The sequence below is a fragment of the Diabrotica undecimpunctata genome, chromosome 2 (assembly GCF_040954645.1).
Source record: "Diabrotica undecimpunctata isolate CICGRU chromosome 2, icDiaUnde3, whole genome shotgun sequence".
In the NCBI taxonomy this organism is placed as follows: Eukaryota; Metazoa; Arthropoda; class Insecta; order Coleoptera; family Chrysomelidae; genus Diabrotica; species Diabrotica undecimpunctata.
Window position 1 is genome coordinate 80,038,977 of NC_092804.1, and position 1,153,433 is coordinate 81,192,409.

The 1,153,433-nt window shown below is 32.3% G+C and overlaps 5 protein-coding genes and 1 long non-coding RNA gene across 7 annotated transcripts; 3 read left to right on the plus strand and 3 right to left on the minus strand.

The window, feature by feature from the left end:
- Window positions 1-26,779: 26,779 nt before the first annotated feature.
- On the plus strand, window positions 26,780-45,084 carry LOC140433357 (uncharacterized). The gene is made up of 3 exons (XM_072521380.1): window positions 26,780-27,229; window positions 36,341-36,526; window positions 44,861-45,084. The coding sequence occupies exons 1-3, from the start codon at window positions 27,166-27,168 to the stop codon at window positions 45,067-45,069; spliced, it is 459 nt and encodes a 152-aa protein (XP_072377481.1). The 5' UTR covers window positions 26,780-27,165; the 3' UTR covers window positions 45,070-45,084.
- A 70,867-nt stretch (window positions 45,085-115,951) lies between these two features.
- LOC140433358 (uncharacterized) lies at window positions 115,952-127,797 on the minus strand. The gene is made up of 3 exons (XM_072521381.1): window positions 127,639-127,797; window positions 122,304-122,522; window positions 115,952-116,244 (listed from the first exon to the last, which is right to left on the minus strand). The coding sequence occupies exons 1-3, from the start codon at window positions 127,691-127,693 to the stop codon at window positions 116,021-116,023; spliced, it is 498 nt and encodes a 165-aa protein (XP_072377482.1). The 5' UTR covers window positions 127,694-127,797; the 3' UTR covers window positions 115,952-116,020.
- Window positions 127,798-244,330: 116,533 nt separating this feature from the next.
- LOC140433359 (uncharacterized) lies at window positions 244,331-746,855 on the plus strand. 2 transcript variants are annotated; one of them, XR_011949932.1, is made up of 3 exons: window positions 244,331-244,604; window positions 486,632-486,745; window positions 746,583-746,855. It is a non-coding gene; the product is annotated as an uncharacterized lncRNA (long non-coding RNA). The 2 variants fall into 2 exon arrangements; XR_011949931.1 differs by lacking the exon at window positions 746,583-746,855 and adding an exon at window positions 701,737-701,870.
- Window positions 459,332-479,477, minus strand: LOC140433067 (gamma-glutamyl hydrolase-like). Its single transcript, XM_072521129.1, has 2 exons — window positions 479,321-479,477; window positions 459,332-459,867 (listed from the first exon to the last, which is right to left on the minus strand). Exons 1-2 carry the CDS (start codon window positions 479,475-479,477, stop codon window positions 459,332-459,334), a joined length of 693 nt encoding a protein of 230 aa, XP_072377230.1.
- A 165,478-nt stretch (window positions 746,856-912,333) lies between the features above and the next one.
- LOC140433739 (uncharacterized) lies at window positions 912,334-912,702 on the plus strand. Its single transcript, XM_072521716.1, has one exon. It carries the CDS (start codon window positions 912,334-912,336, stop codon window positions 912,700-912,702), a length of 369 nt encoding a protein of 122 aa, XP_072377817.1.
- Window positions 912,703-1,083,762: 171,060 nt separating this feature from the next.
- Window positions 1,083,763-1,086,130, minus strand: LOC140433740 (uncharacterized). Its single transcript, XM_072521717.1, has 2 exons — window positions 1,086,044-1,086,130; window positions 1,083,763-1,084,536 (listed from the first exon to the last, which is right to left on the minus strand). The coding sequence occupies exons 1-2, from the start codon at window positions 1,086,128-1,086,130 to the stop codon at window positions 1,083,763-1,083,765; spliced, it is 861 nt and encodes a 286-aa protein (XP_072377818.1).
- Window positions 1,086,131-1,153,433: the final 67,303 nt, after the last annotated feature.

Here is a 1,153,433-nt window from a genome sequence, read left to right on the forward strand (position 1 = left end):
ACGTAAATGGTTCTACGATGACATGACGCTGACGTTAACTCTGCGATATCAGAAAAATCGTAGCATGTGATTTGTCACCAGATGCAATGATGGCAGTAAATGAAGGATTGTATCAATATTTTAATGAAAATTTATATTTTTATTTTTATATATGTATAAAAGGAGTTGAATGCAAAAAAAAAAATTTACACATACACTGCAACATAATTCAATATAATAATACAATATAAAAATTAAAATGTAATATTCATAAGTATTTAAAACTGCCAATATACATATAACTTACTTTACGAAGATAAAAATAAAAAACCAACAACTTGGATTATGTTGTAAATTTTCCATTTATTTTAAAATTTATGTTTTTTGCGTATATTACATATATTTAATAAGATTAACGTAAGGTTTTTAAATATTTTAAAAATAAAAAATGAAATTCATAATTGGGATTCGAACTCACAACCACCAGCTTATGAACCAAACACGTAAAGGATTTGCCAAATAGACATGACAGTAACGGATTTCAAAATTGACAGTTCTCGGTAAAACAGTGATTATTTTGAAATACAAAAGCCTAAAATAATTATAAACGTTTAATCTTAAATAATACAAAACATATCACATAAATAATAATATTAATACGTATTATATTATATATAATATTATATATATACAATATTATATATATAATATACATATATATATATATATATATATATATATATATATATATATATATATATATATATATATATTGTTATGATGTGTTTTTTGTTTTGAATGATGAGCAATGAGTATTTTTAATAATATAATATATAGGGTTTTTATCGCGGTTCTCAAAGAATTAGTTTGTAAGTACTTTTTTAAATTATCTTTATTATAACTATTATGAAACACACATATATATCTAACCTAGCCAATGTAAATTTAAAATAAACTATCTTTAAACTAATTAAATTCTATAGACAATCTAAAATTTAAACAAACTATCTTCAAAATTGAAATTGTTATGACACTAACTAAATTATATTAACAAAATGTTGTACCTTTCTTTCACTGAATGCCTAAATGAACTGTTTTCCACTAAGTATATAGATTCTAATCACCACTGAATGTCTTCGTACTTCAGTTATCCTTGTTTTTTTTTTTTGTGAAATTACTTTTTCCAATTATCAGCTTCTACCAATTTAGGATATTGTTTTCTTCACCAGCATGTATACACCACCAACCAAACCAGCAAACAGCATTTATATTTATTCTTCTTTTCAATATACCAATATCCAATTATTATAAGTTGATTTATACTAATCTCCAACCATAATATAATTTAATTTCTTCCAATATACCTTTTTTTATCTTCAATAATTATTTGTGTATAATTATAAATGTGCATTAAATATATGCATAATTTTTAATCTTCATTTAACTCACTATATTAAACAATTTGACTATTTGTAACTGATTCACTGACTGTCTTGAAAATTCTGAACAATTTACTTCACTCTACTAACTTTCATAATAAACTGGCCTGACTTCTGACTAAAAACGTCCAAAAACTCCCGACTTCTAACTAAAAACTGCCTGACTTCTGAATAAAAACTTAAAACTTCCATAAAACTTCTGAACAAGTGACTTCACTAAGTAAATGTATCTATCTTCTAACTAACTTTCATGATAAAACTGCTAAAAACTGCCATCTTGAATCCAAATCACGGGTATTTATATCTTTTGGATTTCTAGAACCATCTCGTAAGATATCATGTTCCAATTTGTTCTATCAAATACTTGTCTGAATTTTCTGGAACAAACCATTTCGCAAACATGGCCATCTCCGGAGATCCAGAGAATTCCATTCTTTTCTATTAATAATTTTGTTTACATTTAGGCTTTTCAGATCAGAATATATAATTAAATTAGTAACTTAACATTCTAATTTAATAAAATACACATTTCAAACAATATTTTATTATAACCCACTTATATTCGTAAATATTCTTAAACGTCACTTCAGAGTATAAATATCTGTCAATCTCCGAGAGTATTTTTGGTTGCCTAAGCACATGGCTCACTTATATATATTATTTTACAATTTATTATATTTTTCTATTATATTTTTACAATTATTATATGCTAATTTCTTAAAAATGCCCTCACATAAATATATTTTTATTAAATTCTCTAGTATATAACTTATTTAAAACAACCAAATATCTAATATTATGTAGTATATAACTTATAAATTATTTTCTATAAACCCTAATCGTCACAATACCCCAAAAATAATATTTAAAATAAATAATTTACTTATTATTTTTTTAAATATTAATTTTCTCATACCTTATTAAATTTAATAAATTAATAATTCAATTTTTTTTTATTATTTAAAGTGTGTTAAATACATCCCTGTTCGCTGTCTATGTCAAAGCAGAGAACAACGGATCACAGTTCGGCTATTCTATGGTCAAACTGTCATGTCAAATGGAGAGAATAAAATATAACCTTAATTAAAAATATAATGGATATTGTGTTCTGTTTATTTATAGACAAAATCTAGGAATTATTTCCATTCAAAATAACTTTCATCAATATAAATTGGTAAGTTTTTCCACTTTATTATATTAGAAAGACATTTTTATAGCAATTATAGTATCGAACCCCAAATTATGATTTTTAGGGTATCAAACAATTTCCATATGTACAAAATTCAACAAGTATGATGTCAAATTGATTCAAAATAATGAAATCTACCATCTACCATTTAACAAATCAAGTCTATTGAATAAAATGGATATATCAGTAAGTTATTAGTGTTATTATATTTGTGTTAAAGGTATAGAAATCATTATTCAATCTCTTCATGATATTGAAAAATGTCGTTGATATGAAATATGCCTCTTAGTCTGTTCTCTGCATCTATTAACACATAACTATTTAGTCCATTCTGATTTTCAATTGTATATGGACCTTCAAACATTGGTTGTAATTTCTTACAACGGTTTTCTTTAACATTACTTTTTCTAAGTGAACGAATTAACACTAGGTCTCCTTTTTGAAATGTGATTGGTTTTTTTATATTTCGATTTTGTCTTCTGATATATTTTTCAGCTTTCCTCCTAATTCGGTTATTCACTTTCTGCATTACTTGTTCTAACATATCCTGATTATATTCACTAATCCACTTTCTGTTTCCTATATGGCCAAACATTAAATATTCTGGTACTTCTTCTGTATTCAAATTATGTGTATTATTTAAAAAATACTCTACTGGTGGTATATGTTGCTGCCAAGTTTCATGTTGGTTTTGGCACAGTATCCTTAAATATTTTATAACTTCTTTAATATATCTTTCTGCAGGATTTGCCTGAGGATGTCTGATACTTGTAAAATGAATGTTGATTCCCTTTTTCTCACAAAATGTCCGAAATTTTTGGTTGTTAAAATATGTAGCATTATCTATTATGCAATTTCTAAATGGTCCTATTTCTTCGAAAAATTGATTAATATATAATTTTAATGTTTTAACATTTGTTCTGGAGCAGGGATATAGTTTAATAAATTTTGTATATAAATCAACTATCACTAGTATATGCTTTTTTCCTGTTGGACTGAGAACTAAATTTGAAATAAAATCCATGGAAACTGTATTTAGTTTTTCATATACAACATTAGATTTATATGTGTTCTGGTTTTTGAAATTCTTTTCTTTGTTTAGTTGACATATTGGGCATTGGGTAGTAATTTCTTTTGCTATACTTATGTCATTCTTTGCAAAATAATTGTTCCTAAATAGCATCCATAGCTTTCTTGAACCAATATGCATATAATTGTTATGTAAATTTTTCAATATTTTCTTTGCTAAAGTTCTAGTTATTACATATACTTCTATGCCATTTATTATTTTATAATAAACTCCATCTTTCCTAAGGACTTTTTGTTTTTCACTCAAATTGATCTGATCTCTTATAATTTCTTCTTTAGAATATAATCCAGTACTTTCTACTAATTGATTTAGTCCAATTTTTATTGTTCGCTGCCCTTTTTGTGGTGTATTTTCTAACCTTGATAAAGCATCTGCCACTATATTGGATTTTCCAGAAATGTATTTGATTTCAAAGCAGTATTCACTAAGTATTAGACTCCACCGATGTATTCTACTGTTTCCATATTTGTTATTTAATATAGACGTTAAAGCTTGGTGATCTGTTTCTATTGTAAATTCATTACCCAACAAATAAAATCTTAATTTTGTGACACAGTGTATTATACTTGCTAGTTCTAATTCTGAAACCGAGTAACCCTTTTCATGTGGCTTTGTAATTCTTGAAATGAATTGTATTGGGTATTCGACCCCATCATGTATTTGTAATAATACCCCTGATAATCTCTCTATGGATGCATCTGTTCTTAATATGAATGGCTGTGTGTAGTCAGGATAGTATATTTTCAAATTTGACAGAAAAATGTTTTTAATTTCTTGGAATGCTAGTTCTCTTCTCTGATCCCATCTCCATTTTACACCTTTTCTCAGTAGTTCAAGTAATGGAATTTCTTTTATACTTAGATCTGGTATCATCCTTTTATAATAATTAATTATTCCAATAAATCCTCTTAAAGTTCTTAAATTGTGTGGTGTTTTATATTCCTGAATGACTTGTGTCCGTTCTGGATCCATTTCGATTCCCTTAGTGTTAAGTTTATAACCTAGATATATGACTTCTTTTTGAAAAAATGTACATTTTTCTTGATTTATTTTTAGTCCAACTTTGTCTAATCTATTTATTATAATTTTTAGGTGTTTCTCATGATCTTCAGCCGTTTTAGAAAAAATTAATATATCATCAATGTAGTGAATTACAAAATGTTCATATTGATCCAAAATATCATGAAGACATCTACATAGAGCACTACAAGATGATTGAAGTCCAAATGGTACTACTTTGAATTGATATACTACTCCATCTATCTGAAATCCTGTATACTGTCTACTTTTTCTTTGTAGAGGTATTAACCAGAAACTATGCTGTAAATCGATTTTAGTGAAAAATGACATTCCTGTAATTCTTCCTAATATTCCATCTATACTCATTGGTGCTTCAAATTGCTTTTCAGTAATCTTATTAATATTCCTTGCATCCAAACATAACCTGATTTCACCTGATCTTTTTCGTACTACTACTATGGGGTTGATAAAACGTGTGTCTGCCTTCTCAATGATCCCATCTTCTAACATATTATTAATTGTTTTGTTTACTTCTTCTCTGTATTTATATGGTATTGGGTATGATTTTGTTTTAAAATCTTTTTCTTCTTTAACTTTTATACTATGGATATAATTTTGTGCAATTCTATTTTCTTTATTGACAAGTCCCCTGTGTTGCTGCAATATGGAAATGACTATTGATTTATATTCTTCAGGGCAATTTAAAACTTTCATTATATCTTCTACTTTACAAATAAAATTATTCTTCATTATGTACTCATTATTCCTTGCTTCCAATTTTACGCACTCCGCCTCGTAGGCATCCATCTGCTTAAAATTTCCATTCCTTAAATATTCACTACAATAATTATTCTTTACATTCTTTTGGGACATTTCCCTATCATCAAAATACATTTCTTCTTCATAAACATCATTATTTTCTTTTAATAATATCCTATCAACTCTTATTCCTTCTTCTACCTCATCTTTCTGCATAAATTTAATTATTTGCCCTTCCAAAGTTACCATTTTTTCTTCAAAATCTATCTTTACTTTCTTCTTTTCCAATTCATCATTTCCCATTAATATATCAACACATAAATCCTTGACAATAAATCCTTGCATATTAATTTCTTTATTAAGAATATTAATTTTAAAATTGGCTAGTTTATCAATTTCACCCAACTTCTTATTATTTGCACCAATAATTTTAATTTTTGGAATCTTTATTATATCTGATAGTTTTAATGTATTAAAAATAAAATTCTCCGAGACTAAAGTACTTTCTGAACCAGTATCTATCATAATCTTAATCATTTTATTTTTGGCCAAAGCATTTATATAAATTAAATTAATAGAGTCAATAATTTTATCCTCATCTAAAGAAATAAATTCAGAAGGTTTTTCATAATAGCAATGGCCTAACTTGTAATTCAGAAAGTTTACTGCACAAAATTTTGATTATTAGAATTGTCAGATTGTATCTGACCACTTGGATCTGATGTCCTATGTCTTTCCCTACTATGACTTCTACTCACATTTTCCTGCCTTGTACTACTTCGTTCTCTGCCTTCGCAGCTTCTATTCCTTCGAACACAATTTACCTGTCTGTTATAGTTAGGTCGTTCTGTATTTCTTCTATTGTTAAAATCTTGTCTATTATTATTAGTACTGTTATTAAAATGTTGTCTATTATAATTAGTATTATTGTTAAAATTTTGTCTATTATAACTAGTATTATTATTAAAGTTCTGTCTATTTGGATTAGTGTTAGTATTATTAAAATTTTGTAAATTATCACCATACCTAGTATTATTGTTATATGATTGTCTATATTGTTGATTATCATTTTTATTATATTGAAAAGTATTGTTGTTTTTTCTGTTGTTATTATTACTTGTCATATTGCCTCTTTGTATTCTTTGAATAAAATTAATAAAACTATCAATTGTTTGAATATTTTGTACAGTTACTGTTTGCACAACATCAGCATCAAAATGTCTAGATACATTTAAGACTGTTTCATCCTCTCTAAGTGGTGGTTCTAAATATTTTGCGACTGTTATCAATTTCAATGCATAATCTACCATATTTGATTTTAAATTTTGATTATACTTTCCAAAATATAGAATTTCTCTAAACTTGGCTTGCTCTAGTTCACCCCAATAATAATTTAAAAATTTATTTTCAAATGTTTGAAAATTATCTAAATCATTCTCAATACTAGCAAACCAAGTTGCTGCATTGTCATTTAATGTCATTCTAATATAATCTTTAATATCATTAATATTATTCACAAATCTTAATTTATGTTTTAAACTATTTATGTATACTCTAGGATGCAAATTTTTTATATTACCAGAGAATTTAATCCCAGTCTCATTTGTTAAATTTAAGTAAGGTCTCCCTATGTCTCTCATTTGTGAAATATCATCTATTCTCTGTTCCACATTTCTTATTTGATTACAATTTATTTGGATATTTTGTTGTATATCGTCTAATTTTTCTTCTGTGTTTCTCCTGTCTTCGTTAATTTTTACTTCTAAGTTACATTTCTGTAACTCTATTTTCTGTTCTATATCTATCTTATTATCTTGAATAATCCTCTTTACTTCTGTCCTCTCATTGTCTATCCGTTTCTTGTAGTCATTCCGTATACTTTTTATTTCATTTGCTACTTTTTTCTCTGCAGCTTCAAGTTTTTTATCCATTTGTTTTACAATTTTATTATTATTATCTTCTATTTTCTTTTCTAATTTTCTATAATTCTCTTCCAATTTCTGTTCCATTTTTTTCATGTCTTCTTTGACTTCTTTTGAATTCTCTTCCAATTTTTTTATGTCTTCTTTGATTTCTTTTGAATTCTCTTCCATTTTCTGTTCCATTTTTTTCATGTCTTCTTTGATTTCTTTTGAATTCTCTTCCATTGTCTTGTTCATCTGCATCATTAATGACATCAAAGCTGCCATATTGACATTTTCCTCTCTTTCTGGATTCATTTCTGCAGTATCTTGTGGAACTTGAACTAAACTCTCCTCTTGTATAGGTTGTGTTTCTACTTCCACATCTTCTTCATTCTTTTTGCTTCTTGTACCTTTCTTTCCTTGAGACATTTTGAGACTTTACTTGTTCAAATATAATTAAAAATAAAATCTATAATTTTTTTTTTCTACTGATAATTAATTTAATTATATGAGAGCACTTATCTTCCCAAACTAATTCTTTTAAATAGAGAGCCACCGCGTTGGGTGCCAAATTGTTATGATGTGTTTTTTGTTTTGAATGATGAGCAATGAGTATTTTTAATAATATAATATATAGGGTTTTTATCGCGGTTCTCAAAGAATTAGTTTGTAAGTACTTTTTTAAATTATCTTTATTATAACTATTATGAAACACACATATATATCTAACCTAGCCAATGTAAATTTAAAATAAACTATCTTTAAACTAATTAAATTCTATAGACAATCTAAAATTTAAACAAACTATCTTCAAAATTGAAATTGTTATGACACTAACTAAATTATATTAACAAAATGTTGTACCTTTCTTTCACTGAATGCCTAAATGAACTGTTTTCCACTAAGTATATAGATTCTAATCACCACTGAATGTCTTCGTACTTCAGTTATCCTTGTTTTTTTTTTTTGTGAAATTACTTTTTCCAATTATCAGCTTCTACCAATTTAGGATATTGTTTTCTTCACCAGCATGTATACACCACCAACCAAACCAGCAAACAGCATTTATATTTATTCTTCTTTTCAATATACCAATATCCAATTATTATAAGTTGATTTATACTAATCTCCAACCATAATATAATTTAATTTCTTCCAATATACCTTTTTTTATCTTCAATAATTATTTGTGTATAATTATAAATGTGCATTAAATATATGCATAATTTTTAATCTTCATTTAACTCACTATATTAAACAATTTGACTATTTGTAACTGATTCACTGACTGTCTTGAAAATTCTGAACAATTTACTTCACTCTACTAACTTTCATAATAAACTGGCCTGACTTCTGACTAAAAACGTCCAAAAACTCCCGACTTCTAACTAAAAACTGCCTGACTTCTGAATAAAAACTTAAAACTTCCATAAAACTTCTGAACAAGTGACTTCACTAAGTAAATGTATCTATCTTCTAACTAACTTTCATGATAAAACTGCTAAAAACTGCCATCTTGAATCCAAATCACGGGTATTTATATCTTTTGGATTTCTAGAACCATCTCGTAAGATATCATGTTCCAATTTGTTCTATCAAATACTTGTCTGAATTTTCTGGAACAAACCATTTCGCAAACATGGCCATCTCCGGAGATCCAGAGAATTCCATTCTTTTCTATTAATAATTTTGTTTACATTTAGGCTTTTCAGATCAGAATATATAATTAAATTAGTAACTTAACATTCTAATTTAATAAAATACACATTTCAAACAATATTTTATTATAACCCACTTATATTCGTAAATATTCTTAAACGTCACTTCAGAGTATAAATATCTGTCAATCTCCGAGAGTATTTTTGGTTGCCTAAGCACATGGCTCACTTATATATATTATTTTACAATTTATTATATTTTTCTATTATATTTTTACAATTATTATATGCTAATTTCTTAAAAATGCCCTCACATAAATATATTTTTATTAAATTCTCTAGTATATAACTTATTTAAAACAACCAAATATCTAATATTATGTAGTATATAACTTATAAATTATTTTCTATAAACCCTAATCGTCACAATATATATATATATATATATAATATTAAATATATATATATATATATATATATACAAAAGGAACATTGTTATTCTCGAGAGAGGAAGAGAGAGAAAATATATCTTCTGTCTCTCTCTTACTCATTATCTTACATATGTAATGGTTTCACAGATTCACTCTTATGCAAATTTCCAACGCCGACCGTGCGTATAGAAGTATAACTTCAAAAACCTCGTGATACTTTCACGACATGGTGAGTATTTGATCTAACATTTATTTTACTCTCAATATTAACAGCAAACTCTGATTTTATATGTATGTTATTTTAAAACATAAATTATGTATCCTCGATATGTTATTGACTTACTAACAGTGGTAGTTTCTTTATATTGATTTCCTCTTTTATTATGGGTAACCAGATCCTGCTGCATTCTGCCCAGAAATTTCTCCCACGCAATAAGTGTGATTTAACATAATTAGAGACACTTTGATTTTTCTCTTTTTATGGAACAAAAAAGAACAAAGAATGGTATTTATAAAATATCTTATAAATGCCAACATCTTTTATTTAGTTAATTTAACGTTAGAATAAGTGAACGTTAATGGAAACATTTCGATTGAAGATGGAGTTCAATTGAAAAATTTATGTATATTCCTAAAAGAAACAGATATTATAAAGTAAAAATTATAAGTAGAGATATATAAAGTAAAAAATCAATACAAGAGAAAATAAATAGAAAAAAAATACCACTATTAGTAAGTCAATAGTGTATCGAGGATACATTATTTATGTTTTAAAATTATGTTTTAAAATCTTATACATGAGGCTAAATACCTACCAACGAGTTAGAATCCTGAGATTTTTCCTGGTTTTTCTTCATAATTTACTGGATCATTAACTGAAGAATTTTATTTTCATCATAATGTGTGGTTGTCTTTTTAAAAGCAAATGACATCCTCTGATTTTTCTGACGGACATTCCGAAGTTAAAGTTAAAGTTGATTTAATGTTATCGAATCAACTGTCTTCCAATAAAGTCGTACCAGAAAAGCTGTTTTTTCACTGCTGAACATAGGCCTCCTGTAAATAGTTTTGTTCTGACAATTCCAATAGTTTTCGTTCTTAAACACCTTAAATCTAGTTGTGTTGCATGCGATTGATGTCGTCCGACCATCTTGTTGCAAATACGAATGCTGCGGTGTTATGTCTTTTCTACCCTGTTGTATGGAGTAGAGGCTTGGACACTAAAACAGTTGACCACAAAAAACATCGAAGCTTTCGAGATGTGGTGCTATAGGCGCATTCTCAGAATATCATGGATGGACCGCGTCACTAACACGCAAGTACTCCAAACTTTAGACAAAAGATGCGAAATTCTAAATGAGATAAAAACTAGAAAGATGGAATACTTGGGGCACATTGTGAGAGGTGAAAAGTACGAACTTTTAAGAAATATCATGCAGGGCAAAATTAAGGGCAAAAGAAGTGTGGGAAGAAGAAAAATATCGTGGCTTCGTAATCTACGTGAATGGTTCGGGTGTAGTTCGATTGAACTTTTTAGGCGCGCTGCTAACAAAGTCGCAGTGGCCATGATGATTTCCAATCTCCGCTAGGAGTGGCACGAGAAGAAGAAGAAGACCATCTTGTTGGCGAACGTCCTCGATTACAATACGCATAGTAGAGACCGACCGAATGTGATTTTTTTGGCCGAAGCCGAAGCCGATGCCGAAGTTCGGCCTGTAGGATACCTTCGGCCGAAGCCGAAGCCGAAGCCGAAGGTGACTAAAAATATACCTATTATATGTTAAAAATTTAAATAATGTGCATTATATTTTTATTACCTGATAAGTAAGTGGTAAACAAAAATATGAAATTATGAGATAAAAAGGTCAAACACTTATACATTATTTGGTAATAGAAGCGATAATAAAAATAAATAACATTAAAAAATATTAAAGTCGAAACATTTATAGTCAATGGTCGATATTTTGCCATTTAGGTATCTAGTCAAAACACCAGTAATCGTGAGTTTTAACAAATACAATAAAATTATTATTATCAGGATTTTACTACGTGAGAAATATTCAAATGATGATCTTTGAGACATCTTGGCCTATTGTTAAAATTTATATCCTACCTACTACATGACCTGAAAGTTTGTAAAATATTTAGTTAAGGGTATAAAATAGGGTGTAAATATTATTCAAATTATCAAAGACTCGCCGAAGCATATTGTTCAGAGATTATTTCATTTCTATAGTATAGTATACTGGCAGAGCATTTTATTATTCCACCTTCGGCGAAACCTTCGGCTTTGTTTCGGCCGAAGCCGAATTTAGGCCGAAGGGTTAAATATTGGCCGAAGGTATCCGAAGCCGATGCCGAAGCCGATTAATCGGTCGGTCTCTAACGCATAGTAAGTTTTTCTACTATTAGATATGTGTCTCTGAGGGATATATTCAAAATTAACCTCTGCATTGTGCCACTCGTATTTTTTGGTTCTGAAGGTATTTTCTTGTGCATTGTTAATACAGAGAACGATTTCCGAAGTGATAATTGAAAGGAAATAAAATTAGTTTAAAATAAAATTGTACCTTATTCCCAGTAAAAATATTAAATTCTATTATCATTCCACAAGAAAATAGCTTCAGAACAATAACACCCAAGTGGCACAATGCAGAAATCAATGTTGAATATATCCCTCAGAGGCAGAGTTTCCAATTAAATAATTAGGAGAAAAATTTACAGAAGGGGTTAGAATACAAAGGGTATAAGTACTAATTCCAATATATTGAGTAAACTGGCTTTAAACTTAATTTGCTACAGTGAAATCTGCAGTTAAAAAAACTTTACAATTTCGATAAAGAAGGTAAATATAAGACAAATGATATATTCTAGCATTAGTAGTTTAAAAATTTAAAGCTTTTTTTTCATAAAAAAATGCAAAAAAGTTACTTGTACCCGTTGTATTCCAGCATTATTTCAGCATTAGTAACAGGTGGAAACAAAATATCTATAGGCTATTATAAATTTATTCACATAATAACACATATTTTACTATACATTCTCATAATCAGAGTCAATTATGGCACTATCATCCATATCGTTGTCAGAATCTGATTCATGCGCTACCCTGGAAGTTGAAGCTGTCACATTATTGGACTTTCGAGTTGTAGACTCTCTTGCTTTTGTCTCTTTCTTTTTTTGTTCCTTATGAGGTAGATCCTTGTAAAACTGATGATAGACAGGTGGTATATAGTCTAGTAATGTTTGGAGATCCTTCCACTTTGCTGTGGTAATCGTTATATCGTCGGTATTTGTGGACAATATATTCTCTAATTTGAGGGAAAGTCGACCTCTTGGTAAAACGGATACCCATTTAGAAAACGGAAAGTACTCTTGAAGAGTATGTTTAAATTGAAATGGAAATATTGCAGCATCTTTAGAGTATTTAAAGTGGTTTATCTCTCTAAAATATAGAGGCTTTTTTTCCACATCTAGTTTTGGATCGTTTATTAGAGTATTTAATTTTTGGAATGTAAAAAACATTTGTTAAGTCATTTCATGCACAACAAAACTTCTTGCAGATGATTTTATAACGGAAGTCCAATGTTTGTGGGATAAATACTTGTGGATTTTTTCTTTTGGCTTGTTCAATAAGAGCAAATGCACGATCACATTCCATATACGTGTGTCCAGATTCTAAAAATCTATGGTGGATTTCCTCTAAGTGAGTAGCTTGTACAAGAAACATGAACAATTTGCTTATGTATTTATTTTTATATTGCCCCCCACAGGAATCACTGTAGGCAATAAGTTTTGTTACGGTTGGTGGTAGCGACTTGATGAACTGCAGAAGACACGATCCTATTGCCTGTGACCCTCTCGAAGCAATATTTTCAGACCACGTAAACATATGAGCCTTGTTGTGCAACAAATCGTAAACACAAAAATTATATGTCCACAACTGCCTCAAATAAAACACTTTAGATGTTGTGATCAGCGGAGTGGGTAAAGTTTGTTGCAGATCAAAACATACAACTAAGGTATCTGCGGAAGATATGTATCTATATCTATCTATCTATGTCTATATCTATTTTTTTTTCACAGGCTAGCTCAGCTTTACGTTGGTGGACAGATAGTTGAACCTTAGTTTCAGCGACATTTCTTTGATCTGTTGAGTGTTTAATAATATTTTGGTACTTATCACATCTGGAACAGGTATCAAAATGTGGTCTATGAAATCGTAAATTGAAATGATTATTGAGCACATATCTGTAATAAGAAAACTTGACTGGGATTCTATTATCTTCAAGGCAGATCTCTTTGTATAGATTATACAAACACTGTACGTTTAACTCTGAAGACAAATACCTTGAAGCGGCATTGTCTTTCCTAGAATAGTGACTTCTATATCTCGGAAATTTGTTGATGTGATCAGTAATCAATTTTGTGTCATTTCCACTGATCTTTCTATTGCGCGGTACTTTACCTCTTTTATCTGGTTCAACTATTCCAAGGTCACTGGTTTTTTTGCATACAAATGTAAATCTTGTGTTTGAAATGTCAAACGTTTTTAAAAAATATGGCTTGCACACTCGTTTTTGCAACAAAAAAATTTGTGTACTAAAACCCTTGCTTATGTTTCTGTTCATTTTACTTTTTGCAACACTTACTTTTTTTATACACGACGACAAGAATGATGTCTGATGGTCGTACGATGGCAGTTCATAAAACGCATTAAATAATTGCTGTCTTTCATTTTGAGATATATTTTCTGTACATTTATAACGACATTGATGTGGATACGCGACTAAAGATTTGGCCTCGTGTAATTTCATTTTACGGCACACATACTTTTTCCCGTGGGTTCGTAGATTTTGACGTTTTTTAATTTTCCATGAGGATTCATGCCTTTGCCGTTTTCTAGCTTTTTTAGAAGATAGACTACTTACGGATGACATTGCCTCATTTGTTATAGAGTTGGCTTCATTCCTATAACCACTTTCACTATCAGTGCTGCTCCCAGAAGGGTGGTACGAGTCATCTTCATCGGTTTTGTAAGGATCTGGAAACAAAAATAAATAACCTCACAAACTTTAGGAAAAATAAATGTGAATAGTGTAATACTATTGTTTAAAATTAACAAAAAAATTACCTTCGTCGCTCTTCATTGTTATGATTCGTCAGTAGTAATATTTATCTATTAGTTGAAACGTTTTAGTTTAGCTTTAGCTAATTAACAAATGAACACAAAAACAATAATTCAAAGTATTATACTAAAAGTAAGGTATATTAAAGTCACCCAAGGCTGATTAAGTAAGAATACAAAGGGTACAAGTACACTTACATCCGTTGTATTCTAACAATATCTACAATTATATTCACATACTTTTTCTAGTACCCAAAAGGTGGCGTTAGGAGTTACAAAATGCACTTGGATCCTATGTATTCCAATAAATAATTGTATCTAGTTTTCAGGAGTACATATATCTCATTTTATAAGACAAAGGTACTTGTACCCTTTGTATTCTAACCCCTTCAATACGTTTCGTAATCAAGGACGACATGCAACAAGAAGATCTTGCGACATCAAGCGCATACAGTATAACTAGATTTCAGGTGTTCAAGAACGAAAAAATGGAACTATTGGGGAGGTCTACGTTCAGCAATGGACTAAAAGCAGCTACTAATAATGATGATCGTGATTGATAGCATAGTATTAATAATTTTAATCGCAATTCTTATTCCAACACTTTTACTTTATGAGATAAATAAATATGAATAATGCATAAAATGTGTATTTAGATTTTTATCCAAGATCTAATACCAATAAGTTAGTTATGTAGGTGATAAATTTTAATGTGTGGTTGACTTTTATCTTTCAAACGGAAAACGACAACGGTTATGACACCGGAAGTTTTTTTGAGACGACTGGCAAATTATTATAAAAATGTAATCATAAATATCACCTAGTCTTTACTGAGTTTTCATGCTATATTTTATCTCGTTTTAATTAAACAGCATATTTCAATGAGATGCACAAAACGCAATTTTTATAGTCGAAAAATAAAATCATATAAATAAAATAATATTGTGTAAAAATAAAATATTCTGTATTTACCGTTCGAGGTAATCGTCACATTTCACAACTTTTTAATTCCACTACAGTAGTTTCTTGCAGTGGATATACGAAATATCATGCAATCATAAGTAGTGGCTGCAAAATCCGATACAAAATTATGAAATATTTGAAATATTTCATATATATATATATATATATATATATATATATATATATATATATATATATATATATATATTTGATATATATATATATATATATATATATATATATATATGTATATATATATATATATATATATATATATATATATATATATTCATGCAGTGCATTTTAGCATTTTACATCACGTCACTTCTACTTTTGCTAACGTCAAAACATAAAAAAATGTACCTGAGAAGGAAAAACAGAAGGACTATACCAAGCTTAATCATATTAATGTCAACCTAAAAATTACTTATTATCAAATTGTGCAACATCATTTTTGGTTTTTTGTTAATGAATCCTTTAACCATATAGAAGATAAGGTCTAACTAACACATTAAACCTTACAAATTGAATTGAATTGAATTACAATGGCAATAATAATAAGAACATTAAACTTAATGTGGCTTGTAGATCAGCCCTAACAATTAATAATCTTTATTCTAAGATAAAAGATAAGACTCCCATAGATAGGCTTAGTAATATTGTCTACAACATTCCATGTCTCTCTTGCAACAATTCCTACATCGGTCAAACATCTCAATTATTGAAATCACGTATTACACTACACAAAAGTGATTCTCGACTTCACCCTGACCGTTGTGCATTAGCCAAACATGTCCATTCCACTGGTCATCTCATGGACTATACTAACACCACAATTCTCCACCGTGAGAACAATAAATCTAAAAGAGAGTTCATTGAAATGTCTTATATTTTCCTTAACGACTTCTCCATTAATGTTAAGAGTGGCATCAAGAATCTAAGCGATATATACCACCTGTTACTTAAATCAGATACCAAGAACAAGACTATATCACAGATAACTAACTTGACTGATATATCCATTAACAACTAACATACCTTTATAATTAATTTTCATTAACAAAAAATATATAACATTCCCTTGCTTTTCTTAGATACATCTCAATAAGATGCAATAATACATGAACAATATAATATAATTAAATAAAGAAAATCAAAATAATTTTTCCCTTTACTGGGATTTAAATTCATTCGTTTTTTACAAATGAAACTTATCGACATAAAGATTCATACGAACTAATGAAGTTGTCAGCGCTTGCGTTCTGGCTAAAACAGAACCTCACTTTTAACTATCTAAAAATCAAAAATTTAGTTATTGCCGACAATTCAAAGAATTACCTCCTTTTAAATGTAGTTACATTGGGTTTTTCGATTAACCTTGGGTCAGCCTTTACGTGTCAAGTTCAAAGCTACCATACATTTCAAACCTTAAAAAAACTTTTTTTGCACATAGTAACAAAAAACACCACTATGTTACTAGCAAAGTTTTTTAATATTCTAACTCTACAATTCTAAGTTACGGTAAGATCAATAATGTTTTAATAGATAATATATGGTAGCTAATTATAATTTATTCTCTTTCAGCCCTGAAGAAGCCAAATTAATTCTCTTTGGCGAAAACGTTCGGCGAAACAATTGATACACATTAGAGTCTTTCTTGCAGATTTCCCCAATATTTAAGAGTTTACTATATATATATATAGTATATATATATATATATATATATATATATATATATATATATATATATATAGTATATATATATATATATATATATATATATATATATATAGTAGATATATAGAGTTTATATAAATATATACCAACTTTTAAGCGAAAGTTACAGTTACAGTTAGTTTATATATTTCTCTACTGTCTAAGGAAAGTAAAGTGATGTTATGTTTGACTTTTAAGATCTGATAGTTTTAAATACAGCTGATCTGTTTCATACATACGTTTATTGCACACAAATAATATGGTTGATGTCACATTGTGATATATTATCGCATGAGCAAACCATAGAAAATATTACTTAACTTAGATAATAGTTAATTTTTAATAACATTCAATTTAGGATAATATTCAATATATATATATATATATATATATATATATATTGTGACGATTGGGGTTTATAGAAAATAATTTATAAGTTATATACTACATAATATTAGATATAAAAAAGTATTTGATTATTTTAAATAAGTTATATACTAGAGAATTTAATAAAAATATATTTATGTGAGGGCATTTTTAATAAATTAGCATAATAATTATAAAAAGTTGTATTTTAATATTGTAAATATATATAAGTGAGCCATGTGCTTAGGCAACCAAAAATACTCTCGGAGATTGACAGATATTTATACTCTGAAGTGACGTTTAAGAGTATTTACGAATATAAAGTGGGTTATAATAATATATTGTTTGAAATGTGTATTTTATTAAATTAGAATGTTAAGTTACTAATTTAATTATATATTCTGATCTGAAAAGCCTAAATGTAAACAAAATTATTAATAGAAAAGAATGGAATTCTCTGGATCTCCGGAGATGGCCATGTTTGCGAAATGGTTTGTTCCAGAAAATTCAGACAAGTATTAAATAGAACTGAATAGAACATGATCTCTTACGAGATGGTTCTAGAATGTCCAAAAGATATAAATACCCGTGATTTGGATTCAAGATGGCAGTTTTAGAAGTTTTTATTCAGAAGAGGCAGTTTTTATTCAGAAGAGGCAGTTTTTGGAAGTTTTTAGTCAGAAGTCAGGCCAGTTTATTATGAAAGTTATTAGACACATTTAGTGAAGTAAATTGTTCAGAATTTTCAAGAAGTCAGTCAGAAAAGTTTAGTAAGAAATATGAAAGATTATTTGGAGTCAGAGAATCAGGTACAAATAGTCAAATTGTTTAATATAGTGAGTTAAATGAAGATTAAAAATTATGCATATAATTAATGCACATTTATAATTATACACAAATAATTATTGAAGATTATAAAAGTATATTGGAAGAAATTAAATTATATTGTGGTGGAGATTAGTATAAATCAACTTATAATAATTGGATATTGGTATATTGAAAAGAAGAATAAATATAAATGCTGTTTACTGGTTTGGTTGGTGGTGTATAAATGATGGTGAAGAAAACTATATCCTTAATTGGTAGAAGCTGATAATTGGAAAAAGTAATTTCACAAAAAAAACAAGGATAACTGAAGTACGAAGACATTCAGTGGTGATTAGAATCTATATACTTAGTGGAAAACAGTTCATTTAGGCATTCAGTGAAAGAAAGGTACAAAATTTTGTTAATATAATTTAGTTAATGTCATAACAATTTCAATTTTGAAGATAGTTTGTTTAAATTTTAGATTGTCTATAGAATTTAATTAGTTTTATAAGAATATCAGTTTAAAGATAGTTTATTTTAAATTTACATTGACTAGGTTAGATATATATGTGTGTTTCATAATAGTTATAATAAAGATAATTTAAAAAAGTACTTACAAGCTAATTCTTTGAGAACCGCGATAAAAACCCTATATATTATATTATTAAAAATACTCATTGCTCATCATTCAAACAAAAAAACACATCATAACAATTTGGCGCCCAACGTGGGGCTCTCTATTTAAAAGAATTAGTTTGGGAAGATAAGTGCTCTCATATAATTAAATTAATTATCAGTAGAAAGGAAAAATTATAGATTTTATTTTTAATTATATTTGAACAAGTAAAGTCTCAAAATGTCTCAAGGAAAGAAAGGTACAAGAAGCAAAAAGAATGAAGAAGATGTGGAAGTAGAAACACAACCTATACAAGAGGAGAGTTTAGTTCAAGTTCCACAAGATACTGCAGAAATGAATCCAGAAAGAGAGGAAAATGTCAATATGGCAGCTTTGATGTCATTAATGATGCAGATGAACAAGACAATGGAAGAGAATTCAAAAGAAATCAAAGAAGACATGAAAAAAATGGAACAGAAAATGGAAGAGAATTCAAAAGAAATCAAAGAAGACATAAAAAAATTGGAAGAGAATTCAAAAGAAGTCAAAGAAGACATGAAAAAAATGGAACAGAAATTGGAAGAGAATTATAGAAAATTGGAAAAGAAAATAGAAGATAATAATAATAAAATTGTAAAACAAATGGATAAAAAACTTGAAGCTGCAGAGAAAAAAGTAGCAAATGAAATAAAAAGTATACGGAATGACTACAAGAAAAGGATAGACAATGAGAGGACAGAAGTAAAGAGGATTATTCAAGATAATAAGATAGATATAGAACAGAAAATAGAGTTACAGAAATGTAACTTAGAAGTAAAAATTAACGAAGACAGGAGAAACACAGAAGAAAAATTAGACGATATACAACAAAATATCCAAATAAATTGTAATCAAATAAGAAATGTGGAACAGAGAATAGATGATATTTCACAAATGAGAGACATAGGGAGACCTTACTTAAATTTAACAAATGAGACTGGGATTAAATTCTCTGGTAATATAAAAAATTTGCATCCTAGAGTATACATAAATAGTTTAAAACATAAATTAAGATTTGTGAATAATATTAATGATATTAAAGATTATATTAGAGTGACATTAAATGACAATGCAGCAACTTGGTTTGCTAGTATTGAAAATGATTTAGATAACTTTCAAACATTTGAAAATAAATTTTTAAATTATTATTGGGGTGAATTAGAGCAAGCCAAGTTTAGAGAAATTCTATATTTTGGAAAGTATAATCAAAATTTAAAATCAAATATGGTAGATTATGCATTGAAATTGATAACAGTTGCAAAATATTTAGAACCACCACTTAGAGAGGATGAAACAGTCTTAAATGTATCTAGACATTTTGATGCTGATGTTGTCCAAACAGTAACTGTACAAAATATTCAAACAATAGATAGTTTTATTAATTTTATTCAAAGAATACAAAGAGGCAATATGACAAGTAATAATAACAACAGAAAAAACAATAATAACTTTCAACAATATAGACAATCATATAACAATAACACTAGGTATGGTAATAATTTACAAAATTTTAATGATAATAACATTAATCAAAATAGACAGAACTTTAATAATAATACTAGTTATAATAGACAAAATTTTAATAATAATACTAATTATAATAGACAACATTTTAATAACAGTACTAATAATAATAGACAAGATTTTAACAATAGAAGAAATACAGAGCGACCTAACTATAACAGACAGGTAAATTGTGTTCGAAGGAATAGAAGCTGCGAAGACAGGGAACGAAGTAGTACAAGGCAGGAAAATGTGAGTAGAAGTCATAGTAGGGAAAGACATAGTACATCAGATCCAAGTGGTCAGATACAATCTGACAATTCTAATAATCAAAATTTTGTGCAGTAAACTTTCTGAATTACAAGTTAGGCCATTGCTATTATGAAAAACCTTCTGAATTTATTTCTTTAGATGAAGAGAAAATTATTGAATCTATTAATTTAATTTATATAAATGCTTTGGCCAAAAATAAAATGATTAAAATTATGATAGATACTGGTTCAGAAAGTACTTTAGTCTCGGAGAATTTTATTTTTAATACATTAAAACTATCAGATATAATAAAGATTCCAAAAATTAAAATTATTGGTGCAAATAATAAGAAGTTGGGTGAGATTGATAAACTAGCCAATTTTAAAATTAATATTCTTAATAAAGAAATTAATATGCAAGGATTTATTGTCAAGGATTTATGTGTTGATATATTAATGGGAAATGATGAATTGGAAAAGAAGAAAGTAAAGATAGATTTTGAAAAAAAAATTGTAACTTTGGAAGGGCAAATAATTAAATTTATGCAGAAAGATGAGGTGGAAGAAGGAATAAGAGTTGATAGGATATTATTAAAAGAAAATAGTGATGTTTATGAAGAAGAAATGTATTTTGATGATAGGGATATGTCCCAAAAGAATGTAAAGAATAATTATTGTAGTGAATATTTAAGGAATGGAAATTTTAAGCAGATGGATGCCTACGAGGCGGAGTGCGTAAAATTGGAAGCAAGGAATAATGAGTACATAATGAAGAATAATGTTATTTGTAAAGAAGAAGATATGATGAAAGTTTTAAATTGCCCTGAAGAATATAAATCAATAGTCATTTCCATATTGCAGCAACACAGGGGACTTGTCAATAAAGAAAATAGAATTGCACAAAATTATATCCATAGAATAAAAGTTAAAGAAGAAAAAGATTTTAAAACAAAATCATACCCAATACCATATAAATACAAAGAAGAAGTAAACAAAACAATTAATAATATGTTAGAAGATGGGATCATTGAGAAGGCAGACACACGTTTTATTAACCCCATAGTAGTAGTACGAAAAAGATCAGGTGAAATCAGGTTATGTTTGGATGCAAGGAATATTAACAAGATTACTGAAAAGCAATTTGAAGCACCAATGAGTATAGATGGAATATTAGGAAGAATTACAGGAATGTCATTTTTCACTAAAATCGATTTACAGCATAGTTTCTGGTTAATACCTCTAGAAAGAAAAAGTAGACAGTATACAGGATTTCAGATAGATGGAGTAGTATATCAATTCAAAGTAGTACCATTTGGACTTCAATCATCTTGCAGTGCTCTATGTAGATGTCTTCATGATATTTTGGATCAATATGAACATTTTGTAATTCACTACATTGATGATATATTAATTTTTTCTAAAACGGCTGAAGATCATGAGAAACACCTAAAAATTATAATAAATAGATTAGACAAAGTTGGACTAAAAATAAATCAAGAAAAATGTACATTTTTTCAAAAAGAAGTCATATATCTAGGTTATAAACTTAACACTAAGGGAATCGAAATGGATCCAGAACGGACACAAGTCATTCAGGAATATAAAACACCACACAATTTAAGAACTTTAAGAGGATTTATTGGAATAATTAATTATTATAAAAGGATGATACCAGATCTAAGTATAAAAGAACTTCCATTACTTGAACTACTGAGAAAAGGTGTAAAATGGAGATGGGATCAGAGAAGAGAACTAGCATTCCAAGAGATTAAGAACATTTTTCTGTCAAATTTGAAAATATACTATCCTGACTACACACAGCCATTCATATTAAGAACAGATGCATCCATAGAGAGATTATCAGGGGTATTATTACAAATACATGATGGGGTCGAATACCCAATACAATTCATTTCAAGAATTACAAAGCCACATGAAAAGGGTTACTCGGTTTCAGAATTAGAACTAGCAAGTATAATACACTGTGTCACAAAATTAAGATTTTATTTGTTGGGTAATGAATTTACAATAGAAACAGATCACCAAGCTTTAACGTCTATATTAAATAACAAATATGGAAACAGTAGAATACATCGGTGGAGTCTAATACTTAGTGAATACTGCTTTGAAATCAAATACATTTCTGGACAATCCAATATAGTGGCAGATGCTTTATCAAGGTTAGAAAATACACCACAAAAAGGGCAGCGAACAATAAAAATTGGATTAAATCAATTAGTAGAAAGTACTGGATTATATTCTAAAGAAGAAATTATAAGAGATCAGATCAATTTGAGTGAAAAACAAAAAGTCCTTAGGAAAGATGGGGTATATTATAAAATAATAAATGGCATAGAAGTATATGTAATAACTAGAACTTTAGCAAAGAAAATATTGAAAAATTTACATAACAATTATATGCATATTGGTTCAAGAAAGCTATGGATGCTATTTAGGGACAATTATTTTGCAAAGAATGACATAAGTATAGCAAAAGAAATTACTACCCAATGCCCAATATGTCAACTAAACAAAGAAAAGAATTTCAAAAACCAGAACACATATAAATCTAATGTTGTATATGAAAAACTAAATACAGTTTCCATGGATTTTATTTCAAATTTAGTTCTCAGTCCAACAGGAAAAAAGCATATACTAGTGATAGTTGATTTATATACAAAATTTATTAAACTATATCCCTGCTCTAGAACAAATGTTAAAACATTAAAATTATATATTAATCAATTTTTCGAAGAAATAGGACCATTTAGAAATTGCATAATAGATAATGCTACATATTTTAACAACCAAAAATTTCGGACATTTTGTGAGAAAAAGGGAATCAACATTCATTTTACAAGTATCAGACATCCTCAGGCAAATCCTGCAGAAAGATATATTAAAGAAGTTATAAAATATTTAAGGATACTGTGCCAAAACCAACATGAAACTTGGCAGCAACATATACCACAAGTAGAATATTTTTTAAATAATACACATAATTTGAATACAGAGGAAGTACCAGAATATTTAATGTTTGGCCATATAGGAAACAGAAAGTGGATTAGTGAATATAATCAGGATATGTTAGAACAAGTAATGCAGAAAGTGAATAACCGAATTAGGAGGAAAGCTGAAAAATATATCAGAAGACAAAATCGAAATATAAAAAAACCAATCACATTTCAAAAAGGAGACCTAGTGTTAATTCGTTCACTTAGAAAAAGTAATGTTAAAGAAAACCGTTGTAAGAAATTACAACCAATGTTTGAAGGTCCATATACAATTGAAAATCAGAATGGACTAAATAGTTATGTGTTAATAGATGCAGAGAACAGACTAAGAGGCATATTTCATATCAACGACATTTTTCAATATCATGAAGAGATTGAATAATATTTTCTATACCTTTAACACAAATACAATAACACTAATAACTTACTGATATATCCATTTTATTCAATAGACTTGATTTGTTAAATGGTAGATGGTAGATTTCATTATTTTGAATAAATTTGACATCATACTTGTTAAATTTTGTACATATGGAAATTGTTTGATACCCTAAAAATCATAATTTGGGGTTCGATACTATAATTGCTATAAAAATGTCTTTCTAATATAATAAAGTGGAAAAACTTACCAACTTATATTGATGAAAGTTATTTGAATGGAAATAATTCCTAGATTTTGTCTATAAATAAACAGAACACAATATCCATTATATTTTTAATTAAGGTTATATTTTATTCTCTGATATCGCATCCATTGCTCCATTTGACATGACAGTTTGACCATAGAATAGCCGAACTGTGCTCCGTTGTTCTCTGTTTTGACATAGACAGCGAACAGGGATGTATTTAACACATTTTAAATAAAAAAAAAAAAAAAAAATTGAATTATTAATTTATTAAATTTAATAAGGTATGAGAAAATTAATATTTAAAAAAATAATAAGTAAATTATTTATTTTAAATATTATTTTTGGGGTATTGTGACGATTGGGGTTTATAGAAAATAATTTATAAGTTATATACTACATAATATTAGATATAAAAAAGTATTTGATTATTTTAAATAAGTTATATACTAGAGAATTTAATAAAAATATATTTATGTGAGGGCATTTTTAATAAATTAGCATAATAATTATAAAAAGTTGTATTTTAATATTGTAAATATATATAAGTGAGCCATGTGCTTAGGCAACCAAAAATACTCTCGGAGATTGACAGATATTTATACTCTGAAGTGACGTTTAAGAGTATTTACGAATATAAAGTGGGTTATAATAATATATTGTTTGAAATGTGTATTTTATTAAATTAGAATGTTAAGTTACTAATTTAATTATATATTCTGATCTGAAAAGCCTAAATGTAAACAAAATTATTAATAGAAAAGAATGGAATTCTCTGGATCTCCGGAGATGGCCATGTTTGCGAAATGGTTTGTTCCAGAAAATTCAGACAAGTATTAAATAGAACTGAATAGAACATGATCTCTTACGAGATGGTTCTAGAATGTCCAAAAGATATAAATACCCGTGATTTGGATTCAAGATGGCAGTTTTAGAAGTTTTTATTCAGAAGAGGCAGTTTTTATTCAGAAGAGGCAGTTTTTGGAAGTTTTTAGTCAGAAGTCAGGCCAGTTTATTATGAAAGTTATTAGACACATTTAGTGAAGTAAATTGTTCAGAATTTTCAAGAAGTCAGTCAGAAAAGTTTAGTAAGAAATATGAAAGATTATTTGGAGTCAGAGAATCAGGTACAAATAGTCAAATTGTTTAATATAGTGAGTTAAATGAAGATTAAAAATTATGCATATAATTAATGCACATTTATAATTATACACAAATAATTATTGAAGATTATAAAAGTATATTGGAAGAAATTAAATTATATTGTGGTGGAGATTAGTATAAATCAACTTATAATAATTGGATATTGGTATATTGAAAAGAAGAATAAATATAAATGCTGTTTACTGGTTTGGTTGGTGGTGTATAAATGATGGTGAAGAAAACTATATCTTAAATTGGTAGAAGCTGATAATTGGAAAAAGTAATTTCACAAAAAAAACAAGGATAACTGAAGTACGAAGACATTCAGTGGTGATTAGAATCTATATACTTAGTGGAAAACAGTTCATTTAGGCATTCAGTGAAAGAAAGGTACAAAATTTTGTTAATATAATTTAGTTAATGTCATAACAATTTCAATTTTGAAGATAGTTTGTTTAAATTTTAGATTGTCTATAGAATTTAATTAGTTTTATAAGAATATCAGTTTAAAGATAGTTTATTTTAAATTTACATTGACTAGGTTAGATATATATGTGTGTTTCATAGTAGTTATAATAAAGATAATTTAAAAAAGTACTTACAAGCTAATTCTTTGAGAACCGCGATAAAAACCCTATATATTATATTATTAAAAATACTCATTGCTCATCATTCAAACAAAAAAACACATCATAACAATATATATATATATATATATATATATATATATATATATAATATATATATAATATATATATATATATATATATATATAATATATATATAATATATATATATATAATATATATATATATATATATATATATATATATATATATATATATATATATATATATATATAATATATAGTATAGTGTATAGTATAGGTACATATTATTTTAATATTAAGTAATATAACTATTTCTTTTAATAAGCCTAATTAGGTTTTTCACTAATTATATAACAATTTTGTATTTAAATTTGATAAGAGTGAGACTTTATAATACATTTCCGATGTTTACGCCTAACGTCAAATAAGTGTCCGATCACGGGCAGAAAGCCATGTCAAACATATTTTGTAATGTTACATACAGGACGTAATTTCAAAGGTATCTTTATCGTGTCAAACCCGCCTCGCAGCGGGTTTCCCTTCTACGTCTTCTTCGATTCATTAATGACATAAAAGCGTGCGACCTCACCTCCTAACACTCCAATTCAGTCGCGTACGGTTTTGAATCAAGTGACCGGCAAAATAACTCTGATTTTCGGAAACGTTCTGCAATAGAACGTGCGTCTTTTGCGTGGGAAACCGCCGGCTGCTTACAGACTTAATTTTAAGCGAGTTAAGAGATCATTTGTGTGGTTGGAAATGAGACGATTACCCTAGTCGTACAAGACAGTCATTAACCGCAAGCTAATCTCGGTGATGCTTTATTATCGGAGGTTTCCTTCCTCAGTACTCTGCAATTTTAAAAATAAATAGAAAACAGAGATTATTTCTCAACTGTGTTCATTGTAATAATGGAGGTCTCTGTGAAAATGTGCTCGATGAGTTTGTGTTTAGTTTTCATCTTCTTTGACATAGGTAAGTGATATGTATAACAAAACTTTGATTACTACGTGTTGATTTAGTTTTTATACTGCAAGGCCAAGTTTATGATGTATTTGTTTGGTCAGAGTACAAATATAATTATAGTTATTAGGTTAGGTCAAGATAAAATATGTGTTCATGTGCCCTTACCAAATTTTTTCTTTTATTAAACTTCTACATTAACATCTGATTGCCATTAATAAATATTAAATACATTACTTTATAATATTTAAACATTTTAATTATCTTAATGAATTAGCTGATATTGACATTCTTCTCATTTGGAACTCTTTAATTCCAAGTACCTGGACCTTAAAATTAATTAGATAGTTTCAAACCATGTCTCGTTTTCTCGCTATTTTTGTCCATATCTTTAATTAAGGTTTGTGTCAATCAGGGAATAATACTGTAAGATCTTAATTAATCTTTATTAATTGTACATTTTGAATAAAAATTGATTACTAAAGCAGGTAATAGGTATCCCTTACACCATATAACTATATTGTTTTCTTCTTTTGTATCATGTACATCTACAGTTATCCTGTCAGAAAAATTCAAATAGAGTGCTACTATGAAAATTGTTCGCTATTGTGAATTAAAATCTTTATCGTTTATTTACTCCCTATATTCATCATGCAATCTCTTCTGTCCACTGCTGGACATGGGTCTCTCCCATTTTTCGCCACTCTTCACGGTTCTGTGCGTCTTGTTGCCATTTATTGGATATTCGTTTAATGTCGTCAATCCAGCGTCTTGGTGGTCGTCCTCTGTTGTGGTTGTCTTCTTTTGGGCGCCAGTCAATTAATTTTCTGGTCCATCTTAGGTCTTTTAGTCTCGCTATGTGACCTGCCCAATTTCATTTCAGCTTTGCTATACGTTCGGCGACATCAGTGATACCAATTCTTTTTCTTAGGTCTTGGTTCCTTATTTTGTCTTTTTTTACCATGCCGAGAATTGATCTTTTTATGCGCCTTTGTTTCATTCGCATTTTTAGTGCTGTTGTTTTTGTGAAAGTGTGACTCCCTATATTATCATGGTGTAAATAAAACGATGTTGGATAGTTCCTATTCTTGTTTTACATTTAAGTAGTCTAATAAATTGTTTGCTCGGTGCTGCTGTAGATTATAGATCGTAGATTTCATGGGATCGTTTGTTCTTGTGGTTCTTTTCAGACCGCCACATAAAATTGTTTTTTATATCTAGCTTATACTATCAGCAATCTGGAAAATTAACATTAGGAAGGCAAGAAGCGTGAGAAGCTTGGACGGCGAGATGTACTTATAGCGACGAGAGACTCTTTGAAACCCTTTGATATTCATACCCATACCAAAGTTATTTTATTTTGCTGTGATCGTTGCTTAAGATACTGTTTACAGTTCCAAGCTGTTACGGACTCACAAGTTGTAGACTTCGTAGAGTGTTGAGTCCAGCTTGATTGTCGAGGCAATCAATATTTTGGCCGAATTGAGGCTTTTTTCATGCACTCATGTACGCAAAAATATATTGCCAGTAATGTAATTCTGATTGACTTGGTGTGTTTTTGATCCATCAGTATGATAAGTAAAGGCGTAAACTAATTTTACGCCCTTTTAATATCACTCTAAACTTATAATATGATATTATAATGCTAAAGTATAATGCTGGAGTTCAATTATTTTAAACATTTTTTAACACAAAAATGTACTTTTTTAATGCTTACTCTTACTTAGTATTTAAGATCTAAAGTATTTAATAAGAAATAATTATAACAGTAAATTATATCAAGAGAAATTCTAGACCTATTTAAAACTGCTGTTATTAGTATATATTCCTTTTTTAAATATCTATGTTAGTTACTTCCTTTATATTTTTATGTGTATTTTTCCTTTATGGAAAAAATTATTCATCATCAGACATCATCTGGATTTGGAATAAAGAAATCAATAGAGAGTAAGATATCAGTAACAATAAAAAAATCTATACTGGCATCATGTGGTAAGAATAAAAGGTAAACAAAAACTATTAGATGCAATAAATACAAAAAGAGGAGTGAGACAAGGCTCTATATCCTCATCTCCACTCTTCAACTTGTATTCAGAGAAAATATTTAAGGAAGCCTTAATAGAGACAACAGAAGGGATTGCAGCAGATGACGTAACCGTGAATGTCATTAGATATGCCGACCATAAGTTAGCGCTGACTAACTGCAGTAAGGACCTTTATGAGAGCTATATGAGAGTTGAGATCCAACCATTTAAATTACAAGCCGACTAGAACATGCCCAAACAACTTTTGTAAAAATAAGAACCGTCCTTTGCATCTATGATCTTAGTATTGACCTTTCAGTTAGAATGATAAATTATTATATCTTACTTATATTACTACAAGGAGTAGAAGAGTGAAATCTAAGTTAAGCCACGCGAAAATGGTTATAATCCTTTTAGTGGTAGGTATATAGATACCTACTAAAAATAAGCTGTATAAGTGAATCATCTCATTGTATAAGTGAAGATCCGAGCTAAACGTGGCCATGGAGAAGAAAATATCATGGCTTAAAAACTTAAGACAATGGTACGAAAAATAGACTATATTATTATTTGAAGCTGATGTTAACAAAGCAATCATAGTCATGATATGGTAGCGAACATAATATCCAACGATCGAAAACGATCATAGAACTAGTAGAATAGAAAGAAGAAATTAATCTTAGCGTTTTAGCTACGACTTTTCCGAAAGGTCAATTTAAGCTTTTTTCGGTAGCTAAGTTTCACATTTGTACAACATTGTTGTTTCTATTACTACCGTACATATTCTTCTTCAAAAAGAAAATGTAGAACTCAGAGGAATAACTGACGGTGCAGAACAATCCCATTCAAATGTAAAAATCATAACGAACCAAGTATTGGCGTTCAAAAAACACGTAGATACCACGTTATAAAAAGCAACAATAGCTAAAACATTAATAAGAAGACTCGCAGGTAGAAAAAGCAAACTACATACTAAAACAAAAATAAGATTAATAAATAGCATCATATTTCCTATATTACCATATGAATCTCTCGCATGGTAACATTTTTGCAATACAACCAAAAAAAGGATACACAACAGCAGCCTACACGAAGCAGTAAATGTACCTAGATACGTCGCTAAACGTTTCTTGTTTAGAGAACTTCAACAAGTAAGAGTGATTGTCACGATAGTCGAAAAAGCCAGAGTTAAGTTCGCTGAGTTGGAAAACCACCCAAGCCCAATATTGCGTGAGAAAATTAGGTACGATGTTCATCGATGGAAGAACAAACATCCAAAGCAACAAACCCTGGCAAATATATAAATACTAGATAAGTTCGTATTAGAGGGGATCCCCCATCGGGCATCAGGTTGCTATTAGGGGGAAAAGGAATGGTCTGGAGCTTTGAGCGTGGTAGTGTAGTTCTTAGTACATCTTTTTTACTTGTTATTATAATACATATTATTGACTGGCTAAAAACAAATGTAAAATTTGTAAAGGTAGCTAAATGAATCTTGAACCTGGTTTCATGAATTAATACACCTTTCTCCAATGAATTCTAACACTCGAATGTCATTCAAACGGGTGTGGAGGTCTCTCAGACCGGTTTTATTCAAATTGCTCCTGCTGCTGTTAAGACGTGTTAATCTCTCTTACGTTTCTAGCTGGTGTCTTCTGGTATGACTATAGTGTACTTGACGTGTTCATCGTTCGTATACTTACTTTTTTTGGCGTTTTTGGCCTTAAATTCGTTTTTGTTAAACCTTTTCCATACGCTTCCGTTCTTTAGTACAATGTATAAAGTTTCTTTAATTTGAATTTTTTAATGCTAAATAACGAAAAAAAAAATAACTAATGCAGCAAATATATAAAAACAAAAATTAAAAGGAGACGTAAATCATAACATATCGTAAAAAATAGGAAACTACAATTTTAATTAAAGTTAAAACAAATAAATGTATATAATAATAAATGTATTATGTAATGTATTAAAATTTTAAAGGCAAAAACATTAACGTAAATAAATAATTTAATTTATAAAAAAAAGAAAAGAGGAAAACGGTGGCAACATTCCGACAATTTCTTAAATTTGCAAATACAGATAATTTCAAACAATAACTCAAAAATGACCGAAAACAATATTAAGAATAAAAAAAACAACCAATTGCCGGCATTGACTATATTAGCCATAATACGATAATAAATTGCTATTACATATACGTTTGTCATATTTCTCTAATTTTTTATAACGGCATATGTAGTGCAATAATTCCCTAAAAAATAAAAAATGTATATACATAATTAATATATAATAATAATCATAAATTTTAAAATATACACTCTATTAAAAATTACATTTATTTTCATGGTTACATTTTTCGTTTTTATTGACAGGAAAGGGGCAAGGCTAAATAGATATTCAGGTCTCAGGTCAATGTTTTTGATAAAATAAGACAATTCTTCTGCAGTAGAATCAGAATTATTTTTAAAATTTATGCTTATTGTTGAATATAATTTTATCATTTATCATTTATTTTGTAATTATAATTATTAATCATCCATGATTCACAGGTAACGTAATGTCAACAAACACCTCAATCGAGGTGTTTAGCATAAACTGCCCCCTTGTAATTCTCTGCTTTTATTAAATATATCTCGAGGTGATAAATCCCAAATTATTAAATTATTATTATTAAATTATTTCATATTTGGAAGCTGTTTATAGAATATCGTTTCTTTAAGCATTAAATATGGAAATTAAACTCTTGGTCAATGTCACATCCTATATTGTAGATGCTAGTAGACACTACAATGTTATAAATGCCCATTAAAGGAGCTATCTATTATCAATTAAAAATAAAATAAAATTGACGTTACAAATAACAGACTTAGAGAATAACTTGTATTAATTACTGGTAATCATGTATTTTTTATACTTGTTGTAACCTTATTAAAAAGTAGTTTTTAAACAGTTGTATATTACCTCATTTATTTACGATATATTTAAGGCGCAAAACAAACTTGTGTATACACCTATAATATTCATCAAGCATAATTTAAAAAATCATTGTGATGACCTTAGAATACAGGTATTTATTATTATTTTCAATGAGTAATTTTTTAATCATTGTGTAAAATAGGCAAGAGCCGATAATTTTTGTGACCAAAACAAATAGTAACAGTATGTGGGAAATTTTTTTTACAAAATTTGATGAAAACTTTTTATGTCCCAGACACGATATAATATATTTATTTTTTCCATTTATTTTGATTTCATATCGGAAAAGCACCCTAATTTTCAATCGAAAATCCTCACATCAAAATATCTGCGTTTTTATCAAAGTCAGTGTGCTTCTTGTTCGTTAAAATTCTTAGTCTCTGTGTAGAGTAAAAAAATAAACATTGCTATGGCAAATTTTTCTTAGAAAATACAAAGAAACGAAATACTTTGAATTCGACGGCATAAAATTTTGAGCTAGTTATTAAAATTTAAAGCTTAATCACTAGAAAAAGTCAGATTTCATGTAACATTGATAAACGAAAAAATTGCAAATTCATGAAATATAGAGATTGCCAAAAACATGAGAAAATATGGGTAAAATAGGTAGATAGATAAAGCGGATTTTTTCTAAAAAATGTGACTGGTCCAATTTTTTCATCAGTCACACCTGTTTTTTCACCAGTCACACTTTTATTAAATTCTAATTACATTTATGTAATAGAAGATCTCATAATATATAAAGAAATAGATAAAAGTATATTAAAATAATAGTGTTCTTGGTCTTTCACATGCTTATATTGTGTTATATAGTGTACCTACATATTTTATTTGTTATATTTTAAATCTTTAATTAAAACACCATACTCAACGCAGATTGTTAACAATATTAAGAAATAGAATAAACAGCTCTTAGCAAATATTATATATATATATACATATATATATATATATATATATATATATATATATATATATATATATATATATATATATATATATATTACCTATATGGTTAGACACAATATAGAGGTTCGTGGTTCACAGTCACAGTAAACGGTTGGAAGAATCCATTTACGCGACGAAGAGTGTCCGTGGTACAAAATAAACATTTTTAATTTTATTAAAATATATAAAAAAATTACTAAATAATAAAATTACTTTATTCAATTTAAAAATATTATTTAAATTTTAAAACTGCAGAAAACATAGTTTTGTTTCGTTCAAGTCTACACTGCCGCCTTCTGTACCACTTTTTTTTTAATTTGCGTAAAGCATTCATTGGCAATATTTAACACAAAATTAGCAAATTGAAGACCTATAAAGGTTATTACGTCTTGGTCAACGCTTTTTGTATCATTTTGAAATTGCTGGTTACCTGATGGAAATTGAATTAACAATAATATAACGTAAAACAAACTTATTAATGTCAAGCTGGCTATATTCTGTGGTAATTAAAACAGTAATTGTTGAAATTTTTTGTTGAAATATTACTGATTCATTTTGAATGTTTGATACCTTTCAGTTTAGTAATCTAATCCAATAAAACTTAATAAGCCACATCATTTTGCCAGTATAAAGCCTGGCTAGACGGTTTAATTTTTTTTTAATAGATACTTCTGAATTTAGACACAATCATAATTATTACTAAAAACCAAGTACAATTGGGATTATTCCTACAAATAAGTGGAAGTTTAAGGGAGAAGATAATACATCATTGATGGGTTGAGTTGAAGTGTAGAAGTGTACTGCAGTACGATTGGCTTTCGTAAAAGACCTCGACTCAAGGCAAGCGTGCAATTGTAGTCAACTTGTTTAGAAAGATTTATCATCTGTATAGACACAGTGCTGGGATACAAGTGTGTAATGGTTGAAATCTTAATACAAGGTGGATATGTTTTTATGTCTATTTCACTAGACTATTTTTAACTGATAAAACGTCATAGCAACGCCACGTTTCCTACTGACAAAACTCCTTCCTGCTAGTGATTTCTCAGCGACAAAATTATGACAGATCCGTCACTAAGGTGTCTGGTAATTCTATTGTTGTCAGTTTGACACACTTCATTGAGGCGTAATCAATTTTGGACAGATACAATGAATCCAGACGAAAAATCAAGATTTGGATGCCAGTCAGGTAGAGAAATCAAAAAGTTCTAGTCTAGAAGGTCCAGAAGCTCTATTTGCACTCAATTTTCGGAGTTCCTATGGGTGGGAAATTTTACGTTTGAAAGATATACTATCATAACGGAACTAACAAAAATTCTCGAGGATTATGCCTTTAACATGAAAAAAGGCAATGCGAAGACTATAAAGAGTCGTGTGTAAAGTCAATGTGGAATACTGCAGGAAAAATGGTACAAGAAAAATATTTTACGGAGTATGGTATAAAAATTGACCCTTTCACAGATATATCTTTCAAATGTACAATATTGGCCAGAGATACCAAGCGGAGGTAGCTTCAAAGTGTTTAAGAAAAAAGAAAACTCCGTTTAAAATCAATACTCACCAAAAAACTATTAAAAATCATCCAAATCTACGACGAGGAAACCCCCGATGCAACACAAAAAAAGTTTTTTCACCTTTGCTCATTTGAACTTGCTTGGAGAGACAATGAGTCCGTAAACTCCAAGATTCACTTTTTCAGAAGGAATTTGATGTTATGTGAGAATTTTACTGGCCGAATGAAATAAAACAGCATTTTTTCCAAAACAAATCAAGGCGGCTCGAAAAGTGTGGCAAGCAGCAAATGGCTGGTAAGAAATTCATCAAACAAAAATTTTTGCCCAATTAGATTATTTTTGAAATTATTGGAAAAAGTGGGCCAAAGATTTTATCAGACAGACTCTTTCTTACCGTTTACCCCAACTGGAAGAATGGATCTTGGTTCAAAAACTGTCCACGAGAGAAAATTATTTACCGGCAAAATTTTCTTCTGGTTTTATTCAAGTTTGTTGCCTTTTGGCAATTTTCGCTTATGAAATTTTGACAAAATCACTCGACTGAGGTCTCGTGATTTAACTGTCACAATTTAATTCGCGAAAATTGCCAGGCAACAAACTTTCATACCAGTCGAAAATATTGTCGGCAAAATTTTCTCTCTTATGATATTATATACGAATAAATCATGGAGGAAAAATCGATTTGTATGATTTATAATTAAAGTGATACCAATAAAATTGGTTTTATTAAAATAATGACGGTGACTATAAGAGAAAGTTATTACGCATCATGTTACAAGAATAAATTTTCTACAACTGCATACTTGCTTTAAGCTACGTGACCTTTCTTTGCTTTCGTAAATAAATGCGATTCAAAGCGAGCGTGCAATTATAGTACATTTTGTTAGAAGAGTTTCATCTGTACCATATAAATATACCATACCATTTATATAATAAGCCATGGGATAAAGTTAATTTATGTCAATGTTTAATCACTATTAATTTATAAAAGTGATGGCAAAATAAGATTTTTATTGAAAACCCGACGGTTAATGAAATAGAAAGTTATTAAGCATCATGTTACAAATGCACGATTTCCCTTGGAGAGACGATCGTACCGCAGTAGACTTCAATTCAATTGGCTGAAGATATATCCGTTCTTTAATACCTCTAACAATGCGTCAAACTTCCACGATTCTGGCGGGTATAAAGTAGGTACCACTGAAATGACTTGTCTTTTGAAAAATAAATTTTTTGACTAATTATTTAAATCTCGTCTTGTATCAAATATATTTTTTTCTAAATTACCAAAATACCATTTTAAAACCGTTCGGCTAAATTTTAGACTCAATAAAAGCTGCTTTATTTTTTTAGTTGATTAAATTGACAGATATTAATTTAAGCTATTAGTGGAATTTAAAAAATTCAAGGATTATACAACTTTATTAAAATTTGTAATTTGTTATTCAAAAATTGATAAAAATGATTTACAACAACTTTCATGCCCATGCCCATACTTGTTGTTATATACACAACAAAAACGATATCTGTTGTTATACCGGCTCCCATAGGGGACTTCCATAACTGTATATAAAACAGTATTTTCTAAATTTCTATTTTGGTTTTATCTAAATAATTATTTAAACTCTCCTGTTTATTATGTTTTTTTTTACTTTTAGTAAATGGATTAAAATGTTTCGAGTGTACACTTTCGGAATACGGCTGTGAAAATCCAACCCTTTACAATAATATCTCAACAATCGACTGCAGCAACTCAGTTTTTACAATTCGACCAGACCAAGCAAGATCTGGTTTTCGAACAGCAGAAGATAAACAAAATTACCAGTGTTTAACTACAATTGAAAGTAAGTTACATTAACGCTAATGCAATATTTTTTTTAAATTACGTTATGTATGTATAAGTTTTTTTATGTACCTATATAATTTGCTTTCAATATCTCGTTCCAATTCATTTAAATATTTTTATTTTCATTTGATGTATATCTTATTATGTTTGACAAAATTAAGATTAAGAAATTAAAATTAAATTAAATCAAGGGGAATAAAGACGATTTTTTAAGCCCGACAAAAACTTTCATCTCTTGTCTAATCAATCAAAGACAATATTTTATTATTCATTAGTTTATGAAATTCCCTGTGCAGACTCCCATGATCTTATATAGACCAAACAAATCGTAGAATCTAAAATACAATTTACGAACATTCTATTTTTGTTCGCAATTCCGATTCAATTTCAGCTCTAGGTCAAAACCATCTTCATACAGGTCACAAAATATATTTTCAAAACTTCAGAACCGTAGCTGCCATCCGCTTCTATAAAACAAGGATTGTCCGATGAGCCATAGAAATTGAAAAAGGGCCAAATGGTCCCAATAAAAAAGATGACGGCATCCAGTTACCTTCGACATGGAGACCTACCGTTCCATCCTCCAATCAAAATTCCGCCATCAGAAATGTTCGTTTCAACCCCCGCGTCAATCCCCACTCCATCCTTCACCCAAACCACGTACCACCCACGGTATAAATAAACCGTCCACTGTTCCCAGTAGCAGTAGTGCATTTTGATTCGTGATCAGTGTGGTAGTGGCTGGGGGCTCGGAGACTATTACCTTGGAAGCCCTGAAGAAGACATCAGAGAGGATGTCGAAAGCTCGGTGCAGTGATAATGGACGCTGTTTAACACAGAAGAATGTTGAGTTTAATATTTATTCTTATTATATATCTCTATATTATATATATATATATATATATATATATATATATATATATATATATATATATATATATGGGTTTGTAGTAGAAAATATAGTCAGAAATAAATGGAAATTTTAAGAAATCCTAAGAGATATAAAATTTGATAAAACGTGTCTCAACGTTGATATATGAATACTTCAATTTCATGTTTCTTTTTGATCATTATGTGAGTTATTAGCACAATATTGTACATATTATAGATAAATATGGTTAGAAATATTGAACAATTAATTAATAAACCCTTTATCTGTATTATGGAATAAATATAATCGAATATTTTGTGTGATTAATACATCAATTCCTGTAGCATAATATAATGTAAGACAAAATATTTGGACCAAATCTTGTGATGATGAATTTAAGGAACCCTCTAGATTATTTTTTAAACAGCTTCGAATTAAAAGCTTTTAATACTAATGCTGATTTTCGTTGAAAACTACTTAAATACAAAAAATCATTTTTTTTATTTTAATTTTCGATTTAATGTTTTTAAGTACAACATATTTTTTTTTTTAATAGTAGTAATAAAAAATTTTTAACGTCTTATATTTGGTCGATTACTAAACACACATGTTATATGTTAGGTTACATTTTTTCAATCTATTTTAAGACACTTAGTATCTAATAAATTTTTTTTTATTAACTCAAACAGCTATATTTTACAGTAGTAAAAGTATCAATATAAATATAATTTTAGGAATTCTAAATATACTTTCGAGATAATCATTTCCACAAATTTAGTTGAATGAACGTACGCATTTCACAGTTTTATTGTTTCAAAAGATAAGGCAAAAATAGCTAAAATCCACAAAAATTATTCAGGACAAATATCATCATCTTTCTGTTATCTTACAGGAAATAAGAAATAAATGTAACTTTTACTAACACTCAAACAAATTTCCTTGAAAGTAGGAACTAACCTTTGATACACAAATCGATAAATGCATAGAGTTTTAAAATCCCCGAATATTTTGTGGAAACGTATGTCACAGAAGTTTAGGTTAGTTCATATAATTATTTATGCGAAGTAATTCTAATAATTTCTAAATTCTTACATTTTTCGCTTGGGAGTCGGTTCGGAGACTGAGCTCGGTGGCTATAGGTACTGTTTCTATATAAGTATTACCATTCAAAAACAAGCAATATTTAAGTGTAATTAGAATAAAAACTTATGTTTTATCCCATTTGTCGATACCTCTTGTCCGTCATCTGGTCTAGTTGGTCTTCAAAAACAATGTCTTGATGGTCCATAGACCAGAAACGGGTGTTCATATTTTATCCCTCTCTAATCCTTAAGAATTATTTTAAGGCTTTAAATTTGTAATGCTACCTAAATTTTAAATTTAATTTATATTATAGATTTATTTATACTAGACAATCTTTTTTCTGTTAATCAGAAAATATTAGTATGTTGTGACTGGCTGTAGGGCACTTAATTATGCCAATTAAAAAAAGTATTACGATTTATGTACTTATCATGATCAGATCGTGGGTTATAAATGATTTTTATTTTTATACTCAAAGTTAATCATACACTGCAATGTATATCATACAAGGACACAGTCGATTTATATCCAGCGCCATGTGTACCAGCATTGGACACATGTCATGACGTTCCACTTTCAAATAAAAATACGTCATAGTACGAGATACTCGTACGGTTATACATAGAATTGATTTAAATGAATGTATTTATTGGCCTGGCGTAGACGTGACCGTATAAAATTTTTATTTTTTGTAAAAAATGTGACACAAAATATTAATGTTTGTAAACAATTTATTTATTTCTTCAATAATGAGGAAATTTACACATACTATCATTATTTATACTTATAGAATGTAGAATTGTGGGAGACTAATTTTACAAAATACAAAATTTCATTTTACGCTTTTAAAAATATCTTTTTGGAAAAGCCAATTTTCAAATATTCAAAATTTCAGATTACAAATCTAAAAACATGTTTAAAAGAAACAATTCGTAGATATAAACATATTTACATAACACCCTGAGCAAACAGAAGTAACCCTTTTCGTATTCTTACAGCATAACTAGGCCCGTGTTAATGTCAATGTTTTTTTGTAGCAATATTTGCACCTCTCACGTTTAATTCTTCTCTTGTTATCCAGTTTTTGGCAAAAATGTAATCTCCTGTAGAATGAATGATGTTGGAGGTTGCATTTTCAAAATGTTTTATAATGACATGTTGTTTGAACACCACTGACATTTTTTTCTCTTTTATTTTGATGTAGAAGTATAAGAAATTTTCACAGAGGTACTTGTAATAAATTCGAAAGCTTATTGTCTATGCCATTTAATTGTCGTTCTTTTAGGAAATTTTAATAAGATGCCTTTTGATTCGACAAATCAACAAATTACCTAGCTTTATAGCAGACGTTTTGATCCTAGAACTCTCCGTATGATGTACTTCTTCAAGTTCATTAATATCATTTATGGATAAGAAAAGAGCATTCTTCATGTAATGTAACTTCATAACAACAACGGTATTTTAATTTTCTTTTAGAACAATCAATTTTTTGCTTTGTATTGACCACAGACTTTAACACGTATCTTCTGTTTCTTACAAATTGTTCCAACTAGATGAGTTGATCTGTTATTAATATTTTCCACAAGGAGCACTAAGGTGTACCAGTTATCTGCAAAAAGAGTTCTGCCACTATCAAGCAATGGTTGTGAAATTCCCATAACCATAGATTCTTAAACAGGTTGTTTACTTGTTCTTGCGATCTCATTATCGCAACATTAAATGGTTAATAAATCCTCCCTATCGATATCCTTTACAGAATTTCTATACAAACTTATGTCGCATTCCTTTTATATACCGCCAAAAGGACTAATGACCTCGTAAGGGTATCAGTGTTTTACCTGGAATTTTTTTCTGGAACAATTTTTCTTAAATTTTTTGAAGCTCGTTGTAAGGAAGTTCTTCAATAATTGCTAAATAAAATATATCCAAAAGCAGTTCGAATCTATGTTGTGGCAAATATTTTGATATTTTGTTTTTATATAATGGAATTTTGCGCCAATAATCTTTCAGTGATGGTTACTTCTCCAGTTATATCGAAATCAAAATATCCATAAATGTACGTATTTCATTATAATTAGTATCGACCCATGCATTTAGGCGTAAATGTTTGTTTACATTTTTATATCTATTTGTTTCAACAACTATTGTATTACCAATAGTTTTGTAGACAAGTAACTCAAAAAATTGTAGTTCGTTTTTTCCAACCATTTAGATATACAGGCCATATACATGTTGAAACATTTTTCGAAACTGGGATCCACTTAGGTCCTTCATCACTGATATCTAAAGGATCAGTATTTGTTGACGATTGGAAGTAGCTAAAAGTACGAATTTACAAACACTGTATATTAATATTGATTGTATTGTACATACCTGGTTGATGTGGTTACCGTGCGCACTTCCGTTTATTAGGACAGTCGTACGCTGATCGAATGTACGAATCCATATCAGAATGCGATAATTCAGAAAATTTGTCAGTCATATCTAGTTCTCTATAAATCTTCATTTCCTCTACCGCTTGTTGCATCTCAACCTTGGATAGAAATATTTTTCTGGACGTCATTTGCTCTTGACACTAAATTTTACACTGTAAAATCACGTGATATTTGCGCATGGTAACGAAACCCAGTTCTTTGGCTATAAATAAAACTCTTGTCAACGTAATGTGCACATGACAAATAATGAACAAATTTATATAAGGTTGAATGCTCGAATAAATGAACTTTGATCGAATAAAAGGCAGATATCGAGCACAGTATATTAATTAAATCTTGCCTAAGTACTTTCGCTTCCTAGAGTATCTTCAGGGGCATTTCGTCAATTTTGGCTTATTCAATAATCAAAGAATGTCATAAACATAAAATTGTACATTACACTACACTACACAAGGACAAACAGTTTAAAATTTTAAAAAATAGACGAAGCTACATAATGGTTGGCATCAGGAGAGAAAATGGAGAGACTTCTTCTTCTTCTTCTTCTAAAATGGGACAGACAAAGAGATCTTTTATATTAGCAACATAACCTGAAACATTCATTCGACTGAATTTTGTGGTGCAGCGCAAATTTCATGCTTGCTTAAAAATGGCATTATCTGTTGAGAAAAGATTAGCTATCGACGAAAGTTATTATTAGTTATATATAATTCCGTAAATATAGGTTGATCCATAATCTAAACATTGCTTAGGTGATAAGAGTGCAAGGGTTTTAAAGTATAAAGGTCTAAAGAATGTTTAGATTTGGCCTTATCATGACCCTCATACTTAGCATATTTTTCAGATAGTCCAAGAACGATATGCTGTGTGCTGTGAAAGTATGAGGAAGAGAATTATTGATCGTGAATAAAACTTTTCTTCTATTTACGATAGAGCTATTCTCAGCAGACAATATTATCGAACCATTCGATACGATTGTTTAAACTAATATAACATTTTTTAAACAAATATCAACTTTTATTTGATAGTCTCTTTATTTCGTATTAGAATGATTTTTATTTGTTTTTATAATTTGTTTTTTGAAGAAAAAAAGAAAAAAAGAAAGACATATTTCTTAATTTAAAACGGTGTAATATTTTACATACTGTGTATAAATGCTAAAACACTGGAATTCAAAATGATAAAATCCACCAAATTTCCTTCTCTAACATACACAACCTCACGGTAGTGCCCCTCCTTACCAAAAAAAGTTGAGTGGGTATACTATGCGGTGTTGAAAAATGGATACTTTAGATGTTCATATCTTGGACATTCAACCCTATACATAAAACTAGTGTAAATAATACCTTAATATGGAAATGATCAGCTTCTCGTAGAAACCAGTCATATAAAAAAAATAACGAAGAAATCTAAACCAATTTCAATAGTATTTTTAAAATTAACTCGTAGCGATGTTCAAAAAGGTTTTATCTAAAAAACTGATCATTAAACTCAGAATATTTAGATTTATACCAAGAAGGCAACACTTCACATTTTAATTTTACACAATAGAAAACTTTATGTTTATTTCTTATTTCTGTAGTAATAATTTTATATCATAAAAAATAAAAGTTCAAAATTAATACACCAGTATATTTTGAGTTAGTAAATACATTTTATAATACCTACATTAGGAAAAAACCCATTTATTCACTGATCATTAAAAAAGCTTATATCTTCTTTTATAATATGTTACCTGCATTACCTTTAGATGTTTTTAAATCACTACCCTATGTTCCATTATTATTCCACAATGCCTCTTGTTTGCAGGAATTCGTTTCGTATGATCCTGATTATTATATCTCTCATTTTTTTTTTTTTTGTGAATTTCACTGTGCCTTATCAACGTTATAATAATTATATTTCATGTCTTGCTCTATTTTTCTTTCGATCTATATCTTCGTTTTAATGCTATGTCTTATGATCTATTTACAATATATATCGTGTTCTTTTCAATTATTCGTATTCGAATATTGTTAAAATTAATGTATTTCTAATCTAATTGATTCTCTTTTTATTCTTTACATCCATTCATTATTGCTGTTTATTCTGTAGTGTTTTTCCAGTTATTCTCATTTCATTTGTCTCCAAATATATTCTTGTCGCGCGTGTGGTCTTGCTATGATAACAGGTGGGATTACAGACTTGTATATTCGCGCTTTTGTTTCTGTTTATAAGTGTCAATTTCTTCATTTTGTATCGTTAGGGCATCTAGCTACTCTGCTTGCTTTCGCCACTTGCTTCCTTACTTTCTATTCAATGTTATTGTGGTAGGTAAGTTTAATTCCAGATATTTAAATTTCATTATTTGTTATATCATTTGCTATTCAATCTTAAGTTTTCGCCTTACTGATTTATTTAATATTACTAAGATTTTCGATTAAGTGGTGGAATTTTTATACACTGCTCCAAGAAATTAACGCACTACTTTAAAACTTACCATATAACCGGAAAATATTAACTGAAATGAAAAGCATTTTGTTTCGTATTCGTACCAAACAGGAATAGTTCACACAACGACTGAAAAATGACACTAACCTCTTATTGCCATTAACAAATTTACAGCATTTTTGTTTTGTGTTCCTTAGAAACCGGTTGGAACAAAAAAACATGTGTGTATACAACGTGTGGTATATTCCATACAAAAATGAATACAATTAAATTTAAAACACCAATGAATCGCTTTTTTTGTTTTTGTAAATGATACGTTAATTCATTGCAGTAGTTTATTAAATTTTTTGTTTTTAGTACTAAACTGGTATAGCATTCGTTGTTTATCATTTTTATTCTTTGCTATCAGAACTTTGTCATCGGCGTAGCTTACTATATTTATTTCTTTATTGTGTAGCCTCACACTGTTAAAGGGTTTTAAAGTCTATAAAACATAAGTAGGCTGGTTTATTGTATTCTATAGATTTCTTCGCTATTTGCTTACTATGAAGACAGCATTGTTACATGATTTTCCGACATGAAAGCCTTGTTGTTCATCTAATATACATTCTCGTTAGCTTATTTGTTAATATTGTTGCTAATGATTTCAAAGAAGTGCTTAATAATGTTATGCCTCTCTAGTTATTTCAATCGTTTTTTTTTAATCCCTTTAAATAGAGGAATTATAGTACTCTGTCTATATTTCACAGGTATTCTTGAATATCTTAATATCTTATTAAACGTTATGGACAACTGTCGTAAAAGCTTAATATCTTATTACACATTATAAACAATTGTCGTATAAGCTGTATTCTATCATATTTTGTAAGCTTATTTGCTATTCCATCTTTTCAGGGAGCCTTATTATTTTTTGACATGGTTATGGCTTATCTCATTTTCATTCATTATTGCTTCTGTAAGTTCCGGCTTAAGTTATATTAAGCTTATTTAAGCTTAAGTTATATTAAGCTTATATTAAGTTTATTTGACTGAGGTATGTTGAATATTCTTCTTTGGTGATGTGCTTAATTTTTTATTTCTGTTTTATGAATTTCCACATCTCTTTTTTTGAGCCATAAATATCATGTTTCATTTATTGTTTTGGGAAACAATAAATGAATGATTTGTGGTGATGACTTGAATTCTTCATGAGGTTCCTGTGTTCTTTCAAATTTATATTTCAAATTCAGATAAATATTCTTTTTTTCGTCGTCACATTTGACTCAATCAACCTCTACGTCACCTTCCTCGATCATCGACGGAGTTATCGACAATATCAAACCATAATCCGGCATGACTATAACAATATCAAACCAATGACTATGCTACTATTGATTCGTATATTTGAGTGATTCCATGGTCTATCGCAATTATTGCGATTTTTTATGGCTCTATATTTTAAATCATACATTTTATTACACACATTTTAAATTAATAATATTACGATATGTACTTACAGTAGTTTTTGTTTCAGAAAATGCAACTCATCGACTATTTACTAGAAGATGTGCCCTAAAATCTGAAGGAATTATCTGCGACATTAGTTCGCGGAATGACAACGACTTCGTATTTGAAAAATGTTCACTCTGCGAACGTGACTACTGTAATTCTACAAATGTACTGAAATTTAATGTGATTTATTATTATTTATTATTATTAGGTTTAGTAATGTTGTACAAATAAATTATTATAAAAAAATATTGTAGTTATGACTAAGTGTACAGTGATTATTGTGCATATATACTTTGTGTGCAATCCATGGTTTGTGTTGTACAGATTATTCGCATTACGAATATATCAACATAGAAAACCAAAAAAAATATACCCAGTTATTTGTTCTCCTTAAGTAAACTATTATTAATAGTTTCAGAACCCTATTATTAAAATAAAATAACATAAAAGGCGTTATTACCGCGTTATCAACGTGTATGTTCGATGACGTAGCGGGCTGGTGGAATCTCTTTGAGGTGAATAGGTTAGTAAAATTATGGTTTAAGCATTGAGATACAATTTAATGGAGTAATCGTATCTCCTCAATTACGTCATTATGTTACAAATGTTATACCTGTTTCTTAAAGAGTAATAATAATCCAATTGAATACAACTCCAGTCAAATTAAATGTTTTACAAGTGTATGCTACAACCGGCGATAAACCAGAAGAAGAGTTAGAGCAACTCTATGAATTATTGATAAATTCACTTGAACAAATTAAAAAAAGATATAACTATCATTATGGGTGGCTTAAATGCGAAAATTGGTAAAAGGAAAAGCGGTAAATTAATCGGTGTTTTTGGTCTAGGGAAGAAAAATGAAACGGGGGAAAGATTTAAACTATTTGTAGAGGAAGAAGAATTTTTAATACTTAATACTGTTTAAAATTATTTCAAAATATGTTATTCTATGTACCTATATATTATAATTCCTAGCCCTAAGATTTAATTGTCTAGACGGCAACCCTGTCAGCCCTAGGCAAAGTCGTTACAAATTTAAAATTTATAAGAGTAGTATGTTTCCATAATATGTTGCCATAAGAGCAGACAATAAAGAACGTGTGAAGAGATTTCATTTTACAAGTTATTTCTTCACCCTATCGAACAACTATTTACCACCACGATTAATTTTATCAATTATACAAAAATTTTATACATGAATATATCGATTTAGGTCACATGACCAGGGTAGAAAGTGACATGGTCACTGAACCAACTTATTTTTTTTCCCACCATGGCATATACAAGCCTAGTAGTCTGACTACTCAACTTAGAGTGGTCTTCGATGGATCAAGTCCAAGTAGTTCTGGATGGTCTCTCAATGAGTTACAATATGTTGGACCAAAGGTGCAAAATAACATATTTGATATTTTAATTAGGTTCCGACTATACAAGTACATTATATCTGCTGACGTTAGTAAAATGTATAGGCAGATCCTTATACATGATGCACACAAGCCCCTTCAACAGATTTTTTGGAGGGACAACCCAGCAGATGAATTTTCAATTTACCAATTAAACACCGTTACGTACGGTTGTACTAGTTTGCTATACTTAGTAATAAAATGCATAAATCGATTAGCAATTGATCACTGTAATACATTACCGATCAAAGATAAACTTTCAAATCTTACTCCATTTTTAGATGAAAACCATGTATTACGAGAAACCGGTCCACTTAGATTATCTGGATTAGACTTTAACTCTAAACACCCTATATTAATTTCATCTAATCATCCTTTCACTAAGTTGTTATTTGAACATAAACATAAAGTCCTATTACATGCAGGTCCTCAACTCCTTCTCTCATCAATTCGACAATATTATTGGCCAATTCGGGGGAGAGACCTTGCAAGAAAAACGGTAAGAAATTATCGTACTTGTTTTAAATTTAAACCTACATTTGCCAGTTGTCCAATGGCCAGTTTACCCGAAGCTCGCACAACCCCATCACTGCCATTTCAGCACTGTGGCATAGATTTTGCAGGACCATTTTTACTAAACAATAAATCGGGTAGGGGAGCCAAAGAAATAAAAGGTTACGTTTGTGTTTTTGTATGCTTTTGTACCAAAGCAATTCATCTTGAACTCTTTACCAATCCAACAACAGACTGTTTCCTATCCTGCTTAAAGCGTTTCATAGCTCGACGAGGTATCCCCAATGACATTTATTCAGATAATGGATCCACTTTCGTTGGAGCTCTCAATGAACTTAAACAAAATGGTTTAAATCTGATATGATAAAAATTGTTCGAAGTAGAATACAATCCATATTTTAGCACCACCTTTAAATTAAAATTTTCTGATAGTAAAGCTATTTTCAAAATAAGTACCTGTGAATCATTACCGCACAGAAAGGTGACTTCCTTGCTGCTGAAATGCCCTATCTAAGAAACATTCTATTTACTGTTTTATAATGACTTATCCTAATAATCAACTAGTTTAGAGTATTAGTTTTAAAATACACAAAAACAATAAATAGATGATAGGTACTTAAAATTTTACAACAAATATTTATCAAAATGATAAATGATAAAGATAATTACTGATGTAAAGAAGATGGCTGCAACGGACGAATTACGTTTGCTTAAAGCCTTTCGTTTGACCTAAATGTTCCAAACGTTCCAAGAGCACCTTAAAAATTATTGAGCCCTACTCTGATGAGACATATACTTGCTAAACACAGCAGGAACCAGAATATAGCAAATATATAACGAATATAGCAATATAGTAAAAAAAATTTACAAACTGCTCAAAATGTGCCTACAAACTGCCCTGAATGAATGCATAAAAACCGATGCATATAATGAAAAATAGCTGTAAACTCAGAGAAAACTCAATCATTTATGTTTAAGAAGACAAAATCAACACAGAAAACTAATTAGATGTGTTCAACAGATCCATCGAGTGGAGAGATAAATCTAAATATTTGTCATAATAGACAAATGTCTGATGTTAACCTCCCGAGTGAATACCACTACTGTGAATACAACAGAACCAGAACCAGTGCCTTCAAAACCAAAACCAGATTGAAAAATAGCATTCTACTACCCATACTGATATACGTATATCTCGCATAGGGACATGCAAGATATACACATATGCATATCACCAACAAGAAAAAGATCCAATCAGTCCATAAAATATGTCTAAGATAAGCTACAAATGTACCAATTTATGTAACTGAATGCTTTCTGTTCAGAGATACACAATTAATTAGGATACTAGATATAATGGAAAAGCAAGCCAGTGTAAAATTCGTCAACTAGAGTACGAACCAAACCAGATTCTGCGGTAGATAGAAGACCAAACAATAACTCTTGGACAATGTATAATAAGTAGATAATCTTGTAACTCTACGAAATTGCAGAAGACCCCAAACCGAATCCCAAATTATATCAAGTTGACAGTACCCAGTCCTGCGGCCAAAAATAAAATTAAAAACACTATCAAAACTTCATCAAAAACATACTAATAAAAACAATAAAAACAAGGGTAAGAGTCCATAGGGTAAAAAGGGATGTAAAAGGGCGAGAGTCATGGCCGGTAGATGCACCAGCCATAGCCCAAAATGGTAACTCGGCACTTGAACACGCAACATAACAACGACACGAGAAATAGACGACAATGGGACTATAGCGCCTCACCTTGTACATTTGCGGTTGAGTGTGTGGAGGGCATTATGGCTGGGAGGATTCGTCTCTGACTTGTACACATCTTGTACAGGTGCCAATCCTCCCCACCTAAACGATGGATGTTTGATTGTTATTTACGGTTATGCATACTTCTTTAGGCTGGAATTACTACTGTGCGTACGTGCGTAACAATATCTATAAAAATCTAACGCTTCTTAAGTATAATGTCTCCTTAATCATGCATATCTTGAAGTCGCGACTGTTCTGCCCTAACTAAACTGAACTAAGATTAGAAATCACTCTTCAGATTATGTTTTTATTTTTGTTTATCCTTTTAAGCAGAAACCATTAAAGTCAAATCAGCCACTCATAAAAATTTAGTATAAATTTAGTTTTAATGAACATTTAACACACACACAAACTGTAATATATTAATAAAACACGTAATCACGTATATCTTATATTATTAGACAAAATTTTTTGAAAAAATTACCAAAGTAAACACTACTTGTTTTTTTTTTTAATAAAATAGCTATTATTTTAGGTCTCTTATATTCCAGAATAATACCACCATAAAGTTACCTTTAAAAGATTTGCTAACATCGATTTTAACATACACATATAGTTTTATGTATTTTCTTTAATCAATTTTTGCAGATTCAAGTAAACATTTCATTAAGAAAAATGGCATGATATTAAAAAAAATTGATCAAATTATAGTAAAATATGCGTTTGTAATAATGTACTATTGTCTTTAATGTGCATATTTAAATAATTAACAATAATTTCCCAATGTTTATTATTCATTTCGTGATAAAGCAATGATTTTTATCCCATGACTAATTGTTTCCATGAATAATATTTTACAGTATTTGTTGAAACTTTTTGTTTATTCTTAAAGTATTAGACGATACGATTATTTAGTGAAATTATCAATAAGCATCAAATTTACTTTACTTGCTGAAAATAATTAAAAAAAAATGAGGAAAACTAGATAAAAAGTTAACTGACACAAAATGATTTCATTAAGTAAATATTAACTTCGTCTACCACTATGCTATAATAAATAAATATAATATCATTTACTGGCGTTTAGTGTTAATTTAATAATAAATCAACGTTGTATACCTGCTTGCTCACTTCACAATAATCCAATAACAAGTTTTGTAAGGAGACTAGTCACAGTATATTCACTATTTGACTAGCCTGTTGTGTTTTACGTTATTAAATGTAAAATTTAATTGTAGAAGTCAGTCGATAAAATAATTTTGTACTGTTAGGTAAATAAACGGTATAAATTAATTTTGTTTTTAGTCTAAGTGTTACAAGACTTTCAATAAATTAAAATAAGTGTTAAATAAACAGTTAATGGAAATTAAGAATTGTATTTTCTATAAACGATTCTTGAAGTTAGTTCCCAGCTGAACTATATAACTAAGGTGTCTATGATACCATAATGGAAATACAGCAGCTTATAAAAGAAATATGGACAAATAAATCCCTCGCCAATGATTGGAATATTGGAATACTTTGCACGATACACCAAAAAGTGGATATCTTTGAATACTCTAGCCACAGAGAAATTCCGCTTCTAAATGCAGCGTATAAAATATTTTCCAGAGCACTAAGTCACCGTATGGTAGAACGGATAGTAGGAAAATACCAGGCTGGTTTCAGAGGTGTTAAATCGACAATTCATCAGATTGCAACCCTAAAACAAATTTTGGAAAAAAATACTCATCACATATTTATAGACTACAAAGCAGCCTACGGCTATGTGAATAAAAGAGAAATGTTCAAAGCAATAAAAGAGCTAAGAATACTAAATCAGTTGGTAAATTTAACAAAACTAACTCTTGAAAAAGTTAAATGTAGAGTAAGAATTTAGGGGGAACTGTCTGAACCTTCTAAAACAAATAACGGGCTGCGCTAGGGAGACCCTCTCTCCTATACACTATTCAATCTGGCCCTGAAAAAAGTAATACGTATGTCACAAATCACAACCACTGGTTAAATATATAATAAATATGTGCTAATCGTGCATGCTGATGATATCAATATTGTTGGTTGAACTAAAAACGCTGTAAGAGAGGTGTATTAAAAGTACATTAAAAAAATCTGCTACAAAAATGGGTTTAATAGTAACAAAATTAGGTATATAAAAATAGTATACCTGGGAGCACTCCTTAACCCTGAAAATAATACCATCGCAGAGATAAACCTCAGAATTTTCACGGCCAACAGATGCTATTTTGGGCTCAATCTCCTCCTTAAATCCACAATTATATCAAGAAATACAAAAATAAAACTCTACAAAATAATATTACGCGCATTCCTAACATATGGTTCAGAGACCTGGACTTTAACAAAAAATAATGAAAACATATTAGGATGTTTCGAAAGAAAACTACTAATGCGAATCTATGGAGCAGTAAATGACAATGGAGTGTGGAGAAGACGATACAACTTCGAACTTTATAGTATATACCAGGAACCTGATATCGTAAAACATATTAAGATGGAATGTCTGAGGTAGGTAGGGCATGTAATGCCCTATGGATGAAATAAAATGACCCAGCTAGTCATTGGTCAGAGAAAAAGAGGAAGACTCAGAAAAAGGTTACTTGATAACATCGAGGAAGACATGAGAAATATGGGAATACGTGCTTGGCGGAGAAAGGCGATGGATGGATGGAAGGCGACAGAACAATTGAGGAATATAAGCATACTGAAACAGTAAGATATCCTAAAAATATTGGCGGTCGACCTTCTATCCTTGCAACATATGATGAAAGAGTTAAAACATCTGTAAGACAGATAGTACACAGATTCTTTTTTAAGAAAGAAATGTCCAGTTTAAGTAAAATTTTAAGTGAAATTAACAACCGCCCAGATTTTCCAAAATATGTATCGTTCATTATTATATAAATTCTTAAAGCAAATCGATTTTAAGTAAGTAAATATAGGTTAGATACAATTATATAGTAAAATTATCTAAAACATTTTAGAGGTTTCATTTTTATAATCGGGTATATTATTGTTACTACCAAATAGTTTTTGTAATTAAAATTTGTGAGCTACATGTGAAATGATTATAATAGCACCCTTCTTGTTTGATCAAAATGTTTTTCCTATTTATAGACATAAATACAACAGTCTTTGTGTGACATGTTTTTGGAGGCATACCAGTGTACAAATATTTTCATTTTAAGTATCATGTATTTACATTTCACTGTTCTTATTTAAAGATATTATACTTGGTATGTTTGATGATGAGTATACTAAGTAATGATCTCATAAAGTAAGTTAATAAAAAAAATAAATTTTAAGTTTTCAATTGTATACTCTACTGGAATGTTGTCAAGTATTTTGGTTCAACAGATATAAGAACATGGAAAGGGAAGAACAGGAAAAAAAGGAATATTTTTTACTTTACATATAAGCAGATTCATTGCAGCAAGTATTGCATAGCATAACTATAGATTGTTTATCTTACTATTTATAGGATGATTGATTTATTGTCTATATTATGAATGTCTTACTATAGTTATTTTTTAGATTAAATTATTCAAAGAATGGTTTATACATTGGACTGCTGACCAAAAACAAAACTTTGTTGCTCAAATATATAAAATAAATTCAGTTTTTGCCGAAAAACTAAATGAAGAAATTCAAAATGGTGTAGTTGTTCATGAACCTCACCAAAACATAAATGGAGAGGATATTTTGGAAGACTAATAAAATTATTAAATTTTTATTTTTACATACATACCGAATATATATTATGTACTGAATATTATTTTCCTCTTTGATTTGATGATATGCGAATAGTATTTAATGTGATATTTTTTAGATGGTATTTATTTATAAACATATGTTATTTAGGTCTAATTATAATAAGAAAAACGGCAACGAGTCCGGCACTGATATCGAATCAGCACACATGATTCTTGATCGATCCTGACAAATTAGCAAATTTAACTTATAAAACCAATCATAGAATTCTTACACTGCGTCAACATCAAGTATAATAATGTTAGTTCAGTGTGTATAGAAAAACATTTTCTGTGAGTACATATTTTTCTATTAATAAGTAATTCATAACCAAAGAATTTTATAAAACCATCAATAAATAACACCAGTCATTGATCGACCCCAGTTTTTTGTCTTTAAAGACAATTACCAAAACACGAAGTGGAACAGGTCCGTACTTAGGAAAATTAAATGGTGTTGAGAAATAAACCTATATCTTACTCAGCTGCAGCCAACAAACAACAAGAACCGATGAATCCATTCAAACTATAAGCAATAGTTTTTAATTCTCTTAATGATGTTAAAATAGAAGAATACTTGTTAGCGGTAGGATCTCTACTTCGTCTTCTTAGAGAAAGAAAACATATTCTTTTTTCATCAAGAATCAGCAACAATCGTATCTGTATTTATTTCTTAACCAAACAAGTCGTAGATGATTTTTTTTTCAAACAGCGGAGGTTTCATCACTGTAAACAATACACAAATTCAAGTCCGTAGACTAATTACTAAAAGTGAAGGACTCCTAATATCCAAGGTTTCTTCCACTATCCCGCATAAGGTAATAGAAAACGAACTACTGATCTTAGGGCTAGAAATAAATTCATCAATGTCGTTTTTGCGAATAGGAACAAACAATCCTGAATACAAATATGTACTAAGTTTCCGTTGACATATTTACATATCCCCAGCCACAAGCCTAATTCCCGATTCCATTTTAATAACTCATGAAGATACTAACAATCGAATTGTTTTGACACTAGACAACTTATGTTTCCTTTGCAAACAACATGGCCATATTTCTAGTAGTTGCTCAGTAAATGTAAATTACTCAGACACAGCTGTCCCAACTGCTACACTTTCAAGCAGAAACGAATCTACTACAGTGACTTCAACAGAAACGACTGCTATTACACCTTCAACAACATGCACATCTACAAACATATCATATAATTCAACGTCACTAACAAAAATATTATCTATAACCAACCTAACATCTCTTGATACATCAACTACAGATAATACAATGCCAGTGATCCAAACCAAATATACCCACCTCATCAGCCCTATCATGTCACATAATCATAACTAACCAGCCTTTATCTTCCAGCCTAAACAATAATTCTTTCTCGATTAATGAAAATAAAGAGAATCCAGCACCAAAATTATTTAGCGTATCCGACGAGGAAATACATCTAAATCGTCCTCCAAACGAACTGTATCTGAAGCAATATCACCCCCAATTGAGACATCAGCTAGTGACGATGTAGTTTCAAAGCCAACTCAGAAACAAAAAAGAATAAAAACAAAAATAGCAACAATACCTTTAGAAACGCTTCTTCTTCTTCAAGTGCCCTGTCCGTTGCGAACGTTGGCTATTAACATGGCAATTCTGATCTTATTTGCGGCGCTTCTGAATGGTTCGACCGATGTGAGCCCGAACCACTTCCTCAGATTTTGGAGCTTAGAAACGCTTATGCAACCAATTAAAGAATTATTCAATTCCGAAAAGCAAATATTAATTTTTGAGGAAACAGTTGATTTATTTGAAAACACTCATGGAACAAAAGATGTTATCAGCGTTATAAATAAATATACAGTAGACATTTCAGAATTTAGACAACTCTTAACTAAAATTCATTCATATACATCCGAGCGTTCATTAAAATTGAAATGTACAAAGCTAAACAAAAAAATTACGAGACAGCTCTCAAAAGACAACTACGAAGATGAAGAACCTGACACGGATACATCGACTGAATTATCCCAGAAGCTGAACATTCAATAATTACAACTATAACATTCAATTTATTACAGTGGAACATAAATGGGTTTTATACCCATTTTGAAATGCTTTTAATTAATGATATTACCCCGGCTATAATTTCTCTCCAAGAAACGAATTTCAAAGACCAATACTGCCACACATTTAAAATTTTTTTACAACATTTTAACATTTTATAAAAATAGAAACAAGCAGAAAAAAGCAAGTGGTGGAGTAGCCATTTATGTTAAAAATACTCTTGAAGCACAAACGATTACTCTAAAAACAGACATCGAAGCTGTGGCCGTCCAGTTAAAGCTTCCCAATGCATTAATGTATGTTGTATCTATACCCCCCCCCCCAATACACTTCTCACCTTAACCGACTTAAAAGCACTCATTTCACAAATACCTATGTCCAGGCTAATAGTAGGAGATTTCAATAATCACAACCCAATGTGGGGCTCAACAAATTTTAATATCAAAGGTAGACTAATCGAAGACTTGTTAACTGAAGAAAATGTAAACATTCTCAATGATGGAAGACCAACCAGATTTAATGTACATACTGGTACATCGGCAATCGATCTATCGATTTGTGACCCAACTCTTTCAATGGCTCCTTATTGGGATCCTCTACCCTTTTTATAGGGAAGCGACCATTACCCAATAACAATTTCTGTATTTTCTCGACACTATCTCTGAATACCAACCAGTCCGAAAATGGAACCTGAAAAACGCTAATCGGGACAAGTACGCTGATGCCATAGGAACAGACATAGAATCACAAAAATCTAATTTTGAAATAACTGATATGAAACTCTCAACATTTTTACAAATATTATTACATACGCGGCAGAAACACATATAGGAAAAACTAAAATATTAGGGAAACACAGACCTCTATCTATGGTGAAATACAGAATATCAAAATGCAATCAAGCAATATAAAGTATATTTAATAGAATGAAAAAACATAGTAACACAACTAACATAACTAAATACAAAAAACAGAGAGCACATGCTCGATTTATAACAAAAACTGCTCGAAAAACCAACTGGAGGAAATTTGTCTCAAATATAAACAGTACAACACCTTTACCTAGAGTCTGGTCCAATATTCGTAAAATATCAGGAAAAAACAAATTATACCAAGTGCCTTTTATTACTCATAATACTAATGTAATAACAAAACCTAACGAAATAGCTTATGCTTTTGCTAGATACTTCGAAAAAAACTCCAACAATAGTAACTATTCCGAAGAGTTTATACAACACAAAATCATCACAGAAAAACAACAGCTCGATTGTAAAGATAGAGATAATAGTTCCTTCAATATTCCTTTAACCTTAGATGAACTTAATTTTGTCTTAAATACTACAAAAAACTCTGCTCCTGGACCCGATAATATACCTTTAGTACTCTTGGAAAAACTGCCAGACAATGCTAAGAGTACTCTTCAAAAAATTTTCAATCGAATATGGTTAAATAATGTCTTTTTAACTTCCTGGAGTGATTCAATAATTATACCTATTCTCAAACCTAACAATGCACAAACTAAAATTTCCTCATATAGACCCATCTCTCTCACCAATGTAATGTGCAAAGTCATGGAAAAAATAGTTAATAAAATATTGCTATGGATATCAGAAGAAAATCACCTCTTGGTTAACGAGCAAAGTGGATTTCGACAAAATCGAACTACTACCGATAACCTCATTAATTTAGAATCTGATATCCTTGAATCGTTAGCGAACAAGCAGGAAACTATTGCAGTATTCATAGACATTATAAAAGCATTTGACACAGCATGGCATTACGATATTATCAGATCATTACACACTTGGAATATTAGAGGTAATATCAATAATTTCATTTTAAATTTCCTTAAACAACGCAATTTTCAAGTAAGATTCAACCACTGCACATCTTCAACAAGACGTCAAGCTAATGGCACCCCTCAGGGATCTGTAATAAGCGCAACGTTATTTTTAATTGCCGTGAATAATATTATAGCATCAAACTCCAGCTTAGTTCGTGGCAGATTATTTGCGGATGATCTGGTATTAGTATCTTTAGGAAAAAACATCTCATCAGTACAGCATCACTTACAAACCACACTTCATGAACTCGAAAACTGGTCGAAGAAAACAGGATTGCAGTTTTCACTCAGCAAATCAAAGTGTTTGTTATTTTCAAAGAAAAGTAGTCCAACTAAACCGCAACTAAAATTAGGTAACCAAATCCTGAATTATGCCAATGACATTAGGTTCTTAGGGATGATTTTTGATACGAAACTCACATGGAAAAAACACATTCTACAAATAAAAAAAAACACGCCAAAATAGAATTAATCTTATGAAAACTCTTTCTAATAAAAACTATGGAGCTGACTATATCTGCTTGATTCATGTAAACCTAATTAGATCAAAAATAGATTACGGTTCCATAGTATATGCATCTACTAAGGAATACTTATTACACCACCTTGACGTAATTTAAAATACGGCATTAAGAATAGCTACAGGAGCATTTCGGACCAGCCCAATAGAAAGTTTACGAGCAGAAACTGAAGAACCATCACTTAAATATAGAAAGGTGCACTTATGTCTCACATACGCAGTTGCTGATAATTCTAATCTAAACAATCCATCTAGAAGTAACATATTTACTGATCGTTTTAAAAACCTATATACTGAAAATAGGAATATGAAACCGCCATTCTACGAAAGAGTTAGGCAAACCCTTAGAACTTTACAAATTCTAATACCAAATACCTATTCCAACTTCATAGAAATTTCTCCTCCTTGGACATTAAGCATTCCTCAATCCGATATATCCTTTTAAATATCTTCAGAAAGAACGATACTTCACACTCCTTAATAAAAAATACTTTCATCAACAAACTAATAAAATTTTCTAAATCCTATCATATATACATAGACGCTTCTAAAACATCTACTGGAGTTGAGGCAGCTATCATTACTCCAAATTACCTACTACCATTACTTGAGTATAAACTACCATCCTTAAGCTGTATACATACTGGCGAGCTATACGCCATCTATCAAGCTCTCGTTCATATTAAATCCAGTAATATATCCAATGATCTTATAATTACCGGTTCCCTCAGTTCCATCAATACAATTAACCAACTATATACGAAGCATCCAATTGCTCTCCTAATCAAAAAAGCACTAGCTAATATTCAAAACAATAACTATACTGTACAATTCCTATGGGTTCCTTCACACATTAGCCTTCAAGGAAATAAAGAAGTGGATCGTACAGCCCAACAAGCCAGGAACAGTGAAACCGCGAGTGAAGTGGGAAATCTAGTTCTTAACGATTTAAAATCATAAATCATTTATTAAAGTAAAAGTCGAAAATCTGTGGCAAAAACCAGTGGGACAGTTCAACTTCAAAACTTCGCGAAGTGAAAACGTTTGTAAAAACGTGGAAGTCTCAAATTCCCAAGAGAACTCACCAAGTCATTGTTACTCGTCTTCATCTAGGACATACCCGACTTACCCACGGACACATAATTGGTCACACTAATCCCACTTTATGTGAAAACTGTAATATCCCACTAAGTGTTAAGCATGTACTTATAGAGGGCCCAAGATACCAGTTGCAGAGACAGAACATCCACATCATCGGATCAACAAATGAAATCTTAGGAGAAAATTGTAAAATTCAACATTTGGTAAAATTCCTTAAAGATATCAATATACTTAACAAAATCTAACATTTGTAAATAAATTATCTTATGTATATGTATATATGTCGCTAATAACCTCAGAGGTTGATGCGACTATTATGTAAACTAAAACTATCTTTTAAACTTAGTGTATACTTGTTGGGAAGCATTTTTATTTTATTTTCATCACAATCAAAGAACTTAATGTTGTGTTTTAGTTACTCGCATCAATGTCATGGCCTGTAGACTTTGCTTTTGGTATTCGTACTTTTATGCTGTATTGATACAGTTGGTTTTGTTCTTCTTGGTTGTAGAGCAGCACAAGAAATCTGCAAAATTATGCTAGATTGTAACATAATACACACAACGCAAAAGTCTAGGGATATTTTTATAAATAGACCTATTTTGTTTATCTGTAATCAACTTAAAAAAAGTAATACAAAAATTTTTAGTTTAAATTGTTGTTTAATATGTCAAAAACCATAAATTGCAAAAAAAACAGAAAATTGGAACAAAAAAAATATATTAAAAATCACCCATGTTTCACATACCACCATAAAATGTCAAAAATACGAAAAAAATGTAAACTTAAAATAAAGTATGGCCACCACGTTGGTTTATCACAGCTATACATCTACTGTTCATGCTCCGAATCACATTGTTAATGTCTGCTTGAGGTAGTTGTGTCCATTGTTCTCTCAGAAGCTCTATTAATTGAAACTCATTGTAGATATTGCCCATATGTGGAGTAATTCTTCGTTGAAGCATGTCCCATACATGCTCAATGGGATTCAAGTCCGGTGATTGTGCTGGCCACGGCAATACATCAATACCCTCGTTATCCAACCAGTTTGTTACAATATGCGCAACATGTGGTCGAGCATTATCATGCATAAAGTAAAAATTTTCTCCAACAGCTGCAGCAAACGGGCGCACAATAGGTTCAAGAATAGTGTCCAAATATTGCTGACTTGTGAGAAAGCCACGTGAGAAAACGAGGTCAGTTCTTCCGTCAATCATGATTCCGCCCCATACCATTAATGTACCACCTCTGTATGCATACACTTCTTGAAGATGTCGTAATCGTTCTCCATCTCCGGGTCGTCTCCAAACTCTGGTCCGACGAGAATCTGGATGAAATCCATATCTAGACTCGTCACTAAACAAAACTGTGGCCCAGTCATTGTCAGTCCAATTCTGAAACTCTTGACACCAGGTTAATCTTGCAGCGCGATTGCCTCTAGATAAAGGTGGACATCTCAGTGGTCGCCGACTACGAAGATTGGCTTCATGGAGACGATTTCTCGCAGTACTGCTGCTAATTTTTTACATTATGTGCAAGCTGTAATTCATTAACCAGCTCGGGTGCTGTGATTGTTGGCTGCCTTCTGGCATTTAAAATTAAATATCGGTCTTGAGTGACGGTTGTAGAGCGACCACGTCCTGGATGTTACTCGGATGGACTCCCAGTGTATCTAAACCGACGCCACAAACGACTTACGACGCTTTGGGAGACACCCAGCTGATCAGCAACTTGAGTTTGTCGCATACCAGCTTGAAGGAGGCCCACGGCTCTATTCATCTCGTCCAACGTTAAATGTTGTTGTTGCATGATAAAAAGGCAATATCTTTAACTCATCTATTACGCAAGAATGGTATAAAGTGACAAATTAAAAATAAACAAAACATAAAAATGTCGATTTTTTTGTCCCTTATAAAAAACATTCTAAAACACGTATTGCTATCAGTTTTACAATTTTTTTTTGATAATAAGTGAGTGTCTGTAATAACAATTATAGTACAAGCAAATTTATATGGTCATGAAATTTCTGTCATTGGTATTGTCAAATTATTAAAATATCCTTAGACTTTTGTGTTGTGTGTAGAATAAATTTATTGATTATCTTAGAAAAATCCAGTATTTTTTAGTAAATTTTAATTATGGATAACAAATGGGACAAACACTGTCAAAATTAAACTAGAATCCAACATTAAAGAAAATGCAAGTACACACTTATTTATACAAAGTATCATTTTGCATTTTAGTGCTTCAAATAGAACCTAAATATATTGATACATAAGTTAAACAAATCTATCTAATGAGGTAACTGATTAGCATGCATGAGAAGTAGGACCACACCTATATTTGAACCATAATTTATTCTTTGATGGGAAATATGAAAAAGTGAATTCTAAAGCAGTGCACGGGAAGGAATATATAAAACAAATTGGCTGAAGCAATTCAGGAGATTGGATTATTAAGCGTAAAAAAATAAAGATCAAAATCAAAGTTAAGAAAAAAGAAAAAAATCTAGATTCAAGAAATTGATCACACCAGAATAAGAATATGGTAGTTTAAAAGAACAGTATTTTAGAAATCTTTGAAATCCCTCTAACTTTTTGATACATGCTTGAGTAAATGGAAAACAAAATAGAGATGAATTTTCAACTTGAGAGCAGATAAAAGTGTAAGTTTTTAGAGATGCAAACCTACAAAAATCTCTTATGACTTTTAATGAAACCAAACCATTATTTCATAGCTTTGTTGCATATAAGATCTATTTGCAAAATATAAAGACAATTTTCTTTTACAATGTGATAAATAAACTCTTCAACTTCTTCATAACAATTCAACATTTATTTTGTTGTAATTGAACGTTGATAATATATATTGGAAGTGAATCGAAAAAAATTATTATTCAAACATAAACAAAGTTAGGTTAGAATCGACGTGTGAGGTTGTCCGATACTGATTACTAAATTATCGCAAGGCCAAGATAATCAACCAAAAAAGAAGATGTATTTGGTGACTTTTCTAGTAACTTTCTTGGGTGTAAGTCTGTCTTTTTAGTTTACTCCTCCTGATTAAAAAACAAACCATAGAAGAAACACTTCTAACGTTGACAAGAGAAGCAAAGAAAAGAAGACTAGTAATCAATCGGAACAAAAAAATACTTAATAAGTACAAGAGACGATGTAAACAGAATCCCCTAGGAAACTAAGTTCCTTTAGTTCTTATCAAAATTCATATTGAATCTTATTAACAACATGACGAACTCTACCCAGGATTCTCAGTCAAAAATACTAGTCATCTAGTCAATAACCTACAACAGATCAATCTTCACCCCAACATTACTATGCTCTCTTGATGTTAGCAATCTATTTACCTCTGTCCCCAAACAAGAAACAATTAATCTGGTTCACTCTCTTCTAAGAACCAATTCCATCACCTTGTCTACTACAAACTCCATTATCCAACTATTACAACTTTACTTAGACCAAGATTTCTTTGTTTTTAACAACAAATATTATAGACAACCTGACGGCTTAGCCATGGGTAGCTGTATCTCCCCCTCCATTAGCTGATGTATTTCTGGATCATTTAGAATCCACACAGATTATGAAAAACTCTGAAATACTCACCATTACCAGATTAAATGACCACTTCGACTTCAGTATCTATAGAAAACCCACACAGACTGACCATGTAATACCATTCTCATCTAACCACCCCATGTCTCATAAATATGCAGCTTTTCATAGTTACATCCATCGCCTGGAAACCATTTCACTTTCTCACTCAAACTACAAAATAGAACTCAACATTATCAAACAAATAGCAGTCAACAACGGTTATGATCACAACATCGTCAATAAACTCATCCATAAAAGACGTCTTAAGAACCTGCAGGAGACTGCGTTCCCCAGAGACCCTACCACCAAACCCAATTGCATTTCACTTCCCTACCATCATGAGAGTCTTTCTGGAGATATTCGAAATCTAATCAAATGTTCAGTTGAAAATGTCTATGTTTCTTCTATAGTACCCAATAACTTGGGTCAGTATATATCCAATTCCAAAGACCCCAGATCAATTATATGAACCGTAGTGGTGTTTATAGACTCAAATGTTCTGATTGTGATGCCACCTACATAGGAAGAACATGTAGATCATTGTCTTCACGTTCTCTAGAGAACACAAAAAGATAAAACACTTCCACTTTCTTGCAACATCTTAAAGAACATATCTTTCAAAAAAACTTTCTCAAACTAGAGTTATATGAAGACCTAGAAATTATTAAAGAAAAACAGAGAAGTCCAAATTGTGTTAATCGCCATGTCTCATTCAATCGAGACTTCCTGCCGCTCCATCGTCAACTATTCTCGTAACCCACATTCTTACTTTACTTCTTCATTAGTATTAGATTTTTCGTTCTTCTTCTATCACCTATTAATCTTCCTTAGTCCTATCAAACTTTTTTTAATATATCCAACTCCCCCCATTTCCCCACTTCTTTCTAGGAATCTAAGCCCCAAGTCTGACCCCACACCTAATATTCTCCATGCTCCTTTTCTACAAACTAAATTCAGAGTTGATTATTCCACTTCCCCTTCAAAAATTTTCTCATTACCATACATCTTTATCTACTTAACCACATATCATCACATTTTCATACTGTTTTCACTATACTTTATTTTACTTATCCACTTTCCCTCAGGGTTTGGTTCCAGATCTCTGGAGACTTCAGCCTCTTGTAGAGTCTTTTCTCCTTTCACAATAATATTAAAATATCACATAACTTTAGTAAATTTAATAGAGCCACCTTAAAACCCAACTACTCTTGCAGTTTTTACATATCGTTACAATACACACCAAAAGCCTATTAACTTCATCTACCTACCTTAAACTCAAACTTATAACTCATCCTTTGTATATTTCTGAGGAACCAAATGTTCCTTTTAACATGTAGGGCCTGTTTCTTTTTCTTAAGTTATAACTTGAGCAATTTTTCAACAATACAAAACCAAACCACCTATCAGCCATCAATTTTCTGTTTATATTGCATACTGATCAACACACAAAACAACTTACCATCTTTACCCTTCAAACCGAACCAGTAATTTATGTTCATGAACTTATAACTTAAAAAATCTATTATATGCACCAGGTACCAAATGTTGTTTTCTGACATAGAGGGCCTTCAATGCTTAAGTTGTAAGTTAAGCAATACATGAACATTACATTACAAAAACATTCTTTTCATATTCAGATTTCATCTCAACAGCAAATTCAAACATATCAATTACTATATCCCTCCTCAACAATTAATTTTATAGAACCATCTTCCTATTTATGTCTTTTTCACTATTTTCTAGGTCCCAAATGTTTTATAACATACATGACCTGTTGTTAAAATCTTTAGTTAAGAACAATCAAATTTAGACACATGTATAGTTGGTTGTCTATCGATACCAACAAAATTTCATGTACTCCAGTTTACCTAAATTAATTTATAAAACAAATTCTTTCAATGTTTTTCAACATAAATATAGGACAAATTCACATTACAGACTACAACATTGATGGTTGATACTGTTATATTATTACAATTGTAATTTATTCAATTTTAAATAATGCTGGCTTCTATCATTTTAGACAATTACCGTAAGTTGCACTGACTGCTTTGTTCCGACATCGGTCCTAACATGTCAATATTGTCATTTTTATCAGTTGTTATCAACAGGTCCTCGAAGACACTTTGTCTCAGGACCAAGTATCCGATTTAGAGCCATACGTTGCCATGTTACCAATTCCAACGGTAACTTAAACATCCTAATTTTTAATAACATATAATGTAACATATTTGTAAATTTATAACATTTAAAGGGTTTTCACCCATATATTTTAGTGGCTCATAGCATGTACACTTTGTAAGTATTAACCACATTTTGCATAACCTTAGTCAACATTTTAAATCTTATGTTCTTTTTAATTAAATTAGTTAATTACTTACAGGTTACACTGATGATGGAATTTACATTCCGAAAACGTTCTGTATTTGTGATATATCCCGTTTGGGTATTTTATTTATACATTTTACTAAAAATTTGAAATAAATTTTTTTTGTAAACAGAATAACAGAAATAAGAAATGGTGAAAATAAATTCCAGAGAGTCGCTTACTTTAAATACATGAGGGTGGTAGTGGACGGCAAAAATAGAAGGAGTGCAGAAATAAGCAAAAAAATTAAAGCGGGGAACGAGGTGTATTGAAAATATCATTGTTTACTTAAAGACAAAAACCTGAGCGAAAAAACTAAGACAAAAATAGGATATTAAGCAGCAATTAGACCGGTGATAGCATATGGAGTGGAAGTAAATTTTTTAATGTATCTTACGAAAAAAGATGAAGAAAACTAAGAACAATTGAAAGAAAAATTATGAGAAGAATACACGGCCCAATAAAGGCAGAGCAGCGGGAATATTGAAGACTACTAAACCATGAGATAATAAATAAAACCGAGGGGAAGATATAGTGAAATTTATTAAAGCCCAAAGACTGAGATGGTGTTTGGACACATACAAAGAAGAGAAGAAGGTGCATTAATAAAGAGGATAACGAACTGGAAACCAGTAATAAACACACCAAGAGGAACAACAAAAATATAAATAATATTTTTCCAAATTTTTTCAAAACTTTCCACACAAATAAAACCGATGCGATACTTTAAAGTGCCATCAGGCTGTGTAGATTAATTTGTGTATGGTAGTAAGTTCAGGTAACTAATGAAAAATATGAGTTTTTTATCGATTTTTTTGTAAAAAAAAAACTACTTGCGTAGTCGAATATTATATAAGCATTAACGAATGATATGTCTAATAATCCCCAAAATAGTCTATGCCACCATTTCTTATAGCGTCTGTCTAGTCCAGGGCTTCTTAAACTTTTTTATATAGCGACCCCCTTCAAGCTTAGGAAATTTTAAACGACCCCCTCCTCCATATAATGAAATATATATTAACCGTAGATGTAGATGTAATATCGCACTATTTTACAATGTAAATAAAATAAGGATTAAAGAATACGTACCCATTCATTTCACATATTATATATAATTGGAAACGTTGACGGGATATCGGTCGTAATAAAACACAATAAATAGAATGATATAAAACTATATCTATATATTCAATGGAAAAAATAAACTTTTGTAACAATTTTGTTAATAAAAACATTATTAACATCAAACAATATTAATGTGACGGATGTGATTGTTTATTTTTACACAAATAATTAAATCTATAAAAAAAAATAGGCTCAATTTGAGTTAGTGCAGATCGTAATAAATTTTCAACGTTTATTAAAGTTGAACGGTATTTTGATTTTATGTAAGTTAATGTGGAAAAGGCTGATTCACATAAATATGTTGTACAAAATGGGAGTAATTTGTTCATTGCCATTTCCGATAGTAGGGGATATTCTGATTTGATTTCTATCCAAAATTCATGCACAATCACTTGAGAAAATCTAAGTCGCAAGGTAGTATCACTTGTTAATTCGGCAAATTCTTCTTGTGCTTTTAAGTTTAAAAAATTAATTTCTTCCATTTCAATTGAAAATGGATTGCAAATCCATTGTTGTGTATCGATATCATTAGGAAAATACCTTTGCATGTAAACTTCCACATTCTTCAAATGATTAACTATAATTTTTGTTAATTTTTGTTATAGGAGTATCTTTTTTTGAAATATTGTTACTAATTATATACTCGTCAGTAAATAGAAACATTTCGAGCCATCCACTTTCCACTCTGTTCTTCCATATAAGAATTTTTTTTAACAAAGGCCTCAAGTTTATTTTTTAACATAAACATATTAACGCAGACTCTCTGTATAGATAAATTTATATCATTGATTTTATCAAAAATATCTGCCAAATAGCATAGCTTGAGAAGCCATAAATTATCGTGAAAATAATTGGCCAAATTAGAATTTTGCTCTGTTAGAAATATAAGAACTTCATCTTTTAAAGTTAATAATCGTTTCAAACTTCGACCTCTTGATAGCCACCTAACTTCAGCATGTAGCAATAAACTTGTATAATCCGAATCCATATCAATGCACAAATTTTTAAACAATCGACTATTAAGTGCTCGACTTTTAATAAAGTTAATGATTTTGACTGCATCAAAAAACACAGTGTTTAATTCTGGTGCAATTTTTTTAACTGTGCCTCTCGGTGAATCATACAATGTGTAAATGTAATATGATCATTTCCAGCTTTAACAAAGGCTGTAAAACCAAGATCTTGTCCGGTCATTGCTGCAGCACCGTCCGTGCACACACCAACACAATTTTTCCAATTTAATCCTTCTTTTTCAAAAAACTCATTTACTTTTTTATATATATCTTTTTCACGAGTATGACCTTCCAGAAGACGACAAAACAGTATCTTCATGGATGCTTCCCTCATAAATATATCTTACAAAAAGTAACAACTGTGGCATTTTTGAAATGTCTGTCGACTCGTCCACTTGTATTGCAAACTTTGAGCTGTCTTTAAGCCTCATAAGAAGCTGTTGAAATTGATTATTGCTAATGTCTGAAATTCTTTTGGACACAGTGTCATTTGATAATGGAATTTTACTAATTTCAGCAGCATACTGTTTTCCATGAACAATTTCAGACATTCTTATAGCTGCAGGTAGTAAAAGTTGCTCTCCAATAGTAAAAGACTTTTTCGTTTTTCTATCAAATACGAAACTTCATACGATGCCAATAGATATCTATCATTCAAAGTAACATACTTCTCCAAAGTGTTCTTTTCTTTATTTAATGTTTGCAAAAGACGCTCAAAATATTCTATTGGCTTTTTTGATAACGGTGCATGTTTAGTATACAAATGTCGTTGCAGTTTTGACGGTTTCATGCTTTCTGCAGCCAAAACTTCTTTGCAAATTAAGCACACTGGTTGTTCTTCATTGTTGTGAGAAGAACATGTGAAGCCATACTGCAAATACGATTCGTCATATTTTCTTTTTTTTTTGTTTTGCTAGAAGTCGGATTTGAAGCATACACACATGTCACTACGAAGACAAAGCTGAGTCCAAACTGAAGTACAAACAGAAAAATAACTACACTCGAATCTTTACCAGTGCAATGACAACAAATTACGATCAGATCAAGCCCGACGCATGGCGTGTTCAAAGTGTGCAGCGCACAAAGGCACCGTATCACAAAGACGCCGAAAAAGAAGCTTACATTTAATTTTTTTTATTATTCTTTTATAAAAATAATATGCCGATTCGCCTAGCCTAGCTTGATTATGCTTTCGTATTGTATGTGTAAGCTGTAAGGCGACGCGGCGTCTGGGTACTTATAATCACTAAGTTATCTTGCAAACACTGGCGCCGGCGGCCAGACATCAATGTCGAACGTTCAGTTAAAAATCGAGGAGCGCGTTGTATTTATTATTTTAAATGCTACTTCCATATTTTCATTTATAGGCCCTACATAACAGTTTTGCACACACACACACACACACACGCAGTGATCAACCCTGCCCCTAGGAACATGTGTATACCAATGTAAGAATGGGATCCACATGTCCGAAGATCAAACCGGTCACACCTCGCTAGTCGAAGTGGTACCTATCTGACCCCCAGGCTTTTCCACCACCCCTCCTCATCGTGTGACTTACGTGAGGAGGCTTATGATCTGCAATTTACTTAAGATGCCCTGGGTAATAGGACATCCTCGGTTTTTAGTGAATGTGGTTATGCCACCTAACTGTAGGGGTAGCCGCATCTAGGCTTTTCTCCCTATTTACTTTACTGACTCAATTGATTTTACTCTAGCTTTACGTCGGGACTTGAGTCCCTAAAAAAGAAAAAAGAGCGTGTGTTCCGATTATAGAGCCATCAGCCTGAGTTGATGACTCTATGTCCGGAAAAGGGTGTGTGCTCGGTCACTCAGCCGCCGATTTGGCAAAATAAATTTTGTTCTCCTCGCCGGCTGAGCACCCGAGAGGGGTCCGGCCACCAAGCCCATGCATGCCGCACATGACCTCAGTGCTCGGATTTCGCGAGTAGATCTTTCATTTCGATTTGCCTTAAGGGCCTAGTCCGCGGAGCGGTATATAGAATTCTATATTTGCTATATAAGGTAAATTTACGTTAAACGGTTTAATGAAAAGTATGAATGTATCAATATGAATTTACGTTATTTAATCAGAAAACACATTTTTTTTTTTTTTTTTTTTGTTTTTTTTTTTTTTTGTGGACTTGCTTGTGGCGTCGGGACTATAAAATGCCTGGGCAACAATTCTTTCCTTTTTTCCTTAATCCTATTTGTGTGCGAGTATTGGGGTGTGCATTCCCAAGTGTATAATGCTCTCACACACCCCGGTGTATATTGGACTTATAATTACCTAAAAACCTAAAAACCTAAAAAAGAAAAGCGTACCCTCTCGCCAGAGTTTTTTTTTGGTGTGTTTTCTGATTGACTGCATTTCTTTGTTCGTTCTTCTTGCAACCATCTCATTCTTTATTTATTCGTTCGGGTTCTCCCTATATCGAGCTATCTGTTGTTTTGGTCTTCTGTGTACCGTCCTTGTGTTTTCATTGTAGTTAGTCAGCTCTCTTAACATTCTGCTGGGGTGGTTTCTTAGTCCGTTAAAAATTTCATATGCTCTCTCGTCTAGCGTGCGTAGGATTCTTGTTTGTCCTGAGTCTCTATATACATATCTCAAGGGTACGTACCTTGGTATCTTAAGGGCATCTCTGACTATTTGATTTTGAGTAGTCTGTATCTTTTTCCTGTTTGTTTTACAGGTGTGTCCCCACGCAGCGGATGCATATGTTAGGACTGGCAGGATAATACTATTCGCAACCCTGATTTTGGTTTTAAATCGTAGTTTACTTTTCCTTCCAATAAGTGTTGAGAGCTGACTTTTCAACGCTTTGGCTTTGCGTATTTGCTGATTGATGTGCTCAGTGAACGTTAGCTTCTTATCTAGATGTACCCCTAGGTATTTAGCCTGGTTGGTCCAGTCTACTGGGGTGTTTTCGATTGTAATTTCGCGATTTGGTACACTTCTTCTGTGACTAAACATTACAGCCTGTGTTTTATCTGGATTTAGGGCTATTTTCCATTTTATGCACCATCTTTGGAATCTGTTTAGTGCTCTTTGCAGATGATTAGCTGCATGATCCGGGTTTCTCCAGCTAACAGCTATTGCTGTGTCGTCAGCGTAAAGACTCAACAGAGAGCCTGGCTCTTTTGGCGTGTCGGCCGTATAGATGGTGTACAGGTACGGCGACAGCACCGCTCCCTGAGGCACACCCGCCTCCAGGGTCCCGACTTCGGATAGGGTTGCCCCTATTCGAACTCTGAACCTTCTGTTGGCAAGATATGACGCAAGGAGGCATGTCATCGCCTCACTGTTACCAAATTCATTCATTTTATAGATGAGTCCATGGTGCCAGACTCTGTCGAAGGCTTTGCTGACGTCCAGAAAAGCTGTAGCTGTGTACATTTTTTCATTAAATCCTTTGGTGAAGAATTCTGTAAGTCGTAGTACCTGTAATTCACAGGAGTGTTCGCTTCTGAACCCGAATTGAGCCTCTGGTATGGTTCCTAGCATTTGTGATTCTTCATTGAGTCTTTTTAGTATAACTCTTTCCGCTATCTTGCTTATAGATGATAATAAGCTGATAGGTCTGTAATTTTGCGGAAATGTGCCGTTTTTACCAGGTTTTGCAATCATTATTACGTGTGCCTCTTTCCACCTATCTGGGAAATATCGTAGTTTTAGCATGTTGTTTATTATGTTAGTGATATAAACAATAGCTTTTGTTGGTAGATTTTTCAGCGCCCTATTTGTGATGTTGTCGGGTCCTGGGGCTTTTTTGGCATTTGTCATTTTTATAATATCCTTTATTTCTTCGGGAGATGTATGTGTAATACCTATTCTGCCCTTTTTCCTTCTAAGTCTTCTCGCTGTTCTTTCTACCTCTTCTTCAAAGTCTATGTCATCGTCGGGGTCTTCGTTGTTTCTACACGCCCAGTTTAGAGTAAAGTTTGGCCAACTTGTTTTCTTTCTGTTGTGGGGCTGCAAATAGTTCAATTCTGTTGCGCCCAGGGTCAGGACGATTAGGTTATGTGTCGAATCGCCTTCATTTAGAGTGTGTATCTCGTATTGTTGACCCACGTTGTGTAGGATTGCAATGTCGAGATACGTAGGGAGTTCTTCGTGGAAACATGTCGGTTCTGTTGGTCCGATGACATATGTGTTCGGTCTGTTCTCGAGATGGTTGCAGAGATATCTTCCGTTTCGGTTGGTCGTCCTGTCAAACCAATTGGGAGATCTAGCATTTAGGTCTCCAATAATTATAGTTGGCTCTTCTGAGTTCAGTATTAGGCTCAAATCTTCGTTGAAAATCGGATCATGTGGTCTGACGTAAGCTGACACTATTTTTAGTGTTTCGTTGTTGGCCTTAAGTCGAATAATTGTGGCTTCCATTGTCACCAGTCCGTCTGGTGTTGGGATGTGCTCGTGTTCGAGTCCCCTTTTGACTAATATAGCTGTTCCTCCTGATAATGCTCTATGATCCGTTCTATAGATATCGTAGCCTGGAAATTTTGTTTTTTTCCTTTCCACTAGTTTGGTTTCTTGAAGGGCTACGATATCGAGCTCTAATCTGTTTATTGACCAATGCGTAGATCTTCGTTTTGGTTTGCTAACATTTTCGGACGGCTTCTCCAAATGCAGTCATCATTTTTGTTGCTTTGTCCATCATGGACATCATTTCCATCATTTTGTTATTATACTCTGTATGGAAGTTTGCGATGAGGGTAGCTGCGTCCTGTACCGACACTTCTTGTGGTTGTGCTGGAGATTCTGAGGTGGTTTCAGCGGATTTTTTCGCTGCCTGTGCGTAGCTGACTCCTTTGTTGATTGGAGCGCTGTTTATGGGTCTTCCTACCGGTCTTGTTGGGGCAGATGTTTTCTTTTTGGGGGCCTTAGAGCATCCTCTATAATTTGCTGTGTGCGCTTCACCACAGTTTGCACATTTGGGGTCGGTTTCCCGGCTTTTCTCACAGTCGTTACTGATGTGGTTTTCTCCGCATTTTACACATCTGGATCCGCAATGTTTGCATTGCAAGTTTTGCATTGCCACTTTTTTCAAAAAATAGTTATAATAAAACTACAATAGTATTTTGTATGATTTTTATTTGTATTTATATTTGTACGTAGTGTGTATACTAATTTTAAAATTTTAAAATTTTATTTATAATGATTGAAAAGTATCAGATCTTTGCGGCCAACTTTCAGTAGTCTCGCGACCCCCCTGGGGGTCGCGACCCATTAAGAAGCCCTGGTCTAGTTTATAAGCTGTTCTCAAACGATCGGCATTGTCTCGTTCAAATATTATACTTCTCGTTCTGCTGACCCAAGTTAATTTCATCCATTGAATTTACTTCGATATCTTCTTGTATATTATTTTCTATGGACTGATCTTTTACTTCTGGTGTACTTGAGTTTTCTGGTACAGCGTTGTTAAAATTATTTAACGCCTCATCATCATTATCAGATTCTTCCTCGGTTTGGAAAATTATATCATCCGGTATATAATTATCAACAATATTTAATAATTCCGTATCATTTAGAGTCTTTAGGTTTTTTGCTAGTCTCTTTTAATATTTTTTTCATAAAAAAGAAAAAAGAAGTTAGAATAAAACAAGAAGCGATAATCACGAAACCAATTTATGACCAATAGTAAATTACTTCCAAATGCCTGAGGGTACTTTTAAGTCCATAACGAAAAGTAGCAGTTTTCTCAAAAACCCGTAATTATTTGTCAAAAGAAACTACTTAAGGATGTAGTCAAATGTTTAGTCTAATATAATATAATCAGTTATAGTCAAATTTAATAATAATTTTTAATTTATTGGCAGTGTTACAGAAAAAAATCACAACGCCGCATTTAGGTTATGTACTAATAGGGTCATTGCTTTCGCACTAAAATAATGTTACCAGTTAATTGAAATTAACGTAATATTATTTTCTGAAATGTACTTTAAAAGTAACTACAGAAAAAAAATCAAGATAAATATAAAGACATATTTGACATATTTTTAAACAAGTGGTACTTTGAAGTAGCGTCCGTCAACTAAGGTTTAAAAAAGCTCACGGAGTTAAGCGACCCATACTTAACTATATACATACTATAATAATTCTATATAATAACTATACGACTATAAATTGTATCCAAATATAAAACAGAGATAAAAATTTGAAACTGAAAAAAATTATCGCTGAAGTATGGGGGCTTACGTTAGTATATTTTAAAGTTCTTCTATATATTTTAGTTTGTATGTAATACGCTACTCACAGCATAAAAAACCATTTAAAATAACTTATGAATTGTATTACGCTTTACAATTTCACAATGTATGCAACACATTTTACATACGGGCTAAATAATATATATATATATATATATATATATATATATATATATATATATATATATATATATATATATATATATATATGTACTTTGGATAACAATCCAAAATTACTCAAAAAAAAACAAATAATCTAAAGCTAAATACGCAAAAATAAACTTTCTTATTTTTTTGTTTTGCGAAAAATAAAACGGAAAAAAACTTTAGTTAAGGAAAATATAGCGAGGTATAAATTTGAAGGAGGTAGTCCAATGATGAGATTTGAAATTGTGTAGGATTAGGACGTCCTAGAATATGGTAAGGCGAGAATATTTGTGGCTTCTTAGAGTTCTTGCTCTCAGAAATATACGGGACGGTGTACTTCGAGTAAGAGATGATCTAGTTACAGCTACAGGAAGGGAAGTCACAAAAATAATAGTTACAGGATTATTTGGAATAGGACTCAAAGCTTACCACCTGCTTTTGTTGTTACCTTAGACACCACAGCATAAGGTTCGACGATCGACGGCTTGGGTTTTTTTTGGGTGGCTGTAATGGGTGCATAAGAGTAAGACCTTTTTCGAGGTGAAAAAAAAAATATATATATATATATATATATATATATATATATATATATACATATATAGATATACACATAAAAATTATGTTAGTCTTGTATAATAATAAACCAAAAATTTTTATTTACTAAATAACAAATACAAAATATAAACCAAAGCAATATGCAACAAATATAACAAGTAAGGAAATATTAAGAAAATAAGTCTAAAGTAAATGTTTAAAATATTCAATTGTCTATGCAAGTTTGTAAACGATATTCAAATGACCGAGCCACATTTCTTAACATTATGCCAATATTAATATATATACAAGCTTCTCTTATTCTATTTTTTATATCATATGGCGTTGTTGGAGACTTCTAGTACACAAGGTTTTTTATATAGCTTCAAACGAAAAATCCAATTGTGACAATTCCAGTGATCGCAAAGAGTAGATCTTCCTCTGCCCATCTATCGCACAGGAAAAATATTATTTAGATGATTGTAAATAAGAGCAATATGATGAACTGGAGCACCGTCGTGTAAAACCCACATACTTTGTCGAATATTAAGTGAAACATTTTGCAGTAGGCAAGAAACATTTGGAAAATCCAGATAGGAATATAAAACTATTCATAGAGCCATCAATAAAATGTGGGCCAACCACATAGTCCCCAACAATATCACCCAAACATTTATAGATCACCTATATTTACTATCACTTTTACCACGGTTAGCTCCATGTGCACAGTCTGTGCAGCAGAATATTGCACAGCATGTTTTAACTACACACCGTGCGTACCAATTTGGCCCACAGTTTTTTCTTTGTTTAAACGTGGCCCCAGTACGTTTATTCTGAGACGAAAGGAGTGCATCACTGATTTGGGACTAAACATGCAATAAAGTATGGATTACCTAATGCAGACAGTATATTTCACGAATTTGCGACTGTTTTGAAGTGTGGTTAGGCACTCGACAGCCAATAATTGTCAACTCTACTGTAGTTACTAGTACTGTAGTACTCAAAAAAATATAAACCAAGTTATTTCTAAATTAAATTAAATATAGTCATTTTTTTACAGTATTAATTTACAGTATACAGAAGTTTTTCTTCTTCTTCTTCTTCTTTTTCTTTATAAGCAACTCTGCTTGTTTATTGGCGTATTAATACCTCAATGGAAGTTTCTTACTCCATCCTTCGCCAAGTTACTGGATAATGGAAATACATTATTTTATTGAATTAATGTGATAGATAAGAAGGATAATTAAAAAAATGTATCCGAAAAATCCCTTTTATTAAAAAACAAACGTTTTTTCACTTATGTATGTACTTACATGTGTGTACTAAATTATGGTATCTTCTTCTTCTTCAAGTGCCATCTCCGCGGCAGAGGTCGCCAATCATCATAGCTATTCGGACTTTTGAGACGGCTGCTCTGAAAAGTTCATTTGATGTACATATGTACCATAATGATTTATCTCTTGCTATTCTGACCACATGGTCTCCCATCTTCTACTTATGTAGTTATTTTATTCTTTTCTCTATTAAGTGTTCATTCGTTTATACACTATACACGTAACATTTTTTTCCAATATCTTCATTTCTTTTTCGATCTCTCAGCGTATTTCCTGTATTTTTTCTCAGTACTCTCATCTCTGTCGTTTCCAGAAGCCTTTGTGCTTTGTCTGCTACGAGTCCTGCTTCTGGAGCATGTCATTATTGGTCTTATACCGGCTTTATAAAATCTTGGCTTAATCTGTATGTCCTTGTTTCGCCAGATAGTATTATTAAGGTATCCCGCCAGCCTATTTGCTTTTTGTACTTGATCTCTTATTTCTTTGTCTAACAATTTCTATTTTACATCTGATTAGCTATTTGCTGATTGGTATTGTTTGGGTTTTCTGAGACGAGAATATCATATTGAATTCTTTTGCTCTTATGTTAAATCTGTAGACTAGTATTTGCAGACTGTCTTCATCTCGGGCTGTCAATATTGCGCCGTCTACGTCAGAGAGTAGTTTTACTTTTTTTCTCAACATTAAAGACAGTTTCATTTTAATTAAAAAGGATAGAAAAGATTTAGATTTTTTACACATAATTTTATTTTTACCTGCAGATTATTTGACAGATTTGTTATTACCTCGAATTAAATGTGGTTCTAATCAGTGATATCTGAGATATTAACATAAGCGTAGGTATTTATTAATTCCCTAGTAGCCTCCACTTGGGTTTTGACCATTCTGAGAAACTGGTACCTTATATCTGTCCAACTGTTGAAAAATAAAAGAAAGTATTTTAGCAACTTCATTTTTTTATTGAAGACGTTTCGTGTAATAATTTATACACATCATTAGATTATCTATAAAATTATTTAAGTAATCCATAGGTATAAAAATTTTTTACATCGTTTACCTTATAAAAGGTATGCAGCATAATAAGCTGAGAGTGAAAAAACTAGCTTAATTTATTAACCATACAGATTAAAAAGTACAAAATATTTAGTTTAAGTTATCAAATACAAAAAAGGATCAGTTTTGGAAACTTAAAAAATGCCAAAAGAAAAGAAATGTTAAAAAACTTATTTATAATTATAAATTGAACTTTAGAAAACTTTAGTAAAAGGTTTATATTTAACTTTAGTAAACATTATTTAATCCGCTTGTTATAAGCAATAAGTGACAAAGTTAAATTACTGGTAAATCACCATGCGAATCTTAAAAGGCTCTACTAATAGGCTAAAAATACAGGTACAACAGGTATTTGTTTTACAGTGTGTTAACTATTTATAAGTGAAATCGTACAATACGAGTATAACCGAAACAACAAGAGTGACATTTCATACAGCTCGACCTAGCAGAGCGGTAATTTTAAAAAGTTAACCTATCGGGGTGATGCCGAAGTTGCCGAAGTAAATGAGGATTATAAATCACCTGTATCATTAATGAAGATCTCAACTTTGCATTAACTTGTGAGGACACTACTTGATAGAGAACTAACGATTCAGATGAATAAATTATAATAGTTTATCTGTGGTTCACTATATCCTCAAAAGCAACTATGTAAAATCAATTAACAAGTATATATTTATTAATATTTAATATTTAATTAACTGTTTATTTATTATTATTAATTAAGTTATTTAACTATTTATATAAGGAATCGGCAAGGTATGAAATCTGCAGAAATTATTAAATGTCAGCTTCCAACAATATCTTGTTGAATTTTACTCATTTTCCTCGTCCAACACTTTCTGAGATAGATAAAATTTACAGGGAAACGGTATCGTTTTTAAAAGCTCACCCTAATATTTTATTCTCTATGGTGATAAACGGAGTGCTACGGTCTTAATGGATAAAGACCAATATTTTAGAAATTTTCTAATAAAATTAATGAATACATTACTTACTTCAAAAATAATAACCTAATTGATAAATCCTTATTTAAATCATTACATAATTATGACGGTTATGCACCTAGATTTTATTGTCTGCCTAAAATACACAAGCCTACATTGAGCATGAGAACTATTGTATCCTCAATTAACTCTCCTTATACCAAGATTGTTGAGTTTTTAACAAACATTTTATAGAAATCTTATAATTATAATAATGATTCTAATATAGTTGATTCTTTTTAATTTAGTGAATTCATTAATGAATTCCAGTTACCACAAGGGTACATTTTTGTAAGTTTTGATGTAGTTTCACTTTTTGCTAACTTACCTCTGGCAGCTGTCATGTCTTTCTGTAATATCCATTGGAGTTCGATTTAACCTAACTCACCTATCTCTTGGGATGTGTTTTCAGAATTACTACAATTAGTCTTTGATACTAATTTCTTAGTGTTTGATGATAAATATCATTTACAAATTTTTGGAACATCTATGGGTTTCTTATATCTCACCCATCCTTGTCAATTTTGTTTAAAATTCTTTTTTTTAAGCATTATGTGGATGACGCAATTCTAGTTTTACCACTGGAAAGGACATGACTCCATCACGAAGAGCATCCAGTTTTGAGATATGCGTGTTTTTACAAGGACAGACAACATCTTAGTTGCAGGTTGGTGTAGGAAACTTATTGCTTGCAACTTGTCTTGTCATCCGTTTAAATATAAAATCAATGTCATCTAAGCCTTTAGTTTTAGGTTATATAGGTTATCACTAGACTTCGGCAAATATGCATATTGCATATTTTGCATATTGTGCATATTTTATGCAAATATTTCATATTTTGGCATATTTGTATAAAAGTTTGCATAAAGTGCATAAAAATTTTTATACTGTATTTGAAAATTTTTAAACATACCAATTTATTTCAATTCTTGTATAAAATTTTGTAGTCATTTTAATCAAGAAATGATCTAAGTACGTAATCTCTACAGGTACAAAACATTTACAATTTCAAAGAAGATCAATTTAAGTAGCCCTCAACATTCTTAGAAAGTCTCGGTCACTGAGGCATTCAGTTATTGGATAATCGCTAAGGGTTCGCTCATTTGCATTTTATGATCTAATCCCCAAATATATCTACAATTTATTGTATCTTAACAGCAGGTAAACGGCTAATAGTTTTGTTCCTAATTTAGGGATTTTCCAAAATCTCCCAGTTTATTGAATTAGGTACCTAAACATTTCTAATTTGATGCTCAGATTTGTAAATCATTTTTGTTTTGATATTCAAAGCGTAAACACTCGTTGTGCGTAACAAAAAGGAAGATTGTGATTTTATAATGCCTAAAACAACCAGTGCTTCAACTTGGATTAAACCTTATAAAGAGCTGTCTATGGATATGGGAAAAATCTACTGTTCAGTCTGTGGCAAAATTGTAAGTATCTAATATTTTCTATTAAATATCTAATATTTCATATATACAGGGTGTTTCCAAATGACACTTACAACGTTTGACTGTAGATACTTCTCGAAAAATTGAACAAAACGATATAGTTAATGAGGGGTCAAACTTGATGTTAAATACAGGGTGTTAAAATTAAAAAAAATTAAATTCTTTTAGTTAATAACAACAATAACTTTAAAACCAATAAACGTATTTACTTGAAATTTAGTACTCGTAGGTTGTTTTTAAATGAAAAATAGCTTCCTTTAGTGAGAAAAAATTGTCCATGGTACAATACAATGGTGTGTATTTAGAAAAATTTTTCACCTTTACTTTTTTTTATGAAGTCAGCTATTCTAAAACACAATTATTTTTATTGTAATTGAATTAACAAAAAAAAAACTTTTGTTGAATTTTTAAATAAGTTATATGATGTACTAATGGTTAGTAACAAAAACTAATTTGTGGATTAATACTGCATTTAAAACACTTAGCGAGTGGTTTTTTTTCCAAACCAGTTATTTGATTAACCAAAAACACCTTGTAGATTTTTATATTTTAAAGGTTGGGTTAAAATAAAGGTTTTTATTTTTATTTATAGATAGCATGTGAGAAGAAATTTCAGATAGACCAACATGTGAGAACTGCTTCACACATTGCAAAAAAAGGAAAAATAGGAGGAAAACATCAAACTTCAATGGCTAAATGTTTCCAATCTACTTCAAAAAATTAGATGAGCAAGAAACTTTTAATGAAGACTTGTGTCGCGCATTAGTGTCTGCAAACATACCGCTTTCAAAATTAGCAAATGTAAATTTTAGTTCGTTTCTAAAAAAATATTGCAAACTTAATGTTCCAAGTACTCGTCGGTGTTAATTAATATTAAGGAAGAAATTGCAGATAATTATTTTTACATATCTGTAGACGAAACCACTGATTCCTCAGGAAAGTATATTGCTCATTTATTGATTGGTGTTCTTAAAGAAGATATCTTATCAAAATCTCATCTTATTTCATGCCAGCAACTTGAGAAAACAAATGCTTTAACAATTTCGCGTTTTATACAAGAAACATTAGCAACTTTTTTTCTTCCGACAACTATTCCTTCTAATAAATTACTGCTTATTTTATCGGATGCTTCTCCTTATATGGTGAAAGCAGGACAAAATTTAAAAATATTTTTCCCAGATTTAATACATGTTACTTGTGTAGCGCATGGATTAAACAGAGTTGCAGAGGAAATACGAAAAAAGTTTCCTCTTGTAAATACCATGATATCCAGTGTCAAAAAAGTATTTCTTAAATCTCCTATAAGAATTCAACTTTATAAAGCTACCTAACATTCCTCTTCCACCACAACCTATTTTAACGCGATGGGGAACATGGTTAGAAGCAGCTAATTTTTATGCAGATCATTTTGTTAAAATAAAGAACATAATTGATACGTTAACAGATGAAAGTTCCCAATCTCTTTTGGATTCTAAACAAACTTTTCAGAGTAACTTGCTTCAACAAGAACTTTCATTTATAAAATCAAATTTTAGTTTTGTTCAAAAAACAATTACTCAGTTAGAATCACCAAAACTGTCATTGTTCGAAAGTACAGCATTAATAAAAGAATTTGCGTCATGTTGTCGGAACGTTAGAGGTAATATTGGAAAAGATATTTTAAAAAAATTTGAAGCTACTATGGAAAAAAATAAAGGTTACCATATTCTTTCTGAAGTAGTCAGTGTTCTAGCTGGAAATATTTCGGAAACAATTAATTTAGAACCAAATGTTTTGGTTAGTTTGAAAAATGCTCCCGTTACATCAGTTGATGTTGAACGAAGTTTTTCCATATATAAATATATGTACTCAGACAGAAGCCACAAGTTTTTGTTAGAAAATTTTGAACACCACTTGGTCATTTATTGTTACCATAATTCTAAATAAGTTTATTCATACTTAAAAATGATGTAGTTACTTAAAATAAATGTAAATCTTAATGAATAGTAGGAAATATTTAGTTATGTACACTTTTTTTTTAAATAAAATTGTGACTATTTTACGATTTTTTTATTTATTTGTATGCATATTTTGTAAAATATTTGCATATTTTCGGGTAAACACGTGCATATTTATGCGCATATTTTCTACATTTTTATTTGCATATTTGCCGAAGTCTAGTTATCACATACGGTTAATCAAAGAGAATTCCTCCTGTTACTTATAAGTATTTTTGTTGAAAATTCTTATAATAAATATATATCCTTATATTCTTATAAAATAAATATCTTTTCTCGAAAAGTTATGGTTCCAACATTAATGATTTACTCAATGGTGATCAATTAAGGTCAATTTCAAATTACACTGTTAATGATACAGCTCTGCAAATAACACATGGGATTCCATTGCGTACGTCAATATTCCATTATACTTCCTTACCGTAGTTTCCCCAAGTTACAGTTAAACCTATTAAACTATTTAAAAATATACTAGTAACATTAGTAACTTTAGTTAAATCTATCATTCTTTAATCTTACAGAACTGAATTTTATACATTTAATAATTTTTATAGATTTCATACCTTGTTGATACCTTAAATAAATAATTAAATAAATTAATGAATAATACTAAAAAAATAATTAACTAAATATTAAATATTAATAAACATAGACTTGTTAATTGTTTTTACATAGGTAGTTGATTTGTTGAATATAGTGAATCACAGATAAATTATTATGAGTTATTTATAATAGTTATAATAATCGTAATAGTAATTATTTCATAATAGCTAAGGAACCTAAGCAGAACTAAATGCAACAAAACATTTTAATGTATAGAATGAAAACGTCAAAAATCCGTTAAAACAAAAAATAACAAAAAGATTAGAAGACATAATTCTAAATAAATATACTGAGCAAGAATGAACAAAAAAAGTGTAAAAGTGATTTAGAAGCCAAAAAAATAGGCTAAAATACAAATAAATATACTAAATACAGAACAAAAACGAGACGAGCTATGAAGCAAAGCAAAGCAAAAAGCAAAAACTGACCTACAGAAAAAAGAAACGAGAATACTGGAAAACGAAGTTACAAGATTCTGGAAAATTATACGATAAACAAAAAGATAAAGAATTTTCACCAAAAAGTCAAAGTCAATAAAGCTACGGGTTCCGTAATCGCATGTTTCTGTAATAGTAAAGAAGGTGCGCTAATAGGCGAACACTATGATTATCATATTGTTTTACTTTCTGTTCTTTATGTGTCAGAGTTAAAACACACCAGTAAAAGCTGCCAAAAACTAAGTTTTACTATCTTTACCTAAATCTTAAAAATTTTAGAATGTATTTTGTCCATTATTTTATATTTTATATATGTGTTATTAACGTTGAGTAATCTCAACGACTAGTAAGTTGCACTGAAGAATTGCGATATTTTATAAATATTTACATATTTTTCTTATTACAGTGTCTTGAAAAAGGAATAAAACCATTCCGAAAGCTAGCCAAAAAGTCAAAAAAGTGTTTCATTAACATCCCGGCCAATGTTCTGACTGCAACCGTAATAAACTGTGTTGTTTGTTTATTTCGACAGTCACTAATATCCAGTATTTCTTATATATATTTATATATATATATATATATATATATATATATATATATATATAGATATATACATATATATATATATATATATATATATATATATATATATATATATATATATATATATATATATACTTTCTTGCATTAAAACCCAACATTTGACTGTCGCACACGTATTTTTCTTTTTTATGCAGTCACTTTTTGTTGTGTTATTCCCTGTTTGAGCCATTGTGAAGTTTGACCGATATAACAACTCTGATAATCCGAACAAAACAACTTGTAGATAATATGGGTTTTGTGAAGTGTTGGAGTCTTATCTTTTACTTTTGAAAACAGTTGTCTGCATTCTTACATTACATTATATTTAACAATTTTAATATTAGTAAATAGTTTAAATAATATAATCACAAAATTGGTTAAATTACTTTATCTACTAATTGTTTATGCTGTTCCGATATCAGTAGGACCGTCAAAAATGTTTGAGTTAAATATCAATTTCTTGAATATATGTTTTGTCTCTCCATCATTTTCAATGTTTAATAGCAAGTTTAAGTTTCTATCATGAATTTTTCATCAATAATATGCCTTACTCTATTTTTCATTGCATTTACTGTATTAAACTTTTGATGACTAGCATGATTTGAAAAATTGTTTAAATATAGTATTAGCTTCTGATACCAATCTATCATTTTTTTTTGTTTTTTTCAGTTCTTATTAATTTTGTATCCAGAAATGATATTGAACACTCATTATTATTCTCTAAAGTAAATTGTGTGTTTATTTAGATTGTGTTAAAATGTGTTTAATAAAAGTATTCAAATTTGAGTTGTTTTTAATTTGTGAAGAAAAACAGAACAAATAAGATTGTCTAAAAATTTTTTAATAAAGGGTAAGGGTAGGTGTAGTCAAAAATATATTTTAGAACTAATAAAAAGCTATCCTTACACATAGTTGTATTCCAAATAAATTTCATTTTATTTGCATTGTGTTGATGACCTAGCAATCTTAAACGCATAAGCTCCCAATATTCCACAGGGAGCAATGGAACTAAAGAGATGATGATTATCAGATTTATTGGTATATTAGTAAATAGCGATATAACATCTAACGCAATTAAAACGTAATTTTTTGATAGAATCATTATATCCTTGTATCCCCCTTATATATTATGCCCCCGAATGTATCCCTTGCATTAAAGTTGTTTACTTCGTCAAAAGCGTCATGAGGGATATTAGCAAGAACTTTTGATAAGTTATATTACCGAATTTATAGAGCTTACAATGGACCTAAGTGGTATCCCTTCTTTATGAATTTTTTTGATTTTTTATTATTTTTATTCCAAATTATATTGTAGTTTTCTCCTGGTGAAGCTAATAAATAATTAGCAAATATTGAGACCTAAAGAAAAACTGAGTTTTATGTCCAAAAAATAACAGATTGCATACTTAATAATTTACTACAGTTTTTTGTTTAATTAAAAAGAAGTGTTTTATTTATTTGTATTTATTTTCAGTTTTTAATTAATTAAATGCTAAAAATAAAAGCCGTTTATATATTTGTATTTTAACTTTTCCTGATGGTAGAAATTAAAACAGTGTACTCGTATAATCAATATTCAATGGGAGAAAAACGTTTACATATTTAAAGAGCTTTTTGAAAAAAACAAAACAGTGTTGATGAAACCGGAAAATCGTCTGATGCTGGCTTTAAAATATTCATAAGGCCAAAATGGTTCTGCTCCAACACTTTCGATCAAAAACAAAACACTGTTTTGTAACTGATACGAAAATATATATTGTTATTCTCTGCCTTGACTTGCTGAACAATGTAACTAGGCAAACAGTATTGTTTTAACAAAAATTATTTAATTTTTTTTGAGACTCCATTATAAATAGCAGTGTTTATGTCAGTGTTATTAAAACATATACTATTGTTCTGTCTATTATTTTTTTTATTTACAAATTCGCATTAACTGGAAAATTATTAGCGAGAACCAAATCTTTACAATATTAAATATTTACAAAACTAATACCCTTTAAGTAATTTAGGATATTTCCTATAGGCCTGGAAAATAAGCAGAAAAAGTACCCTGTTTTTGACACTGAACTAGCCAGGCAAACGACAGTTGTTTTGAGTAATATGGACCTTTATAATAAGAACAATATGTTTATTGCAGTAGATTTTTTGGGCTTAATTAATTATTAACAAATTAAGGTCAAAAACCGGTTAATTTTCAATGTTTTCTGGTATCAACAAAAAGCAAACCATTTGAAACAAATGTTAGAGCAATAAACTCATAAGTCACATAAAACACTTTAAAATGGAGTTTTTGAAATGTTTCTATCCTTATGTGTTGCTTAAAAAATTGCAAAATAAAGTAAAATTTTTGGATTTTTATGAATGTTACTAACTTTTTTAAAAATAAATCTAGAACCTTCATGTTACGCGGGGTATTGGTTCCTGTCGTGATTAACGTATGATTAAAATTTCAAATCGATCGATCATAGTTAATTTGTTTGTTCCAAATTAAATTGTTCTGCAATAATATAAATCAGAAAATGATAAAGTGACAGTAATTCTATAAATAGCTTGTGAAAGAAGAAAATTTATTCTATTAATATTTTTATAATTGACGTAGTTTTGATAAAATAGAACAAATCTTTCTTTTATAAGCCATTTGTAGAATTACTGTAAATTCATCATTTTCTGACTTATTCAACAAACTAAATAACTTTTAAACTATATCACCGATAGCATTGAAATTCTGATCATAATTTAACCACCACATGAAGTAACATTCTGTGTCAGATTAAAGTTCTTAGTTTATTTTTAAAAATGTTATTAACATTTATAAAAATCCAAAATTTGCGACTTATTTTGCAACTTTCTAAGCAACAAATAGTAATAAAAATATTTTCCGTTATTTATGATCAATTTTAACACCCTCAAAAACATTGATTAATGACCCCTATTAATGAATGATTTTCTATCAATGAACGATTTTATTATAGGCAACACAACATACATTGCTTGCATAAATTAATTAAACGCTCTGAGATTGGCAGTGACCTATGGTGTAGGCAACCAAACATATAATTATTTATAAACCCACTAAAAAATTAATTTAAAATGAAGTAGCCGATGTTAGTACTATCTGTCATTGTATGTCATTATTTACTTTATTGTTTAAAATTCTGTGTATTTGAAAAATCAAAGGATGGATATTGACAAAGAGTTTAATTTAACTCCACCAGAATTTAACTTCTTCTATCACAGAATTTACAGAGGTCCAAGAAGACTTACAGCAGATAATTATTTATCAATATCTTCCTTTAATTTCAGTAATTGTACCATTTCGAATATTAATGTTTACTATAATAAAACTACCACTAAGGAAACTTTAAATAAAGTCAATGAAAGTTGAAAAAATTGTTGTTTATCGTTAAGTAAATAAATATTTAAACTAAGATATCTTTATTTCTGAAAAGTACGGTCCACGGAAAAGTTTTGTAACTAACTCATGAATTAAAATGGCGATTAACAATCTCGAACATTAACGCACTCGCTTCGCTCGCGCGTTAATATATCTCTATTGTTAATTGCCCTTAGTAATACCCTTGTTGGTTAAATAACTATTAACAAACGCCATTTTAAAGGTTTTTATATGACATAAGTTTATTACTCTCTTTGTATCAAATGCTTCATTTTTGCTAATAGACAAAAAAAATTGAAAATTTACCGTTTTTTGACATTACTTTGCTAATAACTAAATAAAGTCCAAAAAATCGACTAAAAAAACAAAGATATAGGTTCTTGTGTACAGAAATCCATCATCCTTTCTCAATTTCTATTCATTATATCTCCTCCATCTCCTATACAGCCATCACTTCTGCTTATATCTCTTCCTAATCTTGAGTTCCTATAGGTACTCATTATAATTAGGTGTCAGTGTGTTTCTCTTATCTTTCTTCTGTTTCATCTACAGGTGCATATATCTTGATTATATCTAACTTTATATTTTCTAGCTTTATTCTTATGCATATTATTCTTGGTAATATTGGTTCCTTCATATGAGGGAACAAAATCAATACAAATAAATGGAGGCGTGAGACAGGGTGACAGGCTCTGGAAGATATTTTTAAAAGATTAGAGGTATAAAAATTTGTGGACAACGCTTGAACCATCTAAGGTACGCTGATGACATCGCATTGATAACCGATAAAAAAGAAGAATTATTTGAAATGATAAAAGAACTGGACGTAGAAGCTGGAAAGATAGGCCTTAATATGAATTACAGCAAGACCAAAATCATAACAAATATAGATGAAGACATCACAATAAGGATTGGACAAGATGAAATAGAACAAGTTCAGGATTATATATATCTGGGTCAAACTATAAAACTTAACAAAGAAAACCAAATAGCAGGATAAAAAGACGAGTTAGACTGGCACGGGCGGTATTTGGCAAACTAAGCTACATTCTTAAAAACAAAAGATATCCACAGCATCTTAATACCAAACGTACAATCAATGTGTACTACCTGTTCTCACAAACGTAGACATTAACAAAAGCAAACATGGACAAAATCATAAAAACCCAAACAGCAATGGAAAGACAAATGTTGCACATAAGACTAATGGATAAAAAGAGAAACGAGTGGATAAGAGAAAAAACAAAAGTGAGGGATGTTAAACATTAAAATTGAAATACAGATTTGCAGGACACAATACGAGACAAAAACAAGGCCGATGGAACAAAATTCTGATGAGTTGGAGACCGTGGGAATATAAACGAAGCAAAGGAAGGCCCCAAATGAGATGGGCAGATGATATCAAGAAGTACGTGGGCTCTAGGTGGAGTACTGTAGCGACAGACAGAGAAGAATGGAAAAGGATTGGGGAGGCCTATGTCCAAAGATGGACCGAATAAGGCTAATTAAATAGAATATTAATTCATTTATCACCCTACGTTCCAATTCATTTGTCAGTATCAATTCAACTTATTCTTTTTTTTTTCAATGACACTAAATACAGAATAGTACATAGAGTATTGTTCATATATTTTTATTTTTCCTTGTTCAGCTCTCTTTGTTTCACGCAGTCTCAAGAGTAGTATCCCAAATTTATTCATTTCTTCTACAATTTCAATTACTTTTCCCTTTATGGTTGCATTATTCCAGGTTTCAATGTTTATAAAATATTATCTTTGCATTTTCCTTATTCCACTAGGCCTTCTTTGATGCTTCCTTTGGGCTCCTTTATGTACCTTGTTTTCTCCACTGTTAATCTTTCATTCCATTTTTTGTTCCTGGTTTAAAATATTTAACTTCCTTGCCTTAGTTTAGCATAAAGGTGTCGCAGTGCCAGAAGCAGAGGCAAAATCAATGTGCTTAGGTTTGATTCGGGTTACTTTTGAATTATTTTGATTATATTTCTTAATTAAATCTCCTATATTATATTATCTGTATTAATATTTTAAATAAGTTACTAACTAATTACTACTTATATTTCCACCATAGTATACTCCTTTTCGCATATTTAGTTTATTTTTTTTATGTAATTAGTTGGTCCAAATATGGCTGTTAGTACTACTTTTATCACTTTTATCTGCTACTACACTTTTGTTTTTTGCATAATTTGTATCCTTGGATAATTTTTGTCTTCATTTATCGTTGTTTTATTTCCATTCCGTTTATTTTACTCTCAATTCCTTGTATCCTACCTTTGTTGTGTTACGTTTATTTTACACGTCCTTGGCTATTTTCCTGATTTTTACCTAAAATGTATAGCTTCTGTCTGGTCAAGTCTAATTCAAAGTAAATTTCATAATCCGTGATATCTTTATTTATTTTTATTTTTTAACATTTGTGCCTTATCAAGGCATATCTGACATATTTTTCATTTCCGCAAAAAGTCAATTTCGTATTTTTCCAGCTCCTCCAATTGTAACTTGCAGTTCTAGTTTTCTTTCGACGAATTATTCCAAACTTTCCTTGGTGGCTTTATCTTTCCTGGTTGCTATGTATAGATCTTTGATTACGACATTATTTTTCTTTGCTGTTCTTTCTAACTGTTATATACTTATATTTGCTTTCTTCAGTCCTTTCTCGATACTAGTTTATCAAAATGATTTTATAGAAAATAAAATTTAGAACTGATTATTTTGTTTTACGAAAAATTGTAATTAGACCAAGCCATCCCTCTTTTGGACGGTTAGTCACTCCCACCCGAGGAATTCACAGTAAAACCTAACTTGTTTGCAATTATATGATTTCTTTAAAATAAAAATTTAAAGAAAACAAAGTAAACCTATTACTTTTAAGCCCTTTTGATTACTTTTGTAAAATATACAGAGGATAGATTTGTCAGGATTGCAATAAAACTCATCAATAAGGTGATTTAAAGCCAAACCTCAGTTGATTGTGTCTGGTTTGTTTTAAATATTTTTAAAAATTCTTAAGCATATAAAAATGGTGCAAAATGTGTTAACGCAATGAACTAGAATCAAGAATTCCATTATGCAATTATTTTTATGGTGAACTAGTGACTACCTTTAAAAATAAATTGACTTAAATAACTGCTAGCCTAAATTTAATTTTAACTCCACTAATGAAATTGTGAAATATCTGTTTAGGAGTATTTACAAAAATACATTAAACTAATGTACTACAAAATGGTAAGACAACAGACAGAATTAACTTAAAAAAAGGGACACAAATGTTTTCACGTTTATCTGGCCAAAAATTTGATAATGGTAGAAGTAATAAAATGAAAACTATGTGAATATTTTGATTTCATATAAATCACCTAAGAATTCTGAAATCAAGTGTATGAAAAGTCATATACTAAAGCAGTCTCATATATCCCAAAATAAAAAACCTTAAAAAACTTAGTAATTGTTCATCAAATCAGCATGTATTTCTACTTTTTATATTTGGATGTGGACACAAAATATGAAGACATAGTTACAATGTTAGAGTGACAAATTACTGTTAGCTTTAATTACGATTAAGCTAGTGTTGAAACTAGCCTAATCTCAATAGTGCAGCAACTCTGTGTTCGAATAATTGATAGCAGTATCTCCCTGATAGTATAAGATCAGACTACTATTTTGTATAATTCTAGTTTAACTCAAAAAAGAAATTTGCACTTTGGAATAGTGCTGTTTTAGATGCTATGTAAGGAATTTATTAAAAAAGTAGTAACCATTGGGATAAGTTTGATATGATATCTCATTGTGGTGGATCTCAAGGTCATCGATTCTTCGCCATAATTCTCGATAACGGTTATTTATATATATATATATATATATATATATATATATATATATATATATATATATATATATATATTAGACATTTTAGTTAATGTTACAGTTAGTTTTTGAACATCGCGTCGAGTTCTTAAAATGTAACGCACGTAGATAAATTATATAATTCTTAGTGTAAAATAAATTAGTTATATTGTACAAATAAAGACTTTAAATAAACTTATAAGTGTTGTAAGTGTAGAACCTTTAATAATAAATAAAAACAATAAATTAGATTAATAAAAACAGTACAATATTAAAGATTATTTTGTTATCAGAACTTAGCTATGATGATCTTCTTCAAAAAGAAAATTTACTTATCCTATATACCTAAAAGGATTGAGCTCTGTAAAGACTCTTTTCTTGTTATCAGGTCATAAGTAATCTGGTATTCTGAAGTATTTTAAACAAATTGTTTGGCGGATGTGGACACACCAGCGTTACTGCTTTTTGCATAGCCTTAATGAACATCTTAACCAAGACCAAGCGGTTTGATATTCTATAGGAAACTCTTCGGAGTGATATCAGTAGTTGACAGACTAACACAAAAAATAAACAAGAAACAAATAATGTGTTAATAATCAAACTTGAAATTAAATTTTAACTAAATGTACAATAGTGGTTTAATGCTATGGGTAAATATAAGATAACTGTTCTCTGCAATATGTAAAAAATATGCAATATTTTCAGTGAGTTTTTGACCTCTTTAGAATTTTCTATCATATTCGTGACTTCTCATTTCTCCAAGATTGGAAATTAATTAAATACGAATAAAGTTAAATATGTAAATGAAATTCATTAGGTTGCAAAATGTTAAGTGGCCATACAAAAATAATACAATTCTTTAAATTTAATTTAAAACAAAAATTTTACTAAAATATTCATTTCTTTGTTTATATGTATATAATTTTGTACCACTATGTTCAAACTGTCCATTATTTATTTTTTATCATCCAACTGTACCTTATAGTGGCACGTTATAATAGACTTCCAAAAAAATTCTCACGCTCCAACTGTGGAGAAGCCAGATGAAGAAAAACAAGAATTCTATGAACAACTGAAAAGCGTTATACAAGACTATCCAAGAAATGATATAAATGTCTTAATATAGAAGATTTTCCTGCACATATAGATATATAGAGGGAATACGCGCTAACCGTTAAAAATCACAGTTTACATGAAGAGTCAAACAATAACGGAACTCGCCCGATACACTTAGCTGTCTCAATAAACATGGTAATTGTCAGCACATGACTTGTGCGTATACATAAAGGAATATGGAGAAACCCTGAGAACATAGTTAATTAAATCGACCATGTAGTGTTCAGTGCAAGACACTTTAGCGACTTGATAGACGTAAGTGTAAGACGCGGTGCAAACGTAGACTCGGATCATTAGTTAGCCCTGTTGCGATTATATTGCCTTCCACTCTGGGTATCATCTATGGGGGATTGAAACTGAGGACAGAAATTACTGGGCTGCAGATAGGGTAAGCAAACAAACTGAAACGTTTGCGAACGGTTATTCTTGGTTCGCTTGGAAAGCTGGAGCTTGGAGAGAAAAATACTTTGAACAATTTTAACAAAAAAAGTACCTTATCTCACTGAGTGATATATTTCCTTTAAAAGTTTTTGGGGACGGAACTGGATCCAAAACACTGCAAAATAACACAAATGCGTCTCACTCAAGCTGCAAAATGGTCTGAAATGACCAGGAAAAACAAATAAACGATTCTTTGGAAGTTGGTCACTGGATTCGGGCTTCAGATTATCTTGGATGACAAGAAACTGTGATCTTCATAGCTTGGCTTCTCAAGTTCTTGCTTGAAACCTTGTGGACCTCTTAAATTATTGTAACGCTGTTTTTCAAATCTTTCAAATAGAACATAATACAACACATCGGTGAATAATTCAATAAAAAACTGCTAGATCGCAGTTTTGAATTAAATTCACCTTTCCACAAACAAAATTTGCCGGTTTTTTTAGATTACACACGCCGCATCTTTTTCTTTCAAGATTTCAATCCCAACTTGACCTAAACTATTAACTGCCCACTAACATTACACTCTATTTCCATGACAAGAACGAATAACGAAAAACCATTACGAATTTAGAAAAGAAAATCCGGACTCACATTAACCTGAATCGTATCGTGGTCTATTGCAAAGTGATGTAACTGCTACTATACTGCACATTTTCCATAACAAAAACGAAAAACTGAAAACAATAACGAATTTAAAAAAATCCGGACTCAAAACAATGAAGTGACCACTTCGGTGATCCATTACAGAGTGACATCATGCTACCAACTCGATATAAACCGTATACCTGGAAGTGGCAGCAACTTCATGTGGAGTCGTACGTTGCCATGTCATCTAATCCACTGGTAACTTTAACATCCTAATATATAAGACTAAATAATGTAAACTAAATTGTAACCTATAACTTTTAACAGGTTTTTACCCAGATATTTAGTGGCTCAAAACATGTACACCTAGACACTGATGATGGAACATGGTTTCCGAAAACGTTTTGTCTTCATGGCATAGCCCGATTGGGTTTTTTAATTTATATATCTTTTATAAAGGATTTTAACAAGTTTTTTGTGATACATGGTATACAGCCAGCTACAGGAACTTAGTTTCCTTGTGGATTCGAAAAATTATTTTGCCTAAATATTCTGCACGAATCCAGATAACACAATTTAAAATTAGGTCAGGACAGCCTAATGAAGATATAATTATCCTAGCTGTTTGTTGTATATTTAAACCATGAATCAAGGTGGAGAAACAGAATTTACTTAATTAATTTTTCAGATACCAATGTTTATTTAATAAACCAATCGTAAACTAACCTTGACCAAATCTTCACATTCAAAATACCGACCATAAAACATTCGCATGGAAAGAGTGACTAAAAATATCATTCCAAATACGGAACGATAAAACGTATTATTTGGTTCACAAAAAAAGTAAAAAATAGACGAAATTATTTTACTTAATTTTACAGACTGAGCATTAAAAAAAATGGAAAACTAGTTGTAGTTAACAGCCTCTTATGAAAAACTCATAAAATAACTCTCATGATTTTAAATACTTAACTTGGGTCGACTCGATTTTTCAAAATTTGTACGAAAGCAAACACACACAAAAAACTGAAAAAAATGTTCAAAACAACAGACTTAACAAACTGCACATACAGGGGTGAACAAAATACTAATAATATTGAAAACTGGACCCTTTGAGTGAGCTACACAACATAACACAAAACCAATTCTTGTTCCGAAAACTAAATGAGACTACTTCTAGGCGACACTAAACAGCACCTCCTGATCACAAATATTACACTTGTGGTTATTCAGATACAAGAAAGGAAACACAAAACACAGTCTGCTACTGCGTATAAAATTGGTCGAATCTTCTCAACGAAACCGACTCACCAATGACCCTACTTCTTCAAAAACTCCAACTAACCTGTGGCATACGAAACACCGTTAAAGATAGGCTTGAAGGACAAAACACAACTACACACTCTTCGACTCAAACAAAAATCACTCAAAGAATACACACACTTACTCAAAATGACCTAACAAAAAAAAAATACAAAATCGGATCACTCTGTGAAGCCTGTCAAATCAATTAAAAATAAATGCAAAAAAATAACAGTATTAAATATTACTGTTAAAACCTCTAAATCATTTCAATATTCTTGTCCTTTCTTCTTTGAGTACCTCTCCTATCGGAGATTGAATATCATTAGGGCGATTCTAATTTTATTTACTGCTGTTTTGAATAATTTGTTAGTGGTACAGCCAGCCAAACCACTCTCTTAAATTTCTCATACAGAACATTCTTCTACGGCCTGGATTTCTGCGTCCTTGGATTTTTCCTTGCATTATATTTTGTAGGAATGTGTACTTTTGTCTTCTCATCAGGTGGCCGAAGTTTTCAAGTTTTCTCTTTCTTATATTCAGTATAACTTCTGGATCGTTATTTATGCTGCGTATTACCTCTTCATTTGTAATTTTATCCACCCAACTTATTTTTAATATATGGCCGTAGCACCACATCTCAAAGCTTTCAAGATTTTTAACATTCTTCTGTTTAAGAGTCCATGCCTCAACACCGTATAGCAAAGTACTGAATACATAGCATTTTAACATTGTAGTTCGTAGCTGAATACTAATATCACGATTACAAAATATTTTTTTCATTTTTATAAAGATAGACCTGGCAATTTCAATACGTCTTTTTATCTCGTGATTTTGGTCACCTGTTTCATTGATGAGGGTCTCCAAGTTTTTGTATTCGTTTACTTTCTCGAGTTGGGTACCGTTTATTGCGATACTAGTGTCATGTATTGAATTCTTACTGAAGGTCATATATTTGTTTTTTTTTTGACGTTCATCCTTATGCCGTAGTTATTACATATCTCATTCATACAAACAAACCCAAACATTTCAATATTAAACAAACCCAAATGGGATTAAATTATCTGTCTGTCTACACACTTAAAATTCATATATAAATATTTAATCTCAAAAACTAGGGAAAATTGAAAAAAAAAATGGCTTAGATGAAAGGAATCTGTCTTACTTTGGTAAGACTACTTGTAGGCAAAAGAACTAAAAATGTTGCCACTTTGGCATCAAATGTAGGAATATTAACAATCTACACACGTTGGTAGAAGACAGTTTTAAGAATATTCACAAGCCCCACTGGTTGAGAGCTATTTGGTTACGGTTATATTGCCTCCACATTGGGTATCATTTATAGGGGGATGAAAGTGGGGACAGAAATTACTGGGATGGAGATAGGGTAAGCAAAGAAACCGGAACGTTTGCGAACGCCTACTCTTGCTTTGGTTGGAAAGCTGGGTCGTAAGTAAGTGAATAACGGAGGGACTGGAAAGGGGTAACTACAAAAAGAGAAATCAAAAAGTACTTACTGGATTTCCAGGACAACACAACACAAGAAGGTTTCTAAACTATTTAAATTTGGGCGGCGTTTACAAGAATCTTTCTGCTGGATGGAAAGTAAGGCTTTTCTTTACTAAAAAATATAAAAGGGTTAAAATCTTTTTAAAGGAAATAATTCTACACTTGGTTTTTGAGAGAAACATAACATATTTATTATTACTTTATTATAAACAGTTATTAAAAATAATAATAAGATTTAAAAACAAATTTACTGGTGGGGCGACATGTTGTAGCGGTTTCAACAACTAATTGTAACTATTTAAATAATTATCATTAAATTGAAAACATCTACATTTTTCAACGGAGCGTACATTGAGGTTAAACTTCAAATACAAACAAAACAATTCAAAATTTCTATGGTCATGTATAATACTAACTGTCATATGTTAAAATTAAATATTAAAACTTTTAACTTTTTGAGATATTAATTAAATTTTTAAAATTATTTGCATTTAAAAGAAGGATAATATGACAACTAGCCAATCCCTTAAACTTATAGTTTTATTTATTACAATTTTCTAACTTGTCATGAAAGCAATTATTAACGAAAAATGTTTATTTCCACTTTGAAAAATTTTAAGAAAGAAAGTACTTGATATTACTGGCTGATGTATTTCCTTTAAAAGTTTTTGGGGTTTGAACTGGATCCAAAACACTGCAAAATAACACAAATGCGTCTCATTCAAGCTGCAAAATGGTCTGCAATGACCAGGAAAAAAAATAGACGAGTCTTTGGAAGTTTCTAAAAACCACAAAAACTTTTCACCTTTCCACAAAACAAAATTTGCCGCCTTTTTTAAATTACACATGCCGCATCTTTTCCTTTCAAGATTTCAATTCCAACTTGACCTAAACTATTAACTGCTCACTAACTTTACACTATATTCCCATGAGAAGAACGAATAACGGAAAACCATTACGAATTTAGAAAAGAAAATCTGGACTCAAAATAACCTGAACCGTATCGTGGTCTATTGCAGACTGATGTAACTGCTACAATACTACACATTTTCCATAACAAAAACGAAAAACGAAAAACAATAACGAATTTAAAAAAATCAAACTCGAAGCATTGAAGTGTCCACTTCGGTGATCCATTGCAGAGTGACATGATTTTACCAACTTGATATAAACTCAACGTAAACGGAAAAATTTCTGTTTATTTGACGCACAAAATATCCTAAAGCCGCTTCGTGATCAAAATAATACAATTAAAAATTATCATATACAAACGAGAGATATTTATATTATCAATTCCAGCGATGCATAGGGATTGAAAATATATTTCGGTGTTTTAACATATACAAGGTGATTTGAAATGCTACAGCCCAAATAAAAATAAGAACTAGAATCACCAATGCAAAGAAAGTATTATGAGTTAAAGGGTAAAGGTTTAACGTACAAGAGGTAAAAACCGCCGAAATCGCTAAGAGATTGAAAGAAAGTCTCAAAGGAAATCTAGAGAACTATACGCATGGTATAGTTGAAGATGTTAAAAAATATTAAAGGCAATAAATCAACTAAAGTGGAAGGCAAAAGTATGAAAAAAGAAGATCACAGTACGATGAGAAATGTGCACAAACAACGCAAAAAAATCAAACAGACATAATACTGCAAGGGCAAAAAACGAGATAAGTAGAGGAAAAGTATAGGTAGCCAAGATGAAAACTAATTCTGAAACGAAAGAAAAAAGAGCATACAGAAAACTAACTGAAGAGCTAGAGATTATAACATACAAATGGAAACGCGAAAAGCCAAAAACAAAGTTAACCAAAATAGAAAGAAATTCAAAAATAAACTTATTCCCAATCAATTTATTCTACCACGGACGAAATTTACATTAGAATTTACTATGCATTTTTAGGTTTCCGGTACGGTAAAATTTAATGCTGAAATTACAATAACCAGTGGTAAGGGGCTATTTGGTAAAAAATATATGATAATTATACCAGTATTATATGTCTATGTACAGTGTTAATGGTGTATCCTTTTAATTAAATAAGTTTTACTAACATGCCGATACAAGAAATATTCTTAAATATATGTGAAACCATAACCATATTATTGGCTTTACTGCACTAATTGACAAGTGTTGGGAAAGTTCAGCGAATAACCTTTCATGACTGTTAAAAAAAAGAAAAAGATTTACGGATGTTATGAAAGAGTTACGAACAAGTAGTCATGAGACAGGAGAAGACTGTAAATTTTTCCCTTTTTAAATGTTTTGAGACTATTAAGGTAGACGAGCGACGAGTATATATCTCAGCGGTCTTATAAATGTCGTACCTCTTCTGCAACGGCGCAACCGGAAAGATGAACATGAGACAAAATATCATACTTTATGAATCGAGTTCATCCTAAAGTACATGAACAAATGAAAGATGTAGCTGTTTGCTTTAAGGATTTTTTATCTTCGAATTGCATCACAAACCATCGTGTTCAAACTATAAAGAAAAATGTATGTGAACTTGGTACTTCTAAAATGGATGGAAGAGGGAAGCATTAAAATCGATCGTGTAAGTTGTTTCCTGAAACAAAATAAAAAGTGATGACTTTAATACAACCACTTAGGGGTAGAAAGTCTCATTATTCCTTGAAAAACACATTCACCATTTATTTACTGGAAGAACTCGATATTGTCAAACTTTATCAAATGTACATCGATTTCAATAATAAGAAAAAAGTACGCTATACAACGTTTCATAACATATATCTAGGACATTTCAACATATCTTCTGGATTTTCACGACAAGATACGTGCAGTAGCTGTGACCTATTTAAAAGGCCAACATTTTTGTTTTAAAGGAAAATATGATTACGAGTGAGGACAACAAAACAAAACAAGCATTAAGTGTACAGTTAAAGGCCAAACAGACAGAAAGGAATCTTCCCTTTATTTATAGGAAATTTTATTCCTTGAAAAAAGCTCATCGAAAACTGTCACAAAAAAAGAGGAAGTAGAAGCAACAGCAATGGATTTCAAAAAAAATCTACGGACACCCAACATAACAACGTCTGATGTTTATTACCGACGGTAGCTCAATCAGTTTTTTACACGTACGATGAAAGTGTGGCTCGGAGGATGCTGATGACGTTCGTTCTATGATGTAACATTTTTTCGCAGTATTATTAGAAACCAAGATCGGACATTTGATTATATTTTGTGATTCTTGTGCGGACCAAAATAAAAATTACACAGTGATACGTTCTTTACACTACATGGTCTATACAGTAAACCGTCTTAATGGTGTGTACGTTATATTTCCTATACGTTGGCATTCTTATTTAGAGTGCGATATAAATATGAGCCTTGTCAGCGCAAAATTTTACACCGAAACATCAGATGACTGAAGGGACCTCCTAAGAAATTGCAGAATCAAACGCTCAGCCTTTAAAGTGATTAAGTGTGCAAATGATGTGAACTTTCAAACATGGACCAAGTTTAGACGAGATCAACGAGAAGCATGAAAATTGAACAAAAAAACGAACAAAGATATATTTTACACAAAGAAAACTATTATATATGCTACCTAAAATGCGTCATTATTCCGAAAAAAGTCGCAGCTAAAGCTATGGAATCCAACTTCACGACACTAAGTAAACTGTAAAAGGGGACGTTGCCTATAAAAGCTGACAAATTAAAAGATCTTTTACACCTCAAATTAGTTCTTAACAAATTTTAATGCTCAAATTTTCTACAATTTCTTTATTTCGCAAAATATCTAAGACGATAATGAGAACGACGTCGAATTTGCCGATGACCTCCCATCGAATAAGCCAAAAAGAGAATCAATGTCAGAACACTGGTAAGAAAAATGTTTTGTTTTATAGTTTGTATTATGTAATAATTTTTTATTTTCTATTATGGTTATGAATAAACATTTGGACTACGATATCTGCAACATATTTCTTTATATTTGTAAATCGACCCAAATAATTCGACTTTATATCTTAAAATCATGATTTTACAGAAGCTATTAGTAATGACTATGATCCTTTTTCGCAGTGACCATTCAGATATGTATGAAATTGATACTAATCATCTGTTTCTATATTTCAGAGGTGCCTATAATAATGTATAAAGAAATGCACTATACAAAGCCATGTATTAATTTAATATCCTAGTATGTTAGTAAAATTGGTAAAAGCAACCCTGTCAACAGTCGAATATAAGGTTAGAGTGCAGAGCGAGGTGTCAAGGATGTTCCAAACATAGATAGGATTTCAAGAAGGAGATAGCCTATCATGATTTCTATTTAACATTGCCCTAGAAAAAGCTATTAGAGAATTTGGAATAACAATATCGATGAATATCAGCATCAAAAAGAGTAAAGTTATAGGTTTATACTATTAAAATGAAGTATATGAAAGTAAGAAACGAGATGAAAGTAGTTTAACCCGCAGATATAACGATTGGAACTTTCAAAGCAATAAGAGAGTTCATGTATTATCTAGGCTTATCAAATTAATGTACGTGGAGAAATTAACAGATGAACCTATCTGGCAAATAGACCAGAGCTTCTATTAAACAAAATTTTAGCAAATCAAGCATAATCACAAAAATAACGAAAATATTGATATCCAGAACTCTTATCAAGCCCGTCCTCACCTATGCATGGACGATGATAAAAAGAGTTGAAGAACGTTTCGGATGTTTTAAACATAAAATCCTCAAACACATTTATAAACGCTTGCAAGAAAACGGATTATGGCGTAGGCAATATAACTTTGAGCTTCACCGCCATTATAGTGAAACTGATTAACCTGAAATTAACAGATGAATATATGTGGCAAATAGAGCACAGTTTGCATTAAACAAAAATTTTGCGGAACATGCTTAATCACAAAAAGAACGAAATATTGATATATAGAACTCTTATCAAGCCTCTTTTAAACATAAAATCCTTAAAAATATTAATAAAGGCATGCAACAAAACTAATTACGGCCCAAGCAATATAACTTTGATATACCGGCATAATAGTGAACCTGATATTAAAAGGTCCATCAAAATAAACAAACTGCGGTGGCTAGGCCATATAAAGAGAACGAACGATATAGAGCCACTGAAACACATTTATAACCAAAGAATGGATGGAATGAGAAGAAGAAGCAAGACCATTACACGATTTAAAGACCAGGTGAAAGAGTCGAAATTGGACAAGCAATTCGAAGAGCAGGAAGGACTAAAAGATGATCATGGAGAACGCTGGAGCCACTATGGATAAAGCCAATGATGATAATGACTCTTTTACAGAGAATAGAGCTTTGTCTGGCACCTTATTGTTTATGTATTTCGTTGGTAAAATAATTATTTACAATTTTTACGTAAGCTATTTTATTTCAGTACATATTGTTATTGGTACCAATGTTTTTTTTTTATTAATTTCTGTATATTGTATCATACTTATCAATTTAATATGTTCTACTTCTTAAAGGCCTTTTCCAACATTTTTTCGAAATCTAGGAAGTACAAAAAATGGTTTTTCTTTCATTACGGCCGTTTGGTAACAGGACGTTTAGCGAAAAAATTTCTTCTCTAGTCCCAATATGACGATACGGCTTATAATTATTAGGAATTTTCAATATTAATTTAGTTCAGTGAAATATTCGCAAAAATATAAAAATCACAAAACTTTTTCATGCGACATTTCTGATTCTGGCTAAATAGGTTTCTAGCAATTAGTATATCTTTGTTTTTAATATAACCAGGTAAAACTAAACCCTACGTGGTTAGAAAGCTTAAAAAATATGTAAATACATTTATATGGACATACACATGCATATTTTGTCCCGATATATACACGAAGTCAATGATAAATGCATTTTAACTCACTCCCATTGTACGGTTGTGTATTTCAAAAATCCTGACAATGTCACATGCTCGTATACATGAAATGTGATTTATAACTGTGAAACTAAAAAATTTGCATTTTGGTGTTATTGTATAAAGGCTTTATTAGCTAGTTTTGGAGTGTTTAACAAAGTTTGAACAAATTGTGCAATCGGTTTTTTTATCTAGAATGTGTTGATAATTTTTCCGCTGGTTTAGTTAGAATCCTAAATAATATTGTACGGTTCTGTGTAATATTTTCTCATTTAAACACGTAATTTAAAAATGCGATATTTTAATCCTCCTATAATAAATTTAAATATTATTATTTATTATTAAAAAAAAAAGATTTTCAGAACGCCATTTTCTAACTTTTTGCAACATTTTTTTAAATAAATAAAAATACAGATGAAAAATCAACAACAGTAAAGTCTAAACATACAAGGTTTGAATTTATGTACAAAGCCATCTTTAGAGCTACATATGCTTCAATAGAACAATTTTGTAAATAACTTAATCTAATTTTACAATGATTTACTTACGTCAAATATTTGAGTATCACTAATATCAACCCCTGCATAGAATAACGTTGTAACTAACATTTTTGGCGATTTTGAGTTACAGTGTTCTTCTTGGATAACTTTTTAGCTCTATCTGCCATCATGGTCGGTGTGGCAGTAACTGCATAAATAAGAAAGATTCCGAATGGAATAATCCCGTAAATATAAAAAAAATTGAATTATTTGTAGAATAACAGAGTAACTACAGATACGATGTTGAACCAAATCAAATTTTCGTCGAAAAATACTGTATCGTACCATAGTTATCAAAATAATTCTCATATTTCAAAAACTACACCGTAACTGTTGTTACAATTTTATTCGCCGCATTGGCTGCTAAGTTCTGATAACTATGCAGGTAGATACTACACGTCGTGTATCAATATTTCGCGGCATTATTGTGAGAATAGTAGGGGGAAATAGACAAGACAGATCTTGATTGTTTTCCGGTCACGGTGTTTAGTTTGCAGTTGAATAGTACACAGTGCAGGTGTTATTTTTTTAAAATCATAAGCAGACATCAACGTAGTTCTCGACTGATACAGTTGGCGTTGCAACAAACAAGTTAGTATTTTATAATTTTCTAAAAATAAATAACGATAACAAGGTTAATTTTTAGAAGGTCCCGTAGAAGAACATAATGGTACTAAAGACGTGGAACTTGGACAAGCAAGTTGTTCTTCATTTGTAAATACAGGTAAATACTTTGTTCTTATATTAAGTGGTTTAAGTTAGGTCTACATTAAATATTCTTTTTATTGTTCTGATCTTATTTTTAGGAGATGAACTAATAACTTTTAAAAAAAGGTTAGAGAAACAAAATGAAATATTTGATGATTTTGAGCAAAGTGAAATTGAAGAAGCTTTTTCTCCCAACGTTTCGGAGTATATTCCTTCATCATCTGGTAAATTTATTGTTTTGTTAGTCATAAGTTTTTTAATTATTTTAATTATTTACAGAATCATCAAAAAGTTCTACTCGACATCAGAATCATTCCGGTTTGGGTGATTACCTCCGGCGGAACAATAATAAATCGACATCGCTATTTATAGTCAGTTCAATTTTAAACGACATATTAAGGCAAGTCGTAAGTATTAGCTTAAAAAGTATAAGAAGGGGACGAAAACGTAAAGCTAATAAAACGGAATGGAAAGATTTAATTCGTAAACAAAAAAAAGGAGAACAATTTATAAATAAAAAAGGTAAAGTTGTAAAATAACGACAACTTAAAGGTGGTCGTACGGACAAATGTATCCGAAAGTGCCAAGAAAAACTGAATATTACAAGACAACAACTTTTTAAAGAGTTTGGGAAAATGGGAGATCACAACCTTCAGACCCAATATATTAGTCGTTTGGTTACTAGATACAGAAGAACTCGTATTTTAAATACTACCATTGAATCTCGAAGGAAGTAGACATTTTAGTATAAATTGCCTATAAATGATAGCCACATTGTGGTATGTAAAAAAATGTTTCTTGAGACATTTTGAGTCTTTGATGACAAAGACTAAAAAGAAAAAGAAGAGAGTGAAGTTGGTATAATTGTTGAAGATATGCGTGGAAAACACACCACTGGGCCACAACGAGTAGCAGAAGAAATAAAGAAACTGTTCGAAAACACATATCGTCTATTCCAGCAGTAGAGTCACATTACCTTAGAAAAAAAAACAACAAAATTATATTTTGAAGAGAAACTAAATATTTCTAAACTTTTTGATTTGTATACGGAGTGGATGTAGAAAGAACATCCTATCTCGTCTACTGCAACATTGAGACAGTACCGTGAGATATTTAACAGTGAATTTAACATCGAATTTTTTAAACCAAAAAAAGACCAGTGTGTGTTCTGTCATGTTTACCGAAATGCACGTCAAGACGAAAAAGCAGAGATGAATCTGAAGTACACTAAGACAACTTAAGGAAAGGGATAAAGAGATCGCTAAAAATTCAATGGAAACTATAGTTGCTTGTTACGACTTGCAGAAAGTTCTCACCACACCTCAGTCTGAACTGTCAAGGTTTTACTATAAACGAAAATTATGCGTTTATAATTTGACAATATTTGACATAGGACGCAATGAAGGATTTTGCTACATGTGGGATGAAACCAGAGGAAGGAAGGGAGCTAACGAAATAAGTAGCAGTGTTTATAATTTCATTGCAACTAATGTTTTAAAAGGTATAAAAATTTTATATTTTATAGTGATAATTGCCGAATTATTTTGCAGTTGAAAAATTTTCTATAAACATAACGCACAATTATTTTGAGGTAGGTCATTCCCAAAATGAGGGAGATTCCATGCACGCCGTAATAGAGCGACGTAAAAAAACCAAACATTTTTTATTCCCGAACAATGGATAAGCTTGGTAAGATGTGCAAAAACGACAGGTAAACCGTATTTGGTAACTGAACTGCACAAAGACAATATATTTAATTTTAAAAAACTTATGACATTTCCAAATTGGTATATAAATGAAGAAAATGAAAAAATTGTCTGGAACATGGTGAAACACATAAATATTTCTGAAACAAATCCTGGCGAGGTGAATATTCAATATGATTTCATATCCAATAAAAAAATTAAGTTAAACTTGCTACAGAAACCTATCTCCAGGAAACAAAAAAGGTTAGCAACTTCTAGTAACGGTCTTTCTAATCTACATCTAGCATATTCATCTATCTAGGGATAACAAAAGCAAAATATGATGTTCTGCAGAGTTTATGTCGAAGCCAGTGCATTCCTGTCACTTACGACGATTATTTTAAAAATCTCCCAGTTGATTGCAAAAACATTAATCAAGACAGCGATATGGAAGATTAGACATAAAATAAATATGTTAATTTTAAATTTAATTCGAATTTATATTTAGTTTGTAATAAAATTTGCATTTTAAAAACTATCTACTAACATTATTCCTTAACTTACGAGTACAACGAGCTATAATTTGAAATTCATATTACCTTTTCCGATGAGAACATCGTAAGTGCAGTTACAAGATTATTCGATGAAACTTTATATTTATATCAAAAACTCTGAAGAATATCATAAATGCTGGTTACAACGTTATTCTTTGAAGGGGTCGATATCATTTGGCAATAAAATTACAGAAAAAGCTGTATCTATTTTATTTTTTTTTCTTTATCAATGAAAAAACACAAAAAGGGCTGCACACTGGACTTCACAAAAAACACATTAAAAAAATTGGTTATGATTCGGGTGTCAGAACCCGACCATTTATTGAAGTTGAAGCAGTAGACAGAATGAGCAAAATCGAATGCCAGCCTTTTAAATGATTCTCCAAAGATGAGAATTGACATATGTCATTAGAAAATTGAGATTTTATTTTATTTGAATTAACGTGTCTCGACGACGAGGTCATTGACACGATGACATTATAATACAATATAAGTTTACTACAAATACAACTTAATGTTTGACAGTACACAATACATAATACACAATGCTTATTTTTTACAAATTTAACCGTTATATATAATTACACTTCAGAGTTTATAAAGCACTTGAATGTCTCTTAAATATTTAAACAGACTTGCATATTTTTCAGTTTCATTCAACATTTCTTGTATATTATCTCCCAACTGGTGTTGTTTTCTTTTAGTAGAAAGATGTGGACATTTTTTAAGGAAATTCTTGACGGTTAACGGACTGCTGCAATGGCCGCATGCAGGTGGATTGGTGGATGCCATGAGAAAGCCATGTGTAAGCCGAGTGTGTCCATCTTCTTAGAATAACCTTGTGTCTTCTGTGCATAGGTGGTAGCTCTAAGGAAGGTATAACTGGTTGTATATCGTGTAAGTGACTCGAAGTTGTATTACAATTAGCTTGGATTTCCACAATTTTCACTGTATTCCTTCACTCAACCGTTTTCTCCAATTTTTTCTGTTTAGCCAGTCCCCTTCCTGTAGGTTTCTTCTACTCATTGCTTCGTCCACCTCATCTCTGAAAGATCTTCGGGGTCTGCCTCTCTTTCTTTTTCCTATCGGGCTCCACTCTGTTATTCTATTTATCCACCGATTTTGGTCTGCTCTTCTGACATGTCCGTACCAGGTTAACCTCTTCTGTTCGATGTAGTCTATTATGTCGGAGTTCATTCCCATTCTCCTCTTAATCTCCATGTTATTTATTCTATCTCTTCTTGTTACTCTGCAGCTTCTCCTTAGGAATTCCATCTCTGTTGCTCTTATTTTGTTTTTGGTTTTCTTATTTATTGTCCAATTTTCACACCCATAAGCGAGGATACTTCTTGTCATGGTATTATATATTTTTTTCTTTGTTTTCATGCTGATGTTCTTATCCCATAGTACCGGGTTCAATTTTCGTATGCAGTCTCTTGTTTGTCCTAGTCTATTTTTTATATCTTCCTCCGTTGTTCCTTTGTTTGATATTATGAAACCTAAATACTTATACTTGTCTGTTCCTTTGATTTGTTTACCTTCGTCTATTTCCAGCTGTTTTATTTCTGTATTCTCCGTTGTTAGGTATTCAGTTCTCTTTAGGTTTATTTCCATTCCATTCTTTGTATATTCCTGCTCCAGTTTTCTCATCATAAAACTGAGGTCATCCTCGTCTTGTGCGATCACTATTTGGTCGTCGGCAAAACTTAGCGTATATAGATATTCGTTCCTTACTGGTATACCCATTCCTTCGCACTTTCTTTTCCATGGTTTCAGGGTTTTTTCCAGGAATATTTTGAACAGGGTGGGGGATGTGGAGCAACCCTGTAGTAGTCCCTTTGTCGTCTTAAATGGACTGCATATTCTATTGCCCGTTTTGATAGCTACTTCGTTATTCTTGTAGAGTGCTTTTACCGCGTTTATTAATCTTCGTGGAACTTCAATGTCTTCCATTGCTTCCCATAGCTTGGTTCTAGGTATTGAGTCATATGCCTTCTTAAGATCAACAAAAGCCAGATGGACGGATCTATTTTTGGCCATTCTTTTTTCTGTTAGTTGTTCGACCGTGTAAATGTGATCTAAGCATGCTTTCCCCGCTGTGAAACCTGCCTGGTGTTCTCCGATTTTATCTTGTATATATATTTCTAATTTTTCCTTTATGGTCTTTTCATACAGTCTGCCTATAGACGATATAATGCTGATTTCCCGATAGTTTTCGCAGTTTTTTCTATTTCCTTTCTTGTATATTGATGTCATATATGCTTGGGTCCATTCTGCCGGTAAGTCTTCTCCATTCAGTGCTCTCTCAAACATCGGAATAATATGTATCATACGGAATAAATTTCCCGATCCGTTTTTTTTTTTTCATTTCCAACAAGTCCTATATGTGAAGGTATCCAGCCAATAGTGACAATTATTCCATGGTATGTAAGTTTATTATATCTGTCATGTATAAAATTTACCAGAAGATATATCTGAGAACATATTTTTAATTACTTGTATTGATGATAAGGTGTCTGTGCTAATCGCTGCGTTGCGGTCAGTTGGTTTCAACATACGAAAAGCCTAGACTATATCATATAGTTCTCCAGTGTATACACTACAAACAGCAGAAAGTCTGATTAGCTTTGTAGTGTTAAAAGAGGAAACAAAAGTACTACCCAACAACAGCAGCAGTACCCGCACTACATAATTTTTAGAGGCATCTGTATTAAGAACTTTATGTATTATGTTTATTGAAAGAGCAAAGGGAGGTATTGACATTCGGAAGTTGCTCATGCCACGGAGGATATGTAGAGATATGAAAGGATGAAGTTGCAGCAAGATCGAAACCGTCGAGAATAGGTTAGTATACAAGAGAGAGGTTGGGCAGCTCTAGTGGTCTGAGAATGACGAATGAGAATATTTGGTTAAGTAGTTGATAGACTGAATTTTGTGGATTGGCTGATAAGCTAGCTGCATATGACAAAATAAGATTTTCTCTTCTTAACCAGAGTGGCGGATCGTTAGCTCCACAGTACATGCTTTGAGCTGGGCTAGGTCTGAAGTCACCTAAGCAGATCCTAAGATCGGTTTTGTGTACGGAGTCAAGAGCTTTCAGATGTAACTTGGAGGCAGATATATAGGCAAAACTACCATAGTCTATTTTGGAGCGAATAATGGATCTGTAAACTGTAAGCAATACCTCTTCGTCAGCTCTCCATTGGAAATGTGCTAGACTTTTTAGGATATCAATATTTTTTAAGCAGTTGCCTTTCGTTTCCTGTATGTGTGTATTCGAAGTAAGTCTGGAGTCGAAGGTCAGTCCTAAGACTGTATGATGATTAATAACATCTAGTAATACTCCGTTGTATGTCAAATTTGGATTATCTTTTATTGTTTTTCTGCTAAATTTTATGATTTTAGTTTTTTGAGATGAGAAGAAAAGCCCAATATGACTCGACTACCTTTCTATATTATCAGTGGCTGTTTGCATCAATCGACATGTTGTTTCGATATTCTTTTTTCTGCAAAAGAGTACAAGGTCATCAGCATATAACGCGTATTTAACTGGGAGATGAATACTTTTGCTTACATCATTAAATGCCAAATACGAGTAGATAATAGCTTTCCCCTTAAAACACCTTTAAGAGTTCTATCGTCTAAAAAATTCTGCACAAAGTAGTATACGTTTCCACTAAGTCCACATCGTTGAAGATTTTGGAGTATTACAGATTTTTGAACAGTGTCAAAGGCTCCTTCGACATCAAAAAAGGCTGCTAATAAATCTTGTTTACAGGCCATCGAGTGGGAATTATGTTATTGTAAAATTACCAAATTATCTGATGTAGAACCATGAGATCTAAAACTGGATTGTGCTGGTGAAAGAACTCTATTTTTTTCCAAAAACCAGACCAGTCTTTTGTTTACCATTTTCTCCGTTAATTTGCTTAGTTCCTCTTCTGAAAATTTGTAATTGGGTGGTATGGTACGTAAATGCTACATATCGTAATTTAGCTGGGTTGTCCTTTTTCGGGATAAATGGGTTTAGGTATTGTTTTACCTTCAGCAACGTATGAAGTTGTAGGTGTATTGTTTTCTCCGTCATTCGTTAACATTATTGATTTTGTTTCGGTTGAAGTAGTTTGTTCAATTTTGTTGCCCTTGTAGTCAAAAGCAACAGTTTTAGGATTATCCATAACTATTGTAATTATTGAGCAGTGTCTAGATGACAACACATCATGTAGTATTACTGGTTGCCTATAAAATTGGCGTAAAGCAACCGGTGATTTGAAATTTATTAATTTTTCACTAATAAGTACAATAAATGTTCAAAGATAAACAAAATAAACAATTTAATGCAACAACTATAGTAAGATTTTAAATAATATCTACGCTTACTCGTTAACAAAAGTAAACAGCAGTTTCCAATAAACTACACCTTTATGTTTAAACGTCCAAAATGTAGTTAACTTACAATCTAAATATTCACTTTAAACCTGAAATAACGATTCTCACGGAGTACGGTCCTGACAGTGATAAAATAATTCACGTTGCAAACCGTTCTGAAATATATCAGTTTTTAAATGATAAAACCAAAGATCAAAATTGTTTTTGTTACTTTCTACACATAGTTATAGTGCTACCTCCAAGTCAACCTAGTAAACGTTACGTGAGTTCCAAAAATCACTTTATAGTATAGTTTATTTCACGAAAAATGGTTGAGTGCTTAATGCTTGCAATAAAACCCGACCGCAAGTACCCCAGCTTAGTCAACATTAGTTGAGCAGGTGAGTATTCAGGTAAAATTGAAGCTACTGTGGAGTGTCGTTATCTTGCTTGTATAAGACATTCCTGGTAATATAAAAACGATTAAAGAATCGTATAAAATTATAAAAACGATTAGAATACATTTTATTTCATAAAGTTGTAAACATTTTAACTTCATTTTAGTTTCACTATCAATGGTTGATCTTTTAATGACCACAATAAATTTGTTGATCATTAAGTATTTCCTGGAATAATTATACAGGTTCCCTCTATTCTGTATAATTTGTAAAAGTATATAAAACCGATGAGAAATTTTTAAATGTACATTTTGTTTCATTTAGTTGAAAGTGTTACAAGTGTTACCAGTGTTATATCTATTTATACCTATAAAACATCATTATGTGGCGTCCGTGGAAAAACATTGATGGTGCTTTTTTCAGTGTTCCAGCAAAGAAAAAGCATTTATCTGCTGACGCTAGAGAAATCGTAAAAACAATATATAGTTCTTTACTTACAACAGGACTTACTGCTAATACTGCTGCCAGTGAAATATCTGATTTAACGAAAATACCTCTAACCACAGTCAAAAGAATTACATAAAATCCCATTAAGTCAAGAAGGAAGCGTAAGGATGCCGGTTCTACCAAATGTATTGACGAAAGTGATAAGGACTTAATAAGACGAAAAATTTACACAATGTACGAAGAGCAACGGATACCTACATTAGATGCTTTAAAACAACGGCTTACTAATGATGATACACAAATAAACTGTAGCCGCATTAGTCTTTGGAGGATTTTGTCTAAAATGGGCTTCAGATATCGTACAATTGACAAAAGGCAAGTGGTTATGGAGTCCCATCGTTTACAAAAGTGGCGTACTGAATATATAACTTCCATAAGAAAGTACCGTACAGAAGATCGACCAATAATTTATCTGGGCGAGACATGGCTTGACACTCATGAAACACTGTTCTGAAGCTATTTTCTTGTGGCATTTTAAATTAATTACTATTTAAATTGGAATAAGCCACAATTAAAGGTTAAAATACGTTTTTTGACGTTCAATTTCCACTTCGGAAATCGTTCTCAAAATACAAACATTAGTGTTTGTATTTTGGTATGTAATCGTGGAAATCCCAATTCTTATAGAAACAAAAATAATTCATCTATTTTACACCGCATAGAACGAATACAATCACAACGATTCTAAAGTTGTTAAAGTTGTTGTTAAAGTTGATCTTTTAATGACCACAATAAATTTGTTGATCATTAAGTATTTCCTGGAATAATTATACAGGTTCCCTCTATTCTGTATAATTTGTAAAAGTATATAAAACCGATGAGAAATTTTTAAATGTACATTTTGTTTCATTTAGTTGAAAGTGTTACAAGTGTTACCAGTGTTATATCTATTTATACCTATAAAACATCATTATGTGGCGTCCGTGGAAAAACATTGATGGTGCTTTTTTCAGTGTTCCAGCAAAGAAAAAGCATTTATCTGCTGACGCTAGAGAAATCGTAAAAACAATATATAGTTCTTTACTTACAACAGGACTTACTGCTAATACTGCTGCCAGTGAAATATCTGATTTAACGAAAATACCTCTAACCACAGTCAAAAGAATTACATAAAATCCCATTAAGTCAAGAAGGAAGCGTAAGGATGCCGGTTCTACCAAATGTATTGACGAAAGTGATAAGGACTTAATAAGACGAAAAATTTACACAATGTACGAAGAGCAACGGATACCTACATTAGATGCTTTAAAACAACGGCTTACTAATGATGATACACAAATAAACTGTAGCCGCATTAGTCTTTGGAGGATTTTGTCTAAAATGGGCTTCAGATATCGTACAATTGACAAAAGGCAAGTGGTTATGGAGTCCCATCGTTTACAAAAGTGGCGTACTGAATATATAACTTCCATAAGAAAGTACCGTACAGAAGATCGACCAATAATTTATCTGGGCGAGACATGGCTTGACACTCATGAAATACTGTTCTGAAGCTATTTTCTTGTGGCATTTTAAATTAATTACTATTTAAATTGGAATAAGTCACAATTAAAGGTTAAAATACGTTTATTGACGTTTCAATTTCCACTTCGGAAATCGTTCTCAAAATACAAACATTAGTGTTTGTATTTTGGTATGTAATCGTGGAAATCCCAATTCTTATAGAAACAAAAATAATTCATCTATTTTACACCGCATAGAACGAATACAATCACAACGATTTTAAAGTTGTTAACACTAAAATAATTTTAGGTTTAGTTTAGGATTTGAAGAGACACGGGGATAGTAATTTCAGTGACAGTCCCTTGGTTTTGTATTTAGTTTCAAAATTTCACCTTGTATTATTCATAATGTATCCTAAATAATATAGTTTCTTCAGTATCAGGTTATTAAGGAGCTTTTAGAATCAAAAATATATAGCGTGTTTCATTAAAAAGAAATATGTCGGACTATACCAGATTTACGTGAATCACTCTGTTCCTTTAAATTGATGTTTAAAAGGCAAACATTTATATTTAAAAGTTGGCGGGTGTCAGCGTTTTTTATAATTTTTTAACACAAACAATTTAATTCTATAAGTGATTTCCACACTGAATATTTTCTTCTTTTAGTGTCTGTTTCGTGTGTTGCTGCTGTGAAAAGATTTGTAGTTGTTGTGTTGAACCACATACGCAGTTTTTGCAACCAGGAAATCCTTAGCCTTCCTGGTCCCCGTTTTCCTTCTACTTTTTCCTAGTAAAATTAATTGCAGCATCTCATATATTTTGCTGTTTCTCATGATGTGACCGAGGCATTCTATTTTGGCTGTTTTTATTGTGGTTAACAGCTCTTTCTTTTTTAAATTCTTAATAAAACGTCCTGACTGGTAAGTGTCGGTATAGGGCATCTTCAGAATTCAGCGATAAAACCACATTTCGGAAGCCTGAATTTTCTCGCAGGTTGTGTCTGTGAGAGTCCACGACTCAACTCCGTACAACACTGTAGGAAGGGTATAACACTATCGTAACCTGATTTTTATGGGTATTGATAAACCATGACATTTGAATAGCTTACCAATTTTTTTCTTCCAGATTGTTTTTCGTTCCTAGATATCATCAAACATTTTATTTTCTTAATGTTTAGTGTTTCTTAAAGTTCATATCTCTGACTTACTTGTGTAATTCTATTCGTTAACTTCTGGAGGGTTCTATAACTGTTAGCGAATAGATATGTCAATTGTATATATATATATATATATATATATATATATATATATATATATATATATTATATATATGTAATAGGATGGATCTGTTATTAGCACCCCTGAAGTTTATTATAATTTTTAATATTCAAATTTACTATGTTTAATCGGTGCATGTCACAAAAAATATATTTGTATATAAAATGGTGGATACGCTGGTAACACACAAGTCATGATATTTACAAGATTGATGCAGAAAAAAGTTATTTAGAAAATGTAAAAAATACAGCAATTGTAGAAGATGATATCAATAAATTGTTTTAATATAATACTTCATATTTGTTTGTGATATAATATAAATAAACTTTTAACTGAACTTAATTTGTTAAACACGCGGTAATAACCCTGGCCTGATCTTTTGGAGATCTAAAAATTTATACACATATAAGTTTTTTAACCCTTAAACACCTAAGGGCGGGTAAAAAATGCCCACCCAATGCGTATTCCTTTGTACCATATTTATTACGTATTTCCATTTTTTTCAAAAATTATTTAATGTTAAAAAGACGGCCCTTTATCGAACGTTAATTTGATTTTACCGATATTTTTAAAAATAAAACTAGTATCTTGAGTAGCTGTAAACATAGGTGCAAACAAAATGCCCACACTTGGTAAAACTTGTTACTAAAGGTTTCTATATAATTTCTGGTTGGCAGTAACATGTTTGAATATGAGTTGCTCCCCCTTTCAAAGGAATTGAAGTCGCGCGCATCTTGGGCTTCGGTTCTTTGTTTTGGAAAAGGATTTTTTTCGTAAACCACTGACATTTCGGAAACAAGAGTCGGTCATTGTTATCGGTTACTTTGGACGAAAATATTTATTCATTGGTTCCATTCTTAATATATTATATCGATGAATACACCGTACGCTTAAACACAATTCATTTTGGTGATCGACACCTCGCACCAAATGAGGTTTTTTGTTGAATGATAATGCATATTGTGAAAATTTGCGTGACCGCGACTGAAAATGTAGTTTCAAAAGAAAATGTGGAAAATGTTTAAGTGTTACGAAAGATGGAACTTTCACAACTTACATCTGTTAACCAATTATAATAGTTTAATTTAAAATCATCTCACGTGATTTAATCTGTCATTGCTTTTATGGCATTGTTATAGATTTTATAACTTTAAAAATCATACCTTAGGAGACAAACAAAATAATCTTTATGACATGGTAAAATAATTATTTTTTCTTTAATACAACCAGACAAGTATAATTTATTATTTTGGACTACGGATATTGTTTGCAACAGAAAAATTAAAAAAACCATTTTAATTTGTAATTTTTCTCATAAATTTAATAACAACCATCTTATTTTTTTTAAATATATAACAAAGTAACAGAAACATTATTATTAATGTTTTTAATTTATGTGAGCTGGTACAATTAAGAAGTTTTCTTTATTATAGCCAGAAAAGAATTGATATATTATTATTTAGTAGAAGTTAATGAGAAGTTATTACTAATTTGATATTTTTTAATATTTTAAAAACAAATAAAGATATCAATACATATTATACAATACGTATAATACAATTTTTGCTGTAATTTTTACCTATTTTAGCCCTTAAAAAGTAATTATACAAATATAAATACAGCCTTCTACTTAAATGTAAAGCGTTTATAATTAAATACTATCTAGACAACAGTTAATCAGTTATGTCGGAGATATAGCTTCAATAAATATGGCTTGAGTGGAACTGCTTCATCTCCTAATATAACAGATCCGTCATGTTGATTCAATACATTTTCGTCAATGGTTTTTCGAAGGAAGGACTTGGCAAATATTCCACTATCTGAACTGCTGCTGTAGCTCCCAATATCAATAAATATAAAATTGTAGTTATAATCCATCAGTGCCAGCAGTACAATGCTAAACGTTGCTTTGTAGTTAAAGTATTCTGTGTTGGTGCAGACGCTATGGCAAGTATACGCCTATGACAACACATTTTGTCCCCTCAGAGGAAATGGCCGTTGGACACAATTTGCCGTATCCCACATGGAAACCGCTCAACAGACCAAGAACTGGCATTTGACGTTGTACTAGTAACCTGAAGAAATGGGGATACCAGGAGGACGATACCTGCGACTGTGATGCGGTTCAGAATGGTCACCATCTACTATCATGCACAGAGATGAGAGAGACATGCACAGAAGAAGATCTATTCTTATCGAATGACAGGGCCATCTATGTGGCCAACAATTGAAAATACACAATTTAAAGCTGTTGGTGTTCCGGACACGGAAAGTAAGTAAGTAAGTAGTTAAAGTATGCAATACAATTAGGAAAATTCCAGTGAGTTTGTTTCAACCCAATTTATCACTTCATTCAACTCATTTTCCCTTAGGGTTGCCAGAAAAATAGAAACAAGTTAGTTGAAACAATTCTAACTAATAATTAAAAATATTATTTTATATATATTTTTATTGCAGATCCTGCAAGATAAATTTTTAGCAGTAAGTGAGAGAAATGTAAAATTGACTCAAGAATCTATGGAGCCTCTAAAAGCCTTTTCCACCACCAATCCGGCAAGAAACACACAGGCAAAGCTTAGCAAGTCCAGTGTACAGCCCACAGCTGATGAATTGGCGCAAGAGCTTAGAAAGAATAAAGAAACCCCTTCCGTCCATTCAGTTAAAATAATTCAGACAAATCGCACGTAAAGCAATAAAGTAGAGATATGATTCTATAGATGAGGCTGTAAAAGCTTTAAAGAAAGTGGCATCAAAAAAATCGTCTGTTCCCTCAATGAATTTGGCATATTTGGTCAAAATGTTTCTGCTCAACTCAAGCTTATTCTATCAAAAAAGCAATAATACTACAGGCCGATATCCAGAGAATAATAACCACTGTTCGGCTACGTCATTTGCAAAATCATGATTTAAAAATACTGTATCTGGCAATGAAGCAGATCAACAACACAATAGTGAACCGTCAACTTCTTTGGAGGAACAGATATATTATAACTTGCAGACCCTGCAGAAACCAAAGCAACACGTCGTAAATTATTTTTCGAATTGAACGAGAGATGATAATGCTGGTTCCGACTCTTAATACCTAATAATAATATAGTACCATAGTAAACATGTTTTAAAATATTCTGTTGCTTTTATTAAGCATCATTTTATTTTTTTATGTTTTCTATAATTTCTGTAATTAAAGCCAATAAAACTATTGTGTGTTATTCATCATTACATACCACAATATAGTCTTTCAGTACTTCGTATATGGCGTTAAAGACATCTGGTAAAAACTGGCTTATCGTACACTTCGGCTCTCGGTAAAGGTACTGTAAAGATTCTAATAAGTCGCCAGTAGCAAGATATCAGCAAGCTGTTTGAAGTTTTAGCTTTGCTGAGAGAGGTATTCGCATAGCGGTATTATTCGTCTGTATCTTATTGCTAACCTTAAAAAAACATATTTTTTTTAAATAAAATTCACAATTATAAGGTGTATTAGTTTAAAATTTACCCACCTTATTTGCTAACGTACATTTTGTCATATATGCGTAAAAAGTGAAAAAAGCTTCTGGGATCCTCATAAGCAAGCTCTTTTAAAAGTGTTGCAGAAGCATCAAGTGTACTTCTCCTTTCTATCCATGTTCTAACCCATACCTTTTAATGTTTTTTAATTTTTCCCCGTTTTTTTCTTAATTATTTCAACAACAACAGCAGCTGCAGCAGCAATTAAGACTATATCGCCCATGTTGCTCTTGATTACTATCCAAATAGTTTTTTAAACGTGTAAACACCTTACTTTCATAAGAGCACTATTAATGTTACTATCGTGAGAGTACTTTCGCGAAAATACTATCACCGTGAAAACGAGGCCTATGTCCCGTACGTATGCTATTAAGCCTTGCCTATGTGGACCGGGGAAAATTTGATCCAATGAAGCCTTTTGTTGGGGTGGATATCTGTATATAGTCTGATTCTATTGTTGTTCTCTTTTGTGATATGTGGTATATCTTGATGGATTGGTAATTGTACGTTGGCTAGAATTGTCTGGTACTCTCTCACTAATTCTGCTGTACGGCGTAGATCTGGTAAAGCAATATTGCTCAGTTTATATTAAGGTTAAATATTATTGAAACTAGCACTGATACATCAGGTAAACTGTTGAGTTTTCTAATGTTACTCCGGGAATTATTCATATAAACCTGAAACAGTCTGTTAGTTAGTAGATTGTTTATTTGCTGACCAGTTTTAGGGCATGGTATGATTTTCATCAACTTATAATAAGGCCCTCTCTCCAGACAGTGTTATAGGCAGCTGTGAGCCCCTTTCAAAAGCAAATTGCTCAATTGATACAGCGATCTGGATAGTGTTATATATTCTCATATATAAGAGTCGTTTTACTAATTTATAACAACAACTGAGTTAAGTAATAAGTCGATAACTTTCAGGTAGCTTATTGTCTTTGCCAGTCTTCTGGATGGCGATATTGTTTGTTCTTTTAAATTTTGTAGGTAGCACACGTGTAGTCACAATGTCGCTAAATAATTTCTTAAACCACTGATGTATTTTTGTACCGGTGTAAACTATAAATTGAGAACACAATTCATCGAATCTAGTTGCTTTTCCTGTTTTGAGCTTTACTCCACAAAAGAGACTGTTATTATTATCGATACGACATATTTTAATGACCAATATGGAATATCCTGTTAATAATAATAATAATAATAATAATAGGACAGAACAAGTGAGTAAAGTATAATCAAATAAACATCCGCGGATTAACAGAAACATCAAGTTTTGTCATTAAATGTAGATTTGTTGATTGAACATAACATACACTCAATCAAGTGAGATTTGTTTAGCAACAACTGCGCTTTTTAATTTCGATGTATAATATTATTGTACCCATAGGATGCATGAACAGCGGGAGAGTATTAGCTAAGTGATAACCCAGGGAGTTGGCGAACTGTGAAGGATCATATCCTTGACACACAAACTCGTGGAAACAAAATGGACACATATTTTAATTATTTTAACAACCAGATACTGTCCTTACATTTGGCATACGTTTGATAAAGAAACCAGTCCATGAATTTATTAGACATTAAGGAAAATTTTGAAAGTTATATATAAATATAAAATAAAATATTCTACAAGTTTTAAATTAATTTAATTGTGATGGCTTGATTTTATGTATAATAATGTTTATAATATAAAAATACTCTAACGCAGCAATAATCCACATAAATAAAAAACCGTCACAACTAAAACTGAAAAGCTCCATCTGGGGGCAGAATTGCATAAATCGTCGTTGCAGGTTTGACACGATAACACTGTTCCTATAAGCGCTCCAATATTCTGTCGCACAGCTTCACAGGTGTTTTGGCCATTGATGTTTCTTGGTGAACAAGTCCTTACTGTAAAAGTGTAGTTCGAAACAATTTTACCTAAAAGTAATTATAAAATTACGACACTACTACAGCTATTTTACTAGACATATAAATTTAATTATATTTATTAATTTCCTATAATATCTAAAGATACTTTTTTATTATTAAAAAAATTCTAGCATATTCTGCTTCATATTTTTTCACTTAATATTGACCAACTGATCAATGATCAACTGATCTATCTAGCAACATTGCAAATTATTAATTTTATGTCTTTATTACATTTTATACTAAGAACTAGATCGAGGTACAAGATTTCGAGTAGGTACTGGTAACAATATGATTTTTTTTTTGTAAAACATATCTGCAAAAAAATCCTCAGCAAGCATAAACACAAAATCGAAGATCTGGTTCACATTTAGCAACCGGCTAAATACAAAAAAAGAACTGACCGAAGCGTGGTGGACTGAACGGTAGTATCAACTCTTGAACTTTTTAGCTTTATTTCAGTTCTTCATGCTTAAAAGATGTTTTTGGGACAATTCAAACTTGATATATTCTAACTTAGTATTTGAAAAACTAGAATATAAGTAGAGCAGATGAATTTTATCGGGATTAAAATTCGGCCAGATGCTTTTAAAATTGGAGACAAATTCAGATTTAAACATAATTATATTTACAACTGAAGACCATCAAAATAAACCGCCTAAGGTGGGTGGGCCACGATATGCGGATGGATGAGGGTGATCACACTAAAATAACTATGCTAAACAGGCCGGTCGGAAGAAGAAGAAGGGGGCGACCTAAACTCAGATAACTGGACGATGCACAGGAAGATCTGAGGGAGATTGGAGTGAGGGGCTGGAGAAGACAGACACTCGATAGGGACGGATGGAAGAATGTTTTGAAGCAGGCCAAGGCTCACGAAGGGCTGTAGCGCCAACTGATGATGATATTTACAACTAAAAAAATATTTTCAAAAGACCAGCTTATTATAGTGTGACTTTCTACTTAATAGATAGTCGGGAATTTTACTCAAAAACATTACAAATATGTTATAAATAAATTAATTGTTATAAACTTGTATCTTTATGAACAAAAATGGTAAAATTAAGTTTTGCTTATAATCCAAATTTATACCAATTAGTTTGTTATAGTATAAACATAATTCAAGAAAAATTAACACCTATAGATTTAATTTTCAAATAAAAAAAATTTTTTGTAAAAATTATTGTTAAAAGATAATATTTATATTTATAATACATAAATATTTAAGTTACCATCACTGTATAACTTTTTCTAATAACTTCTAGTAAGAAAGAAGTTAAATTTTGCACAATAAATATTTATTTTAAATTGTTTAAACAAATTACTCAGTTAAATAAACAATTCACAAATTAACTAGTTGCACTTTTTAAATCTATGAAACAAGGTGTCCCAAATTACAAAGAAAAACAATAATTTTATTGATTAGAATCGATATTTTTTCGGTTTGAGTTTTTATTAAACTTGAAGTTATGAGTTCTGTGTTTGAAATAGTGTGAGGTTAAAAAAAGTCTAACTGGGATTCTAAGGGTCGTAAAACATTGTATTTTTTAACGTGTGTAAAAATACCAATATTTTGAATAAGAAAAATTAATAAATCACAAAAGTGAAAATCCGAAGATTTCTATTGACGAAACCAAAAACAAGATTTTTGCTTTAATCTGTGCCTTCTAAGAATTGCAAGGCAAAACAGACGATGCAATGGGGAATGCAATTTTAAGATTCCTTATTTTTTCTCTTTACATCTTTAGCATCGTCTATTTTGTCTTGCAATTCTTAGAAGCCACATATTAAAGCAAAAATCTGGATTTTGGTTATGTCATTAGAAAACCTTGGATTTCTACTTTCATGATTTTATCAGATTTCGCTATAGCGTTCATACTGAAGCCATTTTATTGTTGCTTTTTTCGACGAGAAAGATTGTTTTCATGTTTAGAGCTTCAGTAAAAGTCGCTCTGATGGGTCCTGTTAGGATGAAATACGTATAAGCGAATATACAGAGGCACTATACGTGATATCACATCTTAACTGTCGTTCTTAAAAAAAATTAATTATGTTAATATACTCAGTGACATTAGAAGTATTACACCCAGGTGGAATAATTTTTAAACTTAATTTTTTGGCAACAGAATGACTATATTTAAAAATGCTATAATAACAATACCAATGTTTTCTCTTTTCTACTTTTTGTAAAAATAAAGATTTATCTTAAAATTTTTTTGTGAAGAGACCGATTTGTGAAAACTGGTTCGTATAGAAATTTTTAGTTATTATTCCTCAGTCTAATTGTATTCAGTGTAAGAAAATGCGTTGAATTCGAAGACACCACAATTACCACCCTGTTGGCGATTTTGACAGGGGTAGAATTATTGCGTATAGAGATATGGGTTTGAACAGGACAGTTGAAGTAATGGTTTGCGAGGCTATTGCTTATGGTAGCCGATCACCACTTGTGTTTATTCGAGCAATATGACAGCTATAAGTTATGTTGATGACATCTTACAAACCACTTTACTGCCTTATCTCGACAGCCATCGAGACTTACTTTTTCAGCAAGACAACGCGCGTCCCCATATTTCTCGTCAAACTATGGACTTTCTCCAAGAAGCTTGCCGTGTACTGTTGTACGTATTGTTTTGCCGTGGTCGCCCCGTTCTTCGGATTTAAATACTATTGAACATGTATGAGATATGATGAGAAGAAGACTGTCCACTTTTCCCCATCCTCCACAGACCCTGGCACAGTTAATACATGAATTTTAAGTTGCTTGGAACCAGGTGCCACAAGCAGACATCGATCATCTCATTTTCTCAATGCCTATACGTATACAGGAGTGTATTTAGCTACGGGGTTGCCAAAAACATTATTATTTTTTTTTGATTACTTATTAATAAAAATTCTTGACAACATTATCGTTTCATTCTTGATGTAAATCTACCATGTTGCCAAAAAATTAAGTTCAAGAAATTATTCCTTCTGGGTGTAACACTTCTAATGTCGCTGATTATATATATTAATATAATTCTATATGTTGATGTGTCTGAGTTATTTTAAATGTCTATAAGTTTAAAATCACAGTACTTTTGTAAACCTATTTTACACTTTTTTACTATTTGACGTAAACTTTTTAATCGTTAAATAATTTAGTTAGTTAATATTATTGAGAGTCTCATCTCTTTAATTTGTGGCTTTCATAATTTGTGTTGAGCCAATAGTTTACGCATAATAAGGTTGTAGATAAAAGCGCTCTAGGATAAACAATTTTAATTTTGCAAAGAAACTATTACGTTAAACTTCTTGAAATTTTTATAGCTGAATGTTTGTGATATTTTTCCAATTCTCACGTGAAATTAAAGTTTTTTGTGCATTTTTAGACAAGGTTGTGCATTAATATTTTTTATTTTAATTTTTAGTTATTTTTTTCATTCACTACTTAAAAAAATTAGATATGGCATGTTTCATCTTATTGTCAACTATGAAGACTACTCCTTACTCTTTTTTTATCTATTTTTTTTTATCTATTATTCCGTGTCCTAGACATTCAGTTTTTTGTATTGTTGCTAGTTCGATTTTGTATTAACTGAGCTCGTTAAGTAACTATGCCTGTGTTTCTGGTTTATTCAATGTGAAGAAGTTCCATATACTAAATGTGTAGTCCATGTTTCCACATGGTTCCAGTTTTTAAGGCGCAAAAAACTTGTCTTTTACTTTTTTCGTCTGCTACATAACGCATAGCCGTTAGTACACGTAAGAAGATGTTTTTGTACTAATTAAGCAACAAATTAACAAAAGAAACTTTATATCACATTTTACAGAATTTTCTAAGCTTTTTCAGCAAAATTGTGTCACTTTTCCATATAATTTACCGGTCTTAGTATTTAAAAAGAAATAGCAACCTTACATTGTTTATATATTCTTGATAAGTCAAAAATGACGTTTAATTTTTTGCATATTTTGTTTATTAAATATTCTAAACTTTCTACTATGGTCTAAAAATATTAGACAAGAAACGAAATTGACAATCTATCTAACCTTGGTAGAGCCTATTATGACTTATGGGGCAGAAGTTTGGCAGATCACGAAAAAAGATTGAAAAAGAATAGAAGTAGTAGAAATGGATTTTCTAAGGAGAGCGTGTGGTGTATTCAAAAAAGATCATATTAGGAATGAAAATATTAGAAGGAGGACACATACTGTATATTTCGGTGTGGACAGAAAACGATGGGGGTGGAAATGCGAGAAGCGGCGAAGCAGCAGAAGCTGTACGAACCTCGCTTATATATATATATATATATATATATATATATATATATATATATATATATATATATATATATATATATATATATATATTTATATATTTATATATATATATATATATATATATATATATAAAAATAAAATGTAATGGCATGTCTCGCAAAACAGAAAACCAAAAGAGGTATATCGATGGAAGGCAACCGTATATACGTATTTCTGACTATTGGTCGTCTTCAGTACGATGCAGCCAAGTTAGTTAGAAAAGGAGCATCGCAATCTCAAGGATTACTACAGGAGCAATGCGACCAATTTGTGGTACTAGAGTTAGAAAACCACCACGAAGTATACACCACGGTATATAACCACCTATATATATATATATATATATATATATATATATATATATATATACTTATTACCATATATATATATTTATTACCAACTTTATCAAAATCAGTTGGTAGATACCTGTATCAAAGAGTGTCTTGGGAAAATCGTTACTTCTCTGGTTATTAGGTTCAAGTGTGAAACTGTGTTCAAGTGTGAGTGACGTAATACCGGTGACTAAAATTAAACTACTGTACGATTAGCTTCTGAAACTGTTGTTGTATTGACTTGTCATGTCTTGTGGCATGTCTAAATCAAATATTGTGTTTATATGGGATTAAGCCACAATTGTAATTAAGCTATTAAATGTCAAAAAGAAGATGAGTCCATAATAATATCACCGCTGAAAAGGGTAACGCAACTGTAATTATAGAAATAAAAGCAAATATGAAGAAAAAATTAGGATTTGGTCACAGGTGGACCCTACACGAAACTGTTGACACGATGGATCCAACCCCAAATCACTTAAAAAAACAAAAAATATTACACTTTACGGAATATTTGACAGACTATCAAAGAAGAACTTTAATACCACCTGTAGTAGGAGACCACAACTATATGAAGTCCCAAAAACTCACAAATCAAATGTACTCTTCACACTAATTTGCAGCAGCATGGATTTTCCTTGCAGAAGACTGTTTAAGTTCCTACTAGACATAACACAGTCTCTAGCTCCCAATACAACAACATAAATTAAAAATTTACAACAATTTTTGCAAAAACTAACGGAAATAGATTACAAATATCGGCTGTCATGGTGCTACTAACATTCTGTACAGATGAGACTTATTTTTAACTTAAAAGCAAAAAATAAATTCCTGATGGACATTAACAATAAACAAGAACTATTCAAAGTCACTATGAAAAAAGAAAACAACTATTCACTTCCTTTCCTGGATGTGCTAATCCCAAAAGATGATACAGGATATCCAGCCCACAATAACAGATATATAAATAACCACTCAACCCACCACTTAAACATCAAAAAAGGAATCATTAAATCATTATGTGATAAAGCCCAAAACATCTGGGCATTTCGAGCAGAAAAAAATTTGTAAACAAAGGTTTTAACAAAAGATGATTACCTATTGTCATTTATTAAAAATATTTTAACATTTGAAACCGTCTACTACTAAAAGAAGCTTGACTTTCTTTTTATTTTTATATTACGGTACCTATACAATTCGAAGTGTTCTTGTCAATCATCAAGAAAACAAAACTAAAGAAATACCAACATTTTAATATTGCCAATGCAGTTATCAACACTTATTCTTTGCACTTGTTATTGAAGTAAATAACGTAATGATGTTTGATTCCAAAATTCTTTTAATATCTTTATTGTTGATTTCAAAATAAATTGATAAAAATCCTAGTTCTTAAAGTAATCATACTTAAAAATTGTGATATTATTAAAGAGTACTTACTATCCACAATGTATTTGGTGCAAACATAGTCTGTATCCGAACTATACAGAGTACTATATTTATTAAATAGAGTATCACCACCATTAATTCCTTCGACGTCTGTTGATCTATAGCTATTAATATTGGTACAGTTTTGAACCACAGCGTTTTTGGAATTGAAAGGATCGTTACATGTTAAATCCTTGCATGACCAGCATTTTGATACAGCGGACACTATAGCTATAACATAAAGTATTTTAATAATTAAAACTAATTACTTGTTATAATTTATGGAACTGTTTCAGACTAGTTAAGTATAAATAATATAAAATTATTAAATTTACATAATAAATATTTTCTTTAACTTTGTAATTTCTATCTATATCTTATAATTTAATACAGTTATTTACTTCCGTTGTAGCCTAAGACTATTCGGGGAAGCTCTATACTAAGTAGGACTCCACGGAGAATAGACTAAGTGAGGAAGTTCTCATCCCCGGTAAGGCGCGTCGTAAGGCGCGTCCCATGGTTAATAAAGGAGTCCTAGGTATACCAGGGTGAATTAAAAGAGATATATTGCATATTGGCAGAGAGCCTATACATGTACATATTATATACAGTGTGTTTCAAAGAAAATTTGACCCCCCCCTCTAAAAAACACTTAGAAACCGAGAGTTTATTAAAAATTTAAAAAAACGCCTTAATTTGTATTGGGAGGATGAATTTTCATGCAAAATGTATGCCCTCAAAGGTAGCCCCCCCAGTTTTGAAAGACCCAATAGGAAGTGTGGTCGGGTGGCACATCATTTAAAATGTACATTTTTTTTTTCTCTAGACACTCTATTTTTTTTTTAATTTACGAAATAACTTTAAAGATAATTTTGGATTTAACTTATTTATTGGTTGAGCATCGTTTGTAGAATTTGGTCTGAGGAGCAAATGCCTGAAGAATAGAGCTTAGGCTTAATTTGCCCGTTACACAAAAAGGGAAACCAACTGGAATGCAATAATTACCGCGGAATAACTCTCCTAAATACAGCATACAAGATATTGTCAAATATTTTGCACGAGAGATTAAAGCCTTATACTGAAATGTTTCTAGAAGAATATCAAGCGGGATTCAGGCGTGAACGTTCAACCATTAACCAGATCTTTACACTACGACAGATCCTTGAAAAAGCGCAAGAGTTTAACATAGATATGTATCATATTTTTGTCGATTTTAAAGCGGCATATGACAGTGTCTTAAGACCAAGTCTTTACAACGCTATGAATGAGTTAGGAATTCCAAAAAACTCATATGTTTGATAAAAGTGACAATGGCGAAGATGCTATTAGCAGTAAAAATTCAAAACGACTCGTCAACCCCATTTCAAATACATAGGGGGTAAGGCAGGGAGATGCGCTGGCGTGTCAGCTTTTTAATGTCGCCTTAGAAAAAGTTGTACGAGACGCTAATTAGATAGCAGGGGGACAATATTTAATAGATCAGTCCAAATTCTAGCATATGCAGACGACGTGGACATTATAACAACAACTAGGACGAGAACTGCGGAAATCCTAACCAAACTAGTAGCAGCAGCAGAACGAATGGGGTTACAGATAAATCAAAATAAAACCAAATGGATGGCGACTAACATAAACACAAGAGCTGGAAATGTTGACACAAATTTAATTATCAATGACCAAAACTTCGAAGCAGTCAAATAGTTCATATATCTAGGGACATCGGTTAACCCCAATAATAACACATCTGAGGAGATAAAAAGGCGAATAATAATTGCAAACAGGTGTTATTATGGTCTATCAAAGTACTTGCTAACAAACGTCTGTCTCAAAAAACTCGTATAAGGCAGTATAGAACACTGATTGTCCCCGTTCTCACATATCGATCAGTGGCATGAACGCTAACGAAAACAGATGAATCCGCTCTATCCATTTTTGAAAGAAAGGTGCTACGCAAGATATTCGGAGCGGTCTGTGAGAACGGAATATGGAGGCGTAGATATAACTTTGAACTGCAGAATATCTACAAGCATACGTTTGGTGGTAAAGATATTACCACTATAATTAAGCGAAACCGCCTGCAGTGGGCAGGACATGTAGCCCGGGCCCCTGAGTCAAACATGATAAAAAAGATTCTAACAGCGCAACCCGTGGGAATGAGAAGACGGGGTAGACCAAAACTGAGGTGGATGGACGGGGTAACACAAGATGCCGAGAAGATCGGAGTCGGCAACTGGAAAATGCAAGCGAGGGACAGAATAGAATGGCGTAGAAAGCTTGAGAAGGTCGAGGCCCTCTAAGGGCTGTAGCACCAAGATGATGATGATGATGATGATTGGTTGAGCATCAGTAATAACAAAAAATATATAAGTTCATCAAATTAACTAATTAAATGCTGGAAATGACCTCCTGTGACCTCCATACAATAATACAATCTATTTTCAAAAACTTGAATTACTGTGCTGCGTCCTTTTCTGAATCCACATTGATATTCTCCAATTTCATTATCCATTTTTGAGAAAGCTTATTTGTTATATATACTGCCAGTATTTTGTATGTAACATTTGGTAGCTAGTGGTACCCTTGTAGTTGTGGTATAAACATTTGTCTCCTTTTTTGTGAATTGGGTACAGTGTGGCTTCGATATATTCTTTCAGTATGTGTACTGGTTTCTATAATTCGTTTAGTAACTTTTACAAATGCTTAATTAGTACTGGTTTTTCACATTTGAATATTTCTGCTGTTACTTCATTCACTCCTTAACTCTTTAGTTCAGTCGGGATGTAATTTGACCTTGTATGGCAAGCTACTCCAAATTTTATTATTTTAGCCCTTAAGGGTGGCTAATATTAATGTAAATTTGAAATGGTAACTGAAACTCAGCGTTGCACCGTTGCACGAATTTAAAGAAGAACCGTTTTTGCTCAATATCTCAGCGATTTTCAGCTTTTCGACAAAAATGATAAAAAAGAAATTGTTACCAATACCAATTCCTACAATTTCTCTTTTAGAATTTTTTTAGTGCGGTCAATATTTTCAGAGTTAGGGGGGAAAATGGAAGGTAGGAAGCATCATTATTGAATTACTTTGTTTATTATTAACTTTACAATATGAATGTACACAAACAAAAATGGAGAGATATATTATAAAATTCTAATCTCTTTCATTTTTGGCTTATATCAATATTTATGGTCATAGGTTAATTCAGTCAAACCCTAGTCAGCGTCTAGGGTTTGTTAATTACTAGTGTCTTATTAGGCTTGCCTTAGGCATAGGACCTCAGATATTATTTCAACAAGAAATAAAATAGATCAAAATTGTATAAAATTGAATTCTCTTAATTTTTTTTAGCATCCATGTCGTAAAGTTATAAACAATTCAATAATTATGCTCCCCCCCACCCTTGTCAACTATTTTTATACTTAACTCGGAAAATATTGCCCGCCCAAAAATATCGGAAAAAATAGGAAATCGTATTTGCAACAAGTTCAGTCAAAAACCTTTGACCTGAATAACTGCTCAGGTTTTTTCTTGTATCATTTTCAATCTTAATTATATCTTCCTCTAGTTCTACTGTCTTCTATTCTTCATCCAACCTTTCTATGTATTTGTCTTTTTATTTCTATTAGTATTTTAAGCCACTTTGGTCATACATACTTTTATTTGCAATCACATTTGTTTAACATTTCCATTTTCTGCAATGCTATCTTACTTTTTTTGAGTAAAATGGTATAAAATTTATTAAAAATTTTAAAAATGATCCAAAATGCATTTATAAATTTTTAGAACGTTTTCAATCTTATCAATCAACAGTGAAAAACGTTTATAACGTCTATATGGTATTTGGAACTAACCACATAATTATTAAGATACTACGTCGATGATTAATGAATTAAATTTTTTAAGAGAATGTACAAATTCCCAACTCGAACAAGGACTTGATCCAAAGAGTGGTAACAACCAACTGATGATGGTCCGAGAGGATTGAAAATGTTTTGAACATTTATAAGTCCATTTTGTATAGTTTTTAAAACTTTTAATAAATTTTATAACATTTTACTCACGTTACTATACATCATATTAGGTTTGTTACAACTATGGTATACAGCCAAATCACTGGAAATTTCTCTTTTAAATTTTCTGTCTTTTCCTCTGGTAAATATTCTTTTATATTTATTTTGTTCTTTTTCTGATAGTAGTTTTCCGATCTGACGATCTCCTACTATCCTGGGTATTTTATCTAATGTTAAAGTACGTGCTTATAATAATCATATTTTTTTGTTTTATAAAATAAATTAGGAAGTATCCGTCTTCATTCGTTCCTTCGTGAAGACTGTACTTTTCGATGGTCGGTAAGTATTATTCTTCTTTTTCTGTTTTTGCATAAGCGCCGCCTAGCACTTTTTACAAAGTCAATACGTTTTTTTTTTCTTCAAAAGTATTATACTATATATATTAACCCATGACAGTTAAACAAACGATAATTTTATTATTTATCATTTATGCCAAAGTTTAAAAATTGTTTCATTATCAAAATTAGAAGTCGTTTTCAAAATATATTTTTTTGTATTTACAACTACTAGTATTTACAATTTTTAATTGGACATAGTTTTAACGCAAATATATATGTATCAAATACAGTGTGACATAAACATACAGCTTTAAAACAACGAGAATTCTAGTTTATCTAATTTTTTCCTAACTAAAATTTTAACGCATTTTAAACTATGGACAGCATAAAGCGATTTATGTGTTAATATGGAAATGGTGGTGACAAGACAAGAAGAACGAATTTCACAGATTTCAGATATGCAAACGTATATGGAACAATGAACAAACAATGCAATGGAAAGGTTTAATTTTGAAAGAAAGATGGAATAAAAAAATACAATTACAAAAACTGCATAATTATTAAATAAAACAAATGCATTGCAAGTTTTTCCACATCGTCCATAATAAACTGTAATAAGATTTGGTTTTTAATGTTGAAAGAAGTTATTAAAATAAAACATCAACTTTGAAAGATAGAAAACAAACGTATTTTTATACAATTTTTATGGGAATTATTATATTATTAGGCACTATTCAGATATAAAAATGAGCTGAAAAGTCATATTAGACTCTATTTCATAATTTATAGTTAATTCTAAATAATATATCTAATGATAACCTCGACAAAGAAATATATAAAGCAGCATATCAGTTCAAAATACCGTCATAGCGTAGGCATAATAGAAAAATGTCCCTACAAGGATTAATACATTTGTAAATAGATATTAAGATTCATTTTAAACTAAAGATTAGAAATTTACTAAGATTGGGGCAGCAGTTTATTGTTTATAAAACTTACCAAATTTAATTACACACAATATTAAAACAGAAATTCCATTTGTTGCCGAGCCCATATTTGTCAAACTAAATTTAAATAAAAGCACTTCGTCTGATGATCTATTAACAACTAAGAAGTGATAAAAATAGATCAAGTTGGTTTTTATAGGTAGAACCAACCCAATATCTAAAACAAACAAAACATTTAATAGTTTATGTGGTATATAATAACGGATGTTAACTTTCGATAACAAGATTAAAAGTACCGATCCAACCTTAGTTAGAAACTCGATTAATCAGAGATATGTTGAAAGACAGTTACTCACTTAAATTCTTCAATATTTATTTAAATACAATGCGATTCGACTATAGTAAAATTTGATAATTTAATCAAAGAGAAATTCACATGAGCAAAGATTACCTGCCAGTGCTGGTACCTTTCTAATTAAATTTTCCTATACTCTATCCGGTAAGTTAAGGGGTAAATCTCTTAAGTCTTCTCACTTGCTGTTATCCTGCTGTTGTCCCCTAAGTTTACCGTACTAGAATTAGGGTACACTCCTAACTGCTTTAAATATTTAGCTATACACTTTTTTATTTCTTCGCTCACACTCACTTAAAGATCATGACTTTGTTAGAGGCGTAGTGTGATGCATTAACAATCTGCCTAAGGACGTTCGATTGGAACCTCTACAGAATTTTAAGATTGGATTGGCTTGCAGACCCTGCAGTCGAATGCCTTGGGTCCAGACGAATTTTATAATTACTTTATACACTAATAGTTTATTTTTTAATGAGAGTTCAGATCTTAGTGTCTTAATAATCTTAACGTAAAGTTCTCTTAATTTTAATCCATGTTGTTTTTGTTCATTGAAGATGTGGTTTTCAAATAAGTAAGTCATATATTAAGATAAACACGCAGGTATTAGATTGAGGTTAATATTTTATTTATTTAAGTGTACAGGTATTTATGTATAACATTTAGTTATAAAGGTAACGTGGTTGAATTAAATTTCATTAACGCTGGTTCACCATTTCACCTAAATCTAACCTAATCTTCTTCTTCACGTGCCATCTCCGCGACGGAGATTGGCAATCATCATGGCTATTCTGATCTTAGATGCTGCTGCTCTAAATAGTTTCAATTGATGTGCATCCGTACCATTCGCTCAAGTTACGCAAACATGAAATTCTTCTTTTTTCTACACTTCTCTTGCCCTGGATATTCTCTTGTATAATAAATTGAAGTAGGTTGTATCTCTCATTACGCATAACATACCCCAGGTATTGCAGCTTTCGTGCCTTGATGGTTTCCAATACTTCCATTCTTTTGAACCTAACCTAACCTAACCTAACCTAATCACTTTCACCTAATCACCTAAAAAGCATCTGAAGGATGTTTAGGTGATTTTATAACCTTCTTAATACATTGGGACAAAATGATGATAGTATCTGCCTTCATTAAATACAAAAAGGCTTTTGACTGAGCTCTGCATGAATGGCTCATAGATATATTAAGATTATATAAATTTGATGATAATGATTTAAAGCATATAATGACCAATTGTAGGACTAAAATTCGAAACTGAAAAATATCCCATTTAACAAGGGATTTTTAAAGGGGACTCGTTAAATCCACTGTGGTTCTATCTAGCGATGAACCCACTCTTAGCTAATTAACTCTTTTTACTCCGGTTTTAGCATCACAATAACAATACTATAGTACAAATCGCAATATGTATTAAGATAGGACGTCTGAGATAAATAGGGCATGTATTGTGGATGAAACAAAATTACCCAACTACAAAAACGCTTATTGATAGACTCAATGGTCAAAGACGAACATGAAGATACAGAACAAAGTTCCTTGACAATGATGAAAGCCTAACAATTTACGGTAAAACTTTAGAACAAGTTGTAAACTACAATTATATTGGCACAATATTTATTCATACAAACGATTCCTCCAAAGAAATCAAAGTTTGAATAGAGAAAGCACGAACAAACTTCAATAAAATGAGAAAGGTACTTTGTGCAAGAGAACAAAAATTGGACTTAAGAGTTAGATTGGCAATTTGGTATATTTTTCGTCTCTGCTTTACGGGATAGAAGCATGAACACTTAACGCGTCGACTACTAAAAAGTTGAAAGCATTTAAACTGTGGGTGTATAGAAGAGTCCTGAAGATATCATGGACCAACCATTTAACAAACAACGAAGTCATGAGAAGAGCCAACAAAAGAATGGAAATATTGGTAAAACGAAAGCTGCAATACCTGGGGCATGTTATACATAATGAAGGATACAACATACTTTAATTAAATATACAAGGAAATGTCCAGGGCTAGAGAAGTGTAGGAAGAACAAGAATCTCATGGTTGGGTAACTTAAGGGAATGGTACGAACTACTGTACTGAACTTCAGTAGTTCAGTGACTAGTGAGTTTAGTAGTGTCTGGGGGCTCGGGAGACTGAGACCTCGGAAGCCCTGAAGAAGACATCAGAGAGGATGTCGAAAGCTCGGCAAAATGGATATCGACGCGGTTCAACTTGGAAGACTGGTGAGTTTAATATTAATTTTTATAATAGTATTAATCTTAGCTCTAGGCTTAATATATATATATATATATATATATATATATATATATATATATATATACATATATATACTTGTATATATATATATATATATATATATATACATATATATAAATATATATATACATATATATATATATATATATATATATATATATTGTTCTATATATTGTTATGATTCTAAAATCATATAAAATGCAATATACCATCAGACCATAAATATTCAAGACCCTGTATAGGTTAAGAAATTGTAAATATAATGAGTTATAATTAAGAAGTGTTTTCGAAGAACAGTGGACTTTAATAGTCAATAGTTCCTAAGAACAATTTGTATAGGAAAAACATTTCGGGGCTTTTTAGAAAGTATTAAATATTGTTTAAAAACTTTTTTAAAGCAAAATCAAATAATAGACCAAGCTAAGAATTTCAAACTAATGTTTGATAGATATTGGTTTGTATATTATTTTTCTTTAAAGGTGATAAATTAGACGTTATCTTTTACAAATACGGATTTGCCTGTAGACACAAAAGAAAAGTTAGTCGGTATTATCTTCTGTTAATTTGGGGCAAAACCTAAGTGGGTAAAACACGCTTGATTTCTTAAAATTTAAAAAAAGAAAATTTTGAAAATAGGTAGAACGAATAAATGTGTATGATTGGCTAGGAAAAACGAGTGTAGAAGAATAGGACAGTCGATTTAAAAATCAGTCGAAAGCAGGAGATTTCAATCATTCCAAAACGAGAAGTCCAGTTTGGGAACAGTGTGTGAAAAATAAGTATAATTTGTTTTGCAGGCGACTCGATACCAGGTCGAAAATCCCAAACTCCTTGTGGCCGAAGAAACTCCTAAGTCTGTAAGTAAAGAAAAAAAATTTATATAAAGTTTGTACGAGACAACCAGTACAGGCGTGAAAACCATTTGGCTGAAAGAGTGCCACTATGATTATTTTGAAACAAGTCCGAGGTTTAATTTTGGAGAGAATCTGAACGAGTGCTGTTTTATCTAATAGTTTTGGAAGAAGGAAGCTGAGCCACACGTGTTTGGAGAATTGGATAGTGTTGGAGAAACACAATTCGGAGACTAAATCAGTGCCCGTCGAAAAACATCGCAGAGAGTAATTCAAAAATGTTAGTCAAATTATTTATGAAATAAGCATTGTATTTGTACAATATATATGTTTTTTAAACCCATATCATAAAGTAATTGGTTAAAAAGAATTGAATTCACAAATAAGATAAATTGACACGTAATAAAATTTTGTTTGTTTTTTAAGAAAGTTAATTAGAACAATTTTTACAGTCAATTAAATAACTTGGTTTAAAAGGGAGATAACAAAATTAAGTTTTCATTTGTTCTGAGGAATAGATAGGAGGAATAAATTGTACACGATCTTTATGGTTATATTTTTATATGGTATTCAAATAAATGGTGTTTTGTTAAATAAGGTCATAAATTATGTACATATATAATATTTATTCTCCTTGTCTATCCTAAAGAAAGCCAGCATATGGAAAATATTAGAAGCCACGAATTGAAGGTAAAATATATTTGTTTGTAGTAAAGAACCCTGAGAAATTCAATCTAATTTAATTTAATTTAATTCAATTAAATTTAACTTAATTTAATTTAATTCAATTAAATTTAACTTAATTTAAACTTAAGCAGATCCTACTATTAATATATATATATATATATATATATATATATATACATAGTCGGATGTATATATCACTACAATATAAAAAAGAACAATATGTGTCATCTAAGTAGAACATGAGATCACAATTATTATAAATACCACATATTATGTTTACAATGGCGTCATACAGTGTACCATAAATGACACATAAAAAAATTCCGGGTGTGGAAAACTGTATTATCTTTTTAACAGGCATTTAAAGATATCGAAAGATATCATAATTTTAACTTATTGTAATTTTCGGATTTTATAAATAAAAGTAAGTTCTGGAGTACCATTGGATTACTAAAGGTAACAGGAAAAAATGTCAACAATATAAAAAATAGAAATATAGAAACATTTGTTTTGAATTATTAAATTATGTTAAGTAAAAGACCAGTCGTTAAATAGAATCTAATAAAATAAACAATATAAGATATGCCGAGGTTAGAGAGTTTGGCATAAAGGACTAATTTACAAAATAGACTAATACAGTGGGGCAATGACGAGACTTATCTATTCGTACTTAAGCAGATGAAGCTTCAGAGTTCGAATAGGACAAGTCCTGTCCGACATCGAAACCTCGAAGGATGGAGTGCCACAGGGAGTGGTCCTGTCACCACCATTGTATACAATATGCACCGCAGATATTCCAAGAACATCAAAAACGTTACCCAGTCTTTATGTCGATGACACAGCGATAGCGGCCAAACACAGAAACGTAGGTATGGCAGTAAATAAACGGCAAACAGCGTTGGAAAACATCTAAAAATGGAATCTACAATGGAAAAATGCCATAAACTAAAAAAACGCAAGCGGTTATCTTCAAAAAGAGGCATTAACAGTCAGAGGAACAACTGACAGTGCAAAACAACCCCATCAAATGGAAAAGCGAAGCTAAATACATGAGAGTAATAATGGATAAAGTAATAACATTTACAAAGCACGTAGACGCCTTAGTATAAAAAGCAAATAAGACAAAAGCGTCAATAAGAGGACTCACAGGTAAAAGAAGCAAGTTAAGAATAAAAACGAAGATACGATTAATAGATAGCATCATATTACCGATACTAACCTATGCATCTCTCGCATGGAGACATATTTGTAACACACCAAAGAAGAGAATATAAGAGGCTCATAACAGCAGCTTAAGAGAAGTAGTCAGCGTACCTATATACATCGGTAAACGATTTCTATTCAGGGAGCTGCAACAAGTCAGGGTGACCGACATGATCACCGAAAAAGCCAGAATAAAATCTTCGGAGCTGAAGAACCACCTAAGTTCCATACTGCGAGGGATAATGATATGATTCGTTCCATTGATGGAAGCACAAACGTCCATAACAACAAATACTGAATTAAAAAGAAAAATTTACCCCGGAGAGAAAACATTAATTAAAATCAGAGGATAGTTCGTAGCTCTTTTAATACAGACAACCATAAAACACTATGGATGGTCTGGAGCAAAGGAGAGCGCTGAAGTGAATACACCTCGCTCCAACGAATTGTTACACCCGTACGATATTCTAAGGGGTGAACAGGTATCGCAGGCTCTGTTTAATCAAATTGCTTGCTTTCTTGCTTACTGTGATTTTTGGACAGTCTTGGGAGACTTCAAGCATAATGGCCAAAAATACATATACAAAAATACAGAAATAGGTTCACTCTTATTTAGAACACCTAATCCTGAATGAACAACAGTAATACATAGTGAAAAAGTATACATACTTATTAAGAAATTTCAGTAAAAAATGTGATAATTTTGTAGAAATTAAACGTAGGATAAAAAAGACTATAACTGCATTTAAGAAAAAGTTTTTCACTTGCCACGATATATTCATGCTTATAATCTCTGTACTCTTTAAAGTACTCTCTGCTATTGTATAAATATGGGTTTTAGTCCCTTACGGAAGGCGTTTGCAAGAAAATTTAGACTTTCGAAAATAATTTTAAAAATATTACGTACGGTCCATATTAGTACGGATATCCAACTATAAAGCTACGTTAGTATCTGCATTATGCTAAAAATTACATACTGTTACCACATGGTCAGAAGTCATCATTTATATGGTGTCCCTAATTTCATTTGTGATGTTGTTATGCTCTGGTATAACGATTATGTTACTCAAGTTTCCTCGCAGTTTATAATATCCCATTCTTATTTTACCCATAGAACGATGTGTACCCCTCAAAGTCCCTGTAATTACAAGGCAGGCAGGCCCTTACACCTTGCTTAATTTAAGGATAGCAGTTTTTGTGCTGCACCTTTGAACATCATACCACTGATGCATACTATATTTCTAATATAATATGTTTGGTTTTAAACAATTTTCCAAATTCATTTTACATTAGTGCGTCTAGCTACCATTAAATTAGTTACAGCTCTATTGTTTATTTACTATTATACTATTGACTATAAACATCTAAAGGATCTAACATTTAAGATGACCAAGTCACATAGACCATCACGTGATGTCTGTAGTTTCTAAGTCTAGCTATAAATCCATACATTATCAGATTCAAATAATGGATGAGATAAGATTCCTCATGCAAATAGCCACTGGCTACACTGGCGTTTGTTGACAATGTATCCTTCAGTTTCATTCACATCTGACTTTGTGCTTATCTACCACTTCCACAATGTAGTGGAGCTTCTAAACCACACATGTTTTAAAATAGACCATGGATATCCCAACTCTGTCTATCAAGACTCTGCACCTGCGCATAAAGCGAAAACAAGGCAACCGTAGCTTGAAAATCATATACCCTAATTTATTAGTAGTGTACATTGGCCGTCAGCCAGCCCAGAATTTAATCTACTCGACTAGTAATTGTGGCTATTTTAAAAGAGCATGGTATGTACAAGAAGTCACCAAAAGTAATCGTAACAGGCTCTGGTAGAAGTTGCGGACAATGTGTCTATAGATGTCGTCCACACAGCGATCGATGAATGGCCTAACCTAACAGACTTCGACGCTGTATTCAGACAATTTTGTAGTTTGTAGTTCATTATATTAGTAATAAATTGTGCAAAACGTTTTCAACTCAGCTCATCAAATTCAAAACCTTTTAAGTTAAATACCATGTATCAATATTTATGTTTATTAATAGCTTACATAAAAAGAAGATAAATTCCATTTCAAAGATGTAACTGCATTTTCTTGTTTAAATATTATGAAAAAGAATGGCGGGTGAAATTCTCTGAACTGAAGAGGTGGACTATACCTTCATGCCATTCCTGCACATAAATAAAAAATATATCTGAACAGAGATTAAATTAAAACAAGTTCTAGTATCGTTAAAGTGATATTTAAAAAATAACGTAAATGAGATATCAAAATAACAGATACCATTTTGTATTGGATTTTAAATGAAGCTTTATATTCCAAGAACTGCCCACCACAAACAGGTGAGTTTAACAATAATAAATAATTTTATGATCGATATCCAACAAATTAAAATAAAATTTAATCGTTAAAAAAGTTCAAAAGAAGAGTTGTTGCTATTAATATTCAAAAAAGAAGAAAGTAGAATATTTTAGACAGTGATGATACTAGATCAGATGATGGTAAAAGGAAGAAAAAAGATGAACCAGAAGACATATTTGGCAGATATAAAAAATACACAAAGGTCAAGATAAGATAAAAACAAATGAAATGACGAAATTAATGAGACAACTAGTAGATAATAACAAAAGGAAAAATAGGAAGCATGAGGATATAAAAAATATGATACGAAATATAGTAGAGGAAATGAAGGAGATCAAAAAGTAAAATAGTGAATATAACCTAGAAATGAACAAATTAATACAAGAAAAAGAAAATCTGAAAACGAAAATGGCTATCATGAAACTAAAAATTTAGGAAATAGAATTGACTATGGAAGTACGCCAGAAAAAAAATAAGAAAAACAACTTTATATTGGAAGACTTACCAATAGATACATCAGATGAAGAGCAACTAAAAATCAAAACTAAAAACTTTATAAGCAGAGAATTGGGGATAATAATACAGTGCATGCTAGTTTAGTGTTAAGTGTAGTTTAGAACAACTAGTCAAAGAAAAAACGTGGACGGAAAAGGAAATGAAAAAAGTACAGAATAAGGGCATAAGTAAATAAGGGCATAAAGATGATATCAGAAATAGAAACAAGTTAAAGAACATTATAAAAATACCAACATGGAATGTAAGAGGAAAAGAAATAGAAGAAAAAAAAATTAAAGTAGTAGCTATAACAGAAACAAAAAGAAAAAGAAGGGGAACCACGACTTTGGAAAATGGAAACTTACTAATATATAGTAAAATAGAAGAGAAAAAGAAAAGCTCAGGTAAGGGTAACATACATGGTAAAGCAAACTATCATCAATAAAATAAATAATTTTATATATTTTAATGAGAGTATAAGAGTTGATATAGAGATGGGCACAAAAAAAGCAAATACAGACCTAATTATATGGTATAGACTTAAGGAAGACGCAACAAAAAACGAAAAAAAAATTAATTCTGGGACAAACTGTAAGAAGTAAAAAATTATTGCACAACAAAAATAGTAATCACAGAAGAGATGAATGCTATAGTGGAAAAATAAGTAGAAAAGTGGAACGGTGTTATAGAACCATACGGAGAAGACAAAATGAATAATAATGGAAAAATATTACTTGAATTTTGTTAAGACAATAACATAATAATTATGAATACGCATTTCATACACAAAAAGATACATTAGATTACAAGACAAGTAATATCAAGAAACTAACAATAAATTATTGACTGTGGTTTAGTGCAAGAAAACAGAGAAAAGCTGGATACAAGACGTAAGGGTGAGAACAAGCTACGAAATAGGTCGTGATCACTATCTATTGGAATCAACATTTAACAGATTAATATTTAAATGGGAATAAGCCACAATTAAAGGTTAAAATACATTTATTGACGTTTCAATTTCCACTTCGGAAATCGTTCTCAAAATACAAACATTAGTTTGTATTTTGAGAACGATTTCCGAAGTGGAAATTGAAACGTCAATAAATGTATTTTAACCTTTAATTGTGGCTTATTCCCATTTAAATATTAATTAATTTAAAATGCCACAAAAAAAAATAGCTTCAGAATAACATTTAACAGCAAAGGAATAGAAATTAAAAACAACAGACAAGAAAAATAATTACAAGGAAATAATTAAAATGCATAAACTAAAGGAAGAAACAACTATAAAAACAAATATAAAAAGGACTTCGAGAAGGAAATGGACAAAGAAGGAGAATTAACAGAAATAGTTGATGAAGATTAAAATACAACGACGGTATTAGATATATGCAAGACCTGTACAAAATTTCTAGTTAGTATCAAGCAAGAAGGCAAGGGGAATCTAATGAGAAAATCTTAAAGAAAACAGAAAATAGGTAAGGAAGTTTACAAATCAACGTATACTTCTGAAATTAATGTATGTTTTGATTCTGAATAGAACCTGTTTATTAGAAATCTTAGAAAACCAAAACATTAGTAAGAACCAACCAGATGTAAAATCTAAATTGATGGCATCAGTATTGAACAAGTAATGAAAATAAAATACCTTGGAATTACACTGTCCAGCTATAGCGACCTAGACAAAGAAGTGAGAGATTTAAGTACGAATTTTACCATAAGGTAAAAATGTAAATAAATAGCCATTTGAACTACATAGACACCATAGTTTCAACCCAAACCTAATTGGTTTTCCTTTTATGTACATATTCCAACTGTCTTCCAAAATATGGCACCATTTCCTCATCTATGGATAGATTATGAGAAAATACTCCAAACTGCACGTTCTTTTCATTTATTCAATCAAATTAGAGTTATTGTACAAACAAATATGCAAAATCTAAATTTTACTATCTAAATCTGTTAGTCTGTCAACTTAGCGGCGCCTATTACAGGAAATCCCAACGTCCCGTAAACGCAACATTATTGAAATCGATTAGGTATGCCAAAACCAAAAAAGATTTTTTTGAAATACGACACACTCTCTTTTCTACTGATAGATATATCAATATAAATTAATAATTTCAGAAATATAATTTTATGTTTATTACATCGACAAAAATATGAAAAAAGAATTTTCGATTTTTTCAATATTCACTAAATTAAAAAATATATACCTTATTAATTATTTCAAAATATTTTATTAGATTCGTATTTTATGTCCTGTTTTAAATAAAATGTAGCAATAAAAATTATATTTGAGTAATGATACATTTTAACAAAAAATACAATTAAAAATGTTGCGTTTACGCAACGTCGGGAACTAATGGGTTAAAGGAACTAGAACGGATTTTAATCATATCTTGGACCCTAAAATTGGTTTCAAACTTGTACCCCACTAAATGTTCAAAATGAATTAGATTATATCTCTGCATATACATCAATATGCACTTCATGATGAACTCAGTTCCTGGTATTTGAGCTTACATAAAATATAATTTATGTGAAAACTTTAAAACGTTAAAATTGACTTTTTTCACATTATATAGATGTTTTCATTGTGCATCGTTGTCTCTGTGGTTTGTTTATTGTCTTTCTGTTTTGAGTGTTCTCCCTTATTTTTTTTGTTAAAAAATAATTATGTTTAAAGAAAAAATCACATTAAAAATTCAGTGTATATGCACACTACTTACATATAAGACATAAATCTGGTACCTTCTGTCTCGTGTTCTTTCCATATGGCACTGTACTTCTTTTTCTATATGTATTTAACACACTGATTCCGTTAATAATATCGTTCCGACGAGTAAATTGCTCCACCTATAATAAAATTTGTTTATTATATGCTTAGTATTGGCACAATTTAGACTTTAGCAACCTATAATAATTGTAGCACCTTTTCTTTTTCTATTTTTTAGTGATTAAATAAGTTGTTAACATTAGACCTGATGATAGGCTGAATATGTGGAGCCCAAAACCGGTCGTCTCAGTTAAAGTACAAACTAATTGTAAGTCTTTTTTATTTTTGTCTGCTTATCTACTTAAAAAAATAACAGAAGATAGAGACGAATTTGCAATGGTTATAGCCGGTTATTTATTAGTGGAGTCGGCATTAGACGAAGAAGAAGGAGTCTTTTTATTTTTCCTTTTTACTCTTTAAAATAGTAGAGTTTTCAGGTACATGGAATAAAAAAGAAATTTATAGATACACCTGACAATAAATTTTTTGTGCCTGTTTTCGAAATGTGTTTCGAAAAGATAACTGCATGACTCAAGGAACACTGGAAATCATGAAACAAAAAAGAAAATATAGAAACAAAAACAGAAACAAACAAATTAATAAGGATTTATGTAAGTACAACTTACGGATCTACTAAAAAGTCACATCTACAATCTTTTCAAAGAAAGTTCTATCTTAATTGTTTTAACTGTAACATAGGAGTGCGACAGTGATGTCTTTTAAGTCCATTACTGTTTGCGCGTTTCTTGAATAACCTACACGAAGCAATGGGAGCCGGTTTGGAGATAAATGGTTTGATTATAAGACTTTTATTATATATGCAGATGACTTGTTTTTAATGGCAATCAAGCGAATGACTAATGCACTAGAAAAATACTCCAGGATGTGGAATGGGAAAATAAATTTAGATAAATGCCAAATTCTTGTATTCAGAAGAGGAGGTGGCGTGATCAGGGAATATTGGAAACTGAATGATCGAGTATTAGAAGTAGTGAATAACTATAATTATTTGGAAATGATAGTAACACCCAAGCTGTCGGTTAAAGCTCACCTAAAAAGCGCCAGAGTTTTGCAAAAGTGGCGATTTACAAGGCTTGGAGTAGTTTAGTGTCTAAGGCTGATATACCCTTTTCGGCTAAAATAACAGTGCATAAGTCGGTCGTAAGCTCAATTTTAACTTAGTCTCAGGTATGGGGTCTTTGTGAGTACGATGTGGTAAGATGTGGTATCCTGCGGAAGGATGTGTGTGTATCCTATATGTGGAAGGATTGAGCCTTGGTGGGACTCTTTCCGTGTTATCGAGATCTAGGTGACTTTTTTATGCTAGAGTATCTTCCAAAAATTTTCGTACACATCTGGACGTCGCGAGGAGTAAAGCTTTCTGCACGGCCTTATAGAAATGTTCATTTAGACCCAGCTGTTTTATGTTCTCTATGAGGTTTTTGGGAATAACACCAGTAGTAGAGATAGAATAATAGGTACTGTCTGGGTACTTTCCATTCTCCATTGTCTCCTGATTTGTATTTGTAGATCTCTGCGGTTTTTTCGTTGCATTGAATACGTACATTATTGGTGTTGGATATCACCACATTAATAAGTGTTTGCCTAGAAAGTTTATTAACTAGTATGAGATTTGGTTTATTATGTGCCACTGGTTGGTCTGTAAGCACAGTGCTTAAATAGCTTGTAGTAGTCATTTTCAAGTATTCTGTCGGGGAGGTATTGATAATAAGGAAGATGGTGGGTTTAGAGAAGTCATAGTTTGTCAACTAGTTCTTGGTGAATAATCTTTTCTACTGAGTCATGACGATCTTTATGATCAGTACCGACATACGCCTGGCAGCCACCGGTAAAATGTTGGATGGTTTCTTGGCTTGGCATCCATATCGGCACTTCTCATTTTGGACTTGAGGATCTTTACCAATATATTTCAAGTAATTTTTAAAGTAAAGAGGAATCAATAAAAACGATATTAACATCTCTATTTTACCAACAGGCTGGGGCAACATTGAATAAAAGTACTTTCACCATTACTATTTAATATATACTCTGAAGAGGCTGGGGCAACATTGAATAAAAGTACTTTCACCATTACTATTTAATATAGACTCTGAAGAGGTATTTAAACAAGCACTTAAAAAATTTACAGAAAGGATAAAGATAAATGCTAAAACTATAAATACCAACCGTTATGCTCACGATACATGTTATCTCATTTATCGCTGAAAATAAGAAAGACTTGTAGAATCTTCGAAACACAATTTACAATATGGGGGAATGGTTTGGTTTAACATTAAACATAGAGGAAACACAAACCATGGTTATTGTGGTTTTTGTTAAATGAAGATTTTAATCAAGTGACTAAAATAAAATAGTTAGGAGTCTGGATTATTGAAGATCTAAATCCGGAATCAGAATCGATTAAAAATCAGGATTCGATTCAATCAAGAGCAAGAGATTGCATTATGTTCTTCTTTATGACGCGAAGTTTGGACTGTTAATGCTGGCTTAACCATGGATAGATTATATTACAAACGAAATGGTGTTACACAAAATGAAAAGACACAGATAAATAAATATTCTATATAAAAATTTTTAAATATTTTTATTAAATATTTTATAGCTCCAATGCGGAGTTCGATTACAAAAAAGGATCGGAGATTATCAAAAAAAAAATGTAAAATGTTATTTTTATTATTATCAATTATAGTTGAATCCCATATTATTACAATATTTAACTTAAACATGCCACAAGAAACAAGTTTCAGATATATAAAAAATATCCTTTAGAGATCTTTTGATCACCATTAAAAGGAGAAAGACAGCATATTTGGGGCACGTATTTCGAAATGATAAGTATTAGTTGTTGCAGCTGATTATGAAAGGATAAAATTGAAGGAAAACGGAGTCCTGGTAAATAACAAATATCCTTGCTGAAAGACAGTCGCGACTGGGCCGGATTAAACACACATACATTTTTAAGAAAAGCCGAAAATAGATTTAAATTTGAAATGGTTATAGCCAACCTTCATTAACGTAGTCGACACTAGAAGAAGAAGAACGAACGAATCATCGATACAAAATATATCAAAAAATTTATATTGATGATAAATATTGTCCTAAAGCTAGTAATATTAACAATTTAGTGCTCTTCCAAAGTTTTTCCAGTGCAGAAAGAGCCGAAAATTTACATTTAAACCCTCTTTAAAATATACGCGATCTCGTTCCCTAAAAGGAGATCAAACTTCAACTGACTTCTAAAATTCATTTCTTAAACGGTAAATTTTCTTATCTTTTTCAGTAATACTTCACTTGTGGGTGTTTATCTGTTGGTTAGTTGCATTCTTCCGGCGTGTATTTCGTCGAGACGCTCTCTTTCTCTTAGAGCGCCACGACGACGTGCTCACGTGACTAGGGCGGTTGCTTCGTGGTGCTAGCACCGACGCACGTTCAGAGAGAGACAGCGCAAACGTGGAAAAGTATTGGGGGTGATTCAGAAATTTGTCGAAAAATAAATATTTTTAGTGTCATGTTGCCTATACTAAAAAATTGTTACTTATAAAACCCATTGTATATCTAATAGGGTTTCGTTATAAATATATTTTTCTTTATAATTAAAATAAAGAAATAAATAAAAAAAATATTCCTTACTGTTTAGTATTTACTCTGTCTGTTACAAATATATATTAGGTTAAAATCACAATAGTTAAGATTCGATCTAGAAACTTACATTTATTTTATTGGTCATAGTATATATTTGTCTGTAGGAATCCACTTTCTGAATTACTTTTTGTACTGCAGTCATCCTATTTCAGCATATTCTGTAATATGTGGAGTTTTTAAGTACTTTTTTTCTTGCGTTTGTCGTTCTATTCTATTTGGTGTAGGTGGTATACGAGTGTATTATGCGTATGGGTGTGTATGTGCGTCTGAGTGATGTTTGCATTCATTTAAAAAAAAAATTTAATACAAAAATCAAATATATCCATACCTGATTCCATTATAGTAGGTATATTAATTATTCCGTCTTACTAGACTAAAGAGGATCTGTGAAAAACCGACTACATTGGATGTGAGAATTGGCATTCTGATTTTTGCCGAAAAAATTGTGTGATAGCTTATAAGTAATAATAATTGACTTATTCTTCCTCTCAAATGGGTCGGGATAATTAATAAATATTACTATATAAGATAAAATTTTTTATATTTTCAAGATATTCATAACATATATTACAATAATAAAAACAATCTGTGTAATGTATTGGCCATGCAATTATAAACCCCACTCGCGACGCCCATGTATTGCTAATTATCGCATTATATTTCAGTTAGGTTACAGGTAAAAGAATAAACAGTTGTGTTTGATATGTAGCCAAATAAAGGTTTGTTTTGGGTTCATCCAAGTGTTTTTGTACCAAACATTGCATGGCGACGAGGATAAAAACGTTTTTAAATTGTGTATAAGTGAATACAAAATGTCGAAAGACGGGAAATTAGATTTATCGTTAAATTTGGAATTTAATCCCAGAATTTGTCAATGGAATGTGTTTATAAAAAGACTAGAACAATATTTTATCGCTAGAGAAATTACAGATGTTAATATTAAAAGAGCTATTTTGTTATATAGCCTTTCAGAAGAAGCTTATATCTTGTTATCCGACTTGTCTGTGCCTAAAAAACCTGAAGAATGTGAATTCAATGTCATTGTAAAAAGTCTAGATAGCTACTATAACAAAACTTGTTTAGTGTGGGTAGAAAGAGCAAAGTTTTATGCTGCTTCGAAAACAAAAAGTGAAAGTGTACAAGATTGGAGTGTGAGTTTAAAAAAACTAGCCGGTACTTGTGAATTTGGAAATAATTTGGAAACGAAATTAACAGATACGTCTATTTCAAAATATAATAAGGGAAAAGTAAAGAATACGCTATCTGCACTGAAGTCAGATATCACATTTAATAAAGCTATGGAGACAGCACAAATTGAAGAAGCAGCAATAACTCGAATTAACGAAGTAGATAGCAGAAGTGTGGTAAAAATGGAACCAGTAGAAGAAAGAGAGGTGTGTCAAATAACGAGTGGAAGTTGCAGTAAGGAAATATTGCAAGTATCACACCGTGGGGATGCCAGAACACATCAACAAGAACGACGATTTAAGGAGACTAGACCTTCAACTTCAGGGATGCAGAGACATAGTTCGGATTTTAATCGTGAGTTCAGTGGTAGTGCTCAAAAGTGTTTTCGGTGTGCTAAAAGACATCCGCCTTCAGTTTGTCCCTATAAGGATTATATCGAATACATATACGAATGTGACACAACTAAAATCGTTTTTGGGAAGTATAAATTTTTATAATCGATTCATTCCAAATCTCCCAAACATTGTTCATTGTTTATATAAGTTTTTAAAACAAAATGTAGTTTGGCACTAGAATGAAGAATGTCAATTAGCTTTTGACACTATTAAACAAATGTTAGCTTCTGATCTAGTATCAGTTCATTACGATCCAACCTTAGAATTAAATTTGACGGTTGATAGTTCTGATTATGGGATTGTAGCTCTTCTCTCGCATAGTTTTAAAGATGGTAGCGAGAAACCAATCTATTTTGCTAGTAGAACGCTCAGCGATACCAAAAAGGCTTATTCGACTCTAGATAAAGAAGCAACTAAACATGTTTTTGGACAAATGGCCAACAACTGTTGAATTAGAAATTACATCCTACTTCCTTAAACGAAATGAAATATCTATTAAAGATGGCGTCTTATTGTGGGGACAAAGAGTAATTGTTCCTAGTAAACTACGAAATAAATTACTGAATGAATTGCATACAGCTCACTTGGGTATAGTTAAGATGAAATTATTAGCTAGGTCTTATGTTTGGTGGCCATCATTAAATACAGAAATTGAAGTTCTCAGCAAGAATTGCATTCCTTGTCAGAGCATGCAGGCAGATCCACCTAAGGTTCATTTGCAAGGCTGGAGCATTCCTCAAAATGTTTGGTCACACGCGCACATAGATTTTGCCGAAACACGAAAAACTAATTTTCTTATATTTTTGGATGCGTTTTCTAAATGGGTGGAAGTTTGTCCAATGTCGTCAATCACCTCAATTGCTACGATTGCTAAACTTGCGGGAGTATTTTACTCATTATGGTTTACCGGAAGTACTTGTCAGCGATAACGGCCCGCAGCTAACATCGCAAGAATTTAAACATTTTACTTTAATTAATTAAATTAAATATAATAACAATACCTCCTTTTTCAGCACAATGCAACGGTGCTGCTGAAAATAGCATTAAAACAGTCAAGCATTTTTTGTTAAAAGATATTGATCAAAGAAATATTAATTTATCATTGTCTAAATTTTTATTAACATATAGGAACACAGTGCACCTGTCGACAGGTACTTCTCCCGCTAAGATATTTTTTGGAAGGGCTTTGCAAACGCGTCTAGGCTTAATTATACCTGATGATTTACAAAAACAACAATCAAATCCAGTTGATTTAACACAAATTAGACGTAATTGATGCAAGCGCAAGAAAATAATAAGAAATATTATAGGGGGAGGAGAGAGCTAGAGTTTGTAGTAGGGGATATCGTTTTAGTTAAAGATTATAGAAACACCAAGGTGTAAAGCAAAGGTTTTACGAATTTTAGGTAGAAGAGCATATTTGGTAAATCCGTTAGGTAGTAAACTTACGTGGAAAAGACATTGTAATCAAATTAAAATAGTTTTTAATAGTAATTTAGAAGGTATTACATTTGCGGAGATGATGCACGATATATCAGAGGAAAATAATATTCAAAATAACGAGGAAAATGTTATCCAAGCCGCTACAAACTCAACAGGAAATCTAGGTGGGGAGCGTCAGCTAGACTCTTAAAATGATAGTGATGTTATCCAAGAGTCAGGCATCCCACATAGACGTCCAATAAGATCTAGAAAAGAACCAAAACGTTTTGGATTCGAAATATAGTATTTAGAAGTTTAGTTTTGTTGTGTTCCTAAATTTAGTTATAAGTAGAATTTTAGGGTGGGGTAATGTATTGTATTGGCCATGCAATTATAAACTCCACTAGCGACGCTCATGTATTGCTAATTATCGCATTATATTTCAGTTAGGTTACAGGTAAAAGAATAAACAGTTTGATATGTAGTCAAATAAAAGTTTGTTTTGGGTTCATCCAAGTGTTTTTGTACCAAACATTGCAATCTGTATTGCGCGTGAACAATACCAGAAATAAACTAGTTTGAAGAAAATTGAATTCAAAGTTCAAAATCGGTACACGTAAAAAAATGTATTTCTCGGCTTCCAATGAAGCAATTTTTTTAATTTCATATAACTCAAATAAAGACACCAAAATAAAGCACTCATAAATGCCAAAGATGCTTTAGTTTTGTTATATATAAATTAATATGTTTATAACAAAATAAAAGTACATATTTTTTTCTATATTGTGACTTTTGCTAGAAAAACTTACAAACCTTGTACATTTTAACGCTATAAATACAAATATTCTTATTTTTAAGCTGTATAATTATTTATCAATGTTTTTTTTAACAAATTATTATTTTTTAATTTTTGGAATATTAATAAAAATGAAATTCACAATAATGAAATTTTGTGTTATTAGATTAATTTAGAGAATTGACATAAAAATTATTTTTTATTTCATATAGAAAGTAACGTTTTTAAATTTTCAAACTCGAAGAAGAAAGTACTGATACTGCTATAAGCTTTGATAAAATTGATTTAGAATTAATTATATGATAAAAATTTGGGAGTAATTTTCAATTTCAAGATAAACATTTTGATGAAGTAATAGTCGATAGCACGCCTAGACGATGAGTTATCCAAAAACATTAATCTGAAATAAATAATAATTTTTAATCCAATTCTATAAATTAAATCCAATAACAAAATTTATTCTGTTCATTTTTATTCATGCTCATTTGTATCATAAACAAACTATTAAAACATGTGTTTAAACAAAGGCTGTTTAAATAGTTATAACTAGAGCGTTCAATTAAAAATATTTGTATTAGCATACAAATGTACACGTTTGGTAAGTTGTTCTAAAAAATGTCTACAACATGTAAAAAAGTATGTTGTTTTATTTTTTATTTTGGTATATAATAATTAATTCATTTATAACAAAAGCAAAAGTATATAATAATTAATTCATTTATAACAAAACTAGAGGATCTTTGGGATTTGGTAATGCGTTATTTAGGTGTCTTATTCGAGTTACATCAGATTAAAAAAACAAAGAAAACTGTTCGAATGAAAGCCGAAAAAATACATTTTTTTACAAATACCCATTTGGAAATTCAACTTTCTTTAACCAAGTTTTTTGGTATTTTTCAATAGCAATACTGATCGTTTTTATTATTATAATATGTGTTATAAATATGTTAAAGGTATAATTTTTTTTACCGATAAAGAGGTCCAAAAGAAAAAGGTTCAAGGATTATCATTCTATTGTTTATAACTACGTTGCACATGATGGTCAACTTTGACTGGTATTATAGGAACCACAGTTACGTTCCTATTACGTAACACCGAAACGTCCAGGGCTATGAACCAACATTGTCTACAACCTATTGGAGAAGCCAAAACCAGGGAGAACGAACCAGCATCGTCCAGAATTCTATTGGTGCAGACGGAAGAACAAAAGTAGTCTGAAGTCAATAGAGAAGGAAAATATTAATGTATGTGTTTCCTATTTTAGCAAAATATATATTTTCACCTATATATTGTACATTTTTTGATTTACTGTGGATATTTAGAACATTTGTTAAATTTAACTTTTAACCAAATATCTTAACCTAATTTTCAATAAGTTAAATATCAAGCAGATAATATTCATACTTTTGGTGGCAATCCGAAACGCTTAAATATATTTGTTACATTGCGTGAAAGTTTTTTAAATAATCATAGCAATAGAGATGCAAATAGTCCTATAAATGTTTGTCTATTCACTACTTTTCATTCAAAAGTTTAAGATTCTCTTCTAGTAACATTTTCTGATCAAAGATTTTGTTCTAATATAAATATGTCTAATGACCAATTAAATGTAAAAATATTAATAATTCAACAATATAAACATCTTTGTCTCAAAACTTTTATAAATGGTCTTAATTACTTAATTATCACACGAAGTTAGTAGTCAGATTAAAGAATCCTGATTCCATAAAGCATGCAATGGCTGTCGTTCAAGAGGAGTAAATTTGTATTACTTACAAAAATCGAAGTAATAATACGAGATCGCCAGATTTTAATAATTTTCTATCCCATAATAATAATTCTAATAGAAATTCAAATAATAATTTACAACAGTCTTCCTTTCCAAATAGAAATAATTATTCTCGAAATCAGAATTTTTCAAATTATAATTTTTAAAATCGGCATTCTTCCCAAAATTCTAGTCAATACAGAAATAATAATTTTTTCAGAAATCCAAATACTAATTTTCAGAATCGTCCAAATTTTTCGAACAATGGTTTTAATATTAATAATAGTAACCGATTTCCAAGACAATTTTCAAATATACCTCAATATCAGACATATATCCCTACTCAAAGTCAAAGCAGAAATTCAATGGGACCTGAGCCAATGGATACAAGTTGAAATAAATTTCGTTTACTAAGTAACCTTAGAAATGATGGAAGTTCTCCAAATAATTTATTTACTCATAAAATGACGAGTAATAATGTTAGAGAAGAAAGATATAATGATAAAGAAAGAACACAAAATAATGATAATTTAAGAATATATAATGTAAATTAAAGAAGAATATATTATAATGATAAGAAATTTTCAGTCTAGGTCTCAACAAGTACAATCACATAAATTTTATTTTTATAAATTTTCATAAAATTTTAATGGTATTAAACAATATGGTAAATTACCTAAGATAATAATTCCAGAAATTAATACTACATTTTTAATAGAAACAGGTTAAAAACAAAGCTCTTTTGACCTTACCTCGCTAGAGAATTTTTTTTACAATACATAATTATTCCTGGGCAATTTGCTGTGCATTCATACTGCACACTCTATTCCAATTCATACTAAAACTATAGCCGTTCCAATATTCCCTAGTTTCAAAAATCTAAATTGTCATAAATTTTATCTTTTCGATTTCTGTCCTAATTTTGACAATTTGCTATGATGTAACTTTTTGTCACAAATCAATGCTATTATTGATTTTAAAATTTCAAAATTAAAACCCCAACCATTTCTCTTTCTATATTTTTTACATCGCAAGATCCAACGAAACAAAAATATTTTAAACGTATTAAAATATTAATACCCTCCAGAACTGCTCAAAAAGTTAAAGTACCAGTTTACAGAAGATCTGCTATAGCAATACTAAATAATACCAAAATCAGAAATGCAGAAATTCCTTAATGTTTAATTGAGATGCATAATTACAACGCTTTTACTATGATAATTAACATAAGATAAACGCCAGCGGAAATCAAATTTATGGAACCTTAGAATGTAAAATATATTCAAGAAGAAAATTTAAATAATATTTAGTCATCTCATATTGAGGACACGGACATATAAGAAGAATAAACAGATTATCTACAAAAGGAAAATTACTTAGACTAAGAAACTTAGACTTCATCACTGTAACAAAAGAAGAATACGAAACTATAAGTAAATTATGTTATGAATATAGAGATATTTCTTATAGACGGAACGGCCCTTAGTTGTACGAATGAAATAAAGTATAAAATAGATTTAGTTAACGATTTTATAAAAAAGTAGTGGTAGACAAATAAATGATATCTTAAAAAAATGGAATAATACAAGATTCAAACTCGCATTTTAATAAGATAATGGATACAAGTAAACAAAAGAAATTTTAGTAATTTAGAAATTTTAGTAATTTAATAAGAATCATCCAGGAATTTCAGAGACTCTTAGAGCCTTAAAAATAAATTATTACTTAAAATCAATGAAAAAACACATAGTAAAATATATCAGCGAATGTGAAATATGCCAAAAATCAAAATATAATAGAAATCCACAAAAAGAATTTTTAATATTAATCCACACACCCTCCAATTCATTTGAGATAATACATACTAATCAAAGATTTTCAACAATTATAGATCAATTTTCCAAATATATGGAGAAGCGTTACCATATTTTGGTACAGCTATATCAGCGTGTCAACAATTAGAAAATTTCTTTCATTTTTCGGAATAGCGAAGCAAATTGTTGCAGATTAGATTTATTACTAAAAATATATCAAATAAAAATACATTTAATACTTCATATCATAACGAATCCAATTCCTTGGTAGAAAGATTCCATTCTACCTTAACTGAGCAATGAAAATTACTAAAATAAAAGGATAAAGATGCAGATAATATTTCCACTATGCCTTATGCTCTTATTGCCTATAATAGTACTATACCCTCAGTAACTGGTCATACACCTTTCGAATTAGTATCAGGACATACAGACAGTAAAGATCTCATAAGACTGATTCCAGCACAAGCTTTTACTCAATATGTTATTGCACATCAAAATATTACTCAAGTTCTCTACACAAGACGAAAATCAAAAACTTAAAGAAAACATAATTGGAAACAGAAATAAAAATAGGAACTCGAAAGATCCTCGTTTAGGATCACAAGTTTATAGAAAAACAGAAACTCGCGAAGAAAAATTAAGTTGAAAAAATACCGGCCCATATATACTTACAAAAATATTAGAAAATGAGAAAATAGACATTGAAAATCCCAAAAATAAAAAGAAGATAATATATACAATACATGAAAGCTACATTTTAGAATCAGTTCCTCCTTCTTCTTTTTCTTCCTTCTTGTATGTAGGCTTTAAAGCCTGTTTCTTCTTCAATATTGGCCTCCTAAATTGTTTAAATTATCGCACCATCTTTTTCTTAGTCTGCCAACACTTGTTCGTCTATTTGGTGACTTATTTCGTGCTATTCGTACTATCCTATCTTCTGCCATTCTACTAATGTGTTCGTTCCACTTCTGTTTTCGTTTTGTCACCCATCCATTTATGTCTTCTATATTACATGCTCTTCTTATGTTTTCGCTGAATCAAAATAAATTTTGTTACGGAATTCATTTTTTAAAATAAGCGTCTTGCTGAATCTTTTGAAATTGTAGATAGCTTTAAAACATTTCTGAGCCCGTCAAAATAATATGATTTGAATTTTATAAAGTAGATGAAATAGTTGAAGTGTTTTTTATATCTAAAAAACTGGTAAACTTTTATATGGTCTCGTTTTTGTTGTGCAAGATTTAAATAAATTTCAGTTAAGAAAAATTAGATTGCAAAATTATTATGCAAAATCTATTGAATCAATTGTAATGAAATTTGGTGGACGGTTTTCTTATATTATAAATTTTTTTCCTTGGCGAATTATAAAGGTCCTAAGTGCAATCTAGTGGTTGAAAAACATTAAATAAGAAAAGGATTGTCCTCCCTCTTTTTTGTTTTTATTACTCTTTTGCAGCAAGGGTAATAATTTAAAACATTATTAACCAGCCGTATCTTATAGAAAATTCAATTATCGCTATTTTATTTCATTACGACTTTGCTTCAAAATAAATCGTTTTAAAGTTATAAGCAAAGAAATTAGAAAAAAAAACGATGATTATACTAATTTTTTAATAGTTTAATTTTTGTGCTTTTTTTCCTACAGTATTTTGCTAAGCGTTAAGTGTATGGTTGCATTTTTTCTATCATTACTGTATCGATTAAAATGTCATCTTAATCGTTTTAGAAATGAAAAAACGCGGAATGTGATTTGTTTGCTCGTGGAAAGAAAATCTGCATTTGAATGATCTATCAGTAGATGTACGAGGACAAAAAATGTGGTCTATACGGGATGCAGCTCACTTTCTATTAGCTGTTAGATAAATGTGCTAAAAATCTTATTGGCACATTTCCTAAATAATAGACTTTATTTATATTTTTAAGGGTATCTGAAGTCCTTATTTTATTCCAAATGAAATTAGTTCACGAGACGATTTCTGAAAAAAAAAACAAAATGATGGTAAATTTATAAAGGGACAGAATTTTTTTTCTGAAAGTCCGAGAGTCCTTTAACAGACGAATTAGCAAAAGTATAGATTTTTAAGGAGAACATGTCGAACATGTAGTTTGAGCCTTTTCGTTCAAGTAAAATTGTTTATAATTTTGATTTATCGTCGAAAAAAAAAAACAATTACAATTTTGTTGATTGTTTGTTATTGGAAATGCTATTCTAGTACTTTGAACTGTTCACTATTGAAAAAGACTCCCAATATCAAGTAAAGATAATTTTTACGTCATATTTTCTAATCATAATAACTAACAAGTATAGTCAAATGAAGTTTGAACAAAATTCCATTATCAAGATCAACCAAGTGGTATATAAAAAAATGTAAAATAATAAATACAATAATATTTCTTCCAACGTTATGCTTTCATACTGATTTCCATATATTCGATCATTTATCGGCATTTTTTTAATTCAGGAATATTCTAAGTTCAAATTTTCCTTAAGGCTTGACTATATATTCCTTTAATCTTGACTTGAGCACTAAAAAACCAATGGCGAAATATTTCTGGATCGAAACAGAATATAGACAAATATTTAGCTTATTTATTGAGGATGGGGATGAATGAAATAGGATGGAAAATATCTTCTTGACTTTCCTGACTCGGAATGAGCCTTCGCCGCATTTACTATAGCCCTATATGTTCTACGATCTTACGCTTACATTTCCCATTGTTGTACTCCAATCCTAGATAAATCTGCTTCAACATTATCCTTCCATCTTTTCCTGGGACAGCCTTCTAATCTTCTACAGTCTTAACTCTCAAAAAGCAGTCTTTAGTACTCTGCCTTCCTCTGATCTTACCACATGACCGTCTGTCTTATCCGGTCAGCTTTTATATGTCCAACGATGTTTTCAGTACCATACAGAGTAAACAATTCAGCATTGCGGCGCCTTTTCCACTCTCTTGTCAATTCATGTCTTTGATTTCCAAATATCATTCTGAGATATTTGGGCTTAACCAGCAGATTATTTATTTTCCTCTGATGGAGAATTTATCTTTCACTTCCATATGTAACAACTGGATGAATAATTGACTGATACAGTCTAAATTTAAATTTTCTTTTTAGCAGCTTAGATCTTAATAATTCTGATATGGAGTATAATGCTATCCTCCTTGCAGATATCCTTGCCTCACCTCTTTTTCTATATGGTTGTCATCTGTAATTACTGCTCCTAGATATTTAAACTCTTTTAATGCTTCGAAGTTGTGTCATTAATAGTTATGTTTTTCCTAACCCTTAGTCTTGAATTTTTGGTTACCAGCAAGTATTTCGGCTTTTCTTCATTTACTCGAAGATCCAAACTACCTGTTTCCTTCTCCAGTTGTGTAAATACCTCTCTCACACCTCTTGTAGAATGAGCGACTACATGTAGATCATCAGCAAAGGCCAACAATAGTTTTAATCCTCATTTAATCCTGTCAGCCCAGACGATATTTTACTTATTGCATATTCTAAGGCTAAACTGAATAGCAACGGTGATAAGGGGTATCCTTGTCTAAGTCCTGATGTTATCCTAAATAGCATTAATGTTCTGTTTCCTATCTTTACCTGTGCATATGAGTTTGTCACGCACGTTTGAATTAGGTCCACTAATTTTCTTGCTCCAATTTTTAGAATTGTTAGCCATAGCCTACTTTTTTTTTATCGAATCATATGCTTGTTGGACATCTACGAAAATTTGGTGTACATCATGGTTAAATTTCCAGATTTTTTCTCATATTTATCAAATCGTAAATATTTGATCTATTGTTGACCTTTCAGCTCAAAAGCCGAGTTATTAGTGGCCTAGAATATCTTCCGAATACGAAGTGAGTCTCTTTAGCAAGATAATTGATAGAACTGTATACGCTGTGTTAATAAAAGATATGCCTGTATAGTTTTAAAATTGTTCCTGATCTCCCTTCTTATGTATGTATGAGTATTAAAACGCTTCTTATTAAAACGCTTCTCGAATTAAATCATATAACGCGGTCTCTGTTGAGTTATAAATAGGTGGAATTATATGTACTGCATATGGTTATTTTGCCTTGATACCAGACAGTTATTTCTATAGCCTCCAAATGGGTAGTTAGGATATAATGAAAAGAAAATAGATCTTTAGACACAAAGATCGATGTTCCTCCACTTGCTCTTCTACACGTTGTGCGAAGAAAATGATAACATTCAAAATGTTTAAGTTCTGTTACGATAAATTCTGACCCAAAACCGTAAACATATTTATTACTAATATTCTCATTCATTCACGTATTTTCTAGGTAATACCTACCTGACACACGATGGGTCCCCCTCCGCTATAAAAACAACAATCGAACTTTCTGGAGACGAGCCAATGTAAAAATACCAGTTTTGAGACCATTCGCCGCTCTGCCTAGTCGAGAAGGCCATCGACTTTTCTAGTCTAACGGTATTGGGTATATAACAGGACCTTTTTGGAGAAAACGGGCAGTCAGAAAAAGAAGATCGCGACGCGTTTCAAATGTAACGTCCGTATAGATAAATTATGTAATTATTAGTCAAATAAATTGTTGTACAGTGGTTTAATAAATTGATATAAATTATCGTGTTTTAGTAAATTAAAATAAGAACAATAAATTAGAATTAATAAAGACATAACAGTTCACATATATGTGTTTCCTTGAAATTGGTTTCTTGAAGACAGATGATATCTACTTCTGTATTGTTGATTAATTGTTTTAAGCGTTCTAAGCAAGGGCAGAACCCATCGCAGTTCCACTGCACCAACGTGAAGGGAGGTCAGAGAAAAGTCCGTAAGATAATCCTCATCATTATTTGTAGATTGCAATGCTGTACTTGCAATTTCTGAGTTGTCTATATTAAGTTGCTGTTTGTTTTTTCTTAGAAACTCTTCTAAATCTATTCTTCATTGTTCTATCTTCCAGCGACGGGTATATTTTAAACATGTTGTCGAGTAGTGATTGAACATTTTTAGTGAACTGTTGTGCTTCTTGTAGAGGGTTATTACCATTAAATCAATTTTCCAGAAAGACAAGTTAGTTTATAACCGGTAAGTAGTGTTTTTTATGCATTTGATGGGTATATTAGTAGATGTGTTTGTTTCTTAAGAGACTGAATCGCTGAAGTCAGAACGATTTCGTTTCTGACCAGTTGTAGGAAGAAGAAATTCACTTTATGCGGCAATAAAAGTGGAGGAAATATCGAAAGTTTCTATCTGTTAACTGGGAACCATATTTTTTATTGAGTTTGGTGGGGGTAGCAGTAATGGGTTCAGCTGGCGTTCTTTGTTCGTTTGTCAGAGGATTGCTAGGGGGGTTTTGGCAATTGTTTACGGTGTATGTTCATGTTTTTTGCATAGCAAACATGCCATTTTATCAGTGGAGAGAAATATTCTGTACACGTTATTGTCGAGTAAAATTATTAATGAAGTTTGAAGTTCAGAGTTTGAAGTTGAAAGCTATATGTGATTGGAGTAAGGTATATTTGTCTTAATTCATCACTAAAAATTTTGGCTTTTATATATGACACTGGTGAGGCAAGTTAAAGACGTAGATCTTGAAGGTATTGTTTCTATAATTCCATGAGGTATTGATGGACAGACGTTGGAGATTATGAGTCTTTTGGCTGGAGTTACCAGTCTTCTTACGGGTAATATAACATAGTTAATTGTAATCGTAGGGTATTCTGTTATATTATGTTCAACAAGTTCAGGATTTGTTCAGTAGATACATATTCGATTATTGGAAATTCTTGAGGCGATAACAATGTTATCGCCTCAAGTTTTTGGTATAACAATGTTACGTATAGCTTTACTAATATTGCTTGTTTTTGGTTATAAAAAATTATTAATAAACCAATCATTTCTTAGTGAATAATATTACAGCGCACTATTGATGTTCAAAACTCTACACAACAGTTACTAATCACTTTTTTATGGTTAAATACTTTTAAAAACTGGTACGTATTTACTGTGATAAACAGCCAATTTATACATTGATTTGCAGAGCGGTATTATACTCATTCGAATCATCGATTCAACTTCATAATGGGGATTTGAATTAATAATTAAAAATAAATTTGTAAAAATGAACGTATTCCACCATTAAACAGTGCGTTCATAAAATAACAAACGATTTGTAATCCGTTAAAATTTTATCTTAGCAATTGATTATTTTCCGAAAAAACATAATTTCGGTTTCATTTACTTTTTTTTGGTAAAAAATGTTACCCCTCCACCAGATTTTACGAGTATGACGTAATCGATAATTTTTTTAAATAGATGTAATACGTTTTATACAGGGTGTTTCAAAAAAAGGTAACCCCGTCTCTAGGGTAGTTAAAAAACTGAAAAATAATTGGGCTTTGCTTAGTAAAAAATTTTTGTAACGCCATTCGTTTTCAAGATACAGGGCGTGGAAGAAAAAAAATTTACGCATTTTTTACGATTTTTGCCGAAACTACTGGCAACATTGTAATGAAATTTTATACGAATATGTTTTGGAAGCTGATACATCCCATGACTTTGTTTTTATATCTGATTCTCATAGAGGGCGCTAGTTACACGGATCGTACTAAGTATTAGTCAATATAACTTTTTTAAGAGTATAATTATTAATCAAAATTTCAAGCAAACTTAAGCATCATTCAATTTTACACGAAAAAGGTACTCTTGGTAAAACTCGATACTGTGTACCGTTTTCGGAATATTTCGAAAGTTCGGAAGTTTACTTGAAATTTTGATTAATAATTACACTCTTAAAAAAGTTATATTGACTAATACTTAGTACGATCCGTGTAACTAGCGCCCTCTATGAGAATCAGATATAAAAACAAATTCATGGGATGTATCAGCTTCCAAAACATATTCGTATAAAATTTCATTACAATGTTGCCAGTAGTATCGGCAAAATCGTAAAAAATGCGTAAAATTTTTTACTAAGCAAACCCCAATTATTTTTCAGTTTTTTACCTACCCTGGAGACGGGGTTACCTTTTTTTAAAACATCCTGTATAGTGCAATTAAATACAATACAAAATGTATATTATTATGTAACACATAAATTTACAGCGTACTGAGTAGGAACACAAAAAATTCTTTGTTTTTAATAACAATCATGTGCCAAGTAATCATAATATGATAGGTGGTTACAAATTATTCTCAACAGCACATTTAAAATTTAGTGATCTCATTTACAAATTATACAGAAATGATGCTTGGTGGACATGAAAAAATTTGGAAGGAAAAAATATGTTCCTAACAATGAGTTCACTATAAATATATAGCAGTAACATAAAAGAATAATACAAATAATTTTACAAATTAAAGTCTTAATTACCCGAATATGGTTAAAATATTGAATGCTGTATGTGAAGATAATAGATAACAAAATAATTAAGAATGAGCATAACAAATAAAGGAAAACTTATTAAACTGTTTATTCGGGCTGTTGGGCCGTTGTCTTCTGTTGAGATTTGTTCTCGACGTTTCGCCAACACTAGGGGTTGGCATCTTCTGGAGATGTTGATGCTTCGCTTGTAAGCAGAAACTGACGACGCGTTGTACTACGGAGGCAATATTTATAATTCCCACTCGCCTCCCCTCCACTGGTTTCGGCTTGAGGGGGCGTGTCGTTGTTTATAGTAGCTTTTCTATCTCCGTGTTTGGCGGGAAGGGCGTTTGTGGATTTTAATACTGGTATCCATGTTTTGTTGATTTTTAGTCCTTCTTCTATCCTATTGAAATTGTTTGGGTGCTTGTATATTTCCACCGCTTCCCGATATAACCGTGGGTAGTACTGTGAAGTTTTGTCCAGCATCTGTGTTTCTTCAAATAGTATTCGATGTTCTCCGCTTCCCAAAGCGTGTTCGGCAACGGCAGATTTGTCGATATGTCCTAAACGACAATGGCTTTTATGTTCATTTATCCTGGTGTTGGTGTGTCTTTTTGTGGTTCCCACATATACCATTCCACATGTGCATGGTATTCGGTATACTCCGGCCGTTGCTAATGGGTCGCGTTTGTCTTTTACCGATCTTAAACAATCCTTGATCTTCTTTGTAGGTCTGAAGATGGTCTTTATGTTGGCTTTCTTGAGTATTCGCCCAATTCTGTCCGTTACCCCCGATATATAGGGCAAGAACGCTTTCCCTTTACATTCTGTTTCTTCGTCCCTTCTTCTAGATACGTTGTTCATCGCCTTGTGTATTTCTCTTCTGGTGTACCCATTAGAGGTGAGCGCTTTTTCAATATAAAGAAGTTCACTTTGGAGATGTTGTGGTTCACAAATTCTCTTCGCCCTCTCTGCCAAAGTTTTGATGATACCTTGTTTTTGGCTAGGATGATGATTTGAGTTCCTGTTTAGGTATCTGTCTGTGTGTGTAGGTTTTCGATACACTTTATGTCCTAAGTGACCTTCCTTTCGATTTACTAATACATCCAGGAACGCTAGCTGTAGCGTTATATATATATATATATATATATATATATATATATATATATATATATATATATATATATATATATATATATATATTGTCATCATCATCATCATTCTCTTGCTCTTTATGCGGGATCGGCTTCTCTAATTACATTTTTCCATAAGTATCTATCTTGGCACAAGTAAAAGATAGAGGACGAATTTGCAATGGTTATAGCCAACCTTCATTAGTGGAGACGGCACTAGAAGGAGAAGATCTATCTTGGGTTATATCAATATTAATATCCTTTACCGACATGTCCTACCTAAGCGTCACCTAGGTCTTTTTTGGTCTTCCTCTTCTACTGCTTTCAGGAACCCGCAGATCAGCAATTCTTCGTATTGAGTGATTAACGCCTCTACGTTGAACATAACCAAATCATCTTAACCTATGCTCTCTCATCTTGGCAACAATTGGAGCTACCTTTAGACTTCCCCTAATATACTCATTCCTAATTTAATCCTTCTTTTTACTCCACTCCAAGCATTCCCATTTCCGCCACATGCATTCGTTGTTCCTCTTTCTTTTAACTTTCCGATATTCAGTCCCGTACATCATAGCTGGTCTTATGGCTGTTTTATAGAATTTTCCCTTTAGATTCATTGGAATTTTTCAATTTTTCTATTACACAACACACCACTCGCTTCCTTCCACTTCATCCGTCTCTAACTCTACTGCTTGCATCTCCATCTATTCCCCCATTACTCTGTAACACTGATTCTAGGTACTTAAAACTTAAAGCACAATCATTTCACGATACAAATGTATCATTCTATTTGTACTTCCATCTTTAAATGAACATTCCAAATACTCTGTTTTTGTCCTACTAAGTTTTAAACCTTTTTCTTCAAGATCTGGTCTCCGCTATTCCAGTTTTTATTCTAAGTCGCTTTAACTATTTCCTACCAACATTACATCATCAGCATACAATAAGCACCACGGAATATGACCCTATAGTTTCAACTAAATCATAAAAATTAAAATAAAAGGGTTTTGAAGAGTAAACTATTTAATAAAATATTTTCATCTGTTTTCTACTTTCGGTTATACTGGAAGTTGCTTATAACTTCGTTTTTTTAATGGGAGACCTTGTATATTTTTTAATTTTTGAAATACGTTATCCTGATCATTTTTTGTTTATACTTCCCTATACCTATTGTAAACCGTTTTTGAGTTATAATGGTTTTTATATGCAAATTACACTTTTCTACCATGTATATAAAGTTCAATATCCTCTAATAAAATTTGAAGAAAAGTTTAAATTCATTAGAAACTTACACATACAGCACATACCACATACAGCATTATCGTTTACAGTCTAAAGTTGCCTTTTTTATTATACATGGTGCTGTCAAAATTGGCATAAAACCGGCATCCTAAATTTTCGCCTAATTCCTTTTTTTCAATTGGGACACCCTGTATGTGATTCATTATTTTAGAGAAATATGTTTTTTACTTCTTCTTCACATGCCATACACCAAAGTGCGTAGGCGACTATCTCATTACTAGAATTCTGTTCTTGGCGGCGTGACACAGCTCGCCTGTATTGTGTATTCCTGTCCATTCTTTAATATTTCTTAACCAGGATAATTGTTTGCGGCCGGCTCCTCTCCTACCTTCGATCTTCCCTTGTAGGATTAACTAATGTTTTTTTACTATCGATTTGTATTAGTATTCCTTATATCTATCTTTTGCAGTTTTCAAATAAATTACCCTTATACATTTTTGTCATAAAAAAAAATTTTTTTTTGTAGATTATGTTGTGTTAATTTACAACTTTCATATTGTAAGTTTAACATTGAACAATTAAGAAGATACTATTAAAGAAAATAGGCACTATCTTAATAATGTAATAAATGTTCAAAATGTTATGCGTCAACATCCAATCATTTATGTCCTCTTTTAATCAGATTTTTATTAGTAGCTCTTGATATTGATTCTTTATCTATTTCGTTAACAACTTGAATGAATTTATTTATTATAAGCCTGTATTTTTAACATACCTCCAAATATAGTAATATAACGGTGACAACGAGATCTTGGTGACCAGAGAAACGGATATTTTCTTCTAGCGAAAACTCCTCAAATATTGTAAGCCGGTGCTCCATCTTGTTGAAACCAAGCCCCGTTAGCCTTATTATTATATAAAGCGTGCAGTGTTAGTTAAATTATTTACCATAAAATGTTGCAGTAACGTTCTTCATTTAAATTTTCGTCATAAATCATGAGAGCGATTATTTTTCATAGCACAAAAAACATTGAAAGAAAACAATGCTTAAAATTTACTACATCACGTGAGCTGAGAATTTTCATCACTCCAGAAGTGACTGTTATGGTCGTTACACATACAATTTTTTGTAAACTTCGATTCATCACACCAAATAATTTTTTTTTGTAAACTCTTGATCTTGTAATTTCATTAAAACCCATTCACATAATTCTACACGTTTTATATATTCTCCAGGGTGTAAATGTTGAGCTAGTGTATACAAATAAAGGGTCCAATAATGTTTTTTAAAATTCTGTGAATTCTTCGAATCGATACCTGTAATAATTGCTCACATTACCGTAAGGATGAATTTGGATTAGCTGCAAAATATCCCAGAATATCTATTTGTAACTCCTGGTCTTTTTACTTATAAACTGACCAAACTGGAAACAGTTTTTCAACAAACGTTTTTACAGTTTTATGATTTGGTCGTGGCTTCTCAGGATATCTTTCAGCAAAAACACGGCAAGTTCTGGATACTAATCTGTTACACTCACCGTAAATTATAATTAAATTTAAAAAATCATCATTTGTATATCCTAAATGAGCCATTAATATTTTGTTAAGATAATTAGGCAAATCTTTATAACTGTCACCCAATGGCATACAAGGTGACTATTAAACATTAGCAATAACTAATATTTTTGTCAGAATATTCCATAGGCTACATGATAAATAAATTTTTTATGACAAATAAATAGGAATCACAGGTCGATAGTGAAAAACATATTTTTTAAAAATAATGAATCACATAAAGGGTGCCCCATTTGAAAAAAAGGAAATAGGCGAAAATTTAGGATGCCGGTTTTATGCCAATTTTGACAACAACCGTTATAATGAAAAAGGCAATTTTACACTGTAAACGATAATGCCGTATGTGGTTAATAAGTTCCTAAGAAATTTAGACTTTTACTTAAATTATATTAAAGGATATCGAACTTTATAGACTTGTTCTGAAGCTATTTTCTTGTGGCATTTTAAGGTAATTTTTATTTTAATGGGAATAAGCAATTGAAGGTAAAAATAAGTTTATTGACGTTTCAATCTCCGCTTTGGAATTCGTTCTCAAAATACAAAAATTAATAAATTAAACAAATTTTGTTTTTTATTACTTGGTGAAAAATTCTTCTAATAATTTAATTTTATGTGCCTCATTTATATTGACAATTCAGACACATATTATACATTTCAAAGTAGAAGATTGCGAAGTTGCGTTCCTAGGACGACATTATTGTAAGATAGTTCATTCGATTACATGAAATCAACTTTAACTTGAGAATATCAATCAGAAAAAGTCATAGCATGTAATTCATCTTTAAAAAGACAACCATATGCCATGGTGACAGTAAAATTATCCTGTTAGTGATTCCCTAGTAATACATGAGGAAAAAACCAGGAAAAAAACCTCATAATACTATTCCGACATATTAGTATTTGGTGTTACATTTAGTTGATTAGGTGTTTATTCCTAATCAACAAGAAATGGAAACGAAGAGTAGTAGAAATAACTAGTATCTCGGATAGAGTAACTAGCTTATCGTCACAAGTATCAAAGAGATACAATATACAAAATATAAAAATATACGCCCCAATGATTCGTCACACTGACGAATAAATAGAGGAACTCTACAGCAACATAAATCAAGCATTAAATAACAATAAAAGTCACTTTAAATATTTAATTGATGACTTTAATGCCAAAGTGGAAAAGAGAAATGACAAGGAATATGTGGTGGGAAAGTATGGAGTCGGTGAAAGAAATGATAGGGGAGAAAGGCTGGTTCAGTTTGCGCACTACCAAAACATGTAATTGCAAATACATTCTTAAAAAAAAATCAAACAGAAAATGGACCAAATATAACCACTAAAAACGAAATTAACTTTATTACTTTTTTATAGTAAACTCTCTGATAAAACCAAAATAATGCTAAAACAAAGAAGAGAAATGAAAGTAAATAGCAACATATAGAGAATACAATACACTGAAATACTGGTGGAAAACGCAATCGAAAACAGAAAAAACTATAAGAAAGCAAGAAAAGCATTAATCATTTCAAGAAATAATGCAACGTAAGAAGTAGAATCGACAATTACAAAACTAAAAAGCGGTCATGCAGCTGGAGTAGATGGCATAACAGTGGAACTGCTTAAACACGCTAGCAAAAAACGTGAAAAATCTTAGCAGGCATATTTACGAACTGCATAAGATCAAGATGCCAGACCACTGGAATACAGCAAATACAATTCTCAATTACAAGAAAGGTAGCAAAGAGAATATCAAAAACTACAGACCTATAAGCCTACTACCAATCATATACAGAAGTGGATTCAGTACTATGGATCATATCCGTACGCTCAGAGAACTAATAAGTAGATTTCGAGAAGGCTTTTGATTCTATATATCCCAAGGAAGTAGTAGAAACTTTGACCAACAAAGGCATTGACTAATCGTAGATCGAAACTCAAGAAATACTCAAATACTCAAGAATTCCCCACTACCAGAGGCGTCCGACACAAAGATACAATATCACCAAAGCTCTTCACTGCAACTCTAGAAAATATATTTAGCAAAATAAACTGACACAACAAAGGAATATCCATTGATAGAGAATAGCTCAGCCATCTAAGGTGTGCAGACCACATCGTTCTGATTGCTAATAATCCTGCAGAGCTACAAGAACTTTTATGTTCAAGATGTATTAACAAACATACTATACATGAGACAGTAGACGAGTATATATATATATATATATATATATATATATATATATATATTGGACAATTAATACATAAATATTGCTCCTTATACACAGAAATCAATAGAAGTATGAAACTGGCTTGGCATCTTTTAGTAGAAATGTAGTTATATTTAAATCAAAGATGCCACTCCACCTGAAGAATAAAGCATTCAATCAGTGTATACTACCAATCATGACCTACGGCTGCGAAACTTGGACACTAAAGAAAGAGATAATATCGAACCTAAAAGTCACTCAAAGGTGAATGGGGCGATGTCTGCTAGGTATAATAAAGAGAGATCAAAAAGAATACAATGGATGAGACAGAAAACCAAGGTCACTAATGTAATCTACAGAATTAAATCTTGAAAATGGCAGAGACATTTAGCAAGACGAACTGACAATAGGTGGTCCACTAGAATTACACCGTGGTATCTAAAAGGCGTCAAGAGACCAAGAGGACATCCAAATTTAATATGGGACTATGAGATAAGGAAACAAGCCGGTACAACATGGCACATAAAAGCGAATATTAGACAATCGTGGGCAGAAATGAAGAGTGACTATGTAAAGGAAGATGCACCACAATCGGTAGAATATGCTGAGAATTATTCGCAAAAACAAAACAATCATTAGTAGTACACTTTTACAATTAGACTGAAAATTTTAAAGTAAGTTAAATTAATGTTGAAATCCTATAAACAGTAAGTAATTATATAAACAGGCTGATTTTGGAAATGTGTTACATTACCAAAACAAAAAAATGTAATAAATTGCAAAGCAGACACGAACCAGTTGAGCAGCATCTACAGCAATATTCCTTTTCTTACTTAATTCAAAATTGATTTACCATGTACCTACAAAACTTTATTTTATACATACAAAGAAACTCGTCTATCCTAATGTACATTTTTTGTTGTTTATTGTGAAATTTAACTGATTTTAAAAGTGCCAGTCAGTTGTTCGGTACAATTCAAACCGTACGGACGTATTTAAAATTATCAGTGTTTATAGTATTAATAATTTTTTCATACTTGTTTTGTTGCTTGCGTTAAAAAAACAATTTGCTGAATCATAATACTGACTCGCTGTCAATAGGCGTTTTTTATATAGACAAGTGAAGACCAGTAAGTACAAATGTATTTTCTAAATTTTTGGGAAAAAACAAAAATATTACCAATGATATTTGCAAGGTCACTATAGATCAGAGAACTGAGGATTTTTCCGTGACATTCGTTGATACAGGTATCTAACAACTGCTTTTGATAAATTTAATGGTAACACTATGTAGCAAACAAATTATGCAAAATATTATATCTAGTTTGTTTACTTGTAAACAATATATTAACAATGTAAGATCGTTATTTGATTTTAAATACTTAAGGTGAAGACCGCTAAATTTTATGAAAAAGTGACACAATTTTACCGAAAAAGCATAGAAAATCCTTTAAAATGGGGGTTTGTAAAGTTATTTTCGTTAATTTTTTGCTTAATTATTGCAAAAATAGCTTCAAAAGTTGATTTTTTGAAAATTATTAATAACTTTTCTAAAAATGCACAAAAACTTTGATTTTCCTTAAGAATAAAGACAATATTCTGATTTAAAAATTTCAGGAAGTGTCATTTAAGTTATTGCAAAATCGAAATTGTTTATCCCAGAAAGCTTTTATCTACAACGTTATTATACGTAAACTATTAGACCTACATACATTTTAAACTCACCGAATTGAAAAGAAAGCCTTATTTTATTAAATTAAAACATTTAATGAATTAAAAATATATGTTAAATGTTGTAAAATAGGTTTGCAAAAGTACTGTTATTTTAATCTTGTAAACAATTAAATTAACTCAAGACGCAATAACATGTAGGTTATTTTTTTTGTATTCGGTATTTTGCCATTTTTAAACTAATTCCAAAAAAAAACATATCGGGTCTGTTGAATAAAAATAAGTGTTACCTTAAAAGTAGTAACTTTTAAGCACAAGCTAATAATTATAGTAGACTTCGGCAAATATGCATATTGCATATTTTGCATATTGTGCATATTTTATGCAAATATTTTATATTTTGGCATATTTGTATAAAAGTTTGCATAAAGTGCATAAAAGTTCAGATTTTTATACTGTATTTGAAAATTTTTAAACATACCAATTTATTTCAATTCTTGTCTAAAATTTTGTAGTCATTTTAATTAAGAAATGATCTAAGTACGTAATCTCTACAGGTACAAAACATTTACAATTTCAAAGAAGATCAATTTAAGTAGCCCTCAACATTCTTAGAAAGTCTCGGTGACTGAGGCATTCAGTTATTGGATAATCAAATCACTAAGGGTTCGCTCATTTGCATTTTATGATCTAATCCCCAAATCTATCTACAATTTATTGTATCTTAACAGCAGGTAAACGGCTAATAGTTTTGTTCCTAATTTAGGGATTTTCCAAAATCTCCCAGTTTATTGAATTAGGTACCTGAACATTTCTAATTTGATGCTCAGATTTATAAATCATTTTTGTTTTGATATTCAAAGCGTAAACACTCGTTGTGCGTAACAAAAAGGAAGATTGTGATTTTATAATGCCTAAAACAACCAGTGCTTAAACTTGGATTAAACCTTATAAAGAGCTGTCTATGGATATGGGAAAAATCTACTGTTCAGTCTGTGGCAAAATTGTAAGTATCTAATATTTTCTATTAAATATCTAATATTTCATACATACAGGGTGTTTGCAAATGACACTTACAACGTTTGACTGTAGATACTTCTCGAAAAATTGAACAAAACAATATAGTTAATGAGGGGTCAAACTTATTTACTTTTCGAGATACAGGGTGTTAAATTAAAAAAAATTAAATTCTTTTAGTTAATAACAACAATAACTTTAAAACCAATAAACGTATTTACTTAAAATTTAGTACTCGTAGGTTGTTTTTAAATGAAAAATAGCTTCCTTTAGTGAGAAAAAATTGTCCATGGTACAATACAGTGGTGTGTATTTAGAAAAATTTTTCACCTTTACTTTTTTTTATGAAGTCAGCTATTCTAAAACACAATTATTTTTATTGTAATGGAATTAACAAACAAAAAAACTTTTGTTGAATTTTAAAATAAGTTATATGATGTACTAATGGTTAGTAACAAAAACTAATTTGTGGATTAATACTGCATTTAAAACACTTAGCGAGTGTTTTTTTTTTCCAAACCAGTTATTTGATTAACCAAAAACACCTTGTATATTTTTATATTTTAAAGGTTGGGTTAAAATAAAGGTTTTTATTTTTATTTATAGATAGCATGTGAGAAGAAATTTCAGATAGACTAACATGTGAGAACTGCTTCACACATTGCAAAAAAAGGAAAAATAGGAGGAAAACATCAAACTTCAATGGCTAAATGTTTCCAATCTACTTCAAAAAAATTAGATGAGCAAGAAACTTTTAATGAAGACTTGTGTCGCGCATTAGTGTCTGCAAACATACCGCTTTCAGAATTAGCAAATGTAAATTTTAGTTCGTTTCTAAAAAAATATTGCAAACTTAATGTTCCAAGTGATCGGTCTCTAAGAAGAAATAATGTGAACGGGCTATACTCGTCGGTGTTAATTAATATTAAGGAAGAAATTGCAGATAATTATTTTTACATATCTGTAGACGAAACCACTGATTCCTCAGGAAAGTATATTGCTCATTTATTGATTGGTGTTCTTAAAGAAGATACCTTACCAAAATCTCATCTTATTTTATACCAGCAACTTGAGAAAACAAATGCTTTAACAATTTCGCGTTTTATACAAGAAACATTAGCAACTTTTTTTTCTTCCGACAACTATTCCTTCTAATAAATTACTGCTTATTTTATCGGATGCTGCTCCTTATATGGTGAAAGCAGGACAAAATTTAAAAATATTTTTCCCAGATTTAATACATGTTACTTGTGTAGCGCATGGATTAAACAGAGTTGCAGAGGAAATACGAAAAAAGTTTCCTCTTGTAAATACCATGATGTCCAGTGTCATCCAGTGTCATCAGTGTCAAAATAAAGAACATAATTGATACGTTAACAGATGAAAGTTCCCAATCTCTTTTGGATTCTAAACAAACTTTTCAGAGTAACTTGCTTCAACAAGAACTTTCATTTATAAAATCAAATTTTAGTTTTGTTCAAAAAACAATTACTCAGTTAGAATCACCAAAACTGTCATTGTTCGAAAGTACAGCATTAATAAAAGAATTTGCGTCATGTTGTCGGAACGTTAGAGGTAATATTGGAAAAGATATTTTAAAAAAATTTGAAGCTACTATGGAAAAAAATAAAGGTTACCATATTCTTTCTGAAGTAGTCAGTGTTCTAGCTGGAAATATTTCGGAAACAAATAATTTAGAACCAAATGTTTTGGTTAGTTTGAAAAATGCTCCCGTTACATCAGTTGATGTTGAACGAAGTTTTTCCATATATAAATATATGTACTCAGACAGAAGTCACAAGTTTTTGTTAGAAAATTTTGAACACCACTTGGTCATTTATTGTTACCATAATTCTAAATAAGTTTATTCATACTTAAAAATGATGTAGTTACTTAAAATAAATGTAAATCTTAATGAATAGTAGGAAATATTTAGTTATGTACACTTTTTTTTTTAAATAAAATTGTTACTATTTTACGATTTTTTTATTTATTTGTATGCATATTTTGTAAAATATTTGCATATTTTCGGGTAAACACGTGCATATTTATGCGCATATTTTCTACATTTTTATTTGCATATTTGCCGAAGTCTACTTATAAGGATAACATATTACTTATTTTTATTTGAATAAAAGTAAGTGTTTTCTTATAAGGTAATACTGGAAAAATATTTTGAAATTTAAGTATATACTTGTAAGTATTAACTTTTGCTTGTAAGTATTTACTTTTAAAATTGTCTTGTGATGTTTTTTAGCTGCAAGACAAGTTTTAACAAGTTTGTAAACGTCGCGTGCGTCGTTGAGATTTCTGTGTAGTAGGTACATCCACGTCAGTTAAATTTTAGCGCTATAAATAGTCATGTCGTCGTCAAGTGAGGAAGAATTACCTGTCGAGAGTGGCTATAAAAGGCTTATATTTGTAAAAATATTGAAAAATCATACGGTTCTTCTGAACAAATAAATGGTTCCGGCAACTGTTAAAAGTAAAGAGAAGGCATGGAACGGGATAAGAGATCAATTTATTAAGGCTTCTGGTACAAGTATAACTATCGACAAATTAAAAAAAATTCTCAATAACATGAAAACAGATGTAAAGAAGAAAACGGATAAAAATATGACTGGTAACAAAAAAATTAAATTGCGCGAGTGGGAAAAAGAATTTCTGGATATATTGAATTTTGAAAAAAATCCAGTATTCATGAAAATTCCTGGGGGATGTTCCATTGGAACTAACAATGGAGAAGCGAACAATCTAAAAAATACTGGATCAGCTAGTACCAATTCACAAATACCCTCATCTATAGGAACGCTGAAAAAAACGCCCAAAGAACAAGAAATTTGAGTTAGAGACCGATGAAACGGAAAGTTTATCAACACAAGAGTTGCAACGACTTGTTCTTCTTGAACAATTAAATGTTGCTAAACTTCAAGCGCAAAGGGAAAAACTTCTGATAGACAAAATGACAAATGTTTTGCCATATCGAATTCCTGAAGATAGTTTTGGAGCAGAAGTGGTTAATAATCGCATCGTATCAGAACTACGAGAATACATAGACTTGTAATGTATTTGTAATTTCCAAATATGTACTGCCATTTTTAATGTATTTGTAATTTCCATATATGTACTACAATTTTTGTTTTCTTAATTTTGTATTAAAAGTTTCAGTGTATTAAATAGGTATCAAAACAAAAAATACTTGTTTTATATTGTAGTGTCTATGGCATAAAAATTGACAATGATATTTAAGTAAACAAATTAAAAACAACGTTAGAAAATTACAAAATCAAGTAAAATATTGTTTTTAAATATTATTGTTAAATATTGTTTCCACTATTAATTGACGTTTTGCAGCTCCTCTTTGACGAATGATATCTACTTCCGCTTCATTGTAATGTACATCATGGAGGTTCTGTGGGTTTTCCCATTCATTTTCGGATAATTCAAAATCGTCCCGTAGATATTTGCAAATATTATGCAAAACAGCACAACAAACAATGATCTTTGGAACTTTTGCCAAAGATACTCTTACTTTAGACCCTAATATAGGAAATCTCTGCTTTAGCTGCCCAAATACTCTTTCAATTATCACCCTTTCTCTGGAATGAGTGATATTAAATAATTCCTCGCTTCTGTTTTGGGGGTTTTTGAATGGGCATAATACCCATGGAGAAATTCCATATCCACTATCTCCAAGGAGGCAAAAATTGCCTCTAAAGCTATGTATAATTTGATAAATCGAACTTTGTTTCCAAATCCTCGAATCGTGAACACTTCCAGGCCACTGAGTGTTCACACTTGTAATTACTTCATTTGCATCACACGTTATTTGTACATTTATGCTAGGAAAACCTTTTCTATTAATAAATTCGTCACCAAATTCTGAAGGTTTTTTAATTTGAACATGGGTACAATCCAGTGCGCCAATAACGGTAGGTATTTGGAATCGATTTGCCCACTTTGTCCTTGCTTCTTCCATACCTTCCAGGTCAGACGGAAACTTTATCCACTGATGTGATTTCTCAAAAATTCTGTCAGCAACATTATTCATGGTTTTACATACAGTCTTATGGTGAACGCTGAAATCTTCAGCAATACCTGGTTGAAATCCAGTATAACTAACGTATCGCAGAAAAATCTAAATTATTTGTCGAGAGCTAAGGGCACCTCCTCTGGTTTCATCTAGCTGTGGCAAAAAATAATCTGATAGAAAGTCTATACTTTCGCTTTCAAAATGCAATAGAACCTTAGACTTGCTGGGACTTACGTTTTTTCTTTTCATGTAGTGTTTATGTTTACGAACATATATAAAGTCAGCCATAATTATAATAATCGAAAAATGTTTAGAACTACCACTCTACTAGTGTAAGTATGCATAAACTACTGGCGTAAGTATTCATTTGAGATTCCTTAACAAATATTAAGGTATTACTTACTAATTGTAGAATATCCTTCTTTTTATTCAACTAAAAAGAAGTAATAATTGGAAAAATTTTTGTCTAACCTTATACATTCAGTAACTACTTGAAAATAAAAGAGATTACTTATTGCTCTAAGTAAACTCTTTTACATAAAGTAATTACTGTTCTTTTATTCAATTAATATTAAGTAAATACTTAAATACGAGGAAGTAAAAGCAAATACTTATTTTTATTCAATAGACCCATCCTACGGCCCTTAAAACCCGAGTTAGCCTTTTTTTTAATTCATCAGGGCTTTGTTTATAAACAATAAGCAATTCGAATAGAACCATTTAAAGGGTTAGGTTTTAAAAAAGTTTTGAAAGGTTTTAAAAGTGAAGTGATTTTACAATTTCAAAAACTGAATTTATAAATTTAAATTTATAAAAATCGCAATATAACCGGTTCTAATCAACGTAAATTAATGTTTTTTTTTTAAATTTGGGATAAATAGTTCATTTGTATTGAATTTAGATATTTGAGATACGTGTTGCAGGTGGTCAGGTAGAGCATGCAGCCATAATCTAATCTGGAGCGAATAAGAGCTCTATAGATTCTCAATAAGATTTTTTCTTCATAGCACCATTGGTGGCGGGCTAGATTTTTTTAAATATTTTTTTTGTTTAAACCGTTGCTTTTAGTGTTTTCAATGTGATATCTACATGTAAGTCGTGTGTAAAAAGTAACCCCTAAAAAGTTTTGTTGGTCGACAAGTTTGACTTGGACTCTGTAAATAACGGAGAACCAATTTCTGTCGACCAATTATAAATCCTATCTAATACGTTCTTAAAACTTAACGTTATAAAGTAAAGAAAAAAACGTTCTTAAGTAAATAACATAAAGTTTTAGTAACTTTTCCTTGGTAAAGGTAGTGCTCAGAACTGAGCCTTGTGTACACCATTTTGAAGAGTAAGTGAAGCAAATGTTTTTCCATTTGTAGCAACTTTAAAGAATATGTTAAAAATTACATATAAATGATAAGATAATTCCGGAAAGATTAAATTCTTTAAGTTTTTTAATGATGGAAGCTTTAGATACAGTATCAAAGGCACTCTGTATATCCAAGGCTACAGCGACATCATCGCTCTGATTTGCTATGCCTTTAGAAATTTCTGATTGAAGACGAACCAGATTATCTATTGTGCTTCTATTAGTTCTAAAGCCTGACTAAGTATCATCTAGAAAATTATGCTGCTCCATGTGCCAAAGCAGACGTTTGTTTATCATCTCTAATAATTTATAAAACGTACATGTTAACGAGATTGGTCTGAAAGAGTTGGAGGAGTTTGATAAGCAATCAGTTTTTTTAATAGGTATAATAATTAATTGTCGCCAGAGGGCAGGAAAATCTTGATTACACCATATCATATTGTAAAGTTTGAAGAGTTTGGAAAACGTTGCTTGGTAAAGATTTTTAAGAAAAATTGATGTTATCAGGATTTGCTGCTGAATTGAGATTGCTAGATTTAGTTTTTATTCGGTAAAAGGAAAACTGATTAGTTTCGGTTGATCTAAAGTGAGAGGTGTATTATTGTTTGTGTATGGAATGGAAAAGTTGGCTTTGGTTTTGTCATGGAAGTGTTGTGCAAATATGTTAGTTATTTGTTGATCGTCTGTAACAACATTATCTTCATGAAGTATTGTAGATATTGAAGAAGTTATACTTACACCCTTCATCTGTCTGATTTTTGCCCATACTATAGTAGGAAGGGAATCTGTGGAAACTCACAAAGTTTGCCCAAGATGCTCTTTTGGCCTCTTTTCTCATTAGTTTTGATTTTGTACGCATTTTTTTAATGTTGATGAGTTCTTCAATTCTGCAAGTTTTACGGTACTTAATAAGGGCATTTTTGCATTCTTTAGTAGTTGTTTTACAGGAGTTATTCCAATAAGGAACAGTTTTCCTTGAGAAATTTATGATATAATTACCTACGCATTAGTCAGCGGCAGATATGAGGCAATCCGTAAATTTGATCACAGATTTATCAACGTTATTTTCAAAGTTAATTTGATCCGTTAATTACTTAAGAATTTCACTAAAGAAATCCCAGTTTACTTGAGAAATTTTTCATTTAAGATAGTTGGTTTTGAGTGAACTATTGGTCGAAAAAGCATACGGGCTTGCCCGTCGGGATATTCTCTGTGCCTCCGTTGGGATGACACTGTGGGATATAGTTGTTTAGAACTCTATATCTGGCAGACACGGCCCCAGGGTCAGAGAATTGAGAAACTCAAGAGGATCCCCGCTTTAGTTCTGCCTAAAGCGTGAACTACCGCGAAAGAGGTCACTGGGTGGCACCCAGAAACCGTGCTGGCAACGGGCCAGACGGATGACAAAAAAGCCCTCATCCACACTCAGATATCCGTCCCCCAAAATGGATCGCTCTCGATCCCCGCCTGACAGAAAGGCACCCCCCAGTCCCACCCCATATGGTTACAGTGAGAGGAAACTCCACTGTAACATCTACGACGCACTACCCCCCATGGATGATGACACTGCAAATTACGAAATATTCAAGGAACTACCGATAGAAGACGAAAAACAAGAAAACGAAGGGGAATTCAAACGTCCCAAAAACAAGAAGAAGAGGACAAAAGACAGAGCGGAGGGAAACCGCGAAGAACCACAAACTACCGACGACGATACGCCAAAAAGGCTAACGCAAAAAAGGACCAGACAGAGAAGTAGCGAGGACGACAAGTCTGAACTACATGCATTAAGGACACTACTAAAAGAAAAAGATGCTGAAATAGCATCTTTAAGGAAAAAGATACAAGAGCTCCAAGACACAATGGTAGCCTCTCAAAAGTCCATCATCGAGCACATGGACAAGAAGTTCAACCAACTGAACTCAAAAAATCCCGAGGAAAACCTGGCAAACCAGGCACAGAAAAACAAACAAGAAGACAACCTGAAAAATCAGGCAAAACCGGAGGAAAACCCTAAAACTCAGGGCAAAAAGAAGCAAAAAACCACAGGAGCCATTCCAAAGAATACTCAAGCCGAAGCCACGGGAACAATCCCAAAAAATTCACAAAAAGAAGAAAAAACAACGAAAGGAAGAAAAGAAGATTTCCCACCCCTCACCCCTCCGAAACAACATCAGGAAGGTGAAGCTAAAGCCGATCGGCGTCCTCCGTCTCCGTCACAGATGGACATTGAAGTTGCTTCCAAGAAAACTTGGGCAAAACCACCTGTAATCAAATTACAGAGTGTGAGATATACAGGTGCAATACTAAGTATTGCACAAAAACAACAAATCATCACAGCGAACAAGCTGTCGAGAAGTGGAAGAGAAACACTCATCCAAGCAAAGAACCCCGAGGACTATCGCAAAATGGTGAAAATCATTGAGAAATTCAATGAAGAAAATCCAATTCAATGGATTGCATTCCCATTAGAAGAAGACATCAAACCAAGGATGGTTTTGAGAGGGTTACCTCCAACTACGAACACGACTGAGATGTTCGAGGCCATCAGAGATGAGTATGATATAGAAGTCGTGTCGATTAAGAACATGACTTCAAGAAAAAGCGATAGAAGACACTTACCAATGTTTGTCATGACGGTGGAGAGGGAGGACACCGAAAAGCTAAAAGGCACCACTAACCTGATGCACATGAAAATTAAAATAGAGGATCTACGCAAAGCAACAGGGCCCACACAGTGCTTCAACTGCCAGGGCTACCATCACGCGCAGAGAGCGTGCTTTAAAGCACCCCGCTGCGTAAAATGCGGAGAGGAACACTCCAGCAAAAGCTGCCAATTGCCCAAAGATCAAAAGGCAAAATGTGCAAATTGCCAAGGACAGCACCCAGCAAACTTCAGGGGATGCCCAAGATGCCCTACATGGAGACGTCAACAGCAGCCCCAACAAAGACAGAACGCAACGGCGCAAAGAAGGCCACAAATCACTCCCGGCGGCCCATCATACGCCCAGGCAGCAACAACAAAAGCACAAGATAAGGAAAACACCATCCTTATCTCAAGACAACACCAAGACGGCCTAGTTAACTCTGTGAAAGAGTTACTAACTAGAGTAGTCAACGAGGCGATAGCAGATATAAAGCTAGCACTGAACTAGTGCAAGCAAATAGGGGATACTTGAGGATAGGCTCCTGGAATCCAGGAGGCATAAGGACCAACCAGAATATACTGGACGAACTGGTCAATAGATACGAAATAGATGTCGTTGCAATACAAGAAACAAAACTTACAAACAACATAAGTATAAAATTCCCAGGATACGACATATATAGGAACGACAACACAGCAAGATCAGGTGGCACAGCAATCTTAGTGAAAAAAGGCATAGAACACATCAGAATAATAACACCGCAACTAAATACTATGCAAGCAACAACAGTAAGAATACAAATGAGGCAAGGAGAAGTCAACATTACCTCCGCCTACGTGAGACCACAAGATCTACTGATCGACGACGACCTGAACACGTTCTTAAATAACGAACCCTCAATAATAATAGGAGACCTAAACGCAAGATCCCCTAATTGGAACGACAGAGCTACGAACAGAAATGGAAGACTATTAAATACCTACATCGAAAATAATGAAGACATTATGGCAATGGGCCCAACAGACCCTACTCACTATCCAGGAAACGGACTTCCCACACACATAGATATAGTAGTAGCAAAAAACCTAGGACTACAAACAGAATTACAAACATTAAACGAAAGCACAACCGACCACAATCCCATCCTATTAGAACTAGGTACGTGGGAGGAAGAAAGCACAATCAGAAGAATTAAAAAGAAAACAAAATGGACAAACTTTAAGAGACTCGTGAGCACTGGAATAAATATAGTTCCAGTGATAGAAACCCCACGAGAAATAGAAAACAAAGTCCTAGAGTTGGAAAACATCATCCAACAAGCGCTCAGAAACAGCACCACAGAAGAGGAAGTAGAAATGCATTCTGGAAGATTTAAGGATATACCACAAGCAATAAAAGACTTGATAAGGGAAAAGAACAGAGCAAAGCAGACAGCAAGAAGGACAAGGAATCAGGCAGACAAAAACAGATCAAACAGACTAAACAGAGAGGTCAAAACAGCACTACAACAACACCGTAGTGAAAGCTGGGAAAATCACTTAAGAGATATGGAGGAATAAGGACCACACATGCAAAACCTCTGGAGACTCCAGAGGATTTTGAGAACCGACAGAAAACCAATCCCCCCACTACACGGGGAAAATGGAATCGTATACACCATAGAGGAAAAAGCAGAGGTAATGAGGAGTACTCTCGAGAGAGAGTGTACATTAAATTACCACCCAGACGAAGACATCGACTTCATAGAAGAAGTCGAAAGACAAAGAGAAAGACCTGATAATCCAAACGAAATTATCCCTCATACAACACCAGAGGAGATAAACGAACTGATCAAAAACAGCTCGCCGAAAAAAGCACCCGGACCTGACCAAATCACTAATAGGGCACTAAAATACCTACCAGCGAGAGCTATAGTATACTTAACTAACATCATTAATGCAATGCTAAGATTCAAGAAATTCCCGAACAGATGGAAAGAGGCCCATGTCATAATGTTACCAAAGCCCGGAAAAGACAGCACATTCCCGCAAAATTACAGGCCAATAAGCTTACTACCTGCAATCAGTAAGATTGTAGAGAGAATCATACTCAGCAGATTACAAGCGGAAACAGATAGATTAGAAATAATACCTGAAGCCCAATTCGGCTTCAGATCAGAACACTCCAGTGAGCTACAAGTGCTCAGACTAACAGAGTACATAGCAGCTGGATTCAATGATAAACAATACACAGGAGCAGCCTTCCTTGACGTAAGCAAAGCATTCGACAGAGTCTGGCATAAAGGACTAATATACAAAATGAGAAGATACGGGTACAGTGGAGCAATGACAAGGCTGATCTCGTCGTACTTGAGCAACCGACGTTTCAGAGTCCGAATAGGACAAGTCCTATCCGAACTCGGGAACCCGGAGGCTGGAGTGCCACAGGGAGCGGTACTGTCACCCCTACTGTACTCAATATACACAGCAGACATACCTAGAACACCAGGTACACTATTAAGCCTATATGCCGACGACACAGCGATAGCGGCCAAACATAGAAACATAGACACTGCGGTGAATAACCTCCAAACAGCACTAGACGACATAGAAGAATGGAGTTTAAAATGGAAAATAGCAATAAACTCCGATAAGACACAGGCTGTACTTTTCAAAAAGCGGCATCAGCAACCAGAAGAACAGGTAACTGTGCAAGACAATCCCATTGAGTGGAAAAGCGAAGCCAAATACCTCGGAGTAATTATGGATAAAGGACTAACATTCAACAAACACGTAGAAGCCACAGTACAAAAGGCAAACATGGCAAGAGCTTCTGTAAGAGGACTAACAGGGAGGAAAAGTAAACTCAGACTAAAAACTAAGATAAGACTAATAAACAGCATAATACTGCCCATACTGACATATGCATCCCTCGCCTGGGGACATGTATGCAAAACATCAAAAAAGAAAATACAAGCGGCTCACAACAACAGCCTTAGAGAAGCAGTCAACGTACCAAGATACGTTGCAGAAAGATTCCTCTTCAGAGAATTGCAACAAATCAGACACGATGAAAGAAAAAGCCAGGACAAAGTTTGCAGATATAGAGAACCACCCCAACTACATACTTAGAGAGATGATGAGGTATGACGCTTTCCACAGATGGAAGCACAAAAGACCAAAACAACAAATAGTAGAATAAAATAAAAAGTACTAGAGAGAAAATAATACCAGAGAGAAAAAATAAAATACTAGAGAGAAAACAAAAACACCAGAGAGAAAACACCTCAAAAATAACAACAACGCACACAGAAGACAGTTCGTAGCTCAAAACACCAAAGACTATCGCAAAGCACAGAGTGGGCCCAGTTGCCTATAGACGATAAAGTCTATATTGTTATATTGTTTATATATATATATTTTCAATGTTATAGTATGGACTTTACACTAATTCTGATTTTTTGTTTCAGGGCCACCTACAAAAAAAATTATAAAAAACACAAAAAACCGGCTTCGGCCACCAAAAAAATTAAAAAATACTAACAAAAACCGGCGTAAGCCACCAAAAAAATTAACAAAAACCCCAAAACCCGGGCACGTAGGGCCCAACCCCTTGAGCACCAAGTCGCCGAACTGAGCCTAGGCTCAGAGCGGAGACTTGAGGCCCAAGTAAGCAATTTTAGTTCGCGGATAAGCCACATCATGATAACAGGATCATAGCGACAATGCGCTGTCCTGAGTTTTGCAACCGGTTAGGAAACCATGTTGGGGTTCTATTACCCAGGACCTCCACATGAAGAGCATTTGGCTGATAGTTGTGCCCCTATCGCGCATCAGAGTGCTATAGGGGGGAAAGGGATGGTCTAGAGCATTGGAGCGCGGTGGGGTGACTCCTGTATATACTCGAGTTAACACACCTCGCTCCAATGAATTGTTACACCCGAACGTAATTCTTAGGGGTGAACATGTCTCATAGGCTGGGTTTAATCAAATTGCTTGCTTGCTTGCTTGAACTATTGGTAATAAGAATCGGAAAGTGAGATATTATATACTACAAATGACTGTTTTATTGAGACACCAGGCAGTTATTGCTATTGCCTCTAAATTAGTATTTAAAGCAATATTTTGATAATATATGTCTTTGGATTGAAGTTTCGCCACTTGCATGTAAATGCCTAGTTCTAATGTAGTTATAACCAACAATTTTTTTAAGGAACGATTATGAGAAGTGGTGAAATTTGTTTCCTGTAAACACAGGAAATCGGGAGAGTGATCAGATATAAGAGACTGCAGATGTTCTAGACGAGGGTGAAACCATCGCAGTTCCACTGGATTAGCGTGAAAATATAGTGATATTATATAATGTTAATATGAATGCGACGATTTTTGGGATAGTGTAGATATTTGAGATGCTTCAGAATTTTAATCATGATTGCTCGGTTCTTGGAAGATATTAGAGCGCAAGTTTTCGGTTTCATTTTTCAAGTCAATGTTTAATTTATTATTAAGTTTTTTGGTTAAACGAGTTATTTTGTTTTTCGCAGATCTTCCTTTAAAAATTGGATGTTAATTAGAAACTACTGTTGTGACATTATTTATGAATTTTATTGCCTTGGTATATGGGTCACTACAACTGAGAGTATTTTCTATAAATATGATCATGTTATAAGAAATGTAAAAGATTTCGGGGTGTTGATTGTACTTATCCTTAATAGACTGTTTTGCAGTTTTAGTAAACGCGTTTTGCTTAGGAGAGCTTAACCTTCGTTTATTTTTTGATTTTTTGGTATTTCTTTTAAGGGAAGGCATCATATTAGAACTAGTTCTAGATTTATTATCGGTAAAACTGGTTTGAACTTCAGAGTATTCCCGTTTATTTGTAGAGGTGGAAAGTACAATTGGCTCATCTAGTTCCGTTGTATTTTGAGTAGGTTCCACATTGCAGTCTGGTAGATTGTTACTACACTAGTTTAAAGATGATTCGGGTAGTTTGAGGCAATATGGCCGGTCTGCTTGCAGGTAAAACATTCCATTTTGTCCGTCGTTAGAAAAATCCTATTTTCATTATCATCAAATGAGATTACTAAAGAAGTTTGGAGTTCGAAGTTGTCTTGAGAAATAAAGATCTATAACTGTCGTCTAAAACTGAAAATATGGGAATATTAGTCACCAGGTATTCCTGTTCTTAAAAATAAAACTTGAGATGCCAGTTAAATACCAAGCTCACAAGATCATGTGAAACACGAGGAGAAATGTTTGAGATTATTATTCTTTCAGTAGGAGAAATCAGTCTACATACATTCATGATGGAGTTCCCAACTGTCAGCGTTGGATGCGATTTAAAAAGGTTTTTAACAAGGTCTGAATTTGTTAGGTATATACAGATTCGATTATTGGATATTCTGGAAGCAAACGATATATATTTAGGACCAATAGTGTCACCTACAGGTTTCACATAGTCGAACAGCTTAAGATTTTCAGCAGCATGCAGTACTATAGCTAAATTTTTGTTTTGAAAAGATGACTTAGGAGTCAATTTTACTACAAAAACATATGGGGGAGTTTGGCTTGAATTATTATTAACTTTAATTTGAAGTAAAATTAAGAATTATTGGAGATCTGTTCAATGTATTGTCGCCCGTGTAGTCAAAAGTAGACAAATGTTACTGCTAATATTATTTGATTTTAACTACGATCAAATTAATTTTTAACCACAATTCCATTATAAATTCTCACGCCACTGGTGGTCAAGACTAGTTTTTCGCTGGTTTATTCGATGTGCCAATTATTATTTGCACGAAAATTGTAAATTGTGCAAGTTTATAAGAATAACTTCATCATCATCATCTTGGTGCTACAGCTCTTAGAGGGCCTCGACCTTCTCAAGCTTTCTACGCCATTCTATTCTGTCCCTCGCTTGCATTTTCCAGTTGCCGACTCCGATCTTCTCGGCATCTTGTGTTACCCCGGCCATCCACCTCACGTTTTGTCTACCCCGTCTTCTCATTCCCACGGGTTGCGCTGTTAGAATCTATTTTATCATGTTTGACTTAGGGGCTAGGGCTACATGTCCTACCCACTGCAGGCGGTTTCGCTTAATTATAGTGGTAATATTTTTACCACCAAACGTATGCTTGTAGATATTCTGCAGTTCAAAGTTATATCTACGCCTCCATATTCCGTTCTCGTAGCACCTTTCTTTCAAAAATGGATATAGCGGATTCATCTGTTTTCGTAAGCGTCCATGCCTCTGATCCATATTTGAGAACGGGGACTATCAGTGTTCTATACAGCCTTATACGAGTTTTTTGAGACAGACGTTTGTTAGCTAAGTACTTTGATAGACCATGATAACACCTGTTTGCAATTATTATTCGCCTTTTTATTTCCTCGGATGTGTTATTATTGGGGTTAACCGATGTCCCTAGATATATGAACTCTTTGACTGCTTCGAAGTTTTGGTCATTGATGATTAAATTTGTGTCAACATTTCCAGCTTTTGTGTTTGTGTTAGTCGCCATGCATTTGGTTTTATTTTGATTTATCTGTAACCCCATTCGTTCTGCTGCTGCTACTAGCTCGGTTAGGGTTTCCGCAGTTCTCGCCCTAGTTCTTGTTATAATGTCCACGTCGTCTGTATATGCTAGAATTTGGACTGATCTGTTAAATATTGTTCCCCTGCTATCTAAATTAGCGTCTCGTACAACTTTTTCTAAGGCGACATTAAAAAGCTGACACGCCAGCGCATCTCCCTGCCTTAACCCCCTATGTATTAAAAATGGGGGTGCGAGTCGTTTGAATTTTTACTGCTGATAGCATCTTCGCCATTGTCACTTTTATCAAACATATGAGTTTTCTTGGAATTCCTAACTCATTCATAGCGTTGTAAAGACTTGGTCTTAGGACACTGTCATATGCCGCTTTAAAATCGACAAAAATATGATACATATCTATGTTAAACTCTTGCGCTTTTTCGAGGATCTGTCGTAGTGTAAAGATCTGGTTAACAATAACTATTACAATGTAACAGATCGAAGCACCAAAAGATATTTTCTCGCTTAAGTACAAGCTGGGAATCACTTTATTTTTTTTTGTAAAATTTATTTTTAAAGATTATTATTTATAACTATATTAAATAAATATCTATGTTACCTATCTTTTCATAGCCCTTTCTACTACCAGTAATAATAAAAAAGTAAAATTTTGCAAAATAAATAATTATTTTAAATTGTTTAAACAAATTACTTACTTAAATCAATAATTCACAAATTATCTATATGAGTTTTTATGATCTATTCAACGAGGTAGTCAAATTAAAAAAAAAAACATTAATTTTCGTTTGTTAGAACCAGAGATATTGCGACTTTTATTTTGAATTTATGAATTCAGTTTTTAAAATAGTGAAATTAAGAAATAAAAGAAATACTGCTTGCTAACACGGGTTCTAAGAACGTAGTAAATTGTTTTAAAATTTGTGTAAAAATGCCGTCTTTTGTAATAAATAATTTTGTAATAAAAATAAATAAAAAAAAAGTAAGTTCCTATATGTTGATGCGTCTGAATTATTTTAAATGTTTATAAATTTAAAATCACAGTTCTTTTTTAAACCTATTTTTTAATATTTAACATAAATTATTTAATCATTAAATGATTTAATTTGATAAAGTAAGTTTTTCTCTTCAATTTGGTGCTTTTAGAATGTATGTAGACATAATAGTTTACGCATAATACCGTTATAGATAAAAGCTTTTTGGGATAAACCCTACATTCAATTTTGCAATAACTGTTAAGTGAAACTTCTTGAAATATTTATAGCTGAATACGTGTGATATTGTCCCTATTATCACGCAAAATTAAAGTTTTTTGTGGACTTTTAGAACAGTTATTACGAATTTTTTTAAAAATCGACTTTTGAAACTATTTTTGCCGTAATTAAGCAACAAATTAACACAAATAACATTAGAAACTTTTATTTTAAAGGATTTTCTATGCTTTTTTAATAAAATGGTGTCTCTTTTTTATATAATTTGTCTGTCTTTACCTTTAATATTTAAAATCAAATAGCGATCTTACATTGTTTTTATATTATATATTATCACTAAATTTATCAAAAGCAGATGTTAGATACCTGTATCAAAGAGTGTCACGAAAAACGCTTTTTATTTGATAATTTCTCTGATCTCATAATCAGGTATTTTTATACACAAATAACGATACCGAGCCATATCATCTTTATGTAGAAAATTGCTCGGAATCTTTCAGCAGTAAGTTAAACGCTGTAAGAGTCAGTGATATTTTTCTTTCAACATTTCGTGAATTGGACTCAAAAATTATTAATATTGATTCTAAAGATATAGGATTAGGATTAAATTAATTGATTACAAAAATAAAAGTTATTTATTAAGCCAAAAAAATTCGTAATTGAAGTAGGTTGTATCTCTCATTACGCATAACATGCCCCAGGTATTGCAGCTTTCGTGTCTTGATGGTTTCCAATCCTTCTAATCTTTTGTTGATTCTTCTCATGACTTCGTTGTTTGTTACATGCTCGGTCCATGATATCTTCAGGATTCTTCTATACACCCACATTTCAAATGCTTCCAACTTTTTAGCAGTCGACGCATTAAGTATCCATACTTCTATCCCATAAAGCAGAGTCGAGAAAATATAACACCTTGCCAGCCTAACTCTCAAGTCCAATTTTAGTTCTCTTGCACAAAGTACCTTTCTTATTTTATTGAAGTTTGTACGTGCTTTCTCTATTCGAACTTTGATTTCTTTGGATATCTCTAAACAAAAGATATTTTCAGTTAGCATACCAATTGCTATATCATCTTTCTTGAATACCTTATACTTAGAGAAACAGATTTATTTAAAAACCAATGATAAAATGTTATCTCATCGACTGTCCAGTAGGTATAAGCCTACTGCAAGGTAGTATTTTAAGTCCACTTTTACATATTTTATATATTATAGATTTAGGAGATACCTATTGTACCAAAAAAAAACCAGAAAAATACTCTAATTTTTTAATTAAGTTTAATTTGAATTTGTTTCCAAGGTTCCAAAATTACATGAATATATAATATCCGCACTTTTCGACCAATTTTTCTTTAAAACTTGTATTATAAATTTGCTCATTGGTGCTTTAATGTACTTAAATCTAATAATATTAATATGGGACCTAAATCTCTCCTCTCTGGTTGAAACTTATCTCGGTTATATGATTGTCAGTCCTATACTTAGGAGCCGCTTAAATTTGTCCTCAAACTTAAATAAGGTTTTTAATTCTTTTTTTTTTACACCTAATGATATTTAGTTCAAAAGAAATAATGAGTTGACCCGTCGTATGGAAAGTTTCTGGGAATTAGAAACTATTCCACTACAAAAAAATCATTGTTTCAACGAAGAACTTGTAGAACAAATATTCAAAAATACCACTAATATTTTACCGTCTGGCCTTTACCAGGTCGATATGCCTTCCCTTGCAAGTAAGCCCAAAAAATATGGGACAGTATTTTTGCGTGGCACGTCAACAAATTTTCTCGCTTGAGAAAAAATTCAATTGTGATTCAATTTTATTTCAAAACCATTAAAATGTTATAGATAAATATCTTATTTTAAATCACGCTCAAGTTATCCCTTTATCTTTTTACAATCATCCTACTTATGAATTTAAATATCTTATTCCCCACAGACCTGTAATACGCAAACACAGTTCAACGTATGCTAAGAGTAATTTTTGACTTTGGCGCTCACACTGATACCAGAGTGTCCTAAAATGACCTAACTTCAAAAGGTTACTAAGTATAGGACAGACTCTTTGACATATTATGTAGGTTCCGTTGTTTCAAATTTGTCCTTTGTGCTAATATTCTAATAATGTATAGATTTATAGATATAAATCCATCGCAACATCATTTCCAAAATTTTTTATGGAGAAAAAATTATTCCGATCATTTCACGTGTATTTAACTTTCAAGTCTTAGCTTTGGGCAAAACTGCGAACCGTATTTGGCTACGCGTATCTTAAAGAATATCGCTGAGAGATATCCTGAATTCCCTAATGCGCGGTGTGCCCTACTTAAACAGACCTATATGGATGACAATTTGTCAGCTACTAACGATTGTTCATCTCTAGAAGCAATCTATTCGGAGCCAAATACTATTTTGGTTAAACACCGATTTAAGCTTTATAAATTGCAATCCAACTCGTCTAAATTTTTATTTACGATATCACAAACTTTCTCCTACGAAATTGATTTTAATATAAGTGGCTCCCCTAGTAACATGCTAGGATTAAAATGGAAACCTCTGTCTGACCTCTTACTTATTGGTACTGCTACTATACAAGAACATGCTGTTTTAACTGAGCACTATTTTATCTTTCATTTCTTTTGTGTTTGACCCCCTGGGTGTGATAAATCCGCTAATCGTACAGTACATCCCAAATCCCAAATATCCTGGACAAGCTCATTTTCGATAATTCTATTTTGCAAAGTTGGAAATTTTTTTTTTCTTTGTTATATGGCATTTCCAATATGTCTATACCTAGATATCCAATTGACAATAAAACCATATGTTCCCTTTCTTTACCTTGCTTTTATCATGCTAGTCAACTAGCTTGTGGAGCCTGTGTGTAACTTGTTGTTAGATATAATGATAATACTTTCTCTTCAAGATTAATTACCGCTAAGTGCTGAGTCAATTCATTAAAGAAATTCCTGAATTAGAGCTGAGCTCTACGGAGCTACTTGCCATCCTATCTTCTCAGTTTATACCAATTTTGCATGATACAAAATTGTCAAATATTTGAATTTCCCGTGTAACTAATCTGTATCGTATCTTCTCGCCGTCAGTTTTTCATATCAAAACTATTCAAACCCTTAAATCATTTCGTCTTTGTCTTCTCAAATAGAAACACGCTAGTCAAACTCCCTCTTCATCTTATCAAATAGAAACAAGTAAATAGATCATCTCACGCTTCTCAAATAGAAGCATATTTCAAGTTAATTTTATTTTAATAAATAGTTACCTTCGTTAAATTCAGTGTTAGTTCATCTAATATGCACGTACGTGAAATTATTTTTTAATACAGAAGAAAGTCGACAGTTTTTTGCGCGAATAATTTGTAAATGCCGGTCCGACCAATTACAGGGTTGCCGTATATACAACTATACATTTTTGCTCTACACATTGTTTAATTTGAAGAATAATTAATAAGAAGATTTGGGTATTTTAAAAACATTTTTTTAATACTTATGTATTTTATTATCATTTAAAAAGGTGATTTTTTGGCACTTTCCATATTGCTATTTATTTGTGTAAATTATAAAATAAAAATATTTTTACCATAAGTCTTATTTTAATTATTCCACTTTTAATTTTACTACATTACACATTAAACGATATTTAAAAAACTCTTGCATTAGCTTACTTTAACAACAACAATGTAAGTACAAACGTAATTTGCATAGAAATCAACATTCTTGTAATAAACAAAAGGATTTGCTAAAATCAATTAAACAAAAAATCGATAGAGATTCTCTAGTACTCAGCAAGGCTGATAAGGGAAATTGTGTTTGTAATCTTGGAACAAATTCAATACATAGAGAAAGTAGAACCTTTCCTTTCAGATAACAGTTTTGTAGTTTTGGAAAAAATCCACTTAACACCTTTATCAATAAAACAAAAACAATGGTTAAATTGTTTAATAGTACTATTACTAAATATAACAACAAAGTTAACTATATCTAATCCTATAACACCTAGGTTATATGGTCTTCCTAAAAACCATAAACACAATTGTCCCATAAGGCATGTTGTAAATTTTTGTAACACTTTTTGGCTTTTGATGTTTCCAATTTGTTTACTTCTGTACCAAGAGATGAAACAATATTTTTAGTGCACAACCTTCTAAACAATTGCAACATACCAGCAAAAGACAAAGATGTTATCTTAACTATGCTTAAATTTTGTCCTGATCAGGACTTCTTCCAATTTAATCAAAAAATATATAAACAACCAACAGGTTTAGCAATGGTATCTTCATTATCACCTTTTCTAGCTGATATTTTCTTAGACAGCTTACAACAGAAATTTGTTAATAACAACAGTAAAATAGTTTTTTGGTCAAGGTATGTTGATGATTGTATAGTTCCCATACAGGAAACCGAAGATGATGCTTTACAGATTCTGGATGATCTTAATAAATCATCTCTTTTACACTGGAACCAGAATCTGACAATAAGTTGAACTTCTTGGATATGACTATATCTCGTAATAAAGATTTTCTAGAGTACAATATTTACAGAAAACCTACCAAAACAGATCATGTTATACATGAAACATCTAATCATCCAACCCAACATAAAATGGCTGCTTTCAACAATTACATTCACAGGTTACTCAAATTTTCACTTTCTAATGATAACTTCAATTTCGAACCTAATACTCTCATGCAAAATGCTTTTAATAATGGTTATGATCCCAACATTATCCATTAACTTCTAAATAGAGCTAAACTCAAAATTGCAGAAAAGCTGGCATATTGATTACAATATTTTCTTTAACCTAATGCTTCAAATAATATCAGATATTTCTCCTTTACTTTTATTAGCAATATTTCCAACAAAATATCGAAACTTTTCACTTCTACAATTGAAAACATCAAAATTTCCTTCAAGTCACACAACACTTTAGGTTCCTTTTTAACCAACACCAAAGATAAGATGAGCACACTTGACAAAAGTGGTATTTATAAATTAAAATGTGATGATTGCGATGCCTCTTATGTAGGTAATACCATTAGAAAGTTATCTACTAGAATTTCAGAACATTTGAAAATCCAAACTCTTCAAGTTTTGGTCAACACTTATTATCCAGTAAACGCAATTTTAACATCAATACTGGTTCATCTATTTTACGTGACATTAGTAGAAAGAAAAACTACTTGGAGTTGGATTTATTGGAGGATTTGGAGATTACAAAGGAAACAAATGGAAACTCTCACTTTCTCTATACTCAAATTAATTTAAATTGTACTAAATTTAAACCTATTTTTAAAAACTTTAGTGCAGCATCACCTCCTAGGGGGCCCAGCTTGGCTGTTTAGACGTCCTGCACTGAGTATACCCATTAAGAATTCATTAATTTCATACTTTGATCAACATTACTATTTTATACTTCAATAATTTACAAAACTAGCTTGCTCAGGTTCAATTGATCTATGGTTGGCGTTAATTACCCTCTCCATACCTCTGCGTAATTTAGATACACCATCTCCACAGTTGTATATTTCAACATCTCCCACTGTTGGTCAGTTGGCCTTGAGTAATGCTTTGACATATTAATTTTATAGTTCTTTCATTGTCTGTGGGTTTAACTGAACTATTTGGATTATACACCATTTATACACCCTGCTTTTAATTTTGATTTTTAATTTTTAGTATTTTAATTTCATAGTTAGATTTCTTCTTTTCGGCAGTAGTGATAGTGCTTGGTAGACCCTTTTATTGTAGTCAACCACCCACTGTCTAATAGATTATTTAGTCTATTTCTTGCATTTATACTTTACGTCCACTTCAGTTGCCCTCAAACTAACACCCTAATTATTATAGACAGGTTTGAGTGTGAGATCTGGATTATGCAACCTACTTAAAATATTCTACTAATTTAATATTTTATCAGTTGATTTCCTATAGTAGTGTCAGTTGGACCTTTGGTCAATGCTTAGTTTCATAGAATTTTGAAATGTGCAGATCACATCTCCATGATTCTGACTGCCCATCCAAGCTGTCATATGTCACATTGTAACCTCGGAAACCTTTTTTGGATGGTGCTAGAAAGGTCACCAATGGAGACACTGCGGATGGCAGCCAGATGGTTGGTGGAGAGCGAGTCGGGGGTTCGAAACTAGTTTTGGAACCAGGAATGGGTCCAACGGACGAAATAAATAAATATACGATAAGAGCTATTGGAAAAGACACAGAAATGAACAAAAAGATAGATGGGTAAAATTACCAAAGATAAGATAAGATAGGGAACGGGGCGCCACTTAATTTTTTGGGGTTTAAGGAGAAAATTAAGAAACCTTAGAAAAGAAAAGAGATAAGGAAAGATATTTAGGTTCAGAGATCAAAACCAAGAAAAGATATCACAGTTAATTATTGAATAAATATGGTCAACACTCTACATAAACAAAAAATAAATATACAAGGTATTACACTTACTTACCTACGAAACTTAATAAGCCTGATCTTTCTACTGGTCAAAGGTATAGTTATATTTAAAGGTAAAAAGCAAATATATCAGGGAACGTTGTTAGGAGTCGACAAATAAAATACATACATAAAACAATAACAATATATTAAACAACAACAAAATTACGACGCTGCTGAATGCAACACAAGTAATAAAAATACACCAACAACTATAAAATGGTGGTATACATATAAAAATAGGCAGAAATATAATTGGAAAATATCTTTACAAAGATATAAGTATAACACAAATATGCACAAATAAAGTTTTGGCGTATCTCGAGATATTACAGCAAAAAATTGAATAAAAAATTATAACGAACACCAAAGATAACAAAAATTAATAAAATCTAAATTTACAAAAATACGAAAAAGGTTACTGACGTGAAAACATAAAAATTTAACCAAACCGCACTTGGTTAAGTCGATTATTTGGCTCGTAATAAAAAAAAAATATAGAATGTTCTTTAATTGACTGCAAAATTCAGTAGCTACTCTCAACTACATTTGATGAAATGTATGATCGTTGGATACGTCCAGCTAATGGAAGATGATATGATGCTATACCATGTTACTTGCCCAGATAGGTGGAGATATTAAAATTATGTCACAGTAATTCCTGGCGACTGCTGCTTTAATTCACTGAAGTTAATACTGTACTTGTATTAAACACTGAATGTATGACTATATTTAATCTAATATAGTATAGGATGAAGAAACTCAAAATAACAAGTGTATACACACTTATAAAGAAAATGCACAGAGACGGTAAGGTAGCAGATACGATAATGTGAGTAAGCATCTTAACTCGACGAATGCCCACCGATAAGTTGTTTTCTCTACGAGTGCCCACCTAGAAGTGACTTGGTTCCTCTAAAATTTTACCAAATTACCCAAGAAAAAGAAGGGATATCTCCCCTCAAAAATCATAGGCCAGTTGTATGTATTTCTGAGAAGGTAAAAAGTTCTAATTAACATTGAACATAACGGTATACTTCTACCTACAAACGTGATGAAACATCAAATCTCCTAGATTAGGTTTTTCCCGAGATTGGGTCTTTACAGAAAAATTACTATACGAGCCTTCGGAATATTTACAAATCTATCATAAAAGACCCGGATTAAGTCGGAAAGGATTAAAAACCTTTCGGACGCAAGGAAATTCCGGACATTCAATAAAATTTTGAAGACGGTAAACCGAACATAAGCGTATCATCACGGGGGTAAAAGGAATAAAAATAATTAATATTTTAATTATATAAAAAAATGTTACACAGCCCCCTCCCAAGAGAGGAAACTGGTGAAGAAGAAGAAAGAACACGGTTTCCGATCGAAAGCTAAGGATACATTTTTTTATATAACCTTTAAACGATTCGAAGAACGTGCCTCGAAAAGAAGTACAAGATATAAAAGACGTTAACATCATTAAGAAATTTAGTAACCCAACGTCAAGATAATGGAATTATTTAAGGTAGACCTCGATACAAAAGAAATGCCTATTTAAGAGATAACATCGAGATCAGTACTCATCAGTAATTCGTTAAGATAAATTAGAGAACGAGATATTTTTAGGGAATCTCTAATTAAAAACACGGTATCGAAATGGCTTAAATAACAACACTGGATAAAATCCTAATCACAATGGAAAGCATATGCCGAAGTGAAAGTCAAAAAGAATTAAATAAAACTCAACTAGCATTAATAAGAGTAGAAGAAGAAGAAGAAAAAAAAAGAAATTAAGTACCTGGTTGTCAGTTGATAGCTTCGCGTATCACACGCCTAAATTTAATTTAGGGTTACAATCGGTAAAGTCACAATCGGGTTGAAGTTGACATAAAGAAAACTTCTAAGTCATATCAGGGAAAGGGGTCTGTAGACAACATCAGTACTAAAAGAATGAAAGGGTAAGAAGAATTAAGAGGAATGTGTTTGTCTTCCTTAAAAGCTCAACAGGTCCCTAGCGAACGAATCCCAGATCATCATCCTAGCCGTTCCTCTCGTGACAACTAGTAAGGTCAAAACAGATTCCGAAATATAGAAGGGAAGGAAAAAAGAGATTTTGCCTCGAGAATTTCATTCTCATGATTCACCATGGTAGCTTGATTTATCACTGGCTGTATGACAGAGCAAAAGTAATTTATCGCCATTCGGGGTTAATAAATCCATAAAGGATTGAGTATCAGTTTTTTATACAAATAAAAAAACTTATACTAGATAATGAAGGAGTTACTATAACTACTATATAGATAATAAAAGTATAATAACGTAATTAAAGTTATTACACTTTAAAGGTACAGTAAGCAAATGATTTTTCGCGTACTGACCAGGTAATGAGCTTTCGCACAGATAATTTTAAGTGGTTTTCCACCTAAATAAGATAGATAAGAAGATAAGATAAGATAGCGAGCAAAGATAAATTAAACTTTACTCAAAGGTAATTTAAGTGACTTTTCACTTATCGGTAAGGTAATGAGTTTTACCCAAAGATAATTTAAGTGATTTTTCACTTATCGGTAAGGTAATGAGTTTTACCCAAAGATAATTTAAGTGATTTTTCACTTATCGGTAAGGTAATGAGAATGAGTTTTGGCTCAAAGATAATTCAAGTGATTTTTCACTTGAATAGGTAAGATACTAGAGACCAGCGAGTAATTATCTCACTAGCCGATCTTAAAGATACCGGTATGGTGATATTTTTCACCTAACCGTACTCAAAGATATGTGACTTCTGGTGAGCAATCAAAGAGGTAGACGAGAGAAGATAGAAGAGAAAAATATTCATATAAATATATAGATAGGACGGTAGATAATGCTATATGATAAAAAACAAACTAATCCTGATCGGATTCATCATCACTTGAAGAATTATCAGGATCATCGAGATAAGGTTTCAAATCTTTAATATGCCAGTTCCCAGCATTTGAACCATCGGGATTTCTCAGTGTATATACAAGGGGAGACAGCTTTTTGACTACCGTACATAAGATATATTTGGGTGCTAACTTAGCCATAAACTTATCAACGGCTTTTGATAGAACCTTATTTCGTCTCCAAACTGTATCACCGACGTGAAATTGAACATCGCGTCGCCGTAAGTTATACGTTTTGGCATTGCGTTGGTACGCATTATTCAGATTAAGTTGTATTTCATCAAATACTTCACTTAACCCTCGTATTTCAGAAACATATTTCTCATGTTGCTCTGAAGTAACGGTAGATATCAAATTATCGGTAGATAAAGAATAATAGTTACCGGCAATAGGGAGATACCTGGCAAAATTAAGGAAAGATGGGGTATATTTAGTGACTTCCTGTCTAGCGGTATTTATAGCTTGACCGAGTTTTGGAATTTCTTTATCCCAATCCGAATGATCTTTAATATAACACCTGATAGCAGTTCCTATGGTTTTATTGCTACGTTCAACAAAGTTGATATTTTGCGTGGTAGCTTTCCGCAAAGGATGAATCAACGTAAATTTAGAAAACCAGTCGGTAACAACAAGAAGAAAAGTGTACCCTCTTTTTGAGCGAGGAAGCGGACCAATAAGATCTACGGCAATTATTTGCCAAGGGAACCTAGCGGATTTTTCTCGTCCCATTAAACCCATGGGAGCCAAAGTCGACATCTTTTGAGCTCCACAGATTTTACAAGACCTAACAAAACGAAGTACATCTTTCCGCATTTTGGGCCAATAATATAACTCTTGAATACGATTTAAAGTTTTGAAATAGCCAAGATGGGCACAGGTAGGGGGATCGTGACAAGAAGTGATAATATCATTTCTTTGGGGTTTCGGTACTAAAATTTTCCACTCTTTATTATTAGTGGAAACAGGTAATTCGGAAGGAATTAATTTAAAAACAAAATCATCCTCTACTTTCCACTGAGAACATTTATTGGGCTCTGATAAAATCTTAGAGCGAAAATCATCGAACCAAGGATCAATTCGGTCCTTGTCGACTTCCAGATAAGAAAGTTGTGGTTTTTCGGAGATAGACTCATTCGTAAACATGCGACTTAGTGCATCTGGGACGATATGAGAAGTTCCTTTCTGATGGATAAGATCAAAATCATGCTGACGTAAACGCATTGCCCAACGCGCAAGTTTGCCAGAAGGATTACTAATGTTTTTTAACCACAACAGGAAATGATGGTCGGTAATTACCTGAAATTTGACTCCTTTGATATAGGGACGAAATTTTTCAATAGCAAAAATTACGGCTAAACATTCTCTCTCGGTGACAGAGTAGTTTCGTTCAGCCCTAGATAAGGTACGACTAGCATAAGCAATAACTACATCCGAGCCATCGACGGTTTGTGTTAAGACACCTCCTAACCCAGTATCGCTAGCGTCACATTGAATAATAAAAGGTTTTAGAAAGTCAGGTTGAGTTAGAACAGGGGCAGAGATAAGAGCCTCTTTAATTAAAATAAAGGAGTTTTCAGCGGAATCAGTCCAGTCTACCGACTGTTTCTTCTTTTTACCTTTTAATAGGTCATTTATAGGGGAGACAAGGGTCGAGAAATTATTTATAAATCGCCTGTACCAAGAGCACATTCCAACAAATCTTTTAACTTCCGTAAAAGTTTTTGGACGGGGATAATTATTCATGGCCGAGACTTTTTCCGGATCAGTCCTTAAAAGATTATCACCTACAATATAACCCAGAAATTTTAATTCAGACTTGAAAAATTCACACTTATCAACATTGATAGTTAAATTGGCCTCTTTTAACTTATCTTTAACCTCAGATAATAATTTAATATGTTCTTCGAAATTATCGGAACAAATGATGATGTCATCAAGATAAAAAAATATGTTCGGTTCATATTTAGGACCGAAAATTGCATCGACTAATCTCTGTTGAGTTTGAGCCGAATTACATAATCCAAAAGGCATGACAGTAAATTGAAAGGAACCTCTACCGATGACACTGAAAGCAGTTTTTTCTCTCGAAGAGGGATCTAAAGGTATTTGCCAGAAAGCTTTTCTCAAGTCAACGGAACTTATAAATTTGGTACCTTTCAGTAACGAAAGGATCCTATCAATATTAGGCAAAGGGTAAGAGTCTCGTTTAGTTACCTCATTGAGAGCTCTACCATCGAAACAAAAGCGGTACTCGCCGTTATTTATCTTGACTAATAGCACCGGTGAACACCACGGACTATTAGAAGGTTCAATAACACCTAAACTAAGCATTTCGTTCAATTCTTCGTTGAGAATTTTGGACATATAGGGAGACATGGGAAACGGGCGTTTTTTGAAAGGTTTCGCGTCTCCAGAATCAATATTCATTTGGATTTTATCCGTGTGGCCTAATCCATTTATATTGCTAACTTGGGAGAAAGATTCGATAGTACTAGTCGCAACATATCTTTGAGTGGGATTTAAATGATCGATAGTACATAAAGATATTTCATCGAGCTCATTATCGATATCGGTAAAAGTTTGTGGATCATTATCGCCGGTAAGCCAAGTATTTTTAGAAAAATCTATTATACGAGAGAAAGTCTTAACGAAATTGCTACCGAGGATAAAGGTATAAGGTAACGTAGGTACGATTAGTGCTTTGATGACATGACAAACATCGTTAGCTAAGATAGGGAGATCGACTACACCGGTAACAGCGCGATTAGAGCCGTCAGCTAATGAAACATTTTGATGTTGAGATAGATCTACAGATAAGTTGTTGGATTCAAGGAATTTAATGCCTTTTGCGCCAACAATAGTTATAGAACAACCAGTATCTAGAAGGACTGTAAAAGTTCTCGAGAAAATTGAGACAGAAATATGCGGCCTAGAATCGCTAATTTTATTAATTAGCACCGGGGCGGCAATTTTCGTAACACTATTACGATAAAAATATTTGACGGTCTTTACCCACTGATTCCATTTATTTTGAATTCTAACGTCCGATTTATTAGGACGGAAAGGTAACGAGATTGCACCGACAGAACAAACTCGACGAACTAGTTTTTTGAAGGCATGCGGCATTTTTTACAGGTATGGACAGTCACATTAGGATTACCACACTTGTAACAAAACTTGTGCTGTCGTTCATTTTTACAGACGGGATAGATATGACCTATTTTTTGACAATTCCAACAGGTAGCTACTTTCGAAGTGTTTTTATCATTTGAATTAGATGAATTAGATACGTGATTAGAGGCAGATGGAGAAGATATGGCATTTGAGGCATTGTTGTGAGAATGACGCTTCGACTGAGGAGTATCAGTCTCGACAACAGAGATTTTAGAATTTTGGAAGAACTTGGCCGACAATGAAGGGTTAGCATCTTCCAACTTCTTAACAGTTTGAGTTAGTTCACTCACGGTATTAATGTCTTTTAAAATGACATGAGGAATATGCTCAGGTAAGATATTTTTACGAATAATCCTTAACTTTGTGGATTCGGATGCTTCGCGAGATAAACGATTAAAAAGGGATAGCATTTGCGCGGCGAAAATAACGATAGGCTCGCTACGTTTTTGTTTGCGACCTTTGATTTGATCCCAAAGATCTTCGTCGAAATCGGGAGATAAAAAAGTGGATTCAAGAACTTCAACAAGTCCATCCCAAGAACTTATTGAGGACTTAATACTGAGAAACCACACCGCGGCATCGCCAGAGAAAAATTCAATAGCCGAATTAAATAAAATATCTTTCGAGACATTACGGGACTCAGATAACTCATTAACTCGTTCAATAAAATCAAACACAGTCCTTGGATCACCATTAAATTTAACATTCCATTTAAATATGGAATATTTGGAGATATTTGAATCGGGAGTAGAAACATAATAAACGTATAATCTGCGTAACAGCAGGAGAGACATACTCGACAGAAGAAGGACTAGAAGCTAAAGGAATGACTTTATCATTCATCTCTTGCTCCAATAACAAACAGGTAGCATTAGATTAATTTCGAAAAGAAATAGATTCCTCAGAATCGGGCTCGGAAATAGGAAGACGATCTATTCTACCTAACAAATGAATAAGTCGTGATTTGACTTGGCGAAAACAAGAATCTGTTGAAGAACCTTCAAACTCTTCAACTAACTTTGAAATATTATCAATAGAATTTTTAATAGCAGTCTTTTCGTTATCATAATCTAAGGTATTTAAAGATAATTGATTGTTGTTGTCCCTAACTAACAATCTCTTGAGGATTTTCCTCCTTTCTTTAATTTCTCTACTCGTAACAGTTCCTCTGATTTTTAACTCATAATTAATTTCCTCTGAAGTAAGAAAATTGACTTCAAAATCATTCATTTTTTAATTTAAGTCTACAGGTAATAAAAAAATATAAAAATAGTACAAATATACCAAAGAAAGATCAGGTTTAATTCCAAAATTTATACATAAATCTGGAGAACTTTTGTAGTGTGTTTACCAGACGGAACGGAAGAAGAAAATAAAGAATATTGAGACAGAGTTAAAGCAAATAGAAGAAGAAAGAAATAGAAATAGAACACTGGAGCTGATCGGGGTTCTCGTAGCTTGGCGATATATAAATGTATAGAGAAAGCAACGAAAATAATTAGGTAAAAAGGCCGGGACATAAAAATGTGAAAGACACGCAAAGGCAACGGACAAGAAAAAAAACAAAAGGATATAAGCCCCACGCTTTGGGCGGCATAAAAATATGTGTAACCTCGGAAACCTTTTTTGGATGGTGCTAGAAAGGTCACCAATGGAGACATTGCGGATGGCAGCCAGATGGTTGGTGGAGAGCGAGTCGGGGGTTCGAAACTAGTTTTGGAACCAGGAATGGGTCCAACGGACGAAATAAATAAATATACGATAAGAGCTATTGGAAAAGACACAGAAATGAACAAAAAGATAGATGGGTAAAATTACCAAAGATAAGATAAGATAGGGAACGGGGCGCCACTTAATTTTTTGAGGTTTAAGGAGAAAATTAAGAAACCTTAGAAAAGAAAAGAGATAAGGAAAGATATTTAGGTTCAGAGATCAAAACCAAGAAAAGATATCACAGTTAATTATTGAATAAATTTGGTCAACACTCTACATAAACAAAAAATAAATATACAAGGTATTACACTTACTTACCTACGAAACTTAATAAGCCTGATCTTTCTACTGGTCAAAGGTATAGTTATATTTAAAGGTAAAAAGCAAATATATCAGGAAACGTTGTTAGGAGTCGACAAATAAAATACATACATAAAACAATAATAATATATTAAACAACAACAAAATTACGACGCTGCTGAATGCAACACAAGTAATAAAAATACACCAACAACTATAAAATGGTGGTATACATATAAAAATAGGCAGAAATATAATTAGAAAATATCTTTACAAAGATATAAGTATAACACAAACATGCACAAATAAAGTTTTGGCGTATCTCGAGATATTACAGCAAAAAATTAAATAAAAAATTATAACGAACACCAAAGATAACAAAAATTAATAAAATCTAAATTTACAAAAATACGAAAAAGGTTACTGACGTGAAAACATAAAAATTTAACCAAACCGCACTTGGATAAGTCGATTATTTGGCTCGTAATAAAAAAAAATATAGAATGTTCTTTAATTGACTGCAAAATTCAGTAGCTACTCTCAACTACATTTGATGAAATGTATGATCGTTGGATACGTCCAGATAATGGAAGATGATATGATGCTATACCATGTTACTTGCCCAGATAGGTGGAGATATTAAAATTATGTCACTTACAGTAATTCCTGGCGACTGCTGCTTTAATTCACTGAAGGTAATACTGTACTTGTATTAAACACTGAATGTATGACTATATTTAATCTAATATAAAATAGGATGAAGAAACTCAAAATAACAAGTGTATACACACTTATAAAGAAAATGCACAGAGACGGTAAGGTAGCAGATACGATAATGTGAGTAAGCGTCTTAACTCGACGAATGCCCACCGATAAGTTGTTTTCTCTACGAGTGTCCACCTAGAAGTGACTTGGTTCCTCTAAAATTTTACCAAATTACCCAAGAAAAAGAAGGGATATCTCCCCTCAAAAATCATAGGCCAGTTGTATGTATTTCTGAGAAGGTAAAAAGTTCTAATTAACATTGAACATAACGGTATACTTCTACCTACAAACGTGATGAAACATCAAATCTCCTAGATTAGGTTTTTCCCGAGATTGGGTCTTTACAGAAAAATTACTATACGAGCCTTCGGAATATTTACAAATCTATCATAAAAGACCCGGATTAAGTCGGAAAGGATTAAAAACCTTTCGGACGCAAGGAAATTCCGGGCATTTAATAAAATTTTGAAGACGGTAAACCGAACATAAGCGTATCATCACGGGGGTAAAGGGAATAAAAATAATTAATATTTTAATTATATAAAAAAATGTTACAACATGTCACCTTGCCGTTTCCGTTAAGAATAGGAGCCATTCTCTCTCCTGATGCCAACCATAATGAAGCTTCGCCTATTTTTAAAAAAATTTTAAACTGTTTGTCCTTGTGTAGTGTAGTGTAATGTACAATTTTATGTTTATGACATTCTTTGATTGTTGGATAGGCCAAAATTGAAGAAATAAGTCTAAAACGTTAATGACATAAAAAACTTTTATCAACCATCAACTTCGAGTTTTTTATCGATTAATTAATTTTTCTTCCGTTAAAAAAACATTTCTGGCTTATTTCAGATGCCCCTGAAGATGCTCTAGAAAGCGAAAGTACTTGTGCAAGATTTAATTAATAAACTGTGCTCGATATCTGCATTTTATTTGATCAAAAAACAATTTATATACCTATACAGAAATACGATAACCAAATGATTTAATCAGCTGAAGATATCCACTTTATAATATCGCAGACTAATGTATGATGTTTGTTGTATATTTAAATTGATTAATAGCTAAATTGGCTGTTCTGCTCTTTTGTAGAATATTAATTTTTATACTCTTTCTATGCAGCTTGTAGGTACAAATACATTTTGTACAAGTTTTCATAATGCAAATTATACTTACTAGCAAAATTATAAATTACAAGTGCAATCCTTGTATTGAAATTTTAAATATTTCTTTTAACAAATTAAGAGTTACCTACAATTTGTGTCATCAGTAGTTCTTGGATAGTTTACTGGTATTGAAGTTATTACTCTTATTAAGTCCTAAGTTTATTTGTTTCTTTTTAATTATAATTACTTAGATTAGCAATTTTTATTGTAATATTTTCTGTAATGGAGATTTCTTGTCAAAAAATTAAATAATTAATACTTACTATATATCGAGAAATGTACCCAGCATCAGATTTTGGTATTTCAGAACATACTTTACTCTCTGTACAAGATACTACAGTCTATTTCCGATACATCATCCCAAATGTGTGTATTGAGCAATTTTTCTAGAGCCTTCAGTACAAATGACATCAGATGTATCGCCTCGGTGACTTTTTTCTGTCCGATTTTGTCAGATTTGGGAACAAAAGCTACTTTTATTTGCCTCTGTGCGTTTGATATGTACGCTAGTCCCAAACTAACCTGTTAAACTTACAATAAATGATTTTTTCTACAAAAGGTTATTTCCCTTCTATCAAAGCATGAGATAAATCACTTCCAAACTCGTTGATTAATATGGCTGAAATGAGTTTATTGCCCTAATTTGATTTTGTCCTAATCTACTAGTCCTTTTGATACATTTATTCTGATGCCATGTGAGTAGTGGTATGAGTTTTAAACTCAGAAAAGTGCACACTTTAAAGTTTTTTAAGTCATTTTTGCAGTCTATTCTATCTAATCGCAATGTCTTGTGCACGATTTTCGTTTTGCTATTCTTAGTTCCTTACTGTATTCCGTCAAAACTTGGCAATAATCGTCCGATCACTGGATCATTTAGTGAGATTAAATTTTTTCTGGTTTCTGTTCTTTTGGGATTTAAGGATATTATTCGACCAGTGCACTTTTCTGTTGAAATGCCTCACTATCTTTGGATAATTGTCTTTAAACGGTGACAAGACTCTCTTACAATTATTGTTCGGCAGCCATATCTAGGTCCATTGTACACCTTATCGTTTCATTAACCCTATCTAAACAACATTCCGGGCCTGGTTGATATGTTTCGTAGTCTGTTTTAAGAGGGTTACGATAAATTTCGTTGATGGGCTTACTACCTGTTATTTTAAAACAGATTTGTCGATGGTTTAAACAAGATACCTGATTTGAAAGATATAAGCTATAATAAATAAGAAGATATTGTAGCCACATGAATCATGGAAAACGTTATAAACAATTACTTCCGTTGTACGAAAGTTTGTTTATTTCCTATATTAAGTAAGTGTAAATCATATTTTATAATGAACTGCAATAACTACTTTCTTTCAATCGAAAAAGCATTTCGATCGTAGAATTTGTGAATCCTACCCGATCTTCCAATTTTTATATAACTACATAGTTTTCTGCCTTAAGATTTTTAGTTATGTAGTTTCTTTAGGCGGGTGCTATCACTTATACTTGCTTTGTAAGTGTTTTTCTCGACGACTTTGGATGAGAATGATAGGACGCTATGTCAAAAAAGTTGTTTAGAAATAAAAACTATGTTGTAATATGTAATTACATCCTTATAATTGAAAAAAAATTGCAAATTTTTCTCAGATTACCGATACCGAACGTAAGTTTTATTTATTACAAATATGGCAAACTCTTCTATTCCGATAGAAAAAAAAAATTATTAACTCTTTAATGTTCATTAGATCTCAAATGTTTTTTGTTTTATAAAAAATTGCTTATCATTTTTTATCGGAACGGAAGAATTATCATATTTTTAATAAATTAAAATGCTGCTTGGTATTGGTAATTAAAACATTACAATTTTTTTTATTAGAAGGATGTAATTGCATATTAAAACATAGTCTTTAATTTGAAACAAGTTTTTATAACAATTCTAGATATTGTGAAATATAAATTTACTTTACTTTTGAGCGAAATTACATCTTAGGTTCTAGACCATGTACAACTTGTTATAGAGAATAACCTTTTTTCGTAAAATTAACAATAAAACAGTTTTCTATATGATGCCGACCTGTGTATATATATAATATAGTATATAAGTATATATATATTTATAATATATATATACAGGGTGGTCCTTAAGTAATTGTACAAAGAGAAACCGTAGATTCTGCACTTTAAAATATTACGATTTAAGCCAACTTGCTTTAATAAAATATTGATATTAAGAAAGATACAGGGTGTTAAAGTGGAAATTTAAAATTTTATTTTTCGCTATAACTTTTACGTTTGTAAATATTTTTGGACAAAAATTTACAGTTGGATGCTTTTGAGTAGGATAAATTATAATTTTATACTTACTTTAATGTAACTGATAGGGGGCGCCACATATACCACATGTGTGGTATAAATTTGCGCTTAACTTTTTTGGTCTTTAAGTTAGCTCTATTTATGTTAAAAAATATTAAAGATACATTATTTTTACAAAGAAAAGATATACTTGTTAGTAACCTAAAAATTTAACCGTTTTCGAGATAAATGCATTTTATAAGTCAGCTGCACAATAATTCTTAGTTTGATATTTGTGCGATAAAGCACTGAATACCTGTAGATAAGTATAATTCATAGTTTATTCTTATTAAAACAACTAAGGGTGCTAAATGTCTTATTGGAGAAAAGATATTTCATCTTCTTCTTTAGGTGCCGTGTCCATATTCAGACGTTGGTCGTCATCCTGTTTACAATTTCCCTTTGCTATCGCTCCTTAAGTTTCTATAATCGCGTTGTATTACTTTTTTTCTATTGTAAAATGCTAAAAACCCAAAATATGTGGTTTATGCAAGATGGTACACTACCACATTCTAGAGAGAAGGCAGTTAGAACATACTTAAATACAACTTTTCTGAACGTTGGATTGGTCGTGGTAGTCATATTCCTTGGCAATGTGGTGAGATATTGATATAATTATTTAATTCATAAAACATCCGAAAAGAATACTTATTGCTCATTACGTAAATTGTTTATGCATTTTTATTAGGACAAATAGAAACTAGAGCACAGGTATTGAATAACACATATTTGTCCTGTTTCATAATATTTTTGCTACAAATCTAACCTATAAGACGCATTTTTACAAAAAAATCATCGTTGTCCTAATAACCGATATTGTTATAAATATAGTAAATACACAGGCAATTTAGTTCAGCATAATATTAGTTCGTTAGTAAATCATAATAGTCCATTTGTTCGAGATGTAATTATAGTTACTCGTAAGCTGTAACGTAATCATATAAATAAGTAATGTCATCAATAGGTTATTCCGTGTGTGTATATAAGTACCCAATGAACGAGATACATCACAGTTTAATATATTATTTAACTTCTGCGACAAATTAGATGTAGTTCCATAATATAGAATAAGATTTGGATATGTATCCAAAATAATATATTCATCCATTATACATTATAGCCACCACGTAGCCCCGAATTTAATCCGCTTGATTTTGGTGTATGGGGCGCATTAAAACAACGTGTGTCATAAACATTCGCAACCAACTATGGGAAGAAATTAATACTGCAGCAGTTTCTTTAGAACCAATGATGCTATTTAATATGAGAGATCGTTTATGGAATATATTGACAAATGAATTAAAGAAAATGGTGGACATATCGAACACTTACTTTGACAAAAAGTTATGTTATTTAGTTTAACTATTTCTTAATTTGGTTTGTAAACAACATGTTTTGATTATGACTTTAATTTAACATCAAACGTAAAATGTTTGATGTAAAATCCTATTATTCTGTTATTTTGTCAAATTATATTAGTAATTATCCTGCTGATATATTTATTTTATTTAATATTTTGTTAACTATTAATTTTAGTTAAAGGTACTTTATACCAAAATTCAGAAGTATTAATGTTTTTGTCTATTTTTCTTGGTTGCCTGGAGTAATTGCCTTAGATCAGAATTATGCAGCTGATTTTTAAAATGCGATTATCTCGAAAACTGTTGGGTTTTGAAGTTATTAACAAGTATACCTTTTTTTTGTTAAAATAATGTATCTTTAATATTTTTTATCCCAAGTACAGGTAACTTTAAGAGCAAAAAAGTTAAGTGTAAATTTATACCACATATGTAGCATAAGTGGCGCCCTCTATCAGTTACATCAAAGTGTGCATCAAATTATAATTTCTCATATTTAAAAGTACCTAGCTGTAAATTTTTATACAAAAATGTTTACAAACATGAAAGTTATAGCGAAAAATAAAATTTTAATTTTGCACTTTAACACCCTGTATCTTTCTTAATAGCAACATTTTATTAAAGCAATTTAGCTTAAATCGTAATATTTTAAAGTGTAGAATCTACTGTTTCTTTTTGTACAATTACTTAAGGACCACCCTGTATAATATAGTATATAAGTATATATATATATATATATATATATATATATATATATATATATATATATATATATATATATATATATAATGTTCGGAAAGATTTCCGCGGTTAGTACAATTAAACTTAGAGCTAAGATTAATATTATTATAAAAATTAATATTAAACTCACCAGTCTTCCGGGTTGAACCGCGTCGATATCCATTTTGCCGAGCTTTCGACATCCTCTCTGATGTCTTCTTCAGGGCTTCCGAGGTCTCAGTCTCCCGAGCCCCCAGACACTACTACACTCACTAGTCACTTCTAGTTCACTCACTAGTTCACTACTACGACTGGGACCAGGGGACGGTTCATTTATACCGTCGATGGTGACGTGGCCTAGGTGGGGGTTGGGGTGGGGATTGGCGCGAGAGTTGGCGCGAACATTTCCGACAGTGGGATTTTGATTCGAAGATAAGGGCGATATTTTGTTTATGAGAGGTCTCCATGTAGAAGGTAACCGTATGGCGTCATCTCTTTTATTAAGGCAATTTGGTCTTTTTTCTATTTCTATGGCTTCACGGATAATTCTTGGTTTATAAAAGCGGATGGGGGCTATGGTTCTGGAGTTTTCGAAATCAATTTTGTGACCTGTATGAAGATGGTGTTGACCGAGAGCTGAAATTGAATCGGAATTGCGAACAGAAATGGAATGTTCATAAATCCTATTTTGAATTCTACGATTTGTTTGGCCTATATAGGATCGGGGACAGTCTGCACAAGGAATTTCATAAACTCCGTGCTGTTCGTTTGGAATATTGTCTTTGATTGATCGAACAAGAGATGAAAGTTTTTGTTGGGGGGTAAATATTGTTTTTATTCCTCTTGGTTTAAGAATTTTGTCGATTTTGTCAGTGACACCTTTGATGTAAGGAAGAAACGCTTTCGTATGATAAGGGTCTGAGTCTTTGGATTGAGACTGAGTGGGAGATTGATGTCTGTGGATGCTCCTATTGATGTGATTTTCGCGGTAGCCATTTTGGATGAGGGCTTGTTTTAGCTTGTTTAAAACAAGCCCTCATCCAAAATGGCTACCGCGAAAATCACATCAATAGGAGCATCCACAGACATCAATCTCCCACTCAGTCTCAATCCAAAGACTCAGACCCTTATCATACGAAAGCGTTTCTTCCTTACATCAAAGGTGTCACTGACAAAATCGACAAAATTCTTAAACCAAGAGGAATAAAAACAATATTTACCCCCCAACAAAAACTTTCATCTCTTGTTCGATCAATCAAAGACAATATTCCAAACGAACAGCACGGAGTTTATGAAATTCCTTGTGCAGACTGTCCCCGATCCTATATAGGCCAAACAAATCGTAGAATTCAAAATAGGATTTATGAACATTCCATTTCTGTTCGCAATTCCGATTCAATTTCAGCTCTCGGTCAACACCATCTTCATACAGGTCACAAAATTGATTTCGAAAACTCCAGAACCATAGCCCCCATCCGCTTTTATAAACCAAGAATTATCCGTGAAGCCATAGAAATAGAAAAAAGACCAAATTGCCTTAATAAAAGAGATGACGCCATACGGTTACCTTCTACATGGAGACCTCTCATAAACAAAATATCGCCCTTATCTTCGAATCAAAATCCCACTGTCGGAAATGTTCGCGCCAACTCTCGCGCCAATCCCCACCCCAACCCCCACCTAGGCCACGTCACCATCGACGGTATAAATGAACCGTCCCCTGGTCCCAGTCGTAGTAGTGAACTAGTGAGTGAACTAGAAGTGACTAGTGAGTGTAGTAGTGTCTGGGGGCTCGGGAGACTGAGACCTCGGAAGCCCTGAAGAAGACATCAGAGAGGATGTCGAAAGCTCGGCAAAATGGATATCGACGCGGTTCAACCCGGAAGACTGGTGAGTTTAATATTAATTTTTATAATAATATTAATCTTAGCTCTAAGTTTAATATATATATATATATATATATATATATATATATATATGTATAAATGTATATATATATATATATAAATTTTATTTTTATTATATTATATTTTTATTTTTTATTATATATCATTTCTATTTGTAGAGAACTGATGATACTATTAAAAAAAAATAAAAGCGAAACGTATTCTAGTAAATCAATGAAATAGTTGACGACTTTCATTTGCCAATTATTGACCGATCAAAACTCTGCAATTTATCCATTGAATATATTTTAAATTTAATTAACGGTCGTACTCTTTGCAATATATGTATATATATATATATATATATATATATATATATATATATATATATATATATATATATATATATATATATATTGTGACAATTAGGGTTTATAGAAAATAATTTATAAGTTATATACTACATAATATTAGATATTTGATTGTTTTAAATAAGTTATATACTAGAGAATTTTATAAAAATATATTTATGTGAGGGCATTTTAAGAAATTAGCATATAATAATTGTAAAAAGTTGTATTTTAGTAATTTTAATGTTGTTAATAGATTTAAGTGAGCCATGTGCTTAGGCAACCAACTATACAGTGGATTGACAGATAGAAATTAATTATAATACGAATATAAGTGGGGTTATAATAATAATGTTGGTTTGAGGTGTTTAATTTATATATATTTGATGATTTAAATGTTTATTCTGATCTGAAAAGCCTAAATGTCAACAAAATTATTAATAGAAAAGAATGGAATTCTCTGGATCTCCGGAGATGGCCATGTTTGCGAGATGGTTTGTTCCAGAAAATTCAGACATGTATATAATAGAACAAATTGGAACATGATCTCTTACCAGATGGTTCTAGAAATCCAAAAACATATAAATACCCGTGATTTGGATTCAAGAGGGCAGTTTTTGGAAGTTTTTAGTTAGAAGTCAAGCAGTTTATTATGAAAGTTAGTAGAAGATAGACACAATTAATTAGTGAAGTCAATTGTTCACAGTTTTAGTAAATCAGTCAAGCAGTTTTATAAGAAATATGAAAGTTAGTTGGAGATAGTCCAATTGTTTAATATAGTGAGTTAAATGAAGATTAAAAATTATGCATATAATTTAATGCACATTTATAATTATACACAAATAATTATTGAAGATTAAAAAAAGTATATTGGAAGAAATTAAATTATATTATGGTTGGAGATTAGTATAAATCAACTTATAATAATTGGATATTGGTATATTGAAAAGAAGAATAAATATAAATGCTGTTTGCTGGTTTGGTTGGTGGTGTATAAATGCTGGTGAAGAAAACTATATCTTAAATTGGTAGAAGCTGATAATTGGAAAAAGTAATTTCACAAAAAAAACAAGGATAACTGAAGTACGAAGACATTCAGTGGTGATTAGAATCTATATACTTAGTGGAAAACAGTTCATTTAGGCATTCAGTGAAAGAAAGGTACAAAATTTTGTTAATATAATTTAGTTAGTGTCATAACAATTTCAATTTTGAAGATAGTTTGTTTAAATTTTAGATTGTCTATAGAATTTAATTAGTTTTATAAGAATATCAGTTTAAAGATAGTTTATTTTAAATTTACATTGACTAGGTTAGATATATATGTGTGTTTCATAATAGTTATAATAAAGATAATTTAAAAAAGTACTTACAAGCTAATTCTTTGAGAACCGCGATAAAAACCCTATATATTATTAAAAATACTCATTGCTCATCATTCAAAACAAAAAAAACACATCATAACAATTTGGCGCCCAACGTGGGTCTCTCTATTTAAAAGAATTAGTTTGGAAAGATAAGTGCTCTCATATAATTAAATTAATTATCAGTAGAAAGGAAAAATTATAGGTTTTATTTTTAATTATATTTGAACAAGTAAAGTCTCAAAATGTCTCAAGGAAAGAAAAGTACAAGAAGCAAAAAGAATGAAGAAGATGTGGAAGTAGAAACACAGCCTATACAAGAGGAGAGTTTAGTTCAAGTTCCACAAGATACTGCAGAAATGAATCCAGAAAGAGAGGAAAATATCAATATGGCAGCTTTGATGTCATTAATGATGCAGATGAACAAGACAATGGAAGAGAATACGAAAAAAATGGAAGAGAATTCAAAAGAAGTCAAAGAAGACATAAAAAAAATAGAACAGAAAATGGAAGAGAATACGAAAAAAATGGAAGAGAATTCAAAAGAAGTCAAAGAGGACATGAAAAAAATGGAACAGAAATTGGAAGAGAATTATAGAAAATTAGAAAAGAAAATAGAAGATAATAATAATAAAATTGTAAAACAAATGGAAAAACAAATGGATAAAAAACTTGAAGCTGCAGAGAAAAAAGTTGCAAATGAAATAAAAAGTATACGGAATGACTACAAGAAAAGGATAGACAATGAGAGGACAGAAGTAAAGAAGATTATTCAAGATAATAAAATAGATATAGAACAGAAAATAGAGTTACAGAAATGTAACTTAGAAAAAAAAATTAACGAAGACAGGAGAAACACAGAAGAAAAATTAGATGATATACAACAAAATATCCAAATAAATAATAATCAAATAAGAAATGTGGAACAGAGAATAGATGATATTTCACAAATGAGAGACATAGGGAGACCTTACTTAAATTTAACAAATGAGACTGGGATTAAATTCTCTGGTAATATAAAAAATTTGCATCCTAGAGTATACATAAATAGTTTAAAACATAAATTAAGATTTGTGAATAATATTAATGATATTAAAGATTATATTAGAATGACATTAAATGACAATGCAGCAACTTGGTTTGCTAGTATTGAAAATGATTTAGATAACTTTCAAACATTTGAAAATAAATTTTTAAATTATTATTGGGGTGAATTAGAGCAAGCAAAGTTTAGAGAAATTCTATATTTTGGAAAGTATAATCAAAATTTAAAATCAAATATGGTAGATTATGCATTGAAATTGATAACAGTTGCAAAATATTTAGAACCACCACTTAGAGAGGATGAAACAGTCTTAAATGTATCTAGACATTTTGATGCTGATGTTGTGCAAACCGTAACTGTACAAAATATTCAAACAATAGATAGTTTTATTAATTTTATTCAAAGAATACAAAGAGGCAATATGACAAGTAATAATAACAACAGAAAAAACAACAATACTTTTCAATATAATAAAAATGATAATCAACAATATAGACAATCATATAACAATAATACTAGGTATGGTGATAATTTACAAAATTTTAATAATACTAACACTAATCCAAATAGACAGAACTTTAATAATAATACTAGTTATAATAGACAAAATTTTAATAATAATACTAATTATAATAGACAACATTTTAATAACAGTACTAATAATAATAGACAAGATTTTAACAATAGAAGAAATACAGAACGACCTAACTATAACAGACAGGTAAATTGTGTTCGAAGGAATAGAAGCTGCGAAGACAGGGAACGAAGTACTACAAGGCAGGAAAATGTGAGTAGAAGTCATAGTAGGGAAGGACATAGGACATCAGATTCAAGTGGTCAGATACAATCTGACAATTCTAATAATCAAAATTTTGTGCAGTAAACTTTCTGAATTACAAGTTAGGCCATTGCTATTATGAAAAACCTTCTGAATTTATTTCTTTAGATGAAGAGAAAATTATTGAATCTATTAATTTAATTTATATAAATGCTTTGGCCAAAAATAAAATGATTAAGATTCTGATAGATACTGGTTCAGAAAGTACTTTAGTCTCGGAGAATTTTATTTTTAATACATTAAAATTATCAGATATAATAAAGATTCCAAAAATTAAAATTGTTGGTGCAAATAATAAGAAGTTGGGTGAAATTGATAAACTAGCCAATTTTAAAATTAATATTCTTAATAAAGAAATTAATATGCAAGGATTTATTGTCAAGGATTTATGTGTTGATATATTAATGGGAAATGATGAATTGGAAAAGAAGAAAGTAAAGATAGATTTTGAAAAAAAAATGGTAACTTTGGAAGGGCAAATAATTAAATTTATGCAGAAAGATGAGGTGGAAGAAGGAATAAGAGTTGATAGGATATTATTAAAAGAAAATAGTGATGTTTATGAAGAAGAAATGTATTTTGATGATAGGGAAATGTCCCAAAAGAATGTAAAGAATAATTATTGTAGTGAATATTTAAGGAATGGGAATTTTAAGCAGATGGATGCCTACGAGGCGGAGTGCGTAAAATTGGAAGCAAGGAATAATGAGTACATAATGAAGAATAATTTTATTTGTAAAGAAGAAGATATGATAAAAGTTTTAAATTGCCCTGAAGAATATAAATCAATAGTCATTTCCATATTGCAGCAACACAAGGGACTTGTCAATAGAGAAAATAGAATTGCACAAAATTATATCCATAGTATAAAAGTTAAAGAAGAAAAAGATTTTAAAACAAAATCATACCCAATACCATATAAATACAGAGAAGAAGTAAACAAAACAATTAATAATATGTTAGAAGATGGGATCATTGAGAAGGCAGACACACGTTTTATTAACCCCATAGTAGTAGTACGAAAAAGATCAGGTGAAATCAGGTTATGTTTGGATGCAAGGAATATTAACAAGATTACTGAAAAGCAATTTGAAGCACCAATGAGTATAGATGGAATATTAGGAAGAATTACAGGAATGTCATTTTTCACTAAAATCGATTTACAGCATAGTTTCTGGTTAATACCTCTAGAAAGAAAAAGTAGACAGTATACAGGATTTCAGATAGATGGAGTAGTATATCAATTCAAAGTAGTACCATTTGGACTTCAATCATCTTGCAGTGCTCTATGTAGATGTCTTCATGATATTTTGGATCAATATGAACATTTTGTAATTCACTACATTGATGATATATTAATTTTTTCTAAAACGGCTGAAGATCATGAGAAACACCTAAAAATTATAATAAATAGATTAGACAAAGTTGTTTGGTACCCTAAAAATCATAATTTGGGGTTAGATACAGAATTGATTGTGTAAATGTCTTTATAAAAAGTGTAAAACTTACCAATTCATATGGATAAAAGCCTGTTGAATGGAAATAATTCCTAGATTTTGTCTATAAATAAACAGAACACAATATCCATTATATTTTTAATTAAGGTTATATTTTATTCTCTCCATTTGACATGACAGTTTGACCATAGAATAGCCGAACTGTGATCCGTTGTTCTCTGTTTTGCTTTGATATAGACAGCGAACAGGGATGTATTTAACACATTTTAAATAAAAAAAATTTTGATTTATTAAATTTAATAAGGTATGAGAAAATTAATATTTAAAAAAATAATAAGTAAATTATTTATTTTAAATATTATTTTTGGGGTATTGTGACAATTAGGGTTTATAGAAAATAATTTATAAGTTATATACTACATAATATTAGATATTTGATTGTTTTAAATAAGTTATATACTAGAGAATTTTATAAAAATATATTTATGTGAGGGCATTTTAAGAAATTAGCATATAATAATTGTAAAAAGTTGTATTTTAGTAATTTTAATGTTGTTAATAGATTTAAGTGAGCCATGTGCTTAGGCAACCAACTATACAGTGGATTGACAGATAGAAATTAATTATAATACGAATATAAGTGGGGTTATAATAATAATGTTGGTTTGAGGTGTTTAATTTATATATATTTGATGATTTAAATGTTTATTCTGATCTGAAAAGCCTAAATGTCAACAAAATTATTAATAGAAAAGAATGGAATTCTCTGGATCTCCGGAGATGGCCATGTTTGCGAGATGGTTTGTTCCAGAAAATTCAGACATGTATATAATAGAACAAATTGGAACATGATCTCTTACCAGATGGTTCTAGAAATCCAAAAACATATAAATACCCGTGATTTGGATTCAAGAGGGCAGTTTTTGGAAGTTTTTAGTTAGAAGTCAAGCAGTTTATTATGAAAGTTAGTAGAAGATAGACACAATTAATTAGTGAAGTCAATTGTTCACAGTTTTAGTAAATCAGTCAAGCAGTTTTATAAGAAATATGAAAGTTAGTTGGAGATAGTCCAATTGTTTAATATAGTGAGTTAAATGAAGATTAAAAATTATGCATATAATTTAATGCACATTTATAATTATACACAAATAATTATTGAAGATTAAAAAAAGTATATTGGAAGAAATTAAATTATATTATGGTTGGAGATTAGTATAAATCAACTTATAATAATTGGATATTGGTATATTGAAAAGAAGAATAAATATAAATGCTGTTTGCTGGTTTGGTTGGTGGTGTATAAATGCTGGTGAAGAAAACTATATCTTAAATTGGTAGAAGCTGATAATTGGAAAAAGTAATTTCACAAAAAAAACAAGGATAACTGAAGTACGAAGACATTCAGTGGTGATTAGAATCTATATACTTAGTGGAAAACAGTTCATTTAGGCATTCAGTGAAAGAAAGGTACAAAATTTTGTTAATATAATTTAGTTAGTGTCATAACAATTTCAATTTTGAAGATAGTTTGTTTAAATTTTAGATTGTCTATAGAATTTAATTAGTTTTATAAGAATATCAGTTTAAAGATAGTTTATTTTAAATTTACATTGACTAGGTTAGATATATATGTGTGTTTCATAATAGTTATAATAAAGATAATTTAAAAAAGTACTTACAAGCTAATTCTTTGAGAACCGCGATAAAAACCCTATATATTATTAAAAATACTCATTGCTCATCATTCAAAACAAAAAAAACACATCATAACAATATATATATATATATATATATATATATATATATATATATAGAAATGCAATCCTCAGCGACCCAAGCCGACCGATGACCCGGAAGCAGACTCAGCATAACCGAACTAATAAATAGATGCAACATCCATTTTTCAACGTTCTTTTTAATTTGTAATTCAATTGTTACACAAAAGTTCCATAATTTATAATTTGTGATTTCTCAAATAAAACCTTTTTTAAAATACAAGTTTAAGTGCTCCTAACATTTCTGGCGCTGCGAACAGGATTCTACGTACAGAAACCACCCGTTTCCTGGTCAACTTCAGTTGTTCGACGAGAATCCATTGAACCTGGGATCAGAAGGAAGAGCATGCAGAAAACATCATTCATGATCGTCATCCTCTAAGTCAATTTCCCTTTTTTCCTTTATGAGCATTTTAAACGATATTTCTAGAAATAATTTAGAAGTTTTATTTGAAAATCTTATCTTAGATACTACTAGTTCTAGTTCTAAATATAATATTCGTAATTCTAAAAAATCTTTAACTAAATCAAAAATGCCTATGTCAAACGCTGATATTTCTAGCCTATGCGCTACTTTGCCTGAGTTTTCTACTGAAGATAATCTCTCCACATTTATTAAATTATCTGTTGATAATCTAATTGTATTTTTGGGTACACAAGATATTACCCAGCCACAAGAATTTGTTTTAAATGCCAATATCGCTTCTCGTATCAAGAGCGAACCTAGAGATTTTTTAAATTATTCCAATAAAACTATTTGGACTGAAATTCGGCCTGCTTTGCTCGCTAAATATGGCGACAGACGTTCCGAAGAAATTTTAGTGAATCAATTATCTACTACGGTACAAAAACATAACGAAAACTACGACCAATATCACCAAAGGGTTTCCAATAACTTAAATGATCTTTTACAGCATATCTCTCTTAATGAAAATCCTGCCACAGTTTCCTTCAAAACCCCTTATTTTAAGAATATTGCTCTTAAAACATTTTGTACCGGCATAAATGACCCCTATTGTGAATATTTGTCTCATTTTCAAATTAATTCTCTCGAAGAAGCCCTCCAAAAATGCATTTCGTATGACAATCATAGAAGTTAACAACAGTACATGAACTTCTTAAAAGGTCAACAAAACAAGCGACCTAATACATTCAGACAAAAACCACATAATTCAAATCAAAATAATTCAGATAGGTTTAATAATAGAACCAACAATCAGCCCAATTTTCAAAATAACTTCATGTACCCCCCTCGTAATATGCAAGAGCCCACATTGAATTTTCCACGACAACCTAATTATAATTTTTCAGAAAGAAATCCTCCACAGGCTAATCAAGCCAGCTCTCCTAGAAATTATTCTCAGCCCATTAACTTTGGCAATAATCCAAATTTCAGAAAACCTCTCTCAAAAAATCTGTATAATAGACGAAATATTCCAAATCAAAATCAAAATTATACTTCTCCTATGAGTGGTGTACAAACAATCTCAAGCAATCAACCCATGACTGTTTCTACAAGAAGAACTCACAATTTTAACATAGATACTAATATTGACGAAAATCCCGAAAATTTCACACAAAACGTCGAATCAGATAGTTCTGAACATTCTCAGGATTTTCAATACGGCCTTTTCAAAGACGACCCACCTCTTCTATAAATTTAAATAATATTAATAACTATCCCCGATTACCATACTTTATCATGCCTAAAACTGGATTGAAAGTTTTAATCGATTCAGGAGGTTCTGACAATTATTTCCCCTCAAGCTTTAAAATATTTTAATCCATCTCATATTTATATAAAACCATTTACATTAACTTCAATGAATGTGACTCGCAAATATTTCCAAAATATAAAAACTCCTTTACTCAAATGTATGAACGTAAATTGTATTATTGATGCGCGAATTGCTGAATGGAATCGCGAATTTCATATTTTACTCGGCAATCGTGATTTAGAAAATTTACAAGCTGTTATTAATTCTCAGACAAAAACGTTGACCCTGTGTGTCGGTGTCATAATTCCATTTCAAACACTGTATAATAAAATTCCAGTAGACATTGCGGAAGGTGAAATATTATTCCCTGAAACCAGAATTAATCACGTAGTTATACCAGAGTCCATTCACATTGCGAAAGACAATTACATAGATAATATTTCTCTCCGTAATCATATTCAACTTGAACCCATCCATGTAGAAAAATTAAATAATTATGAAGTTTCAAATGGCCCAACAAACTTTGATCCTTCTGTTATTAGAACTAGTCATTTAAATTTAGAAGGAAAAGATAAAATTTTAAAATTGTGCAAAAGATACAAAGACAATTTTTATGATGATAAAAATAAGTTAACTTTTACTTCTGGCATTAAACATGAAATTAGAACGCGAGATGAAAATCCTATTTATGTAAGAGGATTTAGGCATCCAAAAAAGATGCAAGAAGAAATTACAAAATAAGTAAATAAATTATTAGATAACGATATTATTGGACCTTCCATATCGCCGTTTTCTGCTCCTGTCTGGATCGTACCGAAAAAAGCCGATGCATCCGGAGAGCAAAAATTCAGGATGGTAATTGATTATCGTAAACTGAACGAAAATACGATAGATGATAAATAACCTTTGCCCAAAATTGACGAGATATTAGACAATCTCGGTAAAGCCACATATTTCACAGTTCTCGATCTTGCTCAAGGTTTTCACCAAATCGAGGTACATCCCTAATTTACAAGGATGCCGTTTGGTTTAAAAAATGCCCCAAGAACTTTCGAAAAATTGATGGACAATGTTCTTAGACCTTTTCTTCATAAATTTTGTTTTGTATATATGGACGATGTTATTATATTTTCTAAGTCTTTACATGAATATCTTGTTCATATTGCTACAATATTCGATACATTCCGAAAAAATAATTTAAAAGTACAATTGGATAAATCAGAATTCCTCACAAAAGAAGTTGCTTTTCTTGGTCACTTAGTAACCGCTGATGGTATTAAACCAAATCCTATCAAAATAGAAGCTATCCAAAAATTTCCATTGCCAAAATCAGTCAAAGAAATCAAATCATTCTTAGGTCTTATAGGATATTATCGTAGATTTATACCAAATTTTGCGAAAATTACATCTCCTCTTTCCAGATGTACTCGCAAAGGAGCTGTAGTCGATATTAAGAATCCTAATTATCTAGAATCATTTGAAAAATGCAAACAATTAATAACCAATGCCCCTGTACTCCAATATCCAGATTTTTCAAAACTTTTTGTTCTCACTACTGATGCTTCCAATGTAGCTATTGGTTCTGTGCTTTCTCAAAACAGTCATCCAATCGCGTATTACTCTCGAACTCTAAATTCAGCTGAACAAGCTTACTCCACAATTGAAAAGGAACTCTTAGCCATTATAGATTCTTGCAAACATTTCCGTCCCTATTTATATGATCAAAGATTCTTGGTCGAAACGGACCATAATCCCCTTGTCTGGATCTATAAAAGTAAAGATCCTACGTCTAGATTAGCACGCTGGAGACTAAAACTTGATGAATATAATTTTGATGTAAAATATAAGAAAGGAAAGGAAAATCAAGTTGCTGACGCCCTTTCTAGAGTACAAATTAATGCTTTAAGTACCAGTTCAAACTGTGCCGAACCTTCAGATATTGATGAACAGTTCGACCCAGACGAATTTCTGGAACAATATGACCGACTGCAAAATTGTGACGATACGCAACACACTGCAGTCGAAAATCCCATTTCTGGAATCCAAATTTCTGAAGAACCCATTAATATGTCGACAAATCAAATTATAATTATTGATAACTCCGAAAAATTCGATTTAGTTTATCGAAAAATATTTAATAAACATAGATACAATGTAAATGTCACAGAAGATTGGAAAACAGAAATACCAGAATCTTTTAAAAATATTCTAAGACCCAATCAAAAATTTGCCATAAAAGTATCTCATGAATTTAGACCTTTTATTTGCAACTACTTTAGAGAAAATATAAACTCAACCGTTAAAACCTTTTTCTGCAATAAAATACTTCAAGACATTGAAGAAGAAGAAATACAAATCGAATGCGTAAAGAAATACCATACCGAGAATCATAACGGTATCGTAGAAACCTACAAACATTTAAAAAATAAATTTTACTGGCCTAATATGCAAACTACCATATCAAACTATATTAATCAATGCGAAATTTGCCTTAAAAGTAAGTATGAAAGACGTCCCTACAAACTTCCACAGTTAGGACCTTTACTTGGCCAAAAACCTTTTGATATCATACACATAGATTTATTCCATTGCAACAAAAATCTCTATTTGACAGTTATTGACTCATTCTCAAAGTATGGACAGTGTTACAAAATACCTGACGACAAAACTTCGTTGTCAATCCTAAGCAAACTCAGACACTACTTCTCACACCACAACTATCCCAAAAAAATAGTATGCGACAGTGGTACAGAATTTAATTCCGCCATAATTAAAGAATTCATATCTTCACAAAATTGAACTACATTTCACTACAGTAAATAATTCATCTTCGAACTCCCCTGTAGAACGATTTCACTCCACCCTTATCGAAAAGCTTCGAACTTTAAAAGACCAAAATCCAAATGATCCATTAGATGATATCTTCCCCCATGCTGTATTAATTTATAATCAGTCAATCCATAGTGCCACGAATTATTCCCCTTTTTCTATTCTTTACGGTCCTTATGCCGAAGAAATACACTTCGATTTTGATCTTCCGGTATATGAAACCTATAACCAAAGACACAAAGATGAACTTCAACCTTTTATAGAACACTTATATAAAAAACAAAAAGAAAAAAGACAAAACATACTTGACAAAGCTAACGAGACTGCCGAAGAGATACCCGAAATAAATCTTGCAAATCCCCTGTACGTAACTAAGAAAAAACATCGACCTAAATTACAAAATCCCTATTCTATATTACGTCCCGATAAACAAATTAAGACATAAGTAGTCGGTAAAACTGACAAACAAAACGAAGCAAGTACTCACTTAAAATTTGCAAAAAGACCCCGAAAACTCATAGACAAAACTTCTTTACAGGACGGTCCTATCCCTGGGACATCTTCTCAAGATCCAACAAATTCCGAATAATGGTTATTTTGCTGAAGAAGTTGGAAAATCTAGGGAAACCTCACATTTTCACAGACACATCTTGCACATAAATTTACAAACATTAGAGGAGACCTTAGAAAGAGATCCTATTTACTATTTTAAAACCCCCATTAAAAATGGACCACTGTCCTCATTGTATTCCCAGTATAATCATTTACATGACCTAGCTAAAGACAATTTACATAAAATAACTAGAAAACAGAAAAAAGGACTTTTTAATTTTCTTGGTACAGCTATTAAATATGTAGCGGGTAATCCCGATAATTCAGATCTAGATATATTAAGAACACACATTACAGCTATTGAACTTAAAGAAAATGAAATCATAAAAAAATTTAACAATCAAATCTCATTTGGACAGTCAATTGATACGAGATTCGAGAAACTTATAAACAAAATCAATAATAATAGTTTCGTACTTCTATCCGCAGTTAATAAATTATCTGCCGATTTTGACGGCTATGTTGCTCTACATAATGAAATAATTAACCTTCAAAATATTAATGAATTTCTTATGAAACTTATCAGAACAATCACTTTATCTCATTTAGATATCCCAAATATTGAATTATTCACATTAAATGAACTCGAAAGTTTAAAAGAAAATCTTCTTCAAATTGATTCAAGAAATGCCCTTCTCATCGATGATAACCATCCTTATGAACTTATAGAAGCATCTAAAGCCCTTGTTTGTTTCACTTCTCAAACAATGCTCATAATAATAAAAATCCCTATCCTAGACATTAACCTATACCTCACCTATAGAATTTATCCTATCCCTAATTCAGATCACATTATGATATTGCCACCCACACATTTCTATGCTAACAATAAATGGTACGAAGACTGTAAGGGACATGCTGAGTACATAGTTTGTACGAAATTGATCAAATCGAGATGCTCCATACCCAATGTTCAAAATTGCACTAAAGTCGTTGTCACAGAAAACTTCTTTCAAGAAACCAATAAAGTAATATTATTAGGAGTAGTCAATCCAATAAAGATTGAAGAAGAAAAAGTCATAACCAGTAGTATCCTAATGACGGACGAACCAATTAACATAGAAGGAACCAAATTTAATAAAAAGACTACACAAGAAATCTCCATCCCAGAAGTCGTTCCCATAAAATTGATACCAGAGCATAAGATTCAAATTGAAAAACTTAAAATTCCAGAGACCCATGGCCAGCTTCAGCCAATAGAAACATTGGACCCTCTTCCACAAATTTCAACGGGACTTGGCACCACTAGTTTAATTTTATTAGTTTTCCTCTTATTATTCATTTTTATTTTTCTAATAAAAAAGAAAAAAAGAATTTCCAGACTACTTTTTGGACCCAAACTACAGCCAGCCCAAATTCAAATCCTGGATCAGCTCATCGCAGAAGTTTCCCAGACTTCGAGGACGAAGTCAATTCCAGAGGAGGAAGGAGAAATGCAATCCTCAGCGACCCAAGCCGACCGATGACCCGGAAGCAGACTCAGCATAACCGAACTAATAAATAGATGCAACATCCATTTTTCAACGTTCTTTTTAATTTGTAATTCAATTGTTAAACAAAAGTTCCATAATTTATAATTTGTGATTTCTCAAATAAAACCTTTTTTAAAATACAAGTTTAAGTGCTCCCAACATTTCTATATATATATATATATATATATATATATATATATATATATATATATATATATATATATATATACATAACATATCCTAGTAAAAATTAGTTGAGTTTAATAACTCATCATGTAACAAACCAGTCGATAAATCTATATCTATAAATTGTATCTATATCTATACCCTGTATATTAGTATTGTGAGTTGTATAAAATGCTACAACCCTTCTGTTGGTATACTCATTGGTATACTTATGGTATACGTATTACTATGGGTTGTGTGTACTTAGCATATTTCATTTTGTAGATATTTAACAAAGAACTATAGATTTTATGTTTATGTAGATTTGTTATCAAACATGTTTTTTTTGCAAAAATAAGAATTATAATCTGGTTTTACATTTTTTTTTAAATTTACAACAGTACAAATTAGTTTTATTTAATAACTCATCATGTTACAAAATAATATTTACCATACTAATATAATAATGGATAATCATATAATGTTTATTATATTGCTTCCATCAGGAGTTCCATATGGTAGAACTCTAGGGGTAATTTACCCCCTGCATGGGGTTGATTAACTCGGATTCACTGGATACTTATAATTACTTTATTGGTTCTCTAAGTACAATAATAGAGGGAGTACCCAGTTGACGGATGACAACACTAGCTTCGACTATTAACTTTTCATTATTGATAATCTACTCCCTTTATTTTCCAGGTATTTAAGTCACGAGCGTTTATTTATGCATTCATGTTTTACTAATATAATTTGTACACAATATTAAATAAGCTTTTGATTACATTGCAAATTTCACTAGGTCAGCGTCTCAGTAAGCGTGTTCTAGTTACACCATATTTTCAATGTCGTAAACAAACAATCGCATTGAGCAATAAGCAATAATTAATATTATTAAAAGGATTTTAAATTTTTAAACTGAATTGGGTTACTTAGATATGATTTCTGGATGCTTAATTAAATCCCGTTACATCCCTATCCCTCAGAAGAAAAAATTTTCTTGGTGCTGTTTGTTTTCAATCAATAACATAAACTGATTACTGTACATACATAATAATAGTCTCCCGTTTTATACCGCTGTCGCGGCTTTGGGAGTATAGCAGGGTAGTCTGCTATATCTAGGGCCTACGGTATACAAGGAAGGTAACATGGCCAGTGCTACGCTTCAACCGTCTATTATTACCCCTGGTTTTACCCTAGGTACTCATTTTTATTCAGGCTGAGTCGACCTGGGGCCTATAGACATTTTTAAAATGTCTAGATGTTCTTGCCGGCGGTAGGATTCGAACTCCGGACCATCGGCTTGCGAGGCAAGCATCCTACCGCTTGCGCTACGCAGGCCCCTATTACTGTACATACATACATACATTATTTATATTTACTATTTATATATACATATTTATAGAATTATATACAAATTTTTGGTTATATCACTTATATCTAGTAACAAAAAAAAAATATTCAATATCAATATAATTGTTCCCGTTTTCACATATCACTAATTCACTGTGTTTCTGGACTGTAAGCGTATAGCCTATTTTTATGCACCTCCTTAATTTTACCGTTATCTATTTTAATTTTACAGTTAACGTTACTTAACTCTGTTATTATGAAAGGACCTGCCTCAAACTTACAATTCTCTTTTGACCAGGACTAGGTCTCCTATTTCGAAGTTTTGTGGCGTCGCTTTTGACTTATTTCTTTCCTGTCGCTCCTTTTTGTGCTTTAATGAGAAGGTTTTAGCTCTCTCGTGTGCGAATTGTAGCTTATAGCGTAACTCATTGTAGTAGGCATCTATGTTGTTACATGGTTAAACGTCTCGTGTAAGGTCTTCAGGTAAGTTTACTTTCCTGTCATACAGCAATTCGAACGATGTATATCCATTATACGCGTTAGGGTTTGTGTTGTAAAAGTATGTGAAGATTCTGCAACACATGTCCCAATTTTCTCTGTCTTCATCTATGAATAATCTCACATACTCGTTTAATGTTCTAGGTGGTTTCTCACAACTTCCAGTCGATTGTGGGTGGTACGCCGTTGAGAAGTTGTGCTCTATATTTAGCCTTTTTGTTAGTTCGTGCAGTACTTCGTTTTTGTACTCTGTGCCTTGGTCTGTTCTGATTTGTTTCATGAGTCCGTATGTTGGTATAAAATGATCGAAAATTCCGCGAGCTATTATCTAGGCTTCTTTGTTGCACACTGGTATATTCACTGCGTATTTCATCAGCTCACACAGCATTGTGATACAGTATCTATTGCCTTCATTACTTCTAGGGAATGTACCTATCGTATCTATGTACACTATGTCCCATGGTTTTGAAGAAGTGTCTGATATCACGAATTCCTCGACAAGTAGTCTTTTCGGTTTGTAAATTATACATTTATGACATTGTTTAATGTATTTTCTTACGTCTTTCCATGTTTCCCCATTCAAATCTTGAAGTTTCAGTTTCTTCAGTTTCTTTATAAGCCTATTATTTCCTATACATGACCCCCAAATATCGGGTGGTTATGATATTCCTTCATTATTCTACGTTTTTCTTTGTCCTCCTCTATTGTTTCTGGTACTTCGCATATGTATATTTCTATATGTTTCAATAATTTTTTTTCTTCTTTTATAAATTCATCAATTATGCACATTTAAAAATTAATATCATTTACGTATATTATTATCTTACGTACTTCATTCTCTACCGCCAATCAAGCTGTGCCAGCATTTGACTTAAATCAAAGTGATTGAATCCTGTGGCCATGCTCTTGCTGCACTTGATTTTGTTTTTGATCCTAATGCGCAGTCTTGGTGAGATTCGGTCTACTCCAAAAGACAAAATTGGTAGTCTATGCGCCTCTAAATTATTTAATACCTTTCTTACTGGTTGCTTGTGGACTTCCGGCTGTAATTTAGATTTACTTTCTGTATCCTTGTGTCTTGTTTCTTCCATTTTTCTTCTTGATTCAGATCGGGTTATAGCTAGTATATGCGTGTTATCTATGTATAAGTTCTATATTTGATGCAATGTTATTCTCGAAAGACTGTCCGCGTAATTATTTTTCCCTGTTATATAATGTATTTCAAAGTCGTATTCCTCTAGATCTAATTTGATCCTCTCTTAGCTTCGTAATTTGTCCTATAATAACACTCTTGTTCGTGTTCTATCTCTATTTTTTCAAGGAGGTCTAATGCATCTAAAAATGACTGCAGTTTACCTGCGCTTCCATCAAACTCGCTGGGCAACACCTTGCTTGCGATATTTAAAAATTCGTTGATTGTAAGAGTCATACCTATTTCTTGCTCTTTGTCGCTTGTTTCGTTTTCTAAATCCTTGTCACCTTGTCCTCCTTTTCTATTTCCTTGTTGATTAGCTTATGTATCGAGTTGGGAACTACTACTCTTGTATTAACTGCTTAAAATGAGTGCGAAACTCTATCCCTGATTCTGCCAAATTATTTGTTACACGTCTCTTTTTTGTTTGTCCGTTAATGTCTTTCAATTTTTTTTATTAAATTTATGAATTTGTTGTATAATTCCACTAATTGTGTCGTCACCTCTTCTTTAACTTCTTTAGCTTTAGGTACGTCTTTCTTCCCGACCCTTTTGCTTTGCTTCAATACTTCTTGTGTAATTTCATCAATTATTTTGACGAAATATTTCCAACAAACCTTGTTGCTACTCATTTATTCATGAGAATTTCCATTTGCGTTATTCTTGTACTTCGTAATGAATACATACGTAATGATAGTCTTACGGAGTATGATAAAATTGTCAAAAACATATATACATATATAAAATTATATAAATATAATAAAACCTCTTGTACTTGTTAAAAATACTAATAAAATAGTCAAAGATAATGATACTAAAAAACCAGATAATGAATAATAATGAAATAAATAGATTAAAACCATATCAATAACGTAAATATCTTTAGGTAAATATATATAAAAATAGAGGTCATATAGTCTTATTTAAATTTAGTGACCTAAAAGTATTAAAAAAAAAATATGTGTTATATTATTCATTTATAAAAATGTGCAATAAATCGTGCAAGGAAGTATCAAGAAAACAGATAATACAGACTTACCACCTTAAACGTCTAGATTTGCCGTTGATCTTGCTACTAAACCTCGATGGATGTACCTTTTCAAATTCCTTCTGTGCACCTTCCATACTGGCCATACCAACTTTAATATGAGAACTGCTGTGATGTGATTATGTATAGCAGTACTTTCAGCTCCATATCTGGTTTGACATCTCTGATTTTTACGATGAAATTACTGTTTACAACTTCATTCTCCTGTACCTCGTCCTTCGACTTCTTTCCTCCCATTTTATATCTGCTCCATTTCCGTCTGGTCTACGATCGGCATATAATTATGTTGGATAATCATATGTTTATTAGATTGCTTCCATCTGGAGTTCCATATAGTAAAACTCTAGGAATAGTTTACCCCCTGTATGGGGTTGGTTAAGTCGAACTCAATGGATACTCATAATTACTTTATTGGTTCTCTAAGTACAATAATAGAGAGAGAGTATCCAGTTGATGGATAACAACACTAGCTTCGACTGTTAGCTCTTAATTCTTAATGATCTACTCCCGTTATTTTCCAGGTATTTAACTCACGTGCGTTTGTTTATGCGTTCATGTTTTACTAATATAATTTGTACACAATATTAAATAAGCTTTTGATTACACTGCAAATTTCATTAGGTCAGCGTCATAAATAAACAATCGTATTGTTTGCAATAAGCAATGATTAATATTATTAAAAGGATTTTAAATTTTTAAACTGAATTTGGTTACTTAAATCTGATTTATGGATGCTTAATTAAATCCCGTTACACTAATAAATGTAATCATTACCCATATATGAATTATTAAATAAAATTAACAACTAGTTTTAAAACCTAGCTTAGTAATTGTTAGCTCTTGTACTAAATTTGTCGTTAGTTATATTTTATTTACTAATAAGATGGTTAAATACGTTTTTAATGTCAGTTCATACTTTTTGAGTATAAAGTATACTTTAAACTTATAAAGTATGCTTTGAAGCAAAGAAACTTTAAATGTTTATGTCAAAATATTTAATAAAATAAATAGTATCTACTTGCGTCCCAAAAGCGTATTGTAAATATTCATTTTTTTAACTAAAAAGTGTATAGACAGGATATTTGATTGGGCAAATGCCTTAGAAACTGTTTGCTAGCTTCAAAAGTGTGTATTGAAAATGAATTTCGAGTTATGGTACATGTAATAGCAAAAGCTAAAGCAGAAGCGTATAATAATCTATACGATCAACTGGATACCAGGGAAGGAGAAGCTAAGATTTATAAAACAGCCAGACAGAGAGCAAGTAAAGCAAAATATTTTAATCAGATTAGATGTATACGAGATAAAAATACTAAATAAATATAATAAATAAATAAAAATAAAAATACAAAAACAAGGAAGTTGTACAACAATATACAAACTACAGTATATAATACAGTAATAAAACTACTTTGTCACACCATGAAAATATGAAAGAGAGTTTTTGACAGACGGATACGTGGAGAAACCGAAATATCCGATAACTAGTTTGGCTTTATGCAAGGCAGATCAACAATAGATGCAATTTTCATTATAAGACAGTTGATGAAAAAATACAGGAATAAAGAAACAAACGCTCATATGGTATTCATTAATCTTGAGAAACCATATGTGAAAGTTCTTCGGGAGCGGGAGATTATGTGGTGGGCACTAAAGAAGAAAGGAGTCTCCGGTGAATACGTAAAGAGTGTGACAGACATGTATGAGGGAGTAACGACTAGTGTTAGGGCAGGTGTGGGGAGACCGATAAATTTCATGAAAGTAGGATTGCACCAAGGCTCGGTGCTTAGTCCTTATTTATTCTCATTAGTTATTGATCAAATAACAGCGAAACTATATATTACAAAAGAAAAATAGCTTTAAATTGATATAAAAACATGCATATACGTCATGAACAGCGTATTTTATTTAAAAAATGAACATAGTGATCCAGCTTTTTTTCTAAATGGATGCAAAAATTTTTAATTCGAAATGTATATTTTTTGGAATTTTTTTTATTTTCTGAAAAATGAATATTTCGTTTCAATGGGTTCGTTAACAGACATATTTATCAATATTCTTCCTCTCTCTATTTCCCCCCCTCTCTCTCTCTCTATCTATGTATCTATTCATCTCTCTATAGTACCATCCCTCCTTGTGGAGTATTGGGCGCTTATGGGTTTCTTGGCCAAAAGTGGTTTCCGACGAAAGCTCTGAGGTTCTAGAAGTAGAGCTTAGATCTGCTAGCAAATCCGACTCTCAGTATCCGCGAAGACATGTATGTTGTGTAACCACTGGGTGTATGACGTGCAATGGTGTGCATTAAGCAGCGGAAAGGGATAATAAGCGGATTCTTGGCACGTAAAACAGGTACATTTTGTTAACAACGAAATCAACTTAAAATAAAAATTTTCTGGTTCTTTATGGTTGGACCCCTTAAGTTGAATCGATGTATTAACAACTTTTCATTTTACTTTAGCATGGTTCTGATTAATATTCGTTCTATAAGATATAAAACAGATGAAATATTTTTGTTTCTATTAGAGTAATTAGGATTTCCTCCGATAGTTGTGGTTACCGAACACTGGCTTGAAGTTAACGAGCCTTTTTTTTGTAGAAAAATATACCACAATTGCTAGGTATGATCGTCCAAGTGCAGCTCGTGGTAGCAGCCGAATTCTTTCTACAAATAATGATTTTTCTCCTATAACAAAATATGACTTTCTGTTGAATGAATCCTTTTTTGAGTTTTCATTGGTTTTTAACAAGAATCTTAATGTATACATTATTTGTACTTATAGATCACCTGACTCTTCCACGGAACTATTTTTTCAGAACCTGTTAACTTTGTTAGACGATCTGCCCTATAAAAGCAGAAAGATTCTATGCGGTGACTTGAATAATTATTACGTTGTTGCTTGTGCTACCCAAGTATCCTTGGTCAATAAATTCGAATCGTATGGTTTCTCAGTGCACGTTAATTCTCCTATAAGAATTACTAAAACAACATCTACCATAACATAATTGATTATATTGTCTTAAATTTCTCACCCCTTGATGTACGTTCTACAATTATTAATGCAAGACTTTCTGACCATGAAGCAGTATATACCAAGTTTAATACTCTTAACAAATAATCCTTAAAAACCCAACGTTTAGGCAGGATTTTTTTAGCTCAGAACTTTTGTAAATTCCAAAATTTGTGCTTGACTTCTGGGTGTCACTTTCCCTGTGTGGATATGAACTATAATTTCAGTGACTTTTTAGATAAGCTTGTCAGTATTTTTAATAAGGCATTTCCTTTAATTACAATTAAGTCAAAACATTACAAACCCTGGACTATCAAGGGTATCCGCATATCAGCCAAGAATATGCGTTTACTACTGTACCTAAAGAAATTTACTACCAATGTCTTTGTCACTGAATATATCTCCAAAACAGTTAAAAAAATGTACTATGAGAGTCGTCTGGGAAGCTCTAAAAATGTTGCAAGGGAAACTTAGTCTATAATAAACGATCTTCGTAATAAACCTAACACAGCTCAAACATTTTCTCTTTCAAACCCTGAAAATCTAAATGAATACTTCGTTAATGTATCAAAATCAAATCTTCCTGTAGTACTGATAGACTATCCATAAAAATTTTCTTAAATCTCCCAAATAATGTGTTGGAAGTCCTGGTCTTACTAATTAACGATTCATTTGAAAGAAGTATATTTCCAGAGTGCCTAAAGACAGCCATTATTATTCCTCTTCATAAGGGTGGTAATAAATCTAACGTCTGCAACTATAGACCTATTGCCTTACTGGCAACTGTATTTATCACCAAGTTAGTTCGGCTTTTTATCTAATAAATGTACCAGAGGTGCTATGTTTTCTGTTATATATGAGGTCTATCAAGCACTAAACAATAATCTTTATACTGCTTTTTTGTGACTATGCCAAAGCTTTTAATTGTGTAAATCACGACATTTTGATAAAAAAACTAAATTTCTACGGAATTCGAGGTATTTCTTTGAATTAGTTCCAATCTTACTTGAGGAATAGGATACATCCAGTTAGAGCAAATGATACTGACTCTACAAAAGCATTGTATATGGAGTACCACAAGGTCCAGTACTGGGTCCTCTACTTTTCCTTTTCTTTATAAATGACATCGCTAACTTAAAAATCGATGGAAAGATTTTTCTTTTTGCTGATGATACCAGTATTACCTGGAAGAACTCTAATATTGCAACTCTTTATGCAATTATAACTTCTGATCTACTTAAAATAAAAACCTAGTCCGACTCTAATTTACTCTCTTTTAACGTGGATAAGAGTAGCATTATCCTATAAAGGAGCTCTTCAACCCTTGCTTTTTAATAACAGCCATATCAGTATAATTGATTCTGTAAAATTTCATGGTATTTTATAGACAGCAACCTTAAATGGTCCCTTCATATCGATTTGTTAAGTAAGAAACTAGCCTCAGTTTGCTATGTAATATCTTCCAAAATAACATACTTTTCTTTGTTTGAATCTTATCTTCGATATGGTCTTCTATTTTGGGGTTCTAGTACAGCTGCCCAATGTGACGTTATTTTTAAATTACAAAAAAGAGCAATACGGTATCTTTTTGGCCTCAGTAGATTAACACATTGCAAAAGCTACTTCAAAAATCACGGGATTTTAACTCTTCCCTCTCTATATATTGTTACGTAAAAATATGAGTCATAGTTTTAACCTTTAAAACATGTTTTTAATCTAATATGTTGTAGAGTTTACGAGAGGCCTCGATTTACCTGAGCGACCTTCCAGAAGCGATGCGAGGGAAATCCAGTTTGCTTTTACCGTTTCGCCATCGAAGGTTTTAGACGATTCGAGATAACGGCACTGGTATATAATAACGGAACTTTATTTGGAAGGGACAGTTAATAAAGAAGATTCGCGCTCGTGGTATTATTGTTACGCTCGCCTACTAATAAATTATTGTATATGTAGTGATAAATAAACTTATATAAATGATCGTGCCTTTTAATAAATTAAAGTAGGAACAATATACTAAATTAGTAAAGACATTATAAATTAAAGACATCACAATTAATAAATTCACAACAAATGGTGTCAGAGTGAGATCGAACATAAATTAGACTTATAATAATAATACAAGTGAATATAAAATAAATTGTGAAAATGGCTACGATTTATGAGCTGACAGTGACTAATTTAAGAAGACATCTTGAAGACAGAGAATTAGCTTCTACCGGAAAAAAGGCTGAGTTAGTCCAACGACTAAAGAACGCTTTGCTAGAAGAAGGACTAGATCCAGAGACTTATATATTTGAAGACAAACATGATGCTGTCCTCTCGTCGATTTCGAAAGTTTCCGGCGACATCGCATCATTAGAGAACAAAGTTTCCGACGATATTTCGAAAGTGTCTTCTGATGTAGCCAAAGTTTCCGGCGACATCGCATCATTGGAGAACAAAGTATCCGGCGACATCGCTTCTTTAGAAAGCAAAGTTTCTAACGAGATTTCTTCTCTGGAAAGCAAAGTTTCTGCTAACATCTCTAAAGTCACTTCTGAAATATCTGCTCTTGACGATAGAGTGTCTTCGCTAAAAAACCAAGTTGCTGCCGATAAGTTGGCCTTCGAAGAAAAGATTAAAGAGATGGAAAGGAAGATGGAAGAAACAGGGACAGCAGAGAGAGGTAACAATCCGATTACAGTGGAGATAAAAGAAGACGAGACGAAATGTAAGTTGGAGACACGGCCGAAATTTGAAGGAAGTGGAGGTTCTATTCATGTTAAAGTCCCAACTTTCGACGGAAAATCATCATGGAACAACTACATGAAACAGTTCGAATCAGCCGCAAGAGCGAATGGATGGTCTGAAAAAGAAAAGGCTGTAAACCTGACTATCGCTCTTCGAGGAGATGCCTTAGATGTGCTTCAGACCATAGCCGTAGAGGAGACCGATGATTTCGAACAACTGAAGAAGAGGTTAAATATGCGATATGGCCACGAACATTTGGAGCATGTATATCAGTCACAGCTTAAAAATCGTAGACAGAAGAAAGATGAGGCTCTTCAAGAATATGAGGTAGATATTGCCAGATTAGTACGATATGCTTATCCAACAGCTCCCGAAGACATGATGGAAAAATTGGCCGTTCAAACGTTTATTGATGGTCTTCGTGATCATGAAATGCAGAGAACACTGCGATTAGCTCGTCACAAAACGCTGGTTGATGTCTTATCCGCCGCCCTCGAATACGAGTCAGCTACGCAGGCCTCTGGCGGGTACAGTAAAGTTAGGACTGTAAAAGAGGAAGGAGACGAAGATAAACTTGACCAGCTCTTTAATTTGATGAAAAGCATGACATGCAAGAAAAAGAAGACCATAAAATCAAGAAACTCACCATCAGGAAAACCAGAACGAGTCAACCTTAGGGAGGCAGCTTCGACCCGGAACTCTTCCAAAGACCCTCTCATACTAATAGCTTCTTTGAAATGTCGTGAAGATAGTGTATATGTAGATGGAGACATAAATGGTAAAAAGCATACGTTGTTGGTGGATACCGGAGCGACCAGAACCATTATACGCCCGACAGTTATAAACAGCCGAAAGAAACTGTTACCAACGAGGTTGCGACTTCGGACCGCTACAGGTGAAAATGCCAACATTCATGGAGAAATCCAGGTACAATTGGGAATTGGGACAGAAAAGTTTGTTCATACTGTTATAGTTGCTGACATCGAAGAGGATGTTATATTAGGAATGGACGTAATGAATATGCATGGATTCCAATTGGATTTTAAGAATAAGGTAATCAAAGTTGGCAACGAGGAGGTATTTCTCCATCCACATAATGACAACACTGTGCAAGCAGCCATTACAGAAGATACAGTCGTGCCTGCGAGAAGCGAAACGATCATAGTAGCGCGACTACAGGGAATTGTAGACGAAGGGAGACCTGTTATGATGGAGCCTTGGAACCACGACGATGAGGTTGGCCGTGGAATCATAATTGGAAAGGAATTGGTGACTTCGGCTAAAGAAATTCCTGTGAGACTTATCAATGTCAACGACTACCCAGTGACCATAAAGAAAGAGACAAAAGTAGGAACTTGTGTACCTGTGACATCCATAATTCGTCAGGCGACAACATCTGATAATTCCAACGACAAATTCGACCAAATGGTTGCAGTTGCAGGACAGTCTCTAAATCAGATGGAGAAAAGGAAATTAAGGGAATTTCTTCGGCAGTATCGTGATATTTTCGTACCGAAAGGAGGAAAGACGGGAAGAACTACCGTTGTTAAGCATAAAATTGATACTGGTAATGCTAAGCCAATTCGTCAAACAGCTCGACGATTACCACAGGCGAAAAGAGAGGAAGCTGAAACGATTGTTCAGGAAATGAAGAAAGACGGGGTGATAGAACCTTCTACGAGCCCATGGGTCTCTCCGGTGGTCCTGGTTAAGAAGAAAGACGGAACGACGAGGTTCTGTGTGGATTACCGTTTGCTGAACAACGTTACCAAGAAAGATAGTTATCCTCTGCCTCGGATCGATGACACATTGGACACATTGGCTGGAAGTAAATTGTTTTCCACTTTGGATTTGAAGTCTGGATACTGGCAGGTAGAAATGGACCCAGTAGATAAAGAAAAGACAGCCTTCACCACAGGATCTGGATTGTGGCAATTCAACGTTATGCCATTTGGACTCTGTAATGCTCCTGCGACATTTGAGAGGCTTATGGAAAATGTGTTGAGAGGGTTATCTTGGAAAACATGCCTGGTTTATTTAGATGACATAATCGTCTTGGGGGAGACATTCGAAGATCATTTGAGGAATTTAGAAAACGTTTTTAATCGACTTAAAGCTGCCCAATTGATGCTAAACCCCAAGAAGTGCCAGCTATTTCAAGGTAAAGTCAATTATCTGGGTCATATAGTCAGTAAAGAAGGAGTGGCCGTGGATAAGGGAAAAATCGATTCCATTAAGGAATGGCCAAAACCAACTGACAAACATCAAGTGAGAAGTTTTCTTGGACTATGTACTTACTACCGGAGGTTTATTAAGAAGTTTGCAGATATCGCTAAGCCATTAACGCGACTTACAGAGGAAGCAAGAGAATACCGCTGGGATATAGACTGCCAAAATGCCTTTGAAACGTTGAAAAAGCATTTAATAACAGCACCAATTTTAGGGTATCCACTGCCAGAAGGAGAGTTCATCTTAGATACAGATGCAAGTAATGTGGGAATTGGAGGAGTGCTGTCTCAGATTCAAGGAGGACAGGAACGAGTCCTCGGATATTTTAGTAAAGTTCTTTCAAAACCTGAGCGGAATTATTGCGTCACGAGAAGAGAACTTCTGGCAGTAGTGAAATCAGTAGAGCACTTCTATCAATACCTCTATGGAAGGAAGTTTTTAATCCGAACCGACCATGCCGCCCTTAAGTGGTTGATGCAGTTTAAGAATCCAGAGGGTCAGATAGCCAGGTGGATCGAACGACTCCAAGAATACGATTTTAAGATTGAGCACCGAGCCGGAGTTAGCCACAGAAACGCTGATTCTCTTTCCAGACGGCCATGCCCAGCAGAGTGTCCCCACTGCAACAAAACGGAATCCAAGGAAGCAGCAGTGCTAAGAACGACGATTGTCAACGACGACTGGACGCCTACTAAGATAAGGGAAGAACAAGAGAGAGATCCAGTTATACAGAAAATCCGAAAATGGAAAGAGGAAAACCGTCGACCACCTTGGCAGGAAATACCAAACCTATGCTCAGTAGTTAAGACGTATTGGGCCCAGTGGGACTCATTTATCATCGAAGATGGCTTGCTTAAACGAGTCCTGGAAAATGATGACGGTTCAGAGAAGAGAAGACAGTTGGTGATCCCAAAGAGCAGAATAGCCGAAGTACTTCGTCAGTTACACGACAGTCCATCGGGAGGGCATTTTGGTGTAAGGAAAACCCTTCAGCGAATTCGGGAACGGTTTTATTGGATGAACAGTTCCGACGACGTAAAAGACTGGTGTAAGAAATGTACTATTTGTGCTACGAGTAACGGGCCTCACCGGAAAAGGAGAGCTCCTATGAGACAATATAATGTTGGAAGCCCGTTTGAAAGAATAGCTTTGGACATTGCAGGGCCATTTCCAGAAAGTGAAAATGGGGGCAAGTACATGTTGGTAGTAATGGATTACTTCACTAAGTGGGTCGAGATTTACGCACTTCCAGACCAGAAGGCCGCCACCGTTGCAGATAAGTTGATCCAAGAATATATCAGCCGATTTGGAGTGCCTTTGGAGATCCATAGTGACCAAGGCAGGAACTTCGAAAGTGATCTATTCCAAGGAATATGTGATAGACTAGGCATGAAGAAAACAAGAACTACCGCGTATCATCCGCAATCGGATGGTATGGTAGAACGAATGAATAGGACAGTTGGCAAGTATTTGACAAAGATGGTGTCCGATCATCAGCGAGACTGGGACCAATACCTTCCGTTCTTCACAATGGCCTACAGATCTGCTGTTAACGAATCAACGGGCCAGACACCAGCCAGAGTCCTATTCGGACGCGAAATGCGACTACCTTGTGATCTAGAATTTGGGTGTCGACCTGGAGAAGATGTAGCAGGTGAAGATTATGTGATCGAATTACGAAGAAGAATGGACGATGTACATGAGTTGGTCCGTTCCCACCTTCAGATCGCTAGCGACCGAATGAAGAAACGGTACGATACACAAGCCGAAAAGGGTTGCTTTAAGAAGAACGACAAAGTATGGCTGTATAATCCCAAGAAGCGAAAAGGTTGTTCTCCCAAATTGCAGCAGTTTTGGGAAGGTCCATACCTCATCATGGAGAAGATCAACGATGTCATCTACCGAATAAGCAAGATTCCGAGGGGAAAGCCGATGATAGTACACCATAACCGGTTGGCATCTTTCGAAGGTGACCACGACGTAGATGAAGAAGTGGAAGTAAACCAAGTCCAAGATGTGTTTGACCTCACGTTTGAGGAATTCATGGGTGCCTATGGAGGTACCGGTAAAGCGAGACATGGCGTTACCACTGAAGAAAAGCAAGATCTACTCGAGCTCCCCGATGACTACTCGCTGGCCCTTACCATCCCGGCCAGTATCAAAGACGCACCAGGGTTGGCATCCGTCTTTCGAAGGAAGTTTGGTCGAGTTGCAGAACTTCAATGCCAAGTGCCAGCTCCCGGTAAAACCTTGAAACTCCAAGATGCATCACGTTACCTTTTCTACCTGGTAACAAAAGACACTGCCCGTGACCAACCTACCTACCGAGATGTATGGGAAGCCTTACTTCAATTGAGAGGGCACGTACTAGAGTCCGACGTGCAAAAGTTAGCCATGCCAAAGTTGGAGTGCCGCCAATTAGATTGGAGGGTTATCCGAAATATGGTGGAGGAGATCTTTAAAGACACCGAAGTCCAGGTGTTAGTCTGTTGCAATCCGCATAGTTACTGGAGCGGAGAGAAAACCGTCCCTTGTCATTTTTATACAACTGGAAGTTGTAAAAGAGGGTCCAGTTGCCGATACCAGCATACCGTTCCAGTTCTAGTCCCAACAAGGTTCCAGGAGGAACCATCTTTTGAGAGGGGGGCAATGTTACGTAAAAATATGAGTCATAGTTTTAACCTTTAAAACATGTTTTTAATCTAATATGTTGTAGAGTTTACGAGAGGCCTCGATTTACCTGAGCGACCTTCCAGAAGCGATGCGAGGGAAATCCAGTTTGCTTTTACCGTTTCGCCATCGAAGGTTTTAGACGATTCGAGATAACGGCACTGGTATATAATAACGGAACTTTATTTGGAAGGGACAGTTAATAAAGAAGATTCGCGCTCGTGGTATTATTGTTACGCTCGCCTACTAATAAATTATTGTATATGTAGTGATAAATAAACTTATATAAATGATCGTGCCTTTTAATAAATTAAAGTAGGAACAATATACTAAATTAGTAAAGACATTATAAATTAAAGACATCACAATTAATAAATTCACAACAAATATTCTAGAAACTCTTTGCTGAATTAACACCTACATGTTTTTCCAGCAAGACCTAGTCATGACTACTCCACCAGAAATTCAAGCTTTGATGTGTATTTACCGATCCCATCCACTGAGTTAGTAAATAAACCTATATTCGGCAAAAAAATTATACAACCATCTCCCTTTGCAATTTAAATCTACAACTTCCTTAAACTTATTCGTAAACTAGTTTGTAAGGTTTAACCTATTGTACAATTTGCAATTTAGTGAAATTTTGCCATGGATTGTATATTTTATTCTGTAATATTGACGATTTATGTAATTTTAGTAAATTTTAATTGTTATTGTTATTATTTTTTTTGAGTTTTGTAAGCTTTGAATAGAAATAAAGCATATTTCTATTCATTCAAAAAATATGTGATATGCTATAAAAAATCGATAACTTGCATCGGAATATGAACTAAATAAAACGACAACGTAAATGACAACGGAAAAGGATTCTGAAAATTGCGACATGAAACATACAAGGTATAAATAATAATGGAAAATACGTGTTGAAACTGGCGAGACTTTTATTCTTTCCTTCTGTGTTGTTACGTTTGGTTTTGGATAAGATAAATCTTGGTGTATTAGTTGTTTTATAGTTTTGATATCGCATTAATTTCCTATCCTTTTTAATATGTCTGACTAGCCTTTGACATATGGTATTGTTGTTCCCTTTGAATCCTTTCTTGTAAGTACTTTAAGTGTTTCTTCTTTTGTGTTGTATTTGATTTTTTTTTATTTTGTGGATAATTGTTAGTGGGTACTTATAAGGAACAATGGATAATAATTTTTTATTAGAATCGATGTAAACGAGTTTTTCTTTCAAAAAGTCCTTTTCGTTAGACAAGATATTTTGGTTATATAATGATTTTATGATTTTTTTAATATTTATGTTGTGATTTGATACTGTGAATTGGTGTTATGTAGACTTGAATTTCATATCATATATCCTCCTTTGTAGTTAACATATGTAGAAATGATAATGCGTTGTTTTTTTTCCATAGTGAATTTGATTATTCGTTAAGGTTGATGATCATAAAAAAATTTCTAATGATTCTGCTCCATGACTTCTTTATACAGTACGACGCCAGATCTGTGATGTATAGATTAATACATAGTCAGTAACATATAAGCTAGGCGCATAGTGCTCAAAATAGCGAGCTAATTGAGTAGCTAAATAATGGGGCAACCCATCTATACAACAGCTACGAGATATAGCTTTGGCAGTAAAACCATGGCTTACACTGCTCAATTCTGGAGAGGTCAATTCTAAGCTAGTAGATGGTGTCCTTAATAAACTAGGAGACCGTAGTAAGGTTACGGTAACCTGGATAACAAGGCACGAGTGTCATAAAGGCAATAAAAAAGCACACGAAATGGTCAAACAAAGCTCATTAAGGCCATTCTAAAAATTATAGATATTTATATTCAGCCATACACTACTCACAGTAAACATAGATAAAACATTGTACGTTCCGTTTACAAGTTATAAAAGTGGCTTACCCGATTATAGCTCTTTGATTATGTTAAATCTGATGATTATTAAAGCAAGCAGTACAAAATATTTTGGAATTCGGATTGATTCATATCTTCGTTGGGATATGCCGATAAACCAAACTTGCAAAACCTTAAGATGTCTATTATATAAATTTCGATTTCTACAAAGTATATTAGGTATAAAAAATTATTTATTACTCCTTAGTAGTCATGTTTACGATATGGAATTCATAGTTGGGTGGCATTACAAATACGCACCTAAAGCAATTGAATATTATACAAAGAAAAATATTAAAAATTATTTATCACAGGAATTTAAGACACAGACCATCTGTTTATTGAAGCTCAAGTGTTAAATATAAGTCTATTGTTTGCCATGTTGACTAACCTATATAAAAATAAACAGTTACTCTTACCACTAGAACACACATATGATACGAGAAATAGAGCACAGTATTTTATTAGAACATACATAACAAAAACACTTTGAATAACTTCAAATAAAAATATACAATACGTTTCACCAAATATATAAAAATTACTTACTTAATTACTATAATATACTTAATTACTATAAATTCCTGTAAATGGATAAAGATCATATTTAAGAGAGACTTGAAATAACATAGAAAAATGTTTGATTATCTTTTTGAATGATATAAAAACAAACAAAAATATAAATCTATAAATAACAACAAAAATATACAATAAGCACTAACAATTGATGAACTTCCCTTATTTTCCTGTATTTATATAATTTGTGTTTTTTATGTAAATTTACTTATTAATTATTATTGTTATATATCCAGTACGACTGAACAATATAAACTACACTAAAATGCATCATGCACAACTTAACTGTTTTGATGGGTTCTATGGTTTGAGTTTAGAATAATTGAGGGGCCCGGTAGTAAACAATGGTAAAGGACAAATTTTGATTTTTCCCGAAATATTATGTAAAAGATGGCAAGGGACATGGCAACGCAGAAAACTTGACTTATTTTATCCTCCGAATAACAGATGGCGCAAGATTAATTTCTTAAAATTTGGTAAGAGACATGCATACGCATGAAAATAATGTTATGTGTCCATGATGGCGGAAGACAAAGCAGGTTGTTCAAATCTAAATGGCTTTTTTGATGTTAATAGTGACATTTCTGAGAGCTACGATGATTATGACTCAGATAAAGATCCTGAATTTCAAATATTTAGTGAAGCTAGCTCGATTAACTTTCTACAAAGAAGGTAATTTATTGATATTCTTAGAATAATTGTTTGCAAGTAAAAAATGGTAAAGGATGTACTTAACATTTTTTACTTGCAAATATGAAAATGAATGAATCGGCAGCCCTATAATACTTAATACGATTTTTATTTATGTTTTAGAAAACTTTTGAAAGAACATGGACTTCAAGAAATTTCTTCTCACACATACCCAGAGTCCAGTACTGAAGAAGAAGGGGAGGAAGAAAAAGAAAATAGAGGAGAATTAAATGAACACAGTAAACAAGAAAAAGAAGATTCTGTTTCAGAAACAAAATCTATAAAAAGGAAACACAATTTTAGTAAGCAATTAAAAACGAAAGTGCTCAGAAATCGCGGAAAAGAATATAAACAATACAGAGGTAAGGGAAATATTGTTTTATCAAAAACACAAGGTCCACCGTGTAGTTGCCCCAATAAATGCTGAGTTATTTGCACCTCATGAAGAGCTGCAGACAATTTTTGTTAATTTCTGGGGCATGAACAGTTTTGATACACAAAATGCTTACTTACAAGGTTGTATGAGATCTAAAAATGTGACTAGGAAAAAAACTAAAGCACTAATGTCAAAAAGATCTCAAACTATTGAATATAAATTAAAATCACAAGGAAAAGATGTTAAGGTATGCAAAATGGCTTTTCTAAGTATCCATGGCTTACAGAAAAATCGAGGTCGAGTTGAAAATCTAGTAAAACAATTAAAAATTGGATCAAATACTCCAAAATTAGATCTAAGAGGTCGACATTCAAACCATCCTAAAAAATATTCCAATTCTGATATAGATTTTCTGAAATCTTTTATCGAAAGCTTACCTAAGTACAAAAGTCATTACACCCGTTCTGACAGCTCTAAAGAATATATGAGTATGGAATATTCTATTCAGACTTGTTATGAGAAATATGTAGGAGAATGCATTTTGAAAAAGAAAACTCCAGTTTCTGCAGATAAATTCAGAAGAATATTAACTGAAGAATATAATAAGTTCCAAAACTCTAAAAATGGATACATGTCAAGCGTGCGATAAGTTTTCAGTGGCTTTAGAAAATGCTAAGTTACACAATGATGAAACTGAAGTTAAAAAAATTAAAAGTGAACAAGAATTACATCATAGAAAAGCTGAAGCAGGTCAACAGGCAGTCAGAGACGCAGTAGAGGAAGCAAACCCAGATGTGCATGCAATAAGTTTTGATCTACAGCAAACCCAGTCTCACACCACTGGTCCCATGTTCTATAAGAGAAAACTGTGGTGCTATAATTTAAGCATACATTCCCTTGGAGATGGTCAGGGTCACTTTTTTATGTGGGATGAATCTACTGCTAAAAGAGGGTCGGACGAAATCGCTAGTTGTCTCAAACTGTACTTTGAGAAAAATAATATTCGTGGCAGAAAACTAATAGCTATTTCAGACAATTGCTGCGGACAAAATAAAAACTGGACCATCATTGGTCTTTGGCTTTGTCTTTTACAAAATGACTATTTTAAAGAAATAGTTCATATATTTCCTCAGGTAGGACATACAATGTTGCCAAGCGACAGAGACTTTTCTGTAGTAGAAAATTATGTCAAGAAAAACTGTGAAATGGTCTATTCGCCCAATCACTGGGAAGACATTTTGAAGAAGTGTCAGAAAAAAAAACCTTTTCTAGTAACTAGGGTCCAGCAAGAGGATATATACGATTGTTCAGTACTGAAAAGCTATTTTAATCAACCGGTAGGTATTTTACAAAGTAGTGTGAAATTATGCCTATCTTCAGATGTTCCAAAAAATATACAATATTCAGCATCATACAGCGGATTATTTAATTCCATGTCATTGAATAAAAGAGGAAGACCAACAGCTGCAGAAGAAAAATTTCCTACACTTACTCAAAAATATAATCATCCCCTTAGTATTCATCCAGAAGAACTGAAAGATGTAAAATCATTCTTGGAATGGATTCCAGCTGTTTATCACGAATGGTATATACATTTAAAATAAACCCCTAGTGCCTACCAAATTAATTAAGTCAACACCACTTAACAAAAATTATCATCCATAACGTATTCTACATCTGTCAAAAAACTGTCAAAGTTGAAACACGCTTTTTGTTTCTTATAATTTTTTATTGATTTAAATAGTATTAAATACAGTTCCGTAGTAGTATTCATAGAAATTAGACGTACAATTAGAAATACAATTAATATTGGGATATAGACACAGATTTATCGGAAGAGTATATTAAAAATAGAAATAAACAGTATGATAGTCGTTGCATATTTGAAATTGCAAACGTTAAAAGAATTACGCGTAAAGTAGAAAAAATTGTTAATGAGGAAAAAATTGTCGAATATGTCCCTACTAAATCTTGTATTGTGACCTTTAAATCGCAAACTTTACCTAAATATATAGTAATCAATAAGGTTATTAAAGAAGTTGAAATATATAAACAGAAAGTTTTGTTATGTTTTAACTGTCTTAGATACGGCCACTTGGGAAATCAATGTAGGAGTCAGCCAAGATGTAACAGATGCCAAGAAACTCATAATTCAAAGAATTGTACAAAAGTTGAGTTCACACAAGTATGTTTCAGTTGTAAGGGGAATCATTTGACCACAAACTTAAGCGCATGCCCAGAATTTACACGACAAAAGTTAATAAAAGAGACGATGGGTTTAACAAACGTTAATTTTTACGATGCAAATAAACAAGTGCCTAAGAATTCATATGCTAGTGTTCTTAGGACCAATACAGCCAACAATGATACAAATTTTCCACAAAATTCACAACCTTGTACTTCCTCCCAAGGAAATAATTTTGCTAAATAATTATTTAATCCTCACACAAATACCAGTAGGCCGAATAAAAGGCAGAAACCAAATAATTCAGACCCAACTGATACAGCTAGAAAAGAAATAGTATCTACAGTTTCCATTCCAAAACATCCTGAGGGAATAGTTAAAAGTTAATTTTACCAAAAAAACTTAAACATTGCAGATTCACGGTCAGAAGAGTTAAATTCTTCTGTAATAAATGTCATTTTAGATTCGGTTCTTACAATTATTAATTCAATTAAACAAAATAATAATTTTAATACATATTTCAAAAGCTGATGTAATTCAGATAATTAGTAACCATTTTAACCAAAATCTAGCATCAAATTCGCAGACTTAAATAAAATAAACATATTACAGTGGAACTGTCGTTCAGCAGTTGCCAATAAAGAAAATTTAGAATATTTACTTCATCAGAACGACATCACTATAGCTCTATTATCTGAAACCTGGTTCAAACCGGGAAAATATTATAATTTTAAAGAATTTAATTGTGTTCGAGCTGATCGCCCTGATGGATATGGCGGTTGTGCAATCCTTTTGAAATCCAACATCATATATGAAGAAATAAATTTTCAAAATACGTATTCGTTTACATATAAGTGTATTTCAATAAAAATTTCACATTTCAAGAAACCTTTACATATAATTTCTTTATATAAGGAACCCAGGAATAAAGTTTTAATTCAACAATGGATCAATTTTTTAGAAAATATACCAAAACCATTTATAATTGGAGGCGATTTTAACGCACACAATTTGGCATGGGGCTGCGAAGTTGATGATAGATTAAGTAAAGATCTTCTAGATGCTATAGAATACTGTAATTTAGAATATTTAAACGACGGATCCCCCACTCTTGCTATTTCCAATAAACCTTCTGCTGTAGACTTAACCATTTGTTCCCGAGATATCGCCTCTCATTTTCGTTGGAATACTCTACAAGAACATTATGGATCTAATCATGTGCCAATTATTTTTTCATCACAAAGTTTCTCCGCAGCAGAAGCCACATCCAGTAGAAAACATAGAATATGGAACCTTAGCAGAGCCAATTGGATGATCTATACCAGTACTTTGGAAACAATGAAAATACCATTAATCTACGAAGAATTGTCGACAAATATAAACCAAGCAGCCAACGTCGCTATCCCAAAACATTCTTCCATTAAAGAAAAAAACAAAATTCATATTCCGAAACCATGGTGGAACAATCATTGTCAGTTAGCAGCTGAAAATAGAAAACATGCGTTTATAAATTATAAACAGAATCCAACGCTCCAAAACCTAATGGAGTATAAACGACTAGATGCTATTGCAAAGAAAATCTTCAAACAGAAGAAAAAGAAGAATTGGATTGATCTTTGCGAAAGCCTTAACTCAAGAACACCAATAAAAGATGTCTGGAAAAAGTTAATTGTTTTAAAAACCGCAAACAAGCCAACAAAGTACCTATTGATCCCGAAGATACATGGTTGCAGGAATTCCATAGAAAAATTGCACCGGCATGGGTTCCAAATGAAGACACTGTACAAGAACATATCCAAACAGTACCCCGACAAAACCACAATTTTGACGAAAATTTTCATTTATGGGAATTGCATCGAGCCCTTGAACAAAGAAATAATACTTCTCCAGGTATTGACAATGTGTCATATTCGCTGTTATACAACTTACCTATAGATTATAAAATTTCACTAGTAAACATTTTCAACAATATTTGGAAAAATAAGACACCAGTACCAAATAGTTGAAAAGAGTACCTGGTAATTCCGATTAAAAAACCTGGCAGACCAGAACGTGATCCAAGTTCTTACCGACCTATCTCCTTATCTTCATGTGTTTTAAAAACATTTGAAAGAATAATTAAAAATAGATTTGAACATTGGCTAGAACACGATGGTATACTTCCAAGTTCCCAATATGGTTTTCGCAAGTCTAGGTCCACTCAAGACGCAACTACGGCTCTAGTTACTTCAATTCAGCTTAATTTTACATCAAATAAGTCTACAGCAGCTGCGTCCCTTGACGTTTCTGCTGCTTTTGATAATGTTAATTTAAACATTCTTTACCAAAAAATGTTGTATATTGGAATCCCTAGATCTTTTTAAAATCTTTGTATTCTAACAGACTAACTTTTTTAAAAATTAATAATGAGGAATTTTCATACTCTCGACTCACTAATATTGGATTGCCACAGGGGAGTATTTTAAGCCCGATTTTATACATCCTGTACAACATAGATCTTGAAGTTAGTATACCGAACCATACAAAAATTCTTCAATATGCTGATGATGTTGTTTTATACACAGCAGGAAAATTGTTAAGTACCTGTGAGGATAATTTGAAAGTCACATTAGAAATCGTAAATCAGTACTATGAAGAAATAGGTTTATCAATTTCTGACACAAAAACTGAGGTGTGTTACTTTTCACAAAAACATAGAGTTCCACAAGGCAATCTTAATGTGGGAAAGTTTAATTTCCCTATAAAAAACTGTATTAAGTATCTTGGTACCTATCTAGACAGGAAATTGTTATGGAAAGATCACATTCATCAAATTGTCAAAAAATCAGAAAACTCAATAAACATTTTAAGAGCTTTCTGTAAAACAAATTGGGGAGCAGACCCAAATATTGCTTTGATGTTTTACCGTAACATGATCAGGCCGATTTTCGATTATAACTGTCATTTATTTGGATCAGCGTCCAATACACATCTAAACAAACTTGAAATTCAAAAAAATAAATGCCCGAGATTATGCCTAGGTTATTTAAAATCCACTCCAGTCCAAATAATGGAAAATGAAGCGGTGGAACCTCTATTGCATTTACGCCGCTAATTTCTTAGCGACAAATTCACAGTCCGAATTATGTCCAAAAATTGTAAATACCTTCAAGATCTTAATGAGCTATCAGTTTTAGACCTCACCCATAGGTACTGGAGAACTAAAAAATCTATACCTTTGGTAGAAAGCTATCTAAGTACGGTAAAATATAACGATATTCTCTATAAAAGCCAAATTCCGCCCTACTACGGTGAAATGGCAAAAACACTATTTTCTAGAAAGGTTAGGATATGTTACTTAAACTCACATTTACTCCCAAATATGTTTGATATAATTATTAAAGAAAAATGGACAAATTATCAGTACATTTTTACTGATGGGTCAAAAGATGCAAATGGAACGGGCTGTGCAATGTTCCACGAAAATAAAAATTACCATCACCAGTATAGCTTACCCAGTAAATGCTCAATATACACAGCAGAAATGATGGCAATAATGTTTGCTCTTCAGTATGTAGTACTGAATCCGACTAGCAACTATGTTATATTTACTGACAGTAAAAGCGTGGTCGACAGATTTAACAACATTCAAACGGTTAAACAAATAAACCACATTGAACTGGAAATTCTTAAAATTCTTTATAAAACTATACAATTAGGATTAAATGTAATAATTACATGGATCAAGGGCCATTCGGGAATAAAAGGCAATGAGATCGTTGACAATTTGGCTAAATCAGCATACATGCTTGAAGAAAAAGTAAACAGAAATTTAATTCCAGCGACAGATATTGACACCGTTAGTAGACAAAAACTTGTTGACAAAAAAATAATTGGCATTTACATTACAGAGAATGTAAGACTGGCTTAAACTTTTATCATTGTAACACTAGGATACCCTCCATAAGATGGTTCTACACAGAATCTAATCGACATTTTATAAAGACCATTAATCGGCTGAGAGCAAATCATGCTCTTACGCCATCTTACATGCATGGAATCGGCTTATCAAATACTCCCAATTGTACTTGTGGTAAAATAGGCGATCTAACACATATTATATTAGAATGTGATTTACAAATTATTAATATAAACGAACTTTATAAGGAATTAATAAATTCTAAGTGTTGTTTTCCAACAAACCTTAATCTTTTAATATTTCCAAATAATATGGAAATTCTTCATTGCATTTACAAACATGTTAAAATATATAAATATAAGTTGTAAATAGTATAGGCGTAATCTGTTAATATGGTTTGAAAAAAAAACAAAAAAAAAACAAAAAAAAAAGTATACCACAAATTAAAAAAAACATAAAAGAATTAAGAAAATAGAAATAGAACAAAAAACAAAAAAATGAATCCAAAAAAAAAGAACAAAAAAAAGCAAAAAACAAAAAAAAATCAAAACAGCAACAAAACAAAACAAAAAAAAAACAAGAAAATAATAAAAGAATAAAAAAAAACAAAATAAAAATATATCAAAACAAAATGTATGTACCTATCCATAAAAATATTAGCTATATGTAGTACTAACATTTGACCATGAATCTGCAATCAATAATAATTGAAATTCAGTCGATTTTAACAATAAACACAAACAAGTCTGGCTAATTGGCTCTGCCAAAGCCATTATTCAGAAAAAAAAAACACCACTTAACATGTTACGTTAAACTTTTTCGAATATTTTAGGTAAATAATGTTAAGTTGTAGTACATATTGTTATATTTTCCTCAATAAGCACATTGTAAAAAAATATTTGGTATTTCATATTTTGCCTACTGATTAACAACATAATTAACTAATTTTAACATGATTCATAGTCTTATATTTTTTTATAAAAAATATAAGAATATTTTTTTCAAAATTCAACACTTTAAATCTCAAATCTTCTGTATTGTCCCTTACCATTTTTTACTGTCGGACCCCTCTATTACATAACTACAAATACATGTTTAAAACAACATATAAAAACCATATATTATTATATTGCATTATAATTATATATATTTTTCATATTGTATTATGTAAATAAACATTATTATTATTATGATTCATTGGACCAGAACCCTTCTGCGGCTTTGCAAAAACCGGCTGCAAGTAAATGGGTAGCACACAAATCTCTGTAATGGTGGAGGAATTCACCAGGACAAAGATAGCCGAAATAGTTCATTGTAGAACATACGCCAAAATTTACTGCAGACCTAATAAGCAAAGGCAGGAAAGCAGTCAAAGCCATAATAAGTCTGTTAACAGTGCACTATAAGCTGAATAGGCAGTTGAAACTGATGGTATTGACAGATGATAATCTATGCAGATTCTGTTACCTAGAGCACGAAATAGCAGAGCACATTTTGTTACCGTGCGACAGCCTGGAAAATGTGCGATTCCTTACATTATGCGAAGAAAAACCACCAGTAAATATATACATGGAAAGTTCAGGCTCCAAGAGATTAGACCTTCTATCTACTTTACGTGGGTATATGGAGAATATAATAATATCTACTTAATTTTAACCATACTGTGAGATAATATTCCTGCTTAATAGAAGCAACAAGCTAAAAGTCTTGTTTAATTAAATTTATTGCTCTTTTTTCTCAAAATTAATAAGCACTAAAAATTATTTGCAACTTAAAATATTGTTGCAGAAAATATCCTTCAGTTATCCAACCACAACATTCACCCTCTTTCTCGACACGCTCCGCACCCGATAATACCCGAACGTATGTCGTAGCACACTTCGATCAATTCGTTTGGAGGCACGGATCTACCCAACACCAAACAAACAGTTCGTACGCCGCTTTCGACAAAGAAAGGTCGCGTCACATGCAACGTTATATCTGCCGGTGAATGAAAAAAATGCTTGTCGATACCAACCAAAGCCAAAGAACCTAATTGTATGTGAATTGCTGGTGAATATACAAATTTTTTCCTCAGAAGAAACGTTAGAACTTTGTCGGGAAGATGTGTTGAACGGGGTTTTGAATTAGTAATTAGTTTTGTTGATATTGTGATCATGTGCAAAGTGTTTTAAATTGTTTTTCTGAAGAGGATAAACAAAACAATTGACAAAAAAGGTTAGGACTTACTTGAAATATATTTAATTTTAGTTTTAATATGTTAATACCCCGTGAATATATAGTCATAGTTTATTTACATAAACATAGCCGCCTATCATATTGTGTAATGAGCATTTCAAGATGTTTTTATTGTAGGTCAGAGGTTAATTGCTAGATCTAAAAAAAATTAGACAGTCTGTAATTAAAAATTAATATTAAGTGTATGTTTTCAATATATTGTTATTGATAATAATGGATTAAAAATTAGGACTGGAAAACAGCTGAGATTTTTACACCTACATAATATGTGCTACCGAATTGTTTGCGTATTTATTAAGTAGGTACATGACATTTATGGAAATGTACACAATATCAACGATATCTTATAATAAATACAGCACGTATTTTAACTTACCTTAATCTTTTATACAGGTTAGCTTGAAAATATTTATTTCAACTTATCAAAATTTCATATTTTAATTCTTTATGTATGCCATTTACATGTACATTTACATTGCGCATTGTTTATCTATGCAAATAACACTATATATGCATTCTAATGAACTTATTTCCTTATTGAAAATGGTTTTCAAATATGGAACATTGTGTGCTTAAATTTATCATAAAAACGATAGTATAGTAGTAGTAGTACCGTTCCCAGAATATTTTGTAGTTCTGTGCAAGAAGATTGTAAATTCCCACAACATCGAATGTTGAATAAGAGAAAAAAAGGTTAAGACGTCTTAGCTGAAAGCCCAAAAACCAAATTAAATGTATTTGTAAATGTTTTTAACATTTGTAAATAAAACAAAACTATACAAGCAGATTATGAAACCAATGTGTTCTATAGCAATTCAACAATAATATTGACAGGATAATCTTAAAATAGGGGTACCTACCTTTAAATACCTCTATGAGTGCTTGGTAATATTTTATTACAATTTTAGTGCGTTGATTTGTATTAGACGTAAGGTGCTGATAGAAAAGATGGAACCTTATGTGAAAAAAAAATATATGCAAGTAAGCCAAAAACTATCTTCGTTCGGACCTCCTGGTTCTACTGCAGGAACACCAATGCAGGATAATAAAATCAAGCTAGGGACTAAAGCCTAGAAAATGACAAACTATGTGAGCGATATAAACTGTGTTCTGTATAATTTACAAAGTAGAGATTTTTAGTCATTTTAGTGCCTATAAACAAAACAAAAGACGATGTTTAAGGGCACATATCTTAGGGACCATAAAGTTGCACTAAACTTAAACACATTTTAATAAGAAGAATTTGTTTGTAATAAAATGGATATGTATACTGTATCAGTTAATTAAAGTCCTGGCAATTGGGGTAGTACATAACATTAAAATCAGTAATGAGTTGGAACTCATTTAAAGGTAATGCAATACTCTGCAATGCATGTTTTGAATGAGGTGATCAAAATATTCCTGCGGCATAGCAAGCATTCTGAATCCGAAGCAGGTTCTGGAAATCTATCATCGGAGCAGGCAATCTGTCCAACCTTCCGTTTATCATATCCCATACATGTTCAATGTAACAACTCAATGTTTCACTATTTCAACTTATAAAACACCAAATCTATATAAGTATAGCTACATCAGACATAAGGACTATACAATCTAACGAACCCCTAGAGAAACCTGGAAGACGAATTATCACATACAAAATGGGATGTTGTGGATGAAAATGTAACCAGACGACTAGAACAATAAACATTCACCACCATAAAGTGAAGTCATTATCAGGTAGGGTTATATATATATATTCTGTAGTCGCTTAAATATCGCAAATATACAGACTACTGGCAATACAAGTATATGCCCCAACAATCATTGCGAAAGATGTAGAAATAGAACAATTGTATGAAGACTATTGTACGAAAAGTAGACAACTCATACTACTGCATCGTTATGGCGAGTTTTTAACGCCAAAGTGGGCGAAACAAACACCGACAATATCAAAAACAGAGGAACTACAAAATCGAAAACCTGTATTGTATGAACAGTTTCTTGAAAAAAACACAAACTAAAAGAGGGACATGGAGAAGTCCGGATGGAAAAAAAACGAGATCGACTAAAAACATATATCTGACGTAACAACTGAATAAATTCGATTTAGGTACTGATCATCGACTTGTCAGGGTCAAAGTAACTATTAATGCCATACAAGAGAGGAAAAAATGAATATACTCACAACGCTTTTCTACACTCTTAGAATTAAAAAAAAAGATGTATGAAAATCTGAAGAAAAGACTCAAACCTATACATAAACTAGAAGAAGTGAAACAAAATGAACTTGAAAATAAAATTCGAACTGACATTAAAACCAGTATAAAGAAAATATCATTCCTGTTCCGAGGCATAATCCTGTTTCTATGTATGGTTTTAAAGTCCATCAGTAGGATGCTAACCTGGCTGTAGACCCCCTTCTCCTTTATCCGGGCTTGGGACCGGCAACAGTTCTGTAGAGCTACTCGATCCACCCAACAAAACTGCAGGCGAAATATTGAATGGACACAAAATAGAGAAAAAGAATGGAATAACCACATAAGCAGAATAGAGGAGACTGTGTCGTTAAAATAGCAAGAGATAAATCACCAATCGGCAGAAGAAGTATCGGACGACCGCGCAAAAGATGAAGTGACAACCTTCCATAGAGGTATTAATCCGCCAATGAACAAGCAGAATTGCTTATAAAGAGGAAGAAGAATAAAGAAAATATGTAACTCAAAGGAACCAAGAAACAGTAAATTATCACAATCTACAAGAAAGAAGATGCACGAAAAAAGGAAAAGAAAACACCGAAATATACAGAATTAAATAACCAATCAGGAAAAAGTAAGAGAAGGCATTAGACACTATAACACGGAACTACCAGACATCACGAGGAAATTGCACATCCTCTATCTCAAATGAACTGTAATCGTGCCTCTGGTGAGGATGGAATTACCAAAGAAATGCTACAATTAGATGGCACTACAACTTCAGAGGCAATAAGAGTTCTTCTGATTAAATGTTTAACAGATGAGAGAGTCCCAGACAGTTCATAAAATGCCTAAGTCATGTTATTGCTTAAAAAGGGAGATAAACAGAAGATCGAAAATTATCAATTCCCAGCCTTAGTCCCTCATTCATACAAAGTTCTCACAAAAAATAATTTCTAAGCCTATCTGACAAATTCGACAGCTATTACCTTCCAGAACAGGTAGGTTTCCGCAAAGATTATAGTACTGTAGAACAGATTCAGATCATCCTAATTTTGATAGAGAAATGAAACAATAAGAGAAAAATGATACAATGTCCCACTACATTTAGTCTTTGTTGACTATCACAAGGCCTTTGATTCACTCGAACTGTAGGCCGTATTTGAAGCAATGGATAACGCGAGCAGAGACTCGATATTATATGAACCTGCTAAAACATATATATCTACGAAAACGCTACATTATAAATAAAAATTGATACGAATATAAAACCTTACAAAATACAAATTCATAGAGGAGTGAGACAAGGCGATACGATTTCTCCGAAGTTATTCACGTTGAATGTAGAGGGCGTTTTCAAACAGCTGAACTAAAAGTAAAAAGGTTTAGATATTGACGGGCGATATCTGAGTTATATTCGCTTTACGGGTGATATTTTTATAATTAGTAGAGAACTCAACCAGCTACAAGTAATGCTTTCAGAATTAAGAATTGTTTTAGGAAGAATAAGCTTAAAAATGAATCTAACAAAGATCAAGATTATTAAGTACTTTGTATAAGTAGCAGTTATTATGGGAGAGGAAGTGATAGCAAGAGTGAGAGAGAATATTTACTTAAATCATGTGATTTACTTGAGCAGAGAAAACCAACACTCGGACGTAGACTGAAGGCTCATGTTTCATCACGATCATGCATTCTTACAGTGAAGACATTAGAGACAATTACGTTTACCATAAAAGCCGGCAATAAAATAATAGTAAAACAGCGCTCAGTGGCACGAATTATGCAGTAAATAACTTTAAAAGATCGCTTCCACAATGAAAAAATACTTAGAACGAGAATAGAGGATGTAATACAACGTGCTGCTGCATTGAACTTATCTTGGGAGGAGCATGTGTTGCCAGACAGGTCCTACCTAAGACCACTTCCAGACATTTGATAGGAGGTGGACTATACCTAGATTATATAAGAGAAGTATGTATCGATCTCTTCATTTATATATATATATATATATATATATATATATATATATATATATATATATATATATATATATTATCATCATCATTCCCAGCATATTCTACCGATTATGGTGCAGCCTTCCTTACTTATTCATTCTTCATTTCTCTGTCTCATCAATTCTATCCTTTTTCAATCTGTCTTTATTATACCTAGCATGTATCGCTCCATTGACCTTTCAGTGACTCAGAGTTTCGATATTATCTCTTTCTTTAGTGTCCAAGTTTCGCAGCCATATGTCATGATTGGTAGTATACACTGATCGAATGCTTTTGTCTTCAGGTGGATTAGCACCTTCGATTTGAATATAACGGCATTTCTACCAAAAGATGCCCAAGCCAGTTTTATCCTTCTGTTGATTTCTGGAAGTAAGGAGCCGGATTGATGTATTAATTGTGACAGGTATACATACTCGTCTACTGTCTCAAGTGCAGTGTTGTTTAATATTATATCTTGGGCATCCACTAGCTCGTTGTACATGGTTTTTTTTCTACCAAGTACATTTTTAGGCCAACTTCATTTCTAGCTGCATTTAGGTCACTTATAAGTTCTTGTAGTTCTGCGGGATTATTAGCAATCAGAACGATGTCGTCTGTAAATCTTAGATGGCTGAGGTATTCTCGATCAATGGATATTCCTTTGTTCTGCTAGTTCATTTTGCTGAATATATTTTCCAGAGTTGCTGTGAAGAGCTTTGGTGAATTTGCTTCTCCTTGTCGGACACTTCTGGTAGTGGGAAATTCTGGAGTGTTTTCATTAATGTTTACCTTAGCTTTTGCTTGTCTGTATATATTTGGTAAAGTTTCTATGTACGGTTTGTCAATGCCTTCGTTGGTCAAAGCTTCTATTACGGCCTTGGGATATATAGAATTGAAAGCTTTTTCGAAATCTATGCAGGTTAATGCTAGCGGTATTTTACATTTTTACTTTAGCTCTACTCGTTAGTTCTCGAAGTGTATGAATATGATCCATAGTACTCAATCCACTTCTGAAGTAATTTTTGCGGATATCTTGTATATTATTGGTAGGTAGACTTATAGGTCTGCATACCAGACCATGCATCTCAATCTTAGGCAGTTCGTAAAAATGCCTGCTAAGATTTTTCAGTGTATGTAAGCAGTTCCAGAATTATACCATTTATTCCAGCTTCTTTACTGTTTTTCATTTTTGTAATAGTCGATTCTCCTTCTTTTGGAAGGACTTCTGGCACATCTTCTTGGGTACTGAATTTGGTAGAATTTAGTCACGAGTTGTATTATTTCCTTTCTGTCTGTAATTCTGGTGTTTTCGTTTGTTAGAGCAACGATTTGCTTCTTTTCAATGATTATTGCTTTTCTTGTTTGTTTTCTTATAGCTTTTCCTGTTTTCGATTGCATTATATATATATATATATATATATATATATATATATATATATATATATATATATATATATGTATATATATATATATATATATATATATATATATATATATATTGTTATGATGTATTGTTTGTGAATGATGAGCAATGAGGATTTTTTAATAATATAGGGTTTTTATTGCGGTTCTCAAAGAATTAGTTTGTAAGTACTTTTTTAAATTATCTTTATTTTATCTATTATGAAACACACATATATATCTAACCTGGCCAATGTAAATTTAAAATAAACTATCTTTAAATTAAAATTCTTATGAAACTAATTAAATTCTATAGACAATGTAAAATTTAAACAAACTATCTTCAAAATTGAAATTATTATGACACTAACTAAATTATATTAACAAATTTTTGTACCTTTCTGTCACTGAATGCCTAAATGAACTGTTTTCCACTGTATAGATTATAATCACCACTCAAATGTCTTCTTCTCAGCTTCGGTTATCCTTGTATTTGTGAAATTACTTTTTCCAATTATCAGCTTCCACCAATTTAAGATATTTTTCTTCACAGCATTTATAAACCACCAAGCAAACCAGCAAACAGCATTTATTTTTATTCTTTTTTTCAATATATCAATATCCAATCACCAAAAATATTATTTAATTTTAATATTCAATTAATACTTCTTCCATTATCATCATTTATACATAACATAATTTTTAATCTTCAATAATATTTTCTTTATACTGTTTCTTAATCTTGATTTAACTCACTATATTGAACAATTGTAACTGATTGACTGCCTCTAACTAATTTTCATACTAAAACTGGCCATCATAGTAACTGTAACTCATAACTGATTGACTAACTGAATGGACCGAATCCAAATCACCGGGTATTTATATCTTTTTACATGTTCCAGAACCATCTGGTAAGAAATCATGTTCGATTTGTTCCATTAAACACATGTCTGAATTTTCTGGAAACAGTATATGTTCGATCCACAGACATAACATTATTCCAGAATGTTCCACCATAAACAAAGGTCAAATTCTGCATTCTGGAGAATTCGTTAATTTTCTATTGATAATTTTGTTGACATTTAGGCTTTTCAGATCAGAATATACAATTAAATCAGTAACTATATATAAATTAAACATTTTAAACTAACATTTTATTATAACCCCACTTTATATTCCTAATTATGAATTTCTATCTGTCACTTTAAAGAGTATTTTTGGTTGCCTAGTCACATGGCTCACTTAAATATATCTACAATATTATAATTATTAAAATACAACTTTTTACAATTATTATATGCTAATTTCTTAAAAATGCCCTCACATAAATAATTTTTATAAAATGTTCTTGTATATAACTTATTAAAATAACCAAATACTTTTAATATCTAATATTATCTAGTAGTGTAACCTATAAATTATTTTCTATAAACACCAATCATATCAATATATATATATATATATATATATATATATATATATATATATATATATATATATATCAATATATATATATATACTTACCAAACTAATTTTTATTTGGTAAGTTAACAAAAATTGTTTTTTCTTTTTAGTTCAACCTTGTAAGTATTTTGTCTTTTTTAGCTCTTGATAATAATTGTAAACACAATTGAAAGCTCGAGAATAAAAAAAATAGTTAACCAATAGCCCTATTATTGACTCCAACCCATCCAAAACAGTTATATATTTATAAATATATATATATATATATATATATATATATATATATATATATATATATATATATATATATTGATATGACATAGGAGAAAGAAAAATAGTGATTAGAAATTAATTTATAAGTTACACATTAGATAATATTAGATATTTGGTTATTTTAATAAGTTATATACTAGAGAATTTTATAAAAATTATTTATGTGAGGGCATTTTTAAGAAATTAGCATATAATAATTGTAAAAAGTTGTATTTTAGTAATTATAATGTGGTAGATATATTTAAGTGAGCCATGTGACTAGGCAACCAGATATACATACTCTGAAGTGACGTTTAAGAATATTTACGAATTTAAGTGGGGTTATAATAATAATGTTAGTTTAAAATGTTTAATTTATATATATTTAATGATTTAAATGTTTATTCTGATCTGAAAAGCCTAAATGTAAACAAAATTATCAATAGAACATTAACGAATTCTCCAGAATGCCGAATTTGACCTTTGTTTATGTTGGAACATTCTGGAATAATGATTATGTCGGTGGATCGAACAGATACTTTTTTCGAGAACATCCATATAGAAGAAATAGAACTAAATCGAACATGATCTCTTACCAGATGGTTCTGGAACATCCAAAAAGATATAAATACCCGTGATTTGGATTCAAGATGACAGTTTTTAGTCAGAAAGTTATAGTCAGGCAGTTTTAGTAAGCAGTCAGAGTTTAGTAAGAAAGTAGGTCCAGTCCATTCAGTTAATAGTCCAATTGTTTAATATAGTGAGTTAAATGAAGATTAAAAATTATGCATATATTTTAATGCACATTTATAATTATACACAAATAATTATTGAAGATAAAAAAAGTATATTAGAAGAATATTGGATGGATATTGGAAGAAATTAAAATTATATTATGATTGGAGATTAGTATAAATCAACTTATAATAATTGGATATTGGTATATTGAAAAGAAGAATAAATATAAATGCTGTTTTGCTGGTTTGCTTGGTGGTTTATAAATGCTGGTGAAGAAAAATATATCTTAAATTGGTAGAAGCTGATAATTGGAAAAAGTAATTTCACAAAAACAAGGATAACCGAAGTACGAAGACATTCAGTGGTGATTAGAATCTATATAGTGGAAAGCAGTTCATTTAGGCATTCAGTGAAAGAAAGGTACAAAATTTTGTTAATATAGTTTAGTTAGTGTCATAACAATTTCAATTTTGAAGATAGTTTGTTTAAATTTTACATTGTCTATAGAATTTAATTAGTTTTATAAGAATATCAATTTAAAGATAGTTTATTTTAAATTTACATTGGCTAGGTTAGATATATATGTGTGTTTCATAATAGTTATAATAAAGATAATTTAAAAAAGTACTTACAAACTAATTCTTTGAGAACCGCGATAAAAACCCTATATTATTAAAAATACTCATTGCTCATCATTCAAACAAACAATACATCATAACAATATATATATATATATATATATATATATATATATATATATATATAAATGAGAAACACTCTTTTGACTTTTTGTCAAGCTTTCGGAATTGTTTTATTCCCTTTTCAAGATACTGTAATATATATAAAAAATGTGTAAATGTTTACAAAATATCACAATTTGTCAGTGAAACTCACTAGTCGTTGAGATTATTTAAAATAAACCTTGACACTCAACACACAAATATAAAATATAATAATGGACAAGTTTTTTGGAATTAAATCGATTTAGTTCTCAACATATTTCCCTTTTAGCTCGATACACTTAGTAAGATGATGTTCCAATTTTTTTATTCCATCCAAATAGTACTTTTGCTCGAGCTTTTCAAAATAGGCCAAAGTTTCAGCGACGACTTCATCATTTGTTGCGAAACGCCGTCCACCGAGCCATTTTTTTAGGTTTGGAAACAGGAAAAAATCGCTGGGGGCAAGATCTGGGGAATACGGAGGGTGTTTAACCAATTCATAGCCCAATTCGTGTAATTTTGCCATGGCGACGGCCGATCGGGTAGCCGGTGCATTGTCTTGGTGAAAGAGCACTTTTTTACGTTGCAAACTGGGTTGTTTTCGACGCAATTCGGCATCGAATCGATCCAATAATGCTGCGTAGTACTCACCATTGATTGTTTTTCCTTTTTCCAAGTAGTCTATGTGGATGATGCCCTTCGCATCCCAGAAAACAGTTGCCATCTCTTTGCCGGCCGAATGTGCACCCTTTGACTTCTTCGGCGGCCCTTCGCCGTGTTTGCGCCACTGTTTCGACTGTTCTTTGGTTTCCGGTTTGTAATAATGCATCCAGGTTCCATCAACGGTGATAAATCGGCGAAAAAAATATTTCGAATCGCGCCATATCATCTCCAAAAGCGTCTCCGAAGTGGTCACACGTTTTTGCATTTGATCGATTGTCAGCAAACGCGGCATCCATCGCGTGGATAGCTTTTTCATGTCCAAATGATGGTGAATGATGTTGTGTACGCGTTCGTAGGAAATGTTTAGGACCTCTATTAACTCGCGGAGCTTAACTCGACCATCTTCCATAATCATGTTATGGACTTTGTTGATCATTTCCGGCGTGGTGACTTCATTTGGTCTCCCGGGACGCTCATCATCAAAAACACTAGTATGATCACGAACAAATTCCGCTTTCCAAAATTTTACTGTTCCTAACGAATGTTCAACCTCACCACAAACTTCGTCCAGGTCGGCTTAGATTTGCACATTCGTTTTGCCCTTTTTGTGGAGGAACTTAATCACCGAACGATACTCGACTTTTTCCGTTACTCCGAAAACACAAAATTTGCTTGCTTTTGACGGCTGTAAAAACCAAACTAATTGTTTTTAAAACTTAAAATTTTGACAGACGTCATGTCATGAATGGCAAATGTCAACACCGAAACCAATTCGGTATCAAGTAGCGCAATCTATCAAAGGCTAGTTTAATATCAATCTATCCTACTATATATAGTAGTTGTTTTCGGCTAGTAAAGTCAAACTTCTAAAGAGATTGCGGTCAAAAGGTCCAGTGATTAAAACACTGTATACTCTTTTATTGAAAGTCAAGCTTACGAAACTATTTAGTTTCTTTATTAGGACAAATAAAATATGTTTCGACTGTAAGTAGGAACAGAACATATAAGACCGTCTACAAATTTTGTAATGAAGAGTAAAGGGAAAGGTTATTGTGGAATAACGACATCCAGCAAATGGTCCAAAATGATGGTTGCTATTATGGGGCTTAGTCCATAATAGCAACCTGAAACCATAATTTTGGACCATTTGCTGGATGTCGTTATTTCACAACAAACATATCCAATTTACTTTAGAGATTGAAAATAATTGTTCGATATCATTTCTGGACACCAAATTAATAAGAACTGAACACAACAAAATATTGATAGATTGGTATCAAAAATATCGGAGCAGTGCAAACAATCCAATATAAAAAACTACCATTAATAAAACAGTTAACACCTTCTGTGACTAGTTTATTTAAACAATTTACCAACATTAAAATTGTCCAATATAATTTATTAGAAAATCGACAACTGTTTTCTAAAGTGAAAGACAAGACACCAACTGTAAATAAAACTAATGTTATCTACCAACTGCCTTGTTTGGATTGCCAGAGCTATTATGTTGGCCAATCTCCTCAATGGGTAAAACAAAAGGTCACACAGCACAAAAGTGACTGCACAAAAAAGAAGAATACATGTGCGGCAGTTGACCATTACTTAAAAACTGGGCATCAATTTGACTACTCAAACTTCAGGGTTCTACAGCAAGAGAATAATTACAAAAAAAGATTGATTTTAGAAATGTGTCATATTAATAGAGAAAAATATGCAGTAAATTACAAGGCAGTCACGGGACAGTTGAACAATATCTACTGTAATATTCTTAGTATGTTAAAATAATTTTTTTGTTTACAATTATATTTTAGATCACCCTGTATATTTTTAATGTGTAATTTTATTGTGTTTTAATTGTTTCTTGGTTGTTTTTGTTTGCTTTTTATATTTAATTACTAGTGACCTAGGTGGTTTTAACCAATATTGTTAGTACTGTTTTTAAACATATTATGTACAAGAACATTTTTAAATATTTTAAACTCTAAATCTGTAAGTAATTCATTGTTTATTCTCACCTTATATTTATACAAATTTTAACCATATTTTAGTTGTCTCCTGATGAAGCTAACAAAAAATCAGCGAAATATAGAGAAATAAAAGAAAAAAGAGTTTTTTTTCCAATTAACAGACCGCATACCCGATAAATCACTACAATAAATTGTTATGTACGTTTCGGTCGATAATCCTACCAGTTTTGCTATATATATATATATATATATATATATATATATATATATATATATATATATAAATATATATATATATGGGGGCCTGCGTAGCGCAAGCGGTAGGATGCTTGCCTCGCATGCCGGTGGTCCGGAGTTCGAATCCTACCGCCGGCAAGAACAACTAGACATTTTTAAAAATGTCTATAGGCCCCAGGTCGACTCAGACTGAATAAAATGAGTACCTTGCGCAAAACCAGGGGTAATAGTAGGCGGTTGAAACGTAGCACTGGCCATGTTACCTTCCTTGTATACCGTAGGCCCTAGATATAGCAGAATACACTGCTATGCTCCCAAAGCCGCGAGCGGTATAAAACGGGAGACTATTATATATATATATATATATATATATATATATATATATATATATATATATATATATATATATATATATATATATATATATATATTTCCTGTATAGTTATTTGTACTTTCTGTCTATAAATGCGCAGACCACATCGGGTTATTGACGTTATCATCAAAATTGACCTTTTAAATGAGTGGCGAACGTTTTTTACAATTGACCGCCTATATATTACTTTTTTTTAAAATCATTAACCTAGAGTATACAATTTTGTTATAAATAATTAATATGTCATATATCTACGTGTATTTCTATCTGGCAAACTAAAGTCCAATGGCCTAGATAATCTACTGATAAATATGTTTACTATAGTATTGTCGAATACAGGGTTCACTCCTTTTCTTTATCTCTTGCATGAATCAAATTATCTATTGACTCTTAAGAAGTTGGGAACAAGGTGTATGTCAGTGCGACAAAAGAGATAAATGCTCTTTTAGAAACGATAAGGAGTGGTAGATGACGTAATCGGACAACAACAGATTGATTCATTTTATAAACACAGTATATTTATGAGATAAATGTAAACTATAAATTAAATAAATGTTACGTGAGAAAGAAATTGTAGGTCTCTAGTTAATAATTTATGCATTTAACTGTTTTAATATGTACGTCAATAATTAATTAAGTAAAGTGAAATATCTTTCTTTTAACGAAAAACTGCAAATGAAAGTCGTAAAATGAGAGTAAAACTGTAATGTATCAACTACAGTTTAACAGGGTCAAGAAATTTTTTTTTTAATATATACACACCAATACTAAGTCTCAATCACGTAGACATTGTCAACTAAAAGTGTAACAAAAGAAATTGTCTTAAATAGATAACTATCAGGCAACAGAACGAGTTGTATTTAGAACCGTCAATACAAGCAAATATTTGACGTGCGAAAATATTGTTTGAACTAGCTATATTTAACTACCATACATCGCATTCGTCTTGAAAAAACTAGAGTGGGCAATTATATATCAGGATGATAAATACGGAATGAAGCTAAAGGATAGTGAAAAAGGAAAAAATGGAGAAGAATTTATTGAATGACGATGATATTATATGATAATATTATGAATTAACAATAAAAATCAATTTGCTGAAGCAAATGAAGGCTAGAATTATAGCTATCAGGATGCTTTACTAACAGTCGCACTTTATTTCAGTTTTTTCCTGACGATGAAAATAAACATTTTCGAAAGCTTGAAACTTAGTTGAAAGAGTATACCTATTTCACCGCTGCGTATCCCAATAAACCTCAAAACTCTCTCTCTCTCTCTCCTCTCTCTCTCTCTCTCCTCTCTCTCTGTCTCTCTCTCTCTCTCTCTTTCTCTCTCTCTATATATATATATATATATATATATATATATATATATATATATATATATATATATTGTTATACAGAAACCTTTTTTTGATTACTAGTGCTAGGTACTTTAAAATTCCTGGGTTTGTTGGTCTGTTGTAATTAAAACACTTAATTATTGCTTAAACGACTCGGCTATTTTTCAACAAGCATATATATATATATATATATATATATATATATATATATATATATATATATATATATATATATATATATATATAGATTTTACCGCGGTCAGGTAAATGAAAGTTGCTAAGTTCTCGGGACGACCAGCGTTGAGAATTGAATACTCACAACTAGTGTATTATGAGTATTAAATTCTCAACGCGGTCCTTCCCGAGTGATTTTCATATATATTTTGTTGTGGTATTCAAAATTGAAGGGTAAAAATATAGAAAATAAAAAAATACTCCTGGAATTAACCAGAGGTAATCTTAGTCATAAATAATCTTTTGTATAAATATAACAATGAATAGAAGTTAACGATGGTTTTTCCCCATAAGCCATAAAGTGTTCCGTAAGCCGGATTTGCGCCATGAAAAGGACAATAAAAATAGTTAATAAATAAATGATTGTTCGGAATATGTAAATACCCAGTAGAAATTAAGTGTCCTTGTAGAAATAATATGAATTAGGAAAGTTTGTATTTATTTCTGATTTTATGTGGGAGTGGTATGCAAATTTCTGATTGGCCGAGAATTTGGAAAGTGGTGATGGGTGTGTATAATGAGAGGTTGGATGAATGGATAGAGGAGATGAGAGAAGCAGTTAGTTCCAGTTTCTTAAAGTGAATGGTTGGTTTTCGAGGTGGTATCCACGAAGGGTAGTAAGTGATAAAGAATAAGTTGTGAGTTGGTGAAGTAATTGTGTCCGACTGTAGCTAATCTGGTACAAATTTGTAAGTAAACTTTTCCTACTTGTATTCTACGTATCGCTGTTTATTTCGGAACGAGAGATTAAGTTTGGCGAGAGGAAAAGAGGCTGGCAACATTGGAAAGGTACGTGCATTCGAAGGAGAGCATTGAAGACACTAAATTTCAATATCTTGTTTAATATTGCCAATTACATAGAAGGCTGCTGAGAACTGATAGTTCATTTTGCAAAGAACAAGGAATTGGACAACTCAAGGCGGAGGAAGCGTTTCAACGGGAGAAACATTCATAATATATTAAATTTGAGAATTTTGGGTTAAAAAATATTATATCATATTAGTAACGTGTGAATAAGTTGTCAATAGTCGAAGGAGATCAAATTTATTCTGAGAGGGGAGACGGAGCTGTGGAGAGAATTGGAGAGAATTGGATAATTCATACAAATTTTTCTTGGTACAATCGTTATATCAAAATTGCATTAAGAAGGACACTGAATATTATTTGATTTGTTTATGTAGAATAATAAGCTGTATCTTAGATTGTAGTTGTATTATATTATCTATGCATTATTGAAGGTTCACGTACGTAGAACGAATTTTGTTTGATAAACATTGTATGCTAATAATTTTTGGAGGTATTTTAATCAGTTTATTTTATTACATTATTTTCATATTATATTATGTTCTTTTATTCCGTTATTCTTTGGACCTAACCCATCAGCTGTAAAGTTATATATATATATATATATATATATATATATATATATATATATATATATATATATATATATATATATATATATATAGAAAATATAGAAAAATGATAAATAAAATATAGGTAAAGTACAAAAATTCATAAACAAATGTCTAAGAAGAATAATTCAAAAATACACGAAACAAGAGCTCGAGTACGAGTCATAAACAGAGAATAACAATCAGTAGGATTAAGTGGGGAGAAGAAAAAATAAAGCTAATAACAATAAATGAATTATTAAAATACTAATAAAGGTATAATACTATATTCTTTAAGATACAAGAATACTGGAGAGAAGATTAAATGAAATATCAGAAAATAAATTAGAAACCACACATAGAACTGTGTACATAGTAAGCGAACATATGATAACATACAATTCCTGATAAACATCATAGAGAGAACACTAGAAACCGAAATATTCGTAGAGTTTGAAGGCCTAAAAAAAAGCCAATTTAAAATGATACCAATACCCAATACCATTTCTACTTCTTGTCTCAGTCTCTTCTCTATTATTTTCGTATATATTTTAAAGCATACCGATGACAGACATATTGCTCTATATCTATAGTTGTAGCAGTTTACATGTTCTCCTTTTTTGTATATTGGCACGATGATATTGTTCTGCCAGTCTTTAGGGATTGTTTGTTTTTCCCACGCCTCTATATATTTTCCATAGCCAGTTTATTCCTTCTTCTCCCATGTATTTTACCATTTCCGGTTTAATTTCATCATCTCCACCTGCCTTGCCTATTTTTATATTTGATAATTCTTCTATTACTTCTTCTCTACTTATTTGCTCTGGCTCTGTGTTTTCTTCGCCTTCATTGATTATATTGTCTTCCTTTATCACTTCGGTATCAAATTTTTTCTCATAATATTCTTTCCATACCCTAGCTATTTGTTCTGGGCTTTTGAAGTAATTTGTATTTGGTTTGAAGTATGTTGCTTACTGCGTTTGTTTCCTTTCGTTTTCCCTGCCTTATGTGTCGTATTGTCTTTCAAAAGTTTCTATTATTTGTTATATATTCTTCCTGAAGTTCTTCTCTAAATTCTTTCCATGTAATAATGGTTAGCTATATATAACAAAGAGGAGTCCGTTATACAAAATGTCGAAGCTGACCATTATTTGCTATTTTGATATTTTAAATGTTTTAAAATTTTTTATGTAATAAATTTCTTTCATACTATTCTCCAATTTTCTTTTTAACGATCCTATTTAGTTTATATAATAAATAAATTTACTATCAAATGGTATTTATTTATATTTTATTAATATTTTAATATTTAGTCTGACTTTGACGGGTCTGTCAGAAGTAAATAACGTATGCTTTGTTGATACGTTAGTAGGTGGCGTGGGAAAAAAACAATAATTTATCGAATTATTTTAATATAATTTGTTTAATGTATTATATTCTTTAATTAAAAAAATATTATTTATATTTTAAAAATACAAAAAACATAGTATGAATCTTTTTTAGTTATTTATTCATTACTTCATACTCATTAACTATATCAGGACCACATACAGACCTACAAAACTCTCCCCTTTAACTTATCAAGTTAATGAACACAGGCTCCCTGCTTATAACTGTATACTAAACCATTCTGACGGTTTAAACTTATTACTCACCTACTTCAAATATTGAATTATAGAGGTACTTGAATATTTAAAAATAAACTTGAATAAAAGAAACGCTTTATATTGATGTACATACAGTTCGGTAAATATTAATTTGATTTAATCATAGGGGCATTTAAAATTTATCACCGAACAATTAAAGTAGGTCGTTGCTCTTTACCATTTGTCACATATCGTGTTATCTTTCTTTAACCATACGTCGGATCTCATCAATGTTATTGGTCCAATTAATTAAAAATGAGTAAACTGAGGAGTCAACTTCTCTTTCGTGTTTACAGTCTGTTTGTTAAACAAAATTTTTATTAGTAATTAACATTAACAACATTAATTGGGCATAATTGGCTTATTGATAGTTTCTAGACGGTTTCGTTATTAACAAAATGCAACATTAGACACTTACGTAAGTAACTTAGCTGTTAATTAATTTGCATAATAAAACGTTCGCCTTTGATGTTTTTCTTTGACATTAAGAAATACTATTTTCTAATCGTGCATACTTACAATTGAAAATATTTACTTTAATAAATGCGATCAAATATATATAATATATATATATATATATATATATATATATATATATATATATATATATATATATATATATATATATATATACAGGTGCCGACCTAGAAATTCATAATGGTAGGGAGTGGCTAGATTTACCGAAAATATTATTATTATTGTAAATTAAAATAATTTTCACTGAAGACAAAACATAAAGAATAATTTGAATTTTAATTAAAATTTAAATCTTATCAGTTAAAGCCTATTTAGAGTTAAATGTAGTTGGAGTCGTCTAGGATGTTTTCTTGCGAAAAGTTTTATGCTTTAGTCTGGATGTAAGTCAGTGTTGCTATGAATATTAAGTAACACCAAACCATTTTTAGTCTCTCCTGGTTCATACTCGATTTGAGATAGGTCTTCAACAGAGTTGATCATGATTGTTCCGTGGTGCAAGTCGTCACTGGCAGGACACTGATTATGGTGAGTATCTTATTTATATCTGGATTAAGGTTCCTCCTTGTGTGCAGCAAAGCTTCAATTGCAGTGTCCGGTTTCTTTCTCTGGGTCTTCTAAAATTCAAACCACAGTAGTAGCTGTCCGCTAAGTTTTTGGATAGTTCCTGACTATTGCTTTCGGAATCGCATGACAAATTAGGAATGAAGAACTGGAGTTTCATTACATTATTGTGTGTATTTGAAGGAAATCTTCCAAGTCGCTGAGTAGGTGATCAATAATATTCATAAGAATTTGTAGAAATATTTGCGATGAGTTTATCTAGATGCAAATCGGAATACCTTCATTTCTATGTCTGCAGAATGAGCCAATGTGGCAGCCTTATCAAAAAGACAATAATTGTAAGTGTTATTATTTCGAAAGTCTTTATTACGTATTCAATCATTTGGTAACATTGGACTAAGTCGAAATTTGAGCTCAGTAACTTACGAGAAACAAGTCTGAGTTGTTGTATAATAACGCTTGTCAATGCCTCCTCACTTAAATTCTGCACCACTACTGATCGTAGAAAATCTTCTTTTGAAGAGTATTTTTTTTGTCTACATATCGCACAAAAAATACTAATTGTTCATTGGAGCTGATTCATCAGTTGTTTCATCTACCAAAATAGAAATATATTGGCTTCGTTTAATCGCTTCAACCATTTTTTTCTTAATAACAGTATTACAACTGAATTGAATTCCTGGGAGCATTTTAGGATAGTTTTCCAGAATATGATCACCAGCATCAATTCTGTATTTAAGTACCTAGTTCCTTGGTAAGGAACAGTAAGCAAATACATCTACCTGGGACAGAAAATGAAAGTTAACAAAGAAAATCAAACCGACGAAATTACCTCAAGATTAAGGTTAGCGTGGGTAGGATTTGGAAGTTGAGTTGGATCTTGTAAGGCACTAAAATAGAACAATATTTGAAAACCAGAATTTACGATCAGTGTATCCTCCATATACTCACGTATGGTTCACAGACGTGAACACTCATCAAGTCTAATATGGAGAAAATAGTGAAGGCATAAAGAGCGATGGGTGAGACTTATAGACGGGGTGAGACTTATAGACAAAAAAAAACAAACAAATGGATTAGAAGCAAAACCAAAGTAAAAGACGCAGGCAAATAACCTGCCAAATTAAAATGGAGCTTCGCAGGACACAATGCCCGACTGAAGGATAAAAGATGGAACCACGAAATACAACAATGGAGACCATGGTTAGGAGAGAAAAGCAGAGGAAGACAACAAATGTGATGGGCTGATGACATTGAGAAGATCGGAGGACACAACTGGAAGCAAGTGGCGCAAAGAAGACACTGGATTGTTTTGGGGGAGGCCTAAGTCCAAAGTTGGATTACTTAATGCTGAAGAAGAAGAAGAAGGGGCTGTCGAACCCTCATCACACGTAACTGTTTCTGGTGAAGCTATATTTACTGCAGTTTCCGACATCTGACGTTAATATAGACCTATCATTACCATCGGCAACATTAGTAGACCTAGATACTACTTCAAAATATAGCTATTTTATGAACTGCAGTATGTTGGTTTAAATTGTTCGTTTGGACATATTCTCCGCTAGCAAACACAATTCACAACCTCATCTCATTGGCCGCTCTTTACTCAGTTGGTGTTGAGATTATTAAAATAGAAAAAAGCTGCCTGCCCAGGCAGAATTGAGAGATGACGGTAGGGTAGCAATACCGATAGTTTAGCTACACCCGATTCAAATTACAAGAACATTCCGTAAAGTTGTTTCCATCTTATGCAGGTGTTCATTTACTAAAACATATCCACTAAGAAAGACTTTTATAACTCTGAGCCCTATTAGTACATGTCAATCCGATATACATTTTGCCGTGTCTTTTGGTAACTGCGACAGATTTCATTGCCTTGAAATTGCCGGTGACCTGGAACTCATACCAGTGTGACACTGTTCTACCGGCCACCCTGTTAAGTTCCTCTAGGCATTTCTTACTAGCTTAAAGTTGAGTCCTCTTCAGTTCAGTTCATATTTGTCCTCTTTAATTCGAAAGTACTTATATTAATTTCTCTTGCAAAGTGCAGTATGGCAAAAATCTCTATCTGAAATAGGGAGGTATATTCTTCTAATGGAATAGAAATGTTTAGATTTCCGCCACTACTGAATATTCCTGCCCCAGACCCTTCTGCAGTTTTAGACCTGTTTGTGTATTAGGTATTACCCTGTAGTCTGGGTCGAATGTTTCCTCTGCCTCATCACCCTCGTGGGTAAATTTCCATTTGAAAAGATACTGTGGGCTTGTATCTGCATAACATATGGTCAGAAATTGTCATTCATTCGGTATCACTGTTTTTATTTATGATGTTACTATGTCCTGTTCTAATTGTTACGTTGCTCAGGTTTTCTATCTTTAAGAGCTCTTTAAGAGTGTGTAGAGCTGTACTGGGAGCTCCAGTATCGTCGTCATGCTGCCGTTGGTGTGCTTATTATAGCCCCTATGATTCGAATGCAAGCAAGTGTTTGCACCTTGCTTAGTTTGCTGATGGCACTTTTTTACTGCAACTTCGACGACCATATCTCTGATGCATGTAATTGTTGGTTTTACCATCATGTTGTAAATCCAATTATAACACTTGTGTTAAACTTCCCATTTTTCTTCCAATCTTGTGTCTGGCTACTATTAACGTCACTTTTGGTTATTACCGTTCTCTTGGTTATTACGTAGTTACCGAGGTACTTTTCTGATATCAGATTTATATTAGAACGTACCATTTAGACTTAAAGGGCCCAATCACTCTAAATACGTCCTTCTGGTTAATTTCATGAATATTTCAATTTGTGGGCTAATGTTAAGCCCTACATTTGAATTCCATTTGTTGCATTCTCATTGGTCTAACGTTTCGTTTATCGTAGCATGCAGTCTATCTATCTGCATCTTGTTTTGTGTATTCCTTTTAGATGAATCGTCCTTGTGATTGCTTCATAGCAGGGTTGTCGAATGCTCCTTATGTATCGAGAAATGCATCCAGTATCACTCCTTGGTTTTCTAGAATGTATGAGATAATACCTCTGTATGAGATAATACAATGTCGTTTCTGTAGAGACTCGTACTCAATATGTCCCTAATATATTGGATTTTCAACCAATACATCATCCCTAATGTGCCTTTCCAGCAGTAGATTCTTCAGTACGAATGATATCAGATTTATAGGTCTCATGGACAGCATTTTCCTGTTCGGTTTTGGGTATAAACTACCCTTATAAGCGTATATGCTTGTAGTACCCTAGTCTTAAGCTTGCCTCTAATATCATACATATTTTTTTTATACACAAGGTCATTTCTCTTATGTAAAAATATTGGATAAATCTTATCCGGACCCAGTGATTTACATGGCTAAAATAAGTTTATTGTGTATTTGATTGTATCCTGGTTTATCACCTCTTTTGTTACTCGCCAGTTTTCTCTAGAACCATAAGTCCGGTATCTAGTCCAGTCTGTAACCATGTGCCTCTTAATATCAGTTTTGTGTTATACTCAGGAAAGTTCTCCCGGAAAAGTTCTTTAGGGACTCTTCACCATTCTGAGAGTATTCACCTTTTCTTTTGAAATGAAGGAATCCTTATATGAGGATTCTTTGAGAGAAAGAACCTTGACAGGAAAACCATGACATTTCTGCAGTCCGTTCCATCTCCTCGCGTTGCCTTCTCCACACCAATTTTGTTAATATTACATATACATCAATCAAATTATTAATCTGTTCCATAATTTATTAGATGATATAACTTGATAATGTTTTATTTATTATTATCATGTACAAGTGAGTCATAAGATGTTTAAAACTAAAAACAGCAAACTATTTTATCACCTCTAGTTGAAAACTGTAAGATAAGCAAATAAAGAATGATACTGTTCATATGTTTGATATGTTGATCAACGTTCTTAAGGTTCGAGCTATCTATATAGGTCATTGCACTTTATAACATGCACACTAGACGGTATAACTAACCTTATCTCAATTACCATTTCATTCTTGTACCGAAAGTTCCCATCAATATTTTCAAACCAATTAATCAAAAATTACTGGATCATTCTAACGTTGGGACTTCGAAGAAGGTGCTATCATCTTCAGAACTCGTTATTAAGGAATTATAATGATACAAGATTGCCTTCGTCTATTACGTACAGGATTGGTTCGGCTATCTGTGTCTTTAATAGATTTTCTTTTTTAGACATTTTTCTATTACAATTTAAAATGGTGGTACAAAACGATAAAAATTTTGAGTAATAATAATGAAAAGAATAGATCTAGTAGATTAATAATATTTAAAATACGTAAAGAAATTTTGAAGTTATAATTATTTCAATTTCCATACCAAACTCGATATTGAATAGGAGACTTATTTGAGGTTAGAGGGAACTTAGTAGAGAGTGACTAAATAGTAATTGATTTATAACATTTAACATTAACCTCAATTAAATACTGATTGATCACATTAATATTTTTGTTGAGACAAAATAGACTCTAGACAAAGAAGACTCACCTTAATCATTCTTTTTTGCATTTATCCCTATGCGCGGTTGGCCTTTCTAATTACATTTCCCTTAGTTACTACTATCTTAGGTACTAAAAACTATTAATTTTTCAAACTATTTCATCATCCAAAGTTATCATTTTATTTGTAGTAAGATATTGTCTCCACTGTTCCAGTTTTTGTACTGTACATCATCAGAACCTAATAATCCCAGGGAATTTTACCCTGTAGTTACTTGTGATCTAAGCTACTGAAACTAAGCAATGAACCCTGATGCAATGAAACACATGTTACGCATGAAATTCATCAATCTCTCCCACATTTGTTCCAACACTAGTTGTTACTCCCTCATAAATATCTTACAATCTTTAAATACTCATCAGGAACTCATTTCTTATTGAGCGCTCACATCAGACCCTCTCAGAAACTCTATCATATGCCTTCTCAAGATCAGTGAATTCCGTATGAACTTTCCATCAGCGATATTATAATATAAATTACATCTGTTGTTGATCTGCCTTGTTCTGGAAAGAAACTAAAAGGTCCTGAAGCGTTTCGAAGAAAGGGGCGAACTGTATACAAAGACTATTAGAATTTAAGGAGTTAAGGAGTCTAATAAATATATTTGTACGGTACTTTGTATAAACAAATGTTATAAATTATTAAAATAAACATTACAATTCTATTAAACAAACCTATTAGTCAACTTGTTCCTGTCTATACTAAGGCTCTCTGCACTTACCAGGGATCTCACCTGATCCAACTGCCTTATTTTGTTTTTTATTTTTAAGAGTAATTTCCTCGTTTGTTATTTTGGGGACAATTGCTGTTATTGTCTAATTTAGCTCAACTGGCTTTATGTGAATAAACTGTCAAAGTAATTTTTCCGTTGCTTTTTGACATTCTTTTTGTGGACTAAGTAGTATTTTATTATTTTCGTCTTGGATACATCTAAAATGAATAATATATTTTGTTTTCTTTGCTCTATTTGATATCATTTCTTTAATAAGTTGATCGTATAGATTTGTGTCCGCTTCTGATTTGGCTTGTGTTACTGCTACATTCGTACCAATCTTTTTTATTATGACTAAATATTACTATTTCATAAAGTTTTGTTCTTAATTATTTTCTAGTGGCACTTTAGTTTTGTAATTGTATAAAATGTATTTTATTAGATCAGTTAAGAAATTATATCATATTAATATTAACGTCACATTTTTTTATTTCTGACATACAACAAAACTTAAAGTGCATATTTTAACTTCATTTAACAGAGCCATTTTTTGTTATTGGGTTTAGCAATGGGCTAGTCCGAACCTCATACCCTTCTAACAATAACCATGCATCTCTTGATTGCGTTATTAAGATTATAAATCAATGCTCGGTACTTATCTCACTGAAAAATAAATAATATGAATCAAAAGCGTTTGTTAGATGCTTGAGGAGACATAAGAAAGATTTTATTGTTAAGCTCTTATCAATAGCATCATTTGGGTTTCAAAATACTTTCGTTTATACAAAAGAAACTGAGACTTGATTAAGTATCTGATGGTTTTCTTGTCCTATTGTTATCTGAAAATGTTTAGGTTTGTTGTTGGTGTTTATTTTATCTATTTTTGATTATATTTGATTATTAAAATATTATTAATGGCTAAGAAAATATATTACGTGACACTTTTGTCGGTCTAAGTAAAAAAATACTTCTTCAAGTTCAGATATATTTTATTTTTCATGCTCACATATTATATATATTATCACTCGATATTTCTTATTATTTAAATTATTAATAATATTACGGAAATATTATTTATCATAATCATCCTTCTCTTCGCTTTTATCCCTATGCGTGGTCGGCTTCCCTAATTGTTTAAAAGTTTAAAATTAATTATTTTTAAACAATTTTTAATATTTTTGGAGGAAAAGAAACGTACTTATATACAAAAAGTAGTCACCTCGCATTGAACTAAATTACTTGTATATCAAAATCTAGGATATCATAAAGGTATCATATTTTCTAATTTACAAAAATGGTTAAGCAGTTAATATTTATTATGGAAATGCATCTATATCAATAAATTACACCGAAACTGGTTATATATACAACAGTAAAAGTCTTCAAAAATAATAACCTTTTATCACCAAACTAACAAAAATTCTTTTCCAACGTTTCTTTTATTTCTTCATTAGCAGCCGTTATCCTCTATTAACATACGACATCAATAAATTTTAATTTGTAGTCGGTTCATGCGGCGGACATATTTAACTTTTTAAAACGAAATGGAAAGCATTAGACTGGGAGCTATATTGACACCTGGGATGTTTAGTAAAGCGTCATGCAAGTAGATAAAAAATTTTTATGTACTAATATTTTACAAAACACTATTCTAGTACGAACGGTTCTAATTTAGATTAACAGGTATGGGACCTTTCTTGAATTATTACTGGCCACTTATTGTGTCATCAAATGATAAAACCAGTGACACCATTATGTTATGCATCAATTTCGTATTAAACAAGGCGTTTGTGTGAAGTTATAAAGCAACCAATTAAAAAATATGTCAGATTTAAATCATACTGATAGTATGATTTAAACTAACTAATTGATGGATTCGACCGTTACTTGATGGAAATTCATTTTATGTAACAATAAAACAGTGAAAACTTTGTTTTCAAAACTTCCACAAAATTTATTTTAAATTCTTATCACTACAGCTGTTTCGGCTGATTGCCTTTCTCAAGTGATCTGTTTTTGGCATGGGTTTACACTTTATAGTCTCTAATGAAATAGGTTGAGGAGGGGAGAACTGTTTGTCTCAAGCTGGTCATTCAGAATTATATCTGTGTTTTTTAACTTGTTGATTTCCATAGATTCTAACAAAGATAGCTTAAGGCCTTTATTTAAAAATAAATCAATAGAAAACAACATAGTGTTTACAAAAGCAGACAAAGGTAACAGTACTATTGCTATAGATAAAATAGAATATAATAACAAAACAATAGAATTTTTAAATAATCAAAACATTGAAACGTTACACAAAGATCCAACAGAAAAGTATCAAAAACAAATTAAGCTAGCTTTAGAAAATTCAAAATCAATAGTAAATCCAATAGAACAGAAATACCTCAGTATCATGAACCCACAGCCTCCTAAATTATACTCTTTCATTAAACTACACAAACCGGATCACCCAATAAGACCTGTAGTGTCTTTTTATACAGCTCCGTCATATAAACTTTCAAAAAAACTGTTAGAGATTATTTTAGAACACACTAAATTTTCACCTAAATTTACCATAAAAAATACAATAGAACAAGTTAATAAAATACAACATTTTCAGTTACCTAACAACTCCAGATTAATTTCATTTGACGTAAAAAATCTTTTTCCTAGTATCCCTCCTACAGAAACTTTTATTCTAGTAAAAAACCTTTTAGACCAAAATAGTACAAATCCAATCATTACATCTGAAATTTTATATCTTCTTGAAGTTTGCATAAACCAAGACTACTTTGAATTTAATAATGAATTATATACAAATAACAGTGCAGGACTTATAATGGGCAATCCTCTAAGCCCATTGCTATCAGATATTTTTATGGATCATCTAGAGACAAAGATTTCAAAACATCCCATATTCAAACAGTTTTTATATTGGTGGAGATACGTAGACGACGTACTGGTATGTTTCACAGGAACTAACAGGCAACTCGACCAATTTTTATCGTATATTAATTCTCTTCATAGTGATATTGAATTTACAATAGAAACAGAACAAAATCAATCCATAAATTTTTTAGATTTAAAAATTACCAGACTTAAAAACAAACATGACTTCTCCATATTTCATAAACCTACCCATACTGACACGACTATTCACAATTCATCATCCCATCCCACACAACATAAACTGGCAGCCTATCATAGTATGTTACATAGATTAACAGCAATTCCTATGTCAAAATACAATTTTGAGACAGAATTAAATATCATTAAGCAAATAGCAGTAAACAATGGATACAACGAACAAACAATTAATAAAATGTTAAATCAAAAACTACACAAGAAAGCCCTGAATTTAGTATTTCCACCACCAGAGAAAAAACCCAGTACCTTCTGCTCGATTACATATACAGGCAAAATATCAACAAAAATAGCCAAACACATAAAAAAGAAAGGAATAACACCAGCTTTCAGAACAAATAACAACCTAGGCAAATATATTAAAAACAATAAGAGCCAACATAAAAAACACTTACACAGTGGTGTGTACAAACTTAAATGTGGCGACTGCTCAAAAACTTACATTGGTCAAACAGGTAGAAATTTTAATAAACGAATAGCAGAACATAAAAGGGCTTTCAATAATAGAAAAACAGATTCTACATACGCACTTCACCTTCTAGATCATAATCATTCTTTTAATGACGAATTTAAAATTCTACACATTCAAAATAAAGGCCTTAAGCTATCTTTTTTAGAATCTATGGAAATCAACAAGTTAAAAACCACAGATATAATTCTGAATGACCAGCTTGAGACAAACAGTTCTCCCCTCCTCAACCTATTTCATTAGAGACTATAAAGTGTAAACCCATGCCAAAAACAGATCACTTGAGAAAGGCAATCAGCCGAAACAGCTGTAGTGATATGAATTTAAAATAAATTTTGTGGAAGTTTTGAAAACAAAGTTTTCAGTGTTTTATTGTTACATAAACTAACTAACTTAATATACTGATAGTTCTCATAAAATCAAGTTCATCAACTTACAGAGTCGAAAAAGAAATAGCAAGCTGTAGCTTCGTCAATTACTTAAGAATGTAAGGGTTGACAAGTTATGAAAATCCTCAATTTAGAAATTATCATACTATAATATTACGAACAGTATTATATTTTTATGTGTAACTGAAAGATAAAGAAGTAAAAATTCGATGTAACTACCGATGGACATTATATTGTAGATTCAGCGGGTCAAACACTAATTTTACAATAACTAAATTCACGCTACTACTAGTTCAGCTAACAAATAAAAATAAGTAAAAATAATAAATACCTAACTTTTATTATTAAATCTAGTTGCGCTTGCTCGGATGTATTATAAGTCATTTCGTCTCTCTATTTGGATTCCAGTGGAATCAAACTTAGCCTAAAAGTATTGGTACATAAATTAAAACTAATAGTGAGAGTAAAAGTGAAGGACTCGAATTGAATCGAAATGCAACTGTCTATATTTATTTTGTTTATCGTTTTCACTCGACGAAAAGAGAATCGAGCTATAAGCTTTATTACCTTGGGTTTACAGTTTACCTTAATAGCTGTTACTGATAAGGTTCTCAAATACCAAGAATCGACTACTACTCGATTCCTAAAAACTCTCTAGATGTCTCGAGAACTTAAACTGAGGTATTTGAATCATAGTCGTGTACATTAACATAAACCAAGCAGTCTGTAGAGCTAAGTGACGCTGATGACAATTTTTTTTGTCGTTGTTAGTTGTTCTCTATTTTACATCAAGTAAGTATAACTCAGTCTCTTTTTGTTCGAGAGAGAGCGAGTTTGAAGTTTCAATGCGCTACAGAGAGATAAATCAAACAACCGCAAACGTTTTTTTCGTCACTGCTGGTTGCTCGCATGCTCAGTCTATGTTAATATATACATCTATAATTTGAATACTGGCTGAAGCAGTTGTTATTGTATTAAGGTACTCGGTACTCGGTTGTCAGCTATTTTTAAAACACCAAACGGATACCGGTTAGCGTTTTTCACTTAGTGAGCAAAAATTAGTTTTGTAAAGAAATATTTCTTAAGGTCAAATAATTTAATAAAATAATATAATGAAGATTTCGGAAACAAATAAAACTAAATAACTGAAAAATAAAAAGGAAGTGAAGTTATGTATTTATCTATATGACAATAAATAATATGAAGTAAATACGACTATAATATGTATATACATAGTCATTAAAGAATTAATTAAACACTATGCCATACCCTAGTCAAGAAGTGAAGAATTTAAAACAATATATATTTTAAATCGACATTAAAATTAATACCAGTTCTCGAGAAAGTTCTCGATTCTCAGAAGTTCATGGGTACCGAGCTCTCGATTCTGGAAATAATTGCATCCTGATTGTATAATAAGCGATTCAATTTATTTAAAATTTATTATTATATTGTATCTATTACACAAATATAATTCCGATATTAGATCAAAATAAAAATAAATAAAGTTGGCTCCTTTAGTTTTGTGTAGCCCATTTGTCGGACCAAAAATTAATGCGGCCAAAAATGCATCAGCTACAAAACAATTTATGACGTATTTTAAATCATTAAAAGTTATGTGAGCGAAAGAAGTTATTTGCTTACAAGAAAACTAAAAACGAAAGTCATATTTATTTGCAAACTAAATGACTTCCGATAACTGTAAGCTGGTCGAAGTACCTATCTCAATTTATAAACTTTTTTAAAATTACATATTGTAGCCATTTGTATTTATTTTGATGTGAATACCTATCATGTATCTTGTATTCGTTAAGAATATTTCAGAGTTAAGCTCTGAACGTGAAAATAAATATAAATATTTTCTGTCTTAGGAAGCAACTCTAACATGGCTTTGTATAGACGCAATGTAGCGACATCTGATATTAAAATCCGTAAACTAATTTTCGAAGCCAAATTCAGATTTTTGCTTTAATCTGTGGCTTCTAAGAATTGCAAGGCAAAACATACGTTGATAAAGATGTTATTAGAGACATGAAGAATCTAAAAATTGCATTCCACAACATATCTCCTCAAATAAGCAAAAATCCTGTACGAATTGGTTTCTTGTACTCGTACAGAGTATATCGGAATAAAAGGAAAAAGACAGTTAAGATTTGATTTCACGTACAGTGCGTCTATATATCCGCCTTATACGTATTTCGCCTTAATAGGGTTCATCAGTCGTCATCTTTCCTTTTATTCCAATATACTCTGTACGAGTACAAGAAACCAATTCGTTAAGGATTTTTGCTTAGTTGAGGAGATGTTGTGGAATGCAATTTTTAGATTCTCCATGTCTCTAATAACATCTTTATCAACGTCTATTTTGCCTTGCAATTCTTAGAAGGCACAGATTAAAGCAATAATCTGAATTTGGTTTCGAAAATTAGTTTACGGATTTTAACTAGATTATTATTTAATTTCTCATTTTTCATTAACTAAGCCCTTGCACTATATGGTAGAAACCCATGTTACAATAAAGTATTTGGGGACAAGTAGAACTGGCAATTAGGAGATAAATTTTAACGATAGAGGACATTATGTTGACTATTTTCCAGAAATGCTGGCTCCTAAATTAGGAATCCCTGGCGATAGAAGAATTTAGTTTTTATTGGATCGTGTAAATCTTGAATATTTCTTTGTGGGTACCTGTTTAATGGGACTATAAACTGACTCATCACATTCACGTAGTTAAGTAGTTTTGGACTTTAAGATACTTTTTTACCCAAGGATTTTAACAAGGAATCCAAAGTTAAATCTAAACGGTTTGTACGTTTTTAAAATGGCTGAAGATCGGTAACTTAAAATATTTAAAGAATTTATTTTTCCGTTTTTGATTTATTTCGAAAAAGACACCGAGAGATGACACATATGACGACTATATTGGTAAGTAATAATAATGAATTAATAATATTCTTTTCGGTTCTAAAATAATACATTTTAGTAAATTAAAATGTCAAATAGTATCTCTTGGTTTGGTTTTGGAAAATGGATTATTGCCTGTCTGTAGATTTTGTACATACCCCTAAGTTTGTACTTTTAGTCGCTTGTAAACACCACAGGGTGGTGTTTTAGTAACTGTACATTAAAATAATTATAGTATATTCCTAAATTTAGACCGTCCGCCTGAGACTGAAGATCGTAACTCACAAACGATACATATTATGTCAACTAAATTGTTGAAACAGTTAATATAACCCAAAAACTAAATCCAAAACACTATTGCCCTATGGATAATACGACACGGTTAGAGTCAGATATTAAATAATTTAGTAATGTTAATTTATGACATATAACCCTTCAAAATGATGTATTTGATGAAAAACCAAAGACGTGAACAATAGTTATTTGAAATTCGAACCGTAAAATATTACGAAAACACATTACAGATATATTAACATGGTAGGCGTACATGCTATCAATATTTTTATAGCAATAGGATGAATAATAGAGTATTGTAGGAATTGATTACAGATTTGTGTGTCATATTAAGTCTAAGTCGTATTTTAATGCATATTATACTTTATTTAAAAAAAATGATAAAAAATTATTAATAATATTTAAGTTTGTTTTAAAGTAAGAATTTGATAATATGTGCACAATTGGTTGGTGCCTTGGATGTTTATGGGATTACTGTAAACAATTTGCTTCACTTATTACTATTTAAATGGGAATAAGCCACAATTAAAGGGTAAATTACGTTTATTGACGTTTCAATTTCCACTTAGGAAATCGTTCTCAAAATACAAACATTAGTAAATTATACAAATTTTGTTTTTTTTTGTTACTTGGTGAAAAATTCTTCTAATAATTTAATTTTATCTGACTCATTTATATTGACAATTCAGACATACATTAAGTTGTCTACTTTAAAATGATATTGCCAATATTGTTGAGTTGCGTTCCTGGGACAACTTTACTTCTAAGACAGTTCATTCGATTACATGAAATCAACTTTAACTTGAGAATATCCGTCAGAAAAAATCGTAGCATGTAATTCGTCTTTAAAAAGACAAACACATGCCATGATGACAGTAAAACTCTCCTGTTAGTGATTCCATACTAAATTATGAGGAAAAAACCAGGAAAAAAACCTCATAATACTATCCCGACATGGTAAGTATTTGGTCGTGCATTTAGTTTACTTTCAATAAACACCAAATTCTGATTTTATATGTTATGTAAAAAACATAAATGATGTATCCTCTATATGTTCATCATCAGTGGCATTACAGTTCTTTATGAGCCAAAGCCTTCTTCAGAACAATCCTCCATTCGCCCCTGTCTCTGGCAACTCTTCTCCATGCTCTAATTCCGATAGACTTCAAATCATTTTCTAGGTTGTCTTGGTACCTAAGTCTCGGTCTTCCTCTTCTTCGTTGTCCGATCGGCCCTCTTCGGTCAAAAACTTTTCTGACTATGGCATCTTCCTCTCGTCTGATTACATGACCTATCCATCTGAGGCGTGCTACCTTAATGAATTTTACAACGTCTGAATCATATGTTAGCACTGGTCTTATTAGTGTTTTGTATACAGTCAGTTTAATTTTTCTATGCATTTTTGAGGCCATCTGTCTTCTTAAGCAATAGTAACACTTATTGGCGAGCACTATTCTTCTTATCCTCTATATGTTACCGACTTACTAATACTGGTATTTTTCTTTTAATAACTTCCTCTTTTAATATGGGTAACCAGATCCTACTACATTCTGCCGAGGAATTTGCGACACAATGTTTGATATTGTTATTTTCCTCGTATTATTCCTTGTGTATGCTGTAAAATCTCGTTTTAAGTTGTTCTGTTCTATTCGGTTGATTGTTGAAAATTCCTTATTTATAAACGATAAAGGATAATCATTTTTTAATAAAACAGATATTAACAAATGTTTTTCCTCCAAGAACGAATTTTCGTTAGAACAAGTAACTTTGACTCTATCATATAAAGATTTAATGATTCCCTTTTTAATATTTATATTATAATTTGATTTAAAATTTAAATATCTGTTGGTGTTTGTTGGTTTTCTATACACCTGAGTCTCATCTCCAGTATCGTTCTTAGAGATTAAAACATCCAGGAAAGGTAATGTGTTATTATATTCCTTTTCCATGGTAAATGTTATTGTCTCTTCTTTATCATTTATATCATTCAGGAATGCGTTCAACAGTTTTGATCCATGAGGCCATATTGAGAAAACATCATCTACGTATCTCCACCATACTGTGGGTTTTAAATTTTGTTTAGAAATAATATTTGTTTCAAAATCTTCCGATTACATATACCTTCTGATTACATATACAGGCAAGATATCAGCAAAAATAGCCAAACACATAAAAAAGAAAGGAATAACACCAGCTTTCAGAACAAACAACTTAGGCAAATATATTAAAAACAACAAGAGCCAAAATAAGAAGCACTTACACAGTGGTGTATACAAACTTAAATGTTGTGACTGCCCAAAAACTTACATCGGTCAAACTGGTAGAAATTTTAATAAACGAATAGCAGAATATAAAAAGGCTTTCAGTAATAGACAAATAGATTTTACATACGTACTTCACTTTCTAAACCATAATTATTCTTTTAATGACGAATTTTAAATTCATCACATTTAAAATAAAGGCCTCACGCTGTATTTATTAGAATCTATGGAAATCAACAAATGAAAAAATACAGACATAATTCTGAATGACCAACTTGAGACAAACAGTTCTTCCCTCCTCAACTTATTTGGTTAAAGACTATAAACTGTACACACATACCAAAAATAGATCACTTGAGGAAGGCACTTGAGAAAGGCCGAAACAACTGTAGTGATAATAATTTAAAATAAATTCTGTGGATATATTAAAAACAAAAGTTTTTAGTGTTTTATTGTTAGATAAAAGAAAGAAACTAACAAAATTTACATTTACTATTAACTGCTTAGTATTTCTATAAAAACATACACGATTCAGTTTGAGGTTAAATAACAAAATGAATATATAAAGGTAAACAACGACTGAACAGCATATTTTATAGTCAAACATTAACAACAATTAACAGTTGACTTGAATAAATTAACTATGTAAAACAGGTTATATCATTAATAAAATCAAATCAAATCACCGATAAACTTATAAATAGACTATAAAGTTTATAGGTTCTAAACGAACGTAAATTATTTGTCAAACTTTTAAATTTTCAAAACGACACACCATATTAAAAAAAACAGAAACAGCAACGATTGTCGTTATAGCTTACAAAGTAATAGTAATTTTACAAAAATAGGCAGTACTACTTGCCCATGACGGAACATACATGAGGAGGTAACATGCAACGGGATTTAATTAAGCATCAGATTCAAGTAATCTTTTTAATAACGTGACACACATTTGCCAAAATATATTATTTGTTTACGACATTGAAAATATCGGTGTAACTGGAACGCGCTCTGACCTAGTGAAATTTGCAATGTAATCAAAAGCTTATTAAATAACGTGTACAAACTAAATAAGTAAAAACAATAATATATCAACAAGCGCACGGGAGGTAAATAGCTGGAAATCACGGGATTAGTATTATTATCAATACAGTTAAGAATGAAGAATCAAGAGAACGCTCTAAGTTAGTCAACGTCAACTGAGTACTATTTAGTATTGTACTTGATTCTAATAAACTAAACTATGAGTATCTAGTGTTTTAAATAAATCTACCATACAAGACGATAAGCGAAGATTATTTATTACAAACAGCCTTAAGTCACACAAAAATCAGAATTGAGTTAGATGTGATAATGCATTGTTCTGTTGGATCTAAATTGAAAATATTTCCGATGGTAACAGCATGTTGAAAAGCACCATAACATGCAAAACAACTTTTTTTCCACTGTTTGTACTGGTCCATGCAAACAAGCTTATTTCCGACCAACCAATACAAGCGTTGCAATTGGCACTCAGCTGACCCAGTGAGTCTTGCAAATTTGAGTTTATGTAAGGGTTTTGTATTAAAAGTTTTTGTGCCTACTGTTTAGATTTTTAACGTATTTTGAAACAATTAGTAATTACGTTATTATTTAAAGGAGAAGGGATTTTGCAGATGGAAGTGTAAGTGTTGGTGAACAAAATGAAGGGACTAGTAAGAGAAGAGTTACAGGAGGAAAAAGGAAAAGTGAATAAATTACCAGGTATGCAGCTCCTAAAATAGCCCTAGTTTTTGTATTATGTAAGCACAAAAATAAACATTTCACGTGCGTAAAAACAAGCCATAATTACATCAAAGCTTTCAAAGAAGAGTTTTATAAAGTTTCAGACAAGAAAAGACAAGATAATAATTGCCAGTCTGATTCATAGAACACAAATCAAAACACCTTAGCAAAAGTACTCAATACAGTACTTCTTTACAACCGTCTCTGGTGCTAAAACTTCTGTATGTTTAAAATTTTTTCACACTGTTGTAGGTTTTGGAGAAACTAGAATAAGAAACATAGCCAAAAAAGTGCATTTTGGGTTTTCTGTTGAAAAGAAAAGGAGTAGGTGACACTACAAATAAGAACTATCTGAAGAAGAGCCTGTTAGAGAGTACATAAAAAAGCTCAGAGGAACTAAATCACTTTACAGCAGAAAGAAGTCCAAAGGATTATACCTAAGTAGTGAGTTAAGTATTAATAAACTAATCAGTGTGAAGGAGAGTTAAAAGTGAAATGCAGCATGTTTATGAGGATTTTTATAAACGAGTTTAACATAGGTTTTTTAGTCGCCTGTCTCCGATAGTTGCAGTACGTGCTGCCTTCTCAAAGAAAAAATTAAAAGTGCACCAGCGCGGTCTGCTGAAAAGGCTAATGGTTGAAAAGCGGATTCATTCAAGAAGGGCAAAGGCGTTATGAGTACATGAAAATGGATGTTCCTCATTCTGTTAGCCTTTGCTTTGATCTCCAACAAATTCAGCCTTATTACGCGAGACATTGAGTTTTATAATTTTTGTATTACTGAACTCAAAACCCCATTTTCTATACTTGGACAGAAGAGCAAGCAGGAAAAGGTAGTGTGAAAAAATCATCGGCTCTCTTTAACTATTTAACAGATGCTAATTTTCAGGGCTATTCTGTACTAAGGTTGTTTAGCGATGGTTGTGTTTCTCAAAATAAAAATAATATTGTCTTGAGAACACTGATTTATTGTTTGAAAACACACAAAACATCAATCCAAAAGATTTTATTGTATTTCCCTGTATGCGGACATAGTTTTTACCCGTTGACCGTATTTTCGGAAGAGTAGAAAAGCGAAAAATACCCATAGTTTTAATTAAACAGAAATACTATGACATTTACGGTTTTCTAGGCAAGATAAAAGCACTATACGAAGATTGGCCACTACTTGATATTAATATTGACATCCAATCAATTAGTGAACTGAAGAGAATTGAAATACGCTACCAGACACAAGAAGAAATTGATCACCTCCAAAAAAAAAAGGAAAAGGTTGTGTGTTTTTGTCTACAAAAAGATTGTGTTGGTAAGAGGCTTGAAAAACTACAGGTATGAAGGAGAAGAGTCTTTTGTATCTTTGAGAAAGAAACTAAAAAAGAATCTACGAAATCTAAAGAAAAATGTTTAGAGAGGACTGATCTGCTTCTGATCCACTTCTTGGTTGGTACAAGAGTTTGATTTGTGATGAACCCACTACAGCAGCTGCTGGTGAGGAGGAGGAAGAAATGTGTGACTGCCTTGAGGATGATCGCTGTGACTTGAATATTAAAAAAAAACTGTTTGTTGCATTAACTACCTATTATGACAATGTTTGTCACTTAGGTAAGTCCTATATTATTATTTTATAAAAATAAAAATTTATTTAGAAAATGATCGTTCGTTTACTTTATCGCTTTATTACTATTTTTACATGCAAAACGACTTATTTCCACTGAGTTCGTGCAAAAGGTCTTATTGCCAAAACAAAATAAACTTTTTAAACTATTTTTTAGCTACCCTAACTGAAATGAGTATTTTAATCGCATGTTAATAATCAATACTATTGCATAACATTGATTAAAACTCATTATCCTTTTTCAGAGCAAAGCTATCACTTTTTCGCTCTCCCTGAAATATTACTTATTTGTGACTTAAGCTTGTTTGCATTTTACCTCCTCAATATATTATAAATTGGCAACAAAATATACAATCATACCCGGAATCACCAAGTGGCCGCTGTTTCGTGTAGAGCGTATGGCAGTAGGCCATTTCTGGACGACGGACGGTTAAAAAACAAGAGAGCATTAATTATTCTTCTTGGGGCTCTCTTCATCATGACAGTGAAGGTAGGAGTAGGTGAGTTCTACTTGCGATGATGCTTATTTGTTGAACTTGGTGGTCTCCTCGAATTTGGGTCGGCCTACAGCATCTGTTATCCATTAGATGGGGCTGCTAGGACGAATTAGAAATATTTCAAATATTTTACACCAAATGTTTATTTTAATGAAAATGAACTTAATGGGTAATAATTCTAGAGAGATTTTAAGACTGAAGTTTGACTAATTCCTGAAGTTGAAGATAAACGCCCTCCCTGTATTTTAGAATCATCGTCAGCGAAATACATTATTATGTCATCTTCCTAATCAGAAATAATAATTTTCTTTCGGCCTAAGTTAACATATGTTAACGATCACGTCAGCCACGTTCGCCAAAATTCCTGAAATGATTTTTAAAAGTTTTTTGATGTAGTAGCCGCACAGGTATCTTCTAAAATATTACCGTGTGGCTGCATTGCTCACAGCAAATAACAAAAATATCAATTCAATTTATCACTGAAGCATTTTTTGTTGTTTACTTATACAACAAGTAGAATTCGTATAGTAGGTACACAACTCGTGTGTGGTGAACCCATTACTAATGCAATGTGCCATTAAATGGCAAAATAATAAAGACAATAAAGACTTCGATAATATTAATGAAATACAGTGAATATTAGGACAAAAAGATAATCAGATGACCATTTTAATCTCCCATACATTCCAAATTTTACCTCAACTGTAAGTATGTTGTAGAATTCTGAAATCCAAGTTCGTGATCTATAAATGACGTCGACATATAAAGTACAAGTATGTTGTTTATATAGGTTTTTCTTATTTTTGCTTTACAATTGTTACTTATATTGTTTGTAGATGATTTAGCTTACCTTGGCAAGTCGTGGGAATAGATATTTATTGATCTACCTCTACTTAGGTCAGTAACATGACTTCCTTAGAGGCTTACCAAGATCGTACTTGAAAAATCTATTGCTATAAATTACATTTTTTTTATTATTAGTTTTAACTGGTAATGTTAAATTACAACCTTATTTATCTTTCTTGTTGTGGTTTCCTTTTGATAATAAGTACTACTAAGTATGCTCTAACATTTAATTTTAAAAATTTATTATAATCTATTTCTAATGAGTGTAGAGTAATAAAATCTCATGAAGTATTCAAAAGCGCTACAGGGTAATCCGTCAATAAATTCCGTCCGCATTGCAAAATTCTGTCGTTTCATAAAGAGCAGGTAGGTATCACCCTGTTTTAAGGGATTAGTCCATTGTTATCGACAGATAAACACTGAGCCAGAGGCGCGCTAGTGGGTTAATTGACAAAAGAATATGCATTCTTAAAAATCATATTAAAGGAAATAAAAATGTAATACAGCAGAACAGTGTTATTAAAAAAATATAAAATGTAACAATAAAATATATACGAACCGAAATCGGGAAATACTCACAAACACACACGAATGAACTTTACATATTGAAACACTTGTGGGGAGTTTAAATCAATTTATTCACAAAAACTACAAAAACTTTACTGGATACGTTATTACAATTCTACATCACTATAGTCTTCATCCGAAGAACTGTCATCATCCCCTGGTGTTATAATTATAGGGTCAACCACCTGATCGACCAAGTTGTCCAGTTCCCACATTTTATCTTCCTCTTTTAAAACATGCTGGATTGCTTTTTGCCAGTTTTCTGATGTGATTTCCATAATGGCTTGATCAAACAATACCTTGACATCTTTCATTTTAAATGTGGTATTGTGCCTTGCAACATATCCTTTAACTTGTGCCCATATAAGTTCTATGGGATTTAATTCGCAATGATATGGCGGTAGGCGTAGCACAGTTACTTTATACTTTTCTGCTACATCTTCTACGGCATATTTTATGAAGCGAGATTTACGTAGGCTAGTAGTTCCTTCTTTATTGAATTCGTCTCAAACTGAATACCTTTATTTGACAGCCAGTTAATAATTTCTTGCTTTCTCCAAGCTGAAGTTGGTACCTTCTCTATGCGCCTTGAATGGTAGCTTGCCTTATCCATAACCACGACCGAATCAGCTGGAAGAAATTTTAACATTTCCCCGAAGTAGTCTTCGAAGACATCCGAATTCATGTCCTCATGATAATCTCCCGTCCGACACGACTCAAAGCTTAACAAACCTTCTTTTAAAAATCCTTCTTCGCTTCCAATGTGAGCAATTATAAGCCTCTTCCCTTTTCCCGAAGGCACTTTAATACCCGTCGAAAGGCCTTCTATGAAAGCTTGGCGAGCACTTGTCTATATAACCTTCGTTTATCCACGTCTCATCAAGATAAAAAATTTTCTTGTGCTCTCTGCGGTACTGTTTTATAGTTCTCAAATATTTTCGTCTCCAGCAAATGATTTCATCACTTTCCAGTAATAGTGCCTTTCGATTGTGCTTTTCCCAGGAAAAATTCATACTTTTTAAAGTTTTCCATAAAAGTTTTCTGGATATCAAAGGAATATCGTTATCTTGGCTTATCTCCATAGTATTTTGTCAAGGGTGGGTATTTCCTTTTTAAAATAAAACGAATGAACTTTTCTTCGAATGTCACGTTTGGTGTCTTCACCTAAGATTTTTATTGGTCTTCCTGATTTTCTCTTGCATGGACTTAACTGGCCTGATATCTTTCTTTCTCGCAATAATTTAAAAATCGTGGACTGTCCAATTCCAGTCATTCGGGCACATCGCTCAACACTTTCTTGCACAGACAAACTAGGGTGATCGTGTTTTATGCAATCATATACATTTAAAATTATAACTTTTTCACTAACAGATAGCGGAGAATTTTTTACACCTCTTTTCTTTGGAGTAAATGTCGCCATTTTATAACTTTTTCACTATTTCTATATCACAATATTACTGTACGTTTAATTGGTGTAGTAACAATTACTAACTCGAATGTCGAATGTCGAATGATAATAATAAAATAAAAGAGGGATTATAATGAAAGTGTAAGTAAAACCTCATTACGCGTTATTAGTCTTCATGTTGATTTATTTTAGTTCTTAGTAATATTAGGAGGTGCGTCATACCCTTATCAGTTTCTTCTAATGCTTTTATTCGTTCAGTAAGGAAGTGAATTTGTTTTTATAAATAAAAATGTAATTAGCTTTAATGACCATATAATGGAATACGAGTTTGAAGAATAAGTTAATCGAAAAATTAAATAAAATTGGTTATCACAAAATATCCAAAATATGATATTTTGAGGTACATCAATTTTTGACGACGAAGTTGACATCCGTCCATTTGCCTACGCCCATGACGACACCGAAATTCAGGCAAATTTTATGACACTTCATGATTTATTACTCTACACTCATTTGAAACCAATTATAAATAATGATATTTGGTAAATAAACATATAAAGTGGTTGTTTTAATGATAACCTAGTAGGTCAAATATTTAAATTTAAAAATTCCTTATATACTACACCGATATTTCTCGCTCTATCAATAAAATGCGGTCTCAAATTCCATTAATGTTTTAACGATGTTTAACTATTACCCAATGTAGGCCCAACTGAAACTAGGCCTAAATAAATAAAAGGACTATGCCCATAAGGCACTTTAGAAATTTTTATGTTTTAAAAGGGAAATACATACAAGGTTCGGTTCAATAGTATTATTATAAAGCATGGCGGTCTGTTTGGGAGCTTATAAAATGAATAAAAGACAGGAGTTTGGTTAGTGGCTTGGTTTGATTGGTTATAGATAGATTATGAATTGCATAATATTTTAACAAAATACTTTTATAGTAACTGATTTTATTGTTTAAACTTAATTATATTTGTTTTAGTTTTTAGTAGATTTAAGATCTAAATTAGATGTAATTAAGTTATTTAAACCTCCAATTTTTTGTGAACATAAAATGAAAATTAAATATTTTCGATACTACTCTGAGGTGAAAATGACAAAAAGCTTAAGATTAAAAAATATACTTTTTTTTATTGCTACCTCATTTTGCTTATTTAAAGTACGCCGTAGCGTGTTTAAATTCAACTTTCAAAAACGCGCGTGTTTTAATGTTACCATGGCAATATCAACAGTTTTAAATATTTATCTGACCTGACTGGAGTACATAACTTGTCAAATAAATAAAATATTACTATGGAGAAATGCTGTCCAAATTAATACTACTGACATTCTCTGAAGCCAATGGGGTTGTACTTCCATTAATGGCACTCCCAATAATAGGATTCGTCTCATTCGTCTTTTAAGCAATATACAACTAGTAATAACAATTCATCTGATGTGACAGATTGCAAATTAATTTTAGTTTTTTTTCATTTCCATAATAACGAAAGGTTACCTACTGATGTACATAACAAATTCAGCCGTTTTATACCTCATTTATTATATTATCTTATTTCAATTTTTTATAGGAATAATACATGATTTCAAAGTGTACCAATAAAAAAAATAGCGTAAAGTATTCGTGGATTACTGTTCTTTAAAACGCACAAAACCTTTTTTTTGGGAAGTGAGAATCTTATAAAGACCTCTGTGAAGGTGTCCAAGGTGTGTTGGATTCGCGACGCAATTGGTCTCATTTAGCATAATGAGAGTCGCTTCTTTGGTGACAAGGGAAATTGCAATTGAATGCAAATTCAATATGAAAACAAAATTAAAGATCTAATAACAAAGGGAATTAACAAATAATCCAACGAAGCCTTTGAAAACAAAAAATATATAGAACTTTATTCAAATCTAAAGATTATTTAAAAAATTATAAAAGAAGAATAATTACATCTCATTACAGTAAGATTCCTCATTTTTATGGAGTACCGAAAGTTCATAAAACGAATACACCACCTATACCTATTTGTAGTATCATGAAAATACTTTAAATATAACCAAAACAAAATTAGAGAATGATGATACATTGGCAACTAGAATCAGTCTAAATATATCAGCTATAATGGAGTTATTGACATTATGTACTGATACTACCTATTTTCAACTTAATAATGAATTTTATAAACAAAATTTTGGTCTAGCATTGGGCTTAGTTTATCTCTATTTTTAGCCGATATATTTATGGAAGATTTTGAAACAATATTCTATTTAAACAAAATCTTATTTTCTCTCGTTATAAGCAAATTTACCTCGCTATAAAAGGTTATAGTTCAATAGAAATTTATATATATTCAATAGTACCTCGTTATAAGCGAAACCTCGTAATAACCGTGTTCTTTATAAAGGGAGTATACTGTATCAACATTTTATTAAAGCAAGTTGGCTTAAATCGTAATATTTTAAAGTGCAGAATCTACGGTTACTGTTTGTACAATTACTTAAGGACCACCCTGTATACACCAAACAATATTGAATACCAAACGGGAGCAGGTAGCTCCAAACGTGAATAATATGATCGAACCTTAAAGGTTTGAGGGTTGTTACAATGTTTGTAAATATGTTGCATTGTTGCAATCTTTCTCATTTTTAATAATGGTTTCGTCGTTAAAATCCAATGCAATAACCAGCAAGCTATATTCATTTATTCTTTTCTTGCAGTTTGGAGATAAAAGAATATCAACATTTAATAATTCAAGAATTGGCTCTTGCCCAAGTTTGTTATAGTATACTAATTTAAAATCACTTTGACCCTACAAGAAAACTCAATTAAAGCGACATTTTTCTGTATTTTTCTTAGAAAATCACAATCAACTAAACAATTTGCTCTAACTAATTTATGTGGGTTTACAATCAAGTTTTCACCAGAACATAATATATACCTACTTTTACTAAAGTAAAAACGTTTAAACCATTCTTTATGATGTAATAAGTAAGGTCAGTGCCGGAATATCTATGAAAGTATGAAGTCCACTGATTTGTAATTCAGACACCGTGTTCACGTAGGTTTTAAAATACCTTCTAACCGGTGAAGGTGCTTGGCGGTGTTGCCAAGACATGGGAGTGCAGCCAATAGAAATGATTTGAGAGACACTTTAACAATTAAACCTCTTAACATGCGAGGCCGTAATGGATTATTTGGTAGCTTATAGGTATATAATAACCATAAAGAAATGTTAATTTGGATGTTATCGAAATTATGGACTATTGTTATAAATACTTAAAATAGTTTATTTATGAGATTGCTTGATTGTAATAAAAGTTACATTTTATATTTGTTTTGGCATTTCGGTATCTAATCCGGAAATAGTTTTCAAAAAAGATTATTATAACAAGGAGTTATTTTAACCTTCGATTGTATACCTATTACCTAATTAATATATTAATCCCTTCTCATTTTTTTAATAATATCATAAGAGTGAAAAAATAAATCAGCACTAACATAAGAAAAAATTTTGAATGCCTATTCTTTTGTATCGCTAATAAGTTCAAAACCAATTACGAAAAAATTTCCTGTATTGTTACAATAAATACTGCATACCTACATAACAAACGAATGTTCTACAACTCTTCACTTGTGGAACCTCAGCTTTTGTCAATAATGGCGTCAAAAATACACGTCATTTAATAAAATAAACTTTTTAATTAACCTTCAGACTTACACATTGAAAACCTTCTCTTGTTTGTAATTACGTTGTAAATGATAAAGGAAAATAAGGAAGAAACTCGTTAAATATACAGACATAGTATTTGATATAATACGAGTTTATACGATAATACGGTATAATATAATCAAGAAGACACATTATAAGCAATCGATTACTTAAAGGTATCAAATAGTATAACAAGTAAAATCAAAACCGAAAAGTGGAGAACAGAAGGATTTCACACAACTAATAATCTCAAACACCTACCTTGTTTAACATATATATTGAACATGGAGTAATACATTGAAAAAAGAAGTGTCACGCAATGGGTATACCATTGGAAAACACAAAAATATATACATTACAATTCGCTAATTACAGGAAAATACTGTTAAGGAAATTATGAGAGGAATTCAAATCTTCCTATCTAGATTTTAGGTAGTTTTACAAAGAAGAAAATAAGTAATGAACTAAATGCGTCAATATGACCGATTTATAATTTTGTTGGTAACATTCTAATAGCAACTTGTATCGATTTTAACACGCTCTGTATATCGAAAGGTGAGGTGGTGAGGTGATCTAGTGACGTCATGATGTTTGATTGACTATGATTGACCATTTAACTTTATTTTGAGCTTTGTGGGATGCTTTCGAAAGGGAGAGTCCTGTGAATTTTTAAATTTGGTCAGACCACCGTGAAGAAGATCGGTCTTTTGATCTTTTACCTTCGGTGATCAGTCTTTCCATGCCCTCTCTCGTCCTAGTGATATGAACAAGGTACCTTAGGATATTTCTGGTTATTGTTGTGACGAGTCTGGTATTAGTATTTAGTTCTTGAAGCAGTCAGCTTCTATTTGCACCAGCATTCTTAATAGTCCTCGTATCAAAGGTATATGTTGCAATAGTAAATATGAGTGCACATGTAAGCAGGGACGGATACACGAGAGAAAAAAGGAGAAATTCCCCCTTTCCCAATAAAGTCCAAAATTAAAGAAAACCTATTATTTATAGTTTTTTATGTAGTTAAGGTTTATCTTTTTTACACCTCTTGCTTGGCGTTTTATTGAAATTCCCCATTTTTAAATTGGAAGCTATCCTTTAAAGGCAAATGTTTGAATCCGCGATTGTATGCAAGACTAGGTTTCCTAACTTTAATTATGTCGGTGTCTTTCTAGATTTTTGTCAGGTTTGCTATTTGCTGACCTAGCTATTGTTAGTCATCGTCTTATTTCTTCTTCACATCCGCCATTATTTGTTATAATCGATCCTGCTGTTGCTTAGTTAGGTACACGGATATATACTAAGTAACTAAAAAAGGTGTGTTTTAATAGACCACAGCGGATCTGTATTAAGGTGAATGTAAGAGGTGGTATACGGATTTTTGCAAAAATAGTTAGGTGATAACTTCAGTAATAACAATAGACTTATCCTCCCTCTCAAATTTAAAATAACTGAAAACATCGATTTTTTCAAATTTCCTCGCTTATAACTTAAAAAATCATTAGGGAGTAAAGTCGTAATGAAATAAAATAGCGACAATTAAGTTTTCTATAAGACACCGCTAGTTAAAAATATTTTAATTTATTACTGTTGGCACAAAAATGCAGCAAAAACAAAAAGAGGGGGAAACAAGTCTTTTCTTTTTCAATGTATTTCTACCACTTAGATTACACGGACGACCTTCATAATAGGCCCAGAAAATATTGATAACACAGTAAAACAGTCATCCAAATTTCATTACAATCGATTTAACAGATTTCGCCATAGAGCTATCTATAAAACGCATTACCGAATGCCTGAGATACTTTAGTTTTGAAATAAATTTATTTATTTATGCTTTAGTCGTCAGAGACGAAAGTACCACTGAACCTCTAAAAATCATACGAACTAGTTGAATTTAAAAAAAAAAAAAATTGATTTGTGGACCACAAAAAATATGCAGAAAACTTTACCAATCCTATCCCCCGGCTTCCCCTTAAAATCAGCTCCCCTTATAGGGGAAAAAATCGGAAAAATTCGATTGACCAAGGATCGGTACGTCGTAGAAAAAATATTTTAAATAAAAAATGTAGCTGAGACAATTTTGAACAAAAATGTTTATTAGCACTTTTAACTAGAGTTAATTAAAAAAAATTGTATCAATTTAACGGTAAAAATTCGATATCTCTTAGATATCGAATCAGATTTAAAAAATCAGAATCAGAAAAATACAGAAAACTGTAGTTTTCTGGTTATCATCAGGTCACCGGGAAAGTACAATCTTTACAAAGCTATTTTTTTATATTAGGTTACGATGATTGCTTATCATGAAAGCTATAAGGATGCTCAAATTATATTTTAAGTAAGTAATTTTTGGCGATATTCCAACAATCCCGCAGATTTTTTAACCAAAAATAGTTTTGTTTCGATCATGATGATCAAATGATGAATACAAAAAATGGTTAAATATATAAAAATTGGAAAAACCTAAAAGTTTGTATTGAATAATTTTATTTAAGAAAAATCCAAATTACTTAAAATTTAAGTTGATCATTTCTTATAGCTTGATAGTTTATAGTTATTCTAAACATTCTCATGAAACATTAATAACAAATCAAAGGTGTGTATCTTAGGGTTTTGTCTGATTAATCGTGTATGATCTATCCTAGCGACGTATCATTCTTTGTATTTTAGGCATATTTTAAATGCCTCCTATTTGTTGCCAAAACTCAAAATTGAAATTTCATGTTATAGATTTTGAATATTAGGCTCGAACAATGGGAATTCCGCAGCTTCTGTCAAGTGCCATCTTCGTTCCGAAGGTTGGCGATCATCAGGGCTATACGTATTTTCGAAACTGCTGACCGAAACAATTCGTTGCTGCTACAGCTATACCATTCCCGTAGATTCTTTAGCCAGGAGTTTTGTCTTCTTCCTATGGACCTTTTTCCTGCTATTTTCCCTTGCATAATTATTCGAAGCAGTTCATATCTTTCGCCTCTTGTAATGTGTCCCAAGTATTACAGTTTTCGTTTTTTGATCGTAAATATGACTTCCTTTTCTTTATTCATTCTTCTCAAGACCTCGACATTTGTGACTCTCTCGGTCCATGATATTCTCAGGATTCTGCGATACATCCACAGTTCAAATGCCTCTAATTTTTTGGTATCAATCTTTTTCAACGTCCATGACTCCATTCCGTAGAACAGCACAGAAAGTACGTAACATCTCATTAGGCGAAGTTTCATTTCAAGGCTCAAATCTCTTCCGCAGAACACTCTCTTCATTTTAGTGAATATGGATCTGGCTTTTTCTATTCTTATTTTGATTTCTGCTGAGCTATCGTTGTCTTCATTTATAAAAGTGCCTAAATATTTGTATTTGCTAACTCGATCGATAATTTCATTGTGTAAATATAAATTTTGGACATTTTGTGTTGATTTCAATATTACCATAAATTTAGTTTTCTTTATGTTCAAAGATAGTCCATATTCTTCGCTGCAGTCTGCTATCTTATTCACCAATGTCTGTAGCTCTTCAAGTGTTTCTGCGATCAGAACGGTGTCGTCGGCAAATCTCAGATTGTTTAATCTAACACCATTTATTTTAATACCTACGGATTGCTCAGAGAGTGTTCTATTCATTACGTCTTCGGAATAGAGATTAAACAGGGTTGGTGACAGTATACACCCTTGTCTCACACCTCGCTTTATTTCGATTTCTTCATTGGTATTATTCTCTACTCTCACTACTGCTTTCTGATTGTAGTACATATTTGCTATTAGTCGGATGTCTCGTTTATCTAAATTCTTTTCTGTCAGGAGTCTGATTAGGTGATCATGCCGCACTTTATCAAAGGCCTTGTTGTAATCTATGAAACACATGAATACATCTTGATTTATGTCAAGACATCTTTGAGACATAACGTTCAGTGCAAACAACGCCTCTCTTGTTCCAAGTCCATTTCGGAATCCAAACTGGGTATTATTGATGTCCATTTCCAGTTTTCTGTGTACTCTAGAGTGTATAATTTTCAAAAATATTTTCAGTACATGGCTCATCAGACTGATTAGTAGACTGAAAATTAATTAGTAATTTGTAAAATTAATTAAAGAAATATATGAATCTTCGATTTGATTGTATGTATTACAAACAAAATAGATATTGCTACAAAACATAAATTAAATATAAAAGACCGGTAAAATGAAATAATTTGAAATATAAGGAAGAGCAGGTCATACTTCAGACTTTATGAATATCATTTATTTTTGTTCATCATATTGTTACTCTAATTAGTACATAATATAATATCTATAATTATGATTGGTTCATAATTTTATATTGGACAGTAATATGTCCATATTAGTTTAAACTATTGTTAGTTTTGAATCCTAAAATGCTTATATTTTGACGTTAATTATTTAATATTTAATATAACGTTATCTTATTATTTTGTATTTAAATCACTTTGTGTTACCTTCATATGCTAGAAGTATGGAAGTAAGTTGGCAACACCGCAACTCTTATACGAGATGCACCTGGCCGCAAATCCAAGACATCCTAGTGAACGGCGGCGGTTCTCGTTTGTATTTTATTCGTTTGTTTTATTTCATTTTCAAGGTTTACTTTTCTTCCTTCGAGCACTACTTTCTTGAGTAAACGTTGTAAAACTTGTAAATGGAAATTTGTGTAAGGAATTTAGAAGTGCCATTAGAGTGGCTGTTTCTCGCTCGGCACTTCTGACCGTCTCTTTTCTTGTATGGGCAATCTGATGTTTTTTGGTCGTTTTGTAACATATTTTATAAATAATCTTAGGAAAATTATTTTTACACGTTTATATTAAGCAAATAATTGCTTCGATATGATAAATAAGAAAGCGTATGCAGCTATTTTTTAACTGTAGGATTTTAAAACAATGTGTAGTTGCTTTCTATAAGTTTAATTGGTTGTAATAAAAATTACATTTTACATTTCTTTTGACGTTTCGTTCTTCAATCCGAAAATCGATAAAGGTTATTATAAAAGGAGTTATTTTAACCTGCAAGTTAGCTCTTTGTTTCAGCCATTGAACTCGATCTTGTAGGTAACTAGCCATGTTTTGAGTTGTGTAATGTTTTATTTAGATGCTGATTTTTGTGTATGTTTATGTAGTTAATTGTAGATAATTGAAATAACTATATAAACAAACAAATCATAATTTGTCATAACCTGTCAAATTGCCTAAAACAAAGCGCCAAAAAATAAATAACTATAGGTTAAATAAACTCTTGGGTTTATAATAATATCAAATACTTTGATCTACACATCATAGCTACTACCTTGTTATTTTACAGTCCAGTTTGCTGATTCTATATCCTCTATAGATACCTGTAGAAGTCCTCGGCATTACGACAGATCTGCTGTATGAAAGGTCTACGCCAAAGCTCTTTAGTAATTTTATGTGGTCCTAGTGTACCCAGGGCTCTTGTATCAAGACCATATCGAATTCTTTCATAGCAATAGTAAATTCTGTGAAAGCTGACTTACTGTGTTGAAGATTCTTCTATGATCTTCATTTAGGTCATTGAGACCTATTTAAGAGACCTATTTCTGAATATTTTTTTGGGCCATATCTTTGTGACTCGTGATTTAATTCCTATAAGTCGGCGCTCACTCCCTTAGTCCATACCGCACCGTAATTTTTTTCCTGGAAGCCGTCTGTTATAAATCGCTCGTACTACCGCCAATTGGCGTACTATATATCTTCCATTTCGTCATGATACCTATACCAGCATTCTGGAACCCTGTACCAGCTTATACAGGTCTAGTGGATGGGTACCATATTTTTTTGGAGTCATTTGATTGTTTCCAAAAAGTGTTTGTCGCCTGCAATCTAATAACTCGCAGTCATCCAAGATATGGTTATCTGGTTCAGGTTTTCTACTGCAGAGTCTGCAGCTTAAGTCTACATTAAATAATCTCATTGATGTGTCTTTTGACTGGCGCATGTCCAGTAAGGAAGCCTTATTTATTGATACTTTACGCAGAATATTTTCCTTTTGGAAGGCCTTCTGGCTGAATGTTCGTACGGATAGAGAATAGGCGACTGAAGTCATCTCTTTGAGCATTTCCGATGTCAAAGTGTTTTTTATCTCGCTAACCATATATATTCTTACGAACTAACGAAATACTGCCGGGCAATGCGCCCTTAACGTGCTAAGGCTATAATCCCCCAGAGTTTGCAAGCTTTCTGAAGTGGCGGCCACAACGGCGCACAGCACATCGCACCGCACCTAGCCTTGACCATAGCCTTGCTGAAGCAAAGTAAATACAAGCATCGCCGTAAATGTGCGTGGCCACAACGACGCACCGCTCCTTCCTTCGCACATGGCTGGATACCAACGCCTCGTCTACGTAGATTGAGCTTAGTATTTTCTGATCTTCGCACTTCGCACAGTGATTATACTAGCGATGGATAAAGAAAAATTAATTATTAGTTGTGTGCTTATTCATGTACCAATTTCGAATAAAAAAGCAAAAGCCACCACAATAGTTTAGTTTTATCAAAACTGTAAAAAGAAGTGGCAGAGAAATGTGAAACAACAGGTAAATAAAACAATAAAAATGTATAATAAATTATATTTTAATGACTACAGAAATAAGTTAAAGTTTTCTCGTATCCATTTTGCTTCATTATTGAGCCTTCCAGGGGGAACCTGTCTATTTTCATTATCATTACCAAATAAATGTGCAATGCACAGTGCGCCAATACAGCCACTAATGTGCAAAGCACAGGCTAAGCTAGGTGCGGGGTATTATGCTGTGCGTTGTACTATGCGATGTGCGGTGCGCCGTTGTGGCCGCAGCTTGAGGCATCGCTTAAAGTGGCGGCCACAACGGCGCACAGCACATCTCACCGCACCTAGCCTTCACCATAGCCCCGCTGAAGCAAAGTAAATACAAGCACTGCCGTAAATGCGCGTGGCCACAACGACGCACCGCTCCTTTCTTCGCACATGGCTGGGTACCAACGCCTCGCCTACGTAAATTGAGCTTAGTATTTTCTGATCTTCGCACTTCGCACAGTGATTATTCTAGGGATGGGTAAAGACAAATTAATTATTAGTTGTGTGTTTATTCGTCAACCAATTTGAAACAACAAAGCAAAAGCCACCACAATAGTTTGGTTTTATCAAAACTGTGGAAAGAAGTGGCAGAGGAATGTGAAACAACAGGTAAATAAAACAATAAAAATGTATAATAAATTATATTTTAATGAGTACAGAAATAAGTTTTAAAGTTTTCTCGTATCCATTTTGCTTCATTATTGAGCCTTCAAGGGGGAACCTGTATATTTTCATCATCATTATCAAATAAATGTGCGGTGCACGGTGCGTCAATACGGCCACTAATGTGCAAAGCACAGGCTAAGCTAGGAGCGGGGTATGGTGCTGTGCGTTGTACTATGCGATGTGCGGTGCGCCGTTGTGGCCGCAGCTTTAGGCAACAGTTTATTCCTTATGACTTGCATACCCTGGGCACGTTAGTGTTAAGGTGGGTACACATATGCGAGCCGAACGGTATACGTACCGTACGCGTACAGATCCTTGAAAAATATTCTACATCGTACCGATCGCATACTTATCTCGATCCATGGAAAGCGACAAACCAACAACGAATACACACGTGCGAAATGATTCATTTTATTTATAATTTGGGTACTGATTTATGTTCCTGTTTTTGCTTGTTTAACAAAAATGAAAATATGTACAATAACCAGTTATCAGTTTACTGTTTTCTCACGTCTCTCTAGGAAGGAACACGTCATTCACACAATGTCGATTTGATGACACAATAAAAATGTTCGCTGCGTCTAGTAAGCGCCGTCCAAACTGAAAGACGAGCTTCCTTTGAAGTCGTGAAATAAACCGCAACAATTTGGTTCGCGACGAGTCACGATGAAACAGTACGCAAGCGGTTTTTTCTGCCGTACACATTAACGAATATAGCGTTCGCATACCGTATGCATACCGTTTGGCTCGTATATGTGTACCGACCTTTACACGTCCGTATTAGTTGCGGAACAACGAATTTGCCCATGTAACGAGTCAATTGTGACATAACTATCTGTGATTGGCCCGTTGACCGTGATTACTATTATATGTGCGTGGTCTGTGTGAGTGTGTATGTGTGTGTTTATTGATGTCTGTTGATCAAACACGTGTGTTGTTTTGGTTATACCTTATTAAAATCTGTACTCTTTTTACATAGGACGTCCCCTATTAGCCATATGGGAGGTGGATACATGGGGTTAAGAACACCCCCATGTATCCACACATATGCACATACATATATACACATATATGTATATATGAAAATTACCAATTTCTCGGGAAGAACCGCGTTGAGAATTAAAAACTCGACGTTTCGGCACACATTTTGGATCCATGATCAAGAGGGATACGATTCCGTTCTAGTTCGGGGTTTCAATCTGCCTACTCCCCTCACTCATGACGTACCAGTATCATGTTCTGTAAAAATACAAGAACCGGCAAACGGCACTAAGGTCTCAATCTGCCTACTCCTCAGTGTCGAGTGACGATAAGTCTCTTGCCTACAATATTTTAATAATAATCTTACAAATCTCCTCTTTTACATTCATCAAATGAATATTAAGATCACTTACAATTGCAGTTTGTAACGTAATACACACTTTTTGAACATTTCACCAAAAATCGATGCCAATGTCTATTTCCTTACAAAAGCTGTTTTACACCAGCGAGCAATACAACTTGTTTTCACACCAACTTCAACTGCAGTGAGTATATAAAAGCATAAAATAAATGTAAAAGAGTAGGCGGTAGAGCTTACAGAAATTACATATAAGAAGATTGAAAACGACAGAAAAGCTATGAATATCGGATCCTAGAACTCCTAGAAGTCTGTGAAATGTTAATAATGATGCGGAAAATAAATGAACCTAAATTAATACGGTTCGAATGAATATATCATTGATACGGAATAAACATTGTTATTATATTAGTTAACTACAAATTCTTTGTATATTTGATTGACTGCATACCCTGTATATGCGGCATTTCAAAACTAACGATTCACCGTTTTACTATTTTACAAACAATAAAAACAGGAAAGACGACTGTTTACAAATGCCAAGCGTTAGAGATTTATCGTTTTTCAGTATACATTCCACTGCAATTCAACTTTAATTGGAAGAAAATAACGAGCCTTCATTCATTCTTTGTTGATGTCCAAGTCCCAATCATATGCGGAAGTTCTATTAGGTTTGCAACAACTATTCGCTACTTAAAAGGAAAGTGATTACGGTTACTAACGAATGTGTGCTCTTTGTCCATACAAAGATTTACAATAGTAAAGATGGGGAAATGAAGTCGTCGCTAACGGTTCAGTTATAAACCAGAAAAAGTCTGTATAATTTATTAGAATATGACATAAAACATAATTTTAATATTAATTATATAGTGATAATCATGTGCAAAATATATAAATATTTATAAGAAAATAATACATTTTCCAATTATGTTTTTATTTGGATTTAAAAAAAAATTTTAGAACAGTTTTTTTTTTCAATAATATATATAATTATAATCGAAACTATATTAAATATTACACAAAAAGCAACAAATCGGATAATACCGTCTGCTAAAAGCGATTGGCGTGTGTTGCTATTAAGAGAACCATGGGAACCTCCCCTACAGTAGCCCTTGTGGTCATGCTTTACTAGAACAAGCGCAGTGAAGCCGGAATGGAGTTATTTAGTTTACACTTGGGTCTGACATCTCTGAGCAGACATGCGCTGGAATATACGGATGCTATACCGGGTCTGACTCAAGTTAAGCTCTTGGTTCGCATTGATCGGTTTTTAGGCGGATATCATGGCAAAAAGTATTCTTTAACAGTATTATTACTATCTGCTCAAACATTTATCAACGTTAATAGACTGAAAGCACCCAAAGATGGTACAAAGCTATTTCTAAACTACAAGATTGGTTTAATTGCCATTGCGATAATTAAAAAGGTCAATTTATTCCGGTGCCAGGGCACCAGAGGAACTGTACGGAACAGTGTCCTTGCTCGACAAGGCTCATCCAGTATGCCTCTGACTGAGTTAGTTATTAAAGAGCCCGTCAGTATTGTTCGGGATACTCTTAAGTGGCTTCCATGAGAGAGACAGTATTTGGACTTTTAGCTAGACTCTACTTAGCTGGACCTTCCAGGATCTTATAGTCCAATTACTCCTGCTTAATCGTATGAGTTTTTAATGATCAGTATGCTCATTGGACATTGTACCTGTAGATGACACCAAAAACTACTTGGATTAGTGGATAATTATAAGGTGTCGTTAAGATGATGAGGAAGACAAAACGTATTCACTATGTTAAGTTCCAACCTGCCCTATCGGATGCGGTAATCCTTGTATAGGCGTTTATCCAACCGGACTAAGTCAAATAGATCCCGTTGAGGAAGCTTTTATCTTTCTGAAATGTCACAAGTCTCTTAAATATATTCCTAGGGTACAGATGACAGCTTTATATAGAATTACGTGGCTCGTCTGGTTGATATATCGATCTGGTCTAATCCTGATGTTAAAGGTAATACAGTGAACCCACTTTGGACGCTCGAAGGATATGGAAACTGTCTCCACAAATCAATATCATTACACACTTGTTTTTTAACAATATTTTTATATGGTATTAAGTAACAATTGATTGTAATAGAAATTACATTTTATAATTGTTATTTGACGTTTCGATTTCCGCTCCGGAAATTGTTTTTAAAAAATATTATTTTAAAATAATGAGCTATGATATTATAACCATTTCTTTGGCGTTTATTGATTTCCAAATTGACGAATGACTTACTTGGCCTCGATCTTGTAGGCAAATAGCTATTAAATTAATTCAATAATGTTGGTATATTCTTGTTGCTGACTTCTTCTTTTAGTATTGGCAACAAGAGCCTGCTACATTCTGCTGTTGAGTTTGCTACACATTTTTCTTCGTTATAAACTATGAGAGTTGCTTCTTTGATTTTTCTCTCTTTCATGACTATTGGTCCATCTTACCATTGTAGTTTTTGCTCATTGTTCCAGGCCTGTTTTCATATCTATGATTTGTCAAGGTAATATAGGGAACAAACTTTGGACGCTCAAAGTATATGGGAACTGTCTCCACAAATCAATATCATTACACACTTTTTGTTTCCTGCTCGTTTATCGTGTCACATAATGGTCTGGCAGTTAATCTCACATCAAGATTTTGCCATTCATAGGTTATTTTATGTATGCAGTGCTTTGATATCTCTTCTTTATTGTAAGGTTTGGTTTTGGAAAGAATAAATCTCAATGTATTGGTTGTTTTGAAGATTGTTGTGAAGTTGTACTTATTTCCTATGGAAGCCATTACAAAAAGACGAAGTCAGCAACAAGAATATACAGTTCGTCTCAAACCCTTCTTTCAGTGCGTCACTAATTTTGACGTCATATAGGATTTTAAGAAAGTCGAGAATTATTGCATGACATTTTAGTTAAATCTGACAGTTGCAGGATCGTAATCGGCTAAATGTGAAAAGGTTATTTTTTTTTAAATGTGCAGTAAAAACTTTAATATTTCATTTTTTTTTAAATTTACATATTAAAGGTCTCGTCCTGTATAAAAACGAGTAATAAAGTTGTCCCAGTCTCTTTTTCTAATTGAAAATAATTTAATAATTTTAATATTAGTCATTGTTCATTCTCGGTATATCTCGGCATATTTAAAATATTTTTATGCCAATAAATACAAAATTAAATTTTCACTGTAAAACTTCTGAAACTACTAACCTGGAATGACAATTATCATTTTATCAGTTGACATTGTGAAAGTACTGTCACTAATCTGCGTCAAATTATATTTATGCGCATCATTGATTGAATATCTATTTAGCGTATGCTAAACTCCAACCAATTATACATCCGTAAGTAGAATTCGCTTTAATATGCAAATACCCGTGAACGATACATAATTTTCTAACTTCTATGTATAATAATCACAGACTCACGTTTTTTTCTTCACTTCTAGCTTAATGTGTTAGAGAGAATTCGATCAACTATGACGCACTGAAAGAAGGGTTTGGGACGAACTATACCAACACACATCATCTTCAATTATAAATATACAATATACATATACAACACATAATAGATGCACATATAATATAAAACGCATAATACATAAACACATAATACATCAACACACAACACAATTAGAATTTGATATAATCCGGAGAGTACACCCACCCTCAGAATTTTGGTTGTTACCATTACTTTTGAGTACACCACTCAAACCACTATTGGTTGTAATAACAGCACACTATTTTTAAATAATCTTTTTTGAAAACGATTTCCGGTCTGAAACGCAAAATTTAATATTCTTGTATCCATTGTTTACGTATACAGAATATACTTAGAACAGTGAATTAAAAAAATTGTATCCATAAAAAGTTATTTAGTTGTTTTTGTTTAAGTTTTGTTTTCTGCTGAAGCTACATTTATGATAAATAATGGTCATGTAAAACCTAAATGCGGCGCTATTGGAAATTGGAAGCAGGAATCATCATCTTCAATATCCAGAGAACCTGAGTGTATATATGGAATAATAGATAATATAAAGAAAAAATTAATGTGAGTAAATAATAAAGAGTATAGGCATTATCGACAAGTATAAAAAAAACAAAAAGGAATAAAAGGAGAAAGGAAACCTTAAATACGTATTTCTGACTCGATCGTCATCAGTTCGGTACAGCCGAATTCTAATGGAAAAAAGTTAACCTATGAAAGGATCACTACAGAAACAATGCAACGACTTCATGTCAATATTACCAAAAGACTCTGGTATCTAAAAGCAATAACCAATACATCCACGAGGAAGCTACAGCCTCCAGTCCAAAGAACGCCAAAACGTTTAGATCGTTTAAAACACAAAGAAGCGGTTAATGTTATTTACGGTTAATAGTTTTTTACTATTTACTTGCATTAATCCTTTCTTTCTCTAGCTGTAGCTTTCTGTTGGATATGTTAGTGGTTGGTTCGACAGACATAATTCTTAACTATCTTGAGATAAGTCCAACAACGAAACAGTGGTCTGATTTTTTTAATAATGGTTATGGTCAACATCTTAAAAGAATAAGGAATAGAAAAAGTATCTAATATATATATATATATATATATATATATATATATATATATATATATATATATATATCCGAATTGTACAAAAACCGGGATACGCCTATTCTGCAATATGGAGATTTCAAATTTCATCTTTGCAATGTTTGTCAGATTTACCATTTTTCTTATGTTCTTAGCCACTTTGGTTTTTAAATACAACACTCTGTATATTTTATTATTATTGGAATCCTCACTTCAATACGAGTTCACCATATGTAATATTTGGTATTTTATTTAGTCATAAATGTCTTAAATAAATAAAACTTCTCAGTACCAAAGAGTTTTGAAATAATTCAGAAAATATAGAAGGCTGTGATTTTAACTTTAATTCATAAAACGTTTAATAGGTTGACGTTTATTGAAAGTTTTTATAAAATAAATTGAATCGTATATTATAACTAAAGTTGATATTTGTTTTATGTGTTTTTAAGAGCCCTAAAATAAAGGTGGTTTTAATAAAATACAGCTAATTACCTACTGTTTTAACGATGAGGCTGCGGCGATAGAAAAAGATCTTATAGTGCACTTTTCCAAACAAATCTCCTATCCATAAGGCCACGGCAAAAAAAATTGTAAAGAGTTTTTAGGAAATTTAACGAGTAAAAGATTGCATTTGAACAGGTAGAGTAAAAACGATTATAAATTACAATAAAATTATAGATTTATTGTAATTTTCAACACTTAATTAGGGAAACATTAATTTAGCAATGTAGTAAACTTTTAATTATTATCTTCAAATATAGTTGGATATAATTTGAATCAACAAATTTATTTAGACGAATAGGCGTTTCTAGTCTTTTATTTTGACTGGTGCTGAGATGGTCCTGAAGATGGTCGTGACTACATAAAATCGAAAGTTTTATATACAGTTAAACTGTAATTGAAGTACAGCTTTCAGTGTTCACTTCTAGTGTGTTACTATTACAGTATTATTTATTTATTATTATTTATTGTATTATTGTGACAGTGTTCTATTTAAAAAAACCAAAGTGACTAACTACATCAAAAAAATTGTAAATCTGGCAACATTACAAACATCAAATTTCAAATCTCCCTATTGCAAAATAGGTTTACCTATCCCTGTTTTTGTATAACTCTGATCATCCATTTAATAGATAATTAGGCGCTTCCAGACATTTGGCCCACTCTGTATATTTAATTTACTGTTTAATTTCATTAACTTAGAGTATGATGTTATCACGTAGGTATTTTAAACATGGACCAGAGTATACTTACGGTGACAGCGTTACGTACACCTCATGCATTTTTAAAACTTAACTTGTCGACTTCGTGCTGTAACACAAACACAGAATTTTTGCACGAAACTCTAATTAAAACAATATTTGCAAAAACTTTGTAATTTACCTCCGTCATGGTCTGGAACTTTTAATTGTTAAAGTTCACGGTAGACCGTCAAAATTAAAACAATAGAGTCTGTGGGGTTGCCCTCGAAGTTCATGTTGTATATTGCATAGTATACAGTTGTGAGAAATAAATAAACGTTAAAACAGCAGTTTAAAAGCTTTTTTCAAGTTTTAGACGCTTGCCTGGTTTTGTTAAATTTTTATTTGTTCTAAAAATGTAAAACTATGGTATATTTTTAGATTTCTTATTTTTATTCTTTTCCAAAGTTACGTTGTCATTCATTGTATCTTTGGAAACATATTGCTTTTTCACATATGTATTTGTATTTATTTTTTATGCTTTTAATTTGCATTTCGTAGAATAATCCCTCCAATGTGTTACTTCTTGTCCTGATCGTGAGGTTATGATTCTTAATTTTACTTTACTGTTTATACAAATTTATATTTGAAAACAATTAAAAATATATAAAAAAATACTAGGCAGAACTCCTTAGTTGATGATACAAGAAGGGGACGTAAACAAATACAAAAACCATGGGAAAAAAATCAACTACACAAAGATGAAAAATAAACTAAATCAAATTACTACGAGTAGAACATATACAAAACATACAGCAAACACCAGTTAACTTGGCGACGGATTACGCAGAACGTCACTGAGAAATAGATTATGTTTACGCCCCATGATTCTCCTATTGGTTTACTATTTCTGATAAGTAGTTTCAGTGGCGTAACGGTATAGTTCAAATAATTATTACACAATTAAAAAAATAGTAATATTTTTTCGCAAGCTTTAATATATCATTAGAATAAAGATGAAATTCTTATTATTTTTTTAGTCAATTTAAATAGAAAGCCACTGGTTTATAATATCTCTTTAATTTAACATACAAACACAATAATAATTATGACTGTATTTAATTAACAAATAAAACTACGTTGATATTGTCTTTCATATTAAATGTAGGGTATTGTATAAATAAATGTAACACAGTAATTATTTAATTTTGATATTTTGGTTTGATTATAACACTAAAACGAGTATCAAGTGTAGAAAAAGTAACTGAAAATAATTTTCTAATGGTTAATTTTCTTCATCTTTATCATCAAAAGAAAACTCTGTACTTGAAGATTCGCTGTTAATATTTATAATATTAAGAGCTATTTCCATGGCGTTATCAACCACTATTTCGCTATCCATGTATTCATCTTCCTTCTTAATGACATGGTCACATCATTTTCTCCACTCATTTGCATCAATTTTATTGAACTCTTCCTCAGCCAGTTCTTGTACGTCAGCTAATTTAAATGTAACGTTTTTCTGAGTTACATTATTTTTGACTTAGCCCATATAAGTTCAATCGGGTTTAGGTCAGGATGGTACGGAGGTAAACGCAAAGGAATATGGCCATGCTCGCGTAAAATTTCGTCGAACTTGTATTTTACATGACGGGGTTTCATATAATTCCGGTTTTAAAGCGGTGGGTATAAATGGAATATTTTTCTGTATTAACCATTCTATCATTTAATTTTTTTTTTGAGTTTGATGTAGGCGCCCGCTCTAACTGAATACTATGATAAGATGCGTTATCAAAAACTAGTACCGAGTTAGGTAAATTAGGTATTAAACGTTTTTGTAACCACTTTCCATAATTATGTGCATTCATTTCAGAGTGGAAATCCCCTGATTTTGTACCTGACTTGAAGATTAATAATCCATCCTTAATGAATCCCATGTCTCCACCGGCATGCACTATTATTAGTCGTTGACCTTTAGAAATTATAGAAAATAATCCCTTTGTTGATTCGTCAGTCCAGTTCTTCGAAAAAATATGACCGCTGTGTAAGTAAGTCTCGTCAACATCAACATACACAATTGGCCTATTTTAAGTACGAAAATGTTTGATTTGCCTGAGATATTTTATACTCAAAGATCGTATTTAACTTTTTTCTATAAGTAATTTTTGGTTGTTTTCGGTTCTCCTCCAAAGAAATTGTATTTTGCATAGAAGTCGCCTTAGAGATGTCTGTGAAAAAGTGATATCCAAATCGTTATGAATTTTTTGTTTTAATTTTTGTACCGTAACCCGACATTTGTCTGTTTTATAAATATCGTAGATTATTCTGCAAATGTCTCTTGTTTGGTATTCCGTCAAATCTATGATTGATCTCCTTACTCGTTTTTTGCCTGGATCGGCAAATTGGACTCTGTCGGTATTTTTCAAAGAACATTTTGCCTCTCTTGTTATCCTTTCGATTGTTCTGATGGAAATTCCTGTAAAAGTAACTACAGTGATTCATTTTATCAAGTATGTAAGTACAAAAAAGTCTATATTTACTGCCATACCATAAGACAGTACACAATATATTCATGTGCTAATAGGTGTAATAATTTAAGTATGTTAAAAAATGTCTTATCGAGAGTAAGACCGATGTACATACAATAATTATAATTTAACAAATTTGAAAATATGTTTATTTAAAAAGCTATGCCATTGCAAACTTGAATATTTTGGTCATGTTATGCGACAACCAGAGAGATATAATATACTCCACTTAATAATACAAGGCAAGGTAGACGGAAGAAGAGTGGACAGGTCGAAAAAGAACGTCATGGCTTAGAAACCTAAGAGAATGGTTTAACAGATCCTCTGCATCCCTTTTACGAGCTGCCGTCAATAAAATTACTATAGCCAATTTGATAGCCAACGCTCGATAATCGAGCACGGCACATGAAAAAGAAGAATGGCATATGATACAACCACAAAAGTACGTTATACAACTAAAAAAAAAAATTAGGCAGATATGATTAATAAAATATAAAGGCAAAGTTAAAAACTCTCGATTATTTTCAGTTCATTTGATAGCGAATTAAAATTAATTTATTGTACAAACTTACCTGTTGCTTTAGCTGTTGTTTCTTTCACAGTTTTCAAGGAATCTGCTTCAAGCTTAAAATTTTTGAAATAATAACACATTATATATGATCTCACGAGATTGTCCATTAATAACAGAATTAGTCTTTCTATTACTTTCTAATGCCATAATTTAAAGAAACTGTCACAAACACACTTAACCACAGCCACCTAAAGCTTACAAGCCGTGAAATAAAAATGGCAACGCCGCATCAGCTGTTAGAAGTAGTCCGACTGTAAAGAGCCCAACAAAATAATAAATAAAAGAGGAACATCATAATATTCGCTATAAAGTTAGAATTAAGTAAAAAAATCGTACAAAATAGTCTGATAAGGTACATATATATCACATCTATTAAAACTGCAAAACATTGAATACAATGAGGTGTAATATTAATAGAATTTAAAAGTAATACAAGTGCATTCAGCTTACATTATTTACATAATTTATGTTAAAAAAAAAAGAAAATAATCTTTTAATATTTTTGTAAACAATTTGCAGTTTATTGAATTCTAGTATCCCTTGAGCGAATATTATATTTATTAAGAGTGGCTTAAAAAAATGTTATTGAAATTCCAGGTATTTATTTTTTTAAAGTTGAAAGCTTGCGCTTTTTAGATAAACTTTTAGTTAGTTTCTTTGTCATAATTTCATTATTCTTGTTTTTTGTGAAGTTATTTAACAAAGTATTGGAGAAAATCACAGAAATTTTAAAATATAGTTCTCTAACAGCTGTTCCACAAACATCTGTTTATGTCCTTCACATAAACAGATACAAGTAATTCCTTCCTAATGTTAATGTTTGAAATAACTTTTATACACTCATCACTGCACTGATTGTCAATATTTAATAAATAAAAACAAATCCTTTCTTCTACAACTTTTATTTGCCAGTTTTTTAACTCAACCCTCTCACTAACACTTTGTAAAAATTTCTTGAAATCCACGATAAGGTCTTTGTTTTCGAGTTCTTTTATATTATTTTCTTCCCAGAGACTTATTTCTCCTCGTCTAGTTTCAGGATTTTTTCTTGTTGGTGGTTTTGGGTTAGATAAATATGACGGTTGGTTTTCAAAAATTCTTGGTATCGCATTCTCTTTCAACTTGGGAAAAACCAAATTTCGTTGAAGAACCGTACCATCTTTATCAATGAATGACTCACTTTCAATAATATCCGTTGCATCAAAATGTTTTTTACATACTACCGAACTAGAAGTTACTGTGAAATCTTCACGGTTAATAGATCTAACCCACTGAGTACGAAGGTGATCGTTTTTGGGAAAAGAGAATGTACTATGGGCCTTTTCATACTTTAAAGTAGTTGCATAATTTGATTTGCAATTTGGTACACTGCAGTGTCTCGGCATCTGTAATTAAAAAAATATGTTAGAATATCATATTACTACTCCCTGTACCAATAAATTAACATCGACTTGGGGTTTGTAATTACTAAAGCAGTGTCTGAATTTGTGAATTTAACAGTTTGTACGTATTATTTGTCTGAATAATATATATCTAAATGCTTCATACAATTATTACAATATACGTAAAAAATACATACCTTTTTTTTAATCGAATAATTTACCAATAATACAAGAAATACAAACAAAATTAGCATAATCTCTCCAAGTAAACACAGGGCTATCGGACTACCTCCAACGTTGCCAATTTTCTCACTTCACGGCTTGTAAGCTTTAGGTGGCTGTGACTTAACTATCCAAAATAATAAGAAATCTGAAAAATAACAGCCGCACTTCACTTTTGTGTTACGCACCTGACTACTGGGAGGAGACTAATGACAACCACCTAATCCACCCCAAGCGGACTTCAATTTTGGGTTTGTGTGCCTCGCCAACTTAAGTGGCGTTGACAGTAGCAGCGATTAAAGTATTGAAATCGCATGTAATCAACTTAAAAATAATATGGGAGTCCTTAGTGAAATGAAATAAATTAAGTATTGGAATTTTAGTTATATTATTTATTCTAGGACTTACAGGAGTGGAAGGAAATACAATTGCCGACGAATTAACCAAAAAAAAAGTAAAAAAACGTCTATTATTAAAATGAAACTCTTTGCATTTAGCAAAAAATTAATAAATCCCAATGTATTGACATGTTATGAGGGGGGATTAATAACAACTTTGTAAAATATAAGGACAGATTATGAAAAAAATATATAGGAAGAAGAAAAATGCCATATCTGAAAAAAAAAGAAGGTAGCTGAAGAAGAAAACATATTTGCTCACTTGTATGGCGTAGCTATCAGTATGTACAGTACGAAAATTAATTAAAAACATGAATCGCCACTTAAACCGTATTTATTTCTTGTTATATGTTGTAATCAATTCCAATATTAGTTTGACAATTTTAGTCTATACCGAGAGTAACTTGAAATTCAGCGACATGAGACTAGGATATGGAGCATGTAGGAACGACAAATAGTACCCGAAATGTTCAGTTTCCGCATATAAACCAGTTCTGAATCCAATAATATTCTCATTATTCGACGATTTCTGTTGATTTAATAGAGTTCGGGTTCAATGTAAATGCGGGAAGTTGTTTGGAAAGAGCGTTTCGCTGATGCTCTCTGTGCACTATATTTTGACGGAAAATGGACTTTTAGAGAACAGAATTACGACATTTTGAAGTTTAAATGGTAGCGGAAGTGGATGCCGGAGATATTTTTCACGGTTTAAATTTGATTTTTAAATCAACCCGATCGAGAAGTGGTGTACTTTATTTTTAAAGAAATTATGGTATATGAAGTTACTATATATCATTAAATTGTAGAATTGATAAGCGGAGTTTAAAAGTGGAAAATACTTTTAAAATTAAAATATAATGAAAAATAATACATTGTTAAAATACTTAACGAACACAACTGCATCAAACAAAACATATATTGTTATTTACAGCACACAACATTCACTGCTGAGTAAACACCCGGTCACCTTCATATTTCTAATTATATGAGTAATGGTATTTAAAATTTAAACCACAATTTTAAATTAAAGTTCAGCAATAAAACGCCCTACACACGTAATGATTTATTGTACTGCGTGTTTATACTGCAGGTCGTAGAGAAAATTGTAAGGTTTGCAGTACTGTCAGTTTCTCTACATACGATGCAACACATATCGTACTACAGTAGTTCACATTTATCACATTTGTGATGTTGTTATTAAAAGAGTGAGAATTATGTCATCAAGATTTTCAAAAAGAAAAGTTGCGGCCCTTATAATGCTAATAGACTTAGCGTCGCTAACGCTAAAAAAATTTTAATCAGCGTCAATGTAAACCCCTATATCCCGAGTTTGAGGCAAGTCGCTTCATAAATCAAAAAATTCAAAATGGCGCATCCAAAATGGCGGATTTTTAATTTTTAAAATTAAAAACATGTATTCTCGCCGACAGTACATAATGTGGTCCAAATTTCAACTCAATAGCTCAACGGAAAGTGCGCCAAATTAGCGTTACAATTTTCCACCTTTACATGTTACATACATAGATACATACACTACAAGTTAAATAAAAGCTTTTAAAAATCAAAAGACGCAATTTTATGATATAATAATAATTGTTAATGGATCTTACCTTCTTCAGTTCACGCCTAAAAGATGTTCTTATATTATTTATTTTCTTTTTCATTACATCTTTTGTCCCTTCTGGAAACAGTTCCTGAAATTTCTTAAATAAAATATAATAACTTGAGTTTCTCTTTATTTTATTTGCATAGTCTTTTGATTTTACATTCCATAGACAGCTGTTTTGTCTATATATTGCAATAAACTCTTCCCAGAATTTTTTTTGTTTAATGTCCATGATTAATGTCCCAATAACTGGCTATCAACAACAATACTGCCGTAGTCAAGACTACACATGTTACAACTTGCGTTCAAACACGATCGTTGTTACGATATTTTATGGAAGCTCCGTACTGCGAACGACACGACTACTACGTACTGCGCAGCATCCAATTTGCCTACGCACGTGACGATTTATCGTTACTGCGGCAGTTTTAACCGATGCAGTACTGCATGCAGTTTGATAAATCGTTAGGTGTGTAGGCCGTTTAATTCCTACATAATTTAACTTTATTATTTTGTTCGGCATCTTGCAAATAATTTTTTCAGTACTTTCAGATTATTTATATTTAGAATTCATTCAGTTTGATATCCAATTAGTTATGAATTTCGTTTTTCTGGTTAACCAGACTTATAGATTTATGTTTCTATAATAAAAAGGAATCCTGCTTGTCTTAGCCTGCAGTTACTTGAGATAGTACTGAGTTTAAGAATCTTTGGCACTTATTTTGTGATTTTTTCTACCATTGGCACACCTTCATATTTTAGCACTTGATTAAGTCCTTTGGTCATTGGATTAATAGTTTCAGTTTATCTGGTCCTGGTAACGTTCTGTTTTTAGCTGACTTCGACTTCCTCAATGTTAACATTTAGATTTTCATTAAAGTATATATTCAGCGTTAAGGCTTATGGTTTATATTTATTATCCTTAAGTAAGTCTGTTCGATATTATGTTAGAGAGCGAATATAAATAAGCTTTGTAAAACAAGAGCGAGGTTTTTACGTCAGATCCCCATTTTTGTTTGTCCATTCGCCCCTTTCTCATATATTCTTTGTAGGTAGTGGATATTAATTAGTGGACTAATTCTAGTCTAACGGTTGTTTAATGTAAATATAGAGGAACCTTTTATTTAAGTTACAGTTAGTTTTGAATATGAAGTCGAGTTTTTAGTCCGAAATAAATATTGTAAATAAATGATATAAATTAAAGTAGTTGTGTTCTAGTTCGTAGTGAAAAGTGTAAAACTGTAATAAATATATAAAGATTCTAATAAACTTGTAAGTGTTATAAATGTAGAACCTTTGATAATAAATTAGATTAATAAAAATACTACAGTGGTGTCAGAAAAGTGGAATAGTAAATAAATAGTGAAAATGACTACGATTTATGAGCTCAAAATTCCGAATTTAAGAAGACATCTCGAGGATAGAGAATTAGCTTCTACCGGAAAAAAGGTTGAATTAGTCCAACTACTAAAGAACGCTTTGGAGGAAGAGGGTTTAGACCCGGAAACTTATATATTTGAAGATGCTGTCATCTCGTCGATTTAGAAATTAACAAAGTTTCTGACGATATTTTGAAAGTTTTTTCTGATGTAGCCAAAGTTTCTGGTGACATCGCATCATTAGAGAACAAAGTTTCTGACAATATTTCGAAAGTTTCTTCTGATGTAGTCAAAGTTTCTCTTTGGAAATCTCTTAAGTCACTTCGGAGATGTCTGCCGTCGACGATAGAATGTCTTCGTTAAAAAACCAAGTTGCTGCCGATATGTTGGCCTTCGAAGAAAAGATGAAAGAGATGGAAAGGAAGATGGAGAAAACAGGAACAGCAGAGATAGGAACCAATCCGATTACAGTATGATCTGATAATACTACAATATGATTCATTTTATGGGTTTAATATTTCGCGCATAGAGAATAGTATGTTATTGTGAGTGGCAGTCAAAAGGCTAAAGCAGAATTGTCTATGAAAGAAGAATAATAGTCTTTTTTGGTCTAAACTTTACAGTTATGTAATCTCAGTTCTAACCATAGATGTAGATTCAAGATTTATTTATATATAGTATAATAGGTACAAGATAGACTGATCTTTGTAATACCAGCCCGTTCCTCCAGAGCGACAGGGAAAACTGACGCAAAGCAGTCAATGCATATCTTTTTAATTTTCCAGGTTTATCGACCAGCTGACCTAAATGACCAATAAGAAGGTCACGTGGTCGATAAACCCGGCTCATTAGGTGGAGATGCAGGGTCTGATTTGCGTCAGTTTTCTATGTCGCACTCAGGGAACGCGACTGTATTGCAGCAGTCAGTCTATATTGTATTGTATTGTATTATATTGTATATATTGTATATACAATATATTGTATATATTGTATATATTGTATTGTATTGTATTGTATTGTATTATATGTCTCTGGTTGAAACCTCATTTCAACCTTGCTCTCTCTCCCTTTCTCTATAATAACTTGAATGCGATAAGGAATTATTTTAATGACTAATCGTAATTAGCGAAGTAATACCGATGCAGCTGCAAAATGAAAATTTAAACGTATGCGACGAATATGTAAATTTATGATTGCAGGAGACAATGTGGCTACTGTCTAGAACAAAAACAAAGCAAAACGTCTTCTACATCCCCTAAAGATAAATATACCGTCTCTCTCTTTCTAGTTCCATTATGCCATACTGACTAGTTGGTCCAGCGCATATTTTTTCTTGTTCATTTTCTGGCTACTGTGTACTAGTTCCTTCCGTTCTCTTCTATATCTTTCCTTGTTTGTGACTTCATCCCATCTTAATTAAAATGTTTTCGTGTTCTCTCGTTATAGTTCTTTTCCAGCTGTTGTGTGGTCTGTCCTTCTAGTTGGTATCCAAGCGCTATGTTGTTTTGATTTGTCCACAGTATGGCCAATCCATTTATATTTTTTTTTATTGATTCTAGTAGATATGTTAGTTTGTTTTCTTCTTTATATTATTCTGTTATTTTATTAGTCTGTACATGGTTTTTACACATTACATTTTTAATTGATTCCAAATATGTGAAATTGTCTACTTCTACTTCCTTACCGTTTATTATTATTTTATTACTGGGGTGGTTATTATTTTTTAATAGTTTGGATTTCTCTGTGTTCATTTGGACTCCGATATCCCAATTAATAAAAAATATTTTAAAAAAGAAAACTCAAATATGACTTAATCTGGTTGTAATTTTATACGAATTTTGAGTCATTTTATTAGTATTGAGTATATTTACCGCATATTTCTTTTATTCTGTATTATTAATCCAAGTTTTTCCAGTCACTTTTAATTGTATTTTAAACGATTTTATTTTCAAGTTCATTTTTAAATTGTTTTTCTTTACAAAAATCCTACATAATTTCAGTATAATTAAATTATTTAATTGTCTTATTCAGAGATTAGTCTGTGTATAAGTATATCTACTGAAATGATATTGCTCTGTTTGGGTGCAGACTGAATACTAAGCTTGTTTTTCTTTTACAGGTAACTGCAATTCAACTTAAAATTATGTTTAGAGTAACTTCAAAATCATAAGGGTAAGTTTAACGACCGCTTTAAAAATAAATATAATATGTACAAATTCCCTTCGTTGGCTCAGTGAAGATGTTCGTTCTGTTGTAATGGAAACACCAAATAATAGTAGCAGAGTTTATTGTTGAGACGTACACTATGGGTGTAGACCCGGGATTACTTTGAGTAGAGACTGATGAAGTTGATCGTTGAAGACTATATGTTCGTTGAGTGAATATTGATTGAATGCTTCTCTAGTCAAGAGATATTAGTTTTATATAAATTCTATTTGGGTCAATATTTTTCGCGTACCTAGCGTGATATGTGTATTTAATTTATGTAAATTGTTTAACTTTGTCAGTACTTTTGACTGATGTCCAAATTATTATTTATAATTGACCAAATGTGTATGTAACCTAATTAACTACGTGTGTGTATTTAATAACAAATAGATTCATTCGGTCTACTGGGTGATAAAATTATACTGTCCAATTTCGGATATGAATTATGAAGATTTGATATTGGACATAATACCTGTCAAATTAATACTGATGATATAAATATCGATTTATGCTATAAGCACCAAAGAGAAATGAATGGAATGAGATTTAGAAACAAAAATAATCTGTTATTACCCTAAATGATTAGGATCATATTAACATAAATGAACTTGTAAACTCACACGAGCTGGGGAGATATTATGATCCTTTCTCAACAAAGCAATATACATATTAAATGAACAAAGCAATAAAGCCCATTGCTGTCTTTCTTTCTTTCTAACTCTCTTCCTACTTCGGTGGCAAGATTTATTTGTGATTAGCAAATTTAAATATATATCTAAAAAACTTTTTCAAGTAAATCCTTTGAGTATAGATAAAGGTTGTTCAAGAGAAACACTGTGTAGAAAAAGAAGTGGTAGACCAGGACAAAAGGTATACTGCGGGAAAACCTGAGCAACGCAATGGTTGGATCTGAACATACCAACGTCATCAATGGGATTAGGGATACCGAAGTCTCCACATACAATTCTAAAGTACTTTTCTAAATTGATATCCACCCACGAGAGGAATGAGGCAGAGCTAACATGCAACTTAAATTATACCTGGTACAAGTGGTACACAGTCGGGTCGACAACTGCAAAAGTGTCAAGTGAAGGATTATTCATTGGTGGTAGAAATGTAAACATTTTTTTACTAGAAGAATAGTCCTATGTATTGCAGGCAGACATTTATGCAATCTTTCACTGTGCAAGAGAAATCAACATAGGGGCATAGGACAATTTAGAACTAAAGCGAATAATCTACAGATAGTCAAGCGGATATGGCGGCTCCTAGAAGTCCTTGGGTTGCAGATCACCAGATAATACACGACAACGAAAGGGTTGATGAACATGCTAGAAAAGGATCAGCTACAAAATACTTTGATCCCGTAGGAGTTGTAAAAAGAATCGTTCCTGTCCGGAAAAAAGCCTGGATCCAAACACAATATAACTTTCACTGGGAAATTTTAACTGATCATATAGCAAAATGTATATTGGACGGACATGCGCTAAAAGGGCTAAAATAGTACGGAAAATAAACAAGAATCAGTTCAGTCATCTGCCTACAATTGGGCTGTTTTATGGAGACAACCTAGAGATCCTATAGTATTTATAAGTCAACGATATCAGGCGTGAAGAATGGGCATTAGATCGCAGGCGGAAACACTTTGTGGAGATTTCCAAAGGATTTCAAAATTATATGGCCCCATTCGCTAGACCTGTATAAGGTGGTACAGTGTTTCAGAATTCTGTAATGGATCTCATGAATGAATAGAATAAGCCAATTAGTGTAGTATGATTAATTTATATCTTCTTCTTCTTTTTCTTCCTCTTTATAAGCAATTCTGCTTGTTCATTGGCGGATTAATGTATCTATGGAAGCTTGTCACTCCATCTTTTGCGCGGTCGTCCGATACTTCTTCTGCTGATTGGTGACTTATTCCTTGTTATTTTGACGACACGGTCTCCCCTATTGTGCGATTGTGGCTATTCCATTCTTTTTTTTTATTTTGTGTCCATTCATTTATACACTGTACGTTACATTTCCTTCTAATGTCTTCACTTCTCTTTCGATCTCTCAGCGAATTTCCTGTAATTCTTCTCAGTATTCTCATCTCTACCGTTTCCAGTAACCTTTGCGTTGTGGCTGTGTCGGGTCTTGTTTTTGAGGCATATGTCAATATCAGTGTTACACTGGCTTTATAAATTCTTGACTTCATCTTGATGCCATCAATTTATATTTTACATCTAGTTGGTTCTTTGCTGACTACTATTGTTTTAGTTTTGTGACATGAAATTGCCATATTAAATTATTTTGCTTTTATGTTAAATTTGTGGATCAGTCTTTGCAGACTATCTTCCTCTTAGGCTATCAATATTGTGTCGTCTGCGTAACAGAGTATTTTGATTTCTTTGTTTTCCATTTTGTATCCTCTTCCTTTGTTAACGGTTTTGATGATTTCATCCATGATCAAATTGAATAGCATGGGTCTCAATGAATCCCCTTGTCTTCTTCCGCTGCCTATTTTTATAGGTGCTGTAAGTTGTCCATCTATCCTGACTTCCATTTTGTTGTTTTGGTAGATGTTTTCGATAGTTTTTATAATATTTAAAAGAACTTCTCTATTACACAGAAGATGGATTACATCTTTAAGTTTTACTCTGTCAAACGCTTTCTTTAGGTCAATCAAACACAGAAATGCTGGTCTATTATACTCTAGTGATTTCTAAGTAATTTGATTTATAACGAATGTTGCATTTGTACACGATCTTTCACTACGAAAATCCTGTTGTTCATCTGCTAAACTTTTTATCATGCTAAACATCCTCTGATTTATTAGCACTTGTAAAATTTTAGCTGTTTTAGCGTAGTATTTAAAAAATTTATATCTCTGTAGTTTTCTGACTGTTTTTTATCTTCTTTTTTGAATGGTAGAATTTGTTCGCTCGTTCCCCATTCTTCTCTTCTATTGTGTTTTATAATTTTATTAATTAATGTTGTTAATTGTTCTATCGTTGCTGCTCCACAAAATTTAAATAACTCGTTTCTGCTTTTCTGTTCTTCAGGTTTTTAAGTAATTTCTGAACTTCCTGTACATTTATATTAAGTTCTTCATTTGTGGTAATTTCTGGTGTTTTCGGTTCTAGCATCGTTTGTTCTTCATCTGTATATAGCTTTTTTATGTAGTCAATCCACGTATCCTTTTCTATCTGTTTTGGTTCTATTACATCCTTTACCTCCGTTCTTTGACCTCTTATGAAGCGAGATATTTCCTTTTGCAAACCGCAAAAATCATATTCCATTTCTTTCGAAAAGCGTTCCCAGTGATCATTTTTTATTTTTCTTACAAGTGCATGTGTTTCGTTTATATTAAATGGCTTAAAAAAATACGTAAACGTCACAGTTGTGTTACGTTATTTTATTGATATGAAGTTTCCAGATTTTAGAACTGTTTTAGGTACGTAAGCATCATTGCGGGCGTGTTATTAAGTCGAATGGGGATAACTTCAATGAATGACACGAATTAGGTAAAAAAATTAATAATGGTTTTTCGTTGTATACAGAAGGCTTATTACCTTTTAGAAATCCTCTCATTTTAGATATCCTTTGTCTCGGTACAAAACATTATGTATGTATTTAAAATTAATTTGAATTTTAAATCTTAATTATTACTATAAATACACAATTCGTAATATTTTACTTCGCCTGCTATCAAAAAAGGATTCAAACTGGAACTATACCTTTGAGTTTAATATCAGGCAGATATTTCTACAAAAAATATACCTCGGCTATTTTTATCTACTTTCATCTCCTATTGGATAATTTTGAACAAAAGGAGAAATACTCCCAATAACAAAACCTAATAGTATGATCTATTTGAATCGGAAATTGATTTTTAAAAACATAAAAACGTTTTGCGTCCAAAAACAATAGAAACCCATCATTTTATTTTGATGACAATAGAATAAAAAGAAAATGACAATAGAAGCAAAATCGAAGATTTCTGCTTTGATAATTCCTGTTATAATTTAGTTTGCTCATTGACATCCCGAAAAAATTTAAGAGGAAGGGTTAAATTTTTTTAATACTATATTATGGTAAACGGAATATTTATTAATTCATTTTAATAGTTTGTTCGTTTATTCTCGATAAAATTGCTTTACTTCCGAAACTAAAGTACTTAATTTCAAAATTGCAATACATTCTTACTTAGTTTCTTTCGATTACCATCGAAGACCTCCAATCAAGAGCTTGAAAAAATTTTAGGCAACATTCCATTGACATGGCTAGAATACCATCAGCTCAGAAGCGGAAGATTTTCAGTGGTATTTTGAAGTCATATTATTATACTCATGCACGCATACTTGTGATTCCGGCCTCAACAGGCATGAATGCCTCTTAAGTATACTTACAGTGTTACAGTATGAGGCATGCATACCTCATACTGTAGTCTAGTCTAATCACTTCAGCTTCGTCTTCTGTAGTGTACACTATACCATTCTCTCTGTGCAGTAGAGGAATTGGTTTAACTTTGTTTCTCAATATTCTTTGCGATTTCTAAATGCTTCTTTTAGTATATTTTTGAGTTCTAGGACTTTTTCTTTTAATTCTTTTGGGCTGTTGATATTTTCCAGTTTGACTTTCCTTTACTAACCAGCCTTTTGTATGTAGCGCGTAGTGTTTTTTATTTTTGTTTTTTACACGGTGATTTTCTTTGGAACATATTTGGAACGTGTTTATTGTTGATCATTTTATTTAATTCTTTCTGCTTTTCTTGTGAGATGAAGTGCTCGGCTGTTGTTACTGTAGCTGCTTGGGCATATTATTTCCCATTTGCAGGTCTTATGGTGCCTGTCTTGATTTGCTAAATGTTGGTACTCTGGGTATTCTTTGTAACTGGCTGGGTATTGGTTGTAGGTTATCATACTTAACGTCTCTTAATATTTTCTAGTAAGTATTCTGCCAGGATGAAATCGTTGGCAGTTAAAATACTGCGTCGATCAGTTGCTCCTTTTTAGATATTCTATTACAACTTTTACATAACAAAGGTTGGTTATTTATCTAATTTTAATTTAAATTTTTTAATTTGTATTTTCTGGCTCTACTGTTACCAGGAACATTGGTAGAGGCTTTTTGTATACTCTTGTTGGCTTTATGTTTGTTACATTTGATGTAACATCGTGATATTCAGTAAGTATATTATTATACTGCTTCGTTCAATCGTAATGTAGATGAAACAATGGTAGATACTTTTTGTCTTATCTTCTATACTTTATGTTCGTTATACTTCGTCTTTACTCTGATTATCTTTATATATATTTTTCTGTAAGTAATTACATTATATATTTTCTTATTTCTGCTGAAATTCTATCACTGATTTAGTTTTTTATATTCTTCTTTGTTTCCCTTCTCTTTCCCTTTAGGTTTCGTCGTATTTTCATTAGAGGTTTTGCAAAAGTGGAATTCTCTAAATAATATAGAACAAAATGTTATTAAATATACATACAAATATATATACAGTATACACCCTCTATAACGAACACGGTTATTACGAGGTTTCGCTTATAACGAGGTACATTAGATGTCCCGTGAAATTTCTATTGAACTATAACACTCTATAGCGAGGTAAATTTGCTTATAACGAGAGAAAATAAGATTAAAAAACGTGTTTTTTACGTTTTGGCCCGGCCGTAGCTATAAATAAATACCCTTTTTAACTGCGGGCCGCCCGCAATAGACTTCTTACAATTTATGATTCTTAGTTGGAAATGTAAAATTTATGATTCACAAGTGTCATTGTAGGGGATTGACCGTTCACATCTAATAATATGGGTCCTAATAGACAAGATGTGGAAAGTGTTTTAAAGGTTGTCAGAAACTTTATCCAAGGACAAAGAAGCATAAAACTGTTTCACATCCTTAGAAAATATGATAGATAGAATATTGGACAATTTAAAGCTTGAAAATACGCTTTATACATATTTACAGAATACAGATTTTTTGTTTTAACGTATATCATTGACAATAAAAGTAAACAACTCTTTTTTGTTTTAATACATTTCATTGACAATAAAAGTAAACAACTTTGTTTTAAAAACGCCATTCAAACAATATTTATTAGCATCTTATATTGCTCCGAATGGCTTCACTATAGAAAGTTAATGTTTTAGAAAACTACATATTCATATGTATGCACAGTATTATTGTTGTTGGATATAACGAGATCCGCTTATAACGAGGTAATTAGTCTGCCATTTCAGTTCTCGTTATAGAGGGAGTCTACTATATATATATATATATATATATATATATATATATATATATATATATATATATATATATATAAACTTGAAAACGTGTCAAGATTGTTTACATTTTCTAACATTTCACGTAGCATGAATTCTAAACAAAACAAGTAGTCTTATTAATATGCAATAATCTCAAAAATAATTTCCTAGATGACTTAGTAACTATATTTTTCAACAAAAGAGGATCTTCTGAAATTGCTGGGCGTTGTGTACTAATTTTACGAATCCAGTTCCGCCAATGATTTTTTATATAGACTGTTTACTGTAGTCTCCTTTCCGGAAAATAGCTTTTTGTCTTTTTTGTTTTTGTTGCGAGATTTATTCACTTCTCGCGGATCAATTCCCAACAAAAACAACTGCTGTTTTTATTGCTGGAAACTGCCGATCCGCCCGCACTTCGCCAGTGCGACCACGCCACAGCTTTAAAATTTAATACTTCAACTTCTCCATCGGAAGTTGATGTATATTTTACAGCAAAATACCAAAGTTTTAATCTTTCATTAATGTTTCAAACTGCTATCGCAAAATCGAGAAAAAACAAATATAATTTAACCATAATGTTTAGCTCCGGGCAAATTGTCGACTTGTATGTTTATTTTATATTTATTTTGTGTAAGCGAGGAAGTTAGGATTGAAAATCCTTTTCTTTTTAACCTACCATGCATATCGTGATTGGCGTTGATAATCACTCCAATTTGATATATATATATATATATATATATATATATATATATATATATATATATATATATATATATATATATACATATATATATTTATAAATTGTCATAATAATTGCTAATATATAATACTAATAAGTGATATGAGAAAAATATTTATTTACCTACATTGAAACCATTGATACAAGCATATCATCGAGAGAACAATAATTATCTGTATTAATAGGGATCAAATAATGGTCTTCGGATAGGTCAAAAACTGCTTATAAAATCGGATCAGATGGTTTGGATATACAATCAGCAAACACAATAGATTGGCGAAACGTTTTACTGTGTTTCAGCATGAAGTAGTTGTACTCACAGTTATCAACGATGAAATCATTAGGGGAAGAGGACAAAACAATTAATATTTTTACCGACAGCAGGGTGAAAGATATTACCAATAAAGAACTCACCTACCAAATCAAAATTGGTAAAAAACTGTAAGGATATTCTTATTAAACTAATACCAAGTAATAAAGTGCTTCTAACACTGACTTATGTAGTGCAAGGCAACAAAGTAGCTTCAAAAATAACTTTAAATGAGCTATAACAGTAAATGAATCATCCTGCATTAGCAAACCTATTAAAAAACTCTTTAGCAACATTAACAGGAGACTTTTTTAGTCTAATTGGAACTTGACTGTCTTAGCTGAAGACAGTTTCACAGATGGTAACTGGACACTAGCAGCTAAGATAATAATTTTATAACACAGATAAGAAATCACGATGCAGGAAATGAGAAATGAAAGAAGAGTATGTGATACACGTGCACTGTAATGTGAAAATTAGTGACATCATGCTGGTATGCACCTGTAAAAGTTGCAGGCTTTTACAAAGATCACAGGAGTTGTTGGTGAAGTTTAACGAAAGGACGAGAACGGGTAAAAATTATTCCATTTAAGAGTCTAATCAATAAGCTATATAAATTTCAACATATTTCAGACGAAGAATTTCTCTTACCGCCAATATTAAAATCAAGGAAAACATACAATACCTTGCCAATCAAAAACACGAAAAGAAAAAAGAAAAGACTTATTGAGGATAATGAAGTTTGGGTAACCACTAACACGATGTTCAGACGATTTAAACGAATTTTCAGTTTTATTTTAAGGGAAGTATCTTAGGGTAGAGGTATTAGGTAGTATGTTCAGAAGTGCAAACAGGACACTATACTTAATAAATTATTATGATTTATTATATTTTTACCATACATTTATTAATCACAGTATAAAATAAAACCACTCGTACATTCATTCGACATAGTACATAATTTATTTTCAATTTTGTCTTTTCTAAGTTCATATCCTATCTTCACCAAAAATAGAAAAGTAAAAAATAACTGTACTAAAAATAAATAACAAGTTCTACAAATGAGATTAAAATACTGTCGCCGAATGTTTCAAATGAAAACTCGTATGGTGTAATCAAAGTTGGAAATTTGTCCGGATAACGTTAAAGGTACGTGTTTCCCCAGTTAAATTTCGTTGCACTTCAACAGGAAGTAGGTGACCGGAACTTCTCTTACTAACCGGAATCGACATGTCTGCTAGCGGCCGCCATTGCCCTCTCTTTCTCATCGATATTCCTCGGAACTCCAAAAATTCAACAAGAAAATTGGTGGAAATGCCGGAAAGCGAAGGAAACTAGCGTTCGCGTGTTAAAACTGACGATATTTATTATTAAAATGTCTGATAAATCTGCGGCTTAGGTTTTTCGAGTCAAAGTTTTGGTAAAATTCGTTTATTTTCCAATAGGACGATGTATATTTGTTATAAGGATCTTAATGATGGTAGAGTGTATAGTGTAAATGCGTAAATGAGTGTATAGTGTGTCTATCTAGCACAAGTTAAGATTAAAAGTATCTAGCCATGAATTTAAAAAAAATAATGGTATAAAAATTCAATTTGCTTAAATAGCTTTTCTTATTTAAGCAGTCTTATTTTTAACAATTGAATTTTTCTATGCATTGATAGACTATAGTATGATGTAATTAAAATACGTATAACATCATTACTACATTTTATTATATTTTGTGTATTATAAGCAACAATAATTTTAGTATAACAATTCTTTGACTTTAGTAGAACACTTTAATTGGTGTAGTACTACATGGCAATAACTATGGCGCATATAACTTGACTGCCAAGAAGCTTCAGTTTGATTTTAGAGCCATAAAAAAATCTGCATAGCGTTGATAGTAAAATTACTTATACATAACATGGCATAACATGGCATAATGTAGTTCAGCCACCAACAATTTTTCACCAGAAAGTTTGGTTGTAGGTTTGTTTCAAAAATGTGGAAATTGATTTAAAATAGACTTTAACACAGATAAAAACCCACCCAAAATTGGTAGAAATTACTTTGAAAATTTATAATTTTCCAGAAGACAATTAGTATGCACTAAGGATCGACTCGTTAGTGGTTTCCCATGTTTTTTTGAAATATAGTGAAATATATTTTGTGAAATGTATATATATACATATAAATTGTAACATTTTTTATAACTAGATTCTTCTTCTCATGACGCCGTCTCCTTCCGAAGGTTGTCGATCCAAATGGCAATTGTAGTTTTGGAAACTGCTGCGCGAAAGATTTCTGCAGATGAGCGGTCGAACCATCTCCTCAGGTCTTTCAGCCACGAGTTCTGGCGTCTTCCTACTGATCTTTTGCCATGTACTTTTCCTTCCAGTATAACTTGAAGTAATTCATATCTTTCGCCTTTCAACACATGACACCCAAGTATTGCATTTTCCTCTCTTTGATTTATTCTTAGTAATTCGTTTTGTTTACACATGCGACAAAGTACCTCAACATTAGTAACTCATTGTACCCATGGAATTCTCAATATTCGCCTATATATATATATATATATATATATATATATATATATATATATATATATATATATATATATATATATATATATATATATATATATATACATCTTAAAGGCATCTCTTCTTTTTTCTATTTCAGAGTCTATTGTCCAACTTTCACAGCCATACAGTATGACAGCAAAAACGTAACATCTGATCATTCGGATTCTAAGCTGTAGACGAAGGTCTGATCTTGTAAAAAATGTTTTCATGCTCATGAATGTTTTCCTTGCTTGTTCGATTCTTGATAAGGTTTGTTTTTTTGGATTACACTGACTATTTATTGATATTTGCTCCCAAATATTTTATGGAATTTACCTGTTCTATTATTTGACTCTTGACATACACCTGTACGTTTATTGGTGTCTTTGAAAATACTAAAGTTTTAGTTTGGGAAACGCTGTAAACCGAACATTTCGCTGTGGTGAACTACCGCATTTATTATATTTTGTAGTTCTTGTGCGTTGCTTGCTATTAAGACGGTATCATCAGCATATCTGATGTTGTCTATGCTGATTCCGTTAATCTTAATTCCGCCTTGGACCTCGTCTAATGCGTCTCTTAATATAGACTCCGAATACAAATTAAACAGTAGCGGTGATAAGACGCAACCCTGTCTCACTCCTCCTCGGATTTGTATGTCTTCGGATGTTGTGTGCTCTATTTCAATTGTTGCCGTTTGGTGCCAGTATAGTTCTGAGATAATTCGCAAGTCTTGTTCGTCAACTCCAGCTGTTCTCAGAATTTCGATCATCTTTTGATGGTTAACACAGTCAAATGCTTTTCGATAGTCAATAAAACATGCATATACATCTACATCCATGTCTCTGCATCGTGTTCCCAATCCGATTCGAAATCCGAATTGAGTGTCACTCATCTGGAACTCGCACTTCTTGTAAATTCGTGTATGGATAATTCTGAGAAAAGTTTTAAGGACATGAGACATTAAACTTAATATTCGATAATCATCGCATTGTGAGGAATTCGATTTTTTTGGTAATGCTACGAATGCTGATTTTAGCCAGTCTGTTGGTATTTTACCTGTGTCATATATCTTATTGAATAGTGCTGTTATTAAATCTAGACTTTTACTTTCGTTATCTGCAATTAATTTTAGTATTTCGACATTGATATTATCTGTACCGCAGGATTTTCCATCATTCTGAGATTTTACTGCGTGAATCACTTCTTCTTTGGTTATTTCTGGGTATTTTTCATTTATTCGATTATCTGTGGATGGTGGAGAACAAAGTCTATCGTCGCCAAAAAGAGTTTGTATGTATTCTTTCCATCTCTCTAGTTTGTCTTCTGTACCCATAATTATTTTGTTATTATCATTTTTTAATATTGTTGCTTGTCTCTTTTTGTGTCTACGTGTCATTTATTTTACTTTTTTATGAATATTAAAGGTGTCGTATTTTTCCTGAAGTTGTTCGATTTCTAGGCATTTTGTTGACATCCAGTTTTCTTTCGCCTCCCTGCACTTTTCTAATGATTTTGTTGATTCGCTTGTATTCTATTGGGCTTGTTTTATGTTTTCGTCTTAGGTCCATGAGGTCCACGATCTCTTGCGTTATCCATTCTTATTTTTTGTTGTGTTTTATGAACCCGATGTCTTCTTCTTGTATCTTTATTATTTTTGTTTTTAGAGCAGTCCATGTTACTTTAATGTCTGTCTGTACCAAGTTTTCGATCGTTTTTATTTCTTCCTCAAGCTTGATACTTATTTCTTTTTTCTGTTCAGGGTTCTTCAGTTTTGAGATGTCTATTTTTCTTGTCACTGTTTTCTTTTTGACTTTTTGACTGAAATCTTTTTAATCTAAAATCCATTATAACTGGATTGTGATCTCTATGTATATCAGCTCCAGGGTATGTTTTCGTAGATTGCATGTACTTCTTGAAGGTGTTATTTGAGCAAAATGAAGTAAATTTGATTTCTAACAATTGTGATACGCAGTAACGACAATCTCCTTATAAACAGTGTATTCTGAAAAAGGCCAGAGGAAAGAAGGTCTGTAGGGCGGCCTAGAAAAAGGTGAAAAGATGCAGTCAAAGAAGATCTAGAGAAAATGGGAGTGGGAATGAGAATTACTGGTACAGGACCGACAAACATGGAAGGCAATAGTAAACGCGGCAAAGACTCACGAAGAGTTGTAGCGCCATTGATGATGATGATGATTATTTCATCTATGTTGTTATAAAATTTTTTGACTTCTTCGTCTGTGTTTTCTGTCTGTGTTTTCTGTTTTCTGTGAGTTGTTTGTAATTTCAACATTGCTACTCTATCATTTAGAGGGATGAAGTCTATGACTGAGTGAGAAATTTTGTACGACGCTAATATAGCAGTTCCATATCGATGTTCTGGGTCAGTTCCACCTGAATAGTATATGTATCCATGTTTTGTTTTTTGTACTCCTGATCCAGGCCATCCTACTTCACTCATCCCCAAGATGCCTATTTTCAGTCTTACCGTCTCGGCTTCAGTGTGTGCCAGTTTCCCGGACATAAATAAGCTGCGTACGTTCCAGGTGGCAATGCGTACTATTCTGTCGTATATTTGTATTCTCTGGGCACTTTCTTGGGTAGTTGACGGGGGGATTCTTCACACCCTCTCCCCATTTAAGGGGTGCACCGGACTGAGGACCATTTTCTTTTTCTCGTCTGTCATTTAGATTTGTGGAAAATATAATAGGGTGGTTTTCCCGTTGCCTTCCCCATCGCAGTACCACAACCATTTAAACTGCTCCAGTCATGTTTGTGGTAATCCAGTTTCCAGCCGGTCCAGGATCATTTCCTCTATGCTTTGAACTGGTACTGATGATCGCTGCTGCCCTTCGCCAGGGAGGGATAGGAAATAGGTAACTAGATTTTGGAAGGATAAAGGAATGGGACATGATTTCTCTCAGTAAGGAATTGAGAGCAAAGTATGGCTCGCGTGGATAGGGACGTTTCCCTGAAGTAGACCTATTTTCCACCAGGATCGTAGAAAAGTGTCTACCCGCTACCCCAATAACTAGATTAGTAACTAATTATGATATATTACTTTAAGATTAATTTTAAAAACCCTTTGCAATTACCGCAGCTACGCCAATGGCCATATCCAAAAATCTTCCTTTTGCACCTCGCCGAAATGAATGAGAGGTTCCGATATAGTCCTTTATGAGAAGGTAACGGTACTTTAGATTTTGTATCTTTATAGACCTAATCCTTCGATATCTTTCAGCTTTTTTATTTCTTAAAAGAAGTACCGAAACGTGCAGATAACTTGATGGCTGCTTTGCTAGAAATTTGAGAGGAATCGTCATTTTTTTTGGAACAAAGAACATTTAGGCCCTTTTTTTATACCGTTAGGAAGAGAGTAGTAAAATTTGTTAAACTTCTTACAAATAGCTTAATTTAAAGAGAACCTTTCCCTGGTACAGGGTCCATGGTACAGGGTTTTGCTTCCCTTTTTAAAACATACCGTTATGTTTATATGTTTCCGCCGAAAATTAAAATAAGTCGGTTCTTGTTTAGAGGGAGTTCTTTAAGTGGAGATGATCTAGGGGATAGTTTATCCAATTTGAGAAAAAGATGATCATTTTTCGTTGGGTAGTCTAAGAGATTAGACTGACTTTTGGTTGCGTCGTCTAAGAGTTTAGGCGTATTTCTTTCTCTGGGAATTTGTCTATAAGTGTAAATATACACTTCTATTGTATCTCAAGTAGTTTGATCTAACACCCGAGTAGATCAAATATATATTATAAATTAACTTCAGTGTTTGATACTAAAGTTGAGTATAGTTTAAATTCAGTGCGATTTAAGAGGCAACATCACCTAGAGTTACTGTAAGTGGTCTTACTATTAATATTAGCTCCAATTATTTCCAAAGTAGAGTAATCTACGGGCTATTTTCGACAACATTTTCCTGATCGGTGGTTAAAGCTAACTAAATGATCTTTAGGCCCCTTCTCGAAAATCCTAAGGGTGAATTTCAGTGGGTTATCTCTATTTCAAAAATTTCTTTCTGTGCGAGAACAAAATCTGTCCATAAAAATAATATTCGTTCAGATATCTCTCTCAAACCCAGGTCAAAAATGTTTTCACCTTTTACTCGAGCGAATGATACAACTGGGACACCACCTGAAGTGACAGGTTAGGGGCTACCACAATAAAACCATAAACTTAAGTGGGCGGTCTTCTCTTTAGTGGTGTTATGGGTAATTAGAATAACACACCAAAGTAATATTACCTATTAATAAATTTAAAACGTAACAAAGGTACATACAGGTAAGAAATCCTCCTGTAAATAATTAAATATCGAAGACAGACACAACTTTCATAAAATGTACCTGCATTTATTGTAAATTATAGCAGAAACATACATATGTATATTTTCGACAAAAATATTAATTAAGATTGTAAATTTTTCAATACAACAAATTTAACAAAATAATGTATAGGAAGATATTGATCACGGTATTGCGGAATTCTTTTGTTTATAATGTCATATTTTTTTTTGTTTTTTGTCACTTTTTTTACGGCGAAATTGGCTGTCTGAATTTTAACGTAAATTAATAAAGTTACCGAAAATGAAAAATTATAAAAAAAGATAATTATATATTATAAGATTTTATTAGTATCAAATAAAACAAAAATAGGATCTTTCAGAGCATAGTAATGAATATTAGAATATTACCCTATATAGAGCGGAAGTATAGCCAATGACAACATCAATCCGAAATAAAATATGTACAGTTGAACTGGGCTTTATGAGAAGATGTCTACAAATCACCAGCGCGCATAAAATAAGAACAGAGGAAATATGAAACAGAATGAAAGTAGAATGCTCAATTATAAAAAAAAAAAAAATAGAAAAACAGAGCCCTCCAGTGGTACGGGCATGTACAAAGAATTACCTCAGAGAAGATGACTGGAAAAATAGATTGCTGTGGAAGGCGAAAACGGTGAACTCATAATGGAAAAGTCGAAGAAGAAGAAGAAGTTAACACAGTTACCACAGAATTTTTCCTGCAAAAATCAGAATGCCACCTCTTATATTCAAATGTAGTCGTTTTTTCAGAGATCCGTCGGGTGTAAATGTGTAGTTTGTAGAGGCAAAGGCTTCTTCAGGTCACTGACGTTTTTTTTAAGCTGTTTTATTCGAAAATAGTTTCTAGCATAGTTTTTACTGATTCCTTAACGTTCATCTGTTTTGTCTTACCGAGAAATTTCATTGTTTTAAAATGGAAGCCCATGAGTAAATCCACATAATATAAAGTAATGGGTTTGAAATGCATTTTTTTTTATTTTGAATTACTTAACCAAAACTATATCTATAAACATATTTTAAACTGAAATTGTGGTTAATTCCCATTACAAATGGTAAATATTATATTTTCATTGTTCTTAAAATAACGTATAGTAATAGCAACTGAAAATTATTTTTAGGTATAATTACACAGATATTATTCCAATAAAGGTTAATTTTTCTTAATTAGTCAAAGGGTTTTAGAGACCTTACTAAATCCATTGCTAAAAAAATACCAAAGAATATTTTGATCTCAGCAGCATTGTTATCTTTGTTTAGGTAAGATTTTTGGAAAAAAAAATTATCGAAAAATTAATAGGTTAAAAATTGCAGGTATAAAAATTCAAAAATGTATATGGGACTGATGTATGGTCCTAATAGGGTACACGTAAACTCATCACCAATTACCATAAATACTCTCGTACATAGTACAAACTCATCACCACCATAAAAGTAAGAATTTTCAAATAGACCCCTACAGATTGGTAGAGATAGTGCAAGCACTCCTGACCACGGCGCAGTAGACGAAATTTGGTTTAGTCTCCACTTCCATGTGAAACGCATTGTACTATGCACTGAATATTTCCACTTACAATAGAACCTTTCTGCCTTTACGTGAATTTGGCTCCGCCTTCGCGCAGCTCCATGGTCAGGAGTGTTTGAACTATCTCTAAACTCATCACTGGCCTACCTGCACCCAGTGGCACAGGTATAAACCATAAATCCCTTGCAAACCTCAAGATTTGGTAATTTGACAGAATAAATCTAAAATAGATGTATTAAATGCAAATGTAATTTATTGGTTTTTATTTATAAATTCCTCAAAATTCTATTGATAGCTACCTAAAACTATGCGCCTAGAAAAATTTCTCTGCATTTGCCCTTGTTCGTTTAACATGGATAGTGAGCTGCTCACTACGTTTTGAGCCAACGCGGACAAAAAATGATAGATATATATCAATAATTTCAAATTTCAATTGCGGAAGACTCTAAAATCGAATTGCTTTTGTGGACAATTGTAATAGGAATAAGAAAATTAATGTGTATTTACAAAACTGTTAGATGCAAACCACTATATAAAATATGTATGTTACTTATGCATTATCCATTTCAGAAAAGTACAGTAATAATAATAAGTGTGAATCGGTGTAATATTGAAGATGATGTTCTATTAAAAACTACCTAAATCATGCCAGATTCAACATCTTGTATAGCCAAAAATAATTTTTGGTGATCTAACACTTAAATCTAGAGAACTTCGCTATTTTTTTACTTGACACAATTTACATGTTTCGTGAATGGTGGTAAAGTGAAACACCCTGCATATTTAGAAGTTTAAATCTAAACACTTCTTCAAACACTCAAATTCTTTAAATTTTGTTAAGAAATACTCTACATTTCTCTTGTTAGATATTTTTAATAAAAATGCAAAGTGTCAGGATTGGTAAATAATTTAGTATAAATAACTAATTTCTGTGTAGAATTGCAATTGTACTCTTATAATAAGTTTTGCAATACCAGCTGAAGATCCAAATATTTTTTTGACTTAACCATAAATGGATCATTTTTTATAATTTATTCAAGTAATTTTTTACACGAAACGTAAACATATGCAAAGAACTTATTAAAACTTTAAAACTAAAGAAGACTTTATTTTAGGTAATAAAGTCCAGTTTTCTGAAAATGACCAATATGTGTTTGTATTTCTATAAATATTAGTTGCGGAAAATATTCTACATTGCGTCGTGTGATACAATCACGTAAGCTTCCTTCAAAAACTAAGCCGTCAAGTCATCAGCAACTCCTGCAAGATGAAAGCTCAAGAGAGGCCATAAAAAATTATTCACCACAATATGCAGCTTCTTCTTTCAAAGAAAAGATGACAACAACGGACATCTCTTGTATTCGGAGAAATATGAGCGTTTTCCTTTTATGTCACCTGTACCTAAGACAATGGAAAAGCGCATCAAGCAATCCAACAGATGAATCTAAATCGTGATAAATTTTTTGTGTTGGATAACGATTTGCAACAAAATATTATTATTTTTGGCATTCTTGAGAATTTTTGATACATGGCGAAAGCAGGGGCATATTACTTAGATGGTACATTACAATACGCCCCAAAAATTTTCTTGCGATTATTTACCATCCATAGCTTATTAAATGGGCATTATTCAACTAATTCGTTGCTCGGAAGAAGTTGATGTCGTTTTAAGTCCATTAAGACTTGTGGCTGATTTCGTAATTGCCGTTCGACCATCTGTGAACCGTATTGGGTGTTTATTTCACTTGACTCAAAGTTGGTTTCGCAAAATCCAAAAAGTTGGTTTGGCAACCACTTATAAGATGGACGATTCCAACGGCAAGTGGTTACACCACTTATTTGCCTGGCCATTTTTGGACCCAGAACGAGTCGGCGATTGTTTTTGCCTTCATTTATGAAAGTGGTCGATTATATGGTAGAGAACTACGTCAGTAATGAGTTTCTTTTCCCTCTAACTGTTTGGGCATCCCAGTCTAGCCGTATACATTTCACCACAAATCCATTCGAATCCTTTCATTCCCATTTTTCCAACTATTTTTACCATTCTGATCCTAATATCCTCACTTTTGTATCTATGCTTCTACAGTACTAAACAAAGGTGTACATAAAATTGTAAAGTTTACATGTACCTGTTCTGTTTTCACAGGATAATGTTTCTTTATGTAGGCTTTAACCGGTTATTAAAGCCAGGAGAGTGTACTTAAGCATTTTGATTCATTCTGTCATAATAAATAGATTTCTATTTAGTTAATAGGTTGAGGACTATTTTCGATATATACGGAAACGGCACATGCTCCTAAATATTTTCATTGTAAAGTCACTATCGAAAACCTATGCAACTGAATTTTCAGATCTCCAAACCGCTTAGATTGGCAGATAAGTCGAATGGCCACACCGTAAAAAAATCGATATTAATATCTATTTTAAAGCAATTTGCTTAAAATAATTTCTGTAATAATTAATAAATTGCCACATAAACGAGAAGTGTAACAGGTAAATGGCAATATTCCGCATTAGAAACCAGCGCCTTGGGGCAAAAATACTGGTGATCAGTTTACTTATCTGCGGTGATGAGTCTACCTATCTCCAAAGGATGCCGGTGATCAGTTTACTATATCTCGGAGGGTCTAATAATTTTACGGGGGGCTATAAAGTGATGAGTTCGTACACGTCCGTATAATAATGTTATTTCTATTTGGGTGGTTAATGTGTTAAAAAATGTCTTGATTTCAAATTAAGTTAATATTTAGTAATCGTAGCAAAGTAGTCCTAATATAAAATAATATTAGTGTTTATTTTGAAAAAAAAATATTTATTTGTCAATTTTAGGAATCGATTCCATTCTTATATATGCCAATGATACATTTCTGAGTTAATGCCAAACAACTATGTTGACAGACTCATTAAAGGCATTCAATTAAATTCATTCCTTATTTTAAATTAATATGAACTAAAGGCAGTTAATATACACTCTGTAATAGCCTTAACCTCATTTGACCACAGTCAGATCAATTATATATGGATTGGTATGTATGTATATTAAATTATAAACAAGTCAAGAAATCACAAATAATTACTTTCCCATTCAAGTATTTCAACCTTACATCTAATTTGCCGCACTAAATTACACCACTTAATAAAACATATGTCTATTTATTGGAATTGCTTTAAAACGCAATCTGTAGAAGTAGCAAGGAAGCCAAGATTTATTAAGTGTTAAAATTTTTAAATTTGATTATACCATTAAATACCCTTAAATAAAAATAGAATATGTATTTATATAAATAACTAATTCAACATAAAAAGGAAATAAAATATGTTTAAATGGCATGTGATGAATATGAGTTATAAATTATGAGTTTTAATGACTATAAATCGTCATCGATATTAAAATTAGATCAAACAACCTAAGAGTCAAGATATTTAGTTTTTTTAAGACAATGTCTTGTTTTTTCAAAGCTGTAGCCTAAGTTTAGACTCCTATACAAAATGGTCTGCTGGTGTCCGGTTTCTCTTCCTTTCCAATATTTGAGCTCTATTATCACCTATTACATCAACGTGGTCTCCCCATGCTTTTTTCTAACTCTAGACCATTTTACAACGTCTTGGATGTTACACCATATGCTTTTATATCGCTAATCCTCATTATATTTCTAAATGCTGGTTCACAAGATCCAAGTGTACTTGGTTAAAGTCTGCTTGGACGTTGCGCGCAACACTTGGAAGCTACTTTGATCGTATCACCTGTTTATCCAAGTACACTTGTATCAACAGGTTCTATCCAAGTTAAGTAGGACGCTGGCCAACTTCCTTGGATCCTACCAGTACGTTTCACTTATTTTGTTAAAAACTAAGGATGCAGAATGGATGATGATTTCTGAATATATGGCAGCTAGGTACAAGCTTAAAGTACCTTTCCAAGTGGAAATTTGCGCACGCTAGGGGTAATTATGAAAGTTTAAACATTTCTATGTATCTAGGAGAATATATGTATTTCAGGCAGAGATTTTTGCAATCTGGCATTGTACAAGAGTAATTAACATGTGGGATTCCCAATTGAAGCGGATCAATATATGCACAGATAGTCAAGCAGCCATATGGGCTCTGATAAGCCTCAAAGTGGACTCTAGGCTATTGTGTAAAAGCCGTCACGAACTCGACAGACTGGCGGAACATAACAGTCTTACAGTGTTATGGGTTCCAGGTCATCGGTGAATATATGACAAAGAAAGAGCTGATGAACTTGCTAGATGTGCATCAGCTACAAAATACATACGTCTAGGGACAGCAGTGGGAGTGCCAAAAAACATCGTCCGCGACCGGAAAAAAAGCCTTGATTCGAAGCCAACACAACTCACACTGAAAAAATATACCCGGTCAGACAAATGGTAAGATGTATATTGAACGCACATGTGCTAATGTGACTGAAGTACTGAGGGAAACAAGCAGGAATCAGCTCGGAGTCATAACATGCTTCCGTTAAGGGACACCCGCACACAGTAAGACTGTTTTTTAGAGAGCTGCAGACTCTGTAGTAGAGAACCTGAAACAATCAATCATATCTTTTATGACTAGCAGGAGGGAAGAAATTTTTGGAGACAACGAAGTGACTCCAAATATACATGGTACCCATCCACTAAGCCTGTATAAGCTGGTACAGGGTTTCAGGAATCCCGAAATGGGTATAAGAAAGGAATGGAAGATGGACCGGTTTATAACACACGGCTTCCAGGAGAAAAAAAAGTTTTTAAGGAGTACTGCTTATAAAAAGTAATGTATATTTAAACAGACGATAACAACTTTTTTGTTTAAATTGCAACTACAATATTGTTGTATTTGAATGAAGGACAAAAAGACTGGAAGAAAAAATTTTCGGTTATTAAAAAACTTGAACTTTCCCAAAGATAAACTCAACTAGGTATTAAAGGTTGCGCCTTACTGTTACTCAGTAGGAATTGTAAAATATTTTTATTAAAAATAGAACACAATTACCCAATAAACAATTAATACAATTTTAATAATCAGCATATGAGTGGACATTAACATTCGATAATAATTTGCGGAATTTACAATTTGTAAAATTATCCGTTTTGACCACTGACCATGCAAAATTGGTAACATGTGTGTATATTTTACATATTATCAATGAATATACACAATAAGCGGCTATATTTACTGGTAATATTCTTTATGTTGCTTATTTAGTAAAAACAAATTACTATTGACTGATTATAATAAACATTTTATGGCGAATAACATTAGAATGCCAATTTGGAATGACCAAATTAAAATTGTTGGACAGAAAATATCTAGTCTAATCAAAATCATTCTCACTATAAGTATTTATCTTAAGATAAATAGAGTAGTTAAATGTATTTTTTAATATTCTTCTTTTCATCTACATAGACACAAAAAATGGAATTTGTCTAATAAGATACAACTTTTAACTATACAAAATATACAAGGCTCCAAAATATACCAAACAAGTGCCACTAGAAAAAGTGCAAGAGAAAGACCGAAGATACAACGAATATATAGAAGATTCTATAACAACCTTAAAAATAAAAAAAATTGAGAAAAAAAGGCCGAAAGATATCAGAATGGGGAAGAATCCTGGAATAGTCAAGAACCAAAAAGGGATGTTGACCCAGTAATGATGATAATGATGATATTTAATGTACCTACCTAGTTAAATACTCTATACAGATTTCTGTATAATGTACTAGAATAAAAAATCTTAACTTCCTCTTCTTCGTTTTTTTCTTAATAATCTAATCCAATGGATTAAAATAAAGTAACGTGCAAAAAAAATGACCAAAGTTTTGTGTGCATATTTTCTTATACAACTATTTAGGTATTTATTTCATCCAGGTATATGCTCTCTAGGTCGAAGGTTTAGGTTGGAAGGTTTCTCTATTTTGTTACAAAATTGGATCTTTTCCTCTTGACAATTATTTTTATTTTTCCTCTCACATCTAGATGGCTACTACATACTTAAAATTCATTCAACACACTAACGTCTTGGAATTTTTTCTTTTTAATTTCAATTAGATAATATTTAATTTAATTCATCTTGGGTAACACCGTTTGGGCTTGCTGGTGTCAATTTTTTAAAGAAATTATTCAGTACGTAGAAGTTATGTCCAGTGCGAACTATGGCACTGTTATATACTGTTATATAAAATGTTTATATGTTCTTAGAGATATATATATATATATAAGGATGTATGCACAGACTAAGATAAGTGTGTCACGTGAAGCACATCCCTCTGAACCAGCAAAAATGGTAACCCGAATAAAACGTGGTGGGAAAACGACCCAAAGGGCGGCAAAAAATACACATTGATCAACTACTGAAAGACTTGAGAGAACTCAAAACTGAAAAACGAAAGCCAGAAATAGGAATGAACACAGGAATAATTGAACAGGCTAATGCCTAAGCTAGACTAGGAAAACAGTGTAAGATGCAATAATTACTTATACTATAGGTACTAATTAGTACCTATAATGACACAACTCCACTCAACATTCGCTTACCAGAAGAAAATTAAATTTTCTGGAGATTAGTGCTAACATAGTGGCTCTTTTGATATGTGCCACTACAAATGCTTATACAAGCATTATCATCTACATCAGCAATACATCAATGTCACGTCATTTGGAGTGGTTATCACTTTTGTGTCTGACTTGTATATAAATGTACTAGAATTACAGAAGATAGATGAAAATGGAGGAACGTAAAATCACTGTAACTGTATCAAGTTAACGACTATATAGTTATATTTACCAAAATTTAATTTTATAATTTAATTTTATCTGGTTTTAACAAAAACCAGATAAAATTATGTTGCTAAAATCATTAAATGTATAAAGCCATTGTCTTGGCCGACGACTAGTTTGCCGTGAGATATAATTGCAAATATTACTTTATTAATTTAAAATAATATACAAAAAAGTTTAATATAATGTTTATTGGTTGCTATGTTTGCACGTTTTGCATGGAAAGATTCAAAAATGTTATAACACAAAAATAGATAACAAAATAGGAGGGGTAGTAAAAATAATTTTTAGCATCTAAAATTATACCTTTGCTATTTCCGTAATTTACCAAGGCCTCACAACTATTTAATGAATTCCTTTCTTCAAACTCAAGCAACAAAAGTGCCGGAACTTATTTACAAAATTTACGTAGCTTCTATCTCTATCTATACAGCCCTTGCTGTCCAATTATGGACATAGACCTCCTCTTCCTTCTTCCACGTATCTCTATTGTAGGCAGGTTGTACCCACTTTGGGCCTGCGTGTTTCTTCAAGTCATCTGACCATCTTATTTGTGGCCTTCCTCTTTTTCGTTTGTAACTATATGGTCTCCAGTATATAATCATCTTATTCCATCTGTCGTCTTTATGTCTTATGGTATGTCCAGCGAACTTCCACTTAAGTTTTGCTATCTGCGTTAATACATCGGTCAGTTTTGTTTTGTTGCGGATCCAAGTATTTCTTGTCTAATAGCCTGATGTTCAGCATTTGCCTTTCCATGGCTCTTTGGGTCTTTGCTATTTTTCCATGTTTTCCTTTGTAAACGTCCAAGTTTGAGAACCGTAGGTGAGAACAGGAAGTATACATTGGTTGAAGACTCTTGTTTTTAAATATTGGGGGTATTTTCTATTTTTTAGTATATTTATAGGAAAGTTTTCCGAAGGATTCCCAGGCCAACCGTATACTTCTCTTCATTTCTCCGGTCTGATTTTCTTTATTTAATTTAACTAGTTGTCCCAAATATACATATTCTTTTACTTATTCTATAGTTGTTTGGGCAGTTGAAATTTTTAATTCTTCTGGTTGGTTGGTCATAATTTTCGTTTTATTATAATTCATTTGTAGATCTATTTTTGTTAATTCGCTATTTAATTCATCCATCATATTTTGCAATTCTTCTCTTTTATCTGTTATTAATACAATGTCGTCTGCATATCTCAAGTGATTCAAGTATTGGCCATTTATGTTAATGCCCCGTTTTTCCCATTGTAATTTCCTCATAACGTCTTCCAAAGCTTGATTGGATAGTTTGGGTGATATAGTGTCACCCTGTCTGACTCCTCGCCGTATCTTAATGGGCTCCGTTTGTTCAACTATTTTGATGGATTGTTGCTTAATCATATATAATGGAAATTAAGTCCGTATATCTATAGTCTATTCTCCCATTTTGCAAAGACTTCTTTACTGCCCAATGTTCCACCTTATCGAATGTTTTTTTAAAGTCTACAAATGCCATATACATTGGGATTTGATATTCGTTGGCCTGCTCCAACTGGCTTGCTCTCTTGACTGGCAATTATCTAACTTAGTTGTTAATCTGTTTGTTAGTAGTTTAGTTAACAGTTTGTACATTACATTCAGTAGCGTTTTGGGCCTATAGTTTTTCAGATATCTGAAATGCCTATCTGATATGCCCTTGGTGGATTGTATGTGTTTAACTACTTTTTTATTTAGTATAAATCCTACTTCATTGTTGGTGTTTTCTTCATTACTTTTATAGTATAACAAATTTCCTGATTTTAGCTGTATTTTTTGTTCTCCTTTTCTTCTTACTTCGGATATGCCGATAATATCCCACTGTAAGTATTTTAGTCAGTTCTTCCTCTAGTTCGTGAATTTTAGTGTCTTCGTTCATGGATCTGATGTTATACGTTCCTACATTTATTTTTGTCGAAATATGCCCCCAGAATCCTTGGATTTAGTAACCAGCTTAATTATTCTTATTCTTATTAGAATTATTCTTTAAATTTCATGGACATCTAAAGATAGGGATTTAAAGATAGAAGATAAAGATTATTTAGGGAAAATAAATTTACCAAAGGAAAGTAAAAAATTACACATATAAAAACTAACTAATAAAATTACTTAAAATATAAGGAGACGAAACAACCATTAAAAGGTCAAATGGAAATTCCATTCTAGGGGCCGAAAAATTAAATATGCTCCAACCTTAAAATTGTGGTTAATTCTCGTTAAAAAATGATGAATCTAATACTCCCATTTTACTATTTTTTTATGATTCACCAAAGTTGATAATCGTGCCTTATCTTAGTTTACAGGAATCGTAGACCATTTTATGATTATTCAACGCCATATTATATTTTATGTTAATGGCATTTCTAAAAATTGTTAAATCAGAAACTTCTAGTTATTTATAGAAGCTATTGAGTTTATCGGTTATAAATGTTTCATCTAATATAACTCATTGTAATGGCATAAGTCTGGCCACGGCTGGTCATAACGAGCTAAACCACTGCTTATTTATACACATAGACCACGACAAACCGGTTACTACTCCCATAACGAAAATTACACCCGTAATTATACACCGTCTTTTCAGTAATTAATATTAAAATATCCGGTCATAAACGGACAAATAAAGACAGATACGTAAACAATGTGTGGGATAAAGAGGGCCTACAATGGCTTTGACGTTTCCTGTACTTTATTTTACCATGAATGCTTTGCATTGTTCTCTTGTGGCGTACCTAACTCGAATATGTATTGAATATACAGGATAAATTAAAAATAACGTTTACTTGAAGTTTCACCCGGTTTTTTTAAGTTAACTATGATGCATAAAAACGAAGTGTGTAGAGTTTTTTACTTTACATTTTTGGCTTCGGAATCTATGGCCATTCACTACCTGTCAAAATATTTACATTAATTTTTTAATTCTCAAGCATTAATTGTTTACCTGATATTCTTGTATAATTAATATTTAATAATATTTATAGCAGTTAGCATTTTTCAACAATGAATTTCATCAATTAATTATTTAGGTATGAATATTCTGCTGCCGATTGTTGATAATCGGCAACAGTGTACTAAGTAGATAAACGTAAGTTTATTTTTCTCCTACCAAATATTGCGATTAGTAGCGAAAAATAATTTACGGTTTGTTTACATAATATGAACTCAAAAAAGCTTCGTAATAGTGCAGTGAGGAATTTCTGAAAAAAACTCGTTTCCACTAAAAACTAGTGTTTAAAGTGATAAGGCGGGGTCCCACCAGTCGCGCTGCGCTGCGCCGCGCTGTATGTTTTGGTACATTTGTGCGCGGAGCGAGCTTGAGCGACTAGTGGGAACGACAAGTAGTGCTGCGCCGTGCAAGTTCAAACAAGAACGAACATTATCCGTTGGTTGTCGGTAAAGTAGTGTAGATCAAAGAAAAGTGCGCGTTTAGTTGGAACGGTGTTTGTGATTGAAGACCATTTTTACAGATTATTGTGTTTCTGTACTATCTTCGCGATGAGTTTTGAGTGGAATCATGAAGAAGTTGAAAAACTTATTTAGGCATACAGAGACAAACCGGAATTGTGGAATCCGAAAAGCAATAATTATCATATAAAAAGTAAGAAATATGATGCATGGGTATTTATTGCAGACAATATCGGTTGTTCCGTCGCTGAAGCTAAAACAAAGATGATGTCTTTGTTGTCTTCATATAGAAGAGAAAAGGTGAAAATGAAAAAGTCAATGGGCACAGGCAAAGCTAATTTTACATTTTAATTTCAGTAGACATTGATAAATGCTTTGTTTCATCTCTTTCTTATTACTGGTTCAATCATTGTTAACAGGTACTCGAAATCGTGTAACGACATACGACAAAAATTTTGAAACTGTCCTGCAACTAAATCACTTAAAAGATTATTTCCATTATACAATTGTCTACTTTTAAATACTGATGTAACCCAATAACGACGTTTCCTCTGGGTCTTTCGTTTTTCTTGTAAAAAATGGTTAATTACTATAACAGCAGCACTTGCTATTGCTAATTTTGTTTCCATCGTGCGCGCGTAAATAAAAACTGGAACTTATTTGCTCCTCTAGAATCACATGCGCAAAGTTGCGCCGCTCTGTGTAGTTCTGCTCCGCGCTGCTCGAAGCAGAGCGGCGCAGCGCAGAATAGCGCGACTGGTGGGACCCCGCCTTTAGAGTTTAGGTTATTTACAATTAGAAACAGTCGTAATGGTAGAACCGTTGTAGAACTCTGCCTGCTAGATTTGCGACGTTGCCAAAGTTAAAAATAATTCTGCTAACTTAGGACTAATAGGAACTATATGTTTGAGCGGTTGAAGCTAATCTAAGTTCTTAGTTCTTAGTTCCTTTCACGGCCCTTAGAAACAAATATGATGATATGATGGACAGTGATGATTACGCGTCCGTAGGCAAAAAGAGAAGAGATAGAGGGTTATCTTCACCTTTCCTGCAGAGCAAAAAAACTGCCAGAACCCCAAGCAAAAGAAAACTAAGGGTAGAAGATTAGGATGAGAACGACATTATGAGTATGTTCAAGAAGATGACGGGAGAATTGACAGAAATCAGGAATGAAAATAATGACTATAGAGAAGAGATGATCGCGCTGAAACAAGAAAATATAAAGATACAGCAAGAATTGAAAGAAGCAAAAAACAAATTACCGCAGGTTGAAAACAAAGTAGAAAGAATTGAAAAAAAGATGAAAAGAAATAACATAATAATGACGAGTCTACCAATAGTCGCAACAGATGAAATACTGTACAAAAAGAAATGTCAGAGCAGATAGAGATGAGTTGGTCGTGCCTGAGCAAGCCCTATCTATTATCTCTTGAGCACATACCAGACATTCCAGTCAGGAAATTGAACCAAGAAGGAGGATGAGAAGTCAAATTGGGGGCCATGCTGTCCACGTCAGTATAGGTTTTATGATGGATTAATACATTCAATATAAAATTTTCGGCCGCAGACCCCATGTGGCTCCGAAAACTCTTCTGGGGGCTTCCGACCAATCAGAGACTGGTTGGTCGGAACGATTTAGCAATCGGTTTTACCTAGTTTAGGAAAAAAAATACGACCCTAGTCCTCCTCCAAGGTAAAGGAATATACCCTATCGCAAGACAGGCCCTAAATATCCTGACCAGTGCGGAAGCAATAAGGTCCAGACACTGCTAAAGCAGAGCCGGTATAATGCCCTCCTCGCTTGGTGACGAAAAGGGGTTTAACCCATACAAAATTAATGTTTTTATTGTTGCATTTCTAAAATCGGGTTTTAATTAAGACATGATATAATTTCGGGAATAACTTGGGTACTTAGCGAAGCGAAAACCAACAAATTTAAAACTATAAGGAGTAGGATAGAATTATTGCTGAGTCAATTGTAGATTGTGTTACAATTCAAAGCTTCATAGAGTGCATTTTTAGCACTAAATATAGAAAAAAATTTATCCAGTTTGTAATCCACGAATAATTAATATTTTTAAAGGGAATCTCAAAAGCACATCCTACATCATCCTTGGACTTCAGTCATCACTGTCAGCATATATTGCCGCAGATACTTCGCTTTCAAGAACAAAGTTTAACGTCATACGTAACACATAAATTACCTAGTAAGGAAAATAAAAAGTAAAATTTAGATTTTTATGGGTATACGTAAGCGGCAAGGTATATTTTATCATTTGTTTTATTTTTTTTATTAAGTAAACCGCGTCAACCATGAAAGGTTATTGGCGGGGAAGAGTTGTACATAAAATCAGATGTTTGCTTATAAAAAACTAATTATAATTGAGAACTTAAGTCTATTTTTATATTAGATTGTACAATTTAGTTAGTTTTAAAAACTTAGTCACTTTATCAGATTTACTATAGTTCAGGGCACTTTTCAGATCACTTGGTAAATCACTTTGAAGTCGTTCCAGGTGATAGAGTGGGTAACTAACAATAATGTGTTCGATTGTCAGAGGAATATCACAAACATAGCACAGTTTTTGTTGTTCTTTCTTCATTAGGTACTGGTGGGTTAACCTGGTATGTCCTATTCTTAAGCAGTGTTGAATGACAAATTTGGGTTGATGCGTTGTAGTTTGTTTTCGTCAAGTTTTTTCCATCTTTCGAGCCATATTCTCATTGAAAATTCTTTGATAGTGTTTTGAATGTCGGAATGACGAATTTCTAGGAGCTCTTTATCTGGTCTATTCGTATAGCAGGCTTCTTTAGCTTCCCGATCAGCTTTTTCATTACCTATTATGCCTACATGAGATCGAATCCAAACAAATTCTACCCTTTTATTTTAACTGTAAAGTTCTAGATCAATTTTAATTTGGCAGACTATTGGGTGGTTTGGGTAAACCCTTAATATTCCTTGTACTGCACTTAAAAAATCTGTGAAAACGACTGTTTCTAATTTGGGCTGGTTTGATATATGTTGTAGGGCTTTAGATATGGCATACAATTCCGCGGAATATAAGGAGTACTCCTTAGGTAACTGGAACTGATATTTAATTGTTTCGTCAACGAAAGCTGCGCCTACCGTTTCCATTTCAGAAGTTTTTGACGCATCTGTATATATTTTGGTAATATCTTTTGTACTTGTCTTTAATCGCTTGAAACCGTTGTAAACTTATGTGAGATGAATTATCAGATTTAGGATATAGTAGAAGAGTTGTATTACATTTGGGGAGTTTTATGGTCCAAGGAGGAGGGTAGTTTATTTCATTGGAAATAACTTTCGGAGAATTGAAACCTATGATTCTTTTACTAAATGATGCAAAAAGAAAGGGTTTTTGTTCAAAAATTAAATAAAAATTGTCAGAAAATGTGTAGGAGTAAGCAGGGTTATTAGAGTTTGCTCGAATTTTAGCTGCATATTGTAGGCTTAGTCTGTGTCTTCTAATTGAAAGAGGTGGTTTATCAGCTTCTACATACAGATTTTCTACTGGACTGGTCCTGTAGGCTCCAAGTGCAAGCCTTAATGCGGTATTTTGTATGATGTCCAATTGCTTTAATAAACTATCTTTAGCTGAACTGTAGACTATTGATCCATAATCTAGCTTGCTAAGAATCTGTGTTTTATATATATTTAGTAATAGTGTGGTATCAGCTCCCCAATTGTGATTGGCTAATACTTTGAGAATGTTCATATTTTGCATGCAAGATTTTTTAAGTTGATGAATGTGGGTTTTCCAAGTGAGTTTTGTATCTAATATCATTCCCAAAAATTGATCTTCTTCTACATACTGCAAATTTTGATTATAGTGTTAATTTTGGCCAACTTGTTTGTTTGTTTCTTGAAAAATATATTGCTTTTGTTTTGTTTGTAGAAAAACGAAGACCTGTTCTCTCTGACCACTTTTCTAAAGATTTGATGGACTCTTGCAGAATAGTTGCAGCTATCCGGCTATTTTTATTGCTTACATAAAGAACAAGGTCATCTGCATATAAACCAATTTGGACAGGAGTATTAATTTTATCAACAACTTCATTCATTGCAATCAAGAAAAGTGTTACATTAAGTGTTGATCCTTGGGAAGTTCCGTTATCTTGGGTATACGAACTTGAAAAATGATTAGTAAGTTTAACTCTAAAATTTCTATCATAAACAAAATGTTTGATAAAAGCTAGATTTCCGTCCACACCCCATTGTTTTAATCTTTCTAGGACATCATACTTCCACACAGTATCGTAGGCTTTTACTATATCAAAGAAGACGGCCAGTACTTGACGATTACTTGCAAATGCCTCGTGTATGACCGATTCTAGTTTAATTAAGTTGTCCGTTGTACATCTGTTTTTCCTAAATCCGCTTTGTTGTTTGCATATTAAATTATTGCATTCCAGGAAGTATTGCAGACGTTTGTTAAGTATTTTTTCTATTAGTTTGCATTTGCACTAGGTGGATGTTAAAGATATAGGTCGATATGAATTTGGATCCGTCTTTATTTTATTAGGTTTTAAAATAGGAATTACAATTGCTGCTTTCCAAGATTTTGGGAATTGTTTCGTATAGAATAACAGATTATAGATATCCAGAAGGTATTGTTTAGCATTTGCTGGAAGGTTTATAAGGAACGCATAATATATTTCGTCAGGTCCTGGGCTAGAATTTTTAACGTCCTAACGTGCTTCATTTAGTTCATTTATACTTAGTGATGAGTTTAGTGGATGATTGTTATTGGTAATGATTATTTCTTGTTCTGAGTTTCTTTTATGTTCAATAAATATAGGGTCATACATAGAGTCATTGCTGTATGTTTAAAACGAAACTGCTAAGGCATTTGTTATTTGTGCTTCATCAGTTATTTGATTTCCGTTCATATTAAGAGAGTTTATCTTGTAAGTATATGGAATACCTTTAATTCTGCGGATCTTGTTCCACAGTTCAGATGCGGGGGTATCATCGGTAATTGAGGATACATATTGTTTCTATGACTCACGCTTATTCTTTTTGATTATATATCTCGCCTTAGCTCTATGTTTTTTAAAATTAACTAAGTTCTCTTCTGTATGGTGTTTTTTTAATAAAGGCATTTTTAAGGCATTTTTACTAAGTTTCAGTGCATCTTGACATTCAGCATTCCACCATGGGACCGTCCGTTTACGTTTTGGCCTGCTTGTTTTACCTATAGTTTCTTCTGCAGCTTTTATAATCATTGTAGTGAATTTTTCAACGATGAAATCAATATCAGTTTCCAATGGTCCTAAGTGGGGTATAGAGTTTTTGATAAAATTTTGATAACTTTCCCAATCTGCATTATTAATTTTCCACTTTTCTGGAAAGGAGTATTTTTGTCGGATGCGTAGTTTGTTATTAATATAGGCCAGTGATCGCTATCATAAGTATGATGTAGTACTTCCCAGTTTAAATTTGGAGCCAGCGAGCTTTCGCATATAGAGAGATCGATAGCGGAATGTTTACCAGTAATTGAGTTAAAGCGAGTTTTTTCCCCCGAGTTAAGCAAGACAAAGTTAGTTAAGCTTAAAAATCTTTTTATAGTCTCACCTCTTTTATCTGTAGATAGACATCCCTATGTTGTACTAGGTGCATTAAAGTCTCCTACTATTATTCTGGGTTTTGGAATTTGTTCAATTAACATTTCGAGTTGTTTGGCAGTGATTTTGGTATCTGATGGAATATATACATTGCATATAGAATATTGTTTTGAAGATTTTATTTTAACTGCTATAACCTCTAATTCTGATTGTATAGGAATTTCGTCTGATTCCAAATGTGAATTAACATAAATGGATACGCTGCCACTAGCTTTACCAGCTTTTGTTTTAATTTTATGGTAGGCCTCATATTGTTTTAATGAGTATTTTTTATTTGTTGTGAAATTTGTCTCTTGTAAGGCGATCACTTGTGGATGTGTTTCTTTAATTAAAAGCTGTAGCATTTCTATATGTGTAAATACGGATTGAATGTTCCACTGAATAATAGCCATTTTGTTAACTTTTTTTATCTTCAGAGGTGTCATCCTGAATACTTAAATCTTGGTTTATTTTACTAAGTAGTTTTTTCTTGATTCTTGTAATTCTAGATTTAATTGCTCTTTCGTTCAACATGGGATATATTTCAGTTAGCATATGTTCCAACCCGTGTATATCCTGTGCGTATTCTAGGGCCAGTTCTACTGGGGTGGAAGAACCGTGAACGTCTTCTAAGAATGCTAGTAATTGGGTGTAATTTAGTACATATGGTGGTGATGCATCCTGGATAAATTGTTTGACTGGTTGTAATAACGACTCAATATTAGTAGTTTCTGAAGTGGATTTGTCTAATTTGATAATTTTGTTCTTCTTTTTAATTTGCACTGGTTTTGGTTTCGTGAATTATGTTGGTATAGTTTCTGTAGGAGTGGAGCAAGTTGGGGATGATAATTCCGAGTAAGATTAGTTTATTTTTATTATCGGTATCAGTGCTGACTTGAGCATCCATTTCTTCTTGAGATTCCTCATTACCATGTGTAATTTGATTTTGTTCGGAGATAGTGAAAGGTATTTGTGAAAGAAAGTTTTTCTCCGTTTGGGGCTTTTGAGCATTTTGTGGATAAGAGGGATTTGAGGTACAGTCCGAGGAAACGTGACCAGCTTGGTGGCATTTGTAACAAGTTAGTTTATTGGAAAGAAAAATTCGGTACGAAATATTTTCAAAATCAATTACAACGGAGTCGGGTGCAGTAAAATTGTCTGTAGGTGCAAAGTAAACTTGTCTTCGAAAACTAAGTACATGGCTGTATTGCGGGTCTTGTATTTCAGCTCTAAGGAACGAAATCGAAGACATTAATTTAAAACCAAGATTGATTATAAAACTAGATAAAACTGGATAAAACTAGTCTATTAGCGGGTGTAATTAGTTTACGTGCTTTGATTGTATGTTCTCCAATTTTAATTTCACCATGTTGACTAAGAAAATCATCTACGACTTGTATGCTTGAAAGGTAGATGCATATTCTTCCGTTTGACATTTTGGATTAGAACAGTACATTTTTTGGATGGACTATAGTTCCTACTGCAATGGTGTACTTTTCTGTTCTTATTTCATCTACTGCCGGTAAAATTAAGGCCTGGTTTTTTGTTGGGAATTTTGTTAATGGTTGTTGCTTAGTTATGGTAGAATAAGTAATGTTTTGCTGATCGGGATTAATTGATAGACCCCTGTAGTCAGAAGTACCACCTGTCATTTTGTCAAATTTAATCTTCTATCTTTTTTTTAAATTTAAATTGAACTTTCATTTCAATAATTTTAATTTGGGTAGGTCCGACTCTGTTTATTAAAACGTAAATAATCGATCTAGCAATTAGCAATATAATGCCAAGAGTTGAAACTAGTTTTTTAAATAATTAATAAATACGAAATATAAATAATGTTCTTCGTATGTATATAAAAACAATGTTTGTAATCATACTACTGCCAATTTAAAAACTGTATTTACAGCTATTAACAGACCACTGTACACTGCTTCTATATATTTCGGTTTATTATTTAAATTTACACTGTTTCTTCTCAAAAACTATAAAAGTTGTGGAGCTCAAAGTATTTCGACTTGTCTACCTGAAATTTCTCTGGTAACTATTTGTTTTATTTGTTATTAATGTCATTGATTTACGCGAAAAAGAAGAAGAAGTTTCATTTATTGTTACTTCAAATACTGTCTCTTGAGTTTTTAAAGACCGAACGGTAACTATACAGGTATTCTATTATTCAACAAATACATCCAACTTTGAAAGATACGCCAAAAAGTACCTATTATTAGCATGCAATCAAATCTCAATGTAGGCGGAACAATTATGAATTGTTAAATGCAATTGAAAGCTAATTATATAGTTCAGAACTTTAATCGTATAACGGAGTTTGTATAAGAAGTATTGGTATATTTCTTAGATAATATTAATTACATCGTTTGAACGTTGTGCAGAAGAGCTGGGAGTATCGTTATATAATCAGAATTGAATGTATTTTACACAACATGTTTTTAACTAATATTAAATAAACATATAATCAAACTTAGTGGTTATATAAAATAAATCGAAATATACGAGCACCTAGCAATAGCAATAAATATTGCAAATTTATTTTACATTCACTCATTATCCGCTCATCATATATTCACTCGCATTACCCTTTTCTATATATAAAATACGAATCTCGTGATGTTCTACTCATCAGGGAGGACTTGTGACTAACTCAAATTGAAAAGAAAGTTCCATTCTACCTGGCAATTATTGTGACATAATATTCCAGTATATTCCAAAACATTACGTACATACACTTTATTGCCATTTTATACAACTAAAGTCTAAGAAAACAGAACCTAAATAATCTTTAACAATTCGCTCTCCCAAAAACATTTCTAATTACTTCTTCACATCGACGAGGCATACTTAAAATCAACCGTTGTATTTGGTCTTGATCAATTGCATCCCAAACTTTAATCTCTATCAATAATATCCCAAAAATTCTCTACGTGATTTAGATCAAGGCTGTAGGGTGGTCAGTTTATGGTTTGTATTCTAACCTCGTCATTCCAATCACAGACCTCACGTGCAACATGTGGTCGAGCATTATCATACATAAAAAGAAAGTTATTTGCTATGTAAGGAGCAAATGGAACTACATGGTTAGACAAAATGTCTGTAATATACCTTTCACTTGTTAAGGAACGTCTTCGTAAAGCTACAAGGTCTGTTCGGGCTGTAAGAGATATTCCTCCCCAAACCATTACAGACTACCCATTAAATAAAGTAATTAGTCGTATGTTGCACCGTTGTTTGACCGTTAAATATCTCTCACACGTCTATCTGAGCTATAAACACAATATGTCGATTCAACTATGAACAATACGTAATCCCAGTCATTGACATTTCTATCAAGGTGCTCTCTGGTAAATTTTAATCTACTTCTACGATGATTTGCGTTTAAAGCTGGTGCTCTGACTGATATCCTTATATACAAATTTATACGCCTTTGTATTGTATTTCTACTAAATTAAAAATTATGAAAATAGAGGGTAGGAGAGGTCTCGGACGTAAAAAAATGTCATGGCTGCGCAATATTCGACAATGGACAGGAATCCACAGCTATGAAATGCTTCGCAATGCTGCTAAAAACAGAATTATTTAATCCTGACTATTTAACATCTCACCTGACAAGACGATGTACGGTGGACGCCTACGCAGAAATGCATGGCACCTTAAGAAGAAGAAGAAAAATTATGAACATCTGCTACTTGTATTTGTAAATGTCTCATTGTCTTATAGCACGAAGCCTGATAAACTGGTCTTGGCGTGTTATTGTGAGTCTCCCTCTTCTTCTTCTTTGTCCACGCCGTCTCGTATGGTCGTTTCTCGTTGAATGACTCATACTATTGTATAAGATGGAGTTTGAGATACTTTTAACCTCAAGCCTATTTCACGATAACTTAACCCTATATTAGCTAAAGTAATTTCCTGGTCACATTCATCTCGGCTCAGATTTCTTGAAATACGTTCCATGTCAATTAACTAACATACGCAAAACAGCAAAACAATTTATTGAATTGTAAATAGTATTGTCAGTCTAAATCTGTCCTGTCAAATTGTTTGATTTTTTATAGCCAACTAACTGCTTCCATTAATGAGTATTATAATTTAATAAAATCATGTTATGCTTTGAATGTACTATTCTTTTTTGATAATAGAGATATCGAGATGATATTAATAATATCTAATGTTTGTTTCTAATACATTCCACAGTGTGTTGCAAAATATGATAAAAAAACACCTTATTTTTACACCGCGTATATGGGTTAAACGCTGACATTTCACAGAAAGCATTAATACAGTAATTACCTACTTAGAAATAGACCTACAATGTGAAATTATATATGAAATATTTTTTCCTCCTTCTTCTCCCTTCCTGACCTCCTTCAGCTTCGATGACAGCTTTGATCCTTCTTGGCATGCTTTGAATGTTTTTCAGGCAGTCTTTTTTTATTTGTCTCTGAATTAACTGCTACTTATTTGTGATAACTTCTTGGGCAATCCCCCTCTTCATGAGCTCCCATAGGAGTTGAGATCGGAGAAATGCCTTATGGCACAGTGCTGAATCGTGCATAAAGGTAAAATCTTCCGATTTGCCAAACCAGTCTTTAATTTGTGTCATAAGCTTTGTTCCAGTACTTCAATATACTAATGTTAATTCATCATTTCTTTCACAATGTACAGAGATAGGATGCTTTATAAACGCTCCACTAGGCAATCTTAGTGATTTTTTTTCACTCACCCGTCTTCGGACGAAGGTCGACTTGTCCATGAATATCTCCACTGTAGACTCATCAGAAAAACAAACCTATTTTTTAGAAGGAAAACAGTGGTTATAGAGATTTAAACTTTAATAGTGATGTAGTTTACCTTATTAAAATCTTCAATTGTCCAATTTTTATATTCTTTGGCCAATTGGAGTCTCTTTTTCATCATTGTGACGATCAACTTTTAGATTTAATTTTTTTATGAAGCAGATTTAAGAAGATTTATTTTCTTTCATAAAGAAAATATCGTCCGCTTCACCCACCAACCAAAATCCTACTGTCAGAAATGCTCGAGCCAACACCCGCGCCAATCCTTGTGCTACCCACTACGCTAACCTCCACCCAAAACAACGTCACCATCGACGGTATGAATGAAACGTCCTCTGTTCCCAGTAGCAGTAGTGCATCTGATGTAGTGATGTAACGAATGTCATTTTTTGAACATTCGCGAACGCGAATGCGAATATCTGCTACCGACATTCGCTGATGCGAATGCGAATCCGAATCTATGCAACTTAAATGTTATCTCGCTCGCCCTGGTCTTCTCGTACACAAAAATAAGTGAATTTTGAATTTAAAGTGTGATCAGTGACTTATTAACATGAGTAAATCAAATTATAGTGAAATATGGACTTATTTTACATTTAGAATATGTTTCTTGATAAAATAGCCCTTTTTATATGTTCGCGCGTATTTTTCAAATCAAGGAGTCTTTATGTTTTTATGCATCGCAAATAATAAAATTCCCCACCTAGCTTCTGAAGAGTGGATGTTTCTTGAAAAACTTATCGGTTTACTAGGACAATTTGAAGAAGTAACCAAAGAGTTAAATGGGGTCAATGTTTCTATTTCTTCTGTGATTTCCTTAATCGCTACTCTAGAAAAAGTTGTTAATGATCTTGATTCATCCGTTCTATACATTGGTGATACGATTACCGTCTTGAAAAACGAGCTCATTTGCAAATTTTCGGATTTAAGAATTTTCATTTATTTTTTGTTTTCTAATGAGAAATTAATTGATATTAAGTGTAAATCAATATGAATCTAAAACTTTATTACATAATAACAAATAATAGAATAAAGTGAGGGCTGATAATCTGAATGGATAAAAGTGAATGGATTTTTATTGTGTTAACCTAATATTATCGTTAAATTGTTTTTTTTTTCTGAAATTTATAGTCGCATAACATTCGCACAAATTTCGCGAATGCAAATGCTAATGCGAATATACAAAAATATGCGAATATTCGCGAATACGAATGCGAATATTCGTTACATTACTGATCTGATGTAGTTGATTAGTGATCAGAGTAGTAGTGTCTGGCGGCTCGGGAGACTGGGAGACTGAAATCTCGGAAGCCCACAAGAGATCAACGAAGATGTCGAAAGCTTGGCGCAATGATAATCGACGTGGTTCAACCCGGAAGACTGTTGAGTTTAATAGTAATTCATGTAACCGCGGAAATCTTTTGGAACATATATATATATATATATATATATATATATATATATATACAGTGTGACCCATTTAGATTGGAAACACCTCTATAAAATTTGAAGTTGTTAACCGATTTTAGTCAAAATTTTTTTAATGTCATGTAATAATACATCTATTGCGGGACAAAATATGAAATATTTAGTTAAATTTTCAGGGCATTCTACGATACTTTTTCTTCGTCGAAAATGGAGAATTAGTATTAGCGATTTTTTTATTAAAAAAATTTTTACGTCACTGGATTTAGAGTGGCTTCAAATAGTTATGACAAAAATTTCATTAAAATATATTTATTAATAACGAAGTTATGACAACTTAAAATTTAAATTTAAATTTAAATTTAAAAACTCACTAAGCTACGAGTCAAAAAAGAAGACCCTGTATCAACAGATAACCATAAAACTTAAATCTCAGTTGCCATGACAACGATATTACTGTTTGACATTATTTGTGTCATACAAATTTCAGTGCTAGCATAAATGTATTCATAATATCTGCAACAATATTTACTTCAAATTCTTTTAATAATATTTTGTGTCATGGCTGCAAGATTAAGTTTGAGAGAAAAAATTGAAATTATACGTCGTATTATTATTTTTTGTGGTCTTCGTGCCTTTTCGATTCGGTGTGTGGAAAAGCCGTTGTTTTTTAACGCTTTTGTAACTTTCTGCATTTCTTCTTTCTTGTGTTCTTCGTCTGTTAGTCGTTCAGTCCTTATAGTCAGAGTTGTTATGACTGAGTTCAATTGTGCAGGATGGTGGTGTGAATCTGCATGTAGGTATCTGTCAGTGTGAGTTGGTTTTCGATACACTGTATATCCAATGTTGCCGTTTTCTTTCTTTATTATTAAGACGTCTAGGAAAGGTAGTTGTTGATTACTTTCTAATTCCATCGTAAACTTGATCTTTGGATGGATACTGTTAATGTATTCTAGAAATGCAGTAAGTTTGTCTACTCCATGTGTCCATATGATGAAAGTGTCGTCCACATATCTAAGCCATAGTTTGGGTTTATATTCTGCTGTTGTTATTGTCCGTTCCTCTATATCTTGCATAAAAAGATTTGCTATCACGGGAGATAGCGGTGAACCCATCGGTGCCCCTTCAACTTGTTTGTACCGTTGATCACCATATATAAAATATGTGTTGTTTAAGCACCTAACACCCGTAGCGTCACTTCCACTCGAACATCGACAAGAAGCAGACCATCCAGAGAGACTTGAAAATGGCAAGTGAGATCTTGCCGAAACGTCGTCAAAATGGTTTTTATCAAAACCAACAACATTTAACGCGGAGTCAAACCCGGAATACCATTGATATAACATACAGCTAATGCGGAAATATCAAAACTAACATATATATATATATATATATATATATATATATATATATATATATATATATATATATATATATATATATATTATATATATATCGCGACTCACTCATTCGGACTAGAGTTTACTGTAACCTTTTCTATATGTTTAAAATGTTTTAAACATTTGGCATTCGTTTCTCCTAGCTGTAGTTTCCTACGTGGATGTGTTAGTTGTTGCTCTGAGTCCTCATGATCTTCTAACATTATTGCAACAAACTACTGCTTTTGTAGTGATACTTTCCCAGTTTAACAGGCTCCTTTTCCAACTTGTCTGCACCGTACTGATGACGACGAACTATTCAGGAAATACATACTTACGGTTGCCTTCCATCTTTATACCTGTTTTGTTATTTCCTTGTTGTGAGATGTCATTAAATTTTACCTACATATGTATATATATATATATATATATATATATATATATATATATATATATATATATATATGTATATATATATATATATATATATATATATATACATTATTCTGTAGAAAATATATAAATGGAAACATAGTCACTGGAAAATAAAAGGTAAAATCGTTAAATATTGACAAACATCTTTCGTCTTCTGAAATCCCAAGTAAAATGGGAAAGGAAAAGGGCGCGAAAACTGAGGATCCTTTTTCCTAATTCAAATTTTTCGAATTTGCATTGTAATTGTAGGTTATATAAAAAGGTCTGTTTTTATTGGGTTTAATTCTGTTTTGTCTCTCCAAAACTGCGGCAACTTCCATCTTTATATTCTGGTTACTTGGAATTTAAAACTCGTTTTTCGGTTTTAAGGGTAATTTCAGCTTCTCAAGAAACTTTTTATTACCTTTCTGTTATTTTTTTATTCCGTTTCTTAAATTTCGTCTTAGGTCTATCTGTAGTGAATAATGATCATATCTGATTTGCAAAATATTCTTTAAATTTAAAAATCCGCATTTCTGTTAGGTATAGAGTTAAATATTCAGAGTAACTTCTTAAACGACATTAGGGAATACGTGTAGTTTAAATTTTTTTTTATAAATATGCAATAGTAGCCAAAGTTGCATAATGTTAAGTTTCTCTGTCAGCTATTATAATAGTAATATTAATAATCTAATGTAAAAATTAAACCCAAAAGAAAATTGTATGACATTCTTGACGATGCAGTCGACGAATATAGACGCCCAGCGTATTTACGATTTACAAGAGTATTTGGAAGAAGTGAATATTGCAATAAGGCAAAATATGTGGTTTCTGCAAGATGGCGCTCCACCGCATTACAGTAATGAAGTCCGGAAATACCTTTGCAGGGAGTATCCTGGTCGGTGGATTGGAAGGAGTCGTGACGCACCTATTTCTTGGCCACCCAGAAGTCCTTGACTTAACCCCATGGACTTCTGCTTTTGGGGGTTTATGAAAGAGAAAGTGTATTCTGTAACAATAGAGGACGAACAACAATTGAAGGTTAGAATAATTGAAGCTGCAAATCAATTTCGTCAGAAAAATATGATTTTTCAGCACATTCGGTTTTCCTTATTAAAACGATACCGAATGTGTATTGAAGAAAATGGGGGTCATTTTGAACATTTATTGTAATATCATATTTATAAAGGTTATAGACATTTTTTGTACTTGGTAATTCATTTTAGCCATTTATTTAGTTGCAAGTAATTTTTTAAAGGTTACTGAAAATGGCCGTAACCCCTCAATAAAAACTGTTTCTTGAAAAAAGTGATAAGAGGCAAAAATTTTTTAAAAATAATGTTTTAAACTAATGATTTCACAAAATTCATTTGATTTTAACATACTCAAAAGTTTGGGGGATTTAGGGCTGCAGCAAACCCCCCTTAAAATTTTTCTGTGCTTTTAGATTTTGTTGTTTCTTTTTTATGAAAAATACTTTCAGAACAAGAAAGTAACGTGTCCATTTTTATTACAAAATGTTAAGTAGTTTAGGAGATAATGCAAAAAAACAATTTTTATTTTGTAACTTGTATTTTGTAAGGGCTGTAACTTTTTTTAGTATACTTTTGTACTAAGCTAAGTTGGATCCGGGAAGAAGACGCATTTCCTGGCTTCAAAATTTGCGAAAGTGGTATAACACGACTACCACTGAACTGTTCCGCGCTGCAATAAGCAAAGTGAAGATAGCCGTGATGATCGCCAACGTCCGGAACGGATAGGCACTTTAAGAAGAAGAAGTTGGATTCAATCAATTTATTTTGGTCCCCGGAAGGCGTGGTTTAATTTATGACATACCTTTTTAAAACACCCAGTATATATTGCTATTATACACCCAGCATATATATATATATATATATATATATATATATATATATATATATATATATATATATATATTGTTATGATTGTTTATTTTGACTTTAATCTTAGTTTATTGAGCCAATAAAAAAAATATAACTTATTTGTTATCAAAAGTATAATAAACTTCTTATATTACCTGTGTTGGATGGATTCAAAGATTTTCTAGTTGTCTTTTATCGGGATAGAGAAAAAAGGATGAGAATAAAAAATTATTATATTACAAAAATTTACGTTTCTTTATTTTTATATGAACGAATAAGACAATTATCAAATTCTGTCGTTATCTTGCCAATCAGCATACAAGAAAATAAATAAAATTTTTGTAATAATAAGATTTTAAATCTACATACACTTATATGAAGTGAAAACCAATTTTACTTAAATTTTTCTTTACTTGAAACAAACAAAAAACAACAAAACTTACAACTTCTGATTAGCCTAACAAAACCTCAGTTCTTAAATTTGAATGCTAATGACCATGATGTCAAACCGATCCTTCACAGATATAAAATTTAATTGTACAACACTTACAGCTTATCTTCTTATTGAGTTGTATGTTGGAACATACCCAGAAAAGTCCAGTCTCCTCAACGATGTTATCTCTCCTCTTTGGCACCTCGGCTCCTTCCTAACGTCTCTGCAAACCTCCTGCAGACTACACAAAAACACCTGATTCACTTCTCCAAACTCAGCTACTTTTTTATGATACAAGGACCTCCTTTTGTCAACTTGATGCCGTAAAACTATTTTCACATATACTTCACAAAATGGCCACGGTAGATACAAGGACCTCTTTTAATCTACTTGTTATCTCCTTCTGCAAAACTATTCACTTCTTTTCGTTACGCCGGTATCCAAACTCACGAACCACACTCTATCTTGAGACAAACGACTGTTTTCTTTCAATGACCAAATTATAACTAACTTCTCCGGTCTCATGATCGGCTCACAAATTCCCATTTAAAAACAACCGTCCAATCAAAAGCTCAAATTGTGTTTACCATGATTTTGGAAAAGCCTAATTTCGGTTTCAGAGAAAAACTAAATAGCTTACTTTTAAATTGGTTTTGTCAATACACAATTTATACATATTTCAAAAGATTAGAATATGGTCATTTAATACTCGACTATACAAACAATGAAAAGATTAACTTACAGGTAAAATGTCTTCTAATTCTAAAAAAAAGTTTTTTGATAATTTTGTTTGAAACGGAAAAAGGTCGTTTCCCAAACAAATTTCTATTCTTATCTACACTAAATCTTATCTTAAATTAGCATATACATTTTGTTTATAATGATATCTTAAAATTTTATTCCGATGGATCTTTTTATTTATTTTTTTCTTTGGTTGGGAAAGAAAAAGTATGATAAATCCCCGCCTTTGCATATGATAAAAATTACTGAATTATGCAGGGATTTTTCTCTATGCAAAAACAATACCAGTATTTTATTCATAATATTTGTAAACATCGTTGATATTATAAATTCCCCTAATCTTGTCTGATTCTATGTGCTTCAACTCATAACTATTTATCCCATTCTCATTGTTTACTATGTACGGACCCTCAAAAACAGGCATTAACTTTCCGCACACGTTGCTAGGTATGTTGGACACGCGCAATGCTCTCACCATAACCTTCTCACCTTTTTTGAAAGTAATTGGTCTTTTTTTCCTATTTTGGTCTTGCCTCTGGATATATTTTTCGTTTGGTCTCCGCAATCTTTTCTGCACATTTTCCATTATCTGTGTGTATTCCTTTTGTTCTCTATCTTCCCATGGTCTTAGTGGCATTATATCCTTCATTATATATTCTGGGGTCTCTTTCGTTACGGTGCTCGGGATGGTATTTAGATACGTTTCCACTTCGGCGACTTTCCTATCCCATCGTCGATGTTGACCCTCTGTTGTAATCTGTAGAAACTTCGTCACTTCCTGTATAAACCGTTCCGAAGGATTACTCTGTGAATGTCTGATGCTAACAAAATTTGTCTCTATTCCCCGTTCTCGAAGTTGTCCCTTGAAACGATCATTTCTAAAATATGTTGCATTGTCTAGAAGAATCCTTCTTGGTGTTCCTACGGTGGCTATAAAATTGTCGATTTTTCTCATTATTTCTTCCCTTTTCGTGGTACGGCAACTGTATAATTTTACATATTTGGAAAACACATCTACCATGACTAAAACATGTTTATTCCTCTTCGTCGTCATAATTAGATCGCTTAACATATCTATTGCTACAATATCTAATTTGTTCCGGGATATAATATTTTTTGTAACGTTTTCATTTTTGAAATTTCCAATTTTATATTTTTGACAGATCTGGCACTTTTGTGTAATTTCTTTTGCCATGCGGTAATCTTGTCGGCAAATATAATTTTCTCGAAAAACCAGCCAGACTTTTCTGCTACCGATATGTCCATTGTCTTCGTGTAAATTTTTTACAATCTTCTCTGCCAATGTTTGTGTCACCAAATATAGTTCCCTTCCGTCTATTCTCTTGAAATATATGTCGTTTTCTATTTCCGCTCTTCTTTTTTCTCTTTCCTCCAATTCTCCTTGGTCTCTTCTTATTTCATTTAATGAGAATACACCTTCTTCTTGTGTCAAGATATTTAGTCCCACATGTAACGTAATTGCTTCCTTTTTTCCTGTGTCTTCATCCCGTGTTAGCGCGTCGGCTATGATATTGTCTTTTCCTTTGATATACCGGAATTCAAAATCGTACTCCTGTAGTAATAGAATGCCTCTATGTATCCGATTATTCACCAATCGGTTCTTCATGATGTGAACCAAAGCGGCATGATCCGTCTCGATTGTGAATTTAGCTCCCAATAAGTAATATCTTAATTTGTTTACACAAAATAGTATACTGGCAAATTCCAATTCTGTCATACTATATTTTCTTTCGTGAGTTTTGGTCACCCGAGATATAAAACATATTGGCACTTCTTGGTCGTTTTGTATCTGTGACGAAACTCCTGCAAACTTTTGTATTGACGCATCAGTTCGGAGTATGAATGGTAGATTATAATTGGGGTGGTATATTTTTGTTCCTTTTGCAAATTCTTGTTTTAATATTTGAAAAGCCTTCTCCTGTTCTTCTTTTCAATTCCATTTTATCCCTTTCTTCAGCAATTTTATTAGAGGAATTTCCTTTTGGCTTAAATCGGGAATTAGTTTTTTAAAATAATTGATCGTGCCAAGAAAACCTCTCAATGTTTTCAAATTCGTTGGTCTTGGATATTCATCAATGAGCTTGACTCGGTCTTCGGCTAAGCTAACTGTTGTAGTGTCCTAGATAAAACCTAGATAAATTACTTCCTTTTGGAAAAATTGACATTTTCCGATATTTAATTTTAATCCCGCTCTGTCCAATTCTTCCAGAATTATCTTTATATGTTTCATATGGCTCTGTATATCTCGTGAAAAAATCAACAAATCATCGATGTAATGGACTATGAAATCTTCGTATCGATTTAAAATAGAATGTAGAGCCCGTACCAATGCTGCACAAGCGCTTTGTAAACCAAAAGGCACTACCTTGAACCTGTATACAATACCATCAATTGAGAATGCGGTATAGTTTCTACATTTTTCAGCTAAAGGTATCAACCAAAAACTATGCTTTAAATCAATTTTAGGGAATATGTGTGATCCTGTAATTCTTCCAAATATGGCCTCGATGTTTAGAGGTGATTCATATTGTGATACCGTGTGCTGGTTGATATTTCTGGCATCTAAACATAGTCTTAATTCTCCACTGTTTTTTTTTACTATTACAATTGGATTAATATACGGTGAATCACATCGTTCAATTATTTGATCTTCCAACATTTTATTAATTTCTTCTTTCACCTGTTGTCGATATTTATATGGGATCGGGTAAGTCTTCGATCGAAAGTTTCCCAAGTTTTTTACCTCAAAAGATTGTTCGTACTTTTTTGCCACTCTGTTTTCCTCATTTATTAAAGTTTCGTGTTCTTTTAACATCAGACGCACCTCATTTTCTTTTTCTTCTCCACATATCAATTTTCTTTCTTTTTCCTCAGATTCTTGACACATATTTATCACACATTTTTCCTCCTCTTTTTCATCAATCTCTTCCTTAAATACCACTGTTTCAATCATATCCTTTTCATTTTCCTTTGTTGACACTATTTCTTCTTCTTCTTCGGGGCTCATCCCTTCTTTGGAGGAATCTCCGGTATTGATTTCCTTTATCCTTTTCTTAAGTTTTCTTCCTTTTCTTCTTTGTCCTTGCTTCGTTGCCAAATTCATTTCCACTGTTTGTTCTTTTTCCGAATTATCAATTTTCTTTTTCCCATGTTCATTTTCCTGTTCTCCTTCTTTTTCTTCTGTTAGTTTCATCGTTCAAATACCTGGGGTTTATAATCACGAAAAAGGCAACAACAGAGGAAGAAATTACACAAAGATTAGGACAAACAAGAACAGCAATCAGACAACTTAACTCAGTATGGTGGGATAGACACCTAAATATGAAGACAAAAAAGCAGATTTATAAAACATTAGTGCGAAGTATTATGACATATGGGGCTGAAAATTGGATCATAAACAAGAAAACCAGCAGTAAGATAGTAGCAACAGAGATGGAATGCCTGCGAAGATGCTGCAGAGTAACAAGAATGGATAGGAGAAGTAATGACGAAATAAAGCAAAGAACATCAATAGAAACAGACATACTAACATATATAGAACAAAAAAGACTAAAGTGGTATGGACATGTAAGAAGAACTAGCGACAGCAGATGGATAAAGAAAATAACCGAATGGAGCCCCATAGGAAGGAGGAAAAGAGGACGACCCCGAAAATCCTGGAGGAACGAAGTAGACGACGCCATGAGTAAGAGAGGACTAAACGATGGAGAATGGAACAACAGAGAGAGATGGAAACGGTTGAGCGAGGGAAGGCAGTGAATACTGTAGAATCCCTAAATATATATATATATATATATATATATATATATATATATATATATATATATATATATATAGTTTCATCGTATTATTTTTGAAATCTATGACTACATGTTTTTCTGCCAGTTCGTCCACTCCTACAATCATGTCATGCGACATGTTTGGCATTATTACACATTGTTGTGCATACATTTTCTCATCCAATCGTACCCTCACTCGTATTCCTTCATTTATCGTTGCCAATGTCCGTTTATTTGCACCCACCAAATTTACCCTTGGTATTTTGTAAATTAAATTTGTCAAACTCACTTCTTCTATTAATTTTCTGTTTACCAATGTTATTTCTGAACCGGTGTCTATCAAAATTTTGATTGGTCTATTTTTTATGAAACCATCTACAAATTTTAAATTAACTCCTCTTCGTTCCTCATTATTTCCTGCTATTTTAATGAATTCCTTCGGGTGACAAAAAATTCCTGCCTGGTTTTTTGGTTTTAGTGGGTGCTTTCGTGAAAAACCGTCTGTTGTTCTTCCGTATTTCTTCTTTCATCGCTGTGTCTTTCATTCTCATTTTCCTTTATTTGTGTATGATTTACCTCTCTTCTGTTTTCTTTTGGTCTGTCATATCCGTTCCGGTTTCCACGATATTCCTGTTCATTTCGTCTATTGTAATTTCTGTTTTCGGGATATGCGCGTGTGTTATTTCTGTTGTGATTTTCTCGATATCTGTCCTTATTCCATAGCCGATTTCTGAAATCATCATTTCCTCTTCTGTTTTCCCTATTTTCGTTTTCCCTCCTGGGAATAGATTCTCGTCTAGTGTAATCCCTTCTAAAATTTTGTCCTCTCTCTCTGTATTCCTGAGTTTCTCGGTGTCTGTAATTTTCTTGTGACCTTCTTGCTCTTTTTTCCTGTATCCGTGATGCCCTTATTTGTAGGAATTGGCATAAACTATCGATGTCTTTGTAGTTTTGTAGATTGATTTGATCTTCAATTGTGTCATCAAAGTGTCTTGCAATCAACTCTACTAATTGCGCGGATGAATAATTGTATTGCAGATGTTTTGCGTTATTGTACATTTGCAATGCGTATGTTTTTTCTGATATACCCATCCTCTCATGGTATTTCCCATTTTGCAATTCCTTGTTTATCTGTAATTGCTCTGTCTTTCCCCAGAAAAAACTCAGAAATTTATTTTCAAATTCTTGCCAATTTTCAAATTCCTCCACTTTGCTGTCGAACCATAGACACGCCTCATCTTTGAGATGATTTCTGATTATTTCCTTAGCTGTCTCAAAGTTTCCCATGTATTGTATCTTCTTCTTTAGATTATTCATGAACGGTACGGGGTGAAGTTTTCTTACATCCCCGCCAAACTGTAATTTTACCTCGCTTGTTCCATGGACGATAACTTCTTTTCTCTCTGCTCCTCTTAGTTCAATTTCTGCAATATGTTTTTCATTTTGCTTTAATCTCCTTTCTACTTCTTTCCTGTCTTCTTGTAGCGCCATTTCAAATTTTTCTTCTAACTGATCTAATTCCTTTTTCTGGCCAATCTTGATTTCCTTCATCTTATTTTCTACTTTCTTTTCTTGTTCTCCCATTTTCTTTTTAATTTCATTAATCTCTTCTATTTGTTGTATCAGTTCTTTCTTTATTCCCTCAACACATCCTTTAATTTCCTGTTCATAGTTTTCCAAACGCTGCTCTATATTGCTCATTGTTTGTTTTGTTTCTTGTTGATTTCTATCCATTTTTAGTGATGTTTCTTGTTGGTTTTTCTCTATTGTTTGTGTCTGTATTTGCATCATTGCTAATAATTTTTCTAACATCCCAGTTTCTTTTCTTTCCTCCATTATTGTAGCATTTCCTTCATTATCCGATCCTTCATCAATAATTGTTTCCTCTTCTATCTTATCCTCTTTCCTTTCTTGCGTTTTACTTTGACTTCTTGTGGTCGATTGATGTTCGTTAGATTATTTATCCCCGCCAAATATGAAGCTTTGAAATTTGTGCAATAATATCCCCGCCAAATATGAAATTCGAGTAATGTTGCAAAGACGAAAACTTTTCCTCTTATCCCAAATGCAATAAATTCAAATAAATGCAATAAAATTTTAAAACTTTTATCAGTTGTAAAAATCAATCAAATATCATAAATTATATCATGTAAAAATTTGTACCTAGAGAAATTTGAAATGTAATGTCATAAAAGCAAATATTATAAACTTTAACCATCGGCAAATAAATTTTCAATCAATCTGCTTTCTTTCTCTATCCGTTTAAATTTTAACTAGAAATACTTTCTACGCCTTACACGTTGGGGGCCATTTGTTATGATTGTTTATTTTGACTTTAATCTTAGTTTATTGAGCCAATAAAAAAAATATAACTTATTTGTTATCAAAAGTACAATAAACTCCTTATATTACCTGTTTTCGATGGATTCAAAGATTTTCTAGTTGTCTTTTATCGGGATAGAGAAAAAAGGATGAGAATAAAAAATTATTATATTACAAAAATTTACGTTTCCTTATTTTTGTATGAACGAATAAAACAATTATCAAATTCTGTCGTTATCTTGCCAATCAGCATACAAGAAAATAAATCAAATTTTTATAATAATAAGATTTTAAATCTACATACACTTATATGAAGTGAAAACCAATTTTACTTAAATTTTTCTTTACTTGAAACAAAAAAAAACAACAAAACTTAAAACTTTTGATTAGCCTAACAAAACCTCAGTTCTTAAATTTGAATGCTAATGACCATGATGTCAAACCGATCCTTCACAGATATAAAATTTAATTGTACAACACTTACAGCTTATCTTCTTATTGAGTTGTATGTTGGAACATATCCAGAAAAGTCCAGTCTCCTCAACGATGTTATCTCTCCTCTTTGGCACCTCGGCTCCTTCCTAACGTCTCTGCAAACCTCCTGCAGACTACACAAAAACACCTGATTCACTTCTCCAAACTCAGCTACTTTTTTATGACACAAGGACCTCCTTTTGTCAACTTCATGCCGTAAAACTATTTTCACATATACTTCACAAAATGCCCACGGTAGATACAAGGACCTCTTTTAATCTACTTGTTATATCCTTCTGCAAAACTATTCACTTCTTTTCGTTACGCCGTATCCAAACTCACGAACCACACTCTATCTTGAAACAAACGACTGTTTTCTTTCAATGACCAAATTATAACTTACTTCTCCGGTCTCACGATCGGCTCACAAATTCCCATTTAAAAACAACTGTCCAATCAAAAGCTCAAATTGTGTTTACCATGATTTTGGAAAAGCCTAATTTCGGTTTCAGAGAAAAACTAAATAGCTTACTTTAAAATTGGTTTTGTCAATACACAATTTATACATATTTCAAAAGATTAGAATATGATCATTTAATACTCGACTATACAGACAATGAAAAGATTAACTTACAGGTAAAATGTCTTCTAATTCTAAACAAAGGTTTTTTGATAATTTTGTTTGAAGCGGAAAAAAATTTCTATTCTTATCTACACTAAATCTTATCTTAAATTACCATATAAATTTTGTTTATAATGATATCTTAAAATTTTATTCCGATGGATCTTTTTATTTATTTTTTTCTTTGGTTGGGAAAGAAAAAGTATGACAATATATATATATATATATATATATATATATATATATATATATATATATATATATATATATAAGAAAAGGAAAAGAAGTCTTTGCTTACAACGTTAGAAAAACGGAGCTTTGAGGTTTATTGGGATTTGCAGCGGTGAAATAAGTGTACTCTTTTAACTAAGTTTCAAACTTTAGAAAATGTTTATTTTCATCATCAGGAAAAACTGAAATAAAGTGATACTGTTAGTAAAGCATCCTCAAAATCTATTAAGAGTGTAAAGGTTGTAAAAAAAACTTACGTTATTGAGATTTGTCTTTCGTGGATGTTCTACTCACAGGTGACAAATTCACGCACCACTCATTGATAAACAATATAAAAATTGCATGGTGTAAAAGACCAAACTTGACAAATTTACCAAAGATTGTATTTAAGTTGAAAAACAAATTTGTATAATGAGAAATATAATAAATGACGAAACCTGGAAACTTTACAATGACTCAGTTGTTGAAACATCATTGGATTGTGAATGTGTATCCAAATATAATAGGTATGAGTAAATGGTGCTTAACTGATTAATGTCACTCCTTTTGTTCATTGCGTTTGAATTTTGAGCAATGAATGCCATTTCTAAGAAGGGTCTTTTTTGGATTGGATTCAGTAGCTAAAACTTTGACTGATTCATAATTCATTATATGATGTTCTTTGTTAACATGTTCTGCAAGGGCAGGTCTTTCCGGATATAGTCTGCTGTCGCTACGATGACTGATTAAGCGACTACCTAGGCTACGTGTGGTTTGTCCCACATATACCAAATTACAATTATTGCAAGGAATCTGGTAGACTACGTTGGAACAATCTTTGATGTCACTTTTATCTTTAACCTTGGAATATATAGATCTTGCAGTTAATGAAGTTTTAAAGGCTATTTTTAAATTGGTGAAATCTTTAAAAAGTCTTGTCAGTCTGGGTGTTATGCCTTTTATGTATTTTAATGAAGTATATGTGCAATTGGTATTTTGTTCTCCGCTTGTGACAATAATTTGCACCTCATCATTTTGGCGTGCTATGCAAGATTTTATTCAGTTTGACCCCGAACAAGTTTAAAGAGTACACTTATTTCACCGCTGCAAATCCCAATAAACCTCAAAGCTCCGTCTATATATATATATATATATATATATATATATGTATATATATATATATATATATATATATATGTATATATATATATATATATATATATATATATATATATATTGTTATTATTGCTATTATTTACATTTAAATACGCTCCAAATAATCTTACCCTGTATAATAAGTGTTACGAAATAGTATCATTTTTACACACAGTTGATCGTAGGTATTTTTTTAAGTTGAACAGTTGAACGCTACATAAAAGTGAGATGATGGCTTTTGTTTCAACTTAAAGCGACTGTTTTTCGCAGCCGACTTTATTAACTCGAGTATTCTTATTCATTTTTCCAAAGGAAATCGTTGAAAACTCGACAACGAGTGAAAAAACGAGAAAGTATAAAGGAAACTTGAAGAGAAAAATGTCCGATGTGAAATGATTTTGCGGTCCCTTTCGAGACGCAGATTATCCAATAACTTCAAGAAGATTAGGACGGGTTTAGAGGTTTATGATGTTTTAATGTAAATAATACATCTTATTAAAGCATAACTTTGTATTTTGATAGAAGTTATCTTTAAGGGGAGCTCTATTGTGCTTCATCTTACAGCATTTTATAAAATTCAATGCAGTATAAAAAAGCACAAATAATAAGTTTCCTAGTATTTTAAGATAGATTTTACTAGAGCAATGGTTTAATTAAATTTGTGTAACTATTCCTCTAATGATTCATTCAAGAATAATATTAGTCAAAAAACTTGAATTATCAAATAGTGTACATAGTCTTTTACTACCAGATTTTGTAATGGTACGAATCATTATATAAGCTACAATGAGCTTTGCGAGCCAAACTTTACTTTCAGCAAAATTTGCACTACCAAATTGAAACTTAATAATTAATAATTCAAAAACTTAATAATTCAAAAGGTATATTGAATAAAATATAAAAAAGTGCTTAACTACCTCGAGCTCGATGGTGACTATTAATTATCGATAAGACAATCAAATAAAGCACAAATATTGTATTATAATGAACAGTCGAGAATTCTTTGGAATGGTTTGATACACCTGTATTGGAATCAATCAGCGGTGCTCCGAATAGATGGAGAATATACAGATCAGCTCAAAATCTTAAGTGGAGTGAGACGGGGGTGCATAATTTCTACACTCATATTTAATCTGGACTCGAAGCACATGTTTGAAGAGGCTCTAAAAGATTTATTGGGATGAAGTCATCTCAAATATTTGTATTTATACCAATATATTTACTTAAACATATAATTATTAGTTAGCTCTGCGACACAACGGAATGTCTCCCGGAACACAGGATTGGAAGTGGGGACGGGTCAGAGAAAACTGCGGGTCAATGGACGGGGAAAGAGCGTGTCCTGCGTCCCGCTGTTCTACATGAAACCCTGCTAGTAATCTGGTGGCAATGATTAGCTGTACCACGGATGAATATGTTTTTGATCTTAGGCCTATCTACTAGAAAGTAGAAGTTTCTATCGTGAAAACAAGTTAAAACGACCATAGAAAATCACACATACTACAATATACTCCCAATACTCTGTTTAATAAACTCTTACACTACTCCTTACAAATTTACCGCCAGAATAATAGAAAATATGTTCACCGACAGAGCATATTAAGTAACTAGTTGATCCGAAATAAGCACAAATCCCAGATATTCCAAGACAACAACATGACAAAAAAGTTTGCCTATGCCGATGGCTGGGGTTTGTTAATACAAACAAAATACTTAGAATCATCATCATCATGCAACCTCTTCTGTCCACTGCTGGACATAGGTCTCTCCCATTTTTCGCAACTCTTCACGATTCTGTGCTTCTTGTTGCCATTTCTTGGATATTCGTCCAATGTCGTCCATCCAGCGTGTTGGTGGTCGTCCTCTGCTGCGTTTGTCTTCTCTTGGGCGCCAGTCAATTAGTTTTCTGGCCCATCGTGTGTCTTTCAGTCTCGCTATGTGACCTGCCCAATTCCATTTCAGCTTGGCTATACGTTCGACGACATAACTGATACCTGTTCTTTTCCTTAAGTCTCGATTCCTTATTTTGTCTTTTTTTTGTCACGCCGAGAATTGATCTTTTCATGCGCCGTTGTGCCACTCGCATTTTTAGTGCTGTTGTTTTTGTGAGCGTGAGAGTTTCTGCTCCATATGTCAGAATAGGAAGAACGCATTGGTCAAATGTCTTCCGTTTCATAGCTATCGGAATGTTGCTCTTAAAGATGTCTTTTAGTGAACCATACGCCGCCCAATCAAGTGTTATTCGTCGTTGAAATTCGCAGGTCTGGTTGTCCTTGCCTATTCAGATTTCATGACCAAGATATATGTACTTTTCTGTCAATTCTACCACTTGATTTTGGATGATTAGGTGTTCGCTGGGAACTAAATTTGTCATAAATTGCGTCTTACTGATGTTCATTTTTAGACCTATTGTTGAAGATACGTTTTCTAATTCTTGTACCATTTGTTGTGCTTCACCCAGATCTTCGGTAATAAGTACTATGTCGTCGGCAAAACGCAGATGATTGAGCATTTCTCCATCTATTTTTATTCCTCTATTTTCCCACTTTAGCATTTTAAAGGCGTATTCGAGGACCGTTATAAATAATTTAGGTGAGATTGTCGCCCTGTCTCACACCTCGCTTGATATGAATTTCTCTGGTGGTATCATGTACTTTTACACGCATTGTGGCGTTTTGGTATAATGTTTGTACTAGCTTTGTGAGCCGGTAATCTATTCTACTATTGTTCAGAGCAGTTATAATGCTGTCTAATTCCACAGTGTCGAAGGCTTTGTGAAAGTCTACGAAGATAAGTACCAGTGGTCTGTTATATTCTAGCGACTTTTCTATTAAGAGTTATACTGTTTGCAGGTGATCGTTTGTTCCGAATTTTGAGCGGAAGCCAGCTTGTTCTCGGGGCTGGTAGAAATCTAACTTTTTCTCTAGTCTTGTCGTAATTATTCGGGTAAACATTTTATAGATGTGGTTCAATAGGCTGATTGGCCTATAGTTTTCTAGTTGCGCCTTGTCTCCTTTCTTGTGTAGTAAAATTGTTACTGCATTGTTCCATGTTTTTGGTATGCAACAATCTGTTAGACAAAGGTTAAACAACATTTTTATTTGGTTCAGAAGGACACGTCCACCCATCTTTATAGCTTCTATTACAACTCCATCTTCTCCTGGCGCTTTGTTGTTTTTCAGCTTTTTCATTGCGTCCTGGATTTCGCTTAGTGTGATCTCTTGCATGAGCTCTAAACCCTCGATGATAATTTTGCGTGGTGCGGCGGCTTCCAAGTTCTTTTGGTCTTCTCTTTGGCTTGTGTATAGTTCTTGATAGAAGTCTTCAACTATGTGTAGTAGTTCTTCTCTATTTGATGTGAGGACTCCTTCTTTGTTCTTTAGTTTATGTATTTCGCATTTTCCATTGTTTAGTCGTCTTCTCAGGACTTTCAGACTTTTATTCTCTTCTATAGTTCGCTGGACTTTTTCATTCTTAAATTTTATTAAATCTTTCCTTATAGGGAATCTTCTTCGTCAATGCTTTCTTTCCCTTTGATTTTTCTTCTAGTTTCCATTAGTTGCTTTGTTTCAATGGTTATTTTTTCGTCTTGGCGTCTTTTAGGGTAGCATTTTACTTGAGCCTTTCGAATAACTTCTACGATATTTTCGTTTAGGGCATTTACATTATTCATGCATTCATTTTGTTGTAGGATTTTATTGATATTGCCTTGATATTCATTTAAATTCATTGGGTCGTTCCATATTGGGTTGGCTTTCTTCCTAATCATTTTGGATCTTTCTGTTATTAAGTCTAATTTTAGTTTGGATCTTACCATTCTATGATCGCTGCCTGTGGTAAAGCTATTAAGGACTGTGACATCGTTGAATATATATTTTTTGTCAGTAATTATGTAGTCTATCTCGTTTTTGGTCTTACCATCTGGGCTTTTCTACGTCCATCTTCTGTGATCTTTTTTAGAGAAGAAACTATTCATCTGGTATAGATTTTGTTGTAATAGAAATTCTAGTAGTGGTTGTCCACGTTCGTTTCTGCCTTTGGATCCAAATTTACCTAGTGCTGTTTCCTGTTCATCCTGCTTTAGACCGATCTTTGCGTTAAAGTCGCCGCATATAATCGTATAGTGTGTTGGTGTTTCTTTCAGTGCCGCAGAGATGTCATCGTAGAAGTTCAATCTCCTCATTCGGATGGACCGTTGTTGGTGCGTATACCTGAATAATCTTTATTTTATACCTTCAGTTTAGCTTTACGATTAAATAGGCTACTCTTGTGGATATACTTCTTGTAATTACTATGTCATCTGCAAGTCTTTTGTGTATAAAGAAACCGACTCCCCCGATTGATTCGGTTTCACTACCTATACTGTAAAATATATGCTATGATTTTAGTGTTGTCAGGTTTTCTCCATGTCGTCTTACTTCACTGACTCCAGTGATATCCCATTTTACTTTTGACATCTCGATTTCCATTTCAGTGAGTTTTTCTTTAGATAATAATGTTCTGGCATTGTAGCTACAGATAAAGAGTGTTAAAGGTTTTTTCGTCTTTCGCGTCGTCAGTTTTTTGTCCCCCCCAGAATCCTTGGGACAGACTGATAAATCAGTGTGAGAGTTTAGATTTCTTGCTACACTCACCTGTTTGAAGCCGCGGCGAGGTCCTATCTATATTATACTCTACACTCCCCCTGATTTCCTGTTTACGACACTTTAATCGATTAAGTACAAACAATCTCGATGTTTGCCTATAAATTGGATATAATTAAGTATTTTTATCTAGAGTCAATTTTAATTTAACTTGTTTGTAATTTCATAAATGTGTCGAAATACCATACGCTAAAAAAAGTAATAAATACGATAATCTTTGTCTAACGTGTTAATTTTTGAGTACAAGTTTAATAGCAGTGTTGCTAATTCATATTCTGTCTGAATTGATTAATTTTTTTAGCTTTTTGAAATTTGAATCAATTTGCTATCTTCAACTTTATCTAACGAGTGTCTCATACAAAAATATAGATTATCTTCATAAATATCATTTTTATAATTTTTGCAGTTTAAACAACAGTGTTGGCTAATTTTTTATTGTTGGAGCTTACAACAGACTTTCAGTATTTATGCATTTATTAATTTTTTTTACGAGAAAAATCAAAAATACTAATTATTAAAAAAAAATTGTCATTGTTTTGGTTAAAAAATATCCTGGTTAAAAGTGTTTCGGTTAAAAGAGATTTTACTGTATTATTTATTTATCTAACAATATAATAATATAATCTATAGAGTAAGGTTTTATTTTATGCGGTGGATACATTCCACACAAAAGCGCATATAAAAAAATCGCATAAAAAAACATAACTTGCCTTCAAAAAATAGGGATACGTTCTGTAGCCTTCTAAAATTACATAAATCCAAGAAAAAAAAAGTTTACAGAAATTAAAAAAAAATAGGCTGCATGATAAATTACTTCCGAGTATCTGAAAGAAATTCATATAAAAACTTAAAAAAACCATACTCAATACTTAATTAATTTTATTTTATGGAAAAGTAATAGATACATATAGTTTTATATTTACATTTTTAATCATTATCGCTATCTGATAATGGTTTGCACCGTTTTCGAAGTGGCTCAAAATTATCCTCATCGTCAGAAGAAACTCTCTTCAATAGATATTTGCAGTAAAATTTCATTCTCGTTCTGTGTAGCTCTATATTTTTTAACAATGTAATCAGTAATTATACTTAGCATTTGTGCATGCAGTTCTGCAGCTCACGTTTTAATTTCAATGCTGGTTCAGAATTGGGGTCATTAATAAGAAAATGATTTTCTAATTTACTATAAAGTTGAAGACCTTCTCGAATTAATTTGTCAGTGTGGGGGTTGGTTTTTCTTCCTCATCTTTATCATCTTCTATACTCACGACGCCATCTAAAGTTAGATCTAAAGTTTGATCAATTATATCCTGGTCACTGAATGCATCATCCACAAGCAATTTATCAACATCATCGTAACTGACGTTATTAAAACCATCTCCGCCAATTTCGTGTGCCAAATTTAGTAAAAGACGTGTGGAAACAATTTTCTATTTTTGATTATTTGATTCATGTTGCATCTGCTTCTTCTCAAATAAGACCAAGAACTTTAAATGCCTGTTGGAAAAAAGTTTGGTCAGCATCTGTAACAAGCAATGCAACCATTCAATTATCGACAATATCAGTTGCAATTATGCGTTGATTTAATGGCTGAATAAGGCTTGTTTTATTGGGCGGAAGAAATACTGTTTGGATATTCTAAGTGTGGATGACCTGCTGCATTGTCAATAATTAATAAAACATTAAAATCGAGAGATTTTTTCTTCATATAGGCTTCTACTTTTCTATTTATCACGAAGCAATTATTGAACCATTCTGTAAAATTAGCTGTTGTCACCCAGGCCTTTTTGTTAGCCATCCAATGCACTGGCAGTCGTTTTAAATCTTTGCCTTTTAAAGCACGTAGTCTAAGAGATTTATTTAGTAAGAGCGCTTTCAATATCCTATCTCCTGATGCATTTCTACAAAGTAATAATGTTACGCGCTCTTTACTTGCTTTATGTCCACTTGCAGTTTTTTCATCCTTTGCGATGTAAGTACGGCTAGGCATTTTTTCCAAAACAGTCCCGTTTCATCAGCGTTAAATACTTGATCGACACAATAGTCCCTATCTCCAATAATTTTCGCTAGCTCCTGTGGAAATATTTGTGCTGCTGCTTCAACTTCTGTAGCACTCTCTACTTCTTCTTCTAGTTCCATGGCCGTTATCGATCGTTGGATATCATGTTGGCTACCATATTCGCTATCGTGACTTTATTGACAGCAGCTCTAAATAACGATGTAGTTGATTTTCCATACCATTGCCTTAGATTTTTCAGCCATGATGTTCTTCTTCTATCAGGACCAAGATTACCTTGGATCTTTCCCTGAATGATCAGATGTAAAAGATCATATTTTTCAGGGTGTCTCATAATGTGACCGGAGTATTCCAGCTTGCGTTTCTTTATTATATTGACCAGTTGTGTTGTTTGGTTCAGCCGTCTAAGGACCTCCTCATTTCTAACTCTGTCGACCCAGCTCTCTACTGTAATCTTTATATTATGAAGTGCATTTCAAAAACCCAGTTAGCCATCCTTTGCTAGCTGAAAATTCATTACCAGCTTGGACAGTGGACGTTCTTGGCTCCGACTATTTCATTAACTCATAAAACTGAAGAGCTTTATCCTGGATTAAATAACTACTTACAGGAATTCTTCTTTGAATTGATTCCTCAATCTAAATTGCGATCGCTTTTTCTATTCTTTTTAATACTACATCCCTTGAGTAAGATGAAAATTTGGCGCTTAATTTTGTACCAGAAATTATAGATTTTCTTATAGCAATTTCATTCTTAATTATTGCTCTTACAGTTGACTTGCCTAAATTAAAATATTTTCCAATTGTCGTAGATCCTTCTCTTTTTCCTAAGCGATCTAAAATTGCATTTTTTGTTTTCAACGAAATTGATTTAATGTTTTTTTTTCTCCATTGGACCAAATAAAATCTTGATAAAAGAAATAAAAAAAAATTAGACTTTTGATATTGAGATGGCAAAAACCTCTTCTAATGAAAAATAAAACTTTACATGACACTCACTCGAAACGTTTCAATCCGAAAACCGTGCTGCTTATTATATTGCAACTTGGAATCAGCAAAATTTTAAACATCTTAAAAAACGAAACACCGCTAAGAGAAAAATTATTTTAAAACAATAACAGGTTATACCTTTCAATGCAAAACTAGCAATGGTGTAATAGGAGGGACATCATGTAACAAGAAAATCCCCGAAGTGCAAACGCTCACTTTACTGACATCTGGATGTGAATAGCTAATATTTAATTATAATAGTTAAAGCTCGGATTTATAGGCAACAAAAATTGAAGAAAAAGGCGCCTATATAGGCAAAGATTTTTATTAAAAAAGGCAGGAATATTAACATTTAGGCAAAATGTAGGCAATAAAGGTATATATGATTTATTGTACAAAGTGAATTAACGTAATATTAACTTAAGGCAGGTATATTTACACATCATAATCATAACATTAGTATAAATAAACTAGTAACTAAATAACTGTAAATTAATAATTAAACATTGTAACCACTTAAAATTTTATCATTAATAGAAACAACTAAATGTTTTTCAATATTTTCGGCCTTAAAACTATGTCTTCGATCACTTAAAATTAATTTGTACATTGAAAACGTTCGACATCGACAGATGTAATTGGAGTATATTTCAGAGCGGATAATAAATCTGGCATAATTTGAAATTCCTCGGAAAATGTCCCATTCAAAACTTTAGGAACATTAGATAAAAACGAAAAACCTTCATTCTTGTCGAAAACATTTAATTTTTTTTTAATTAATTGACCGTTACTTCCAGATGCCGATTTAATTTTCGTCTTAAAATTATCTATTAATTTTACTGACTCACATAAATTTATCTCTTGTTTTTCTAATAAGGTAATTGTGGTAACTATTAATTTATAATTGTCATTGATATAAGCGAGTTCCTGTTTCAATTTGGGATTTTTTAATATTTTTTTGCTTCTCGAATGGCTTCGGAAATATCATCATCAAATTCTGACATAACTAATTTTGTTTCATTGCAGTGTTCACAGTAAAAAAAAACTGCTTCGAGCCAGGTTCCCCACCTTGTAATTACTGGTTTAGGTGGCAAAGGGACACCGGGAAGTCTTTCTTTATATATTTGCACCCTCAACGGAGCCTTTACAAAAACTTTTTCATAAAATTTATAAAATTATTTACCAACTGAAACAGATTTCTCATTTCTTCAGCAATTCTATTTACCCCGTGGGCTACACAAGTGCAATGAATTAAATTAGGATAAAAAATCTTTAAATTAACAGCAGCTTTTAACATATATACCGCAGCATCTGAAAGCATTAAAACTATTTTATTCACTGGTATAGCGTTAGGTAAAAAGAGGTTTGTTAAACTATCTTGTATAAATCGACTTATTGTTAAATTGATTGTTTTTTCCAATTCTTTAATGGCAACTAAATAAGGTTTTCTCGCAAAGTTTTCGTTTAAAATTCCAATCATTAAATTAGCTATATACCTGCCGCATACATCTGCCGTTTCATCCACGATAATATACAAAAAATTGCCCTCTAACTCCCGCTTAATTTTTGAAATACATTCCACATAACATTTTTCCACAGTATGTTTTCTTAATGTACTCTCGTCCGGTAAGGATTTATTAAGATATTTTTCGAAAAAGCATTTAAAAATAGGGTTATTAACTTTATATAGAGGAATGTTGGATGCAATCATCATCTGGCATAAATCAAATTTAAATGCGTCTTCCTCCTTTTTTTTTTAACTGCTTAAACTATCCCGCAGAGATATTTGGGCTAACTTAGAGGAATTTAATTTTTCCAAATTACGTTTATGAAGTGGGGTTCCACAATGCTGGTCAATAAAGTACTTTTTTCTACTTGAAATCTGAGAATTTGAAAAAAAAAAAAATTAGAATTCTAAAACCGCTTTAGAATTTAGTTATGTTGTGGGACGAGAAAAAATAAAACTTACCGATTTGCCGCATGGTTTACAAAATGCTCCATCTCCTTCTAGAGAAAGTTCCGAATAAGGTGCGATCCATAGCCTTAATTTAGATGTCATCTTTTCACACAAATGTCTAAAACGTTTTAAAACGTGTACATTACTTTTCGGTATACGCAACAAAACTAAACTAGGATATAGCAATTTGTGACTAAACTCTGACAACTGATAAAACTAATAAAGCTTGGGGATTTCCAAATAGTTAACCCTCAAGTCTCGATCAGGTACATTTTCCTAGAAATCTGTTATATAAACAAACCATTGATATTTTATTATTGACCCAAAATTTTATTATAGAATGGTTTAGTAATAGAATAATATCATGGGTAGTACCATGAAATTTAAAAAAAGGCACAAGTAGGCGGAATTTACGAAAAGAGGCAAAAAGTGCAAAAAACAATTATAATAGGCAAAATAGACAAAAAAGGGATTTTGCCTATAATCCGAGCTTTAATAATAGTTAATAGAAATTTTTGGATTAAATTACAAACCGCACAACTTTAAAATCGCATCAAAATAATCCACATAAAAAGAGACCTTACTGTATATCTAATTTTTATTTAAAATTTTCAGCCTTAATATGCTATATTTACTTTTCTCCAATACTTAACAGTTGAAACTACAGATATTTTCAAAGTGCGTTATTACCGACAATGCAATTTAAAATTCCAGGAATAAGTTCTGCTTTTTAAGCAGTTGTGACAGGTAAAAATGTTTTTATTGTACGTCTAAATGACCTAAAATTACACTACAGAACTTGTATTATCTACCTTTTTTCATCGAACTAGTCATTTGTGAAGAATGCTGACTCTTGCGTCCCATCTCAGGTCGTTGCTTACAATGTTGGAGTCTATAATCAGTCCTTTGTGTATAGTAAATATAATACAGCGTTTGATTAAGTGGATTCTTTTATGAGACGGTATTAAGAGAGGAGTTAATAAAAATATAATCGGCTTTGCTTGAGCTGTTTATGGTTTATTCGAAGGCCGGCATTGGTGTTACAGTCAATTACTTAATAAATAAAGTGTGAGATTGGAAAGTAAATTTTCAAATTTAATATTTTCCAATCTTCAAATATAAATTATTAGAAATGTATTATCAGTTATTACAGAAAAAAGTTAACTTGCAATTAGATTTTCAGATATACTGTTTTGTATTTCCAAATGTGTGATATTGATCTGCAACCAACTTCTCCCTCTAGAAGCATAGTTTTTCATGTAAAATGACAGGCAAATGTTTTTACAAATAGGTCAATTATGTCTATTATTTCTCCTCTTTATAAGCAGTTAAAGTTAACAGAATTCGACTCTGAACATAGTAGCTAATACGTGTTTTAAATCGAGCTCTCATAATTAATTTAAAAACTAGTGAAATACTAAAAATATTTTCGTTAATTAGTGACCCAGCAGTGAAATAACAAAAATAAACACAACAGAGATAGTAAGTTACTTTAAACATAACAGTTTTTACTATTATCAAATATTATTTTGGATAACCTACAAAATTTAGGACAGGTATTTATACCAAACCTGTTCCACTGCAGACTAAGAAAGTTGTTTGCCAGGACCGTACTCCAGTTACAAATGATAATTAAAAATGGATAGTTCTATTCAATCTGAAATTCCTACAACTAACAATACACCAAACAGCTCCTCATCATATCAATTTAATGGATCACCTACATATTCTTCCGTAACCAATCAAACACAACAATCCAATATATTTCCATCAAGAAAACAAGCAATTATTTTTGATTCAATTGAAAATACCAAACTAGATGATTACTTGTCCGCTTTGAGTCATCTGATACAACCAACCCAGATATCCTTCTGTTCAAAATTATCAAATAATAGAGTATGTATTTATTTAGCAAACGAAAAACTAGCTGAGGATTTCATAAACAGAAATGAAAAAATTCAAATAAACCATCAACTCCTACAAGCTCGTAGACTAATTAGCCCCAGTCAGCGATTAGTATTGTCCAATGTCTGTCCCTCAATCCCACACTCAGTCCTAATATCCGCATTAAAATCACATGGATTAAATCTTCTGTCACCTATAACATTCCTAAGAATAGGCACATCAACACCACAATTCCAACATATTTTGAGTTTCAGACGCCAAACATACATATCTCCACTAAATAACCAGCCCTTACCTGATTCTTTTCTTATCACATATGAGGAAACGACATACAGAATTTTCCTTTCATTAGATAACCAAGCTTGTCAAACATGTAAACAAACCAACCACTTAACAAAAAATTGTCCAATGTCTACTGCGATTACAACAGATAATTCAACATCAAATAATCCAGTTCCAAATATAAACCCAATTGAAAATACAACTAATCTATCAACTCAAAAAACCCAGACAAACACTAAACAACAACAATCAAAAGAAGAAAGCACACAACAAGAAACCCAACCACAAAATAGCCAACAAGAAAAACCACACATGCAGCTAACCAAAGAAGATTCAGAAACAACAAACTACCCAAAAATAGATATAGAAAATAAGGCAACGCATATAAACACAGGGAAAGCACAAAACAAACGCACAATCTCCCAAGTCTCTCCACCAGCTACTACATCTACAGAGGAACCTACTTTTATTACACCAAAAAATAAAGAGAAGAAAGTAAAATCAGATCAAAATGTCAAACCACAAAAAACACTAGAAGAAATGCTAAGATACTGTAAACCTTTATTTGAGAACCCAAATTCCAACTACCCTATAACTTACAAACAGTTATTAGACTTTTTTGAAAACTGTGAGAACTCACCAGACCCGTTAAGTGTCACCAAAATGTATACAGAAGAAACAGCAGAGGTCACAGATCTATTAACTAATATATACCCTTACCTAAAGGACCGAAAAATTAAAGTCAAATGCACTCGAATAAAAAATAAAATATTAAAGCAAATCAACTTAGACCTTCAAACAGACTTAGAAAGCGACGCATCAATAGAAAATTAATAACACATCATTTTCAACTCTCTAATTCAATGGAACATAAATGGGTATTACACCCATTTAGAAATGTTAAAATTACTAATTTCAAAACATAAACCTAGTCTGATATGTTTACAAGAAACCCACTTCAAAAACAACAAAGCTCATGACTTGAAGAATTTCAATTGTTTTTTTAGAAATCGAGAAAATTCGAAAATTGCAAGCGGAGGGGTAGCAATCTACATAAAAGATAGCTTTGACGCTAAACTGATAAAACTCACAACAACTATTGAAGCAATTGGAATTAGAGTCACAGACACAATTTCTTTTTCAATTTGCAATATTTACATTCCCCCCAATAAAGAACCCGATTCAAAAGAAATTTCAAACTTATTAAATCAACTACCTGCTCCAAGGATAATAATTGGAGATTTCAATGCACATAATCCGTTATGGGGTTCAGCAAAACTAACATCTCTAGGTCGAAAAATAGAAAAAATAATAGAAGAAGTCAACCTAAATATTCTTAACGACGGACAACATACGCGCTTTGACACAAGAACAGGTGAAGGCTCTTGTATAGATCTATGTATTTGCGAACCATCAATTACACATACTCTTACGTGGGATGTGTTACCAGATCTATATGATAGTGATCACTACCCTATCATAATAAGCAATGAACTACAATCAACTACCCCGCAACAACTAAAATGGAATTTAAAAGGCGCAAATTGGACAGAATTTCAAAATTACGTTGAAAACAACCTGCAAAACCTAAATGACAATGTAGATATAGACAAAACAATATACTCTCTGACAAACGTAATCACAGAATCAGCAAAAAAGTACGTTGGAATAATTAAGTACGATCACAAACATCAGTCGGTACCTTGGTGGAATCATGACTGCAAAGAAGCATTAAAACAATCGAAACAAGCTTTTAATAAATTCAAACGACAAAAAACTCAAGAAAATTCTATAGAATTCAAAAAATTAAGGGCAGTCGCTAGGTATACCATTAAAAAAGCCAAACGTGACTCTTGGAGAGAATATGTCACCACAATACATAGTTCAACTCCTATAACAGCTATATGGAAAAAAGTCAACAAAATGTCTTGTTCCAAACCCCATAAATCAATAAACTTTTTAACTCAAAATAACACTATTTATAAAAGCCCAGAAGAAATATCCAATATACTAGCATCTACTTATGAATATAACTCAAGTAACTTAAATTATACTTCCAATTTCTTAAAAATCAAAATAAAAGAAGAAAAAAATCCTATAGAATATTACGATCAAAACAATAACGATCTCAATATACAAATAACAAAGGAAGAATTAGAAAATGTATTTCAGAATTGTAAGAACACTTGTCCTGGACCCGACAATATACCGTTTATATTTCTTAAAAATTTAGGCTCTCAATCTAAAGAACACCTACTCAAAATCTACAATATAATCTTATCCAGAAACGTATTTCCTAAATCATGGAAAAATTCAATCATAATACCTATTCAAAAACCAACTAAACCAAAATCAGATCCACAAACATATCGACCGATATCACTCACATGTAGCATAGGTAAAATATTAGAAAAGATAATAAACAATAGGCTTATGTGGTATTTAGAAGCAAACAAATTAATTATTCCAGAACAATGTGGTTTCCGAAAACATCGCTCAACTTTAGACAATCTCGTTGACTTAGAATCAGAAATCCACGAAGCATTTGCAATAAAACAGCATTGTGTTGGAACATTTTTTGATATAAGCAAAGCATATGATACAGTTTGGAAATATTCAATCATTAAAACACTCAGCAGCTGGTTAATAAGGGGTAACATATTAAAATACATTTCAAATTTTCTTGAAAACAGACAATTTCAAGTTCGAGTTGACGGAACATATTCTCAAACAAAAATTCAACAAAATGGTATACCACAAGGATCAAATTTAAGCACAACTTTATTCTTAGTAGCAATAAATTCGATATTAACACAAATTGAAAACCCCGTCAAAGCTAGATTATACGCTGACGACCTAGTTATTTTCTGTAGAGGAAAAAACATAGCAACGATTCACAATCACATTCAAAAAGCGTTAACACACATTGAGAAATGGTCAGCTACAAGTGGACTTCAGTTTAACACTACAAAAACGAAAGCAATATGTTTCTCAAAGAGAAATCAAATCCAAACAAAAGAATTATATCTACACGAACAAAAACTAGATTATGTAGAAGAAATCCGATTTTTGGGTATGACGTTTGATAAAAAATTAACTTGGAAGACACATATTCAACAGCTGAAAAAATCCTGTCTACCTGGTATAAATTTACTACGATCCCTTGCCTTTAAAAACTGGGGTGCCGATTATTCAAGTTTAATACTTATTTACAAATCCATAATTCGATCAAAACTTGACTATGGAGCCATCGTCTACAACTCCTCCAAAAAAACACATTTGAAGTCACTAGATATTATCCAAAATAGATGTCTACGTATTTCTTTAGGTGCTCACTACACAAGTCCCATTCAAAGTCTTTATTGGGAAAGTGGAGAACTTCCTCTTTCTTTCAGAAGACAATATCTAAGCCTAACATATGCAGCGGCAGTGTCATCAAACCGAAATAATCCAGTACTGCATAACGTTTTTGCTGATCGATTTACAAATAAATTCCAACAAACACATCAAATTGATCATCCTTTTTACTTTCGTATAAAATCATACTTATCCAAATTAAATTTTCAATTTCCAAAAACCTATGATACCTCTTCAATCCACAACCCAGCACCATGGACAATATCTATTCCTGATATCGACATCAGTCTAACAAGCCTAAGAAAATCAGAGATATCATCAACCGTCATTAAACAAAAGTTTTATACACTATTAAACAGATATGGCAATACCTACAACGTATACACCGATGCGTCAAAAAATGAAGACAGAGTTGGAGCAGCAATTTATTCGGAAGACTCCTCAGTTAGTTTCAAATTGCCATCAATTACAACCATCTTTTCGGCTGAATTATTTGCAATCCTAAAAGCACTATTGTTAATACAAAACAAAAACAAAGAAAGATATATAATAATCACAGATTCTTTAAGTTCATTATCCTCACTGACTCAATTGTACTGTGACAACCCCCTTCTACTTCTAATTAAAAAAGAACTTAAAAACATTGCAAATAAGAACATCCAAGTTCACTTTTTATGGGTGCCTTCTCATATAGGAATTGAAGGTAACGAAGTTGTAGATAAACTAGCTAAGAACGCACCAACTAACCCGATGTCCGAAGAAAGTAATATATTGGTACAAAACGATTTAAAACCATACCTTAAACAAAAAATAATTCAAAAATGGCAAGAATCTTGGAACAACACTCCATCAAGGCTATACGAAGTCAACAAACATTCACATCTTTGGAAACCAAAAATAAAAGACAGGAGAGAGCAAGTGATACTTACCCGTCTCCGTATCGGCCATACACGACTTACTCATGACTATTTATTCCAGCGCAAAAATAAACCAGTGTGTGAAGTGTGCAACAGTGCTCTAACGGTTAAACATTTTTTAATACAGTGTCCCAAATATAATAGTGAACGACTAAAATATAACATACCCAACTCCCTAAGAGATGCCCTAGAAGAAAATACAGACACCCGAAAAATATTTTCCTATCTTAAAGACTGCCAACTCCTTCAAAAGATCTAAAATGAACATTGTAACATACAAAGATATTATTATTATTATTATTATTGTAAACTAATGTATATTTTACTTATTGTATCTATATTGTATTAATCTAAATACGCTAATGACCCTGCGTGGTTGATGCGTTAATATAATAAAAAAAAAAAAAAAAAGTTAACAGAGGCAAAAATATTTTAGAAAATTATTTTCAAAATTGAGGAATGTTTAAAAGCTAGTTTTATACCGTTATTAGCAAAATTTAAAAATATTTACATAAATTACCTATACATAGAAAGTTTAGTAATAGATAGTAAGCGAGGGCCAGGCAGGAGAAGACACTCGTGGCTCCAAAATCTGCGGAAGTGGTTCGGGCTCACATAGGTCGAACTATTCAGAAGCACCGCAAACAAGATCAGAATTGCCATGTTGATAGCCAACGTTCGCAACGGACAGGGCACTTGAAAAGAAGAAAGTTTACCAGTAATAAATACAATTCAAAAAGTACTTACATTTAACAAAATTACATGGACAATTCAGTTTCACTATTACTGCCGTTATCTAGATCTGTAATAATTGTTCCTTTGAACAACCTATCTGTATTTATAAAAGATCTTTCCATCTTTAGAATATGGGCAACACTATTTTTCCAGCTGTAATTGGCTATTTTCTCCATTTCTAATTCAATTTGACGAACCACAGATGAATTTAGGGTGGGCGAAACATTACTTCTCCTTACCGATGCTTATAGCTCATGCCATATGTGTTCAATCGGATTGAATATTCAGTAGTAAGGAGGAAGTCTTAATACTGTATGACCCACTTCTTCCTTCAGACTGTCGCAATAATATTGTTTTCTGATGGAAAATGATTTTAAAGTTTTAAGTAATTATTTTTAGAATAATTATCTTCATAATATATATATCACTTTCGAGCATATATTCCTGGATTCTAAATTCGGTGTCATTAGAACATGGAACTTTATTCAGCCTACGACTGTGGTAGCTGACATTGTCCATCACAATTACACTGTTTGGTGGTATATTTGGCAATAACTTCGTTGAAAACCAGTTTTCAACGGGAGTCCTTAATATTTTTGCATGACAAGGCTAAAGCATTAGATATAAAATAATTTTTTGTTCCTGCATGGATGATTGTAATACGTTTTACTTTATTTGATTGATCTTTTGTTGTACAGCGACCAGAAGAATCTGCCCAACCATATTTTGGAACGTCGTGGATGTCAAACCACGTCTCATCCAGATAAACAATTTCTTTTCCACTTTCTCTGTATTTATGAATTTGAATTAAAAATTTCGTCCTCCATATTTGTAGATGAGCAGATTCCATAATCACTTGGCGTTTATCGATCGTTTATATTTTTAAGCCGTTTTTTACAAGACATTGCCTTACTGTCTCACTGCAGTACTTGATTCCTGTGTCATCTTTCTGCAACTTTTGCATGATGGTTTTTAACGTGGGGACCATCTGTTCTTCATACATGTTATAAATTTTTCTTTTAATGATCTCCACATCACTCCGGTCTAGTTTCCTAAACATACCAGCGTCTTTTCTATTTCTTCCACTTTCTATCGGTTGTTTTGTTATGAACCACACTGTGTTCATTGGTCTTTGTGTTAACGCTGCCGCTTGTCCTTTGTAGTTTTTTTTAAGTGTAAGTACTTTTTGAATTGTATTTATTTATGGTAAACTTTCTGTGTATACCCAATTTATTTAAATATTTTTAAATTCTGTTGATAACGCATAAAACCAGCTTTTAGACACACTTCAATTTTGAAAATAATTTTTTAAAATATTTTTGCCTCTGTTCTTTTTGTACTCTATTTAAAAATGATAAAGTTTTGTAAATATGTGAATGTAGTGTATGTAAATATTTTTGCAACTATTATAACTTTAGTAATGCAAATCGAAAATAAAGCTACGATCCTGTCGAGAGGCGATATCGATAATAAATATTAATGACTCTCTTAGACCTCTGGTAGGACTTTACCGATTGGTGATTTATCTGTAGCACGTGGGTTTGCTTACGCGGGTCTCCCCCATTTTGCTTATGTGGTTATTCCATTCTTTTTTTCTATTTTGTGTCCATTCGTTTATACACTGTACGTTACATTTTCTTCTAATGTCTTCACTCCTCTTTCGATCTTTCAGCGTATTTCCTATAACTCTTCTCAGTAGTCTCATCTCTGCCGTTTGCAGTAGTCTTTTTGTTGTGGCTGTATCGAGCCTTGTTTCTGAAGCATGTTCTTATTGGTCTTCTACTGACTTTATAAATTGTTGACTTTATCTCAGTGTTAATATGTCGGTTCGCCATATAGTGTTATTAAGGCATTCTATTAGTCTATTTGCTTTTTGTAATTCAGGCCACCAGAACCAGAGTGGCACAAGTGATAGAAATCAAAACTAGAGATATGGGCCAAAATAGTTTAGTGAAATTTTCGAGTTAATGTAGAAAATTAAGTAAATATTAAACACATTGCTTAGTTCGCAGCATAATACTTTAAAAATTACTAAGATTGTAATATTGGCTATATCCTGATGCTAATTTTGTAGGTATTTGTAATTTTTTTAAAAGTTGGGCCACTTTGGCATTGGCTGTTTTTGACAAGCATGTCAATAAAAGTAAGAATAATAGGCCATCAGGTACGAAAACAACCCATCCCATAGAAATAATTGTAATATATACCAGAAATAAATGTAATATAGGTACCAGAGATAATGACTTTTATTAAACTGAAAAATTACAAATTAAAACTTATTGCTAGTTTTTTTTTACTTAAGTTGTAATTGAATAAAGTTTTTATTTCTGAGCCTTCAGAAGTATTGTGGACTGTATTCCTTGTTTAAAATATATTTATTCTGACTTTAACACTTTTATTATAATAATTTTATAAAAACTTAAAATTAACAAAAACAAAAAAGAATGTCTTCTTATTGCTTGACAGCTACGCGTGGTGTCGTTGTCGCTAGTGTTCGATGCATGCGCCCTGTGGTCCGTGCAGGGACGGCTCTTGCACTGTTGACTGCTGAACACGCCGCCCCCCTTGAAAGGCTTAAGTGATGCCTTTCAAACAACGCTTCTTGTAAACCATAACCATTATTGTTCATCCATTGGCAGGACGGCTAACTTTACACAAGGCCTTTTGAATTCACCTTTAGAAGTACGCACAGTCACAACCCGCACAACATTATCTGTCCCAGCATGTAGTTGCAATATTCTACCCAATTCCCATTTAGTAGGAGGAAGACCATCCTCTTCACGTTGTCAGCTGCTGTTCTCCATTTGGTTCGCTGCTGAAGTGAAGAGAGGTACTCACGTGACCAGCGTACCCAAAAACTCTGAATTATCTGAGTCAGCTGATGATACCGTTTCAACTTATTCGGATTTATTTCAGTTAGCTCTTCTTGTGGCAGTGCTACAAGTGGTGCTCCAATTAGAAAATGTCCAGGGGTGAGTACACCAAGGTCTTCTGGACTTTCCGACAGAGGTAATAAAGGACGGGAATTTAGGAGAGACTCAATTTGCGTCAACAAAGTATACATTTCGTCATATGTAAATTTATTATTACACATTACCCTTCGTATATGAAACTTTACCGATTTTACAGTTGATTCCCAGATGCCACCAAAATGTGGTGAGTGAGCTGGAATAAAATGCCAATGAATCTTATGTTCCGAAAAATAATCTAAAAAATTTGATTTTACCGTTGCATCATTCATAAATGAATATAACTCCTGCAAATGATTATTTGCCCCAACGAAGTTAGTTCCATTATCAGAATACATATTTTTACATAGACCTCTTCTAGCAATGAAACGTTTAAATGAATTTAAGAATGAATTAGTACTTAAATCATATACAAGTCCAATATGTGTCGCCCTTGTTGTAAAACATGTAAAAATACATATATAGCATTTAACTACTTTACAATTTCGTAAATAGCTTGTTTTCAATTCAAAGGGACCCCCATAATCTACACCACAATTATAAAATGACCTTGTAGGCAGAAGTCTAGATTTAGGTAAATCTCCCATAAGAGGTACAAGCAATGTAGGTTTGACACGAAAGCAAGTAACACATTTATGCAGAATGTGCCTAACCGTGCTACGTCCAGATAATAACCAAAATTTTAAACTAATTATTGATATCAATGCTTGTGGACCTGCATGCAAGTATTTATGATGATACGATATCACTATAAGTTTAGTTAATACATGGCCGTTCGGGAGTATGATTGGATGCTTCTGGTCAAAAGACAATTCTGACTTTTGAAGACGTCCACCAACTCGTAATAGTCCTTTATCACCAAGAAAAGGATTTAATGATAAGATTTTACTCGATTTATGTATTGGTTTTGATTTTTTTATTGTTTGTATTTCCTGATGAAATACTTTATTTTGTGCCATATATACCAATATACCAATTATATTGAAGCGAATCTATCTTTGAGTTCCAATAAAGCCCTAATGTTTTTGTTGTAACACCATCTGCAAGATAATGTTCAATGTCTCCCTTTATTTGAATATCCTCATCAAAAATTTCAGGTTTGTTTGATACCCATTTTCTAAGTGAAAATCCTGCTGTGCACAAAATATTATTTAATTCATCCTTTAATGATTTTACTTCTTCAATTGAACTCCCTCCTGTAAGCAAATCATCAACATAAAAATCCTTTAAAATCACCTGGGAAGCTAGAGGCAGGTTCAATTGATTCTCATGAGCTAATTGTTGTAAGCTTCTTATAGCCCAAAATGCTGCTGGAGCGGTCCCATATGTTAGCGTTTTCAGCTTGTATGTCTCAATTGGTTGCTCATCCGAAAACCTCCATAATATTTGTTGTAGTTTTTGCTGAGTTTTGCAAACAAAAACCTGTCGATACATCTTTTCGATGTCTGAAGCTATAACTATATTATGTTTTCGAAAACGAAGAAGAATGCACATTAAATCATCTTGTAATTTTGGTCCGACCATTAGAACATCATTTAATGACAAACCACTGTCAGTTCTAGCTGACCCATCAAACACTACCCTTAATTTTGTAGTTAAAGACGTTTCCTTTAAAACTCCATGATGTGGAAGATAGTAGTTGGGTGTTTCTGAATTGAAGTCAGTTTTATCTTCAACCTTTGACATGTGACCCAACTGGATATATTCCTGCATAAACTCATGGTATTTAATTTTCATTTCCAAATTTTTATTTAATTTATTTTCCAATAATTGAAATCTTTTTAGTGCATTACTATAAGAATCTCCTAAGTCAGAAATGTTTGACCTTGTTGGTAATTTAACAACAAAATGACCGTTTTCATTTTTAATCGTGCTAGCTTCAAACAACTCTTGACAATAAATGTCCTCCTTGGACATAACCTTTTTTGCACCACATTCTTCTATTAACCAAAATTTTTCAATTTGGTTTTCCAAAACATTAGACGAAAAATTACATACCACTGAATTGTTGCTAACCTTAATTGATTGACTAACTGGCCCTGAAATAACCCATCCCAACTTAGTTTTTTGGAGAATTGGTTGATCTTTGCCAAGTTTTATCTGACCCACACATAATAATTGCCAAAAAACTGATGCTCCCAGTAATACATCAATTTGTTTTGAAACCCCAAATGTTTCATCTGCAAGTACAATGTTTTTAGGAATATTTATAAAATCCAAGTTTAAATCCGAAGTTGGTAAATTGTCAGAAATGTTATCAATTACCAATAAAAATGCATTTGTTTGATAATTGCTAAACTTTGATAAAAGTGTCCCATTTAATGCCTGAGAAATGTTTGTTATACCTTGACCTAAACCTTTAACCGGAATGTGTACCTTATCTGCCCGTAATTGTAATTTTTCAAAAAATGAACGTGATATAAAATTTGACTGTGAACCTAAATCCAATAAAACTCTACATTCATGCAAAATTCCATATTTGTCTTGCATATATACTAAGGCCGTTGAAAGTAAAATATCAGTTTTTAATCTGTATGATATACCTTGCTTAGAATGATTTAAAAAATTAATTGAATCCTGATCTATATCACCCGAATGTGATTCTGAAAAACATGTCTGACCTATATCACCCGAATGTGATTCCAAAAAACCTGTCTGACCCAAAAAGTTTAATTGAGATGTACCTTCCATTGAATTATTATGGAATGCACCTTGTCCCTGAATATGTACTTCCTTTCCCTGATTAGATATGCCATTTCCCTGTGTGTGTGTTTCTTTCTGGGTAGATACACGACAAATTTGTGATTCAACCTTTGATCCGTTGAGTTGAGTTGCATTTGTTTGTAAATGAGAATTGTTTATAAATTTACCATCCATATGTAAAAGAGTATTGTGTCGTTTTCCACAAAGTTTACAACCTCCCCATGTACAATGTTGTACTAAGTGTCCATCCTTTAGACAGTTCCAACATGCTTTTGATTTTGTTACCTCTTGTCTTCTAGCTGACACTGATAAATTATGAAATTTTTTACATGAATAAAAATAGTGCGGTAAATTACAAAGTGCACATTGTTTGGACGTTGCAATGAATGACTTTGATAATGTCATTTTTTGCACCCTTTTTTTTGTTTCCTTTGATATTTGCTCTATATCTTGTTTATCCCCTTCTGAATTTTGTAAGTGTTGTACTTTATGATCTATAAATGCTAAGAATTCCTGTATCGTAGAAAATTCGTTAACTGCACCCTTTTCTTGCCATTCCTTATTTGTGTAATAATCAAGCTTTTTCTCTATGGTACAAAGTAAAAGAACATCCCAATGTTCAACTGGATAACCTAACATACCTAGTGACTTTAAATTTCTTTTTATACAACCTGAGAATTTCTTTAATTCTAAACTATTTACCTGAGTTATTTTTGGATATTCATATATAGCCTCAATATGACCACGTGCAATAAGTTTTTTCTTTTCATATGTTTCAGATAAAAGTTGCCATGCAATAGTAAAATTCTTGCTAGTAGTTTTTAGCTGCTCCAGTTCATCCTGGGCATCCCCTATTAAAGCCCTTTTTAAATAGTGAAGCTTGTCAACATCATTTAAATCAGAATTTTCTATGACCATACTAGTAAAACTATCTCTAAATTCTAACCAATGTTGATAACAACCATTAAAAGTTGGAACCTCCAGTGGTGGTAACCGTACATTTTTTAAGCTATTTCGATCTAAACTAGTATTGTGACCTGAGTTTGCTATAGTATCGTTTAAATTAACTTCATTCTTTAATATAATTTCTGCAGAGGCTATTAGTTTAAAATATGCATCCTGAAAATCTAACCTTTCTTGTAATTGTTCCTCTGATGTGTCTAATAAGTCAATTGATCAAAATCATTCCACCATTCTTTGCATTTGTCAACCCTAACTTGTAATTCTACTATTTTATCGTGAGTAAAACTGCTTATAAATGAATCAACTTTTGTAATTTGTGCCTTAAAGATACCACGCTTTCTTTTTAAAACTGTTAACTGATCCATTGCATCGACTATGTATAATATCAATAAAGTTTAAAGCCTGCTATTAATAAATCCTAACAAACCGAAATTATAATAACCTTGTGACACAAATTAATATCTCCCTTATTCCAGGATAGGTATTATAGGAATGAAAAATGTGTACTCACCACATACCATGCCATGTTAACTTTTTCACTTCCCGATAAAAAATACACTAACACTTGTTGCTTGTTGATAAAATCCGGCTCGAAGGACCATGAATAAAGTTTTTATTTCTGAGCCTTCAGAAGTATTGTGGACTGTATTCCTTGTATAAAAAATATTTATTCTGACTTTAACACTTTTATTATAATAATTTTATAAAAACTTAAAATTAACAAAAACAAAAAAGAATGTCTTCTTATTGCTTGACAGCTACGCGTGGTGTCGTTGTCGCTAGTGTTCGATGCATGCGCCCTGTGGTCCGTGCATGGACGGCTCTTGCACTGTTAATCAAGTAATCAAACTTTCACTTTTATTGTTTTTAAATGTTTTCATTATACACTACTTCACTGAAAAATCGCTCATTGCTCCGTCTTATTCATTTCTTGCAGTGTTAGAGTCTGCTAGTTGGTGGTAGAATTGATGATAGATGAGCGGAACATATTCTAGTAAACACAGAAGGTCTTTCTTTTTTTCATCGTTGATTTTTCTTCCATACGGATAAAGTGTTTCGAGCTCTAGATTAGCAGCATCTTGAGAATTCCTTTTACTGAAGTTAACTTTAGTAAAAAGGACTTCTGGATTATTCGAATATTTAAAATACATGGAGAATGTATGCATCCTACTATACAGCATCCACTGCATTTTTAGCCACTCTACTTTAGACCTATCAACGCTTATCTTTATGTTCGTAATGTTACTTTCTAAGGCTGTCGTCGATATTAAATCGTCTCGTTTCATCTGTACTACCTTGAATGGATTCTTTTTTCTCTTTGGTTAAATAACAGAGAAACTCACCTTTTACGTTACATGCAGTGCCTTCCGCGCCTTCGTCCTCAGTTTCATTCATTTATTGATTTTCTAATTAAAACACTGTTATAAAATGAGAAACACGCAAATAACCTCTGAATAATAATCACAATGAGTCAGAGTCACCCAAGTCACCTGGGTCACTATGATTTTTAAAATGGAGTATAAAATTACAATGCCAAAACAATACTAGTGTCGCCATCTGTTATTCTCGAAGAAAACTAATCTTGGGCCACTGTGGCTTTGAAAATATTATTATTTCACATCATTTTTTGTGATAAAGTCTAAATATGAAAAAATGTCACTTGGGCCAGTCTGGTTCTGGTGGCCTCAATTGATCTCTCACTTCTTTGTCCAGGTCTTCATAGCTGGAAAGTGTAGTAATTCCAAGGTATTTTATTTCCATTATTTGTTTAATACTGATGATATGGAGTTTTATTTTACATTTGATTAGTTCTTTGTTGATTACTATTGTTTTAGTTTTTGAGTTGAGATTGTCAGTATGTTGAAAGTCTTAAGTGTTCTATTCAAGTAAGTAAGTAAGTAATCTATTTCGCTAATTATATTCTGGGTTAATAAATGCGTACATGCAGAAATGTACCTTTCATTCAGTTGTAAATCTTTTGAGCTTGCATTGAGTTCAACGTTCTTCTTGTTTTTAAAAAAGTCGGTCTTAAATTCTGTATAGTCTAGTAGAAATGCAGGTGAGACAAAAGACTGGCCGAGAAAGCCAACAAGCATTGGATGATTAGGTGCAATAATAACACCTGTACTCGATTTGGAAATGCACGATAACACAGTTCTTATGGCAGAAATTTACAGTCTATATATAGGACTGTTCAAAGTAGAAACATTATAAATATCGATACCTTCTCATTTTAGTTATAGAAGAGTTTATAAAAATAATATGACCTTCCCGACAAACTTTGAACAAAACACATAATGCAAATGAGCTGTGTCATAAAAACTGTGCTATCAATAATTTTCAAATGCAGTATAATAAAGTAATTTAACTAAAATATAATTTAATTGTTTTAGATTTTTGAATAAGAATATTTTATAGGATACCTAATAGGATCTCCCTAAGAAAACGAATTATATTGTTAGTAAATACACAGTGAGGTAACAATTATTTTGAATTTTTTGTTTTTTAAAATTTATTTTCGATAGAAGAACTGTATAAATTTTATTAATTCCCTATTCTGACAGTATCTTCAATTTGATTGCGAACCAACCATACTACAGTAAAGTTAAAATAACCGGGTAAGCAGCCCGCACTTGAAATATACACTCGAGTTGCCGAGTCTCATGAATTTTAACAAAAAATAATTATCGAGATCTTGCGATAACGCTCTTCTGCTCTGCGACCTAATTTTTTCTTGCTTTCGGAAACAAATCCAAGTTTCCGCTTAGCGAAAAAAGTTCATTTGAAGTTTTTTTTTTTCGGGCGGTGTTGGAAGTTTCTGTGTCTCCAAGCTGTGTCGCAAAAACTTCGCTTCGTCCGGTTGAAATAAAATATGGATTTTATGATATGAACACTCTGACAAATATACTTGGAAATATGGAACGATATTAAGTTAATGACATACTTTGCAACTGAGCAGAACTTTGCGTTTTTATTAATATTTTGAAGTAAATGTAGCTTTAACAGGCAAATCATAAATAAATTTATTATTTTTAAAAAATCTGTTAGAGACTTTTGATTTGTTAGTGATAGTGATAGATATTTGTTTATCTTAGATAGTGTTATTTATTTTATATTAGTGATTAATGAAAACTACTCTTTATTCAAAGTGGGAATGAATGGACAACCTGAATATACTCAGGATATAAAAAAGGTACAACGAAGAGGAAAGTACCATAAAATTTTTAGAGTACATGCAAACGTGTACCACAAATAATTTTTTGAGTAACAACAATAAAGAAGCTGGATATGGATAATGTCTAAAGGTTAAAAAGATAAAATCGATTAAGTTGTCATGAAACCAGTCAATAATAGTACAATAATTAGAGGTTTATTTCAATGATATGGTGCTATTTGCAGGAAGTGAGAATTCATCAGATAGACACAAATCAGAACCATGAAGTAATGAATAAATGTTAAAAAATACCTTCTTCCTATTTAAAAGCAATTCTGCTTGTTCATTGGCAGATTGATATCTATATGAAAGGTTATCAGTCCATCTTTTGTGCGGTCGTCCGACACTTCTTTTACCGATTGGTGATCTATCTCTTACTATCTGACCACACGGGTCTCCCTTATTCTGCTTATGTGGTAAATCCATTCTTTTTCTATTTAGTGACCATTCGTTTATACACTGTACGTTACATTTTCTTCTAATGTCTTCGATCTCTCAGCGTATTTTCTATAATTCTTCTCAGTACTCTTATCTCTGCCTCTGCCGTTTGCCTTTTTGTTGTGACTGGGTCTGATCTTGTTTCTAGTGCATATGTAATTATTGGTCTTTCACTGGCTGTATAAATTATTGACTTCATCTCAGTGTTAATATGTCAGTTTGCCATAATCGTCTTATTAATGCATCATGCCAGACTATTTGCTTTTTGATCTCTCACTTCTTTGTCCAGGGCTCCATAGCTGGACAGTGTAACTCCACCGTATTTTATTTCCATTACTTGTTCAATACTGATGCCATCAATTTGTGTGACACCTGATTGGTTCTCTGCTGATTACTATGATTTTATTTTTCTGAGTTGATAGTGTCATATTAAATTTTTTTGGTCTTAGGCTAAATCTGTGGACTAGTCTTTGCAGATTTTCTTCATATTTGGCTATCAATATTGCATTGTCTGTGTAACAAGTAATTTTACTTCTTTCTTTCCCATTCTGCATCCCCTTCCTTGTTGATACTTTTGATGATCTTATCCATGATTAAATTAAAAAGCATAGGTCTCAATGAGTCCCCCTGTCTTATTCCGCTGCCTATGTCTATAAATTATACAAGTTGTCCATCTATTCTTCCATTTTGTTGTTTTGGTAGATGTGTTCAATAGTTTTTATGATATCTAGAAAACTTCTCTATTCTAAAGAAGGTTATATCTTTGAGTATTATTCTGACAAATGCTTTCTCTAAGTCAATCAGACACAGAAATGTGGGTCTATTATAGTTAAAATTATATTCTTCTTCTTCTTCTTCATGTGCCTTGTCCGTTCCGAACGTTGGCAATCAACATGGCTATTCTGACTTTGTTTACGGCAGATCTGAATAGTTCAGCAGATGACAATCCGAACCATTGCCGCAAGTTTTGGAGCCACGAGTGTCTTTTCCTCCCTGGACCCCTTCTGCTGTCTATTTTCCCTTGAATGATCAGTTGTAGTACTCTATATTTATTATGTCTCATAACGTGACCCAAGTATTCCAACTTTCTTTTCTTTATACTAAAATTATATAAGTTATAGTTATAGTTAAAAATAACCTGAGGAACCTTCATGACATTCTCAAGTTGTTATCCTTGGGCCCTAAATTTGGCTTACAGCCAACTTTCAGAGATTACTCTGTTAGTAGAATCTTAGCAGATGTGGAAAATATTTTGTCACATGCTGAAAATTCTGACCTTTTATCTCTTAGGTCTTCTTTCAATAATATTCTGTTGAATTTCTCTAATCGCCCTAGACAACCCATATCGGAGATATATAAGATGTACAGGGAGACGGTATGGTAGGGAATGGCACTGTCCTCATGGATAGAGATCAGTCAATCGTTGTTAGATGATGATAGATACTATCAACCTCTCTCTACCAATCCTTGTTCTAAATTTACTAATAAAATAAATAAATTCATTACTCACTTAAAAAACATAAAGATCATAGATCAACCACTTGCTAAATATTTACATAATTATCATGGCTATGCTCCCAGATTTTATTGTCTACCTAAAATACATACGCCCACATTGAGCATGAGGCCGATTGTTTCGTCCATCAAATCACCAAATATGAATATTTCAAAATTTTTAACTGACATCTTATCTAAATTTTATAATAACAACTTTAATGTTGTTGATTCTTTTTACTTTAGTGAATTTATTAATAACTTTGAACTTCCACAAGGTTACATTTTAGTGAGTTTTGATGTGGTATCTCTTTTCACTAATTTACCCCTCTCTAGTGTTATTACCTCCTTAAGAAATCACTGGAACTCCATCCAACCTAACTGTCCTGTATCCTGGGATGTATTTGCAGAAATTTTGCAATTAGTAGAATATTAAATAATTTAAAAAATAAATTAAACCTAATTAAAGCTTTAAGCTGCAGGGTAAAAAGACTTACACATCCGGTTAATCGAAGGGAATCCCTTCAATTACTAAAAAATATTCTGATTGAGAATTCCTATCCATTCTCCCTTATTAATAAATACCTTTTCTTACAAAGCTATGGTTCCTCTTTAAGTGACATACCCAATGGTGACCAACTTAGAACAATATCAAATAATTCCATTAATAACACTGTTCTGCCTAATACTGTACTTGGGACTCCAACTACCCATTACTCATCTCTACCTTATTTTCCTCAAGTTACTGAGAAACTCGTTAAACTGTAAAAACAGAATAACGTACCTATTAAAATTGCAGTTAAGAATACTAAGACTGTCAGAAATTTGTTTTCTAAAACTTGTAACGTTATAAACGTCACATCTCTATTAATTTATATTTAAATAATTATTTCATTCTAATTTGTTTATTAATTTATTAATTTCTTTATCTTTAGTTTAATTTTTACTATTTTTTTATTCATAAAAATAGTTGGCGCCCACAAAATGTTTTTTTCTTTTCTTCCTCTGTCTTTATTTTCTCTCTTTCTGTCCCATAGAATAAATATTTGCCCTCTCACTTTTGTTCGGCAGACTATTCTGTTCTGTGTTGACTGACAAGCTAGTTTCATGATATCTATACCAACATTCTATGACATCTGTGCTAACTTCATTCAGTCTCCCACTTTCTGTCAAAACAACTTTTCTGTAGTGGGATTATTTTTTTGCCTCTTTTTGAAATTTATAAAAGAAGGCAAAAATTATTATAAGACTCATTTTTATGGTCTACAACTTCTCTTGGGGTGAGTACTTTCATTGTGATATTTATTCTATAATCCTGACCACATTTCCAATATTTCTAACCTTACTTTCTTTCGAAAGCACATTTTCTCTTCTGATATATGCATTAGGACTCTTTAACAGAATTTAACTAAGTAGTAACATTCATATTTCATTTTATCCTTGCCATATGCTATTTGTTTAAGTGTAATTTTGTAAGATGGCAAGGAAGTTAAACCTTTCTTTTTGATGTGTTTCTAATGCAAGTTGTTTCTTATCCTTTTAGTTTATTGGAGATATCAAAACTTTATTGGTTTACTGGATATTTTATTGGGTTTGTTGGACACATCAAAACTTTATTGGAGATATCAAAACTTTATTGGTTTACTGGATATTTTATTGGGTTTGTTGGACACATCAAAACTTTATTGGAGATATCAAAACTTTATTGGTTTACTGGATATTTTATTGGGTTTGTTGGACACATCAAAACTTAATTGGAGTTGTTGAATTTATTGGTTTATTGGACACCAAAACTTAGGACATACAGCCACGTGTGACTGCAGCTCTCTCTCCAGATTCCACAACTTCTAATTGGAGGATCCAACAGCTAGAACTAGAACACACAAGCCGCCCATCGAAGCAATAAGTAACACTTATAACTGTTAAGCTTTGGCAGGGTTAATTATTGTTTTTTTTTTATTGATTTAAATAAATATGATTGGTTAAATTTGTCTTATTTGCTATCAACTGAGAACTCAGGTTCAATCCCTAGTTAAGACAAGACGAACTCACCCTTGAGATACTGAGCTAGGCAAGGTATAGACGATAAGCTCCCATGGTTGATTGAGGTATTATTTTTACAATAGTATTTCAATTCTCTTTGGTAGTCTTATCGTTACACATTGGCGCCCAACCGTACTTGTTTTATTCAGGGAATTGTGCTCAGGGTTTTTGGTTTGATGGCAGATAACAAACTTTGATAAATACTTTCTTATTTATATTTTTTGTGTGTTCATATTATCATTATTTGCAGTTAATTTTAATATTTCCATATTTTTGACTGTTTTTATATATTTTCACATGTTGGGTTAAAAAGTATTACCATTTTTATATATTTCAGCATATATATTTTATACTCAGATATTTTTATATATTTTTTTGATGGTAGGTACTTTTATACTGTTTTAAGTGGTTTGTTTTTTTTTAACTTAACCAGTTTTTGTGGATAGTGTATTTTAATTACTTTCTTAATTTTTTTTTAAATTATTTCTTCAAGATGCTACCTAAACATTTAAAGACAGATGAATTATCATATGAAATTCTTATTAGGAATGTCTCTGTCCCAAATACAGTAGAGGAAAAACGAAAGATCCTTGCTGGACTTCTTTCTCAGGAAGCCAGTAACCGTAGTTTTTCTGATGTTTCTGTTAATCTATCTTTTGATGTTGATTACCAACAAGCTTTAGCTTCCTATTCTGACCTATTAAGTCTTATATCTGATTATTCAGGTACAAAATCTGATAGTAGATTCAAAGCTTTCAGTTCTCGTTTAACTCATTTGTCTGGTAGAATCTCCCGTCTACAGCCAACTTCTGTAGACGAAGAAAAATTAAAAAAAGCTATCCGCTATGATTTGTTGAAATTAGAAGGTACTTTGTCTGACATTGTAGATCAACCTGATATGGTAGACCAACCTGTTGCTTCTACTCCTGATAGAGTAAACCTCGATTATTCTCAATCTTCAGTCTCACCTGTTAAGTCTGTTCCTGTTTATAAATGGGGTATTAAAAAATTTTCTGGTAAAGAACCTCTAATTCCATTTCTCGAACAGATTGAAACTTTAAAGTTTTCTAGGAACTGCACTGATGAAGATTTATTCATCTCTGCAGGAGACCTATTTGAAGGTGCTGCTTTTACTTGGTGGCATAATCACTTTACAAAAAAATCTTTTAATTCTTGGTCTGAATTAGTTGCTTCCTTAAAGGAAACTTATTTACCTTACAATTATGAAAGAAATTTGTGGGAACAAATACGTTCTACAAAACAGTCTTTCAAACAACCTGTCTCTGCATATATTTCTTATATGGAGTCTTTGATGCTCCGGTCTTCAAAATCTATTCCTGAGTGTGAAAAAGTAGATGAAATCATTAATGGTCTTCTTCCTGATTATGTCAAGGCTCTTGCTTTCCAGGATGTGGAATCAGTTGCAGACCTTACAAAGTATTGTAAGAGATTTGAAGCCGCTCTTACTATTTCTTCTCGCAGTAAATTTTCTGTTGAGTCTCTTTCTTCTTCTGCTACATGTTGGAACTGCAACATGACAGGCCATACTTTTCAAGTATGTAATAAACCCAAGAGAAAGTTTTGTCATGGTTGTGGGTTTAAGAATATTACCACAAATGAATGTAGCAGATGTTCAAAAAACGGTTTGAAAGAACATTCCAGGGAAAACTTTTCGAAGACATTCAAACAACCCAAGTCAGTGAATGTGTCTAAGAAAGTTATACCTAAAACTACTTCTTTTATATCTAATGATAATTTAAGCACTTTTTCTTCAGTACAATCTGAAACTTTACCTTCTTCTAGTACTTCTGTTCTTTCTAGTTGTCCTTTAAATTCTAAGGTACATTTAAATTCTACTTCATTATTAGATGTTCATAATAATGATAATAGACCATATATTTCTATTTCTGTAGGTAGTGAAACAATCTCTGCACTTCTTGATACTGGCAGTAATGTTAGTATTATTGGTTCTCCTTCTTTATTTTTACTTAAAAAACTCAAATTAGCACTTAATTATGATGTTTCAAGTCAACTCACTACTGCTGATGGAAACATTCAGAGTATTTTAGGATATGTTTGGTTACCTGTTACTTTATTGAGTAAAACTCAATCACTTAAAGTGTTAATAGTTCCTTCTATTTCACATAAGATGATATTAGGTATGGATTTTATTCATTTGTTTCAACTTTGTTTGGATTTCTCAAATTTTTCATTTAAGGCTACAGATTTATCTACTTGTGTAGTAAATACTGTTAGTAGTGCTGAAAATCTTTCTGACATTCAGCAGTCACAACTTAACTCTGTTCATCGTAGTGATTCTGTAAATGTAGTAACTGACTCTCTTTCAAGAATTCCTGAAGTATCTCAAGTTTCTCTCTTGAATTTATCTAATTTAAAAACAGATGCTTGGTATAGGAATATGATAGGGAAAGTTACAGTAAACCCTAACTTATATCCTGCTTTTAAGGTTCAGGATGATGTTCTTTATAAATATGTTTTTTCTAGCTCAAAGTTTTCCGATTCTTCTCCAGAATGGAAAATTTTTGTTCCTTCTCCACATAGGAAGGAAATTTTGCAAATATATCATGATGATCCTACAGCTGCTCATTTAGGTGTCTTTAAAACCCTTTCTAGGATTTCAGAATTGTATTACTGGCCTAAAATGAGATCATTTGTGGTGAACTATGTTCATAAATGTAAAGTTTGTGCTTCTTGCAAGCCTAGTAACTTACCTCCAGCTGGTCTTATGGGACAATATCGTGATATTAATTTTCCTTTTCAGTTTTTATCTGCTGATTTACTTGGTCCATATCCTAGATCTAAAAATGGAAATCGTTATCTTTTAGTTGTTGTTGACTGGTTTACAAAGTTCATGTTTGTACATCCTTTGGCTAATGCTACTTCTAAAGCTATTGTCAAGTTTATCGAAAATCAAGTTTTTCTTATTTTTGGTGTACCACAGATCTTTGCAGTTGATAATGGAAAACAATTTGTTTCCAAAGATTTTAAAACTTTGATGGAAAAGTACAAGGTACAAAAAATTTGGTATAATGCTAAATACTTTCCTCAGATTAATCCTACTGAACGAGTTAATAAGACAATTGTTACTGCAATTAGGTCTTTTATTCAGGACAATCATAAAGATTGGGACAAGAAAATTTTTAAAATAGCCCAAGCTATTCGTCTAGCTAAACATGAAGTAACACAATTTTCTCCTTCCTTTTTAACATTTGCTAGAAATGTTCCTGTTGATGGTTCATTCTTTGGTGCTATTAAAGAAACATCTAATAATATTGTTAATATTAACAATAAATTGTTTAATCCCAAGCCTTTAGAGAATATTTCTCCTATATTTAATGAAGTTCAGAAGAGAATACGTCACTCTTACAATACCAACACTAAACGCTACAATTTACGTAGACGTGATGTAAAATTTCATGTAGGTGACAAAGTCTGGAAGAAAAATAATATCCTTTCAAAAGCTGTGGATGATTTTTCTGCTAAATTAGCTCCCAAATTTATTCCCTGTATTATACATAAAGTTTTATCTCCTTTAGTATATAATCTTAAGGATCTAGATGGTAAAGACCTTGGTAATTTTCATGTGCAAGATATTAAGTTAGATGTTACTGATTCTAGTGATGATGAGTCTCAATAATGTTGTATAATATGGTAAAGCATTATCTTTTATTATTTTATCTCTTTATATTTTGATATTTCTGTAGTTATGATAAACATATTAATCTTATTTATTTGACATTACCCTAACTGTTTATATATTCCTATTATTTTACTTTGGGTAATTGTTTTTGATTTTGATACAATTAAAAGCCTCATCCAGCACTTTATGTATGACAACATGGTTAGTTGCATACATGGTGTTTTAGTTTTCCTAGGATACATATATCCGAAGGAGATTTTGGACAGATTATATGAATCTGTGTTCCTTTTTGGTCTTTTAGAGACAATTAATATACCGTAGTAGGTATATATTTTTTTTTTGATGATGTGTTTTTTCTTATTTCTTTTGGAGTTAAAATAATTCTATGCATCTACTTTTAGAAATCTGGTGTAGAATTATGGCGCTTTGAAGTTTGATTGTAGTATACCTACTTTCAATTGTTTTCTTATATTTTTGTAAACTATATTTATGCAGTACTTTATTCTTTTGTGTAGATCCCTGGTTTATATTTAGTGAGAATAACATTTCTTATGTATCATTATCTTATTTTCAATATTAACTTACTCTTAGTCTTCTAAGACTTGTTTTATGCAGTTACTATATCTCTTTTGTGTAGAACTTTGTCTTATTTGACATATCAAGTAAAGTTTATATGTATTTTTGAGTTGTTTATCAATAATTACATTTGCATATCAATGTCTACATGCTTTTACTCATTTTATAATTTTGAAATTATTGTTGCCTTACTTTAGGTACTTAGTTATCCTGAGTACTAATTTTTTTTGAGATTCATTCATTAGCAGTATCCATTAACTATTCATTTTTGTGAGATATGATCTCTATATTATGTATTTACCTGACTTTGCTTATTTGTCTTTATTTTTGTATACTTACCTTTGACTTTGATTATTAACTAGACTTCATACTATGTGTATAGAATGCTATTTTGCAAAGGAAGTTGTTGTACTTCCGAAGAAGAATTTCTGAAGACAGAATTCTTCAACAATGTATATCTGAATATATCAGATACATTGCCCCTTTGTTATTATTATTTTTGTTATTGTGGGCCTGAGCTTTGATGCAGATGTACATTCGTACCACTGGATCTTCCTTAAATGGTGGGTTGTCTCCAGGGTATGGCGTCGGGGGGTTCATGGCACATAGGGCTGTCGTCTCCGAGGAGCGCTGTCGTGGTTTAACCGTGGGCTATGGGCTACTGCGTTCATACCAACATGGTTTCAATTGATCCTTTGGTAGGGTCCATGTACAGTACCAAAGTCTACAGATACCCGATTATTTTAAATTAATATTCTCTATTCATTTTTAGTCTGATGAATACTAAAATTCATTGGGTAATATGCATTCATATTCCCCTGAGCGTTCCCCTCAAAAACTGTATATTATAATTAATAAATCTTTATTATAAACTTTATGCTACACCATCTTACTGCTTACTTTATAACAGTACCTATTTAATTTCAGTTTAATGAATACTGAAATTCATTGAGTAATTTTTTTTTATTTTTCCAGAGATAATCTCTGTAGTAATTTATTAATATTAGATTAATAATTTTAGTGTGATGAATACTACAATTCATTGGGTAATTTTTTTTATTTTCCCCAGATTAACATCTGAAAATTATTTTGTTATTTTTTTTAAATATAGCAAATTTGAGTTATACTTTAAATTTTTTATGAATAGTAATGTAAACTTAATTAATTATATTCATTAATTTAATTATTTTGTTATATATATTTTTTAAATAACATATAACAAATTTTAGTTTGACGGATACTACAATCCGTTGGGAAGTATTCAATTTCCCTGAGTAATACTCTAAATTTTTTTTTATGATCATTCTTTTGTTATTATATTCATTAACTTGATTGCTTTGTTATAAAGTATTTATTTTTGATTTGTTACTACAGATTACTACTGCATATATTTATTCCTAGGTAGAACATTGTGTTCTTGTTTTCTTTGAGAAAAATTTCTCAGTTGTGTTCGAAATTTTTCTGATGGGTGGTAGGAGTGTGTAACGTTATAAACGTCACATCTCTATTAATTTATATTTAAATAATTATTTCATTCTAATTTGTTTATTAATTTATTAATTTCTTTATCTTTAGTTTAATTTTTACTATTTTTTTATTCATAAAAATAGTTGGCGCCCACAAAATGTTTTTTTCTTTTCTTCCTCTGTCTTTATTTTCTCTCTTTCTGTCCCATAGAATAAATATTTGCCCTCTCACTTTTGTTCGGCAGACTATTCTGTTCTGTGTTGACTGACAAGCTAGTTTCATGATATCTATACCAACATTCTATGACATCTGTGCTAACTTCATTCAGTCTCCCACTTTCTGTCAAAACAACTTTTCTGTAGTGGGATTATTTTTTTGCCTCTTTTTGAAATTTATAAAAGAAGGCAAAAATTATTATAAGACTCATTTTTATGGTCTACAACTTCTCTTGGGGTGAGTACTTTCATTGTGATATTTATTCTATAATCCTGACCACATTTCCAATATTTCTAACCTTACTTTCTTTCGAAAGCACATTTTCTCTTCTGATATATGCATTAGGACTCTTTAACAGAATTTAACTAAGTAGTAACATTCATATTTCATTTTATCCTTGCCATATGCTATTTGTTTAAGTGTAATTTTGTAAGATGGCAAGGAAGTTAAACCTTTCTTTTTGATGTGTTTCTAATGCAAGTTGTTTCTTATCCTTTTAGTTTATTGGAGATATCAAAACTTTATTGGTTTACTGGATATTTTATTGGGTTTGTTGGACACATCAAAACTTTATTGGAGATATCAAAACTTTATTGGTTTACTGGATATTTTATTGGGTTTGTTGGACACATCAAAACTTTATTGGAGATATCAAAACTTTATTGGTTTACTGGATATTTTATTGGGTTTGTTGGACACATCAAAACTTAATTGGAGTTGTTGAATTTATTGGTTTATTGGACACCAAAACTTAGGACATACAGCCACGTGTGACTGCAGCTCTCTCTCCAGATTCCACAACTTCTAATTGGAGGATCCAACAGCTAGAACTAGAACACACAAGCCGCCCATCGAAGCAATAAGTAACACTTATAACTGTTAAGCTTTGGCAGGGTTAATTATTGTTTTTTTTTATTGATTTAAATAAATATGATTGGTTAAATTTGTCTTATTTGCTATCAACTGAGAACTCAGGTTCAATCCCTAGTTAAGACAAGACGAACTCACCCTTGAGATACTGAGCTAGGCAAGGTATAGACGATAAGCTCCCATGGTTGATTGAGGTATTATTTTTACAATAGTATTTCAATTCTCTTTGGTAGTCTTATCGTTACAAACTAAAACACCCTTGTCCCTTCTGGAACAAGTTAATGTAATCTATTATATACCTTGTGCTGAGTGTGACTCATGTTACATCGGTCAGACAGGGAGATCACTGAGAGGGCGTCTTACGACACACCGCAGTGACATCAACTTATCTAAGCATACTTGTGCTCTTGCCCAGCATGCTATTAACTCTAAGTACAAAGTGAACTTTAATGAAGTTAAAATTCTTGGCAATGAACGCAATCTCGTCAAAAGACAGTTTTTGGAAATGTGTTCAATACTAAAACACCCAAATGCTCTTAATAAGACAACTGACATTAGTAACTTAAGCCAAATTTATCATGCATTAACTTTACAGAATTAGGCTTAATATGTTTTACTTCAAATTGTCCCCTAAGGTGTTTTTTTTCATATTTTCATATTTAATAATTTCAAATAAAAATAAAATAAATTTTCTTTCTTTATTTAACTTAGATTCATCAACTTACATTTTAGTAACTATTTTGTCAATATCACATTTACATACATTAAGTAATTGTTTTTTGATTGACTTGTTTAGTAAAATTTTTTTAATTGAAACTGATTCTTAGAATCTCTTTCATTCACAGTTCCAAATGCTATGAACCTTGGACTGTGGAAGTTGAATTAATCTTCACCTGTTGGCTGGCCATCCAGTCACAACGTAGATATTATAACATATGATATTTTGGATTGACCTCGCTTGCTTTGTTATTTGGTTTTCTAAACCAATCACTGGGGGGAAAATGGTGATCTTAACCAGCTTTTCCTTTTATTTTTTGGCTTTTTAATGACAAGTTGTCACCCAAATTTATCATATTCTTTCAAATCTTAATTTCAAATCTATTTTACTCTATTCAAATCAATAAGAGCATTCAAAAACATCTAAACCCCATTCCTTCCAAAAAAGAAACCTTGACGCCGGATCAACCCAAAATCTTTCTACCTTTTATTAAAGGTGTCACTGACAAGATCAGTAGAACTCTTCTTCCTCTAAACATCAAAACCATCTTCACTACTTACTCCAAGTTGTCCAATGTTGTAAGATCCGTAAAAGACCAAATCCCCAATGAAGACCATGGTGTCTACGAGATACCTTGTTTCAGTTGCCCACGTACATAGATAAGACAGACAAACCGACGAATCCATAACCGTATTTACGAACATTCTATATCAGTCTAACATTCTGATACTACTTCAGCCCTAGCCCAACATCATATTGAGACAGGCCACAAAATAGATTTCGAAAAAGCAAAAACCATCGTCCCCATCCGCTCCTTAAAATCAAGAATCATCCATGAAGCTATCGAAATTGAAAAACTGCCTAACAACCTAAATACGCGCGATGACGCTAAACGGTTACCGGCAACATGGCGATCCCTGCTTCAGCGACCTATCGACCTTCAGCGCATATCGTTCCGGCATAAGACCGGCCGTCACTCGACACTGAGGAGTAGGCAGATTGAGTGCCGTTTGACGGTTCTTGTATTTATACAGAACAATATACTGTGTATATACAGTGTGCCCCAAAAATATGGCATACAATTCATAATTTTGTTCCAGTTGAGTTTTGAGCAAAATTAAAAACAGGTCGATTTTTATTTTTAAATTGTTATTCTTTTTTTGTTGCATATCTAATTTTTTCTGTTTTATTGGTCGAAGCTAGACGTTCCTGAGTTTTATTTAAATAGAACACCTGTATTTATTTGACAAATATAACAGAAGGAAAATAGATTTGCAAAAAAAATAAAATATGAAAATAAAAATCCACCTATTTTTTGTGTTTTTTTCACAACTCTATCGGTAACAAAATTGTTAATATTTTGCGTTTGTTTTGGGACACACTGTATATATAACTGATATTATTTCGAACGATTGATCGAATATTTCCGATTTTGCAAAGCAAAATGAATGCTTAACAGTGTCGATATCATAGAACTATCATCCTATTGAGTGTATTTGTGAGGGTAGTGCATAGAAAAATTTATAAAAAATTGAAATAAGAAAAAGTAGTAGCCAATTAGTATTTAAAAATGGATTTGAAACGTGAGTTGCATTACTCAGTCTTTAAGTTCTAGTACTACGAAGACGAGATATAAATGAAGGTACTTTTATATGCCTTCTAGATTTTGAAAAGGCTTTTGACAAAGTTTTGACACAGCAGAGTAATAGAACTACTAAAAGCTACAAACATTTACCAAAAATATGTACAAATTTTTGCTAACTAATGTTGGGATCGATTATATTGGAACATAAGGTTCGAAAGCAGTTGATGTAATAAGCGGATCGAGATTCGTATTTAACCTGTACTGAGCAAAATGTGAGTCCAATACTGATTAACAACCTACAGTACTCAGGTGATACGATTTAACTAGCAAGTAACACCAATGACTTGCAATATCTACGAGACCAAGTAGTAACAGTATAAAATTATCCATGGTATTATACAACTTAACGTTCAGCCACCAAATAGTTATAAATATAAATTATCTGGGCTGCAAAATAAATATCGATTGGGACTCATCTTCAGTAATTTGTTGTCACATTTTACAAACAAGAACATCTATGTTAAAGTACCTAAAGTAAATACGTAAAGAACTAAATACTAGAGAATTATTTATGGGCACTTCAAGGCCATAACAAGATCTATAGCAAACAAGAAAGAAAAAATTGAGACCAAAACCCATATAACAAAACTTTAAACCTGCGACTAAGGACGAATTAATGCGATAAGAGAACTCAAAAAAAACTCTGCAGAAATAAAGAAAATAACATCTTTAACATGGCTATGCTTCTAGGAAGTTACATGGTAAAAATATATCTTATGTGCCTTCCGACTAAGCTATTCATGCAATATTTTGTTGGTTAAATATTACTGTAAATCCTGATATACATAAAGTTTAATAACAGTAATAATTCAAAAAATAAGTTGCCGAATGCCATTGAAATGTATTAACAAAAGATAAAAACAAGATACGAGAAACAAGGAAATCAAGATATGAGAAGAAGGAAGAGAAAGGGAGTATTGTAAAAAGTTACAAAAATAAATTACCATTTGGATAAAAAAGGGTAAAAATCAAAATAAAAAACGAAGATAAAACCCGACATTGAAAAGCTTACACCATAGTCTACTCTACATAGTTAAAGGCCTTATGACTTTGATTGTTGTCAAAATTTTACCAAAAAGACAAATAAATAATAAATGTCTATAACTTTCTTCATCATACTTCTCAGCCCATTAATTTTACCCAGATTTGAGATTACTCCTTCCTGCCTTGGTTATGGTTATGTTGGATTTGTGAGCCCTTAAGACACTTAGACCTTCTAAGGCGGGTCAATTTTATCACCCCTATTATACGGACTAGGCCTATAAGGACCTGGTCTTTGGCGTTTCTAATGTTTACGCTGCTCCAAACTCCCATATCTGCTATAACGATCATGGGCTTTAAGATATTTCTGCCGTTCTTAACGTTTAATTATTTAGTAACCTTGTAGCGCCACAAAAAGCCAGAAAATCTCTTTACGGACAATTGTCTCATGTGGCTCGGTTGCATAAAAGTCGAATCCAGGATCTGCCTCCTCTGATAGGCCTACTAATACACTGTCAGGGATTTTAAATTTGTAATCTTCGGGTCGATCTATAATCTGTGAGAATAACTCTTCGAAAAATAAACAAAATGTGGTTTTTTAAGTATTTTTACACATTAAGGAATTTTTAAAAATATCAAAAGGCTCAAGGTCGACTGGACCTGAGTAAATTGACGTATAATAATAGGCGATTGAAGCATGGTACTAGACCTTCTGTGATTATTTTATATCGTGTTGCAATAGATTGTACTATTACTTCTTGGGTAGATACTATTCTATTACTCTTTTATTGTACTGTAAGCTCTTCGATATTATATAGATTTTACTAATTCATTTAAACCAAAATCAATATGAATTAAAGGCCGTTAATAAAAAAACGATTACTTAAAAATATTTGAACTATCATTATGACAATTTGCACTATTACGGAATAATAAAAAATCCTTTTTGTGAGTTTATTCCAACAAAAGTCGTCGAGCCAACCGATCCATCCTCTGAAAAACTATTCTTTACCTGAAAATTTATAGTTACTTACATGGAGTAGGTGTATCATCAATTTGATATCCATTTTCCAGATTGGTTTGTCTTTACGATGATTCCATTCTGAACCCATTCTCTTATGGAAATTGATGATCTTTTCTCGTTTCATGAATACTCCGGCCTTCCTTTCTGGATTTCATTGTTACGAATCGTTTAGATTAAAAAGTTCCACTTTTACTGCAACCTTTTTGGTAAAAATGTGTTGTGTTGTATGAGGTCATTGGCGTACTTTAATATTCAAAACAATTGTTTTATTACGTACACGGTAATCCTTAATACATATTTGACAATACACTCACGTTACAAGCTTCAGTATGAATGCATCGTAGTTTGCTGAAATATTTTAAAAGTATCTAACTCGTTAACGCCTGCTTCTGCCTCTTCTTTTTGTGTTTTGTTATTTTGTCTGCGTAGACTGTGCTTCATAAAATAAGCGTCTTCAGAGATTCTTAAGGTTGTTTTAGTCTTATGATTTTTAACCAATTGTTAGCGACAAACAGAAAATAAGTGAAGTTGTGCAATAAAAATGACAAAAATGTCTAATTTTACTTCTGAGAAAATAAAAGGACTAATTTAACATTGAATTTGAAAACTGTATTACTGAAAACCCGACTAGTACTCGTGCTGTTCGGAGTATAGTTTCTAAGTTTTCAACTATGACGGGAGTTGGACAAGCAGCCATTTATAGACCATTTAGTCAGTTCGAACAAATGCATATTTTGCATTGCTCTTATTTTATTTTTAACATACGACACCTACATTGAACAAACTTTTAGCACGCATTAATGGTGATGAAACTTTACTAAACATAAAAGACAAATTGTGCAGAATTTTGCACAATTCTTGTACAGAACTGAGACAGGAAGATTTATAATATGTCTAGTTTGGGCACTCCTGTATAAAGACCTTCGTAATATTGTAATGTATAAAATTGTGGCATTCTGCATTTAAAAATCAAGTTATATTATTGTTATCACTAAATTTCATGAACTTGGTTTTTTCTAAAAATACGTGTATGTTAAGGGAGACTAAATATCATTAGTATGTTACGCTTTATTCTTTCTAAATTTTCTAAATTATCTATTTATGATTGCAGTATTATCAGCATAACGAATATTTTTACTGAAAAACCCATTCACTTCTAACGTATCGTCCTAAAGTTTTGGGAAAAATTTCACCTGGTCTGATTGAGAAACAAAATGAATTTAACAAAGGGCCATGGAATTTAAATGTCATCAGTTATTGACATTTAATAAACAAAGCAGAATATTTTGGTTTGTGCTCTGCAAAATGTCTTATAAAATTGATATTCGTCGAGGTGTTTATAATATGGTTGGGCGAATGTCGAAACGAGATATTGTTAATATTTATCGAGATTAAAACATAAGCAAATCGACACTTTATCGCACAATCAGAGAATGTGAAGAAGGGATACCATGTGTTAACTTGCGTAAAAGTGGCCGACCGCAGATTTTGATCCATATAATAGAGGCAAAACTGATTGAAGCAGCTAAGAACAAAATTGGGGTCTCACAGCGAAAACTGGCCAGAAGATTTCATGTTGGAAAGACTACAGTATACAGGACCCTATCGAGTAACAATATTATCTACCGGAAAAGAAGGAAAGCTCCAAAATACACAGAGGATCAATTAGAGAGAATTCCGAGATGTTGCCGCGCGTTAAGGCGAGTGCATTTCGTCAACAAGTTGATCGTGATGGACGATGAAAAATATTTTACTTTGTCCAACTCTGAGATGAAGGGTAACGGTGGGTTTTACACGAACGATTACGAAAATGTACCTGATGAAATAAAATTTAAAAGTAAGAAAAAATTTGAGGACAAAATTTTGGTATGGTGTGCAATTTCTGAGGCTGGCTTTATCTCACAGCCCTACATTGGTGTTGTTCGAGGCGAAGCCTTAAACGCAAATATTTATATTCAAAGATGTCTCTCTAAATTGCTTCAGTTTGTGAACACACATCATGCAAATGATCAAATAGTCTTTTGGCCAGATCTTGCTTCATGTCATTACCCGAGGATCACAAGGAACTCGTACGAAACTAACAACATTACCTTTGTACCGAAAGCAGACAATCCCCCCAACCTACCTCAGGCTCGTCCAATTGAAGAGTTCTGTTAAGTCGGAAAGTCTATAATAACGGATGGGAAGTACAAAATCAGGAACAGTTAAGACGCCGCATATATACAAAAATTAGAGAAATTGACGCCGAGGTCGTCCAAAGGATGATGCAACGTGCCAGAGGAATTATTAGGCAAATCGAAAATAATGGTCCCTTGTCTGTCATTTGAATTTTGATTTATAATAAGGATAGTTAAGTTAAATTGTTGAATAATTTAATAAAAATATAAGATTATTGTGGTCACAGTTATATGCTTTTGAAATTTTTCCCAAAACTTTAGGACCATACGTTATCCAGTATGTATGTACTTTAAATGTTTTAAATCTATTAGTTACTATTTTCCAGTTTACATTTTACTTTTTGTTTCAGGTAATTTCGACCAACGGATTAACTTATGTAAGTGTTTTTCATGTTATTGGAAAGAGATATTTATGTATCAGGCAATATTTATCTACTAATAAAAGTGGATATGTGTGACACCCCAAAAAGGTGAAGGTTTTTATTATTTAAATATAAAATCCAATAATTTTCTTGTATAACTTATTTTTGATAATTCTTAATACCGAAGAACCACTCTAATACTTTTTTGGCATGTACCAATGATACCAAAAAATCTCTAGAAGATGACACAACCATCGATTTTTCTGTCGTTAAATCCCCTGTTCTCTATCCTTTCATTTGAACTGACTTATGTATATTTTTCATTTATTGCCCAATTGATTTTTTACTCAACTTATTTAATTCTTCCTCTTTACAGCTGAACTTTATCATTTCGTTTTGGTGACTTTTTATATAATTAATATGTTTATAACGCATAGAGTTTTGTTTTAATTATATAAGGAGTTTTTTTTCTTAATTTTTAGGAAATATTTATGTTGAATTTATTATCTTATTGACACACTAATTGTTATTTATGCTGTCTACATTATTTTTAAGGTAAAAATTCGAAACTAAAAAAGTATTCATTTCTTTTTTAAATAAAATGTTTAGATTTATTCAAACAACACACGAATTGTTAAGTTTGTAATCAGTGTTTCCAATTGTACTTCCATATAGAGCATTTACATGTATGTGTATTCCAATGACCAACGATTTGGGAGATTTGTCTTCTAAATGCTTGACGGTTTATACCTCCTAAACAGCAACTGTTAGCCATTGAAGAAACGCAGGATTATTTCTGTTTAAAATGGCTCTTTCAACCGAGTCCGACATATGCAGTATGGAATTCATATCAGGTATATTAACGCAGTTAGTCCAATTGGTGGTTATCACTTTGCCTGAGCACGTTTTCCAACTGTTTTGTGTGATATGTCGTGACTTATCCTTCATAAAAAAGTTTTTCTAGTTTTAGTTTATTAGTGAATAAACAAATGTTCGGATCTCGTTTTCGGCATACATATTACCTACGGTTGTTTATATCAGGAGTACAAATTGAACCCGATTTCTATACATTAGCTCCCTAATATAAAGACAAATTTGTAGAAGCCATCAACAACCTCTATTAGAGACGATACCTAAAGAAGAAGAGCCTTTTAACAATACTATAGTGCCTCCTTGATGCAGGACGATTTTTATAACGAAATCAACTTATTCTGACATTATACGATTTTAGAATCTTGACTGCTACCAACTAAAAAAACAACGATTGTCATTACTGCTCATGTGCAACCGTAGATCGACGATAACCTCTTATTCTGCCAAGACTGTTCTTTTTCTTACTATTCCTGTTAAGGATATACGTAAGATGTTAAGACCACTTGAAATTGTATCCACATCTTCTGTCTCTAGCAGCCTTTTCTGTGTTTGTATTCTTCCAATTGACTTTGTTTTTCTTGGATTTGTTTTTGCATTTAGTAAATTCTATCTATTCTATCCTGAAGACTTTTAACGGTCTCAGATTGTTGTTTCCATGGATTGTAATAATTTATTGTTGAGGCTTTAACTAGCTCTGACTTAGGTCTTAAATGCAAACCTGAACAATGAGAATTTAGGGAGAACTAGAAGATTATATTAACTAATCATGTTTATATAAAGAAAGACCTTACCGAAAGTTTGTTTGATATTCCCCAGATAATATTAAAGCCTAAACAATATTTTTAACGAATTGTCACAGTTACAAAGCAGTAGGTAAACCAGCCAAAAATCATGACTTCAGCTAAAGGGCCAGATCAAGAGAGAGAAGTGATTTTCAGAAGAGAAAAAAATAAAAAATTGTTGACAATCTTGTAACTTGAAAATTAGAAACAATATATCTTCTTAACAAGTACTATATTTTACAAATTAGTCGAAATTATAATTGCCCTTTTTATTATTAAATTACATACTTTTTGATAGTAGAAGATTAAGTTTTAATTTAAAATATTTTACATTAATTATTTTAAATAAATATGTTTACTTTATTATTCTGATTATCATATGCTAGTTTTCTTTAAAATTTGCCCAACGGATTCAAAATTTATATAAATAAATGATTATAGATTGACATATATAACCAAATTGAAAATGTAATTCAACTGTTAGATTTTGTCGACAAATGTTGGTTTTTATATATTACAAGTGACGCAAAGATTTTTGACGAGGGGGTATATTGAATATTATTCATACTCTAATATGTACAATAGTACCTCTATAATTCTTTTTACTATTCTCCAGTTTTTTAACGTTACGGGAAAGATTTTCATATTTCGTTATGAACTATTTGCAATATTACCAGAAAGTATCATTTAAATATATTGTGCTCTATGCGTAATGACATAAATTATCGACAAATTTTCTCCACTTAAAACTTCTACTTCTATTTCATATATTGGTAATACCAATACGATAAATTTTTCAATTTATCTAAATCCGGAAGAACTTTTAGGTAACTCCCATAACTCACACTTTTGTCGTTTTCCCCCTTCCAGAAAAAATCTCCATAATTTTCAACTGTCAAAACAAACATTTCTTAATGCAATTGTTGATGTACAAATAATAAAAGGAGAATTTATCATTTCATATAAATCATCTAGTGTGTTGCGTGTGTATATGTGTGAGAGAGAGAGCAGGACTCCTACGTACCCCTGTCGTATTAAGTTGGCCATGATTCATCCAAGAACACCGAACATCCAGAATGCGTTTTTTACCAGGACCGTCTCAAAATCAACCAGAGACGGATCTTTTTGTCAATGATAACCTGCATAAAGAGATATTAAAAAATTGCTATATATATATATATATATATATATATATATATATATATATATATATATATATATATATATATGTATATATATATATATATATATATATATATATATATATATATTGTAGCGAGATTAAATAAAACGAGCGGTTCGAATTTATATACATATATTTATTTATAACTTTACAGTTCGGTAGTATCTTAACAACTAAACTCACTCCTAACAACGTTACATATATATAATAAAGTTACTTTTCGAGAACATTCTGGCGTTGTCCCACCTCTAATTGTCTCCCGTCCGAAAGACGGGCGCTATTGACATGCCGATTCTTACGTTTTCTAGATTCGTCCTTCTAAGAATTATGACGTATCAGAGATGGGCTATTTCGTTACACTGCTCCCCTCTTAAATCTGATCGTCCCGATCAGCAACTCTATATGTAGGCACAGGATGGCGGAATCTACAGGACTCTCCAGCTCTGCATGAACCCTTTAGAAAGAAATAACAGTCTACTGACTTTGAAGGATACGATCTCATCGGGTTAATGCAACACACAGTAATTCGTACGCCGGTTTCTCGGAAGATCACTTCAAGCATGCTTCTGACAATCTTCGAGTCCAGATTATCTAGTGCATGGCCTATCTTGGGTAAGGCCAAATTCTTGATGTCGTAATTGCACACAATTTTCTTCAAATTAGTTAGAGCACGCCATATATCCTCGTAGCTTGCCTTGTCTGTATACGACTTCCTGGTCACCATATACAGCAACGATCGAGGACCATCTTCTAATCTCAGTACTCTTCCAACTTTAGGCTGCTGGTTTTTTAACTCGTCCAAACGACCGAATTTCTTATAAAATACGGATGAGATTCCTTTGTTCCCAAGATCTTGGGCAACACAGTGGGCTAGAGAGACGTTATGCGGAACACTAAAAAGATCCTGCTGAACTTCTGTGGTCACGCCGAATCTAGCACTCTTTCTCCCTGCGTAATGTAACATGAATTCATTAAAGCTTGGTCGCCGGTCATCTTTGATCTCATGTTGAAGGGTTCGTGCTTCTTCTGTTTCATTTGAGCCAGCATATGGTGTAAGACGATTTATGTGAACTACTTTTGGTTTACCTTTCGGCAACTTCTTAATTCGGTATATTACGTCATTTATTTTCTTTTTAGTTTCATATGGACCTTCCCATTGTCTTTGCAGTTTGGGAGATAAGCCTCGACGACTTTGTGGATTATAAAGCCAAACAAGATCACCTACTTCATAGCTTTCACTCTTGCATCGAGAATCATATTTATTTCCATCATTCGTCTCTGGAAGTGGACCTGCAATGTCGATTGCTACTCTTTCCATAGGACTACCAACATTGTACTGTTTCATGGGTGCCCTCTTTTTACCAACTGGACCATTACTGGTTGCACACAGTTCACATTTCCGGCACCATCTTCTTACATCATCTTTACAGTTCACCCAATAGAACCGTTCTCGAACCTTTTGCAGAGTCTTCGTAATACCAAAGTGTCCACCTGATGAACCGTCATGCAACTGACGTAAAACTTCTGACACTTTACTTTTAGGTACAATCAACTGAAGCTTAGTTTCTGTACCATCGTCGTTCTCAAAGGTTCTATACAGAAGATCATCTTTCAGCACTAGGCAATTCCATTGGCTCCAATAACACTTGACTTCTGGACTACATGCACTAATGTCTTGCCAAGAAGGTCTTCCACTTCGACGCATCCAATCCAATACTCTTTTTATACATGGATCATCTGCTTGAGCGTCTTGTAGCTGTTGAGGCTGCCATTGGTCATTAATGACGGCGGTTCGTCTCACGGGGCAAAGTCGTTCTTCTAATTCAAGACAATGATTACGATTTGCACTGTATGCCCGTCTTGACTGAGCATCATCATTTGAATGACTCTTTCCAGCCCTGTGTTCCATTTGTTCTAGCTTTCTGACTGTTGTATTATTTTCTTGCAATTTACGGCGAATGTGACCTACGTCGCCATCATTCGAACATCTGGTTTCGTGTCTCTTCGGCATCATGTTGCGAACTACTTTCCGTACGATTTCCTCCAGACGTTTCTCGTTTTGTTCGTCGCTCTCTTTAGAGGTTCGTACTCGATAGCTCCGTGAAACTTGACTAGCTGTTTCATGTTCCAAGGCAATAGCGAGCGCTTCATCTAAAACTTTCGGTCTTGCTAGTCGTAAAGCTTTCTGTAGTTCACTGTCTCTTAACCCATTGACGAAGGCATCTACAGCAATTTCTTCCAAAATGTTGTCTGGTGCCTCTGGATATGCCAACAACACTATACGAGCAATATCTGCTTCATATTCTTGCAAACTTGCTCACTCAATTCACTTGCTCGTTGGATTCTACTTCTTATTTGTACTTTGTAGACTGGTTGTAGATGGGCATCTCCGTAACGTTTATCTAGTCGAGTGAACAAGGTCTGGTAACATTTTTCTTGATCCTTAGGAATCGATCTTAGGATATCTGCAGCATCTCCTCGTAAAGCAGCAGTCAAGGAAACAGCTTTTTCTTGTTCTGTCCAATGATTGGCTGTCGCATTAGCTTCAAATTGTCTAAGGTATATGGACCAAGAAGACTTTCCATCAAATGGTGGCAATTTGAATCTCATATTATGTGTCGTTTCGTCTCTAGGTGATTCTTCTTTCACTACCCGATCTAAGGCTATTGTATTAACTGGTGGTAGCACTTTTGTATTAGTTATCATGCTCTCTAACTGTTTGATCTTCTCTTCTACGTTGTTTACATTTTTCTGTATGTTATCGAATGTTCTTGAGACTTCTTCAAATTTCTCATTGTTTTGATTACATACTTCTTTAATTATTTGAGAAGTCTCGTCGAATCTTCTAGACACATTTTCAAATTTCTCGTCATTTTGTCTAGCTATTTCTTTAATAATTTGAGACGTTTCATTGAATCTTTCATCATTCTTTCGAGAAGATTCTTCAATTTTTTGCGAAACGTTTTCAAATTTACTATCATTTTTTTTTAGAAGTTTCTTCTATCATTTAAGACGTTTCATCGAATCTTTTGGAAACAGTCTCGAATTTATCATCAGTTTTTTTAGAAGATTCTTCAATTTTGTTAGAAGTTTCTTCAATTTTTTTAGAAGTTTCTTCTATCTTCATTAAAACTGCTTCTTCTGCTGACTGAAAATGGAATGTCTCTGGGTCATCTCCATTCTTGTTAAGAACATTCTTCAGTCGTTCTTGGAGGATCTTCTTGGACCCGCTGCAATCTTCATCGCGTTCTTCTAGCTGCTCACGCAACTGTTTTACTGAGAGTTGTACTAGCAGCATCTTTGGTCAGGCACGCGTACTTTTTTAAAATGTTCAAAAGTCTTTTTTAAAAGTCACTGCTGAATTTATATTTAAATAAATCAATTATCCTCACACCGTGACACCACTGTAGCGAGATTAAATAAAACGAGCGGTTCGAATTTATATACATATATTTATTTATAACTTTACAGTTCGGTAGTATCTTAACAACTAAACTCACTCCTAACAACGTTACATATATATAATAAAGTTACTTTTCGAGAACATTCTGGCGTTGTCCCACCTTTAATTGTCTCCCGTCCGAAAGACGGGCGCTATTGACATGCCGATTCTTACGTTTTCTAGATTCGTCCTTCTAAGAATTATGACGTATCAGAGATGGGCTATTTCGTTACAATATATATATATATATATATATATATATATATATATATATATATATATATATATATATATATAAAACTCCGTTTTCTATCGTCTTAACGCCATCCGGTAGATATCAATAAATATTATCGAGCCCTTACCTCTAGCCGCAATTATCATACAACATGCATCTTAAAACATGAGTACTTACATAATGATAATAAACCTTGTATCTAGAGAACAGATTAACATTACTGGTCAAGAGATTTTAATACTGAGCCTCTTCAAATTTTTAAACCTAAAAAAGATTCGATAGTAAGAAAAAATACGCTAAAAGTAATTCTTCACTCGCAAAAAAAAACTTAATAAAGAGCTTTTACTTTAGGCACCAGCTAGAAGCATTACTACCTGGCTTAATAATGGCAAGTGCGACCTTATGGACGGCTTCATGTAGGGATTTTCCAACAGGGTCTTCATTTGGTCTACCCATCGTGTTTGAAATATTCCTCTTGGTCTCCGGCTTTTTACCTTTCCTTCTACTACCAATAGTTCCATGGTCTCCATTCTGCTATGAGGCCGAAGAAAATTACATAGGTATGTCGTCTCACCGGAATTAGGTCTTCTAAAATTAGCTAATCCGCTGTACGCTCTGCACTAGGATATTCGTGTATAGCGTACGAAATACCCTAGGCACTTATCCAATTGTAGAGCTTGGACGTTGGTTTAATTATTACTAAGTCTTGAAAAAGACTTAGTATAATTTTCTTACATGAAAAACTATTTATGTTGGTAGAAATAAAACACAGTTTTGTAGAGAATAAGACGACAACCTCAGAGTCTTAGGTAGAGAGAAATAGGGCAGAGCCCCGTTGCTCGGCTCCCTAGAGTTTTGGGCTCTAGGAGAGACCGAGGTAAAAAGTGAACTGTCTTTGGCTTGGAATTCAACTAATATTTATACATAATATTTTACAAGATTCCAAGCCAAAAGACCAATGAGAAAATTGAAATTGGTAAGGGAGGCGGGGCGATGCGCGCCAAGGATGCTCAGTGGTCACTCTGACCGAGCACTTGGCGACAGGTATGCTCGGTTTACTTTTTTTTCTGTCTGTCTTTTATATGAAGCTCTTCCAGAATTGACAGGTTTAGTCTATGTTCTATCCAGGACACGTGTAGAATTCTTATATAGACCCACATTTAAAAGACTTCGATCTTATCCGTATCGATTTTTTAGAGTCAAGTTTCAACTGCGTATGTAGCAATGGGAAAAATAAGAGCATTGACCAACCTGAGCTTAGTATTCCTTGTTATTATTCGGCCTTTCCATATTTTAATCAATTCAGCTGTTGCCTTTCTGAATATTGCTAGCCTAGCTTGATTTCTGAGGAGCAGTAGCCATTGTTAGTTATTAGGGAGCCAGTATATAAATCTTTCTACCTCTTCGAAATTTTCCACGTGGTGTATGTGCTGTAGATTATTATTTGCTCTGTCTACGAATATTTTTTTTGGTTTTCCGGTGTCGATCTGAAGTCCAAATGCTTAGCTTATCCGGCTTAATAATTTCGATTTTGATAAAAACCATTATTTTGACGTTTCGGCAAGGTCGCACTTGCCATTGTCAAGTCAGGTAGTAGCGCTTCTCGCTGATGTTTGAAGTTAACTGACTTTCTTTGTCGCTGTGTTTACTTTTTATAGCCACAAGGCTTCTTGTGATTGGTCCTGTCCGTGTGTAGGTAGGCGGGGTCCCACTAGTCGGTCTTGTAGTCTGATCCTAAATTACATCTATATACATGCCGGGCGGGCATGTTTTCGACGCTGAAGTACCTGAGGGTCTTAAAAGTACCCTTGTTTTGGACGCTGCCGGAAGGATTATCGCAGGTACCAGATATTAGATATAATTAGGGTTTAATAATGGTCATTGAAATTTACTTAGTTACTAGTTATTAGTTTGTCAGAGAATAGTGAAAAGTGAACATGGAAATTTCAATTAGTAAGTAATCGTGGTAAAATTTTGCTCAAAGTGAACAGTTTTACTTTTTCTCAAGATAAAGTACTAAAATCGGGAGAAACGTATTGGAGGTGCGTAAAACGGTTGTGTAAAGCGAAGATATTCACGAAAGGGCCAGAAAAGTTAGTGATCCGAAGTAATCTTGAACATAATCACAAGTGTGATATCAAGACGCTTAATAGACAGATTGTGCATAGCAGTGCCAAAAGGAAGGCTAAGGATAATTTGACCGAAAGGCCGTCCAAAATCATACATAGTGCGTTGAAAGAAAATGTAGATTGCTTGAGCCACATGTCTGTTAAAGACGTTAATTTAATACGAAATCAAATATACAGTGAACGGCGAATGGCTCAACCGAAACTGCCCAAAAGTAAAGAATAAACTATTGCTGCGGTAAATATTATGAATATCAAAACACTTAAAGACGAGAATTTTATATTTGCGGTTGAACTAAGTTCTAACATTATCATCTTCTCGTGTAACACTAACATGCGTTTTCTGTGCAGCAGTGAAACGATTTATATGGACGGTACATTTAGTTACTGTGCTTAATATTTCAAGCAATTTTTTACCATACATGTATTTATCAATGGACATTATATACCATTGTGTTATTGTTTACTTCCCGACAAATCGGAACAAACCTATATAAAACTATTTAATGTTTTGAAACGCAAATGTGAAGTAATTGGTCTAAAATTCAATCCAAAAATCATTTTCTCCGATTTTGAAATTGCTATCCACAATACTGCGCGTTTTGAATTTCCAAATGTGCACATTAAAGGATGCCGTTTTCATCTTATGCAAGCTTGGTATCGTAATATCGGTGGTTGGGGCTTAATTCGGAAATATAAATTGGCAGACAGTAAAATATCTAAATGGCTGAAATATATTTTTGGGCTGCCATTTTTACCTCCCTCAGAAGTCGAAGAATCTTTCATATATGATTTTATGGCTATTCAACTAAAGGATTCAAAAATTGAAAAGTTTTCCGACTACTTATTGGACAACTACATTGGCGACCACGCAACATTTCCGTCGGAGATGTGGGCTGCGATGAGTGAGAGTTTACAATTAACAACTAATGCAACCATGCTCATCCAAATATTTTCCATTTTATTGATGTTTTAAAAAATTTTCAAACTGAAACTTACATTAAAATTAATAGTGTCTGTAATAGTGAAAGTAATAGACTTAAAGATCCAAAGAGTAGAAAAAAAATTATGTTCGTTAGAAATAGGATACATGAGTATCAAACTAACTGTATCGATCGATTCCATTTCGTAAAATGTATGTCGTATTTATTTCAAAGTGACAAATAAACCTTATCAAGCTTAATCTCTAGAATTTTATTACCTGACTTTCCATTTACATTTCAATTACACCCAGCGTCCAAATCATGTATGCAGAAACAGGTAATTTTATTTTTCAGTGTCGAATTTTAAATTTAGCGTCCAAATCATGCACGCCCTACATGCCAATGGTGCATTTAAAAAACAACCCAATTTATTAAATTATGATACATATTGGAAAGATCTTTGATATCAGTCTTATTATTGATATAATTTATATTTTTTATGTGAATCATCTCCAATATGCATCTTTTGTTGAAATTTTGTTTTTTTTTCCTGTAAGTCTGTACATTTTCAAAATGTACATGATTTATTTGTTGGTTTGTACACTAAATTTTGTATGCAACATCCCTTCTTTGAAGATATTAGGTATGTTTGCTTAATATATGTTGAATTGCATTCTTTACAATTTAGTTTATAAATAACATCCGACTGATGATCTTTATTAACATTGGTTTTCAATTTTGAAAAACATTTTCCGGCTGTTTTTGACGATTTATGTCACAATATTGATATCATATTTTGCCAAAATTTTCGTCATTTACTGAGAAGTAAAATAATAAAGCGTAAAGTATGGAAAATATATTCTAAACCGGTCCTGTCTTCAATTCGTCAATATGCAAGGAATAATATTTGGGTAGATCTGGGCAGCCCTAACTTGGCGAATACACGAACACAAACTCGAGGAGTGTTTTCACGTTATTTCGGTTGGATTATGTTGTTTGAGTAATGCGATTGAACGTGGATTGGTATGTTCTACGAAGATATTAGGGACGTTTATCATATCTAAAATGATTCACTCGGAAAGGTTCGACAAAGCTTCTGTAGTCCGGCCGTAGTGGTTTTGACTTGACGTTTCAAGTATTTAAAGATTTTGTGTTGGTGATAATGCCACATAGGATAGACAATTTAAGCTCTTTGTTGATAATATTGTCCATCATTCAAGCTTAAAACTAAACAATATTTTCCGGATTAACTAAACCAAACGTAGGATTCTGCACAATCACTATAGAGTTACTACTAGACGTGTTTCAAAATACATTTTTAATATTCATATTTTTTTGGCCTAAAAACTAAGTTTTGATCTATAGTCTTCATCAGAATACAATATACTAGTATGGAGAAAAAATGTATTAGGATACAAAGAAAACAAGAGCTGTACAAATATTTATTTGTATAAAGGTGAAACATGGCCACGCGAAAAGCAAGTGGGAAATCATCGTATTATTTTTAAATTCGCAAACTAGCCAATTTAGAAGAGGACCAGCTAAAAAGGATGAACTTTGAACAAAGCTATTATTATAAAAGAGCATGGACAATCCTTAAAAACGCCATCGACGTAGCCGTAGAAAACACATTAAAGTAGATAAAAAAAAGGAAATCTTGGATGACCGATTATATACTAGAGTTGATAGAGGCCAGATGCTTAGAAAATAAAGAACAGCTGCAGATACTGATGAATATATACTTACCGAAGGGAGCAAGAGAATAAAAACAAAAATGTTAGTTTTTAGCCGAGACTTACAAGCCCATTACTAGACTTTGGCAAATATGCAAAATGTATATGTAGCATATTTTGCATAGTTTATGCAAATATCTCGGGATTTTGCTCGTTAATACAAAAAAATGCATAAGGTATGAATAAGTAACTGGAAATTCCAATGTTCATTTTATTTCAATACTCCAGTCTTCAATATAACCGATAGTATCTGTAGATAGTACCTAATATTCTTGGCATTGTTGTAGCAGGTAACCGATTATAATACCGTAATAAAAGGGTATTTCAAAAGTTTATTGCATGGGGAATTAATAGAACTGTCCTTTTGCAAATCACTTTGTTCTCAAAAGTAAATACTTAGGCCTCGTAAGTCGAGTTTGATTAATTTGCTAACTATTTTGATTTTAAAATACCGAAAATAACTAGTGTCGCTGCTTGGATTAAACCTTAGAGCTATCAATGGATCTGGACAAAGTTTACTGTTCAGTGTGTGGCAAAATTGTAATTACTAAATATTTAATAATTTTATATATTTCATATGTTATTTAAATTCATAATTCAAGGAAATATAGCAAAAAAGCATTTCTTTTGGGAACGTGAACAAGGCCATTGACATTTTAAAATGGGACATGTGAAAATGCAGTAAAATTGGCAGAAAATACCTTAGTTGCTATGAAAATGATATGATGTGAAATCTAACCTTTAAATTAAAATCCACTTTTCGTCTATATGCACCGGTCTGGGTTATAATATTTGTTCTTAGTTGCACTAATAGGCACATTTTTTAAAACATTTATGATTTCACAACATTAAAGTTAAATTTAGAAAATCAAGGAAAAATAAAATGTACCCGGCCGTTCCAAAAGGATAATTTCCAACTTTATTAAAGAAATAAACATGTAAAGTGAAATGAGAGTAGGGAATAACGCTGATAATACGGCTCCGAAAATGTTGTTACGTTACTTTGCTTTTTGTCGTTTACTGGAGCTGCTGAAAAACGGGGAAATATGTTTCAATTTTCCTCTTTTCCCAGTTAATGTTTGCGGAGAGAGAATCGGTGAGCCGTAGAGAGAGCAAATGATGAAATACACAAGTGTTGTTAGTTACGGAACTCGTTTTATACGAATATATATACGCAAAGCTCTCGGCTTGCTATCAGGATAGACTTTCTTGCCTCTTTTTGATTGTCATTTAGCGTGTTACGTGTTATGTAGAAAGTTTGTTCAATATTCTATTTTTCATAGAATCGTTTTTTGTGTCTATGAATTTTAAATGGCGAAATTAGATAATGTTTCTCTTTTTTTATAGGTATTTTCTTTGTTGGGATTCTAGTAGTTTTAAAGTTTAAACTTTAATTTAAATTATGTTTTGTTCTAAATAAATTAAAATTTATTTCTTCTGATATTTTTTGATACTTGATCTTATTACCATATGAGAATTTAGAATATTCCTTAACCATCAAATTTCACACAACTAACTCGTTATACATTCTTTTGATGTCTTTAACGTACATTTCGATAATGTCTTAACGACAATACTGTAAGAGCTACTAGATCGACAATCTAAAAAGGAAATTGATTACATGTGAACACACAAGAACATTATCAGACGCCATAGCTAAATCTCTTTAGGTAGTGACTAGAGAATAGTAGAGTCAAAATTTATTCACATATTTCTATATACATATAATAGGCGAGTCTTTTATAGCTGGCGCCGTTTCTCGCATCCTAATTTCCAACGATTTCTGTCGAAGCAATCTTCAGGTTTTAAAACTTTGGCAATCATTCCATCTTCGACGTCTTCTCTCGATGACCGTCTTTGTTTACCTTGTTTCCTTCTAGTGAGTGGAGTCCATTTTTCTATCTTGGACATCCATTTTCAGGAATTCTCTGCAGGTGTCCATACCAGTTTAGTCTTTTGGCTTCCATAGTACCTATCTATTTTGTCTAGGTCAATTTCCATTTCTCTACTAATGTTTACGTTCCTCACCCTTTCAAGTCTAGTGTGCCGCCAACATTTCTCCAATAGTCCATTTCCATGGCTTTAGTTTTCAATTTGCTTAGATGTCTAGTGGATGATCTTGCTTGGCCAATCCTAGAATTTCTTTGTTCGTCCCTGCTTTTAGTGTTATTTGAACTCCCAAGTATTTGAAGGTTTTAGTTGATTTTATAGTTACCATTTTAATTTTTAGGCTTTCTGGTTTTCCTCCTGCAACTAAATACTCGGTTTTTTGTATATTAATTGTAAGGCCGCACTTGGTGTACTCCTCATCCAGTTTTCTAAGCACATTGTCTATATCACTCTCGTCTTCAGCTAGAATGACTTGGTCGTCAGCAACGTGTATCATGTACAATCTATCGTCTTCAATTGTAATGCCCATATTGCAGCATTTTCTTCTCCACACCAAGAGTGCTTTATCCAGAAATATTTTGACGAGTGCAGGCGCTATGCAGCAGCCCTGCTTTAGACCGTTACTAATAGGAATTTCTCTGGTTAATTTTTTTCCAGTTTTAATGTTTACCGTCATATTTTTGTGAAGCTGTTGTACTGCTTTTATATTTGTTTTATTTATTCATTGTTATTCCATTGCTACCCAGTGCGTTGAAAGTAGTACACTATCGTATGTTTTTGTCAGATCTATAAAAACTTAAGAGTTGAAAAATTGTGGGCCTTACATATTTCTTAGATTGAAATAAATAATTGTGAAGACGTTTCGAGTTCTCAACGCAGACTAACTTTATTCATGAAACAGTATACATGGTTACCTACTTTACAGATGAGTAATACCAACCATTCAATATAAGATTTTGGATCATTCTAACATTTTCTATATTTTCAAATCCTTTGACATAATACAACGCCGTGAAAATCCTATTCCAAAGCAATACAAGAAATTTCTCAGATCACAAACCGCTTAATACAGAAATAAGTACACACATAAAAACACATTACATCAAACACAATAAATTTTTATAAAATAATCTACCTTAGGGAGTATTTGTTCAGAATACCTCACCATTTTCACTTGTATATAGCTTGGCAGCCCAACTAGACCAGAATTGTCAACCAATTTTAAAAAGTGGAGGGATTTTTAAGAAAGAAATTTCATATATTTTTATTATTGTAATAGGGTTCATATTGTTATTATTAGATGGATTACATGGGTAATAATATTTTATTTTCGTATCATTTATTATCCTTACAGGTACCCAAAGAATGTCCTTTTTATAATATAGGTTTCCTTATTTTTTTTAATGTTAGATGATAAATCTCCAAATTTGAATATTGTATTTATATGAGTTAAGAAACAATTGATCGTAATAAAAATTTAATTTTTAACTAAAATTTGACGTTTTGATTTCCACTTCGCAAATCGTTAAAAAAAGATTATTAAAGAATTGTGTGTCAAACTTGTTGAGGGGGTTATCAAGATCTTTGGCGTACAACTTTTGAGGTTATCATCTTTTCACATAATTCCCTAATAATCACTTTTGAAAACGGTTTCCGGAGTAAACGTCAAAGGTTAGTTAAAACCGTGATTGTCATTACAATCAATGGTGGCGTAATCCCATATAAATACAATATTCATCTTGCCACATGCCACAAGAAAACAGTTTCAGACCCTTACCCCTAAATTTGTTTTTTGTGACTATAAAGTCGTATCGCGTATCCAAATTGCTGCAATTTATTTCATTGTTGAGCATTGACAGCTCAGAATTTATCTAATCAAACGTTCTAGATATCCCTTGGTTATATTCGTTCTTGCTTTTCGTTTTCTTAAATTTGCAACACCGGAGGGAATAAAGTAGTAATTAGATAAATCTCTGCAATATAAGTGTTATATTTTCGTAAGTAAACTTTTACTGTTGATTAGACAATAAACCGAAAAGTAGTAATGAAGGATATCATCATTCTAATGACGGCAATTAAAATGGCAGCGACGGCAACCCTTGGTTCGGTTTTTAGCCCTCTATATTGAACAATGAAAAGGGACTTAACAAAATAGTAACTAGGACGTGAAACAGTATTAAGAATTTTAATACTTCCAGTTCCTTGTTTTCCCAAATAATGGAGGCTAATTAAGTAAACTGTTAAATTGTTGTATTAGTTTGATTTAATTGTATTCGAATTAGGTTCGTAAAATTTGATAGTTAAAATTGAAGACAATTGAATAGCTTCTTAAAAGAACGTTTTAAGCTCCAACTTTAATTTTTTTCTGTGGCCACTTTATCTATTAAACAAGATTGAATTGAGAAATAAAATATCGATTCGTTTTGAAAAGTAACGTAGGGCATTAGAGCATTTCTTCAGTGGAAAGATACAAATAATGCACATATGATATTTTTCCAATATCACATATGACTTTTTATTGGTGGTCTTTGGACGATTTGATGTTTAACAATATATATATTATTAAGTAGTATAATGTTAAAATGGTTTGGTACCCATTTTAAAACAACTGATTGGCCGTAACATATTTATCAGGTATAATAAACAGAATTTGCTTTTGTGTGTAAAATTTAAAAATTCACTTAGAAGAATCTGGTAAAATTATCTGTACTGAACTGCAAGTTCTATGCAAGTAGCCTATCCTTTTTAATAAATCAGACTTCTTTGGTTATCAAATTGGGATGAGAGTACCAATTGATTAATTATTTAGCACCATCATTGTTGCGTTCTGCACATCCGATGACCTCAATATAACAATTGGGGTCATCAGAAAGGGCAGAGAATATATTCTGTTCAATCCAGAACTCGCTGGTTTTCCCCTTTCGCATTGTTTATGTAAATCCCCATAGAAATAATAAGCAAGACGATCGTATGAAATTCTATTTAAAAATAAGTAAAATCAATAAAAAAATTAACATATATTTAATTACAACTAATCCTTTATATCTACAATTTAAAATACGCGTGACTAGTGCGTTAAGAAGTGTGAATGAATTAACGTAAAAACACTGATGTTTGGAACTAAATATGATGCGATGGATATCTATACCAAAGTCAATGCAATAAACGGACCAATCAATATTATAAGTAATATACATGGTTACACATATCAATTAATAGTAAAATAAAATATACAATTAAACTATACAGTATATACGCTAAAATGAATGTTTATATATACGTAAAATATTATTTTAAAAGTTCAGATCACGATACAATAGGAAATAGCTAGTTCAGCACACAAGATGAATTTCTTAACACTATGCATATACCAGTAGATAAAACAAAACAAATGCAAAACGTTCAATTGATGTTCAATCTCCATCGCTGCACAGCTGAGATAAAGTTATAAACAAATATGAAATCTATATACCAAGTAAACGTACTGGATATATGCAGCAACAAGATAATTGGTGTATTGTATTTTACCTAATGAAATGATAACACCAGCCGCTATCGCAAAAGACGTCTCCAGCGACGTACAGGAACCACAAAAAGTTGATAACGGGCCAACCTCCACAACCTTACTGCCTAAAACGACTGTCGCGGTCACAAGACCGAGACAAAGTGTGTCAGGTAAACTTAACCCACACAAACCTCTGTATTCTTTGAGAGATAAAAACTCGACTATGATTTTGTAGATGGAATGCGTCCCTTATCTCACACACACGTCTGGTGTTATTTCACGCTCGTCTTGTCAATTAGTTCTTAAAACTGTGCCCTACTTGTTTAGATATACTACAGGGAGAATCAAATCTAACAAAAAATCTGTTAATCTTTTATAAATGTTTATATATTGTTGCGAAACTGAAAAAATCATACTATATAACCTATTCAATCTTAGCACATACATTTCTATTGTTATGAGTTTTACGATGTCTTATTTTTTTTTTGGTACATGATCTGTAACTGAACCCACCTTGCTGAGTGGTAATTATTTTGTCTGCTACCTGATTCAGTTTATTTTTCCAAAGATCTCAGATCTAAAAAATTATTTTATTCCATATTAATTCCATGAAAAATACATGGTAGATAAACATTTATGCCAACACTACAATAATTGAGACAAAAACAAAGAACGATTTCTGCACAACTGCAAAGTTGTCTATTATCAAGGATAGGATATAAGACAAATAAAAACTAATCAAACTATTTAAATATGCACAATTAGAGTAAAATTTAGCGATTTTTTTTAGTATTTGTAGTAACATCATAAGTTACATCACCAAAAAAAGATTTGAACTGTGTTAGCTTGGGAGTATTGATATGGTAAAAGATTCTGCCCCGGGCCTTTGAGTATCGATCAAAGGCCACCCACCGTCCTTTTCGTTCTCTGCCTGCGATCGTGTATTGATATCAATTTTTTTTGTTCCATGTCGAGTAGTGATTGACCGGCCGTCTCTAACCTAGACTAAGTATTAATTAGTCTTTCCCGGTTTTTGGGTACTGACCAATTATAGTCCTTTGCCTCACCCATCCGAATAGCGCTAGTATTTATTTTTCGCACGTATTAACATCGTACTGCAGCTCCGTCGATCTTATCTACTAGGATTTGTCTTTTTGTTTTTATTGTACATATTATATAGAAGTTTATGTATACAGGCCTACGGATGTTAACAAAATTCCAGATTTGGTAGATTTTGCTGTAACAAAAGGGATATCTTACATCCATAGTGTAATAGAGTCAAACTTCGATTTAACATCAGATCACAGTACAATAATAATAACTTTAAGTACACACATAATATGGAGAACACCACCACCCAAACTCACAACTAAAGAAACAAACTGGGATGTTTTCCAAAATTCTGTAAATACAAAAATTAGACTAGATATTAGGATAAAAGAAAATAAAGAAATGAAAAGAATGAAAAGATGTAGAGAAAGCAGTACACTATTTAACAACAGTTTTACAAACATCAGGATCGGAAGCAACACCACAGCGCCAAAGAAGTGTGCAAGAAAACCATAATATCCCTCTTTATATAAGAGAACTGGTATCAGAAAAAAGAAGAGCTCGACGCATATGGGAACAAACGAGAAATCCACTAAATAAAACGTACCTTAACGGGATAAGTCATAGACTAAATAGAGCATTACATGAAGAAAAAAACGACTCTTTCCAGTTTTATGTTTCGAACCTTTCACATGAAGACCACTCTATATGGAAAGCTGCAAAAAAGTTTAAACGACCCACAATAACAAATTCACCTTTAAGAAAAACGGACCCGCAAATGACCTGGGCCCGCACAAACGGAGAAAAAATAACAGTATTCGCAGAGCATCTTGCAACTGTATCCGCAGCACCAGATACTAATAACGATGAAGATGATGATTTAAGAATGTACCTAGAAACTCCATGCCAACTAACTCTTCCTCTGACAACATTTACTCCGACAGAGGTTCGACAACAAATAAAAATGCTTAATCCTAAGAAAGCTCTTGGCTATGACTTGAAAACAGGGGAATTAATTCAGAAGCTACCGAGAAAAGCAGTGGTGCTATTAACAATAATATTCGACAGCATACTACGTCTTCGATACTTTCTAATACAATGGAAATTTGCTCAAGTTACTATGATTCCGAAACCTGGTAAGCCCGCAACGCAAGCAAATTCATATCGCCCTATAAGCCTACTCCAAATAATGTCAAAAGTATTAGAAAGGCTGCTATTACATAAAATCGAGCAAGATGTTCCCATAAACGAAATTATACCACAACACCAATTCGGATTTAGACGTGAACACTCAACCATCCAACAATGCCACAGAATAGTAAATATAATTAAAACAACTCTCGAAGAGAAAAAGTTTTGCATTGGAGTGTTTCTAGATATACAACAGGCATTTGATAGAGTATAGCATGAAGGTCTCCTCTACAAATTGAAATTACACCTAACAGACCAACTATACTTTATACTAAAATTATATCTTACTGACCGTTACTTTCAAGTCAAAACTGAAGACAGCTACTCAAATTACCACATCATACAATCTGGCGTATCTCAGGGTAGCGTTTTGGGCCCCTTTCTGTATCTGATATTTACAGCAGACGTTCCAATCAGCAATGATACCTTCTTAGCTACATTTGCCGATGACACGGGAATCTTGGCAGTGGATATCGACCCTAATGTAGCATCACAAAAAGTACAAAATCATTTAGATCAATTACAAAATTGGCTTAAGCAATGGAAGATCAGTGTTAATGCTAGCAAATCAGTACAAATTACTTTTACAATAAGAAAATCCACATGTCCACAAGTTTATATTAATAATACTCCCATTCCTATAAAACCAGTTGTCAAATACTTGGAATTGCACCGGATTGAAAAACTTACATGGACAGCGCACATTAAAACTAAACGGAAACAACTAGATCTTAAACCAAAAATATGAACTGGCTATTTAACAAAAGGTCTCAGTTATCTCTTGAAAATAAACTACTTCTATACAAAGCTATACTTCTACCAGTTTGGGCATATGGAATAGAACTATGGGGCTGTAGTAAACCTTCAAATACGAAGATACTTGAAACATTCCAATCCAAAATACTCCGCATAAGTAAAGCTCCATGGTATGTATCTAACCATACACTTCACAATGATCTGGACATCCCATTACTTAAAGACATAATAAAGAATCACTCAATAAAATATAAAAATCGCACCACTGATCACAACAACGAACTAATAAATAACTTATTTACCCAACCACTTGCCGAATGAAGATTGAAGAGGGTATATCCAGAAGACCTACCGCAATAATACTTAGAGAACCGTCACTGGACGGTACCTAATTCACGTTAATTTACTTACAGAATATTTACTTATTACTCTGTGTATAGAGTAGATTGTAAACATGCAATGTAACAATAAAAAAAAATTGTTATTTATTCAAATATATTTTGGGTATTTAAAAAATTGGTTTATAATTAACAATGTAGATCTTTAATAAGAAAAGTCTACTAATTTTTGTAAAAAAAAACGGGTATGGCAGTCCAGCGGGACTGCTGGTAGAAGTTATAGTTCTATACACGCGTTCGCCGTTTATATGGGAGTCAATCTGCACAATCATTTCATATGTAATGCTATATGTAAGAGAGAGCAGAAAGAGAAACAGAATTAGGTATCGTTTGCTGTATATAAACAACATTTGACCTGTAATAGGAGTATAGTAAATAAAGGATTGAATCAATATTTTGATGAAAAGTAATGGAAATAAAATACCATTATTACTAACGTGTAGCTACATTGTGCAGCTATGGAGTCTTGGACAAAGAAGTGAGAAATCAAGTACAAAAAACAAATAGACTGACAGGATGAATTAATAACACTATATGCCGAAATCGACAAATTAACACTGAGATGAATGAAGTCAAGAATTTATAGTCAGTGTAAGATCAATAATGGCATATTCCTCAGAAACAAGACCCGACACAGCCACAACACAAAGGCTACTGGAAACGGCAGAGATAAGAGTGGGAGTACTGAGAAGAGTTAGAGGAAATACGCTGAGAGATCGAAAGAGAAGCGAAAACATTAGAAGAAAATGTACCATACAGTTTATAAGCGAATAGACAATAAATAGAAAAAATTAAAATGGAACAACCCCATAAGCAGAATGGGGGAGACCCGTGTCGTCAAAATAGCAAGAAGTAAGTCACCAGATAAATCGGACGGCCGGGCAAAAGACGGATTGACAACCTTCCATAGATGTATTAATTCGCCAATGAACAAGCAGAATTGCTTACAAAAAATAAGAATAAGTCCTTAATAATAAATATTAAAACGGTCAAAAATTTTAGTATATAGTTTGTTCTCATAAATTGTGGAGATAATTACAACAAGGTCACACCGGCCATCTGCTTACGATAAAAATATTAATTGAAAAGGCCAACGAATATCAATCCCAATGTATATGGCATTTGTAGACTTTGAAAAAGCATTCGATAAGGTGGAACATTGGGCAGTAAAGAAGTCTTTACAAAATGGGAGAATAGACTATAGATATACGGACTTAATTTCCAATATATATGATATATATATATATATATAATATATATATATATATATATATATATATATATATATATATATATAATATATATATATATATATAATATATATATATATATATATAATATATATATATATAATATATATATATATATATAATATATATATATATATATATATATATATATATATATATATATATGGTATATATAAGCAACAACATCCATCAAAATAGTTAAACAAACGGAGCCCATTAAGATACGGCGAGGAGTCAGACAGGGTGACACTATATCACCCAAACTATTCAATCAAACTTTGGAAGACGGTATGTGGAAATTACAATGGGAAAAACGGGGTAAAAACATAAATGGTCAATACTTGAATCACTTGAGATATGCAGACGACGTTGTATTAATAACAGATAAAAGGGAAGAATTACAAAATATGATGGATGAATTAAATAGCGAATCAACAAAAATAGTATTGTTCTAAAGCTATTTTCTTGTGGCATTTTAAAGTAATTACTATTTAAATGGGAATAAGCCACAATTAAAGGTTAAAGTACGTTTATTGACATTTCAATTTCTCCTTCGGAAATCGTTCTCAAAATACAAACATTAGTAAATTAAACAAATTTTTGTTTTTCTGTTACTTAGTGAAAAATTCTTCTAATAATTTAATTTTATGTGACTCATTTATATTGACAATTCAGACATACATTATACATTTTTAAGTAGACGACTTTAAAATGATATTGCCAATATTGTTGAGTTGCGCTCCTGGGACGACTTTACTTATAAGATAGTTCATTCGGTTACATGAAATCAACTTTAATTTGAGAATATCCATCAGAAAAGATCATAGCATGTAATTCGTCTTTAAAAAGATAAATACATTCCATGATGACAGTAAAATTCTCCTGTTAGTGATTCCATAGTAAATTATGAGGGAAAACCAGGAAAAAACCTCATAATACTATCCCGACATGCTAAGTATTTGGTCGTGCATTTAGTTTACCTTAATAAACACCAAATTCTGATTTTATATGTTTGTTACTTAAAAAACAAATGATGTATGCTCTATATGTTACTGACTTACTAATAATGGTATTTTCCTTTTAATAACTTTGTCTTTCAATATGGGTAACCAGATCCTGCTACATTCTGCCAAGGAATTTACGACACAATTGGTCTCATTTAGCATAATTAGAGCCGCTTCTTTGATTTTCTCTTTTTACCATCCGTTTCTTTCAGGACTATATTTGAATCATTCCATTGAATCCCATGTTCATTATATGTACCATGCGTGTTTACATATTTGAAATCTATCAAATTCTCTATTTTTAATATAAGATTGATGTTCACTTATTCTAACATTTAATGGCCTTGATGTTTCACCTAAATAAAACTGATCGCATTCACAAACAATGAACCAAACCTAACAATGAACAAGAAATGACAAAGAATTGCATTTATAAAATACCTTGTGAAGGTATTATTATAGGTTTATTACAATTTCACTGTCCTTTACTGATAACTGAAATAAAAAAAGTGTTAAGTTTTTGCTAAACTTTCACCACTCTGATAATTTTGCACCCCTAAACTAATATTATTTTGAAACGAATATTAAGGTATTGGAAAAGTTTTTTATTTCGGTTATAAGTAGAGGATAGTAAAATTGTAAAAAAAATTTTTTCCTCTTAAATTTTAACATTCAGAATTTTAAACAGAATTATTAACTTCCCACAAGGGGTAGTTACGGGGTGAAAATTGATAGGGTGGTAATAAATTCATAAAAATCTAGCAGAACACTGTGGTATTTCAAAAATATTTTTGCTCGAATATTAAGCTTATTAAGCTAGCCGGAACGTTTCAAAATAATATTGGTTTAGGGGTGGAAAATTATCAGAGTGTTCAAAGTTTAGTAAAAACTTAACAGAACACTTTTTTATTTCAGTTATAAGTAGAGGACAGTTAAATTGTAAAGAAAAATTTTTTTACCTTAAATTTTAACCTAACAGAATTATTGACTTCCCATAAGGGGAAGGTGAGGGGTGAAAAGTCATAAGTGTGGTAATAAATTCGTTAAAACCTAGCAGAACACTGGTATGTCATAAATATATTTTTTTAAATTCTGCTAGCTTGAATATTAAGCTAGCGGAATCGCTCCTATTAGGGGTAGGCTTGACGGTGAAAAATTATTAGCTTGGTAATAAATTAGTGAAAAAGGGGTGAAAAAATATGCCATAGGCAAAAAGTTATTTTTTGAATTCTGCTAGCTTGAACCTTAAGCCAGCAGAATCGCTCCCCTTAAGAGAATTTGGTGGTGAAAAATTATTAGGGTGGTAATAAATTAGTGAAAAATAGGTGAAAAAATATGGCGTAGGCTAAATTGGATTTCGCTCATGTGTCCCCGCTAGCTTAAGGGTACTTCGTATATTATAGTTTCAATTGGGGAATGTTTGAAATATACAAAGGCGAGTGGAAACGCGTTGTAGATGTACTCGTATTGATGTATTAATATTAAAATATCTCGAAAATGGAGTATCTCATTTTTATACAAAAATGATTAAGCTTCCTTTAGTAAACATGTATATGGCATATTAATGACTTACGAAAAATTTTCCGTGATTTCTTCTGTTCAGTATGACGTTTACAATTATATCCATCCATCAAGTTAACTTGAAGCCAATAATAAATTCTTGTATGTCATTATTAAAAAAATCATATCCCCATCTTCTAGCATATATCTAGGGAAACCGCCGCTCATTTGTGACCAAAAATATTTTAATTTAACAGATGTATCTCAGACACGAGTGATCTTAGACATAGTGTTTTTGAGTAAATGTTATTATTTTTGGATTTTGAATATACAGTTACATTTTAACTACACAAATCTCTACACAATTAATTGTATTACAATTTAACCAAAATTATTCGTATATACTCGTATCTTGTTCTGTTACTTAGTTATATGTTATGATTGTTTTAAAACATTTTTATTGCAGTCATATTTGTTTACTTACTTCTTTCTATGCTTTTATCTATTCAACAATTAGTAACAAAAAAATTTTTTAACTAACCACGAAAGCGTAAATTGGACTAATTTCCCGACTAATTTCCCCATGCCAGGAAATTAACCTTTAAACTTCGATCTTTCCATTTGTCTGTATTTTTACCTCTGTTTTCGTATCCTATTATCTTTTAAAACAGCTTTCAACAGAGTTATACATAGAAACTGCTACCAGGTATAGTTTTCAGTTCGAACTTTTCATTTTATTTCATGCATAGAAACTTGGGGAACTCTACGAAGGAAAAGTTTTTAAACTTAGTTTCTCTTAGTAGCTATCATGTGACAGGAGACAAGAAGCACAATCTCCGGGAAATTATATATTGAAAATGTCAGACTTTTTATTACTTTTTTATATCGTTCTTGAACACGGTCTTGCAATATACCTTTACAAAGTTTTATGTTCTAAATTTTACAATATATATATATATATATATATATATATATATATATATAAATATATATATATATATATACATATATATATATATATATATATATATATATATATATATATATATATATGTATATATATACGAGTAAAATCTTCTATTCCGGCACCTCTCACACTCAAAGGGAGTATCATGCCCCTAAACTACTAAGGCCCACTTTGTTTACTTTGTAATACACAACTACAGTAACTTTAATTTTTTTAAGGTGGAACATTTCTGAAATAAACTAAAAAAGTATTTTAAAGGTAAAACTTTTTATACATCAGATAACTAACATACTGAGATCTATTTATTTCTTTCAAAAACAAACCCAAGAACATGCAGGAGAGATCAAAGAACTGCATTTATAAAATGCCTCGTGAATTTAACAGTTTTTATCTGGGAGAAACCTCAAGACCATTAAGTGTTAGGATAAACAAGCGTGAATAATACGTCAATAAAAAAGTTCTGCAAGTCCCAGATATACAAACCTGCCTAGGAAAATGAGCGCAGAGTACAATGGGCATTAATAGTCATGAAAGAAAAAAACAGCAAAAAAAAAGAAGCAGCTCACATCTTGCTAAATGAAGAAAAAATGTGTAGCAGACTCATCAATAGAATGTAGCAAGCTCTGGTTACCAACACACAAAAATAAAAGGTAATCAATAAGAATATATCCACAAAAATGAGTTAATAGGTCAGAGATATATCAATTAACTACATAAGCACATAAAGATCAGAATTTTATATCAATCATAGGGTACTCACCTCTCAGAATTTTAATCAAAATATGGTTAATAATTTCCTAATTTATATTTTAAATTAATGATTAGTTAATCTTATCTACCGCTAATTATAATTAATCTGGGAGACTGATGAAAGAAAATATCAATAGTATCAAAAAAGAATATACGTACCTACTGCCTAAACTAAATGTCAGAGAATTCTATTAGTGTTATAATAGTAATTAAGTTACATTAAGTTACATTTTCATTTGTTTTGACGTTTAGATTTTCAGTCCGAAAATCGTTTTTAAAAAATTTTTAAATTAAGAAATTATTATGTTTCACCTGTTAATGCTTATTAATTGGTGCTTGGTGGCATATATTGGATTGGGCGAAGGATGCGGATTATTGGACCTGTCGGTTTCTTCAAGTGCCGGATTAGTAAGATTCACCATATAAATAATTGTAACTAGTATCTAAAACCTACAACAATAAGAATCTGCTACGAGATGATCTACATAAACGCCCATTATCTTAAGTTTATTTCACCATTATATCACTCACATAATACATACCCGTATTCCTGCTCTCATGGACAACAGAAAATATGCGTAACTGTAAATCTGTAAAATCTGCAGATATTTACAGATTTTACCATATACAGAGAAATAATAAATATAGCCTTCTGCAGGTCATCATGCAGGGTAGAGTCGATGGTAAAAAGGGAATAGGTAGAAAGAGGAAGTCATGGCTGCGAAATATTCGAGACTGAACAAACATGACTGTAGACGAATTATTCCACGTTGCAAAAGACAGAGAAGCTTTTAAAAATGTGGTCGCCAACCTCCGTTAATGGGGACGACATAGGAAGAAGAAGAAGACCATATACAGGAAATATCGAGAAATATATACTAAGGCTTCGGTTAAAAGTATAAGATTATTCCTTGCGGTGCGGGTTCAAATCATAGGATTTTTAAAATATTCAGTAAATTCGCTAGTGGAAAAGATTACGAAGCCAAATTTGGCAAATAAACTTTATAGCACTTTATATACTATATGCAAATTTTTTTCACTATTTCTTATGCCAAGTATTCTAATTCATGTTTGTCGTGGTCTTTTCTTATTTTCTTTTTTTGGTTTTACTGCTATTTTTCTTTTTTTGGTTTGGTAGTTCCTATTCTTCGTTAAGGATTCCACAAACGTTTTAAAACTAAAGGTCGCGGCATATTATCGTGCACATATAGTTTCCGGCACGTAGCGTTTCCACTCCAGCAATTGGGCTGCGCGTTCACATTTTCATACATAGAACGTTTCAGTTTGGTTCGGTGAAGATATGATCTCGCTTTTCTCGACAAAAATTATGTGCAATTGCTCTGCTACTTAACGATGAAGAATGAAAAACTGTGTTAAAAAGAAGGTTTGAAGTACATCCAATGCTAAGAGAAAGGAAGAAGGAATGTGAATACTGGAGTTTATACAGAGAATTAATTGATGACGATGGAAAATATTATGGATATTTTAGAATGAATACGATTCAGTTTAAATATGTTTTAAATTTAATTTCACCTTCAGTTAAAAAACAAAATTCTACATTTAACGAAGCCATACATATCAAACCAAAAAGTATTTTTAAAAAGAAGAGGTATCACTTCCGTACAAAAGTCCTAATTGTTTATTACTTCCGTGATTAATTGTCACAAAGCAATAAAAACACATGCATAAATGACAAAATAGCCTCGAAAATTATTTTTTTAAATACTCTATATCAAAATCAAACAAATACCTAAATAAACAACGGGGGGAAAAGGACGGACATCTAATTCACATTATCCTTACCAACCGGTTACGACTCGTTACGTAGCCGTCGGCATCAGTAAAATATTGTTTTCAAATATACTGAACGGAAACGTTAAGTGTCTGAAACGCTATGTTCCGGACAGTGTGCGTTGTTCATATTTAAAACCATTTAAATTATATTTTTCGGAAACTAAACGCTATGCGCTGGAAACGCAACGTGCATGATAATATGCCACGACCTTAATACAGAAGTAAAAACTTCAAATTTGTATATTCGAATAAAAACTTTTGTATTAAAACTTGTTAAAAGTGTCGTCCAAAAATTAGAGATGCATAAAGTTTTCAATCTAAAGCAGATCATACTCAATGCATTCTGTTAGTACTTGTAGCTAACACTAAAATTGCAGTGGAGACATCAATTATATGGTTTACATATTAAAAATTTAAAATATATTGCGATCCTAGGTCGATGATAATGGTTGTACATAAATGTTAATACTTAAAGAGCAACATGCTTCCTTGCTTGACTGGAACATATGGTTCTTGTCAATTCAAACGACACAAACCAACTGGCTGAGGTGTCAGGAAATAAAATTCAGGATGACAGCATTAACATGACAAGGTAATAGTCGATTTTTGGGTATGATCTAAAACTAATGTAATTTTTAAAATATAAAATATGTAGTAGTACCGTTCGCGTCATAAAAAACTGGTACAACTCTTATAACCGAAAATCGTGTTTTTCGAGTTGTGTAAGTTGAGCTTTTCACATGTGTCATTCTAATTTCGAAGGCAACGTTGCCAGTTCAAAGAAAATATTATATCAAATCAGCTAAAATCAGGGCTGTGCGATAGGTCGCTATTTTAGTTTTTAGTACATTAAAAACTAAAATAATATCGAGCATTCTCTATCAGTCAGTCACATTTATATTTAAACATTTATTTAAACATACATCTTAAAAAATTCTATTAATTTTGAAATTTTCCATTATCTCAGTACCCATACATTGATTCGTATTTTATTATAATTTATGAAAATATTTCAATTCAAAAATAATGATAGATAATAAATCTAGACATGACTTTAAATTATTATGTTTAATTTCAAATCGAGAGGTGTGATTGGTTTCTCGTAAAGTGTAGCACAAAACTGTATTGCGTTGTGGAATACTACAGTAAATAAAACCCACTGGAAATATTTAAAATTTAATTTGAAATTAATAAAAAATTAATAATTTTTGCAGTGAACAAGTGTGGAATTTAAATAAAAGTTAATATTTTGTCATAGCTCCATTATTATTAATCACTTCTTGTAATCTTTTGGGAACTGAGTTTATTAAATTTAGTGACAAATTTTCATCTTCTGCCAAGCTTTCCCATGTTTCTTCAATGATGGTCCATAAATGATCTCTGTTTTGGGGAACTACATTTAATTTTTGTATTTTTTTGATCATAAGTCCCCAAACGTTCTCTATTGGATTAATATCTGGACTTTTAGATGGCCATGGAAGAGCTTCAATACTATTTTCCATAAGGTAATCCCGTACACGGTGGGCTGTGTGGATAGAACAGTTGTCATGCTGGAAAATAAAATTATTGTTGGGAAAAATTTCCCTAACCGATGGCAACATCACATTATCTAATATATGTAAATACTTTTCAGTATTGAATCGTCCTTCAATTCTCCAACACATTCCTAAACCTCCTCTATACATACAAGCCCAAACATTTACAGAGAACCGTCCGGACTTATCACTTGATAAAATATAGTTTTCGTTAAACCTATTTCGAGGCGGTCTATAAACCCTAATATGGCCATCATAATGAGACTGGAATACTTTTTCATCAGTAAAAATTACACGGTCCCAAAAATTGACTGGATCATTTAAAACGTAATTTAAAGCAAATAGGAGTCTACTTTGTTTATGTTCCTCGCTAAATTTGTATTTTCGGGCAGCTGTACAATTTTTTAAATCTGTTCTTCTAATTCTCCTTAATGCTGTAGATATAGAAGCGTTAAAGTTTGTATTAACTTTTGCTTGCCTTGCTGTATGGAAGGGATACGCTCTTAAATGATTAGTTAATGTTTCATCTTGTTGGGCTGTAGTAATAGCTGGTCTCCCACTCCCTCTCCTTCTATCCAAAGTCTGCTCGTTTTCCCATTTTTTTTTAATGTTGTGGATTGTGGTTTTGCTTCTATTTAACTCTTGAGCTAGTTGTCGAATAGACCAACCATCTTCTATTTTTGTAATTATTCTAGTTTTATCAAACTGACTTAACTGACGTGGCATCTTTAAAAATTCACTTTGACAAACTTGTCAAATCTGACTGATGGCAAGCAATATTTTTTATGTTTAATTTTTATGTTTAATCGTTCGGATATATTCAGGAAGTTTTCACGCACTGATAACATCTGTAGATACTAAACCAACATTTTTCAGTTATAAGAGGATTTTTTAAGACAGACGATGATACCTTACTCCGCTCAATTTTATTCTAATTATCATTTATACACAGTAAATCATTTAATTTTGAAAAAAATATGCATCTCAATGGGTAGGTAAACGTTTTTTGTTTACATTTTATACATAATAATGTAAAAAAGTAATAGTCTATTTATAGATAAAAACGGATTACAATTAGGGTGTAGATTCAACCTCCATAAGGAACATTACAGTGAGATATTGGATTGTAATGTAATACTGTCACGTTTTAAAAAGCATTTTTCGCCCCGGATATTTTATAGTTTATAATCTCCGTAGGAAAAAGTATAATGTTAGTTTTTCATATTTATCGTTTATGTAATAAATAATAAATTAATTTAGGTAGTTTGCCTGTTACTAAACTTATTGACATAACATAAAGTCAACAGTTTGTGTTCTGTAAGTAATTGAAGAATAAAATTACAGTAGATGCATTCCAATGTGCCCTGTGCCAATACCCTAGGTTTAAATATCTTTCAACATTTTGGACATTAACTCAATCCTCTCTCTGGTTATTAAATTTATTAGATACGGTTTTTGTTGTTAATAATAAAAATAATACCTATCTAAAAACTTTATACATTTTTGAACGTTATTTTTTACGTTTTACGTTTTATTTAAATCTACTGAAATTCCGTTATCTGTGATGGCAACAACGAATTGATTCACGAACCATTGTGTCCAGTCTGAACACAGGTTTACATTGGGAAAAAAAGTGTACCAGTTTTATATGACGGGAAGTGTACCTAATATATTATGAATAAATGTCTTCATATGAAATTAATTTTATTTAAATAATAGTATTTATTGTCTTAATGTGCAAATCTTTATTATTGCAGAAACAAGTACCTAAGTCATTAAATTAGTGAAAATAATATTTGAGATTGAATCTATGACATCATAAGTAGTATGAAAATTGATTCAATCAGAAAATGAAAGAAGGTGATGTTATACTGTAAACATAATAGTGTAAGAAATAAATTAAAAAATTAATATATAAGAAAAGACTAAGCTGAAATCCAATAAAATTGAAGGTAAAATTAATTGGGTATTGGTGGTTGCCTAATGACGGTAAGAGAACCTGGTGTGTAGCCATCTGTGAGTTTAGAAAATTAAATTGTAAAATAGAATATGATATGATAACAGAATATAGAATTCTAGCTATTGTTATATGTGTAATATTTGTTAGTAGCAATATAGTATTACCCTATTGTGAGTTATTTTTAAATGAGGCTGAGCTAAAATGAATGATAATATCAAAATTAGAAAGGAGGAAATGTGAAATGTTGATTGAATAACATGAGACAACCAAAAGGAATTGAATACTGTGTTGTTGTGAATGGCATGAATATATAGTTAAAATATATGAATGGGAAACCAGACAAAATGGTATGTGTGTGAATGTACATCAGAGTAAGAATAAAATAATAGAGACTAAGTGTTAAGAGTTATCAGTGAGGTACAAAAACTAGATTAACTGCATATCTGGGTTAGTTAAGTGAAATGTCGTAGAGTATAGGTGGTAATGGAGTCAACATACTGAAAGTGTTGAAAGGAGAGGTAAAGATTGATGATGAAGAACAAGTCACAGCGTGATAAGCAAGGTGACCCAAAAAGTAAGAGACATGAGGAAAGAAATGTAACAGAATCGGTAGAAAAGGGACTGAAAGGAGGAATGGAAATAAAGGAAGAAACTGCGTTGGGATAAGATAGTAAAAGTGGGAAGGATATGATAAAAAAGACAAAAGGAAGAAAACGGGGGGGGGGGGCATATTGAGATATGCGTTAATTGGTGATTAGTAAGGAAGTGTAAAATGTTGGATGATAGTGGGGTGGTTGGAAATAAGGGCGAACAAAAGCAATTACGAGAAGAAAGAAAATTGAAAGACAATTATTAGAATGATGAATTGGATTAAGGGAATAATTGTCGGTGTATGGTAGTAAAAGATCGATTTAGCCTAGTTTGGTGGTTGACACAATTGGGGCTAGTCCTCATGTCTCTAGAAATCTCAAGGTCCTCATACAAATCCAACCGTAAAGTGTTTCTATCTTGGATGTTGTGAAGTAATTTGACACCGTCATGGATGTTGAGATGGTACTTGTTAACTTTAAGGTGATGAGAAAAGGCTGATGTATTATCTCTTTAAAGTATTCTGCAGATCTAGTTGAGAGTAACCCATAAGTTCTGCCAATGTAGGAGGCATCGCTATCAGAACAAGTCAGTCTCTAAACTCCACTACACCTACGGTTCATATAGTGTATTGTATCTTTAGTATTTGTCAATAAGTGGTTAAGAGTATTTCCAACTTTAAACTATATGTGTGTGTGTTTTCTGAAGAATTAATTATAATACGTTTAATCTTTTCAGATAATGTGGGGTTGTGATATGGTAATGACCTGTAAATTGGGGTAGAAGCTTGACTAAAAGCAGAATTTTGAAGCAATCTGGATTCTCTTTTACAGATGAGTTTATCTATTATAAAAGGATCATAACCATTGTTGACAGCTGTTTGTTTTATGATGTTGAGTTCTTTATTAAAGGAGTCAGTTAACATAGGTACGAAATATAGTCTGTGGATGAAACTTCTAAAAGCAGCTAATTTGTGTAATAGGATGATTGGAGGAAGAAAGAAAGACATGATCGGTTTTGGGTAGGTTTGGGTGGATTTGATTAATTTTAAGAAGTAGTTGTTGAGCTGAGTCATGATTATCTGAAATGAAGACTAAACAGTCATCAACATAACGGAACCAATGTAAAATTTCAGGATTTTTTGTGATGTGATTGGATTCTAAATAATCCATAAAAACCTCGGCCAGGAAAGGGGATAAGCAACTGCCCATTGCTAAACCATCAGGTTGTTTTTAAAATTTTTTATTGAATTGAAAGAAATCTTGAGATCAAGGATATCTAGTATCGGTGAAATGACGTTGGACTGAATAGACTTGTTAACTAGGAGTGTTTTTATCAGACAAAGAGTTTCGAGTTTGAGCACTCAAGCACTAAAGTCATAAGAAAGCATATTATTTTCAGGATTGAGACTAATGAGTTGAAGTTTATCAACCAATAGATATGAATTTATAACAGTAAAATAAAGAGTAAAATTTATTAGATTTTTTAAGATATTAAGTATGAATTTAGATAAAATAGACACTGGAGTGTTAATGAAGCTGACAACGGAACGAATGGGAATTCCACCTTTATGTATCCAGGCAAACCATTGTAACATTTTTTCAATTAATATATTAAATCATTTTTAATTGTTTTTACCCATGTGGATGATACGCTGATGGTCGTGTTTACGATCAAAAATTTTTATTGGGAAACTACCGAAATATGACTGAAGAATCTACCTACGTACTTATTTAAAGACGTTTGGCTAATCCTTAGTTAATCCTTTTCCTGGTTGTTTTTCATAAATTCGGTAATTGTCGTCGAACGCCCGTTGTAATGTTTTTCGGGAAAAACCTACTCTAGGAGATTTTATATTTCATCACGTTTGTAGGTAGAAGGGTATCGTTATGTTCAATGTTAGTTAGAACTTTTTATCTTCTTAGAAACCCATCTAGGCTGGCCTATCATTTTTGGGGGGGGGGAGATACCCTCACCTTTTCTTGGGTAGTTTGGTAAAAATGTGAGAGGAACCACTTACTTTGGGTGGGACAGTCCTTGCATAAGGACGAGATCTTACTGTATCTGTGTTATCGTACCGTTCTCTGTGCATTTTCTTTATAAGTGTGTATACACTTTTTTATTTGAGTTTTTTTGATCTTATACTATATTAAATTAAATATAGTCATAAAGCACCTTTAATGTTAATTAAATTCAGTGTTTAATACAAGTACAGTATTAACTTCAGTGACTTAATACAGCAGTCGTCAGGAATTACCGTAAGTTAGCATAATCTTAGTATCTCCACTTATCTGGACGAGTAATATGGTATGGTATCATATCATCTTCCATTATCTGGACGTATCTACAATTCATACATGTCTTCAAATGTAGTTGAGAGTAACTACTGAATTTTACATTCAATTTTAAGAACAGTCGATATTTTGTTACGAACCAAATTCCATCAGCACCAAGAAATTTCAATAAGTAATAATTATGAACATTTAAGTCTCAATTTATCATTAAATAATAGTGCGAGATAGCTAATCGACTTAACCAAGTGCGGTTTGGTTAAATCTTTATGTTTTCATTTCTGTAACCCTTTTGTATTTTTGTAAATTTAGATTTTATTAATTTTTGTTATCTTTGGTGTTTGTTATAATTTTTATTCATTTTTTTTTTGCTGTAATATCTCGAGATACCACAAAACTTTATTTGTGTATGATTGTATTATATATCTTTGTAAAGGTATTTTCTAATTATATTTCTGCTTATTTTTATACGTATATCACCATTTCATAGTTGTTGGTGTATTTTTATTACTTGTGTTGCATTCAGCAGCGTCATAATTTTGTTGTTGAATATATTGTTATTGTGTTATGTATGTATTTTATTTGTCGACTCCTAACAAAGTTTCCTGATATAACCATAACTCTGAATATTTACTTATTGTCTTAAATTATTATTATACTTTTGACCAGTAGAAAGATCAGGCTGATTAAGTTTCGTAGGTAAGTAGGTATAATACCTAATATACTACCTAATATACTAGGTGTTAACCAAATTTATGTAATAATTAACTGTTGATATCTTTTCTTGGGTTTGATCTCTGAACCTAAATATCTTTCCTTATCTCTTTTCTTTTCTAAGGTTTCTTAATTTTCTCCTTAAACCCCAAAAAATTAAGTGGCGCCCTATTCCCTATCTTATCTTATCTTTGGTAATCTTACCCATCTATCTTTTTGTTTATTTCTATATCTTTTCTAATATCTCTTATCGTATCTTTACTTATTTCGTCCGTTGGACCCATTCCTGGTTCCAAAAGCTAGTTTCGAACCCACGCCTCTCTCTCCACCAACCATCTTATCTGGCTGCCTTCCGCAGTGTCTCCATTGGTGACCTTTCTAGCACCATCCAAAAAAGGTTTCCGAGGTTACACCATACAATCTTGGAATAAGATGGTTACCAGGTAGTTTGCTGTAGGAAGCATCATGAGTAGAAAGAAAATCAGAATGTTTTTTGATATTATCTTTGAGTTTGGATATAAATCTCTTAGAAGGATCAGTTGGTCTAAGAGTGAAGTGTTAGTGTGAAGTTAATAAAAAAAATTTTGTACCAATATACAAATTTGAAGTTTTTACTTCTGTATTAGTTTTTTAACTATGGTACATTTAGCACTGCGTTATGAAATGTTTGTACTTAACATTATCCTTGTATTAAAGTACAACAAGAAGATCTCTCCTTTAGATTAGGCAGTCACATTCTTAGAGGGAGTTGAAGGATTTCTTTTACATAGGTCCGATCGACAAAATATTTATTTATATTCTCATTTTTTAGCATACACGCTTGTTCGGTAGGTATTTATAGATTGAGTAACATCAAGACTTAAACCCCCATTTCTTGCCGTACTGCTTATCCATTGGTCGATTAAAAGTTTTCCAACCATATCTCGCTGAAAATTAGTTCGACATTGAAGACAAAGTGAAAGCATTTCTGCAAACCCCTTATCAACTTGAATTACCTATTTAAAATTGTACCGTTTGTAAAAGAACTTTTGTACAAGGGTCTGAGGTATTTGACACAAATATACAATGCTGTTTTAAGGACGGGATACTTTCCGCTGTTGTGGAAGGTAGCCCAAATTATACTAATCCTTAAGCCATAAAAACCTGCTGAGAAAACAACATTCTACAGACCTATTAGTCTACTGCCTGCTATGACAAAGTTACTAGAAAAATTACTTGTGGAGAACATAGAACCAGTTCTGAAAGCAATTCAATTATTTCCTAATCATCAATTTGAATTTAGAGTGAAACATGTTCCCATCGAATAAGTCCACCCAGTTACAAAAAAATATATGAATCATTTGAAGATTAAGAATACTGCTCTGCTGCTTTTTTAGACATCACTCAAGATTTCGACAAATTTGTCACGATGGACTATTATACAAAATCAGAAAAAGCTCACCGAACAACATTTTCCTTATCATTAAATCCAATTTTCAAAATAGACATTTTCATTCATTGTTATGGTATCTCGCAAAGATTCTGTAATTGCTTCTCAAATCTGGCAGTCTCACTTGGATGTTATTTCCTCTTTTCTAAATACCTGGCAAATTAAAGAAAATGAAATTAAATCTATCCATGTCATCTACATCCTATGAAGAGCTGCCTGTCCAACTGTGGTAATATGTGGTCAGTTCTGGCAACATAAAGAAGATGCAAAATATCTGGAAATTCATCTGGACCAACGATTAACTTGGGGAACACATATATTTGCTAAGAGAAATCGACTACGCTTAAAATTTATCAATTTGTACTAAATTTTAGGTCGTAAATCACAATTAACGGTCACCAACAAATTGTTAATTTACAAAGTTATCCTAAAACCGATATGGAGCTACGAAATTCAATTGTGGGGGACAGCATCCCACTCAAATATCAAAATCGTACAAAGATTTAAATCCAAATTACTTAGGATATTCGTAAACGCTCCATGGAACGTAACTAACAGTGTTATTGCTCGGGATCTTAAGGGAAGGTTAAATATTTCTCGAACCTTAGTACCGTTCTAGTGTAGTGGTGTGTAGTAGTTTAGTTTCCCAAACCCAACCTTATATAAGTTGAAGGAAACTCTCGCTGGACAGTTTTTCTAAATGTTTTGTTACTGTCATTAACATTTGCCTATTGCAAAATTTTACAAATTGCAAATTAAATGGGACGTTTATTAAAAAAAATTATTGCCGAAATTATTTTACTTTATTGACTTGATATTTTTAAGTGTCTTATTAAGTGATATTAAGTGCTTTATTTTTAGAAAAAAATTATACCGCTTATGTCGGAGATTTTAGAGCGTAGTCTTCTCTAATGCATATTTTGTGTACTGTGATTGCAATAGTGTTGTCAATTTTACCGACATCGAGTTTGTTACTATGTTAAACACCTTCTTTAAGCATGCTATATACTCAAACTTTTTTTGAATAAATTAAGTACTACATTTAATAAAATAATGTTCTGAAACTGTTTTCTTGTGCCATGTCTAAGTTAAATGGGATCAAGCCACAATTGATTGTAATGAAAATAACATTTTTAACTGCTGATTCTTTTTCTTCCTCTTCTTAGGTAGACATGACTCTGTCTGTTTTTCAATGTGCCTCCAGTAAGTTGTCGTTCCATCGTTTTCGTGGTCTTCCTAGTGATCGTTTTTCTATTGGGGATCCGTCTTTTGCCGTCTTTACTACTCTTTTTGTTGTCATTCGCCTTATCTGATCGTTCCATTCTACTATTTTATTTCTTACCCAGTCCTTGATATTATTCACATTGCATCTACGTCGTATATCTGTACTTCTTGGTCTGTCCCGTAGTGTTTTAGCATCAAATTTTCTAAATGTTTTTATTTTATTTCTGCTGTTTCTGACATCGTTTTTGGCGTCTATGTGTCAAGTTTTGTTTCTGCCGCGTATGCCATTGTTGGTCTGATAACTGTTTTGTAAATTGTGCCTTTCACTTCTTTCCCATATTTTTATTTCTCCATATTGTTTTATTCAGGAAACCTGCGACTCTGTTTGCTCTATTTACTTAATTTTTCACTTCTGTTGCGACCTTTTCTCCATCTTAGTAAATTTGCTGTTATAACCATGCATTTTGTCTTTTTTGGGGAAATTAACATGATAAATTTTCTGGCGGTTATATTAAATTGGTGCAGCATACGCTGTAGATAATGTTTACTTTAAGAGAGTAGTATTGCCTCGTCTGCATAAAAGAGTATTTTAAGTTGTTTTTCTCCCATTTGATATCCTTTTCAGTTCTTGCTTTTTTTAATATTTCATCCATAATCAGGTTGAATAATAGAGGACTCAAGTTATCTCCCTGTCTTATCCCATTGCCAGCTACAACTGAGTCAGTTAGTTCTTCGTCTACTTTTAACATAGATATGCCGTTTGTTGTACTCTAATGATTTCTCTTGCACTTGCCTCATTATAAATATATAGCGTCGGTGCATAATCTTCCCGACCTAAAACTTCTGCTGTTTGACGTTTGTTATTAAAATAATAAAAAAATATATTCCAAACACAAATTAAACCAAAAACCATAAATATAAAACTTAGAACGGATATTTTTTTTATTTGGTGATATATACCTGTTCAACACAAAATATAAATAAGTACAGAACTATATAGACTTGACTCTACATACTCGGATTTGTTCAATAAGACGTAAATGTGTCAACACGCCTTTATTGATTTATAGGGAGCTTGAACCAAACGAATTTTCCAACATGAGAAATTGATGTAGAATCGTCGTCGCTTCGCTCTGCGAAATAAATCAGAAGGTTAAAAACGAAAAAATATAATTTGATTTGTTGTTCACTACAAAAAAATTCTAGATATTCTTGAATTAGAACCAATAATAATACAACCAATGTTGTAATAATATAATACAACCTAATTAATATCAACGTGTATCCACTCAAATAATAAAAAAGCGTGGTTTTATTGAAACTGTCATTTCCTACTCACAAAGGACATATCTTAAATTAACAACAATTTGATAGACATCAGATATATAAACATTTTTAGGACAATGAATATAATGGAAAGATTCCTTAATTGTTTTGAGAGAGATAGCTTGTAAAAAGAGGAAAATTAAGTATTTATACACATTTACGTAAATGTGTAGAAATGCCATACGCTCTAATGTTTCTGATTCCGTTAGTTACTTTTGTTCACATAAGATAAAATAAAATATTGACGTCAGGGTCTGTACAGATTTTATAACTGATAATATATTGGTTTGGTGTTACACCATCGGTCCTTAATATTATTAACATGATATAATTAAGATAATTTTAATTCACTTTTTCAGCACTATTATTTCCAGAACAATTTTTTTTAAATCGATAAATAAATTACTTGAGTTAATTGAGTGGCAATTCCGTGCGTGACAAATATACATACAACAAAGGGTTAAGCTTCCGATTACGAGATCAGATGTAATTCTCAGTTTAATTCCTATAAATACAATATTCAAGTTAGACCATGTTAAAGTAATGGTCAACGTATCAACATAAATGATATGTTTTTTTTTACGGCTTCTTGCTGTTCATTAAAGCTTCTATTTTTCTCTGGTAAAAAGATAATGTTAGGTTCATTTTGGTTCTTGATCGTAAAATAGTCAATCATGGGTGATTTAGCACCGGTTCATTGACTGATATCGTTAAAGCTGGCACGATCATCTAAAGCGCTCGATCTTGCACTAGATATTGCTAATAGGTTTGGTAAATCAAAATCGACGATCCCTCTTAACGTTGAAGAGGAACTGGAGAATATGTTAGAATACGAAGTTTGTTCAGGAAACCCTCAAGCACAGCTATAGGTGATCGATTTTTTGTATTGAAAATACTTCCAAATAGGCATCAAATAGCAGCTTGTCACGAATGGGAAGAAATTCGTGTAACCTAAATAAGTAAGCATTTAATTAGAACACTTAAATGAGTTGTTTTGAAATCACATAGATCAGAAAGAGTTCCAAAGATTCAGAGGCGTCATCGAGTAATAAAACTACACTTTGCTACATAATATTAAAGTTATGAATAAGCGGCTTTTGTTTACGAATGAGAGCCGATTCTGCGGAAACTATATTGTATGGTGGAAAAGGATATATTGATGCCCAGAAAACAACATGAACAGTTAATTTTATTTCTACAATTTCTTTGGAGGAAGCTCAATTAAGGAGTGAGGTCGCATATGTTTAGACATACGCACAGAGTTGGTGGGGATTGATGGCGAAACTTTAATTGGCGATCGGTACATTAATAATGTTCTGCTATACCATGTGGTACCTTCTGGTCTACATATTGGAGATTTTTTTACCTTAATGCAAGATTATGCTCGACCGTACATGGCTCATTGTGTAGACCTAATGGAAATACCGGTCATTAATTTACCGGACTTAAACCCGATTAAATATGTATGTTCATGTTGGTGAGAAAATTAAGGTTAAGAACTTCAGCTAATTAAAACAGTGACGAAGATAGAACTGCTATATTAGAAATATGAGACAATCTGCCTCAAGGAATGATCATCTTCATCCATCGATCGTCATGAAAAGTGTGGAAAGACAGGTATCTGTTATCATAAAGGCTCATATTCCTTGTAATATTAGTTCATTTCTTCTTCGTTTACTTATTTTAAGACGATGACTTTTTTTTTTCCAAATGGCTAGCCGATGTTCAACTTGAATCAGCTTTTGAGAGTCACCGAATCGGGTGCCTCGTTGTGTCGGCTGTTTTAGGCCTGTTGACAACCCCTTATCAAACGCATCCCTGGTTGAAATCACTGAGAGGTCCTTCCATTCTTTGGAAACACTATGTCCAACATTCATCCAAGTTTCGTCCAAATATTTCGAGAACGAAATTTTTTTATCTCACGAAAATACTGATGCCTCCATTTTACAATATCGGGCCGTTCAATCATGCTTGACTTTACTCCTCGTTTGCAAAAAACAAAGTTCGTAACATGTTTGCTAAATGTTTGTCTTTTTTAACCAGTGCAAAAACTTTGTTCAATGTCGGCGGTAAATTTTTAAAGAAAAAATTATGCACGATCGCACGTAGCCGCGTAGGAACTACTGCATTAAAAGTGAACTTTCTGTTCTCCACTCTACTTTTGATACGTTTTGTTGTTTTTTTATGAGCCTTATTCCTCCTTCCGCAGCGTCTTTGCATATTTTATAAATAGCACTAAAACTTCCTCCCGTCATAGGACTTGCTTTATCGGTTAAACTTCTAACACTTTCATCACTTCTTAAATTTAGATGATAATCAAATACATTTAAATCAATTTGTTTTGCACGGATGTCCATTCCATTGGCTTAATTTTTGAATTTCTATATTTAACTGTAAAGTCAGAATAACTACTAAAGAACCACAAAGCCTTATTATCATTATTTAGTCAGAGAACGACATAAAATCGCTGACATTCGAACATCGTATTATTATTTTACAATTAGTAATTAGATACATGCATTCCAACGGATAGCTGGACAACCGCGCTACACAAAGCGGTCCGTTTAATTGCTTATCTTTAATAGCCGGCAAAATGCATGATTTAGCTAAGCAATATTTTCGACTGATTTCCATGATTCATGGCATATGGTATTCTTACCGAAAAACGAATAAACTGTTGTTACTATAATTAAAATATTATAAAATAAATTTTTTTTTGTAAATACTATTTATTTATTTAAAATCATTTTCCCTACTTTTCATTTCTTGTTTCGAATAGGCACTTTTGGTCAATTACGTTAAAAACCAATAATTTTAATTCATGTCTGTGGAAACGAAAATACAAATACCTAATACAACCCAATAACATGAGTAACATAACCAAGAGTGTTATGTTAACCCAATGTTAACATAACATTGTTATTTATTAGTTCCAATGTCTAATGGTGTAGTATTTGTATAAACAAATTGCATATACAGTGTTAAATTTATTTAAAATTGTTCCAGAATAACATTTTAACATTTTGCAATCATTTTATGAAAGAGTTTTGCTTTCATTTTGTTATAAACGTTCTTCTTCAAGTGCCATCTTCGTTCCGAAGGTTGGCGATCATCATGGCTATACGTATTTTCGAAACTGCTGACCGAAACAATTCGTTGCTGCTACAGCTATACCATTTCAGGAGTTTCGTCTTCTTCTTATGGACCTTTTTCCTGCTATTTTCCCTTGCATAATTATTCGAAGCAGTTCATATCTTTCGCCTCTTGTAATGTGTCCCAAGTATTGCAGTTTTCGTTTTTTGATCGTAAATATGACTTCGTTTTCTTTATTCATTCTTCTCAAGACCTCGACATTTGTGACTCTCTCGATCCATGATATTCTCAGGATTCTGCGATACGTCCACAGTTCGAATGCCTCTAATTTTTTGGTATCAATCTTTTTCAACGCCCATGACTCCATTCCGTAGAACAGTACAGAAAGTGCGTAACATCTCATCAGGAGAAGTTTCATTTCAAGGCTCAAATCTCTTCCGCAGAACACTCTCTTCATTTTAGTGAATATGGATCTGGCTTTTTCTATTATTATTTTGATTTCTGCTGAGCTATCGTTGTCTTCATTTATAAAAGTGCCTAAATATTTGGCATTTGGTTATAAACCTAAATATGTTTAAAAGATATATACTTTACAATTTTAAGTTGTTTTGCGTCTTTTTACTCAATGATTAGCAATTTTTAATTGTTTTAAAAACAATTCACTTTTTTTCAATGTTCATTTTTTAAATCTAATAATGTTACCAATATTAAAAGGGAAATGGGACATTTATTGTATTAGGGATACCTGTAGAACAAACTATAATTTTATGCTTTTAGTTTGTGCGTCAACTTTAATTTTATTTTATATCGGTATTCCTTACACATCTATTATTAGCGCCCTCTGGTAAAAATTTATATCCATATTATGACAAGCTACTCGAGTTTTCCCTAAAACACTATTCATAAAACAATTGAACCATGAAGGCAGTCTGTCATATGTTTCTTGACAAACACGTATCGGAACGACCCTATTTACCGATTTTCCGCTTATATTTAACAGAAAAATTGTGGATTTTCCATTTTGCTTGTTTTTGGGTGAAGGCGCTCTGAAGAAACAGTCTAAAGGAACTGTTACTACTATTTTTAAGCAAAATTAAAACCTTAGACTGTGAAGCCAGCCTGCTATTGTATGAAAAGCCCTTCAAAAGGATAAGAATTTACTATATTCATAAATGCGTAAGTGCTATGATCCATTCTACCCTCTTCTGTTTTCACCCCTTCATTTTTTCCCTCCCATGAACTATTCTCTAGCCACGTGACCGTGTCACTTGCCTCATTACATTGCAAATAAATGCGTGTTTGATTTCCCCGCAGCCTACTGCTTGGTCTATCTGTAACCGACTAATAATAGTTGGGGTGCAAAGATAACTTAAACCACTCATATATATATATATATATATATATATATATATATATATATATATATATATATATATTGATACGATTAGGGTTTATAGAAAATAATTTATAAGTTATATACTACATAATATTAGATATTTGGTTGTTTTAAATAAGTTATATACTAGAGAATTTTATAAAAATATATTTATGTGAGGGCATTTTAAGAAATTAGCATATAATAATTGTAAAAAGTTGTATTTTAATGTTGTAAATATATTTAAGTGAGCCATGTGCATAGGCAACCAACTATACAGTGAGTGATAGACAGATATACTTACTCTCCAAGTGACATTTTAGGAAATAATTGGGAATATAAAGTGGGGTTATAATAATATATTGTTTGAAATGTGTATTTTATTAAATTAGAGTGTTAGTTACTAATTTGAATGTTTATTCTGATCTGAAAAGCCTAAATGTCAACAAAATTATCAATGGAACATTAACGAATTCTCCAGAGTGCAGAGTGTGACCATTGTTTACGGTCGAACATTCTGGAATAATGATTATGTCGGTGGATGGAACAGATATTTTTTTCGAGAACATCCATATCGAAGAAATAGAACGAAATCGAACATGATTTCTTACCAGATGATTCTAGAATATCCAAAAACATATAACTACCCGTGATTTGGATTCAAGATGGCAGTTTTTAGTCAGAAGTCAGGCCAGTTCATTATGAAAGTTAGTAGACACATTTAGTTAGTGAAGTAAATTGTTCAGAATTTTCAAGAAGTCAGTCAGAAAAGTTTAGTAAGAAATATGAAAGTTAGTTGGAGTCAGTGAATCAAGTACAAATAGTCTAATTGTTTAATATAGTGAGTTAAATGAAGATTAAAAATTATGCATATAATTTAATGCACATTTATAATTATACACAAATAATTATTGAAGATTAAAAAAAGTATATTGGAAGAAATTAAATTATATTATGGTTGGAGATTAGTATAAATCAACTTATAATAATTGGATATTGGTATATTGAAAAGAAGAATAAATATAAATGCTGTTTGCTGGTTTGCTTGGTGGTGTATAAATGCTGGTGAAGAAAAATATATCTTAAATTGGTAGAAGCTGATAATTGGAAAAAGAAATTTCACAAAAACAAGGATAACCGAAGTACGAAGACATTCAGTGGTGATTAGAATATATATAGTGGAAAACAGTTCATTTAGGCATTCAGTGAAAGAAAGGTACAAAATTTTGTTAATATAATTTAGTTAGTGTTATAACAATTTCAATTTTGAAGATAGTTTGTTTAAATTTAACATTGTCTATAGAATTTAATTAGTTTTATAAGAACATCAATTTAAAGATAGTTTATTTTAAATTTACATTGGCTAGGTTAAATATATATGTGTGTTTCATAATAGTTACAATAAAGATAATTTAAAAAAGTACTTACAAGCTAATTCTTTGAGAACCGCGATAAAAACCCTATATATTATATTATTAAAAATACTCATTGCTCATCATTCAAACAAAAAACACATCATAACAATATATATATATATATATATATATATATATATATATATATATATATATATATGATTATTATACATAAATTTTATGTTAAAGGTGAACCACTCCCAATACTTTACATAAAAAGATATTCTTTACATGTTTGTAAAATTTAACTGAATTTTTCTGAAGATCAAAATGTTTTCTTTTATTTTTGAAGTTTATTAATAGTTGCTGCTGTGTTTTTCGTAAAAGTGGCTTGTTTCAATATATCCGATACGTAAGACTCCGTAGGTTTTAGATCAGGTGAATAAAAAGAGTAATGAACGTGATGTAGAAAATATAACAAAAACTGAAATGAATCAAAAACTGGATCAAAGGTTTTTCTCTATCTCGCAGCTAAATGGAGTAACAGATCTTTACTACTGTCATCTACGATGGTCATGCAAAAACGTGTTGTTTGTCCATTAATCTAGTACCTATATCCATTATATGAGTAGTAGATCCATTTGGATGGATGTGGCATTCGTCCAAAAACCACACATTTGAAACATAAAGGTTATTTATAAAGCTTTTCTAAGCACAGTACACAAATCTTGCTTGCTCTTATGTATTATTTAAAGGTTGTCAAAATTTTATTAATGGAAAAAACCGCTACCAATCTGCTTAAATATTATGGAGTACACCTTTCACTGAAATTTATTTTTATGGATGTTCTGTAAAGACTTTTTTTAGAGATTCTAAAACCTGTTTAAATAACCTTCGTCAATTGGCAGATACCTGGAACACCAGAACAACGTGGAAGTGTATTGAGTTAGAACGGTCTGTATGCGTCGAAATTTTGCAATGATTCCTACAAGTATTAGTCGCTAGGGGTTTCTGAAATTTTTTTTTATATAAAATTTATTACTTACAACAATTAAAAAACTAAGTCAATCTGATTATAAAGTGAAAATAGTATTTTAAAATAAAGATCTTTTCGTTGTAAGCGCTATTTAGATATTATTTGATAGTTTGAAATTATACGAATAAACAATATGGAGAGATACCATGACAATTGTTGAATTGTTATCATTTATGTCACTTGAGACTATTTTGTTTTACAATCTTCCTGATTTCATTCTCCTATGTTTTGGCACATTCAGTTTATGAAAATATTTCTACTATCCAATGAAATATATAATTTTGAAATTTTGTAAGCTCTATATATATATATATATATATATATATATATATATATATATATATATATATATATATATATATATGTGTGTGTTTGAACTAAAATCAGTCTTATTTTGAGATGAATTAAAACAAACATATATGAGTACTGTTCCCTAAACGCTTGTAAATGACCGCACTATAAAACTTACCGTAGTCTAAAATAAGGGAGAGAGAGCCGAAATATAAATGGTCGAAATACGGTACAGCTTTTATTGATCGATGAGGTTTAGTTTGGATTATGATAGTTTTAGGCTGTATGAGGACGATAACACTAATGGTTATCCACCGTTTGTCCGATGAATTATTGTTTTTAATATTTGGAAGTTTCGGGGGCAATAGATTCGACGTTGTGACAAGGGTTTTGTTTACTGGGGTATACGCAATTAGATCTGTATAGACTGAAACTTAGTTTGGGTTGTTGCCCGAATTCGATTGACTAGTGTGAAAGTGGTTTATAGTGGGAAAGGTTCAACCGTACTGTGCGATCATGTTCCTAAATTGAACCCTAATTCATTTTACTGATCTACGAATTCAATTTTAACTTTTAAATTTATAATTCATACTTTGTGGATAATTTTTAAGCTAGTAAACTACACATACTTCTGTGGATTAGTATCCATTTATATGACTCAGGTAAATAAGTAACCTATATAGTCAAATATGGACGTATTTTATTAAAATTAATTTTATAAATCGTTTAAAAATAAATAAGATCTCATCATTACTTCTACGATACGAAGCATCGAGAAATAAATTTATTGAATAACAATTAAAGTAGGAATAAAGTAACTTGAAATCCTAAAAATGAATGTTCCATTAGGAGAATGCTGACAGAAAAATGTTATATGCCGACCTCAAAAATACATTTTATATTGAGAAAAATATTTAATTACGCTAAACCTCAAACGTTTTCTTTATATGTTTTCGACTTCCTAAAACCTCGCTAGAAGAAGATCTATGTTTGTATTCATAGACGTGTATAAAGATGTGAGATAAAAATTTATTTGAAAGGGTCGTAGAATCTCACCCTTGCAGAATATAATCGAAAATGGTTTCTAAGGTCACAGGTTGATTTGGTTCGCCATGAATTCGACCAAACTTTAATAAAGAAAAACCAATTCAGCACCATTTTTCATCCCTTGTTCATGTGACACAAAAGCCACGCAGGCTCCATTCGTTCCAGACATTTAACCGCCTCTGGCGGTATTTCATCTATACCGGGAGCCTTGCGCGACTTAAGGGACTCCACCTCCGACGCAAGTTCCTATGGATTAAAGGTTATAACTCGTTCCGCATTCACCTCCCTCCGCAACCCATGTCATTTATAAGGCGAGAATAACTCTCGGACAGCCTCGAGCTTCTCGTCTAGCGGCATGTCGTACGGACGGTACACTTTAAAATGCTTCATTACTATTTTATACCATTCTCCCTAGTGGTGCTCGTTTAACTTGCTACACAGATGCCTCCAGAGTTCTGCTTCTGGGCTCGAATCGTCCTCTTCAGATCGTTCTTCCGAGCTATGTTATCTCTCTTGGTATTTATCCCTGTCTTCGACTCCTCGCCCTTTTCGCTTGTGTGCGAAGGGTGATGCACTCCCTCCTAAGTCTCTTAATGTCATCAGGTATCAAGAGGTATCCTGCTGGTATGCACATTGCTGGTCCTACTGTCATTCATCTCTACTGCATTTCGCCCTTAGATGCTCAAAGGCCTGACATTCGTGACATCTCTCAATCTCTCCCTCTGGATCATTCGTTCTGTCACGCACAATTCGACCTTAACTCTGGCAATCTTGCCAGCGTATGACAGCCGAATCTTATTCACCTCACATTTGTAAAAGGCCTATATTGCATACACCACGTCTTTCTCCGTGGTTAACCACGAGCGAAGCCCCCAAAGCTCGACAAAGTTCTTACTCGGCACGACTACTTTTTTAACGCAGGCCCTCTCACGCTCTATTTCTTTTCCAACTGGGTCATTGACTCTGCCTCTCACTGCCCACTCCGACAGATTGCGTATACCTTCATTAACAAGGCTGTCGGAGCCCACACATTCACGCTGCTTCTTTCATCCTTCTCTATTCTTTTTGTCGGCAATCTTATAGCGCAGATAGGAACCTGATGGCGCCTGGTTTCTCACCCTTAGGATGAGTTTGTACCAGCACCTTTCGGTGAACATTCGCTCACCCTCCTCATTGGCATTCTAGACCCTTACATATACCGTCTCCTGGCTGCCTGCGACCTCGTTACTGGATACAGAGGAGCCTGGCAATTCAAGATAGAGCCACTTGAGCTTGTCAATCACCCACGCATCGCCAGAGTCACTGGCCATGGCCATGGCCAAGCTGCTCCCAGATACAAAGGGACTTTCTTCTTTCCGGATGGTCCTGGATTCCGATGTTGCTCGTCGGATCTATCAATACTAACGTCGGCGTTGCCACGTTTGTGGTGCAGACGGACGACTTCCTACCTCTCTTCTTTTTATTTCTACAGATCTTTGCTACTCCCCTTTTAATTCCATAAAAGCCCGTTTCAGTCTAGCGAGCTGCTTATCTAGACCCGCCACCTCAATCTTGATTTCATTTTTGGTGTTGATATTGACCTTACTCAACCTCAACACTTCAGTTACAGACCTATCCGTCCCCTCACAATTTTTTCTTTCCCTTGCCACCTTATCAGAGATTCTCAGCCACCAATCAGCATCTATAAGCATGTGTATTAATAGGATCTGAAGCTGTAGACAGAAGACCACGATAGATGAAATCAAAAATGCTATCAAAAACTCAAAAAAATAATAAGGCAGCTGGATTAGACTAAATACCTGTGGAACTGTTAAAACTAGAAAATTATTTGGAAGTATCGGCAGATTTGTTCAACATGGTGAACGATACGGGAGTAATACCACCAAGCAAGAATGACTGAAGTCAGCGTTTATAAACATCTCTAAAAAACAAGCAGCAAGAAAGTGCTGCGACTATCGAACACTGAGCCTCATAAGTCTATTAAAAGTACTGCTTAAAATAATACATAAGAGAATCTATGAAAAGTTAGAGCAGAAGCTAACTGAGGCGCATTTCGGGTTCCGAAATTGAATGGGTACTTGAGAAGGACTACTTGCCATCAATATTTTGATTCATCGATGTCGTGACTTAAATGTTGACCCACACTTGTGCATTGCTGACTTCTTTTGATAGAGAAAGACATGAAAACCTAATAGCAATACTTATGAATAGGCACATTGACAGTAAAATCATAAAGAATGCAAACATTACATCGGAACCAACGACTATTCGATGTTACATATTTTCAATATTATTATATGGAGCTAAGACTTAAACATTAAAAAAATGCAATTTAAAAAGAATCAATGCTTTCGAACTCTGGTTATACCACAAAGTATTAAACATATCATGAACTGATATAATTACAAATACTGGAGAGGGATAAAGAAACATAACTAATCACCACTATACAAACAAGAAAACTGCATTGCCTAGGCCACGTGTTCAGGGGACTAAAATATAAAATTTTGAGACTGATAATACAGCGAAATATTCAAGGACAAAGATCTGTTATCCGGAGGCAGAATTCTTGGTTAAAGAATCTACGTGATTGATATCAATGTAGATTGATTGACTTAAAAGTTAAAAAATAAAAATAACAATTATGATTGACAATCTGCATAGGGAGATTGCACTCTAAGAAGAAGATAGGGTTGATAAAATGTATTATGTGTTAGTTTCATATCACGAATATGAGTGAGGTGGTGAGTATTGATATATACCTTGGTTGATTTGAACACACCTTGTTTACAATAATGCAAAAGAACACCGAACCGCCACGATCACACGGTTTAATAAAACAGAAAGTAGTACCTACCCTGAGTGGTACATGTTGTTGCGTTCTGCGCATACGATGACCTCAATATAATAATTGGGGTCATCCTGAAGGAAGAGAGAAGATATTCTGTTCAATCTAGAACTCACTGGTTTCCCCCTTTCGGATTGGGTATGTATATTAAAATAAAAGAGAAGAAATGAAAGCTAGTGGACTGTATAAAACTCTATTTTAAAAAGAGGTGAAATTAAACATAAATATACATAACCCAATATACAATTATAACTAAAAAATGATATAAACTTAAATATTAGTTAATATGAAACAACACCAAAAAGATAACCATTTACAAACCAAAACAAAGATGTTGATGAATAGGTTTTAAGAACCCATTAATGACAAAGAAATTTAAGATTTCGATTGCTATGGTTAAGTATGATCAGAAATAAAGCATAAATTGATATTAAACGTTAACGAGTGAAAAATATGCGCACATATAATAATATACATAATCCGTGGTAAAATGAACAAACCTTGTTAATAAAGTTACACAAAATGCAATCATACATAACATATATGTATTATATTAAACTCAATTCAAAGTATATATTCAAATACAAATACAAATATTAATAAACTCAATTCAAAGTATAATCGGTAATGACAAAATACAAAAAAATAAGAATACCTACAGTAAATATTACATAAAACAAAACAAATGCAAAATATCCAATTGACAACGTTCAATCGCGATCGCGGCACAAATGCGATAAAGTTCCAAACAAATATCAAATAAATATACCAAATGCACGTAATTGATATATGCAGCAATGTAATTTTGGCAACAAATATTATAAGGTGTACTTTACCCCATGAAAAGATAGCATCACAGCTATCGCAAATTGTCTTCAGCGACGCACAGAAACCACACAAAATTGATAATGCAACCTTATTGCATTTTTACGACTCTCTCGGCCAAAGGACCGATGCCAAGTGTCTCAGGTACCTTTAACCCAAACGCCCATACACGTGTGTGGTTTGAGAGATAAAACTCGACTATTTCTTGTGTATGGAATGCATCCCCTATGGTGTCATTTCCCAGATGGCTGGTCTTCTAAATTAGTTTTTAACACAGATGTATTTTTGTAAAAGGGCTGTAAGCTGTAATCTTAATATACGGGGAGAATCAAAACTACTACAAAGTCTGTTAATATTTTATAAATGTTTATACACAGTTGCGAAACTGCAACACATGTCGACATTCCATTCAAACCTTTCACATGGATTGAAACATTATTACAGGAAAGACCTAAATGTTGCATACAACTATCCGAAATAAACTTGGTCATGGAGTCTGTATCCAGCAGGATACGAGTTTTCTGAAAATTGCCTAAGAAATCTTTGATATGCATCAAACGTGTGGATAACAATACAGACGAGGACGTTAACCACGTTTTTGTAGAAAAGTTAGTGTTTGTTAGAGAAGTCGGAACAAAACTAGGCTAAGAGGTTTGAGACGTCTCTAATGCATGGTTAAGGTTATCACTTGATCTTGGTGCTTGAAGAAGCGGTTGACTAAAGAAGGAAGATATTTATTTGACCGCTGGTTAAAATGAAGAGTGGTGTGATGCGATGAATTGCAAACCCTACATTTGTTCGAAGAATTACAGCTGTTGATGGAATGAGATGAAATTTCATTTATCACGTTTTTGAAGTCTTTTAGCCCAAAAAGACAAATATTTATATAATGAGTGAAAACCAGAACTAAATAATAACAATGATACTAAAATAGTATAGAATGCGTTTGGAGATACTGAATACTTAAGAAAACAGAGTGAGTTTTTAATAATTTTACTTAATTGTCTGATATAGGAATAATAGACACATAAGTGTGGCTTTGCACCTAAGTGACAATTCGTTATCTAAGTCAACAAGTCTCAAGTCTCTTTTATTTAGCTACTCCATTACAAAAAGTTTCAGGTTAATGGTGTATCTATTACAAGTGGTGTCTAGATGTAACGAATGATTAATACATTAATCACTGTAACGCTTAGTAGTCCAACGTATATTTCATCTGTATCAACATTTGTCTTTCTTTTTCTCTTTTGCGAGGTCTATGTTCTTTATTGGTTTTGGATGTGTTGTTTTTGTTCTCTAGATAAGATATATTTTAAAAGTTTACATTTTTAGACTTTTTTATTTCAGTTTAATATATTTCCTTGCAAAAGGATTAAAAATTACAACAAAATTAAAATTAAAATCTAAAACGAAAAAAATATCAATATTACAAAAAGACTAGATTATACTTCATTAGCAGCGACTAGAGGGCACCGCTTATAATCATTTTCAGTAAAGGCGTAAAGCCTTTACTGAAAATGAATGTTTTTCTCCGGATGAAACTGCAATCCGTATATGGGATACTTTTTGCTTTCCATCAAAGAAATAAAACGCAGGTGTCGGGCGTCTTTATTCGTCGTCAGAATATTCCAGTCGTCTAGAATTTCATGTTTCCTGAGAACATCTTCAGTTAGACCATACCGGTGGCAATTGTACGTGACGTTCTTCGCTCCTAAGATTTGTATCAGTTGCTTTGGTGTTCTCGAGTACATTTTGCTCTTTTCGTAATCTTCGATGTATTCCAACGAGACGGCGACGTTCTTTAGTATTCGATCGATTCTAATATCAGTACCAAGTTGTGAAAATACTAAAGCTTGCATCCCCAAACAGATGCCCCACACGGGGTAGTAAATACCCTTATTATCCAGTTCTACGGCTAAGTTATATATCTGCCTTGCAGCCTCTCCGTATCCATCAGTTTCGTTAAAATAAGTACCTCCACCAGGAAAGAATATTCCGTTAGTGTAGCTAACAACTTTTTCATAATATTCTTTTTTTAACTTAACTTAACATAACAACTAAAAAAAAATTATTCTAACTAAACCAATTAAGCGGTTTGAAATTTTTCTAGCAAGCTTTAAGAAAACAGACGTTAAAGACTTAAACAAAAATTCTTTATGTCGATCAATGTCGCCTAAAGCAGCCCAATTTCGTGTAATTCATGAGCTGTCACGAAAATTATGACTATCCGACACGCAATTCTTGCTAAATTGCCTTTTACTTCTAGTCCCCTACCCCACTATCCTGTTCCGTATACAAAATGGCATATCGGTACAATATCGTCGTTTTGGTTCAAATTGCATATTTGTGGTTATTTCAACCGTTTTTCTTCTTAGACTTTGTCAGATCTTGAAAAGTTGTTAATAATTATTTTTAATTATGTTAAGGTATTTAATTATGTATTTATTTATAAACCCTTTTCTTTTCTATTAATATTTAGAACAAAATAAATAAGTAGGTAATATAATTTTACTTGAATGCACCAGGCGGATATGGTTAGGATTTCTGGTATAGTTTATTTCACGAAAAATGGTTGAGTGCTTAATAATTGCAAATAAAACCCGACCGCAAGTACCCCAGCTTAGTCAACATTAGTTGAGCAGGTAAGTATTCAGGTAAAATTGAAGCTACTGTGGAGTGTCGTTATCTTGTTTGTATAATTAATTCCTGGTAATATAAAAACGATTAAAAAATCGTATAAAATTATAAAAACGATTAGAATACATTTTATTTCATAAAGTTGTAAACATTTTAACAGTGAGTTTCACTATCAATAGTTGATCTTTTAAGGACCACAATAAATTTGTTGATCGTTAAGTATTTCCTGGAATAATTATACAGGTTCCCTCTATTCTGTATAATTTGTAAAAGTATATAAAACCGATGAGAAATTTTTAAATATACATTTTGTTTCATTTAGTTGAAAGTGTTACAAGTGTTACCAGTGTTATACCTATTTATACCTATAAAACAGCATTATGTGGCGTCCGTGGAAAAACATTGATGGTGCTTCTTCCAGTGTTCCAGCAAAGAAAAAGCATTTATCTGCTGACGCTAGAGAAATCGTAAAAACAATATATAGTTCTTTACTTACGAGAGGACTTACGGCTAATACTGCTGCCAGTGAAATATCTGTTTTAACGAAAATACCTCTAACCACAGTGAAAAGAATTACATCAAATCCCATTAAGTCAAGAAGGAAGCGTAAGGATGCCGGTTCTACCAAATGTATTGACGAAAGTGATAAGAACTTAATAAGACGAAAAATTTACACAATGTACGAAGAGCAACGAATACCTACATTAGATGCTTTAAAACAACGGCTTACTAATGATGATACACAAATAAACTGTAGCCGCATTAGTCTTTGGAGGATTTTGTCTAAAATGGGCTTCAGATATCGTACAATTGACAAAAGGCAAGTGCTTATGGAGTCCCATCGTTTACAAAAGTGGCGTACTGAATATATAACTTCCATAAGAAAGTACCATACAGAAGATCGACCAATAATTTATCTGGACGAGACATGGTTTGACACTCATGAAACACCATCCAAAGGATGGTCCGATTCTTCCAACAGGTGTCAAACAAAAGCTCCATCAAACAAAGGGAAAAGAATAACAATTTTACATGCAGGATCAGAAAATGGTTGGGTCCCAAATGCCTTATGGCTTTCTGCAAAGAACATTAAAGACTCCTGCGTGGACTACCATGAGGATACAACGGCATAGCTTTTTGAGCAATGGTTTAAGAATTGTCTTATACCTAACCTTCCTCAAAATAGTGTGATAGTAATGGACAATGCAAGTTACCATAATCGTCAATTAAATAAGTCTCCAAGTGCAAATAACACGAAAATTGAAATTCAAAACTACCTGTTAGAAAACGATATATATTTTGAAGAAAGTTATTTAAAAAATGAACTGTTAGAAGTGTTAAAATCATTTTCTATTAAAAAAGTATATGTTTGTGACGCATTGGCCGAGGACATGGGACATACAGTGTTACGGCTTCCGCCCTACTATTGTTTATTTAATCCCATAGAGCATATGTGGCACCAACTAAAGTCAAATGTTAGGTCACAAAATGTTTCTCCGACTTTAAGTGGAAGTGTAGTCGAATTAATAAGGAAATGTGTTGATGATATCTCCCCAGAAAGTTGGAAAAATTCAGTACGGCATGTAATGAACGTAGAAAATTCATATGTTACTTTGAATCACATAATTAAACCAATTTTTATTAATCTTGAAGAGGATAGCGACAGCGAAACAGAATTAGGTATTTAGGAATTCATAAATATATTTTGGTTATTTTTTTTTTGTAAATATTAACTTGTATATATTTTTCTATATTTTTTTTTCAATTAATCTATTTTTTGTACATTATGTATTAGAACTATTATTACTGTACATTTTTAACGATATCCGATTAGGAAGAGCAAAAACTTTTAAAAACGCCAGTTTTTTGCTGACAGTCCTAAGCCTGTAAAAAGTGTGAAGGAAAGTACCTTTCATCCATATACTACAATTATTCACGTAGAACAAAAAACTACTTTCTTCATGTTAAAAATTGTTCAATTATCAAGTATATTCACTTGAACAACCAGAAAATACCATATGAAATAATTTAATAAATTTTTATAATCGTGTATTACACAGCTACCAATGAAATATATTAAATAACAAATTTTCTGAAGTGCGACCCTGTGTACTTCGGTAGTCTATTGAGAGACTCTTGTATACACAATAGGATCAACTCAGGTAACCATTAAGCACTCAACCATTTTTCGTGAAACAAACTATACATATTATGGTTTTATCGTTATAAACGTCACATGTTTATTTCCTTTAGTTATTACTATTTAAATGGCAATAAGCCACAATTAAAGGTTAAAGTAAGTTTATTGACGTTTCAATTTCCACTTCGGAAATCTTTCTCAAAATACAAACATTAGTAAATTAATCAAATTTTGTTTTTTTGTTACTTAGTAACAAATTCTTCTAATAATTTAATTTTATCTGACTCGTTTATATTGACAGTTCAGACATACATTATACATTTTAAAGTAGACGAGTTTAAAATGATATTGCCAATATTGTTGAGTTGCTTTCCAGGGACGACTTTACTTGTAAGATAGTTCATTCGATTACATGAAATCAACTTTAACTTGAGAATATCCGTCAGAAAAAAAGTCATAGCATGTAATTCGTCTTTAAAAAGAAGAACACATCTCATAATGACAGTAATAATTATGAGGGAAAAACCAGAAAAAAACCTCATAATACTATCCCGACATGATAAGTGTTTGGTCGTGCATTTAGTTTACTTTCAATAAACAACAAATTCTGATTTTATATGTTTGTTATTTAAAACACATAAATGATGTATTCTCTATATGTTACTGACTTTTTCTTCTGACGGATATTCTCAAGTTAAAGTTGATTTCATGTAATCGAATGAACTATCTTACAAGTAAAGTCATCCCAGGAACGCAACTCAACAATATTGGCAATATCATTTTAAAGTTGTCTACTTTAAAATGTATAGTGTATGTCTGAATTGTCAATATAAATGAGTTAGATAAAATTAAATTATTAGAAAAATTTTTCCCCAAGTAACAAAAAAAACAAAATTTGTTTAATTTATTAATATTTTGTATTTTGAGAACGATTTTCGAAGTGGAAATTGAAACGTCATTAAACTTACTTTAACTTTTAATTGTGGCTTATTCGTTATTTTTTATAGAAATATACTAGTGAAGTATTTCCCTATAAAACTTTTGTTCTACGTAATAAAAATCTTAAATCCTATATATGAAAACCTCTCTGTAGATTCATAAGAGAACCTTATAAAGCCTGTCAGTCTGGCACAATACACTTCGTTATCTATACTCGCCCTACACAAAAAACAAATAAATAAAAAAGATTAATACTGTGTTTACCCTAGACCATAGAACAGCATATATATCACATTCCAGTTCCCTAATTCTGTAAAACTTCCCTCTAATTTTATCAAAATTCCCCATATTCTCTCTAGCAAAGACATATGTTAGCAAAACAATGGCCAGTCCGGGCATTTTCCACCAGTGACACTGGGTGTAGCACCTATAGAGGCAAGGCAAGGGGCAAAGAGTGGAGTAATGCTATACAAAAGTAATGGAAAAGACTAAGGATGGGGCTAAAATTCAATTTGTTCCAGCACGGGTCCAACACGAAGTTATTAGAAGCCAGAAAGAGCAGAGAAAAGAGTCTTTTGTTATAGAAGGACTGCTGGTTTGTCCTAAACATTCCACCAATAATTAGGCACGTAATCTATTTTTATATAAACACACTTCAATTACATGATTTTATCACGAACGTAAATATCTTCTAACTGGATTTTACTATTTTTAAATTTTGGTACATTTATACTCATTACAAAACTATTTGACAAACATTAAATACACTTTTACACATCACGCACTAACGTAGTAGGCTAATAGTGTTGTATAAAATGTCACATATATCAGGTTTAAACTAAAGAGCCAGATTTTTGTGCTCAGGGGTGTCTACAAAGTATACCTACAACTTAAGAGTCGGTAACAGCATGACCTCTAAACAGTCTCTTAAGCAACTGTCATGGTACAATAAAGTAACTCTACTGTGGGTACCGAAGCGTCAACGAATTCTGATAGTCTTGCTAAAAATGAAGGTAATACTTGTTTTATCGGAGCAAATCTCTTCTGGGGTGTACTAAAACCCACATTGTGAAGAATGCCCAAAAATATAAAAAAGAACTTATTGTACCCCACTGAAAAACATTCCAGGTCAAAGACAAGCACAAATTCGCTCGCTACACAAAAACACTCTTGGATCTTCAGAAGACCGAACTTAAAGAAATCACAAATATTCTCACTGGACACTGTTCACTGAGATATTATCTCTTTTAAATTGGAAAATTGGACAGAGCAATATGGACACAGCGGTCTTACACTTCGATATTGTGAATCGCAGTAGTCGCAAAACAAATCTCACCGTATGATGAGCACGTTGTGGTGAGGCTATCTAGTGATTTGCTAATTGACCATGGGGTAGGTTTGAATATGTGTATTTGTGTATATTTATTTTGGGTTATTCTCTCTCTCTCCCTCTGCGTGTGTGTATGTGTGTGCATGTAAGGTGTTCACTATTAGCCATTTGGACACACCTTGTCAGGAATGAGAATTTCTAGTGGCTATCTCTACTTAATGTGCATGTATCATATCAACGAAGCAAACAGAATAAAATGAATGAAATTACATCTTGACAATTATACAGCCACAAAAATGTCCTGAAATATGTAAAAAATTATATTGACTGATGGTATCTTTAACTAGTGCCAGTTGTCAATTATATTTACAGATCTTTGTTAATCTATACCTAACTGTTGCTTTTTATGATTCTGGCCCATTTGTAGAATGGCAGTATCGTGTATAGCGTATAGTATCGTGAAAGTGACTCTTGTGTGATTTATGATTATTAATTGAGTTTTTTACGTTAGGTACATTTTTTATGCGCTATATACCGGCGGTTACATTTATTCTAAGCAACCTTCTGAAATAAAGTCTTATTAATAACTCTCAAAAAATAAGATTCATTTCAAAATTCGATTCGTTTGTAGTATTTTCTAATTAAAACTTTTAAAACTTCTTCATTAGTTTGATATATTTTTTTTCCTTTTGACCTTTTTTCCTTTTAACTTTTCTTTTTGAATAGTGCTTTTACATAATTAAACGGACTTTAGTAATTTAACTCTCTTTGGTTTTTCGTTTGTTTCGATGTTGTTTTCCGTATCTTATTTGTGAATATAAAATTACGGATCATAGGATAAAATAAATAAGATATTTATAGATGTAGTAATTTAATAAAAATAATATATAATAATATAAATTTTATATATATATATATATATATATATATATATATATATATATATATATATTATAATATATATATATATATATATATATATATATATATATATATAGATATATATATATATATATATATATATATATATATACAATAAATATTTAAATATATATAATAATATAAATTTAGTAAATTTAATAATAATTTGTTCAGTAATATTTCTTAATCGTTGATATCTTTAGTTCAATTGTTATATTTAAAGTAAATATTTTCATCTACTTTTTTCGTAAATTAATCAATTACTTCCTAACGAATAGAATTTAACACATTGGTGGAATTTATCGGCTTTGTATTTCAAAGCATGAACGAAGGGAAAGGGGCTAGGATTTTTATGTGACTGTTTTTCTGCCTAAATTTAATTTGCTTAGTTGTAAAAGGAGTGTAAAAAGGAATGATACTCGTGCAGGATTCCTATTGCACACCAGTAAAATAAAAATGGACCCTCTGCAAATTGGAGTGCATGATTTTCTTTCGATTTGAAGCTTCGATATCTATAACGTGATAACCTACGTGAAAAATATTATTTTTTATAAACACAAGAACATACATTACAATTATTTTAGAAATCCATTTATATTATTAAAACTTCTCATTTGGTACTTCTACCAATACTGGTATATAGAAAAAAGTTACCACTGGCTCACCATTAGTAAGTTTAGGCGAGTGAGTAAATTTTAGCTCAACTATATTTAAAAATAAGGAGCGTAATAATTGATTTGCAACATATATAATTTATTTTACTTAGTATATTTCAAAACTGTTGTATTTCATTTCATATTACAGTGTTAGTATTAGCTTTATCCAGACACCCTGTAATTGTTAGAGCCACAGTAAACTAGAGTACGCTTCCTGTATTCGATTAGAGTAAATTTCTGCGAAGATGCACCCGAGATATGTTACCTCTGATGAAATCTGACTGGCCATTCGGTCTGTGGGCATAGAGAGAGCGAACCCTACTCGGATTGTATTGACGTACTGTGTAGCGGGCTGCCTATTTTTTGTTTCCGGTCCGATGGTCGGACCGTTAACGCTTGTCTTCATTTTAATTCTCTGCAAAACCGACTATTTAAACGTCAATGATAACAATTCAGGAGGGTTTGAGGTTAGCCTGGTTGGAGTTTTGTTGTTTTGAATTCAGATGTACGGATTCGAAAGCAGAAATAGGTCGGTGAGGTGATTGGGGAAGTTTCTAGATTGTTGCGAGGAGTATTTATTATAAAAGATGCTGTGGTCTTGCCACGGTTTCTTTTGAACTGGAATATCATGGTTTTTCATTATGGATTTAAATGAAAGAAAGTTTTAAGGAATGAATAAAAGAAGGGCGAATGAGAACATTTGTGGTATTAAAATAGGTTATATGTTAGGCAGCGTAATGTTCCTGAACTTTGAAAATTTTAACAACTGAATAAATTTAACACAATTTACAAGGCTTCAAGTGAATTGCGTGCATTTGTTAGGTATTTTTGTGTCATTAAAGTAGGTGATTTAGTTCAAAAATTACAACAAATTACTTTCTTGTGCCTTACGTTAGTTTCTAGTGTCAAAAGTTCTATATCTAAATGTTCTGGTCTTCTACAGAAAGTGTATAAACATATCGTATCAATGGTTCTGTGTAAAAATAGCAAAAATTAGAGAACAAACACTTTAAAACTAAGAGGGATAAGCTGATATGTTTGTTTCTTATAGTATACAAAAAGGATGAGGTTCTAGTACTGTATTTTAACATCCTTGTATTATGACGTATTTTAATAGGGCTATATGTTTTGGGAATTAAAGATAATGGAGAGAGGGATCTTACATGATACGGAGTTACGAGTTTAAGATATATGCTGGAACGAAATAGGTGGCATTGAGTAGGACCGAGTATAACAAACAACGGGAAACTATAATTAAAATAGGTTAAATAAGGCATTACATAAATATAACCATAATATATATATATATATATATATATATATATATATATATATATATATATATATATATATATATATATTGAGGCAAGTGCCGGTCCCGATTGTGTGAATTATACTTAACTGTTCTGTACACTAATCTTCATGTAAACTTTCTAATATCAATAAATCTGTTTATCTTTTCCTATAATTGTTATTATTTTTATACAACTTATCGAGTAAAGATATCCTAATACTCTAACAAACTAATCATTATAGTCTCTAGCGGAGGAGTATCCACTAAACAGATGCATAAAAAAGTTTAAAAAAAAAGGGATAAACCTTGTAACCAAAAAAGGTTATGTTACCGAGATGTGATCAAAACTAGCATATGTACCAAAGCGATGAAAAACGAACTATACAGAGCGCAATACAAAGTTTACAAAATTCTTATAGAGAGGTTAGGTTAGGTTCAATCTGAGTCGACGCTCAACCACCTTTTCACTTGACCTAAGAGGTCTATTGTGGCTCATCCTTAGGTTAAAGTGGTTTCTTTAGCCCAGCCCTTTTAACAAAGTCTCTTATGGCCTTAGGTTACACTTCCACAAAGTTGTAGCGATCTAGTTAATATTGCTCAAATGTATTAAGCCTCGTCCTATCCAACCCTGGGTAGTTGCACAGAACGTGTTCCACCGTCTTGTCATCAGCCCGACAGAATCTGCAATGTGCTTTTTTTATAAGTCCGATTTTGTTCATGTGCCCCTTGAGGCGATAGACCTACGATAGTTTTTAGATCATTCCTATGCATATCTAATAGATCTTTGGATATCTTCGTCAAAGGTATAAAAGCCTTATAATGTTTGAGTTCGCAGGCTTTGGTTCGAAATTCATTTGTTCGTACAAGTAGGCCTGCTTTTTAAATAATAATTTTATTTATTCCATTCAATAAAAGTATATCTAGGCACACAGAGTAAACTTACTTTGTTACTTTTTCCGATCCGAATCAGGTTCTGAAGACAGTTCCAAACTAACTTGGACTCAATAGATTTGATTTTAGTACCTTTATTGCCGCCTTACTATCAGAAATCATTTTTACAGATTTGTCCCTGCAGTTCATCGTGATTAGTTCCTACAAGCACATCTTTGTAGCACAAATTTTCGCTTAAAATAGAAGAGTTACCTAGGGTTTTACTAAGGCTTAGCCTTGATTTCCATCCGTAGATTCCAGATCCAACTCCTCCATCGATTTTACAGCCGTCTGTATATCAGCATTAATTTGCCATTATGAGATTCGTTTCATTCGACTCTGTCATCATGAGCTATAAAATATAGGAAATTTTTAATCTGAAATGCACAAGACTACACAACTTTAAAAGAGAACTTAGTGCACAAAAAATTATTTAATGTAAAAATTTTGCTAGGTACTTACGGAGTATAATTAAAAGAAATTGGCTAGGTTGTCAACGCCATGGTGAATAATTATTAAAAGGGACTCCAAAAACTACCTACTGTCAATGGGCATCCCAATTATTCGGCGAAATAATTGATTATATAATCTTTATATATATATATATATATATATATATATATATATATATATATATATATATATATATATATATATATAATCTTTAAAAGTTATGGAAATTTATAAAAAATGTAATTGATGTTATAGATATGTGAGATAACTATAAATTATTAAATTATATAATAAGATACTAACTTATATAAAAGCTGTAAAACCAGAAGTGCAGCTAGATGGTTTTTGAAGAAAAGTTAGTTAAACTAGATAGGCAACCAATCTTAATTTTCTAATTTAACAAGAGACTGGGAAAGAGGGGTCCAAAAAATGTTTTTAAAATACAAAATAACTGCAGCTTCTAAGTCCAATATGAATACCAGATCAACTCGAAAACGATACATTTTATAGAAAAATTACAAGGGAACTATTTTGTTCAGAATGATCCAAAAAGTTAACAATATTTGTCCAGGTTAAAAAATTTTATTGTTACAATTTGTTTAGTTTAAAACAATTTGAATAACTTTTTGCCTGGGCGACCTCTTGAACCTTATTTTTGAGGTATCCCAAGAAAGTTATTTCGCAAAAAATTTCATGGGAATATTTTTCCGAACGAACCAGAGCTTTTCGCCTTGTCTAGAATGCTAATATTAGTATTTGAAAGATAATTGATTTCTTATTACATTCAGGTTAAACTATAGTTTTCATTTTATTTAAAATGATTTTTTTATTTTATTTTATTTTATTTAAATTTTATTTAAAATAAAATTTAAATAAATTTTATTTATTTAAATAAAATTTAAATTTTATTTAAATAAATAAAATTTAATTTAAAATCATTGACTTGCTCTATTTTTATGAGCCAATTTTAAATGACTATTTATTTATATACTAAAACACTTTTGGAAAAAGATGTCTAACCAAGAAATATAAGTTTTGATGTAACTATAGTATTAAACATTCTATGCAAAATTTAAAAATGTATAGCTTTCACTTTATATTCTCGCTGTCTTTCCTTTTCCTATCTTGATTGAAAGCTACACCATGACTTTGTTAAGTGAGCGTACAAATTGGAGCAATATTGGTATGTATTAAGTTTATTAAAATGTTTCCAAATACCTAATAATAACCGAAATAAAGATGGGAAAGAAAACTCAATATCGATTATAAACACACATTATATTAACCTCGACCTTGCACTGCTCACGACTTACTACACGGACCAAAAATCAAACAAGGTTAATCTTCTCACGATCATAATTTTTTCGAGTCCTTAACAGAATTGAATCTTTTAAAGAATGTACTTGTTTACACGGAGCATGGTTTACGAAAGCGTGGCTCACGTTCGTGATTCACTATCCATGTTAACGCGGATTCAAACTGCGCCCAGGTTTTCGGAAAAGCGTTAAAAATTCTATAATATATGTTAGTTATTATTTAAATGGTCATATATATTTATGCAAACAAACTATAGGGAATACTAGGTACACCCTAGAAACAAAAATAAGGCTCCCTAAATGTTACGTGTACTCGGTACTTCTGTACGGAGTAGAAACGTGGACATTAAAGGCGGAAAGTCTATCAAAACTTCAGGCTTTTGAGCTATGGTTATACAGAAGGATCCTGAAGATACCATGGACAGACAAAGTCACCAATGAAAAAGTACTGCCGAGGATGAACACAACCGCGGATTTGGTCAACATCGTAAAGGGCCATAAGCTGCAGTACTTGGAACATATAATGAGAAATCAAAGCAGGTACGAGCTACTTCAATGCATTTTTCTAGGTAAAATTGAAGGAAAAAGGGCCCCAGGACAAAGAAGAATATCCTGGTTTACTAACCTGAGAGCATGGTATAAAAATAACTCAACACAGCTTTTTCGTATAGCAACCAACAAAGTGAAATGGATAGGCACCCTAAGAAGAAGTATATACAAACTCCATCATAGTAAATACGTCTTACCTCCACCGAGGTTCAGACGCTACTGGTTATTTGATACTTATGATTAATTTTATGCTTTTCAGGAAAAATTATGTATTTAGTAATTAAGACTAGTTCATACATGGTATGACTTTTCACAAAAAATATCAAAAAAAAAAGGCTGGACGCTAAATTAGAGTTCTATCAGCCTAGACAACAAGCTGGATTTGATCGGGATACAGTACTAACGACCACTTACTAGTGATAAAGGTTCTGATAGAGAAGTCTGCAGAATACTATTCTTCTTCTTCCTATGCCGTCCCCATTAACGGAGGTTGGCGACCACATTTTTAAAAGCTTCTCTGTCTTTTGCAACGTGGAATAATTCGTCTACAGTCATGTTTGTCCAGTCTCGAATATTTCGCAGCCATGACTTCCTCTTTCTACCTATTCCCTTTTTGCCATCGACTCTACCCTGCATGATGACCTGCAGAAGACTATATTTATTATTTCTTAGTATGTGTCCAAGGTATGCAGTCTTGCGTACTTTTATCGTTCTCAACAATTTTTTGTCTCGACCCATGCTTCTCAGCACTTCCTCATTGGTGACCCTGGCAGTCCATGGAATTCTTAACATTCTCCGGTATATCCAAAGTTCAAAGGCTTCAATCTTTTTAACTATTTGCGCTTTTAGTGTCCATGTTTCTACCCCATACAATAGTTGCGACCAGACGTAACATTCAACAAACCTCAGTCTCAGCGTAGTATTCAGATTTTTGTCACAGAACAATTGTTTGAATTTTAAGAACGCTGTCCTTGCCATTTCTATTCGTACTCGGATCTCTTGGTCTGGATCTAATTCTGTGTTGATGTAAGCTCCCAGATATTTATATTTTGTCACTCTCTCTATTTGCTGTCCACCAAGAGTTAGTTGTTCATTATTTATTGGACTCCTTGATACTACCATAAATTTGGTCTTATCTGTGTTGATGTCAAGTCCCATTTGAATGCATTCACTATTTATTGCATCTAGTAAAGTTTGTAGTTCTTCTATACTCTCAGCCATAATTACCGTGTCATCTGCAAATCTCATGGTGTTTATGATTTCTCCACCAATTCTTATTCCCTCTTTTCTTTCCCATAAGGCTTTTCTGAATATGACCTGTGAGTACACGTTGAAAAGCGTCGGAGACAAGACGCATCCTTGCCTAACCCCTCTCGCAATCGGTATATTATTTGTTTCTATATCGTTCACCTTTACTACTGCTTTCTGGTTCCAGTATATAGCCTTAATAAACTCAATGTCTTTTTTATCTAAATTGATGTTTTTTAATTCATCTATTAACTTGATATGCTGCACTCGGTCAAAGGCCTTCCTAAAGTCTATGAAGCATACATATGCACTCTTGTTATATTCTCGACATTTCTGCAAGAGTACCGTCAACGCAAATAATGCTTCTCTTGTACCCATGCCTCCTCTGAAGCCAAACTGAGTTTCATCTATCTGCTCCTCACATTTCTTATAAATTCGGTTTTGAACAATTTTCAAGAGAATCTTTAAAGGGTGGCACATTAGGCTTATCAATCTATAGTCATTACATGATTTGGGATTGTTGTTTTTTGGTAGAGGTAAAAATATCGATTTAAGCCATAAGAATACCATTGGTACTAACATTTGTCGATTACGAGAAAGCATTCGATACCATAAGTCATCAGAAAATGTTAAAAGCATTGACAGAATGCCGAATAGACCATCACTACACTAACATAATCAAATATATCCGTCAAAATGCCACAGCTAGCGTAAGACTATTTGAACAAGAAACAAATAAATTCTGTACACAGTAAGGAGTACGGCAAGGAGACACACAACATGGTATCGACATAAATGGAGAGAAGCTTAGTCATTTGAGATTTACAGATGATATCGTCCTTATAGCCGATTGCATGGATGATGCAATAAAAATGTTTGAAAAATTATATCAGGCTTTCTTGGAGGTCGGACTAAAAATTAATATGAACAAGACGCAAATAATGACTAAACTGGTGCTAAATAGAAATGTTACTATTGGTGGAAGGGATACTGTGCAGACTACAAGTACTTAAGACATGAAATTCGGTTGGGCAAAGATCACCAAACATATAAGCTTCCACGTCGCATAGGATTCGTCTGGACAGCGTTTGGTAAATTAAACTATGTATTTAAATCGGATCTACCCATATTCCTCAAAAGGAAAATCTTTGACCAATGTGTGTTACCTGTACTCACTTATGGAACGTTAAAACATTAACACTTACAAAAAAGGTAATGAATAAGATTCGCGTGACTCAGAGGGCTATGGAGTGCCATATTTTGGGTGTCTCTTTGAGTCACCGAATTTCAAGCGAAAAAATTCGTCGTAGAAAAAAAACAACAGACGCCATCGAAAAAATCGCGTCGCTAAAATGGAATTGGGCAGGGCACGTCTCCAGATTATCAAACAACCGACGGACAAAACGTTTTTAAAGTGGAGACCAAGACAAGAAGCAATACGGAGCAGACGACGGAGAACAGAGCCAACTAGATGGACTGAAGACCTGATGTGTGTTAGCAATAACTGGATGCAAGCCGCACAAGACAAAGATAGATGGAAAGAGCTGAGGGAGACCTATGTCTAACAGTGGACGCATACAAATTGATGATATGATAATGATACATAGTTTGATGCAGTTCAACGCCAACAATGCTTTTTATGGCTTCACCCTTTTGTATTGATTATTTCTCGGAAGGTACAGTATGCATTCTCCAAGATGATGAATTAATAAAAGACTCAGAACTACAGCAACATTTTAAAACTAGTTATTTCCATCTTTTGTTAATTTAAAAGAGTGAGATCGGTAGCACACGGTTTGAGGGCTGCTTTAAATTAGCAAAAATTTAGCAATAAAATATTTACTATATCTCGTAGCTGCCATATTTTATGGATATTGTAGCTTAAGAGAAATATTTTTTGGTCTATGCGAAAAATATAGCAAAAAGCTTTTTCCATGGATGAGTTTTGCGCTAGGGAGATGATGGGATATATTTTAGGGATTGGTCAATGTACCAATCAACTGAAATTCATTAGCAATAAATTATGCCGCCAAGATGGGCCATGTAACCCTTTTCATTGCCGAGATATAGCTATGGCTATGCTAGCGTTACCATAAAGTTTTGTTTCTCGTAAACGATTGCAGCAATATATTGTTTCTTTTCGTAAAGCTTCAGCAATAAATTAGCAATTAATTTTTTGCGGTTCGCTTTTTGGTCGATATTTCACTTTTTTGGGAGTCTGGTAGCTTTTGAAGATTTACTGATATATCAATCAACAGAAATTAATTAGCAATAAAATACGCCCCCAAGATGGGCCCTTTACCGCTTTTCCTTGCCGAGATATAGCCATGGCCGTAAAGTAGCATACCCACTGTTTCTGGGAAACAGCTACAGCAATCATTTTTTTCTTTTCGTAATAAATTAGCAATAATGGATATGCTAACTTTACAGACATAAATAGATTAGCTAAAGATATGCTAACATGTAAATATTCCGAGATCTAATCGTATTATTTTTAAGTCGCACCTCTCTGCGAACTACGTGAAACAGTCCGTATAATTTTAATATTTATATATTATGTTAGCGTTAAATATTATTTATAATTACATCTTCAATTAATGTTCAGAATTATACAAATTTTTGTACTGTATTTAAAATTGTATTAAACCATCTATTGAGATAAAATTGTAAATATTTATACAAAAATATATAAAATATATTTTTAAGGTATAATATTGTTAAACCTATATTAATATATTTTTAATACAATTTTTTTTAAATATTAACCCTTCATGCTATCACACTTTAGATAATTAGTCGTTTAAGCTCATGATGAGTTTTAAAAAGTTTTTCAATTAACCAAAAAATTATAAAAAATTTCTCAGTTCTGTAAAAATTGCCTTGTTCAACCCAAATTAACCCCAACAAGGCTCCCCAAAAGAATTTGTTTAATTAAATGAACATTTCCCCTTTTTAACTCTCGTTGTAATCTCTTTGTTTCCCTAATATTTTAAATTGAAACATAATTAAAGAAAAGAATGTTAATTTTGTCTTCGTTTTATCTCAAACAATCCATTCGGAGCCCTTTTACATTTTTCGCCAGAATTTTGATTAAAATTCTGTTTCTGTTGAAATTCGTCACATACCTATTTAAGACCGAAGGCAGGCGAAATATCTCGTTTGAAAATATCTGCAGGGCTTTTCCGCTTGACACAGACAAGACATAGTTTGGTATAATGTTGCTCTAATTAAATTGATTTTTTACCTCAACATTAAAACACATTTAAATAAGATTTATATAACATTTTAACTATTTCTCTTTCAAGGTATGGCTTAATGGTCCGAATTAGGGTTTCGATTCTTTCCTATCATTTATTACATTAATAATTTTTTAATTAGTTTTTTCTTTATTTAGTTTTGTTGTTTTAATTTTGTTTTTTGAGTACTTAGTAACTGGTTTTCGTTGCTGCAGCATTATTTATAGTAATTTACGTAACAAGTTCCGAAAGTGATATTTTACGAGATGAGTAGGAAGTGGAATCCTGCGAGTCTCGTCAAATTACTTTTGGATCGTGTTACATACAATATTTTTTCTGCAGCCGTTTTGTATGTTAAACAGAATATATGGATAAACTTTACTTATGAATTTTTATTAAACACTTTAACGTTACTCTCGTGAATTTAACATTAGAAAAATCTACTTATTAATATTAATAACACAATTATAACAACTATTTATATGGATATTGATAGGAATATTAACAGAAGTGGCAGTATTTAAATTAGTGTTAGATGTGTATTTTTGAAATAAATTGTAGACCAATTCATACCTCTTTGTTGACTTTATTGGCAATAATTCATAAATAGCGGCTTTAGCAGTTTTCTTAATCTCATCTGAAATCATTTCGGCTTTACTTTCACTGCTGATTTCTTAGAATTGAATTTCTTAGAATCCATTTCTTAGAATTGAAAAACGAAAACCTGAGTGAAAACACACGAATCTTAAATGACAAGCGTTGTCATAATAAAATACAAAGTTGATGTTATTGCCAAAGCCATTACCTAGCTACTCAAAATCGTCCGGAAAGTGAAAAAATTGAAAGTAGCTACTTACGGTACGAGTTGTGTAAAATGGAAAGTTTTATTTTCGAGACGGCTGCAGAAAAAATAATTTACAGTACTCTGTGAACTTAGTTCTGCACCATATCATATCAATTATTTTTGTTTGATGTTTTGTTTAAAGTTGTATCTATTTAACTTTTTCATCAAAATTATCCTTAAAATCATTCTCGCATATCTTAAAAATTACTTCATGACAAGAAAAGAAAATATAATGTTATAAATTAGATTAATAAAAATACTACAGTATTATAATGGGGTGACTGTAATAACAAACACGCGAAATGAAACCAAAATATTGTAGAAAACACAAAAAGGTAAAGACAAACAGGTAAAGAGTGAATGTGAAAACCAAAACAGAAGGAAAACTATTTCAGCAGTGGCAAAAAAAATAGTTCTAAGACAGATCCTTAATCACCAGAAATTTTTCAATTTCCAATTTAACTGAGCAGCCATTCTACTTTGGAGGGTCAGTAAAGCCGTCGGTCCTAGCTACGTAAGTAGTCGTTAACATTAAAAACCTGAGCCGACGGTTTCTCGAATAAAAGATGTACAATAAGTCAATCGGCTGCTGTACTACAGGTTGAGCTGAAACAAAACAAGCAAAATCTATATGATAAGCTTGATACCAGGAAGAACTGAAAGAAGATATATCAACATAAAATACATAAATAAAGCAAACCAATTTAATCATGCTAGATGTATCTAAAACATACTTTTTAATTTAACAGGAAACTACACTGTTCCAAGAAATTAAGGAACCAATTAATATTTCTAGAAAATTCTTGCCAATTTAAATAAACTGTATAATCTTTTACTTTGTTTTAATGTCTCCTGTATAATGTTCCTTTTAACAACAAAAGACATTTTAAACGGCGATGTTAAGTAAAATTTTTTTCATTCTGTTAATGCTAAATCGCTTTTTAAATTAGGTTAACATTTCATTCAAGTCGTTTTATTAAACGACGAAATATGAATGTATCGCCAAATAGATGAAAGATCTGATATGTGCCATATATCAGTATTGTAAATGGTTGAACAAGACAGAGTAACTGGTGAGAATACCAGAATGTCTGACCAAGGCAAAAACCGTATCATGACACCCGCTTCAGTTCATTTGTTAAGGTTCTCCGCCTTTAAGCAACAATTTTTAAACAACTCGAGAGTTGCAATCTGAACTTTAAAAATACAAGTGGCATCCAAATAAGCCTAGAATCAGTTCAACAACGTATTCTGAAAGTTAATTTGCATCCTTGTATTGCTGCCAGATGTCCAGCGTTAACCAAAGGTAATCGTAGAGCACTTTTAAATTTTTTCAGGAAGCATGTGAATTGGGAAGCACCAGATTGGGAACGAGTTATGTGGATAGATGAGTCACGTTTTTGTTATGTGCATATAAGTAATGGATAAGTTTATGTTTTTAGAAGGTCAAATAAACGACATGCACAATATTCTTCTTTCTTTCTTGCTCTACTACTCTAAGGGAGTCTTGGCCGCGTTTACTATTTTCCTCGACTCTTGATGGTCTTGTCAAACAATCTCCATTTGTTGTAACTTCATATTATGTAGAATACTCGTTACTGCATCCTTCCATTTTTTTTCTTGGGCGACCATCTGACCTTGTTATCGAGCATTTCTCAGAAGATTGTATTTAGTAGACTTGAATCATTCGATCCATCTTATCCGATTTGTCTTAATGTATCGTACCATGTTTTCTTCTCCATAGAGTGCTTGGAGTTCCTGGTTATGTCCTCGTCTCCACTATTCTGTTAACTCCTCGCTACTAGCCTCAAAGATCGTCCGCGTAATCTACCATTCTAAGACTAATAATTTTATTATTTATTTCACGCTGGTTTACTGTCCAAGTCTCACTTCCATACGTTATTATGCTTAATTATAGTTTTATATACCTTTTTTTAGCTGTCTTTGTGAACAATTTTGAATTAAGTAGCGTCGCTATGGAATAATACGCTTTATTTCCTGACATAATTCTAGCTGCTACATCTTTTTCATAACTGTTTTCGACTGCTATTGCTGCTTCTGAGTATTTGAATTCTTTGATAACTTCGACATTGTATGTATTTAAAATTCTTTGTATTCCAATTACTTGTTTGAGATTTTTGGTAACCACCATGTACTTGGTCTTATCTTCGTTGACATTAAGACCAATGGTTCTGGCCCCCCTTTCAAAAAGGGTAAAAATTTCTTTTGCATCTCTTGAGAATTGTGCAATTGTGTCGAAATCGTCAGCAAAAGCTCATAGTACTTTTGCGCCTTGAGCAGTGAAGCCATTTGCTAATTCTGACTGTACTTTCCTAACTGCATATATAATATGCTTGAACATAACTAATACCATTTTATTTGGTGGATGGCAATGGCAATCTGACTGCTGAGCGCTACATATTATATAGATTGGCCAAATTGTTCGATAACGCACGATCATACTAGATTTTATGCTGCTTGAGTAGTTCGAGAATACCTCTTCGAAGTTAGTGTTAGAACAATGCTTATAGAGAACGTAGTCTCAGTTTTATTACATAAAGAAATCGGGAATCAGCTTGGGAGGCAATTACATTCTCAACCAAACCGGTCCAACAACTTGGACGACTTGGAGTGACTTTACGTAGCGGCTTTACGAGCGTATTACATTCTTATTTGAGATTCCGCATTCTCTGTCCCTTTTCTGATGTTCTTCATTTAGCAGCTTTCTTATAGCAAGTAATTATATCATATTTGCTTTATTTCAACATCGGTTTTAGCGCTCTTCCATAAGCATTCTTAATCTGCCGCACATGAGTCAAATCCTTTGATGACTTGTCCCTTTCCTTAGAAATGCTGTATAACCTTTTCATCCCTTTCCGGTATTTCCAAATCTTCATACAGCTATGCAGACGATTTGTTCATAGCAGTGGCTACAGCGCGCTTTGCTTCCCTCTTTGCAACCTTGTATATATCCTTATCATTCTTTATTTTAGACTTATCATACCTCTTTGTAGTCTGATTTTTCTCCCTAACCTTCTGTTGTAGATCAACGTTCTACCACCAAGTTTCTTTGTCCCTATAAAATCCTTTACCAGATGTTTTTCGTAGCACGTCCTCTCCCATTCGTACCAAAGCTTTGCTGTTGGCTTCCCACCAGTCATTTACCGTATCTTTTTTCCCAAACACTTCCACAGTTCTATTCTTAAAGACTTTTTCCAGTTCCTTATCGTTTCACTTTCACTATTTTACTTTTTGGTGTCCTACTTGCTTTCCTGTCTGTCTCATATATATATTCATAGATTAATACATTTATTAATGATGAATAAATTTCTTCAAGTAGTGCATGAAGTTAATCTGTAGAAAACAGTAACATAAAAATAAGAAAATAAGGAAGGTGCTTAAGCACTTGAAAAAATAAAGACAGTTAAAGAAGTTTGACCAGATGGTATATCTGGGGAAGTGCGGACAGCTTAAGAGAGACGGAAATAATTTGGCCATCAAGTTTGTTTAATAGAATCATGAGAATAGGATTAATACCAGGATAAAAAAGCAGCACATTAGTATCTTTATATAAAAAGAAAGCTGATTAACAATACTTAAACTAAATTGCCACAAAACTACTTAGTCAAATTGTGAAAATATGAGACAATTAATAGATGGATATGTTTAAAGACCGAAATATCTGAAAATCAGTGTGGTTTTATAAAGAGCAGATCAGCAACAGATGAAATTTTCGTTATTAGGCTGCTGATGGAAAAATATAGCAATGAAGAAACAATCGTTCATATGGTATTTATTGATCTTAAAAAAGTATATCATAGTGTTCCTCAGAGGGTTAACTTGTGTGTGCTCAATAAGAAGAGGGCCCCGGTGAGTATGTATAAGATTGTGAGAGATGTGTATGAGATATTAACAACTAATTTTGGGACAGGTATGGAACAGTCCTGATAAATTTCATGTGATAGGAGAATTTTATCTTTCTTGCTTAGTTCTTATTTATTCCCATTAGTGTTGATCAGGTAACAGAAAAAGAATAACATTCCCTGTGCCTAATATTTGCTAAAAATTTAATAATAATAGAAAATATTGTGCGATTTAGAATAAGAACTCAAACCGATTAAAAAATAATTAGGAAATAAATGGAAATCCATCCAGTAGAGTTAGTACGGGAGGATGAAATGGAAGGAGTCGTGTGGTGTGTTCTGCGAAAGAAATATTCCAATGAAACTGAAATGAAAATTTTATAAAAGTGTCACTATAAAGCTATAATGTACGCCACTGAATGATAGGCTGTTCAGTGAAGGTGAAGACAGTAAAGCATGAAAATTAAGGATGAACATATTACGAGAAGTTCAGGGATGGCATCTTCTTCTTGCAGTAGCGTCTCCTATCGGAGGTTGGCTACCATCACAGCAATCTTTACTTTGTTTGCTGCAGCTCTGAACAACTGTATTGAACTGCACCCATACCACTCCCTTAAATTTCGCAGCCAGGAAATCCTGCTACGTCCCACATTTCTCTTTCCCGAGATTTCCCGATGGCATCAGTTAATGCCAAATAGAGAGAGCATAAATTATGATCGTTAAGACATGTTTAACTTCGAAGAGGAAGATTTAGAACAAAGACTAAGGATAGTATTAGACAAGATACGTATATAAATCAATTAGAAATTAGTACAATAGCAAATAGAAATTACGGGAAAAGTGTAATTAGAGGAGCAGATTCCACACCGGGATAAAGACAAAGAGAACAATAATGATGATTATCTAATACTTTTTGTTGCATTCCATTTTGCTTCTTTCGTGCATTTTTTTGCTAAAACTCCGTCGTTTATGTTTTAGATGTATTGTCTATTTATTTATCGGTATTGTCAATATAAGTTATTTAAAATTTGTTGTTTTGTCATAAAAAAATATTTATTTTAAAACCCAGAACGACTATATATGAATATTGTCACGCTATATAAATTTCTGTACGTTTGATATCATCGCTTGACCCCTAAAAGACTGAAAAAACTTATTCAAAAGCATGTTATCTTCCATATATGACAGATCGTTATACGCCCTTACATAGATCCAATATGCCATAACGTTCCCCAAAATGCATATTCTTTCCCACTTGTTGGGAACTAACCCTCCCGATACATTATTTTGGCGTTGTCTGGTGCATCTTTTATTTCTTAACATGTCAATACGTTTTTCCTTCTCGCTTTTTTATCACAAATGACCGTCCAGTCTATTTCCCGTTCTCCCAGATTTTCTCGAGGTTTCTAAATCCCGGAAAACATCCTAGAAGTGCATTTTCCAGCTTGTACTTCGGCAGATCGGTTTCGATAGAACAGTATTTGTTGTTTTTACACTGGATGAAGGGATTCGGAGATCTTTTTATCAAAGGGAGGGATTTTCGAAGTTATCCAGAGTTGCTTCGAGATTTTTATTCAATAAAGATTTGATCTTTATCTTTGTCCCTTGTTGTTTGGACTTCATTTCGGAACTAAATTAACTAAAAATGTTGGCAATAAAAAATAGCATTTTTAATGCGATATTTATCGTTAAATATTCTATTGTTGTTGCTATGCACGAGTAATAAGAATCGATTAATATTCTTTCATAACGGCACTCGTGTAATGAAAAGATTTCAGAAATGTTTGTATTATAATAGAGAAAGTATTTATTACAAACTAATCTAAAATATTATTATTCATTTTCTTATTTTTGATCTTTATAACTATTTAGGGATATGAAATGAAGATTATATTCTTCGTAGTTTATTTAACCTCGTGATCGCCTCTGCGTTATATAGGTACACCAGCTCTTATAAACAGTTTTCTCTATTTGTTTAACGGTATTTGTGTCTTTGCTGTGTCTATTTAATTTTGTTTTTCCGAGTGTTCTCATAAGACGGTTTATTTTACAATAATCTGTTTTTACATAAAAACAGGGTATTGTAAAAGTTATTCAATCAACGTCCAAACCAAAATTATATGTATTTTTCCACAAATACTTTCCCACTCTCCCCCACTCTTTATTTGAAAAAATAAAAAAAAAGTACTTGAACAACTTTGTGCGGAATTAAGGCCTCTTTCTATTTTACTTATTTAACACTTGGTATAATTAGGCATATTCCACAAAAAAACTGGTTTTAAAATTTTTCTTCACAGTTTACGGCCCCTAGCGGTTAACCCAGAAACTTGAAAGTTATTTCCAGCGATTTCTCTTAGCCACTTTTACTAAGGAATTTTTTCTCCTAATGTTATAACATGAATAGTTTCTGATATATAGCCGAGAGATCGGCTTATTGGACCACCCGGTACATTATTATTTTTACTTTACAAATTTACAAATACTTATATTGTACACGTTGCTCGTTTTGTTGTTATTGTTATATTTTAGTTACAATAAAATAACCAATAACAACTTCTTTGTACTTTTCTTTGTTGCAGAAATAATTAAGAGCACCTGATACTCTTTTTTTCGCTACATCGCGCAGTGTATTAATATAGTTTTTACACACGATTTACTCAAAGCTGTTGTTAATTCATGCGTATCGTCAGTCTAAATGTCTAGAATACACAGTCAAACACGAAACCCTAAATATTAGGCCAGTAAATGAACGTAAATTTTCCATGTCACCACCGAATCGCGCGAAAATTTGGATTTAGGTTCTACTTATCTTCCACTTCTTGATTCAAATCATCTTTTAATGAAGTGAATGAATATCAGATAACATTAAACAACATAATTTAAGGTTTTATCACAGTTAAACCCTAACCCTCACTTCCTAGATAAGTTATAATTAAAACAGACATTAAATACCTTATTTCCACTGATTTACAGGGAAATTTGGATTTATGTTATATTTACGTTCTACTTTAAAATTGGACTTATTCTTTAGAGGTGAAAACGATCCCTATCAGAAAAAAATCATATATCCAAATTGTAACTTGAAGCAATTTGGAATTATTTATTTATACAGTGACATTAAATTTAGATTTCTTTACTGTTTTTTGACCACATAATTTCTACCCTTATAAAAATCACCCCTTGCGAAGAAATTCGACTAGTTGTATATATTTTTTCATTGAATCTATAAATACAATAATTTTTTAAATCAAAATGTTATGCATTTATTTTATTTCAACATAAAAACAATCCTTATTAGTTTGTGAGGATTGTTAAAAGTATGTATACGCGTTCTGATATCTACTAAAATACGTGATTGGTTTTTTACTGATAACTCGGTTAGGTTTTAAGCTATGAAGTTCTTAAAAAAGCCTTTTGTAGGTCTTTTTAAGAGCAATAAGATCATTTATATTAATTTTTTAAATCATTATTTTTGAAAGGGTTTTAGTTGGAAGGGCTTGATCGGGTCACTAATCATGAGCGTATGCAAACTTTAAATAGCTAGCCATATATTAAACGATTTTTGTTTTACAGATAATCAAAAAAACCACAATGGCTTCTGAAAAGCAAATCTTATATTTTTATGCTGTTCAAGAGTTTTCCTATAATCAATACTTCTAAGTTTTTTGTAAAAAAGGATTTTTTTTTAATTTTAAAATTTTTTAAAACCAATTTTTTTGGTTTTATATAAATATAGCTACTTTGAACCAATCAAACTTACAGATCATATAAAGAATACATAAATAAAGTAAATCGTAAAGCTGTAATGGGTAATTTCATTTGGTGTGCTAATTATCAACTTAAAAAAAAGCAAAAAAGCTTTTTTAAACACTTTCACAAAGTTTCGATAAGTTTTCCCCGAAAAGTGCTGCATTTTTTGGTTATTTGAAGTTAAAATATTCGATTTGACATTTGACAAATAAGAAACTACTTTTCTTGAGCTACAATTCTGCTTCTACTGGGAACTCTTTATAAGTACACCATTTTTTTTGTATATTTTATAAGCTACATATTTGCTAAGAATATTTTCTCGGTAAAATATTTACTTTTTGAGTTATTTGTGAAAAGCCGTCTGAAAACCTGGTTTTATTTTGAAAAATAAACAATGTCACTCGCAAATAACTGAAAAAGTATTGACTTACTAAAAAAACTCTATGGAACAAAGAAATACATAAAATCATATAAAGAATACATAAATAAAGTAAATTGTAAAGCTGTAACGAGTAAATTTGGTGTGCTAATTATCAACTTGAAAAAAAAAAGCAAAAAAGCCTTTTTAAACACTTTCACAAAGTTTCGAAAAGTTTTACCTGAAAAGTGCTGAATTTTTTGGTTATTTGAAGTTAAAATATTCGATTTGGCTTTGACAAATAAGAACCTACTTTTCTTGAGCTACAATTCTGCTTCTACTGGGAACTCTTTATAAGTACACCATTTTTTTTTGTATTTTTTATAAGCTACATATTTGCTAAGAATATTTTCTCGGTAAAATATTTACTTTTTGAGTTATTTGTGAAAAGCCGTCTGAAAACCTGGTTTTATTTTGAAAAATAAACAATGTCACTCGCAAATAACTGAAAAAGTATTGACTTACTAAAAAAACTCTATGGAACAAAGAAATACATAAAATCATATAAAGAATACATAAATAAAGTAAATTGTAAAGCTGTAACGAGTAAATTTGGTGTGCTAATTATCAACTTGAAAAAAAAAGCAAAAAAGCCTTTTTAAACACTTTCACAAAGTTTCGAAAAGTTTTACCTGAAAAGTGCTGAATTTTTTGGTTATTTGAAGTTAAAATATTCGATTTGGCTTTGACAAATAAGAACCTACTTTTCTTGAGCTACAATTCTGCTTCTACTGGGAACTCTTTATAAGTACACCATTTTTTTTTGTATTTTTTATAAGCTACATATTTGCTAGGAATATTTTCTCGATAAAATACTTACTTTTTGAGTTATTTGTGAAAAGCCTTCTGACAACCTGGTTTTATTTTGAAAAATGAACAATGTCACTCGCAAATAACTGAAAAAGTATTGACTTACTAAAAAAACTGTATGGAACAAAAGTTGCTTAGAAGTAGTCAATTTATCGATTTCCGGACTTATTTTGAACGTATGTTTTTTACCCCCGAGAAGGGGTGGCTTTCACCTCCCAACTAAAAGCAACCATGTCTTCCTGAGTTTATGCCTCTCCATCAATTTCAATAAACTATATAGTTTGTTTAGGATACTCTGTTTATACGTGTAGATTTTTAATTTAAATTTAGTTACTGAGTATTAAAAAGGTTATGTTAAATAATTAAATACTAAAAATTACAAAAAAATGTAGAGAGCAAGAAAATATGAACTAAGTTTGGGATTGCATTATCGGAAGAAAGAAAGAGGATTATAATTAAAAAAACTATATTTACAGTATCTAGTAGTAGTAGTATTTACACTATACATAATATCTCTGCATTCTTTAAAAACAAGCTCCAAATAGATTTTAATTTTTCGTCTAACTTTCCCACTTTAGTGGGTTTAACTGAAAACCCTTTAAACTTAAGTCATGTTGCTTCGAACCTAAAAACATTGATATATTAATGAAGTTTAAGAACTGTAAGAGTTCTCGGTTAAGTTGTTGGAAAATACTGTGTTAGTATTTTTAATGAATAGCAATTTAATAATTGCAATAACAAAGTAAAAATAGCTTAAGACCAAAGGTAAAAGAAAAAGTAGGTCAAGAAAATCAATAATTTTAAAGTAAATCCTATAATTACATTGAATTTATTGGAACATAACACATAAAAATTAAGAAAACAGAATCAATGTGTACGGTACAATAAATTTAAAAATGTTAAAAATAAATATTATACTTATATTTATTCATATATACGACGTTAATGCAGGTTTATTAACTATCGTGTTTTTTAAAGATAAGTACATTGGGTACTTTGTGGGTTAGTTTTTAGGGTTTATAGGCCGTGATGTGGAAATATTTCTTTCTGATTTTAGATCTCATTTTTAACTACCGTAGGTAATACCAAAAGAGATTAGACAGCGTAAGTGTCTCCCAATAATTTTCATATTTTCTGTCGTAGTTGCAGACGAAATTTCATGAAGGAGGAATTTCAGACCACTGCCGAGAAACCCTGAGAACAATGTATTATTACAAAATACATTCCTCATTTTATTTTTAGTGGAACGAGTGGTTTGGAGGTAACTGGATCTTAAGTTTTTCTGCCTTACTATTTATATCATATGTTCTACAAGCCTTTAACACCGTTAAATCTTGTTATATATGGGACAAAACTACAATTGATTGTAATGAGAATTATATTTTACATTTGTTTTGACTTTTCGGTTTTCAATCCGGAAATCCGGAAAAAAATTAAAAGTTTAGAAACTAACACCGTTATTTTTTTATTTCAGGTTCGCCGAACATCCTGTGTTAGTGGCCTGGATCCGGTTCTTACTTCTATTTCGCCATGAACTCGGAGATAATATGCCTGCTGATGCTCTTAACCACATTTTCTATATCTGAAGGTAAGTCATGTATCATTCAAAAAACTTTAAATGTTTGTAGTAATATAGATTTTTGAATTTTTTATTTTACATTTTTTTATATTTTTGTATTTTACAAAGATTTTATATTTTACTCATGCGGAAGGTTTATAATCAATCTGTTTAGCCCGTACAAACTTATGAAGTAGAGACTTTAACACTAACGCCAATATCCGCAAATAAACTGAGAAGTACCCAACTAGCCATGGAACGTGCAATGATGGATGTGATCCTTCCACCATACAACAAACTAACGAAATAGGCAAAGTTTTTTCAAATCATATCTGTCAACTTTAAAATATAGTAAACAATATTATTTTAATGAGTCTATGCAACTAACTTCATTCTTCATCTATTCAAAAAAACATTCCAGGAAAATTACTGTCTCTAGTTAAATGCTCTCCAGTTTGACAAATTTCATTTTTTTTTAATCTCTTGCAAATCCTACTTATCTGTGAGTCACTATCTTACATCGTCACTTACTTTCCTTTCGACTGACTTCTTCAGCGTAGTTATTTTAGTCGGTCTACTTCCATCCATCCACACCAACTGCCCATCCATCTCAGGGTGCCCATTTGGAAGGTTTTAACAATGTCTAATATCGATCATGCAACGGCTAAATTGCAACAGCTAAATTGATTAAAATATGGAAAGACCGAACAATAACAAGGATGTCTCAGGTTGGTCAATCCCCTTATTTTTCTTATTGCTACAAGCTCAGCTGAAACATGGACTCTCAAAAAAATCGATAGGAGTAAGATCAAATCCTTCGAAATGTGGGTATATAGAAGAATTCTACACCTGTCCTGGATAGAACATAGAACCAACCTGTCAATTCTGGAAGAGCTTTTTATAAAAGATAGGCTATTAAAAAAAGTTAACCGAGCATACCTAATTTACTTCGGTCACCTAGCTAGAATAACGGGATCCATTAAACTATTGGTAGTAGAAGGAAAAGTAGAAGGCCAAAGACCAAGAGGAAGATTTCCAACATGATGAGCAGACCAAATAAAGACTCTGCTGGAAAAATCCCTACATGAAGTCATCCATATCGCACAGGATCGCAGCCAATGGAAAGAGCAAGCGAATAATATTTAGAGTGTCTCCATGTCATGACAAGGGCTTAAAGAATAAGTAAAAATATCGACCACAAAAAATTTTATCGACGTCTAAACTATATCGCCTTCTCCATAGACCTATTCGTTAACTCAATCAATCGTCATAAGGTCCTCAATAATTTTCTTTCAGAGATTAGCTGCAGCACTTCGCCAGTCGTCATAGCCAATGTTTCCGATCTGTTAATGAGCACTGGCGTATTATTGTTTTGTAAAGTTTGCATTTTGTTGCTTTTGACATACGTTCCGCTCCTTAGATATTTGAAAAGTCTAGGGATATTTTATAAACTCATAAAATTAATAAAAACGAATTTTCGTGGATATCTAAATTAAATTTAATTCTTACAAATGTTTACTCTGTATATTTTTATGAGTTATCAAACACGCAGCACTGAAAACACAAGTTTTATGGATTTATTTATAGGAGAAAGACAATCAACATTTTTATAATACAATAGTAATAGCAGTAATTATTAATAAACATCAGTTAGTTTCGATTTCATTCACGTTATACTGTTCTTGTTTAGTAGATTCGTTTAAAATACTGTGTTTTACAATGGAACGACATTATTCATTTAGCTTTTGACGAACTGAATAAGAATGTCTGCCTTCTTCAAACTGGAATATGGTAAATGTAGCTGAATACATTGTGAATAACCTGAAGTGTTTTAGGTAGACTATGGCGTCGTTTTCGAGATAATGTGGTTCAGCAGAACAATGTCCACGAAGTGGGCGTGTTATAACTGTGTAGCTCAAGGTCGATTTTATTTTTAAGCGCTAAATGACAACCTTCAGTTACAGCATCTGCATTGGTTACCGACTTGCAGCAGGCAGATAAGTAACTATAGGTCGTATAAGTTAATCTTTGTAGTCGAAGATCATTTAGAGGCCCATCTGTTTCCAGAAGTAATCACGCTGAAAGATTAGGGTAATGTTGAGAATATTAAAATTGGTGTAAAAAAGATTAGGCTAGACATTTATTTACCGATTTGCGTCAAATAGGTTTTAAATAAAAATTGTAGTTTATAAAAAGTTCTTTATTTTGGGAGTTTCTAAATTAAAATGTATAAGCAATTAATCGAGATAACTACAAAAAAACCCTTATTTTCGTAGTAATTTATATTATATAAAAGGCGACTACCAATAGGGCACTAAACAGTATCTACATTACTATTGAACGTATAGCGATATAAGAGATATCATAGGGCACTATAGATAAAAATAGATTAACTATAAGACAAATTTTGATTTATTGACTTAAATAAGGCCTCTCACTGAATACAAAATAAATAACTGATCTATTCCAAACATGCGACGTAGCAAATGAAAGGGGAGAGTGTAACGAATATATTTAGATAGAAAAAAAAACAAGGCGACTACCAAAAGGGCACTAGACAGCATCTTCAATATTAATGAACGTATGGCGACATATGAGTTCATATATACTGTATCATAGGACACTATAGATAAAAAGAGATTTATTATAAGACAAATTTTGATTTATTGGCTTAAAGAAGGCCTCTGCCTGTATACAAAATAAACTACTGATCGAATTCTAACATGCGACCTTTCAAATGAAAGGGGCAGATATAACGATATTTTAACCTTTTCACATTTAACCGACTACGATCCTGCAACTGTCAGAGTTAACTAAAATGTCATGCAGTAATTCTCGACATTCTTAAATTCCTTTATGACGTCAAAATTAGTGACGCACTGAAAGAAGGTTTGGGACAGACTGTACTACAGAATATTTTGGACGTATCTGATAAAACTTACGAGCGCGATATACGATATACAATCGTTTGGATAGGCCCATTAAAAATTATATGCCACTTCGATATTTTTATCGATTCGAACAAAAATTCCAATCCGTACCGTCTGAACGGGCTGCGTATATCATGTTACCACATTTTTCGCATTTTCTACTTTTTTGTTATTCATTCTATAGTCACATTCACCTTTTTATTGTACAGTTTTATATCATCGACTGCATATATATATATATATATATATATATATATATATATATATATATATATATATATATATATATATATATATATATATATTTGCTATTTATTGCCTCGTGCTTACTTTTAATACTCTTTAATACTAAAGTCGGCAAGCATAATTTAGAATGAATAACTGAATCTGTACAATACTTAAAACAGAAATAGGGATATTAAAATTTGTTAAAAAAAATCAGGACCAGATTTTTATGATATGACCTGACCCAAGCAAAACGATTTCATATACTGCTGCTTCAACAGTAATATTCTTAAACAAACTCAAGTTTCGAAAGTTTACTTAATTTTTTTCCGCTTTCATATCGGCCTCGTATGATCTCATATCTGCCTACAACCAAACTGTCCCTTATCTTCATAGATCTAAAGTAAGCAAAAAGACGGTCGGTGTACAAACAAATTTTCAATTTCCATATTAAAACGACGCCAACTTTCAAAAAACCTGAATGAGGTATCCCCGTTCACATTTTTCGTATGAATTTTAACCTTTACTTGGGACAACTAATATCCTTAATACACAGTTTTACTGTAATCGAAATGGCATCCAGAATATACCCAAAAGCATAAACGTTCGTTAGGGTTGATGAAAGGAATTTGTTAATAAAGACAAATTTATTTGTATATTTTATTCATTTTACGAACAGTTGCATTCACTTGCTTTTACTCGCTTTTTACTGCAAAACTCCGTTGCAGCTAAAATAAAGATGCGTTTTTAACTCTGCCATCAAGTTAAACATTCACCACAGACGATAAATATCAACATAATTTTTAACAGAATTAGGTAGGTATATGCTATAAATTTTTTTTTCAGCTTAATAATTAAAAATTTAACATATTTTACTTAATCACTCAAACGACAGGAACGAACCTAAATTCAACTGAAAAATGTTTACTACTGATTCTTCTTTCAAAATGGTAGTTACCAACATGTTAATAGGATATATCTTTATATAAGTAATTTAATTTTATAGATGGTTACATCTATAGGAGAATTTTGAAGATACCATGGACCGATCATATTACGAACGAACTCGTGTTGCACAGAATGGGAAGAGACTGAGAACTTTTAACCACATTAAAAGGCGAAAGACAGCATATTTGGGGCACATACTTAGACATGATAAGTACGAGTTGTTGCAGCTGATAGTGAAGGGTAAAATTGAAGGAAAAACAATACTATCATTCTCGAAAGAGATTAAGTATATCGAAGTTATCCTTAATATGAAACTTACGAATGCGTACCTCGCAAATATAACCCCAGAAGTCAGGGATTATGTGGACAATCCATAGATTTTATTATAAAAAATATGGAGTTTTAAACTTAGATTAATCTATTCGTCAGACGGTTCTTAGATCCATAATTTCTTATAGTACACCGGTTTCTTGAAACTTACTAATGCAGCAAAATGCAATAAAAAAGAGTTATAAAAAGTGTAAAGACTGACTTTTGTAAGAATCGTGGGTGCAATGGAATCATGATCCACTACAGACTTAGAGGTAATACTAGACCTTCGTCTCCTAAGTGAGGATTGCTCTAAAAAGTACAATTATAGAGTAAAAACAGATTTTAAGGATAAACAATTTTTTGACAGATGAAGTCAACCAAATAAATTAAAATACGTAAATTATGTCAACATAGCAAGGTTTTAAACTGACATAATATCTTATCATGAACGAGTTTTAGCGCAAAAAAAAGTCATTTTAATTACTAGAATAATAATTTATTACATTGATCGGTCAAAAACATAGGACCGAGTCAAAGTTGAAGTTAGTGATACTAACACTGTACTATCAATAACAGAAATGCTCCTAAAATAATAGGCAAGCAGGACTACTATTATAGAAACAGATTTTTGTTCTCAACAGTACCTAAAAAAGGCTTCAATTTGAACAAAATTAACATCCAAGCTGTATTGAACTCCCTAAAGTCTACAACTTATGAGCAACTTGCAGCTGTTGACAGTCCCTTAAATAACTGGTAAAGGACAAACAAGTAACTTTGTTATAGGTACCATTGTTACCATAGTATGTTACTTTGTTCTCAGGAATCGCTGATTACGAGATTGCCTGTCTTACTAAAAAAGAACTTGTTTTTAGTTCATTTAGCGGTATACTATAAAACTGCATAATAGAAAAAGTCCAAAAATTGGGAAAAAAACTTATTGCATCCTATTGGACTGATGCGAGTCTTGCTAAAGAAGTTTATATAAAAGAAATTATTTCTTTTATCCGACCAAAACCGTTGTGCGTTATACCAAAAACTGCATAATAACAGAAATCCGAAATAGGAAAAGGAAAGTAGTGTAGTGTACCGGACAAATATTCCAGGCCAAAAAAACAAGGAAAAAGACTGTATGATGGCCGAGAAAAAATACCCTTAACGCCAGAAAATATATATCCGAGAAAACAGAGTAATCACACTGCTCACTTAGATTTCATCTCTCTAAAATGGACAAAGTGTACAGATCAACATGTAGATTTTACAAACATGCAGAGGTAAGGGGCATGTATTGTCTATTATCTACAAGAAAAAAAAAACAAAAATATATTTTAAGTAACACTGTTGTGCACAGGTAATGGAGACAAATCTAATACGTTCTTTTATTTATACTCAGAATTTTAAGTTACAGCAACTAATAAAAAAAAACATTGGCTATTAAAAATTTATATAAAATAACAATGTTTAGTAGTTTACAGCAATAAAATTTAATTAAAAATATTTTCAAATTACACCGAAGCCAGACTACATAAAACATCGCCTGTAGAAGCAATGTAACAAGAGAAAGAAATTTGAGTACAAGCAAATTTTTAATTCTAAGATATCACCAAGATAATGCAACTTACAAAGAAGTAGTATAGTTTGTATATGTTTCATAGACAGGAGATCTGTAAGATACCTATTGTTCGCTAGTACTGGAGAGCTCAAAAATGAAAAAGGCATGCTGAAAACACAAACGGCAAATTTCCATTTATATGAATACGACGGCGACGCCTAAAAATTCTTAAAAAAACTACGTTTGTAAATTTCAAAAATTGGTCAACATTATGCAATTGTGTAGTTGTCTAATTATAGACTCTATTGCAAAGAGCTAAATGGCAAATGAAAAACTTCTAAACACTATATGATCGACGTAGTTTAAGTCTTAACAAAAATATTATAAAAATTTTCAAATTTGGGTTGTTAAATTGTTATTTTAATTGTTTAATTGTTATTTGGTTTTTTTGAAGTCCCCTGTTGTTAGCTGCCATCAGTTGGCTTTGTTTGGCACCTACGATCTAATGCTTTGCTACAGTTTCTACAGCTTAAATCTCCAGCTTAAATAGTCCGATTGTATGCATTTCCAATAATAAAGCTTGTTGATGACTCTAAGCCGGCTCCTGCTTGTTGTCTGCAGTACTTCAGCCCTATTAGAAAATTCCCGTTCAATAAACATTTTACCATGAGCTTAACTGGGTATACTTTCGCAATGAAAGTTCTTTTTTACAGTTAAGGACGTTACTTTTTGACACTCTTACAATCGACTCTGAACCGAATTATTTTGTAGCTGATGCTTTTCTGGCAAGTTTAGCAACTCTTTCATTGCAGTGTATTACGGTGGCCTTGAACTCATAATAGCGTGACATTGGTATGTTCTATCAATTTGTCGAATGGAATATCGAGTGGAATACGGAGTTCTCGGTATTTCAAAACTAACCCAGAATCCAACTTAGAGCTACTAAAATCTCAATAGCCGCTTGACTACCTGTACATATATTGATGCATTCGAAAGCTCTCATGTTAATTTCTCTTGCACGGAGCAACAAGATTGCGTAAATCTCTGGTTGGAATACAAAGCTCTACTTCTAGTGGAACCGCGATGTTAACATTTCCCAGGTGGTGTTATGTTGTCTTCTGATTCGGGCTGTTTTTCGGTCATACGGAGCGCTTTCATTGGCGTGTATTTCCCGTTTATTGATCTAAAATCTACACCAGTAACACCGTTCTATTCCTCCAGTTTATTGGTTTTTCTCGATATTCCCACACTAACCTAGAGGCCACCTTAGTGCTTCGAAGATATCGCTTTACTGCCTATATCGATCTGCTTCAGTTCGACAGCCGTCTTGTTAAATTGAAATGTTTACATTTCCACCACTACTGAATATTCCTAGAACCGATTTTTAGACTAGTTTTAGACCCGAATCCGAGTTTTAGACCCGTCTGAGCACCAGGTCTAACCCTGCAGCATACCAGTGTTTCCTGTACCCCATCCTCAACGTGAGTATACATTTAATTAAAAAGGTATTTTAGGCATGTTCCTGGGTACTATAGGGTCAGAAATGATCTCTTCAATATCTCTGATTGCATTTAGTTAACCATTACTTTCTCATGTTTTCATATTTTCTCTTAGCTTAGAAGATCCTATTCTCGTCTACCCCATATAACGATGTGTCTACTACCCCATACAGTCTTTTCACCTTACATAGTTTGAGGCTGACACTTTTTTTCTGCACCCTCCACCCAATTTATATGAACCACTGATTCACATAAATTTTTATATATAAATCCAATTTTAATATGTCTGGTTTTAAAGCCTACATTTTTTTATGTGTGCACCTGGCTAGCATTAATGTAGTCTAATATTACTCCAAAGTATGCCTCAAGTCTAATATTGCCCACAATATTTAAATCGCCATATTTAGATGTCCATATTTAGATTTGTACCATTTAGGCTTAGAAGACCTAATCCCTATAAATTGCACTTTTTGGTAACTTTCACGATTTTGGACAATACAGGAAGAGATTTGGTGAAAAGTTGGTAATCTTCGGGGGGCAGTATGGTTTTTCTATCCTTAGTCTGCAACAAACGTGTAGCAATGTTTACTGATCCCGACGAATGATGAACTCGGAGGTTCTAGAAATAGAATACTACTCTTCCAACAAATTCTACTCTCAAATGCTAAATATCGAAAAGACTCGAAGGCTGAGTACCGCGTGACCACTGGAGATGTTCCATATCTACAACGAAGAATGGATTTACTTTATGCAACTGACGAATAATATCGAAAGGCAAATTGTCCTCATACAGAAACCATAAGTTTTTGATCAGAATAAGTAGACAGTAAGAACTCATAACAACGATTAAGAAAAAGAAGACCTCGTGCCTAGGACACATAATGAGAGATAACCAATTTAACCTCCTATGAATAATAATTGAAGGTAAGAGAAAGGGTCGAAATGCAATATTCAGAAGAGCCATGTTATGATTTCGCAACATCAAAGCTAAGACGGGCACGAACGTTCAACAATTACTAAGAGTGACGCAGAATAGAGAACATTTTGATGTAGTGATCGCAACCTCTAGTAACGGCGGCCACCAGCAGAAGAAGAAGAAGGTAAGTTAGAGAAATTACAAAATACTCATTTACGTTAAACTAAAAGGCAGGACGGATTATAACAAGAAATAAAAACGGATTAACAAATCGCAAGATAAACATAGCCGTCATAACTGAAAAAAAAGAAACTTAGAAAACACGGGAGCTTGAAACATTACCAATCATCGGAAATGTTTATTAGTCAAATTGAAAATGGTATACATGAAACAAAAACCTTGATTGCAAAATAATAAAACTAATGAATAGAATAGAAAAAGATACTACCCACTTAGTAGTCAGCAACTAATAACAATGAACATAACATTATGAGAACCTGTGGTATTATTGTAGTGGTTTTTCAGAAGAGGACTTATAAGATATATAAGTATACATGGAACTGACCATATATAATAATGCAAAAACCTATAAAGGCGAGAACAACATTAAATAGTAAAAAAGCACCAGGAACAGACTAACTAAACATAGATAAGTACTTCTGAGATACGGTTGCCTCTTGCTAGAGTGTCTGTGTCTGATAAATTAATATTGGTTGAAATACAAATATCTGAGGGGTGACAAACTGAAAGCTATTGAGATATCGGTCTATTGATTTTAATCTATAAAATATACTCCAAAATTATTAGCAAACAAGTTAAAAAATATCCTCACAGGGTAAGATCGACTAATTTTTTAATCTTCTTTCCGTACCATGTCGATTGTTGAACGTTGGTTATCAATTGGCTACCATATTTATATTCACCTCAGCTCTGAAGAGGGACGACAACGACTGATTAAACCACTCCCGTAGGTTACGATTCCATGATGTTCTTCTTCAACCGGAATTCCTCTGAATATTAAGATATAGAACACCATAACATGTTTTGTGTCGCATGACATAGGTAAAATACTCCGATTTTTTTGTATTTTTACGGTTTTTGCTGCTTTGAGTTGTTTTTTTTTAACCTAATAGCTGTAAAGTAATACCTCAAATCGTAACTGTATTTTTCCTTTTAATACCTCTTTATTTATCACTCTGTCTACTAATACGGATAGGTATTCAAATTAATCAAGATAGATAAACAAAAGCTTTATAAGATTTTGGCCACACCTACCCTGTTATATGGATATAAAATTTGGGTAATAAAACAAGGTGATCCAAGCTAATGAAATAAGACTTCCCAAAAGAATGAAAGGCATTACAAAATTTGATATACAGTGAAATGAAGACGTAAAACAAGAACTGGATATCTACTTGACTAAAGAGAAACAGAGTACAGAACTAAATGGAAACAATAAAGAGTATACAAAAAATTGACTAACTAAACAAAAACTAAATTACAAACCGAAAGAAAGGAGAAGTGTAGTAACCTTAAAAAGTATATTTTGATATTGGAACAGAAAACAAACGGCTTAATTCTGGAATGAAGGAGAAGACAAGCAAGACAAAAGTTAAGGATTTAATTTTTTATTGAATATAGTATAGATATTATGACCACACAACGATATTTGAAACATATAAATCTTATTCGTCATCTACATTTTTTACTTTATTGTATATTTCTCTGTAATTTTTATTTGCAGCGGAACTAAAATAGGTATTATATACCAAGTAGAAAACTTTAAATAAAAAGTATTTTTTCAAATATTATTAGAAACCCTATCTGAGCTACGCTTCTGTCCATATACCGATTTCATAGGGCCGAAAGTCAAACATAATCCTGGAGAAGTTCTGGATAGTCTGGATATAAGCGGCCGTGAGCAAGAATGAGAAAGTTGGATTTTCTGGCAAAGCGCTATATCGACAGATTACCAGTTGGCTTTGAAGAAAGGATCAAGTTCGTGTTTTCTTTTTTTTTTGTTTTTCTTTCGGTTTTAAGAAAGTGATACAAACACTTAAAATAAACCCTTCATTTTAAAAAAGAAAATGATGTGTTGTCTATTTCTCCTCAGCCGTTTCTGCGAAAGAAAGCGAATGAAAGTCCATATATTTTTGTTTTTTTTTGCAAAACCATATAAGTAATGAAACAATGATACATGATACGTGATATGAAACAGTAATATGTGCATTACTACACATATTACTGATCAACTGTCATTTTAATCTTTGCAACTAAGATATAAAAATCGGTTTATGATTTGGAGTCCGAAAGGTGACTAAAGAATCTACAATTTTCAAATTGTATAAGAATGTTAGATTTTTGTTAGAGAAAAATGGTTCAAATAAAAATTGTAGGTCATAAAAAGTTCTTCAATTTGCAAAACTCTAAATTAAAAAAAATAAACAATTCGCTAAGGTAATTGTAAAAAACCCTTAATTTTGGAGTAATTTATAAAAATGTTAATGGCTTTATTTTTTGCATAATGACATATATTATAACTAAACAAAAATGTAGCAATTATTAAGTTATTAAAGTGTGCTAAGTTTCAAATAGATCGACCAAATAGTTTATCAGTTTTTCAGTTTGTTTCTCCCGGAGAGTGATTATTTAAACAACTGTACTTGCCGATACAGTCACTCTAAAGGTATTTTTAAATCGAAATCGATTCTAAAACATTTTATTCAATTAGTTATTAAAAAATAGATTGAAAATGAGCTGACTTTGAGCTTATAGAAATTTATAAGAACTTTTATATTTTTATGCCACATGATTGTAAGTAGACTTGTTAAACATTTTTTCTTAAAGAAACAAATTAGTAGCAAATTATGTCTTAGTACCAGTTGGTTTTGATTGATCGATTTAACTGATTTTTGAGTTGTTCTATATTTTATTATTCATTTAAACTATTCAATCTATTATGTATTTCTTAATAAATATACCAACCATAGTTATAAACTATATACTTTATTTTGTTAATTTTTAACAAGGCCCAATGAAAACTTTGACGTACAAACGTCGGCAACGTTGCAGAAACCATTCGACATGTGCCCTCGAAGGGCGTTATAAAAATTGCATTATTTGTATAAAAGGGAGGCATTCCCTACGGTGAAGCTTCGTTTTTATTTTTATCACTTTTTCTTCGATTCAGACACCGGCGTCTTTTGACGTCCCGGTCGTCAAGACGGCAGTGTGCAGCGCCGTAATAAAGACTCTTCAACGAGACATCATTACTTTGTTATGTATACATAAAATAGTCTGAACAATAATGTAAACTAAGTAAGGTATGCAATTATTTGAATTGCGAGAAAGTGACTGTCTTTTAAATAATAAAAAACTGTTTTTAGTTAAAAAGTAACGAATAATAGCTTTTTAAAAACGGTGTAATTTAAAAATGTATCTTTTTTCTGATCAACACATATTAATTTTTGTGGTGGACGTAAGAATACTGAAAGTTGTAAAATTTCAAAATTACGCCAGGACGGAAAAATATACATAATAACAGCAATTACACATGACAAATGGGACAATTACTTTTAAAGACTTCTAAATGGGGATAGACCAGAATTTAAAAATAACAACGACAACCAAAATATAGATATATTAGCATCATTTATACGAATAGCTGTGGAAGAAGTAAAAACAATATGCAAACTGTTAAAAAACAAAGTCCAAGTAACAACACAACTGAGCTAATTAAATTAAATAACTGCACAACAAAATCTAGCCAAACTATTCCCGGACTGCATTAATGGAACAGATATACAAGAAGAATGGAAACCATCCTTTATATCTACTATGTATAAAAAAGGCTGACTTGCCGCATTTAACACTTACAGGGGCATTCCGATGATAAACTCGATTAGCAGAATATATATGAATAACTCGTAAAATACAGAATAGAAGGAGAATACAAATACATGAAAAAGAAAAACAATCTGGATTATTGAAAAGAAAATGGCCGTCAGCCAAGAGATACATATATTATATGTAGACTTTAGAAAAGCTTATGATAACATACTTTAAAAAACCTACGAGAAGCCTTGGAGAACATCTACATAACCACAAGTTTAATTTAAGAGACGAAACAACTATGTAATGAATCCAAAGCAAGGGTGAAGACTGGAAATTCAATATCGAAGTCAGAAAGATTCCAAATTAGTATGGTTATAAAGTAAGGCTTGTCTCTCTTCAACGTTATGTAAAACATATTTGGAACAAACTTAGAAAATTTGGAAACGCAAATGTAAAATTGGACTACCGATAACAATACTATATACATATATTATAAAGTGCAGACGACCAACTTACGACCAACGAAAGGAATACGCAAAATGGGAACCGGAAATTAACATAAGGAATATTAAGTATAAGCGTATTGGTGAAAAACAACAGGACCCTCTCTTGGAAAATGGGGAAACAATTAAATACTGTAATACGTATAAGTACTTGGGAATGATCATCACAAAAAAAGAACCGTACACAATATCATACAGGAAAGAAATAACCCAGGGAGGAAAGCTGGAAGTGCAAGCTGTATGGAAATATTTAGATGGACTGATATATGGGCACTAGGTATGGAAAGAAGTTTTGAAAGCGATGTATATATATATATATATATATATATTTTATTTGGTATATGTCAGGTTCTATCGGTCTGGAATTAAAACAATTCTGTTTTTTAGCAACTTAATATTTCGCCAATATTATCGCTTCATCAGAAGTGCTCTACAAATTTATTAAAACAAAGAGATAAGCGACATTACGATAAAATTACATAAATATGTACTTACAGAGGTAGAATTGTTCACAAAAAAAGAGATATGATTAACATTACTTTGACACTTGACAATTAGACTGACAATTTTCAAAATAAGTTAATATACATATAAAACAACAAAAAGTGTATAGTCGATTAGACGATTTTTCTGAAATTTTTATATATAAAAAATAAGGTAGCAGATATATCGTAAATTAATATTGATTTAAATAAATTGCAGAATATTACTGTAGATGCTGCTTAGCTGATTCGTATCTGTTTTGTAATTTATTACATTTTGTGTTTTAGTAGGTAATATAACACATTTCCAGAAACAGCCTGTTTTTATAATTAGTTGATGTTTGTAGGATTTTTACATCCGTATAGTCAAATTTGTGACCTGTATTGAGGGAGTCTTCGACAATGAAATGTGTTTACACTAAAAGTTTATTTCATGACATCTTTTGATAGTGTGTTTTAACTCTGATACATAGAGAACAGAACTGTTCTCTAATATAAATATATCGATATAAAATTTATATCGACTCGACGGTAAAAATTCGATAAATCTTGATCAGTGTCCTATCAATAAAATATAAAATGTGTTTTAAAGATAAAGAGTGCACCTTTTGTACGCAATTTTTGCATTCTGCCGTAGATAACACAAATCGGTCAAAGTAGAAAACTGATCTTGCTTAAAAATTAGTCCTAGAGTCTTTTGCAGTAGACCTTTTTAAAGGTAATTATTTTTTCTTCCTATTTAATTGAATATACGTTAAACTGCGCAAAAACGAGTTATAAAACAACTTTTGCCAAAAAATTGCTCAAAAATGGTGTGATTGACGAAATTTGAAAAACCTTATTTTGAACATCGTGAATTCTTATGAATTCCACTAAATGTCTTTTTAGTTATGGAGCAAAAAAGTTGTTTCGCTTCGTTTTTTGAATATATTATTTAAAAAATATATATTTTTAACTTTAAAAGGTGACATTTTGATAGGAAATTTAATTTTGAACAACTTTTTTTATAGATATTTATCTACGAAAACTGTATATAATTTACCCAAATGCACTCTAGTTCACACAAGTTAAACAAATTCACCCCTTTGTCAAAAACGCACCCTTGTAAATGGGAGTACTCAGAGGTTTTTTCATATTTGGGGATCCATTGACCATATAAAATGATAAAACCCCTTTAACGTTGTAGTTCCTTTCGAAAGTACATAATCAATAACCTATATTCCGGTTTTTATACTAATGGTCCTATGATGCGTGTGAAATGTCTATTAGCAAGCCAATAACGCTAAATTCGTTATTATAAACGTATTTTTTCATATATAAGTGCAATACGAATGACATGTCTAACGAGAAAAAAGTTTCTTGCAAATCTTGGAATTGTTCTCAGGACTTAAGGAGAAGAAACACTGATCAACAACTACCGAGATCTATTAGAACTAGCATAAAGAAACTCCTAAAATTGCGAAGTGAAGAGCCATACATGTTCGGTATGCACAGACATACAAAACAGAAAACTAAATATTTTTGTGGATCTTGTAAGTCAAGTTTTCTTGTCTTGATTTATGTATGCTTATGCATATGCCTACAAAATGTTGTGTAAAGAGTGTGTTCAGACTACACTAGTATTTCCATGATAATGTATCCTGTAATATTATGTGCATGTTTCTTTAACAATAAATTGTAAAACTTAAAACCTTCGCTAATTTTGGGCACATATTGGTACCTGGAACCGATGTCATCGACCGAGGGTATGTATTTCGGTTATGTGAATATACCCTGTACTCATTAAACGCATAAACCGTGGTATAATTTCATGAAATAATATTTTATTTATATATGCCACAAGAAAACAATTTTAAAACCTTATCAACTTGTTATTTTTATAACATGAGAATGATAAATTCAAAAAATTTACAAATTACAAATTATCTTAACTTATCAGAAAAAATTGCAACGTATGGTCAACAGATCAAGTCAGATTTTATAACAGTAGCAGTAGGTCACATTCTAAAAGGAAATGGTGCGATTAGATTCCCGCTGCGCTCTCGTTTCTATACAATCTCCAGGTACCCATTCAGATTTACGATCTGCTCCTGCTCCAATCTTTTTTCGTTAATCAGAGAGAAATGTTTACTTTTATATCACATAAGACAATTTCAGCTTTAAAATCAGTTATAGTTTGGTTTGTATATATTTCAATATTAAACATATCACTTCTTTGCGGATTTTATTTCTGATTTAAATTATCTTAAACTAAATTTTATTGTTCCTATTATTGTGTATAATGTATTATTATTTATTTGAAAAATGCTTTTATTATCAACAAAAACATCAAGCTTATGACCACAGACTTTAAACCAATCCACGAACGAGATTCTTAAAAATCAGCGGCAAGTATTTTGAATACACACACTCCAACTGTGAAAAACTAAGACCAATTGTGTTAAAATAGAAACCTCATCTGATAACTGTCCCAGAAACTACATCAAGATAATAATCGAAGACTTGAATGCAGAAATCAGAAAGCAAGAAAAATAGCTGCCCTATATCGGTAAATATGATCTCCCTAATGACACTAATTCCAATAGGAACCGACAACATGGTCGTATACATAAGCACATATTTTTCAAACAAATAAAATCATATAAATAGATGAATCTCAAATAATAATCTAACAATATTAATTCAAATCTCTACCTAGATAATCGATTGATCTAAGTGAGATCTAAGACATTAAACCCTCAAAGATCTTAAACATTTCAAAAAGCATAACCAATGACGGTCTAACAACTAGCTAACATTGCAATTTATTTACTGTGTAATAATAGAATACCTGGTACGATGCAGATGTAAGGACATTACCAGAAAAAATAACGATTTATATAAAATTATGCAAAGTCTGGCACAATAAAAAGCAGCCATATAACAATCTTACGATATAAGTACTTTTGAAGTACTTTGAAGTACTTACACCGAAGAAAAAGCGAACTTTTGAATATGGTATACTGATATACTATAACTTAAGTATATAAAAACTTAAAACCAAACAAGGATATTCTGTAAAACCATTAATAATAAACGAAAATAATTCAAACCAATAGAAACTTAGAACTTGTCTTCAATAAAAGAAATACGAGATGCAATAAAGCGCCTAAAAATAACAATATATATAATGTATTGCAAAATAGCAATAATAAATATGGTAGAAGTCATAGCATACCCGCAAAAAATTTAAAATTTAAAATATGGTGGTGATAGTCCCACTGGCTGGATAAACAAAATGATAGTCAGGAGTGAGGAATAAAATTCAGAAAGGTAGTATACCGGAATTGTTTTCCTCTACACAAGAAGGTTGACCAATTGGAATGTAGAAATTATAGAGGAATAATAATAAAATACACAAAATATTTGGTAATATACTAAATGGTCATTTAAGTGCTTATTTCTAATGTACTTTCAAATTTACATCACATTGAATTTTTTTACAAATTTAGACTTTGCTTGACATAACAGATGAATTTAAAAGCTTTAAAAGAAAATTTATTTATCTATTAATTTGTATATGCTTTAACAGTTAAATATTGTTTTTCCGATTTCATTTCTAATTTGAGTAACATTGGAACTCTACGGTAGCTCTAACGGTTCATTTAGCACCTGTTTTATGCTAAACATAATTGCCTAGCTAACAAAAGCGAAATGGCTCAAGATCTAAAGACAGACTTGGCATAGTTAGCTAAATGTAACAGAAATTCGTCGTTCTTCGGAAATATAGATTCCAATTGATCACGGACAGAACAAACTGATCCTAGACACGGGAAGCTGTTACTTCTTTTACAAAGTTAAGTACTACTTTTTCTGTAGTAGTAACTCATCTTCAAATGACAATTTTAGATTTAGATGTTTGTAGTCTGGTTTTTTCGCGTTTTTAAACCTTTTTGATTAATAACCTCTCCATTGTGCCTATGAAAATACTGAACTGTCGTTATAAATTTATTTAATTTATTGACTTTATTTATTAAAAAAAAGTTCTAAACTTTACAACACTTCATGAGTTTATTTACATACATTTATTTATTTAATTTACATAGAAAGCACTTAAATATTAATTTATTTACACTTATATAATTTATTTAAAACATTCACACCGGTTACACCACTTTTTTTTGACTGTCCTTTTAAATCTCCAATCGTCCGTTTTATGCCTGAGTTGTTAATCCAGAAATTTCTGCCCGCTTCTTAGACCTTCGGTCGGAACGTCAACGGTATTATTCGATCCTCATCTCGAAACTTCCAATAGCAGGTATAAGCGGGGATCCGGTATGACTCACATTTATCGTAACTATACATTAAACACTAAGAAATATCTCTTTGGAACTTTCATGAAAATCGACTATACTCTCAAACACAGGAATTAATATATAATAATTTAATTATGTATATGATGGCTCTACACGTTGAAAAACTAGTGAAAACAAAAGAGCGACGGAAGTATTGAAATACGGATGGTATACATCAAATTATTTGACAGTCGTAAAATAATTGGGTGCATGATGACGCCATTATACGAGATATGTCAAGGTAAACAGAAAGACATAATTTGATAGAAGCTCACGACAGATCACAAGAATAAGATTAAAACTATATTTATACATAATTTACTATTTGTGTGAGAAATAAGCCACAATTTAACTTTAATGTAAGTTTATATGACGTTTCAATTTCCACTTCGGAAGTCGTTCTTAAAATACAAATCAATAATAAATTAAATAATTTTTTTTTGTTATCCACTTGTTAGAAAATTCTTCTAATAATTTAATTTTATCTGACTCATTCTTATTGACAATTCAGACATATATTATACATTTTAAAGTCATGACTTTAAAATCATGACTTGAAAATAATATTGTCGAGTTGCGTTCCTGAAACGACTTTATTGAAGTATGTGTTTTTTGAAGTTTTTTTATTTTAATGTTAACACCAAACTCTGATTTTATATGTATGTTATTTTAAAATATAAATGATATATCCTTGATATGCTGTTGATTTATTAATAGTGGTATTTTCTTTTTATTGATTTCCTCTTTTAATATGGGTAATCAGGTCCTATTGCATTCTGCCGATGAATTGTTGACACAAAAAAGAGCAGCTTTTTTGATTTTTCTATTCTTATCATCTGTTTCTTTCAGGGTTATACATAAATCTTTCCATTGAACTCTATATTCATTTTCCCATGAGTTTACACATTTTTACACATTTAAGATCTATCAAATTTTCTATTTTTGATATAAGATTGATGTTCACTTATTCTAATATTGATTGGTCGTGATGTTTCACGTAAATAAAAATGTTTGTATTCACAAGGTATTTTATAAATACAATTCTTTGTTCTTTCTGGTTTATTGTTAAGTTTAGTTTGCTTTGAATGTTGCTGAAATGTTAAATTTATTTTCCCGATAATATTTTTATATGGTAAGGTTTTTTCTCATGATTTACTATGGGATCATTATTAGGAGAATTTTACTGTTATCATTGCACTTGGTTGTATTTTTAAAGACAAATCACATGCTATGATTTTTCTGATGGGTATTCTTAAGTTGATTTTATATATAATAAAGACATCCCAGGAATGCAACTCAAAAATATTGACAATATCATTTTAAAAAGTCAGCTACTTTAAAATGTATAATTTTTGTCTGAATTGTCAATATAAATGAGTCAGATAAAATTAAATTTTTAGAAGAATTTTCTACTACAAAACATTAATTTGTTTAATTTATTAATGTTTTGTATTTTCAGAATGATTTCCCAAGTGGAAATCTAAATGTCAAATAAACTTATTTGAAAGTAAAATTGTGGTTATTCCCAACAAAAATATTAAATTAAAGTCCTGCTAACTTTATATTTCGTTATCTTATACCATTTGGTATCTTAGTTAATATTATAAAATATATTACATTTCGTGACTAAGACATTTCTACTCTACTTAATTTGGAACTAGCAACCCCTATGGAGTTGTTGCACGAGCGCCGCTGCTGTTCAGGTCGCCGGAAACATTAGAGAATCGCCATTATCCAATTAACAAAGACGTATAGTTCCCAGTTACAGTGTAACATCTTAATTATTATTCCCCGCCGTAAGTTGCTGAACAAATTTATGGGACAACCGGTAGAAAATTAAAAATAAAACTACACGCGATGCTTACGAGAATAAGAAAAACAACAAAAGGAGCGCAGAAGAGGAGCGAAAAAAGAACGATCATTCGTGATCGCGGTGAATCCAAAGGGCTTTGGAATTTCAAGATTTATGCCGGTCGATAGATCTTGTTTATTTATTTATTCATTTATTTATTTTCAGACGGCAATAATGTTGTGATGGTGCTGGATTAAAGTCGTAAATAAGGATCAACACTCTAAATAGTGTTTAAGGTTGTAACGCTACCACTATACTAAATCATGACATAATAGATCCGTTAAGGTTACACACCTAAACAAAAAACTTGGTTAATTTGTCAAAATAACAGCACTTAGTCTTTTCTTAGGGTCAGTAGATTACGATATCTTATAAAAAATAATAGATCTTTCAAAATATACTCATAGTGATTGTCATTTTATATTTGTTTTACGAACTTTTCTTTATGAGCACTACTTTTCTCTTTTAATTCTCTTAAGGAAATATTTTAATCCACTTAAGTCTACTTCAACCTAGAGTTCAAGAAAAAATAATAACCTTTAATTAACTTCGTGAATTACTTATCGCAACGCACAATTTTTTACGGTTGGAAAATCTGAAACTGGGATGTTTTACATGTAAAATACATAAATTTGGCGATAACAATAAATATTATAAAGACATTATATTTTCCATCTGACTGGACGGTAAACGATGAAAAGGACGACGAAAATGTTAATGGATAAACATTTTGAGGTATTAATCGTGCCGAACGCCCGTAGCATGTCATTTTTATTACTGTTGAATTAAAGCCTATTGGAGTCAATGGAATTTGTCTGATACTGGAAGATGATCTGTAGGGAATTTAAGCTAATTGTACATACAACTGAAGTGAAAATACTAATTATGTACAGCCAGCCCAGTTTAAAGTATCCCTGAAACTGTAAAATTATTTCTATGGGGATAGTAGCCGTTAATATTGCAGGACAATTCCCAAAAGTGGATGTTGAAAATAAATTAATATATTCTGGTGTCAATGTTTTTACAAAATAAACTGAGACATGTGACAATATCAAACAGGTTGCAGGAGGCTTCTGTGGTTGCAGATATACTAAGCAAAACATTTATTTGTTTTGGTGTTCCTTAGAAATCCATTAAGAAATTTCGAATCGGCAAAATGTTTGTACCTTGGCTGGTGCCAATATATTCAGAAAGCTACCATTGTATCTGTGTCAGATGGAGTGGTCGAGAGAATGATACATCTTTCCAAACTGGTATCTCAACATCAAAAATATTGTGAGCAATTCTTTAATTTTTTCCTGGGGGTTTATACATCGGCTCTGATCGAAACTGCTAACCAGACCCCCGCTTTTTTGATATTGGATCGTTAAGTTCGTTTGCCCTGTAATCTTTAGATCTGCAGCAATCCTTCGAAAGGTAAGGAATACTTTGATGAAATGAACTTAAGGAGGAAGAACATCCACAATATTCCCCGACAACCGACAACATATCAGATAGCCAGTTATAGAATGGAATATTTCTTATAATGTGAGTAGCCGTGTTTGGCGTTTGGTGGTTTTCCAAGTGTAGCACTCACTCGCAGGTTCTTTTCTTACAAGGTGTTTATGGGTCAGTTTGGTATATTCTATTCTTAGTCCGTGTAGTATGAGTTTTACTCTTTTGATAAGTTGCCTTCGTACTCCTGTAGATATTTGTCGTTTGTTAGAATTTGTTGTGAGTTTGTGATTTTCATCTCTCAAACCATTATTTTCTTAAGTAATTTCTAATAGAAAATTTCAAGGCAGGGGTGGTATTTTTAATTTCTCATTGCCATAAGACAAGCAAGCTCATTTGGCTGCCCTGCTTGCTTTTTCATTTTCGAAAGTCGATATGGTATCCGATGGCATCCAAACGAACTCAACTTCTTTCGGAATAATTTGTATTTCGTATAAATGTTGCTCTATTGCTATAAAATTTTTGCACTATGAATTTTGTAGAAAAATCTGACGGTTTTTATGAAGAATTAATAAAAAGTTTTTTCGGTAATGAGAGATACTTTTAGTAAAGGTGGGAGATATATTGAATTTTTTGCTATCTGCGTCGCACAACTTAAGCTTAAAAAGTGTCCAAAAGATGTTCGTGGGAGTCAACGTATAAGCTTTCCACTGAGCTTGTTCTATATGCTCCATGAGTACGCCTTAAAACTGTGTTGCGGATATTATCTAATTGTTTCAATATAGACTCCTTGGTAAAGGAATAAACTATTGAAGCATAGTTAATTTTTGACCTAGTAAGTATCCTGTATATTTTTAAGAGCTTGGAACATTATGTGCCCCCGTTAGAGGATAAGGATTTGGCAAAAGCCTTTAAGAGTATAGCACTGGAACAGTTTAAGGAAAAATATACGGAAGTGACTGGTGGACAGCCAAAAGAAAAGTTATGTTACGACTGACAGAGGAAGTTGTAGGAAAATCATCTGGTAAAGGGCCTCCTAGGCATAGTGTTTCAGCATAGCCTAGTGCATTGTGTCGGATTAACTGAAAGTTTTCCAGTGCCGGTTGTTTTGCATTAAGGCTCTTGACTGAGTCCCTACCTACTTAATCTTGTTATGGATATACTGAAGAGAAAGTAAGGGAAGGGGCTCATTGGGTAATGCTCTTTGCCGATGATTTCGTGTTAGTTAGGAGGAAAACAAAGAAATGTTGGAGGAGATGTTGGAGTATTGGAGAAGGGCTATTGAAGAGAGAACAAGAATGGCTGAGGACATCGAATTAATTGGAGAAGAGCTCGAACGAATGGGAAAATTTGAATAACTTAACTTTATGGCGAAAAATTGAATACTAGATCGAGAAATTGACCATAGCATACTGGCTGGTTGGAAGGGAATGAGCAGAATGCTCTGTGAAAGCCCCTCTCCGAAAAATCGGAGAAGGGCTGAAAGGAAATATATACAAGGGTGTGGTAAAGCATGCGTTGGTGTACGGCGGTGAAGTGTGGCCTGTAAAGAAGATTCACGAAAATAAGATGGGGTAGCTCAAATGAAAATATTACAGTGGAAGCTGGGTAAGACAAGAAGGGCAGTGATAGAAATAAAGTGATAGAGAAAAAACCGGGATGCCTACAGTCTTAAAAAAGGTTCAAGGCCAAAGACTGCAGTGATATGGTCACGTCAGACGTAGAAAGAAAAACTATGTGGGATAAAGGATAGAGCGGTCAGAAGTTGAAGGAAAAAGAGGTAAAAGAAATCGAATAATAATGTGCATTATATTAATTAAAAATTCCATTTTTTGTAAATGTAGCTTCGTCGCAAAACAAAATGAATCTTGAATCAAAATGTTTCTATGAAAAAATTTTCATTTTGATTTTTCTGATTTTGTAACCATACAGCGACTTCTTCACGAGCAGCAAAATCTCCTCGTATCAGTGCTTGTGTCTGTGTTAAATGAAAAGGATATAAAATTTCGTTATGTAAGATATTTCCCGCGGAATCTTTTGAAATTGTGGGATACATGGCAGATAGTCTTCAAACGCTAATTTATAAATTTTTCTTAACTTTTTTCTTTCAATCGGGAAAAATTTTCAGCTTATCTACGTTACTGATCATGCGTTACACCTAATTTTGCAATAAACTAAATATATATCAGCGTATTCGTATTAGTAAAAACCATTTTTGTTAAATTGAATTTGTTGTGTTTGAATACCACAAAGTAAAAACTAAAAGACAAACTTCACGAACTGACAACAATTTGACAATAAAAAACGTAGGTTATACTACTATTGACAGTTCACAGCCAACTAGTGCAAAAAATAATAATGTAACTTTCATGACATAAAAACGAAAAATTTTCAAATTGATTTTTCTCGAAAGTGGTGTATCCTACTGACTTAAAATAAGAGTACCTTTTAGTACTAGAGTACCTGAAAATCTTATAATCTAGTACCAAGAATGCTTAAAAGTTAAAAACAAAAGAGTTATGCGCCATCTTCAAAGAGCTCTAGCTCCTTTGGAAAGCGTGAATTGGGTTAAATTGTCTTACAATTATCTGAGCAATCTGTACTTCGTTTGTCAGAAGAGTTTCTGGACACCCTGTATATACAGTACATTAAAATAAAAGTTTTGATTTTAGTATACAATTGACCATGACGTTTGAAATATATGCTCGAATATAATAAAATCTTCATCAGTCTGAAACGTCAAATAAACTTTGACTGAGTTTTAAATTTTGAAATTTAAATTTTAAACTTTGAATTTTAAATTAAAATTGTGGCTTATTCCCAACAAAAATAGTAAATTGTATTAAGATGCTACAAGAAACTAGCTTCAGAACAGTCTGTTTTAAAAGGCGTTTTTATTATTGAAAATGTATAATCATTTGGTATTAGAATAGATGTGAAAAAGAGTTTTTTTTTTCTTCCATCAAGGCGTTTCAGCAAGGAGAAATTCTCCAGCAGATACGTTTGAAAACTGGCAGCTTAGCAAGAAGAACTGACAATAGATGGTCCTCTAGAATGAGACTGTAGTACATTTAAGATGGGACTATGACGGAAACAAGCCGGTACAACATGGAACAGACAAGCGAAAATTGGACAATCGTGGGCAGCAATAAAGAACGACTGTGTTGGGTGCTGCATCATAATCGGTAAAATACGCTGAGAATGATGATGATGATGATGATGATGATAAACACCAGCATACTATCGCAATTTCATGATTATTTCTTATCATTAGCTATGCCTAGTTATATATGGCAAATAAACGAAAAACAATTTAATAATTATTATTTTCTGTCCTTTGTGCTGGAATAAATATACAAAATATATTTTTAAAGAGGAGCTTTTTGTAGCTAAGATGTATTGAAGACACTTTTAGTACCTCTTATTGGAATTATTTTGTGTACACTAGTCTGGCCGGTGTTTACATTATCGATAGTAAGGCTAGTTAGTGGTCGATAAGTGTTATGGTAAGATCAGTATACGTTTATTATATTGAGAATTTATAAAAGTTTAGAGCTTAGATAATAACATATCGATTTTAATATTATATTTGATATCTAATCATTCTAAAGTCAGCAGACAAAAATCTTGCGTTTAAAGTTGTTTTAACTAACTAACATTCTGTTCATGTGGTTATGAAGGCAGCGCGAAACACATTTTAGCGATTCCGTTAAAGAAATTAATGAAGCCAAAGTAAATCAATCATACACCTGTCACTGTTGTTTTAGCGGATTGAGACATTATGGCGTAGGCGCCGGGTTTAAACTTCACTTACGCTAATGACTTTGAGAAATCAATTCGCTTCGAGGTTCGCGCCAGCCGCCTACTTTCGGGGAGGGCTGTGGAGACAATCGCTGCTGGTGGGGACTCCTTCATTGAGAAATGTATTTCTCCGAACAATCCACGCAAGTTCAAATTCAAGTTTTGTTTTAGTTCAATAAGCATGAAGGAGGGGTGGCACTTTGTCAAAAAGTTATGACGGTAATAACTGTTTATGTTTTAAAATGAAAATAAATGTCTTGTTACCACTACAAACTTGAATTACTGAACTATTATCAAAAAAAAAATAAAAAGTACTACATACATATCATTAAAAATAACCAAAGCAAGAATGTTACAATTATTTCACATCATTTCAATAGCCAATGCAAACAATACAAAAATAATTAGTAGGTGTACATGCATAATAAAAATGACGCTTTTGACGAGAAGGATAAGATAAAATCCTCCATGATATATCTTCCGTTTCTTAAATTATTATTTTAATTTTGGATTTTTATTAAAGAAAATACAAATATAGTCAGAGATATATACTCATATAAAAATTACCTTCATTTAATTCCAAAAATGTTTCCGTTACGGCTTAATAACTAGGTACCTTTAGCTAGCAGGGACAAATGAGCGGAATCCAATTTAACCTACGTAAGGTTTTTTCACCCATTTTTCACCAATTTATTACCACCCTAATAATTTTTCACCACCAAACCACCTTTAATGGGAGCAATTCTGCTGGCTTAAGGTTCAAGCTAGCAGAATTCAGAAAAAAAACTTTTTGCCGATGGCATAGGGACCGATTTGGCAGGCTTAGGGTAAAAACTAGTACAATTCCAAAAATAATATTTATGATATACCACAGTGCTCTGCTAGTAATTTATTACTATTACCACAATAGTAATTTCTCCCCCCCCCCCCCCCCAGCTACTCCTTACGAGATGTCGATAATTCTGTTGGGTAAATATTTAAGGTGATAAAAAATTTATTTTTACAATAATTTTACTGCACTCCTCTTGTAACTGAGAGTATAAATTGTTGCCAGGTTTTTACTGAATTTTATCCACCCTCATAATTTTTGACCCTTGAGCCACAGTTAATGGGAAACATTCAACAAGCTACGCATTCACGATAGCTAAATGCAAAATATTTTTGGAAATACAAAAGTGCTCTGCTAGATTTTTACTATATTTTTACCAGAGTCATTGTTTTCGTAACTACCCTAATTAAAAACATTCTGAAATGTTACTCTCTGCTAACTAATATTTATATTTTAAATGTTTAAATATTGATAATATGAAAATACTTTATTACAAAAATTATAAATTTTAACTGTTGTAGTGAGTATATAAAATAACTGAAATCAAGTTGAGTTTTAGTAAATACAATGGAATTGTTATATTCCACAGAATAATTACCAGGTAAGAAATATTCAAATTGAAATAATTGTAAAAAATCGGTAAGATAGTTTCGAAACAAATTCAGATTTCTCCAGATTAAAGCAGAAATCTGAATTTGTTTCGAAACTATCTTACCGATTTTTCTATCAGATGTCGCTATTGCGTCCATAACGAAGTCATGTTATTGTTACTTCTAATAAGACAGAGAATTTTATTTTTCACGTTAAGAACGGCTATGAATAACTATTCTGATGAGCTTTATTAAAGCGAAATACGTATCAATAGATACATAGACGCTTTGAACGTGAAATAAAATCTTTTCTGTCTTTTTCATTTTCTTCGGATCTACTCTGTATGAGTACGAGAAACAAATTCGTTAGGATTTCTGCCTAGATGAATAGACATGTCGTGGAATGCAAATTTTAGATTCCCCATGTCTTCTTTAACATCTTTATCATCGTCTGGTCATGTCTTGCAATTTTTAGAAGGCTCCAGATTAAAGCAGAAATCTGAATTTGTTTCGAAACTATCTTACCGATTTTTCTATCAGATGTCGCTATTGCGTCCATAACGAAGTCATGTTATTGTTACTTCTAATAAGACAGAGAATTTTATTTTTCACGTTAAGAACGGCTATGAATAACTATTCTGATGAGCTTTATTAAAGCGAAATACGTATCAATAGATACATAGACGCTTTGAACGTGAAATAAAATCTTTTCTGTCTTTTTCATTTTCTTCGGATCTACTCTGTATGAGTACGAGAAACAAATTCGTTAGGATTTCTGCCTAGATGAATAGACATGTCGTGGAATGCAAATTTTAGATTCTCCATGTCTTCTTTAACATCTTTATCATCGTCTGGTCATGTCTTGCAATTTTTAGAAGGCTCCAGATTAAAGCAGAAATCTGAATTTGTTTCGAAACTATCTTACCGATTTTTCTATCAGATGTCGCTATTGCGTCCATAACGAAGTCATGTTATTGTTACTTCTAATAAGACAGAGAATTTTATTTTTCACGTTAAGAACGGCTATGAATAACTATTCTGATGAGCTTTATTAAAGCGAAATACGTATCAATAGATACATAGACGCTTTGAACGTGAAATAAAATCTTTTCTGTCTTTTTCATTTTCTTCGGATCTACTCTGTATGAGTACGAGAAACAAATTCGTTAGGATTTCTGCCTAGATGAATAGACATGTCGTGGAATGCAAATTTTAGATTCCCCATGTCTTCTTTAACATCTTTATCATCGTCTGGTCATGTCTTGCAATTTTTAGAAGGCTCCAGATTAAAGCAGAAATCTGAATTTGTTTTCGAAACTATCTTACCGATTTTTCTATCAGATGTCGCTATTGCGTCCATAACGAAGTCATGTTATTGTTACTTCTAATAAGACAGAGAATTTTATTTTTCACGTTAAGAACGGCTATGAATAACTATTCTGATGAGCTTTATTAAAGCGAAATACGTATCAATAGATACATAGACGCTTTGAACGTGAAATAAAATCTTTTCTGTCTTTTTCATTTTCTTCGGATCTACTCTGTATGAGTACGAGAAACAAATTCGTTAGGATTTCTACCTAGATGAATAGACATGTCGTGGAATGCAAATTTTAGATTCCCCATGTCTTCTTTAACATCTTTATCATCGTCTGGTCATGTCTTGCAATTTTTAGAAGGCTCCAGATTAAAGCAGAAATCTGAATTTGTTTCGAAACTATCTTACCGATTTTTCTATCAGATGTCGCTATTGCGTCCATAACGAAGTCATGTTATTGTTACTTCTAATAAGACAGAGAATTTTATTTTTCACGTTAAGAACGGCTATGAATAACTATTCTGATGAGCTTTATTAAAGCGAAATACGTATCAATAGATACATAGACGCTTTGAACGTGAAATAAAATCTTTTCTGTCTTTTTCATTGAAATAATTGTATTATGTCTATTACATTAATTACATAATTGTAAAGGAGGGTCAGTAGACCTTGCGCACCTATTGTTAAAAGATTAAAAGATTCGTATTTATTGGGTACATTCATAAACCCGAGCGAAGTGTACCGCCAATCAAGGAGTGGGGACTGCAGTCTTAATCGGATTTTAGATTGAGATTGATACCGCCCTCTTCCCTTAGTGTGTTTTATGCTGAGTACAATAGTTTTTGAGTAATTTTTAATAGTACACACCAGTGCACATTCATCTACGCACGATCACGTCTATAGTTGATTTTTAACTTTTGAAATGTGAAAACGTGCATTTTTTATACTGGACGAGAAAGTGCTACTTTATGTCCCCAAAATTAGAACGTAAAGTGCGGAATTTATGCCCAGTCTGTTAGGTCAAAAAATATGAAGGTATCAAAAAGTTGTAAAAGGTTGAAGTAAAAGTACAATACAAAAAAATTATTAAAAATACCTTTTATAATTTTGTTTTGTCAGTTTAAAATTCAACCTAGCAGAATTATTGACTTCTTATAGGGGGGTAAACAATTGTCTTCTTCTTCTTTTTCTTCTTCTTCTTCTTCCTCTTTATAAGCAATTCTGTTTGTTCATTGACGGATTAATACCTCTATGAAAGGTTGTCACTCCATCCTTTAAGCGGTCGTCCGATACTTCTTCTGCCGATTGGTGACTTATCTCTTGCTATTTTGACGATGCGAGTCTCCTCCATTCTGCTTATGTGGTTATTCCATTCTTTTTTCTATTTTGTGTCCATTTATTTATACACTGTACGTTACATTTTCTTCTAATGTCTTCACTTCTCTTTCGATCTCTAAGCGTATTTCCTGTAATACTTCTCAGTACTCTTATCTCTACCTTTTCCAGTAGCCTTTGCGTTGTGGCTGTGTCGGGTCTTGTTTCTGAGGCGTATGTCATTATTGATCTTACACTGGCTTTATAAATTCTTGACTTCATCTTAGTGTCAATGTGTCTGTTTCGCCATATAGTGTTATTAAGGCGTCCTGCCAGTCTATTTGCTTTTTGTACTTGATCTCTCACTTCTTTGTCTAGGTCTCCATAGCTAGACAGTTTTATCCCCAGGTATTTGATTTCCATTACTTGTTCAATACTGATGCCATCATTTCTATTTTACATCTGGTTGGTTCTCTGCTTACTACTATTGTTTTAGTTTTCTGAGATCAAATAGTCATATTAAATTCTTTTGCTCCTATGTTAAATCTGTGGACCAGTCTTTGCAGATTATCTTCATTTTGGGCTATCAATATTGCGTAGTCTGCGTAACAGAGTATTTTGATTTTTTTGTTTCCCATTCTGTATCCTCTTCCTTTGTTAACGGTTTTGATGATTTTATCCATGATCAAATTGAAAAGCATGGGGCTCTATGAATTCCCTTGTTTTTTTCCTCTGCCTATTTTTATAGGTTTTGTAAGTTGTCCATCTATTCTGACTTCCATTTTGTGGTTTTGATATATGTATAATAAGAAGTGAAAAATTAATAGGGTGGTAATAAATGTTTAAAAACCTATCACAACACTGTGGTACTTCACAAATATATATTTTTTAAATTCTGCTGGTTCGAATATTTTGCTAGCGGGAACGTTTGCAAATAAAATTGCTTTAGTGGTGAGAAATTATCAGGGTGGTGAAAGTGTAGCAAAACAAAATCAAATATAAGTAGACTAAATTGGAATATAAAAAAAATTGCCATAAATTTTAAACTAACAGAAATATTGATAGATACAGTACAGTAAAATTGTAAAAATAAATTTTCATCGCCTTCAAATTCGTAAAAATCTAACAGAACACTGTGGTATTTTAAAATAATTTTTATTAATTTCGCTGGCTCAAATATTAAGCTAGCAAGAACGTTTCCAAATAAGATTGGTTTTTTCGTGAAAAATTATCATGGTGATCAAAGTTTAGTCTAAACTTAACAGAACAGTTTTTAGTTTAGTTATAAGTAAAGGGAGAGTGAAATTGTAAAAGAATATTTTTAACCTTAAATTTAAAAAAAACAGAATTATTGGCTTACCATAAGAGGCAGTTGAGTGGTGAATAATTACTACGGAGGTAATAAATTCGTTAAAACCTAGCAGAACACTGTGGTATTTCAAAAATATATTTGTTTCTAATTTCGCTGGCTGGCTTAAATATTAAGCTAGCATGAACGTTTCCAAATAAGATTGGTTTAGGGGTGCAAGATTATCAGGGTGGTTAAAGTTTACTAAACATTTAAAAAACAATTTTTTATTTCAGTTATAGGTAAAGGAGAGTGAATTTAAAAAAAAATAATTTTTCCCCTTAAATTTTAATCTAGAATTATTGACTTTCCGTAAGAGATAGTTACCGGGTGAAAAATTACTAAGGTTGTAATAAATTTATAAAAACCTAGCAGAGCAAAAAGATGAAAAACGAGTGGTTCGATACCAAATGCAAGCAAGCTATCAATAAGAGAAGAAATGCAAAAGAAAAAAATGTTACAGACAGGAAAAGAGGACGATAACACTAAATATCAAATGGAAAACAGAACTGCAAAAAGCATCTCTTGATCAACAAATCGCAAGATCATTGAGAAAAATATAGAAAAAATATAAAAAATTATACAAAAGGAAAGGAACATTTTTTTTTAAGAATTTCGAAATAAAAGCAATGACCCCTTTTTATAAATAACAACAATGGAGAATTAATAGCAGATGAAGAAAGAATGGCTTTTCTTTCAGCAATAAAGCTATTTAATAATGAAAGAGTAGAACTATCATAAGAAACCACAGAGGATCACCTGACCACAGAGGATTACCGGACCACCAATATTACGAGAAGAAGTCATTTATGCCATTAAAAACACAAAATAGAGCAAATATGCTGCACCAGATGATGTGCCCATCGAATTAAAAAAACTTATTGATTAAGATGTTATTGATGTAATGGTTGAAATCTTTAATCTGATATATCAGACTGCCACAATCCCCAGACAATAGCTGTGATCGACCTTTGTGGCAATACTCAACAAAACGTCAAGTGCAACATTCATTCTGCTCAGATCACAGAACAATATCTTTAATGAGTGACACACTTAAAATATTTTTGAAATAATACACAGCAGAATTGTTAAAACTCTTACGATATGTAATTAGTGAAGATTTAGAATTAGAAATGGTATGGGCACAAAATATGCTTGGTTCGGCTTAAATGTTGAGCAACTATTGTCAAAATCAATAGGCAGTAAAAAACAATGGAATGGGATAAAATTCCTTCCTCACTGTATATCTTAAAGATTTCAGTCAGATAAGAGAAGAAAATAAACACAAGCTAGATGTTAACTATTCCATATATTAGCGGAAACTTTTTGTATCTACAAATCATCATCTGTCCATATCTACAAGAGTAACGTCTCATAGAAGGAAATGAAAAGTTCTTTTAAGAGAGAAAGCCAAAAAGTGGCATCTCATATTGAGTGAAAAAGTGCTAATAATGTATAAAAGTGACTTACTTACATGTGAAGTAAGTACAATCTCGAAGCTATCCAATTTTACAAAGAATTGGTCATAAAATCAAAAATTCACGTACTGTAATCGTATTTGAAAGATTACAGTGACTTACTTAATCCACGTATAACAGATTTAGAGAAGTATAGTTGTAGTATAAACATAGTTTAAACTTAAATGTTACAATGAACCTTGAAGGCTTGGCGGCTTTTTTCAAGCTTTATTGTAACTAGCTCTGCTATTTGTGTTGTCGTATTCACCTTCCAGATTGTATTACTTTACATGTAAGTCACTTTAATACATTGCTGACTGCTCTAGTGCTTGTTGATTTTTTTTTCAGATCGTAGTGCATTTTCGATCATCGTAGTAGCAACCTCTTTCTTATGTCAACAAATTTGTCCTTTATTATATGAGTATTATTAAATCTTATAATTAACACTGTAATATAAGTTAACTTTACAAAAACATATTCGCTATAATAATATGTCGAATCAACGGCATTATAACGAATTCCGATTTCCATCGAGTAGCGTTACTATGAAACGTGCGTGAGTCGACTGTGTCATTTTTTTCGATCTTATCTCTGCTTCAGAACATAGAACACAAACTTTTTGCGATTTATCAGTTAAATTCTGAGTGTTAATGGCGTCAGGAATAAATAACAATCGAACTAGTGTAAGTCATGCGAGCTTTATTTTGCTGGCAATAGTTATTGAGTTATTTGAGTCACGTAGTTCAAAACATAAAAACTGTGTAAACAATAGTTCTTTGTTTGTGTCTCCATTTATTTCTATTTAATAATATAATTTTTAAGTGTGAAAACTAAAACTTTTAAATAAAAATATGAATGTAGTATGTATAGTGTATAGGAAGGCTTTAATGTATGCATACAATTAATTATTACAAATACTGAAAAGACAGGTTATTGCTTTACCTGCTCATGTAGTATTGGTTATTAAGTTACTGCATTATATTTTATACCTTCTAGGAAATAGTATAATTTGATTGACTGTAATAGTATAATACAAAGCGTTTTTAATAAACACTTTAGATAGTTAAACATTTGTAGACATATTAGGAAACAATTTTATTATATGAAGCTCGACGCAGTGTTGTGAAACATGTGTTTATCATATGATATTTATTATCATAAATATTAGTAACTCCAAATCTGGTTGTGAGTGCAATAACAATTTAAAACTAGTACTTGATACTCCGGACAGGAAAAAGTCTGTGATGCCGATAAGTCTGATTCCATTTATGCTGAAGGCTCTAGAAAAACTACTCGACAGACAGATTAGAGATAGTGTATTGGTTAAAAGTTTGATACACCAGGGACAGTATGAGTATTAAGCGTTTTTTGTTTGGAAACGTAATAGGGGAGAGTGTGTACCTTGGAATACTTTTTTAATGACTTGTAACCATTTCACTGTTTAACGTATTGAGATTTAGGATAGCAAATTAGCAACATGACTCTTAATCAACAATGTATTTAAAAGTTTTAAAGAAATATTTTTAAGAGATAAATTTAGTTATTTTTAATTTTGTGTAGGATACCCAAGTTACAATTTGGTCTTGTACCTTGAACCTCTTAATATTGTACCATGGACCATTAATTCACTTACCAAAATGATCTAAAAAATAGTTATTTCACAACTTAAAAGTCCTAAAAATTTAAATTGTAAATAGGGTTAACATTTTCGACGAGCATAAATAAACTGCTTCTTTCAAATCTAAATTTTAATCAAACAAAACTCTTAAAATTATTATCATAAAGAAAAAAGCTAAATTAATTTTAAATGTGAACATTTGAGCTTGACGAGCTATTTATGCCGGGCTATTATATGACGGGTCATTTTGCAATTATATCTTCTTTGGGGAAATTAAAGCTTGTAGTTGCACCATTGAAGAACTTATTGGTGTCTTTATACCGACGTAAATATTTCAGTTCATGTTTGTCGTCACAACGTATTATTTCATATATAACAAGGGAACCTTTTTTCCCCTGATCTTTCACCAATACAAAGTCACCAGTTTTTAAATCAGCATTTTCAAACTTGTTCTCCAGTTGTGTTGCTTCTTCCTCTATTTGAATCCGGTTATTCCAGTTTTCTACGTCACTGCTTTTACTAGTAAGGAACAAGTTATCATTTTCGGATTATAAATTTGATGGTGAACCCTTTTTGGTTTTCTTCTGAGAAGTAAAAGTTTTTCTTCTTTTTGATAAACTTTTTTGTGTAGAATCCCCGAATACTTACTTTTTAGTATTTTAAACAGTAGTTGCTTTTAAATTTTTTAACTGTGATATTTTATATTTTTCGGGAGTGTCGGTCAATATGCGAGATTTCCCCCGTTGTCTTCCTTCCCTGACCTTTTTGCGGTAAGGCGCTTTATGTCGAAGAAGAATTAATTCGGTTTCGGTTATTTAGAGCACTAAAAGAGTTTTTGGTCTGATTAGCTAAAGCAACACTTGTTGCAGTTTCGCAACGATATATAAACATTTGTAATATGAACAGACTTTTTTGTGTTAGTTTTGATTCTCCCCGTAGTATATTTAAACGAGATTTGCGTGTACAAGGGCACAGCAGTTTTAAGGGCTAAACATTCCAAGACAAGCCATCTGCGAGATAAGGGCGAGTTCCATATGCCAGATAAGAATATGTGTTTTTGAAGTTAAGATCAGCGCGTCGAGACACTTCATTGCGGTCAAAATCAGAGTCGAGTTTTATCTCTCAAACCACACACATGTGTGTGCGTTTGGGTTAAGAGTACCTTAAGACACTTTGCATCGGTCCTTTGACCGAGGAAGTCGGTTTGATGCAGACAAGTTGCATGAATTTTGTGGTTCCTGGTGTACGTCGATGAAGACGTTGGTAATAGCGGTTGGTGCTGTGATTTATGGGGTAAGCTACAATACACCATAATTTTGTTGCTGCATATATCAAGTACGTTTACTTGGTATATAGATGTCATATTTGCTTCAAACTTTTATCTGTTGTGCCGCGATCGCGATTGAACTTGATTGAGAAAATTTCATTACCTTTATGTAGATAATATGTCGTTGTTTACGGTTTCCTTATGGTAGGGACCTTATCAATTATGATAACCATTTTATTTGACTTGCTCACGGGTTCCTTATGGTAGGAGCCTAGTTGGTTGTGATAGCTATTTGTTGGGGTATTTCTTTTATCTGAAAAGATACCCAGTCGTCTGCCGAAAGACGATACCTAGTCTGCTGAAAGACTATTTCTTTGTCGAGGTTCTCTTATGCTAGAGACCTTATTGCGGTTATCACAACCATAGTATAGTCGGGTTTTCTTTTATCTGAAAAGTTGCCCAGTCTGCCGAAAGACATTTTACTTTTTACGTTGTACAAGGTTTATTTACTGTATACCTTTTTGCGGTTATCATAACTATATAGTCAGGTATTTGTTTTATGTAAAAAGATACCTACTCGTCTGCCGAAAGACGATACCTAGTCTGCCGAAAGACTATTTCTTCTTTACATTCTTTGTTCCAGGTGCTCTTCTGACAGAGACCTTCTTTTCGTGGTTGTTATAACCATTTATTGTATATATAATTCTTTTCTACTAAAAGATACCTAGTCTGCCGAAAGACTATTTCTTTTTTTTTACATTGCTTTCTCGAGGTTTTCTTCTGACAGAGGCCTTTTTTGCGGTTGTTATACCCATTTACATTACGGTATATCTTTTATACTAAAAGATATCCAGTTATCTGCAGAAAAACGATTTTGTACTTTACATTAATTAATTTTCAAGGTGCTCTTTTTACAGAGACCTTTTTAAGGTTTTTATAACCATTTTACATTGAGACTTCTTTTATACTAAAAGATAACTAGTCTGTCGAAAGACTATTTATTTTTTATGCACTTTATTCAAGGTGCTCTTATGGCAGAGCCCTTTTCAGGTTTTTATACCTATTTCTTACTGATTTTTTGATAGTGCTTTTAGTGGAGTATTTCTTTTGTCTAAGCATATACTCAGTCTGCCGAAAGACATTCTTACTTTTACTTGTTTAGGGTTTTCTTATGCTAGAGACCTTATTACGGTTAGTATAACCATTTACATTGGGGTATTTATTTTATGAAAAAAGATACCCAGTCTGTAGAGACATTTCTTCTTTTGTATTCGTTAGTGTTTGTGAGGTTGGAAAAAGTATTTTCGGTTATTGCAACCATTTTTTTGTTTAATTTTTCCTGATTGTAGGGACATTAGTAACAGATTGTAATCGTTTTATGTTGGGATATATCTTTTCCTTGATAAGATAACTGGTCTGTGGAGACTGTTCTTTTTTATTTTGGTTGTAGTTGTCTTATTATAGAGACCTGCTTTCGACTATTAAAAGTATCTCTTTGGTTTGTTTCTGTGACAAATCCAGGGATTTACAATTACTTTTACTCGTTCACAATCTTTTTCTTTTTGTCTTGTCAGTTTTAAATATTAGCTGCTCCATTTTTGTCTAAACAATGGACACCCTCAAATTCAAGAGACGGTCTGCCAAGAATGCAATTATTCGTCACTGTAATTGGATTGCAGAAAATGTTTCATTGGTCGATATTGATTATCTTTTGAAAGTTCGTCGTGAGTATTTACAGGTTGAGTATGATAAATATGAATGCGCACAGGATGCAATCGAGAACTTATTGGTAGATTCCGCTGAAGATAGCGAGGATCGAAACATTGTAGATGATTTGTTTTGTAAGGCAATGGGACTTATAATATGGGAGCCCGTCCTCTCATCCTTTACGTATTATAAAGTAGGTAGTGCATCACATTGTTCTTCTAGGTTACATGTGGGGGAAAGACCTTCCAAACTTATTTCAGATTTATGCCATCTACTCAATGTAGTGAATTCTTCCCAAAGTAATATGTCAAAAAACTCATCTATTTCACAACCTCAACCTTCTTTCGAGACATCTACGTCTCAAATACCTCGTGTGATGGCGCCTAGTTCGTCAGGTCAGCATTCATCGACTTCAGCTCATGTAGATACTGTCCCTAAGGCGTTACCTACGGGCCTTAGCAGTATTGCATATTCCCTTCCACCTATTGCAATGGTAAATGATAGTGAGTCCCACAAGACTCGTGACGCTTATACAAACGCGAGCTCTTCTACGGGGCTATCCTTTAATAATGTACATCTCTCTGGACCTCAGGTCCATTCTAATATTCAATCCTTACCCAAGGATTTTTCTTTGCATGATTTCCATAATGGGGTGGCTGATGATGACGCTGCCGATACAGCTTCGCGGGGAGCTAACCCCGATACACTTGCTCGATCGAAATCTTGGCATTGTGAGCCAAAATTATTGTCGTCTCGTGACAGAGACAATTTTAAAGAATCTAGTAACTTAGATATTGCGACCATAATTGGGTCAAAAGTTCCTAGAGTGGCATTACACCCATCTCTAGATTTGGCATTCGGGGTACATATGTTTAAAATGTACTCCTATCTTTCTCGTTTACGCCGAGTAAAAGCATTTGTGTTTTGTTTCATCAGAAACGTTCGTAAAAAGCAAGCTGAATTGCTTATTGTTCAAGACTTAAAATGTCTCTCGTTTCCTCGTATATTGGAATCGTTGCCATCCGGTATTGCCAATCCGGATAATCAGTTGGATATTCCGAATTTATTTCTAGAGGAAATTATTCACCGTACGACAGTTAGCGGTATGTTGAGGAATGCTACCATTCCTTATGCTCAAAAGCATACCTTTCTTCTTTCTTCGAACAATCTAGTTGTTCTAAAGATGTTTGAAATACACGTATTGGGACATGTAAGGCTCCAAGGTACGCCCAATTGTAGAAATAATTTCGGACTTAGTTGTTGCACATTTTATAATGTTGAGAGTCCCATCTATCATTGTGTTACCTGTTCGAGATTTCTTTTTATTGCTATAGATTATGGGATATATTTTTGCTTAAAGCTTGCGTAGCTTTGTTTATGTATTTTCGCCACGTTATATTAAAATAACGGTTTTAACTTTCGGAGAGTTAAGACATTTTCTATTGATATTGTACGAATTCTTTAAGGTACAAAGAATTCTTAGGAGTCGCACCATTTTTGTTTTTTGTTCGTTTCAAAATTGCCTTTTTATGTAAAAAAAGCCTTGTTTATTGAATAGTATAATGTTCGTATTTTATCTACTTTATCTATTTATCGTAATTTTGATTTATTCTAATTGTCTAAGTCTACTCCTAGCTTAGAGTTATTCACCGCTTTTTATGAGATGGAGCTGAGTCTCAACCTGATATAATTTGCTTATTGTTGTTTAAATTATCATAATTATCTTTTATGGATAAAGCTTATGGAAGAATAGAGTTTCTTCATTTTACATTTTCGTCATGATTATGTCTGTCCAGGTAGATTGCTAATATCTAGGGACAGTGTTATAATTCATACGATATTTCTTTTGCCTTTGCTGCTTATTCGTTTCGAATATTGTAGTGGCCATTCGGGCTACAATTATTCTGTTTGTTTGTCCTTAACTTAGTTGTTGTTGCGGAGAACCATTTCCTTAGGTTTGTTAACCAGGATATTTGTCTTCTCCCAATTCCTTGCTTGTCGAAAACTATTAGAAGGTTATTTGTAGTATTTAGATTGAGTGCCGTCTCTCATAGGTGTCCGAGACATCCTGATTGTTGCCTTCTAACGATATACATCACTTTTCTTTCTTTCCTCGTTCTTTTTCATACGGTCCCGTTGGTTAACTGGTCCGTTCATGAGATCCTGAGGATTCGCTTGTATAGCTACATCTCGATGGCTTCAAGTTCATGTATTGTATCCTAGGATAATAGAGGAATGCACTTCCTATAAGAGAGGAAATCTGTTTTATGTATAGTATTGAGAATTGTATAATTGTAGTGATGTATATTTAGTATGTAGTTATGTATTTGTAACCTATTAGCGTTTGTTGTATAAGTTTATTGTTGTATGTATAAGTTATTGTTCTTTGTGCTCTTTTGTAAATGTATAGCTTTGTAGGATTGTAAGTGTGGCGTTCGTTTCGTAACCGAAGAAGTGTTTACGGTTTCCTAATTTGTACAGTGCGTCGGTAGTACAAAGTACAGTTATGTTTTATTGGCACGTATGCCAACGCGGGGAGAATGTTGCAGTTTCGCAACGATATATAAACATTTGTAATATGAACAGACTTTTTTGTGTTAGTTTTGATTCTCCCCGTAGTATATTTAAACGAGATTTGCGTGTACAAGGGCACAGCAGTTTTAAGGGCTAAACATTCCAAGACAAGCCATCTGCGAGATAAGGGCGAGTTCCATATGCCAGATAAGAATATGTGTTTTTGAAGTTAAGATCAGCGCGTCGAGACACTTCATTGCGGTCAAAATCAGAGTCGAGTTTTATCTCTCAAACCACACACATGTGTGTGCGTTTGGGTTAAGAGTACCTTAAGACACTTTGCATCGGTCCTTTGACCGAGGAAGTCGGTTTGATGCAGAAAAGTTGAAATTAGAAATTTTGTGGTTCCTGGTGTACGTCGATGAAGACGTTGGTAATAGCGGTTGGTGCTGTGATTTATGGGGTAAGCTACAATACACCATAATTTTGTTGCTGCATATATCAAGTACGTTTACTTGGTATATAGATGTCATATTTGCTTCAAACTTTTATCTGTTGTGCCGCGATCGCGATTGAACTTGATTGAGAAAATTTCATTACCTTTATGTAGATTTGTATATTTTTCATATTATAATAATTTCACTATTCTTTTGTATATATATCACAGTGTTGTGTATTTTATTACCTAATATTAACTCATAATGTATATTATGAGTATACTTTTGCATTGAGTTTAATAATTTGTTTTTATATGACATATATATTCATATTTTTTATTTTTTGTATATTATTTCTATCTATAACGTGGTATATATACAATCGACAGTTTTGTTTTGTTTATGGTTCTCTTTTTGTGTGTAAGTTTGTACTACATATATTCTTCTTCTTTTAAGTAATATATTCTTCTTTATTTATAATTGTATATTGGGTTATGTATATTTATGATTGCTTTTACTTCGTGTTAAAATAGAGTTTTATACAGTCCACTGGTTTCATTTCATTTCTTTTATTTTAATATACATACCCAATCTAAAAAGGGGGAAACCAGCGTGTTCTAGATTGAACAAAATATCTTCTCTCCCCCTTCAGGATGACCCCAATTGTTATATTGAGGTCATCGTATGTGCGAAACGCAACAACACTTGAAGATGCATAACATGCAGTTGATATAACATCACATAAACTATTTGAAGAAATTTAGAAAAACTTAGAATATAGACACGGATAAACTAACATCTAATACAGAACAATATAAAAGCAAGTTAAACCCCGCGAAAGTATTAAATCTAGATAAACTAAGCTTAAATGAAATTAAAGAAGTCATAACAAAGGAATTATTAAATGTAAGCTCAGAATTGGCAACCGCTAACAGAAAACGTAAATCCAAAATAAGTGTAGAATCACAAAACATGCTGAAACAAAGAAAAGATCTTCTGAGACAAAACAAAAGAAACACTGCAGAATTTAAGGAACTTAATCGAGTAATAAGAAAACGGATAAAAGATTAATCGAGTAATAAGAAAACGGATAAAAGATTAAAGATTAAAGATTAAAGATTAAAGATTAAAGATCAAAGATTAAAGATTAAAGATTAAAGATTAAAGATTAAAGATTAAAGATTAAAGATTAAAGATTAAAGATTAAAGATTAAAGATTAAAGATTAAAGATTAAAGATTAAAGATTAAAGATTAAAGATTAAAGATTAAAGATTAAAGATTAAAGATTAAAGATTAAAGATTAAAGATTAAAGATTAAAGATTAAAGATTAAAGATTAAAGATTAAAGATTAAAGATTAAAGATTAAAGATTAAAGATTAAAGAATAAAGATTAAAGATTAAAGATTAAAGATTAAAGATTAAAGATTAAAGATTAAAGATTAAAGATTAAAGATTAAAGATTAAAGATTAAAGATTAAAGATTAAAAGATTAAAAAACATCAAGAAGACCGTATAGAACAAGACATACAGAAAAACCGAAGTCTCAAATGCACCAAACTGAAACTAGGAAAGAAAAACCTAATAACCATTAAAAATGAACAAGGACAACTAGAAAAAAGAAACGATTCCCCTAACTCCTCAAAGCAAAACTTGAAAAGGCGATAACAAATGTCACTCAGAAGTGATGTCCGAAATAAGCCAAGAAGATATAGAAAGAGCAGTAAAAGAAAGAAAAAGGAATAAAGCTCCTGGAAGCGATGGAATCGTAGCAGAAATGCTGAAGGAAGGCGGAGAAGAAGCCATCACATACCTAAAAATACTATTTAATAAATGTCTATTCGAAGGCAACATACCGGAACAAGGGAATACTGCTAAAACAACATTAATACACAAAAAGGGAGACACCACAGACTGAAAAATTATCGACCAATTTCACTTCTTTCACAACCTTACAAAACCTTTACAAGTATTATTACAAACAGGTTAACAATTAAATTTGACGATTATTAACCAGTAGAACGATCCGGATTTAGAAAAGGGTACTGTTCCAGAAATGAACATATCATTTTAAAATATAAAATAAAAATATAGTTCTTTACACTTTTCTTAGTGTAGAATAAGTAAAATAGTCACTTTATGAAGTTTGCTCGGGATAGCCGACTTGTTGGCGCCACCACAGCCTCTTAAATAGTTTTCACACCTAAATACAAGAGGGGTAATCTACACATTTACGCACCAAGTATTATTTTATCAGTTTGTTCTCACAGATCGCTCTTGAGGCATTGCATTTTAAAACACTCTCAATTCACGTATAAAATATTTCTCTACGCCGAAATCGGGCATTTTTCTCATAAATACGGTTTTCTCTTTTACGTGTGATAAAGAAAGAATTATTTGATATTGTACTGTCAGCTACGGTCGTTTTGAACCTCTCTACTCTAAAAATAAGTTAATTATAAGTCGATAAACTTAAAGTGCTTTTATTTCTCTGGAGCAATATTTGCTCACCTTAACAATCCTTATCCTTCAACGGTCACTGAAGAACCAAACCTATGGAGATACATCCACTCACAAGTCCTTTGAAGTAAGGCTTGGAATCAAAAGATTTCCAACCCTCTCATATAGGGAGCCACTCATAAGGCCCCCTCATTCGTGGTCCTATCGAGCACAGATTATTTGATGAAACAGGACTGAAGAAAGAAAAGGATTACACACGCCGGAGAGCAACAGGAAGAAAGAATAATGGTAAGCGACAGCGGTAATTAAATTGGATACTTGAAAAACATTTGGTGAGGTTAAAACTCTTTCTATATATTTCTATAGTCACTGCATGCACACATTTATATTTGGTAGATATTTGTCTCGACTTTTATTTGTTTATTAATATTTATATTAACTAATGGCTTTGATTTGACAACAGATCTTTCTTCTCAATATCGCTAAAGATAGCTGACAATTATTTATTATACAGATTGTCTCACAGCCCGCTCTCAAGAAAAATATTTATTTATCACTCTAGTAAAAATACTCTATTAAAATTAAAATCGCGTCTTAGTTGAAAAAGACATTTACACTAAACAAAATCATTCACTCTTATTTCTCGCTCAGCATATATTTGCAAATAAATTCACTTTAAATAAAAAATGGAAGCTTTAAAGAAAAAGCGCAAATCACTTAAAGCATCAATTACACGTATCTCAGAATGGTTTATAGCCAATAAAGACACAGAAAACGAAATACTTGATTTTGAAAATAGGAAAGAAAAACTTTTTAATTTTTTCACACAATATGAACAAATTCAATTAGAAATCGAACAGACTGATGACAGTGACCAACAATCAGCTGATCGAGCAAATGTTGAAGAAAAATACTTCAACACACTCAAAGGTTTGCAAAGAAAAATAATAGAATTAAATTTAACAGAAAATAAAGCACCTAGCTCAAATAATAATGCTGTTTCCAGTGCTAGGCTGCCTGAAATTAGCATGAAAACCTTTACCGGAAATTTCTCAGAATTCAATGAATTCTTTCAAATATTTGAAACTCTGATCACAAACAATTCAAGTTTAAATAATGTACAAAAGTTTATATATTTAAAATCCTTCCTCAAAGGAGAACCTTTAAACTTAATTAGCAGTATCGAAGTAGTAGATGCAAATTTTGCTATCGCTATAAAAACCCTAAAAGAAAGATATGATGACAAATCACGAGTGATTAGTACTCTTATAAAAAAGCTGTTAAAGTCTCAATCTCTAGTTAAATGCACTCCTCAGGTACTAAGAGATTTTCTTGTACACACGAAGCAAACGCTTCAAGCTCTTAGTAATCTCGAAGTTCCAATTGAACATTGGGACCTCCTTTTAATAGAAATATTTTTAGAAAAAATAGATTTTGCTTCTCACAAGGCTTTTGAATATGAAGTAGGTTCTAAGAATGTTCCAACACTCAAACAATTTTTTGAATTTCTAGAAAAAAGATGTGATGTTTTAGAGAAACTTAATTACACTGAAACTCAGTCAAAGTTTAATAATAAAGTCACTCAAAAAACTGCTCATATTTCCACTATAAATAATAATAAATCTAGCTATGAAAATTGCATATTTTGTAAACAAACTGGTCATAAAATATATCAGTGTAACTTATTTAAAGACACAAATTCTCGAGAAAGGTTTAATTTTGTAAAGCAAGCACAGCTTTGCAGAAACTGTTTTGGCACTAAACATTTTACTGATAAATGCATCTCTAAATACACATGTAAAATTTGCAATAAAAAGCACAATACACTTCTGCATGAAGAAAATAATTTTTCTCACACTCATGAAAATAATTTATTCTCTCCCACTCGAAGCAATCAAAGTGCTTCAAATTCACATGATGGTAATCAAAGTCACGCCAATAGGCAACAATCACGCTTTAATGCACCACAAACCTCTCAATCGTCCGAAAGTATACAGGGTAATTCACAAACTCGCCATAGTGCACCACATATCTCTCAAAGTCATTTTCATGCTCCTCAAAGGAGTAATAATGCCCAAGTTACTCAAACAATTAATTCTCCACATTCATATAATGAATCACCAACCACTTCTACTCACTTAAGCACTCAGACAAATGAAAATTGTCTACTCTCAGACACGCAAAGTCAAAATTCATCTTGCATCTCTTCTCTCTCCACTTTCAATCTAAGAAACGAAGTTTTGCTAGCCACAGCGCTGGTAACAATTTACTCTAAAAGTGGACAACCTGTACACGCAAGATGTCTTCTCGATAATGGATCTCAATCGAGCTTTGCAACAAAGGATTTAGTAAATAAACTAAATTACTCTACCACTAATAAAAGATTACAAATTTCCACAATCTCTCAAAATTGTTCCATCTCAAATGAAATGGTAAACATTGAATTTTTCCCATATAAAAACAATGATATGAAATTTGAAGTATCATGTGCAGTTTTGGATAATATTACGTGTAAAATACCTCAGGTACCTCTAGATCGTAGCAAAATAAAAATACCAGATGGCATAAAGCTCAGTGATCCCTCTTACTCCTCCCCAGGGAGAATCGATCTCTTATTAGGTGCAGAAATTTACTGTGATCTATTAAAGGATGGTTTAATTCATATTAGAGCAGGTCTTCCAGTGCTTCAAAACACTCATTTAGGATATGTCATGTTCGGTAACCTATCTCCACAAGTTTCATCTAAGAAAAAGATGCACTCTCACTCAAACTGTAACTATTCACACTCGAATCATATTTCTTTATTTGTTCAATCTCACACTGAAGAAGAAAATATAAATAATCTTCTCCAAAGGTTTTGGGACATTGAAGAAGTTCCCGAAATAAAGCATTTAAGTCCTGATGATGAAAAGGCTGAGAAAATATTTAAAGCCACAACACAAATCCTACCGAATGGACAGTTCCAAGTAGATTTACCCCTATGCACGCCTAATGAAAATAATAAATTGGGCGACTCTTTCCAAATGGCGCGAAGGCGATTTCTAAATTTGGAGAACAAATTCTCAAAAAATGATTCTCTTTACAAACAATATAAATCTTTTATAGATGAGTATGTTGAATTAGGACATGCAAAATATGTTCCGTTGTCTCTGCAGAATGTACGCTCAGAAAACAAATATTTCTTGCCTCACCACAGTGTAGAAAAAGACACTTCTCTCACAACTCGTTTGCGCGTAGTTTTTGACGCATCCATGAAAACCACTTCTGGTTTTAGCCTTAATGATATTATGTTAAAGAGTTATACCACACAACCAGAACTATTTGACACTTTAGTCAATTTTAGACTCTTTAAGTATGTGTTCACATCTGATATAAAAAAGATGTTTAGACAAATCAGAATAAACCCCAACCAAACTTTCTTATTAAATATTTTGTGGCGCAACTCTCCCTCGGAGCCGTTAAAATGTATACAATTGGAAACGGTTACCTATGGAACGAAACCAGCTACCTTCCTTAGCACACGATGTTTAATTGAACTCGCAAACATGCATAAGGAAGAATATCCTCTCGCTTATGATATGCTCATTAATTTTTGCTATATTGATGACATATTATATGGTACAAATAGTATTGAAACACTTACACTTGCGCATGAGCAAATCACTGCACTGCTACAAAAGGCAGGCATATCTCTTCACAAATGGTGTTCAAATTCACCACAATTTTAAGAAAATATTTCACAATTTTCAACTGACTCTACGTATGTCATATCTTCAGAAAATCATTCCAACAAAATATTAGGTCTTTGTTGGGACTCTAAATTAGATAGTTTCTCTATTTCAGTACCAGAAATCGAAATAAAAGATTCCTACACTAAGAGACAAGTGCTCTCGATAATCGCAAGTTTCTTCGACCCCAAGGGATTAATTAATCCAGTAATAGTAACTGCAAAAATAATAATGCAAAAAATTTGGCTTTCAAAAATTCAGTGGAATGAAAGTTTAGACTCTACACTCTTAAATGAATGGTTAAATTTTCTCAAACATATTTCAGCACTAAAACATCTAAAAATTCACAGACCTTTTTTTATTGAAAATTATATATGTAGTATACAAATACACGCATTTTCCGACGCTAGTGAAAAGGCATACGCCAGCTGCATATATATTAGAGTTACTTATAGCTCAAGAAATGTCTCTTCCACACTCATCACCTCTAAAAGTAGGGTAGCTCCAATAAAAACATTAACTTTACCTAAGTTAGAACTTATGGGTGCTGTTTTATGCAGCAAACTCACTAAAAGAATAGTTGAAATTCTAAATAATAAATTAACTCAAATAGACTCAATAAACTGCTGGACGGACTCAGAAATCGTACTTGCTTGGTTAGGCTCACATAGCTCGAGATGGTCACAGTTTGTTGCAAATAGAGTTTCTGAAATACAAGGAAACCCACAATTTAAGTGGCGATATATAAAGTCAAAACAAAACCCCGCAGATATTGCGTCAAGAGGCATGTCTGCTCCTGAACTTCGAAACTCAAAATTTTGGTTTCAAGGTCCCTCATTTCTACTTAATTATGACTTAGATTTAACTTCTTATGATTTAAAACCAAATGTAAGTAAAATACCCGAGGAAAAGAAAATAGTTCATCTAGCACAAGAAAGCCCAATAAGTTTCATTGAAAATTTATCCCTCAAATTTTCAAACTTCTCAAAACTACAACGCAGTATCACACTTATTCTCAGGTATATTCACAATTTCAAGTTTCCAAATGAAAAATATGTTGGACCCTTCTCTGTTTCAGAATTAAAAAATGCTGAAAATTTAATAATAAAACTTTTGCAAAAGGCACACTTTTTTCGAGAATTTTCTTGTCTTAAAAATAAGGAGATAATTTCAAATAGAACAATTTTAAAACTCAACCCATTCATAGATAATCAGCAAATGATTCGTGTAGGTGGTCGTCTAAGGTACTCAGACGACCCATATGAACAGAAGTACCCATTACTTCTACCCTCTCATAATCACATAGTAAAATTAATGCTGCATAGAGAACATATAAGATTATGTCATGCAGGCCCTCAAAATACTCTTTCCAATTTTCGTTTAAGATATTGGTGTCTAAATGGTCTCAAAGAAACTAAAAGAATAATTAATAAATGTCACGATTGTTTTAAATTTAAAGCAAAGACAGCCACACAGTTAATGGCTGATTTACCACGGGAACGTTCATGTTTCTCCCCTCCATTTACCAATGTTGGTCTAGACTTTGGTGGTCCATTTCTTGTAAAAAGCTCCAATTTAAGAAAGGCTCCAAAAATAAAATCCTACATAGCGTTGTTCGTATGTACGGTTACTCGTGCAGTGCACATCGAATTAGTCACAGGTCTCTCTACCGAAAGTTTCTTACTTGCTTTAAAAAGATTCATCAGTAGGAGAGACTGTCCACAAATTATCTACTCAGATAACGCCACTAATTTTCTAGGAGCTAGAAATCAGTTGAGGGAAGTTGCACTATTTCTTAAACAAAAGGAAACCTCTGAGTCCATATTCAATTTTCTCTCCTCTTCTGAAATCCAATGGAAATTTATTGTAGCCCATTCTCCGCATCATGGTGGAATTTGGGAGGCAGCCATAAAAAGTGCCAAATATCACATTTTAAGGCTTTTAGGCAATACCACTTTAACTTTTGAAGCCTTTAGCACAGTTCTCGCACAAATAGAAGCAGTACTAAACTTACGCCCTCTTTGTGCTATGTCAAATGATCCAAATGACTTTAACACATTGTCTCCAGGACATTTCCTAATAGGAAAACCAATTACGTCATTTCCTGAAGAGATAGTGACGGAAATACCTGACAATAAATTAACAATTTGGCAAAACTACATGAAGATTCAGCAATCATTTGCCAAACGCTGGAAAATTGATTACCTTAATCAACTTCAGAATCGCCCCAAGTGGTTAACACCACAGAAGAATCTTGAAGTTAACGACTTAGTTCTATTAAAGGAAGATAAAGTTCCACCCCTACACTGGCCATTGGCAAGAATTGTTGAATTGTTTACTGGTAAGGACGATAAGGTCCGTAGTATTAAAATAGAGACTAGAGATGAATATTTTAACAGACCCATTACAAAACTCTGTCCTCTTCCTGTGGACAAAGTAAAAAATTAAAATTTTATAATTATAAAATTTTATATAAAAGTCACATTTATATGTATTACTCTAGTTTAGGAATAGTTATTTCTTAAATTACATTTAAGTTAAGTTTGCTTACTTTCTCAAATCACTCTTTCTTTCGTTTTGAAGTAAATACTTCAACGCGGGCAGTCTATGTTCCAGAAATGAACATATCATTTTAAAATATAAAATAAAAATATAGTTCTTTACACTTTTCTTAGTGTAGAATAAGTAAAATAGTCACTTTATGAAGTTTGCTCGGGATAGCCGACTTGTTGGCGCCACCACAGCCTCTTAAATAGTTTTCACACCTAAATACAAGAGGGGTAATCTACACTTTTACGCACCAAGTATTATTTTATCAGTTCGTTCTCACAGATCGCCCTTGAGGCATCGCATTTTAAAACACTCTCAATTCACGTATAAAATATTTCTCTACGCCGAAATCGGGCATTTTTCTTATAAATACGGTTTTCTCTTTTACGTGTGATAAAGAAAGAATTATTTGATATTGTACTGTCAGCTACGGTCGTTTTGAACCTCTCTACTCTAAAAATAAGTTAATTATAAGTCGATAAACTTAAAGTGCTTTTATTTCTCTGGAGCAATATTTGCTCACCTTAACAATCCTTATCCTTCAACGGTCACTGAAGAACCAAACCTATGGAGATACATCCACTCACAAGTCCTTTGAAGTAAGGCTTGGAATCAAAAGATTTCCAACCCTCGAATGTAGGGATCCAGTTACAAGGCTCCCTCAGGTACAACACCTGCGACCATCTATGTACTTTGAAAATCCTAATAAAAAAGACTAACGACTGGCTTTTATAGATTATGAAAAAGATTTTGATACCGTAGAACTGCGGGCAATAGAAGAAGCATTAGTCAACAACGGGATTGACTCCAGGTACAGAATAATAATACATAATATTTACGAACAAGCTGAAATCATAGTGACGTTGGGTAATCGAATCGAAACAAGACCAGTAAAAATCAACCGAGGCGTAAGACAAGGAGACACAATATCTCCAAAATTATTTACAGCTGCCCTAGAAGATATATTTATGTCAATAGACTAGGAAAATAAGGGAATCCCTATTAACGGAAGATACTTGAACCATCTTAGATACGCAGATGATGTAGTACTAATAGCCGACACGTGGAATGCACTCAATACAATGATTGAGGAGCTACATACAGAGTCCCTAAAAAAAGGACTGAAAATGAATTTTAGCAAAACTAAACTAATGTCAAACAAAGATGACAAACCTATGATAAACATCCAAGGGACAGAGATAGAACACGTAGATGAATATACATATCTGGGTCAAAATGTCAAGGTAAGCAAAAGAAAATCAGACTACCGAAATAAGCAGACGTATAAAAATGGGATGGACAGCATTCGGAAAGCTCTCATACGTACTTAAAAATAAAAACATACCTCAAAGACTGCGAACCAAATTGTTTAATTCCTGTATCCTACCAGTACTTACATATGGAGCTCAAACCTGTACATTCACTAAAATAAACGTGGAGCAAATCAGAAAAACTCAGATAGCTATGGAACGGCAGATGATGGGTATCTCACTCAAAGACTATAAAACCAATGAAGATATTCGTAATAAAACAAAAGAAAAAGATGCTATCGAACAGGCAGCTAAACTAAAATGGAAATGGGCTGGACATAACGAACGTCTTAAGGATGGCCGATGGAATAAAGAAGACCGCAAATGCACTGGAGCGACGATATTAAAAGAACTGCTTACGTCTTACAAACAACAAAGATGAATGGTGAGAATTAGGAGAGGCCTATATTCGGCAATCCGAATAGAGAGAAGGGCTTAAAAAAAGGGGGAAGAAGCCCCGATACTTTAAATCCTTTAAGAATATTCAATGGACAAGATGCTTCTGGAAATACTTTCCTCTTTAACTCGGCAATGTCGTAAATACTTATAATAGACTGTCCTGAGGGCATAAGCATTCATTCACTACAAGCTGTATTGTAATATGTTTTCATTGGCCCAAAGACCGTCCTATCAAGTGTCTGAGGCTGGTGGCTTGTGTGTGGATGGAAAGTAACCAATATTATGTCATTTTTTGGCAAAAATCATAACACTGGTATATTAACGTGACTATCATGGTTGTCAAGAATTAAAATAACAGGGTCTTCAATAGTTGGTTTTATATCGCATTTAAAATGCTTTAGGAATGCATTTATTGCAGCAATTACAGTAAGATTTTGTCCTCTTTCTCTACTTGTCATCTGTCCAAGTTGTTCTATGCCTTTTGGGATAATTATTCGGAGGGACATGGACGATTGTAAAACTAGATTCATCACAGTTCCAAATTTTATGTGACGAAAATTCATATTGAGACAGAGCTTTCTTGTAATTTGTAAAAAATAAGTCAACATTAGCTTTATTAAACTAATTGGATCTTCCTAGGCCGGTTTTAGAAGTAATAATTCTACTGTATAACGCTAGGAAGTTTCTAGCCATCCTTTATCGGCTTTTGTATTTTGCTCCATGCTAATGGAAATTTTTATCATTTGCAAGAGAAAATTGGTAAACAAAACAACGAACCTCCATTTTTGTCAAGCTATAGTGCAGGCGTGTGGTTGTTATTAAATAATCTTTCAAACTATTTTCCTTTTCAATCGAGAAAACTTAACGAGTTTTAGTACCTACTTGCTTCATAACAAAATTCCGCCGTACCTTCTGATTTTTTATGTTTAATCATCATGCAGCTTTTTATACTACACCCTTGATATTGCATGGATTAATATTGCAGCAACAACTAGTAATTTAGTTATTGAAGAACGGATTTCTTGTCATGAAACTGTTGTTAAAGATTTGCAAACTAAAAATAACTTTTTTGTTAAAATTAATTCAGATGCCTCATGCTGCCAAATAAAATGTAATTTTTGTAAAATATGCATTCATTGTGTAAGTTCTACTTGCCTCAATTTTGCTATAAGTACATATACATGGAAGCATATTCATGTTTTCAAATTACATAATGAAAAAATAATACCCTCCGCACTCAACAATGAGGAATTACATCCTAGTGATGGAAACATACACATCAACAAACTAATAGAAAGTGTAAGTCAGAAAAATAAATGTACCTTGAAAGAAGAAGTTTAAGCAAAGGCTCTAAATATTGCTTCAAAGATTAAAACGGAAGACTATTCTTATAATCACTTGCAAACAATGACAAACAATTTAACTACTTCTACCGCAATTTTAAATTCAACTCCTGAGGAAATTCTACTTTCCAATAAAATGACTTTTAGATTCTTGTATTTCCGCTTTTGGTGCGAAGCATGGTTATTTTTATTCTGAAAAAGAAAAGAAAGAGTTTAAGTATTTATTAAAAAAGTATACCATTCGGTATATTTTTATACCTACAGCTACGTGTATTTTCAGTGGAAAACAAAACAGAATCAGCTAATAAAATTAATAATATAAAAATTATGGCATTGTCCGAGGTACAAAGTGGTGGCTTTTAAGAAAAACTCTTTATGGCAAATAAAAATATAAACTACAATTTGTAATTAAGCATAAAATTAAGTAGAAATTACTTACCATCAGATATGATGATTGAAGAATTATAATAAACTAAATTTTTACACAGCTACACCAAAATAAACCCAAAATGCAAATATTCAATCATAACGTTCAAATAGCACTTTATCGACCTATATGAGTAGTGGGAACAATTAGGCAAATTGCCTAATGATATAGGCATAAATAATAGCCATAAGGAATTAGCTGTTGCCGGTAACCATTAGATCCCTTCTTTGTAGTTGTAGTAGCAAGTGGACGAAGGTACACGCATAACCAAGGTACAACACCTTCCCCTACCGTTTATAATGGTGAATTTTTGATAAAAGTAGCCTTCCCAAGATTGCTTACATTAAATTTTTTTAATTTTGTTTTTACAGCACCGGTCTGTAGGTACAATATAATATCCTTATATATCGTTTTTGGGAAGTCTTTTTCTCTACCCCCTAGATAAAATGCGCATTCAAAATTGTGTCCTTTATTTATACCTCAGGCTACGAGTCAAAAAGGTAAATTATGGGAATATTTATAAATTTAGACAGCGAAAGACAACCACCTCTAAACAATCAATACTTGAATAGCCGACTACTCATCCAAACAAGCAATACAAACAAAAGAGACCAAAGGAAGTAGCTTACTAAGATAGTTTGTTAAAGATCGAGTGTTCTTTAGCAAATTACCAGTAAGTATGCAATAATTCAAAGATAAATCCAATAATAATCCTAAAACAAATCATACAAACATACAAAGTTATTATTAACTCTTGTATTTCCACAAAATGATTAAATAACGTCCTTAATGATATCTGACGGGGATGTATTAGTCAAAGATTGGATCCTGAATTGGAGAGTAACTGTCAATCTTAAGCTTACTCTAGCAAATACACTTATTGCAGTGGTAAAAATAGACGTTTTATCACAAATGCGCACTTGCGTTCGATATAAAATAGTATAGGCGAAAAAATCTTAAAATGGCTACTCAGAACTCCATATAAGCTACCAAAACAATATGACAGTAACATATTATATATCTTAATAATTGTTTGTACTCTTTATTTGCCTCTCTATATTTTGTAAAATACGATAAAAATCGACCGCAAAATACACGATTCTTAGGATTGAAATATAGAAGAACAGGATAACAAGTCGGCACTTTCAAAAATATGGTCAAACAAGGTGAACTACTAAAAAGGAAAAGAATGTAATAGTTATTTCTTCAATAATTTCTTGTAGGTAATAAAACATTCAGTAAATGAATAGTTAAATGAAGCTAACTTCTTCCGCACATTTTTAAATATATAATGATCTATAATATATCTTTTTTATTTATTAAATATCTTTCACAATAAGTTTAAATGGAGGAAAATGAGAAACTGATGACTGTTTTCATATGAAACGTTGCTACTTTCGACAAAGTCATTTGTAAAATAAATATGACAATTCACTTCATTAAAATCATATTTTAAAAAATCAAACCCACATTTTTTTATCAATAAATTCACATTAGAGAAGTCAAAATGCCCCGTGCGATTTTATCACACCATCTGCCGAGAAAATAACTGTCAGCAGACGTTACTCGACATGGCAAGTGTTTTACCAGCTCTATATCTATTTCATTTTAAATGAACTGTTAGTTCGGTCGTTCCTTCTCTCTTTAAAAAATACACGCTGCCATTATATGCGCTGATGTTATCAGTAACTCCGGTAATTGTGAACATTTGTCTCTAGGTACGATTTGGCAACGGAGCTCACAGCATGTGTCATCAACGATCCACTATATATAGTGTAGACAGGGAAAAGGAAATTATGCATTTTTACAGATAAAGTTTTTTATTAAATTGGGAGGTATATAGAAAAATATTTCACGATATTAAAAAAATATATTACATTTGCTTAATGTAAGAATCTAGGTATTTAATCGCAATTTTGAAAAATTTTAATAAACGTATATCAGAGTTATGCATATTTTGAAACTGATGTAAAAATTGATAGTATTGTTACATTACATCACAGAACAATCAGATGGATATGTTTCAAAAAGGTGTGTAAGAGAACAAATTTTGAACTTACTTTAGATCATAGAGAAAGCTAATGAATTTAATTTGGCAAGGCATTTGACTTTACAGATATATGAAAGGTTGTAAAAAAATATACAGGTTTAATAAGAACTAATCAACTGTAAAACGCTCCCATAATTGTACACATATCAGACAAATATCTTATTTAGAAAGTAGTACATAGAAAGTGTAAAAATTAACATCTAAAAATGTTTTAATTAAAGGTACAAGCAAGCAATCAATTTGATTAAACCCAGCATGTGAGAAATGTTCACCCCTATGAATTACGTTAAGGTGTAACAATTCATTGGAGCGAGGTGTGTTGACTCGAGTAAAAACAGGAGTCACCCCACCGCGCTCCAATGTTCCAGACCATCCCTTTCTTCTCTATAGCAATATGATGCGCGATAGGGGCACAACTATCAGTTAAATGCTTTTCATGTGGAGGTCCTGGGTAATAGAACCCCAACATAGTTTCCTAACTGAATGCAAAAACTCAGGACAGTGCATTATCGCTATAATCCTGTTATCATGATGTGGCATATCCGCGAACTAAAATTGCTTACTTGGGCCTTAAGTCTATGCTCTGAGCCCCGGCTCACTTCGGCGACTTGGTGCTCAAGGGGTTGGGCCCTACGTGCCCGGATTTTGGGGTTTTTGTAAATTTTTTTTGGTGGCTTGCGCCGGTTTTTGTTAGTGTTTTTTAATTTTTTGGTGGCCGAGGCCGGTTTTTTTTTGTGTTTTTTGTAGGTGGCCCTGAAACAAAAAGTCAAAATTAGTGTAAAGTCTATACTATAACATTGAAAAATATATAATTATAAGACAATATGACAATATAGATTTTATCTTCTTTAAGGCAACCGGGCCCACTTTGTGTTTGGCGATAGTCCTTGAGTGTTTTTTGAACTACGAACTGTCTTCTATGTGCGTTGTTGTTATTTTGAAGTATTTTCTCTCTAGTGTTTTATTTTCTCTCTGGTTTAATTTTCTCTCTGGTTTAATTTTCTCTCTAGTGTTATTGTTTTAGTCTACTATTTGTTGTTTTGGTCTGTTGTGCTTCCATCTGTGGAAAGCGTCATACCTCATTATCTCTCTTAGTATGTGACTGGGGTGGTTCTCTATTTCTGCGAACTGTATCCAGTCTTTTTCTCTCATCGTGTCAGTCACTTTGATTTGTTGTAGTTCTCTAAAAAGGAATCTTTCTGCAACGTATCTTGGTACGTTGACTGCTTCTCTTAGGCTGTTGTTGTGTGCCGCTTGTATTTTCTTTTTTGAAGTGTTGCATATGTGTCCGCAAGCAAGGGATGAATATGTTAGTATAGGCAGGATTATACTATTTATTAGTCTTATCTTTGTTTTTAATCTAAGTTTGCTTTTTCTTCCTGTTAGTCCTCTTATAGATGCTCTTGCCATGTTTTCTTTTTGTACTGTGGCTTCTACGTGTTTGTTAAATGTTAAGCCTTTGTCCATGATTACTCTGAGGTATTTTGCTTCGCTTTTAAACTCAATGGTATTGTCTTGCACAGTTACCTGTTCTTCTGGTTGCTGGTGCCTCTTTTTAATTAAAGGTCACAGATTGTTCAACCTTTTATGTAATACTAAGCTATACCGTAACCATAGTGGAGAATTTAAAGACAAACACCTTCAGGTCATTCACTGATCAGTGCAGGTAAAGTTTGTTTGGCAGAAAATGGATGACTTCAATTAGTGCATTCGTAAATAATATTAAATTTATCTGACTTGGCCCATTGTTGAGACCGGTCCGGAGCGATAAGCAAACGAGGTAGACAGAGTTGGTCTTTTGACAATTAACACTGACTACACGGTAGTCCTATAATAAACAAAGGATTCACAAAATTTACAATAATCACGACGACAAAAACAAAAAACGGATGTAAAATATATTGCTTTCCATTATATACCCGAAATTAATGTTTTCAAATGAGTTTTAAAATAAATTAAATCTATTTTAATTGCTAAGATTATGAAAAAACAAACATTAATAATAATTTGTGTTTCTGAAAAGAACCGTTTTTTTAATCGTAACATTTGTAGATTTGGTGACAGTATCACTCCACACATAGTTCTGTTTCGCTATCGGTATCCTCATCTAAATTAATTATGATCGGTTCAGTTATATTATGATCTACATGAACATATGAATATTCTTTATTTATTACGTGTCGGACTGAATTTCTCTTTTTGAATACTTTCTCCATACTTTTGAAGATTTTCCATAAGCTGGTGAGGCTACAGCTTATTTGGGTTTCGTCAACATTGAGCCGTTGCTACAGTGCTCTAAATGTAGGTATGCGTTGCTTTTCGTACATGGTATAGACTTTTCGACGTATCAAGTCCTTATCGGCTTCGTCCATACATTTGGTGGAACTGGAATCTTTAAGTTTTTTTCTTGTTTCTATGGGATTTGATGTAGTTCTTTCTACTGTGGTCAGAGGTATTTTCGTCAAATCGCATATTTCACTCGTAGCGAAAGTTGTGTCAAGTCCTCTTTTAAGTAAGGTACTGTATATAGTTTTTACAATTTGCTTTGAATCTACAGATAAATGTTTCTTCCTTACTTCTTTTCTTCTTTACCATTATTATTATCCCACGGACGCCACATAATGATAGAAAACGTAAGGAATAAAATGAGTAATACTACTTAACACTTCCCGTGATACATAAAGGCAAACAAATTTTATTAAGAACTCGTATTTAAATACTGGTTGGTGTTCAGTTCCATAAACTTATTATACAAATACCTGAAAACCACTTAAAAGGTGATTAGCAAACCGGTTGCGCACTACCATCGAATTCGAAAAACCCTCTTTCATTACAGTTTCGCCAATATAAGCCTTATCTGTATTAATGAAATTATAATGAGTTTGGATTATACGCAATAAAATCAACATCAAGAAATGAAGATTGACAAATTTTACCAAGAAACATATTTAAATTTTACCTGAAACCGGACCTTTATAATATTATCGGTTAACCCAGGATGTTTATAGTCGGTACTAATTGAAGTCAACCATTTACTGCTAAACAAACTTTATAATATAAAGGAATATCCCGGTTTACTATTCAATAATCGTCAACTATAACCAATTAATTAGAAGGGTTGAGGAAATTAGATGTAATTTTTAATTTTAGAGACACTTCCATGTAGGTGTACTTCTAGTACATTAAATTTAGAAATCTATTCAATTAATAATCTAGTCAATTATATATCTGTCCAATTAACTTCTATTTGTAGTAATGATTTGACTCCCTTTCTGTGTCATGTTCTCTATTAAATGATCAAAAAAGACTTTACATATACTGCCTCTAGCAAACATACATTTAGTTTCTGATTATTTTGGGTTCTTACACAAATATCATATGGATCATTATCTAATTTCTTAAGATCAATATAATCAAATAAATCCAAAAAAAAACAACATAATATGTCCTAGTCACCTGTTGTGTTAAATGTTCTATCAAGAATAACTCCTTAATATTGTTCTGAAGCTATTTTCTTGTGGCATGTTAAAGTAATTACTATTTAAATGGAAATAAGCCACAATTAAAGGTTAAAGTAAGTTTATTGACGTTTCAATTTCCACTTCGGAAGTCGTTCTCAAAATACAAACATTAGTAAATTGAATAACTCCTTGTTTTGCCATACACACTTGCTCCTTTGCGTATATCTATGTTAGGTGTGTTCACAGTATCGGTGTGATTATTACATTTTTCAGAGTATTGATAGACTACAAGACCATGGGACGATATAAAGGGATCATTTGACCCAGCATGAATCACAGATAAATCAATTCTACAATATGTAATAACAACCTTTAGAAACATGCCGTCAAATTTTATCTGTTCAGGTGACTACACTGGTATGGTAAACTCTTAGGGGAGGGGCATTTTGGCAAAATGTTAGGTTATACAAAAATAATGACTGCGACTTCATGCCCTACAAAATATCACGGACAATCTTTGATTTTTGGAAAATTTTTACCCAATTTTCAGCAATTTGATACGGTACGGCATTCATACACACAGTTTCGAATCGTTTCGAAAAAAGTACGGCATCAATTCCATATAATTATTTGATGTGTAATGAATTTTTAGCGTCTAAAAGGTATGGTTATATAATATATTTATATTATATAAATAAACGTATTTTAACCTTTAATTGTGGCTTATTCCCAGTTAAATAGTAATTAATTTAAAATGCCACAAGAAAATAGCTTCAGAACAATACTAAAAGGTATGGTTCTTGCAAATGTTTATAAACAGTTATCTGTATTTGGGAATAGAATCGTTGTTTTTTCGATAAGGTAATAATTTCTTGTACGGTAGTCATCTTTTTGACAAAATATAACTAAAAACTATGGAACTAATTAATAGCCGGTTATAATAAAATATAAAAATTAAAAATTTGAAACAAAAACCAAAACAATTTACAAGTTGAACATATTTTTAAAATACCCTGTGATTTACGTTATATTATATTTTGTATACTGTGGCTATTATTAGTTATTTAAAAGTACACAAATGAAGAAAAAAACAACGCCATGCATTTTTAACTGATGGATTTTGCACAACTTTGACTTAGAAGACGCAATTTTATTCTTTTAAAGTGTTGGAAAAATAAGTATATAAGCTTAAATTCGAGTTTGTGGGGTCGCCATCCTTGTCCCGCAGCCGCCATCTTGAACAAGTGGTGCAAAGGGTTTTCGCGCCGTATTTCGTAAACTAGAAACCCCACAGAAAATTATATCAAATATTATTTGTAGCAAATTAAATTGTCTACAACTTTATTTTCATTACTTTTTATCGTAAAATGAAAAATAACTAAGTAATCAACAAAGATAACTAAAAATTTTGGAACAAATTTATAACTTTTTGTGGTAATTTTAGAACAAAAATGACATCAAAGCAATATTATAGAGTGTTTTTTAAAGAATAATTTTCACTACAAATTTGTTTAATTTCATTAATTTTCTGGATTTCTGGATGCCCAGAGAGCGACGATGTTCGACACTTTATGGCGACACTTTAAGCCCGCGCGGGTATAAAGTACACTATTACGTAGTTGGTAACTAAGCAATAAAAACACAATAATAAACTAGTATGATATAAAAAAATTAATGTTCACTTCAAATAATTTCATTAACTTTTCCGGGTTTTACAGCGCTCTGAAGTCAAACGGATTCTTGATTACTCGTAATAATACGATAAAAAGGAAGCATCGGTCTTAGTTTTCTACTATACATTTTTTTATTTATACCATTTAAACTCAATTTATCATTTTCTTAACATTATTCCATTTTATTATTAATTTATTATCGACTATTTCTGCCACCACAAAACTTATTATTATTAATTATCTTAAGATAAATGTTTAAGTAATGAAAAGATTACAACAAACTTAATAGATCTTCTCAAAAATGCTCTGTAATTTAGGTACTTAGCAACCTGAAAAATAATAATTTTTATATGAGTTTTTTAGTCTCTAAAGTGTGTATTTTCCCTTCTTTAAGATTTTTAATTGTTTATAACTTGAAAACTATCAACCTTAAAGAAAAATGACGAGAGATCTTTTTATTTAAAATGACCCATTAAACCTAAATATTTTTCGGAGCAAAAACTGGTGATTTTTGAAATTTGTTTAAAGAAATTGTTTAAACAATTTCTGCCTAAAAATTTTGCCCAGCACCTTTCTAATTTTTTTTTGATGGCGAGATTTTTGAGAGGTATCCATAAATAAACCGAATCAGAAACATTTTACCTACGGGAGCAGTCTCACAACCTGGACTATGATACTTTTACGCCATTTAGAACCAGTTTTTTGTACGGCATTTTGTTTTTATTGATAATTAATGTCAATTTTAACAAAATATATCAATGCCGTATAGAAATTTTTTATTGTAATATCCCACTTATTAATTAATTTTCCCCTTATAAGCACATGTACCTTAAAAAATATACGGCATGTTCAAAAATCTTATTATTTTATTCAAATAAATTTAAAGCAGTGAGTGTTATATTAAATTAAATCACCTCTCTCGTACTACTTAAAACTAGAGGGGTGCGCTCTAGATTTCTCACCTCTGTACCAGCTGATATGTACCGCACTGCAAAAAAAGTATGTGTATGAATTTGAAAGTATGTGTATGCATGCCGTACTGTATTAAATTGCCGAAAATGGGGTCAAAATTTTCCCGAAAACAAAGATTGTACCTGTTAAAACGTGTAATACAAAGACTGTACCACGTGAACCTTCCATTAGTCATTTAGGTCATGTGATCGATAAACCCATTAGAAAGAGATGCAGGGACTGCTTTGCGTTAGTCTTCTCTGTCGCACTGGGGGAACGGGTCTGTATTGCAGCGCTCAGTCTGTATGTATTAGATGTCTATGGTTAGTAAACAGTCACAATAGCCGACACAGCTTGGTAGCACTAAATTCACATGCTCTGTACCCGTCTTTGCTTTCCTTCAGAAATTAATCCAATAATTTAGTTATGGTGTAAAAAATGAATTCCGTAAAAAGTAGTTTCAGAACTGCATGTTAACTCCCGAATTATGTTCTATAGGTAATCATAATATATGAAATACAAAAATAAATAAACTTCTTTGGTATTAAAATAGGACAATTTTTGTTAATTTTTAAAATTTTTTCGTACATCAACGAGTTTGTTTGGTTTTTTTTGTAATGTTATTTCTTCAGTTTTTTTGGTTTTGTTCAAGTATGCTTTGGTTATGTTATTTTCTTAGTTATTATGTTATTTATTTTATTACATATATACGCATCTATTTTTATTTCCTAAATTCTACTTAGATGCCTCAAAAAATCAATGTGATTAAATTTTATTTATTATAGCATTGATCACCTGACATGCCATATATTTATTCCATCTATCTACTTTAATTTCTTCTGAAACAGCAGTTAACAAACTCCTTTATCAAGTTTTCTAGTAAATTAGTCAATTTATTTCAATTAGAAGACCCTTAATCAAAGACATCTATCTAGTTGTATGGTATGATGACAAAAACGCATCGTCAACTGCAAATTATGTGAACAGAACCGGCTTTAGGAGAGGATATGCAAAATAAGATTAATAAAATATTACATAACATTAATAACATAAAATAATTACAAAAAATACGTACATCATAAATGTCTAGAATACAAAATAATAAAAACTGATGGAAATAAAATAAAAATTGGACAATTAAATATATCTGAATTTTTGTATAGGCATAATCTCAAATGGCAACGGAATATCTACACTAATACAACATTTAGCAATCAAGAAAATAAACCCTTTATTTTTGTTCACATCTGAAAAGTTTTAAAATCCGTTTTACATTACAGAAAATATTTAAAATTAGTTGCCTTTACAATGTCAGAGACATCTAAGATCCAGTGATCAAAGTATCATAACGCATATGGGTTTGTTTACGGATTGGATGCGCACATACACAGACACTTGAGTGCGAAAACTAAAAAGGCAAAAAACCTTGTTGAAGGTGTAGTTATACTAGTGTAGGCAGTATCATGATCAGTTTGGTAGGTCCAAAGGATCATATCTCTATTACATCCTAGAAAAAAATTATATAATTTGATTTCAAATTAATATCAAGAATAACTTTTCTAAAAGTTGATATTTTGAATCTAAACTTTAAACACATTTTGACTTTTACCTCTATATATCTTCTTCAAAAATCGTTTATATCACCTATACAACATCTTCAGATATTTTACTTATGATACTTCAATCCTGGTTTATTTTGAAACCAAACATTTTCTTTCACATGAAAGCTATTCATTCTCACATTTCGACAAAAATCAATATATATTGAATAACAATTAAACAATCCAAAGAAATATACAATATACTTCTTTATTCACACCAAAACCAAACACTACTCTTTTTATTAACGTCAACTTCTCCAACTGAAGAAAATAAATAAAACTTTTGACAGTCTTAGGAAGTAGTACTCAAAAACAAGAATCTGGATGTGAGGGATGTAACAAATCAAATTTATACTACAACCAACGATCAAATTTGAAAATTGGAAGAGAAGTGGAAATAAGAAGAGGGGTCAGGCAAGGTTGCATACTGTCGCCGTAATTGTTTAATGCTTATTCTGAAGACATCATACAAGAAGCTTTGGTAAACGAGACAGTCGGCATAAAAGTGAACGGAAGTTTAATTGACAACATCAGGTATGCCGACGATAGTGTCATAATAGCCGACAACTTGAAAGATTTAAAAAGAATAATGAACAAAATATTAACATATAGTGGAGAATACGGACTCTCTCTTAACATCAAAAAAACCAAATTCATGAAAATTAGCAAGAACAACAATACAAACGAAATATTAACGGTAGGCGGCCAGCAGATTGAGAGAGTAAAAAGATAAATACTTACTTGGGAACGATAATCACAGAAAATAACGATTATACTGCAGAAATAAGAGTCAGAATTGAAAAAGCACGTGCCAACTTCGTGAAAATGAAAAAGATTTTATGCAGCAAAGATCTGACATTGGCCCTCAGAATAAGGCTAATTAAATGCTATTTACACAGTGTACTCTACTATGGAGCTGAATCATGGACATTAAACCGGAATACAATAAATCGACTTAACGCGTTTGAAATGTGGACATTTAGAAGATTGTCAGGGATTCCATGGGTAGATAGAGTCACGAATACAGAAGTGTTAAGGAGAATAGGCAGAGAGAGGGAAATGGAAAATACAATAAAAGAAAGAAATTTGCAATATCTCGAACATGTGATGAGAGGCGAAAGATACAACATCTTGAGACTCAGGTAAATGAAAATGGTGTCTGGAGAAGACGATACAACTTCGAACGCTATAGAATATACCAGGAACCAGATATCGTAAAACACATTAAGATAGGACGTCTGAGATGGGTAGGCCATGTAATGCGGATGGAGCAAACCTACCCAGCTAGAAAAACGCTATATGATAGACCTATTGGTCAAAGAAGAAGAGGAAGACCCAGAACAAGATTCCTAGACAACATAGATCAAGATATAATATGGAAATGCGTGCTTGGCGGAGGAAGGCGATGGATAGGGCTGGAAAAAAATTCTTGGGGAAGCTAGGACCCACACAGGGTTCTTCTTCTTCAAGTGCCCTGTCCGTTGCGAACGTTGGCTATTAACATGGCAATTCTGATCTTGGGATTGTAAAGCCAAAACGATGATGATGATGAGAGGGTAGGAGAAGCGTAGGAAGAAGATGCGTTTTCTGGTTTAAGAACCTGAGAGAGTGGTTTGGGACCCACACAGGGTTGTAAAGCCAAAATGATGATGATAATGAGAGGCTAGGAGAAGCGTAGGAAGAAGACGCGTTTTCTGGTTTAAGAACCTGAGAGAGTTGTTTGGTTGCAGCTTAAGGCAATTGTTCAGAGCAGCTGCCTCGAAGGTCACAATAACCATGATGATTGCCAACCTTCGTCGCGGAGATGGCACTTGAAAAACAAGTCTTGGGAAACTTCAACAAACGTGATAAAAAACATATATATGCTATAGATAGCAGAATGCAGATAAAGCACAGAAGCACATAAAGCTGTCTTTGCCACATTCGTTACTTCCGTAGAAGACCTACTTAAAGATGAAACCAACTAATTTTATCCGTCAGTTAAAATCCAAAATCCAGTGCAAGTGACAATGTACATGAATCTTAATTGAAATCCAAAGAATCAAACCTTTTAGAAAATTGTGAAAGAAACACATCGTGCCAAAAAAGCTTGCATTTAGGTCAAACTCACACACTTTTACTACTTATTTCATACAAAAAATAAATCGCCAATTAACAGATGTTATACAACATGAAATGTGAAAAACTTAAAGAGTTTAAAATTAATTTAAGAAAAAACCAATAATAAATATTACAATAGCCTAAAAACATTATTAGACAAGAACTATAAAATCAATTTTTTTTTCAATTTTCTAAAACAAACTGATCTATTTGACAAATTATAAACTAAAAATATCATAAATTTAAAGTGAAGTGAAAAATAGTGCAAAATGGTATAGGTATATTAAAAAAATATTTAAATAAAAAATAAAATTTTCCAAACTGATTACAATATTATCAAACGTTTTCGGCCTTATCATAATCAGTAAACACATAATTTATCATTGAAAACTAGCAGTTCTGTGGGGGAAACAGAGGCAGAAAAGGGTGACGGTAGACGTCGGTATTGTAACATAAGCGTCCGACATACCACGCAGTATTAGCCCCGATGATAGTATTTCCTACTCCAAAAAGAAAAAGAAACCACACACACACATACTACACAAGAATATAAAATTCAAATAAACAAAATGTATGTGAGCTAAAACGGTATACCTATATACCTACAACGTCTTTATTATGGTTCTAAAATTACTTTTTTGTTGTATTCTTTAAATAGATTGTTTTAAAATTTTAGAAATAAACCAAAATTGTGGTAGTTACATGGAACGTAGATTTACATGGAAGTGTAATTATTATAATTACATGTATTTGACATTTTGACTTGATATTTGCAAATATTGTTTCACGAGTTAGCTGTACTGAATCCATTTGCCGCCAGTTGACATAAAAATGACATTTGGAAGTTATATCATTGTAATATGTCAGTTTTCTGAAAAGAATTTCTAAACTGGAAATCAGTTAGGTATGAATGAAAAATATCAAATCTAATAATTGATTGCTTTGATGTTTATTATATTGCATTCACTCAGCTAATTTAATGATATTTATAAATCATTTCCAGCACACTGAATGAACCTGCTCCGAGCCTGTGCTTAATATCCAAAGCAAACAAATTAATCGGTGAAATGTACAGATGCTTAATTACTCTCTGTTCTATGTTCACAAACGTAGTGTAATGTCCAATCTAGTCGTATATATTCGTTGTATGTATAATACATACGTTTCTGTAAATATGCGGGTTAGCGTGCGAAACTAAACTCTGTTCCACGATCTTCTGGGATTGGGATCCCCTTTCCAATGTTTCGGTTCGTACTTGTTCTGTTCACTGTCGTAGTTAATAGACCGATGAGTGTTTTTCCAGCAAGTTCGGAACGGATATATTGAAGCTGTTGATTTTAATTAAATTTGGTAACTTGGCGTACACGAAGCGTACAATAAGGAAGAAATAGACGTTGATGTAAAAGTTTAAATAAATTATCCCGATGCATTAATAGAATACAGCAATGTACTGTATAGTAAGTACAAAAGAGTAATATACAAGAGTTGGTCCCTTTTTGTAAGATAATTCCCAAATGAAGCGGCACGGAAGATAATATGCACAATTGTTAGTTTTGTACTAATAGCGGCAAAAAGCAATATTAACCCATTATAGGCCAGCGTCTTATTTAGAGATCACTGAAAATTTTATTTTTTCTTAGCCCTTAAAATTTGTTTAAATTTAAAGAAAAGTTTTCCATATATATTTTAGGCTGTAGTAAACTGAGTTCTAATTTTTGTTTTGTTATATCTCCAATATCCAAAATAAAAAAAATTATAAACTTTATACGGACAAATTTGCTGACTTTTCGTTTAGATTTACACACTTAATAATAAAAGTTTCATATCGGCCGTTTACTGAATTATTCTTGTTGAGTAATGGTTATTGTCAACTATATTGACGAATAAATCTCAAAATATAAATAGGATACTGATACTTAGCATTGCCAAAATGTGCAGCATTTCAATATTCAGTTGTATGTGAATCTGTACAAAAGTAGTTGTATTTTTTAATTGTACACTTGGTTATTGCAATTTGTATAGAAAGTTTTATGTTGTGTCATATTTACGAAAAACTATCCACAGTATCTGATATGTTAAGGAATGTTATTTATTATGGATAATAAATGTAAAAATAAAGTAAATGCAATAATTATGACATAATATGAACATAACTCATTAAAGCAATTTATAAGTGAAAAGCTTATTCGTTTCGGCTACAAATTTTGAGATTTTTATAGAAATAGGGGATACTGTTATAATGTTGACTTTTGTACTAGCAAAACAATCGCTAAAAATGTTCGCGAATATTTCACCTTGGGATCAAGCGTAATACTTGACATTTTAGATTACATTTATGAATCTGCAAGCTACCGGGAATGCTTTACGAATGTATTTACCAGCCAAGATTTTTTATTTTCTTTCCAAAAATGTTAATATTCAGCAACAGGAACCTTGCGGGAAAATATATTAGCGGAGTGTCCTATATAAGATACAAAAACTCCTTGTAAAGAAGCTCGTGGATCATATGATTTTCGATTTGATGTAAATGGAGAAATACTTATATAGCATCTAATTTTAATAATATAGAACGCCTTGCACAAGCTAATAGATGAAATCACAAGCTCCAAGGAAAACGTTTATTTCTCAACCACAAGTATACATTTAAAGGGGCATGGATCAACACTATTGGTTTGTTGGAAAATATGCCACTAAAATCAGAGCTAATAATTGATATTTGCCAATATTCTCATGACTAATTGATATGGCATAAGTAAATTCATGGTTTCTCTAAAGACGAGTCACTAAGTCAACTATTACTTTATTAGATTTTTATTGATCTGTTTCCTACTTAAAATTAACTCTTACTGTAACTAAAAAGCTAACAAGAGTAGATGATAAAAAGCTGATCGTTCACCAAGACCACGTTGATCAGTTTTGGAGCTTCATTGGGGGAGGGTAAAGATATGATTAATAGAAAAGTAATAGATATATAAATAACATAGATAGGTAGAAATGGGATAGATAAACGATAGATAGATAATATTTAAATAACAGTTTCATAAAAGAAAAACAAGAAATACTGAAAACAGCTAAGCTGCAAAATAAAAAGGACACCAATAACTTTTAAAACGAGAGTTTTAAAGGACACAAAATTAAACTAATTAAACATTGAGACAAGGTGAAAAGCTCGGGTTCGTTTGGAAAAATATTCTTCTGAGCTTTTTTGCATAAACACTTTCATGAGATACCCCAAAATAAGGTTCAAGAGGTCGCCCGGACGAAAAATTGTTCAAATTTTTTTAAACAATTTTTTTTCAAACAAATTGTAACAATCAATTTTTTGGCCCGGACAATTTTTTTTTTAATTTTTTTTATCATTCTAAACAAAATAAGTCTCTAATATATAGATGGTATCGTAACTAAAAGTAGAAAAACAGAAATAGTCAATTATAAAACTTACTTGCACTCACATTATGATAAAGTCACTGGCAACTAAAGGGGGCATGTGCTAAAACCAAGAGAAAAACACCGGCCATTGGCTTCTAAAGCCCCGAGAGCAGGTGAGTTTTTTTAAATTTATTGCCAAAAATCAAAAGAGAAATTTAATGACATAGATTTTGAAGATTTCGCTTTAGTTATGGAAATTTCATATGAGCGGTTCATAGAAAAGTGATAAATTTTAATGATCTTTGCTAATGGCAAAATACAAAAAATACGTAAGAAAGCTGCACTCTTCACCTTTAAAATGCTTTTTGATTTTTGTCGATAGGACACTCTGATCAAAAGATATCGAATGTATAACGTCAAATTGATACAAATATTATTTAAAATTGATTTCGCGCACGTTTATTTTACACAAAAAGTGCTACGAAACATTTTTGTTCAAAATTGTCTGAGCTACATTTTTATAAATAATTGTTTTTACGCCGCACAGATTCTTCGTAAATCGATTTTTTTCGTTTTTTCCCCTATTTTTCGGGATCAGAAAAATTCAGCTTGTTCGTATGATTTTTAGAGGTTTAGTGTCATTTTCATCTTTGAAGACTGGAGTATAAATAAATAAATTTATTTATAACGAAAGTAAATCATTTCCGACATTTGATAATGCGTTTGTTAGGTGGCTCTCTGCCAGTTACGTCGGACTTAAAAAAAATGAAGAAAATTGCTTCATTGGAAGCCGAGAAAATACATTTTTTTACATATCCGATTTTGATATTAGAAATAAAATTTTCTTTAACCTAATTTTTTAGTATTTTTCACGCGCAATACCGATGGTTTTTATTATTATCTTAGAAGATACGAAAATTTTTCTCGAGAAAGAGGTTTGAAAAAAAGAGGTTATGGTTACCTCCTATTCTTTAAAACTTTGTCGCAAATTCTGGTCAACTTTGACCAGTTTTATCTCAGCAATATAGTTACCCAGATATTTTATTTGTTTATTAACCAAAAAATTGTTTATAATTTTAAAACATTTTGTCCAATAATCCAATTTCAATTCCAGAGAGTATGTTGGATATGTTAAAGACGTTTTTATATAAATTTTTTTATATTTATATGTTTTATACAAAGGACGGCAGTAAAATAATAGGAAAACTTTTTTGTTGTGCAAGATTTTTAAAAATTTAAATTTAAAAAAATAAAATTTAGATTGCTAAATTGTTAAACGAAATCTATTAAATCGATTTAATTGAAATTTGGTGGGATGTTTTATTATGTTATAAAGACTGTCTAGATGAATAATGAAGGTTCTAACTGCAATCTATGTGGTTGAAAAACATTCAATAAGAAAATTTTTTGTATTTATTGCTATTTTACAACAAGAGTAATACATTAAAACATTTTTAACCAGCTTTTATTTAATTATCACTATTTTATTTCATTACAACTTTTTTCCAAAATGGACTGTTTTAATATATAAGCGAGGAAATTAGAAAAAAATCGATGTTTTTATAATTTTTAAATATTTTAATTTTTTTAATAATGTTTCCGACCTATTTGAGAGGGAGGATAAGTTAATTAGTGTTACTACTGATAAGTTATCAGCTAACTATTTCTGAAAAAATCCGAATTCCACCTCTCACATATACCTCAAAACAGATCCGCCCTGGTCTAAATGTTACTTTTTGAATAGAGGTGATAAATAAAAACTATTTTTTTATATAAATATATTTTTTTATAAAAATTATTGTATTTTAAATGAATGTGTTACTATGTCCAGAATACAAAATAAAACTAAGAACCTACAAAGAGTTTTCAATTCAATTTTTCAAATATTTTGCAGTTGTTTGCTTTCTTATCCAAAATTTAGCACAAAACCATTTTATCTTATATTGCTTAAGTCAAGTGTCATTGTACAAACTAATTGACTCAAATAATACTGTGAATACATTTCTGTAAGATACAGTGCCTTATTTAATTTAATTGTACAAAATAAATTATTATAATTACGATCTTACTGATAACCTGTCGACAAACGATCAACTCAGGTCGTTGAATATACATCGTTTCGTATTTCGAATATTATGCCCTGCCATTCTCAACTGAGATGTACTTGCTTTATGATCTGTGTAATATCTGCAATGTGATCTGGGCATGTAACAGATACACGCTGACTAATGTCCGGAGAATCCACTATTCGCATTCACGATATTCGCTCACATTCAGGTTTCAGGGTTTCACTGGCCATTCCATACGCATGATGGCGCTGATAGATGACTCCATCGGATTGTCGTTGTTTGTGTTCCGTATATTGAGGTTTTATCTAAAAGAATTTACAATGGCCGTTGCACAAATCGGCCACGATTTTCTTTACATTCGAACGGCATCGGAAAAATCCCAGGGATATAGGTCAGAGATCATGACCAGAGACAGACCAAAATTTTTAATGAAAAACAGGTGTGGATTTAAAAACTGTGGTATATCTAGTCCTAGAAAATTCATTAGTTTTGTTTAATAAGTAAAATTATTTACAATGTTTTATTAAACTCAAATATCCCCTTTTCAACAAATTGAAAAAACATACATCAAAACTTTATCTTTAGAATATATATATATATATATATATATATATATATATATATATATATATATACATATGTATATATATATATATATACATATGTATATATATATATATATATATATATATTAAAGATAAAATTTTTTAGGTATATAAGAGTACTGAGATGCTACGTGTTTTCGATACTGCAATATGGACTTGAATGCTGGACATTAAAGCAAGAATACATAAAATAAATAAGTTACAGTTCATTAAAATGTGGTGTTACAGGAAGATGCTTAGAATAGCATGGACACAGAAGATAACTAACACGGAAGTATTGCGAGAAATGAACAAAGATGCGAAATAATATACACAAAAAAAATAAGAAAGTTACAATATCACATTAGAACAACTGATAGAGAAGAAAATGGCAAAAGGTAGACCGGTCCATCTGGCCTTTGTTGACCTAAAGAAAGCATATGACTCAATACCTAGAGTCAAATTATGGGAAGCAATGAATGATCTCGGAATCCGACAAACACTAATAAAAGCAGTTAAAGCACTATACAAAGAAAACAAAGTAGCTATTAAATATGGAAATAAAGCCTTCAATCCATTTAAGACGACAAAAGGACTTCTACAAGGCTATGCTACGTCCCCTACTCTGTTTAAAATATTCTTGGAAAAGACACTCAAACCATGGAGGAGAAAGTGCGAAGGAATGGGCATACCAGTAAGAGACGAATACCTATACACCTTAAGTTTTGCCGACGATCAAGTAGTCATCGCACAAGATGAAGAAGATCTCAGCTTTATGCTCAGAAAACTAGAAGAAGAATATAAAAACAACGGAATGGAAATAAACTTAGAGAAAACCGAATACCTAACAACAGAAAACAAGGATATGAGAAACCTAGAGATAGACGAGGGAAGACAAATAAATGGAACAGATAAATTCAAGTATTTAGGAACCATAATATCGAACCAGGGAACAACAGAAGAAGATATAAACAACAGACTGAGACAAACAAGAAACTGTATAAGACAACTAAACTCAGTGTTGTGGGATAAGAACATTACGATAAGGACAAAAAAGAGAATATATAATACCCTGACAAGAAGTATCCTGACATATGGGTCCGAAAACTGGACAATAAACAAGAGAAATAGAGGTAGAATAAGAGCAGTAGAAATGGAGTTCCTGAGGAGAAGCTGTAGGCTTACAAAAAGAGACAGAATTGAAAACGCAGAGATTAAGCGGAGAATGGGAGTGCAATCAGACATAATCGACTATATAGAGGAGAAGAGACTATCCTGGTACGGCCACGTCAGAAGAGCGGACAGAGGACGCTGGATAAACAAAATCACAGAATGGAGCCCGATTGGAAGAAGAAAGAGAGGAAGACCCCGAAGGTCATTCAGAGATGAAATCGACGAGGCTATGGAGAAAAGAACCCTGCGAGATGGAGACTGGAATGACAGGGAAAATTGGAGAAAACGGTTGAGTGAAGGAAGACAGTGAAAACTGTGAAAATCCTTAGTAGTAGTAGTAGTACAATATCTGGGACACGTAATGAGGGGACAGCGATATGAACTGCTAAGGCTGATAATACAGGGAAAGATAAAAGGAGGAAGGAGTATGGGAAGAAGGAGAGTGTCGTGGTTGAAGAATTTAAGAGACTGGTTTAAATGCAGTTCTATAGAACTCTTCAGAGCAGCAGTAGATAGAGTAAAGATAGTGATGGTGATATCCAGATATCCAACATCCGATCGGAGGACGGCACTTAAAGAAGAATATATATAAGAATATATTGTGATGATTGGGGTTTATAGAAAATAATTTATAAGTTATATACTACATAATATTATTATTATTATACGCCAGGGGGACACCATATCGCCGAAACTGTTCACTACGCTTTTGGAATATATATGTAAAAGGGCAAAACTGACCGACAAGGGCATAAACATAAACGGAGAAAAGCTTAGCCATCTAAGGTTTGCAGATGATATTGTACTAATAGCTGATAGGATAGATGAGGCCAAAGAACTTTTAAATCAGCTCTACCTTTCCTCGCTAGAAGGGGGATTGAAAATAAATATATCTAAAACCCAGATGATGACAAATCTTGTAGTCAGCGAAGATATATGCGTAGGAACAAGATCCATAGACCAGGTAATGGCCTATAAATACCTAGGTCATGAGATTCGCATAGGAAAAGATAACCAAACCGTTGAGCTTCTCCGTCGTATAAGACTGACTTGGGCAGCCTTCGGCAAGCTGAACCATATTTTCAAATCGTCTGATATACCAATATGCCTTAAAAGAAAAACGTTTAATCAGTGTGTTTTGCCAGTGTTAACTTACGGTGCCGAAACGTTGACCATGACAAGGAGAACAGTTCAAAAGATCCGTGTGTGTCAAAGGGCGATGGAGCGTGCTATGTTGGGCGTTTCACTACGAGACAAGATCCCAAATCGCCAGCTACGACAAAGAACAGGAGTGGCTGATGCAGTAGAGAGAGTAGCAACACTGAAATGGAACTGGGCAGGTCACGTGGCTCGAATGACAGATAATAGATGGACAAAGCGGATACTGGAATGGAGACCAAGAGATGATGCCTACCGAAGCAGAGGTCGTCCACCAACACGTTGGACTGACGATCTAAAACGTTGTCATAGGAATTGGATGCAAGAGGCACAAGATCGAAATAGATGGAAAATTATGAGGGAGATCTATGTCCAGCAGTGGATAAGCGAAGATTGAATGATGACTACATAATATTAGATATAAAAAAGTATTTGATTATTTTAAGAAGTTATATACTAGAGAATTTAATAAAAATATATTTATGTGAGGGCATTTTTAATAAATTAGCATATAATAATTGTAAAAAGTTGTATTTTAATGTTGTAAATATATTTAAGTGAGCCATGTGCATAGGCAACCAACTATACAGTAAATTGACAGATAGAAATTAATCATAATACGAATATAAGTGGGGTTATAATAATAATGTTAGTTTAAAATGTTTAATTTATATATATTTAATGATTTAAATGTTTATTCTGATCTGAAAAGCCTAAATGTCAACAAAATTATTAATAGAAAAGAATGGAATTCTCTGGATCACCGGAGATGGCCATGTTTGCGAAATGGTTTGTTCCAGAAAATTCAGACATGTATTTAATAGAACAAATTGGAACATGATCTCTTACTAGATGATTCTAGAATATCCAAAAAGATATAAATACCCGTGATTTGGATTCAAGATGGAGTTTTTAGTCAGAAGTCAGGCCAGTTTTTATTATGAAAGTTAGTAGACACATTTAGTGAAGTAAATTGTTCAGAATTTTCAAGAAGTCAGTCAGAAAAGTTTAGGAAGAAATATGAAAGTTAGTTGGAGTCAGTGAATCAAGTACAAATAGTCCAATTGTTTAATATAGTGAGTTAAATGAAGATTAAAAATTATGCATATATTTAATGCACATTTATAATTATACACAAATAATTATTGAAGATTATAAAAGTATATTAGAAGAATATTGGATGGACATTGGAAGGAATTAAAATTATATTATGATTGGAGATTAGTATAAATCAACTTATAATAATTGGATATTGGTATATTGAAAAGAAGAATAAATATAAATGGTGTTTGCTGGTTTGCTTGGTGGTGTATAAATGCTGGTGAAGAAAACTATATCTTAAATTGGTAGAAGCTGATAATTGGAAAAAGTAATTTCACAAAAACAAGGATAACCGAAGTACGAAGACATTCAGTGGTGATTAGAATCTATATAGTGGAAAACAGTTCATTTAGGCATTCAGTGAAAGAAAGGTACAAAATTTTGTTAATATAATTTAGTTAGTCTCATAACAATTTCAATTTTGAAGATAGTTTGTTTAAATTTTACATTGTCTATAGAATTTAATTAGTTTTATAAGAATATCAATTTAAAGATAGTTTATTTTAAATTTACATTGGCTAGGTTAGATATATATGTGTTTCATAATAGTTATAATAAAGATAATTTAAAAAAGTACTTACAAGCTAATTCTTTGAGAACCGCGATAAAAACCCTATATATTATATTATTAAAAATACTCATTGCTCATCATTCAAACAAAAAACACATCATAACAATATATATATATATATATATATATATATATATATATATATATATATATATATACATATATGTATATAGATAGATAATCAGGGCCGATCCTAGCAGGAGTACAGTCCAAGGAATAGACGCACGCGCGCGGCCAAAATAAAGAGCGACCATAGACTGTATCTATTTATATCAATAAATCAATCAAAAAATCATGTTTTTCACGTATTTTTTAAAATAAAACTACTTCATCATAAGTTTATAAAATCAAGTTATTGAAAAGTCAAAGTTCCATTTTTTACAAGCATAGTTTAAGAAATTAGAGTGTAGTGCAAAATGTGTCAGCTCATTATTGTCTACTGTTTACACACATTGATACTCGTTCAATAGCAAAATTTTACAAAAAATAGTTTATTTACACTGATTTAATAGCAAAATTCGAGGCAGGGGCAGCAACAGTTAAAGGTTGTTTGCTTAAAATCGATAATAGCGGTGGCTTATTTATATTTCGCTTGTGCTTATTATGTTTAGTAAATTAGAACTTCTACAAGTAGATTAAATCTAGAACTATAAGTAAATTATTTCGGCAAAGTTAAAGGGGGAGCAACACCTGTACTTTTTTGCGGCCAGTATGTAAAAGATAAAATGAGAGAAACCATATTATACATTTTAATATGTTGATTTAGTGTCGATTTAACATACAAGAAAAAATAATATGACTGTTATGTTATTTAACCACAACAGTGTCAGGAAAAATTAAAAGTCAGTGTAAATGTGTTTTAATTGAAAATTAAAAGGGAAAATCCCAGTAGTTGACTCATAGTTTAAAAAACTTACAAAGATGTAAAAACTTCTTTGGTATGACGAAAAATTTTAAAAATTATCCAAAAGGATTTCGTTTCTTCAAAACGTTTTCGGTCGTGTCGGACCGTCAATACCGTCATTACGGTTTATTTTTAAATCTGTTAAGTGAAACAAAAAGATCTAATTTTCTCAGCCACGATTTCTTCTTTTGATCTATACTTCTTCCATCATTTTTTCCTTCGAGGATTAGTTGCATTTGTTCGTACTACTATCTTAATAGTACAAAGTAGTTGTGGCTGTGTGCTAATTTTCCTTAAGACTTCTGCGTCAGTCGTTCTATTGGTCCAGCTGATTTTTAGCATACGTCTATAGAGCCACCAACGCTTGCAGCTTTTTTTTAAATCGTCCTGGTTCATTGTATATGTTTAACATCCATATAGAGTAAAAGTGTTACTTTTTGCACATACAATGCAATATATAACGTATGAAGCCCTCAGAAAGGGAGTAGAATGCATTGAACCCGCTGGTTGCTCCCTTTTGCATTGGATATTACGATATACAAAGAAATAAGAAAGTAGACTGTTTGGGAAAGTATTTAGTATTTATTTACATATTTTACATTTAATATTTTTTTTACTGTACTATATTATGATCTTGTTTAATAATATATTCTAACTACTCATTTACTTTAAAACATTATATATAGTATATGATTTTCTTCTATTCCGTAAACTCTTATTACCAAACTGGCTAACACATGGTTATCTGTTTTTAAGCTCAAAGAAATTCATTTTCCGTCCTTTTGCGCCTCGGCGCCGGCGTCGGGTTTCTTCTTACCAAGGGGCTCAACCACTATTTTACTCCGCTAGATGCATTTAATACACCACTCAAACGCCAGGTTATGGAGTTACGCCAGGTATTTTCGTGATCTTTAAATTAATTGCTAAATTATTCACAATCAAAATATTACATTTTTTTGTTATTATTCTATTCATTTAACCAGCGACCTCAGTAAAACAGAGGATTATATATACTTTACTTCTGAATTAATATGACCTACAAAATTAAAGTATGCGTGACAAAGAAAGATACAAAAACTAGTACTTATTTAAAACCTGGAACGCTTTACAGGAGATGAATAAATTATCCTAAAAACAGCTTTATGGAACCAAATAGGATGAGAACTTTGGATATTTACAGCTATTTCTACCACTATGGCCTATTGATAAGTGTAATTAATCAATTATTTACTTTTTTTAACAACTCAACATTTTTCTTTCATCAGAACACCACTGTTTCCCTTCTTAGTATCCATAATATTTACTAATTTGGAATTAGAACGCTCAGTAATACGAGCCCTTATTTAATATTTTAAAAAGCATGAGAGGTTATCTAAAAAACATCTATATGCAACGAAATGAAAAACTACTACTGAAATCACGTGGTTGTCACGTGTTAATCAAGCCAAATAGTTACGCAAACTGAACGAGTTTTCGTAAAGTTAGGGATATCACATTTTGTAAAATTTTCTAAAATTAATTATATTTACCCAATTTAGTGGTGATTATTATTTTTATGTAAACATGTATTTTTGGTGTTATAGGTAATAAGGGGCAATTTGTTTTACATGACGAACATTTTTGATTATTTTCGTGATTTAAACGTCATCTAGTGACCTTTAATGAAACTTGACAAAGCATCTCATAGTATTAAATTTATTTCGATTTGATTCATTTAGACTGGTGCCTGAAAGGTTTTGCTAGATAACTGGCAATGTGTTTCATGCAGTCATATACTGTAAGCTGTTTATTCCGGCCTTGTAGTTGTGTCCAGTAGGGATTAACCGGTCCAATCGATCGAATGAGATTTAACTGAGTCATGAGCCCTTATCTCTCACGGTTCTACTCATCAAAATTAAAATTTCATACTGGGTCCGGATCTGAATCTACCAATCGATTCATGGACCCATGAAGCCAACTAATATAGTTGTTATTTTAATGCAAATAATACCCATGTAATTATTTTACTGCGTATTGGTACTATACTAGAGTCTGATAAGACTTAGCTTATAGAGGCTTTCATATTGTATTCACCTATAAACGGCGTTGTAAACTAATATCTATTCGAAATCTATTGTATATTAATAACAAGAAACAAGGTAGCAAAAACTTTATAAATCACAATAGCGTGTAGGAAAGTAATATTTTACTTGTAGTATCACGCACTAAATACCACAAAGCTGTATTTGTTTATTTTTGACTCAGCATGATCTTTCCTTACATATTTTTTTCAAATTTTCAAGTGATTTACAATAGTTTTTCATAAGGGTTTATTCGCTATAAAATAACATAAATTTTTAGTGTTTTCTACGTTTTTCAATGACGACTGTCCTCTGAATGAAAGTAGTCATTTATACAGGGTGTCCAGAAACTCTACTGATAAACGAAGACCAGAGATTACTCAGATATTTTTAAGATAATTTAACCCAATTCACCTAGTCCAAAAATGCTTCCTAGGGAGCTAGAGCTCTTTGAAGATGGCGCCATGTAATTAGATTTCTTTTAATACCTCTAGAACGCTTCTAGTTAGAAAAACGAAAACTGGTACGATTATTTACTATCCAGAGTTGAATCGATTCCATCAATCGCGAATTTCTATAGTTTATTTTTATGAACGAGAGAGTAATTAGCATAATTTTAACTGGTAGCTCCGACCACTCCATGGGCGTGCTCAAGATTAATTGAAAAATTACTTTGAATAATTATAAAAAATAAATGAATTATTTCAGTGTTATAAAGTTTTATGTGTATGTAAACAAAAGTGACCTCTTTTATCACACACTATATTAGAACTGACTGGCATACATTAAAAAGGGTTTCAAAAAATTTACATTTTTTTTAATTTTTAAAAATTACAAAAGAGAAAAAGAGTTTTTAAAACCGTCTAAGGTATGTTAAATAGATGAATAAAAATATTAATATAAAACTTACAGCTACTTGTTACAAATCCAAATCAGATTCAGAAGATGAACTTTCAGAACCAAGATTTATAATAACTGGCTCGATCATTTTATCAGTAATATTGTCCAGCTTCCACATTTTTTCCTCTTCTTTAATAGTGTGATTTACTGCCTTTTCCCAGTTTTCGGGTTTTTCATTATTTACGGCCTCCAAAAACAACTGTTTAAGATCATGAATTTTAAAAGTGGTATTTTTTCCTGAAACTTCACTCTTTATCTGTGCCCATACCAGTTCAATCGGGTTTAATTCACAATGATATGGTGGGGATCTAAGTACTGTCATTCCACGATTTTTGGCAATTTCATCAATTTCGTATTTTTTAAATTTTTCTTTATGAAGGGCACACAACGAATAAAGTTCCTTTCTTATAGATCCGGGATAGTACGTAATATTTTTTGAACTCAGCCAATTCTGCAAGTCTTTTTTTAACCACTTGGTTGTGGGCAGTCCTTCTATAAGTCTGGAGTGATAACTTGCATTATCCATTACTATTACACAGTTCTTAGGAAGAAGATCTATCATTTGTTCGAACCATTCTTGAAAGACATCAGCGTTCATGTCTTCATGGTAGTCACCGGTACGAGTTGATTCAAAAGTTAATAAACCACCTTCAACAAAACCGTCTGAACTGCCAATGTGTACTATTATCAGCCTGCGTCCCTTTCCTGATGGTGGGTTTAAACCAGTAGATAAGTTATTTACAAAAGCGTGCCTTTGACTTGTAACAGTTTCATCCTGCCAAAATTTATTTGGTGTATGACCCTCGTTGATCCATGTTTCATCAAGATAAAATATTTTTCTTTTTTGGTTTCTCATTTCCTTTATGGTTCTTAGAAAATGTCTTCTCCATATGACAATATCGCTTCTTTCTAATAAAATAGACTTTCTGGGATTCTTTTTCCAGCGGAAGCCTATTTCTTTTAAAAGTTTCCATAACATACTTCGACTCATTTCTGGGTAATCCTTATCATCTCGAACTGAGACAAGAACTTTATCCAATGTTGGAAATTCTTGTCTAAAGAAGAATTCATGCACTTTCCGTCGAAGTCCTTCTTTAAAATGATATTCTATTTGAAATTTTGGTTTCCCTGGAGCATTACGTGGCATTTGAAAACTACCACATTTCTCTTTTTTAATAAATCTTTAAATCGTAGATTTCCCAACACCAAGTGTACTGCTAACTAACTCAACGGTCTCATCGACACTTTCACATAAACGTTTGTCTGTAAATGATTTAAAACAATTAAATATTAATGTTTTTTCGTTAACTGTTAGAGGACCAATTTTTCGGCGTTTACACGGCACTTTCAAATTTTTCATAACACTAGTATACACAATAAACTGCACCTTGCAACTGAAGTACCTACTTTTAGTGAACTGTTAAGAATTTTGAATACGCCACTTGGACCTTCGTATATACAAAATGGAAAAACCCACTATCACATTTTCTGTGGAATAAGTTTAGAAGGTAATTATTTAGTCAATTACTGTCGTAGATTCCTGGAATTAAAGAATTAAATGTTTGATTGTTGAAACCCTTACTTCGTGGAATACACTCATTTCAGATAAAATAAAACGTTTTATTTTATCTAAAGAATTAAACTTTATTTTGCAAATAGGCAAAGAATTAAACTTTATTTTGCAAATAGATAAAATAAAACGTTTTATTTTATCTAAAGAATTAAACTTTATTTTTCAAATAGGTAGGTACTTATTAAACTTTTATTGGTTATATATAACCAATAAAATAAACATCTTACATTTCTTGCAAATTCATTAGTACCTGTTAACCTCCATCACTCCGACACTGGCAACCTTATTTAGGGATTAGTAAGCCTCACAACTATTTTATTCTATTCTGCTCCAACCTTTATACCTGGTGGTCATACTCAATTTAAAATTGTTTTCCTATATACTTCTGTAAACTTGTTGACAAATATCTGTTTTTCATTGAGTCACCCGTATCAACAGTTTAGGGATTTGCATACATAATTTATTGTTTTATTACTCTCTCATACATAAAAATACACTATAGTACCGGTCATAGGCGTCCGTTTTGGGTAGGTCAACCGTTATTTTAAAGCATAACTTTTTTGTCTTTATCGTTTAAGCATTCGTTATACTAGATTATTAAATTTTATGGTATTCTAGTACTAAAAGGTACTCTTACTTTAAGTCGGTAGGATACACTGTTTTCTAGAAAAAGCGATTAGAAAATTTTTCGTTTTTTCATCATGAAAGTTAAATTAATAAATATTTAAAGGACCCAAAGGACTTAAAACCCATAAAGAACAAGTATCAAAAATAGATAGTTACAAAAGATGCTCGATGTTCGTAATGACCGTTAGTCTCTATGCTTAAATTTGCCTTTTTGCTAAGAGAACGCCAAATTCCTGCAAAAAAAAAGTTATTTCTAAATTCGTTGCAAGCTTCTTGTATCCTTAGCCAAAGTTGTGCACAATTTTGTATCGAAACGAAATAAATACAATAATTGCAAGGATTTAAATACGGCGACCTTGCTGGCCAAGCAACTGGACAGCCTCTTCCAACCCAGTGGTCTTCGGAGTTATTATCAAGAAAGTATCGTACATTCATGCTAAAGTGTGCCGGAGAGCCCTCATGTAGAACCATAAGATTTGCCGCACATTTAAAGACACATCGTCCAACGAATTAGGTAAAAATTTTGCAGAAAATGTGAGTAATCAGCATTTAAATCCATTTAAACCATTTAAATCAACAGGCAATTCAACAAGCCCAAGTAGATAATTGTTAACTACTCCCATCCAGAGGTTTATGTTAAACCTATGCTGATGCTTCAAGTCTTGAACAACGTGGGGATTGTCACAAGCGTACGAATAATATTGTGCATTATTAGTAAAAACAGTTTTTGATGAATTGAAATTATTGTATTTGAATGGCACAAAGTAGAAAACTAAAGGGTAAACTTCGCGAGCTGACCAAAATTTGACAATGAAAAACGTAGTTTATACTTCTGTTGACAGGTCCACTGCCAACTAGTGCAAAAAATATTAATTTAACTTTCATGACGAAAAAACGAAAAATTTTTAAATCGATTTTTGTAGAAAACGGTCTATCCCATCAACTTAGAATAGGAGTACCTTTTAGTACTAGATTACCTTAAAATTTAATAATCCAGTATCACGAATGCTTAAAAGATAAAGACAAAAAAGTTATACGTTAAAATAACCGTTGATTTACCCAAAACGGACGCCTATGATCGGTACTAGAAATTCTTAATTGATGAAATCAATTCAACTCTGAAAGGTAAATAATCGTACCAGTTTTCGTTTTTCTAAATAGAAACGTTCTGGAGGTTTTTAACAAAAACTAATTACAAGACGCCGTCTTCAAAGAGATCTAGCTCCCTTAGGACGCATTTTCGGACTAGGTGAATTGGGTTAAATTGTCTTAAAATTATCTGAGGAATCTCTGGTCTTCGTTTGTCAGGAGAGTTTCTGGACACTCTGTATAGGGATCTTAATAGTAGAATAACATGGTCTAGAATCTAAAACGAACTGAGTTCTCAGATAATGTCAAATTAGGAGTAGCTAATATTAAGGAATATAAAATATAGGCAATCAATGATATTAATAGAAGAATTTTCTAATAATAGCAAATCTTGAAATCACTTTATAGCTTTACTCGTTTACCATACCTTCCGCTTTTAAAATGAAATCCATTATAAACTATTAACGAACTAAGTTTGTAATGTTACCCATTATTTAAGTATATATTCATCTATAAAGGTTGACCTTTAGTTAAGGGCGTTAATATTAAAATAGGTTTCACTCTAAAATTGCTGGAGACTAGTATAGCTTTTCTTTGAATAGTGCGTTATTTGGGCTTATTGTGGTATTGGTATTATTTTTCGCTTAACGCTCTCTCTCATTTGTCCTGTGGCTTCTGGCACCACTGTTTTTTTACGTTAGCATTCTCCCAATGCCTTCCGTCGAATCATTTCTTTGTTATTAAGTTTTTGTGCAAATTATTTGATTTCGGAATTTACCAGATTGACTGAATTTTATAATTTATTCTTGATCTTTTTTAGAAAGTAGGTGATTTTAATTATCTCGAGTTTGGCTCGTCGTTGTGTTTTTATTACGGTTTTAAGTTTTTTATTTGGGTATTTAGGTATTTTTTTGTTATTCTCTGTGATTCCAGCTCATAGTTTTTTTAAATTTTGTTTTGTCTTGCTGTACAGTGCTGAATTGATATTCTTGTTTTTCTAGATATTTCATTGTTGAATGCAATTTATTGTTACATTATTCGGTCATGTATATCATATTTTTCTCTTTCTACTTTCTGTTTTTCTTCGTGCTACCTAGACGATACAGTTTTTGTATGCTTACGTTAATAATTATACGGTGCCTTTCTTACATTAAAATCATATTGTCTTATAAATATATAATTATTGATCGGAATTGATAAGAATGTAGTACGTTTTTTTTCGTTTGCGAATAGTACTTCTTATTGATATCTGATAGATTTTCACTATAGAAAAAAACGTAATAAGAAGCTACCACTGAATGACACTTAGATATAATATAAAAAATATTAAGTGTTCATCATGCATTATAATTTTTAGTGAATATTGCATGAGCCCGATATTAGGAAATGTTTACAAATCTTTTTCACAAATCACATTTTTAACCTATATGTTGAAGGTTATTTTAATGAAATACGCCATCAATATATATTATTTTATAAAATTAGTAAAAAATCATGTGCTACAGGCATAGCCAATCGAAAATATGGCATCTTTTTGTGTAGAAAAGCATCTAGTAATAACAAACACAAATTTTAAACTTCCAAAGCGTCGTCTTTAAACCTGGAAATCACCAACAGATACACCTGAACGTGTGGTTCGTAATCAAATAGACTTCATATGCATAAATAAAAGATACAGAAATTCAGTAGTAGCAAACAAAACATATCCAAGTGTAAATGTACCAACAGATCACAATATTTTGGTATGAAAAATAAGACTCAAATTAAAAAGAGTTACAAGGACTAATAAGCAAACAGTTACTATTACTAGTACTTAGTTAGGAACCAAGCGTGGATGACAGAAAAAATACTGAGACTCATGGATCAAAGAAGAGAAATCAGAAATAAAGACAAAAACGAATACAAGAGGATCCACGCAATAATCAGGCAGAAGATAAGACATGCGAAAAAAAAATTCATAGTAAAGAATGTAATGAAATCTAACAATATGAAAGGAAAAAACGATACATTTTATCTGCACAAGAAATTAAAAGAGATCACCGGAATCAAACAAAAACAACTATCCTAAAGTTTAGAAGACAAAAACGGACACAGAATATTAGATATCAATAAACAATTATAAGAATGAAAAAACTACATTTCTAAATTATTTTAAGATGAAAGAGTAGAACACTATACACAGATTGCTATAAGAGGTCCATCTATTACAGAAAGTGAGGTTACATGGGCAATCAAAACCGCAAAAACTGGAAAAGCACTACTTGGCCCGGATAAAGTAAGTGCTGAAGTTTTTGGGAGAAAATGGAATTAAATCACTGTGTGGTCTCTTTACAGAATTTATGAAACTGGGATATTACCAACTGATTGACTTAAGTCGACATTTTGTCACAATACTAAAGAAACGTGCAAAGACATGGAGTGATTATCGGACAATAAGTCTGATGAATAACGTTTTGAAGATCTTCCTGCGAGTAAGACATAGCTTAATATACACGATAGTGGCGGAGAGAATAATTAGCAATACTCAATTCGGATTTAGAAGTGGTTTGGGTACAAAAGAAACCTTGTTCAGTATCCAAGTTCTGATCCAGATATACAGAGATATAAATTAAAATGTATACATCTGTGCAATTGATTTTGAAAATGCTTTTACAAGGTCCGACATACCAAAATACTAGAAATATTGAAAACAGCTGGCTTAAACGATAAAGATTTACGAATAACTGCAAATCTATACTGGCATCAAGTAGGAAGAATAAAAGTTGAACAAGAACTGTTGGATGAAATAAATATAAAAAGAGGACTGAGACAAGGCTGTATATTATCGTCTTTACTCTTTAACTCGTATCCAGAATAAATATATGAGGAAGCCCTAATGGAGACAACAGAAGTTATTATTAGTTAATTACGACTACACTTTTGCTGTTTTGGCATTTTCAAAATCTATGAACGCCATAAATGTGGGTATTTGACTATTTTTCTATCTTCTTAATAATAAAAAAAATGTAAGTAGATAAATTACCAATTAGTATTAGTTCGCAAATATATATATATATATATATATATATATATATATATATATATATATAAACTAAGGTACACTCGAAGAGTGGTGGGTTTTTCGGTCAAAGTGGAGAAAGAAAAGACAAAGAAGGTGGCTACTTCATCTATTTATTGAAGACGTTTCGCTTTCTGCTCAGAAAGCATCATCAGTTCATCTAAAAAGAACAATATGAAACCAAACATCCATAGAGAAGTTACAACAAAAGTGTGTTACCTTACAAAGACATGTAGCAGTCAATGATGTTAAAAATATGAAAAAGCTTACGAAACTGGACATTCAGAGTTAACGTTGTATAAAACAATTAATTGAAACTAGGTATAGTTTGCAATTTAACAAAATTAGCACAGCAAAAGAACATGTGATAAACATACATGTATATAAAAATGTATATGTATATGTATATAGATGAAGTAGCCACCTTCTTTGTCTTTTATTTCTCCACTTTGACCGAAAAACCCACCACTCTTCGAGTGTACCTTAGTTTATTTTGGATTGACGGCCGTACTCCTTTTCTCGATATATATATATATATATATATATATGCATATATATATATATATATATATTTATGCATATATATATATATATATATATATATATATATATATATATATATATATATATATATATATATGTATATATATATGCATATATATATATATATATATATATATATATATATATATATATATATATATATATATATATTGTTGTGATCTGCTTTATAATGTTTTATTATTGACTAAGACTAATTTAATTAATCCAATTATTTAATTAATTAGTTCACTAATTTATGCAGAGTCATACAATTCAATTACTATTAAAAATTCTCAGGGTGCCTTTTTAATTTTACTTTAATCAGTTTACTTTATATATCTCTTCTAGTGGGTTCAGTATTTTCTAGTTGCTCATAATCGGGATAGAACAGGAAACGGAACTAACATTAAAACAACATAAATATGCACACAAATTATTATTTATTTTTAATAAGCAATACGGTGAATGTTAATAAATAACTTTTTGTGGGCAATTATCTTTCCCAACAAATTCCTATACTCTAAATTTAATTTTAATTAACAAACTATCTATTGATCTGTTTTATAATAATATCTACTAAAAAATTTACCATATAAAAAATATAATTTATTCACAAAAAAATAACTCTTTAAAACTTGGAATCTTAGTTCGTATGCTTATATTTGATTTTATTTTTAGAATGTCTTAAAGTTTTCTTTCATTCAAATTATTTGACTGACCTTTATTTTTTTTACACCAATGATGTCTCCTCTCGATCAAACCACAGTTCCTTCCTTGATTGATTATGTCCGGCTACCATCAAATCTTTCACGTTCCCAGCATCGATCCAAACCGCATACCAGCAAACTACTCCTCCGAAAACACAAGCCCAAGCCTCTTTTGACCGGTACTCTTTATTCACAAATTCTCCTTTCTTTCTCAATTAGATCTCGTGGACTATGCAGACTCAAAAAAGGTATTAATATTCTCGTTTTTGATCTGCTCTCAGCTTCCACCTTTTTCACTAACGAACGAAAAACACTCTTACTCCGATTGACTACACAAAAAAAACACGTCTTCTCTTCTGGTCTGCCGGTAACATAATAATCTTTTTAATCTCCCCAGACAACCTTCTCAAACTCTCTCATCCCCCATCATTCCTTTTTAACCAATCATAAGCATTCATCTTTCCCACTAATTTTCGATTCAGAAAATTTCCAACATAATATTTAAAACAAATAAACTAATTTCACTCAAATTACTTTTCAGAAACCATTAACAATTTTGCCTTTTTCAACCGAAATAAGCCTCCAAATTCTTGTTATCTCCTATCTAAATCTAATTCTTATTTACTTTCGAAAAATGTCCACCGCAAAATACAATTACAAAGTTTATTCCTTAAATATGTAATTACACGAATTCCATTGTCCTTTCACTATTCACTTAGTCCTTCAAGGAAAAACTAGTCCGTCATGGAAACAATGTCTTTTCTTATGCTAACGATTACAAATAAGTACAGGGTTGTATTTTAATTTATATGCCCGCTATATATTAAAATAATAAAAAAAACTCTTTATTCTATTTTTGATCGATAAACTGATCCATAACAATATATTATAAAATTAATTAATTTGTAACATAATAAATATAACATTAACCGCCCTGTATTCTTGCAGAACTTTCAGATTGTAGACTAGAGATGGAGGAAAGTTAAGGTCCCTTCCAATGCAAAGTGCAAACAACCCTTCAACCCTCAAGGGCCACAGCATCCGACCCAAACACTATATTCCTTCGGTGTTGTGTACTTCTCAGAACTAAGTCACACCCTTTTAGGCCGTTTACTTTCACCACTTTTTTAAGATTGAGAAGTGAGGTGCCTAGTTGTAAAAGAGAAAAAAATACTGTGACAATTTTAAACTGATCTCAGTAGTTACAAGGCGAAGAGTGAATTGTCAAAGAAAAAATGTACTACAAAATTTTACTAAAAATTTTGGTGCACGTCATTTGTCAAGTGTTCAACTTATTTTGGCACTACTGCACATACCTACTGACATGACGTTAAAAGCAGTAAAGAGAGTGCAGTTCAAAAATGTACCGTTATCGTTTATCAGGGGGGATGACGTTAATATATAGGTATATATACATATAAAATATATGTATAATATATGTATATAATGTAATACATAATATTTATATACATAATATATATATATATGTATATATATATATATATATATATATATATATATATATATATATATATATATATATATATATATATATATATATATACGTATAATATGTTAGAGGATTTAGAAGAACTTTTGATGGATATAGACGGAATAGAAACATTAATAAAAGTTTATTAAAGTTTATAACTATTAGTAGACAACAACATAAGCAAGCACAAATAGTAATATACCATCTTTCAAAGTAAAAACGTTGCTGTGTTCCATAATTCATAAACCTAACCATACTGGCAGCCTATCATAGTATATTACATAGATTAACAGAAATTCCGATTTCAAAATACAACTTTGAGATAGAATTAAATATTATTAAGCAAATAGCAGTATGTAATGGATACACGGAACAAACAATTAATAAAATTTTAAATCAAAAACTACACTAGAAAGCCCTGAAATTATATAAATCAGAGAAAAACCCAGTACCTTCTGTTCGGTTACATATACAGGAAAAATATCAACAAAAATAGCCAAACACATAAAAAAGAAAGGACTAACACCAGCTTTTAGAACAAACAACAACGTGGGCAAATATATTAAAAACAATAAGAGCCAAAATAAAAAGCACTTACACAGTGGTGTATACAAACTTAAATGTGACGACTGCCCAAAAATTTACATCGGTCAAACTGGTAGAAATTTTAATAAACAAATAGCAGAACATAAAAGGGCTTTCAATAATAGAAAAACAGATTCTACATACGCACTTCACCTTCTAGATCATAATCATTCTTTTAATGACGAATTTCAAATTCTTCACATTCAAAATAAAGGCCTTAAGCTATCTTTGTTAGAATCTATGGAAATTTACAAATTAAAAAAAACACAGATATAATTCTGAATGACCAACTTGAGACAAACAGTTCTCCCCACCTCAACCTATTTCATTAAAGACTATAAAGTGTAAACGCATGCCAAAAATAGATCACTTGAGAAAGGCACTCTGTCGAAACAGTTGTAGTGATAAGTTTTTATAATAAATTTTGTGGAAATTTTTGAAAACAAAGTTTTCAGTGTTTTATTGTTACACAAAATGAATTTTCATCAAGTAACGGTCGAATCCATCAATTATGTTTTGATTTCTCACACTCACACTTGCGAAAACGCAAGAACAAGACCAAGACTCCAAGACCAAGACCGATTTTGAGCAACACTAGTTGACATTTTAAAAATTCCTCAGTTTTTAACTATTCTGATGTTTTGGCAATGCTGTGGGGTTCTGACGTCGTAAATCTTAAATGACGTGCACTCATTTTTATATGAAAAATTCTATAGATAGTAAACCTTTGAAAAGAGTTCAAATTCAAGTTCAAATAGGTTCAATGCACTGTAGGTGAAAAATAGTGATGTATAACTTTAAATAAGAGTAGCAATGCAAGATCAGTGTACGATATTCGAAATGTGGACATTGAGTAAACTAAAGCGTATCTCATGGGTTTATCATGTGACAAACAAAGATGTATTAATAAGAACCAGAACCGAACGTGCACTGTTACAAACTATAAAACAACGAAAAGCTTCCTATTTGAGACATACAATGAGAGGTGATAAATACGAGATATTCAGATTGATTTGAACCAGGGAGAAAGCAACGACATTATTTGCTACGATATAGAAAAATTTGGTGCGATATTCGAAATATTATTAATATAAGAAAACATATTCTTATATTACTAATTATTGAAATTAGGTATATTTTCTCCAAATTTATTTACGAAAAACCATAATATACATTCTATAAAGATAAACATTTTTTAGTTAAAAACAGTAAATTCTAAAAGAATTAAATGTTAAATTCTAAAGATTTTCTTATCAAATGTACACTGTTTCATTTTTGTCAAACAATGCGTTTCTCTATAGCTCAATTCTCTCCCATCGCTCTATGACTCTATTGCTCCATCGCCGTGGTTATTCAATCCATCCACACGACACTGCTGTTCCGTCGTACTCGTACGTCTTACATAAATTGGGGTAGGCCATGGAAATTGGTTAGCTGACTGCCGCTATACTCGACAAATTACCCGCACTGAGCAAACACTTACGTAGACATTATTGTGAAATATTCCTCGCGATCACGTTACGTCATGGGGACGTATACGAGTGTATACTAAAAATATCAAGGGCTGGGAAAATGATGGAAATGGAACAGAAAGGGTCTCAGTAGGGGAGAACGGGGTGTTGGTATTCTGTTTTGGGTTTGTTTATCACGACAGGACCGGGATATAAGCTGTATACTAAATCGTAATTAGATCTAACGTTTTCAACTTAACAAGATGAAAACGTGCATATAAAAAATATATTTAAAATACAGCAATGTTTTTATTACTAAAATAAGTAACAGTAACAAATTGCTTTTTGATCTTATTTAATTAAATGACTAAAGTGCCTTCCTTGTTCTAATTAAGAATATACAAGCGGATTGTAAAACTTTATTACTTATTATGATAAAAATTACTGTGTGGTAATTGAGGGGGTGCTTTCAGTATTTCTTATTATTAATCAGTATTTATCGGTATTTGTCAGTATATATCAGTATCCAGATTTTTTGGTATGCTTTTTATAGCAATGTCCATAAAAATTAGTCCAGTGTGATATAGGAGATCTAACTCCGTACTCATTGGTGCCTCCTTGTCAAGTTGTAATGGAAAAGTTCATTTAAAACATTTCAAACATCAACGCCTTGTGTTCAAAACTTTTTGAATGTTTTTTCTTTACAAAGAAGCGTTTTTAATTTTCGTGTCCAATTATGATTAGTGTAAATGTAATATATACCATTGACAAATGACTGTTTAAACTAAACGTTCAAAAGAAAACCCATCTTATGTTAAAATCGTGGTCCATACCTACATTTCCAGTATGACTTATGTTGTGAAGAAAATTGTTATTATAATAAATATTTATTATCATTATATAATAATAATGATTGATACATTCATTGATGTTTAATATATGTTATGTTTAATACGTTTTCCAGAAAGGCTACACACGAATTTTTTACAAATACTTTTGTAATATCTCAAATTGCATAATCCCAAATAATTTTCAAATTATATATATATATATATATATATATATATATATATATATATATATATATACGTATATATATATATATACATATTTATCGTAATAGCTGGATACCAAGCATATCAGTGTCCATGAAAGAAAGTAGAAAAGCAAAATCTTTTTAATTATAAAACAGAAATCTTTTTAAATCTGAACTAATTCTAAAATTGCCGAAAAACAACAAGGGTTTCGATCTCTAGAATCATATATTCCTTTTTTCGCGATAATAGAAGAATCTATCTAATGTAATTAAACAACGTATACTTGTAAACTTACAAAAAACTTTTGTTTAAATTCAGCTGGAAGATGTTATCGAATTAATGTGCAACAGGAGATTCAGCAAAAATTAATTAGAGTAATCAAATCCATTTATAGAGAAAGCACACTTACATTGCTAGTAAACGGTGAATTTACAAAGGTAATTTAAGTTTATACTAGTATCACACAAGGTAATTCCATTAATGTTTACTATCATTAGATATAGCGTATTGACACGTAAAATTCAGTTATGTAATTTTTTGCTATTCATATGTGCCAACAAAGCTTGATTTCTGCTATTTTCATGCATTTGATTGGCAGTTGAATTAAAATGTTGTAATTTTTCTGAAGCTATTTTCTTGTGGCATCTTAATACAATTTACTAGTTTTATTTTAAATTAAAACTAAAGTAAAAATACTATTTTGAACGAAATCAAATCAGCGATTCGATTTATTGATTACGCTTTTATTTATTTGTACAACTTCTTTATTTAATTCAAAAATATAGACACCTGTATATAACAAAACCATTATATAAATACTAAAAGCTGTTTCTGAACTTTTTCCGAAATTACATACTGATCTAGCAAATGGTGAATCACTAGAAGTTTCGCCGATCCGAATGGGCCTTCTATCGTACAGATTCATCCCATAGGTACCACACTTTGTTATGGAGACGGTGGTTTTGGTATACTTTCTGTCTGATATATTGGCGTTACAGAATAGTAAGAAACTCTTCAGAGAAATTGTCAATAGAGTAAAGAAGCATTGGGAGAAACCTCTGGTGTGACTGTTTACAAGATATCAAAAATTGAACAGAAATTTTACCTATTAAGAAGAATAAAAAGTAACCGGGAATTCTTATTACATTACATTAAGAATGTAGTCGATGATAGCTACAATTATAGTAGGATGGATAAACTGGAAGAAAGTGGTGTTATATGATTGAAAAATCTAATGAAATTTAAGGATAGTTTATGTAGATAACTACTCGTCTATGATATATGAGCCTTAACTTTAAGCAATAAAAAATATACCCATGTATGTTGCAGATTTGCGAATATTTGTATGGACAAGTGAGGAGTTAGAATGCCTATCCCATATTGAAAAAAGAGCTAAGAGAATTGACAATGATGATTATTGGATATAGAGACGGACACGTTGAAATGTATAAATTAACAAATTAAGTTAAATGTTTCAAATTATATTATGGATAAACTTTGTTATTTAAATGACACATACATTTTATAAAATGGTAGTAGTGCTATATATATTAACTTTTTAAAATTTATTATGCTAGTCAAATCTTTTAATTTTATTCACTTCGAGTATATATTTTTTAGTATTTGTGCATTTTTTAGGGTTTTAGGTCTCCTTTTACTTCTTGTGCTATATATCTGAGATTAGATCTTCCCTTTGACCTATTTTCCACCAGTGTCTTATTATGATCATGGTATTTCACTTTCCGGCATCCGCTCGAGATGGCCCATCTAACGCAAGCGTCCACTCTTTATAAATATAATGATGTCAGGTTTCTGGTTAAGACGATAGTCTATAAAGACTGGTTCGCAGATTTAACATAAGAGCAAAAGAATTTATTATGACAATCTCATCTCAGAAAACTACAACAATAGTAGTCAGCAAAGTACCAACAAGATGTGATATAGAAATTGATGGCATCAGTATTGAACAAGTAATGGAAATAAAATACCTGGGAATTACACTGTCTAGCTATGGAGTCCTGGACAAAGAAGTGAGAGATTAAGTACAGAAAGCAAATAGACTGACAGGATGCCTTAATAACACTATATGGCTAAAAAGACACATTAACACTGAGATGAAGTCATCAATTTATAAAGCCAGTGTAAAGACCAATAATTACATATGTCTCAGAAACAAGACCCGACACAGCCACAACTGAGAGTACTGAGAAGAATTATGGGAAATCGCGCTGCGAGATCGAAAGAGAAGTAAAGACATTAGAAGAAAATGTAACGTAGTGTATAAATCAATGGACACACAATAGAAAAAGAATGGAATAACCACATAAGCAGAATGGAGAAGACCCGTGTCGTCAAAATAGTCTTTTCTTTTGATGTTTGGGGGAGCAATTTTAATTAACAGGTATGAAGTTATGAACTGGAGCGGGTTTCAAAATATTAGCCATGCCGTCTGGTTTGTAGTGTGATCAACTTGACGAGTGTGACCGGAGCGATTACAAGCTGGAACTGCAGAGAAACACAAAGCTGTAGCTGATATTCTTATTACAATTGGGACATGTTTCAATCAGCCTACGTATTTTAATATTCATCTGTAGTTTGTTACATCTATCCTGCCACCCCTGGCAAAAATAGAAGTGATCGTGCCTTTCTAATTTCGGGAAAAATTCCAAAATTAATTGACATATTGAAAATCTTTGCTAGAATTGGGGCTAGTTTAAATATATTTAAAAGAAGAGATCACAAGGTTAGCTGCTAGAATTATAAAAAGTTACAGCCTATAAATAATTACAAAAATACGTTATTTTTTGAAATATATTTGCGTTTTTCAATACGCTTTGAATATTATTTACCAATTTTCTAACAATAAGTTAAATTACTATCCCTAAAAATTGGAGTAAATCATCTTCCATTGCTTTTCTGAGCGGAGATAGACCTCAATAAATAAAAGAAAAAAACTGTAATAGCCCGTCCCTGCAACCATTCTCCCTCACACATATCCCCATAAGTGTCAAATGTGGTTATTTTTCCACTCACACACAGGTCTCGTGTCTGAGCTAGCGTGTTATCATCGTGCTCGTAGCTGTTCTGAACTGCTCCGGTGTACAGTGAAGCCGGTGTTTATTAAATTTATACCCATTCTTTGGGTGTTTTTCAACGAAATTTAGAAACCACAGATTTGGAATTATGTAAAAGAGGGTAAATAGGGTGCAGGGGTGAGGATTACACAAACGAGGGACATCATTCTTCTGCGTGGGTCTTTTCTGGGCTTTATGAAAAAGTTTATTGCTCAGAAGTATTTTTACGGTTTGGTAGTTGTTTATGATTTTTTAACATGATTTGTCTCTGCAACTCTGTAAATAAGCCATAAAGTTTACAAACATTAGAAAATTATATCAAAAATAATTATATAAGCAATATGAGCAGACTGGGCCGTGTCGGTTTGAGACTATGTGAAGGTTTTGAACGAAGTAGGACTCCGGTTGGGGAAATTCTCATCTCCGATATGGCTTATCCGAATTACTAATAGATAACGTTATAACGTTAAGCAATTGGGTAGATCAAACAAAAATACTGATTAACCAAGGGTTACATGAAGCCGAACAACTAGCCCAGGACAGAGAAGGATGGAGAGAAATCGTGCAAAAACTGTAAAGGCCTGATGGTGTCACCACATCCCAAAAGGGATGAGGACTGAAGAGGAGGAATATGCTCATACCTTCTCCATAGATTCTAACTCGGTGGTATCTATTAACCTTATCTTTAATATAAAAGCAAATCAACCTGAAATTAATTTCATTTTACTTGTATTTATTTGATCGGGCTAATAAGAATTTTCAGTCATCGGCATGACATAGAGCATTAACTCTTAATATCCAGTACTTATGATTTATGTTTCAGTTTTTGAGCTATATATAATACGCTCGAAAAAATTGACACGGCTCGAACCAAGTATCCATTGAACTACTTACGTTCTTACAACTAAGTCTTCTAGCCGGTTGATTTAATTATAATTTATTATAATAATATTATAAAATAAGTTTTAATAATATATTTAAAATAAAGAAGTAATATATTACAGTTATAAACATATGATATATTTTATTAGATCGCCTTAAGACTTAAAGCTTCTGTGAACTAATCAAAGGTTTTTTATTTTGTTGCAATGTAAGTCATATCCTGTAATAATTATGTTTGCACCCCGAAGCACTTGTTAGTTACCGACACCAAAAAACAACAACCAGTTTAAACTGGTAAGTTACACTGGACGTACAGTATAACCTCTAGCTACATAGCGTCATCTCTTATAGTAGTATTTTACCTTTATGCCAAAGTTCGCCTGAAAGTTCCATAAGCATTCAAAACTACAGAACGGTCCTCAAGGCTGTGTACAACAAAACTCGCAGGCAGACCAAAATCTGTTTCTCAGGAGCTAGTAATTAGTGAACTTTAAACCACCAAACAAGCTCAACAAAATCAATTTTCGACCCCTTGACTCACCTCGCGTTTCCCTCTAACTGGGAAACTATTAATATTTGCAGTCAAGCGCAGTGTTAACAATGTCTATTATATTGTAAGTCTAACTAATATGGAAAACGGTCCTTTAATGTGGCAGGGATTACTTCAACTAAACTTTTGACGTCTCGTTGTGCTCGGTAATGTCACAAACTAATAGAAATTTGATATCGATTTGAAGGTATTAAAAATATTAACTTTTATTAGTATTAAAATATGTTGTGTAATTTTTTTCTAATTAAACTCTCACTAGATATTTAGCTGTTTATGATATTGGTCATTTTTCTTTTATTTTTAAATCCTATCAAATACTGAGGGTTATTATTAGTGGGAGGATGTATACAACGTTAATTACAAATTTAGTATTATATTAAGATTATACCATGCACTAGAAAAAGAGTTAAACCCCCCCCCCTCCTAATAACTTATTTATTTTTAGCATGTAAGCAAAACGCTTGGACAAGTCGATTTTTAAAATAATAGTAGTATATTATAGCATCAGTGTTTCGAACTTTACGGGATAGCTCTTCAGGTGACAGTCATAACTTTGATCTTTTAAATGGGAACATATATCATGTAACACCTCATTTAAAATCTTTTGAAATACTGATTTTAAAAATGTATAATACTTTGGTTTCAAAATTTACATAATTTAAAACAATTTAATGAATTTTTCTTCGTTTGAGTTAATCTTTTTTTAGATGGTAGAAGAGATTTTGTTTTAAATAGAAGTAAAAAATTTATTACAGTCTAAATTATTACAACTAAATGAATGATTCAAGATACGTAATGAACTACTGAGCTAATGCTGAATAAAAAAAAAGTAATTAGACGTGTTAAAAATGTTTTCCATTTGCTTCTTGATAGTTATACAATATATTTCTTTTTTCTTTTTTATTTGTGCAACATCCTTTGATCAATAGTATGGCAGTCTGAGGTAATTCTTTCGCGTAGTTGGTCAATTTGATCTGGCTGTATCTGATACCCTTTGAATTTTAACTAACCCCCTAGAAAACATCTAATGGAGTTTAAGTCAGCAGATCTTGGTGGCCAGTCTTTATGTTCCCGTCAGCCAATCCATCTTGCCGGTAAAACATCTATAATATAGATAATTTCGCACCATGGCGGCATAGTGGGACGTAGCTCTGTCTTGCTGACATATGAGGTTTTGAGGGAAATCTTGCGAATAATTTATAATTATGTCATTGATTGCCAGCGTTATCTCGGTCTGCAACATATTTAGCTAAGTTTTATTATTTAAGTTACCGTCAATAAATATTAAGCCTAGTATATAGTTACCTAAAATGTCGGCCCAAACATTAAGTTTTTGTGGAACCTTCTTGAAATAATCTGGGATTTTCAGCACACCACTATTTAACATTTTGACTATGAATGTGACCATTCAAAAAAAATGTCGCTTGGTCACTAAAACAAATGTACTGAAGATAATTAGGATTCTGTGCAATATTATTTGTCATAATTTCGCAATATTCCATTAGTCTATCTAGGTCATCCTCTGTTAATTCTTGAACTCTTTTTATTTTGTAAGGATGACATTTATTTCTCTTCCGAATATTCAAAATTGTTTTCTGATCTAATTCATAAACGTGAGCAACAGTTTTAGTAGAAGTAGACGAATTAACGACAAACTCCCTTAACAAACAAATCTGTTTTTCTTCGGATATACGTTTTCTTCCTGTCCATTTCTTATTTTAAACACTACCAGTCTCAAAAAATTTGCTTACAACTGACTTAAAAAATAGTGCCTGTCTATTGCATGGAGGATAGGGGATGTCAGGATAGCGTTCATTAAATTTCTTACCGACTCACGAGAATTCCGGTGAGCTTTACCATAAATTCTGATCATTTCGCATTTTTCTTATAAATTACGAGGTTGTACCATTTTTAAAATTCACAGTAAAAAATTTTCTTTTAAAATAGCAACAAAATCAAAGGTAATAATACTATTTATTTATGATAGCTTTCAAAAAACAATTTAGTTGCTATGCAACGAAAGAAGATCATTAGGTAAGTTTTTTGACCAGATCTAGAGGAGATACGTAGGTGCATTGAGACTCTTTCTCGCGTAATTTAGATTCTGTAAATTTTCGAACCAAAGTATTATACATTTTCGAAATCAGTATTTCAAAAGTTTTTTAATAAGGTGTCACAAGTTATGACTGCCACCTGAATTTAAAAATCGACCTGTCCGAGCGTTTTGCTTACGTGCTAAAAATAAATAAAATAATAGGGGGGGGGGCTAACACTTATTCCAGCGCACGGTGTGTGTACAATTAATAGTATATTATTCAATGGGCTTATAATGGTGATTATTATTTACAAGGGTAAAGTTTACAACACAAACCATAGGGGAGTGAATAATAGCCATTATAAGCGAATAGAATACTATACTTTGTCCACGACTCTTATGTATTCATGAAAATAATTTTATTGAGGCAGATATATATATATATATATATATATATATATATATATATATATATATATATATTTTATTTTTGTTACTTCTAACACGAGAAAACCTACGTTAGAATTAATTTATGACTGATTACAATTGAACATTAATTATTTATGTTAATTGTTATATTTGAACAATTTGTAAGGTTAATACCAGAAATAGAATTAAATTATATTTAAATTTTTAGTAAAATATTACAATAATTATTTCGCAGTTAAAATTTGATGTTTCAGATAATTTGACTTTGAGATGACAGCCATTGCTTGACAATAAAATTGATAATTCTCTACATATGAGAAGAATAGTTTGACAGTCGTGGACAAAGTAAATTACAGTTTAGCAAGTATTAAAGTTTATTGAATAATTTTGTGTACTTTCGAAACTGAAGTAGGTATAGTTTTTATTATTAAAACTGCGACCTGTAAAACATAAAATTCATTATGTTAAAATATTAATGTACTTTAGATAATTAAATAGGTTTTTAAAATTACAACTAGATCCTAAAACTTTTTTTTGATGTCGGGTATTGGCATAGCAAGAAGCACACCAAAAAGTACTGAGTGGAACGGATAAAATGTAACCACAGGTACAAACAAATGGGTCTCAAATATTCTAAGGCTTTTATACTTTTGACGAAGAGATCCAAATATCTACGAGATATGAATAGGAATGATCTACGGACTATCGTAGGTCTCCGAACAAGACACTATCGCGTCAAGGGGCACATGAACAAAATCGAACTGACAAAAAATACGAACTGTAGATTAATTGTAGAAGTAAGGCTCAATACATTTCAATTACATAGCAATATTAAGCTAGCATCTCCAGCTCTATGGCTTTCTAGAAATATCACTTAAGGATACAACAGACTTTGTTAAGAAGGCTGGGCTGAAGGGACAACTTTACCTTGGCGCTTGGGTTGAACCACAATGGACCTCTTAGGTCGAGTGGAAGGGTGGTTGGGCGTCCACTCATATTGAACCTAACGTAACCTAAGTTAACTCTCAGATATTGCCATAAACATAAAATACATAGACTGACTGTTGCAAATACAGTCGCGTACCCTTAGTGCGACAGAGAAAACTGACGCAAAACAGTGCCTGCATATCTGTCTTGTGGGCTGCGTTTATCGACCACGTGATCTATTAATTGATCATTTAGGTCACTTGGTCGAAAAACCTGGCAAATTAGAAAGAAATGCACAGACTGCTTTGCATCATCATTTTTCTCTGTGGATCTGAGGGAACGTGCTGGTATTGCAACGATCAGTCTATCTTGTATTATATGGGTATTGCGTCTCTATGTCTTTTATTAATATATTTTGGACAATATACCGAACTATGTACTACAGATATACCCGATTTGACTTAGAGATGATTTCACGGATTTATTTTAATCTTAACAGTATCAGAACAGTATCGTAACAGTAGCACGTTAAATTCAACGAAAAAATTAAAATCCGAAACCGAAACTGTATTCATAACACATAAGTGAAAAACTTGATGTTACATTATTTTTATTGTTGAGAGGTCTCTACAGAGGTTATCAGAATCTTCTTCTAGTAATAGTTTTATACAAGCTGAATTCATGTTTAAATTTTTCTACTTTTTTGCGTATGGGTATATGATATTGACTGATTCGATTTAATTTGATTTTCTTTGATTTCTAGCACGTGGAAAGAATGTTACATTTAACCCATATTAATATATAAGAGTTCTGCCTCAAATACTTTGTTTTTTGGAACAGCTTTGGAACAGCTTTTGGAACCGGGAATGGGTCCAACGGACGAAATAAGTAAAGATAGGACAGGATAAGATATATTAGAAAAGATACAGAAATAAACAAAAATATAGATGGGTAAAATTTCCAAATATAAGATAAGAGAAAGGGCGCCACTTAACTTTTTGGGGTTCAAGGGGAAAATTAAGAAACCCTATAAACGAAAAGAGATAAGGAAAGATATTTACGTTCTGAGTCCAAGTCCAAGTAAAGATATCAACAGTTAAATATTAAATAAATTTGGTCCACACACTATATAAACAAATAAATATATTAGGTGGACTCCGTCTAGCTACTTACCTACGAAACTTAATCAGCCTGATCTTTCTTCTGGTCGAAGGTATAATAATAATTTAATGTAATAAGCAAATATTCAGAGGTATTATTTTATCAGGAAACTTATTAGGAGTCGAGAAATAAAATTCATTGATAAAACAAACAATATATTCAACAACTCAATTATATAGGCGGCTGTATGTAAACAAGTGAAGAAATGCACCATCAATTAATTAATGGTTGTATACATATAGAAATAAACAGTACTATGAATAAGAAATACCTTTACAAATGCAGTATAATAAAATCATGCACAAATTAAATTATCAGCGAAGAGAGCCTGATAATATTTAAAAAAAATTTTACTAAAGTTGATATAAATCTCTCTTCGCTGTTTATGGGCTTATCTCTAGATAACGGGTACAATAAATTTAAAAAAGGAATAGCAAATAAAACAAAGTTAATTAACGGTTAAATTCAAAGGAATACAAGAATAAGATAATAACAAAGAATAATAAAAAGGTTACAAGAATTCTGTATTATAAAAATTAAACCAACCCGCACTTGGTCTTATGTTAATTATCTGTCTCGCACTGTTGTTTAATGATTAACTGTTCTTACTGAGAATTAAATGTTCGTAATAATTATTAGTGAAGAGTTCTTAATGGCTGATTGAAAGTTCGTATTAAAATATTAAATGTTCTTTTAATTAAATGGCTAAATGGGTAATATGATTACATACCATATTATTCGCCCAGATATTCGAAGGTTATATGATTATAATAACTTACAATAAATCTCAATGACTGCTGCACAACACTGACTTTATTATACTTTTACTAGTATCAAGTACTGAAGTTAATTAAAATAAAGGTACGTTATAACCATATTTAATCTAATATGGTATTAGATTAAGAAACTCAAATATTTAAGTGTATACACACTTAAAGAAAAAATTCACAGAGAACGGTAAGATAAGCAAGTGGCTTTACTCAAAAACCGCCCTCTCAGAAATAATATTCTTCCTCTCAAAATTTCACAAGCTTCCCCAAAAACAAAGGTGGGATAACCCCCACTTAAAACGACAGGCCAGCCTGTATGTACTTCTAGGAAGGTAAAAAGGTTCTAAAGACATCGGAAGTAACGAGAAGAAACGTGAGGAGATATAAAATCTTTTGGATTAGGTTCTTACAGAAAAATACTATAAAATACTTTTTACGACTTTGTTTACAAAAGTTTAAACAGAACCCGCCTGGAACCGGAAAGGACTATTCGAGGATTAACCAAACCGGCGTCTTTTGATAAGTAGATTCTTCCGTAATCTGATAAGTCGGTAGGTTCCAATAAAATTTCCTAAGGATGATCGTGCCCACCCGCGTATATATTTGCGGATATACGCGGGCGTTTGCCACGGGCGTCTCAGCAACAGGGGTAAAGGGATTAAAAATTATTTAATATTTTAATTATAGATACATAAACGATTTTTATTTTCCAAATATTTTCCTCGCCCTTGAAAATATATTTATATAGTTTCTTTCAGTTATTTAAAGTTCAGTTACCAACCGTGCCAGCTAATAACGGCCACCCACTTTATCATTGCCGAGATTGTACAATTTTGAATATAAAGAAATCATTCGGTGGTGTTAAAAAATATAATGTAACAGTTCCGTTTATTTAGACCAAAGGACACTGGAGGTAAAGAAAATAAAATTCCATACATACCAATCTAATGTCTTTAATTTGAAAGATCCCATTAATGCTCTTATACCTAGTATCAGAAGAAAATTGTTAATTAAAAAAAATATTCCCATAAATTCTACTCATAGATCCGGTAAAAACTATTCCTTTTACTTTTTTCAATATTGTTCTTGTCACCCATTTTATGTATAACACTGAGATATGATGTTTTCCACAGTTTAGGGATTTCCCTTGTGTTTATGCATTCTTAAAACAGCTGCCAGAGATGTTCGTATAATTCTCAAGTTGTATCCGCTGGTACGGGTGTTTTGTTCCTCTTCAGATGTTTACATACATTTTTAATTTCTTCTATTTGTAATCTTATTGTCGAGTCTACTGTTGCAATTCTATCTTTGGTTTCAACTTTCTTGAAATTCTACTATATGCTCTACTGGAAGTTGTATACTCTTCTCGCTCGTTAGACTTTATACTAAATTCAGTTATCAATTTTCTGCTTTCTGTGCTCCTGCTTCCTCCTAGATAAGTATTTATTCGTTGACGTATATATTCGTGTATATTTCATTTTGTCTTGTATTAATTTTCAACGTAAATATTGTTGGTATAATTGTCTTTTACATTTGATTTCTTCCTCTTTATAATGAATAATTATTAATCATTAGCAATGACTATAACCACACAATCTTTGGCATATCAAGAGGTTTAATAAATCAATATCAACCTCTGCAGAGTATTATCCAAAGTAATATTGTTTTTAAAAGGAATATAGAGGTAAGAAAAATCTCATAAAAAATATCAAAAAGAAAAAATAGAACCAATTCCTGAATATAAAAATTATATTGGCATTGTAAAAATGCAAGTGTCCTTTAAAAAACACCGATACACAATATTAGTTGAATATTTAAATTTTTCACTAAAATGTTAACTTGAAAAAATCCCATAAACTGTTACGTAGGAAAAAAATTCCACAACTGATGCGCGATAAAAATTACGTAACAGTTTTGGTGACCATACCAAGTAGTGAGTTAAAAGGCGAATTTACTTACGGGATTGGCAAATCAATTTTGGATTTTTTTCTAATGATTTGGTAAATCTTTTAGCGATAAAAGACAAATTATTGATGTATCAAAGATTCTTGTCTTATGTGATTAGTACTCGTGAGCGCGATCAAACATTTAAGTCCATATGATGGATTTTTGAAAGAAATTACTGTATAATTGTGTAAAAGTCCTCAATTTTATAGTGAATAATCATTTTTCGTCCACAAAAAACTTTTCCAGTTAGCTTAAAACGGAAATAAAACCAAACTTAAAAATTAAATATTTTATACCCTCAAAATTATAAATTATTGTGTTGCTCGGCAGTAATTTTAAAAGTTTCTACTAGGACTCCATTCTGCCACTAACTGTTCGCTGTAAATTCATTATATCAAACCGACGTTTTTTCCTTTTTTCTTAAATTTCGTCGGTTCGTCGAAGGAAAGAAAACTTAATTGTGGTGATTTTTTATTCGATTCAATTAGGAAGTACGGAGAAATCGAAGTATAGTAAAGGAAAGTCGGTGAATTAACAGCGTTTAATTGTTTTTTAATGAACTCTCTCCGTGAAAAAAATAATGGAAAGAGCAGAGAAATGCCAGTACAAGTAAGTACAAGTTCATGATTTAATAGATTTTTGATCGATATCACCGTAATTGTTTGGTAGGTGGATTACGATTGACTTTTTAATTGTAGGTTAAGTGGTTTGATTGATCTCTTGTTCTGTTCTGGTTTTTCATTTTAGGCAGTAGTTTGCTCTCATATATATATATATATATATATATATATATATATATATATATATATATATATATATATATATATATATATATATATATATATATATATATATATATATATTGTTATGATATGTAAAATCGAGAAAAATATTGGGTTGATTAAAATATTTCAAAGTTCAAAAACATTAAAATAATTCAGATAAGTAGGATAATAACCAACAAACATTTCGAAGAAGGAAAGTTTTTAAATTCTTGGATTACCTGTATTAAACAAAATGTAAGCTATGCATAAATTATTTCTTTGTTATACTTGAGTGACCCGCATAATTTTAAGTGAAATCCAAAGACAATTGAACCGGGTTTTCCAAATACATTAATGCAGTGATTAAAGACAATAGAAGAGATTTTAGAAAGAGGTTTTTGTTAGTTTTTAAGAATTATAGAAAAATATTATTTGTAAATAAGTTTTAGGAAATTTTATAATTATAGGTAAAAATTTGTTTGTTATCGAAATGAAAAAATGGGGAATTGTGACGAGTTTTGATTGGCGGAGATTGAAAAAGGTGGGATAGGTATGTAGGAATGAAAGTTTAGCTAGATTTAGGAGAGAGAAAAGATAATCAGTTGGTTTTCCAAGTCTGTAAGACGAACAGTGATTGTTCTCTGGCGGTTCCCGAAATGTAGCAAGCAGTAGTGTTGAATGTTAGTGAGTTTTTGTGGAGTTAGTGTATCTGACAGAAGCTGAAGCAGCAAAATATTGTAAGTCATATTTCTCTACTTATATTCCAAGAGTCACTGTTCAGGCCAACGAGAGATTCAGTTTATCGTAAAGAGAAGATATTCCAAGAGTCATTTTTCACTCGGGCCCACGAGAGATTCAGTTTATCGAGAGGAGAAAGGCTATCATAATTTGAATGATTTGTGCTTTTGAAGGAGATCATTAAGGACGATATACTTGCAACAATCTGTTGTAAGATTGCTGATTACATAGGGAGCGGTTGAGAGGAGATAATATAGTCTACAAGGAACAAGGATTTGGACCACTCATCATCAGAGAGAGATAATTTTGTTTTCTGCAGTTTTTTCTTTTATTGATAACAAAATTTTTACACTTAATCTAGAAAGGATATAAATATTTTGATTAGAAGAGTTAGAATAGTTTGGGATTTTGAGATTTCAATTAATATTGTTTGTACCATTAATTTTGTTTGTTCACGTACGTAGAACAAAATTTTGAGAATCATTATATGAGATTTGTTTATTGAAAACTTTTGAGTGTGAATTATTTCATTATTTTTATTTCAATATATAGTGTTAGATCATATGTGTTTTTTATTATTCCGGTATTCTTTGGACCTTACCTTTCACATGTAATAGCATAGATATTGAAGCACGAATTTAACCCTGAGATAAAAGAATTAAAAATTGTGATAGAGTCATAATCATATCATTTAAATAATTTTAATTAATCAAAAAACTAATTAGCTAATTATTGCTTGGCGCACCAAGACTTTAAATATCACAATAATATATATATATATATATATATATATATATATATATATATATATATATATATATATATATATATATATATATATCTAATTTTTACGACAGTTCTGTGAGATTTATTCCATATAAAAGAAGTCCCTTGACCAAAAAGAAGTATTAAAAAAATATAGAATCTTCCAGATGTCATCGAAATATCACAAAATATCTAAAATTATAGTCATGTCTGAAATATCAGAAAATATATAAACACAAGAAGTTGACGTTATAAATAACAGTAATATTTGAGGTTTTGAAAGTTAATAGTTGTCATTCAGTTAAAGTTGTATTAAGTATTGTATTATTGTTCGTGTCGAATAAAGATATTTTAAAGAAGTGTAAAATTTGTGACTGCGGTGGGATTTTAGATATATTAAACAATTGTAAATGGTTAATACGAGATATTCTAAATTTATTAAAGAAATGGAAACGGCTGGACCCCCCCCCCCCCCATGGTTAAAGAGAAAAGTAAGCAAGATAAAGGGGAAAAGCAAAGGAAAAAGCATAGGGAGTTGAAGGAGAAGCATAGACAAGAAGACGAAGAGCTGAACGAAAAGGGTAGACAAGAAGTACAAAAGGAGGAAAAGTAGAGGTGGAAATCATAAATAGTTTATCTCAAATTCACGAAAATTTTCAGTCAGAGCTAAATTTCTAATAAAATATAGAATAGACAACTTAGAAGAACCACACAACGATATAAAAATCTATTTAGAAAATAAATTAGTACAACATTCAAAAAGATTTACAACAACAAAACGATTTAAAATCTAATTTAGAAAGACAAATAGTTGATTTAGAAACAAAAATTGTTTAATAGCTTCATCCTCTTCCATAGTAACTATTGTTCAACTGTTGAACCAGGCACAATTAGAACTAGCAAAATTTCAAAACCACCCACATTCGATGGCCAGACAGAGAGGGAAATCATTTTTAATTCTAATCTGTAGCTGGAGCCAATGGCCAAACTGAGAAAGAAATACCAGCTTCCTTGGTAGTGTCGTTTTGAGGACAGGTAGCAACCGTCTTAAAGCTTTAGAAACAAGATACGTTCAACAACATCCAAAGCAGGATTTCCAAAGTCTGGTAAACGGTCGATATTAAAACATAACGAAACACTGCAAGAATTTAAAGCCGATATTAAAAGATTATTGCATTTGGCGTATCTTCAGGCACCTAGAGATTTCTGGAACAAATTAGTGTACGTGCATTCATAGATGGACTACAAAATGTCGAGATACAACAAGCTCTTTGGTTATAACACCACAAAATGCTACATGGAGTACTAGTCTCAGCCCAGGAGTATGAAGCAGAGAAAAGCATTTCTAGATCTCTTACAAAATTAAAAGAAGTTTTGAGAAAGATTTCTAGAAAATGAAGAAGTCACTACTGCAAAAAATCTACAACGTATTTTATCTCTCATGTTAAGCATACTGCAAAATCTTCAACAGAAAACCCAAAATGAAAACAGATGTTTTTATTGTGGCAGAATGGGGCATTTGCAAAATAATTTTAGAAGCCGATCTCAAACAAGAAAATAAAAATCAGAAAATGAGGTCAGAAGGTCGCCTAGATCAACATCCAGAAGCCCGTTACATAGTCCTACTAGAAATACTAGTATAGAGATAGGTCTCTAAGAAATCCATCTCCCACAACTGACCACAGATATTCAAACAATATCCAGGGAAACGAATAAAAGTCGACACTACGTTGCGGGCGTCGGCTGTATCTAGTAAATGGGTACTGGGCTCAATAGGAATTTCTGTATCTCCCCAATGGTCTATTATACCGGAAGTGGGAAAGTCCCGATGAAGTACGTACAGTTTAAATATTGGTACTGCCAAAATCACAGATTAAAAGTGTGTTGCAAGAACTTCATGGCATCCTATCGGGAGGACATTTTGGAGTTAAAAGAACACTTGCCAGTTAGACACAGATTTTACTAAATCAATTGTCGCTGATATGTAGAAAATGAAGAAATGCGATTTATGTGACGGTAGAAAATGCTCTAGAGCAAGAAGTCGGAGTAAAATAGCAGAATATCTTTCTGGACAGCTTTTTGAACGACTTCCAGTGGATATTCTTGATCCACTCCTGACGACAGAGAGAGGAAATTAGTGCTTAATGGTCGCAATGCATTATTTTTTTAAAAATCCTGAAATTACAGCTCTTTCAAATCAAGAAGTGACTATAGCAGCAGAAGGTTTCATAATACACGTCGTAGAGACATGGATGGAGTTTCTTTAGAGCTAGATTCTTATCAAGGTCAACTGGAAGTCCGCGGTTAAATATCTCACCTTTAATAATATTCTTTGGTGATAAGCTTTCAATCGACACCTCATTTATCATCTATCTCTTCTAATACCGGAGGAGTTGTGAGTACGGATGAAAAGACAGATATGGATAATTCGCGGTTTTCACATTTTAATCTCGTAAAATTGGTGAAAACCTAACTAGTACCTACTTGTACTGATAGGTGACGGATTGGATAGACGTGATGATACAAATGACACTTTTGGCATATACAAGGCAGATATCTACAGAGTAGATACCTACGCCCAAAATGGGCATGTTGCCGTAAGAAGAAGCAGTTGGAATTACAGTACTGGTAATGTATGCATAGCAAAAGATAGTTCTTATATTGTGGCTCAATTCATACTTTTTTACGTACGTTTTTTAGCAATTTACCCAAGATACTACTAAAAAGAATGTTGCGGATTACTCATGAATTTGATACATATATTTAAATTATAAAATTATTCAGGATACAAAAAAGAGAATATGATAAGGATATTAATTAAGAAAAATTATTCAAAATTAAAGTATATAAATATTACTTATTGTATTTGATCTAATTCGAATCTAATACTTTATTTCAGAGACACATTACATTTAACAAATTATACCTGATGTATTAAAGAGGTATGTCTCTGCAAATATCTCCTAATTAGTTTGGCAGGTAGTATGAATCATTTAATATGTAATATCGAAACCCGTTTCCTAACTCCATCTAGCTCCACTCTGGCTCTAGAGTCCAAAACGTAATTTTGCGAAGTTTGAATAGACCCACAAAGTTCGACGTAATAGGGGAGCAACCTCACCGAGTAGCAATGACTTCGTTGCATGAGAAGGTGTTAAGAAGTGGTTAAATTAAGTTCGTTTATAGCGGTTGTGCGTTAAGTAGACAAGACAACTTCATTGTTAAATTTACGAATAGTTCTTAGGCTAAAACGTTAAAAGGGGACTTTGTTTGGTATTTTATTATAAATCCATTATTATATCAAAGTCATTGAATGACTTAAAACGAAATTTTAGTAATGAAACTTATACAGGACATATTTTAACCTATTTTGACGTTTCTTCAGTTTTACTTCGAGATCTCTAGAACCCACAGTATCCTAAACCATGTTATGTACATATATATAATTATATATATATATATATATATATATATATATATATATATATATATATATATATATACATATATACATACATATATATATATATATATATATATATATATATATATATATATATTATTGTGATATTTAAAGTCTTGGTGCGCCAAGCAATAATTAGCTAATTAATTTTTTTTGATTAATTAAAATTATTTAAATGATATGATTATGACTCTATCACAATTTTTAATTCTTTTATCTCAGGGTTAAATTCGTGCTTCAATATCTATGCTATTACATGTGAAAGGTAAGGTCCAGAGAATACCGGAATAATAAAAAACACATATGATCTAACACTATATATTGAAATAAAATTAATGAAATAATTCACACTCAAAAGTTTTCAATACACAAATCTCATATAAGGATTCTCAAAATTGTGTTCTCCGTACGTGAACAATCAAAATTAATGGTACAAACAATATTAATTGAAATCTCAAAATTCCAAACTATTCTAACTCTCCTAATCAAAATATTTATATCCTTTCTAAATTACGTGTAAAAATTGTGTTATCAATAAAAGAAAAAAAAACTGCAGAAAACAAAAATATCTCTCTCTGATGATGAGTGGTCCAAATCCTTGTTCCTTGTAGACTGTATTATCTCCTCTCAACCGCTCCCTATGTAATCAGCAATCTTACAACAGATTGTTGCAAGTATATCGTCCTTAATGATCTCCTTCAAAAGCAACAATCATTCAAATTATGATAGCCTTTCTCCTCTCGATAAACTGAATCTCTCGTTGGCCCGAGTGAAAAATGACTCTTGGAATATCTTCTCTTTACGATAAACTGAATCTCTCGTTGGCCTGAACAGTGACTCTTGGAATATAAGTAGGAAAATATGACTTACAATATTTTGCTGCTTCCGCTTCTGTCAGATACACTAACTCCACAAAAACTCACTAACATTCAACACTACTGCTTGCTACTTCTTGGGAACCACACCAGAGAACAAACACTCTTCTTCTTACAGACTTGGAAAACCAACTGACTGCTATCTTTTCTCTCTCCTCAATCTCGCTAAACTCTCTCCCACACACTTATCCCACCTTTTTCAATCTCCGCCAATCACAACTCGTCACAATTCCCCCATTTCTTCATTTCGATAACAAACAAATTTTTACCTATAATTATAAATTTCCTAAAACTTATTTACAAATAATATTTTTCTATAAATCTTAAAACTAACAAAAACCTCTTTCTAAAATATCTTCTATTGTCTTTAATCACTGCACTAATGCATTTGTAAAAACCCGTTTCAATTTGTCTTTTGTTTCACTTAAACTTATGCGGGTCACTCAAGTTTAACAAAGAAATGATTGATGTAAAGCTTACATTTTGTTTGGTACAGGTAATTCAAGGATTTAATAACTTTCCTTCTCCGAAATGTTTGTTGGATATTATCCTACTTATCTGAATTATTTTAATGTTTTTGAACTTTGAAATATTTTTAAACAAACCAATATTTTTCTCGATTTTACATATCATAACAAATCCCCGCCATTTGATCTGCCGAAAACTCTTTGTTACATTTTAAAAATGACAAAAGTTTTTTAGGATCAAATTATTTCACTATGTTATTAAAATCTATTCATGATATTGATAGATGTCGTGAATGTTAAAAATACCCCGTATATTTCCTGTCTCTATGTGCGCTAATTCATAACTATTTACCCCATTTTCCGTATTGACCCTATATGGACCTTCAAATATCGGCATCAATTTAGCACAAATATCATTTTGTAAATTCGACACCCTCAGTGCCTTCACTAAGACTTTATCTCCTTTCTGGAATTTGATCGGCCTTCTTCTTCGGGTTCTCTCTTGTCTTTGGAGATATTTCTCTCCACTTCGTCTCAATCTTCTTTGAACCAATTCGATCACTTCTTCGTATTGTTTGGGGGCGGTGTCTTCCCACGGTCTTGTAGGCATTGTTCCTTTCATTATATATAAAGGCGTCTCTTTGGTAACCGTATTTGGAGCACAATTCAAATAGGTCTCGATCTCAAACACTTTTCTGTCCCAATGTCGATGATGTTCTTCCGCGGCAATTCGTAGAAATTTTGTGACTTCTTGTATAAAACGCTCCGATGGGTTGCTCTGTGGATGACGGATGCTTATAAATTTTGTATCGATGCCTCTTTCTCTTAATTCCCTTTTAAAACGTTTGTTCCTAAAATATGTCGCATTGTCCAATAAAATATTGTCTGGTCTTCCCACCGTTTCTATAAAATTGTCTATCTTCCTAAGTATTTCAATTCCTTTTGTGGTTCTGCATGCGTACAATTTAACATATTTTGAGAAAAGATCCACCATAACTAATATGTGTTTATTCCTTTGAGTTGTTGGTATCAAATCGCTCAACATATCAATAGCAACAATATCCAGTTTCTTCCGAGCTACGACGTTTTTTGTGACGTTTTCATTTTTAAAGTTCCTACTTTTACACTTTTGGCATGTCACACAATTTCGAGTCACCTCCTTGGCTATTGTATAGTCCTGTCGACAAATGTAGTTCTCCCTGAACATAAGCCACACCTTTCTACTTCCAATATGTCCGTTGTCACAGTGTAACTTTAAAAAAACTTCTTTTGCCATTTGCTCCGTGATTACATAGAGTTCTTTACCATCGACCCTCTTAAAATATAGGTTATTTTCTTGTTCAGCCCTTTGCTTTTCTCTTTCATTCAATTCTTCCTGATTTTCCCTGATTTTGGCCAACGAAAATAAGCCTGATTCTTCTCTCATTATGTTCATGCCTACGTGGAGAGTTTTGTGATCCTCTTTGCGGAATTGTTCATCTCTCGTCAACGCATCAGCCAAAATATTGTCCGTTCCTTTGATATATTTAAATTCAAAATCATATTCTTGGAGTAAAAGAATGCCCCTATGAATTCTATTATTTACCAACCTATTTTTCATTATGTGTATCAACGCTGCGTGGTCCGTTTCAATGGTGAATCTTGCCCCAAGTAGGTAAAAACGTAATTTGTTTACACAAAATAACACACTGGCAAACTCTAATTCAGTAACGCTGTATTTTCTCTCATACGTTTTGGTTACACGGGAAACAAAACATATTGGCACCTCTATATCGTCTTGTATCTGTGATAACACCCCTGCAAATTTTTTTATGGAAGCATCGGTCCTGAGAATGAAAGGTTGCTCATATCTTGGGTGGTGCACTCTTACAGCTGTGGAAAACGCTCCTTTTAAATTTTTGAAAGCGATTTCTTGTTCCGTTCCCCATTTCCATCTGACATTTTTCTTAAGTAATGCTATTAGCGGTATTTCTTTTGTACTGAGGTCTGGTATCAGCTTTTTGAAATAGTTTACCATTCCTAAAAATCCCCGCAAAGTTTTTAAATTGGTTGGCCTAGGGTAGTTGTTTATGACTTCGATTCTATCTTCTGCAAGACTAATCCCTTTTGTGTCTAATTTGAATCCTAAATACAATACCTCTTTTTGGAAAAACTGACACTTTTGAATATTTAATTTTAATCCGGCTTGATCAAGTTCTTCGAGAACAGTATGAATATGTCGTAGATGGCTTGTTATATCCGGTGAGAAAATTAATAAATCATCTATGTAATGTACAACAAATTCTCCATGCCTATTTAACATTGTGTGTAATGCGCGAACCAAAGCAGCGCATGCACTTTGTAGTCCAAATGGTACTACCCTAAATCGGTACACCACTCCGTCGATAGAAAAAGCGGTATAATTTCGACACTTTTCTGCCAAAGGTATTAACCAAAAACTGTGTTTCAAATCGATTATGGAGAAAATGTGTGATCCTGTGATTCGTCCAAAAATGGCTTCTATGTTCAAAGGCGCTTCGTATTGCGCGATTGTGTGCGAATTAATGTTTCTTGCATCTAAACATAATCGCAAATCACCATTTGATTTTTTTACGCATACTATCGGGTTGATATATGGAGAGTCACATCTTTCGATCACCTTGTCTTTGATCATATTTTCAATTTCCTGTCCGACGCTTTGCCTGTATTTATACGGGATTGGATATGTTTTCGATTTAAAATTTTCTAAGTTTTTAACTTTAAAAGAATGTTCATAATTTTTAGCCACTCGGCTTTCTTCATTAATAAGATCTCCATAATTTTCTAAAATCTTCTCTATTTCCTTCTCCATGTTTTCTCCACATATTATTTTTCTTTCATCCTCAGTTTGTTCACATGTGTTCACTGTCCGTATTACTTCTTCACAAAATTCTGGATTCTCGTCCATAATTGCCATTTCTTCTCTGTCCTCTTCCGTTATTTCTTCTTCTATTTTTTCTTTATCTTTAATTTCTATCTGGTATTCCGAGCACCATGTTTCGGCTCCTTCCATTTTTCTGCTTATAACTTCCTTTTTTTCCTGCTTTCTTTTCGAACTCTTCTTCTTTGTTTTTATTCTCTTTTCCTCTTCGGATTGATTTGTTTCTTGAGCTTTCGATTTATCCTCTACCGTCATATTGATTTCTTTATGTTTTTCTTGTCCATTTATCCTTTCAGAAAATTTTCTCTGTCTGTTTCCTTTTCTTCTTCTATGTTGTCTGGTTCTGCTCTGATTTCCAGTTGATTTTCCGAAAAATTGATGGTGATATGTTTTTCACTCAATTCATCAATTCCCGCTATCATATCATGATTTAGATCTTCGATCACCACACATTGCATAATATAGAATTGGTCTCCCACTCTGATCCGTACTCCTAAACCTTCGTTTACTGTCGTCAATTTTTTATTATTTGCACCCACTAAAGCCACCCTCGGAATCTTATACACAAATCTGTCCATATTTAATTCTTTTACTAGTTTTTTATTAATTAACGAAATTTCCGATCCAGAATCAATCAGAATTTTAATCGCTTTATGTTTTATAAATGCATCTAAAAAAATTAGACTGGAATTAGAATTTTGTTTTTCGTTTCCCGCCAACTGTATAAACTCTCTCGGGTGACAAAATATACCGGAGAGTTTTTTACTTTTGTTTAGTGGATGCCTTATTGAAAATCCTGTCTGGATTCATTGAATACTTCTTCTTCCTCCTTTTCTATTGCTACATGATTCATCTCTCTTCTGTTTTGTCGTTGGAATCTCTGATTATTTCTATCGTCCCTTTGTTCGTTCGTATTCCTATTCGGAGGATTTTGTGCATCTCTATTCCTGTTGTGATTTTCATTTGTTCTATTTTGTGTATCATTCCGGTTATCGTAATTTTGTTGTCTATTGTAATTATTGTAATTTCTCGGCCTATATTCGTTTGTTGATCTGGGATGTCGGTTTCTCTGGTCATAATTTGATGAATACCTTCTTTCCGGTCCATTATATTGGTCATGTTGTCTTCTATTTCTCATTTCTTTTCTTTTCGCTTCTTTTAATTGAAGGAATTGGCACAAACTATCAATATCTTGATAGTTTCTCAAAATCACGTGATCTTCCAACTTTTCCTCAAAATGTCTGCTGATCATTTCTACCAGCTGTTCGGTAGAATATTTGTATTCTAGATATTTTGAATTGTTATATATCTGCAAAGCATATCTTTCTTCAGATATTCCCATTTTTTCGTGATATTTTCCATTCTGTAGCTCTTGGTTGATTTCTCTCTGTTTATTTTTCCCCCAGAAATAGTTGAGAAATTTATTTTCAAAATCTGTCCAATTTTCAAACTCATCTTCCTTGCTTTCATACCATAACGCTGCTCCTTCTTTCAAATGGTTTCTAATTGTTTCTTTGCAATCGTCAAAATATCTAATATGTTGTAATTTGGTTTTCAAATTTTTAACAAACGGTACTGGGTGTGTTTTCCGAATATCCCCGCCAAACTGTATTTTTATGTCACCCGGACTTTGGATGAGTACTTCTCTCCTGTCTCCCATCTCTCGTTGTTTTCTGATATCCTCAATTTGTTTTTCTATTTCTTTCTTGTCTTCTTGTAGCGCCATTTCAAATTTTTCTTCCAACTGTTCTATTTCCTTTTTCTGGAAATTTCGTATCTCCTTCATTGTATCTTGGATGTCTTTAATCTCTGTCTCTTGTTTTGCATTCTTTAGGGTTATTTCTTCTATCTGTTGTATTAGTTCTTTCTTTATCCCCTCAACACATCCTTTAATTTCCTGTTCATAGTTTTCCAAACGCTGCTCTATATTCCTGTTATTTAGTTCTATTGCTTGCCTTGTTTCCCGTTGGTTTTCTTCCATTGTTTGTTTTGTTTCATCCATTTTCTTTGATGTTTCATTTTGGTTTTTCTCTATTGTTTGTTTTGTTTCTGCCATTGTTTGTGACTGGAGTTGCATTAGTTGTAATATTTTATCTATTCCTGATAGTTCTTTTCTCTCCTCAACTATTGTCACATTTCCTTCATTATCCGATACTTCTTCCAAAATTGTTTCATCTTCTCTGTTATCCTCCTTCCTTTCCTGCATTTTACTTTGTCTCCTTGTGACAGACATGTTGTTACTTTTTGTTATTGTTTTTGTCCCCGCCAAATGTGAAATTTTACAACACTCTATATGTTTCAGAACACGACAATATTTCTCCCCAAATGTATTAAATTTTCACGACAAATATCAAATATGCAATCAGTAAAATTCAAATAATTCAAAATAAATATCAAATGTATGATTGGTAAAGAAAATAAAATCAAATAATTCAATAGCAGTAAATATCCACTAACTACGATCAATCAATAAACCAAATTTATATTCCCTGGAAAATATGTCAAAATACTTTCAAATTCAAATTCCCTCAATGTTATATGTTTTTATCTCTGGATTACCTGTACTTATTCCAGGTCTCTTTCCCTTCCTTCAAATGTAAAGCTGCGATATTTTCAAGCCCCACGTTTTGGAAGCCAGTTATTGTGATATTTAAAGTCTTGGTGCGCCAAGCAATAATTAGCTAATTAATTTTTTTTGATTAATTAAAATTATTTAAATGATATGATTATGACTCTATCACAATTTTTAATTCTTTTATCTCAGGGTTAAATTCGTGCTTCAATATCTATGCTATTACATGTGAAAGGTAAGGTCCAGAGAATACCGGAATAATAAAAAACACATATGATCTAACACTATATATTGAAATAAAATTAATGAAATAATTCACACTCAAAAGTTTTCAATACACAAATCTCATATAAGGATTCTCAAAATTGTGTTCTCCGTACGTGAACAATCAAAATTAATGGTACAAACAATATTAATTGAAATCTCAATATTCCAAACTATTCTAACTCTCCTAATCAAAATATTTATATCCTTTCTAAATTACGTGTAAAAATTGTGTTATCAATAAAAGAAAAAAAAACTGCAGAAAACAAAAATATCTCTCTCTGATGATGAGTGGTCCAAATCCTTGTTCCTTGTAGACTGTATTATCTCCTCTCAACCGCTCCCTATGTAATCAGCAATCTTACAACAGATTGTTGCAAGTATATCGTCCTTAATGATCTCCTTCAAAAGCAACAATCATTCAAATTATGATAGCCTTTCTCCTCTCGATAAACTGAATCTCTCGTTGGCCCGAGTGAAAAATGACTCTTGGAATATCTTCTCTTTACGATAAACTGAATCTCTCGTTGGCCTGAACAGTGACTCTTGGAATATAAGTAGGAAAATATGACTTACAATATTTTGCTGCTTCCGCTTCTGTCAGATACACTAACTCCACAAAAACTCACTAACATTCAACACTACTGCTTGCTACTTCTTGGGAACCACACCAGAGAACAAACACTCTTCTTCTTACAGACTTGGAAAACCAACTGACTGCTATCTTTTCTCTCTCCTCAATCTCGCTAAACTCTCTCCCACACACTTATCCCACCTTTTTCAATCTCCGCCAATCACAACTCGTCACAATTCCCCCATTTCTTCATTTCGATAACAAACAAATTTTTACCTATAATTATAAATTTCCTAAAACTTATTTACAAATAATATTTTTCTATAAATCTTAAAACTAACAAAAACCTCTTTCTAAAATATCTTCTATTGTCTTTAATCACTGCACTAATGCATTTGTAAAAACCCGTTTCAATTTGTCTTTTGTTTCACTTAAACTTATGCGGGTCACTCAAGTTTAACAAAGAAATGATTGATGTAAAGCTTACATTTTGTTTGGTACAGGTAATTCAAGGATTTAATAACTTTCCTTCTCCGAAATGTTTGTTGGATATTATCCTACTTATCTGAATTATTTTAATGTTTTTGAACTTTGAAATATTTTTAAACAAACCAATATTTTTCTCGATTTTACATATCATAACAATATATATATATATATATATATATATATATATATATATATATATATATATATATATATATATATATATATATATATATTATGGTCCATTGAAATCAACGGTTTGGCAGAACACCCTTGCCTTTGTTAAAATTCTAAAATGTACCAGATTAGGAACAAATATTTATTGTAACATATATAAAAAACTTACCAAAACGTAAAACGGGAAACTGACATTAATGAATTGACTAAAGTAAAAATTGATATCTGATATCTCACGGTTTACTGTCATTAGTATATAATTATTTTTATATGGGCGTATTGTTGGTGTTTTCGAAAAAGGTAAAATGAAGATATGTTTTATATTTATATATGCCTTTAAGAGTTTTTTAAGGTGTTATATTTATTATTATTTAAATCGGATTGAAATATATTTTATTTAGATTCTGTGTATATTTTATGTCATTGATTGCGTTGGTATTTCTTTTTATTTCTATTGATTCGTATATCTACCTCTTCTTTTTGTGTTGTTCGATTTTTAAAATATTGATGTTTTCGTAGTCCAATTTATGGTTTTTCTCATTTTCATGTTTTGTGAGCGCAGTGACATTGTTCTTGTCATATTTGTAAGAACGAATTCTGGATTGAAGCGGTTGACTGGTTTGCCCGATGTAGACACCTTGTGATTTTTTGGGTTTTGGAGTTTGTATTTTTAGTTTAGTAAATATTTCACTAAACTAAAAACACAAACTTCAAAACTTCATTTATACCGTCGATGGTGACGTAGTTTGGATGGAGGTTGGCGTGGGGGTTAGCGTGGTCATTGACGCAGGGATTGGCGGGGTGGTTGGCGCAAACATTTCTGACAGTAGCAATTTGATTGTCGGGTGGAGCGGACGATATTTTCTTTATAAGAAGTCTCCACGGCGAAGGTTTATTGAGACTATTTGGTCTTTTTTCCATAAATAGAAATGAAATGCTCATAAATATTATTTTGAATTCTACGATTTGTTTGGCCTATGTAAGATCGACGGCAGTCTGCGCAAGGAATTTCATAAACTTCGTGTTGTTCATTTGGAATGTTTTGATCGGAAAAGAGATAAAAGTTTTTGTTAGGTTGTAAATATTGTCTATATTTCTCTTAATTTAAGAATTTTGTCGATTTTTTCAGTGGCACCTTTGATGCAAGGAAGAAAAACTTTCGTATGATGAGGGTCTGAGTCTTTGGGTTGATATTGAGTGGAGATTGATGTCTGAGAATAAATACAATATTTCAAATTAACAACACGGAGTTAAGGAAATTCCTTGTGCAGACTTCCCCCGACCGATCCTATATAGGCCAAACAAATCTTAGAATCCAAAATAGGATTTATGAACATTCCATTTCTGTCCGCAATTCCGATTCAATTTTAGCTTTGGGTCAACACCATCTTTATACAGGTCACAAAATTGATTTTTAAAACTCCAGAACCATAGCTCCCATCCGCTTCTCTAAACCAAGAATTAACCGAGAAGCCATAGAAATTGAAAAAAGGCAACATTGTCTCAATAAAACAGATAACGGCATACGGTTACCTTCGACATGGAGACCTTTCGTCAAGAAAATATCATCCGCTCCACCCGCTAATCAAAATTCTACTGTCAGAAATGTTCACTTACTCTTTATTGGAACACAAAATGTTAACTATTATCTTAAATATCCATAAATTTTGCTTTTTACCGCAACAACTGTTACATGTTACCCTTTCATTTAGATTAAGTTTGACAATCCAAACGTTCTGTTAAATTTTATAATAAACCTATGCATGGCATTTTTTGTCTTTTTCAACAGATTCACTTTATCCATTATAAACTACTGCGTCGAAATTAATAACATCCATCTCCGAAATTAATACATAGAGATCGTCGGGCCCATACCACACCAAAAGCATCAGAGAATTATTACCGTAAAGGCCGACAATGCACTTACCTGTTGTTAAGAACCACTGTGCCCTAAAATTTACGGCACCGAAGGGCGTAGGCCACAATCGGAGAAATATAACGAGAATTAACCCTATTATCTTCTACCTTTATTAAGGGAAATACGGCCAGACTTCAAATGACGAATGTTTCAAGGTACAGACGCGAAAGTATGAGAAGTATTTCCATAAAAGGGTTAAATCACGCAATTTAGTGTGTTGAGATTTTCATCGTCTGATTTCATTAGTGTTATTATTATTTTTAGCTAATATAAGGCTAAGGGTAAATATGAAAATATAAGGCTGATGGAAAAAACTAAATAAACGTTTTTAAGCAATAAGACTTAAGCTAGAACATGGCCTAAACTCTACGTTAAGCTGAAAATTCCGAAAAAATAATGAGGTACAGAGGTGACATATGGACAATTTGGTAGTGTCGCTAAAATACATAAAAGTTGTCAACGTGAAACTATCCCTCGACAGGGTCGGTATGTGGTAGGATTAGCTCATCGAAATGTACATATAACTGAACGTGAAGTCTGTGGGCCTTAGAAAATACTCACAACATTACTGTGTGTGACCAAACTTTAAGGAATAGATTACATAAAGCTGACTTGTACGTCAGACATCCATTTAGGTTACGTCATGTAAATCGTGGACTCAGATTAAGGTGGGCACATGTGCATTGGAGCTTACAAAAATTGAGTTCTGTATTCACAGATGAAGCTAGGTTTTGTCTCTACCATGAATTAAAAAGGGTGAGAGTTTGGAGAGAACATGGTTGACAAGAGAGACTCAGGCATATACAGGGCGTTCGTCCATATACTGATTAATAAGTTATGATGTAGGCTGGAATAATTTTTCATCATCGCAATGTTCTCGTATTTATGGAAGGCACTTTGTATCAATACCAATATATTGATCGTACCTTAGAATCTGTTTTTCTTCCATTTGTCACTGCTGCAGGTCCTGATTTGCGTTACATGCGATAACGCAATTTCACATACTGCAGCGACAGTAAGATATTGGTTTAATATTGATGATATTACACTTTTACCGAAGGATAAAGGTCGCCAAAAAGAATAAACGAAAGCAGCAGTAGAAATAGTTAAAGCAGAAGCGTATACAAATTTATACGATTAACTTTATATTAGGGAAGGTTGTACGAATATACAATCTATATTAAAAATAGAGAATTGGATAGATCTCAAATATGTTAACACGCATGGGATAACGAACATAGGGTTCAATGGAATGATTCAAATATAGTCCTAAAAGAAACGGATGGTAAAAAGAGAAAAATCAAAGAAGCGACTCTAATTATGCTAAATGAGACCAATTGTGTCGCAAATTCCTCGGCAGAATGTAGTAGGATCTGGTTACCCATATTGAAAGAGGAAGTTATTAAAAGAAAAATACCAGTATTAGTAAGTCAGTAACATATAGAGTATTTCACGACCAAATACTTACCATGTCGGGATAGTATTATGAGGCTTTTTCCTGGTTTTTCCCTCATAATTTACTATTGAGTCATATTGCATATATACTGACAAATATTGCATATATTTGTCTTTTTAAAGACGAATTACATGCAATGATCTTTTCTGATGTATATTCTCAAGTTAAAGTTGACTTCATGTAATCGAATGAACTATCTTATAAGTAAAGTCGTCCCAGGAGCGCAACTCAACAATATTGGCAATATCATTTTAAAGTCGTCTACTTTAAAATGTATAATGTATGCCTGAATTGTCAATATAAATGAGCCAGATAAAATTAAATTATTAGAAGAATTTTTCACTAAGTAACAAAAAAACAAAATTTGTTTAATTTACTAATGTTTGTATTTTGAGAACGATTTCCGAAGTGGAAATTGAAACGTCAATAAACGTAGTTTAACCTTTAATTGTGGCTTATTCCCATTTAAATAGTAATTCCCATAAAAATATATTAAAATGTAGATCTAATAAGAGAAGCTAATTTGAGATATAATTACATTAAAAAAAGACATTATTAAGAAAATCAGTTAGATACACGACATTGAGAATACGGGATGCTTGTGATAATGGCACTAGGCTTGTCGTGTACGTTTAACATGGAATTTTATCTATTTAGCCAATTATCTTAAACAAGATGGCGAATTGATTAAATAATAATATATTTATCAATCTACTCCTGTCTATTGTATAATTCATAGTGGTTAATTATCTGTTATTCGCCATACATGACAATTGTCTATATGTACATTGTATAATCAATTTTGACCAGCTCCCTTACATTGGTTTACATTGTATGACTATTATTGACTAATGACATTACTTTAAAAATATTATTAGACTAGCATTCTAGATACTGTATATATCTAATATAAATTTGAGCCACCAATGATTCTTGAAGGAATGTTAACTCTAATTTTTATGTCTGATTTTAGTTAATTTAGACAATTTTGTCTTTATTTTGATATATGTATATATACCAAACGTCTGGAAACGCCGAATTATCTCTTATATGGATGATCGGAATTATACAAAAATAGGGATACACCTATTTTGCAATATTAAGATTTGAAATTTGATATTTATAACGTTACCAGATGTACAATTTTTCTGATATCATTAGTCACTTTGATTTTTTTCTCTTAATAATTTCTTTTATTCAAACTATTTTTAACTACATTTGAACATAAAAATCAAAAGTTTACTACATTGCTAACTTAATATCTACCTAATTAAGTGTTCAAAATGTCATCCGTTGTTAATTTAACAGTATCCTAAACGATGGTAGAGTGCGGCTATTACATTTTTTCATGTTTCTCTAGAAACTAATATGGATTCATCGATGATTCTTTGACTTTTCTTGCTGAAACCATATCCCATTAAAATGGGCTCCAAACTTGTTTTTCAGGGCAGGTACAATTTCATTTCTAAATAGCACTTCCTAATAATCGCTTGTTCAATTTACTTTTATACAAACGGACTAATTGACTGAGAACCTACTACATCCGATCATATATTTAAATTTTTTTGATCTTTGATTACATACTCAGTTAAATAACTTAAATTTTGGCGATTTACATTCCCACATAGTGTAAATATTGCCAAAGCTCTCATCAGTTACAATTTTATTCATCAATTACCTCATTTAACTGTACTCTACGAATTTATCTTCATTTATTTCCCACAAAAACTGGATTTTGTAGGGTTTAAATAAATTCTTATTTAATACAAGCAAGACTAAAGAATGACCTACATCATGTATTTGTGCAGCTCTGCGCTTTAAGGGCAGCTAACCGTAGTGTTTTGGGTGGTGCAATGTTGCTTGAAACCAGAAGCCATTGAATTGGCATACTCTTTATGGTCCCCGTAATATATCTCATAGTTTGATTTATCATCTCATTCATCTAGAACGTTAGTATGGTGACTGGACAGTCAGACTGGACTAATGCAAGAGTGCTTGTCGAGTTGTATCTGCGCTGGCTCCCCAAGAGTGTTTGCCAGCTTGTGAATGATGTTGTGAGTTTCTATTTTAGTTGCAGTTTTATGAAGTGTTGCTTTGAAAGTTAGAGTACGATCTAGTATTACACCGAAATAGTTTTTGTTTGGATTATATTTTAAGATAACTCCTTTGCTTTTTATGTTTAATCTGTGGTTAACTTCGCGACTATTTACATGAAAAGTTGTAGGATTTGGTTGAAGGCCTCATTTTTTAAAATATGTGTTAATAATATTAAGGTCGCATTCTAGAAGAAATTGGGCATTCTCGATGTTTCTTCCTTATATACCTGAAGCCATATCATCTGCATAAATACATTTGCATGAGATTATTATGAAAGCGTCCAAGGTGTAAATGTTGAACAAGAGCGGCGATAGAACCGACCCTGGGGTAAGCCATTCTGTAAACTTTTGAATTTACTAGTTTTCTCATTAACGCTAATTTGGAATAATTTGTCACACTGCATTTGTTTTACTAGGTTATTAAATGATTTGCATGGTATCATCTGATACAATTTACGCAGTAGAACTTCTTTCCATACCGTGACGTAAGCACAAGTCAGATCAATAAAAGCTTATTTTTTGTTGGAAGCTATTTTCAATAAATGTTGTTAGAGAAAGAACTTAATCACTGTAGTTTCTTCCTGGCATAAATCCAGCTTGTTCTACGGAAATCTTTTCGCTGACAGATTGTAAAAGTCTCGCGTGAATTATCCTCTCAAAAATCTTACAGTAGATACTTAAAAGTGCGATTGGTTTGTAACTTTCCGGCAGTGAAGTGTCCTTATCTGGTTTCCAGATTGGTATGACTTTGCTGTGTTTGAATATTTTACGAAGCTTTTAAGTTGTCTTCATCTGGTTGAAGAAATCTAGGAGCCACTTTCGAGTTTTTGGACCAGTGTGTTGTATTAACTGGGAAAATATTTTATCGACTCCTGCAGCTTTGCAACAATTAACTAAGCCCAGTGCATTGAAAAGTTCCTCGATCTGTATTGGTCTCATGATTGGCAGGCTTTCTTGATGTGCAGTTTTGATGTTTTTGAGCTGATAGCATACTTTTCTTTTATGAACTTTTTCTATGGCTGATTTGGAGAGCTGGACAATGCGTTTCGCTATATCTTCTGGATTTGGCGATGAAAAGTTAGTTGTCGGGATGTTAGGGCCTACTTCTAATTTTCTGAGTAAGTTCCAGGCAGTGTGACTGCTATGTGTGAAGTTTAGGTTTTCGAGAGTTTCCTTCTGGTGGTTCTTGCAGAATTCAGAGACTTTAGTAGTTATTCACCTACGTCTGGGTCCCTGGTTTGCTCGTATTAATCATACTCATACAGGTCTTCACATTCTTCGATCCATCATGGAATGTAGGATGTGGTTAGTTCTCAACACTAATTATAAGTTTGGTAAATCTTTCGTAGTTTTCTACCTTCGGTTTAATATGTCTGATATCGTTCTCCAATTGGGCTTGATACTCATCTCAGTTTGCCTTACAAAAGTTCCATCTACGCAAAGGAATTGAGTTTATAATGGGAATAGTAATGTCCATAGTTGTTATTATTGGCATATGCTGCGATTTTGGGAAATTATCGAGAACTTCTCTGGTAATATGGTTATGGCAATCATGTTTTGCATCGTGTAGAAGTTTAAGATGCCTAAGCTCAGCTGATTCAATTACTTGCTCACCTTGAAGGTTGCATTGATTATAACCCCATGCAGTGGGATGACTATTATATATATATATATATATATATATATATATATATATAATATATATATATAATATATATATATATATATATTATATATATAATATATATATTTATATATTATATATTATATATATATATATATATATATATATATATATATTAATATGATATTGTAATTTTGAAATATGATTAAACACTAATTAAATTAATTATGATCAAATTAGCTAATTGAAACAAAAAAAATTATTTAATGGATTTTATTACGAATATGTGAATAAATTTATTAACGACACCAATTTCATAATTCATATGTTTTCTTATCTCAGGGTTCCTGTTAAAAAAATACCTTTACCTTCAATAGTGTTCAATAAGAAGAGGAGTAAAAGGAATGAATAAAAAAAAACTCAAATTTGTGCAATACAATTAAAATATAATAGTAAAATAAACTTTTTAAAACGATTTATACAACTAATGAAATCCCTTAGAAATAAATATTCCCAAATCATATAGCTTTCACATATAATATTACAATAGGAAAAATTAGTCCAATCTATTGTCTCGTGTCAATAGATTTTTCTCTGCACTTTATGAAAATGATTCACTTTAGTCAACTCTCTATCGAAAAACTCCTTCCCTGGTTCTGCTTAGTATGCATGGTACCAGTGAAGAAAAACTATACAGAGTCATCCAAAGGAACCTTCATCATAGTACTCCTCAAGAGGATATAATAGATGTCTTAAAAAAACAAGGACATAATGTTAAACACCTGATGAATGTAAAAAATCGAGCAACAAACGAACCATGAGATCTCTTCTTAAATATCTGCCAATGGTGCATTTAAAAAACAACTCAATTTGTTAAATTATGATACATATTGAAAAGATCATTATTATTAATAGTATGTATTATTATTGATAGTATTCTGATATTTTTTTATGTTTCATCTGTGAACCATCTCCAGTATTCATCTTTAGTTGTAGTTTTGTTCTTTTTCCAAAATCTGTAGATTTTAAAAAAGAAGAGAAGTGTTATTTTCTAGAGAATGCTTGGCGTTTAAGTGGTGTGGTGTTTAAGTTGTTGGTTTGTACACTATGCTTGTGTGCAACAACGCTTCTATGTAGATATTGGTATGTTTGCCGACCATATAAATATATCACTATATAAATATGTGTATTAATTCAGAAATATCGCACCACTTACATTTTTCAATTTATTTTCATTATGTACGACAATATTAACGTTTAGTCTAAGAACTCTTAGGTGGACTCTTTGCTCACATCATCTGAATTTAGTACGTGTGTTATTTAATTTAACAGTTCAGTTTAAGTAATTATCTTGCTCATTTGTAACAATGATTAGTTTGTAAATTAATTCAACTTCGCTAGAAAAGTGAAGAAGTATGCGTTATGCAGATAATTTTTTATGTATTTATCTTTTAAAAACTAGTTGAATGGTTAAAAGATTAAAATAAACTCAATCACATATCAAAAAATTGATGACAGCGCTATCTCCTACAACAGATATTGCGATATGTTAAATGTACAAGTAAAGAGCTAAGTAATTAGTGTATATATATATATATATATATATATATATATATATATATATATATACGTTTATGTATATATCTGTTATTTGAGACAGAGATAATAATATCAGTTTATCTCTGTCCACCTAGCTGTTGAGTTTACTTTATGCATAGCATTGTACCAAGCAGTGTCAAGAATGCCTCTTTATCGTTATATAGATTTTTCTCGAGAACAGGGAATGTCAGTAGATAGTGCCCCATTCACGTGAACGTAACGATGAACAGAACAACACAAACCCGTCAGCCGTGTGCATCTTTACGCTCGTTTGGCAGGTAAAAGGGCCAAAGAACTCTTCTTCTATTTCGTAGTCTGCTGATCGTGTTTTCTCACGACACCGGGACGAAACGTTTTTAAATCACGATACACGATATCGAATCGATATTGCGATAGGAAGATAGTCGATTCTTGAAAATGTGCAGTCTAGTGACCTTCTATATTATTGCAGTTGGCCAATTTCATAGGCGTGTGTTAAAAGGAGGTATGAAGAGAAGTTTCGTTTTGTTGTTCATTTTTAGCAATCTCGAAATTTAGTTGACAGATTCCACCGATAGTTGATCAAAATCTATTAAATTTGTAAAACCCTGTAAACTACATTTTCTCTTCAATTTTCACAAACGTTAAAGGATTAACTCACGCTAGCTAATTAGGGGTCGAAACATCTTTATCAAGTGTACGATTTATTTATGTGTGTGCGACTATTTCTGTTTGTCTAAAGATAATTAGAAGGGAATCATTTACTTGTCTTCATTTGTTTGACTGACTTTGATAATTGTAAGGCCAGCAAATATACACTATACTTAAAATCTCGAAATAGTGACAAAGTCAGTTTTAAACTAAATAATACTTCTCTGGTACCAACTGAGTGACGGATTTAAAATTTTGTGCAATCTAGATGACTGTCGTATTTGTTGAAAACTGGTTTAAATAAATTAAGAAGCTGCTACACTCTAGAGGCATTTTCTACATAATTTAATTGTAATTTACTCTTGAGTAAAATGATAAAATACATATTACGTGTAGGTAGACAATGCTAAAGAGCTATACTATCAACAATAGTTTAATCGAAATTTCAACATTTCTTCTTTTCCTTTTTTTAAGCAGATAAGTTCTGCGATTTGTTCATTAGTTTTCTCAATGTGTCTAATTATTTTCAAAAATGGGTTTTCAACTCAGAGTACTTAAATTTTGTTCATTTGTTTTCGTTGTATCATTTGTTTCTTGGAGATTGTTTATCTTAGTATTGTTTGTAGACCTCTCCATACTGAATGCTCTGGTAAATGATGAGCAATATTAGCCTTGATAATAAAAGAAAATTTTATGCCGCATCAAATGCGTATTAAAGAGGCAATCAAATCTACATCTCTATTGTATACTCGAATACTTTGTTTGATTTCCTGTTGTAAAATTTGAATTTAAAATAAATCCTGTTTTGACTGTATTTTTTCTGGTAATCAACCATAATAGTTCATACATACCTTATTGACGTTTCAATATCTATTGTAGAAATCGTTCTCAAATTGAAGAAAAAATATATTTGTCAAATATAAAATTCAGCAATAGGTAAAAACCTTATAACCTTAATAGCTTATGACAATTTAATTCCTATAAAATACACAATATTTTTATTTCGTCGTGTGTATTATTTTTTATCCTTTAAACTTTAATTTTTACCTCTATCTTTGTAAGGAAAACTTTCGCGTATATCTACGATTTTAACGAATATTTTTAAGTGCCTACTTATTCAATATCAACTTCAAACATGAAACATTAGTCATCTGATAAAAGTCACTCTTAACTTCCCCAGTTCTTTTTTTGAACTCTCAAGTATTTTCCAGTACACTTAAATAAAAAGACATTCTATACACAATTTCACGACTCCATCTAGTGTGTCAAATCAATACATGTGACAAAAGAAAAATGCTCGACACACAAATCGTCTCCCTTCTCCATATTTTTCGAGAGGCAGGTGAAAAACAAAGTAAGAAAAATCGAGAGCCAACCAGAGGCGTACGCATACATTTCATTTATGCCAGATTAGACATTATACAAAAATTTTAATTAAACAATCCGTTATAAAAGATATATTTCCTTAAAAGAACCCTTACGAGCTAAATCACAGTTTTCGGAATAAATATTCCATCTTCAGGGCTGCTAATAGGTATAATAATTTGAATACATTAAAGCTACTAAATACATGGGTGAAAACTCTTAAATTAATATTAAATTGGTTTTATATTACATTGTTGCTGATTGCTGCCAGGTTTGAGGAGGGAGATTAGGGCTCGAATTGGGATGTAGAGTCATAGGATGGATGGACAAGGCTCATCAAAAGCAAAACCTATCAAAAATAATGTGTTTATATATAACAGATCAAACTTTATTGACCAAAGGGTTCATGCGAAATTGTTTTAGCAACATATTATCGACTTCTTCTTCTTTGTCAGCTTTTTTTTTTGGAGGGGTTGCTGTTTTGTACTTATCTTCTGCACTCATTTCTGTCCATCGTGTCTTCTTAAGTTTAACCTTTATCTCTTAAGTCCTTTGCTACACAGTTCTTCCATTTTCTCCTCGGGTTTTCCTCTACCTCTCTTTTTCTCAACTTCTAACAGCTCTATTCTTTGTCCCACATAGTTCTCATTTCTACGTCTGCCATGATCAAACCATTTCAGTCTTTGTTCCTAAACTTTTTTAAAAATGTAATCACCCCAGCACTTTCTCTAATCACGTCGTTTCTGATCTTGTCTCTTCTAGTCTTACCCAACATGCAACGTAACATTTTCATTTCAATTACATCCATCTTGTGTTTATGAACTTTCTTTACAGGCCACGCTTCACCGCCGATATCAACAGAGGCCTCGACACACTCTTGTATATCTTTACTTTCTGTAATTCTCCTATTTTTCGATCACAGAGTAAACCACTTATTCGCTTTTAGTTAAACTAACCAGCCTTTGTCCTGTGGGAAATTTCTCGATCTAGTGTTCCATTTTCCATTGTGTTGGAGTCAATGTATTTAAGTTCTTTAACTCGTCCTAGTTTTGGCCCAAGTAATTCGATGTCCCCAATAATTTCTCTTCGTCCCAACCACATATACTCCTTTTTCGACCTGCTAACCTTAAGTCCTCATATGTGTACATACCTTGTACGTATTCTTATCTTCCTCTCTTTTAGACCTGTGATACTTTTTGGCCTATTTCTTTTTCTTAACCTTCTGTTGCACTTTATGATTCCACCACTAAGTTTCTTTGTCCCTAAAAGGCCCTTTATTAGAGGTATTTCTAACACTTTCTCTTCCATTTGTACCACAACTTTGCCGTTAGCTTCTCGCCAGTAATTTACCATATCTTGTTCCTCAAACTCTTCCAGCACTCTACTCTTTTACCAAAGATTTTTGCCAAACTCATAATTACTTATCTTTTACTTTTTACTTTTTATGTCATACTTGCTTTTCATTCCTCCTCACCTTTATGTACGTATCCACTATCACCGGTCGGTGTTGACTAGCCACATTCACCCTTTATTACTTTACGGTTAGTAACATTATTTAGCTGGCTTCTTCTACACAGCATACAATACATCTGATTTTTCTTTTCCCTGCTAATATAGGTAACATATTGTTCTTCAGTTTTCATAAAGATCGTATTAATTACATGCAAATCCCATGCCGTTGTAAAGTCAATTACACTATTGCATCATCATGTCTTATTTCCATCCTTTACCCTTCATGAATTCTTTCTATATCCACTCTTTCTTATCCTATTACTGACTATTAGCCACAGCTTTATACCTGCTGATTGAGTTTTTGAAGTTATTAACAAGTCTAAAAAAACTACAATACTCAACCCAACTAGTATTTCAATATATTTGTTAATATACAACTGTAATTAAATATCAAGAGATTGAACACGATTGAAAAACTGAGAAAAATGGGAATGTACCTAAGATCGTATTAATTACATGCAAATCCCATGTCGTTGTAAAGTCGATTACACTATTGCATCATCATGTCTTATTTCCGTCCTTTACCCTTCATGAATTCTTTCTATATCCACTGTTTATTATCCTATTACTGACTCTTAGCCACAGCTTTATACCTGCTAATTGAGTTTTTAAAGGTATTAACTACTACTACTAAGGATTTCCACAGTTTTCACTGTCTTCCTTCACTCAACCGTTTTCTCCAATTTTCCCTGTCATCCCAGTCTCCATCTCGCAGGGTTCTTTTCTCCATAGCCTCGTCGATTTCATCTCTGAATGACCTTCGGGGTCTTCCTCTCTTTCTTCTTCCAATCGGGCTCCATTCTGTGATTTTGTTTATCCAGGTATTAACAAGTCTAAAAAAAACTACAATACTCAACCCAACTAGTATTTCGATATATTTATTAATATACAAATGTAATTAAATATCAAGAGATTGAACACGATTTTAAAAACTGAGAAAAATGGGAATGTTAAAAAGGTAAAGTATTAACTAGTATAAACCTCACAGTTTTACCGCCAGGAGTAGATAAAATAAGCAAAACTTAAAAATGTAAATGAGCTGTTAAGCAAGCATTTCCTAGAAATTGCTGAATTTACTTCTAATGTTCGTATGTAATACGTTTTATATTTTGCATCTTAAATGAAAACTTTATTATAAATTTGTATATACAATATTTTATTTTCTGACCTATATACCTGCTACATTCAAATATAGATATTCAGAGACGCAGAATAAAGCAATTCAGATGCAAAATAAGATATTTCCAATTTTTAATCTATTTTCTAATGGGACCTTTTTTTAATTCCGTATTGCCAGACTCAAGTACGAGCCCAAGAAGGTATCCGTTGATTTCTGACAGGCACCGTTGGAGGAAATCTTCTTTAGAATCTATGTCACGGAGCAAGACACGCTGGCATCTTCTTGCCGAATATGACACTAGGCCAAAAGACCTCAGGGTAGTGCCGTATTAACCGTGTTCTAAAACCTTAACCATCGTTCTAGAATAGTGGTCTTATCCTCGAATCAAAAACTAAAATCCATATATTAAACATTACCTTAAAAGAAGAATAACTATATAATTTTAAGGAAAACTTACAACTGGTCATTTTTATCACCATAAATCAGAAAAAATTAGTTTAAGAACTACCTATTACCAAAAGAAAATAAAAGAAAGAAACTATTGCCGTGAGGCCATAACCTAATTTTAATACTTATCAGTTCCTGGCTCTCGAGAAAAAAGAAATACGATTAAAGATCCCTGGTTAAATTTCCTCCTTTGTCCTCCTGCTCCTTCTTCTTCATCACCCCGGAGATCAGACAGTGGATTTCTCTCAATTCTCTCTCTCATCTCATCCTCATGTTGACCCAAACTCATTCTCCTCTCATTTGCCATCTCTGACAGTTGAAATGGTGGGCGTGAACATCCGGCTCCCCACAAACAGCACTATTTGTGAAAGTGCCAAAAATACCAGTTCCGATCAGAAACTGCGTCAGGAAGTAGTCCAGTTTCTAGTTTCTAGCAAGTAAACTGCGAAAATTGGGTGGGTGTTACCCCCTTCGCATTCGCGGACGACCCTGCCATGCTGGTGGCGGCACGAGACAGGAAAGAACTCTTGCTTCAGATTACGCGCGCGTGTATCATTGTTGAGGATTGGATGAACAAACATGATCTTTCTCGCGGAGGATAAGACGGAAGCTGTAGTACTTAGAGGCTACAAAAAGAGGGACAGTGTTATATTTGAGTGTGCGGGAGCGGGAGTGATGCTCAAAGAGTGCCTGAGAGATGCCCAAAAAGTCAAGTATCTGAGAGTTACTCTCCATTAGGGTGGGAATTGGGGGAAACATTTATGGGGGTGACCCGCAGAGCTATTCAGAGAATGGCTGCGCTGTGTTGTGCAGTCTGTTGTCCTCTACGTGGCCCCAATCTGGAGTGAGGTGGTAGAAATACCACCTTACAAGAGGCTCATGGTACGCGTCGACAGAACTAGTCTGCTGCGGGTAGCATGTGACTGCAGGACTGTGTTAGCTGCCGCTCTGTGGGAGATCACCGGCTGTGTTCTTTTGCATGTGCTGGCTGGTGAAAGGGCCACGATTCCTAGTCGTAGGGAGCGGAATATTGGAGAGCGAGAGATAAATGAGATAAAACTGACCGAGAGATTATTTTCAATCGGTCAGTGGTAGCAAGAGTGGGAGGCAACACATAATATGGCGGAGTGGACGAAGTCACCAATCCTGAATCTTTGAAGCTCGGTGGACTGTGGGCATAAGCAGCTGAATTATTGTCTGGCGCAAATGCTCACTAGCCATGGCTGCTTCCATAGCTACCTTTTCAGTGGGCTTCAGTTTATTATTGGCTCTCGAATACTGTGACACACACGATGCTGAAGTGTGAACGTTGGGCGGGTGAAAAAGAGAAGTTTGAACGAGAGTGTAACTGCAGAATGTTTGATTCGGTGAACGAAATGGTGGAGAAAATGACCAGGGAGCTGCTCTTTTCAAAAGAACGAAAGGAAAGGAAACTCGCAACATAATTTTGAAACGAACAAGTAGCACCTTGGTGGAATTCGGACTGTCGCTGGCCGAAATAGGAGCGAATGAGAGACAGATGACGCGAGAGATGGAAGCCTCGCTAAGGTCTAACTCCCTCGGGCATCTTGTACTGGCATAACTTCGTTAGGATATGAGGAACACAACACTACCTGGCTGAGTCACAGGTGTCTCGATGTAGAAAAAAAGTTTCCTAAATTTACATTCCCACCACGGCCTCAGATCGAGAATAAACTCCTTTGTCCACATTGCCGTTCCGGTATGACTAGCCCATTCCCTCTGTCACTCCTCTATCGTTTTCTCTCTCTCTCTCTCTCTCTTCCTCTTGCTCTTCCTCATCTATATTTCTATCCATCCTCCTCGCATACACCCTCGCTCGCTCTTTGTTCAATAAGACGATCGGTATGATCACTCTAATGAAATACAAAGTCTTATTTGAGGCGTCCTGTAGGCGCTAGATATCCTGAGGAACATTTGCCTTTGTGAAGTGTTAAACAGCTTGGCGTACTTCGTAGTGTTCAGCACGCTACACTACTTAGGGGTAGCGTAGGTCATCACCAACTGGAAAACTTTATTTAGCACCCTTCATTGGGTGCTACTTGTGCATATAATGTTCGGCATTAGTTGTACCAACGGCTCAGGACTTCGGTTAGCCTTCTACACATTCTTCTAGAAGTTTACTCCGAACCTCAGTCCTTCCTGGACTGATTTAACCGGTACAACATCCACCTCTTCCACCAAAAAGCGAAGAGAGAATTTGTCTGTGCTTCTCTGAAAACTACCAATTCAGTTTTTTGAATTAATAGCTGAAGATTCTGAGACCGTATCTATGGTGGACACTAAAACTTCATTGGTGGTCGCTCAGCGTATGCTTTTCTTTCAGGTCTCGTTCAAGACTTTCTAACTCAACACATACTTTTCTGATCTTCACCGCAGCTCATTCTTAGACTTACTGGCTAGCTAGTCTATGACCAAGCTGTCTGTTCTGACCAATGACGTTCTGACAAAAGAAGTACATATATATATATATATATATATATATATATATATATATATATATATATATATATATATATATATTGTTATGATGTGTTTTTTGTTTGAATGATGAGCAATGAGTATTTTTAATAATATAATATATAGGGTTTTTATCGCGGTTCTCAAAGAATTAGCTTGTAAGTACTTTTTTAAATTATCTTTATTATAACTATTATGAAACACACATATATATCTAACCTAGCCAATGTAAATTTAAAATAAACTATCTTTAAATTGATGTTCTTATAAAACTAATTAAATTCTATAGATAATGTTAAATTTAAACAAACTATCTTCAAAATTGAAATTGTTATAACACTAACTAAATTATATTAACAAAATTTTGTACCTTTCTTTCACTGAATGCCTAAATGAACTGTTTTCCACTATATATATATATATATATATATATATATATATATATATATATATATATATTCTAATCACCACTGAATGTCTTCGTACTTCGGTTATCCTTGTTTTTGTGAAATTTCTTTTTCCAATTATCAGCTTCTACCAATTTAAGATATATTTTTCTTCACCAGCATTTATACACCACCAAGCAAACCAGAAAACAGCATTTATATTTATTCTTCTTTTCAATATACCAATATCCAATTATTATAAGTTGATTTATACTAATCTCCAACCATAATATAATTTAATTTCTTCCAATATATTTTTTTTTTTTTTTAATCTTCAATAATTATTTGTGTATAATTTTAAATGTGCATTAAATTATATGCATAATTTTTAATCTTCATTTAACTCACTATATTAAACAATTGGACTATTTGTACTTGATTCACTGACTCCAACTAACTTTCATATTTCTTACTAAACTTTTCTGACTGACTTCTTGAAGATTCTGAACAATTTACTTCACTAACTAAATGTGTCTTCTAACTTTCATAATAAACTGGCCTGACTTCTGACTAAAAACTGCCATCTTGAATCCAAATCACGGGTATTTATATGTTTTTGGATATTCTAGAATCATCTGGTAAGAAATCATGTCCAATTTCGTTCTATTTCTTCGATATGGATGTTCTCGAAAAAATATCTGTTCCATCCACCGACATAATCCTTATTCCAGAATGTTCGACCGTAAACAATGGTCACACTCTGCACTCTGGAGAATTCGTTAATGTTCCATTGATAATTTTGTTGACATTTAGGCTTTTCAGATCAGAATAAACATTTAAATCATTAAATATATATAAATTAAACATTTTAAACTAACATTATTATTATAACCCCACTTATATTCGTATATATTCTTAAACGTCACTTCAGAGTATGTATATCTGTCTATCATTCACTGTATAGTTGGTTGCCTATGCACATGGCTCACTTAAATATATTTACAACATTAAAATACAACTTTTTACAATTATTATATGCTAATTTATTAAAAATGCCCTCACATAAATATATTTTTATTAAATTCTCTAGTATTTAACTTATTTAAAACAACCAAATATCTAATATTATGTAGTATATAACTTATAAATTATTTTCTATAAACCCCAATCGTCACAATACCCCAAAATAATATTTAAAATAAATAATTTACTTATTATTTTTTTAAATATTAATTTTCTCATACCTTATAAAATTTAATAAATCAAAATTTTTTTTTTATTTAAAATGTGTTAAATACATCCCTGTTCGCTGTCTATGTCAAAGCAGAGAACAACGGATCACAGTTCGGCTATTCTATGGTCAAACTGTCATGTCAAATGGAGAGAATAAAATATAACCTTAATTAAAAATATAATGGATATTGTGTTCTGTTTATTTATAGACAAAATCTAGGAATTATTTCCATTCAAAATAACTTTCATCAATATAAATTGGTAAGTTTTTCCACTTTATTATATTAGAAAGACATTTTTATAGCAATTATAGTATCAATTTTGTGTCTAACCCCAAATTATGATTTTTAGGGTACAAATTAATTTCCATATATACAAAATTCAACAAGTATGATGTCAAATTGATTCAAAATAACGAAATCTACCATCTTCCATTTAACAAATCAAGTCTATTAAATAAAATGGATATATCAGTAAGTTATTAGTGTTATGTTTATAACCTAAATATATCACTACTTTTTGAAAAATTGTACATTTTTCTTGATTTATTTTTAGTCCAACTTTGTCTAATCTATTTATTATAATTTTTAGGTGTTTCTCATGATCTTCAGCAGTTTTAGAAAAAATTAATATATCATCAATGTAGTGAATTACAAAATGTTCATATTGATCCAAAATATCATGAAGACATCTACATAGAGCACTGCAAAATGATTGAAGTCCAAATGGTACTACTTTGAATTGATATACTACTCCATCTATCTGAAATCCTGTATACTGTCTACTTTTTCTTTCTAGAGGTATTAACCAAAAACTATGCTGTAAATCGATTTTAGTGAAAAATGACATTTCTGTAATTCTTCCTAGTATTCCATCTTCTAACATATTATTAATTGTTTTGTTTACTTCTTCTTTATATTTATATGGTATTGGGTATGATTTTGTTTTAAAATCTTTTTCTTCTTTAACTTTTATACTATGGATATAATTTTGTGCAATTCTATTTTCTTTATTGACAAGTCCCTTGTGTTGCTGCAATATGGAAATGACTATTGATTTATATTCTTCAGGGCAATTTAAAACTTTTATCATATCTTCTTCTTTACAAATAAAATTATTCTTCATTATGTACTCATTATTCATTGCTTCCAATTTTACGCACTCCGCCTCGTAGGCATCCATCTGCTTAAAATTTCCATTCCTTAAATATTCACTACAATAATTATTCTTTACATTCTTTTGGGACATTTCCCTACCATCAAAATACATTTCTTCTTCATAAACATCATTATTTTCTTTTAATAATATCCTATCAACTCTTATTCCTTCTTCCACCTCATCTTTCTGCATAAATTTAATTATTTGCCCTTCCAAAGTTACCATTTTTTCTTCAAAATCTATCTTTACTTTCTTCTTTTCCAATTCATCATTTCCCATTAATATATCAACACATAAATCCTTGACAATAAATCCTTGCATATTAATTTCTTTATTAAGAATATTAATTTTAAAATTGGCTAGTTTATCAATTTCACCCAACTTCTTATTATTTGCACCAACAATTTTAATTTTTGGAATCTTTATTATATCTGATAGTTTTAATGTGATAACAATAAAATTCTCCGAGACGAAAGTACTTTCTGAACCAGTATCTATCATAATTTTAATCATTTTATTGTTGGCCAAAGCATTTATATAAATTAAATTAATAGATTCAATAATTTTATCTTCATCTAGAGAAATAAATTCAGAAGGTTTTTCATAATAGCAATGGCCTAACTTGTAATTCAGAAAGTTTACTGCTCAAAATTTTGATTATTAGAATTGTCAGATGGTATCTGACCACTTGGATCTGATGTCCTATGTCTTTCCCTACTATGACTTCTACTCACATTTTCATGCCTTGTACTATTTCGTTCCCTGTCTTCGCAGCTTCTATTCCTTCGAACACAATTTACCTGTCTGTTATGGTTAGGTCGCTCTGTATTTTTTCTATTGTTAAAATCTTGTCTATTATTATTAGTGCTGTTATTAAAATGTTGTCTATTATAATTAGTATTATTATTAAAATTCTGTCTATTTTGATTACTGTTATTATTATTAAAATTTTGTAAATTATCACCATACCTAGTGTTATTGTTATATGATTGTCTATATTGTTGATTATCATTTTTATTATATTGAAAGTTATTATTGTTTTTTCTGTTGTTATTATTACTTGTCATATTGCCTCTTTGTATTCTTTGAATAAAATTAATAAAACTATCTATTGTTTGAATATTTTGTACAGTTACTGTTTGCACAACATCAACATCAAAATGTCTAGATACATTTAAGACTGTTTCATCCTCTCTAAGTGGTGGTTCTAAATATTTTGCAACTGTTATCAATTTCAATGCATAATCTACCATATTTGATTTTAAATTTTGATTATACTTTCCAAAATATAGAATTTCTCTAAACTTGGCTTGCTCTAATTCACCACAATAATAATTTGAAAATTTATTTTCAAATGTTTGAAAATTATCTAAATCATTCTCAATACTAGCAAACCAACTTGCTGCATTGTCATTTAATGTCATTCTAATATAATCTTTAATATCATTAATATTATTCACAAATCTTAATTTATGTTTTAAACTATTTATGTATACTCTAGGATGCAAATTTTTTATATTACCAGAGAATTTAATCCCAGTCTCATTTGTTAAATTTAAGTAAGGTCTCCCTATGTCTCTCATTTGTGAAATATCATCTATTCTCTGTTCCACATTTCTTATTTGATTACAATTTATTTGGATATTTTGTTGTATATCGTCTAATTTTTCTTCTGTGTTTCACCTGTCTTCGTTAATTTTTACTTCTAAGTTACATTTTTGCAACTCTATTTTCTGTTCTATATCTATCTTATTATCTTGAATAATCCTCTTTACTTCTGTCCTCTCATTGACTATCCTTTTCTTGTAGTCATTCCGTATACTTTTTATTTCATTTGCTACTTTTTTCTCTGCAGCTTCAAGTTTTTTATCCATTTGTTTTACAATTTTATTATTATTATCTTCTATTTTCTTTTCTAATTTTCTATGATTCTCTTCCAATTTCTGTTCCATTTTTTTCATGTCTTCTTTGACTTCTTTTGAATTCTGTTCCATTTTTTGTTCTATTTTTTTTATGTCTTCTTTGACTTCTTTTGAATTCTCTTCCATTTTTTGTTCTATTTTTTTCATGTCTTCTTTGACTTCTTTTGAATTCTCTTCCATTTTTTTCGTATTCTCTTCTATTGTCTTGTTCATCTGCACCATTAATGACATCAAAGCTGCCATATTGACATTTTCCTCTCTTTCTGGATTCATTTCTGCAGTATCTTGTGGAACTTGAACTAAACTCTCCTCTTGTATAGGTTGTGTTTCTACTTCCACATCTTCTTCATTCTTTTTGCTTCTTGTACCTTTCTTTCCTTGAGACATTTTGAGACTTTACTTGTTCAAATATAATTAAAAATAAAATCTATAATTTTTTCTTTCTACTGATAATTAATTTAATTATATGAGAGCACTTATCTTCCCAAACTAATTCTTTTAAATAGAGAGCCACCGAGTTGGGTGCCAAATTGTTATGATGTGTTTTTTGTTTGAATGATGAGCAATGAGTATTTTTAATAATATAATATATAGGGTTTTTATCGCGGTTCTCAAAGAATTAGCTTGTAAGTACTTTTTTAAATTATCTTTATTATAACTATTATGAAACACACATATATATCTAACCTAGCCAATGTAAATTTAAAATAAACTATCTTTAAATTGATGTTCTTATAAAACTAATTAAATTCTATAGATAATGTTAAATTTAAACAAACTATCTTCAAAATTGAAATTGTTATAACACTAACTAAATTATATTAACAAAATTTTGTACCTTTCTTTCACTGAATGCCTAAATGAACTGTTTTCCACTATATATATTCTAATCACCACTGAATGTCTTCGTACTTCGGTTATCCTTGTTTTTGTGAAATTTCTTTTTCCAATTATCAGCTTCTACCAATTTAAGATATATTTTTCTTCACCAGCATTTATACACCACCAAGCAAACCAGCAAACAGCATTTATATTTATTCTTCTTTTCAATATACCAATATCCAATTATTATAAGTTGATTTATACTAATCTCCGACCATAATATAATTTAATTTCTTCCAATATATATTTTTTTTTTTTTTTTAATCTTCAATAATTATTTGTGTATAATTATAAATGTGCATTAAATTATATGCATAATTTTTAATCTTCATTTAACTCACTATATTAAACAATTGGACTATTTGTACTTGATTCACTGACTCCAACTAACTTTCATATTTCTTACTAAACTTTTCTGACTGACTTCTTGAAGATTCTGAACAATTTACTTCACTAACTAAATGTGTCTACTAACTTTCATAATAAACTGGCCTGACTTCTGACTAAAAACTGCCATCTTGAATCCAAATCACGGGTATTTATATGTTTTTGGATATTCTAGAATCATCTGGTAAGAAATCATGTCCAATTTCGTTCTATTTCTTCGATATGGATGTTCTCGAAAAAATATCTGTTCCATCCACCGGCATAATCCTTATTCCAGAATGTTCGACCGTAAACAATGGTCACACTCTGCACTCTGGAGAATTCGTTAATGTTCCATTGATAATTTTGTTGACATTTAGGCTTTTCAGATCAGAATAAACATTTAAATCATTAAATATATATAAATTAAACATTTTAAACTAACATTATTATTATAACCCCACTTATATTCGTATATATTCTTAAACGTCACTTCAGAGTATGTATATCTGTCTATCATTCACTGTATAGTTGGTTGCCTATGCACATGGCTCACTTAAATATATTTTTATTAAATTCTCTAGTATTTAACTTATTTAAAACAACCAAATATCTAATATTATGTAGTATATAACTTATAAATTATTTTCTATAAACCCCAATCGTCACAATATATATATATTTATATATATATATATATATATATATATATATATATATATATATATATATATATATATATATATATATATATATAATTACATTACAGCACATTAGAAATAGTTGCAATACATTACAAAAATAAGCTGTATAATAAGTTGTACTGCAGCAATACTGTGTCAGTTGCTATTTCTTTTTAAACTTGCTGTCGTCATGTAACATGCCTAATAAATCTTATGTGGCAACATTTTATTTTGATGTTTAAATTTGCATGTACGCCTTTGGGATTAAAACTAGGGCGTTTGATAATCTACAAGTGCGAATATACAAGTACTGCTGGCAGCGCCGTCTAGTATACGAAAGGGAAACCAAAAGGCCCTTCAAACTTTGTCTAGTGGCCCTTTAGCGAAATACGCGTCGTTTTGTCAAGAATATACGCCAACGTGGTGGTTTAATTTTGAAACTTTTTAACCTACTTTTAGAGGTGCACAGACGCTTTTATGTTAGCAGGCCTTTTACCTTTAAAATTACATGATGCCGTGAAATTTTAAAATTGCTGGTTAACGCCTTAGATTGGGTTGAATTTTTAATAATTAAAGGGACACCGTTCTACAAATTGCTTTCGAAATGAGGTATTTTTTGAAAGAAAAAAATTAGAAATGAGTGAATTAAAAATTAACCCTTTTTGAGATCGCAAGACGCCGCTTGTCCCAATTCCATTTCCATACATTAGTTAACAAGCTACATAAAGCGTAGTTGGTACATTATTGTCACTAATCTTAAATCTATTTTATGGTTTTATATACTAAACTTCTGTTATCCTCGTATAATCAACTTTTTGACGCCGTTTAATAGTAATTTTAAATATTCACTTTTAATTTTAGCTTATAATAAAGCGGTTTTTAAATTAGATTTGAAAAGTTTTAATTTAAATTCTTGAATGATATATACTAAAAAACATAATAGACAAAGTATTATAAAAATATTGTAAAACGATATTACTACTAGACATATGTTTTACACAAAAGTTTTTTTTATTGTATCTACTACAGGTCCAAGTATTTTCATATATACTTCAATATTTTCTGATATTTAATCAAACATTTTTGGTTTATAAATGTAAATACAAGATGCTAATAACATAGCAATGGAAAAAGAATACCTAAGAATTTTGTGTCGTTTGCCTTACTTAATTGCTTGACTTTGAGTGTGACTGGAGCTCATTCACCTCGTTTCAATGTGAAGGTTACATGTGTTGACTCGGTCTTAATTACTCTAATTCGCCATTTTTTTAGCCAAATTTCGATTTTCTTTAGGTTTTTTTTTTGTAAATTTTCTAATGCTTAATAAAATAGGACTTGTGGAACACCTGGTGTAATGGGGTGGAGCTGAGTGCATTCATCGTGCCTTTACCGAGAAGATCTGTCTATCATGTGGTAGATAGATAAATAGAATTTTTTTTACTATTCTGTGGACATGTTCGATTGCCCCATTCTTTAACCTGAAGCCGAATTGGTGGTCTTAAAGAAGTTTAGTTTTTTGTAAAATTTTTTCCAAGATATTCTGATGATGGCGTTGAAAATGCGCTGCATATATCTGTACCCTTTTATTGTACATTCTTGCAATAACTTGTTTGTTATCAGAATAAACCTTGGGTCTTTTTTCGTTTTATATTTTTCATAATTGTATTTCTCATTTAGATAAGTCTATTAAGTCATTTTTAATCGATAAGTCTAGTTGGAGCAAGGTTTCTAAGAAGTTATGAATCTCGCTAGAATCATCGTTGGAATCTGGTTCGTTTGGTTCAAAAACTTTCACTAGGTTTTTAGCAAAGGCTGCGGTTTTTTCTTTGTTATCTCTGGCCCATTTACCCTGCATGTCTTTTATACGAACAAAAATGTTGTTGTGGTTGTTTTAGCTCTTCTGTTGCCTTCCAATTTGAGTATTCTGTATCTTCAGAGGCTTCAAGAACACTTAGGTAATCCCCGATACCTTTGTTTTTGATATTATTTATTAACTTTGTTAGATCTTTAGTGGCTCTGTTTAGTTTTGCTCTATCGCTTGCGCTTCTCGATATTTGCCATTTTTTTCGTAGCTGCCTTTTCTCTAGTATTTTCTGTTTAACTGTAGGGTCAAGATTTTTTTCGGGTTTAGTGTAGTCAATAGTTGCTGCCCACGCTGCTTTCTGTATAGCTAATGTGAATTCTTTTGCTGCATCTTATATTTCTTGTGGCGTTTTTATGGAAATTGCCGATTGATTTGTGCCTTTTAGTGTCCCCTAAACTCTACCCAGTTTGTTTTATGGTTATATATAGTTGTTTGCCTTGGTTTTTCAAGAATGTTATTGAACAGTAAGGTTATGATTGGCGAGTGGTCCTAGGATTAATCTAAAGAAGATTCAACCTGAAAATAACTTTCACTGATTCCTTTTATGATACAAAAATAGTATACTAAAATATATAAACCTAGCATACTAATATAATATTATTTCAAAATAATGTTTATTTCAAAACTATTTTTTTTACTTAATGCAAATTGACACCGAACCGGTATCGTGGTTTAAAAATAGATTTAGTAAAAACAAAAAAATCTATTTTTTTATTCTTGAATTCCGTGTGGTGCTTTTGCATTTTGACTTTCTCGGAGTTGAATTTTTGTTCATTGACTCTGTTTACCTTAGTCTTTGTTGCTCTCAAAATCCATATCTCGTTCCCATTTAGAAGTCGAATATTTCCTTATAATTTTTATGCTTGAAAAGTAGCAAGAGTATTATGTGAAGTATGTTTGAAAAGTAGCAGAATTTAGTTTTTTCTAGTTTTTTTATTTTTCCGTTATGTGGCTCTCGAGTGTTATATGTGTGCTAATAATTTCCGTCGTGTTAGGGCCATGTCTGATTTGAATCATTAATCCAATAGTTTTTGGTATTTGATATAATTTGGTTTTTGGTACGGAACTGTAAAAGTATTTTTTTTTTGTTCATTTTTGTTCACTAAATGGTAATTAGAGAGAATATTTTATTAATTTGCTGCTTTTTTCTTTCAGGTAAGGCTAGAATAGTGATGTATACAGAATGTGTAAGTATCTGTTTAAAAACAAATTGCTTTAGATCAAAGAAGCGGGAATATTCCATAGTCCGTTAATTAAAAATTTACTCGTCAATTTAATAGTCATTTATTTTGGAGTGATATATAGTTCGTAGAAACATGTTTGTTTATATAGTTACCACTAGCCCAGAGTAGCTTGGCTAGTCATATGTATTTTGTTGTGCGTATCCAAATGGCCAGGTTACACTGGGAGAGCACTGTATTTTTAAAATATAATGAGATTACGCAATAGGACAAAAAGATTCTAATAGTGATAGTAGGTTGATAGTACTCTGATTTTAAATAGTCAAGACTCAAATAGACTAATTAAACTGTATCCTCTTTAATGACAGAGTAGAGATTACACAGGGAACAGTACTAGGCTCGGGCTTCAGTCAGGTAGAGGTCTCTTGGTCGGGACTCTTATTACAGCTCAAATACAAAGAGTTAGTGGAGTACTGAAGATAAAGAGAAGAGAAGTCAGAAGATAAAGAGAAGTGAAATAATTGAGCACCACCCTATTTTTAGAGAAACAGGGAAACCTACGACATATAGAATAAGATAATGAGGACGGTAAGGTACGATTAAGATAATCACGCGAGAATAAAATAGACCGTGAGAGAAAAGTTATTATGGTTGTGCGGTACACAATTAATATTTCGACACAGATACACTGTTTATATTATAAATCAAATAGTAATATAAATCAATAAAAATGTCTGAAAGAGATACACCATGCACATGAAATAAATTTATATACATAATAAAAAAATTAAAGGCAAATAGTTCATCAACAAAGTTATATTGAGGTATAGTTAAAATAAATGCACTATGACAATTTTTACTGAACAGCTAAATGGTACGAGATAAGTTATTGCACAATTTACTATTAAATACAACAAAAAATATCTTTTTAAAAAATAATTATGAATAATTTAATATCCTCAAGAATAAGACAAAGGCAAGGAATATTATAATTGAATCTACGTCAATATTTGATATCTTAAAATAAAACAAATAAGTAATTTTTACACCTTGAGAATAGGAAAGCATGAAGTTACTAAAATGTTTGATTGTGATCACCTCAAATATGTGTATAAAATCTATCATAAATATAACCTAGATATAAAATCAATCTGTTTATACTAGTATGGATATATTATACCGTAGTTTTATACAAATAATAGTTCTTTCGGTTGGATTCAAAATAAACAAACCATAAAAAAGGTAAAGGCACTGAACCGAAGTCATAAATCAATTCCTAACGATTTTAGGTAAAAATATCGGCACTCACTGTTGAATTATCTGTATTGTACTTAGTCGGCAGCAGGTAGGCACACGTAATGACGTTCTTTTATAAAACGGTCTCGATAATAAAGGCACTTCACACGTTGCCCTAGCAATAGGTACATTGGGACTTCTCAAGCAGCGTAGATGATTTAGGTAAGGTAACGAATTACGGTGGCTTCAATCAGCAATCTCTCAAATTAATGTAGGCACAGATAACATATCAGTCAATTTTCACACTAGACTAGACTGAACTGAATGGATGCAGGAAGAAAGAAAAGAAAAGAACGGCAAACAGAAGTGACTCAGTGTCCTCGAATGGGAAGACGTGTGTATGACAAAAGAGAAAATATTTAATGTAGGAAGCACTGTTTGAAGATGGATGGATAATGGTGAATTGAAAATACACTTAACGCCGTTTGATGAAGACCATCGCATGCAACAGGAACCAACTCGGAAATGAACTCGATTTCTGATACTTAGACAAGCTAGGGATAAAAAAAGAGTGGGAGTATTGGTCGAAGAGTGCCACGTGAAAATGATACTTAATTGACAAGGCTACTGTTGTCGTATTTCTAACCTTATTACTTTCTCTCGACAGGAAAGATTATATCATAGAAAACCAACCTTTCCGCTTTTCTTAGAAAGTAGGCTGAGTGGCTCGACAATACCAACTAACTTCTTTGTTAAGAGGAAGGGTTTCTATGTAACAAATGAAAGATAAAAAGAGTGGGGAACATATGGCGAACTATTTCGTTGTTGAGGAAAAGGCATGACAAATCGCTCATTGCTTATGGGTTATTTTTAAGGTTTCTAGCTAAGTATATAGGTGGCGTGCAAGTAATTTTCTAAGAGGAATAATTTAAGGAAATCTTAAACATTCTTCAAAACAAGAGCACTTTATCATCTGCATTATTTATTTATTATAATCATAATTTTCTAGTTGCAAGATTAAAAGAATACTAAAAAGAATTAACAATACATCTCTAAAAAGTAGTGGATTTCTAAGAACTACTAAATCTATAAGTAAGAAAATAGAAAATGAAATTAGACCTACAGAAAGAAATCTGTTTTGAAAATACGTACAGCTAAGGAAAATGTTACAAAAAAATTAAACAGCTATACAACACATATGACATATAACAAAAGACAATGTAATGCACAACATATTGGTGAATGAAAAGAAATATTTTGTTGAAAACAGAAGAAAATTAAAAGTTTATAAAATTTTCTCGAACAACAATTTTCTTAATCAAGATAATATTTCAATAACGATTTAAAAATGGACCAGAAATGTTGACTACACTAGACGACCAGAAATGTTGAAAATGACCAGAAATGATCAAAAAGATTCAGAACCCTGTGATAAGAAATAATAAAAATAAGTAAAGCATATAATAGAGAGAATGAACAGTGACAAAGACAAAGATAAGTTGCCAATAGAAATAACCAAACTTAGTATTAGTGAGATAAGAAAAAAAGAAGGATGACAACTAAAATTAAGATCATTAAATATGTTTTACTATTTACGAATTGAAGATACTACGATAGGCGAAATCGACTTTGTTACACAGAAAAATTACCAGAAGGATTGTGAAGACAAAAATCGATCGAGATTGTACTTGTAGAGGGACATTCTCCTTCTCAGCCGGTTTATAATTTTCCATATGGAGAACGGTAAGTTTGATCTGGTAGGTAGTTCCCTTTGTGGTCGAGTAGAAGTTTTGAAAGGTGAACCAAAATCCAGGATTTCATCTCAATGGCTGGCAAAGATCGAGCGACAGTCCTAAAGCAGAAGCATCTCTTAATTGGGGATAGGGCGCATAGAAGCTTCCCATTGTCAGGCAGTGAGACCTTCAGTGACATAGAAGGGGGCCAAACCTGCAGACCATTAGTAGCACCGGCGTCTCAAAATAGTGATATAGTCACTCAATCCTCCCAACAACGCTAGTCAAATTACTGCTAGCATCTCAGAAACTTGAGTGGGGGAACATGGGAATCAACGTCGATGATGAAAAATTTCTGTATAATGATCTTCAGTAATACCAATTATTGACCCAACTTATTTTTAAAATTCTTCTATAAGCTCACATCGCAAATGCTGCTATTCTGTTACTCTTATCCTTTTTTATCGTCCAAGCCTTTATTTCATACAATAAGCCAAAAAGTACATAACACCTGAATATTCTTACTTCGAGTTAAAGACTCAGACCATTGCTCCTAAGTACTTTTCTCATAATATTTAATGTTAATCGCGTTTTTCCTATACGTGATTTGATCTACTGTATATAATCGTTGTTTTCGGTTCCCAAGTATGTATATATGTGCATCTTTAGAACGAGTTCGTCCCTAATCCATAACGTCTCTTGTTGTTGTCCATCCATCTTTTTGATATTTAAAGTATGTCTGGCCTCTTCGCTACCATCTACAATCTTATTCATCAGAACATGCAATTCTTTAACTGACTCTGCGATTACTAACGTATCGTCGGCATATCAGTTTATATAGTCATATAGGTTCTCTTTTGATTTTAATTCCACTTGATGTTTTCTTTCTGAACAATCCTTTCAGTGCTTTCTGAACTATCTCTTCTAAATATTGGTTAAAGAGCAGCGAAGAAAGTGTATATATAATATATATATATATATATATATATATATATATATATATATATATATATATATATATATATATATACACTTTACATGAACAATAGAATATAATTAAATAAAGAAAATCAAAATAATATTTCCCTATACTGGGATTTAATTTCATTCGTTTTTACCAATGAACCTTAACGACATAAAGATTCATAAGAACTACTGAAGTTGTCAGCGCTTGCGTCTGGCTAAAACAGAACCTCACTTTTAAACTTTCTAAAAATCAAAAATTTAGTTATTGCCGACAATTCAAAGAATTACCTCCTTTTAAATGTAGTTACATTGGGTTTTTCGATTAACCTTGGGTAAGCCTTTACGTGTCAAGTTCAAAGCTACCATACATTTCAAACCTTAAAAAAACTTTTTTTGCACATAGTAACAAAAAACACCACTATGTTACTAGCAAAGTTTTTTAATATTCTAACTCTACAATTCTAAGTTACGGTAAGATCAATAATGTTTTAATAGATAATATATGGTAGCTAACTATAATTTATTCTCTTTCAGCCCCGAAGAAGCCAAATTAATTCTCTTTGGCGAAAACGTTCGGCGAAACAATTGATACACATTAGAGTCTTTCTTGCAGATTTCCCCAATATTTAAGAGTTTACAGTTTACTATATATATATATATTGTATTTCTATTTCTTCTGATGGTTTCTTGCCAACCTTTACAGATGAAACTTGATTAAAGTACATGTGTGATATTATTCTAATATCTTTCATATCCAGATATTTATCTTGAAGTAGCTGTAAGAGGCGATTATGTAGGACTTTGTCAAATACCTTGTTGTAATTAAGAAACCAGATATAAAGAGTTTGGTTAGCATCCATACATCTTTACGCCAATACATTAAGAGCAAACAAGGTCTCTCTTGGACTCATTGCATTTGTGAAGCCAAACTGATTGTTACTTATATCTTGCTACAGTTTCTGAAAATAGTTTGATGTATAATTTTTAAAAATATCTTTATAGTGTGGCTCATTAAGCTGATGGTTAAGTGGTAACAGCATTCTCTAGTATTAGCTTCTTTCAGTAAAACTGAAGTCGACTTAAGCCATTCTTTTGGAATGACTCCTGAATCATATGTGGTGTTATATACCTATTTGATAGTCTGCGATTAATTTAATAATTGCTGCTTATATCTCGTCAGGACCTGTAGCTTTATTATCTTTTGCCAATTTTACTGAATGCATGACTTTTCATTTTGTTATACTGGGCCCAGTGTCTCTGTCACTGTTGCAGAGTGCTATGTTTTCTGTTGGCCTCTCTTAAATAATTTCTATATGTATTGTTTCCATCTTTCTTGTTGTTTTTAAGGATAATGTTAACCTTTTTATTAATACCTACTACTGTGGTCTGTTTTTTAGATGCCGGCCAGTTATTTTACCTTCCTATGTAGATTGAAGTCATCATGCCTTTCCAATAGTAATTCTATTTCCTCACACTTGTTTGAGTACCATTTTTCCTTGACTTCTCTTATTTATTTTCTAACTACACTACATATTCCTTTATACTTTTCTGTATCTACGTTCTCTTTTAATATTCTCTTTTCCATCAATTGTAGTATCTTTTCATTTATCCCTGATTTTGTTGTGTTACTATTTTTTTTTCTATTTAGGATCTCGTTCGTTGGATTCAACATTATGTTTTTAAATGTTTCCCATTTTCTGTTCGAATCTTCTCTTGGATCAATAATATTTATCTTTATTTCGTCGCTAATTTTTTTGAACAGCTGGTCTCTTATAAATGAATGGTTCAAAAATGAACGATGTGTTTGATTCTTATTGCAGAGTGCAGTTAGTTTTTTTGAATCGGAAATCGAATGTTACAACAAACGGATTATAGTCTGTGGCTGTATCAGCCCCAGGATGTTTTTTCTGATTTAATGGAGTTTCAAAACCTTTTACTTATTAAAACCTAATCTACCTAGTTTCTAATAACTGCTATAACTATCGGCAGGCGATCTCCAGGTCTAGAATCTACGATTAGTTAATTTAAAGTCAGTGTAACTATCGCTCTGTTCTCTTGACAGAATTTTACGAATCTGTCTTATTTCCATATTTCTCAATAATATCTTTTACTTCTCCCTTTTCTACTTTTAAGTTAAAATGGCCCATAATAATCGTGAAATCTCTATGCTTTGTATCATACATGGCTTGTTGTACCTCTGTAGATGTACAACAGTTGTATAGAACTGTTCTGTTGCATCGTCTGTCTTGTCGGAAATTGGAGCATATACTTGTATTATATTTAGCTTTCGTTGGATCATTGTTAAAGTAATCATAACTTTTCTATCGAAGATAGGAATGAAACAGGCCACTGATTGACATAAAACTAACAAAAGAGTGTCCTACCACTTACTAACTCATCCGCCTGAAGCCGTTGCTCAGTAAGTGGGAAATTGATACCGGCAATCACTCGATGGATGAGAATGTAGTAGAAAGGAATATAGTGACCCGTTTGCCCTTGTAAACCTAATAGCCATTCGGAGTCGGAAGAAACAAGGGTTAGCCAAGAGATTCTGATAAAGAGTAAAATGTGAAGACGCTTATGATGCTCCAGGTGCCTTTCACAAGCGTATAAGTATTAATATATTTTGTGTTCCCGCTCATACCTCTGGATGATGACTATAGACGGTATGGCTCGACAACGTGCCATAGCATGGAGGGTAGGGTGCACATCATTTTTTACAAGGTAAACACCTCAACTCCATGGCCTGACAATCTTTTGCTACGTTGGTAAAATTTGACACTTTTAAAGGGCCGAAAGTTACTATGCTATCTAGCACAGGTGCTCATAGCCAATAATAATTGTAACTTAAAGTAAAAAAACTATTGAAATGCGATTTATTAACAAAATAAAATGTTTGCTTTTGAATTTTTTTTAGTCGTTCATAGATTAGTATCTACAACTAAAAAGCTTTTAATCAAAATTATTTATGATTACTTTTCTTTTTTTGGATTAAGGAAGTCCGCAACAATAGGTTTATTTTAGATAAGTATGTTTCCGAAAATGACTCGATGTATATTCCCCGATGTATGTTCCTCGTCTATATGTCAAAATATTCCCAAACTCACTGAATCGACAATACTATTTAATACTGATGTTATCATTCAGATATTTTATGTTTTTGATTTGTCACCAAATGGTGGTTAACTTTAATTAAACAAGTTTTCTACACTACTACATATTATATACTGTAAAGTCAATAAACCCTAAAAATAGATAAACGCCGCACTAAACGAAGCTATATTGTTTTATGAAAGTTATAATTTTTACCCGTAATCAAAACAATATGTGTATTCTATCTAAAAATAAAATCTTTACTGCCCTATCTTTGGTAATTACTCTGGCAATTAACCTAAATATTTCCAACGTTATTTATTACCCTAGAAATCCGAAATTAGTATCTTTTTATGATTATTTTTTACAACCACTGATATTAAATCTTAAACAAACTCCTGAAAATGTTGCTCAAATAAAACACTAAATTAGATTATCGAGGTAGACAGTGCGGCAGCTACAATAATTCAGTACATCTTAATAGGGCGATTTTTTGCATACACGTTCACAAAAGTAATCGTAGGCTTTTGAATTATTTGTTGAGTTGTTTTTGAAATATGTATATATTTTTTTAATAGTATATTCCTTGATGTTTATTCTTTCCGGAAAACCTGTATTTAAACTCGCTTTTTTATAGAGATTAATGCTGGTGTATATCATAGATATACACAAGTCGAAAAGCTTGGGTTTCTTCGAAAAAATATTTCCATGAGATTTTTTTACAGAATCACTTTCATGAGATACTCCAAAATAAGAGGTCGCTCAGGTGAAAAGTTGGTCAAATTTTATTAAACAATTTTTGTTATACTTCTTTCTATACGCGCGGTCGACGTTGGAAATTTACACGGGAGTGAATCGGTGAAATTATTACATATGTAAGATATGAGTAAGAGAGAGACAGAAGATATATTTTCTCTCTCCTCTATCGGGAATAAAAAATGTTCCTTGTATATATATATATATATATATATATATATATATAATATTATAGATATAATATAATATATATTAATATTATTATTTATGTGATATGTTTTGTATTATTTATTAAATGTTCATAATTATTTTAGGCTTTGGTATTTCAAAATAATATTTACAATAAATCACTGTACATGATACTATAACAAACAATATATGCTCACTTGCCATTCTAATTTTAATCGACTTTGCGCATGACGTTATAGCGAGACAAAGCCAGGGAACTTGTGTGTATCTTATTTTAACGATGCATTAGATGGCAACACTGTAATGAACAACTTCGAAACTTAAACTGTTAACGGTACCTATACCTCGATGCCATATCTTGCACTAAGAAGTCATAACTAGTTACTTTCTGTGAAAACGTGGTTTGAAAATTAATAAGTAATTTGTAAAATTAATTAAAGAATTATATGAATCTTCGATTTGATTGTGTGTATTACAAACAAAATAGATATTGCTACAAAACATAAATTAAATATAAAAGACCGGTAAAATGTAAAGAATTTGAAACATAAGGAAAAGCAGGTCATACTTTAGACTTTATGAATATCATTTAGACATTTATTTTACAATCTTCGTGATTTTTCTCTTGCGGATATTGTCATTATCTTTAATATTTTTATTTAGAATTAGTATTTTAAAATACATTTTACATATAAAAAAAGTAATTTTACATCTTCGATTTATCGTTAGCGTCCTGAATATATCAAAGTATTTCTTTTTTTGTAACTTAAACGCAATGAAACCGGCTAAATTTTCCAATCCATCCCATTTCAGGTCTTTTATATTCGAATTAATAAAATCTTGATGACTGTCAATTAAATCTTCAGGGCTAATTTCTGTATCACCACTAGGAAGTGGTAATACAGGATACAGGTGCTGATTTAGCAAGGAAAAGATCTCTTCAGTGACAATTTCATAATTAATTATACTATTAGTAGTAATATTCCACTGTTTGTCAGGCAATCTCAATAGTTTTTCTTTTAAACAATAGTCAGCTTCTGTAAAATGTTTTGATCATATTCTCGCCGTTTCTACATTAAATTGGTTTGTCTCTAGGAAACACAAAAAAACGACACTTCGAAAAAGTTTTACTTTTTTTATTATAATTGTTTAAACAACCCACCACTGCACAATACATTATGGCAACCAAATAATTAGTCTTTTTTATAAAGCAGCTACAGGTAGTCGAGAGGAAGTTACGTACGATAAATAAATTAGGTGATATTAACACAGTAAACTGAATGTTTTCACCACAAAATTTATATAACAATATAATATACAAAGTATTTACTACATCAATGAATAAATAAAAATCTCATTCACTACGTTTTGAAGCACACAGGATAGCAACAGATAGAACATTTAACTTGGCATCATTAAAGTTGTCTCGGGCTTACGTCACAGGTGTGCGAGAGAGATGCAAGAACATGCGCGTTGACTTATCTTGTTAGTTATAGTATCATGATCACTGTATGACCGAGAACTGTCAATTTTGAAATACGTTAGTGTCATGTCTAATTGGCAAATTGCTTACGTGTTTGGTTTATACGCTGGTATATGTGAGTTCGAATCCCAATATGAATTTCCTTTTTTATTTTTGAAATATTTAAAAACCCCACGTTAGTCTTATTTAATATATGTAATATACGCAAAAATGCTAAATTTTAAAATAAAATGAAAATTTACAACATAATCCGAGTTGTTGGTTATTTATTTTTATTTTCCACAATCATTTTTTGAAGTTATACGCGCTCTATACGCGCGTTCGACGTTGGAAATTTGTGTGTATTCGTATATATTGAGCGAATCGGCAAAATCATTACATATGTAAGATATAGGTAAGAGAGAGACAGAAGATATATTTTCTCTCTCTTTCTCTCTCGAGAATAAAAATGTTCCTTTTGTAAACATATTTAATATTTATTAATACTATTATTTTTTTATTAATATTATTATCATGGTAAATTAAACATATGCGTAAGTTATTTATATTTTTAAATAATTATGAATATTGCATTTTAATTTGTATTGTATTATAATATTGAATTATGTGGCAGTGTATTGTATTGTATTTTTATATTAATAACAAAATTAACAATGAATTTTACTGCAGAGTATGTGTAAAAAAATTTTTTTGCATTCAACTCCGTTTATACATATATGAAAATAAAAATATATATTTTCATTAAAATATTGATTCAATCCTTCATTTACTTACTATACTCCTATTACAGGTCAAATGTTTATATACAGCAAACGATGCACCATATACCTGTATACCTAATTCTTTTGCTCTTTCTGTTCTCTCGCGTGTATACGCGTGTATAGAAGTATAACTTCTACCGGCAGTCCCACTGGACTGCCACACCCGTTTTTGTTTAAACAAATTGTAACAATAATTTTTTTGGCCCAGACATTTTTTTTAATTTCTTGGATCATTCTGAACAAAATAATTTTCTTGTAGTTTTTCTGTAAATTTTCGTTCTGATCGTTTTCTAGTTATAAATAATTTAAAACTAAGAAAAACGCAAAATTACGATTTTCTCGGCTCAAAAACATTTTACTTGTGTTCATATTTTTTAATTAACCGAGGTCCTTAATTCAAGTTGAAACCTTGTTCTATCATTTCCCGATAAGTATTTTGGGCCTATTTGTAGGCGATAAAGTGTAGGACACACAATTTTGCTGTTTTAAATCCTCATTGTATAAATGAGCACCCGCCTTGAAATACGCGCTTCATTATCAATTAAAAAACAATGGTTTAATAGTTATTTATGGACCAATGGCGTTATTAAGAAAGTCCGGAAAGTAACATAATCCAGACAAAGGGCCTCTGGACCGAGGTATGGATGTTGCTTGATGGGCGTAATCATCCGGTAACACCAGTGGTACACACCAGATTTTATGTTTTACTTCACATAATATAAAAACTAAAATTGGGACGTTTTTACTTTTTATTTTACTGCGCATAATAGGCGGAGGCCTACGCCTCCAGGCGTAATCCTCTTAATAACACCCTTGATGTATAACTAACTATTAAACCATTGTTTTTTAATTCATAATAAAGCGCGTATGGCAGGACGGGCGCTCATTTGTACAATGAGAATTTAAACCAGCAACAATTTGTGCCCTAGACCTTGTTTCTCTCTCTCTTATACACGCCGTAGCCCGAGCGCCCGTCCTGTCATAAGCGCTTCATTAACGATTAACAAACAATGTTTTAAAACGAAATAGGCCCAAAATACTTATCGAAAAATGATAGAACAAGGTTTGAACTTGAATTTATATCCTTGTTTAATTAAAAAAATAATGTTTTATATTTTGGCAAATGTCCATGTTTAAAACAAATATCTCTTCAGTTAACAGAAATGGTCGAATCAACGTACCTGTGCGAATATGCATTTTAAGAAATGAAAATAAGGTTGATCTGCAGCCCCAAAACTACACATTCAAAAAATTTAAAAAAATTTGTGAATATATATGTGATATTTAGAAGTATTTTGGCAAATTTTGAGCAAACTTTATGTATTCGTTTTCGAAAAAACTCAAAACACCTACTTTATTAAAAGTATAAAGCGGGAAATCCAAATATAATTTTGTTAATTTTCTTACAGCATCAGGATATAATCCTCTATGAATTTTTTGAAAATTTTTGAATGTACAGTTTTGCCACAATATGAAAAAATAATATGTTCCGGTTTATAATAAAGCTACCGGTAAGAAACCGGACAAAATTTTAAAAACAACAATAACAAATATAAAACTGTAAAAGTGGAAGATATTTGCAATACAACGTTGAATATTTTTTCCTAAACATATTACGAAGAATCTGGTTAAACAAGAATTATACCTTGAACTGCTGCCATCCAATTGTGTTGTAGAGAGGTGGCTCCATCTGAAACATCGGTAATATTTATCATCGATTGATAGCATTAATTTTTCCTTCTTCTTCATCAGTGCCTTATCCGGTCCGGATGTTGGCGATCATCAAGGCTATCATGGTTTTGTTGACTGGTCTGCGAAACAGCTCCGCTGAGGTCATCCCAAACCATTGTCGGAGATTTTTCAACCACGAGATACGACGGCGTCCCGGTCCTCTTCTGCCAAATACTTTACCCTGCATAACGAGTTGAAGAATTCGATATTTTTCTTCGTTCCGCATCACGTGGCCGAGGTACTCAAGCTTGCGTTGTTTAATTAAATTAAGCACTTCGTTTTCTTTTGTCATGCGCTGTAGGACCTCAACGTTGGTGACATGGTCCTTCTTCTTCTTCATGTGCCTTGTCCGTTCCGAACGTTGGCAATCAACATGGCTATTCTGACCTTTTTTACGGCAGATCTGAATAGTTCAGCAGATGACAATCCGAACCATTGCCGCAAGTTTTGAAGCCACGAATGTCTTCTCCTCCCTGGACCCCTTCTGCTGTCTATTTTCCCTTGAACGATCAGTTGTAGTACTCTATATTTATTATGTCTCATAACGTGACCCAAGTATTCCAACTTTCTTTTCTTTATACTTATTCCTACCTCTCTCTCTTTACCTATCCGGCGTAGTACCTCTTCGTTGGTCACGTGCTCAGTCCAGGATATACGTAATATACGTCGGTAAGCCCACATTTCGAAGGCCTCTACATGACATGGTCCACATAAGATATTTTTAGTATCCTTCTGTATATCCACATCTCGAAGGCTTCGATTCGTTTTTCAGTGGTTTGCGTCAGTGTCCAGGCTTCAACTCCATATAGTAACACTGGAAGAACGTAGCACCTCACTATCCGCATCTTGGTTCCCAAACTGAGATCACTGCAGAACAGCAAGGATCTCAACTTAATAAATGTAGACCGTGCCATTTCAATTCTGGATCTAATCTCTTGAGCGTAGTCCCATTGTACGTTGAGGGTAGTTCCGAGGTAAGTGAATCTGTCGACTCTCTCGATCTCTTCGCTACCTGCCATTAGTGCCCCGGGATCTAAATTTGTACGGCTGACAACCATGAATTTAGTTTTCTTAATATTCAGGTTCAGTCCGTATGTTACGATCACAGTTCGCACTCGGTCTAGTAAGGCCTGCAGATCGTTTGAGCTGGTTGCTAGTAACACAGTGTCATCGGCGTAGCTTATATTATTGATGTATTCACCGTTCACTCGGATTCCCATGTCTAGGTTTGTGAGGGCTTCATTAAACATCTCCTCAGAGTATATATTGAAAAGAGTCGGCGATAGCACACAACCTTTCTTTTTATTTTTCCTTCTAAATGCTTCAAACGAAACGTCACACTAACAGGGTTGCCATATCAATTACTTTGTACAACACTTTGGCAGATTGCACCAAAATTTAATAAAAATGTTATTTTCAGCGTCTTAGTTTGTCTAGAATGTCTATTATATTTGGCATTGGCTATCGGTCATTGATGGTTTTCACGTTCACCTTCGTGTTTTTTCGACCTGTAGTGGACAGCTATTCACCATTTAATTATCACCAAAGTGATCTGCTTACGTACTTCTTCCTTATGGATATGTGGATACCGATATGACTTGGTACAAACCGGAACTTCATCTCTAGTTTATATATGGTGCTTTATTTGGTTAGTAAATGTTAACAAACCGTCTGGATGACGAAATATTTTTGCAAGCTTCCTGCATAGTCGTCTTAGGTGAGATTTTGTAATAAGATGATCGGTTCTAAGGAGAGGATCGACATCTCTTAGATTACTGTCTTTGGTAGGTATGATCTTTGACGTGTCTATATGATATTTTTCGAGATTTATTAGTTGACTTAGTTAAAATGATACTTGAATATTTTCATCGTTGTTATTAACTATCTCGATCCAGGCAAGTTTATTACATGCGACGGTAAGAGTTTCTCTTGGGATGGCACCTTCGACTTTTTGTCTTGGGATGACGATTTACCTGATGTTTCTTTTACTAGCAATCTCACTTGTGTAATTGTTTGGGGCTCTTGCTGGACTGTATAGAATTGAGCTTTGTTTGTGCCATAGTAATTAATAGGAAGAATAGAATGCTCTGTGGTAAGAGCAAGTTAGGAAAATTGAGATTTGCTTGCAGAAGTTTAAGATTATTGAGGCCGATAAGACCATCAAATGTCTTGTAAAATTTGAAAAGATAAAATTTTAAGTTAATATCCAAGTTAAATTCGGGAAAAATTGAAATTTCTACACAATCTTGGTAACATCTTACTATCTCGATGTTACATCTTGTAATCTTGGTTACATCTTGGTAACTGTAAATGGTTCATATTTAGTATTATTTTTGTAGAATTTATTGACTATATCAGGATTAAGGAAAGATTTAGTGGCTCCTGTATCAATCAAACGTTTGAGAGGGGGATTTTCAATTGCAATGCATGGAAGCTCTCTTTTGTCAGCATAGGAATGCAGTTCTACTACGTTTCTTCTTTTTCTTCTTTTTCTTCTTGCAATCTTTGAAAATTTACATCTTTTTCCTCATATTCTTGACTTTCATGTTCATAGTAAGAGTAATCTGGGTATGTATCATTGTATATTATTATCATTATCATTAACCTGTATGCGTACACTGCTGGATATATGTCTCCCTCAGCTCTTTCCATCTGTCTCTGTCTTGTGCGGCTTGCATCCAGCTATTGCTAACATGCTTCAGGTCGTTAGTCCATCTAGTTGGATGGACGTGTGTCTCTGCGTTTGTGAAGTGGCAAAAGGTTTGTTAGAAGATGATAATGGATAATTATGAGATTTTTGGAAATATCTAATATTATTTTTTTCCTGAATATATTGGATCGCAAGAGCGAGATTCGGCGGTCTTATGGATCGAATTATTGATCCTAGGCGTTGTCTTAGACCTGCTGAAAATGTGGTTGCTTGTTGCTGAAAACAAGCTTGTTGTTGAAAACATTCTTTCTTATTTCGTTTAACTTCCTTATATTCCTCATGGGCAATTCAATGTGATTTTAATTTGTATTTAAAAGACTCATGACTTTTTCATGGAATTGATTGAGGATTTTCGTTTGGGGTCTGACGAAGATTGACTAAATCTCTAGTTAATGAGTTTTCGTTACGTTGGTCTGCAAAATTTTGGACAAGAATTTTGGAGAACGATGATCTTCTGGAGAATCTCCCACTATCATATCCAATGCATGACACTACCACGCATACAGGGAGGGATAAGAACAGGGTGTTTTGAAGATCACCCTCTACTTAGAGTGATATTACCACCACTTGCTAATGGCATAGGGAGCGGAAGTAATGTGTCTTACGAAAAAAGATGAAAAAAAACTAAAAATTATCGAAAGAAAATTTATGAGAATACAGAGCCCAATAAAGACAGAACAAGGAGAATATAGAAGACTAATGAAGCATAAAATAAGAAATACACATATAACCGAACGGGAAGACATAGTAAAATTTATTAATGCACTAGTGAAACTAGTAATACACAGACCAAAAGAAAGAAGCATGTTTTAAATAACATTGTTGACGAATGACCATTAACCTAAATGTAATTAACACTAAGATATTAAATAATACCAGATCATTTAATTTTTAACTATCAACAAAAATGTAATATATAATGACAAATATGAATTTAATGGTAAAGGTAATGGATTTTGACAAGAGCTATAAGTTATGCCGATGCAGTACACAAGTTTATCTGTTATTTACAAGGTACATAGTAATAGCTCTTTTCAAGATCCATTACGTATAAAACGATATTCACAGATAACGCCGCCTAGGTACCTACATAAATTCTTTGTCGATAACAGTGTGTAGATAATGAATTATTTTTTCAAAGGTGTAACTTTGTTTATTTGGTATATTATATTCCGATTGACACAGCAGAGTAGTAAAATATTATACATGAAGATGTTGTAAATTATATCTTTGCATTTTTGGTCTTCTAGTAATAAAGTCGTCAGCATTAAATGGTTAAGAGTATTTGATAAAATTACTTCTTTTTCTTGAAGTGCCCTGTCCGTTGCGAACGTTGGCTATTAACATGGCAATTCTGATTATTTTTTGCGGCGCTTCTGAATAGTTCGACCGATGTGAGCCCGAACCACTTCCTCAGATTTTGGAGCCACGAGTGTCTTCTCCTGCCTGGCCCTCGCTTACTGTCTATTTTTCCCTGGACAATCAATTGCAGTAGACGGTACTTATCGTGTCTCAATATGTGGCCTAGATATTTAAGCTTTCTTTGTTTAATTGTATTCACGATTTCTTTCTCCTTTCCGATTCTTTGGATTACCTCTATGTTGGTGACATGTTCGGTCCAGGATATACGAAGAATGCGTCGGTACACCCACATTTCGAATGCTTCTAGTTTTCTCGTGAGCGTCTCCGTCAGCGTCCAGGCCTCTACACCATACAGTAAGATCGGAAAAATGTAGCATTTAACTAGACGTAGTTTTAGGGGAGAAGACAAATCCCTGCTTATGAGGAGCCTTTTCATATTGCTAAATGCTGCTCTAGCTCGTTCTATTCTCGCCTTCATTTCTGTGGCCTGTTCCCATTTTGCATTTCCATAAAATTACTGTCTACGCAATTTGGGAACTCAGCCTATGGATATAACCATAGAAAACTGTAATTTATGTTAGGGTTTGAAAATATTACTGAGTCATCAAGTAGAAATCTACAATTACATTAAAAATTTTACCACAGAAGCATGCCACAGTGGAGCCATCTAGTCATCTCTAGGATCAGACACAAGTTGATTGAGGGTGAACATCAACCTATCGCAATCGGCTAACGGACGACATCTGGTAGCCAATTTATTCCTTTCTCTTCTAATGCTGCCCACACTTATCCAGTAATATAATCAGGTTGAAATGCTTTATATTTCGATAGTTTGTGTACGGCTTAAGCTAATTCCATGTTTCTTATTTTGATCATCATTACTTGTTAAATTTATTGTTTTTGAAACGTTAAATTTATTGTTTTTGAAACGTTAAATTTATTCTTTTAATACACTCTATTTTATTATTTTCGTCTCGGGTACATCCGATTAAAATCTTTCTTTAGTCTAGGTTTGGCTATTTTACATGTCTTTATTTATCTCTCGTTGGTACCGGTAGGAATCTATGTCGGAGTAACATCGAGATGCAAGCCCCCAATACTTTTCGTCTTCCCATTGATAAGTCGAACCAATACACCAGCGTATTCTAGTATAAGTAGAAAATCCATTTGAATTTTACACTACTACGTTAACCTTTTTGTTTTCTGGCCACGATCTGAACCATCGACTACTAGGCTACTAGATCATCCATAGTAAAGTGAATGTAATTCATCCGCCTGGCCCGCTTGGTAGACCAGAGAAACAAGCAAAAAAAGTACCCTGTTTGTGACACTCGTCCGGCCAGGCAACCGACAGTTGTTTTGAGTAGTATGGACCTCTGTAACAAAAACCTATATATGTGTCCTGCGGTCAAATTTTTGGATTGAATTAATTATTAACAAATTAAGGTCAAAAACCGGCAAATTTTCGCTTTTTTCGTCTACCAGCAAAAAGTACAGCGTTTGAAACAAATTTGAAAAGAGAAGAAAAAGTCATATAAAAACCTTTAAAATGGGTTTTTCTAAACGTTCCTATCGTTATTTGTTGCTTAGAACGTTGCAAAATAAGTCAAACATTTTGGTTTTTTATAAATGTTAATAACTTTTTTTTGAATAAACTTAAAACCTTTATATTACACACAATGTTGGGTTTGTGGTGCTTAAAATGAGATCAGAATTTCAAACCGATTGGTCAAAGAGTTTAAAAGTTATTTAATTTGTTTATCCCAAATTAAATTTTTTAACAATATAAGTCAGAAAATTAAATAGGTTTATTAAATATACGGATAGATTCTAAAAGAAGAAGATTAATTTTATTATTATTATTTTAAAAAAATGAGGAAAAATAATTTTAAATATTGCAAAATAATTTGGCAAAAACATGTCAATTTTTTGCTTATAATCAATTAGAATAACTTTTTAACCATTGACTGCAAAAAACTGTTTTTTTCATATTTTGACAGTCTGAATTTTTTTACAAATTTAAAAGGAAAAAAGTTGACCTAGGACACCTTGGGACGAAGTTAGTGCCTTTTTTATATAACTTGATAGCAGCTTTGTTTGCAACAATTAAGCGACCTTATTAGGGCCATCTGAAAGAACATTCTTTTACTAGAAGGGTAGAAGGTTCAAAATTGTGGTTCTTAAAATTAGTCGGCTTTGAAACTATTGAGAGCGCAAGGGGGGGGGGGACGAGCTGTTAACTGTATCGCTGTTTTTGTTTATAGATTTCGACGTTCCTTCTTTTAATTTGGTGTACTTTTTGCGTACATTAGGAATATGTATTATTTAAATAATTAGGTTGTTAACTAAACCATCTACTTTGTTTAAACAATTTTTTTTCCAGTTTTTTTTGGGAATATTTGAGGTAATTTTCATTGTCAAAAATAAATATTTATGATTAATATAATATATACTTCTTTAATAAACTTTGTAAATTATTTTATTTATAATAGATTTTATAAAGAAAACAAATTATCCTATTCAATTATTTCTAAAAATAATATTGGTTTATGTAATCCTTGTAAAATAACTAATCCCAGATAAACTAGGTTTTATTTCTTGCTAAGCATGCTACGCGTGTGGCTTTTGTCGAGAAAGTTCGATTTCATATTTACATGCTGCAACTTGATTTCTGAAAATTTTTTTTATCTTATTTTAAGCACCACAAGACCCAACATTGTGTGTAATATAAAGGTTATAAGTTTATTTTAAAAAAAGTTATTAACATTTATAAAAAACCTAAATTTTTGACTTATTTGCAACTTTCTAAGCAACAAATAAGGATATTGTGATGATTTTATTTCAATGTCTATTTAATTTATAATGTCTTGTTCTTATCTTAATTCATTAAAAAGCACAATAACTGATATTAATTTATTTATCACTAAATATACATAATTTATTAAAAAGCGAACGTAACATTTTATCGCGAGCGCGTCTTCAGAATTAACTGTTTTCTGTTCTCCAAAAAGTCCTGTTATATATTCACTACTGTTAGACTAGAAACGTCGACGGCCTTCTCGAGTAGACAGAGCGGTGAATTGTTCTCAGAACCGGTATGGTTAAATCGGCTTGTCTCCAGAAGGTTCGAATTGTTGTTTTTATTACAAAGGGGGGCCCATCGTGTGTCAGGTAGGCATTACCTAAAAAATACGTGAATGAATGAAAATATTAGTAATAAATATATTTACGGTCTTGGGTCAGAATTTATCGTAACAATAGAAACGTTTAGAAAACGCTATTTTGAATATTTTTATATGACCTATAAGTTTCTTCTCCTCTCAAATTCGTTTCAATCGCTTTACTTTTTTCTGATAGTCGAAAAAAGCGAAAATTTACCGTTTTTGACTTTAATTTGTTAATAATTAATTAAGTCCAAAAACTCGACTGCAGGAAACATATAGGTTGTTATAGAGGTCCATACTACTTAAAACAACTGTCGGTTGCCTGACCGGACGAGTGTCACGAAAGAAAGCCTATTTCCCTGGGCTATTGCTATCCGACTGACTTATATAAATTTGACATTTAAATACGTCTAAATTTTACATATTTTTATCTTGATTCTAGAAATTCTTGTAGCAGTTTAGTTTATTTTAGTATATAAACACATTGTTTAATAATCCTAAACGTTAAAAAAATCGGAACAAAGGAACAAACCCACTGTCTGCAATAAATTGTTGCTGCAAAACCTCCAAAATGCTATGTATATAGTTCTTGTTGTAGGGTTAATCTTTAAAGCAAGTAATTTTACAATATAAATTTACAACCTCGTAAAATATCGTATAAATGAATTCTGTAAAACGTTGGTCTGCCTAGCCGGTATCTAGAGCTGCATGTTAAAGTTTTATAGTACAAAAAGAGGTAGAAAACGAACTAAAAGCACGTAACCAATAAATCACAAAGCAGAAATATAAATGTTTATTAGTGGGTGTAATATGGACTTTGGCGAACATTGTTTTTCCAGTTATAGTGCGCAATTGTTTATGACTTGTTTTACAGTATTTTCCAAATTTTACAGTTTCATTTAATCATTACTTGAAATTAGTTACACTATTTTGCACTGTACGCTTAATTAATACCATCATAAGCATTAGATTTGCCATTTTATGCGTATATTTTATTAAGTAAAAGGAATGCGTGTAAGGAATGAAGGTTATCCAACCTTTATTCCTTACACGTGCTTTGGCTTACAGGGGTCCATCAAATACAGTGTTTCCTATAATACGATGGTTTTTTAGTATCTAATTCCTGGTTGCACCAACAGATCTTAAGCTCCAGCTTAGCCCAGCTCCGCTTATAGCTAGGACCGCCTTAACTCTCACTTACGTTACACCATAATTTTCGATTCTTATCTAAGCACGTCTTAACTGAGACCAAATTCAAGATGCAATTCACGTGGCAACCATGTAACGTGTCAATTATTGAGTGACGAAAAGAGTCTTAAGATTTTTTTATGTGCATGTGCTAATTTAAATAAGTATATATTTTTTAATGCTGTCATATGTTAACAACAACAAGTCATTAAGTATACATTACAGTAAATGACCATTTACTTTTCTTGTACCTTTTACTGGAAAAGATCACTGCCTATCTCAATCAATCAATTTCATAATCTACATTATATGGGTTTTTCTATATTATATGGCTGATTATACTAGTTGTTGACCTTTTCTTGCAAAAATAAAATACACGTTAAACACTAGCAAAGCACTACAGCAACGTCAGCAACACTGTAATTTACTGAAATGTGTATTTAATGAGTTTTTCTTGTCAGACGATACATAGTTTTTTTTCTGAATTTAAATATTGATTATATCTTAAGTAGTAACTCTCCTTTTTTTATTTATTTTAGACTGTAACAGATACAGGTGAAAATAAAAAAAATATGTATCTATATTCCACAACACAACTGTCAATATTTTGAGGTTAGATTGCTCATCTTAAACTCAGACAGCAACTTAAGCTGAGAATAACTGGTACTTGATATTAGGATCGGTTTAAGCTGAAATTGATCTAAGACTCAATGGTGCAACGCGTATGTTGCGTAAGCTAAGCTTAAGGCACGTCTTAAGCCTAAGATATGTTAGTGCAACCAGGCATAATAATTTTAAAGTTCTTAACTAGCTTAACTTAACTAACTTAATAAGCAGTAGTAGTGTTTTTTATTTTTTTTAATTTTACTAAATTCTAATGACGTTTCGTCAACTTTTATGACTTAAATAAACCTTCATGTAACATCTGTGGCATGCAATCACATCTTATTTCTACCCTGATGATGGGAATGATTTAATAAAGTTTCCGAAAGCTTGTACACCTCACGTACACATGTGGACCTCAGACATGTACATTTACTAAAGCAAATTCTTAGAAGATAAATAAATCAAATGAAAATCCAATAACATAATATACTCCTTAGTGCATTCCTCTCCAGTAAATAGAAGTCGGTATTTTAACAATCGTGGTACATTTGATTTTTGCATACACTTACGTGTCAAATTTAAAAATGTAATTACTGGTTAAACCGAGTGTTTTTTAAATTTTCGAAATTTAATTGAATTTCTGAAGCTGTCAGAAAAAGCTAAATTTAGAAATATAGACACCAAGATTACAAGATGGATCCAAGGATACAAGGTTACAAGAATGGATCTATATTGAAAGAAGTTTACCAGGCTGACCTACTTAGGAAATCGGAATCTCGAGGAAAAACATAATTACAATTGGGTGCATAGAAAGTGAGAATATTTTAGTTTTTGCAGTACACCTTCAAGCAGTGTTTTCAGGTTCTCGATTAAATATTGCAGCAAACTACTACAAAAAGTTAAAGGTGCATAATTCGACCTACTAGGACCTAAGAAATGAGACAGTTACCTACGTTGTATGGCTCGAGGGCCAAGGAGGTCTTCAAAGTGATATTTTCGCATTCATTGCGACAAAATTCCTAAACAAAAAGAATAATGAACAAGATCATTATTTGGAGTGATGGATGTTGCTATCAAAATAGAAACATCAAAGTATCTTGAAATTTTCAAAAAGTAGTTTTGATTGAGTAGGGCAGAAATATCTGAAGATAGGGCATACCCAAATAGAGGTAGACTCAGTACATAGTCTAATAGAACGAAAGTGGAGCCGCAGAAAGGAAATCTACCTCCTTTCCGATTATTTGCGTATTATGAGAGAAGCCAGGTATACTTCCTCTCCTTTTAAAGTAGTTGAATTAACTCACCCAGATTTTTATAAGTTTGGGTCAAATTTTTATTCTAATATAAGGCCAGGCCGTAAAACAGGAGACTCCATCGTGACCGGTACCTGCGTCCTCCAATATAATCCAAATGGAACAATTTTGTACAAGCTGCAATTCTCAGATACTTGGGTCGATATGCCTCATCGTCAGCGTTCGGTAATTACAAATGATCTATGTTCTCGCCTTTACAAAGTCCAACAACAATTAATCTGATGTGACAGATTGCAAATTAATTTTTGTTTTTCTCATTCCCATAATAACGAAAGGTATACTGATGTACATCAAAAATTCAACTATTTTGCATTATTAGCTATTATTTCAATTTTTTGTAGTAATAATAAATAAAAAATAGCGTAAAGTATTCGTGGATAACTGATCTTTAAAGCACTTGCTCTATTTCGCTCTATTTAAAAAATCGCGCGTGTTTTAAAAACCTCAATATCCACTTATTCTTTATTATACTCTTTTTTAATTTAATTATACATAAAATTACTTAGCGATTAATTTTTACTACCAAGCCAATGCAAAAACAAACAATTCTCTATCACTGGTATTTTATTATATTTTTGTATATATATACCGCTTTATAAACTCCTGTAGGCCTCGGAACGTCCAAAACAAAAATTGGCCCCAAAGATTTTTTAATCATTTGAAAATGAAAAGTAAAATCTATACATATCAAAAACAAATATTTTCTTTCAAAAGGTCAAAGGATTTGAAAATATACAACATGGAAAAAATCGAATGGTTACCAAAGTTACTGATTAAAGGATTAAAAATGCCTCTTTAAAAAAAAACGAGTAAATTAAATGTAAATATTGGTTTCTGATAAATTTAGAGAGGATTACTTTTGTTGAAAAATGCTTTAAATGCGGGCACATTTGGCAAATATCAAAGATGAGAGTCGTTTTAATTAAGCAAAACGAATAATATAAGATGTACATATACAAATCCTACAAAAGTTTAAAACTTTTATGTCTTTTAATGCATATTTTATTTGCTCACCCACAGAAACCGTTATTATTGTCTTGTAAAACTTTATATCATAAAATAGTCTATCAAAAAAAAACTATAGTATCAAAATTGATGGGAAAATAATAAAGCAGGAAGCAATGTTGAGATATCTGGAAATAGATATAACTAGTTACGGAGATGTTGAAGAAGAAGTACGACAACAAAGTTTAAAAGCCAGCAAAGCTGCGGGATTTCTTAGTGTCACAATCTGGAATAACAAGCACCTAAGACAAGACACAAAAACAATAATCTATAAAGCAGCAATTAGACCTATATTAACATACAAACCTAAGACAAGACACAAAAACAAGAATCTATAAAACAGCAATTAGACCTATATTAATATACAAGGCGGATACAAGACCTGACACATCTAAAACAAAACGACTAGTGGAAACAGCAGAGATGAAAATACTCCGATGAATTTCAGGGATAAGTCTGTTGGGAAAGAGAAGCGAAAACATAAGACGAGCATTCAATATAGAAGATATAAATGGGTGGGTGACAAAACGAAAACGGGAGTGAAACACGAACACATTAATAGAATGGTAGAGGATAGAATAGTACGAATAGGACGAGATGAGCCACCAAATGGACAAAGAAGTGGCAGACTTGGCAGACCAAGAAAAAGATGGTGCGATAATTTAAACAATTTAGGAGGCTAATATTGAAAAAGAAACAGGCTTTAAAGCCTACATACAAAAAGGAAGAAGAAGAAGAACTAATTAATTTAACGCCTTATTTTAATTTATGCAGTCATTTGGCGGATCTTCGGATTTCGTTAATTATAAAGGCATTTTTTACTTTTAAATTTCATTTATTAGTACATATAGTACGTTTATATATATATATATATATATATATATATATATATATATATATATATATAAATATATATATATATATATATATATATATATGTATATATATATATATATATATATATATATATATATATATATATATATAAGATGAATTCATTGTTATGTTTTCGATTGCATATGGTGTGTTTTCTTACGAAGGTTAATTCATTTTATAACTAATTATTTGTGTTGTATGTTTGGATATTTTCTTTTTATCAATTTAATGCGTAATGTTAATTTATGCCGTAAATTGACAGATCCTCGGATTCCGCGAATTATAAAGACATCTTTTCATACCTTTTCTCTTAGGCAGGTAGAAAATTGCTTGCTTTGTAATTTCTTTTGTATACATTTAGTCACGACCTGCGATGGTTAATCTATTGTTTCATTTTGGTAGAATTTAATCTTCAGTATTATTGTGGCTTCCACAACTGTGTTTATCAAAAGTTGGATTCAGATATTAGTGATACACAGATGGGGTTCAGAAAGGGACTAGGTACTCGAGAAGCTCTCTTCGGTTTGAATGTTCTTACACAAAGATGCCTAGACATTAATCAGGAAGTGCATGCATGTTTTATCGATTTTGGACAAGCGTTTGACAGAGTTCGCCATGAGAAGCTAAGAGATATTCTTGAAAGAAAGAACATAAATAATAAAGATCTGCGAATAATTCTCAATCTATATTGGAATCAGAAAGCTAACATCAAAATAGAAAATGAGATATCACAAGCAATTGAAATACGTAGAGGAGTACGACAGGGATACATTTTGTCACCGCTGCTATTTAATGTTTATAGTGAAAGCATCTGCCAGGAAACCCTTCTGCAAGCAAACGAAGTAATCGTAATCAATGGAGAGGTTGTAAATAATATTAGATACGCAGACGACACTGTACTAGTTGCAAGAACAGTAGAAGAATTACAAAGACTACTTACAAATATAAATATTGCCTGCAATAATTATGGCATAAGTATCAATATCAAAAAAACCAAGTATATGGTTTTCAGTAAGAACATGACACAACCAGCATATATTAGTATAAACGGCATTCAAATTGAAAAAGTATCAAGTAACAAATACTTGGGGACTTCGATAAACGAAACTGAAGACCAAAACAATAAAATAAAAAGGCGTATCGAAATTGCCAGGACCACCTTCATAAAGATGAGGAAATTCTTCTGCAACAGAGATATAAGCATCCCTCTACGATTAAGAATGCTAAGGGACTACGTATTTAACACGCTATTATACGCTGTAGAGGCCTGGACTCTCAAACAGAACGACATAAAAAATATTGAAAGTTTCGAGATGTGGAGCTACCGTCGAATGCTGAAGATAAGTTGGGTTGAAAGAGTGAATTAATACGAAGGATAGGAAAAGACCCAGAAATTTTGTCAACGATCAAACGAAGAAAACTCGAATATTTAGGTAACTTGATGAGAGGACGTAAATACGCATTACTTCAAAATATCATGCAAGGAAAAATAGAAGGAAAACGGAATCCAGGCCGTAGAAGAATGTCATGGTTGCGTAATTTGAGACAGTGGTTTGGCTGTACCACTAATAAACTCTTTAGGTCAGCTGTAAACAAGGTCAGTATAGCCTTGATGATTTCCAATCTCCGATAGGAGTGGCAGAAGAAGAAGAAAAATTATTGTGGCTTGAACAATCAAATTTTGTGTAAACTTATTTCTGACTATAAATAAATTTTGTTTTTTTATATTTTTGTCACATCGCAATTGATGTGTAGATATTAATTATTTAGAATTAAATGTATGTATGTTATTTGTTTGAGAAAGGGAGAAACCATCAGATTCTAGATTGAACATATATATTCATACTGACTTTCTGGTGGTCTCATATGTTATACAAAGGCCATCGTAACTACAGAAAGCACCAATTATTAAAATTTAAATTACCGGAATAAAGGTATCCGTTATTTTCTAATATAAATCAACAAAATATGTGACTGTCTTGAGAACCGATGTAAGTAGATGTAGCAAACTCGGATTACCATGAAGGGATAACAAAACAGTAGTTGCGTTAGGTCGCTAAGGTAATTGATATTAAGAAACAAACATCCAAACAGAGTACAGCATATAATAGGTTATTATTTCAATACTTTAATACGTACAGAAAATGTATAGTTGGAAAGGGAAAAGGCTCCTCGTGTAATCTTAACTTCTATTATATGAAGTGATTTATTTTTAATAAACTATTTTGCATTTCGGTATTCTATTAGTTCATTCTTAGTAAGTCTTAATTTAACACAATCTTCGTTTAATATATTCATTTTTACAGAAATTATCGTTCTATACATTACAATACATTATCTATATATTACAGAAATTTTCATGTTACAGAAATTATTTATCGTTGAAAATTTAATTCTAAATTTATACATTCCATTACAGTATCATCAAAAACCCCATACTATGAATTACAAAAAAATTACTTCCCATTTCCTAGACATTACTATAACCCCCTCACGCCCGTCCGCAATCCAAACAAATCACAAACCAATATCGGCTGCTGAACAAACATCAACTACGTGATCCGTTCGCATCTGCCGTGATAATTGCCCCGGCAATTTTGTTGCCAAATAAGATTAATCAGTTTGTACAGCAAGTGATCTAATATAGAGCTCCCGTTTTGTTTGATTAGGTGGACGGGACCGAGGGGAAGGAATTGTGTGAAAATTAGACAAAGGAGGCGTCGAAATCTGTTGGAAAGTGAAATCTCACTTGCATAACTTTTACTTTCACTGTTTATCGATTTTTTAAAATTATATGTCGAAGAGTATATCTGTGAAGTCACAGAAAAATATTTAATGTGCCAAATGTTATAGAAAATGTTATCTAGTTAATTGAAAGATGTATCAATGAAATTTATTAGGTGATTATTAGTGAAATGACTCTAAAGCTCACTTATCAGTAAGTACATATTATGCTTCAGCAGTATGGAGTCAAACCTGCAACATATCGATGCAGCTTATCCAATAAATAGAAAAGCATATCGAAATAAATCTTTAACAGTGCGAAAACCATCCGAACGTAAGATCAAGAGCTATATATATATATCTACTCATAAGATACCAAACTGTAGAATACGGACAAAAAAGAATAACATGAGATAGCTATATAGTGGAGAGTACATTCGAAATAGGACTAGGCTGGATTTAATAAATAAATTCAGATCACAAAAACAAAAATACCAAAATAAAAAAAAAACCTAAAACCCAAAATATATATACCAAGAATTTTTTTACAAGTAGTTTCCTTTTCTAGACTAGGACTACCGAGGATCGCGATTTCTGCGCCTGAAAGTCGCGTAATGACAGACACGGGGTCGTTGGTTAGACACTCGGGTGACCAGCTGGTGAGAAAAACAAAAATTATTTTACCAATTGACAGCTAATCGACCACACAGTTGTGTACACGCCAAGCGCCAACGATCATTGGCTCGACATGAAGAAGACGCAAATCAAAAGGTTTTAAGATAGCAAGAACAAAAAGGGACAAATCCATTTAACGCCTAAAATTCCTAGATAAAACTAATAAGCCTTCCCGACGTTACGTTATGCGACTGGGCGGGGTAGTTGAATACCTTGTGCTTCAGGGGATATTGTCTTCGAGAAGAGGTGAACTGTTTAAACTTCGGACATAATAATTCCTTTCCACGGGGAATCTTGTGTCACTATTAGTTTGGCTTTAATAATAATTTAGTGTGTATGTCTCTGTGTGTGACTGTGTGTATGTTTGATATGTGTCTATGTATTCCTGCAATCGAGTTAGACTTAATGTTACGTACTTGTTGTGGTTTTATTATAATTCATGTCCCCAAGGTTTTCGGGAAAAATAAATATGTATTTTCTAATTGTAAATTAAGTTTATTTTATTAACTAAATACAGGAAATTAAGTCTACATATTTAAAGTTTATAATGTATTTTTATAGAACAAAAAGAGGTCCTGATCTTCGATAGCACGTAAATTTGGTCTTGCATGTGCAATAAGCCTTTGTACTGTTTCTAAGTCAATCTCACGAAATTTTTGCAAAATCTTTGCCTTAGCTGATCTTAATTTTGGGCTTCTTAGCCATTATTACACACCATTCGACTCAAAACAGCCCAAAACTTTTCTATAGGCCTCGTCTTCTTCCCTCTATTTGGAAGGTTGTCGCGTTTGTGAACAAAGTTTATATTTTGAGCAGTTAACCAATCTATCGTTCTCCTGGCGTAATGGCATCATGCTAGGCGGGCCAAAATATGAATTCATCATTGGAGTGATGAGTATTTATAAATTGAACAAGCTTTCTAAGACACATGTCAACTTAATTGTCAGCATTTAGAGCTTCATTACGACCACGCCCAACAAACGGCTGTGAAACACCAGCTTCTGAGATGGCACACCATACCAAAATTTTATCGGCAAATTTCACTTTTTCCTTAAACCTAACTTCGTCCGGTGCATCTTGTACATTGCATGTATAAAATCCGTCGTTGCCCTTCATTTCGGAATTGGATAAAGTAAAATAATTTTCATCATCAATAATGAGAATTTTAACAGGAAAATGAATACGTCACAATGCACGGCAACATCTAGAAATTTTTTCTAACTGGGCTGGTGTGTACTTAGGAGCTTTTTTTTCTTTTATATCGTTTTAAATTATTTCTAGAATTTGTTCTACTTACAGTCATTCGTGAAACATGTGCCAACATATCGCAAATCTTCGGCCAACATTTCGCAAAGACTTCCCTAATTGGTTCTCCATATTCTGAATTAATCTATTTTCTCGAGCAAGAGCTAAAACTTTTGTGTTCCACTTTTGGGCAAATTAAGGCATGGTATACCATTTTCGCACTCTTTAATTGTCTGTAACAAAGACATTGACAAAGACTCCTCCGTTGACAAAGAAATAGGTAATTTGAACATTAAAAATTCTTACAATATCGCGTTTTAGTACATGTCCAACTAAACGATAAATATTTTGACGAATATTAAGTTTGTACGACATCTTAACGAACCGTATTTGTCAAAACTGACATTGTTTATATCGTTTATGTTGTTTATTAACTTTGGTTTCCAATGGCAACTTGATTCAATGCTTCCTACCAATAATACTTTTAAATCTAATATTTTTCGAAAACTTTAGGGACACACATTATTCATTTTTACTGTTTTATAAACTTTCCGTCCACATACAACCCTCTGAATATTTAACTAATTTAAATTGGTGGTAATTATATTTACTAACAGATTAATATTTACACAAAGACGCTTGGTGCAGATTAATGCGATGAACATATTATAATGTATGTATATAAAGCATTCATTGATGCATCATCAAAATCATGATAATTAATTTATTGGGCATGGCGTTCTACTACTCTTAGTTCTTCAATTATGCATTAACAATAGCAGGTATTAACCAAACGTTGTCTGCTGCCTATCATAATGGGAGAAACTGAATTGCGAGCGAACAAAAAGGAGCTTAGAGAGATTTCATATTTTTGGGGAGAATAATAATAATAATGCTCTTCGTAGCTGGTATTTACCACTATTTGTTATAATATGGGTCTCTTGTTAGTATTATTTTAACAATATTATTTCTGTTGGCACATTAGCTCTTTTATTTGTGTACTAAAGAGATACACATCACTAAATATGCACATACTCTATCTTATGATTTGTAGGTTATAGGTTATTATTATACAAAACATCTTGATATTAAATTTGATTTGCATAGTATTTTTGTAATTTATTCTAAAAAAATCAAATTAGGCAAATTTACATTCTAGAAATTGTAATTTTGCTGACAAAGATATTTTACAATTTCTTTTTCAATTTCATATTCTATAAAATAGCCTTTAAAATTTAGTCTTTTACCCCAACTATGTTGTTTGATTTACATTTAGACAAAAATCAGGATAAAATTATGTTGAAATTACCTTAGTAAAACAAATCAGTCGATATTAGATCCTTTGTTGACACTCAAAATAAGCTTTTAATTATATTTTTAAAAAAATTTTGACTAGCCAAATTATCTTATGTTGTAAAACTAATAATTACAACATTAATTAATTACACAATTAATTTCAGTTGTCTTGATAAAAAAACTAAACTTTCTTGATTCTTAGTTTTCTTTGATTTTTAGTTTCTGTTAAGTGTGACAGACAACTTATTTATTTGTTACTAATTTTCTGAATTCTTGAAACGTAAAAGTCATTTTGCTTATCTTGTAAATATGTACCCACTCATTTAGTGATTTTTCGTTATTAACAATGGTTTATTTCTCAATATAGTATATGTGTAACTCGTTTTTTAAGTTTATTTAAAATCATGTGTATAGTTTCAATATATTTGCTAAGTTAATTTAAATAATAATTACTGTTTAACTAGAAACTGATCGTTATTAGTAAATTTACCCAACGCGACGGTCGAAATGTTAGACGTCGTAGTATATTTCCCTTAAAAAATTACGTTTTAATTTGTCTAAAGATTCGATTAGTGCCGAATCAGGTATTTGTTAATATCCTCAAGAGTCCTACTAAACCAGCATCATTTGACCGAGTTTTTATAAATCATTGCATCACATATTTCACCCTACAAACGAAAGAAATCGGCTAACGGTAGATATCTCTGGTAGGAGGTCAGTTCGACCATTGCGACAGATAAATGGGATCTATTACTGTATCAAACGACCACCATAGATTAGAAAAAGCCATACTGACTGTCCTCGAGTATAGGAAAGTATATAATTATTACTGCAAGCCAGAGTTATTTCATGATGCAGTTGGAATTGGATGATAATATTTTTAAAATACTGTTCGAAAAGGTCGAGATATGATTTTTGTCCAGCAAAAGATTTTACAGCATGTATACCTAAATTATATTCATTTGAGACGCTTCTTTATTATTACATAATCATAATAAAAAATAATTTGGTTAAATATTTATCTCATTTTCCGTTGCAAGATGTTAAAGTCTAATTATACAATTGATGTTTACCTATTTTCTTTATAAATAGTTGTATTACTCATTTCTTGTCTCATATTAATTTATTACTAAAATCCTATTTGACTAGTTATTTTCTCTCTACTCTTAATTAAACTAATTAAGTTTTATACATTTCTGAGTTTTGATCACACCAAATATAGTAAAGTGTTTATACATTTTTGAGCCTCGATCGTACCAAATGTAGTGTTGAAATTTAAACAACAGAAATGACGATCTTAATTTGAATTTTGTATCTAGATAGTTCCTCGTTTCCGTTAATTTCTTAATAATATATCGTAAAATAAACAGTGAATGAGAATTTAGCAGCTAGCGAGCAATGGGATATATGTAGAAAACAATTTAAGAAAGCGGCAAATGGCGTCATAGGACCAGAAGTACCTACTCCACGCAACAGTTGGTTCGATGACGAATATAGAGATATCACTAAAAGAAAATATAATGCATATTAACTTATGTTACAAAGAAGAATACGGGATAAGGAGAAAACCTACAAAGAACTCAGAAGTAGGAAAAACGCGTGCATCGAAGAAAACAGCCGAACTTGAAACACTAGGTTATGGGCAAAATGAAATTAAAAAGTACTACAACATCATTAATAATATAAACAAAGAATTTAAACCACGGCTAACGAGGTGCAGAGACACAAATAGATTCTAATGATGCAGTTCAAAGCAGATGGATTGAGCATTTCAAATAACTACCTGGTATTGAAGTGGAAAATGATGCCTTAACTCAGACATGAAGAAATAATACCCACGTGGAACCTCGTTTAATATTGAAAGTGAACGAGGCAATCACACGCCAAAAATAACAAGTCACCAGTAGTCCCGCAGAGCTCACCAAACATGGAGGTAACAGCATTACACATCAAACTCAGAGCATAATAGTGAAAGTCTGAAAATAATAATAAATACCAGAGGAATAGGGGTTCAAAGGAGTAGTGAGGCGCAATATAAGATGTTACTTCCAGATAACATCTCTAGCCTCTCCTACTCAATTCCTATCCTCACCTCCAAGAAGTGTGATCTTGATCACACGGGTGAACCCCGGTAAACCTGAGCAACCCTATTGGAGATTGGGTAACCAACCCCAATGGAAGGTAGGGTCAGGGCGGACGAGGAAGGGAGAAAGCATAGCTTGTTCAGAAGCTATAGCCAGCAGCCCTGGCACTGGACTCGGGTGCAATAGGCCGATAACCTGTTCACCTTAAACTCAGCTATCACGAATGCTACGAACAATGAACTAACCGGACGGACCAACGGACAACGACCAAAGCTACGGAATAAGGACTTAATGATGGATTTGCGACTGGGAACCTGGAATGTCCAAACCATGCTGCAGGCAGGCAAAATGCAAAGTATTGCACATTACCTATTGAAGTACGTAGTAGACATAGCAGCTCTCCAAGAAATCAGATTTAAAGGGCATGGTTGCATAAATAAAAAAGAATACAGTATGTACTACTGTGGAGCAGAAAGACAAGGAGACTTTGGAGTGGGTTTTATGGTAAACCATAAATGCCGCAGGTCAGTATTGGGTTTTACTCCAGTTAATGAAAGAATATGCAAAATACGTCTAAGGGGAAAATTTCATAATGTTACAATTATTAATATCCATGCCCCAACAGAAGCAGCAGATGAACTAGTAACCGACCAATTCTATGACCAACTACAAGTAGAATGTGAAAACGCACAGAAGAGAGATGCAGTTATAGTTCTGGGTGATATGAACGCGAAGCTGGGAAAAGAGAAAATATATGCAGAATCCTTTGGTAAGCATAGTTTACATGATATTACCAGCAACAACGGTATGAGAGTGGCACAGTTGGCAATGGCAAACAAACTAAGAGTTGTTAGTACGTGTTTTCCTCATAAAAATATTCATAAAGGAACCTGGATGATACCTGGTACTAATAAATTTAATCAAATTGATCACATATTAATATCTAAGCGGTGGGCAACCTCCGTAACAGATGTTAGAACATATAGAGGCGTAAATTGCGATTTTTAGGGTATTAAAGGAAACATTAGGTGAAACCTCAAGCCAAAGAAACGAGGAATGGTTTGACCAAGATTGCCAACAAGTAATAAATAGCAAAAATATAGCTAGACAGAAATGTCTACAAAGGGATTCCCGATCGAATAGACAGGCATATGAAGAACTCAGAAAAGATGCAAAGAAAATATGCAGAAGGAAAAAGAGAGAAATGTTGAATAGAAAAATACAACAAATTACGGATTATAATAACAGAAGAGAGACTAGAAAATTTTACAAGGAAATCAAGCAATGCACCCAAGGATACATAACAAGATCAACAGTTTGCAAGGACAAAATGGGGCAATTATCAGCGAGAAAGAGGAAATAATGAAAAGGTAGAAGGAGCATTTTCAAGAGCTGTTAAACCCAGAAAAAGAACAAAACGAAGATGAAGAGATAATTCACCACACAGCAGAACAACTAGTTGAGCAACCAACATTGGAAGAAACGATAAACGTCATAAAACATCTAAAAAATAACAAAGCACCTGGCACAGATGGAATAACTGCAGAACTGATAAAGAATGGTGGACATGCGCTATGGAGGCGTATCCATAAACTAATCGACCGCATATGGACACTAGAAGTCATCCCAGAAGATTGGAAAGTGGGAATCATACTTCCTATGTACAAAGGGGGAGACAAACGACTCTGCAAAAATTATAGGGGCATAACAGTTTTAAATGTCATCTACAAGATATTATCAGGAATTATATATAGCCGCCTGGAATCGTTTTCGGAGGAGATTATTGGTGAATACCAATGTGGCTTCAGACCAAAGAGGTCAACTATAGACCAAATACATATGTTAAGAGGTATACATAAAAAATGTGTTGAATATAACATACCTATTTACAACTTGTATATCGATTTCAAACAGGCTTTCAAACACGTTTGATGGAGTAGATCGACAAAAGATGTTAAAGCAACTATCTATGTTAGGGATACCCAATAACTTGGTTAAACTTATAAATATACGAATTTATCAACAACACTTTTTAATCTAACTTTAGAAGCTGTTGTTAGAAAACTGGATATAAACGGCTGTATTAATACAAGATATATGCAAATATGCGCATATGCGGATGATGTTGCCATAATAAGCCGCAAAAAAAGGGTATTAAGCGAAAAAGTTATAGAACTGAAACGAGAAGCTGCTACGTTTGGTCTATATATAAATGAAAGCAAAACAAAATATATGGAGTGCACAAAATCGAATGAACATGAGAATCTGAAGGTAGACAACCATACCTACAAATATGCCTCCACTTTTCCCTACCTAGGCTCAATAATAAACGACAACAACAACATCAGTCAAGAAATACAAGCACGGATTCTTAGCGGTAATAAGTGCTTTTATGCATACAAAGACTTAATCAAAAGTAAGTTACTGAATCGTGAGTCTAAGCTGAGAATCTACAAAACAGTAATTAGACCAGTGGTCACATATGGATGTGAAACGTGGACCCTCTCAACCACTGATGAAAATCAACTGAGAATATTTGAGCGCAAAATACTAAGGTAAGATATTTGGACCAACCCAATGCAGCGATAGTTCGTGGAGAATTAAAATGAACCACGAGCTGGATGAACTAATGCAGAGCGCAGATATTGTCAGATTTGTAAAATCACAAAGACTAAACTGGCTTGGTCACCTAGAAAGAATGCCAGATAATCGAGCTGTAAAAGTAGTCCAGAGATGGAAGCCCCAAGGAAACAGAACAAGAGGAAGGCCCCGTAAAAGATGGATAGACGACGTAGAGAGGGATCTTAAAACCATGAACATCAGGCAGTGACGAAGGACAGTATCCGACAGAGCAGAATGGAAGAACATTGTTAAGCAGGCCAAGACTCACAAAGGGTTGTAGCGCCATTAGAAGAAGAAGAAGACCAGAGGAATAGTGAGCTAGAATCATAAGTCCAGTGCACAAATGAGATATTTGTTTGTTGAAATGTAAAAAATAAAGGGGCGTAACTATTCTGAACACTATTAAAATATTATATAACACTCCATGTACACTAAATGTACAGCCATTTAAGTACGTAGGTGAAAGAACTCCTTAATGAATATCATAGCGATTTTAGACCAGGAAGGACTACAATTGACTAGATTTTTGTGCTACGCCAAATCATAGAAAAAACCAATGAATTTAATATTGATATATTTCTTCTCTTTTTGGACTTCAGCACATGATAGCATCCTAAGATTCAAATTATATGAAGCCATAAATGAACTATAAATAAATAAGAATTTTAAAAACAACGACGACTAAAGTGATCTGCTGAGTGAAAATACAAGCCTTTGAAACGTATGCGGGTTTCTTCCGGGTTGAAGATGCGTTGGGTGTCTTCTCTTGAATATATTGTTAGAAAAGATAATAAATAATGCCGACTTACAAAATAGAGGATCAATTATGTACTCTTACTTTATTGCTGTTGTTCTTGTATAAGACTCTAATAATTTTTAGTATAATATTTTCTACTCTTCTACTTTTTAAACATTTCCAGATATTGTCCTTTCTTATTGTGTCAAAAGCTTACTTTAGGTTAACGAAAGACAGATGGATCTTTTTTCCATTCCTAGATAACTTTTTCTATTAGTCTCAGTATAAAAATAAGATCTTTGGTACTCCTTCATTCTAATTCTATAGATCTATTTCCAGTTTTTTCTGTCGTCTTGTTTCTATTATCTTTGTTAAAACGTTGGTGAGTGTGTAGTTTTTTACATCTCCTATTTTAAGTATTGTTACAATTATATGGGTGTTCCAGTTTTTTGTATTCGTTTATTCTTGTTATTATTTTAGAGATTCGCAAAATTTTTATTTATAATATTTATTATCCCCCGCTAATAACCCTTAGTGGTTGATGCGGGTATATTTGTTTAAATAAAAAAAAAAAATATTTATTATAGTATATATATTTTATTTATTATAGTCTCTTTGTCATATTCTGAAGGATATTCTTTACCTATTTCCGTAATTTCTTTCACTGCTATTAGTTCCAGCTGATCTTCATGAGTAGGTCTCGTCAGAGATTGAAAACATGCAACTATTGCTTTGTGCTATGTCTGGATAAAATATAATTTTTTTTCTTTTTTTTTCCAACAAATTTACCAGTATTCGCCAAGTTTACAAATATAAAATACAATGTGCCAATTGGCTGCACTATGACCAATTTATAACAGACTACGTTTGTAAAAAAAGTCCATAAAGATCTGTTATTACTTCCTCAGCTAACTCAGTAATAATTCGATTTTTGACCTAAGCCGAAGAATTGAATTTGATGAGAAAGAGAAAAACCCCCTGATCGCTCATTCAGCTATGTTGATGACTTATCTTAAAAATGAATATGCTATAGATATTTTAAAAGGATGGAAATCAACTTAGGATAACTTAATATTGACATTCCAATTATTCAATAAACACAAACCTATTTAAGTGCAAAGGAGGGGAGCCTCCTTTTTAGATTTATAGTTTACATTAATTAAAAATATTTATTTCTTTCAAAATATTTAGCAGTGAATATGCTTATTCTAATTTAATTAATTAGAAAAGCTTTGTGACTGTTATAATGCTTTCCGAATTTAGAAAGCTTAAAATTAACCTTCTGACAAATTTATTTTGGCAAATTCAAATTGCGTTTTTCTGACATTTATAAAATATATACAATTACAAACTTTTATCTTTCGATTTGTAAAAATCCGATAATCCCTATGTATAATACATACGTCTGAAAATTTCCGCAACTGATCCCACTTCTGAAATATGGGTAATCCCACTTCTGAAAGGTCTGGATATTAGTGACACGTAAACATTTTCCACTGACCTACGCTACGCCATCTCGCGTCTTATCTACCCGGGTGAATCCAGGCGGACGCGTAGCCAGGATTTAGAAGATGTAATTGGAGATTATACCACAGATTATATTCCCTAATTTAAGAGCCTATTCGCCCGGCGAAATTCAGCGACAGAATTAATATTTACTTTTGTTTTTATGATGCCATTGTGCAGTTAAGAGGGGAATTGGTTTGAGCTTTGAAACAGAGGTGTTCGTAAAATCGATTTTAGGGATAGAAACCGCTGCTTTATTAAAAGAGTATTAAGACTGCAAAAGTAAAATTTATATCTATAAAAATTAAATAAAATTTATAAGAGAATAAATAAAATTTATATTTTTATACATGTCATGTATATCAACCGGTTATCATGGTTATCAACCGGTCTTAATGTAGCCAATTGGCTTCTCCAAAAGATGTTTGCCAACTACGATCAATACCTCGTATTCATGCAAAATCTTGTCTGTTTTAAGTTCTTTGTTAGAGTCTCCAGTTTACTTTTTCGTGAAACATCTCACTTGTATGCAGGGATTTCTTGTCATGTCCAGTAAAGAAGCCAACTATTACTCTGAGCTGATTACTATTTATTTTATGCACTACATTAGCACTTTTAGAGAATATTTGTCTAGTATACATTTTGCGATGTATTTGACAGGATATACTGCCCCACTAAGAATTATGTTGTGTTTTGACCCAGGCTTTTGTCCGGTCGCGTAGGTATAGTACTTTTTCTTCTGAAGTATTACGTAGTTGTCCCTCTTATGCACGCAAGCACATCAGCTTGTTCATTACCGTGTATTCCTCGATCTCCTGTCACCTATACCAGTGTGGCACTGTTATGCTTTAACAGTCTAACCGTCTAGTTGTTCTTGTCATTTCTACTCTAGCCTAGAGTTCACCTTAATGCTCCTAACAGACTCTATTGCCGCTTCACTATCAGTGTTTATATTGATTGGCCAAATTCTAATGCCATTTTATTAATTTTCCTTGTGCAACGCACAACGTATACTTCACCACTAGTGAACACCAGATCCTTCTGTAGTTTAGACCTATCTGTGTACCAAATATAACTCTGGGTTATGTGGTTTCCTTTCTCTCATCCCTTGCATTGCCTGAAGTCGACTTGAAAAGGTACTTTAGGCCTATATCTGGTTAATATATAGTCAGAAGTCAACATATTTTTAACGGTATAAACGATTTTATTTACGATGTTACTATATCCTGATCGATTGTGTTACTCAAGTTTTCTCTCAGTCTATAATATCCCATTCTCGCATTCCCCTTATAACGATGTGCACAGGAGGGAAGTTGTACTAGGGCCTGAATAGCTGCTGTTGTTTACTTTCATACAGCTATTTTTTACTGTTTCTTTATCCTCCCCTTGTGACTTTCGCTCTTGACTCAGAGTCTGTTCCGCTCTAGACACCTTCCTGCTCAATATTTATTGCGAAGACAAAAACCGCGAACGGACTTACCTGTATTTTTATTTTCATTTTGTTTCCACGAGTTAGAACTAAATGTTTTGTAAAGGCACGGCAGTATTTTTTTTCAACACATTTTCCCCCGTTTCGATGTATACATGTTCACAATAGTGTTACACCTCGGGATTGTGGAGCAGATTAGTCGCAGCACAAATCGGATCATATTATCTGCCAGTTGTGGTGTGGGCCTCTATGATTTGGCTACTGAGCATAGTGTAAGTATTCATGTGTATGTTTGAGTGTTTGTGGGTTATGTTTAATCAACAAATCTACAGTAATTACATATCTGCAGTCCTATGTCAAATTCTCAGTTTATAGACAAGTATTTATTATTCTCATTGTCCCATATCTCCATAAGACATTCTCTATCAGCCATCGGGACTCACCGTGTTTGGATTGAGATTATCCCCATCACGGGATAATCGTAGGATGTAAAGACTAAAACTTGAGATTAAAAATTTTGAAGGCAGAATGACGTTTCACCTAACCATGTTTCCTTCTACGGAATGATGACATTTATCTTGGATAATGTAAGAATGCAAATAAAATTGTTTTCGCAATGTTGTATTGTAATATTCATTTTACTGAAATTTATTACAGTGCCAATTTTAAGCTTCGCTACAAGCAGACATTACATAGAAGATGATTTAAGCATTTTCTAATCCCTCTTTTTATATAGTTTTGGAGATATCTCAAGCCTAGTTGAATAGTTTTTTTAATTTAGATTAAACACAGACTATAATTCATTATTGTAATTAATTATCCACAAGGAAACTAAATTCCTGTAGTTGGCTGTATACCATGTATCACAAAAAAAATTATTTATTAAACCCTATCGGGCTACATCACAAAATGTTTTCGGAATTAATATTCCATCATCAGTGCTATCTGGATGTACATGTTTTAAGCCACTAAATACTTGGGTAAAAACCCTTTAAATTCTGTTAAATTAACTTTAAGTTACATTATTTAACTTTATAAACTAGGACGTTTAAGTTACAATTTAAGTTACAACAGGAATAGATAATATGGCAACGTAAGACTCCACTGGGGGTTGCTAGTCCTAAGACTTAGATAATTAATTAAACCATATAATTCTCATTCTCAATAAGCAAAAAATTCAGTCATCTAAATGATAAGAGTCTTAGTCATAATTGATGTGGTATGTTGGAGTATCTCCCAAAAATGTCCTGACGCATCTTCACGTCAAGAATAGCACCACCTTTTGCATGGTCTAATATTTGTTTCACCCTCCCAGATAACTTTCCCTATTCTTCAAATATTTTTCATCCACTCTTGAATGTAGGTCACCCCCACTATTTTCATCTTTCTCTATATTGCGCCAATCTACGCCTAGATAACTAGTTTATTAAAAATACTAAGCTCTGAGTAAAGTAAGTCTTTATGTTTAAAAATTTGTAACCTACTTAAACTTTTGATAACGCGCCACTGCATGGGTTCCAGGGACGAATGAAAACGGGCCGTTTTATCGGCAATTGAGACGAGATTGGGTGTTTTTGCGTGATTCATACCAGCATAGGATAGGAATTGAGTGTGAGAGTTATACTATGAATTGATATCTTACCCGTTACGAATCAAAGATCGATACACTATGCTGGCATAAAAAATTCATACCTTCTAACGCCATTTGATTTCAGTACTCATTTTCGGCAAAATGTAGCGGTACAGAAGTAAGTTTAAGAGACAGCAAGGCAAGTTTAACACATTACTGATTTTTAAATATATTTTTAAATACATTTTTAAATATACATTTTAACCTTTTAAACGCCAACGTTCCCATATTGGGAACACAATAAAAAATATGTCGGATTTCATTAAAATATTTTCAAATATTGTAATAAATATGCTTTCTGTATGTCCCATTCGTACTTTCTGCTAGCTGAGATGTTTTTTTTTAATTACGGGATTCATAGAAAAACCACATAAAATAACAACCAAATTCATGGCATTAGATTTTTGGGCTATAGGTATTGCTGGCAGTCGATATGTACCGAACTGATTTTTATTTTTGAATATAAATACAGTCAATAAACTCTTTACAAAAAAATACTCTTAGATAACTTATTTCTAAAAATATTACATTCAAAATTCCTTGTTCCCATAATGGGAACGTTGGCAACAGCGAAACACAATTATTCAAGATTCACTATACAATGCCCGCGCACAATTGTAATGGCTTGGATTAGTTACGTTTCAGTTAAGAAATGGCTGTCTCTTTGGATCCAAAAAGTTTTTATGGGTAAGTTGGTGGCAATAAAAAAAGAATAATAATACTTAGAAATATTTCTATACACTTAGATCATATATACGAAAGCACAGATTTCTGATACATTCACTCGACGATGTGGAAGCGTCCACATACACAGAACCTGTGAATATTGTTATTCTTTCACCTGATTCAGCCGATCAAGGTGTTGAAAGCGACGAGAATACTATTGACGATCTGGTTTTAGATATTCCTGATATACCAGACGAAGTACCCGGTGAAAATATATCGGTTTAACGGAAAAAGAGTGAGAAGGTTCAAATTCAATCTCAAGCTTCCCCGCCACTAAGAGTAGGCGATGAACACTTAATCAAATTTGAATTTGAAATTTTTTTTATAATTTTTAACATCTGAAATACTTGAATTTATTCGTCACAATACCGAACCCTACGCTCAGAGGGATAAAAATATTCACAACTTTACTGTTTCTGAAGACGAACTTCGTTAGTTTTTGGGGATACTTTTGATAAGCGGATATCACCATCTTCCTTCTGAGGATGATTAGTGGTCTACTGCAGATAAAATGCAGGCTCCATTTTCTTCTAAAAATAATGAGTTGGCAAAGGTTTCGATTTAGAGAAAAGATTTCGATTTGAGAAAAGATGGCGGCGTGTGATACAACCATGTTAACGACTGAGTTAAATAAATTAAAGAAAAATGAACTAATCGACATAATTGTGACGTTAAAAGTTCCAGTGAATGTTGCAAATCCACAAGTGATTGCCTATATAAATAAAATTGGTGAATTTATAAACAGCAAGAGCGACAATAAATCTTATGATTTGGTAGATAACATAACCTGTTCTCACTGTGACACATTATCAGACAGGACTATTACCATTAAAAAGGAACTTGACGCTGTAAGTAAACTTACATATCATCTAGAAAAAAGTTGCCAAGAACAAGAAGATCTAATTTTTCTCCTAAAACAATTAAAAGAGAATTACGAACTCCAAAACGCATTATACGACCAATTTAAATATTGCCGAAAAAAAGAAAGAAGAACACAAACAAAACTTTACGGGCAGAGCAGCAAAAAGTGAACTGGTAATTACTCAGAAAAAGCCTGACGTAAATAAACAAGGGAATTCCCAAACAATAACAAAAACAGATGTTTCGAAAGGAATACCTTTTGAACAAAACAGATTAAAAATGGATCAGTTCATTATATTAGTACAAGACGAAAAACCAACTAACGATGAAATACATATAAATGAGGCGGAAATGATCAAGAATGGAAAACTATTAGGCCTAGGCGACATCAGTTTAATGGTCGAAGAAAAATTATAGTAGGTAGCAATAGAGATAGCGATGAGGTTAAGGGTGTACCAAAAATTTCAACTCTACATGTTACAAGAATTAATAAAGAAACTACAACTGACTCTCTAGCCGAGTTAATTAAAGTGAATTTTCCTGAAGCAACATGTGAAATGATTCAATCAAAACATTCAACAATTTACTCATCGTTCAAAGTAAATATATGTTCAGGGAACTTCAACAAGGTCATGAATCCCGAAGTTTGGCCTCACGGAGCTGTTGTAAGTCGTTTTTTTTACCGCAAGAAAAAACAGCCAGAGGAAGCTTAGTTTTTGATCCAGATATTACATTATTAAATATCCCAAGTGTTAGTCAGAAAACTGGTTTTAAATTGGATAAGTTAGAAGTATTCAATTCTCCAAATTTTGACACAGTTGGTAAAAATGCTTCAACTTTCAATCAAAAAAGTTTTGGCTTAGTTCATCAAAATATACAATGTATATCAACAAGCATTGAAAAACTAGAGTTCTTCCTGCAGTGCGAAGGTCTACATAATATATGTGTCTGTTTAACTGAGCAGTGGAAATCTAAAGAACAACTAGAACTACACCATATAAATGGATTTTCTCTGGCTTCTTCTTACTGTCGTGACCAAGGGGAACATCTTCAATCCATGTGAAAGAGGGTGTGGTTTGGAAGGAATGTTCTGATATATGTTCTGAATCTAAGAAATATAATTTTGAAGTGAGTGCTGTTGAAATAGACTATTGCCTTTTTAATTGTGTTGTGTTGTGTATTTATCTGCCTGGACGTGGCTCTATTGATGTTTTTATGTCAAAACTGGATATAATACTTGATGTGCTAGTCTCCGAAGGTAAGGCTATAATATTAACAGGTGATTTTAATATAGATTTCAAATCAAATACACTAAGTAAGCAGAACTTGGTGAATGTTTTAGATTCTTATGGCTTAACCGTAACTGTGAATGATTATACAAGAGTTACTACAACTAGTAAAACTCAAATTGATTATATTGCTACAAACATAAATCACTCACAAAAAACAATGGTTGTGGAAGGTTTTATCTCTGATCATCGTGCGCAATTGTTCCAATGTATCATTAGCACAGACAATGATGCCTATATATTCATCCGTTCATATAGTGAAAGGAACATAAATCGTTTTGTTCAAACCTTTGAGTCAACAAATTGGTCAGAGGTATTTAATACAATTTCTGCTGAGGATAAATCATTAGCTTTTTTAAATACTATTCAAAATTACTTTCGGTCCCATTTTCCACTACTTAAATGTAAACCTAAAAAATGTACACGTTCGAATTGGTTTACGCAGGAACTGTACAATTTAAGGGATCAGCTAAAACTTTTAGAAACGATCTGTCAGCAAAATAGTAATCTTAGGCCAGTCCTTCATTTTGCAAAGGCAGAATATTCAATTAAATTAAAAGCAGCTAAAAGTAGTCACTTCATGAGACAGTTAAACGAATTATCAAATAAAATGAAATGTATTTGGCATTTAGTAAACTTAACAGTCGGGAAACAAAATAACTCAAAAGTACCTAGTGATGATAACAGTAATTTAGCAGACAAATTTAACCACCATTTTGTTGAAATGGCTCCAAAGTTACTTGCCGCTTTGGATCCTACTAAAATAGGTGGGTTTACATCAGCCTCAAAAAACCGTAATAGTTGTTCTATATTTTTATATCCAACTAACCCACAAGAAATAACTAGTATAGTCGAAAGTTTTAAATCCAAATACAGTTGTGGTTTTGATCAGATTTCCCCTAAGTTCTTAAAACAATGCATTCATGCTCTCGCAGATCCACTGACGGAATTTGTAATTCCTCTTTTCAACAAGGAAAATTTCCTAGTATGTTTAAACTATCTATTGTAATCCCTTTATTCAAAAGTGGTGATAAAGATGACCTTACCAACTATCGTTCCATAAGTCTCTTATCTGTGTTTTCAAAGATAATTGAAACTCTGATTTATACTAGAATGAACGCATTCCTAAAAAAGTATAGTGTCTTGCATAATTTTCAACATGGTTTTATATCTTCTAAGTCTACAATTACAGCTCTTGCAAATTTCGTCAGCTTAGTGTTGGATGCTTTGGACAGACGAGAGAAGGCATGTGGTTTATTTCTCGATTTTGACACTTTGGATTATAATTTGTTGCTAATAAAACTTGAGGGTATTGGTATTCGTGGTGTAGTTCTAAAATGGTTTACTTCCTACCTAGAAAATAGAAGACAAAAAGTAAAGATAACATCTAATGAACTTGTAAACGAATCAAACAAATTGGATATCCATTATGGTATCCCTCAGGGTAGTGTATTGGGTCCTCTACTTTTTATAGTATTTATTAATGATATGGCTTTCTTAACTAATTCACTGACTGGGGTTAACATCATCAGTTATGCGGATGATACTAACATTCTAGTCACAGGAACGTGTGATCAAAATTTGCAAAATAAAACCACACAGATACTATCCACCATCAACAGTTATTTCTTATCCAACAAATTAGTTTTGAATAAAGAGAAATCAAAGTATATGATTTTCACGTCAAATAATTTATTAAACCATCAAGCCACTATAGAAACAGCAATAGATAAAACAGACTGCACGAAGTTGCTGGGGGTACTTCTAGACAGTAATTGTAAATGGTCAAACCACATTTCTAATTTGAAATCCAGATTAAGTAGCGCATGTTATGCATTGAGAATTCTTTCACGTCTCTTTCATACATCAGTATTAAAAACAGTATACTTTGCCCATTTTTACTCAATAGCCAAATATGGCATTGAAGTCTGGGGTTGTACCTCTGAATTAGAGCAGATATTCGTACTTCAGAAAAGAGCTATTAGGATAATGTATCAAATAAAATTTAGAGATTCTTGTAGAGGCATCTTCAGACAAAACAATATTCTTACAATTTCTAGTCTGTATTTATTTTCGTGTATAATGTATTTACATAGCAAAATTTATGAATTTAATAAATTTCAATTTAACCATGTTTATTCAACAAGATTCAGAGACAATCACTTTATGCTTCCACAACATCGTTCTGTTTTGTTAGAAAGTAGCACACATTATGCAGCCATAAGTTTCTTTAACAAATTACCAATAGATATACGAATGAATTTACATCAGCCAAACTTTCGGAGATGTGTACATCAATACATTTGTGAGATAGAGCCATATTCTAAAAATAACTTTTAAGTATGTTTTATTATGTTTATTAATTTATATACTTTTAAGATGTATTTCTGTAACTTTGACTTGTCTCATACATGTACTTTGTATAATGTTGCATGTGATCAATAAATTTGACTTGACTTGACTTGACTTATAAAACGGTATCTTCATATTTGTGATAATACCAATCTTGCAGTTGCAACTTCAAAAAATTTCGAGTTTTCCATAAAAATTTCTGCATAGATGAATCAATGATTCCATATCATGGGATTCCGTATCATTCGGCTAAAATGTTCATAAAAAATAATCCAATAATATTTGGTTTCAAAATATGGATGTTATGCGGACAAGATGGCTTCCCCTATAATTTAGAGATATACTATGGCAAATCAATTGATAGAAAGACTCACGTTGTAAATAAAATGTTAGAAGCAATTGATTTTATTTTAAATTGTTTTGTTTTTATTTCAAAAATACAATATGTTTTTACTACAATGATGTTACTTTGTTATATACATGTTATATACATTGTTATATACGACATTACTATAGTTGTGTCCTATAGACGCCAACGTTCTCATTTTGGGAACATGTTTTTTTCTGAAAACCCAGTATTTTATTTTTTTACATTGTAATATGATACAAGATACCCCAATAACATCTTTTTTATGAATATTTGTGATGTTTAATTATTATGTAATGTAAATTCATGTAATTATTTTCTGAACCGTAATATCTTATTTTTGAGTACTTTTGTTATTAACATTTATGCTATGCTCAGTATTACGATTTTGAGCAGATTATAATGATAATGAAAATACAAATATTGAAGTTTCAGGGGACGACTTTGTTAACTTTTTAAACTCATTCATCATTATCATTTTGCTAATCGTTTTGTCCACCGTTAATCTTGTGTTCTCTCTAAGTACTCTGCCCAGTTCCTCAAGTGTCGTGATTTTTCGACGACGTCTTGAACGCCTAATATTTGCCTGATTTGTTGGTTTTTTATGTGGTCTCAAAGGCTCACGTCCATAATTGCACCTTCCACGTTTCTTTGCGTCCTCGTTAAAGTCTTTCATAAGGTTATACGGACAAAACACATTGGTTATAAACCTTTCGCTTGAAACACATGAGAATTGATCTTCTTAAAATATGGCTTGGTTTGCCAAATGCTGCCTATATTAGGCGTATTAGTTTTCGTATTTTATGTGTTTGATTGTCTGCTTATTTTGATCTCGTGTCCCAGATATTTGTAAGTGTCTATTTGTTATCTAATATTATTGTTAATAGTTATATTAGCATAGTGGTACAATCAATGTATATGACTAACAAAAAATTAAAGGTGCCAAAAATAAAAAAACTTAAGATTTTTATATCCAATTATTACAACAATTAAAAGAAAAAAATCTTAAATATTTAGTTTATATGATTTTTATAAAAACATTATTTTTGATATAGTGCTGGATTACATTTATTACAGCCAAAAAATACATTTTAACTTGAGTGACTATGAACAGTCTCTCAGGTAACCTTAAAAATTCTATAGCATACATATGATTTATACCACGACCAGTAATTTTTTTAATAAGATGACTTTTCACTAGACAAAACAATAGGGGCAGTCTGCTGCAGATTTAAGCAAAAAGTAGCAGTATAACTAAATTATATGCATTTGTAAAGTGTCCTTTTAAAAGGACGGTGGCCTAATTTGGAATACAGTCGTTAGTTTATGTTAATACATAGATAATTGCCGGAATAATCGTATCTATATTTGATTATACTTATGTTCATTTTTCAATTTGAAAACATGTGAGTTTCTACCATCTAACGTTTTTAATTTCATTATTCTAACCTTTAGGGTGGGTCAATATTAGTTTAAATTTAAAATCGCTACATAATCTCACTGTTGCGTTAGCCGCTATCTTGAATTTTACGCGGAAACCGTTTTTGCTCAATATCTTCGCCATTTTTAACTTTTGACAAAAACGGTAAGGACTGAAATTGTTGCAAATGGGCTTTACTACAATTTCTTTATTACAAATTTTTTTCATACGATTGTTATTTTCCGAGTTAAGGGGGAAAATATTGGAAGGGGGTTGGAAGTATAATTATTGATTTATCTTGTTTATTATTAACTTTACGACAAGAACGTACCTATATAAATAAAAATGGAGAGATTTCTCTTTTTTATCTTTCTTGATGTTATAGTGTTTGTTACCTGTTGTGTCCATGATATTTTCCACAATAGTTGGTAACACCATATTATCTCAAAGCTGGAAAGTCTTTTTTTCAGTTACGTCAGTAATGGTTTAGGCTTCAACTCCTTATAAGAGGGCAGAGAATACGTAGCATCTTAAGACAGTTCTAATTTCTTTGTTTACTATTGCGTTATACTGCTTAATCATATTAAAAGCGCTTCTGGCTATCTCAGTGCGACGTTTTATTTGAAGGCTGCGGTCCCATTGTTCATTTAGCTCATATCACAAGTAATTGTATCTGGGTACTTTCGCTAACGCTTTTTCTTCTATGTAGATTGTTTCGTCTTAAATATTGTTCTTACCGACATTCATGATTTTTTTAACTCTCGCAGTATTGTGTACTGAAATCAATCAAAATTGTATCGGAGAACTATTGTATCGTCTCCATATCTGACATATCTGAGACTATTCCATATTGTTCCGTTAATTGATATCCCTTCATTGATATCTTCTAGTGTCTCTTTGAACATCTCTTCTCAGCACATATTAAAATTGATTTTTGCTGGTCTACTTGAAATTTGTAATGATTCTCACATCTCGGTCATCTATATCTGTATTCCATAATATATTTGTCAGCCTTTTGTGTTAAATTTTGTCGAAGGCTTTCTCAGAGTCAACCAAACATATGGATACGTCACAGTACTCACAGTTGACATTTTGACACCATTCTATGTGTTTGTGCTAGTAAAATATGCCTCTCTAGTGCCAGAGCCTTTGGATTCCTGTTCTTCTCTTTGTCTAGTTTTTTGTAGACACATTCATGTATCACTCGCCAGAAGACTTAAAACATCATCCAGCTGATCATCCTATATTCTTCACATTTTATTGCATTGAGTTTTTTGGGAATTGGAATTAACTCAGATAAGCCATTCTGTCGGAATTTCTCCGGGTTAATAAATTTCATTAAGTAATTTTACTTATATATCAATGTGGTTCTCTGTTACCAGTCTTAAAATTTCTTAAGTATTTCATCCGAATCATGGCTTTTTTTTATTTTTATATTACTATTATTTTTTATATTTGTTAGTACTTTTTTAATTTCCCCTTTGGCAATTGTAGGCCTGTTTTTACTTCTTGATTCTATTGTCTCCATTCTTTCGTCTTGGGATCTCATTCATATCAGGATCTTCTCTGTCTCCATTTTTCTGTAGCGTTAAGTTGTCCTTGTCTTGCTACTTTCTGGAATTCCTTAGGTATTTTTTCTTTGATCTGTTGGCAGAGATCAGCTTCTTTTAGGTTTCTTTAATTAATTCTAGGTATTTGGTTGTTTTTATTTACTTTTCGCAATTGTTTTAATTGCGATGTCCCAGATTTTTTTCTTTGCAAATTTTTTCGTTCGCTTGATATTTTCTGAGTTAGGTGGAAAATAGGATAATTACTGAATTATAGTTGAAGTATAATTATTGAATTATCCTGTTAATTATTAACTTTACGACATAAATGTACATGAACAAAAATTAAGAGAATTATATTTTATACATTTTGATTTATTTGATTTTTTGTGCTACAATCAACATTTAAGGTCCTACACCTATAACAAGCCTAACGAAACACATTCCAGAAGCTGACATCAGCATCATAAAAGGAACGAACCTACAACCTTAAATATTGATTTTAGCAACAAAATGGAACAGATCAAAATTGTATAAAATATATTTCTCTTCATTTTTGTTTATTTTTACTTAAGCTTCCCCTCTTTCACTTCTCCCCCTTAACTCGGTAGATATCGACCGCACAAAAAAATTTATAGGAAAGAAATTGTAAGAAATCGTATTAGCAATAATTTTAGTTCTTACAATTCTTGTATTGTTTCTTGTTTCTTGTTTCGTGGACCTTAAGAACGCATATGACCGGGTAAAAATTAAAGGACGTTATCCACTTACTGTACGCAAATGAGATACGTCTAGGAATAATTAAAACGATCGAAAATATCTACCAAAACAACACAATAAAAGCAAAAGTAGAAGAAGAATTAACCGACCCAATTGAGACTGGCAGTGGGATAAAACAAGGAGATTCCCTGAGTCCTCTATTGTTCAACCTGATTATGGATAAAATAATAAAAGTAAATAATGATAAGAGTAAGAAAAGTAAATTAAAGTAAGAACTAAATAAGGATACCATGATATGCAGACGACGCAATACGTGAAGATGATTTACAACGTGTGCTGCACCAATTTAATATAACCGCCAGAAAATTTAACATATTAATTTCCCCAAAAACGACAAAATGCATGGTTACAACAGCAAATTCACTAAGATGTAAATTGGAGCTGGAAGGTCAGATAATAGAACAAGTGATGGAGTTTAAATATTTAGGCATCATATTATCTAGCTACGGAAAGCTAGAAACTGAAGTGGAAGATCAAGTGAATAGAGCAAACAGAGCCGCAGGCTGCCTAAATAAAACAATATGGAGAAAAAAAAATATCGGAAAAAAAATGAAAGGCCGAATTTACAAAACAGTCATCAGACCAATAATGGCATACGTGGCAGAAACACGACCTGACAAAGTGAGGACAAGAAGGATGTTAGAAACAGCAGAGATGAAAACACTTTTGAGAAAAATTGATGGTAAGACACTATGGGACAGAGCTAGAAGTACAGATCTACAACGTAGATGCAAGACGGGGAACATCAAGAAGTGGGCAAGAAATAGAAGAGCAGAATAGAACGATCATATAAGCCGAATGACAATCAATAGAGTAGTAAAGACGGTAAGAGATGGTTCCCCAATAGGAAGACGATCAGTAGGACGACCACGAAAACGATGGAACGACCAACTTGCTGGAGGCACATTGAAAAACAGACAGAGTCATGTCTACATAAAAAAGAAAAAAAAAGAAGAACAATTCTTGTCGAAAAGTTAAAAATGGCGGAGATATTGATCAAACATCTTCAGTAAATTCAAGATGACGGCTAACGCAACGATGGGATTCAGTCGCGTTTCTAAATTTCACCACGATTGACCCACCTAAAGGTTAGAATAATAAAATTTGGCCAGCTCACCATGCCACGTCCAATACTATCCTGACTGGACTACTACCTATTTCATCAAAAGTCACTAAGTACATTTAGTGATATGGTCTGACACAATAAAGCGTGCATTGTGACTTATCGACTTATTGACTCGTATGTAACCAGTTACACATCACGCGTAGGCTTAGTGACTTTTGCCAATAAATATAAACCGTTTTTGTTTAAATGTTGGTGTATTTAACTTAATGAGTTTTGTCAGAACGTCGACAATATGTTTATAACTTTGCCATTAATCATTTGAGATCTTTCCACATCTATACAATTGCTACACGGCAAAATTAAACAATTACATAATTGATTAATATATTTTGTTTAAAAAACTGATGTAAGTTAAACGAAATTAAAGCATCGAAATTATTCATATGTTTGCGTGAAGCTACTTCCTCCATTTAGATCATTTATAAAAAATGTGAGGCTTTAATAATAAAAACGGGAATAAATCTTAACGTCTAAAAGCAATTAATAATAGTGAGCTTTTTAACACGTTTTTCGACAACTAAAAATTAAGTGGGAAGCACTACATCAAAGGTTGATAAAAATATCAACACATCTTAACGTTTATTTATACCTATATTTTTCTTATTGTGTTCTGTTGTTTTGTTTCTTTATGAAGGAAAAGGAGGAAGCCATTTATTAACTACAATAACGATGTTATCACCGTATTAATCATCATCTACGAAACATTTAATTTTTCTTGTCGATGTTTGGAGATGGAGTTCCAGGTCCTTATCCAGCGCCTACTGTATCTTCGAGAGAAACACAGCAACCTCCCCATAAATTATAAAAGTATATTCGGCGATGTATAATTTTAATTTTTATTTAGTTTAATGATGTTTATTTTTCCTATAAACTGTACTTTATTCAAGAAAATGAAATAATTATTAGTGGTAAATTTCAATGCAAGAAACACATAAACTGTGTATTTGTGTCTACAGTTCTATATAATATATTTCATTACTATGATTCTGACAACCAAAAAAATACCAAATTATTCGGAATAACTAAAGCAGTGTTAGACAAGGAGAACACGTTGGTCTTGAAATTACTACTTTAAATAAAAATGGGTAGAGTGTGACCCCCTATTCTTTTAAAAAAGAGTTTTTAATTCTATATATTTTTAGCAATATACAATTTTCTTCCACGTCAAGTCGAGTCTACTTGAGGGGAGTGAGGTTTTCTCACGTATAGAAGTCGTATAGAAGTCACCCAGTTAACGTACCCTACAGATACTGTGACCATTTTGAGACAAAGAGTCACCTATCAAAATTGAAACCACTAAAACTCAGTAAGATCAACGTAGATGACTTAAATATTGCACAACACAAATTGGGCCAATATTCAGAAGAACTGGACCATATGAGCCAATCATTTATTGAGGAACATCTACCCTTATTCAATATATCAACCTTATCCCTGATTATTATCCTAGTTATCTTATATCTTTTCTGCAAATACCGAACCAAAATATTCCCAAAAATTGCAATCTCCTTGTCCCAGGATCAGCCTCCAACTTCATTACCACGCAGAAATTCCATTAGACAGAAACTTCAGGGCTTAGCCTCCTTCAGAAGAAGAACCAATCTCCAACAAGAAAGCGAAGCAGAAACACCAATTACTCTGTAAAAGTCAAAGCAATAGCATTGACTTTTCACTAATAAGGGGAGCTGTTATATGAGAAAATATTAACCTTGAACTAGCTCAAGTTCGCCGACTTCAGATTTCATCATCCCATTCCCATAGAAACCGCTGAGCACGCAGTAGAACTTTGTACGAACCGTTGGCCAATATTCATGGGAACAGCGAATCAGCATTTCATACCAAACCTATAAATTACCATTTTCAGATGCCGGAACCACTCTTAGCTGCAACTTCGACCAGTCCAGTTATTGTAGTCATTTTAAATTAATTTAATTTTGTACTATTATTTATTATTTAATTTGTAACAAATAAAGTTCTTTTTTAAAAAGTTAAATACGTGATAGTGATCTAACATATATATATATATATACATATATATATATATATATATATATATATATATATATATATATATATATATATATATATATATATATATATATATATGTATGAATTTGTATAACACTACAACACTACGGAATCGTGTTAAAATGTCCAGACTGCGGTCCGAGGCTTAAATTTCAAATCTAAAGCGAAAGGTTATTTGCAGCATAATTCAGATCCTTAAAAGATGCCTCAAGTATATAACAAATTGTTATTTACGTATAGGTACTAACAAAAAATTCAGAATTTATATTTTGAAACTTAAACTGTATCTTGACTTCCTGCATACCTCGTTTTATAATTTATGTGGATTCTGTATCTTCTTATTATTATGTAAATTCGTACGACCATTAAAACCATTATTCGGTCTCATATTAGAAAACATTATACCATACTATTTTACCTTCCATGTAAGACCCATCGGCCTACATCCACTCCGATTCTGTAAGTTCACATTCAGAGAGATGAACCAGTTCTTTAAAAATAATGGCTTGTCGAACAATAATTGACAAATACGTATTTCGAACTTTGGGTTATGTGAAGAAACCAGAAAACGAGATGAAGAGAAAAGCACCAGGAAAATTGATTCATTAACCGTTAGAGAATTTTATGCTGTTTTAGTTTTCTTTTTATAATACCATTAGTTCGTTTTTAGTTTAGAGTTCACGAAATATTGCTAGGTTATGATCACTTGAGAGTTTAGAAATGATTGATGTAATAAGCTAGAAAAGTATTAAAAGTTTTTCTTAAACCTTTTGGCTAAATTATTGTTTTATAATTAGACGTTATAGCTTTTTGTAAATAAGATTGATTTAAGTATTTTTTTAGTCGATCCTGGAATAATTCTTTAGCTGATACCATATTGTAGCATATCCTCAAGAGGCAAATAAATTTTGCGAAAGCTAGATAAAGAACAAAGAGTTTCACTTTCCTGCCCTATTAATGACTGCAACCCCAAAATAAAACTTTATTTTATATATATATATATATATATATATATATATATATATATATATATATATATATATATATATATATATATATATATGTATATATATACATATATATATATATATAGATTAAACCTAAAGCTAAAATTCTAAGCTAAGGTCTTTTTTGTGTTTATTGTCAGTAGATGAACAACACAGCCGTCACTATAGGTATAGGGAAAACAATGTGTTAGAGAGAGAGGTGTGTGACGTCACAGCATATAGGGAATTGTGTGTATTGGAGAGAGAGGTATGTATACGTATATACGTATATACGTATCTCCGTTGTTAGTGGTCCGATGTTAACAAACTGAGGCTCATTTGAATGGGGGAGGGGCAAGGAATTCAAATATGACGACGTATTGCCAAAAGGGCGCACGGCGTCCGGACGCGTTCCGGCGTCCGAGCGCTGATCGGTGCGCGAACCAGATGTGCGGTCGGTACCTTAATTTTTCAACGTCCGAGCGGGCGGCATCCGATCGGTGCGCGAACCAGATGTGCGGTCGGTACCTTAATTTTTCAGCGTCCGAGCGGGCGAGCTGGCGACGTCCGAGGGCAAGCTGGTGATGCGCAAACCAAATGTGCGATCGGTACCTTAATTTTCCATGGAAAGATCCTGTAGATAAGAAGCGCGCGGATTTTGGAATTTAAATAAAACTATATTTAATTTTATTATTTTATTAATAAGAATAATTCTTCTTCTGCCAGAGTTCAATATTAACTGTCAATTATTTTCGCAGAACGCGTGACATTCTACGTGAAATGTCACGTGAAATAATGTGATAGTTATCGACGCAGAACGTGAAATGTCGCGTGAAACGACGTGACATTCAGCGCAGGACGTGACATTCGACGTAGAACGTGAAATGTCACGTGACATTCAACGCAGGACGTGACATTCGACGTAGAACGCGAAATGTCACGTGACATTCGACGCAGGACGTGACATTCGACGTAGAACGTGACATTCGACGCAGGACGTGACATTCGACGCAGGACGTGGCAGTTATGTGTTAGTCAAGATGTCGCTTGACATAAAATGTGGCATTCTACGTAGAACATAGTTAGTAGTAATATGAATTCCATTGATTACATACATAGAGTAACAGAATTTCAAAGAAAACTTGATCGGTTAAAGAAAGACATTAAATCATATGAGGATTTTAAACATATTACAAGACAATTAGATAGCCTGCATTTTGACAACAAAACGTGGAAACCCGAAGAGTTGAATCTACAGCAGCAGCAGCAAGACACCTGGGCCTGTAGAAAACTACCACCAGCTACATATCCATTAAGACGTATTCAACCAATACCATGTTTGTCAGCAACAATAACAACAACACCACGGGGGTCAGCAGCAACAACAACAACACAACCAGCGAGTATATGAAAAGTGAAATAGATAATGTCTTTACAATGTCCTGTGTAATATTAGCATCTGTATTTATCTTAATTTTAAAAATTATTTTTGAAATTGTAAGAAGAAAATTTGAATCTTCATGTAATATAAGACTCAATCAATAAAGATGTTTTAAATAAAAAAAAGCGTTTAATTTCTAATATATTTATTTATACATATACAAAAATTACAATGGTATTATGTTATTGGCAAACCAGTGACGTAGACGATCCACATTTCTTTCGGTACATGAAAATAATCCAGCGGCATGACATGGGTTTGCAGTAGGGCCAACGTTTCCAGTAGCACGAGGCGTACCATCAAACTTGCAAACATCAATAATAATGGGAAAAACTCCAAAAACGTGACGTTTCTTATCCAAATATTCTGCTTTTTGTTCTCCTCGAACGTAGATGTAATCTGCTGCATACAACAACCTGGTTTCTAGTATTTCATTGAGTTTGGACAATTCTACTTGACCATCAGAGTATCGAATTCCAAGCAGTTTTTTCTCCACGTATGAGGCAGTCTTCCTATCTCTATTAGTTAGCGCATTAAATGGTTTCTGAGGCAAAAAGATGTAATGACTTCGTTTAAAACCTATTTCAATGGTAAGTTCTTTGGGAACAAACCATCCGTCCACATCGAATCCCTGAATGTCTACGAATGCTACTCTCATGATGACTTCTCGTTCACTACTGACAATTTATGCATCTAATTTAGACTTTTTACAATTTCGGTGAGAGGGAAGTACTCCATTACACAATCATGAATTATAATGCAATAAGCCTTGGTATATTCGGGAAAACCATTATTCGCTTCAATATCGAGTTTTACGTCAACAGTGGATGCTTTCATGCTTTCTTCTTGTTTCGAACAATCGATGACAAACAATGCGTGATTCTTGAAAGCTGAGAAATCGAGTAGAGGTCGCTTTTGTTGGGAATGTATGTAGCTAGTATAAAATTCGGTATAGTTGAAATAGGCCTCATTGTAGTCAGTTTTGCTAAAATCCAACTGCATTCTCTCGTTTGGCCAATATTCACCATTTAAAGATAATCTGATACTTTGAATATCGACATTGTCAAATAAGGTGGGATCAGCTGAATTCTTGTCACGTTTGTTGGTTTGAAAGAAAACAATGACATAACGGGGTCTTTCCACTGCATTGCTAGTTTTTACAGCCCAAACTTCACGTCTAGCGCCTTTGGTAAGTGCTGGTAATTCATGCAATTCCCACTTTCTAAACGGAATAACTATAGGTTGATCTTGTTGAATGGATTTCATAAGTTCCAATTTAATATCATCATTGGGAAATATGTGCTTGACTCTGAGCTCAATATTGGTAATGTTAATCTTAACAGTTGTAACTTGGCCTTGAGTTTTTTCTTTGACAATTATGCAATCGTTGTCGTTTCGAGCTCGAACTAGTCTTATTGTTTGACGACCACACGTAATCAAAGGATAATCATTGAAAATGTTGAACACATGCTTAAGAGGCATCTGTATGTTGAATGAATGATCAGCAGCATGTAGAATTGGATCCCTAGGGTAATTCCAGCCTGCCATTGCCATATGACTGGAATCTTCTTGAGTATAACATGTCATAGCACGTACAGCGCTTACGATACCAGGATCCCGCACTGTTTCCATCTCCCTTGCGCTTTCGCTGTACGTACACGAATCGAAAAGAAAAGCACCAACATTATTTGCTAGTTTAACGTCACCAGTTCCATTAATTGCGAGCGATCCTTTAATGCATAACAAGGTTTCGCTCATTGCAAAGAACGAGTCGACTTGATTGATGCTAAATTCCACAATGTCATTGCAATTGAATGATTTGATGAATGGTGCATATGTTCGGTATTCGGCCTTTCGAATCGACTCGTCAAACATCGGCTTACGATAAATATCAAATATTGGTGGCATTATGCTGTTTGAACGTGATCGTTTTCCATACATAGTTGTCATGTTTTCAGTTTAAAACCAAGTGATTGCAAAAATAATTTGTTTGCAAACGTAAGATGTGGTCGCTTAGATAAGGACGTAAGATGTTGCCGCTTAGACGGTTGCTCAACTAATGGTGTACTATGGGCAGTAGATTGTCTTATTAATAATCCCATTTCCTTCTTGATCTAAGTTCCAGCACCAATGTGCTCTGTTCTCCTCTAAAGTTTACAGGTCGTCCGTCTTGATCGACAGCCAACACTGTGATATTGGTAATTTCTCGTTGCGGTACAACAGGTAAATACAACAAATTGTGTGGAGTTTCGTCAATTGCGTACCCAGGATTTGATTGTATGACAAATTCGTAGATCGTGTGAGCAGGTCTGTTACCATCGAAGGCTCCGGTACTAATGTTGCATTCAAAGCGTATGCTAGATACTTTAATAATCCTAACAGGTCGATCTGAAGAATGCGTCTGTCCTGGATTTAGTATTGCAGGAGAAAATCCCAATACTGTACCAAGACTGTCAGGTTGCTTAAACGAAATCTTATATTTGCTGAAAATTTGACACTGCAACGTGTTATGGTTAGGTTTTAGACTAAATATCGTTTCGGGTTTAAGCACATTATCAGCACCCAATTTCTGTTGTATGTATTCTTCAATATCGGCAATTTCATAACATCCATCGGGGATATCAAATTGTTGCAATTTGTTTTTGTCATTGTAGTAATAAAACTTGTTATTTTCAATGTTTGGTATACTGTTGTAGGAATGGAAAAATCGAAGAGCTATCTCATAATCTTTGTTCGGATCCAACACGATCGGTGTGGGAGGTTGAAATGAGAATATGTAATTGGTGCTGTCTACTCTCAACAACTGCGACATGATGACTGACTCACGTCAATGTATTAATAGGTTATTATATTAGAAAAAAACAACAATATTTACTTTAATAGTTTTACTTGTTCCAAAGCAAGTTTACAAAAATAACATGAAGCTTGAGAATCAGGTGGGCCATCCCAGTGAGTCCTCCAATCCGGTCTGTTATAATGTACGAAGCAAGGAAGTAGTATCTGTAGGTTAAATTCTCTTCGATATTCTTCAGGCAATTTATGCCATATTTGTAACAATTCGTAAGGTCGTACAGTTCGTTTAATATAATCTAGCGGTATGCATTTTAGTTCTTCTTTACTGAATTCTGTAAAACATTTTTTGTAAAACATATGGCCCATAAGCAGTTCTGTACTTTTAGTAGGCTCCATTATATAAAAACTTTAAGCATAAATGTCCACAAATAATTTGATTGTATGTTTGATACTGATGGTTATTATAGGAAATGTTGGCACGTGCACCACCCAGATACTTAACAAGTTCTTTGGTCGGCTTCAAATTACCAAATGAATCGAAATACTCTACGTCGCTGTTTATCTTTCTATATGCTACCCAATGTGTCCCGTTATGTGTGGACACATCCAAGTTTACTATTGCACATTCTCGTTGTCGAGGACCGTCTCTAGGCAGAGCGTCATTCATGAAAACACCTCGAAAATGTGGTATTTTAAGGATCTTCTTCGCATAATGTGCAATCTCCACATCATATAGCGGACGATTGGGTAGCTTTATTGGAAGTTTTTTTTCAAATATAAGCCGAATCCACCTCTGGGTTTCTTACGTAGGTACAGACCCGAACCGATGTGTTCCATTGCCCTGTTATGGCGAATATCCTCTTCCAATTTCTTTTGAGCATTCTTAGCGTCGACTACTGTCTTCGCCACCCCAGCTGCACCCCCCGCTAAAGCCCCCAAAGCGGAAAGGCCTGCAAATAGAGGTATGAGGGGTAGAAAACCTCCGGATTTTAGTGGTAGCACTCGTGGAACATCAACTTCTTTACGACCACCAAGTCCTTTGATTATGGATTTTGCTATTCGTACAGCCGTCAAAGCAGTATCTGTTAACGATGCTCCTCTTTTCATGGACTTTGCAATTTTTGGGACAACATCTCGATTGAAAGAGTAACGTCCTCGTCTTCCACGACGACGAGAGCATCCCATCCCCAACTTTCTTTTCGTTTTCATTCCACCAGTTACAATTAAAGCAGCACTTTTTTCACCAAAGCTAGCGTCTTTCGACTTGAAGCGCTCCCAAGCTCTATCTTCCAATTCTTTATCGGCCTTGTGGCGTTCTTCGAGAGATGAATGCTGCGAATAAGCGATATCGTGTCGTTTGCAAGCTGCGTCTAATGGATTAATTCCTGGATCTCCACGTGCAAGACGTTTTTTTAGTTTTGTTCCGGGTCCACAATACTGATAACCAGGAATATGTAGTTCAACTGGAAGTTTATTAATTAGAGAGTTCACGAGACCTCCTCCTTCAACGACCAACATTGGACTGATACCATGCAAGTGGTGACATCTATAATATATATTACCGTACTTATGTACTACACTTGTCACATGATGAAGGTCGTTCAGCAAGAGCAGACGCTACCAATTGAGAATTTGGACATTGCCCAGAAAACAACCAACGGTAAACATGGTAAATTACTACCGAATTCATTCAGAGCGATTATTTGCGGTCCAAGTGGGTGCGGCAAAACGAATGTTATGCTATCTCTTCTATTTAATCCGAATGGCGTCAAGTTTAAAAATGTCTATGTTTATTCGAAATCCCTCTTTCAACCGAAATACCAACTACTGCAAGATGTAATAGCGCAAGTTAAAGGTGTAGGATATTACCCATTTAAAGACAACGAAGAAATTATTAGTCCCAGCGAAGCTAAACCTCACTCCGTGTTTTTATTTGACGATGTTGCATGCGATGGTCAGCAAAAGATTCGCGAGTATTATTCCATGTGCAGACATAAAGATATCGATGCCGCTTATTTATGTCAAACATATTCAAAAATACCGAAGCAGTTAATTAGAGACAACTGTAACATGATTGTACTATTCAAGCAAGATGAGATAAATTTAAAGCATGTATTTGATGAGCATGTATCACCAGACATGTCATTTGATGAATTTAAAAAAATTTGTTCTGAATGTTGGCGTGATAGGTATGGTACTCTGGTAATTATAAAAGATTTTGCTCTCAATAATGGCCGATATCGCAAAGGATTTGATAAATATATAAAATTGTAAGATAATTGTTTAGTTGTCAACACAATGTTAGATGATACGGTTGCCATTGCGCTTCGCAAGAAGAAAGTCGCCGAATTGGCTAGATCAATTCGCAAAAAATATTTGGCATTAAAATTAGGCCGAACAGAACAAGATGAGTCCCTAAATAAACTGTTTAAACCACTCTCGAAACCTCTCAAAGATATTGCACAATCATCAAAAACGTTACATCATACTATCACTAACAAGTTTGAACAAGTTAAAAAAGAAGAAGTGAAAAAGGAAGAGGAGGAAGAGGAGGAGAAGAATGGTGATGATGGTGATGATGTATTTCTTGATGCACCTGATCTAGCGATACCTGATGAAAACATTATTCGAGAACCAATCGAGATTCCGATGGATGCCACAGACGAATATATCGATCAATATCCTTCAATAAGTCACAAGTACATAAAAGAATATTTAATAAAAGACGATAAAATTGATAAAAACTATGGTCCATTTTACGATTCTATTAGTGGCTGGATAATGGGAAAACGTCGAATAAACTTTGACAAACGCAATGGAGACATAATAATAATTCGAGAACGTGATTTAGAAGAACGTAGGTTAGGTGGTACGCCAGGTCTATATCAACTTTTATTTTATGCCAACCCTGAACAGTATAATGATGAGGATTTACAAAAGTATAAAACACTGTTGAAAAACACAGAGATTCATCTGGATACCTTAGGACGTCTTAAAGGTTCTAGTGGAGAAAAATACCATTCTATTATTAAACCTCTATTCAAACCATCTGATGCAGCAATGAAAAAGCATGCAACTCGATCCAAAAAAGAACTCGAACACAAAACGAAAACAACAACAACAACACGATCATCTTCATCTACGGCCAAAGGAACGGGATTGGATGACTCTCGTTTAACATACAACACTGCACCCATGGAGTATATTTATTGGGATGATCCAAATGAGTTAGTTGAACGTCTTAAACTCTTGGTGGCTTCGAAAGACGCAGGCAACACGTCTCTCGACAACGAAATCGTAGCCATCATCAATGAACTAAGAGAAGCTAATATAATAGAGTAACTGGGAATGTCAGTATCATTTCCATCATGAGTGTCGACAAATTCGGTCATCACTCCCGTAGTAGTAGTAACACCCAAAAGGTGGCGCGAGTCACATTTCCACATACTTCTGACGGAAATATTAATGCCGAAAACGTGAAAATTTGCAATGTCAAGGATCCATCAGACAATGACGATGCTGCTACGAAAAGATATGTCGATAATCAAATAAACGAGATACGTGAAACCACAGTTCCACTTCTCGAACAAAAGTTTGAGAAAATAATCAAAGATGATCTGAATACACTAAAAACGGATACGGATAAAAGCATACAGGATTTAACCATCGGACTAAACGATGTAAGAGAAGAGTTTCATACAACCATAGTTCCAAATTTAACCTACAAAACAAATGAAGTAAGATCAGGCCTTTATAAAACTAGAGTTCCACTTGTCGAGCAAAGATTGGAAAAAAAAATTAATGAAAATTTTAATACTCTAAAAAAGGATATGGATACAAATCAAAAATCTGCTATAGATGGTCAAAATACACTAAAAAATTATATGGATGACACGATAATTAAGTTGATACAAACATCGGCACACGATATGGTTGTATTAAAAAAAGAAGTATATAACAACATAGATAAGGTTACTAAAATATTGTCAAATGATTTGAATACACTAAAAAAGGATATGAGTACAAATATAAAAGATTTTGCAGAAACAATTGCAAAAAATATGATAAACGAGATGAAGATGGAAGAGAGGTTAAAAAATGTAGAGAACGCAGTAAAAAATATACCCTAAAAGATGGAGAGGTTAAAACAAGTGGAGCAAACATTACAGAGTTTAGTAGGTAATATTCATCTAGATATAGTAGATGTGCAGAAAATGTCTAAAGAAAAGCAACAAGTGGTGAACGAATTGCATAAACCGACACGAAAAAACTATCCTCGTCGACGAACAATAATCAAAGGAATCGATGATTTGTGGCAGATGGATTTAGCTGAAATGCGTCCTTATGCACACCAAAATAAAAATTACAAACTAATACTAGTTGTAATTGATTGTTTTTCAAAATTTGTTTGGACACGTCCTCTAAAAACAAAGACTGGTGAGGAAATTACTCGGGCATTTTCGGATATTCTCGCTCATACTCGACGACTTCCGAAGAACCTGCAATCTGATCAGGGAACCGAATTTTACAACAGAAAATTTCAAAATTTAATGAAAAAACACGGAATTAATCATTACAGCACCTACACGATCAAAAAAGCTGCCATTTGTGAAAGAGTTATTAGAACGTTAAAAGCAAAGTTATACAAGTATTTTAGTTTACATGGATCATACAAATGGTTAGATGCTCTGCCTATAATCACCGAAGAATACAACAATACAAAACACAGCAAAACAGGATACAAACCATCCCAGGTCAACAAGTCCAACGAAAAAGCTATTTTAAACAAAAGTTATAGCCATTTAAAGATTGCAGGTCCGAGAAAATTTAAAGTTGGTGACATTGTACGTGTTTGAAAGGCAAAACATTTCTTCGAAAAGGCCTACACTCCTAATTGGACTACAGAATTATTTAAAATTGTACAAGTTAAGATAACAAATCCTATAACATATTTGCTTGAAGACATGCAAGGTACACCGATAAGTGGAGGCTTCTACGAAGAAGAGATGCAGAAGACATCAAGCCCAGACATATACCTCGTTGAAAAAGTACTTAGACGAAAAGGTAATAAGATGTATGTGAAATGGCTTGGTATGGACAGCAAACATAACAGCTGGATTAACGCTAATGACACAGTTTAAGATCTACTTTTTAATCCGCCGCGTAGCAATACATTTTTGAAAAAAAGAGGTAGATACCACAAGGAGTAGGGGGATATAAAAGAACTCATGCTTCAGAATCAAAGTCAGTAAAGTTATCATGGGTTCTCAAGATAGTGGGTATTCTTCTTATTCAAGTGATTGCGATGATATGTCTATCTGCGAAGAAGACAGTCATGGATTAGACTATAGTCATGGATTAAATAAAATTTTGAAAAATTATGAGGATGCCTCCAAATCAGAATTTTTCTACCTGCTTGCAACAAAATACACATTATCGGGCTATGAAGTACAATGTGGTATAAGCCCAGCAAGATCATTTATGCCTGCAGTGATTTTATCTCAACAATATAAAACTAGCAGCAGAATATCACTCAGCGTATACGAATGGAAATCCTTTATTTCAATCATCACACAACAACTAATTGATTTTTTCCAATCAACTGAAGACAACAACACCCAAACTTTTCCATGCGAAGAATACTGCACTGTTACCACAATAGTTTACGATGATTGCAAATTCATTATTGTTAAGAAGTATGGTGTGGAGTACTATATGGATGAAGAAGAAGTGAAGCAAATTGTTGAACTTAACACTAGTGTGATATTGCCTCGTATAAAGTTTTTAAAAAAGATGAACTTTTGTAAATATTATTATAATGTTATAGATTTTTGTAAAAATACTGTAGATAGTTTAAGTCCCATGCAAATATTGCATGCATTTTGTTCTATAATGCCCGATGATATGACAAATAATGCTCTTAGGGAATTGCTTCATTTTAATAAAATTAAGGTAATTAATGATTTTAAATAAATAATACAAATACCAATTTAGAGTTTTTATTTTACCTTAACATATATATTTCAAACTATTTTACAATATATATATATATATATATATATATACAAGAAAGAGAGAGATAGCACGTGGATATTGTTATGCGTTTAGTACAAAAGAGAGATAGTAGCTTATAAACATAATTCGTCTCAAAAAATCAATTTTTATATATTTGCAATTTGTAGTTTTCTCTTAGACAATTTACTTAGGATTGTATTCGCTATTTTTGTAAATTGGGGGGAATCCATAGGGAGCCCCGCATCTTTGACACCCACATGACATCACTTTTTCAGAGTTCTTCACAATTTGTAGTTTTAATTCTCTTATACAATTTACGTTTAAACTAGATCGTATTTGCTTGGGAATCTTAAAATTCAGGATACATCCATGCTCTTGCTTACTGAACTCCCGTTGAATACCAATCACATTATGGTGAAGATGAATTTGACATAACTCTCCACTTGAAAGCGGAAATGTCTTTGTATGAGCATCAACTACAGCCCAATAAATTTTATTGGCTGCTATTTGTTGCAGATTAGCGGGAGTCCATAGGTCTGGTGTAACACACCTGTGAGACATTTCAACGTTCTTCTGCAATAAAAAAATCTATTCTAAAATACTGTAATGCCCCCATGGTAGCGTTCTAAAACTATTTGAAATTAAATATCTTTTATCATCATAAGGACTTAACGCAATTTTTGTTTGTTCTATACTATAAACGTTATGGCAATATGACTGAATGGAGCGTTGAGTAGCAGTTTGTTCCTTAAAATCATTTAAACAGTTTACATAATCATCGAATTTTATAACATTTTTTACTATATTATATTTAGTCCCTTTTGCTTTTTTAGTGATTCGGCCGGATTGAACTTTAAAAGTATACATTTTTGATCGTAATCCCACAAATTTTGTCCTAATTTCTCCTTTATTTTCATCTTTCATTACTCCTAAAACTTTTTTATTTACGCGAGGAATATTATATATATTATCTACAGCGTAATCAGATGTATCAAATTTTGATAAATCTTGTTTTATTACTTCCTCATATACATCATGACAGTACAGTTCATAAATAAAGCTATCGGTATCCATATACATTAAATTACATTTATCTGCACCCAATTTTGGGAGCATATAGTCGTAATGAAATTGGTACATACATAATTTTGATATATCTAAAACAGTCATGCCAATGTATAAAGGTTTATTAAAAACTAGATCTGATTTAATTAGTTCTATAGCTACTAAATTTTCATTAAATATTTTTCGGCTATGAAACCGCGCACTAGAAATTAAATTTTTGGCACCATATCGCCCATTCCATGATCGGACTAGTTTTACTATTCTATGTTTCCTAATGTTTTCCATTGTCTTTCCAAATACACTATTATTTGCTAATTTATAGAGGTTTCTTTCGAAATCGTTTGTAGCTGTAGCTCTAAGTCGAGTGTTTAATTCTATGTAGGGTCGCAGCCACGCAGACTGCTTAAATTTCAAAATTTTATGAATCTTTGTTAAAACTAACCCATTAGCCAGCATTTGTTTTAAATTTCTATAATGAACGATATATTCTTTTTTATTATAAAGTGTTGTCATTAGTTTCGTATGATTTGAACCCAAAGCCTTGCGGTGTTCGGCAGCGAATGGAAAATCTGAGTGAAGATCGTGTAATTTGTGGGGGTAGTCCAAATCAACTTGTAACATATACCCTACTGGAGAGTCATCAGGTATAGACATAACATTAAAGTCGTTGGCATCCATCCATTCAAATCCTTCGTAGGGTAAGGGCTCTCCCATAGCCCACCCATATAAATTATTAACATCAAAATACATTAAGTATTTTGAGGGCTTTGTGGAGTCATATTTAGGCATGTACTTATTATTAGCCTCCGACATTCTGCCACTACATACTGAAATTCCTCCACGAATTGCTTTCTCAATAAACAGTATCATGTCAACGTCACGCAATAACTCTAGCTTACACCCCACGTATTTCAACATACAATCCCAAGAATAACCAGGCATTGTGTAGTACCATGCGGGATCTAAACCATAAGTTATTGAACATTTTTTTCGAAAATTTTCAAAAACATCTGCCAAAAGCAAAATATCAGTCTTTAAATACAAATCCGAATATTGACCTAAATTTGCAATGCTAAATGCATCCCAAACTGTTTTAGCATGAGTATATTGCTCATCTGTAAGATTCTTATCGTTTAGTTTATTATAAAATGCCTCTATCGGAGGTAAATCGGTAATGTCTAATTTTTCCCAACAGTCAATAAAATCATAACAAAAAACCCCTTTTTTAGTTATTAATTTAAAATTTTCGCTACTTAAACTGCTAAATTCTCGACTGCAAATTTTAAAGTCATTTTTATCTAATATTGATGCTAATTCATCTAAAGAAGCTCCTAAAAATCTTAATGAATCAATAAATCGAAATTTTATATTAGTAACTTTATCGTTAAGTGTAAATGAAATGTATTTTTCTTTATTGATAGGAAGTAGACTAATATCTCCTTTTTTACTTAACTCAGAAATTATAAAGTGGCCGTCGTATCCGCTCATATTATGAAAAATAAGTGGGACAACAAACAATTTTTTAAAATTTAAATTACATGCTTGGTGAGCGTAATTTCTGAACTCCCCCGTAAAATGATCATGATCTCTGACAACGATATCTGTGAAAGAAAAACATTTTTCGCATATGTGGCACACTGTAGCCCCACAGGTACTTGGTTTTTCCTCCATTGGTATTATTGCCTTAATTTTTGAATTAATACTTTGAGCTAAATTTGGTAATTCACTAGCAAACCACTCCATGCAGTCATTGCCTCTATAACTTTTAAAAAAAGACAACTTTTCATCATAGCTGCATTTTACATAGTATCCAGCACTATACGGAATATGTCTTTGATATTTTTTAGTGAAAAGTGATTTGTGGTCTGTAACTTTCTCTAACATGCACTCAAAATCTGCATATATGACAAATGGCGTTGTTTGTTTATAAGTATAATTTTTAAAACTAACAACATCATATTTAGGAAAAGACATTTTACAATTATTAATATCTGCACACATTTTTTCGTGTTCAGACAATTTCTCTGCAGTTGAAAAATAATTTAGACATCTATTACAAAGAAATAATTTGCGCCTCCTTTTATTTACTTGACTAGAAACTAATCTAGATATGTCAGTAATATAGCAGTAGTGGTACTTAATTTCAGAATCATCAGTATCCACTGGAGGTGCCTCATAATCGTTTAATTTAGGAAAATAGTGATTTTGAATTAAAAGAAGATTTACATGTTTGGCAACTACTTTTTTAGTTAATCTTGCTGGGTATACTGTGAAAAATGAATTTTTATTATTTTCTATCAATTCTAAAGCATATACATTGACTGATACATTGTTTATTTTTTCAAATTTTGAAATTTGATGTAACGGCATCGGTGCCTCCAAGTCTTCTGTTTTTAATACTGTGCTATAAAATGGATATGAGGACGTAAGTTCTTTATTTGCTTTAGCCGGATAGAAGGCACTAACTATTGCCCAATAAAAACAAGCCTGATCTGAATTTTTTATATTAATGCAAGCACGCTTTTTTTGAATAGACTCTGGGAGTTTAATATAAGATGAACCATTTCCAATTTCATATCGATTAATATTTACTTCTAAAGATATTATTCTATTTAATGCAAAACCAGAGTCTTTTTCCTGAAACTCAGATAATTTAAGATTTATTTTATCTTTAACATTTTCAAAAAACCACCGCTCTGTATCGGCAGATATGTCTAGTATAGCATTTTTTGTATTAAAATATTTAAAAGTCACAATTTCATTCTCCCCCGATTTTTTAATAAATTCTCCACAAAAACAAACATTAACTTTAACAAGTTTATCTACCTTTAAAATTTTTCTGATTTTATTTTTAAAAATAATATAACAATCATTTAGGAAATGTGCTAAGTCCTTATGCCATAAATTAACTATAATTCCAGTTTTAATTCGACTATTAAACGCGGAAACTACATTTTCCCATTTAACTCTATGTTTTAGTTTGTTGTCTAGACCCATACCTACATGTCTATTTAAAATAATCTGTTTAAAATGTTTAAAATGTCCTATATGTGTTTGCAGTTTTCTAATTGTACCTATAGGCAAATTGCGTTTATAAAATAACATCAGCATTCCGGTACACAGATGGGTTTATTTACTTTTTTCAAAACAATACTTATTATAAGTACAGCGAATACACACGTAAAGTTGTAGCAGCAGGAACGTTTAGTTGGGGGCTTTTTGGAATACCCTGTCCTGAAGACGGTCTATTAAAACAATTAAAAACTTTGTTAAACAAAATTGTAACTATATACGAATAAAGATTGTTCTGATAATTATTTTTATAATTTTTATAATTAATAAAAATTAATAAAAAATTAAATATAGTTTTATTTAAATTCCAAAATCCGCGCGCTTCTTATCTACAAGATCTTTCCATGGAAAATTAAGGTACCGATCGCACATTTGGTTTGCGCATCACCAGCTTGCCCTCGGACGTCGCCAGCTCGCCCGCTCGGACGCTGAAAAATTAAGGTACCGACCGCACATCTGGTTCGCGCACCGATCGGATGCCGCCCGCTCGGACGTTGAAAAATTAAGGTACCGACCGCACATCTGGTTCGCGCACCGATCAGCGCTCGGACGCCGGAACGCGTCCGGACGCCGTGCGCCCTTTTGGCAATACGTCGTCATATTTGAATTCCTTGCCCCTCCCCCATTCAAATGAGCCTCAGTTTGTTAAAATCGGACCACTAACAACGGAGATACGTATATACGTATATACGTATACATACCTCTCTCTCCAATACACACAATTCCCTATATGCTGTGACGTCACACACCTCTCTCTCTAACACATTGTTTTCCCTATACCTATAGTGACGGCTGTGTTGTTCATCTACTATTGTCAAACCTATTTGTTTAGCATGTGATTTGCATGTGCTGCCAGTTGGACTGATTTATTGATAAGTGTATTCTTTTTACTTCTGACGTTTTTCTAACTACGTATTCCAGTTCATGTAGGAATGGATGACAAAAATATTCGTGTCATTAAAAATCTATACTGGAATCAAACTGCTATCGTAAAAATTAAAGAGAATTACACCGACGAAATCTCCATACAACGAGGAGTCAGACAAAGTTGCATTTTGTCCCCATCATTGGTCAATGTTTACTCGGATTAGCTATTTAAAAGGGCACCTGAGAGACAGCCATATGGAATCAAAATCAAAGGGGAACAACATAATGTAATTAGATACGCGGACGATATAGTATTTCCGTCAGAAAATATCGAAGGTCTCCAAACTCTGCTTGATCATATTCACGAAGTGAGAGAAGAAATGGGTATTAAAATAAACTCAGACAAAACCAAAATTTAAGTCTTTAGTCGTAATCTACATCCAGATGCTTCTTCTTCTTTAAGTTCCAGTTTTCATCGAAGATTGGAAATCATCACTGCTATGCGGACCCTATTGACTGCCGCTCTAAATAGTTCTGCACTACTGCAATCCAACCATTCCCTCAATTTCTTAAGTCACGATATTCTTTGTTTTCCCACATTTCGCTTTTCTCGAATTTTGCCATGCATAATAAGCTGCAATAATGAGTATTTTTGCTCTCTCATAATATGACCTAAGTACTTAAGTTTTCTTCTTTTGATAGTCAATATTATTTCAGCTTTATTTTCTATTCTTCTAGTAACTTCTGCGTTTGACATTCTTTGATTCCATGATATTCGTAGGATTCTTCTTCAACACCAAAATTCGCTCAACTTATTTAGATGCACTTGTTTTAATGTCAATGCTTCCAAGTCATAAAGGAGAGTAGTGAATACGTAACACCGATTGTGGCAGTCTGATATATTAGATTAAAGAGTTCAACCATTAAATCAAGAACATCTTCATCAATCTTCATCAATGATGAAGATCGTTCCAGATGCAGAGCTTCAATTAAATGGAGTCCAAGTTAAAAAAGTTCACAAAATTATATATAACTGTCATAACGGGAACTGTCATAACGGACCAACTAGATCCAGACATGGAAATAAAACGAAGAATAGAAATTACTAAAACTTATTTTATGAGAATGAAGACATTTTTTGCAATAATCATCATAGTTTAGAACTAAGACAAAGAATGATTATGTGCTATATGTAATCTGTACTTTTGTATGAAGCAGAAGTGTGGGCACAAAAAGTATCAAGTATGAACAAAATTGAAGCATAGGAAATGTGGATTCATAGACGGATGCTGAAGATACCTTGGACAGCAAGTGCTGATGAGGAAGTACTAAGTAGGGTCAACAAAGATAGAGAATTGCTAAAGACTATTAAACATCGGAAATGTCTTATCTGGGGCACATAGTGAGAGAAAATCGATATAGGATATTACAACTTACCCTTAAAGGCAAAATAGAAGGCCGCAGAGACGTTGGAAGAAAACAGGTTTTTGGTCAAAAAACATTCGTGAATGAACTGAGATATCAAATGCAGGACAATTATAATGTGGCATAAGATCGAGAAGCCTTCTCAATGGTGATCGGGGACGTTGAATAACTTTGATATGGCACGTAAAGAAAAAGATTTCAGTGCTAAATTAAAAGGGTTGGTGCCAGGCGATCATCCTGAACGGAAGAAGTTCTGACATTATAGAATATTAGATTATGAGAACGGAACAATTAAATGTTCGATTGCAAAGTGCCATTAGTGCGTTTCTAGTCTTCCGATCATAAATTAGCAAACATAATAGCAATGAAATATAAGCCCAAAAGCTGACGCTAAAAAAAAGAAAATTTCAGCTTTTAAATTTTAAAAATTAGAAAAAGTTGCCTCTCATGAGACACCTATGATACTGTAATATCATCACTTTAGAATTGCTTTTGTTAAGTTTCGCGACACAAATTCATGTAGTAAAGTTAAAATATTTAACATTTCTTATTCAACTTACATCCCATGTAAAATTCTGAATTATTTCTAATGTTTTCCATTTATGCATTTTTGCTGATTATAATAATTGTTTTTGTTTTATCGATATTAAAATTATTTATAAAATGTTTACAATTTCGATACGGTTCATTACTTGTCGTCAGTCGCTTCTATCGCTTCTATAAACAAATATCGAATAATAATTGTGAGAAAACACATCCCTGTTGAATACTTATTATCAATTATGCCTTTTTGTTGTTCGTATAAATTTATTATATCCGCAAAACCTTATATTAATGTGTTTTTGGTATTCATGTGAGGGATGAACCTGTGTCTCTGATACAAATCGTTCAATTCGTGGCTTCAAATTAGTGAGCAGTCTTAAATCTTCACGTTCAACGATTTGCAAACTGTTTTTAGTAAGCAGATTGGCAACTTCGTTAAAACCCTTCCACTAGATTACAAGATGGAAAAGCTATCGAAATTTTTTAACAATAGTCACCAATGCACGATAAGAAAAATATACAGCTTTCTGAAATCAGAATTGTTTATACCCCTTTCCACACTCCACCTTAATTACTTTGTTAGTGCTAATTGCGACCAGTACTTCTTGTATTATGACATCCATTTCTGTAATGTCACAAAATGTGTTGATAATCCACTGTGGTATTTCCATAGTGAAAACAATGATAAGTTGGGACACAAAAAAATTCACGTGGTCTAATATTTTTGTAGGAAAGCTGCCATGATGGACTTTGCTTTTATTAAATTCAGAGTATCACCGTGTAACTGCAAGTTAACTTCATTAAATTTAGTAAACAAATCTGATGAATAAGCTGGTGCTCCAGCTTTGACAAAGGGATTAAATTTTCAGTAAAATAGGCTTTCAAAACATTGAATATGTATTCACTTTTTTTGTCAGTCGCTAAATTTCTCGCAAAGAGAAGTTCTTCTTGGATTTCTTGATATCTATAACGAAACGAATATATGTCAATAATGGTGTTTTACTACCAGGTGACGTTGACTGGTCCAACTGAATTAAGAAATGGTTCATTTGCAGATAAGTTCACAATACATCTTCAACATCGTATCTCATTTCATCAATACTCTTTGATCTAAAATCTGAAATAACAGATGATGAAGGCAATCGCGCCATAACCAAAGAAGAAAAAGACAGTATGGGAAGAATACTTAGAGAAAATTTTTCCATGACCTTAGAACAATACAAGAGCCCACCATTGAAGAAAATTCAGGTCCTTAAATCCTACCAGAAGAAATAACGGCAGCCGTCAGACAAATAAGGATGGAAAGGCACCAGGAGTTGATGAAATTCCTGCAGAACCGCTAAAGTTATTAGATGCGGAGCAAATAAAAATAATAACTGAAATATTTAATAAAATATAAAAGGCAGGAAAAATACCAGTAGAGTGGCTTAAATCGGATTTCGTACCATTGCCCAAAAAACTAGGGGCAAAAGTTTGTGAAGACTATAGAACCATAAGCCTAATGAGCCATCTGCTGAAGCTGTTTTTAAAAGTCATCCACAAAAGAATTTACCGAAAATGCGAGGAGCAAATTGCACCCAATCAGTTTGGATTTGTGAACGCCGTTGGCAGAAAAAAGGGCCCCAGGACGAAGAAGAATATCCTGGCTTGCTAACCTGAGAGCATGGCATAGAAAGACCTCAACACAGCTATTCAGTATAGCAACCAAGAAAGTCATTGTAGCCTGAATGATCGCCAACGTTCGGAACGGACAGGCACCCTAAGAAGAAGAAGAAGAAGTCTTTGATCTGTGTTGCTGCTCAAATGAATTCTTTTGAGTATATAATTTCCATGATATGGGACAGGTTTTAACACCACTTCAACCGCTGGAAAAATCAGCTGTTCTCCGATATTATGAGGTTTTCCTGATTTTACTATGAGTAGTGAGATGTTTTAAGTTGCCAGCAAATCATCATTGTCTCTTTTTGAAATGGATTGAAACATATTGTCCACCGTACTTATTTTCTGTTTTTGTTTCAAATTTTTAAAGTACAATCAATTTTTATTTACTTTATCAGGGTGGCACCTTCTTAGATGATCCTCTAGCTTGGATAGTTTCATAGCATAATTTCTTAAGCCTTTGTTGCACAGAAGGCACAGCGGCAGGTTCAACGTTGATGAAATAAACCCGAGCTTTAAATATCCAACGTTACTGCCTACATTTCTTTTTCTTTTCAGACATTTTAACTTTTTTTTCAACATATATTTTAAATTAATATAATAATGTATATTCATACAAATTTTATATTAGACTAAGTGATTCCTGCCTAGATGACCTATGAATATTTAAAATTAGTTAAAATTATTGAAATTTCCGCAATACAGTTTATAGAAATATTTTGGAATTTGTAAGCGAAGCGATTGCAAAAATAATCTATAAAATGATGTACTTATTTTTTTTTCACATGGATACTCATGTAGACGTCCAATTTATTTTCTCGTTGTCGTGGACCTCGCAAGTCTCTTCTTTTCTCGTTATGTTAACACATTTAAATTTAATTTTAACTAAGTAATTACCACAAGGTTTTTTTAACTGTAACATTTTTACCCCTTTTTTATTTATTTAAGTGGGATTACTTGCTTTTCGGACTCACTGATGATGGCCTAATACGGCCGAAAATTATTTGCTTCATTTTAAATAATCTGTTTGGATATTTCGTAAGCTTCGTAAACTTCATTTAAGAAACATATGCGCAAAGGTATCATATAAAGTATTAAAGTAAGTGTCACAATTGGTATAGAAGTGAAATGAAGTAATGTTGGTATTTTCTTTCCGGTATATCCTATGATTTGCAATAGAATTATTAACTAATAAGGGATTTTTTACATGGCATGACGGACTATATGGTATCAATAAAGATCCCTAATCTTGTTAGATAAATTCTCTTAACTTAAAGGTAATTTCAAATAAACTGTCCTTAAAAAATATTGTCCCAGCAATGTTCTTTAAAACGATTTACCATTTCATTTTAAGGTCTTATGCTTTAAAATATAATCTTATAATGATTCATCCATAATATCGAAATAGATAGATTCAATGACCTAGGGTTTTTGACCTATTTCACGTCGACCTTTTCAGATCTTTTGTGGTAATATCGATATAAGTGGGTAGATATTAATAAATTATTATAAAAATTACTTTGTTGTGTGTATTCTATATTCAAAACTCTGTGATACCCCAAGGAAACAGCTACTATTTTGTGGTCCATATTCTGTTGGTATCGCTTGCGTGATACTATTTTTTTCAAGTTTAATTTCTTTTATCACATAATACTTGTTTATTTAAGCATTCTGTTTCAGGTATTCATTGTTGGAATTGGCAAGATTGGTGAGCCGTTTCAATTCTAAAGATCATAAGTTAAATGCGAGCCCCAGGAGAAGGAACACGTAATATTCCAATCTAATTATAGGGATTTGAGATACATAAACCTAATCAGTTATACATACCTAATATGCCACCGACATGACATATTAGGTGATAGAATAATTTGATTAGGAACGACTGGACCACATTATCTTTAATACCGTTAGTATGAAAAGTAGTAGATGGATAGGATAGGTAATAAATACAAGATTATAGCGGAGCAAATTTTATTTATCTAAAGGAAAATTTAAAATTTTTAAATCAAAATGAAGATGAAAATGAAATGAAATAAAATTTTTGAAATGATTTAGTTTGATGTTTATTGTAGATGAGGTGATCGCTATTATGAACTATATATCTTATGCATAAGATGGTTGTCTCAAATATTTTTAATTTTGTGTGCTGTGAATTGTTGACTCTGTTATCATGAAAGTAGAAGATATGAAATATGTAGATAGATCATGTGTAGTCAGTAGTTGATTCTACTATTAGTCTGGTTACTTTATAAAAATTATATTAACTTATTTAGTCAAGAAATTTTTTTATTAAATTCAACCGAATTCATGTCAACAATATCAGATACTCAGACGGCATATCCTCAAATTAATAGAGATAAATTAATCCTTAAAATCTGATTAATAAGCTGTTATAAATTCTCCACATTACTGTATGGCATGGAGAGCTGGACCCTTACAGAGACACTAATGAAAAAATTGGTGGTCTGTGAGATGTGGATCTACCAACGAATATTAGTGATAAGTTAGGTTGATGAAATAAGAAATGTAGTAGTTTTACACCGAACGGAAAAGAGCACAGAAATAACGGAAACAATAAAAATTTAAAAATCTTAATATTTTGGACATGTAATGAGACATCCAGATAGGTATAACCTTCTACACCTCATAATACAGAGCAAGATCACGGAAAGAAGAAGCCCAGGCCGAAGAAGAGGCCCAGGGTGATAAAGAATATCCTTGATCCTCAATCTCCAAGACTGGTATTAAGAGACATCCGCTAATTTGATAATCGGACAGGGTACTGAAAGGAGAAGAAGATTCCTTAACTTCCTCAAAATATTTCTCATATATTCTGGATATAATGCAAGTCAATTCTACTCCATTTCACTATCTCGCTTATGACTCTATCCCGGCAACTTTCCTTTACCTTTGTTACGTTCTAAACGTCACTTGTTTGTTATTTTTCTTCAAATAATTATTTTATTTCAATTTCTTTTGATTTTATTCGTTTATTAACTTTATGTTTTGTTTTACTTTTTTACTTCTAAAAATAGTTAGTTTATTGGGTTTCACGCGGGCGGTGAGACGCAAGACAGGCTCTTGTCCCGTCCCGTGTCTCGAACGTTTTTATCTATTTCGTGCCGCGTTCCGTCGCGCGTCCCATCACGCAGCTATTTTTTCTTTCCTTTCTTTTTTAGTTTTTTCCTTTAATAATTTAGTATTGAATAATAAGTTTTCAATATTTTGTTTTTGTATATTTCTGAAAATTTAGACCATAAGAGGAAGGTTAAATATGGTGCAGTATATAAGGTGCAGACCTTCTAATTTAATAATTTTTTTGTTAATTATTACTTTTGGTTAGAATGAAAATCACTGTAAGCTTTCTTATTTTAAACGGAATGTTAGAATTTTATGTAATTTTCGAATAATATTATTATTAATTTATATTATTGATAATATGTTTATTATTTTTATTTTTTTTTTATTTCCCAATAATAGAAAACGTCGAATCGCTAATTAGAATGTATAAAATAAAAGACATGCCAGCTCTATTAACACACAATTCAGATCGTTTATCATCTTTTTCTTTTACTTTACTCTTTATAAAGTTCATATTTTTTGACAAACTGAGTATACGACTTCTTCTTAAAGTGCCCTCTCCTCAATGGAGGTTGGCTACTACAATTTTAAAATCTTCTCTATCTTCAGCTGTTCTTATTAGCTGTTCAAAATTTAGCCCTGTCCATTGTCGGATGTTTCTGAGCCACGATAGTCTTTTCCTTCCTAGGCCTCTCTTTCCCTCGATTTTTCCTTTCACTATAAGTTGGGCATATTGGTACTTATTATTTCTCAGTATGTGGCCTAGGTATGATGTTTTTCTAACTTTTACTGTGTTAAAAAGTTCTCTTTCCTTGCCTATTCTATGCAGCACTTCTTCGTTTGAGGTATGCGATGTCCATGAAATTTTGAGCATTCTCCGGTAGATCCACATTTCAAAGGCCTCCAATTTATTTACGGTTGATGTTTTTAGGGTCCACGTTTCAACTGCATATAGAAGAGTCGACCAGACGTAGCATTTTGATAAACGTAGTCGAATTTCGAGTTTTATTCGAGAATCACAAAGCAGTTTTTTTATTTTTTCGAAAGATTTTCTGGCCTGTTCTATTCTCGATCTTATTTCTAGATCAGGATTTAGGCTGCTATCGATCCAACATCCCAGGTACTTAAATCTATTGACCTGTTCTAAAATGTGCCCATTTATTGTGCAAGGTTGAGAGTATACGACTAAAAAACTTAATATTTGATGATTATATTTTAGGTTTTAGAACATGTAGAACTTTAAAAAGAACAACTTTTTCATAAAACTAAAAATAAAAAAAGTCCCAATTGGTGCCGACTTAACTAGACAGACACACCGTAAGTGTATCAGTAACTAACAAATAATATTCTTTAATAAAAATACACATGTCGGAGGTGTAGCAGTATTGGTCTATAAAACAATCAAACATCTGGCCACAAAAATTGCTGCAATCTCGGATATGGTCTTATACATCATTTTTAAACTATCAGGAAGGTACAACATCCAAATCATTCAAGTATACGCTTCCACAAGCCAATCAACATGTGAAGAAATAGACAAATTTTAAGATATTTTGAAGATAATAAAAGAGAGCGTTCATTTTAAAATAATCAAGGAAGATTTTAACGCCAAAGAAGGAAAACATAACATCAGCAACATACCAAATAGAGGACTATTATAGTCTAGTAATTACAAACGAAAGGGGAGAACGGTTACTAACATACGTGCAGGAGCAAAACCTATAATGTGTAAACACAATTTTTAGTGAACCCGACAATGGTAGGTGGAGCTGGATAAACCCAGAGCAAAAAAAACCCTAACTTCTAAATAACTTATACAAAATAGTACGTATTACCAGAATCATTTTGAATTTAACCTAAAACCAGTAGATCAATTAAACTAAAATGACCTAAATGATTTGGAAGACCCGATAAGAACGGGTATAATCACTGCGATCAAAAAAACCCATACCAAGCCGAAATCGAAAAATAATAAATTAAAGACAGAATACTAAAACACGTCCACACAATACGGATACTTATCGAAAAGTGTAAAAAATACAATGAACCTCTTCATTTGGCATTTGTGGAGTAAGTAAATAAAACAGTCAAATCAAAGTATCATAATAGACTTAGATGGAAGTAAGATCAAAAATATCGAAGAGTATATATACCTAGGTCACACCATCAAACTAGACAAACAGAATCAAACGGCAGTGATAACTAAAAGAATCCGAATGACTTGGGCGGTATTAGAAGGTCTCAGTGTTATGTTGACAAACAAAAATATACCAATACATTTACAGAAAATGGTATTTAACAGTTATATTCTACCCTTTATGACCTATGGAATGGCGAGCGTGACAATTACAGAGTTATCAGCCAATGGGTTAAAAATAACACAAAGGGCCATCGAACGAGCTATGTTAAGAGTTTCTCTGAGAAAACATATACGAAATGAGGACGTGTGGAGCAGGACGAAGGAGAAAGATGTAATTCGAAGAATTGTGTAACTGAAATGGAGCTGCGTAGAACACGTGACACGACAAAACAACTAAAGATGGACGAGAAACATTACACATTGGAGACCACGCGAACACATTCGTAGTACAGGAAGACCACAAAACCGGTTTCTAGACGACATCAAAGCAAAAGTGGGAAGAAACTGGCACCAAATAGCACAAAACAGAAAAGAATGAAGAACTCTTGGGGAGGCCTTTGTCCAAGAGTGGATACAAACAGGCTGAAGAAGATGAGATTGTTTAATTAAATTAAAACATATTTTATCTTTTGTCCAAGAGTAGACACAAAGGATCGCAGCCTCTATATTCTCGCTGAGTCGGCTTCTTTGTTTCCTCATGGTCAAGCCGGCTCTGGAAATGAGCCTTTCTGCTGGAATGGGCATAGTTGGAATTAGTAGGATATCCCTGGTTAAACGAGCTATTGAAGAAAATTCATCCTAATTGTCTATCCACCAAGATATGATGTCCACGTTTCTGTCTTGTCGTTCTTCTGCTAGATGAGATTCTGCCAGTGACAAAATTTTGAAATTGTCCTTGCCACTTCTTCTTCTTTGGGTGCCGTGTCCGTATTCAGACGTTGGCCGTCCTCATGTTTACAATTTCCTGAAACCTTTCTCTGTCGCCTGCTGCGCGAAATAATTCTTCTACTGTGGAACCACACCATTGTCTAATATTACGCAGCCATGAAAGTTTCTTTCGACCAATCCATCTCTTTCCTTCCACTTTTCCTTGTATTATAAGGCGAAGTAGATGGTATTTAGGTCCTCTAATTATATGCCCGAGGTATTCTGTTTTTCTCCTCTTTATGGTGTTTATGAGCAGACGTTCTCAATTGATCATTTGAAGAACATCTTCATTGGAAGTGTGGGGACTCAAAAGAAGATCCAACTCCTTTGATTATTGCTTTCAGGTTGAGGCTCGTTTTTCGTTTTTTTTTATATAATTCTCTGTTTTGTCTTTGTTTCTTGTTTCAAGAAAGGGCCCCATTTCGATAAATCAAAAGCTTCCAATTTATGACAAGGATTGGTTATTAGAGAAATATAGTAAACCAATAAATTTCTTTTATTGTACTATTTAATAATCTTATTACTTGCTGCTATAGAAGAGTTTTTCAAGTTGAATTCCTCGTCATTGTTTTGGTCAGTATTAATTTGTAATATTTTTTTATCAAGGTAGTCAAGTAGTAAATTTATGTACATGACCAAACTGGGAAATATCTTGAATTATCAAATCATTCCAATAATGATAGGGCAGTTTCTACAGTACATACGAAATGTCCCGATGGACAAAGCGCCAGTCCCGAGTCCCGTCCCGCAGCAAAAATCACTGACATGACAAAATGTATAAAAAGTGCATCTCCATTAGTACGTTGTAAAAGATATACAAATGACTTGTTGACCTCGTTATACTGGAAACGAACGTGATGAAGATGCTGAAGAAAAGGAAAAAACCGTATTCAAAACCAGATAAATTCTTAAAAATAAATTTTTTGTATGATTGAAATATTTTTCATTTTCTTATAAAAATATTTGTTTACTTCTCTACTTACACATTCTCATTAAACCGGATATTGACAAAAATCACATATTTATATAAATACAAATATTTTGACAGTTAATTATATTTGCATCGTTCTGTATTTAAGGTAGCTTTAGAATGTATTATTTTTATTATTTAATTTAAATAAATGATTTTTTCCATATTTTTACGAAAGTGAATATAGCGTTCACAAATCATTCGGGTAACAGAACTTTACTCTTATTCTGTTTTATATACCTCCCATAAATCAATTTTTTTTATATTTGAGCATATCTCACACAGGTTAGGTAAATCCCCGACACGATCCTTTTTCGAAGACCCGGTAGATCGTGAGGTAAGGCTACATTCACCTTGCAATTATTTACTGACATTTTTTTATCTCTGAACCCGGAGATTTATCTTTTGGCCTGAGGGAAACAGGAAAGTCATGACTTAGACTAAAAATAAGAAAAAGACAAAGAGAATAGACATGAAAGGGTCAGGGAATAGTTAGGCCAAAAAGTAAAAGATTTTTTTTATTTTTCGAGGATAATCAGCATTGTAAGAAAATAATTATTTTAAAATGAATTTATTCCTTTAAGCAAAATTGAATTTTATTATTTTGCCACTTTGTGTTTTATTGAAGAGAAATTACTTTGACATATACAAATACTTCAGAATAAAAATGTTATAAGAAGTAGAAAATATTTATGAAATACAAGTTTCAAAGTTCAAGCTAAGCCTTGAAGTTGTTTTATTCTCGATTTGGAAATGAATGATGCACAATTTTATGAAAAAAGATTACAAAGATCTTAATACTGTTATATCTTCTTTTCTTAATTTTATAGTTTTTAGAGTTAAAATAAAAAAATATTTAGACAAATGAGCTGTGTCATAAACAATGTTCTGTTAATAATTTTCGTATTATTTCGACTCTTTGTATCACTCTCTTAGTTCTTTATTTGTACTTTCCATTTGGATAAGACAAAAGAACAAAAAAGCACTATTTATCATTTTATTTGCAAGAAATACATCAACTGTTCTGCATATATTTTAAAAAAATACTTTCTAATATTTAAAAAATATAATCGTAAAATAAGGTAGGTATTTATTTTATCGGTTCAGTTTCATAGGTAGATACTATTATTTAATAGTTAGATAGTACGGCAATAGTAGCTTTACATTTTTGTCAGCTCCATTCCGCACGCAGTTTGCGATTATTGCATACATTTTCAAACGTGCGACCGTACAGGATAAAACCATAATTTACTGCAAACACCGACATTTCATAGCCAGCGTCGGTCTTTAAAAAAAACCTTTCACTGACAGGAAAATCGCAATGTTTGTGTTACGTGTATCACAGTGATAAAACTGTTTCATGTCCATTATTTGCGGCAGGTCTGTGACGATAATACAACAGAGATTACAGTTAGGACGAAAATAAAGAGAATTTAGGATGAAACCAAAACGTTTGTCCATTTTATAGAGAAAAAGTACACGGTATGTCACATTATAATGTATTTATTTGTTAGTAAACATCAAGGAATTACGTTAGAATGGGTAGTAGTTCAGAAACATGAAATTGTTCCGTGTTCTTCGAATCGGCGAAACTACTTGTTATTCTGCAGAAATAGTAGTGCAATCAAAAATCAAAATCTCCTGAAATCTGGTATATCGATTACCCTTCTAGTCCCTTATTTTCCTACTCTAAGCCGTTACCAGGATCGTCTTAAAGGGGTTTGTATATATGAAAGATTCATCAGATTTTTCTGTATTGCTTGATTGTCATACTATTAATTGAGTAATAAAATAATAGAACATTTATACATTTTATTTTATGTTAGGTTATTCCAATACTAATTCTTTTTACAAACATGTATTCGTCTTCTTCTACTCCTTCCAGCAACTCAGCAATTCTTCGTGTTGATTCGTGTCATAATTCTTATTTCCGTCGTATATATATATATATATATATATATATATATATATATATATAGATATATATATATATATATATATATATATATATATATATATATATATATATTTACCTAGAGCTAAGAGTAATACTATTATAAAAATTAATATTAAACTCACCAGTCTTCCGGGTTGAACCGCATTGATTTCCATTGCTTTCGACATCCTCTCTGATTTCCTCTTCAGGGCTTCCAAGGTCTCTCTTCCGAGGCCAAACAAATCATATAATCCAAAATAGGATTTACGAACATTCCATTTCTGTTCGCAATTTCGATTCAAATTCAGCTCTTGGTCGTCACCATCTTCATACAGGTCACAAAATTGATTTTGAAAACTTTAGAACCATAGCCCCATCCGCTTCTATAAACCAAGGATTGTCCGAGAAGCCATAGAAATTGAAAAAAGGCCAAATTGTCTCAAGAAAAGATATGACGGCATACATGGCTATGGTTTGTGCCCCTCCAATTATAAAATTGGCAGGGCCCTGGTCTTCCTGGCCGTTCGGCATACGACCGTAAGCGACTCCACTGCCCCTACGAGTACGACACCAAATGAGTGTGGCGCGATGCATAAAGCATAGAGCATCGCGGGGCTCCACCCTCCCCGTAGTACTTGTGTTGCGATTACGCACACCCATCCGTTAATCCCCCCAAGGGCGGACAGGTGACGCAGGCAGAGGAATTTCACCTCGCACGTAGACAGGTCGCCGCCGAGGATCTCTCCTCTACCACTCTTAAACCTCCAGGTGGGTACGTGCCGAGACACCGGCGCCCCTAATGGTTGTGTGGGCCAAAAGAGGTGCGTACGGATTCAGCTCATTCAACCTCACCTGGTTCTCTTGGAATGAGAGTAGAGTGGTCCCACGAGAGTCTTGTCTCGGATACTAGGAGTGTAGACCGGTGACCGTGACGCCTAAGCGCCCCGAGTGCGTTTCTACAGACCCGACACCTCAAGCGACGGCTCTCCACCTCTCGATATCTATCCATTAGTCGCCTCTTACGACAGGCAGGGCTTTTTGCGTATTCTTATCTCCGCGAGCCGAACGAAGAATGACGGCATACAGTTACCTTCTTCATGAAGACCTCTCATAAAGAAAATATCGTGCGCTCTATCCGCGAATTAAAATCCCACTGTCGGAAATATTCGCACCGACACCCAACAATCTTCACCCAAACCACGTCACCATGACTGTATATATGAACCGCCCTCTGTTCCCAGCGGTAGTAGTGAAGTGATTATTGATAAGTGTAGCCTGGGGGCAGTCTAGTTGATCAGTCTGGTGGCTCGAGAGACTGAGTCCTCGGAAGCCCTGAAGGAGACATTAGACATGATATCGAAAGCTCGGCGCAATGAAAATCAACTTGGTTCAACCCGGAAGACTGGTGCGTTTAATATTAATTTTTATAATGGTATTAATCTTATATAGAGAGGTGTCCCAACTTCTTGACTACTAGGCATATTTTTTATTATAACGGCCAAATACTAGATTGCATTTTAGATCAGTTTAAACTTCCAAAAGTGTTCTTGATGAAAGTTGATATAACTCGAAACATGTGTAGATCATTGGTGGAATTCGAATCGAAATACTTTCATATATATATATATATATATATATATATATATATATATATATATATATATATATATATATATATATCTTTTAACTGTTCCAACTATCACTTTCCATCCTTTATTTCATCCATCCTGCTGTAGTTCTACTGCATGCAACTCCATTAATTTCCTCATTGCTCTATAATATCGATCCTTATTTCTTAAAACTAATATTACAATAACTTAAGCATCATCAATTGAACCTTATGCACAGATCGTCAAGCGAGTATCGGTATTCTTAGAAGAAGATGCTGACAAGAACTGAATAGACTGGCACACACAAAAGTGTCACACTGGTGTGGGTTATCTGAAACATACAATATTGAAAGAGCTGATAAATTTTCCAGAAAAGAATTAGCTACAAAATATTTCGGTCCAGCGCTGGCCGTAGGAGACCATAAAGCACTGCCCACAACCGGAAAAAAGGCTAAAAAAACTCTCACTGGAAAAATACACCCAGTTAAGTACAGGGTATAATGTATATTAGACGGACATGTGCTAATTAGGGCTAAAGTACTGCTGAAACTAAGCAGGAATTAACTCAGAATCATAACAGGCTTCCTAACTAAACATGCGCCAGTACTGGACACGTGCATACAATGGGACTATTTTATGGAGAGTTAAGCTGCAGACTCTAAAGAACGTGAAGTAGTCAAACATATCTTGCGTAACTGTGAGTGACTCCAAAAACGTATAGTGCCAGTCTACTAGACCTGTACAAGCTCGTACAAAGTTCCAGAATTCGGGTATGGATATCATGAATAAATGGAAGATGTCTAAAAACGTTCCATTCTTTATTTTAACTTACGTTCAGTATTTTCTACTAACACCTCATTATCTGCATACCTGTATCATTAGCACCACTAATTTTATTCCCGAAATATTGCAAAAGATATATTATGTAGTTTCTTTTCTATTTTATTGTACCACATTTATACTTTAATACAGCTGCATTTTTTTAGACGCTACAAATATCTATCTACGAATTTGATTAATTGTAATACTGTCTCCAACTCTAGGCTAGCAATATGTTTTTATGCTTAATTATAAAACAATATCTAATTTAAAAACAATTATCCCCTTATCGATATGTCGTCTACGACCTTGCGATCCCCTTCTCCTGACCCCAGATTCATCTCAAACCCGATGTGAAATCAAATCGTGGAAGGCCCGATAGAATGGTCAAATTATACTTGAACTCAGAAAAAGTTTGTGAATCTGAGAAAACATGTCGATATGTATGAAAGTTTTGTTTGAATGGGTCATTTTTTACCGTACGCATTGGGAAGTCTCTCTGGACTTGTAGATAAGTTTGTTTTATCTCAAGACGGGTATACAGATTTTTATTCATATCAGTTACTAAAAATATCTAAGTCTGTGGTTATGTTTTTAAATTAGTGTTTTTGATGATCCTAATATAATATATAATATTGAAATTGCTATGATATTTTCGTAAAAGGGGAAACAAGGTATATATGAGTAACAAAATTTTGTTTAGGATGCCATGCCACTTTACAAATCTTATTTTTCGATTTTACCTGTATTGAGCAGCCTTTTAGAAAATTAAGTAAACTAGTCGTGTATAGGTCTTCTTCTTCTTCTTGTAGTGCCTATCCGTTTCAGATGTTGGCGACCATCATCAATCTGTATTTTGCAATCTGCTGCTCTGAAAAGATTTGTGCTTGTTGTGTTGAACGTACGTAAATTTTTCAGCCAGGTCCTTCGCCTTCCTGGTCCGCGTTTTCCTTCTATTTTTTCTTGTAGAATCAATTGCAGCAACCCGTATCTTTCCCTGTTCCCCGTGATGTGACCGAGGTATTCGATTTTGGCTGTTTTTATCGTTGTTAGCAGCTCTTTCCCTTTCTGCATTCTTAATAAAACGTCCTGGTTAGTAGACCGGTATAGGATATTTTCAGGATTCGACGATAAAGCCTTAGTAGGTAGTATCCAATATCCCGTTGTCAAAGTTTTTGTCATATTTTAGCATTGGTTTAGAACCTTTAGCCACGTAATTACATACAAATATTAGTACTCATTCATTCAGGATTGCACAGGGAGGACAATTTTCACGCTCAGGGGTTCATCAGACCGACTTAATTATAACACACAAGACATAAACCACGGTTAGATAGGTGGGCAACAAATAGGTACACATGCAAAGGAAATATCCATTCAAACGATCAAATTTTTTATTCACACTTTTAATTTAACTTTTTGCAGAAATACTGTAATCAATTTCAAAAATTTTGTATTATCTTCACTTAATAGTACATTTAAATTTAATGGCGTCTTTAAGCCTGCTTTCGGCAATTCTTGACGCAACCACGTACTTGTAGTATTGACATGTAAGGGACAGTTAAAGAATATGTGATTTAGATCAGCTATACTAGTTCCTCACTCACATTTGTCTGTTGGGAGAACTCCGACTTTATGTAGATGCTTCGGAAAACATCCATGATCTACTTTTAATCTTAAGATAGTCGACAGTGTATTTCTACTTACTGCAACAACTTTGTAATTTTCGTAGCCACTATTCGGTATAATTTAAACAAATTAGTTCCTGTAGTTTCACCGAACTGAATCTAACGTCTATCCCCTTTAAATTAAATATGCTGTTTCACATATGCAAGGAGATCACATGTGTTAAATTCTTCTATCAATATAATATGTGGGTGCTCTAGGTGGATTTTTAGCTATTGAATCTGCATTACTATTATCCAATATGTCTGAATGTCCCTTAACCCTTACGAATTTAACATAATATGATAAAGCTGATAATTTTAGTAACTGTTGAAAAAATTTTAATATGAATATATTGCTGTTAATTATGACTAAAGTTTTGTAATGCATTTAATACTGATAATAAATCAGTGAAACCAATCAGATTTGGCTATAAAACGTGGGTAATGGCTTCATCAAATCGATATTGCCTGAATTTCGGCATATATCAAGACCGAAAATTAGCATCTATCTTATAAAAATTGTGGAATAGAATAAATTGTGGCTTTGACCTTTGCAGAGATTTTGCGAAGTGCATATAAAGATATAAAGTTTTTAAGATGTTTTATTAACTTTTTCACAAGGATTTCATTGCCATCATCAATTGTAAAAATTGGGTGTAGTGGTACGGTATGCGAAAACAGAACAGAAAAGTGCCATTTAGAAGATAAAAAGTATATGATAAAAAAACAAGACGATAATGAAAAGATAATAATGTTGTCGCTATGTGATCTAATGAGCATCGAACTGAGCCAACGCAAAAAGCAAGCCGATATTCACCAAAGGAAAAACTAAAAATCTAATAGATCAACCATTTGTAATTTTATGTTACAATAAATTTATTGGCTGAATCTACTTAACAATTTCGAACTATAGAATAAAAATTTGCGGAAAAAATGGTATTCTCCTATATGGATATTGGATTAACTAATTATTGGGAAATAGCGCGACAATTTGTATATAAAGATGATAACTTAGAATTTAGAACACATATAGTTTGTACATTATTGTCTAATTATGGAAAGCCATCCCGTTCTACTGGACCTCAAAATATTGCTCCAACAGTTCTGTTTTCATCCACATCGACACAGCATCTCATTATTACTGTTACCTTGCGATAATTACTTTAAAGTTTATTATAGAAACTATTTTAAACCTATAATTAAATTATGCCTGCTTTACTGTTTTTATTTTGGGGAGCAAATATTTAATTTGTTACAAGAAAATAAAATAAAATGTAATTGTATAAAAGTTACTATTTTTATTATGTATCCCTATGTGGCCAGCATGTGTTTCAAAAACTAGCTTTTAAATTTTTTTTTATAAATTTTTAGGGTATTTAACTAGTTTTAAATATGCTCCAATCACATGTTAATGTAGAATGCATCTTTTTTGTTTGCAAGCATATGTACTCAGATAATGAAAAACATTTAATTATTTTTTTTTAATAACGTTGATATGATAATTTATGAAAATCAGTGATAAACTCGTAAAGGAAGGACCCAGGAAAGTACTTAATATGTAGATTTTGTTTTTCTATCGTGACTCGTTTAAAAACGTGTGGATCTTTAACAGGTGTGTGGACAATATTTGTAAGTATTTAGTTGTTATTTTTAACTTTTTTTTTGTTTCTAAATGTAGTCATAATTGGTTTCATTGCGTACGACTCACTCTGTATACAAGTAATTAAATTAGTTGGTAGTTCTATTATCAGCTACTAATTAATAATTCTGTCGGTAGTCTATTTGGAATTGATTTTAACTTGTTATTTGAAATTTATTTCAACAAATGCATGCTGAATGAATACGGGCCATATTTTAATTTAATTTCGTTTTAGATATCCCTTACCAAAATTTTAATAATCATACCCCTTCAACTTTGTTTTCTACTCAAAAATTCTACTCCTATCTTCTACTTCGGTATTCACAAAACTTTTTTTTTGTTATTAAGATGTTTGACCTGGCTATATGTTTATACATCAGTTTGAAATTTTGGACGTGTGGTTCTTTACTCTTGGATAGTCGGGTAACTCATAATTCGGTGTCTTTATCTTATCTTGAAAGTTCTGCACTAACCGTTCTCCTTCGATATATATTATTTCCGCTTATAATGTTGGGCGATCGACCTTTACCTTATGTCTGTCTTTCTCTGAGATAATAGTTCATGCTGCTCTTTCGCTCTTACAACGTTCCCCTTGCGTCTCTTCGATTTCCTTAACCTAGTCGGTAACAACGGAAAACAAGAAATTCGATAGAGCCTTTCATTGAGATCTGGGTATGTTATGTATATATATATATATATATATATATATATATATATATATATATATATATATATATACACTTCTCCAAGAAATTAACGCACCACTTTGAAATATTAAAATATTTTATTAGCGTTAATAAAAATTTCCATTGTAATGTTATATTTTGCAAGCCCCTTGTGTATGCTATTCGTACACTCTATATTTATTGACTGTGTTTTATCGCTATAGTTTTTTTTTGCAACAAAACAAAAAAAAGCAAAAAATGTACTTATTCTATAAATATACTAATTTCCAAGTGTTCAACGAATTTTATTCGGCTACTGTTTAATTGTTGATTATTGTTAATTGTGTTTATTAGGGAGCGTCAATCACGTAATTTAACCCAAGATGAATGTGCCCAGGCAGTGATACTGTCGGAAGAAGGTTGGAGTTACCGGAGAATTGGTTGTCGGTTTAATGTGTCCCACATATCCGTCTCACGGGTATTAGAAAGATTCCTCGAAACAGGGGATCCTACACGCAGACCAGGGCAAGGACGAAACCGGGTAACTACCCCTATTCAAGATCGATTTTTAAGAATTTCTGCTCTTCGACAACGTTTTGTAACACATCGAAGTCTACAAATTCAGCTTCGAGACGTGCATGCTATACAAATTAGTACTGAAACTGTTCGCCAGCCACTTAGGGAATACAACTTAACACCTAGGATTGCCGTCCGGGATCCTCTATTAACTGCAGAGCATCGAAGGTGGAGACTACATTTTGCCAGAGAACACGTTAATTGGTTAGAGGCTGACTGGGAACGAGTGCTATTTACTGATGAATCCCGATTTTGTTTGTACAATAACAACAGACGTGTTCGTGTGTTGCGACCACCCATCGAACGATATGCTCAGTGTAACTTCTCACACACCGGATTTTTGGTGGAGGATCCGTTATGGTGTGGGGTGGTATTTTTTTGACCGCACCTACGGACCTAGTGGTCATAGAAAATGAAACTGTTACAGCTGAAACGTACATATTGGAGATCCTGGAGCAATATTTATTACCATTCGCTCCTTATGTCGGTGAAAATTTCTTACTAATGCAAGATAATGCCAGACCTCACGCTGCACATATCGTCAAAAATTATCTAGAAGAGGTAGAAATTAATACTATGGAATGGCCAGCACATAGTCTGGATTTAAATCCGATTTAAAATCTCTGGGATATCCTTGGTAGGCGATTAAGAGCAACACCGATCCAACCAAACAACTTAGAGGAAGTGGGAGAGAGGCTGATCCAGATTTGGAGAGAACTAGACCAAAATGAAATACGGCAATTAATTTTAAGTATGGGCCAACGATGTGAGGCTGTTATACGTACTAGAGGTGGAAACACTCGTTATTAAGATTTTTCCTAATATTTTAGTTTACTTTTGTTATCATTATTTTTTTAGAATTTTCCTTTTTATTTTTTTTTCTCCTGTACTTCAACATGTTCTGATGATTAGACAAATTGTTATAATTACTAATAAAATGTAGAGTAAATCTGATGAAGTTTTATTTTTTATTCTTTGCCTGTTTACAAATAAAATTGAATTATTGAAGTGGTGCGTTAATTTCTTGGAGAAGTGTATATATATATATATAATAAATGTCCAAAAAATTCAGGCAAAATTTAAATTCGCTGCCATTTGTGCAGTAAAGTATTGGCAACACAAAGAAACAAAATTAGTTTGACCGCTGGCAGTTTAGGATTATCCAGAATAAGCGTTACATCAGAGAACAACGCGTTTTGGTTAAAATAATTAAAGCTTGGTGGCCACAGTTTAAAAATTTCGTACAAAATATGGTCGGAATATTGATTTAACCTTGTTAACTATGAAGAAAATAATTGAAAAATTCAGGGAGACTGGATAAATTGGTGATTCTAAATACACTGGTTGTCTAAAAACAAGCCCCTAAAATGTCAGTATTAAGACAGACCGGGAGAGTGTTAGCGAAAGTCCAGGAACATCAATTCGGCGTAGTGGACAAGTTTTGCAAATTCAAGAAGCTTGTTACAGCGTATATTCACTAAAAATCTACATCGTGATGCTTACAAAGTTTTATTGATACAATAACTGAAGCCTAAGTACCATTCTTTTCGTCTTTTCTAATTTCTTTTTATGGTGTTATTTGAAGTCAAAGGTCTATGCCAAACAAGCCTACAACCACCATTGCATCGAAAGAGAAATTTTATTGTGAAAAATTTCGACAAAAAATTGCACATATGCCAGCAAAGCCGTGGAGGACATTTGTTTGATGTGCTCTTCCATACATAACATGTTCTAAATAATAAAATTTTAGGAAAAATATTGAAACATTAGATTTAGTCAGGTTAAGTGAGGTAAATATGAAAACAGTAAAACACACATAGATCCAAACATTCAGCATGACAGGTTTTAAATACAATATTCTGTATTATATCTGTAAATACAAGCAAATGTGGAAGAAGTGCCCTTACATCAGAGATCATAAGAATACAGGAAAGGAAGATATGAAGAAAGGAGAGGACAAAGTATGAGTAGCTTAATATATATATATATATATATATATATATATATATATACATATATATACATATATATATACATATATATATATATATATTTATATATATATATATATATATATATATATATATACATATATATATACATATATATATACATATATATATATTTATATATATATATATATATATATATATATATATATATATATATATATATATATATATATTAAGGCATCACATCCCCTAACATGAACGAGACATTCAAATCATGGCCCTCATGGGTAGCTTTCGTGATCAAGCCAGGAGGGCAGAGGGTAAACATATAGTTAGATATGTATAACGTATAAATCTTAGTACATATAAGAGCTATTGGAATTAGCGTCAGGATACACATTCTACTACCCAGGTACATCAATAGGCAGAACAGACGGTATTGCATTCCTAATCAACAAGAAATGAAATCGAAGAATAGTAGAGATAACTAGTATCTCAGATAGTGTAGCTAGCTTAACCTTACAACTATAAAAGAGATACAATATACAAAGTATACAAATATACGCCCCAACGATTACTCACACTGACAAGGAAATAGAGAAACTATACAGTAACAGAAATAAAGCATTAAATAACAATTAAAGTCATTTCAAATATTTAATTGGTGACTTGCCAAAGTGTGAAAGAGAAACGACAAGGAACAAGTCGTGGATAAGTGTGGAGTGGGTAATTGAAATGAGAGGGGAGAAAGACTGGTTCAGTTTGCACACAACCAAAACATGCCAATTGCAAATACATTCTTTAAGTAAAAATCAAACAGAAAATGGACTTGGGTAGCACCAAATGGAATCACTAAGAACGAAATTGACGTCATTCTAACCAACAAGACTGTTACAGTAAAAGATGTCAGTGTAATAAATAAATTTCAAACAAACAGCGACCATAGACTAATCAGAGCAAATACTGTTCCGGATCTGAAACTAGAAAGAATAAAATTAATTGCAAAACCAACAGTAACCGGTATAAAAGTTAACAATCTAAAAGAAAACTCAGATCACTACCAAAGGACAATTGATGCCAGAATACACAACTAAATCGACAGCTCCCAAATAAAAGAAACCATCCTTGATAATGCCAAAGAAATCGGAGCCCCGCAGTAACAAAATCCACATAGTAAACTGTCTGATAAAACTAAAATACTGCTAAAACAAACAAGGGAAATGAAAGTAAGCAGCAACCTGCAGAGAATATAAAACATAGAACTTTGTAAGACAATAAGGAAAAGTATTAAGGAGGACATAAGAAAATACAATCAAAGACAGAAAGGTAAAAAATGCAATCGAAAACAGAAACAAAATATAAGAAAACATGAAAAGTATTAATCATAGGGAAGGGGCAAATCGTTTCTCTAATAAACGAAAACACCAGAATTACAGACAGAAATGAAATAATACAACTCGTCTACAGTGAACTATACAAAGCCCCTGACACACTTAAAGAAGTAATCAGTAACCAAAAAGATGTACCAGAAGTCTTTCCGGAAGAAGTAAAATCGATAATTGCAAAAATGAAAAGCGGTAAAGCAGCTGGAACAGATGGTATAACAGTGGAACTGCTTAAATACGCTGTCAATAAAACCTGGAAAATCTTAACAGGCATATTTACGAACTGCCTAAGATCGAGATACATACCAGACCACTGGAATACAGCAAAGATAATTCTCATTCATAAGAAAGGTAGGACAGAGGATATCAAAAACTATAGACCTATAAGTCTACTACCAATCGTATACAAGGTATTCACAAAGATCATCAACAACAGATTAAGAAACGCATTAGATGCTGCACAGCCGAGAGAACAAGCTGTCTTCAGAAGTGGATTCAGTAGCATAGATTATATTCATACACTTCGAGAACTAGTGAGTAGAGCTAAAGAATATGAAATACCGCTAGCATTAACCTTTATAGATTTCGAGAAGGCTTTCGATTCTATATATCCCAAGGCAGTAATAGAAGCTTTAACCAAACAAGGCATTGACAAATTGTACATAGAAACTTTAGCAAATATATACAGACAAGCAAAAGCTAAGGTAAAAATTTATAAAAACACTTCAGAGTTTTCCACTACCAGAGGCATCCGACAAGGAGACGCAATATCACCAAAGCTCTTCACTGCAACTCTAGAAAATATATTCAGCAAAATGAACTGGCAGAACTAAGAAATATCCATTGATGAAGAATACCTTATCCATCTAAGATTTGCAGACGACATCGTTCTGATTGCTAATAATCCGGCAGAACTACAAGAACTTATAAGCGACCTAAATGCAACTAGCAAAGAAGTTGGACTAAAAATGAACTTGACAAAAACAAAAACCATGTACAACGAGCTAGTAGATGTCCCAGATGTAATAATAAGCAACACTGCACTTGAGACAGTAGACGAGTATCTATACCTGGAACAATTCATACATAAATCTGGTTTCTTACTTTCAGAAATCAACAGAAGAATAAAACTAGCTTGGACATCTTTTGGTAGAAATGCAGTTATAATCAAATCGTAGATGCCAAGCCGCCTGAAGAAAAATTTCGATCAGTTTATACTACCAATCGTGACATACGGCTGCGAAACTTGGACACTAAAGAAAAAGATAATATCGAAACTGAAAGGTCAATGGAGCGATGCATGCTACGTATAACAAAGGGAGATCGAAAAAGAATAGAATGGATCAGACAGAAAACTAAGGTTATTGATGTAATATCCATAGAATTAAATCTTTAGGGCGGGACATTTAGCGAGAATAACTGACAATAGGTGGTCCGCTAGAATTACACTTTGATATCCAAGAGGCGTCAAGAGACAAAGAACACGTCCAAATTAATCACATAATGACATAAGGAAATAGGCTGGTACAACATGGCACCAAAAAGCGAATTTTAGACAATCGTGGGCAGATATGAAGAATGAATATGTAAGGGAGGCTACACCGTACTCGGTAGAATATGCTGAGAATGATGATGATGATGAAAATGATACATATATATATATATATATATATATATATATATATATATATATATATATATATATATATATATATACTCAGTGACATTAGAAGTGTTTCACCGAAAAGGACATCATGAATGAAACGATAACGTTACCAAAAATTTTTATTAACAAGTAATCAAAAGAAAAATAATAATGTGTTTGGAGACCCCGTAGCTGAATACACTCCTGTATACGTCTTGGCATTGATAGAATAAGATGATCGATGTCTGCTTGTGGCACCTCGTTTCAAACAACTTGAACTTCATGTACTAACTGTGCCAGAGTCTGTGGAGGATGGTGCAAAGTGGACAGTCTCCTTCACATCATATCCCATACATGTTCGATAGGATTTAAATCCGGAGCACGGGGCGGTTACGGCAAAATATTAACGCCAGCTTCTTATAGAAAGTCCATAGTTTGGCGAGCAATATGGGGACGCGCGTTGTCTTGCTGACGTCTCGACGATTTAATTTACAGTAATCATTACATAAAAGTTTCTTTCTATATAAATTAGACCTTATAGCTGCAATCCACAGTTCACATTGATGCTTTTTTACAATTTTAATTCGCATATCGATAAAAAGTGCAACCACTTTTACTATTACTGTAGCAGTTTGCGATGCAACAAAGATTACCTACTATCGTTTTGAATAATTACATGTATAATAATTATAAGAAAAAAAAAATCTTACGGTGGTGACAAATTTGGCCGATATGAGCGCTTTAAACGTGAGTTATATCCCCTTCCGTCAGTTCCACAGAATGAATATATTAAGTACGCAAAAACGTATATTTTATCGAAAATACTTGTGTTACGCCACAGTAATATTCCAGAAATATAGAAAATATAGAGGCTCACTAAAATAACAACAACGCCCAAAAATATCGAAAAGAATTAAAAGAAAAAAGTTATCTCTCTTGCCAAATCTTTAGTGGAAGTTCAGTTTTGACAATGGTGACGTTTTAAAAAGTGATTGTAGGTATAGGCCATTCGCTCAGCTTGAGACTATTTTAATAGATTTATTGTCGGAAACATACAAAGCACAAAATGTCTGACTGTCACTATTAATACCTTAAATACTCTTACTGTTACATACTTCTTTTATTGAATATGCAAGAATAATTGCAGTGTATATTCAATAATTTTGATATAAAACTTGTAGCAATGTAGCAATGAAAGTTGGGACCCAATTATTAAGGCTTCGTCTAGCTCAGTCTCTCAGATATGAGAACATCTTATCTTAAAGTAAATCTGAAAAATGAGTTTGGCTGGGACTTTATCATTTTTATTATACAAAAAAACTAAGTAAATCTTAAAGTAAATCTGAAAACTGGGTTTGGCTGGGACTTTAATCAATTTCATTGTACAAAAAAAAACTAAATGAAATTTTAATCCGTACAAGAATTTAAAAATGATACTTATGACACTACTGGTTTCATGCAGTTGACTGGATGGTAGGCTTCAGATGTTGGTTGAATCAAGTGCAGGTAGTGTGGTTGTTGGCTTCAGTTGTTGGCTTGAATGTTGAATTGAAATAAAATAATTATTTAAAGAAAAATAACAAACATGTGATATTTATAACGTTACAAACTTTTCATTGGTAAATACTAATCTATAAACGACTATACAAGAATTGTTCAAAAATAAACATTTACTTTTGTTGTAATCTTTTAAAATTTTGTTTTAATTGATGCAGTATTTTCAAGCAGTAATTTCCTGCCTTTTCCAGTTGGTCAAAATTTAACCAACGCACGTGGCAAAAAAAAATATTACTAAATTTACTAGATAGTTGGGACTAGGCTCACTAAAACGAGTATAAAGATTGTTTGTAAACGACCATTAGTAAATAATTTGCAACAGAAAGACGTTAAAAGTTAAGTGTATTGAATATCGACTTTTTTTGATACCTGACACTATTAATACACTAAATATGCAAAATAACCTTATTGTTGCAGACTTATTTAACTGAAAAAACATATAGGTATATAAATAATTGAAGAGTGTATTCATTAATTTGTATTCAAATCTCTAGTTGTAAATATTAATCTATAACCGACTATATATTTTTTTATATTATGCACATTTATTTTGTTGCTGAGCTGCATGTGAAAAGTTTAATAATATTGGCTAGAAGTACGTGTGGTCAGTTGTATAGTGCCTTCCACGCACCTCCATTCGAGGTCAAAATTTGACCACTGTAGCCAAAGTTAGTTACTGAATTTACTAGAAAGCTAAGACTGAGTTTAGTAAATAAAGTATAATATGTACGTATTATATTATAGCGTCATATTTTAAAGCCCTTGTAAGTATTCACGTATTTACTATACATTAACAACAAAGTACCAATGTGCAGCAACATCCACTACAGTTATGTTAAAGACACGCTTACGGATTCCCCATACGTGCACACTTGAATTTCCTAATTCCAACAACAAAATTTCCATTAGCAGTAATAGTACATCCAATAAGAGCATGTAATATCCACTAAAATTCCCTGAAAATCCTGTTGCTCAATCCATCACCGTCCCTAAGCGTCAAAATCCCGGCTTTCTCGTCCGCTCGACGTTTCGTCCCGTTACCGTCCCCGTCAGTGGAACGTCACAGAATTGAGGATGGAGAGAGTAATAACAGCCTTCCATGGTGCAGAAATAACAAATTCCAGCAGAAAATTAATGTTCTTGTGATGCAAGACAGAATTGAAATCCGAAATTCGCTAGTGCCCCCTTTAAGAGAATGCAAAGATGTATATATAGTAGTATCTCACTAATTCGGCACTATTAAAAACCGTGTGCCGGATAATTGGAAGGTTTGGATTACTTGATTAAAAAAATTCAGAATGAATAAAATAAGGCATGAATCATTTCATTAATGGAATAAGTTCAACGTATGTATTTTATTGATGTCCTACACATTTCTTTTCTCTAATCGTAACATATCTCAAATTTAACTAATTATATAAAGTTTTTAAAAACTTATATAAAAAATTTATATAAAGTTTTTAAAAACAAAGTATTTATTACGATGAAACGAAACTATCACAAAAGAACAAGTATCAAATGTAGATAGTTATAAAAGATACTCGATGTGATGAACATTAGTTTCTATGCATAAATTAGACCTTTCGCTTAAAGAACATCGAATTCTTGAGGAAAATTTCAAAGGTATTCCTAAATTTGTTGTAAGCATCTTGTATCCTTATCCAGAGTTGTGCACGATTTTGTATCGGAACAGAATAAACCAAAGCTTGTATGTATCCCCAAACACAGTAATCGCAAGTATTCAAATCTAGCTACCTTGCTGGCCAAGCAATTGGACCGCCTCTCCCCATCCAGTGGTCTTCATAGTTATTATCAAGAAAGTCTCCTGCTAATGTGGGCCGGACCACCGTCGTGTAGGAACCATAAGTTTTGCCGAATATTTAAAGTACATCATCGAACAAATCAGGTAAAATATTTTGCAGGAAATCGTCAACTACTTGTATTCAGACGTTTACTCTAAACCTACGCTGATGCTAAAGTTCTTGAACAAAGTGGAGGTTGTCACCAACGTAAGCATAATCATGTCCAATAAAAATGTACATAAAAATTCAATTATTTGTGAATGTAGCTTCTTAGCAAAACAAAATGTATCTGAAAAATCTTTATTTTGATTTTGCTGCTTTTGTAACCCTCTAGCGAATTCTTTACGAGCAGGAAAATCTCTTTGTAGCAGTTCCTATACCTTTATAAAATTAAAACGATATACATTTTCGTTGTGTCAGATATTTCCTTCGAAAGATTTTGAAATTCTACGATATATGGCAGATAGTCTTTAAACGCCAATTTCTGGATTTTCCTTAACTTCCATTAAAATAACATCTTCATGTTCTACTGATACATCATTTTTTTGTCCTGTTTCATTATCTTTTGGTATCATTGAACCTGTTTCTCTTAATCGGTGATGAAGAGCTGCAAATGCTGAATGAGTGCGATGCTAACGATTGGGAAATTTTTCAGCGTATCTGCGTTGTGCTTCTCGAGCTTTACACCTCTTTTCGCCATAAACTAAATGCATATTCGCATAATGCATCAGCGTATTCTTTATTAGTAAAAACTATTTTTGAAAAATTGAAATCGAATTGAATTGAAATTGTTGTGTTTAAATTACATAAAGTAAAAAACTTAAAGATAAACATCGCGAACTGACAACAATGTAACAATAAAAAACGTAGATTATACTTTTGTTGACAGGTCAAAGCCAATTAGTACAAAAAAAAATTTAATTTTCATGACGAAAAAAGGAAAAATTTTCAAATCGAGTTTTTTAGAAAACGGTGTATTCTACAGACTTAAGAGTACCTTTTAGTACTAGAATACCTAAAACTTTAATAATCTAGTATCACGAATGATTAAAAAATAAAGACAAAAAAAGTAAAGCGTTAAAATAACAGTTGACCTACCGAAAACGGACGCTTATGACCGGTACTAAAAATTAGCAACTGATAGAATCGATTCAGCTCTGGAGGATAAATAATCGTACCAGTTTCCATTTTTCTAAATAAAAGCGTTCTGGAGCTATTTAAAAAAAAACTAATCACAAAGCGCCATTTTCAAAGAGCTCTAGCTTTCTAGAATTGGGTTACAATGTTTTAAAATTATGTTAGGAATCTCCGGTTTTTTTTTGACGGGAGAGTTTCTGGGCACCATGTATAGTATAATTTACAATACAAATAGAGGTGTAACTCATACACAAAAGAGGATCTACAACAGCTGCGAAAATCTATTAGAAAGCTACAAATATAGATTTGGGATATAATATACACAAAAAATTTTTCAGTTAGCTATGAACGAGGTCTAACGTCTCATTGTGAATCAATCTAATCTACAAGGAAATTTTAAGTGTAAATATAAGTATTTTAAATTCTGTTGTTTTCCATAGAGTCTGTCCTTAAATAAATAAATTTTTAGTCTGATTTTGAAATTATTATAACTTTTGAAATTTTTTATTATATTAATTAAAAGATATGCGAAAACAGTGGCCTAAAGTTTTCTTCTTCGTCTTCTTCTAATATTAGGCTCTTGGTCTGTTCACCAAAACCTTGAGGGCACCAAGTGACTTCCAGGTTTGTAACAATCGTATATCATTCCTACAGAGTACTCCCGAATAAAGGTCTTGTAACACTCTTCACAAGCAAGGCTTTGCTTAATTCCCCATTTAATTCATTTGTCTTTGGAATAGTGGTATAATATCGTTATATTATTTTCAGGTGCCGTATACTACATTTTTATATTTTTTAATTAAATTTTTCTTTTCTTTTTAATTATATCATGGGTTTAGCAACTGGTTATGCTCAGTTCTAATCAACAAACGTTCTTCTACAAATTAACTTTTATAAAATTTATAAAAGCGATGAAAAATGTGAGTTTTATTGCACTCAATAAAGAGAGCGGAGACTCCATATCTTCCTGAGTAAAAATCTCGGCTTTAGTGCATAATGTTTCTTATGAATTATGTGACATCATAAATTTTCACTAAGCACTCCGCAAATAGGAACTTGGTCTATTAAATGAATGCGGAATAAATTTTTCCTGTATTAAAATGTAACTTTATCAAGATATAGTTATTTTAGACGCCTACAAGTTGTAACGAATTCTTAAGAAAAAATGGACTTCTAAGATATGTATTATGATAAATGTAATATTCTTCTACTTTGCCTATAATACAAAGTTGCTTATTTAATCAATAAACCGTTATTTATATTATTTTTCTCTCTATTCCTTTTTTATATTCTTTAATTTGGAGAATCTTCTTACAATATTTTTTTAGATTTTTTTCTATAATAAAAGTTTTAGATCTGCAGCCAAAACCTTATTTTACCTCTAAGGTTTTCTACAAAAAAAAACAGATAGGAAGAAATCCGAAAACTACAGGGGCATTAGTATGATTCTCCTGTTAGTAATTCCATAGGAAAAAATCACAAAAAAATCTCATAATACTATCCCAACATGGTAAGTATTTGGTCCTACAGTTAGTTTACTCTCAATAAAAACCAAACTCTGATTTTTTATGTATGTTATTTAAAAACATAAATGATACATCCCCGGTATGTTATTGACCTACTAATAGTGTATATTAATATTGTATAAAAAAAAACGAAGGGCCTGCGTAGCGCAAGCGGTAGGATGCTTGACTCGCAAGCCGGTGGTCCGGGGTTCGAATCCCACCGCTGGCAAGAACATCTAGACATTTTAAATGTCTATAGGCCCCAGGTCGACTCAGCCTGAATAAAAATGAGTACCTTGGGTAAAACTAGGGGTAATAATAGACGGTTGAAGCGTAGCACTGGCCATGTTACCTTCCTTGTATACCGTAGGCCCTAGATATAGCAGACTACCCTGCTATACTCCTAAAGCCGCGACAGCGGTATAAAACGGGAGACTATTATTATATAAAAAAACGAAGTTTTTAAAAGTAATTCACAATAGAATACATAAGAAATTAGATGAAGGCATAAGTAATACACAAATGGGATTTAGGAAAGACTGGGAACACGAGATGCACTGTTTGCAGTAAGTGTTCTTTCGCAGAGATGCTTAGATATAAATCAGGAAGTATATGCCTGTTTCATTGATTTTGAGAAGGCATTTGACAGAGTGCAGCATAATCGGCTTAAAGAAATTTTATTAAATAAAATCATAGACAGTATAGACATTAGAATCATATGTAACCTCTATTGGAACCGTGAAAGTTGAAAACGAACTAACCGAGGATATCCAGATTCGCCGTGGGGTCCGCCAAGGGTGTATTTTATCACCCTTGTTATTCAATTTATACAGTGAAGCCATCTCAGAATTAGCTCTTGCCGAAGTCATTGAGGGCCTTATAATAAATGGTGAGCCATTTAATAACATAAGATATGCTGACGACACCGTCCTTCTGGCGGGAACACTAGAAGAACTGCAACACCTTGCTGAACAACTAAATATATATTGCAACGATTATGGACTAAAAATAAATTTGAAGAAAACCAAGTTCATGATATTTACAAAAGCACAAAACATCAAAGTTAAGCTAGTACTAGATAATACAGAAATTGAACAAATATCTTCGTACAAATACCTTGGAGCATGGATAATAGAAGATACTGATCAGACAAAGGAAATAAGATGCCGCATTGAAATTGCACGGTCAACTTTTAATAGAATGAGAAAACTTTTTTGTAATCGCGATATCAATATATCGCTCCGAATAAGAATGCTTCGATGTTATATTTTCTCTACCCTTTTGTATGGGGTGGAAGCTTGGACACTTAAAAAATCCAACATTAAAAACCTAGAAGCATTCGAAATGTGGTGTTACCGACGTATTTTGAAAATATCATGGATGGATCGCAAAACAAACGAACAAGTTTTCGAACAACTAGGAAAACAATGCGAAGTTTTAAATTCCATAAAAATCAGGAAATTGGAATACTTGGGGCACATCATGAGAGGTGAAAAATACGAACTACTAAGGAATATAATGCAGGGTAAAATTAAAGGCAGAAGAAGTGTAGGTAGACGTAAAATCTCGTGGCTACGCAATCTCCGTGAATGGTTTGGATGCAGTTCAATTGAACTATTCAGGCGCGTAACCAACAAAATTATAATTGCCAGAATGATTTCTAATCTCCGATAGGAGCGGAACATGAAGAAGAAGAAGAAGAAGAAAAAGAAGCAAGAACATCTGGCCATTCTTGCAAAAATATTAAAGGTATCATTTTTTAAAACAGAAAACTTACGCATTCCCGCACTTTTTTTATTGAAGACTGCTTAAAATTCCCTCTCCTCCTACTTGTATCTAAGCACGCTGTATCTATTTGGGTTGATTTTTTTCCCTCTCTGTCGGCATCTTTAAATATATCTGAAATAATCTCTACCGATCGAACGTTATTAGCATCTCTTCCACCAGTTCCGTAATTAATTGTAGCCTGCCTCCCAGCTGTTCCTCTTAAGCAGGCTTCTGTTGGCTATCTATCTATCACATGCCAAGAGGGACTGTGTCCGACATTTTGCAATACAAGTATTGACCACCTACATCAAGAAGTAATCCAAACGCGGGTACCGACTGTCAATCCATCGTCTCTGAATTGGAATCAGCTACTTCCTGCACTACACAACTGTCTGCAACTTGTCCCATTCCTCTTGTCACGTTATAATGGAACGTCTCTTCTTTTTTAAACATTCCATTGCTCCCAAGTCCTTATTTCTTCTCTTGTAGATTCTTTATTTTTCTTTCACTAACACGTGCATCGGAACACTCTCGGCAGACACCGTTCTGTGTATAATAACTTCGGAATTTTGTTATTTGTCGTAACCCAGACCGTTGCTGCTTACTCCTCTCGGATTGGGGCCCTCCGATGTCTGGTATAATCCCTCCAGTAAGCTGATCTCACCGCATCTCTGCGAGTCATAGCCTTTAGGTGCTCTCTACCCATTCCTACATATTTAAATATTATTCCTTCCTTTTTCTGTAGTCCCTTAAGGACTCTGGCATCGGTCTTACCCGTAGCCAGCTATAGTCCATTGATTTTAATCAATTCCTTAACTTGGCCGTCGTAAAAGTTATACCTCCCTCGGCTTCGGTGCCGTATTGTACTGCGTGCAGTAGCTGGTTGGAAACATCTCGGATATATCAAACCTAACTTACGCAGCCATTATAGAGATAAAATGTGGAAATAGTATGTAAGCTATTATTCGTCGGAACACTTGGCACTCCTTTGAACTTAGTTTCAGATCGTAATCGTTTGAAGATCATCGTTCGAACATTTGCCTGAGATTCTTGTCGAATACTCGTCGAATTATCTTCAGCCATTCAAAATATTACCAGCCACGAAACGATATGCAAACATGATACAAAGAAGAATAACAGGTATTATATTACGCAGGCCTTTGTCAGCAGATCTCCTACTCTTGACGTCATAATGAGAGTGGCCGTCCTTATTAAATATCTGTTTATAATGGAAATTTTATTAATTTTTTAGCTTTTGGCTTCTTTGGTAAGCTTGTTGTAGATTTTATGGTGTTTTGTGAGATTTAAGTTGATTTGTAGAGTTTTTAGTGTGAACAAATTATTGTTAGGAATATTTTGAACTCTTCATGCGATTTTATAGTGGCTCTGTAGGTATATTTACTTTATATGGACAATATTTCGGTGTTTAAGAAGTTATAAATAAGGTATTGTTGTGAATTTATTAAAAGGTTCAATATTTATAACACTTACGGATTTAATTTATTTCTTTATTTATATTAACTTATCTGACAATAATTTATATATATCCGTACGTAACAAATTCGCGAGCGCGGGTCTTGAGAATTAACTGTCCCTCCATATAAAAATGTTGTATTTATATACGAAATCCTGATATACTAGAACAGCATCGAAAGATCGCATTGTCTTGCATCGAAAAATCGAGAAGCATCTAGTTGGATGATTCACCATAATTTGAATCTAGATCCTTCGCCAAAATTTCTACAATAAAACAGAATTATTAGTGAATAAAAACATGTTTAAAGGTTAAAACTATGACTCATATTTTTACGTAACATTGCCCCCCTCTCAAAAGATGGTTCCTCCTGGAACCTTGTTGGGACTAGAACTGGAACGGTATGCTGGTATCGGCAACTGGACCCTCTTTTACAACTTCCAGTTGTATAAAAATGACAAGGGACGGTTTTCTCTCCGCACCAGTAACTATGCGGATTGCAACAGACTAACACCTGGACTTCGGTGTCTTTAAAGATCTCCTCCACCATATTTCGGATAACCCTCCAATCTAATTGGCGGCACTCCAACTTTGGCATGGCTAACTTTTGCACGTCGGACTCTAGTACGTGCCCTCTCAATTGAAGTAAGGCTTCCCATACATCTCGGTAGGTAGGTTGGTCACGGGCAGTGTCTTTTGTTACCAGGTAGAAAAGGTAACGTGATGCATCTTGGAGTTTCAAGGTTTTACCGGGAGCTGGCACTTGGCATTGAAGTTCTGCAACTCGACCAAACTTCCTTCGAAAGACGGATGCCAACCCTGGTGCGTCTTTGATACTGGCCGGGATGGTAAGGGCCAGCGAGTAGTCATCGGGGAGCGCGAGTAGATCTTGCTTTTCTTCAGTGGTAACACCATGTCTTGCTTTACCGGTACCTCCATAGGCACCCATGAATTCCTCAAATGTGAGGTCAGACACGTCTTGGACTTGGTTTACTTCCACTTCTTTCTCTACGTCGTGGTCACCTTCGAAAGACGCCAGCCGGTTATGGTGTACTATCATCGGCTTTCCCTTCGGAATCTTGCTTATTCGGTAGATGACATCGTTGATCTTCTCCATAATTAGGTATGGGCCTTCCCAAAACTGCTGCAATTTGGGAGAACAACCTTTTCGCTTCTTGGGGTTATAGAGCCAGACCTTGTCGTTCTTCTTAAAGCAACCCTTTTCGGCTTGTGTATCGTACCGTTTCTTCATTCGGTCGCTAGCGATCTGAAGGTGGGAACGGACCAACTCATGTACATCGTCCATTCTTCTTCGTAATTCGATCACATAATCTTCACCTGCTACATCTTCTCCAGGTCGACATCCAAACTCGAGATCACAAGGTAGTCGCATTTCGCGTCCGAATAGGACTTTGGCTGGTGTCTGGCCTGTTGATTCGTTAACAGCAGATCTGTAGGCCATTGTGAAGAACGGAAGGTATTGGTCCCAGTCTCGCTGATGATCGGACACCATCTTTGTCAAATACTTGCCAACTGTCCTATTCATTCGTTCTACCATACCATCCGATTGCGGATGATACGCGGTAGTTCTTGTTTTCTTCATGCCTAGTCTATCACATATTCCTTGGAATAGATCGCTTTCGAAGTTCCTGCCTTGGTCACTATGGATCTCCAAAGGCACTCCAAATCGGCTGATATATTCTTGGATCAACTTATCTGCAACGGTGGCGGCCTTCTGGTCTGGAAGTGCGTAAATCTCGACCCACTTAGTGAAGTAATCCATTACTACCAACATGTACTTGCCCCCATTTTCAGTTTCTGGAAATGGCCCTGCAATGTCCAAAGCTATTCTTTCAAACGGGCTTCCAACATTATATTGTCTCATAGGAGCTCTCCTTTTTCGGTGAGGCCCGTTACTCGTAGCACAAATAGTACATTTCTTACACCAGTCTTTTACGTCGTCGGAACTGTTCATCCAATAAAACCGTTCCCGAATTCGCTGAAGGGTTTTCCTTACACCAAAATGCCCTCCCGATGGACTGTCGTGTAACTGACGAAGTACTTCGGCTATTCTGCTCTTTGGGATCACCAACTGTCTTCTCTTCTCTGAACCGTCATCATTTTCCAGGACTCGTTTGAGCAAGCCATCTTCTACGATAAATGAGTCCCACTGGGCCCAATACGTCTTAACTACTGAGCAAAGGTTTGATATTTCCTGCCAAGGTGGTCGACGGTTTTCCTCTTTCCATTTTCGGATTTTCTGTATAACTGGATCTCTCTCTTGTTCTTCCCTGATCTTAGTAGGCGTCCAGTCGTCGTTGACAATCGTCGTTCTTAGCACTGCTGCTTCCTTGGATTCCGTTTTGTTGCAGTGGGAACACTCTGCCGAGCATGGCCTTCTGGAAAGAGAATCAGCGTTTCTGTGGCTAACCCCAACCCGGTGCTCAATCTTAAAATCGTATTCTTGGAGTCGTTCGATCCACCTGGCTATCTGACCCTCTGGATTCTTAAACTGCCACCACTTAAGGGCGATCAGGGGATCAACCACTTAAGGGCGGCATGGTCGGTTCGGATTAGAAACTTTCTGCCATAGAGGTATTGATAGAAGTGCTCTACTGATTTCACTACTGCCAGAAGTTCTCTTCTCGTAACGCAATAATTCCGTTCAGGTTTTGAAAGAACTTTACTAAAATATCCGAGGACTCGTTCCTGTCCTCCTTGAATCTGAGACAGCACTCCTCCAATTCCCACATTACTTGCATCTGTATCTAAGATGAACTCTCCTTCTGGCAGTGGATACCCTAAAATTGGTGCTGTTATTAAATGCTTTTTCAACGTTTCAAAGGCATTTTGGCAATCTATATCCCAGCGGTATTCTCTTGCTTCCTCTGTAAGTCGCGTTAATGGCTTAGCGATATCTGCAAACTTCTTAATAAACCTCCGGTAGTAAGTACATAGTCCAAGAAAACTTCTCACTTGATGTTTGTCAGTTGGTTTTGGTCATTCCTTAATAGAATCGATTTTTCCCTTATCCACGGCCACTCCTTCTTTACTGACTATATGACCCAGATAATTGACTTTACCTTGAAATAGCTGGCACTTCTTGGGGTTTAGCATCAATTGGGCAGCTTTAAGTCGATTAAAAACGTTTTCTAAATTCCTCAAATGATCTTCGAATGTCTCCCCCAAGACGATTATGCCATCTAAATAAACCAGGCATGTTTTCCAAGATAACCCTCTCAACACATTTTCCATAAGCCTCTCAAATGTCGCAGGAGCATTACAGAGTTCAAATGGCATAACGTTGAATTGCCACAATCCAGATCCTGTGGTGAAGGCTGTCTTTTCTTTATCTACTGGGTCCATTTCTACCTGCCAGTATCCAGACTTCAAATCCAAAGTAGAAAACAATTTACTTCCAGCCAATGTGTCCAATGTGTCATCGATCCGAGGCAGAGGATAACTATCCTTCTTGGTAACGTTGTTCAGCAAACGGTAATCCACACAGAACCTCGTCGTTCCGTCTTTCTTCTTAACCAGGACCACCGGAGAGACCCATGGGCTCGTAGAAGGTTCTATCACCCCGTCTTTCTTCATTTCCTGAACAATCGTTTCAGCTTCCTCTCTCTTCGCCTGTGGTAATCGTCGAGCTGTTTGACGAATTGGCTTAGCATTACCAGTATCAATTTTATGCTTAACAACGGTAGTTCTTCCCGTCTTCCCTCCTTTCGGTACGAAAATATCACGATACTGCCGCAGAAATTCCCTTAATTTCCTTTTCTCCATCTGATTTAGAGACTGTCCTGCAACTGCAACCATTTGGTCGAATTTGTCGTTGGAATTATCAGATGTTGTCGCCTGACGGATTATGGATGTCACAGGTACACAAGTTCCTACTTTTGTCTCTTTCTTTATGGTCACTGGGTAGTCGTTGACATTGATAAGTCTCACAGGAATTTCTTTAGCCGAAGTCACCAATTCCTTTCCAATTATTATTCCACGGCCAACCTCATCGTCGTGGTTCCAAGGCTCCATCATAACGGGTCTCCCTTCGTCCACAATTCCCTGTAGCCGCGCTACTATGATCGTTTCGCTTCTCGCAGGCACGACTGTATCTTCTTTAATGGCTGCTTGCACAGTGTTGTCAATATGTGGATGGAGAAATACTTCCTCGTTGCCAACTTTGATTACCTTATTCTTAAAATCCAATTGGAATCCATGCATATTCATTACGTCCATTCCTAATATAACATCCTCTTCGATGTCAGCAACTATAACAGTATGGACAAACTTTTCTGCTCCAATTCCCAATTGTACCTGGATTTCTCCATGAATGTTGGCATTTTCACCTGTAGCGGTCCGAAGTCGCAACCTCGTTGGTAACAGTTTCTTTCGGCTGTTTATAACTGTCGGGCGTATAATGGTTCTGGTCGCTCCGGTATCCACCAACAACGTATGCTTTTTACCATTTATGTCTCCATCTACATATACACTATCTTCACGACATTTCAAAGAAGCTATTAGTATGAGAGGGTCTTTGGAAAAGTTTTGGGTCGAAGCTGCCCCCCTAAGGCTGACCCGTTCTAGTTTTCCTGATGGTGAGTTTCTTGATTTGCGTCGTACCTAGGGTGCTTACAGGAGCTTCTACTTCTGCTTACGTGTCCTATTTCGCCACAATTCCAGCATCTGATGATCTTCGTTTTCTTATATGTCATGCTTTTCATCATATTAACGAGCTGGTCAAGTTTATCTTCATCTCCTTCCTCTTTTACAGTCCTAACTTTACTGTACCCGCCAGAGGCCTGCGTAGCTGACTCGTATTCGAGGGCGGCGGATAAGACATCAACCAGCGTCTTGTGACGAGCTAATCGCAGTGTTCTCTGCATTTCATGATCACGAAGACCATCAATAAACGTTTGAACGGCCAATTTTTCCATCATGTCTTCGGGAGCTGTTGGATAAGCATATCGTACTAATCTGGCAATATCTACCTCATATTCTTGAAGAGCCTCATCTTTCTTCTGTCTACGATTTTTAAGCTGCGACTGATATACATGCTCCAAATGTTCGTGGCCATATCGCATATTTAACCTCTTCTTCAGTTGTTCGAAATCATCGGTCTCCTCTACGGCTATGGTCTGAAGCACATCTAAGGCATCTCCTCGAAGAGCGATAGTCAGGTTTACCGCCTTTTCTTTTTCAGACCATCCATTTGCTCTTGCGGCTGATTCGAACTGTTTCATGTAGTTGTTCCATGATGATTTTCCGTCGAAAGTTGGGACTTTGACATGCACAGAACTTCCACTTCCTTCAAATTTCGGCCGTGTTTCCAACTTACATTTCGTCTCGTCTTCGTTTATCTCCACTGTAATCGGATTGTTACCTCTCTCTGCTGTCCCTGTTTCCTCCATCTTCCTTTCCATCTCTTTCCATATCTTTTCTTCGAAGGCCAACATATCGGCAGCAACTTGGTTTTTTAACGAAGACACTCTATCGTCAAGAGCAGATATCTCTGAAGTGACTTTAGAGATGTTAGCAGAAATTTTGCTTTCCAGAGAAGAAATCTCGTTAGAAACTTTGCTTTCTAAAGAAGCGATGTCGCCGGATACTTTGTTCTCCAATGATGCGATGTCGCCGGAAACTTTGGCTACATCAGAAGAAACTTTCGAAATATCGTCAGAAACTTTGTTCTCCAATTTCGAAATCGACGAGATGACAGCATCTTCAAATATATAAGTCTCTGGATCTAGTCCTTCTTCTAGCAAAGCGTTCTTTAGTCGTTGGACTAACTCAGCCTTTTTTCCGGTAGAAGCTAATTCTCTGTCTTCGAGATGTCTTCTTAAATTAGTCACTGTCAGCTCATAAATCGTCGTCATTTTCACAATTTACAAATATTCACTTGTATTATTATTATAAGTCTAATTTATGTTCGATCCCACTTCTGACACCATTTGTTGTGAATTTATTAAAAGGTTCAATATTTATAACACTTACGGATTTAATTTATTTTTTTATTTATATTAACTTATCTGACAATAATTTATATATATCCGTACTTAACAAATTAACTGTCCCTCCATATAAAAATGTTGTATTTATATACGAAATCCTGATATACTAGAACAGCATCGAAAGATCGCATTGTCTTGCATCGAAAAATCGAGAAGCATGTAGTTGGATGATTCACCATAATTTGAATCTAGATCCTTCGCCAAAATTTCTACAATAAAACAGAATTATTAGTGAATAAAAACATGTTTAAAGGTTAAAACTATGACTCATATTTGTGATGACAGAAGACACAAGAAGAAAGCTGGAAGTCTTCGAACGAAAAGTCCTAAGGAAGATATTTGGACCTATTAACGAAAACGGAGTATAGAGATCCAGGTACAACCATGAACTCTACAAACTGTTCAAAGAGGCACCGATCTCAGAATTCGTTAAACTTCAGAGACTTTGATGGGCTGGTCATGTAGTGAGAATAGAGACCGGAAGATTGCCAAAAAGAGCCCTAAATAGTAAAACACAAGATCAAAAGGAAGGCCACGGATCATCAGATAAGAGATGTCGATAAATCTGGTAGGTTTCATGGTTTTATTAAGGACTCGGTAGTGGAAAAACTGTGGGTTATTATTGGTTGCCGTAAAGAAAAATTTAATACTAAAACCTTAAGGATTTTTTCCAAACACTTTATTTGAAACACTGATTGTATCGAGAATGCTATTTTCTGTCGATCAGCGAGCTACATTTCAACTTGACAGTATTTATTTTTAGGTCGAACGTTACAACAACAGGACGCCAAGAGAGTATCCAATGTATCGTCTATTCCGTTCAAGGAGAATTATCTTTTATTGTCTAATTTTTATCTAGACGACTACAGGTGAGTTCCACGGATTATTTGATGGTTTTTTGTGGCCAAACATCCCTTGTGTCTATATCTTTAATAATCTCTTTAACGTCATTTCTTTTCATAAATGGAAATTTTTTGGATTTTCCAAAGGTCTACTTCTAATTAAAACTGGTCAGAAATTTCAGTAATTCATATTTTGTGTTGAGTGTCGTCTGACCAATACATACAGATATGATTACTTCGTTATATGCATAATTATTTTGTCAGTTGCAGTCCTAAGTTTTACTGATGTTGGTTGCAATCTAAAATGACTCATATTATATCTGGTGGCGCTAATGTTCTTACACATCAATTAAAACTGCACCATACGAGCAACATATGCTTTAAATTCAACTTTGCAATTGAGCTTTGTATACTAATAGAAGATGGGCATCTCAACAGGGTTATTCCAGTCAATTGAATAAGGTCTGATAACATTTTCCTTGGTCCTCAGGAATTTATCGTGAAATGTCATTTCTTCTGTCTAATGGTGCATTGTTGCAATAGCTTTAGATTGCATGAGATAAAGACCAAGAAAATTTTAAATCAAACGGTAGTAATTTGAATCTCATGTGATGTGTCGATTCTTCGTGTACCCATTCTTCCTTCAATATTCCACCAGTTTCGTACTTTATCAACTGTTTGAGAAACTTCTTCGAACTCACTGGAAATATTTTTAAATTTCTCATTGGTCTTTATATTAATTTTATTACTACTATTTGTATCTACTACTTTTATCATTTTAGAAGTTCCGTCGAATTTCTTATCGATCGTTTTAGATTTAGATTTTTTTTCTAGTTTCTTTGTTATCTCTGAAGTTTCGTAGATTTTCGTATCTGACGATTGTAGTTCAAATGTTTCTGGTCTTCTCCATCGATAATGAGCACTTACGTCAATTATTCTTGAAGGATCTTTCTGAAACTCAGGAATGTTCATGTCGTTCCTCTAACTGCTCTCGCAACTGTTTAAGCAGCATCGTCCAACGTAAATCCACGAATTATTATAAATTGTCCTTTCAAAGTCTTTATATCGTGTTTACCGAAAACCGAAAACCTAATAATTAACGCACTCCGGTTCTTCGCAAATCATTCTGTAGTCACGAATGTACATTAAATGTCTTTAATATTTAAATTTTCCGAGGCTTCTGTGATTAATCTTCGATAGCATTACGTTTGCAAAAAAGAAATAACAATTTTGCGATTTAGGTCACTTATATAAATATATGATTGTTTTACATTTATTGTGACAGAAAAATAAATAGTTTCATTATTCGGTATTAGTTATTTATTAGGCTATTATATTATTATACAAATTTTATAAAATAAATTAGCATATGTATTTTTTGTTTTTATATAACTGAACAGTAATAAAAAATCTCGTGACCTATATCCTCTTACCTATTCACCATATTGCATATATTAAAATGGAATGTTATTTTGCTTGAAATTTTTAAACCGCGACCTGATTGCGAAATCACACAGGGAAATTGATATTCATGAAGTCCGCATAACACAATATACCAAATCCACCACGCGTTATACAAAAATGATTGAATTGGAATCTAAAATCAGATTCTAGCTGCGGCCATTTTGTAGTAATGAAACCGGTCTCCTCTAATTTGTGGGCAACTAGGAAAATTAACATAAATATGAACCAATATTTCAATTGTTTGTGTTGTTAATTTAAAATCAACAACACGTACTGCATGTTTGATTTATTCCGTATATTCAGGAATAACAATACACGCAACTAGAATATAGGTGCATGGTGATACGTTATAAAACTTTTAAAGTATTTTATATTTTTTTGCACTTGTGCTTTTTTAAATAAAATATCTTTAAGGATAATAATAAACCCGTTTATTTACAAACTTCTCTCGATAAATTTTCATCCTTTTCTAAACAATCAAGTGTATCAATCAAGTTGTGAAATCATTTTCCCGAATTCAGCATCAAGTTGTAATTCCTGTCTACTTTTCAATCATTTTGTTAACTTAAAGACGTACGTTTTACAGAGAAGTACCAATAGCTACATGTTACCACAGTTAACATTAGCCATTGATTTAAAGATTAGTGTAAGTGATATAAAAGAAAGCAACGAGAGGTATCTAAGTATTTTAACAAGTAGAAACTTGGTAAGAAGCATCAGTAATCATACTTTCTGGAAGCATGGTATTAGTTATGTTATGTGTATGCTCTTGTATACTGAAAAACCCATTGTGATACAGCTTCAAAATATTGTTGAGACTTTAAAAAACTTCTTCTTCTACGGCACTACAGCCCAAATTGAGCCTTGGCTTCCTTTATTTTTTGCCTCCGACCTTGCTTGTCTGTGGCTGATCTTCTCCATACACGGACTCGTAAAAGGGCTTGTGCGTCGCTATTTACTGTGGTTTCCCAGCGCTTTCTTGGCGTTCCAACCGGTCTCTTTCCCTGTATTCTTATCACATGCCCGAACCATTGCAATCTTTGTATTCTAATGAAGTCTGACAGTGGTGCTTCCTTATAAAGTTGATAAAACTCGTTATTATATCGACTTCTGAAGATTCCGTTTGCTCTCACAGGTCCTAGTATTCTTCTCAATACTTACCTTTCAAATGTGTCGAGTTTGCTTTTGGATGTTTCTTTCAGGACCCATGCTTCACTGCCATAGCATGCTATTGGTCGAATTAAGGTTTTATAGATTCTTATCTTTGTATTTCGGTGGACATTTTTAGTATAACGAGTATAAGTATATCACGACCAATTGTCAGAAATACGCTGTCTCGCCTGAACTTAGAAGAAGAAGAGATTATCATCAAAAGATAATATTATTATATGATTATTTGGATAATGTTTAATATAGAAACAGTTTTATAACTTTTTTGTACAGGGCTGGGATAAAGTATCTAATTAAGTGAATATCTTTAAAAACTATATTATATAATAATGTACTTTCGATTTAATCAAAAATACCCTTAGCTTTTTTAATTTAAATGGAACACTTTGTATATTTTTGCTGATTTTGATGGCTTTCGGTATTCCAAATTAATAGAACTGGGATTTCATCTATTATAGTGTGTTTCAATTTCTACTTTTAAAATTCCTATATTTTTATCGTCTGGTCGTCTAACGGAAAAGTTCAGATAGCTCTAAAGAACAAATCTAACGGGCTAAGATCTGGAGAACGAGCAGACCGTTATATGAATTATCTACGTCTAATCTGTTAAAGTATATGGATAATTTCGTTAAGTAAATCTAAACACCATCAACATCACCATCACCTGTCATCATCCAAGTGTCCGTTTATTAAAACTGGGTCTAAAGCCTATTTCCCACTATTTCCATCTAAACATTCAACGTGTGTGGACGTTATGTAAGGAGCTTTATGTATCCAGTGAGGATTTGAAAACATTTCATTAATTATATTAACTCGTTCGTAAACTCCAGCTACCAGTCAAGATCATCAACTAACAATTATTGAACTAATTTTATCTTATGCGCTTATATTTACAGTTTAATGTAGTTGAAGTAGTCTAGGATGTTTTCTTGCAAAAAGGTCTATGATTTTTTTTTATCTAAGTCAGGGATGCGTTGAATGTTGAAAAACACCAAACCATTTAGTCTCTCCTGGTTCATCCCAGATCTAAGACAGGTATTTACACGTCTTAGAGTTAAGAACGCTCCGCTGTGAAATGTAGTCAGCATTTGAAATTTATTTATATTGCCTTATCTTAATTAAAGACGCATTGAATCCCAATCCGCACTCGCTGTCCCGAAATAAAAGTCTCATTACGGACTGTTGGTGTTGAGATTAAGAAAATAGAAGCAGCCTGCCTGCCCAGGCAGAATTGTGGGATGACGTTAGGGTACCAACACCGTTAGTTTCGCTACTCCCTAACCGAATTACAATTCCAATTACTGTTCATTGTTTAAAATATGTAAAACATATTGTTGCATAAATTAATAATAATTAAAATCAAGCTTTCTGCGTAGTTTAAAGTAATTACAGAAAATGATAATTTAGAGTAGTGATGTTCATTTCCTGAAGTCGGGACAATGGTAAAACTTTAAAAAATAATATTTGTATAATTTGTAATGTTTGTGTAATTTGTAAATAATATATGTATATTCCTTTGTGTTAGATAGAAAAGAGAATTGTCATTTTATTCACAAATTAAATATCATTTTGTTTCTGTCTATCTAAATGGTGCGTTGTTTGTGAAATAACTCTGTAAAGTGGACTTTGATGTTTAGCTTGACGTCCGAAGCAGCAACGTTAATTTTTATGCTAATTAACTGTTAAGTGTTTTCATATTTCAGAGAGAACACGATGGGTAATGCCTGACACTTTAAATATTTGCAGAGCAATGAATACGAGGGTAGGAGGAGTCGAGCCAATAAGCAAATAACTGAGATTTCGACTTTTCTGAACGTAGTGAAGTATAATTGATGTATGTCAATTGATGTTAATTTTAAGAAGATTAATATAAAGTTTCCCATGTGAAATTACCTGGTGAATATCTACTCCTTCATAAAACAACATCAAAAAGCATCTGTAAAACAAGAAAGAGAAAAAAAATCATGAAGAAGGCATTGTGAGGAGATAGAATAGACTGCAGAATTGTCAGGGCTCCCTCAAATGACCATTAGATAAGAATTCTCCCACTCTAAAAGGATCGGGTGACTACATCCAGAATGATGAAGAGACTCTACAAGGTGAACTTTCCCAAGTCTAACAAAACTGATACCACTAGACACATGACAGCAGACTGGACTGAATACCATGAATTATAATTCTAGGAAAAACTGACGTGTCTCATCAGAAGTGGTAAACCAGGAATAAATTAAATGGCAATACTCTTATTTAAGCCAAATAAATCACCGGTTTAGAACGGGATTTATCCAATATTTCCACAGAACGGAAATGACCTGTTGCACAACAAATTATGTATTTAGTATATACAATACTACAGGCTACATTAGGACTGGGGTAAATACCAAAAACATGGAGGTTTATAAGGGTGGCTATTATACCCAAACCTAACAAAACCAGACAGTATGCGTACAGAGTACGACTCTCTACGGAAATAGCACTGTTCCACACCGTTTAGTACGTTTTGAAAAACCAAGAAGTGATGTTGGGTTTATTTCTTGACATAGGTAGAGCATTAGAAAACACCTCAAATATAACAATCACAAAGGCGATTCAAATAAAAGGATTAGACGAATAAGCTGCAGGTTAATTAATAGATTGCATGTTGCGAAGCCCTGTGATATATGCAATGTTAGTGAAGGCACAATAGTCAAACGCTGTCCACAGGGGGAGTCTCATCATCTCTCTTGTGAAATCTGGAACTAACAGCCATGGACATTCTAATGTAGACTCTAGGCTAATGTGGATAAAAACTCAACTGACTTCGATGGGTCACTGGTAGTGGAATGATATGGAATTTGCGAGAAGAGCATTTGCTACAAAATACGTCGGTCCAGAGCTAGCCGTGAAAGTGCCAAAAAGCATCGTGCGTGATAAAAAAAATGCTGGGTCCGAAAGCAACATAACTTTCACTAAAAAAACATAACCGGTCAAACACATCGCCAAATGTACTGCCGGAAATTAACAGCAAAATAATTATTAGTGAATGGAAGATGTACAAAAAACTTAGTGGCTGCAGTACCACCGGTATAAAACAGACGGCTTTCGGTAAAAAAATTGTAAAATAGCTTTCATAATTACATTTTCCTTTATCCTGAATTACACTACTAGTAATTAGCTCAGATAATACTTCCTTTAAATGGGCAAAGTGATCAGGTAACTGATCTACAAAGTGGACATTAGATAGAACATAGATGACGGGATCATCACGAAAGATCTTACGGTTCGTAGTAAGCAAGAGCCTTTACAGGAATACTCAGCGATATTTTGTATAAGGTGGCTATTATTTCAGCGTTGAACTTTAGTAAGCGTTAAGCCACTCCTGGTCTCTGCTAATGAAATTATACATAAAATCTGTGTTGGTCACACCAATCGACCCTACTTATATACGCTATTCACGTTCTCATTTGCAACAAACGTAAAGTACATTTTTTGTTCGTTTTTCTTTTAAGCTAACCAATTACTTTACATCATATTTGGTATTTCATTGATCGTCCACTGAGTTCATTCACCCTTCTCTATCTCCATAGCATGAATCTTCATCAATTTGTCTGTTATTTTATAACATTGATCCCTTATAGTAAAATCACGATTCTCGATAATCAGTTTAACGTCTAAAGTTACCATCTTCTTTGTACTAGTACCGTTCGCGTCATAAAAAACTGGTACAACTCTTATTACCGAAAATCATGTTTTTCAAGTTGTGTAAGTTGATCTTGTCACATGTGTCATTCTAATTTCTAGGGCACTGTTGCCAGTTCAACGAAAATATTATATGAAATCAGCTAAAAGCAGGGCTGTGTGACAGACCGCCAGTTTTGAGTATTCTAAAAACTAAAACATCGAGAATTCTCGATCAGTCAGTCACATTAAATTTGTTTAAACATGCATCCTAAAAAATTCTCATATTAATTTTGTAATTTTTCATTATCTCAATTAAGTACTCATACCTTGATTTGTGTTTTATTATAATTTATGAAAATATTTCAATTCAAATATAGTGATAGATAAAATCAATCTAGACATAACTTTAAATTATTATAATAAAACATTACAGTGAGGTATTGGATCTGTCACTTTATAATCTACGTAGGATAAAGTATAATGTTAGTTTTTGTTAATGTTATCGTTCATATAATAAATAATAAATTAATTTTGGTAGTTGGCCTGTGACTAAACTTATTGATACAAAATACAGTTCGTGTTTGCTAGGTAATTGAAGTAAAAAATTAGATACAGTAGATGCGTTCCAATGTTCCCTGTGCCAATAATCTAGGTTTAAAGATCCTTCAAATATTTTGGATATTAGCTGAACCCTATCTCTGGTTATTAAATTTATTAAATACGGTTTTTTATTATTAATGATAAAAATAATACCTATCTAATAATAACTTTATTTTTTTTAATTAGATTTAGTGCAATTCCGTTATCTGTGATGGCAACAGCGAATTAATTCACGAACCACTGTATCCAGTCTGAACCCAGGTTTACATTGGGAAAAAAAAGTGTACCAGTTTTATATGACGGGAAGTGTACATTCTATACATCTGTTTTTCTGTTACTTCAGTTTTACACCTTTTTCTTCAAGAATCTGTATTCACGCCAATCTTTCTTCCAACTCCCTTTAAGCATGTTCTATTAACACAACATCACCATTGTGACCCTGTTAGAGAGAATGATAATCAAATGCTTAAGTATTTTATTGTGGATGGTATTGTAAATTATTTATACACTTTTATTTACAATTTCTTCATATAATTTTTAATATATTGAAGCAGGTAAACAGGTTTGGAAGAATTTTAAAGATATATGCTGGTAACCGTCGTGATATCAAAAAATTAAATTAAAATCAGGTAAAAATAAGCAAAACAAAAAATATAAAGTAGCATAATACTATTCATTGGAGTAGCCAAAGTCATGTACAGCTGGTTCCTAAATAAACTTATACGACTCTTGGTAAGATTTGATTATTTTGAGCAGTGTATCTGATTGGTCTGACATTATATTATATTTATTATGACAGACAAATAATAAAATAAACAAACAAACAACAAACAGTTGATTACATAATGTAAATTCATAAATTGTAATAATTATTAAGGTCTAAATTTTGATATTTTTTTGAATAACTGCATTTTATAAAGAGTATATAAATGATAGTTTTTACATAAAATAGGGTTGTTGTACTTATTTTTATTATTATTAAGGAATAAAATAAACTTTAAATAAATTTAACTCAACAAACTATTAAAGCAAGAATTGTAACCAAATGCAAGATAACTGGGGACTATTAGACGTAGTAAAACATTTTAGCATAAGCAGTACTACAGTTTTTCCGTTAATAAAAAATGGAGGGAACAAGAAACTCTCGAAAGAAAGAGAGGATCTGGAAGAACAAAACTATACTAAATACTTATACTAAATATGTAAAAATAAAATTAATATTTTGTAATATCTCCATCAGCATTGATAACAGCTTGTAGTCTTCGGTCCATCTGCGTGAAAGAAACTATGAAATTGTCTTCTTCAGAGAGCTCTTCCCAAACCTTTTGTATATCGTGCTACAGCTCTTTAACATTTTAAGGTATAAAATTACGTCGATATAAACGTTTTATAATAACCCCCACACATTCTTGATTGAGTTTAAATCTGGACTGTAGCTGGGCCATGGTAAGGATTCGATGTTGTTATTCTGGAGCCACTGGTTTATTATATTTGCAGTGTGATAAAATTATTTTCTGGGTACAACTGTTCTACACTGGGAAATATGATGTTTTCTAGAATATTCAGATAAGTCTGCCCAACTAACCTGTCATCAATACGCCATACCATTCACATTCCTCTAGATGAAATCCATCCCCATACATTGGCGCTAAAATGACCAGCTGTCCGATATCTATCAAGGTATGAGGAAGAAATCTATTATTATCTGGTCTATACACCCCAACTTTGCCCTTTTTAGAAGATTGAAAACATTTCTCATATGTAAATATTACCCTGTCCCAAAAATCTTGATTTTGTAGCTGATGGTTTAAAGCAAATATGTCTTGATTGCTTCTGTTGTAGTGTAAGAGCTTGTTTTTTGCTGCAGTTCGGTTTCTAAGAAGCGATGCTTTAATTCTGCGCCAAGTTGTTGTCTTTCTTACTGGAAACTGTGAGATAATTCTTGCAGGTTTCGCATTTTTTAACGGAATCTCTTATGATCTCTCCAAAAGCGTAGATCTTCATGAGCGGTAGATATTTTTGGTCTTCTAGAACCTTGCTTTCTTTTGAGAGTTTCTTGTTCCCTCCATCTTTTATTAATATTAGAAACTGTTGTTCTGCTTACGTTAAAATGGTTCGTACCGACAGATAGTGACCAACCATCTTCTAATTTCGTTACAATTCTTGCTTTTAGTTCCTTGCTAGCATGTGGAGCCATTTTTTTGATGTTGAACAGAATAAGTTATCTGACAAATTTTAAGATTTGGCAGTGACAGTGACAGTATGTAAATAATAAGTATGTATCCTTTTAAATACACTGCTTAATTTTCTAGAAAATACGCTCTAAGAGTATCAGTTTTTTTAGGAACCAGCTGTACGAGTATTACAAAACTTCATCACTTACAATATACTCGTATCTATTATTTTTTCTTCTATATGCTGACCTATTATATGCTTATATTCTAATCTCTGAGTTCCTATTTGGGAAAATCATATTACTTTGTCATCTTATTTATTTTCGTTCTAATTATTTATATTATTTTCAGGTAAGCCCATTTTTCAAGTAGAACGATATCGGTAAGTTATAAAAATGTGAAATTCAAATTAAAATTAAAATTAAGATTGAAATTAAGATAAGTAAGGACAATCAAACAACCGAAGTATCCAGAAGAATAATACAAGGATGGGCAGCATACGGAGCTCTTAGGAACATTTTTAAGAGTGAAATCCCAACTAATATGAAGAAAAAAGTTTTCGACCAATGCGTGCTACCGGTGATGACCTATGGTGCAAAAACATTATCGCTCACAAGGAAAAACGCACAAAAACTAAGAGTAGCGCAGAGAAGAATGGAGCGATCAATGATAGGGGCCACTTTATAAAACAGGATTAGAAACGAAGATCTACAAGCTAAGACCAAAGTCATAAACGTCATTGAAAGAAGGTGTAACTTAAAATGGAAATGGGCTGGACACGTTGCCAGAATGAAGGACGGAAGATGGACTCGCAAACTAGTTGAATCAGGCCTATGTCTAGCAGTGGATTGAGAGAGGCTGATGATGATAAAAATGTGTAATAATTTTAATAAGTTTTTTTTTTGTTTTATTTATACATTGTTTTATGTACACGCATTCGTATCCTCCTTTTTTTTCAAACTCAATAAACTTTTTTTAAAAACAAATAAAATATTTTAACGACATCAAGAAATTTTTGGAAGATTAAAAAATATATAAAAATTTAGAAGCATAAGCTAACCATAGACGTATATATTATTAATATAGAACGAATACACCGGCCGCGCATACTAACGACAAGATATCTTGCGTTTGTTTGATCTGTCAATCAATACTTACTTGATGTATTACAGGGACAACGAACAATTAAAAAAAGGATGGGGTCGGCACTTAGCTCTACAGACTGCTTAGTCTGTGTTAATATACGTATATGAAGCTAACCTAAAATACTGGTTTATTAATAATAACAAGCGATAGGCCAACAGATATTCTGGCAAAGTTGTCGGACTGTACAGAATATATAGAAAAAGAAAGTATGTTGGCGAAAAAATTTTTCTGTTCTATCGACGGATGGAGAAGAACCTTTGATCCGTTGAAGAGGATGTACTCTCTTCCACTGTCACCGAAGGTTAAAATGGCGAACACGACATTAGATACAATCTTAAAGAAACTGCAAACAATGGAGGATCACAATAAACGAGTCAAAGAAAAGTTGGGTAATATACAGTTAGACTTAATGAAAGAAAAAATTAAAATCCAAATAGAAAGAATAGAAATGCTAAAAAAACATTAAAAGGAAGAACCTAGTAATATACGGAACAGACGAACGACAAGGAAAATATTATAGAGACTTTAAAAAGCACAATCCAAACATTAATGCAAAAACCAAGAACTGAGATAGACCCGTAACAAAAAACAAAAAATAACTGATATAAAAAATATTAAAGCAAGATGGCCAAAAAATAAAAAAACAGACCTATAGTGAAGGAAATGGGGAAAGAAAATAAAACAGATATACTGAAAGAGTCCAAATATCTTAAAGGAACAAATATATATATATATATATATATATATATATAGATCTAGCGGTTAATGTGGGCTCCGTACTAAAACGGTGTTATACGAACTCTAGGAGAATATACACCGAGTATATTATTATCTAAGTAGCGCTTTATGTAAACTCCGACCAACGCATAGGATCAAGTAGGCTCCGTAATACGTTAAAACATTTTTGGGATCCGTATACACCTTGTCTGGTACAAAACTAAGCTCCTGCAATGTTGCCAATAATTTTATTAGTCGTAGATTTTGAAATTTTACAGCAGGTATATTGTGGGACTTGAAATTTATATTAATATTCATCAATTTAGGCATCGAGGAATTTCATAGATACTTGGCTAACGTAGTTAAAATTATTATAATATAAATTGTTAACCGACATATAAATTTATATTACTTTTATGTTTAATAGGCAAGGTAGTAATTTATATTACTTGTTTTAATTATTTTTAAACTTAAGTAAGCGTCTATTATAAACTTGGAAAGTTTCCATTTTTATGCATTAGTATTTTCTTTTAATGCATCGGACTGAAACATTTATCATATAAATGTACGTATATCGAGTGGAGTTTACGTGTAACAGTTTAAGAAAGTAGTAGTACTCGAATATTTGTTACCACATAAAATTATAGAAAACTCTGTACAGCAGGGAGATCTTAGTAACTTTCTGATTGCTACAGTTTATGACGTGCAATATTTGTTTCATAAATTAATAAAATTTAAATTACAATAATTTATAAATCACTTTTTAAATTGGTCACTTATGTTAATAGAGGTCATCGTGAGTGCAAAAAGTAACAACGAGTACGAAAGATATCAGGCATCAGGGGTGAGATTTTTTTAAATCTAAATACCGCTTACGACACCTTAAATTAAAGGGAATTTCTCTAAAAACTATATGACATCCCCTTAGATAATAAATTCACTCATTTTAATATATTAAAACTGCTGTATATAGGGATTCGCGGATAGCGGGTAGGAACTCCTTTTTGGACAGTCCTATCAGGGAAAGTGAATCAATCCCTGCCTTCCGCAGATTCCAGGTGTTTCCTGGCCCGGGAAACTAGTACGTGTTAAGGGTCCCTTCTCCAGGGTTATGGATGAAGACCACAACGGCATCCAGGGCGGAGAAGAAGGTCTTTACAACGGTCAAATTTGATATCGAAAAAAGCTGTAGAATAGGCACATGGAATGTGCGGAGTTTATATGAACCCGGAAAAACACAGAATGCCATAAATGAGATGAGAAGACTGCAAATATCAATTCTGGGTATTAGTGAAATGCGATGGCCCCGATCTGGCCAATGCCATGTGGATGATCATGAAGTGTATTATGCAGGAGAAGACAGTAATTATCATCGTAATGGTGTAGGATTCATAGTCACAAAAGATGTTAGCAAATGTGACAGGGCGATATGCCAGGTATCTGAACGGGTCATAATGATTCAGTTGAACGCGAAACCCAGAAATATAAATTTAATACAAGTGTATGCACCGACAGCGGAAAGTGAACTGGAAGAACATAAAAATTCTACGCCGATGTAAATACCGTCACTGACCAACTCAAGACTAGAGATCTTACTATTCTGATGGGTGACCTTAATGCTAAGATAGGAAAAGGCAGACAAAGTAACATTATTAGATGTTATGGACTGGGCGAGAAAAATGAAAGAGGAGATTATTTCTCAGATTTTGCAAAGAACATCATCATCATCATCAATCAGCCCTGAGTTGTCCATTGTTGAACATAGGCCTCCTCTAGACTTTTCCATCTGCTTCTGTTCTGCACCTCTGCTATCCAATTGGTCACGATTCTTTTGAGGTCGTCGGTCCATCGCGTTGGGGGTCTTCCTCGGCTTAGCTTGTCAGTCCGTGGTCTTTACTCAAGCAATTTTTTTGTCCAACTGTCGTCTTTCATTCTTGCAACATGTCCTGCACATCTCCATTTTTGCCTTGTAATATGTTCGATAATGTCTTCCACTCCGGTTCGTCTACGAACTTCCTCGTTTCTTATTCTATTTCTTAAGCTTATTCCAAGCATTGATCCCTCCATCTTTCGTTGTGTCCTTATTAATTTTTCGGCTGATGTTTTTGTGAGAGTTAAGGTTTCTGCTCCGTATGTGAGGACTGGTAGAACGCACCGGTTAAAAGCTTTTCTTTTTTTAAATGGATTGGTATATTTGTTTTAAATACGTCTCCCATTTTTCCGAATGCAGCCCAACCCAGACTTATTCTTCTAAGTAGCTCGCATGTTTGGTTATCTCGCGTTAACCTTATTTCGTGACCCAAATACACATATTTTTCCACAAGTTCTATGGGCGACTTTTCGATTTCTATTAGCTCATTGGGGACGAGATTGGTCATCATTTTTGTTTTTCCATATTTTATTTTTAAATCTACTTTCTGGGTTACTTGCTGTAGTTATTGTAGCATAACTCTGGCTTCTCCTAAGTTGTCTGTTATGAGAACAATATCATCGGCATATCTGAGATGATTGAATATCTTTCCATCGATGCTAATACCCTTTGATTCCCACTCTAGCCGTTTAAATGCGTACTCCACAACTGCTATAAATAGTTTTGGCGACAAGGTATCTCCCTGCCGTACCCCTCTGCCAATTTTTATCTTCTCAGTTATGCAGTGGAGGTTAACGGTTGTTGTCGCATTATCGTATATATTTCGAATAATATTTGCATACCTGTGATCTATTCTGCATTCTGATAGTGCTTTTAAAATAGCAACTGTTTCGACTGTGTCAAATCCTTTGTGGAAGTCGACAAAGATAAGAGCAAGGGGTCTGTTATATTCGATAGCCTTTTCAACTAGAGTTTTAAGGCATTGCTAATGGTCGTTTGTTCCGTGTCCCGCTCTAAATCCTGCCTGTTCTTCTGATTGATAGAAATCGAATTTTGCTTCTAATCTGTTTGTCAGTGTTCGAGTAAAGAGCTTGTATAGGTGGTTAAGCAAACTAATTGGCCTATAGTTTTTGAGATCTGATTTATCCCCTTTTTTGTGGAGGAGGATTGTAACCAAATTCTTCCATGTACTTGGAATGTTTTCACTATGCAGACATAGATTAAAAAGTGTTTGGATTCGGGACATCAAAAGTGGACCTTCTAGTTTAATTGTCTCAATGACTACACCATCTTCCCCCGGAGCTCTATTATTTTTCATATTTTTGAGGGCATGTTGAATTTCCTCTCGTGATATATCTGGTATATCTTCCGATCCTACATTATATACCTTTTGTATTGGTTGTTCGATGAGCTCTGGAATAACTTGACTTTTATATAATGTTTCATAGAAACTTTCTACTATATGTAATATGCTTGGTTTATCTGAGATAATATTTCAATTTTTGTCTTTAAGTTGGAAGATTTCTTTTTTGCCATTTTCCATTTTTCTCCTCAATGGTTTCATGCTTTTGTTGTCTTCTATAGTTTTTATAATTTTCTTGTTGTATTTTCTAATATTCCGTCTGATGGCTTTAGAGATTTCTTTATTGATACTGTTTATATCTTGTGAGTCAACATTTCCTTGACTTCTGAGCATTCTACGATCTTCCATTTTTTGTTTCGTTTCTTTACTAATTTTTTGTTCTTTTCCATGTTTAAAGCCAGATTTTTCCTGAGCTTGTGTTAATGTATCTACTATTTCTTCGTTTAGGTTATTTACGTCTTCTCTTGTTGTATTGAGAAATCTCTAAATTGATTTAAGACTGTAACATCTTTGACTATATGTTTTTTGTCAGTGATGATGAAGTCGATCTCATTTTTTGTCTTACCATCGGGGCTCTTCCAAGTCCATCTTCTATGGATTTCCTTATAAAAGAAGCTATTCATTAAATATAGATTGTTTTCTAATAGGAAATTTAAGAGTATTTTGCCCCTTTCGTTTCTATCTGGTGTGCCAAAATTTCCGAGGGCATTTTCAGCTGGATCAGTGCTTATTCCTATTTTCCTAAAATGTTCTTGGTCTTCTGAAACAGCTGTGTACAAGTCATCATAGAACTGTTCTATTTCTTCGTCAGCGTGACTCGATGTTGGTGCATAGACTTGAATGATCTTTATGGAGTAACGGGTGTTTAGTTGTAATTTTGCAAGTATAACTATAACTATCGGTTTGATTTTATACCATCCCTAAAATCCAGGGATGCCACTTCCGCCATCCACGTCGCACCGAAGATCTTCTTCTCCGCCGTGCCTACCGTTGTGGTCTTCACCTGTATCCCTAGGTAGGGGTCAGTGTTATACCCCACAGAACTGGGTCCCGATCTGGACTTGGCCATGTATTCACTCCGGCCTACTGAAATGATAGATGCCAATCCCCGCGACATGGACGCGCCAGATTGGAGTTACCCACGTGAGCGACAGAGAACGTGGCTCTGTGCTCCGCAAAGAACATAACCTATGTATAAAGAACACCTTTTTCAAACTACCTAAACGGAGATTATTTACATGGAAATCTCCAGCAAACACTCCCCGTAATATCGTCAGAAATCAATTTGACTACATAACTATCAGTGAGCGTTACAGAAATGCAGTAAAGTCTGTAAAAACTCTTCCTGGTGCCGATGTTCCATCTGATCACAACCTGTTGTTAGCAGAAATAAAATTAAAACTTAAACGGATAAAGCAACAACGATCCTATAACAAACTGTATATGGATTTTATTAGAAATAATAGCCAGATGATTGCAAACAATTTAGAGAGCAATTTTGATAATTATGAATACCAAGAATCCATCGAGGATCATTGGAACCAAATCAAAACGATTATAAGCAACTCAACTCCAAACTTAAAAGAGAGCAGTCAAAAAAAGCAAAAGTCGATGAACGATGAGATTTTGAATTTGATCGAAAAAAGACGCAATTTTAAGAACCAAAACGTAGAAATGTATAAAGTAATTAATAAAGAGATAAGGACTAAAATAAAATCTGCAAAACAAACATACTTCGAAAACAAATGTTCAGAAATTGAAGAATTACAGGGAAAACATGATTCATTTAATATGTATAAAAAAATAAAACAACTGACAGGTCAGAACAAAAAACAGGCAAATAACAACGTTGATAGAGACGGAAAACTGACTATCACTAATTCGCATAAAATAGACAGATGGAAAGAGTATATTGAGGAACTGTTTAGTGATGAAAGGCCCGAGCTTAAAATTAACGAAGTAGTTACAGGACCTGACATAACTATGGACGAAATTGAACAAGCAATACGATTAGCAAAGACCCGAAAAGCGACGGAACCAGATGAAATACCGAGTGAAATAATAAAGTGCTTCCAAAGTTCAGGTAAAATATCTCTCCTTCATCTGTTTAATAAAATTTATGAAACTGGCTATAAACCAACGGATTGGCGGCTGTCGATTTTTGTGACGATACCTAAAAAAGCAAATGCAAAAAGATGTAGTGACTACCGAACCATCAGTTTGATGAGTCTCAAATCTCAAAAATCCCTCTTTTATACCACTTAAAAGAACATAGTGAAGAATGACGGTACGCTGATCTATATCAGGTGTTGAATCAATAATTAGAGAGTAAAATTTCGCTTTCTGTAATTTGTTCACTCTTATGAGTTGCAGATATTTCAATACAATAGAAATAAATTCATCACATATTGTAGGGATAAATAATTTATTATACCAATCTTGCAGTTAGATTAAACTCAATAAATATTCCAAAGCCTTTATTTAATTACCATTATTTTCACACAAAATCATTTTTACCACGAAACGTTAAAGTGTAAGAAATAAATTTGATTGTCGCTACCATAGGTAAAAGTACTTCTCTTCAATATATTTTTTTCAAATATTATTTTTAAACACGTGCATAGTAAATAGGAATGAGAACAGTATATCCTCCATACATTAAATATATCAATATCGCTCAACAGTATTAGTACAGCATATTAGCACGTATGTAATATGATCCAGAATATATTACATACTAAAAAATACTATGTCTAAGTAGCCATTGTCAAGATCAATAGCGCCGATATAGGTAGTTAAAATTTTGAACACTTATTTTAACTGTTTATTATCCATATAAACGACTTGTGACTGAAATTACAAACTTATTTACTCTGCATAAAGAGATTCTTTATTACCTACAGTTATTAGTACACAAATCTGATTCGAAATATCGTCGAATAGTAATAGGCTGTATATAAAAATTAAATTTTTCATAAAAAGTAAATGATAAGCCATTACTTAAGGGGTCAAAAGAAGGAGGCTTCACGAAGATTAAAGTACTAATGAGACCATTGCAATCGGACGTACCCTGGAGAATGATTAACTAATTAATTGGCTAATTATTCAATCACCCGTGCAATATGATTTTGTCAAATCGAACCTTTTAGCAAAACCTATTCTAATTATGTTTATAAAAATTGAGGGCATATCTAGAGATAAAGAAACTTTACTTCACTAAAACTCATAGGTAAGACATGTGTCTAACACAAATGTGACGTATTTCTAGTGCAGATAAAACAATGTGATAAATAGAAAAGTGTTATCTTTGCCGGCAAAGAAGCAAAGAAAAACTCAAAGTGAGAGAGGAAAAAACCAGTCAGCTGAGAGTACATAACATACTATTGGTCTGATAATAGTTTTGTAGACCCTGATTTGAATGTGTGTTGTTGGAGCGAAACACATGATCGAGTGAAAAATAAGCTTTGTTTCCCTTTACTATTCTTCTTTGGATTTCTGGCTCTTTTGTTTCATCCGTCTTTAATGTAACTCCTAAATATATGAAACTTTCTACCGTTTCAATATCGTCCTCTAATTCAACTGTGCGTCTGTTTCCCCTAGCTCTTGCCTGTGTTAACTTTTTTGTCTTTTGAATATTTATTTCTAGTCCGGTCTCTTTTGCCTTTGATTTTAATTGTGAATATATTTCTGCCGCCTCTTCTGTTCTGCAAGACATGATGCTGATATCATCGGCATAGGTCAATCTGTATTGATTTATTTGTTAGGAGATTACCTCTTCCAATAATCAGCTGTCTTATCACAGATTCCAAGGTCAGGTTGAATAGTGTCGGTGCAAGCCCGTCTCCTTGCTTTAATCTTTGGGCTATCGTAAAATTTTCAGTGAGCTAATTTTGGACTCTGGCAGTTGCTATTGGCGAATCCATTGTTGTTTTTACCAGTCGGATGTATTTTTGGGGAATATTAAAGCTCTGCAATATTTGATATAACTTGTTCCAATTAATTAAGTAGTAGGCTTGTTTGAAATCTATGAATATGTTGTGGACGTCAATGTCGTATTCCCACGATTTGTTTAAGATTTGTTTCACTGTGAATAGTTGGTCAGTTGTAGATCTTTCTTCTCAGAAACCGGTCGTTTGTTTAGTATGTAAGTAAAAATTTTGTACGCCGTGCACAAGAGGGTTATGCCGCGATAATTTTCGCATTTTAGTTTATCCCCTTTTTTATAAATTGGGCATATAATCCCGGTTTTCCAATCATTAGGGATCTTTTCATCATTCCAAATCTTGTTCATGAGCACATGCATTTGTCCTACTAGGTGATCGCCACCTAATTTATATAGCTCAGGTGAGACGTTGTCAATACCTGGAGCCTTATTGATCTTTCGTGCTCGTATTGCCTGTTTTACCTCTTCCATCGTTGGGGGTTCTATATTTTCGGTGTCTCCCTCATTGTGATGCATGTCAATATGATCTTCATTTTCTTGTGTCCCTAAAAGAGTTTGGAAATAGGTTTTCCAAACTGATTTTATTTCTTTTGGACCACTGGTTATTTGCCCTTCTTGATTTCTGCATAGATTTGTTCAAGGTTTATATCCTTCTCTTAAATTGCGTAGATATCTGTACGCCTGTCTTATATTGTTGCTCTGAACATTTTCTTCCATTTTCTGTATATTCCGTTTTCGTATTTTCTTTTCTTTGTTTGGCATATTTTATCTACCCTCCGTCTTGAATCTTGGTAACTTGCCCTTCTTTCTCTGGTTCTTCTTTCCATATATTTCTTGTGTTCTTCATTTCTTTTCTGTATGGCCTTATTACACTAGTCATTGAACCATTCCCTTTTTTTATTTTTCTTATTCTTGCCTATGATTTTTCTTGCTGCGTCAATAACTTTTGTTTTGATTGCTTCCCAATGTTCTTTGGTACCTAGTGCTGTCAGTGTTTGTGTTATTTCTCTTTCGTAGTTCTGTGTGACATCTTGTTGTTTAAATTTTTGTATATTTAGCTGTTCTGTTCTTTGTTCCTGTCTTTCTTTCCTGTTTCTCTGAATTCTGCATTTGTATTTTATCTGTACTAGAAGATGGTCAGATCCGCAGCATGCTCCTCTTCGGCTTTTCACATCTTGTATGCTTGTTGCGGCCCGTTTGTCTATCAAGACATGATCAATTTGGTTAGCGGTTGTTCCTCCAGGCATAATCCATGTCGCTATGTGTAAATAGGTGACGATAAAAGAAAAGCTTTCTGTGATCAGTTAGGTGGTAGACTTAGAAATATTCCAATTAAGAAATGACTCATAATAGAAGGTAACTTCAACGCTAATATAGGCTAATTAGACAGAGGAAATGAACATATAGATGGAACTAGAAATAACGCAGCAGATAATATACTGGAATTAGCAGTAGCACTAGGTATGGCCACTGTTAGTAAATGCTTTTAAAAGAGAGAAAGTCAACTTACCAACCAATAGAAATATTAGAAAATCAGTTTAAATTCACGCAAGGCAAATCAACAACGGATGCAATTTTTATCATAAGGCAAGTAATGGAAAACTAATGTTAGAACAGGTGAGGGTAAGACTGATAAATTTAATTTAAGAATAGTATTGCATCAGGGGTCAGTGCTAATCCCTTTTCTCTTCTAATTAGTGTTGGAAAAATTAACGAAAACATGTCAAGGAGATATTCTATGGTGCCTGATGTATGCTAACGATGTGGTGTTAGTAAGAGATAAGGAGAGAGAATTCGATTACTGATTGAGACAATGAAGATGGGCGATTGAGCAAAAAGGTACTAAGGAAGACAAAACCAGAGTATCTTAAGTGTGCATTTAAAAATTAACTTCAACTTCACTTTAAATCAGGTTGTAATGTTGACTGGTGAAATTATTGAAAAAAAAAATCGTTTTAGGTAGGAATCTAGATTTAATGTTACAAAGCAATGGGGAAATAGATGGAGATATAGTAGACTCAAATAAGGATGGATAAAATGGAAAGAAGCAAGTGATGTCTTGTATGATAGAAAAGTTCTTACGAAACTGAAAGGTAAATTCCATAAAACTATTATAAAACCGTAATTGGACAGTTAAAAAAATAAGAACAATGAATGCATTTGAACGAAATGACAATGCTTAGATGGATGGGTGGCTTAAAAAGAAAATATTAAATTAAAAATTAAAATATTAGCAGAAGTCTAGGCGCAGCACCTCATCTATGTAAAAATGGGGAAGCATAGGTTACGATAATTAGGGCATGTTGATCGTCGACACGAGAGTCATGCAATACATAGGATTCTGGTTTTCCAGGTCCCAGAAAGTAGTAGGAGAGAAAGACCGAAAAAGAGATGACGGGAAACGAATAGGAGAAATATGTGTATGAAAGAAATTCATCTTGATATGGCGAAAGATAGAAAGATATCTCAGTATATAAGGATAAGGCGTAAAGGGATAAAGGCAAAGAGAATGATGATGAAGAATCAGTAAATATGGTGAGACTTGCATATATACATAATTTTTCAAAATAAATGAATCAAATTTTTCAAAATATTATATAACAAATTGTTCATATTTGTTAAATCAGTAATGTTAAAACTATTTGAGAAACAGCTAGTTAAGAACCACCTTAAGTTAATGAAACCAATAATAAAAGAAAAGAGCTGATTCCAAACCGATAATTTTTATTCAGAGATAAAAAGTATCCTATGATTAATTGAATATACAGAATTATCGATATAGGTAACTAAGTGAGAAACTTGTTGAGAAACACGTTTTAGAAAAAAAAAATTGTGCTAGTCTTTTTTGACATAGCTTAGGCCTTTGCTAAAGTATAGCATGGGAGTTTAACCTGCAAATAGTATACCTACATGGTCATAGTTGGAAATGACACTGTCATACTCACAGTATTTGACAACAGCAAAGTAGCAGCAAAAAAATTATAACTGTTATTAAATACAATTCATATGTACTTAAAATTGGAAACCTAAACTAAATGAGTCCAAATTAATGAACGTCAAGTTTATACATCTGAAAATCTAAAACATTAATTTTACAAAAAACGATGTCTAAATACCTTATGCATCTTTCACAAAATACATGGGAACTGTACTTGCGACTTCTATACTATCAGAAAATGTATCCGCAACTCCTATAGACATTAACTTGGTACTGATATCTCTGCTCCCCGATTTTAGCAAGCAGTCACAAACCATTAAAACTGCTACATTCATACTTCCTATTATCCAACGATTAGCCAGTCCAGGAATATATGCAATATTATGGTACTGATATTGCTGCTGCCCCTCATAAGTAAGTAGAATATGCAAGGAAGTTTTTGGCAATTTAATAGGGTTTTTGTGTGTTACAATATAATTTCTCCGAGAAAGTAAAGAATATCTATCCGCTATCCTGATTTATTCCATAGATTAAATATTAGAATACTATAGAATAGTGCTATTACCAGCAAAAAAACCGTATAATAGTAACGAGAAAACCAAATAAATGTTCATTAACAGACAAAAGAGACGATGTAAAATAGAGCATACAACGTAACAATAGACCCATATAATTTTAAAAAATTTGAGCGTTTTAGATATCGCAGATAACGTTGTCACATAAGAGACAAAAGGGAAAATTCAGGTAGCAAACTGATATATGTATAACCTCATAACACTTTTAAATCCAGAAGTGTAATACATACTACTAAAATCAGGATATATACATATATAAGACAATGTAAGTAAAACTCAGGTATTGATAACATCAGGATTGCTAGAAAGATTCCCCTTAGTCAGAAGTGTTTTACGACCGGGAACTAATGCTAAAGTCAAACAGGTATATAAAAATTGCACCGTCGTACAAGAAACTAAATCTCAACGATAAAGTTATTGTTTTGCACTTTGTATTGATTTGTGATCTGATTCATAATAGAATTATATATTTCTCTAAGAATTCTTCTTTCTGCGATGCTCAATCGGCTCTTATTTTATTTTTTCATTGTTCGTGTTTTACTTACATACGTAGAATTATATTTTTCTTACTGCGGGATGTATTTTTGGATTTAATTTTTTGCTTAAAACGTAGCAATTGCCAGCTTGTATTCTGTTGTTATCCTCTTGTGTAGTGTTTTTGTTAAAAGTGCTCTTAAATCCCAAATATTTAGACCGATGAAACATTTCAAAGTTATACTGGTCTATTGAAATATTATGTCCTATTCTGTTTCTTACGATAGTCTTCTTATGATAGCCATATATTTTTTTATTATCGTTGATTTGGAGAACCCTTTTTTGCGATTTTTTCTATTGAATGTATTAATGTTTTTTTCTCACTAATAATTATACTCACTACTATGTTAAACTCATCGTCAAAAGTCCCTATAATATGAGGACCTTAATTATTAAACTGTGAGATTTTCTGTATTTGCTTTCCGGGCAATGCTCTCAAGCATTGCAAACTAGCTTAATGTTTTTCTTATTCCCAACATTGTTAATTAAGTATATAATAGTGAATATTTGATCAACGGTTCATTGAATTTTTCTAATTTCACATTAATCTTTCCTAATTTCACATTTGTGTTTGCTATGATTCCAATGGTGTAAAGTACAACCTAAATATTTGTTGCCAAAATTACTTTGCTGCTGTCTCGAGTACCGTTTACTGGTATATGAATTTTGTTACGAATTTATGTTTTGTGCTGAACTCTATTAAATCTTTTACTGCGAATTGAAAAGCATGTTTTAACCTTTATTTGTAACATTTATCGTTATTTGTCTTATATGTATACAATCGTCCTAATATCTGCGTTATACATTGATATTTATGTGGCAATTAGCTGTAAAGTCATTAGTCTTTTCGGTCGTATCATATTTTCTTGATTTTATTTTTGTAGACAAGCGGTTTAGTTTGTGTAATATAATATCCCCAATTCGTTTCATAATATTTTGGTTTAAAACGAATAAACATTATCTACCAAGTGTTTTATTCCAGTTTCATATGAAAGCAACAGATATTAGATATTATAAATTTCATAGGTACAAATTTGAGATAAAAACCAAATGATAGAGCATATAGTGAAATATAAATATCTTAGAATAGCTGTATCGAGCGAGGATAAGGTTATTGATGAGAAAAAAAAAGACCTATCGCTGAGGAAGTGAGAAAGTAATTGGCAAACGCAAAGAGCACTTTAATTATATTAAATGAAATATGCATTACAATCTATTATGATACACATATATTCGCACCGCAGAAACAAGACAATAAACACGTTAAGAGAATCTTAATAATAACCAAAATTTAACTTTTAATACACAGAAGAAATAATGATATACAGAAGATATATAAATTAAAAAACTTTATCCACTTATTGTATGCAAGAGAGATACCTCTAGAAAAACTCAAAACGATCGAAAATATATACCAAAACAACACAATGAAAGTAAAAATAGACGAAGAACTAACCGACCCTATTGAAACTGACAATAGGATAAGACAGGGATATTCCCTGAGTCCTTTATTGTTCAACCTGATTATGGATGAAATAATAAAAAAGTAACAACTTAAAAAGGATACCAAATGGAAGAAAAACAAATTAAAATAATCTGCAATACTACTCTTTCAAAGTGAAGATGATTTACAACGTATCCTGCACCAATTTCATATAAAATTTAACATGTTAATTTCCCCAAAAGAGACAAAATGCATGGTTACAACAGCAAATTTACTAAGATGTTAATTGGAGCTGGAAGGTCAGATAATAGAACAAGTGATGGAATTTAAATATCTAGGCATCACATTATCTAGCTACGGAAAGCTCGAAACTGAAGTGGAAGATCCAGTGAATAGAGCAAACAGAGCCCCAGGCTGCCTAAATGAAACAATACGAAGAAATAAAAATATCGGGAAAGAAACGAAAGGCAGAATTTACAAAACAGTCATCAGACCAATAATGACATACGCGGCAGAAACAAGACCTGACACAGAGAGGACAAAAAGGGTGTTAGAAACAGCAGAGATGAAAACACTTAGAAAAATTGATGGTAAAATACTATGGGAGAGTGCTAGAGAGCTAGAAGTACAGATATACGACGTAGATGCAAGGCAAAGAACATCAAGAACTGGTTAAGAAATAGAAGAGTAGAATGGAATAATCATATAAGCCGAATGACAACAAATAGACTAGTAAAGACGGCAAGAGACGGTTAACCCATAGGAAAATGATCATTAGGAAGACCACGAAAACGATGGAACGGCAACTTACTGGAGGCACATTGAAAAACAGACAGAGTCATGTCTATATAAAAAGAAGAAGAAGAAGATACACAGGATAATCATTAAAATAGCTGCAAGAAAGATAAAATAAATCAGTCATATTAATGTAGAATAGCAGAGGACAAAGTGTTTAGAGAAAATAATGAATCAGTCATATTAATATAGAATAGCAGAGGACAGAGAATTTGTCATAGCCTTGGACAAGTGCCCAATTGAAAAAATAACACAGGTCGTTAAAAAAGACGGAACTCTAGAAAGAAAATAGAATAGATTTAAAAAAAAAATAAAAGCATTAACATGTCTTTTCCTACTTTTTTAATGTTGAAAATACGTAAATAGAACATTGAATTAAAATGTTACCTTTGATATCTATGATAAACCTATGACCTAAACAGTGGCGCCGATGTATGTAAATGAAATTGTTTACACTTATTTTAACTGTTTATTTTTTTATTATCTACAGATGAGTTGCGACCGATATCACAAACTTATTTATTTTCCACAAAGAGGCCCTTTAATACCTAAAATTATTACTATACAAATCTGATTCGAATATCGTCAAAAAGTAATACACGGCATGTAAAATTTAAATTTTTAATAAAAAGTAAAAGATTAGGAATTAGTTCTGTGGTTCAAAGAACGAGCCTTTACGAAGATTGAAGTACTAATAAGGCCACCGCAATCGGGCATACCCCGGGTAATGATTAATTAATTAATCGGCTAATTCTTCAGTCACCTCTTTAATATGATTTAATCAAATTGGTCCTTTTTAGGAGCAACTATTCTAATAACATATGTCTATAACTGTTAAGGGTATTTTTAAAGATCAAGAAAATTTACTTTACTTAAACTTATCAGACATATGAGCTAAACACGAATCTGACTTATTTCTAGCGCAGGAAACACATATAGGGCCTAACCTAGGGTATTTGGTATACAGCTGATCGTTAAAACCGCATTATAGATATAGACATGCTATTTCTGTCGAAAAAGAAGCAAAGAATTACTCTAAGAAGAGAGTTATTCTTATATTGTAGAGTAAGAAAGGACAAAACCAGTCAGCTGAGAGAACCTTTTAACGATGTTGAGCTTGAATCCACCATCTACATATTTATTGAAACATAATACAACTATCGACATTGAGAATCTGAGCACAAAGCTTATTACGAAATCTGTACTAAACACTACAATGGCTGATCCGGATGATGAACAACTGTATTCAAATTATGGAGATACCCAAAGTCTAGAGACAAGCCAAAGTTGTTAACTTGCTTAAACCTGGCAAAAACTCCAACGACTACAAAAACTATCGGCCAATATCTTTATTTTGTCAGCTATTCAAAATACTTTTGCACAAGATCGTTAATATGATATCACCGATATTAGAAGAAAAACTTAAATTAAAAGGCAAAAGTGGCTATAGATATTGAAGATTATGTACATCACAAATACTAAATCAAAGACCAGTACGAAAAATATCGGGTATCAGGGGTGGTATTTTTCACTCTAAATGCCGCTTACGACACCTTAAATTACAGAATATTTCTCCAAAAACTATATGATATCCCCTTACATAACAAAGTCACTTATATTGTCTCCGTATACCTACACAAGAGAAAATTTTTTGTATCACATAATGGTAAGAATAGCAGTTGAAGAACAGCCTCGCTTGGGGTAGCATAAAGGCACCTACACTGTATAACATATTTATTTTGAGATAACCTTCTATCGAGATATCATATTTAGTACACAAATAAGAGCAGAACTAAAATAATAAAAAAGCTTTATACAAGATATTGCAGAAGATTGGATAAAATAAAAGTAGTTTTTATTAATCGGATGCTTACATAAAACGTACAAAGACATACTCACGTAAACAAAATATATTACGAAATTTCTGTAATTAAAAAAAACATCGAGTTCAGCATTGAACTAATAAAATTATATTAAATAAAAAAACAACATTATTTTTAAAATGCAGAAAAAATAAAATTTTCTATGCAAGCGAACATTCCATTAAATAATAAGCCCAAATCCTTTTGTATCTATATACCTGTTTTTTAAAGAACCAGTTACCTTTTAGTACGTAGTTATACCAGGTAATACGATATCCTCTGTTACACAGCGTAATGCGTATGACATTACACTGTCTGCAAACAGTAGATAAAAATAAGGAGCCCATATAAACCGTTCACGGTATATGTTGAAAATATACGGTATAATCGCACAGTTGCCAAACTCTCAGAGCTTACTTAAACCGATAAACGTATGGTTGAAATATACAATGAAGAAGATCTGAACGACCCCTATAATATATACACGTGAACTTAACGATATACATTTATGATACAGGGGTATTTACGGGCTCCAAAAAATTTTTACAAATTATTAAACTCTACATGTTGATGAATCGACAGAACCAATATTATGGAATGGTCAAGTGAGCTCCGTATATCGGTATCCACTTGACCACGGAGCTCAATTGAACCTGCATTTTAACATGGGCGGAGTCCACTTTATGCCGTAGATATATATATATATATATAAGTATATATATATATATATATATATATATATATACATATATATATATATATATATATATATATATATATATATATATATATATATATATATGTATAATGGAATATTAATTGTATTTTCATTGGAATTTCATGGATTCATGGACTTCATCTATTAAGAGACGGTAAAATGGAAGAGCTGGAGATGGAAAAGTACAATATCGAAATCTTAGCGTTACAAGAAATTCGATGGAAAGATCAATGGGCAATAGTGAAAAAGAAATACACATGTTGTATTCTGAAAATACCAAACAGGGTCATAAACTTTCCTAATTAGCAGTAAACTAAGGGAAAGATTTTAAAGCCATGTGTGGTAAAATATCTTATCTCAGAATAAAGAACAGGTAATATAACTGAACATTCATTAAATCATATGCTCCGACTGAGAATTCCAAAGAAGACAAAAACGAGTTTTACGAGAAACTTGAAGAGATATAACACATAAAGATAATAACACAAACGGAAGGAAAAACAAATTGAAGTACAACTTAAACAAAGAAAAGAACAAAACAATTTTGAAAATGGCATCATGGAATGTGAGAGGTATAAATGGGAAGGAAATAGAACTGGGGGAAGAAATTAGAGATAAGAACATTGAAATAGTAGCTATAACAGAGACAGAGAAAAAAGGAAAGGGATCAATAATATTAGAAAACGGAATGTTACTAATATACAGTGGAGTGGAAGAAACGAAGAGAGCTCAGGCAGGAGTAGCGTGCATGATAAAGAAGGACAGTATCAACAAAGTAAAATATTGGATATATTACAACGAACGTATACTAAGAGTAGACATAGATATGGATACAGAGGAAACCAATACAAACGTAATCATATGGTATGGACCAGATGAAAAGAATGATTTCTGGGACAAATTACAAGAAGTGATAAATGATTGTACAGAGAAAATTGTGATCACAGGAGACATGAACAGTAGAGTGGGGAAAGAACCAGAAAAATGGAACAATGTCATCGGACCTTATGGGGAGTAAAAAATAAACAAAAATGAAAAATTACTACTCGAATTCTGTCTAGACAATAACCTGGTGATTATGAACACACACTTTCAACATAAAAGGATACACAAGATCACAAGAGAAATCAAATCAAGAGACGAACAATCAATTATAGACTATACTATAATGCAAAAAACAGAGAAGAATTGGATAAGAGACGTAAGGGTAAAAAGGAGTTATGAAATTGGTAGTGACCACTATCTACTAGAAACCACATTCAAAAGCAAAAGAAAAGAAATAAAAAGAAATGAGAACATAAACAGAAAACACAAAGAAATAATAAAAACTTAGAAACTAAGGGAGGAAACAACGAAAATAAGATACTCAGAAGGGCTAGAGAAAGAGATCGACAATGAACATGAACATGAAAATTTAAAAATGCGATGATAAAAACAGCTAAATCAATATGTGGAACTACAAGAAATAACAACAGAGGAAAACGAACATCTTGGTGGAACGATGAAGTGAAAAGAGAAATAAAAGAAAAGAAGAAATTATGGAAAGAATACATACAAGACAAAACACAACAAAAATATGAAAATTATAAGAGACAAAGAACAAAAGTTAAAGAGATAGTTAAGAAAGAGAAAAAGAAAAGTTGGGAAAAATTCGGGGAAAAAATGGAAGAAAACAGCACAGAAAACGTAAAATTATTTTACAGAACATTGAAAAACCTAAGAAACAACAAAGAAACGAAACTGAAACCAATAATGAACAAGGAACAATAATAAACGACGATAAAATAATAATGGAAAGATGGAGGGAACATTTCCAGCTGATACTGAATGGAAATCAAGCGAATATAATGGAGAAAGAAAGCCACAACAAGAGACTATCCATGAGAAACACGGAAAATTCAGAAACTATAGAAAAAGAAGTACTGGAAGAAGCAATAAGAAAGATAAAGATTGGAAAAGCACCAGGAAGCGATGATGTAAAAATTGTTATACATATATAACCTAATATGGAAGAGAAAAGTAATACCCAGAAAATGGACAAATGCAGTAGTTATACCTATATACAAGAAAGGGGACACAAGAGACTGTAAGAACTATAGAGGTATATCACTACTATGTGTAGCAGCAAAAGTATACAAAACCATAATAGAAAGGAAAATCAGAAAATAAATAGAACATAAATTAGAGGACGTACAAAGTGGATTCAGGAAAGGACACAACACACAAGATCATATATTCACCATGCAACAATTAATAGAAAAAAGCCTTAAAGAAAAATAGAGAAATATATCTGAGCTTTATAGACATGGAAAAAGCATTCGACTTAGTCAAAATAAAAGATATATGGGAAAGCCTAAAGAAGAAGCGAAGAACTGATAGAAGTAACAAAGAATATATACATGAAAACAACAAATACAGTAAGAATGTTAAATATACAGTCAGAACCATTTGAAACAACACAAGGAGTTAGACAAGGGGAAAGTCTCAGCCCAGTGCTATTCATAAATGTAATAGATGAGATAGTGGAAGAATGTAAGAAGTCATTCAAGAAATACTGCATCGGTTGGAACATAATGCAAATGATAAACGCTGAGATGTGTATATTTGCAGACGACATAGTATTAATTGCGGCAACTGCAGAAAAACTGAAATACAACTTAGAGAAATGGAAACTAGAAGCAAGCAAATACAACTTAAACATAAACAAAGAGAAGACTCAGATAATGAAAATATCAAGGAAACAAGGGACAGAAGATCAAATAGAAGTAGTGATAGACCAACAAAAAATAATACAGACAAATTTATACAAATACTTAGGAACAGTAATCAACAACAAAGGAGACATCGAGGACGATCTTAACAACTGAATGGAAAACACAGAAAAACTATTCCAAGCACTAAATAGAGGATTCCTTAATAACAAAGAAATATTAACACAGACCAAGATGACAATATACAAAACAATATATAGACCTACAGTGACATATGGAGCAGAAAATTGGATAATAAACAAAAGACATCAGAGCAGAATTCAGGCAGCAGAGATGAAATACCTCAGAAGAACGATCGGAGTAAAAAGAACTGATAGAATCAGAAATGAAGAAATAAGAGAAAGACTCAAAATCAAACCGATACTCGACTTAATCAAGGAGAAAAAATGAGCATGGTTCGGACATCTAACCCGGATGGACAATCATCATCATCATCATCCAGCCTCAAGAGTTCACTGCTGAACATAGGCCTCTTCCTCATGTTTCCAACCCCGTGTATCTTGCGCCGCTCTCATCCAGTTTTTATTGAGTCTTCTTAAATCGTCAGTCCATCTTGTAGGTGGTCGACCGACGCTTCTCTTGTCTTCCCTTGGCCTCCATTGCAATAACCTCTTTGTCCATTGCCCATCTGTCATTCTGGCTATGTGTCCTGCCCATCTCCATTTTAGTCTGGCTATCTTCTCGATGATATCAGTCACTCCGGTTCTTCTCCTGATGTCTTCGTTGGTTATTCTGTCTCGCAGAGTTATTCCTAACATGGACCGCTCCATTCTTCTCTGCGTGACTCTCAGTTTGGTAGCTGCTGCTTTTGTTAAGGTAAGTGTTTCTGCTCCGTACGTCAAGACTGGGAGGACGCACTGATCAAATACCTTTCTCTTTAGGCATGTGGGCAGCTCACTTTTAAAAGTTTCTCTCAGTTTTCCAAATGCTGCCCACCCAAGGCCGATTCTTCTCTTCAGTTCATGAGTCTGGTTATCCCTGCCAATCATAATTTCATGTCCCAGGTATTTATATCTATCTACGAGTTCTATTTCTTTTCCACCAATACTGATGTTCTGGTTGGGTACCAAATTGGTCATGATTTTTGTTTTCGAGATATTTATATTTAAACCTACACTTTCTGTAGCCACAACGAGTTCCTGTACCATCTCTCTTGCCATACCTAGATCTTCAGCTGGATGGACAATAATAGACAAGTAAAAAGAGTGTGGGACGCCAAACCAATAGGGAAGAACAGAAGAGGAAGACCCATTAAAAAATGGAACAGTGACATCTCGCAGATATTGCAGAGTAAGGGTAAGACTTGGCAGGAAGCAACTCAGATGGTATCCAATAGGAAGGAATGGAGAAAGTTCGTTAAGAGCTAGGACACCTCAGAAGACTATAAAATATTGTAATTTAATGAATTGTATTATAAACGGCCCAACACCGAAAGGTACAAATGGGTCTACTGATTATGTAAGTAAGTAAGTTGAAGAGATATATGAATATATACCCAAGAATGACATATTAATTTTACTAGGCGAATAATAGGAAAGGAATACATAAATAACGACGTAGCTGAAAAGAAAATAAATTTGCAAAAATCAAAACTTTACACAATGGTCTCACCAAACTTAAAGAAGTAAAATGGACCATGCAAATAAACACCACCCTCCATCACAGGTTTCCTATATTCAAGAACAAGAATTACCCAAATACTATAAAATCATAGACTTTGATGGTTACTATACGAATCACACCCTTGTTTTCATTTTACATTTTTCTATCCTGCATTCTAAGTCGTTCACGTACTTCCATTTATACTCAATCCCAACTAATAATCACACCATAATCATTCCACCTGGTCCATTCCTAGTCAACAACTCAGACCTTTTTCAACATATGGATCTACCATGTAAAAGAAGCGAAGCCAATTCATTCAATGGCTCTGAGAAATTTCCACAAGAGTGACCAGACTAATGACTGCATCATCCAAATTCTCCAGGTAATCAATGAAGCTGCCCAATGCCAAAGTGTTCCTGTCACTGTCACTACAACGATCATCCAAAAAAGGATCAGATGCACACTACATTGTTATTTGTACCTTTAAAATGGCCTTTTTAAAAAGTACCTTCGGTACTGACAAACCTTAAGTCGTATGACAGGGATGCCACTCCCTGTAGCAGCCTGTCGAATACCGGGATTTTAGCGGCGTGCTACTCCCTACTGTACATAACAGCTCCAAAATGATTCAATCCGTCGTTGTAAAATGTAGGAACAAAATCAGTATATATTTATGTACCCACTTAGTTTACTTTCGTTTTTTTTTTTCATATAATATTTCTGTTTATTGATTGTCATATGTTTTTATTTAAGCGTTTATTTTTATCCTATGGTGTCAATTATTGCTAATTTTATTACCTCTTTAGGAGCAGAAACTCTTTAAAATTGTTTTATACGGACAATTCAACATATTCGGGAGGAGTTACGTTTTGGGATAAAATATTTTTGGTTTCACGCAGTTCAGTGCAATGTGCCCTTGTACTTTTTATACGGATATGAGTTTACTCTTCTGTAATATTACTTTCACTGTAATTCGTCACACAACTGCTATTATTATTAGAAATAATTTATAACAAACTTCTTCTTCTTCAAGTGCCATCTCCGCGGCGGAGGTCGGCAATCATCATAGCTATTCGGACTTTTGAGACGACTGCTCTGAAAAGTTCATTTGATGTACATCCGTATCACTCTCTCAGGTTGCGCAGCCATGACATTCTACGCCTCCCTATGCTTCTCCTTCCTTGGATCTTTCCCTGCATAATCAGTTGGAGCAAGATGTATTTCTCTCCACGTATAATATGTCCGAGATATTCTAATTTTCTTGTTTTTATTGAATTTAAAATTTCCATTTCTTTGTTCATCCTTCCCAGAACCTCTTTGTTTGTGACGTGTTCTGTCCATGATATTTTCAGAATTCTTCTGTACACCCACAGCTCAAATGATTCCAGTTTTTTCATTGATGTCGCATTTAAGGTCCAATATTCCATTCCATAAAATAAAGTCGAAAAAACATAGCACCTCGCCAACCTAACTCTTAGTTCCAGTTTTAAATCCCTGGTACATAGAACTCTTCTCATTTTGTTGAAATTTGCTCTAGCCTTTTCTATTCTTATTTTTATCTCCTGATTGTAATCATTTGTGGAGTTAATCATTGTTCCCAGGTATGCATATTTGTCCACTTGTTCGACGTTGGTTTCGTTTATTAGAAGATTCTCGTTATTTCTTTGAGTTTTCGATATTCTCATAAATTTCGTCTTCTTGACATTCATTGTTAGACCATACTCTTTTCCATACTCTGCTATTCTGGTCACCAGTCTCTGAGGATCTTCAATGTTTTCGGCTAAGATCACAGTGTCGTCCGCATATCTAATGTTGTTAATGAGAACTCCATTTACCTTTATTCCAGCTGTTTCACCCTCAAGAGCTTTTTTCAGGACCTCTTCGGAGTAGGCATTGAAAAGAATTGGCGACAATACGCATCCCTGTCTTACTCCACATCTAATTTCAATTTCTTCTGACAGCTGTTCGTTAACACGTACTTTTGCTCGCTGTTTATAGTATAAATTTGATATGATCCTGAGGTCGTTGTAGTCAATCTTCTTTGATTTCAGGACATTCATTAAATGTTTATGTCGTACTTTATCGAATGCTTTATTAAAGTCAATAAAACATGCGTATATATCTTGATTGACGTCCAGGCATCTTTGTATTAGTATATTAAGTGAAAAAAGAGCTTCACGTGTTCCTAAGCCTTTGCGAAAACCAAATTGTGTATTATTAATGTCTATGTCCAGTTTGTGATATATTCGGTTATGGATGACTTTAAGTAGTAACTTAAGCGTATGAGACATTAAGCTAATGGTGCGGTAATCGCTGCATTCTCTTGCGTTTTTCTTTTTAGGGAGACAAATAAAAATAGATGTTAACCACTCTTTGGGTAATACGCCTGAACTATAAATTTGGTACTATAAATTATAACCTACAGGAACGTAAATATTTCTTTATTTTTTCCCACTCAATTTTTACGCTCCATATTTTCGGTGGCTTTTTCCTTTGTTTGCTTGGTTTTTTTACTTCGAGGAGCCGATTTTTGGTGTAGTTTTTTTCGCAATAGAAATCCTGTTTTTTGAAATTTTGAGTCTCTTTGTTTTTGGAGCCACTAATTTGTATTTTTATAATTGACACATATCGATAACCAGGTACTAGATAATACTTTGAGTTATCTAGTATAATTTGACTGCTAGGAGTAAGATTTGAAACTAACTGTTTACCGAATCAGTTCTCAAAACTTTTGGCCGATATATTGTCGTGGTAACGACAATGCAACATTGAGTAGTTGACATTTTTAGTCGAAAAATAGAAATCCAAAGAATATTATTTTCGATTTATAATTTATTTATAATATTTGACCACATATTCCCTCTATTCCGATATCCCTGAGCAGCCTTTATGTACATTTAATGAAAAGGCCTAATGTAGATATAATCTCCAGGATTAATGTAAGTTTAATGACAATTAAACTTTAATAAGGGAGATAATAATAAAAAAAGAAATATTCCAGTAGATTTTCTAATTACCGTCTTGAACTTGTTATATGCCTAGTTGCTGGTTTTTTTAATGTCAATGTCTTTTTAAGTGATACTACAATTTAACTTTGAAAAATTAAAGACAAATATCGAGCACAATTTTAATAATCAAATCTTGCCCAAGTCCTTTCGCTTTCTACAGCATCATCAGGGGCATCTGAAATAAGCCAAGAAACGTTTTTTTAAATGAAAAAAATTGATTAACTTCGATAAAAAACTCGAAGTTAATGGATGATAAAAGTTCTTGTGATTAACGTTTTAGACTTACTTCGTCAAATTTGGGCTATCCAGCAAGCGCAGAATGTAATAAACATGAAATTAAACATAGATTGTACATAACACTACACTAAAACAAGGACAAACAGTTTAAAATTATTTAACCTTATATCAATACTACAATTTGTTACCGTTATTAAAACTAATCATTCTTAAGACTTGATTTTATGTACCTAAATATGATCAATGATTGTCTTATGCAAGTACATATCTTGCGACATTAATCGGCACTTTCCGATACCTTAACAACTAGCATTGAAGAGGGTTTACAGCTGTAAAATGAGTTAAAAATACTATTCTAGACCTATAATATAATAATATATTACCCTTAATATTTAAGGAAATGGTATTAAATAAATCTTTTTTTGATATTATTTGAGTAGTAATAATTAAGAATAATAGTAATAAATCATTAGATACAACCATTTTCAATTTATTATTGAAATAGAAATTCCGGAAATATTCCTATTTCAACATCAAAATTTTAAAAACCAATAATTGATTCAATTTTATACAATTTCATTAGCATACTGTTGGCTACATCTTACACACAATTGCACATTAACTTAACTCAGAGACATTTCAATACACCCCAATATTGAAAGCCGAACCCCTATTAATCAGAAATCATCCCCTGAAACCAATTTCCCAATCTAATCACCCCCAAAAACAATTTGCTCGGTGCGTTCCTCTACAAGGAGCACCTAAGAAGAAAAACTCTTCTTGGGGCATTTCTGACGTGTCACCACCTTCCTGCCCTTCGGGCAATTTTGAGAAGGCGGGTGCTTCGTAGTTTAGGTGGCTAGTCAATAATAGCGCTGATTGTGGTTTGTATCTTGAGGGAGAATTAATGTTATATGACAGATGTAGTCTATAATATACAAAAAAAGGTATTTAGAGTTATTTAAATTTTTAACTAAAAATAATATTTGTTAACTTCAAACAGTATATCCCTTCACTGCATGATTTTTTATTTTTCGTTACAAAAAAGTTTGCAGAATGGATTTTCGTTATTTTTACGAATAAAAAAGAAAATAAATTCTGAACAACAATCTTTTTTTATTTTGGAAAATAAATGTTTTTTATGAACAACATTATGCAAGTAAGGATATATCTAATACAATATTTAGGAAAAATGAAAATTTTAAAAATAGTTCTTCGTTTTAGTGAAGCAAAGTGCCACACCGGACTTTTCGCACACAACATGTGTATAGCCATTGCACTGCGGAAATTTGAACCTTATGTGTTTTTCGGAACATACAGACTTCTTTATTTGTAGCGCCTTCTAAGGTCTTCCTCTTTTTCCAATGGTGAATCTCCCTCCTGTCCTGCATAATGCCGTTGCCAGTTGTGTTCTAAACTGAGCGTGTGTGACTTTAGGCTTCGCGCCAGTTCTATGTTCAGCTGAATTCTTGTAAAGAATCCACACTAAGCTACTTATTTCCAATTTTCAAACCATCGCAAGTACCAACAAACTCTAAACTAGTTCCTCTTTCTTAATTTTTCATAGTCTTTTCATCCGGAAACTTACAATTTGGAATCATGTTCCTTCTTGCGGTTCCTAAACTGTAAATACCTTGTTTGGAAAGATATACGAGGAGAGGTATAGAAGAGTAATAATTGTCAAAATAAAGCCTGTGACTCATATTCATAGGAATAATTCTAGACAATCTCACCACACCATTTGCAGTTACTCCGAGGTCAGGTTCAAATAAATAAAATATGAATAAAATATTATTAACAAATATTTTAAAAGCTTTATTTAAATATTTGGAAATCTTAATCTTTTAAATAAATGTAAAAAAAACAGTTAGTATTGTTTAAAATATTTATACTCCCGTTTTTAAAATCAGAGGAAATGCTGTTCAAATTAATACTACCGACATTCTCGGAAGCTAATGGGGTTGTACTTCCATTAATGGCACTCCCAATAATGTTTGAAGCATTGTTTTTATTCTTCTTTTATGCAATATACAACCAGTAATAACAATTAATCTGATGTGATAGATTGCAAATTAATTTTTGTTTTTCTCATTTCCATAATACCGAAAGGTATACTAATGTACATCACAAATTCAACCATTTTACTTTATTAGGTGTTATTTCAATTTTTTTGTAGTAATAATATATGATTTCAAAGTGTACCAATAAAAAAATAGCGTAAAGTATTCGTGGATAACTGATCTTTAAAACACTTGCTCTATTTCGAGCACTCCGGCTGCGAAGTTGTGCTCGAAAAATCGCGCGTGTTTTAAAGACCTCAATATCCAGTTACTTTAATATACTATTTTGAGTCCCAGAAAACTCCCAGTTAACAACAAGGATTCTTAATAGACATTGCTTACTTATTGCTTATTAGCTCTATAAAGTGGTCAAAACGGATATAACAGCAAAAAACTTATATGAAAATGAACGAAAGTGTCTAACATGTCTGAAATTGCTAAATAATTGGTCGCCATTCATAATAATGAATAATCATAATATAATTGGGTAACATAGGTAGTTTAGATATTGTGGAATAATAGATTTTTTAGTTCCTCGCACAATCTAACTCCCATGACATTACTCTTTAGGCCTAGAATTGCGAAGAAAAAATGCAGTTATGATTCCAAAAGACAACAAATATACAGTCGAAAATACGACAGTTTTATTGATACCACTTTGGTCTAGTGAGAAATTGGTTAACGTGTGACTCAGCAATTTATACAATATTCATATCTTCCAAATCAGAGTACAAGAAAACGTTCTGAAAATTTTTATGATTCTAAAACCCTAAGAAAAGCTGCATAAAAATTCCAATTTTAATGTATATAACATATACTTTTAAATTCGCATAGATGGTGACGATACGGTCAACTAGAAGAAATTTAAAAAAAAATAAGAAAGTTTCTGGCCTATATTAAGAGCACATGATTTCATTCTCGCGAACCCGTAAGCTGTGTATTATAGCTACTACTGACCAAAAATAACTACAGGAATCTAAAGTAAAAAACTGAAAGAAATAAATCGATAACATCCTTATATTCCACCCGATTACTTAAACTAGAGGTTGCTCTATTCCGTATTTGATCTCGTGTGCCGTCCCAGTTTTCAAGTATGCAGCGCAAATACTTGTATTAATGAACATGTTTTTTGGTTTTTCTATTACATTCCATACCTCCCAACACGTTCTCCTGCTTGCTTAGTACTAATCACTTCTTAATCTTTAGACCACCATGAATGATATTATTTAGTTTTATTTTGAATAATGCTTGCTGGAAGATTACTTTAGAGCTCAAGCTAAATAATAGTGCAAGGTCTGGTTGTACGCATGATCAGTATTTCTTCTGACATATGTCTGCCTAGTTTTACTTTTTAATCGGCCAATCACATTTTGATATTCGATCCAATGGAAATATATGCAAATTAATTAGGTGGTGTTAAATATGTCCATATACACGTATACTTTTACAGTTTACATCTGTATTTATACGAAAAACTGTATTTATAGTAGTAATTTCTAGTTTCATACAAACAGCATATTGTTTACCATGAGTTAACAATAATTCGTATCCAGACGTAATACCCTCTTAGTTAATAAGATATTCTTATCCTGTCTTATATCGTAATCCCATTTCGTTTCTGCAGACGCTTACCAGCAACCCTTAACAGTTCTTACGCGACAAAGTTACCTCAGTAGGGCCAGTGAATAAGGATGTCTTAGGGGACATCTTTAAGGGGTGTAGGGTCATAAACTGTTTGCAATTACACCTTAATTGCTTTGTTATGGCTACCGTAACGCAGGGTATTAATGAAGTATGGTATTTTGAGGGGTTAGGGGGTGTACGAACGACTAAAATTACTTATTTATTGGGGTTGTTTTGCGGTAATTACCCACTCTAAGCATTAAGAGGAGGGTTATGGTGCTAGTGGTATTGGTAAGATATTTTTGTGTCTTATTGTTATAAAAAAAATATTAAATATCAAACAAAAGTAGGAGAACTTATTTAAATTACATAATGTTCAAAGTAGGAAGATGTAATGTTTTTACTTCGTCGAATAGCGTCCACGATTTTACGTTTGTTACACAGAGAACAGAAGTACATTACAGGTAGAACCACACAATTATTTCAAATTTTATATTTAATACATTTTTTTGCAAAAGATATTTTGTATTCTGCAAAATAATCTCCTTTGGCGGCGATATAATCATTCTAATGCTTTTTCTAATTTTTCGATTTCGCCGTTGTAAAACGATTTATCTTTGCCCTTAAAATAGTCTTTAGTTTTGGCGATTACTTCCTCATAGAAGCGATATCTCTTGCCATAGAGCATTTTTTTTTTGATCGGAAAAAGGTAGAAATCGCTGTGAGCCAGATATGGACTACACGGTCGGTTCGGAAGCAATTCAAAGCCTACTTCGTGCATTTTTGCGATTCTTTTTAATCGACTTGTGACATGGTGCATGGTGGTCTCTTCATGTTTTAAATAGTCATATATATATATATATATATATATATATATATATATATATATATATATATATATATATATATATATATATATATATATATAGTCAATAGCCAAACTAACCTAGCCATAATCTTTCTGGCAGTTTGTTCTGACAGCAGAGTGCTGTCTACTCAGATGACTGTCCATTTGATTCAGGTGTAGATCCGTATATCAATGTTTCATACATTGTGACATACCAATGTAAAAACTGCGACTTATTTTGAATAAACATGTCAGCGCCGAGATTCATCAATTCTATGTTCTTTTTACTCTGTTGTGAGAAAACGCGGCACCCATTTGGAAAAGAGCTTTCTCATACTCAAATGTTCATGTATAATAGCCAAAATGCTGCCCTTTGATAACTTCATAGTGTCAGTTATCTCTTGCAACTTTACTTTGCGGTTTTCCATAATAATATAATACTTTTCAGCGATTTTTTTATGTTTTCCATAATAACTGCTTCATTTGGCCTTCTGGAGCGCTTGACATTATTAATGTCGGTACGACCCCATTGATTACAACCATTCAATTTGATCTCGATCTATCAATTTGAATGGTTGTAATCGATGGAGTAGAGAACACCTTTTGAGACAGTGTTCAGTTTGGATGGTGTTTTTTACATCAAATAAAAGTAATAGATCAACACATCAACATTTTTCGATGTCTTGCTAAAATTAATGTAAGATTCTGACCATCTGTCTTTAATAGATTTTTTTGATTTAGTAATAAGTCGGCATAAAAAAAGATTTCTACAAGTTTATCTAATTTACAAACTTCTTTTGCTTAATAACTCACCCTTTTATTACCTATAATACCGCTGTGACCTTTTACTCATATGATAATTATTTTTTTATTTTGCTGATTTACTTGGTACAATAAGTTTTTTATTTAACAAATTGATATAAATATAATGTAAATATTGAAATATTTATTGGAGATCCTTTAATTGCTTACAAAACGGAATTTGAATCTGACATAATAGAAATTGTTTGAACTGGATTTAGTGTGCAGTATCTGTGTGAGTGTATCTGCAAGTCTAAATTTTTCGACATGGTTGATGTGTAACACAAAAAATACTGCATTTTCGCATTTTCGCATTTGGACCTATCTGCAAACATTTTAGTTACATTTTCTCAGAAAGCATTCAATGTGGTTGTGAATATTAGGTTATTTAAATTAGCGTCTGTATATTCAAGATATATAATGGTTGGCCAAGAAATGATACTTTGATAAATATATTTATATGCAGAATTATGTATTAAATGCCCTGTATTTAATTATTCGTTTTCAGTCAGCCTAATACTGTCTACGTATATTTAACGGAGGTTCCTGTATTTCTGCAAGGACTGCTTGGTTATGCGATGACATCATTAGACCCATACAAATTTTTAAAGCCTTGTATTGTATCCGATTGATAGTTATTAGATTTGTTTTAGATATTGCTCCATATAATGTACAGCCATAGTCCAATATGGAACGAATATTTGCTTTGTAGAATGTATACGATACAGTAACATCAGCTCCCCATTTTTTATTGGAAACTACTTTTACCAGACTGATGGATTTTCCCATCTTTTTTTAATATATTTTATGTGGTTAGTCCAAAGCAATTTTTTATCTTATACTATACCTAGCTACTAATATTCGCCGACATATGGAGTCATGAACCCATCTAGACAAGCAGTTCTAGCAGTTTATACTCGGTGACGAGTAAAACATACCAAAGCAGTCTTACAATCTTCTACTTATTTTTTACAAATTTTACAAAATAAAATAAAGATTTAAAGTATATATTTTCAGAAATCTTTGTATTTTCTTACAAATGACATGTTTTACATTCCTGTGAAGATGTCAGTCATCAGAATCGATTACAAATCGATGATTGTGATGACATAGACGTAAATGTTTCCCTACGAGTACTTCTTTTCTGTTTAAAGTCAGTTATATATTTTGTAAATCTAAAATATTCTGCACATGTTGAGAATGAAACTTAAATATTGATTACCTTTAAACATTGATTTACAATAAATATATTAGTTGTATATATTATTAAAGTGCTCTTACAAGCTCATTTATGGTCTGTAAAATATCTCGAATAATCTTAATATAGATCTGCCGGGACTGACCACAAAAAGAAAACTGCTAAGTAAACGTGCAACCATTTTAACATTTTATAGGAGCCATAAAATTTTTATTGTGTTCTAAGACATGCAAATCCGGACTTAAGACATGCATGGATATCGCCTCGTGTGGATTTTTAAAATTGTAGCTTGTAAAAACTAAAAAACAAGCTATAAGTGCTCGTACCTTCAGGAAGATTTTATGATTACAAGAAAATCTTTACGTGTCATTATTTCAAAAATATTTTATAGCGCAACTTAGAAGCACAGAAATTATATAGTGTAATTTATTAGCTGTACTTAAAATAAGAAGAATTGTTCTATATAGGATATGGAATTTGAAAAGAAGTAAATTGACTATAAAATTTTAACTTATAGTTTGTTTCAACAAATCAGATCTTTATCAAATATTGGTCGCTAACTGATGAGCTTATATTAGATTCATATCTATGGTTATTTTTTTACTATATTTTATATCAAATATTATTTAAACGGGATTAATCCGCAATTCAGAGATCAACAGACATCTTTGAAGACACTTCTGTCACTTCGAAAACTCTACACAGTTTTCGACAGTTATTATTGTTTATGCATCGAATGTAAATTCCGTGTAATTCTCAAGTAAATTTTTTTATCTCTTATATTGTCTTTCTTTTAGATCTATAACTAAAAAAACTACTGTTCGGCACAATAACAAGCTAATAAAACCATCAAATGTTGCTATTAAGTATCATTTTTTAGTTATTTTAATAATTAGCACTCTAACCAATTTTCGCTAAAACCATTGCAACTAAAACGATTGTTCCATGTAAAACAGATTTGAATTACATGACTTAAAGTTGTACGAATTCTACCTTTTTCCGGATTTAAATGTAAAAAATTCAACAAATATAAACGAATTGACTAATAGTATTTCATTTTCTGATACCAGATGTTGTTTTAATTCGAGTTTTTATTCTGAAATGCTAACAGTGTCTCCAATTTTCTGCCATTTATCTTTTTAAAAAAGGTTTCCGTGCCTCCCGCATGGTTTTAATCACAAATTCTTTTCTCAAATACACTTCTAAACCCATCACACTTCTACAGGACGCTTTCTGCACAATAAAAAAACACTTCCGTTGGTATAAACAAAACTGAACCGAAAATGGGGTTTACAGAATCAGGACCATATCGGAGAATTTCGGAGTCTTTTTTGCAGGTGTACTACTTGTTCACCTGAAACCAGATTAGAATCGCTTTTTAATTTTTTCCTTTAGTTTTCTTCCCCATTTCGGTATGCCCTTCTTAATATGATCCGCTTTATTTTTTTTTACTTACTTTGTGATATTCCCATATTTTCTTCTTGCATCGTTTTTCCGTATTCTTCTTCCTTTTTACTTCGTTCTCTTTTTCATATGTGCTTGCTATTGCCCCTTTTCTTCTTTTTTTCTGTTTTTTTGTTTTTCTCTAGTTATATTTGTTCTTTCTTTATTGGTGTTTCTCCATTTTTAATCTTTCTAGTTTTGCTTTCTCTTTTTTTTATTTGTTTATTCTATCTTTATTACTTTGATTTTCCTCATTACTTTTCTTCTAGTGAGTCATAAACTTCTGATTGAAATGCCGAAAATCTAATTTTTGAATGCTTTATAACTTCAGATGGTGCGTTAAAACACAATTATACAATCAAATAATTTACTAAATAACGCAAATAATATTCAAATTTAACTTATTTTTGTGAATTGTATTTCACAACTTTGCTTAATCTCTAAAACCTTTATTGACAGGATATATATTATAGGATATAATATTATAGGATATAATAAAGGAAATGCTATTTCATGTGCTTTTGCCATTTCATACCTAAAACATTTTTTATAACTGTTCAAATCATATAAAATAAATAATACGCCAAACCGGACATACATTTAGTATTTTTGCTATACAAAAATTTTTGTCATTTTGTTATAAATACATTTTTGTCATTTTTCATTATGCACTTGTGCTTGGCAATGTTTCTACCAATCTCTAATAGTAAATTGTATTGTTCATGTTTATTAGCGAACCTCCCGGTAATAGATCTATTATTTGTCAACGTTATTCAACGTTAATGTTATCTGTTCAAACATTATATTATTATACATTATACAAATATTATATTATATTGTAACAATAAGACTACCAAAGAGAATTGAAGTACTATTGTAAAAATAATACCCAATTAACCATGGGAGCTTATCGTATATGCCTTGCCTAGCTCAGTATCTCAAGTGTGAGTTCGTCTTGTCTTAAACCAGGGATTGAACCTGAGCTGATAGTAAATAAAACAAATTTTAACCAAAAATATTTATTAAAAAAAAAATAAGAAACAATAATCAACCCTGCCAAAGCTTAATAATAATTAGTGAGGATGATACTTATGGTATCGATAATCTGCTTGTGTGTCCTCCCAATTAAATGTTATGTCCTCCGGGGAGCTGCAGTTGTAATATGTGGATATGGCCTCCTGATTAAGTGGTTAATAAATTCTTGAATATGTTCTATAAAGCCGCCAATAGACTTGAAGAATATGATCAATAAATTCTTGAATATGGTCAATAAATTCTTCAAAAAGGTCAATGAATTCTTCAAAATGGCTAATAAAGTAAAAATATAACAACAACTAGTATTAGAGACACATTAAAAGGGGTTTAACTTCCTTGTCATTTTACAAAATTACAATTAACCAAATAGCGAATGGCAAGGATAAAATGAAATATAATTATTATTACTTAGTTAAATTCTGTTCAGATCCCTAGATGCATATAATCGAGAACAAATCATAATCAAGAAACGTGGTTTCGAAAGAAGTAATGTTATGAATATTGGAAATGCTCTCAGAATTATAGAATAAAGATTACGATGAAAGTACTTACCCCAAGAGAATTTTGTAGACCATAAAATGAATCTTATAATAGTGTTTGCCTTCTTTTATAAATTTCGAAAAGAGGCAAAAAATAATTAAATTAAGTAAATAATTAAAATAAATAAAAAAAAGAGGCCCACTACGTTAGAAAAGTTGACTTGACAGAAAGTAGGGGGACTGAATGAAGTTAGCACAGATGTCATAGGATATACCTATATCATAGAATTAGCTTTTCTGTCAACACAGAACAGAATATTTAGTCTACCGGACAGAAAGAGAAAGAAAAGAAAGACAGAGGGAGAAAAGAAAAACAGAGGGCGCCTACTACTTTTTAAATAAAAAAAAAATAGTAAACACTATACTGGAGATAAAGAAATTTATAAATTAATAACCAAATTAAAATAAAATAATTATTTAAATATAAATTAATAAAGATGTGACGTTGATAACGTTACAATATTATTAAAACTAAATCCGCGTTTATACCTTCATCGTAGTCCAATACATATATAACTAATATTGTAGCATTTTTTTACCTCTCACAATATTTTTGCTTTACCGTGTACTTAATTTCTTTAGATACTTTTGAGAAGTCTGGTAAATGGTTCCCATAAAAATTACATTGAATAATTCGCTAGCACATTTAAACCACAGCTTTTATCCGAAGAAACGATTGTTCTAGTAATAAATTAGATAAATTTGTTTTCACGTTAAACCATTTATTTCTCGAATCAGGGTTTGGGCTAAGCGAGAAAAGAACCATCACCAAGGGCAGTCTTAAGTTACTTGTGTCCATTTACTTGTTTACATTAAGCCCGAGAACATTTGATAAGCACGTTCATTTTGGCCGGAGTAGCTATTATTTGAATATTGCGTTTGATTCTTGACTATTTAGTCTGCTGAATGCAGACTGTGGAATTACTATGTGTCACTATTCCATAGTGACATTAAAAAACGGTACGATGATGCGATGGTGTGACTCAGCATCTATTGTTTGTTTATATAGTTGTTTTATGTTATTTTTGTGCATGGAATCTAGAACCAGTAATTTTCATTATATAAGTGTTAGTTATATCTTTTTAAATTTTATATCGGCCCATAACAGGGTCTGCAGATATTGTATACACGTGAGTGTTAGCTTCTTTGTTAAGTGTTACATCAAATTAAATTTACATAATTTTGTTATTGTTTCAAGTGGAGTTTTTGAAATTCTCCGGTATATCAACATTTCAAATGCCGCCAACTTATTGAGACACTTTTTTTTAGAGTCCATGTTTCCACTTCATATAGAATAACAGACCAAACAAAACATTTTACAAGAGTAGACCACGCATATTAAAGAAACTGACTCTAGCTTGAGCAATTTTGGCTTTAATTTCTTGTTTTATGTCAAGCTTGTAGTTTATCCAGCAGCCATCATCATCATCCTCAGCATCAATTGCGTTACAACTCTTTGTGAGTATTTGCCGCGTTCACTACCGCATTCCATGTTTGACGGTCCTGTGATACTATTTTCCATTGTCTCACCTTAGTTTATCCAGATCCTCTGTGACTTAATTTTTCCACCTTTGTCCATGGTATTTGTGTGGTATATCCAGCACCATGATATTTGTAATGATTTACCTGTTTTAATATCTTCCAGGGGCGGACTAAGCCCTAGGCAACCTAGTCACGTGTCTAGGGTCTGTAATTTTTGGTGCCCGAAAATTAGGTTTTTAATTTTTTAATTTTTATAATTAACTATGAAAGAATGCATTAAAAAAATTTGTAAGAGCAAACACTTGAGTATTAAATCTATTTGTGACACCAGGTGATCTGCTTGTCCCGATGCTGTGAAATCCTTTAAACATTGTTCACGTCATTTTTCCTTAAACATACATATTTCTTTAATTATTTGTGAAGTCTCGTCGAATCTTTTAAATACATTTTCGAATGTTTCATCGAATCTTTTGGGAACATTCTCTAATTTATTATCATCTCTTTTAGAAGATTCTTCTATCATTTGAGAGACGATTTCAAATTTCTTATAATTTTTTCTGGAACTCTCTTCGATCTTCATTAAAACTGCTTCTTCTGCTGACTGAAAATGGAATGTCTCTGGGTCATCTCCATTCTTGTTAAGAACATTCTGCAGTCGTTCTTGGAGGATCTTCTTGGACCCGCTGCAGTCTTCATCACGTTCTTCTAGCTGCTCACGCAACTGTTTTACTGACAGTTCTACTAGCAGCATCTTTGGTCAGGCACGCGTACTTTTTAAAATGTTCAAAAGTCTTTTTCAAAAGTCACTGCTGAATTTATTTTTAAATAAATCAATTATCCTCACACCGTGACACCACTGTAGCGTGATTAAATAAAACGAGCGGTTATTAGTACTTCAGTTTCAATGTAGACTCTAACACGTGCTACTTGATCACAATAATAATGTTTCTAGATGTTACATTTTGATATTTATGGCTATAGTAAATAACGGATATTGTCACAATAACCAAACTGATCTTTTGTAAGAAAAATGTTAAAATACATATGTTTACATAAGATACTATATATATATATATATATATATATATATATATATATATATATATATATATATATATATATAGATATATATATATATATAAATATATATAATATATTATATATATAAAATAATGGTTACGTTTCTTTATACCAAAGTGAATGTACATCGATTTTTGAGCCGTAATGTGTTTCGATCTATTAGTAACTCGATCCGTTCCTGTTCAGTTGCGTCCCGGCAGAGCCTGTGGGAAACATCGAATTCCATTAGGACGGGTCTTCCTGAGCAGAATTATAGCAAATCCTTTTGTCTCGATTCCCGAGACCCGAACATCAGCAGGAGCAGTAGCAGGAACAAGCAGAACCCGCTCTCCTTCTCTCTTTGCTACGCTAATTGTATACAAAACCGACAAATTAGCAGATACATTCAACCTTAACGAGATATCCATTTGGAAAGGAGCTTTCTTAATTAATAGCCTTATGTTTTGTTACTAATTCTTATATATTTCCTTTTTTCTCGTGAAAGTGGCATAAAGCTTAGCATGCGGAAACGAACTCGGTTTATTTGTATTCTCTACTAACTGTTTCTGCTAATATACTATTTATGTTCTTTATTTAATTATATAAATCCAAGAGAGTAACAGTTTTTAGCGTTTTTAAAAAAATGGTTTTATGTGTGTATACTTAGACTTACTTATAAAGTATACAAATACTTACAAAAAGTATTATTCTTTAATTCATTTACTGAAAGATCATAAAGGCCGCCATTTTAACTGAATTAAAATCAGCTGTAAAAACATTCAATCGTATTCCAATTTAAAGTTGTTGTTCTTTAGCGTTCCATCTTATTATGTTGGCATATTATCATTCCAGGCATTTCTAGGTCGTTTTTTGCGTCTTCTTTTGATTGAACTAGATATTTCTGGGACTATTCTTATTATTTTTTTTGTTGTTGTTTTTTTGCAATGGTTGGGAAGAGGAGTTACTCAATCTCAAAACACTTCGTCTGTATCCGATCTTCTATTATAATTTCAAAATACAACGTGATATACTCATCGGAGATATGTAATCAACTGCCCGTTCTTAATATCAGATAATTTTCTCTTTTTCGTGACTACGCGACGAATAAACAAACAACTAACTAACTCTCATTTTTTAATATTGTTCTGAAGCTATTTTCTTGTGGCATTTTAAAGTAATTACTATTTAAATTATGGCTTATTCACATTTAAATGGTAATTCCCTTTTTTAACTTTTTTATTCTTATTCTAAATATTTTTTTATACTCCAGACGTCAGAGACGAGAAAATGCCACTGAACCTCTAAAAATCATACGAACAAGCCGAATTTTGTCAAGAATATTAATTTTGTCCCTCAAAAGGGATTAAAAAAAGTTTACCACTTTTACCCCCGGGATTCCCTCTAAAACCTAAAATACAAAAACTGTATACGAAAGCTGCACTCTTTGCCTTTAAAACGCATCTTGATTTTTGTTGATAGGACATTTGAATCAAAAGATATCGACTCTTACCGTCGAGCTGATACAAATTTTATTGAACATTGATTTCGCGCGCGTAACTGACATGTAAAATCGACCGTCATTTCAAGTCTTAAGACCGTCTTATAAACATTTTTGTTTAAAATTATCTCAGCTACGTTTTTTGTTTGAAATATTTTTTTCTACGGTGTACAGATTCTTGGTAAATCGATTTTTTTGCGTTTGGGGGGCAACCCATGGGTAAAATTGGTAAACTGCATTGCATCTTTTTTGGGGTCCCAAAATAAATATTTTCTGCAAAATTCAGCTTGTTCGTATGATTTTTAGAGGTCAACTTTCTGACGACTGGACTGTTAATCTATTTTTCATGGACATTACCTATAAAAGTATTGTTTTTATTATTTAACATCCAAAGTTTAGTTAGAATTTAGACTCTTATTTACCTTTCCCATTGGTTTCTAATAACCTCAAACAACTAAATTTTCATTACGTATTTCAAATGAAATATTGCAGAGATTAAGACTTTTATCAAAAAAAAAAAAAAATGTTATTGTTTGTTTCCTAAATTAATATTTTCTGTTTTTCTTCGCTAATTTTCGAAAACTTAGTTATTTGTATGCAATTTGCTTAATTAATAAAACTTAGGTGTAGAATAAAAGGATTCTTTCATTACACATTTAGTATTCTCCTTTCACATGTTTCCAAAAATATTCGTGTTGTGGTAGCTTGAGGTTTATTTTTATTAACAAAATCGCGTCAATAAAATAGGCTATTAGGAAACAATAGTAGCGAACAATAATTTGTATTGCATTTATATGTTTAGATAGCGTTTAAAATGTTAATTGGAGTTATGAAACCTTTAAGGTTTGACATATTGCACTGTAGACCTAAAATATCACCTAGTTTGTTTGATATATTGTACAACATGCACTTTGGCGTTAATGCTGATCATTAACTTTTTTTTTGCTCTGCTGCTTTTGTGATAATGGTAGCAAGGTTCTTCAGTGTCTCTTATTTTTTTGAAGTGCTTTTAAATGTGGTCATACTGCTTTCGATTGAGTTTAACAAAAGATTCCAGTTAAGATTTGTTTTATTCTATTTTGGAGTAAAGGAGGTCTGTCCACATTGGTTTTTTTACGAATAAAAAGTTGATAGTGATCACTATTGTATAAGAAGTCACTGTTGTTGAAATTAGTTTCCTGAAGACAAATTATATCTAGATTGTATCTGGCAGAATAATTTGTAGCATCGGAGGGTTATTGTAAAAACCGTTAATGTTCCACTGAGAAATTGAAGGGAAGCCCGTGTATAATAAATAAATCCTAAAACTTGGAATTATTACAGAAATTCCCTGAGATAACTCACTTTCACTTACTGAGGCCTCAGTATCCGAGTAAGTTATCTGTAAATTAATGACTAGTTTTTTTCTTATTTTTGTACATCAAGCTTCAATGGATCTTTATTTGAAATAAGGGTATATTGCTGTTAGCGTTTTTACTAAAGCTTCAAAATTGTCAGTGCATTTTTTTATGACACTTACTGGATCCTGTGTACCATAAACATTTTCAAATAGATTGGATATTTGATTAAAATCAAGAATAAATGGAGGGTTGTGGTCTGAGATGAAGGCCTTGGCCGGTTCCGTAAGTATGTGAGTTGGAGTCTTTTTTTACTTTTTTTTGGTTTTTTGGATGGAGCATCATTTGGATTAACAAACGGGTCTAGACATGGGTTTTTTGAATCAGGGGTCTTGCGCTGGAGGAGGTGTGACTATTTGGGAGCTATTTTGTGTAGACTGGGTTGTATAGTAATTATTGATTGGTTGTGCGGTTGCAGTTTTTGAGGGGTTAGTTGGAAGTATTTGGGGAGGTATGGATTGCAAAGATGTTTGGGAGTGAGGGTTTTGGTTATAATTTTCAGAAACTGATTCTTGAGTTATTTTGTAATTTGCTGCAGTATGACCTTGACTTTTACATGAAAAACATACCAAGGAATCTTGGTATGTATGGTGAAAAAAAATCCTATAGTTGGTGCTATCATGGTTAATTAATATCCAGTCAGGTATTGAGGCAAGCGGTGGTGTGATAAAAATTTGTCGTCTAAAACTATAAAAGTGGGTGAATTCGGAAAAGACGGCACTTATCTTAAGAAATGACATGAGAGACATGGTTTTAAGCCCCAATTTTTCAATTTCTTTTGTTAGTACAACATGCGGAATGGTGGAACAAACGTTTGACAGAATTAGTCTTTCCGCTGGAATGACTAGTTTGCGTGCTTGGACTTATTGGTTATTAATTTCTATAGACCATTCACAATTATTCATGAAATGTTTAACAACGTTTTTATTTGCAAGGTACATACACATTTTGTTGTTAGAAAGCTGTGAGGAAACTAGGATATTTTTAAGCTCTATCAACGTTCCTAGTGGAATCAGATAATCTTGAACTTTTAGGTTTTCAATGACTGGGAATACAATAGCTTGATCTTTGGTAGGAAATTGTTGTTTAATTACTGCAGAAGAATAAGTTTTAGTATTGTTTTCCTTTTGGGAGCTTCTGTAGTCAGAAGTGCCGTCAGTTGGATTTAACTTCTTTTCTTTATAAGGTAAAGGGTACAGTGATTGGCCACTTAAGGAATTACCAATTTAATTAAAATTGTAAATTGGTATCTTTTAAAGTAAAATATTTTGTAAGGGTTTTTTAATAGCAATGAAACATCAAATTTCATAAACACTCAGGATATTTTAATCAGAAATAAGAATGTATATCAAAAATTAACACAAATTTAAAAACTTACATAACTACACAGTTATTGGCCATACAAACATAGTTATTGGTATATAGAATTACAGTCATTTACCATTCATAAAATCCCCTTTTTTTTTGTTTTTGCAGGTAAGACACACGAAACTATTTAAGTTTTCAATATCTTGTTGTTTTTTTGCACGAGTACCAATATGGTAGCCTCTACCGTAAAATAGACATTTTATTCCAACTTTTGATTTAGATATATTATGGGAACAAGAATAACACAATCCTGTATAAAAAAGATTATTTACAGGTGGATTAGTGTCGTCTGATTGTTTCACTGTTTCACCGTTATATCTGAGAGAATTTGTATTGTTTCATGTTATGGATATCCCTCAGTTTAAAAAATAACTTTCTTTCTTTTAGCCGACTCACCAGCATGTTTTTCTTTGCATTTTCCAAGCTTGTACATTAGCTTTGGGATGTATTCTTCAAATTTGATGAATTCATATTATTGCAGACATAAAAAAATATGTTATTAATTGTGGGCAGATTAACGTTGTCCTCTACAGCATCAGGAAATTGGGTCCGTGGCAATTCTGGTTTTTCTTTGAGGACAATAACATCTAGTATATGTACTCTAATTCCAGTTTTCAAAGTAGTGCTTTCAATTATTGTATGATTAATTGTGTCTGCTTTCAAAATATTTGTATCTGCAATATCACCTGTATTTACTGTAGCATTTTATTTATTCTTCACAATAGTTTGACATTTTTTGCTCCCGGAATTGACTCTTGTTGCATTTTTTTTTATTACTTTCATCTTGAATTCCTTGTTTTTTTGACCTTTATTGTGTACTTTTGCATCAATTCGCTTTTGTTTTCGTTCTAATTTTATTTTTTCTTGTTCTGCGTTTTCTTTAATTTTCACCACCCCTTCATTTTGACGATCTGAAGACGTAAGCACGAAAGGCAACCTTTTTGTTTGGGTTTTGCCCTTTCTTTCTGGGGTTTTTTTCCAAAAAAGAATTTGTCGATTGAGGTGTCAATTTCTTTAGATAATGAGTTGTCTTGATTAACTAAAGGCAGATTATTGGAGGTCGATTGAATATCAAGTCACTGTATCTTCTGTGATATCTTGTATATTATATGTAATATCGCCGTTTTCTGGAAGTTGAACTCGAAAATCTCAAAGTAGATTTTCCTCTGTAATAACAGGAATATCTTGTACGTTGCATATGATTTCATTGCCACCTATAGGGTTAAGTGTAATAGTCTGAAGATATATGGGTTTCTGTGATGATAGAGGTATCTTGTATATCATTTGTGATTCCACCTATCTCTGTATTCTGAATCGTGGGTAGACCTATGGTATTTTAAAATCACATAAATATATTTAAGAGCAATTTTAAATCTCCATTTAGTCCTTTGCAATTATCCAAACTTTTTTGCGGCTCGCAACTGTATGTACAAAATCTTCATATTTTATTCGATTTTGTCATAGAAATAGTGTGATTAATACCTTTATTCGGATCTTTGATCTTTTCTAAACATTTGGAATAGTCTATTGCTTCAGTGTTTCATGGATACAATCCAGATGCTTTAAATCCATTAATTATGGAATCTGATTTTAATTGACTAATAGATGTGTTTAGTACCAATGCAAAATTCTCTTTGGCAATTACCAAAGTAGGGTACTGTTTGGGTGTTCGCGTCTAAACTTTAATACTGCCCGGTTCCAATTTGCCTTTAATCGTTTAAATGCAGCAATATCTGCAGGTTGTATAATTCTTGTCGCATTGGGATATAATGCCACTAAAATAATTTATAACTTTGAACATAATTTATTGGTTTGAATGGTCAAGTGAGTTTTATGTCCATCAACGAACAAAATGAGTGGAAAATTAGTATTTTTCGCAACTAGGTACTTATATAAGACGTTTCCTATGTATTCATAGAAGTTTTCATTCTTCATCCATCGCGTATCTCTATATTCTATACCCCATTCTCGTGGAACGGAATTTAGAAGATATTTAGGAATTCGTTTATAAGGGTCTAACTAATAATCATTGGTGCTGTTATTTCTCCAGATGCTGCAAAGGTAAACATAACCGTTAAATTAACTTTGGAGTGATACTCTATTTAATATACATTTTTGCTTCCCTTTAGAGACAACACTCGTTTATTTTTGGGACACAAGAGGAAGCAAGTTTCATCGCCATTTAAAACACGTGTCCCAAAGTCCTGAAGAATATTAATGTAACCTTTACGATGCAAGTATTTTTGAACACCGGCGAATAATTTTTTTATATCTTTTTTAGACACAACTGAACTTGCTACCATTCCGCTTCTGGAGTTTTCTCACTTAAATCTGGGTGTCACTTTAAAAAAAATCTATATCTATCAACTATATCTATCTATCAACTATTGGCACGTAGATTTGCGTCAAGAAAACCTTTAAGCGAGTCTTGTATATATCTTCCACTTCTACTGGAAAACCTTTGCTTTGGCATGTTATGATCCAATGTTTTAAACGATTCTCCTTCCTTCAAACAAAGAATAGAATTGGGACCAAGGGTAGTTTTTTCATTAAATGTTTCGCTTGCTCTAAACTGCAATGTTGCTCTTAGTATATTAAATTGTTCAGCGGCTTTTCGTTGGCTCATGCCATTTTCTATGGCATGAAAAGCAGACCGAAGATCTTGTTCTGTATATTGTTTGTGATACGTTTTGTCTTTCCGGATATTTGGCAGCATTTTTGATTCTAAAAATAAAAATCATTTAATAGTAATAATGTAAGCTACAATACGGACGTTTCAAATTTGATTCAATATGCCGACATTAGCACTAATTTTATAACAACTACAATAATTGTAATTTTATAAATACGAATCTGGACAAAAGATATATTCTTTTCTTTCTTTCTATAAATAACTGTTTTTGTGTGGAGCTGACAAATTTGTCTTTTCAGGTTTTGTTTTTTCTGTATACAAGCTATTACAGATTTGTATATGCGCAGTTGGGTTTTTCTTTTTAGATGTTTGTTTCTTCATATTTTGTCGTTTAGGTATCCCGCTGTTTCCAACGGTAGTTATATATCGTATACTAGACTTTTATTAATTCTAGCAGCCGTCTTCTTTCTGTCTACGAAACATAAGTAGGCTGCTTTGTTGTATTCTACTGCATTGATATTTTCCGCTTCTGAATCCCAGAATCATGTGATTATGTATCCATTCATTTTTGGTAATATTTTTTAAATCTCCAAATCTCTTTCGTAATTAGTAAAAATCGTGTCCAATTTTTTCACGAATTTTTTCCCGCTGTTTTCTTCTTTCTGTTTTTATATGTTGGCTGCTGTCGAGATATTATATTTATTATATATAATATATTTTATTTTATCATTTTCCTTTATGAGTTAAGACGTGTACCTCTTATTTTTATCAATAAGTAAAGTTCGCGTAACTTTCATGGTAAGGTATAGTATTCTGGTTTTTAGGTAGCGCAAGCGTCCCTAACATGATTTAACGACTACATACGTAGCTGAAACCAACGGCTTTACAGGCCCTCCGAAGAACAATAACATCTCAGTTTAATTTACGGCTTATTAAGCCTGCATACTGAGCTACAGCGCCACATCTTTAGCAGTAAATCAATATCTCAATGTTAAGATCTCATTTTAAGGTACTCATTTTATCAATCTTGATATACTTAATTTCTGAATACGACAAACAGATACTAACGTGACCTAATTGCTAGCCCATTCCTTTTCCTCTCATGATATTAATACTAGGTCCTAAATATTGGTAAAACTGCAGTAATGCAATTATTTTACAAATAATTATATTTACGTAATTTGTATGAGAACATTAGCAAATGCATGTTTAGTTAGTACATACATGCATCACTTCAAGTTTTAAAACAAGCGCACAAACGCAGTAACAAAATCGAATAAATAATATCTCAGAACATCTATTGTTTTATTTTTGAATTTATCCATAAACACACAATTGTATAATCTCTTTTAATTATCACGAACTTTGAAAACATTTTAATTAAAAATATAACATGTATCTCCTCTAGGCCTACACAGTTCCTACACAATGGCAATAAACTCTTGTTTTAAACGAAAATGGCCATATGTATAAAAAAACATATGGCCACCCAGATTTTTTTTATAAAATGTGCAAATAATTTTTATTTTTATTTTAGAAGCTTTCTTAGTATCTTTTTGAAATTAATAAATGTGAATGTGACTTGTATTGTGACTAATAAAACTGAAAATATGAATTATAAAATGCCAATCATATTAGGTCGATAGGTAAAGTTAGTGAGATAGCCAATCGGGTCAGGTGGCAGAATTGAATTCACTTCACTATGAATGAGTTCTCTAGCACACGATGGTTCCAGGCCCTGGCCAGGAAACAAAAAGGCTAACGTAGTAGTACAAAATTTGAAATGAATCTACTTCTTATGACTTGAATACGCTGGTGTATCGGATCGACCTCTGGATGAGCACGAGCAGCACGACAAGAGATGAGGGCTTCAGTCTCGGTGTTATTTCTCCATAGTCTCTACCGGAAGAGCGGAAATTGAAACTCCGAAATTTAGATAAATAGGTAGAAAACGGCTTATTTTTTATTATTGTGTGTTTTTTCGTCCACTTCTCTAGGCTCTATTTTTAGTATTTTGATGTTCGTGTGTTTTCTATGCTTGTGTTTGCGATTTTGTGACACGCACAACATATTTAGCTGATCTCTCATGTTTTTGAATATTTATAGTAATTTCTTTGCTCTTATGGACTTTTTTATAACTGCAATGCGGAATTACCATCTGTTTTAAAATTGTGTAAAACGACACAAGGTATGATATAGTTTGTGCAATGTTTCCCCTATAACTTAAATTTGTTTGTTAGCGCGGTTGCCCTTTATACCTCGTTTAACATTTGTAATAAATAAAGTTTTGATATTTTGACCTTGGATTCAAAGCCTCCCCATTCGTTATGTCCTGTGATGATGTGATAAGGAGGGGTGGTTGCTTACCATGGGGATCAGATACGTACTACTCCATAACGAAGTGTGACCGGTTTAATCTCCGGACATGGGTCCCACTCTTCCATTGGAACACACATGAGTTTCGGAGCTGAGTTGAACGCGCGCGCGTTTGTGTGTGTGTGTGTGTGTGTGTGTGTGTGTGTGTGTGTGTTTGTGTGGTGTGTGTGTGTGTATGTGTGTGACCTTGGATTTCCCAAATAATGCTATAATTGGATCCATATAGTTATCGAGAATTAGCAGTCCACGAGAATATGAGTGGTGAAATTTTATATAACGTCCTAGGAAAAAAATTGCCGACACGTTTATTTCTACTTAAATTAAATAAAATTAACTAAGAAAAATAAGGAATTCAGAAAGTCTTTTCATTTTATCATTTTAGATAAATTATAAAAAAAATTTATATATAAAAAAATAGGATTTTTTAATAGTAGGAATATTGATACAAATTAAAGAAAATTAAATTAAATACCTACTGATTTATTACCAAAAACACGTGAATTGCGAAAGAAATATTTTAAATATTATTAACATTATAATTTGCTTATTCTCACTGTCTTTCCGTAATGAAAACTACAGTGCCTATCCACAAAAACTACTACTATCTCGCATGTGACGATTTGTTTTTAGTTGTTACCACCTGTGGAGAAACAATGACATGACAACTATTAGATAAGTGTCAAACAAGAGACTAGAGATTATTTTTAGTGTACCGTTTTACTTCTAACCTATTATCAACAAAAGTCTATTACAGAGTGTGTCTTTGCAACGTGTGTCTTTGATAGAGTGACGTTTCTTTTCATCTTTTACCTTATTATCATCATTATTCTCAGCGTATTCTACCGGTGCAGTATTATGGTGCAGCCTCCTTACATAGTCGTTCTTTATTTCTGCCCACGATTATCTGATATTCGCTTTTTTGTGCCATGTTGTACCAGCCTATTTCCTTATGTCATTAAGTGATTAATTTGGACGTGTTCTTGGTCTCTTGACGCCTCTTGGATATCACATTGTAATTCTAATGGATCTATTGTCAGGTTCTTCCCGCTTAATGTCCCGCCCAATGCCATTTTAAAGATTTAATTCGTGGGATACATCAGTGACCTTGGTTTTCTGTCTGATCCATTATATATTTTTTCAATCTGTCCATGTTATACCTAGCATGCATCGCACCATTGCCCTTATAGTGACTTTGAGTGTCGCTATTATCTCTTTCTTCAATGTCCAAGTTCGCAGTCGTATGTCAACTTTTACCTACTTCTATTTAATTTACTTTCAAACCTACTATTTTGAGTCAAAGACCAACCTAGAAATGGAATATTATTACAATAAAGTATGTCAAAATGTCTATTTTTTATGCGTATTTTTAAATGACTAGGTAACATTTTAAAAAAACTTCACTATTCCGCAAGTCTGCCTAGAGACAAGTTAAATAGTTTGCGGATGGAAGAAGTACTAATAATTTAATTAATAAATAAACATTTACATACCTAGGAAATTTAAAGAACTAAGAGTGTAGATGATAATTATTATTTTTCATAAAGAAATCGAACACAAGACTGTCAGATAATTTTAATATTTCTAATTATTCACAGAAAAACCAATTAATTAAAAATGTATTTCCTCCTTTGTATATGTCCATTACTTAATTTTATTTATTGGTCTAGTTTTTATATATCTGTATTCAAAATACTCTAATTGGGACACTCGTTTTATGCTACTAGTGACGTATTTAAAGAAAAGACAACGTCTCTCCCAAACGATTTCCCTAATTAACAATCTTGTGTTTGTTAGTGATACTTTTCTTTGTTTTTCTTTTATCCTTAAAGAATGAGATAATTCTCAGTATGGCTTTAGAAGTCGGATATTCCTCTGAAATTGTAAAATAACATATAAATCTTTGTTATTGGTAATTATTTTTTTGCTATACCAAAATAAATAAAATAGTTAATTGTGGCTTTATTATGATTTATTTGTGTCTGAGCATTAGAAAGTTTTTGGATTATTTAGAGATTTTTTTAATTTACCCTTTATTTTGAATTAATTTTTGAAGGGAAGCTTCTATACTGGTGTTGCATTACTTTTTTTCTCTACAGTAAAATGCTGAGGCGAGCGTCACGGAACTAGCGCCATAAGATGGGTCGTCACGGGTAGCGTCATAGAATAGCGGTTTTTGACATCGATTCACTACTCTCGATCAATTCAAAAATAAAATATAAACATTAAATAAGAAGTAAAAATTTGAATATCTATCACTAAAAAGTTTGATTCGTAACGCTTGTCAAAATTTAATAAAAGACGTAAAGATTATCCGATTAGTAACGATATTGAATCATATATTGAAATTTTTATAATAATTCTCGTTTTAAAATAATTTCGTGTAAATAGAATTATTAACACATTATTTAGTTTATATGAAAATTAAAACTATCAAATGATATTTATTTATATTTTATTAACAATATGCAGTCGGAATTTTACAGGTTTGAAATAAGTACCCAAAGTATGCTTTGTTAATACGTTAATATTTGGTGTTAAAGCAAATATATTAAGATTAAATTTTTTTAAAATATAAAAAATAAATAAATAATAAAATTACTTTATTTAATATTAAATATATTTTTTCTATTTTAAAAATACAAAAAATATAGTATGAAGCTTCTCGCTAGTCTACAGTAACCACCTACTGCCCCACTTTTTTTATTATTTTTTTTGTCTTTTAACTACTCTGTATTCGTGGTCTAATATAAGTTTTCTTGCCTATTTTCTATTTTGTTTTGTCTGTTCCCTTATATAGTTTTAGTAATTGTTAAGAAATGTACAGTATTAGATTTTTTTTATTATTGATTTTATTTATTGTGGATTTATTTTCAAGTTGTAATAGTTTGTTTACATTTTTGTTTTTGACAATTATTAAAATATCTAAAAGTCTCAACTTAAAGTGAAGTTTTCAAATTAAACATGGCGTGAATTTATAAAATGAGTTTGTCAAAATATACAATGGATAATATTCTATTTTATACTAATAATTAAGAGCCTTCGAAAAAAATCGTAATTAGGATACGGTGTGAAATGATTTAAAAATAAAGGAGTTTAGTCACTATCAAGTTGCGCCAAGTGATTATAGAGGTATATATTTTCAAAAATTCTACAGATTGGACCAAATTCTCGAAACAACTAATTTGCTCTTAAGTAGATGTTCCGAATTGTACAAAAACCGGGATACGCCTATTCTGCAATATGGAAATTTCAAATTTAATGCTTGCAATGTTGCCAGATTTACCATTTTTCTGATATCATAAAACATTTTGATAGTAATTCATAAAATTAACAGTAGCTTGAAGTTTATTGATAAGTTTTGTAAAATAAATTGTATTAATTTAATAAATATATTAAATATATATATATTATTATATTATATATTATATATTAAATATATTGTATAAATAAATTAACTAAATAAGTTCTTTTATGTGTTTTTAAAGCTTTTTAATATAGATAGATTTTAATGAAAAAGAGATAATTACTGTTTTAATGAAGGGCTGAGACGATAGAAAAGATCTTATAGTAAAGTAGTAACTTGTTCAACGATACTTTTCCAAACCATTCTCCTATCCATAAGCCGGGGTAAAAATTTGTAGAGCGCTTTAAGCAAACTGGACTAGTGAAAGATGCCATTCAAACAGGTAGACCAGAAACTTTATAAATTACAATAACACTTTAGATTCAATGCAGAGTTTCGTTGAAGATTCACATACATCCACAGCGCACGCAGAGCTGCATAACTACATAATGTAGGTCATTCTTCAGTCTTGCATGTATGATATAAGAATGCATTTAAACCCTACAAAATCCAGTTGTTGTAAAAACTAAATGAAGATAACTACGACCGTAAATTAAATTTCTGACAAATAATTCTCCTGAATATATTACAAAAGTAAACAAAAGAGCATGAACGTATTTTAGGTTATATTATTTTATTGATCGTAGTGCCACGTCCTGTTCTTCCTCTGTTTACACTGTTGTTTTAATGCATACTGAACGACTACTAGGAGAAGTATAGTAAACTGACAGGGGAAGAAAAAAGCACTTTTTGAGGTACAAGATGTCATAATATGGAATTGATAAAAAAACGTCCATGGTATATTCACATGAGAAAAATGGAGGAAGATAGACTACTGATAATTACGCCAGAACGAAAGCTAGTTGAAAAAGGTACATAGGGCAGGCCACCGAAGAGATGAAGGGATAGTTGGCCTTCCCCTAAGAAATATTACAGCGGCGGGTCAGTATTAACAGATCGAAAAAACAAGAAGAAGAAATATATTAATTGCCTATAAATTATTATATATATATATATATATATATATATATATAGGTGTATATATGTATATATATATATATATATATATATATATATATATATATATATATATATATATATATATATATATATATATATATATATATATATAACGACCGGTTTATAGTGTCTCCATTCTCGTCTATCAGTGCATTTTCCTGGTTGTAATCTCTCTCTGACACTGCCTTTTGGACTCAATCAAGCCATGTTGTTTTTGGTCTTCCTTCTTTTTTCGCTTGGGTGGCTGCCGATCTAATATTACTTTCGGTAGGCAGTGGTCTGTCATTATATGTACATGTCCGTACCAAATAAGTTATTTTTGTTTTTGCTTATTTACCTTCTTTAAAAATTCCATTTCTTTAGTTCTCTATATATAGTCGGGCGTATATGTTCGATCGGAGATAATTGTATATGGTATCGACGTTTTAAAAATGATCATCATAGTATTTTCTAGAAACTCTAACATGTTGGAACGTAAATTGTTAGTAATAGTACAGGTTTAGAAACAAATAAAACTTACCATCGTTTATGTTATCAATGCCAACGTATTTTTTGAAAAATGGTACTTTATAGCCGATTTTAAAATAATAAATTTCTTGCTATTGAGAAGTTATTCGAATAAAAATAATCTGATCAGCTTTATCACTGCGATCTAAAACAAAAATGGTTCAAAATTCTTCTATGCTAATATCTTGCAGTCATAAGTCACAAGGACAATATTAGGATAAAAAGTTAAGAATCCTATTGTAATATGAAACAAAACAGAACTAAAGCCAAACAAGGATCCCTAGTATACCGCTATATATCTATAGTCCCAGCAGCGTGACATACATATAGTCAAATTGACGACGACATACCTAGAATGCAGAAAATTTTAATTAATTCTATCTCAAAATATATCAATGGACAACACAGTGGAAAATACATGGCATACAGGAAGATAGTGGACAGAACAGTGCATGTAAATTTAAGCATCTCCAGGGTGTACAAACATTAGATAAGGATAAGTAATTCTCAAGTAAATTATCACAACTCGGAGAGGAACCGCTATATTGATAAAATAAATAACTAATCTAAATTGTAAAAACTATAATAAAAGTATATATAAAAAAACTTACATAGAAGTAAGAACTTCTTGTATATAATGGTATATTATTTCCAAAAGGATTAAAAATCAAAAAGGACCATCATCAGTGAAAAAACCAATAAAAGTAGATGAAAATCATGGTGAATTTAATATTCTAATGATACTAGGTCTATGTTATAAGATTTAACATGAACGGAACTTACATCTTCCTCGCTCGAAAGGGGGAACAACTTTGTCCAACTAATGGAGTCGGCTGTTTCCAATGCTATTCGTCGGTTATTCGTTATATGTCCCAACATTTAGTTTCAAACAAAATAAACATGTTTTATTATTAATTAGTTGTGTTAGAATAAGTTTATTTTGTTTTCTGTTGCTGATTGAACCTATTTTATTAGTAATTAACTAAAATATCTACACAGTATTACATGAAACAAATTATTAGAAAAAAATGAATTGTAAACTATCTGAATTAGGCTTGTAATTTAGTTTATCGCTTGTAGTTAGTCAAATACGTCTAGTAATCTATATAAAAAAATTAGCTTCTTATGACCTATCTTAGTGGGTTAGTTATTTTCTAAGTTGTGTGTTGTATTATTAAAACTATTTATTTTTATTTCGCCGTAAATATGCCTAACTTAACCTTGATAGTTTAAGTTTTACAATAATTATTTGTACCTGTATTTCTGAACAAATTTGGTAACACTTGTTTGTGCACTTGCTTTTCTAACTACTCTGTTTTAAACTCAGCTGCCTTAACGGCGTTAAATAACCCCCACGGGGATGATTCTCAGCATGTCAGCTCACCTAGTGGGGCTCCATTCCTTATTGAAATCATCAATTTATCAAGAAAATGCCGCCCCCAGAGCTTATTTATTACCGCAATCAGTTTTAAGTAACTGCCCGAAAATGAGCCGTTCTAACGAGCTGTCATTATCAGCGAGACGTTCCGTTGCTGTTGTCTCTGTCTCGCGCTTAGCGAAAGTATGCGGAAAATCATTTTCAGTTAGAAGGTACGGTGACGCTCTAATTAGTTTTTAGGTATATAATTGTGAGTTACGTCATGTCGAGGTTGGGGGTTTCGGGAAAATGTCGACTTTGTCATGAGAAGTTGTCTCGCCTCATTTTCTGTCTCTTCTTATACTTGTTTTGCTTTTAATAACTTACACTGTGAAATTCTACACAAAAAAGACAACGTTTATCTTTCACTTCGTATTGAGGAAATGTGTCTTCAAAGCAAGGTTGTTATATTGTTTCCAAATGAGAGCAATAATATTTTTCTACTTATATCTAACAGAGATTTACAGAAACAGGAGTTCTTGTAGAATTTAAGGTTGTCAATTAAAGAAACTATTAACTATTAGTACATACGTATATAAATATGTTGCTAGTAGTAGCCTTGAATAAATTATAGTAAAAAACAACAATATTGTAAATATACGCGAAAATAAAAACCAAATGTACAAATCTGTTTAAACGATAAACCTAATTCTTATATCGCTATTGCATATCTTTATTACATCCTCACAAGCCATAAAGGGTTATAAAAGGTAAGTCGATCAACCCAACAAATCAACCGATGATGCCAAATTTCCGAGTAATTTTGCCCGGACACAGGTTGCTAATGAGATTCTTAAAAATAAAACAATTACCACGCTTTGTGAATAAATAAATATTGAAGAAGATAAAGATATAACACGACTTGATATATTTAAGTTGGTTGTAAACACAAAATCAAAGAAGAAAGTGTGAGGCAAGAAAAATTGACCTGAATCGCTCAAATAATCAAGGTGCTTGATTGCTTGCACGAAAAGAACACAACGGACACAAAAGAAAATATAAGCGATAGAAGAATGATAAAAAATGTAGGCACTTGTGAGGTAGGTGATTTTTCTGGATAAACTCCTAAATTATGGCCATATATCTATAGAGTAAGATAAAGCACAAAAAAAAATTATATTAAAAGAAACCAGGTTGAGACCAGGACAGGGTAGATAATAGAGAAATTCCAATAGAAAAAGATAAGTTAAAGAGCTTAAAAAATTGTTCGATTCAAATAAAATTAAAATCTTATACTCTGGAGAATTTTAACGTGGTTGCAGATTATTGCAGATAAGAAAATTAACATGGAGGCTATGCAATTTATGTGAAAAGAACCTTATAGACAAATAAAGTCTAGACGTTAAAAAGTTATATGTGACAAACGAAATTGAGTATTCTGCCGGGTAATTTAAAATTAGCGGTAAAAAGGTAATTTATATTTATAGATCCTCTGGTGCAAAATTAAATATTTAACAACAAGAACGAAACTGAATATATCAGCTATTATGGAACTACTAACATTTTGCATAGACAACACTTTGTTTCACCTAGATGATGATTTCTATAAGCAAAATTTTGGATTAGCCGTGGGCTCATCCTTGTCTTCACTATTAGTAGATATCTTTATGGAGAATTTTGAGCAAAGCATTTTAAACAAACACGAGCAAGGCCCACAATATGGTGGAGATATGTAGATGTTTTGTCAAAAAACTAAATTAAATTACCATGGAAAAATGAAACAACAATTAACTTCCATTTCTACATGTGTTAATCACAAAAGAAAACACAGGATATACAACCAAAGTTTATAGAAAACCAACCCACGCCAACAGATATTTAAATTACTATTCAAACCACAACGCAAGCATCAAAAATAATATCATTATATAATAAAGCACAAAACACCTGCTGCAATGAAAATGCATTTCAGGAAAACAAAAACTAACAAAGGTTTTGACAAAAAATGACTATCGTTTGTCGTTTATAAACAAGGACTTTCACAAAAATTAAAGAAAGGGAATAACAAAACACCACAAGCAATCTAGGCACACTCACAAGAAGGGGTTCAAAGATGACAACAATATCTTGTATAAAGGGTTTATCTGAAAAATTGAATAAGATAGGAAATCAGTACTCCATCACAACAACATTCAAAAGATCCAACACACTGAGATCTATCCTGGCCCAAAACAAACCCCATAAGAAATATCAAAGAACTGCATTTATAAAATCCCGTGTCAATGCAACGATTTCTTTGTGGGAGAAACAGCTCGTTTATCCTGACTGTCAGTCAGGACAAACGACCATGAAACGTACATCAAGAACAGAGACTTCGACAAATCTCAAATACGCATAATGTAGATATAACGAGCACAGAGTACAATGGAAAGATGCATCAATAATCATGAAAGAAGCAGACAAAAAAAATTCAAAGAAGCAGCTCTCATTCTACTTCTCAAGACTCAAGCAGTCAACAACAAGAACATATACTAACAATAGCGGATTCAGGGGCGTCGCAGACATATACCATCTACAATTATACACAATATATATGCAACACAAAACACACAAATATATAATATCCGTAAACAAACACAAACAAATAATACAAAAAAGCACACAAAACAGTCAGAATTTGATATTTCGAGGGTAAAAGTAAGTCAACCATCAATTTTGAAAAACAATACCTATTAACAACTTGTAGGTTATATATTTGTGCAGAATTTTTTCTAATAATCTTTGTTTTTAAACGATTTTAGGAGTGGAAATCAGAACGTCAAACGTTAGTCAAAAATGTAATTGAAATAACAATAAATTGTGATTTAATCCCATATAAACATATTTAAATAAATGGTAATATTGACATATCAGCTTGTCAAATACCTGGTGATGCTGACTTCATAGTTAATAAATTCTTAAATTATTAGAGAGGCTGAGTTTCAGATGTTAAATATCAATCTTTTCAAAACAATATTTGTTGAAATTTTCACGCAATGTACCTATATAAAACTTATAACTCTAAATGAAATTAGTGGTATTACATATCGATATCGAAAAACAGTGACTTAGGGTAGATTAAGCTTCTACCGAAGTGATAATATGTTATTTAAACACACTTGTACTCTGGCACATGTTATCACTTCTAAACATAAGGTCAATTATGAAAAGGTTAAAATTCTTTGCAATGAAAGAAATTTCACTAAAAGATAGTTTTTGGAAATGTTTTACATATATCAAACATCCGAATGCTCTTAACAAGAGCTAACATTAGTAACTTTGCTCAAATTAATCACTCCTTGAATCTTGCAGAACTGAATTATAATTTTGATTTATCATACAGTTTCTGATCAGTTAACTATTAATTAATTTTTAAATTAGATATTTTGTTCTTTCTTTAAATAAATAACTAAATAAATGAATAAACATAAAAAATAAATAATAATTAATTAAATATAAATAAATATATACTTTCTCATTCCATTTACGTAGTTTTTAATTTGTAGAGTGTAGTGAACCTCAGATTAACTACTATGATTTTTTCATTTGAATTATTAGTGCTCTATGTAAGCAACACTTGTGATCAAGCAAGCAATGTATTTGAACCTAGCCTAAGAGACTTGTTATCCCCTTGAAATGACATTTGGGTGTAACAATTCATTGGAACGAGGTGTATTAATTCGTGTATAAACAGATATCACTCCACCGCGCTCCAATGCTCCAGACCATCCCTTTCTCCCTATAGCACTCGCGATAGGGGCACAACTATCAGCCAAATACTCTTCAAGTGGGAGTCCTGGGTAATACATTCCGTTCCCTAACCTATTCTAATTCAGGCTAGCGTTAGGCGCTTTATTTCTGTGATCCTCTAATCACTTATCCGCGAAACTGAAATCGCTTACTTGGGGCTCTGGGCTGCGCCCACTTTGGAGACTTGATGCTCAAGGGGTCGGGCCTTACGTGCCCGAGTTTTTTGGTATTGTTTTTTGGTGGCTTGCATCGGTTTTTTGTTAGTATTTATAGTTTTTTTTTATTGGCCGAAGCCGTTTTTTATGTTTTTTGTTTATTTTTTTTTGTAGAATGTTCTAAAAGAAAATCTTGTTGGTGAGGTCCACACAGTGTTTAGTGGCTGTCTGTATTAATAGAGCTACGAACTATCCTCTGATTTTAATTTATGTTTTCTCTCTAAGGTACATTTTTATTTTTAATTCAGTATTTGCTGTTTCGGACGTTGGTGTTTCCATCGATGGAACCATTCATATCTCATTATCTCTCGTAGTATGAGACTTAAATGGTTCCAAATTTTGTTGCAGTACCCTGAATAGAAATCGTTTAGCGACGCATCTCGGTACGTTGGCTGCTTCTCTTAGACTGCTGTTATGAGCCGCTTGTATCCTCTTCTTCTGTTTATTAGTTTTATCTTTGTTTTTATTCTTAACGTGCTTCTTCTTCTTGCAAGTTCTCCTATTAACGTTTTTGCCGTGTTGGCTTTTTGTAGTGTAGCGTCAACGTGCTTTTTGAATGTTAGTCCTTTATCCATTATTACTCCCAGGTATTTAGTCTCGCTTTTCCATTCGATGGGGTTGTTTTGTACTGTCAATTGTTCCTCTGACTATTGGTCTCTCTTTCTGAAGAGCACCACTTGCGTTTTTTCGGAGTTTATGGTGATTTTCCGTTGTATATTCTATTCTTCGATATTTTCCAACGCTGTTTGCAGGTCATTTACTGCTATATCTACATTTCTGTGTAGCCGCTATTGCTGTATCATCGGTATAAAGGCTGAGTAAAGTCCCTGGTGTTCTCGGAATATTGGCAGTATATATTGTATAGATTAGTAGTGAGAGGACCGCTCGGTGTGCTACTTTAGCCTTCAGGGTTCTGAAGAAACAGAGGTTCTCACCGGACTCCAAATACTACTTGTACTTGCTTTATTGCGAGGTATCTATACATATCATTTTTACCCGTGGCCTCGATGTTCTGGACATTTTGCATATCGAAGTCGCCGGGCTGAACCTTTCCCCTAACTATATTTAAGACACGATTGTTGTCAAGACCAAAGTGCATACTAATATCGTTGGAGAAAAATTCTACAGTTTTTAGCATCTGATCCAGGTGGCTTTGAGTGGAACCCAATAGTTTCAAATCATCCATATACAATAGATGATTAAGCTTTGCCATAAAAGAAGTGTTATTTTTGATGCTTAAACATGTGTCAATTGAGTTCAGTAGCTGGAATAGGGGGTTCATGAGTAGACAAAACTACAGTGGACTCAACGAGTATTCATGGAATAGAACCCTTGTTTTAACCAGGTATGTGGAGGTGAATTTTTGTCTTCCAATCTGACATTATATCTTTTAAAAAGGTCATTATGTTACCATCGACTATATATTTTTAATATATCTATATTTTGGTACATGTTTGATTCGAATGGCAGAGTCGATAATTGTTCTTTGCAGTCCATGGAACCGTTAGCGGATCTTTTCTGTTGAGGCTCTATAATAGTTTGTAGAGCAGTGTTGTTAGATACGTCGGGTTGCATAGGATGTGACCAATTTGTACAAAGCTGGGAGACAAGCAATTGGCAATACTTGGTTGGATCTTGGATGCTGTTTTGATTCTTTCTGATGGTATTTCCCACTGTATAGAAATAGTTTGATTAATTAACGCTGATGATCACTCCTGAACACTATACAACTTTTTAAGCAAGAAGTTTTGAACTCCGTCTGGTCTATAACATTTCCAATAATGAAGTTTTTTGATAATTTTTGAAACTTCTATAGTAATGAAGTGTTCGTAGGGAGCAGTAACGTTGTGTTGACAGTTTGGTGTTATATCTTTCATTTTAATATTATTATTATTTAAAACAGCGTAATATGTTTTTTAGAAATGAGACTTAAAAAAAAATTTGTTAAAAAAAATGTAAAATAATCCCTTTTGTGTAATAACCTATATTATGTTTTGTTTAAAAATTTAACGTGTTTGTATCAGAATTTAGTGCTTCCATAAAAGTATTTTTAATATAAGGTTTTGTTACATTACAGTTATCTTTAAATTTAATATTCTAGATTACTACCCTGATTATGTCATTGTTTTATTTATGTAACAAAATATCTAAAGTAAAAACACAACTAAGAAACTTAAAATTTGTTCTTCGAAACAGGCCAATCAAAAACTTCCACTAGAACGTATCTATCTAGAAAGTTTGGAGAACAAATTTATAAAAGATGTTTCGAAATTGTCCCAATAAAAAATGGCCAGTGGTCTGCATCGGATCTGTTAAGAAAAAAAGAAAAAAGTTATTTTTTAGAGTGGGTCGTTATATATCAATACATTTCCGGCTACTTGTAACAAACTTATTCGACCAGAAAAAGAAAGGAAGCAAAAAACAAAAGCCCAACTTTGATTTCCTATTGTTTCCTGTTTAGAAATATCGAGATAGTCCGAGAACGGAATAACTAATAAAACGACCATTGGTAAAAAATAGCAATAGTCTAAAATGTAGGCAAACTGACAGACCAATTTCTTGTTAAGAAAAAGTCTGAATTATTGCTTAATATTTTAAGGAATAATCAAAGTTTAATAAGTCTTAGGTTTTAAATAACCTTAATTAAAGATTTTATAATAAACACAATATTTAAAAAGACTGAAAAAAGAAAAATTAGTAATTACTGTTTAAATGGGAATAAGCCACAATTATTGGTTAAAGTAAGTTTATTGACGTTTTAATTTCCACTTCGGAAATCGTTCTCAAAATACAAACATCACTAATGTTTCACCTCACTACTTGTAAAATTGATCCCAGAAAAATACATTCTACCTAATTCTAAAATTGATCTACCTAATTGATCGTATTTGTATCTTCTTTACCAGTGAACAGACAGTCGATGAATTTCTAGCAAACGACAATGGGATTATAGTAATTAATCAAGACAGTATTCAAGCCCGAAGACTAATAACTCAAAATGAACGATTGATTATTTTCAACGTATGTCCACGTATTCCGCACAGCATTATAGAAGAACAACTAAAAAACTTAGGTATACATCTAATAACTCCAATTGACTTTCTCAGGATAGGGACTTCAAATCCAGCATTCAAGCATATCTTGAGTTTCCGACGATACACTTTTATAGCGCCAACTAACTTAGACAAATTATTTCATTCTATGTTAATTATCCATGAGGATAACAACTGTCGAATTTTCTTATACATCGAAAAGCAATATTGCTACTTATGCAAGCAGCAAGGACATTTTGCATCTCAGTGTCCCAATAAAAATAATTAGACTCTTTCAAATAACACCCAAAATACTGTTCATCTAAACTCTATACAGGAAGTACACCAATCAGCTCCTCTTTCGACAATTTCTTCTACACAATCCTCTCCCGCTGAGACTGAAACTACAGTACAACAATCAGCTCCTTTGTCGATAAATTCCTCTACACAATCCTCTCGTACTGAGGCTGAAACGTCTAGAAAAATCATTACCTTTCAATCAAATAAGCATACTAAACTACGACCTACCCAATGAGACTCAAATGGATACCTTAAGTCAATAAGGTATTGACTTAAGGTATCCCTCTTCCACATCTTCATCCCGCTACCCTAAACGAAACGTATCTGAAATAATATCCCCTCCAATAAGAGATAACGAAAATGCCTTCGTTGAACCGAAGCCACAAAGCAAAAAACCAAAAAGAAAACAACAGAAACCTAGTAGATCTTACCAAATGTACCAGTTAATTTTTCAAAGTCAACTCCAACAATGGATACTTAACACAGGAAGAACTTATTGACTTCTTTGAAAATGCGCATGGTTCTTCAGATCCTCAGTGTCGCCAGAAGTTACTCGGAGGATATCGAAGGATTTATAGACTTTCTAAAGAAAATACATCCTATGATAAGTCCAAGATATCTTAAATCCCATTGTTCTCGAATTAAAAACAAAATTACAAAACAAATTTCAAGTAATTGTTCTACCGATGACCCTAGCGATTCCTCTCCGGCGACTTATTAATTAAACGGTTTTCAATTCTATTATTCAATAAGGTCTAAATGGGTACCATACCCATTTAGAAGATCTTAAAATTCTTATAAATAAATTTCATCCATCCATCCAATGTTTGCAAGAAACACATTTCACAGGAAATTCTTGTCACAATTTTAAAAACTATACAACATATTTTAAGAATAGAACGACTGGATGCCATGCTAGTTGAGGTGTAGCTATTTATATCCATAAATCATTCGAAGTTGACTTAATCCATTTAAAAACTAATCTTGAAGCAACAGCCATAATTCGTAAAGGACCTCAAAAAGTAAGTATCTGTAATCTCTATATTTCTCCTGGCCAAGATCCATCTAAAAATTACTTAGTTAATCTTTTTGAATCGATTCCTCAACCTCGAATAATAGTAGGTGATTTGAACGCTCATCATTTTTTATGGGGAGGTAAGAAAGTGGACTCTGAAGGCCGCAAAATCGAACAAATTACTTCAGAACTTAATATAAATATTCTCAATGACGGACGAATAACCAGATTTAATACTTCTACAAGTGATGGGTCTCCACTAGATTTATCTCTTTGTGATCCTTCTGTACAGTCATCTTGGGAAGTTATGTCTTATTTATATGGAAGCGATCATTTTCCTATATTAACATCTAGTATTAACCACAGGCCCTCATCTATTTCCATTAATAAATGGTCATTGAAAAATGTTAATTGGCCTCTTTACTCTTCCTTAATTTCAGAATCTATATTGAACTTGATATCTCTTTGAAATTGGCTTTAAAGTATCGAGTTTTGTGCAATGGATAACTATGCACTATTAACTTTGTAGTTCTCTCACAAAAACCATAATCCAGTCCCGTGGTGGAATGCTTGTGAAAAAGCTACAAAAGATTTTAAAAGAGCCTTCTACAAGCTTAAGAGATACCCAATCTTAAACAATACGTTGTTTGGGAAATGGTCAACAAAATGTATGGAAATAAATCTTTCAATGACGAAAACTTACCAATAAATTTTTTAAATAACAAGAAGAACTTTGATGAGTCTAACATTGATTATGACGATTATACCAGTTCACCTTTAAATGTGGAATTTATAATGGACGTCTCCGTGAATCTCTTAACCAATCAAAGAATTCAAGTCCTGGTCCTGACAACATCCCAACCATATTTCTTAAAGGTTTACCTGTTAAAGGCAAGCAGTATCTACTAGACTTCTACAATTTTATTTGGACAAAAAATGCCTTTCCTGTTGATTGGTATAAATCCATCATAATTCCCGTACTTAAAAATGGTAAATGTAAATCGAATCCAGAGTCTTACAGACCCATCTCTTTAACATGTTCCATGTGTAAACTACTCGAGAAAATGGTCAGTAATAGATTAATGTGGCACCTAGAGGAAAATAAACTTCTTAGCTCAATTCAAAGCGGCTTTAGAAAATCTAGGTCTGCTACTGATAACATAGTAGACATAGAATCTGTAGTACATGAATCATTTGGCTGTGGGCAGGACTGTTTAGCTGTTTTCTTCGATATAACTCACTCCTATTACACAATTTGGAGACAAGATATTTTAAATACCTTGTCAAGCTGGTCAATGAAAGGAAACATCTTGCATTCTATCCGAAACTTTCTCCTGAAGCGACATCTCCAAGTTCGAATAGTCAGCAAATATTCTGATATTAAAACCCAATCAAACGATATTCCTCAAGCGTCCACTCTTAGTGTTACTTTATTTCTTATTGCAGTTAATAATATTGCCAACTCACTTTCACCTCTAGTCAAAGCCTGTCTATTTGTGGACGACCTGGTCATCTATTCAAGAGGGAAAAATTTATCAACAATATCACATCATATTTAATTAGCCATTACCAAACTAGAAAACTGGTCTAATACTACTAGTCTGCGGTACTCTTCCAATAAAACAAAAACTATCCTGTTCAGCAAACGCTTTAGAGCTAGTTCAATCCCTCCAAACCTAATATTAAATAACAATTCTATTGAATATGTAAAATCTATTTATTTTCTTGGCATGAAATTAGATAATCGTTTAACTTGGAAAGAACATGTGCACTTTCTTCGACAATCTACACAAAATGGACGAAATTTATTAAGAAGTATAGCTCACAAGCAGTGGGGCCCGGACTTTCAAACATTAATCACTTTATACAGATCCCTAATTCGCTCAAAACTTGATTATAGGACAGTTGCGTACAACTTGGCAAAAAACTTCAATACTAAAAATCCTTGATCCAGTTCATAATTCCGCATTTAGGATAGCATTTGTGGCACATTACACAAGCCATATTAAGAGCATGTACTGTGAATCTCAGGAGCCTTTACTTCAGCTTAAAAGGGAATATTTAAGTCTTACATATGCTATAAGGGTGGTTGCAAATCCAACCATTCCTGTTTTCAGAAACACTTTTGCTGACAGATTTTTCTGGACGTTTCAGTTAAGAAGAAGATTAGATCCATCATTCTATCATCGCATCAGCACAATTCTAAATAACCTACACATCACTATACCTCCTGTATACCTACTTACGAATTCTGATAATCCTCCACCATGGACAATAACTCTTCCAAAGTGCGATATTAGTCTTACATCATTTAAAGAATCTGATACTTCATCATACCAAGTAAAATGATGAAGTAAACCAAGTCCAAGATGTGTCTGACCTCACGTTTAAGGAATTCATGGGGGCCTCTGGAGGTACCGGTAAAGCAAGACATGGTGTTACCACTGAAGAAAAGCAAGATCTACTCGCGCTTCCCGATGACTACTCACTGGCCCTTACCATCCCGGCCAGTATCAAAGACGCACCAGGGTTGCATCCGTCTTTCGAAGGAAGTTCGGTCGAGTTGCAGAACTTCAGTGCAAAGTGCCAGGCTCCCAGGAAAGCCTTGAAACTCCAAGATGCATCATGTTACCTTTTCTACCTGGTAACAAAGGACACTGCCCGTGACCAACCTACCTACCGAGATGTATGGGAAGCCTTACTTCAGTTGAGAGAGCACATACTAGAGTCCAACGTGCAAAAGTTAGCCATGCTAAAGTTGGAGTGCCGCCAATTAGATTGGAGGGTTATCCGAAGTATGGTGGAGGAGATCTTTAAAGATACCAAAGTCCAGGTGTTAGTCTGTTGCAATCCGCATAGTTACAGGTCCAGAGAGAAAACCGTCCCTTGTCATTTTTATACTCCTGGAAGTTGTAAAAGAGGGTCCAGTTGCCGATAGCTGCATACCATTCCAGTTCCAGTCCCTACAAGGTTCCAGTAGGAACCATCTTTTAAGAGGGGAGCAATGTTACGATAAATATGACTTATGCCTAAACTGTAAACATGTTTATCCTAACAAGTATTTTCCTAGTAGTTCTCATACGGTAAAACCTGTCTGGGTTCCACGGCATTTGAGAAGGGTCAGCACAGGTCGCCGAGGGGATTCCAGAACAACGTTTAATAAATATATATAGAGGAATTCTCATTGTGTTAGTTAGTCTGAATAATAATATCGAGTCGAGTTTTGAAATGTAACGCGCGTATTGTCGGGAATATAAATTGTAATAAATGTTTTAAATAAATTATATAATTATAGTGTAAATAAATTAGTGTAATATTGTATAAATAAAGACTTTAATAAACTAAGTGTTAGAATATTTTATAATAAATAAAGTTAATAAATTAGACTGATAAACTCAGTTCAGTATACTGGTGTCGCTGGCGACACCCCGCAGTCAATTAGATGCAGTCAGCACATTTCTAGAGAGTAGAAAGTAGCAGTTTTAGATTCTCAGTGCCTTTACCAAATCAACTGTAGCCACGACTGTTTATCGGGCGCCAATAAGTAATTTAGAATTTTTATCGGTTTTACATATGACATCACACTATAATTCCCATTATAATTTTGAATATAACAATAAATGGCTTCAACAAGCACAGCGTTAACTCAGTCTGAGTTAGAAGAAATTGTGCATGTTTATGAGGCTTTTGAGTGATAAAGATGTCTCTTTAGGTTATACAGAATCTGAGTATTTAAGTGGGGATTAAGACAAAGAGCTTAGTAAAAGTGAACATTCTGATACCATTTTATCAGAACCAGAGGTCATTGAAGAGGAGAGTAAATATTTACAGAAAGATAGCGATCAAAGAAGAAAAGCAATGTATGGAAAAATTATTTAGTCGTATAAAACTCCGTTTTTCTCAAAGAACTCACGCAATGTTCAAAGTTCAAGAAAACATATTGCTTCGTCTACCAGGTTCAAAAGCTCACGCTTCAAATACACCAGAAGAGATTTTCACCATTTTTAGAGGAATAACGTCTCAAAAACATTTTGAATGTTTGATTAATTGTCTTCGTTTTGAACTAACGACAAAAGATGAAAGTAAATGTGATGATAAATTTGCACCATTAAGATTTCGGTTGAGTTTATCGAAAGTACAAGCTGAATATAATCGCAAATGTCAAACATATTTCGGTTTGGCAGTGTTGACATGTTTTTATAATGCATATGTGGTACGTTTCAAATATAAAAAGATAAAGCTTTTAAAAAGTACATTTTGATTATACTATTTTATGAATTCTGCAATTTTTAATTTATATAAAGCAATAACGAGTAGATATTTGTCTCTTTCGAGATTAATTGCAAACAATTGTTGTAATGTGGCAACTGCTGATTTGATGATTGCCAAATCTATCCCCTAACCTATCAAAGGGTAATAGCTAAAAAAATGTCTAATAATTAACTGCAATTAATATCCAAAGAAACAAATATTTACTCATTGTTGTTTTATATAAATCAAAAATTGCAGAATTCATAACATAACATAAATATACTTTTCTAAAGCTTTATCCTTTTATATTTGAAGCATACAGCATCTACATTATAAAAACATGCCAACACTGCTATAGCGACATTTTGTGTTCCATGTTTGACATTTGCGGCTATAATCAGCTTGTACTTTCTGTAAACTCAACCAAGATTTCTTTTGACTAAATTTATTAAAAATTTTGTAGCTACCTACACTTCTAGCGCATATGTGATAATTGATGAACAGTTACTCAGTTTTCGAGGCAAATGACCTTTTAAAGTTTATATACCAAACAAACCCGATAAATATGGAATTAAAATCGTTATGTTGTGCGACTGGTAAGACTTTTTATATGTGTTCTGCAATATCATATGTGGGAAAAGGGAGAAAAGATGCATCAAAAGTTTTGCCCACACCATACGTTCTTCGCCTATGCAAAAATCTCTATGGAACCAATAGAATTGGCATCAGAGATAATTGGTTTTCGTCCTCAGATCTTACAGAAAAACCTGACAATGGTTGGGACTTTAATAAAAACAAGTCTGACATTCCGCCACAATTTCTTAAAAATAAAACAATTGTTCCAAGTTCTGACTTGACTGACCAAGAACATGACGTTAGTAGGATCATTTTCCTCAAAACAAAAAAAAAATGTTCTTTTGCTATCAACATTTTCATACTGATGATGTACTTGATGAAAATACTGGTAAGCCCGAAATTGTTTTATTTTATAACCCTACAAAAGTAGGAGTAGACACTTATGGTCAGTTATGTCATTCGAAGACCGTGGCTAAAAGACTCATCCGTGGCCTCTTAGAGTTTTTTATTACATGGTTGATGGTACAGGTATTAATGCTTATGTTATTTATAGCACAAATATAACCAAATCAGATCCAAATTTAAGAATTACTTCCAGGAAAGATTTTCCTAGACAATTTAGCCCTTCAGTTGGTGACTCCGCAATTAAAAAGCACCAACCAGTACTCAGAAATCAAAAAACTTAACCTCCAACTCGCAAAAGGTATCAAGTTGGTCCTCGATTGTCCAACAGAAAAGATAGAGATCTGTGCGTCTACTGCAAAAGCTTGCCTGTGTACCGAAAACAAAAGACCAGTCTGTCCAACTTGTACTGAAGAAATTAGATTTTTTTGTTCTTGTCTTGTTTTTTTCTACTTCTTATTCCACGAACCAGAGGTTATATACGTATAAAATATATTTGAATCTCCAATCTCAAGAAAGAAACTGTGAAGAATAATATAATTAAGCATTTATAATCCTTTTCTTTATCAAACTTAAGTTAAAGGCACATTAATTATATTAACACTTTAATGGAAAAACAGAGAAGCTTCAGATCCGATATTATTCGTTTTGTGCAATGATTGTGTACATATAAGATCCGTTTCCTGTTTAGGTATTTTGTTCAGGCCCCGCCGTCGGTATCAATTTTAGATTAGGTAATGGCGTATCCATCAAAATCAGAAATAAATTATTCCCAGAACTTTCCGACGGGAACAGCCTAGAGTGGAAAGAATCGAGCGACGAATAGCGAACAACAAAAGTCGAGAATACCCAGTTAATGCTGCTAACACAAGTTATTTATCTTTACAAATAACATCGTTTCTATTAGATAAAAGGTTATGTTTTTTTGTGGAATTTGTGGCTTGAATTTTTATGCAATTCCTAGATTGTTGTTTTCATGTTTAGTATACTGTACAGTCGAATACCGTAGTTTATTGAAATTGATGAGAGATTTGAAAAAATATATTTAGGGTACGTAGACAAAGAATGACCGGAGGATGGCTTTAAGAGAATAAAAGTAGTAAAGATAAGAGAGGTTGCCCCAGCAGAAAACAAGGCTATATAAATCATACTGGATAAAAGAGGGAAAGGGTAATTTGTAGACATTTATATCGCATAACGAGCACAAAGCCCCACAGGACTAGAACAACTAGAAAACTAGACCAGAAAAAATAGACTATGTACTAAATTGCATAGCAATATCACGTATCTATTAACATAATGGATTAAAAAGGCTACAAATCTGAGATAGCCCTACATAAAGGTCCAATGGCTCAAATGGTTTGATTGTATTAAAAGATGGACGGGAGAATGAATTCATAAGTCAAATAATGAAATGGAAACTAACAAATTCGAAACCTCGAGGAAGACTGGATAAACTCGGAAGCCTGTTTAGTTTAATGTTATTTCTTGTAATAGTATTATTCTTAGTTTTAGGTTTAATTGTACTAACTGCGGAAATATTTCGGAACATTTTATTTGCCTCTACGGGAAGGAATTTTACCAGCTCACTAAACCATATAGCAATCTGCTGCTACGTAAGAATTTCAAACGTCATACTTCTTCTCCTTCTATCTTCCAAATTCTTAGAAAGACCTATTTATTCCACTAGATGAAAACTAGATGTCAGAAATATCAATATTTTCAATATATGGTCATCTATTCATTCTTTCCATATACATCCTTATATTATAGGACAGTGTCGACCGTATCAACACAAAAAATCAAAATTCAAAAACCTACAACTTTAAAAGCCATTAGAGTGGTTCACAACTTTTTTGATACCCCTTCTTCGATCATTACCACTCAGGCTTTAGCAAAAAGTTTCAATTACTCTGCTACTCAAAGTCACATTCCAATTGAAACAAGCATCTGTCAAACTGAAGAAGCCAGCTTCAGTTTACGTTCCGAAGATGCTGAAATAACTAGACAAGACAGAGTTTCTAGAAACTCAAAGCCTCCAGGCTTTGGCACTCAGGATGTTGGCCAATCCGACCAAAAAGCCCTGAAAGAACTTCAGTTAAATTCAAATCTAGTCATGCTTCCCGCCGATAAAGAAAATGCTAGTGTCATCACAATAATACTTCAGACTACATACCAATTCCTAATAATCCAACAACATATCTAGAGAAAACAACAGAAGCTATTATCAATAAAACCTCTCTTCCTCTTGACGTAAATCGATTTCTAATTCCTCGTGAAGAGTCTTCCAGAACATTTCGAATATATATCCCACCCAAAATTCACAAACTCGATATTCTTCAACGTCCAGTGCATACAACTGCCCTACATAACCATTGACCAAGTTCTTGGCCAAAACTCTACAACCTTCGTCAAACATGTTTTATTTTATGGAACTTCTTAAATAATACCCTATCTAACTGTCAGACATTCTAGTAAGTTTCGATATCGTGTTACTTTTTACAAACATTCCTATTGATGAAACTCTAAACATTCTGAAAACGAAATACAGTATCCACCAAGACCACTTATCTCTCATTAAACATTTTATGTTCAACACTTATTTCATCTTCCAAAATCAATTCTACAGACAAATAATGGTGCCCTAATGCTCCTCACTATCTCCAGTAATTGCCAATATCTCTATGGAAGACTTTGAGACCCGAGCACTGAATGGTATACACCCTAGTATCCAGTTCACGATGGAAGTGGAAACGGATTCATCATTACCGTTTTTCGACGTTATCGTAAAGAAAAACCAATCTCAAGGTTTTTATCACTCTGTTTATCGAAAACCCACCCTTACCAATCGTTACTTGCATGCCAACTCTCATCATCCACTTTCACAAATTAATTCAGTCATTAATAGTAACCGCGAATATCACATCAATAGGAGCGTCCACAGACATCAATATCCCACACAATCTCATCACACAGACTCAGACCCTCATGATAGGAAAGGTATTTTTCCTTACATCAAAGGTGTTACTGACAAAATCGACAAAATTCTGAAATCAAGAAGAATAAAGACAATATTTAACTTTCACCAACAAAAACTTTCATCTCTTGTCCGATCACTCAAAGACAACATTTCAAATGAACAATACGGAGTTTATAAAATTGCTTGTGCAGATTTTTTCCGATCTTATATAGGCCGATCTTTAGCTCTAGGTCAACACCATCTTCATATAGAACAAAAAAATTGTTTTGAAAATTTAGAACCATAACCCCTATCCGCTTTTATAAACCAAAAATTATTTGAGAAGACATAGAAATTGAAAAAAGGCCAAATTGTATCCACCTTCCAATCAAAATCCTGCCGTCAGAAATGTTTGTGCCAACCCCCACGACAATCCTTAAGCCAACCTCAACTTAAACCATGTCACCACTGACGGTGTGAATGAACCGTCTGGGGTCCCGAGAGACGTGAGACCTTGGAAGCGTTGAAGAAGACATCAGAGAGGATGTCGAAAGCTTTCGGTTCAACCCGGAAGCCTGTTGAGTTTAATGTTAATTCTTCTAATAGTATTAATCTTAGCTTTAGGTTTGTTTGTTATCAACACACTCTAATAATATTTTTAGATTTACGACCTAGTCTATTTGTAGTAATATGTCGTGTTTTCTGGTTTAATTATCTATCTCTCTCTTACATTGGGTGGATAGTTCAGTTGTTGGCGCAAACCAAACAAACTTACTTCTCAGTTTTAGTCGGAAAAGAGAACTGGGAGTCATACGGTTTGGATATTTTCATTTGTGGGTTAGCGTTAATTCCTCTACCAAAAACTGCAACACCGCATACCGTCAACATATAAAATTTAGTTTAATTTTTCCTAGAAAAATTAGTCGTTTTGTAATTTCTGGGGTCAACAAGAAAATATACTAAAGAGTAATTATGATAAGAATGTATATGGGGAACCAGTATTCTAGTTATAATCATATTTTCCCATTTCTTTACTTGTAGCTGTTAAAGTATATAGAGATTTTGGAATATAAACTTCAAAAAACAAAAAAAATGCCAGAAACTTCTAGGACAAAAAAAATAGATGAGAATGATTCCTAGATCTAATGGATAAGAGGCGAAGATGTAAATATAAAAACACCACGAAATTCAAGCGACTGTTAAATATATGAGCACAGAATAATTATAATTGGCCTAAAAATGCAGGAAATAGAACCAGTTTATATAAATTAAAGATTATTTTAATTTAAAATTAATATACATATTTAATACCATAAATGAATTTTAAAAGGGAAATTACAGAAGTGTATAAAAAATGTTTGTTTAGGGTAGAACGAAACCAATTCTAGATATAAATGATGGGGTCCTAACATATTTAAAAGTGAAAGTGAAAATGCAATTAAAGAAGAATTCTCAGTGAAACGAAATCTGCCCAAAAATTTTTAGAATCGAATTTTATACTTTAAATTTTTTGTAATTGTAATAGCTATAATTTACTATAATTGTAATTTTTTTTATTTAAATTAATGTGTTTCGGCTGCAATGGTAATTAAAATTGCATAGTTTTGACGTTTTGACTTGCAATTTGTTTTTTTTTTCTTTTAAATTTAATAAATTAGTAAATCAGTCATTAAATTTTATTGAATCAATAATATATTAGGATGATATGTATGTGTGTAACAAAAACGTTATCAACTTTTTAGACATAACCGTTAAAAATAACTCGTCTTTTCTTCACTAGATTCACTAGAACAAATTTGCTACATTTTCCAACACTATAATATATACAATTTTTAATCTACTTAAGTATCAGACTAGAAACATTACAACCAAGTTTCTTCTTTTATATTAATATATATTAATTACTATTTAAATGGGAATAAGCCACAATTAAAAGTTAAAGTAAGTTTATTGGCGTTTCAATTTCCAGTTCGGAAATCGTTCTCAAAATAAAAAACAATGTTTTTATTTTAAGAACGATTTCCGAAGTGAAAATTGAAACGTCAATAAACTTACTTTAACGTTTAATTGTGGCTCATTTTCATTTAAATAGTAATTACTTTAAAATGTCACAAGAAAATAGCTTCAGAACAATAGTACTATATATTAAATGATTTGAATTGTTTTTTTTTGGATAACTTGTCAATTGACCTTTTTGGATCTGCATTTAATTACAACATGTATGCTATTCAAACTAACATTTTTTTAATCTATAGGTAGTGTTTGATACATGTCTTTTTCATTCTAAATTTAAATGTTTCAACTTGAATGAAAATTTTAAATAATGGTAATTTCCTACAAAAGCATTTAAAAACCAGCATTGGATTCTACTTATTCTGTCTTTCGCCTCAACTCTATCCAGATGGACCGGTTGTTGCCCGTACCATAACCAAAACTTTAAATGTTTTTTTGTGGAGTCTTTTAATGAATAGAATAGAATAAAATTGATTTAGTCAATATACAAAAATAGTTTTGTTTTTGACAAGTCATAAAAATAATGTCTAATTTTTACATACATACATATAAAATTTTTGCGAATTTAAACATTACAAACAGATATTAATAATTTAAGAAACGACCAATACTCTAAATAAAAATATAAAAACATGAATTATCATCATAATAGGCAAATACCCTGACCAAATTAGTACTATTGTGTAAAAGCTGTAATAAGGTACTCCGTTTTTGAATAGAAACAATGTTTCAAAAAGTGTGATTTGATTTATGCTTTATATTTATAAAGAAACATTTTTGTATATTTTGAACCATAGGATCCTTTTTTCGTAGCGGTACTTTTTAAATTTTGACGTTAAACTCAAAAGTAACTGGTTACATTTAAATAGTTACGTATATTCTATTGTAGCATTGCTCTGAAGATGGCTTTGTAAAACGAATGCGCTCAGTTAGAAATTCAATCTATTTCTTGTTCTTCTTCACGTACCATATCAGAGTTATTCGACGTTGGCGATCACCGTTGCGTAGGCTACCCGATCTTCTGCCTTCTTCTTCATGTGCCTTGTCCGTTCCGAACGTTGGCAATCAACATGGCTATTCTGACTTTGTTTACGGCAGATCTGAATAGTTCAGCAGATGACAATCCGAACCATTGCCGCAAGTTTTGGAGCCACGAGTGTCTTCTCCTCCCTGGACCCCTTCTGCTGTCTATTTTCCCTTGAATGATCAGTTGTAGTACTCTATATTTATTATGTCTCATAACGTGACCCAAGTATTCCAACTTTCTTTTCTTTATACTTATTCCTACCTCTCTCTCTTTACCTATCCGGCGTAGTACCTCTTCGTTGGTCACGTGCTCAGTCCAGGATATACGTAATATACGTCGGTAAGCCCACATTTCGAAGGCCTCTACTTTTTTCATCATTGTTGCGGTCATTGTCCACGCCTCCATTCCATATAACAAAACCGGGAATACATAACATTTCAGAAGTCGAATTTTGAGAGGTAGGGTGAGGCTTTTAGAGGTGAAAATTTGCTTCATGCTAGTGAACGATGCTCTTGCCTTTTCTACTCTTATACGTATTTCCTTTGCTTGATCCCAATTTGAGTTAACTGTTGTTCCCAAGTAGATGTACGAATCCACGTGTTCAATTCTTTCATTGTCTAATATCAGTTGCTGTGGTGGTTGTTGGGTTTTGCTTACTAACATCCATTTGGTTTTTGTGATATTTAGTCTGAGTCCGTATTGTGCACTTGTTTTTTGTATCTTACTCATTAGGCAACTCAGTTCCTCCATGCTACTTGCTAGAATCACAGTGTCATCAGCATACCTTATGTTATTAATTATTTCTCCATTTATCTTTATGCCTTCTGTGCTTTCCTCCAGCGCTGTCTTAAATACTTCTTCTGAGTATATATTAAAGATAATAGGAGACAAGATACAGCCCTGTCGTACACCTTTCTTGATCTCAATTTTATTGGTCAATGTAGATCCTACTTTCACTTTAGCTGTTTGGCCCCAATAGAGACTCGCTATTGTTCGAATGTCTCTGTAGTCGACTCCGATCTTCTGCCACATTGAATAATTGTCTTGCATTTTATATGTGAGTCCATTCACGAATGTTTGTTAACCAAGAAACTTGTTTTCTTTCTACACCTCTACGGCCTTCTATTTTGCCTTATTAGCAATTCTCTATCTTTGTTGACCTCCTTAGTACTTCTTCATTAGTTTGTTTTGCTGTCCAGGGTATCTTAACATGTATAAATCCGTTAGACACTTTTAAAATACTTTTCTTTTCAATTTATTCATGTGTCATAAGTGTGTTTAAAACAGATCAGTCTTTTGCAAACTTGTTTTATCCTTCAGGTGTTACGCAACAAACTATGAATTAGCGAAAATAATTTTTATGTTTGCTTGATTAAAAAAAAACTTTCGACAAACTCAAATGCGTCAAACACAAAGGACCAAGGTTTGGGAACAAAAATTGGGGTTCAAATATTCAGTAAAATAATTACCCGTCAAGGAGTCAGACACGGCTGGGTATTTGTGACTGAATCTGAGTTTACCTCTGATCAACGGAGGACAAACTGAAGGAGGACGCCTTCCCAATGACTAATAGGGAATTTCCTAGGGGTATATAGAAATATAAGACAAGCGTGAATAGGGTATAACTAAATAAATATCTGCAGATTCACTGATATTAATGCAGATTGACTGCAGATTCAACATATAGACTGCAGCTTTGTCGTTAACTGTAGCTTTGTTAGTTTAACACGACACATACCCATACTTTAACACAAACGCGCGTAAGTACGCGCATACACATATGGGCTTACTGTCGTTCTAGCCAGAATTTCGTTCCAACTTGTGGAAATAAAATGGAAACCAATCGAAGACAAAGGCCCAGAAGAGGAATCAAAAATGAGTGACGTTTCTGTATCCATAAGTAATAATGTAGAAGGGTACATACAAGGGTAGATACATGGTCTCGGACTCTGTATCTGTCCCAAATAGGTTCCAACAAGACTAATCGAAATGCTACAGACAAATCTTCAGCACATAGAGTTAGCTCCTGCCTTGATACAAGAACCTTGAGTATACCAGGGTCAAATGAAAGGTCCTTCGGGTGTTGTCAGGGCGCTTATATACAGCAGGTCCACCGAAGTCCCGAAAACTCGTATAATAGTTAATGGGACCATTACACCATTACACCAAGCCAACTTGCTGCAAAACGACTGGTGTATATTTGATGGCTTAAAAGTAGCCTGGATAAAATAAAAACTCTTAACTGACTGGAAGAGTTTGAAATTGTATACTTAGCTATTATTGATATAGTAAACTAGATTATTTAGGATAGTACGTGAAAAATCCTTTTTAAACAAAGATACGATATATATTTAAGTTCCGACAGTCGAAAGCACAAAACAATGTAGGCTACCCATAGCTTCAATATTTTTCTTCGAGTTTTTCCACCCTTGTTGTAGTTGTTTGACTTTTCCATATTGTAGTACGGATTCCATATATTTTCTTGATACACGTGCCTTTTTTATTTTTCAGCCAGTCTCGTTTTAATTAATTCTCTAGTATTCTCTCTTCTGGCATATCCCAAACTACGTAAACACGTCGCTTTAATTTTATATCTCTTTCAGCTATTGATATTTTTCGTTGTTCATATACATAATTAAATTATTTAATTATTAATTTGTTTTTTTTTATTAAGAACTGACAAAAACTTTTTATTAAGAAAATTAATTCTAAAAAATGCAATCAAGAACATTTTGCAAAATTTTGCTAAGTACTTTCATGCAGATATGAAATAAAAAAGGGTGATAGCACTCACTTTCATAAAGGTCGATTTTTGTGAAGAATATATTAAATTAGTCTTTAACTGCAACGTTTTGTACAATATTTTGAAAAATATGTGCATATTACTATTTTAATTGGGAATGAGCCACAATTTAAGTTTAAAATAAGTTTATTGACTGATTTCCACTTCAGAAATCGTTCTCAAAATACTATATTATATATTTTAAAGTAGACGACTTTAAAATGATATTGCCAATATTGCTGAGTTGCGTTCCTGGGACGAATTTATAGCATGTGACTTAAAAAAAAACGACATGTCATAACGACAGTAAGATTCTCCTGTTTGTGATTCCATAGTAAATCATGAGGGAAAAACCAGGAAAAAAACCTTATAATGTTTGATCTGACGTTTAGTTTACTTTCAATAAACTAAAAACTCTGATTTTGTATGTATGTTATTTAAAAACATAAATGATGTATCCTCGATATGTTACCGACTTACTAATAGTAGGTAATTTTTCTTTTATTAACTTTCTCTTTTATAATGGGTAACTAGATCCTGCTACATTCTGCCGAAAAATTTGCGACACAATTGATCTGATTTAGCATAATTAGACCGCTTCTTTGATTTTTTTTTACCATCGGTTTCTTTTAGGTCTATACTTCAATCGTTCCATTAAACCCATTATTAATTTCCCCGTGTGTGTTTACATGTTTGAAATCTATCAAATTCTCTATTTGTAATATAAGATTGATGTTCACTTATTCTACCATTAAATGGTCTAAATATTTCACCTAAATAAAAATGATCGCATTCACACGGTATTTTAAAAATACAATTTTCTATTCTTTCTTGTTCATTGTTAGGTTAAGTTTGAGATAAAATAGATTTCAATGTGTTTGTTGTTGTGAATGTTGTTAAAATGTTGAATTTATTTCCTATCTTTTTAAGTTTTTCTGATAATAATTTTATGTATCGTATTCTTATTATCTTCATATTATTCCTAATGTATTCTGTAGGATCTCGTTATAAGATGTTCTGTTCCATTCGGTGGATTGTTGAAAATACCTTATTTATAAACGAAAAAAGATAATAATTTTTTATTAAAACACTTGTTAACAAATGTTTCTCCTCTAAGAATGAATTTTCGTTAGATCAAGTAATTCTGGCTCTATTGTATAATAATTTAATAATTCTCATTTTAATATTGATGTTGTGATTTAATTTGTAATTTAGATATTTGTTGGTGTGTGTTGGTTTTCTATACACCCGAGTCTCATAATCAGTATCGCTCTTAGACATTAGAACATCCAGAGAAGGTAGTGTGTTATCATATTCCTTTTTCATGGTAAATGTTATTGTCTCTTCTTTACGATTTATATCATTCAGGATAGTGTTTAACAACTCTGATCCATTAGGCCATATTGAGAATACATCATCTACATATCTCCACCATACTGTGGGTTTTTAAATTTTGTTTAAAAATAATATTTGTTTCAAAAGACTAGACCAAAATTGTGTTTATAGAATTCATTATTTATTTGAAAATAAGTATTATCAGTGCATAATGTCACGTTATAGCTGGAGATGGTCACAAGTTCGAGCTTAAGTCGGCTTGGCTGGGGGCTCAGCTCGACGAGCTGAGCTTCGAGCTCAAGCCGGTTTGTTTTCTGCAAGGCGAGTTTCGAGCCGAACCAAATTTGTTTCGGGCCGAGTCGAGCTGAATTCGAAACGAGCCGAGCTTTCCTTAATGAGCTTGTTAATATTTTAGCTAATATTCTGATACTTTTTCTGTCTCAGTGAACACCACTTCTGTTCGTTGAGTAACCTTTTTTAAATTTTTTTTAATTGGAATCATTTATATCTCAAATTATTGTTGTATTTCTTGCTTTTCTAGCGTCCCAATTTTGAACAGTGCCCTGTAAATATTCACAAAAATAGTCTTAATTTTAACCAGTGCTATGCAAATCTTTGCAATAATCTTTTTAATTACTACCGCTGCTTTACGAATTTTAACCTGCCAAAATTGATGACTTGTCTTGGATGATTTGAATGACTTTATTTGGCTTTGTCGCGAAGTGATATTTAAGCAGTAACAGGTATTTTGCAGCTTTTGTATTTGAGTTTAAAGAGTTTTTATTGCCGACTACAAAACTGGACACAATTACTTATATAATATTTGATAGATTTACATCGCGTTTAGTTTTAATGTTGAATAGATTTACATCGTATTTAGTTTGGGCAGTACATATATGTTAATACTATTGTCATTTTCTTTGTACAGTCTATTAAATTTAATCATGATTAAATGTGAATGGGATTAACTAATGATTAATTTTATATTCTCTTAATATACATATAATAGTTTGCTTAATTTTTTATTGCACGTTTATTATTTTGACATACTGCGAATCCGTTTCAAAGAGCCCTTAGTATAAGTTTAGATTTTTTTATTTTTAGTACATATACATGAATTTGTATAGGTTATTTAAATATAATATATAATGTTTTTGATATAGTGAGTTATATAATTTGATTAGTATTATTTGGGCTCCTTCCACATCTTCTAGGGGTTTCCTTGGCATTTATATCAGTCCTTTCATTTAGTATTTTTGTATTCTGCCTGTACCATTTCTGTTTTTTTTTTAATTAAAATATGTAACAAGAGTGGCGACTATTTTTTTGTGAACAATTTATTTTTTAATTTTGTTTGTTGTTGGTTTATAGCTTTAACGTGTTCCTTACCTCCCTAAACGACACCTCCCCCCCCCTCGTATATAACAACTGAGCAGCGGTGTCTTCGAGCCATAAAGTGTATTAGTGTCCTGAGCTTAGTTACTGGTAGTTCAGTTTGCTAAGTATGAAACAAGATTGTCAAAAAGATTTGGGTTGTACGCTCTTATTATGATTTATTTATTGAAGTATTTCTTTTCCTTATATATGAAGGTTATAAACGTTAGTTAAAATAAAAGTATTAAGTCATAATTAAAATTCTATTTCACATAAATGTCTAATTAGAAATTTTCTCATTGGTCGTATTTTATTATTTTCGACTTTCGAGTCCCGAATTCAAATACAACTAAAACATAAATTAGAATCGTTCCATTTACTTGATATCAGCTAGATAGCTCTCCTTAATTATTCACATCTAACTAAGAAAACATCACAGATATTTTTCTGTAGATAAATAAGAGCCGAACTTTTATTTAAAAGTGGAATTGACTCTCAGCCGATCTTACTCCGGAAGTATATTCCAACTTTCTAGGCGTAAACGTTTACAAATTGTAGTAACAAGACAAATACAATTTATTGCGTGATGTTCACTTGTTTTATTGGACTTGTTCCTAGGACAATGTTTAAGTTAAAAGTTTGAAAATAAAAAAGCGAAGAAGTTGACTTAATGTATGTGGAGAATTTTTCATGTTTTGCCCGAGGCGGTATTTCGGTTTCGGGAAAAAATATGGAAAACTCCTAAGGGAAACGAAAGTGTTTTTGTAGGTTTTCCTGAAAATTTTCATGAAAAAAGTTGGATGGATGGTTCAAATAAGTAAGATTTGTTACGTGGGTATTAAGTTATTTATGGAAGTTGGAAAAAGGTATTTGTATATTGTTAAAAAAAATGTGGAAACAAACGTCCGTCATAATTAGCGAAAAATGTATTGTTTCACATTTTATAAGAGGAAATTAGAGGAAATGTTTAGGTTAAGTAAATATATTTTTACTTTACAAAAACTTTGGTAGAGAACAAATAAATCGGAATAAACCAAATGTAGATGGGTCACAATGAAATATGAATATCATATATCGTTAATTAAAGATATTCAAGTGACGAAATATATATTGCACTGAAATTAATGTTATTCCCCTCTTATATATGTTTAAACGCAAGCAAAACCTTAGCATAAATCTATTTTTGAAATATCAATATTTTTGTATTTTTTACTTCGATTTTTTCCTGGTTTTTCTTGGATTTCTTGGATTTTCCTGGTTTTTTTCTTGGTTTTTTCTTGGATAGATAGAACCTGATTATTTTGTTTTTACTATTCTCACTTGGTTATTTTGCAATTTTTACTTCGTATTTGATATTAAGTTCATATAGGTTTTTATACGCTGCTTTGGGTTTAGCTAACTACAAAAACGTTTTGTACGCTTTCTTCTTACCCTTACAATTTTAAAAATCTTAGGCACCTTACATATATATATATATATATATATATATATATATATATATATATATATATATATATATATATATGTTATATGAGAAAATATTAACCTTGAAGTAGCTTAAGTTCGCCGACTTCAGATTTCATCATCCCATTCCCATAGAAACTGCTGAGCACGCAGTAGAACTTTGTACGAACCGTTGGCCAATATTCATGGGAACAGCGTTCAGCATTTCATACCAAACCTATCAATTACCATTTTCAGATGCCGTAGCCACTCTCAGCTGCAACTTCGACCAGTCCAGTTATTGTAGTCATTTTAAATTAATTTAATACTATTTATTGTGTAACAAATAAAGTTCCTTTTTAAAAAGTTAAATACGTAATTAGTGATCTAACAATTGGCGCAAAGTCAGTAGGATCCGGTTAACGTTGGTAGAACACGTGTATACTCACTGGCAGCGGCGGATTCTCATCCCTTAACGGAACAAAGAATCTACGGAAGTCCTCACTCCTGTGACCTACGGAAGGAACACCTAGTGAAGCCCCTGGTAGCCGAGCAGAGAGAACAAGACGACCCTTAAAGAAGAAAGCATCTCCGAACAACCTCACTCCTGTGATCTACGGAAGGAACACCTAGTGAAGCCCCTGGTAGCTGAGCAGAGAGAACAAGGCGTCCCGATGTTCTTCTTTATGTAAGTGGATTTTGAATCATCTCGTTAATAATTTGTTATAATAATTTACGAAATTGACTATACTGCAAGTCAATTAATCAAGATACATGAAAAAAAAAATACAAGTTGATTATCTAATATTTGAAATTATTGATATTGACATATTTCTTTCATACTATTTTATACTGATATTTTATTGACATATTTTTTTTACTTGCTATATTTTTGGTATATTTTCTCTTGATATATTTTTATTTGGTATATTTGATACATTTTTATTAATATATTATTTGATATTTTTATATTGATACATTTTTGCCCTTTATATACCACCACATTTTTTTTTCTCCCTTATATACTGATACATTTTATATTTCTCCATACTTCTTTTTTTCATTTTCGTTTAAAAATATCTCAAAACATGCCCGAGACACGTTCCCAGACTCAACAAGAAATCGAACCATACAAGCTTTCGGAAATATTTTCTATTATCCCAGAATTTGAAGGCGATCCGATTTCTCTTTCTACATTTTTAGATGCGTGTGACTGTGCCTTTAAAATGGCTACAGGCGATCAGCGCGTTCTATTAACGATTCGCGTAAAAAATAAACTCAAAGGTAAAGCTGCACAGCTTATTAATTCTAGAAAACCAATTTCTTATACAGAAATAAAACAATTACTAAATCTACATTTCGGAGACAGTAGAGACCTGACCTCCTTAATACAAGACTTACAAAGACTAAAACAACTATCTAACGAATCTTCTCTAACTTTCTTTAACCGTTTACAAGTTCTGAATGCAAAAATGCACGCCTCGATCCAAATAGCAAATTTATCCGCAGATCAAAAAACTGCCCAATGTGACTTAATCGATACCATGGCCCTAAACACACTTTTAACCGGTTTAGAACCTCATCTAGGACAAGTTATTAGGGCTAGTAATCCAAAAGATCTCATTGAAGCAAGCAATCGTATTAGACGCGAACTTCAATTGTCATATTTTGAAGAACAAAAATCTAATTCTAGATCAACTATTCCTAAACCCTCTCAACCAATGAGAAGACCCTCATCTCAGTTTACAAAATGTACAAATTGTGGCCGCATTGGTCATCTAAATAGTGAATGCCGCTCTTCACGTTTCGTACAGCCAAACCAAATTTTTTCTAGGCCACACAGTTACCAAAACCAATATAATAATGGACCTAATAACTATCAAAACAATCAGAACCCTAATAGGAATCAATATTCCTCCAACAATCCAAATTTCAACCAACAGAGACCTTCCCTTTCATCTCAAAATCAAAATCGTCCATCTGTTATTCAAAGAAACCCAAACTTACAACGGGCACATGTTTTAAACGAATACCCTGATGAAATGACGACTAACTATTATACAAACGAATACTATACAGATAATTATTATAATACCGATAATTATGAAAACTATGAAACAGATCATTATACAAAAAATATTCCACAAACTGATAACATTTACGAAACCAATGACACACAAAATTATCAGGATTTTCTTTCACTTCAGAATCAAAATCATCCTCCAATCATACGAACCCCTCAACGGATATTACGAATATCCAAGAACAAATCCAAGCACTCAACTTGGACAACTTTCATCCGAATCTCAATTTTCCCGAACAGACATTCATGTAACCCCATTTCATACAATGAGTTCCAAAAATTTATATTACATTAACGATGCTACCAACACTTTTAAACTTTTAATCGACACAGGTGCTGGAATCACTGTTTTCAAAGAAAACACAGCACGCAATTATCATAATAGATTTCCTGAAAACGTTACTATTTAAGGTATAACCGATCAAAAATTGTTAATAACAGAATCTGTCCTGATTCGCTTCACTGCCGATAATCCTCACAAAGTCTTTATTTTCAATTTAGACATTGATTTCGATGGCATAATAGGCCTAGACTTTCTAGATCATTATGAATGCGTAATAGATCTCAAATCCCGACAGTTGCATACAAATTTTAAAACTGTCACCCTTCACAAAGTAGGACACGAGACAAACACACCTCCTAAAGACAAAACACCGACACACCCTACAGAAACAAGACAAAACGAACCTAAAATAAAAATTAAATCAGATTCTAAACAGGAATCAAATTTAAAATGTCAAAACCCTATAAATGAAAAATATACTATCGTAAAAAACTGAGATCAAGACAAAAATCTTGAAAGACCAGAGAGAAAACGAATAAAAGGAAAAAACAGAATTACCATTGACAGCCGGACCGAACAAATATGCAGACTAAAATGCAACTTATCAAATACAGATGCCATATTATCAGCTCAAGAAATAGAAAAAGTTAGATTACCTCATGCATTAGTCCATGTAGATGAAAATGGAGAATTCTTAACTTCCGTACTAAATGCTAATGCCATGCCGAAGACAATCGAATTTTCAGACATTTCAATCGAACCTTTCAAAAATTCGGAGACAATCCTATCCTACAACGGAAATGATTTTGAAGAACCCGTAGTAGATAGAACACGAATAATTAAAGAACAACTAAGAATTGATCATCTAAATTGCAAAGAACAAGAACTAATTCTAGATATATGTACTGAATACGCAGATATATTTTATGTCGAAGGCGACAAACTAACCTTCACAAACGAAATCAAGCACAAAATCGAAACAAACAACGCTAAACCTATCTTCACTAAATCCTATAGATATCCTCAAATACATAAGGAAGAGGTAAAGACGCAAATTAATAAAATGTTAGAAGAAGGAATAATCCAGAAAAGTGTCTCGCCCTGGTCGAGTCCAGTCTGGGTCGTACCGAAGAAATTAGATGCGTCAGGAAAACAAAAATGGCGAGTTGTTATTGATTATCGAACACTCAACGAACTCACAGTTCGTTCGACCGTTATCCTCTACCACAAATATCAGAACTATTGGACCAACTAGGAAGATGCCAATACTTAACAACACTAGATTTAGCGTCTGGATTTCACCAGATTGAAATCGAGCCACAAGACATCCAGAAAACGGCCTTTTCCGTCGAAAATGGACATTACGAATTTGTCCGCATGACATTCGGACTAATGGATGTTCCATCTACTTTCCAAAGAGTAATGGACAACATCCTCTTAGGAATACAAAACGAAAGATGCTTAGTGTATATGGATGACATAATTATCTACTCACCCACTATTCATGATCACATGTCACCACTAACAGAAGTTTTTAAAAGGTTACGAAAAGTAAGTGCGAATTTTTAAGAACAGAAGTAGCATATTTGGGCCACCTTGTAACAGAAAATGGTGTAAAAACAAATCCAGTTAAAATATCTTGCATCAAAAACTTCCCGGAACCAAAGAACACCAAAGAAATAAAATCATTCTTAGGCTTAGCCGATTACTATAGAAGATTTATTCCAAATTTTGCCAAAATTTCTAAACCACTTACGAAACTACTTCAGAAAGACGTACCTTTTATTTTTAATTCTGATTGCAAAGAAGCCTTTAACGAACTCAAAAATATTTTAACTTCAGATCCAATACTTATATATCCCAATTTTGAGGAACCATTTTTACTAACAACTGACGCTAGTGCATTCGCGATTGGAGCCATTCTATCGCAAGGCCCTATTGGAAAAGATTTACCCATAGCTTATGCCTCCAGAACATTATGCGGTGCCGAAACAAAATATTCGACTATAGAGAGAGAACTATTAGCTATCGTATGGGCAGTCAAACATTTTAGACCATATCTTTTTGGCCGAAAATTCACCCTGATTACCGATCATCGACCCCTTACATGGCTTTTCTCGATAAAAGATCCCGGAAGCCGATTAGCGCGTTGGCGCCTAAAACTCAAAGAATACAATTATAAAATAGAACATCGCGCAGGAAAAATAAACAGAAATGCAGATGCCCTCTCAAGGATAAAGATTAACCATTTCAAGGATTGTGCAAACTTTCAATCAAAAATCTCATTACATGCATCGAATGAAGATGACACGGAAACTCAAGAAAACGAAGACGACGATGAAGAAAATATAGAAAAAATGTCCGAAGAACTTGACAAGTTTATCGAACTGTATAGAACAAAGTCAATAATCGATTATTCTAAAATTGAAACATCGAATATGGATTTATTAGACAAATCCAACAAAAATATTGTTACATTTTTTTGGCAAAATAAACTTGAAGAACTCCACGAGAACATAATGAATGACATATTCGAAGAAAACATGGAATATAGTAACCGAAGAATTAATATTGTACACAGCAAAACTGTAAAAGATCGAAAATATTTTATTATACCATTACCGTTTGGTCCCGAACGAGTAATATCACACTTGTTTCTTGTACTTTTTGCAAATAAAGATCAATTCGATGAATCAAAAATATATTGCGTCGAAAATAATCTCGAACTACCTATACTAGAGATATTTTCTTATATTTTTGCTGACAAAGAATTAAAATTAAGAATCTGTCAAAATATAATTAAAACAGCCAGCAAAGACGAAATCCCTCAAATTTTAGATCATTACCATTGCGGTAAAAACATCTTACATCGAGGAATAAACGAAACTGTCAGAAGAATAAAGCAGAAATACAATTGGAAGAATTTAACAAAAGATGTAGAGAAATTTGTAAAAGCATGTGAAATTTGTCAAAAAGTTAAGATTTGCAGGAAAAACTTAAGTGAACCACTAGTCATAACAAAAACTCCAAAAACACCATTCGAAAGAATAAATATGGATATATTCGAATACCCTACTAGGAACTACGCTTTAACTATTCGTGACGTATTGACAAAATTCACGCAAGCCTATCCTTTGGAAGACAAAAAGGCAGTAACAGTAGTCAAGACACTCCTACTCTTTTTTCAACACTATGGAACACCACTAAGAATTCATTGTGACTGCGGTCGAGAATTCGAGAATGCTATAATCAAAGATCTATGCGAATGTTACGACATTAAACTAACATTTTTTAGCGGTAACCATCCACAAACGATCATCCCTTCACTATACTTCCTTATGCAATAATATGCTATAACAACACAAAGAATAAGACCCACGATTTCACACCATATGAACTTATATTTGGGTACACTGCAGGCCGACCACCAGAAACTCTATACAATCAAAAAACACTAATGAGTAAATATATTCGAGACCTGAATAATCGCATGGAATATTTTTACAAAGTAGCCAGAGCAAAAACAGAAAGTCAGAAAGAAAAGGCGAAAGTAAGATTTGTCGAGAATATTTCAGAACGAAGACCTGATTTTAAAATTGGTGACAAAGTTTACGTAAAAGAATCCCAAATTAAATCAAAATCGGATAATCTTTTTAATGGACCTTTCGAAATTCAAGAAGTTTTTACAAATTCCGCAATTATCCTTAACCCCAAAACTAACCAAACCTCTAAAGTAAATTTTGACAGACTCAAACCTTATTTTGAATAATTTTCCTTTACAGATTCTATGGACTCCTTCCTATCGTCCAATCCCAAATTCTCCTCACTCCAATTAATAACACAATTGGAATATTTTTTCATGAAAAAGGAACTATACGAATATCTAACGACAAATGGACTTTACTTGTTTACAAAGAATTATTACCTATCAAAACTACAATATCCAATAATGACAGAATTTTGGAAAACCTGTTAGAAAAATTTATTAACGTGGATACACCGAGAAAACTTGCCCTTCAAGCCGAAGTACAGACACATGTTAGTCTACTAAAACAAATCTCAAACTCCGTTAATTTAAAATATAAAGAAATAACCTCTGACACAGTACCTTATAATAAACGCCTAAAACGCGGTTTAGTAAATGGTATTGGAACAATCTGGAAATCTATTACTGGAAATTTAGACGCCTCTGATGGCGAATACTTTAATAAATGTATAAATAAGATAAATTCCGATGAAACTCAAATTGAAAATCTCCTAAAAAATCAAATATCTGTTACCACTTTAGTTATAAGAACTTTCAACACTACAATTCAAAAATTGCAAATAGACGAAGAAACTTTTAACAAAGACTTAAAAACTATCGAGACTACACTTCTGGACATTAATAATGACATCTCCTTTTACCAAGCACAATTACAAATACTAGATTTATGTGAGTCCTTAATGGAAAGCTACGTATTTTTAGAAAATTATTTAAATGATATACTAAATTCTATCACATTCTCTCGCCTGCAAATTCTACATAGTTCTATTATTTCGCCCATAGACTCAATGGACGCATTAAAAGAAATCTCACAGTCATTACAAAATAACGTATTGCCTCTACCCACTTATATGACAAATATAGCTCAGTATATTGACATATAAAACTGCAAGCTTATCAGCTTGATTCAAAAATTGTTTTCGTCCTCGAAATTCCGTTAGTTGATCCCGAAATATTCACCTTGTATCAATTATATTCAATACCAATATTAGATAATCAAACTGGTTTTCAACATATACTTTCAACTGTTCATAAATACATAGCGCGAGATGATGATTCAATTTCATATGTTTTACCCATGGACACCGAAAAATGCAAACAAATCAGTCAAAACCAAAGAATGTGTACAGACATTCTTCCGTATCCCATAGACACAGATGCTATATGTGAAGCCCAGCTTTTGAAATCTCTCAGCAACTTACCAAAAACTTGCCAGATGTCCATGCTCTTGGCACAAGGTTACAATGTACAAGAAATTGACCGAAATTTATGATTACTAACCATTTCCGATCCATTACCAGTAACAATCAAATGTGCAAGAAAAGACGTCACTACACAAATAATCAAAACAAATTCAATCTTAAGATTAATTCCCGAATGTATTGCATTCATCGGCAGTACCAGAATTCATGCTAGAGACCAAATTGAGAAATATACAAATATCACGTATAGAAGTCACCCAGTTAACGTACCCTACAGATGCTGTGACCATTTTGAGACAAAGAGTCACCTATCAAAATTGAAACCACTAAAACTTAGTAAGATCAACGTAGATGACTTAAATATTGCACAACACAAATTGGACCAATATTCAGAAGAACTGGACCATATTATGAGCCAATCATTTATTGAGGAACATCTACCCTTATTCACTATATCAACCTTATCCCTGATTATTATCCTAGTTATCTTATATCTTTTCTGCAAATACCGAACCAAAATATTCCCAACTTCATTACCACGCAGAAATTCCATTAGACAGAAACTTCAGGGCTAAGCCTCCTTCAGAATAAGACCCCATTTCCAACAAAAAAGCGAAGCAGAAACACCAATTACTCTGTAAAAGTCAAAGCAATGGCATTAACTTTTCACTAATAAGGGGAGCTGTTATATGAGAAAATATTAACCTTGAACTAGCTTAAGTTCGCCGACTTCAGATTTCATCATCCCATTCCCATAGAAACCGCTGAGCACGCAGTAGAACTTTGTACGAACCGTTGGCCAATATTCATGGGAACAGCGATTCAGCATTTCATACCAAACCTATAAATTACCATTTTCAGATGCCGGAACCACTCTGAGCTGCAACTTCGACCAGTCCAGTTATTGTAGTCATTTTAAATTAATTTAATACTATTTATTGTGTAACAAATAAAGTTCCTTTTTAAAAAGTTAAATACGTAATTAGTGATCTAACATATAGAATATAAGATATAGAATTTCAAATGTAGGGATTTGGTATATATATATATATATATATATATATATATATATATATATATATATATATATAAATATATTATATATATATAATATATATATATATATATATATATATATATATATATATATATATATATATATATATATATATATATACCAAATCCCTACATTTGAAATTCTATATCTTTATAGAATTTCAAATGTAGGGATTTGGTGTATATATATATATATATATATATATATATATATATATATATATATATCTACGGCATAAAGTGGACTCCGCCCATGTTAAAATGCAGGTTCAATTGAGCTCCGTGGTCAAGTGGATACCGATATACGGAGCTCACTTGACCATTCCATAATATTGGTTCTGTCGATTCATCAACATGTAGAGTTTAATAATTTGTAAAAATTTTTTGGAGCCCGTAAATACCCCTGTATCATAAATGTATATCGTTTAGTTCACGTGTATATATTATAGGGGTCGTTCAGATATTCTTCATTGTATATTTCAACCATACGTTTATCGGTTTAAGTAAGCTCTGAGAGTTTGGCAACTGTGCGATTATACCGTATATTTTCAACATATACCGTGAACGGTTTATATGGGCTCCTTATTTTTATCTACTGTTTGCAGACAATGTAATGTCATACGCATTACACTGTGTAACAGAGGATATCGTATTACCTGGTATAATTACGTACTAAAAGGTAACTGGTTCTTTAAAAAACAGGTATATAGATACAAAAGGATTTGGGCTTATTATTTAATGAAATGTTCGCTTGCATAGAAAATTTTATTTTTTCTGCATTTTTAAAAATAATGTTGTTTTTTTATTTAATATAATTTTATTAGTTCAATGCTGAACTCGATGTTTTTTTTAATTACAGAAATTTCGTATTATATTTTGTTTACGTGAGTATGTCTTTGTACGTTTTATGTAAGCATCCGATTAATAAAAACTACTTTTATTTTATCCAATCTTCTGCAATATCTTGTATAAAGCTTTTTTATTATTTTAGTTCTGCTCTTATTATTTGTGTAATAAATATGATATCTCGATAGAAGGTTATCTCAAAATAAATATGTTATACAGTGTAGGTGCCTTTATGCTACCCCAAGCGAGAATGTTCTTCAACTGCTATTCTTACCATTATGTGATACAAAAAATTTTCTCTTGTGTAGGTATACGGAGACAATATAAGTGAGTTTGTTATGTAAGGGGATATCATATAGTTTTTGGAGAAATATTCTGTAATTTAAGGTGTCGTAAGCGGCATTTAGAGTGAAAAATACCACCCCTGATACCCGATATTTTTCGTACTGGTCTTTGATTTAGTATTTGTGATGTACATAATCTTCCCTATCTATAGCCACTTTTGCCTTTTAATTTAAGTTTTTCTTCTAATATCGGTGATATCATATAAACGATCTTGTGCAAAAGTATTTTGAATAGCTGACAAAATAAAGATATTGGCCGATAGTTTTTGTAGTCGTTGGAGTTTTTGCCAGGTTTAAGCAAGTTAACAACTTTGGCTTGTCTCTAGACTTTGGGTATCTCCATAATTTGAATACAGTTGTTCATCATCCGGATCAGCCATTGTAGTGTTTTTGGTCTAGATTTCGTAATAAGCTTTGTGCTCAGATCCTCAATGTCGGTAGTTGTATTATTTTTCATTAAATATGTAGATGGTGGATTCAAGCTCAACATTGTTAAAAGGTTCTCTCAGCTGACTGGTTTTGTCCTTTCTTACTCTACAATATAAGAATAACTCTCTTCTTAGAGTTATTCTTTGCTTCTTTTTCGACAGAAATAGCATGTCTATATCTATAATGTGGTTTTAACGATCAGCTGTATACCAAATAGCCTAGGTTAGGCCCTGTATGTGTTTCCTGCACTAGAAATAAGTCAGATTCGTGTTTAGCTCATATGTCTGATAAGTTTAAGTAAAGTAAAGTTTCTTCTTGATCTTTAGAAATACCCTTAACAGTTATAGACATATGTTATTAGAATAGTTGGTCCTAAAAAGGACCAATTTGATTAAATCATATTAAAGAGGTGACTGAAGAATTAGCTGATTAATTAATTAATCATTACCCGGGGTATGCCCGATTGCGGTGGCCTTATTAGTACTTCAATCTTTGTAAAGGCTCGTTCTTTGAACCACAGAAGTAATGCCTAATCTTTTACTTTTTATTAAAAATTTAAATTTTACATGCCGTGTATTACTTTTTGACGATATTTCGAATCATATTTGTATAGTAATAATTTTAGGTATTAAAGGGCCTCTTTGTGGAAAATAAATAAGTTTGTGATATCGGTCGCAACTCATCTATAGATAATAAAAAAATAAACAGTTAAAATAAGTGTAAACAATTTCAACTACATACATTGGCGCCACTGTTTAGGTCATAGGTTTATCATAGATGTCAAAGGTAACATTTTAATTCAATGTTCTATTTACGTATTTTCAATATTAAAAAAAGTAGGAAAAGACATGTTTATGCTTTTATTTTTTTTAAATCTATTCTATTTTCTTTCTAGAGTTCCGTCTTTTTTTAACGACCTGTGTTATTTTTTCAATTGGGCACTTGTCCAAAGCTATGACAAGTCCTCTCTCCTCTGCTATTCTATATTAATATGACTGATTCACTATTTTCTCTAAACACTCTGTCCTCTGCTATTCTACATTAATATGATTGATTTATTTTATCTTTCTTGCAGCTATTTTAATGATTATCCTGTGTATCTTCTTCTTCTTCTTTTTATATAGACATGACTCTGTCTGTTTTTCAATGTGCCTCCAGTAAGTTGCCGTTCCATCGTTTTCGTGGTCTTCCTACTGATCATTTTTATATGGGTTAACCGTCTCTTGCCGTCTTTACTACTCTATTTGTTGTCATTCGGCTTATATGATTATTCCATTCTACTCTTCTATTTCTTAACCAGTTCTTGATGTTCTTTACCTTGCATCTACGTCGTATATCTGTACTGCTAGATCTCTAGCACTCTCCCATAGTGTCTTACCATCAATTTTTCTAAGTGTTTTCATCTCTGCTGTTTCTAACACCCTTTTTGTCCTCTCTGTGTCAGGTCTTGTTTTTGCCGCGTATGTCATTATTGGTCTGAAGACTGTTTTGTAAATTCTGCCTTTCGTTTCTTTCCCGATATTTTTATTTCTTCGTATTGTTTCATTTAGGCAGCCTGGGGCTCTGTTTGCTCTATTCACTGGATCTTCCACTTCAGTTTCGAGCTTTCCGTAGCTAGATAATGTGATGCCTAGATATTTAAATTCCATCACTTGTTCTATTATCTGACCTTTCAGCTCCAATTACCATCTTAGTAAATTTGCTGTTGTAACCATGCATTTTGTCTCTTTTGGGGAAATTAACATGTTAAATTTTATATGAAATTGGTGCAGGATACGTTGTAAATCATCTTCACTTTGAAAGAGTACTATTGCAGATTATTTTAATTTGTTTTTCTTCCATTTGGTATCCTTTTTAAGTTCTTACTTTTTTATTATTTAAAGGACTCAGGGAATATCCCTGCCTTATCCCACTGTCAGTTTCAATAGGGTCGGTTAGTTCTTCGTCTACTTTTACTTTTATTGTGTTGTTTTGGTATATATTTTCGATCGTTTTGAGTTTTTCTAGAGGTATCTCTCTTGCGTACAATAAGTGGATAAAGTTTTTTAATTTATATATCTTCTGTATATCATTATTTCTTCTGTGTATTAAAAGTTAAATTTTGGTTATTATTAAGATTCTCTTAACGTGTTTATTGTCTTGTTTCTGCGGTACGAATATATGTGTATCATAATAGATTGTAATGCATATTTCATTTAATATAATTAAAGTGCTCTTTGCGTTTGCCAATTACTTTCTCACTTCCTCAGCCATAGGTTTTTTTTTTCTCATCAATAACCTTATCCTCGCTCGATACAGCTATTCTAAGATATTTATATTTCACTATATTATGCTCTATCATTTGGTTTTTATCTCAAATTTGTACCTATGAAATTTATATCTAATATCTGGTGCTTTCATATGAAACTGGAATAAAACACTTGGTAGATAATGTTTATTCGTTTTGAGTACACTTTTTTTAGAACCTAGTACATTAAAGAATAAATATTTGTCTGTTCAGTGTTTTCCAAGTCTGTAAAACAGGCTTAAATATTAGATTATACATTTATTAAGAATGTTCAATATCTAAATTGAAGATTTTATATCTCAAAATATGAATAGGTTTTTACATTTTGTTTGACGTTTTAATCTTCGAATCGGAGTTCATTTTTCGAAAATCTATAAAATTGTGAGAACAAATTGCTATATAAAAGTACGAGGCAATATTCTCATGCTGTGAGCTTTGCTGCTCTGGTACTTTTATAACGCTTAAGATATTTTTAATTTATTGTCAACATTTTTGAGGTGTGTTTCCTTAAATGACCATGTCTAAGGTTAGTACGTTTGATTAAATGAAACTGACATTAATTTGATAGTTTCTATTTTATTAGTACTGATGGTATAATATGACTAGCATCTGTTGGTACTATATATCAATTTCAATATGTGGAAGTGAGAGCACTCTCTTGTTAGTAATTTCAGTGTAAATTATGACGTAACCAGAAATAACCCATAATATTCTCCCCGTGTGATCTTAGTATTTTCGTTGATTGAATAGTATAGGCCAGGGTATCCAACATTTCAATCAGCGGTATGTCAGAGTGGTTTTTATTAATTTTTATATATATTTGCAAAATGAAGAAGAAAGTTCAGTACAGGCAGTTAAACGGCTGATCCGTCAATTTAGAAGTAAGAGCAAGTACCAACTTGCTGAAAAGCATACCCATACACAAAAGGAATATGCAATAAAATGTACTGCATAAACTATAGCGATATAAGCTATATATCTATTAATTATTAGGATATACAGTATTTTTTCTAATACACCTAGAACGATTGAGTAAATAGGTGAACTATAAAATAGGTGGATATTAGTGTGGAATTAGAAAAACTTAATAAATCGTTGATCGATTATTCACTATTAGGCAGTTAATGAGAAATGTTGGGAATACAAAAAAAAAAACATTAAACTAGTTATTTATGAATTTTAAACAAACACTGATATAATCATAAGAATAAAACTATGAAATACCATGGAAGAACTAGGCTTACCTAATAAACTAATTAATTTAACAAGGAATAATCTACAAGTAAAGTCAGACTTCAAGGAAAACTGTCGACTTATTTTCAAATGTACATTGATTTCAAACAGGAAGATTCCATTCCAAACTCTATTTAAAAAGTAAAATCCAATAGTCATAACCCAAAGTGCTTTAAAAAAGGTGAACGAATTAGCGAACAGCTGTTTTGAAAACTAAATATTATGAAACGAATTGGGGATATTATATTACACAAACTAAACCGCTTGTCTACAAAAATAAAATCAAGAAAATATGATACGACAGAAAAGACTAATGACTTTACAGCTAATTGCCACATAAATATCAATGTATAACGCAAATATTAGGACGATTGTATACATATAAGACAAATAACGATAAATGTTACAAATAAAGGTTAAAACATGCTTTTCAATTCGCGGTAAAAGATTTAATAGAGTTCAGCACACAACATAAATTCGTAACAAAATTCATATACCAGTAAACGGTACTCGAGACAGTAGCAAAGTAATTTTGGCAACAAATATGTAGGTTGTACTTTACACCATTGGAATCATAGCACCCGCTATGGAAAATGGTGTCTTCTTTGACATCCAGCAACCACAAATGTGAAATTAGGAAAGATTAATGTGAAATTAGAAACATTCAATGAACCGTTGATCAAATATTCACTATTATATACTTAATTAAAAATGTTGGGAATAAGAAAAACATTAAGCTAGTTTGCAATGCTTAAGAGCATTGCCCGGAAAGCAAATACAGAAAATCTCACAGTTTAATAATTAAGGTCCTCATATTATAGGGACTTTTGACGATGAGTTTAACATAGTAGTGAGTATAATTATTAGTGAGAAAAAAACATTAATACATTCAATAGAAAAAATCGTAAAAAAGGGTCCTCCAAATCAACGATAATAAAAAAATATATGGCTATCATAAGAAGACTATCATAAGAAACAGAATAGGGCATAATATTTCAATAGACCAGTATAACTTTGAAATGTTTCATCGGTCTGAATATTTGGGATTTAAGAGCACTTTTAACAAAAACACTACAAAAGAGAATAACAACAGAATACAAGCTGGCAATTGCTACATTTTAAGCAAAAAATTAAATCCGAAAATACATCCCGCAGTAAGAAAAATAATATTCTACGTATGTAAGTAAAACACGAACAATGAAAAAATAAAATAAGAGCCGATTGAGCATCGCAGAAAGAAGAATTCTTAGAGAAATATATAATTCTATTATGAATCAGATCACAAATCAATACGAAGTGCAAAACAATAACTTTATCGTTGAGATTTAGTTTCTTGTACGACGGTGCAATGTTTATATACCTGTTTGACCTTAGCATTAGTTCCCGGTCGTAAAACATTTCTGACTGAGGGCAATCTTTCTAGCAATCCTGATGTAATTAATACCTGAGTTTTACTTACATTGTCTTATATATAATGTATATATCCTGATTTTAGTAGTATGTATTACGCTTCTGGATTTAAAAGTGTTATGAGGTTATACATATATCAGTTTGCTACCTGAATTTTCTCTTTTGTCTCTTATGTGACAACGTTATCTGCGATATCTAAAACGCTCAAATTTTTTAAAATTATATGGGTCTATTGTTACGTTATATGCCCTATTTTACATCGTCTCTTTTGTCTGTTAATGAACATTAATTTGGTTTTCTCGTTACTATTATACCGTTTTTTTGCTGGTAATAGCATTATTCTATAGTATTCTAATATTTAATCTATGGAATAAATCAGGATAGCGGATAGATATTCTTTACTTTCTCGGAGAAATTATATTGTAACACACAAAAACCCTATTAAATTGCCAAAAACTTCCTTGCATATTCTACTTACTTATGAGGGGCAGCAGCTATATCAGTACCATAATAATGCATATATTCCTGGACTGGCTAATCGTTGGATAATAGGAAGTATGAATGTAGCAGTTTTAATGGTTTGGTGACTGCTTGCTAAAATCGGAGAGCAGAGATATCAGTACCAAGTTAATGTCTATAGGAGTTGCGGATACATTTTCTGATAACTTTTCTGAGTTCCTCCCTTTTTTTAACATATACTATAGAAGTCTCAAGTACAGTTCCCATGTATTTTGTGAAAGATGCATAAGGTATTTAGACATCGTTTTTTGTAAAATTAATGTTTTAGATTTTCAGATGTATAAATTTGACGTTCATTAATTTGGACTCATTTAGTTTAGGTTTCCAATTTTAAGTACATATGAATTTTATTTAATAACTGTTATAATTTTTTTGCTGCTACTTTGCTGTTGTCAAATACTGTGAGTATGACAGTGTCATTTCCAACTATGACCATGTAGGTATACTATTTTCAGGTTAAACTCCCATGCTATACTTTAGCAAAGGCCTAAGCTATGTCAAAAAAGACTAGCACAATTTTTTTTTTTCTAAAACGTGTTTCTCAACAAGTTTCTCACTTAGTTACCTATATCGATAATTCTGTATATTCAATTAATCATAGGATATTTTTTATCTCTGAATAAAAATTATCGGTTTGGAATCAGCTCTTTTCTTTTATTATTGGTTTTATTAACTTAAGGTGGTTCTTAACTAGCTGTTTCTCAAACAGTTTTAACATTACTGATTTAACAAATATGAACAATTTGTCATATAATATTTTGAATAAATCGAGTAGCGAATAATTAATAAAAATAAGCGATTCATTTATTTTGAAAAATTATGTATATATGCAAGTATCACCATATTTACTGATTCTTCATCATCATTCTCTTTGCCTTTATCCCTTTACGCCTTATCCTTATATACAGAGATATCTTTCTATCCTTCGCCATATCAAGATGAATTTCTTTCATACACATATTTCTCCTATTCGTTTCCCGTCATCTCTTTTTCGGTCTTTCTCTTCTACTACTTTCTGGGACCTGGAAAACCAGAATCCTATGTATTGCATGACTCTCGTGTCGACGATCAACATGCCCTAATTATCGTAACCTATGCTTCTTCATTTTTGCATAGATGAGGTGCTGCGCCTAGAATTCTGCTAATATTTTAATTTTTAATTTAATATTTTCTTTTTAAGCCACCCATCCATCTAAGCATTGTCATTTCGTTCAAATGCATTCATTGTTCTTATTTTTTTAACTGTCCAATTACGATTTTATATCCGTTTTATGGAATTTACCTTTCAGTTTCGTAAGAACCTTTCTATCACACAAGACATCACTTGCTTCTTTCCATTTTATCCATCCTTATTTGAGTCTACTATATCTCCATCTATTTCCCCATTGCTTTGTAACATCAAATCTAGATTCCTACCTAAAACGATTTTTTTTTCAATAATTTCACCAGTCAACATTACAACCTGATTTAAAGTGAAGTTGAAGTTAATTTTTAATTGCACACTTTAGATACTCTGTTTTTGTCTTCCTTAGTACCTTTTTGCTCAAGCGCCCATCTTCATTGTCTCAATCATTAATTGAATTCTCTCTCCTTATCTCTTACTAACACCACATCTTTAGCATACATCAGGCACCATAGAATATCTCCTTGGCATGTTTTCGTTAATTTTTCCAACACTAATTAGAAGAGATAAGGGATTAGCACTGACGCCTGATGCAATACTATTCTTAAATGAAATTTATCAGTCTTACCCTCACCTGTTCTAACATTAGTTTTCCATTACTTGCCTTATGATAAAAATTGCATCCGTTGTTGATTTGCCTTGCGTGAATTTAAACTGATTTTCTAATATTTCTATTGGTTGGTAAGTTGGCTTTCTCTCTTCTAAAAGCATTTACTAACAGTGGCCATACCTAGTGCTACTGCTAATTCCAGTATATTATCTGCTGCGTTATTTCTAGTTCCAATGCCGTATCCTCCATCTATATGTTCATTTCCTCTGTCTAATTAGCCTATATTAGCGTTGAAGTTACCTTCTATTATGAGTCATTTCTTAGTTGGAATATTTCTAAGTCTACCACCTAACTGATCATAGAAAGCTTTTCTTTTATCGTCACCTATTTACACATAGCGACATGGATTATGCCTGGAGGAACAACCGCTAACCAAATTGATCATGTCTTGATAGACAAACGGGCCGCAACAAGCATACAAGATGTGAAAAGCCGAAGAGGAGCATGCTGCGGATCTGACCATCTCCTAGTACAGATAAAATACAGATGCAGAATTCAGAGAAACAGGAAAGAAAGACAGGAACAAAGAACAGAACAGCTAGATATACAAAAATTTAAACAACAAGATGTCACACAGAACTATGAAAGAGAAATAACACAAACACTGACAGCACTAGGTACCGAAGAACATTTGGAAGAAATCAAAACAAAAGTTATTGACGCAGCAAGAAAAATCATAGGCAAGAATAAGAAAAATAAAAAAAGGGAATGGTTCAATGACTAGTGTAATAAGGCCATACAGAAAAGAAATGAAGAACACAAGAAATATATGGAAAGAAGAACCAGAGAAAGAAGGGCAAGTTACCAAGATTCAAGACGGAGGGCAGATAAAATATGCCGAACAAAGAAAAGAAAATACGAAAACGGAATATAAAGAAAATGGAAGAAAATGTTCAGAGCAACAATATAAGACAGGCGTACAGATATCTACGCAATTTAAGAGAAGGATATAAACCCCGAACAAATCTATGCAGAAATCAAGAAGGGCAAATAACCAGTGATCCAAAAGAAATAAAATCAGTCTGGAAAACCTATTTCCAAACTCTTTTAGGGACACAAGAAAATGAAGATCATATTGACATGCATCACAATGAGGGAGACACCGAAAATATAGAACCCCCAACGATGGAAGAGGTAAAACAGGCAATACGAGCACGAAAGATCAATAAGGCTCCAGGTATTGACAACGTCCCACATGAGCTATATAAATTAGGTGGCGATCACCTAGTAGGATAAATGCATGTGCTCATGAATAAGATTTGGAATGATGAAAAGATCCCTAATGATTGGAAAAACGGGATTATATGCCCAATTTATAAAAAAGGGGATAAACTAAAATGCGAAAATTATCGCGGCATAACCTTCTTGTGCACGGCGTACAAAATTTTTACTTACATACTAAACAAACGACCGGTTTCTGAGAAGGAAGATCTACAACTGACCAACTATTCACAGTGAAACAAATCTTAAACAAATCGTGGGAATACGACATTGACGTCCACAACATATTCATAGATTTCAAACAAGCCTACTACTTAATTAATAGGAACTTCTTCTTCAAGTGCCATCTTCGTTCCGAAGGTTGGCGATCATCAGGGCTATACGTATTTTCGAAACTGCTGACCGAAACAATTCGTTGCTGCTACAGCTATACCATTCCCGTAGATTCTTTAGCCAGGAGTTTCGTCTTCTTCCTATGGACCTTTTTCCTGCTATTTTCCCTTGCATAATTATTCGAAGCAGTTCATATCTTTCGCCTCTTATAATGTGTCCCAAGTATTGCAGTTTTCGTTTTTTGATCGTAAATATGACTTCCTTTTCTTTATTCATTCTTCTCAAGACCTCGACATTTGTGACTCTCTCGGTCCATGATATTCTCAGAATTCTGCGATACATCCACAGTTCAAATGCCTCTAATTTTTTGGTATCAATCTTTTTCAACGTCCATGACCCCATTCCGTAGAACAGCACAGAAAGTACGTAACATCTCATCAGGCGAAGTTTCATTTCAAGGCTCAAATCTCTTCCGCAGAACACTCTCTTCATTTTAGTGAATATGGATCTGGCTTTTTCTATTCTTATTTTGATTTCTGCTGAACTATCGTTGTCTTCATTTTAAAAGTGCCTAATAGGAACAAGTTATATCAAATATTGCAGAGCTTTAATATCCCCCAAAAATACACCCGACTGGTAAAAACAACAATGGATTCGCCAATAGCAACTGTCAGAGTCCAAAATTAGCTCACTGAAAATTTTACGATAGCCCAAGGATGAAAGCAAGGAGACGGGCTTGCACCGACACTATTCAACCTGACCTTGGAATATGTGATAAGACAGCTGATTATTGGAAGAGGTAATCTCCTAACAAATAAATCAATACAGATTGCCCTATGCCGATGATATCAGCATCATGTCTTGCAGAACAGAAAAGGCGGCAGAAATATATTCACAATTAAAATCAAAGGCAAAAGAGACCGGACTAGAAATAAATATTCAAAAGACAAAAAAGTTAACACAGGCAAGAGCTAGGGTAAACAGAAGCACAGTTGAATTAGAGGACGATATTGAAACGGTAGAAAGTTTCATATATTTAGGAGTAACATTAAACACGGATGGAACAGAAGAGCCAGAAATCCAGAGAAGAATAGTAAAGGGAAACAAAGATTATTTTTCACTCGATCATGTGTTTCGCTCCAACAACACACACTGGAGATCGAAAATCAGGGTCTACAAAACTATTATCAGACCAATAGTATGTTATGGATGCGAGACATGGGTGATGACAGAAGAGACAAAAAGAAAACTGGAAGTCTTCGAAAGAAAAGTCCTAAGAAAGATATTTGGACCTATTAACGAAAACGGAATATGAAGATCCAGGTATAACCATGAACTCTACCAACTGTTCAAAGAGACACCGATCTCAGAATTCGTTAAACTTCAGAGACTTCCCTGGGCTAGTCATGTAGTAAGAATGGAGACAGAAATATTGCCGAAAAGAGCCCTTGATAGTAAAATGCAATGATAGAGAACCTGGAGAAGATCGGCGCGAGACCGACAAGATTGGAGGCATAGTTTGGAGGAGACCAAGGCCCGATTTGGGCTGTAGCGCTATTGGAGAGAGAGAGAGATGTAGATGGTGGATCCAAGCTCAACATCGTTGAAAAGTTCTCTCAGCTGACTGGTTTTTTCCTCTCTCACTTTGAGTTTTTCTTTGCTTCTTTGCCGGCAAAGATATCACTTTTCTATTTATCACATGGTTTTATCTGCACTAGAAATACGTCACATCTGTGTTAGACACATGTCTTACCTATGAGTTTTAGTGAAGTAAAGTTTCTTTATCTCTAGATATGCCCTCAATTTTTATAAACATAATTAGAATAGGTTGTCCTAAAAGGTTCGATTTGACAAAATCATATTGCACGGGTGATTGAATAATTAGCCAATTAATTAGTTAATCATTCTTCAGGGTACGTCCGATTGCAATGGTCTCATTAGTACTTTAATCTTCGTGAAGCCTCCTTCTTTTGACCCCTTAAGTAATGGCTTATCATTTACTTTTTATGAAAAATTTAATTTTTATATACAGACTATTACTATTCGACGATATTTCGAATCAGATTTGTGTACTAATAACTGTAAGTAATAAAGAATCTCTTTATGCAGAGTAAATAAGTTTGTAATTTCAGTCACAAGTCGTTTATATGGATAATAAACAGTTAAAATAAGTGTTCAAAATTTTAACTACCTATATCGGCGCTATCGATCTTGACAATGGCTACTTAGACATAGTATTTTTTAGTATGTAATATATTCTGGATCATATTACATACGTGCCAATATGCTGTACTAATACTGTTGAGCGATATTGATATATTTAATGTATGGAGGATATAGTGTTCCCATTCCTATTTACTATGCACGTGTTTAAAAATAATATTTGAAAAAAATATATTGAAGGGAAGTACTTTTACCTATCGTAGAGACACAATCAAATTTATTTCTTACACTTTAACGTTTCGTGGTAAAAATGATTTTGTGTGAAAATAATGGTAATTAAATAGGTGCTTTGGAATATTTAAACTGAAAGATTGGTATAATAAATTATTTATCCCTACAATATGTGATGAATTTATTTCTATTGCATTGAAATATCTGCAACTCATAAGAGTGAACAAATTACAGAAAGCGAAATTTTACTATCTAATTATTGATTCAACACCTGATATAGATCAGCGTACCGTCATTCTTCACTATGTTCTTTTAAGTGGTATAAAAGAGGGATTTTTGAGATTTAAGACTCATCAAACTGATGGATCGGTAGTCACTACATCTTTTTGCATTTGCTTTTTTAGGTATCGTCACAAAAATCGACAGCCGCCAATCCGTTGGTATATAGCCAGTTTCATAAATTTTATTAAACAGATGAAGGAGAGATATTTTACCTGAACTTTGGAAGCACTTTATTATTTCACTCGGTATTTCATCTGGTCCCGTCGCTTTTCAGGTCTTTGCTAATCGTATTGCTTGTTCAATTTCGTCCATAGTTATGTCAGGTCCTGTAACTACTTCGTTAATTTTAAGCTCGGGCCTTTCATCACTAAACAGTTCCTCAATATACTCTTTCCATCTGTCTATTTTATGCGAATTAGTGATAGTCAGTTTTCCGTCTCTATCAACGTTGTTATTTGCCTGTTTTTTGTTCTGACCTGTCAGTTGTTTTATTTTTTTATACATATTAAATTAATCATGTTCTCCCTGTAATTCTTCAATTTCTGAACATTTGTTTTCGAAGTATGTTTGTTTTGCAGATTTTATTTTAGTCCTTATCTCTTTATTAATTACTTTATACATTTCTACGTTTTGGTTCTTAAAATTGCGTCTTTTTTCGATCAAATTCAAAATCTCATCGTTCATCGACTTTTGCTTTTTTTGACTGCTCTCTTTTAAGTTTGGAGTTGAGTTGCTTATAATCGTTTTGATTTGGTTCCAATGATCCTCGATGGATTCTTGTTATTCATAATTATCAAAATTGCTCTCTAAATTGTTTGCAATCATCTGGCTATTGTTTCTAATAAAATCTATATACAGTTTGTTATAGGATCGTTGTTGCTTTATCCGTTTAAGTTTTAATTTTATTTATGCTAACAACAGATTGTGATCAGATGGAACATCGGCACCAGAAAGAGTTTTTACAGACTTTACTGCATTCCTGTAACGCTCACTGATAGTTATGTAGTCAATTTGATTTTTGACGATATTACGGGGATTGTTTGCTGGAGATTTTCATGTAAATAATCTCCGTTTAGGTAGTTTGAAAAAGGTGTTCTTTATACATAGGTTATGTTCTTTGCGGAGCACAGAGCCACCTTCTCTGTCGCTCACGTGGGTAACTCCAATCTGGCGCGTCCATGTCGCGGGGATTGGCATCTATCATTTCAGTAGGCCGGAGTGAATACATGGCCAAGTCCAGATCGGGACCCAGTTCTGTGGGGTATAACACTGACCCCTACCTAGGGATACAGGTGAAGACCACAACGGTAGGCACGGCGGAGAAGAAGATCTTCGGTGCGACGTGGATGGCGGAAGTGGCATCCCTGGATTTTAGGGATGGTATAAAATCAAACCGATAGCGTCTGACCCATATTGGGCGGTTGTCAATAGCGTCTGTACCCATAATGGGCGGCTGAACTAAAAACTCGTCAACACGCAAAGCAAGCGTGACGTTTTAATTGCTATTACCCCTTTATTATGTCAGATACAAATACAAAAACGGATTTACCCCAGGTGAGTAGAAAGAAAAATTCAGAATCTCACACTGATAGACTATCAGTCAGTCCCACGGATTCTGGGGGGGACGAAATTCTGACATATTTTAGAAAACCATCTAACAGATACATATTTCTAAAAATTGCAACTTTCAATGCAAGAACCCTGCTATTAGAAGAAAAATTCATAGAAATGGAATCTGAACTTAATAAAATCAATTGGGACATTGTTGGAGTCGCTGAGGTCAGAAGGAAAGGAGAAAGCCTAACCACCTTAAAATCCGGTCACATTTTCTATCATGTCGGAGAAAACGATGGGAATGGAGGTATTGGGCTCTTTATTAATAAAAAACTAGCTGAGAATATCATATCAGTAAAAGCAGTTTTCACAAGAGTTATACTTGCAAAATTATAACTAAACACCCGTTACTCCATAAAGATCATTCACGTCTATGCACCAGCATCGAGTCACGCTGACGAAGAAATAGAACAGTTCTATGATGACTTGTACACAGCTGTTTCAGAAGACCAAGAACATTTTACGGTAATATGTGGCGACTTTAATGCCAAAATAGGAATAAGCACTGATCCAGCTGAAAATGCCCTCGGAAATTTTGGCACACCAGATAGAAACGAAAGGGGCAAAATACTCTTAAATTTCCTATTAGAAAACAATCTTTATTTAATGAATAGCTTCTTCTATAAGGAAATCCATAGAAGATGGACTTGGAAGAGCCCCGATGGTAAGACAAAAAATGAGATTGACTTCATCATCACTGACAAAAAACATATAGTCAAAGATGTTAGTCTTAAATCAATTTAGAGATTTCTCAATACAACAAGAGAAGACGTAAATAACCTAAACGAAGAAATAGTAGATACATTAACACAAGCTCAGGAAAAATCTGGCCCTAAACATGGACAAGAACAAAAAATTAGTAAAGAAACGAAACAAAAAATGAAAGACCGTAGAATGCTCAGAAGTCAAGGAAATGTTGACTCACAAGATATAAACAGCATCAATAAAGAAATCTCTAAAGCCATCAGACGGAATATTAGAAAATACAACAACAAGAAAATTATAAAAACTATAGAAGACAACAAAAGCATGAAAGCATTGAGGAGAAAAATGGAAAATGGCAAAAAAGAAATCTTCCAACTTAAAGACAAAAATTGAAATATTATCTCAGATAGACCAATCATATTACATATAGTAGAAAGTTTCTATGAAACATTATATAAAAGTCAAGTTATTCCAGAGCTCATCGAACAACCAATACAAAAGGTACATAATGTAGGATCGAAGGATATACCAGATATATCACGAGAGGAAATTCAACATGCCCTCAAAAATATGAAAAATAATAGAGCTCCGGGGGAAGATGGTGTAGTCATTGAGACAATTAAACTAGGAGGTCCACTTTTGATGTCCCGAATCCAAACACTTTTTAATCTATGTCTGCATAGTGAAAACATTCCAAGTACATGGAAGAATTTGGTTACAATCCTCCTCCACAAAAAAGGGGATAAATCAGATCTCAAAAACTATAGGCCAATTAGTTTGCTTAACCACATATACAAGCTCTTTACTCGAACACTGACAAACAGATTAGAAGCAAAACTCGATTTCTATCAATCAGAAGAACAGGCAGGATTTCGAGCGGGACACGGAACAAACGACCATTTGCAATGCCTTAAAACTCTAGTTGAAAAGTCTATCGAATATAACAGACCCCTTGCTCTTATCTTTGTCGACTTCCACAAAGGATTTGACACAGTCGAAACAGTTGCTATTTTAAAAGCACTATCAGAATGCAGAATAGATCACAGGTATGCAAATATTATTCGAAATATATATGAAAATGCGACAACAACCGTTAACCTCCACTGCATAACTGAGAAGATAAAAATTGGCAGAGGGGTGCGGCAGGGAGATACCTTGTCGCCAAAACTATTTATAGCAGTTGTGGAGTATGCATTTAAACGGCTAGAGTGGGAATCAAAGGGTATTAGCATCGATGTAAAGATATTCAATCATCTCAGATATGCCGATGATATTGTTCTCATAACAGACAACTTAGGAGAAGCCAGAGTTATGCTACAACAACTACAGCAAGTAACCCAGAAAGTCGATTTAAAAATAAACTATGGAAAAACAAAGATGATGACCAATCTCGTCCCCAATGAGCTAATAGAAATCGAAAAGTCGCCCATAGAACTTGTTGAAAAATATGTGTATTTGGGTCACTAAATAAGGTTAACGCGAGATAACCAAACATGCGAGCTACTTAGAAGAATAAGTCTGGGTTGGGCTGCATTCGGAAAAATGAGAGACGTATTTAAAACAAATATACCGATCCATTTAAAAAGAAAAGCTTTTAACCAGTGCGTTCTACCAGTCCTCACATACGGAGCAGAAACCTTAACTGTCACAAAAATATCAGCCGAAAAATTGAGAAGGACACAACGAAAGATGGAGAGATCAATGCTTGGAATAAGCTTAAGAAATAGAATAAGAAACGAGGAAGTTCGTAGACGAACCGGAGTGGAAGACATTATCGAACATATTACAAGGCAAAAATGGAGATGTGTAGGACATGTTGCAAGAATAAAAGACGACAGTTGGACAAAAAAATTGCTTGAGTGAAGACCACGGACTGACAAGCGAAGCCGAGGAAGACCCCCAACGCGATGGACCGACGACCTCAAAAGAATCGTGACCAATTGGATAGCAGAGGTGCAGAACAGAAGCAGATGGAAAAGTCTAGAGGAGGCCTATGTTCAACAATGGACAACTCAGGGCTGATTGATGATGATGATGATGTTCTTTGCAAAATCTGAGAAATAATCTCCTCTTTCATTTCTATTGCCCAGTCCATAACATCCAATAATGTTACTTTGTCTGCCTTTTCCTATCTTAGCATTAAGGTCACCCATCAGAATAGTAAGATCTCTAGTCTTGAGTTGGTCAGTGACGGTCTTTACATCGGCGTAGAACTTTTCAAGTTCTTCCAGTTCACTTTCCGCTGTCGGTGCATACACTTGTATTAAATTTATATTTCTGGGTTTCGCGTTCAACTGAATCATTATGACTCGTTTAGATACCTGGCATATCGCCCTGTCACATTTGCTAACATCCTTTGTGATTATGAATTCTACACCATTACGATGATAATTACTGTCTTCTCCTGCATAATACACTTCATGATCATCCACATGGCATTGGCCAGATCGGGGCCATCGCATTTCACTAATACCCAGAATTGATATTTGCAGTCTTCTCATCTCATTTATGGCATTCTGTGTTTTTCCGGGTTCATATAAACTCCGCACATTCCATGTGCCTATTCTACAGCTTTTTTCGATATCAAATTTGGCCAAGCCGGACCCATTCTTTGCACCCCTACCTTATTTAAGAGGCGCCCGTACTCGGGGCCATCGTTTAATTCCTCAGCTATATTGATAAACCTGGGAAAAATACTGTAGTAGTCATTCCCTTGGATTTCTAAACCGCTGTGTACATGCTGTTTAAGTGGTTACCACCGCACCGGGTACTGTTATGTTTTGACCGTTCTGGCCTACATGACTTCCGCTTAATACAAATACTGAAAGACCAGCTACCGCTTTCCAGGTTTGATTTTATATAAACCCTAAAACCATTGGGCTGCCACCTCTGTCCTCCAGACCATTGTAAAGACCTTCTTTTCCGCCCTGGATGCCGTTGTGGTCTTCATCCATAACCCTGGAGAAGGGACCCTTAACAGGTACTAGTTTCCCGGGCCAGGAAACATCTGGAATCTGCGGAAGGCAGGGATTGATTCACTTTCCCTGATAGGACTGTCCAAAAAGTAGTTCCTACCCGCTATCCGCGAATCTCTATATACAGCAGTTTTAATATATTAAAATGAGTGAATTTATTATCTAAGGGGATGTCATATAGTTTTTAGAGAAATTTCCTTTAACTTAAGGTGTCGTAAGCGGTATTTAGATTTACAAATACCACCCCTGATGCCTGATATGTTTCGTACTCGTTGTTACTTTTTGCACTCACGATGACCTCTATTAACATAAGTGACCAATTTAAAAAGTGATTTATACATTATTGTAATTTAAATTTTATTAATTTATGAAACAAATATTGCCCGTCATAAACTGTAGCAATCAGAAAGTTACTAAGATCTCCCTGCTGTACAGAGTTTTCTATAATTTTATGTGGTAACAAATAATATTAGAGTACTACTACTTTCTTAAACTGTTACACGAAAACTCCACTCGATATACGTACATTTATATGATATATGTTTCAGTCCGATGCATTAAAAGAAAATACTAATGCATAAAAATGGAAACTTTCCAAGTTTATAATAGACGCTTACTTAAGTTTAAAAATAATTAAAGCAAGTAATATAAATTAAACATAAAAGTAATATAAATTTATAAGTCGGTTAACAATTTATATTATAAAAATTTTAACTACGTTAGCCAAGTATCTATGAAATTCCTCGATGCCTAAATTAATGAATATTAATATAAATTTCAAGTCCCACAATATACCTGCTGTAAAATTTCAAAATCTACGACTAATAAAATTATTGGCAACATTGCAGGAGCTTAGTTTTGTACCAGACAAGGTGTATACGGATCCCAAAAATGTTTTAACGTATTACGGAGCCTACTTGATCCTATGCGTTGGTCGGAGTCTACATAAAGCGCTACTTAGATAATAATATACTCGGTGTATATTCTCCTAGAGTTCGTATAACACCGTTTTAGTACGAAGCTCACATTAACCGCTAGATCTATATATATATATATATATATATATATATATATATATATATATTATATATATATATATATATATATATATATATATATATAGATCTAGCGGTTAATGTGGGCTCCGTACTAAAACGGTGTTATACGAACTCTAGGAGAATATACACCGAGTATATTATTATCTAAGTAGCGCTTTATGTAGACTCCGACCAACGCATAGGATCAAGTAGGCTCCGTAATACGTTAAAACATTTTTGGGATCCGTATACACCTTGTCTGGTACAAAACTAAGCTCCTGCAATGTTGCCAATAATTTTATTAGTCGTAGATTTTGAAATTTTACAGCAGGTATATTGTGGGACTTGAAATTTATATTAATATTCAATCAATATATCAATTTAGGCATCGAGGAATTTCATAGATACTTGGCTAACGTAGATAAAATTTTTATAATATAAATTGTTAACCGACATATAAATTTATATTACTTTTATGTTTAATAGGCAAGGTAGTAATTTATATTACTTGCTTTAATTATTTTTAAACTTAAGTAAGCGTCTATTATAAACTTGGAAAGTTTCCATTTTTATGCATTAGTATTTTCTTTTAATGCATCGGACTCAAACATTTATCATATAAATGTACGTATATCGAGTGGAGTTTTCGTGTAACAGTTTAAGAAAGTAGTAGTACTCTAATATTTGTTACCACATAAAATTATAGAAAACTCTGTACAGCAGGGATATCTTAGTAACTTTCTGATTGCTACAGTTTATGACGTGCAATATTTGTTTCATAAATTAATAAAATTTAAATTACAATAATTTATAAATCACTTTTTAAATTGGTCACTTATGTTAATAGAGGTCATCGTGAGTGCAAAAAGTAACAACGAGTACGAAAGATATCAGGCATCAGGGGTGGTATTTGTAAATCTAAATACCGCTTACGACACCTTAAATTAAAGGGAATTTCTCTAAAAACTATATGACATCCCCTTAGATAATAAACTCACTTATTTTAATATATTAAAACTGCTGTATATAGAGATTCGCGGATAGCGAGTAGGAACTCCTTTTTGGACAGTCCTATCAGGGAAAGTGAGTCAATCCCTGCCTTCCGCAGATTCCAGGTGTTTCCTGGCCCGGGAAACTAGTACCTGTTAAGGGTCCCTTCTCCAGGGTTATGGATGAAGATCACAACGGCATCCAGGGCGGAGAAGAAGGTCTTTACAACGGTCTGGAGGGCGGAGGTGGCAGAATGGTCAAAACATAACAGTACCCGGTGCGGTGGTAACCACTTAAACAGCATGTACACAGCGGTTTAGAAATCCAAGGGAATAACTACTACACTATTTTTCCCAGGTTTATTAATATAGCTGAGGAATTAAACGATGGCCCCGAGTACGGGCGCCTCTTAAATAAGGTAGGGGTGCGACGAATGGGTCCGGCTTGGCCAAATTTGATATCGAAAAAAGCTGTAGAATAGGCACATGGAATGTGCGGAGTTTATATGAACCCGGAAAAACACAGAATGCCATAAATGAGATGAGAAGACTGCAAATATCAATTCTGGGTATTAGTGAAATGCGATAGTCCCGATCTGGCCAATGCCATGTGGATGATCATGAAGTGTATTATGCAGGAGAAGACAGTAATTATCATCGTAATCGTGTAGGATTCATAGTCACAAAGGATGTTAGCAAATGTGACAGGGCGATATGCCAGGTATCTGAACGGGTCATAATGATTCAGTTGAACGCGAAACCCAGAAATATAATTTTAATACAAGTGTATGCACCGACAGCGAAAAGTGAACTGGAAGAACTTGAAAAGTTCTACGCCGATGTAAAGACCGTCACTGACCAACTCAAGACTAGAGATCTTACTATTCTGATGGGTGACCTTAATGCTAAGATAGGAAAAGACAGACAAAGTAACATTATTGGATGTTATGGACTGGGCGATAGAAATGAAAGAGGAGATTATTTCTCAGATTTTGCAAAGAACATCATCATCATTATCAATCAGCCCTGAGTTGTCCATTGTTGAACATAGGCCTCCTCTAGACTTTTCCATCTGCTTCTGTTCTGTACTTCTGCTATCCAATTGGTCATGATTCTTTTGAGGTCGTCGGTCCATCGCGTTGGGGGTCTTCCTCGGCTTCGCTTGTCAGTCCGTGGTCTTCACTCAAGCAATTTTTTTGTTCAACTGTCGTCTTTCATTCTTGCAACATGTCCTGCACATCTCCATTTTTGCCTTGTAATATGTTCGATAATGTCTTCCACTCAGGTTCGTCTACGAACTTCCTCGTTTCGTATTTTTTTTCTTAAGCTTATTCCAAGCATTGATCTCTCCATCTTTCGTTGTGTCTTTCTCAATTTTTCGGCTGATGTTTTTGTGAGAGTTAAGGTTTCTGCTCCGTATGTGAGGACTGGTAGAACGAACTGGTTAAAAGCTTTTTTTTTTAAATGGATCGGTATATTTGTTTTAAATACGTCTCTCATTTTTTCGAATGCAGCCCAACCCAGACTTATTCTTCTAAGTAGCTCGCATGTTTGGTTATCTCGCGTTAACCTTATTTCGTGACCCAAATACACATATTTTTCCACAAGTTTTATGGGCGCCTTTTCGATTTCTATTAGCTCATTGGGGACGAGATTGGTCATCATTTTTGTTTTTCCATAGTTTGTTTTTAAATCGACTTTCTGGGTTACTTGCTGTAGTTATTGTAGCATAACTCTGGCTTCTCCTAAGTTGTCTGTTATGAGAACAATATCATCGGCATATCTGAGATGATTGAATATCTTTCCATCGATGCTAATACCCTTTGATTCCCACTCTGACCGTTTAAATGCGTACTCCACAACTGCTATAAATAGTTTTGGCGACAAGGTATCTCCCTGCCGTACCCCTCTGGCAATTTTTATCTTCTCAGTTATGCAGTGGAGGTTAACGGTTGTTGTCGCATTTTCGTATATATTTCGAATAATATTTGCATACCTGTGATCTGTTCTGCATTCTGATAGTGCTTTTAAGATAGCAACTGTTTCGATTGTGTCAAATCCTTTGTGGAAGTCGACAAAGATAAAAGCAAGGGGTCTGTTATATTCGATAGACTTTTCAACTAGAGTTTTAAGGCATTGCAAATGGTCGTTTGTTCCGTGTCCCGCTCGAAATCCTGCCTGTTCTTCTGATTGATAGAAATCGAGTTTTGCTTCTAATCTGTTTGTCAGTGTTCGAGTAAAGAGCTTGTATAGGTGGTTAAGCGAACTAATTGGCCTATAGTTTTTGAGATCTGATTTATCCCCTTTTTTGTGGAGGAAGATTGTAACCAAATTCTTCCATGTACTTGGAATGTCTTCACTATGCAGACATAGATTAAAAAGTGTTTGGATTCGGGACATCAAAAGTGGACCTTCTAGTTTAATTGTCTCAATGACTACACCATCTTCCCCCGGAGCTCTATTATTTTTCATATTTTTGAGGGCATGTTGAATTTCCTCTCGTGATATATCTGGTATATCCTCCGATCCTACATTATGTACCTTTTGTATTGGTTGTTCGATGAGCTCTGGAATAACTTGACTTTTATATAATGTTTCATAGAAACTTTCTACTATATGTAATATGCTTGGTCTATCTGAGATAATATTTCAATTTTTGTCTTTAAGTTGGAAGATTTCTTTTTTGCCATTTTCCATTTTTCTCCTCAATGCTTTCATGCTTTTGTTGTCTTCTATAGTTTTTATAATTTTCTTGTTGTTGTATTTTCTAATATTCCGTCTGATGGCTTTAGAGATTTCTTTATTGATGCTGTTTATATCTTGTGAGTCAACATTTCCTTGACTTCTGAGCATTCTACGGTCTTCCATTTTTTGTTTCGTTTCTTTACTATTTTTTTGTTCTTTCTATTTACGTCTTCTCTTGTTGTATTGAGAAATCTCTAAATTGATTTAAGACTGTAACATCTTTGACTATATGTTTTTTGTCAGTGATGATGAAGTCGATCTCATTTTTTGTCTTACCATCGGGGCTCTTCCAAGTCCATCTTCTATGGATTTCCTTATAGAAAAAGCTATTCATTAAATATAGATTGTTTTCTAATAGGAAATTTAAGAGTATTTTGCCCCTTTCGTTTCTATCTGGTGTGCTAAAATTTCCGAGGGCATTTTCAGCTGGATCAGTGCTTATTCCTATTTTGGCATTAAAGTCGCCACATATTACCGTAAAATGTTCTTGGTCTTCTGAAACAGCTGTGTACAAGTCATCATAGAACTGTTCTATTTCTTCGTCAGCGTGACTCGATGTTGGTGCATAGACTTGAATGATCTTTATGGAGTAACGGGTGTTTAGTTGTAATTTTGCAAGTATAACTCTTGTGGAAACTGCTTTTACTGATATGACATTCTCAGCTAGTTTTTTATTAATAAAGAGCCCAATACCTCCATTCCCATCGTTTTCTCCGACATGATAGAAAATGTGACCGCATTTTAAAGTGGTTAGGCTTTCTCCTTTCCTGACCTCAGCGACTCCAACAATGTCCCAATTGATTTTATTAAGTTCAGATTCCATTTCTATGAATTTTTCTTCTGATAGCAGGGTTCTTGCATTGAAAGTTGCAATTTTTAAAAATATATATCTGTTAGATGGTTTTCTAAAATATGTCAGAATTTTGTCCCCCCAGAATCCGTGGGACTGACTGATAGTCTATCAGTGTGAGATTCTGAATTTTTCTTTTTACTCACCTGGGGTAAATCCGTTTTTGTATTTGTATCTGACATAATAAAGGGGTAATATCAATTAAAACGTCACGCTTGCATTGCGCGTTGACGAGTTTTTAGTTCAGCCGCCCATTATGGGTACAGACGCTCTTGACAACCGCCCAATATGGGTCAGACGCTATCGGTTTGATTTTATACCATCCCTAAAATTCAGGGATACCACTTCCGCCATCCACGTCGCACCGAACGTCTTCTTCTCCGCCGTGCCTACCGTTGTGGTCTTCACCTGTATTCCTAGGTAGGGGTCAGTGTTATACCCCACAGAACTGGGTCCCGATCTGGACTTGGCCATGTATTCACTCCGGCCTACTGAAATGATAGATGCCAATCCCCGCGACATGGACGCGCCAGATTGGAGTTACCCGCGTGAGCGACAGAGAAGGTGGCTCTGTGCTCCGCAAAGAACATAACCTATGTATACAGAATACCTTTTTCAAACTACCTAAACGGAGATTATTTACATGGAAATCTCCAGCAAACACTCCCCGTAATATCGTCAGAAATCAAATTGACTACATAACTATCAGTGAGCGTTACAGAAATGCAGTAAAGTCTGTAAAAACTCTTCCTGGTGCCGATGTTCCATCTGATGACAATCTGTTGTTAGCAGAAATAAAATTAAAACTTAAACGGATAAAGCAACAACGATCCTATAACAAACTGTATATGGATTTTATTAGAAACAATAGCCAGATGATTGCAAACAATTTAGAGAGCAATTTCGATAATTATAAACAACAAGAATCCATCGAGGATCATTGGAACCAAATCAAAACGATTATAAGCAACTTAACTCCAAACTTAAAAGAGAGCAGTCAAAAAAAGCAAAAGTGGATAAATGATGAGATTTTGAATTTGATCGAAAAAAGACGCAATTTTAAGAACCAAAACGTAGAAATGTATAAAGTAATTAATAAAGAGATAAGGACTAAAATAAAATCTGCAAAACAAACATACTTCGAAAACAAATGTTCAGAAATTGAAGAATTACCGGGAAAACATGATTCATTTAATATGTATAAAAAAATTAAACAACTGACAGGTCAGAACAAAAAACAGGCAAATAACAACGTTGATAGAGACGGAAAACTGACTATCACTAATTCGCATAAAATAGACAGATGGAAAGAGTATATTGAGGAACTGTTTAGTGATGAAAGGCCAGAGCTTAAAATTAACGAAGTAGTTACAGGACCTGACATAACTATGGACGAAATTGAACAAGCAATACGATTAGCAAAGACCCGAAAAGCGACAAGACCAGATGAAATACCGAGTAAAATAATAAAGTGCTTCCAAATTTCAGGTAAAATATCTCTCGTTCATCTGTTTAATAAAATTTATGAAACTGGCTATATACCAACGGATTGGCGGCTGTCGATTTTTGTGACGATACCTAAAAAAGCAAATGCAAAAAGATATAGTGACTACCGAACCATCAGTTTGATGAGTCTCAAATCTCAAAAATCCCTCTTTTATACCACTTAAAAGAACATAGTGAAGAATGACGGTACGCTGATCTATATCAGGTGTTGAATCAATAATTAGAGAGTAAAATTTCGCTTTCTGTAATTTGTTCACTCTTATGAGTTGCAGATATTTCAATACAATACAAATAAATTCATCACATATTGTAGGGATAAATAATTTATTATACCAATCTTGCAGTTATATTGAACTCAATAAATATTCCAAAGCACCTATTTAATTACCATTATTTTCACACAAAATCATTTTTACCACGAAACGTTAAAGTGTAAGAAATAAATTTGATTGTCGCTACCATAGGTAAAAGTACTTCCCTTCAATATATTTTTTTCAAATATTATTTTTAAACACGTGCATAGTAAATAGGAATGGGAACAATATATCCTCCATACATTAAATATATCAATATCGCTCAACAGTATTAGTACAGCATATTGGCACGTATGTAATATGATCCAGAATATATTACATACTAAAAAATACTATGTCTAAGTAGCCACTGTCAAGATCAATAGCGCCGATATAGGTAGTTAATTTTGAACACTTATTTTAACTGTTTATTATCCATATAAACGACTTATGACTGAAATTACAAACTTATTTACTCTGCATAAAGAGATTCTTTATTACCTACAGTTATTAGTACACAAATCTGATTCGAAATATCGTCGAATAGTAATAGTCTGTATATAAAAATTAAATTTTTCATAAAAAGTAAATGATAAGCCATTACTTAAGGGGTCAAAAGAAGGAGGCTTCACGAAGATTAAAGTACTAATGACACCATTGCAATCGGACGTACCCTGGAGAATGATTAACTAATTAATTGGCTAATTATTCAATCACCCGTGCAATATGATTTTGTCAAATCGAACCTTTTAGGACAACCTATTCTAATTATGTTTATAAAAATTAAGGGCATATCTAGAGATAAAGAAACTTTACTTCACTAAAACTCATAGGTAAGACATGTGTCTAACACAAATGTGACGTATTTCTAGTGCAGATAAAACCATGCGATAAATAGAAAAGTGTTATCTTTGCCGGCAAACAAGCAAAGAAAAACTGAAAGAAAAGTGAGAGAGGAAAAAACCAGTCAGCTGAGAGATCTTTTCAACGATGTTGAGCTTGGATCCACCATCTACATCTCTCTCTCTCTCCAATAGCGCTACAGCCCAAATCGGGCCTTGGTCTCCTCCAAACTATGCCTCCAACCTTGTCGGTCTCGCGCCGATCTTCTCCAGGTTCTCACGTCTAGCAAATTTTGCGCGTCCGCTGCCACTTCATCCTCCCATCTTCTCCGTGGCCTTCCTTTTAGTCTTGCGCCCTGCATTTTACTATCAAGGGCTCTTTTCGTCAATCTTTCTGTCTCCATTTTTACTACATGACCAGCACAGGGAAGTCTGGTTGGTAGAAGAACAGTTGGTAAAGTTCATGGTTATACCTGGATCTTCATATTCCGTTTTCGTTAATAGGTCCAAATATCTTTCTTAGGACTTTTCTTTCGAAGACTTCCAGTTTTCTTTTTGTCTCTTCTGTCATCACCCATGTCTCGCATCCATAACATGCTATTGGTCTGATAATAGTTTTGTAGACCCTGATTTTCGATCTCCAGTGTGTATTGTTGGAGCGAAACACATGATCGAGTGAAAAATAAGCTTTGTTTCCCTTTACTATTCTTCTTTGGATTTCTGGCTCTTCTGTTCCATCCGTGTTTAATGTAACTCCTAAATATATGAAACTTTCTACCGTTTTAATATCGTCCTCTAATTCAACTGTGCGTCTGTTTCCCCTAGCTGTTGCCTGTGTTAACTTTTTTGTCTTTTGAATATTTATTTCTAGTCTGGTCTCTTTTGCCTTTGATTTTAATTGTGAATATATTTCTGCCGCCTCTTCTATTCTGCAAGACATGATGCTGATATCATCGGCATAGGGCAATCTGTATTGATTTATTTGTTAGGAGATTACTTCTTCCAATAATCAGCTGTCTTATCACATATTCCAAGGTCAGGTTGAATAGTGTCGGTGCAAGCCCGTCTCCTTGCTTTAATCCTTGGGCTATCGTTAAAATTTTCAGTGAGCTAATTTTGGACTCTAACAGTTGCTATTGGCGAATCCATTGTTGTTTTTACCAGTCGGATGTATTTTTGGGGGATATTAAAGCTCTGCAATATTTGATATAACTTGTTCCTATTAATTAAGTAGTAGTCTTGTTTGAAATCTATGAATATGTTGTGGACGTCAATGTCGTATTCCCACGATTTGTTTAAGATTTGTTTCACTGTGAATAGTTGGTCAGTTGTAGATCTTCCTTCTCGAAAACCAGTCGTTTGTTTAGTATGTAAGTAAAAATTTTGTACGCCGTGCACAAGAGGGTTATGCCGCGATAATTTTCGCATTTTAGTTTATCCCCTTTTTTATAAATTGGGCATATAATCCCGGTTTTCCAATCATTAGGGATCTTTTCATCATTCCAAATCTTGATCATGAGCACATGCATTTGTCCTACTAGGTGATCGCCACCTAATTTATATAGCTCAGGTGGGACGTTGTCAATACCTGGAGCCTTATTGATCTTTCGTGCTCGTATTGCCTGTTTTACCTCTTCCATCGTTGGGGGTTCTATATTTTCGGTGTCTCCCTCATTGTGATGCATGTCAATATGATCTTCATTTTCTTGTGTCCCTAAAAGAGTTTGGAAATAGGTTTTCCAGACTAATTTTATTTCTTTTGGACCACTGGCTATTTGCCCTTCTTGATTTCTGCATAGATTTGTTCGGGGTTTATATCCTTCTCTTAAATTGCGTAGATATCTGTACGCCTGTCTTATATTGTTGACATTTTCTTCCATTTTCTGTATATTCCGTTTTCGTATTTTCTTTTCTTTGTTCGGCATATTTTATCTGCCCTCCGTCTTGAATATTGGTAACTTGCCCTTCTTTCTCTGGTTCTTCTTTCCATATATTTCTTGTGTTCTTCATTTCTTTTCTGTATTATTCAACTAGTCATTGAACCATTCCTTTTTTTTATTTTTCTTATTCTTGCCTATTGTTTTTCTTGCTGCGTCAATAACTTTTGTTTTGATTTCTTCCCAATGTTCTTCGGTACCTAGTGCTGTCAGTGTTTGTGTTATTTCTCTTTCATAGTTCTGTGTGACATCTTGTTGTTTAAATTTTTGTATATCTAGCTGTTCTGTTCTTTGTTCCTGTCTTTCTTTCCTGTTTCTCTGAATTCTGCATTTGTATTTTATCTGTACTAGGAGATGGTCAGATCCGCAGCATGCTCCTCTTCGGCTTTTCACATCTTGTATGCTTGTTGCGGTCCGTTTGTCTATCAAGACATGATCAATTTGGTTAGCGGTTGTTCCTCCAGGCATAATCCATGTCGCTATGTGTAAATAGGTGACGATAAAAGAAAAGCTTTCTATGATCAGTTAGGTGGTAGACTTAGAAATATTCCAACTAAGAAATGACTCATAATAGAAGGTAACTTCAACGCTAATATAGGCTAATTAGACAGAGGAAATGAACATATAGATGGAGAATACGGCATTGGAACTAGAAATAACGCAGCAGATAATATACTGGAATTAGCAGAAGCACTAGGTATGGCCACTGTTAGTTAATGCTTTTAGAAGAGAGAAAGCCAACTTACCAACCAATAGAAATATTAGAAAATCAGTTTAAATTCACGCAAGGCAAATCAACAACGGATGCAATTTTTATCATAAGGCAAGTAATGGCAAACTAATGTTAGAACAGGTGAGGGTAAGACTGATAAATTTCATTTAAGAATAGTATTGCATCAGGGGGTCAGTGCTAATCCCTGATCTCTTCTAATTAGTGTTGGAAAAATTAACGAAAACATGTCAAGGAGATATTCTATGGTGCCTGATGTATGCTAACGATGTGGTGTTAGTAAGAGATAAGGAGAGAGAATTCAATTAATGATTGAGACAATGAAGATGGGCGCTTGAGCAAAAAGGTACTAAGGAAGAAAAAAACAGAGTATCTAAAGTGTGCATTTAAAAATTAACTTCAACTTCACTTTAAATCAGGTTGTAATGTTGACTGGTGAAATTATTGAAAAAAAAATCGTTTTAGGTAGGAATCTAGATTTGATGTTACAAAGCAATGGGGAAATAGATGGAGATATAGTAGACTCAAATAAGGATGGATAAAATGGAAAAACAAGTGATGTCTTGTGTGATACAAAGGTTCTTACGAAACTAAAAGGTAAATTCCATAAAACGATGAATGCATTTGAACGAAATGACAATGCTTAGATGGATGGGTGACTTAAAAAGAAAATATTAAATTAAAAATTAAAATATTAGCAGAAGTCTAGGCGCAGCACCTCATCTATGCAAAAATGGGGAAGCATAGGTTACGATAATTAGGGCATGTTGATCGTCGACACGAGAGTCATGCAATACATAGGATTCTGGTTTTCCAGGTCCCAGAAAGTAGTAGGAGAGAAAGAACGAAAAAGAGATGACGGGAAACGAATAGGAGAAATATGTGTATGAAAGAAATTCATCTTGATATGGCGAAAGATAGAAAGATATCTCTGTATATAGGGATAAGGCGTAAAGGGATAAAGGCAAAGAGAATGATGATGAAGAATCAGTAAATATGGTGATACTTGCATATATACATAATTTTTCAAAATAAATGAATCGCTTATTTTTATTAATTATTCGCTACTCGATTTATTCAAAATATTATATAACAAATTGTTCATATTTGTTAAATCAGTAATGTTAAAACTGTTTGAGAAACAGCTAGTTAAGAACCATCTTAAGTTAATGAAACCAATAATAAAAGAAAAGAGCTGATTCCAAACCGATAATTTTTATTCAGAGATAAAAAATATCCTATGATTAATTGAATATACAGAATTATCGATATAGGTAACTAAGTGAGAAACTTGTTGAGAAATACGTTTTAGAAAAAAAAAATTGTCCTAGTCTTTTTTGACATAGCTTAGGCCTTTGCTAAAGTATAGCATGGGAGTTTAACCTGCAAATAGTATACCTACATGGTCATAGTTGGAAATGACACTGTCATACTCACAGTATTTGACAACAGCAAAGTAGCAGCAAAAAAATTATAACTGTTATTAAATAAAATTCATATGTACTTAAAATTGGAAACCTAAACTAAATGAGTCCAAATTAATGAACGTCAAGTTTATACATCTGAAAATCTAAAACATTAATTTTACAAAAAACGATGTCTAAATACCTTATGCATCTTTCACAAAATACATGGGAACTGTACTTGAGACTTCTATAGTATATGTTAAAAAAAGGGAGGAACTCAGAAAAGTTATCAGAAAATGTATCCGCAACTCCTATAGACATTAACTTGGTACTGATATCTCTGCTCCCCGATTTTAGCAAGCACTCACCAAACCATTAAAACTGCTACATTCATACTTCCTATTATCCAACGATTAGCCAGTCCAGGAATATATGCATTATTATGGTACTGATATTGCTGCTGCCCCTCATAAGTAAGTAGAATATGCAAGGAAGTTTTTGGCAATTTAATAGGGTTTTTGTGTGTTACAATATAATTTCTCCGAGAAAGTAAAGAATATCTATCCGCTAACCTGATTTATTCCATAGATTAAATATAAGAATACTATAGAATAATGCTATTACCAGCAAAAAAAACAGTATAATAGTAACGAGAAAACCAAATAAATGTTCATTAACAGACAAAAGAGACGATGTAAAATAGGGCATATAACGTAACAATAGACCCATATAATTTTAAAAAATTTGAGCGTTTTAGATATCGCAGATAACGTTGTCACATAAGAGACAAAAGGGAAAATTCAGGTAGCAAACTGATATATGTATAACCTCATAACACTTTTAAATCCAGAAGTGTAATACATACTACTAAAATCAGGATATATACATATATAAGACAATGTAAGTAAAACTCAGGTATTATTTACATCAGGATTGCTAGAAAGATTGCCCTCAGTCAGAAGTGTTTTACGACCGGGAACTAATGCTAAGGTCAAACAGGTATATAAAAATTGCACCGTCGTACAAGAAACTAAATCTCAACGATTAAGTTATTGTTTTGCACTTTGTATTGATTTGTGATCTGATTCATAACAGAATTATATATTTCTCTAAGAATTCTTCTTTCTGCGATGCTCAATCGGCTCTTATTTTATTTTTTTATTGTTCGTGTTTTACTTACATACGTAGAATATTATTTTTCTTACTGCGGGATGTATTTTTGGATTTAATTTTTTGCTTAAAACGTAGCAATTGTCAGCTTGTATTCTGTTGTTATTTTCTTTTGTAGTGTTTTTGTTAAAAGTGCTTTTAAATCCCAAATATTTAGACCGATGAAACATTTCAAAGTTATACTGGTCTATTGAAATATTATGTCCTATTCTGTTTCTTATGATAGTCTTCTTATGATAGCCATATATTTTTTTATTATCGTTGATTTGGAGGACCTTTTTTTGCGATTTTTTCTATTGAATGTATTAATGTTTTTTTCTCACTTATAATTATTGAATTTTTCTAATTTCACATTAATCTTTCCTAATTTCACATTTCTGGTTGCTGGATGTCAAAGAAGACACCATTTTCCATAGCGGGTGCTATGATTCCAATGGTGTAAAGTACAACCTACATATTTGTTGCCAAAATTACTTTGCTGCTGTCTCGAGTTCCGTTTACTGGTATATGAATTTTGTTACGAATTTATGTTGAACTTGAATGAATGAACTCTATTAAATCTTTTACCGCGAATTGAAAAGCATTTTTTAACCTTTATTTGTAACATTTATCGTTATTTGTCTTATATGTATACAATCGTCCTAATATTTGCGTTATACATTGATATTTATGTGGCAATTAGCTGTAAAGTCATTAGTCTTTTCTGTCGTATCATATATTCTTGATTTAATTTTTGTAGACAAGCGGTTTAGTTTGTGTAATATAATATCCCCAATTCGTTTCATAATATTTAGTTTTCAAAACAGCTGTTCGCTAATTCGTTCACTTTTTTTAAAGCACTTTGAGTTATGACTATTGGATTTAACTTTTTAAATAGAGTTTGGAATGGAATCTTCCTGTTTGAAATCAATGTACATTTGAAAATAAGTCGACAGTTTTCCTTGAAGTCTGATTTTACTTGTAGATTATTCCTTGTTAAATTATTAGTTTACTAGGTAAGCCTAGTTCTTCCATGGTATTTCATAGTTTTATTCTTATGATTATATTAGTGTTTGTTTAAAATTTATAAATAACTAGCTTAATGTTTTTTTTTGTATTCCCAAAACTAAACAAAAATGTAAAAATTTCTCATCAACTGCCTAATAGTGAATAATTGATCAACGATTTATGAAGTTTTTCTAATTCCACACTAATATCCACCTATTTTATAGTTCACCTATTTACTCAATCGTTCTAGGTGTATTAGAAAAAATACTGTATATCCTAATAATTAATAGATATATAGCTTATATCGCTAAAGTTTATGCAGTACATTTTATTACATATTCCTTTTGTGTATGGGTATGCTTTTTAGCAAGTTGGTACTTGCTCTTACTTCTTAATTGACGGATCAGCCGTTTAACTGCCTGTACTGAACTTTCTTCTTCATTTTGCAAATATATATAAAAATTAATAAAAACCACTCTGACATACCGCTGATTGAAATGTTGGATACCCTAGCCTATACTATTCAATCAACGAAAATACTAAGATCACACGGGGAGAATATTATGGGTTATTTCTGGTTTCGTCATAATTTACACTGAAATTACTAACAAGAGAGTGCTCTCACTTCCACGTGTTGAAATTGATATATAGTACCAACAGATGCTAGTCATATTATACCATCAGTACTAATAAAATAGAAACTATCAAATTAATGTCAATTTCATTTAATCAAACGTACTAACCTTAGACATGGTCATTTAAGGAAACACACCTCAAAAATGTTGACAATAAATTAAAAATATCTTAAGCGTTATATAAGTACCAGAGCAGCAAAGCTCACAGCATGAGAATATTGCCTCGTACTTTTATATAGCAATTTGTTCTCACAATTTTATAGTTTTTCGAAAAATGAACTCTGATTCAAAGATTAAAACGTCAAACAAAATGTAAAAACCTATTCATATTTTGAGATATAAAATCTTCAATTTAGATATTGAACATTCTTAATAAATGTATATTCTAATATTTAAGCCTGTTTAAGTTTTACAGCCTTGGAAAACACAGAACAGACAAATATTTATTCTTTAATGTACTAGGTTCTAAAAAAAGTGTACTCAAAACGAATAAACATTATCTACCAAGTGTTTTATTCCAGTTTCATATGAAAGCACCAGATATTAGATATAAATTTCATAGGTACAAATTTGAGATAAAAACCAAATGATAGAGCATAAAGTGAAATATAAATATCTTAGAATAGGTGTATCGAGCGAGGATAAGGTTATTGATGAGAACAAAAAGACCTATCGCTGAGGAAGTGAGAAAGTAATTGGCAAACGCAAAGAGCACTTTAATTATATTAAGTGAAATATGCATTACAATCTATTATGATACACATATATTCGTACCGCAGAAACAAGACAATAAACACGTTAAGAGAATCTTAATAATAACCAAAATTTAACTTTTAATACACAGAAGAAATAATGATTATGCAGAAGATATATAAATTAAAAAACTTTATCCACTTATTGTACGCAAGAGAGATACCTCTAGAAAAACTCAAAACGATCGAAAATATATACCAAAACAACACAATAAAAGTAAAAGTAGACGAAGAACTAACCGACCCTATTGAAACTGACAATGGGATAAGACAGGGATATTCCCTAAGTCCTTTATTGTTCAACCTGATTATGGATGAAATAATAAAAAAGTAAGAACTTAAAAAGGATACCAAATGGAAGAAAAACAAATTAAAATAATCTGCAATACTACTCTTTCAAAGTGAATATGATTTACAACGTATCCTGCACCAATTTCATATAAAATTTAACATGTTAATTTGCCCAAAAGAGACAAAATGCATGGTTACAACAGCAAATTTACTAAGATGTTAATTGGAGCTGGAAGGTCAGATAATAGAACAAGTGATGGAATTTAAATATCTAGGCATCACATTATCTAGCTACGGAAAGCTCGAAACTGAAGTGGAAGATCCAGTGAATAGAGCAAACAGAGCCCCAGGCTGCCTAAATGAAACAATACGAAGAAATAAAAATATCGGGAAAGAAACGAAAGGCAGAATTTACAAAACAGTCATCAGACCAATATTGACATACGCGGCAGAAACAAGACCTGACACAGAGAGGACAAAAAGGGTGTTAGAAACAGCAGAGATGAAAACACTTAGAAAAATTGATGGTAAGACACTATGGGAGAGTGCTAGAGAGCTAGAAGTACAGATATACGACGTAGATGCAAGGTAAAGAACATAAAGAACTGGTTAAGAAATAGAAGAGTAAAATGGAATAATCATATAAGCCGAATGACAACAAATAGAGTAGTACAGACGGCAAGAGAAGGTTAACCCATAGGAAAATGATCAGTAGGAAGACCACGAAAACGATGGAACGGCAACTTACTGGAGGCACATTAAAAAACAGACAGAGTCATGTCTATATAAAAAGAAGAAGAAGAAGAAGATACACAGGATAATCATTAAAATAGCTGCAAGAAAGATAAAATAAATCAATCATATTAATGTAGAATAGCAGAGGACAGAGTGTTTAGAGAAAATAATGAATCACTCATATTAATATAGAATAGCAGAGGACAGAGGATTTGTCATAGCTTTGGACAAGTGCCCAATTGAAAAAATAACACAGGTCGTTAAAAAAGACGGAACTCTAGGAAGAAAATAGAATAGATTAAAAAAAAAATAAAAGCATAAACATGTCTTTTCCTACTTTTTTAATATTGAAAATACGTAAATAGAACATTGAATTAAAATGTTACCTTTGATATCTATGATAAACCTATGACCTAAACAGTGGCGCCGATGTATGTAGTTGAAATTGTTTACACTTATTTTAACTGTTTATTTTTTTATTATCTATAGATGAGTTGCGACCGATATCACAAACTTATTTATTTTTCACAAAGAGGCCCTTTAATACCTAAAATTATTACTATACAAATCTGATTCGAAATATCGTCAAAAGTAATACACGGCATGTAAAATTTAAATTTTTAATAAAAAGTAAAAGATTAGGCATTACTTCTGTGGTTCAAAGAACGAGCCTTTACTAAGATTGAAGTACTAATAAGGCCACCGCAATCGGGCATACCCCGGGTAATGATTAATTAATTAATCGGCTAATTCTTCAGTCACCTCTTTAATATGATTTAATCAAATTGGTCATTTTTAGGACCAACTTTTCTAATAAAATATGTCTATAACTGTTAAGGGTATTTCTAAAGATCAAAAAACTTTACTTTACTTAAACTTATCAGACATATGAGCTAAACACGAATCTGACTTATTTCTAGTGCAGGAAACACATATAGGGCCTAACCTAGGGTATTTGGTATACAGCTGATCGTTAAAACCGCATTATAGATATAGACATGCTATTTCTGTCGAAAAAGAAGCAAAGAATAACTCTAAGAAGAGAGTTATTCTTATATTGTAGAGTAAGAAAGGACAAAACCAGTCAGCTGAGAGAACCTTTTAACGATGTTGAGCTTGAATCCACCATCTACATATTTAATGAAAAATAATACAACTACCGACATTAAGGATCTGAGCACAAAGCTTATTACGAAATCTGGACCAAAAACACTACAATGGCTGATCCGGATGATGAACAACTGTATTTAAATTATGGAGATACCCAAAGTCTAGAGACAAGCCAAAGTTGTTAACTTGCTTAAACCTGGCAAAAACTCCAAAGACTACAAAAACTATCGGCCAATATCTTTATTTTGTCAGCTATTCAAAATACTTTTGCACAAGATCGTTAATATGATATCACCGATATTAGAAGAAAAACTTAAATTAAAAGGCAAAAGTGGCTATAGATAGAGAAGATTATGTACATCACAAATACTAAATCAAAGACCAGTACGAAAAATATCGGGTATCAGGGGTGGTATTTTTCACTCTAAATGCCGCTTACAACACCTTAAATTACAAAATATTTCTCCAAAAACTATATGATATCCGCTTACATAACAAACTCACTTATATTGTCTCCGTATACCTACACAAGAGAAAACTTTTTGTAACACATAATGGTAAGAATAGCAGTTGAAGAACAGTCTCGCTTGGGGTAGCATAAAGGCACCTACACTGTATAACATATTTATTTTGAGATAACCTTCTATCGAGATATCATATTTAGTACACAAATAAGAGCAGAACTAAAATAATAAAAAAGCTTTATACAAGATATTGCAGAAGATTGGATAAAATAAAAGTAGTTTTTATTAATCGGATGCTTACATAAAACGTACAAAGAGATACTCACGTAAACAAAATATATTACGAAATTTCTGTAATTAAAAAAAACATCGAGTTCAGCATTGAACTAATAAAATTATATTAAATAAAAAAACAACATTATTTTTAAAAATGCAGAAAAAATAAAATTTTCTATGCAAGCGAACATTCCATTAAATAATAAGCCCAAATCCTTTTGTATCTATATACCTGTTTTTTAAAGAACCAGTTACCTTTTAGTACGTAGTTATACCAGGTAATACGATATCCTCTGTTACACAGTGTAATGCGTATGACATTACACTGTCTGCAAACAGTAGATAAAAATAAGGAGCCCATATAAACCGTTCACGGTATATGTTGAAAATATACGGTATAATCGCACAGTTGCCAAACTCTCAGAGCTTACTTAAACCGATAAACGTATGGTTGAAATATACAATGAAGAAGATCTGAACGACCCCTATAATATATACACGTGAACTAAACGATATACATTTATGATACAGGGGTATTTACGGGCTCCAAAAAATTTTTACAAATTATTAAACTCTACATGTTGATGAATCCACAGAACCAATATTATGGAATGGTCAAGTGAGCTCCGTATATCGGTATCCACTTGACCACGGAGCTCAATTGAACCTGCATTTTAACATGGGCGGAGTTCACTTTATGCCGTAGATATATATATATATATATATATATATATATATATATATACCAAATCCCTACATTTGAAATTCTATATCTTTATCCAATCTTTGTTTTAGCATTCTGAACACAGATTAGCAAAATATACATGGCATTTAAAATGTTTGAAAATTTAGATTCTGATTAATAAAAAATAAGATATTCAAAAGTTTTAAAAGTACAAAATCTTATATCGACTTTACACTATATGATTTATCATGTGATTTGTCATATGATTTGGTCATAAAGCGAAATTTACATGTTTACACTGTGTGATTTGTCATATGATTTTGTCATAAGCACTGTCATGCGGCTCGTCATAGCTTGTCACAGGAGAATTGGATGGTACCTATTCCGTATGATAAAATCATATGATTTTCGATAATGATACGGTTAACACCAACATATTGAAATACGCGCCTTCTTATGTAAATTCAACAACATTCCCTTACCGAGAGACAACATTCTTTATTTATTTATTTATTTTTTGTTTGTTGCATTGATATTGAACCTATTTTCTAATGTGTGCTATTGCGTCGTATTTTTCTTTTATTATTTATTTAGTTTATTTTATTCTTAGTTTAGTGTTTTATAGTCTTCTTAGTCATAATTTTAGGTTAGGTTCTTTATTAATTATTTTTAATTTGGTATAATATCAACACTAAATTTGATATACCCTGTCCACGATTTCTTCGTAAGAGCGAAAAGATTTTATAATTTTTATCGTCAAAATATTTTTATTTAATAAATACTAGCTGACCCGGCGAACTTCTTACCGTCATAGAATTAATACATAGTCTGTGAAATTATAAGCTGAGTTAAATTAACTTTTTTATAATAAGATTAAATTAACTAAGTTTAATACAAGTTCAAAAATGCGCAAATTAACTTTGCAATAAAGTAACTATTTGCTGAAAGGATTGCACTCAACAAAGTGGATAGTTTGCTTGCACGTCAACAAATAATTTACCACAAATGAAACAATTATTTTATATATTCAGTCTACAAATATTTAAGGACTGTTAATTTGTTTATAGTCATGACTAATGCAAGATTAATCAGATACTAAATTCGATGGCATATCGGTTGGTATCATCGGAATTCTATTTTCTTCAGTTGGTTCAGATTGTAAATTGTTATGACGATCGAGCCAACCTTTAGTTGAAAATTGTGCGGTAGTAAGCCAAGTACATTCCTTCATTTGACACACATTCAATAGATTTAAAGGATTACAGTGAACCAACGACTTGATTTTAAATTAATATGTTGTATCTATATCCTTATTCTTTGCTGCTAAAATTGTTCGTTCACTCAAACAATTGTGATTGTTGTGGTTTCCAATAATATTTTGGAACACTTTATTAATGAGCTCATCCTTCGTTAAGACTAAATGTTAAAAATAGGGGAAAGAAAAGTGTGGAAAAGGGACTCATTTGTATATCTAAGGGAGTGTAAAAATACTAGCGTATGCTGATGACATCGATATCATAGTAAGCAGAATGGCAAGCATGGTCCAATCGTTCACTGCATTGAAAGCAGCAGCAAAAAGGTGCAGCAAAAATGATTACAAGTTAATATTAGTAAAACTAAGCATATGAAGGTGACAAATAATAGGCAAGTAGCAAAACATGAAGATCGAACTGTCGGAACATATACTTTAGAAAGAGTAAGAGAGTTCATATATTGGATAAATTTCTGTAAGAAATTTATCCAATATATGCCACTGATAGTCAAATATTTTTTCCCGTTAGTAATAATCCGATCGGGTTGCTGTTCCCCAAACCCCACCTAGAATATAAAGCTATTATTTGAATGCAATATCAGTATGATCTTAGACATCATAAACTCTGGAGGCAGCTTTTAATTAGTTTATAGTAATAACTCTCGCTTATTTGTGAAATAGTACAAGTTTAGACTCCACCAAGTGTGGACGCTGCTTTTAATTAGTTTAGAATAATAACTCTCTGCCGCTAAATGCCGCTTAGTTATTACATAGTGAATACTCGTATTATTAAATACAATTTCCTTGGCTCATACCTTATTTAGTTACCTTTATCCGTAAGAGTGCTATTGTGTTTGAGGACTACTATGAATTGGACATTGAAATCTGCGGTTTTAAGTAGGTTAGATAAAAACTTTATTAAAGGACTTTGACCAGACCTTATTCTAGTATAGTAACAAAGTAATAGTGATAAAGTTAGCCATTAAATTAAATATTTGTTAATTCTTTTATTCTTTTTATATTATTAAATTGCTAGTTCTGCTCTAAATGGTAGTAAGCGCCATTATAGTGAACCTAGTAGTAGGTCCATCAAAATAAACAGGCTTCGTGGCTAGGCCACTTAGAGAGAATAAACGAGATGGGGCAATCGAAACTCATTTATAACCAATAACCGGATGGAGTGAGATGAAAAGGCAGGTTCAAAGCTCGATTTAAGGACCAAGACCAAAGAGTGTTAGGAGTACAAAATTGATACATCAAGGCGAAGGGTAGGAATAAATGGAAGCTGAACTTAGGACAGACCAAGACCCACTATGGTTTGTAGAGCCATTAATAATTAGCTACAAGTAAATATGTTGAAAAATAAATAATTATTAGTTTCATAATGACGTGGCGACATTGACACAACAGTTTTATTCGAAACACTTTCTAACGAAAATGTGTAGAAAAACCCATATAGTAATATTGACATTTTTGCTTATTCTTTGGCAGGTGGGAAATAGTTAAGAATAAATATTATTTTGGTTCTTAAGAAAGCCAGACAAAATATTATCAGATTTAAAATCAAAATTTTCTTCTCTCTCTCAATATAACCTTATAACTGCTGAAAAAAGACAGTTAAAACAGTTTCGTCCTATATTGCACAGTAATAATATATTTCCGTTTGTGTCATGCCTCATCATTCTGCTGTTACAGTTAAAAAAAATTATTTATTTTTAAGCGCTATTTAAAATCAAACAATTCTTTTTGTGTCATCTTCTAGAACTTACGTAACTAATTGCATTATCTTCACTTCACCTACTTCTCTCCCAAATAGTGATATAGTGCTGGCTACGTACTATTGACAAAAAAATTTTCTTCGACGCACATTTTCCATTTTATTTAGGTACCCTCTATTGAAATTAAAGTATTACGTATCGTGTATCTATGTGTGTCCAGTTTTTAAATTTTTTAGCTACAAGCATTCTTTCTTTTCATGGTAGATATGTTTTTTAATAATTCCCATAAATTCTGATATGGCATTTATATTAGAACTCCCATTTTAACTTAATCGTCAATATTGGCTCTTATTCAGCAGCAAAGGTACTGAAACTTGGTCAAGAACTCAATCTGTTAGTTGTATACACGGTGTCCCCGAAAATAGTGCATTCCTAGGTATAGGTATAGGTAGATGGCACCATATAGAGCAAAAAAGTCTTATACAATTTTTTGCTAAATTCAACCATTTGACCAAAAAACGAAAATACATTTTGGTGTGCAAAAAGAAATATGTCAACTACGCGCAGTACGAAAATCGAAACGTAGACAGTCACACCTTTAGTAAACCGATATTTTGAAACAATCGTGTTTAGTGTCAACGCGAAAATGTTTTCGATTTGTGAGTACAATAATATGTTAATTATTTATGAAGAAGCGCAGTGTAACAGTAATTTAGCTGTCCAAATTTATGTGTATCGGTATCCCGAAAGGCGAAATCCTAAGTAATACTCAAACGTTTGTGAATGTTTCCCAAAGATTATTAGAAACGGGTTCTATTGTATCAAAAAAAAATTGCGGAAGAACAAGAAGTATCCGTCGATTAAATGTAGAAGATGACATGTTAGATGCTGTGAAAAATAATCCAAATATAAGTACACGAACTGTGGCTAAAATGGTAGGAATGCCCAAAAACGTTGTTCATAGAACATTTCGGGAATAACTTCTACATATATACCACTATCAGAGAGAACAAGATATACACCAAGGTGATCTTCGTCGAAGATTAACATTTTGTATGTGGTTTCAAGATAAACTCCTTAGAGAACCTAAATTTTCATTTAAAGTATTATGTGCAGATGAAGCATATTTCACGAAAAACAGTGTGTATACTTTTCATAATTACCACATATGGGGTGACGAGAACCTTTATTTAATACGTAGGTCAAATTTTCAACCAAAATTTAGCATAAATTTAAGGGCTGAAATAATTAACAATCGTTTGATAGGACCATATGATTTACCCAGAACACTTAATGGAAAGGCCTGCTATAATTTCTTACAAAATGTTTTGCCTATACTTCTTGAAGACGTGCCTTTGCAAACACACCGTGAAATGTAATGCAATGTAATGTAAATGAAATGTACTGGATTTTTATTTTTGGGGATATCTGGAATCCTTAGTTTATGAGAACCGAGATGAAATCGAAACAGAAGCTGAATTCTGGGAACGAATTTTTGATGTTGCTGAAACTATCCGACATAATTTAGTTAACTATGGCCATGATACTATAACTAACAAGATAAGTCAACGCGCATGTTCTTGCATCTCTCTCGCACACCTGTGACGTAACCCGAGACAACTTTAATGATGCCAAATTAAATGCTCTATCTGTTGCTATCCTGTGTGCTTCAAAACGTAGTGAATGAGATTTTTATTTATTCATTGATGTCATAAAGACTTTGTATATTATATTGGTATATAAATTTTGTGGTGAAAACATTTAGTTTACTGTGTTATAATATCACCTAATTTATATATCGTACGCAACTTCCTCTCGACTACCTGTAGCTACTTTATAAAGAAGACTAATTATTTGGTTGCCATAATGTATTGCGCAGTGGTGAGTTATTTAAACAATTATAATAAAAAAGTAAATCTTTTTCGAAGTTTCGTTTTTTTTGTGTTTCCTAGAGACAAACAAATGCGTAAAGTATGGGTCTTTAAGTGTTTTCAGCGAGACAAATTTAATGTAGAAACCGCGAGAATATGATCAAAACATTTTACAGAAGCTGACTATTGTTTAAAAAAAAACTATAGTGGTATATTACTACTCATAGTATAATTAATTATGAAATTGTCACTGAAGAGATCTTTTCCTCGCTAAACATTCCTAGTGGTGATACAGAAATTAACCCTGAAGATTTAATTGACAGTCATCAAGATTTTATTAATTCGAATATAAAAGATCTGAAATGGGATGCATTGGAAAATTTAGCCGGTTTCATTGCATTTAAGTTACAAAAAAAAAGAAATACTTGGATATATTCCGGACGCTAACGATAAATCGTTTACTGGGGTAAACCACGTTTCTGAGGGTGGTTTACTCAAACCAGCACTGGAATTTGCAACTAAATGTAGTGAACTGGAACATATTTTTAGTAGTTATAATGGCAACAAATTAAAAATAACTAAAAATTATTTAAAAAACCTAATAGAAGCTGTAAAATATGAAAATGTTGCGAAGATTTAAAATTACTTTTTTTATAAGTAAAATGTATTTTAAAATACTAATTCTAAATAAAAATTTTAAAGATAATTATAATATCCGAAAGAGAAAAATCACGAAGATTGTAAAATAAATGTCTAAGTGATATTCATAAAGTCTGAAGTATGACCTGCATTTCCTTATATTTCAAATTATTTCATTTTACCGGTCTTTTATATTTAATTTATATTTTGTAGCAATATCTATTTTGTTTGTAATACACACAATCAAATCGAAGATTCATATATTTCTTTAATTAATTTTACAAATTACTAATTAATTTTCTAACCACGTTTTCACAGAAAGTAACTTGTTATGACTTCTTAGTGCAAGATATGGCATCGAGGTATACTTACCGTTAATTGTTTAAGTTTCGAAGTTGTTCATTGCAGTAATGGAACAACGTTGCCATATGATGCATCGTTAAAATAAGATCCACACAAGTCCCCTGGCTTTGTCTCGCTATGACGTCATGCGCAAAGTCGATTAAAATTAGAACGGCAAGTGAGCATACCTTGTTAGTTATAGTATCATGAACTATGGCTATATTTGGTTATATTCCCGAACCGGAAAATATTTTCAAGTTTGACATGTCGACATGTGTTTGACGTTTTGACTTTTTTGGATTAACAATTGGATCCATCGTATCAGTGCAGGGTGGAGTTTACTTTAAACATTTATTTTAATAATTATCTTTATATCTATATATCATTATATCATTTATTATAACTACAAGTATCTAATTTAATTTTAGTTTACAAGTAAACAAATTTCTGATAGTCCGATTATAGTGTAAAAAAATAAATTAGAATTATTGAACGTTGTCTGTTGTATTTAATTTCCACTGCAAACTATGTAATTCAGTTAAAGCCCTCTGCATTTAACACCGTTAAACCTTAATAAATACATAATACTAGTTCAGTTAAAAGAAAAAAGTAAAATTGTAAATAATTGACATCTTAACAATTCGTTTAAAATTATGCCATATTTCAATACATTTAAGAAAAACTTTGCACATAATTTTTCTTAGTTGCATTAATTACTTTTTAGGAATTAAACCATAGTGCTTACTTGCTTAAGTAAAAATAATAATTTATTTAAGCCGGCGTTACCCATTTGGGGTCTAATGGTACCCCCAACACACTTAGAACTAAAGTGTATTTTTATGTATGAGAGAGTAATAAAACAATAAATTATGTATGCAAATCCCTAAACTGTTGATACGGGTGACTAAATGAAAAACAGATATTTGTCAACAAGTTTACAGAAGTATATAGGAAAACAATTTTAAATTGAGTATGACCACCAGGTTTAAAGGTTGGAGCAGAATAGAATACAATAGTTGTGAGGGTTACTAATCCCTAAATAAGGTTGCCAGTGTCGTAGTGATGGAGGTTAACAGGTACTAATGAATTTGCAAGAAATGTAAGATGTTTATTTTATTGGTTATATATAACCAATAAAAGTTTAATAAGTACCTACCTATTTGCAAAATAAAGTTTAATTCTTTAGATAAAATAAAACGTTTTATTTTGTCTATTTGCAAAATAAAATTTAATTCTTTGCCTATTTGCAAAATAAAGTTTAATTCTTTAGATAAAATAAAACGTTTTATTTTATCTGAAAAGAGTGCATTCCAAGAAGTAAGGGTTTCAACAATCAAACATTTAATTCTTTAATTCCAGGAATCTACGACAGTAATTGACTAGATAATTACCTTCTAAACTTATTCCACAGAAAATGTGATAGTGGGTTTTTCCATTTTGTATATAGGAAGGTCCAAGTGGCGTATTCAAAATTCTTAACAGTTCACTAAAAGTAGGTACTTCAGTTGCAAGGTGCAGTTTATTGTGTATACTAGTGTTATGGAAAATTTGGAAGTGCCGTGTAAACGCCGAAAAATTGGTCCTCTAACAGTTAATGAAAAAACATTAATATTTAATTATTTTAAATCATTTACAGACAAAAGTTTATGTGAAAGTGTTGATGAGACCGTTGAGTTAGTTAGCAGTACACTTGGTGTTGGGAAATCTACGATTTACAGAGTTATTAAAGAAGAGAGTAGTGGTAGTTTTCAAATGCCACGTAATGCTCCAGGGAAACCAAAATTTCAAATAGAATATCATTTTAAAGAAGGACTTCGACGGAAAGTGCATGAATTCTTCTTTAGACAAGAATTTTCAACATTGGATAAAGTTCTTGTCTCAGTTCGAGATGATAAGGATTACCCAGAAATGAGTCGAAGTACGTTATGGAAACTTTTAAAAGAAATAGGCTTCCGCTGGAAAAAGAATCCCAGAAAGTCTATTTTATTAGAAAGAAGCGATATTGTCATATGGAGAAGACATTTTCTAAGAACCATAAAGGAAATGAGAAACCAAAAAAGAAAAATATTTTATCTTGATGAAACATGGATCAACGAGGGTCATACACCAAATAAATTTTGGCAGGATGAAACTGTTACAAGTCAAAGGCACGCTTTTGTAAATAACTTATCTACTGGTTTAAACCCACCATCAGGAAAGGGACGCAGGCTGATAATAGTACACATTGGCAGTTCAGACGGTTTTGTTGAAGGTGGTTTATTAACTTTTGAATCAACTCGTACCGGTGACTACCATGAAGACATGAACGCTGATGTCTTTCAAGAATGGTTCGAACAAATGATAGATCTTCTTCCTAAGAACTGTGTAATAGTAATGGATAATGCAAGTTATCACTTCAGACTTATAGAAGGACTGCCCACAACCAAGTGGTTAAAAAAAGACTTGCAGAATTGGCTGAGTTCAAAAAATATTACGTACCATCCCGGATCTATAAGAAAGGAACTTTATTCGTTGTGTGCCCTTCATAAAGAAAAATTTAAAAAATACGAAATTGATGAAATTGCCAAAAATCGTGGAATGACAGTACTTAGATCCCCACCATATCATTGTGAATTAAACCCGATTGAACTAGTATGGGCACAGATAAAGAGTGAAGTTTCAAGAAAAAATACCACTTTTGAAATTCATGATGTTAAACAGTTGTTTTTGGAGGCTGTAAATAATGTAAAACCTGAAAACTGGGAAAAGGCAGTAAATCACACTATTAAAGAAGAGGAAAAAATGTGGAAGCTGGACAATATTACTGATAAAATGATCGAGCCAGTTATTATAAATCTTGGTTCTGAAAGTTCATCTTCTGAATCTGATTTGGATTTGTAACAAGTAGCTGTAAGTTTTATATTAATATTTTTATTCATCTATTTAACATACCTTAGACGGTTTTAAAAACTCTTTTTCTCTTTTGTAATTTTTAAAAATTAAAAAAAATGTGAATTTTTTAAAACCCTTTTTAATGTAGGCCAGTCAGTTCTAATATAGTGTGTGATAAAAGAGGTCACTTTTGTTTACATACACAAAACACTTTATAACACTGAAATAATTCATTTATTTTTTACAATTATTCAAAGTAATTTTTCAATTAATCTTGAGCACGCCCATGGAGTGGTCGGAGCTACCAGTTAAAATTATGCTAGTTACTCTCTCGTTCATAAAAATAAACTATAGCATAATTCTATGGTTATTACACGGATGTTTTATAGCTTCCTAAAACATGTTGCCGTTGGATATTCTGAACCAATTTCAGTTGTAAGTTGATCGTAAAAGTGAGTACAGTGTTCTGCAATCCGATTAGAACCCACCTGGGTGACGAAGACACAAGTTTAATTCGTAAGGTAACTAAGACAATTTTAATTCGGGGCGTTATTTGTTGTACATATAAACTTTTTTCTCTAGAACGAATTACGAAAAAGAACAAGCCAAACTATTGGCACATTGGCAGGAACTCGGAGATGATTAGTACGAAATTATGAACTCCGACGATGAAAACGAAATTAATAACTAAGTAATCAGTCTGATGGTAAACAAAATAAAGAAATTGAGAAATTAGAAGTATTGGAATCTGGAAATAAGCGAAAAGAAGATAAAAAATATCCTTATTATTTAAGTAGGGATTCCAAAACAAAATGGAGAAAACACCATAGTAATAAAGCAGTTAGAACGAGGGCGGAGAACATAATTTCGAACTTACCAGGATTCAAATCATGCTAAAAACACTAAGACTCTTTTAGATTGCTGGCTTCTTATATATTCTCTTATACTGCGTCGACTGTATCGGCAATGATCGGATTTTCCGACGCGAGTATGCCGGCGTATTCCAACTTTAAATTTCAAATTGATTTGACAAATAGATTAATATTATTAAGTATTAATTCGTAAAATTAAAATAATAATTTACGCGTTTTATTCACTTTGTAAACATTCAATTTTACACTTCTCTCAGTAATATCATTAACAACTCTAATAGGTGTAATTAGAAAAATGTGTTGTTTTTTTAACGAGAATAATTTTCATTAGAGTTAATTAGATACTTAAAATATCTTGAGAAAGAGCAATAAACATAAAATACAAAATGTAAATAGCCGTAGATTAGCTCCCACTGGACCTTGCAACCATGCGAAATTGCGAACAGAGCGCGCGGAGTGTGATCGGAATTCCATATAACGTCATCGGCACGCATCGTAAAAGTTGCCTCTAGAAGCAACGCTTCGGCATTGCCAATGATGCGATCAGTACGATGCGGATCAGTGGAGGCAGCCACATAAGTTTTTATACAAGGCAAACTAAAACCCGATGCGTACAATGCGTCCGATGCGTACGATGCGGACCTGTAGACGAGCGTTCTGACGGAACGTGGAGTGGCATTCTTCATCGACGAAGAGAAATAGACAATACGTCGAAAAAAAGCAAAATATAAAGACAGGAACCAACACAACGTGGAATATGGTTTTTCTTCTCAATATTTGTGGTTTACAATCCCTTAAATAGGACAAAACTATGTATTTATGGCTCGCGCGTGAGGTCCCGTTGTTGTTGGTAAATCAGCACAGTTCAAAGACAATCGGAAGCTGATGCACCGCATATCCAACCTTTCGGAGACGGCTAGGGGAGGTACGGTCAGTGTCGTGACTATAAAGTGGTCTAACGAAGTTGTGTTGAAATTTTTATCATTGTAGAAATTAATCAACTTAGTAAAATTTTTACCGGCAACACTGGTGGACAAAACCAACCTAAGCCCTGATCTCGACGGGACACGTTTTATTGGGTAGTTATCAAAAAGTTAATATTTATCAATTTCACATTAACATGGGGTGCCATCCGTGGTCTCTCTCTTTTTTACTGAATATATTTTCTGTTCTTATATTTTCTTTCTTTGCTAACGTGAACTACGGAGGAGCGCCTTCCAAGAGCTGTTTGATTCTTACTTTAGATTTCTCAGCCCTGTCCCAGTCAACATTTACGGTGTTGCAAAAAAATTAGTCTATATACGGATTCGAAACTTTGTGTGTGTATGCCGTACGGTGTCAAATTACCGTAAATGAAGAAAAAGTTTCCCGGAACTGAGAAATTTTCACTGCTCCTGCTAGGTCATAGGTCATTATATATGTGTATTACCTACCTAAGTTATAAATGCCGTACAAGAATAGTTGGCCAAAAAAAACTGTTTTGGCTACAACAAAAGTATTGTTTTATATGTGATTCACGCTGGGTCAACTGACGCATTAAATATCTCCCATGGACTTTTAGACTAAATATGATATTTAGTAATGATAACTACCCGCTTACGTTTACGTGCTTCATGTTAAGAAGATCTATTTATCAAAATCGGATAGAAAAATCGAAGAAAACTTTTTTAAAACATTCCATGCATTATCAATAATGCAGCTTGCAACATTACAACTCAATTTAAACGATAAAACGTAATAATAAATATTTTGAAATTATCAATACATCATTACACAGGCAATGTGGATTAAACAACGTATTGAGCTATTACAATGTTTGCTTGAAATAAGTAGGCACTTGCGGTTATAGTCTTCTAAGTCTTGCTTGGGAAACCTCCAATTTGTCCGATTAGATATAAATCCTAAGCTGCATTCGGTAGATGCATGACTAATTCCTTTAGTACAGTAGACAATAGCCCTAGAGCAAATATTGCACAAAGAGCTGTCCCACCCAGGTAGATTAAACACATGCATCCCAATAATCTATATTTAATACCTATCGATTGCGAGTGCCGGCGGCAAGCTGGCACTTCTTGGTCCACAGCCAAACGTGATTAGCGGTTGAATCTTGCACACAGAAGGTTGTTCTTACTCTCATTGAAAACCCTTCCTATCTAGTATCTAGTATACTATTAGTAATACGCTATCAATATTCAATCAGCGAACAACCACTTTGGAAGATAATGCCTTATTTTATTGATAAGTATGGGAGCAACCGAGATTTTGTAGTAACTGCACACTAGCGTACACACATTATTTAACAGGATCTGTTTTTTTTTATATCTGAAAATTAAATGCGGTAAAATTTTATAATAAATTATGTATGCCCTAAGCTATTCACTAGTTTTTTTCGCATTCGTGTTGAGTAAATACAGAGGCATTGAAAAAATACTAATTAAAGTAGTCTGAGCAATATAACTGTATATATATATATATATATATATATATATATATATATATATATATATAAATATATATATATATATATATATATATATATATATATATATATATTTATATACATATATATTGTGACGATTAGGGTTTATAGAAAATAATTTATAAGTTATATACTACATAATATTAGATATTTGGTTGTTTTAAATAAGTTATATACTAGAGAATTTAATAAAAATATATTTATGTGAGGGCATTTTTAATAAATTAGCATATAATAATTGTAAAAAGTTGTATTTTAATATTGTAAATATATATAAGTGAGCCATGTGCTTAGGCAACCAAAAATACTCTCGGAGATTGACAGATATTTATACTCTGAAGTGACGTTTAAGAATATTTACGAATATAAAGTGGGTTATAATAATATATTGTTTGAAATGTGTATTTTATTAAATTAGAGTGTTAGTTACTAATTTAATTATATATTCTGATCTGAAAAGCCTAAATGTAAACAAAATTATTAATAGAAAAGAATGGAATTCTCTGGATCTCCGGAGATGGCCATGTTTGCGAAATGGTTTGTTCCAGAAAATTCAGACAAGTAGTTAATAGAACAAATTGGAACATGATATCTTACGAGATAGTTCTAGAAAATCCAAAAACATATAAATACCCGTGATTTGGATTCAAGATGGCAGTTTTTAGAAGTTTTTAGTCAGAAGTCAAGCAGTTTATTATGAAAGTTAGTTAGAGTCAGTGAATCAAGTACAAATAGTCCAATAGTTTAATATAGTGAGTTAAATGAAGATTAAAAATTATGCATATAATTTAATGCACATTTATAATTATACACAAATAATTATTGAAGATAAAAAAAGGTATATTGGAAGAAATTAAATTATATTATGGTTGGAGATTAGTATAAATCAACTTATAATAATTGGATATTGGTATATTGAAAAGAAGAATAAATATAAATGCTGTTTGCTGGTTTGGTTGGTGGTGTATAGATGCTGGTGAAGAAAAATATATCTTAAAATGGTAGAAGCTGATAATTGAAAAAAGTAATTTCACAAAAAACAAGGATAACCGAAGTACGAAGACTTTCAGTGGTGATTAGAATATATATAGTGGAAAACAGTTCATTTAGGCATTCAGTGAAAGAAAGGTACAAAATTTTGTTAATATAATTTAGTTAGTGTCATAACAATTTCAATTTTGAAGATAGTTTTGTTTAAATTTTAGATTGTCTATAGAATTTAATTAGTTTTATAAGAATATCAGTTTAAAGATAGTTTATTTTAAATTTACATTGACTAGGTTAGATATATATGTGTGTTTCATAATAGTTATAATAAAGATAATTTAAAAAAGTACTTACAAGCTAATTCTTTGAGAACCGCGATAAAAACCCTATATTATTAAAAATACTCATTGCTCATCATTCAAACAAAAAACACATCATAACAATTTTGGCACCCAACGCGGTGGCTCTCTATTTAAAAGAATTAGTTTGGGAAGATAAGTGCTCTCATATAATTAAATTAATTATCAGTAGAAAGGAAAAATTATAGATTTTATTTTTAATTATATTTGAACAAGTAAAGTCTCAAAATGTCTCAAGGAAAGAAAGGTACAAGAAGCAAAAAGAATGAAGAAGATGTGGAAGTAGAAACACAACCTATACAAGAGGAGAGTTTAGTTCAAGTTCCACAAGATACTGCAGAAATGAATCCAGAAAGAGAGGAAAATGTCAATATGGCAGCTTTGATGTCATTAATGATGCAGATGAACAAGACAATGGAAGAGAATTCAAAAGAAATCAAAGAAGACATGAAAAAAATTGAACAGAAAATGGAAGAGAATTCAAAAGAAATCAAAGAAGACATAAAAAAATTGGAAGAGAATTCAAAAGAAGTCAAAGAAGACATGAAAAAAATGGAACAGAAATTGGAAGAGAATTATAGAAAATTAGAAAAGAAAATAGAAGATAATAATAATAAAATTGTAAAACAAATGGATAAAAAACTTGAAGCTGCAGAGAAAAAAGTTGCAAATGAAATAAAAAGTATACGGAATGACTACAAGAAAAGGATAGACAATGAGAGGACAGAAGTAAAGAGGATTATTCAAGATAATAAAATAGATATAGAACAGAAAATAGAGTTACAGAAATGTAACTTAGAAGTAAAAATTAACGAAGACAGGAGAAACACAGAAGAAAAATTAGACGATATACAACAAAATATCCAAATAAATAGTAATCAAATAAGAAATGTGGAACAGAGAATAGATGATATTTCACAAATGAGAGACATAGGGAGACCTTACTTAAATTTAACAAATGAGACTGGGATTAAATTCTCTGGTAATATAAAAAATTTGCATCCTAGAGTATACATAAATAGTTTAAAACATAAATTAAGATTTGTGAATAATATTAATGATATTAAAGATTATATTAGAGTGACATTAAATGACAATGCAGCAACTTGGTTTGCTAGTATTGAGAATGATTTAGATAATTTTCAAACATTTGAAAATAAATTTTTAAATTATTATTGGGGTGAACTAGAGCAAGCCAAGTTTAGAGAAATTCTATATTTTGGAAAGTATAATCAAAATTTAAAATCAAATATGGTAGATTATGCATTGAAATTGATAACAGTTGCAAAATATTTAGAACCACCACTTAGAGAGGATGAAACAGTCTTAAATGTATCTAGACATTTTGATGCTGATGTTGTGCAAACCGTAACTGTACAAAATATTCAAACAATAGATAGTTTTATTAATTTTATTCAAAGAATACAAAGAGGCAATATGACAAATAATAATAACAACAGAAAAAACAATAATAACTTTCAATATAATAAAAATGATAATCAACAATATAGACAATCATATAACAATAATTATAGATATGGTAATAATTTACAAAATTTTAATAATAATAACAGTAATCCAAATAGACAGAACTTTAATAATAATACTAGTTATAATAGACAAAATTTTAATAATAATACTAATTATAATAGACAACATTTTAATAACAGTACTAATAATAATAGACAAGATTTTAATAATAGAAGAAATACAGAGCGACCTAACTATAACAGACAGGTAAATTGTGTTCGAAGGAATAGAAGCTGCGAAGACAGGGAACGAATTAGTACAAGTCAAGAAAATGTGAGTAGAAGTCATAGTAGGGAAAGACATAGGACATCAGATCCAAGTGGTCAGATACAATCTGACAATTCTAATAATCAAAATTTTGTGCAGTAAACTTTCTGAATTACAAGTTAGGCCATTGCTATTATGAAAAACCTTCTGAATTTATTTCTTTAGATGAAGGTAAAATTATTGAATCTATTAATTTAATTTATATAAATGCTTTGGCCAAAAATAAAATGATTAAGATTATGATAGATACTGGTTCAGAAAGTACTTTAGTCTCGGAGAATTTTATTTTTAATACATTAAAACTATCAGATATAATAAAGATTCCAAAAATTAAAATTATTGGTGCAAATAATAAGAAGTTGGGTGAAATTGATAAACTAGCCAATTTTAAAATTAATATTCTTAATAAAGAAATTAATATGCAAGGATTTATTGTCAAGGATTTATGTGTTGATATATTAATGGGAAATGATGAATTGGAAAAGAAGAAAGTAAAGATAGATGTTGAAAAAAAAATGGTAACTTTGGAAGGGCAAATAATTAAATTTATGCAGAAAGATGAGGTGGAAGAAGGAATAAGAGTTGATAGGATATTATTAAAAGAAAATAATGATGTTTATGAAGAAGAAATGTATTTTGATGACAGGGAAATGTCCCAAAAGAATGTAAAGAATAATTATTGTAGTGAATATTTAAGGAATGGAAATTTTAAGCAGATGGATGCCTACGAGGCGCAGTGCGTAAAATTGGAAGCAAGGAATAATGAGTACATAATGAAGAATAATTTTATTTGTAAAGAAGAAGATATAATGAAAGTTTTAAATTGCCCTGAAGAATATAAATCGATAGTCATTTCCATATTGCAGCAACACAAGGGACTTGTCAATAAAGAAAATAGAATTGCACAAAATTATATCCATAGTATAAAAGTTAAAGAAGAAAAAGATTTTAAAACAAAATCATACCCAATACCATATAAATACAGAGAAGAAGTAAACAAAACAATTAATAATATGTTAGAAGATGGGATCATTGAGAAGGCAGACACACGTTTTATTAACCCCATAGTAGTAGTACGAAAAAGATCAGGTGAAATCAGGTTATGTTTGGATGCAAGGAATATTAACAAGATTACTGAAAAGCAATTTGACGCACCAATGAGTATAGATGGAATATTAGGAAGAATTACAGGAATGTCATTTTTCACTAAAATCGATTTACAGCATAGTTTCTGGTTAATACCTTTAGAAAGAAAAAGTAGACAGTATACAGGATTTCAGATAGATGGAGTAGTATATCAATTCAAAGTAGTACCATTTGGACTTCAATCATCTTGCAGTGCTCTATGTAGATGTCTTCATGATATTTTGGATCAATATGAACATTTTGTAATTCACTACATTGATGATATATTAATTTTTTCTAAAACGGCTGAAGATCATGAGAAACACCTAAAAATTATAATAGATTAGACAAAGTTGGACTAAAAATAAATCAAGAAAAATGTACATTTTTTCAAAAAGAAGTCATATATCTAGGTTATAAACTTAACACTAAGGGAATCGAAATGGATCCAGAACGGACACAAGTCATTCAGGAATATAAAACACCACACAATTTAAGAACTTTAAGAGGATTTATTGGAATAATTAATTATTATAAAAGGATGATACCAGATCTAAGTATAAAAGAAATTCCATTACTTGAACTACTGAGAAAAGGTGTAAAATGGAGATGGGATCAGAGAAGAGAACTAGCATTCCAAGAAATTAAAAACATTTTTCTGTCAAACTTGAAAATATACTATCCTGACTACACACAGCCATTCATATTAAGAACAGATGCATCAATAGAGAGATTATCAGGGGTATTATTACAAATACATGATGGGGTCGAATACCCAATACAATTCATTTCAAGAATTACAAAGCCACATGAAAAGGGTTACTCAGTTTCAGAATTAGAACTAGCAAGTATAATACACTGTGTCACAAAATTAAGATTTTATTTGTTGGGTAATGAATTTACAATAGAAACAGATCACCAAGCTTTAACGTCTATATTAAATAACAAATATGGAAACAGTAGAATACATCGGTGGAGTCTAATACTTAGTGAATACTGCTTTGAAATCAAATACATTTCTGGAAAATCCAATATAGTGGCAGATGCTTTATCAAGGTTAGAAAATACACCACAAAAAGGGCAGCGCACAATAAAAATTGGATTAAATCAATTAGTAGAAAGTACTGGATTATATTCTAAAGAAGAAATTATAAGAGATCAGATCAATTTGAGTGAAAAACAAAAAGTCCTTAGGAAAGATGGAGTATATTATAAAATAATAAATGGCATAGAAGTATATGTAATAACTAGAACTTTAGCAAAGAAAATATTGAAAAATTTACATAACGATTATATGCATATTGGTTCAAGAAAGCTATGGATGCTATTTAGGAACAATTATTTTGCAAAGAATGACATAAGTATAGCAAAAGAAATTACTACCCAATGCCCAATATGTCAACTAAACAAAGAAAAGAATTTCAAAAACCAGAACACATATAAATCTAATGTTGTATATGAAAAACTAAATACAGTTTCCATGGATTTTATTTCAAATTTAGTTCTCAGTCCAACAGGAAAAAAGCATATACTAGTGATAGTTGATTTATATACAAAATTTATTAAACTATATCCCTGCTCTAGAACAAATGTTAAAACATTAAAATCATATATTAATCAATTTTTCGAAGAAATAGGACCATTTAGAAATTGCATAATAGATAATGCTACATATTTTAACAACCAAAAATTTCGGACATTTTGTGAGAAAAAGGGAATCAATATTCATTTTACAAGTATCAGACATCCTCAGGCAAATCCTGCAGAAAGATATATTAAAGAAGTTATAAAATATTTAAGGATACTGTGCCAAAATCAACACGAAACTTGGCAGCAACATATACCACAAGTAGAATATTTTTTGAATAATACACATAATTTGAATACAGAGGAAGTACCAGAATATTTAATGTTTGGCCATATAGGAAACAGAAAGTGGATTAGTGAATATAATCAGGATATGTTAGAACAAGTAATGCAGAAAGTGAATAACCGAATTAGGAGGAAAGCTGAAAAATATATCAGAAGACAAAATCGAAATATAAAAAAACCAATCACATTTCAAAAAGGAGACCAAGTGTTAATTCGTTCACTTAAAAAAAAGTAATGTTAAAGAAAACCGTTGTAAGAAATTACAACCAATGTTTGAAGGTCCATATACAATTGAAAATCAGAATGGACTAAATAGTTATGTGTTAATAGATGCAGAGAACAGACTAAGAGGCATATTTCATATCAACGACATTTTTCAATATCATGAAGAGATTGAATAATATTTTCTATACCTTTAACACAAACATAATAACACTAATAACTTACTGATGTGTCCATTTTGTTCAATAGACTTGATTTGTTAAATGGTAGATGGTAGATTTCATTATTTTGAATCAATTTGACATCGTACTTGTTGAATTTTGTATATATGGAAATTAATTTGTACCCTAAAAATCATAATTTGGGGTTAGACACAAAATTGATACTATAATTGCTATAAAAATGTCTTTCTAATATAATAAAGTGGAAAAACTTACCAATTTATATTGATGAAGTTATTTTGAATGGAAATAATTCCTAGATTTTGTCTATAAACAAACAGAACACCATATCGATTATATTGTAATTAAGGTTATATTTTATTCTCTCCATTTGACATGACAGTTTGACCATAGAATAGCCGAACTGTGATCCGTTGTTCTATGTTTTGACATAGACAGCGAACAGGGATGTATTTAACACACTTTAAATAATAAAAAAAAAATTGAATTATTAATTTATTAAATTTAATAAGGTATGAGAAAATTAATATTTAAAAAAATAATAAGTAAATTATTTATTTTAAATATTATTTTTGGGGTATTGTGACGATTAGGGTTTATAGAAAATAATTTATAAGTTATATACTACATAATATTAGATATTTGGTTGTTTTAAATAAGTTATATACTAGAGAATTTAATAAAAATATATTTATGTGAGGGCATTTTTAATAAATTAGCATATAATAATTGTAAAAAGTTGTATTTTAATATTGTAAATATATATAAGTGAGCCATGTGCTTAGGCAACCAAAAATACTCTCGGAGATTGACAGATATTTATACTCTGAAGTGACGTTTAAGAATATTTACGAATATAAAGTGGGTTATAATAATATATTGTTTGAAATGTGTATTTTATTAAATTAGAGTGTTAGTTACTAATTTAATTATATATTCTGATCTGAAAAGCCTAAATGTAAACAAAATTATTAATAGAAAAGAATGGAATTCTCTGGATCTCCGGAGATGGCCATGTTTGCGAAATGGTTTGTTCCAGAAAATTCAGACAAGTAGTTAATAGAACAAATTGGAACATGATATCTTACGAGATAGTTCTAGAAAATCCAAAAACATATAAATACCCGTGATTTGGATTCAAGATGGCAGTTTTTAGAAGTTTTTAGTCAGAAGTCAAGCAGTTTATTATGAAAGTTAGTTAGAGTCAGTGAATCAAGTACAAATAGTCCAATAGTTTAATATAGTGAGTTAAATGAAGATTAAAAATTATGCATATAATTTAATGCACATTTATAATTATACACAAATAATTATTGAAGATAAAAAAAGGTATATTGGAAGAAATTAAATTATATTATGGTTGGAGATTAGTATAAATCAACTTATAATAATTGGATATTGGTATATTGAAAAGAAGAATAAATATAAATGCTGTTTGCTGGTTTGGTTGGTGGTGTATAGATGCTGGTGAAGAAAAATATATCTTAAAATGGTAGAAGCTGATAATTGAAAAAAGTAATTTCACAAAAAACAAGGATAACCGAAGTACGAAGACTTTCAGTGGTGATTAGAATATATATAGTGGAAAACAGTTCATTTAGGCATTCAGTGAAAGAAAGGTACAAAATTTTGTTAATATAATTTAGTTAGTGTCATAACAATTTCAATTTTGAAGATAGTTTTGTTTAAATTTTAGATTGTCTATAGAATTTAATTAGTTTTATAAGAATATCAGTTTAAAGATAGTTTATTTTAAATTTACATTGACTAGGTTAGATATATATGTGTGTTTCATAATAGTTATAATAAAGATAATTTAAAAAAGTACTTACAAGCTAATTCTTTGAGAACCGCGATAAAAACCCTATATTATTAAAAATACTCATTGCTCATCATTCAAACAAAAAACACATCATAACAATATATATATATATATATATATATATATATATATATATATATATATATATATATATATATATATATATATATATATATATACATAATGAACCAGAAGTATTTGCTGACAACGTAAGGAAGTAAACGTTAAATAGTGGGTTTGCAGCAATAAAAATGAAATGTGTACTCTTTTAAATTATATATATATATATATACATATATATATATATATATATATATATATATATATATATATACATATATATATATATATATATATATATATATATATATATTTATATACATATATATATATATATATATATATATATATATATATATATATATATATATATATATATACACACATACGTATATATAATATAACAAGCGAGTCTTCTACAGCTGGCGCCGCTTCTCGCATCCTAATTTTCAGCGTTTTCTGTCGAAGCAATCTTCAGTTGTTAGATCTCTGGCAGTCATTGCATCGTTGACATCGTCTCTCCAGAATCGTCTTGGTCTACCTCGTTTTCTTCTAGTTGGTGGAGTCCGTTTTTCTATTTTTGTTTGGCCATCTATTTTTAGGCATTCTTTGAAAGTGTCCATACCAGTTAAGTCTTTTGGCTTCGATTGTGTCTATTATGTCTAGATCGATTTCCATTTCTCTCCGAATATCTTCGTTTCTCACCCTATCAAGTCTAGTGAGTTGGCAACATCGTCTCCAGTAGTTCATTTCCATGGCCTTAATTTTTGATTGGTTTCTTTGGTTTATTTCCCAGAATTCGGCGCCGTACATCCCAATACTTTCTGTTATTGTTTTATAAATTCTTCTTTTATTTTCTTTTGTTATTTTTTGATTCCATAATAGTCCGTGTAGCTGTCTGGTGGCTGATCTTGCTTGGCCAATCCTGGAGTGTATTTCTTCGCTACTTCCTGCTTTTGATGTGTTTTGGGCTCCCAAGTATTTAAAACTGTCTTTTGGTTTTATAGCTCCCATTTCGATTTGTAGGCTTTCTTGTTTTTCTCCTACAACTAAGTACTAAGTTTTTTGTATATTAATTGTGAGGCCCCATTTGGTATACTCATCTTCCAGTTTTCTAAGCATGTAGCCTACATCACTCTCGTCTTCAGCTAGAATGTCAGCGAAGTGTATCGTGTACAATCTATCATCTCCGATTGGGATGCCCATATTGCAGCACTTTCTTCTCCACACTGAGAGTGCCTCATTTAGATATATTTTGAATTCCAGTTCATATGTTGTTGTACTGATGTTCGTGAATTGAGGTCTTGTTTCAGTCAAAAGTTGTGAGTAGTGTTCGATCCAAGATCGTTCTTCTCTTAAATCTATAATAAATCTATATATATATATATATATATATATATATATATATATATATATATATATATATATATATATATATATATATATATATATATTAATATTTATATTTTTATATATTATATATTGTTTGTTATTACCTGACCGTAAACTTTTAATTGATCTGTTATAAATAAAACACTTTTAGAGATGAACTCAACCAATCAAGTCCTTTGATCTGGTTTAGACCGGCCTGTACCTAAACAAAACTTTTGGCGTAACTGTCCAAATATCACTGGAACGCTCGATAGCGAAAAAGATTCACCGAGTCAAAAAAAAGGATATTACGTAAACGTCATGTGTGTAGTATATACATTTCATCAAAATCTATATTCAAAGATAAATACATACATAATATCACTGATAATATCTGAGTTTGAAAGTAACTAATAGTTAAAAAAATAAAACCCGGTAGGGATAAAAAATGTGTAGATATAATTCTCAACAAAAACACTTTTAGAGGAAGGGGGGTGGCAATTTTTCATAGTCAAAGAGCGCAACATACATTACATCTCTTATTAAAATGAAAGGAACTGCTTCACTTCACCCAAGAATAATAGGTTAAAAAATGCAGATCAAGAACTTTGGTTTCTTCTCTTTTTATATTTTACACGTATAATATATATATATGTATATATATATATATATATATATATATATATATATATATATATATATATATATATATATATATATATTGATTTAGAGTATCAGCAATCGGTCAGGAAATAAAACTCTATTTGTTCAGTCTCTCAATATTTCGTCACGATTTTGTGACTTCTTCAGGAGAAAACTGTAAATTTATTAGAATAATTAATGATTATATGTAAACAAAATGAATATTTTAATACTTACAACTATAAGAATGAAAATTTAAATTTTTCTGGCATATCTAAATAAATGACATATTTTTGTTTGATTTTATTAAGGAGTTATGGTAACCGCAATATGTTATAGAGTGAATTCCCGTTGTACAATTTTCAGCGAGTAGGTTAAAATAAACAATTATGACAGTATTATTCATTTTATAAAGTGGAAAGATGGAATTAATAAAATTGAGAAAGAATCAGGAACACGATAAATTGATCTATAAAATGTAATTGATGGTATGTAGTCAGTTACTGCAATACTGATATTTAGGAATGTAATAAAATTATAGGTACAGTTACTAGAGAATTACTATAATAAGTATGTGTTTAAAGGTTAAGATCTATCATATTATATATTGTTTAGTATGTTGCAGTAGATATTACTTAAATGATTGGTGTCTGTCTTATAATTGATAGATTCAGGAGTTTTATTAATGTGTACCATTTCAAGGAAAAGCCGATTTTTATAATTATCAACTTGTTCCAAGATTTTTACATTATTAAAGTCAAAGTTATGTCCTGTCTTCAAGTGGTGGTCCACTAAGGCACAAGAGTTTTTTTGTATGTTACAGTCACTTTTGTGTTGAGTGACACGTTTTTTAAGCCACTGTTGACTTTGACCAATATAACAACTTTGACATTGACTGCAATTTATTCTATAAATTATATTACTCATTAATGAATTTGGAGTTTTAACTTTTATTTTTGTGAATAACCTTGAATTTAGAAGTGGATTGTATTTAATTAATTTAATGTTCGGAAATGTTTTGAAAAGTGGTTTTTTAAAAAAATTTTAAAAAAACATTAATTATTCTAATAAATTTACAGTTTTCTCCTGAAGAAGTCACAAAATCGTGACGAAATATTGAGAGACTGAACAAATAGAGTTTTATTTCCTGACCGATTGCTGATACTCTAAATCAATATTTAAAACAGTACGGTCGAAAAAATAATTTGAAAAAGATATATATATATATATATATATATATATATATATATATATATATATATATATATATATATATATATATTGTCATACTTTTTCTTTCCCAACCAAAGAAAAATAAATAAAAAAATCCATCGAAATAAAATTTCAAGATATCATTATAAACAAAAATGTATATAGTAATTTAAGATAAGATTTAGTGTAGATAAGAATAGAAATTTGTTTGGCAAACGACCTTTTTCCGTTTCAAACAAAATTATCAAAAAACCTTTGTTTAGAATTAGTTTGTTTAGAATTAGAAGACATTTTACCTGTAAGTTAATCTTTTCATTGTTTGTATAGTCGAGTATTAAATGACCATATTCTAATCTTTTGAAATATGTATAAATGATGTATTGAAAAAACCAATTTTAAAGTAAGCTATTTAGTTTTTCTCTGAAGCCGAAATTAGGCTTTTCCAAAATCATGGTAAACACAATTTGAGCTTTTGATTGGACGGTCGTGTTTAAATGGGAATTTTTGAGTTGATCATGAGAGAGGAGAAGTTAGTCATATTTTGGTCATCGAAAGGAAACAGTCGTTTGTCTCAAGATAGGGTGTGGTTCGTGAGTTTGGATACCGGCGTAACGAAAAGAAGTGAATAGTTTGAAGAAGGAGATAACAAGTAGATTTAAAGAGGTCCTTGTATCTACCGTGGGCATTTTATAAAGTATATGTGAAAGTATTCTTACGGCATCAAGTTGACAAAAGGAGGTCCTGGTGTCATAAATAAATAGCTGAGTTTGGAGAAGTGAATCAGGTGTTTTTTGTGTAGTCTGCAGGAGGTTTGCAGAGACGTTAAGAAAGAGCCGAGGTGCCAAAGAGGAGAGATCACATCGTTGAGGAGACTGGACTTTTCTGGGTATTTTCCAACATACAACTCAAGAAGAAAATAAGCTGTAAGTGTTTGTACAATTGAATTTTATATCTGTGAAGGATCGTTTCGACATCATGGTCATTAGCATTCAAATTTAAGAACTGAGGTTTTGTTAGGCTAATCAAAAGTTTAAAGTTTTGTTGTTTTTTTTTTGTTTCAAGTAAAGAAAATTTTAAGTAAAATTGGTTTTTCACGTAATATAAATGTATGTAGCTTTATAATCTTATTATCATAAAAATTTGATTTATTTTCTTGTATGCTGATTGATAAGATAACGACAGAATTTAATAATTGTTTTATTCGTTCATATAAAATAAAGAAACGTAAATCTTTGTAATATAATATATTTGTATTCTTATCCTTTCTTCTCCTCCCGATAAAAGACAACTAGAAAATCTTTTGAATCCATCGAACACAGGTAATATAAGGATTATTTTACTTTTGATAACAAATAAGTTATAATTCTTTTTTATTGGCTCAATAAACTAAGATTAAAGTCAAAATAAACAATCATAACAATATATATGTTAGTTTTGATATTTTCGCCGGAGCTGTATGTTATATCAATGGTATTCCGGGTTTGACTCCGCGTTAAATGTTGTTGGTTTTGATAAAAACCATTTTGACGACGTTTCGGCAAGATCTCACTTGCCATTTTCAAGTCTCTCTGGATGGTCTGCTTCTTGTCGATGTTCGAGTGGAAGTGACGCTATTGGCTGGCTTTTGGTTATATATATATATATATATATATATATATATATATATATATATATATATATATATATATATATATATTTAATAATATGTTACTTATGATTTGTAAAATTTTAAATTGTCCACTATTTAAATGTTTTCCTTTCAATAGGAAAGGTTGGTATAGGCTTCGACGATATGGCATTCATTAGTTATTCATTGTATTTTCTGACTTATAATAACACATGATATGGAAATTGAATGGTGTAGAGGGTTGTCTACTACCGTTCGGTTCCTGATTGTGATTTTTTTATGAATTTCAATATGTGTTTTTTTAACTTTTCGATTCACGATTTGCATATTTGTTAAATGTTTAAAGCGTCATCTCTATTGTTAAGGTTTGTTTACGCATCAATTGATATATGTCTTCTTTTATTTTTCTTGTTTTGTAGTGTAGAATAGTGGCAATAATTATTAGCTTATTCCTTATTAAACTTAGTCGGTGTTAGTTTAGTCCAATGATTTCTCTTAACGTAGGTTGAAAAAGTTTTAGCGCATAATGATAGAAGTTGATCTATTTTATTGGACTTTGTAGAAAAGATAGATCATACCATGGTCGACACAAAACGTTTTCAAGTTAAATAATATTTACCACTCTGATTTTTATCACTATCTTGTAAGTACCAATAATAATAAAAATAGGGAAATATTTGTTCAAATAAAATCTTTCATTTCAGCTCAACCTTCAATTTTTTACTTCGTCATGAATTGTGCGATCTCTTTGATATAAAAATATCTTTAGATAGCCTTATACAAAAAATAGGTAGAAGAAACGTTGATGAACAATAGCTGTGTTATGTAGTAAGTTATCTTGGATACTATTAAAATTTTCTATATATTTACCCATGAATTTGGTCTATAAACCAGCAATATTGGTCCGATTAATTAGAGCTCTTTAATTGTCATCAGTTTTATTTAAATTATCGATTATATGATTATCACATATATTTTGCCAATAAATGCAATGTGTATATCCCATCATTCGCAGTTCAAACTGTTCAGAGAAAAATGTTTCTCAAAAAAAAAAATAGATAATAATAATACTTAAACAACAATATAAATTCTAAGAATAGAAACATTGGCTTGGACAATGTATTTAAATTCGGTGAATAGAAAAGAGACTTACTATAAAAAATAATTCATATTCTATACAAATTATCAATTTACTTCTACCACTACAATCTTTTGTATATAAAAAATATATTTTATAAATACATAGTACATTCTTGAGGCGAACATTAGAAGTTTCTGTTTCGCTACGACGCTGTGTAATCGAGTGTGTTTTATCTCGGTCGGCCATGCACAGACTTCGCGATCGTCAGTTGTCGATGAAGCAAGGCCCCATCGTCGCAAAAAGCCGAATCTCTGAGGTTTATGCTAAACGATTTTGAGGTTTATTAATCGCTCGACGAAAGGAGTAAAGGGGGAGAAGAGGATTTTATAGGTTTTACGAGCGATTAGACAAATGACGGATCGTTCGTTGTGTCGTGACGCTTAACAGACGAAGCGTTGAGGTACAATATTGCGGTATAGGGCTTATCTATTAAGATTGTTGTCCCGGGAACCAACCTGCGAGGAAATTGTACAATTCTCCAGAGTGAAAATTAGGAGTTATGTTCTCTAACCGGGATTTACGGCTCTCAGAGAGACTACATAGTGTCTCAAAGCAATATTCTCGGAAAGAAATAACGGTAGGTCCGAAACGTAACTTGCAACTAAATAATAAAATATTTTCTGACCATACAACTACATTGCATTTATATATAACTATTAGAAGAATAATATTCAATCAATGAATAGTTTTGAGAAGGTTTTTTTTTAAACGGAACGGTTGAGTTTACCGAAAGTACAAGCTGAATATAGTCGCAAATGTCAACCAAGAATTAAAATATTTCGATTTGGCAGTGTATTATAATGCATCTGTTGTATGCTGTAAATATAAAGAGAGAAAGCTTTTAAAAAGTACATATCGATTATACTATTTTATGAATTCTGCAATTTTTAATTTATATGGAACAATAACGAGTAAATATTTGTCTCTCTCGAGATTAATTGCAAACATTGTTGCAATCTGGCAACTGCTGATTTGCCAAATCTAGTTAGTAATCTATCAAAGGGTAATTACCAAAAAAAAATTCTAATAATTAACTGCAAATAATCTCCAAAGAAACAAATATTTACTCATTCTTGTTTTATATAAATCAAAAATTGCAGAATTCATAACATAATATAAACAAAATGTACTTTTCTAAAGCTTTATCTTTTTATATTTAAAGCATAGAGCATCTACATTATAAAAACATGCCAACACTCCTAAATCGAAATGTTTTGTTCCATGTTTGACATTTGCGGCTATAATCAGCTTGCAGTTTCGGTAAACTCAACCAAACGGACCTAAAAAGAGATTATATAGCAAATATAATTTTACAAGTACGTGTATGTACGATTGCAGATAAACTATTTATCTCAAGAAAAAATGTCCAGCATACAAATCTAATGTATAACAAAAAGAGGATCATACAAAATAAAAAATATGCAAAATTCAAACAAATAAGGTAGCAAAAATAATTCAAGAAGTGTATTGTAAGTATTGTAACCATTGAACGATCCATCAGAAATGGTGTGTGTCAATGGGTAACAATATAACTACCTCCGAAAGTTGGAAGCCAATGTAAAACAATAAAATTCACAACTTTCTTTGAGAGCCAATTATTAGGCCTCGTTTAGCTAAGTCTTTCAGGTGTGAGAACGTCTTATCTTAGAAGTAAATGTGGAAAATGAAATGTGGCTAGGATAACTAAACGAAGATATTAACGAATCATATTTATTAGACATAACTAAATATAAAAACTAAAATTTTACTATTAAATTAAAATTAAACAAAATAAATCTTGCCTATAGCTTTTCATAAAAAGATTTTTAAATGATACTTATGTCATCTGAAGTTGTCTTCAAGTAGCTAGACAGGATTGCAGAATGTAGTGATTAGTTTTTGATGTAGTTGAATTTAGATACTTTTATGTTTGTAGTTTTATGTTGTTGTCGACCATGTGCTGTGGAATTCTTTACCCAATTAAGTGGACAAAAATGAGGCCAAAAACACTGGAAAAATTAACGTTGTGTTAGCAACATCATATGTTTTAAAATATTTTCTTGCCATATGAAGATTGAAAATAATTACAATATTGAACAAATATCAAATTGACAAGGACAAAATAATGAATATCATTATTATTAAACAAATTAGTTAAATTATATTAAAGATGGCAACGCTGCGGTCAAGCGTGTAAAGTGCAATTGGCTTGCTCCTGCATTAAACCCGAAAATCGAGAGGTGCAGAGTGAAATAATTGTGCCAAAGCAGCAATAAGTGTGTGTAAAGTTACAACGCGTATCGCAGTGTGAATAAACCGACAGTAAGTGGCTAATTACTAACAATAATAAGCAAAATCAGCTGTTCCGATACGAACAGTTTCTGTTGTTTAATTAAGTTATATAATTTCAGCATTTAATTTACTTTGTACCGTTTGACCTGAAGATGCTTTGCAAAGTGTAGAAAGCGAAACCGGTCGTTTTGGTAGTAAAATTAAATTGATTGTGAGTAAATCTTATTTTATTTATTTTACCTATTTGTAATGCCATGTATAATGCTAAACCTGAAGATGAACTTGATACGACAAAAACAGATTAATCATTATGATATAAACGAACGAAGAGTTAAAACGGACGCAAAAAGAAAATCGAGGACAAAACGACAATTATAGAGAACTTAAAACAATCACAACTGTAAAGTATGGAGGCGGAAGAAAAGCGACTAGAAAGGACAGCGTGGAACTGTAAAACCCTATTTCATTTATTTCTATTTTTCTGTTAGTTTTTGATAATTGTTACCGCCGGACAATATGTAGTTTGATGTGAATATTTATACTTAGCACCTTAGCATCATCAATAAAGCGTGGTTACTAAGAAATACGCCGTCGTATTTTCTTTTTTTATACCAGGGGTGGCCAACTTAATTAGAGCTAAGATCTGTTTTTAACTGACGAAACCCTCCAATCTACCAACTACATACTTCTTGAAATTTTAAATGACAGTGCGATAGATTTGCAAAATCAGATTTGTAACCTTAATTCTTTATTTCTACTGTATAGTGCTGTATGCTCAATTTAATATGTATGATTCTGTAATGAAGTAGATAGTACGATTCGTAGTTTTGTATAATTTAATAACGCATTTAAAACGAAGCTTCAGTAGTAGCCTTACTGTTCTCAATCGGCCTAGCAAATTTACCATTATGAAGAAGTAGTCCAGTTTCAATTCTGGGTGAAAATGATAAATATTGGATTTCTTTAGGACATTTTTTGCTGCAAAAACAAAATTTATGTATCACTCATATAATAAAAAAAAATGTAGAAATATGCTACCACTTATGATTCTTCTTACGTAAATGGTTGGTTCTGGTTGGTTCTTTGCTGACTACTATTCTACTAATATGTTCTAATATTAGACTAGGTAAATATTGATTCTCCCATGAAATTCGTTGATACAGGTATCTAACGACTACTTTTGATAAATTTGGTGATAACAATATGTAACAAACAAAATATGCAAAATATTAAACTTAATTTTTTACTTATAAGCAATATATAAACAATATGTAAATAATATATAAACAATATATAAACAATGTGATACGCTGTAACCTCGGAAACCTTTTTTGGATGGTGCTAGAAAGGTTACCAATGGAGACACTGTGGACGGCAGCCAGATGGTTGGTGGAGAGCGAGTCGTGGGTTCGAAACTAGCTTTTGGAACCGGGAATGAGTCCAACGGACGAAATAAGTAAAGATAAGAGATATTGGAAAAGATACAGAAATAAACAAAAAGATAGATGGGTAAAATTACCAAAGATAAGATAAGATAGGGAACAGGGCGCCACTTAATTTTTTGGGGTTTAAGGAGAAAATTAGGAAACCTTAGAAAAGAAAAGAAATAAAGAAAGATATTTTGGTTCTGAGACCAAATATAAGGAAAGATCTCAACAGTTAACTATTCAATAAATTTGGTCAACACTCTACATAAACAAATAATAAACATATTACGTGGACTCCGTCCATCTACTTACCTACGAGACTTAATCGGCCTGATCTTTCTACTGGTCAAAGGTATAGTAATATTTAAAGGTAAAAAGCAAATATTCAGAGTTATGGTTATATCAGGAAACTTTCTTAGGAGACGACAAATAAAATACATTCATAAAACAAAAACAATATATACAACAACACAATGATGTCGGTAGCTGAATGTACATACAAGTAATAAAAATACACCATCAACTATGAAATGGTGGTGTACACATAAAAATAAGCAGAAATATGAATAATAAGTACCTTTACAAATACAACAATATAATAATGCACAGGTTCAATTATCAGCGAAGAGAGCCTGATAGTGAGTAAGAAAAAATTCAACCGAGGTTGATTAAAGGTCTCTCTTTGCTGTTTAATGGGCGTATCTCGAGACACTGGGTTAAAAATGCATAACAATTATAGCAAATAACAAAAATTAATCAAATATAAATTTACGAGAATACAAAAAGGTTACCGAAATAAAAATTTAACCAAACCACACTTGGTTAAGTTGATTATCTATCTCGCACTGTTATTTAATGATGGAGAACTAAATGTTCGTAATTATGTTTATTGAAATTTCTTAGTAGCTGGTGGAAAGTTCGTAAGAAAATATTGAATGTAAAAATCAGTAGTTACTCTCAACTACAGGTGAAGACATGGATGAACTTAGATTCGCCCAGATGATTGAATAACAATATGATAGAATACCATATTATTCGCCCAGATAAGTGGAGATACTAAGATTATGGTAACTTACAGTAATTCCTGATGACTGCTGCACTATTTCACTGAAGTTAATTTAATTTACTATAATACTTTACTTGTATCAAGCACTGAAGTTAAATTAAAATTAAAGGTACTCTATATCAATATTTAATCTAATATGATATTAGATCCAAAAAACTCAAATATACAAGTGTATACACACTTAAAAAGAAAATTAATGCACAGATAAAGTGACACAAAGACGATAATGAGCAAAGCGCCTTTACTCGACGAATGCCCACCGGGAAGTGAATTGGTTCCTCTAAAATTTTACCAAACTACCCAAAAAAAGGTGAGGGTATCTCCCCCCCTCAAAAAAAAATGATAGCCAGCCTAGATGGATTTCTAAGAAGGTAAAAAGATTCTAACGATCACCGAACCTAACGGTACCCTTCTAGCTAGGAACGTGATGAAATATGAAATCCTTTGCATTAGGTTATTATAGAAAAACATTTCTACTTGCCCCGACGATATTTAACAAATTTATCATAAATGAACCCGGTCCTAGAGCCGGAAGGAATTAACCGAGGATTACCTAAACCGTCGGTTTTAATAAGTCGGTTATTCCGTATTTTGAGGTAGTCTCCCAATAACATTTAACAATACATTTAACAATAACGCTGTTTGATTTTAAATACTAAAGGTGAATACCGGTAAATTATATATAAATGTGACACAATTTTACTAAAAATGCATAGAAAATCCTTTAAAATAAGGGTTTGTAAAGTTATTTTTGTTAATTTGTTGCGTGATTATTGCAAAACTAGCTTCAAAAGCCGATTTTTTGAAAATTATGAATAACTTTTCTAAAACTGCACAAAAAACTTTGATTTTTCCTGAGAATAAGGAAAATATCACAAATATTCAGCTTTAAAAATTTCAAGAAGTTTTACTTAATAGTTATTGCAAAATTAAAATTGTTTTCCCCAAAAAGTTTTTATTAACATTGTCATTATGCATAAACTGTTAATTCTACATGAGTACTGAAAGTACCAAATTAAAGAGAAAGGCTTATTTTATTAAATTAAGTCATTTTACTGTTAAAAAGTTTATGTTAAATATTTTAAAATAGGTTTGAAAAAGTAATGTGATTTTAAGCATATAAACAATTAAAATAACTCAGACGCAATTAAGTTAATTTTTTCGGATTCTAAAGCTAGAGTCGTAATACATTATATTTTCTTAAAAATTCGTGTAAAAATGCGTAGTTTGTTTATTACATATTTTTATCACCAAATTTATTAAAAGCTGTTGTTAGATACCTGTATCAAAAAGTATCACGAAAAAGGCTTTTTATTTGCTCATTTCTCTGGTTTATATTCTAAATACGTTCATTCGATAGGATTTGATAATTTCTAAAAATTTAGACAATTATACAAACGTTCCTAATTCGCAGTAATTTACTATCTAGTTGCTGACGCACTCTTTAATTTTGTATGTAATGTACGTAACTTTCACTCCCCAATGTTAACCCTTAATTTATCTTCCAATAGCAACAAACTCCCTTTTTTGATCTTTCCTCTAGTGTTTTCCCCCAAATAATCTACCGATTCCCCCCAACAAAAACAATTCCGTTCCGACAGCCAGACTGATCGCTGTTCTATGAGTGCCATTTCTTTTCGTTGACCGGCGGTTCCCAAAAGGCTAACGCGGATGTGGATGTTGGATGCACGAGACATCGACATTCACAAGCGGAATGTCACAAGTGGGATATTGTACACTGTCAAATACGTATTTCTCGGTTAAATTCTGAAGTTGAACGAAATTAAATGAACATAATTATTATATATGTGATAGAGATGCATATCAGTATTGAAATCTATAAGTCGAACTAGACAAGATAGATTTTAGTTTTGAACTAACTTTTCGTTGATCGTCTCTATATAATGATAAAAGATCAGACAACACTTTCAATAAACACCAGCTTCGTTTTTTATGTGCTGTATTACTATTAAAAAATGTAAGTAATCAGACAGTAAATATTTAGAGATAAATTGGTACTTTTGTACTAATTTCATTTTCAATAAATGCTTGACAGGCTGTCCAATCGGCACGAGCGTCAATCCAATTGGTTGCCGGGAGCAATTTGGAGTTGAATTTTAATAGAGTAGTGATGAGAACCTAAAGTGTCTTGAGATACAGACCAGTTTACCAAATCTGTCAAGAAAGAATAGATAAGAGTTAAATCAACTGCAGAGTGGTTATCATTTGGATTAACTCTAGTGGGCGATCCATCATTTACAGTAGTTAGTTATAAAAAATCTAAAGCTTGTGTTAAAACCTTCCGCAATATTCCGGAATAGGACCCCATCTATAATGGCATACATTGAAATCGCCACAAACAATTTTACGAAGAATTTCAAATTGTTCCAATAAATTAAGCCAATCTTTTTTGTGACTGCTATGTCTGAAGGTTTGTGTACTGAAGCGAAAGAAATTTATATCTTACATAAATATTGCGCATACTTCAATGGCCCAAAATTTTGGATTATTACACTTTCTTGATAGTTAATTGTTTGAAAAAATACGCCAACTTCACCATATCCGTCATAATGCATTTTTTAATGAAATTGATTCCCTTTATATTAAAATTGGTTGTATATAAGTTTCAGCATGGAAATTACATAAATTAATTTGTATGCATTGTGGAATTTTATTTGCTAAAAACTCTACTATTATCTTTTGTCTGTTTACCAAAACTATGTTTACATTAGAGTCTATAATTTTCCTTTTCACACGATGAACACTTGGTACATGTTTGTTTAAATTGATAGCCGGTTATAAATATTCTTCAGAAAAGAACGTATCTACCATCCTGAAAACTTCTTTGTGTGAGTATATAATTTTAGTATAAATGGTATTAAATCGTTTTTTAAAATTACATTATGGTTAACTAAGCTATTGACTATTTCCAAGGTATTAAAAATAACCTTTACTCTATTAATTCCTAGCAGTTCTATATCTAGTACATATTTTTTTAAAGTTTCAGCTTTAAGTAGAAAATGCCGTCTTTTAATTGGAAAAAGTCTCGCTAAATTTTTATTTTTGTGTTCAACGAACACATAAAATGGCCCAATATCACCTGGTCTATATCTTAATGTCGTTCTGAAGCTATTTTCTTTTGCATTTTGAAGTAAATACTATTTTATTGGGAATAAGCCACAATTGAAGGTTAAAATAAGCTTATTGACGTGTCAATTTCCACTTCGGAAATCGTTCTCAAATTAAAAACATTAATAAATTAAACAAATTTTTTTTTATTAAAATTAAACAAAGCTTCACAAAGTAACAAAACACAAAGTTTGTTTAATTTATTAATGTTTGTATTTTGAAAACGATTTTTGAAGTGGAAATATACTTCTTTTAAACTTCAATTGTGGCTTATTACCATTAAAATGGTCTATATCTGTTATTAAGATATATTAGTTATAGTTCCATACCGGTTTTCATTATCACTAATGTTATACGTGTTTTTTTCATCGGGCGGCTTATTGCCGCCCGTTTCTCTTGACATCACTTACGCTTTAAAATCGATTGTGCTATCCGAAAATACAAATATCAAAAACAATAATTATTTTTATGTTTTACAAAAACTTAATCAAAAGATGAAAAATGGAAGTATTTTTGAAGTGTGTAAACAATTTTAATTCCTAGCTGAGCGCCTTCGGCTTACAAAGCCATCTTCAGAGCTAAGCCGCAATAGAACAATGATGTAAATAACTAATTTTAATTTAAAACTGGTTCACTTACGTCAAATATTGAAGTATCCTGCTGGAAGAGACTATATAGTAAGAAAACTACAGAAAAATGCTGGTTTTATTTTTATTTTTTCTTCTTTATCAATGAAAAAATACAAAAGGACTGTACACTGGACTCTACAAAAAACACATTAAAAATTTGGTTATCGTACGGGTGTCAGAACCCGATCATTTATTGTAGTTGAAGCGGCAGATAGAACGAGCAAAATCGAATGCCAGCCTTTAAAATGATTCTTTAAAGTTGACAATTGACACTAGAAAATTAAGATTTTTAAATTATCGAAAAATTTCTAAATTGAAATTCACAATGAAAGAAGACATGTATCGAAGACTCTCCAAAATTAAGTTTTTTAAATCTTGCTTTCCATAGCATTATAATGAATATGTTGAAAATTGACTGAAGGTTAAAGTAGGTTCAATCGACAAGTTATCATTAATACAAATTATTTAAATATAAAATATGTTATTTTATATATATATATATATATATATATATATATATATATATATATATATATATATTATATTCTGTAATTGATTTATATATTTTTCACGGTGTACCTTCCGCCAATTCAGGAAATGTTTTTCCCTCTCGCTCAAGAATGTCCTACATGTCCTTTTCTAACAACGAAATAAGTGTATTCGGAGTGACAAGCGCGACGGGGGTCTCCGAGGGGTGTGAATGACTCTTGGGGAGCGCAGCGGGGGGCATAGCGACTTGCAAAAGACGGTTGAGGTGATATTAGCGGAGTTCAATGTCGGAAACTAGTGTGCAATAAATTACTGGAAGTGTGGAAATCAATAACGTGGACATTGTTTGTGAATATTAATTGTAATAATAATTTTTCATTATTTGAATAATAAGTGTAATACAATGGTTTTGTGTAAAACTTAATAAGGTCGCTGATTAATATTGAATTTGAAATAGCGAAAAAATTCAATATGTAAAAATGTAATATGTGTAAATGGATATGTAATGTAGATGATTGTAATTCAAATATAAATTGGCAGATTTAATAACTTATTGTCAATTTTATATGAGATTCACTTACCTTTTGTGAATGACGCTGATATCTAGACGGATAGACAGCGATGTCTGTGGCTTGTGCACGGCTCGGAACCTTAAGGTAGGCTGGACGCACACCTACGCTGGTACGGATCTTGGCTGGTTTTGAGATGTGTTCGCGACGACGAGTTGGTTTACAACAACAACATAACATCGTACATTGTACATACGGAAGAAATATCTATGTAGGAAAGTCAACTAGGGTGGTTCCTTTGTGCTTAGGATCTCCATGCATATCAATAAATTAAGCTTAAAATGTCATTTGAAACTTTCTACACAAAAGTTGGGTACGTTTACAATTTGAGTGTGAGAAGATGTGTAACTAAAGCCATATTATAATTAGCTAATATATTACAATTAAATAAAACGTTTAAAACGAAATAAGGTCATATTTTTAATGAAATTCATATCTTGAACACTTTTCCAAACAAGAATAATAGTTATTGATGTACCAAGTCGGTAAAGTAATTCTTTATCGAACGATATATAAGCGACAAACGAGTTCGATAAAGAGTGTTTGCTGACGTAGTACATACAAAGTGTTATCGCCAATCATTTAAAAATTTATAGTCATACATACAAAAAATAAACTGTTTTATTTATGTTGTGTTGTATTTAATACTAATGCACAACTTTATGTAGTTTGGCATCGGGCATTCTATGTAGGTGGCCAGATCAGGTCAGTTGTTTGTCTTTTATTTGATTTATTTTGTCGGTTATTGTGTGCCTTACTTTTATGATCTTTTCGATTCTGGTATTTGTCAACCTCTTCATCCCTGGCTTGCCTGCTGCTTTGCTCCAGAAGTCGATTTATTTTGCTTTTGGCATTTTTGTATTTTTTTCATTAAGGGGCTATACTTTTAAGGTATATGTTATTATGATTTTTATAGTGGGGTTACCTATTCTGGTTTTGTTTCTTAGCTAATACTTTTAACTTTTAGTTCTCCGTATTTTAGCGTTATTGCTGTATTTTCCTTAAAAAATGTTTCCTTAATAATTCCTCTCCCTAATAGTTTCATCTAGAATGGTTCTGAATATCTTTGATTTCTAGTACGAGAACGACTTCAAAAGTGAAAATCGAAATGTCAAAATAAACGCATTTTAAACTGAGATTGTGGTTAATTCCCATTCAATATTGCAAATGACGGTTTACCTAGTGTTCTGTTATAGGTAAGTTTCATTCCCGGGTATTTGTATTCTCTACAATTTTGTATTTTCATTCCATTAACTAGCATATGGTTTCATTCTTTCCCTCCTATACATATATACTCTTGTGTTTTACTTGAAATCCCTATTGTTTATATTTTTTACAAGCTTTCTTGTCATATACTCCAATTTAAATATACTCTTAGGCTGTTATTATATGGTCGTAGTTTACTATGGATTTCCTCCTCTAAAACTCGTCTGATCTCCTGCCTCTTTGTATTTTACTCGTTTTATATCTTGGATTTTAAAATTTTTCTATATATTTTACGTGCACGATTCACTTCTAATTGTGATTTTTCTCTTGTTGTATTAATACTTATAATTAAAAAAATTAAATTTTTACAATTTTGATAGAGCGGGACATATGCATATCTATTTTCTGTCTTACCTTCGCTTATACGAGTTACAAAAACTGAAAAATTTGATTATACTTTCCCTAACAAAATTCATCAGATCAAACCGAAAGTTATATACACAGATCAAATAACTGTCTAAATGGATATCTGGATGAAAGTAGAGGCATCCCTTTTTCAATGGCAATTCTGGCAACAAAAATTAATTTCCTGGGACTCTAGAACCCAATTAAGGCTTTCCGCTTCCGGATTCAGTAAATACATACGAGAGAACGAGACAACTTTAGAGGTAGCAATGGTCCAAGAGAGATGAACAGTTAACAAATTCATAACAAACTAAATCAATCAAAAACAAACTCAAGCTATATTGAGTATATGTTCTGTTAAAGGATCAGTGGTGTACTCCCTTTAAGGTGTGTAGGCTATTTTCTATACGAATGAAGAAAAGTTTTTAAAGAAATAGGTACATACTAATATACAAATTAGTTCTTACTTTCTGTCAATTGTTTTAGGTTTACCTTACTCTCTTTAATTATTTTACTTCAAACAAATTCATGAAAAATATTGTACACATCCATGGAAAAATTAACGTAGAGGTAATGGATTTTAACAAGAGCTATGAGTCATGCCGATGCAGTACACAAGTTTACCTGTTATTAGTTCATAGCTCTTCTTGTCAAAATCCATTAGCTATAAAAGTGATACACCTAAAATATTACATGAAAAAAATTTCTTGCATAAAAATATAGATACAAAACATTTTCTTATAGTAAATATTTATTATTTAAATATAGACACAAAAAGAATTAAGGGAGATGAATATTAATAAATCACCAGAAAAGAAAATTATTAAGAGTAGGGGAAAATGATGCCTAACAACTGGAACGAAACTTTAACACTGTTATTATTAAAAAAGGTCAGAAAAGATCTAAATAACTACAGAAACATATCCCCACGAATTGCTACGTTTAAATTAATAAAAAGAAGAGGGATTTTGATCCAGAAACAATGTATTCGTTTTCTGTTGATATCACAACGTTGGAAATCAAAGTTTTTTGTAATATTTCAAAAGTTTCTGTTGATATTTCCAAAATTTCTGCTGACATTTTTCCTTTAGAAATTAAAGTTTATAACGATATTGCTTCTCTTCTCTTGTGCTGACATCCCTTTGGAAACCTCTAAGGTCACTTCTGTGATTTCTTATCTTGACGATAATATATCTTCGTTAGAAAAAAAGTTGCTGCCAAAATTTCATTTTTTAAAGAAAAGGTAAAAGAGATTAAAAAGAAAAACGCGGAAACAGAAACAGCAGACAGCTAAATTTAATCAATTACAGTAGAGACAAAATGTGACGAGACGAAATTCAAGTTAGACATTTCAAATGAGTGGAAGTTCTGTTCATGTTAAAGAACTTTTGACGAAAAATCGTCATTGAATAATTACATGAAACAGTCCAAATCAGCTGCAAGAGCAAATGGATGGACGGAAAAGAAAAGACTGTAAACCTGACTATTGCTCTTCAAGGAAATGTCTTGGATATGCTTCAGACCATAGCTGTAGAGGAGAAAGCTGATTTCGAACAACTTAAGAAAATACTAAACATGCGATATGGCCACGAACACGTAGAACATGTCTACCAAGCACAGTTCAAAAATCAAAAACAAAAGTGAGATAAGGCTCTTCAAGAATATGAGGTAGGCATTGCCAGGTTAGCGTGATATGCTTATCCAACAGCCCCTGAAGACGGGTTATCGAGGAGTGGATGCTTCCTAAGATCGAAGAAGAACAAGAGAAAGATCTAGTTTTACAGAAAATTCTAAAATAGAAAGAAGAAAAACGTCGACTTTCTTTGCAAGCAATATCAAATCTATGCTCAATATTTAAGGTCTGTTGGGTTCAGTTGGACTCCTTTATCACAAAAGATAGCTCGCTTAAACGAGTACTGGAAAATAATAATGATTTAGAGAAGACAACACAGTTAGTGATTCTAAAGAGCAGAATAGCAAAAAAAAAGACGCTGAAAGAAAACCTTACAGAATTCGGCAACAGTTTTGTGGGATGAATAGTTCAGACGATGTAAAGGACTGCTGTACAAAATGTACTGCCTGAGCTATGCGTAACAGAGTTCAACCAAAAAGAAAAGTTTCTATGAGACAATAAAATGTTGGAAGTCCGTTTGACAGAATGGCTTTGGAAGACATTGCGGGCTATTTTCAGAAAGTAAAAATGGTTGCAAGTACATGTTGGTCTATGGATTACTTCACGAAGAGGGTCAAGATCTACGCAATTCCAGACCAGAGGGCCTCCTTATCACAGATGTGTTGATCAAAGGGACTTCGAGAGCGACCTATTTTAGGGAATTTGCGATAGACTAGAAAGAAGAAAGAAGAAACATGAAACAAGGAAGAAGAAACAAGAAAGAAGAAAGAAGACATAAGACAGAAGACAGAAGAAAGAAGAAAGAAGAAAGAAGAAAGAAGAAAGAAGAAAGAAGAAAGAAGAAAGAAGAAAGAAGAAAGAAGAAAGAAGAAAGAAGAAAGAAGAAAGAAGAAAGAAGAAAGAAGAAAGAAGAAAGAAGAAAGATGAAAGAAGAAAGAAGAAAGAAGAAAGAACAAAGAACAAAGAAGAAAGAAGAATGATGAAAACCAGAGCTACAGCCTATCAACCGCAATCGGATGGAATGGTGGAGCGAATGAATAACACAGTTTGCAAGTATTTGGCAAAAGTGGTTTCCAATCACCAGCAAGACCGGGACCAGTACCTTTCGTTCTTCCCAAAAGCGTACAGATCCACTGTTAATGAATCAACTGGCCAAACACTAGCAAACGCCCTATTTGGACGCAGGATGCTTTGTGACCTAGAGTTTGAATGTCTGGCTGAAGAAGATGTAGCTTGTGAAAATAACGCGAAAGAATTACGAAGAAGAATGGGTCAGTTACATGAGGTGGTCCGTTCCCAAGTACTTAAGCTGAAAATAGATATTTTAATAAGAAATAAGATATAATAAAGACAAAGTTTGGCTCTATAATCCAGAAAAGCGAAAGGATTGCTCTCTCAAGTTGCAGAAATTCTGGGAAGGTCCGTATCTTGTTAGGGAGAAGATTAACGCTGTTATCTACTAATTAGGCAATATTCCGAGTGGCAAATAGATGATAGTACGCCATAACCGGCTGACGCCATTTAAAGGTGACCACGACCTAGATGAAGAAGTTGAAGTAAATCAAGTCTAAGACGTACCTGATCACACGTTTGAGAAATTCATTGGGGTATATGGAGGTGGACATAGTGTTACCATTAAATAAAAGCAAATCTACTCGTACCATACCATTCCGGCCAGTATTAAAGACGCACATGGATCCATCTTTTGACTAAAGTTTGGACTAGTTGAAGAACTTCAATACCAACTACGAGCTCTCCAGAAAAGCTCTGAAACTCCAAGTTGCATCATATTACCTTTTCTATCTAGTAACAAAAGACACTGCCCATGACCAACTCACCTACCGAGATAGTATGGGAAACGTTACTTCAATTAAGTGAGTACATGCTGGAGTTCAACGTTCAAAAATTAGCCATACCAAACCTAAAATGCTTCCGATTGGATTGGAGAGTTATCCAAAATATGGCGGAGAAAGTCTCTAAAAACAGCGAAGTCCAGGTACTAGTCTGTTTTAATCCGCATGATTACCGGTGCGGAGGAAAAACCCTTCCTTGCCACTTTTATACAACTGGGAGTTTTAAAAGAGGGTCCAGTTGCCAATATCAGCATCCAGTTTCAGTCCCGACAGGGTTTCAATAGAAACCATCTCTTAAGATGTGGCCAATGTTACGTCAGCCCTTGCTACGCCCCTGATCGAATTCATTACGGGTTCAGATCAGGTCGACGACTGTTCCAACGTCATGAGGATTCCACTAAGTTCTAGAAACATTTCGAAGAATGAGGCTATACATAAGGGCAATTAGATTTTAGGATTTAGTCTAATAAATTAATTTGCACGGTTAAATAAATAAACGTTATAAATTGAGCATGTTTGTTGCACTAGGCTTAATACAAATTTCGTAATAAATCTTCAGTTGTGTATCTATTCAAATTGTTTATACACAGAAGTGGTTAGTTTAAAAATTGCGTTTCCTCTGTTAGTTAACTGTAATTTTTAAATATTAATGAGGTGAAACAGTTTTGTTTTATGTTTTGCTTTAATATCTAGTTCCTTACAGTACTTATATATTCTTAAAGACCTTCTCCAATGAATAATAAAACAGTTTTAGTGATAGATTTCTTGATCTATCGTCACATTTTAATTTAGCCGAATCTCCTATTTAGTATCTTAAAAATTATTTAGAGAATTTGTGGAACTAAATAATATCCCCCAGAAAAAATACAGTTAATACGAGATAAATATATAAATATACCATGCGTTGAAAAGTTACATAACAACACTTTAAGTACCTAAAGATTTCAGTTAAGTAAATAGAAATTCACGAACGCATTCTAGCAGGAAACAGAACAGAACTTACCGGAAATACTACAACGTTCCCAAACATATGCAGCTGTCAAAACACAAAAATGAAAATTCAAAGAGCAGCAATTAAACCAGTAATCACATATGATGCAAAATAAATGTGCTTGATGTATAAAGACAAGGGCAGATCAAAGATCGTAAGGAGAGAAAAATAATTGGAGGATAACATGCCCAATAAACCTAGGTAATGGTGAATTTAGAAAATTTATGGTTCTTGATATCAGAGAACTTTGATAGGGGAAGACATCGTCAGCTTTATCAAGGCACAGAAACTCAGAAGAAAGAGGAGATTCAGAAGCAGTTATCAATTAAATCACCAAATGGAGACCAGTAATAGGTAATTATAACTAGAATGCCATATACAAAACAGGAAAGAATGAAGAAAACTTATAGAAGATGTCACGAAGTCACACAACTAATTATAGTACCAAAATGCTACATTTTAGGGGTTAAACCACATCGAATTTTTTTACGTCAAGTTTTGGAGTCTCTCTTGAAAAAAACTCTCGAGATTTCAAAACTCATCACCAGGCTTCTGGGTGCTCATTATCTTCACCTCACTTGCTATTTACAGTATCTTCTGTAGTAGTATGTAAAAATCATTACTGACAAGTGTATATTATCCTTTCCTAAACAAATATAGCTTTTTGTTAAATTTTTTTGTTTCTTGCAATATCTTGGTATATGGTATTTTCTAATGCATTTCAATTTTCAAATCTGTACCAGTATATTTTATTAGCTTTTGAACATTTACTCATTTTCCGCTATTAGAAGTACTATTTTTACTTTCTTGTCAATATCGAATTTCCACGCCACTGATAATTTCACCCTTTCTCCTGTCCTCGAGCACCAATAATACGATACGGAAAATTAATAAGAAAAATTTTGGTGAAAAATAAATAAAAATTCCAAAGAACAATAAGTTTCGAAAAATTTTCGGCAAAGAAAAACAAGCGATTCTGATGAAAAATCAACAGAGAATCCGCGCCTTTATATTTGTTTAACAATGGAATTGGGTCTGGTGGAGAATATAGCAAATGGTTTAGGCATCTCAAAGATTTTTTTAAGTTTTTTAGAAAAAACAAAACTACTTTAATAAAGACGAGTTTATAGTAAATAAATATAAATAAAAGAGTATTTAACTATCTAATAGCTAAAATAGTATACTACACTTAAAAATGATTTATCTAAAATTGTAACCAGTAGTTTCCAACTTATAGTGTCAGTTATGTGATATATATATATATATATATATATATATATATATATATATATATATATATATATATATATATATATATATATATAGTTTTGTGATATTCATATAAGGCCTAACGAAAATTCACGATTTACCATACATTTAATATTTAATTTTCCAAATAAGATACAGAGGGAACTTTGATAATACGTTAACTTGTTTTTGGCAAAACTTATAAGGTAGATAATATTCAACGGCTATTTACTGGTTCATTCCACTGGGTCGTTCAGTTAATAAACTACGCACCTTCTTGGGTATTGTCTTTTGAAAAAAGAGTATTTGTCGTCAAAATTTATTATTCCGCTTTGTCTATCGTCAGGGTATTTGGTGGTTTTGCATTTTTTTTTAAATAAATTTATTCCTAGTCATACAAAAATAAGTAGAATAAAAACAGAAATATGCAATTTTATTCACTGATTGAATAAATGAACCATGCTCAAGCAACCAAATAGGACGCGGATATGAAAATATTGAAATGGATTACAATTTTTATCAGAACGTTTTCGGTCTTATTAGACCATCATCAATGAAAACATACCATTTGCAAATAGCCACTTTACAGATGTAAAAACCTATGTATTAACCTATGGATTAGTATCCTAAGGGAACATACTGACCTCTACTCGAAACAGAGACTACATATTATGAGTCTTACCGAACATAGAAGTCAACTAATTTTTTAATGGTATCCTCGGCAAGGCTCCAAGCTATCAAATAATTCTGTATCACGTTAAATCCTATTGTATATAAAGATCATCAAATAATTTTTTAATAGTGGATAGATGATTGGAACAATCTGATTTTTCAGTTGATCAAAATCCATTTTATTACATACCATCTATCGGTATGTCATATGTTTGTGTTGCTCCATGTTAACAGTTTATTCCAAGTGCAGATTGTTTTGCTTACCAATATGTTTGTAATATATTTTATAGATCCTACCATTTCTACCAAATCTTGTTATTTCTCTCAAACAAATGTAGTTTCCCAATCTGGAATCCACATAAATACGTATTTTCCATAGCCACCTATTTTAAATTAAAAATCCAACAGATTTTTTAGCTTTTTGAAATAGTTAAAATGTTTTTTAAATTTTAACGTATTTTATTTTAATAATAAAAATATTCGAAAATTAAACTCACCGTGCGTCATTCGTTTTTTGTTAAAGCCAAAATTTTTATCTCCTACGCTGCATATTTTTTAATCTCGCCAATGTTACCTATGAATATTAAAACTGGGTCATATCATATTTTAACAATCCTGATCACATTGCCGACATTTTCCCTGTTCTCGCATTACGCTCACTCGATCGAGAGAAAATCATTTTGTTATTTTCAGTTTTCCAGGCTGGTAAAAAAAGTTTGTTGAATGAAAAAACTTTCATTATTTCCTCGTTTGGGTCCACCGTGTTCAACTTTCCAACTGTTTTTAGAGATTTTAGAAAACTGAAAATTCTGATAGAGTTTATTGGATAATTATTTTATAATCTACCAGATTCTGCGATAATTTGAATATAAAGAGTAATCGATAATTCTGAGGTACATTAACTAAAATTTGTAAATGTTGGAAGCAATTTTGTAAAATTTGTAATTTGTAAATTTCAATACTTAATTTTAACGTCCCTTATTATTTTATTATTACTATTACATTGTTATTTTATTTTTATTGCAGCGGGTTTAATTATATTTCATTATATAACAATGGATAAAACACATCACTAATTTTAATTTTCATAGAATATAATCAATTTGATAGGTTTCGCCAAAATATCAGTAGCCCCATACCAGTGATAGTCTTAGACAAAGGTATTAATTATGGTCTGTGGACAAAGAAAAACATGATTTTTGTGAACAAGTTGCATTCACCTAGGAAAACGTACCTACTAATCATTTTGATCATAGTAACAGACCTTAACGATAAGTTTGGTAAAGAGGAAAATTAGCAGAGAAGTATCGGGAAATAAAAGAATATATAAAAAGAAACCATAACAGAACAAGATTGTTATCTAGCTGTGGAGTCATATTAGTCATCTAGCAAAAGTAAAAATGAGTATAAAAACTCCCATTTAACAAAACAGGAATAGAAATTTGAACCTAAAGAAACCAAAAATTAAAGAGTAAATATACAAAATATTTAACGGGACAGCTACAAATACTTCAAACAAAAACCGAAAGGAATAGAAAACTAATATAAATCTGGAAGAGAAAAAAAATGAAATGTAACTGTAGATATCTAGCCAAAAATATTTTTTTTTTTATTAGAAAAAGATGTCGCATCCACCAAAATGTTATTAGCGACGGAACAAAATATAAACAAACAAATATAACAAAGTTAAACACCTACAGATTATACAAAATGTTTATGGATCTGAGATAATTCACTATATTGTCACAGGAACAGTTTTGACCTAGAGCCTGTGGTAGAGCGTTTGGGATCTTGTAGCGCTGTCTTTCTTGGTCATATTTACTACAAATTGTTAAAAAGTGTTCGACTGTTAATCGGACGTTACACTGATCACATATAGGTGGATTTTTCTTTGTGAAGAGGTAGGAGTGCGTTAATCTGATATGTCCTAGACGTAAACGCGCAACCGCAATTTGTTCTCGTCTATTGCGCGACGATGGAAACCACTGAGACACATTATGTTTGATTTTATTTAAATTGGAATTAGTTTGAGACCACTCATTTCGCCACAAACACAACACTTTATTTTTAAAATAAGCTTTTAAGTCACTGGAAACACACTTGTCTATCGGCTCCGACAAATCACTTAAAATTGCCTCTCGTGCAATCCTGTCAGCTTCTTCATTTCCTGTTATTCCGACGTGTGAGGGAACCCATAAAAACTGGACGCTTCTTCCATGTTCATGAGCTTGGGAAAGCTGGTATTTTAGCAACTTTTCAAAAGGATGTTTCGGAAAAATGTGTTTTAATGAATGTAGAGAGACGTGGCAGTTGCTCTAATAACCTGCAAAGGCTATCAGAACTTACTTGTTTGTCACAAGGAAGGTAAACATTGCAAATAGATACTAAACTGGTAGATATGATTCTGATAGCAACGGCCTCCAAATCACTGACTATTGGAATTTGTATCGCCTCGATGGATTTGTTTACTAGTATTGCTACACCACCGCTTGCACGACTTGCATCTGTACGGTCTTTGCGGAAACAAGTAAAATTTTTTGAATTGTACAACTGATTGGTCTTTAAGTTTGTCTCCTGTAGACAAATAATATCTAGAGAATATTCAGATAAAAGAAGCTGTAGCATAGGGAGACGATGGAAGAATCCATCAATGTTCCATTGAAGTATCGAGTTGAATGTTATTAACAGATTCGGAGTTAGATGATACTGAACGATTGTCTACAGAAGAGTCACTATCTAAGTCAGAAATCTCTTTCCCTAAGTGTGTGTGTAGTTTCTTTTGAAGTTTTGTAAACTTGCTTTTTGTAGATCTATCATTTGCATATTGATAGCTGCTTTGTAAAAGAAGGAGTAAACCAACCATATCAGTTGTAAATTCTTTAACGACGCTATTAGTGTCGGGGGAGCCTTGGACATTATCAATCAGTAAGGACAATTGGTGGAAATTTAAAACGAATGGTGGGGTATGATTATCAATGAAATTTTCAAGAGTTTCCCGTGTAGATTGAACTTTAGATGAGCGCGGTTTTTTTGGTTTAGAGAGTTTGGGTTTTGCAAACAGATTTTCTGATGAAATTGCTGAATCTGAGGGAGGCGTGTCGATCTCACCAATACTGCGTTTTATGGAAGAACTTGCGTTTTCGCAATTGCTATTAGAGTTTTCACTTAGATGATGTGGCTTTATTACATTTGGAAGTACTGGAGATACTGAATTGGTTGTTTCAAAAAATTGTGGTGATGTATCAGTTTTATTAGAATTTTCTGCAGTTGTATCTAATGGAAAAGGAGCTGATAGATTGGAAAATATTGCTTCCGAAGTTTGTGAAAACGGTATTGCCGCTGAATGAGGTTGATTAAAAGTGTTGCTATGAGTAGGAGTATTAGTAGTTTCTTTGTTGTGGAGATTTGTAGGTGTAGGTGATATGCTCGGATTTGATAATGGATAACTTGATGACTGCTGGGTGTTTGGTACCTTGTGTATTATACTTGTTGAAGCTGTTTGATTTGGTACTTCATTGTTTGACTCAATATGAGTTGATTCCGTTACTGAACTGGTTTTGCATTGGGATGATATGTGTCCTGTATTTTTGCAAATAAAGCAGGTGAGTGTACCTTGAGACAAAAATATGCGGTAAGGTGTTTGGTCGAAATTTATTAGAATAGAATCTGGAATTGGTGATGTTATAGGGCTTATATAAACTTGCCTCCGAAAGCTCAATATGTGACTATATTCGGGAAGAGTCGAGCTAATTTTCAGAAATGATATTGGGGAAATAAGCTTTAAACCGATATTCTGTAATTCTTCAACTAATACTTGATGAGGAATTGACGGGCAGACTCCAGACAAGACTAGTCTTTCTGCTGGAGAGACAAGTCTTCGTGCTGTTACAACTTCGCCGAGTACTTCTATAGAGCCATGTTGTGTCATGAAGTTATCTACTACGGTTTTGTTTGCCAAATACATGCAGATTCTATTATGAGATAATCTAGATAAAAAAATAATATTTTTTGGGTTGATGATTGTACCCAAAGGAATGAGATAATCCTGCAGTTTAGCATTATCGATACAACTAAATACAATTGCTTGGTTCTTACTCGGAAAAGAATGTGAAGCGGCTGAAGCATAACTGTTTGTAATATTCGAACGTTGATTTACTGGACTGGTTAGATCGGAAGGTGTGTTTACATCGTGTGAAGTCATTTTAAGCTGCGGTGGCGAAGGCCTTACTCCGACTCTGGTAAATGAAAAACCAATCGCATGCTACTATAAGCTACTTAAAGCAGCTAACCTCACAAAATGATTGTACGGTAGTGTATATTTATTATTTGACGTTTTCTTTTCGCAATAATAAAATAATAATTACGTATAGATGACTTACGTAGTAGTATCTAGTAGATAAACACTTTAATTTTAAAAAACTATTTAATAAAGCCACTTGTTTTTATTAAAAACTAGGAGTACGCTATCAGTACAACTTAACCGTCTAGCCAAAAATTGCTTCTTCTAGAAACAGTAGATATTCTGTCGTATATTAGATGTACTTTCAGAAATGAAATCATATTTTTTCAACGAGTTTCAGTCTACTTTGAATGTTTTTTTAGTACTGTTTCATATCGAAGAACAATAATAAATCATAGATTTGATTAAGTGATCTACAGTTTGTAGTGATTATAATCCTCTTATTTTTAGTTTGCCAAATGAAAGAGAAATAATCATACTTTTTGTGGAATTCCATTCAACAATAAATATTGATACGATTAGCGAGTATTTTTTATAAAATATGCTGTAATTAAATGGTAACACGACATATATAGGGTAAGTCCGGGAGAGATGGCTCACATTTTTTTGACTGTCTGATACTTAGCACAAAAAAGTCTACACTCTGAAACATTTATATATTTATATTAAAATACCATTTCGAAGAAAGTGTTGTACAGAATTGGTTAAGCCAAAAATAGTCTATAAAATCAAAATAAAAAAAAACTATAAAGTGCCAACTCACCCGATGTCAGGATGAGATGCTTCGGACAATAAGGGTGATATGGCTCGATCATAAACTTTCTTTGACACGTGTTTTTTGCCAATACTTTTTCGCATATATCACATAAATTAACATATTTTAAGTAGTTTTCATGAAACCAAGAATTGCAATATACGCACTGTACCCAGTCTTCTTGTTTTGATGTGATTGAATATAATTTCACAGACGACACACTTACAATTTGCTTTACCTTGTAGATCATCAACAGAGTCTTTAGTAATTTCCATATGATCGTCAGAATATTCGGAAGAAGATGACTTACAAAACATTTTCTTGGGGTTCTTGACTTTTTTTTCCAGAGGACCTTTATTCTTTTTAGCATCCTCATCTTTCTTTTTCACATATGAATCGTTGCGTATCGCCAAATTTACTGAACTAGTAAGTACTGCAGCCAATTGTCTACTGCGTTTCCATACTTGCTGCGTGAGATACCTGATATAAAATGTACCGGAGAGTAGTTTTAATGGTGACGTTTGAGACGGCGTTGAACTGCTTGTAGATGGTAGGTTTAGACGAGGGAGATCATCTATTACAGTAATTTGTGTTGTTGAACTGTCAAGAAAGACGTACTCTTGTATTGCATTCTAGTTGACTGGATAAACACCACAAGCGCGAAAACCAGATATGGAATTTTGTGTTAAGGCAGCTTTTGTCCAAGTATCATTTAATAATTTGCCGAACTGCAAGCGGTTAATCTTCTTTGAAGGATTCATTTTAACAAATAAATTGCATGCATTGTAATAATGGGACTTCAGCGACTCGAAAAAATGAACGAACGATCTAATGGTTGCAAAAATTGTGTGGTGTGGCTCAGTAAACACGGTAGAATGATCTTATTTTCGTCTGCATACACTAACATTTGAATCCAATGACATGCATGACCATCCAAAAGCCGTAGGACTTTTTCTGGGGGTTTTTTACGAACAAAGTAGTGTGTTAACCAATCAATAAATATATCTGTGTTTATGTAAGCGGACTTTTCATTTATGTAAACCTTTGACGCTGGGGGCATGCCGTCTTCGAATTTTTGATTGGAGTCCTGTTTCGTCCATGTTAAATAAACTTCCGGGCTTCTCCATCAAATCATTTTCTACACTAACTTTTCCTAACAGATCAAAGTAATCGCTTACATCCTTTTTGCTCATGTCTTGACTTCTTGCTAAGGATGCGCCTTCCGATTTTCTTATACTCAAGTCAGGGTGTTTATCTTAAGAATGATTGTAACCAGTCAAAACCTGCTAGTTTTTTTCCTTGTTGAAAGTATTATTTAATTCTTATCTAATATAATAAATAATATTTAATTCTTCCGCTAATCTGAAAGTCATTTCTCCAACTCCAGCTCTTGTAGATGCAAAACCTGCTTTCTGCAAATTCAGGATATGTTTTTTTATTTTCCTAATTGTTCCTAATGTACTTTTTTTTAATTGTTAGTTAATTCTTTTTTTTTTATATTTCGTTGTTGACAAGTTGTCAAGTGTTGGATTGAGTTAAAATAAAAGCTAGGCACATTTCATTGTATTATATTTTGCATATCTTCATCAACGTCTTCTTACTATTGATTTTTTATGACATGCTACATTTCCATTTCTTCTCTCCCTAATAAGCCTGTAAACCGTATATTCATTTGTATAGTAGCAATTAACTTTCAGGTACATCATCATAAACATTTAACATTACTGTCTTTGTTTGTAAATTAAGCACACCGTTACACTTTACTGGGATAAATGTTTGGGCCATTTTTCACGACACAGTTTTAGCGCATTATACACTAAAAGCAAACTAAAATAACTTCTTCAAATTTGTATTTAAGTAGATTCTAAAATTTGTGGAAAATGTAATTATCCAAATTCCGAAAATTTTAATTAAATTATAGGGATTATTGGATAATGAATAGTAAATGGTTTGATGTTCCTTCCGAGACTTGAGACTTGAACAGACTTGACAAACAGTGATTTGTTTAATTATATTGTTCTTACTCTTTATTTTGTTTTTCACCTACTTATTTTTTGCACTTTTTTTTACTTGATATTTTTGTATCACCTACTAATGATTGTATACTAATTAAAAATGTATCTTAAATTTTTACCCTAGAAATGGGAAACTGTTGGGTAAGGGTAATAAAGCTATTATTTATTTATTTATTTATTTATTAAACCACAAGGCGTTTATCAGCTCTTTTATATTCAGTCAATATAGGTACTTGCACAATTACGTCAAAAAGAATTATATTTTTTAACTCGATGGGATATACGTTAACTTTTTGTCAACCTTTATTTCAGGTCGAGTGGGTGTTTTTATATTATAGTAAATAAGTTTCTTCTGTGAACTGTACGTTTCTGGCTTACAACTGGTTTACAATCTATGGTCTTTTAGTGTGCTGTCAACCATTAAAAAATAGAGTGTACTAAAACTAACACCAATATCAATCAGCGTGATTATATTAACAGTTATTACCAGCAAAAATCTGTAAATGACAAATTATATTTATATTAGACAACACACCCTACCAATCACGAATGCCAATTTTTTTTTGTAGTAAATCCTCTGTTAACTATGAAAAAAAAAAAGAAAATTTTAAATACATATTTAACGTATTTTAAGTTTTTTTATAATATGTTAAGTATTTAGCCTATCACTAGTTTTGTGCAGTCGTCTTCCAAGAATCGTTCTTAAATGATTTTGTTCTATAATAGACAACACAAACAGTGGAGTGGTGTTTGTGATGTAAATTTATTTCTGCATTTGAGACTCATAACACAGACTTTATAAAATTTGCAAAATTTCTCACATATTGAACTTATTGAGACACGCGATGGTCACTACATTTTATCATTTTTTGTATTAGTAAAAAGCTTGAAAAAGTTCTAAACTTCTAAATTAGTAAAAATTCATCATTCTTAGTAGGTTCTGTTTTATCATTTTTACTAATTAAACTGTCTAAAAATACTTTTATTTAATTTTCTTCTTTTTTTTTCAGGTAAGTCGTTATCGCTCGCTGTAGGTACATTTAAAGGTAGGATTTACTTTTCTAATTATGTCATATTTATATATATATATATATATATATATATATATATATATATATATATATATATATATATATATATATGTTTATAGATATATATATATATATATATATATATATATATATATATATATATATATATATATATATATATGTCGATATAAACAAAACCGTTTATTAGGGCTGCAGTCAGAAGGTTGGCCGAGATGTTAGAGAAACACTCTTTTGACTTTTTGTGGAGCTATCGGAATGGTTTTATTCCTTTTTCAAGATACTGTAATATATATATATATAAAAAAATGTGTAAATATTTACAACTTATTACAATTCATCAGTGCAACTTACTAGTCATTGAGATTATTTAAAATAAACTTTGACTCTCAACATTAATAACACAAATATAAAATATAATAATGGACAATACATTCTAAAAATTTTGGTCAGGACAGTAAATATGTCATGAAATAAACTAAGTTTTACATACACTTGTATAGTGGAGGACCTGAAGATCAAAAAATCAAAAGGGAACTATCCATACTCCTAAAACAGAAGTGAAATAAAATATTACGAATTGAAAAGCCGTCGGTGAGGACACTCTTCGAGTGAAAGTAAAGATACATCAAGATAGAAGCACTGTTATTACTATATATGCTCCATCAAATGATGAACCAGTTATTGTAAAAGCAGAATTCTTTGAAAAGCTCAACGAAAACGTAAAGTTAAAAGTAAAGTTATATTTCTCTTTGTCATAAGTAACTAACAAGAAATAGAGAAATAACTAAATAACAGAAGTATAACCCGCAAAGGTTTATTAATGAAAGCACTAAGGAACTACATCAGAGAATACTCAAGAATACTTTATTATTAATATTAATTGGCCTTAAAACGGACCGGGGGGTAGGACAACAATCAAAAACTAAAACAAGCAACCAATTCTGGTGTAATGATGACATAGAAGAAGTAGTTTCAACAAAAAGGAAGCTGTACCAAATTTGGTTAAGTACTAAAACTGCCGAAGATCGGGTAGAATAAAATAGAATATAGCGAACAGTGCGAACTACAGTTCAAAAGAAAAAACAATTTATGAACCGTAATAAATACGTACATAGATGTCTATTTATAAATTTCGTAAAATAATTAAAGAGAAGTGATGAATTCAACCGTTACTTGATGGAAATTCATTTTATCTAACAATAAAACACTGAAAACTTTTGTTTTCAACCCTTCCACAAAATTTATTTTAAATTATTATCACACCAGCTGTTTTGGCCAGAGTGCCTTTCTCACTCAAAAATAGATCACTTGAGAAAGGCACTCAAGTCAAAACAGCTGTAGTGATAATAATTTAATATAAATTTTATGGATGTGTTGAAAACAAAAGTTTTCAGTGTTTTATTATTAGATAAAAAAAGTAACTGAATTGTATAAAATCACAACTTAAACGTTATGAACACTATGAACACTAAAACATTTATTGCCATAAGAACGGAGAGAATATTTAGAAAATGATGTAATACCATATGTAGAAATAGAAAGGGAACCTGTAAATATTGACGTGAAAACGAACTTAAATTAAAAATGAAACTTCTTAACTTTTTCAGATGTTAACAAAAGTCTTTCAGGCAGCGTATACATTGAATATTGATTAATAAATTGGAAAAACAAGTACCATGCAATAAGTATACCATTGGTCAACACAGAGTTGCATAGATTACAATTCGCTGGTGACCAGATAATACTGACACAGGAAAAGGATTTTTTATTATTTACATACTATTACAATCTGATCAACAATTAAATGAATGAGTAATTTTGTTCTAACCTAATTGAATTAGAGTTGTTTTTGAATTTGTTAAATTAGTTTTTCTTAAGTTTCAATACTCTAACTACACTAAAACTGATATGTAACTTATTTCCCGAACATTACCCTGCTTTACACTAACACTTAATTACCTTACCTTATTCAAAAGGCTTTGTTCTTTTGAGCCTTCTCCTTATATCCCTGTTGTCCAGGAACTGGATGACCTCGACGTTCACATGTTGAAGTAGCCGCTGTTCGTGACCACTGGCAATTTTATAAGTGTTTGTTTAACAGTGTCCATTTGAAGGGTGTATCACCGATGTTCCTCCGTACCTTGTTTTGGAATCGCTGTATAACTTTAGTGTTGCTTTTACTACAACTTACTTACAACTTTTTAACTTTAAAGTTGTATGCCATAGGTCCAGATAGGCTTTAGTATTTGCTCATATAGAAGCAGCTTATTGTACGTGGTTAACTTCGAACTTCGGCCCAGCAGCCAGTACATATTTTTGTACTTAATTCCAAGCTGTGCTCATTTCTTTTTTATGAGAGGTTTCCAGAGGAGCCTCACGTCAAGGGTTATGCCCAGGTATTTTGCTGTGTTAGCATATGGAATCTATACATTGTTTATTCTCACAGGTATATAATTATCTTTCTTGTTTGCTAACCTGATATGCACCGATTTGTTCTCATTAAACTTTACAAGCAATCTCTTAGTCCAGATGACAATTTAATCAATACACGTTTGTAATTTTTCCGCAGCTTCTTCATGGTTATATTTCACTGCCATAACTGTCGTATCATCGGTAAAGGTAGCCATTGTATAATTTTGAAGGTCAGGTAGATCGCTATTTTACAATAGATACAGCACAAGTCCAAGTACGCTAACTGGAGGTACTCTCTAAGTGATTTGTTTTAGATCGAAATAAGATTTCTCTTGTTTTATTCTAAGGTACGTGTCTGTCAAAGAAGACTTCAAAATTTAAAAATATTGTTGAGGCAGTAACACTTCCAATTTGTGGAATAGTCCCTTACACCAAACTTTGTTGAAGGCCTGTGCTACGTCTAAGAAGATAGTGGAACAAACTTGTTTTTCTTCTAAATATTTTTCCATGATATCAGTAATTCGATAAACTTCTCTCCCTACTCTCCCTAAAACCAAACTGATGGGTGGGGATCAAATTCTTATCTCCTATAATTGGTTTCATCTTCTTAAGTAGCAGCTTCTCATAAAATTTCGAAATCATAGGAAGGGATGAAATAGGCCTATAGGATAAAACTTGTATTGTGATTTTCCTGGTTTAAGGATCATAATTACCTCTGCTATTTTCCACATCTTAGGTACATACTTCAACCGAAATAGTGCATTGATAAGATTAGTAGGTTTTAGTATACCTTTTTTGGTAGTTGTTTTAGTACTTCTCGAGTGGTAAGGTCAAAGCCAGGTGCTTTCTTTGGATTTATGTTTGTTTTAATTTCGTTAGACACTTCTTTAGCAAAAGTATGACGGACATTCATAAACCAACGAAAAACAGCTCTTATCGGATTGTGTGCATATGGAATATAGTGCCACAAACATATTAGCAAAAGAAGGAGAATGAATTTCTATGTATGGCGGAGAACATGCAGAAAATCACGACAGGGCAGAGTTAGAAACAAACAAATAAACAAAATCTTTGAGGCCAAAAAGGACAATCGTGGAAGATGTTTAAAAACAAAAATTAATATGGTATGGATAGTTAGTGTGAATGAATGAGTCGCGACTTCAACAAATGTTACAGATCGACAGTGAGAGGATGTAGAGCTACCTTAATAAATGCCATTTTAGAATTAGTTTTAAATATTTTAAGCTCTATGAAATAAACAAATAATTTAGGTGTTAGAATATAAAAAATTTTTTAAGCATTCTCGATTTGGAAATTCATGATAGCACAGTTTTATGCCAGAAGATTACATCGGTCTTTATGCAGGACTGTTCAGAGCAGAAAAAATTTTCAGCAGTTTTGTAGAAGAATTTGTAAAAATAGTATGACCACTCCGATAAATTTCGAATTAAGATAAAATGTTAATGAGCTGTGTCATAAAAATCAATCCAAGCTATTAATAACTGTCAAACGGAGTATAATAGACATATATGTAAATAAAAGTGGGACATACAAATCGCAGACCTAAAATTCAAAGTGAAATGTTTTGCACTGGAATTGCCGTTCGTGAGTTTTAAATGAAGTAAGTTTAGAATTTACACTTCATTAAAATCAAATTCTTATAGCATGACTGTTGAAATCCTAGTTTAAACCAGCAATTTATTATAACATTAAAAACTTTAATTGTTTTTGAAAAGATCGTTTTGACGATCAATTCGGCTCAGTCTTACTTACTAAGAGCTTTTAAAATGTCAAGAACTTAAATTAAATATGCAGTATCCATTTATATACATAAATGTATTTTACTAAAGTTGTCTTCAACAAACATAACAATTCATCTTTTATTTTTATATAAACCAAAAAAAAACGCACCCTACAACACTACACTTTTAGTGAGTAATTTTTGTTGAAATTATTCCAAAACTCTTTATTTTGGGAGAGACTTACACAGTGTGCACACAGTGTTGCGTGGGACTGTGAATTAATGACACCTGTAGTAAATCGTTATTGTATATTATAGAGCAGTGCAATTAAATATATTTAAATGGCGGTTGACTCACTATTGTGTCATTGACGCCTTATTCGCGACCATCTGTATAGACCTCACATTATGCATTCATACATTACTATTGAAGTGTCCTTAACGATTCCCACGAGCCAAATCGTTAACGAATAATTGTTTGAATTCATTATACAAAAGAAAATGAATTCGTCGGAAAACACAAAATTTCAAACTTTAAAGAGCTGATGGAACTTCTATTCATTGAATTTAACGTAGGTACCTACATCTTGTGAGAATGTATAACGTACTAATTGATAACTTATACATGTCATCAAATAGATCAATCCCAAAATTTTTAAATTCTTCCAGCAAACACCTTAAACCAAAAGTTAATTCAGAAAGACGGTATAAGATGTATTTCGATGCAGGGCATCTGCAAGTCGCTTATACGTATTTCAACATCATTAGGTCTCATCAGAGCGACATATGCAGTTGCAGTAGAGCAACTTTTACACACTTTTTAGTAAGGGTCACACTTTTTTCGCTCAGGGGTCGTTCTGAGCATTTTTTTAACAAATAATGGGTAGACCACGGTAAGGTAGGTATACAAACAAAAGTAAAAACATTTAGGGATACAAGCCTAAACTAGTTATTCTACAATTTCATTTTAGACTGAAATATGAAAAATATAATCTAAAACACATTTATCATTAAGTGCCGGATTCATAGCATTATAGGGACCGTAAACGTTTATACTTCTTAGATTTTTTCTAAGGTTGTTTGGCCGTTGTGTATACTTGCTACAATTAAAAAATAAATGATCCAAATCAGCCGGTTCTTTGCAAATATCACAAGGATTGGTGTAAATTATATTTAATTTTTATAAATGTACCGGAAAGCAAGCACGCTCGAACTTCATCCTGGATATGGTTGTGATCGAATTTCTGGGATAGTTGTAGTTTGCAAAGAAGTAATTTTTCGAATGTCGGGTTCTAGCAATGTGTATCTTGTGCATTTCGTTAAACAGTAATCTCTTTATTGTTTAGACCATTTTTTATATAAATTATCCTTGGCTATATGCTTTGATTCAATGTTTGTAAGGGTGTAACTTCTTCTCATAACGTTATTCTTTCTTTAGCTGTTTTGTCAACTTGTTCATTGCATGTGAAGCCTGAGTGTGCTTTCACCAAAACAAAAATCATTTCTTTAGTTTCTTGAATTTACGAAAGCAACGTTTTTATTTTGGCTATGTAAGGATGGTTATATCTGGAGTTAATTTGCAAATGTGATGTAAACTAGTTGAAACTAAAATGGAATCAGTAATTATGAAGTATGTGGTATTATTCTCTACTATAAATTATATAGCTTTCATAATGACAAAAACTTCTGCTGTAAAAATGGATATTTTCTTACTCAATTTAAATGTGTGTTATAAAATTTAAAATCAATTTAAAAGTGTGATATACTTGCAGTGGTACAACAAAAGCCGCACCTGTGCCATAAGGATCTTTTGATGCATCTGTGTAAAAAGCTGTAAATATTTGTTATTTGTTTAATATCTAGGTTAATGTTTACTGTTGCGGAGGAAACGTTGATAGGAGAGATTCACAAATAATTTCCCCAAATTGGCTACAACGAGGCATTTCAAAATACACATTTAATATTTCCCCTGATAACTATCAATTTTACCTCTAAGAACTAGGTAAAGCACTTAATCAAAAAAGTGACACTTCTCCAGGTAATCACAGTACAGCCTACTGTATGATCCCTAATATACTATCCTTACGCACCTTACTTTCTTGTTGAATAGAGATTCATCTACCATTTATCTACTACTCAAAACAAGAATCTATAAAGCAGCAATTAGACCTATATTAACATTCACGGCGGAGACAAGACCTGACACATCTAAAACGAGACAACTACTAGAAACAACAGAGATAAAAATACTCCGACGAATATCAGGGAAAAGTCGGTTGGATAGGGAGAGAAGCGAAAACATAAGAAGTGCATGCAATATCTTCTTCTTCTTAAAGTGCCCTCTCCTCAATGGAGGTTGGCTACTACAATTTTAAAATCTTCTCTATCTTCAGCTGTTCTTATTAGCTGTTCAAAATTTAGCCCTGTCCATTGTCGGATGTTTCTGAGCCACGATAGTCTTTTCCTTCCTAGGCCTCTCTTTCCCTCGATTTTTCCTTTCACTATAAGTTGGGCATATTGGTACTTATTATTTCTCAGTATGTGGCCTAGGTATGATGTTTTTCTAACTTTTACTGTGTTAAAAAGTTCTCTTTCCTTGCCTATTCTATGCAGCACTTCTTCGTTTGAGGTATGCGATGTCCATGAAATTTTGAGCATTCTCCGGTAGATCCACATTTCAAAGGCCTCCAATTTATTTACGGTTGATGTTTTTAGGGTCCACGTTTCAACTGCATATAGAAGAGTCGACCAAACGTAGCATGCAATATAGAAGACATAAATGGATGGGTGACCAAACGGAAATAGGAGTGGAACAAACACATTAGTAGAATGGCAGAGGATAGGATAATACGAATAGCACGAGATAAGTCACCAAATGAACGAAGAAGTATTGGCAGACCAAGAAAAAACTGGTGCGATAATTTAAACAATTTAGGAAGCTAATATTGCAGAAGAAACAGGCTTTAAAGCCTACATACAAGAAGGAAGAAGGTAACAATGCACTTCTCGAGTAAAGTACAGTTTTAAAAGTAAACTTTAAAAGGCGTGGCTAGCATACTATCGGTTTCTAACAAAAGTGTAACAGGTATACTTTAAAAACTTTTAAACCACACATTTGTTTAATAAATAAGAAGCATTTTAGAGTACAATCATTACCTTAAAAAAATTACATTGGTCGCTACAGAAACAAGATCATATTGTTTTACATCAGCGCTAATTACGTATCATTATACGGGCTTGTAACATACCCTTAAATAATATCTTCAATCGGAATCAAGGGGAACTATGATACATTTTTGACAAATGCAGAATTTTTTATTCTTTAATAAAATATGTTGTGCTTGTTATAAGTTTTTAAATTATACCTGGTACAAAAAGTTTATACAATTTCGTTGTATTTCAGTTTTCTTTGTGTATAAACATTTTGTCCCATGCCTTCATATTTGCGACCCTCTCTAGTTACGACTAAAGGCGATAATGTATTAAATATGTTTATATAACATTGTAAGTCATTTTAAGTCGATATATGGTTATATATCGATGGCAGTAAATTTTGTTTATGGAACATTATGAATAGGAAGCGGGGTTAAGTGTATGAATTTTGGGGATTTTATTTGAAATTTATGAGAGTTTCAAATATTCCCGCATTTCTAGCTAATGTTTACCAGAATGGGAACGAATGTATATGTAATTAGTATTGATCAGAATTTCAATTAAGAACATAAACATATGGCAAGTGACTAGCTATATGAATAATTGCAAGCTTAATATTAAGGTAATGAAAAGAAAAAAGTAGACTTCAACCAAAGAGTGGGACTTCTTCCCATACCAGCTTTACTATTCTTTCGTCAGAACGTCTTCTAAGGTATCCTGTCTACTGAAGTCTTCTGGACTTCTGGACTACTTCTTTTATTTTGTTAGAGCCTGAATATAGTTTTTTGAGCTCGTTGTGAGCGTTATCCTATATTGTCCTGCTGCTTTATCATGCACAGGCCCGAAGATTTTCCTTAAGATTTTTCTTTCCCAAACAGGTAGTAGCTCTTCGTTTGCCTTTGTTATCGTCCACGTTTTACTAACAAACATCACGATGGATCATATGACTGTTTTATATAGGTGTATCTTTGTGTGCCTTGTTATTTATTTCAATTTTTTAAGCATGTTGCCGGCTTGTACCCTGTTGTTTATTTCTTGTGATTTCTTGTGATATTGTTTATTTCTTCTAATCTTGTGTGAAAGTAGGTATTCATCATCATCATCATCAATCAGCCCTGAGTTGTCCATTGTTGAACATAGGCCTCCTCTAGACTTTTCCATCTGCTTCTGTTCTGCGCCTCTGCTATCCAATTGGTCACGATTCTTTTGAGGTCGTCGGTCCATCGCGTTGGGAGTCTTCCTCGGCTTCACTTGTCAGCTCGTGGTCTCCACTCAAGCAATTTTTTTGTCCAACTGTCGTCTTTCGTTTTTGCAACATGTCCTGCCCATCTCCATTTTTGCCTTGTAATATGTTCGATAATGTCGTTCACTCCGGTTCGTCTACGACCTTCCTCGTTTCTTATTCTATTTCTTAAGCTTATTCCAAGCATTGATCTCTCCATCTTTCGTTGTGTCCTTCTTAATTTTTCGGCTGCTGTTTTTGTGAGAATTAAGGATTCTGCTCCGTATGTGAGGACTGGTAGAACGCATTGGTTAAAAGCTTTTCTTTTTAAATGTATCGGTATATTTGTTTTAAATACGTCTCTCATTTTTCCGAATGCAGCCCAACCCAGACTTATTCTTCTGGGTAGCTCGCATGTTTGGTTATCTCGCGTTAACCTTATTTCGTGACCCAAATACACATATTTTTCCACAAGTTCTATGGGCGACTTTTCGATTTCTATTAGCTCATTGGGGTCGAGATTGGTCATCATTTTTGTTTTTCCATAGTTTATTTTTAAACCGACTTTCTGGGTTACTTGCTGTAGTTGTTGTAGTATAACTCTGGCTTCTCCTAAGTTGTCTGTTATGAGAACAATATCATCGGCATATCTGAGATGATTGAATATCTTTCCATCGATGCTAATACCCTATGATTCCCACTCTAGCCTCTAGGCAAAACTTCACGAGAAGTACTAGGCTCTTCCCACGGACGAAACATGAATTACATAATATTGTTTTATACACAAATTATCCTTTATTATGAACAAAGTCAAACAAATAACTAACGAAATTGTCATAATATTATCTTAGTCTACCTGGTCCCCAAGTCAGAAAATATAATTAAGATTTTTAAATATATCGTGATTGGTGCTTTAGGTAATATCCAAAATAAAACTATTCCAAGAAATTATTTCAATTAACTTTCACTGATAAGACGCAATGAGATTATTTTTAATCCTTTTGTTAAAAGCTACTAGCAGGATCGAAAAAATATACCTGAATTGGTACCGTTTGGAGGTTCAAAAAATATTTTCTTTTCATTAATTCCATTTCGGGCGTTAAATTTTGTATATTACAATATGTTTTTTATCTTACTATTTAATCAAAAATACAAATTTCAGAACCTGTAAATAATTTAATGCGATGAAGGAAACGGCACTCTTAACACAAAGACCAATGAAGACAGTGTGGCCAATAACAAAACCACCAAAGTGGAAGAAAAAGAAAAGACGCTGGTATATTTAGAAAACTAGACCGGAGTAATGTGGACATGATTAAAAGAAAAATTTATAAAATGTTTGAATAATAGATGATCCCCACGTTAAAAACCATCATGCATATGTTGCAGAAAGTTAACACATGAATCAAGTGCTGCAGTGAGACAGTAAGGCAATATCTTCTAAAAAACAGCTTTAAAATAAAAAACGATCGATAAATGCCAAGTGAATATGAAACCTGCTTGTCTACAAATTTGGAGGACGGAATTTTTAATTAAAATTCACAAATACAGAGAAAGTGGAAGAGAAATTGTTTATCTGGATGGAACGTGGTTTAACACCTATGACGCTCCAAAATGTGATTGGGTAGATTCTTCTTGTCGCTGTATAATAAAAGCTTCGCCAAATAAAAGAAAACGTATTACATTAATCCTTGTAGGCAAAAAATGGTTTTAAACCTAATACTTTAGCCTTGTCATGCAAAAACACTAAGGTCTCCTATTTAAGACGACTATCATAATGACACCACGTCAGAATTATTTGAGAACTGGTTTTCAACGAAGTTATTGCCCAATATAGCACTAAACAGTGTAATTGTAATGGGCAATGCCATCTACCACAGTCTTAAGCCGAATAAAGTTCCATCTTCTAATGACACCAAACTTAAAATCCAGGAATGTATGCTGGAAAATGATATATATTATAAAGACCAATATTCTAAATAACAATTACTTGAAATATTTAAAATCATTTTCCATCAGAATACTATATTATTGCGACAGTTTGGCGGAAGAAATGGGTCACACAGTATTAAGTCTTCCTCCTTACTATTGCATGTTCAATCCGATTTAAACGATATGAGCTAAAAGAATCGGTAACGAGAAGTAATATTTCGCCCACCCTAAATTCATCTATTTTTCGTCTAATTGAATTAGAAGTGGAGAAAATAGCCAATGACAGCTGGCAAAATAGTGTTGCCCATATTCTAAAGATGGAAAGATCTTATATAATTACAGATAAGTTGCTCAAAGAAACAATTATTATAGATCTAGATAACGACAGTCATAGTGAAACTGACTTGTCCATGTAATTTTTTTTAACTGTAATTCAGTTTGTGTTCGGTCGCTAAAGATACTCTAAAATATATGGATTTTCTAAAATATTTTTGCCCTTGTTCTTTGTGTAATTTATTTAGAACTGATAAAGTCTCCATCAATGGAGACACTGCGGACGACAGCCAGATGGTTGGTGGAGAGCAAGTCGTTGGTTCGAAACTAACTTTTGGAGCCGGGAATGGGTCCAACGGACGAAATAAGTAAAGATAGAATAGGATAAGATGTCTTAGAAAAGATACAGAAATAAACAAAGGGATAGATGGATAAAATTACCAAAGATAAGATGAGATAGAAAAAGGGCGCAACTTAATTTTTTGGGGTTCAAGGGAAAAATTAAGAAACCTTAGGAACGAAAAAGAGATAGGGAAGGATATTTAGGTTTTGAGACCAAATCCAATGAAAAATGTCAACATTTAATTATTAAATAAATTTGGTCAACACACTACATAAAAAAATAATAGATATATTTGACGGGGTCCACCTACTTACCTACGAAACTTAAAAGCCTGATCCTTCTCCTGGTCTAAAATATAATACTTGTTTAATGTAATAAGCAAATATTCAGAGGTATTATTTTATCAGGAAACTTATTAGGAGTCAAGAAATAAAACTCATTAATAAAACAAAACAATATATTCAACAACACAACTATATAGACGGCTGTATGTAAACAAGTAAAAAAATTGAAAGTTTGAAAGAAAATATTAAATGTTTTTTTTAATTAAATTGCTAAATCGGTAGTTAACCTTAACTACAGGTGATGAAATGGTTGACGCAGATTCGTCCAAAATTGGGTAATATGATTACATACCATATTATTCGCCCAGATAATCCAAGGTAATATATTTACGATAACTTACAATAAATCTCGATGACTGCTACACTATTTCACTGTACTTTACTATAATATACTAGTATCAAGTACTGAATTTAATTAACATAATGGTACTTTATAACCATATTTAATCTAATATGGTATTCGATTAAGAAACTCAAATATTTAAGTGTATACACACTTAAAGAAAAAATTCACAGAGAACGGTAAGAGAAGCGAGTGTCTTTACCCAAAGACCGCCCTCTCATAAGTAATCTTCTTCCCATCAAAATTTCACAAACTTCCCAAAAAAAGCTAACCCCCACTTAAAAATGACAGGCCAGCCTGTCTGACGTTCTAGGAAGGTAAAAAGGTTCTAACGAGATAGGAAGTAACGAGAAGAAACGTGAGGAGATATAAAATCTTTTGGATTAGGTTCTTACAGAAAAATACTATAAAATACATTACGACGAGATTTACTAAATTTATCAAAAAGAAACCCGCTTTGAACCGGATAGGATTAATCGAGGATTAACTTAACCGGCGTCTGTTGATAAGTATATTCTTCCATAATCTGAGAAGTCGGTAGGTTTCAATAAAATTTCCTAAAGATGAGCGATCCCACCCGCGTATATATTTGCGGATACGACCAAAGGCGTCTCAGCGACAGGGGTAAAGGGATTAAAAATTGTTTGCTATTTGAATTATAAAAAAATGTTACAACCTAACAATCGAATAAGTAATGCAAATCGAAAATAAAAGTACGATCCTGTCCAGAGGCGATTCCTCGCTGCCTTGCGATAGACACTTATCGATAATAAATATTAATGACTCTCTTAGATCTCTGGTAGGACTATACATACATCATGGGTTTATTTAAATCACTGCAGCATTTGAGATAAAAAAATTTCAAATGATTTTAAAATTCTTCGTCAGTGGGGTATGATATTAGGTAGGAGATTATCAGCTATGTCATAACTTCTTAATTATAATTACTTATAGTTAACTCCTAACATTAAGTTTGAACCTTACATATTCAAAATGCTTTAACACACGTTGGAAAAAGTACCCAAAACCTTCTAAATTATTATTTTATGTTTGTTGCAAATTAATTTACTAGCATAATAAATTGATTTTATTAAATATTTTTTATGTTAATATTTAATAATATTTATCTACTATAACGATATTTTAATTGCGTATTTCATGTTTAATCTTTGTTAATTAACATACTATGATATTTGAGTTGTGAAAATTTATAGTATTGGAAAACAAATAGAAGTAACCCCTTTTTTATATTTATGCGTAGGTATAAATAAATATAAATACAAAAATAATTATCCGTATTTCCAATTTAAATTTGTTATTTAGTATATAGAAAGACATACACAAATATCATTTTGTTTGCCTTTATACCAATGTGGTATCGGCTTCCCTATTTTCATTTATCCATAATTTTAAAACTTGGGTAATACTCATATCAATCTCCTTCACACACATGCCCTCCCTTACAGTCTCCTTTTAAGTCTGATGTCCGTCTTCTTTGGTTTTTACTCTCCTACTGTTTCTAGGAGTTTCTACTTATAAATCAGCAATGCTTCGTGTTGGTTGATTATCATTTTAACCTTAAAAATGCCTATGCGCTCTCATTTTACCATCAATTGATGCATCCCTACTCGCCCTAATATAACCATTATTATCTGTGTGGGACTTAAACTTAACAGCTGATATGGCAATGTTGTGTCTGTTATTATACAACGTATGTTTTTTTTATATGGTAGTCGTCAGTACTTATAAAGCTGAGCCTTAGATCAATCTAATTTGCTTCTTTACGTTTTGTCTTGCAACGGCCACACCTGATTGCTAGTTATCGAAATATACATGATTGTCACATTTGAAATTTAAAAATCCCACAAAATTTTGTCCAACTCAAAATACTCGGAGATTTCAATTTACTGTCTAAGTACTGCAACCAGTCATACAGTACTCACCTTATGGTAATTTTTTGCATTTACAAGAAGAGTCTTTACCATGTTTGCATTAATTTGAACACTGCTAAAACCATATTAATTAATTCGGAGAACTCTGTTACTTGCACTTTGCACTTTCACCAGCTGTATGAAAGTTGAAAGTGATGTAAACTCGCTGAAAGCGGAAATAGCATCATTAAAAGATAATTTTAATGAACTTAGAAACAAATAATGTACAGACAAAAAAATAATGTAAGAATTTTTGGGGTTAGGAAGAAAAGAATAACTCTTTCAAAAAAGGTCGGCAAGAAAACCAGAATGTACAATTAAATGAAGTTGTTAAACTTACTTACGATATAAACAACTTTCGTTTCGCTAAGAAATAATACTATTGGAGCTTCAGAAGACCGAACTCAGAGTAATCTCATAGTAAAAGAAACTGAAGGAACTCTTCATGCAACTATACCTGTGAGATTTTTAAATTTCAAATCTGACAATGATGTATATTTTGCTTACTAGCAATCAGGTGTGGCCGTGTACAGAAGTAAATTATATTGTCCACAAGCAATCTAAGTTCCTGTAGTTGGCTGTATACCATATATCACAAAAAATATAATTAATTAAAATCCTTTATAAAAAGTATATAATTTAATAAACCCAATTAGGCTATATCACAAAACGTTTTCGGAATCCATGTTCCATCATCAGTGTCTAGGTATACATGTTTTGAGCAACTAAATATGTGGGTAAAAACCCGTTAAAAATTGTTTGTTTAAATTTAGTTTACATTATATGGTATTAAAAATTATGATGTTAAAGTTACCAGTGGATTTGGTAACATGGCGACGTATGACTCCACATGAAGTTGCTGGTCCTGAGACGATGTGTCTACGAGGACTTGATGAAAGCAACAAAGCAAGGGTTGAGACAAAGCAAGAGACAAAACAAGTTACGTTGCATCATAGCAGACACAACGTTGCCAATATTGCAACTTTTCATGCAACTATATCTTCTGATCTATTTAAATAGAAACCTTGTCCGACTCTAATTTACTCTCTTTTAACGTGCATTATCCTACAAAGGCGCTCTTTAACCCTTGATTCTTAATAACAACCAGATCAGTATCGTTGATTCTGTAAAATTGCTTGGTCTTTTTATAGACAGCAACCTTAAATGGCCACTTCAACCAGCCTCAGCCAGGAAATCAATTTAGCATCTTCCAAAGCAACACATTTTTTTTTGTTTGAGTCTCATCTTCGATATGGCCTTCCTTTTTGGGGTTCTAGTACAGCTGCCCAATCTGATGTTATTTTTAAATAAAAAAAAGAGTAATATGGTATCTTTTTGACCTCAGTAGTGTAACATATTGTAACGTAATAACACATAATTGTTATTGTTATTTTGTTGACTTTTTGTAAGCTTTGCCCATAAAATTATATAATTTTCAGTGACAATAAAACACATTTCTATTCTAAAATTGTCAAAGTAGATAAGGCATCATGTAGATTTTGCGAAAATGCAGAGCAAACTGCAAAACATTTGTGCAACGGCAGGGCAATTGTTCGCCAACGCCATAAGTACCTGGAATATGTCTTTTTACAGCTTGATCAGGTAACAAATATCTTTCCTAAACAAATAATATGCTTTCTTAAAAGCCCCGATTTGTTGAACTGAATATAGATGTAGTATATACAAAAAAGATCTTACAGATCATAGTGTCGAAATCTCTTTGAGAGCATATATAAGAAAAGTGTCTGAAAGAATTAATAAGGTCTCACAAACTAACATTAGGTGCAAGAAAAACTCGTGTGGCCTGTCAATAATCACTCATCGAAGAGCAGCTTTTGGTTGGTAGTAGATCCGAGCAAACTCAGAAATTCAGAAACACGACCAATTTTTCAATAATAATTAATGAGACTAAGAAGGCAAGGCGATTAGTTAAAAAATGCAAATTCTCAGGAGCGAATAATTACATTTCAAATTCATGAAGTTAACAGAACGAATAGACAAAATTTACAACTAAGATCTTTTTTTTTTAAATAATATTAGCGGAAATATACGTAATATAGCTTTCTAAAAGTAATTTAATCAATAATATACGGATTGGGCAGGGAACATATAGATAACACTTAGTTCGGATGTCGTAACTTCGTAGTTTACGAGAAAAGCATTGTTGAGTGTACAGATGTTGTCTCGAATATGCAGAGATGTAAACAGTAACATTGGTGTATGATTAGTTGACAATCAGAAAGGGGTTTGCAACTGTAAAAAACGACAAACTAATGATATATTTGCTTAAATTCTATGGATTTTGCTTCTATTATGCAATTCTCCATGCATACACAGGAATGAGAAGCGTTGGAAGACATAGAATGTCATGGCAAATGAACTTTTCAGAGAATCCATTTCTAAAGTCCGAATTGCTGTAATGATTGCTGTAATGATAAGATGACACTTAAAGAAGATTTGTGCCTAACTTTGTAGAGTTATAAACTTCGGAAATCTTATTTCTTTAGTAGTTCTAATATGTCCAATATAATTTAGATATATGTATATATAAATAAATAAATAAATATATATATATATATATATATATATATATATATATATTTATATATATATATATATATATATATATATATATATATATATATATATATATATTAAAAAGATGGTTGTGAAAACTGATTTTTGAATTTCACTGGGGGATATGAAACTGGGTGGATTAACCAACCCATCTTCATAATGATGGGGAGTCAAATGCTCTAATTGAGAACAAATTCTTTAGGGAACATACGAAGAGACATCTAATTAAAAAATTAAAATAGGTACTGTTTTTAAACAGACATATAAATTTACCGTCGTCAGCGGTCAGCTTCATCCAGAAGCCAATTCAGGTTGTAGCCGCATTGCCTTTGATAATATCAAAAAAAAAAATAACTTGAGACCACGGCATATAAGCCCGGAATCCATTGTATTATGGCAAATCACTTGCTGCGAAAGTCCGTTCATAAAAAATATTTACATATTGGATAGAGTATCACAATTTATTGTAATTGTTTTGAAATGATTTATCTTTTTGAAATTCTTCTTATACTGCCGACTCCACTAATGAAGGTGAACTATAACCATTACAAATTCGTCTCTATCTGGTGTTTTTCTTAAAAGCGTCTGTGTGTTCAACCCGGTCAAGTCGTGAATGTTTTTCAGCCAGGATATTTGTCGTCTATCACACCCCTTTTTCCTTCGATTAGAAATCCTCGAATACTCGAAATTAGAAATAGAAAATTATATCAAATTACATTCACAAAACATTTATCATAAGTATAAAAAAAATTCATCTCATATTTTACAGATGTTGAAGTTTTACGTAGCCCTTCCGTTTTCTATCAAATCATTAAGTTTTGTTTCTTTCTTTATCTTATAAAATTAATAAGGCCTAAGTGCGTCTAAAAAATGTAAAAATTCCATACCCTAACCCCATTTAATCCAATTTATATCAACCCGAATCAACTGCTTTTAAGAAATCGTTCTCTTTCCTACCGTTCGTCTGTCCTTTTTTGGCCTCGGCTCGTCATTGTCCGATCACCTTTTATAATGTTAAAATCCCCTGGATTTCAAGTGGGGTGCCTCAATCTGTCACTCTGGAAGTGACGTCTCTCAATTTTGCAACTTGATTGTGTTACAAAACATTGGGGTGGATCCGTTTAGAGTCACCATTGTACGAAAAATAGTTGAAATTTAATAACAGCCTTTTGCATTTATTGCTTACAAATTTTTATTTAATACTGCACCCCTTTTAGGTTCGAGTTAATCGTGACAATGTGTTATGAAAAAAGACCGGAAAGAGAGCACTATATATACACGGAAATAGTCTTATACTGATATCATACGAATAAACTGTATGGATAATTTTTTACTGGCATAGCTTTTATCTTTGTATTATTAGGTTTACGATTTACGAAAACGATTTATGCCATAAAACACACAAAAGGCAAATAGCTATAGGGTCCAATTAAATACTAATAGAAAATTTAAAATTAATTATAGAAGTATTGAACCAAATACGTAAAGCCTTCCTTAAATTTATACATACACACACATTTATATATATATATGTATATATTAACCACTTATATCTTCTGTAAATTATATATATAATTATATATATATATATATATATATAAAATTATATATATAATTATATATATATATGTATATATATATATATATATATATATATATATATATATATATATATATATATATATATATATATATAGAGAGAGAGAGAGAGAGAGAGAATTGTCTGAGAATTAGGGAAGCACTATTTGGGATAAATTCTTTAAAAATTGACTTGACCAAAAATTGTAAAATCGACATATGAAGAATCAAAACGTAAAAGTACTCGTTTACGATAAAATAAATAATGTGGAGAGTAGAAATCTAAAAATTAAATATAATTAAATGAAACATAGGTTGAGGAGTTTGACAACTATGAATAATATTATCACTCTTATTCGATATCCGTGACCAAGTTGTATTACAGACTGCTCTATCGGGCTACATAAGGTATAGTGGAAGTCTAAATATTAAATCAAAACTTTATTAATGCCAGATAGCAAGAGTGAAAGACAAAAGTAAACCGATAGTACAAATAAACATAGAGACGTTCGATATATTTTTGTCACTCAATATACATGATAAAGTTATATTATAGAAGGCTCTATCGGAAGCTGCAGAAGGTATTGTGCAAATCTAAAATTAAATCAAATCCTTATCAAAGCCAGATATCAAGAGTTAAAGTTAAGATGGAATCGACAGTACAAATAAACCTATTTAGAGGTATCCAACAAGGATGCATAGGTTTTTCACTCCTATTCAGTATCGATGACAAATTATTATTTTAAAATCTCTACCTGAAGCTACAGAAGCTATTGAAGCTGTAGAAGTGTTGTAGTTAACCGAAACTAACATAAATGACGTTTCATACTGATGACGCATGAAAAACTATTAAGAAATATAGATAATACTTGTGATTCTTATTAAAATGTAAGGATCACATTTATACAAACACAAACCTTACGTTGCAACCGTAATATTTACATTGAGTTTTATACTAAAAATTTTTTACATCTCTATATTGCTTGGAAACACTAACAAATAAAAGGTACACGAAAAGAGAATCCCGGATAGACTCAGGATGTCGCGACTGGAAAATCTTAGAGAATGGTTTGGCTATAGTTGCTTCATCATCAGCCATTCTGAGTCCACTGCTGGACATAGGCCTTCCGTAAATAATTCCAATGCATTTTATCTTGAGCACCCTGAATCCGGTTGTGCTGAATGCGCTTGATGTCATCTGACCACCTTGTTGGAGGATGCCTTTGGAATTGGTCCAACTGAGGTGGAAGCTGATCTTGCTGCTTTTAGGTCCTTTGTCACTTCGGAAAGAATTTTTCACCTGCAAAAATCAAGGCAAAGTCACCGAAAATACTACTCCGTTGCCTCTCCAAAACTAAAATTTTAAATAATACGACGTGTTCTGTGGGACTAGAAACCTCAAATTATTTTAGTGATGACAACTTTAGCATAGTTCTAATTAATATTCGTTCTATAAGATATAAAACAGATGAATTATTTTTATTTCTAGAGGAATTAGCGACGAGCCTTTTTTTGTAGAAATATATAACACAATTGCTAGGTATGATCGTCCAAGTGCAGCTCATGGTGGCACCCTAATTCTTTCTACAAACAATGATTTCTCTCCTATAACAAAATATGACTTTCTGTCAAATGAAGCCTTTTTTGAGTTTTCATTAGTTTATAACAAGAATCTTAATCTAAAAATTCTTTGCATTTAAAGATCACCTGATTTCACGGAACTATTTTTTCAGAATCTGTTAAATTTATTAGAAGACCTACCCAATAAAACCAGAAAAATTATATGCGGTGACTTGAATATAAATTACGCTGTTGCTTGTGCTACTCACTTATCCTTGGTCAATATATTCAAATGGTATGGTTTCACAGTGTACGTTAATTTTCCTACAAGAATTACTAAAACAACATCTACCATAATTGATTATATTGTCTCTATCAGATCAGATAGTAGGACTATCTGATCATGAAGTAGTATATACCAAATTTAACACTCTTAACAAACCATCCCCTAAAACCCAACGTTTAGGTAGGATTTTTTCCGCTCAGAACTCTCGTAAATTCCGAAATTTGTGCTTAACTTCTGGGTTGCACTTTCCCTCTGTGGACGTGGACTATAATTTCAGTGATTTTTTAGATAGGCTTCTCTGTATTTTCAATAAGGCATTTCCTTTAATTACAATTAAGTCAAAAAGTATTTTTATATATATTTGGGTATCACATGCAGCAGCTTAAACTTGTTAGTTCGTAAGGTTTTATTATGCAATTTGTAATTTATTTAAATTTGGCTTTGGCAATGGATTGTCTATTTAATTACCTTTTATTTTGTGATATTGACGATTTATGTAATTTTAGTAAATTTTAAATTGTTATTGTTATTTTTTGACTTTTTGTAAGCTTTGTCCATAAAATTGTACAGTTTTCAGTGATAATAAAACATATTTCTATACTATTCTATTCTATTTTATTCTATTCTATTTTATAAGGATATGTATAACAACTAAAGCATGGTACTGAAAATGCGAACTAAAGAAAGAAATTGCCATACGTATCGTTTGTGAATGTAATTCGCTTAGTAATTTGAGGCAGATATACACCGACCAACTAAAAATATTAAAATGGAAATGTTTAAATTGCCAATAAGAAATTTGGTAGCTTTCATCTAAAGTACAGGAATTCTTCGTAAAGTTTAGTAAAAAAATGTTAAGAGACTTTAGTGGCCTGACTCAGAACAAATGAAGAATAGAAGATAACACAATAACCTTAGTTAACATAAACGGTAAAGTAGTCATAAAGTAAACTAAAATAAAAATATTTAACTAAAAAACGCCAAAACGTAATATACACATGATGATAATAACAATGACTAAAAAAAGCAGCTATAATTACAAAACAGTTGCCACAGTTTAATTATCTTAACTTTAATAATAAATATAATAATTAAACAATAAAGAAAACAGCATTAAAATTTCAATTTTTAAAGTCTTGAGTGAAATAGTTTAATATAAATATTCTTAAATCCTAACCACACCTTTAATATGATCTCCATAAGAACTCTAAGGAATTTATAGCAATCAATGTTCCTTTGAATATTCGAATTCAAATTTTTTATCAAAATCGACAAGATCATTCTTCCATCTTTTAGAAGAACATACATAAATGCAACATCTTGATGTGAGGAGCATTAAAGCAATGATTTGGGAGGATCCACTTTTCACAAGAAAAAGAAAAACTTTCTTTGTGATGCGAAACTTTGAACTGAATACGGAAAATCAAAAATGACGTCTACCGCCTGGCGTCAGTGGCGTGTAAATACTAAATTTCTAAATAAAAGGGAAATACATTAATATTTTAATACAGTGGAATCTGAGCAAATCGGATTTTGTCTAACACAGAATCGTGTTTATGAAAAAATGGAAATTGATTAACGCTAAATCTTGCCTATGTCGGCTAATTACTTTATAGATAGCGCTATAATCTAGGAAAAACGATTTATCCTGATACCTGATGAAAACTATGGGAAGGGTCTAATATCTCAGGAAATACACTTCTAAATGAAAAACCAAAAAAATACGTTTTTAGTAGTTTTCAAAGGTCTATCGAATGACACTAAGCACGAACCCCCAGCCCCACCCTCTGGGAGTGGGGCGCGGAACGACTTTAAAATCTTTAATGGAAAATCCCATTTCTATTGCATATTCGTATTCTACGAAAAAGTAAAAAAGTTTTACCTGACTTGTTTTTTTTTCGCGGTAGATGGCGCTCAATCGCAGAAATAAAAATCCAGATGGGAAGTCTGGAAACTAATTTTTATATTACTAAATACAGTTTCTTACCTTAAATTTGAATCTGCAATAAAAAAGGGGGGTTATTATTTAAGATTTCAAAGTTACCCTTTTCCTTGGGTTAGATGTGAGGAGTAGTGTGGTTGTCATTCGATAGATTTTTGAAAAATATTTGAACAACAAATCACATAACTGAGATGCCGTTTTAATTAAAACAACATTAGTGACTCGGAAATAATACTATAAACGATCCAAAAATGTGTTTATGTCTTAAAGCAAACCCATTTAACCTAAACCTTATCCAGGTTTATGCTTCTTCATCCACAGCACGAGAAGACGAAGTCGAAGACTTCTACAACCTACTCGACACAAAAATTAATAAAATCTCAGGTCAACAAATTATTATCATTCTAAGAGACTTTATCGTTAAGTTGGAAAAGCGATTGGACGGTGATGGTAATCTTGTTGGAAATTTTGGTATTGGAAACGGGAATGAGTGAGGAGTGTGACTGCTGCAATTTTGCACTAGTAACAACTATGATATATTGATATACGTATTAAGTTACAAATCTGGTTATCACTTAATGAATCAAGTCAGCCAAAAATTAGCAAAATGCCGTTTGTAATAATTGTAACCACATATTGCTGATGATAGAATATAAAACCAAACTTAAACCAATAAAACCAGTAAAGGGAATAATTGCTAAAAACTCCCCCAAATAAATAATCTAGTAGCACTGAAAATCAATATCGAAGAAAACATGTCGCCCATATTTGAAAAACATGTATACCTCTACAGCACAAAATATTTGGCTACAAACAAAAAAGCCCTTATCCAGATAATGAAAACAGCATAGCCAAAACAACCAACAAACAAACGCCTCTGGATAAAACATTAGAATTATTAGAATAGAGAAGCGCATTAACCAAACAAGGTATAAAAATAGGAAACCAAACGTAGATATAGGCGGCTCCCCATTCCATATCCAAATAAGCTTTAGACAAGATAATAGACACCTTATCAATATTAACACAGATATACGGCAGTTCACAAACAAGAGAGCTATTCCAAAAAATTAAGATTATCACACGTTGTATTAAACCAAAAAATTGGGAGATATATAAAGATAACAACGAATTGGTAACATATATAAACGACGTAATATACGTATGGCATTACTATTGCGAACATCTATATTAGCTGTGAAATAAAATTGATTAAAATGATTATGAAAAAAAAACCGGACATTATGTTAGAAGAAACTGAAGCTGTTAGCTGAAGCTAAAAAAAATAGCACAGATTAGTGTAGATCCAATTCCATCTGAAGTGTTAAAAAATATTGGCAAGATAGATTTAAACGTCATAAACTAGTTATATTAACTCATATGGACAACCCTTATGTTACTGTCTGGACAACTGCCTGTTCCGTACATGGTACATCTATAGAGTATTTCATTGTTAGAATGATAGCACATGCAAAATAAATCCTTTTACAGATAATACAAGTATATCAAAACAATAAGATGAAAGTTAGAATAGATGGACAACTTAGGTTACCTATAGATCAGACCTACAGGCCAATGGAATAAGACAGGAAGATTCACTAAGCCCGATGCTACGCAATCAAATCATGCATGGACTGCATGATTTGATTGCGTGATGATGATAAAGAGCGTCAATAAACTCAGAGGATGCAAGAAAACTGGAACAAGAGTAATCATTAAGAACCAATAAGATGTAAATTGCAACAAAAAAGCAAAAAAAAAGGTCGAACGAATCAAACAGACTGGCTGTAACTCTGAGAGTACCAAAGGCTGCAGTACGTAGGACTCTAGTAGACCGTATCAGAGAAAGTTATGAGCGAGGGTTTGGGAGAGAATCCCAAAACAAAAACATCGAAAACTCTTCATTGATGGACCATGTACAAAAAGAATAGAGCATCTGCTTCGTATTGGGAGGAACAAACTGAGAACAGTAACAGAAATGTTGACCGGGCATGAACCAAGAAAAGAATTTCTGAATAAAATAGGCATTTACAATGGAGACCTTAACTTCAGAAATTGTAAGATATGTATTATGTGATTGCGAGACGCTGGACTGCAAAAGACAAAATCTATATGAACAATTAAGAGGAGACTCTGGTATATTTAGGACAGACCGAGCAGAAGACTTGTACAAACTTCTACAGGTTACAAAAATTCTAGACTGGCTGTAGGTAACAACAATGGACATCAAACGTACTAAGCTTCTGCTTTAGTGATAACGGAGATCAGACAGGCCTAGGGAGAAAAGCGAAGTCAATTGGCATTGAACAAATAATGGAAATATGGAGACAAAGAAGTAAGAAATCAGGTATAAAGAGCAAATAGATTAACAGAATACCTTAATAACACTGTGTGGCGTAACTGATACTTTAATTTCAAGATAAAATCAAGAATCTATAAGATCAATAATGGCGCACAAATCGAAAACAGGACCCGATACAGCCAAGTTAAAGGGAGTACTAGAAACAGCAGAATTGAGAATACTCAGAAGAGTTGCAGGAAACTGGACATAAAATAAAAACAGAGTTTGAAACAATCACATCAGTAGAATGACACCAGAGTCGTTAAAATAGCAAGGGGCAAATCACCAAGTGGTTACCTAAGTGGTAGAAGTATGGGGCGCGCAAGAGAAATAGTGACAATCTTCCGTAGATTGTGACTATATCCCTATATAACCCGCCAATTAATAAGCAAAATTGCTTATACAAAGGAATAAGAAGAAGAATATGATGATAATACACAATAGATTAGATAAATTTATAGCTTCCTAATTAGCTATGAATTCGTAAAAACTAGGAGAACACGAGAACAATTTTTTAATCTACGACAAATCATAGAAAAATTAAGGGAATACAACGATATAAGTAATGAAGGTACAGAAGAGCATAATCCCCAAGTTTATTTAACTTATACAGTGTACGCACGATAAGACTTTTTTACAATTGTAGACATCTAAGGAAGCCTATTACTCGTTTAGAAGAGATATTTATTACCTGGTTAGACTCTAAGAAGATCTGTTCCAGCTACTTATGGCGTTGGCTAATTGTGCAGTAGTGGCAGATGGTATGTTCAGCAGTTTCCTTTCCACTTTTGCAGCGGCTGTTACCTCTCTACTTTTGCAGAATCTGCGTGTTGCTCTTAATCTACTTTACCCATCTTACAGATTAATATTCTAGTGATTACTGTGAAAGTACACAACAATCTTTATTGTTGTGTACTACATTTTATAAAGATGATAACCCTGTTAGCAGTATCCAGTGGGATCACCATAATAATAATAATAATAATAATAATGACGCATGCGCATAAACCACCTGACTAAGCAAGACAAAATGCGCGCCTGGATGAGTAAACCTCTGCATGGGCGACATCTTAATGAGATCAGCCAAGAATATGTCGACAATACAGCGTCGAACTATTGGTTGACATCAGGAAAGATGTTTCCCGAGACTGAGGGTTTCCTACTTGTCATTCAGGATCAGGTTATTCCAACTAAAAATTACCTGAAATATATTGTTAAAGATCCTCAAGTCCAAAATGACAAATGCCGATATGGATGCCAAGCCCAAGAAACCATCCAACATCTTACCGGTGGCTGCCAGGCATTTGTCGGTACTGATTATAAAGAACGTCATGACTTAGTAGGAAAGATTATCCACCAAGAACTAGCTGACAAACTGGGACTTCTCCAAACCGACCATCTTCCTTATTATCAATACGTCCCTGATAGAATGCTTGAAAATGACAACTACAAGCTATACTGGGACCGCACTGTGCTTACAGAACAAAAAGTGGCCCATAATAGACCCGATCTCATACTAGTTAATAAAATTACTAGGCAAACAACACTTATTGATGTGGCGATACCCAACACCAATAATTTACGTGTTAAATACAACGAAAAGATCGCCAAGTACAGAGATCTAGAAATACAAATCAGGAGACAATGGAGAATGGAAAGTACCCAGACGATACCTATTATTCTTTCTACCACTGGAGTTATCCCGAAGAGCCTCCTACAAAACATAAAAAAGCTGGGTCTAAATGAACATCTATATAAGATTATGCAGAAAGCTGTGTTACTTTCGACGTCCAGATGCGTACGAAAATTTTTGGGAGATACACCGACATACCAAGTCACCTAGGACTCGATAACATGGAAAGAGTCCCACCAGAGCTCAATCCTTTTGATACCGTAGGTATCTTTGATGAGTGAATTTTCCCCTTAGTGGGAGTGTGAGCCGTATGGCTAAATCTGGATAATAATGACAACTACAAGCTATACTGGGACCGCACTGTGCTCACAGACTAACCAGTGACACATAATAGACCGGATCTCATACTAGTTAATAAACTTACCAGGCAAACAACACTTATTGATGTGGCGATACCTAACACCAATAATTTGCGTGTTAAATACAACGAAAAGATCGCCAAGTATAGAGATCTAGAAATACAAATCAGGAGACAATGGAGAATGGAAAGTGTCCAGACAATACCTATTATTGTATCTACTACTGGTGTTATTCCCAAAAACCTCCTAGCGAACATAAAACAGCTGTGTCTAAATGAACATCTTTATAAGGCCATGCAGAAAGCTGTACTCCTCGCGACGTCCAGGTGTGTACGAACATTTTTGGGAGATACTCCAGCAAACCAAGTCACCTAGGGCTCGATAACACGGAAAGAGTCCCACCAGAGCTCAATCCTTTTGATACCGTAGGTATCTGGGATGAGTGAATTTTCCCCTTAGAGGGAGTGTGAGCCGTATGGCTAAATCTGGAATAATAATAATATCTACGTTAGAACCTTAAGAGAAGCTTAATGACTTTATAAATATTACTATAATGTTTATTTGATGTCACTACTTAAGAACGACTACATATAATGGTTACAATCAATTTAAAAGATACAAAATTTGTGCAAAACTTTATATTACTATTTCTAAGATGAATAAAGAAAACAGAATACCGTTTAACATAGTCTTCCTACGCTTATTTCCAAATCAATGTTCCTGATTTAAAAAATTATATTGCCAATTATCCTTATCCTTATATAAGCCTCGCTTGGGCTACATTTGGAAAGATGAAGGATATTTTTAGGTCTAAGATTACAATGTGTCTGAAAAGAAAAGTATTTAATTAGTGTATTTTGCCAGTGATAACCTACGGCGCAGAAACCCTAACACTCACAAGAACAACAGTGAGTAAACTACAAGTTGCGGAAAGGGCAATGGAGAGAATAATGTTAGGGATTTCTCTACGTGATAGAATACCCAATGCTACTATACGCAAAAGATCAGGAGTAGCAGACGTTATTGAAATAATAACAAAACTAAAGTGGAACTAGGCAGGTCATGTAGCAAAATCAGTTGATGACCGATGGACAAAACGAATTTTGGAATAGAGACCCCGAATACAAGCTAACAGAAATAGAGGTCGACCCCCAACGAGATGGACTGATGACATAAAAAGAGTGACTACAAATTGGATTCAGATGGCGCAAAATCGGACTAAGTGGAAAAGCATGCGAGAGGCCTATGTTCAGCAGTGGACGTTAGAGGCTAGTTGATGATGATGATGATGATGATTACCAATCAATATTTATTCTCTTCACAGGTATCTCTCAACTGTCCCTCTTTTTGGCAAGGAATCTTCCGTCCAGGAAGTTAAGAATTAGTGATTCGTAGTACCTATCGGAATTATTATCCGTTTTAATATATATACATTTATATATATATATATATATATATATATATATATATATATACATATGTATATATATTAAAACGGATAATAATTCCGATAGGTACTACGAATCACTATATATATATATATATATATATATATATATATATATATATATATATATATATATTATGCACATGTAATAAAATTTTTAAATTGGATCCTTCGTTGCCCTGCGTTGGTTTCGACACTGGTTGATTCTTTAATGATATTCACTCAGAAAAAGTAGACCCGGAAAGCTAACTCTTGTAGAAAGCCAGAGAAACAGAATATATTTTATTTATTTCCATAAATATGAAAGCACACGCAATATTGAAAAAGCATGCTATTTCTCGAAAATGGATATTTTATAGTTATCCCACATCTAAAATTAAATATACAGTTGAATGTAAGGCAAGCATTATTGTGGGTAAAGTATTCCAGAAGATAATATATATCATCCATTTAGTCAGCACTTTTTTATTAGAAAGTTGTTTATGGAAATAACTTATGTGGCAATACTACTCACAGATACTTCGTTTGTGGTAAGAGGTAAATTTTGATCCCTTTCAAATAGTTTAAGCAGATTTACTTTTTGCATTTTTGTACAAGGAGATATTTGTAATTTTATTGATTCTTGTTTCTCAATTATTCCCCTATTTTTCTGCTATCTATTTATTTCAATGTTTTCTACCCGTATCAATTGGTTGTGTTGTTTTTGACTTTCTTAATTTTGATACGCCATGATGACTTATGTGTTGATTTAGACTTTGATTTGATGTTGTTTTTATGTATTTTTTAGGATTGTTTTGTATAAGGCCCGTTTGATAAATTTAAGTCTACAATGCAGACACCTCTAATAAGTAGAAAGATATGTGAAGAACAAGAAGACAGTGCCCAATTAATCATATAGGTAGCTGTAAACTTTTCTAAATAAAACACACCGGATACCGGATTTCATATCAGATACTTCTGTAATGTTGTATCGTAACTTTACTTGGAAGGGATATTGGGGATTAAAAGAGAAAATAATTCCAGGTGCAAGTATGTTTACCTTGCAAACCGGCGCTGAGGTATTTTGAATGACACAACGGTGAGCTTTGGGACGTGGGTGTATGGATCTAGCATAAGGTATATTTAAATAAAAAACTTGGGAATTGAAATGCACCAATGGAAATGACAGAATTTGCTACAACTAGAAAAGGGGAAAATAAAGCACGCCACCTTATCCTTTTTTGAGAGAAAAGAAAAACTCAACTCTTAAAATATGAAAAGATTTGGTTTAAGAAAATTTCTAAAAGAATGACAAATATGCTAAACCTCTCTATAAAACCAAAATGGGTACATATTTAAAAATAACTATAAACAAACACACCTTATATGGTAGCTTTACATTCTTGTAAGAATTATCTTATTATTTCCCAAAAGCAAGGAAGATTATGAAAGAGTAATAAATAAATAATTTCTACTAATTAACAACTTTTACTACTTTTACTACGTTATTATACGGAGTAGAGGCCTGGACACTTTCCGAAGCTTTAAGAAAACTGGAGGCATTCGAGATGTGGTGTTACAGAGGTATTTTAAGAATTTCATGGGTGGATCGTGTGACTAATGTTGAGGTCCTACGTAGAATAGGCAAGGAATGCGAGATTATTAACACCATCAAAGAGCGCAAACTAGAATATCTTGGCCATGTTATGAGGAATGAACAGAGATACGGCTTGTTGCAACTCATTCTTCAGGGCAAGGTATTTGGAAAGAGAGGACCAGGGAGAAGAAGAATATCTTGGCTTCAAAACCTGACAAAGTGGTTTAATACATCGACAACCGGACTATTCAGAATAGCAGCAAGCAAAGTTAGGATAGCCATGTTGATCGCCAACATCCGGAACGGATAGGCACCGTAAGAAGAAGAAGAACAACTTTTATTTGTTATATGGTGAAAAGTTTAGCCATAAACCAAATAATGCAAATATCAAAATCGACAATGTAAATCAAAACAAATCAGGTTTTAAACAAATATTTCTAGAATTATATAGTACTTTTGTAACTAGGTAGAATGGTGAATTTCGTTTTAGATTAAATAATACTCAAAGTAAATATTAAAAATAAACAGAATTGTTATGAAATTAAGTCAATTATTAGCATATCATAATATGTAGATATGACAACTTATTATCTAGTAAAATATAGCTACAAATACAGCTGAACAAAAAGTATAGTAATTATTCTTTGAACATACAAAATTTTGAGTTGTCAATAAAAAACAAAGGTAAAAACAAAATCCTTTACAAAAAACGAAGCACTGCACTGTTATGAGAATAATTATTTATCTTCTTATTCAGGTGCCATATAGGAATTATCCGACATTATCTATGTAGATTTAAATTTCTCACAGGTCTCTGTGATATTGTTAACCCTATATAATTTGTTAAATCTTTTTCGTTTAATCATCCTTGGTTTCTCTACTCCAATTTTTTGTTGACCATGAACTTTTGGGAACTGTCAGTTTTGAGAATTGAAACCTAATTTAAAAGATTCGTAATCTTTTATACTAATTTCAAGTTTCTCTTATCGTACCCGAGTAAAATTTCATCAATTATAAAAATAATATCGTTCCAAGTAATAAGGTCTTAATGTTGTAACGCCGATATAAATTAAAGTCTGACAGATATGACTTCGATTAAAAATAATTTTCTTTTTCCCGTTTCTCTTAATTGAAATTATATTCCAGTTCTGACAATTAAAATATACCATCCACCACTTACGAATCTTATCCTACTTCTTCAAACGTAAATCCTACTTATCCTATTTCTGATCTGCCTCGAAATTAAAGTAACCAACATTTTGAAAGATTAAGGTTAAAACGTCAGTGATATTATACTTGAAAATCAAAATTAAGCAGGAGGAAATTGGAAATCCTAGTAAGAATGATATATGTATAATAATAAATTTATACTTGTAACCGTTAGTTGCGAAAATGGGTAATTTTCTTAAATCATTTTTTATTTAAATTAACATGCATGTGACATCTATGGTCATTAGCACGAATTCCAATTTACTGTGCTGACATTTTGGTTGTGTTGATGATGGCATCAGATAAACGCAATATCCTTATGATTGCCATATTTTTCCGTGATAAACTGGAATAGGTAGGGTAGGTTCACTGAGGGTTTACTTTCACGCAGCGTTGAAGTAACTTTATGCCAGTGAATCTGCCAGGTGGATAGATTAAGCTTCTTCAGTCTATCTTTTAGATTTGTATATTAAGTTCCAGATTTGTATATTAATAATGGTGTCTATGGATGATGCTGCTTGTTTGGCAAGGTAATCAGCTTTTTCGTTACCACTAATCCCGTCATGGGATGGTACCTACATCAGAGTGACTGTTGTATTTTGCTTTATAAGAATCTGATATGTCGTGTCATGAATATCTTGGACGAGAAGATAATTGGTGGATGAATGGAGTGTATAGAGGAAAGTGAATAAGTGCATATGGCTATGTGTGTATTTGGATAATTTTGAGCATATTTGAAAGCACGTGAGATAGCTAGATATTCACTAGTTTGGATAATACACCAAGGAGCAATTTTATAGAGTTCGATAGGCTGTTGTACAGTAGTTACAGAATATCCAACACCACTTTCAGTCCCTAACGGGTTAGTGTAAAGAACTATTGTATATTTGTTTTTGTTTATAAGTTCTAGAAAGAAAAATCTTAATGTATAAATACTGATATCTTCCTTATTAAATTTAGTGAGTTAAATATCATGATGTGGGAGTTGGTTGGTACAATTGGAGAATGGTAGAGTTCTCATTTTAGACAAATTAATATCTTTTAACAACCGCTGTAGACGACTAGGAAAAGGATTTATAATTAAGTTACATGGAGGGTTGTTGTAATGATGTAATTAACGGATATATTGCATTAGAAGGATTAGAAGGAACTGCAGGAGCATAGGAGAGAAAAAGGTTTTTATCGTCTAAGCCATAGAGAAGGTTCATTAGCTTCACAGTTAAGACTTTCAGCTGAACTAGAACGGATTGCTCCTAGATATCGGTGGATAGCCGTGTTGTATACTGTATTTAAGTGAACTTTTTTTAAAGTTTAAAGTAGGTAGTCTTTAAAAAGTTTTTAAAGGAGAATTTTGAAGTGCTGGAACAGACAACAACAATACGAAAGGGCGCGGACCGACGCACCAAATCTCAAAAAAATTTAAAAATTAGAACGGCGGACACGCAAGAAGACATGTGGAACATCCTAGAACAGAGAGAGGAGGCCTTCCCAAATACCTCCGTGGCCTTGCACCACGTGAGCTTTATGTCAGTTGGAGATTTGAGGAAGATGGCAGATGTTATCTTTAACGCGACTAACAACATGGTACAAGTACATACCATCGCAACAAGAAAGGACAGGCCGACCTACGACTTCATCGTGTCGAAAAAGGACACAAGCTACACCCAACTCCTAGAGGGGGGAACAGGAAGCCGTGAGCAAGACAAACGCTATTGAGAAGTTACTTATCACCTTTAGATAAGGACCCAGATGACGTCAAGGCGATAAAGACTGCCATCGCGTTCAAAGATAGCGGCCTCAAGGCAAGACAACTGGTACAACATAGGTCCACGGTCATACATATCAGAGTTATGACCGCGAATACAAACACAGAGATATTGCAAAATGCACTGCCTGTAGTGATAGGCAAGTAGGAAATGGACTTCCGGATTACAAGTCTAAGGAAGATGCCAGGGGACACGCTGGCAGCCACGGTTGTTCTATCTATCGAGGCAGCCAAAATAGTGTTGGAGATAGGAAACATTAAAATAGCCATCTCTAGATGCGAGGTCGAAAAAAGATACATAGTTAGGAGATGTCAACGGTGCTGGTCGTACACACATGACATCTTAAAGTGCGACGGTCCTGACCGCATTGGCCTGCACAAATAAGGAGTGGTGTGTTCTCTTTAAACAGAAGCACCATATTGGAACCGCGGGGTGCCAAGATTTCAGTGGCGCTCTCTAAAGGGCGCGACTAGCCAAAAAGACGCGTGCAAAAGAACTCACAGAGAGCGTGCCCGCTAAACCGCCATCAACACCCTTTCCCCAACCGATAATTGAAAATTCCTCATTAATGGAGGAATTCGAGCCGTGTAATGCCGAGGCCGTAAAAAATGGTAGCAACACAGCGGAAAACAAAAACAACAATCCCGTCCCCGACACTGAAGGACCTCAGGTATTGTTTGGACTATCTCCGGAAAACACTCTGTGGAAAATACTCAATTGATCCCGGACAACTCTCATCCTAGTGATCTAGAAGAGCTAGCTGTAACGACTTAAAATGGCTTCGATCCAGACGAAAGGACTTAAAATACTGCAGGTGAACATCGAAAGAGCAAAGGTAGCACACGACCTGATTTACGGAATAGCCTTGCAAATTTACGCAGATATTATCATAGTCCCAGAACTGAATAAAAATATCTTTTCAAATTGGTAGTACTATTATAATGCCTACAAACTGTGCAAAATACCTAGGCATATACATCGACACAAGCCTAAGGATCACGAAACACCTGACAAATGTAGTCCAGTGGGCGGAAGAAAGATCGGCAGCCCTACAAAGGATCATGCCAAATATAGGAGGACCAAGCATCCAAAAACGAAGAATATACCTGCAAGTGGTAGAGTCGACCCTCCTATATAGAACCCCCATTTGGGCAGATGTACTGCCCAAAAAGTACAGAGTATTACAAAAAGTACAGAGACATAATAACCAGAGCCCAGCGTGAGCCCCTAGTAAAAGTGACAAGTGCGTACAGGACTACTTCAACGATGGTCCTACAGGTAATAGCCGGCACGCTCCCCATTCACTTCCTAGCGAAAGAATGGCAGACACTCTATAACTTTCGAGACGGTCACCTACCTTAGGTCAGAGCCGCCATTAGACAACAAGTACTAACAGAATAGCAAGCAGAATGGGAGGCACAGATAGACAAGGCACAATGGACCAAAAAATTAATACCCAACGTGATAGAGTGGTACAAATGTAAGTTCAAGCGAGTAAATTTTTATTTTAAGCAGTTCCTGACCGGACATGGATCTTTCAGGTCTTACACTGTAACCGTTTCAAAAGATTTAAAAGAAAATCATTATAAATTTCGATTATATTTTTTTTTAAATAAAACTAGTAACCCCATCTATCTGTCAAGTACCTACCTGTAGCCGACTCAAGGATTCTTCTGTAATTCCCAAATATATCCGGTAGATGAGCATATTTTTCAACTTGTCACTCACGCCCATTTTCCAGAGAGCGCAAGAATAGCGTCTCGCCCTTTCCTGTTAAGAACGTCCAACCGTTAAGACGTATTTCCAAAGTGGGTATCATTCAGAGGTGAGCTAAGCAATCCTTTTCTTGTTCATATTTCAGATAGATATTTATTTTTTTAGACCCTTATTGGAGAGGCTATAATGCTGATATTTTTCTGATACATTGTCGCAAGATAATATTGGTATGGAGTTATTCCAGATCATGGCCCAGTAGCGGTATCTTTTTATGGAATACCTAACCCCTCTTATCTAGGATGGTGGTGGATTGATATAAGACGTAGCCGAATCAATGGTTTATTTGGTGACTGATTAAATAAGAAAAGAAACAGAGCAGATTAAGGTTGTACCAATTTTTATTATACCTACTTTCAAGACAACAGAAATGATTATGAACTCAAAAAAATGAAAATATAGTGAAGTGTTCTAATTTAATTTAAAGGTTTATTTTCTTCATTGTTCCTAGTTGATAAATAACTATATTATTTTCAATGTAAACAAATTTCGAAATTTGGGGTTAATATATATATATATATATATATATATATATATATATATATATATATATATATATATACATTCATTTTCTTCATAACCAATTCTTAATTTAATACGATACAAAGTTTTTTTGTTTATGATAATGTAAACATAAAATAATAATTTGGTATCCCTTTGGGATGACGTAACTTTTAATGTTTTCTTTTTGTTCAATACTAAGAAATAATAAAGAATAGTTTTCTTGTAAACTTTCAATAAATCTTAATTTTTTTTTTTGCTCTTCCCCTTCGAGGATAAACCAGGGGTGGCGTCCAATAATAAATTATAATTTCATATTATCTAATTGTGCTTGGATTTAAAATACGATATAGTTTCTATATGTTTATGAAATCCCCGCCCAACACTCTTCGACAACGAGCGATTCTGGCCTTGTATATATTATTGTAATACCCAGTGTTACAACACGAATCGTATACGAAAAACCAGCGATAATAATTGTGTCATATGTAACGTAGACGACGATGCAGAGCATTGTATCTTCAGGTGCAAGGTGTTTGCGTCAGAGCAACATATAATGCGAACAAAGATTGGAGAAATATCCTCTGACAACTTAATATGTGTTGCTAAGCGAAAGCAGAGAGAACTTTGAATGTCTTATAGACCAAGTAACAAAAATTATGAAGAGAAAGTCCATGATATAGAAAGAAACAGACAGGATGAAAGTGATCTGGGGCAATCCGCCTCCATTGAAAATTGGTAATTACATATTATTTATGAATATATAGATATGTGTATATGTGTGTATATATGTATATGGTTGTTCGTAGGTGTGTATTTGTGTATGTACGTATGTATGTATGTACATATATATGTACTACACTTGTTTACTATACTTACTCATCGTTACCTAGTATTACCTAATACCTAGTATTCCTATACCTTATTCTCACCTAGTATACCTATACATTCCATATACTTTCCACCTGGTTCCTTACCGCTCCTAGCTAAGAACCGGCAGCAAATCCTCATTATTAATTTAGGCAGCGCAAGGCACCCCTAAGTTTCGTTCGCTAACTGAACACGTAAGGGGGTGTCTTGACGAAGAATGGGTGGTTTTAGTTGGTAGGCAGGGCAACAGGAAGGCATCCGTTTGTAGGACCTCCCCTACACAGGGGGAAATGGGCTTGGATGTTTTCCTCTGCCCTGAATCCAACACACACCGGTCAATGGTATGATGTTTCGAACATTTCCACCAGCATAAAAAAAAACGGTTTTATCTGTTGACTTTCAGGTACCCACTTTTTGCTTAATTTTTTTATAGAAAATAAACTCTTGTTCCTTCTAAAGCTTTATCACTGTTGTAACTCGCTGTTGTTTAGTTGTTCTGATGTTTTTGGTCGTTTTGTGGTCTGCTTCTAATTTATTGTAAATTTTTAGTATTCAGTCAGTTTTCGTTGACAGGTTTGTTTCTAATTGGAGTTTCAAGTCTGGACTGATTTGTATGTTATTTAGCTTAGAGGTTTTCGTCTTTTTTTATTTTAACCCTTAGGTTAGAGTACAGCAATACTTATTAGATCACAGTAAGTTCTGGTTCGAGTTTATATTAGTACTGGGGTATGTTTTGACTATGCCAAAACCTCCAGTTTATTATATTGAAATTTGGTTTTGTACGGTTTTATCAGTTTGTCCAGTTTGTGATGAATTCCATGTAGAGAAACAATGTTTTGAAATTTTAAACCAGGTGTTCATGATTGTTAGTCTAGTTTATTAGATATATCCGTTCTATTTTATTCATCCAAACTCTATCGTCAAGTTACACATTAAAATTAAGATTAAAGTATGAGGTAGACAACTCTTTATCTGGGTATTGAGATAAAACATTTCTGGTATACTTTTGCCAGTTATATGGTATAGTTTAAATTTCTGGCATAGCTTGAACAATTATAAATGGGCAGTTATGTTGTATAGTTCAGGATAAAAGTCAACACTTGCAGGTAGTAAATTTCGCGTTATACTGTAATAGTATATTAATTTATGTATCTGTGTGGAAAAGGATGAGGTAGCTGGTTCTATGATTTAAAACCAAATATTTGTAAAACTACATTTTCATATTCCTACATTTGGTAGATAAAAAATAAATATAACTCGCGAAGGACCAGCGACTCGCAAGATTGAGGATAAGTAATGGTGTAGTAAAATTGAAAATGGAATAATTAATAAAATATATAAATGTTCTTAGAATACAAAAATGTTCTAGAAATATTTAAAGTGTTCTTAAAATTAATCAAATGTATACAGACGTGTAGAGCAAAAAAGTTTAGTTGTATATTTGGCAACCCTGTAATTTGTCGGACCTGCATTTACTAAAGATTGGCACGAAAAACTGTCGATTTCCTGTGTATGAATTGTAGTAGAGCAGGTACTTATATATTTTATGCACCAACACTGAATTTAACTGAGGTAACTATTTAATAAAAATAAAGTTAATTGGAATCTCCTTCTAATTGAGAAGCCAAAGAGGTAGTTTTGACTGGCGTGCTTGTATTTGAGAAAACAAAGACGAAGTGTTTTAAATGTAGTTCGGTTTGAATAGTTGAATGTAAAAAAACTGACAGGCGCAGGAGATACGAAACAGCATGAAAAAGGCATGCTGTGCTGATCGTAGGTCTTTAATTTATTGAGATGGGAAATCCACAAGGAAACTAAAACCTGTAGTTAGCTGTATACTAAGTATCACAAAAATTTTATTAAAAAAATTCCTTTATAAAAGGTATAATAATAGAAATCCTATTGGACTACATCACAGAACGTTTTCGGAATTAATATTTCATCATCAGTGCTATCTGGATATATATGTTTGAAGCCACTAATTATATGGGTAAAAACCCTTTAAATGTTGTTAGATTAACTTTGAGTTACATTTTTCAAAATTATAAACTATGATGTTTAAGTTACAATAGGAATTGATTACATGGCAACGTAAGACTCCACTGGAGGTTGCTAGTCCTTAGACGAAGTGTCTGTGAGGACTTGTTGATAACAACAAAATAATTGAAGAGCTTAATGTGAAACAATGACAAGCCACACATGAGTTCAAAAAGAGTTAGTGCTATGATCGGTTAAAGTAATAGTATAACAAGCCACTAAAAATTTATTTCAGCCCGTCGTTAATAGATGACGTGACAAACCTATGGTAACAGTGTTGCATAGATCTAGTTTATCTTAGTATCTACTCGACATAATGACAAGCCACATCAAAATGGCGAACATGGGCGAAAGCGATTCAGATATTTCTGTGAGTTCTGACGATTCTAGTAAGACAAATACTGAAGTTCAGTCGACATTCGATGACAGTGACCGTGATCCTGACTATGTACAATCTAGAAGTGACTCAAGTGATGAAAATACAGCGGTACGTAATTTTTTTGTTAAATGTAGCTTGTCACATTATTACCATTAAAGATTAAAGTATGATTGTTGTGGCTTGTGACATGGCTTGTTATATTATTGCATTTTGTTGTAGGATAATGAACAAGGCCCGTCAAGAAAAAGGACAAAACCAAACACACCCGACAAAACTCCAACAAGTCGATGGAGACAAAGCAATGAACACTGTTATAAGATCAAAAAGAAAAAATCGACGAAATTTAGGGCAACCATATGTAAGCGACAAAGTGAAAAAAAATGTGCCTGGTCGAGAATTGGGACCGCCTTGCAGTTGCACTAAGAAGTGTAGGGAAAAGCTTCAGGGCCACGAGAGCAATATTTTTAACGAATTCTGGAACCTCGGTTCATGGGAGTTACAAAATAGCTACTTATTCGGATGTATAGATATTGTTAAGAAGAAAAGGTCCTACCGAAAGAAGAAAAAACATCAAGAATCGCATAGAAACAGCAATGCAGTCTACTCCATTAATGTTAATGGTGAAACTACACGTGTCTGTAAAACAGAATTTTTAAATATCCACGGACTTCAAGCTTCTAAGGGCAGAGTAAATAACATTGTTCACAAGAAGATAGAAGGAAATCTAGTGCCAGAAAGAGACAACATACAAACCGTGTGAACAAAATATCTGATTCTGAAATACTAAATGTTAAAAACCACATACATTCGATTCCAAAGTATCAAAGTCACTACAGTCGACACAAGAACATGAATAAAGTTTATCTGGATCATAACATGAGTATAGCCAGTCTCTATTTGGATCGATATGTCCCTTGGTGTACAGAAATGGGAATTAAACCAGTCAAGGAGCATACTTACCGTAAAATATTTTGTACCGAGTATAATATTGGATTCAAGCTGCCAAAATCAGATACTTGCAAGACATGCGACGAAATTAATATCCAAATAGAGTCAGCAAAATCAGAAAAAATGATTATAGCGAATTAACAACAAGACTTAACTTGCACAAGTGTAAGGCTCAGGCAATGCAACAACTACTGAAGAGCGAAACAGCCCAGTCCAAAATTGATAACAGGACATGTGTTATATCGTTTGAGTTGCAGCAAGCGTTACCGATTCCCAAATTAACCACTGGTCCTGCATTTTATTGCAGGAAAATCTGAATGTATAATCTAGGAATCCATGATTGTACGGAAGACGCTGGTCATATGTTTGTCTGGACGGAAAACATTGCAAAAAGAGGAAGTGATGAAATTGCATCAATACTCATAAAATTTCTAAGCTCAAAGATAGGTGAAGTAGAGCATCTCGTTTTCTTCACGGATAATTGTCCCGGGCAAAACAAAAACTGGCTTTTAATGTCTTTATGGTTCCAGCTAGTGAAGGAACAAAAGTTTAAGTCTATTACACACCATTTTTTAGTCAGCGGACACACTCACCTTCCCTCCGACAGGGATTTTGCTCTTATAGAAAAACGACATAGAAAGTATGCTCCGCTTGTGTACTCTCCTGAGGAATGGCAAAAAATTATAAAAGAATCTAATAAAAAGAAGCCCTTCAACTTAACTGTTATGAAGCAGGAAGATTTCCTCAATGTACAACCACTCTTAGAGAACATTAAAAAGAGTACTCGCACTGATGACCAGCAATCTTTGGATTTTTCCAATGTTTTTTCCTTTTTGTTCAGGAGTGATAACAGACAAGCATTTTACGTTAAACATTCTGTGAATGGTACCTACAACCCCGTTAGTGTATATAAGTATATTGAGCCCATTCGGATTGCAAAAAAGAAACTCGAAAATGTAAGATCATTATTACCCTACATACCTTCAGTGTATCATCCATTCTACAAGAGTTTACAAGAGAATGTCAGCCCTGATGTTGCTGATGAGGTCGCCGAGTTGGTTGATTAAATAAGATTTTGGGTACTTATCATTAATGTAATAATGTAACAAGCCACATTTTTTTTTAAATAAAGACAGTTTTTATCTCAACTTTGGAGTAATTTTATTAATATTGTTATAAATATAGTTCCATAGCGCAACATGCACCCACATATCTAAATTAAAACAACAAAAGTTGTTACTGGATTTTATAATATTATTTTTAACATTCAAAGTCAAATATCTCACTTTTGCCTTTTTGAGGCTTGTCATTGTTTCACATTAAGCTCTTCAATTTTAATTATCATTGTTTAGTTCTTGAACAAACTATTGTAGAAAACACAATTAATTTTCTACAATATCTATTAGCGAAAATCAATACCGTTGTGTTTACAAAACTACTTTTAAACAATGTTCTTTTAAAAACTAAAAATTGGTCAACATTCTTCAAATCGTTGTAATGTTACATTAATATCAATATATAATATATTTTCAGCGTCGATAGAAATTTTCTAGACGCTATTATGTACAGCGGAGTAGTTGGTACAAACAAAATTCTAAAAAAAGTTAGTTGAGAAATGTCCGAAACTCCAACAAGCATCATCTAAACTATAGGCAGATGTTATATCCCGCTAGAAATAGAAAAACTAAAGAGTGATCACCAACGTCACGTTATGGAGAAGAAATAGAATAAAGGCGATACTAAAATAAGAAAAAAATGTAGATATCATATAGTTTATAGCGTAGGTGTGTGAAAGAGTTATATCTTAAACAAATACTTAATAAATCTTTTGAAAAATTAACAACCGAATGTAAAAATTATTTTTATGTACTTAGTCCACAACGTGAGGTGTATCGTTAGTTCACTTTTTTCTTTCCGCCACCGTTTCCTACGTTTTTACGCGATTTACATTTGAAACGGGATCGATAAGTAGATTTCTGTAAACGAATCAACATATTGGTCGAGATTTCCATGCGAAACCAGTTCCGGTTTTTACCCCGGAATAACCGGAGAGTATTTTCCAAACCCAAGGCCGATATTTTAATTTTCTCGATACGCTGCCACATTTTACGGGGAGTTACTGTACGAGGATTTGTCAAAACTACACTTCACTAATAACATTTTCTAGTTTTGTTTTTAGACATTTATACAATTTTATGATTTTTCTGTTTTGTAATTGCTTAATAAAACATTAACATTTCTCTTGTATTGTGTGTGTCCAATTATTTCCTTTCCTTATGTGTACGAGTAGAAGTTACACGGTACTAGGCTCCGGCTTCAGTCTGGTAGAGGTCTCTTGGTCGGGGCTCTTATTACAGCTCAAATACAAAGAATTGGTTAGTGGAGTACTGAAGATAAAGAGAAGAGAAGTTAGAAGGTAAAGAGACGGGAAATAATTGGGCATCACCCTATTTTTAGAGGTACAGGGAAACCTACGATATATAAAATAAGATAACGAGAAAGGTAAGGTACGGTTAAGATAATCACGCGAGAATAAAATAAACCGTGAGAGAATAGTTATTCTGATTGTGCGGTACACACTTAATATTTCGACATATATACACTGTTTATATGATAAATCAAATAGTAATATAAATCAATAACAATGTCTGACTTCTAGAATAGAATAGAAACTAACTTCTTTGTTAAGAGGAAGGGTTTCTATTTAACAAATGAAAGATAATAAAAGCAGGAAACATATTATGACGAACTATTTCGTTGTTGAGAAAAAGGCATGACAAATCGCTCGTTGCTTATGGGCAATTCTTAAGGTTTTTAGCTAAGTATATACGATAGGTGGCGTGCAAGTAATTTTCTAAGGGGAATAATTTAAGGAGATTTTAAATATGCTTTAAATGTTTTGCTTATTTGAACATGTTACAAATGTTTTAGTTATCCAACAACAGGAACATTTGTTTAGATCTTTTATTTATCAATGATAAAGATATTTTGTTCATTAAATCCAATAATCCTCTTTTTATTGATAATTTCCCGCGTGTTTCTTACAGTTCCTACTTAAATTTGAAAATAGTTGAAAGTAACTGTCTCAAGAATTCTATTATATCTATAAAAATGCTGGTTTCTCGAACTTAAATTATTACTTTGCTTCAATTCAGCGGAATAACTTTACGTATACATTTTAAATGTATTTGTTTTCAAATTATAGGAGGTATTATATGAGGAAATAAATCTATCGGTTCCTTACAAGAAATATAAATCTTTTAATTTTTACAGTTTTTAGCTCAGAACTGTGAAAATACGAACTATTTTCAGAACTTAGATTTAGATGCAAGATACTAAACAATCGATGTCAAAATCAGTTTATTTCATCTGTTAATAGTGATCTACAGTCTTATCCCAAAACTCTTGGAAATACATAAACCACAAAATATCATCTGTTAATTTTTCATATGATATGCAGGTACTATAAAAATAAAACTTTTATTAATGGCATTGAAACCTTAAATCTCTTTAGCTAATTTTTTCAATGGTATATTTATGAGAAATAGTGGCTCCAGTTTCCTCTCTTCCAGTAAAAGATTTTTAGGTCCTGATAACACATCTACTATTTTGTTTAAGCAGTGTGCTTACTCATTGTAGATGTGTTCATTCTAGTCAACTTAACATTTTCTAAGATGTAACGTTATTGTTTTTATTCCCTATATAATTAAAATTGGAATAACTATTATAGATTTACACATAAACCAATTTAGAATAGATTTTACGCAAGTAAGTTAAAACACAAGTTCTGCCACTATTTAAAGAAGGCTGTGGGACGGATCATACATATTTTTTATTTGTTCTTTGTGAAGTTTAACACAAGGCAGCTATTACTATATTTATTTTAGTTTTAAGTTTAATTATTTAATGTCCACGTCGAGAACAATGTGCCAAATCGTCTTCTTCGTACAATTATACACATTGAATAACTAGCGCCGACTGATTTGGCTAGAGCTGTAGGTATTGATCGAAAGTGATTGATCGGACAGTCACATTTTCAACATGTTTCTTAAATCAAAACTGATGACTTAACAACGTATGTTAGCTGTGTTAATAATTGGTGAATGTGGAAATAATTTCCATGCAGCGGAACGTCTTTTAATGAGAGGTACCCTGATCTCCCTACATCGAGCTTATTTGAGGAAGCTTCTTCGGAAGTTTAAACAAACAGTTAGTGTTCAAGATGTCAAACGATCTGGTCGACCAACAATTAGTGATGAGAAAAAAATTGACATAATTTTAGAAATGGTAGTGAACCCTACTTCTTCTACAGCCCAAGTTGCATTTATCTATGGAATCAGTAAAAAGACAGTACACCGAGTGTTGACTGAAAACAAATTTTATCCACACAGATTAAAAATTGTGCACCAAGTTCCAGATGATGACACCGACCGAAGACTAGAATTCTGTGAAAATATATCGAATAAAATTAACCAATAGCCCGATTACATAAAAACAATTTGTTTTAGTAACGAAAGTACTTTTTCTCTCAATGGAAATATTATTATTATGTGAAATAACAATGTGAGGTATTGGAGTGACACAAATTCTCACGTCTTTCCTAAAACACATACTTAATTTCCCAAAAAAATAAATTTTTTGGCAGGTATTTTGGGAAACCACATATTTCAGCTGTTTTTCTCAACACTAACTTAACCGGTCAAGTGTATCTGGGGATGTTACAAAATGCAGTTGAACCGTTAATACTTGAAATTCTGGAGGATAATTCAGATGAATTCGGCAACTTGGAAATAACGTTTCAACAAGATGGTGGTCCTGCACACCATTATGGTGCAGTAAGACGTTATCTAGATGAAGAATGTCGTGGTAGATGGATTGGACAACGAGGTTCGATCGAATGGCCAGCTCGGTCACCGGGCCTCACACCATTAGTTTTTTTTCTGTGGGAATACTTGAAAATTAAAGTTTACGCTACAGCACCCGAAAATATTGACATTTTGAAACAACGAATTGTTGAAGAACGTAGAGCAATTTCTCCCGACACATTTGAACGAGTACGGCAAGAGTTTAGAAATAGGATGCATTACTGTCAGAAAGTAGATGGAGCACATTTTAAACACTTACTATAAGAACTGTTGTTAAATATTTATTAGTTAAATGAGAAGCTACAATTTTAGTATTTATTTAATTTAATTATCAAAATGAGCTTAAACTCAAATAAACATAGTATGGTTGAATAGGTATTTTCAATACCTTTCAAACGAGGTACCACTTACCATAAGGTCGCATTTAAAATTATCAGTCACAGTGGCGCTGTAACGTCATCTGTCACTATTACATCACCTAGTATGACTAGTTAAGAAGCCTACGTCTCTTAATTACCTCCCTCCAAATTTCACTATTATAACAATAACTAAACATACTAATAAATAACACTATATTATTTACAAGTACAATTAATATAAGATCATTAAAAATTTACAATAATAATTTTAATTATCTACACTGTATTAAAACCTCTAGTATATGTTATAATTACAAAGAATGGTTTGACCATACACTATCAGATATTATTATTAGTTATTGTGATAACCATGTGCCTTAACAGTAAGTTTTGAATACACACTATGTCACTAGAATAACGCAATTACGTCTTCACACTTTGTGTCCACATCCAAAAGTAGAAATACATGCTTGTTTGAAGTTTTTTAACTACTGCCATTAACATATTTTTGGCCAGAAATATGTGTATCCCTTCCAAATTAATTTCATCTTCTTTTCCATATTTATCTTTGCTTCTCCTTATTCGTTTTATTTAATCTTTATTCATTTTGCAGTAAATTTGTTCAGTGTTATCTCATAAATGCTCATACTCATGCATTTTACAGCTTTATTGTTGAGTTTAAGAATAAATTTAGGTTTTGGAAGTTATTTCAGTTTTATTACCGAAAAAAAACTTCAGCTCAAAAACTAATAGCATGAATGGAATGCTCGATTTTAAAGTAATCAGTTTAGTATTACAATAACACATTTTACACGATTTTTATGTGCTTAAGAAGTTTTAAACATATTAGTCGAGATAACACATAGGTAAACTTAATATAGACAAATGTTTAACTTTTATTGTCCTTCTTTATGAGTTCTATTAGATTCCCGACTAATAGATCCTCTGGACGTGTTAAAAAAATACTGGAAAGGTCTTCAAAATTATGTTTTTAATATATTGATTAATTCTATCTATTAAGTCGACAAATGTTAGGTTATGTATATTTATTTATTTCGGATTTCTTCTATGGCAATGTCTAACTACCCAAAAGAAGAAAGGCTTATTTCATGGCATAAATAATATTGACGTGTCCGAGCGTTTTTTTGTTGTTTTTTTTTACTTCAGTAAGAAAAAAACTGGGTGGAATGTTTTCGGCAATCCACCATGTCTAATTAATATAATATACGTGTTATACGAGAATTATATACTATACCATACTATTTTTCTCGACTTTCAAAGATTTACTTAAGTCGAAGTGTCAAGGCATTTGAATTAGACAGCTCAGATCAGTTCTTGTAATTATTATTATAAGTGTTTTCATTTCATCCAGAATATCATTTTATGTCGTCTACAAAAGTTGTTTTTAGAATTTTAAGCTTGCATTAGTATATGTCATGTTTGGAAATACTTCTTTTTGTTTTTCCATTTAAAATAGCTGTGCATTTTCTGCACATATTTCTCCGAATCTACAATCCTGTTGTTAACATCAAAATTTAGACTTTAAATAATTTTATAATTAATATATTAATTAAATGTATAACTTTATAATTAATAACTTTTTGAATGGTCATGTTTTTTATTTATTGTCAAAAACAAAAAATTTGCTGTATTAAAAGTTTGCAACTTTAAAATCGTACCTTATTTAAAGAATATTGAGTACGTTCACCATGTATATTTATTGCTTGAATAGACTGAGTGACATCCTTTAGTATCAAAATACGTAATCCTTGTAAATCCTCGGCAATCCTTATGAACGTTGAGTTCCAAAGGATTCCAGCTTAAATACATTTTAGTATTTATTTTCATTGTGTACGTTGAGGGTGTTATCCACGACACATTTGCTGTTTTACTATTTCTCGTTCGTTTATAATTTAAATGCGTGGCTCAGGAATGTACGCATTATTTTTCTTGAAAAGTGTTAATGAGTTGTTAAACTTCTTTCGAAAAAGTTTTTATTACTTTCTTTTTCCCCCTCACAGACTTCTGTGTCGTTATCCAGATTTAGATGGCCTACTTTAGATTTTTCGAAAGTAGATAAAGGTTTATACGTTCAATAACTATATATATATATATATATATATATATATATATATATATATATATATATATATATATATATATATTTATGTAATTACAGGAATTAATATTAAACTCAACAGTCTTACGGGTTCAACCGCGTCGATTATCATTGCGCCAAGCATTCGACATCTTCTTTGATGTCTTCTTCGGGGCTTCCGAGGTCACAGTCTCCCGAACCCTCAGACACTACTACACTGATCAGTAACCAAAACATTACTGGTACTGGGAATAGAGGACGGTTTATTTATACCTTCGGTGTTGACGTAATTTGGGTGGAGGTTGGGGGGTTAGCGTGGTAATTGGCGCGGGGGTTGGCGTGAACATTTCTGACAGCAGGATTTTGATTGACGGGTGGAGTGGACGATATTTTCTTTATGAGAGGCCTTTAAGTCGTAGGTAACTGTATGCCGTAATCTCTTTTATTGAAAAAATTTGGTGTTTTTTCAATTTCTATGGCTTCTCGGATAATTGTTGGTTTATAGAACCGCGGGGGCTATGGTTCTGTAGTTTTTAAAATCAATTTTGTGACCTGTTTAAAGATAGTGTTGATCTAGATCTGAAATTGAGTCAGAATTGCGAACAGAAATCCTTGTTGGGGGTAAATATTGTCTTTATTCCTCTTGATTTAAGAATTTTGTCGATATTGTACTGACACATTTGATGTAAAGCAGAAAAGCTTTCGTATGATGAGGGTCTGAGTCTTTGGATGAGGGCTTGTCTTAAACTAGAGAGCTAAGCGGCTCTACTTGCATCATCGCAAAGGCGTATTGATCTGGAGGCAAGCGTATTAATGATTGAAATAATTTGTGAAGGGGGTGGTGAGAATTGGCATGCAAGTAACAATTAGTATGGGTGGGTTTTCGATAAACAAGATGATGAAAACCTTGGGATTGGTTTTTCTTAGGGATGAATCAATTTCCACTTCCATAGTAAAATGAATACTAAGACGTAAACCATTCAGATGGGTTTAAAAAGACACCAAAGCATCCCTGCCATGCTGCAAAATGACGAATGTGTCGTCAACATATCGTAGCCAACATGAGGGTTTGAGCATTGATGTAGTTAGTGCTCGGGTCTCGAAGTCTTCCATAAAGATATCGACAATTACTGAAGATAGTGGGCAGCCGATTGGAGTACCATTTAATTGTTCGTAGAATTGATTTTGGAAAATGAAATAAGTGTTCGACATACACTGTTTAATGAGAGATAAATGGTCTTGATGGATACTGTATTTAGTTTTCAGAATGTTTAAGAGTTTCGTTTGTAGGAATGTTTGTAAAGAGTGAAACGATATCGAAACTTACAAGAGTATCTGACGATCAGATAGGGTAGAAGTTCGATGAAATAAAAAGAATTTTTGACGAAGGATGAAGCATTTTCGGTGACAGGTTGTAGAGTTTTGGCCAAGTTTTGGCCAATGGTTGTGTAAGCCACCAGAACCATGTAGAACCATAGCCTCCAGCCGCTTCTATAAACCAGCCTTATCTGAGAAGCCATAGAAATTGAAAAAAGGCCAAATTTTCTCAATAAAAGCGATGCCGTCATACAGTTACCTTACCATACAACGACAACCTTCACCCAAACTAAGTCACCATCAGCAGTATAAATGAACCGTCCTCTTTTCCCAATACCAGTAATGCATTGGTTAGTGATCAGTGTAGTAGTATCTGGGCACCTTAAAAAAAGAATAAATATAAATATTGTATTAAGGAAAAACTTACAAATATTCATATCCCATAACCTATAATCATAAATCAGAGAAAAAAATGTTTAAGAACTGCCTATTACTAAAAGAAATCAAAAGAACGAAAATATTTAATAAGCTCCTTTGTACACCTTGCCTTTCCGCTATCATTCGCCTATTCTCTCTGCGACTTCTCTTCTATTTTTTCTCTCTCTCTCTTTCTTCTTTATCTATATTACCATCCATTCTCTTCTCATACACCCTCGCTCGCTTTTTACACAACAAGACGATGGGTATCGCCGCTCCAATAACATACAGAGCCTTATTTGAGGCCATCTGTAGGCGCTAGATACTCTGAAGAGCATTCGCCTTTGTGAAGTCTCCATCAGCTTGGTGTATTTCGCAGTATCACACGGAGGCAGCGTATGTTTGACACAGCTGTAGACAGACCACTATTCATTTGAAAATTTATAAATCAATGCTGTCTGTATTTCTGTAAAGCTGCAAGTAGAGAATTTTTCTATTTATATCTAATTTACACACTGTTTGGTCAAACACTAATAACAATACTCTTGCATTCTACAAATTAATACTTTCATTTATAAATTGATCAGGGAAAAGTCTGTTGGATAGGGAGAGAAGTAAAAACATAAGAAGAGCATGCAATATAGAAGAGATAAATGGATGGGTGACAAAACGGAAACAGGAGTGAAACGAACACATTAGTAGAATGGAAGAGGATAGGATAGTGCGAATAGTACGAGATAAGTCACCAAATGGACGAAGAGGTATTGGCAGACCAAGAAAAAGATGGCGCGATAATTTAAACAATTTAGGAAGCTTAGATTGAAGAAGAAACCTACCTAAAAATTTAACGCCTACATACAAGAAGGAAGAAGAAGAAATAATACTGGCTCGCTATTTACTTCTAAAACTATATAGAAATATTATTTGATAATTCTTGCTATAACCGTTGATTGAATATCAGAATTCGGATATTCAATCAACGTTATAACCTAAACTCACAGTTACAATATTAAGTCACAAAAGTGACTAATCTAGTAATAAGCCTTATAAATAAACAATTTTACAGTAACTCCAATAAGGATTTTTTCGATGGATCTATATTTATAATTGACCTATATTCCACAGCCATCAAACACTATAGTTTGTTTTTGTACCAATAATAATATAGCTTATGTGCTTACTACAATCTAATTTAAATGTTTTCAGTCTTGTTTACACCCACTGTCAGAAACAAGAAAATTTCTCGTATCCGCTGAAACGATTTATTTCGTATGCTGGTTTGTTGAAATTTTCGCAAAAACACCGTCCCTATTATTCATCCCTTATCAGTGCTAACAGATATCTCGGCGGGGTGAAAAAGTTATCCCTTATCCCACTTCTGAAAAGTAAAATAATTGTCCCACTTCTGAAAAGTGATTTATTCTGTTTGATGTAAAATTTGACCTACTTGCGGATTCATTAGTATTTTTAAGTAGAAAAGGGAGGAGTAGTAGATCTTTATTGAAATATGGTACGTGTAAATTATATTTTCCTGTATCAACAAAAATCATCTTATATCCGTTAATTCGAAATTTATGTCAGCTTATATACCTGCTTTAATTTAATATCTGTATACTTTAGTTTTTGTTATTGTTTTTTTAACGAGTACGAGAACTACTTTTCCAACTCATTTGAGTTTAGGTACTAATCATTTGTTCTGTTGCTATTATTGTTCAGTGTACATCTGAAGCCCTCTTAACAAAATTTTCAAACCATAAAAATAAATACATCAATTCAAAGCCTTTGCGTAACGCAAACGCGTAAACTTAATTTAAATAAATGTGAGTCAACTTGTTTTAACCTGTACAATATTACCAATCTATGCGTCAGTGGATCTGATGCATTTTGACGATGTCTGAATTGTCGGTACATGTATTGATACATAGTAACATAATTGCTAATACGGTCCTGGACCCTTCTACTTGTTAAATAGTTTGTGCGAAATGTTGTGGCAGCGCAGTCAAGATATTCAGTTCAGTGACTTCCAAGCCTTATCACTTTTTATACGTTTTAGTGTTTTTCAATTACCCCTTTGGTCGTTGAAGGTCCATTGCTACCTCTTTGTCTATTTCTACCTACCCATTCTCTTGGTTCTATTGTCTCCGTTCTTTCGTCATCTTCAAATATCTCTTTTATATATTCTTCCCATTTATTTATTTTCTCCGCACTTTTAACTATTATTTTTTATTCTTGTATTTGCTCCTTTCCGATATCCATAACTTTATTTCTTGTGTTATCCATTGTTTGCCTTTAGAGGATGTATCGCCCTCTAGTTGTTGTATGATGTTCCTCATAATCTTTTCTCTCTCAATTTGTCTGTAGCGGTAAAAGTATTCCTTGTCTTTCTACTTTCTGGACTTCTTTTCCTTGTGCATATTTGTTTTTTGAACTGTTGGCAAAAATCAGCTCCTTTTAGTCTTCATAGATTAATTATTATTCTAGATATTTTGGTGGCTATATTTTCTTCAGTTTAAGTTTCATGTCTTCTAAAAAAAGGTTCTGGTCACTTGCTACATTTGCCCCTGGGTAAGCTTTAGTTGATACTATTACGTTATGGAATGTTTGGTTTATAATGAAGTAGTCAACTTGGTTTTATTATCGTGGCTGAATGGATCAAGTTATCCAAAGCCATTAATTAAATAAAAAAACATGTATTCTAGATAATGAGTTCGTTGTCCTTGCAAAACTAAACTAGCCTCTCTCGTCTGTCACTACGTGTTTCTAGTCCATATTCGCCTCGTACTCCATCTCTTCTATTCCCTACCTTCGCATTGAAGTCGCCTAAATTACCATTATCTTCATCTTTTTTGGTTTCTGTCAGTGTTTTGTCTAATTCATTGTAAAAGCTGTCTATTTCTTTCCCTGGGCTATCAGATATCGGTGCCTATTTTGTAATGATATTTATATAGCACGGCATGGCGTTTAATTTTATAAGTGCAATTCTATTCTTAATCGGTATAAATCTTTTACCGATCTTTTGGTTTCTTTGTTGATCTATGTACTATGTCTATTACACTTTTGCCGCTGTTAGGCTATCTAACTTAACTGCATCCAAGTATGTCTATATTTAAACATTGCATTTTTTGTATCAGATTATGAGCTTTTCTTTATTGGTATAGACCTCGTACATTCCATGTTCATATAAATTTGTGCTTTTGAGTTGAATTGCAGATTGTAAAGGTGTTTTCTTCAGCATATCATAAGGGTTTCGCTTGCTGACGATCTGAGAAGCCCTGTGATCCTCGTAAATTATGCCTCTTCTGCCGCATCTCGTATTCCTATTACCGCGATCAATATTTGTTAAGTTTCTTGTGATTGCCATGATGACTGTTCTAGGGATATCTTAGATGTCTTTAATACAGTAGTTTCCCGTTGCTTTCCTCATTTCCACGCTGTTGATCATTCTTGGTTCATCTTTTTTAGAGGTAATTTCTCGCCTTTAGGACAAGGGGTTACTCTTACTTTTACCAACCCGTTCACCCGAAGCTGTTGGCTAGTAGGAGGAAGCTACTTATACCGGCAGGTATTCGGTCTGTATGTTTTTACGCTAGGCCTAAAAGCCGGGGTGCTACTTCCGCCCTGAAAGAGCTGACGCACTTGTCAGAAGAACATCAGCGACAAAATGCAACGTTGCAAAATTACGAGTTAACGCAAAAAGCATTGTCCGCAATTGGAAAATAGCTTGACTTCAATTGCATACACAACTCTTCGAACAAAACTCTCACTGGCAAAATGTATATTGAACGGACATGTGCTAGTACGACTGAAGTACAGCGGAAAGCAAACAGGAATCAGCTCAGAGTCATAACAGTCTTCCCTACTGAACATGCGCCAGTCAATGGATACCTGTATGCAGTGAGGCTGTTTCATAGAGAATTAAACTGCAGAATTTATAGCAGACTACCTGAAGTGGGTATTATGAAGGAATAAAGGATGTACAATGTGCCAACTGGCTGTGGTTCGATCGATTTACAACAGACGGCTTTCATGAAAAAAAGTCTTCGTTTGATTATCATTTATATTAGGGAAAAAATAAATGTGTTGATCAAGGTTGTGTTAAAATTTTTTTTACTCTACGAAAAACTACTAATTTCGTCATGACTTCTTATGTTTTTGAAGATTATTTTATGGGTACAATTCTTACCGGTCATCTCTGTCATATTTATGGACAATTGAATTCAATATTAAAGAAACCATTACTTAACAGTTACTGGAAAAAGAAAGAGCTCCTAAATTGGTTATAATGCGAAGTAATAAAGGTAAAAGAAGGAATACTCAAAAAAGAGCTTTTACAGTTATGTGAATTATATTCACCAAAATTTAAGTGGCAGCCGTAGCTCAGTAGATATGTTACTGGCTTAACAAGTTGGAAGGCCCGGGTTCCAATGCTGGCACCGACAAAATTTTCAATTTCTAATTTAACTGAGCTGCCACCGTGCTTTGGAGAGCACGTAAAGCCGTCGATCCCAGCTACGTAAGTAGTTGTTAAGTCATGTTAGGTGCTCTTGCTCTAGCCAAAAGGTTACATGAACTTTACTTTACCAAAATTTAAAAAATATGCTGCAGATAAAGTAGCAAAAGAACGTAGAAATAGGATGTTGCCATTAATAATATATCATTTCGTACTTAACCCCATTGGTTTCCTTATCTGATACTATTTTTCAAATACAACTATTACTACAACTTTATATACTACTACTACCCAATATTCATACCCAATTCGATATGTTAATAGTGGGAACCATAGAGCCAATATATATATATATATATATATATATATATATATATATATATATATATATATATATATATATATATATATATATATATATTGAAATGATGAATGTATTGATGACGATAATGATAATGATAGAGAGTGGACATTTTTATTAGAAGGTTTGCGAGAATAGAATATTATAGTCTACGAGAAAACTTAATAACGGTGAGGTTACAGCAGAACACAGTAACGTCTTAAATGAAATTGGGGATGTCCTATGAAGAATGAGTTCTGTCTATATGGTACAGGGCTAAAGTACCTTTACCGATACAGGGCTAAAGTACCTTTCACATAACTCAGGCTGCAGTATTTTACTTTTCATACTGACGGTTCTATATCTTCCACAGATCACAGATCTTCTTTCTTGAAGTCAAGCAAATGGCAAAATATATATTGGAGAGATATATGGTAATAGGGATAAAGTACTGCGGATATACGTCAGTCAAATGACATGTGCATACAATGGGGTTGTTTTATGGGGGAATTTGGGGTTTTATTGAGGGGACACTTATATGACACCGTGAACTCAATAGCAGAGAACTTGAAAGAGTCAACCATACCTTGCATAACTTTTAGTCATGAGATCGCAGGAGGTAACCAATTTTTGGAGACTACCAAGTTACTCCAGAATATATTGTATCCATACACTAGAGCTGAATAATAAATGGAAGATATACAAAAAAGTAAAGTTTATGTAACATTCTAGCTAAGGTCCAGTGTTAAGATTTTTAGGTCACGTAAGCGTCCCGAATATGACTTAACGACCACTTACGTAGTCAGTATCGACGGCTTATATATGTGTTTTCGGTGCTGCTGTATGGGGTGGAGGCCAGGACCTTAAAGAAAGAGGTGAGCGATCGACTTGAAGCATTCGAGATGTGGACTTACCGAAGAATATTAAAAATTAGTTCTGTAGACCGAATAACAAATGTTGAGGTCCTCAGAAAGATGACAAAGGAAATGGAAATCATGAATACGATTAAGATAAGAAAGTTACAATATCTCGGCCACGTTATGAGGGGATAAATATGTGTTGCTACAAACCATATTGCAGGGAAAACGAAGTATTGAAAGAAGACGCATCTCCTGGCTCAACAATCTGAGAAAGTGGTATAAATGCAGTTCCGTCGACTTGTTCAGAGCTGCAATCTCAAAAGTGAAAATAGCTGTGATGATTACCAACCTTTTTAGAGGAGACGGTACCTAAAGAGGGCTTTACGTGCCCTCCGAAACATGGTGGCGGCTCAGTTAAATAAACAAAGATATACAATTTGCCAACTAGCTCCATTGCGTTGCTAAAACAGAGGCTTCTTAAAAAATCTATTTCATATTTATTTTCATTCATATTTCTTTTGAAATTCTAAAAAGGTAAATAAACTTTTTTATTATTATTCTCTTGTGACATTAATTTCAGTACTGACTTTATATAAACACAGACGATTATTTATTTAACTGATATAAATATGCCTCATCTTACGAATTTCAGATGTTAGGCTATTATTTACGATGATTAAACTCCTAACAAGTTTTTAATTTTTCAGAAGCTCGACAGACGTAAGATAGCGTGTCACAACTTTTTAAGCAGCAACATATTAATAGGGTATAATATCACTCTTCCAAATTTATTGCTTTAACTGTCGTTTTTTCTACCATTTTAACAACCATAATTTTTCAGGCGCATCGTGGACTCGTAAATAAGAAACATAACCGTAAAACAGACACTCAAATTATGACATTAAGGAAAATATACAAACGTTTAAAAATTTACAGGATTGAACTCAAGCTATATAATTAAAATATAACTACAAATTGACTGTAAGAGATACAAGGTATGACCTACAGTCTGATTAATCAGTTTTTGGTTGTTTGGTTACCGTAAGTAAGTTTAATTTCTTTATCCCCTTTTTGTTAAAAATATTTTAATATTATACTACATAGTTTATTATACTGCCCTACTAAGAAAGAACCCCGTATCTCCAAAATTTTAAAAATTGGGATATTTGCACCATATAAATAATTATGATTTATATAACATATTCACATAGAGAAAAACCCGTATTTTACATTTCTAAATATTTTATGAAAGTAAAAGCCAAAAATGACTATTATGCATAGTATAAACCTGCATTTAACGCTTCGTAGTAAAAACCTGGTATATTCTTAGCAGATACGGGTTTTTAACGTAGGATAAAACGATATGCGAGATTTTTTCTAAGGAATAGAGCAACATCGCTAATAGTTTCCACCACCAAGTAGAACTATCGTTAAAGAAAAAGAAGAAAGTTTATGATTATCATGATTTCGTCGAGGCCGCTAAAACGTGTAATTTGAATCGTGTGGTGGTGAAAGAAATGGGAGTTTCCGATTTTCTTATCTGGAAAGATTTATCATCACAGTCAAAATTAAAGAAAACGTAGTCACGTATTTACCTTATCACAAATTGTTAAAGTAATTGTGAAGAGAGAGAGAGCAAGATTTTACAAGTTAAGATTGACGATAGTAAGGAATTGATAGAGATGGACTTTTTGCAGGTCAGAGTGTTAAAATCTGGGATAAAGGACCCCACACCTGTGACGAAACCTTCTAGGATTGCTAAGAAGAGAAAAGAACAAATATTAAAAAACTTACGTCAAATTATACCGGCGAACCGCCATCAATTTTGGGAAGAATTGCCAACTTCCGATTAATAATAATTTTCATTTTGAATTTTTAAATAAACGTTTTTCGTAAATACTTGTTTTATTCAACAAATGTTCATAAAAAATATTATTAAAATATTTAAATGTTTTGCCTTTCGAGGTAGTTATATAAATTACAATTGCAATTATAATAATTACATAGCTAAAACCAAGCTTAAGACAAATTTGGATAATACGTGGTTTTAGCTAAGTAAACTTGACATAGTTCTTTGCTTTGTGAGTCCGTATGTCGCATAACTAATGTCCATATGGTAATTTTGCAATTTTTTTTTTTTGAAAAAAGTTAACTGTTAAAAGTGGAGATACGGGGTTCTTTCTTAATAGGGCAGTATAGTGTATTTATTGCTTAGTTATCAACTACATAATACATAATACACTTTATGCCCTTGCGGGCTTTATGGCCGCACAGGCATAAAGACAAAAAAATTTTGATAACTTCTTAACTGATCTTAATCTGACCTAATCTGATTTATTATAAGTTACAAAATATGGAATTAAATTATTATATATCTACAGAACATTATTTAGAGAAATTTACATAAAACTGGCAGTTTTCGAAAGATGTGGTGAATGATAAATTGCCAGCAGCAAATGTTGATTCATGTTTCCAAGAATAAATTATCGTAAAGAAAAACCGACATAAAGTTTTAAACAAGGCAAAAAGCTCGGGTGCGTTCGAAAAAATATTCCCATGAGATTGTTTTAAATAATCACTTTCATGAGACCACATAATAAGGTTCAAAAGGTCGCCCAAACTAAAAGTTTTTCAAATTAAAAAAAAAAAAAAAATTTAACCAATTTTAAAAATCAATTTTGTTGGTCCAGACAATTTTTTTTTATTTTTTGCTCCATTCTGAAGAAATTAGTTTTCTTGTAATTTTTTTGGAAACCCAAATAATTTAAAACTGAATTGAAAACGCAAAATTATGATTTTCAAAACTCAAAAACTAAACTAAAAAATATTATTTTTTCTATCCTCGCGCATGGCCGGGCGGGCAATAATTTGTACAATGAGAAGTCAAACCAACAATGAACTTGTTTCTCTCTTTTATAAACGCCGCAGCACTAGCGCCCGTCAAATCATAATCGCTTCATTACCGATTAAAAAACAATGTTTTAAAAAGAAATAAGCCAAAAATATGCCCAAATGATAAAACAAGGTTTAAACTTGAATTTACATTCTTGGTGAATTCACAAATAATATTTTTTGGTTGTGTTTTTGAGCCTCGAAAATCGGAATTTTCGTGTTTTAAATTGTTTTTAACTCAAAAATGATCAAGTTTACAGAAGAATTACAGGAAATCTATTTTGTTCCAAATGGCCCAAGAAATTAAAAAAAAATTAGCGAAAGTAAAATGCCATCAGAAAATAGCTTCAAGGACTTATCCATAAATTAAATATATAATAGCACTACCGAAGTATTAGAGTCGTACTAGACTGAAAGACACTTCCGAAAAAAGGAGGAGAATATTTACACAGAGTTAAAGAAAATCAAGGCGGGAAGCCCGCAGGGAAGTGTGTTTGGTCCAGTTCTCTATTTGGTAGACACTAGCGATATCCTTCAACTCGAAAATGGAACAATCACAACATTTACGGCGAGAATGCTGTTCTGGTAGTGGGCAATAATCATGATGATAATCGAATCATGTAAAAAAGATCAATGATTGGACCAAAAAATAGATGATAAAATTGAATGAGACCAAATCAGTGCATGCGAATTTAATTAATAAGAAAAAGCAATATGTGCTAATTGAAATAAATGACACCCAGATCCCTCTTACACATACTGAGAAGTACCTGGGTATGCGAGACTTTTGTTAGAAGGTCCATATAAAAAAAACCGAAGAAACTGAAATACAAAAAATTGTACTGGTTGTTTGGAAGAAACTCAAAACTCTAAATAGATAATAAACTTTTGATCTATAAACAAATACTCAGACCGGTATGGTCATACGGTGCTCAGCTCTGGGGTTGTGTCAGCAAAAAAAAATATTTATAAAATAAAATACTTTTAGGACAAAAAAAAAACAAAAATACAAAGCAAGTTAACATAAAATACTAGGGAGCAGCAACGATGCCCCTTGTTTCGTTAACAGCTACATTTACCGAGACTTGAAGATAGAGACTGTTGAAGAGATAATAAGGAATTGTGCCAACAACTATGAGCAAAGATTGCAGAAACATGTAAATATCGACCAATTTCTGGATAATAGAGAGTTAGTAAGAAGGCTGAAGAAGGTGAAGCCCATCGAGTTAATGTAGTGATTAAGTCAACAGCAGTGTGTAGTGAGGCTTAGCGTATACGAGTGCTCTTGAAAATAATTACTACAAGTAAAAACTAATCAACACAATCAGCAAATGACTTATCGATACAAAACCCCCAACCTACAACTCTTACAAACATCTAAATTCGTCGAACAGGAGATTGATAGTCAGTTGGTATGCTCGCTCCCATCCCGTTTGTCTCATGTGTCTATTATTGTAGATAGACATTCAAAGAGCTGAGGTATGAACTATGAAGAGCTGAATGATGAGCCCCTTGGATCACTTACACACACACACACACACACACACACACACACACACACACACACACTCACACACACACTCACACACTCTCACCCACTCACACACAAACGTACACACACTTCAATCCGGATTTGGGCTTATTACGGGACTGACATTTTGATAAACGACTTTGTCAACATAAATTTTTACAAGGACCAGATGTTTTGACACGACGATGCTTAAATATTCCAACAATTTTTAAAATGTACATTTCCGTAAACCAAAACGACAAGAATTTTTTAAAAAGCTAGTAGCAGTGTGCTGAGCTGTAAATAATCCTTTGGTGAAGATTTTAATGACTTTTTAAATATATCTAGCATGTAGACGAGAATGGGAGTGTTAGCGTGCCATAAATAAAAAAAGGTGTGAAGTTTTCGTTTCTATAAATTAAACAATAGTTTCTAACAGTTGAATTTATTGTGAATCTACTTAAGTGTGGCACTAAATGTGCTGTGGCTTGTGAAAATTGTAGATGTGGTAAAGATAAAATTACGATTTTTATAAGCCTAATATAATTAATAAACCTATATATACCCCTCTTTTAATGTATTTGTACGATAACAAAGAGTCCAAATGACGTCTGAAAACAGCAAAGAGGTGTTAAATGGTTATCTAATACTTTTAGGTTAGAGTAAATTAATAAATATCGTGCTAAATAAATACAGGTTTAATTATCCCTAATAAAAAGTAAGGATTGACCTTTTAATCGTCCAATTCATATATAGAAAAAAGAGAAAATTAATCTACACATGTAGTCAAATTCTCCATCTACTTACTAAACCTATAAAAAATAAACTAACTCACGAAATATATTTAAACCTCTATTTGCTGTCTAGAAAAGCTTCCTTCCATTGTTAACCTATTTTATCGTATTCCTAACCGTCATTCTCAGCCTTATAAGCTTTTCTGGCATTTCTAATGTTCTTTGATCAAATAAAAGGCATATATCGAGCACAGTTTAATTTAATCTTGCCCAAGTACTTTCGATCCCTAGATCATCTTTAGGGGCATTTCGTCAATTGCGGCCTATCCGACAAGAACAAAATGTCATAAACATACAATTGTACATCACACTACACTACAAAGTGACAAACAAACACTTTAAAATTATTGAAGAAAAGCTACATTGCGTTCAGAGGCCGGAGACAGAATGGGCATACTAGAAGCCACGAGAAAAGATAAGTTGATTTATTTATTTTTTTATAATATATATATATATATATATATATATATATACACTAGTCGTTTGTACTTGTTTTATTACGTATTCACAATCCATTGTTTCTCGTTTCTATGTTGAAAATTTTTCAATCTGTCAATATAAATAATAGACCATGTTTTGTGTGAACATGGATTGATGCTTTGCAGAATCTATTGAATTTCGCTAAAAACAAAACGCGACCTCTGCGTCACCCCAATATAATCGAAAAACACTTTTCTACACGGTTTATTTTTGAAATTGCTACAATTTCACGCAATTCTGTATTTCAATTTAGTTCTTTTCCATTGAAAGTATTGTTTTTCCAAGGAAAATATCCCTTTCTCATATGTACTTGTCCTGGAGGTGAAGAAGGGCGTGAAAAGTGTCGACGATAGTATGATCTCAGCTGTCGATAAAACAGAGCTGTAAAATGGGTTTTCTTGACGGCTTGTCTCTATATGGGACCTATTTGTTTTCAAGACGGAAATAAATTTACGCTTCGATGTGTGTCCTGAATTATATCGAGTTTATTTCAATTTAATCAATATTAAAACATAAGACAAAATATTCTACACTAATGCTTTTCTTGAAGAAGGTATTTTTTCTGTTAATACTACAGTAATCGATGAATACGCGAAATTGCAAATAATTTTACGATTTATATGAGTAGGTATGTATATGTGGTGCATATCGTAAACCAATACTAAAAATAAGTGTGTCAGACGAACTGTGGCATGAATGAGAAGTTGGGTTACCATCTTGCTATCCTTGCTAGATATAGAAAGGCGAGTATTAACTTATGTTTATGTTCTTATAATAATTCACATGGTACAGGATAATAGATTATTTTTATTTAAAAACAGAAACGTTTTTAAATAAAAATATATATAATTACTTTGTTAATCTCTAAACATTAATTGCAGATAAGTATGTGTGCTAGAAAAACTACTACAAATAGAAAATTCAGGCAAGACAAGATTGGAATTGTGTTACATATTTTCTGAATTAATAGAAAAGATATTTTAATAGAATAGGAATACTTATCAGTTGTCAGAGACGAAAATCACACTAAACCTCCAAAACTCATACAAACAAGCTGATATTTGCTGAGAATGTCAATTTTGAGACTCTTAAAAATATGCAAAAAAGTTTTCACAGTGTTGCGCCTGGCTTTCCCCTAAAACGCCCCCTCGTAGGGGGAAAACAATCTACCAAGAATCTGCACTCCAGTAGAAAAAAAAATTTTCAAATAAAAAATGTAGCCGAGATAATTTTGAACAAAAATGTTAATTACAAATTTTAGTGTAGAATAAATCGTGCTGTTATGAACAACTCTTGCAGCGACAAGCGATTTTGAATGTCGGATTCGCGCGCGAAATAAATTTTAAATAAAATGTGTATCAACTCGACGGTAAAAATTCTATATCTTTTGATCAGAGTGTTCTATCGACAAAAATCAAAATGTATTTTGATGCAAGATGAAGAGTGGAGCTTCCGTATATAGCGAGTAGTTAAGTGAAGTATCAGTTTTTATAAAGGTGTTAACGTGTTTTTATAAAGATGTAAAGGGGTTTTTATAAACGTTGCGCGATTTTTGCATTTTTTTACGATTTTTATGAGGTCAATGAAATTTATCACTTTCATTGACCGGTCACTATGGAATTTCCAATGTTAGAGTTCCATTCCTAGTCGTCAAAACCCATATTTCGGTTTTGAGTTTTGGCAACAAATGTAAGGCATTTGAAATATTCCTAAAAACGCTGAATTTAAACTTTCACATTAGAAATGATCTAAAACCTTTAAAACTGCTTCTTTTTAATTGCACAAGTACGATTTTCGAATTAGAATTTTTCAGCTACACATTCCACCAAATACCATTTCGTGCAAGTTTTTTAGAAATATTTCAAATGCTCCTATATTTATTGCCGAAACTCAAAACCAAAATTTTATGTTATAAGTAGTGAAAATTTGGCTCTTACAGTAGAAATTACACTACAACTGGTCAATGGAAGTATAAGTTGTATAGATCTCATGACAATCGTAAAAAAATTAAACGATATCGAATTTTTACCGTTGAGTTCATACACATTTTATTTAAAACTGATTTCTCGTGCGTAACTGACATTAAAAATCGCCGGCTTCTTCAAGCCTTGTTTCTGAGAGAACGATTCATACTACTTCTAAGTGTTATATGCGTTTATTCAAAATTATCTCAGCCAAATTTTTGTTTGAAACATTTTTCTCTACGGGCGTACAGATTCTTGGTAAATCGATATTTTACGTTCTCCCTTATCCTCGAGAGGGCTTTTAGCGGGATGCTTGGAGATAGGAGTGGTAAACTTTTTTGCATATTTTTTGAGATCTCAAAATTTACATTATTAGCAAAATTCAGCATGTTCATGTCATATATTATAGAGGTCAAATCTCTGAAGACTGGGCCTAACTTTGAATTTCATTATCAGTGCCGTTACATATAAATCACTCCAAAATATTACTAAAAATGATAATTTCACTATGCGTGAGTTGTAAAATGTGGGTTTTTTAAGTTTTTTTTTAAAGGCTATATAAAAGAAAACTTAAAAAATTCGATATTTTTCCTCCCTTTTTCGCATATATCTCAAGAACTATTGATTTTAGAATAATTTTATATAAAACATAATAAAATTTGACATAATAAAATGGTAGTTACAAGCTTAAGAATTAATTAATATTATTATTGAAAAAATACTAAAAACGCAAAAAAACAAAAAAATTATTTGAAAATTCCTTTATAAAAGGTACATATAATATTAAAAACCTTATCGGGCTACGCCACAGAACGTTTTCGAAATTAATATTCAATCATTAGTGCTATCTGGATATACATATTTTAAGTCACTAAATATATGGGTAAAAACCCTTTTCAATGTTGTTTTTACCCTTGTATTTAGTGATTTAAAACATCCAGATCTATCATCAGTGCTATCCAGATAGCACTGATAATGGAATATTAATTCCAAAAAACTTCTGTGATATAGCCCGGTAGGGTTTTTAATATTATACCTTTTATAAAGGAATTTTTAAATATTTTTTTTGTGATATATGTTATACAGACAGCTACAGAAATTTTCCTTGTGGACAAAACAACAATTAAAACAAAGTTTTTTGTGAGTTTATTTTCCGTTAAAATCAAACTTAGAACCTTCATATTCTGAGAAAAAAACTCTTTTCTCATAAGTTTAATCATCACACAAACTTTCAATAAAATCAATTTAGTTAGCTGGTTTTTTCAATCTAATTGTTTTTAATTAATAATTTTCAAAATTATGCAGTATAAAAACTAAAACTTCTAGATACTCGAAATTTTTTTAGATATAGAAGAGCATTCAAGATTTCAAACCCATTTCGAATAATTAAAATCTGTCGATTAGAAGAGCCTAGGGAATTTATTTAAAAAATATTTAAATTTTAGCCTTTTAGACAATTTAAATAACTTCATCAATTATTGTTGATCGATTTTAATTTTCAAAGCAGATATTAAAAGTGCTTTGAAAGAGGCTCTAACAATAGAAATTCCATAGTGACCGGTCAATAAAGTGATAAATACAGTAATATAAATTTTTTTAAAGCTGAACAATGAAAGATATTCATAGATGATATGATAATATTAAAAGATAAAATATTCCCAATCGAATTTTAAAAAAACACTCAGAGGATTTGAAAGTTGGTGCAATTTAAAAATGTGCGTTTCATTTCGGATTATCTCAAATTTACGGTGTCTTTATTCTATACGATTCTCATGAGATCAATAAAATTTATCATCCACAAGGAAACTAAGTTCCTGTAGCTGGCTGTGTACTATGTATCACAAAAAATTTGTTTCAAATCCTTTATAAAAGGTATATAAAATTAAAAAACCCAATCGGGCTATGTCATGAAGACAAATCGTTTCGGAAACCATGTTCCATCATTAGTGACTAGGTGTACATGTTTGGAGCCTACACCTAGACACTGATGATGGAACATGGTTTCCGAAAACGTTTCGTCTTCATGGCATAGGCCGATTGGGTTTTTAAATTTCATATACCTTTTATAAAGGATTTGAAACAAATTTTTTGTGATACATGGTACACAGCCAGCTACAGGAACTTAGTTTCCTTGTGGATGATAAATTTTATTGATCCCATGAGAATCGTATAGAATAAAGACACCGTTAATTTGAGATAATCCAAAATGAAACGCACATTTTTTAATTGCACCAACTTTTAAATCCTCTGAGTGTTTTTTTTAAATTCGATTGGGAATATTTTATCTTTTAATATTATCATATCATCTATGAATATCTTTCATTGTTCAGCTTTTAAAAAATTTATATTACTGTATTCATAATATTGAAAAAAGTATACTTCCTTGCCTTTCTCTATTATTTTAAAATTAAACCTATAAATTAAACGAAAACAATAGAAATCTCCTTTGAAGCTTATAATTATTTTATAATTCTTATAATTTTTCAGTCGTATATTAAGAATTAATGAAATATTACTGCATACAATGTGTCTGGTTAACATAACCAAGTACTGAACTTATTATACTTTTTAAAGTTTCTGTCTTCTTCTTCAAGTGCCATCTCCGCGGCGGAGGTCGGCAATCATCATAGCTATTCGAACTTTTGAGACGGCTGCTCTGAAAAGTTCATTTGATGTACATCCGTACCACTCTCTCAGGTTTCGCAGCCATGACATTCTACGCCTCTCTATGCTTCTCTTTCCTTGGATCTTTCCCTGCATGATCAGTTGGAGCAAGGTGTATTTCTCTCCACGTGTAATATGTCCGAGATATTCCAATTTTTTTGTTTTTATTGAATTTAAAATTTCCATTTCTTTGTTCATCCTTCTCAGAACCTCTTTGTTTGTGACGTGTTCTGTCCATGATATTTTCAGAATTCTTCTGTACACCCACAGCAAAGTTTCTGTATTAATGTGCAAATAATATTAAATTATTGCGTTAAAAAATAATATAAAATGCTCTCACTCTGAAAAGGATAAAGTCAGTTTATAATTATTGTAGAGAATGTCAGTATTTTCTCGTTAAAATTTTTGGTCCTGAATCAATTCAACTGTCTGTGGTGGGTAAAGGATTTTGTACGATGAATCTACTATAGGAGGGTTTTCTTAGACAACAGGACAAATAAGTGTCTTCGTTAATGTTTTAGCAGCCTGAAAGCTGATTATTAAATAGTTATATTCATTAGATTCTCAATGACCCAAGAAGTTAATTTTGGACACAAGCAGTAGAAGTTAAAAAATACGCCGCAGCATACAAAGGTTGAAAGCTTAGCTTCCTGGTTAAAATGTCCTTCTATATTTACCAATTCAATATTAAATCTAATTCCAAAAAAATAATCTGAAATCTAAAAGGCAAGTAAGTATATATCAATTCATGATCCATATAGAAAATTCATGGTTGGGCATTGTCTTTAATCGCTCATTTTCAATAAAACAAGATCTGACATTCTGCTTTTTATATTCAAAATATATAAATATGTATACAGCGACTTGATTTTCAAATAATATAGCGTAAGAAATTCATTTGGTGGATAAGTTTTATCAAACTTATTTTTTTTTGCAAAATCCTTGTGTTACTTGATAATGCACTAAGTTACCAAAGTCTCGTTTTCTGCCAAGGTATGTCTGCGAAATGCTTTTAAACAATGTTAGAGAAAGAGAATTATTTACATTATTCACATTCTCAACTTTTATTAAGTTTATGCTTAGACCCGTTTTACTTCGATCTCCTTTCGTGTATACAATTTCGTGTGTATACTTTTTGTTACAGTTTTACATATACCATAATAGAACAAAAATTAAGAGTAACAGACAACTTTTATCGCTAGAAGATATTGCTATGAGACGACCACTTACCTGATAATTTCTCTTAACATAAAATAATACATATGTTAGATTGATCTTGTGTCTATTTCTAAAATAAATATGAAGAAAAGTTTTTTAAAAAGTTTGCGACACTAGGTACATTAAATGATGACCCAAGACTAGCAAATTACCAAATTTTTTCGCGAGTCATTAATCATATCAAAATCAATATTAAAGCTCATTCAACTGTCGGACAATTCAATTTGGTCCTTCTACCATTTATTTGTGTTTTCTCGCTACCCTCTTTTTAGCCTCCCTTGCGGTCGAAAACTTGAAAAAATCAACAAATCATGCAACATTACTATGATTACTTTCTAAAGAATCCGATTATACTGGGGTAGTTACTGTTTAGGAATGACTATGCACAAATGCTAACAAGTAATTACTGAATTAAGCAGAGGCGTAACGGATTTTCTCTTTTCGGTTATCTGGATATTTATACACAATATATTGTAATATTCGCACAAAGTTTAAATGAGAAGAACAATAAATGAGAAAAAGGAATAATGGCAAAAATTGTAATTTCTACATGTAAAAAAATAGAGAATGGATTTTACGTATGGTTTTGTTTGTGTTGGAAGTAAAATTGACTTTCAGAAGGAAACTAAGTTCCTGTAGCTGGCTGTATACCATGTATCACAAAAAATTTTTGTTAAAATCCTTTATAAAAGGTATATAAATTAAAAAATCCAAACGGGCTATGTCATGAAGACAAAACGTTTTCAGAATCCATATTCCATCATCAGTGTCTAGGTGTACATGAGACACTTCGTCTCAGGACCAGCAACTTCATGTGGAGTCTTACGTTGCAATGTTATCGTATCCACTGGTAACTTTAACATCCTTCTATATAAGACTAAATTAATAATGTAAACTAAATTGTAACATATAACTTTTAACGGGTTTTTACCCAGATATTTAGTGGCTCAAAACATGTACACCTAGACACTGATGATGGAATATGGATTCCGAAAACGTTTTTTCTTTATGACATAGCCCGTTTGGGTTTTTTAATTTATATACCTTTTATAAAGGATTTTAACAAAAAATTTTTTTAAATGGACTTATTTTCGACGTATGGCGAATTGTTAAATTTAAATTAACTAGAATTAAATAAAAATATAAATATGTATGAAAAGTGTCCGTGAAAAGAATATCATCTGAAGAAAAAATAGATTTAATGCCGGTGAATTTGAACAGTAGAAGAAAGTTGTGTGAATTAACAAGTAACTGTGTTTTGGAAAGTGTTTGAAAAAGTGGTAGCAGTAGCGGTTCCTTGTATGTTGTTTGGAAACTACTGTATTTGTAAGTACCATTGTACTATTGCTTATTCCGATGCAAATTATCAATAAATCGGGACAAGCTTAAGCTAGGAGAATTTAGTGTCTAAAAGGAGTTTTGGTTAGGATGTGAAATCGGGATCCGTTTTGGAGGCAGATCCAAGGAGGCAGTTGAGCTATCGAAGTGACAAGGGAGTATCCGAGTCAATTTTAGAATCGAAAGAAATTAAATAGAAGTTAATCGGTTTATTAAAATTTGAAAACAATATTATAGAGATAAAAAGTTTTAAAACGGAACAGTAAATAAGTAATATAGATAATAAGTTTTGTAAAGTAGTATAGATCATTTAGAAATGTGAATTAATCTTGGCTGCGCAGTTTTTAATTGTCAGGATAAGAAAGCATCGATATGTATATTTGGTTTTTTATATGGGTAATAAAATTTTTCAAGGTATTTTATCAATATATTTTAATTATATCGAATAGTTTGGTATGTCTTTTATTTCCTTCTATTTCTGTTGCATGTGAACACTATTTATTAAAATTTAATTAATTAAATTAAAACGCATACATTAAATTTGAACATCTGATTTACAATTGGGCATCCCTAATTTGATATTTGAGATATTTGTTGAATAAAAACGAATTAATTTATTTTTATTGTTTGTTTTATCAATTTTTTTAAAATTCATAAAGTCAGTAACTGTATTTAAATCTAAAGTGAAATTCAATATCATAATAACAAACGTGCAGGTTTGTAAAAAAATACCGGGCATGATAGTGAAAAATAGAACAGAATTACAGTATAAATCCCGATGCACGTCATTATCTACGTCAGTTGATATTGTTGCCAAATTGAAAAAAATTCTGAATTCATTTTAAATCAAATATATCCACAGAAGTGGATTTATACAACAAAGCAAATTAATACTAAATGTAAATAAACAAAAAAATCAGAAATAGCAAACAAGAATTAAGCAAAAATCTTACGTTAATAACAAATTGAGCCGCAAATACAACTAGATTTTCAAATGTTAATCAATCTTTTTTCTTCAGATTTATTAAGTTTTAGTTTTCTGATCAATACATTACAGCTTATACTGGAATCACGGTCACCGTTTATATTTATTATAATATCTAGAATGTCCTATCTATACTACTTTTTAATTACATTTTCTGTACGACTAACAGAATTTTGCCATATCTGGGATGTAACATTTTGTAGATATTCTTTCCACATATTTAAAGCATCACATTTTTTATAGCCATCTTTACCAATATGTTCGTTATAATAGTTTTTGGCAATTCTACATATTAATTTATAGCATTAAAAATACAGTGGCATGGTTGCAGACGTAATACTTTATGGGAAGAATAACAAAATAGAGAGAAATTTTCTTATGTATTTTTGGTTACAAGTTTTCAAGAAATTACTCTATGCTCCTAGACTTTTTAATTGTTAGTGGTCTTTTGCATTTCTTACCATTAATCATATCGTTGTTGGTGGTACATAGCTAGTTGTATACCTAAGACTCATCTGATTATGTCTAGTTCCCTCTTTAGTATCGTTATGGTTCAGCTAATCCTATCGTGATGTTCTTGTAAAGTTGAACCTAGTTCTGCTTTATTTTAGACATTTTTATTGTTTGTCGGGATGGTTATAGTTGTCCTGTAATTATGTGTGAGACCCTTTAGATACCTATCTGGGTGTATTGGCTTGCATTTAGTTAACATGACATCTAGATAAAGAAAATGGTCTGACTTCAGTTCCAGCGTACATTGTATTTTATTTTGTATAATTTAAATTTTATTGTGGATTTTAATCATTTTATAATTTGAGTTCAGATTTTCCGCTTGTCCAGATTTTGTATTTCATCCATAGTTTTGGTGTCCGTCTCCCTTTTTGTAGAACTTCTTATATATACTTCTTATATATAACAGTAAAAATATGTTGGATATTTTATACAGAAAATATCCAACATATTTTTATTTGGTTTAATAACAATCCAGATTGTATTATGTCTACTAATTTGATAATTAAATTAGTATTTCAAAACTTCCTTCTATTTCCCGTAGTTTTCATATTTTTAGTCTGCTATATTTCAGAAATGACGATGATTGATTAATTTTGTAAGTTGCCGTACGTTGGTATTTACGAAATTTTAAAAATTTGCCTATATACAAGGAGTATACGCAAGTGCTACAAATTTTGGAAGATTCGAAGTTTTTTTGTTTACTATTTTCCTTTTTTTCAATAAAGTGCAAAGTACGGATACGTACGCCTGATAGTCTAAACGTGTCAGGATATGTTATACCTTTTATCGAATATAAATATCTTTATACCCCAAATTACTATGGTCCAAACATTTCCAATATGCAAAAAAAGATGTGAGAAAGGCATCAATCTACTCAAATGTGTCACTTGCAGGAGCTGGGATGCTGATACCAATGTTCCATTGATGTTATACAGGAGCTATAGTACGAAATAGTAATACAGCAAGCAATACACATTTACTAAAAATAGATCATATTTAGTTTAAACGTTTGAGATTAACTCTGGGTGCTATAAAATCAACACTATGCTTTCTGTTATTTGCCGAAAGTAATGACATGCCATTAGAAAATCCTAGAAATTTATTGGCAACAAAATATGTATTAAATTTAAGGGCAAAAACAAGTAGCTTACTGTGTATGCTGTATGAATTATCCATACAAAATCTAGTAAACATTTATTGGATAATTAAAAATTCTTCACCATTAGCGGATGTCTTTCTGGAAACCAATGATTTACCGGTTACAATATCAACAAATTTTGTTATACTACTCTCTAAATTAGAATTTAATACGATGTTTAAAAAACCAAATATTATATTTCCGAAATTCTTAAATTCACATAAAATAAATAACACGTTATTGAACTCTATATTGAGTGAATATACTAATAAAACTCAAATTTACACAGATGGCTTTAAACTGAACGATGGGAAGGTAGGATTTGCAGTGTACATTCTTTTTAATAACAAATTATTTAAAATAAAATTTCCTTCACATTGCTCTATTTAAATTACAGAAGCAGTAGCTATTGAGAAAGATTGGCTATGGCAAGAAAATTTGCAAGATGCTGTAGTCATCTCGGATCCAGTTTTAAGCGGACTTAATAATACTGAGATAAACCACAAAACATGTGAGGTGATATGTGACATTAAACAAAGAGTACAAAACAAAGATTTAACATTTATTTGGATAAAAAGTCACACTGAGATAATAGGTCATGAAATAGTAGGCGAGCTTGCTAAGGATTCTATTCATTCTGGTATAGCAGAATATATTTACACAGTATCAGATCTAATCAAATTTTACAATTAAAAAATAAATTTTAACTGGTAAGGCAACTGGAAAATATTGGTGAATACATCAAATAATCATTTTTATAAGATTCATCCTACGTTACCGTCTCAAACAGAATTAGCACACATATTTATTCCATTATGATATCCAAACGAGCAGCAGCAACTATCGCAAGATTAAAAACTAGTCACGCTGCTGTTCCTGCTCACCTGGCTAGATTAAACATTATATAATCAGGAAAGTGGTTATGTGAAAATATTTCCCAGTGTGATAATAATCACGTTTTTTGTGGATGTATTAAAATAAAGCACTCTCAGTTACATTTTATAAAAACCTGGTTAAAAGTAATGTGCAACTTCCAGTAAACATAACCCACCTACTATCACTAAGTTACAAATCATTATACGAACTTCTATGTAATAACTTGTATGCATCCGAATATATAATATAAATTTGTTACAATCAAGTCTCAATTCATAAATATAACATTAATCATTAAATCTGTGAAAAATTGACTAGTTTTCATGCCACACACATTATCATCATCATCGAAGTGTAAAGTGGTATTGTGCTTCTTTTACCAACTATTATACAAGTTTTCGGCACTTGTTTTTCGGCATTACATCTAACTTTCTAATAAAAGCAATAACTTCTAACGAAGCGAAACATTATGATGAATTTTTTATTCTTTTGAAGCCTTCTACACCGGTCGCACTGCAACCAATTTGCATATTGTACATCTTCGATGAACTATTACACAACTCGGGACTTCAGCAGATCTGATATATATATATATATATATATATATATATATATATATATATATATATATATATATATATATATATATATATATATATATATATATATATATATATATATATATATATATATATATATATATATATATATATATATATATATATATATATATATATATATATATATATATATATATATATATACTGAGTTCTCGGGAAGAACCGCGTTGAGAATTTAAAACTCGACGTTTCGGCACCCATTTTGAAGCCATTATCAAGAGGGATACGGTTCGGTTCGAGTTCGGGGTCTCAATCTGCCTACTCCCCTCACTCGAGACGTACCAGTATCGTGTTCTATATTGCAAGAACTGTCTCTCGGCACTGAGGTCTCAATCTGCCTACTCCCCAGTGTCGAGTGACAACCGGTCTTACCCTGTGTGGCTGCTTTTATACTCGCTGTATGCGCGGGAACGGTATGCGCTGACGTGGTCTGAACTGACGTGGCCTGAGCGATGTGGGCGGGAGGTCGCTGAAGAAGGGGTTGCCATCTATCTATTCTCTTTCTACCTTTTATTAAAGGTGTCACTGACAAGATCAGTAGAACTCTTATCCCTCTTAATATCAAAACCATCTTCACCACTCACTCCAAATTGTCCAATCTCGTTAGATCCGTAAAAGACCAAATCCCCAATGAAGACCATGGTGTCTACGAGATACCTTGTTCCAGTTGCCCACGTACATACGTAGGACAGACAAACCCACGAATCCATAACCGTATTTACGAACATTCTCTATCAGTCAAACATTCCGATACCACTTCAGCCCTAGCCCAAGTGGTGTCTACGAGATACCTTGTTCCAGTTGCCCACGTACATACGTATTAGAGACAAACCCACGAATCCATAACCGTATTTACGAACATTCTCTATCAGTCAAACATTCCGATACCACTTCAGCCCTAGCCCAACATCATATTCAGACAGGCCACAAAATAGATTTCGAAAAAGCAAAAACCATCGCTCTCATCCGCTCATTAAAAGCGAGAATCATTCGTGATGCTATCGAAATCGAAAAACGGCCTCACAGCTTGAACACGCGCGATGACGCGAAACGATTGCCGGCAACATGGCGACCCCTTCTTCAGCGACCTCCCGCCCACACCGCTCAGGCCACGTCAGTTCAGACCACGTCAGCGCATACCGTTCCCGCGCATACAGCGAGTATAAAAGCAGCCACACAGGGTAAGACCGGGTGTCACTCGACACTGGGGAGTAGGCAGATTGAGACCTCAGTGCCAAGAGACAGTTCTTGCAATATATAACACGATACTGGTACGTCTCGAGTGAGGGGAGTAGGCAGATTGAGACCCCGAACTCGAACCGAACCGTATCCCTCTTGATAATGGCTCCAAAATGGGTGCCGAAACGTCGAGTTTTAAATTCTCAACGCGGTTCTTCCCGAGAACTCACTAATTTTCATATATATATATATATATATATATATATATATATATATATATATATATATATATATATATATATACATATACACTTAATGATTTCTTTATTTGGACCTGGTATACTCAAACTTCTTATCTCAAAGTGAAAGTTACCTTGTTATGATTAACGTTCATATGTAGAATCCAGAATAAGGTCATTCAGATATATTTGGGAGTCTCACTTGTGAGTCCTCTTCTGGATCATGTTTGTCTCCGTTACCGTTTTATTCCCATGAGGGTACGAAATACTGTTGGCTGCCTAGATTAATCGTTTAGAAAGCACTGATTTACATAATGATATACCTTCAGCTCATATGTGATATTTTCAGTTATTCCGCCGTTGTTTATTTAATTATTTCTAATTCACCACTATCCTATGATGGTCCTATGTCATCGCAAAACGTTTCTTCTTAAAAGACATCCAGTAAAACCTATTATGTGTGGTATACTGGAGAGTTCAGACTGAAACAAGAATAAAAGAATTGTATAGAACTTGCCGACATATCAATATTTTCAAAAAAAATAAATAAAGACAGACAATTATGTAATATAATAAATATTTTTTTTATTTAGCTTTACATGTCTCGACAGCGTAGGTCACTGACACAGGTACAATTTTATTACGTTACATTACAAAAATATACAGTAACATTACAATCAATAAAGAAATACATTAAATATTGGTACAATTATTAATTATCAAATTCTAAACTACATTTCTTCTTCTAAATTTCCTGGTAAAGCTTGGTTTCATAGAGGAAATTAGTAAGGTTTTGGAATTGATCTGGCGAACTGAGAATATTTTGTAGGTTTTGACTCAAAAAATTTTTTTTCTTTCGTTGTTAAAGTGGGGACAATCTACGATAATATGTTTAACAGATAGAATATTACCACAGTGTGTGCATGTAGGTGGATCTTGGGAAGTCATTAAATGTTTATGAGTTAGTCTTGTATGGCCGATTCTATGTCGGCGAATTAAGATTTTGTTTTTTTGTGTCATGGAAGGAAACTCAAGCTTTTTAACCCTGGGATGGATGTCACGAAGCTTGGAAGGGATTTTATTCCAGTGATCTTGCCAAGATATTTGGATGATATTTTTAAAATGCGACTGTAAATCTGTATGAAGTTGTATGTTTTCAGTCTCCATATTAGAAGACGAGGCTTGTTTTGCAAAGAGGTCGGCTAGTTCGTTACCTGGGATTCCTACATGAGAAGGAATCCAGATCATGGTTATGGATACTCCCATTGAGATTAAACTATCGAAAGAGTTTTGAATAGCTTGAACCAAAGGATGTGCCGTGTACATACTTTTGAGAGAATAGATAGACGCTAAAGAGTCTGTACATATTGCTACTTTTTTATATTTTGGAGATAAGTTTGTAGCTTGGAGAATAGAGAATAATTCAGCAGTATGTATGCAGCAGAAGAGCGGAAGATTACAAGATGTGATTAAATCGGTGTTTGAAGTTACAGCACATCCAACAGCTGTAGGACTCTTAGAAGCATCTGTGTATAAAATTTGGTCAAATCTGTTGTTAGCAATTAATTTTTTAAAGGTTTGCCTTAAAAATTGTGGATTTGTCTGATGCTGATCATAATTAGTTAACGAGAGATTAAAATCTGCTATCGATTTATTCCAGGGAGGTTTAGGTGATATTAATATTGGAGTTGTGACTGAAAGATCGATATTATTCAGATGTGGTGAGAGATACTGTGGCATAGACTGAAGTTTAATAGGAGAAGGAGAGTTTAAAATTCATTACTTAATAATTTATAAGCAGGGTTTTCGGTATTAGCTGAGATTCGAGACGAATACTTTAAAAGGAGTTGCCGGCGACGTAGCCAGAGGGGAAGTTCATTAGCTTCTCTGTATAAACTCTCTGCGGGACTCGACCTAAAGGCTCCAAGACAATTCGAAGTGCAATGTTGTGTACAGAATTAAGAAGTTTTAAATCTGATGGGCTAGCTGACATATAAATGAAACTGCAGTAGTCTATTTTAGAACGAATAAGACATCTATAGATCTGAAGCAAGGAGTCTTCGTCTGCACCCCAATGATGATTAGACAAGTACCATTTATGGTAATTTTAGAAATTATGGTACTAGCTGTCCTGCGAGAAAACTTAATGATTTTTGTCTTTTCAACAGAAAAGTTAAATCCACTTACTGAAGTCCATTCAAGAAATTGGTCAGGTCAGTAGCATTCTGAAGTAGTTTGCAAGTGGCAACAGTGTCTTTGCCTCGGCAGAAAATTATTAAATCATCTGCGTAGAGTGCAAACTTGACCGGAAGCTCAATTTTATTACATATATCGTTTAAAACAAGAATAAAGAGTGTAGTACTCAATACCGACCCTTGGGGAACGCCATCAGTTTGTTTGAAAGTCCTAGAGATTTTGCCATTTTCTCTTACGTTAAAGGTTCTATTTGTTAGAAATTGATTAATAAATGAAGATATATTTCCAGATATACTGTACTCCTCGAGTTTAGCTATAATAAGAGGCCTATACAGAGGATCGAATGCTTTTTCGATATCAAACGAAACAGCTATTAGGTCTTGTTTGCATTGAAAGGCGTTAATGATTGATGTTTGGAGGATTGCTAGATTGTCTGCTGTACTTCGATGTGATCTAAAACCTGATTGTGCCAAATTTATTATTTTATATTCTTCTAGAAACCACAGGAGTCTTTTATTGATCATTTTCTCGATAAGTTTGCACGTTGTACATGTATGAGAAATTGGTCTGTTGCAAAAATTCAGCTGCAGGTCCAGATAACATTCCTTTTATCTTTACTAAAAATCTTTCAAGGCCTAGCCTAGCTAAACTGCTGGAAATTTACAATTTAATATGGACCAAAAAATCGTTTCCAAATTTGTGGCAAAAATCCATAATAATTCCTGTTAAAAAACAAGGCAAACCTTCAACTGATCCAAATATAATAAATATGAAATTTGCTAGAAGATAGAAATTGTGTTGCATTTTATCACAGTGTAAATTTATACATTTTTAACATTCATGATAGATAGATATGACAATAGCGACATGACGTATATATGCTGTAATTACTAATACGATATGTAGAATTTTTTTACCTATTAATATATTTTTTTAATTTATAAAGCGTCCCAAGCGTTTTTTTGTTGCAGACAACTTTTGAGGTATTTTGTCTGTTCTGATATTTCACTTCCTTATTGTTTTTAACGATCTGTCTATGAACACCCCTTGTCTCTGTCCCACGCCAGTGGGTCGCTCACTTCACCCTCCTTTAGTTGGAAATCGATAAATAAACCTACACAATAATGAAATATGGCGATGATTGTGCAAGCCAGAAAAGTAATTACAAACCAGGCGGGGTTATTATCGGACCCAAATAACCTTAATAACGTTAAAATTGCGTACGAATGATGTTTTCAACTTATTACGGACTTAATGGCCCGCTAAATTACAAATTTTATGGTTAACTATATAAATTTCATCGCTATTTCAGACCACTGCTCCCCACAGATCGAAATTTCAATATCAGACCTCGGATGTGGGTCGAGTCAGAAGTAAAATCAGTTTAGACGTTCAGTGTATTCATTTAGTGATTCTTTGCAATGAGTAAACTTGAGAGAATTTACTGATTCAGAAGGTATTAGAGAAAATATTCGAGTAAATCACATGTGCAAAACTATTTCATTCTTTTCCGGATGAAAAAGTTTAACAAAATGGTTTAAATTATATCAATTTTAGTTGGTTTGTTTTAATTATTCAACACAACTGACATATTAAAAAAAAATAAGACATCAATTTATTCTATTTATATCATTACACTAGCTGTAGCCTGGTCCAGCACTTGTGCTCTAAACGTATGAGCCCAATATTTAGAAGTTTTGTGAAACAATCATTTACACCAGAATAACTTACTTAATCATAAAACATAAAACAATTTCTGATTTTATAGTGGAGAATATCAAAATAAATAAATAATAATTATTTAGTGTCGAGTTTCAATTTAGAGTAAAACGTTTCAAACGTAATGATATCAACAGGAGATTTAATAATTTTTTCTTCAAAATAAACGAAAATTTTAATCTAATCTAACTAAATCCTTAATAAATTAAAATTAAAAGTTTTTTTGGAGTTTAATCTAGGTTCAATTATAAGATAAAAAGCATACAAGTTGCAGGACCATTGATGTTTATTTCCAAGGTTTTCAAAACGGCAAAATTCATGCCATACCAACCTTAAACGTAAGAGTATACGAATTATCATTTCATTTATGTGTATTATTTATAATGGGAGTACAATACATACAGTACATGAAAACGACATCACTTTGTAAATAGGCGCATTCCTTATTAATGAATGTTGATGAAAGTAAACGTATACTTTCGTGAATGTCAATTAGACGAATATCTGTTGTTCAGAGGACTGAACTTATCGGTTAATGAACATGACAAAATTGTACGAATAGATATTGTTACCAATGATTATTCCACTACAACTGTACTTCAAGTGAATTTAATATACAAGTTTGGAGTGCCAACGTCAGTAGTTTGGAGAATTTTAAGACGAAAAGGACAAGTAACACCTGATCAGAATCTTTATCCTTAACTAGTATATTATTTTTGCGTAATACAAAAGATGAAATAAAATATACGTTGAAAATATCGTATAATAATATCGAAAATAATCGTTGTACGTTGTGCAAGTTTATGGCCATAGTCTAGAATTATTTCTTTCTTGCGACTGCGAAAAACATTATCAAATACAACGCAACAACTTTCATACCCCGCGCCAATTTTGGTATTTTTTTGGGCTGAATTTATATCACTATATCACTAAACTACCCTATAGTCCAGGAAATAAAAGATGAAATTAGTCACTTACCTTTATCGTATCGTTTAACGTTCGCTGACGTTTTACCAGGAAGCGTGTCAGTAGCGGGAAAAAGATGCGTATATGGTCCGTATATATTTAGTTTTCTCAAGTTATAAGTTCATTGTGTGTTACAAGTATACAGGTGTCTTTGTCTTTAACAATATGTTAAATAACATATCTCTAACGATATGTTAAATTGATGTTTTGTTAAATATTGAAAATATTGCACTGCTGTACATTTCGGCTGTAACAACAGTGAGGAATCTAAGGCGTAACCCTAAATTTAAACCACAATGCTTTAAGTGCCGATGAGAATTAGTGGCATAGTTTCTAAAGTTGCTATTACATATTGAAGTATTAATTTTGACGTTCAGTTTAGTCTTTTTATTTTAATAAGGAAATTTCTACTCTCGACAAAATGATTTTTTTTTTTCATTAAAACCTGATGAAGTAATTGATAAAACTTTATGTTAACAGTGACACAAATTGGAATTTACTTATGCCAAACGGAAAGTTAGCGTTGATAGAGAAACCTGAAATCATTATATTGTAGCAAAATACTGGGGTGTGTAGGAGGAGAGATGTATAAGAAGAGTGGTCTATATCTATGGGATAAAATTGATAGAAGTAAAATAGATAACAATTAAGTAAAGAAGTAAAAATATTGAACGGAATGTGGCTAGGCTAGCAATGTAGGCAGGAGAATGACCACTAGAAACTCAAGGATGGATACGGCCAATTTGCATGCCTTTTAAAGACAGTAAATCAGGAAAATATGTATGATGGATAGAAAAGAAGATATGAAAAATGAATATATATAATGAAAATTAACAAAGAAAACAAATTGAGGGCGCCAGAAGAGGGATACTACTCTAAAAAGAGTAACGGTCACTCTTCCAGGTATCGTATACTGCTAATATTGATTAAAGTTGATGTAATAAACAAAAATGCTGTAAATGTAAAAAGGTAAGGAAATATTAATAAAAAAAATTATATGCAAAACAAATTCAAGTTTATTAAATATAACTTCTTAGATTTTGACAATCTCTAAGTTACCAAAAAGTATATGAAAATTTCACAATATAATATTTTAAAAAAAAGAATGTTGAAAACAACTATAATAAAAAGTTGAAAACTAGACAGAATAACTCTGATATAGAGTGTACAACATACATCTAGGTTAAAAACAACCTTAAAAAAATAATGCTAACGTTGGAAGAACGTATAGCCAAGTAAATATATCATACTAACCTACCATATGACCAACAATATTGTTAAACAACTCTAAATTCAAATATAAACAAATAATACATAAATGGGAACAAGCCAAGTTAAACAATTGAAACGGTCTATTATCCTGAAGGGATAATAACCGGAGTTAATAACACAAGATGAAATATAAAAAAAAATTAGTTAAGTAAACAAATAATGAAATCATTAAAGTTAATAATGAAATAATTAAAGTTAATAAAGAAATAAATGGTTAATACAAAAAACAATGGAAGATAATCTCTGGGTAGAATTTGAGCTCAAACTTACCGATACCTTACACCAAGGGGAGTTATATTAATTAATATATATATATATGTTATAAAAAAAAAACTAGAACTGGTGAAACAAGATATATATATATATATATATATATATATATATATATATATATATATATATATATATATATAGTTCTGAATCAAAAACCAACTGTCCTCCTACAGCTGTCTGGAAGGATACTCCCGAATGGTTTCGGTGTCCCAGCGAAGTCCTCCTTGAGGTCCGAAATTAGCACGGAGCTGGTGCTAATTGGCTCAGTTCCGATGATGACTGTCCTGCCCTACCTCTAGGTGCAGGCTGGAGAAAAAATGAGGGTGGAGTAGACAATACCCCCTGTCTTGTCCCAAATGACCCTGATTCTTATTAGAGTTGAAGTGGTACTCTCCCTCGGATGTTCTGAGGGAAATTTATAATTCCATGGTGGGTGGCTGAAAACAATTCCCCGTTACTTCTAATCTCAACATTCATAAAAAGAAATCAAAGAAGAAGTGAGGAAAGTTTCTTTCAGCATAAGAAACCGGAGCAAAAAGATAATTATGGTAGATAAAAAAAACCATCCAATCGGATGTAGCGTGACCTTGCTTCACATAGAGTAAAAATATAATGGCCTTGGACAAAATACTATATTAAAATATGAAATAATGAATCTGAATAATAGGATATAAATAAAATACTCTAATGTTTATAATATAAAAAATTATTATTTACCAGATAGCTAATCAATTCCGTGCTAGAAATCTCACTTCACCTCCCGAGTTTGCGAAAACACCGTCAATTAAATCGTTATGGTATACTTAGAATATTTAACTTCTTGAAGTGAAGGAAATTCTATGCATTAATTGGATTTTCTTTCGCTAACTGCCACCTGTGTGTACCACTCCAAACTCTCGATCAAAAGTGAATTTTAATTCACAGTTAATTAACCAAGAAGAGCCATTTTTCCACTCCCCCTAATCTCCTGTCATCTCTCTTGTCCGCAATGGTACCAAATTAGATCAGAGTGACAACTTAAATTATTAACAATACACACTTAATGGGCAAATGAATACTTAAAGTTAGGCAACCCATACTACATCTCTGAAATTATTTTCATATAAATTGTTTATTATTTAAATACAAATTGTAATAAAAGTAACGACTGTTACATTCCCCTACTAGTCGGGAAAAAAAAATTTTAGTCAAAATTTTTTTTCATAAAATTAAAGTATCAATAACTAAGTGTACTGGCCTAACATTCCACGTTGATCCGTAAGTTTACACAAAAAAAATAACCACGAACTAAAGATCGCGGGAAAAAAAGAATGGTCATGGCGCCAGACACCACAAACTCAGATAACTCGAAAGTCGAATCAAAATCTCAATCGACAATATGCTTAAAAGCCAAATATTAACTAAATATACCAACTAAATTCTTGCTGACAAATAAATGTCGAATTGGGCACTAAATCCAAAATTGAACTTTCCATGGACATCAGATTTATAAGACTAAGTATATCCAAGGACGAACAACCAGGCAAATGTATGAGCCAATTCAACCAATATCTCACCCGGAGATATACTAACCTAAGATCAAAGAAATCATAAACTAAATAGGTTAAGAACTGAACACTTAATCCAAAATTGAACTAACAATGGACACCAGATTCATAGTAATATATCCAGAGAAGAACAATCAGGAAGATTTATGGAGCAATTCTCACCAAACCAAATAACACAAATAGTAATCTAAATCGTAATCATACCAAAGTATATCAAAGACGTAATAACCAAAATAAATGTGAAATAGGACGCTTAATCCAAAGTCAGACTATCAATGGACACCAGATTCATAAAAGCATATCCAAAGAAGAACGACCAGGAAGATTTATGGACCCATTCACACCAATACTAAATCTCAAAACTAAATGAGGTCTACGTACACCCACATATGGTGATACGAACCTACATAACCAAATAAGTGAGGAATCAGACACTGAATCCAAAATCAGACTATCGATGGACACCAGATTTATAAATAGAGCATATCCAAAGAAGAACGATCAGGAGAGAACCAATTCTCACTAATGCTGATAACTAAATTAGCTCTTACCCTCATCCGGTAATATGAGCCAATACCAACTAAGTAATTACAATAAAGCAAAATTTCCTAAAGTGTGAAGCAGCATCGTCACACTTATTCAGACTAAGTAATGTAATATGTAACTGAACTAAACCAAAGATAAAGATAAATACCTAAAGTCTAAAGTCTAAAATGGACTAAAGGAATTCAGAGGCTAAATAAATTTTGAGTGTGCTGGTATTCGCTAACTATAGCATGTGGCTACAACAGATGTATGAGAATAACCAGACACCGATAAAATCCCAATAGAAATCCTAAGAAAATATAAGTGGTGGACTTTTCCTATAATACCATTACTAACGAAAGAAAAAAAATATATGTCGAGAACAAGCAACCAATTTTGAACAAAACTGTAGATTTATAACAAGTTCTCGCAGCATGGAATTATCCGGGAATAGTCCTAAATCTAAACAGCAATTTATGCCTAAGGAAAGAAGTGGGATTACACTAAGAGGACAACTCATTTGTCTAAACTCTTAAATAATGAAAATGACTAACTTGACATGTGTAGGGATAGTTAAAGAAAAAAAACATAACCTGAATTAAGATAACTAATATGAACTAATTAAACTTCCCTATCAAGTTGTGAAAAGGTAACTGGAATATTTGGACAATCACACAAGAATGGTTAGGACATGTCGCGAGCATTTCCTGACCAGAAATATTATGAGGCATAAACATCTGCCTACTCTGCAATAAACACATATAGTACGAACCTAATTGAGCAGCAGTGATCAGTTGCTGAGCAACAATCTCGAACCCACGTATTCACTAAAGCTGAGTATTGACAGATTCATTGACAGAAAATTCAGAAGAATAAATAAGAAGAAATAAGAAGGACACCGGTCATCCTTACCTACTTCAAAATTCCAAACTAATTCCAGAACCATCCTGTATATGGAATCAGGACATAAATTATTGTAGAGTATTTAAGATTTTCGTGACAAGTGAAAATAAAGCAGACCAAAGATAAAAAAAAATCACAACATCTTTCCAAATTGGCACATATTGAACAAATATATCAAAACAAATACTAAGGAATCAAATATCAAAAATATAACACACAATATATGATCCAGTAGTGTAACAACATAGTTCCATAGTTCCTTATCAGTAATAGGATTAACTATAAGTATAAATCTAAATATGTAAATATATACTAAACAACCCTCGTATCATATGAGGTTAAAAGGAGTAATTCTCCTGGGAAGATTAGTACTTAAGAATATTAATTCATTATAAAGTGCATCATTTATAATACAAAAGAAAATGGATAAGTCATACATACTAATTATCTAATAAGTTATAGAAGTCATTAACCAATGCCAAAAGATACAAAAAATAGCGGTGTACCTACGTTATCTGGTGATTAAGAAAATCTTAGACTAAAATGCAAAATATCATCAAAATAAGCTAAAGACAAACAGAGAAAGAGATTAGCTTAAACGAAAGTGTTAAGTTAGTCTTCTTCTGAGGATGAAGAACTAACCTCGTCGATGGTGTTATCAGGCAGTAAATCCTTTACATGAAATTGACCAATTCGTTTGTTGGACGAATTGTCCCTTAATTCATATACCAAAGGAGATATTACCCTTACAACTGTACACGGAATGTATTTCTGGCAAAATTTTGCCGAAATAGCATCACCTTTACTTGATTTTACAAAGTTTCTCTTTAAAACTCTATCGCTAACAAAGAATCGCAAATCTAAAGTATTTGATTGGTTATAAATATTATATGGTACAACCATAGACATATCATCATCATCAACAAACCTAAAAGTTGATACTGATAATGGAACTATTTCACTACTGTAATCATTAGAATTGTGTTTAACGCTACTGGGTAAAGAAGAATTGGTAGTTGACCATCTGTGATCACTTAAAACAGGCGGATTCAACGTTTCATGATTAGTAGTTAATTTTGGGACTGATTTGTGAAAAAAAAATGTGGCCAAGTTATTAGCAACACACCACCAAGATCAAAATAGCCAGCAAAAATAATATATATATAATCAAATAAATACCTTAGTTATCTTACTAAAATACTCAAAATAATTTCTAGTTATATGTAAATTATAACTATTCTAAACCAAATATTAATATATATGCAACAATTAATAGTACCTATAAGTATAGTACTGTTGGCTGTAGGCATAAAAGTTTATATAATATACGATATAAGTATGTGTAGGTAAGTAAGTAAATATAAGTTCTCAATAAAAATACAAAATTCAACCTAGAATGTAAGTTGTACTACTATAACCTATCACTGAGGTCTCAAAATATTAATAACTAATAAATCTAATAAATAAAACTAATAAATCAATACAGCAGTATAAGTATACCTGTTTAGTATTAATAAAAAATTTAAAGATAGAATAAATCAGCAATAATATGAGTAAAAAAAAAAAGAAAAAGCAAAAATACAAAAACTCAAGTAAGAGAAAAAAAAAATCAGCTAAAAGCTACTGTCTTAAAACCAAAAACTTGGAAAAGGCACCGCGTTGGGACGCCGATGTAGCAAAATACTGGGGTGTGTAGGAGGAGAGATGTATAAGAAGAGTGGTCTATATCTATGGGATAAAATTGATAGAAGTAAAATAGATAACAATTAAGTAAAGAAGTAAAAATATTGAACGGAATGTGGCTAGGCTAGCAATGTAGGCAGGAGAATGACCACTAGAAACTCAAGGATGGATACGGCCAATTTGCATGCCTTTTAAAGACAGTAAATCAGGAAAATATGTATGATGGATAGAAAAGAAGATATGAAAAATGAATATATATAATGAAAATTAACAAAGAAAACAAATTGAGGGCGCCAGAAGAGGGATACTACTCTAAAAAGAGTAACGGTCACTCTTCCAGGTATCGTATACTGCTAATATTGATTAAAGTTGATGTAATAAACAAAAATGCTGTAAATGTAAAAAGGTAAGGAAATATTAATAAAAAAAATTATATGCAAAACAAATTCAAGTTTATTAAATATAACTTCTTAGATTTTGACAATCTCTAAGTTACCAAAAAGTATATGAAAATTTCACAATATAATATTTTAAAAAAAAGAATGTTGAAAACAACTATAATAAAAAGTTGAAAACTAGACAGAATAACTCTGATATAGAGTGTACAACATACATCTAGGTTAAAAACAACCTTAAAAAAATAATGCTAACGTTGGAAGAACGTATAGCCAAGTAAATATATCATACTAACCTACCATATGACCAACAATATTGTTAAACAACTCTAAATTCAAATATAAACAAATAATACATAAATGGGAACAAGCCAAGTTAAACAATTGAAACGGTCTATTATCCTGAAGGGATAATAACCGGAGTTAATAACACAAGATGAAATATAAAAAAAAATTAGTTAAGTAAACAAATAATGAAATCAATAAAGTTAATAATGAAATAATTAAAGTTAATAAAGAAATAAATGGTTAATACAAAAAACAATGGAAGATAATCTCTGGGTAGAATTTGAGCTCAAACTTACCGATACCTTACACCAAGGGGAGTTATATTAATTAATATATATATATGTTATAAAAAAAAACTAGAACTGGTGAAACAAGATATATATATATATATATATATATATAGTTCTGAATCAAAAACCAACTGTCCTCCTACAGCTGTCTGGAAGGATACTCCCGAATGGTTTCGGTGTCCCAGCGAAGTCCTCCTTGAGGTCCGAAATTAGCACGGAGCTGGTGCTAATTGGCTCAGTTCCGATGATGACTGTCCTGCCCTACCTCTAGGTGCAGGCTGGAGAAAAAATGAGGGTGGAGTAGACAATACCCCCTGTCTTGTCCCAAATGACCCTGATTCTTATTAGAGTTGAAGTGGTACTCTCCCTCGGATGTTCTGAGGGAAATTTATAATTCCATGGTAGGTGGCTGAAAACAATTCCCCGTTACTTCTAATCTCAACATTCATAAAAAGAAATCAAAGAAGAAGTGAGGAAAGTTTCTTTCAGCATAAGAAACCGGAGCAAAAAGATAATTATGGTAGATAAAAAAAACCATCCAATCGGATGTAGCGTGACCTTGCTTCACATAGAGTAAAAATATAATGGCCTTGGACAAAATACTATATTAAAATATGAAATAATGAATCTGAATAATAGGATATAGATAAAATACTCTAATGTTTATAATATAAAAAATTATTATTTACCAGATAGCTAATCAATTCCGTGCTAGAAATCTCACTTCACCTCCCGAGTTTGCGAAAACACCGTCAATTAAATCGTTATGGTATACTTAGAATATTTAACTTCTTGAAGTGAAGGAAATTCTATGCATTAATTGGATTTTCTTTCGCTAACTGCCACCTGTGTGTACCACTCCAAACTCTCGATCAAAAGTGAATTTTAATTCACAGTTAATTAACCAAGAAGAGCCATTTTTCCACTCCCCCTAATCTCCTGTCATCTCTCTTGTCCGCAATGGTACCAAATTAGATCAGAGTGACAACTTAAATTATTAACAATACACACTTAATGGGCAAATGAATACTTAAAGTTAGGCAACCCATACTACATCTCTGAAATTATTTTCATATAAATTGTTTATTATTTAAATACAAATTGTAATAAAAGTAACGACTGTTACAATATGGCGTCACAACTATGTGCATAAAATGTCAGAGTTCCGTGAACAAAATAGTAAAAGCTATATATTATTTAGACGAAACTTGATGCTTGCAAAATGAAAGTGTTCGCTTCGTTGCGTAGTTGCATGAATCGTTCAGTTAGCTGCTGATTCTGATGTTGATTCATCTGTTGTGTCTTTATTTTGCTGTGTAGACACATTTCGACAATAATTTCAGGACATTGATTAATTCTGATATTAAATAGACTAACTCGGTTATTTTGAAACTCAAAAGAATTAAATTTTTCTCAGAAATAAACTTCGAATCCTGATAATTTCCTTTTGTTTTGTTTACTGCTGAATACATAGACAACTGCGGGAAGGATTGTATGATTCATATAATGCATGGCTCGATGTATATTCTTCTTCCAAATAAACACGTGTTGGCATGTTTTTAGAAGTCATTATGTACATACACAACAAACAAGCATCTGTGGTTCTAGTACTCTTTCTATTGATAGATGAAATAATTGAATATTCTTCTGAAATAATAAGAATATATTCATTTGCGTTTTATCTGCGACTCTATAGAAGCATTTTTTAATGTGAATGAAAACTTATTTTATAAACTAAATCTATTGTACTATTTTTATTATTATAAGCAGAAATATAATATTGTTTCAATGTAAAGTGACCAGCAAGGAAACATATTTTCTTACGGACCGCCAATTTCGAATTTAAAATTTCTGAGAATTCATTATTGATACGTGATTCCGGCTACTTTTTACCAGGTACAATAAAACTCTTGATTTTGGATGACTAATTTCATTTTTTGTTTGTTAGACTACAGCTTTTCAAACTTGTTCTAGTTTAGCTAATTGACTATAATGTGGCGTACGCAATTGAAAATGTCTAACATTTTTTTATTCTTTTCAGGTAAATATGGCAATTGTAGTTTCTGAACAATAATATGCAAACAATTGGTAAGCACTTACGTATATTTACATATTTTTAGGTTTCAAATCTATCACTATCACATAAAAAAAACTTTTGTGCAATAAGTACCGCGGAAATGTTTCCGCGGTTAGTACAATTAAACTTAGAATCTAAGATTATATTATTATTAAAGCTAAGAGATCATATTAGAATTTTTTTTTAGAATTTCCGCATCAACCATTAAAGGTTATTAGCGGGTTTTACAGATTTTACAGTTGTTATTAAATATACTAATTACAAATTGCGTCTTAAATTACAAATAATAAATTACCAAATTACAAAATGATACATAATATAACTTAAATTTTGTGTAGTAAACGTATGTCCTTAAGGAATTTGATTGTATTTGATACATTACAGTTTAAAATATCTTTAAGTTTCTTTGCTTCTTCTGGTACGTTGTTGATGGCTCTTTCGTAGGAATAAAGAGGAAATTCAATCAATATATGTTGAACAGTTATTGGACATTCACAATAGGAACATTCAGGTGGTAGTTCTTTTGTTATGAGATGCTGGTGAGTTACCTCTGTATGTCCAATTCTTAGTCGGTTTTAATGTTTTTAAGGTTAGCCTTATTAGAATTCCACATTTGTTGCCAATTTTTTACACAGCGCTGTTTAATAATGAGCTGGATATCACTGAATGGAATTGTAGTCATTATTTTAGTTTGCTCGTCAGTAGCAGCTGTCTTTGCTAATTCATCTACTTTTTCATTTCCTGCGATACTTGTATGTGATGGTACCCAGAGAAATTTAACGTTCACGTGTCTGCTTTGTAGGTGATAAAGTGCTAATTGTATATATTTGTTGCAGGATAGCATGTACTGGACATATTTGCCTTAAGCTCTGAAGAACAGATAAAGATTCAGTAATGATAAGAAAGTTTGAGCTTGCATGACTCTTATACATGTCTAATGATTTTAAAATGGCGATTGCTTCTTCCGTGAAAATGCTGCAGAATTGAGGGATGCGAACTGCATATTCAGACTTTCCTAGAATAAAGGCCGCTGCATGTCCGTTTTCAGTTCTTGACGCATCAGTAAAAATCTTAATATTGTTCTGAAGCTATTTTCTTGTGGCATTTTAATTTAATTACTATTTAAATGGGAATAAGCCACAATTAAAGGTTAAAATACGTTTATTGACGTTTCAATTTCCACTTCGGAAATCGTTCTCAAAATACCTTTTTTTTGAAAATTTTGAAGAAAATTGAGAACGATTTCCGAAGTGGAAATTGAAATGTCAATAAACGTATTTTAACCTTTAATTGTGGCTTATTCCTATTTAAATAGTAATTAATAGTAAAAATCTTGTTATAACCAGTGTATTCTGATATCGGTTCTTGATATAATTTGTTAATGAATATGGGATTTGTGGTACTATTTGGATAGGCCGTGAGGGATATATCAATAGTGGGAAAATTAATAGTCCAGGGAGGTATAGTTCGTTGTGTAGGATAAGAATGTGTCAGCTGCTCCATGTCAAAGCTATATCTCGTTAAACGTTCTTTAAGGGGTGGATATTTAATTTGTTAATGGCAATGAGTAGATGGATATATTTTCTAAAGAAGTGGATAGTTTGTGTTATTAGGGTTAGAAGACAGTCTCGCGGCATAATTTAAAGAAATGTGTTGTCTTGGTATTGATAGGGGGGATTCATCTAAGATAACCTGAAAACTTAAAACAGGACTAGTTCGGTAAGCACCCAGAATAAGTCTTAAACATGTGTTTTGTATAATGTCTAGTTTTTTAAGAATATAATTACTTGCAGTTGAATAGCATATTGCACCATAATCCAGTTTACTTCGGATTAATGATTGGTATATATGCAGCAATTTTATGGTGTCCGCTCCCGAAGATCGGTTTGATAGCATTTTAAGGAGATTTATTTTTATGGGCAGGATACGACTAGCTGTTTAATATGTTCTGCCCATGTTAGCTGACTGTTCAGTCTCAGGCCAAGAAAGTTAATGCTCTCTACTTGTTTCAGGTTGATACCATTTAGAGTAAGTGTTGTTTTGCAAACAGGTTTTCTTTTATTAAATACGATGTAATGAGAATTATTACCTGAGAACGTAAAACCAGTTTTTTGGGACCAGTCTTCTAGTTTATGCAGAAATGATTGCAAAATTTTTGAGGCTAGTGTAATATTGCAGCTACTAGTATATACAACTAAGTCATCTGCATACAGATCTGCTTTCAAAGGTAGCTTTATCTCTTAAGCGGTATTATTAATTGCTATTAAAAATACAGTGGGGCTTAAGGTTGAGCCCTGTGGAATACCGTTTTTAAGACATTCTGTTTTTGAAGTAATTCCATTCACACGTACTTGGAATACTTTATTGTTCATGAAATGTTTTCAAAAGCAAGAAAGTTTCCCTGGATACCCCAGCTAGACATGGTTTGTAAAATGTTGTATCTCCATGCAGTATCAAATGCTTTATTTATATCAAAAAATATGGCAATTACTTTCTGGTTATTTCTAAAGGACTCACATATAATATTGTCAATAGCTACTAAGGCATCATGAGTTGATCTGCCCTTTCTGAAACCGCTTTGGATATGGCTTAATAATCGTCTTTTTTTTTTCAAGAAACTATATTAATCTGTTATTTAAAATTTTTTCTAGTAGTTTGCATGTATTATTTGTAAGAGAAATTGGTCTATAGGAAAGAGGGTCAGTTTTTGATTTGAAAGGTTTTAAAATGGGAATAATTGTTGATTCAGACCAGATTGATGAAAATTTTTTATTAAGGTAAATGTGATTAAAAATGTCTAAGGGAATTAATTTTCCTGTGTACGGCAAGTTGATAAATATTATTGGTATATTATCAGGACCCGATGAAGTGTTTTTTTATTTATCTAGAGCTTCTTCAAATTCTTGATATGTAATGGGAAAATTTAGTGGATTATCACTATCTACTATAGATATTTCTGTCATTTCACGTTTATTTTGGAAATCTAAAAATGCGGAATTGAAGTTTGCATTGCTTGAATTTGTCTTATATGATTGATATTGTTCAATGTGAATTGAGTTTTGTTCACCTTTTAGTGTACGTACTTTATTCCAGATTGTAGTCATAAGTGTTGATGAATTTATGGTAGAGACATAATTTGACCATGTTTCTTTTTTACTTTTCTTAATAAGATATTTAGTTTTTGCCGTAAGTTTTTTAAAGTTGTTAACATTTTCTGTTGTTTTATGTCTTTTTAAAACATTGAAAGCATGTTTACTAGATTTCATAGCTAAGGCTATTTCTTCATTCCACCATGGTACTGGTTTTCGTTTATAAGGTTTTGTTTTTCCCACTGCAATATTAGCGCATTTTAGTATAGTATCATTGAAATGATGAAGAGGTGAATATATGCTATCTTCTAGAATAAAGTTCGTAAGATAATTATTTATTAGATCTCTATATAAGTCCCAGTTTGCTGAGTTTAATTTCCATTTTTGGTAAACAGGAATATTCGGTCGATCATGCCCAATGGTTTCAATTGTTAGAGGAAAATGATCGCTATTATATAGATAATCAAGACTATACCAAGAAAAACTTGTAGATAATGAGTGATCACACAACGAAATATCGATGGCAGAAAAAGTAAAAGTACTATTGTGGGAGCTAAAATGAGTAGGTATACCAGTATTTATGAATATTAGATTTTGATTATCTATTAATTTCTGAAGAAGTCTACCATATTTGTCTGTTTTTATACTAACCCATGTAATATTATGACAAGTCACCAAGTATTAGTTTGGGATCAGCAGGAATATCATCGATTAAGCTCTGTATTTGGATGTATTTGGATGAGGGAGGTAAATGTTACATATGTTAATCGGTCTGCAGTTGATATTGCATGATATAGATACAACAACGGCTTCCAAATTAGTGATAAGGTGATTTTTTTTTGCTTCTACATAATTTTTTAAGAAAATACCTACTCCGCCGCTGGCGTGTTCTGTGTGGCGATTTTTGAGAAAGCTAGTATAGTTTTTAATATGTAAGTTTTTAGTTTTAAGATGTAAACAGATTACTAGGGGAGACAATTCTTTCATTAAAATATTAAGACATTCTACGTTGTTGTAATATCCGTTTAGGTTCCATTGTAAAATAAATGTATTAGCCATTTTGGGTACCTGACTGAGAAATAGAGATATCACTTTCTATATCTGATGAGGAATCTTTCATATTGAGTTGTAATCTTTTTCTTAGCTTTTGTTAATTTGGATTTTATACCGAGGTCTAAAATATCATCATGTGCAAATAATAGAATATCTGTCTCTAACTCTTCAATAATATCAGAGGGTGAGGCTTTTTTTCGTTTCATTCTGTGTTGAGGTTTTGCAGGAGTTGTGGCAGTTAATGTTTCTTGTATATCAGGTGAGGTAGATATTTGTCTTTTGGTTTTGTGGGGAGGTACTTCGGTATTTAATGGAGGAAAATTTGTTTCAATGGTTTTTTCTGTGGACAAAGTGTGTTTTTCTAATCATGGTTGATCAGATAGGAAGGTTTCAGTGTTAAAAATTTGAACGTTAGTGTGGTCGGTATCCATTAGGGGAGGTTGTTGTGGAAATACAGTCTCTGGTTGATGTGGGCTATTTATGTTGGATGTTGTTTGTTGACATGTTGATGGACAATCAGTTTCCCGATGTCCTTTTTTTGCAGACTTAGTGCAATTTAAGTTGTCGAGGTTAAAGTATATACGGTAGTTGGTGTTGTCATAGTAAATTATAACAAAGTCTGGGATAAGGATAGTATCATCAGGAGTAACAAACACTTGGCAGCGAAAGCTTAAAACATGGCTGTATGCAGTATCCGGCATGCCTACTTTCCAAAAAGTTATTCTAGATACCGTTTGAAGTCCTAGCTTTTCCAGTTCATCTTCTATTAAAGTGTTTGGGACGGTAGGGCAGACATTAGAAATGACGAGTCTTGTGACTGGGGTGATTAATCTTCTAATTTCAATGTTTGTATTCATTAATATTAGTGAATTATGTGCTTTCAGTAAGGAATTTACGACACTAGTACTGGTGAGGTAAATACATACTCTATTGTTTGAGACACGTGAGGCAAATAGAATATTTTTTGGTTGTACTAAATTTCCCACAGCAATAATGTATTCATGAATTTTGACGTCATTGATACTAGAGAGAACAACAGCTTGCTCTTTGGTCGGATATTTGAAAGGAGTAAGGGCACTGGAATATGTATTTGGTTGGTTGGTATGGTGAGCAGCCGAAGGATTTCCATCAATTTTTGAATTTATTCCGCATACTTCTCCAACTCGATCCTCGAGACAGCCCTGTCTCGAAAGCCGGTAAGAACAGAAGGTAAGAACAAAAAGTGGTTTCTTATCGGTACTCTTGGATATCAAATTTTGAGGTTACAGTATTGATCAATAGTTAATATTTAGAAATATGCTACTCACAGTTATGATTTATAGCACAAATTAGCACACTAACTATACTGGTTTCACTGATATACTTTTAAAACAAAAATATTTGGTTAAATTTTTAGAAAAATATGATTAATTCAGGAGACGACTTAGTTGCTGTTCTTCTTCTTCTTCTTAGTCGTTGACCTGATGCAGGTATCGTGATATCATGAAGCTATTAGCTAAATTTCCCAATGTTCCTCCACGTTTTTCTATCTTCTGCCATTCTAGCACATTCTGACAATGGAGCGCCAATGGTAGCAACAATATGGTCCATGTATCGTGTGGGAGATCTACCCCTATTTCTTTTGCCTTCTACTTTTCCCTGGATGGTAAATTTTTCAAGACCATTTCTTCGAAGCACATGTCCAAAATAGCTTATTATTTGTTCTCATATTTGTGTTCTTAGTCTTTTCTTTATGTTTAGCTGGTCCAGTATGGATTCATTTGTTCTTCGGGCCACCCATGGTATTCTCAGCATACGTCTCCAGCAGTACATCTCAAATACATCTATGTTCTTTTTGTCTTTCTCAGTAAGGGTCCAGCATTCCGATGCATAAGTAAAAACTGGAAAAACCAGACTTCTTACTAGTCTCATTTTTGTATCTGTAGTTATTTCATGGCTTTTCCAAATTTTTGTTAATTTTGCCATAGCGCTTTTTGCGATTGCTGACCGCCGCTTTATTTCTTCAGTACAGCCTCCTTTGTTGGTTATTAATGAGCCCAGATACACAAATTTATCTACAACAGCGATATTGTTTATCATGACCAGATGATTTTGATTGTTGTTGGCTCTGTAAATTATCATGATTCTCGTTTTATCTCTGTTTATTTTAAGGCCCATCGTTAAGTTTACTTCTATCCGTTGTAGCAGGTGAATCAATTCAGCTTCAGAACTAGCGATAATAGTAGTATCATCTGCATATCTCAAGTTGCAAATCTTCTTCCCGCCAATGCTGATGCCACCGTTCCAGTCCTCAGTAGCTTTCCGCAATATCCATTTGATGGAAAAAACCTGCCACATTTTACTCCAGTTGACCAAATCGAAAGCTTTACTATAATCTATGAAGCACAAATATGTTGTGATGTTGAATTCTCTGGACTTTTCTACAATCTGCCGTACGTTTAAAATTTGTTCTCTAGTACCACGTCCGGGGACGAAACCTGCTTGTTCCTCCGCAATGTTAGGTAGTAAAAAGGGCTTTATCCTCTCAAGAATTATGTGTAAGAGTATCTTACTGCAATGCGCAATTAGAGCAATTGTGCGATAGTTGCTACATAAATCTTTCGCTCCCTTTTTATGTATGGGAATAGTTGCTGTATTTCAGTACTATCTCCAGGAGCGGAATCCTATTAGAAAAATTAATATCAAACTCACCAGTACAAACTAATGAAGTGATCTGAGGGCTCAGAAGAGCCTGTGGCCCGGGATGCCCTAGAGGAGAATTCGAGAGCTCGGTGTAGTCGAATAGAGAAACAGTCGCAAGCTCGGTGTACTTAAATTTGACGCGGATATAATATATACGTATATATATATATATATATATATATATATATATATATATATATATATATATATATATATATATATATTGATTTAGAGTATCAGCAATCGGTCAGGAAATAAAACTCTATTTGTTCAGTCTCAATATTTCGTCACGATTTTGTGACTTCTTCAGGAGAAAACTGTAAATTTATTAGAATAATTAATGATTATATGTAAACAAAATGAATATTTTAATACTTACAACTATAAGAATGAAAATTTAAATTTTTCTGGCATATCTAAATAAATGACATATTTTTGTTTGATTTTATTAAGGAGTTATGGTAACCGCAATATGTTATAGAGTGAATTCCCGTTGTACAATTTTCAGCGAGTAGGTTAAAATAAACAATTACTATGACAGTATTATTCATTTTATAAAGTGGAAAGATGGAATTAATAAAATTGAGAAAGAATCAGGAACACGATAAATTGATCTATAAAATGTAATTGATGGTATGTAGTCAGTTACTGCAATACTGATATTTAGGAATGTAATAAAATTATAGGTACAGTTACTAGAGAATTACTATAATAAGTATGTGTTTAAAGGTTAAGATCTATCATATTATATATTGTTTAGTATGTTGCAGTAGATATTACTTAAATGATTGGTGTCTGTCTTATAATTGATAGATTCAGGAGTTTTATTAATGTGTACCATTTCAAGGAAAAGCCGATTTTTATAATTATCAACTTGTTCCAAGATTTTTACATTATTAAAGTCAAAGTTATGTCCTGTCTTCAAGTGGTGGTCCACTAAGGCACAAGAGTTTTTTTGTATGTTACAGTCACTTTTGTGTTGAGTGACACGTTTTTTAAGCCACTGTTGACTTTGACCAATATAACAACTTTGACATTGACTGCAATTTATTCTATAAATTATATTACTCATTAATGAATTTGGAGTTTTAACTTTTATTTTTGTGAATAACCTTGAATTTAGAAGTGGATTGTATTTAATTAATTTAATGTTCGGAAATGTTTTGAAAAGTGGGACAATTTGGTCTGTTAAATTTTTTATGAAAGGTATTTTTTTATATGAAACTGGTTGTGGATTATTTATTAAAGCTCTATTGTAAAAGTTAGTGTTATAAATAAGTTTTTTTAATATATGTTTTGGGTAGCCATTGTTTAAAAACATTTCAAAAAGTTTCTTTAAATTGACATCTAGGAAACTCCGATCACAGATTGTCGTTACACGATTTTTCATAGATACAATTGTGTTAAATTTTTTACTTCTAGGATGATTAGAATAATAATTTATAAATCTGCCGGATGCAGTATCTTTTTGATACCAATCTAATATGATTTTGTTATCATTAGTTCTTATGACTTTGGTATCTAGAAAAGGTATACTATTTTCATTTTCATATTCGACAGTGAATTGAATATTTTGATGGAGTGAATTAAAGATCGTTTGTACTGTCTGAATATGGTTGAATGGTACACTGCATATTATATCATCAACAAATTTATAAATAAATGCTAGTGAAAACGGCAATTTTGAGATTCCAAGGTCTAATAAATGGTCTAGGATAATTGTTGCTAAAATAGGACTAATAGGACTGCCCATTGGTGTTCCAAATATTTGTTTATAGAATTTATCACAAAAACAAAAATATGTGCTGTCAAATAAGAATGGTAATAATGACAGGAAATCTTTCCTAGATAATGACGTGAATTGTTCTATTTTAGACCATTTTTCTTGTATGATTTCAATGATTAACTTTATTGGGATGTTAGTAAACAATGACACTACATCTAATGATATTAAAACATAGTTATCTGGTAGCTGAATTCCATTTACAGCATTGACAAAAGAAAATGTATCTTTTGTATTGAAACTTGGCTCATTTTCAAATGTCTGTGTAAGTATATTTCCGGGAATTCACTCTATAACATATTGCGGTTACCATAACTCCTTAATAAAATCAAACAAAAATATGTCATTTATTTAGATATGCCAGAAAAATTTAAATTTTCATTCTTATAGTTGTAAGTATTAAAATATTCATTTTGTTTACATATAATCATTAATTATTCTAATAAATTTACAGTTTTCTCCTGAAGAAGTCACAAAATCGTGACGAAATATTGAGACTGAACAAATAGAGTTTTATTTCCTGACCGATTGCTGATACTCTAAATCAATATTTAAAACAGTACGGTCGAAAAAATCATTTGAAATATATATATATATATATATATATATATATATATATATATATATATATATATATATATATATATATATATATATATATATATATATATATATATAGTCTCTCGATGTGAACTACTTGGGTTTACTTCTAGCTGAAAACTAGATGCGGTAGAGTAGATTTACGGTTCGGAACTTCTAAAGGCTAACGGGAATAGAGGAATAAGAGTATCTCAATATTTTTGGGTTATCAGCGACGAACATAGAAAGGTTCTACTATTTCTTTCGACACAGTTCTGTTATGTCTTTCGACCATTGACGATGGAGAGGCGTAGTGTGAGTTTTTTTAATACTCAAGATTTTCATTAATTCTTGCCATAACTCTGATTCAAAATATCGTCCTTAATCAGAATGTAACTCTAAAGAAACTCCATGTGTTTATACGATGTCTGTTATGAATGCTTCTGCTTCTATAGTCGCTTCTTGATTAGGAAGGGGTACAATTTCAAGTCATTTTGAAAAATAATCCATTGCGACCACTAAGTATTTGTTCCCTCTCTCTGTCATCGGAAGTGGACCGACAATATCCACTGCAAATGATCCAAAAGGCTCCTCGGAAAGATATTGTGCCATTTTGCCCCGACTTATTGTTCTAGGCCCTTTTCTACCGTTACATAAATCTGTAACATAAAGTGTTTTTTGACTCCAAAATGTCCTCTAGTAAGGCTGCAATAATAAATATGTTCTGCATAATATCCATCCCAAGAACGCATTTATCTTTAATATCGGCTACAAAAATGGATGTTTCATTATGGTGTTACCAATCTCTATGGTTGCCGTTATCTCTCCATGAATTGGGATAGTGTGACCAAATTTGTGACCAAATTTGTTTTAGTTGGCTGTAGTTTTCTATTCATAAATCCAGTTCGAATAAAGGATCTAGTTCCATCGACATCAATAATAAAGGTGCATTTTTGATTGTCAAGTATAAATTCTGTTCATTTTTATTTAAAATGTACGTGTGTATTTGGAGGTTTTTATTAGATACAGCCGACGTCAGCCCCTTATTGTCGACTTTGGTTATTGTCCTTGACGATTGTTTCCTGGATATCTGTGGTCAGTTGTGGGAGATCTCTTAGAGATCTATCTCTACTGGTATTTCTAGTAGTACTATGGCTTCTGAGTCTTGATCTAGGCGACTGCGACCTTCCGGTTGCAACTGATCTAGGTTCTGCAAATGTTCATTTTATCGAAATCTTATTTTTTTTTAATTTTGGGCGAGATCTGGAAATACTTTTCGCCGCTTAATATTTCTGGGCTAAAAGAAGTGATTCATTTGGCACTTTGTGAAGTTGTAATCTTAGAGCTTGTTGCATTTTGACATCGTGTAGTCCATCTATGAATGTCTTTATACCAATTTGTTCCAGAAAATCCTTTATATTCTTGCAGGATTTTGTTATGCTTTTGATATCGAACTTTCAGGTAACTTTGGAAAACCTGCTTTAGATGCTGCTGGCCATATTTAGTCTCTAAAGTTTAAATGAGAGGGGTATAACTGAGTGCATCCTGGAGAAAAAATTGTAAGATGATTACTGCCTATCCTCGAAGTGACATTACCAAGGAAGCTGCCATTTCTTTCTCAGTCCAGCCATTTGTCCTAGCTGCAGCTTTGAATTAAAAACGATAAGTTTCCCATGCTGTTTGGCCATTGAATGTGGGAGGTTTTTAAATTTTGCTGGTCCTAATTTTACTTGATTTAATTATGGAAGATGATAAAGCTGTTTATTCAGATTCGACGATAGTTACTAAAACAATATTAGATGAAGAAGCTTGGATATTACTTTTTCTTTCTAATTCAACTATCTGTCTTTCTAAATTATATTTTAAATTGTTTCGTTGTTGTTTTAAATCGTTTTGATGTTGTGTTCTTTGATTTTCTAAATCGTTTTTTATATCATTTTGTTTTTCTTTGTATTTATCTATTCTTCAAATAATTTGACTAACCGAAAATTTTCGTAAATTTGAGATAAACCATTTATCAGTTCTACCTCTACTTTTCTACGCCTCGAGTCCTTTACTTGTCCGCGTTTCTCCTTTATCTCTTCCTCTTCTTTTCTACGCTTCTCCTTCAGTTTTTCCTCTTCTTATCTACGCTTCTCCTTCAGTTTTTTCTCTTCTTTTTTAAGTTTTTTCTATTCTTACCTACGCTACTCCATTTCTTCTTCTATTTTCAACAACCGTGCAGGGTGTCCAGACATATCCATTTCTTTGTCAAAATCAGTAGATCTTGTATTTACCATTAACAATTACTCTTTTATCCCACCGCTGTCACTAATGTTACACTTCTTGAAAATAACTTTATTGAACACCAACTTATTTACAATACTTAACACAATGACAACTATAGACTTCAAAACTCAAAATACTACTGTGATAAACTGTAAAAAACATCTCTTATATATATATATATATATATATATATATATATATATATATATATATATATATATATATATATATATATATATATATATATATATATATATATATATATATATATATATATATATATATATATATATTTATATTCTGACATTCCAAACTTCACTAGACATTTCATGAATTTTCCATGTCATCTTGAATGTTCTCGAACTACTTCTTTTCGTCAAGAGATTTTTTCTATGTGAAGATAACTAACAGACACATTAACATTGCTTTCACTTACTAGACAGAGATCACATATTTTTGCCTAATCTTCTAGAGTAAGATCCCAGAGCGATGAGACATAACTTATTTTCACACAGATGAAACCTTAGAGTCTGAGTAGCGTCTCGTGTGCTTTGAATACCTGCGTATTTATGAAACTTGCTGGGTGACACCTGGGCAGGTACCAGGTGAGAAAGGTTACTAAAAATAAGAGCTATTTAACTTAAATTTACATAACTGATTTTTAGACCTATTTTGTAGAATATTATTTTGAAAATACTATAAGAAGTGCCACACACTTGTCATGCACCAGAACTTTTGTCAGACGCTTTAAAGCTCCACTAAAATTAAATGAACTTTACTTACTTTTACATCAGAGTAAAAAATTTAAATACGTTAAGAATACTTACTGTTTTTGATCCGATTAAATATTTTTGCATCTCTATTTAAAAATCAGACATGTAAAAGTAAGTAAAGTTCATTTAATTTTAGTGGAGCTTTAAAGCGTCTGACAAAAGTTCTGGTGCATGACAAGTGTCTGACACTTATTACAGTATTTTGAAAATAATATTCTACAAAATATGTATAAAAATCAGTTATGTAAATTTAAGTTAAATAGCTCTTATTTTTAGTTACCTTTCTCACCTGGTACCTGCCCAGGTGTCACTCAGCAAGTTTCATAAATACGCAGGTATTCAAAGCACATGAGACGCTACTCAGACTCTAAGGTTTCATCTGTGTGAAAATAAGTTATGTCTGATCGCTCTGGGATCTTGGACTATTCACATTGACACCCACAATAAAGCGTTATACCGAGCGATAAACTCTATAAATTTGAATCGAATTTATCAGTGTTTAAAAAAATATAATAAATAATAAATTATTTATTTGAGGAGTGGCTACTAGGTGTGACAATAAAAATTTAATAAATTTGAGTTTGGTGGCGATTCTGTACAAGAAAGTATTAATTTATTTATTACAGCTTTTTAAAATAGGCCAATATTTGTAAAAAAATTGTATTGGGCATTATTAATCAATTTGAAAAGTTTGGCTGTACTAATCACAACTTCAACATCGAACAATATCTTTAATGAGCCATCTACTAAAGATATTTCTAAAAGTCATCCACAACCGAGTTTATCAAAAGTTGGATTCAGATATTAGTGATACACAGATGGGGTTCAGAAAGGGATTAGGTACTCGAGAAGTTCTTTTCGGTTCGAAAATTCTTACACAAAGATGTCTAGGCGTTAATCAGGAAGTACATGCATGTTTTATCGATTTTAAAAAAGCATTTGACAGAGTACGCCATGATAAGCTAAAAGACATTCTTGAAAAAAGGACATAGATAATAAAGATCTGCGAATAATCCTCAATCTCTATTGGAATCAGAAAGCTAACATCAAAATAGAAAATGAGATATCACAAGCAATAGAAATACGTAGAGGAGTACGACAGGGATGCATTTTGTCACCGCTGCTATTTAATGTTTATAGTGAAAGCATCTGCCAGGAAACTCTTTTGCAAGCAAACGGAGGAATCCTAATCAATATAGAGGTTGTGAATAATATTCGATACGCAGACTACACTGTACTAGTTGCAAGAACAGTAGAAGAATTACAACGATTACTTACAAATATAAATATTGCCTGCAACAATTATGGCATAAGTATCGATACCAAAAAACTAAGTATATGGTCTTCAGTAAGAACATGACACAAACAGCACATATTAGTATAAACGGCATTGAAATTGAAAAAGTATCAAGTTACAAGTACTTGGGTACTTCAATAAACGAAACTGAAGACCAAAACAATGAAATAAAAAGACGTATCGAAATTGCCAGGGCCACTTTCATAAAGATGAGGAAATTCTTCTGCAACAGAGATATAAGCATCCCTCTCCGATTAAGAATGCTAAGGGGCTACGTATTTAACACGCTATTATACGGTGTAGAGGCCTGGACTCTCAAGCAGAACCATATAAAAAATATTGAAAGTTTCGAGAAGTGGTGCTACCGTCGAATGCTGAAGATAAGTTGGGTTGAAAGAGTTACAAATTTTGAAGTAATGCGAAGAATAGGAAAAGACTCAGAAATTTTGTCAACGATCAAATGAAGAAAACTTGAATATCTGGGTCACCTGATGAGAGGACGTACATACGCATTACTTCAAAATATAATGCAAGGAAAAATAGAAGGAAAACGGAATCCAGGCCGTAGAAGAATGTCATAGCTGCGTAATTTGAGAGAGTGGTTTGGCTGTACCACTAATGAACTCTTTAGGTCAGCTGTATACAAGGTCAGGATAGCCTTGATGATTTCCAATCTCTGATAGGAGTGGCACAAGAAGAAGAAGAATGACAACTTTAAAAACTGCTGCCCATCAGATCAACCTCGTGAAAAGAAAATTAGTCAAGAACTAGAAATTAGACAAATCCAGGGCTTCGCATTGCAAAAGAAACAAATATCATTGCTATAAATTGAAGAATTACGCAAAAGACCACGCAAAAATATTTCCTGACGATCATGTTTTTAATAAATATTTTCATTAAAAAGTTCACTATCGAATACCTATGCAACTGAATTTTCAGATCTCAAAACCGTTTAGATTGGGAGATACGTCTAATAAGTCACACCGTAAGAAATCCGATATTAATATCTATTTTAAAGTAAATTGCTTAAAATTTGATCCCAGCCTTGGGGCAAAATGCTGGTGATGAGTTGACCTACATGCGGTGATGAGTTTACTTTTCTCCAAAGGATGCCTGTGATCAGTTTACTAATATTTCGAAGGGTCTAACAATTTTATGGGGGGCCATAAAGTGATGAGTTCGTACACGTCCCAAAAAGTGAGTCTAGTAAGTTGTTTAGTTTCCTTTCTGCCAATTAACTCGTCATTCTAGGTGTAACGGGATTTAGTAACTAAGATTTAGATCTAAGTAACCCAATTCAGTTTAAAAATTTAAAATCCTTTTAATAATATTATTCATTGCTTATTGCTCAATGCGATATTTGTTTGTGACATTAAAAATATCGGTGTAACTAGAACACGCGCTGACTAATCGCAAGTATTATTATATTATTATTTAATAATGTGTACAGATTATGTTAGAAAAATATGAATGCATAAACAAACGCACGTGAGTTAAATAACCAGAAAATAACGGGAGTAGATCATTAAGAATTAAGAATTAAGAGTTAACAGTCGAAGCTAGTGTTGTCATCCGTCAACTGGGTACTCTCTCTCTCTCTCTCTCTCTCTCTCTCTCTCTCTCTCTCTCTCTCTCTCTCTCTCTCTCTCTCTCTATTATTGTACTTAGAGAACCAATAAAGTAATTATAAGTATCCAGTGAGTTCGAGTTAATCAACCCTATGCAGGGGGTAAACTAACCCTAGAGTTCCACTATATGGAACTCTTGATGGAAGCAATCTAATAAACATTATATGATTCTTCTTCAAGTGCCCTGTCCGTTGCGAACGTTGGCTATTAACATGGCAATTCTGATCTTATTTGCGGCGCTTCTGAATAGTTCGACCGATGTGAGCCCGAACCACTTCCTCAGATTTTGGAGCCACGAGTGTCTTCTCCTGCCTGGCCCTCGCTTACTGTCTATTTTTCCCTGGACAATCAATTGCAGTAGACGGTACTTATCGTGTCTCAATATGTGGCCTAGATATTCAAGCTTTCTTTGTTTAATTGTGTTCACGATTTCTTTCTCCTTTCCGATTCTTTGGATTACCTCTGTGTTGGTGACATGTTCGGTCCAGGATATACGAAGAATGCGTCGGTACACCCACATTTCGAATGCTTCTAGTTTTCTCGTGAGCGTCTCCGTCAGCGTCCAGGCCTCCACACCATACAGTAAGATCGGAAAAATGTAGCATTTAACTAGACGTAGTTTTAGGGGAAGAGACAAATCCCTGCTTATGAGGAGCTTTTTCATATTGCTAAATGCTGCTCTAGCTCGTTCTATTCTCGCCTTAATTTCTGTGGCCTGTTCCCATTTTGCATTTACGTTGGTGCCAAGGTACACATAAGATTCTACATGGTCAATTAGTATGTTACTTATCCGTAACTGTCGAGCAGGCTGTTGCTTCCTGCTTATCAGCATCCACTTTGTCTTCTTGAAGTTGAGGCTCAGGCCGTATTCCTCACTAACTGAAAAAACTCTTTCCATTACCTGCTGTAATTCGTCTATGGTACTGGCAAGGATCACCGTGTCGTCGGCATATCTTATATTGTTTGTTAACTCGCCGTTTATTTTTATGCCCTCATTTGCATTTTCCATACATTTATTAAATATTATATGATTATCCAACATTATTATATAGGTATATCTATGTACACACTTATATACATACATATCTAACAATAAAATTGGTCTAGTTTTTGTCCATTAAATTATATTCTGTGAACTGTTTTCTCTTCTGACAGTGAATTTAATGTTTAGAGGCAGGCTTGTATTTTTATTGTCCTCCATGCTTCATACCGTACTTGTATTTACATATTTCAAATTGCTTTGAATGTTCAACTTGTTTTGTGTGCAAATATAAATCTAAAATATCCTAATAAATTATGTAGTTAATCAATATTCTTCTTTGAGTTTAGAACTACCCTGTATCTTTGACAATTTGTACTATCGAATGTAATTGAACACGAATAATGTTTGTCGACTTGTTACAGAGTTAATGTCCCGTTAAATTACAATTTTTACGATAAACTATATAAATTCTATAGCTATTCGAAAGTAAACACTGTTTCGGTTTCGGTTCCCCGCAGGTCAAAAACGGCCGTTATTTTTTATTGGGATTTTATTTAGCCCTCCGACATAGACGTACGTGTCAGGTGTATTAAAGGACTATATTCTTTTCGATTTTGTAATAATATCAACCCATAAGTAATAAAAACCTTTAAAATATATGACATTGCCCATAAAGAGTTATGAACTTACCGTTAGAAAAAGTCAGATTTTTGTTAAATGTTATAACATTCAAATTAACACTACTAAATATTTTATTTTATAAAAAAAAATTTGGAAATTTGTGATTCGTTGAAACTGTTTGAGATACAACCATTGTAGAAAGTATTTTAAAAACTAAACCACGAAGATACTGAATGAAATATTGAAAGAAAACAGATCCTTATTCCAAAACATTAAACACTAGAAACAAAGTATACAAAGACAACAACGGATTTTTTTTTTATTTAAAAAGACAAAGACTAAACTTTTGTTGAGGAGTGCTTTCAGGTTATTTGGCAAATTGTAAAACTTTTTTTGATTTACATATTTAGGACAGTCTATCAAGAATTGCTTTATACTGTCTGCTGTAGTGCATGTTTCGCATTTTGGAGGTTCACTATTTGAGAAGAGATAGGCGTGAGTATACCTACAGTGTTCAAGTCGTAGACGTGTAATTATAGTTTGGCATCTTCTACTTCTGGCTGTGGACTTTCATAAAAAAATGCCACTTTGAGTGGCATTTTTGGCTGATGGTTCTGAGTTTCGAACTAGAGTCATTCCACTCCCGATTCCACGCACTTAACACCTTATTTTTGAAATAAACTTTTAGATCGCCTGCGACACTCCGACACTCTATTTCTGATGTGCCACTGGTGATAGCGATACGTGCACTAGTATCTGCTTCTTTTTTGGGGATTCAGATTAGTTTTCTGTAGGCATATTACATCAGAAAATTGTTCACCAATTAGATGTTGGAGCATAGCAAGGCGATGGAAAAATCCATTAATATTCGACTGAACTAAAGACTTGAATTTTAATGTTGGCTTAATTGAGATGTGTCACTTTCCGCGTCCGATGCCTCACTGCCAAGATAATTATGGATTTTTTCCCTATGGACGTGAATTTACGTTTTATGGATCTTTACTTTAAATGTGGGTAAACTTGACTGAGCTTATGGGACAAAGCTGATATGTCTGTTGTATATTCTGTCTGTGATATTCATTAGGAGCATGTTAAGTTGATCAAAGTTTAGAGGGAAAGGTAGAGGGTGATTTTCTATGAAGTTTTAGCAGGGTCAAGTAAGAGAGAAAATGAGCATTCAGAAGTGCTTGCTGAACTAATTTTAATTTTTTTAGATTTTGCTTGGACTTTAGGTGGTGGAAAAATGTTACATTCTTTTGAAAATGGATTTGCTTCAGGTGAAATAATTAATTGGTTGATTAATTATGTGACTGTCCTTTGATGCATCTACTTTGTTCGGTATCCCCGGGATATTAGAAATAGACATTTGTTCACACTTAGAAGGGTTTGTGTCATTGGGTGCTTGCAAGGATATATTTGTTGCGCAATCCAATCAATTATATCGAGAAATACAAAATTAAGCTCTACAAGACAATAATACGCTCAGTACTAATATATGGTTCAGAGACCTGGACTCTAACAAAAAATAATGAAAACATGTTGGGATGTTTCGAAAGAAAAGTACTAAGGCGAATTTATGGAGCAGTGAATGACAATGGAGTGTGGAGAAAAGATGCAACTTAGAACTTTATAGAATGTACCAGGAACCTGATATCGTAACACATATTAAGATAGGACGTCTGAGGTGGATGGGGCATGTGATGCGGATGGAACAAAATGACCCAGCTAGAAAAACGCTCCTTGATATACCCATTGGTTAAAGAAGAAGAAAAAGACCTAGAACAAGGTTCATTGATAACATCGATAAAGACATGCGAAATATGGGAATACGTACTTGGCAGAGAAAGGCGATGGATAGGGATGACTGAAGAGAAATTCTTGAAAAAGCTAGGACCCACGTAGGGTTGTAAAGCCAGAATGATGATAATGATTGTGACATTGCAGGAGTGGATGTCATAATACTAGAAGAACTGATCGCAATTAGAACTAACGAAGAACTTAAGATCGAGTTAAGAAAGGGGTATTAACAGTTCTGGTTTCAGAAAGCCATACCTTTTTCTTATTTTTATTCTGGACTGTCGTAAAAAAAGTTTTTTATAGCTTCCCCATCTTCCTAACTGTTGGAAAGGGATTTTATCGGGGTTACCAATTTGCTTACGAGAATTAGAAATATATTTTAAATCGTTAAACGTAGACTTCACTTAACTACGAATTTAACAATTGATATCAAAGCATCAGGTTCATGCCTCTCATTAGGTAACAGTAAGCATTAATTGAGTACTAATTAATATTTCTGGTAGTTTCAATAAAATATGAATTAAACTTGTATACTTTTATTTTTCAATTATTGACCACACAAAAATTAAATATAAATAAATAAAAAAATAAAACGTCAATTACTATTTAAATGGTAATAAGTCACAATTAAAGGTTAAAGTATGTTTATTGACGTTTCAATTTCCAATTCGGAAATCGTTCTCAAAATACAAACATTATTAAATTAAACAAATTTTGTTTTTTTGTTACTTGGTGACAAAAATTCTTCTAATAATTTAATTTTATTTGACTCATTCATATTGACAATTCAGACATACATTATACATTTTAAAGTAGACGACTTTTAAATGATATTGCCAATATTGTTGAGTTTCGTACCTGGGACGACTTTACTTGTAAGATAGTTCATTCGATTACATGAAATCAACTTGAGAATATCCGTCAGAAAAAGTCAGAGCATGTAATTCGTCTTTAAAAAGACAACCACATGCCATGATGACAGTAAAATTCTCTTGTTAGTGATTCCATAGTAAATCATGAGGAAAAAAGCAGGAAAAAAACCTCATAATACTATCGCGACTTGTAAGTATTTGGTATTACATTTAGTTTACTCTCAGTAAACACCAAATTCTGATTTTATATGTTATTTAAAAAAACATAAATTATATGTCCTCGATATGTTACTGACTTACTAATACTGGTAATTTCCTGTTAATAACTTCCTGTTCCAACAAAACAAAAGTGACCGATGTATTAACGCAGATAGTAAAATTTAAATGGAAGTTCGCTGGACATACCATAAGACAGAAAGACGACAGATGGAATAAGATGATTATACACTGGAGACCATATAGTTACAAACGAAAAAGAAGAAGGCCACAAATGAGATGGTCAGATGACTTGAAGAAACACGCAGCCCCGAAGTGGATACAAACTGCCTACAATAGAGAGACGTGGAAGAAAGAAGATGAGGCGTATGTCAAAAATGTGGACAGCAAGGGCTGTATAGATAGACAGATAGAACTTCCTGTTTTAATATGGGCAACCAGATCCTACTACATGCTGCCAAGGAATTTGCGACACAATTGGTCTCATTTAGCTTAATTAGGGCCGCTTCTTTGATTTTTCTCTTTTTATCATCCGTTTCTTTTAGGACTATACTTGAATTATTCCCTTGAACCCTATCTTCATTATCCCATGCGTGTTTACATATTTGAGATCTATTAAATTCTCTATTTTTAATATAAGATTTATGTTCACTTACTCTAACATTAGCTTTAGCTAATGTTAGAGTAAGATTAGCTTTCATGTTTCACCTAAATAAAAGTGATGGTATTCACACGGTATTTTATTAATACAATTCTTTGTCCTTTCTTGTTCATTGTTAGGTTTGGTTTTAGACAAAATAGATCTCAATGTGTTTGTTGTTTTGAATGTTGTTGAAATGTTGAATTTATTTCCTATCCTTTTAAGTTTTTCTGATAATCCTTTTATGTATGGTATTGTTATTTTCCTCGTATTATTCCTTGTGTATGCAGTACGATCTCGTTCTAAGTTGTTCTGTTCTATTCGGTGGATTGTTGAAAATTCCTTATTTATAAACGAAAAGTATAATCATTTTTTAATAAAACAGATGTTAACAAAATGTTTTTCCTCCAAGAACGAATTTTCGTTAGAACAAGCAATTTTGGCTCTATCGTATGAGGATTTAATGATTCCCTTTTTAATATTAATATTGTGATTTGATTTAAAATTTAAATATCTGTTGGTATGTGTTGGTTTTCTGTACAACTGAGTCCCATGTCCAGTATCGTTCTTAGAGATTAAAACATCCAAGAAAGATAGTGTGTTAACATATTCCTTTTCCATGGCAAATGTTATTGTTTCTTCTTTATCGTTTATATCATTCAGAAATGTGTCCAACAACTCTGATCCATGAAGCCATATTGATAACACATCATCTACATATCTCCACCATACTGTGGGTTTTAAATTTTGTTTAGAAATAATATTTGTTTCAAAATCTTCCATATATATATCCGCTAATAATGGAGATAAACTAGAGCCCATTGCTAGACCAATGTTAAATAGTTAAATAGACTTGTTAATAGAATTCATTATTTAATTAAAAATATGTATTATCAGTACATAATGTTAATAACTAAATTATAGCTCATATATTTGGTCTTGTTCTAGTTGCCAATGTATCATCACTTTCTAATTTTGTCTTGACTATATTTTAAAGTCTTATCTAATGGCACATTCGTAAATAAACTATTTATGCCACATACCAAAATAAACTTACCAAAATATTATTTGAATTAAATTCAATATTTGATAATTTATTTAAAAAATGTTGTGTATTTTTTATAAATGTGTCATTTTTATTATTTGCAAATGGTTGTACAATATATAATAAAAATTTTGATAGTTCACTACAAGGAGAATTCATGGTACTACAAATGGGTCTAAGTGGTATTTTCGTTTTATAAACTTTCGGTAGGTACTCCATAAAAATACGGGTTCTTACTGTAATGAGGTGTAATTAATCGTCTTTGTAACTTATTAAAAAAACTTTAAACTTGATTAAAGTTTTATATATTCTGTTTTCCAAAGGTTTTGTTGGTTCCTTTAATAATTTTGTATAAGGTCCGTTCATTATTAGATCTTTAATTTTGTTTTCATGTTGAATTCTGTCCATTATCACAGTTGCATTCCCGTTGTCTGCTGGTAGGATGATTATGGAGTCGTCATTTTGTAAAGTTCTTATAGAATTTAGTTCCTCTTTGCTTATGTTCTGTTCAATTTTAATAGACTTTTCCAATTCAAGTTTACATAATACTCTATATTCTTCCTTTTCGTGGGTTGGCAAAGATTGAGATAATTTCTCCACTGAGCTTATTATGTCTAATTTTGGCATGGATGGATGATTAACAGCAAAGTTTAGACCCTTTGACAGTATTAAACTCTCAGTTGCATTTAAATGTCTATTTGATATATTGACAACTGTCGCTAATATGTCATTATTTCTATTGAAGTTATCTAAAGTGTGTATAAGTACTGTTTTGTTCTAAAAGAATATTAAATTAATTTAAATGTATATCTCTTTGTTTCTTATTTGAATTTTCATATACATATTTTATGTAAACAAAAACTAATTTGATCAATATCAGAATTTGATATCACATTGAAAAGCAAATCTTCAATACTTACAATATCTTGTTCAACAAAAATTTTATATTAAAAATAGAGAATTTGATAGATCTCAAATATGTAAACACGCATAGGATAATGAACATAGGGTTCAATGGAATAATTCAGTTATAGTTCTAAAAGAAACTGATTGTAAAAAGAGAAAAATCAAAGAAGCGGCCCTAATTATGCTAAATGAGACCAATTGTGTCGCAAATTCCTCGTCAGAATGTAGTAGGATCTGGTTGCCCAAATTAAAACAGGAAGTTATTAAAAGGAACATACCAGTATTAGCAAGTCAGTAACATATCGAGCTCACATCATTTATGTTTTTTTAAAAAACAAACATACAAAATCAGAATTTGGTGTTTATTGAGAGTAAACTAAATGTAAGACCAGATACTCACCATGTCGGGATAGTATTATGAGGTTTTTTCCTGGTTTTTTCCTCATGATTTACTATGGAATCACTAACAAGAGAATTTTACTGTCATCACGGCATGTGGTTGTCTTTTTAAAGACGAATTACATGCTATGATTTTTTTCTGACGGATATTCTCAAGTTAATGTTGATTTCATGTAATCGAATGCACTATCTTACAAGTAAAGTCGTCCCAGGAACGCAACTCAACAATATTCCCAATATCATTTTAAAGTCGTCTAGTTTAAAATGTATAATGTATGTCTGAATTGTCAATATAAATGAGTCAGATAAAATTAAATTATTAGAAGAATTTTTCTCACCAAATACCAAAAAAAAAATTTGTTTAATTTACTAATGTTTGTATTTTGAGAACGATTTCCGAATTGGAAATTGAAACCTCAATAAACATACTTTAACCTTTAATTGTGGTTTGTTCCCATTTAAATAGTATTTACTTCAAAATACCTCAAGAAAATAGCTTCAGAACAATATAACACGTCAAATTAGTTAGCTTAGTCTTTTTTAATAGTCGTGAGCGCATCGAATAAATTTCGAAAAAATCGACATTATGGAATCTATGTAATTGGTTTACGGGAAAGAAGGTTTGGGAAACACTGATCTAAACAGAAAATGTATTATACAAGGGAAAAGGGAAAAGCAGTACGCTTAACAAAAACTTCTAATCGAAATAATGTACTGGAGAAGATGCTCTGAATTAATTTTATACCACCATTTTGAGCAATGAAGCTGTAAGAGAAAAAATGAAAGTTGAAAACACGATAATGCTTAACATAAATGAAAAAAGGTAAAATGTTAAGGGCGCCCACGATGAATATGTCCAAGATATGGAACTGTACACCAGAATAAAGAAACAAATAAGACGGCTGCGAAATAATATATATATATATATAAATATATATATATATATATATATATATATATATATATATATATATATATATATATATATATATATATATTTATATTGCCTGTACTAGGCAATTACTATTTATTTACCAAGAAAATTTGTGAGAAGAAAAATGAACCCAATACGTTGTTTCATAAATAAGTTGGAAGTTTAAATAAATAGTTGTAGTTTATAATATCTCATGTTTAGTAATTCTAAATATCCGAAGAAATTGGCGTTATCTTTTTATTTTTCTGGAAAGAGTGAATAATTACCTCAGGTTTTCCCAAGAGGAACGCTTGCGTCCAGGGAATATTTTTAAAGGTTTTGCCGTTATCGGAAAGCCGTAAAAGTGAGAGCCACGGAACTTTGTGGACTAATGAAATTTTTCGCGAACATGTCATCTCAATAAAAGTGTTCTGTTAGCGACACAAAAATTTTATGGGTTTGCGTTTTTATGGGACAAATGTTGCTTATGTCTACTGCTCTCTCCAAAATATTCGTTCCTTGGGTTCCATGTGATCGACCCGACGAAACATCAAACTTTTATTATTGGAATGGAATATTTTGTCTAAACTGAAGGGGCTATTCTTTAAGGTTATATTAAGGCTATGTTACATACTTTTTATAAATTGTATCGATACTTGTATGTAAAATGCATAAAATAAAATCAAAAATATATTATTTATAGCATTATTCATTTTCCATAGTGCAGAAGTTAAAGACATACAATTACTTTTAAACTGAAAAACTTTAGTTTTTTTTTGACTGATAATAAAAACAACATTTAAACTTACTTTTCTCAGCATCCTAAGTAATCCAGCATATTTCTGGTTATATTCCTCCATAATACGAAGAATGATACTTCTGATAGTGTTAATGATTGTAGCTTAAATTTTTGTGTTTTGACTATTTCTATATTTTCTTTCCCTGCTTGTATTTGCCTTCGAGACAAATACAATTCTCCGTGATTTGCGATAATTCACTAACCATATCCTCCAGTTCGTTCATATTGCTTGAAATTAATAATATCACTTCTTCAAATTTTAGATTTGTAATACAGCATCTGTTGATATTTATTTTTGCTCTAATTTACTATCGAAGAGTTTGAACACGTCTTCCAATAGGTTGGGAATAATTTCAGGTATAAATATTATATTTCATGTAATTCGTTTCCACTGTTTGCTGTTAATATTATATCGGCGACATTCGTGAAATGATTCACTCGTTGTCCACAAATGTAAATGTCTTTTTCCCCAGTTTAAGTTAAATATATCATCTAAAGCTGCTTTCAAAAATTTTGGAAATATTGGTCCCTCATACTTAAGTCTTCTATTTAGGTTTTAATTGATATTGTGAATAAATATTAAAAATTTCCAAAGGCAGTTTCAAAACTGTATTTTCTTTAATTTCTTTTCTCGTAGTATCAGTAATTTTCTGTCCGCAAATGATTTACGGCTACATCCATACAAATGAAATACTATCAGATAACGCCCTAGCTAACAACTATTATTTTTAAACCTGTCATTACGGTTGTCGTATGCGGTCGCCAAGTTTGAAGTAACGTTGGCGTCACCTAGTCTAATTTTGGCTTTAACTGTTTTCGAGACTTGTCTGAGGGCGGATCTAGAAACCTCCGAAACGACATGCTACATTACAAGAAGCGTCTTTTATCACTTTAATGAGACGTGCAACATGCGCGTTCCTCTAAGAAAAAAAAAAAGGATGTTGAGACATTTCTGAGACGGCGTTGAAGAGTGTGAGAGATTAAATAATGGAAGCCAAGTAAGGATGGGTGGTGTTGTTTGGTAACTAAAACTACACGGGAGGTTGGTGTAATTAGAATAGAAATTACTAAAAAAAAGAACTGTCTAGTTTTTAATAAACATATTTCACATAAGTAATTATTCCAAATTGCAATAGTCGTCAGAGATTTAACCTCTGACTGTAGGTGTCATTTTTTTGAATCCATGAAGATTTAAAAGCTAACCGTTAAGCTAAGGATATCTTAAAATCTTACCGAGTCATGAGTAAAAAACCAATCACATATTTTAGGACATATCAGAACGCGTATACTGGAGCATTGTAAGATACACATAATGTGCTATTAAGGCACAGACATACTTTCACCCATCCTAACAAACTAATAAGGGTTGTTTTTTAAGTTGAAATAAAATAAATTCATCATATTTTGATTAAACTAATTATTGTATTTATAGTTTTAATAAAATACTACAACTATTCGAATTTCTTCGCAAGGGGTGGTTTTTATAAGGATAGAAATTAATTATGTGATCTAAATCTAAAATTTAGAAGAAAGGAATCTACATTTAATGTCACTGTATAATTATTTAATTTTAAATTGCTTGATTTACAATTATGATTTTTTTCTAATAGGGGTTGTTTTCACTCCTTGTTTTTTATTGGCATAAACTAGGTGTCAATCAGCCAGTTACAATATAACTAATACCTTAAACATAAAAATTTAATGACCGTAAAGTCCATAAAGTTTTCACTTAAAAAATAAAAAACAACCAACGGCATAAGTCCTGTTTTGAAGTGGAGGGCAAGTTTAACCTTAAATAAACTTTTCATACAAATCAGTGAAGACAAGGTATTCAATGACATTGTTTTAATTATAACTAATCTGTGGGTGAGATTTACGGGTTAAACTGTAATAAAATCTTAAATTATGTTGTTTAATGTTATTTGATCATTCACTTCAATAAAAGATGATTTGAATCAATTACCCTTTATTATCGTTTACCCCGTATCAATTACACTTTAATTTACAATTATTTAATTTTTATAGGGGTAGTTTTCACCCCTAAAAAATAAAAAACAACCAACGGCACAAGTTGAAAGGTGAAGTGGAGGGTAAGTAGAATCTACACCCAAATTTTCATGCAATTCGATGGTGACACGGAAAATTACAGGGTATGGCCGTATTTCACGCTCATTTAGTGGCCTATAACATTAACAATACGTTGGTAATAAATAGATCATCATCATCAATGGCGTTACAACTCTTCGTGAGTCTTTACCGCGTTTACTATCGCCTTCCATACTTGCTGATCCTCTCTGCATCTTTTCAACACCTTTTTCTAGGCTGTTCTACAGATCTTCTTCTATCTGGTATTTTCCAAAACACGTTGTTTATAAGGCGATTGTCATTACTGCGTAACATATATGTCCTGCCCATCTAAGTCTATTCGCCTTTATTAATCTTACTAGATATTTGTTTCCGAACAAAAAGTCTAACTTTAACTTGTTGTTGTGTCTACGCCTTAATTTGACTATGACGCTATCTCAGCAAGGTCCACATATTACTCGAACCACTGTACGTTCTCATACCAGCAATTCATTTACATCTTTTTTTGTTAGCGTCCATATTTCGCTTCTTAACGCGACTACTGGTTGTATTATAGTTTTGTATTTCTAGCTTTTTGCACCTCGTGAGAGAAGTTTTGACCTTATTAAACCTGCTGTTTTAATTTTTGGATCAATTTTTCGCATGGCATATTCTAATGAAAGGTTAAACAATGATCGGGACAGCAAATTTCCCTGTTTTAGTCCAGAATTCACGTAGAAAGCATTTGATGTTTTTTCTCCAACACTAACTTGTGTAAAGAAGCTAATTACATACATTTACGTTACCACAGCCAGTGTCTTAGCTACGCTCAGCTCAACCATTGCATTCCATAGTTCTAGACGATTAATTGTATCATAAGCCTGTTTAAAATATATAAAGAGGTGAAGTCGTGATTATACTCCCAATACTTTTTAAGCATCTATCTAATACTAAATATTTGATCAATTGTCGATCTTCCAGGCATAAAGCCATACTGGTAGTCACCAAATATTTCTTCGGCGTATGGTAATAATCTTTTTAGCAATACCGAAGCCAATATTTTATACCTAGTGTTGATTAATGAAATTATTGATATTCATTTTTTCTGTTGTTTCCATCGTGTTCATTGTTTTCATGGATGATGTTCTGGACATATTCAGCCCATATTTTGATTATTTTATTTTCGGTCGTGAGCATTTCTCCATTTACATCTCTTACGAAATTGGGTGTGTTTATATAAGAGCCTCTTTTATGTTGTCTTACTTCTTTATGTTTTACTTTGATTGTGGTCTTTGTCTACCTTTTCACTTTTTGTTGTAGATATTGTCTATTTTTTACCTTAGTGTTCTTCTAACTGTGATGTGTTGTGTACGTTTTTCATCAAATGGGTTCGACAGATAATCCATTCTTCTTCTGTTTGTTTCTTCTTTTAGGGCCCTTTTGCATCTTTCGTCGAATCATCTTTTTCTTTTTGCTTTCTCTCCTTTCTTTTGATAGAATTCTCTGCTGCTTGTCTAAAAGGTCTTTTTACATTGATAATACGGTAAATATTAATTCAAAAATTGAACAGTGACCTTTAGTAACAATACGTGTAATAAAACCAACAGTTTATTGAGATTTAGCTTATATTCTGCCTGATTTAATTTACATAGTAATAAAAATAGTGTATTACATTCAGCATTCTGAAAACTTTGACTATAGGCTATTAATTAATTTTAAATTTTGAATGAAACTTGATACTAAATCAATAAAATGGATTATACAGACCCCTAGGGACACATATATAAACGCGAGCCTAAATACAATAAATTTGTAACTAGTCAAGTTTTGAAAAGTGATCAAATTTTCGGGTAATTGTGTACAGTTGAATATTTTGTTAATATTTCACAAATAATAAATAACCTTTTATTGTACTGACGATAGCTGGATCGAACTTTTGAATTTAAATTTATATATTTCTATAGTGAGGGAGAAAACTCATTGTGCTGTTCAACATCATTAAAATTGAAATCTATTGTATATTAAAATTATGTTTTAATATAAAATATACGATTTGTTGTTTATGGATGTTCTTTTAAAAACAAAAAATGTGTAGTACTAATGCCGTAAATGTAAACTATGAGATATTTAATTAATTTGAAACAAACATATAAATAAGTACTCAAACAATTAAATAAAGGGGAAAAATAGAATAGACTAAACTCCATCAATATCACGGTGCACATTAACAAGGTTGAACCTCATTCATATTAAAAGCACGAAAAAAATCTTGTATAGTTATATCAAGAATAAAAATCTTACAGAAAATCCTTTGCTTATGCTTCAATGGGCCTATGAAGTAGGAAAGTCAGGTAAAGGTACATTTCATGATACTTCTATCGGATCTACATACAGAGGATTGATCAGGAACAAATCCAATGAAACATCATGCAAGTGGATAAGTCAAATGTTACAGAGTTCTATCCGTTGAAACACATGAAGGAGATAACTTACACACTGAGGGGATCCTCTTACTGGGGAATATTATCACCGACGTCATGGAACATAGTTTTTAATGATGTGATATTAATGAATAAATATATATATATATATATATATATATATATATATGTAAATAATTAAAATCATAGAAAGTATATACACGACAGTCAAACGATAATTACAAGTGTAAGGCCAAGAATCCAATGGGTCTATTGAATAAAAGAAGTATGTATTTGCTTTTACTTCCTCGTATTTAAATATTTACTTCATAGTAAATTGAATAAGCGAACAGTAACTACTTTATCTAAAAGAGTTTACTTGGAGCAAAAAGTGATCTCTGTTATTTTCAAATAGTTACTGAAAGTATAAGGTTATATATAAATTTTTTTAGTTCTTACTTCTTTTTAGTTGAATAAAAAGAAGACTATTCTACAATTAGTAGTAATAGCTTAATATTTGTTAAGGGATCTTAAATAAATACTTACGCCAATAAAGTGTGCATACTTACACTAGTAGAGTGGTGGTTCTAAAAAATTTTCGTTTGTTATAATTATTGTTAACTTAAAAATAGACACTACAAGAAAAGAAAAGCACAAGTCCCAGTAAAACGAAGGTTCTAATGCGTTTTCAAAGCGAAAGTATAGACTTTCTATCAGATTTTTTTTTGCCACGGCTAGATGAAATCACAGGAGGTGCACTTTGCTCTCGACAAAGGATGGAGATTTTTCTGCGATATGTTAGTGGTACTGGATTTCACCCAGGTATTGCTGAAGATTTCGGCTTTCACCATACGACGTTATGTAAAACCATAGATAATGTTGCTGACAGAATTTTTTGAGAAATATCAGTGAATAAAATTTCCGTCTGGCATGGAATGTATGGAAGAAGCAAGGATAAAATGGGCAAATCGATTCCAAATACCTAGTCATTGGTGTACTGGATTGTACCCACTTTCGTATTAAAAAACCTTTAGAATTTGGTGACTAATTTATTAATAGAAAATGATTTCCTAGCATAAAAGTAACGTGTGATGCAAATGAAGTGATGAAGTGTTGACACTCAGTGTCCTGGAAGTGTTGACGATTCGAGGATTTGGAAACAAAGTTCGATTTATCAAATTTTAAATAGGTTTATAAATCGAATTGCTCGTATATATATATATATATATATATATATATATATATATATATATATATATATATATATATATATATATATATATATATATATATATATGCTATATATATATATATATATATATATATATATATATATATATATATAGCACGTTTGTTTATTGTTTTGTTATTTAATACACTCAAACATTTAATACAAAATTAAAAAAATTTTAAATAGGTATCTTTGCCAAAAGTTATATATATACATATATATATATATATATATATATATATATATATATATATATATATATATATATAGCACGTTTGTTTATTGTTTTGTTATTTAATACACTGAAACCTTTAACACAAAATTAAAAAAACAAATGTGAAATTATAATAATTGTAGTACATATTTGGAAATTACAAATACATTAAAAAATTGCAATACATCTTGGGAAATTACAAATACATTACAAGTTCATGTATTTTCGAAGTACTGATATAATGCGACTACTACCCACTTCTGCTCCAAAACTTTCTTCAGGAATTCGAGATGGTACAACATTTGTCAATTTTTCTATCAGAAGTTTATCCCTTTGGGCTTGAAGTCTGGCAATATTTAATTGTTCAAGCAGAATAAGTCATTGCAACTCTTGTGTTGATTTCTTCTTCTTTGGGCGTTTTATCAGCGTTCCTATAAATGAGGGCATTTGTGGGCACTCGCGCAATTTAATTTTTTTATTACCAGTCATATTTTTATCCGTTTTCTTCTTTATATCTGTTTTCATGTCATTCAGAATGTTTTTAGTTTCTCAATAGTAATACTTGCACCAGAAGCATTAATAAATTGGTCTTTTATTTCGTTCCATGCCTTTTCTTTACTTTTAATCATTGCCGGACCCATTGATCTATTCAGTAGAACCATATAATTTTTCAATATTTTTACAAATATAAGCCTTTGACAGCCACTCTAGACAGGCAGTTATTCCTCCCTTGACAACGACGACATGATTACTTGTAGCGCTATATCAACGACGAGAATATCAACGACGTTTACAAACTTGGTAAAACTTGTCTTGCAGATAGAAATAGCCTTTCTAGATAATTTTATAAGTAAATACGTACAAGCATAAGTTAACACTTATAAGTATATAGGTAAATTTCAGAACGTTTTTCCAGCATTCCCGTATCAGAGAAAACTCACTTTTATTCAAACATAAATAGGTAATATCTTAACTATTGAAACAAAGCAACTAGAACAAAAAACAAAGCAAAGAAAACATTAACGAAGAAGAACTGCGAAAAATAAACAAAGAGTATCAAAAGCTATAAGGAAAGATTTAAGGAAATTTAAGAATGAAAAAGTCCAGCGAACTATAGAAGAGAATAAAAGTCTGAAGAGTCCTGAGAAGACGACTAAACAATGGAAAATGCAAAATACACAAACTAAAGAACAAAGAAGGAGTCCCCACATCAAATAGAACTACTGCACATAGTTGAAGACTTCTATCAAGAACTATACACAAACCAAAGAGAATACCAAAAGAACTTGGAAGCCGCCGCATCACGCAAAATTATCAACCAGGTTTCAGAGCTCATGCCAGAGATCACACTCAGCGAAATCCAGAACGCAATGAAAAGGATGAGAAACAACAAAGCGCCAGGAGAAGATGGAGTCGTAATAGAAGCTGTAAAGATGGGCGGACGTGCCCTTCTCAACCAAATAAAAATGTTGTTTAACCTTTGTCTAACAGATTGTTGCATACCAAAAACATGGAACAATGCAGTAACAATTTTACTACACAAGAAAGGAGACAAGGCGCACCTAGAAAACTATAGACCAATCAGCTTATTGCACCACAATCTATAAAATGTTTATATACCCGGAATAATTACGACAAGACTAGAGAAAAAGTTAGATTTCTACCAGCCCCGAGAACAAGCTGGCTTTCGCTCAAAATGGCTTCGGAACAAACCATCACCTACAAACAGTAAAAACCTTAATAGAAAAGTCGCTAGAATATAACAGACCACTGGTACTTATCTTCGTAGACTTTCACAAAGCCTTCGACACTGTGGAATTAGACAGCATTATAACTGCTCTGAACAATAGTAGAATATTTGATCAGATAAAAGGCATATATCGAGCACAGTTTAATTAAATCTTGCCCAAGTACTTTCGATCCCTAGATCATCTTCAGGGGCATTTCGTCAATTGTGGCCTATCCGGCAAGAACAAGATGTCATAAACATATAATTGTACATTACACTACACTACAAATAGACAAACAAACACTTTAAAATAATATAAGGAAGGCTACATTGCTTGAAGAAGTCGGAGACAGAATGACTCATTCTGTCTCCGACTTCTTCAAGCAATGTAGCCTTCCTTATATTATTTTAAAGTGTTTGTTTGTCTATTTGTAGTGTAGTGTAATGTACAATTATATGTTTATGACATCTTGTTCTTGCCGGATAGGCCACAATTGACGAAATGCCCCTGAAGATGATCTAGGGATCGAAAGTACTTGGGCAAGATTTAATTAAACTGTGCTCGATATATGCCTTTTATCTGATCAAAGTTCATTTATTCGAGCATTCAACCTTATATTTATTTAATAGTAGAATAGATTACAGGCTCACACAGTTAGTACAAACAATATAACAAGTCTCTAGGACTCTAAACATCAAATTCCCCAAGACACATTATCTCTTATAAAACACTGCATGTCTAATACATATTTCACGTTCCAAAATCGTTTCTATCGTCAAATCAAAGGTGCCCCAATGAGATCGCCCCTCTCTCCCGTAATAGCAGATATATACATGGAACATTTCGAAACAGTAGCCTTGTCCTCGTCAAATCTCAAACCCACCTGCTGGTTACGGTACGTTGATGACACCTTTGTCATTTGGCCCCATGGTAAAGACACATTAGATCTCTTCCTCTCCCACCTGAATGGAATACATCCCAGCATTCAATTCACGATGGAAGTTGAGTCTGAAGCGTCTTTGCCATTCCTTGATGTTCTTATTCAGAAAAATCCACCTCACAGTTTTTCCTATTCTGTGTACCGGAAACCCACTCATACAAACCGCTATCTCAATGCTCAGTCACATCATCACCCCGCCCAACTTAATTCAGTCATCAACACTCTTATTTCCCGTTCCATAAGACTTAGCGACAACAATCACAGGTCATCCGAAATCAATTCAATAAGAAAAACACTCCTACAAAACGGCTACCACAAAACCCAAATCAATAGAAGCATTCAAAAACTTCTAAACCCCATTCCATCCAAAAAAGAAACCTTGCCGCCGGATCAACCCAAAATCTTTCTACCTTTTATTAAAGGTGTCACTGACAAGATCAGTAGAACTCTTATCCCTCGTAATATCAAAACCATCTTCACCACTCACTCCAAATTGTCCAATCTCGTTAGATCCGTAAAAGACCAAATCCCCAATGAAGACCATGGTGTCTACGAGATACCTTGTTCCAGTTGCCCACGTACATACGTAGGACAGACAAACCGACGAATCCATAACCGTATTTACGAACATTCTCTATCAGTCAAACATTCCGATACCACTTCAGCCCTAGCCCAACATCATATTCAGACAGGCCACAAAATAGATTTCGAAAAAGCAAAAACTATCGCTCCCATCCGCTCATTAAAAGCGAGAATCATTCGTGAAGCTATCGAAATCGAAAAACGGCCTCACAGCTTGAACACGCGCGATGACGCGAAACGATTGCCGGCAACATGGCGACCCCTTCTTCAGCGACCTCCCGCCCACACCGCTCAGGCCACGTCAGTTCAGACCACGTCAGCGCATACCGTTCCCGCGCATACAGCGAGTATAAAAGCAGCCACACAGGGTAAGACCGGTTGTCACTCGACACTGGGGAGTAGGCAGATTGAGACCTCAGTGCCGAGAGACAGTTCTTGCAATATAGAACACGATACTGGTACGTCTCGAGTGAGGGGAGTAGGCAGATTGAGACCCCGAACTCGAACCGAACCGTATCCCTCTTGATAATGGCTCCAAAATGGGTGCCGAAACGTCGAGTTTTAAATTCTCAACGCGGTTCTTCCGAGAACTCAGTAATTTTCATTTATCTGACCGCGGAAACTTATCCGAACATTTTATTCGCCTCTACGGGGAGGAATTTTTCATTCTTACCAAATCTTTTTCTAATCTTCTAACACGCAAATACCGTCTTCTCTGTGATCTTGCTTTTCTTAATTAATACACAGTACGACTCATCAGCTCATACTATTTTCCAAAAAATAATATTTATGCTACATTGTCAGCAAAACAAAAATATAAATATTCACTTTCTTTGGACACCATCGCATGTAAGTATTTCAGTTAATGAACCGGTATATGCTTTAGCAGTTAAAGCAAACACTGCCGAACGCATTAATACATTTTATCAAAAGAGTACCAGTCACAGACGTCTATTTGAATATAAAACAATATTGTACACAAGTTTGACGGCATTGTTGGGACTCAAATAGCTCATAGCTTAAAGAGATTAAACCTTTATCAATAACATTAAGCATCAATAATATTTCAGAAGGATTAAGCCAACTTAAATATATTTTAAACTCTAACTTATCCAATACAATTAATATTGTTTTTTTAGTTTCTAAATTTGTACACCTTTATCTATACACGAACTTTGTATTTGTATTGTATTGTAATCTTTCAACGCCTGCTAATAACCTTTCATAGTGATGTGGTTTCTGTAAATACAAAAATTGACATTCAAGTTGGCACGTGCAATTCTTTAGATCGAACGTGTGGCAATTATTTCCTATGCCTAAGGATGACCTGTAATATAGAAACGATGAAAAGCTTTGATAAAAGGTTGAATATAGTACTCGTCAACTATGAAGAACCAATATCGCGGAACTTTATGAAAATGGGGAAATGAACTGGTAGAGCTGTCAAAAACTGCACCTGCATGAATATTCCAGAAATTAGTTTATGTAATGTGGCTGAAATGAACTGGTAGAGCTGTCAAAAACTGCACCTGCATGAATATTCCAGAAATTAGTTTATTTAATGTCGCTGCCTCTACCTTTGGAATGTTTTCTAACATTAATATAAAAAATTATAAATTTGGATACTATTCCCCCCTACTAAGTGAAAATTGGAGGCAAAATTTCACAATTGTATAATATACCTGGAATAATTGAATTGGAAGGAACAAACATGCACAGGCGCATTGTTAATTTAATTCATTATTTTATGTGCATATTTACGTTAACATACATTTATTGAATTTATTAACTCTAGTGGTGAATACAACTCCAACCATTTATATCGTGGTTAGCTCAATGAAAATACTGGAGAGCGCTGAAATGGTCCTTTGAGATATATAGATGCATAAATATCTAGAGAATTCTCTGCTGCATACCTCTTAAGTTAAGAATTTTAAGGTATATTTTACATCTGTTTCTGTTTAATTTCTACATGTATTTAGGTCAAAAATTTATAAAGCGGTAAAATAACGGAAAGTTTAGATGCTAAATAAATATTATTTCATCAACGCACCAATTACAAATTATGGGTAGGGCTAGGAAATATTGGCATTTATTCCCTCTTTTTATAAACAATTCAAAACACATGTAGAATAGAACTTTTGGCCTATGAGAAAAGTGACAATGCATTTATTTGCGTATCATTGCTATTGTTTCATATTTTTATAAAGATTCTTCATAAACTTTGTCTTGGAATACAAAAGCATCTAGACATAAAACAGTATAAAGCAAAATTCAGTATTCCCGCAAAATTACTGGCCGATTAACTTACTGCCAGCAGTCAACAAAATAGTAGAAAGAGTCATACAAACCAGACTACAAACAGAGGCAGGCCAGCTTGGGATAATTCCAGAAGCAAAATTTGCACTTTGCACTCCAGCGAACATTAAGTACTCCAACTAACCGAATACATTGTAGGTGGATTCAACGATAAACAATATACAGGAGCTGCCTAGTTGGATGTACGCAAAGCCTTTATGGGAATATTGATGGAGCGAGTCCATGACAAGAATAGTGACCTCGTAGCTTGTCAACCGGAGGTTCAGGGATCGAGTAGGACAAGTCCTGTCCGAACATGAGGATAGTACCACAGGGGGCAGTATTGTTACTCCTACTGTACATTGCCAAGTGAAACCCTAAGATTCAAATTTAGCTAACGAATTAAAAATACAAACAATGAATTGATAACGCTATTTCAACCACACAACCTACATTACGTGGCTTTATTCTTTTTACCCAAATTTAAAGCAATGAAATTTCTCTCTCTTTCTCTCTCTCTATCTATCTCTCTCTGTCTGCCTCTCCACATCATTTTCAACAATGTTTATTATGGTATATGAATTATACTTACGATGGAAGATTCAACCAAATATAGATGTTTAAGAGTTTTGAAAAAATTACAGTAATTTGCTTCTACTAACAATCATAGCTTACCGCATTTTAAACCTGTTCGCTCTGCTACTTCGGAGAGACTGTTTTCTTAATCGAACCGGATTGTGGAAGAGCCGGATTTTTCGATAATTTGAACAAATTATTATTTCTTAACATTTATTATGATTTGGGTTTGTAGTTTATAGTTTTACTAAAAAAACTTTTTTATAAATTAGATGCATAACTACAGTTTCACAGCTAAAAAAATCATTTATTGTTTTTAAAGAAAAATGCTTTGACATACGTCTATTTTTATGTTCAAAAAAACATCTATTTGGATTAAACTAGTCTAAATTTGGATTAAACTTAGATTCAATTTAGGCTCAATTTAGAAACTCACGTGTATGAACGGGTGTGAGTGAAATGAGGTAAGCGTGAGCGGGCGTGAACGGGAATGGAAAACCACTCACGCGCCCATCCCCAGGTTTGTGGTTCAGGAAGTATTTTCTCTCTAATATTTTCTTGTACACTTTGGATGGGATGCTCAGTAGTGTTATACCTCTGTAGTTACTACATTTCTGTCTATTACCCCTTTTTAAAGATGGGTAGAAGTACTCACTTCCCAATTTTTTGGTATTTTACTCTGACTCCATACCTTGTTGCAAACTTTTGTTAGCAATTCAATGCCCGTGTCGCCTATGTTTTGTAGCGTTTTCGCTGTGATTTTATCAAATTCATCCGCCTTACCTTTCTGAAGTTTTTGTATAATTTCTCATATTTCTGCTATAATTTTTCGATATACATCGATTTTGCTCTTCTTGCTCTACCTCTTCTGGTTCTTCTTGGTTGCTGTCTCCATCATTTTGGGTGTTGAGTAGATCCTCGAAATATTGTTTCCATCTATGTAAGATGTGATTATTGTCATGCTATAGGTGTCCTTCGTTGTCTCTTATCTGCTTTGGTGTTTATGGGCACTTTTCGATTCTTAGATTCTTCTGGGTTTTGTATAATAACTTTTGGTTAGTGTGATAGTCTTTGTCCATCTTATTTCCATAGTCTTCCCAACTGCTTCTTTTCGCTGCTAGTACCATTTTTTTTACTTTGGTTCTCTGCTGTTAGTATTTTTGGTAGTTTTCTATGGTTTCGCTTCTTAGATAATTATTCCAAGCTATCTTCTTGGTCTTTACTTCTGCTTTAATTTAATTGTTCCAACAGTTTATACACTTCTTACTTCTGTTATTTCTTGTTATTGTGCATATTTGTTTAATACCGTTTAGTAGGGCTTCTTGCCAAGCTTAAAGTCACAGTCCTGTTCAGCGTGTTCTGTTACGTAATCCACGTAATTCTCAAACTTCTTTGCAATGTTTTTGTCTGCTGGATTATATGACTTAATTACTTCTACGGGTATTATGAGGTTTACGCCTTTCCTTTGTGTCTTCCTTATTCATTCTCGTCTCACTCCCAAGCTGGTCCTAACTACATCTAGATAGTGGTCACTTTTTATCACTGTCTACTAGTACGTAGTCTGGGATAAATCTTTCTCCGCTGCTTTTGACTTCTCTTGTCATTATTATTAAATTATTTTCTCTGCATAGGTCAATAATACGTTCTCCATTGTCATTTTTTATTTCTTCTCCATATAGTCCTAATTCATCTGGGGTATGTTTACCTCTTACACCCGCTCGACCATTTAGAACCTCAATTATTAAAAGTTAACCTTGTTCATTTGTTTTTAAGTCACTTGTGTGACTTAGTGGTTTTTATTGTTTTACGCCTAATCTTTATCACTGCCGTTATCGTATTATTTTAATTTTACACATCGACTTAGTCCAATGATTATTTTTCGTTGCAATTCACGAAAAATCGTGATTATCATAGACGAAAAATAATACAGTATTTAATTAGTCAGTACCCTATTGCCAGTTCACAAGGAAACAATACTAAGCCAAAATTGCATGAAGGAAAACAACCAATGGAAATTAATGACGTTCATAGAAACGTCCTTCGGAGAAAAGTTTATTCGTTCCAATAAGAAATAATAATTTTCCACACTTTGGTTAAGATAAATTATGGAAATTACATAAAGAATTCGGTTTTGCTGTAAAAATCAAAGAAGAAAACCTATATTGAACGATATGTTTGTTGGCAAAGGCAATTTTTGAAAACGATAAAAAGATTTAGATTAGAAGGAAGATGCATTTTCTATTTAGATGAAACCAGGCTAAATGAAAATCATACCGTTCCAAAGTATGGGTATATAAAAAATTACAAGTTCTCGACAAGCTCTTTTAGAAGGATATTCTACTGTTTTAAATGCTCCCGCAGGAAATGGTCGAAGATTAATAATCATTCACATTAATAGCGAACTTTTGAGAATGGTTTATTTGAGTTCGTTTCAAAATCAACTAAAGATTACCACGAAGAAATGAACTCCGATACTTTTGAGGATTACTTTTCTCAAGTATTAAGTTTTCTAACAAATAATGCTGTCGATGATTAGACAACGGCAGCTAAGACTCAAAATTAGTGGAAAAGTTGATGTAGTATGATCAGACTATGGTTAAAACAGAATCATTACGAATTGCAAGGAAACATAAACCATACTATAAGACCAGACAAAATACAACTTTTAAAGTGAAGGATGTCAAACAACTTTTATTAAATTTTATAAAAACGTATCGAAAGATAACTGGACCAATGACGTTATTCACGTAAAAAAGATAAAGAAAGATTGTAGAAATTCTATCTATGATTTGAAGCAGAAAAAGAGATGGAAATCTATAGTTTATAAGTAAATCAGTAAAATTTTTAATTTATGCACATTGCATAAATATCAATACGATGTATCCCCTTTAACGTTAATTTTATTTAACATATAAATATGTCCCTTTTTGATTCTCCAACACTGACCTATGATTTTCATACCTGTTAGGTATATAATCCATGGATTTGTATTGTTATTTCTATGTGAACAGGGTGGACTCTTTCAAAAATAATATATACAACTACAGCTATTTCAACACGAGAGGATATTATTTTGAATGATTTCGGTTTAACCACTTGTTCAATCACAAATTAGTCCATTCATTTGTAATCTCATATTAATCTTAGTTTTCTGAATTTATATAGTTCAACCGTGTATAATTGTGAAATATATCGATTAGTAGCTTAATTACAGATAGTTCAACTTCATGCAAACTATAAATTGCCTAATATGTATTGAGGAAATGCCTGCAATCATTTCCTGGGTTTAAATTATATTTGCCAGCTTTCAAAAGTCAAAGGTTTTTGTTCTATGCAGAGGGCAATATATTTATTTAATAAATCGTAGCATTTTAGTGGGATTATATAGCTTCGGGACTAGTTTGGGACGCAGTCTATTAAAAAATTTTACCTTAACAACAACTATAGTGTAATAATTCAGTAGCTGTCAATTAAAGTATATTTTACTCCACTACTTCAACATTTTATTTTGTCATCGTCGATCGAGAAGAATTGGAAAAGGGAATTTAGAAACAATTCGAACTTATAACTACATTTGAACCACTTTACCTGCTGTTTGCTGATTAGTGAAGATTTGCATTGGTAATGAGCTGCCAGTTGCAAGCAGATAGACTTTAGTTATTAACTATTTCTATTTAGTTATCTCTATCAAGTAAACATGTACTATTTTTACGTATAAATAATTTTTTTTGCTCAGTTCTTTACCAGCTCTAATTTTTTTGTTACATTATATAATCTGCGTTAGAGAAAGCCAAAATTTATTTAGTATTTAAGCCGTAAAAGAAACTAAATCCACCAATGTCTTCTTCCGTAATATTTTTTTTGTTTTTATTGATTTCTCCTTTCGTCTTGTATATTTGAGACAAACCTAACTCAATTTTTGCACTCACCGTGTAGGTATTTTCCGAATTGCGCTTGACTAGTTTTCATACCGCAAGCAACAAAGAGCAGAACAATGAAGGAAAGTTAAAAAGAGATGAGAAGCTTGGTGCAAATCGTCGACAGCTAGTCTCTTTTGTTTTCATTTTAGTTCTTGAGGTTGTTTCTCGAGACGTTATAAGGTTATCGAATTAAATGCAGCTGCTCGAACTTTACAATGCACAGGCGTACTTAATATTTTTAATATAGTTTTCGGTGACTTTTTTCTAAAAATTAACATTGTTTCTTACTACTTATAGTTTCTAACCTTAAACTGCAAAAAATTAAATTACTTTTATTGTTTCTACAACGTTACAAAAGACTTTTATAATAATAGTTTGTTGCCTTCCTGTAAGATTATACTTCTTTCATTCAATTTTATTTTTTAACACTTTGATATCGATATTTTAAATTTTAATTTAAAAATACATTATATCTTTTTTCTGATATTATGAAAATGAAAATTTACGTTAGTGACGTATTTTAAATTTTTTTATATCCAAATTATTCAAAAATACCTTTTAGTCCAAATATTTTGTAGAATTTTACGAGAAATTTGAAACCTAAATTGCGAGGCATAAGTTAAGGATATAGCTAAAAATTAAATAATCAATTATACAACAAATTATGTCAACAAGTCACTTAATAATTAAATTAAATTAAATTTATAAGTTGTTTATAAACAAAAAGTTATTGCAAATTAAACCCGAAAGTAAGCATTTATTTCAATTGTTTTTATTATTGAAATAAACAATAAAAACATTTAAACCATATTGCATGATGTGAGTTTTATGTATTTACTATATTTGCGAAAGATGGTCCCGATCGGTCAAGTAGTTTTTAAATAATTTTATTTGTTTATCCAATTTGAGAGAAAAAAGGTAATTTTCAAATGGCTGTACAGGTGCTTTATCAATACTTTGTTTTTGGATCTTATCTGATGTTTATAGGGTCTCAAATTTTCATGGTTTTAAAAAAGGTATATTATTTTTTAATTAATTAGTTATAAATAACTGAGGCAGAATGAAGTACCATTACCAGTATTTTGGAAATATCCCTAACCTATATCGCACGGTATATATTTTCTATATGGAGATATTAAATGAGACAATAATTTGTTTAAAGACATGATGTAAAATTCACAAATAATCTTGTCATTTTATTCTACACTTCAAAAAACTGTAAAGCTGTTGCAAAGCACTTCATAAAACTGTTTATAGTTTACTGGAATTAGAACTGTCAACTAGAATTTTCATGACACGTTGTACAATACTAATCAAAATTATAATATATACAAACATTGAAAGCTAAATATCTCAATAACTATTATATTTAGGTATACAAAGTAGTTAAAACTTAAAAAGAACAATTAAATTTCTTTCTAATCCCTTTCTGATAACGCGATCCATTAAAAAAAGTAAAGAAATTTTAAAGTTTGAATCACCTTGTATATTAAATATTATTCTATCCACAATATATTACAGTTTCATTAAAGAAGACAATGTTAAAACAAATTCATCATCATCATCATCACTGGCTCGACAACCCTTTTTGGGTCTTGGCCTGTTCTAGGATTCTTCTCCATTCCGATCTGTTTCGTGCTTTTTTTCTCCAGTTTTTTATTTTTAAGGTTGTTATATCATTTTCTATTCGTTCTAAGTATCTCAGTTTCGGTCTTCCTCTTGTTCTTTTTCCTACTGGCATCTGTTTGAATATTTTGTTTGGTATTTCGCCTTCTTCCATTCTTTCTACATGTCCTATCCAACGCAGCCGTCCTATTTTGATGAATGTTATAATATCCGGATCCTGGTATATTTTGTATAGTTCGTTAAAACAAATTACTGAACAAAATGTATAGCCTTTTAATATTTTCTAAATGTATAGACTTTTCATAACACCTAAAAACCTACACATTGTTTTTGTAAGTATGAACCCTGTTGGTTGTTTACTTATATTCTAAAATCTTTTTTATTTGTAATGAACTGATGATGCTTTTAAAAATAAAAGCGAGACATATTTAAATAAATCAATAAAGTAATTGACGACTTACATTTGCCAATTATTGACCGATAAAACCTCTGCTATTCAACCATTGAATATATTTTAAATTTAATCAACGGTCGTTTTTTTTTGCTATATATATATATATATATATATATATATATATAATATATAATATATTTGATTACGTATCTATTATGTATTACGAATTTTCGTTTTTCATAGAACGCGACTAATAACCTTATACTGTTAGTCTTACTGCAGTTCCGCTGTAATAATTATTACAGTCCATTTTATGTTATGAACATCTGTAAACTTGATTGTTGGACGCTAATGATTCAATTTGCTAGGAACTCTCCTCGAAAAAAATTAAAACAAAAGAGGCTTTGTGTAAAGACTCGAAATTTTCGTTGTTTGCTAAAGAAATTATCCCGATGACGTTTATTAAGTGTGAGTGGTGCTTCAGTTGGTGTTCGGTCGCTAAAGATACCCGGAAATTCTACGTAAATCAGGCGATAGAATTTAAAATCAGAAATGGGTAACTATAAATCGGAAAAGAAATGTGTATGCGAAGAATATGGAATAAGCTTGAAGTTTTGTAAAACGGGGAACTTTATGAACATGCAAAAATACGGATTAAGTTTAAACTGCATAGTCATCATTCACTATGGAAGACTTACTAATGATTTAGAATTCAAGCTTATCTATCATTCTTATAGAATAGTAGTAGAAAAGTAAAAAATGTATTTTTAAATTTTACAAAATGGTTTATTTCTGATTGAATACTATCTCTGTATTAGCCACAAATATAGCTGTTTTTTAATAAAAGTGTATGTTTAAATTTTTCTGTTATAGTTGTAAATATGGAATTTGCAGATACATGCAATGAAAGAGGAGGATTATTTAAGGATGATCGAGGATCACTACCTAACTTAAGTGCAAATACAGGACTATCAATCTTAAAAGCTGAAGTGAAAAAAGCCATACACCCAGCCAAAAACAACAAAGCTAGTGGCCCTAGCACGATCCTTGCACCTCCATATTTCAGCAGTTCCATTTTTATGTTCCCTGGTCCTGGTGCTTTGTTGTTTTTGGCTTTCTTAAATGGTTTAGTTATATCTTCCTCTGTGATGTCGGCTTCTTCTATTATTATTGTCACAGGGTGAGATGTACTCCGGTCTATTCTCCTGTTAGAACTTGTTAGAACCCAATCATTTAAAACTTACTGATCAAAAAATAAAACAACGTGATTGTACCTTGTGAGTACCGGAGTAGTACCGGAGTAGGTTCTGCATATGTTAGAGTCTGCTATTAAATAGTTTACTGCTTTTATACCATATATTTTGGACAGAGTTATATGTGTGTATGTTTGGGACACACACTGAGTGACATATGTGTTTCAGTGGAACAGGCGGACCCACATGTCCGAAAATCAAACCGGTCACAGTCCGTAATGGAGTGGTACCTATCTGACTAACAAGCTATAATCAACCACTCCTCCCTATCGCAGGACATAAAAGATAAAGAAGCTTTGTACTGAAAGTTACTTTGGATGCTCTGGGTAATGGGACATCCTCTGTTTTATTTTATGTGGTTACGCCACCAGATATTAGGGGTAGCTAGAAGAGCTTTTCTCCTTATGAATGACCGAAGTTAATTTTTACATGACTTTGGACTTTTGTCCCAAAATGTGTATTCCGAACAGCGAGTCACCCACCGACCTAAGTCGGTGACTTCCCGCCCGGATTGTGTGTGCTAGGTCACTCAGCCGCCGAATTGGCAAAATAGTTTTTGTTTCCCTCGTCGGCTGAGTGCCCGAAGGGTCTGGCCATCGACCCCACGTTTGTCGGTAAGTGACCTCTATGCTTAAGTTCCGCGAGCTTAGTACTTTTGACCTACCTGAAAGGCATTTTATCTGAACGGCTTTTCTGCCTGTGCTGCTTCTTTCTTATACAATAAATAAAATATAAGGATAGGATATTTTTTGGGTCTTCTGTTACTGCGTGCGTTCGTTTACTGTATGGCTATGATTTTTTTGCTGTTCTTTTGGATCTTCTCTATATCTAGCTGGCTGCTGTCTGGGCCGCTTATGTACTGTCCTTTGGTTTTCGTCAGAGTCTGTCAACTCCCTTAATAGTCTACTAGAATGGTTCCTGAAATAGTTGAAAATCACCTGTACTTTTACGTCCATTGTTCTCAGGATTCTCTTTTGTTCTGAGTCCCTAAATACGTACCATAATGGAACGTACTTAGGTATATTCAGAGCCTCTCTGATCTGGACTATTTGTATTTTGTTTTTGTTGGATTTGCAAGTGGTAAAATTATACAGTTTGCCATATTACCCCATAGATAGATAGAACGCCCATTGTGTCCGCCTCTTTTTTTTTGGTACATGACGTTCTGTGTTTTGTCAGGGTTGACTGCTATCTTTCACTTTTTGCTAGATTTGGGTTGGTACTGCTGACAGCTATCGCTGTATCGCTATAGACTTAGCAACAATCTGGGTTTGTTTGGGGTGTGCTGTGTATATGGTGTATAGATACGGCGACAACACCGATCCCTGTGGCATACCAGCCTCCATGGCTCCAGCTTTGGATATGTTTGGAAAAATATTTAGCATTTATTTACTTATTTTTCATTTAATATTCTATGTTTAATATTCATTTTTAACATAATATGATCTGGTTTAATTATATGTTTTAACTTTTTAAAACTTAGCTTCATATTTTTTAATTCCTGTCTGTAAAATTGACTAAAAAAAAGTCATATGTTTTAGAGTTCAAAGAAATACACTTATCAGTAATTGCCTTCAGAGCCCAAAATACTATTAAAATGTCAAATGTCTTTAACCGTTTATCTAAATTATTGCATTTCAAAAGAATATTAGAGGAGACGGTACAAATATAGGCTACCATTTTGTTTATTGCTGATATCTTGACTATTTTTTGATCGAAAAAGTTCAAATTACATAATTGGAATGTAGAATTGTTTTGCTCTTTTGTGCTAGTCCGTTTCTCTGCCTATTAAGATATTTTTTTCTGTAATGTCATAAAACACTCACGGTGTCATTAAAGTAAGAAACGTAAAGGTGATATAAATATGGGCTACTAGTAAAAATATTTTTACTTTTATTTTATAATTTTTTATGTACAATATTCACACACATATCCGTCTCTTTCTGCACCAGAATAATCTTTATGTGCCCACAAGTTGCACATAAGGCGCTAAATCCATTTTTCACCTCGATAATCCTCACAAAATTTTCCGTCACAGAAAATAAAATTTACATCCGTATTTTCCGGATCCGTTACACTAGGAATCTCTTCCAAATCCATATCTTTATTAGCTGGTTGAAATTCCTGCTCACTATCGTTGTCAGAAGATCTTTCGATTTCCTTTTTATGCCGCCTCTCTGACTTGTTTTTAATTTTTTTCTTAGTCACCTCCCTTCTGGACTTCTGCAAACCAGAAGGACCTGGTTCATTAATGATGCTGGCTTCTGGTGTTTTTGGTAGGATATCAGATTCAGTAGCTTGCGGACTTACAAACTTCTGCAAACCAGAAGGACCTGTTTCACTAATGTTGCTGGCTTCTGGTGTTTTTGGTAGGATAGCAGGTTCAATAGCTTGCAGTTCTACATGGTTGTGGTTGTTACTCTTAATTTATGCCTGAATAAAATCTGCACCTGAGAACACAGTCTTATTCAATGGATAAATTCCAGTGGCGCGGAATCCATTTACAGCAATTTCTCCAGTTTGACTTTTAAGGTATGCTTTGCCAAAAAGTTCTTTAATATCGTACTGAGAGAGGGCGCGATTATTATGATATAACCATTGTCTGATTTCTTCGCTATAGTATGCCTTGAGCGTTCCTATAAAAATTTTGTCTAGCGGTTGTAGTTTGGGCGTTGAATGTGGAGTTAATGAAATTATAACTATGTTTTTTTCCCTTGCCAGATTGATCACATCTAAATTGCGAGTATGGCTGTAGTGTCCATCCAATATAAGAAGTAGTAGAAACTCTTTAGAGGGTTTAACGGTATCTATGAAGTGTTTAAACCACTGTGTAAATAAATTAGACTGCACCCAACCACTAGGATGAACGGCTAATATCGATCCAGGAGGAGTACCTTTCATGAGTTGCACATTCATGTTCTTTCTTGGGAAGATTAACATGGGTGGGATAAAATTCCCTCCAGCACTCATACATGCAATTAAAGTGATCAATGATCCTCTCTCAGCCGAAGTCATTTGTCTCTTTCCTTTGCGCCAGACTATTGCTGCAATTTTATTTTGTAGAATGGTTGGGCCTGTTTCATTTACGTTGTAAACCTGATTACTGGAAAAATTGTATTTATTATATGCTTTTTCCAGATGATCAAAAAATATTTGAACATTCTCTTTGTTAAAGCTAGGTGCCCGTGCAAAACAGGTTCCAGTTGGTCTCCTTAGGGCCAATGTATTATTATGATGCGCCACGAACAAATCTAGCCAACCTCTACCAGCTTGTATTAACTGCATAAAGGGATGATTTAATCTATTTGATTCAGCCAGATTAAATACCATTCGTCTGATATCAGCCTGCTTTAAACCATAGAATTTCGCTTCAATTTGAAGGATATAGTCCACCAAACATTTTTCTAAATCTGGGCAAAGAATAGTTCCTCTTCCCAATTTCTTAAGTACTGCTTCATCTGGACTCAGTTCAGTCATTTTTGCTAACCGTTGTACTGTCGATCTCGGGACATTATAAGTTTTAGCTACTTTTAATGTACCCATCGTTTTATGTCTCACAGCTTGAATAGCAGATTTCATGCTATCTGGATTCCAGGACTTTCGTTGTTTTGGACTTCAATACTTTTTCTAGGCATTCTGAAAAGAAAAAATCCTGTAGAAGTAAACTGATACGAATATGGGCTAGCTTATATTTGTAGCACCACCCTAGCCCATATTGCAACATAACCAAACATATATTCAAATATTAATAACTAAAATGCAACACAAATTAAAAGACAAAGTCGAGAAAATTATGAAAATATCAGCATTTCGCTTACGATGTGTGATAAAATATTAAATTTATACTTAGTTTTCACCGAAAAAAAATGGAAATAAAAACATACCTGAAAAATTTCTTAAACAGCGTCAACACTAACATGTGATTGTTTCAGCGGTCAGTGGACCTAGGTCACTGTAAGCTTTATTAGTTATTATTTTAGACTAAAGAGTGTCTAGTCAAGCGATTGACTTATAGATGGTGGTGTGTATTTCATATTAATTTCGATAGCCCATATGAGTAGCATAGACCATATTTGTACCTTCTTCCCTACATACACAATTCAAAGTCTTTGATTTATTATGGCACGCCAATTTCTTCGAAGTACCTCGAACCAGATCGCTGCCCTAGCTACAATATTAGTTTAAATTTCGCCAAATGGTATAATAAGTGTGTTTGTATGTACAGATAACATTTCTGAGTTTTTTATTTTTTTTATTTAGTTTGATGGCCTTGGCCGAGCCAATTAGCCAGACAAAACATTTCTGAGTTACGCAAGTGATTTTCGAAATTTTACAATTACATATATATACTATTTATTTATTTATTATTTTAATTAATTAACCAGGGTTATCAATACATCTCAATTAAAGAGTGTATCAAGTTCCAACATCACGCTTGGCTAACAAATTAATTTCAAAATTGATGTTCGATCGTTATAATTTATAAATAAATTATTTCTTATGATTTAAAGTGTTTTATTTCTGTAATATAATGGTTTGGAAAAGCTTTGTTTACTTGTGTGCAAAGTTAGAATGTATTATTTATTCCCGTGTGGTTATGGTCCAGGTCTGTGCAAGTGACACAAAGTCCTCGACGCGAAAACGATTTAAGCTGAGGTTTAAATGCACCACTAGCCACCAGTTAAACTTTTATTTGGAATCTCTGATTGAAATTCTCTAATTGAATCCAAACCGTTGACTGACATCACTGAACTAGCATTGAGACTGACTGTAGCCCTTGTTACCGATTTATTCCATTAAAGAAGTATAAAGTTCGATTTATTTATAGTTTAAAAGGTGGTAATGGAAGCGTTGTGTTATTTGATCAAATCTATTCGACTGTTGAATTAATCATTGTAGTTCGATTAGAATCACCTGGATGTAGTCTAGACATTTAAAAAAGTATATATTGTACTACTTTTACAATATTACTAAAATACTGAATTATTTGAGTCAAACTACTATTTATTTAACTCAATGTTTTAAATATAATTCAGTACAGCCTAAATGTTTCAAAGTTTGGCAATAAAATCACCAAAATTAGAGTTAAGTGTTATTTGTTCTCTATCCCTGAGTTTAATTATTTCTTATTATAATCATCTTATTTAGGGTGATATTCTTTATTTTTAGTATGGGTAGATTACAGAGGCTGATGTATCTCTGATAACTTGTATGTGTCCTACGAATATTTTTCTTATGATAAACCCTGTTCTCAAAGTAGAGTGTAGTGAGAATGATAAAGTGAAAATCTAACGTTCAAGGGTGGATGAAATAAGTGTCGACATTGTACAATTTAATATGATTTTTTACATTGTTCTAGGTTTTAATTTGAAGAGATATTAAGTAAGGTATATGCGCAGCTGTAATAATAAAGTCGAATTTTGCCAGCTTTCTAGTAGTTTCTTGTATTACTATACATTGTATAGTGAGGGACAAGATCTATGTGAAATTTTAAAAACCGACCTACTAGTAATCCGATATTGATACTTATTGTAACACAGACACCCAGAGAGATATTTACAGAGTTGTACTAATCTGTATCCAACATTCAAATAAAATTATCGGAGAAAGTGTTGAATTTCGAATTATAAATTTGTGTACTTAAACGTTTTTACCAATTGATCGAAATACTTATTTTTAAAGTTAAACCTCATAATATAGTATTTAGAAAAATTTACCTTCACCTTTTTTCAAAATTAAGACTGGCAAAATAAAACATTTTTTCACGTACGAAAATAAAAATTTTCTTTTGGTTGATTTACAAGTTTTTTTATTAACCGTACTTTTTTACTAAGTTCGTCAATGAACACTTAATATATTATACAGTGAGGTCCTAAAGTAACGGATAAATGTAATTTCTACGTAATTATAAAGTAGATGAAAACTACTGAACCAGGTCGATTTTTATACATAAAAATATACATATACAATATATAAATCATCAGTAAATATCTATCACCGTCCTAATAATCGAATTAACAAAAACACCAATATATTGTTTTTCACACTTTATTTGCATTAATACCTAACTTAAAATATTTAGATGTAGCAACTAACGTATCGCTGATATCTTGACTATTTTTTGATCGAAAAAGTTCAAATTACATAATTGGAATGTAGAATTGTTTTGCTCTTTTGTGCTAGTCCGTTTCTCTGCCTATTAAGATATTTTTTTCTGTAATGTCATAAAACACTCACGGTGTCATTAAAGTAAGAAACGTAAAGGTGATATAAATATGGGCTACTAGCGCATATTCACAGCAACTTCCTGCTGTGAATATGCGCATACTTCATACTGTGAATTTTATAAAAATTCACTCCCATCAATTTTTCCCAATCGCGCCTAAAAAAGTAGAACTTCAAAAATAGTTTTTATTTACTTACATGTCACATACAGTGCCACAAAAAGTTACCCATTGGTTTTTTTACTATTATAAATTAAATGGTATACTAGCCACTTCGGAAATTCACATTCATTCATCTTCCAGTTAGCGTTAACAGTTATTCCAAACTCATCGTCATTATCGTTTTCTTCATCACTCTCAGCCAAATTAATAATAATTTTCTTCAAGGCTAGAACATTTTTCATGTAATGTTTTTCAATCTTGTTTACATGTTCTATTGCATTTTTTCAGTTAGCCCATAGCAATTCTATGGGATTCCACACACAGTAATATGGAGGTAATCTTAAAACCATATGTCCATTGTTAGTGGCTAATTTATCTACAATATGTTCTTTAGTTACGACTTTTGTATGAAGAACCTGGAGTAGTTGATCTTTGGTGTAATAATCCTCAAAATATAGGTCTTCGGCTATTAAAAATTCTTTAACTTTATGCTTTCTACTCTGTTTGGTTAGAATTTTTTAATGCATCTGGAGTGATATGATGCATTGTCCATAACAATCACGCTATTTTCTTTTAAATTTGGTAGTAATGTATTCTCAAACCACGATTCAAAAAGCGTCCCTTTGATGTCTTGGTGGTAGTCTAGAGAACTGTCTAATACTTTTGGAACTTAACAATAACGCAATGTAATATGCAATATGCTTTTGTCCTCCGCAATGTAATATGCAAATTGGCTTGCCTCTAGATTGGGGTACCTCTATTTGGCATTTTATTGTATCGTTTGTCCAGGTCTCGTCCAGACCTGGACCAACAGAATCAAACCAAGTCTCGTTCAGATAATAAATTTCTCGACACTCACTGCGGTATTGTGAATTTTTCGATATATTCATTCCTCCATTTTATTAGGCACCTACTTTCCATTACGGTTTGTCTCTTATTGACAGTTTTATATTTAAAACCATTTTTGGTCATAAATCTTCCCAAAGTCTTTGTGAAACAATCATCAACAATATGTTTTTCTTTTACTTCTGCCATGATATTGTTTAAGTTAGGCATAAATTTAGCTGCATACATATTATATATTGTCTGACTAATAGTGAAAAGAGGTCGAATTTTTTTAGAGCTTCCTCCTTTCTTGTTGTCCTACTTTCCGAACCTGTCTTTATTAAACGGTACACTGTTGCACAAGAAATTTTTGTTAAAACCGCTGTTTGCGTAACAGCTTCATATTTGGCCATTTTTTTAGAATGTCCATCAAATACATCTAACACCATATTTTGCTCAACTACACACAAATTCTTCCTTTGCTGAGTCCTTGGCCCCGCACTTTCATCTTCATCTTCTAAATTATCCGTAGGTTCATTTTCGTCAGGTAAACGCACAGCACTTCCCCATGGCCGCCACATATTTTTCTTTGATATATACTAAATATATCACAACGCTTTTTTTCGACAAACTCTAGCTGAAAGAACCACAAAATATACTGCTTCAGAATGACTAATTCCGTTATTTAAATATTGTGACAATGATCCCGCCCCATTTAATTATTCTACGAAAATGTACTTATTAAGTACTTAGCCATTACCGGAAATATAACATTGTTTGTAAATTTGTATTTAGGTAAACCGAAGGAATTTCTCTTAGTTATTTTTAAATGTTATAAACAAAGACATCATATTATTGATAACATTTCACAAAAATATTTAATGATGATGATTTGGAATAAGTTTTACTTCTTTTTGTGTATATCAATAATTAGTATTCATTGATAAACCCACAAAACAAAATGTCTACTTATTTTCGTAACTGAAAAATATTTTATTTTGTCAGTCCTAAGTTTAGAAAAAAGATGAACGCAAGTATATTTTAATAGTATATTGCGAGATTGTTTACTGCTAAAAACCATTGTTCCAATCAATTTGTAAAACCATTTAAACAAACTAATAATTCAAAATTCAACACTGCTCCGGTAATTTTATTTTAATGTTGGATAAAGGTCAGTACAACTCTGTAATGTCTCTAGGGGTCTGTGTTACAATAGGTATCAATAGCGGATTATCAGCAGGTTGGTGTTTAAAATTTCGCATAGATCTTGTCCCTCACTATATTACTGGCTTGTACTGTACTTGTATTACTGCCTTATTGATTTAATAAATGAATGATTTCTTTCAAATTTTGGTTTACAAAAATATAAATTATTATTACTTTTTACGTAAGTACATCTTTTATATGGCAGCTTGATTTTAATATTCCCCGAACGTGGTGGGTCGTTCAAGTCGATATAACAGATATTTTCCATATGAGTGTTATCGTGATGACTGAAAAAAAGGTTTTAATGTCATTATTCAAAGAAAATGTCATTATATTCTATAGGGCTAAGCTGTTTAAGGCAAAGTTTCGGATAATACATATATTAGTTCAATTGACTGTAATTCAGTTTTTAGCAGAACTCGATGTATTCTTTGATCTGACCACCATTTTATTCTACAAGAGTAGACGATGTATAATGAACATTGAATAATGAACGAACATTGACTATTGAACGCTTTACATGTACTATTTGCCTCGAGGTTTATACTTCAACATTTATGTTAAATTGGTATAAAAAATGTTTGAATCATGTTAAAAAAACAGTATAGAAATTGTACATTTTGAATTATATTGATATAAAAATGCAAAAGGAAATATATGTCGCAGACTTCAAGATAGACCATATAAAACTACCTCTAGCATATAATGAATCGCTTAAACTTACCAATAAGGGTGAAAACGAAATCATATTACTATATTCTTTAAATAAAATCTAGTCCGCTTGCAATAAGCTATTTTATGAAATAGAAATAAGAATCAGGCAACTCTAGTTTTTCTTTTTTCTTATTACAAAAATTCTGTTAATTAGCAGAAAATAACCTTATATTTTGATTGAAAATTTCGCTATCTTTACAAGTTTGCAAACTTTTAAAAGCTTTTAAACTTTTTGTTTGCCAAAAAGTAAAATGTATAAATATAAAATATGATGGACATTTATGTGGCATGTAGTCGCCTTTCGGTTCCAAGTTTACATCGATTTCTGCTCATCGCAATATTCCACATCTCTTTCACTCATAACCTCGGCTTTATTTTGCTGCCACGTTTCTCTTGAGCGTCCTATGTTCCTTGGTCTTGTTGGTCTTGTTGGTCTGTTTCAGTTTATTATTAGCTGTTGCATTCGTTATGTGTTCATTCTTTTCAATGCTGTGGACTTATGCGTCTAGTTAATTATAATTTTCCCATTCTTTTATATAAATCGGGGATATACATATTACATTTTACCCTTAACGTTTAGATGTAAGAGACCTATGTCCAACGGTGGATGCAAGAGATTCACAGATGGTAGTGACGAAAAATATTAAATAACAGAACAATAAAATCAGATTAAACTTGTATTTGCTAAACTGTGAGTCAGTGAGATACTCTTGGGATGATTAGTGAGATTTAATGTACGTCGCGGATGGTTGACCGTGGGAGGCGGATTAGGCAAGGCTGATTTCTTAGTCCTCTGTTGTTTGTGTTATTTCTTAATGATCTACATGTTTTTCTAGAAGGGGAAGTTGATTTGAATGGTTAAATAAGAGCATTGCTTTATGTTGATGATTCGGTGGTGCTAGCAAGTAGTCCAAGAGTCTTATAAATTATGAACAAGACATTAGATGAGTTTTGTCGGCTATGAAATTTAACGATCAATATGGATAGCTAAGTGAATAATTTTGCTTTTTATACAAAGAGGTGGAAGTGATAAAGAAAATTGGAAAATAAAATTAAAAAGTGGTGAAAGTCGTTAACAATTTTTGTTATTTGTATAGCAGTATTTATCAGATAAAAAATTAAATGTTTACATAAGTAGTTATATATTGATTTAATTGCTATCAATATATATTTATTTAATTGCTTTAACTACTGTATTATGGTAAGCATGGTGTATAGATGATATATTATTGTATAAATGGTAAGGCCCACAAATATCTTATGCGTTTCTTTAGCGACCACATTTCCTTAGTCGTTAATCAGAAAATTTCGATTGTAGATTTCGACCATTGTTATTTTTTTGTGGTGATATTTTGTTTAAATCTGATTTATGCTACTGTGCTTCTCTAAGTGTTCCAAGTTTTTATAGCAAGCGATTTTAAATATAGTTTTTGCTTATCATCTTTCATATTCCTAACCTAGTTCCTCCATGCATCAAAAACCATTACACTTTTGTATACATTTCTCTGCGTTAAGAGCATTTACCGAATAATGAAATGATGTTTTCAGGTGATCATATAATTATTATATAGATTTTTTCTAGTTACTTATCCAGTTTTCGTCTGAGAAGGTTTTTCTATAGTAATTTTATACTTTAGTCCATTAATTTGTAGTTCTGCTTATTGATCTTTATTAAATGTATATTAGTTTCTTCACTATTTCATTATTTTGTGTCTGCACTATCTCATTTTTGTCTTGATTTTAGAGCACATAGAGGACTCCGGTCCTCTATGTGCTTATACTCGTACTCATACACACATAAAATTTTCATCTGTTTGTGGTTTTGTCAACTTAATAATGAATGATGAGTTTGAAATTTCAAGTTTTTTGTCTAAAGATATATTTGTGAATATTCTTGTATGGGTAGTGTCCATTTATAATGCGAAGTTAATTTTATTCGCATATTCTGATAAGAAGACGTACTCCAGCAACATTTATTCATTGTGTCTTTTCCATATCTAATTATGATATTGGATTATTTGCTGTTCTTGCATTTATATATCTGATCTAAACAAATCCACGTGCTTTACTTGAATTACGTTTCTTATTTCGTATTCATATTAATATTCTTATTAAATTAGAGGCATTTGAACTGTGGATGTATCGCAGAATCCTGAGAATATCATGGACCGAGAGAGTCACAAATGTCGAGGTCTTGAGAAGAATGAATAAAGAACAGGAAGTCATATTTACGATCAAAAAACGAAAACTGCAATACTTGGGACACATTACAAGAGGCGAAAGATATGAACTGCTTCGAATAATTATGCAAGGGAAAATAGCAGGAAAAAGGTCCATAGGAAGAAGACGAAACTCCTGGCTAAAGAATCTACGGGAATGGTATAGCTGTAGCAGCAACGAATTGTTTCGGTCAGCAGTTTCGAAAATACGTATAGCCCTGATGATCGCCAACCTTCGGAACGAAGATGGCACTTCAAGAATAAGAATTAATATTCTTGCTCATAATTGTGATGCATTGTCGAAGATATTTTACTTAAGTATTATTATTCTCTCGTTTACAACTTCCCAATATAATTTTATATTCTTTATAAACTATTTGTTGATCATGAAAGAGACTTCAGTTTTAGAAGACTTAATCTTTTATAAATTTTATAGGTCATATTAATTTATAGATTTATTGACTGCAAAATAAAAGCTTTATTTTTGTCGCTATGTCGAAGTGCCTGATAAAAATCTCTTAAAATACAAAATACAATTTTTAAACAACTCTTTTTTCGTGCATTTTAGAACTTGACGACGATTGTTTCGCATAATTAAAAATTAAAGTTGTGACTGTTTTGTTACTTTTTTTCTTATTTTTTTTTTATATTTCGTACAGATTATTAAAATTTTTTTAGGTCATCTGTCGCAGTGACGTTCAAATTTCAAATAGCTTGTCAGTTTATTTGTATCTAGTCAACCGTGAGTTGTAGTATAAAACTTCCACTGGTTTTGACATATGACATAAGATAAAAAATCGAATTCTATTAAACGTAATTTTTTCCCGCAGTCTGAACTTTTGTAAATAAACGAGTGGATAATTTTTAACCCTGGTTGCACATTTTAATTAACACTTCCCAACTAACCGCAGGCTACCAATCACATTTTTAACTAAATTAACAAAAATGATTTCCTGTCAATACCACTCGTTTCCAAAAGATGTTTGTTCTAAAAATTACACATTAAAAACTGAATTTTTTAAATGTTTATATTCATACTCATCAACCAACGAAAAAGCTATAAATCGTGAAAATTTGAAAATTACAAAAGCTATCATCGATGTCAAAAACGAGGGACAATAACAATGCCACCAGGTCAGTAGCGCAACGAATAAATTATTTTGCTTAAGCAAAATGGAAGCTTTTTAATTTTACTTGAGTCATGTCAAATGATAATGATAAATAAGGTATCATGGGTTAACATTTTAAATTTTTTGAGTTATTCATCTTTTTTCAAAAAATTTGACAGATATGCACAAACTTTTCAAAGTTAATTTCTCATCCATTTACAATCATATCTCAAATACCTTTACACACAAAGAGTAGGAAGGATCTTTTATGAATTTATTTTTAAATCGAATTTCTAAATACAGGGTAATCACAAATGATGCGCCATTTCTTTAAACTTCAAATTACAGTTAGTCAATAATTTTAAATAAAACACCTTGTGTTTTCTAATTTCAAATACAAAAAGAAATCAGTTGTCTTACAAATAGTATTAGGATGTCCTATAACTTAACTTAATACTTTTGGAGATAATTGTGGTGTAATGCTAAAGATAAAATATTTATTGTTTTTCACAAGAAAAATCTGTTTCACAAGAAGTTTCTGTAATCGGCTGTATACGATAAATCATAATAATTTGAATCAAAAAAGTATACCCAGTAGCAGCACTGATGATGAAATAGGCATTCTGAAAACGTTGTGTGATGTAACCTGAAAGGGTTCTTTTAAATAAATATACCTCTTTATAAAGGATTTTTTAATTAAAAATTATTATTTTATTTTAGCAGGTCGTGCATGAATATGTCATAATTGTCATTATTTGTGATTATTGGCCCTGTTACAAAGTGATAGAAATGGCCCGTGTAAATTTACTTTAAATATATTGAGATGTCTTTCACATAAAACAAATAGTTTAAATTACCATCAAAAAAGTGGAGAGCTACAAATTTTTGGTATAACCGGAAGTGACATGTCTGTCAAAATATTTTCTTTATCTTCGTCATAAGTTGATACCTCCATCAACCAATTTTCATAAATATCTATAAAGTTTCCGATATATACTAGGGCGGTCCGATAAGTACTTCGCTTACAAAAGAATAACGAAAATTTTGGAAACGTGGAGATTTATTTTTCAAGATAATGTACTTTTAGCTCGATACACTTAACCCAGCGAGGCTGTAACTTCTTCAACCAGTCTGAAAAATACGCTTTGTGAAGGTTTGCAAAGTAGGCTCCCGTGGCAGCATTGATATCCTATTTCGACTTAAATTTCTGAACGGCGAGTGCCTTTTTCAAGTTTGAAAACAGAAGAAGTCAAACGGAGCCAAATCTAGAGAAAACGGTAGGTGGGGCAACAATTCCTAGCCCAATTTGAACAATTTCGCCATGGCGACTGCGGAGGAATAAACCGATCCGTTGTCATGGTGGAAGAGCACTTTTTCTTCGCTAAATGGGGTCGTTTTTCTGCAATTGTTTTGTCAATGGTTATGAAACGATGTAGAAACTCCTTCAGATTACGTCTAAAAAGCGTCAAGTACTGCTCTGAAATGGTCTTACGGTTACGTTTGTTGTCCGGAGTAAGTAAACGTGACAATCATCGCGCCAACAGCTTACTTATGCCCAAAATTTCACGCAGAATATGACATACTCGGTCTTTTAAGATACCTATTGTCTCAGCTGAAACTCGTTTCACGCTATTGCGTCCATAACGAAGCCATTTTATTGTTGCTTCCTAAAAGACAGAAAATATTATTTTTCACGTTAAGAACGGCTATGAATAACTGTTCTGATGAGACTTATTAAGTCGAAATACGTATCAACAGATACATAGACGCTTTGAACGTGAAATCAAATCTTTGCTGTCTTTTTCATTTTATTCAGATCTACTCTGTATGAGTACAAGAAACAAATTCGTTATGGATTTCTGCTTAGTTGATAGACATGTCGTGGAATGCAAATTTTAGATTCCCCATGTCTCTATTAACATCTTTATCAACGTCTGTTATACCTTGCATTTATAGAAGGTTCAGATTAAAGCAGAAATCTGAATTTGTTTCGAAACTATCTTACCGATTTTTCTATCAGATGTCGCTATTGCGTCCATAACGAAGCCATTTTATTGTTGCTTTCTAAAAGACAGAGAAGATTATTTTTCACGTTAAGAACGGCTATGAATAACTGTTCTGATGAGACTTATTAAGTAGAAATACGTATCAACAGATACATAGACGCGTATGAACGTGAAATCAAATCTTTGCTGTCTTTTTCATTTTAAAAATCGAATTACTGACCGATATTTCTCCTTTTTTATTTTTCTAAAATCCGCGGACACGCCCGCTTTCACACGCGGTCGAAACAAAACTACGAGTCCGATTCGGCTGAAATTTTGACATTACCCGTCTACGAGAATGTTTTACTCGATAGTAGATTTCTCTTGAGATAGTGGCACCATTGGATGGTGAGGCTAAGTACTTATCGGACCAAATACGTAGGTAGTGTAAGCTAGTCTCGAAATCGTTATGAAAAAAATACACTTTATATAAAGAAGGAATAAATAAACAAATATTTATTTTAAATAAATAGGTAAACAATATATTTTCCCATATTTTTTAAAGGTACAAACGTAATTTTCAAAATATTTCATTTAGTATACTCTTTCATTTATATGAACCATTTCCTATACAGAAACTCATTACTTTTCGGGATATTTTTAGTTTTTTTCAAATTTCGGTAATACTTTCAATTTTTGTAAATAGAAATAGCTTCGTCTTGTGTAATAATAGAACAAAATTATTCTTATTCAATAAATAACTAATACAAAATTACAAAAATAATTACAAAAAACATTAATCTTTGCAGTAATTTATAAATGTTGATAACTTTGTTTTTTGAATAATGACATGTTATACAACTATTCAAAATTGTGACAGTTAATGAGTTATAAAAATATTATATTGTTATTATTATTCAATTTGTTTATCCGAGCAATTATTTAACAACTGTACTCGGCCAAACAGTCTTAACTCGCAATCGATTCTTTAGGGCTTCATTTTCTAAGTTATATCAAAAAAAACTTTTTTTAAAGCTTTTAAAATTTATTATTAAAAAACATTTTGAAAAAGGGCTGACTTTTTAGCTTATAAACGTTTATAATAACTGTGACATTTTTTATGTCACACGCTTGTAAGTAAACCTAATTAAAAAGCTGGCGAAAAACACACTTTCCAAAAAAAAACATATGATCTTCTATGATCAATATTGTTCTGAAGCTATTTTATTATGGCATGTTAAAGTAATTACTATTTAAATGGAAATAAGCCACAGTTAAAGGTTTATTTACATATATTTATTTATTAAACCTGTAATTGTGGCTTATTCTCATTTAAATAGTAATTATTCTATGATCAATAACAAGAAGCAAGCCGAGATATTGCAGCGGACAATTTTTCCCTCCACTTTTCCGTGGAGGTAATTTACGAGTACCATCATTTTCAGGGGTTATAATTTTTTACTTCTTTAATCTGTATTCCACCTATAAGTTGGATGGTAAGGTTTTGGTCAAAGTTTTTTACAATATGTTGAATTTTCAGCTTTTAGTCTTAATAAACAATGGAAATATGATTTTAAGAAAAAAATGCCATCTTGTTTCTTATTAGGTACAGGTTTTGTTTTTTCATCTGATTTTCATTGATACTGCTTACAACCGTATAACGTAAAAAATGGTATATACGCTGAAGGAGTAAAAAGGAGTAACCATTTTAAGTGCCGGTAAAATACCGCCACGGAAAAGTGGAGGGTAGAGATGTCCGAGCTCGGTTTTTTTAGAATGGAACTTCAAATTGTAGGGCTATGGCGAAATTTTGAAATATTACGGATTCTATGAGGTAAACTGGGGTAGCTTAACAAAATAATAAGAATTGTGCTTTTTTCATCTCTTGGAAAATCCCGGAATAAAAAAACCCGAATGTTTACATAAATATATAATAGTAATTATAAATTAATACAATACATTTAATTCTTTTATAGTTTTTTTTAACAAAATAATTCATTTTATTTTAATTGCATTTAATGAAGCTATTATTATTTGTGAAGCCAAACAGAGACCTAGTAGTAAATGCAAAGGATCAAAAGGAAGGCCACAGAAAAGGTGAAAGGATGAAGTGGCATCGGACGCGCAAAATTTACTAAACATGTGAACCTGGAAACGGTCGGCGTAGGACCGGCAAGGTTGGAGGCATAGTTTGGAGGAGGCCTACGCTGGTTTTGGGCTGTAGCGCCATTCGAGAGAGAGAGAGAGAGAGGGAAGTAGCTAATATATAAATAATATTTTTTTAGTTGACCCCTTCACTTTTCCGTGGCGGTATTTTACAAGTACCATCACTTTAACGCGTTTACTTCACTTATGTCACTTTAACTTTTTACTCCTTCACTATACATCTATACGTTGGATTATATAAGAAAATTTATATCTTTATTTAGAATCGGCTCAAATTCAATGTTTAGCTCTCAATGTTAATAAACAATGAAAATATGATCTAAAAAAAATGTTTCTTTTCCTATTGGTCATAGAATATTTCGTTTTTTTTTTGAAAAGTTAATTTTTTACCAGCTTGTTATTAAATTTACTTACAAGCGTGTGACGTAAAAATGTCAAAGTTGTTATAAATGTTTATAAGCTTAAAAGTCAGCCCTTTTTTAAACTGTTTTTTTAAAATAAATTTAATAAAACGTTAAAATTTTCTTAAAAAACCTTAAAAATGAAGCTTTAAGGAATTGATGGCGATTTGCAGAATACCTCCAGAATGACTGTTTGGGTAAGTACAGCTGTTTAAATAAGCGCACGCCGGGATAAACCAATTTAATAACGTATAAAATATTTGGTAGAACTGTTTAAAATTTAGCACACTTTAATAACCCATTAAATGTCACAATTTTGAGTAGTTATATTACATGTCCTATTTATGCACAAAACGACTGTAATAACATTTATAAATTACAGCAAAAATTAGGGTTTTTTGCAATTATCTCGGTCAATTGTTTATATATTTTAATTTGGAAATTCTCATAATTAAAGAACTTTTTCCGATCTACAACTTTTATTTGAAGTAGTTTTTTCTAGAATGTATAAGAAACGTTTTATGGACAAAAAATTATTTTTTCTCTTTTTTTAAGAGTGTTTAAAAAAACAAATCAAAATCAGCTGTACATCTTCACGGATTTTTCATTAGCTACCCCTAATATACCTTTTAGAACCTTCATATGTCTGCATAAGATTTCTACATGAAATAAATTATTTTTTTACTGATAGATTGATGTAGTAGGTTTTGAAAAAATGACAGTTGTCATGTTATTACCATTTTAATCGATGTGAACCAGAACGATGTGTTATGAAATATTCCTTTATATCTATTAAGGTACATAACGCCACCTTTTTGAGGATATTGTCTTTTTAAGGACTTACTGTGTTGTTTGTCTTTGATTTTAAAAATGAATATTTTTATAGAAGAATTAACAGATATGATTTGGGTTTTAGGATCTGGGATTATTATTATATATCAAGAGCGAGAACCAGTAGTTGAAAAATTAATAAATCTTTTTGTTCGTATTTGGTCAGTTGCATATGAAAAAAGAGAGAATCAAAACAGTTATAAATGAAGATAAGGAATATTATGTACTGTTTGCTCCTAATGATGATTCCCACATGAGTACTCGTGAAATTTCACGTCAACATAACATTAGACAAACTTCGTTTATTTAGTAAATTGTAATGCATTTTTACTCGAAAATCACGGTACACGGCAGAATGGCTCTGCAGTGTATCAAAAGGAGTATTTGCTGCTTCTTTAGCAAGACAATATATATTTTGACTGACTTAAGGCGTCTTTTAGACACTGTTGAGCACACAAATCTGATGATGAGTATTTTTAAGTGATATTGACAGTCTGGTATTAGGACCAGTAAACCCCATATAAAACACAAGGGCATCTCTCGTAATTTGTGCGATTTCGTTTTGTATTAACTCTATTAGACCTTTTCTGATAACATTTAGTTTGAGTTTGAAATCTTATTTTGCAGGCATAGTGTGTGTGGGCATCATGGATCGCGTTGTTCCAATCCCTAATATCTATAGATGTCCTGTTAGGTCACCGGTTTTAGATTTTTAAACCCCTGTTATCCTAAAAACACGTTATAGAGCGATCATTTTTACATGTATGTACTTTGTGCAGTGGGTCACTATCGCATTACATCCACGATTTCTACACAAACGAGTCTTTGCACTTTTTGTAACTTTATTATTGCCTTTCATTATGTAAGTTACTATGCATTTAACAACCGTTATATATAATATATGACTAATAAATCATCTTAGATTTCAGACCTCATGTTTTGACACAAAGCCTATGTTACGTTCAATAACTCTCCGAAGTCTCTGGATAACTCCTAGGTACATAACCTCTTCTTAGACTGGTAGTGTTGTCCCATTCATGGTCAGAGGTTGAATTTCTAATTTCGTCTATATATGAATGAAGCAAGTGTCGTTTCATTAGAATTTACTGAAAGCCTTTTTATTCGGTTATCAGGCGGTTACTAGTTTTAAGGCACCGTGTCTGCGATCAGTAATATCTTTTTTGCATAATTATCAAGTTAATAGACAAGAACGATGTGTTATGAAATATCCCTCTGTATCTATTAAGGTACATAATGCCACTATTTTGTGGATATTGTCTTTTTAAGGACTTGACTAGACAATGCAAGTTATATATGATAGTTTTGTCTAGCTGATAGGCAAATTGTTCTTTGTGAAGATGGTATACTTGGCAAATATTCACTTCTTACGTAAGTATTTAGTATTTTTCTTCCATATCCTTAAAAGGAAAGAATGCTACGTTAATAGATCTATTTGACTTAGGTTCCTCTAGAGATTATTTGCCACTCTTAGGAATAAAACAGACCCTGCCGTCATCCTTTTGGAAAATCATAACCATGACATTAGTTACATTTTGGATTATTGAAACAGGTATGTAATACAGGTATATATGTTAAATAAAATAATCCTTTTAATACGTACTACACTGGACATTCGTATTTTTCACAAAATTCGATTAAATATTACAATTTTCTTTGCACCATCAATCAGAAGAGTTGTCAGATGCCGCGCTAAAAACAATTCATTTGAATTATACTGCTCATGTACACCGAGAGCTTTTAATTTTTACTTTTTTTTAAATTTATGTTTTCATTAAACGATCTTTTATTGGCCATTGCTTCTTGTTATTTATGATTGCTGTCTACTCACGTCTATCTCTATCTTCTACGGCACTACAGCCCAAAATGAGCCTTGGCCTCCTTTATTTTTTGCCTCCACCCTTGTCTGTCTGTGGCTGCTCTTCTCCATACACGGACTCCTAAAAGTGCTTGTGCGTCGCTGCTTACTGTGTCTTCCCAGCGCTTTCTTGGCTTTCCAACTGGTCTCTTTCCCTGCATTCTGGCGTTCAGTGCTCGTTTTGGTAGCCTATCCTCTCCCATTCGTATCACATGTCCGGCCCATTGCAATCTTTGTATTCTAATGAAGTCTGACAGGGGTGTTTCCTTATACAGTTGATAGAGCTCGTTGTTATATCGAATTCTGAAGATTCCGTTTTCCCTCACAGGTCCTAGTATTCTCCTCAGTACTTTTCTTTCGAATGTGTCGAGTTTGTTTTTGGATGTTTCTTTCAGGACCCATGCTTCGCTGCCATAACATGCTATTGGCCGAATTAAAGTTTTATAGATTCTCATCTTTGTATTTCGGTGGACACTTTTAGACCGAAATATATGGGAGAGGGCAAAATCCTTTTAATACGTACTACACTGGACATTCGTATTTTTCACAAAATTCGATTAAATATTACAATTTTCTTTGCACCATCAATCAGAAGAGTTGTCAGATGCCGCGCTAAAAACAATTCATTTGAATTATACTGCTCATGTACACCGAGAGCTTTTAATTTTTACTTTTTTTTAAATTTATGTTTTCATTAAACGATCTTTTATTGGCCATTGCTTCTTGTTATTTATGATTGCTGTCTACTCACGTATACCTATAATAATGAATAACTGTTTTCTAGGCGTATCTACATATGATACCGATATAATTTTATTGTTTATTACACCCAAGAAATCTTGTTGAATTATATTTCACGTTTGAGTTTGTGAAATCAATAATATTAAAGGCTTATGTTTGTAGCTAATAATTATATTTTCAATATTTCTAACAATATTATTGTTTTTTTTTTCTATAATCATCATATAAATTATAACAAAATAATAGTCTGGACTCTGTCCAGAAACAGATACAATGGTTTACATACTAAATGCAGGACAAACCTGCTTAGGATTCCAAATTATACATGCCGTCCTAGCTAAACTGTAGGTTTTTCAAAATACTACTGAATATAAAACACATAATTAATTTAGTATAGTAGTTAATTTTAAGCTTATAACACTCCACTGCAGATTATTTAGCTATTGTGTAAAGACGAGTAACTCCAATTTCCGAAAATAAGAAGGAACTAATAGACCTGCTCATTTAGTTTTATTATGTCACACATAATACAAAACGTCCTTTCAAAATCGATTCCAAAAATTACCAGTCTTCCATTTTTATGGTCTCCTTTTTGTTAATATCCTATTGCTGATCCTCACTTAATGTCCCACTTCTCAGTGGCCCACTTCTGATTTTTTTTAGGCCATTAATACCACTTTAGATTTGTCTTTTGAGACTACATTTCAGGAGAAAGGACGGAAATGCATAAAATATTAGGCTTTTATATCTTTTTCTTTCTTTTTCCATGTTTTCCGGCAATTTTCCGAGTTTCAAAACAACCGCAAGTTCTTTGATGTAAACGTTCATAATGCAGTCAATAAAACTCTTTTATCGCTAAGATTTATGTTTTGTATGATCAATTTCTGGCTCTTATACGAAATTACATGTGATAAAATGATTGTAGCAAACTAAACTGAAGTAGATCAAACTGTCAAGATGACCTTCCTTTTGCATAAAAGAAATAGACCGGGAGTTAAGGTCAATATTGTTAGAGTTTTTAATATTTAAAAAGAAATATTTTTGTTTTTGAAAAAAATTATAAAAACTAAATTAAGTGCGTGTTTTTTTTTATTATTAATTTTTAAATTTTTATTAAAAAAGTCTCTGCTTTGTTTGATCGGATGTCACTCGAGGTACTGAAGTCATTCGGATGTAATAAGCGATTCTTTTAAAGACAATACAGCCGACTGCCATACAATGTATGGTATTCCTTTAATGCTGTTGTATTATAAAAAGAATTTGATAGTACATTATTAAATGTGTCTTTTATATCTAGAAAGGCGGTTAATACAATCTCTCAATTATTAATGGAATGACTGATTTTCTAAACTACTTTGTCCTGTGTTGTTTCCTTCTTGATATGTATGCTGGTATGCTTCTTAATATATACATCAAGACTTTTTTCTGTTGCCTTCAAAAGAAATGATGTAAGACTGATCTACCTGTAGGATTAGGTAGAACTTTGTCTTGTCATCCTATTTTGGGTATGTACACCATCCTTACAGTTTCTAACTGTTTCGTATATAACCTAGTGCTACGCTACTCATAAAGATCTTTGTTAGGATGGGCAATATGATGTCCAATCCTTTTTGTAGTATGGCAGGAAATGTAGCAAAGTAGTTTATGGTACACCTTACATACTCTGGTTTAATGTTTATTGTAGAAAATTCCCAGTTTTCTTTCTTAGAACGTTTGAGTAGTTCTAGGTTTCCATCCTGAGTATGCTTATTAATAATTGTTGATCCTGAGAAGTGGTTCTGTAGTAAAAGCACTACAGTTTTCTTTTTAGATTCTGCAAAGGCATTTCTTTTATGTAGGCCTAGTCTCTGCACCAAATTATTGGAAAGATTCTTTTGGATTCTAGTGGGGGTAGATATATCTGAAATACTCAGACAGAACCTTCTTCAGGATTCTCTTTTCGCTTTTCCAATTTCCCCAATTCTTTTACAAAAGTGATTTAATTTATTAGATAGCCTTCTTCACTCCTTTCTTAGTTTTCCAGTTTTCTGTTTGACCAAGGCGTTTGTCTGTTATTTGTCTTGGATTTGATTGGGTAGTTCGTCTGGTATGACGTGAGAATTGCTTTCCTGATTCGATTATCAGCCTCTTTAATATCTAAACATATTTTGATAGTACTAATTGTATTTCCGTAATTCGAGCTGGAGGGCTCTTTCGACACATTATAACTAATTTGTTTAGTACTTATAGTTATGTCAATATCGTCTTGACTTTTTTTGTTAATAAAGGTAGGTTCATTTTCTTTATTATTTAATCTGAGGCCTTCTCCTAGAATATAGTTAAAAAGTTACCTCGTTCATCGGTCCTTTTGCTCATAGAGGGAGATCTGTCGCTGCTTTATTACCTGGGTAGTGTACAGAGCATGACTATATCCCATTTGCCCGCTTCCTCCCTTATAGTGATTTGAGCTGCAATCACATCTTCCGTGTACCTTAAAGTAAGATGTGATCTTTCCTAAGTACAATACACGCTCTGGATTTTATCCCGTTTGGGCAATTATCATTATCATCCATCTGTCTGCGTCCAAGGTTTAACATATGCCTCCGCTAATTTCTTTCAGTTCTGTCGGTCTTGAGCTTCCTGTAGGCAATTCCCAGCGATTCTTTTGACGTCATCTATTCATCGTGTAGGTGGCCTATTTTTGCTTCTACTATCAGCTCGTAGTCTCCACACTGTAATTTTTTGGGTCTACCGCAAGTCATTCAATCTGGCCACATGGGCCGCCCAGTTCCACTTCAGCCATGCTATACGCTCCATAACATCTGTGACGTGTTAGAGAGTTAGTCCAAGTAGTGAGCGTTACATCCGAATTTGAGCTACTCATGAGTTTGGTTGTTGTAGCCTGGGTTAGGAAAATTGTTTTGGTGCTGTAAGTCATGACAGTATGCATACATTGGTCGAACGTCTTCTTTTTCAAATAATTTGGCATGTTGCTCTAGAAGATGTCTGATAGAACTCCATATGCGGCCTATACTAAAGTAATTCTTCTTTGTCAGTTCAGCAGTTTGATTGTCTTTAGCAATTCGGATTTCATGACCCAAGTTTTTATATTTATGATTGTGTCTTTCCAAAATTTATGTTCAAACCAACCTTATTACAGGCGGCATCTAACTCAGAAAAAGCATAGTTCTAATCTCTTTTAAGTTATCTGTTATCAGAACAATATCATCCGCAAATTGTAGGTGCGAGAGCATTTCGTCGTCGACATTGATTCCTTTGGCTTCCCACTTCAATTTTTCGAAAGTATTTTCCAGAACTACCGTAAAGAGTTTGGGAGATAACTTGTCTCCTTGCCTGATTCCTCTTTTAACTTTTATACATTTTGTATATTTGTGTAGTCATACGGTCATGGTTTAATCTCTGCGACTTTCCTCCAGTGCTCTCATTACGCTGATAATTTCGTAGAGTTGGTCGTTTGTGGCAAAGTTTTTCCTAAGACTCGCCTGTTTCCTAGGTTGGTTGTTTAAGCAATACAGTATTTTAAATGTGACAGATCCTAAGACGCCAATAAAGATGATATTGAAAAGTCATAGGTCCCATTATATGTTCATATAAAGAAACCAACAACACCTTCCTTCGACAAAATAAAGCAACTATAGTGCTTAAAAATTTGTAAATAACAGAGAAAATGTTACAAATGATAAAAGAAAGCAAGCAATGTAAGGTCACGTAAAACTAATTAGTTACCAAAATATATACTTCAAAATTCGTAAAGAAGTTATACCAGATCAATAGAAAACATGATGTAGGGCCAGCTGCTATGTCATTATCTGCGGATGTATTGTTTGTATTAAATACATATAAATATACATACACACACATATATATACACACACAAATACAAAATACACATACACACATGCATATGTACCCATAATTGGCTTATTTACCCATAATTAATCTACTTTTTTCTTTTTCAGGTAAGCATTTCATCCTTTAATTAACAAGTAAGTGAGTAACAGTAAGTGAATCCACAATTTATTTATTAATAAAGTGTAAACACATTTGTATATTTTGACATTAACTTTTGTTGACAACCAGTAGAAACTACAAAATGTAAAGTAATGGAGTAGCGTTATGTACCCCGTACAGGAGAAGATTAAAGTATTCATATTTTATGGTTTTCGGAAGTAAAACGTCGATCGTATATTCTTGCAGAAATATATATCTACTCTTAATTTTATTTTCGTTGAAATTTTCACAGACATCAAATTTTAAACGGGAATTATGCATGCACATATAGAGCAATATAGAAAATCCTAATTGTAGTATTTTTGAAATTTTAACTACTTTCATCGATTCGACCTTTTAATAATAAAAACAGAGTTTTGGAATATTTTAACCTTCGACTTAAACTTAACGTTTAGTTCTTATAAAAAAAATGTTAATAAAAGAAAAGTTATTAGCGAATGTTCCTTTCTTACAATTGTAAAAGTAAAAGACGATTGTCTATATTACATTCCAGAGTTACTATCTGATTTTCGTAAAAACAGTTGGCATTAGTATTTGCCCCCAATGGTTTTAATGAAAATTTATGTACAGATATTAGTAAGACGAGCCAAAAACTGGAAGTTGGAGTCAATCTTAACATACCGCCAATATATTGAAGCTATTCAGCATTTATTGGAAGATACGGCCTTATTAAAAAAAACCATTATGAATTATTCTAGGCGACTGGTGTGAAATAACATAAACAAGATCAGTAACTCACCTAAAATTGTTTATTAATTACACGCTTATTAAAAAGTTTAAAGTTAAAACTAAGAATAATATAATGTCGATGGGAATGATCATGTTGACGCCAAAAAAGATCTTTATGTTCGAAAGAAAAGGGTGTATTACATCGTTGTAGTACATGCGCAGTGAATGGACTCATATTCAATACAGGATAATTATTCCCAAGTGGCAGAAGATCAAGAGGCCTTCACTGTGGTGATCGCCAATGTCGGATGGCCCTGATATGGCACGTGAATTTTTGCTTGAGAATAACATCGTGATAGGGCGTTGTTATGTTTTCATTTTACTGAAGACTTGCTGCATGGAATCCGTAATCATTCTGATAACTTTAATTGCACATTTTAATAAGATTTTTGTCACAGTCAACAATATCATCATTGTTCATAATATGATATATAACATATCCAGCTACATGGCTTGACTCTTTTAAAAACTTGTTTACGTTCGTATTCGCCCGTCTCAATAAATTCTGCAGCTTACTTATTCGTGGATGCAGCTTCTGCTACAATCCTATAGTTTAGAAGTTGTTTTTATTCCTGAACCTACGCAATCACCCCCTTGGCTCGTACGAAATACTCTACATGGCTCTTCCGTTACGTTTGTATGACACAAATTGTCCTATAGATGTTTCTTCAACACATGTTCTGCTGCTACTTTTAGCATTAAAATCTCCACATAGTATGACATATTATGTAGATGTCTCGTTTAACGCTATTCATATTTCGTTGTAAAACTCCTCAACTTCCTAATATATCTCCTTTTTATGGAGTTTCAGGATTCAATAACCACTCTATTTAAAATCCCTTTCTCGGTGGTGATGTTAAGCTTATGTATTTTATTGACTAACTAGCCTATGTTGACAATGTATATATATAGCGACAAAATTCTTAAATCAAGAGAAATAAAAACAATATTTACACCCCAACAAAAACTTTCATCTCTTGTCCGATCAATCAAAGACAACATTCCAAATGAACAACACGGAGTATTCCTTGTGCAGACTGCCCCCGATCCTATATAGACCAAACAAATCGTAGAATCAAAAATAGGATTTATGAACATTCCATTTCTGTTCGCAATTTCGACTAAATTTCAAATCTAGGTCAACACCATCTTCATGTAGGTCACAAAATTGATTTTGAAAACTCCAGAAGCATAGCCCTCACCCGCTTCCATAAACCAGGAATTATCCGAGAAGCCATAGAAATAAAAAAAAGGCCAAATTGTCCCAGTAAAACAGATGACGGCATACGGTTACCTCCGACATGAATCCGCGAATTAAAATCCCACTGTCAGAAATGTTCGCGTCAGCCCCCGCGCCAATTCCCGTGCCAACCCACGCGCCAGTCCCTACGCTAATCCCCACGCCAACCTTCACCTAAACCACGTTACCATCGACGGTAAGAGTAATGAGAGATCAAATAACTGCATCTACAAAAATACACTGTGAATTCTCTGTGTGAAAAACCGCAAAATCACTGTCAGAATAAACGAGCATGAAACATACATCAAAAACAGGGACTTTGATAAATTACAGATATGCAAAAATCCCTGTAACAATAAACAAGGATTAGAATGGACAAATGCATTAATAATCATGAAAGAAACATACATGAAAACGAGCACAATCAAAGAAGCAGTACTCATCCTACTTAATGAAGAAAAAGGTGTAGCAAACCCATCAGCAGAATGCAGCTGGCTTTGATTGATTATACCAAAAGAAGAAGCCAACAATAAGAATATAACAACGATGATGGATTAAGACCGTCTATAAAAACATATCGTCTATCATCATACAAAATACATTATGCAACACACAATACGCAAACACAATACTCGAACAGTCCCAAACTCACAAACAAATAAAGCATATACAAACAATGCAGAAACACACAGAATAATCAGAATTTATTGCACCATAGAGCAAAAAATCCATCCTCACATCTTTTCAGCCAAGCATGGCTGTTGCCTAAAATACCGCGACCAAGTGTGTCAAGTTTCAATTTTCAAAAGACATAACTCCTTCAACAACTGGTTTTTCACCCCCCTTTTAACACAATTCTTAAGTAATCTTTTTTTAAAAAGTTTTCCGGTGTGGAAATTGAAACGTCAAATTTTCAATTATTGATGTTATAACTAATCAAATGTCAATTATGGCTGTTCTAATCATGATACTATAACTAACAAGATAAGTCAACGCGCATGTTCTTGCATTTCTCTCGCACACCTGTGACGTAAACTCGAGACAACTTTAATAATGCCAAGTTAAATGCTCTATCTGTTGCTATCCTGTGTGCTTCAAAACGTAGTGAATGAGATTTTTATTTATTCATTGATGTAGTAAAGACTTTGGTATTATATTGTTATATAAATTTTGTGGTGAAAACATTCAGTTCACTGTGTTAATATCACCTAATTTATATATGGTACGTAACTTCCTCTCGACTACCTGTAGCTACTTTATAAAGAAGACTAATTATTTGGTTGCCATAATGTATTGCGCAGTGGTGGGTTGTTTAAACAATTATAATAAAAAAAGTAAATCTTTTTCGAAGTGTCGTTTTTTTTTTGTGTTTCCTAGAGACAAACAAATGCGTAAAGTATGGATCTTCAAATGTTTTCAGCGAGACAAATTTAATGTAGAAATCGCGAGAATATGATCAAAACATTTTACAGAAGCTGACTATTGTTTTAAAAAAACTATAGTGGAATATTACTACTAATAGTATAATTAATTATGAAATTGTCACTGAAGAGATCTTTTCCTCGCTTAACATTCCTAGTGGTGATACAGAAATTAACCCTGAAGATTTAATTGACAGTCATCAAGATTTTATTAATTCGAATATAAAAGACCTGAAATGGGATGGATTGGAAAATTTAGCCGGTTTCATTGCATTTAAGTTACAAAAAAAAAGAAATACTGGGATATATTCCGGACGCTAACGATAAATCGTTTACTTGGGTAAACCACGTTTCTGAGGTTGGTTTACTCAAACCAACACTGGAATTTGTAACTAAATGTAGTGAACTGGAACATATTTTTAGTAGTTATAATGGCAACAAATTAAAAATAACTAAAAATTATTTAAAAAACCTAATAGGAGCTGCAAAATATGTAATTGTTGCGAAGATGTAAAATTACTTTTTTTATATGTTAAATGTATTTTAAAATACTTATTCTAAATAAAAATATTAAAGATAATTATAATATCCGTAAGAGAAAAATCGCGAAGATTGTAAAATAAATGTCTAAATGATATTCATAAAGTCTGAAGTATGACCTGCTTTCCTTATATTTCAAATTATTTACATTTTACCGGTCTTTTATATATATATAATTTATGTTTTGTAGCAATATCTATTTTGTTTGTAATACACACAATCAAATCGAAGATTCATATATTTCTTTAATTAATTTTATAAATTACTAATTAATTTTCAAACCAAGTTTTCACAGAAAGTAACTTGTTATGACTTCTTAGTGCAAGATATGGCATCGAGGTATACTTACCGTTAATTGTTTAAGTTGCCATATGATGCATCGTTAAAATAAGATACACACAAGTCCCCTGGCTTTGTCTCGCTATGACGTCATGCGCAAAGTCGATTAAAATTAGAACGGCAAGTGAGCATACCTTGTTTGTTATAGTATAATCTTGTTTTGATGTTCTGATGAAAGAAATAAATTTTCCTAAAGTTAAACAAACAAAAAAGAGTGCATTGTATTTACTAAAAAGGCTCTCCACAATTTTGACCCAAAATTACTAGTGCTTTTGTCAACTAGACAGTCGGGTCTATTATTTTTCTGTGTTGCATTTTTGGCGTGTAATATATTTCTCTCCGCCATTTTTAATTTGATTGACAATTTTCATCTTACTTCAATATCAAATTGGCCAAAAATAGTGAAACTGACTAGAATCGCTACAATTTGATTACATACTTTTCTTATCTAAAAATATTTTATGCTGTTATGATTATTCGCGTACTACTAATACCTACTATACAACAATAAAAAACAAAAACTATTCTTCAACCAAGAGATTTTAAATTTGTTAGATTAACTATGTGGGAAATGTTGTTAAAATTATAAAATAAAACTGCGGATATGCATATGCCTTTAAAACTAAATTCGGTTTCGGCATGGTTTAAAAATAATATTAACATTAAATATCATTTTGAACGTGGGTAATGAAGTATCTCGGGATCTGCTTGCTAGATTTATTAACGTGCATGATATTTTAGTGAGTTTTAGTTAAAAATAACATCGTCAGACATTATTATGAAAACGAGGATGAAGGTTTGAAAATGCTTGACTAAAATCTAAACCTACTGGAAAATGGTTATCAATTACACTATTTTTTATGTATCTATCTATAATGTTTTTTTAGCCTTCATTCTTTAACCGTAAATACTATAAAATTTATTTTTACATTTTGGCCTAAAGTATAGGTCGGTTATATTTATTTGAGAAAAATGCGATAAGCAGCACTATATGACTGGTGAAGAACAGGATAGTACCGACCTACATGAAACATAATATGATATATTTTATAAGAAATTGGTTCTATAAATTTGTATTGTTATAACAAAGCTTAATTTTATGTCTTGATGATTTTGTGTAAGTTTAAATTACTTTGATCATATTTCTGCAATGCATTTTCTATAAAATGTTTAAACAATAATTGGTTTGTATACAAAAACTAATTAATAATTGAGCAAACGGTAGGTAGTGAAAGAAAAAAAAATATATATTTAAATAATTTATAAAACCTTGAAGTAAAAATTAAAAGTTTATCTAGTCAACACTTACTTACATTATTATTTTCTCTTAAGAACTTATTTTCAAAGATATAGATATTGCAACAATAAGTGAAGTTTTCATAATAATTATAAATAGTAAGTCCACGTTTTTCTTAAAAAATTGAAGCAGTAGTTTGGTGTTGAACATATGTCGATAATCCCTACACCTGATTATGTAATAAAATATTTCGGGTAAACTCAGTATTGAGAGAAAGTTGTCTTGGCATTACACTTCGTCACTTTCTTTCTCTGAATCACTGTTCTCCACATTGATAATAATTTTATTTAGAACAGGACTGTTTTTAAGATATTCTTTTTCGGTATTTTTTACGTGCTCTATTGCTTTCTTCCAGTTATCCTCAGATATATTTTTAAATTCAGAATCTATTGGAGTCACGACAGTGTTATAACATTTTGGACTTACATTTTTTTGTCTCACATTATATTTCAGTTGAGACCATAACAACTCTATTGGATTTAAAACGCAGTAATATGGTAGTAGTCTTAAAGTTGTATGTCCATTTTTACTTGCTGCATCATCAATAATATATTCCTTTACAAATAATTTTGTAATAAGTACCTCTACTAATTGGTATTTAGTGTACCAATCATCAAAATATAAATCTTGTGATAATAAAAAATCTTGCAATTCATCGTTTCTAGAGTATTTATCTACAACAATAACACTGTTGTCTGCTAAATTTGCTAATAAGTTATTTTTAAACCACAATTCGAAAAGTTCACCCGTAATATCTTGATGATAATCCAAACAATTGTCTTTATTGTCTTTTGCACTTAATAGTAAGCCATCGGTTGCCCAACCGTCTTCCCCTCCACAATGTAAAATGTATATTCGTTTGCCCCTGGAAACTGGTACATTAATTTTGCACTTTACATTGTCATTACTCCAGCCTTTGCCAATTGTTTCGTTAGTGTCAAACCACGTTTCATCTAAGTAATAAATTTTTCTTCCGCTATTTCTGTACTCGGTTATCTTTATCTAAAACCATTTGATAGTAACAATTTTCTTAAAGTTGATTTACAGCAATTAATAATATTTTTAGATTTTAATTCAGCCAAAATTTGGTTAAGTGTGGGTATAATATTATGTACCTGCAAAAATGGTTTCTGAAATGGGACCTAAAAGATGTTGCTCAATAGATCTATGCAGTCCAAAGCCGCTCCATTTTTGTCTATTTGTAATGCCCTCCTTTATAATTCGATATACAGTAGTAAATAAAACTTTTGTTAAAGCCGCAGTTTTTAAAACACTCCCGTGCCGTTCCAATTCTTCACATAATCCATCAAAAACATATTTAGCACAATTTCTTTAGCGTCTTTCGATAAATGTTTATTTTTCTGGCTTTTTAATACTTTCTCTACTTGGTCCAGCAACATTTCCAGGATTATTTGGTGGTAGAATTTCCTCATTTTCTTCTACTTCTACTTCACTTCAATTTCTACTTCATTATTCTCAACAATTTCTAATGCACTATTCTCCCATGGACGCCACATTTTTATTTAGTTACTTAATATTTTTCTGATAGCGAAATCGTCACTAATAAATGTGTGCTCTCTTTACAGAGTTTAAACTAAAAATTATATGTATAAAACAATACCGAAAGCCACATCAGTCTTGTTATCTGTCGTTCAGAATTTCGTGGAAATTTAGAAACCTTGGTCAGCCCAACAGGGCTGTGACAAGAACCCGACAATCGAGTAAGAGGAGTCATAAACTCATAAACCTTTATTGATAGGTATAAAAAGGGGCTTACATCGTCAAATTTTAGCAGTAGCCTAAATAAAAGCATTATTGTGATTAAAGATAAAAACATTATTTTGATTAAATAGACCTAACAGGTATAATTATTTAAATATAATATATTTATAATTGTACCTAATAAAATTATATTTTACAGTAATTATTATTTTTGCGTTTTTATGAATACTATCCTGTAACAAGGCAAAATATTAAAGAGGAACTATTAAAACAGATTTGATCATTTGGTCATTTGATCTAAGCACATGGATATATTTTGTTCGGTACCATTTTTAAACCAATTGGTCTATCTCTTTAAATTTCTCAATTATCTGTAACCGGGATATACACTGCGGCTGTTATAAAACTGATCTCAATCATAAATTGAGTGTTTTAAACGTATCAGTGTTAAATTACTTTATATGTTACGTTTAATATCAGTGGGCGCCTAGCAACTCTTCCTCGAGACCTAAGAGGTCTATTGGACCTTAACTTTAACCTAGATCCCAGGTTAAAGTTGTCCTTTCGGCCCAGCCTTTTTAACAAAGTCTACGATTACACTTTTAATTACACTTCTACGAAGTCGTAGGGCCCGACCTGATAATGCTCAAATATATTGAGCCTGATTCTATCCCACCCTGAGCAGTTACACATAACGTACTCCGCCGTCTCATTTTCAGCAACAGAATTTGCAACTCGCTTTTTCAATTTTATTCATGTCCGCCTTGAGGCGACAGTGTTCTGTTACCTGACCTACGATAATTTGCAGATCATTTATATTCATATCTGGTAGGTCTTTGGATCTTTTCTTCGAAGGTTCTTGTATAGAAACCATCGAATGTTTGAAACCCGTTTTTGTATACCAGTGGTTACGTTTCATTCGTTCCACCCAATTTAAAATCACTTCTTTGACTGTGCGTCTTGCGATGCCAACGAAAAGTTCTGGGCCTATGAGTATTTTTTGCCCCTCCCTTGGCAAGTATGTCCGTTGTATCGTTTTATTCAATACCGGTATGTCCAGGCACCCAGAGTAAACTTACTCTATTATTTTTTCCGATCCGAATCATATTTTAAAGACAGTTCCCAACTAACTTTTTTAATGCCGCCTGGCTATTCGATATATTTTTTATAGATCTGTCCCTGTAGATAGCAGAACTTTCTGCTTGGAAGATTTCACTAATGCTTTTCCCTGATTTCGTCCCACATACTCCAGCTCCAACTTTTTTATCGGTTATAGAAGCACTGATCTGCCATTTTGATATTCGTTTTATTTGACTCCCTTTCGTGTCTTCGTAAAGGACGCAGTAAACGGCTTTTCTTAATTATATTTAGATTACATTGCACCTGGTTCCATTTCCAACTCTGGATGTTTTTTATTATCTGTTCAGATTTGATCTCGGTATCCATTCTTCCTGCTTAGTGGCATCTTATCCACCTTCTATATGCTCCTACATTCGCCTCCTCCTCCATCTAGATATATATATATATATATATATATATATATATATATATATATATATATATATATATATATATATATATATATATATATATATGATGGAGAGTGGTCAAGTATGAGTATATATATATATATATATATATATATATATATATATATATATATGTATATATTCACGGAGACGGTTGAAGTAGGTAATCTTAGGTCTGACTATATGTATCCAGTATATCTGTTTGGATTTCATATTCCATGATTTTCCCCATATCCTTCAACATATTTAACGCGACATATTCGCGTTTAATCGCTAAATTAAAAACGTTTTTAAAATTACCCATATTTGAAGAATTATGGCTCTCATCCCGACCGCGAAATGCAAGTTCCTGTTTTGCTAAAATATTTAGATAAAAAATTTGCTAATAAACATCAATTAAATATGATAATAAAATTTTATTTTTTCTAACTTCTTCATTATATATCTAATTGCATAAAGTAATCTGTCCAGTTAAAGCACTGTCAATAGTTTGCATATTTTTTTCTAACCTTTTTAAATCTAAGCAATTGTTTAAATGTTCTTTTGAAGATTCATGTTTTTTCTACTTTTGGATATAGACACAAAGTGTGAAGACGTAATTACGTTATTCTATCATAGTGTGTATTTAAAACCTACTGTTAAGGCACATGGTTATCCCAATAACTAAAAATAATATCTGATAGTGTATGGTCAAACCATTCTTTGTATTTATAACATATAGTGGAGGTTTTAATACAGTGTAGATAATTAAAATTATTATTGTAAATTTTTAATGATCTTATAATAATTGTACTTGTAAATAATATAGTGTTATTTATAGTATGTTTACATAACAAGTGACGTAATAGTGACAGATGACGTTACAGCGCCACTGTAACAGATAATTTTAAATAGGACCTTATGGCAAGTGATACCTCATTTGAAAGGTATTGAAAACACCTATTCAACAATACTAATTTGATTTGAGTTTAAGCTCATCATGATGAATAAATTAAGTAAATACTAAAATTGTAGTCTCGCATTTAATTAATGAATATCAAAACATTTGCCTCTGGTTACTTGTCAAAAAGTTGACGTGTTTCAATTCTCTATTTTTTTACGTCAACGTTAACTTTTTGACAATTTACTAGAGGCGAACGTTAGAATATTTGCTAATTAAATGCGAAACTACAATTATCTTAATATACCCATTCAATCATACTAATTTTGTTTGGATTTAAGATGATTTTAACGAATAAATTAAATAAGTACTAAAATTCTAGTTTGACATTTAATTAATAAAAATTCTAACGTCTGCCTTTGGTTATTTGTCAAAAATATTGACGTTTGTCAATTTTCTAGTTAGATAAGTCTCTCGTACCAGAATGGTACGTACTGTAGCCGACAAAGTAGCAGTTGTGTTAATACTTGGTAAATGTGGAAATAATTTCCATGCAGCGGAACGTCTTTTTAATGAGAGGTACCCCGATCGCCCTACATCCAGAGCTTATTTAAGAAAGCTTCTTCGAAAGTTTAAACAAACAGGTAGTGCTGACAAATAAAATAGGAATGTTAAGACACACGATGTGACGTATTGGAGTGACACACATCCTTACGTCTTTCGTGAAACACATACTCAATTTCCAAAAAAAAATAAATGTTTGGGCAGGTATTTTGGGCAACCACGTAGTTGGGCCTGTTTTTCTCAATACTAACTTAACCGGTGAAGTGTATCTAGAGATGTTACAAAATGCAAATAAAACGTTAATACTTGAAATTCTGGAGGATAATTCAGATGAATTCGACAACTTGGAAATAACGTTTCAACAAGATGGTGCTCCTGTACACCATTATGGTGCAGTAAGCCGTTACCTAGATGAGGAATATCGGGGTATATGGATTGGACGAAGAGGTATGATAGAATTGCCAGCTCAGTCACCGGACCTCACACCATTAGATTTGTTTCTCTGGGGATACTTGAAATCTAAAGTTTACGCTACAACACCCGACAATATTGATATTTTGAAGCAACGAATTGTTGAGGAATGTAGGGCAATTTCCCCCAACACATTTGAACGAGTACGACGAGAGTTTATAAATAGGATGCATTACTGTCAGGAGGTAGATGAAGCACATTTTGAACACTTACTGTAAGAACTGGTTGTTAAATATTTATTAATTAAATGAGAAGCTACAATTTTAGTATTTATTTAATTTATTCATCAAAATGGGCTTAAACTCGAATAACATTATTATAATTGAATAGGTATTTTCAATAACTTTCAGACGAGGTACCACTTGCCATAATGTCTGATTTAAAATTATCTGTCACAGTGGCGCTGTAACGTCATTTGTCACTATTACGTCACTTGTTATGACTAGTTAAGAAGCCTACGTCTGTTTATTACCTCCCTCCAAATTTCAGTATTATAACAATAACCGTTAAAAATATACGAGGGGGGAACGGACTTTTGACTTGCACTGTATGTTTATTTTGTAATGCGTGTTTACATATCTAAGATATGTCAAATTCTCCACTTTTGATAGAGTTTTGACTATATTTATTCACTTATTTTAACAGTTAATGGTCTTAAAGTTTTACCTAAATAAAAGTTTTCACAATTATAACGAATTTTATAAATACGATCTTTTGTTCTTTCCTTTTCGTTTTGAGGTTTGGTTGAGAAGTAGATCTCAATGTTGTTTGAAATGTTTAATTTATTTCCAACCTTTTTGAATTTATCTAATAATTCTTTTATTAGTAAGTAATCCCATTTTAAATCATTAGAAAAAACTCAAAAAAACTTTCTTGACTTGTAAGTACTTGGTTTTACATTTAGTTTAATTTCAAAATTATAATTTTGTATGTATTGACTTTAAAACATAAATGATGTTATTGACTCACTAACGGTAGTAGTTTTATCTTTTATTGATATTAACAGAAGAAGAAAATAAGCAGGTCATTTAAAATTCTGTATTAATTTAATATTCTCACATAAAAATCAGATTTATATATTTCTCTTAGTGTGTATTTTTGTACATTGTTTTTTTTGTACTCAGGATTAAAATCCTTGAAATATGTACAACTGATTCGCGCCCTTGCTCCAAGAAGGTCGGTTGATCCCTGGAACGAGAGCAGAAAGAAACGGGAAAATTTCTTCCATTTTTATCCGTTGTGCTTTGTTCCGTCACGTATAGAATTACGTATAATATAATAAATTCCTACTTTAAACAAGTAAAATAACATATTAGCTACCCCGCCCCAACGTTTGATGTCTGAACTTTGAAAAGATGCTGTTTTAAGTCTGGAGAATATGAATGTGTGTACCCGTTTAATCTGTCATCTAATTTAGGTCACATGCGTCTCTACTTTTTATTCTATTACCGAAGATGGAAAATGAAAATGAAGGATAATGATCCGATTTTTAGATTCTCGACACGTGCGAGAAACATATGCCATATTTTGTTTTTTCAGTCAAACACAATGGAAGATGCTGCTATATTCATTTTTCTATATTTATGAAGGATATCTACAAGGTTAGGACTGAATAGGTTTTTTGTAGAGTGTCTTTACAGTACATATTCCCAATTTTTTAGGTGGGTTCACGTTATCAGACACAGGAAAGTAGGTCAAAGTATATCTCCTGTAATAAGTAACATCAATATGAACACATCAATATGCACTCATCAATATCTGCTTTACTTATCTTGTTGAAGCATAATTTTGATTGTAGTTCCAGTGTAAAAGTCAATGAACAGTTTAATATATTTTTACGTTTTGGACTTGCTTTTTTTGGCAGGTTGAGCCAGCGAAATCACAATGTATCTGTCTGTATCTGTAATCTATGCAACTTCCATCCAATAAAATTTTTTGATTGTCTGCTTAACTTCTACAAACTAAATTCTTTTTGTCAGTATTTGTTTAAAAACGTCCAGTTTAAGTTGTTTTATATAAAACAAAATAATTGTTTTAGTCTCATTACTGACATCTATAAATAACTTCAGTCTCGTTCCAACCTTTGGTGGAGACGGTCTCATAAATTTGTTTTTCTAGTACAAAAATATCTATTATTATAGTAACCAGTTCTTATTGGAAACTATATCGTTAATTACTAATATTAATTATCAGTGTTGTAAAAACGCAAACAAAATAAAACAAGTGCTATTTCCAAACGCCAAATACCGGCAAATAAAAGTCATAGGCGTATCATAAATAATTGTTCGTGATGTATAAAATATTTAATCGTCATACAGGATGGACATAGACAATCCGTTCTTAAATTCAAACAAAGTGAGCAGATCTCCGCCGAGAAGTTCAACTTCAGAAAAACACACTGCTAATCTGCAAATAACTACCATGCAACAACCATCGAGCAACAGAACCTTGTCTAGCGAACAACAAAGAAATGAAAATTGCTCAACCAATATAGTACTCCAAGAGACAGAGTCAACTGAGAATCAACATGAACAACCAGGTAACTCTTTTCTTTCTAATCATGCTTCTTCTTCTTCTTATCTACCGTCACAAATATACATCGCTAATCCACAAGATAGCCAAGAAACCAAGATCAAGAATGGAAAACTGTTCAAGCCCACAAACGAGCAAGAAATGACAGCCCTGGAGGTGATAAACAACTAAAACAAACAATAATGAGCGATTACTGGCTCAAAGCACCCACACCAACGTCTAATAGATTTGCTAGCTTAGATGAAGTACCTGATGAGACCAACCAAACCAGAACTGATGCAGTTAAAGAAAGTATTCAACCCCCACCCATATTTGTTTCAGATGTAGGTGATATACAACCTCTTCGACAATTGTTAGAAACAATATCCCCTCTGGGATATTCCATCAAATGTCTCTATAACAACCAAGTAAAGATCCAGCCCTCAACTTCTGAATATTACCGAAACATAACCAAAGCACTCAATGAGAAAAATACACATTATTACACCTACCAAACAAAGTAAGAAAGAACATTCCGAGTTGTGCTTCGTAATATGCATCAGACAGCAGATAAAGACGTTTTAGTACATGAGCTAGGATTATTGGGACACGAAGTAACCAACTTAGCTAATATATATAAGAATGGATCCAAAATAGCGCTTCCGCTCTTTTATATAGAATTAAAAACTAAGCCAAATAATAAAGACATATATGATGTGAGAGCACTCCAGAACATGATTGTGTCCTTCGAACCACCATATCCCAAACGTCAGGTTCCCCAATGTACCAAATGTCAACGCCACGGTCACACACAAAAATTCTGCCATATGCCTCCAAGATGCGTAAAGTGTGCAAGTAATCATCTTACTTTACACTGTCCACGAAAAGAACGCAGCAATAACGTAAAATGTGTACTTTGTATGGGAAACCATCCGGCCAACTATAAGGGCTGCAGCGTATACAAACAAATACAAAAAGAAAAATTCCCCCAACTCAGAAAGAATCAAGAAACCCACAGAACAGACACCCATGAAATCAATAGTCAAAGAGTAACCCCTGGTGTTTCTTACGCTCAAAAAACTTCAGGAAATACTCAAGCGGATGAAATCACAAATGAACAAACTAGTGTCGGCTCAAACCATTCAACGAAAATTGCCAACCTTGAAAACCTGATGACAAAACTAGTAGAGAGAATGGACACTATGCTTAATCTTCTTATGACTATGATTTCTAAAATGCACTAATGCAACACAGACTTAAAATAGCCGTCTGGAACTCAAATGGCCTAACGAACCACATCCAAGAAATAAAAATTTTCCTCGACGAGAAGAAAATTGATGTTATGCTTGTATCAGAAGCTCATCTAACAGACAAAAACTATATCAAAATTCCAAAATACATTGTCCACTACACAAAACATCCAAATGACAAGGCACACGGTGGCACAGCTATTATTATCAAATCTAATATAAAACATCATGAGTTAAATAAGCTCAGTAAAAAGTACCTGCAATCAACTAGCGTTGTCATCGAAGACTGGCTAGGCAACCTTACCTTATCTGCGGTCTACTGTCCTCCTGGTCAACCAATCAACGAAAACAACTTTAGCACCTATTTCAGTTCTCTTGGACACAAATTCATAGCAGGAGGAGACTTTAACTGTAAACATCATCACTGGGGCTCTAGGGTAATTACAACAAGGGGTAGACAACTGCTGAAGTCAATAACAGGAAACAACCTACAACACATATCTACAGGAGAACCAACTTATTGGCCTACAGATCCAAATAAAACACCAGATCTCTTAGACTTCTGTGTGATTAAAGGTATCTCTCTTAACTATTTAGCAATAGAATCATGCTGGGACCTCTCTTCAGATCATTTTCCCATTCTAATTGACCTAGACTCCAAAATCATACTCAGAAATAAGCCTCCAGTCCTAACCATTAATCAAACAAATTGGAAAATATTCCGAAGCGCACTAGCAGAACAAATACCAGCGAACTTGCCACTTAAAACAGAATTACAAATTGAAAATGCGGTACAACAACTTACTACCTCCATACAAAAGGCAGGTTGGATTTCTACTCCTGAACAAACAACATGGAAGGAAAGCATAAACTGTTCGCAAAGTGCAAAAAACCTGATCGATGAGAAAAGAAAACTTAGGAAAAAGTGGCAAAACACACACGCTCCTATTGACAAACAAAATTTAAACAGAATTACCAGAAGACTTAAAAATCTATTAAAAGAAGAGAAAAACAGGGGGATCCAAACTTACTTAGAAAATTTGACTCCGTCCAAAGACACCAATTATTCTCTATGGAAGGCGACGAGAACGGTAAAAGGTCCACAAGACGCCATACCTCATCTAAAAAAATGTCAAAGGTAAATGGGCAAGAACAGACACAGAAAAATCTAAGACATTCGCTGAACATCTTTCTACAGTATTTAGTCCATTTAACAGAGTAGTGCCATTAGAACAAGAAGAACCATTTAATTCTTTTCTTGAGGCTCCATATCAAATGGATCTACCAATCACCAAGTTTAATATTAAAGAAGTAAAACAGATAATAAAGAATGAGATACAACCCAATAAGGCTCCGGGATTCGACCTCATAACGGGTAAGATCCTCCAGGAACTAACCAATGACTGTTACAGAATAATCACTATGATCTTCAATGCTATGCTTAGTCTGCATTACTTCCCTCTGCAATGGAAAGTGGCACAGATTATACTCATTCAAAAACCTGGTAAAGATCCAAAAGATGTCAACTCATACCGACCGATTAGTCTACTCCCAGTCATCTCTAAGGTCTTCGAAAAACTTCTACTACGAAAAATCAAACCAATATTGGACGAAAAGTGTCTCATACCTGACCATCAATTCGGTTTTCGTAACCAACATGGTACAATAGAACAAGTTCACAGACTATACACAACAATAAGAAGTAGTCTCGAGAACAAGCAATATTGTACTGCAGCCTTTTTAGACGCCTCTCAAGCTTTTGACAAGGTGTGGCATACAGGACTTCTGTACAAATTAAAGAAAAATTTACCTTACCCTTACTTTAAACTGCTTCAATAATACCTTACAGAAAGGAGATATCTGGTAAAATATAGTGAAGCCTATACAAAACTCTACCCCATCCTATCTGGTGTACCTCAGGGTAGTGTGCTCGGACCGATTCTGTACCTGATATATACGGCTGACTTGCCAATAAGCAATAACCTAACGCTTGCAACATTCGCAGATGATACTGCTTTCTTGGCCTCTCATAGCAACCCAATAATAGCATCAGAGAGACTGCAACTACATCTGAACAAAACAAATGAATGGCTTAAACTCTGGAGAATTAGAGTAAACCCCTCAAAATCTACACAAATTACATTCACTCTAAGAAGAGGTACATGTCCACAAGTTAACCTCAATGGACATCCTTTGCCCCAAAAGCATGACGTAAAATACTTAGGTATTCACCTTGACAAACGTCTAACTTGGACCAAACCTATATTGACGAAAAGGCTTCAATTGGGAATTTTATACAGAAAACTTTACTGGATGTTGGGAAAAAACTCTCACCTATCGATTGACAACAAGCTGCTGATATACAATACAATAATAAAACCCATTTGGACATATGGCTCACAGCTCTGGGGTTCAGCTAGCAAATCTAATATTATGATAATACAAAGATTCCAATCCAAAACTCTGAGAACAATCGCTAATGCACCTTGGTATATCCAGAATGATGCAATACATAGAGATCTTCAGGTACTAACAGTCTCTGAAGAGTGCAAAAAAACTTCTGAACAATATCAAAACAGGTTGCGGGTGCATCCTAATACCCTGGCACACAATCTTCTCAACAACCAACAAGCGAAGAGATTGAAGCGACATGACCCCTTGGACCTACCTCACCTATCCTGACAGAGCCTACAGCAGTGGGAGTTATGCCTTCAACAGCACCCAGCCATTGTGATCAGTGCCGCTTTTAGTGCTCGCGTATCAGTGTATGTGCGCATCCTACCGGTAAAAAGCCAATTTGTGTCGTGATGATTTGGTCACTGGACCTTACATCTCTCTGTCATGTAAAGACAAAAAATTTTACTTATTGTTTTCACTGCAAAACAGATTGTAAAAATCTTAAATGTTAATAAAAAAAAAAAAAATAAATAAATAACTTCAGACTGTGTTGAAAATAAATTTTTCTGATAGTTGACGGATTTCAGTCTATGATCATGATTTGCATTTTTTTTTCAGCATTTGATCATATTCCGTGCTCTAGTGCCCAGATTGTTTATTGAACCAGTTACTCTTCTGAGCAGGCTAACATTTATTCGCAGTCGTTAATCCGCTGTTAATATATATATATTTTTTTCTGAGCAAATTTTGTTTTTACAAATAATATTCTTAACAATTAAATATAAATTTTATTATATATATATATATATATATATATATATATATATATATATATATATATATATATATATATATATATATATATATATAAATTTATTTATTAGACTAATCTAATTAATAATTACTTCAGTTTCATTCATGCAAAAATTTAATTAGAAGTTTTTAAAATTTTATTGCAGTAGATTTCTAAAAATTTAGGCAAGGGAGGAAGGTAAAAGATGCTCCACCTTTCAATTTAATATTGTTTTTATTAATTACTGCTTTTGGTTATACTGAAAATTGCAGTAAGCTTTCTTATTTTAAATGAAATATTTGAATTCTTATCGTAACTTTGAATTAATATTAGTTAGTTATATTTGTCTATACATCAATATTTTAATCTAGGATGCACTGTTAATCATCCATTTATTGATTTCAATCATCCAGTGTTTTTGATTGACTGTTATTGATTTTGTAGTTTCATTTACACGAAATTCTAATCATGTCTTAATCGCATTCTCAGTTCCGTTTAAATTCGCATTCCAATTGGTGGTGAATTATTCACGTATAGTCTCCTCAGGTGTAGAAAGCCTCTGCTTTGGTCTAATAAAATTTACTGTCTTTAGATTTGTGGTAAGGATTGACTTAGCCACTTATGCTCGAAACCGCATATCTCACCCTGTAGAGCACCAAAATTGGTAACTAATATTTGCCAGCGCATTTTGATTAGCTTATAATCGATCTGGTCTATGTATAGACCTGATGGTGATTTCCATCTTAAAAGACGACAAGGATTATGTTTGAAGACTGTGTTTATGATGGTCATTTGATTGTCCATGCAGAATTGTACCTCATCGCTCACTGTGTTAGGTATATTACTTTCGCCTAGTACATGCTTGCCTAGTAGAATACGTACCTGATCCTACCTTAGGGTACTGTCCTAAGTATCATTTAAACTATTTGACTTACCGATTATCTAACTATTATCTATACTCAATTATACTCCGTTTGAAAATTATTCATAGCATAGTTTTTATGACACAGCTCATTTTTATTTTATATTTTATCATATTCGAAGTTTTTGAGGATAGTCACATTATTTTTATAAATTCTTTGGCAAAATTGGGACAAGAAGATATCGATATTTACAATTTTTATGTTTTGAGAAGTCCTGTATACAGATCGTTATAATCTTCTGTCATAAAAACTGTAGCATGATGCTGTAGAGTTTTGGTATAGGTAGTTGTTTTGGATATCTTAGATTTGGAATGTGTTGTGTATTATTTTCTTACTCTTTATTATAATTATTTCTAATTATATCTTATTTTATACATCTCCGGTTTATGAAATAGCTGACAACAAGACCTTATACGCCACATTATTATTTTTCAATATTCGTTGTGTTTGTCTATTTTATATGAGCTTAGAATATCTAATTTCTATCTAAAAATTTTCTGCCGGTGCAATTGATATTTGCCTCCTTTTTATCACCAACAGAAAACTCAGAGGGCAGTGTCATCTACCACACCATGAGGGTATATTAACTTTGCGAAAGGGGTGCTCGTAGCACAATCTAACAAACGTGTAGTTGTGAAAGTCATAACCGTATATTTAGGGTTTATTTAGCATTAGGATAGTACTGTAATTATCTTCAAATGGACTGATCTGAAACGTGCATAATGATAGAGTTAAAAATATTTACCTTTCCAGATTATTTTCTTTTTTTTCCTTGGAAACTATAAATTCTACACCGTTGGTACTGGCATCCAATTGGCTTAGTGTTTATATTAGTTCAATTGGCTTATTGGATTTATATCTTATGTGTGAGTGTACGTCATGTTTAATCAACAAAGCTAGAGGAAATAGAATATCATGTTTCATATTAGATATTGCCTACTTAGTTATTATATTGAGATTAGCGATTTTTGATGTAACACTTACTGCTCCATAATAGTACAGTGAGATACTTGTATTATTCATAAATTAACTTGACGATGAGAATCTACAAAAAGGATATTATCCATGATAGGCAAATCACAAAACCAGAGAAGAAATACAGTATCTTATATCAATTTATCAATGAACAATATGTTGGATTCTACGACGGATGAAACAAATAGACTAATCAAATTAGTAAAAAATAAGCCTTTTTCGTCACAACTGTGTAGTCGGGTTTAAGACTTAAAATATGTAGTATGAGGTACTATAAAAAGACTCTCTTCTAGGGAGTTATCAATTTTTTAGTGGAACTACTTTTAAATAAACAATCAAAACCTACACTCATTATTTTGATCATAACTTAAAAACTTGTCTATTTAGAGATTTGACGTCAACAAACAAATTTTTCAGAAAAAAACACACAAAAAATACAAAATAAGATATGCCAAATAAAAATCGGTTAATAAACAAAAAAGTTATTACAAAATGAGCAACATAATCGCTGTTTTTAAATATTGTTAATAACTTTTTTATTATTTATTAAAATTTGTTTAAATTTAATGTGTTTGAACTTAAGAGCCTTTTCATGGTAGAATTATGTGCAAAAGATGGGCCAAATTGGTTGAATATTTTTGCGAAATTTAATTTGTTTATAAGATTTTTTGAAAAATGAGCTAATTTCTTAAGACTAGTCTAGATAGTTTGACTGAATCGATCTTAATAATTTGGAGCTTTTTTGTTAAATCGCATGGAAAAAAAGTTTAAATGTTTAAAAAAGTTTATTTATGTACACAAAGTGATTTAATAATAAACAATACTTTTTAAGCTTATATCATTTGCAATATCCCCGTAGAATTTAGTTTAAATTAAATGCCAAAAAAATATTCGGAAAGCTGTTTAAAAAACACAATTTTAAAAATCAAGCAAGGTCCATGGTCCAAACCAAGGTCCTACGATCCTTGGGAGCTAAAGTAGTCACTTTTTTTAAATCACTCTTACGTTAATTAACATTAAGGGCTGAAACTAACCAATCTTTAACCAATACCTGCTTCAAATTGTAAATATATATAAACAAAATGCTATCGACCAAGAAGTGTCCTATTACTAGACAAGTTTCTTCCACTACCAGTAAAAGTAAAACAAAGAGTCGATGACTTGGTTTTGGATGATAGAGGGCGATTTCTCAATCTTCCAGTCAGTTAAGCTCTACGTTTTAATGCTTCACTTAAAGATTTCCTGCAAATGTCCCACGATTATTTTCCCACGTCAGAACACTTCCCTCGAAAGTGGACATAACTACATGGAGGTAGATAGCATGCATAGTGCTATAGAAAAGGTGCACAAGTGTGTTCCAGTTTACATCATGTATGACTGGCTTAATATTTTCCGTACCTATGACAAGAAGTTGTAGATCTGATAAGAAACCTTATATTGAAGAACTCAAGTATAAGGACTTTGTTGCCTTAGAGGCGCTGTTAAAAGTAATAATGAAAAATAGGACAAAAAACACAATTAATGGAGAAAAGTTGATTGGCTACAAAAAAAATGTTTGAAATATTTAGAATCCAAACTAAGCACGGTATTTTACAGGTACGATCACAATTCTGACTATACAGAAATAAATATTTTTGGTAAAATTCTTCCTGTTAATCTGAGCAAAACATACTCATAAAGACATACTTTTAACCTCGGCTCATTAGTTAAAAGAAACAGGATCTATTAAAGCTCTAGCAATCAGAAATCATCTCGGATGAGTTTCATCAGTATATGTCGTTAATGACTTTGAAGGACATCGACGATAGTATACCTGAGAATGATATTAACTACAGTGATATTCAAAGTAACCTCGATGATGACTAACTGTGTACAGCCAAAACCAGATGCCGCAATAAATTCTTTTCATACTTTTTTTTTAATTTCACTTCATTTTAACCATTTTTTTACAAAGTTTTTTGTCTGCAATGGTATTAACTGTAATATTTTTTAGTCATTAAATAATTTTCAAATTTAGACGATTTTTCATTTCAAATTAAAGTTTAAAACGTATATATTTTATAACTCTAAAAAGTGGAGTTAGCTTGTTTTGGAAGTAAGCCGACGATAATGTTCCGAAAGATTTGCAAATCATCTATATACAGCAAATAATTAAACTACACTTACACTATTATCACTACAGTATTAATTTTTTATGCTAAAACCCAGTCAGTGAAAGCTTCAATATCAAGATCGTTACTAGGTAGAACCACAGTGGACTCAACGCCCTCTTGTTGCTTTTTTATTATATTGCACGTCTTCGAAAAAAGTCGTGACCAAATCTGAGCCTAGGAAAAAGCTTTCTTAAACTCTGAAACGATAGCTTGTTGTTGTTTTGTTATGAAGATGTTAGCAACAGTAAACTTTAAAGTGAAGTTTATGTTAGATTAAGAACAATAGACTTGTGTCTCATTTTTTACAAATATTGGGAATATTTCTTGTAAATATTAATAAATAGAACTGTTTCATTTGTTTCTATTTTGATTTTTGTTCAATTTTCATAATTCTATAGCTTATTCCCTTTTAATTTTGCTCAATTTTTATCTGATATTATGAAAAGTATAAATTTTACCAAGTGTTAATAATTCAATAAGAATAGTTTTCACAATATCTTTTTTCTCTCTGCTTTTGATTTTGCAGTTTTGTGTAACAATTTTTTTTATTTCTGTCCTTCATTCTAAATTTATTTCCCTTTGTTTTCTGCTCCCAGTAGTTTCCTAGTAGTAGTTTCGAGTATTTACTTTTCTCTCTTCTTTTGTGTTCTATTGTAAAAATTATTTCTCTTTAATTTATGCTTCTTACCAATTTTTAGTACTCTCTTTTTACATTTACTTCGGTGCTAGTCTCGTTAGTTGAATAATTTTGCATACGCTCCTGCATCGAAGAAAAAGGGTAGGTCGAGATTTCCAACCACCTAAATCTAGTGAGCTTATCTGTTGTCACCACGGCGAGTATGCATATATCTGAGAAGGGCATATTTTTATCATGGATGTCATTAGTGAAATGATAAAGGCTGAGCAGTAATTTTTCCGGGTAGAGCGGGGGTTTTATATAGATAGAAAAAGGAGGGTGTTTGATCTAAAAGGATTTGAAAAGGTTGGGAAAAGGGTTAGGCAAGGGTAAGATGGATCGTTTAAGAGGTAATTACATTGTTCATAGAGGCGTAGGGTGGTTTTATGCAGGAATTGCGATTTTTGATAGTTGTGAAAAATGGAGAATTAAAGGGTACACAACTGGAAAGATTAAGGTTTGTTCATTTAACTCTGAAACTGAATATCGATGCTGACAAAAAGGATTGGAAAAATAAATGAATAATAATAAACATAAGTAAACGTAAGGTTATTTCAAATTTAAATATATGACGTATGGGAAATATGACCTTTTCTTAATTATTTTATTATTTACTATAAGACTTATAAAATAATAGAATAGTTTTTATAATAATAACTCGTAAAGAACTTTTAACTCTCTGGGACAGTTGTGGTGCAAGTTTTTAAATACGTATCACAATATTTTGACGCAGTTTTTAGAAACAACATTTACTGCATTTAGCATTTTTTACTCATTATATATATATATATATATATATATATATATATATATATATATATATATATATATATTGAGCTAGTTTACACCAGGCCTCTAAGGAGACACTCGGGACACAGCAAAACAAAATTAGTAACAAAATATGGTGGAGAAATCGAATATATGGTAAAACAGAAAAAAGAACAGCATCTAAAATGGCTAAATACAAAAAATACTGAAGACCATCAAGCTTACAAAGAAACCGATAGACAACTACGAAAAATGATAAAACAAGAAAAGAATAAAACATGGGATCAGAAATGTCAAGAAATCAATACATACATCGGAGGGAAGCAATGTACAGAGGTATGGAATTTTATACAATCAGTAAAAAATACAGGTAAAGACAAAGCACACATACACACCATAAAACTAAGACAATGGAAAGATCACTATGAAAGCTTGCTGACAGAGACAAGACAAGAATACCTAGCGAACTCCCCAACACAGTCAGTACATATACAAGGAGAGAAGCGAGGGTAGACATCGAAACAGTAAGGAAGACAGTAATGACCCTAAAGAATGGTAAATCCGCTGGACCTGAGGGAATCTATGCTGAAATGCTTAAGAATGGAACTCTTAAACTATTTGAAAAATTAACTTATGTAATCAATCAGTGTCTAAATGGACACCCAGTACCAGAACAATGGAGAACGGCATACATGTCCTCAATACACAAAAATGGGGACAAAAGGAATTGTAATAATTATAGAGGCCTATCGGTAACCAGCACCCTGAGCAGACTGTATGCATGATCGAGGAAGAATATAAGCACAATGAAGAGGAAGAACAAAGCTGGTTCCGTGCAGGAAGATCGTGCATCGATAACGTATTTTGTCTTAAATAATAGAAAAAAGATCAGCTAAGAATCTAGAAACTCATATTACTTTTGTAGACCTGCAAAAAGCATATGACAACATCCCCTTAACAAAACTGTGGACAACGTTGAAAAGATCTAACATCAACCACACATTGATAAATGCTGTACAAGAACTATATAGAGACTCAACGGCACAGATAAAAACAGGAAAATATCTAACGAAAGAATTCCTGGTTACAAAAGGCTTGCGACAGGGATGCTGTATCTCACCAACCTTATTCAAGATATATGTTGCAGCGGCATTGGAAAGATTGGAAAAGAAAGGTGAATAGGATGGGTATAGAGCTTAGCAATGAATGTATATATACACTCCAGTTTGCTGATGACCAGGTAGTGCTAGCGATCGACAGGGAAGACATGCAGTACATGCTTAGAAAACTGATAGAAGAATATAACGACTGGGGAATGAATGTCAATACAACAAAAACCAAATATCTTTGTATTGGAAACGAGTCAGATAACATAGACCTCGAAAACGGACAACATATTTCCTGCTGTCTGAGTTATGACTACTTGGGTGTTGCCTTTGACAATACAGGAACTGATACACGGGAAATAGAAAAACTAATCACTCAAGCAAAGAAAGTCTTAGGATGTCTCAATGGTATACTGTGGAGTAAAGAGATAACGAAAGGAAGAAAATTTATTATATATGAGACCATGATTAAAACTACTCTTCTTTATGGCGCTGAAACTAGTGAAAAGAACAAAAAGCGAATAGAAGCAGTAGAGATGGATGCAATGAGAAGATCTTTAGGTATTTCCAGACGAGACCGAATCAGAAATGATGTAATAAAACAACGTATGGGAATAGAAGGAAATATAACTCAAGATATAGAGAAGAAATAATTAAGGTGGTATGGGCACGTTCAACTGATGCCAGCAACAAGACTCCCCAAAAAAGTAATAGAATGGCAACCAATAGGTCGACGGAAAAGAGGAAGACCCAGATTAGAATGGCAACACGGCGTAAACAAGTCCATGAGCGAAAGAAATTTAACAACAAACGACCGCGAAGATAGGAAGAGATGGTGTTTATGTATCGGACAACGTCGAAGGATGTTCTAAACCGATGTATATATATATATATATATATATATATATATATATATATATATATATATATATATATATATATATTATATATATATATATATATATAGGGCCTGCGTAGCGCAAGCGGTAGGATGCTTGCCTCGCAAGCCGATGGTCCGGGGTTCGAATCCCACCGCCGGCAAGAACATCTAGACATTTTAAAAATGTCTATAGGCCCCAGGTCGACTCAGCCTGAATAAAAATGAGTACCTTGGGTAAAACCAGGGGTAATAATAGACGGTTGAAGCGTAGCACTGGCCATGTTACCTTCCTTGTATACCGTAGGCCCTAGATATAGCAGACTACCCTGCTATACTCCCAAAGCCGCGACAGCGGTATAAAACGGGAGACTATTATATATATATATATATATATATATATATATATATATATATATATATATATATATATATATATATATATATGTATATATATATATATATATATATATATATATGTATATATATATATATATATATATATATATATATATATTTATATACAAATATATATATATATATATATATATATATATATTTATAAGTGTAAGAAAAAAGAAGTACTTGTGACTCGTTTGGAAAAAATATATAAATGTTTTTGATGGGTTGGAGTCAATAAAAGGGGCTATTGGTTAACTATTTAATATCTCGAGCTTTCAATTGTGTTTACAATTCTTATCAAGAGCTGCTAAAAAAGACAAAATATCTTACAAAGTTGAACTATAAAGAAAAAAAACATTTTTTTGTTAACTTACCAAATAAAATTAGTTTCGTTAATAAAAATTGCTGCAAATACATATCAAAAAGAATTAATACTAAAATGCCCTTATCTAATAAATTCTTCCCTGAAATTTTAATAATTTAGAAAAAATTTTCTTAACAAAAAAAAAATAATTAAATTTATAAATAGTTTAAAGTAGCAACCAAATTACAAATAAGCCTCAATGTCATAAATACCAACTTAAAATGTTTACCTTTGACAATTATATTGTCAAAAATAAAATTTTGTTTAAAAATTCTTTTTTGTTTAGTAACAAAAAAGAAGAAGATTTATTCACCATTGATAGATGTCTGAAAAATGTAACAGATATATGGAAAATCAAATAAAAATGTGATATTTTTCAAGTTTCATATATAAATTATAAAGAAAGAATATAATTATAAATTTTGCTTAGATTTTGAATTTCTGATGTTTTGTTTAAATTATTATCACTTTTGCTAATACAAACCATCTCCAAAAAAGTCCTTTTGAATTTATTACTTTCACTACATAAAATTTCAATGTTATCAAAATCCATAATATGGTCTTTATCGATTACATGCTAAAGAAACCACCATCATCCAGACACAAAAGGACCAAGACAGTCATCATTATAATTATTTACCTAAATGCCCTACCAAAATAAAAGATTATTACATCGATATTAGGAGAACAGGGACACACTCTTCTCGCCTAGGGACCTATCAAGGCATTTATTTATATAACACACCAAAAAAATTACACAACAAAACTAGGTCACGGAGAGGAGGAAGTTATACAAATGGTTTAAGACAAAGGTAACAAGATTAACTAAATAATTTTTAGAGAATTATAATGATAATTTGCTGTCTTTTAAAAATTTAATTAAGGAGTTGTAAATATCTACAGAGCCGAGTGATAATAAATATAGTATATTCCAAGGAGCTGCTATTTTATATTTTAATAAATCATTTATAAGTTTGGATGAGTAGACTCTGTTTTTAGAACAACCAAAAAATATATGATCTAAATCACTTTCCTCTCCACAATGCTCACATTTGTCATCATCCAAAACCTTTATGGAGGTTATGTGCCTCCTGGAAGCTCTAAAAGACTTGTACCAAGGAAATTTGGGAATATCTGGCTGAATTATCGAGTATCTATTTTGGTTCACAAAAGAGTATTCCTTCCACTGGTAGCTCCACTCTCGAAGTAATGTTAACTTGCAAGAAACAATACTGTCAGAAAGCGTTACTTTATGTAGAATACCAGTATCGGTTAAAATGCTTTCTTTGGCTAATAAGTCGACATATTCATTATGTTCAAATCCTGCATGTGCTTTAATCCAGAGAAAATGTACATTGATTCCTTTAGTTAAAAGAGTTTGAATAATTATGTTTAATTCTATAAATGTATGGGGAGTCTTGTAAGTTAGGTGGTCCATATTTACCAATTGATTTTAACACTGCTAAGGAGTCCGACAAAATTACAATATGGGCAAACTCAACTTCAGCTACATAGAATAAAGCTTCATATACTGCAATAGCCTCTGCTGTATAAATCGAAGTTTCCGGGTTCAGTTTGAATTTCTTTTCTATATGTTCCGATGGTATAAAAAAAGCGCATCCGGTTCCATCTGGAGATTTAGACGCATCTGTATATAGAGCTATTGCCTCTTTGTATTTGCTTATTATAGATAGAACAATATTTTTATTTAAATATATATTTTCACTATAATTTGGTACAATAATATCTGTATGTAAAAAGAAAGAAGAGTAATTTTTGAATATGAAGTTCGGTCTATCTATATTTTTTAAAAGTGCTATATTTTGATTATATGCTTCGCAAAGTAACGGAGATTCCTTTTTTTGCCAATATTTATTTGTCAGGTCATGGCAATTCAAAGTGACTATCTTTTCGTATAGAGATGATTTCAGTAAGTATACTTTCATTAAATATTTTTTGGACAAAAACCTTCGTCTTATATTTAAAGGAGGTTCTAAGGCTTCTAAATATAAAGCTTGTACTGGAGTGGATCTCATGGCTCCTAAACATATTCGTAAGGCTGAGTTCTGTAAAACGTTGATTTTGATTAGTAGTACATTACTTGCTGATCCATACAAAACACTTCCGTAATCCAAAATAGATCGTATGTAAGCTTTGTAAAATAATAAACTTACTTCAACATCCGATCCCCACCAAGTTTTATTAATTGATTTAAGAAAGTTTAATCCCTTATTGCATCTGTTCAACATGTCATCAATATGTAACTTCCAGGTCAATTTCTGGTCGAGTATAATTCCCAATTAATTGTGTTTTTAAGGGAAAATTGGTGCCCACCTAAATTGATTGTACTAGCATTAGGAAAGTTATGTCTGGTAAATAAACAGACTTGTGATTTACTGCAGGATAATTCGAAACCATTTTCTATAAACCATTTTTTATGGAATCCGTACACTTCATTCAGGTTTTCAATGGATTGCTGATATTTTTTGTGTTCTGTATACAAACAGAAATCGTCAGCATATTGTACAATATTAAATGCAATATTAGTAATAGTGATGTTTTGTAGATCTGCTGTGTAAATTTTAAACAAAATATGACTCAAAACGGAGCCCTGAGGTAATCCTTTGTTATTAAGTCTAGGTCCTATAAGAGTATGATTCTCTTTTAAATAAATTATCCTATTTGTGTACAAGTTCACAACGTTAGAAGCAAACTGCGCTGGAATATGAAAAAATTTAATCATTTTTTCTTGGAGAATTGTAAGAGATACCGAGTCGTAAGCACCTTCAATGTCTAAAAATAAAGCAGGTACATAACTGTTCCTGGAAAAACTATTCTGAATGTCTACAACAAGTGTTGTTAAGGAATCTAAGGTTCCATAACCTTTCTTAAAGCCATGTTGGTTAGCGGGTAAGAGACTTTGATCCCTTAGCCACCAATCTAACCTAATTTTAATCATCCGTTCAAGAGTCTTCAATATACATGATAATAATGATATAGGTCGGTAAGCTTCAGCTAATTTAGGGTTTTTTCCCGGTTTGGGAATAGGGACAACTATAATACGCTTAAAATCGATTATGCCTTTACCCTCAAAAATTATCTGGTTAAATATATTTAAAAGTAATTCTTTTGCGTTATCTGGCAAATTTTGTATCATAGGATATTTGACTGCATCATATCCTGGTGAGGTACTAACGCGATTATCAAGGGCAAACTCTAATTCAGCTCTTGAAAAAGGTGTTAAGAGAAAATGATTCTGATCAGATGAGAGAGTTTCAGATGGTATTACATCTATCTGGTTATTTACGTAAGGTGGAGCTATTTTATCAAATAAGTCGTCTACCCATGTGTTACTTAGAGGCAGTGGAAAGTTAACTTTTTTCCTGTTCATTTTCCTTGCTTGGTTCCAAATAAGACTAGATGGAGTTTGTTTATTTAATTTTGAACATTATTCAACTCAACTTTGTTTGGCCTTTAATTTCAGGAATTTTTTGACACGAGCATTCACTTCTTTGCATTTACAAAAATTTTCAAGAGAAGGATTTTTTTTTGTAGTTTACTAATGCTTTCTTTCTTTCCGCAACGGATTCATCACATTCCGAATCCCACCACGGAGCGGGAGTACGTTTACATTTAAATGATTTATATTGACAAATTGATTGTTTAGAAGCTTCATTAATACAGTCAATAAGAAAATTATATTTTTCTTGCGTGTCTGAGTAGGCGTGAGTGTTGATAGTTAATAAGGTTTCAATAAACTGAGAGAATAATGACCAATTGGCTTTTTTAATGTTCCACTTACTGCTGGGATAAATGATATTCGCATCAGTTCCCAAGATATCGATTACAACCCTTATAACAAAGTTATATATTTATTATATTTGATCCCAAAGTATCAATATCTACAGACCACGAAATTGTATCAAAGAGAGAAGGTGAGCAAAATGTGACATCAATCATGGAATCTGTGTTATGAATCTCCTCCAATGATACAAGGGTGCTTTAATTGAGAAAATAACTTATCCCAATCTTCGGTGTTAGTTTTAGCTTTCGGACACCTATGTACAGAGAGTAAAGTTAAATGACTTTTGTTATAGTTGATTTTAATACCACAAGCAAGCAATTCTTTATTATAATTTTTTTTAATTTTTATGTTTTCAAAGGGAATACCAGTTTTAATTAAACTAGCAACTCCGGAATAGCCGTCATCCCGATCTTCGCGTATTACATTATAACCTCTATAACTATAAACAACATCCCGTTTAAACCAAGTTTCACTTATTAAAGCTATATCAATATCTTCGGTTATTAAAAAGTTGAGAAGGCTGTTTTTGTTAGCAACAGCTGATCGAGCATTCCATTGTATTATTTTGAGTTTAGCTTTGAAAGTAATTAGATTAGTTATTTTTTAAAAATATTATCTAAAACATTATTAATACCTTTGGCTAACATATTGATATCAAGTGATTTTGCCTGTTTTAAACAATTAATATTTTGAATAAAATCTGAGAAAAGAATTACTAAAGAATCTACTAATTTATTTTTATCATTGTCTACAGTTGAAAAACTTTCCTTGTTTAAGGGTGGTAAAGGTTGAGATGGTCCAAATCTGAAAGGGATGGGAGGAGATGTAGGATATTCGGAAGTTGGAGATGATACTTTTCTTTTTTTATTTTCTCTATAATCAGTGCTTGATTTACTACAACTTGGTTGACTAATATTTTTGGTTTTCTATAAATGAGGCCTCAATAGGTTGGAATAAGCAGGTTTATTAACTTCAGATGTGTTAGTTAATTTTGGAAACTCTATCTGAATTTGACAATATTTCAAATCTGTTATTACAAATAAGACCAGAAAAAGAAGAATCGTTCAAATTTTGGCCTCTAAATATGAACTTTTATGTTCAATCATGATATTTTTTATTTTTCTTTTTTTGATGTTCGAAAAAAGGACAGTTTTTAGAGATCGATATATGCTTATCACTTTTACAGTGTATGCAATACATTTTTTTTTCATCACATATATGTGTATTAGTTTTAATTTCTCCACATCGTATGCAGAAATCCTGTGTACCTTTACATTGTCTAAAAATGTGTCCAAATTGGAGGCATTTATAACATTGTGTAACTTTACCTAACAATTTTTCAACTTAAAAATATACATAATTAATTACAACATAGTTTGGTAAACAATTGCCTTCAAATGTAATTATAACATTAAGTCTAGGTACATATTCTGTATTTCCATCCTTTTCTATTTTCCTGTGCATTCTTTTAATATCAATAATTTATGAACTAGAGGTCATATATTTTTTCAAATATTCAATGTTTAATTTGGTATCGACATCACGTATCAGCCCTTTGATTTCTAAGAGGTGATTGGGAATGTACGCCTTTAAATTATCGTCTTTTAAATGACTATTACTGACTAATTTATTTGCATCCAAAATAGATTTGAGGATTACTTTAACACGGTTTCTTCCTATACTTTTAATTTTCTTAATATTGTTGATCTTTAATTTTTGATGTAAAATATCACCCACAACCATAGGGTGCAATCGGCCTATATTCTGATCATTGTCTTTTCAACATATACACAACAATTTTGAAAGTCGTAATTATTAGAATTAATATTAAAAAGTTTTACTTCCCTTGTAGCAGGAGAAACGGTGGTATTAATTCCTGTATCCATATCTTGTTCACTAACACTAACAACTTCAGCAGTATTTAGTTCACGCATTTTAAATATTCTAATTGTCACAAAAACTGGGAGCTTAATGACTTTATCGATAAACACGTCTACCCGATATCAATGTATCGCTTTGACTGTATACTTCGTTACACTGATGATGAAATTTACATTCCGAAAACGTTCTGTAATGTATTTGTGTTATAGCCCGTTTGGGTATTTTATTATATACCTTTTATAAAGGATTTGAAATGAAAAATTTTGTGATACATGGTATACAGCCAGCTACAGGAACTTAGTTTCCTAGTGGATAGTAATAATAGTTCTCCTAAATTTATACATTCATATGGAAGTTCTTGAAAGAATTATGTTTTAAAAAGCTTTTATATAATTTTTTTTCCGTAGACAAAAAAGCTTCCTTTATATTTAACTCCAACTGCCACTTTCAGAACATTATTATAGAGTAAAAGTATCAAAAAGTGCCTGAAAACAACTCTACAGCGTTTGATGTGGTTCGAGTCAATAGAAGGTCTTGATTAGAGGAAATAAAATAGTCGACTCTCGCAACAGTTACGCAGTTTTTTATTATTTTTTTTGTTTATTTTTACCAACTAATTTTCTTCGTTGTTTGGTAGCTGAGGGCATGTAATACAATCATCCATACTGAGTTTCAGTTTGCTGGAAAATAAATTTTGTATTTCCTACACTTTTTTATTTACTCTTCGTGAGCTTTTATCTTTTTGCGGACATGGGTGGCTCCTTCTAATTTAAAAAGATATAATAATCCAAATATGAGTATTTTAAATAATTTTAGTTTTTAAGAAAAGCCGAAATTAATTAAATGCCATGTTTATATGGGAATAAGCCACAATTTATTGTAATGACATGTATTACCTAAAAAATTTGACGTTTCGATTTTTACTCCAGGAATTGTTCTCAAAAAAGATTATTAAATAATTTAGTTAAAAAATGGTGTGTATAACCGCCAAGAATTGTTGACAAGTTTATGTCATGTCAATAAAACTTTGATTCACTTTGCCCACGGTGTGGTTTTAGATAAAACAGGAGCCTAAAAGATAGATAGGTAGATACATAGATAGATAGATAGATAAAAACCAAACCTCCCAACACAAAAAAAGGATCAAAGAACGACATCTATAAATACCTTGTGAATACAACCTTTTATGTGAGAGAAACCGCAAGACCACTAAGTATGAGGATAAATGAGCATGAAACATACATCAAAACAAGGACTTTGACAGATCTTCTTCTTCTGCTAGTGCCTATCCTCTATGGATGTTGGCTACCACAATGGCCCATCGTATTTTATTAGCAGCTGTTTGAAATAGGTCTGTGGTGGTCATACCTGTCCACTGTCTAAAATTCTTAAGCCAGGATATTCGACGGCGTCCTGGTTCTCTATTTGCTTCTATTTTTCCTTTTAATATCAATAGTCGGATTATGTATTTATTTTCATTTCTTACTATATGTCCGAAGTATGCTAACTTTCTTTCTTTAATGGATTTCAAGACTTCAGGTTCTTTTTGTAAACTTTGCATTACTGCGTCGTTAGTTATATGATGTACATATGATATTCTGAGCATGCGACGATAGCACCACATCTCGAAAGACTGCAACCGTCTGCAAGACGCATCAGTGAGCGTCCATGCCTCTGCTCCATACATAAGAACAGAAAACACATAACAATTAAGGATTTTGAGTCGGAGATGTAAGTTCAAGGTTAAATTGCAGAGAACTTTCTTCATCTGTTGGAAGGCACTCCTTGCTTTTTCGGTCCTACATTTAATCTCGTATGAGTAATCCCAGCAGTCTGTGATGTTGCATCCTAATTATGTTATTTTTTCTGTTCTATCCAATACCTCAGTGTCTGCCATAAACTTTGCATCTGTATCTTGGTTTTTGCTTATGATCATAATTTTCGTCTTCTTATTATTAAGTTTCATTCCATATTTTCTACCGATGTTAACTACTTGATCTATCTGTCTTTGTAATGACGTCTGCATATCTCAGATTATTTATTACTTCACCGTTAACAATCACGCCATCAGTCGTTTCTCCCAAAGCTTCTTGAAATAGATGTTCAGAGTACGCATTAAACATCAAAGGCGAGATTATGCAACCTTGTCGTACTCCTCTTTGTATTGGGACTGCATCGGATAATTGATTGTCTACTCGAATCTTGGCTACTTGTTTCCTATAGAGATTGGCTATTATTCTTATATCCTTGCCATCGATGTTTGCGATTCGCAAAGTTTCAATAAGCCTCTCATGCTGTACTTTGTCAAATGCCTTTGTCAATGAAACAGGCAAAGACATCTGCATTAACATCTCTTACTCGTTGTATCAATACTTGTATGCTAAAAAGTGCTTCTCTTGTACCAAGACCGCTGCGAAATCCAAATTGTACATCAGCAATACCCTCCTCCAATTTCTTGTATATGCGAGCATGGATGATGTTTAAGAATATTTTGAGTGAGTGGTTCATGAGGCTAATGATTCGGTGTTCCTCACATTTCTTCCTTCCTGTTTCATATATACGGTTAAATAATTCAGTCATAATGTCAAGTTGATTATCTTCTATCAATTTTAATACCTCAGCATATATTCCAGTAGGTCTTGGCGCTTTGTTGTTTTTTAGACGACTTATAGCAGATCTTACTTCTGATTTTGTTATTGTTGGTCCATTCTCGACGTTGTCATATACTTCAATGTGTTGGTTGTCACTGAACAGTTCTGCTACATATTCCTGCCATCTGTCCAGTTTTTCTTGCGTATTGGATAGTATCTTTTCATCTTTATCAAACAGTGCAGTGGACATTGTTGTTCTATATATTCCTGCCATTTCTTTGATCTTCCTGTACATATTGAATATATCATGTTTTTTCTGTAGGATCTCTATTTCTAAGCATTTCTCTAACAGCCAGGATTCTTTTGCTAATTGTATTTCTTTAAGTACCTTTTTGTGGTGTTCCTTGTACTTTTTTGCGTCTTTATTCTTAAACTCTCTTATTTGCTCCATAATCTCTAAAATATGATGTGTCATCCATGGTTGTTTTATTTGTCTTTCCTGTTTGATGTTGTTTATTGTTGTTGTTAGTAATAAATCTTTGATCTCGTTCCACATTGTATCTATATCTTTCCTATTATATATATCTTATATTTCCAAATATAAGTTTTTGGTGTTTTTTCTTTTTGGCATAGACTTTTGGTTGTATGAGTTTATATTAAAATAAATACACAAAACAATAAACAGGTAAACAGGGTCACTCTCTTCTCGCCTAGGGACCCATCAAGGCATTTCTTTAAGGACTTTAAGATCATCACTCAGACAAATCTGGATCTAACTGACTTGTAAACAGACAAGGCTGGAACTATTTCATGTTGTAAAAACATCTGATATCTTTCTCCAATCAGGTTATCATCAAGTCATGTACCTAGGCCCTGTCACTTGAATGCCAATTATATCAGACCAAATAGTACTTTTTACGTATTTTCGTGTGACTCCATCCCCTCTCGGAGGTTGCTTTCATTAAAGCTATCTGGATTGTATGGATAGCCGCTCTAAAAAGATCTATTTAGCTGCAATTATACCACTTTCAAAGGTTTATCGGCCAGAAAATCTTTCTTCGGCCTATGCTTCTATTACACTTGATCTTTCCTTGCATCTTAGTACGTCATACTTATCATCTGGTAATATGGCGTAAATATTATAATTTTTAACTTGTAACTTTAATAGTTCTTAAAACCTCGAATTCTTTTGGAACCATCTCAGTGTTTTCATTATCCGCCTGTAGCATCACATTTCAAATGACTCATAAGTCTCTATATGTTCAATCTGTAGTGTTCAGCTTTCTATTATAAAGAAGAAAAAGAATATTTCGAAAATTTTACTTACCTTTCTATCAATGCTTTACGAGCGATATTTTTTTGAAATTTCGGTTGAGAGCGCCGACTCGGCTTTCAGTGTAATAGATACGCAAAATCTAGAAATTACGATCTAATTATTTAGGGCGGTGATCCAGCGTTTCACATTTATTTTCATGCGATTAGCGACGTGTTTAGTTTTTAGAGAATATAGGAGTTCTAGTTTCTTTTTTGCTAAATTAATATTTCTGTTTATTTGAGTAATGAACACTTACTAATGCTACTCGATAATAACATCCAATTATAGCTTACATTTTGTATCTATACATTTTTTTAACGCAATTCGTATTTCCAATAACTCTTTTCTATTCAATAAATAATTTTAATGCTACTCCTAAATATGTAATTTTCGTAAATCATTTTCCAATACCCCTTTGTACTCATTTTCATAATTACTGTTTTTTGAGCTTTCAGAAAAGTTACTGACAATCAAACTTTCTTAATATATTATTGAGGATTTACCCACAATTGCTGCATAAATGGTATGTTTCGTTCAGCGAGTATATCTATAAGTTTTAATAAAAAAGTGTGCCAGCAAGTTATTGTAACAAAATTAATATTAAGTACAATAAGAAGAAATTTAACAGCGGCGTTGAAATTTGGGGTTTTCTTTATTTTTCGTTAATATCGAAATTTTAAAAATCGACTTACCTCTAACGTCCATCTGCTTTTTCTTCCCCCCTCAGACAAGATAATACATGTCTTTGACATTTGGCGGTTAAAATTTTTTACCAAACTCTATCCTATCTTATACTATACCAAGAACTCCTCTGCTTTAGATAAAAGTCAGCAACTTTTTTATGGAGAGTTTAAGAATTTTCCGCCTACCGACATCAATTTTAAAAAAGATAGTTTCCAATTTTAGGGGTCAATATGTCCATACTTAGCTCCCATACCGTAAATTTTAGTCCCGGTTTTAATCGTTTAAATATTCTTATCATTATCAACGGCAGACTAAAACCGACACTCCTACCACAAATCTTCTAACAACAGATTTGTTACAGGACGAGCAAAAGAGAATTATGTTTAATCTTTTTTAAATAGTAGAGAAATCTCGATAATTCAAGGTACATAGAAATATACCTGTACTTTGTTGTGTTTTCTACCTTATATTTACCAAAATATATAGTGAATACATTAGGAATCTAGCTTTTGACAAATGGTAAGGCAGAGTAACAAGAAGGAGTTAAAAATTAGCAACTTACAGAATGCCAATATTATCATAATATTAAAAATAATTATTCAAAAAAACAAAGTAATGATCATTAATATAAACAAAAATGAAAAATATGGAGGATACGATTATATTGATGTAATTACTTGTGCTCTGTCATCAACTATAGCGAGTGCAAAGGCTAAATGCGTTAGCACCTCATAATGGCCACATGAGATATAACTATACTCACAAAGTATATATATATATATATATATGAAATACAGGATATTCGTGACTGTCGATATAAACAAAACCACCAGTTTATTAGGGCTGCAGTTGACCTACTGCACTAGACTAGACCTGCCAGAAGGTTGGCCGAGATGTTAGAGAAACACTCTTTTGACTTTTTGTCAAAGTTTATTTTAAATAATCTCAACGACTAGTAAGTTACACTGACAAATTGTGATATTTTGTAAACATCTACACATTTTTTTTTTATCTCTATTACAGTGTCTTGAAAAAGGAATAAAACAATTCCGAAAGCTTTGCAAAAAGTCAAAAGAGTGTTTCTCTAACATCTCGACCAACCTTCTGGCTGCAGCCCTAATAAACTGGTGGTTTTGTATATATATATATATATATATATATATATATATATATATATATATATATATATATATATATATATATATATATATATACAATATGTATATGTATATAATATATATATATATATATATAATATATATATATATATATATATATATATATATATATATATATATATATATATATATATATATATATATATATATATAGAAAAAGTTAATGCGAGTGCAGTATTATCTATCGTGACTAATTGAATCAAACAATCCAACGCCATTTAAAAGATCATAATCTGAGTAATATTATAGAAGATACCAAAACAGTACAACTAAAGGTAGAATATTAACGAAGCAGTAGACAAAACAGTACGTGTGGAATACTAAAAAATTAAAGTGTGTAACATAATTTTATTAGCCACTCAAATCTTAAATATTTTATGTGTCACTACACAATGTTCATCATTTTTTACGGTATCTGCCTTAACCCTAAAAGGAATTGTTCTATAATTAACCCTGTCACTTCCTTGAACCATGTCTCCACCACACTTTTTCTATTTTCTATAAAACCTCTTAGAGCATCCCTTTTAACTTTTCAACCTTGCTCCCAAAGTAACACTAAAGTAGCAAAAAGCGGAAGTTTTAAATCTTCCTGTTTTCACCTGATTCAAAATTGACAAGTAGGCGTAGAATGGGTGGGGTGGGAAAAGGAAACATTCGAGCGCCGTTGACAGCCGACGCTGATGGATATCCAACTACTTACCTACCAGTCCATAGGTTGAAACCTGCCACTGGATATTACTTACTGCTCCTTTGATTTGTTTTAGGCGATCATCACAATCAGTGGCGTAGGCTGAATAATTTATTTAATTTAAAATTATATATAAAACCTAGCGCAAACATGTAACAAAATAATGAATCTTTAAGTGCAATATTTCCTAGTCATAATTAAAAAAATCCGTTTCCTTTAAAAACTTTTAAGCGGCTTATTACTTTCTATGTAACTTAGCAAATGAAGGATTTAAATTGTATTTGAACTTTTAGTTTTTTACTTTAAGTCGCTTCTGTCGCTTAAAGAAAGAAAAATATTTCCTAATTTTTTCTGAGATGAATAAACAAAACTTCAATTTTTTTACTTGAAAAAACTTAATATTGTAAAAGTATGGTAGATATACAGCAATAGAAAAATAATCGTTTCCTAATTGTTCCTCTATAATAAGGTGAATTTACACTGACAGTAGTTCTAGTTGTTGACCGTTACACATACTTTGGCTTATACATGACCGGTTGAGTCTCACATGACAAACCTCATTGTCGGTTGCTATCGACAAACCCAGTCTTTACTTAATGATTATACGACAAAACCGTAAAATTATTATTATTAGATTTTTCAATATATGCAGTTTTTAAGTTATATATTTTGCAGTAATATTCTAAATCTTTTGATACAAAGTCGCTGTCCTAGTTGAGGTAATAGATAAAAAAAATAAAAAAAAAAACCAATAATTATTTTAAGACCCTTTTTTATTATATCCCTAAAGTTTTGATTTTGATTGATCACCAAACTTTACACTTCCAACTACATTTAAACCACAAAAAACACTTACAGAAGCCCAAATAACTAGGAGCGTAACAAATCAAACCTAACTAGGACCTCTTTCCTTGAAGGAACAATAGTCTGTAACAAGGATCTCGCCCAGATTTAGCCTTATACTTGTCAGAATTCCCAAAAATAGAAAAAAGTCAAGTCAGCAGCTAGTCAGTCGCAGCGATTTCATATAATAAATATTGTCAGTTTCTTTCTTAGTCTTCGTGTATCCAGGACCGTACATTGACTTTCTTTATGACTCTCCACTTATTTCTATCTTATGCTTTCCTTATTCAATTTAGTCCCGTTTTCTTTTTTAAGACATCGAACAACTTATTTGTGATCTTTCTTAATATCTTTTTCCTAAATCTGCTATTTTCTCGTTTTATACGATAATATTATTAAGATATGTTCTTTCAATTCCTACTTTAGTCTTGGGGCTGTTTTTGTAGCATCTCTTACTCTTGATTTGTTTCTTAACCATTGGTTTATTTTGTTCTCTCGCAAAGAGTTACCTAGCATCGCTTATTCTATTACTGTTTGTGTCACTTTAAACCTTGATATTATTTTCCCCAAAATGTATGCAAGTAGTTTTTTATCTAGTATTCAAGTTTGGGCTCCGTATGTGGGTATCGGGAGTGATTGCAAATATGCCTTAATTAAAAATCCGGGATCGCTATTTTTTTGTTTTTTAATATACGAACTAATCTTTCAAAAGCAGTCTATCCTAGTCTTCTTCTATTCATTTCTCTTTATTTATATGCTTTATTTATGGTTATAAATAAAGCATATAAATAAAGTTGTTAGATAAATATCTTTTTCTACATTATCTACTTTTGTCTTTATATCGATACTTTTGGATTTTATCTGCACAAATCCGGTATGTTTCGCTTCTTTTTCTAATGCCAGGACCATTTGTATTAGGTATTCGTTATTGTCTGCGATGATGACAATTTTAATCCCTTGTGGGTCCAATTGAGGTTGTTGAATATTCCTTCTCTTCATCAAGGTGAACACTTTAAGTTAACTTCTGCCCTATTATCCTTTCAATTTGTACCATACTTGTTTTTGTGTCAGGTATAATAAATTATTGATAATGTTTTGTGGTATAATTTATTCATAATTTTTTTATATTTATGATCAAATCGCTTATATTTATGATCAAATCAAAGTTTGTCTTCAAGAGACCAGTGTACAACTGAATCAAATGCCTTTTCGAAGTCAAATATTTATTAACATAAAATTACCATAAATTAAACTCATAACATTAAAATAAACTAAATATTTAAATAAATACATAAGCTTATATTACTCCAGATATCTTATAGATATCTAAGTAAAATACATAAGCTTATATTACTCCAGAAAGCTAAAAATTTTATATAGGTTGGAAATCACTTATAAAATAAAATTATTTCTGTCTTTGTTAATAAAAAAAATTATAAAAAAACTCAGAACCGTAGGCTTTTACTTATAAATATGCTGTTTTTTAACATAAATTTTAATGTACAGTCTATTATGAAGAATTAGACTATGAAAAGGCATTTGACAGTATCGAGTTGTGAGAACAAGCTATTAATAATTTGTAGAATAGATTTGAAATATAGGCAACTAATACATAATATATATAAAAACTCAACTATGATAGTACAACTAGACGAAAATACAAATCACATATCCATTAAGAGATGAGTTAGACAAGGTGACCTAATATCTTCAAAACCCTAGAAGACGTCTTCAAAACTACAAATTGGTCAACATAAAGCATCAACGTTAATGGCAACAAGTTAAACCACCTCAGATTCGCTGATGACATCGTGATTATAGCGAGCATATTCGAGGAATTACAAATTATGATGAAGGAACTCGCAGAAAGCTCCCAATACGTCGGTCTTAATTTGAATATGACAATAACAAAAACTATGACCAACACAGACGATCCCAGACGCATAACTATAAATGGCAGTGAGATAGAACAAGACCAAAAATATGTCTACCTAGGCTAAATTCTGAAACTTGACAAAGAGAACCAAAGTGCGGAAAACACTAAAAGAGCAAGACTGTCATGGGCAGGATTTGGAAAACTCAGCTGGATACTGAAGAACAGATGGACATATGGATGTCAAACCTAATCCAGAAAGGTTCTAGCCACAACAGAAACGGTAGTGGAAAGAGCTAGGTTAGGTATACGACTGTCAGATAAAAAGAGGAACGACTGGGTAAGATCAAAAACAAAGGTTGAGGATATCACAACAAAAATTTTCAAACTCAAATAGAGCTTTGCAGGTCACACTGCTAGACAAAAAGACTAACGTTGCAACGCCACAATACAACATTGGAGATCTTACAAAGGTAGACGACCAAGAGGAAGACCTCAAATGAGATGGGTAGACGACATAAAAAGAATAGCCGGAACAAATTGGAAGTATGTTGCTCAGGATAAAGATCGGTGGAAGGAGTTGAGAGGGGCCTATGTAAAAATATCGACAGTAGAAGGCTAAGAAGAAGATTATGAATAATGTAATGAAATTTCAAAGTAACATATAATTCTCGCCAAGAAATTAAATACAAAACTCAATATCTTAATACTTAGTTTGGAAAATTGAAATTGAATTGAAAATAATTGATGTCTGTATTTAGATAATTTTAAAAATTACCAATATTTAAGTATGATGAATTATTTCTTTTAACATTTGATGTACTTAACTCTTCACTGCAACATGGTATTTAAAAACAACATATTAAAAATGGACATTTATCTTGATAGCAGATAAAGATCAATCAGTTTCTGCATGACGTTGTTCACTAACAATGCAGTATTAATCAGCGTAAGTAGACTAAACAATCACAGACGGCGTAGGTTAACAGTATTGTGTCTTGTTAGTTAGATAGTGTACCCGATTAGATAATGACATGTGCTTCAGATAATTTTTGTTAGTTTTACCAAAGTAATCTGAGTAAATAATTTTACATGTTATAATGAGTTAAGTAAAATTCATGATCTCTTGCGGTATATAGTACTATGCATATTTTTCTCATAACAATGCTTTTTGTTATTGTTGTTTACAAACAACATCATTAATATCTAGTAAATTGTATCTTTTAGATAAAAAATTCATGAGCTGGAAAGGTAAAAGGCCGCTGACTAACAAGGAACTTGCCGACATAATAGATAGGCTTTAGGATAGCGAAGATGGATTTGATGATGATGATTTATATTGTCGACCCAGATTTCTTACCTGACGAACAAGTTGGTACATATGAGTCTGATAATGAGGATTCTGAACCAGTGAATGAAATGGATGAGAATGCTGTAGAGACTAATGTAGTTAATAGTACTGTGGAGGAGGAGCCTTCTTCGAACAGCAACTGAAATTTAGAGGAAATAAGAGTCTTCCAAATCATATACAACTAGAAAGTCCTTATGAATATTTTAATTTATTCTTCACAGATAGCCTTTTAGACAGAACTATGAAGTCAAATTTATATTCCATACAGCAGATTCCTAACATATCACTGAATATTGTAAAGAAGATATGGTATATTGTATTCGTTAGATTTATTTATTCATACGTTAACAATCAACAAGTAGCCATATGTACTAAATTCGTTTCTAAATGCGGCCTGTTTGGTTGTGTAAGACCAGTAGGATTGAAAATAATATATTCTGTCTAATACTATTGCATACAATCCTAGTAAATAATTTAAAGAATTGAGATAGAAAACTTAGGACTATGGGACGATATTTAATTCTAGCATACAGATCAAAATTACAATAGAGAGAAAAGAAGACACAACAAACACGAATTAAGAAATGTTATAAATATCATATTTGTTATGATATCAAAAATATCTAACATGTTAATAATAAATTAGAAAGTGTGTTTTCTGTAATAAAAGTATATTGAGTGTAAATAATAAACAGATGTATTGTATCGTAAATTTTTATAAGTCAATTATAAAGTTTTATTTAATATAATTGTTATATTTACATTATATTTTTATAGTTTATCATAAAGGACTGCGGTATAGTCGCCGCCTCTGCCTTCTTGTACGTTGAAAAGATACTTAGATCGTTGAATTATGTAAACAAAATTAGTATCCTTGATTTTATGTGACATCTCACCTATTTATACTCAAGCAACGACTTACAACCTATTCCGTGCCCATTCAAATCTCTATTTTTACTTTTAACGCCAGATTAAAGTCATGCCATGACAACAAATAGCCATGTTAATTCTACACAAAAGAACTTTGAAACGTTCAGATTAGGAGGATAGCGCATAAAGATCATTATTTATACTTTTATAGATGTTTTGGCTTATGTGCTCTTTAGATTAGTTTTTAAATGATTTAAAAGCAACGAAAGGAGAAAATGGATTTTTGAAGACGTTTATTTAATCTCTAGGGTGTAAAATGCATTTTGATAATTGCTTTTTTTAACTTAAAAATTATACAGCTGAAACCGAATCAATAAATTACTAAAAAATTACAAATTGATCGCAAATTCAAATACTAAGCAGACTTAGCCATAGTGAACCTAAAAGCTATATGGATCCAATGAAAATGGTTCAACGAATATTTTATAAGAATGGGTAAAGACAAAGAGTTCGGGAGTTACTGTTGACTATCTCTGACAAGTGCAGACATTAAATGTAATGAAATTTAAATAATAATTTTTGTGTTAGTTGTTATTGTTTCCATTGTAAAATGTAATAGTAATTTCTGTTGTATTTACTAACTTTCTTAGCCATCAGAAAATGCCACCTTATACATTACTATGTTAAATACATATATGTCCAAGCATACATTTTAATACACTTTTAGAGTTGGATATTTGAACCTATTGTAAAGACACCAAAGAAGCCAAGAAGAAAGAAAAATAATTACAGCGTATGAAATACATATAGGTGTTGCTAGAAACGATGTGCTAATTAGCGTATAACGAAATGGATTGGATTGTTGTATAGTAGGTACAGAGAGGATGACTGGGGGCGATCCCACAGAAGATAAAATAAGCACTAACAAAAAATTTAACATTAAGAAAAACGAATCTGCTGTATGACACATTACAGAGAGATAGTGAAAATACGTATCATCTAAATAAATTTCAACATCTTTCTAAATGTACTTACTGTACTAAAATTTTATATTTCATATATACAAGGAAGGAGTTACTAAAAATAATCATTTTGAAATTAAGTGAAATTTCGCTAAATTAAAACCTTTTAATAGAGTTTTATAAGTTCAGTGTTGAAAACATCGATAAAATGACTGAGTAAAATTTTTTGATATTTAATGCATCTAAAAGATCTTCTTAATTCGATTGTGAGGTATCAAATCAAATCCTGCCAGTTGAATATTAATCGCCTGTATCCCAAAAACTCGTTCGGTGATTAGTAAACTCCAACAAAAAGGAAGGGTCGGCCTTTATAAATATGTTTTGGAAACTAATCATACGGATCAAAATAACAAATTTTATTATTACAAATATAATATCACAACCAACGTCTAAATACCAATCTTCTTCCACCAACACTCACCTAGACCTAGAGAACACTGATATCCCCAATTTGAATAGTACAAGTACCTCCAACGCATCTTATACAAGCTCTATCTCCCGAAATATCTAGAAATATCCAAACAAGGATTAAGCAATTATCTTTAGCTCCATTCAGGTTGCAAGACATCAGGATTATCTACTCCAATTGTACTCCAAAACTTTTAATTCTACAACCTTCTCCTCAAAAAAGAACGAACAGCTGAAGATATGTCTCCAGCTACTCCAGAAGAAAAAGCGCCACCAAATACTTCTACCTTCTCTCTTCCCAAAAAAGTTCATTGGAAAAACAAAAAACCCAAAACAAATACTTCATATCGAGAGATAGATCACTACCTCTTATAAACTATATCGACTCCCGTTCTCCTTCCTTAATAATCAACAGCCTGCAGTTCAAACAGCTCATAGATGCTAAAAACACGTTGCATAAACCTAAAAAACAAACTATTACGGAAATCTGAAGAATTAAATGATACCCAATCTGTCATCTTAACCTATCGCAGGGCACAAAATAAGTACTTTAAAACAATTCCGAATTCCACCCTTGCTCAGTCATTTGATAACATTCGAGTCATTACTCCAGTGAAACTTAAACGGGTACTATACCCGTCTTAATATGCTACAACATCTGATAGCCCTTTACTTTCTCGACATATTATGTTTACAAGAACGAATGTTTATTATCTTTATGTTTACAAGTACGAATCATACAAATTGCAAGTGGCGGCGTTGCTACAAGCAATAAAACTTAAAAAAGCAATAGCCGTTAAAATTAAATCACAACTCAATTACACCATTTGCAATATATACATTCTTCCTGATCGTTATTTAATCAGGGACGAATAAGAATCTCTAATTAATCATTTCCCACCACCTTTTATTATCTAGGAGATTTTAATGGCCACAATTAATCTTGGGGCTCTCAGAAAACGGACCCAAAGGGACGAATTATATCAAGCATATTTAACACTATGAGCATAAGTCTACTGAATGATGGCAGCTATACTAGATTCAATATAGCCACTGGCAATTGTTCCACTATTGATCTTTCATTATGTAGCCCAACTATTAATCATTATCTACAATGGACAGTTCTGGATGACTTATTAAGCAGTGACCGCTTTCCTATGGGACACACAAATGGAAAATAAAGAAAGCCAATTGGACCATTTTCTTAAAAATCATTGATAATAATATATACAAAATAAATGTTTTTGGAAGATGCAAGTACAGCCGTAACACAACTTAATGAAATAATAATAAAAATCGCTGAATCTTCAATAGGAAAAACAAAGCATATTAAAAAAATCACACCCGAACCTTGGTGGAACGATGAATTTGCCGAAGCAATACAAAACAGCAAATCTGATTTAAATAGATATAGGAGGAAAAAACCACAGCAAGTATAACTGAATACAAAAAATATAGAGCAGAAGCAAAATATATTACCAACAAAAGTAAAAAAGATTCATGGAAGAGGTTCGTCAGAAGCATAAACAGAAACAGAACAATATCATCAACATGGAAGAAGATACAAGGTATTCGTGAAAAAAAAAAATTTACCATGTCATTAAAGCAATAGATTATGAGGTCAAACGAATAAACCAAACAAAAGAAATAGGTGAAGCATTCGCAAACCATTATTGTACGCTTTCCATTAACAGGAATATAATCAGTGATAATATTGCTTCTCCTAAGGAATTAAAAGAGGTAAAAAACCTTGTCTCCCTAAACAGTCACTGACAAAAGAAAAAATGAAGGAATCCCTCTCATCCCTAAAAGACAGTTCTTTTGGCTTAGATGATATCCCACCTATTTTTCTAAAAAAATCTTCCAGAAATGGTGAAACAATTTCGATTTCCCCTTAATCTGGAAAAGAGCAACAATCATTTCCATACTCATACTATATGAACAAACTATTAGAAAAAATAATCAATACGAGACTAATATGGTTTTTGGAGACTCACAAATTATTAATTCCCGACATTATTGATTTAGAAAGTCATATTCACGAAGCATTAGCTACCAAATAGAAATATCTAGTAATTTATTTTGATATTAATAAAGCATTTGTATATACATGCCATAAATTCATCCTAAATAAACTACATCAATAGGGATTCAAAGACAATATAATAAATTTCATACGCTATCTCAAAGAGAATTCCAGATTTGCATTTCCGGTACAATATATTCAACCAAGAAAAAATTAAATGGCACCCCACAAGAGTCCATTCTGAGCCCAACGTTATCTTTAATTGCAATGAACGCATCTTAAAATACTTAAAGAAACTAGTTGTAGCTAGACTTTACGCAGATGACATGATTGTGTTTATCAAAGGAAAATATCTTAGTACTATGGCTCAAAGTCTTCAGCAATGCATAACATCCTTTGAACGGTGGTCTACAATGTCTGGATACAATTTTTCCCAAAAAAAACAAACTGCGTATTATTCTCAAAAAGAAACATAACAGAACTACAATTACCATCAATATTTCTATACAAGCAGAAACTAAACTACACCTCACCTATAATTTTTCTCCTCACATGAAAAATCATATCGAAATTTATAACTATTTCATGCCAATAGGGCTTAAATTTATTAAGATGCTTAGCAAATAAGTCTTGGGGTTCTGATGGTCTGATGCTACTAAAAATATAGTAACAACGCATGTAGAAAGCCTATATTGCGAACTGGACGAACCATCCACTATCTTTCAGACGACAAATTCGCAGTTTATTATATGCCTCAAGAGTAGCATCGATTCCATCAATTCCTGTTCACAAAAACATTTTTTGCAATCGCTTCAAATCTAATTTTCAAAATAGCATATCCCCACCACCTTTTTATCTAAGAATTCACCACTACATATGAACGTTAAATGTCCAAAATTTTCCCAGAACATGGTTATTGAATGGACACAGCATTCCTCCGTGGATTATCAAAACCTCACAGATAAATATCGAATTAACGCAATATAATAAATATGATACCAATCCACATCGTATACATCGAAGTTATAAACAAATAGTCTCGATTTACAAAATTTATACCCACGTTTTCACTAATCCATTTAAATCTTCCTAAGGCGTAGGAGCAGCAGTATTCATAAACAACGATACCAAATATTTATTTAATCTTCCCAGTTTATACAGTATCTTAAATGGAAAACTTTATGCCATATTCTTCTTCTTTATGTGCCGTCTTCTGCCGAAGGTTGGCGACCATCAAACGATAGGTTTATCTGTTTTGTGCCGCATGTATTATGTTCGCAGCTTCTGGTATTTGAAACCATTCTCTCAAGTTTCTCAGCCAGGATTTCTTCTTTCTGCCCAAACCTCTTCTACCTTCAATCTTGCCTTCCACGATAAGCAGACTGTACTTATCATTACGGAACACATGGCCCAGATATGACGCTTTCCTCCTTTTAACAGTTGTTAACAATTCCACGTCTTTACCCATTCGTCTTAATACCTCTGTGTTGGTCACTCTGTCTGTCCAAGGTATTCTTAGTATGCGTCAATACAGCCACATTTCTAGAGCCGCTAAATTCTTTATAGTTGCTGCTGCTAACGTCCACCCTTCAAGTCCGTAAAGTAGCGTAGAAAGTACGTAGCATTTCGTAGCACGCCATCGGAGATTAACGCTTAGGTGGCGGTTGCTTAAGAGCTTTTTCATTTTGATAAATTTGGATCTTGCTATTTCAATTCGGATCTTAATCTCTACGTCTGGGTCCCACTTATCATTTACTGTATATCCCAGATATTTAAATCGGTGTACTCTTTCAATACGTTTGGCTTCAATATTCAGGTCGATATGTTGAATGTTCTTTTTACTGATCACCATAAATTTAGTTTTCTTTCTATTGATCTTTAGTCCAAATTGGTTGCCAGTTGTATTTACTCTATTTAGCATTATCTGTAAATCTTCGATGTTATCGGCCAGTATAACAGTATCATCTGCATATCGAAAATTACTTATTGGTACGCCATTAATCTTAATGCCCTCGTTGTACTCTTCCAGTGCCTCTAGAAATATTTGTTCTGTGTACAGGTTGAAAAGCAGTGGCGAAAGAATATATGCCATATTACAAGCGTTTAAATACATTTCCAGAGCACAAACCAAATACTCTTAAATAATATCTGACTTACTCAATTCACTGAGACTTATACAGCAAACCTTTACAAACAACACTATAGCCATATTAAAATATTACACAATCTTCGTCAAACAGAATCAAAAATAGTTTTTCTATGGGTTCCCTCTCACTCTGGAGTCGATGGAAATGAAAACGCTGATCGTCAGGCTTACACAGCTGCGCAGTTACCTTCATTGGCAGAACAATCAATCCCAGCCTCATATATAAAGCAACTGTTAAAATCGATTACCTTTAATTTATGGAAAGATAAATGGAAGATATCTACAAGCAAACTAAGATTGTATAGAAGTATAAAAGTATAAAAAAAGATACTGGTCCATGGAACCCACATTCAATCAATATATCGCACCAAGTTATCCTAGCTCGTCTTCGGTTAGGACAGTGCAAACTTACTTATAATCATCTCATTACGCATACATAAGCATCAAAATGCAACAAGCGCAATATCAATAACAATAAAACATGTCAAATACATTCTGTGCTAAGTAACAAGTAACTTAGCAAGTAAGATATAATATACTTAAATTTACATATACTTTGCACACCTATTGTATTTTCTTTACACCACTAATGACCTTCATGGTTAATGCGGTTATTTTCTAAATAAAAAAAATATATACAAGGAACTTCAAAACACCTTAAATTGCACAAAATGCACAGATTTGTTATATCCCTAATGGGTCATGGATTTTAGAAGGGGGTCACGAAGGCTTAAAATTATCATAAATACATATCACTAAGACCAAATACTTTCTTCTTTATATCTAACTTAATTTTGTTAGGTTTCGATGCCTATTTATTTTCTCTGATTCATTAATATACAATTTTTTATTATTCTAAGTGGCAATCTAATGAGAAGTTCCATTGGATAATAGCTAAAAAAATAAGCTGATAAAATCACAAAATTTAAAGCTATTTGATTGTTGGTTATAGTTGACTATCGTTACAGTAGTATAATAGTAACGATACCTACATATTTTTTTATATATATATTTGCTCCTTTTTTGCTGTAAGAAACAGTTTTTGTTTCAAAAATGATGTAGCCGCCTTGCGTAGTATTTCCATAGAAACGAGGTATTTTCTAGGTCACTTAGAATACGTAGATTGGTTTTCAACCGTTTTTTTACCTTTACCTTTACTTCTAAATATATTTTATTAAAATAATACTACATCTGTTTACTACAAAATAACTATCTGTTTGCTACATAACAGATTAAGGTTAACAATAATTAAATAATTTTTTATTTATACGATGTTATCATATTAACGATGATTCAAACATTCAGCTGGGTTCAGTTAAAAGGTATTTTTGTTTATTTTTTTTTTAAATCGGGTGACTAGACCCGTATCAAGTTTACTTGATAACACATCGATACATCACTACATCTATACAAAAAGAAAGGCGATAAAATATTAAAACTTAAATGCAAAAACCAAAGAATACAAAAAATATTAAAACTTATTAATTTAGTTTATGTCTATTTCAATAAAATATAGATTCCAAATAATGAAACATGGGTCCTCCATACCACAATACCACACACATCAATCATCTGCTTCAACTAAAACATAACATCAAATTTTAAACACGGCTGACAGAGCTATATATCACTGTATTTTTAACTATTTCCAAACCCAATAAAAGTATATGGAATAAACAGAAGCTGTAAAAATACAAACAAATACTGTATAGACAAAATTAATATACAATCTGATAGACCAGTTTAAATTTGTATATTTTATAATTGATTCATAGTCCGATAAGGTAAAATAGCTCTAAATATATTTTATATACATTGATTACTTTATATATGTATAAACATAAACAATAAATAAAACATAATCTTTATTAAAATTACACAAATTTTTTTAACTAAACGCGTTATTTATTGGGACAATCTGCAAGAAATGAAACAAAATAAATATCACAGTTGCAATGAATATACTCACAAACTGCTATGTTTAAGAAATAACGGAACATATGAGATAAAAGACAAAGGAACTCTGTAAACTGAACTCATATAATGTCCTCAGCTTTCTGAAAAGAAGTATGTACGAGCACAGTCGATATATTATATGTCATGGAGGTTAAGTACAATATTTTATCATAGAATATATTACTTAATTAACTTTTATCGTTTTGTATTGAAGGGAGTATAAATTATTTATATGGAGTGGTTAATTTGTTTTTAATTTATTTTTTGTTTAATTTCTAATGACTCCTAATAAAAGAATGCAATCATTAGTGGGGACTAGAGTCAAAAAATTTCCATACCGACAGTCAGACGGTTATATCACCACTAAAGAAACCACTTATATAGTAAAAAAATATCAAGATATCCTTAATAAAGTGGCACGAGATAAGTGTCTAACATGGATGTCAGAGATGATATTGGGAGTGACCAGTGTCGTCAAACATGTGTGATTGCTTGTTTTCTGTGAGTTCATTATTATGAAAATCTAATATTTATTATGTTTGGCTAACGGGCAAAAGACTTTAATCATAATTTGGCTTGCTTTTCGCCTGGAGTATTTTACCAGTAGCCTACTTTGTTTTTTTTTTTCATTTTTCTATATCCTTCATCATACGGCTTACTAGTTTTATTGTATAATGGTTTTGGTCCCATTAAAGCAGTGTCAGCTGCTTATTTAGCAAGATTAATAGCAATAATGTTACCCAAAATTTATTTATGTCCTGGTAACCATAAAAAAATCACAAAAAAATTGTTGTGATTCGCCAGTTGTCTATCAGACTATTTGCAGTTCCAAGCTGTAATCGACTCGTAAGTTGTAGACTATTTGTATTGTATTGTATCTATTGCTAGCTGAGCTGGCAATTACACTCTAAAGCAAACTTACACTCGTTTACAATAATATTTAGTGTGAGTTCGGAATCTAGTTTTGCGAACATAAACATGTGTGCTCATCTTCATCGACTGCGTTTTTCCAACCCTTAAAATCTTTAGATAAGCAGACATCTCGCTGGGTTTTAGGTGCTGGTCCCGTGTTAGCATCTAGGCATTTTCTCGAGCGATCTTCCTTAAATCTATATATATATATATATATATATATATATATATATATATATATATATATATATATATATACATATATATATATATATATATATATATATATATATATATAGGGTGGTGAATTGTCAATCAAACGGGCCATAGGAAACTCAATGGGAAATTCTAAATTCAAAAGTCAAGAAAAACTATTGGTAGAGGACTGAAATACGTATCGAAAACAAATATTAAAATTGTTTTACGAATTAAACGTATTCCAAAATTTTGAAAGAATGCAATACATTTTTCAGGCCACCCCTTAAAGTCAGGCCACACGCGGTGCACGAATGTGTATGACATGTGCGTTTGGTCATATTTATGTTTCTGATAGTTGGCAATAATTGCGAAAAGTTTTTTTTGTGATTTATTGTTTAATAAACAATAAAGTTGATTAAAAATGTATTCACTTGAGGAGCAATAGAAAGTAGCAATAATAAAAGTGTTCAATTCAGACAATATTGCGCGAATTGTCAGTTCTTTATTTAGCGTATGATATCCCAATAGACCAATTTCAAGATATTCAACAATTCAAAGGATTTTACAAAATTTTGAAAATACTGGGACCGTGATTTCTAATTGTACCTGTACAAACAATATTGCTGAGGTACCACGTTAAATTCAAAAAAGTTTTTAAACTTGCTACAAGAATAAATACGGAAGGTACAAAAGTTTTTATATTTCTCGGATCATTTTAAACAAAAATTGTTGCAATTTGTTCAGGTAAAGCCTGCAGTGAAATATCTATCACAATACACCGAAACAAAAGGAAACTATGCTTGTTACGTTATTAAACATGTTAAAATAAATATTCCATTAACAATCATTTTGATTGTGACATGAAAATAAAAATATATTATCATCTTTTAAACAATTAAAAAGTATATAAATTAGCTGCACTTTTTATTATGTCTCTTCTCTTGCTTCTAATAAATATTTATTAAACGTGCTCTTAAAAATTAACAAGTAGTCCGTTAACAAATGAAAAGTGAGCAAAACTTAATTTCTTCCATAATTTAATTTATACACATTTAGAAAAAAGCTAGTGAGTAATATACACAACCAAGCTTATATGGAATCACTGCGTATTGCAAACAAATATTTATTTCTTTTTAAAAAACTGTTATTGTTGCGAAGAATAAAGGTTTTTATTGAAAAGGAAAAAACCAATCAGATAACACAACCCGTTACGGTATAGATTATTTATTTTAGTTGTAATTTAAACGGAAATAAATAAACTAACTTTTGCTTTCAAAAATAAAAATATACCTTATATGGGGTTAACGGATGAGCAAAGGGGAAATATTATTGGTCTTGTCAAGGAATGTCTCAGAGGCATGTAGCTGCAGTGGTAGGCGTAACACAGGTCTTTAGAGTCTTAGAATTAGACCTCGCCGGCATAATTCACAAAACATTGTACAGCTAGTGCAAGCTACTCTTAAAGAAAGGAAACCACCTACCACAATAAAATGTTGACATTTTGTTTAGAAGCCTGCCCACGTGAATTGGAGCTTGCATAAGGCCTAGGGTTAGTAACACTAACTACTAAAAAAAAACATAAATTAAAACAATTTAAACATTATTCCTTGTACATTGAATTTTTGTATGCTACAAATAATTTCAATTTTATTATTTAAGAATTTATGTTATGGGTTTCTTGATTTTTTATGTATTGGTGATTAAATTGCTTTAAAATAAATATTCTTTGACTTCGTACGTTAGTTTTCTTAAATTCGATTAAAATAATAAGAAATATCAGACGATTTCATATAAGTTTATTTGTGTGTACTTAATATTCAGTATTATATATACATTTACAATTATTGTAATTCATTATTTTGTAATGTACCTACCTACTCACATGTAAGATAATTAAAGTATCTATGTATTTCTATATAGTTTTTAGTCACCTGGTATATGTTATTTACAATTATGAAAAGTTCTCATGTATAATCACTAATAATTATTTGCTGTTAGAAATCAGAATCAATACTCTTCATAAATATTTTCCTATTTAGAATAAATAAGTTTATTCACCTAATACTTCGTATCTATGGAATAATAATAATTTATTTCTCTTATTTCTTTGTTCGATAAGCTATCCGTATTTGCTATTTTAATATTAATATTTGAGTCCAATCTCTTGTACTCAAATCCATCCAGAAACATCGTTAAATAATTGTAGATAACAGAACTTATATATTCATAGTTTTAAGAAATAACAAGCAGAGTGTAATTTTCATCCTCTAATATAATAAATTTATACATGTCAATATATTCTGTTTAATTCCAAAACAAAGAGTTAGTCCGGAGAAGAAATAAACGCATAGTATTCCATAACAAAATTTGGTGTCAGAAGTGGGATATTAGTAGCAGAGTTCCTCTGATTGCTGATAGAAGGAGAGCTGAGGAATTTTTGAATTGACTTGTTTCCTTCGAGGAATCATTCAAAAAAAACTGTCAGTGTGGAAAAATCGCCACTACAACTAATTACATTGGGGTCCAGTACATCCAGTTCGAAATCCAGTTCCAGTCATAACCCAATTGTAGTTCCATCGGAAGTAGAGGTGAACCCGTGGAATAATAGACTATGCGACCAACAACAATATTCTACTTGTAAGTACATTCTATCTTAAATTCTGTCTCATATTTTAAAAATCTTGTAAACGTATGTCTACTTTATATCCTGATATAAGTAACTTATTTGACGAACAAATACCTTCTCCCGACTCAAATTCTCTTTCAAATTCTTCTACTTCTAATTCAAATAAAATGTCAGTATCAATTGAAATAGCTGAAAAACTTCTCATTCGATTTGATGGTACAAAATCAAAATTATACGAATTCATAGACAATTGTGATAAAGCATACAATTTAGTAAATCCGCAATCCAAACCCATCTTATTAGCCATTATAGAAACTAAATTAACCGATAAAGCTAGGGCCATAACTAGAAACAGAACATTTGACGAATGGAAAGATTTAAAAGACTTCTTATTAGATGCTTATTCTGAACGCCGAACTGAAGGTCAGTGGCAATTGGAATTACATTCCTTACGTCAGATGCCCAGTGAAAATGTAATGTCATTTGCAAATAAAGTTGAAAATTGCTATATAAAATTAATAAATACACTTGATCCAGACTTATCTCCAGATGCAAGAAATGCATGTACTAAACTCTTAAAAACTCAAGCACTAAATGTCTTTATTAGAGGATTAAACAAAGACCTCTCTATTTTAATCAAAGCCCGAAATCCAGATTCCTTAGAAAGAGCTGTTGCTATAGCAATTGCCGAAGAACAAGAACAGTTATCAAGACAAGAAATTTTCAGACCATTCTGTAATATTTGCAAACGAAATAACCATTCCTCAAATAACTGTCGATATAAAAACAATTCAGATAGAAATGTTAGACATCTTCAAAATTCTAGTTTTCAAAACCCAAAATATCCTAATTCAAATCTTCAAAGGTCAAATTCTCAAAATCAAAATTATAAACCTTCAAATTCAAATTCCAATTCTGATTTTCCTCCAAACTTAAGAAAAGAAAATACCAACACTTCCCAACGTTTTTGCAGATACTGCAAAAAACCAGGTCACGTTATAGAAGAATGTAGAAAACGCGAATTTAACAATAAAAACAAAAATCCAACAAATTCTTTAAACTTCCAGAATCCTCGACAACCAACGGTCGATTCTCGAGGAGTTCGTTCAGTTCAGGCCGTATCACAACCATCAACTTCTCAGTCACTTCCTATGTAGATTTACCCTTAGTAAATAATTCTAATCCATCCTCTTGCAAGTTTCTAATCGATACAGGCGCAGATATTTCTTTAATTAAATATTCAAAAATACTAAACATTCCAAAAATTTATTCTAAGTCTATTACTCTACGAGGCATTGATAAAAATGTCTTAAATCCAAATAAAACTACATGTAGTTGTAACGTAAATTTCAAGATAAAAGATTTTGTCCAAACTCATGTTTTCTATGTCGTAGAAGACGATTTTCCTCTTCATTTCGACGGTATATTAGGTAGCGATTTTTTTGAAATAAATAAATGCCAAATTGATTATAAAGAAAATAAATTAAACTTTAAAAATTGTTCTATTTCAATCGAATATATAAAATCTCCATTAAACAATGACAATGACGAATTTCTGAGAGATCAAAATATCGAGACAAGTTCTTATATCGATGAAATATTTCCTTATGATGCTAAATCCATAGAGGATCATTCTTATTTAGAAACCAATGATATCCAAATAACCTTAAGTAGTGAAGAACTACTATCCAATCCAATTCAATCTAAATCTAACTCTAAATCCAAAGAAAATTCAAGTCCAAAATGTGTAAAATCCACTGAGATATGCACAAATAAAACTTGTAACTCTTCACGAAATCATAAATCAAAATCCTGTTCAGAAGAAAAATCCTGTTCAGACGATCTTATACTAAATCAAAACTCTAATTCTAACTCAAGAAGTAATAAAACTATTCTATCCGCAAGAACTGAAACAATTGTTCAAATTAAAGTAATAAATAATGAATTAAGCGAAGGATTATGTCCCGAACGCGAAATCTTTAAAGGTGTATTTTTATGTCCTAGTGTTGTTAAAGTAAAAAATGATTTCTTTTTAACCTCAATCGTAAACACTACTGAAACGGATGTTGAATTAAACGATATTCAAGTAGCAATAGAAAAAATTCCAAATTTACAAAACAATGCAAATATACGAAAAATGTCTTCTTATAAAGATAATACGAATTCTAACAGAATTGCTAAATTAAAAAATGCCTTGAGAACAGATCATTTAAATAGTGAAGAAAAATCATCTTTAATTTCTATTTGCAAGGAGTACAATCATATCTTTTATCTGGAAGGAGATCAACTTACCAGTACAAATGCCATAACTTGCAAAATTCCTTTAAATTCTAATGTACCTATTAGCACTAAATCATACAGGTATCCTGAAGTACACAAACATGAAGTCGAAACTCAAATAAAAGGTATGCTAGATCAAGGTATTATCGAAGAATCAACTTCGCCATGGAATTCGCCCCTTTGGGTTGTGCCAAAAAAGGCCGATGCTTCAGCAAAGAAGAAATGGCGAATTGTTATAGACTATCGACGACTAAATGATATTACTATAGGAGATTCATTTCCACTTCCGAATATAGTCGATATATTAGACCAATTGGGTCATTCAAAATATTTTTCAACAATAGATTTAACATCAGGATTTCACCAGATCAAAATGGATCCTGAGGATTCTCCAAAGACTGCTTTCTCAACTCCGTCTGGACATTATCAATATTCACGAATGCCATTTGGATTAAAAAATGCTCCCAGTATTTTTCAAAGGCTAATGAATACTGTCCTCTCAGGAATACAAAATTACAGATGTTTTGTCTATCTCGACGATATAGTCATTCATGCCGATACATTAGAAAATCATAATAAAAGATTAAAAGAAGTATTCGAAAAATTGTCTACATTCAACTTAAAAATACAACCAGATAAGTGCGAATTTTTTCGTCGCGAAGTAATGTATTTAGGACATTTAATAACTGAATTTGGTGTCAAACCGGACGAAAAAAAGGTATGTGCTGTTACAGATTTTCCTATACCCAGAACACAAAAAGATATTAAGAGCTTTTTGGGTCTCACTGGTTATTATAGACGCTTTATAAAAAATTTCAGTGCTTTAACACAGCCTTTAACAAAACTGCTGAGGAAAAATGTTGAATTTAATTGGACAAGCATTCAACAACAGTCATTTGAGAACCTGAAATCAATACTTTGTTCAGAACCAATACTTCAGTATCCAGATTTTACCAAACCCTTTGTCTTAACAACGGATGCTAGTAATTATGCAATAGGGTCCATACTTTCTCAAGGTAAAGTACCAGATGATTTACCTATTGCTTATGCTAGTCGTACCTTGAACAAAGCGGAATCAAACTATAGCACAACAGAAAAAGAATTACTTGCAATTGTATGGAGTGTTAAACACTTTAGACCATATTTGTACGGAAATAAATTTTTCATTTATACGGATCATAAACCACTCACATGGCTATTTAATGTAAAAGATCCCGGATCAAGACTCGTTAGGTGGAGATTAGCATTAGAAGAATATAGCTATGAAATTATTTATAAACCAGGTAAATTAAATCAAAATGCTGATTGTTTAAGTCGTCCTCCTTTAACCATATCTGAAACAAATATTTGCGAAGAAAACAAAAACCCGGCAACAATCACCTTACAAATAAACAAAATGAGTAAAGAAAATAATGACACTTATTCACAGTTCTTATCTAAATCCGAAACTATATTAATAACAAATGATAATATAAAAGAAACAAATGAAAAGATTACATCATTTTCACAAAATTTAGCATTGTTTGTTTCCGTAGATTTAAATTTTAATGAGATCGTTCAGAAACAAATAAATAAACAATTCAGTCATATAGAAAAATTGAAAGCCAAAAATCCAAGACTAAATGACATTATATATATTTCTGATCAAAATAAAAACTTTTATTACATATTTATAAAAAATAATTATTGGGACAATACCTCTTATGAAGATATATTTAATTCCCTAATAAAATTAAGAGACTGGTTATTAAACGATAAAATATTAAAAATTTGCCTACCCAGAATAACTTTTAGCTACGATAAATTAAGTTGGGGAAAAATTAGATCTATGATTAGATTTATTTTTAGAAAAACTGATATATCTATTATCATTTATCATGATATACTAACAAATCCTGAACCTGAGGAAATAACTACAATATTACAAGAGAATCACACTAGTCCTACGGCTGGACACTCTGGTTTTCATCGGACATACAATCGTATAAAAAAACATTTCAAATGGAATAATATGAAAAATGATATTAAAAACTTTATAAAAACCTGTGAATCTTGTCAGAAAAATAAACTCGTTAGAAAAAAATTCGTAAAGCCCATGGAGATAACAACAACAAGCTCAAATCCATTAGAAAAAATATTTTTAGATATAGTAGGTCCTTTACCTTTAACCGAGTCAGGTAATAAGTTCATATTAACATTACAAGATGACTTAACAAAATTTTCTCAAGCTTATGCAATTCCGAATCATGAAACCAAGACTATCGCTGAAAATCTGGTTCGTGGATTTATTTGCAAGTTTGGAAAACCCGATATAATAGTTACTGATCAAGGCCGAGATTTTACTTCCAAATTATTTTCTCAAATCGCCAAGCTTTTTAAAATCAGACATATAAATTGTACTGCTTATCATCCAGAATCAAATGCTGCATTAGAAAGGAGTCACGCTACTTTAGCAGACTACCTTAAACATTATATTAAAGCTGATCAATCCGATTGGGACGAATGGCTAGATTTTGCTATGTTTTCATATAATACAACTAATCATACTTCAACCAAATTCACACCATATGAACTAATATTTGGATATACACCTAATCTACCTAGCAGTATAATACGACCAGTAGAACTCAAATATACATATGAAGATTATTTAGATAATTTAACACTTAAGCTTAGAAAATCTCATGAGTTAGCAAAAACGAATCTATTAGAATCTAAAGTAGTCAGTAAAAAATATTATGACCAAAAGATTAATGACACCGTTTTCTTAGAAGGACAATTAGTATATCTCCAAAATGAGCAAACAAAGAAGGGTCAAACCAAAAAACTTACACAAAATTATAATGGACCTTATAAAATTCTAGAGATAAATTCTCCTGTCAATTGCACAATTTTAGTAAATAAAAAACCAATAAAAGTTCACATGAATAGATTGAAACATGCTTTTGTTTCAGGTATGCAATAATATGGCTGACAAATAGTGAACAAATTCACAAGAAATATACCAATACTCCTATCAACAAATCACCTGGAATCTATTACGAACACATAAAAAATGTTCAATTTATTGAAACTCATTGGAACATATTAAGTCATATTCCTTTACAACCTTTTACAGACAAATTAAATTTTGTAGATCTCACCTATCAAAAAACATTAAGACTGTGTCAAAACAAACCAGTTCTTATTGAATTACGATTATGCGATACTTCACTAAAACTCTTAGGACAAATCATACCTAGACTCTTTCAAGATGAACAAACTTTAAAAAACATAATTCTGCATGAACATTTTAGACCAAAACGCGCTCTATTTAATGCAATTGGATCTGTTTTCAGGACCTTATTCGGTACCTTAGACAGTGATGATGCTGAAAATTTCAATAATGCTATTAACAAAGCTGAAAGTAACGAAAATCATCTTCTTGATTTACTAAAACAACAAATTCATGTAGTAAAAGCCACGATTGCAAATTTTAATAACTCTATTACAAATCTAGACCGAAACAAAGTGATTTCTGATAAAAATTTTGAATCAATTACCAATTACACAGATAAAATGAATAATAAATATTTTAATTTAGATTTAAAACAAAAAATTGAAGAACATTTTACCTTACTAACTTTCTTTATAACAGAATTACAACAAGAATATTCTACTTTAATAAACGTTATTCTATTTGCAAGAAATAATAACCTTCATCCTTCTGTTATAACACCTGAGCAACTAATTCAAGAATTATCTAAAACGGTAACGCATTTACCTAGTACATCGACTTATCCATTTCCATTGACTATCGATTATGCTCATAAATATTTCGATATCATTTTACTTAAATATATATATTTTGATAACAAGATTTTAATTACGGTTAGTATACCTTTGGTTAGTAATACTCCTTATTCTCTTTTTAAACTAATATCTCTTCCTATAATTCATCCAACATTAAAGAGACTTACCTTTATTCTTCCATCTGTCAAATATCTTGTTCTTTCAGAAAATAGAAACATTTATGTTACTATTGATACATTAGAAGACTGTTATTCATTAGATGAAGAAAAACTTATTTGCAAAAATCCTGATACTTTCCGATTTACACACACTAATCCAATTTGTGAAACTGAATTGTTAACTTCAATAACAAACATACCATCTAGTTGCGATACTCGTATAATTCAAACAGAATATGAAATTTGGCATAAATTAAACAAACCAAATTCTTGGATATATGTTTTACCCAAACCAACAGATTTAACTTTAAGCTGTCAGACTAGTACGCCAATATCTATTGTTCTTTCAAACACAGGTATTTTTTCTACTTCGAATAATTGCAAAACTTACACCGGATCAACTATTTTGATATCTGTCTCAAATCCAAAAGAAAGTAATTTTCAGTCTATCATTCCAGATTTATCCCTTCCAGAAGTCTGTTGTGATGATATTAAGATAAATAATGAATCCAAATTACACCTTGTTCCCTTACAATTAAATAATCTCGATCGAGATGCATTAAATTTAGCAAGCCATAAACTAGATAATTTAGAGAAAATGACCTCAGAAACAAATATTAATTTTTCAGACACAATAAAAAATAGTTCTTATTTCACTTATGCAATCTTATTTTTGGTAAAATGTATGTTACTTTATATTTTATACAGGATAATTAAATATTTTTACCGACGATTTCGTAGAAATCCGTCACATAGTTGTCAACAAATTACAAATTGTTTAACACTAAATATATGTCAAAGTAAACGAAAACATGTACATGAGACAGATTTAAGTATAGATTGTAAACATAATAAAGACAATAATTATAGTGAATCCAAAAAGTGTGAAGAGACTAGTTTCACAGAGACTACACCGATAAGACGAAGTGAAAGACTATCGAGACTAAAAGAAACTATTTAAATGTGTTAAAATAAAATAATAATGTATACAAATGTTTTATACCATTTAAATGAAAATTCATTTTACAATTATTTTCATTCTTACAAAAGGAGGTGTAATGTACCTACCTACTCACATGTAAGATAATTAAAGTATCTATGTATTTCTATATAGTTTTTAGTCACCTGGTATATGTTATTTACAATTATGAAAAGTTCTCATGTATAATCACTAATAATTATTTGCTGTTAGAAATCAGAATCAATACTCTTCATAAATATTTTCCTATTTAGAATAAATAAGTTTATTCACCTAATACTTCGTATCTATGGAATAATAATAATTTATTTCTCTTATTTCTTTGTTCGATAAGCTATCCGTATTTGCTATTTTAATATTAATATTTGAGTCCAATCTCTTGTACTCAAATCCATCCAGAAACATCGTTAAATAATTGTAGATAACAGAACTTATATATTCATAGTTTTAAGAAATAACAAGCAGAGTGTAATTTTCATCCTCTAATATAATAAATTTATACATGTCAATATATTCTGTTTAATTCCAAAACAAAGAGTTAGTCCGGAGAAGAAATAAACGCATAGTATTCCATAACAATTTTTTATAAAGTGTGCCTTAAAATATTGGTGAAACATCACTTATCTATTATAGAGGTTTATATGCCTAATGAACGTAATGATTGCCTTGGGGATAATTTTATAATACCATTATTTTGTTTAATCTCTTAATATCGGCTTGTCTTTATTGATTTTTTGGTAATTCACAAAGTATAAATCATAGATTTTATCTTGGGTTAAACCAAAAATAATGTTCTTCAAAGACATGTCATAAATGTTTAGCTGTGGTGGAAAGGCATGTGCCCCAACATGCCCCACTGAACTGCTGCCTACCAATAAAAACCACCACGTTTCATGCTATATAGCTATATATATATATATATATATATATATATATATATATATACTTTAAATTATCTTATCAATGTATTCTGCCAGAGCGTATACATTTTTTTTTTGGTTGCTTTAACCTTGTGTTTGTTTGTGGCTTTTGTTTTTTGCCAGAGTTGTTGTACGATGCCCTAAGCCTAAAACTTCTTGTAACTCTCTTATGTCCATCAGCCTATTTATCTTCGTCAAGTCTGTTTATTAAGTACTCCCATTTGTAGTAGTTCCTGCGTAACCATCTCCTGGTTTATTATATATTTCGACCAGCTCTTAATATTATGCTGTTGTCTTCTCCTGGCTTGTATGGGAGTTTTTTTGCTACACGTTTGCGTTCTTATTGTACGGTCATATATGCCGTTTGATTATTTTATTTGGCTTTGATATTTAAGAAAAGTTGATAGTTTTTAGTTGAGATGTGAGAAAACACGTGTAAGATAGAAGAAAGGAAAAAATAAAGAAGGAAAGGAAAGAGGACAACTCTTAAAAAAAGAAGGCCACTGATGTGCGAACATTGTGCGATTCCGACGGGATAATACTGGAACTTTAATGGGACGTCTAACGTGAAGATCCCCTCATGCAACATATTCCTGACAGTTTGAGCAGAGATATTAATGCCATGAATGTTTTGAAGCTCACTTCTGTGCTGGCTAGTAGTAACATTGGGGTTCGTTAATGTGTGAAGGCGAAAAACCTGTCATGTACCGATTGTGTTGCTCTTGTTGGACCAGTGTGTTTTTTCCTTACATCACCAGTTTCTTAAGAAGGCTGCCGTCCTACAGTACTTTTGGTAGAATGCCCAGCTTCTGTTACGTCGCGGATGTTTATACCACCCTGTATCATACCAATAGCTCGTAACAGTGTTTCACGATGAAGATGATTTCTTTGCATATTAACTTAGTTAAATCCACAATAACAACAAATTCTAACTATACTTGTAGCAAAAATTGTACAGTTTAGAATTAAATATTTAAAATCATTTCTTACATATAAACAGTACATATGTGTATATGCTTTATTAAATAAACTTTTAAGTTGAATAGATAAACTTCAAAAAATTCATCTTTTTTTAAGATTAATAAAAACACAAACCGATATAGTAAATTGTGGGTAAATGTCCAACCAATAATAAACAAACTTTATTTGAACAGAAAAATATTGCTTATTTAAAGTAAAAGACTTTTATTTCTTGTCACCTAGACCATTTTGATGTGTGTATGTACATATTACATGGATTAACTGTGTATTAAAATAAATAAGCAGTCAATCAAATGAAAAATGACTTTGTACGTTTGGTAAATTATGTACAAAGAACAAAAAAATTATGATTAGTTAATCCATTTCGTTTGAAACATGTTTTCAAAAGAGACTAGACGAAATATTAATTAAATAAGATCAAATAATAAGAATGGAAATGAAATATGTACTGTATATATGTAAGAAATGATTTTAAATATTTAATTCTATACTCGCCACGAGTAAGTTTAGAGATTATTTATTTTATATAAGTAAATCTACTTACTAATATAGCATTTTCTTAGAAAAAGAATTAAATAAATTCGAAAGCTAGACAAAACTTCTAAGAGTTTTTCTAAATTTCTAGGCCAAAACCATTGACTGCTATTCCAAAACCAACTTTTATATATATTATTGGTCTTACCAATACGTTTCTTCTTCCGCTATCTTGTCTTAACTAATATTTGATTGCCTTAAAATTATAATTATTCTAGTCGTTTTGAAATTGTATTACTTTTACTACGTAATCTGCTTTCGCAGTTATCAAGTTAACATCATTTTCTTAACAAAATTGTACGCCCCCTTCGTAATACTGGAATAAATGAGTAATAGGAATCTAGAATTTTTAAAACCGAAAAATTCCACTGTGAGATCTTTATTGCTGGTTTATTTAAGTAGCTGATGATGAAAATGAGGAATTTCTGCCACTATAAATTTTGCTAGCGCCTCATTCTAACGTCACACTAATCATGAATTATAGCCAATTAGAAGTCACTGAGACCCGCTTAACTCAACATACAAAAAGGAAATAATAATAAAAAGACAAACCATCCAAGTTTATACAAGATGCATAAGGCTATGAGGAAATCTAAAAAACAATGAATTAATTAGTTAAAATGTTTTACAATAAAGTTGGGCAGGTGGGTAAAGCATAAAACTTTTTAAAAAGTAATTCTTCCCAATAGTTACATCAATATAACCGTGAAATATTTTTTAAACCTGTAACTTAGAGATTTAACACATTTTTGGAGTTGTATCATGTATTTTGTATCACGAATTACTTTGATATCATTATACAAACAATTGCATTAAAAGAAATGAGTAGACGACATAAGAGCAGTGGCGAGCAAAAAGTGGATGAGATTGGCGCAGGACATAGAGAGTTTGAATCAAATGGGAAAGACCTATATTCAGGAGTGGAGTGATAAAGGTTGACGAAAAGAGAGAGACAGAAAAAAATAGATAGTGATAATTATTTGTTATATTTTAAACCTTTGTGCCTTTCAGATAGAAATTATTTTTCTTAATAGTAACTTTTAAATTAATGCTAAATATTTTGTTATATTTTTTGTCCTTTTTTTTACTTTTTTTAATTACGCACTTTTAATTTTCGATAATTTTCCAGCTGGTCTAGCTGGTATATATTCTACTATTAAAAATAACATTAAGAAACAAGAAAATTTATATAATTTGCACAATATATGGATTGATGAAGACCACACACAAGAAGTCAAAGAAAAGCACTGTATCCAAAGCTAAAAAGTCTAAAAATTATCAAATATAACGAAGTGGTCGTAGAAGACAGAGTTTAAAAAATAAGCAACTAAAAAAGAGGAAAACAGGAGAAAGATCTACCGAAACAAGCGGCATCACAGAACAACTGAAAAAAATTGCAAGAATATTAAAACTACTAACAGGACAAAACGAAGTCCAAGACAGAAACAGAAGAACCGGAAAGGAAGACGTCAAAGAAAATGGAAGTAAATATGAAAACCGAGATAAGAATAGAATATGTTAATAATGTTGATAATGAAAAAAATATGGAAACTAGGAACATAATATAAAACTATTGACAATAACAGAAACTAAGGGAAAGGGATAATTAAAATGAACAACAACTTACGCTTATCTACACTGGAGTTAAAAAGAATATTCTAGCAGCAGCGTGGGTAGGATCAGATCATAAAATATCTATATTCCGGTACTTTAAGAGTATACTGTAATACTAATAAGCTCGTATCTATTGCCGTACTGATATTCCTTAGGTGGATTCGACATGAACCTATTCTCGTCAAAGTAGCAGATCCATTTAAATTTTATAGTACTACGTTAGTTTTTTTGTTTTCTGTCCAGGGATACACTAGATCATTCACAGTCAAAGGTTTCACAAGAATGGATAAAATAGGAAATACAGCGATAAGAGACGAGTTAGAACTAGAGAAAACTCTTTTAAAGTCATCGACGAAAAGTAACTTACTTGATGGGGACATCTACAAAGAATGAACGACTCTAGGCAAATAAAACGAATATAGCAAACGAAATATTGCAAGTGAGAGAAGGAGTATGGCCTGACACAAGAAATCTGACTGGTGGTCAAAAATGGACAAGATTTTTACATGAACTATAAAAAAACTCAATTGTGAAATAATGTAAATTGTAACTTACCTTACACCGCTAGGTGGTAAAAGGGCTAACTGATTATATATATATATATATATATATATATATATATATATATATATATATATATATATATAATATATTAGAAGTGATTATTTCGACCAAAAGATAATTTATAAATACGTTTAACGCACTTATACGCACAATACTTAACTCGTTCAGTTCTTGTTTGGCATAAGCTTTAATTGTAAATGACATTTTTTTGGTAAAGAGAAATATTAAATAAGAAATAATTCTTTATGTCCTACAGTCCTAACAATAATACAAAGATTCCAGAATAAAATACTGAGAAATATTGTAGATGCTCCTTGGTATGTGACAAAGAGTGACATCCATAAGGGCCTAGGAATGGAAACTGTGGACATAATCATCAAGAAGGTGGTAGGAAATCACAAGCAACGACTTCGTAGGCACGAGAATATTGAGTCAATCTAGCTCCTCGATACTACTGTTCAAACTAAAAGACTGAAGAGGATAAAGCCTGTTGAACTAGTTTGAGTGATAGGTGATAGTAAAAAGCAGAGCATACTGCTTGTGCGCGTGTGCATGTTAGAGTAGTGCACTATCTTGTTAAGATAAGAGACGCTATTGGGTAAGCTCTTAATTTTAAGGAACAGTAGTAATTTAGGTTAAATTAAAATTGCTCATTGCTCAGTAATAATCATCGTCGTAGTGATGATTATGGAATAAAAAAATGTCCTACAGAAATCATTCAAATATTTGACCTTCTACGGTTAAACAGTATCCCAATCTGTCATAAAAACTTTTGCGGACAGATGTAAGAGTTTCTGCTGTAATAGAATTAGAGACTTCTTTTATTCGCTTTCTTAATTATCTAAATCTTGGGCTCTACCCCAAGGATGATCGTAGATGATGCTTTTTAAATGTCCCAACAAAAAAGAAGTCCAATAATAGCTCTCAAAATTTTTAACAATATTATGAACTGACTATACGCAAGGAATTGGTCTCCCCTCAAAAAACACAGAAAATAAATCTACACACTGTTGCCCAGAATTACCACCATAAAACCATTTTATTATTTGAACCTTTTCTGCAGGCTTATAAACAGACATGTTGTTTACAAAAATAAATTAAAAATCTAAGCTCTTATTGCTTTAAACAATCTCTGTATAATGACAAATTATTGGGCACGGGGCAACGGAGATTCGTGGAAAGTCGACGGCGCGGAGTGTTGCGATTTATACTGTGTATCTCTATCTATATGCTGTCCAATTTTGGACATAGACCTCCTCTTCCTTCTTCCACGTCTCTCTATTGTAGGCAGTTTGTATCCACTTCGGGCCTGCGTGTCTTCAAGTCATCTGACCATCTCATTTGTGGCCTTCCTCTTTTTTGTTTGTAACTATATGGTCTCCAGTGTATAATCATCTTATTCCATCTGTCGTCTTTCTGTTTTATGGTATGTCCAGCGAACTTCCACTTAAGTTTTGCTATACTGTGTATATTTCTAATTTAAAACTTAACGCACTGTATCCACGAACCAGCACACGATTGCTTCTTCAGAACTACGTTTGTGCGAGAATCTAAAAGCTGTCGATAATTTGTGTCATTGAAATTTGAAAGAAATAAAATTACCAATTTTAGTATGATCACTTAACCTATTGTTTACGGTGTCCTTCAATCAATTGTTAGTTTGTTAGATGTTGTTTATTCTTCGCAATAATGACTTTCTTTAATATATTCGAGAGATCAAAATGACAATATAATTTTTTTTCCATAGACATTAATTAAATTTCCCTGATTAACTACATGTTTGTATATAATGAAGAAAATTACATTTTTTTTAATACAAGTGCTTTCATAGATATAAATCACTGAGGCGAAAATATTTCAATGTGCTCATTTATTGTAATGTAAGAATTTTGTAGAAGTTCTAAAGTATTCATTTTCCAAAAATTATATTTATTTTAAATATGGAAGAAATACGATCTGTTCTTTATTCACTTAGTGACCCTGTCTAAATTAAAATGAATTATCTCTATATAGAGAGTAAATTACACGTTTTTATTCATGTCCTAAAGAAAAATTCATCAACATCGTATCCGATTTCTCCCTAAAGACAATTTTACGTGACCCCAATTTAGAAAAAACAATGATACTTAGGAAAGTAACACATCTTAACAAAAAAAACCTCTAAAGAGAGTTACCTCATATTCGGTGGCAACAAAAAAGAAAGAAAAAAGAAGAGTAAATAACATCTGATACTTGTTCAACTGTCTCTTTTGGAGGCACCCTCGCAAAACATATCGAGTTTCAATAATTGCGTTTCTCTCATCTTTCCCCTACTTCACGTCCCGCTCGTAGTTTGAGTGCTGTGCCTTGACGGATCCCAAGATCACAACACAGGAATATACTTCCTATAACTATCAATATTGGACAGGACCACATTCGGCCCAACATTTTTCAACCCTTTCGCATCGGATTAATTTATTTATTAATGATAAATAAGGATTCTAGAAAGAAATTTGAAATGAATCAATATTCAAAATAGATGTAAACTAACCAAACTCCAAGAAATTACATACAATAACGTTCGTTCTACTAAAAATTTGCACTATACTAAAATTTGGTTCTGAAAATATTTTTTTGGGGCATTTTTTATGTTATCTACAATATTTAATGCGAATTAATATCAATTTTAAATGAAAATACTTTTATTTTGACGTTTCGAATTTAATTTTGAACACCGTTCTCAAAATACAAATTAAAAGGATTTTCGATTAAATATTTTTGTTAACTCCCATTAAATAAAATATTTAGATTCATTTTTTCCAAATTCAATCTACATTATTGTTGCTAGAGTTACAACAAGATTTGTTATGAGATATATATTATATAAAACGTGTTCTTCTTCTACTCGTTCATACTTTGAGTACGTATATATATATATATATATATATATATATATATATATATATATATATATATATATATATATCTATGTATATATGTATATATTTATATATATATATATATATATATATATATATATATATATATATATTGAAATGATATTGTTTAAAAAAAATTAATTTATAAGTTATATACTACATAATATTAGATATAAAAAAGTATTTGATTATTTTAAATAAGTTATATACTAGAGAATTTAATAAAAATATATTTATGTGAGGGCATTTTTAATAAATTAGCATATAATAAGTGTAAAAAGTTGTATTTTAATGTTGTAAATATATTTAAGTGAGCCATGTGCATAGGCAACCAACTATACAGTAAATTGACAGATAGAAATTAATCATAATACGAATATAAGTGGGGTTATAATAATAATGTTAGTTTAAAATGTTTAATTTATATATATTTAATGATTTAAATGTTTATTCTGATCTGAAAAGCCTAAATGTCAACAAAATTATCAATGGAACATTAACGAATTCTCCAGAGTGCAGAGTGTGACCATTGTTTACGGTCGAATATTCTGGAATAATGATTATGTCGGTGGATGGAACAGATATTTTTTCGAGAACATCCATATCGAAGAAACAGAACAAATTGGAACATGATCTCTTACCAGATGGTTCTAGAATATCCAAAAAGATATAAATACCCGTGATTTGGATTCAAGATGGCAGTTTTTAGTCAGAAGTCAGGCCAGTTCATTATGAAAGTTAGTAGACACATTTAGTTAGTGTAGTAAATTGTTCAGAATTTTCAAGAAGTCAGTCAGAAAAGTTTAGTAAGAAATATGAAAGTTAGTTGGAGTCAGTGAATCAAGTACAAATAGTCCAATTGTTTAATATAATTAAAAAAGGTATATTGGAAGGAATTAAATTATGTTATGGTTGGAGATTAGTATAAATCAACTTATAATAATTGGATATTGGTATATTGAAAAGAAGAATAAATATAAATGCTGTTTGCTGGTTTGCTTGGTGGTATATAAATGCTGGTGAAGAAAAATATATCTTAAATTGGTAGAAGCTGATAATTGGAAAAAGAAATTTCACAAAAACAAGGATAACCGAAGTACGAAGACATTCAGTGGTGATTAGAATATATATAGTGGAAAACAGTTCATTTAGGCATTCAGTGAAAGAAAGGTACAAAATTTTGTTAATATAATTTAGTTAGTGTTATAACAATCTCAATTTTGAAGATAGTTTGTTTAAATTTAACATTGTCTATAGAATTTAATTAGTTTTATAAGAACATCAATTTAAAGATAGTTTATTTTAAATTTACATTGGCTAGGTTAGATATATATGTGTGTTTCATAATAGTTATAATAAAGATAATTTAAAAAAGTACTTACAAGCTAATTCTTTGAGAACCGCGATAAAAACCCTATATATTATATTATTAAAAATACTCATTGCTCATCATTCAAACAAAAAACACATCATAACAATATATATATATATATATATATATATATATATATATATATATCTATGTATATATATATATATATATATATATATATATCTATGTATATATATATATATATATATATATATATCTATGTATATATATATATATATATATATATATATATATATATATCTATGTATATATATATATATATATATATATAAATCAAAGATCACTCTAAGAGCTGTGGGTTTTTCGGCCAAAAGGTGGAGAATAAGACAAAGAAGCTACTTCATCTATTTATTCGAAGATGTTTCGCTCTCTAATCAGAGAGCATCTTCTTCAGTTCCTCTGAAAAGAAGAATATGGAAACACCAAACATCCATAGAGGAGTTAATACAACAGTGTTACCTCAAAAAGACATGTAGCAGTCAAAGGTATAAAATGTAAAAAAGCTTGAGACATTAAACCATTGAATCGTTAAGCTGTAGAAACAATCAATTAAAACTAAGTACGGTTTACAATTTAATACAGACTTAGAACAGCAAAAGAGACATGTGGTTATCATTATTACATGTAATTAAAAAAAAGTATGTAAACAACTTATGTAAAAAACTAGTATTCGCCGAGAAACTAACAAGATCACCAGATCAACCTTCCAACAATAGAATAATAATTTAGTTTATTTTTGACTTTAGGTAACATTATTAAAATGATTGCAAAAGTTTGCAGTAGTAATCTTGTAAAAAAATGTATTAAAAGTTACCACGGAAAGCTTCTACACTTCTCAGAAACACTCGGCGAATTGGACCTTTTTTAAAGCACAACCAATCATCCCGTGGAAGACAGTGTCCTTGAAGTCTCAAAATTACAACACAAGGCGAATTACCAACCGCTAATGCATTTGAGCGGTAAATTTAAAGATATGATATACATAGTAAGAAGAAATCCTTGTTTGTACGAAACATTATAAAGAAAGCAACAGATGGTTAGGAAACACCATTTTACTTTCAAGGAATGGCTCGAAGAAAGACAAACAAGCGACGCCCATCTTTCCATATCATAATACAAGTGACTACGTTGTAGCTGGTTAACCAGCCACAGATATGATCAACCTCTTGGAAAATCTTTACATAATTATGATGGGTATGCTCCTAGATTTTATTGTCTACCGAAAATACATAAGCCTACATTGAGCATGAGGCCCATTGTTTCTCCAAATAATTCACCTAATATACATATTGCAAAAATTTTGACTGACATTTTGTCAAAATCTTACAACTATAATAATGATTACAATATTGTAGATTCTTTTTATTATATTGAATTTATCAATGACTTCAAACTTCCACAAGGTTACATTTTAGTGAATTTTGATGTGGTATCTCGTTTCAACAATTTACCTCTATCTAGTCTCATTACTTCCCTAAGAAATCACTGGAATTCTATCCAACCTAACTGTTGTGTGTCCTGGGATGTATTTGCAGAACTGTTGCAATTAGTATTTGACACCAATTTTTTAGTCGTTGATGACAAATATTATCTACTAATTTTTGGGACACCTATGGGTTCCTCAATCTCTTCCATCCTAGTTAACTTTGTACTGGATGATTTAGTGTCTGACCGTTTGAGTCTTTTGGATTTACAAAGCCCTTTTATTAAGCGGTATGTTGATGACCTATTAGTAGCCTTATTTCCAGACAAGATACAGGCCACCTTGTCTTTGTTCAACGGATTTGATTCTCACTTACAGTTCACTGTTGAACTTCAGGACCCCACCACTAATAGTATTCCCTTCTTAGACATGCGTGTCATCAGACTTTAATTACAAGTTGTTATAGGAAACCAATGGCCTCTAATAGGTTTCTCAACTACCACTCTTGTCATCCATTCAAATATAAACTAAACCTTATCAAAGCTTTAAGTTATAGGCTGGATAGGCTGACACATCCGGTTATTCGAAGGGAATCCCTTCTACTGCTCAGAAACATATTGATTGAGAATTCCTACCCACTTTCGCTTATTAATAAATACCTGTATTCGCAGGGTTATGGTTCCTCTTTAAATGCCATACCCAATGGTGACCAATTCAGAGCAATATCAAACAATACTATAGGTAACGGATTTTGACAAGAGCTATGACCTTGTAAATAACAATTGTAAACTTGTGTACTGCATCGGCATGACTCATAGCTCTTGTCAAAATCCAATAAAATAACACTGTTCTGCCTACTACTGTACTTGGAACTCCAACTACCCATTACTCCTCTTTACCATATTTTCCTCATGTTACTGAAAAACTTATCAAACTGTATAAACACAATAACATTTCTGTTAAAATTGCTGTTAAGAATGCCAAAACGGTCAAAAATTTGTTTTCTAAAACCAAAACACCCTTGTCTCTTTTGGAACAGCTTAACGTCATCTATCACATACCTTTTGCTGTGTGACTCGTGTTATATCGGTCAGACAGGGAAATCACTGAGGGGGCGTTTTACGACACACCGCAGTCATATTAGCCTATCCAAGCATACTTGTGCTCTGGCTCAGCATGCTATTAATACAAATCACAAGGTGGACTTTAACGAAGTTAAGATTCTTGCCAACGAACGCAATCTCGTGAAAAGGCAATTTTTGGAAATGTGTTCGATACTGAAACACCCCAACGCTCTGAATAAGAGAACGGACATTAGTAACCTGAGCCAAATTTATCATGCAGAATTTACCATACTACGTACTGGTAGTAGTGAAGTGAATAGTGATCAGTAGTGTCTGGGGCCTCGGGAGACTGAGACCTCGGAAGCCTTAGAGAAGACATCAGAGAGGATGTTTAAAGCTCGGCACAATGGATATCAACGCGGTTCAACCCAGAAGACGTGAGTTTAATATTAATTTTTATAATAGTACTAATCTTAGCTCTAGGTTTAATATATATATATATATATATATATATATATATATATATATATATATATATATATATATATATGCATATATATACATATGTATATATATACATATGTAAATATATATTATTTTTAAACATTTAAAACACTTAAGTGTTTTTGAGAGACTGTGATAAATTTTATCAACATTATAATACATCTTCGTTGATACAACCTCATTAAGTTTGTAAGTAGTGAATTTTTTAATTAATTATACCAACTACAACAATTTATTCATCACATTTGTAGCTCCCTGATGAAGGACATAACCAATGTCCGAAAGCTTGGAATAAAGATTTAAAAGAGTACACGTTTCATTTTTATTGCTGCAAACCCAATATTTATCGTTTACTTCCTTACGTTGTCAGCAAATACTTCTGGTTCATTATATATATATATATATATATATATATATATATATATATATATATATATTTATATATGTATATATATATATTATATATATATATATATATATATATATATATATATAAACATCTAGAATGACCCAGATAAATCAAAAAATTATCAATCTCATTTGCCTTTTATCCAGCCAATTTGGATAATACGCAAAGTATCCGGGTAAAACTAGTTTTACCCAATTTCGGGGTTTACCGGTATATATACGTTATTCAAAAATTTAATATTTCTATTCTTAGAATATTACCCCTGTATAAAGAATATTACAGCACTCAGGTATTATTAGCAAGATTCCTACAAAAATTGTGTTTACAAATATATGAAATCCCTAAAAAACTCTTCCAATATCTTATTCTGATAAGAAATACAGACAACATAAAACATATAACCACTTCTTTTGTGTTTTCAATTTGTCCTCCACTCTTAGATCCCTATCATCGTTAATATCTCAAAGTGGGTCATAAAAAACCACAAACAATTATAGCATGTAAACAGTTCTACACATTTTCTATTTTTATCCCTCTCTTTTGGGTAAATAAGTACCCACATCTATAAAGAAGGCGCCGAGATTTAGACCTTTTATGGGGATATTTGTGGCATATGTGGGATATTAATTATTTTAGTACTTCTTGTGTTCTATTTGTGTATGATTAACGATGCTGCAAAGTTGACAGAAAATTTATTTATGAAGATAGAATAAAATATTTATAAAAAAGAATTGGATAACAATATAATTATTTTCAACCAACACATTCAGAAATACATTACTTTTCCGAAATATATAAGGCATTAGATAGTAGTAGATTACAATTTAATAAATTACAAGGTGAATATGATGCTTTAATTGATTACTAAGGAGATATACCCCGTGATAAGAATGTTAAATACCAAAAATCTTTTTGTTCAATCTTATACTTTCATATTATTATTTAGTTTCAATAGTTTTATATTCAAGTTGTACCATGACATAGTTGACTACAGCTGAGTGAATCCATAATTTAAATAAAAGTTCGTGATTTTCTTTGATACCTATTGTTTCTCTTCGTTCAAGTTAGTTTCTTTTTTCTTGGTGTAGCATTTCCAGTTCTTTTAAATTTGTTTATAATATTCAGTACAATAGCACTCCGTGTGCCTGTTTGTTAATATGCTTTGAAAATTATTTGCGAGCGAATTTAATGCTTGGGCCATTTATTTTATAAACCATCCAAGCGTCATGCATGATCTATGATCGATAGAGTCACTCAAGACATTCGAGCAGATTGTACGAATAAGGAGTTCGCCGTAGCGAACTTTGCTGGTTCGAAAAAAATTTTTTCTTACCGCACAAAGCTTCTGAGGTACTCCTTAGCTTTGAAGGACCAGCTGGGGAATCCAGCACCTGAAAGGTTGTTCCCTTGACAAGGTATAGGGGTAAACTTAAATTGGTAAAAGTCTTAATTAAGATTAGTCAAAATGTATCTTTATTAAAAGGAATAATAGCCTATAACACTGTAGAAAATATCGTTTATTTATTATAGATAAGAACAGTAAATATTTATGTGATATTCAAACCGTTGTTGGATCGGCAAATCGTTTTATATGCACTCGCGACACGTTATGGCAACACCGCGACTTAGAAC

Coding starts and splice junctions, on each gene's coding strand:
- LOC140433357 (XM_072521380.1), top strand. CDS start 27,166: ATGGAGGTCTCTGTGAAAATGTGCTCGATGAGTTTGTGTTTAGTTTTC. Junction 27,230..36,340: donor TTTCATCTTCTTTGACATAG/GTAAGTGATATG, acceptor TTTTACTTTTAG/TAAATGGATTAAAATGTTTC. Junction 36,527..44,860: donor GTGTTTAACTACAATTGAAA/GTAAGTTACATT, acceptor TTTTTGTTTCAG/AAAATGCAACTCATCGACTA.
- LOC140433358 (XM_072521381.1), bottom strand. CDS start 127,693: ATGGGCTCGGCAACAAATGGAATTTCTGTTTTAATATTGTGTGTAATT. Junction 122,523..127,638: donor ATTGTGTGTAATTAAATTTG/GTAAGTTTTATA, acceptor TTTATGTTATAG/CTATAGTGTCCGCTGTATCA. Junction 116,245..122,303: donor CACCAAATACATTGTGGATA/GTAAGTACTCTT, acceptor AATTACTTTTAG/GTAAAATTGTTTCGAACTAC.
- LOC140433067 (XM_072521129.1), bottom strand. CDS start 479,477: ATGACTGGTGGGAAGCCAACAGCAAAGCTTTGGTACGAATGGGAGAGG. Junction 459,868..479,320: donor AAAAATCAGACTACAAAGAG/GTATGATAAGTC, acceptor TGTTATGTTAAG/TTAAGTTAAAAAAAGAATAT.
- LOC140433739 (XM_072521716.1), top strand. CDS start 912,334: ATGATGAAAACCAGAGCTACAGCCTATCAACCGCAATCGGATGGAATG.
- LOC140433740 (XM_072521717.1), bottom strand. CDS start 1,086,130: ATGGTTTCTATACAAGAACCTTCGAAGAAAAGATCCAAAGACCTACCA. Junction 1,084,537..1,086,043: donor TGCAAATTATCGTAGGTCAG/GTAACAGAACAC, acceptor AAATGGTTTTAG/ATAAAGATAACCGAGTACAG.